The following is a 1087902-nucleotide window of genomic DNA, read 5'->3' as shown; positions in this document are numbered from 1 at the left end:
CCTGGTGAACATTTGGAACATTTGGTTACGCATCCCCAGGATATGTCCCTTTCGTTCGCCGGTCCTCTTCCAACGAAGACGGATGATTTCCAGCTCTTTTCCAATGGCAGCTCCATGGGTGGATCTCCTTGTGAGTACAACGACTTCCGAACTCTCCCGTCGACTTCCACCAGCTTCGATATGGGACCTCAGATGGGGGGGGTTGCAACTCCCAACTCTGGCTCCGCAGAGTTCCTCACGCCGGCCACCGGAACGACGCACTCGCCATACGAGCCGGTCAGCACTTACCCCGAGAATTCGATGTTCTCGTTTGCCGACCCATTCGCGCAGATCAAACCTGACGACAGCCTTTTGTTCATGAACAGTGGGTTCGGCGAGCTTCCCAGTATGTTTGACGATCCCCTGGCTTGTCTTCCTGAGCCTGCGTACGAGCCAGGTCCGATCGATTTCGACGGACTGCCGAAACTCGACGGGGACGCCAACATTTTGTGCAATATGGATCCGTGGGAGGATTTCTTCAACCGGAACGACCACGGTGCCATGTAACCACGGCCATGTAGGGTCAGCAATGTTATGTAGTAGGAGTTCATAAGTGGGAAATTGGGATACTTGGAAACTGGATTTATGTATTAATGGTTGAGCGTTATGTTTATTGACTATCGTAGCAATGTTCTATTACAGATTCTTGTCCACTACAAACATCTTCCCTAGATAGGCCTCCAACCTGGCACGATTTTATTCCCGTCGAATGCGCGATATCCCGACTCAATACCAGTAACATTCTGATACAAGCTTCGATGGAAGGATTATTTGTTTGTCGCTCATCATCCGTGCATGTACTCTACACAGCATGTCGTGCTCATCCTCTTCCTGATATGGAACTGAGCCTCCGAATGAACCTCACTCCTGCATATGACACATATCATCACCAGACCTAACCTGATCTGATCTGAAACCTGAACCCGAATCCAAAATCAATGCAGTTTGTGTACCCACGAAGTGCACCACCTACGTCGCGCAGGTGAGATAAGATGGTATTTACCCGGTTTGTTGCTGCATATGTAGTACATACGTATGTGTGTATAATGGACCATGACGGGATCAAGCAAAGCAATCCGCGCACGATGAAAGAATTTTTTTTTTTTTTTTTGAATTTTAAACTGTCTACTTGATATCTTCCATTATTCTTGAGGCGTGTTGATCAGCGAGTGAGTGAGTGGAGGATAAATGATCTGATGCTGCCCAATGCAAGATCAACAAACCGACTTTAGGGAAATTTATACCTAGGTACCCCGGATTTTCCATTCTCGCGGGCTTGCTTGATTGCTTTCGAACGTATGGCTGTTATGTCGCGTAGGGCGGTTATGCAATTTTTTTTTTAAGCTTTTCCTTCCCTGTCCTGGAATGTGAGTATAGAGTATCTACTGTAAGGAGCGTCCTAGGGTATAGTATAGTATAGTATAGTAAGTATACTGTCAGTCTACAACTTCTACGACCATGTACATTATCTAGTTAGCTTCAAGTGTCATCTGAGTCAGACATGATAGTCTTCTCAATCCCTACCATAGACCTACTCACCCCCCTCCAAACACCCCCCATGCATTGATCAAGAGCAAATCACCTCACCCGGATGAAGACTTACATTCCAAAGGACCATGTGACCACCATCGAGCATTCCAGACCCATGTTCCAGTTAATCTCACCATGTACAGAGAGTACAGAAGAGATGAGCCGCTAATTTGTCGACCAAGTACTCCGTAACTAGAGCCCATGTAACCTAATCCCATCCTATTCCCTCTATCTACTACTACCCGGATCAAGTATCAGATGATACATACGCACGCACACAGAATCCAGCAATCAGTGGAGACCTTCACCGCTCCCCACGATCCTGAAAAAGTTACTTTACTCCGCAGTTATCATCCTCACGGGTGTTCCCGTAAGTAATTGACCGATCGACGGGAGGGATGACACTATTGGGCCGACGCATATGATATAACATGAAGCGAGACGATATGGACATGGAATGTGAACAAGTGAGGGATCCGACTCAGGGGTTCTACTTACTTACTCCGAAGTTGTAGGCTGTATATTTCTTGGTAATCGCGGCTAGAGCGAGATTAGATTGGGTTGAGGATTAGGTTGGTTCCGTGTTCGTAAATTTGTCGATATTGGATATACAAGAGTTGGATGTGGTTGTTGTAGAACTGATGAGAATGGTAGAAATACTATGGTAGATTGGCCACTGATTCTTGTCATATTATTAAATAAACTATCCAGCCAGTCATATGCCAGCAACTCCTCGCTAATCCCGAACCACAAGATAAGAATGAGAAACCAGAAGGAACGTCCGATGCCAAAGTAATTGCACTGACAAATAAAACGGAGACTAGAGGGTATTCGCCTAACGCGGTTCAAACAGATACAACAAAGAGAACCGACCAAAAGTTAATTCTGTGTATAGGAAAGAGAAAGAAAAAAAATACATATAGAAAGAAGAAAAAGATCAACCAGTCACGCATGCCGATGGCGTCGTTTCATCTCGTCTCGACTGAGGAGTCGTCGAATTCTGGAAACAAACTTCAGGGCTGTGGAGTCTGTATGACCGAGTTAGCTAATGTGACAGGTCACATCGAATATAAAGATCTATAAGAAAAGAAAAAACCTTACCACTGTTCCTGCGTGTCGGTCTGGGTCTAGAGTAATCCTCGATAGGTGACTGTGGAGAGGAGATGTCTGCCCAGTAGTTGACGTCGGAGAAGCGCGCGGTTTGGCACCATGGGTTGTCGTCGGCCTGTAATTGCAGGGCCACGACGTGAGGGTAGAGAGCTCCCAGTGGGTAGAGGATTTCCTTGGAGGAGCGATCTCGGGGCATATCGAGACTTTGGCTGGTCTGGGAAATGATGAGTCGATGATTAAAGGCCTATAGACGGGGAGGGAGTCACTTACATAGGGTTCGTAGTTGGTCTTGTAGGACATCATGGAAAGAAACAGATGTCTTGTTATACTGTAGATAGATAGAAGATCAAGATAGAAGATCGATCATAAAGAAGTTTCTCGGCGATAGCAAACAATAAGCCCGCCTCTGATTGTGAGAAACCTTGAGGACTTTATATCGTGGTATGGCAACTCATGGGGAACAAGCCCCTCCATTGTGACACGAGTGGAGAATCCCGGGGATGACATTTCTTTTTCCCACGCTAATATGGATCTGATTTGAATTCTGGCAGAGTCATGATCGCATCGGATCAGAAGACCACTGTAGACTTGGTCGCGTTGCTAGCAAGGGACACCCTGCATGGCCATGCACCCGGCCCAGTCGCGATGGTCGATTGATCTTCATCTGCCGGCGTGCCCGAATGGACAAATGATCAGAGTATTGTGGCTATCCCTTGCGTTTGCTGCAACTCAGTGCACGTTTTTTTTTTTTTTTTTTTTTTACAGAGAGAATGACGCACGCTGTACCCCTGTACCACCTGAGACCTACTGAGGACTCTGTACATTCCTGTCCTGACCGACCATGTGTACTCTGGATGGATGTGGGTCGCAAATTCCCTGGAGAGCTGTCACATCTTGCTGGTACAGAAAGACAGTTTATTGACTATTGAATCTGTCATGGCGAGTAGGAGTGTATCCCTACAGTCCTACAGTCCTACAGTCCTACAGTATCCCTCCTCTCCATAGTCCTGACGATCGACTCAGACAAGGGAAAGCTGATGAGGATCCGACGCTAATTTTCAGTTTTTCAAATCCTTTTGATTTAGCGCCCTTGGAGGGGTGTGTCCAGGTCCTCGGGTCTTTAGAGCGATTAGCACTACTAGGAATCCATACCAGGGATACTAAAGATTTGGTTGAGCAAATAGTGTACGACTTATCATGATGCACCTAGCCCGAAGCAGGAAGGAGACTCCCAAGATGTCCTCAATTGCCGTGTGCATGGTTCATCGCCCCGAAAAAAGAAACGAAAAATGTCGAAAAGGGAAAAATTGGGACTGCACAGCCACGCCAAGACTGGATAGTTCCTGAGCCACGCACTAAGGATGAACTGTGGCTTGCTCTCTGTGGCTGGAGAGCTGTGGCTTGCCCCATCCGCCAGCAGTTTTCGGTGATAGCCTCATTCTCCCATCCTCGCTGCAAGAGGTTCTCGCCAGCGATGGACGTTCCTCTGCCCTATCGGCTCTTCTGGTCTAGGGGACCGACGGTGCACCTCGGGGATGGCCGAATTTCTCTCTTCTCCCGAATGGGATTGAAGATCAATTGTTCGCGAGTATAAGGAAGACTCCCTTTCCCTTCTCTCCATCTTTTCTTGCTCAGATCCTATTCAACCTCCATCGTTGAGTATTCTTCCTTTGTTGAATTAAACGTCGAACTTCTATATCCCGTCATATGTCAAGGACCAGCAGCCATGACCGGCAACATGCAAGGATCGGGAGGAGGCTGTTGGCCAAACTCTCCACCTATGGACGTCGGCGAGTCCCCTTCTCTCGCTTCGTTCGCCTATCAACCCTCAAGTAAGCATCATATTCCTTTTCTTTTCGCTTTACTCTTGGATGATGGCCTTTCTAAGACCATATGTTGGGCAGAATCTCTCGGATTGGAGACTGAATCCCTTAGGCACCAGCATCTCCATGGATCGGTTGCCGAATCTCCCTGCGAGTGGCCGCTGAGCCCCGAACAGGAAATGCCTGCACCGGCAGACGCCCCGCCTGTCAGTCCGGAATTCTCTCAGGTGGATCCGAACGCATGGTATCCACAGTACCTGGGATGCGTGCAGCATTTCCTCAACCAGGGGCAACACTCGCCGGAGGTGCAGTCACTGACAGCCTTCATCAACATCCGACTTCCCTGTCAGCGTCTGGGCGATCCCGTGGTGAGCTCGTCGGGTACCCAGCCGCCCGCGGCGGCGGCGTCGCAGGTCTGTCTGCGCTCGTACATCCGGCGTCTCATTGTGACGGGACATGACACGGCGGCGGTTCTACGGGCTTTTTTTGGCGAGGAGTGGCAGGCCGGTGTGGGATGTGTTTGGAGGCAGGAGCGTATCAACTACCTGTTCACGGCCAAGGCGGGTGGATGGGCGTCGACCAAGGCGGCCTACGATCTCCTTCCGGACGAGCAGACCCCCTTCTTGCGACCGCTTCATAACGCAACGGAGGAGGAACTGCGTACGGCGGAGTCGCGATGGAGCGAATGGTTGGCGATGGAGGATTGGATGATGGGACCGCGCAGTCCGTGGTGAAGCAGCCGGTGATGAGGAATGACTTACGAGTTTCTTTTGGACAGGATTAGTTATCGTCTTAATGTGATTGGGATATTCTTATGATGTATCGCCTGGGTAGTCTTCCATTATTCTTCCATTCCTTCGACTCAATCGGTGACCTGTCAGATTCTATCGACTTCCAGATGATTTCCATGCAGACCCACTGGTTAGAGAAGTTATCTAGATAGTATAATTCTATCATATAATCCAAGGTCTAGTAACAGTTTCTAACTGAATCTATTATTATCTAACTAATACATGCTCTAGCATCCCACTAACTAACTAGTTAACACGCCAATGACAAACTCCTCTTCACTAGCACCATTAGCCTGCAACTAATCTTCGCGTCATCACCATAAGTCATGACTCTCCAGAATGACATGGTTGCGGGTAAACTCTCCGCTGCCAAACATGGATCAACCCATCGTCCACGAAGTCGATATCTCCGCTCTAATTCCCTCTCTACAATCCCACCTGCCCTATTCACTTCCACTGCTTCGACGTCTCCAGCACTCTCGCATCCATGTTTCATCCACAGCCAAGTATCTGACCACTGTGTCGCCCTCGTCGTCAGGGACAGGGACAGGGACAGAGACAGGGCCATCTCCATGGCTAGCGGCCTGGGTGGATCTCCACGCTCGTCCAGAGACGCAAGTCATTATCTACTCCAGTCTCGAAGCGCTCCCTCTTCATGTGCCCTCGTCTCACGATACTCTGGACTGGGACCGGGTTCGTGCGCAGCTTTTGGCTCTCCTATCGTATATCAAGACGCGTTTGATGCCTGAGTATCTCCAGACGATTGAATCGAATGCGAGTGCGAGTTTGAATGCAAGTCCCGTATCTCGCGCTTTTAAAATCGGCCATCTACACACGAAACTCTTCTCCCTGCTCACGGTATCGGGGGAATATATCCCGAACGCGAAAATGATTCCTGGTTTGAGAGTTCATCGATATGATTATCCGCCTTATAACAAGTATTTATTTGCATACCCTCCTGTTATCTCCTCGGATACAAACACAAACACAGATACAAATACAGATGTCGAACTCTCACCCGGGTACAGCTTCACCGACCGTCACGGTCACAGGGGCCTTTCCCTACATCATTACGAGCTTATTTGTCGCCGATCGAGCGTGCCTCGCACCCCTAAGAGTCTAGCTACCTTCTTCGGGGTGGCGATCTACGCACATTCTCCCGTCCTGAAGTTAGAAGTGTCCCCCTCAGATGGGGATGGGACTTCGTCCTCCGACGGGGACGGAGACAGAGATACAGACGATCCCGTCGCGTGGGCCTTCTTGAGCGCCGAGGGGACCTTGGCCGTACTGCATGTGGAACCGGAGCATCGTGGACGGGGCCTGGCGCTGCTGGCGTCGCGGGCGGTGATGCGGAGAGGGATGACGGAAGATGGGATTTGGGGAGGTTCTGGCCAGAAGGTCTGGGTGCATGCGGACGTGCTACCACAGAATATGGCGAGTTGTCGCGTGATGGAGAAATTGGGGGGTGTGGTAGGGTGGTCTTGTACGTGGACGGATTTGGAGTTTGACTGATCTATATATGTATAGATAGATAGGTACGACTTTTTAGCTGTTTATACGATGATATGTTAGACTTCCAGATGAAGATATTTGATAATATCTATATTAAATACTATATTCATTTCTTTTCTTACTTATCTTTGCGTCAAGGTACTAATCAATACGCAGAAGGAATAATAGCAATACCCCAGGTACAGCCATCAACGCCCCCAAAGCCCAAGTCGTGGTATTCCATCCGGCCGAGTCTCGAATAAACCCTCCATAGATAGGGCCGATGAGACCTCCTGCAGCCCACGCAGCATTCATGACTCCATATCCAAGGGCCAAACCCCCTCCTTTGCCAAACACCTCGGGGAATTTGGCCTCCTTCTGCTCAATGACGTGGGTAATTTCTACCATGATCGGCGGCTCGAGAACCCCACCCATGACGCCGATGAGCGCCAACAAGACACAGAGGAGAGCTTTGTCGCCTAGGGAATTCTCGCTAACGAACCGGAGACAAGTGAGTAGCGGAACAGTGACGAGAAACCCCCCGGCTGCGAGGTACACACGGGATTGGGGCCACCGATCGATAATGAATCCGGTGAAGGGGTCTCCGATGTGAGGGAGGGAGAGCGGGATGAATATGAGCCCCTGGCCTGCTTGGCCCCAGCCAAAGGTGTCTCGGACGAAGAGTGGGAGAATACTATCGAAGCACATGATGCATGTGGCCTGGGTGAAATATGCATACAGGGCAATGGCCAGACGTCGGGATCGGAGCAGAGTGAGAAGGCGGGTAGAGCGGCGACCCGGCTGCGCGGAGCTGGAGCCGTTCTCGGCTTTGCTATGGCTACTCACAGGGAGCTTTTCAGGGGTGCTAGCAATGTATACGGAGAAGCTGTCCGTGGGGAGGTCTTCCTGTCTGTCGCTGTCGTAGATGTGGCTCTCTAGTATGCCATGCTCTCTATCGGTCTGGTTGGGAGGAATCCGAAGGGACACGTTCGGAAGCCATTTCGCGGCGTCTTTCTTCTCGATCATGACCAGTCGGAAGAAGATATCAAATCCGATAAAGCTAAAGGCCAGTCCAAAGACAGCATAGTAACCGGCATGCTGGTACAGAATCCCCCCGAGTAGAGGTCCAATCATCACTCCTAGAGTCATCCCCATGCTTGCAAGTCCCATGGCGCCCCCTAGTTCATCCGAATCTACATTGTCTGTGAGCAATGCCATGCCCACGGTCCAGACAACAGCAGCAGAGGCGCCCTGGAACAGGCGACCGGTGATCCAGAGGGCGAGACTCGAGCCCACGCAGAGTAAAGCTGTCGAGGCCCCCATGATCACCAATCCAACGAGGAGCGGCCATCGACGAGACTGGATGCGATCTGCAATGTAGCCGGATATCGCTTACACAGTTCGGTCAGCTTCTCGTTCTGCAGAACTGTAACATCCCTTTTTAACCCAGGACACTCACGGCAAAATGCTAGTAATGTGGCTCCATAGACGGCCAGGAGGATTGACGTCCAACGTTGTTCTAGATATTTGAAGAAGGGTCAGACATTGTCCACCTCGAAGAGTAAGGGGAATACCATCGGCCGCTGATAAGCCTAATCGCCGCGTTAAAATTGTTGGAATGACAGGGACAATCTATCACTAGCATTAATACGGCCATTCAACAGGCAAAAGGGTAGTTGTATAGTCTAATACCGACCAATCCGTAAAGAAACATATCCTATCGCCAAGCATGAGTGAAAATACATCATCGAATCGGAGCGAGAGATCATACCGTGAACATCGCAAAGGCGACCATAAACAGTATATATATCTTTGAGGATCTCCATTCGAGGCCAATTGGCCGTCTTGAAGACAAGCGCTGGATCTTCTCCTGAGTCGTTATCGACAGCATAATTGGGACAGTCTAAATTGTGCAGTAGCATTGAAAGCCGATAGACCTCAGGGGTTGCTTTTTGTTTAAAAGTCTCATGGACGAAACTGCATCTTGTACTCATTACTGGTATCGACATTGCTCTAAAATAAAAGTGGATCTTTTCTCCATATCCCTTCCCAAAATCGGCTGTTGAATAGAATTTATGCAAGGGCTACTGGACATCCACCAATGGTTTCATAGCCACAGAGAAAGCGAAGTGTAGACGGCCGAATCAAGGTTTGATTGTCTTTATGCGGATATTTAACCTAATATGTCGGGGCAGGCCAGTCGTCATTCCAGATATTCTAAAGGAGGTCGGGATCCATGTGTTTATGGAAGATCCACGTCTGTATGTAATTCCTTTTTCTTCAAATGGATACCTAGAGACGCAAGGTCTCTAGGGTTCAAGATTTATTGAACAACGGTATACTATGAGCAATGGGTAGCCTCCCATTGCACATACCGGAAAGGAGGCTCTGAAACATGGAATACGCCGCACCGAACATTTTGATGCTCTCGATGACGTTGCCCTTGCATTCTTGCGCCATTCGTTGATTATCAACTGGGTTTATCTTGTGAAAGTCCTGCCTTCGCTGCTAGGATTGTTGCCTTTCGGTGCCTTCAGTTCCTCGGATCCACGACCCAAAAATTGCCTTCAGGGTCTGATTTGATCAATTGAGTGGACCCATTGAATCCAAACACCAAGCTTTTTGACTGATGGATGTAAAGAACAATAAACAAGAGGGCGATCCCTCCATCCATGGATGACCTAGGCCATTGCGGTTAGTTTTGGATTGCCATACGCATGCATTCCTCGCTCATCGGGGTGAAGGCAACTGCTCTGCCGATAGACGCAAACATTATGCCATACACAAAAGAAAAGCCACGTTGACGACATCACTCGTTCTGATAAATCCCTCGCATTATTGTTTCAGGTCGAATGATAGAGCAGATCGACAGTTTAGACCCGTGGTTATGATATCCGAGACGATTCACAGGACCTCGGTCAATGACAACCATGGTAGAAGACATGATCACAACAACTTGGAATTCCCTGGGTAGGTTAGTCGATAGAGAGGGATGCATACAATACACATTCATAGAAAACAAGAGAAAAGGAAGACTCTCTGCACTAGTACTCCAAACAAGACTAGCGCCCCGATGTCGCTTCCCCGGATGAGTCATCGCTGGCTGTCCATAACACCTCCGGCTTCAACCTCGACTTTCTCCCTTTCCTCCCCGTGAATTCCTCCGCCAATTCAATACACCCTCAATCTGTCAAGATGAGCGCTCCCAAGGCTGTTGCTGAGAACATGCTCTGGGGTGGTCGATTCACCCGTGAGAATCCAGGTCCCTAATCTTCCCGCCGTACTAATGACTAACCTTCACGTCTTCCGAGCATATAGAGGGCCTCGACCCCCTCATGGTGCAGTATAACCAGTCACTTCCTTATGATCGTATTCTGTGGAAGCAGGATATTGCTGGTTCCATCGCATTTGCCCGTGCGAACACGAAAGCCAGCATTCTCACCCCTCACGAATTCTCCGAAATCGAGCGTGGTTTCAAGCAGATCGCTGACGAATGGAGGACCGATACCTTTGTCGTCAAGGAGAACGACGAGGACATCCACACGGCCAATGAGCGCCGCCTATCCGAGATCATTGGCAAGGAGATTGGAGGCAAACTTCATACAGGCCGATCCAGAAACGAACAGGTCGCAACGGACATGCGACTCTGGCTGCGTGATGAGCTGCGCAAGCTGGATGCCTTCCTATGCGACCTGATTAAGGTTTGCATTGCCCGTGCCGAGAACGACATCGACTACATCATGCCCGGTTACACCCACCTGCAGAAGGCCCAGCCTGTCCGCTGGAGCCACTGGCTTCTATCTCACGCAACGGCCTTTGCCAGCGAGCTGCAGCGTCTGCGGGAGGTCACCAAGCGTGTCAACCGCAGTCCCTTGGGTACCGGTGCGTTGGCCGGAAACCCATTCCAGATTGACCGGGAAGGGATGGCCAAGGAATTGGGTTTCGAGGGTCTGTTGTATAACTCGATGAATGCCGTGGCGGATCGTGACTTTGCCATGGAGACCATGCAATGGGGTAGCTCGTTTATGCTCAAGATCTCTCGCTGGGCGGAGGATCTGATCATCTACAGCAGCTTGGAGTTTGGTTTCGTTCGCTTATCAGATGCTTACTCGACCGGTTCGTCATTGATGCCCCAGAAGAAGAACGCAGGTAAGTTCTATTCAACTCTCTTTCTGAAACCAAACAAAATCTCTAATACCACTCATCAGACAGCCTGGAGCTGCTGCGTGGAAAATCTGGGCGAGCCTTTGGACATATGGCCGGTTTAATGATGACCATCAAGGGCCTCCCTACCACCTACAACAAAGATTTGCAGGAGAGCATTGAACCACTCCTTGACCACATTAAGACCGTTAGCGACAGCATTCAGATCGCAACCGGTGTGCTATCCACCCTCACCGTAATTCCGGAGAAGATGGTTGCCGCCTTGGCCCCGGAGATGCTGGCAACCGAAATCGCCGACTACCTGGTCCGTAAGGGAGTTCCCTTCCGGGAGGGCCACCACATTTCCGGCCGTGTAGTCGCTCTAGCCGAGAATAACAATGTGCCCATGGATACACTCTCACTGGAGCAACTCCGGACCGTCGATACCCGCTTCGATGAAGACGTCCGCGCGTGTTTGGATTACGAACGGGCCGTCGAGCTGAAGGACGCCATCGGTGGAACCAGCCGACGTGCTGTTTTGGAGCAGACCTCAGTTCTCCGGAGTTTGCTGTAATTGTTTTTCTTTCTCTGGAATCTGGTGATGAAAATAAAATTTGCCTCCATTGAATGGATTTTAGTTCATGGAATATTTCGGTTTAATATATAGAATGATATTAATCTTCTCTTTTGAGATCCATGGCTGTCGATAGAAATAGTGGACTGAGGGTCTCGCTCACCATTCCATTATTACACCCAACGAAACTCCACAACAACACAACAATCTATAAGATCTCACAGCTGCGTTTTAGTAGAATACAATAAATAAACCACGAGGCGAGACTTTCACGGAAACCCAACAAGAGCAAACGCGACAAATAATACCACCATAAATTAAGAACAACTAACACACTGACCAAAATCAAGAAAAAGCACAGAAGACCAACCTGCCGTCCAGCGGCATTAAACCCCAATCGGTGAACAAAACACTGTATTAATTCTCCCCTCCTATTCCCTCCCAGAATGATCATGATAATTATACCCCCTGGATCTGCTCTGGTCTTCCCCATCAGCCGGCAACTTCGAATCCGCAGCGGGATCATACTCCATGAAGCTCTTCACATGGTCCTTGCCAGATGCAACTCCATCTTCCTCCGGCCCCAACCAATTCAAATTCGCCGCGAGCATGACCCCGTCGGCTGTGACAATGGGCGTGGGTGAGGGCGAAGTGGAAGTCCGTTCGGACTGCCGAAGTCGTGGTTGTTGTTGATGTTGGTGCTTCTGACGCTGGCTGAGCGGCACGTTGATGAGTTCTCGGGACGCATAGGCCGCTAGTTCGGCGCGTTGACGGTAGAACCCTGTGTCTGAGAGCTCCGAGGTGGGCTCCATGACTTGAGGGATTGAGGGGAGATGAGGACGTTGGTGACGATGTGGTGCGTTTGTGTTGGTTGTGCAGATCGTCGCGGTGACGGCGGTGAAGCCTGGATCTGAGAGGACCGTGGACGTAGTCGACGAAGGAGGTGTAAGTGTTATACTGGGATGATTAAATGAGTAGCTTGACAGTTGGGAAGGGGGTGAAATAGAGGTCGCCATCGTCCCTGGTGATATCGTTGATTGAGCGTGGGTATGGGGAGAGGAACCATTTCGTTCTATATCAGGGAAAGAGGTTAGTGACAATTGATTTAACGCCTGTTGAGTATTTCTAAAAGGACACAAACCATATAAAGTACCTTCTCCAGATATGATAAGGTTCAGCGGGGTGTTGCTAGTGGGGGACAGGTGCTTCTCCTGCCTCGCTTGAGCACCACGACGCGTGAACCGTTTAACACCAAGTCTCTTGCGCCAGCGACATACCAGAAAGAAAAGGAACCCCAAGAGGATCAGTGCTGCAATGGCAGCTGCCAGGATGCCCCCGATCATTCCTATGTTGTCATTGTTGTTCTGGGTGTTGGTAGCGGAGCTAATAGTTGCGGAGGTCGTTGATGTACTGGATGAAGATATCGAGGACGAGGATGAGGACAAGGATAGAAGTGAGGCGGCTGAGGAGATCGAGGTCAATATTAACGCCGTCGTTATCTTGGATGTTGAAGCCGTCGAGGGTTTGTCATCATCAAGGCATGAGCCCATGTTACATGGATCAGCCGAGCAACAGCCCTGATAGTTCCCTCTAGAGCAGCTATACCAGGCTTTAGACCCGGTGCATTCGCCACGGACCAGAAGCTGGGACATATTTTGCTGCTAGACAGAAAAAAGTGAGGCAGAAGCTAAGTAAGTTCAGGCAAACAAGCATAATATAATGCACGAAGGGACTACAGCCCTGGACCGAGCTCGCAGATCCAGCTGAGAATAGCGGCAGGGGAAGAAGTGAAGATGGGAAGTACATGATGTGCAGTATCCCTCGAGAAGCTACAAAGCATATCTTGCTCCGGCAGCGCCATGGCGTCGGCCATGGATGTATTTGTCTAGGAGTGACAAGATGCTAATTCTTTGTCTGCTGCGCAGAACTAGAACCTGACGAGGGCTTACACAGGTACAAGAATCAGAGATCAAATCTAAAGCTGAATGGATAGCTCGTTGTGAAAAGGACAGTCCTGAGCCTGGCACATTATTACTCGACCTTTCTGATTGGGTTGTACAGAGCGGCGTCTTCAAATTCCCTTGGATGGTAGGCACCAGGGCACTGTAACTTGAAACATCAGCTCTACTTTGAAGGGCCCAGATGGATGTTGTATACTTCATCAACAATAGGCCGGGATCAGCCGTCGAGAAGATTCTCCCTCTTGCGGCACCAAGTCTTCAGTCATTGTGACCGATAATTGTTCTTTGTGAGATGATCAGTGAAACAGACAAAGAGACAAAGAGCCTCCCACATTGCGGATGATGACTCAAAGAAAAACGATAAAGGGTACGTCCAACAATGAACGGGTTGATCGACTATATGGTCCACGTGGACAGCAGTCAACGGCAAAGAAAACTCCAATTGATGAGAAAATAAAGGGCTATAAAAAGACAACGTGAGTACACCAAACTCATCGCCCGGAAAGGATAAAAAAAAAGTGGATATACACATATAAGGACACAGGAAATAAACACAGCCTAATTTTCATGACGCTCTTTTCCCACCAAGTTCAGCACTTCACCTCAGCACCTCATGCAACAGAACCATATCACCTCGTCGGCTCATACCCGGGACCCGGCTCCCGCCTTTCTTTGTGCCTACCTGAGAGTGGCGTTTAGTAGACACGCTTGAAGGGGGGCACGTGCTTGCACTCATTCTCGTCCAGAGTCTTGGACTCAACGGCACGGTAACTCAGGTCGACCTTGCCATGAGGCTCCTTCTGCCATGTGAGGGTGTGCTTCATCCAGTTCTCATCGTCACGCTCGGGGTAATCCTCACGAGCATGAGCACCACGAGACTCCTTGCGGTTAGCGGCAGCGACAGCGGTTTGAGTGCTAGAGGAAAATCTTTCAGTCAAATAGTTCAGATAAATCTTTTCACGAAGCGAATACGTACGCGCAAGTCAACAGGTTACGAAGCTCAAGGGTCTCTACAAGATCGGAGTTCCAGATCATGCTGCGATCCTTGGTGCCGACCTGGTCGAACCAGGTATCAATCTCGGTGACCTTCTTAACACCATCATCCAAACTCTCCTGGGTACGGAAAACACTGACATCCGTCTGCATGGCCTTCTGCATGGCGTTGCGGACATCGAAGGTCGACTTAGGGCCTTCGGCAGTACGGACGAAGTCAAGGTCCTTGATCGACTGGGCACCGGCATCGGGGCTCAGTTCGCGGTGAGGAGCGCCAGGGGTGGCAGTGTCGCGGACACGGTGAGAAACAGCACGGCCGAAAACGACCAGGTCGAGAAGGGAGTTGGCACCCAGGCGGTTGGCACCATGAACGGAGACACAAGCAGCCTCACCACAGGCATACAGACCAGGAACCACCTTGTCGTTGCCCTTCTCATCCACCGTCACGACCTCACCCGTGTACTTGGTGGGGATACCACCCATGTTGTAGTGGACGGTAGGCAAGACGGGGATGGGCTGCTTGGTGACGTCGACACCCGAGAAAATGGAGGCGGTCTCGGAGATACCGGGGAGACGCTCATGCAGGAGCTGGGGCGGCAGGTGGCTCAGCTGGAGATAAATGTGGTCCTTCTCCGGACCGACACCACGGCCCTCGCGGATTTCCAGAGTCATTGAACGGGAAACGACATCACGGGAGGCCAGATCCTTGGCGGTCGGGGCATAACGCTCCATGAAACGCTCACCCTCGGAGTTGAGCAGGTAACCACCCTCACCACGGGCTCCCTCGGTGATCAGACAACCAGCACCGTAGATACCAGTCGGGTGGAACTGGACGAACTCAAGGTCCTGGTTGGGAAGGCCGGCACGGGCAACCATGGCCATACCGTCACCCGTGCAGGTATGGGCCGAAGTGCAACTGAAGTAGGCACGTCCATAGCCACCAGTGGCCAGGACAGTGTGGTGGGCCTTGAAACGATGCAGGGTACCATCCTCCTGATTGTAGGCAATGATACCACGGCACTCACCATCCTCCATCAACAGATCCAAGGCGAAGTACTCGATGAAGTAGTTGGTGTTGTGGCTCAAGGACTGGCCATAGAGGGTGTGAAGGAGGGCGTGACCGGTACGGTCAGCGACGGCGCAGCAACGGTATGCCTGGCCACCCTTTCCGAATTCCTTCGACTGACCACCGAACGCACGTTGGTAAATAAGGCCGTCTTCGGTACGGGAGAAGGGGCATCCGTAGCCTTCGAGCTCGCGAACACTAGCGGGAGCCTCCCGAGTCATGTAGTGAATGGCATCCTGGTCACCCAGCCAGTCAGAACCCTTCACAGTGTCGTACATGTGCCATCTCCAGTCATCCTTGTGCATGCTATTAACCGAAACATGTTTAGCGGGAAGTGCTCTAGAATGGACAGAAGAGGGGGGCAACCTACTTTCCAAGAGCAGCGTTGATACCACCCTGAGCTGCGACAGTGTGACTTCGCGTGGGGAAAAGCTTCGAGACACAAGCAGTGTTGAAGCCGGCTTCCGCCAAACCGAAGGCGGCCCGAAGACCGGCACCACCAGCACCGACGACGACGGCATCATACTCGTGATCCTGCAGAGGTATTAGAGCTCACGCGTCCTTGACTCCTTATCGTAGGAAGAGCAGCATACAATGACCGGATATTTCTCTGAGATGTAGCCATTGGCTTCTTTGGCGCGCAAAGGGTTGTTGGCGAATATCCGGGCTTGCGGAAGTTAGCAGATGAAGAGAGACGATACGGCGTTCAATGCATACCAGCAGGCCGGGAAGAAGAGAAAAGACGCCTCTGATCCCTCAGGGCACGAGAAATCTGCGCAAAACCGTAAGTCAGCAGAGCATATACGGACGGGAGAGAGGAGGAGGATGCGATCAGGGTTGAGGGATCGTGGGCCATCGTCGTCGGCTACTGACCTTGGATGCGGGAGCTAGGCTCCGCAAGCTCATGGAGCTCATGATGACGGATCAAAAGAAAAGAAACACTTCTCTAATGAGTCCGAGAAAGGGAGGGGGGAGGGGATTGAGAGGAGAAGTTGCAGACGGTAGCGTAACAGCAGAGAGGAGGGTGCAGTCCTAGTCCTGTCTTCGCGAGCTGCACTTTTGGATCGTCCGTTTCTTGCTGGCCGAAAGCCTTGCTGACATAATCAACCGCTGGCTTGCCGACGGGGAGGGCCGGGGCCGAACCATCCAATCAGCGAGCGCGCAGTAGTAATCACCTCGGAAAGCCGGCGGGTTCTCATTGGCCGGGGCTGTCCAAGGCACGTGGTCGGATGTCCTTTTAACCCGGCAGCAGCGAAGAATTCCGGAGGGTCACGGCAGACCCGATCGATATTGCTGGGGAGTGCATGGCGCTCTGGTCGGGGGCTGATCGGGGGCTGGGGTTTCTGCACTGTCTGCTACAGATCCTATATAGCCTGGGGTTGTTATTTCATCAACTGGGATGGCTTTCATCATTGTGACAGCTGCGCCAATGTGATTTGCTGACGTACTCCGTCAAACCGAGGAGGGTCATGTGATTGTACATACCAGTACTGCATCATCACGCCTTTTCAGCTACACTCCCCTTGTAGATAGTAGGTAGTCAGCAATAGCACCGAATGGATGATGGCTGGAAAACTATGAATGACCCGCAGGATTCTTATTATAAAACCATCGTAGACTGAACCACTAGCTAAATCTGATCATACACATCCGTCCAGCTATGCTATGTATCCTAAAGAGCCGAGGGAAGGGGAAGCGTCGTCTAATTATACTGCATGTAGGTTGCTGTCGAGTTGAACTTCAGATTGCCCTTGATCACCTTGTCCACAGCAGCCAAGAAGTCCTTCTCCGTAGCCACCTTCCGCCGAGCTCGAATGGCGAACATACCGGCCTCTGTTGCAACACTGCGAAGCTCCGCACCCGTCGCGTTGGGGCACAGTCGAGAAATCAACTCCCATCGAATGTCCCTCTCCACCGACATGCTCTTGGCGTGGATCCGGAGAATATTGGCACGACCCTCCACATCGGGAAGGGAGAATTCGATCTTGCGGTCAATACGGCCGGGACGCATCAGCGCAGGATCCAGGGTCGACGGGCGGTTGGTTGCGAACATAACCTTGATGTTCCCGCGAGCGTCGAACCCATCAAGCTGGGTGATCAGCTCAAGCATGGTACGTTGCACTTCGTTGTCACCTCCGGCTCCGTCGTCGAAACGAGCACCACCAACCGCGTCAATTTCGTCAAAGAAGATAATGCAAGCTTTCTTGGTCCGGGCCATCTCGAAAAGCTCTCGAACCATCCGTGCACCTTCACCGACATATTTCTGAACCAGTTCGCTACCAATGACACGGATAAATGTAGCATCGGTTCGGTTGGCCACGGCTCGAGCACACAGTGTCTTTCCGGTTCCGGGAGGCCCGTATAGCAAGGCACCCTTGGGCGGATCGATGCCGAGGTTGACGAAGCGCTCTGGCGACAAAAGAGGCATCTCGACCACTTCTCGCAGCTTCTCAATTTGTTCTTTGCATCCACCAACATCGCCGTACGTCACATCAGGCTTGTCTTCAACGGTCATCATCGTCACGCTGGGGTCGATCTTCGGTGGGAGAGGCAGCATAATCTGGTACTTATTACGGTCGACACTTGGGACGAGGTTAGAAAGACGAAACAGGGAAAAAATAGGAGCGAACATACCCAACTCTCATGCCTTCCTCGATATCCGTAGGACTCACACGTTCCCCTAGGTTGACAACGAACTTGGCGATCTGCTTCACATTGATGACGTATTTGCTCTTGTCCGAGTCTTTCTCATCTTGAATGATTTTTGTACAGCGAGCAACCTGTAGTGGCTGCTCCTCTGCCATGCGCTGTCGATCTGCCGCAACATCCCAAAGGTGTGGAGGTGCAAGGCCGGTGTCAGATTCCTGGAAGTGTCAGATCCATCAAAAGGATGATTTGACATGGTTCGCTATACCTTGACGCCAATCTTCTCGTTTACACTGGCCTGTCTTTCCTTGATCTGTTTCTCCAGCTTCTTCAAGGCATTCGCGTACGGAGCGGCGCCGTACGTTTTCAGTACTGCGATATCTCTGTAGTCGGTCAGCCATCCCGTCTGCAATCCATAACAGAAACAAGAGGCAGATACTTACTCATCTGTGAGAGGAGTGATCTTCTTCTCCGGTTCTTCGTCATCGGCGAAGTTCTTCTTATACTTCTCCCAGTTCTCTCCCGTGGCGCTAGGCATGGTGAGAGGAGGGTAGTGAGATCACTGGACAGATAGGGATGGTTGGAAGTCCACGTCTGAATGAAAAGGATGGCAATCTCGAGCGTTTTTCTTTTTCTTTTTTTTTTTTGTTTCAAGCACGCAGGACACGAGAAGCACCAAAAGAGAATGGATGGAGTGAAGCTTGGTCGGGAGGCAAGGCAAGTCCGTCAGAGCTGCTTAGGTGGTTGCGTCGGTCGGCTCCAGCTGTTGACGCTAGCGCCGCCAAGCCCAACCTCAACTTCGCAGAAATTCCACGGCCGCCTTCACGGTCTGGCCTGCGTCTCTCAACTTTTCTTTGCCTCGTCGATTTACCTACGGTCCCTGTGTCACAGCTACCTTCAAAATGGCAACGACCGCAGCCCCCCAGGGGGTTTCTGCGAATACCTCCTTCAAGGTGCGTTCTCTGTGCGGAAGAAATCCTACGTGTGTGCCGTTTTCTGATAGTCGGACAGGACAAAGAGAAGCCCATGGCCGTGCGAACGTCCAATATTCTGGCAGCAAGAGGTGAGCCTGGATGACCTATAATAGGATATTTAATAGGATTCTTTGTTGCTGACTTGAACGATAGCCGTCGCCGATGCCATCAGAACTGTATGCTTCGGACAATATTATCACTACAGATGAGGGGCTAACATAGTGACCAGTCTTTGGGGCCCAGGGGAATGGATAAGATGGTAGGAGCATGTCCAATCCATCTCAGATACAGCTGCTAATGTAGATACAGATCCAAACTCCCAAGGGTAACACTATTATCGTACGAATCCCAACCCTCGTCCTTTCTCAACACCACTAACTCTCCCCGCAGACCAATGATGGAAACACCATGCTGAAGGACATGAGCGTCATGCACCCCGCGGCTAGAATGCTGGTTGATCTGAGTGCGGCCCAGGATGTCGAAGCTGGAGATGGAACCACTTCGGTCGTCGTTATCGCAGGAAGCTTGCTAGGTGCTGCAGAGCGTCTGTTGTCCAAGGGCATTCACCCCACAGTCATCTCTGAGTCCTTCCAAAGAGCCGCGGGCGCAGCCGTCGAAATCCTTCACAATATGTCCCGACCGATCAATCTGATGGACCGTTCTACCCTCCTCCAAGCGGCTTCGACATCTCTCTCATCGAAGATTGTGTCGCAGCACTCTGGTCTTCTCGGCCCCATGGCTGTCGATTCGGTGTTGAAGATCGTCGATCCCAAGACGGCAGAGAATGTGGACCTCAGAAACATTCGGATAGTCAAGAAGGTTGGCGGTACGATTGAGGATAGTGAGATGGTGGACGGCCTGGTGTTGAACCAAGCCGTCATCAAGAGCAGCGGTGGCCCCACAAGGATTGAGAAGGCTCGGATAGGCTTGATTCAGTTCCAGCTCAGCCCCCCTAAGCCTGATGTATGTTACCTGCTCCCTAGCTTCATAAGCGGATTGCTTACGATGATGGAACTTTGCAGATGGAGAACCAGATTGTGGTAAACGACTACCGCCAGATGGACAAGATCCTGAAAGAAGAGCGCCAATACCTGCTGAACATGGTGAAGAAGATCCAGAAGACGAAGTGTAATGTCCTCCTTATTCAGAAATCAATTCTCCGTGACGCCGTCAACGAGTTGTCACTTCACTTCCTATCCCGGCTCAAGATCCTTGCGGTGAAGGACATCGAGCGGGACGAGATTGAGTTCCTGAGCAAGAGTCTGGGCTGCAAGCCTGTTGCCAATATCGACTCCTTCACTGAGGACAAACTGGGTACTGCAGACCTGGTGGAGGAGGTTCAGGCCTCCGGTGCTCGCTATGTGAAGATCACTGGTATTAAGGTTCCGGCTACATCTAGCAACCAGACCGTGTCGATCGTGGCTCGGGGTGCCAACAACCTCATTTTGGATGAGGCAGAGCGCTCGCTTCACGACGCTCTGTGTGTCATCCGCTGCTTGGTGAAAAAGCGTGCCCTCATTGCGGGTGGTGGAGCCCCCGAAGTCGAGGTTGCGCACGCGCTGGCCATGCGCGCCCGTGAGCTTACCGGTACGGAGGCTATCTGCTGGAAGGCCTTTGCCGACGCGATGGAGGTCATCCCGACCACGCTCGCGGAGAATGCCGGTCTCAACTCGATCAAGGTAGTCACGGACCTGCGTCACCGCCATGCTCAAGGACAGCACAACGCCGGTGTCAGCATCCGCAGCGGCGGAGTGAAGGATGACATCACTGAGGAGAACATCCTGCAGCCTCTCCTGGTAAGCACCAGTGCGATTGAGCTGGCAGCTGAGACCGTGAAGATGATCATGAGAATTGATGACATTGCTCTGTCGCGGTGAGCTATGGTAGGACAGGGGAGACGGAAAATCATAGAGAAAAGAAAAAAGCCCGGGGTGTATTATGACCAGTAATTCCAAAGTCAAACGAGATATATCGTGGATTCATAATTTGCATATAATTGTTTGGATTTCATATCTGGATTCAACGACCAACGTAAGCTAGGATACATTCCATTCCACTCCACTCTGTAGAGACCCCGACCAGAGGATCTAGATTTGCTCTTTATTGCATGTGCCATTGGATTCACCCATCCCGCTGGATTGCTCGCTTCACTATTGGGCATACCATCATACCATTATTCATTCATTGTCTTGTGAATAGAAAGGACTATGAGGCTATCGAGTTTAATTAAATGCTATATTAACTATAGAAGGGTATATAAGCCTGCAGGATCCCACTCACTCTCCTTCCTTAGCATATCAGCTACCTAATGTACATTACTTTATATTAAGCCGATACAGGCTTTTCCAACAACGATATATACTTCCAAGATAATATAAACAAGATGTCAGCTGCTCTGAATAAATTCGCTTCGCAGGTTATTCTTATCCGCTGGCAAGCACTTTCCCTTCTTAGTTAAAATAACTAACCGAACAGTCGGTGTCAATTGTCTACCGGTGTTGTCAGGCACAGGTAACTACCAGGTGTTACGTATCTAAGGTCATGGCTTGGTTTTACCAGTGGAAGTAAAGCCCGAGCATCGAAATAGGTTAGCAGTCATATGTCACTGAGGCCATGAACGAATTCAACACGGTAATGGGGTTTAAAAATTCGGTAGCCTGAGTTCAGCGAAGTCTAGACTGTTTGGTGACTTCGAAGAATTTTGCCGTGCCTATATGGATGACATAGTCATCGCATCTACCACGCCAGAAGAACACCCTGAGCACCTCGATTAGGTCTTTCAGAGTTTGGAGCCCTTCAATGGTACGCTAGAACTGCGGAAGTCATATAGGTTACCTGCCTGTTGTCCTTCTAGAATATCGAGTAGACGCATTGGGTTTAACGACGCTTCAAGAGAACTGGTTGCCATCCGAAACCTCAGCTTTCCACAGGCAGAGAATCATCACGGGGGACAGCATCTCTGCTATTTTCACGACGACGGCTCCGACCGCCATTTGGACAAAGGCCCTACTCGCGCGTACATGAACCTTTATATGGGTGTCCAACCAGGCTGGCGTATCCGTCTCTTACCAAAGCTGAACGGTTTGACAAATTCGACGCCCATATGGTTGAAGGCCGCTTTGTCGGCTCTTCTGAAGGTCCGTATAAGATACATGATGTAGGACTAAACAGACTCTCGATACCCGAGATGCTACAGCAGCTCACCCTTTCCAGCCATTTCTTGATCTATGCCGAAATACGGATTGACCACAAAAAGAAGCCATGACGACTAATTCTAATATTCCATAGACTCGAATCTCAGCAGTAGTCGGGTGTACATCCTATCGCCGAGCTTGGGGATAAGATGCTCCGTCTCACAACTTCCCATCGAGTCATCGAAAGAAGGGAACGTTGATGGGTCTAAATGTGGCCTCTTTTGTCTTCTTTATCTTGCTCATACTAGCGTAAGCTGCCATGTTAATATATAATTGTCTATGACTTGAGAGTTGGGCCAAAAGTAGCGGTGAGGTTTCAACTCCACTCTCACCGGCATAGAGAGACCCGAGACATCAAGACTCCAGTGAGCTCTTGCAATCACGTCGACCGTGGATACTTGCCTAAGGCGGCCAAAGTGAATGTCTGTATTGGCGCACGATGACCTTCGCGAGCTCACCAACAGGAATGAATGTCAGTAGACATGTACAGCAGATGCCACTAAGAGCAGATCACGCTTGCGTCACGAAGTACTAACGCTCATCCTGACTGCCACGTACGCTTTTGCGGCCCTCACAGGGCCAATTGTCCAGTTCTAACAGCAGAAGGCTTGGTCAAGGGGACTCTTTCTGCTGACAAGGGCGTTGTCAAGGATCAAGTTCCTATCCCTGCAAGTGGAGCAGCAGAGCCATCCTAAAACAAAAAGCCAAAGATATCTGAGATATAAAAATCGCCCAGATATACGTATTGATTATATTATCCCAAACAAGCACTGGAATATGCCACCCCGTGGAATAGCAATGTGCTAATTGGAGAAGGTATCAACAGCATATACGGAGCAATGCGGAATTGTCAAGCCAACAATCATGGTATCAAGGACCAAGATCTTTGATTTCATGACTTTCTACCCCTTAGTCCTTGTACTGCACCAAGTGCGATGCCACCGTTTTTGTCGAGTGACTTTGATTCAATATCATTAGTTTCACAGACTCTATTCATGTGCAAGCATGATAAAGACGGGTAATTAAATCGCATTTTTATTGTCTATTATGACACCTTACAAATCAGTAGAGAACACCCCTGCAGCTCACCATGAAGAAGAAAATAAAGGAGGAAGCCTTTCGAATTTCGCCCATAGAACTCAAATCCCAAAGGTATTCACTAGGGGGGCAGACTCGGATGGTGTTTGTCTTCGCGGATAATAGAAGCCGTTAGAACTCACGCGAGCAGCCAGCAGGCACCTAATGTAGACTTGAATTTATTATAATTTAAAGCGGAATTAAGTGTTGCGAACATTAGATTATCTAAACTGGACATAGAATCAGAATATGCGGATAAATTAGATATAATAACTTAGTAGCATGGGGTTTATTAAAGTAAATACATAGAACATCTCACCTCATGAGGAGGGGGATCTTTCGATACAGGCTAATTAATGTCTTACTATGATATCCATCTGGTCCTAGGCTGTGCCTATACTGCAGGCATTAATGCGAGCAAGTTTATTATCAATGGCCTGTTAAGAGAACACGCTGGAAAGACTGAAGGACTTCGGCAGTATTTCTCTCTTAAATAACTACTGGCGTTCGACACCTTTTCTCGATTTTTCAGTGCTTCCTTTTGGGGCCATTTAGGGGCATTCCCTCGCTGTTACTCGTGCAAACGGTCGAATGCGGTGAGTCCATATATTATCTTTCTCTTAAATTACGTGATATTAAGTGGTTTAGTTAACTTTCTAGTCCATGCCACACGTTAAAATTACTGGTAATGACCGTGTTGGCTTGAGCAAGCTCCTGAGAGCAAGAGGTATCCAACATCGCAAGGATGAGCTTAACTGACTCCTGTCCATATGTCCAGCGCCAGATGGACAACCAACTAAAAGACTTCTTCGGATTCGCAAACACATATCGATGATATCGTGGTCGCGTTGAAGAGCACTCCGTGGTGTCCATTATACCGTCCGGGGATTCATTCCTACCTACCTGGCGGCGGATTTCGAGACTACTAGGTAAGCTGAGGGATGAATCTCTGGGGATCCTGCGTAAGGTCAACTTTGAAGTGGAAAATAAGATAGGAGATCGAAGACCAGACGTGACGATACTGATGCTGATGCTGTGACTTCATTTACATGGGCAAAAAGTATTCTGATTCTATGATATGTGCCTCAGCTATTTCACAGCTGGTCCTTATTCGTGCAGAAATTCTACGCTGAATGAACAGTTTCTATACGGTATAACTGTGCCAGAAGAAGTAAATATTTGCATTAGGATAGTAGAATGTAGAATATCCTCATCCACAGGACTTATACAAAATGCACTATTGATCGTCAGATGGAACAGTCGAGTTGACTAGTTAATTACGTCCAAATGAAAAAAAAAGAAGGGATACGGGGTATAGCATGCAAGGAACTGTGCAAAAACGACCGAGGAAACCAGCCAAACGCCAAGTATTAACAGAACACCAGGACAGCTCTGCAACATAATTTTCCCCCGCGACAGGTCCGCGGGAGTGTGCAGTAAAGAAAAGGAGCGTTGCGATGTATTTTCATGGCAACTCCAAGTAAAGAAGCAAAGAAAGGTGAAAAAGAAAGAGAGAGCTTCCGTGAACACAACGTTATCATCATTATCATGGCCCTTGAAAGAATGACACCGAGGGGAGATGAGCTGTCCTATGCCATGACACCCGATGCAGCAGTCCCAGAGCCCCATCGAAATCGTTTGAGACCCCCTCGAACCGCTTCTTGGCCACATCCGGCGAATGCTTTCCCCCCGGAAAGGCCCCCATCCCCCATGATCGACCCCATTCCTGGTCCGGCTTCCATTCTTCCCACTTCGCGGCCCAGTACGTATCCTGCGGAAAAGCTGATAGCCGAGAAAAGCACCACTACGCCCGCGCTGATAACCCAGGTCATAATCGTTGGGCCCCCTGCCGAATCAGCTGTTCCGGCGCGACGGCTCTTCTTAGAAGTCGAGTGGCTATGGCCTTTCGGGGAACAAGACCGCCGTTTAACCTTGGGTGCGCTGGCGTGTGGGTAAGCTGCCATCGGTACGTGGGGCTGTTTCGATCGCCGTAGCCTGGTAGAATCATGGGTCTCCGCCACTGAAGGGGCCTCTTCTTCGCTGAGTTCTTCTCCTCCCATTGCCACCGTCTCGGAGACCAGCCGAAACGACGCTGGCTGTGCCCTGGAGGGACCCGCCGGTGAGGGGAGCGGATCAGGCTTGGGCAGACCCCGCGCGGCAGCGGCACAAGACAGTAAAGTGGAAAGACTGGCACGGAGGGCAGCATCGTGATCGGCGTGATGAGAAGGCGAGATCATATTGTACGGACTATGTTGTTGATGGGACGACCTTCGAACCGAGCGGGTACTCGCCTGGGAATTTCTCCGGATCGCTGTCCGACGACTGCAGTTTGATAATTCGCTAGGTTGGGAACGACGTCTCTCGAGCGGTCGCGTCCAGGACGGATCCCGCGACGCAGGAGGATGGGAGAACACGTTGGGCTGAGGAACGAAGGGGGGACGAGCTGATGCGCATCCCAAGGGCAGTCGAGCTGTCATCCTCATCGGTCGAGTGGTTCGCATCAGACAGCGGCCCAGACGGGACCATCCCAGCTAGGGGCGGACCCCCAAGCGGCCGCTGGGCCACGTCCTCATTCGAACTGCTCAGGATACGATCCGACTCGCTCTCACTTTCTTCATATTCATCCTGGCTACTGCTCTGTTCGCGGGACGAATAGTCAACTTGAGCTGTGGTGACGGCAGCCAGATGCTGCAGTCGACGTCGTGTACTACGGCGGTGATATGGCCGGGAGCCGTTTTGTTCGACGCGAAGGCCGGTGGTAATAATATCATCATTGGTCGCAGCGGACGACAAGGAGGAGGTGGATGGCTGAGAGGAGACCTCGATCCAAGAATCTATGTAATACTGTAGTGAGTACATGTTGGGAAGGTCGTACAGTGGATGAGAGAAGGGAACAGAAATGCATGCATGTTGACCGTGCAGGGAGATCGCCAGGGGGGGGTGATGAAGAGGACAAGATAACAGCTGCCGTGGAAAAGAAGACGTACCTTCTGATCTTGGGAGCGCAAGACTGGACGGAGAGTGTGACGGTGGGAGGGGATTCTGCTGGACGTCTGGCGTCATCCGCGGACGAGGCTCCTCGTGCACCTGACCCAGTAAGTCATAGTGGGCGGGTTGCATGGTGATAGGGGAGGGTGATGGAGAGAGATGACTGGAGAAAGAGACAGCGGAGAAGAGATGGAAATGGACGATGTAATAAGAAGAATGATAGTTAGGACAAGAATCCAGCGGGGATGCGATCAGGCCACAGGAGTAGGAGCAGCGGTCAAGGAGGAAATAAGTGGATGATGAAAGAGGGGGTGGAGTCCGACTGATTATCTTATCTTGGGGGATCCGCACAAGTAGGCTGGGCTGCAGTATGGAAGTACTTTCTGAGTACGCTGAGTACGCACATCAATCAAAGGGCGAATCCAGTCGCAGAAGAAAGAGGAAGAAGGTCTTAGAGCCAGTCCTAAGTAGTCGACAAACAAGTGGCTGGCTGGCTGGGATCATCCGACGATGCACAGCTGACTTGTTCTGCCATCAGCGCAACCTCTGATCGACGATCTCTGGTCCGACAGGAGACAAGAATCTAACAATAGAATAATAAAGAAAAAAGATCATAAAAGAAGACAATGATAATAAAGAAGAAGATAAAGAGGAGACAAATAATCCTCAGCAGAAAGAATGTATTATTACAGGGTCTATCTAGCCAATCCAGGGCACTATCAACACAAAAGAACTTTTAGTAGCAAAATCAAATCAGAATCCAGCGCAATTTTCCCATGTCATCTTTCATCCATTAACTAGATTAGAAAGTCACCTTGGTGCCCTTGTACTCCGGGATCGATCCCCGACCCCGGTTGGGAGCACCGCTACCACCGCGTCCGCCGAAGCCACCGCGACCGCGACCTCCACGGTCACCACCGCGACCACGGCCGCCGCCACGACCACCAAAGCCGCCGCGACCGCCACCGCCGTTGTTGTTGGCACGGGGAGTGGTGAAGTCCAGACGCACCGGACGGCCGCTCACCTCCACGCCGCTCAGTTCACTCAAGGCCTGGCGGGCTTCATCCACCGACGAGTACTGGACGTATCCGAATCCCTTGGGACGCCCCGATTCCGGGTCGGTCGGCAGGCGGATGCCCAGAATGGTTCCCTTTTCGCCAAACACCTCGTGGATCGAGTCCTCCGTGGCACCGAAGGGGAGGTTGCCCACGAACAGCGTATCGCTTTCAGGGCTGGCCTGGTCACCGAAAGAACGAGCACGAGCCTGAGCCCGGTCCTTACCACCCGCCTGGTTGTTGGCAGGGCGTCCGGTAGCGTAATCCAGGTTGATCGTCCGGCCATCGATCTCGGTGCCCTTCATAGCTTCGAAGGCCTTGGCAGCATCAACACTGTTGGCAAACTCGACGTATCCGAATCTGGACGGGAGGTTTAGCACTGGCATGGGCAATTCGGTCGTTGGAGTTCACTTACCCGCGAGAACGGCCAGTGTCACGCTCGGTCATGATTCGCACACCAGAAAGCTCACCAAAGCTCTCAAACTCGCGCTGGAGCCAATCCTCGTCCACGTTCCAAGACAGGTTGCCAATGAAAAGGTTGGCAGATACACCGCTAGCGGGCTCTTCAGTCTTGGACTTCTTCGGAGTAGCGGAATGGTCCTCCTCAGCCTTGCGCTTCTTGGAGGCTTTGGCCGGTTCCTCACTCTCTTCGGTCTCAGAGTCGGAAGAGTCGGACGAGTTATCAGAACCAGACTCTTCGGATGAGTCTGATTCTTCAGAAGACTGGTGTCCTGTCAGCGTCCTGGCTGTTTCAAGGGCGAATTTTCAATACACATACCTTCTCAGCCTTCTTAGCATTAGCAGGAACCTCGCTGTCGGAGTCGGAGTCAGAGTCGGACTCCTCGCTGTCGCTGGAGTCATTCTTGGCCTTCTTGGGGGCCTCCTTCTCGTCAGACAATCCAGACTCGGACTCCGATTCCGACTCGGAGTCAGAGGACTCAGCAGCCTTAGCTTTAGAAGCCTTGACAACCTTAATATCCTTCTTGGGGGCCTTCTCCTCTTCAAACTCGGACTTCTCCTCTTCAGACTCGGACTCAGAGTCAGAAGACTCGGAGGAAGACTCTTCCTTCTTAGCCTTCTTCTCAGTCTTCTTGGGCTCTTCGGCCTTCTTAGCGGGCTTCTTCTCGTCCTCGCTCTCGCTCTCACTGCTGGAAGCATCCTCCATGTCCTCATCGCTATCAGAAGAGTCCGATTCGGATTCAGAAGGAGTAGGGGCCTTCTTCTTCTTCTCGTCCACCTTCTTCACCTCCTTAGCAGCCTTCTTCTCCTCCTCGCTCTCGCTCTCGCTCTCGCTGCTGGAGCTAGAGTCCATCTCCTCGTCGCTGTCGGACTCAGAGCTGCTGCTGGGAGTAGGCTCCTTCTTCTTCTTGCTCTTGGACTTCTCCTTGCTGGCGATCTCTCGAGCGATCTGCTTGCTCTTAGCCTTAGGAGACTGGGAGACCTTAGTCACACCAGCATCCTTGACCTTGCTCAGGGACTTATCAACGACCTTCTCGCCACCCTTCTTGGTAGCAGACTTAGTCTTAGACATTTTGAATCTGTGGATGGTTAGTAAACAGACAGGAAGAAGTCCAGGGTGATACAAACCACAGGCAAGACGATATGTGTGCAAATATAGAACCAACAAGACAACTCAAAAAAGTGCGGCAGTTTTTTTGTGCAATCCCACAGTCACCCGATTTTCAATAGAAATAGCAAATACGCAAATCTCAACTTAGGAGAAGAGACTCGGCACAGATACCCACAGGTAACCCACAACTGACAGCGATCAAGCCCACACGAGACGGAGAGGAGATATGCAACCGTCTATAAATGAAACCCACGAGAGTAACCCACAGATCCCACAGGAATGATTGCAATATGCCACAGCCCACAGCCCTCAGATGTATTTAGCCCACAGGATGTCTGTTGAAGTGCAACTTGGAAGATACGGCCCACGCTACTGCGACACTGAAATAGATCTAGACTGGAGGAAAATATCAACCCAGTTCTTTGATCTCCAGTTAGGAAATGGAAGGATGATGGGGAAGGGAAAGGTAAGTTAAGAAGAGAGAAGAAAATTTCTGTAGGTGAGAGCTCTGATAAGAATCGCGGGAAAAAAAAAAAAAAAAAAAAAAACTAGGGGGGTTGGCAAAAATCCTTCATACCGCCTACCGTAAACCGTCTAGTGGAAGAACTTCCACCGGAATAGTGGAGACCTCGAAGGTACACGATTGCCCACTGCCAATCAATGGGGCTGGAGTGTCACCCCCAGTACCCAGAGTTACGCCGGAGCTTTTGTGACTTCTCGCGGCGGTTTCTTAACCCTCTCTTCTGTGTTCATCTCCCACAAAAACATCCATATTCTATGGAAGGCCTTTGGTCTTAGCTCCTCTAGCTATGGCTCCTTCTACTCCTGCTTCTCATCGTCCGCGGAAGAAAAGAAAGTTTCCACTTTTCTCCGCGTCGAACGATGCTCTGATCTTGGAGACGGATGGTGGAAAGCCTACTCCAGCATTTCCATTGGTCTCTTTTCTTTGGGCTGCCCGTGCAGGTGTCTCTCTATGGCTTGTGCTGCCTCTTATTTTGATGGCCGTGGGTCTCTTTCGTTGGGCCGTCAGCTTAGGGGGCTATTCCGGTAAGTAACAATGGCATAGTATGACTATACGCACCGCATCGTGCCACTGATACTCGTTAGGCTTCCACGTACCTCCTATGCATGGCGATTTCGAAGCACAAAGACACTGGATGGAATTGACAATCCATTTACCTATGTCAAAGTGGTATACGTACGACCTACAGTACTGGGGGCTTGACTACCCGCCATTGACAGCATATCATAGTTGGGTGGTAGGAAAGATGTACTTGAAAGCCTATTCTCTTAATTTTTCTCTTTTTTCTAACTGGAGCAGTGGCACTCTGTTCGAACCTTCTTGGTTTGCCCTAGATGAATCCCGTGGCTTCGAACACCCTCGGTTGAAAGTATTTATGCGTGCAACCGTGGTTGTTTCTGAGTACCTTATCTATATCCCAGCTATTGTCAATTTCTTGCGGCGCTATTCGCGGATGCAAGATGTTCCCGTATGGTCTACCTCGATTGCCCTCGTTGCCATCCTACTGCAGCCGGCAACCATTCTCATCGATCATGGCCATTTCCAATACAACACCGTGATGCTAGGTCTTGTTGTTGCAAGTCTGGATGCTATCCTGGCGGGGCGCATGCTCTGGGCCTGTATCTTTTTCGTGGGTGCTCTGGGGTTCAAACAAATGGCCCTCTACTATGCACCTGTTATGTTTGCTTTTCTTCTGGGTGTCTGCATTTTCCCTAAGATCCGGATCCTCCGTCTTCTTTGTATCTCTATTGTCACACTTGCTGCTTTCGCAGCTCTATTCGCCCCACTGATAGTGGGTGCGACTGGTGTTGACGCTCGAAACAGTTTAACTTCGCTTCCAGAGCCACCATTGCTGCAAGCACTACCAATCCAGTTCGACAAAACCTCTCTGTTCTACGCTCCCTTGTTTCAATTAACGCAGATCATCCACCGAGTCTTCCCCTTTTCGCGTGGCTTGTTCGAAGACAAGGTCGCAAACTTCTGGTGTGCTCTTCATACATTCTACAAGCTTCATCGGTTTGAAGCGGGTTTTGTCCAACGAGTGTCCCTCGGTGCCACATTGGCATCCATCTTCATACCCTGTGCTATTGTCTTCCGGCATCCGCGCGCTTCGCTTCTCCTTCCGGCCCTGTCCTGTGTGGCCTGGGGGTTCTTTCTGTTTTCATTTCAGGTCCATGAGAAGAGCGTCCTTCTACCTCTGCTACCTATGACGCTCTTGCTTGCTGGCGACGGGGGATTAAGCAAGGAAACGCGGGCCTGGGTAGGATGGGCCAACATGCTTGGTTGTTGGACGATGTATCCGCTCCTTCAACGCGACGAACTTCGAGTACCGTACTTCGTTATGTCGCTGCTCTGGGCTTATCTGCTGGGCCTTCCACCGACCTCGCTGGAAATCTACCGAACTCGCACTTCTTCCCCGGATGACTCGGACCCACGCTCCTATCTACACATCAGCACGAAGCTCCTCCATGTCTGCTTTTATCTAATTATGATTGTGTGGCACGTGCTGGAGGCCTTCGTTCCGACACCGGCTGGGAAGCCTGACCTATGGGTCGTGCTAAACGTGCTTGTCGGTGCAGGAGGGTTTGGCATTGCATACCTGTGGTGTTTGTGGAATCTGATATCTCAGTGCCGCATGATTGATCGCAAGACAGCGGAAGAAGCTCGGAAAAAGAAGCAGTAGTACGGAGTACCGTGGGAGCGTCTATAGACATAGATTGGTTATGGAGTTTAGTTGAATGATACCCGGTTCGGTTTAAGTTTGTTGAATGAGCAATAAGATAAGGATGGCGAAACGAACAGCCCATACGCACGTTTGACGTATACTAATCCCAGACAGACTATTCAGAGACACCAGTTGTAATATGCATCTATTGTACAAAGAAAGGAGATGTATCTATACCCCCAAGAAGTGCAAGTAATATACATGAAATGCAGCCCAAAAACCCGACACCAAACACCTTGCCGACAGACAAGCCAGTTGACAGGGACCTGGTCGTAGAAACAATGACCGTAACAATCGAACCCAAGATTTAGACCTTGAAACCGAACCCTGCCATACAGGACTTGTACTGATCGATCATGGACTTACACTCCTGCGTCGGGTCGTCGGACTTCGAGAACAGCATGCAATCATCCCGAGCCGTCTTCTCTTCTTTGCAGACGCAGCATGGCTGTTTGATGAGATCAGCCGGAGTCTTTTTCACTGCGACTGCAATCTTCAACATACCTTGGGCTTTTCCGCCGTAGTTGACTGGGCAGCAGCCGGTGTGGGAGTCTTCTCGAAAGGGCCTAGATTGAGAGATGGACATATTAGAGATCCGGAGATTTAGGTTGAAGTAACGATGTAGAGAGCACCGCAAATAAAGGAAGAGCCTTACCGCTGAAAATACCGAAGAGAGACATTTTCAAGAACCTTGCAGCAAAGAGTGAGATAACTAAGAAGTAAGTAATTGAGAAGTAAGTAATCAATCAGGAAAAAAGGCCCTGCTGAATAATGACGCGATGGCGCCGTTGGTCTCTGCAGTTCGCTGAAGGAGTACTCTGGATGTCCAATCGGGTTTAGCGCGGGACGGCCTTGTCAGTAACGATGAAATGACACCTTAGGCTCTATAGTGTCGCGCTTTTTTTCTCCCCTTTTTTGCCTCCTCGCTCGCACTCCTTCACCACCTTTTCTTTTGTTGATCGCTCGACCTTCTGCAGTGTCTATCCAGGCAGCTTTCAAGACTGATTGATTTTTGGACCTTTCCCTTGTCACCCCATTGAGCCCTTCAGTCTTGAACCCCCCTGAATTACCCCACCATGGTCCCTCCAAAGGTCTTTTCGCTGGAAGGCAAAGGCCTCAAGCTCGACACCGCAGAGGATGTTGAGGCCCATATCAAGCCTTTGTTGGAAGCTACAGATTATACGGAGATTCGTCTGGGTGGAAATACTTTTGGAGTGACCGCCTGTGAGCGATTCGCTTCAGCCTTTTCCACGCAAATGAATCTGGAAGTGGCCGAGCTGGCCGACATTTTCACCTCGCGTCTGATCGAAGAGATTCCCGATGCTCTGACCCATCTTCTGAATGCCCTTCTTGCGATTCCCTCCCTCCACACCGTCAACCTCTCCGACAACGCTTTCGGCAAACGGACCTCGAAGCCCCTCGTCGACTTCCTCTCGCGCCATATCCCTTTGCGCCACCTGATTTTGAACAATAACGGTATGGGTCCCGATGCCGGAGCGGAAATTGCCGACGCACTCAAGGAGCTTGCAGAGCGCAAGGAGGAAGCACGCAAAGCGGGCAAGGAGGTCGCTTCCTTGGAGAGCATCGTCTGTGGGCGGAACCGTCTGGAGAACGGCAGTATGGCGGCCTGGGCACGTGCCTACGAGGTGCATGCGGCAGGCATCCGTTCCGTGAAGATGACCCAGAATGGTATCCGTCAGGAGGGTATCTCTCTGCTCCTGAGGGAGGGTCTTCGTCATGCCGCCGGGCTGGAAGTACTCGACCTGCAGGACAATACTTTCACCGTCACGGGATCGACTGCCCTGGCCGAAGTGGTCCCTGGATGGCCATCCTTACGCGAACTCGGCGTTGGTGATTGCCTGCTCTCCCCTCGCGGAGGTGTCAAACTTGCCCAGGCTCTGGCTGGGGCTAAGAACCAGAAACTGGAGACCCTGCGCCTGCAGTACAACGACATCACTGCCGAAGGTGTCAAGCAGTTCCTCCACGCAACCAAGACTGCGTTGACGTCGCTGCGCCGCATTGAACTGAATGGGAACAAGTTCATGGAAGACGACGATGATGTGACTGAGCTGCGGGAGGTTTTGGAGGCGCGCAAGGAAGAGCACGGCAAGGACGATGATCCGGAGGATATGTGGGGGGTGGACGAGCTGGACGAGCTCGAGGAAGAAAGCGAGGAAGAGGAGGAAGAAGAGGAGGCGGAGGAAGAGGAAGAGGCGAAGGAAGAAGAAGAGGAAGAGGAACATAAAACAGAGAAGCTGCTCAAAGACACTGCGCTGTCCGAGAATAAGACGGTCTCCCAAAAGAAGGACGCGAACGTGGAGAAACTGGCTGAAGCTCTGGAAAAGACTGCCCTGTAGGCCGTCCATCGCTCTTGGAGACCAGTCATCCAAGCCCTCCCTTTATTGTCTTATACCCCCGATCCCATACCAGGAATGAGTCGTGCGCAGGAGAATAAATGATGGAACGGATACCGGGTCTATCACCTGCCAGGATACAGTGAGTTCGGAATGACCGTCATCGGATGTCTCCAGCTTGACCCGAAGGCGCAGGCCAGCAGATGATGCCGCTGGTCATTCTTCGCTCCATCACCCACCATATGTTGCATTTACATTTAGATCAGATCCCATGTCCTGCAAGTTTTGATGCCCAGCCCTTGTTTTTGGACTTAATTTCTTTCCAGGGCGTGGGATATAGATTCCTACTGGCCAGATGTTCCTGACCCGCATCATGTTAACCCGCTACGATGTATATAACGGCTTAGAAAAATGGATTATGTGCAATAGCTCCTCTAGATCCTTAGTACATAGATATATCCATAGTAGAACCTTACGATGACCCAAGGGACTACTATCGGAACGCCTGCCTAAACGGGCAATCTGGGCTTGGCATCGCGGCGGCGCTTCAACTTGTTCTCTTTCCTTCTTTCCTTCTTCCATCGCCATCTTCCACCCCTCATCCTGTCGCTACGCTCCTTTCTCCGCTCCAAATCATCTGGGTCGTCATCGACATCGTTCACTCCCTTTAGATCTACCGTGGCTATCTCCAGCGCGTGGGCTTTCGAAGTGTCTATCTAGATATACGTACTGGAAGTGAGTGAGTGCGCACCCCCTCCCTGCATTCCATCTACCATCGTCTTCCACGTCAGGAGTTTATGCCCAGTGTATCGCATGCGCAATGCCAGAGGAATCTTGGGATTCGAACTCACGAGTTTACGGTCGGATATCCGGCCAGCCAGCCACGTGCTTCTGGAGCGACCCATGCGCATGGATCAGTTGTCGGACTCTTTTCTGTGCATTCGTCAGTCGGACTGCTACTTGATTGTGGTATATTCTTGAAGATGTGCTTGGTATCTTGGAGTCTGGTTCGATACATGGCAGGAATGGGCTGCCCTTTTCACTGGCCTCATCATCGTACTATTTAACATCCCACTGGTTCTGTTCGCTAACTAGAGGATTTCCATGTAAATAGGCGCTCCCGCAGCCTCCCATCCTATCATTCATTATCCCATCTTTCTCGGATCATCACTGTGGCAATGGACGCAAAGGAAATCGAACTTAAGGCCAAGGCCTTAACGAAGGCCGCAACGCAGAACGAACCTTCAGCAAATATTGTGCCACTGCTTAAAGAACTGCAACAGGGTGTGAAGGCGACTGAGGATCTGCTACGGTCCACCCGAGTGGGGATCATTGTAAACAAGTTCAAACAACACAAATCACCCGATGTCGCCCGGTTGTCTAGCGAAATCGTCTCCAAGTGGCGCAACGAAGTCAACAAGCAAAAAGCCGGCGGATCGCCCAGTGCCAGCCAGCGGTCGAGTGGATCACCGCGCCCAGCACAGAATGGAACCGCATCGCCTGCCGGGACGACACCGTCAGACAAGACATCGAAACTGTCGGTTCCGCCGGATCGACGCTCGTGGAAGGCAGACAGCGTGGACATCAATCAGACGGGAAACAAGATTCGGAACAGCTGCATTGGGCTGATGTATGATGGACTGTCTCTGAACTCGACGGAGTCGCCGCGATCCGTCCTGTCCAAGGCGTCGGCTGTAGAGGCGGCTGCATACGCAGTATATGGACCGGAGACCAAGGAACAATACCGCACCAAGATCCGCAGCTTGTACCAAAATCTCAGGAACAAGTCGAACCCGACCCTCCGAGTGCGTGTGCTCGGCAACGAGGTGACGCCCGATCAGTTCGTCAAGATGACGCACGATGAGTTGCGATCGGCGGAGCAGCGCGAACAGGATCGCAGGATCCAAAAGGAGAACATGGACAAGGCCATGGTGGCACAAGCAGAACGCAGCATCAGTACTAGTCTGCAGTGTGGTAAATGTGGACAGCGCAAGGTCACGTACACGGAAGCTCAGACACGCAGTGCAGACGAACCAATGACGCTGTTCTGTACGTGTTTGAACTGTGGCAAGTCATGGCGACAGTGAATTGAAGCTGCTAGTCTTTTTATATTTATTTCTTTTATCGTGTCGTTTTTAATCTACCATCAAGGTTGTCAAAGTATTACCCAGGCATGGAGTTTCATGGATTGCTTAAAAGGTGAACATTTCTACAGTCTTGGGGAGAGGGGGGTGAGCGATGGGACTGGTAACATGAATGAATCTTGGATTTTAAGATGGTGATAGATCTATCGAGCATTGACTGGTGAGTGCTATGTGTATCTATCCAGATAGAGAAGAATCCGTCAGACTTTATGATGTAATCATAAACTCGAAAGGTAAATATAGTAAATACAGTAAATCAAGTTTTCATACTTTTATCCCTGTTACATCAATTCCGCCCTTCATTTGTTGTCTAGTCCTACTCGACCAACATACCAACTGGCACTTGGTCTGTGTGATGTCCATCCTTCTGTTCTATCCACACATCCCACATCCTGAGATCGAAATTCAGGCCCATCGTCACAAGCACAAGAGCCAGGCAAAGAAAGAAAGTCCAATCCAAAATGCCATCACGAACTGACCTGATCAACCCTGTGCAATCCCTCAACACAGCGTTCTCAACCTCCGCGCTTCTGTCCAACTTCACCAGCTCGATCACGAACCCGACCATCGTCATCGAGCACGGCCCCCCGGAACTACTGCCCTACTTCGGGCGCAAATCCACCGGCCCCGATGCCATAGTCACGTACTTCGGTCTCATTGCGGAGCGCGGCCCTCGAGAACGTGGCGTGGGAGGACGAGAAGCAGTGGTTGGTGGATGAGAAGAACCTGGGAGTGAAGTTACACGGTGAAGTTACATGGAGAAGCCCAGTTTCTGTGGAAAGATACGGAGTAAGATGTCGACGGAATTTGCGCATCGGGTACAACTGGTCGAGAGGAGGATGGCGATGTGAAGATCCTGGTGCATGATGCGTGGCAGGATTCCGGGGCGGCTTATTTGGCATTGTCGGGGTAGTTGGGTGAGTCTTTATATCTTTAGATGCGTATTCTCTGGTTTCTCAGGGAGTAGGTGTTCATTGTTGGGATACATGACGGATATATGGTGAGTAGTATGGTATGCATGTGTCTGTGTTGTGAATGGCTCAATCAATATCGAATTGATAATTCCAACACACATATCCAAATCGTTCATCCGTATGGAAACCATTCGTAGGAGAATCACATTGAGTGTACGCCTTTGCACTCGGCACAATCATCAAGTAGGTGCTCCTCGTCCGAAGGTGTTAAATCACAGCCCGAAGGTCCATACTCCACCATGAAAGTCTGCTCGGTCAACCAGCTCTGGCCGTCGATGACCCAGTTGATGTACCCTGTGCACTGGAACTTGTGTCTGTGGTTTGCCTGCGCCCAGGTGAGTGTGACTAGGTTTTCCTATCGTCTGTTGGGCAGGCCTTGGGGTGCTAGACCTCGGAGACTTCAGATATACACATCGTGTCGGTTACATGCCGACAGCTTCGCTGCTTTCTTGTCCATCTCTATCGCTGCCATGCTCTGCGAAACTGCAGAGACTTTGCCAATCAACAACACCCTGGGCAGCAACTCAGAGTTCATATTTAAAACCCAAGCATCCACAAACGACATGCATCAGAAGCCAATTCCGCACGTCCAACTGCACGGTGTGACAAAGAATCCTGACCGGTCAGGTGAGCATCTGACGGAGTGGCAGATAAACTAATTATTGTGATTCTATCGAGGATAGTTTGGCATGGAGACATGAGTTGTTTATCGACGGTATCGAAGGAGAGCCGCGCGATGAACGACAGCACGTGATGGCGAGCCTCAAGAGGATCCAAAAGAGAAAGAAGAAGCGCAAGGTGGAGAAGGCATAGATGCAGTTGGAAGTGGAAATGAATACACAGGCATCGATCAGCTCATTCTAGACGGAGTGGAACTCAGTGACAAAACATACAGAGACGGATGATAATAATCACGAGGATACGCACCTCTGTCAGATATAATTACCATTACGCCACAAAGAGTAGAGCTGTTACAATTCGTGTGTAGTACTCGTATATCTGCCTATTCTGACAAATTGCTGGGATATGAAGCAATCAACACGCTGGAGTGCATCCACTTGAGATCCAACTAATATTACGACACCCTCACCGCGTCTCCTGATCGGGCGTCGTCCGAGACCAACAGGGGAGCTTCTCACCGAATTGGGATTAAATCAATAAACCATCATCCAACGAGGCCCACCGTGCCTGCCAAGTGCAGGAATATATGCAGCAAGTGGGGGCATTAGTAGCTGATCCCAAATCGCCCCCAGCGCACAAAAATCCTTCGGCGCAGCCGAAGTTTTCCCAGTAGCAGTAATTAGTGCAGTCTACAGTAAAAAGAAGAGCAGGCGAAATTCTTTGAAAACCCTTGATTTGAACTAAATTTACCACTATTAAGTGACATACATACATGTGGAAGAAAATAAGTTGGCTCTATGCAGAGACAAGGTAATAAAAAGGGGAAAAGTCTATAATACGGGTAAAAGGGGTATGCAGCTGGGCCCAGAAGCCAGCTCATGCATGTATGCGAAAGTGATATCCAGATCGGACCATATTAGATTAAGGGGAAGGACCGCAATCAAGCGTTTACTCATCCTCCTCCACTTCGGCACGAGCGCCAAGGGTGTATCGCGACTTGCCGCTAGCGTCGGTCTCGTGTTCAATAGCCAGCTTAGAGAGGTGTCCTAGGAGGTTCTCGATCTGGGTATCAGCCTTGGAGCGGTTCTTACGACCAAGGTTGTCAAGGGCAGGGATGATCGTAAGGATGTAGTACACCACGGCAATGATGATGGTGACACCAATGGAGTAGGCCCAGATAACAACGACAGTGACGATGTCGACATCGCCGTTGACGGAGAACTCAGCCTTGCTGGGAGGGCTGGTCTGGCGGTAGTCACCTGAGAGCCAGCCGAAGACGGCGAACAGGGTGGCGAGTACATCGACAAGGAAGATAGCGCCAACCAACTGCCACGAGGGCCACGTCTTGCCGCCACGGGTAACGAAGATCAGCCAGTTCTCAGTAAGGGCGACTTCCAGGAAGAGAATCTCCTGAGGAGAACCAAAGTTCTGGATAATACCACCATTGGTCATGAAGAGAGAGGCACGGATGATCCAGGTAGCACCGGCGAGGAGGACACCGAGGACGATGGAGATCACCCAGATCTTAGGCAGCTGCCACTCGACAGGGCGCTGCTCGAAGTGGGCATTGTCATAGGCGACGGCAATAGTGGCAAGATCAGCGAACAGGGCGATAAACACAATCAGATCGGCACGGATGGTCTCGTCGATGATAATCATGGAGGTGACAAGGTAGATCTCCAGGTGGAGACACAAGGCGATACGATACTGAATGTAGGCCTTCATACGCTGGAAGATCTGACGGGCAAGCTTGATAGCATCGACAATGGTGCTCAGACCAGGGGCAAGGAAGACGATATCAGCAGCGGCCTGGGCAGCTTCGGTAGAACCTTCGACGGCGATACCGCAGTCAGCCTTCTTAAGGGAAGGAGCGTCGTTAACACCGTCACCAGTCATGGCAGTCAAGTGACCACGCTGCTGCAACATCTCGACGACCTGGTACTTGTGCTCGGGGAACACTTCGGCGAAACCATCGGCCTTCTCCACGAGGTCGTGTTGGGCAGAGCCCGCAAGACCACCGTGAATGAGACGCTCAGAGTCGTAGACCTTAGTGCTGAGGGCAAGCATCTTGCAAGTTTCCTTGGCAATGGCAATAGCATCACCAGTTAACATCTTAACGGACAGACCGAGGTGCTGGGCCTCAGCAATGGTGTGCGCAGTGTCCTCACGAGGGGGATCAAACATGGGGTACATGCCCAGCAGTTGCCAGGGCTCACCCTCCTTCTGGACAGCAACACCAAGGGAACGGAAACCACGGCGAGCGAATTCGGTGGCCTTGTCACGGAAGAGCTGGGCCTCCTCCTCGGAGCACTCAGACATGTTAAGAATGGCCTTGGGAGCACCCTTGGCACATACGTAACGGACGCCGTCGCAAGTGCAGACAGTAGTAATACGCTTGGATACGGGATCGAAAGGAGTGTATTTCTCAGTCACCCAGTTGCGAGCAAGGATCTCACGAGCCTTGGGGTAACGGCGGAGAGTCAGGATAGTAACCTTATCGATAGGGTCCAAGTTCTTGACATTGTGGTTGGAAGCAATGGCAGCGACAGCCATCATCCAGTTGACATCGACCCCCTCATTTACATAGGGTTCACGGATGGAGAGCTGGTTAGCGGTAAGGGTACCAGTCTTGTCAGAGCACAGAATATCGACACCAGCGAGAGACTCGATGGCAGTAAGCTTCTGGACAATGGCCTTCTGCTCGGCGAGGTAGGCAGCACCGACAGCAAGAGTGGTAGTAGTAACGACCGGGAGACCGACAGGGACACCAATAATGAGGAGAATCAAGGTGTAATGGAGCAGGTTGTTGTTTTCATCTTCAGGGGTGGCGATCTTCAAGTGACGGTAGAAACCACCAATCCAGGCAGCGAGAATCCAGAACATAACAAGGACGAGCAGGGTGGTACCAATGTTGTCCATGACAGCCTTGAAGTGGCCAGAATCCTTAGCACCCTGTACAAGAGCAGCAGTCTTACCGACGAAAGACTGCTTAGCGGTAGCGACAACGATACCGTAGGCCTTGCCACGCTTGCAACCAGTGGTATAGTAGCAAGTGTCGGCCATGTACTTGTCGACAGCGAGGGATTCACCAGTGATGGCGGACTGATCAACGGCGACCAGGGAGACGCCAGCACGGGCTTCAATACCGCCATCCTCATCGTCGTCCTTCTCCTTAAGAGTGTCGTCGTTGGCCTGGACCAAGTATTCCTTGTAGGTGTCGAACATCTCAGGCTTGGAGTAGTCGCAGATCAGGCGGACATCAGCAGGGACAACGGTACCTTCCTCGACAATAACCTATAGGAATGATCATGTTAGCTAGGTAGGTCTCGAAAGGCAACGCAGGAAAATCTTACAATGTCACCAGCAACGAGCTCACGAGCAAGGATTTCCTGTTCCTGGCCATCACGAACGACAACAGCCTTCATGGCAATGTCACCCTTCAAACTAGCAACAACATCGGCAGCCTGCTTTTCTTGATACCAACCAACGACAGCGTTAAGCAATAGAATACCAATAATGACACCAAGATCAATCCAGTCACGCAGACCAGCAGCCAGAAGCACGGCAAGTTCCATAACTGCATGCTGATATTAGTATGGTCAATCCAATCGGTAAGATTTTGCCTAGTACTCACCATAAAGAATAGGACCACGGAAGTAACCAATAAACTGAACGAAGAAGTTGGTCTTCTCAGTGGTCAACTCGTTCCACCCAGTTCTCTTGCGACGGGGCTCAATGTCGCTGGAGCGAAGACCGGAACGCAAATCGGTCTCGAGCCACTCATCAGGGCAGACGAATCCATCCTCAACACCATCAGCCTTCGCACCCCCAAATTTGTACCAGGGCTTCTTCTTCTTGTTCTTGTTAGACAAAGCACCGGCACTAGAAGTCGAACCGCGACGGCCGTCGCGAGCGGTCGAGATGTAGCGGTTTAAAGCACCATACTCATCAAGACCAGCGCCGTCGTTCACATCAGCAGCACTGCGAGAATGGTCACCATTCTCTACATCAGGAGCATAGGAGATTCTCCGCTCCGCCATTGTTGCTTCGGCTCACAAAGCCTTAGGAACCCAACGATATGAGCAGATGCAAACAAAAGATGACTGGAATGGCAAGAGTCGGAATTCCTATAAAAAGAAGAAGAGGAGGGGAATCAAAATGAAGGGGGCAGGGAGAATGTACTCTTTAATATTTTGGGGGAATTGATTTGCACGGGACCTGGACAAACACGTCTTGTCTCCTAAGCTCCAACGGGCGACCTTCCCTGTGCGTAAGCCCTCAATTTAATAATTTTTTTTTTTTTTTTTTTTTTTTTTTTTTTTTTTTTTTTGGCCTTCTGAGCTAATAATGGGGTGGTGTGGCCGGGAGCAGTAGCCACTCGATTGAAAAGTTCACTGACCCTAGTAAGGACCAGTGGGTGAATGACCGAGGCGACCCTCACTTTGCCTCTTTTGTTCTTTCCTCCCACGCACACACATTTTTCTGCTTAACGGGACGCCCCTGAGGAATTTTCCTGTCCTTTTTTCTTTATTTTTCTTTTTGTTTTTCATTTTCTTTTTTACTATTTCCCTCTTTGGTTTGGCTCTCCAGAAACCAGTGGGACCCTCACCATATTAGGTCTAGCGTGTCCCTGTAGAAAACTCTGCCCTTTCCATAGTATATCACAATGGTACGCGCCTTACAGAGTACGCTTCTGGTTCTTTTGTCCCTACCTATACTCGATGGAGTAACTTCTACTCTATGTTTAGTCTCCATGACCGGCAGAACTGTGCCGAGTTCGCCCCCTCCTCCACTTCCTCTCCATACAGAGTACAGCTACAGTGAGAGGCTATCTCCGGTCAGGACGGAAATTCTGGGGAGTGAAGATACGGTACCGTGTCTCGGTACGGTCGGTCAAGAGACGGAATTTTCCTGCGCCTCAACAGCTGGCAGGCGTCGATTTTATTTAGGCATTGACATTTTCTTTCCGGCTCCTCGGCCGGACAAGCCATGGAAAGAATTATCGACCTTCCATACTTTGCCTCTCGTTTGCCCCTATCAGTGCCAGATGTTATGTTTTGTGTGGAAGAGCTTTCCGTAAGAGAGTCCAGGAGACCTAATGATGATTTCTTACAGTACGGCTGTACGGCATGACCGACCAAAAGACCTACTATGCCGCGTGCGGGTAGCCGGCTGGTCATTAATTTTCCAGATCCTTTCCCTCTCTTCCACCCATTTTCTCTTTTACTATGCGCGATTTTCCAGCCAGCTGCGACAGGGCCCTTTTTTCTTCCCGTAGCATAAGGTAATTTGATTTAAAAAATAGCAATCATCATAGTACAGATTGGTTCAGGGCTGAAGCAATTGGGACGGAACCAAGCTAAAAAATAATTGAAACCAACAGAAGGACAAGGAAAAACTATCTGTCGCATTGGAATGCATTCTTAACTGTATACAGTACATATGTAGGTATCCTTTAAATTTTTGATTTGATTTGCTAACTTGCAGTGACAGTCAAGAGCATTAATTATTCGATTGCCTTGCAGAAGAGTAATCAAATATCATATCTCCAAGGACATGACTATCTAATCTAGATACACACCGAGAAGAATCAAGATTTTCCAGTCATCCCGTCAACATCCTCGGTACTGTAGTTGGCGTAGCTACCGTGAAATACAAATCAGATTGGACAAAAGGATTATCCACTCAGGGTTCGAGGACTAATTCATTCGTACAAGACATTTCTCCCATTACATAAGTACTAACTTAACAAATTACCTACGATGGCAATACAGAGTACCTGCTTCGAGGCCAACTTACAACTAAGTGTTTCTTATTGCAGCAGATTATTTCGATCCCTACCTACTCTCTGGAGACCCCAGATACCGATGGTTACTAATGCCAGCATTCAGGCCCATCCTATCCGATCTTGGAACCACGAGCCCAGAGAAAGTGAAACGCAAGGGGAAAAGAGCCATACTGTTTCCGGCGACAAGGCTATATCAAACACAGTTGGAAGGGTGATAATCATTATCATCATCTCCGGGAAGGTTTGAGAGATCGATATAGACTAGGCCGTCAATCAATGACTCAGTCTCCGGCACTTCCTCTCGTCATACTATACTGAAGCATTAATTGATGCTATTTTACTCTAGTCGGACTCATAACGATTGTAGGTACGTAGTGTACCGGCTATTGAGCCGACTGGAACCACACATAATGAGCCCTTATGTCATCAGAATTGGTTCTTATCGGCAGACGACGAATAATGATAATTAGTACATAAGATGAATTCGGGCGTTATCTTCCGGCTACGCACACATCTCTTTGTCCCCACGTCCCGGTAGGTTTACTTTAATAGTATTCGCACAAAGCTCCTGTTTTCTTTTTCCAAGAGGCTTCCCATTACTGTAACTAAAACTACCCAGTGTCGATCGCCCTCGTTCCAAGCAACCCATAACGACTGGCTGTTGGACACCTCTCTCCACCCCTCCTTATTACTCTCTCTCCAATCCCCATCGTGTTTGACCTGATTGAGTTTCATGCCGTCTTGTCTCGTGGGGAGGATGGTGCCCCATCCACGAGCGGTATTTTCCTGTGAATGGCTGACGTGGGAGGCGAAACTCCGCCAACTAGTTATATGTACTCCAGTTTTTATCCTCTTTTTGATTTCTTTTTTTCTCTTTCAGATAATTATTTTCCTGTCACATCCAGCTCATATCGGCTAGCTTAAAGCCTTACCATTGAAGATGGTTAGTATGGTCAATCAACAGCTAGCCATCTAAAGCACTTAGCGTAACTCATATAGTAATGGTGAGAATAGAATCAATAATGATCACACTATTAGTGGACTCGAAACCCGATCAAGCTAGACTTGACTGTCAATGGCCAAAGGGTGACCATACTTCTCGTTTCTCGTATCAGCAGTATGACATTCTTCGAGGCATACTCCATAGCTACCTATGTCCCGACTACTCTGTACAGGGTAGATCCTAGACAGTAAGTATCTAGGTAGTTAAGTACATGTACATAGACAGACCACTATAATATTACGATACCGTCCGAAACATCCGCAGCTACATACGTATTTTGATAATTCTCGCCACTGGACACGCATCCCATCCACGTTGCGATATTTATTTTCCTACCTGCGACGCCATCTGACTGACAGATTGGCTGGGGGAGGGCTGGTGCATGCATGGACAAGTCCGAATTTTCCCAGTTCTAAAAATTGCTTCCTGCATAAGGTTGGTTCGACTAAATTTCAGATGGCTGGGCAAAGTTGGCAGTACTTATTAACGTTGTTGTCTGACAGGCAGACTGTGCTAGCTTAGGCCTTAATAAACTCCCGTCTCACAGGATAGCCCGACCCAAAGGACGGGAATCCCAGAAGAAGTACTCCGTCTACGTACAGCTGTCGGAGGAGGAGTTGGATAAGATAACAGTAGACAATGAACAAGGTTCCCGATACTTGCATGGCTCAACGAACAAGAGTCCACCCCCAGATCGGCTGACATCTTGCATCCGATCTTCTCTTCGCCACAGGCTGATCCCAGAATTGCTTTTGTCGTAGGATGTGCTCGGATTTTCTGTGCCAGGAATTATCCTGTTGGAGCAACCTCAACACTCGTCAAGCTTCTCTTCCGTCTTCACAGAAGGCTTGTCTAATACTAGGAGACGGGGCATTGAGACGGGAATTTCTCCGTGCGCTCTGCCAAGTTGTTACCTCCACACTTTGTTTTTCCCACATTTACTTTATTCGGTGAGAGAATCTGGAGTTTGGAGTACGACTATGGCGTCCATCCGGAGTATATCCCTGGATATTCCGTATTTCGGTGACTTTCCTCCCCCTCCTTTGTTTCAACCTTCTTTGTCTGTCTCGTCAAATACCAGCCGTTAACTGTCACATGTCTGTTACCCGGTGACACCAATAGAGTCGATAATGCCGTCTTTGTCGATAGATGGTATCCAGTCGGTCTCAGGGAGTCTAATCTGAGTGTATCCATATATTAAGCTGCCCAACTCCTCCAAGTACGACCGAATCTCATATAAAAGGGGACGATATCTCAACAGTACAAACGAACCAATCCGACCGGCACGCATTGCATGGTTCTCCATCCAGTTAGTAAGAAAGCGCCATAGGGACCATGTAGTTCAATTCTCAGACGAACTAGATAGCAACTATGTGCTTTTAAGTATGACGGTCTCATCTTGGCTCTCAATCGTCAAAAATCCCAACATCAGCATCTCAGGAGCAGGTTTCACCGAGGTCAACGCTATATCCTCCATCAGCCCCGTGCTCTTTCCTCCTGCAATGAATGTCCCTCTTTTCCTTTACCCCCTCGACGAAAAACCGGGTATGGTCGAATTCCGGGGGATTCTCATCGTTGCTGGTGCGGTCAGCCGTCTGCATTCTACCCTTAACCCAGGCAGGTAAGAATGCGCATGTAACCACGTCAGCCAAGACGGCCCCCATAAGCCATTGGGAACTCCGATCAGTATTGACTGATCGAAGAAATGACACGGTAGTCCGCGGGGTGGGCAGAATTCGAAATCCTCTCGTCCCAGATAAATCCATAATTACTACTCCGTATTGCGTCGCATCTTACGGAGTACTATATAACATACTTTTGTGGTGGTGAATGACAGGTTGACAGGGCTGAGTTTTTGGTTTTTTTTTTTTTTTTTGTTTACCTTATTACAATTGGGTGGAGGTTACCGTTATTTAGGGTAGTAGTAGACTTTACTTAAGTCGCTGGTCCTCCGTCCGTATTCCACAGTCAATCGATGTTTCCATGGTTCAGGTGGATTCTCGTACGGTAAAGAACAGGTCTCGAAAGAATCGAAAACGATTTCCCCCACGCACGAGCCATGGGACGACATGTTTGACATTTCTTTTTCCAGGTTGGAATTCAAATTCATTCAATTCCTGAGCCAGTACTGGGGTGGTCAATGATTAGAATTTCTTTTCCGTATGTACTGTGTAGGGAACGGAGACATATTCCAGATTAGCTAGGATAATTGAATAATGTTTCCATTGTCGGATATTTACATAATTTTTATCCACAACACCTATGTCCTTATACAGTACCTCGACAAACTCTACTTATTGAGATAAAATTGTCATAAATTGCAGCGAGTTATTCCAGAAGGAACCACCACTGCAGCCAAGATAACCACAACGTAAAATGCCGCATTCAAACGGAGACATAACGTCATTGGCACAACGCCCTCGTCGCCTCCTCTGTTAGACACCTTATGCACTTTTGCTACCATACGCACTATGCTATATTCACGAGTTATTTTCACCTCACAAGTGAGGCAAGTGGTCTAGGTAAGGTAAAAAAAAAAAAAAAAGACTTCCTTCGATGCTGCATGTCTCTCCATAAGTGGAATCCCACATCTTCCTATTCGTTGCCAAGGACATCTTAGGTAGGTACACACTAACTAGGTTGCCACCTTGCCCCATCGACTGCATTTGGGGGAGGGGTCCAAGATGCAGATTGGGGGAGTTCTAAGTTCTAACTGGAAAGCCCGCATTCGACGGTCTTTCTCGACGTTTTCTAGAAGGGGGGATGGAATGGAACGGGTGGATTAGGTGCGTGCCAGCTCATCGGGTGGAATTTTCAGAGATTGCCTTGTCCGTCTGACCCTGAAAGAAAAATCTCGTCAGTGGCAGCACCTTCTGACATATTTGGTCATCTGGGAGGATAAGATGCAACGGCCCCGAAGTGTCACTACGTCATAGTTGTTCTTCCGAGGAGATATCTTCTACTACTAGTAGGTACTTATAGTCTGGTAAATTTATTAGGATTTTTTCGAGTCAGTTGAACCGCTAGGTTATTTCCGGTAGTCTCTGAATGAAAGGTGAGTGGCAGGAAGAGAATTCCCAATGTGGTTAGGGCAGTCGGCAGGGACGGCTTCAAATGCTTCCCCGTATTAGTCAGGGTTACCTTGTTGAGCAAGATAGGTCGTGCACTTCCCATGGACCGACTAGCTCTGCTCCATATACAGTACTACTGTGCGTAGTCACATAGTGTCCTGATGCAGTACCTAAAATAGTACTGTACCTAGGATCTAGGTACCTTGTAGCTATGGATTAGCTACTATGGAGTACAATAACTCCATTCTTGAGAGTGAGCAGGTCATTCCTCACTAGCGGCAGGTAGCTACCAATGAGTGCTGAGTAAGATATTGCAGCATCACCGAGGGAACCCACAAATGAAACCACTCCCACCCTAGTCTTTTTGGTCGTGGCTAGTCATCTGGTACCTACAGTAGTGACCGCGCCAAACAGGGCAACCTCGCTGGAGATACCCCAATCCCAGCAATCACGGACCAGGAATAAGACCAAAATCATTGTTGTCGTCGGGCTCCCCTCTCCCCACCGGTGATCGCCCGTCGCCAAGCTGTCTCATCGAGGATCCTGGTGAGGGATTTTCTGCTGAAGCGGACTAACAGGAGCTAGGAGTATTATTTTGGCTTTTGGAGAGCTTTTGCAACATCACTACAATGTATCAACCAACAGCCAGCCAAGAGCCAATCTCTTTACTATTCAATTGCTCGAATCCAACAATGAAACTCCACGATGCCCATTTCTTCGTACGGAGCACGGAGTAGTACGGTAGGAATACTGGAGTAGTAGTGCTATGCACGGAGTACCTGTAGTCTCCATAGATCCACTGTGCAGAGTACGAGAACGACCTCAATAGTCTCAGGATAAGGCGGAATAGATGATTTATCCCACTCCTACACCGACCAGGGTGCTACGACGCCTTGATCTCACCAGCTATCAGTCACAACGTGAGATATTTCCCTTCCGTCCGATAACCCTTGTACGGTGCCACGGTGGCAGCATAGCGCCAAATCGGCACTGACTCCCGCAGACACCAATCGTATTTCCCATCTAACCCAATGGCAACAATTGACATGCCCGGTCGGGGATTATCTCCGACCGAGGCCGAGACCGAAATTGACCCTCGTTCTTTTTCATCCATGCTAGTAGATGACGAAGAATGAGGTCTTTGCCCAAGCCAAACGAGCCCTATCAGGCTAGATTTCTGAGTCGGCTACGCGGCATGACTTTGGCTGTCATGTTGACTGTCGATTAATGATTAAATGAGTTGCGATCCTGATCGATGTACTGACGGGTAATCCCCCTATCGGGAGACTCCTCGGCAGGGAAAATCGGAAATCGGCATGAGCCCTTCGCACAACCATGGTTTCGACGTCGGGTGTGATCCATGGTTGCATGACAATCAGAATTTTCTATGCAGGTACGTCTGCGCATTGTCAAGTGGGTATCAAAAAAAAGGTGAGACACGTCTCAAACTACCCTCAGACAATCAATCAGACATGCCAAGGGTATAGATAGTGATAACAGGTTCATTGTTCGAACCGAATTTTGGTTCTGGATGTTTCTCTTTACTCTTTACTGTACGGAGTACCATAGGAGTACAATATCTTTGCAAATGCCAAGGATCTCATACATGGACGAATCTTATTCTCCCCGCAAAGCCGTGGATCAGGTGGACTTTGTCTCCTCTGGGAAGATGTGTTTGAGATTGTCTTGCGTGGCTATAGAGCGGTACATTATTTGATTTTCGAACATGCTGAGTATCAGATTCATTCAGCCACTCAGTACTCGGAATATTTACTGCCAATACTTGATCGACACGGAGGTCAAAGTATTGCCGATGTAGATCGCTATCTGTACAGCTGAACACCAGCGTCACTGCGAACAGATCAACTGTATACCAGGTGCATTAATAAAAGTCATTGCCTAGAACTATATTTAGTTGCTGTAGTATGCAGAATGTATGCACAGTACTGGACATACCACCATGATGTCTATAGCCAAGGAGAAAAGATGCAGAATCACTGCCTAGTACATACTATGTACATAGGCAACCATGTTTGTTGATGATCATCTCAGGGGCTGTGCTGCCAAGACTCTCTATCATTGCATATCATCATCTATGAATACGTACAGTTCTGTAGTACTGGATAGACTTCTCCTCGTACAGAGGTCAGAGTACAGAGCACTCGTAATCCATTGGTGAACAGACTGGCTATTGCACTTGCACTCAAGCCAAGAAGACAACGTCGCACCAATCCCTGCGAATATTCCACGCAGTTATGTATCTACATAGTTGGCATGACCGCGTCCATGTGATACGAATCCCTCCCTGGTTCAGGAGCATCGGCAAGGCTCGTTCTTGGCCGTCTTTGATCGCTGCAGTGGGATACCATTGGACTGGGTTTGATTGGGTTTGATTGGGTTTAATTAGGTCTGATTTGATGCATAGTGAGGGCATATCGGGAGAGTTGTCTTGGTACTGAGTTCTGTGGTTTTATTGGAGAGCATTGGGCTCTATTTATGGCATTATTGATTTGGATCTTGGCATGCTTAATTAGTTTTGCCAATATCTAGGAGTAGTATGAATTCTGAGTAGACTTGGACGAAGTACTTTGTACTATCAATATGACTTCATATTCAAATGATGTCCATATTCTACTTCTACTCTATACTCTGTACAAGGCAGCCAACCAAAGTACCCCGTACTCCTACGAAGACGCACTCGGTAAACCACCATCTCAATGAACAATCCCTACCTCCCACCCCTTTCCATCGCCAAGACACACCGTGCATTCCACCCGGATTATTGTCTTGGCAAAGCCAATGCCACCAAAGGGATAAAAATTGAGAAGGCACAACAATCCGTCTATCAATCACATTCATTTGGAATCGACGACCAATCAGATCCGGATTGATCCGGAAGATGTTTTACTATGCATAATGTACACAGGTACGTATACGGAATAGGTAAATATACCTACCTACAATATATGTACATATTAAACGACCGTGATAAGACGGATACTCTGTAGATTACTTATCTACATCCTGTACCGTAGGACTAGGTACGCTCACTCGTCCCCATCTGCTTCCATAGGTAGGTAGGTAGGTACATCACCGCGGTATTCAAGATGGTTACACAGCCCCATCCCATCTCATCTCCCGTCAGACAGGCCGTATCATTCCGAGTACTCCGTACGGAGAGAGGGGCCTAAATTGGTGTGGTCGGGAAGGAAATGCCACACATACTTTTGTATAAGTGCATATTTGCTGCGTAAGGGATCTTGGCGTCATTGTTGGGAGTTAGCGATTGGTCTGGGTAAAGTGGCTGTTGGTTCGGGGTAGGTTTGACGGAATGGGTGCTGGAATGGCTTGGAAGGACAGAGGATTTCCTGGTTTCTTTATGTATAGATGGATGGTTGATCATTCTATGTCGAGACTGTTGTATATATTGGCGGTACATTTATGTGTAGTACAATGTTTCGGAAGTATTTCGCGGTGATATATAGTCGCTAGAATGTGATAAATGTACTATTTATTTATCATGAGACATTCTCGAGTTGTGGGTAAGCAATACCAGGTAGCTATGTATCACTGTCTGAGACCAAGTACGTTATTACCTCGGACTGCATCATGTAGTAGCAGGAGTATACTAGTAAACTCAGATGAAGGTATAAGATAACATGTACTATTCTGGCGAGTTCGTAGACTTGTGTATTGGTCTCGAGAATATATAATTGTACAATGCGGGACGCAATGCTCTATCTAGGATGCTACAGTGTGTGACCTAGATCAGGAGAGGCCATGAATAGAAGACACGTGGAGTTAGCGTAGTTGATAGAAGTTAATTCGTAGACTTCGTCTGATCAGTCAGTGGTATTTAGTTGAGAACTCCAGATTCAGCCGGTCAGCATCTGGATAGACTTATGGGTTCACGGTTGTTCGTAATACTAATATGATCTTCTGTCCAGCACTGATCACATAAGTGCGTTCTCGAGCAGACTCAGATTATCCAGGTGCGTGAAGCTTTGCGTAGACTCAGACCATGGGCTGTAATCAAATCTCTGACCTGAGACGACGAGTATCAGAGGTTATGCTCACCACCTACAGTCAACAGGACTTCATAAATGAACCAAGGACTTGGTAGGAAGCATAGCAATGCTTAACAAGGACGAATTTTGCTGCACAAGAGATCAAGTGCTAGACAGTTCACAGGAATAGAATAGCGCGCAAGTCATGCATAAGTGCTGTTGAGGATTCGTCCATTGGTACAAATGGATAAGGTAAATGAGAACATCAAGAACTGTGTGCTCCGCGGGACGCCGCAAGAGACCAGGACCCTAACTCGGTCTGCGCTTAGATTTCTTCGTCTTCAAATTTCATTCCAGAACCAGCCACATGTGGTCATATTTACATCCGTCTAGACAGAATCAAAGTCCACAAAAGCAAGCTATTGCTAGAAGGTAATCTTAGCTCCCACCGTACAAGGCACCATCGCCCCCGGCATGTGCCTTTCAATGGCAAACTTGGCCCTCCAGCCCGTGCAATGGCCGGCTAGAAGCACGGCAGGGTCGAGCTTCTTGAGATCCCGCACGGAGCTTTCGATCTGACTGGCGTCGCTGGTGGCCAGGTGATAACCGCCAACCACTGCATGGAGAGGCACCGAACAACCGAGGCTTTCAATAGCATGTCGAGAGCAGTTGACTACACCCGCGTGGCTGCAGCCGGTGAACAAGACAATGCCCTTGCCTGGGACGGTCAGCGTAGAGCACCGAGAGTCTATCTGCATACGAGGATGGACGGCATACCTTTAAGATTACACATGAGAAACCGTTCATCTGCAATCAGCTCGTCTGAGATCCAGTCGTTGTCCTCTTTGACAAAGCGCATGCCCGATTTAACACCGGTTTCATAGGACGTCTGGCGAGGGATCTCGCCCGAGATTAAAAAGAAATCGTCCAGAACGGTATGGGCTTCCGCATGTTTACGTACCGTTCCCCCAGCATTTTCCAACTCCTCAAAGGTTGGGTCTGCTTGAAACGAGACGATGGTCTCGCCGATGCTGAAGCCGCGATAGTCGGGACGAGAAGGATGGAGATCCACTAGCAGCTCGTCCGAACGGCCTTTGGCTTGTTTGGCGTCTGTGATCATTTTGACGGCGCGAGGGAGGCCACCTGTGCAGGTTAGTATGGTGATCTTGATCTAATTTATTGAAGAAGTGGAGGATCTAGCATACCTGAATGATCCCGATGCCAATGGGAGAGTTGAACCAGTTCAATTGCAGAGAGATCCGGCCGCAGCCGTCGAGCGTTTTTCTCCCAGACGTCATTCTCAGGGCCAGCATCAAAAAGGATGGAATGCTTCACATCGTCTTTTGTTGCAGTCTAGGAGATGTGAGTCACGGATTCGGGGAGTGGAGCAAGGATCATACGACAAGGATGGACAGGCCATGTGCGGAGCAGCAAATATCCTCCATCTGGATCTCGCGGGAGGCATCACCTCTGTCGGAGAGTGGATGAGGGGAGTTCATGGCCAGGCTGCCCATCAAACCCGAGACCTCAACAGTGTCTGGTGGGGGAGAAGAGAGCGGATCGAGTTCATTGTCTACGATGATGACGGCGTCGAGGGAATCGATTTCGATGAGATTCATTGGCAAGTAGGAGTAAAGAGAGGGAAGAGGGTAGAAAAGAGAGATGATGGGAAGAGAGAGAGAGAGAAGACACAGATGAGAGAGTCAGCTGACAGATGCCTCAGGATACAACATGAATGGCATCTTCAACATCGTGATGATTCATTCTTCATCTCTTCCTCTCCGTACAATCCGTCCATAATCTCTATCAACCGAGGGTCGCCGCGTGAAAATGCGGGGTGTCGATCCTCCAAATTCGCCTCTTCTATCCACCTTTTGCCTCATATTCTCTCCATCTACCATCTATCTAATTGCATCTCTATATATCCATCCATCTACCTAGAATATGTACTTCCGATTCCTCCTCCTCGCTCTCCTCTTCAGCTCAGCCCAGGCTAAAATGGGCGCCGCCTGTCTTCAAGTCGTCGTCGCACTGGTCGGTCGACCCAGTGAGCTCTTCCAACAATTCCAAACAGAGATCTGTGACAAAGGATGTCAACCGACAGTACCACACTGGGATCTCTGGACACGCAATCACACGTTTGTGCCTGCCGTGCGCGCCATGATGCGACGGGTGGATTCGCCACAACAGGAGGAGGAAATGGTGAAGCTGGGCGACGACGTGGCGGACATCATCAAGAAACGTTGCGGGCCGATGCTCCAGGGACGTGACATCTGTTCGGACGACGAGACACTGGCGGCATTTGGCAACTGCTTCAAGAAACAGTTCTTCCGGGCAGCGTTGGTGCATCTGCCTCGATTGCTGCCGATGGCATCGGACGAGGTGTGTGGCGAACAATATCGCTATCTTCAGACAGACGAGCTGTGGCAGGAGATTATTCCGGGGAATATGCGAGAGTATGCGCAGGTGTGTCGGTCACTGGGGATAGGGATGCAGGAATTATAAGTATTATCATCTATCTATATATTCTACTATTCTGTATATAATCTGTTCTTTATGCTTTATATATATTCTCGGTATCGGACCTCCGCGGATCTCCGAGCCGTCGTACGAACGTTGGTCATCTCATTTAATTCATCTACTTCATCTATTTATTTCTATCTCCCACTCTCTATTCTTTATATCCATCATGCGCTAATATGTCCTCCCTCTCGTTCGCCGCTAGGCGCACTTTCCGTCGACCTCGTTTCCGTTCCCCTTGTCATCTCCCCTCACGTCTGATCCATCCAGGCGAATTCCAGCCTCTCGTCCCTCCTTCTCCTAGTTCTCTGGGCAAACCCATCCCCGCAAAATCCTATACACGCACTCGTTGGTGGCTGCGTCGCCTGGCATACCTGTCGCTGGCCACCGGCGTTGTCTACGCTGTCGACACCGCGTTCTACGAACAGTGTCTGACCCGCACCGCGCGCACCTTCGGCCTCGGACTGGTCGTCGCTCTTGACTACAAGATCAATTTTCGCCCCGATCCCCCCTTAGCTGAGTCCATCAATGCTCTACACACGCGCAGTGCTGAGCGGCTGTCGGACCTGCTGCGGCACAATGGTGGCCTATACCTGAAGATGGGCCAGGCGATGGCCATGCAGTCGGCCATCCTGCCACCCGAGTTCCAGCGTATGTTCTCCCGCATGTTCGACGATGCACCGCAGAACGACTGGAAGGACGTCGAACGCGTCATCTGCGAGGATTTCGGTTGTCCCGTCGAGGAGGTGTTTGGCGTCTCGTTCGCTGGGGACCCCACCAAAGGCGTCATGGAGCGTCAGGCGCGTGCCAGCGCCAGCGTGGCTCAGGTGCATTGGGCTCGACTAGCGGACGGTCGCGAGGTGGCTATCAAGATCCAGAAGAGGGAGATTGCGCGACAAATCCAATGGGACCTATGGGCATTTAAGTATGCTTCCCCCTCCGTCTGATTGTTTATTTACTAGAATATTACTGATGACGTCTAGAGTCGTTACCTGGATCTACAGCCGTGTGTTCGATATCCCCTTTTACTCCCTTGTACCCTATATCAGCGAACGATTATTCCTCGAAACCGACTTTGAAAATGAAGCCAAAAACTCAGAAGATATGGCCCGGCTCGTCGCCGGCGAGTCTCGTCTGCGCGGCCGCGTCTACATACCGAAGGTCTACCACGAGCTTAGCTCCAAGCGCGTCCTGACCGCCGAATGGGTGGAAGGCGTGCGACTCTGGGACAAGGATGCCATCACGCGGCCCTGGCGTGGCGGCTGGCGGCAGGGCACTCCAGGCTGCCGCGGCATGCCGCTGGACTCAACAGACGGGGGAAAGTCAACCTCGCGCCAGGCACGTCCTCCGACGGCGACGACGACGACGCTCCTCAAACCGGAGCGCACACACTGGCGGGGGACGAACCAGCGGGGTGGACTGGGCCTCTCACTTAAGGAGGTGATGACGACGATGGTGGACCTGTTCTCGGCGCAGATGTTCCTCTGGGGCTACGTGCATTGCGACCCGCACCCGGGCAACATTTTCGTGCGACGCACGCCGTCCGGGCAGGCAGAGATCGTGCTCATCGACCACGGGCTATACATCCACATGAGCCCGGAATTCCGACACCAGTACGCGCGGTTTTGGAAGGCGTTGCTGACATTCGACAACACGACGCTGCGCGAGGTGGCCACGGCGTGGGGGGTGACCAATGCGGACATGTTCGCGTCGGCGACGCTGATGCGGCCATACCAGGGAGGTGACCGGTCGACGGCGACGCACCTGCAGGGCTTGTCGCAGGTGGAGCGACGACATCGACATTACGAGATGCAGCAGGCGATGCGACAAGGGATGCGGCAGATCCTCGGTGACGAGACCAAATGGCCGCAAGAGCTCATCTTCATCGGCCGTAACCTGCGCATTGTGCAGGCCAATAACCAGTTCCTGGGCTCGCCGGTCAATCGGGTTAAGATCACGGGAATGTGGGCGTCGCGCGCACTGGTCGAGTCACCAGATCTACCGATCAGCGAGAAGATGCGCAACCTGGGACGCCATGTGGTGTTCCGCCTGGTGTTGTTCACCAGCGATGTGATCTTCTGGGTCACCAAGTTGCGACAGTTCCTGCGTCTCGGGGGTGGCATGGAGGATGAAATCGAGGCGCAGATGCAGGGCATGGCGCGCGATATGGGGATGGAGTTGAGTGGGAATGTTTTTGAGGGATAGACTACATACACATATAATGAACTGTACAAAGACTCCTCTCTGAATCATATATCATACCATCATTACTATAACATTTATCATTTTTCAACAAATCATGAATCAATCATATCTCTCGACTCCAACTCAATACTCATGCTCAAGAATTATCAGTAATGATCATACTCATGATCAGTATTCATACTGTGCTCCAGTCCTAATGGCCGCCACTCCTGTCCCGGATACGCTGTACTGGACATGACAATTTCCTCACTGGACTCGTCCTCGCCGCGCACCGGCAATTCCACAGGCATATCGTTGCGATTGAGCGCTCGTGCCAGGCCGCGCGATGGATGTCCGCCTGAACCTGCCATAGAACCCTCCCCCGGGTTTAAACCTGATTTCTCAACCGGACGCACAGAGCGCCGGGGATATAGCGCTTGATCCTCTTCGTATGTAGGAGGTCGACTCCCGAGATCATGATCCCGATACGTTCGTGGCTGCAACTGCAACTCTGACTGAGACCGAGACTGAGACCGTAACTCTGGTTGAGACCTCCCTCTTGCCAACCACAATAGTGTCTCCCCAGCATCATCATCCTCCGCGCCAGGAATCGTCAATTTCCAGGGTCGTTCCTGATCACCGATCCGACTGGTACGGGGATTCGACCGGAAAGTCCCCAGATGCACGGCGGGGTCATGGGGATTCGTACTGGGGATGTGCCGTTCGTGAGGACGCGGAGCAAAGGCTTTGGGACTGCGCGATCGGAGATGCAGATCTTGTGCGTAGGAGCGTTCGTCGCGGCGGCCTCGTGGGGTGTTTATATTTATATTATTATTTGCATTATTCGTACTAGTACTGGCCGTTGTAGGGCTAGTAGTGGTCGTGATGGTAGAGGAAGGACTATTACTAGGAGGGGGATGAGTATGCGGATGAGGGGCAGTCGACGAGCGATAGAGAGAAGGCTGTAAAGACAGCACGCTATCGGGACTGGCACTCTCTGTATAGGTATGCCGAGGGAAATAATCCTCTCCCAGGGGAGGCGAGAAAGCGACGACAGAATCCGGAGAGAAGTAGCCCTCCGGGGGAGGTGGTTGGCCTTGAAAGCTGCGAGGACGGAGGTCGAGATCTTCGATGGAGAGAGTTGAGGATGACGAGGGCGGGGGCGGAGGAAGATCAAGCGACTGTGGACGGGGATGACGAGAGAACAATCGTCGACCCTGGGGGGTTAGTGAGGGCATTCTGGGTATCTGGACAGAGAGAAAGAGAGAGACTTACGGCTTTGTGAAGGGGGTTGTCTTGGGGTATCCAGATTACGAGGCCCTGCTCGAGCCCACTTGCCAAGAGAGACGGCGCGGGAGCAAAGCGAGATGAAATGAGGCTGCGACAAATATATACGGAGTATATTACACAAGTATAAAGAGAGAGATCTATATATGTAGCCGGCAATCTCGTTGAGGCTATTGTGCATTCTTTGCCTGTGCTTGGCGATTCCGGCATCAGAGATCTGACATTAAATCGTCTATAACTACAGTGTCGATTGGAGAAATCAATCTTCATTCGCTACATTCATGGTATCAATATAACAATAATATATATAAAACAAATCAACCCTCCTTGTCCCCTTTGAATTTACTGCGTCCTTTGGCAAATAGACTCTTGGCCGTCTTGCCCGCCTGTCCTCCCAACACGCCCGCCGTGTGCAGCAGGTCCTTACCACGCTGTTCCACCTGCTGTTTGTTCATCATCCCTCCCAGCGGTGCTGACGGCCGTCGCGTATGTCCCGATCCTGACCCCGACGGGTCTGGGTGCGCAAACGTGCCTAGTGACCCCAGCTTGGGGAATTTGCCCCGCGACCCGCTTGGCTTGGACTCTCCCGTCGACAGTTTGGGGCTTTTCCCAACCACGTCCATGTGCTCTGGGTGCGCCTGCATCGTCACCCGGATCCAGTAGCTCAATCCTGTATCGATGCAGCTGAATTGCTCCCGCGTCTGGTTGAACGCCCGCACCCGTTCCGCCGACGTCGACTTCCCCAGAATCTCTCGGAACCCCAGCGGCGTCGGCCCGGACGACGAATTCGGGGGCCCTGGCGTCCGGAGACCAGAAGTGGCCAGGCAACTCTCCTCGACATGCGTCTCACTTGCCGCTGGCTCCGCGTCCACCACTTCGGGGAGGTGCACCGAGCCAATGCTGCGCCGGTCACCGATACCCGGAGTCACCAGGGTCAGTTTGGGTTTCTCCGGCGTCCGCTGGGCTTCCTCACCGCCAGTCTCGGCGTCGTGCGTTGCAACGGTCGGCTCCGGCGGAGGGCTGACCCCTGATGACGGGGGGTACTGCCCGGGCATAGGCGCGAGGTGGCTGATTTCGGAAGACTGGGGATACGATTCGGGCACCGGCGCAGGGGGAACGGGCTTCAGGTCCGTAGGAGGCACCGGCTCCTCTGAGGACGACGATTCCCACGAGAACTTCCGGCTCAGTTTGGGTCGCGCCGACTGCGGAGCCGGGGCCAGCGCAGGAACGGGCGCGGGAGCTGGAGTAGGAAGAGGAGAGCTGGAATATGACTCCTGGGGTTGTGGTATAGGAATGGGGACTGGCTTTGGCTCCAGAGCACTTGGGCTGGATTCCTCGTTCCAGTGCTTCTCGTACTCACCCGGGACCAGACTGTCTTGCCGACTCGTTGGCGGGACGGATCCGTCCTGCGGCTCCGGCTCGTCCGACGGCGTGTTCTCCCGGCTCAGTGATCGGATGATCTCCTTGCGCAGTCGATCGTTCTCCGTATCCTGTGGAGAGTTGTCGGTGCTCATCGACGGCACGATGACCGGGATGGGCCCACTGGCAGTCTCGTTGGGCATCGAGGTCAAGTTGTCACCAATCTTGAGCGGCGCCAGCTCCGGCACATTGGACGATTGTGCGTGCGAGTCCGGTGAGGGGGTGTGAATCGAGTCGGGGATGTTCGAGGACAGTTCGGCCAGCGCGGAGGGAGGCGCGCCGTCATGGCTGGTGATATCTGGCTTCCTCGACGGGCTGTTGCCAGGACTCGGGACGCTCAAGTCTCGGCGATGGCCAGGTTTGAACCCCCTCGGGGGGGACGTAGACTCAGGTTCTTCGACGATGGTGGTGGGCGTTATGGCGTCACTCAAACTCTGATGGCCAATGATGGGGCTTATCACCGACGTGCTGTTGCTGTTCGATCGTGCCACGCTGTCGACGGCCGTGGTTGGTGTTTCCGGAACGTCGAATGCCTGATGGACCACAGATGTGAACCCGAGAGAGGGACTGTGGCGTAGTTGATGTTCTTGCGGAGCGGGCGGCGGGCCTGTCGTCTCCTTCGGAGTGCTGGGATCGGAGTCCTCCATAAAGTTCGTGCCAAAACTGGAGATGCGCTTGACATCTGGTAGTTGTAGAGCGGGAGATTCTGGTTTCTTCTCATCACTAGGCAGTGGATCGCCGCGAGGATCGACTCCGGGCGAAGAGCCCTTGGATATGGGATCCGTTGAGTTGCTCGTCGCTTGACCTATCCCTGGATCCTGGCTTCGTTCCGCCGGGTCTTCTCGCAATCGCTCGTATATTTCGGCAGGGCGTACAATAGGAACAGTTCGGTCTTTGGCTTCTGCGGACCGACTACGGCTAGCCGCAACATCGACGGCCTTCAATGTGGACACTTGATCCACGGATCGTGATCGATCCTTGGCAGGCATGGAAGTGTTCTGCAGGTGGTGTTGGGAAAACGTCGCGGGAATCTCGGGGACACTCTGGTTTACACAGGCTGACTGCTGAACCGAGGGCGTCTCGTCATCATCATCGTCGTACTCGCCATACTCATCCTCGCCCCAGTCATTGCCGTCGTAGGAATACTTCTTTGCTTCTACCCAGCGCTTGGTCTTAGATCGGTTGACATTCGTCTTAAAGGATAAAGTGGCATCGCCGCCTGGGTGCGGCGACATCGGACTGTTAGAACTCGAGCTGTTAGGCGGGATTAGCCAGTCAGTATAATTGCAAATGACGCAGACTGAGGTCATGATCATGATCTGGAAGGGCGTACAGTTTGTTCAGTTCCGGCTCATACGGAAGCTGGAATTGGCGAGCCATCACTACAACGGACTCGGTCGGCAAAGATCAGCCAAGTAGTTTATAGTAATGGCAGTGTGGATCTGGATCGGCATGCGCAATAAATAGTAATCGTCAAGAGGGAATGTACAGAGTAGAGATGGAGAGTCGAAAGTTGGGGAGAAACGAAACGAGAGTAGCTGGGATGTTGCACGAGATGACGTGGGTGGATCGTCGACTTCCCCTGACTGGCGATGCCCTGATGCCTTGGTGCGTGGCGGTGGCGGTGCATGCTTGGCTAGTGGCGGGTGTGTCACGTGTTGTCTTTTCCTGATTCGGATGACGACGAATCCCCCGATGGCCAGTGGGTACATGGATGTTGACGTTCACGTCTCTGACCATTTCTTTCTGATGAAGCCAGCGGGTTGCTGCATGTTATGTCTCTGTTGATCTCCTTCGCGTAATCTCAACCGGTTCTCCCTCAGTGTCGCTCGCTTAATTTCCTTTTGCAATCTCTTCGTCGCGGTCAACCGGCCACGTTTTCATTTCGCCTCCTTATCGATTAGATTGATATCCCCTCCCCCAGACCGTCGTATAACGCGGTGTCTGTTCACGATCCCAGTTACAAAATGACCGGCCCGTCGATTCAAGATCGTACGGGTGAGTTCCACGCCATCCTGGGTCAGACCCAGAAGCGTTTGGCCTCTTCCAAAGTCGGATCGCAGCGACAGAACCTGCTGTCCGAGACCCAGCGACGACATGCAGACGGAGCTGCTCCAGGCGGCAAGAGGGCGCGTTCTGAATTTGCTAAGAAAGCGGCGGAGATTGGACGTGGGATCACTGCGACTACAGCGAAGTTGCAAAGACTTGCCGAGTGTGAGTAGAAAATGGTCCTGGCTATTCGTTGATGGTATATAGGTCCCTTAACAGCTAACACGGGAATACAGTGGCGAAACGGAAGACCCTCTTCGATGACAAACCTATTGAAATCTCCGAATTGACCTACGTGATTAAACAAGATCTGGCGTCTTTGAACCAACAGATTGCTGGGCTACAGGCGCTTACCCTTTCGCAACATCCAAAATCGAATCGGTCGAAAGCAGACCAGGAGGGAGAACATAATGATAATGTATGTCGAAGAGCAAGACAAACAACGGAATCATTAGGATGATATGCTGACATTTTTGCCCCTATAGGTCGTGGTAATGCTGCAGGGAAAATTAGCCGACGTTGGAGCCAATTTCAAAGAAGTACTGGAGGTGCGCACGAAGAACATCCAAGCGTCACGCTCACGAACCGAGAATTTCGTATCATCCGTATCATCGAAGTCGCAGTCGGCGTTGGACACGCAACGGTCTGATTCTCCGCTGTACAATACGTCAGGGAGAAGAACACCACAGCCGGGTGGTGCATCGGATCTGTTGACCTTGGAGCCGTCGAATTCGTCGCCGCTGGGTCGTCCGTCGATGCACTCAGACCAACAGTTGCTGGTGATGGAGGAAGCTCAGTCGAGTAACTCGTACATCCAAGCGCGAGGTGAGGCAATCGACGCCATCGAGCGCACCATCAACGAACTAGGCGGTATTTTCGGCCAGTTGGCGCAGATGGTTAGCGAACAATCAGAGATGATCCAGCGTATCGACGCCAATACCGAAGACGTGGTGGACAATGTGCAAGGAGCGCAGCGCGAACTCATGAAATACTGGACCCGGGTATCGGGGAATCGGTGGCTGATAGCGAAGATGTTCGGAGTGCTTATGGTATGTTGACTTCCAACATGGTTACATTACATACTAACGGAGAGTAGATTTTTTTCCTTCTCTGGGTGTTGATCTCTGGATAGATACATGCCCCCCTTTTTTCTCTTAATGATGTATTAATATTGACAGGCATTTGTCTGGCTGTGCTTGACGAATGATGCATACAATGCTCCCGCACTAGTTTTGTTTTTTTGGCGTGGCTAGATCTGTTGCTGTTCAGCTTTTATGGTCCTCGGGATGCGGAATGGGTTGAGTAAATATGGTGATTCTATTCATAGAGTCAGTTTATGCTTATCCAGTTTTATTGGTATATACATATGTAGATTCATCATCCATCTATGCTTACTTACATCCTGAGAGAGAAAGAGAGAAAGAGATCACAAAAACGTCCCATCACAAAACTCACACCCCAAAGCGACCACCGATCCATGCAAAACTGGCACCTCTTCAACACAATGAGGGATAGCACCACGTCTACAGATTTCCCTCTGAGCAGCCTTGAACCAAATCCCCTCGAGACTCGGCAACGCATCGACATTAGACTCGCGGCTCAGCGCCACGAACTCGTCCCAATCCTTACGCATCTTCCACATGAATTCTCTGCGATGGGTCCAGGTGGATGTGGGCGGGGATGACGATGACGCTGATGACAAGGAAGGACTCGAGGTTCTTTGGATCTCGTCAGCAGCAGCGGCGATGAAGAAATCCACGAGTCGTTCGACGGTGGAGGTGGTGAGGAGTAGACCGAGCCAGTTTTCTGTCGAGACGTGGGGGATTTCTGGGGCCATGAGACGACGGACCGCGGAGCAAAGGAGGTGCATGCAGTGGTGGGTGGAAAGGAGGACGGAGGTATCGGTGAAGGGGGGTTGTTGGAGGATGGATTGTTGGGAGATGTGTTGTTTGGAGTCGAGAGCGGCGGCGTGCGTTTCCAGGAAGAAGATTAGATAGGCACTGGGTATGGTTAGAATCATATAAACAACTAAAACATGATGAAAGTGATATTCAGAGGACAAACATAGGGTAGAGGAGACGGGTCTGAAGGAGACCCACGCCGCGACTGTAGACGACTTCTTTTTCGGTCTTGGAGGAGGACCAGAGTGGCTGGGCCAGTGCATCCGTCTGTAAATGGTGGTGGACGACGTATTCGGCCAGGTAGTAGGAGAGTCGGACGCAGGTTGTCCAGCATCGGTTTAGATCTGCTACATAGCCTAGTGTGTACTCGGGGAGATCATCGCGCGTATCGGTATCGATCCCGGTGTACTGCGGGGGCGGTGGCGGGAAGAGCACAGAGATGAAGGAGAGATCGTCTCCAGGTGAATGAAGAAGCTCATCGTAGTTCAGCTCGGTGAAGGAGAACTGACTCAGTAGTCGTTGTCGTTGACGAAGGTATTCCTGAGCGATGGCGGGTTCATAGCGATAGATGCGCCGGTGCAGCAGACGACAGGTTAGGATCAGAGAATAGATGTCGTACAGATCACATTGGGCGAGGATCTGGACCAGAACGTTGGTCGGGAGGTGTTTCCAGAGAGGTTCGTTGTCATTGGGAGAGGTTCTGTGATGGTTAGTTGAGTTCAGGAAGAGTACTTAGGGGATATGTCGTACATGGTTGGCTTTCGTTGCCGGGAGACTGTGTGTTTGGCTCTATGGATGATGAGACGAAACCGGCGAACAACGCGAGGACTCATGATTTGGCCTTCTCGCCATGTCGGCGACTGCTGGACGGCGAAGGAATTGGCTTCAGAACTGGGCGATGGTCGTATGAACGATTTATATAGAAAGGTCGAAATCATCTCACGTAAAGCCAAAGCGGAAATTTGGGCAATGCCAAGGGACCAGATGATGCGAGAGGTGAATCGAGACAGCACTGGGGCGCCGAGTCAACATCCTTCGGGGCGCAATTGTGGATAGATTGCTCAGCCTGAAACTGGTGGACCAAGGATTCACATCAAAGAGTGGCACCACGGGAATAAGGCTGATCAGCATATCCATCCATCCTTTAAGAGTATTTCTTCCCTTTGATTCTTATGCAGCCAACTGCAAAACCTCACGGTTGACATCGGGAGGCTGTGTTGTGTGATAATAATAGACAATTATAGGCTATAATAAGTCCAACTATTGGTGGGGATTCAACGGCTGCCTGGGGTGAAACAACCAAGCAGTCGAGAACTACCGATGAGAACATAGTTTATCATGTCGACCAAGATTCAATACCCCAGGATTCACTGTGGGTGAGGGCTCCAATCCATCAGACTAATAAGAATTGAGTCCGAGTGGCTTAGGGATGTCGGACGTATTGTTTGTGAGGGGCTGGGTGGAGCATTAGTTCTCACCCCGGATTCTTCCTGGATTGTCTCATGTGGCTTGGACTCTGCCAGCCTCGAGAACATCCAAGGAGGTGCTAGTGTGGGCTTTGTTCTGATGAGCCGATTCTTCGGAGTTTGCATCCCACGCGTTCACGAGTAGTCGCGCATCGCGACGTACAGTGGGCATTTGGTTCGGTTCTTCATCCGGCAGTAGTGGCGACTGTAGATCTCGTCGAGATGCCGGGCTTTGTGAGTTTCTTCTCTGTTGACACGGTCGCAGCTTGTTGAACATGTGAATGCAGCTTGCGCGTCGCAAATTGCCGGATCGATTTGACGCTATCCTCGAGGCTTTTGCGGTCGTAAGTCAGAGGTCCTCAATGTTGTTCTGAAATCGACAGATTGAAGGGAAAATGGAGTGGACCGATAATATAACCATAACAGCAGTTGAAGAGCAGAACACGTATCTATCAACAATCTTCAATCTCGGACTGAATTGCTTCTTCAGAAGGCCATAGAGGACGCCCATTTCGTTCCATGAGTCATGGTCGATGAGTCCAGCTTTTCCAGTAAATGACTGTCTTCCCGAATATTCCAATCGGTTTTGATAGATACCACGTATCCATGGCTGGCAACATGGGTTTCTTCTGGTAAGACAACATGCCCCCTTTCAATTCGTCGACCGCTTCATCAGGGAGTATGTTATCGAGCCCCTACCAGGCTCAGCCTGTTGAGCTGGCTGTTCCTCTTCCTTACCATCATGGCCAATCAAGCCAGCAACGTATCTCTGCAGCTTCACAAAATGAGATCCTTGGTACCTGGACCATCCTACCGACAGGTACAGCTCACCATTTTACAACCATACAGGAGTATGGCAACACATATGAAACCCAGCAAAGTCAAGTACGAATTTGTGGAAGAAGTTAAGTGCTTGGACTATTACGTTCCTGGAGGCTACCGTCCTGTCATGCTAGGGGATGAGCTCTGCGCAGATCGATGTGTTATCGCTCACAAACTCGGGCTCGGGTGCTCTGTCACGACTTGGCTAGCAGAGATAGAAGGCAAAGCCGGCTGGCTGCCCTCAAGATCTCTATTACCGAATCAGCGGAGCATACGTATGAGAGACATATTCTTTCGCAGCTAGCCAAGGCTACTCCCTGGGAAGGCCATGGTGCAGGACCTGCTCGATTCTTTCACATTCTCTGGGCCAAATGGCACTCATCGGTGTTTTGTTATAGATGCTGCAAGAATCAATCTTCAAAGCAAAAGAGGTTACATATCATCGACACCTTCATCTGCCTGCCACTCGAGCCATTGCTGCACAACTCATACTCGCTATGCAGTTCATCCATTCTCAAGGTATCGTTCACGGCGGTAAGGTTGGCGTGCTGAAATCCCTCTTCATCACTGGACTTGGGAGTATGAACTAATCTTAATCACGGCTACAGGTTTTCGCAAATATCCTTCCTCGCTTGCCACTTGATATGCGAGACATGACTCTCGAGCAGGTGTATGCAAGGACGGGCGAGCCTGTAAAAGATCAGGTCATTCGCGAAGATGGCACTCGTCTTTGTCCGGGAGTTCCGTCAGAAGTCATCATTCCTGTTTGGCTTGGTCCCAGCAGCGACGAAATATCCCTCGTGGACTCTGGCTTCATGATTGCAGATTTTGGAGAAGCGTTTGATCCTCAAGTGACAGCGCAGTATGCGGCTCATACGCCGCTCCTGCTCGCACGGCAGGAATCTCGCCTTGCAAAGCCCGGAGGAGCAGACGAGCCACTCGCCTTTTCGGGAGATACATGGACTCTTGCATGCACTACCTGGGATCTTTTCGGCGACAGGCCCCCGCTTTGAAGCCTTCTCGGTCTCATGGGATGAGATTACTATTGATCACGTTGAGATGCTCGGTAGACTTCCTGAATGGTAGTGGAGCAAGTGGGAGGAAAGAGGTAGCTGGCTTGACGAGCATGGACGCAAGAATGCGAGAGAAACCCTCCGAGAGTGGTATAATGACAGTGCCAGAGACTGGAAGCAAGGCGTTGCGGATTATATACAGGACCTAGGGAGAGGAAGGGATTTGATACTTACTTAGCGGAGGAGAAAAATGCATTCCGTGACATGAAGTCGATGTTGATTCTTGAGACGAGAAAAAGGGTGACGATCGAGTAAGTGGTGGGTTGTGAGTGGATGCAAAGATGGGGACTGCCTGCGGTGCAAAGAATGCGGATGTAATACTGAAGGACATTTGAGCTGGAGCCTGGTCCGCAAGCATGCTCATGATATTTCTATTGATCTGAGCCGATGCATTTTGTCCAAGTTTGCCGCAGCGCTGCTTGGCGTCCACGCCAGCGTTGTACTAATATGGAACGAGTGATGGGAATACCTCAGCAAACCCTGTTCAAGGTTCTGCAAGCTAGCAGCAACAGGTACCTTCATGTCTTCCTCCAGGTGGCTCACGCCTTCTTCTCCACATGAAACTTGTACATCGTCATATAACCCCTGGACACGATACCATACTTATCGAAATACCTATTGAAATACCAGTGAGTCGAGAGTGATGACCATGGGAAGAGCAGAGTACTCACTTCTGCATATTATAGAAGTGCTTCTCCAGTGGATACAGATCCTCCTTGATCAGAAACCTGCAGGCATCATACAGATCCAGGAGGGGATAATCATCCAAAACGTAAACATGGAGACAGCCACCGGGATACGCATAAGTGTCATCCTGGATTAGGAACGCCCGCGTGATGAACCCAGGAGTGTATCCGGATTCCGTCAGATTGTCGAAGACGTCGGTCTCATATCTGAACAGCTGGGTTGCGCGGTTTCTGATCTTCCCCTGGGTCTCTTTACATCCATTGGGGGATGGAACCCTCCTGTACGGAGTACCCTAGATTAGTACTAACATGCAAGAAGATTGAGCTGGGCTGGGAAGATGCGCACTCGATTTTAAGCTGTACCATGAACTTCATTCGAATTGAGATTGAAAGCTCCTCTGCCCTAAAAAGACCCACTCGTTCGTTGAGTCCGCTGTCGGGTCTCTTCCAGATGAGCGTTTCCAAGCGGAATCGGAAGGAAAGAAATTCGATCTCAAAGCCTTCGCGGCCTCGAAGAATGCTTCCATCGGGGTAGCTCTCGTTTACACTCTCGTCGCTCAGGTCGCTCAGGTCGCTCATAATAGAGAGCGAAGAACGGGGGTTAGAGTACGATAGATTTAGAAAAAAGCATGGATAGAAGAGTTTGAGAGAGAATGGGCACAAGGGGAAGAAGAGAAGTGAGAAGAAGAAAAGATAAAGTAAGATTTGTTAGGTCACTCTCAACCATTCACTAGATGGAAATGTAGTTGTGTTTCATGGGAGTTTTATGCGTGGTAGTTAAAGGCTGCATCCAGTATCAGGCTGCAGTACTGGATCCTCGCATACTGTGATGTAATCCAGGTCCAGAAATTGTGGTATACTCCAGCCAAATACTCAGGACTCAAGGACATAGACAAATAGGCAGATAATATAGCAGGAGACCAGATTAGATAGATGGCAGCGATGCTGCTTTCTCTCAAGACAAGCATACCAGCTGTACCTCGATGATAAGAACATACGGACCAAGCTCAAGACCTCAATCTCAGACAATACTCATTGTTTACTCTTCTAGCAGATTCTGAATAACTATAACTGGCTATTTCCTTCGTCATAATTAGAATGTCGCTCTTTTATTGGCGCTGAGGAGAGTGTTTTGCTAGCGGGCATGCATACGGTTTGGAACCGCAACACGAGTTGCGGTTCCAAAACAGCGAATCCAAAGACGTTTAAAACGCATCATCCTGGAATTATCATAGTTTCTGCATAAAGTGAACAATATGTCGAACCATAATCTTGGATTAGAAGACTTGGTACCCAATAGGATTGTGGAAAATGCCAAGTAATTAAATGGAACAGGGAATACTGGATGTTTCAGCCAGAAGACCCGTGTGATCTGGATGGCAGCGGTGGATCAGATATCCAGCTCTTATTTGGGCGATAGAATCATTAGGTCGATGTGGGTGCCCAATGATATATGCCTTCAAGTCCTTCGGATGGTTTTATTCTTTTGTATTGACATCCAGCTGCGAACCTGCGTGGACGATTTATTCTGTTTGACTTGCAGTGAGGGAATCATTTATCCATATAAGTATTAACATTTGTTACCACGCTGAGTCAATACGGCATTTATCTCTCCCCAGAGACAAAGTGGATTCTACCGACAGAAATGAGCCTGATGCTTCTTTCCACCTCCGTTATTATTCTCGGGAAACAGATGCCCCGAAATCGGCAGACTGTATACGACAAGTGGACTCCACAGCTCCGTTACCAGATGCCTAATTCGCTCTTCTCGAGTGATACCCCCTTTTTTACTCTTCTGATCCAAGAATGCCAAGCCCGCTGAGTCAAGTCTGTCTAGTCCGACGTGGCTGAGCGAACCCACTGCTGCAAACGAAATCCCCCGCCGGCAGCACATGGCGGAGGCTGTGCCGTTGCAACAAGACAAGACTCGCTAGTGAGGAGCTATGGGCGGGATGCTGGAGATCATCCCGTGGCCTAGCAGCTCTACCCACGGGTTTCAAGGAGCTAGCAGGGGCTCGATTCCGTGCTTATCACCCATCTTCTTGGCTCGGGTGAACATCCACGGAGTTGTTCAGGCGCCGCGAGATCTGCATAAGCTGGTTTTCGTTGGAAGACCAAGTAATTTTATCGTCATCGGCGGCTCATGCGCAGAGCAGCTCTGGCCAGAGGTCGAATAGAGCCTAGATGCTTTGCATGGCCGATAAAACAAGACACTTGCTATTGGGCAGAAGCCAGCCATGGCGTTTCATATCCCAATTTTGGAATGAAACAGCCATCGGAGATGCCTCCCACCCACTCCATTCTACCCACCCCGGACCGTTCCCTCGGTCTCAGGATCTGGACTGAGCCGTATCTTCATCGTGCCAAGATGCCTTCCAAGATCCATTCCGGTCAGATACCTCCTATTTACAACCTCGGAGAGCGCAGATACCTGAGGGCAAACCTTGGCACAATCCCCAGGGATCGACAGACGATCTATCGCATCATCAGCCTCCGTGTTCTGGTTGATATGATTGGAGCCTGATCTTCACCCTGCCAGACCCGAGAGCGGAACCCAGCAACGATAATTGCGGTGCGGCAATGACGACTGGATGCACTGCCAAGGATGCGCCAAGATACATCTATGCGACGAATCCAATGTCAGGTCGATGTGTGATGGCAATAGGGGTACCCCGTTGCCTCTGTGGACGGAGTATATCGGAATTCCTGGTCACCGCATGGTGATGCGTGCGTGTCTGCATCCGGATCAATATCGCGACGACTAGGCTTGAAACACGATACGAGCACGAGTTCGACATGGATAGACAGATAAAGAGCCATTCACTCGAGACACATGGTTTCTCCACTGCGAGATGTTGGGCTGACTGCTACAGGATATCGTCTTGGCACTCCATTCGATTAGTTCTTGGGCATGGAGGGCATTTTCGTAGATATAAGCTTGCGGGGCCCTAAGGTGTTCCATAGCTGAGACACCATAAGTGCAATTGGATTGTAAATCTCGTGAAATCCTGACTGAAATCTGGGACAGTCATGCAGAATTATCCTTCCTTTTCAGCAGAAGACATGCGCCGGGTTGCCCCTCCCAGTAATCAATTGATCTACTGGGACACACCGGCAGTTCCCAATCCATCTATACCCCGACTGGACGACGAATCCAAAGAATCCAAAGACCCAACACATCTCTTGTCCATAGGAGGTAGTACAACCGTCTCTCTCTCAGCGACCGTCACCGAGGACGAGGAGATGACCCTGCGCTCGATCCTATCCAGACACTTTCTTGCGGATATAGATCCCACACACACCGATGTCATACTCATTATCTGCGGCTTTGTCAGTGGACTGGTTGACGGACTATCATTCAATGCATGGGGGAGTTTTTCCAGCATGCAGACAGGTACTACGACCCCTCCCACCCAAGAGTACGCCGCATACTGATCCAGAATCCAGGTAACACCGTCTTCATTGCCCTAGGAGTCTCCGGCCAACCCGAATATCCAGCCTATCTGTGGGCTAAATCTCTCATTGCCCTCACCACCTTCATCTCTAGCAACATTCTCTTCATCCACGTCTCACGAATGCTACGTCCCCGCCGCCGCTCAACTTTCATTCTTTCCTTCGGCATACAAACGGCCGCCATCTTCGCCGCTGCCATCCTCGTCCAGCTGAAAGTTGTCGATCCCAGGCCTGAAGACCCCCGCTCCCCAATCGAATGGATGCAAATTCTGCCCATCTCGCTACTTGCCTTCCAAGCCGGTGGACAGATCTGCGCCTCGCGCATCCTAGCCCTCGACGAGATCCCTACTGTCGTGCTGACAACCCTCCTGTGCGACCTGCTGGTGGACCCCAAGTTATGTTCCCGTGGGTGGCGATCGAATCCCAGGCGTAACCGTCGGGTTGGAGCCTTCCTGGCTCTCTTTCTGGGGGCCATGACAGCCGGTGGGTTGTCCAAGGTGACTGAAATGGCGGCTAGTTTGTGGTTGGCGATGGGGTTGAAGTTTGTCATCACCGTTGGATGGGTGGTTTGGAAGGCGGATAGGACGAAGAAAGAGGATGTGGAGGGATAAAGGGTTTTTTTATTTTAATTTTACATACATTCTTGTTCTTGTGGTCTAGATGACTATATATTATAGAGCGTGGAGTATAGGAGGCCTGGTATGGATTTGATGGTTTATCTAAACGCGTAGGTAGGATATATGATGCCCTGTTTATATCTACTGAATACAGCGAGTTATCATATTATACCCAATCAAATTCACAGTATATTTTGGGCGATAGGCACTTTCCATTGTACAAGGAACTATGCTAGAGTATGGATATAGGAAGGATAAAGTTACATCCAACGGACGAACAAATAGCTCTGAACCCAGTTCTAGATGTATGTTTCTGTACTCAGGCCCAGGAATTAATTTTTCGCAGAAGGAATGAGATTGGATGTTACTCGAACATTTAATCGGCATTAACCTTCGCTCCCTTCTTAATATATTGAGCGGGGTTCCCAGAAAGACGTGCCAATATCTCACCATTGAAGTCACATCAAACGCATTGCCAAAAAGTCTTAAAAATTATACTATGTATATTTAATTATACAACCATTAAACCAAATCAAGGCAATGACCATCCTACCGTCATCTATTATAACAAACATTGTCCGCCGACTAAACAGCCAGATAGCACCAATTACGATATCCCAACCAAGATAAATAGCCTAGACCCGCCCCTTCTAGACTCACTAACTCAAACAATGACCCTTTTTTCTCAAAGACACCCCGATCTCATCGCAGTTATCCTTATAGGTGAAGGGAACAAGCCCTTCATCGGCAGTGCCAATATCAACGAGATGGCAATAATTACAACTTCTATTGCTGCACGACAGTTTATTACCAAATTCCACAAGCCTGTAAAGCATACATGACTGCCCGGTGCCGGTGATTTGGAGAATCAATGGGTATGCACTGGGAGCTGGATTGTTAGTTGCTGCGTCTTGTGACTTTCGCGTTGCGAGTACTACGGCGGCTTTGGGAAGCCTGAGGTACGTACATATATATATATATATTCTCTTATTTCCATATCCTAGATAAGGTGATAGATATACTGATTGTCGATATGCTACCAGGTTGTGATTGGAGGCCCCGGCGTTGTTGAAGCAGCTCTGTTGTTTGGATTGATAAGGCGGGAACGGAGGCGTCAATTCCTCCTGCTAGGAGACAACATTCCAGCCCAGAAAGCTCTCAGATTGGGTCTTGTTGAGAAAATTGCTGAACCACAGATGTTAGACGAAGCTGTGAGCAACTATACTGAGCGTCTGGAGGGAAATGAGCCTCTCGCTGTTCGACATCAGAAGGCACTCATTAGGCAATGGGAGCGATTGAGACTATAGAAGAGGGCCATCAAGGCTGGAGTAGATGCCTTCGGGGAATCATTTGACTCAGGAGGCCCAAGTGAACCTGTTAGATTGATGACTGAGTCCTTGGAGGCCAAAACAAGCAAGAAAATGAGCTCAACATGGTTTAAGTTGTGACTGGCTGATTGACTGATTGATGCATGAGCTAGATAATGCCTCAGGCACATAGGGCTGTGGCTGTCCATTGCTCTGATTGGCCAGCCATAGCCCCGCCCCAGCCACGAACAAAAATGCTAAAAATATGTCTTGCCACACAGCCACTAAGCCCGTCTGGGTAAGTATTTACTCAGGAGGACAATAGAACGCGTAGGCACCACTCATAAGATCTCCATTTAAATATCAACCGCACTAGACAAGAACAGCATTTTTCTCGTCTCAGTTGGTTCTTCGAGTGACAAAGACAATATTTATCATGGCGCCCTTCTACGAGTCGCTTGCAAAGCGAGCCCTGGAGACAGCAGACACACATGTCGCCAAGCGCGATCTGACCGTCAACCACACCCAGGCGGTAACTCTAGGGGTGATGGCTGCATATGTGGTAGTGATTGCGCTTTTATGGAATTTACCATATGTCCGGTGGTCATTATGGCCTTTTAAAGTGAGTTGAATATGCCCAAAATGCTATGCGCAAGTGTCGGAACTGATTTCTACAGATGTTGGTGATTGCGTTCCATGAGTTCGGCCACGCTATTACTGCATGCTGCACCGGCGGCCGAGTCAAATCTATCTCCCTGGATCCCCATGAGGGAGGAGTCACGCACATGCAAGGAGGAATCAGCGCCATCACACTTCCCGCGGGATATTTGGGTTCCTCGATAATCGGGGCCCTGCTGATCTTCGCGGGGTTCAACATCGTTGCGAGCAAGGTCGCCAGTATTATTTTGGGCGTCTGTTTCCTGCTCACGCTTTGGTGGGCCCGAAGGGACTGGCTAACCATTCTCACGGTGCTTCTTGCGGTTGGGTTGCTTGTAGCATGTTGGTTCATTGCTCATGGTGAGGCGCTTAGATGGGTTGTGGTAAGCTCCTGGACGAAAATTTTCGGTAACTATCTATCTAAATGATAAACTAATGCATCTCTAGCTTTTTATTGGTGTTATGTCTGCGCTCTATAGCGTCTGGGATATTGTAAGACTCCTTCCTACCTGCAGTCTCTGTTTGACGCAGACTAACTGCATTGCTAGTGTGATGATCTAATCATCCGCAAAGTGAATACCTCTGATGCCAGCGTCTTTGCTCAGCGTTACGGAGGATCTTCCAGATGCTGGGGAGTCATCTGGTCCGTTATCTCTCTTTTGTTCATGGCTGTGGGCATCATTGCTGGGATTGCCGCGTTTCCCCAATCATTCAGCCAACAACAGGATGCTGCAAAGGACTTCCTCCCGACTCGTTGAAGTCTAAATGAACTGTTACGTTTATTCTTGATTTGTAGTGATGTTGAAATGGCCTTGTGATGGAAAGGGCTATCGTGGAAATTCGGATTGACATGATCTTGCTAGATGGCATGATTATCTGTCGCTTTATGAATGTTTCTGCTGGCGGACATAAGTAATGACTAATGTAACGTATCTTTATTTCTATTTTATATATAAAAAGTCGAGATCCTCGATTTCATTGTAGTTTGTGGTGGGCCGACGTGCGATGGTATGAAGCGAGGATAGTAATAATAACACCGTCGAGATGTCGCCTTTGTATTTCCATTCTTGATTGCTGCTCCTATACTACTGCAATCGTAAGTGCTAAATCCTGTCTCATGTTTCTATGGTGTTGCCTAATCATGTGGTATATGTATTCTTGGCGCTCTTCCATTACAACACTACATCCGTTACACCCATCACACCATCACACCCATTACAACAGAGTGATAATTCATCAAAATGGGTGCAGTTATATCGACAATTGGCGCTTGCTATTATGCATTGAAAGCCCTTTGGAGTGAATTGTCCCACTGTGCGGTCGATTCCAACGCTCTTTTTCAACGCATTGCGACACCCAAGCTTCCAGTCTCAGATCCGACGGTCTCATTCTGGCAGACGAACCCGCTATACCCCGAGTTGGTCAATATGAAGTCAGAAAAGCTGCCACAGTCTGCAGACATCGTGATAATAGGCTCCGGGATGTCAGGTGCTAGTGTTGCCTACACAATTCTGTCAGAGTGTCAGGCGCTCGGCGAAGAGAAAACGGTTGTTGTACTTGAAGCCCGTGAGGTGTGCAGTGGAGCAACTGGACGAAACGGCGGTCATCTGAAATGCTCACCGTATTCCCTATACTCTGAACTAAAGGAGATGCTGGCGCCAGGGCGGGCTAAAGATGTCCTGAACTTCTATCGTCGTCATGTCCCCCTCATGCTTGATCTAGTCAAGACTGAAAGGCTCGAGGGTACAGAAATCAGAGAAGTGGATACTGTTGATGTATTCCTGGAGGATACCCAGTGGGAAAAAGCGCTGGCTATGATTCAAGTCCTTCGTCGAGATGTCCCGGAAGCGGCAGAGGATATCGTAGTATGGGAGGCTGAGGAAGCTCGCAAGGTGAGTCCATTGATCGTGTATATTCACTACAAATGTTGCCCTAGGCTCACTGGAATTTAGAAATTTTCGATTGGCAACCATTGTCATGGAGCTATTTCATATCGCGCCGGCGCAATGTGGCCTTATAGGCTTGTAGGCTCTATTTACGCAGCCTTGTTATCTACTTATGGCAAAAAATTTTCCATCGAAACTAGCACAACGGTCCAAGATATTAAGATTGAAGAGAATGACTATAGTCCGTATTGTCTGCATACATCCCGCGGTGAGATACGTGCTCGACACGTCGTCCATGCCACAGACGCATTCGCAGCAAATCTCATTCCTGGACTAAAGGGTAAAATCTTTCCGATTCGAGGACACATGTCCGCACAGGAGGCGGTCGGACCCTCTTTAAAGCTGGATGGGTCTCTGTCCTGGAGCATTATCGGTAAGAAAGGATTCGAGTACGTCACACAGCGGCCACAGGAGTCCGCAGGCAGCCACAGCCCTGGAGGGGAGATCATGATTGGGGGTGGTCTCTTCCAATCTGAAAACAAAGCAATAGACGAAATTGGTATCTGGAAAGACAACAGTACCAATCCTATAATCAGCGCATACTTGGGTGGAATATGGCCTGTTACTTTCGAAAGCGAACACACAAAAGTACTCCAACTATGGACAGGATGCATGGGGTTCACTATTGATCTCCTTCCCTTTGTCGGACAAGTCAGTCCCAAGTTCACCGGCAGAGTGCCACGACGCAAGTCAGGCAAAGGAAAAACCTCGGGGAAACCAGTTGGAGATTCTCCCAATGAATGGATTACGGCAGGCTTCGGTGGCGATGGAATGGTTTCGGCATGGTTGTCGGGAACTGCGGTCGGGCTGATGGTCCTGGGACGAGAAAATATTCAACATGAGACGCGACCGGGACTGCCTGCTGGCAAAGTTACAGATTGGCTTCCCAAGGAGATGTATCTCTCTGAAAAGCGAATCAGGAATGCGAGTATTTACAAACTAGCTCAAGCTTTATAGTGGTGTGGTTTACAAGATGGCTTAATAGACAATAGGCATAAGCCTGAGTTTGGTACAGTATCTACTGCATCTAATATTGCGCACTAGGATGAATCAGGCCAAATGAAGGAGCCGGTTATAGTCATAAGTGATCAATTCCCCTCTGAAAACGACAACTCTATATTCTAGCTATATCAGTAAGTGTGCTCCATAATATATGACGCAATATGCCTATGGCCTCAACGGCAGAAGACAGACCTTCCCCGTGCCCAAAATAGCTAGCTAAATTCTACACTGGACACGATATTGATGAGGTATACAATTCCACAAATGAAGGATACATTTTTCTTCTTAATAGCCTGAATGCGGAGACCACTACGGAGCCTTGTCCGTGGCGAAAGAAGCTGGCCAAAAGCCAAAATCTGGGGTTAACACTGACAGAACGCATCCAAGGTATATTTACTGTAATAATAAAGGAGGATCCCTTGCGGCGACCACTCTGGCTACTCACCCAGATCGGGAGATGGCTGATGAGTCCGAGACCAACCCTCAACGAGTCAGGTTTTATCTGTTGAATGACCTTTATCCGGGGATATAATGTCGCCCTGGTCGTGGCTGTGCTTCAACTATGTGGCCTGATTGCCCTGACGACTCTCAGTGGGCTACCTTTTTCTATCTGCTTTTCCTACTACTGAAGTGAACAGATTGTTGTATGAACGGCTACGACGACACTCTCATGTCTTCCATCAACGCCATGGATATGTTTCATAATCATTGCGGGACATGCATGCAGGGCAGTGGCACCCGGTCTCTTGTTTTCCATCTAATGCTATTGGTAATCTTGTAGGCGCAGTGTTTGCCCCGCCCATTTCAGATACATTAGGGAGACGCTTTGGCATGTCCATCGGTTCCCTCTGATAATTGTAGGGATGACCATCGAAGCAACAGCCTCGAGAGTGGCTTAGCTTATCGGCAGACGCTTCCTGATCGGAATGGTGATTAGCATATTCAATGCAGCAGCTCCAATCTATCTGGTGGAGGTGGCCTTGCGCAATGGAGAGGGTTATTTGGTGGGCTGTACATCGTTGTGGGATATTATATAGGGGCATTGGGTGGGTATTTTTTAATTTCATGCTCTTTCACTGTCTAACTTGTCAGCCCGTACCTGGATTTTCTATGGGACGGGATTCTTAAACACGAACTAGTCATGGAGTATCGTCATCGGCCAGGGCGTCCATCGCTCATAGTCCTAGTGTCTACCCGGCTGATTCCCAAGAGTCCTCGATAGCTTTTTGCCAATAACAAGCTTGAACAAGGACGGCAAGTGATGGTGAAGTACCATGGCAATGGCAATGCTAATTCTGTACTAGTCAGCTACGAATGCAATGAAATTGAGGAAGACATCCGCTTTGAAATCGAAACCGGGCGACGACGCTGGTGGGAACTGCAAGCTCCTGTTCACTTCGCGGGATATGCTATAGCGTTTCTGGCTTCTATTTTTCGTCTGTATCTTCTCCCAATTTATCGGAGGATCAGTCATTATGTGAGTGTCTATTCTCTAACTTACTGCACTGGATGTGGGCTGACAAAACAATTACTTCATGCAGGTTATTCTTGAGAGCGCCAGCATCACCGGGTCACACCAGCAAATTCTCCTCAGCGCCCTCAATATTGTTTTCTCGTTCAATAGCCGCGTCGTCCGTAGTTTCTTCGTTGACAGATGGGGTCATCGCACCCTCTTCACGGCACTTTCTTCACGGGTCTTATTTAGTCCTATAAACGAGATAGCCTCGTTTGACCACTCCAATATCACCCACAGCATGGATACGGCTTCGTCGCCCGTGTCTTCCTGTATAGTATTTTCTACTCATTCTGCTGGACTCCGCTGCAATTACTATATCCGGCAGAATCCTCCCGAACCGCGTGCGTGCAAAGTTGTCCCTACAGAACGTAGCGACTGGCGGTGCCAGTTTATCAATATGTATGCGACCCCGACTGGGATGAGCAATATCGGCTGGCGAATGTATACAACACTCCGTGGGTTTCCTGTCGTACGGGTGGTTAAGATTGGACAGATCTAACGGGATTTGTATAGTGGTTCTGCATTTCCCCGAATAAGCCCTATGTATTTCGCCCTCCATGAGACGAAGGGGCGTACGATCGAGGAGCTGGAGGACATCTTTGAGCAGCGGAACCCGGTTAAGGCGTCGTTGAAGAAAAGGGATGCTGTGGTGCGTGATGGAGGCGTTAAGATGGTTTGTGTGATTGCAATGAGCTCGATAAGCGTCTACAGGACTGGCCTAGACGTTGGCTTGGCAATATACTGCTGACACTTACGATGCAGGCTGACGTTATTCCTACCTAGTCTACGGAGTATATATTCCAATTATTATTGCAATCTCTTTTTTACTGCTGTAGAGGCTAACTACTCAATCTCTTGCAAGCATAGAGAATAAGATACGAAAAATAAAATAATAAAAAAAAAGAAAACCGTTACAGCCCCACCAGCGCAAAATACAGGCGAAAGTTTAATATCAGCCTAAGAATGCCCAGTTAAGGGTTGATGAATGTCGTACGGACTGCCCCTTGCCCTAACATGTGAGAAGGCTACCAGATGGACATAACCAACAATGCCAGATGAGTGCCAATATACGAGCGACAGGATTTATCCCAGACCACCATACTCTGAGTAAACGTTGATCAAAAGGATTCGATTCTCGCAGTGTGTGGATCTTATCATCGAGAATACTCATACATTTGTTGAGGGGTTCTCTGATTGACGTTAATAACTGGTAAACGCCCTTCGCATTCTCATTCACATTCTCATCCACATTCTCATCCACATTCTCCATATAATGATATAAGGGACCGTTTCAGGGCCAATGATTAACCCAAAAGATACCATTCCTAGACCAGGCGACGTCGATCCTGGTGGTTTGTTCCTTCTCACGGATCCACTGTTGAAGAAGGAAGAGCAACGATCTCTCACCACCTCGTATTTCTGGCGTCAGAGCCAATCACAGCGCTTGGTGAATGCAGGGACTCCATTTAGGCTGGTTGTTTGTCTGTCTGTCTGTCTGTCAGTCTGTCTTGCAGTCGTAGTGAACCTTCCGTTGGTGTTGACATATAGAATAGACACTCTATGGGAGCTCCGTATAGAGTAATATATGTGCCTGTGGTGTTCGGTGTCAACTGTCAACAGTCAACGTGACCACTTCTTCTCGCCGAGATTCATCCATCCAACTCAACATCAATCAGAAACCTGACCACTCCAGGTCACATAAGACGGCAGAGGACCAACTCTATTCTCCCACGATGTGGGGACCTAATCTCAGCTCTGCAGGAGGCTGATCATGCATGGTTCCAATCAACAAGTAATAGGTAGCCGCAAACACGACCGTCCCAGTAGATTCATCATTCTTAGGAGAGATCGTCCCTCTAGCTTAGATGGGAATCTGACGATCCTGTCCCAATCCCTCCTTAATTCTATCACTGTTAAGTTCATGGCTGATTCTTACCTTCTCAATAGTCAGAATCTCTACTTTGTTCACACACATTTATAATATACCATATACACAAAATAATAATACCTACACACAGACACAGAGACAGAAAGAGAGCGATGAAACCTCTCCTCCCCCTCATCCTCTGCACCTTCGCATCAGCATGGACATTCACCTGGCGCAACGAAGCCAATGACACCTTCACACACAGCAGCCATGATGTCCAACCCTGTACACGGATTGACCACGCCAAAGGCAGAGAATTCGACTTCGAGCCGGACAAAGACGCATACTGGTTCTACCTCTGGACTTCAGATAACTGCACCGGCCCGCCCGCCGGGAAAAACTCGCCCACGGTATGGCGAAAAATAGCTAGTAAAGATCTCCGATCGTATATGGTTGAATACGGCGATAGTACCGGTCCGCTGCCGAAATCTACTACAACTACAACTACATCAATGCCTACGGCTACACCTTCATCTATGCCTACGGCTACACCTTCATCTATGCCTACGGCTACACCTTCATCCTCCGCACCAGAAAAGAAGGATAATGGATTAATCGCCAGCGGCGCCATCGCTGGAATCGTCGTCGCGGTTGTCGTAGCGCTGGGTATTCTCGCTGCGGGATTATTTTATCTCGGACGACGGGTTCGAAAGAGACAGTCTACACCGAATACTTCCCCTTCCCATCCACAGCAGAAGGATGCATCTCCCTCTCTACCACCAAGTTCGTCGTATGGGGCTGAAATGGGAGGAAGCGGATGGGCGCCACAGTCGCAGGTTCCAATACAGTCGCAACCGATGTTGTATCATGGTGAATCGCCGATCCAGAAGGCCTGGGCGGAACTTCCTGGGGACAGCATGGTGTCGGAGTTGAGTGATAGTCGTCGACTGCAGGAATTGGAGGGACCTGATCATCCGAAGTTAATGGATAAGTGATCCAGGAAGAAAGGGGTGTTGTTATACCAATTTAATAAATAGAGATACCATATATGTTTCGAGTTTTTGTGTTTTTTGGGAGATGTATTTGGAGTAGGTTAAATACCCAGCGATGATTGTTCTGCTGTTTTATTTCATATCTCATCTCGATTTATTGACATTCTTGAATTCTACGGAATGACAACTAGATGGATGTCAACAGAAGGATAACTTACTATGACAAGGAGAAAAGTATGATCGAGTATTGTCCATAGTGCACAGCTTAATGTGGCTCAAATAGTGGACAGAAGGGCATTCCATATTTAATGGACCAAAGACAATAATTGGGGGAAAAAAAAACCAAAAAAAAAATTGCGCAGCAATTGAAAGCCAAATATTTAATGTACGCCGTCCGTGGACCAGTCCACAATGAAAAAAATCAGACGCTGGAATTAGGCACTGATATCACAATATCTATGACACAGTATCAGCCTATAAATGTCCAAATCAAACCCCTGTACACGGTATCCTCCATGCTGGCACCACTGGGCAGCTTCGACACTGTAGTCAATTACAAGTACAAAGTCCTATGTGCAATGTATGGTCGAACAAAGGAGCGTAAGAAAGTAAACAATACTGCCATACAGCCTCCCAAAAGAGAAACGGCGATCCAAAATTAAGGACCCCAAATGCGTTTCATGAAGTAAATCCACGTGGTGACCCTGTAATCACAGGAACCAAAATATGCTAGGCATACCATGATGTTCAGGGGATAGGGTATCTTGTAGCTTCTCGAGGCATCGGCATCGCTGGCATGCGACCCCCGACGCCTGCACTACGGCCTCGTCCCATGCCGGCCCGCAGGTCAAAATCGGGATTATTTTCCAGAAGAACATTTCGTTTTTGCTGGGAGGGAAGCGGAGGGGGACGCCAGCGTGGGTTTACAGGTCGCTCGGAAATGGAAGTGAAATGGCTTATATCGCTAGTAGTAGGTGAGCCAGGATCCTCAACCAATTCTTCTTCCACCGATTTCGGCTCACCATTACCCGGTGTCAGAGCGGATGGCAATCGTGGGTTGCCGACTGCGGACTCATTGCGATTAGCAAAACGAGGATCCACATCTTCGAAGTACTCGCCCGAGTTGGAACGAGCTTGCGGCGAAGTTCGAGCTGCTCCGTAAGCGTGGACAGGTGAAGGTGAGGGGCCAGTGCGCGGTCCCGGTTGTCCCCAACCGGCACGTGGAGGGGTATACGAGCTGGACACGTTAGAAACATTCAATAAGGGGGTGAAAAGAGCTCCTCTTACGCTGTCCGGCTATAAAGGCTCGAGGGGCTGACTGGCTCCGGATATCCATCCGCAGACAAGGCATGTGGTTGATGGACGTCCCGTAGAACTTGCTGATGTTCTGGCTCAGCGGAGCCCACTCTTCTCGGTTGTGGTGTCATCTCTATCGCTTGGCCAACATGTCCGGGATCCGGTGATACTGCCATACCGATCGGGCCAGGGGATGGTTGACGCATGGAATCCACAGGTGAGTCAACATAATACTCGGGCTCGACTTCTTCAGGAGACGGCATAGGCCGAGGTCCGGATCCGGGTCCATATACGAATTGCGGTGGTCCACGGTATCCTCCTCGGCCCATCATTCCAGGATGGCCTCCACGCATTGAACCCATCGGCCCACCTCTTGCGTTGGGAGGTGGGCCCCGAGGCCCTCCATAGGGTCCTCCGCGGCCATAGCCTCCTCGGGGAGGATAACCACCTCGCCCACGTGGCCCAAAACCTGGAGGCGCACCTCCCCGTGAACTCATGCTGCCGTCTGAGTACTGATTGCGCAACCTGGGATCCCCAGGAGCGGGCCGCATTCTCGGTCCGAACCCAGCAGGGGGAAGAGGGTTTCCGAATTCATCACGTGGAGCGTTGTGTGGAACTCGATCAGAGCGCATCCGAGCTGGTGGCTGACCATCCGACATTGGTGGATCACTCGGAGGGGTTCGTGAGTTAAGAGGAGTGCGATCATCGTCGCTTTCACGAGTGGTAGTACGGAAGGTAGCAAAAGTAGGCCCCGTGTCCGAGCCGGGAGGCGAACCGGTAACAAAAGGCACTTTGATCTCTTCTTTCAGTATCGAAGGTGCATTCAGGCCTGTATTGGCGCCGGCATTTTGGCGGTTGTAGAAATTCTCTCCGCTCATCTCAGCGTTCTCTGCAATGCGCTTCTTCCTTGCCTTGCGGCTCACAAGAGTCCGGCGCATCGCACATGTGACTACCCCACATGAGACGAGGATAATGGTCGCACCAAGCACGATCCATCCTCCCCATCCGAGATGCGGAACGAAAAGCAGGATATCGACTAAAAAGGCAAGTAGGGTGACGAGAAGCGTCGGGAGCAGGAGGATCAACAAGGCGAGGAGATAGCGAGGCGAATGTGACGGACTATGGAAGTGGGCCGCCACCGCCATGCATAGACAGATGAGCGTAAGGAGCGCAGCGACGGGATGCACGATTAAAATCGAAGAAAGCGATCTGCGAGTACTAGCCGGAAGGTAATAATCATCGACGTTACCGGCGCTGGATAGGTCATCTGCCGACGGTAAATCAGCTACGGTGTGAGTTCACCCAGGGGTAGCCAGAGAGACGAACCGTTGGTGTAACCGACATGGATATTGGTACACTTATCGCCCTTGCAGTAACCAAAGACTCCGTAATCGACAGTTTCAAAGGATGCCAGCGGAATACCTTTGACGATTGGGGTGGAAATAACAGACAAGAGTAAGAGAACAAACGCAACCAAAAGCAGGACCGTGAGGGGCGTGGCGGGTTTGAGCAACATGGCGAAGGAGCAGCGCCGCCGACGCTACAGGAGGCAAAGGTAGTAAAGTAGAAGGGCCAGTCGCACTGGAGTTGGAGAATCAAGAGCAAACGGCCCAGACCTCCAATGGCAGCGACACATGCAGCCAGATGAGACTCGAACCTTCTTACAACATTGGTCGGGACATTGCTCTCTCCCGTATTTCTTTTTCCTTTCTTTTCTCCCCTGCACTGGAATAGAGCTCCGCTAAGAGATCAAGGGAGGGGAGGCAACTGACAGAAAGGAGAGGACAGCAGCTACTAGGGAGCGACTCTGGGTCGACAATCCGATACAGGCAGCAAATTAACCGACCCAAGTCCGACGGAGAGGGGATAGGAGTGGAAATAGCGAATGAATGAATGGAAGGAAAAAAATGAATGGATGAATGAGAAAGAGAGATGGAATGTTGGGGATGGAACTTGGAAGTGCGCCCGGGCCGGGTCACTAAGGAGGGGGGCTTGCCTAAGGTGTCGAATTGCCACTAAGTTTATTCGAACCAGAAAATGTTTTGATCAATGGATCTCCTAAGCTGTTTTTTGAATAGTGATCATCGTCTTTCTCATCGACTTCAGATCAAGCGATGGTTCTCTAATCCCATAATATTCTTCTCTCTCTTTTTCTCTCTTCAACCTCGAATAGTGGCTGAATTACTCCGCCCAGCATTTTGACAATGGTAAGCATACGCGGCGGTCCATTCCATGCAACGCCCTCCTCTAATTCGTTGAACCATGGACAGGAAGAATGCTTTAATGTCCCACTAACTTCCTAGTTAGCCTTGTCATACCGTTAGCCCCCGGTTACTACACCGTTAATATCCATCGTTGGTGAACTGGGGCACTACGGAATCAAGGTATGACAGAAGCTAACTCCACCCAATGTACATGTGAAATCTAGGATATTATTATTTCCATTTTCTGCTGGTGGCCGAAAATATTCAGAGCCAATAGACGATTTCAATGCACTTCTCTCAAGGGGAACTGGGCATGACTAGGCAAAACCCATATCCACATAGGTGAAACTCTCTTTAAAAGTGGTACCACAATAGGGGCTTGGTATTTCGTAATAAGAGAAAGAGATTAATAGCTTATCAAGATACCAGAGTCTCGTGCTACAACGTAGATAATACTCTTGTCAGTGGATTGGATGCAATTCAACTTCCCCAAGAGCTTCGTTTTCTTGGACATAATTAGGTCCACTAGTATTTCGTATCCGTATGGCGTAGCCCATTATTCTTGTGTAGTGGTGATGATCCGTGTCGCACAACGTTGGGCTAACACAGGTTTCACGGGATGTGATCCATAAAGCTCCATACTGAGTAGATAAGATGATGAAACTCCCCTATATGACTTGCTATTATGACTCACTAAGAGCCCGGGTTCTAGTTAGTCGAACGGTTTTGTCTCGACATAAGATGCTAACGATGCTGACGATGCTGCCCATGTGACTGTTATTTGGCGAGAAAGAGGTATCTCATAAACAATTCTATGCATCGAAGACACAGCAAAATCGTAGTGAAAGCGCACTTCATGGTCGATCGACGATGGTTTAAGACCCATGTCTCCTCCTTTTCTGAAGCCTGGACTAGTGAAACCCAGACGGTTGACTCGCTGGGAAAAGATCGCCGATTTCCTTGACCCCTTCGAAGGATGAAGCACACTAATCTAACGAGATAGATCAATCGTCCGTCGTTATGAATAGACTGTATTTGAGAGTTCTACTTTCCCCCCTTTTCTTTGACGCCATGTACGTGTCTTATTCGTGGCTTGTTTCTTGATTTTGACGAAATACTTTAATAACGGTTTGAACAATCTTATAAAGTATCCCGAATAGAGCAAATCCACTCAAATAGGATTTTTGCATTTACAAGGTCCATGTCCAATATAATCGTACATGGGAAATGTAAATAACCTTTAAATCCAATGCAACTGTACTTCGTACTTGCAGCCAACATGACTACGACGATATGTCCCCCTGGTGGACGTGGGGGAAACCAAATCTCCTGGTGTTACAAGACTTGCTGCTGTATGTGACTCGGCATGGACTCACATTGACTACGACTGAGCTACTGAACTTGTGAGCTGGGCCTTCCTATCCTTTAATATCCTATTATCATTGCGCCATATACCATATCAAGCATTCTGCTTTTGTTTTTGTTAATTGGTTATAAAAGGGGACTCCCTGAGCCATACGAAGTGACTGGTCCAGGGAAAGGTAAATTCTAAAAAGAGAAGAAAACATTCAAAGAAGACTGCTTTCAGCCAACTCCATTCTATCATCGACACTGGCATTTAAATTTAAGCCTTCATCTACTGCTAGCACGTCCTGGCATGCTTGGCTTAGGATAGAGTCTTGGCTCAGACATAGACCCTTGGCACTTGATGACAACAAGATCGCGCTCCTTCACGGACTGGAACGTTCATTGGCAATCAGAAGTGGCGTATCCTTGATGGTTTAAATTCCTCAAAGGAATCTCGATCTGAATCTACTTTCTCCTAGGGTCGCTATGTTGCTACCGGCATTGGTGCTGCTGGAAATATACACAAGTCATTTTCTCCCACACCAAACCTGCTCTAATAGTGAAAAAAAAAAAAAAAAAAAAAAAAAAAAAGAATGTAATGAGAATTAAGTCTAATTCCTTTTTCGGATACTAGATCTCTCAGATCTCCTAGTCTGTTTATGTGATGTGGCTTGTTAGTGAAAATGAAGTACAGAACTGGATAGTCATGACAATAGCTAACGGGGGTGAGGAGGGAAGAGAACGGAAGCACAAAATAGGAAAAATAAAAAATAATAAAAATAATAGGTACGATTAAAAGAAAGGCGACAAACTGAACACGCAATTGGATCGAGGATGTCTCGCACGTGGAATGATAAGCAAATGGCTGGCCCTTGCTTCGTGTTGCTATGCGGACAAATCCGACGCTTTCTCCCAGAGGTTCCTGCGTAGGACAGGCCGTTGACTTACAGAGCGAACTAGTTCAGTTAAGTGGTGTTTGCTAGATTCCTCAACCTCAAGATTTGGTAGGCTCGCATTTCTCAAGCTGAAGTCGTACTGAATTCTCAACTGCTATCTCTGGCATTCAATCTATGCCAGCTTTAATTTGGGATGGTTGGATAGATCTGGACATTATGCTAACTGTATCCTACGAATGATTTGATAAGTAGGGCCGTATTGGACTCTTCGGCGCATTTTGATATACGCATTGCCGAGATAAGGTTCCTGAGGCTGAAGAATTCCCAGCTATGCAGGGTTGCGGTGGTGATTGTTGACTGAGTTTGCTTGTTATGCTGGCCCGGTTCCAAGTACGCGCTGCCAGGAAGAGGCAGGTTGAGCAAGCAACATGAATAAGGAATGGGAATTTAGGGCCTAGAACCGCGTTAACTGCTGCACTCTTATTTTTGTTCCATTTTCCATCCCCTTTCATTCCTTTTACCAGCACCTGGTGCACCATCTGGGCCATCTTGTGTACATTCTACCCCGGCCCTCGCTTGACAATTCGTACCTCTATTACATTTTGGCGGCAGGTGTTATAAAGGTATACTTGATAGGCAAGCTGGTGGAGGCGTTGTCACACTTATTGGTCATTCTATACTCCCGCCGCGTTTCAATTCTATGATGGCACCTTTTTGTTCTTTTCTTGGTATATACTTATTAAGTTTACTTACCTCATATGTGTCGGCAATGCCTCCAGGGGAACGGGAGAATGACACGACCCTCAAGAATAATACAAAATCCCGTAAAGTGAAATATTATCCCCCTCTGGATTACCTCCCTACTCTATTGTGAGCTGCTTTTCTCTCTATCTATCCCGGTAATCTATCCTAACTAGCCTAGTGGAGTCCCATTCACCATTAAAAACGACACTACACAACAGGGACATGAACTGGAATCCTCTGCCACCCATACAAACCTGGGAAACAACTACCATTGCTCATCATCTTATTCATCGTCTGGCTATTGGTACGAGGAAGTCGAGCATAATGGCCAATCCTCGTTCTTGAGCTCTGATTATAAAGACAAATATGCGGTTTTTCGAAATGTGGTAACAGATTTCCATGCAGATAATACTGGCCAGAGAGATGCCTCGCTGGCTATACAGAAGGCAATCCAAGGTATGATTAAACCGTCTTCCCTCACCGCACATTGATTATTGTAAAGGAGTATTCCCTAATACAAAAATTGTCGTACAGCTGGATCCACAAACGGACCAGGACGGGGGTCTCACGCTATGGGAACGACGGGACAACCAGCCATAGTCTATTTGCCTGCTGGAACATACCTTCTGCAAGCTGGATTGCAGTTCTACGTTGGGACCGTGTTGGTGGGAGATGCGACAAACCCACCCGTTTTAAAGGCAATCACCGGATTCTCGGGGGATCATATTATTTACGCCAAGGACCCAAACTACGTCGGGACAATTAACTTCCAAATAGGCGTCAAAAATATCGTGTTAGACTCTACTGCTCTGGACCCGTCCCTGCATATGACCCTCCTCGACTGGACGGTTAGCCAGGCAACGCAACTGTCAAATGTTGGGTTCAACATGCCAATGGGAGTGTCGAATCATGCCGGTCTAAGTACTCAGTACGATTATAACAGCAATCTCATGATAGTATGATCTGACTAAAGCCTGCGGTATGGAATAAGACTGACTATGAGCAGAATGATTTGTGGTTCAGGGGCGGTGCCGTTGGAATGAGGCTGAGTGGACAGCAGTGGGCGTTTCGAAATCTCAGATTCACAGGAACTGCTACTGGGGTTATTGCAGGCGGAACAGACATTGTCTTCGTGGATTGCCACTTCGAGGAAGGTGACATTGGAATAGATGCGAGTGGTACATCAGGCTCATTGACAGTAATTGACTCTACGGGTCGGGGTCTTCACTCACTCATTGAATCTGTTGATTCAGGAAATGCAGGGAATGCGATTATACTAGAGAACATCCAAAATACTGGTGATACAGTAGTTCTCGCGGGAGAAGCTATTCTCAGGGGAGCTGTATCGAATACTTGGGTGCATGGAACTATGGTAAACGTCACCTCATTTGATTCGCAGACCGAGAACTAAAATCTATTCTCTTAGTACGAACTTGGGAATGCAAAGAGGAAGAGGGTTCTAGGGCAAAGTACTATAACCCCGCGCAGCCCTAGTCTGTTGGCAGGCAATAAATATTTTACAATGCCACCCCCGACCTACAAAGAATATGGAGTCAACGAAGTCATGAATATCAAGTCCGTGCCGGGAAAGCCCGTACTCGGCGATGGCTCAACGGATGATACCAGAAACATCAACACCATTCTGGCCGAATACAATGATTGCAAACTCATCTACTTTCCGGCCGGCACATACATCGTGACTAATACAATATTCGTCCCTAGCGGCAAACGAATTATTGGGGATGCGTTTGCTAGCGTTATCAGTGCCGTTGGCAGCAACTTTGCAAATGCAGCTGAGCCTCGCGCCATGATCCGTTTTGGATACCCTGGTGATGTTGGTGTGTTGCAAGTTTCCGACATGATGTTCAGTGTTGCAGATATTCTGCCGGGATGCCTGATGGTACGTATGCTTCATACCTTGAAACGGCCCATTCTGACGCAGACGTGGTTGCCAGGCTGAAGTGAACATTGCCGGAAAACAGCCTGGGGACGTTGGATTTTGGAACACACATTTCCGTGTCGGGGGTGCGGTGGGTAGTAAAGTTCAAACCCACTGCAATGGCTCCCCAGCCAACTGCAAGGCGGCCTGGGGAATCATTCGTCTATCCACCACCTCATCCGCCTATATTGAGAACATGTGGGGATGGACAGCAGACCACGACTTGGACGGTGGCAACATTCAGAACATTGCTACAGGCCGAGGGATGCTGGTGGAGGCCACCCGTGCTACCTGGCTACTTGGTACAGGCTTCGAGCATCACACCCTTTATCAGTATAATTTTGAAAGGGCGCGCAATGTCTTTTCTGCCTTGCAGCAAAGCGAATCGCCGTACTGGCAAGGCCCCGGGAATCTAATGACACCCTCCCCATGGGCTGAGCACAGCATTGCAAGCGACCCGGACTTTGCGCAGTGTGCAGCTAATGATGCTCTCTGCCGCATGGCACTCTTTGAACGAATCCAAGGCTCATCTGATCTGTTTCTGTATGGGGGCTGCAACTGGGTATTCTTTAACAACAATCACGGTGGTTGCAATGGAGATTGCCAGAAGAACAGTATCCAGATTCTTGACTCGACCGATATATACTTGTACGGGACTAATACGAAGAGCACGATCAATATGATTCTCCAGGGAAACCGGGTGATTGCGACAGAGAAGGACAATGCCGGTGGATGGGGTGGGGTGATTGCAGCGTATCTGTATAATTCTCGATCTGTTTGAGAAAGTTGGAGACAGAGGAGCATATACATACTTTCGCGTTAATTGTACTACAACATAGTCGGTATCCATATTATAGATTGACATATACATACAGAAATCGAGCCATGGACCAAGAATTGCCAATCCTCGTGCCGAATGTATAGATTATCTCAGTTGTATAGCTTCAGACTTTTGTGTCGGGAATGCCTCGGGCCGCAACCTTGTCAGTTGTCATGGTCACGGGCCGCCAACGCATCCCCAACTCACCTTGCGCCCAAAATGCAAGTTTGTCCAATCACGCGGCGGAAACTGCGCTCTACGTTGATGCTCTCCAATCACTCAAAGCCATGTCGGTGACCGATTGTGTTTCGGTCCACTCCTTTCAGTCGCGGTGGCTGGGCCAAGGAGGCTGGGAGATCCGAATCCCTACACCACCCAACCACCGGAGTAAGTTCTACAGCATGGGCTGCCTCCTTGTCTGGCTCCCACTTTGGGGCTGACGTGCCAGGCACTTAATATCTCTATCATACGTCTTGTACCTGCGGATTGGTGATGTTCGTGGGATATCGCCTCTGCAAGTGAGCTCTCCACTGGCACTACTCGGTTGTCCTCAGCCGCCATGCTTGCTCCGAGTTCTGCGAACGTAAGTCTGAGAACCGTGAGCTGTAAGTATTTTCCACTAGGAGGTCGAAGGTTTTCTTGTTTTTTTATATGTTTTAGGCAAGTCTTCAGTTGGAAATGCTTTACTAATTCCTTGCAGCAAATAGGCCTCAACTGCAGCGCACCGAGTCTCAACAGTCTGCTGCTGCATCTGATGATTATTACTCCTTTTCAGATCATACTTCAAGCTCAAGATCTCCTAGCGGTGGCAGTCGAGTTACCGTTGTGCGGTATGCTACACCGAATTCTCATCCTGTATCGCGAACTTCCTCACCTGCCCTATCTCGAACGCATCTAGCCCCGTCGATGGCTTCTCAATCGGAAAAATTTGGTGGAAGCCAAAGTCAAAATAGGAGCACCCCTTCCCGATCTGCTACTGCAGTGCGTATGGTTGAAGATAGACCAGTCCATACGAGTCCTATGTCCAACAGCACCAGTCGCCAGATGCCCAGCGACAGCTATGCTGGACCCGCGCCCACTCCTGGGGTAGACGACTCTCCCTACATCCGCTTTGCTATCGGCCAGCTCACCCGCAATGAAGAAGTCGGTAGCTTAAGCAGGCAAAGTTCGGTCGCAAGTTCGGAGTCGCGTGTTGAGCGTCTCGTGTGGGATGAGGGGCTTGGGTATTTCGTTCGTTCGTCTAGTCCTGAAAGGACCGCAACTACACAGCGACCCAGCTCCCAACCATCATCTCCCAAGCCAGAATTCAGACCACCACAGAACTCAGTGGATCCTGAATCGTTTCGGCCTGTGGATCCTCCGGAAGACAGTTTACTCTACCCGTCGCTGGATTTCGTACCTATGGTGTTGAGACCCTGGGCGCTAGTTGCGATAATAATTTTCTGTCTGCTTATGATCGCTGGTATTGGGTTCTGTAATACTTGGTCTCAGAAGCACCAAGGATTCTGGGACTATGAAGGTCTGGGAGGCGGGAGATACTTTGTCGTCCAATTTCTCCCACAGATCCTGGCCGTTATCATTACGTTTTGGACCTTTGTCATTCAGGCCGCAGTTTGTCGCACCATACCATTTGCGATCATGGCATCTGAACGGCCTCTTGGCCGCGTCCTACAGATGCTGTCGACTCTTCCCCGGAATTTCATGCTACCCGATCTGTCGCACTTTCGACATGGTGAAGCTCTAGTCGGATTTTCCTTGCTAACAATTTGGCTCTCTAATCTGATCTCGTTACCGCTGCTGAGCTGCCTTTTCCAGGCAAAGTGGTATGTGATTGACGGGAAAGGAATGTGGCGATGGACATCTGTCATAAGCATTGGATGGGCTCTGATAGCGATGTACGGGCTGTTAGCCATAGGATTGCTATTGTTAACACTCCGTTTCGCCAACACCTGGTCTGGCTTGATGTGGGATCCAGTCTGTCTGGCCGATTTGATCTCAATTATACAGCGGTCAAACGTTCTGCGCGATTTTGAACAGTCCGAGACCGTGCCTGATGTAGGTGAAACCCTCGATCCTAAAACACTTCGGCTGGGCTATTGGCAGCTACCGAATCGAGAAAACATTTTCTATGGTATCGGTGAAGTTGGCGCGCCAATCGGGAACCCTTCATTGCACCGTATCGAGAAAAACCGCGAGAGGCAATATCAGGGCCTATCGAAAGTGTCGTTCGATCTCGAGCTGCAGACTATGGTAGGAAAGGGTGATTTCGATGAGCATCTATTCTCACCAGCTGTCCGTTATCGCTGGGTACCGTGGTTCCTTCGAGGAACCTTTGTTGTGGCATGGACGATGACTATCAGCGCCCTCTTTATTGCATTTGTGCTTGTCAGCTTTATCAACGATGCTATCAAAGGGGGGTTTCCGCCTCGACTACCAACTTTGCCTTCGACTGGTGCTTTCTCCTCTTCCAACTTCCTGTACAGTTTCATCCCATCTCTGATTGGAAACGTTCTGTTCCTTGCTTGGCAGCCGATCGACGTCTATTTCCGTGCATTGCAACCATTTGTTGCCCTTTCCCACCCAGACGGAGCACAGGCGGAGCAGACCCTGTTACTATCTTATCCGTCAAGGCTTCCTTTTCAAGTCACTGTCCTGGCATTACTGAATAAACACTACAAGGTGGCATGGATCTCTTTCATGGCACTTGTCTCGGCTGCGATGCCTATTCTGGCTGGCGGTGTTTTCCTCGCAATGTGGTATCCTACACATGAAGAGATCCGCATTTCCGCATTGATGCCGGCGTTTTATGCCCTTGTTGCGTTCTGCGCCTTGTACACCGTCTCTTTTTTTGCCATTTGGCCGCGTCGCTGTCGATACTTGCCCCACGATATCAGCACACTTGCTGATCAAATCAGCTTTTTCTACCAAAGTCCTTTACTTGCCGATAAATTGTTGCGTGAACCGAGAAGCAAAGCTGACCTTGTTACTCGACTGGTTATTGCACCTCCTGGAGACCGAGAATTTCCCACCTATGGGTTCGGGATCTTTGTGGGACGCGATGGAAAGGAGCATCTCGGAATTGACCGTTTCCAACGACCTGGCCGAGCTGATATGTTGATTACGACGGGCTCTATGAAGTAAGAAGTGAGCCATTAAGTGTGGCCATGAAAATGTTTATACCACGCTTGCCACCCTTTTACCTGCAATTATACCCACATGCTTGATCTACAGCAATTTATGGTTTTCGGTTTCTTTTGATGATTACGATAATGCGATCTGACTCTAATGATTTGAATGATTCTTATACGGATAATGACGGGGCCGATAATGGTAATGAGCTATGATGATGGATGTAATATTTTCCTTTTTTCTGATTATCCTCCTGGAGTTAGGGTGCATTGTTTCTTGCCAATTACTGATGCCTCAGTAATCTGAACCAGCATTGCACAGGTGTCTTTAGGTTACATCGTAGATAGAACAATAAAGGAGATTCTATACTTACTATTCCTGTAGAAGTGTACTCCTCTGACGTCATGTACCAATCGAGTCCTGATAAGATCCACTGAGTCAGCAGCCACGTGAGTTAGGAGTGCGACCATTTACTATTATGCATTGATTGATCTTCATCAACTCTTCTCTTGTTGGGATTCCCCAGCATGGGCCAGGATATCATATTCCTTGTCCCTGTCTAGCGTTGTTCATCTCTGATTTCGAGTATAGCAGCATATCAACTATGGATTTCATCCTACGTGCCTGCCTAACCTATACGGTTTCGTTCTAATAGTCATCTAATAGCAGCAGCCTGGCAGCTAGCTCGTTAGTCCCTCTATTGGTAGTACTTTTTCACTCCCGCCACGCACAGTCAGGATGGTTTATGGTGGGAAACCCAGCACCGGGTGCCAGACCTGCCGGCAGAGGCATATCAAGGTATATGCCTAATCCACCTCATTATTGACTCTCAACTGACTGTCATAGTGCGATGAAACCCGTCCTCACTGCAGGGCGTGTACCCGAACAGGCCGCGCCTGCCCAGGATACCCACACCCCCTTGATGTCATGCTGCGAGATCGAATAGCCTTCCAGCGGAAGAAAAGAGATGTTTATACGAGCAAGCACTCGGTGTCTGCAACGAAGGATAAGGCGGATTCGGAAGACCCTTCGCCACCACCTACCAACCCAGACACGGCCATTTTACTTATCAACTCGACATCAGGCTCTCCTAGCTCATCTCTCGTATATGCAACTCCACCATCTCAGCTGCCGGGTAGTCTGTCTCTGCCCGTAGAGGATACTGTGGCATCGCTGTTCTTTAATTCATATTTATTCTTACCAAAGGACCCGCTAATTCGGCTAGGATATATGGAGCTTTTACCAAAATCTTACTTTGATGCCCCTTCTGATTCACATCTACGTCTCGCTGTGTTAGCCGTGGCATATTTTTCTGTAGCTGCTTGGACGGGGCAGCGATCTTTACTCGGCTCAGCGGAGCAGGCCTTTATGAAAACTGTCTCCAAAACTAGACTAGCCCTACAGGGTGACACCGAGCAAGGCTTGGACGAGCTTCTCATGACGATCCTTTTACTTTCTACGTTCGAGGTAGGTGATCTGTCGATCTCTGCCATGCAGCGCAGTCTGACCTGATTGGTGTTAGGAATTTAATGCTCTTAAAGAGAACAGGGTGACCAATAAAGCCCATCTACAAGGAGCCATTGCCCTGGTCAACAGCAAGCGTTTAGGACAGCGAGAATCGCCAAATTCTCAAACGCTAACCATGGCAGTTCAAGCGCAAGTTGTACGTTGATCAACTAAAAGGTTGAAAGAAATTGCTAAAGCTTTCGAATAGACTAGAACCTCTCTGGGGTTGTCCTACCCGATGGTCCAAACGCCGAAGATATGGCCGCTTCCAATCCCTCCAACGCAGACCGCATCGGGTCATTTAACAATAGTCACAGCGGAGCTCGTGAATCTGAGACAGGCATGGGACCGCGTGTCATTGAAATCAGGTAGTTACGATAGAGAAGAGATACAAAACATCCTGTCGATGGCCATGAGTCTTGACAGTAAACTTACAACCTGGGAACATATACTTCCACAACACTGGCAGCCCATTCCTGCAACAATTATCCCTCAATCAGTCCGAGATGCTGGAATGTTCTACAACCGATGCGACTGCTACTTTGACCTCTGGATAGCATCCACCTGGAATTTCTATCGCGACTCGCAAATTGTCATCCAGAACATCATCCTCAACTGTCTGCGTCTCCTCCCTGATGAGGGCACCCCCAATGAAATCCAGACCAAGATATCCGTTATCCAAAATCTCGCCTCGGATATATGCGCCTCCGTGCCGTATTTTCTGGGCAGCCAAACGACATCGGTGAGGATGAACCCAGACAGGGTCGAATATCCCGAAGCTGAGGGACGGCGGGTGACACTTGGCCATCAGCAAACGGCACCGCTTCTCGGTGGCTGGTTCGTCATCTCGTACTTGATCAATCTTTGGTCGCCTGATCTGTGTCTAAGCGATATGCAGCGGGCCTGGATCGAGCAGCAGATGCTTCGAGTTTTACGTATATATACTTTTGATACTCTGCGACCGTGGGGAAGGGAGTCACTTTTATGGAGTCCTTGACGGTGTCATCTAGATACTGTATATAAAAATAGAACAATTATTAGTTACATATGTATTCTTCTCAAGAATCCCGCTCTAGTAGCCACATGAAACCCCTCAAACTCTACGCTAAAAACTCAACAAGGAGTTAAATCTATATACACAGGGTTATTTCTATGTATCACCAAAACCCCACAATGCAGTTCCACCATATTCCATAGCTTAATTCTGCCTGAGGCAGAATATCACATGACCCAACCCAACCGCACATCGCAGCAATACATTTCTGCACGGCGAGCTGGAACCTACATAAACCAACTGACCAAAGAAACCCAATCAATGCTATAAATCAGCTACATATACATCCACCGAGTAGACTCACGATACCACCACCACGATGTTCTCCCTCTTCAGCAAAACCAATCCCCAGTCAGCACCGGAGAATACCTCCTCGGGGCTAGAGCACACGACACCGACACAACCCACAGAAACCAAAAGCCAGACCATTCCCAAATCCTCACCAGAACCTGAGGCCGAAACATTCGAACTCCGCTTCATCAAACCCAACACGAAATACAAGCTTCTTTTCGGAGGGTTAGCATTCCTAGCATTCTCACTTGCAAGCACACGTCGAGCGCTCCGAACACGATACGTGGCTTCGATCCCGCCGTTCTACACGAGTTCCGTATTCCATCGCCCGCAGGTGAACGGGGGCACGGAGGCGTTTGAGGCGCTGAGTCTTGCGACGTTGAATGTGATTTCGGTTGGGATGGTAGCGAGTGGGGCGGCGTTGTGGGCGCTGGATATCAATGCGGTGGACGATATGAGGCGGTATGTGCGACGGGGATACGCTGATGGAGGCGAGGTGTCGAAGATGGATGAGGAGTTGGAGGAGGAGGTGGCGCAGTGGGTGGGGAGTGTACTAGGGAAGAAGTTTGAGAGGGAGGTGAGGAAGGAGCAGGAGCGAACTCGGGAGAAATGATTGTAAGATATATGGTGGATAGGATGGTTTATACTGCGTGGTTGTACATATGGAAATACCCCCCTCTCGTTTACCGTGTAATATTGAATCCAAGCATTGGGATTGTACTGTACAGGCTTCAAGAATAAATACATATACCTATTTCTCCATTTGCTCGTATCGCTCCCGCGCCGTCTGTCTCGTCTTCTCCAGGAATTCATCGTACCGGTTTCGAGTGTTTCGTCCTGCTTCCTCGGCCGCATCACCCAGCTTGCTTCCTTGCGCGCCTAATCCTACGCCCTGCGCATAGACTTCGGTGGCAATAGGTGCAGTCATGCCCGTTCCCTGAGCCCCCAGACCTGAGCCAGCAGACCATCCCATCTTGCTGAGAAGTGATGCACCCTTTGAAGTTACTTCGGTCGGTGGCTCTTCCTCTTTCTCTTTTGGCGGCTGCGTACTCTTCTTGGTTGAGGGCTTGGCGTTGCCGAATGCCTTGCGGCGCTCCTTTGCTCGGTCACGATATTCGGCTGGTTGCGGAACAATACCATGTTTGATAAGTTTGCCCATGGCTTTGGAAGTCAGTTCCTCATCCTGGAGGTTGCTCCGGTGCAATTGACTAAGTCGCTCATGGCGGTTGACTTCCGCGGATGTCTTGAACTGGCGCATACACAAGTAGCAGCAGTTTCGGTTCAGATCCGCATAAGACTGAGAAGGTGCGGTGGTTTCTGGTGAGTCTCCAAGGTCTGATCCTTCGACACCCTCCTTATCTTCTTTGTCCCTTTTGATCCCATGCAATTCAGCATGTCGGTTGCTCCAAAATTGCAAATGCGACGGCACTGCAATCTTTTTGGACCCTGCACTGGCCACATTTTCAGCTTTTCTCTTCTTTGCCTTTTCTTGATCCTTGCTACTTTTCCCATCGGGAGGTACTGTCTTGTCAGTCTTTGATTGTGCCTGGGTGCTATCCACATCCCCCGGTGTAACAGTAAGCTCCGTGACATATGCCTCTTCGTCCCAGTACATAAGTTTCAGGGAAGGGTTATTCAACGGGCTAAATGTAAATCTCTCTGTACTCGCTGTGGGATTAATCACAGGCACAAACACTCCCGCATGAATGTAGCTAACAAGCACTTGCTTCGAGGAGATCGTGAACTTCTCGAATGAGTTCAGCCGCGCAGTAGCAGCTTGAGCATCCTGAAAGGCATTAGCGTAGATAAGAATGAATAATGGCTAACGTAATAGTACCTGAATGGTGGCAAATTCGGCAAATCCATAGCGCCAACTCTCGTTTGTCCTGCGGTCTCTCACCAACAGAACACGACGAATAGATCCATCTCGAGCGCCTAAGTTAGAATCGCCGGTTGTGGATGCAACCTTCCCCTTCTTTTGACTCCCAGACGAGTTCTCGGAGCTGGTAGATGGACGATACAGTTTGGCAACACCTTTGGCCAGGAGCTCCTCCGTAACCGTTGGTTCCAGTCCTCGGAAAAGCAAAAACTGAGAGGGTTGGTTCTCAGGTGCAGAGTCATTATCACCATGATTATCAACCCTAGGAGCAGCTATCCCAGGAGGGCCGGTAGGACCAGGTTCTGTTCCCTGTTAGTACGATGACAACAGTAGAAGTATTCGGTGCAGTACCAGGACGCGGTGCTTGGCATCGAAAGCATTTATGGCGAGTAGAATAATTGACGATAGAGCACTGAGCCGTCAGTCCCCTACTTTCACCTGTGGCATATAGAGGTATGCTTACCATTTTGCAACTCCAATCACCTTCGGCTCTGGCACGAGCGCGGTCCTCTCTCTCGCGACTGTATGCAATGCGAACTTTTGTTCCACGGCTACCAGGACCAGCACTGGGCCCATACAGGTAAATGGTAGGGAAGTTACGTTCAACAAACGCGCGGGAGGAGTTGATGTTGTGGAAACGAAGAAAACCCAGCTGGCGAGACATTTCTGCAAATGTGTGAGGGAAAAGGCAAAAACAGATAAAGATCCCAGTACTTACTAGTTTGACGATCACGGATGACGCGGACCTCGTCGAGACCGTCAATGCGGTAACCGTTTTTTAATTCATTCATAATCTGCACACCACGTCGACCGGAACCATCCGGCGACATGTACATCTCAGCCTCTTGCTATCAAGAACAGTAATTTGAGGTGTTGCGTAGTTCCGGAACTCCGCGTAGAATGAAAGCTCAAGGGGGAAGGAGGTGCCCAACGTCTTCTTCCACCATATCCACTGGCAGTCCATCCATCATGACTTCTCTACTCTCTTGTCCGGGATAGCGACTTCGTCGCGCGCTACGACTGCGGCTGCGGTTGTAGCTTCTACTCCGGCTATGGTATCCAGGCGAGCGGTAGCCTTCTCGGTCACGGTCTCTGTACGCTGGTCTTCCGCGCCGGGGCGACCTTGATGACCGTCGTCGATGATCATCGCGGTCCCGGCTTCGGTAACGGGGTCCGGAATCGTGCTGCTCCCTGGAATAATCGTGCCTCCTGTCCGAAGCAGGGCCTCGCGGGGGAGAGCGCACAAAATCTTCAAACGGGGAAATAGAGTTAGTAACCCGCTAAGTCGGAGAGAGAAACTGTACGGCTTTTCAAAAGCATCCACGCCTTGCTACTATGCGGGGAGGAGCGTAATACCGCCAGGCGAGCGTGATCTGGAAGGCGATCGATCGTCGTACATGCGACTGTCCATATCATCTGGGCGCGCCTGAAGCCGACGAGGGGGGCCCGGAGTGTATCGATTATCTTCCGTAGGAAAATGCGACATGATGAAGGAGCATGAAGACGGAAAAGACGCAGTGGCCTGTCCGACTGTCGAGGAAGTTGGCGATTGTAGAGGAACCGGCAGAATGTCCCACCGCCTTCCTCATGTTAGGACTGCCTTTTTGGGGAATATTCTGGCGACTCAAGTTTCCATCTGCCAGGACATTCGTCACCCTGTTTCTGCCTTACTGCTGAAAATTCAAAATCGAAAGGAGTAGTGATATTGACATCAGAGATTTCCAGGCGTGTCCCTGACCATACCCTAGAAGTGCTGCAGATGCCAAGATGTTTTGCGTTGTCTCCTCTGTTGGCAGAAGGGGTGAATAACATCGTATCGATGTGCCACATGAAGAATTAAACTAATGCCCTGAATGGGATTCCATTAATCCAGCTATGTAATAAGGTTTATGCCAGACTATTGTCAATATCGGGAGGATATCCTAGTCGTTCATTTACAATGCCTGCAATGCACTGCGGCATGTACGAAGCTACATCAGGGAAGAATGGCCAATTAAGTTAGATTGTATGGAGTTATATCCGAATCCTGGCCAACTAATCATGAGCTCATTTCCAGACTCAAATTTCCGGGTCATGCTGCCCCAAGAAGAAATTGTCTCAATACCCCCGGGGATAATCGCACTCGTCCCGAATATCATCTAGCAACAAGAAGACTGGCCATGCCTGCATCAATACACTAAACCCTGACACTTACCGACCCAATACACGTTTCAGAACAGCATACTCTACCACCGTGGCAGCATTTAAAGTCTTTAGGACAATCCCTCTTGCTATCGCACTCTTTCTGAGTGGGGAATGCCATATCAGAGATAGGATCCACAGGACCATTCTCGCCGTCAATGACATTCAAGTAATTGGTAGCACCATTGTCATGACCAATTTTCGCACCCGGATTGTCGATGCAGCACCTTCTACCGTTCGGACAGCAATGCCAGCCCTCAAAACAGTGCTCGCGGCGAGGGCATCTTCTGGAGAATCCAGCTTCATCGTTCTCTGCATTGACTCCAGAGCCAACAGGGACAGTCTCGTCGTCATCAATGTGCTGGTGGGGAATGCGAGTACAGTTGCCACGCCAGCAGTAGTAGCCGCGTGGACACTCCGTGTTGCTACCGCATGTCCCTCGACGACATTTACACTTGTGGCACCAGTTAGCGAAACCTTTGCAGTCGCTGTTTTTGTAGCATGGGCGAGTGATCTGAGTTCGCTTGGTGTCGACATTGTCCGAGTTGATGGAGGAGAACAGAGAAGGCTCTGCGAACGTTTATGTAAGTAAGATGTCTCAGACACAAGGAGATCAGGGAGGCATGTAAAGATGTACCCTCGTTGTTCTCAGCCAGTATGTTCTCATCAACAGTTTCAGCGAAGGTTCTCGAAGCCGCAAAGGCGACGAGGAGAGCAATGGTGAAGCTGAAAAGCTTCATTGTAGAAATAGCAACGGATGTTAAGTGAGTGTATCAGTACGCAAGAGGTTCAGAAAACAGGAGAGGTAGAAGCTTAACTAATAGTGGAAGTTAAGTGGAGGGAGGATAGAGAGGGAAGGAGAATGGAATGGTTTATAGCCAGTAGAAAGCTGTTAGATTTCACGATATAGGTAAAAGGAGACCTATATTCACTGGACAAGGCAAGGAAATTGGGTAACTATCGGAGATTTCCTGAGAACCATCATTGGACAGGTACATAAGTTCTCTCCCAGAATAGCTCCACAAGTACTCATAGTTTGTGAAGGAACTGTCCTGTTAATGGGTTATTTTAGCCAAAACAATGTGGATCCTGATAGATGAATTCCAGCCTATATAAGGTGCTATACTAAAATTCTCTTCCTATCTTTATCAGGTGAATATATATAGTATCAGTCCCAACTTGATCATTTCTCTGTGCATACTGACATACTCCCAAGGTACCAACCATGAGCATCCAAACTGATCCCTCCTTGACCCAAATTTCCCTCTTCATTATTGATCTCTTCGATCAGCTTGATATCCGACTCAGTTGGATCAACATCATTCTCTGAAGTGATCCAATACTCCGGAGACGATTGACTGTACTCAGGGACAATAAGATGGAGCAGCCACTCCCTTGATGCCCGATACAGCACCTTCGGGACTTCATCGTCTGTGTGAGTGATGCGATAATTCTTCCCAGAGTTCTGGTCCGTGATATATTTTGCAAGGGCATAATTTCCCACTGATGGTGCGCCGAATGTGTACTGATTGATACCTGTCAGATTAGAGCCCCATTCATTGGCAAAACAACAGGACAGCATACCATGTCCAGTGTATGTCCCTTATTTCTCAGGGTCGTCCCCCCCAGAGTTGCAAGAGCACCACCAAGGCTGTGTCCTGCCACAACAAAGCTGAATCCGGGATTTGCTTTCAGGGTATCCTCAATCTTTGATGCCAGTTTCTCTAAAGCGCTGTTTATGGCTCCCCAGAAACCCTCATGGGCTTTGCACCCGGCGCACATATCGGATGCGTCAACGTGCTTGAATTTCATATCCGTCTCTCCGTTTTCGTTCGAGACGGTGCCCCGGAATACGAGTAGAACGAGTTTGTTCGTTCGGTCGAGGGCCAGATAGCCCGTCGTATCGCCGGGTTCCACTCTGAATGAGCAGGGTCAATGATAACCAATTCCTAAGTTGGACGGCATATGCATATGGAACGAGACATACCCCCAGAAGCCTTCTACGATCTCAGTATCGGCTTCTTTAACGAGGGGACAGTTTCCAGGGTCACAGTATACAGGCAACCCGGGAGATGATTCGTTATGGTTTGCTTTGCAATTGGCAGCTGCGGCATACTGCGAGAAACGATTGAACTGTTCCAGCAGAGACGAAGGTATGTCTACCACACAGTCAGCGTCGGGAATATCTCTGAGGTTGGTATATGATCAGACCTCTCCGGTTCAGAACGGGGGAAGCAGTCCCCAGAGACGAGAAGATGACTTCTAGAAGTAGAACTAACAGGAACATGGCTAGCGGCTGATTTTGACGACCATCTCAAGTCAATACACCCTGGTCAACCATCATATTTATTGTCTCCTGTCTCCCCTTAATTGCCATTGGCCCCTTGGGTTGCATTTGCCGCAATATTTAAGAGATGATGTTCAGGTGATGGTTTAGTAGCACCTGAAATGCACAGGATATTAAATCCAGACGATCCCCCAATTAGCATCATAGACTGACTGCCGCTATGGCTCGGCTCTCAGTTGATGCACCGATCTATCCGCCCACATGTATGCATAGACTGGTTGACCATCCAGTCAGCCATTTGCGTGTTCCGTGCTATACTACCCTGCATGACCCTATTACTCTCAGGATACTACACCTCGCTTGTAGATCCATCAGGGTGACCTGCTTGGCGGGATGGTTTCTTCAGAGACTTTAGGGCGCGTTTGGAATGTGGCGTGGGAGCGATTGGGGATTGACCGTTGGCTGCCCCTCACAGGTCGCTTAAATGATTTTTCAATTTCAACTGGAATAAAGGGAATTGCCACATGCATCTATCTATTCCCTTGCTGTGTGAACTGCTTCCACATTCCGCTCATGTCATCTTCCGGAATGTATGATTCAATCAGGTGCTGACATTAAGAATGCAAGCCCAACATTCCTTTCGTACTTGCCACAGCAAATGGGGGCCTGAGTCTTCACAAGCCCAGCGGCAGATGGAAGCACCCTCCGAATACCTGTTTGTGACCTGGTATTGCTATCGTTCGTGAATGCCCAAGTAAGCGTCGATATCAGCATGTACGCCTATACAGAGACCCAAAGTAATGGTGGATAACCACCGAAACGAACCATAACGAACTATCAAATATACTATACAGATCAGCAACCCAGCCGAGGTCGGATCTCGTCTTCTGCCAAATAATTAAGTTGAGAATTAGACCCGATTTAATCGCCGTATCTTCCTCCTGGATTCCCCCACCGGCTGACCCAAGTACGAGTCCCGTGGCATTTTGAGCCGTTTCTCTCCCAGGTTGAGAGCCTTCCATTTCCCAAGTTCCGCTGCACATAATATTCTTCGTTGGCCAGCACACCTTCTGTAGTGTCATCTGGAGTCCACATCTACTAGCCCTGTTCCAAATGAAAGGTTTAGAATGGTGCTATACCTATACTGTGTAGCCTACTACAATAGGGTGCGGCATCCAACATCCTTTGAATTTATATCCACTTGTCCAATCCCAAGTAACAGCCTCACACCGAAGCAGCCCAGGACAAGGATGTTAGGCCATCATTACTAGTAGACCCAACGTACGCTTTTTCTTGAATGCTCATTCGAGCCGTAGATGGATTTCCATACTTGGCAGCCCACAACAGAGCAGAACTTCCAGAATTCAGGGAATTGTGTCAATATAGATATGAATTTAAAACGGAATAAAGTCATCAATTTGTTTGAGACAACGAGTTAATATCTTTTTCGGTCTCGATGAATGTCACTAATGGGGTGGTAATTCCTTCGGAAAGTGAAGAAGAGATATTTTGATATATTCCACTGACATCAGATATACTACACAGTGAACGTAATGCAGAACTGGGTTTGGGAACGGACTTGGACTCTCATGTTACTATGAAAGTGACTTGCGCTATGAAAGTGACTTGCGCATGCAATAATTACAGTCTTAAGAGGGAATTTCACCATTGAGGATCATGGTTTTCCAATTTCAGGAAAATATATCCCATGCGGTTCCTCTCGGTTCCACCCAACCTGTAACCAACAGACTTGCAGTGCATTCAAGATATCTATAATAGAGGCGTAATAATATAGAAGAAATATGAAACCTTTTGATGGCTTCCAGACATCTTAGTGGGAAGGGACCTTCATGCCGACTAAAAGATTGATCTACAAATGAAATAGCTACTTACTGACATCTGACTGTAACCCACTTCCGGCGTACAAGCGCAGGTTCTATTGCCTAGGCCGTATAAACAAAACTTTGGCGTGGATAGCTTGGTCTAGTTCTCCATTCTCGCCTTAAATTTCGACAGAACGTTGTAGGGATTTTCAGCCCTCAACGTTTCCGGCCATAAACGAAGGCGGATCAGAGCATGTGGCGGAATCGAACGCTTGAAGGGTGTGTCTAGGTTGGCCGTGACCGCAGGTCAACAGCAGTCCGCCAGAATCGGATCCAGTAAAAGGGCCAGGTAGCCACCAAACAGCTTTCTATTGTAGTAGCACAATTGCTGTTGCGGAGCCAGCTGGAGAACAACCTCCGCTTCCTTCCCCAGACGTCGAAGTCGAAAGGTTAGGCTATATCCATCTAGCAGGGATCGTATCAGCTGGCTCGAGGGGCTGACCGTAATAATTTAAAGTGACTTCTGACAATCAGCTCTGCCACCACTAGCATTCTCAACGGGAGCCTTACTGATAACCCGTTCACTGAATGCAAGCTCTGGTCTCGAGATAATGCCGTTTGATGTGCCGCATGGTGCAGGTATTGCCGGCATAGAGTTTGGCTGAACTGACAAACAATTGAACGAGCAATCATGTTTGGCTGTGTTTATAGATCAACCAATTTCAGATAGACAGAGAGCAATATATTGCTTCTATGGGAGACACTTTTGGAGGCATCCCAGCAGGTTACTGCAGGGGCTAAACTCAATCTATTTATCCTTCAAGGGGGCTTTCAAACGTAATGAACGTGCATGTGTCTACATACTATCAGGCAGTTATTGCTATCCTTCCTTGTTAGCTACTCAGCCGTTAACATTCATTGGAAATGAGTTTTGTCCAAGTAAGCCTGTGTTGGTTCTATGGAAGGTGAAAGGGCCACCAGACTACAGCTAAACAATAACTATCATGATCCGTGATCTCAGGTTAACTGCTGGTTCCTTCGGCTACAAGGAGCAAAAGCAAGCCAACTATAGCCGCTGGTATTTTGAATGGGACTCGAAAGATCTCTAGGTCTCATATCTCAACCAAAATCCATGCTCTGAGTTAGTGGATGCCTTCCGTTTACACAGTCAATTCGATCATGGGATCTTCCAATTCTGGGTAATGGTCCGGGGTTCGGACTAAAGAATTATATTTTTAGGTCAAAGGTTTCTGATGTGTTCCATGCAGCTGGTGTTGTCACCATTTCCTCCCAGTTGGTCAAATTGCTAGTCAATGCTTGAGACATGAACCGACTGGTGCCACCCATACCTATGAGTTCTCGAGCGATCTGTCTGATCTGTGTATTACAGGCCTGCAACCAACATCATTTCGGGCTGAGTATGTTTACTCTGTCGGAAGTTGAACTGCTCTCTGTCCCATTAAAACTCCAGGCTCTTTATGCGGCGGGTAAACGAAATACTCAAATAGTCCCAAGAGCTACAGTAAAAGGAACTAGTATTTACTCCCTTCACCTGTCGTTCATTATCACTTGACGCATTCAATCTTTTATCATCTTTAGAAGATTTTTTAGCCTCTCCCTCCTTCTTGACATTGCGCTACTCCATGCTAAGGCTGCCGATGACAGAAAGACAAGCAAAGACAAAGCAAAGATAAAAAAAACTAAAAAGCATAAACTCAGCGAGGAATTGTAATCCTTCAGAACAGCAGTGTGGTCCTGAGATGAAATAAGCTTAAAGAGCCTAGTAATACTAGCTCTCTTCATTTTCTCGGGAGAGATACTAATATCGGAGATGCGAGTAAGACGGGTAGCCAGATATTGATTAAGAATGTTCTGGCTAACCGAGACAAATATAGCACCAGAGAGAGTCTAACTAAAAAGTATAAGAATAAGAGAAGCGCCGATGGCCACTTCTTAACGGGGTAGCACCGTCTGCGCAGTCATGTTGGGTGCCTGGAAGCGGCAGCCTAAACCAAAGCCGTACACTACCTGGTAGCCGATCTATTGGCCAGGGGTTGTGTTGATATTAAGGATAGTAAAAAGGCCCGCGCCGACAAATACAATACATGTGCCGGTGATTAGGAAGGATGTGTAATAACCAAGTTAAGTTATTTCAACACCACCAATACTGGATAAACCAACCATGGCAATTACTATGGGTAGCAGGTGGGTGCCGCTCTTAAGAGGGGAGCTATTTTTTACGAACTAAAACTAGATAGGGAGATAGTAAACTGGTGTTCAGCTATTAGAACGAGATCGTATTTTATAAATAGTAGGGTTAGAGGTGTGGTAGGGAATAGCTTACTAAATATTGTTATATGCACACCAATCATGCAGCTTACCCAGAAGCTAGTAAAAATGTTGTTTTGGATAGAAATATGCGGTGGCACCGTGGTTGTATTAGGTTTCTAAATTTAAATTGAGACAAAAGCGATCAAAGGATAAAAGCGACTCTAAGTAAGGCGATAATACATCTACCACTCCACTGTTGTACAGTTAGAACTGCGCGGTTTGATAGCAGCCGCAGGAAAAACTTTGTAAAAAAAAACCTACACTACATACAAAACAAACCCATTCTAGAGCTAAACACAGGCAAATAACTCCTGGGAGGAGAGCAACCATATCTTCCAGATTAAGCTGCGCTAGCTTATGTTTCCACGACTTGATATCCTTGGACGAGGCACCAAGGATATCAAGTAGGAAGAAGGCGAACAGAAAGACCACACCTTTAAATAGAAGGTTCATGTAAAAGCACTGTCTCCAGGAAGATATTCGAGGTGAAGGCGCCGCTAATTAATAGGTTGATAAGGGATGAAATGTCATTAAGTCGCACTGAATAAGCCCTAATATTAGGGTCGCTTCGCAAGCGGGACGGGATAAATAATAAGGAACAGATAAGCACACCATATTGAAAGCAGATTATACCTAAACAGTATTAAACAGAGAAGGGACTGGACGTGCGATGCCTTCCTGGACCCCTGCAGCAGACAGCAGAGCCGACCTCGAACAGAACGGCCGCGGTGAGAAAAACGGCTTTGACGCTTACAAAGCTGTATATTTCCCCAAAGATAAGCAAGAAGGCGCAATTAGTAAGCATGTAGGCCATTCCATACCAACTCAGCTTGTCTAACAAGTGGAATTTATTTGTTATGGATGGTGTGGCAGTTGAGATAATTAGTTTGTCCTGCAAAATCTCCTGGTCAGTAAGTTGCACGGAGAAAATGTATAAGCCTTTAACTGTACCAAGGCAACTAGGAACATGGCAACATAGAGGGAGATCATCAGCAGCACGAGCCTCAGACCGCTAGGGTACTTGTGGTCATCGGGAGCTCCTGGCGGAGTCATTAAAGTCTCCCACTTCTCCTGCTCCTGCGCAGCATCATTGCTAGAAGTACCCATAGGGCAATGGGTCTTTCACCACTCATGAAGAATATGATTTTGCGAGCGTGCGATTAATGCTGGATCGCATTACGAGAGGGAAGATTTATGCTAATCGACCAATTGACGCATCCTTAATCCACCGCTGTCTCTTGGATTCAATTCCAAGGAAATATTGCATCACAAATTTTACTTGTGACTTGCTGATGATAAAGGAGACCACGCCCTTGTCGACAATCATTACAATATCACAGGTATTGTCGACTGGGAATGAGCACATGCAGATTCAAATTTTGCTGCTTTCAATTCTCCTGTCCTACTTCTTCCTATTGCTTATTTCTATGATGGATGAACACCTCGGGGAGGATGAACTGATATTTGCTCAATTACTTGAAGAGAAGGTCATTTGAATCTCGCCGACACAGAGACAAGTGGGCGAATTATCCACTGGCTTGAATTCTGTTGTGGATATGACCTAGCTGATTGGGATGGCTTTCTCGGCCTTTCCGAAGGCCTTCGTAAGGCCATAGATGTTGACGGAGATTTGCAATGGGAAATTTGGAGACGAGAAGCCTTAGAAAAATATAAAGATGGCAATCAACTGAAGGAGCTGATGAGTCGGGATCAGACAGGAATCCAGGATCACCAGTTGCATGCTACCAATATGAATTTGGATATCTTTAGGGTAGCGAAATTTATCGACAGCGCTACACATTCCTAAACAGCTAGAGACTCTCGAGTAGCCAGAATTAGACCAGGCACAATGGGCATAGTTGGGTGTCACAGATTTGAGCGAGCCGGTACTGTGCGGTGCACAGGGTAAAAGAATATAGGCTGTGTAGGAATCTGCTGAGAAAGGAGGTGAAAGATCAACTAGGCACTATATGCGAAGGCATAGCATTTTTAAATCATGTTTAAGTGGCAGGGCGGTCGTAAAGGGGGTCAGTAAAGATAACATTGCGAATAATTATTCCAATGTTTACTAAATGCAGTGCTATGTATCACAAACAGTCCCTCGGTGCTGTTTGGCGCAGATCTCACTTGTAGTGCTGACTGAAATATATTGCTAGTAAAGAGAAATTTTGAGGTCAGTCTATCATTGTTGCATGTTTGGCGCCAAATCCTGGTCTACAACGGGTATGCGATAGAGAGGACATGGGCTAATAAATGCAGTATATGACCAAACATAAAGGTTCCATGTAGAAGAGTTTATACTCCTGTTTTCTGGGGATATCCAAAGCCATTACGATTTCAAGAGGCCTCTCCTTGCATAGACTGTTGGCCCGTGCAGAAGACACTGTTCCTCAGCTCGGATAATCTCTTCGAAAGACACAGCTGTCCTAGTAACTCTAAGGCTCTCCACGACATGATTAAGTCGCTCTCATACTACTTATCAACAAGTTCCAAGTAAAGAAGCATGTTTGTTTCACCACCAGGTTGTAACAACTGCATTAAATCCAGTATTCTAGTAACCTGCGCGTAGTCTAGCCATAGGTTCTCCGCAGGGCCGCGGACACCATGTACTCTGTTGAAATTCTCTGAGAATTAAACTGTCCCCGCAATATGCCCAAAAAGTCGACTTCGTAGTGGAATTATGGGGCCACAAAAAGGAAACTGTAGTCCTCGGGCTGAAGGGACATAAAGACAGACTTGTCCCGTCCACCTTCTGATATCGAACCACTATCGGTGTAACCCCTAGGTTGTCGGCTGAAACCAGCCTTGATTAAGCTGTTAGCTTGAACCCGGCTTCTTTATCACTGGAGAGCCACATGTTAGCGGTACTGTTCCATAAAGACACTTGGATCTAGTGTTTGCGGTCATAAATATAAATCGATAATATTCTGGCCGTTCGGTGTTATCGCGAGCCCATGTCCGAAACCCCCAGCAGGTTATTTGGGCAGTTGGCACAGCAAGCTAGTTGGCACACATTGGGCGCAACGATCAACATACAGGGTTGCTATTAATATCTTGTCTTGGCAAATCTTATATTTATTTCCCTGACTGCAACGCTTAAATTAATGGCTAACATAGCCCCCAGCGAGAACCTTAACAAATCTCAGCATTGCATGAACGACAGTCCTTATTTCATCAGATAAAAGGACTGCGACCCATGACAATTCTTCCAATGGAATATTCATGACTAAATGCGTAAGAAATAAGGGTTTGATGTCACGTGACTGTTTGTTTGCATTGTTTGTACTTATTTCTCCGCATCACCCTCACTACTTTCTTCCTTTCCCCTACTCGAAATTCTCGTTAAGATAGCACCAATTTAATCAAGTTGTTCGGCCGTCACATCACTTTGACCAAATGAGTGCTCACTAAGGTTGAATAGGAGTAGCGGTATCTCAAGGTTGACAAAAATCATTTACACTTGCTATATACGAAGTCCTATGAAGGAAATCCGCCCAGATTCGCTTCCCAGACCAAGTATACTGCCATTAATCGCGAAACAGTTGGGCCGGAACTCGGTAGGAAGCCAGAGAATCTTTTTGCCATTCATTTTTATCCACTGCCCGTGCTCCATGGAGATGTCTAGATTAACATGTGAATTAGACGCAAGACCGTCATCCCTGGACTGAATATTCAGGACGCCCAAGTTGGTGCTTAGAAAAGAACCGTCCTGAGAAAATTCGAGGATAGTAACTCGCCCATCGACAGACCAAGTGTGCTGCAGAGCGCCTGTTGCAGTGTCCCAAAGCCGCACGGACGAATCATCTTCCGAGCCGGACGCCAGCAGCCGGCCGTCGGGCGAGAAGGCGATCGACTCAACCCAACCTGAATGGCCTTCAAGAGTGTGCTGCAGCGCGCCTGTTGCAGTGTTCCAAAGCCGCACGGTCTTGTCTGCGGACCCGAACGCCAGCAGCTGGCCGTTGGGCGAGAAGGATACCGACAGAACCCAATCTGAATGGCCCTCAAGAGTGTGCTGCAGCGCGCCTGTTGCAGTGTCCCAAAGCCGCACAGTCTTATCTTCCGAGGCGGACGCCAGCAGCCGGCCGTCGGGCGAGAAGGCCACCGACAGAGCGTCAGAATAGCCCTTAAGATGCTGCAGAGCGCCCGTTGCAGTGTCCCAAAGCCACACGGCCGAATCATCGAAGAAGCAGTACGCCAGCAGCCGGCCGTCGGGCGAGAAGGCCACCGACACAACCGGGTCTGAACCAACTTCGAGAGTGTGCTGCAGCGCGCCAGTTGTGATGTCCCAAAGCCGCACGGTCGAATCATCTTCCGAGCCGGACGCCAGCAGCCGGCCGTCGGGTGAGAAGGCTACCGACTGAACCAGCTTTGAATGGCCCTCGAGAGTGTGTTGCAGTTCGCCAGTTACAGTATCCCAAAGCCGCACGGTCTTATCTTCCGAGTTGGACATCAGCAGTCGGCAGACGGGCGAGAAGGCCACCAACTCAACGGGCCCTGAATGACCCTCGAGAGTGTGCTGCAGCGCGCCTGTTGCAGTATCCCAAAGCCGCACGGTCTGATCCTCCGAGCCGGACGCCAGCAGCCGGCCATCGGGTGAAAAGGCTACCGACACAACCGGCTCTGAATGACCCTCGAAAGTGTGCTGCAGCGTGCCAGTTGCAGTATCCCAAAGCCGTACAGTCTGATTATTAGAGCCGGACATCAGCAGCCGGCCGTCAGGCGAGAAGGCTATCGACGAAACCCAATCTGAATAGCCCTTAAGAGTGTGCTGCAGCGCGCCTGTTGCAGTATCCCAAAGCCGTACAGTCTGATCACTAGAGCCGGACGCCAGTAGCCGGCCGTTGGGCGAGAAGGCCACCGACAGAACCCAACCTGAGTGGCCCTTAAGAGTATGCTGCAGCGCGCCCATTGCAGTGTCCCAGAGCCGTACGGTCTCATCTTCCGAGCCGGATGCCAGTAGCCGGCCGTCGGGTGAGAAGGCTACCGGCAAAATCCAACCTAAATGTCCCTCAAGAGTGTGTTGAAGTGCGCCCGTTGCAATGTCCCAAAGCCGCACGGTCTGATCTTCCGAGCCGGACGCCAGCAGTCGGCCGTTGGGTGCGAAGGCCACCGACAGAACGCAATGTGAATGGCCCTCGAGAGTATGTTGCAGTGTTCCCGTTGCAGTATCCCAGAGCCATACAGTCTCATCTTCCGAGCCGCAGGCCAGCAGCCGTCCGTCGGGCGAGAAGGCCACCGACTCAACCAAAACCGACTCTGAATGGTCCTTGAGAGTGTGCTGTAGCGCGCCTGTTGCGGTATCCCAGAGCCGCATGGTCTGATCTTTTGAGCCGCACGCCAGCAGCCTTCCGTCGGGCGAGAAGGCCACCGACACAACCGGGTCTGAATCAACTTCGAGAGTGTGCTGCAGCGCGCCAGTTGTGATGTCCCAAAGCCGCACGGTCGAATCATCTTCCGAGCCGGACGCCAGCAGGCGGCCGTCGGGTGAGAAAGCTACCGACTGAACCAGCTTTGAATGGTCCTCGAGAGTGTGCTGCAGCGCGCCCGTTGCAGTGTCCCAGAGCCGTACGGTCTCATCTTCCGAGCCGGATGCCAGTAGCCGGCCGTCGGGCGAGAAGGCCACCCACTCAACCAAAACCGACTCTAAATAGCCCTCAAGAGTATGCTGCAGCGCGCCAGTTGCAGTGTCCCAGAGCCGCACAGTCTTATCTTCCGAGGCGGACGCTAGTAGCCGGCCGTCGGGCGAGAAGGCTACCGACTGAACCAGCTTTAAATGGCCCTTGAGAATGTGCTGCAGCGCGCCAGTTGTAGTGTCCCAAAGCCGCACGGTCTTATCTTCTAAGCCGCACGCTAGTATCCGGCCGTCGGGCGAGAAGGCCACCGACATAACACAACCTGAGTGGCCCTTAAGAGTGTGCTGCAGCGCGCCTGTTGCAGTATCCCAAAGACGTACAGTCTGATCATTAGAGCCGGACGCCAGCAGCCGGCCGTTGGGCGAGAAGGCCACCGACAGAACCCAACCTGAGTGGCCCTTAAGAGTGTGCTGCAGCGCACCCGTTGCAGTATCCCAAAGCCGCACGGTTTTATCTACCGAGCCGGACATCAGCAGCCGGCCATCGGGAGAGAAGGCCACCGACACAACCGGGTCTGAACCAACTTCGAGAGTGTGCTGCAGCGCGCCAGTTGTGATGTCCCAAAGCCGCACGGTTTTATCTACCGAGCCGGACGCCAGCAGCCGGCCGTCAGGCGAGAAGGTTACTGACTGAACCGGCTTTGAATGGCCCTTAAGGGTGTGCTGCAGCGCGCCCGTTGCTGAGTCCCAAAGCCGCACGGTCGAATCATCTTTCGAGCTGGACGCCAGCAGCCGGCCGTCGGGCGAGAAGGCCACCGACTCAACCCAACCTGAATGGCCTTCAAGAGTGTGCTGCAGCGCGCCTGTTGCAGTGTTCCAAAGCCGCACGGTCTTGTCTGCGGACCCGAACGCCAGCAGCTGGCCGTTGGGCGAGAAGGATACCGACAGAACCCAATCTGAATGGCCCTCAAGAGTGTGCTGCAGCGCGCCTGTTGCAGTGTCCCAAAGCCGCACAGTCTTATCTTCCGAGGCGGACGCCAGCAGCCGGCCGTCGGGCGAGAAGGCCACCGACCGAACCGAATCTGAATGGCCCTCGAGAACCTGTAATTCTGCGCTCCATCTTTCGTTAACTTGTGGCAACTGGCATATCCAAGTAGGAAGTTCCGTTTCGAACTGTCTACGGATTATTGACGTTCGAGGTGCAAATATTAGCCCTGAGCAATATAACTGAAGGGGTGCCTCGGCGGCTATCTGACGATTTTTAAGGATAAAGCGCTTTGCATCATGCAGAAACTCGGATATTGCGGAATGGTTGTCGTCCTATATCCGTTAGCGTGAATTATATGCCTGTTTAAGAAACTTACTGGTATAACTGTCTGGAGGAGATTAATAATCTCCACCACTTCTGATGCAAGGCCTAGGAGGCTCATTGCTTCCACCCAGTGCAGGAAATGCTTCTGGAGAAAATGATAGGTATTCTCTATTTCAGCGATAGGGTTTTTGCATTGTGTCAGGTGATGTGCCCAATAACGACAGGAGTATTGCAATTCTTGTGGTAAATGCAGATTAATAGAGTCAATATCAATCTCTGTTCTTTGTGTTCCATCGCTTCGCAGATTACAGAGATCCTTTTTTAACAGTTTCCCCATAGTGTTAAAGCAATAGCGGGCTATTTTATTATGTGTATTGTCCATATCCACGTAGAACTTGCTCTTTGTTTGAACTAGGAAATCTCGAAACGATAAATGCAGAATTCTGACAGGCTGGTCTTGTTTCGTAGGCCAGTTAAGAACGGATCGGAACGAATCCAATAGGTTGCTAATAACTCTTACTCGAACACCAAGAAGCTCTGAGAGTGCATTGACCGAAAGAGGAACCGCAAGAAGGATAATAACGCCGATAATTTGTTGGAAATATTGTAAAAGCTGTTCTGCTTTACCATCATCGCCCTTTTTGTTTAAGAATTGCTCGAGAATTGGGAGGTATGTCTTGTCCAGTTTTGTCGCATATCTAGCTTGATTTTTAAGAAGATCGGTGAGGCATTCTACAGGGTCCAACTCCGTTTCAACAAATCGGCACACAGTGGCGGCAGAAATAAATAAAGGAGCTGACATCGTAACAATGGCTTGAATTTCGTCGTCCCCAGGCCAGCCGGCAGGAACATTATTTTCATCCTTGATTCTTTTAAATCGGTCCTTCAGGAACAAAGAGATATCATATCCTGTCACCGCCTCGGAGATCTCATGGAGAGCTAGATCTTGATATTTATAATTCGCAATCTTCGAGAAACCTAGGTGAATTGGCAATTCAGGTCGACTGGTTAAGAGGATTCGTAACTGGACGGCGCTTAACTCCTGTACTTGTGGTAGTACTTGGAGTATAACTTGTATATCACTGCTAATTTCACACTCATCTAATGCATCAATCACAATGACCACCACTGGGATCGGAATGACTTGCTCCAAGCCTAGTAGCGGTCGAAAAAGCAGTTTGTCAAACTGCTCCTTCAGTGATTTTGCCACAATTTCAGGGTCATCAGACACTGCCTTCCTAATACTGGGTTCCAGATCAGGAATGCTAGCCACCAGTTGTCTGGCAATCGTTGGAAAAAATTTGAAGGCTTTCCCTCGATCCCCTTCGCCTCTCTTGAAAAAGAAGCTAGCAACTGCTAACTTATCCCGTTTGAAGGATTTTGCGACTGTCCGAGCGACGGTAGACTTCCCTGTTCCAGCCATGCCATTTAACCAAAATATACACTTTCCGTGCGGTGACACAACCCATTCTGCAATCGTTTTAAGAAGCTCGGTTCTAGTGCCCGGCAGACAGTCATCTTCATGCTGATCTGTATACGAGTCGAACTCGGCCCCATGCGCAATTGGTAGCTTGTCCAAAGGGTCTGCATTGCGTTAATAAAGTTTCCCCGACATAAACGCTCTGGTAATCTACCTGTATAAAGCCTGTTCTGCACTTCGACCTTGCCCGTATTTGCCCCTATTTGTAGTCCATAATTAGCACCTTTAAAAACCGTCGTACTCTCCATGGTCATGATGATAGCATAGTAATATTCGGGATTCAGGAGGAAGTTGCGGGCGGGGTATGCGTCGCTTAAGTGACAGCGTGTGACCCTACACATAGAACTCACTATATTGCTTTTTTGGGTACCCAACAACCCGCCAAAAACCCAAGGCACATAAATTACGCGAATGCATAAAGTATTACATGTTGTCGACCATAATAATAAGCGTATTCGCAAGTATCGATCCTCCATAGGACATTAGGTCTCTGATTCAACTAAACTACCAAAACATCTCGCTTCTATAAAGGCGAGGTAAACAAACGAAGAGTGTAAACTAACTCATATAGGAAATATACGCGATCCGATGATGTTGCATCATCAACAAGTCATTGCTCTCAAGTCCAGGACCATCGGCTATCGCAATCCTTGTATCATAGGAATGAAACCAATGATCTTTGCACAAATGACGACCTCGGTGAGGACCCTCTCGGCGGTGAGCAGTCTCAAAACTCCAAGCCAAAATTGCAGGGATCAGGAGGACTTGCAAACGGCGTCGAGATGCTTCTATATCACCTCCAAAAGCGGATTCTTTCACCTTGATTTGCTCTCGCTTCACGTCCTTATCAGTTGACGAACATTTACAATTTATTGCTTGGCTCTTCGAAGGAGCTATGTCACGTTGCATTCTGTTATGATCATTCGCTCAGGAAAGGAATGGGTGGCAGAAGAACACTATACCAGCCACACGCCGGTAGCCTCCCTGGGAGAATAACCATAACAAGCGTATTGACTGCGTAATCAATGTGCTCACTAACGTCTCTCTCTAGAGTTCACTCTCTCCTTCTATCTAAAGGAATGGAAGCGATTTAGGGGGATGACGCTGAGCGCTCGCTAAGGCGCTAGGAGCTATCGGATCCCGAATTCCCATGTTTATCTCATCCCGATTCTGTGCCAACAACATGTGACCATAGACAGGTGTCGTCAGCCAGCCGTCAGATGAGCGTGCATGAGATCGAAGAACCTCAGCGTGAGTACAGTGAGGCCCAAGGCTGCTCCAGGAAGGGCTCGAAATGGCGCAATGAAGAGGTGCATCTTCGGCTGAAGCTAAAAGGAGACGACGAGAAACTACATTGGTCAGAAGCTGCAAGGTTATTCTCGAATAATATCCGGGTAGAAGTCGGGCTTCAATCAGAGTGTACCATAGTAGGACTCTCAAGGAGAAGAATAGCACACGAGCGGGTTAAGTGTGAAAAACTCCCATCAAGGAGCCTCACTACCTCGCTGGAGAGACAGCATTAGTGAATCAACGTGACTCGTATAGCAAACCATTAGACCTTACAGGTGGCTGTCTAGAAGGGTGGGACGATCAATATTCATTCACAGGTCCCCCAAAAATAAATTTCTAAGCTAACGGCCTGCGAGGCTACTTTGGTTATGAAGATGTCGAGATGAGAACATCGCGTGGCATACGATCATTGATCACAAACAATGAGGAACAGGGGATAGAGCCTACCTGTATTAAAGCGTTGGTAAGGAATTCCTTATTTGTCATACGGACTCCTGGATGCGGACAATGTGTGATAGAAGTATTTATACATAACATTGGTATTCTCTGGATAGGCGTGGCACTATTTTCTACGCTGAACTCAGCAGCCTACTCGACTGGTCCTTGGATTTCTTGCTAAGCCTCCTTCAAAATCTCTTTGCCCTAAACGGGTGATCGAAGAAAGCCCACTTTGTGATGATGTTTCCTTTTTCGCTTTTCTTTTGGTTGAAGGCAAGAGTACTGTCCATTCCAGAGCAAAATCGGCTCTTTTTTTCATTTTTAGGGCGCGCACAGGAGGCAGGCGCTTTTGCCCAATGGATTCCAAGAAAGAACAGCCGCAACAAGGTAAGCTCATGATATGGCAGGTCAAGAGATCGTCCTCAACTGTTCAGTCAGGGGTTTGTTAAAGATATGTACGTATCCATCACCAAGGGGGCACTGGCCGTCCCATCCGCTTGAGATCCGAGATCCATCCTTTATGGAGTTTCTTCTCCGCCCTTATGATAGCCTCATACACATTCTCCAAAGTCCCTGTCTCCTTGGCGAACAGTGTCTTGTCTTTCCTCACTATGAAGAACCCACACCGAAGAGGCCCTTGACGCCGCATACGCGTAGCCGAAGCCTTGGACGTTGAACTGGGCCGGACGAAGCCCATAGCGTCCAAGAATTGTTTCTTGGGGTCGCTTATCAGGAAGCGCGGCAGGCCTTCGATTCCTTCTAGTGCGTTATCAGAAATAGACGCATAAATAGATACCGGATAGGTAGACATGCCGACACTGGTCAGGGTGATGTGTGGATAGCGTTCCCTCGTGCATGCTCTCTCGAACTCCTCTCGGAGCTGCTTTCTGGTTGTGCGTGAAAAGACGTGGACAAGGATGTCACCGTCAATCTGATCTAGAATCGCTCGTAGGCTTGTCTTTTCACCTCCGTGACTCCGCAGGCTCATGTCGAGAATGGGGTCTGGTAGGATTTGGCCAACTAAAACTGGTTCCGACGGTTGAGGCGCCGGACATGATGGCCCCGATGCTGTAGGTCTAGTAACCTCGGTCGACTGTTGGCCTACCATCAATTTTAAGCTCGCCTGCTGGGATGATGCCGTTTTCCAGGAGACATGACCCTCTGGGTTCAGAGCAGGGCGCCGAGGTCTCAACTGCATGCTCGCAGTGCCAGAAATGCTTCCGTGATACTAGAGAGCACAGAATAGACACGGCACAGCCTTTTGACTCATGATCACGTTGCAAATCTCGCAAGTCAGCGTCCCGACGGATAGTTTGCTGTTAGCCCCCGAGGATTTGCCGCAAAGTACGAGGTTACGAATCGCGTCAGCTTCACTGAAACTAGTTTAGTCAACTCCTGCCCCTTACATAACGCGTCTTTCGCAGTACAGTTAACCTCATGGATACGGATATATAAGATCTAAAATCTGCTTTTGTATTGATTGAGGGCGATCCCTAAAAGCCAAGAGAGCCTCTGATGGTAGTGGAGTAAATATATGCGCCCCATGAAAGAAACGATAACTAGAGTTCTAGATTGCCCGTCCGCTGTTCTATCCGACCCAATCCTCACCTACGCAGCTTACTGACCCTAATCCCTTCCGGAAAAAGTTGAAATTGGACCGCTCCCTGTCCGCTAGATTAAAAAGGCCTGGATAAACGCCTCTGCCGTCTGGAGGCCTCCGGCGACAGCATTGCTCGCCGCCATGATCCCGATAGGGATCTGCTTCGATATCGGGTCCTTGAGGTTGACGGCTGCTGCATACGACACGCGAGACACGTATAAGCCCAGATTGGATACCTCGCCCACGATCGCCGCCGACCGGACGGCCCCCACCTCCTTCTTGCTCAACTCATAAAAGTGCCAGCCCGTCACGAACAGCTGCGGCACCACCAGGACGGAGTCGATGATGCTGGCTGTGGCCCTCCCGTCGTTCAGCATCAACCCGACAAATCCCGTACTCTTGACACCGAGCAGCTTCTGCACCGGCCCGCTGAAGAACAGCTTGTTCGTGAGGGAAATGCCGCCCATCGCCATCGACAGTTTGCTGACCGCTTCATTCTCGACCGGGTACACCGCTGCCAGGGAGTCGCCACCAGTCTGCATCCCGGCCGCTATGATGCCCATCACGGCGGAGGGAATGGAGAAAGGATTGTCGCCCGTGGGGAACTCGGCCTCAAAGAAGTTGAGGAAGTTGCCAGTGAACAGCGAGAACCCGGCCGTGGCGTGGCAGGCAATGAAGATGGTCGCCTTCAGACTCGGGGGGACGATGTCCTTACCGTCGGCCTTTTGGATGGCCCCATCGTGCGCTGGTTCGTCTTGGCTGATGATGTTGGTCAACGTTTTCCAGTCCGAGGCCGCGATGATGGCCCTGACCTTTGGAGTATCTGGGAATGGTGCCTCTCCGTAAGTAATCTTGTGGACGACGGTGTAGCCCACCGCTGCAATCCACGTGAACAAATCGAGGAATGAGAAGTCCGGGATGCCTAACAGATTGAGAATGTCGGAGATGACGGGGACATGGACTTTGGTATCGAGCAGCTTGATCGCCGAGGCAGCCAGAGATGCCAGCACATCCACCAGGGCGTCGAAAACGACCTGTACGCTAGAAAGCAGTCCGTCGGCGAGGATGGCCGCAATGGCTTTGAGCACATCCCCGACCGACTTGGACTTGAAATCGCGGGCTACCTGCTGCAACTTGGCGTACACGGTGGAGAGCGCCTGGCCTTCCTTTGATACCGCGTCTAGGAGGATATCGATCAGGGATTCGGCCTCTCGCGTCAGGACTACGTCCGCCGGGACATCGAATGTCATCTCCTGGGCGTTGTTCCGGAATTGATTGGCCAGGAGCAGGGAGCCTGATGTGTGGTCCTTGACCGGACTCACAGTGCTCCCTTGCGCTGGTGTCTCCGCTGGGGGTCCTAGAGGAGACCAGTCGCCTATGTCGGCCCACTGGTTGAGCGTCTTCTCGACCTTGGCGAAGCTCTCGTCGAATTGCGTCTTGGCCGTCTTCAGCCCGTCCACAGCGAAATGGTGCAGGGTCAGCTTGGTGACGTTGTGGATGACATCCTTGGCTCGCCGGATATCGTCCCACTCGAACAGGAACTGTACGAAGCGGACCAGGTCCCCGACGGCAGTCTTAATCTTGTCGAAGACCCATTTGATTGCACCAACTATCGCGTCGACGGTGTCCAGGATGGCCCGGTACACCTTGCCGGCGATCTTGGCCACAAAGTGCCACGCGTCCGTTACGGCATCGAAGATGATATCGATGACGGCTTCCACGCCCGACGCGAGCCACCGGAAGAGATCTCCTATTGCGATGCCGATATCGTTCAGGGACCGGGAAAAATGTTGAGCAGGGACGACCCGTGGGTAACCACTGAGGTATTGCAGTGGGAGAGCCGATCGGGCGCTATCAGGGAGCGATGCAGGTACCTCTTTGAGCCGCTTCAGGTTGGCCGCCACGGTTTCCATATCTTGTCGACTAACGGAGGAATCAACGAGCGGCCGACGCTTCACCCGCCCCACGACGCCCCCTGCGGTTGTCGTTTCAGGGACAGTGGCGTTGCGCAGCGAGTCGTACGAGTCGAGGTCGGTGAGCTTCTTGGCTGCGATGTCCATGGGATTGATTACCTCCGTCTCGTTCGCCCCCGGCACCGAGACGGACAGGGCGGCCGCGTTCAAATCCTCCGTGGCTTCCACAATCGTGATTGCACCCGTCGAATCAGTCTTGATCTCCGTCGGCGCCTGTCCCAGCACGTAGTAGAGCCCGTTGATGTATACAGGGCTGCGTGAATCTGCCGCAACTGAAACTGCGATGTCCGCTACGGGAGTGTGGTTTGCCTTGGGATCGGTGACGTGAATGGTGGTCGTGTAGGACTTGACTGGCGCCGACGGGATGTGAGGTGGCGCTTCCAGCTTGATCTCCTGTGGCCGCCAGATCTTGGCCATCGTGCGGCTGGCCTGGGTCAGCTTCACGAGTTTCCCTCCGCCGGTAGCAAAGATCGTGTTGCCCCCATCGGCGAGGTTCATGTACGCGGAGATGTGTTCAATCCCCGTCAAGATAGGCACCGGAGTGCTCCACGAGCCTGGTTCGGCGAGATGGGCTGTCTCACACGACACATAGTAGACATTATTGCTGCCATTCTTGCCCCAGAGTGTGGTTACGTCGCCATCGGTCATCGCCATCAGCGTCGTGGTTTCGGACAGGACGTCACTCGTGACGACCGGCACTCCATTGGCGTCTTGAGACTGCGCATCGGCGGCGAATCGGTAGAGCGTTGTGCCGCTCACGGCATAGAGGTCGGTGGACGCAAACCTTTCGCGGCTGGAATGGCTCCCATACCGAGCCGTCGCGATCGCTGAGGGAAGCACGCCGCCGGGCAGCCCGAGGCGGATGGGCAAGGGGGGTCCCTGGCCCCAGACATTCACCAGGGGAACGTAGACCAGCTGCGGCATGTCTGCCGTTCTACCGGCCGTGTAGACGCCGTCGACGTATGCCCTACTTTGTCGACCGACACAGCTCTGGTAGCTGCCGTTCTCGATGTCAATCGGCACGTCGCGCTTTAGCCAGAAGCGCCCCGTCGACCGGGAGATGTCAATGTGGTAGCGTACGATGTTCTTGATCCGCTTGAGATCCGGGCGGTCGATGTCGACGACCAGGTACTCGTCCAGCTCGGTGGTTTCGGCGAAGAGGATGCCCGCGACGGTTATCGAGATGGGCTTGGAATCGATTGCATCAAACGGAACCGGGGTCCACTTCGGCTTCTCGGTCCAGGACATATCAGAGCTATCATTCTGCAGCGAGACAAAGAGCGTATCGGTGCCATCTGCCGAAACCGCCATGGCCATGTTGATACTGCCATCCAGTGCGCTCTGGGCCACCCCGAAGTGGCGCACTGTGGCGTTCTGACCGAGGAACCGGTCCCGCAGGAGCTGTGAAGAGAGGTCTCTGACCTTCCATCCGGTGGCTGTGGTCCCGCTTTGCTCCACGATGACCCGAAAGACGTTGTGGGTATCGAGGCTGAAGAGTAAGGAGAGGCCGTTGCTGGTCTGGAGCGCCTCGAACTTTCCCGTCGGGGACACGATCTCGCCACGGACATAATTCTGCATCAGATCCGAAGTGTGAGCGATGGCCAGGTCCCCTTCTTGCTTCTTGCGTTGCGACCGCCGCGGATCCAGGTAGGTGATAGACGAGATGAGATCTTGGTGTTCGGAGAACTGGGCGGAATTGTACGTAAACACTAACGAGCCCGGGAAGACGAAATTCTGCAGGTTGTGGAAGGGAACTGCCTCAATATTGAGCACTGTGCAATTGGCCAGGCTCTTCTTGATGGCGCGGCATAGGTCCCCAACCCCCGTAAAGAAGTTAACGATGCCACTGACGTCGGGGTCCTGCGAGTCATCCGTCTCGGTGCGACCCGTATGGGTCATTTTCAGAGCCCCATATTGGTCGACCGAGATCTTATATGTGTCCGTGGCCGTCAGCTTGAAGGCATCGAAAGCCTCCCGGGTGCCGCTCCAGCAGGCACTGACGTTGACCCGAGCTATTTGTTTCACCACAACACTAGTGCCGGAGAAGGTCACGTCGCCCTTGTATTCCGACAAAATCCCCAGGTCCGCGTACCCCAGCGCGCACCGATCCTCGTCGTATCCACGCTGATAGTATTCGATCTGGATGACGTTGCTTCCGGATTGCGTGATGTTGGCCGAGTCTGGTGCGGTCGCAGGCAATTTCTTCCACCCATACGTGGCAACGCCTAATGCGTTGACAGAGACGTCGCATTCAAATATAAGGCAAGACTTCGTGGCCGTCCGAACAATTTGGTCCCGGAGGTATTCCCCGATGGCACTCCGGTTGATCGAGATGGTGCCGCTTTGCGAGGTCACGTCGTGCACCCCGACCCAGTTCCACTCGAAGCCGGCGGTCGGCGGCAGTGTCTTATTCTGGACGGCGCACAGATGGTCCAGGGTGGTGGCCGCCCGCTGCTCTGGCGTTGGATTCTTGATCACAGCACCCTGGCTCTTCAGAGGCGAGACCTGCCGCTCGAAATCGGTCATTTCCAGCGGGGACGGGTCGCGCTTCTGCACCACGGCCGTCACTGACAGCAACGGCAAGCCCTGCTCCATGGCGTTCTCGGCATAAATAGAGATGAAGGACCTTTGCAGCACCAGGTCCGCTTTGGATCCCGGGGGCAGACCCTGGATGGAGGGGCGCCGCTTCATCTTCGCCGTACTCAGGTCAAGCAGCAGCTGCTGCAAGCTGAAGGCCGTGCCCGATAGGTTGCGCAGTTTGTTCTGCAGCTCTCTTTTCACGTCCGGGTGGTTATTGAAGTACGGCGTGTTAAGATCCTTGCTGAGATCCGCGGTCAGGAGGCTGACTTGGGTTTCAAAATACCATGCATCGCCCGGGCCTTGGGTCCAGACATCCCAGCTGCCCTGGGTCCACGATGACCCAGGCGTGTTCTGAATAATCACGAACTCGGAGCAGAGGAGGTTGAAGGTGACGTTGCTGGCCTCGTCCACCAGGTCCGCGATCACGGGCAGATTCTTGGGGGGAACGCCCCTAGGGAGGCCCATCTGCATTTTGAATCCCACGGCAAAGCGGGCTTTGGTGAGTGCTACGATACGCGGGTCACTGGTGGCGGTGCCATGCGGGATGGTGAAGGGGTCGATGCCGCCGGTCTTGTTGAGCACGTCGTCGAGCGTGGTCTGCACCGTGGGATCACCAGCTTCGTCGGCGAGAAAGCAAAAATACCTAATCGGCTGGCTCGACTTGCTGAGCCAAGCCTTGAGACCAGAATTGATGCTCGCCTGCGTGGTGGCCACGACGAAATCATACCTATAGCGGTCGTGCGAGAGGTAGGAGCCCGTAGCATCGTCCAGTCCCATGATGAATGACTTGAGCTAGCTGCCGAGAAGTTTTGTTTCGTTCCAGTTTGATGTGTTCAGAGTTACTTAAGACGGTGTCAATTGCAGGCCAAATTGGCTTTCATGAATTGCACTCGGTCAAACCCGAGAGAGCAGACACTGAGCCCTACTTATAAGCCCTTTCCCCTCCCCCCTTTCCTTTCGTATAACCACACAAGATCTTTCACTTAATTGTCGACCAACTATGGAGTAGAGTCTCCTTAGTGATGAGTTGCCCCACTCCGACAGTCCTTTCCTAGCTCTCCCTTCCCCTCCCGAGAAGAGTGGCGAAGCTGAATATTCAGTCTGTCAGCCGTCTCGCTGGGCCTCAGACAGCTATCTGTATACGTTATGCATCGACTAGCCCTTTTCCCTCCAGATTGGCTGGCCGAAAACTTTCCTGAGCCTGCTCTCTCTCTTGGCTACCAGGACGAGAATAACCAATATGCAACACTTAAAATGCAGCTACGGAGGGGGAGGAGTCCCTGCATCTGCCAGAGGAGAGAGCAACCCGGCAATCGGTTTCCTTAACATCGAATTTGTGGGTTTGGCCATCCTGTCTCAGTCTGTGCGCAACCAACACCGACCTCTTTGCGCTGAGAGGACATCCCTCTCTTTGGACGGAGATACTCTTGCATCCAACCCACGTTCATTCTATGGTTCGGGACTTCGGGCCCTGCCGCAAGCCGCCCGAGACAAACTAGTCAGTTGACAAGAGAATATGCAATGCATGTCATTATTAGTTCCTGTCAGCCCCCACCCCTCGGAGGTTCCCTGGCTGCAGGTGCTGCCAAGGGCTCGATTAGGAGTCTCGTTGGCATAATGAGGCCCACCTGAATCACAGTAATACTAGATTCTTGCACTCACAACCGAGATCCGGCGCAAATGTGAGTCTCTGGCTCCCCGTGAGGGCACCGAAAAGGTACAAGGTAGACACAGCAAACGGGGTAAATGCCAATCAACGTCCCTCGACAACCAAAAATCCGGGAAACCCAGCCTGTCTGTTTTGCCGGGAGTAGGATCAGCGCGGCCTTTCCAGCTTCACCAGTGTCATGACATCAGATTGCGTCTTACCGGCTGAGAGCTGAAATGTTGCTAGCTCATCGACGGATCTGACTGGGTCATAGAAACGGCGAAGAAAGCCACTTTTGATGGGCTATGGAATCCAATTGGTGACCGCTTCCGTCTCGCACCAGGGAGCAGTAGGAGCCTTTTGTATCCTTACAAATCGCGAGCATTTGACGAGACACCTCCCGCCAAGAGAGTATACGCAGACCCTGGCGTGGTCCGGAGAGACACTAACATTCTGCCAGTGGACGACCCTCCTCCCAGGAACGAGAAAAACCGATCAGTACCAGCCACAACACTCGGAGGATTACGTAGTACCTAGTCGGGACCAAATCGCAGCATTGACCAACCAGCCCTTCTCCCAGGCTGCATCCACGGCACAGCTTCCTCATGCTACAAGCCCACAGAACGACCCAGATGCAGGAGGCAATGCGGGGACGACCGCGATCGTCCCGGTTTGATCTGCAACTGCGCGGATTGCGCGCAGTTCGAAGTAACACGAGCTGCCACAATAAGCAAGGAGTATTTTGTCCCAAGGCTCATTCTATCCAGGCTCAGGTGAACCAGAAGTGTGAGCAAGGTCTAGCAGCAGATCACTGTCCACAAGCATCCGATGGAGGTGTCACCATAGCTTCAGATACCCCGGTGGCCAGTGGCCACAGTCTAGCTCCCATAGCTGCCCTCGGGTGCCATTGTGGGTCGGTTGATTGACCGGGTCCACCCTGTCTGCAGCCACCGGGTCAACGAATTGGACCAGATTTCAGATTAACATTTTCTTCCGCAAGCCTGGCATGTGCAACCGCCCCACCCAGATCCACCTGCCTGCATCCACCAGCCGTCAGCCCCACCAAGTCTGGCGGCAACTGCCCCGCTTTGCCCACCGCAGCACCCGGCCACAACGGACAATCCCCACCAGCTGACAACCCCTCCCCCACCACCCCCCAGAGTTGCGAGCCTTTGGCCTAATAGAGAAATACAGTGCCCGACTTCTAACCAATAAAGAGCTTGGGGAGTCGGAGGACGCTAGAAGATGCGACATCAATACCCAGAATAGGACGGGGAGGCCCATGGAATTGGTGTGGTTATCAACAACATACAGAGTAGGAACACGGTAGGTACGGAGGCGATCGTGGACCTAGCATTAAATGCATTTATTTCGTAGTAGCTCGCAGGTGATTACCATAACATCTCACGGCTATGGCCGGTCGGCAGCTCAGATCTCAACAGTATTGTTTAACAACGTGCTGCCACTTTATCTTTGATACTTCTGACTGTGGCTGTTAAGTAGGTGCCGCTGTCCCAACCGGAACTACTGGATTGGGATACCTCACAATGTCTCCCCCTCTTTGTGGCAATAGCTGCCTACCTTTTAATATTCTTGGGCTGTTTCTGGACCACACCCACTAAACGCAAGAAGGAAAAATAGACGGCGTCTAACTTCTTCTTCTTGCTTAGTATGCAGGCGCACCAATTCGTTCGTACAAGTGAATCATTGGTGAACGGAGCAATGGATTACGGGCCGTAGATAGAACTGCGTTGAATCTTGCGGTCTAAACTTTCCGATAGAGTTCAGGATTTGTGTTCTTGCATTTTTTTTGTATTGTTATTATTGTTATTATTCCTGGAGGAAGAAGATTTGGCAGGGCTAGGAGGACTCGAAGATAGGATAAAAAGCTTGATTACCTAACCAAAATACGGTAACTAACTTAACTAGTTACGAACGTTTGTTTATTAGAGTGTGCCTCTAATTGATTATCATTGTTCAACTACCCCATGTACTTTATAGCAAAACAATGCTCTTTATAAATAATTATTGAACGAGTGACTTAGATATCATATAGATTAATGGGGGATACAGCAACTTATATCATCAGAACAAGCTCCGCACTAATGACAGGGCATGTCACGGGCTACGCCTGTATGTTGCTCGGCTTCACCTTCGCTGCAATCGGCACACATGATTGGTCCGCTTATCGCAGTCACATGACCCCTCGTAGTATGAGAACGCACACTTCTTTCCCTTTACTTTCTTCCTTTCAGCGATTCCTCTTTGTGTATATCTATCTAGTTATTAGATAGCAAGGCGTTTCGCCCCTTTACAGGGCAGTCCCGTACCGAAGGTCAATCCATAATCATGATAATCATAACAAGAACCAGAGAACCATGGTTATAGTGGCTTTGCACAATTGCCCTGCCTATTACCCCAGCCTTTCTTATTAGATGTCAAATAATATGGCCGTTGGTGGACCAGAATCATGTGACTAGATCGGGGTAAAACCCCCGCGGAGCACACAACAAAATAATCAATCAAGAATAATCAAGAAGAATAATCGAGAAGAGCCCAACCAGCTCAATTCATTCAAATAAGACCTTTTTATCAATCGTATTCTATTCCTCTTCGGGACTAGCCATATATCTAACATCTCTTAATCCTGGGCCCCACTGCCAAGACGCTAGCCCGGAAAGTGAGTGTAGGTCAGTGGGCTCTGGTTCGAAACATGTGAGCATAAAGGCTTTGGCGAGCAGCTACACCAACGAGGTCCTGAAGCTACAATTCTCTGCCGAAAATTGTCCAATTATAGGACTATGACATAACTGATGATGATCAAATAGATGGTTAATGTTAAGAATCTCGGGGAAGAAGCTATGTCGTGAGGTGCTAGGATAGCGGTGACTGGATAGTATATTGAAACTATCGTGGATCTAGTATCGCTTGGTGAGTATATTCTTCTATCTGCGAGAGAGAGCGTAGACAAACGCTTCCTCATGTCTATGTGTCCCTTAGCCCCTGAATATGATATATCACATCGCTGCGGGACTAGGATATACGAAGGTGCCTTAGGCATTCTGATTTCCAACAGTTAAGAAGATTTAGGATATTATGGGCTTTGAGAATGCTCCCTACTCAGCGAGATCGAGATCGTGGAAACAATACCCTATGGATTCGCCACCGTATTGGAATCTAGAGGAACCAAGTAGCATGTTCTAAGGAAAGAAACAAATCCAAATAAATTATGTTCCTCTCCCAAGCCCTCCTTTTGTAAAGACATTAGAATATATAAGAAAGAAAACGAAAATTGATTGACATCTATTGAATGAGAGGGAAATGGTAGAACTCCGAAAGAGTAGGTCAAGGAGACACTCTTAGACAGTTCAGAAGTTGTGGGCCCCGAGCCCACAAGTTCCTGGTAACCAAAGAGAAGACTGTGACGGCCAAGCAATTTGATGAAATTGGTGCTATCTCAACGAAAATTTCATGCGTAGGGAGGAGAAAGAAAGGTGGTGAGGGGGCGGTGCGGAGAAGTAAATAAAACTAGATACAAACAATGCAAACAGACCATGTGCACCGTCACAAAGACAACATTCCTTCTACGCAACTGCTTCCCGTGGTCTGTGAGAAGGTTGTTGATTGTCTATTACCTCTTTGAACGAGGACTTAAGATAATAGCTATCCATACAAATGTCACGTGCCAATCCCCCGAATTCCTCCACTACACTATTATTTCTGAAATCCTATAAAGGAAACCCGACCTGACGCGTGTCCCAAGGCAAGCGTATTTGACTTAGTCGCCGAACAAGAAGGCCTAGCCTCAGGAGGGAGCCACAATACTTGTTTCCCGTTCAAAGCTATCCAGTCACGCTGTAGATATATCTCTGGTTCCGTATTGGGTGGATTGAAGATAGGGTTGCCACACCTGGATTGAACCTTGAACGATCCTAGGTTAGTACTCAGATATGAAGTATCTTGAGAAAATTCGAGTTCCGTGATAATTCCCTTAGTGCTCAAGGTTTCTTTCAGGGCGCCCGTTTCCGGGTCCCAGAGCCGCACTGTCTTATCCTGAGAGCCGGACGCCAGCAGTCGGCCGTCGGGCGAGAAGGCCACTGACCAAACCCAGCTTGAATGGCCCTCGAGGGTCTGTTGCAGGGCGCCCGTTGCCGGGTCCCAGAGCCGCACTGTTGTATCAAAAGAGCCGGTCGCCAGCAGCCGGCCATCGGGCGAGAATGCCACTGACTCAACCGAGCTTGAATGACCCTCAAGGGTCTGTTGCAGGGCGCCCGTTGCCGGGTCCCAGAGCCGCACTGTCTTATCGAAGAGCCGGACGCCAGAGCCGCCATCGGCAGAAGGCCACTGACCAAACCGGCTTGAATGGCCCTCGAGGGTCTGTTGCAGGGCGCCCGTTGCCGGGTCCCAGAGCCGCACTGTCTGATCCGAAGAGCCGGACGCCAGCAGACGGCCATCGGGCGAGAAGGCCACTGACCGAACCGAGTCTGAATGGCCCTCGAGGGTCTGTTGCATGGCGCCCGTTGCCGGGTCCCAGAGCCGCACTGTCTTATCCGAAGAGCAGGACACCAGCAGTCGGCCATCGGGAGAGAAGGCCACTGACTGAACCGAGCTTGAATGGCCCTCGAGGGTCTGTTGTAGGGCGCCCGTTGCTGGGTCCCAGAGCCGCACTGTCTTATCCGAAGAGCCGGACGCCAGAAGCCGACCATCGGGCAAGAAGGCCACTGACCAAACCGTGCTTGAATGGCCCTCGAGGGTCTGTTGTAGGTCGCCCGTTTCCGGGTCCCAGAGCCGCACTGTCTTATCCTGAGAGCCGGACGCCAGCAGTCGGCCATCGGGCGAGAAGGCCACTGACCGAACCGAGTCTGAATGGTCCTCGAGGGTCTGTTGCAGGGCGCCCGTTGCCGGGTCCCAGAGCCGCACTGTCTCATCGTGAGAGCCGGACGCCAGCAGACGGCCATCGGGCGAGAATGCCAGTGACTCAACCGGGTCTGAATGGCCCTCGAGAGTCTGTTGTAGGGCGCCCGTTGCCGGATCCCAGAGCCGCACTATCTGATCTGAAGAGCCGGACGCCAGCAGTCGGCCATCGGGAGAGAAGGCCACTGACCAAACCGAGTCTGAATGGTCCTCGAGGGTCTGTTGTAGGGCGCCCGTTGCCGGGTCCCAGAGCCGCACTGTTGTATCAAAAGAGCCGGTCGCCAGCAGCCGGCCATCGGGCGAGAATGCCACTGACTCAACCGAGCTTGAATGACCCTCAAGGGTCTGTTGCAGGGCGCCCGTTGCCGGGTCCCAGAGCCGCACTGTCTTATCGAAGAGCCGGACGCCAGAGCCGCCATCGGCAGAAGGCCACTGACCAAACCGGCTTGAATGGCCCTCGAGGGTCTGTTGTAGGTCGCCCGTTTCCCCAGAGCCGCACTGTCTTATCCTGAGAGCCGGACGCCAGCAGTCGGCCATCGGGCGAGAAGGCCACTGACCAAACCGAGCTTGAATGGCCCTCGAGGGTCTGCAATTCTGTACTCCAAGTTTCGTTAACTTGTGGGAACTGGCCGATCCAACTAGGAAGCTCTGACTGGAATTCTCTACGCATTATTGCAGTTCGAGGTGCAAATACCACCCCTGCGCAATAAATCTGAAGTGGCGCTGTATCTGCTATCTGGCGATTTTTCAGAACAAACCGCTTTGCATCATGTAGAAAGTCGGCGAAGACAGAATTATTATTATTATCCTATCCCTATTAGTATAGCTCACGGATGACTGCCTACTATTTGCTTACCGGTATAACTGTGCGGAGAAGGTCAAGCATACCCACCACCTCTGATATACGATCCAGCAGGCTCATTGCTTCCATCCAGTGAAGGAAATGCTTCTGGAGGAATAGTCGCACCTCTTCCATCTCAGAAAATACAGCTTGGCTATTTTTGAGATGATGTATCAAGTAGCGACAGGAGTATTGCAATTCCGGTGGTAGATACTGGCGAATATCTAGAGGGTTGATGTCTGCCCTAAGCGCTCCAGATTCTACTAGGTTGCAGATATCTTTCCGTAGATAACTATGCATAGTTCTAAGACAGAGTTTCGCAATGTCTTTGTGTTTTTTTTGCTCATTCACATGAAACTTGGTTGTAGACTGGAGCAAAAAATCCCGAAATGAGAGATGCAGAATCCTAACAGGCTGATCTTGATCGCCGCGAATGCTGAGAACCGACCGGAATGAATCCAGTCGATTGCTAATCCGGTCCACTCCTATCCCAAGAAACAGAGATAGTGTATTTATAGAAAGTGGAATTTCAAGAAGGATAATAACACCCACAATGTCCTGGAACTCTTGTAGAAGCTGCTGTTGCTCCAATTCATCACTCTCTTGGTCATTAAGTAGTTGCGTTAGAATTGGTAAATATGTCCTATCCATTCGCGACACATATTTGGCTTGGTCTTTTAGAAGCTCTGTAAGGCGTAATTTGGGGTCCCATCTTGAATTTTCGATATAGCGGCACACAGTGGCAGCTGAAATGAACAATGGAACAGATATCCTAACGAGTTCTTGGATAACTTTATCGCCCGGCCAGTCGTTGGAGATATTCCTGTCACGACGGATTTTCGCAAATCGGTCTTGGAGAAATAGATATATGTCGCGTTCTGTCACTTCCTTAGATATCTCATGAAGCGCCAGGTCCTGATACTCATAATCCCCGATCTCAAAAAACCCGAGGCTAATTGGGAGTTCAGGCCGACTAGTCAAGAAGATCCGAAGCCGAACTAATTTCGCCTTGTGTAAAAGAGGCAGCAATCGAATAATATTTCGGATATCTTGATCATGTTCACATTCGTCTAAAGCATCGATCACCATCACGGCAGTTTGAGACTGTCGGCCGGGTTGGTCAAGACTAAGCAGCGGTTGAAGGAGTAGTTTTTCGAATTGCTCCCTAAGCGATCTTGACCCAATATCAGGGTCATTGTCGAGGGCCTTTTGCACGCCAGGCCTTAGTTCCGGGTTCCAGAGTGTTAGTTGCCTTGTTAATGTCGGGAAAAACTTCTTTGCATTTCCTCGGTCCCCTTCGCCCCTCTTAAAGAAGAAGCTGGCACCTAGATAATTAGTGTCCTTGAGGATCCTTGCCACAGTCCGAGAGATTGTGGATTTTCCCGTCCCAGCCATTCCCTTTAACCAGAAAATGTTCTTTTGGGACTGTGAAATAGACCATTCCATTATCTTCTGGAGGAGCTCCGTCCTAGTGCCTTGGAGACATTCGACTTCGTCTCGATCAGAGAATGACTCAAACCCTGCCTCCACCACGCCTTCCAACTTCACAAGATCTATAAATTGATTAATACGATCGGCATTCCGGACCATCCCGACCATCATAGAACTATGTATTTTGTGTGTTAATTATACAGAGTTGGAGTATTATAAGGGATGAACTTACGTCTGATCCACCTGTAAAGATAAGAGGAATAAAGATTTATATCTCTCCAGGTTCTTTACAATGTCCTCAACCTCTGTGCGCTTTAGGGGCCACTTTAAGGCTCGTAATCCCACTTTCCTCATCAGCTGTCTTCCCTTTCCTGGATCAAGTCTGGCTTCTAAGGCTTGGAGGTCGGAGACGCAATGCGCAATATCGCTGACTAGTCGCGAGGAGGTAGGCAGCGACATTCCGTTTTCACTTTGAAGGAAGTTCTTCAGGTCTTGCAGTGTCCCTTCGAGGCTTGTAATCGCCTGTTGTACAGTTAGAATATCATTTCGTGCATTGTTCACCTCCTGAATGTACCCCCCGCAAAGCTTCACGAGGCTTCCCGTCAGTTGAATAACGGCGATGACGCTCGCCGCTGAGGATATACCATCCATTTGGAAGGACACAGCGTCAAATTATATTTCCACACAGATATGTACCATGGCGACCCAGGTGTAAGACTTCGGGTCTGTAACATTAGCTGGGCATCTTCTGACGAGCTGAAGCGGGGTAATGTAACTAATCATGCAGTTTCATAGCAAACTATGATGACTGGTCGAGCATGCACTGGTAGTCGGTTCTACTGTCGGCCCGAACCGACCCAGACCCATCTCAGTGCCCTGTGTCCTTGGCCAACCTCACCAACTTAATTAAGAGCGCGACACGACCATCATGGCGCCACGACTTGCACCATCCCAGCTTGTAATGATCCGTGATATGATCAGCAGCAAGTCGCTGACTACTTCTCATATGGCGGAAGCGGCTGGCTGCACTAAACGTTCAATCATAACCATCAGTGCGAATCTCCGAATGTTTGGCGATGTCCAAGCACCCTAGATCCCTGGCGGCCGTCCTCCTATCATTACGCCCATCATGCTCGAAGCACTCTGCGACCATTTGCGAGAGAAACCGGATCTATACCTGGACAGATGGCAGAGTTCCTGTACGATAAATTCGATGTGCTCGTATCGACGTACACCTTCAGCGCGCCCTTAGATCACAAGGTTGGACAAAGAAAGTGGCTCGAAAGGTAGCACAAGAAATAAACGCGGGTCTGCGAGATCACTATCTGTACCAACTATCAAATTTCCGCTCGTATCACCTAGTCTATGTAGATGAATCGGGCTATGACAAACAGGCTGCCTTCAGGAGGACAGGATGGTCTCCACTCGGAGTGGCACCTGTCCAGGTTTCCCCTTTCCAGCGGGGTCAACGATACCAGATTCTTCCCGTGTATTGCCAGGATGGCTTTTTGATGTCGCGAGTCTTCCAAGGATCGACTGATGCGAACATATTCGAGGATTTTGTTGAACAACTTCTTCACCATTTGTGGTCGATGGTCAGAGCCAAAGTCTGTTCTTATTATGGACAACGCATCTTTTCACCATACTGACCGGGTACAACAGCTGTGCTCAAATGTCGCTGTCAAGCTGTTGTATCTACCACCATACTCGCCTGGTCTTAACCCGATCGAGGAATTCTTTTCAGAGTTCAAAGCATTTGTGAGACGAAATTGGCAAAACACAGACGTCAAAATTTCAGAGATATCCTTGAATGGAGCCTGGAAGTTGTGGGGTCTAGAGAAGAGAGTGCACAAGGCCACTTTCGACATGCGAACATCAACGTTGAAGAGCAATAAATATAGACGTATTGTCAGGGGCTGAACCCGTAGAACCTATAAGATAGGCTATGTACAAAAAGGAATCGTTGAAGAAGGGAAGAAAGAAAGAGGAAAATGGGCGGTAAACAAACAACGTGGGAAGTCACATGATATGGATCGAGGGCCAATGGGCCAAAGGGGCCAACAGGGCCAGTAGGGACAGTAGGGACAATAGGGACAATAGGGACAACGGGGACAGTAGGGACAACAGGGATAATAGGGACATTGGCCCGAGAGGTCAAACGGGCTCTAGCCCTTTACAGTAATCTTCGGAATAGAGGTAATTTATATCGACAGATGCCTACTTAATCACCTTGTAAGTCATGACCTCTCACTGTTACCGCATGATCCACACCTACCATGTTGATCCGGCATGTAGCGCAGTTGGTAAACGACGCTGGCAAATAGAAACCGGCTGATCGACCAGGTATAGGCAACAATAATGGTAAGCAATTTATGAGTTGTCAGTAGCGATGTCCTAGTATGCTTGCTACGATTATCCTACTGCATTTCAGCCGCAGTACCCCAGCATTAATTATCACTTTTTATGTCATTTTTTAACGTAAAAGCTGGACATTTGCGTGTTTGTCCGCAAGTTTGTGTACTGGATTGCCAGACTACATCTAACATATGGGTTACAAGCAAGGTCACTCTTCTACTTTCAGATCCCCTTATCTTAAATAGATGTTCGGCTAATGCACAGCCTGCATAACTATATAGATTTAATGCATGTAAAATGCAGTTTTCCAAAGCTGGTGGCTGAATTTGCCTTCTTTTCGACCAGGGCATCTGAGCTGCGATGGGAGAACGAATATGAAAATTATCCTTACTGCAGTAATTTTACATTCTAGGAAGGCGATTTAGGGAGCCTCCGGATCCTATTAAGGGTCTTCCGTCGCCTCGAAGGTAGAGAATTGTGTATACTATCTATTTTGATAGGAGGCATTTGTTGCTAAAAAGGCTAACACAGCACTCGGTCTGGACGACATATCAAAATCTTGCTTGTTGGCAATGGGCAGTGATTACGGAACAGAGTATACCTTCACCTCTTTGTTCCTGCTGGTTTAGTTGTGCAAAATTAGTGACCGGCTGCATCCAGGCTGAAGGTTGAAGGCCGTAATTGCTGTGGAGGAGCCTGCATTTACAGTTTCCTGACTGGCAATGCTCAGCGTCGGTAGATACAGTGACTATATCCAGCTGATATTCAGGTTGCGATATGTAAAATACCATTAGTTGCGCAGTTACTAACCAATTAAGGAAAAACACATACGTAAATTGAGTCTTACAGCATGGTCAACAATCCCTACCATGCAATTTCTTCGAATTTGGATGCCTATGAGGATTTTTTCTTAGCTCATAGCGCATTGATTGTCATAACCTAAACAGTGGGGTGTGCGCCCTGCAGCTCAGCTCAGCTACAGAGAATCTTAGATGCACTGCTTTGGAAGGCATATGAATGTGACTATTATTGCATAGCTGGAATCACAGCTAAATTAATTAAAACAAGACTAACATAGAGAACAGTTAAAAAAATCTATAAATAAAGCTGCTAAACCTCCCTCAAAACTACTAATCACACAACTTCAGAAACACTCTCTTCCTCCTAACAAGCTTGAACAATTACTATAAATCTATATTCAAGCACTTAAAACAATGCGCTTCACCTTATGATCAGCCTCGCATCATGGGCGGCTTCACACCCCTCTCCCGATCCAGCTACTGACGCTGCGAATAATAACTGTGGCTATCCGAACGGCAACTGCTATGATAATAACTGCCATGGGAACTTAGTCCAGATCGTATGACTTGCACTTCTGTAAGGCCTCAGTCGTACCCTTATGTCTGAATAAGACTCGACTTGGCTAACTATTTCCTACTCTACTAAGGGTCCATACCTAGGATGTCAATGTGGGTATGGCTGTGGCTCCGATGTTGGCCCTTGCAATGAAAGCGGCTGTGATGGTCGCAATGGTCGTTGCACTAATAACTATCTTGGCTGTTCTTGCCGTGAATGATAAGACTGTGGAAGAACGGGAAACTGTACTAGGTGATTTGGTGGCATATCGGTTTTCCGGGTGATATGAATATGGCTCGGACCTCAGTGCAGGATAACTCGGTTATTAGTGCGGGGTTCACTTGGCTATATATATGTGCATGTATCTAGTTATTCTGTGTGATAACTAAGTCGCTCATTCAATCCAACTTACTTATTTCCTCTATTCTGATGCCAATTCCTCTGATCTACTAGATTCGCTACACCGGGAAAACTCCCTACTTAAACTCAGTCACAGAAATTAGCTTTTTAATACTCCTAGTTGGTTACGAAGTAGAAAATTAGCAATTTCTGTCTCTTCCACAGCTATATCTGGATCCATAAGAGCTTCTACTTCCTCTGGCGTGCAGTGTCTTTAACTTAAGATCTTGATTTCTGGAAGTGACTGCATGTGTAAAAGGGGCGAAATGCCTTGCTATCTAATGACTAGATATACACAAAGAGCTTTGAAATAGTGGGCAAAACGCTTACTGCACCTCACCACTATCAACTCTCTCGGCCAGTCCAGGAACGATGTCTACTCAGTCAGAAGGCAACGATAACACCAAATCTCGGCCGAGCACTAAAAAATCCAGCAGCCAGAAGAAAAAGGAGAAGAGAAGAGATCCTAAGCCAGGGCATTGTGAAAACTGTCGGGACAAGTTCGATGATGTTGACCATCGCCTCAGTCCACCGTCCATTCATATTCCGAAGAGCAAGACGCGGAAAAGGAATTTAAAAGTGAAAAACTACAAGCGCATTCCTTATACCCAGTAGTGCGAAGAGACTCTGTAGTGAGGACAGACTCAGTAGTATGAACAGACTCAGTAGCGCGGACAGAGTCAGACTCGATGGATGGTACGGACAGACTCGGTAGTGCGGACAGACTTGGGGCTTCGCTAGCTGGGACGAAAACGGGTCGCGGAGCTCGTAAATAATTCACCCATACATTGTCTCGCCAAAGCTCTGTTCAACATTTGTAGTCAGAATTTCTTCCTATAGAGGGATTGCCAAGCAAACACAGGTTGAACTTAATAGCACAACCATACTGCAAGCGTAATGCAGGGGGCTGAGCTACATATGCATCTACGTAGACAATTAATATCCAAAAAAAAAAAAGATCAAATAAGTAGCGCCCCGAAAGTAATCTGGATGCAGGAGTCAAGGATGTAGAGAAGCAATGAGCAGCATGGTTGCGTAATACGTAGTGTGCGAAGCAGTCTGTATTGTTACATTGCATACTCTCACAAGCAGGGTTGTTCGGTATTATCGGGGGCAAAATTAATATACATTTAATTTGGTTTTTTGGCTAATAGGTTGGAGAAATATCCTTGCGCGAAGTCCGCTTTGATACCAGTAAATTATATTGAAAGTTCCCGCTCAGTCCCTTCTGTCTGGAGAAAGGGTTTTGCAGACGCCTGAGCAAACCTAAGACAAGATTAGGTAAAACAAAATCAAAACACTGCTGCTCCGCAGCTTTCATGCACTACTACACTAAATTAAAGACAAATTCGGTGATTTCTTTGCTGAAAAGTAGTAATATGGGAAGCTGATCATAGAGCCGTCTACTTAGTCTAGGGCTGAAACGCGCAGTAGCATACTGTGGCAGGATACTATTGTAATACGGTGGCTTGCAGAGAGTGAAGCTAAATAAAACAGCATTATCCAGTAAACATAATGATGGCCCTCATGTTTAATTGCTTCTTTGTCACACGCCAAGCAGCATCCGGCTGAATGTTATAGGATCTGCGTTAGGATATAGAATATGCAGGATGCTACTAAGACATACAGGAGAATCGAGGACGGCTGAACATCCAAGTGAGGGGTATGCAGCCTGTCTAGGATTTGGAATTAATGAGCTGATCTTTATAGAGAGTATGGTTTAGTGACTTGATACAGGTGGAAAGAATATATAAACCGCAACATCTCCCTCCTTCATCCTTATCCTCAGTACAATCATTAGATTTGAAGTTAAAGAAGCAAGAAACCAACAGTATGAAGTCAGCCCTAGCTATCCTAGCCCTCCTTTCTCAGGCGCCTTCCATACATGGCCAAGCCTTCAACAGGAATGTTCGCACCTTTAAAGTTAGCGAGGATGCGCAAATCACCGGAAACCAAATCGAGTATACTGATCCTGATTGTGATCCAACATTTGATTGCACCATTACCAAAAGATGCGCTGCAGCTGGCACCGCGCCACTCTGAGTGCGGACAAGAAGTTCTTTTCCTGCTGCCTGGCTGGACAGCGTCTTGTCGGCAGTCCAGACACGGCTTTTGACTGCTGTGCTGCCGGCCATGACCTTGCTGGTTCAGCAGATGTCGGCTTCCGCTGCTGTCCAACTGGCTACAGTTTTGATGGACAGCTGTGCAAGCAGTTGTGCCAGAATGGAAAGCAACTGGTGAACGGCAAGTGTGTCTGTCCTGATGGTCAGGTGGAGGGGTTAGATGGCGAATGTGAGACGCTGACCTGTGATTCTGGGTTGCAAACTGGTAAGTTATCCTTGTTTCAACGGTAATGAATATACCTAATTATATGACCTCTAACCCTACGAAACCAAAGGAAAATGCTACACTTTCAAGAGTGAACAAGGATACACTCTAGGTGTCCACCGAAATGGTAACTTTTGGGCCGCACCTGACAGCATCGACAACCGCTGGAGTAAGCTCCAGCTGTGCAAAGACCAAGCATGTATCCCCGGATTGGCGGTTAACCCGTCCGATGGAATTTTTATCGTGACTTGCACGGTGACGTCGGCACCGGCGCTAATGGCGGTGGGTGGATGAACAACGGGGTCAATGGCGAACACCTCCAGCGAACACCCGACTTCGCCAATGCAGGTCACTTCACGCTGACCAAGTGGCCCTGTGGCAAGTACTGTCTAGGTGGCGTTGAGCAGGGAGTTGGACCTGCTTGTCCAGCTGAGATGATTAGCATGACCATGTACTCTCAAGATCCACAGATGTCCGTGCCTTGGGAGCTGACAGAAGTGCCTTGTGACATCAAATCCAATGCAAACAACTGCATTTGGAAGTATGGGACTGATCAGTGTTGTGGTAAGATGGATTGTTCAGGTGTGGCGCAGAAGTAAAAAGTGCAACTAGTTCCAGATTAGAGCCTTCGGATAAGTGCTGAATACTGAAGTGTCAATATATACATTGCGGATCGCTCAGAACGGGTGATAACATTCACCGAATTTGTACCGAACTTCCTAGATCTGCGCTTGCAAAACATTGATTGTTTGAATGTCTGGAAAGACCCTATTGAAGTTAAAGTGCCCACGTAGATGTTTGCCCTCCCTTGGTGATAATATGACCTTTCGAAGTATACCTGGCTATTGAATCCAACATTATAGCTGGCTTCAAGGTGTTGTGGAATTCAGGGGAAGTGATGCGTAGGAAATACTACTACTACTACTACTACTACTACTACTACTACTACTACTACTCCTATTCCCACTTACCTTAGAAAATAGGTCCTGTTTCCCGTTGTGACGATCCTGTACACCTTGGTAAAATGGATAGAAATTCAGGCGCATGAGCAGCCAGGGCCTGCCTTCTGCAAGGAGGGATCCCCATGGGCCAAGTACCACCGATTTACCAAATTTGGGAGATCCGGAACCACCTCCCTTGCTGGTGACTGCAGTGGACAACTGCCGAGCATTGTGGCTGTCAAGGAATTAAAGGCCTTTCATATCACATCGATCGCCTGCGCCATATATGCAAAGAGATGTATATAAGGCGATAACCGGCGACTCTATAATAGGAAACTCAAGCATCTTTTACATTCTTCTTTCTATATACTAGAGGGCTCAGCATAGGTTGGGGACTTCCAAAAAGATATAGATATATGTAGTACCCTTCCCACTCACTTTGTTTGTTTCAGCAATTGTGACTGCAAAAATGGAAGTATTGCAATTAAACCAAAAATTATATCGCTTTTACACCCGTCGACTTCCATGCAATCTAGGTTCCTACGGTTACTTTTACTTTTTTAAAGTAAAACCTTTAAATGGATAAATGTCGAGAAAGACACATTGACAGTTAAAAAATAGATCAATGTAGTTGAAGCAATTAAAAACACGGCATCGTCAGTGTGGATTCGCCAACGACCGTAAGTCAGCTTATTGACAAGAATACGCTCATAGTGTCGAACTACCCAAAAAAAAAAAAAAAAAAAAAAAGACCAAGACAAAGTTCTTAGACGGTGACATGTTGCCCCTTCCTTAGCATTCCCAGGACAACTTGCCAATCTTCCGTTCCATGCAGGCCGGGTTCCAATTCGTCAACGGTATTAAACATTTTTTCTAGTTTTGTTATATAGTCATGCTGCTTGAATCGAAGTAAAAATCGGTGAACTGCTGCATACGCACTATCCAGTGCACCGACAATCCAAGCATGATGGGTACTGGAGGCCTCGCCGACTATGTGAAATTTGCTATCTGCCGCCGGCCGAGTCAAATATGCGTAAAAGTTGCTGAATTGGCCTGGGCCATATAACGCAAAGGCGCCGGCCATATCAGGGTCATCGCTCCAGGAGTAGGCATGATGCTCCATGTATTCTTCCTTAATATCTTCCACGCTCTTGATATTGTTGCAGTGGAGCAGCCAAAGGTTATACAATATGACTTGCATCAGCGCACAGTCTGGATCAGGCTGTGGATGGGCCTCATTTTTGACGAGAGATGCCACGCGGGTTGCATCTTGAGCCCAGGTATATGACACAAGAAGGACTGCCGGCTCGTCCTCCGAGTCATGGATGTTGTAGGATGGGTAGACGCAGGTGCGTAATGGTAGATCAGTCGAGGCGACGCCACCTTCTACAATCCCACACTTTGTTCGCCACCAGGGATGCCTGAACTTGATTGCCACCTTCACCGAGTGGTCGTAGTGGAGACATCTAATTGCATCTTTTTGGGTGGGATGTAATTCCAGTTCTGTCAGGTCCATGCGTTGCAGACATCCGAGACTGGTGGTGTTGAAGACAGTTGCGTAGGGCTGAGGCTCGCCCTCAGCGCAGTGGACAATAATGTTGTTGTCTGTTCCCTCTTTGCTCCGATCAATCCCAATCCCTGTGACACGGGTATTCTTCTGAATTGGTGGTTCGGGTTTTTTGTCAATCTCAGCTTGCATGGCTTTCGTCAGGATCTCTGTACCTCCTTCGATGCAATGCCACTGGACGTTGGGACCATAATCAAAGTCGAAAGAATCCATGACACTTTCCGAAAACGCCTGATCAAACAAGCCTGTCGAAGTATTCTGCGTCTCCATCCATTGAATCGAGTAAAAGTCATATCCACCGATCTCACCCGGCTTTACCGGACGTTTCAAGTACTCCCGTGTGCTGTAATTGTCTACTTCCATGAGCATCGCGAAGCCATCCTCAAAGTTCTTTTTCATTTCATCTTTATACGGCCTAAAGGATGCCTCGAGGATGGAGCTCCACGTATCCACCACATCATTGGGGACGCTCCCCCCCTTTGCAACGCTCACATGGAAAGGGTCAGTCTCCGTCACTGCTGTTGGCAGAACCGTGCGGTCGTTGAATCTCTGGGGGCAATTCTTTCCCTGCAGGTAATACGGTATCGTGCTAATATTCATCATTTTGAAAAGATCGAAAGTCCGACGCATGATGGGAATATCGGGATATCTCATCGCCCCAATATCATAGTAATCATGCGCGGTGCGTGAAAAGTTGTGGGTGTACACTCGGCCGCCAACTCTGTCGCTGGCTTCTAGAATCTTATAGGATAGATGAGGAATCTGAAGTTTGTCTAATATCAGGGCAATATAGAGGCCCGCAATGCCTGCTCCAATGATGCATACTTTAAAGTCCTCGGGCAGTTCAGGGGTGGAGGGTGCACCGTTAGCACCCTTATGAAGGCTTTCGATCGGTGGAAGATCAAGAGGGGACTCAGGTGGGGGGATCATGCCAACAATAGGCACCCTGGGCGCGTTACCAGAGGGAGGTCTCGAACTTAACAGGGTGAGCTCCTGAAAGAGCTTCTCACGAATGACCCGCCTGGCCCACTGACTCCGATAGTCGGTCATCTTGAAATGTAAGAGTCCTGTTTCTAGCAGACAGCACTAGGCAGAAACAACTATGGAAGGAATGGCTCCGTGATCTCGATAGATAGAACGCAAAAGCAGATAACCTGGATGCGAGATGCCATTTATAGTCTTGTAGGCCGCAAAAATTGCTCGTCGCCGCCATGCCGGGTCACTCTTGTGAACACGGCCGTGTTGCCTTTTCAAGCGGTTTGCAGTTGGGTGACTTGTCTCGACCAATTACGAACGGTCATGGCTTAGAGAAGCTATCTCCAGCTGGCCTGTGATGATGACGTTGCACGCTGCCGGCATGCGCACAACTATTGTTCAGTGTGATCTAACTGCGGCTGACAGAGAAGGGAAGCTGGAACACGGCTGGCATCCCCTCCTTCTACGAAGCTTACGTAGCTTGCAGGTAGAGGCTGGCTGGCTGAACATTCTTTATCCAAGGCTTTGGCTTTTTGGGCTAGCTAGCTGCGCTTTAGTGGGGTCCTTACCTCTCAGCCCACAGCTCTTCTTGAACACCTTTGGGCCTTCCATGGTCAGCACACAAGCAACACATACCTACCATTGAGACTCGAAGTCTAAGTTGAGGCGGGAAGTTCGTTCGCTGTTGTGAACAAAGATATCGATCGGCCCTTCACTAGTTATGTAAGCCTTCAGTGGGTCAGCTGCTGGCAGTGTAGTAATATCTCCAACAAAGAATAGAAGTGCTCCGGCGTTCTCCAGCTTGAATTACCTGGGTATATGCGGAGCTCTGAGATCTCTTTTCCAAGTGGTCAGTGTCCGGAAAGCAAAACTATGTCCAAGAGGAGCTTCGGCCGTCGAGAGCAAGGACGCCTGCTATTCGTCTATGCTCTGGGCCCTACTGCTGCAAGCCGCAAGAGCGGGATCGCTGGAATGAAACCCGTCTGGTGATGTAGCCTGTAATGCAACTAACCCATGCAGAAAATAGTAACCTTTTGTATATTTGCACAGGAAAATGAGGGGAATGTTTCGTCTCCCCCCAATACGCCCAATATTGCCACGTCAGATTATTTTCACATGAAAAAAACAAGTTATCGGACGTTGATCCCTGAACTGGTTGACCAGTTGTAGGATTTTAACCGATTGTCCCTCATAAATGCCGCCCATGGTACGGTCGAGAGGAAAGTGAGACTGAGTCTTCTGTTCTAATATAGAGAAAATGAGAAGTTTGTTCACTTGTGCAGCATAGTCATCGTTAGCATGTCTTCACGGGAAACCTACGATGTGGCTGTTATCGGAGGTGGCCCTATTGGGCTGTGTGCGGCCTACGAAGTAGCGAAGTCCGGTCGTTCGGTTGTTGTGCTGGAACAGAGTAATTTTTTCAATCAGGTATCTTCGTCCTTCCCTTCATCTAAGCAAGGTCGGGAGGGGGGGCCTCTGACGTCGAATACTAGGCTGGCAGCTCCAACGACCTTGCGCGTATGTTCAGGACCATGTATACAGAAGATTACATGGCCGACCTAGCGTACGCGGCTATGTCACTTTGGGATGAGCTGGAGTCCGACGCTGGAGACGATAACCTCCGCCTTATGACCGGGCTGTTGAACTTCGGTGATCCAAATTATGGCGAGGGTGGCCCAGAAGGTTTTCCCTCCACCGATGTCCCTGTTTATTTTATTTTAGTTTATTTTACTTTGTCTTATAGCTAATGTCTCACAACAGGCACTCTGATGGGGCCAGTGAAGAACCTGGATCGACTGAATATGAGCTATAAAAAACGTTAGTGTCTTTCTCTATTATTTTTATTTATTTGACTTTTTGCGGGGGAGAGAGGTTTCGCAAAAATTGATTCTCCTGCCCCTAACTGTCTTGATCCAGTTAGCAGAGATGATATTGAACGAACTTACCCATTCCGCAACCTGCCCGACAATTACATAGGGATCTTCGCTCCCGACAACGGGATAATCAACGTCCCCCTCCTAGTGAGAACTCTCTATCGCCTTGCGCAGGATTATGGGGCCAAGCTACAACAGTACACCAAGGTAACGAAGCTGGAGCCGGACAGCGAGGGTTGGTCGGTCACCGTTTCTCGCCCGGTGGTGTATCATGTTCAAAAGCTCATTATCACTTCTGGGGCATATGTGAATCATGTCATCCGCCCTAGCTTCGACATCCAGCTGAGACTCGATATCTGGGAGATGGTGGCGAGCTACTTCAGTGTCAATGCTGGCCCACGAGGAAGGATATTTCCCAGTATGCTCTACCAGGCATAGTTCCAACTTTGTGTTGATATTTAAGGTGGCTAAAATGCTGCGTCTAGGCATGTGGTTTCAGTTCCAAGACGACATTGGGGGACGCTCCCAGCTCTTCTATGGGTTTCCGGCGCTTCCCTGGGGCCCACCAAACGTTGCACGGATTGCAGTTGACGCTGCCACTCGTCGGATTTCAGATCCCGATGAGCGGGAGACGAACGTTGTCAATCCCTCCGATATTGCAAACACTCAAAGTTACATCCAAAAAAATATCGCTGGAGTGGATTCAGTGGTTCCTGCATTCACTTTATCCTGTTTGCAAACAAATGTTTTCGGTACATCCATTGACGGAGACAGAGCATGTAGATAACTGGTTTGCTGACTTTAGTGCGCAGACAACATGTTTGTAATGGACTTCATTCCTGAGGAGCACCTAAAGGGCGGTGCCGCTAAGTCCGTGGTCTTGTTCACCGCTGGCTGGGGCATGAAGTTTGTCCCGCTAATAGGACGTGCTTTACGGGAGTTGGCGCTCGGTGGGCAGTCCGAATACGCCCGCCCAGAGTTTTCCATCACAAGAAAGGATCCAAAAACCGGCGAAGGATTGATCGACAAGGCTGGCTCTCAGCCAACGACTCCAGGTCCATTTAGGTATCCAGCGCAAGGCTCCAGTGGCAGAAGGATGTGAGTTTCTTCTTTGTGAATAGGACCAGGTCAATCTGCGTGCCCGAGAAAACCGCCTTCGAATATAGGCCTTATGTAAATTGAGAGAGTTCAGTGTAGAAGACAAGGCTAGCAACTCCTTATAGTGCTCTTTAGTACCCCGACGCGGATTTTTGGGATTTGCTGAGAGATTAGTAGGTGGTGAAGACAGTATCTCGGATCACCTGCAGGGATCTACAAGTTGCTGTAAGAATCATGGCAACTGTAGTGAATGCAAGCCTGGTTTTCTAATAGAGTGGATTCCTTTCCGTATCATCTCTGCAATCTTTTGGCCATAAAGGTTCTTTGATCGTGACGGCTCACGTCTAGTGGCTGTAGAAGGATGGGAAGAATGAGAAGGAAAATAGAGAGGAATAATCCTTTTACCACTAGCACAAGCTCTTTTTCTCTCCGTTTCCTGTTTTATGTAATTCTCCATTGCTGCAACCAAACACGCGCACCTCAAGGCCCATTTGTTGCAATGACCAATAAGCTACAAAAAGTGAATATATTTATCCATGCGTCATTTGACGTTGCAGCGCTTTTGTCAATCGCACAAAATATTCGCCAGTAGACTTGTACTTGTGACGAATCTCAACACCCAAAGAGTGGCAGTTTAAACTGGGTCATCTTCATTGTCTTTGAGGATGGAGTTGAATGGGTGTTTTCCGATCTCTGCGGAAAGTTTTCGGACTCCAAGAGGATACTACAAGTGAAGTTCTTTCGAGTGGAGTGGCAACAACCAAGAAACGGGTCAGTGCTACGGGGTACAACACCGCATGAAAATTTCAATCACATCTTACTAGATTAAAGAAGTAATAGAAATACCTCGAATTGTCAGCAAGCTTTCGCTGATGATCTATGGTGCGTAGGCACACACTGGAAAGCCGGGACTGGTGCACTTACAGAACCGGGACACCCACCGGCAACTTAGCTCGGTTTTTGCCAACTCCTCCGCAATATTTTTCACCATTTGGGGAGTTGGTGGGATTCCCCGGTCACTAAGCTTATTTACATGCCCCACAAGAACATTCGGAATAAGTACAATCGTGCTAGGAACCAAAGCGTCAGAGCCCGTCGCTACGGCTACCCTTAACTAGAGCTAGAGGAAACTGCAAGAACACTGCGGCAAAGATATCACTCGAGCATCCGGGAACAGAAGCGGAAGCATTGGAAGGAATTTCTGGAGAAAGTGGAAAACATCTGGAAAGCCTCCAGGTACCTGGATGACGGTGGTCAAGCAGAAACGCAGTCCCCGCGTTGAGAACGAGCGACAAGCTGGTCGAACAGGACGCCGCAGACCTTCTCTTATCAACGTTCTTTCCACCCCTGCCAGAGATTCATCTAGAACGGCTTGAGAGTCCAGACTGCCGAGAGTACCGCTGCCGGACCGATTATCTGTGGAGGAAGTTCACGCGGCTCTTATAAGAGCCCACCCGTGGAAAGCCCGGGACAAGACGGGCTCCCTGTAGTGGTTTTCCAGCAAACGGTGACTCTGCCAGCAACACACGAGACACGGCCTATAAGACTGTCGAGAATTAGATGTTCTGTTTGTCTGTTGCCCGTCGTGAATAATCTCAATGAATCTTCTCCATCTGAAGTGAATATGATACTTGGGCCTTATTTTTGTTCATCATTATTCATCAGAAAAAAATTCCCTTCTCTGTATTGAATTGTTAGCTTACTCTATAAGGAGCAAATAAAATTTAGTAAACCCGCCTGTGCATTCATCGGAGCAGTACAATAATCAAGGAATGACCCTCTCGATTGTGGATTGGGATGGTCCCAGCAACAACAATGAATGATGCCTTTTGCATTGTTCACGTGATTGGGGGGCCTTTAAAACAGCGAGAGGAATCGGCTGATTATAACTGACCAATAAGAACCCTGTTATCTATAAACCAATGAAATATCTATATTTGCAGTTATGTGGGGACTCTGAAACTAGTTGAAACAAGAAGGAATCGACGGCGGCTTGGCTGATCACCCAGTCGCGCGACGGTCACCCCTAGCGCTCACCCACTCACCCCCACCACTCACCCACTCACCCCCGGTCGCGCGACTTCAGGGCGGCACTGCTCACCTACTAGAACGAGAAAGGCAACGGTCTTGGCGTCCGTAGTTTTTTGCTCGGTCTTTTGCTTCGATGAAGATATTTGGCGTGTCGTCGTATTGCTACCACTTCATCTGTTCTCCTATGCGAGAGCGGTGGGCAGAATTTGCTGGTAGTCCGTGGGAGTCTAGTGGGACACCAATACCTGTCCATAGCTGCTTATATATGTATTAACAACTCATTCGTATACGTATGTCGCAAATTGAATGTGCTCTGAGTCCTTCAATCTAAATAACTAATGATCCTAAATATAAAACAATTCTCTAGGATATTACAAGGATATGAGCTGTATTCGCACAAGTATAGGTAACAATATAAATACCGCATGTTGAAATGTTTTCTCCTGGCTTAGATCAAAATTCTGTTCCATTATTTCAACCTTGGTGGGTCATCGAAGTAGGGAAGCAAGTTGATTACACTGAGACTACAACAATACTATAACTGTTGGCTTCTCTTGTTCTTCACTTGCAATATTTCCTTGCGCCGACCCGGTATGGAATCTTTAATTAGTTAAAGCTGTGTGATATAGCCTTTATATATCTTAGGTTTGCTAGGGTATTTAAGCGCTTCATATCGCAGGTCTTGCTTGGCCTTAGTTCGGAGGTGATCCTTTCGATAATTTTCTGTATATGCTTCTGGGAGCTAAACCTCCTATTAGTTAAGGTACGCCGCAAATTCCCGCACGTTTTAGTGATCCTGTTGTCTGGTGTTATAGTAGTATCAGCTCGCGTCTCTTCGCATATTAACAGGGTTGTTTAATTGGCGTAGTGAAATTTGCAAAAGTCCTCCCAGGTATGTTTATTAGCAACTTCCTCCTTGTGTTGCCTCTATAGGCGGATAAATACTGCACATAGGTGCGCCGCGCCTTCCACTACTTCTATTATATTATTAGCAAATTAGTAGCATTTCTATTCAAAATAGTCTCCATGCGTGTAATAAATGTCTGGTATTCCTTTATAGACTTTCCCATGTACTCCGAGACATGTACTAGGGGTGCTGGTGGTTTTGTTATATACATGGCCTCTGGCATACGTTGGGATACCGTTTCTTGAGGTATTCCATGGTTAGGTATACATGGTTTAGACTCTGGGTATAAAATTATTACACTTTGGGTTTCTTGGATGCATTTCTTATAATTAACTAATAAGCTTTTATAATACCCTTCTTTTATTCCCCATGCGTAATCTCTTAAGTTTCTGCTTTCATCGGCGTATCTGGCCCCGGAGTTCGGCAAATTTATTATCTACTAAAAAGTCGTGCGTTATTGCAGACCCGGTAGCCCCTTTTTAAGGGCTATTACCTTGCAACACAGCTGATTCCTCACGCTGCACTCGCTGAGGCGCCATAGTGCTCCTTTCAGCGGGTTAGTATTGGGGTGAGCAATTAGAACAGTTATATGAGGGGTTGATAACAAGCTAAATAGTATACTACTTACATGCCCACCCCCTTTTTGGTGTAACGGTGTTGAAAGGTTGGCGACTGTGGGGAAAGGTATGTAATTATAATCCCATTTAAAAGGGTTGTACAATGGTTGCCACAAAAGTACGACATGTCCAATTATAAGCTAAGAATCCTTTCCCAACCACTGCATACCAGTTTAAACTTCCACAACTACAGTGCTTTGCAAAACTGCCTTGCCTACCGAAGAACTCTGTCATTGTTTTAAAATTATGCCAAGATCAGACTAGCACGTATATAGTAAGGTCACATGTATTGGACGCCTCTGTAATATTACAAGTATTATATGGAACAGATATATTACCCAAAGCAATGTAAATTATATGTATCAGCTCTCCAACCCCAGACCATGACCGATTTCCCTTCTCTACGATTGATGTCAACTGCCCATCTGTGAGAGCCAAAATGGCACCAAACTTGTCACCATCAGTAAAACAGCTTATATGTGATATGACTAGCAGTGGTATGTCTATAGCAAAAACAGCGAAGGCCGCACACTGCAGTAAGCAGACAGTCAAATATATTCGATCCAATCTGCGGCAGTTCGGCTCTGTCAAGGCACCGCCTAATCGCGTCGGACGCAGACAAATGCTCACGCCATCTATGCTTAAAGTCCTTTGTGATCATCTTCTTGAGAAGCCCGGCTTATACTTAGATGAGATGGTTGTTTTCCTATGGGATGAGTTTAATGTACTCGTGACGACTAGCAGCATAAGTAGGGCGCTCAAAAAGAAAGGATGGTCCAAGAAAACAACTCAGAAAAGGGCACGGGAGCAAACCCTTGATCTTCGAGACGAATACCGTTACGGGATATCAGAGTTTCAATCATATCACTTAGTTTTTGTGGATGAATCTGGGTGCGATAAACGGATTGGATTTAGGCGAACAGGCTGGTCGCCTCTTGGTATAGCATCGGTCCAAATATCGAAATTCCATCGTGATCAGCGATATCAGATATTACCAGCATACTCACAGGATGGCATTGTACTCTCTCGGGTCTTTCAAGGCTCAACCGACGCAGCTGTATTTGAGGACTTTATTGCACAGCTACTCCAACATTGCGGAACATATCCAGAGCCAAAATCTGTTCTTGTTATGGACAATGCGTCTTTTCATCGCACTGAGTTGATGGAGAAAATGTGTGCTGAGAAAGGTGTTAAACTGGTGTATTTACCGCCATACTCACCAGATTTGAATCCAATTGAGGAATTCTTTGCTGAGCTGAAAGCTTTTATTAAGCGGCATTGGGAAGAGTACGAAAGGAACCCTTCGCAGTGCTTTAATACATTCCTTTCAAGATGCATTGATGTGGCAGGTGCAAGAGAAAAACACGCCAAAGGACATTTCCTGCATGCTGGCCTGACAATCAACGAAAAGTAAAGTTTTGATGGGCTCCTACACATGTTATGGATATCGGTGTGCCACTACACACTCTCTTTCATTTCTGAAATGGAAAGGAGTAATAATCTTCCAGAAACATTTCTTGTATGGTATTTATTGTTAAGCAACAGAAACATTACATGAAGCTTGTGTAGACCCTATACCGGCGGTCGGTAGTACTGTATGCACATTAGGACATAGCAGGAATTTAACAAATCATAAACTAGAGAGAAATTAGTAGAACGTTTGTCATGGTTTAGAGAAATATATAAGGTTCAGCTATCCCAGACCCTCTTTTTAAATGGAGATTAGAAAATAAGAGAGTACAGTACTTCAAAGGCAAAAGTGAGTTAGTCTATAGGTACAGAAAACCCAATAAAAGAGACCCGCCCATCACTACAGCCAAGAGCAAGGATACCATCTTTAATAGCTGAACAACTAGTCTGACGATACTTAGAAGGGAGCCACAGTGCCTTTTTACATCCAACAATCACCCAGTGGTTTACCAGAGATATTTGAGGGACACGGGTATGTGAAGTTGGGATGCAATCATCACCCTTGCACTTATCACTTGAGGCCATATACTCAACTGAATCTGAATGGCCCTCGAGCGTTCGGCGCTCTAGGCCGGTCTTGGCATCCCACAGCTTGATGGTCTTATCGCCGGAGCCTGAGGCCACTGTTTGACCGTCCGGGGAGAAGGCCACCGACCCAACCCAGCTTGTATGGCCGTTGAGCGTCTGGCGTTCTAGGCCGGTCTTGGTATCCCACAACTTGATGGTCTTATCGCCGGAGCCTGAGGCCACCATCTGACCGTCCGGAGAGAAGGCCACAGACCAAACTGAATATAAATGGCCCTTGAGCGTCTGGCGCTCCAGGCCAGTCTTGGCATCCCACAGCTTGATGGTCTTATCGTAGGAGCCTGAGGCCACTGTCTGACCGTCCGGGGAGAAGGCCACGACCGAACCGAATTAATGGCCCTCGAGCGTTCGGCGCTCCAGGCCGGTCTTGGCATCCCACAGCTTAATGGTCTTATCACTGGAGCCTGAGGCCACTGTCTGACCGTCCGCGGAGAAGGCCACCGACAGAACCGAATCTGAATGGCCCTCGAGTGTCTGGTGCTCCAGGCCGGTCTTGGCATCCCACAGCTTAATGGTCTTATCATTGGAGCCTGAGGCCACTGTCTGACCGTCCGTGGAGAAGGCCACCGACAGAACCGAACCTGAATGGCCCTTGAGCGTCTGGTGCTCCAGGCCGGTCTTAGCATCCCACAGCTTGATCGTCTTATCATTGGAGCCTGAGGCCACTGTTTGACCGTCCGGGGAGAAGGCCACAGACCGAACCGAATCTAAATGGCCCTTAAGCATCTGTAGCTCCAGGCCGGTCTTAGCATCCCACAGCTTGATGGTCTTATCGTTGGAGCCTGAGGCCACTGTCTGACCGTCCGGGGAGAAGGCTACAGACTCAACCGAATCTGAATGGCCCTTGAGTGTCTGGTGTTCCAGGCCGGTCTTAGCATCCCACAGCTTGATAGTCTTATCGTAGGAGCCTGAGGCCACTGTCTGACCGTCCGGGGAGAAGGCCACAGACCAAACCCAATCTGAATGGCCCTCGAGTGTTTGTAAATCTGCACCCTAGAAGTCTTCCATTCGTGGTACCGTACATATCCACCTAGGAATATCTTTTTCAAATTTTCTTCTAATAATTGACTTTTTGGGAGAGAATATTAGTGCAGAACAATAAAGTTGAAGTGGAGCAGTATTTGCAATTTGCATGTTTTTAAGAATAAATTGTTTCGCGTCATATAAAAAATCCACTATGTCGGAGGCTGTGTTACTCTAAAATTTCTGTTTTAGTGTATAGAAGTAGTAGATTTCCCAGGCACTTACCCCTATAGCTAACTGCAAAGTGTTTATAATACTAATAGTCTCTGAGATTAACCCCATTAGACTCATTGCTTCCAACCAATGGAGAAAATGGATTTTTAAGAAAGCAAAAACCTTAGAAGTAGTAAGTAACTTGCTTTGTTCCACATGAGTTACCCAGTAGCGACAGGAGTATCGTAGTTCATCCGGGAGGCATCGGTTAATAGTCTGACGGGTAATACCTGCACGCTGTATTCCGTAACTTGGTAGGCCACATAGATTTTGTTTGAGGCAAGTGTTTATAATGCGAAGGCAATGTAAAGCTATGCCCCTGTGCATGTTCTCCTCTTCCACATGGAAGGTGCTTTTCGTGTTAACAAGGAAATCTCGAAATGATAAATGTAGAATGCGGACTGGCGCATCTAGGTCCTCTGGTATACTAAGAACCGAGTGTAGCATACTTAACAGATTACTGATATCTTCTTTTGGCGTATCAAGAAGCTGCCAAGGGCATTGATCGAGAGTGGAGTAGCAAGAATAATAATAGTCCCAATAATATCTAGGAACTGTTTTACAAGTTCCCTTGACTCATCCTCGTCGTCAGTAGTGAGGAGGTGATATAATATAGGTAGGTATATCTTCTCCATCTGGGATGCAGATGTGGCCGCTTTTGATTGGAGAAATTTTGCAAGGCGCCTTTCTGGAGATAGCTTTCCTTCTCCGACAAAGCGACACACTGTGGCAGCAAAGATAAATAAGGGGACAGCCATTGCAACCAAACTTTCTATAACAGTATCTCCAGGCCAGTCCGAAGGAAGTAATCGCTCGTCTTTTATTTTTAAAAGTCTATCTTTTAAAAAGAGACGTATATCACGTTCAATCACTGGTTTAGGAAGCTCATGGAGGACCAAGTCCTGATGGTTATTGTGCTTTTTAAAGCCAAGGCGGATAGCAAGTTCAGGTCTGCTGGTCAGAAATATTCGCAGCTGCATAGAGTTAGATTGCTGGATCCGGGGTAAAAGTTGAAGTATAACTTTAATGTCGCTTTCTTGTTCGCATTCATCCAAAGCGTCGATCACAATCACAGTGATAGCAGGCTGATTTAGATTAAGGCTTAACAGTGGTTGAAGAAGAAGTTTGTCAAATTGCTCACTAAGAGATTTTGACGAAATATTTGGATAATTCTCAATCGCTTTTAAGACAAGGGGTGCTAGATGCCGATGGCTGGTTACCAACTGTCTTGTAATAGTTGATATTAGTCTTTCTGCATTGCCACGGTCTGCTTCGCCCCTTTTAAAGAAGAAGCTCGCGCCTAGTTGCCCTTTCTCCTTAAAGGTCTTGGCAACTGTTCGGGCGATGGTAGACTTTCCTGTTCCTGCCATGCCATTTAACCAAAATATACACTTTCCATGTGGCGAAACAGCCCATTCTGCAATTGCTTCACGAAGCTCGGTTCTAGTGCCTGGAAGACAATCATCTTCATGCTGATCTGTATATGAGTCCAACTCGGCTCCACACGCAATAGGTAGCTTGTCCAGAGGGTCTGCACTTGGTTAGTAAAGTTCCCCCAACTTAAAACCTTATATAATATACCTTCATGAAGACTGAACTGAGCATTAATTGTGCCATTATTAATCCCTGTTTGCATTCCAGAATTAGGATTAGAAAATGATATCGTAGGCGCCATGATCGTGATGGTAACAAATTATTTAGAAATCGTTCGTAATTACTATGAAGCGTTTTGGTTAATATGGTTTTCTTTTTGCAAGAAAGATAAGAGATGTCCTCCTTTTTTCCCCCGTAATAAATACTCGACCCCTCCTTGATGTGTTGGCACGGCTGAATAACCGGGCTATGGCGACTAACCATAGGCCGGTTACAGCCAATCATGTTAATAAAAAAAATACCATTCCACAGCTCAGCTAAATGCAGTCTAAATTTGATTATCCTCTGTCTCTGTTACCTATGCTATTTAACAAGAGGATACAACTTAGATAAATAGCCTTCCCGAAATCACAGAAGGATTCCTGTTTATGTACTTGTCTCAGATGTGTGGAACCTTCGATCCAACATTCTGTTTAGCTACAGTGGCTCACTGACATGGTGATCTTCCACAATTGGATGGGTGCCGTCAGCCGGGCTCAGTGTCGGCCCGAGCCGGATCCATATTCCAGTAATTTCCATGCAAACTGGACAAATTACTGAAACGAGAGCCTGGCTGATCTGCCAAGTTGTCAGCAAATCCTTCTATCACCAGCATGTCAAAGCAGCATTTTAGGGTTATTCTTGATTAAGCAGGCTGGGTAGTGTAATACCATGGCCCTGCTTATTATTCTACTCGGCCTGTCAGGTATATCTGCTCTCGTAGGACACTCCCTTACACCGGATATTGATAATGACCAGGGCCGCCAGGGTCAGTTTAATGCTTGTTACGTGGAGAAACAGCAGATTGCATATTTTATTGATAAACAACTTTTCCGTACCAGCTGAACGCATCCCTGTACCGGACTCGGATAAAACTTTACACTCTTTGTACTGTGTATGATTGCCAACTAACAGTAGATCTCCTATCAATAGGAGTTCATGCCTATATTCATAGTGTGACGGCCAAACAATTTGATGAAATTGGTGCTATCTCAACGAAAATTTCATGCGTAGGAAGGAGAAAGAAAGGTGGTGAGGGGGCGGTGCGGAGAAGTAAAATAAAACTAGATACAAACAATGCAAACAGACCATGTGCACCGTCACACATAGTACTAATATTAATGACAACCCCACTCTTTCAAACGGTGATGACGTGTATGTTTCACATATGAACAGCGGCCCGATAGAAACCCCTCTTTACCAGCTGAAATTCTGATTATAGAAGAGTCAACTTCCCCGCTATAAAGTACAACAACAAAACAAGGAATAACGATAATAAATATTTATAACCAATAAAGCTGAACAGGGTACAAGAGTTTCCGACCTTATGGCTGAATTCTTAAACTATCCAATTCTTGTTAGTTGGCCCACTTGCGTATCTCATTGACAAAGCGACGGGCAACGCCGATTTTCACTCCGTGTTTAATAAAAAAGTCCGGGTCCTGATCCCCAGCGATTTGCTTAAGATCAAGACTATTTTCTAAGACAATATCACATGCCTTGTCAATGCCGTCCTTATATCTCTAAGAAACCACTTGCGATTTTTGCCAGCTGCTGTACTCTTCCACTGCTACTTCAAGGGGGAGATCTGGAAAAACGATGGGATCTATGGGCTCTGGACCTGAGTGTGGCAATAACGCTGGACTAACACTTGGTGTAGCAAGCATAGATAACTGAGGAGATTGTGACTGTAGAAAGTTGATGTTGATTGGAGGACATGCTGATTTAATAGAGGGATGCTTTACTGCCTTTTGTTGCCTTTCAAGCCGCTGGCGCTCTTCCGCGAAGAGTTGTTCTCGAATATCACTAGGAACATTATCATGACATTCAAGATCATGACCATCTTCTACGAACTTGACAAGGCGTTTTAGATGGTGTGTCCTGAGTATGTAATGCTTTTTTCCGTGAGGATCCTGCCAGCAGTATCTGTCTTTATTTTAACATGGGGGCCCAGGACAACGCATCTTTTTATAGACGTCTCGCCAGGCTGAAGGCTGCCCTGAGATATTTTCAGCATCAATCCAAGAGTCTCGCTCAGAAAGCATCTGCTTTGTTATTAATGTAGCGCTCCTTTTGTCTCCTCTACTAGAAAAAGATGGGTTGTTGTCATCACTTATATAGCTAATGGAAATATCAATTCTAAGCTTCTTGCCCTTGTAAATTAGATCACTCCACTTAAGAAGCTGTCTCTCTATAACTGTCCAATCAATATCAGTACTCTCAAATTGCTGGTGAAGATCAGGTTGTGATCGGTATTGTAATACTAATGCCACAATAGAAATGTTATCTAGCCGAACACGTTTGTTAATAAAAACTCGCCGACGTTTAACTTTTTCAATTTTGTCTTTCAAATATTCTTGCCAGTACTCTCTTGGTTTTATCGCCAAGTCAGGCTCTGTGACTCTTGTCACAGATCAGCCGTTCAGGGCAACTTTCCACTCAATCAGGTAATGGATACAGACTGGTGGTTGTTTATCATAAGACCGTTCCTTATCCCATACAGCCAGCGGGATAAACTCTAGTTGGATTATTTCAGGTGACTGCGAGACATTCCTATCGTTGTGGGATCGTCGGTCTTGGGAGGGACTACACAGATGGCGTGGGCGAACACCAAAGCTACCAGGAGTGGGGGCATATTCCGGAGTTCTATCCCATGGTTGAGGGGCTTGAAATTGGGAGGCGTCATCGATATGGAAAGGGCTGTATGACATTGCCCAAGGATGATAAACGGCACTGGTCAACCTAGAATTAGTGCCCTCTCATGTCAGTTCCTACATAAGGCACCCAATAATAACATATTTTGTAAGGGGAAACTGTGCTGACAGGCCGAGTAAAATAATCAACAAAAACATATATTCCAGTTTACCACGGTCAAGAAAATTATTCCTGTCCCACTCAAGTTAGAATAGCTCCCCAAATTGGCACTTCTGACAAGTGAGAGGCGACAAAGATGGGTGTTGACAGGTTGCCAGATCCGTTAGGCGCTCACGTGCTGCTTAATTAGTTTGCGTGGAGGCTTCCAGTTAGGGAAGGCAAAATGTAATTTCAAAAATTGAAATTTCATGAAATCTGGCCTCCTGAAATGAAATCAAAATCTGTGAAATTGAAATTGAAATTAAGCTAATCCAAAATAGGCAATATTAAAGGTCATGTGCTTTGTTACCAGAAGCTCCGATCCTCTGCTGTTGAGTAGGTTGTTGATAATGGTCCGCCACCCCATGAGACCATTCAGACTGACGCTTTACTCCGCTACCAGTACCACTACTTATTTCAATACCATGGATTTCGCCCGTTCTGATAGAAGCTGAAGGCCTGGGACATGTTAAAAGGGGATTTGGTACAGATTTTGTCTCAGTATGCGAATTCGAAAGCTGGGGGGGACTTGAGGCTGAATTTAACACGGAATTCAGTCTTGAATTTAATGCAGAAACAAGTGCCGGGTTTGTTGCAGTTGAAGCTGAATTTAATGCAGAACTTAATACTGCAATAAGTGCTGGATTCGACGCTGGTTCTGGTGCTGGATTTGGTACTGGGTTCGGCACAGGGTCCGGTGGAATATCCTCCTCAGAGTCTGAAGTATCAAGCACCTCTAATAGATAGTCCTGCACCTGCTTACGCTGCAGTATTCTTTCTATCTCCTGATCTTCCTCCTCAAGAAGCATCTCTTGGGTAACGGTAGGTGGCGAGTCTGCACGAAATTGTCGTTTGTTAATCTGTATATAAAGTAGCTTCTCAACTCGGTGAGATTCAAGCCGATTCCGGATCTTTGTATGCTGCAGATTCATCTGTGAAAATGCTCTCTCAGCTGCAGCAGAATTAGCAACAGTATTACACAGACGGCGAGCAAAAGGAGCAAGAGTAGGAGCAAATTCTGCCTAAATTAATATAGGTAAGTATCTTGCTTAATAGCATATAGCTTTAACTTACTGCCTCAAGCCAAAAGAGAGCTGGTGTTCTTGCTTCCCAACAAGAGGAATTATAAAAAGCACCTGTTCTTTGCCGGAATGCCAGAAATTCATGCCATGCAGTAGATCTTCCATCTTCGCTTTGAAGTGGTCGTAAAGCACCTTCAATATGGCGTCGTGCGCTCTCATCAAGTTTGCCAGGAACTCTTGCTGGATCAAGATGATACGCTACCCAGTGAAGTGGCTCTAGTTGACGTAGCATTCGAGTCTGCCAACCAGTGCCATCTAGATAAGAATAAAAATCATCTTTAAAGGATGTCTGAGCAGCAAGCGTCCGCAGAGTCTCATGGAGGGTTAACCACCGCTGCGTTACCTCCATGATTGATGAATTTTGGGCCTCAGATTCCTTCTGAGCAATATGCAGAGGCTTAAGGATTTTTATTAACTCCTTTAGCTCCCACCAAAAGGCATGAGATTTAGTTGTTCTAATCACCTCTTTCCCTTTTATGGTAGAAGCAGCAGGAGTAATAAGAGCCCACTCACAAACTGCTTCCTGGCAATCATAAAGAGAAGTAAGCATGCCATATTGAGTACCCCATCGGGTAATAACTGCTGCAATTAAAGCCTTTCGATGGCCCCATTTCTCAATCTGCTTTGCTTGCAGCCTTGCATATTCAAGAGGAGATTGGTGAAAGAACACCACAACTTCAAGAGCTGATTTAAAAACCCCTTTTACTTTAGGGATCTTAGAAGCATTAGGATCAAGAATATCCTTCATAATCAGCTGTAGACCATGAGAGTCACAGGGAATCATAAAGGCATGCTTAAGCTCTGGTTTCTCTGACAAAATTTGCCATACTGCCTTCATAACACAGCAGGTATCCGTTGAAATGGAATTAATCCTCTTCCAGTCAACAACTTTATCAAGCTCCAAGAGAATATTATGGAGCCTTTCCAAAATCCATTCACTAATTGTAGCAGCATCAAGCGTCTTATCTTCCATGTCATGTAGATGAAGAAACCATGATTTTGTGGGTGTTGTAATAGTCATAGCAATAACCCGTTGAGAACGTATATTTGTTGTCTCATCTACAGAGATATTTAGAAACTGACTTCTCTGTAGCTCCTTCCGAACTTTCCCTTGTATCTCGATATATGATTCCTCCAGTAAGTCATCAGCGATTCGATGGCGGGATGGGATTTGGTATACGGGATTTAGAGCATGAATAAGATCTTGCATCTCTTGTTGCTCGAAAAGGCTAAAGGGCCTGCCTCCTGTAAAACACACCTGAGCTAGTAAGCGATCAATACTTCTACTTGGTTTAGAGGTAGGGAAGCTTAATGGTTTCTGTCTCTTTCCAGGAGTATTCTCGGGGTCCATAAGAGCCTGCGCGCTGCTACATTTCTTCACGTGCTCGCACTGGCGTGTAGTGTTTTTCGCTCGAACTTTGAAGCACCCAAGGCATTTTACTTGCGGGACCTAGCCAAAATTAATAAAGCGTACGTGTGGACGTGGGTGTACAGTCACCTTTGTGCTGCCCCTTACTACTTCAAAGCACTTCTGAAGCTCGATCTCGGTGTAATGGATCTTGTCAGGAGAATCTTCAGCCATGCTGATGTTGATAATATTACTAGTTTAAAATCCTCCCCGTCAATATATATATATTGGTAATGGTTGCTACCAGTGACACTAGGCATTTTAGATAAGATAAAGAATTGGGCAGAATCTGGGCTGGATAGGCTCTTATTGGCTGCAATACTCTCACCGCATATAATGACTAATCAAAATAAGCCCCTTGAAATGTAATTGAAATCGATAAAAAAGTTGAAATTTCAAGATTTCGTAATGAGCTCGCCGGTATTGTCATTACACCAACACTACTTCCAGTCTGTTCTAGAGGTTAGTAGAGGTTAAGACGTGTATTAATACCAAGTTTTGTAACTAAATATTTCATAGGTAATGAAACTACAATACGTTTATTACACTATTGAAATATATCTAACCATATATGTACTAGTATTTTCTTGGCACATTTTTAAGCAATGATCAAGGCTTCTTGGTAGGCAAGGCAGTTTTACAAGGCACTGTACTCACAACTACTGACAACCAGCTACAACCAAGGGAAACCAGGACTAACTATCAATAAAACCCACAGATATTCGAAGTGCACAACTAAATGCAACGGTTTGTAAGTTACGCATAGTTAGATACTTGTTATATTTATTATAATACTAGTATCTTGCTATCGTACAATCGAATAGGAAATAGAAGATACCATCTATAATTAAATTAATCTAGTTCTATATTTATTATACTACTAATATTGAATTATCTTAACACTATATTAAATTATCTATTTCACCCATAGAATATGTCTATATAGAGATTAAATTTAAAGGGCTGGGGCCTGTTTGCCTTCTCGGGCCTATGGTCCCTGTTGCCCCTGTTGTCCCTATTGTTCCTATTGCCCCTTTTGGCCCCATTGTCCCTTTTAGCCCCATTGGTCCCGGCGCCTGGGTAGTGGTGCGCGAGCATCTGAATCTATGGGATCGCAGTTGGACCATGTTTAGCCTGCTTGCGTAATTTTTTTTTTATTTTTTCACGATACTTCGCATCGAAGATCGTATTATGGCAGTGGATATGGATATTATGACTCCAAGAGCCTATTCTCTAAGCGCAGAACATACTCTTACTTGCCTAATTTCGTCCGAATGGTCATTCATACCCCTCGAGGATCCATATCGGGTGGAAGAAGCTTTTCTCCATTAAACAGTAAGACGCTTCCTGATGCTTCCCTGCTCCTCACAAATCCGAAAAAAGTCCAGAAAAGGGGAGCCCGGCCGTAACGCTACTTAAGCCCGCTTAGGTCCGTCTGCATCCAGGAGCCAGAAAACTCCGAAGCTTGGTGACCTCTTCTGAGCCGTGCGAGACGCTCCGATCTACGACCTCCACTGCCTCCAAACCCCTGGCTTTACGCTAGAACAACGTGGGTGGCGCGCTATTTGTGCTTGTGATTATACAAGCGTTTACTTACAGCACATATGTCCCTGCTCGGTGATAAAGTTATCATTTGAGTGGGATAGGCCCATGGCCTAGCAGACATAAAAGGGCTGGACAGACTGGGCCAGGACGAGACCGTGCCTTGGAATCTGTCTTTTATTTTAACGCACATCCGGCTCACTGTCTTTTCACGCACAGAGAATCCAATTAAGTCACCATATTAATACGTAATATGTCGACTCTAAACCGCTCTTTGTGGCAGGAGCAGGCAGGTGTGCCTGGCGTCCTCCGTGAGGGTTCCATTCCATCCAACATTGCAGATGACGAGATCTTAGTCAAGGTTCACGCCTGGGCTATGAATCCTGCTGACGCTATGGTCCAGGACGTGCCTTTGCCATTTATTAAGTATCCACTTATCATGGGAGAGGACGTCGCCGGCACCGTTAAGAGTGTCGGCTCTGCGGCGAGGGCCAGATTTCAACCTGGAGATCGTGTTCTAGGTCTGGCTCTAGGTGCTGCCGTCGCGAAGCCCGAGCAAGGCGCATTCCAGGACTATGTGATTCTCGACCATAATATGGCGTGCAAGATTCCTGACTCCCTGTCGTTTATCGACGCCTCCGTCTTTCCTCTCTGCATTGCGACGGCTGCCCAAGGTCTGTTTTCTAAGGACTACCTTGGCCTGCCATACCCTACGATCAACACCCCCGCTAACAGCACGGGTAAATCCATCCTTATCTGGGGTGGCAGCTCGGGCGTCGGTAGCAATGCGATTCAACTTTGCAAAGCAGCTGGGTTTGAGGTTCTTACCACATGCTCTACACGGAACTTTGAGTATGTCAAGGGTCTTGGTGCCGATCAGGTCTTTGACTACAACGATCCCAATATTATCCACCGGATCGTTGCGGGACTGGACAAGGGGGAATGCATTGGCGTCTTGCAAGCGGCCGGTGATGTGGCGCCATCCTGCCAGGTGGCACATATATCAAAGAAAAACCTGCGTGTGGCCGCTACGAATCCAGTACCTGAAGGAGTGGCCCCCGACGGCGTTGACGCTAGGATGATATTTGCCTCGGAAAGTGCGGTTATGTACCATGAGACAAACCCGGCCACCTTTGCTGGATATCTGCCTGAAGCACTGGCTGCAGGTGTCTATAAGGTTGCGCCAGTTCCGGATGTCGTGCCAACCAAGGGTCTCGAGGGCATTCAGGAGGCACTGGATCTACTTAAGAAGGGCGTTTCGGCGAAGAAGCTAGTGACATGCGCTAATTAGGAGGCAAGGGTGTGTTGTTTATTATGGGACAAGGTTTTTAGCCTCTATGTATGAGTTGTTTACTGTGGTGTGGTAGATTGGATCTCATCTTATTTACTGAGCATATGCGTGATTGAATTGGATACACTGTATGTCATCCGGACGCCCTATGCAGAGAATGTGTCTAGAACGTGGCTTGGCCGACTCCGGGATGCGTATAGCACTGGAAAATTCTGACCGACGAATCGGAGGTTTTACTGTAATGTTTTAACCCTATCAGGCTTTATCTTAATCTCTCCGACACCGATGCAGCTTCGCATGGGCCGAATATATGTGATTTCTGGTAACTAGCATAAAGAAAAGTCATATGGAACGTGTGGTTAAATTAACACACGGGAATGCATGCTATTCAACTGCGTCTTAACAACACTGGATTCCGGATGAAAGTATTGCAAGCTTGTGTTAATTACCAACCTGAATGGTGTGAGTATCCTAGGCCCTATTAACATAATTACCCTTTCTGTCTGACACACTTCCCTCCTCGAATAGGTGATGCACGCCCTCTGCACGGCAGCCGGCGCTACGCCTGCAAATTTTGTTGTCCGAGCCTCAAATATGCTGTCCGAATTTACCTGGACTCCACCGCCGGATATGAGTCTTTTCTGGCCGAATTCTTAACAGCCATCAGCACAATGCTTATAGTGGTAACAACAGCTACTGGTAATGTACTTGCGACGGCAGTAGAGGCGTTCCTCGGCGGTATGGTAACCGAAGGCCTCAACGCTATGTCACAGCCGGGTAACTACGCTCAGAAAAACTTGAGCACGTAATTCTGTCACTTCTCTCTTATAATTCTCGACTGGACTGCTGACACGATCAAACAGCGAAGCTTCAGACTGGGCAGGCAGTCTCCGCTCCCATTACACTGACATGTGGAAGAATACCATAGACAGGGGCCACGAGGACATGTTGAAACTCTTTGACCATGGAGTCTTCCTAGCTCAGCAGGATATTCCCATTGTCAGCCCAGCCGCAGACAATCAGATCACATTGGGTCAGGTGGAGGGGTATGTACTTATGTATGGGATGCGGCTTTGGTGGATAAGCTCTGGACTCAAGATGCGGTGCTTTTAAATACCCACAAGTTGTGGAGAATGGCAGGTACATTCAATCTGCCTATCTGCGATCCATCTGGAACTTGGTCATTGGATGAGTTTTATAAGAATATTGATTATAAGGGGTATGGGTGGGTTGCTAGGTACGACCTCCCTTTACGTTTGCTCTATCTCTTTCTCAACCTTCTACCCCGACCCTAATTCTAGGATAAATGCTGATATCATCCGTGTGAACAGTATGTGTGGCTGCCAAGGTTACACGGATAAAAAAGGTGTCAAGTTCTCCCACTTTATTAGCACAGGCACTAGCTGTTCCTGCGGCAGTAGTCCGGGATGTTGCGTAAGCACTGGGGGTGTGTCTATCTGTCCGGATAAATTGGAGGGGGAAATATTGACCTGGTCCCCCGCAAACTTGACTAATTCTAGTGTGAGCTTGGCGTTGTGACGCTGTATATCTTTTTGGTGGAAGGTTGAGCAACGTGCTACTGGTGATTAGTTCGTTATTATATAACTGTATATCGAGCCATAGTTTATCTAGTCGTCGATTGTATCTTTTTGATACTGTTAGGAATGTACTGTGTGTGATTAAATACAGTTAATATGATCCGTCGTCTTGCTATTATCTACAGGATGCACTGCTTTAGTGCTTGGATTGTATCATGTTATATTCATGTGCAGTGCGAAGATAAACCACAATAAACAGCGTTCAGCTTACAACCGGGCAAGTATACTACATTCCCTAAGGCAAATCGACTCTATATACAACACCGCCAAATCCCCAACACGGCGGGATACACCCGTCTCTCCTTTACCTAGAAGGTTCTACATAACAACATCCACCCAATAACCGAAGTACATCAAACAACCCCATCACAAACATAATACCCCAACCAAAGTACATCCACTCCCAACCCCGGGATTCCACTTCTCAAACTGGGCCACAGAAATCTCCGTCCCATTCGCAATAGAATCACAAGTATCCACACTTCCCACATCATGGAACTTGTTACAGTTTCCCACCATACCTGCCTGAGTCGGCGTGGGCGTACTTATCCCGTTTCCTGCGGTAGTTGTAGCTTGTATCCGATAACCCCCGTCAGACGTAGTATTCAAGCCAGAGAGATGAGCAACCGTTCTGGGGTTGTTGTTGCGGGAGGAGGTGTGGTGATGTGGAGCCGATTACACCAGTGCAGACGTAGTACCCTAGCCAGAGAGAGGAGCAGCCGATTCTGACGCCGGGATTCCATTTGTAGAAATCTGATAGCAAGATCCCGGCTGATTAGCGATTGCTGCGCAGGTATCTCCGCTAGATACATCGTGGAATGCGTTGCAGTCATGGTTCTTCTATGCAGGCGAGTGCACGCTCGGATCAAAGGCAATCAATCATATCGACGAGACCATGACGGCCTATCGGGACTAAATAGTACTGGAAGGATATCGCAGGTAGCAAGACAAGGGTGGGCTATTCGTCAGGGTCGGCGAGGCTACATTGGTCGTCTACTCGTATGCATCATGGCAGTTTGTTCACAGCTACGATAGCTGATGGAGAGTCCCCGGCCCTGGACTGTACAGGCCCCCTTGTTCATTTCTTCCTCTATACGTGGCGGCTTCGTCCGATGCCTATCGGCCGATGAACGTCGGAAAACCTCGACCTGGAGCTAATGGAGGTATAAAACGGCTCGACCCGCTGGTTCGGAGAAGCCGGTGAGATTGCGGGTCTTATATCGGTGTGCTAGATATTGTCGTGAACTATTCCTATCATATGGCGCTAGACTGTTGACGAGTATGGAGTGACTCAGGAGTGAACCATCTACTATAAGCCACATGGAATCATATCAGCCGTTCGAGAAGTGCCAGACAAGAACACATCTGGCGACAACCGTCCTGACCCGTCTATACACCATATATTACGGAAGGCTACAAGGGATCACCAACGGCCCAGGGCGCCGCAAAGCCCAGCCGTGACTCCTGCAATACCGAATACGAGTCGTCCTGCGCAATCTTAGGAATTGACTCCGACATCCAACTAGGATTCGCAGTTTCCGCGGATGCCCAGTTTCCGGCGTCATCGTCCAGCCCCAGCAGGTTCAGCAACGGGCCCGGCCAAGACGAGCTGCCACTGGAACCCATCGGTGTCACCGACTCGGACGCCTGTTCTTGTGTGGCCTTGATAAAGAGCTGAGTCACCACATGCGCTCCGGTCGCGGCCATCTCGCTGACCTCGGCGAGCATCTGCAGCCGACGGAGTGCCTGCTCCGCCGCTTGGAGCGCCTTGCCGCGCGTCAACCGTCCTGCCTTCACGCCCAGAATCACGGTATCCTCATCGCCTTGGTCGAAGGGGAAGTCCCTGTGGCCGCAGAGACCGAGCAGGAGCACGGCGGCCTCAAAGGTGTTGAAGATGATGGCGGCAAAGCGCGTATGGGAGCCGCCGAACATGGCGTGCAGTGTCGTGACGGCCTCCAGCTCCACGAGGGCTGCCAGGGCCAGCCGCTTCTTCTGCGACTGCAGCAACACCTGTTTGTACGGGACGAGGCGGGCAATCTGGGCGGGTTTGAGCAGCAGCAGCGGACGGAAGTTCCAACAGATGGAATCGAAGATGGCAATGTGCAGGAGCTGTCGCTGCATCGGCAGCTTGGGTAGACGCGCGTCCCACTGGGTGTCCGGCTCCAGCGCAAACGCAGGGGATAGCGTCGGCAGATATTCGGCGCAGAACTTCTCGTATCGTTGTTCGCCCTGCATGGGGTCGTACCCGACATTTCGTCGCGGTCCGAAGCTGCGCCAGAATCGACCCAGCTGCACTTGCATAAGGCGCTCGGTGAAGATATCCGGTGCGCTGGCGTCGCTGCCGATGTCTGGCACGAGACGCAACCGGGGAAGGGTCTCTGCCACCAGATCGTCGGGCAGAAACGGGATCCGATCCAGCTGTCGGGATAGATGGCTGTCAAGGACGTAGAGACTGCAGAGCGTCCTCCGCTCCATCTCCTTTTCCAAGTTCTGCGCGCCATCCGCCCCGGGAAGAGGAGCATCAGCGTGGATGCCTGCCTTCTGGGCTGCGCGACTGGACGAGGCAATGCCCTCCCAGAATCGGTCGGTTCGGCACTCGCACGAGAATTTGAGGGCGAGGAAGAGAGTGTGCTGAACGCGCACTAGCGACCCTTTCCAATCAAGAGACAGGCAGGCTTGAGCGAGACTGTCGCCCACCTCGCTGCAGGTGTTGCGGATGTCAGTGAGGGAGAGCCCGCCAATACTGCCCACAGTATGGGAAGGAGCCGGGAGAAACTGCGCCGCGTACGAGCTGACGCGGAGGATCAGAACGGCAAACTCGATGTCGGGAACTGTAAACGGTTGGTCTTTGGTCCACCATTGCTGATACTCTGCCAGGAAGCTGGGGGCATGGATAACCTGCTTCATCCTGATGCCAGGCTCGGTTAGCGGATCCTCGCTCGGACCATTGACAGGTGGGAAAACGCATACCAATTCAGCTCATACACAAAGTACTGCACGAGGAAGTCAAGCATTTGACGATGGGGCATCCGGCTGAGATCGCGTTCGATGCTCTGGAAGAGGTAGGTTGGTGCACTGGTCTCGTGTCCATTGCTGTCACTATTACCTTCCACGTCCCACTACACGAAGAGACTGGGTTAGCTGTGCCAACACTAGCGGCGTCCGTCGCAACAGTAATCAGCTGGGGCATTACCCTCCGGAGCAACGCCAGAGCAAGACATATACAAGCTCGTACTCACGAGGCACAAGACAACCTGGTGAGAAGGCTGGGCCAGAGGTAACTGCAGCGGCAGCAGAAGCGCCAGGGTCGCGGCGAGCGGACATTTTCACAAAGGAACAAGCAAGAGGCAACTATAGGGGGCCGTAGTTAGCAACACTGGCTACGACTTAAAGGAGATAGAAGGATCACAAAACCCGCAAAGAGCTCTAGCTCTGAGGGGTATCAGAAAGCCTCAGATGCAGAACGGCTTCAGCTCCAGAGGACAGAAGAGCCTCAGACCTGGCAAGAGGACCAATCCCAGCACAAAAAGCCAGATGACTCTAAAGGAAAGGTATAAGAGAGGTTATACTAAATGAACTTACTAACAATAGCATGCGGCAAGAGCAGAAGGACTGGACAAGCTGGTAGAGTGAGAGGTAAGAGAGAGAGAGAAAGAGGTTATATAGTGGGAGATCAACTCAAGAGATCTGAAAGACTCAACGTCCACGAGGCAGCAATACCAGTGAATCAGGTACCGCCAGCGGAACTTCACTTCAGTACTAGTGAAGATTAATATAGTGACTTCTGCCTTAACTGCAGAACCACACTACATTGCCAATCTGAGGCCATTGGAAATGGTAGATGTTGTGAAAACCTTGACACCGTCCACGGTGCACAGGGGAAATGGGGGATAGGGCAGGAGAAGCTATACCAGCTACACGCACGTAGCCTACTAAGGGGCGTATATATTCAACTAGATATGTATACAACGTCTCATATAGATGCCACACTCACTCCAACGTCAAATGGGATAGGGGATTCGGGGGTTGACAACGTTGTGCGTAGCTAATAGACATCATTGCTTGGTACCCCCAACTGAAGAGGAAGAGAGTGAGGTCAAGTTGTGAAGGAATGGAAGATTTTATAAGGGACTAGCACTGAGGAATGGAAGGTTGGGGGAGTAGTAAACAGGACTTACTACTCTGTAGTTTACTTATATTTACCTCAGATGGGTATCGCATGAATCGAGCTAGAGGCTGGAGAAAGTTACCAATGCTACCTTCTCACGTACAGTACTCCTCCATGACTCTGCTAATAATAAGGGAACTTGAGGCGATTGCTGTTTCAACAGTTTCTTTCCCTTTTTTTCATTTTTCTTTTTTTTTTTTCAGATCTGCCAAACTCCGCCCTTCTATTCTTGAAAAGGTATTTAAATGATTGTTTAGATGGTTTCTTTATTATATTAATCAATGTACTATTCAATATGATCATTCTGATTCTTCTGATGATTGACTGTTCTGTGTACTTTTCGCTGTAGGAAGCTCTTTTGACCATTCATCATCTGACTCTAGCCGTCATTTCTTATTTACCATTCTATTTGACATCAACGATTCCTTTTGTATATAGCCTATCCTATAATTGCTACGGGTTCAACCCTTCACAAAAGTTGTTCATTCCTCTGTGGATCGAGGTGCGAGCTCGCTAATCGAGGTCGTGTACGGGTTCCTGGACGATCCAGGGCAGCAGAGTGACTCTGTGAATGAGAAACGTAACAGTAGGAAGACTTTGGTAATCTAGATGTACCAGTCTTCACTCCTACTTGTCAGCACAAGTTTATCAGATCCACTAAACACCCACACAGACATAATATCCCAGCCACAACGACGCACACGACGATCCTATATACGGATTCCATTTCTCAAACTGCGTCGCACTGATCGAGTACTCTTGTTCAATCGACCAACAGTTATCACCTGTAGCAACATGATGCCACTTTTTGCATGTGCTAATAGTGTTTGGCATTGGTCTCTCGGTCTTGGTCGCTACGCAATAGTAGTACCCCTTCTGCAGATTACTGCAGTTGGAGCCGACGGCCGGGTTCCATTTGTTGAACTTAGCAGTTGTCAGATAGGTATACTTCTCGTTCACGATTAACCAGCAGCTATCTCCTTTCTCGGCCTGGTAATAGGTTGAGCAGTCGGTGGCTATTCCAGCCTGCGTGGGAGACGGCCCGATGTTGGTGGGGGTCGTGGTGGTTGTGGTCTTTGTGGTAGTGGAATCAGTAGACCCGCCGACGCCAACGCAGACATAGTAATCTGGCTGAAGTCCGGAACAGTCGGTCTTGACAGCACTGTTTCATGCATGAGTAGTTAGAGAATAAAGATTTTGGATGACAGGATTTTGGCTTACGGATTCCATGAGTAGAATTGATCCAGAGTGAAGTTGCCATAAGAGTTCATAATTACCCAGCAGGAATCACCCTTTTTCACGTAATAGAAGGCATTACATGTAGATATCAAACCCATCTGGGTCGGAGACGGGCCTCCCGTTGTTGTGGTAGCTGCAGTTTTTGTAGAAGAAGTGGTGGTTGCTGTCTTTTTGGTGGTAGTGGTAGTGGTTGGGACTACGGGGGCCTTCACGCAATAGCTCCATCCCACGGTCAGGGTACATTTAGTAGCTGACATGGAGGGATTCTACGGATATTGACAGTTAGTTTTCTGTTATCTTGATGATCGGGCTTTTCTTACTTGCCCAAGAAACTAGCTGCGCAATTGTGATGCCATAGAAGCTCTCTAGCGCGGAACAGGTGTCGGTCGACTTAATCGAGTTGGCCCAGTAGGTACAGCCGCTGCTTACATTCGGATCTGTTTCACCTGTGGCGAAATCTCCACTGGAGAATCGTTTCGTAAGAGTAGCGGCATTAACTGACCCCAGAAGAGCCAGGAATAGAACCTGAGAGAAGACCATAATAATAAGGGGAGGATAATCCCTTTAATCACGTTCGTGATAAAGACTGTATTCACTTGGATTTGATGCAGAGGACTGTATATATTTAAAACAAGAACTTTCTAAACAAACTAATATGGGCTGGCTCATATAGTCTTATTTCGAGGTTACACCCACGGGTCCCAGATTATACCGCATCAGTAGCCTTCGACTAAGATACTGCGCAGAGAGGTATTACTGAACTTGAGCAACTAGAGCCGACACCAGTAGTAGTGCTTTGCACCAGACCAAGCCGAAATAGTGGCATAACCCGCTCCTTCTACCCGGTAATTAGACTATATTGAACTATGGAAAAGCTAGAGGTGGTAGTTACTTACCACCAGTATTACATGTTGCACCATACTTAAAGCCGTATCAAATCCGAGTAGCAAACCCCCATAGCACACTCGGAGTGGAGCTGTCTATAATATTTGCGCAGAACCCTGCCCAACTTCTATTGAGAAACGACGTGCATTGACCAGTGAAGGCTAATAACAAGTATGTCTTCTTGAGAAAGGGCATGTAGTAAGAAACCATATTACTCATTGGATTAAGACACTGAACATGAACTTTGGAACAGATATTATAGTGGAACCTGCACTTTCCCTCTAGGCTCCAGTCGGTGTTCTATGCGACAGATAGACAGGGATTAGATCCTGGACTACTCTGTATAAGCAAATCACGAACGTTCGAACCACAGTGGTAGATCCACTTGTATCACCCTAGTATAATAGTATCAGACAAATCCACTGGGCTAAAATAGATCCAACTCTACTCCGTAGATAGCTGGGGAAATTGTCGGATATTCTGACAGGTAGTAACCTAGCGTGCCCACAGTATTTACTAGCAAAAAATCCTGATAATTGTCCGAGAGCGAAATCGGCATCTGCCTACCAAAAATACGTCATTTTCGAGAGGGAATGGAGGCCTCATATCTTGTGGCATGAAATACAAGAATAAAATCTTAGATTAGGGAGAGTTAGAATCTGTGACTCATTGCATAACAGTGCAGTAGCAGCTGCAGGTACACATAAAAATCCCGTATTCTTCCTTCCTCCTTAGGAATAGTGTAGTTTAAATCCTTCTCGCTTAAATACTCCGAAAAAATGATGTATCTTAGTTGACACTACACAGTAGACCCGGGAGGACGCGGTCCGCCCCGACGCCCAGACCAACGGGGCCTTGGGCAAGCAGCGGACTCATTTAGACAAGACCCACAGGCGGAGAATATCCCTAAAAAGGGTCCTGGGTGAACAGACTTGCCATTGGAGATTCGCATTTAGTCACCTACTATACTAAGTACTAACCAACCAGCGTGTATGTTGTCGGAACGTGCCCCTCCGATATGGCTTGATCTGTGTTTGTCTACAGTGGCCGTACCTGCAAGTAACCACAATAGATTAGTTTATGCTACGTCACAAAAAGAATGGCAAAGGATTGCTCGACGATGACCTAACGAGACCTCGCAATAACCCTGACTTAATGTCCGAGAGATCCGAGGAAAGTAATATGTCGTCTAAGTGCATTATAGCATTTTATCCTAGTGCTAATACACAGTGTATGTCGCGGGCTACACCCATAGGCGGCTTAGCTGTGCCTTTGTTAATATTACGTGATACTACAATAAACAGTAACTACCCACCCGCTCGATCCTTTTGTTACTTTTTTCTTCTTTCTTCTTTAACGATTCCTTTTTAAGCATAAGAATCAGCCTGCTGCATATCTAGTTATTAGGTATTGAAAGCTTTTGTTCCCCCTTTATAATATAACTATGCTGCTTACTCCGACTTATTCAAGCCCCCCGGTCTAGTTAGTAACTTCGAAATTGATTTAATCCCACTAGAAACCGGTGCTAGTACCACTGTTTTCTTATAAACCCCCGAAATCGTAGAGACACCTACCGCCACCTTGTATAACTCAAGTAACAAGAAATTCCATGCGAGTAGAGGCTGGAGGAACAGGAAGATCAACTAGCAAATAGCTAGGTCTTCTAGACTGGAAGGTATTATATAAACCAGTCAGTAAAACAAAACTCTAGCAAGAATGTTTGGCAGATCCAGCGAGTTGTTAACCATGTCCTGTACCTATAGCTATTATAACAATTGCTACTGTATATTAAATTGTTCGGATCTATCTTATTAGTATAAATCAGTGAACCTAGTGGTTAGGCTTGTTAAAAGTCTAGTATTGGAACATCTCCCGTTTATATAATTTAGAATTCCCAGTGCAACCCTGTCTTTTTAGTGGAATCCTTATCCTTTTCTTCTTCTTTTTCTTCCTTCCCCCTCCCCTCTTTCTCCTTTTTTTCTTGGGTTAAAAAGACTTAAAACAGTGTAGATAGGCTATAAAAGGCTCCTCTAGTCGGAATAACTCTTACCCAAACAAAGGGTTGCCGGAAAATACATTGTAGTATTATAGTAAGGGCTAGAGAAATCATTTGCATTAGCTAGCTACCAGACATGAGTACTAGTAAGTCAAATAATAGCCTATAATATTAGGGCAAATCGAGATAAGGACAATCTTTGGGATCCGCGTAAAAGACACCTCCCATCTGCTCAATCACTTTACATCGTTCTTCCATATTATATGCATTATGTATTAACCCAGCTCCTTTCTCGGCTGCTACCTCGATTGTTGTGCGTAAAACCCACACACCACCCCCGGGGCTGGCCAGCCGACTCGGAGGTATTCATCTGTAAGCTTGGGGCCCTCTATTTCTCTCCTAAACAGATCTGTTCCAATTTCATTTTTCCACCAGGTAGCCCCAAGCTGACGCACTATTCGGGGTTAGAAAGTTAGAAACATGGCATTTTTAAAAAAAAAAGTGGGTGGGAGGTGACCAAACTAACTTCGGTCACAGTGTGCATCCTCCTCATCTTGTGAACCTGCTCGCAACTTGGGTGGATTTAATCGGTCAAAGCCGAGGAATTCAAGCTCCACCCCAGAACAGTCAAACAGGGTATAGACACCACCCTTGGATGGCCACCCATAAACCGAGGCCCCCGCTTCAGAAGAAAAAGCAACACAAGTAGTTCGGTCAGGCTCGGAGGGAACACAATCAACCTCCCTGGCTGGTGGTTGTGGTCGTCCCTCCACTGATTTAGTTGGGCGTGGTTGGGAGAAAAGCAGCTGGGTCCACGCCATGAAGGTAACAGCAGCAACAAGGACGGCAGTAGGACCACGAGGACGGCCCGCATTATCTCTGGTGGGAGGAAAAGAAAAGATAGGGATTCTGAAAAGAATAAGTAAAATAGGTGGTGAATGTTGGGCTGCTTGTCGGACACACTAGGATCTTTTTAGCTGGTTAAATTTCCCCCTCCGCTTCTCGCTGCCTGCTTTTCCAAGTCTCCAGGCCGGGATTAAGATAACTCCGTGGGCGAGGGATCCAAGGGGTAATTATAGTAAATTAAATTGGTAATTACAGTACAGTAGTATGGTGGGGGCCTGAGGCAAGCGCGGCTGGTTCCGGACGGATTCCGAATAGGAATCGTCGCCACTCTGTCTTCGATCTCTGGGGTGTCATGGCCTCAGTTGGACTGGCATTGCTGCAATCTAGAAGGCTATTCAACAAAGATTTTAAGCACAGAGAGAAGAAAAGAGAAGAGCGAGAGGGACTCAGGTGTTTGTGCGAAAAAGTAAACAACCTCTTTCACGCGATGCCGCTAGCCTATTCGGGAAATGGGTTTTGGTACAGAGTCAAGTATACTATGTCGTCAAATGGGCCCTCGTTTAAAATCTAGGCACGGTACTAGGTACATACAGTACGATAGCGTGCGCTATTTACAGGGTCTATACAGCTAGACATGCAAGTATTAGGGGTAGACCAGCCGGTAATGATGATACCAAGTAATACTACCGTAGGTAGTTGCTAGAGGCAGAGTAAAGATATTATTCCGAAGCGCATGGACGTACCTCCCCACAAGTAGGTATATGAGTGGTTTTTTGTGGGGAAAAAAGGTGTCATGACATCATTAATCATCCTATAGTATCCTCCTTTCAGTCGGGCTAAACCCTACTAAGGTATAAATTTATAATACAGTAATAGATCAGATGATTAATTTCCCAGACGAGCGAGCGACAACTTGCAACGTCTCCGGTGGCTACGGCGAACACCCCCTGGTACGGAGTAATATTCTATTTTATTTCCCCCCTCTCTAGGTTCTCAGTTAATTAGACGCCCAGTCTCTCTTACTGCCTTGGCAATAATTAATACCAAGTTTATTTTTGTGCCCTTTCCTTTCTACTAGTTCTCAAATTCTGATCAAGTAGATTTCCGGCGGCGCTACTCTCCTAGCTCAATCCCACTCGGTGCATACTAACTTAGGATATAACAGGATATTCTTTTATTGACTCTGTATATTACACCAAGTAAGTGGTCCATCTTTCCTATCACCACCGGTCTGAGTACCCCGTCACAAGCTCCCAATAGGCATTTTATGCAGGGTTTCCTGGAGGACTGGAACTATCGATTAGGTGGAACACCACCCCTGCCATGTTCTCAGTTCGTAAATCGTATAGTTAGCCGGAGGGGCTTGGCGTCCCCTGTCGGTTAAGGAGGATGCATCCAAGTGCTTCTTTGATTGCGAACCGCCTGGTATGGACCCCGTTCGAAGCCGGACATTCTGTTCGAGGTCGGACTTTATTGCCGTAAATGCACAACCTGACTAGAGCTAGGGTAAAACGAAAGTATATAAGCTTCCGAAAGGGCCACTATCTGACATGGGCTCAACAACTGGCACAAAAAAATGAGGCCTTTTACATCGGCTATCTTGCTCAATTTGAGCGGGTTGCTCGTGGCCCCAACCGCCACAGCAGCCAAGTTTGACTCCCAGATTGAGCGATGTCCGCAAGCTTGCTCGGTCACTGGTACATCCTCAACCAACTGGACCTCTTATCATTCTCTGAGCCGTCTGGATCGGTGCAGGGAGACGGCCGTGTTCAGCTTTAACATCTTTAATTCCTTGGATGATCAAACCACTATTAAAGCCTGTACGGTTACTGATGCCGTTAGCTCTAGTGATTCTAGACAGACCCTCTCAACGCGTGCTTCTGGGACCTCTATGCCTGTTAGCTTGCAGCTAGCCTCGTGGGATTCGACCACTTCGGACTCGGCATCCTTATCTTCTATGTCGAAGGCACTTGCAGGCCTGCAGTCCCAGGTTGCCGGTACCGCAAACTTTGGGAACGCCTCGACTATCCTCTTTGCGAACCACGGAGATATTATTACTGGCCTGTACGTGGGGAGCAGCATTGACAGCACTACCGCTGTCGGCGAACTCGCGAATATAGTTACTAGTGCATCCCTAGATTCTGGTCTGGGGGAAGCGTTAGCAGTTCAAGCCTGCAACACCGACCAGAATGCGGCCCATACCATGGGGCTTATAGTAACCAGAACTCGCAGTTCCCCGCTGCTGCAGTCAGCCTTACAGAGTTGGGCGAACGCCACCTGCGTCGAGGGCTATCATCGGGTCACCAGCACCAATATCACCGTCTCTGAGCTGCCAACATCCATAGCCACCGAGAAACGGTCTGTCGGCCTTGTCGAAAAGCGAGAGGGTACCTGTGATTATGTCTTGGTTGTCTCGGGAGACTCCTGCGCAAGTCTGGTGAGCAAGTGTGGAATCACGGCCGCGGACTTAGCCAAGTACAACCCCAGTAATACTCTCTGTTCATCATTGGCTGTTGGACAGCCTATCTGTTGCTCGAAGGGCTCTCTGCCCGACCTAACGCCGCAACCAAATAAGGATGGCACATGTTATAGCTATACTGTCAAGGACGGTGATTACTGCGCTCTCCTAGCCGAAAAAAACTATATCACCGTGGATAAAATCGAGAAGTACAATGCTGAGACCTGGGGCTGGATGGGCTGTAAGAATCTGCAGCTAGATGGAGTTATTTGTCTTAGCTCTGGAAAACCCCCGATGCCAGGGGTTCTCTCAAACGCCGTTTGTGGCCCGCAAGTCGAAGGATCAACCCGTCCGAGCGATTGGTCAGACATTGGCAGTCTGAATCCGTGCCCTCTGAATGCATGCGTAAGCAGTCCCTTATTCCTTACCCTGAACTTTTTCATCCCCCTCTATTACGACCAACATTCCCACTGACAATCTACTCTAGTGCAATATCTGGGGGCAATGTGGTATTACCCCTGACTTCTGTACTCCGTCCAAGTCGACCACTGGCGCTCCTGGCACTGCCGCCGAAGGGGAATACGGCTGCATCTCCAATTGCGGAACGTCTATCACAAACAATGACGCAGCCCCATCCGAACTCATAAGTATCGGGTATTACGAGGCTTTTGGCGTGGACCGCACTTGTCTCGCAATGCAGGCTAGTCAGCTTCCTTCATCCTACTCCCATGTGCATTTTGCGTTTGGCCAGATTTCCAGCAACTTCGATGTGGACATCTCTGGCTACAAAAGCCAGTTTGAGGCATTTGCGAACCAGAAATACTTTAAGCGCATTCTCTCCTTTGGCGGTTGGTCCTTTTCGACCGATCTGGATTCATACCCGATCTTCCGAGACGGTGTCACTGATGCCAACAGGCTCACATTCGCCCAGAATGTGGCCGCGTTCGTGGAGAAGTACAACTTGGATGGTGTCGACTTTGACTGGGAGTATCCTAGTGCTCCTGATCTTCCCGGAATTCCTGCTGGGAGCAAGGAAGAGGGTCCTAATTATCTTAGTTTCTTAAAGACTGTCCGCTCACTGCTGCCCTCTAACAAGTCGCTCTCCATTGCTGCTCCTGCATCATACTGGTACTTGAAGGGCTTCCCTATTGCGGAAATGGCCGAAGTCCTCGATTATATTGTGTTCATGACCTATGATCTTCACGGTCAGTGGGATTGGGACAACAGCTTTGTTAACCCCGGGTGCGAGAACGGTAATTGCCTTCGCTCTCACGTCAACTTGACGGAGACTGAGTACGCACTGGCTATGATCACGAAGGCCGGGGTGCCAGCCAACAAGGTTGTGGTGGGCATTGCCAGTTACGGTCGCAGTTTTGGCATGGAAGATCCCAGCTGTACAGGTCCTAGCTGTCTATTTACCGGACCCAACTCCACAGCAACCCCTGGCGATTGCACAAACACAGCCGGTTACATTTCCCAGGCAGAGCTATCCCAGCTTACCAGTGGTTCTAATTTGAGACGTGACGTCACGTCATGGTACGACAGCGACAGCGACTCTGATATGATGACCTACGGTGATGGGACTTGGGTGGCCTATATGTCCCAGGCTACCAAGGCCTCTCGGATCAAGCGGTACGCCAGCTACGGTTTTAAAGGTTCTGTAGAGTGGGCACTAGATCTAGCACAGTTTGTTCTAGGCCCGAATGATGAAGCAAGCAAAATAGATATTAATAAGGCCAAAGAAACTTTCACCGATGCCCTGGCGCTCAGCGACTATGATATTTCCGAGTTTGACACATATAACTTCACGGATCTGGCAACGAGGCTGTTCGGCTTCGATGGTTGCACTGACGCCCAAGAAAAGGCCATTACTTCTGGCTGGCAGCAGTCGTGGAAGATCATGAATCACATGTACCAAGTAGCCAAGAAAGGCATTGACTTTAACGAGGCTGCTGCTGTCGAGTTTCTAGGCCCGCCCGCGTACAACCAACAGGAGCAGAGTGACTTCATTGCTGCCTTTAAGCAACTGTCCACGATTCAGCCGGGTTGGGGGGGTTGGTTCGCCTGGAAGCTGGCTGTCCGCTGCGACGACTTCAAATACATGTGCCCTTGCAACATTGAGACCGGGGTCATTGCCTACACGGTGCAAAAAGACCCCAAGCACCAAGAACCGTCCATCAGTTTCTGTCCGAAATACTTTAACTTGCCCACTCTGGATAGTAAGATCAAGGAGTGGGCTAACAAGGAGACCAATATCCCAAGCGATTACGCCGACATGGACAACTACTACCCGAATCAGGGCGCGACCTGGATTCACGAGCTGTTGCACGTGGACTGGGCATCGCTGAAAGGCGACCCGCACATCACTGACCTCAAGGTCGGATATAACACTATCAGGGGGAGGAAATGGTTCGAGGCCTATGGGCCAACCTATACTAAAAGCCTGGCACGGCTTGGTGGCGCCACAGGATTCTGGACACTCCAGAATGCCGACAGTCTCACCCTTTATGCGCTGGCTAAATACGTCCAGAAACAGCTTGGCAACATATATCCCCACCTCCCGCTTGCGCCTGCGCCGCCCATCGGCGTGGAGCTGCCCCTGACGAACCCCGGCGTATACACCATCTACCCGAATGGCACTGGAGAGCTGGATTCAGAGATAAACGTGTGGAGCCCGAGTGATGGCATTTGCGCCGCAGTGGACGATGTGGATACTGCCACGAAAGCCTCCTCACGAGTAACGGTAAACGGGATCCCCGTTGAGAGTGAGTATCCCTCCGACTATCTATCCAGTTGGTCCTCGTGGGCTGGCCTGACGCCCACCACCACTTCAACGACCACCACTTCGACGACGAAAACAACCTCTACTGTCCCGACGGCCACTGAAACTGGGTACAATTGCAAAGGATCAATTCGTTGCGGCACTTTTCATAATCTACACAAATTCTGTGATATGGCAAAGAGTTTCTTAACTGAAACTACTATATATGGGTAGGTCCCCTCCTTCTCTCTAACGGACAAGGCTAACGACTTGACCAGAACCACGGACAAAGATACAAACTCCGGAACCTGCTACACAGACGGTAAAAATGCTGGCTTTGGCTGTGGTGTTTTCGTCGAAGGCGATAACTGTCAGATGAATGGCGACCAAATGGCAGCGTAAGTTGTTCTCTTTCCGGTTTCCACCTAATATTTACTAACTTTATTATAGTGCCTACGATCATATCTTCCAGAAGACTGGGGGAAACTGCGGTATTTGCGGCCATGCGTTTTTCTCGGATGGATGCAAATTGACAGTAAACTATGTCAGTGGATGCCAAAGGACAAATGGCATATTAGAAGCATTTATTGGGAACAGCTCAGATATTACCACGGCTTCCTTAAGTGATGCGGCGTTGTCGTCTACCCCAGTGAAGTTATAGTTTTGTATTATGACCGAGAACATTGTACTAAGAAATTAAGAAACTGAATATACAAGGAACATAGGATTAGATTGTCTAGTCTGCAACTATTATTGTTCATAGTGAGTTGGCTAAGTCTTTTTGGGTATTCGCGGTACATCATGCCCACGCTCGGCTATAGACGTTCGGGCGGATTAGCAGATTACGGCTGAGCCATGTGGACCTTTGTATAAAATCTAGCGCCTACAATTAGAATAGTATTTATAGTTAATTTAGCGGACTTGGGCCGTCGGACCCGATGGCCAGCACTATATAAAGCCTTCTATCTGCACTTATCTCCATCAGTTAGTTCTTTCTTCCTTCTCCAATCCCATTTTCACAATGAATCCCCTCTTGCTTCTCTTCATAGCTGTCCTTCACCTAGGGACAGCCCTAAGAGCACCCCCATTATCCAATTCTCTCACCAGCAAAATCCACCACCTCAGATCCCAACGCAGCTCCAAGCCCCTCCAAAAGATTGAGCCAGTCTCCCTCTCCCTCCTCGCGCTAACCGAGACCATCCCCCCCGAAGTTCGAAGAAAATACTACAGCCCCAACTGGGCCGGTGCGGTGATCGAAGCCCCATCCCCCAGCTCAACTTACACCTACATTTCTGCAACCATGACCGTCCCAACCCCCACCCCAACCGACAACTCCACATACCAGGCTGCGTCCGCATGGGTCGGCATCGACGGCGCCACCCACACCGCTGCAATACTGCAAACAGGCGTGGACCTGTACGTGATCGATGGAAAGCCGTACACCGATGCCTGGTACGAGTGGTATCCGAACATTGCACTGTATTACGACGAGTTTGCGGTAAACCCGGGAGATGTGATTGTCGCTTCTGTCCAAGTGACGGCGCCGAATAGCGGGGTCTGCATGGTTGAGAATCGGAGTACGGGGGAGACGGTGTCAAAGACACTTTCGGCGCCGAAGAGTACGGCGACAGTGACGGGGCGGAATGCCGAGTGGGTGGTGGAGGATTTTGATTCGGGGGGTGAGCCGGTGCCGTTTGTGAAATTTAATCAGGTCCGGTTTGAGGGATGTGCTGCCCATGCGGACGGAGTTGAGTATGGGCTGGGGAATGCTACGGTTTATGAGTTGGTGCAGGATAAGATGATTATTGCTGGTGTTAGAGTTGTGGATGGGGAGGAGATGGTTGTGACGCGCTTTGGGTTGTGATGGTGGCGGTAGTAATAGTTAGTAGTAGTAGTTATTCATACTCGGATCCGTCAGCTCTACGCCGATTGCCGGAAGAGATCACCGTCTGACGGCCCGGCCCACCGCCAGGGTAGTTAAATACATGTATAGTAAGTGATCAAGTTACAGGATCAAAGAAATTCAGATTCTCGTGCCTGATCACCATGTCTAACCACTCGGCCTATAATTTGTGTTGTGAAAATCAGGGGAAGTGATGCGCAGGGAGCTATTCTATCAGCTACAGGCCAACTAGCCTAATTAGGAAGTAGATGTCATTCAGTGGAAACACCAGGAATCGCAGTATCTCAACCAACTGAGCCTACTAAGCGGTACCCTATATTCTCATTGAGGTGTTCTTCTATCTAAAGGTTCAGGGGTTGTGTCGATCGTCAGATACTCCGCACCGCCAAGTCGGGCGGATTATAGTGTTTCCGTAACATTTAGGGTTAGGTAACTCAGCGCGGATAAAGTTATCTAGCTGCGAGAAAGGTAGTTTATTGTAATCACAGCTAATTTAGTGTGACCGCGGAGACGGTAGATAAGTGAATTGGGAGCCAGACTTGGTATTACCAAGTCTAGTTGACCTTTTTGCAGTGGCGTGGCAATTGGGTGTACCCTGTAACCTAGTCTTACCCTTTTCGGACTAAGGAGATTACATTATATTAAAGTTTAACAACTAAATGCGCCTGTGGCAAGCCCTGTTTCTAAAACTCTGTCACGCAGATCTTGTACAAAAGTCTCCCAAAGTTCTCCCTTATAAAGGCCTTTAGCCCACAGAGGTGTCCGTGAAAGGCACAGCACATAATAGCAGGGATATCTGTAAAATGCTGGCCTGGGAGCAACCGGGACCGGATCTCCGGCCAATTGGGGTTGATGGTTATAGTAAGAAAGAGGGACGGTTTGGCCAGCTGCCGCGCGATTGCGAGAGAGTCCGCAACCTGGTCGGAAGTCCAGGCTCCAGAACCCATGAAGCTGGCAAGGATCTTATTCTCGAGCAGGTCGGGCGCTGCAGGGTTAGATACCTTATCCATACCCGCCGCCTGCACACGCCGGCCTTGCTTAAGGTAGCGCAAGTAATACTCCTCTGTCCGAGAGAATATGTCAACCGCGTATTTATATACTAAACGGCCAAAGATCTGCATGCGCTGTTCCGTTAGGAATAGATAATAATATTATTGGGGTCTGCGTACAGGGCAGGATTTTCTGGGAATCGTCGAGGAATCCCCACCCAGGGGTGCCGGGCGGAAAGAGAATGGGATGCTAAAGCAGCTTATAGTAACAGGACAGGGTGGGAACAAATCGCGGCCGATTGCCGCCTTTCCAGAAGAAGACAATTTGCCGTGGTTAAACGTGGCGGAGATTCTCCATGTTAATAACTGCTACAAGCTCGCCACCCACGGGGTGAATGGAGAGTTCAACCGCGAGCAGAGCTATTTACTCAGGGACCTGGTTAATTACACGTCGCAGGGCACGGACGTATGGGTTAACTCTAGCAAGAAAGTTATATATAGTGTGGAGGATATTACAGGGAATATTATACTCTGCTGCCCGTAAGCCACGCTGTGCCTTATTATAAAGGAACCAATGCATGCTGTGGCCCTTGTCCTCCATGTTAAGCAACTGGTGGTAGATACAGCCTTCCATGTAAAGGGCTAGAGCCCGTTTGACCTCTCGGGCCAATGTCCCTATTATCCCTGTTGTCCCTACTGTCCCCGTTGTCCCTATTGTCCCTATTGTCCCTATTGTCCCTATTGTCCCTATTGTCCCTATTGTCCCTATTGTCCCTATTGTCCCTATTGTCCCTATTGTCCCTATTGTCCCTATTGTCCCTATTGTCCCTATTGTCCCTATTGTCCCTACTGTCCCTACTGTCCCTACTGTCCCTACTGGCCCATCTTGTTTGTTTACCGCTCATTTTCCTCTTCCTTTCTTCCCTCCTTCAACGATTCCTTCTTGTACATAACCTATCTGTAGGTTCTACGGGTTCAGCCCTTGACATGAGTGACCTGTTCCCAGGAGTTGATAACCATGAAAGGCCACGATTATGGCATGGGTTGTCGATGGGAACTAGGATGTTAGTCTAGGAGGAATCAGCTTGGGCTGCAGCGCCTTTACTGGTTCCAAAGGAATGAATTTCCTCATCAAGGGTGAAGATGAACCAGAATCTAACTACCCTCAAGGATCGTCTGATGCGGTGGAGCTACCATGGCTGTTTACATCGGAAAATACTCCTAAAATAGGCGGTATTGAAAGTACTTGCACCAATGGTAAGAAAGGTGGACAGAACTGTGGCCGTTCCGGCACAGTCATTTGAGAAAGAAGAGGAACTGGCACCGGAGACAGGGGGATAAGAGACAAAGACAAACTTCAAGATTTTTGTCTGTAGATATCATGAGACTAGATGCTCTAGGTTTATCACAGTATCGAGGATGAAAACACTGTGTTAAGTTTAAACGCCTTCGGTAAGACTTACTTGCCGTGCCGTAGTTAAGACATATGTAGCACAGTGTTCTGTCTCCCTTCTATCTTAATCTTGATTAAATAGTGGTGAATATCAAAAACAAAATATTTAGGTACAGATCCCCTAGAAGGGTTCGGATGAATTGAATTGTATCCAATTTCTACCATATAAATAGCTTGGAGGCTTCGGTAAATGATTAATCGCACCCTGCTCACAATTTGAATTCTACTTATGTTTACTAGAATGTAGAGGTATATAATGATGTTTCTAATGGCTGTATGTATTTAGCAAACATTGAACACTGATTTTTACTATTTAACATATATTTCAGCAAGTAATATCGAATTTGCAAGTTGATTGAAGTATACCACACAGAATTGGATTTAATGCTGGAGCTAAGACTAGAAAAGGCTTAACCCATAACCATTGTGTGAAGTTTATCGTTGGAGTTTCGAAACTATAAAATGTACTGCATCTTTTCCGTACTCTTGTACATAGCCTGAGTGAACATCCATGCTATTTCCACTATCGCAGTATGTATCATTCGCATCGCAGTACGAGCGGAGAATGTCTGTGTATGGTTCGCACCTAGTGTTAGTTTGACGAGGAAACCACTGAGTAAATATTAGTAAATACAAACAGTTCATCGGGTAGATTTATCATACTCCCTTCTTTGTACTGTTTCCCACTCCGTATGGAGTATTAGGGACATGGCTCGCATCACCCATCAGAACCGCTGCCTTCACTACGGAATACATTAGGCGCTCCTATCTCATTTTCCAGGCTCCGAGACTGACCTCGTTGACCTAACTCCGAAGGTAGGGGATCCGTCTTCGGAAATAATGCTTCGCTCGTGCCGCAAAGCACATCTGCTACGACTTGAGCGCCCTAGGTATTCTTTGTCAGTGAACCGTGTGACCCTGCTCTAGAAAAAGCCAGCACAAACCTGGGAATAGCCTAAGAGAATTATATCTGCCTCAGGACACTGAGACGTAAAGTTCTGGATTGCCTGTACGGTGCTCTTCACACCTTCAGGCTCTGATGTAAAATAAATAGGATTGACTGCTGTTGCTGGGTACTTAACATCATATATGTCGGAGCCTGGAAGCGCATCATGTGTTTCATTTGCTAGTTCCCTTACTAGACCTCCATTAGGGGGTGCGTTGGTCTCCCGGACGGTGATAATATATGGACCTGATGGGCAATTGTCTTGAGCAGCAAGAGCTGAAACAACAAACAGGAAGATAATCTTCAAGTACATCTCTACAGGCGAATGGAGGAAGGAAACTTAGAGAAAAGGGAAACTTCGCAGTCATTTCGGACGTAGCGGGTAAGGGCTGAAAGCCCTCTTATACACGCAGGCTATTAAGGATGATCACCGTCGGAGAAGCTTGGGAATACAACAGTAGCATCATGGACCATAGAAAGAGATTGATGTGTTGAAAATGAGCTTTCCAGCTAATATTTATTGATCTGTAGATCTGGTCACCGGAAATCATACCCCCCGGCGAGTCAAACTCGTCATTAGGGCAAGATAGCAGACCAAAAAACCGTGGATCAAGAAAATTGGTTTTTGTGATAACTATATGGAAAACTTATCCAGATGCCGATCAGATTCCAATGTTACATTTACCCCGCTATTAATTTCCAGGGCTTGAGTCTCAACCCCTCTCGTATATGCATCGTCATCGCCCCATCTGTCTTAACAGGCGGCGCCTTGACTATATTTCACCGCACTGCCAACTTTCAATAACTTGTAACCATGTCTCTAAGGACCATCGTTGAGAGCCTACAAACTATTAATTCATTATATGATTCCGCAAAGGTTCAAGATTTAGACACTACCGTAGAAATTAATGGTTGGTAGGTATAAATTAAATCCAAATACTATATCGTATATCCCCCCACCCCCGCTCATATTCCGTCACTTCTCATACCTAACACAAATGCGCATATCCAACTTCATCCAACACTCTTCATTTACACGCTGTAGAATGGCCTGAAATTCGGACGCTTCACTGGCTTAATCAAAAAGTATCGATGCCGGATCCAAAGGCTTCTTTTTGCGCTTCAACGCTGTCCAGGCCAGTCAGGGCTGCGAAGATCGTCCTCCGGGAGTCCTCTCGCGCAGACTCGCTCATCTGTGACCAACTATCCTTTTCAATGCGGTGGATATGCTGGGAGACGTCGAAGCCGTCTATCTCGGGCATGGATATATCTGCCACATCAGTGTTCGAAACGAGACAGAAAAAGTGGTAGAGGATATACCAATTATTACAACTCGAAACCGGCAGGGATGCGCCTTGTACGTCTGGGCTGCCTCTAGGACATTTGTAGCGGTCATGTAATCAAAGCCATCCCTCTGAGTATAGTAGCGAGAAGTTGAAGTTTAATGCCATTATCATCTACTAATAAGACAGATTTGCGGTCCGAAGGCTTTTCTGTACCCGTCTTGGAAGCGAAGACGAGCTGACGGGTGAACAGTTCGGGTCCCCCATGGTGTCTGTGGTTGGGTGCTTGCAAACCTTGACATTTCCTCTGGGACATCGATTGCCGCAGCATCCAGCGGGAGCTGGGATGATTGTGGCATTTCGACCCAGCGTGTTGGTCCATCTCCGGTGCACAGACAAGCCTGCTGGTCCTGCTGGCGGTTGATGCATAGATCCAGCGCGTGGGCTAATGAACTCGAAGATGGTCGTTTGATTGTGGCTGTTGGCCGCCACAAACATGCTGTGCGCCTCCTCTGGGGACTGACAGATGACGATGACCGGTGTCGAGTCGCCGTAGTCAGCTGCATGGTGGCCCAGGCTGAGCAGGTTGCGGCCTATGCGGCCCTCGCCGCAGTCTGAACTGCTATATAAAATCGAAGGGAGGGTGATGAGTTCCAGCGGAGATACCGAAGAGTCATTGAGACCGAACCAGCCTTAGCAAAGCCTTGCTAAAGAACTGTATAGCGTTGCATCTTCTCCATGAGTGCAGCGACGACCCAAAGCACAACAGGCCGGTAGACTTGCCATTGGCATATTTCTACAGCAAATTAAATGGTGAGCCAGACGACTCTTCGTCTGGCAAGGAGTCAGGATAACGAGCGAGCGACGTTCGGATGATCAGTTTGGTGCCTACGCCCTAAGTCGAGATGAGCTCGATCGTGCCACCGAGACACCCCACCGCCTCACGGACAATGCCCAGGCCCAGTCCACTCCCCGGCGAGAATGGCTCCTCCTGGGCAAACGGCTTGAACAGGTCCTTGTGCAGAAACCGAGGACTGATCCCCTTGCCACTATACTTGACCGTGAGGGTTACCTCGAATTCGTCGGGATGAACCTCCGACTCGGAGCTGGCGACTTACTACCTCTTAGGACTACGGGATAACTTCATGCCGAGATAAATAAAGCCCGACCGGGTATACTTAAGGGCGTTGCCGAAGACGTTATCAAGATGCGTCTCCAAGCGCCGACATGTGCATAGAAGGTCCATTCGACGTCGGACTCAGTATCGAAGATAATAGTGACATGATTGAGATGAAACCGATGCTCCCTCTGCTCTTGAGGAGTCCAAGGCCCGAGGAGGCGCTTGCGGATGGCGGTAGAAACTGAAGACGCACTCCGTCACTTCCTCGAGAACTTAGTCAAGCTTCACATGTGAATACGCTCGCTTCTCGCTGGAACGCCCTTCCTTCCCACTCACCAGCAAGTGACCCCGCATTGCGCTGTGACACCTACCTCTTTTTTTCTGGTATTTATCGATGAAGGTGAGATCGAGCAAGTTATTGATCGTATCTAGGAGAGCGCCACCGCAAGATTCGATGGTATGGACCACACCTTGCTGGGGGTCGTTCATTGCAGTGTCGCTGAGAATATCAACCGTGCCCAGAGTGATGCTGTTGACGAGATTGGTTTTGGCCCTCTGTGCCATCTCGACATCAATGCGTCTAATTTCCGTTATTATTCTATTGGCAAATGCGGAGATAAACAGAAGCTCGTTTTCCGCTGTGAAAATAAGTTCTGGATTATCGGTCCAGGCTAGAGTTCCGGCGAAGTATCGCTTCTTGTCCATGTCCCACAGAGGCAACAACAATATGTTTCGGGTCTCCGGAAATATCTTGATCAGATTGTTGGCGTCCTGGTGGACTGTGGATGTTTGCCGTTTCCTGGCGATGCGCCTTGTCTCGGACCACTCCTATCGCCGCTGGCAAAGGGTATATCGGATCTGGACAAGGCTTGCGACGGGCCATCGCTATCATCTAAGGCAGATCGATCGGCATTATAGGTGAATATTTTGTCACGAGGGTATCAGCGGAGCAGCACAGAAGGAACATATGCTGTAATCCGAAACCTTGACCAAGGTCGTGATTGATGCTGGGCACTTCTGAGGAGGAAAAGCCAAGGCAGATACAGGTACCGGGCCTTTAGATACCCGCTGTCGTCCTCTGACTGGGATAGTTGACATCGGAATGGAGATCTAGAATCAGTGCATTCATCACCGTTCTCCATCGAGTCGCTATTACCGTGACCGGTAACTTTGCGGCAAGTATTTTCGACCATGCTGCCAAACTGATCGCCCCTCGCATCCAGAAAATAAAACACCCTCTGCACCTATGGACTCCCGGATAACTTCTGCCGCACGGGAGAAGAAGTGCTTGATGTTGGTCGATAGCTCGTCATCTTGGGAATTCTCCTCGTCAACCTAAATGCTGTGGACTGGTTGGATGATTTCGGGTGACTGGTCTCAGACAGCCGCCGCTGAGAGAGCCACATCTAGAGGATGCACATTATACTTTTATTTTTCACACAAACAGCTTTATAGCACAAACAGAACTAAGTAAAGTTTATATTCCACCCAATACACATTTGAAAGCCTGCTTGTTCTAGTAGTGGGAAGAAATATCCAATTACACTATATTGGCTCCCTCCAGGGAAAATACATTGGGAAATACGCTTTTCTTTAATAACTTTAAAAGAATACTAATACGTATTCCCGCAAGCAGAAGCTCTTGCTATTAAGCCATATTTATGTAGACCCTCTCTGGCACTACGGTCTACGCGTTTAGGCCTCAGACCGCAGTAGTAGCTGTTGCGGCCAAACCATACCCACATCGCCCCTGACTCCTTGAGCGCACCAATAAAATTGCTACTTGTTCTTTACTATTCTCAAAACCGCCCATATGTCAAGCACTGAACCCGTAGGATCTATTGAACAGGCTACATACAAAAAGGAATCATTGAAGAAAGAAAGGAAGGAAAGCAGGTAAACGAAGAGGAATAAATCACGTGAGGTGGGTCTTCGAGGGCCGATGGGGCCAAAAGGGCCAGTAGGGCCCATAGGGACAACAGGGACCATAGGCCCGAGAAGTTAGAACGGGCCTCTTCATATATCTCTGTGGTTGACACTAGTCAATACGCTTAGCGACAGGCCAGTAAAATGACCGTGGAACCGTTATCAGTCCGAAAAGAATATCTGAGTCGAATTGAATCGAAGAATGAACAGTACATCCTGAACACTTTCTAGATCTGACGTAGAAGCCTGCTCTATTGCGGCAGGCCCACAGCCTCCGCACATCTTTCTTTCCTAGCTTCATAACCTCGGCAATATTTTTTTTTTTTTTTTTTTTCTCACTGGAGCCATTTTTGGAAAGGGATTAACATGTTAAGATGCAGAAGAAAAAAAAATCTAGATCTTGGATGCCTGTAGTTGAATATTCTGCACATTCTACATCGCATTTGTGATTGGAATTTTCTGTACAAAACTTGGTCCGAGACGTCAAAAGGCACTATAGATCCGAAATTTTAGAAATATATTATAATTTATATATAATTCCTCTACACTATAATAACGTGGCATGAAAGTCGGGATACGCATCTTAATCGTAAGCAGCTGAACCCCGTAGAAGCTATAGGATAGGCCGTGTAAAAAAAGGAATCTTTGAAGGAGGAAAAGGCCAGGCAAACAAATGAGGAGAAAGACACGTGATGCTGGCCATCGAGGGCCTGTAGGGACAATAGGGACAATAGGGGGGTCAGTGAGTTTAATAGGGTCGAGAGGTCAAACGGGCTCCAGCCCTTTAATGAGCCCACGGAGTCAAGATTGGGCTAAATCCTAGTCAATGAATAAGCAAACAGCCAAAAATGTAGAACATCTTTCGAGTGTCAAATTATTTTTTTTTTTTTTTCGCCCCTTATTTTATTTCTAGTTTGACAGGTTGAAGTACATGCGCGCCGGGATCGAACAAGGGTCTAGTAAGACGCTTTCGGGCCCGAGAGTGCAAATCCGGTTGGTTACTGTCTTCCGAGACGTAAAACAATATGGGACCGAAAGTGGTTGTGCCAGTGGTTGTTATGAGGCAACACAACAATTTCTTCAACAAGGGGTGTTGCATAGATATTATATATATACTCGATGGCAACCCTTCATTTACCTCAAGCATTGCCGAACGGTGCGGCTTAAAGTCTCTTGTTCCTTATCACTCTCTTCTTGACATACCTACATTGCATAGAGTATAGGTTATCTGAGAGGTATACCTAATGTTTAACTCTCTCTCTTCCATCCAAACCTACTAGAAGACCCAATGTTGCCAGCGAATTCAGGCAGGGACGAGCAGTCTTCCTCAGCAGTACAGGCCGTGTCAGAAAATGTCCCGGACGACTCTATCTCCAAACATGAGGTCGCTGCTGAAGAGCCAGTCGCACATCCCAATGAGAAACCCGAGACTGAGGACGACCATGAGTATCCCGGGCTAATTCCCTTGACAGCAATCATGATTGCACTGAATCTAGCAATATTCCTGGTCGCTCTGGTAAGCACATCCTCATCTCTACCCTGTGTAAAGGCAATCGAGCCTCACGCTCCATCGCCTCTGGGATCGAAGCATTACCGCCACAGCCATTCCACGCATCACCGACGACTTCCACGCCTTGAACGACATTGGATGGTATGGAAGCAGCTATCTTTTGACAGCCTGCGCCTTCCAGCTTATCTATGGCCGCTTCTTCACCTTCTATTCGCCGAAGTGGGTGTTCCTTTCAGCCATCGCCGTGTTCGAGAATGGTTCTGTGGTGTGTGGGGCAGCACCAACTTCGACTGCTTTTATTATCGGCCGGGCAATCGCAGGATTGGGGCCCTGTGGTATATTCACCGGTTCGATCGTCCTCATCGTTGATATAGTGCCTCTACAACAGAGGCCGATGATAACGGGATTCATGGGGAGCATCTTCGGTGTGTCCAATGTGATTGCACCCTTGATGGGAGGAGCCTTTACGGATCGAGTGACATGGAGGTGGTGTTTCTATATTAATTTGCCCATCGGTGCCGTGACAGTTATTATTATAATATTCCTTCTCAAGGCATCTCCTCCGCCGCACCCTTCGACAGCTACGACTTTCCGAGAGCGAGTCAATCAGTTTGACCCCCTCGGGATATTTTTATTCCTGCCTGCTATGGTGTGTCTGATTCTTGCCCTCCAGTTAGGGGGAACAAAGTACTCCTGGAGCAGTGGCCGCATCATCGCACTCTTCTCCCTATTCGGCGTCCTCACGACCGCATTCATAGCTGTGCAGGTGTGGGAACAGGAGACCGCCTCTGTTCCTCCGCGAATCGTCAAAATTCGCGGAGGGTCGATGATGGTTATCATATACTACCTTCCCATCTGGTTCCAGGCATCAAAGGTGTCAATGTTGTTAAGTCTGGAGTTATGAATCTCCCCGTCGTCCTCTCACTCGTGATTGCCGGTATCTTGGCGGGAATAGGGGTTTCACGTATGGGTTACGCTGTGCCGTTCATGTATGCCAGCTCCGTCCTGATGTCCATCGGTGCAGGAATGCTGACCACCTTGACCGTGTCTACTGGGCATGCAAAATGGATCGGGTACCAAGTAATCTATGGATTCGGTCTGGGTCTAGGGATGCAGCGAGCTAATTAGTGTCGCCGCTCAAACGGAACTAGAGAGAAAGGATGTTCCGACTGGTTCCGCGCTAATAATGTTGTCTCAGTCGTTGGGTGGTGCTATCTTCCTGGCAGTAGCCCAGGCGGTATTCACCTATGGTCTTATCTCAAATTTCAAAGGGACAACACCAGATTATGAGAATGGGAACTTCGCCCACATTATCTGGGGAGCGGGAGCAACTACTCTTCGTCAAATTGTCCGCGGCCAAGACCTGCCGGCCGTGTTGATAGCCTATAATAAGGCAGTACGAAACACGTTTATTGTCGGGTTGGCTTTGTCCTGTGCTACTATCATTGGCGCTATCTTTACTAAATGGACGAGTGTCAAGCGACCACCACAGAAGTAGGGTGATGGGCCGCTACGAAAGGCACCGAATCTTGAAGAATACTGAAATGCTCCTGGCCACAAGCGCATTGCGTGATATTTAGAACACCCTCCAAAAATTGGGTTGAAGTCGCTGGGTTGCATTCTCCTCATAAATTGCAGGGGCTCAAAAATAACAAAACCCCCGGGCCCAAAAAAAAAAAAGGTTGAAAAGGAAAGAATCTTGGGCTATAAAATATACATGAGTACGTAATTGATAGTAATAAAATAAACATAGCGCAAGAAGAAACGAATATTGATCGATCTAAGTCTTTGTCGCTACCCCAACGATGGAACCCTTTAAAACGTGTAGTTCTTAGATGAATGGTTTTAAAAATAATCAAGGCTGTTTGACTGCTGCTGATACTCCTGGAACAAAGCATCCCATTGAACCCAGTCAATGGGGGAGTTCTCCGCAGGATATAGTCCTGCAAAAGAGGCGACATGAGCATTATGGTCGATTAGGTTCGCGCTCTGCAAGACACCCTCCCTTAGCCGGGGAACATCGCCAGTACGACCTGCATGTATGGTCACAGTGTCCTCAGCAGCAGCACTTCGCTGGTCTTGGTCCTGAGATGAGGCAGTCACTTGGGTAGAAGCAGAAAGTGAGTAAAGATTTATCTGTTGGGTCAATGCTAGAAAAGTAGGAATGATGCTCGGCTGTGGGATAGTAGACATATGCCGACGCTCACACTCTAATACATGGGCTGCCCATGCCTTGACAGCTAAATTCGCCAGGGCAAGGTGCAATGGGCTCCTTGCTCTAGGTCCTTGCTGATGATACTGGCGGCTACAAGTGACGTCAATCAAGTGCCAGGCCTTCGCAGTTTCATCTCCTATGGCTCGGTACCGAAGCTCATCCAGTATGTATATCAATGAGTCCCAAGGGAACTGATTGTCTACATGCCACAGATATTTCCGCGTTTTATTAGTCGTCAGCAGAATGTTACCATACTCAGTTACGCTGAGGCAGGTCTTAAAGAGAAAATCTTTCTCGGCTTGTGTTGGGAGTTCACATTTCTCATGATAAATTCGGGGGTGATGGGCGGCCAGGCGTAGTATTGGTGGTACTGACCATGCTACAATCATGGTCATGAGATGCAGCGGGATAGATGGGTCGCAGTGGGCAATAAATTTTCTCTCGATAATGTCCTCAAGCTCTTTAATCATACGGACTTTCTGTTCGAGTGGAATAGAGCCTCGACTTATAGTTTCCCAGTATCCATTAAACGCAACTGGCTTTAATCTGGACTGACGCTCAAGCCACTGACCGAGTTCATAACGCATGAGACAAAAAATCATCTCTGTGGCACCAGATGACTCGGGAGGAGTCTCTTTCATTTCCACATCCAGATCACTGTCATTGACATTTAACGGAATGCGGGTATCCGCGAGAGGGTATAATGACGAGGTTGAGCCAGACAAACGGCCAATTGCAGCATCCACAACTGTGATTTGCCACCAAAGTCGACGACGCATTTCAGTTTCAAAGATGGGCAGACCAAGCCGAGATCCATCACGGTGAAGACCAATTCGTTGAGCGATACGTACTGCAATGCCACTTAGAGACCAGAGTGCGTGTGGGTTATATACCGCACGAACAGATAGCTGCACAGGAATAAGAAATGAGACCGTGAGAGAGGAAGTGAAAACTCACTATGAATATAAGAAGTGCCTGTAAGACAACCATATTGGATGTCTTTAACAATCCAACCTGTACTAAAGAAGATTGGGCAGCCTGCTGATACTGAGCCAACAGGATTGCTCTGGACTTTCCAAACCCTTGCAGAACTTCTTCATCACTCAGAGATCTAAGTGCTGCGCAGTAGATCGCAAATATAAGAGCTTCAAGTTCACTTGGCACAGAATTAAGATCACCAATCGCATTTAGAATGCGTTGTTGTAGTGTAGGTATATGGATTAACTTTGTTAGAGGGTTTACATTCTCAAGGAAAACCTGCCATAGCTTAAATATATGAACTGGATTCGGATGCTCTCCAGACAGGTTGGGCTTGGAAGCAGCGCCGAAAAGAAGAGCTCCTTCGTCCAGCTCAAGCTCGCCTTCAATTCGCGCTCTCGGTATCTGGTGAGATATGCCGCCTGAACTCTCAGGAAGGATAGATTCCATATCTTGAACCTATAAATTGGAATTAGTCCGCAAGTATACAAACAAGTAGATTAGTGAGAGTATTATTGCCACAAACCTCATTGCTAACCCTCTTCCATAAGTTACTATTGCCGATTGTTAGTCCTTAATGACAATCACCATATAGATAAGAGCAACTAACTTGTCTAGATATATAGATTTCTCGCCTCTTGAAATTAATCTCCCAGGCCCAATTTCAATCCTAGTATTGGATCGAGGATTCGTAAAATCATTCTGTAGCGTATGCTGTCTTGTTCTGATGTCATCACTAGCTGATAGCTCGTTATCCTCGTCAGATACTTTAGCCTTGGGAGTGTCTTCATTACACCTCAAGGTTCTAAGAATAGTCCTTTGCTGCGCCTTTCTCCGCCGACGAGATGGAAGCGGATCTCGATATTGGCACTGTGCATGGTCTTTGACACAGGTAGAGCATGGCTGGCCCCTGTCACATTTGACCTTCCTTCTTCGACAGACTGTACAGGCGTAACTTTTGAGAACTCCTGAGGAAGCATTAATTGGAATAGGACGTCCGAGGCCATCAGACATCTTTTTTTTTTTTCCTTCCCGACTCCAAGGTGAGTCCCGATATAAGAAAGAGTCTCCTATGGTCAAGATTTTCAAACTGGGTTGCGAGCATAATAACAGTGGAATGAACGTTCTTCGGGGCTGGAGGCAGGCAGACAATTTATTGGCTTCCCACCTGACCACGCTAACTGCCGCCGATCAGGCGAGGTCACCCTCGGTAGGTCACTACGGGTAGAACTCTACCACTACAGCCGCCGTGTTCTTTTTCTGCCCACGCTGAGTATTGTATGCATGTTGTATCCCCTTAGCAGACATCGCCTGTCTTTTCAGAGATAATTTTGAATAGAATGTTTCCATTGGCCAATCAACCTTCACCACTTGTTACAAATTGGGAACAGCTTCTAATTCTCAGGCACCGTTATTCTACATAAACTAGAACGCGCTTAGTTGCGCATATTCGTACGCGATTTTATTATGGATTCGTGAGGTCTGCCTCTAGAAGAGGGCGAAGAGCATCTATTATATAGCCCGTCTGTGGCCCCACCTAGTGTCTCTACATCTCTTCTGTCTCCTGTGTCTAAGAAGGAAGAAACAAAGCAAAATCTTGCACAAATGCTTTTTCATAAGATACAGCATTATCAAGATGTTGGGTTTGATCCTCTTATACCATCTTAATTATTGCTATAGTGGATCCCTTTTTGGTTTTGATTGGGGCAGAACTTTTATATCATTTAAAAGCGTCAAGTTAGAACTGGACGCTTTCCTGTCAAAACTTTAAAAGGCTGGCGAAGTAGTAATTGGTATTGTGTGGGTCTCCCGTTAGCGCGTAGTTCGGTCGTTCCATTTTTCCTGACGGCCACGAGTTTTCAATGACAATACACTGTAGCATCCCTACTATTTATATAATCCCGATCAAGCCAAGCTTAGAATACTTAGTTGGGTACTTAATATTACTGATCTAACTGACCGTTCTGTTGTATTGTACTAGTTCCGGCTGTTCCGGTAAGAGTACAGTTTCCTTTGTATTCATGTTGACAAGGTATCTCAGTATGTTCGTGATCGAGGGCCCCGATTCGCCCGAAGCTTCATGGCCAGGGAGAAGTATTAATACACCTTCCTGCTCAATACAACGCAGTGTGATTTCGTGTCCCGATCAACCTAATTTTTCTAACTTCAAAACAGGTACTTAGTTAAAGCGTGAACCCGTCGACCGCTCTATCAACAAACTTGTCAACCTCTATGCATTTGAAGACTACCTGAACGCAAGGTGCGCTCGCTGCCAGAACTACCTGATGTAGAACAAGTCTCGCCTCGGGTGGTGCTCCGTCTGCTCGGTGGAAATCCCGGTCACGTGTGATAAAAATAGACTGTGTTTTAGTTTATTAAGAAGCTTGTTCCTGACATGATTTTAGATGCAGCTTCAAGGCACCAACACATAGTATATAGTCGGTACAGGTTACAGAAGAATTCTCATAGACACTGGACAAGGTATCCCCACATGGATCGATCTGTTAGTGGAAAGACATTCCAAGCGCGAAATTACTATTAGCCAAGTGCTTTTAACACATTGGCACGGCAATCACACAGGCGGCTTATTGCCGTGGGTCAGTCGGTATTCCAGAACGGACTGATAACAGGAATTCGCACCTACGCACCCAGTGTTGATCCGAGTGTAATTATTACCGCCGGAGCCACAGAGATGAGGCATGTGCTTACTACGCTCGGCCAACTAGATCAGCTGAATGGTATGATTCAAGCTTACATGAACGGTTTAAGGGATACTTATCGGGTGAGTCTAGCACTAATGATCGCGGCTTTTGTGGCAGCTTGCTTTGTGGAGTGGAAGAGTGTCAAGAAGTCCGGTGGAAATCAAAACGATAATTCAGCTGTCATCATGAATAGAATTTTTGGGTTCCGACTGGACTTGCTGGTTACAAAGTTGACTGCAAGATCATCATGACGACTTCACTGGTTGAATGAATGTATTTCAGGGACTCAAAACAAAATCTACCGGGCGTACCTGACAGCTTATCAAAGAGCTTGATGCATGTTACTTTGACCTTGGTCGCGAAATGTATGGAAGTCGAAAAGAAAGACTAGGCTCCCGAAATTTGCTTGATTGAAGCTGTTCATAAGGCACTCGCCGCCTGTCAGTGTCAAATGCCGGGTCCACCAGAGCCAGCGTCTAGCTCAAAACACGTGGACTCCGAGACTTTTATCAATAGCGCCCCATAAGATTTACGCAATGATCTGCTTGTCATTTTGAAGGTGCTCAAAAATGCTCAAAAATAGCTTTGGTCATTTGGTCATTTGGTCATTTGTAGAGAGGGTTGTCCATTCAGTCAATCTTTCTGTTATCATGACAAGTACGAGACCCATCGTATTCCATCGATGCCAGCCAGCCATCTATTCCAACCGCTCCATCCGCTGGTTCATTTTAGAAAGCAAGTTAACCATGGGAATTGTCAGCTCTATTGTACCGGGAAGCTTGACAAGGTATTTCCGACGTATTTATCCGAGAAAGTCATCCAATCTACTGGCGAGTTTGCTCTTAGGGAGCACATGTGGAAGAGCAAGGCTAACGATAAACAATACGACCCTGTTATGATTCTAAGTTCAGATCTATTAGGATTGGGAATGATTGGAAATGAATGAGTGAAATTGAGCACATTCCATATGCAGGCGGGGCGCTTCCAGGGACTAAGAAAGAGCGAATCTTAATCCTGGTAACGCAGGCTTTAGTAGTGTACCTTTTGAGGCGATGTTCTGATACTTATTTCGGCGAATATTGCGACAGAGTCTGGAACCAGGCTGTACATGCTTCTTTTGGAGACTCTGTGACTAGTACTGCCTGAACCATACCAAGCAATGTTTCGCGAATTCCGTAAAGTGTGCAGGTTTGATTTGAGCGTTCTCATTCAGTAAACGGGGACCAACATTATACTGATGCAGTAGCTGCAAAAGTAAATTCCTGATGTGGACACAGGGATCGACACGATGTTTCTGTCCGATTGTACACTGAAGAAAGTGAGACTCGAAAGTGTCGGGCCTACCGTGGTACTTTCACGCGATCTTTGCCCACACGGGTGATGGGGTGCGCCGGAACATGTTTCCTTGGTCAATGTTGTGAACTCAGGGGAAATGGGGCGTAGGGAGCTATTCTATCAGCTACAGGCCAACTAGCCTAATTAGGAAGTAGATGTCATTCAGTGGAAACACCAGGAATCGCAGTATCTCAACCAACTGAGCCTACTAAGCGGTTCCCTATATTCTCATTGAGGTGTTCACTATCTAAAGGATTCAGGGGTTGAATCGATCGTCAGATACTCCGCACCGCCAAGTCGGGCGGATTATAGTGTTTCCGTAACAGTCAATGAGATACAGGGATGAGAATTGAATATGAAGATTTGACGACTCTTTTTAAGCCTCGTCATCAAAAATATCTCTGCATCGCATTCGAGGCAAAATTCATAGGCTTTCCGAAACAGAGTTTCTTTGCGTCGGCATCTCTGTTGGTTCTTCGCTCGTGTACTATCTGATCGCCGTCTCCTGATGGTTCTTTTCTTAGCCGCCATATTGGAAATTTAGATCTTGCACATTTCAAGGAAGAACGGGTGGTGGTAAGCGCAGCAGATGGATATCACTGTATTTAAGAGTTTCAGGCAAGAGTGTAAAGGGCTAGAGCCCGTTTGGCCTCTCGGGCCAATGTCCCTATTATCCCTATTGTCCCTACTGTCCCTATTGTTCCTATTGTCTCTACTGTCCCTATTGTTCCTATTGTCCCTACTGTCCCTACTGTCCCTACTGTCCCTACTGTCCCTATTGTCCCTATTGTCCCTATTGTCCCTATTGTCCCTATTGTCCCTATTGTCCCTATTGTCCCTATTGTCCCTACAAACCCTACAGGCCCTTTTGGCCCCATTGGCCCTCGACTCACAGTGTTGTGAGACTCTCATTTTCCTCTTCCCTTCTTCCCTTCTTCCCTTCTTCAACAATTCCTTTTGTACATAACCTATCCCCTAGGTTCTACGGGTTCAGCTCCTGACATCGGTCCACTGTAGGACTTCTAGTCATTGTTTCTGTGAGGAAGTGACGTCATGATCCCGCAAGCCACTTTTCCTCAAATCTCAGATAATTTGATAGAGGAGCGAGCTTAAAGTACACAGGAAACTCTTAATCTTTACACATGAATTAAAATATCCACGTAGAGCCTTGTCGCTATGGCTAGGCCCTTAAGACATAGGTATCTTCTAAGCTGCCTTGTCTGTTTCTCGCCCGCATCCCCTATACACTCAGTGACAGGGACGCTGTATTTATCCCTTTTAGGCAACCACTTTTTTTGAGGGCCCTGAGAAATTCATCTCTTCTGTTCCACTCATTTCGAAGGCTGCAAAAGCAACCCCTCAAGGTGCAGGAACGGTCGCTGAGGGAGTAAGGCAAAGCAGCCAGTACTCGTCGCCTGGAGCTTTGATTGGTCTAGATAAGATGAGGACCAATCATGAAGATTCAATATTTCAGACAGCCAGGACGGTGTTAGCGCCAGCCGTGACCAACTTTTGTTCCGTCCAACCCATGGTTAGTTCCCATGCAATGACATCACAGGTACCATGCGTCCAGTGATCGACGCAGGGGAAAGGTGGGTGATGAGCAGTGGATAAGCAATCCTTTTGTATTTGGAGACCAAGTTTGTCTGGAGACCTCATTGCTTGATCTGACCCGCATCCTCAAGTGCGGATCAGTGGCTCCTGACGTGAAATTCGCTGAGCAGATAAAAATGGTTGCCCTGCTGAGCCATGACGTCATCGTCGAATGGAAAGGGAAAACAACCTGGTGTTTTAGCTATAAAGACAATGGCCAATGTTTTAATGCTCTTCCGATTCCTCTGTGGGCCAGGATCTACCAAGTAGTGCAGCTGTGTTATGTACGTATTATGGTTTCGCCTAGACCCCCCGATCCGCGCTTTTTATGGAGGGAAAAATGAGAAAAAGAAAAACATACGACAGTCAGGATTCGCTGGTGGTCACCCGCCCAACTACTAACAGACCGGCGTGTGGTTTAAGTACGGCTGAGCGGACGGGAAGCCCTGCTTTCCACACCCTATGGTCGTATGTGTCAAACGTAGCTATTATAGTAATCCATAATCCACTACTACTAGCCGATGATGATGGCTCCTGAGCCAACTGCTATCTTGGGCTCGACAGAAACCACTAGTAATTCCCTGTATTGCCCTATTAAGACTAACATCAACTTCCTGCTCCCATGAGCATGTCATTCCTTTTAGCCCGCGTTATGTGCAATGCTATTCTGCCCTGCTTTTTTTAAGGCTCGTACTCCAGTATACTTGGATTGAATCAGAGCTTCTTGCCGGATGCTGGTCCCATATAATTTTGTCACTTCTGACCAAGGTCGCCTCTCGTCTCTTCTTAACTTCTGCAGAAGGCCTGTCTCTTCAGGTGACCATGGCATGCCCTTCCTGGAGTTTCCTTGGGCCTCGCTGCAATCACGCCGAGTTTGCAGGTCCGGTGCATTTTCGTCGAGCGATTGTTTAATCACATATCTCCACTATTACAGGTTAGAGACAGGGTCAGACATACAACGTGGTAATGCGCCTTCGAACAGCCAAGAAAGAAATTGCAAACGCTTATCAAGTGGCACAGACATAAAGTAAGAACAAAGGGCGACGAAGGCATTTCCACTCGGAAGTGATGCAGATGGGGCTTGTAGGCCTTTCACAGGCCACAGGGCTGATTGTTGTCTTTTTCACTTGCGGGGCTTTGGCTGTTTGTAGCGGTGTTGAAAACTCCCACTCTAAACATTAGAGAACAACAAGTTATCTTCGGTGCTGTGAGAAGAGTGATGTCTCCGATTGCCCTGGTTGTGAGGGCGATCAACATTTTGCGTATTACCACCCTGGCCGCTTGACCCTTTGGTGGTGATCAGGTGCATCGCTGAGAGAGGGTGGAGGTTCAGGATATGGACATGGCGTCCCTGGGATAATAAGGCTATTATCTTGCTGGACAGGTTGGTGTAGATCTTGAGCATCCCAGGGTCTATTATCGGCAAGGATTACTGGGTTAATAGGAATGTTGTTTCGCATATCTTGCAGCCTAAAACACTCTTCCAAGCTATTGTCCGAAATTGATATACTTGGCGATGATAGATCATCTTCTGGGGCATCTCCCCGAAAGAAGGGCAACTCAGTCGGAATGTTAGTGACATCTTGGATATCAGGGGGTGGAATTGGACCCGAATTTGAGGTGCATTGTGCCGGATTGTGTGGTGATGTGTCGTGCTTAAAGTTGTCTAGATGTGGCGTATTGGGCGGTGGCATGGATGTCTTCCCTTGGGATTGGGGGCTTAATGGTGTGCATGGCCGAGTGTTTGTACTAACATGCATGCAAACTTCGGCCTGTGGCCGCGCAGGGAAACGATGCTTGGAAAATGGCAAGGTAGGTAAAGTGCTCTGGAGGGAGTTATGCCGGGGTTTGGGGAGAGAAGGAGTGTTGGGTATTAGACTGCTGGGATTTAGAGATTTATACAGTGTTAATGAGCTGGTATATGGTGGAATCCATGGCTTGAAGTTGTTCAGGTTGAATGTAGGTAATATCTTGCAGGAAGCAGTGTAGCTTTGAACAGGATCGTGAAGTGCGAGAGAAGCAGAAGGGAATGCTGTAGATAATATAATATCCCCAATATCGCAGGTTCGATCAGCCTGCTTATATCTTCCCTTGAAGCGTCGACAAACATAATTCTGCCTTGTTATCGGAAGTGAGGAGACAAAGACTTCTTGTCCTCGATCCCACTTCTAGGCGGCTGACATGTCCATCTTTATCTTAAAATGCCACCTAAGGGCCGATGGCCGTCGGCTTGTACTAATCGCATCCAATAATTGCTCGGCGTTGCCCTTCGGGCACCGCAGAAGTAGCAGGGATCAGCCACAAAGAAGCACCAAGATGAATTGGCCAGTGGAGCTGGCCTTGGCGCACAGGAATATGCAGACAGCGAACTGGGAATGAGAGGAGGAAACACAGACAGATTGGAGGGAGCACGTGAGATGGAAACAGGTGAGAAGGAATTACATGGGCCGGAACAAATCATATAGGTTTCTTAATAGGTTTCTTACGAGTGGATTGATGCATGGATAAGTTTGTGTCTGAGCCGGGTGAAGGTGCTGTTGAAGTACCCTTATGGCGCTGTCAGATACCGGGTGTATACCGAGCGGACCTGGTGCTTGTAACTCAGGTATTGTCCATATATCGTAACCTGTAAGCGAGTCGGACACGCAACCGAGTCAGACACCTTTGTATTGCATATAAATCGACACTTTTTAGGACATCAATAACTCAACAACAACATATCAGGAGGGCCTAATATCTATAATATAAAATGATATGATAGTATATATGCAGATATTAAGCCTAGGGCGTTATAGAGTTTCTACTTCCTTATATTACAAATGATGAGCTTGAAGTACAGTTGTATTTAAAATTATACTGTATTGCATGCTAGAAAAAATATTAAAAATTCTAAATATAATATACAGGCTTCTATAGTCTATATATATTAGGCAATATTTCATTATTAGCAGCATAGCTATAATATGGGTTGAGATATTGACGTCCTAAAAAGTGCCGTTTTATATGCAATAAAGGTGTCTGACTCGCTTACCGGTTACGTCACATACCCCTAATTACATACAAAAGATCAAAGAAATGTGGGTACTCGATGAATAACCCAGTTGCTAGTGGTGAGTTACCACTTCTTCGTTCGACAGTTCTGGCGATCTGGCATGATCGCTGGTCTGCTTTCTGCCTTCCCGCCTGTCTCGTTTTGACCTCCCCCATGTTCTTCCCCTATGTTTCACAGCCTTCGTACTACGCCTGCTTGTCATAATAGAGAAAGCTGTGCTTATACTGCAGAGAGTTAACCCTGGTAGGCAAAGATGGCTTGTGTTACCTATTGCGACGTTCATTTGTTCCCAAGCTCCGTCAAAACCTAGTTCTCCCAATAAGCTAACTAGGTGTTCCAAGGATTGTGGTTGCTTGTTAGAGATAGCACAGAGCCCTAATCACATCGACCACATATCTCAATCTATGGAGTCTAAACCATGGGAGCAGAACTAGAACTACGCACCAACTCCTCCTTTTGCCGAAGCAAAGTACAAAACAATTGTTCCTCGTCTAAGAATCCCCGCAGTGTTTCCAGCAAAGCTATTTCTCAGACATAACTTTCCCTTACCTTCACGATTTATGCATGGAGGCGGCAACATTTCCGACTGTCCTCGAATTCCTAAAATGTCTCTTCATTTGCCAACGGAATTACTACTATTATTAGTCACATTCCTGGAGGCAGAAAGAGATATTAACTCGTTAGCGCAAACCAACAAACGGTTCTACAGCGTCCTAAATCTATACTTATATCGAAGAAATTCTCGGAATTCTGAATCTTCAGCACTGCTATGGGCTGCTCGACATGGGAAAATTGCCACAGCTCGAAAGTCTATCCAGGCAGGGGCAAACATGATGGCGAAAGATTCGCCCCAGCGGACACGATCACGCCGAGGCGAATCTCGGGGAACAGCATTATCCCGTGCCGCAGAGTTTGGGCATGAGGCGATGGTGAAGCTGTTACTTGAAACTGGGCAGGTAGATTTGGAGTCAAGGGACGACTTTCTTTACACGCCACTCACCCACGCCGCAAGAGGTGGTCATGAGGCGGTCGTGAAACTGTTACTTGAAACTGGGCAGGTAGATTTGATGTCAAGGGACGACCTAGGCTACACACCATTCACCCACGCCGCAGGAGGTGGGCATGAGGCGGTCGTGAAACTGTTACTGGAAACTGGGCAGGTGGATTTGGAGTCGAGGGACAACCTAGGCTACACACCATTCACCCACGCCGCAGAAGAGGGGCATGAGGCGGTCGTGAGATTGTTACTTGAAACTGGGCAGGTGGATCTGGAGTCAAAGGACGAGCTAGGTTACACACCATTCACCCACGCCGCAGGAGGTGGGCATGAGGCGGTCGTGAAACTGTTACTTGAAACTGGGCAGGTGGATGTGGACGCAAGCAGCTACTACGGATTCACGCCATTGACTGAGGCTGCAGAGCATGGACATGAGGCGGTGGTGAAGCTCTTACTTGAGACGGGCCAGGTGAATGTGAAGAATGTGAACAAAAGGGTCTTTGATCAGACACCATTATACCGTGCCATACAGGGCGGGCATGCGACGGTAGTGAAGCTGCTACTTGAAACTGGACAGGTGGATCTGGACTCAAAAGACCCTGAAGGTCGAACAACATTAACCTATGCCGCAGAGTCTGGGCATGAGGCGATAGTGAAGTTGATACTTGAGACTGGACAGGTTGATGCGGAAGAACGCGGCCACCAGTTCCCTGATAGCACCGAAAGCCCATTGGAGACGGAATTTGCGATAGGTGAGATGCGAAATGTTAGGTAGCCTTGGATTTTGTTATTTCCGAAAAAGGGTAATAATCAAAAAACAAAGAAAGGGCAGCACGCTTGCTGCAGCCAGCTACATCCAGCATCTGAGAGGCCGTTAGGTCACCACTGTTTAGAATGTCCTAAATCAAAAGGAGCTTAATTTCGCAAGGCTGGGTTCATGGGGCGTTACAGCCTAATGAGAGTGATTGTTTGTCAATATCCCCAGCCCATTCGCAACCTCTATCACGTGCTCAGAACGTAAAGTTGCGGGTTGATTTCTGTCAAAGTGATGATCTGAAGCGATCAGAAGATTGATTCTTGACTCCCTAAGAGGATCTACTCTACCTGACAACATACAGAAGTGTCAGCCGCGGCGGCCTTTAATTCTTGATAGTTATGGCTCCTATATTAATATAAAGTTTATTAACTTCCATGATGCAAATAAGATTCTTCTAGCTATTTATCCACCTTATTGAACACACAGTTTGCAGCCTCTTAATGTTGGTTTTTTTAGTCCTCTTTCCCGGGCATACAGTGATGAATTGGAGCAATTTATATATAAGTATTAAGGGCTATATTACAAAGCAAGATTTCTTTAACGTGACTCGGGCGGATCACACACTGGAGCGGATCACCAAAACCACTTCATTAATTCTTGATCATTTTCAACCACCAAAATGGCCACCAAAGCAGTCGATATTACACTTGAAAGGGGGAATAGAATCAAGCTTGCTATCGAGGCTTTAAAATGCAATCAAATAAAATCAATCCGAGCTGCCGCAAAGTCTTATAATTTACCTTATTCTCCCCTTGCCTCCCGTTTATCTGGTCGCCTTGCACGCGTTTATTCCACTCCAAATCGCCAAAAACTCGCCAAAACACAAGAAGATGTCTTAAAAAAGTGGATTCTTGATGCAGATCAACGTGGCCTTTCACCTAGGATTCAAACTGTACGGGAGATGGCCAGTGTTCTATGCAAAAAGCCAGTTGGAATAAACTGGGTTTCTCGGTATATTAAGCGCCACCCAGAGCTTCGATCAAAATATACGCGTTGATATGACTATCAACGCGCACTTACTGAGGATCCAAAGATATTAAATGACTGGTTTCAATTAGTAAAGAACACGATTGCAAAATATGGAATTTTGGATGAAGATATTTATAACTTCGATGAGACTGGTTTTGCAATGGGACAGATAGCTACGCAGAAGGTTTGCCACTGTCTTTTTTTCTATAGAAATACAGCTGCTAACAAGACTCTGGCATTTAGGTAGTTACTGGCCAAGCCTCATCCCGCGCGCGTGCAATACAACCAGGAAATCGAGAATGGGTTACTGTGATTGAAGCTATTCAATCAACTGGTCGTACACTACCACCAATGATTATACTAGCTGGAAAACAACACCAAGCATCTTGGTATAAGCTTATACCGCCTGATTGGATGATTGCAGTTAGTGATAATGGCTGGACCAACAATATTCTAGGTCTTCTTTGGCTTAAAGAGATATTTGATAAGCATACTAAAGCATCGGTTAAGGGTGTATACCGATTGCTCATACTGGATGGTTATAAAAGCCATGCAAGTGCAGAATTTGATTATTATTGCACTGAAAATAAGATTTTACCTCTTTATCTTCCAGCTCATTCATCCCACCTGCTTCAACCACTTGATATTACTTGTTTTGGGCCCTTGAAGCGTGCATACGGTGACCAGATACTGAGCTTTATTGGATTAGGTATTAACCATATTGACAAACAGTCATTTCTGCACGCCTACACTCAGATACGACCAAAGGTCTTTAATGCAACTGTCGCTGCAGGCTTTGCAGCTGCGGGTTTAGTTCCACATAAACTTGATAGAGTGCTAGACAAGCTGCAACTTCTATCTAATACTGCAATATCATCACCACCACCAAGCAGAAGCAGTGACGGATCATCTAGTTGGACTGCTCAAACACCTCAAACAACCAAAGAATTAAATAAGCAGGCAGCTCTTATTGAAAGAATGTGGCGAGAGCGTACAAAAAGCCCTCCAAGTCCTCTTGTTTCTGCATTAAATCAAGTCTACAAAGCGTGTGAAAGAGCAATGGAGGAAGCAATGCTTCATGGCTATGAAAAGGGTCAAATGGAAGCTGCTAACACTATTGCAAAGCAAACACGTACCAACAAGAGAACTTATATAGCTTCAGGTGGAGGTCTTACTGGAGAAGAGGGCCAGAGGCGTGGTCAGGAGGCGGATAAAGCAGCTGAAGCAGTGGTGGAAAATACAGAGCAGCCAAGAAAGCGTGCACCACCACGGTGCTCCACATGTAACATAGTAGGCCATACGCGGGTAAAATGTCCTAATAAAGATGCTTGATTTTATTCTTATTTTTATATAATTTTAAATAAGCGTTTTGATGGTAATCTCGGTGGTTGAAGTCAGTAGGGATATTGGTGATCGGGAGAGGTGATCCGCTCGAGTGAGAGTCACGTTAACTTAGCCTAGTTCGTGGGTGCCTCCGTACCCCCTGAATCCCAGACTCCATGCTTCCAACACTTGTCAGATCTCACATGCCCGCTCTGTGGTGGGCACTAAGCCTCCATACATGAGTCATCAGCGTGGACTGAACGGGTATATATAAGGAGTTCATCCCCCGAGGCTAGCCATGAATTCTCGTCAGCTATTCCGAACCTAACATGGCTGCCAATTCAATGGTGTTTACTACAGGGTTCGGTCCGAAGGAGGCGGTGGATTACTTCCGCTCGCTTCTCACAGAGGAGGTTTCTGAAGCCCAGGTCTATGAAAGCAACCGTTATCTGCTAAAATGTGTCCATAGTGGAGCTATCACTCCCAAGATCTTCACCATATGGCTTTTCCTTGCCCATTCCAGATTCCCTAGCATCCTCCAGAGCGCCCTGCGTGATAGGTATTCGCGTGGTGTGCGCCAGGCTGGCATTAACGTGTTTAAATGTGCCATGAAAACTGACAATTGGTGGGAGAAAGGTTGGAATGCGCTTGGAGGCACAACGTGTCTGAAGGAGATCTTCGAGGAGCTTAGCCTTCAAGAAGCCAAGATGCTTGCAAGAGCAATCGGCGTGTGCTCAAACGCCCAAGATGCTTCCAAATCGCAAGCGGTGAATGCGCTTCTTCAGCTCTTGATTCCGAATTTTTTTGAATCGGCATCCGCCCAAGTCCGTTCTAGCAGCTCACGACAGCTTCTAGGAATGAATGATCTAGCACCGCTGTTCAACGCGTCCAGCGATACCACTTTGGTTAAAGCATTTTCCACCGACCGACCCGATGATTTTATCAACCCCTTAATCCGGGCATTACTCAATTCTCACATGCCACTTTTGAGAGAAATCGTCGTCGGCTCTGTCCCAGCCTATCCTCCGCTGCGGAGACGTTTGCTTCATAGTCATCTCTCCGCGATTCTTACATCATCAGAACCTTATGAACCAAAAATCTCTCGAGGGTGGCAGGCTCCCATACCGGCAATGGGAGTCGCCTTGGATCTTATCGAGAGTGTTCGTGGGAAGTCAGCAATGTCCTCCCCAGTTTCTTGGGATACGCAGATCCTCTGCATTGGCAAAACTCTTACCATAGCTCGGCGTTTAAAAGTGCCGTTTGACCAGATACTCGCATTGCTCGAGCGGGTCTTACCAGTCCTGGACCATTCCCAACGGCATCTGCATGAATGGACCCCCCTCATACACGGCTTGATAAGATTTTGGGGCATGGCAGCTTTCCCGGCCGCTTATATAGAGTCATCTTCTAATGCACGCGCTGCACGTCATCGGGAGGCACTGCATCCCTCCAGACCACAAAAGGCTCACAAGGACTCCTTGGAGATATTGCTTCGAATGATTTTCGGGACGATGCTGAAAACAGAACTCACCTCTTGCATCGTCACATTATTTTCGTATGTAGTCGAAGAGGCAAAACTGCCCTTACTCAAGATCATATGCAAGCACCTGCGAGGCCTTGAGATCGATCTCGATCAGCCAACACCATCGAAGAACGAGGACGAGCTTTTGCCATGGAATACGTCTTTTCTCATGTCTCTTTCTGGACAGGATGCAAGGTGGTTATTTGAGCGCGCAGCACGACTGTCGCCAACGAAATGCCTACTCACGACCATTCCATTTGACCGGCCTCCGGCTGGAGAGGACTCGTCTTCGTTTCAGGAGAGTCTGTTCCAGGTCCATCTGGAGTCTACGAACAAGGAGCAGGTTGCAGGTAACGGTTCAGTGACACTCCAATGTAAGTCGATCCGTTCTTATTGTTGACTGGAATCTTACGAGTCTGTGTTCTGTACAGTCATCGAACATGTCAAACTAAAGGCAGTGAAAGCCCGCGACGCCAATGATCGACTTCAGTGGGCAAGACTTACAATCAGTATCGCAGTGATGAGCAAGGATGTCAAAATTTTGAAGGACGTTATCTATTGGACATCGCGCTTCTTGAGGGACCCGGTAACCCTATCCTATACTTCCCTCAAGGCTTTCGCGCTTGCTAATAGAATACCTTTCTTACAGTTCGTGGGACCGTCACTCGCAAGTAAAACCTATGAGGCAGGTGTCGCATCCGTCCTGTCCTGTGTGGCGTTGTCAACGTTACGCCATTTGTCATCCCGAGAGGAGCTTGAGGCCAATGTGGGCATCGCGGATGCAGTACTGCATCATCTTATAGAACAGGCTCTGTTAGTCTTGCATGAGCCCTGGTACAAAAGCTTTCAAGAAGGCAAATTTGGCGGTTTGCTCAAACTCATCGTTTCGTACCGAATCGATGCGGTCGACCTCTTGTGTCAACGTGGTTTAGGAACTGAGAAGGAAGTGGTGGCGAGTTTGTTCGACAAGCTTGTTCCTATTCTATTAGAATACGAAAGTGTGGGCATTACCGAAGGATACGAATCCCTTGGTTGGGGAAGACTAGACGGACCACTTGAAAATATCCGATGCCCGCAGAAACAAACAACTGAAGTGCTGAGGCTTTTGGACTCATTAGCACAGCAGCGAGATTGTCTTTGGGCCAGACAACGCTTGCTACGGAACCCTCAGACTGCATCTTTCCCAGAGGGTTTGCCTCGAGGCTTGCCCCTTCAGTATTTGTTTCCTTCGAAGAGATGGACGATGGCAGTGATGAAGTCCAAGGAAGTTGGCAGCTTTATTACCGAGAGGGTCAGGGAGGTTGTCTTCTGCGATGCAAATACAATCCTCCAGAAAATCAACCAAGAGGATCACCGGATTGGCCCATTCGTGGACAGTCTGAAGTTCGCTATCGAGATCTACATAGGGGAGGGGCCCGTGGAAGAACAAAGTGCAAGAATACTGGAGATATGGAAGCACTACTCAGAGAAAATTCCATCTTCCGCGGGGCATACAGAGAGCTTCAGGTCATATCTGTGCTCCTTTGCGCGGTCTAGAAGCTTGCATAAAGTTGCGAGAATCATTGATCCTCCGCAGATGCCCTCGCTGGACATATTTCAGATGTCACACGACTCGCTGAGCTTTGAATGGGACCCTCGCTCAACAGACATACGCCGCTCGTCACCAGATCACTGGGAAGAGACACTGTTGCAGCATCAATTCTTTGCCATTAAGCAGCAAGGATCTCTAGAGGCTATAATCCTAGCGTACTCTCATCCGAACGCGTGGCAATCGACCATGAAAGCCAAAGCATTCAATATATGGCGGCCGAAATATGGCCCTCAGAGACTTTCATTTCAACATGGAGAAGCTCTCATTGTATCTGCCCTCTTGTTCCTCAACAATCTAACCCGCAATTCCCAACGGCTTCTGTCCAAACCATTCCCCGAAGATTCAGATATTTTGCGTTATCCGCCAGTGCACCTCGACTACGAGTTCCTGGCCGCCATTGGTGACCAGGGAGAAGCAGCGGATGCAGCCCTTTCCGTACTTAGTGGCTTGGTAAGAGTGGTACCTCCTAACCTTTTGTATGAGCTTTCACTCTCCCTCTTGGAAACTCTTGATGAGCTTGAAAGCACGTCGCCAAAATATCCACTGGTTCAGCGATGTGCATATAAAACCATAGCACTTTTGCGGCGGTCCGACAAGCCCCAACTGGCCGCGACTCTGGGGATGAAAGCGCTGGAGCTATTCCCCAAGGCATCCTCGTGGCATCGAATGGCCTTCCCTTCGTCACTACCGAAAGCTCTCAGCCGCAAAACTGCAGAGTTGACCATGCGATCTTTCACTTCCTACATCTTTGAAGCACTTCGGAAGCAAAAAACTCTGGCAAAGGACGAAAACGCTAGTATCAAAATCACGACAGTAAAGATGCTGGGTACAATGCTAGCAGAGAATAAATTCGGCATGTCTCCTTCTTTCATAGTTGGCGCTCTGAAAGATCTATTCAATGCGAGCAATCATGTTGACGTACGAGTGACGGTTTGCACAGCTTTACTCAGCGTTCTTGAAAAATACGATGACGCGGACGAAGCCTATGAAGTCTTCACATCGTTTGCATCCTACGCAGCTTCGCCCAGCGAGAACAATGAGTCAGGGTCATGGTTGCAATCAGAACAGGCGCAGCTTCCAAGGGTTGATTCTCAACGTCCCCTGCTCGAACTGTTCACCAAGACAGCCTACTGCAAACTCCCAGGGAAGTACCTTGAGCAGTATACCTACAAGACCCTGCTACCTCTCGTCGAAGAGTCAACCAGACAACACAACCGCTGGATGCATCAATTCCTTTCTCCGCTGGAGCTTACATCTGAAGAGCTGTCTGTCACCGACTTCGGTCCTTTTGCAGCAGATCTAATAGAAGTAGTGATGGATCTGTGGTCTGAGTACCTCCCTCGGGGATACCTTCTCAAACACAGGTCTTGGGCATTGGGCTACCTGGACTGTATGAAGCTCCGGAACATTAACAGCAAGCTGACCGAGCAAGATCGATCATGGCGAACAACGAACGCAGGCGGTCACTGGAGAGAGTTCTTCGACATTCAAATAAAAACGAAGTCTTCTCATACCCTGTCATGGATACTTCAAAACGGGATAAATTCCAAGGTGCCCAATGGTATAACGCACGAGGCTATTGCAGAGGAAATTGTTGAGCGTGCGGCAGTCTTCATCCGCAATCCATTCAAGTGTGTGCACAGTCGCATCGAAGTATCCTTGGAGCCTTTTACAACCATGCTGTCAGCGCTACAAGCGAGTGACCCAGTCCAGAGAGCCAAAGTTCTGCCGACCCTGGAAAGAGTAATCGCAGATGTACATGGATTGCGAACAGTGGAATGGAACAATGGGACTCGCCGCTGCCCTCCAATTCTGCCCCCTAAACTCCAACTCCAGACTTTGCTACTGCCTTTCCCACATTTCCATAAAGAAACCCCGTCTCGTTACGGAACGTTTATTTCCCGCGTTTTGTCCTTGATCGAAGAAACTGCCAGCTCTCCAGCGTGCATTGCAGACCGGAGCTTCCTTTTGGAAGCTATGGACCTAGTCTCAAAGGACGATGCGCGACAATGTGCGCTCGGATTTGGCCGCGGGTACGAATCTAGTACGAATGTCATTGCACAGCACCTGAGGGTATGGCTGGCCCAAGTTCTATTGTTGAGGTTCAAGTTGACCAAAAATGAACGTGATGCGGAAGTCAGAGAAATGATATTCCAATGGAAGAGCAGTTCCAATGAGTCGATACGATCTATTGGATGGTCTACAGATCCTCAGGCCATATGATGTTGGTGACATATCAAGGTTAATTCCTCATGTATGATGTATTCTATATTTAGTTAGTTTAATAACGACCGCAACGAGTACACCTTTAATCTTTCCCAGAGACTCAGGTGTAGATACACCCACGTCCCAGCAATAATTCGGCCCGTAGGGTCCTTAAGAGGATGCATAGAAGGGTGAAATTCCGCTTGAGATATTTAAAGACCCAAATTTCGCACTGCTTGGGACAGTGTCTGTCTGGATCATGACAACTTTGGAAGAGAATTTATTAGCATGTACCCCCAGGCCTAGTTTTACCATCCATTATTTTCGGCGCAGAATGTCCGTTAACTTTTGATAGTTCAAAAGGGATACTTAAACCCAATCTTTCTTTTAATTTAGTAGGTGTCACAACATGGGACGGCGAGACTGCAGGTATGACTGCTTCCCTGCAGATAAATGTACTAGCCTAATAAGATTCAGCGTTTTCAATACCCAAATTCCCAAGTTTGAGGTGGGCCGTAGTAGAAAGGATTTTTTTCCCCTCTAGTCTGGGTTATTTGGGAATCAAGCAGTTCCATGGAAGCAGAATAAAGCTGGTGATTCCACTCCTTCCAGTGATGACATGATCATTATAGACAAACCCATCGAGGAGATCTTTAAATTCGTCTGCGAGTACTTACATACCGGCAAATATTGTTTTCCCCCACCGAGTGACGATACTCCTATTGAACACTATCCTGGACCACTACGAGAAGTTCACGGGCTGAGCTTAAGAGGAAACTTTGAAAATTGTTGAAACCTCTAGGGGAAAAAGGTACGTCGTGAGGTGCTAGGATAGCGGTGACTGGATAGTATATTGGAACTACCGTGCGATCTAGTATCGCATGGTGAGTATTATTCATCTATCTACGAGAGAGCGTAGACAAACGCTTCCTTATGTCTACGTGTCCCTTAGCCTCTGAATGTGATATATCAGATCGCTGCGGGACTAGGATATCCGAAGGTGCCTTAGGCATCCTGATTTCCAACAAAAATGACGAATCAGTGGAACAGATACTTGTACTGGGTTGGGAGTCTACCAGTTCCAAGAGCGTAGCTGATTGATCCTCTAGTATGCAATTTAGAAGGAGACAATCTATGTTGCCAATCCACGCTCCTACAAATGCTTATAGCATAGTGCATTCCGTCTATATGTCGAGGTCCGAAATATGACCAAAGATTCCGTCTCGCAACCATCAGCATCGCCTCCGCATCAGGGATGGGCTTTATACAAGAAGAGAACCTGCTTGACTATATATCTGGCGTCAGCATGAGCTCCACAAAATATCTTTCGTCTCCTGCAGTTAATGGGGTAATAGGATTACGGGAAGCACACCGTGACTCTGAATTGTGTCAAAATAGGTTTTACATAATCATTCTGTTTGAATGGAGATTGGATGAGAACCGCCAGGCACATATTTTAGTCTTTCACAGCGCATTACTGGAGCAACAACAGAACAAACAAAACTATTGATTGGCTGTAGCCTACTAATCAGTCCAGCCTATCTAGCTATGAAGTCGGGAGCTATTAAATAGATGCATAGGAAGCCTAATGAAGAAGGCAAGTAGTTGTAGAGACTTGTCAAGATGAAGATTGAGAGGATGTAAGTAAATTGAAACTGAGAGATGATTGAAAGAAGAGAGGATAGAGGCAGAAGAGGGGCTTAAATAGTCCAGCTTGGAACTGATGACAAGTTTGCCCAGGATAAAAGGGAATGTTTTCAGCTGGCAGTGTGGAGTGTAATAAATCAGAGTTCCTGCAAGTTGAAAATAAAAGCATGTATTCTATTCAGAGTGGGCCATTCAATAACTGGATTTTCCCGTATTTATCCACAATGAAAAGATATACTGATTCTTCGTAAGATCAGATTCATTCAAATGGAGACTGGGTGAAAGAAAGTCACCTACCATATAAAAGTCCTTGTCTGATAACACATTCACTTATTGTCCTTCTAGTGAAGGGCTTTTTTGGTGGGTTACCCGGGAAATAAGAACCAATGATATAAGAAACAGAAGTACCAGAAAAATTCAATAAAGACAAACATAGCCTGTGTATCTGAAGTCAAACTGAACTATCTCATTAATTTCCTTCCGTTGTCCCTCCCTTCCAGCTCCCGGACAGCAATGTCCAACAAAAGTCGGGCGTAGCCACGATGCAATCTCGCTACCCAACCTGGGAGATGCTTCTGGCTCTCGACTCCCCCCTCAGACGGAAAAGTCTCAAAATCATGCGCAGAAGAAAACCGGACTTCAACGTAAGGGCCCCGTGCCTTCTCCCCTTCTCCGTCAAACGGCTCAGAGACACTCATTTCATGCCGACCTCCCGACATCAACCGCCAAGGATACCCCCAAAAAGAAATATTCTCAAAGAATTTACGTGGCCCATCTGCCATCTTCCATGAGCACAGCAGACCATGTGAGTCTTGATTCGACGGCGGTCGTTCAACCAACAAAAGCCCATTCACAAGCTGTCGGGGAGCTCCAGTGTCGGGATCAGAAGAGAACCCGCCCGGAGCGTCGCCCGTATCACCGGGATCGAATTTTCCGTTGCTGAAAAGACCAACAATGGAGGACTGTGCGCGAAACAGCCGGGTTCCGAGCAGTACTCGGGCCCATACAGTGGAAAGGTCTTCCTTCGTGCTTAAACTGTCAGTATATCCGAACCGTTTCGCACGATCTTGGAGCGCTCGGACGGGTACGCGAGCAGAATAGACATCGACATAGGCACAGTGCTGGGTTGGGGGGTTGGCAGGAATACCCAGGGCAACACTACTAGTTGAGTGTGGGGGTTGAGCCGGGTACTTTGTCTCGAGCGTTGTTAGAAATCTATGGGTGCCATACGCGGCAACGACCGGAGGAAGTGCCAGTGCAAGCAGAACCCGAGACCTGGACCGCGCAGCCATAACATGAATAATCAAGTGAATCTTAGGTGTAAGATGTAGTTGATAGTAAGCCTACTATTTATACATTTGCAGAGATCACCCGGTTTACTCCGTACAGTGTGGTTTGGTGGGGGTTGGTGATGATCGCCTGATCAACCAAGATTTTACAAAACAACGGCCTGAAAGAGTCCAGGTGATCGAAATTCGCTCAAAAAGATAGCCTTGTTGATGAATAGATGGTATTTAACAAGGCCTATAGAAAGACGACATCCATCTGAAAACTTTGGAGATGAAGAGGAAGAATTCGAAAGATGTGAAGAATAAAAGGGGACAAACAACGGGAGCAGCAGTATAATATAGGCTATGTTTTCCCTATCTTTGTCCCTCAGAAATTGCCAGTGCGTTCACATTTCCCACGGACCTCGAAATAAATAATTAATTATATTCCTTCTAGAAGTAGGAGTTTATCCTCCGTGTAGTTTTTGAAGAATTCTTAGTTCTATTATCACAGTAAATGCCTTATTGTCGAATCTTGTCACTCCAACTTACGAGTTGAGTCAACTTATCTCTTTCGATCAAAATCCTCTTCCTGAGAGAATTTCTAGCATGAGTCAAACTCCATCCGTGCTCTTAACAGCGCAAGAGAATAAGATGTGAAGATATGTAAGTACCTCTGTCCAGAGGGTGTCTGAATATACCTACCACCTTATAAATTCGGTTTAGATCATGCAGATTAACGAATAATTATATTAAATATAATAATTTTTTTTTTGGTTCCAAAAGTACTAATAATTGAACAACCAGAAAGCTGTTGACTAATAAATATACCCTCAAGGCACGATGGTTATAACCCAAACTTTAGTAATGCGGGACAACATCCAACTTCCGCCCTGCAAGAATTTGTCCCAACTCTACTCCGTACGAATCGACTCGCCTGCCCAAATCAGTCAGCTACCCACGAAGGGACAATCCCCCGGCCTGACCGCAACGGAACACACCAAATCAAATTAACACAACCTCCACACACCCCCTGCACACTGTCGTCCGATCTCTCCGACGATCGCAAAATGACCTCACCATCTCGCCCCTCCGCAACCAACAGCTCTCTCGACGACATTTTCGGCTCCTCGCCACCACACGAAACCGAACTCCAAAATCCACCCCGCGATCAATACCCCCTCTCTACCGTTGAACCCTCGGAACTCCCCTTCCTCCGTCGCCAACACGTCACAGCCGGGTACCGCGACGGGATCTCCGCTTCGAAAGGCGAACACGTCCAGCGCGGCTTCGACGCAGGGTTCCCCGTGGGTGCGCAACTGGGAATGCGAGCCGGGACTGTACTGGGAATTCTCGAAGGGGTAATTCGTGGCTACGAGAGTCGGGCATCCTCAGCTGTGGTGAAGAAACAACTACCGCAGCGCACGGAGGGGTCCAGCTCTGTGAGGGGCAATGTGGACAACGACAACGACAACGGATTGGACGAGGGTACGAAACGGGCGAAGCGGGAGGAAATCCTGAGGCTTTACCAGATGGCATGAAGGAGTTAAGTGTTCAGAGCGTGTTCGGGACCCTTGAGGGTGGCGAGGATGAGAAACCAGAGACTCAATTGGCGAGGAAGGGTGATGTGGCTGTTTCGAAATGGGAGAATAGAGTTATGGTTTCGCATTGGGAGGAGAATATGGACGCTTTGCAGATGAAAGATGAGGGGTATAAGAAAAATGAGTCGGGGACAGTGGAACAGAGCTGATCGTCTTACTTTCGATTTTGCGTCCTTGTTTTTCACCCCAGGCCCTGCATTCATCGACTCCGTTGGGGACAGCGGACATGCCGGAAATATACACCCACTACCCCCTGCGGTTGGCCTACAGGAGAGTTAGCTCTCCTTAGCCGGGTAATTTCCCCCGAAGATATTAACGCACATATCACAGCAGGTCAGGTCAGGTCTCACTCCTGAGCCGGGACAGCCGTGCTATATCTGTGCCTTACAGATCTAGTCTAGGATGTCTAACAGCAACTGCAAGGAACATTGTGGGTCGTGGAGGAAATTTACTTCAATTCTTCAGCCAACGATTGAGGTCTTCTGTCCACGGACATGAAGGCCCGGCTACTATCCGCATCGCGTGAAGTTAGCTTTTGTGCATAAATAGTGTATAGAAAGTATGACAATGTGCTTGCCAGGTACACGGCCGTCCATATTTAGACACGAAGCATTGTCGCTACGACTGTTTTATCCAATATGACATCGTTCCAGATACTGAGGCAATGCTTGATTAAATACTCACTATAATAACCTATGGTAGCAAAAGCCCAATGAGACAAGATTATCCCAAGATTGATGTGCAGAACATGAAAGACATAGTCTAGAATCGGAACTAGCGTCATAGTACAAGGGCCCCCTGACGAAAGGAAAAAATCCGGGAGTTTAGGTGCACGTCTATAGAAAGCGCGGCTATGGCTCGAGGTACTACGTCTTTGTTCCTGAGTCCACCTAGCAACGATACGGATCAGGCCCCGATTCTAATACCTATATCTAATAGTATCACATTTCCATGCGCATATTCGATTGCGCTTGCGCACTAGATTTAGTTATTTCGACAAATAGTTGGGATTCCATGATACAATCCTAACTGACTTGAGTCAAGCTCATAGTGTAAATAAAGAAAAAGTAAAAAATAAATGATAGTGTGGAGTTGCGAGGATAAGGGAATGGCAGCCGTTGGCAAATATAGGTAAGGAAAAGTACGACAAGTCATCAAAGAGAGTATAGGGAGAACCCTTGACATAAGGAAATATAACCAGTAGGCATAAGATATGGAACACTGCACGTTGCAGCGACATGAGCAGTAGCTTCGGTTGAAGCACTCGTAACGAACTCCGGACACTGCCTTGTTTTCGGACATCAATCAGACATTCATAGTAGCGTAGGTTGCATTGCGTCATTTAGCATTGTGAGCTGACATTATTCCCAGCGTATGCTGAGCTCATAAATCATGGAGGAGCAAATCCAAGAAAATTCATGGCGTCGTCATCACCCAGACGTCGAGGACCGGGGATCGTCACCATCATCAACCGTTATCAGAAAAGACGGAAGGCATCATTAGTATCGAGTTTTAGCAAGTAACTAGCTTTTCTTGTTAAACCTGCGCAAAAATAACAAAGAGATCGACACAAACAACATCAAATTTTATTGCTTTTCATAATTGGAAACAAAGATTGAAAGAATGATGGTAATTATAGCGACTTGCCAGGTCGTGGAGGGGCTATTTCGCCATGGCAGCCGAGCACGCGCAAAGATTCCCACACTCGCTTATAGAGCGGCGGTCGAGCCAGAGTTAGACTGTGTTGGATGGCTTTGTCGGATCGTTCATCACGGCAGAAAGTGCACACCTTCTCCCTCTCGGTGGAGAGGGACGGCTCTGGCGATTCAGATCGCTGTCGGCGCCTGGACTTGGCCTGGATGGCGGCTGCGGTTGATCTGTCAATATCGTAGTTCCTAGGTGGATTGCTATTGCTGCGGGATCGAGGAGTTCGTGGCCGTACAAGAGAAGTGGTAGAAGGAGCGACAAGGCGCAAGGTGTGCTGCGCAGCTGGATGGAAAACATCTCTGGCTGAGCAGGCTTGAACAATGCTCCTCATAGAAGAATGTGACAAGTCACCGGGTGGATGCTCAGGCATCGAAGGGAACTTCTCCAATGCATGGGAATGTGTTTGTCCCGACGTATTTTGAAGCTTGGGCGCTGACTTGGCAACGCGCAGGTGCACTCGGCTACGAACCTTTTTCAAGGTGTCAATGGGGTTTTTCGAAAGCGACTTTGAGTCCGTGTCTTCATTATCCGAATCTGACTCCCATACGGACTGTTCGCAGTGCATCTCAGAGGCGGAAGTTGAAGGCCTATCCCTAGCAGTGGTGGAAGCGCCTGCTTCTGGCCTCTCGAACGAGGGTGACGCAGGACCTGGACTGGGAACTGGACTTGGACAGTCATTGGCTGGAATAAACAATGCTTGGTCGAAATGAGAAGTATGTGGCTCGAGTGTCACAGGGTTAATACGGCATGGAGGAGAGATCATAGATGCTTCAATTGGCGGTCTGTTGCTTGGGCTCGTGGCCTTTTTGCTCGACCGGGTGCTGTTATTACGGGAAGCGTTGGGAAGAGAAGGTAAAGGCTTCCCCCTATATGAAGGGGAATCTAGACTGTTACCTCGTGGCATGATAAGCGTGTCTGTTGAGTTGTTGGATGCGACTACTCGTGGATGTGGATCTCGCGATGGAGTTGAAAGTTGCGATGGCAGTAAGGCCGTTCGTGATCCGTTCAAAGGCGTGGAAGAAAGGTGCACCTTGTTATCAATATTTGCCTTCTGCTCCCGGGCGTCTTGAACTTGTGGCTCTGTCCCCCCCCTCACTATGGTGTCAGGATGCAGAGGGCCAGAATAGTTAGAAGAGAAGGAGCTACTGGGAGTCAAGTCCGGTGTGGCGTCAGTTTGCACAGAGCAGAGAGAGCTCTGACTGACGTGGCAGGACTCTGGTGCACGAAATTGCCCAGCAGTTTCTTGGAGGCCTAGCTGGTGTTCTAGCTCAACAACTGACAGTGTCGATCGGTTGATATTTGTGTGAGATCTCGCTGTTTCTCCGCGGTTGTTGGTAGGAATGGGTAGATCTGGGCCGGGATTTACGGTGGATAGCATGAAATATTGATTTGTTTCTCCACTGAATGGAACATTGCGAATACCGCGTCGCAGAGAGCCCCAAGACGAGTCGCTTGACAGTGAGTGCTCAAGGTAGAACGGATCCGGGTTTGCCTCGTCGACGATTTCCGGCCTTTGAGCGGGATAGTATGAGGAAGCCCGCTTCTTTGGTGGGGATGGTGCCGGTATACAGACTGTCGTCTGTGATCGGTTTCGCCCCTTGTAGAAAGCGTTGAATTCGCTAGGGGAGTAGTGATATCCGGTAGCCATGGGCTTTGATTCCAATCGCTAGAGGTTGTATTCTCAGGCACGCAAGACGCTCACCAGAAGATTGAGATGGATGGAAACCATCGAGTACTGGTAAATAGACACAAGGAGGGATGAGAAGGGTTGAGTGCGCCAGGAGGAATGTCAAGGGAGAAGGGGATAGATATGTTTATACATACCCTGGCAAAAATAATGGATACCTCTCTAGGGCCGGAACTGACGCAGTACGTTGGTGGCTAGGCCGGGGAAGGCAGACGACGCATGCCAATGCACAGTGGTGTAAACAAAGCTCAATCGTCCGAGGGCACAGACACCAATGACCTATCAGACCTTACATCGTCCCCTTCCGTAGGGATGGTGGCGACGTAAGGTGGATGGAGCATGAAGACTGGAGCAAGGGAGACTTCCGGAACCCGATCCGTAACTTAGACATAGCGGGGTGTTCAGATCGGACTTTGCCCAGTTTATAATGAGCCTGCTACCTCCTGCGGGACGCCGGTAGGGATGTTTTTGTTTTTGTTTTTTCTTTTTTGGCTCATAAATAAGCCAGATTTCTATAGGTGAGATAGATGAAGGCTGGTCCAGAGTAGTTTCGTTGCAAAACACCACCCCCCTAGGAAAGGAACCAATATTTGCTAGAGACAACACACATTTTATTGACTTACCTGGCTATTAATTACTCTGAGTCTGTGGGGTGAAGCTTTCAGCACCGCTGCCGACGTACCATAAACTGAACCTGATCCTGCTCAGCAAGTGCTACAAGATCGGTTTAATGCTGGCACAGTGCTATGGCGCATATAGACCTGAGTCCATAATTCCACTCTTTTTGAATCTCCACATGAAAGCTAGGTTTCAAACTTGTATCAGAATTAAGTCAACCGAGATTGAAGACTTCAAAAGTGAGATATCAGCCTCATGGGAAGCAGCGGACTATTCTATCGTCACCTCCGCAGATGCTTCCAGTATAGTCAGCTAACGCTTGGAAAGTCTCCGATGGGAAGCGATGGTGGCCGATCATGTCGATCAATCATCTCGAACTTGCAAAAAAGCCACAAAAGACAGGAGGGTAAGCCAACGCCTAAACCAAGCCACAACTTCACGCCGTACAACTTAAAATAGGTAGTCTTTCAATATCATCTTCTTCCTCATCATTGACTGCGATGCTTGGATGACCTGCATTGTCCCGCGATAGGAGTATATTGCCTGAGAGACCCGCATTCCAGAATCCCATGCTGGTTGCTGGGTCTCAATTGCAACTCCTAAGACTCTGGAATTTCCTGTCCCTGGCCGGTTCTTCTTGTACTTGTCCCTGGAATAGGGATTCGCCTCTCCTACACGCTTTTCCCCACAGAGGATGGCTTAATCTCAGGGGTGCACTGTCTGTTTCTTTTCATTTCTTTTCTTTTTGCAACCATGTCTTTTACCTGCATTTTTGGCTTCCACTGAAAATGCAGGGTTCCCTCTCCCTTCCAATTTGTAAAAGAACGTTCCTAGAAGACACACGGCAGGAGACTCTTTCTAGTGGTATACATACGCCTGCATTGATTATGGAGGTATTGAAATACTTTGATTAAATCGGTGGATTCGACACATTGGCTTTGATAGTTAGAACTTTCCTCGAGCTAGTGACATTTGACCTGTCCAGATCGGGTCGTAGCTGCCGTGCCATAGATGATGTATCCAAAGTTCCACGTCATTATATGTAGACAGAACTTCAGCTAGAGTTAACGATAACCAGTAGGAAGCCCTTGTGGCCATGAAGGATCCCAATTAGTGACGTTAGAAGCGCGGGATGAAAAAAATGCGAGTGTCCAGACCACCTGGGAAGTAAAGAAGCTACATATCCCACATTCCTGCCCTGTGCATGCCTATGTATGTAGAGTTGAAGAGCTTGATATAATGCGTGTGCATGCATTAGAAGTCTCGCCATATTATACTTTCAATACGCATCATCAAAGCAGCACTATACAGGTATAACCTCCATCTAGGTACGGAATTCAGTCCTGCAAGTCGAGGATGCGTGAGGGTTTCCAATGGTTAACTTCATTTTCCGCGGAACAAAAATATGAGTCTTCCAGATCTATGTCTTCGTCGGATTTATTTGCAACCTTCTTCGGTAAATGCACATACATGCCCTGCAAGGTGCTTTCGGGCCAGAAACCCAGCGCATTCCCTATAATGCATCAAGCCATCCGTATTAGTCTATTGCATATCAGGTTGTATATGGTAGCCAGAAATACAAATAATCACTGTTTACAATTATATACGATGTTAGCATCAGGCGACCGCAGTTCATACTTTTCTGTATCGAATATTAGGAGAACATTGCAGCTTGCTGGACTGCTGAGACTTCAAGGGGAAAAAAAAAAAAAAAAAAAAAACCGATGCCCTTGATGATACTGAGGACACAGGAGACAGTGCTGGCCAGGAAGTGCCGATCCAGATATCCGGGAAAATGACTTGAGACAAGCAAGCAGCAAGGCATTTCGATATATTGTGAAACCGGAACGGCTGGATGCGTTTCCCAGAACCCAATTAATACCCGAGAAGAAAGTCACCCTTGCTGTTGGCTGGTCCTCGGGCTTTCGTATTATGCTCTTTAACTCCCAAATTTCTCTCATTAATTTCATGGTAAACGATGATCCGGATTGCAACCGCACAGGATTGTTTATTATATCCAGGCCTCTCCTTGATTTCAGGGATTGACTGGCTCGAAATTCACCCTGCAGTGGTATGAGCAAGGATACATTTTTCATTTTACATGTTGTTGTTCATAACTGTCAGTACCGTGCCAGTGTGCGACTGTGAAAGATGCTGATCAGGTTCCCTCCGAGATACTCTGGGTTGGTAAACGGGTAGTTATTGGGGATGGATCAACTCGGTGCGCATTAGGCGGAACCAGTGATCGAGCCTCTGGATAAGGTCCAATGGTTCGTTCCAAGGAAGAATATGGAATTGGTCGGCCTAAAATAGAAGTGGTTCAGGCACGATAACCCCTCAACTCAACCCGTCCGTGCCGCAGACTAGACCATAATTGCGTTATTATTTAGAACTGTGAACAAGACGGCTTGCGATCTGATCCCTCACCAAGTACGGCATACCTAGGGTGTCAAAAGCGAAGGTGCAAATGCCAAATATCCATCCAGGATTGCCAGCGCACCAGTGGATAGAGTAAGCTGGCGGTCAGTAACTGCGGACAGAAAATAAAACATTACTTGTATCCATAGGCTTCTACATCGTTACCTGATAGTCTAGATGGATGTGAGAGGCGACAGGTAAAAAGGTGTGTGTACTCTCTACCAAGACATGTATCCACCCGGAACAAATGAGGTGAAAGAAAAATCAACAGCGCTCTTTCTATATTGATTCAATCATGCAGTATGAGCCGTAAATCGGCAGCCGAGTACTCCTTAAGTACGGAGTACGAAGAGGCAATATGTAGTTAGAGGAGGAAGTGAGTCGGAAACGATCGATCGGGCGGCCCCGTGATCTCGCCAGCCTTTCCCTCTTTGTCGCCTTTCTATTCCCTTGGCCGGTCGCTTATCCAAGGACTCCGCCAATTCGATTACAACTGGCAACATCCAGCTGAAGCACCGCTTTTCAGGCCATTGAGCTCTACAGCTCTGGTCGATGACTGCTACGGGCCCTGTTGTAGTGCTCGTGGCGGTCTGGTAAGGAGCTAGCTGCCAGGTACGTTCGTTCCTGGTGCATTGTTGTCTCCCAGCCATCGCAATTCCTCAGCCAACCCGACCTCATTTGACCAGCCACTGCGTCTTCAATTCATCCCATTTTCTCTCCCCTCTGAAAAATGCTCCTTCTTTTCCCATCGACTGTTTCTTCTGGCCTAATACCCACATACCACCCCGTCAACTACTTACCACTGTCCAAAGGCTGATTCGTCTTGTTTCCGAGTCCAGGCTCTTGCTAGTTAGAGTCTTGTTCGAGCCACCTCAGCCCTTCTGACGTAGTAGACAACTCGACCCGCCGTCCAAACGCCTCGGGTTTTTGCTCGGTTTCAATCGAGGCACGTCAACCCCCATTTCCACGTTGTCGTCGCAATTCCCACCATCATCTCAGCTCTCATCCTCAGCGGTGCCTCCCCGTACCCACGGCGCATTTGACGAGACCTACGAAGTTTACGACCCCACAACACTTACGACCCATTCACGGCAACGCCAGCAGCAGGCTGCTTACGACACTGTCCCTGACCCTTCCCATCACACCCTACGTCGCCCTTCAAGTACTCAATCGAGTACCCGTTCATTGAGAAGAACATCCCGTCTCTCTCATCGTCGAGCAGTTTCGGTAGATGCCTCGGGACGCCCTCTTGTGAACCCATCGCAGATCGAGGAATCCATTCCTGTATTGGTTCAATCAGTTTCAGATCGTATATTGGAACTTCTCCGCTGCGCCCAGCACTCTCTGAAGCACAAACAGAAGGCGACGACGAAGACGACGACCAGGCACACGGTGATCACTCCCGTCTACGAGGCAGCTCATACTGGCCCCATAGGTCTACCCGTGTTTCGCCACCTACAGCGTCGGCGATTCTTTGGGCGCTAGAGGAAGCGATTCGAAAGCCGGTCCCTTTTACACTAGACTGGGAGGAAGTGAATGCCTCTATGGCTGATATGGCTGGGATTTCTAGCTCCGCAGGGCTCGGGGGAACTGGCCGCACACAGAATGGGGCTGCGCGAGCATCCCAGGGCCCTGTGCCTGTAAACCCTCACCCGGCGAGTGGAGTGAGGACCCCGACTGATATCATGCGGCAGCGCCGAGATCGGGAAGCTCGTAAAAAGGCAGAGCAGGAGGCTAGAAACAGGGAACAGGAAGAAGCCGAGCGCCGGAGGCAGGAAGCACAAGACAAGTCGCAGGCTCAAGCCTATACTGCTGCTGGCGTTGCCGGAGACAGGACATCTCAAGGGAGGACCGCAGCTCCCAGAGCAGTTCCGGGAGCCGAAAATAAATCAGACATTCGCGGAACATCTTCCGCCACTCAGCAACCTCCAGGACACTCTCCTGCCACTCGACGACCTCCTGCCCCGCCTCAGGCGCCTGGAGGGCAGTCCCAACAAACTTCGGCTCCACAGCAGCAGCAGCCGCTCCAAGGTGCACCAGGCCTCTCCAAACCGCAACCCCATTCCTCGCACCCTGGTCAGCCAGGCGCCCCCCCGTCGCAGCAGCAAGTACGTCGTGTTGCGTTTCCTCACGCGTTCGAACGATGGGAAACTTTATCTTCGCACTGGGAAGGGTTGACAGGGTACTGGATTCGAAAGCTCGAACAAAATAATGAAGCGTTGGAACGTGACCCGATCAGCCAGCAGATGGCCCGTCAAGTCACGGATCTATCTGCTGCCGGCGCCAATCTTTTCCATGCAGTTGTAGAGCTGCAGCGCTTGCGAGCATCATCTGAGCGGAAATTCCAGCGATGGTTCTTTGATACCCGTTCTGAGCAAGAACGAGCAAAAGAAGTCCAAGCCGAGTTGGAGCGGCAGCTACGGACTGAGCGTCAGGCACGCTCGGAAGCTCTGGCGGCATCCCAGAAAGCCGAAAATGACAAAATCCGAGCCGAAGACTTGCTCAGAGATATGCGCCGGGAGCTTCAGATATCCAAAGACGAAGCCCGTCGAGCTTGGGAGGAGCTAGGGCGTCGTGAGCAAGAAGAGAGGGAGCGAACCAATTCTCTTCGAAATGGAGAGCCTACATTAGTGGGAGGTGTGCAAGTGGTACCCATGATCCAGGGTCTGCCAAGTCGGCAGAATCCCTCGAATCGTCCCCCAACCCGAGAAAGCCCCTACGCTGGAGGCGAAGGCAACGGAAAACCTGGCGGTCTGACCTCGGAAGGACAATACTACGACGAGACTCCTAGTTCACCCACCGAGACCGACCCATTTACTGAAGGTCGAAGGGCTCACCAGGAGTCGGATGTACAACGCTTAGGTCCTCCACAGCCGCCCACCACGACTGCAGAAGCAACCGGACATTACACTAGTCACTACTTTGACCAGGGGGGTGCATATCCAGCCGGCCCTACTGCTGAAAATGATGATCGGTCATACGTCGGCAGCAGTGAGCCTGGTGAAGAAGAGTATGGTACCTATCGCCGCAATCCGCAGGGCCGCCCGATTGTTTATCCCAAGGCTATGTCTGAGGATAGTGATGAATATGAGCAGGGATCTATGGATGGCAGTGAAGGCGCGTATGTACCCACTTCCATGCCTCCATCCTCCGGGCCATCGTATGCAGGCTACGGACAAGGGTCCGTGGATTATAGCGGTTCGGGATGGGGCGTTGGCAGTGGGTGGGAATCAGTGACTCCTCGACATCGTCATCCTACACGTCTCAGCGATGTCCTGGAAGAGGAAGAGCCCCGGACAACCCCCAGCCGTGCTAGCCGTGCCAGCCAAGCTAGCAGGAGTGTACATTGAACCTGTCGGACATGAAATCTCGGTCATCGTACATACAGCATACTTCCTATTGCCAAAAAAGTACGATTTTCTGTTCTATTTTCTATTGTATTTCCTTCTCTGTCAGAATTTCCACAGCTGCGCTCCGGTCGACGTGAGAATACCACGGCCCCTTTTTTCACTTATTGATTCCTTTTCCCCTATATCTCAGTGCCTTTTTTCATGTTTAATCTTCACTGTCCCATTATTTTATTCTTATTGCTCTTCCATTGTCTGAGCCAGTGTTTACTCGGGACCTCTTGCGTTGATGTATGTCTACCGTTGGCCCACTAGTAAGCCTGCACAGAAGGAGCTACAGTAATTATTGTAATTCTAGAATTCATTCATAAGCTCGGTTCTTTATGGGTCATACAATGCATTCAAAAAATGAAACTGTCTGGTCAATATGTCTCACGTGATGCATGGCAGCAACTGGCCTCGAAATGGAGGCAGAGACGCTAAACCCAATCTGGGCTGAAGTTGGAGATCGACTCGATCACGTTACGCTGCTGCCCAGCAACTTTCTTGTCGTTCTCATCCAGTCTATCCGGTTAGGATTCCCACCAACCTTTAGCAATGGCATCGTCAATGCGACCATTTACCCGGCTGATCGGCCGTGCCTCTCGTCCTTTCGTCCACTCCATCGAAAATACAACCTCTAGGACGGTCCCCTCGCAGAGCTGTCTCCTCCAATCTCTCCAAAACTCACCTACAGCATTTACCGGTTCCAGACCCAATGGACCTCTTTCACTTCGGTCCTTCACAACATCTTCTCTTCGTGCCCGGGCACGAACAATGGGCGAGCTCCGCGCCCGGAACTCTACAGGGCCTTTCTCATGGAAGGCGGCTCTACTTTTCATCATCACGGGTGGGGGTATGATCGTGTATTTCCGCGTGGAGAAGGAACGTCTGGAACGAAAGAGGGTTGCGGAAATGAGCAAAGGTGTGGGAAGACCCAAGGTTGGCGGGCCCTTTGTATTGAAGGACCTGAACGGGAAGGAGTTCACGGCGGAGGATTTGAAAGGAAAATATAGCTTGGTAAGCTTCACACTGTCCAACTAATACTGGATCTTGGAAACTCTCACAGAATGATGCTGACTGGTGTGGGGGGAAATATAGGTTTACTTTGGTTTCACTCACTGCCCCGATATTTGCCCGGACGAGCTGGATAAAATGGCCGAGATTATTGATAGTGTGAACGAGGCTACAAAGGATGAGAAGGTCTTCTTACCCGTTTTTATCACTTGTGACCCGGTCCGTGATACCCCAGAGGTACTGCGATCATATCTGCAGGAATTTCATAAGAGTATTATTGGCTTGACTGGTACCTACGAGCAGGTCAAGAATGTGTGCAAGCAATATCGAGTGTACTTCAGTACACCGCAGAATGTGAATGCCGGTGAGGATTATCTCGTGGACCACAGCATTTACTTCTATCTGATGGGTAAGTGGCAGTCATCTGGACTAACAGGACAGGGTTGATTTTGCTAACTCTATCGTGTGTTCCAGACCCCGAGGGCGACTTCGTCGAATGTATCGGACGCCAGGATACTCCCGAGTCAGCGACGAAGCTCATCATGGAGCATATCAACGACTGGAAGAGGGAGGGAAAGCCACTGAAACGCGAGTAGACTGTATGATAAGAGGTCTTCAGCAGATATGTACAATAGAAATACCCTACTCAAATTGCATCGCTGGAACTGTAAATTAAACACCGATATATCCACGCATCAATCATTCACAATCGTCAATATACCATTGAGCTATTCTGAGATCTATACTCCGATCAGCATAACCACAACACAGAACAATATCGCAGCACTACATACCAGGCACATATACCCTAGGTAATTAGCTGAAGAAATCAGCCCGACGCAACCAATCTCCCCTCGGCATCCCTATCCTTATTTGCCCTCCACTCCGCCCCTCCATCCACAAACTCCTCCATCTTCCAGATCTCTGCTTTCGCTTTACACGATTCCAACACCTCCTCGCCAGCCCTCCACGCCGCCCCACGATGTCCTGAACTAACAGCAATCGCGATCGACGCCTCGGAAATCGGAACCACGCCCAGACGATGCGCGATCATAATCCCCGTTAGACCATGCGCGGCGACCGCCTCGCGAGCTATCGTTGTCAGAGTCTTGAGCGCAAGAGGCGGGTATGCAGAGTAGCTGAGCTGCGCAACTGGTCGGCCTTCAAATGTGTTTCTTGTTGTGCCGAGGAAGAGGACGTTAGCGCCTGCGGAGGGGGAGGATACTCTGGATAGCACCGCGGAGGGGTTGAGTGTGTTGTAGGTAAGTTCGATGTGGATGTTCTCGGAGGGGTCGTGGTGGGTACGTGGATAGGTAGTCGGGTCTAGATGAGAGAGGGTAGGATGGGTGTCTGCGGTGGTCATTGTGGGTTCGGAGGGTTGAGTTGTTTTTGGGAGAGGAATTGGGGAATTGGACGATACGATTTGGATGTCTGGTCGATGACTCGCTATATGGCGTTGTTGCCTCAGGCATGAATCAAGTTATCAAGGTGGGGGGTGTTGATGCGAAATTCTTCGTACTAGTACAGCCCGTTAATGTCTGGATGCGAGCTCTGACATGTATCAATAGATTGGTGTAGATGACATCTATATCAGCCTGGTATGTATATAAACTGCAAGGATGGTAACTATAGTTGCCGTTCGATATAGGTAGGATATATTCCACCGTGTCTTGTAAAACTAATCATACTTTAACAGGTCCATATCTTGAACTGGAACAAACTATATTTTTGAAAGGCATTTTGTCCAATTTCAGTCATAATGAGTATAGAAAATTCCATGTCAGTGCCAATCTGTTTGGAGGATGTCCCAGCTAAGTTTCCATAGTTCTATAACATAGTTTCCAGATATGATGTCACGCATCCAACATGCCAAGAAGTTTCGAAACTTAACAGATCAATGAATGGCAGTTGATTGTGATGGATGAGCTATTTCTCTGACAGGATCATAGCTTAACAGTTATAACTAGACTACTCGCATATTATCCCACTCAAATTCAGCATTTCTCCTCCACCTCCATAATAACCCGTCAAGCTGCATGATTCCGTGTCCCTTGTTATTTGGCCATTAAACCAGTGGATCCCTTCCCTGATCAGTTTCACTGGCCCTTGATCGCCTCTGCCCCATTGAATATTCCAATGACGATGCTGATTGCTGAAGGTAACTAACAGCGAACCCACCTTGGGTTTCTCCGCACCGACCAGTGCCCCGCGGTGGAATGCCCGAATGACCCTCTTGAACAATACAACATCTCACTATACAACCAAAACTGATTGTGCTGCACTTCCACAGTAGACTAGAGCACGCTACATTCAACACTTCAGCTATGGCTAAGCCTGCAGACCAAATCCACCGTGCCTGGTGGAAGGAATCTTCCGTCTATCAGATCTGGCCCGCTTCCTTCAAGGACTCTAACGATGATGGTATCGGCGACATTCCCGGTATTATCTCTAAGCTGGATTACATCAAAAACCTTGGAGTTGATATTGTCTGGCTCTGTCCGTCTTACAAATCGCCCCAGGTCGACATGGGATACGATATCGCAGACTACTACAGCATCGCAGACGAATATGGCACGGTCGCAGATGTGGAAAAGCTGATTAAGGGTTGCCATGAACGAGGCATGAAACTCCTTATGGACCTGGTGGTGAACCATACGAGTGACCAGCATGAATGGTTCAAGAAATCGCGAAGCTCCAAGGACAATGAATATCGGAACTGGTATATCTGGAAGCCGCCCAGGTATGACGAGCAGGGTAATCGTCATCCACCCAACAATTGGGTCTCGCATTTTCAGGGTATGTCTACACATAAACATGTACACCATTGTAGGAGATACCTTGGCTGAAGTAAAGCAACAATATCTAGGCAGCGCTTGGGAGTATGACGAACTGACTGGCGAATACTATCTCCACCTCTATGCCACTGAACAGCCAGATCTCAACTGGGAGCACCCACCAGTCCGCAAAGCAGTGCACGATATCATGCGGTTTTGGCTGGACAAGGGTGCGAATGGATTCCGCATGGACGTGATCAATTTCATCAGTAAAGATCAACGCTTCCCTGACGCCCCAATCAAGGATTCCCGCACCCCGTGGCAATGGGGCGATAAATACTATGCCAACGGCCCTCGCTTGCACGAATACCTGCAGGATATGGGCAAGATCCTCAAAGAATACGACACGTTCAGTGTTGGGGAGATGCCCTTTGTCAAGGACACGGAGGAAGTGCTTCGCGCCGTCCGCTTTGACCGGAATGAGATCAACATGATCTTCAACTTCGAGCATGTCGACATAGACCACGGCACGTACGATAAGTTCGAGCCGGGAAGCTGGAAGCTCACCGACTTGAAGGGTTTCTTCGAGAGATGGCAGAAATTCATGTATGAAAATGATGGCTGGAACGCTTTATACTGGGAGAACCATGATCAGCCCCGGTCCGTTGACCGGTACGTGAACGCGAAGGAAGAGTACCGTGCTGCTACTGGCAAACTGCTAGCAACCGTCTTGGCATTGAAATCTGGCTCTCCCTTTGTTTACCAAGGACAGGAGATTGGTATGAGAAATGTGCCAATTGAATGGGATATGAGTGAATACAAGGACATTGATTGTCTGAATCATTGGAATAGGTATGTAGTTCTTCCCGGTCGCCTGCCTATCGTTTCTGTCTGGACCGAAGGACATAGACGCTGATTTTATAAGACTATTGAAAAACCCCAATGCCGACGAAAAGGCCCGGAAGATCGCACGGCAAGAGTACCAAAAGAAATCACGAGACAATGGCCGCACACCAGTCCAATGGACTGAAGCCCCTAACGGGGGATTCACGGGCCCGAACGTGAAGCCCTGGATGTCCGTCAATCCAGACTTTATATATTTTAATGCCGAGAACCAGGTGAAGGACCCGAACTCGATCTACCACCACTGGGCTTCTGTGCTCAAGCTGCGCAAGAAGTATCTGGACATCTTTGTGTATGGCAATTATGAGCTGGTGGATCGGGAAAGCCAGGAGATTTTCGCTTACACCCGTCAATATGAGGATCAGAAGGCGTTGGTGTTGGCTAATTGGACTGACAATGAAATCGAGTGGGATGCATCTGCCAACGGAATTGATGATATCAAGGAGGTGCTTTTGGATAGCTATGAAGGTATAGAGGAGACTCGGAAGAGGGTTTCGGGCTCAAAATGGCCTCTTCGGCCGTATGAAGCATTGGTCGTGCTTGTATAATCATAGTTAATAGGCTTTGTGACTTCAGGCATGGATATCTGACCGAAGAATAGTATCGGCCAATATTATAAATCCCCATGTCTTCACGACGCACTATTGCCTAAATATATCGTAGAGTAGAGCCATCAAATCTATAATCATATCTTAGGACGACCGCGGATTAGTAACATTGTAGGTTAAGTAACCTGTTAACCAACGTAATCGGTAGACGTGTCGGACACTGCTGTATGCTATATTAAATGGCGCTTTTTAGGACCTTGATAGCTTAACGGCAACATATTGAGATGGCCTGAGATTTAGTATGTATACTAATAGTATAGTATATATGCAGCTATTAAGTTAATAACTTATATCATTTATAGTCCTCTGCATTATATAAGGAGGGCTCTAAATACAGCTGCATTAGAGACTAAACTTTTTTTAGGGTGGGAAAAATTATAAAAATTATAATTATGTATGTATATAATATATCTAACCAAAAATTAGCCCTGTAGATACAATATTGGTTAAGATATTAAGGTTCTTGAAAGTGCCATTTAATATGGCATACAGCAGTGTCCGCCTCGTTGAGAACGCGGCTCACATTGACAGAATATTTGCCTCAGGCCACATAAAGTTTATGTGGCCTGGGCATTTTTTATGTGGCCTGAGGCATTTATATGTGGCCTGAAGAAACGATACTGTGGCCGAAACTCTATTTACTGTTCATGCCACAGCATCGTTCGGCTCGTTTACGTGTCCGACTCGTTTACAGATTACGATATCGGGTGGAGTGTTAATTACATAAGAACAGAAAATTAACTAACTATTTGTCCCTGAATATGTGATCCCTAGGCCTTTCCTCTCGAGGATTCTATGAACTCGCTTGGTGAACTGTATTTTAACTTGAGAGCCAAGCTCGACGGGAAAGGAAAAATTGCAGATGTTGGGTAGATGCCAAATCCGGCGACTAAAAGTGCCACTGCATTCTAACTATTGGCCAGTTGTTTTTAATTAGAGAAATATCTGTACTGCTTTGTAAATAACGGGCATACTACATTTATGGTCCAATGAGAACTAAAGAATGTAAGAATTGTGTACAATACAGCCGGGGAAAGCAACAAAAATTACCACTAGTACCGAAGCCACACCATCGGATCTCCACTTCTATCCATTGTTTAATCCAGAGTACTTATGACATTCCGGCCGAACAAGCAATTGCTACGTTTTCGAACATTCTGCACCAACATGTTTCACTTCTGTCTAAAAGCGGCGGCGAACCTGGCTTCTAAACCTATCCACCCTGTCAAATATCATGTCACAACGAGGGGGCAGCAGTCCTGAAAAGCGTAGAATAGACGATATTTGCTCCCGAACGACCAAGTCTTCCAACGTTCGGAGCTTACTGGTCTGGCTTGCATTGAACCATGTCTATAATCATGACGAGACGGAATCCTCTGGCTCTCAAGATCTTTGTGGCTGCTCTGTGCAGTTACTTTGTCTTCAGCTTGATTCTCGCTAACACTAGCGCCTATCATTCAACGAAGGGTCTGTTGCAGGCTGGTCATTCTCGTCTATATGGGTCGACTTTTGAGCGTATTAACAATGAAACTCTGGGTGTAAGTTTGACGACTTCTTGTCTGCTGCAGCTATTGACCCGTTCGGTGTTCAGTTCGAGAAAGTCTTTGCGATCGGTCTGAAGGAGCGCACTGATAAACGGGATTTCCTTTCACTGGCAGCTTCAGTTAGCAATATAAAGATTGACTGGATAGACGGGGTAAAGCCGGATAGCATTGTCGATAAAGCATTACCAGAGGTTTGTGTTTGACTTCTCTTGAACAATACATGCTAATAAGCTAGAAATACAATACGTCATGGTATAAACCTACCGTCGCAGCATGTTGGCGAGCCCACATGAATACTTTATTGGAGTATGCTGCACACCTCCTCCTGTCAATACGTACAGCTGATTTGATTTAAAAGAGTGGTAAATAACCGATACTCGACGGCCCTAATTCTAGAAGATGACGCCGACTGGGATGTTACTCTCCGACAACAGCTTCGCGAATTTGCACGCGGCGTGCGTACCTTGACAAACAATCGAGATGCACCCAAACAAACTCCATACGGAGTGAACTGGGATATTCTCTGGGTAGGGGGGTGTTCAGCGGCCCCAGGGAAAAAAGAAACCAACATCTATGCCGTCCCCAATGATCCCACTGTTGCAGCTGTTCGACACCGTCGCAATATCTGGGGAGGACCTTCTGAAGAATGGAAGAAAAAGCACCCGGAAGTGCCCGAGGACTCGACGCGGTATATCTTCCGCGCGCAGACCGCCTGCTGTACGTACGGATACGCCGTGACATATGAAGGTGCCAGGAGGATCATCGCTCAGTTGTCTCTTGATTACCTGGATCAGGCGGTAGATAACTCGATGAGTGATCTATGCGCGGGTAGAAAGCGTGATCAGATACAATGCTATGGGCCTTATCCTAACATTATTGGCACCTACAAACCAGCTGGCTATGCGTGGCGAGGTTCTGATATTGAAAACTACAACAACGAATACCATGAGGCTAGCTCGCAAAATACGATCTACAGCACCAGGTTAAATATTCATCGATTGATTGCGGGGGGAGAGGACGGTTTATGGACAATATAGTGATCCCCAAGATACGTGGCTCAAGGGTGAAGCCAGGATTGGAGAGATCGAGTATCCAGCTGGTTATCTTGTTCCTTGATATTGAATATATTTGTTCCTGATATATATATATCTATTTATTTTACTTTTATAATTTTTTCCTTTTTGGGACTTTCTGGGAATCGAACTATGGATACGGCATTGAGCTATTATATACTGACCAAGCCTCTTATTCAACACTTTCTTGCGCTTGATATCCTTTGGAAGTAAATAAATTGGAGCTCTCGTATGTATTAAATTTCATATTGAATCTAGGATGTGAACTTTTTCATTCGTACCTGTAAAGTGGAGGTGCTGTATGATTTCCGAATGCGGTTGTCTATCTACTTTGAGTAGCCGGATGGAGACACTGCAGACACAAGAGCAGAAGGCTTCTCTGCTAGTCCGAATCCGGCAGACCAATATGATAAAAAGTTTTTTTTCCATCCCACTTTTTTTCTTCCTGTTGTCATTTCTTGCAGTTGCGATATACCATCACTGGAAGCTCCTATAGGACCTGGTAGCGTGTGAGTAGCCAAAGTGACTCATGGCCAAAACCCTAGACCAGATATAGGTCAGAAACGCATATTATTCTGTTTTTTGTTAGCTAGATGCTAAGGTAGCATTTCTTCTGACTCGCCAGACACGTTCTATGGTCTATCGAATTCTCCACAGGTGGTGATGTATGTGCAGCAACTCAGCTGATGTGGCAGTGCCATACTACTAGCATATAATATACTCGCTGTGCAGATCGTCCTTTACATAACGGATCTTCTAAGACCTTTGTGTGTATCAGTAAATGAGCATTGACTCAGTTAAACCATGGTCTCCATTACACGACACGAGGAGCAAGATGACCTCGAATCGGGTCAGCTCACCGAGACATACGATGATATAGAAAAAGGCGTCAGTGGAAAGCCCTCGAATTATTCCAAGCTGGGATTTCGCGTCCTCCTATGGACGCTAGTGAACATCATATCGACAGTTGCAATAGTAAGCTTACATTTATCCCAATCCACTCAATTCCTCACTTGCTCACGCCTGTTCATTTCAGGTTTTCACAAACAAATCCATTTTTTCAGACCCATCCTTTCGCAACTGTCAGGTATCCTTCGCGACTTACCATTTCTTCATCACCGGAGCCACTCTATGGGTGGCCTCTCGATCATGGTGCAACCTATTTGTGCCCAAGAAAGTCAACATCCGTCAGATACTTCCTTTATCCGCCGCAATGGGCTTCCAAGTCATTCTCCAGAATCTAGGACTCGCAAATTCCTCCGTTATGTTCTATCAACTTGCTCGATTACTACTCACTCCTGTGACCGCTTTATTCAATTATATCCTCTATGGAGTTAGAATTCCCCGAGCTGCCATTGCCCCTCTGGTATTGCTGTGCTCGGGGGTAGGCATCGTCTCGTACTATGACTCCATCCCTAAGGACGATGGCAAAACAAGCACCTCCGTCTGGGGTATAATCTTTTCCCTCTCGGGCGTTGGAGCAAGTGCCATCTACACCGTGTGGATCGGATATTATCATAAAAAGCTCGAAATGAGCAGCATGCAGCTTCTGTTGAATCAGGCGCCAATCAGCGCTGGATTACTTTTGATTACTATTCCATGGATCGAAACACCCCCTGTTAGTGCGTACGTACCCAGATCAATGTGGTCTCTCATTTTGATGGTATGCTCTTTCTCCCCTGTCATTGGCACTGGAATGCTAATCATGGTATTATTTGCAGAGCGGCGTCTTTGCATGCCTGGTGAATCTTTCCGGGTTTTATATAATTGATGCTGCGGGCCCGGTGAGCAGTACTGTCATTGGCCAGTTAAAGACCTGCGTGATCGTGGGACTGGGATGGGCAACAAATAGTCATATTGTCATGAGGCAGAGTATGGTCGGGGTTGTGTTCGCGTTGTTTGGGATGGGGTTGTAAGTGTTTTTTGAGTCATTCTTTATCATTTTGCACTGATACTAACATGCTCTAACAGGTATATGAATATTATCCTGCGAAAGCAACATGTAAAGGCATGAAGGTTTTCTATAGTATACTTGGGATGTTGTTGGACATGGCATGGTCTTGCACTTATGGAGTTGGTATGGTCGGATTCATTATTAGCTTTAATCTATTACCACACACAAAGGTACCTACAAGATCTATCTTAGATGGTATATTATCCATATTTTGTTAATAATAGCATACAGAGGTAGTATGATATCTGCAATTTGTACCTCAAATTTAAGTACTTTGAATATGTGAATCAAGAGTCAGATAATCCCGAGAATAGGGCCAACTTCAGTAGACAAGGTGGCTTTTATCCTGTGAAAATCCTATGCACATCCTACCGAGCAAAAAATCTACGGACGTCAAGACCATTGCCGTTCTTGTTTTAGCGGTGCCATCAACGTTTCCTTGCCCCGCATCTTTCAGTTGGTCCTGAGGCAACCCCCGATACCGTAGTGAATTTGATATTGATCATCTCAACTATAGCCTATGTAAAGCATCCACTGAGGAGACAATCAAGGTGAATACATCAGTATTTCCAACGCACGCTGCATCGTCGACCAAATCAACGTTACTGCCCAGAGGTGAAACTGGAGGTAGTTACTGCTCTTAGCTGACGAGATAGCTCGCTAACACATAATACTCAGAATCGGTTATAATGCGGAGCTACGTCTTCTTCGAGTTGTAGCGATGATCACATTCATTCACGATGCCCGCCAGTAATGGATGATACAATAGATCGCCAAATGCAATAAACAAGATATTTTGGACGATGGTTTTGACAAACTTCGACGTACTGTGGGGACGAGAACGTTAGGTCTTCTATCTTAAGCGACCGGAGCTTGTTTGTTCGGTACGAGTACAATCCCATTTGAGGAACAGTAGTACTCACTTTGAAAAAAGTCCATCCCAAATATGGATATTTGATATCGACAGCCAAAGGAGGATTTTTACTGGTTCTTAAGAACGCGATATCTTTCTTGCTCCATTTCTGATCCAGCCAAGTGCGACTGAGTAGGAAAACGGACGCTATAGGCGTAATTGCTAATCAATATAATTCTTCTAGCTGTAACTTTGCGGGCTCGGGAGGATGCACTACAGAGTCAAGCATTGATCTATGAATTGTGTAGTAAGGCTTGGTGATGAATACGCTCTTAAACTTCCAGAACCGGCAAGACAGAACCCAACAGATGTATCTGCTGGTTGTCGAATGTAATGACAAAGGTCTATTACTGTACGGCAAGTTCGAGTGTCGTTGTATGAAGGAATTTGTGAAGTACCTTGGTCAATAGATACTGTTATTCGAACTCTGCTGGTGCTACAAATATTAGCATACAAATTGAGAGAGAAAGTTACATCTTGACATTTCACGGGACACATAATTTAAAAACTCTGTCCTTGGTGTCTCGCTCAATGAAGTACTAACTGTACGTTGCTAATGTGATTATGTCCAACTCCACCTATTCCCCCCTTCAGAGCATAGCCACACCAGATTCAAATAAAAATTTCAAACCTGCGTTTATAGCAATTACAATTAATCGTTTTAGACTCTTCGCATCTCGGAATTCTACTGACGATGGGAAGGCCGAATTACAAGATAGGACGTGCAGCACTGTCACGGTACGAGAAACTTGGGCTACGTATACACCATGGAGTCGAGTCCTCCCTATATAGGTATTTTAGAGATTAGGGTGGTTCAGAAGTCAGTTATCTACAATACCCATCACAACCACACCTCAAATGCAGCTCTCCCCGTTCGGTACAACCTTCCAGCCCACCCATCCCTTATATGGATAGCAAACCTCCCACTCACTCCTCACAGCCTCGATAAACGAGTCCTTCGAACAGTTTCCATCGCGAAAGGTGCACAGATCGTAATGCGAGGCGATGGGGCTCTTCCATGAGATCGTCTCCGCCTTGGTTCTATCGGGATTGGAGTCGTCGATCAGGGACGTACAGGTATTTCCTGTGATGCCGGACCGGTGATATAGGGAGATGTCGAAGTTGGAGTTGTTCGGGTTGCATCCGGGGGCTAGGATGTGGAGGTCCCACTGGAAGAATAAGATATTAGCATTAATTATTCGCGGAAGGTAGTTGAGGATAGACCTACGTTTTTGAATTTGAGGACATCGAGCGAGGCGGCTGATGATGTGAGGGGGAGAGCCAGCATTAAGAGTGGGGTGAGATGCATTTTAAATCCTAATATAAATTACCGATGTATATGCGTAGAAATAAAGGTATACAGAAAGGAAGATGAAAAGGATAACCAGTCTTTATGTATGCATGGTTTATTTGCTTTTCAGCTGTTCCTGAAACGCTTGGCCAGATGCCCAGAGGGCTAGAATACGCGATAGGATCGAACATAAGATTCGACCCAATGTGCTGCAGCTAGGAATTCCGATTTAAAACACAACGAATGGAATTTGTCCGACGGGCTGTTCGTCATGTCTTGATTGGTCGCCACTCGCGAACGATCTGCAGTGTAACCACTGTTTATTTTCCATTTTTAGGATGCCGGTAATTACTAGACACTTTTTGCTGCTACCTAGCATATCAAGATATCTGCTACAACTTATACTGTCACCACACCCAGGTGTACTTTAGATTCCGCACAAGAGCGTAATAATGACATCACGTGCTTCAAATGTTGCAATATATTATACCCCGTGATACAACAAATATTATAGTACAAGTCTGGCTACGGGGTTGACAGAGACACAAAGTGACCAGGTCACCGTTCGCATACCTGAATCTGGTAGCACAGAGGGATGCACGTGTGAGCATGTTCATAAGCTTCGGGATAAAATACCAAGGGAAATGTAACAATATATTCGAGATTTAGAGTATGGTAGGTCAGCTGGAAGTATAGCACACATGTTGGGACTTATGTATGCATAGCGCTTAGCAACATAATTATGGCAGTTCCAATGGCTATTGCCATCCTCAGATACCACTAATCCCCATACTAAATACCATACCGGACCCTGGGCCACAACCTCAATCTCAATCCTCATATCATCCTCTCTCAATCGAGTCACGCCCGCACAAGTCCAGATTGGCAGATGATCAGGCATATATCACTTAATATTCCGCATCATGCCCTCCAATGCCTCATTATTAATCGGGACATGATACGAATTGGCTCGGTAGACCTGTTCCCAGCCCTTGCCGCCAGCATTTCGCAGATTCATCTCCACATTTGCAAATGTCTGGTCGATCTGAGCGTTGATTTCTCTCTGAATCTCACCCGTGTTTGGGTCCCATCCGGCTGGTTGAGTTGAGATGGCTACTTCTGTCTGCTCGACTGAAACAGTTCATATTGGTATTGTTTAGCTTGGACGGCATATTCGATACGGTCACCAACACGAGCAGCCTGGCTGTATCAGAATGCTTGCTGGTTTCTAACTCCCACTCATGGGTAGTTGTAGTATGTTAAGTGGGACATGTTGGGTGAATGATATTGCCTGATGGGTCGATGGGGTGGACATAAGGCAGCAGTTTTAGGTCAATATGAATAATTGATCTTTAACTGAGATGAAAATAAAAAGCTTTAAATCGAGTTGTTGGCATATATTATTGATAACAATGATCATTAATCATTCATTGTCTGGGATAGGCGGAATTGATCCACTCCCGATGTAGATATACATAGGTTTCAATTCTAGGATAAGTGTGGAGGATTAGAGGGCTAGAAGTTTAAAGTATGAGTGTCCAACAGCCGTCGTACAGTAGAATAAAATTCACCGTTCCTTCGATACTACTCAACAGTATATAGACACTCTTCAACGCCGCTCTTCGGTATCGTGCGACACAGGATAGCTTAGAAAACGTGGGTAATTTACTTTCCCCACTCTACGATATCATCAGACTTTGACTGCTAGGATATTGGATTAATCCTGTAGAAGGGCTACAGGTAATCTAGGGACATGCACTCATCTGCTGGCTCGTTAAATTCGATTACGGGAGTGTCACAAGCTCTATCATGCTTAGACTATGAGCTTTTTGCTTCAAGGTCCTATTCACATCCTCCAGGTGTCCATTTGCAGTTGTTGCCTTACTATGTAAACCACAGCTCTTCTTTCCTCATTCGGAGACTCCCTACAACATCCCAAGATGGATTTTTGGGCATTCGTTGGTCCATCTCCTTCCTCTCGGCCTCTTACGTATCTTAACATCCAAGTCATTCCTTATATTATACAGTGGTATATCACTATACAATTTGTCTGTGGGCAGGGAGAATCCCGTTCCCTGGGGTCTTCCATACCAACAATTGCAACACTCAATATGACCTCCACGTTTCCGTTACGAAGCAACCACGGCCGACGGATTCTCGCTACAGTAGCAGAGACTCGTGCAGTTGGTCCACCCAGCAGGCCCTGGGTGTCTATTCCCGAAGACGACAATGACTTAGGACAAGGGTACCGTGACATCAGCTTCAAAGAGTTAAATAGTGCCGCCAATTACGCCGTCTGTCTGTTGGCAGCTACTACGCACTGTGGGCGTTTCGTGTATGTCGGCCCTAATGATCTTCGCTATCCCATTTTCGCCCTCGCAGCTGCAAAGCGACGGACCATGGTATGAATATCCGAGTCCATGGACTGTGGGTGCGTTCGTTGACTGTTGTATGTACCGTGGCAGATGATACTTCTCTCACTTGATGCCACGCAGGAGGAGCGGCTTGATATTTTGCAAAGATTTCGCTGTTCTGCCTTTTTTTGCGCAGCCTGTCGCCTACCGAAAGTCCGTGAGATGCTGGGGAGCAATCCGGGTCTTCCACTGGTGGTGGTTCCGGAGTTGAACACTTTTCTGAACGCTGAAGATATCACTCCTTTTTTTTACCCAGTTCAATGGAGCGAAGGGCATGGAGAGCCCTGGATTATGTTTCATACCCCAGGTCTGCTGTTTTCCTTGGAACCCTAGGCCTCCTGGACAACCTACTTATTGATAGCCAGGGGATCCTCGACCTGTCACCATACATACCCAGCGCACAATGGCTGCGTGTGATCTCATAGCAGCCCTACCTAATATGGATAACTGCATTTTCACCCAGTATGTCCGTCGTAGGTGGTTTACGTCGGCTGGTTTCCAAACCGTGAGTCACACACAGCTTGTATTGAGTCTAGCGAGTTAACTGTCCTTAGATGCTGGGGATGATGATGGCGCTCAGTATGCCTACATTCCTCGAAACTACCCTTGTCATCGGTCCTGCTGGGCTTCCGCCGGAGGAGAAAGTCCTAGATATCTTGCAAGATGGTTGCGTTGAAGGTGCTCTCCTCAGCACAGATTGCATTAAGAAAGTGTGGTCAAAGCCACTCAAGGATCTGAAGCTGCCACGGTTGAAAGTCGTACAGTATTACGATGATTCTTTAACGGAAGAACTGCGCAGGAATTTGGATCCTATCCATGTGGTACCCTGCATTAGTGACAAGGCAACAGGCATCCTTCTCACAAACGTCAAGAAGGAACTCATCACCTGTGGCTATGTTGCCTTTGAAAAACACGCAGGAGTTGAATTCCACGAGTACAGCAGCAACCTGCATGAGTTTTCCATTGTGCGCCAGCCAGACTATGAAGTCGAGCCAGCTTTCTGGATCAGCGTCATGGATAGCTATTGGCCCAAAGAACTGTGGGTGCAGCATCCTATATCTGAAAACTATTGGAGGCGATTTGCAAAATGCCGCGATATGCCGCAGATGCGCAACTCAGCCCTTATGACCATTATCGAGGCACACATGAAAGTGAGGTCCGCAATTGTCTTTAGATGTGCGAATTCGATACTTTTAGTCGAGTTGTTTCCTGAAGCGCTGGAGAAGGGTCGACATGAAAAGTTTGTCGAGAGTCTGCAACCCTATATTGAAAAGTTCAACTCCTACCGGCCTCCTATGGGCTTGCTTTCTACCGATCGTCTCATCATTGCTAGGAAGAGGCATTTTGCTCGGATCGCGGATGGCAGTGTTGATGTCATGGAGACTTATGCCCGGTTTAATGATGAAATTAAGGCTATACTTCGTAAGTAATAAGGGAAACTAGTATTGATACTAGGCAGTAGTCTATGGATCATAGTTAACCAATTGCTACCGATTTCCTGCTGGCTCGTGAATACTAGACCAACAGATCAAGGGCGTAACTGTCGATCCCGTGAGTCTCCAGCTTTTAAAATTAGCTATTGATTTGGATCCACTGTAGATGTTGGTTGTTGTATAGTTGGTAGCTGCCGACAGTTGATTTGTCCAGTCTGGACTGTGGGAATATTATGTCCTTACGACTTCTAACGGGTGGAATCAATCAGAAAGACTTTCAATAGAGAGAAATATAAAAGAAGTCATCAAGTAAATAGACAGTATATATGCCATGCCATGCCATGCTTTATACAGATCGAACTAAGATACAAAGCTCTGGTGCTTAGATTCGCTGAAACCAGCCATTGCATGCGACACAGATACAAGGAAATATGACGATATTGGAATGATTCTCTGAACCCCGAACTCCAGGATAGAAGTCCGACCAGTGGTGTATGATCTGATCGGATCATTGCAGTGATAATATAGAAATCCCAGTTCCAGTTCCAGTGCCGATGAACTCCTGCTGAATATAGCAAAAATAAATAAAAATAAAAATAAAACAAAACGACGAAGTAAGGAAGATTGTAAACACCAGGTCGGAATTTGGTATAAAAAGAAAAGAAAAGAAAAGAAGGTCAAAGAGAGAATAAGAAATAGAGTATGAGTTGAATAGCTGAGAGAAAGGGAGGGAGAGTGTACGATGATCATCGATCGCGTAGTACGGAGTACTACGAAGGTAGGTAGGTAAGAAGGCAGTAAGGAGGTAGGAGTAGCCGTTACTCTCGCAGATCATTCCACATCCTATCTGCTTTGGCTTCCTGGGTATCTCTCTTTTTATTGCGATAGAGAAGGTAGCAGCATACCGCGGCCGCGATGAGAACTAAACTAGATATTAGATAGAGTAGTGTTAGTATTAGTCTCCTGAATAGCTGTGCAAGGGGGGAAGGAAAGGGCAGGAAATGGACGCGTTGAGTAAATACCTTCCCACGATGATCGCCGGAACACCACTCTTTAGGAAAGTACTGGTAGGCTTTTCACAGCTGTCGTCGTCGCGACAGTCTCGCGCTAAGAGGGCAAGTGTTGAGATGACGGGCATTATGTTGTTCTTCTCGGTAGAGAGAGAGCGAAAGTGGAGACACAGAATTAATGATTATAAGAATAGCAAAGTGATGTGTTGTATATACAGTATTGACAGCAAAGAGGGAGAAAGGGAACGAAAAGGAAATGAGCGACAGGGGAAGTAGAATTCAATTGTGAAGAGTAAGTAATAAGAGAGAGAAATCGCGACTCCGAACAAAATGCCCGAAGAACCAAGAATTAGTTCAATGGGGGATGTCCGCTAAGCCACACGTTTGCGGAGAGGGGAAACCAAGCCACTGGCGCTAAATAGAACATCTTCCCATTGAAGAAGAAATGAAGGGAGAAATGTGAAACATCGCTAGTTCTGCGCCCCACCGAATCCCGGCGGTTGATTCGGCATCGGCCCCTTTTTGTATCACCGTTGGATGAACCCCTGAATTTGGAGTACTATGTGGATTGTTTTTGCTCCTTTTATGATACATCATCTCTATACTTAACCGTCTCTTCATCCTCGCTGTATGCAAACTTGGAATATTGACGGATCGCCTCACCCTTGAAGTAGAACACATAAGGAATGGCACAACATGCCAGCGCAATAAAGGCAAGCAATGTACTCGCCCACTGATACCCAAGACGCTCGTACATCTGCTCAGTAAACAAAACGGTCGCCGCTCCCCAGATCGAGCGTAGGAACGTCTTGGCGGCCAAGGCTGACGCCGCTTGGTGTTGGTACGTGTCCACTATTCACGATTAGCTTGTTTATTTCAAGAGTCCGAAGGTGGAGTCTATAATCTATATGTTACTACTCACCAAGGTAATTGTTCGCCGAGTTATAGAGGAAGATAAACCCGTATCCAATTGGGAGTCCGCCCATAGCTGGTCCCAGCCAGTGAACGTGGGGATAGGACGTCCACGCGAAGATAAAAAGACCCACAGGGATAAACCAGCAGGAGAACATCATGGGGATCAGCCGTTTCTCGGCCGGGGGTTTCCCATTGTACTGGATGCAGAGCTTCAGGTAGTGCTTGTTCACTACTGGGGAGCAGGCTGCGCTGAAGATAACTCCAATCGCCAGAGGTATGAACATCAGACCGGTCTTACTCGCACTCCAGTGCTTTCCACCCTGGTATACAATCGGATACCTTTCCATGTCAGTTAGGGGAGTATACCGACTCAAGTCCGAGGGCAACTTACGCAACAAAGAACATGTACAGCAGGCCATATAATACAGACTAAGCCACTTAGCAATTCAGAACCCACATATTCGCCTTTCGATGGAGACAAACCATATAGATCGAAATACACAACACAATCGGCTCAAAGAACAATAGTTGAAATGGCCGGGCAATGAAGATACGCAGTCTTTCTGCGAGAGGGCGAGGATCCAGCTCCTGCTCAGTGACATACTTCCTATCCTTTTCCTTGCGGAGCTTCCGTGCTCTCTTTTTCAATATACAAGGGGCATATGTCTCCTTCACGGTGAAGGTGATCAAGACCCAAGCAGCCCCGGAGAGAATTAGCTGGATCCAGTACAGCCATCTCCAGCCTTTTCTGTCTCCAAGAAAGCCTCCTACCAAAGGACCAATTGCAGGGCCCAAGAAAGGAGCAGCACTGAATGCAGCCATAGGTACGCCGCGTTCCTCGTTCTTCCAGAGATCGGCAAGCGTGCCACCAACCAAGGTCATGGGCGCACTGAAAGCAATTCCATCAATAGCACGGCATACAATCAATGTACCGATGTTCTGGGCCACGGCGCAGGGAATGACGAAGATGACGGCCAACAGCAGCGTGATTGCGTATACGGGTCTACGGCCAACCACCTCCGACAGCGGGGCAAAGAACATGGGTCCTGGGTATCGTTAGTCAAGAGAGGTTCCTTCAGTCTGGAACAACAGGACCTATAGTCCTCAATATTCTCACCGACACCAAACCCGACCACAAAAACGGTAATCGTAAGCAGGGTCACCTCTCGAGACACATGGAACTCTTTCCCTACTCCTTCCAGGTCGGCGGTGATGACACTGCTAGCGAAAGCCACAACAAAGCAGGTGAAGGCGACGACAATCGTGCACCACCATTTGTAGATCTTGGACCAGTTTTTGGGATTCTCAGGGTCATCGGCCATGAAGGTAACCAGCTTGTAGTCCTCCTCTTTGCCAGTTACGTTAGACTTGACGGGCTTGACGATATTTCCGGTCCTTGTTTCGGCGACGAACTCTTCAAGATTCGCACCATCTGCCACCGTGCTGAAGGGTAGCTCCAATGGATCAATTTGTCTAGGCCCGGAGCCAATAGTGGGCGTCCGACTCAGGTCTTGGGCCATTTCGAAGTAAACAAACAGTCGTTATCAACCAAAGACACGAGGTATATCCACCAACACTTGGCGGTTTGTGAAACCAAGGTGAGCTGAACGTTGGCCGATAGCTACTCACCAAGGGCCATATTTGCGAAAACAACCAGGGTATTTATGCTCCTCGAGAATGACATAAAGAACCCAAGAAAAATTCCCCACTGAGCAAGAGATGATACTCAACTTAGAAATTGCCCTATGGAAGGGTCTTGGCGACGCTTATCGGTGCAGAGCTGAACTGCCATATCAGGTAATCTTCTATAGTGCTAGATGTAATTAGCCTACGAATGTGCTTTAAAGTGAGAATAGATAAGTTCTATATCGAGTATTCAACGGCTGAATAATTAAGATCCACTCTGAGCATGATCATGCCGCTGGAGATTTTGAAAAACACCTCCCCAAAAGCCTCCAGCGGGAGCTACAAACCGCTTATTCTTCTATCTGAGGTCCAAGACTGATTGTGCTTGTGCGGAGATTGACGCCAGATCAGGCAATTCAAATTTTGCCCCATACTACATCTGGCAACCCGCTCGGGTACTTTCCCGAATGTATGTCTATTGGCTAAATCTAGAAAATATGCGGGCCTGGATGGAGTCTAAACGAATACCGAATCAGGTAAGATGCTCCGTCCCATTGCCATATGGCCAGTAGACAGAATAGGTCGTTATGTCTGGATGTAGGTATCTATGAATTGTGCTACCAATGATGGTAAAGTGAATTAATCATGGATCTGAAAAGAAGGATAAAATAATCATATTGGATTGCTGATCTTAACTATCTCGGGATAGATCTAGACTCGACACAAAAAGTAGTCATAGAGGTAAAGTTTAGTGATACTCCACTGCTTGCCCGATAGCATGCAACAAGGTACTTTTAAATTTTCCTGCACAATACATCTTACGGATGGAATATTTGTTCTGGAAGAGTGTCTGAGTAGAAATCATATACTTCTTAGGCTTTGGAGACAAAGTTCGCCATTTTCAACTAACTGGTTGAAGACTGCGTACCTTAAGAGGACACTGATTCCGCCATTGGACAACATGCCAAACAAATTTGTGTCTATTACAAAACTTTTCAGTCAACCAACATGGGAAAAGGCCAAGGATCTAAGACCGATAGATGTCTCTCTCTACCTTCGTATTTAGTATGCATTCAACGAAGAAACAGGGAACGGGAAACAAGGAATGGGAAACAGGGAATGGGAAAGGGAATGGGAACCGAACCAACAGTCAGAAAGCAGACTCTCTTTGAACAACTTTAAGCATCGTAATTTGGTTATGCCATGGATGCATTTTCTTCATAAAATCTCTTGACAGAGAGAGTAGTTGCACCAATTCTTTTAGCATCCACTCTATATAATCCATAGATAGGACAAGCCAGTAAAACAAAAAAATATAATTAAAAAGTAGTTGGACCTGAGGGTGATCGAAACCCTGACCTCTCCGATGCAAACGGAGCGCTCTACCACTGAGCCACAGGCCCGAACTGCTTGCTGCTGAACGCGAATTCTGATTCAGAAGCGGGGCCATGTGACTGGACAACCGATTTTAATCACGTGTCATACCGACCCGCAAAACAAGAAACAGCCATTCATATCCCATCGTGCTTTGTAGCTGTAGAGAACGTACCATCATCACTCCACAGAAGCTTCTCAGTACGCACCCCGCAAACCAACCCAACAACACGAAATGGAGACCAAAGAGCTATCCGAAGACATCGAAGAGGAGCTCGACTCCGACATTACGTCTATCCGCGCCGAAAGTACGTACTACCGACACCTCGCATATCACAACCCTGCTAACTAGCAACAGTCCGAAATCTCCAAAGAAGAAAACGATTCCTCACATCCAGCCTCCTTTCATCCGAGAGCCTCCAGAATCGAATAAAATCCCAAACGGCGCCATCACTATCCTCATTAACCGAAGACATCTCCCCTCTTGTCAGATCTGCCGGAATCCACGCAGACGTCAACCACCATCGCATAGCCTTCTCGGCTACAACGTTCCCATTCAAGGACCCGTCGCCGAACACGGAGGATCCGAACCTCCTAGGTGTGCGTATTGACATCTGTGCGCGCAATGGTCGCTTTGTGAAACCGTACTATCTTCTCCTGAGACAGTCCCGCGGGGAAGAGAAATGGTTCCAGGTGCATAGACATACCATACCGGCGTTCATTTCGATGGAAACCTTAGAAAGGATGTATTTGCCGTTGTCGAATTCTTCTGCGGAGCAGGCGGATTCAGAAGAGATGGCGCTGAAGCCGTCGAAGAAGAAACCGAGGAAGCAAAGTCTACAAGGGCTGGTGCGCGAGCTACGACGACAACTGGTTGCGTGGCATTTACGAGTAGATGCAGTGAGCTTGTTGCGGGAGACGTTGGGGGTTGTTCGTCGGGGGATAGATGATTATGATGATGATGATGATGGGGTGTGGGAACGGAATGTGCTGGGTGACAGTGGCGAAGAAATGAGACTGGCAGCTAATGATCTGGGGATTGTGTCTTTAGCTCCAACGTCGCTTGAGGCCGTCTATGTGCGCTTGGAATGGGCTGATGGTAGGGTAGGAAGATTTAAGATCTCGAATTCGGGCATTGTGGAAAGGGCTGTCGTTATTGGGGATAATGGTAGGGATAAAGCGGTGGAGGTTAGTCTCACTGGTGGAGATGGGAGAGTGGAAACGGTTCTAGATCGGCTGAAAAGACATGCACCGGCCAAGGAATGAAGACGAGTGAGAGTTGAAATGGAGTCTAGTTACTGGGTTTTAGCCATATCTACAGAGGAGAAAAGATACCCGTTGAATGTACTTGTTTGAGCTATTGAGCTGAATAAATCTATATAGAAACCCTGGGTAGTATGCACAAAAACTTAGGACCAAAAATCTACTAGACATTTATATGATGCTCCAAAACATGTCCGATGATAAATCGAATATTGTAAAGCCACCAGCCATAGCCTTGGGTAGACAACGAATTATGCCAGGAAGGGAGATGAGTATAAGTGCAACATGTATATATTAACGATGAGAAACCACAAAATGAAAGAAAAGAAAAGGGTATCACTTAAACATCAAAATCATAAATCAAAGCACCGGCCCATCTCTCTTTTGATACGCGCCATCCTCGTCGCCACTGCTACCTTCTGTTTGGTCTGTGACACAAATTGCCGAGTCCCGTGTGTCGTAGTGCGAGTCACTAAACGACAGTGGTGGCAGTGGTCCATAAAGTTGTCCATGTTGCATTTCGAGCTTCTTTCTCAGGATTGCTTCTTCGAGGTTCCATCGATGGCGTAGCTTTGTCTTCCTTGCATCGAATGCTTGTATCGTTGACAACTCCTCCCGCTGGTGCTCGCTCTGTAACTGGGAGAATTCCATAGCATGCTTGTCAATGAGGGCATCCAGTTCCCTCTCCATGCGGGCTATAGCCTCCTGTAATCGTACTTCCTGTCGGTCTCGAAGAACTTTAATTTTCGCCTCATGGAGCTGATCCATTGAGTCATGGGCACGATATTCCTGTGCCAGCTGGGCTTTATTCTGCGCAGTGAACTGACGTGTCTGTGATGGTGATGGCGACGGCAATATATCGGGCGAGGTTGGGGTCGATCCATCCGGGGGTGAAGGTGGAGGGCTGGTGTTGCTAAAATATCCCTCCATATGCTTTATCCGTGTACGTGAATTCATCTTTGCCCGCTCAAACTCCCGCACTTGTTCGATTTCTACCGCCAGCTGTCTTTCTTCCATCCGAATGGTGTCCGCAGAATTCTGCAACAGTTTAGTGAGCAACCTCAAATTTTGAATGAGAGAAAACAATCTACCTTTTCTCGTTTTTGATCCTCCAACTTTCTGTTCTGCGCCAGCCTATCAGCAACAGCGTCTTGTTGCTTGCGTCTGAGTTCCCGCATAATATCGTTCTGAAAGGCGATATGACGGTTTCTCTCTATTTTGTGGGATTCTCGCATCTGCTGCAACTCCGCATTGTTGAGGCTTCTCTGGAGAGACTCATTATCGAACACGGGTATTTCTAGCTTCAACACCTTGTTTACTTCATCTGCAGAATCAAGTTTATGGGTCTCATTGGTCTTGGGTTTCACGTAGACTGTATCCCCTCCTTCGACCTTAGTAACTCTGATCTGGGCAGCCGAGGGCAGAAGAACCGTCGAAGGGGACCTTTTCTTTCGAAATTGTATTTTGCCAATCGCAGATTTGAGACTCGACTTCCTCCTTTCTTTCTTCTCGCTCGATGTCGCACTGAGAAACGAATGCCGCTGGCCGGCAGATCGTCCTGCAAGGGTATCCAACCCGTGGACTACCCTCCCTTCACTCGAGCTGTAAGACGTTGGGCGGGTTGACAGCGAAGCAATCGATCGGGTGCTGCCACATTTGGCTCGATCGGAGGACAGCGTGAACTCGGAGAGGGACGAAGCAGCCTGGTCGAGATGTGTCTCGTGGGATGGGGTTCCTTCACACACGGAAATGCGATCTGTCGAAGAGCCTGAGGAAAGGATAGAGGAGGAGAGATCGACCATACCGGACGCAATCGAGGCGGCTAAGGAAGCCACCGCCTCGATCTCCGGGACCTTTAATCCTAATTGGCATGCCTCTTCAATCAATTTCTGTTGTTGCGATATCTCTGCTTCCTCTGACTGGAAAAGGAGGACTTCATTGCGGTATTGACCATCATCGAAACCGACAAATTTCACCGACTCCATAATGCCAATTGTGATTCTCGTCACCCCAAAGCGCACATGGAGCGCATCTATTAGTAACGGCGGGGCGGGATGAAAGTGAAATAGTAGAGGGGTGAGAAAAAAGCAATAGTGATTTAGGGGTAGGTGTCGCAAGATGTAAATACACTCGTCCCCGGCACTCGAAGCACGGTGGACGAGAAGTAAGTGCTCAAGAGCAGCATCCGACTTGCGGGGAGGGAAGAACGCTGGATAGCACGGCAGACAAGAAAGGGGAGAGAGTGGAGGAGGGAGGACCAACTAAAATGACTACTTTTATGCCGCCGAGAGAGACCGGCAAAAGAAAGGGACAAGAATTGGGCCTCTAGTTCCCTATTCGTTGCGACCCATGGCCCGCCTGACCGAATCATTAACTAATTGAGCAGACTGCACTAACCGTGCCATGGGACTGTAATTAATCAGAATTATCATTAATGATAGGTAACTAACTAAATATGTAGTTAGTTAGACGATGGCCAATGAACAGTTACGAGTCAAGAATTACCATGGTTAAATGCCTACAGTGAACCGGAGGATTTACTATGAAGACCCTTGCCAGTTCAGGGGTAAAATACCCTGTTTGGGAAATTAGGGTATAGGGCAGGAAACCGGTCCGTCCCGGGATTTAGAAGCCGTGGTTTCAGCCACGCACCGCCATGGCTGTTATCAGGCACCACTGCTTCGGAGTGATCGGAGTCAAGGAAGACTGTCCTGGGTAGTCCATTGTTCCTCATTTGTCTGTAGCTTTTCAGGGTAATATTAATTACTTTATATATTTTTGTCTTTTATTCATTCCAAAGCTTTGACTACAGTCCATATTATTTTCTCAGCCTTATAAGTCGATTGGCGAGCGAAATGCACAACAGGGATCCCTTTCACCGCAACTTTAAGCAAGTCCAAGTGGGGATATTGGTTGAGAGTGGGAGAAAAAAAAAAAAAAAAAAAAAAAAAAAAAAAAGGCAGCAACAAAAAAAAAAAAAGATAAAAAAAAAGCTGAGAAATAGAATCAATCCAATACTATGTACCGAGTACGCAGTACAAGGCTACAAGCAATCCAATAGTGACTTAGCGTAGCAACATAGGTACTAGGCAACTGTCATTGCACATGCTTTATCTTTGGCTCCCTTCAAAGGTTCCTGCTGCCTCTTTATTTATTTAGTAGCAAGGTTTTCGGCTTCTTCGGCGAGGTTGCCGCCAGCTGCAGCTACAATAAAGACGCGATTTGGAAAGCGGTCTGGTCGAAAATAGAAGATCATATTCAAGGACCACTGTTATCAAGTGCTGAAGGGACGTAGCATCGATTAAATATTCGAGCTATCGCTACAGAAATTGGTGTTCCGGCAGGGCCTGGCGAGGTTTTTGAGCCCAGTTCAGTTTGTAAATCCATAGCAGGATAGGAGGAAAGAATCGATTGGAATGTCTCTCATGGAATAAATTGGATGATGATCCTAATGTAACGGTATCTACTCTGACAGCTCCGTACGACACTGATAAATATAGCTAATTACTTTGGACAGGTCATATTCTTCTGGTGTCGTTGTGTGCCGGTGGCAATGCTCCGATGCCAAGCGGTACGGTATGTTTGGGATACTCATTTCCCGACTCGGTCTCTGACAGATCCCTTCGTCGTTATAGTGCATAGCCATGGAGAGGGGCCCGACCATGATGTCGACCGATAGACATGTGATTTGATTGTTCTGGGAGTCTCAGGATTAAATCTGATAGATGGCATCGGGATCTGCAGGAATCCACTTTCCACAAGCTACGAGCTCTCTGGAATGGCCGCAAATACGGAGTAGTGTTTGCAATAGTTAGGTTAGAGGAAGCATGGTGAGCAATAAGAATATCTGTGGACAGTATATCTACTACTTATAACGGGGCATTAGAACCCCCAATTTCCAACGGTTTCCTGGATCCCATGGCAAGTTTCACAAGTTTCACATTTATATTTACATATGTCATAGTGGGTTGTCATCGAGGACTGTCAACTAATTAAGTCGAAACTAGTGGAGTCATTGGAAAAGTATAGCATATGAAACTAGCTCAAAATCCACAAGACGTGCGGAAAACAAAGTGGCATGCGCTACTTTTGAGTACAATGGTAAGAACATGTAGTCATTTCTTATGAATAGGAAGATGATAGGTAAGTAGTCAGGACCGACGACTCCACAGAGCTCAAACTTTGGGCAAGGTTTGTGTGGAGAAACCGCATTTTGTGCTGGACAAGTTATGGAGCAGTATGGGAGTCTAATTGGAATGCACAGGCTGGAGGAAGGAAACTTGAGGCAATGGCAATGTTATTCCTCCAGAATTTAAGGAATACCAAGGGTCCTCTGTTCAACTGTTGTTCTACTTTCACTCTCATCCACCAAATTACCTAATCTGATAAGAAGTCAGATGACCATCGGTTGGGTATCACGTGTGCAGTTAGCATATGTCGTGGCAATAGATGGACATGCAATTTGTTGGGGAACGATTTAACAGGGGTTAGTAGAGTACTATGTATTGCAACGCACCTCCTCTACAGATGGGACCACGACACTTTCGTCATCTTCACCACTCCATCCGGTCGTCCATCTGTATCCATCTCTAGCAGTCTAACTCAGCGTTGCCTGCACAATTTTTGCAATGTATATTTGATTTTATATTATGATGAACTTAACCCAATATTGTGTATTGTTTGTTTAATCAACTGATGAGCCACAACCATAACTGCGCTTGTAGCTTTGGATGGTGAAAGAACCGCTACAGGATGACATCTCTCAATAAATCTGGTGACACCAAATTCACAGTCTTTATCCGTCTCCCATTCCCCAGGGGAACTTTTGTTGACCCACCTCCTGTACGCTCTTGCGCTGGCTAACCGGTCGTAAAGATAACTGCTGACTCCTCCAGGTCGAATGGGACGCAGCTAAAGATCAGGCGCTTTGGGACATCCTATCGCGTCCTTCTAAAGGAGATATAGATTGTAGGTGAGATGGTTTATAATTTTTTTTCTGCAGGATACTAATCCAGTTATAGGGAAGACACTGTATTACCCCCAATCCCTTACATATCTACATCCGCTAAGATGCCGATTGCCACAGAGCGGAGAGCTTTGACGTAACTCTTCAATTTTTACTCCAGCAAGCGGCATGGCTGTACGATCGGCAGCTAGCACAGGTTCGCGCACAGATGCGTAAGGTGGGTACTACGCAATCGAATTCTCCGTCTCCTGCTCCTGGATCTGTGTCCGGCAGTACAGCTCTAGGAAACCAAGCAGCCAAAGGGACCCCTAGCGCAGGTACGGCACCCTTGCACCCTATCTGACTTGATACTGACCCATTCAGGTTCGCGGGCTCCGAACCGGCTCCCATTACAGCAGAAAGAAACGCTACCCCCACGAAGTAAGTTTTCTTCCCCAACACGTTGTCCTCTCTTTATTCGGGCTTGCCACTTAGTCTCTTCTCTAATGATTTTAAAGGCTCATCTTCGAGGCGTACTAGTTCCACGAATACTGTACACCAGGTCAAAGGCCCGCGAGAGTCTCCGCATAATGAAACCGCTTGCGCTGAACCAAAAGAGACGCGGTGGGACCATTATAGCCGAAGACCATTGATAAATAGACGCGACCAGGCGCCGCCTGCTTCAATACATAAATCACCGACCCTTGAAGAGGAAGATCTAAGCTCATCTGAGACGGAATCAGACAGTGATGAAGCTGTATCTAGTCGGCGAGGGCCAATATTTAGACGGTTTGGCAAGTTTTCAACTCATCGGCCTGGTTTGAGGGACGATGAAGAGGATGACGATGAATCTCCAGCCTTTCTTCCTCTTTCTCGTGATTCCGAGGGCGGTCCGCATGTAACTTCTGCGCAGGATCTCAATGCAACCCTTCGGTTGGAAACCGACGAGACTGTTGACCCAATGCGGCGCGCGGTGGACCAAAGTCCAGTTCAAAGACGATCTAACACGACTGAATCATCTACAAGTTCTGTTAGCTCTGGCAACCCAGTTACATTGCCGCCGGGCGACAGACGCCGACGTGCCAACCAGATTGGCGGTCCTTTAAGCCCTCGGCGGGCTGAATTAGCCCGTCTCAGCCCACGTCGGTCCACTGCCTCTGGGAGAGAGACCAGCGATGGTACACCTAGCATGGGGAGTAGCTTTAGTGATCTTGATGGTAAGTGTCCATTTGTTGTCACACCGAACGTGGAATTCGGCTTACTAATATATCTGGTTGGCCAGATGCGAGCGTTACACAGTCGGCGCTCGAAGAGGCGCTCTTAAGTAATATGCAGCATGGTGGTATGGCTAGCCGGATGAGTACTATCAGTCAGGCATTCCGAAGTCGTTACTTGTAAGAGAATCAAGTATGCTTGTATGTGATATGGACAGGAGATGCTTGACTTCTGCTGCGTTGATATGAATTTGCTATTTGCTGTGTGCCGCCAGAAACATCATCCACCCATTTGGGAAAAAAAAATATTAAAAATGAAAAATTATTAAAAATGAAAAAGGAAATAATATGAAGCACATATCAAAGCACCCATCTTCCTTCAATGTAATAAATGATTGATATTCATGTTGGATTGAATCATCCTTAGAGTTGTGCTGAGGTCATGTGACTCTGCACAACCAAATTCAGTATAGAAAATAGCTCGGCTACAATCGCTTCCAAAGGCGGTGAGCTTTTCACCGGTGTCCCTCGGCATCTTCTAGCAGTCGCAGAGAAACCGATGATGTCGACTAAAGACCTGGGCCATAGAAGACGTATAAAGACAAGCCTTTTCTTTTTCGGTGATTTTTTTAATTTCCATATTCATCATATTGTTGATTAGATTTTCGATAGGGATTGTTTCTTGTGGCAAACCGAGAAGCCTACCAGGTACTACCCCGCAGGCTTCTAACATAATTAAAATGAGCTTACAATTTTGGCTGACTCTCGTTAATTTCAAGTCTATGATAAAACGAAACATTCTATGAGACCCGCCAGCTTATTCCATGCCGAATTGAGGGCGATATATTCTTCTTTCTAGACGGCAACTTTCATTCTTCTGTTAATCTTTGCTGGGGATCATAGAGTCATACATATTGTGCTAGACCTCGGAACGGAACGTATCGCGACAGGCCTGCGGTTGTCTGCACTTCAGAAAAAATGTCGTCGAATGAAGCTCAAAAAATGACGCCCGAGGTGGAGTCAGGCTACTTCAATACCTTCCCACCACCCAAGTCCCTCCCGAAACACGAAGCTCTTGCGCGAGCCTTTATCAACTACCATGTGGAAGCAAATCGATGCGTGGTCCTTGTGACGTCTGGGGGAACCACCGTGCCCCTTGAGAATCAAACCGTTCGTTTTATTGATAATTTCTCGGCGGGAACGAGAGGTGCGACGTCGGCCGAGTACTTCCTGCAGGAGGGATACGCAGTCATTTTCCTACATCGACAGTTCAGTCTCCTGCCATATTCACGGCATTATAGCCACTCAACAAATTGCTTCTTAGACTTTATGGACGAGGCGCCCCCATCCAATTCTTCAGACTCGGATCACGGGCCTATCGTGGTCCGTAGTGAATACCAGGATGAAATGCGAGATGTGCTGAGGAAATACCGCTCTGCGAAGCAGAATAACCTCCTTCTAGTCCTTCCCTTCACCACAGTTGGCGATTATCTTTATGAATTACGGTCACTAGCCCAGTTGATGAGGCCACTAGGACCCAATGCGTTGTTCTATCTTGCTGCGGCCGTCAGTGACTTTTTCATTCCGCGCGACCGGATGGCAGAACACAAGATACAGTCCTCGGAGTTGCCACCGCAATTCACGAGAGAGGAAGCTGTTGATTCGTCTGAAATTTACACGGGAGAAATCGGGGCGAATCCGCCGACGCACAGCAAGAAACTGGTTATCGATCTCGACCCGGTCCCGAAGTTCCTGCACCGGTTGGTCGACGGCTGGGCACCGGATGGGAGCATGATCGTGTCCTTTAAACTCGAGACGGATCCTAGCCTCTTGGTGTACAAGGCACAAACGGCGCTCCAGCGGTACGCGCATCACCTAGTGATTGGAAATCTCCTTTCCACCCGCAAATGGGAGGTTGTTTTCATCACCCCTGAGGCGCCGTACGAGCGCTGGATCCGCGTGCCGAAATCACGACGCAGTAAGAGCATCTCTGGAGCGGAGGATCAGGTTGGATTGGCGGAGGTTAAGCGATTAGGGGAGGCAGCGACCAGTAAGATCGGAGAGAACAGCGGCGATGTGCAACAGGGGCAGGAAGGCAGCCACGACGGGGTGGAGATCGAGGGACTGATCATCCCCGAGCTAGTCAAGTTGCACTCGAAAAAGATCGCTACGCACCACAGCAAGGCATGATATGGTATAATTGTATAGATACGCCGTAGATGATGGTCATATGATGATGATGTGATTGTGAAAGGTCGTGCTGCGACCGGGATATTCTAACCGGGGCATTCAGGATCCGGCTGCTGCACCGTTAGTGTTAATTAATTGTACTTACTGGCACTATTTTAGCGTAGCTCGTTGATTTGATTCTGTCCTAATATTAATCCTTTCTTTAGAGGCTTAGACCATCCCTAGGTATGGGAACCGGCGCCAGGTTTTGTTCCATGTGGGGTAACAAACACCGAGGCATTGTAAAATCTGGCAGTGCCAATGATTCTCAGGGTCTTAGCACTGGCGATTATTGCTGGTTTGGGGAGACGCTGCTCTTCTACCAAGGACAGCACCAAGATTGTCTCCAGTGAGATATGTTGAGTCCTGAGTTTCTAAACCCACACTTCGGAATTTATCAACTGAATTTGATTCCGATCATAATTCCTGCTCCAGCCTTGAGTCTCCATCTCACTGCCCCAAAAAGTAACCTGGGGGCCGTGTTTCAGCTTGACGTCTCGCGCTCGTGCTTTTCCGCCGTGTCCATCCAATCCAAAACTAACGCGTCATCGACGACTGTTCAGATCGCCATGGGGAGTGGGCCGATCGTCATTTTGACTGTCGACATAACTACGTTGTTGTCGTCTTGGGGCAGCATAGAAAAATAAAAAACGTGGAATCCGCAGTTCCTGCGTCGATCGCTCCTTGGAGGTTCCATTTTCCCCGGCTCTTTCTTCCCCCCTCGACACTTTTTCTTCTCCCCTCTCCCTTCCTTCCGTTTCCTACCATTCTGAAACAACATCTCAAGGACACCAGCTCCTCAGCCTATACTGAAACGCCAGAGCTCGAAACCAAGCTTCCTTCCCCCCCGCCGAGACCAACCATAGTGAACAACCCCCGTCCGAGCAGGGGGCAGTTAACACCGGTACCCGGAAGGCAAAAAATGAGCACACCCTTTCCAACACTTCGGAGCAATTCTGTTCTTTTGATTCCATCTGTCCGATTGCTCCTCGTGGCGACCAAACCGAGCCACCATCAAGGGCTCCTCTCCCACAGCTAGGATGACTCCCTCACGTCTTTTAAGCCGTCCCATCTCATCCATAGTTACACTCCTCAGCCTCTTCCTCCTCTACCATCTTTTTACCGTCCGATCCAATCTTCAACAGGTCAATAAGCGGCGACATGTCGATTGCCCTCCCCTTCCGGGCATGGACGATGTCCTGGTTGTGCTGAAAACAGGAGTGACCGAAGCATTGGATAAGGTACCCGTTCATTTCCAGACCACCCTTCGCTGCGTCCCGCACTACGTGGTCTTCTCCGACTTTGCAGAGGATATTGGTGGAGTCCATGTACATGATGCGCTCCAAAACATGGACAGCGAGGTGAAGCGGACGGTGCCCGACTTCGACATCTACAATCGGATACAACAGCAAGGTCGAGCAGGTCTCGAGTCTAATGATTTCGCCGACGAAGCCAATTCGGCCATTGGCAAGCCCAACAACCCCGGATGGAAGCTAGACAAATGGAAGTTCCTGCCTATGGTGCAGGAAACCCTCAAATACAAGCCCGACGCCAAATGGTATGTCTTCATGGAAGCGGACACGTATTTCTCATGGGGAACGTTGATGGAATGGCTGTCACATTTTGATGCGTCCAAACCGCACTATATTGGTACCGAGACACAGATCGCGGATGTTATTTTCGCTCACGGTGGCTCGGGCTTTGTCCTCTCCAGGCCAGCCATGCAGCTCGCGTCGGATGAGTACGCCACCCGTACCACGGAGCTGAACGAGTATACCGACGGCCACTGGGCCGGCGACTGCGTGCTAGGTAAGGTATTGTCGGATGTTGGAGTGCCACTACATTACTCTTGGCCTATTCTCCAAAACTCGAACGTGGGAGAGTTGGATGAATTTACTAAGGGCTTCTATCGTGAACCCTGGTGCTTCGCTGCCGCTGCGTTCCATCATTTATCTGCGGAGGATATCCAGGACCTGGCGCAGTACGAGCTGCACCGATGGCGACTGGTAAGTTGACACACGGGCATTATCATCTGCGCGGCGCGTTCCTAACACTGTTTCCTACCTAGACCCAAAAGACCGTCTTATTACACAAAGATGTCTTCAAAGAACTCATTTATCCAGATCTCTCGGACGTCCGCGACAACTGGGACAATCTCTCCGACGAAGAACAACTAGTTGTTTCCTCCTTCAACGATTGCAAGTCTATCTGCACCAACGACCCGGGTTGCGTCCAGTTCGCCTATCGTGGTGGCAAATGCTTCACGGGGAAAACTCCCCGCTTGGGCGTGCGGAACCCCGAGGCTCAATCTGGATGGATTGTCCGACGAGTCAAGGATATGATGGACCATGCGCTTCCATGTTCTAAGCCTAGCTTCGGACTATGATAGTTCGTCGGGGTTGTTTGATTGTTCGCAGGACGAAAATATAAGGTTCTTCACATGTCTTACTAATATTATAGACTTTAAAAAAGGTTTTCTATTTTTCTTTTCTTTTCTTTTCTTTTTTTTTTTTTTGCCTCGTTATACTACCTCGGGATGGGTTATGCAATGGAGCGTGTATTGAAGCGTGTATTGGTGATTATGCATTGCGCCTCGGAGTTTTATACTTGACTTGATTTGATTGCATCCATTTGGTGTCTACTTGGAATTTTGTGCGGAAAAGGGTTCCTACAATGCTGTGAATTTTTCAATAACCACATCCAATTTGCTCTCAAACAATTTTCAAGTGTCCCAATTCCCCGACTCTTTTCTCTTATCTCTTGTATACTAGTCTAATCCGTCGTGCAGGCATTCTAATCAAGACAGATTAAGTGGAGGGCTATCCGGATCCTCCAGGCACTGGTCAATGCGCATGATGGTTGCCTTCGTCTTCTTAACGAATTGGATGATCTCCGGGAGGTACTCAACTGTTGTGGGACTGACGAAATGCACAACCGCTAAATTACCACCTTGTCTCACGTCGCGGAAGAAGGCATCACGCTGGCGTTCGGGAGTATCCGTATCTGCCCACAACCAGTCCTCAATATCGACGCTCCAATTGATGATCCGTGGATCTTTGATATGGGCAGCGAGCCTTTGGCGTGTTCGGGCGCCTGTAGTTCCGTACGGAGGTCGAAAATAGCGAGCTATGACAACATTAGGACTGTCTATCTGCCAACAGGAAGAAGTAAACCAACATTCGATTCCTAGATGGGATTCTAACGCCTCGGCATTATTGACGATTTCCTCATCTATCTCATGGATGGATTCTAAGGCCTCGAGTCTTGCGCATGTCAGCATATCCACACCACTCAAGATACAACACGACGAAACGAAGGATAGAGAACATACTTCCGGTGCGAATCTGAATGCAACGCAATCTGATGTCCCCTACGATGCATCTCCTTATAAACTGCGGAAAAGTTCGTCTCCGGATCCCTAATTCCCGTCCCCACGACAAAGAACGTGGCCAGGATATTCTCCCGTTCCAGGATATCCATCACATGCTGCGCCAACCAGGGTGCCCCGTCATCGATCCCAAACGCAAACGACCCTGGTCTGGTACATCGCAAACTGACTGTACCGCTGGGCAGCTTACTAGGGACTTTGAAGTCCAGCATCTCAGGCACCCGGGATACCACCTCCACTTTTGTTAGAGTGGTGGTTTCACCGGTGTAGAAGCCCCCGAAGGAGACGGAGACAACGCGCGTGAGATCGATGGCGAAGTGCGAAAGAGGAACATAGATGTCATTTGGGCCAGCTGTGTATCGGATGGCTTCGATGGTATCCCATGTTTCCGGGTAGGGGAGACTAGTTGGATCGCAGGCGTAGTTGTTTTGGGTAAGGGAGATGCCGAAGTGCGGGGAGCCCGAGAAGGTAACATGGAGGTAGCGGTATTTGTAGGGGAGGATGTTGAAGCATTTTGCGTGGGTGAACTGCGTGTGGTAGGCTTGGTCTGGGTCTGTGGGGTGGAGGCGGACAAAGCCAGGGCCTTGAGTGATAGGGAGGGATTCAACGGTGCCATGCCAGTTGCCGAGGTTGTTGGTTTCGTTGTTTTCGAAAGTGTCGATGATAAGAGGGTCAGTGGAGTGGGTTGGAAAGGAGGTGGATTCGGGCATGTAAATGGCTGTTGGTGTGGCGATGGTATAGGTTAAGAATAGAGTGATGACACATGGCCATCTGGAAAGGAGGGCCATGGTTGCAAGTTGTGGCTGAGATAGATGTCTGCGGTGTTTGGTGATGTTACGTACTCTTGTTCTATTCAAGATGTAGGTCTACAAGTAGTCGTCTCAGTATGTCAACCTTGTATACAGTCTAGGAAGGAGCGAAGGAGCATCATCTACGAGGCTACGGATCAAGTAGGTTCATGTCGAAACTCGATAAATTGACTTCTTAGAAGTGCCCATACAAAGTCACAGCTAGCCATCTATCCACTGCCTGAACACTCCTCCCAACTCAGCCTGTAGCCAGTCGGATACTCAAAGCTAGGAAAGTCAACCTGCCCGTGTTGTACGTAGGACCACCATCAGGGAAATAATAACACATTGCTCGTGCAGAGGCCCTGCTCCGCACAGGGAAGGGGGGAAACTGAAGACAGCGAGGGACTGCGAAGATGCAGACATCTCGCCTAGAGTAAAGGCTAGATCCATCGGTTGGTCACCATCACCCCGGTCGATCCGTCAAACGGGCAGACGTGGGGTGACGAAGATGTCAATTGACATCAGTCAGATAGATCCGGAGTTAGCCGAGATGAGAGAGTCAAAATCACTCCCAGTCAGCGGTAGCATCTAGGGCATCATTGGAAGAATCCATAGAAATGCCGCCCCAGGAATTCCCAGTATCAATGTTTCCTTCATCGTGGTTCTCGTTGGCCTCGTCATCGGTATCATCGTCGAAATTAACCTCGTTATTGTACGGCTTGTAGGAGTCGAGGAAGTCAGGAATCTTTTGTTTGCTCTCGATCAGGATATTGACCAGCTCTGGAGCAATTTCTGAGTCCCTGTCATTGTAGAACGAGGTTGCAAGTCCTTCGTTACCAATGCGTGCAGTGCGACCTGTTTACTATTAGACCATCTTGGCAGCATAGTATGGGCTAGAGAAATAGTTACCAATCCGATGGATATATTCAGTAATACCGCCATGGCCGGAACGAGGAAGGTCGAAGTTGATAACGTGCATCACATTCTTGATGTCAAGACCGCGCGCGGAAACGCCAGTGGCAACCATGATAGGGCATTTGGCGGTACGAAAAGCACGCCTGTCACAGCTTTAGAAACACGTTCTCTTGGACAAACACCGAGAAACTTACAAAGCATCTTCACGCTCCCGCTGGGTACGATCGGAATGAATAGAAGTACTGGGTAAGCCCATGTTGTACAAGTAGTCATCCAGAAAGTCAGCCTGGGTCTTAGAGTTCACAAAAATCAAAGTCCGAGAGGGCGGCATGGCAAGAAGCAAGTCGTAGAGACATTGCTTCTTGAGATGGTCCTCCGCGTAGACGATCTATAGGTGTTAGCTTGCAATCTGCGGAAATTTGCCCTAATAAACTCTCACGTTTTGGTCCACATTGATATGCGTGCTCCCAGGGCGTCCAATGCGAACACGGACATGGTCATCTGCCAGGAACTTACGAGCCAGTTCACGACAAGCTTTGTTAAATGTTGCAGAAAACATCATGTAACGGTGGTCCGCATCTTCGTTGACGTCTTTGTCCGTTAGCATCATACTTATCACATGGGGCACAGGGTGCCTACCCCCACCGGACATGATCTTGTTGAAGTCCGATTCCCAGTCAGACTGGAGAAGCTCGTCGGCCTCGTCAATGATGGTATATCTAGGGACGCCATTAGCTATAACTAACCACAAGCTTGAATCACATACTTGACACGGCGGAGCGAGAGGATGTGGGGTTTATCCATGAAGTCCAATAGTCTTCCAGGAGTGCCAATGAGAATATCACATCCTTTTTGCAGCTCATCTCTCTGGTCACGCACGGGGGCACCACCATAGACAACACACGGACGAAGCATTGAGCGATAGCACAGACGACGTGCCTCGTCGAAAATCTGGGTTGACAGCTCTCTCGTAGGAGCAACCACTAACACCAGAGGCTCTGCACGGACAGCATCAACTGCCGGGTCGTACCCAGCAGCCAGGTTGGGCCGAGGAGCGGCCAACTTTTTGGCTTTTCCCATCAATTGCGAAAGAACAGGGATCAAGAATGCTGCAGTTTTCCCAGATCCTGCTCTCGTTAATCGGATGCCTTACAGAACGTTTAGTTTAGAAGTATACTAACCGGTCTGCGCAATCGCAATGAGGTCGTGACCGGTGAGGACGGCAGGAATGGCGTATGCCTGGATAGGTGTTGGGTATTCATACCGACACAGAAGGATATTCTGACGCATGATAGGGTGCAATCCAGCATCATCAAACTTGTAGATGTCAGTACTGTTGTTTGATAGGCTTTTACATATGAAGACATACATTCTTGACCGGCTTTGGGCGCTCACGACTCTCTGCAATCACTTCTATGTTCTGCAGACTTCCAAAATTTAGCCACCGGGTGCGAATGTTGTAGGACATAATTAACTTACTTGCCAAGCTTAAGCCCAGCTCGGTTGATGTACTCGTTGCGGAAGAGCATTTCCTCAAGCTCTTCATTCTTGGGACCAATATCTCCGTACTCATCGTTCCATTCGTATTTAGCAGCCTTGGCCGCCCACTCGGGAAGCTGTCGTTCCGGACTGGGGACTTCAGCAGGCTTGTCAATAGGGGGCACAATGTTGTTGTACATGGAGTAGTCGTAGCCTTCGGGCTCCGCCCACCCTTTTTCACGAGCAGCACTTGCGGCCTCAGCCTTTTTGTTTTGACCGTCAGTGATGTCTTTGAGCGCATTGCTCATATCGGAGACCTCGAAGCCGTCCATGTTGTCTGGACGAAGACACCGTCTTGGTGCGAGGGGGGCTCGAATAGGTAGAAAGAAGGCTTAGTATCTAGAGAGCTGGGAAGGAGAGAAGAGGAACAGTGAGTGGGACTAAAAGAAGAACAATCTGCTAACTGAGGGAATTCAGGAATTATTTCAGCGAACCGTGTAGAGAAGGAGTAGACGAGAGAGAATGAAATAAATAGTCCAGGACAGGTTGAAATGGAACACAGAGGGGGGAAACGATGATGGAAGAAAGAAAAAAGAAATTGAAAAATAGCTGTGAGATGAGAGGGAGGAAGAAGGAGTAAGAGGAGAAAACGCAGAGCAGTGAATAATATAGGTAAACAAAGGTCTCACATGCTCTGGTTGGTCCCTAGCCCAGTGAGAAAGGCTTTATCACGTCTGTGGGGACTAAGCCACACTATAGCGCTGAGAAGAATAAAGATGCTTCTTCCTATCAAATCAGATTGGACAGAGGGTGTCCACTGGGGAAGAAAAAGTGAATAGAAGACGGTTGGCAGGAACCTGACAGGGTCTCGGAGAGGTAAGAGACGCAAAATCGTGTCTCAGTATGTATCCGCTGACACAGAACAAAAAGGGTTATTCTTATTGCAATGAACTAGACCACCGCGGATACATCAGCCGAAGCATCCCTAATGTACGTGTACATGCACCACTGGTTACCCCTGGCTATTGTCAGTGATAGAGGTCTTCAGTTTGTTAGCAGATTTTGGGCACGACTATGCAAATTGCTCCACATACAACGATGCCTGTCGACAGCATATCACCCCAGTCCGGTGGCTCGACAGAACGAGCAAACTAAGAAGTCGAGAGGGTCCTGCGAGTCTTTACTTTCCACGTACAGGACGACTGGGGCCAATAGCAGCTAGAGCTATTAATGACCGCGAAGCTACATCGCCAGGCCTCTTGTCGTTCTTCTTTACCCATAGGTATTATATCGACCCAGTGGCTTTATAGGATGCAGATGTGATTGACGGGGAACTGCAAGTACCCGAACGAGCCGGATAGGCCTTTGTTCAACGACTGGAAGAAGCTTTTAGCTAGGCCCAAGCCGCTATTGCCGTGGCCCAGGACTAGCAGTAAGAACAAGCTAGCCAGAATCGCCAAGCCGCTCCTGCGTAGGGGCTTTAACGGCGCAGAGTAGATCTCTATCTTATCAAGTAGATGAAAGTAGCCACTAAGTTTCCCGAGCTGCGTCAGATGCAGCCATGTGTTCTGCCTTAAGGCCACTGATGTTTATTTGGCAGATCGCCATAATATTAGAGCACCGACTAAAAGTACGATATAACCTGATACCGACTGATAATTATAATAAGGACCACCCCAATCAGAATCGGAATAAACCATTGGTTGCGGTAGGGGACTATTTAACATTTAAAAGGTAATACCCGGGGTACGAGATCCTATTAAGTATCAAATCAAATATTTGGCCTCTCCGAATGCTTTTCTGGTAGGGGGCCTTGTTAATTTCAGCTATGCAAAATAGGGCTCGTATAACCCCCTAGGAAATTTTTTTTTTTTTTTTTTTTAAAAAAAAAAAAATTTATTTAATAGGCGAATAGTGGGTTGAAGGGCTTCTCAGGCCTTGAGCTATGGAATCGTACGTAGTTAACTGTTAGCAGTTAATATAAATCTATTCAAAGCCTAAGAAAGATTCTTGGGCGGACCAAAGCTCTATTATCTTCCAGGCCCATTTTACCTATCATAGTATGAAACACATTGCTTAGAAGATGTGCATGCAAGAGTATTTATGTAGCGGACTGGGCTGCTCTGATTTTGTAAAAGGTATCTTATATGATAGTAATATACATTGAATTACATTGGTACATACATGGGTTTATTACAGGGTATGAGAAGGCCGGGCATATTAAGCTCTCTGGAACTGTATCATGTAAGTGCTATAATAGAAACAATGAACATATATGCTAATCACAGTCCAGGAACAGGAGATGGTCTGTCAAGCAGTGATTGTGATGACCCTACCTGGGACGTTGCGTTCAGCCCAACGCAGTGACATGAGGTTTGTGTTGTTGCATGCAGACCGTACTGGGATTGGATGGCGTATATGGCACAGGGTTAGGGATGGTGCAGCTCCCCACCATACTCTCGCTCACCATGACGGCGTTCTTTCTACCTTTTCCTTTCCTCCTTATCTTTAGTATTCTTGATATAGGACTCAATATGATTCTATCTATCTGGTTTGCCTGCCATCACCAAAGTTAGGTAATTAAGCCAACCAAGACATACAGTACGGTGAGAGGAGAGCAACTGGCGGCCGAGAATATTTTCGTGGCGAATTGCTGTTGGAAACTGACAACAGGCTAAGTGGGGATTGTTGGAGCTAATTTTCTTAGAACTAGGTGAAAGTAAATATGCCCTCTACTTCAACTTCCTAGCACTCAGATAATGCTTATTATAGATCTTTTACACTAGGCGGGCTGTCAACAGTTGGGCTAGATCATCGCTCATACTTACATGTTAACCTTTGATATGTACTTTTACCTAGAGTGGCAGTGAATACTTAGCTTGGGACTGGAAACCCCTTAAGCATCAGTTAGGAACCACTAAAATCAGCATGCAACAAGGTTCGCTCCCTCTGTCAGACTAGAGTAAGTCGTCGTCAAAGAACTCATATCAAATACAATAGATTTCCATACAAGCGTGGCGCCTACCATGCTGGCGCCTCCAGAGTACCTTTCATCCTACGCAGGGGCATCTCGGCTCAGGAACTAGCCCCCGGTTTAGATCTACCATTAATTATATTATAGGTTACTGTATTAAAAGTATAAGAAATGTCGAAGCCACCACCGCTAGACAAATAGGCCTAGCACCTGGTAAGCTACCTCCCACACAGATGGAAGCACCTTCATGTAAAGTAGTCAAGATAGTCAATAAATAAGGTTAAGAGTCCATGAAGCTGATCATCACTCATTTCTATGAGCTCGGACAAGAAATATAACGGGCCCGTTCAAAGGTCCTGGAGTCAGGGAGCAGTCTCCACCCCACTTTTCTGTGCCTGTAGATAGCTTTCTCCTCTTCTTTTCTCCCTCAGCTAAGGATTCTCTCGCATTCTTTTGATTGAGCCATTACAGTTCCTCTTAAGTCCGACAATTTCATTATAAAAACTAATGGAAAATTCTTTCAAATGTCTCCTAGGTATGTTAATAACTTCTATTATAGCTCAATATGGAACAGCAATAGATGAACCATTTCAACAACAGTATTGAACATGAGAGAAACAAGAAATAGGAGAAACAGGATATCAAGGATGCGCGTGAAGTACTAAACACGAGACAAGGCCACATAGCTAATAGGCATTATATAACATAAATAATATAGTAGCTGACATACTGCCATAGTTTCAATCCTCACTTGTTACGCATTGTGTCAAAATCTTTGCCTGAACCGGTTGTAGCAATTGCGAGATGTCCATGCCAAGTGCCTCCATGACTAAGATAGATGCATGCCCAGTTGTATTTATGTACCTGATTCCAAGCATCATCAACTGCAGAAGCCACAGTTTTGGTCCGTGCTGCTACTAGGGTCACATCCCGAGCTGCTGCAAGGCCTCCTTTCGTTATTTTCCAGTTAATTCCCCTCAGTGGCGCATCGATTGAGTCGATTGAGTTAGTCAAGTCAGTTGAGCGTTCTTACTTCACTTCATTCGGTATAGCGCCAGAGTTAACAAGCCCAGCACCGAAGCTGACATAGGCAAGTATATATCCAGTGGAAGAAATCCGCATATTGCCAATGTCAGACTTATCCAATTAATAGCAAGGATTATCGACACAAATATATTCATAACCAGGACAGTAATTGACTGTGCTGAGTGAAAAGCGCAGATATAAACAAACTATCTTAGTATTAGCTTGTCTTGATACTTTATATTAAAGATTTATAACAGGGGTTTAAAGCAGGGCTCTCTTAGTATATACCTTACAACAGAATTGCACTGGTAAGCATCTGATAATAAGAGAAATAGGGGGAAAAAAAAAAAATATAAGCTGGGTAGTAGGCACTCTTATATAGTTTTTACTTTAGCTTTCATGCTGTCTTTATTTGCCCTACTTAAATCAGGTAGAATTAAGTGGTAACAGCCATGTGAATAAGAGGGGTGCCGCGGACCAAAATGCCCATCGACAGGGATAACAACCAATAGAGAAAATACCACATATATCAGACAGCTGGATCCATGCTCCTTTTTTTTCTTTTGCCGTCAATAATATATCTAATAATATCTAAGAATATCTGATTCTGTCCTATCTTGCGTCCACAATAACGTATGGGCGTGTGATTAAAGGGAATATGCAGTAATCCCCTACTATAGCCCTATGGGGCCATTGCTCTCTATAGGGTCCTATTAGTATTAACACTTTAATACTCTATACAGAGTATATTCGCGCAGGCCGTTTATCAGGCAGTTGGTCGATAATGCTACAACTTGTGCCCTACAAACTTGCAAAGAGCCCTGCCCTCGGTTGGGACTTCTTGTGCTCTCAATTTGGGACTCCCCGTGGACCACCCAGGGTATGTCCTGAAGAGTCGCCATTGTGTTAGCTTGACAGCCCAGTGCAGTCCGTCCTCGGCGGTCCACCAATCAATAAGAGATTCTTAAACGTACCATATAGCTAGCGTCTTGCAAGCGTGCAAGGTTTTAACCACTGAGACTTCTCCTTTTCCTGTAACCATTCAGACAATTTCGTGCTTAATTTACTACTTGTCTCCTTTCAAATGCTATCTTTCCCTGAATTCACAACATGATAGAGAAACATCGGAATTCGGGATCCGATTACTCCTAGCGCCTAGGGGAGCTGTTAGGAGTGCTCAGAAGCGCGATAGCCAGATCCTTAGCTAAGATGCTTAGTCAGGTGCGAAGTGTTTATATTCGCACCCGCGGGCTTGAACTCCTGAAGGCCAGCGATTAGTTCTGCAATATACGTGGTTCCATCTTCTCTCCCATATAGACACTCCCTTTCGCACCGTAGCGCCCCATTCAGCTCGTTACCGACCCCACACATAACAGGAGCGCTCAGTGTCATCCTCTTGAATCACCTCCATTCCTATAGATGTTAAGGAGATAGAGCACGTTGATGAGCGCGTTGGTTGCGCAGTCAATACAGTTGTTATTGTTATTCTCCCTAGTAGGCTACCAGCGTGTAGTTGGTATTGTGATCTTCTGCCACCCATTCCTTCCCCTGACCGAATGATCATAACATTGGTTATGAGCCCGGGTTTTCTATGTCTAGTCTAACCAACAGGTCTAGCACCTCGGGGAATCCTGCAAGACTACCCCCCTTGCCCGATTCAGCAGAATTAACGCTATACACACCGTGTTTGATCCCCGAACTTGTTGAAGGTGGCTAGAACCGTACATTCTACCTACCGATCCTTGATTGGGTTAACGACTACGCCAAAAGCCGAGCCAGATCCAACGAATGTCCCCGGCGCGAGACCCTAGGACAGGGAGATTTATACTGACTCATGAGAACACCGAAGAGTTGAGTGCCGACCCGAGCGCCGCATCGAGTGAGGATCCCGTGGCGATCGCACTGCCAGGTGAATTCCTAGAGGAGGATAGTGAACCTGAAGAGGGTAGAAGCCCTAGAGAGGACCCCGTGGAGGTCCTAAGACCTGAAGAAGACCCTGGTAGACAGCTGTAGGGCGAATTGACATTCGGGATGTCGCAGGGTTCAGAGATTCCTGCTTTTAGAGCAGTGATACCGCATAAAATCGCTACATTCAGCATAGAGAAGCCAGGCCGGACAAACGTGAGCAGCTAGAAGACACAGTACAAGATCTTTCTGGAGACACAAGGATGTTGGGAAGTAGTGCGGAATACATTTAACTGGTGGGAGAGTTTAACAAGAGTTAGAAAAGTTATGGAGGATTTAGGATGGAGAACATCAGATGCGACTGCAAAATTGTATATGCTGTAGAATATCAAATAGGAAGATAAGGTTTCAGTGCAGAGTTTAGAGATATCTGGAGAAATATATGCAAAGGACTTAAGTTAAAATTATTATTAAAATTTAAGAGGTGACATGCTGGTAAATAGATCTAAAGATAAGCTCTAAGAAGGCAATTCAGCAGTTAGATTAATACTATATGGAATTGAAAAATATTAGCAGCGAAGAGGTTAAGTTTAAAAGTATTATTATATTTATTTTTTTTTATATGCCAGGGTCTTTTAGCACATCCATCTAGTCCCGAATAGGTAAAAGCCAACTTGCCAAGAATTGATACGACAAGCCTTATTTGACCCCCCCCTCTTTGACTTATCTGCCTGATTCAACGTTCCTCCAGATAATCCTGTTTGTAATGTTGGTCATACAACAAATAAGTAAGCAGATTGGCGTGAATGCAAGAGTGCCATGGAATCTGCACAACATCGTGGCGACGTCCCTCCAGTCCACACAATCGATCTATCCCTGCCCCCAATAGAACGATACGTCCAGGTCGCACAGATTTACCGCCCTCAGTTGCTCCAGGTCACGTACCTTTTCGATGAGCTGGTCGAGTCCATTCTCCCGGGATATCTGCCGTGGATCAAATGGCTGGCGCGTCTCGCGCTTAGACGGTTGTCCACCCAGGAAGAAACGGACGAACTTAGAGGGATTAGCAGAGTAACAGGGATAGAAATGTACCTCCTCGTCTCGTTAAATGTCCTTCTTGATCTGCTGATGGGCTGTACGAGCGGTGCGGCCCTAGCGAAAGATAGCAAATCAAACAATCAGCAGCCACGACTGCTGCACTTCCGCACGCTGGACTGGGGGATGGATGCGCTTCGACAACTTCTAGTGTGTTTTGAATTCGTCCAGGGTCTGGATTCCAGCTCCGTCGTGGCTACAAATATCACGTACGTGGGTTTTGTAGGCGTCTTGACTGGTGTTCGAAAAGGACTCAGCGTCTCTTTGAATTTCCGTCCGAATCATAACTCCAACGGTTGGATTGGCAACCTTCGCTATTATGGTAGTCTTCTTCTGGTCCTCTTGGGCTTGAGACGATCGATATCGTCTGTGCTTCGGCAGTATATTATTCCATCTGGAAGACCGGGGCGAAGCTGGTTTCACTGGTATTTCTCTCTATCCGGACTAAGAGCTTGTTCTATTATGTCTCTGTCTCTTAGTTCAATCTGGCCTATTGTACAGCGCACACCATCCACCGCAGCATATCTGACCTTCTGTGATGGTGTGACTGCGGTGGTGCTTGAAAAAGATCACAGAACAGCTCGGATGGCAAGTAGCCAGTCCTTCATCGTCGCAACCAACAGTGATCATATTTCTACCTCTACGGAGGACAAACACCTTGATGAGCAACACTCTGGCGCCACGCTGGTTGCATCAACTAGCGTCACAATGGCCGATCTGATTGAAGACAGCCGGGAGCGGCGAGAATGTATACAAGCGCGCTGGGATAAGAAAGTGTATCAAGCCCGTCGAGTCACTTCTACTTCAAAGGCTGTCCATGCAAGGAATCAGGTAGATCGGTTGAGACGCACACGCGCGTCCCAGAGGCATCAGGTCCGGCCGTCGGAAGCTCCAATGCTAGAATCGGACGCAAAGCAGGAGGTCACAGCAACGTCCCAGGAAGTTGTCGACTGGACTACGGCGTATCCGACAACTAATGAAATGACCCATTTCGCTGTGGTTATGGATCCTAGTGAGGGGAGAGTGCTTTGGATTCGTCGATACTTGGAGCCTTTGCCGTTTGACTTGACTGAGTTTGTTTGACATTGGAGGAGGACTGCGCATTTTTCTTACAATAAATATTTGATGCTATTATATAAATCTATAGCACGCGCTGTATTTTCTATACCTTGTTTTCCCTTCATTAGTTCTTTAAATATACTCAATAATGAGAGTCTTCGATTGAAGACGTAAATTTACTGTATATAGGGTTGGTGGTACATAGAGATGTATTAGGAATTCCTCACTCCACATGTCCTTAGCATAGCACTGTCCTTGAACAAGACATGGGTAAAGCTCTAATAATATAAGGATCAAACACCATTGCCTTCGAATTGCAATTTGTAACATATTAAGAATATAATCAATCTCAAACTGAACCCCTCATGGCTACCACCCCGGTACGGTAGAGCTAAGAATGAGATATCCCCAGGGAACATGGTTGATCATGCCACCAAAGTGACTCTGTATCGAGCGGTACCTTTCCTGACTAATCTTCATGGTCGGGCTAGTGAAATCTTCTTGAGATTGCAATTTAGCGGTAATTGTTTAACCCGAGTATGTCCCTGAAGGCTGCCGTTCTTCCCACACAGATGGGGTTCTCGTTTGAAATACGTGAGCATACTACTAAACCCTACCTATACCATAACTAGTGTGAGAACTATTTCTATATCCGAATCTCACGATACAGGGGGAGTTCTGTGAGGCTTTCCCCTAAATGTAGCAGGCCAGCAGGATATGATTGAGGCAAGTTGTAATACTACCCCAGAAAATGCTCTGTAGAGTGAAGTAACACAATAGTATTCATAAGCATAGCAAGGCTGAGGTTCATGTGGTTGGTCACGGGACGGCCATCCTATGTTGGAAGCGATTGCTTGATATTGCAGGTTGCGGATTGGATAGTTAACTGCAGGTTACATGACCTGTGTACTCAAGTTAACTGTAACTATTCACAAATACATATATGATGACTAAGCTAGGTGGGGGCAGCCACCCATGTGTCGCATGCGGTATGCTCCAACATTCCTAAGCATCATCACTATTTCGCTTGCCCCTCCTTGCGGTGATTTGTCGGTCAAGGGTCCTGATGGGAATACGGTCGCTGATCGAACAATTAGTTGGCTGAATAGCTAGTGTAGCTGTCGGCTACTAGCGTGCATGGCTAATCAACAATAGGCGATCCAGTGGGGAAAACACGAGAGATGACCAGTAGTCGGTGCATATCCCTAACGCCACATTCGCCACGTTACAGCGTTTTAAGCCCGTTATCTTTCATGGTCACCCCCATTTGCTTCTCTCGATGACGACATTTTGATCATCCACGAACGCTCGGAACTATGATGACGATTGCGGCTTTTGTATTAAAGTAGATCATACCGCGTGATAAGAAGGTGCGAGGAAATAGTGGTCTTATTGGTATAATTGTATGAGGATCAGACCTTAACCTTAGTAGGTAGTACTGATCTCCGCTTCTCCCGGACAGTCCATAGATATATGTATCTTGGTTTGGTATTAAATAAATCCTATAAAGGGACTATGTAAATTCGAATTAATGGTGATAGAGTAGGACTATTATGGGTCTGACCGACTCAGTGAGGCAGTGATCAACTGCCATGAGTCCGATGACTGGCCAAGCCTTGTCAAACACAACCGGCTGTGCGCATTTTTCAGACGGAGGCAGAGTGGTCCATGTGATGCGTGCATAGTATGTAACTTTGTAGATCATCGTGGGGGAAAGTATCATCATATCTTCCTCTGAACCATCAAATCTACCTCGAAGGTACCTGCTGCTGCCGCTTTCATCTAGCGGCCCACTTCGTACCCTCGAGGTGCTCCGTAATAACTTTTCTACATCCACCGCCTTTTATCTCTGTTGCGCAATCTTTGTCGACACGTGGTTGTCGGCTTGGGGTTTAGCTCTCTTCACCTGGTCTTTGACTCTATTTATTCTTGATCGATGTGTTCTTGATTTTGTATTCTTGATCCTTCCTCCTCTTTTACACTATGTGCGCTGGTCAGACCCAGCTTCGGTCTTCGTTTGGCCGTGTTTGACTGCCCTGACCTCAGGATAGGGGGGTATTGTCATACTTTCAAAGACTTATAATTAAGCTAGACAGTTGTTATTTTGGCTTATTGTGTTTACTTTTTTGTCCAACTAGAAGTTGGTAAACGATATAGAGGTTAGTGATCTTTCTTTTTGAATGCCTGTGGTACCATTCTTGCTACCTCCTTATAAGAGAACTCAGACAATAACGGGAATTTACCCACAGAGACGTGCCTTTATAAAATTCCACGAGCTCTTGTTTAATTTCATTTTGCAATGACAACCGTCGCAGCGCCGGGCTCGTCGAGTTCTACCAACCCACCAGAGAATGGTGCTAAGAAGCCGTCGCCAGGTATTGGGTGGCGAAAATGGTTTGGAGCCACCTCTGGTTCCCTACCGGAGGATGTGGACCAGGAAAATGAAAGTTATCGCGCAAAATCAACATTGGGTATTTTGAGTGACAGGGAGACTGATGAAGTGCCTGGTACGTGTTTGGATGGGTGGCGTTCCGATATCTGAGAGGTCACATACAAAATCTCATGAGGATTGCTGACAACAGTTTAGGAACGGTGCTTCTGTTATCTTCGAATCGCAATGAGCCCTTGGGCTTGAGACACCAGCCCCGGCGTGCGTCTGCGTCGTCGTTGCCCTCGCCGTACCCGACATCGCGTTCTTCTTCTCTAGCCTCTGGTAAGTCTCAGAAGAAGACGGCTGATGGGCAGATCGTGTTGAATCCTCAGCCCGATGATTCGGTAAACGATCCTCTGAACTGGCCCATGTGGCGTCGAGATTCTGCCTTGGTTTCCTTGGGCTTCTATTGCCTGATGGGTGGAGGGATGACACCAATTCTGGCCGCTGGGTTCAATGACGTTGCAGAGACCTACGGGGTGAGCACCCAGAAGGTGGCTTTCACCACGGGACTCTATATGCTGGGCCTTGGAGTAGGCTCTGTAATCATGTCTCCCACTGCTATTCTTTTTGGAAAACGCCCGGTGTATCTGCTAGGTGCTACTCTGTTTATTATCTCCGCAGTTTGGTGTGCACTATCTCCAAACTACGCCAGCTTGGTTGTGGCTCGTGTCTTCCAAGGCATCGCCGTGAGCCCCGTAGAGTGTCTCCCTTCGGCTACTATTGCAGAAATCTACTTTCTCCACGAGAGGGCCTACCGCGTGGGTATCTATACACTTCTTCTCCTAGGCGGCAAGAACCTGGTCCCGTTAGTCAGTGCTGCCATCATTGGCAGGATGGGATGGCGCTGGGTCTTTTGGATTGTTGCCATCATCGTTGGAGCTTGTCTCGTTCTGATCTTCTTCTTTCTGCCCGAGACCTTCTGGGATCGCACCCCTCGCCCACGGCGTCCACGCAAACGCCCAAGCTTCTACCGGAACGTGTCAGATATGGTGGTTCATGGTTTTCGGGGTAGACCGACTTATGCTCGTCACTCAGATGAGCCGCATCCGGAGCATATCGCCCCTATAGAGTCACCGAAAAGGCCGAAAAAGGGCCATGTGGGATTTCTGGAACCCGACGAGGCCCCGGATATCCACAACGAAAAGGACGAACTGCAGGAGGATCGTGAACACACCTCTGTAACTCCAAACCCTCTCTTCACACCTGCACCGGACTTGACCCTGGGAAAGGAAGAGCCCGGTGGTGATGTGGAAAGGGGCCGACACCCGGCAGTCTCCCCGGCTCGCAGTGACTCGGTTGATTCAAGCGTGCCAGTGAGTTTGTCTGTACATTACACGAATCAACTTCGAGAGAAGCCCCAGATGTCGTTTTCGCACTACCTGCGACCCTGGAATGGTCGGATTTCCCATGATAATTGGTTTCGGGTTGCGGTACGCCCTTTCATCCTGTTCGCCTATCCCGCTGTTTTGTGGTCTACTGTGGTCTACGCGCTGTCTGTGGGATGGCTTATTGTCGTGTCGGAATCGGTGGCGCATATGTATCAGGGCTCAGAGAATTACAACTTCACCCCGCTGCAGACCGGACTGGTGTACATTTCGCCCTTCGTTGGGGGCCTCCTCGGCACTGCCGTGGCCGGACGGGTATCGGATATCATCGTCCGGTTTATGACGCGGCGGAATGGTGGTGTGTACGAGCCTGAGTTCCGACTGGTCATGGCGATCCCCATTGCGTTGTCCACCACGATCGGACTGATGGCGTTCGGATGGACTGCCGAAGTGAAGGACTCCTGGATTGTCCCGACCGTATTTTTTGGACTGATCTCGTTCGGCTGCTGTCTGGGCAGCACCACGTCGATTACATTCTGCGTCGATAGCTACCGCCAATATGCGGGGGAGGCGCTGGTGACATTGAACTGGAGCAAGAGTGGGTCCCCCCCTTTGACAGGTCATGCGTATTGACGGACTGACCTTTGATGATAGATGTGTTCCACGGGTTGGTCTTCTCGCTGTTTATTGTCGACTGGCTGGACTCGGATGGGTCGCGCACGGTGTTTCTGGCCCTGGGAGGCATTCAGCTGGGGTGCCTGTTGTTCTCCATCCCCATGTACATATACGGCAAGCGGGCTCGGATGTGGACGGTTCGAGGACGGTTGATGGAACGGTTTTAGAGCATGATTCCCTAGGAGGGTGGCTGCTTGGCGATTGATGATTACGTGGCATATCATATAGAGGAGTTACATACTGGTAGAAGTACATATATTGGGTATATACCATTGAGTACAGAGTACGTACGAAGATCCACATGGCCACTTAGGGATTCTAGATCGCTTAGTCAGATGCATAACGGCAAATCCTTCGCGATCGTCATGCATACGCAGAAAAGGCGATCCAGACGGATGTGTTTATTTGTTAAATTTCCGAAACCACATAGACTCAATGCTTCGTACGCTTGAATATGGACCATATTTTGCTTGTTAGACACTCTGAAACACTACCATGATATAGGTGCTGTTCCTTCTCTAGGATGGGAATTAAAGGAGAAGCGCTAAACCGCGGCGTGGCGTGGAGATTGGACACCTTGCAGCCTGGAGAAAGTGGCTCCGATGGAACCATCTAACTGGTGGGTTAGTCAGCCGAGGCACAAGGTCTAAAGTTCCGCTAGTCCAGGAACGAACTAGCGACAGTCCCGAAGCGGTCCTCCTCCCTTGAATTCCCGGTCGAGATGCATTTCAACATTTCGATTGACGTGCGGAATCCACCAGAATGAACAATCCGGCATCATCGTACGCCTGATGGTTGTTTTCAGGACATTCTCCATTCATCATCCACAGTATCAACCGGTGTCTCCTATGGCGGATGATCGGTAGAATTAGAATTCCATTCCATTGTTTATCGGGACGAACCAGATGACTCTCTGTTTTCTGTTGGTTCGACCCGTTCTAGAAGAGCCGGGAACCCGGATTTCACTTCGTCATCGAACAGGAAGAGGAAGTCCGTTGCCACTCTTCATCTCATGGCTGGATATACCCTTCTATTCATGGCCAAGGCCGGACCCTCCGTCTCCGTCAGATGAAACCTAATACATGAGTGCGTCTTCCCGCGTTTCAGCCTTTGCTCACCTCCCTCATCTCTTGTTTGTTTCCCCCCATTCCCCACTCTCATTGGGACTTCTCTATCTTTTCATCTTCATTTTCTACTCCCTTCTCCTTGGCTTTGGTGGCTCGTCGCCCCTGGGTTTCCGCCACGCTTCAACCGTCCAAGGGACAAAACAATGATTCAGGACCTGGATTGATGCTCCTTCTCTCCAGTCCTTCCAACCATCATGGAATCCCGTAAAAAAAGAGGCGAAGAGCGCCAGAATGGCCGCCGCACCCGCGAGCTTTACAGCTTCTTCCAACCCGAACGTCATCCCCTAGCCAATATAAAAAGGATGCCTTCGAGTGAATCATATACTTTGTCTGCGTCCAACGATGGTTCCGATCCAGCTCCCCCGTCGCCTGCATTGTCGCCCATACCAGTGTCCATGCCCAATTTGGGTCCCGTGTCGCTGTTGTCGGAAAACTTGGTCCTGGGTAATCACAATGCTACGCTGACCTCCTTTGCGCACCTGGCAGCATTACGGCTGAATGTCGACCGGGTTCTGATCAGGTGGGTGTGCTGAATAAAGAGGGAAAGGTCTATTAGCTATACTAACTACCGCAAAGTGTCTCGGACCGCACCTCACAATTCATCCTAGCGCAATCTACCCAATCCTGTTCCCAGACGAATTATGAAGCGACGGGAAACGGAGTCTGGGGTGGTTGCTCTTCTGTGTCGTGCAGTGCATGGCAGATGTGTAAGGTACGGAGGATAGCCCTTCCCAGGAAACGGTCTTCTCTCGTTGTTGACATTGTTGATCAACTGACCGGTCTCGGTATAGTCAACCTTGGATCTCCCACCGTCCAATCGTGAATCCGGACAGTATCATTTCATGGTGTTGAACGACTTGAGCAAGGATGTGCGGTACAAGAATTTGCCATTTGTACAGGGAGAGCCCCATTTTCGATTTTACGCCGGAACGCCTTTGACGACGGCCACCAACATTAACATCGGATGTTTCTTTCTTTTCGATACCAAGCCTCGCCAGGGACTCAGCGACGAGGAGAAACAAACAATGGGCTCGTTGGGGATGCTGGTCATGGATTATCTCCGGGTGAGTCGACAAGCGTCCGAGGGCCGGCGTGCCTCACGTCTGTCTCACGGCCTCAGCTGCTTCGTCGAAGGTAGCTCCAGCTTAGTAGATATGGCTCACCCCTCGCACGATGGCGCCTGTGCCCCTGGAACGCCTCCGTCCTACGCGAGAGGCAATCATCTCTCGGTTGGGTCGACCAATAGCTTCGACTTCCCTTCCCGTCGATCCCCCAGTACCGATACCCGTTCCTTTACCTCTACATCCGAATACAAAACCGACCAATGCTCGCCAGCGCCGGACTCGGCGCTACCGGAATGGTGGTCGGGCAGCCGGCAAAAGGGACAAGAAAATTCGCACGACCACCATTGGGCGTTCCGACGAGCAGCCAACCTGCTGCGCGAAAGTCTCGAACTGGATGCCGAAGGCGGGGTCATGTTCCTGGAAGCCAGCAATAGTCCAATGCTGAATGACTTTGAAATTGGCAGTGACTACTCGGGCTATGGGGAAACCAACAATCCCGCCCCCGTCCTAGCTATTTCCACCAACGAAGACCCCTTCGCGCCGCGCCCTGGCTCGATGATGCTTTACCCTGCGACTAACCTTGACGGCGGGTTTCTACGGCAGCTGCTGCGCCGGTATTCCAAGGGAAAGCTGTGGTCATTCCATCGGGATGGCGTGGTCTCCAGTTCGGACGACGAGAACCACTGCAGGTATCGGTCTAGGCCCCCAGAATTGGGCAAAGGCGGTGGTGGGAAGAAGTGGAAGACCTTTGAAAATTCCATGTTGAATCTCTATTTCCCCAACGCCACCCAGGTCATCTTCGTACCTCTGTGGAATGCGGCCAACTCCCAATGGTTTGGTGGTTGCTTCTGCTGGACCACGGAGGAGACGCGTGTCTTCAATGCCTCGGTGGAGTTGAGCTCGATCCTAGGCTTTGGGTCTTCGGTTATGGTGGAGTGCAACCGGGTGGAGTCACTCATCTCCGACCGCCAGAAGGGGGATTTTATTGGAAGTATCTCGTAAGTCCCCGATGCGTGCATCCAAACACATACATAGATAGGTACTAATACAAGGGACAAGACACGAACTGCGTAGTCCTCTCCATGGAATCTTGGCGGCTGTCGAGTTCCTGAGTGAGACCCAGTTCGACGAATTCCAGGAATCCCTGTTGGAAACTATCAACGCATGTGGCCGGACCTTGTTGGATACGATGAATCAAGTTTTGGATTTCAGCAAAATTGTCTCCTTGGAGAAGACCTGGCGTGATACGAGGCGGGGCAGGACCGCGCCGGATGCGAAGCCATTGGAGAAACTGTCGGCACATCTGGACACGAATATGGCGACAGATATTGCACTCCTGGCCGAGGAAGTGGTGGAGGGAGTCTGCGTGGGACATTTCTACGGCCAAAAGTCCACCGCTGCGCACGACCAGTATGTGCTCCCGGCGAATGCAGCGGCCGCTCAGACAAACCTTCCAAAGGGGGCCGCAGCGCAACTGCGGTCAGAGGTAGAAGTGGTTGTAGATATCGTTCCGAACGATTGGGTATATATGGCTCAACCGGGAGCCTTGCGCCGCATCATCATGAACATCTTTGGCAACGCCATGAAATACACCGAATCAGGCCGCATCACATTGCGCATGGACGTGACGGAGCTATCGGACAACCGCGCACGCCGGCACGGTGCGGAGGACTTGGTGACATTTACGGTGTCGGACACGGGCAAAGGCATCTCGGAAGAGTTCCTCCGCGGCCGTCTATATACTCCGTTCGCGCAGGAGGACACTTTAGCTGTGGGCACGGGACTGGGTCTGTCGATTGTGCGCAGTCTGGTGCGATCGTTGCACGGAAGCATCAACGTCCACAGCCAGCCAGGAGAGGGAACCGTCGTCAAGGTGACGCTGCCCCTGCTACGCCTGCAGACCGAGGTATCTGTGGATGATGCGATTGATCCTCGCGCACTATCGCCGAGGGAGGTCGCAGAGATAGGCGAAAATGCTGCGCTACGCGAGTCGCACAGGGGGCGACGGGCAGCCATCCTTGGGTTCGAGCGTGCGGCTGCCGAGCAGCACCCTTTCTGGTCCGTCATCTCGCGCTACCTGACGGATTGGTACGGCCTCGAGCTGGTTTCGTGGCCGTCCCCGACCCCGGTGGATCTCGTCCTGACGAACGAGCTGGGCTTGACTTCTGGGATGCAGCACTCCCTTCGCCGCCTCCATAGCACTATACCCTCTCTCCTTATCATCTGTAACCAATCCATCGACCAAACCGCACGCGTCGAATTTGGGATGCTCGCAAGCCGCGTGAAGATCATCCACCGGCCATGCGGGCCGCAGAAGCTGGCGCAGCTCGTCCGACGATGTTTGGATGAGCAGCAAGGCTCAAAAACTGCCACGCCGCAGAAGATATTGTTGCCGGAACGGCCATACCCTCGGATCTTGGTAGGCAGCGAGAGCACTCCCGCCGCCAGCGAGATGCAAGAGAGCAAGGCGGTGGTGGATATATGGGACACTGCCACGGATGTAATGCCGGACACGGTCAGTTCGGGGGCGTCGTCGTCGTCGCTCGGGGTGCAGACACCGGCGGCGGAGATCGAGCAGTCCCCGTTGGCGACTATCGTGACTCCCCCGTCTCCAGTGCAACCCTGCTCACGCGCCGTCGTCCCCGGTGTTCCAGATGAGAAGACACCGGTACCTCCGATGCCGCGACGGGCGCGGATCCTGGTGGTGGACGACAACTCGATCAATTTAAATCTGATGCTGATGTTCCTGAAGAGGCGCAACCTGCACACGTTGGACTCTGCGGACAATGGTAAATCAGCTGTGGATGCGGTGGAACGGATGTTGCCGGGGTATGACATAATTTTTATGGGTGAATATTCTATTCTATTTCACTTCTCGAAACAGCAAGCTAATGATTAGATATGTCAATGCCTGTGATGAACGGGTTCGAAGCTACGCGGGCGATCCGGTCGCTGGAGAAGGAACGCGACGGCGAGTCGGCGATTATCATTGCGTTGACGGGACTGAGCAGCTCGCACGATGAGACGGAGGCACTCGCAGCGGGGGTGGATTTATTCCTGACGAAACCAGTGTCATTCAAGGAGGTGTCTCGGTTACTAGCAAAGTGGGAGAATGGACTTGTCGATCAGATGGGATAAATGGTGTATTATGGCGTTTATTGGAGCATGAGACAGATACCCTTAAGATTGATTGAATATATACATATAAAAAAGGACAGTTTGATGTATGTGGTTAATATCTCTCTATTAACCATTGACGACGCTTCTCCTCGTCCATGGCTAGGAGCATCTCCCTCTCGAACCGCTTCACGATGATATAGTTCTTGACGAGGTCCGGACCCAGAACGTCCTGCAGAACGGAGTCATTCTCCAGGGCATCCAGACTCTGCACGAGAGATTTAGGCAGTTTGGTAGTGATACCCAGAGAGGATCTCGATTCGGGTGAAAGAATAGCGGCATCAACTTACTAGCATTAGCTTATCTTTCAAAACATCCCCCGTACCCCGAGATAGAAAGGGGAGATAGAAAAGAACTTACACAAACAATCCCTAACACCAAGCTCCAACCCCCGAGAAACACCCACCCATCCCGCGGCCAACACTGCCGCCATAGCGAGATACATATTGGCCAATCCGTCGAGGCTTTTAATCTCCCAATGACCCTTTGCAATCTTCCTCACCGGCGTTTCACGATTCTGCGTCCCCCATGCAACCCATTCACTCCCCGCCCAGAGCCCACTCTCCACACGACTGTAACTCTCCTCATTGGAGAGGGTAAATGCCATGACCGACGGATAATGCGTCATCAGACCAGCCAGGAAGGATTCCTCTGTTGTTTTTGCTGAAGGGGTGATTGAGACGTGTGCGTGCGCTGCTGTGCCTGCTGCGGAGGGGAATGGACGCGGGTGGAGAGTTGCGCGGAGGTTGTGCTTCTCTGCGACGGAGACGATCACTTGTCTCGCCGTTAGAAGGGAGTCGATTGCATCGAGGGGGGTGGATGGAGGGAGGATGAATTCGAATTGCCCCGGTGCAGACTCCGCGTGGAATTGTTGGATATGGATGTTGATTGTTTCGAGAGTTTCGGTGATTTCCTCTAGCATGGGGAGGAGAAGGCGTGAGTGAGGGGTCATTTGGGACCAGGAGTGGGTTGTTGCACTGGGGATATATTCTTTTGTATCTCTCTGTGTGTCTCTCTGGGTATTATCTGACAGACGGAGAAAAACGACTTCGATTTCAAATCCACAGGTAACGGTGATATCTTTCGACAGAAACCTTTCCGTCATAGACTGGAGGAGAGAGCGGGGACACCCCGGGAGAATCGTATCTTCTTCCGTCCGCCAGAAAGTCATCACCGATGCAGAGGGAGAGGTTAATCCCGCGTTTGGGCGCAGCGTCGTGAGATCCGGATGAAGATAGAATTGCCCCGTCACAGAGCCCTGCGGTGCCACGCTGTCTGTCTGGAGCATCCATTGTATCGCGAGACAGATGCCCACGCGACGGTCGCGACGCGCAATGCGCCGGAATTCGCGCACCGGGAAGATACGTACGCGCGGGGTCGCTGTGTAGTCGTAGAATTGCATCCAGATGTATTTAATCTGGGGGTGGGCGTTCAGGAAGGTATCCAGAGTGTTTGATGGGGATGAGAGGGGGGGAGAGAGAGAGGTTGATTTTGAGAGGATAGGCACCTCGTTCAGATTGTAGATTCGATTTGAGTTCTGAAAGAGAATGTCCACTGTCGCGACGCAGGCCTGTTGCATCGAGAGATCCCCCAGCTGCACGTAATCCACTAGGACAGTCTCCAATGACTGACGGAACTGTCTGTTGGCCAGCCAGAAAGTCTCAGGATGGAAATGACCATCGGTACTCCAGAGCAGACGCGTCGTGGGCACGATCTCCAACGCCTCACGCAGGATCTTCTTCTGACCGTCGCGACTCACCATGGGAAACACCTCGCCCAGATCCAGATAGACATTGTCGTAGACGCATGCCAGATATCCCGCCTGACGCGTGTAAGGATACGCCGAGTGCAGCAGCACAATATCCACCGAGGGGAACCGCGCCACCAACGGCTGCAGATACGCCGGGTTGGAGAGCACCAGGTCGATGTCGCTGTCGCCCAGTCCTGTGTGCAGCTGCAGCGGTTTGCGGACATCCGGCGACGCGGCCAGGAGAATCAGAGTCTGTCGTACGAGCCAGTCGTTCAGCGGTTTATCCTCGACGCGGGCCTCAGGGTGGTTCAAACATCGCATGAAGGACGCCTGAAGCACATCCTCGTCCTCGTCGTACGGGTTCACGTTAAGCCCTGTTCGGTAACAGACCACGGACTTGAACCCCACCACGGCGGGGTCGGCAATGGCCATGCGGATCTGCCGTTCCCAATCATCACGGAATTCCGTCCACGATAATGATGTCGATGACGACGAGGATGTCTCGGAGAAACGTCGGGGATTTGAACCCGATTCTCGGAGTCGGCGCAGGGAGCGTGTCGCCAGCGTTTCGATGCGTACGATGCGCCGCGTGGACCCCGTCGTGAACCGATCATGCCAGACATATGACTCGATATCGTCTTCAGTGAGTAGATCGTCTAGTAATAGGACGTGCGTACCCTCTAGACAGCGACGCACCAGTCCGTCGTAGTCCCGACGCACCCAGTCCTCCCGGGCCGCTTTCACGGCGAGCCAGTCGTCCGAGGCACTGCCATAGAGCCAGCGCAACTCCCCGGCAGCGCGCAGCAGCGGCAGGCTGGCGGGGGCGTTGGCCAGAGCGGCGCCTTGTGCCTCCGAGGTGATCTGTTCCAGCGGGTACCGGGCATAGTTGCGGGTGGCGGAGGCGGTCAACAGATTATGGGCATGGTTGTCGATGACCGGATGTGAGCGGACCAGGTGGCGCAGGGGGGAGAGGTCCATTTTGATATATATTTATGTATATATCTCTCTCTCTACAGAGAAAGAAAGAGAGATGAAGGGAGAAAAGAGAGAGAGAAAGAAAGAAAGACTAAAAAAAGAGAGGAATGATCAAAAGTAGGTATTCCGTAAGTAATAGATCACCACGGCAATTACTCCATTAGATGCGCTAACCATATCAGGCAATTTACACGACCAAGATACAAACCCTAGATACGAATTGCAGAAACCTCGGTCCCCATGCGACTTACAAGCCCACCGTCAATGTCCCCGTTTTCGTCACTAGATACTCGTCCACCGCCACCCCCCGTCCGCTCTCCTTGCCGTACCCCGAATCCTTGATCCCACCAAAGGGCGATTCTGCCGCCGACGAGTTGCCCGTGTTCAGGCCCACCATGCCCGCCTCCAATTGTTCGAACAGTCGCCAGATGCGATCGACGTCCTGCGTGAACACGTAGCTGGCCAGTCCCATGCTGGTGTTGTTAGCCAGCCGCACCGCCTCCGCCTCTGTCTCGAACCTATACAGCGCTGCAAGGGGTGCGAATGACTCCTCCTGCGATACCCGCATCTCCGCCGTCATGTCCATTAGGATTGTCGGGGCGAAAAAGTACCCCTGTTTTCCCTCCAGACGATGTCCGCCCAGTCGCACCTGCGCCCCGCGCTGTCGCGCATCGTCCACCTGCCCCTGCGCTTTGTCCAGCCCGCGCCGCGTGGTCAGCGGCCCCATCGTGGTGGTGGCCTGCGCACCGTGGCCGACCACCAGCGCCCGGGTGCGCTCCGTAAGCAGTTCCGCAAACCGCTCGTACACACCTGCTTGCACGTACACTCGGTTGGCGGTGATGCAGCCTGACCGGCATGGCGCCACTTCAGCGCCATGAGCTGGTCCAGCGCCCGGGACAGGTTGGCATCGTCGAACACTACGAATGGACAATTACCGCCCAGCTCCAACGTCAACTTCTTCAGCCCGTCGGCGCAGTGTCGCGCGATCAGCTTCCCCACGTGCGTCGACCCGGTGAAGGAGACCTTGCGCACGAGCGGATGTCTGCACAACGCCTCGCTGAGCGCCGGCGTCTGCACCAGATCCGTCGTCAACACGTTCAGCACTCCCGCAGGGAACCCGGCCTGACGCGCCAGTTCTGCCAACACAAGGGCCGATACGGGCGACTCGGGACTCGGCTTGACCACCATGGTGCAGCCGGCGGCAAGCGCGGCACTCGCCTTGCGGAGTACCATGGCCACAGGGAAGTTCCATGGTACCAGGGCGGCGGCTACGCCGATAGGCTGCTTCAGGGTGAAGACTCGCCGGTCAGGTACGGCCGCCACACTGACGTTACCATGGATGCGCTCCGCCTCGCCGGCGAACCACCATGTGAAGCTGGTTGCATAGTCGATCTCGCCGCGTGCCTCGGCCAGTGGCTTGCCCGTCTCGTGCGTGATGATCTGCGCTAAGTCGTCCCTGGCGGCTCGGATGAGCGCATCCCAGGCTAACAGCCACTGTGCGCGCTGGCGCGCACTTACGTGGCGGAAGTCCTGGAAGGCTGCGTGGGCGTTCCGCACGGCGGCGTCGACGTCGGTGGCGGAGTTGGTGGGACAGCTGGCCCAGGGGAGGTCGGTACCCGGGTCTTCACGTCATTAAGATCAACAATAGCAAACAAAGGAAGAGAATAGATGACTTACCGACGACGTCAAATCGCTCGCCTGACTGCGCGGTCACCCAGGCATTGCCGACAAACGAGTCGAAGTGCAGCAGATCAGGATTGTTGAGCTGTCATGTTGGTCAACTGATGCTAATATGACAGTACTAGATTTTATGGCTTACCTGGAAGGGGAGTTGATGCATATTGATATTTTATGATAATTATATGATAAGGATATTTGATAGAGGATAAATGGGATGAAGAGATGAGAGAGGAGAGGAGATGAGATGAGGGGAAGCCCCTCATCGGGTGTCGGTAATATTCTGTGTCGTAGATGCATTTAACTATCGAACTCCAGCAGGACTGATATTTGATCAACTGTCATACTGACTGCAGGCTAAAGGAACTGACAGTGGCCTGAAAAGCTATACTTAGATTACCTTGCGAAAGTCAATAATCTATCAAATACAGCTACATGTTGACTTACTTTGTACACTCTGTCGAACAGTTTATGAGCATAAAATATAAGTGATTGACCTTTTATGAGAGAGAAGCCATGGATAGCTTATAAATTAAAAATCAACAATATCAACAATAACAACAACGAGAATAACAACAATTCTCCAGATCGAATGAAGTTGATTCCTCAGCATGCTGCCGAATAGGGAACTTATAACTACTGCATAAACAGCTGACTAATTGTGAATTAATGGTAACTATTTGATCACATGACGGACGTTTTCGCCTGCTGCACGGTTTTCGGTGTCAACCACCAACGCAAATATGAAGGTACATGATATGGAAATATATGAACCCAGTGCCTAGTGCCTGGGCACGTTGTGGGGTATTTCCCCTGATTATCTGCCCCTACTCCTGGAAGGGGAAGTGTGCGTCCACCAGATAGTAATTAAGGCAATATAGATACCCTCAAATACGGACCTTAGTATAGGCTACGTGCGTGTAGCTGTATAGTGTTCTTCTGCCCCCTTTCCCCGGAATCATAGTGATCGTGTCGAGATCGCTTCAATATACAACAACACCTATTTAATATAGTGGTCGGATCTCTTGGTGTAATAAGATACATGACTTGAAGAAGCTATATAGCTAATTTTTGTCCTCCCGGAATCGCTGTGGAAGCCGTATTTGCCTTCCTCGTCTATTTACAGTAACAGGTGCCGCTTCAACAACCCCCCTATTTTCTTTAATAATATCTTCCTTTTCGTTTTTAGCAGGCTCCTTATCTTTCTTCTTGTCCTTAACAGCCTGCTGGATGTCATTTTGAAGCTGTATATCTGCTTTTTTTGCGGCTTTCTCTTCTTCTTTTTGGCGTCTCTTTTGGTCCTGTTCTAGCATCCGTTGGCTTTTATTAAAAGCCCGTATTCTCTTGCGTTCTTCCATTAACTGTTGTCTCTCTTCCTTCTCCTGCTGCCGGCGTAACTTATTATCTTCTTTAGCAAAAGAGGGTCTTTCCTCTTCCTTTTGGCTAAAGCGGGCTAGAACAACTTCCGGATTCCAGGGATGCAGACCAACAGATTTCCATGCGCTGTTGATATTTGAAGCTGTAAAAGACTTGTTCCAACTTCTATAAAACAGTGGAAAGAAGTCCTGCTTTGTAATATGACAAATTCCTTGACCATTATTCATAAATTGCTCCAACTCAGTGCCGTATGCGTTAGAAAGAGGACCAAAAAGAGAGACGTCAAGAGGTTGTAAACTGTATGTTGAATGCGGTGGATAGAACGCTAAAAGGATTTTATGGGCGTCACAGAAGTTTATAAATCCCATGGTAATATGGGAGCCATGGCCATCAAGAATAAGAAGCCTCCAACGCCTCCTTGCCTTTGCTTTTGTAGAGCGGTCAAAGATATCTCTGACCCAGGCCAACCCTAGCGTATTATTAGTCCAACCACTAGGTGATGAGGCGAAGAAACACTCCTGATTGTCAGAATTAAAATCTTGAAGCCATTTATCTTGAATATCTCCTGAAGAGGCCTGGTAAATAAGACCTGGTGGAAGAACTGTTCCATCCGCGCAAATACATGCAACTGTAGTAATCCACTCTTTATTGCCATCATGCAGGCGTTCTTTAAGTCCTCCCTGCTCATAGTTTCGTCGGGAAAAAATTCTTTTGCATTCTGATAGCACTCCAATATGAAAGCCTTTCTCATCCATATTGTAGATATCCTGAGGTTGAACATCATATTCCTGAATCTTTCGGGCCAGAAGGTTGAAGTATAGTGCATATTTATATGCAGAACCAGCCACTTTGTACGAAGCATCCATCTCAGTTGAATATTGCGAGATAAGCTCTTTGTGGTGTTTCTTTAAGAATCGAAATGGCCACTGAAATCCAGGCTTTATTCCAGTAATATCCTTTGCAAAATTGCGTAGCATCTCATGAGAAGGTGGTAAGCCGCGATCGGTAAGCTGATTGATCCATTTAATAAGCTCCTTTGACTGCTGGTCATTAAGGATTCGTTGTTTTTCGTACTGCTCTTGACGAGAGCCCTGGATCCCGCGATGGCGTTTTGACAGCGTTGTCCGGCTAACCCCATGCTTTTTGGCAATTTTTGCATAATTGAGCCTTTCTTCAGGCCCCAATGACTCTATCTCTTCAAGAGCTGATTCAATTGAGCTCATGTTGGTGGTGTTGTAGTGGTTTAGAAAAGTCGGTGTAGAAGTAGAAAATCGTGCGGCATGCGGAAACATTCGTCAGGTGATCAGGTACGATATGCTCTGGTCGTTCTTTTCCTCTTTTGTTTTCCCAACTTCCCCTCTTCCATCACTTCTCCGTACAGCGAAATAGTTGATTCAAAATAAACAAGATTGTTGATTATGGACTCTAAATATCATCACAATGCTCACAGGCCTTGGTTTCTTCCCTGGTTTCCTCTCTGATGCCCTGATAGTAGACAGAATGTGAGAGCTGAGCGTCTGTACTTTCCTATGCACACAGGATTTTATCTCTACTGCCTGCCTACTCATCCAGGTTGCTCCCTATTCTCCCGCATCTCCTCTTTCTTATGTGAGTAGCAGCATGCCAGCTTCGCTTGGCCTGTCAAAACACACTGAAACTGCCTGCCTTGTCAAATGTTTAGCAACGTGTGATGCTAGCTCAACCTGAAAGTCTATGGCTTTTGACGGGTCAAGATACATGACCTCCTGCTCGAACAGCTGAAACCCCTGCGCGATCGTTCCGAGCTCCGTCTAGCCCAAGTGGTGGGGTATAGTCATGGAGCTTTACTTACAATTTCGAACGACGACGGCTCATACAAAGTATTTTTGCGTAACGCCTGGGCTGTGGCAGAATGCTGAAATAGCCGGTGCTGCTCCAACCACAGATCCTGGACGTATATTAAAGCTATTCTGAACCTACAGCAAATGCCTGATTTGATGGAGTCAGCAGTTGATATGATCAAGGATGCCCATTTCAAGTATAACAATGAAAAGAATGCAGAGCAACCTAAGTGAGCCGCCTAGTATAGGGCCCTTTGATCTTCTGACATGATGCTTGAGTCTATGGAGTTCAGAAAGCTCACAGACTTTATTCCTGCCAATCTTGCCGGAGGAAAGAGGCATTTCTGTGCGGCTTGTATGCTCACCTTGAACAAGCCCTGAAATCTGACCTCCCCAACAGACCTCAAATTGTCAAGATTATTGAGCTTACCTTTCGTCTGGATTTTGAATGCCAACAATCTCGAGCATAGGTACATCTGCTTTCTGATGCACGTGCTCAGCCTCAGTCGAAGAACCAATTGTCCCGGCAAGCAGTATAGATATCGTGGTTGAGAAATTAGGAATATACATGCGATCTAGCCATACCTCCCTTAACTACGACGAACACCTCGAATCTTCAAGATGGATTATTCAGAGAGGAATGGAGTAAGTGTAGTAAAGAGGCCCAGAAGTTTTATACCGATGTCCAGATATAGAAACATTATTCTCAGAAAGGACGCCTTGAGATCAGATGCCTTTCGGGCGATCTTCTGGATATGGAACAGTGCTACATTAATCTTTCTGTAGTAGAATACGGCCCAACTGGTGCGGATACCACGACAGAAGACGCGTCATTCTCGTTTTTCCTCTTGGGCCTTGAAGCGTTTGAAAGCTACAACAACTACCTCCGAGAGAAAGGTCACATTACCAAACCTATTCGAGAGCCGAAAATGCTTAGATGGTGCTATGGCACGGCTAGAACGATCCTGATCCGAGGACGTCCTGGGGTAGGGAAGACAACTTTATGCAAGAAGATTATTTATGACTTTTTTGCATCATGAAATGTGGACAGATATTTTTGATTGCATCCAGTGGATACGTTGCGGAGGCTCAAAGGGATATCAAACATAGATGAATTTTTCCAGCATGGTTATTTCTCTTTCCATTGTATATTACTACTTAGATCTTCGAGGCCGAAGGCAAGATAAAATGTCCTGTTTGTTCCCAAAGTCCTAGGATACGTTCATTCGCAACAAACGGTCAGCCCCTAATCAAGGCATCACAATGTTGATGAGGCCTTCCCTTGTTTTAACAATTGCTGGGGGCCTCTCTATCATCCCTCCCCCTAGTTGTACGCAATCTTTCTGTTCAGCTGTCCGCCCAGGACGCGCAAGTTACAAAGAAGGCAGTCAGTAAGCTTCTACGTACAGAGACAGAAGAATACTGACATGATCTAGAAACGAAACTCGGTGTGCCACTGTCGAGCTCCCTGGCATATCTATGTCACAGTCGATGGTGTTCGGTGCAAAGAGAAGCGCTGCATTGATCGAGGATCTCAAGAAGTACATGCAATGATAGCCAACTGATGATTTCACCGGACAGACCCGCCTACATCGTATCTATCCCCCCCCCTCCCCCCCGCAGATCTCTGGGTAGGCTTAGAATATTTGCAGCAAGTGGGTGCAAATAGCAACCGCACAGGTTAGGTTGATTTTGACACCACAGCCAGGGATCCTTTAGTCCCCCAAAGATGGCCATCTCAGCATTCATTCAGCGCTCGGGCAGCGTGTTTAATTTCGGGGTTGAGCTCCCCTTGGTCTCCATCTCTGCTGACGGACTGGAGCTGCCTCAGCTCTACACAATGACTAGGTCAACGTCCTTTCTGTCATGCAATAAAACTGAAAATAGTTCGCAGAGCACCTGCAAGCCCTTAAATCCAGCACCCACGACGTGTCGCCACTGGTCATTATGAACGGTGTTGGTGCTGTCTCTTTCTTAGAGAATATGGCTCTGCAAGAGCTCTTCCAAGACCCAGATGCCAAGTACGAATGCACTCGCCGAATCGGCTCCTGCCCTACCCGACAAACGTAACAGCATTAATACAATTTTCCTCTCTTACACTTGTTATGCTGGTTCTATTACCGGGTCGTGGTCCATGAAGCCACTGTGGTCAGGTGCTGCAGAGTACAGTCTTGGAGTCGCCAACGGCAACACCATCCGACTTCAGACGCTAGCTTTCTCTCCTGCAGAGCTCGAATTGGTGGACGACGGCGAGAGTATCTTTAAGATTGTCTGCGTGCCTACTCCATCGGAGGCAACTACACCTTCTGAACTGCGCCTTCTCAGACCCCGACCCCTACAGCTACTGAGAAGGCCCTCCTAGGCCCGTTAAACTATCCTAACGCTGTGGTGCGCGACAAACAGAACCTCATTGCCGGGTACCTCCTGGATGAACCAGAGCTGAAGGGCATTGCTGTCCTGACCGTTCCCACCTTCAATGTGCGTAACAGCAACGCGAAGTATGCCTTTGACCTGTTCAAGCCCCTTTTCCGCAAGAAGGCGCCCTACTTTGCCTCGCGGATCCGTAGCATGAGGTATACAAACACCTCGAAAAGATCTTTTTCCAGCTGCCCACTAAGTGGGCATTTGGTGGAATCCACGACAATGTGGTCCATCTAGGCCTCTTGAACTTCATGACGCCGAATCAGACATATCAGTACCAGCTCTGGGAGGAAGTGTAGGGTCCTACGAGCAGCTGGGTTCCAACATGTCGAGTCTCGCTTCCCTCGACTTTTCGTCCTCCGACGACGACACGCCCATTCACGCATACAGCGATGCGAAGGATGAGGCCAGCTCTCCGTTCAAGTCGGAGGATGTTCTCATTGTATGTCTAAGGGTTTTAAATTATCCAAAGCTAGAAGTATAATCTAACGGTGACAGATTACCGACGGAGTCTGCAGTTCGTCCTGCCCCATCTTCATTGAGATGATGAAATACGAAGGCGTCAAGACTGTTGCATTCGGAGCCGTCCGCAGTATGGCCCGATGCAGTGGATGGGCGGCACTCGGGGCGGACAGGTCACCCAAGGGCGATTCTCGCCAATACGTTCCAGTATACGTTGGAGCTTGGGAGAAGGTGTTGAATTCTGAGGAGCTTCAACCCCTGAAGGCGTCAGTCAGCCTCCCCCTCGAGTGTCCAATTTGAATCTCAACCAACATCGGGAGAATGATGTCATGCCGCTGCAATTTACCTACGATGCGGCGGATTGTACTCTGTCCTAAACCCTGGAGAATGTTTTACGTCCTGCGACCACCAGGAGGGCTGCTGCTCGAGCTATCTGAGTAGGGGGAAGCTGTGTTGCTGACTCTAGGATTGGTTCTAGTGCAAGAGTACTTGCTAAGTAGATTCTTTCTACTTTTTTCTTAAATGTATAATTATCACTTTATTTACTTATTCTTAATGATGACTGGTGGCCAATCGTCTGGTAGACCGTACGAGTATAGGTAGATATACACAGTAGAGAAATTTTCCCCTTTCTATCTCGATGTGCATTCCACTATTCTCCAGATCTTACTGTCCTAAATTTACGTATGTTTGTAGTGTATGTAGTCGGTCAACATAGACTACATGTGTTTATTCAGGATAAATTCAGAAACTCGCAGATGTGATGGTTTGATTCTGTGCGGACTTCCCTCGGTATTCTTTCTCTTTCTCTATTTTTATTTTTTATTTTTTATTTTTTATTTTTTATTTTCAGTCAGAAGACTCCATGCCCAGAACAAGTGGACATGGCCAAGAGAATAGGGTTGGCCCCCAGTGGAGAGGCGTCGGATGTCTAAGTCTGGGGAGTTCGGAAGAAGCGTGGGGGTTCCTAATTCATCCGATATGAAGTTACTAATAAGAAATTACTAAATAATAAAGAAATGCCAAGTCTTGCTGGGCTGGATGGTCTTGTCAATTGATACAAATCTAACTATATATGATAGCAACTGAATAGTCTATAGTGTATCTGCATACAAAGAGAAATGGTCAAAGATGACTGCCGGGATGGAGGAATTCATTCCGAGTCGGTCCGGATCTCGGACATTTCCGGTGTAGTATAGTATTTATGTATAATATTCTATGTATCTCTCTTTCTCTCTACATATCTCGCTCTATATATATTATGTATCAATGAAGTCATACAAAATCGCAGCCATCCCCGGTGACGGCATCGGTCCCGAGGTCATCGCAGCCGGCGTGCAGGTCCTGGAAGCCCTCAGCAAGACCTTCGACTTTACGCTGGATTTCACCCATTACGATTGGAGTTCTGACACCTACAAGAAAACCGGATACTACATACCTGACGGGGGGTTAGACGAGCTACGTCGTCACGATGCCATTTTATTCGGCGCGGTGGGAGCATCAGGTATTCCCCGTATATCTAGTAGTATTACTAGGATATCTCCTCCGATGCTAACAGAGTAAGTAGACGTACCCGATCACGTCTCCCTCTGGGGTCTCCGTCTCGCCATCTGCCAACCCCTCCAGCAATACGCCAATGTGCGCCCGACACGGATACTACGCGGCACACAGTCCCCGCTCCGACGGTGCGGACGCAACGACCTCGACTGGGTGATTGTGCGCGAGAACAGCGAGGGCGAGTACGCGGGACATGGGGGCCGATCACATCGTGGCTGTCCATGGGAAGTAGCCACGGAGACGGCGGTCTTCAGTCGGCTGGGCGTGGAGCGTATCCTTCGGTTCGCGTTCGAGACGGCGCAGCGTCGACCCCGGAAACTGCTGACGGTCGTGTCGAAGAGTAATGCGCAGCGGAATGGCATGGTGCTCTGGGATGAAGTGGCACAGGAGGTTGGTTGGGAGTTCCCCGACGTAAGGGTGGATAAGATGTTGGTGGATGCTATGACGACTCGGATGGTGTTGAAGCCGGAGAGTTTGGATACGATTGTGGCTAGTAATTTGGTATTCCTTTCTTTCTTATTTCTTATTACGCAAAAGAAATGCTAATGAATACATAGCACGCGGACATCCTCTCCGATCTGGCGGCGGCTCTGGCCGGTTCCATTGGGATTGCACCGACCTCAAACCTGGATCCGACCCGGAAATATCCCAGCATGTTTGAGCCGATTCATGGATCCGCCTTGGATATTATGGGTCAGGGCGTGGCGAATCCAGTGGCGACCTTTTGGACTGCAGCGGAGATGTTAGCTTGGTTGGGGGAAGAGACGGCGTCGCAACGGCTGATGGACGCAGTGGAGACGGTCTGTGAACGAGGGATTCAGACGGTGGATCTGGGAGGGACCGCGTCGACAGAGGATGTGACAGCAGCTGTGGTTTCTTTATTATCTCAGTAATCTCTATCTGTAGTACATACGGTGTAGATACTATGGAGTGTATAGGTCAGCTATATGGATATTGTACTAGATGTGATGTACAAACAAGCACACCAAGAATACCAAGACAGTTAAGAATTACCAAGGAAAGACATAAGCCAAGAATTAGAATTTTCTCTATATCCACTATCTATATCCAACCCAATCATTAACGCGGTCTCCTCGGTCTCGTCCCGAGTAGTGGATCCATGTGACTGATCGATCCCACATTCCGAGTATACGATATGTCCCTATTCTGTATACTCCACACTCCACGGCCTACCTCCCTACCCAAGTTGTCTGACACTCCCCGTACAGCGTTGTACCATGCGGGGTCTCCAGAATTTTCTAGAGTATAAATCCTCCTCTCCATCCTTTCTTTCTCCTCCGTCTCCATCTCGCCTGGTGTAGACAGGATGTTCGTCGGAAAATCTCTCCGTCTGGCGCAAGCCTTCCTCATCGTCGCCCCGGCGTTCATCCTCTTCGGCTACAACCAGGCCGGCCTGGGTCCCCTGGCCAACCTGCAGAGCTGGGTGCATCAATTCCCTCAGATCGACACCATCAACACCCATGGCGCTGAGAAATCCACCAATTCCACCCGGAAAGGGGCCGTCGTCGCCTCTTTCCAGATCGGCGCCCTCATCGGTGCCCTCAGCTGCACATTTCTCGGGGACCGTCTGGGCCGTCGCAAGACCATCTTCCTAGGAGGAATCCTCTGCATCATCGGCCAGGTGCTGCAGGCCGCCTCCTATGACCTGGCACAGTTCGTCGTCGGGCGCGTCATCCTAGGTATCGCCATCGGCCAGTGGAGCGTCGCCGTCCCCGTCTGGCAGTCCGAATGCACCTCAGCCAAACACCGCGGCCAGCACGTCGTTGTCGACGGCATCTGCATCTGTCTAGGTTACGTGCTCTGCAACTGGATCGACTTCGGCTTTACCAAGGTTTCTGGCAACCTGCAATGGCGCATCCCTCTTGCCGTCTCCGTCGCCTTCAACCTCGTCGTCCTGGCCGCCGTCTTCCTGCTGCCCGAATCCCCCCGCTGGCTTGTCCGGGTCGGCCGCATCGACGAAGCCACGACCAGTCTAGCCGCCTACAAGGGTCTCTCCCCAGACGACGAGGCCGTGAGCATCGAAGTGGCCGGCATCGAGAACTCTCTCGAATCCTCCGCCGCGGGCTCATCCTCCCTGAAGGAGATGTTCTCGGGAAACGACGAGGAACGTCTCCTCTACCGCTTCTGTCTCTGCATCGCCCTGCAGTTCTTCCAGCAGATGTGCGGCGGCAACCTCATCTCCGTGTACGTCTCTACCATCTTCGAAGAAAACCTCGACACGAGCAAGGACCTAGCCAAGATCCTAGCCGCCTGCGCCATGACCTGGAAATTCCTCTGCTGTTTCATCTCCTTCTTCGTCATCGACCGTCTCGGCCGTCGCTTCGTCTTCATGGTCTCCGGCGCCGGAATGTCCATCTGCATGGTCGTCCTCGCCATCACCAACTCCTTCGGTAAAAGTAACCACCCTGCTTCCATCGTCTCCGCCGTCTTCATCTTCCTCTTCAACTCCTTCTACCCGATCGGATTCCTCGGCGGGAACTTCCTCTACTGCACTGAGGTCGCGCCCATGCGGCTCCGCGTCGCCATGTCCGCTATCTCCACGGCGAACCACTGGCTCTGGAACTTCGTCGTTGTCATGATCACCCCCGTGGCGTTGGAGACTATCGGCTATCAGTACTATATCGTCTACGCGGTGATCTCGGCCTGTATCCCTGTGTCAGTATATTTCTTCTACCCAGAAACCATGAATCGGAATCTCGAGGCGCTGAACCATGTCTTTCGCGATGCGACTACCCCGTGGCATATTGTCTCCATGGCGAGACATCTACCGCAGGGAGAAGCCGCCGAGGTGGATCTGTATATGCGTGCGAATGAAAAGAGGGCGATTGAAGAGAAGGAACATGCATGATATGATATAATATTAGACGTAAATATGACATACATGATATTTATATTTTATGAATTGTAATATCTCCAAAACCCAGACAATTCCCACCGCGACCGGAACAAGCAAAATTCCTCCTAGGAGGACGAGCTCGGGCGCGTATCGATGGACGAACGTGGTAGGGAGCGTGGCATCATGGAGGGTGCGCGAGTAGGCGTTAACAAATGTACCATGGTTTGGTCTTTCTTTCTCCGATTTTGATTTTGACTTTGAAATTGATGTTTCTGGATGTGGATCTGGTATTTGTGATGGTGTTGGAGGCTGTGATTCAGCTTGTGTTGATGTTTGATGTGTTTGTATTTGAGGTGGATCATCTGACTGTAACAAGGGATGTTGCACAGGCATTGCAACCGCCAGGGAAAGTAGGATTAAATATATGAACTTCATACTGATTTTATCTGATTATTCGATTTGACCGATTATTTGAATGATATTTACGACTACGAGGGATCTGTGGTTTATTTATATTCTATTCTATATAGTCGAACGTTTCCGTCCAGATATTTGGCCCCGTGCTGCCATCCGCATCCGGATTGGTCACTTGTACTAGTAGTATCTAGACATCGTAACGGGATTTAATGACAGGACATACCGAGATATCAAGATCTAGATGAATGAACTATGGCTGGTCTGATCTGTATTCATTATTTCTGAGTTTATTCTTTTCTATGTCTGGACGCATCTTTTAATTTGGATTGTTATGTTTGAGATGTGGTTCAAGTGAGGTTTAATGAATAGGTTTGTCACAATGGTGGTTCTGTTTAGAATCCAACAATTTTCACACCAGTCAGTCTGGTATATAGAATGCTGGTGCAGATAACATCATTGGATTTTTAATATAGAAATTGTCCTGCCAAGCTCCAAGATTGCGCTATGAATATCTTAAAGTTTTTCATAAAGGGTCGGTTCTACATATAGGAATGTAAACAGCCGAGCGTCAGTTGCCTTCCTAAAGCATACTGGCCGTTGTGAAAATACTATCAGATCTATCTTCACGTTCTGTTTGAGACTGACTCAGGCTGTGTTGAGGTTTGAGATTCAAGGCTTGGTCGTGCTACCAAAGTATGTTGCACTGGTATGAACACCTGACATTCCAGCTGAGGAATGAAACTTTGTAGTTACCATGTGAACACCTTATATAAATAGGTCGAAGTACCTCCTTTATCCAATTCCAGCCTCAACTCATTCATTCATTCCCTTAACCCTATCTGCCGAAAGGACATACATAAAATATGAAGATGAAACTTACATCCCTCACCCTCTACCTGCTTGCGCAGAGCGCTCTGGGTACAGCCCTTCGGTTCGTCATGTACGCCGATCAATATCACACCACAGACATGCCGGGGCGCGAGAAGATGGAGGGCATCACACACGCGATTATGGCGTTCGCCGAAGCGAAGCTGTTCAACTCAGATGGAGGTGCCCATTACACGCCATTTGAAAGTGTAGAAACATTCCGGGGACGATTCGCACCGGACACAAAGGTCCTGTTCGCGGTGGGTGGTTGGGGCGATACGGCTTCGTTCTCGACGGGAACCAAAGACGAGGCGTCGCGCGAACGGTTCGCAAGGAATATCGCGGCGGTCGTGAAGAATGGGGGGTTTGATGGTGTTGGTATGTCCTTCTCTTCTCTTTCCTTCTCTGGTCATTCTCTGGGTTATTGGCTTCTTTTCTTTGGGGATATCAAGACTAATAACTAATAATAGATATTGACTGGGAGTATCCCGGTGGTAATGGCGAAGACTACAAGAGGGTTCCTAATTCGCAAAGGACCGACGAGATTGAAACTTTCCCATTATTCCTCTCTGCAATCCGCTCAGCCTTAGGCAAAGACAAGATCCTATCCATCGCGGTGCCGGGCAAACGGGTCGACATGATCGCGTTCACGAAAGAACAAGGCCCCAAGATCTGGGAATCAGTGGACATGGTGAACGTGATGTCATATGACCTGATGAACCGTCGGGATAACGTGACGAAACACCACGCCAGCGTGGAGGGCTCGTTGGACACGGTGCGTGCGTACCAGGACGTCGGACTGACAGGTGACAAGATCAACCTGGGCTTCCCATACTATGCGAAGTGGTTCACGACGGTGCAAGGCGCCGGATGCGAGGAACACCCGCTGGGATGTCCGGTGGAATTGCTGGAGTCGGCGGATGGAGCCGATACAGGCAAATCAGGGGCGTTTACGTTCGAAAAGAGCACGATGGCGGAGCCGCCCAGGGATTTGAAGCAGAGTGCCGATGGGCAGTGTGGGCTTACGTCGGCGAGCAAGTGTCCCGCTGGACAGTGTTGTAGCCAATATGGGAATTGGTACTCTCCCTCTTCTTCCCCTATCTTTCTCTCTCTATATGTATGCTAATGAGGACAGTGGAACGGGCGGTGAATTTTGCCAAGCTGGATGTCAATCAGACTATGGCGAATGCAAAGGACTGTCGTTGAAGGACTCGTGGCGCAAGGCACAGGAGAACGGGAAGTTGGACGAGCAAGCGGGAGGGCAGTATTACTTCGATGAGCACTCGAATATATTCTGGACCTGGGACACAATGAAGACGATTGAACGAAAATTCAACGAGATTGTGGAGCCGGAGCAGTTGGGAGGAGTGATGGCGTGGAGTCTGGCCGAGGATTCGTTGAATTGGGAGCATCTGGATGCGATGACGAATGGGGTGATGAGGCGACAATCTAGAGATGGCTAAGATAATGTCGAGAGATTGTTAAAATATTCTTTAGGTACCTGTCAGTTAGATAGTCTTGTTTACTAAATGTGATATATGGAATTATTGATCTATTTCCCGACGCTTACCCGTACTCAAACAAGGAGACAGATTCACATTCCTCCCTTCATACCAACAAACAATTCGTCATTAGGTGTCTATATCCGTCAATCCCATCGTCGAATGATCGGCCGAGCCGGATCCCATGGCCCCGTCACCACGTTCTTGTACTTCTGGAGACTGATCAGCCACCAGCTGCATCCCCCCATCGCCAGAGCAGTCAAGATGCTGCCCAAGATCGATCCCACCACCGCCGCTGCCCATCCTCCGCGCAGCGTGATCCCCACCGCCCCACCCGCCACGATCACCAGAACCAGCGTCAAAAGTACATGGCCCGTCCAAGAGATGCGTCGCAGCTGCCGTCGGAAGATGGGGAACAGCCCGAACACCTCCATCGAGAACAGCATCAGGCTGAACACGTGCGTCGTCGACGGGAGCCGTGATGCCAGCACCGTCGACGCCATCACTGCCGCGTTGGTCGACAGTGATGCTGGGAAGTTAGTCGCCCCCGCGCCCTCCCCGCTACCGTAGTCAAACGAGAAGATGTTGATGATCAACAGCCAGCAGCTCAACGTCCAAATCGAGTCGCTGGCTGTCGACTTGGTCAGCGACTTGAGAATCGGACTGAGTCCTAGTAGCGCACAGTAGATAAGAAACGCCGACTTGACCGTGGACAGCCGTTGGCGATTCCTCGCCGACAGCAGCGACGATTTACTTGTGTCAGGCCGAGTGGCAAACCCTGCCATTTGACCAGGAGAGGGGGAAGCTGGTTCTTGTGCCCCGTCATTACCCTCCACAGCACTACTGCGGCCAAGAGGTTCACCCGACTCATTGGACATACTCAATCCCAGTCCGTGGACCTGGCCAGTATCTTTGTGCTGCTGCCCGTTGGGCCACACACCTGATGGGTGGCCCGAGCTCGTCATGGAGCTGGAGCTGGAGCCGTCATCACCTTCCAGTACGCGGTCGCCCGCATGTAAGACCTCCCCCTGTTCCTGTAGCATCCAAGAGTCCCACAGAATCCAGCCAATGGCCGAACCGACACTCCCCCAACAGACCACCGAGACGGGGCTCACGCGACAATGCACTATGCCCACAAAGCAACAGACAAAGATAATCACCGAGCATACATGCTGCACAATCACCGTCGAGTCCGCCACCAAGGGCCAAAAGTCGTAGGGGCGTACACGCGGATTGCGCTGAAGATGATCTAAAAATGTTTCTGTATCGGTATAATTATCGGGATCTGATTATCAACATCAACATCAGTAATAATATATATATAAATATAAAGATGATATCGACTTACAAGACTGCTTCACCCATAGCAGTTTTTTCCACGCCCCCTTCCGCCTTCTACGTCGACTAGTCCCTCGTACCTTGCGAACCTCTTTTCGTCCAGGAACCGCAGGTGGCGGTCGTAATGCCGCCGCAGACGCGACCGTGCCAGCCGTGCCATTCAGCACTCTGATCGACTCGTCGTACTCGCTAGCTGTGCGAATCCGAGTTAACGACTGCGAACAATATGCATCCTCAGGGGCGAGCCGGGATGGGTCCGGGAGAGCTCGTGGCTGCGCAGGAGATTTTAGTCCGGCGGCTCGGTAGGGATGGGTTTCGACGGGGACTGGAGGAGGGACAGGGGCCGGCGAGTCGGACACAGAAGGCATCGAGCAGGCGCAGGATTCATGCTTAACGCATGGCGACGCTGAAGTTGGGATCAATCAATGTCACAATGGGATTGGAATCGCCAGATGACGACGGTCGGCACACGTAGCCAAGCCACTAAGTCAGTTCGGGAAATATGATCAGGCACGGTTCCGTTTTTGGAATATCGTTTAAACAGTGAGATATGTGAGGTATCAAGGTGTCTTCGGGGTATTAATTAGGCTTTAGTTTAGTGTGTGTGTATCCTATGTTTACTAAGGGGAAAAAAATGAAATGTGTGTCTCAACATGAACGAACATGGCCGACTTCAATGGTACACTTTTTCCCTTCCCCAGCACTAATAAAACCCTGTACCTGATCCACAAGGAGCGAAAACTCGCCCTCGCTGCCTTCAAAAAGGTAATGCTGCATCTGCTGCGACATAATCTGGCAAGATAGGATCTTCACATCCGCACTCCGATCAAACAAATGGAAGAAATCACGCGCCTTCCGGAACAGATCCTTCCCCGTCTTGCATTCATCCAACGGAAAGCAACGTATGGCTCCAGATTTATATGAAACCAGCTTGAAGACCACCTGGGGGCTCTTTGCTGCTGCCGCCACAGGGCTTCTAGGCGTTGTTCTCCGCTTTTTCGCCAATTGTGTAGCCTCTGGTTGCTCCTCATCTGACGTTTCGTCTGATGAGCTCTCTTCTGAGCCGTCGATGCTTAATTCCGACTCGTCAGAATCGGCACTGGCATCAGCATGGCTGTGGGTATTGACAGCTGTACTTCCATTCTCATTCGTCCTATTCGTCAACCGCAGCGACTCCCTCGGCCTCTTATTCTGTGGCGTACTAGATACCGTCGCTGGCGCCGGGGCCTCCTTGGTCTGCTTGGAGAGAGCTATCTCCAAGGCCGCCCATGCCTCATTGTTGTACTTGATCGCGTGTAAATCGTGACTAAATACCCGAATAGCAGAGCACTCCGATTCAAAGCCCTTGTCAATGCCTAGCCATCCTCGAAGGTATGAGCCGTGTCTCATCCTGTAAGGGAAAAGACCCTTCGCCAATTTTGCCGCTCCATTCGGTTGGTACAGAACAATTATACTGTACTGGCAGGGTAGCACGATGGAAAACTGGTTGAACCCAAGCTCCCTTCCCTGGCGGTCAAACACTTTTGATTTGCAGACTGTTCTATGATCGCTTAATGCACAAGCCGGCGGCTGAGTCCCGTTTTGTCGATGGTGCTCGTCCAGGAGATCTAGGATATGTTCGGGTACCGGGCGGTTGGGTCCACAGAATGGAGGATACTTAGGCTTGACTATTCTCTGTGTGGTCTCAGGCGAAATGGAGGGTTTGCGCTCGTTCTCGGATTCATCATGGCTTAACACAGCCGGTTGACTGGATAGAAGCTTAGCCTTGGGTCAATTCGGGTACTCAGTGAGTTTACACACCTACTCATGTTGGGCGGTATTCAGGACTTCTGGCAAATCCGGACGCGCAAAGAGAAATTAAAGTGCTTATAAAATCAAGGTCATTAAAATAATGAAAGTACTCCGTAGCAAACAAAGAAGAGTTCCCGCCACAAACGCGCTAGAAGAAACGCGTAGTGTTACTCGATCGGAGGGAGCTTGGCGACGCGATCGACAAACGAAATCTGTCAAGGTTCGCTATTCTCGCTTCCATGTCATTCCTAGTTTTACAACACCAGAATGAATGGCTCTAGAAAGAAAATCTACGTGGAGACGGATCAAATCGTCAGACACCGCCAGACCGCTGAATGTATCTGCCGCGCTGTTGTCACTCGCTCCCTGAAAGACTACGATAAAATAAGTCGACACCTAACCATGCGGAAGACAGAACTGGTCCTCTAGGGTCAACAGTGCCCCCGATTTCTCGTATAAATTATATGAGAGGGGAAAAGAAATCTATCAGACGTTTGATCTTTTGGACAGCGGAAGGAAAATGACACCGAAGACCCCGAAAGTCAAACGAATGAAACATTAGACAAAAATAATATAGCCATACCATAATAGAACAAATTGTGCAGAAACGCTCACATATGACAAGTAGCATAGATGTCTTATATCAGAACCGCAGCTGAAATAAACCAATCCGAAATGGTCAAAGTTGAAACTTTGTATCTAATATGCACCAGATTGTTGAAAATATCAACGGGTATCAAAAGGTGAAACGCGTTATAAGAGGGGCTGTTCGTGAATCGCAGAAGCTGGGAGAATCATGAATGCTCTATCAAACGGTGGAAGCCCCATCGATGCTATTCCGACGACCCCAGTTGGCTGGCTTCCTGCGCAAGAAGGCGCCAACAGCACCGATGTAGCCCTCGTGGCGCAGAAAGTATGCCTGTTTCTCACCTTTGGACCAGAACCGGATCGCATAAGATAGAGTGTTCATTGTCTGCCGATGTCCGCGTATAAAGGAGCCACCGAAATAGATGTGCTTGACTTGTTGCTTCTCCGACTGAAGGTAGGCAATTTGGCCAATGTTATTGCTAAATCATAGTTAGCTAAGCCACTCGCATCGGGGGAATCCTTAAGACGTACCTGATAGCATAAAGAAGACTTCGGCTCATATCTTCATTTTTGAACTTTACATCCCAATTGGTCTGGTCGGGTTCATCGTGGTCATCGCCTTCCTGGCTCTCGTCCTGTCGCTCGGAGGCACTCTTCAGCCGAAAAACCTTCCCGAACGTGCTGGCAATAGCAGTACTCTTCAACCCAATTTTGTTGTAGTCCATGCCATAGATGTCCCCAACCAACATATCCACCCCGCTATTGTCCCCTTGGTCGGCCATTGCCAGCATCTCGTCAAAGGTCCGGGCACCAGTCAGAAGTGACATGATGCCCCAGAACGTTCCACCACCCAAGTGGGTGCCTCCCACACGCTGGAATTGTTTAGGGCCGGATACTTTGATGATAGAGACTCCAGAGCCTATGTTAACTAACAGATACGGGTAGACGTCCGGTCGGGCCTCGGCAAACTGCATCGGCTCAGTTTCGCTGTACGTGAAGACCTCATTTGGAATTTCGGTGATGAAGAAATCGAGACCTATTAGGACAATTATTCATATGCTCCTAAATGCCAGTTTCTCTTTCCTCTTCCTGGGGGTGAAAAGGAACCATACCGGTGATCAGGCACTCCATCTCGTCCTCCCGGATAATGTTCACCTTCAGCGCCTCTTTGAGCTGGTCGTAGTATTTGTAGGCACCTCCTCCCGTCGCCACAACACAGAGTTGATCCGGAGAAGGCCCATTTGCCTTCTCATATTCCTCCTTCAATTCCTTGATAAATTCAATGCATAGGTCTATGCGGTGGGTTTCGAAGTTGATAAAGTTTAACCGGCCACCATTGTCCGCGGACTCGATTTCTCGTGTGAAGTAAACCAATTTCGCCAGCGAACCCCCAATCTAGTATCCAACATCGTCAGTCGCGGTGGTCGCAAAGTTGTGTTTGGAGAGTTGCCATTGCGGGGCGGAAAGCTGCGGGGAACAAGCGGAAATAGAAAAGCTGCAGAAACTCACATCAACCGCCACATGGCTCACCAAGCCAGTGTGATGAGGAAGACGGATATCATGGCCTTCGTAATGAATGCCATCAGTCCGGACGGGGCTTTTGGATCGGGGATCCTCATCGACAATAAAAGCTCCCTTGACATTGATTTTGACTGCTCCGGGATGAGAGATCGTGCGGTCCAGCCGAACGGTGCGGCTGGGGTCTGGGTCTGACGAGGACATGGTAGCACAATGGAGAGGGACGGAGATGAGGACGAAGGAAGGAGGAAGAGGGAGCTAGAGTCGAGTCACCTCAAGAAACCGGGAAAATAATGGGAGGAATCTCCATATCGGAGCTATGGGGATGCCGTGATGGTCCCTACGGCGTATATCTCCTTCTGCCCGCCTGCGTTGAGTGGTCGTGGTGGAACCTGGAGGAGTCGCTAGAGGCCCTTTCTGGCATCGGACCGAGCATCATTCCCTTCCTAAAGGCTGACTACAGAGAGAAAGTGCATCGTTCGTAAACCTTTCACCGGGTCTTTATCAGGGGATGGTTGGGTGAATCGACGAATTGATTTTATTTTATGGCTGCGGCACGATGACGTTGTGACAGCCTTCAGGCAGTAAGGCGCTAAGGCGCTAAGGCACTCAGGCACCATAATACAACTCATGCTTTATATTATTTAACGACAAACGACAATAATAGGGTTTATTTTACGCCCAGGAATCCGAATAAGTCGATCTTGATGCAGTAAAAAGTAGCAGCTATGATATCCATAACCAACTACTTTGTTTTAGGCTGATGGTTAAACAACTAGTTCTAGATATATATATATTTATATGATAGGATATTTAATCCATAGAGGTCATTTCCACCTGTTACTCCATGCTAGGGGTGACACGTTAGAACTGAAAGAGAAAAGAAAAGAAAGAACGAGAACACTGGACACGACAATGCCCCATGCGTGTGTCGTTAGAAGCAATCAGTAGTTCGAGGAGCTGGCAACAGCCAGTCGAATCCAATCAGCAAATGATGACCCAACGGCGTTTGTTCGCGTATTGTGGTATAAACCTATGGAAAAGAGTAATAAAAAGCAACTTTACCAAACTGAAAAAAGCACCAAAAATGCCTGGAATTTTAGCGGTCTTCCGCTGGCTGTCTAAAGTCCTCAAATAAAAACTGGAAAGACAGTAATAGTGTCGCTTGTGGAAGCGGCTTATCCAGTTAATACCAAGCGTGGCCCCTGCGACTCCCTCGGCAAAGTTCCAAGGAGCATATAAATATATGAATACCGTGTTTAGTTTCATGCCTATCTATAATGCCTGAGAATTTCCCTTCCTCACATGTCGAATGGGAATGCAGTTAGTAAACACGGTAAGCTAGACTCATCCCTAAGCAAGTACAAGGCATAGTCACATTGCATACCGTAGCTAGCGAAATTTAACGTTTCTATTAGAGGTAACAGAGAGAAGTGTCGAACCTTGGTGTCTGAGACTTTGCTACACATTTTCTTTTCTGCATGCCGAAGTTTTACGCTCCTGGCAGCCCATTTATTATAGGCAGCGAGTAAAATACTTTTTATGAAAATTAAACCATGGTGATGCCATGTGACTAAAAAGACCAGATGCTTTTGACCGCCGTCCTGACCTCTCCGCGAGTAAATAGAAGAAAACTTTCGAAACTAGGTAGCAAGGATTGATGAGAACTTAGCCAATTTTTATTTTGCTTTTGAGGCCGTGACGGAAGCTCTTTGACATTATCGTGGGTGCATTCATGAGCGGAATTAGAAGCTCCAGAATAGCAAACACATCTGTGAGAAAGCTTGTATAAATGGTGTATGCTACAGAGTGAAGTAACGTAGCCCATGAGAAATCTCTACTGTCCAGGCAATTTCAGTAGATGTTTTTATTTTTAATTCTTGTATGACACGAATTTGTCTTATTCAGAATTCCAGAGAATGGATTATTGCGTTGCAAGGCTATGTTTTGAACAGGATTCATATCTCACTTGAGCATCTAATAATTACCACATTCGGATGTGGTTGTCTAGGGCTCGGTGGCCGTCGTACATACCCGCTCTGCTGTACTCCCCTCATATGGAAGCGGGCCGACCTGAATGTTAACGGCGATGACGTAGAGGATTTCACTAAGTAGTAAGCGCCCTCGGAGGTGTTAATGTATTCTGTGCTGCAAGTCCACGGAACTCGCCCAAATGACTTGTTTAATCCGTACTGTAAGCTGTAGCTTGACCAAAGGAGAAAAGTATCCGCAAAAGCCTCTGCAGTACCCAATAATAAGTAATAAAGTAGTAGTGCTAGATAAAAATAGCAATTTTAAATATAGAGTACGCCCTCAAACCCGATTCGCACTGCGGTGACGCAAGTAAAAATAGGGTACGCGTTGGTATAACTAGCCTGATAGATACAACAATTGGGTTCCTTAACATAAAAACCATATAAATACTCTTATTTTTATAAAATTATTCCATCTTACAAAAGATATCTGAAAGAGCGGCAGGAAAAATAGACATTAAATCCAAATCATAACTAATGATAATACCTAACTTCAAGTACGCCATATTCAGCTAAGTAATCATGTATCCTGCAATTAATATCCTTTGTAACCCAATACAGAACAAGCAGACTGTAGAACCTAGGAGACCCATTCAATGCTCCTAGAACTACCCCCCAAGCCCACGCAAATCCCCGGTACACGGATAATGCCCTCGGTGCTCCTGTCTTCGCGACAAGTCAAGCCAGGACAGCATGGATAGGAGTCACTGCTAGCGAAGCAAGCCTCTCCCTCGACAGAGCATTGGTTCGATTCAGACGACAAGACCAGGACAAGGCTGGTAAGAAGTGTGATGATTATGAGGCTGCGCATGGTGTCTTGAGGCTGTTAGCAAATACTTCAATACTTTAACATGGGAGACATGGGGATACCAATGAGGTTGAAATCTTATAAGAGGCAAAGATTGATTTATATTTAGACGGACAGAGTGTGGTATAAATAGCCTCGTAGCTATGTCCTGCCTGCATGTTTATTGACATTCTGGAATGTGCTGATGTGGTGGCTGCTACATTCTAATCACTATTAGAATGTACATTAGAATGTACCACGCAAGAAATGGATATTTAATAATTATTCGAACAGCATTAAGATACAGTTGATACAGTGGTACTAATATATTAAAGTTCGAGATATATTAGACATAGAGTCATGGCATCACATATCATACTCGATCTAGGTCGCTACACTCTGACCATTGTACATATCAGGTCATCATACACAACGATAACCTATAGTATATCCAAAAGTATTATATATACATAGACCTGAAGGAAAATTCATCTACCGGGTGTATCAAATATTCACCCGTAGCGACCATGACCACTTCACCAGTCATATCGATCGTCTTCATCAGTCAGAAGATATTATGTACTGTACCATGACTCATGCTCATGAATCAAGCAACTAGTCGGACTTCGACACAATGTTATGGGTTATCGATGGGTCGATATCGGGATCCACACCCTCCGTCGGTGGACCGACGTAGTTCTTGTGGCCCCAGACCCAGTACCATACGGCCGCGATGGCGACGTAGCCGACGAACACGACGGACGCGTAATTCATTGTTTCCACGGTGACTTCCTTGAAGGAGGGCATGGAGAAGAGGGGGATGGCCAGGAGAGTCCATGCTACAATTATTAGAATCAGTGTGATAGGATGTTGCAAGTAAGAAGAGAGGGGACAAGGAAGGACTTACAGATTGCAACAACGTTGCAGAATGTGCCCAAAGCGCCCATGTTGAAGTTACCGTGTTTGATATCCGCGCGACGCCGAAGGATCAACGACACAGCCACGGGACAAGCGTAGCTAAGAGTTAGGAGAATAACACCCACGCCAGAGAACGCGTTGAATGCAGCCGAGGAACCGAAGTAGATCAACCCCAGCAAGATTTCCACCACCATGCCTAGGGCCATCGCATTGAGGGGGATATCCAGACGCTGGTTAACGATCCGCCACCACTTGGAACCGGGGATGGCACCATCACGAGCAAAGGCCCACGTGCAACGCGACGTCGCCGTCACGCAGCCCACACCGCAGATAATACCCAGGACGAGCAAGGGAATCAACAGACAAAAAGCACCGACGGAGCTCCCGGTGGCGGACTTCAAGGTCTCGGGTACGGGTTGAGCCAGAGTCACCAGCTTGGTCAGATCGGGTAGCACGAAGCAGATGGGTATCAAAAGCGCCAGACCCGCGAACAGGTTGATGACGATGGTGCCCACCATTGCTTTGGGGACTTGGAGCGCGGGTTCGCGGACCTCCTCACACATCCTAGGTAGGTTAGTACGACGAGCCTTCTGGGGGATGGGAAGGGAAAGCAAGAGGCGGGATTTACGAGATGATCATGCCGGTGGCCGAGGTGGCGTATGCAGCCTGTAGCAGACCAATGCAGAACGACCATCCTGCGGGCCAGCCGGATTGCGGCTCAAAGTGGGTGAAGACCCAGTGCGCAGAGCGACGACCTTCTTTTGCCAGGACCAAGATGCACACGGCGATGGCAATCAGACCCGCAAAGGTCCAGAAGATAGCAAAGGACTATATATGTACATGGGACAATGATTAGTTGGAGGGCGCAATGGGACGGAAGAAGAGGGGAAAAGTCGCATGGGATGGTCTAGGATGTACCTCTAGCCAGGGCAGATATTTGTTTCCGAAGGCAGGGATGGCGTGACAGAGTAGGGTAATGGCAACGAAGATCAGGTAGGTCTGCCAGGCACCGAAGTCGTCGGTGATCCCGACTCCGGGGGATTTCTCAAAGACATTGAGACAGCCCACGAAGAAGAGAGTGGTACCGAAATTGACAGCGAGGGTGATCATGACATTGCCGGCGACATAGGCCCAGCCACAGATCCACGAGGTAATTCGGCGACACCATACAGGTGAGAGGACGAAGGTCTGGTAATAAACACCGCCGGCAGTAGGGTAAACGGAGGTGATCTCGGCCAAGGAGACGGCGACACACAGGATGATCAGGGATACGGCGACCCAGCCCCAGACGATATTGGCGGGACCACCGCCGGCGAGGGGATAGCTGAAGGTCGTGGACAATCCATAGGGCACGGAGGACAGGATAAAGCACATAAACACCACGTGCCAGGTCGAACGGTTGCGGGACAATTCGGGGGTATAACCTAGGGTTTCGAGGGTCTGATCGGCCGTGGACTTGTCGAGTTTACCCCTCTCGTCGGCAGTCCCGATGAGGATGGAATTCCCCAGGGGATCGTCCTTTGGGCGAGAGGAGGACATGTTGCAAGGGAAATGAAATTGGGTTTAATGGCGCTCGGGGATAGATCGCTCTGGTCTCGTACTGTGTGGGTGATCGCAATGGCACTGACTTACGGCTACTGCAAAAGTCAAGGGTTGCGTTGGCCCATCGCGTGGAAATGTTTCGAAAAGACACGGAATGGGAGGGGGAAGGGGAAGAGAAAAAAGAAGAAAAAAAGAAAAAAAAGAAAGAAAGAACACGACACGAGGGCATTGCAATCTAAATCTGGCCTAGGAAGAGACGGGTTAGAGCCAAAAAGTCTGCGGGCTGTCATTTGCTGTCATAAAGCCACGCCGCTGTCCTCGCGATCTGGTTGGTCTGGGGGTGTGCACCATGTGGCTTGGCTGTCCCATATGGTCTAGACTGGCCGGTTGCATCGACGCATGGGCAGGGCCTGCATTTGATTGGCCGACCCTAACTCAAACTCAATGTGTTCTTTTGCTTTCTGACTCCGTAATGTCTTGGGATTGGCTCCACTGCATGAATCACGAGTATGGAATATATTTAAAAGTAGGTACCTTAAGAGGGTCGAGGCCCAACATGCACTCTGTCCTCTCTTCTTCCCCTTTCCTCCCCTCTTCATCCCTCAGCCATGGAAGGTATCGCCGTGCAGTTGTCCTGTCCGGCCTCACATATGGTCTATTTCGACTCTGACGGGGAATTGTACGGCGATCCTCTCTCTGGGAGCATCCGTCTATCCGGTCACAATGAGATACCCCCACTGGATTCTCTACAGGTCTCTCTGGTCCGCACTATTCGGCTCCGTCAACTGCCATCGGCTGTGGCCACCCGCAGAACGTCCTGGATAAAGGATCGATTGGCATTAACAAAGTCCAAACGAAACAGCCGCCATGTCGCTGAATACTATTCATCATTCGAACAGGAGGTCCTGCGATGTAATCTCTCACTGAACCCGGCCTCCTCTACAGTCAGCCTGGATGGCACCCTCCTCCGCGACTTTGAATTTGCCCTCTCGTCTCCCACACATACACCCGAGACCATTCTCTCTGGTAGTCTAGTGGAGGTCTCCTACGAGCTGGTGGCTTGCGCCACCACGACCACAGGCCACATCTTGACCGACTCTCAACCGCTGCAGCTGATCAGACTCAAAATCCCGGACCTCGGGGAGATCATGACGCATACACGCAGCTTCCCCGAGTCACCGGTGAAGGCCCAACTGGCCATCTGCCCTCAACTCTCCAGCCCGGACTCCTGCCGACGTTACACGGCCCAAGTGGAACTACGCAATATCGCATTGCCGGCGAAACGGGCCTCGGAAGTCACTCTCCTCGTCGCCGAGAGCGTCTCTTGGCATGTAGACGAGATCGTCCAATGGGACCCGAAAAACGGCGAGTCTGGCATCACCCATTCGCGCACCCTAGCCAGTGGGATCTGCAAGGGACGCTGGACGGCCCCCGAGAAGATCCGCGCATCTATTTCCGACGACACGATCCGACAGATGAAAATCACCGTCCCATTCGAAATACTTATCGACAGCAAAATCCCCGCTGTCTCGGACATCGATGAACGATCTCCAGGGGACGGTGGCCCGTCCCTGAGCGTCCATCATGAACTGACGGTCGATATCGTCACTGGGAGAGAGACCGTCAGCCGTGACAATGGATCCTTGGTGGCGCGGAAAAACACCGTTCGAGGGTTTGGGGTGACTGTGTTGATTCCGGTTTATTCGTGTGCGGAAACCTCGGATATTATGAGCCGGCTGGATATGTCACTGGAGGTGCTGCCGGGATATGAGAAGGTGTCGATGGCGCCACCGGCCTATCGAGAGGTGGACGTAATGTGCTAGACTTATTAATAATATTGAATATGTTAAGAATCTTGGGGAAGAAGCTATGTCGTGAGGTGCTAGGATAGCGGTGACTGGATAGTATATTGAAACTATCGGTGCGATCTAGTATCGCATGATAAGTTCTTCTTCTATCTAGGAGAGGAAGCGTAGATAAAGCTTCCTTATTCTAGTGTCCTTTAGCCCCTTGCGTGCGATATATCAGATCCCTACGAACTAGGATATACGAAGGTGCCTTAGGCATCCTATTTCCAACATATTAGACTAGTCCTTGAATATAGTTATGTCTTTATCCAGTGCACTCTTTCTTCACCTCTTCTCAATCATCTCCCACTGTCAACCAATCCCATCTTGCTGCGATGTCGTTCTAGCAGCTCTCGCGGTAGCGGCTTTGTCATGCCGTCTGCAAGCATCTTGCGAGTTTGGATATACTCAGTGGCAATAATTTGCGCTCCTTCAGATCGCGCGCGAAGTGGTATGCACATAATATGTTTGAGCGTTATTCAACAACGGTTGATAATAAGCGTAATCGCAGAGGTATTATCTCCGTATATTAGGACAGTACGCGGTTCTCACTAATATACTTCGAATAGCCTATATCTTTATAAATTGTGCAATCCACTTGCTTCTTTGACACGAGGCAATGCGATATACTCTGCTTCGGTTGTTATTTATACCGCAGGTTGTTTACGGCTTCGCCATGAGATCGGTCCTCCTCCAGCATGAAAAGCATGCCGATCTTGACTTTCGATCGAACATCTCCTGCTAATCAGCGTCTAATAGCCGATAACCTGATTCGCATGCCTAGAACCTGGTCCATAGCAATCTTTAGGTCGATTGTTGATCGCAGGTAGCGTAAGAGGGCTTTTATGTCTTGAGCGTGCTCTTTGGTTGTTTGTCATAAACTGCAAGCGCCTTGTTACGTACGCAATGTCAGGTCGCGAATAGACCATTGCGAACATTGTACTCCAACTCTTTGCTATAATCTGTTTGGGTGCGAGTTCATATCTTGTCGTGCTTTAACAATATCTTGCCACTTGGCATCGGGGCGCGGGTTGGTGCAACTGCTTCGTGATCCATATCGTACTGTCGCAGCATTTGCTTGATATATGCTGACTGGTCCAGGTAGATTGCGGTTTGGACGGTCGCGGGTTATGCGAATACCAAGGATTTTAAATCTCCCCCAGATCCTTGATATTAAGTGTTCCGCGAATTTCGCTTTAAACTATTAATTTCGCGCACGTTCTTTGCAGCAATAAGCAGGTCGTCCACGTATAGTCCAATAAGGACACCTGTAGTATGGTTGCGGAATACGCATGGTTACTTGGATAGCCTCAAATCCCATTTTTTGAGCGTTTTTAACATAGGTTTACCAATCTCGCGCAGCTTGTTTAAACCGTACAAGCTCTGCTTTAACTCGAGTACGCGTCCATTAGACAGCTCAGCGCCAGCTGGCGGACGCATATATATTCGCTCTTGCAGCGTTGCTTCGGTGAAAGCGTTGTTACATCAACCTGATGTGCTTCAAGGTCTTCGAGTGCGATAATAGCTAGCATGATTCCAGGGAGTAATGCGATTTCGGCGCGAAGGTTTCTTTGTAGTCAACTCCTCGAACTTGACTAAAACCTCTCAACTAGTGTGCTTTAAATGTTAACTCCCCCATTCGGCGCATACTTGACTGCGAAACCCATTTCGCGGTAAAATATTGGCGCCGTCAGGCGCGTGGGTCTCGCGAAAGGTGCGTTATATAAGTGACCGAAATTCTGATCGGATAGCCTTCTTCCACTCGGGTCCATAGACCGGGTCGTTAATGCTTCTTCGTACGTACAGGGATCGGAATTGGGTTATCAACCTTAGGCGCGGTTTTCGTGATGGTTTCGACTAATAGTCGAAGTGGATATTTATCGACCTTATCTGCCACTTCTGCTCCTTTAGTTTAACCTTTTTGATCGGCGGAGATTCGCACTTTGTACTGATTATCGTCGGTGCGTTCTCTCTTCTTAGTCGGTTGCGGACTTCTAGCATTTCTTGGTTCTCGCAGGAATCGGCTCTTCGTTGCTGGCTCCCACTGAGTCTCGACGCTTTGATGGGATATCTAAGTGATCGTGGTCAAACTCTCAGCGCTGTCTCGTATTTTCGTTGTCGGCTGGTTCTGGCGAGCTATCCCGCGAAGTTGGTATATTTTATCCTGCTTCCTTGGTCGACCTACAGGATTCCTATCTGGTAACCAGTGGAGGTGGACTTGATTCGCAGCTTTAGATCATTGTACCGCCGGGCGTATCTTATCAAGATAACTGTCGACGCTGAATAACGCGATGGGAGTCTGGCGCGTAAATGCGGTACTGCTTAGTGGTTTCCTATTATATCCAACAAAGATTCCAACTCGTCCGCGATCGGTAAGTTTGTTACTACCGGGACATCAGGATCAGCGTGCGAATAACATTTGCTCCCCCAGACCTTTATTGCGTAATCTTAGGGCGAGATCCTGTCCATAGCTCTTCAGGTGTTATAGCATCTTCGTCTTCGTTCATTGCGGACTGTGGTATTACCACCCGATTGTGAATATATGCGTGCGCTTTCGCAGCTTTGTCCCAGAATTCTATTAGTAATAAAGCCTGCTTGAGCATAGCTCGCATGTCTTCTTCGGTCGCTCGTATCGCGCGTTCAGCTGGACCGTTTTGGTGCGAGGTATACAGAACTGTTAATTAAATTTTTAGTCCGTTGCTTTCTTTCCATGCTTTGCATTCCTTTATAAGTTCTCCTGCATTGTCGATAAGCGCAGCCTTTAGCTTGCAATTAAATTCCAATTCGGCTTGCTTTCTCCATTCTTCCAGTGCTATGGGTGCTGCCGCTCTGTCGGAAATTAGCAGTACCCAGTGCTTGCAGGTGCAGCTATCCACAATCTTAATAAACCAGCGATTGCCATTAATTGTTGTTGGTAAAGGGCCGCAGATGTCTAAGTATATTTGTTCCAGCGGTTTAGACTTCCTTTCGCTTTGCTCTTGGCCCTTGCGTTTAACTATTTTTGTCCTTGCGCAGACGTCGCATACTTTAGGTTCTGCTCGGCAAGGAATTGGTTTCTTAAGATTTGTGATTTCATGGAGGTTTCGCAGCTTGCTTTTACGAAGATGGCCTATTCATCAATGCTATAAGTTGTACATCTCTTTCTCCTTCTTGTCGCGATGCGCGTGGGGTCCTAGTTCCAGTAGATCACTAATCTCTTGTGTCGTATAGGCGCATTCTGCGATGTTTAATAAGAACCATTTAATAATATATAGGTTGTTCTCGATTATCGCTTGCAACACCAACGTTCGGTTGCGGTAGAATAATATGCCCTTCTCAGCGATAATACCTTGCAGTCCTCGTTCGCACAGGACACGGATAAAAACTAGATTTGCGCTCAAGCCGGGAACATATAGAACATTTTGCAATGTGATCTTGTTATAATGGGCGTCGCTTAGCCGTACAGTGCCGCAGCCTTGGATTAGTAGTCATCCAGCACCTGTTCGCACCTTGCGTTTGGTTGTGATCGCATAAAGCTTAGTAAAAATAGCTTTCGATTACCGTCATGTGCGATGTTGCACCGGTATCTGCAATCCATTTATACTTGTCAACGCAGGGAACGAATTCCTTGTTAGTTAACGCAGTTAAGTCCGACGAAGCTTTATAGGCGAATTTGGGAGCTTCTATAAGCTGCGTTAGGTACGCCTCTTCGTTATCAGAGTCAGAATCGGAATCTGGGTCTGATCGAGATGATTCAGGTGCTGAATTCGATTTCTCCCCCTCGGAGCCAGATTGCGAGTCTGCGTTATACGCACGTGCCTTTTTCTGTTTTTTCTAGCGGCGCTTTCGAAGTTTCGTACGTAGCTTTTCAAGTTCGGAGCGATCTGGGCACTTATCCCATGGGTGTTTGTATCACATATAATGCAACGAGGTTCTTTATTTCTTTTGGCAGCAGCTCGGTGCGATTGCTTTCTTGGCTTGTATCGGAGCTTTCGCTAGAGGTGCTATATCGCCGACAGATTCTTGTAGTCTTCGATCGCGTGCGTCTCGGTGTCTTAATGGCTGCGATCGCGATTATATCTCGGCGTTGAGATCCCTTTTGACCTTTCTGGCGTCTCGACCAGGTGTGCGTCCTCGACTTTCGCACTTTTTAACTTATCCTCCTTTCTTTCAGCGTTTCAAGGGCGTCGTTAATGTCTCTTCGAAGACTCCTTGGGCATCAAGCGTATCTCGTACTGCTTCTATTCGTCCGGGAGCGATGAAGAAGTTATAAATATTGTCTTCTCGTTCAAGCTTCTCGCATATTGGTAGCCTCGCTCGTAGTTTTCTGCCATTCTGCGAAGCTGGTCGTGGGCGTCCCGAATGGAATATCCTCTGGTTTGCGGTAGCTGTAGAATTCAGCTAGTTTCTCTCGCGCAACACCAGGTCGCAATATTGCATTTCTTCTTTAAAGCCTTGAACTGCTTCTTTGCCGTATTACTGTCAAGGAGGTCGTGTTCACTGTCGGGAACAAGTTGACGAATAAGAACAGTATAGCTCTGTTCGCATGCGTCCGGTTGTTCAGGACCTGCATAATCCACCAAGCTTCTTGCTATCCACTGCTTCTTCAAAATATTAAACCATCATCCGCGTTATCTTTCGACAGTTTCGGAACATCTTTCGGATATCATTTAGGTTCACGCTATCGATATCGTTCGAAGGGGTAAAGTATCGGTCGTGGAAGGCCTTTTAGATTTCTATTTTGGTCGGATCGAACCTGCGAGGTCGCGTTCGATGCAGGTGTTGTTTTGTTTCTGGAACTGGCGTGGTAGGGGGTCATAGACCACGGTTTCCGGCGGGCGAGTCAGGTAAGTCTGATTCCATAATTAATAATGCGACTTCTCATAGTTCGGCGAAGTTGTACGTATCAGACATTGGGAGTAACAAAGTGAAATAATAACAAGATAAGTATAGTGTTTAGTTCTTCTCGCAGGACCACCAGAACATCCTTCGTGCACTTCTTTATTCTATCAAGACGCTGCGTACGTCTGACTTCGCAATCTTTATTATTAACCAGATAATACAGAGCGTCTGGGTGCGAACACCTCTCTATTATCCAGTAGAATGGTACTGCATGGCTTTGCTGGCTGGTAACCTTCGAGGGAATGTCACTCCTACAGAGCTGGCTAGTAATAAGGGAATATAACCTCCTTAATCAAAACTCCAAGCTTCGCAGTCTATCCCGAAGTCAGGGCCCTCTACAACACTACGATACTCTTCGCAGTTGTTTACTGCGGACTACTAGGCCAACCTTGCTAGCTTTACAACCTCAGCGGTACCCAGCGCGCAGCCGGGCTATAACCTGTTAAGAATCTTGGGGAAGAAGCTATGTCGTGAGGTGCTAGGATAGCGGTGACTGGATAGTATATTGAAACTATTAGTGCGATCTAGTATCGCATAATAAGTGTCTTCTTCTATCTAGGAGAGGAAGCGTAGATAAACGCTTCCTTATGTCTACGTGTCCTTTAGCCCCTTGCGTGCGATATATCAGATCCCTACGGAACTAGGATATACGAAGGTGCCTTAGGCATCCTGATTTCCAACAGAATATAATAATTAATGTATATATCTATTTTTATAGTTTCATGGTCAACGTCCAAGCAGAAATCCATGTCGACCCACTCGCGCCAAACAGGAAGCCAAGATACTAGGGTATGTTGCACCATGGCTCTTAGTCATGGCTCGCTTCTGCATGTATCCGTATGTTACATCTAAACGGCGTGCACTATCTGCCACCGTGTGGTTGACGGCGGGTCAAGTGTTATCGGTCCTTGCATGGCTGTCGGAAATGTATCATCACCGGAGTGGAATGTCTGGGCTACGACAAGTTGATCATATGGAATAAAGGCATAACCAGTAGAGGGAAGATGATGGAGAGGACGTTGCACCCGATTCCGGGAAAGTCGGATACTCACTCGATATCCCCTCCACTGGTGTATCCTCTGATACAGGATCTACGGATGCACAGTATCTCCACCATTTCAACCAGATATTTTGTAAAGAAGTGGCGTCTACGATGCGCGCGATCAGAACCCCGTGCGTCATTTATTCGTGTACTTGAACTATCCTCTGCTATGACAGGTGATGGTCATCACTTAATCGTGCCATCTCTTCTATCCATCACCGCGGGAGACCCGTTTGGGCTCGGTGTATCGCGACGCGCTGGTGGCCAAACATCGAGCACTGCGGCTTCTCAATGACACGCTGTCACACATCTCCCTGTCCGACACTGACATCGTCTTCGCAGCCATCATGCTATTCATGTACTTCGAATTCATCGACTCGGGCACTGACGTCTGGAGAGTCCATCTGGGGGGCGCAAAGCGTCTTATTACCTGTCTACGCCATGGAGAACTCTCTGCGATATCTCCCACGATTCTCTTTCGGTGTCGATGGCTCATCTCCGAACTTTTAGTGTACGTACCTTTCTGTATCACTCTTATCAGAATTCAAAGAAAACAAAGAGCAGTAATAATTAATATAGTTTCGACATCATCAGCTCCACCATCTCCAAGACCGTCTCCCTCGAACCGTCCATCTACGCTTTCACATCGACCGCATTCTTCTGACCTCAGAAACCAACAATTTCTTATGTCTCGCGCCTCTCCTCCACTCCATCCTCGCTCTCGTACAATTCTCCTCGACCTCCCCGCCAAATTCTCCTCCCCTCCAACAAACCGTGTCCACCGTCCAACAATTCAACCCCTACGCCTGGGCACTGTCTGTGCCTCCCCCCTGTAGCAATCTCGCCCCGCGTACCTGGATCGCAACCGCCTACAACGCCGCCATCTGTCTCTACGTGCTGTGACTGCTTGTTTGGAGGCGGTTTCGCGTGCTCGCCGTCGTGCTGGTAGTAGTGCCCATCTCAAAGTTGTTCAGCGCCATGCCCCACTGGTCTGGTGTGTCGCTGAGACTGGTTGCGTATGCTAGAGCGAAGGTGAAGTTTGCGCTTGAAGTTGTAGCTGAGGGTCCGGCCGGAGTTTTCCCATTCCTGCGACGGGTGCTGTCAGTAAATGAGCAAGCTTGTTATTACTGGAGAGGTATAGCTTGAATGAATGTTCTGGGTACTCACAGTTTCGTCAATACCCTCCGAATGAGGCACAGCCTCGGGGTAGCGAGCTAGGCGCCCGAATACAGGCGCGTTGGGTCACCTTCGCGTCCACCTGGTGTCGATCGCTCGTCAGGGGGTTGGCCTTTGAGTGTCCGTTTCGACCAGAGCTTCCAGTCCTCGGTCGTCGAGCCCGAGTCTCGGTCGAAATACGGCACGTTGGTGTAGAGAGTGCTCAGTATGCCTAACGTTGTTGTGTGCCTCCTGTGAGACTACAGATTTGCGCAATTAGCTTACCATTGCAATTTCCCTGGAGAGTCTGCTGCCACTGAGGCACACAATTAGCCGATGGCGGTCTTTTCCGCGTCGCGTACATGGCTCCCCATTTGCCATCTTCCTCAGCTCCGCCAAATGGGAACTCATCGCAACTGACAAGAGTCCTAAGCGGAGGAATATTGAGATCTGTCAGAAGCTGATTGTTTTGTCGGGTGCAGAATGTCCTGCCCGACCAGGTATTTCAGGCGTACTCGTCACGATCGTCATAACGGCAGGGTCCCAGGTGAGCGTGATACCATCACTGCTGGCGTCATCTGAGGCAAACCAGCCTAGTATGCCGTCGCAGATACCTCTAACTAGCCTTGAGTCTCCGTTTGTTGTGACGATCTGGTCAGAGCTGAATGCTTGACAGTTGTCTGTACATACGTCAGTACGGGGGTTCAACGATAAAGGTAATGGAGTCACATACCCCGCAGTTCGGGAAGGGTTGGAGCATTATTGCCAGAGGGGTATACTGGGCACTCGCGAGGTCGTGTAGAACTCTCCCGATCGCGTGATCTTGTTTACTTCGCACACACATTTAGCTGTTAGGCCGCCGCGGCCCCAGTTAGAAGCTCCCCAGCGAGTTCCTTTAGTCCAAATCTATTATATAAGTTGAATCAGCCACTAGCCCGTGACAATAACAGTACAATCAATTCTTGAGAGATAAATAAGGAGAATAGGCTGTACGAGCTTTCAATACCCACTCCAGACGGTAATTGAACTATAGGAGAGGAAGGTTCAGCCGTTTTAAGAGGCTTAAACACAACCTCTTGATAATGCGGTATCTTATAAAGCATTTGTGTAAGATTTGGCTTTGTTTCTTCCTTTTTAGAAACAGGAGAAAGAGGAGGAGAAGTAGAAACACTAGATGGGACTACAGAGGAACTATATAATAAAGGTTCTTCGGCCTCTTCAAGAGGCAAACCCCATAAATCCATTGTATATAAGAACGCGTAGATATGCGTCACTTAGCTAGGCGCGTTCTAGTTTATGTAAAATAATGGTGAATTAGGGGTTAGGAGACTATTCCCAATTTGTAAGGAAGTGGTGAATGCTGATTAACCAATAAAAGCACTCTATTCAAAATTACCGCTAAACAGACAAGCGCTGCCAGCCAAGGGGATAAGAACCGACCTCATCACTGTTCTAACACCACGGTTCCACTCTCACATGCTGGAGCGGCAATATGCCACCGCACACCTTACTGCCCTCGCAGCTGGACAGCTAGGCTTTGTTCTTAGTCATCTTCTCATCACACAATCAAGTGGTATATAGCATCCAGTTCCCGGTTTCAGAAGAATATCATCTCAGATAATATTCAGATCTGATTTCCGTCGAGATCTTCTGATCGACGCATCCAGATCGACGATCGGAGTGTCCAGATCAACAATTGCGATGCCAGAAACAGAACGAAACTGACACTTTCCTACTCCTCATCTCTGACCAGGTCAGTCTCCTTGATTCTCCTTATTGCCCCACCAGTTTCCTCAATTCACACCGCATTCTGCTCTGGCACTTCACCTAGAATTGTACCGTTGTTGTGGATCGTTGGCTATAGGTGACGTCATCATAAGGTGGTTGAAAACTTCCATTATCCGTGATAATCCAGTCACCCCCATCGCTTGATTGTATTGGAAGCACGGACAGTTAATACGGTCAGGTGTCAAGGTGTGGTGTTAAATTTAACACCACACACGCTATCTTCGCCCCGGAGTGTGCTCGAACACGCATGCTTGTCCTAAATTCTTAACAATGGGATTGCGAAAGAGAGGCCCCCTACGTAGCGAGACCCAATCACCCAAGAGAACTCGAATTCGCAGCTCTGAAGCTACACAGAGATTGCCGCCTGGCCCGGCATGTCCGGGTGCAGCGAAGACTCGCGATCGTGGCTCACTGTCTAAAATTCCGCTGGGGTCTGACATCTTCGAGGCCTTTGCTAAGGTCAGATCCGACAAAGACCTCACAGATGAAGAGGCGTTTCTCGAGCTTCTAACAACTTATGATATTTAGCTATCCACTCTCTCACAGATCTCGGCCAAGAAATTGGACGCCTCCTTTTCCAATACAACATACAAGCAAATTACACCATATATGTGGTTAGATCCTAATGGGGCAGGTCGAGATATGTTGCACCTAAATGTCTTTCGATAACGGATTCCTACCGGCATGTTTCGTGATATTGTACGTGATGTTGAAGATGCTCTGACACAGTACGGTCCCATTGATTCTCATGACAACGAGGAAGCCAGATCACGTTTCATCTCCTCCCTTTTCAACCGCATTGTTTGCCTGTTCAAGAGTATCATTGTGAACAATCCAGAGACCCTGCTGGAGAGTGAGTTCACTAGGCGAGGCCGAATAGAGTACCATTTTATCGCACTCGACTCTGTGAGCATCATTTTTGTCGAGGTGAAAAAAATCTGGACAATGGGAAAGAGCGGCCTTGATATGAAGGGCCAGGTTCTGGCTGAGTGTGCGGCGTGTGACTATGCAAACTTGAAGGAGGGGCACTGGGTGCCCATACTTGCTATCCTTTGTGATGGTAACAACTTCGAGTTCTTTGTATTCGACTCTTCAGACAAGGTCATACACTCATCAGGCCGAATCATAGGTATCATAGCAGCTGAGCGAGGCGACCATGCTGATCTCCTTGCTTCCACCAAAAAAACTTGCGAGTATCTCTTTGACTGGTTCATCATGGGCTACATCAACAGCCTTCGATCATTTGGACAGCAGTCATCAAATCCATCACGTGTGAAGAAACGAGTGTCCACTGATCAATGGGAAAGTGCTCTTACCGCTGCTGATACCGCGCACTGGTTTCTAAGAGAGGCAGCCGAAGCCGCTGAAAAAGGAAAACTCGAGGATGCCGAGACCATGGCAAGCTGTGGTGTAGAGCAGTTGAAGCTGAGTGTTTCACAGATCCCCCGCAAGCCACTGTATGACAGGAATCTTGAATCTGTATGGGATGGTAGCAAGCCCCTGGAAGAGGCCTTAAGCGATCGAAAAATCTTCTAAACCAATACCCACACTAAGTGTCCCCTTTCTGTGCCTTCTATCCTCAGTCTGCAGACAAAAACAGCAGAAATTATATAGGATAGCACCACTATTCAAGCCTTAATGACAAGGAAATATGATTGATGATACCGTCAAATATTCCGTCCACGTCGATTCCCAAGAATGCTTGAGAAATAGAATGATAAAATCTAACCCATCCTAAGCCATTATAATAGTTAAAAGTTCAAATACACGTCGATAAAAAATCTCCAAGCTATACCAAAATTTTTGGATATCAATAAGTCATCAAGCGTCCGTATTTCGGAGGGATCCGTTCGCAAAAGGGAGCTTTGAATCAGCACATGCACTAATTGACAAGTCTGGGCGTATAGGATTGTCCTGGATACGGATGACTCGGAGTTCGGTGGCTTTGGGCGTAATCTGAAGGAGACGCGCTTCTTCATAACAGATATAGCGTGGAATGGACGGGAGAACTACCTGCAGGTTTACACTATATATTCCGATAAGGACAGCACCGCCCCCACCACCTACTGCCAGATAATATTAAGAATAATGATATATTTTACGAAGGGCTAGTTACGTTCTATCAGTGTATATAAAAATATAAGCCTCGTGTATCCTTAACTTTCCGGTCAAAGCTACCTTTCCAAAAAAGAAACGCGTCTTTAAAACATATATAAGTACGCCCAGTATTTTAGAACCTATTGTTGTCCCATCGTTTTGATTTTGATTTTTTATAATGTATTCGATGCCTTCCAATTGTTCTCTAGCTATGGCTCTTCAATTGCTCCTGGTACATTGTTTAAGAATAGTGATAGAGATAGATTCTCTAGACATACCATACTTCTAGTTATCGATCAATCCGCGGAGTCTCTGTCAGAGCCACTTGTTTTCTTGACTGACTTTAACAGTATTAGTCTCTCCGCATATTCTATTAACATTGAAGAGCATGTCGAGTTAAAACTCAGTCAAGCTTTAATAAACCATCTCACTAAGCACCATCAGTCCTTCATTGATCAAATTATTAGGTGGAAACCCGAAATGACGGAACACGGGCAGAAGTTACAGATAAATTTTATTAATGAACTTAAAGAATTTCGTTATCTTCGCTATAGGATTGAGTCGAGTAACCAGAAACACGAAGCTCGGGGTGCTATTGCACGAAATTTTATTCCTGTGCATGCATTTAAGTCCTGCGTTGAAAGTATTATAAACATAAGTGGTGAGTCTGCATCCGCCTAATCCACTTGTTAAGAAATATACTAAGTCCTGTGAAGCTAATTATCATGCTGGTTTCATGTATCTCAACAAGCTTGCTCTAGGAGACGGTGGTTTTTCAGTTAATACATGTGGGTTAGAAAATACTTGTTGTATGTTGTTACATCCCGAAGAGCTAGGTCAGGCTAATAAGTCTCAGGAAATCCACAAACACAATTACCTAAGGTAAATGCGCAGGAGGTTCATGCAGGAGAAAGGATACAAGATCATGTTCACAGTATGTAACATTGAGTAATAACCCTTAACTAATATATTTTAGGAACCACACAAACAACTGAGGAAAATACTCAGTGGAAGAGCCTAAAAATTGTCAAGGAATGGCAAAACATAGATAAAACCACTGGCAGTGGTTCACTGATGACCAAAGACACATTCAAAGCGCGAGATTGCAACATATCTGGTTGCAATATACGGTAGGAAGGAACAACAAAGCAATCCGAAGCCCCTAGATTTATTTGCAATGTTAAGGGCTGTGGCAAAAGTTCCTCGCGCAAAGAGGGTCTAGCTCGGACACCAACTAAACCGTAAGCCTTCATGTCCGGACAAATCCAGCAGCTATTAATCCCTTTAACCTTATAGTCTTCGTCACCCCCTTAGCAGCCGTCCAAATCTCATACCGCCCATCATAAATTGGATAAACCACCACAGAAACAAACGCCAAAAACTGCCAGACAATAGCAACGATAGTCCACCCCGCAAAGAAAGGCTTATTAAAAATATAATCCCGATATAGTGGCATCGGCCAAACCACGAAAGTCAGTAACACGAGAACCGCCCACATCAACCACGCGATGCGGTACCATCTCCGCAACTGGTTCAGGGTATCCCCGTCGAATGGGTGACGGAGGTCGTCGAGATTGTTCACTTCCGTGTTGTTACTGTTACTGTCTGATTGGTGGATGGTGTCGGTGGTTGAGCTAGATGATGATGTTACGGGTTGTTTCTCTGGGATGTTTTGGTCTGTAGCAGTGGAGGAGATGGTATCATCAGAGTCAGGTGTCTCGACGAGTTCTATTCTCAGGAACTGGCGCCAGTCGAATCTGTATGGTTTATAGAATGATATGAGGAAGGAGTATAGAGCTGGGCAGAAACACGCGGCGATGGACCCGTACAAACATGGCGCTTCCTTCATGGTTGTAGCGAGGTTGATAGTTCCGTACATTGACTTCGCTGTAGCAAGCCAGATAGTCAAACCAGAGATAAATCCGAGAATCGGCGCCCAGGTTGCAGCGAGACGCGTCTGACCGGCCCAAGTCAACGTGAATATCAACGGGATGATACCCGACGACGTGAGGATCGGTCGAAAGTATCCGATCCAAGTCATATTAGCACCGCCGTAGTTCAAGATGATTGAAAACGCGGTAATAAAAACACCATGAAACACCACAGATAAATGACTAACTCGAATGATCCGTTTATCCGACGCCGTTGGATTGATATACGTCTTGTACACATCGAAGGAAAGAATGCTGCTGACGGCAATCATCGACGAGGAAACGGTACTGGTGAGAGCCATGAACAGCAGCACGAAGAATGCCACGACTCCCTTCTCGCCAATAATCGCCTGGATGGTATACGGCATCACGAATCCGGTTAGAACTTCCTGCTGCGTAAATTCCCCCGGATATGTCGGAAACAGAGGCGTATCGTGCAGGACACGCGCAGCCAGGCCGATTACCGTTCCCAGTCCCCATGGAACGCCGAAGATGGCGATCGCGGCTAGGTTGTAGCCTGGTACAGTGGCTTTGACTTCCGTGGCAAAGGATTTTTTTGCCAGAATGCAGTGTCCTGATATTATCAGCTACTAGGTCTGTCAAAGTGTATGTAGCGAGGAGTGTACCATCACGACGAGTGCTAGGTTTCCGAACTTGAGAATCAATCCCCAGATGATAGCGTCGTGCGATTTCATCGTCAGAAGAGAACCTTTGTAATTTCCTGGGATGTAGTTCTCATCAGAAATGGCGGTGACTTTGTCGTAGAGCCCGTATAGACCGCCGATGGCTTCGTGCGTGAGAATTGCCATGGTGAAATAGATGATCAAAATGAGAGCAATGGCCGTGTGCAGATAATCCGTCAAGAAAGTCGCCTTGAGACCACCGACCGCAGTATATAACACCACTACGGATTAGTTAGATCATGTTTGCCATGTATATGTACATGTACAGGGCGACCTACCTCCCAGAGGAATAAGAACCGTCGCAGCCACGAAATGAATTCCCGCGATTCCATGAATCAGTTGTGAGCCGGTCAGGATCATCGATGCGCAGCCAAAAATATTGCAAAAAAAGATTTAATACAAGAAACACGACGTGTGCGATCTTCCCATATCTCATGCGAATAATCTCCAACGAGGTATGAGCATATGGGACTCGGAGTTTCGCCAACACCCCCAGCACGGCCATCAAAGCGATCTGAAAACACAGCCCAGAACCATACCACTAACAGATCTATTAACTTTGATAGATAGCAATCAGTTCAAATCACCTACCATAGGCGCTGCCAGCCCAAAACGATAACAATTGACGGCCGAAAAAACCGTCTCGTTGATCCACATCCAGGAGGAAAACACAGCCGAGGCAGTGAGCCCCGTCCCTACTGTTCGATTGGCAACCATGAACATCTCGGATTTGCCCGAGTCTTCGTCCAGATATGCCTTTTGGATCTTCACGGCGATGAGAATGACCCCGCAAAAGAGGATTCCCAGACCGATGAGGAGCCCATATCCGGTCCCTTGCGAGATCAGCGTCACTCCCGAGGAGGTAATCTGACTCATGGTTACACTCCCGATGATGTAGCAGAATTTCAGGAGAGACAATTCACTGGGAAACAGGATTGTGGAATAAATAAATGGCATACCCGTCATTCTATCGGGTATCCAGACTCAATTGCGATTCGGCGTAGACATATGGCGTTAGAGCAAGTGTGACCGGACATGGTTAGTCTGGCACTCGAAATTCGCGAATACCAAGGGATTTGAATCACAGAGGAATATCCACTGAACTAGGGAGAGAAATGGAGGATGGACGGCTTGGAGGTGGCTGAGGTTGTGCGCTAGATAATTGCGTGCTGGAGGCGGCGGATTGCAAACACACGACACGGTCAAAGTTAATGATATTAATACAGGAGATGAAATGGGATCTGCAGAGGGCCATTCCCTTATGAATGTAAGAGTATTTGCATATGAACTTGATTTTCTAGACAGCTTCATGTCTTTCCCTTTCCATTTTGGTGCTCATCCCTAGCCGCCTTTTGCTCACTGGGCAGATCTGAGTAGTAGTAATTGTTGTAATAGTAGAATTCATTGACCTGTCCTAGCTTACATATCCAGAGATATTGTTAACTAGTCTGCTCGGCGGTCACAGGCGACCTGGTCTTGTGTCTGCTAATATTAGCTCGCTTCGGGCAGCAGCCCAGTATTTTTATTAGTTATCTCGCGCGTGTTTAAACAGGCACCTCGTCCTGCGCTTGGTTGGTGGCCCCTGTCGCTGAAGAATCTACTACTTAAAACTGTCCGAGAAGGCGAAGGCCTGTTTTTATTATAAAATCCGCCACTACCATGCTTGTCTTTGCCTCTTATATCACTAATTCGTAGCCCGCTATCCAAACACCAGCACATCCTTTTTGTTGAAGCTCCTATCGCAGATCCATTCGCAGGTCAATTAGAATTGGACAAGCTATAAAAAAATATTTCAGTGTTTAGTTAGTTGTTAAGATCGCAACCGCATCGCGCTGATTCGCGCACGTTAATACAGCTAAGATACCTGTTAAGTCTAATCCTCCCTGTGTGCATTTGCAAATGCACTAAGCTAGTTGCCTTCTAAACCTCCCTAGTATCTCAGGACTCCTTTCTGTGGCACCTTAATTAGTCAGTCGTCCCGTCCTTACCTGTTGCTATGCCTGGGGATGAACTCCGGTAATTTGTATATCATTCGCCTGATTCAGTAGAGCAGTCAGGACGGATTCATTAGAAATATCGTTTCGCCCTTTTGAATGGAAGACTCTTCCCAATGTAGACCTATCATTCTGACGCCATATCCTTGAACTTCATCAATGCCCGTTGATGAAGGGGTAAATTGCTTTTCCTTCTCCTTGACTGGGGTGGGCATAGACTTTTAAGCCGTGGGCGGCGATTCACGCTGAATTGGTACAGGAATTGGCCTCACTGTACATGATGGACCCCAGTCGTACAGGTAGTAGTCCATGGCCTGCTCCAGGGTTATGAATTTAATAAATCAGAAGCATTATCTTGAGAATGGACTCGTACCGACGTCCGGGCTCACGTAGGAATCATCTGCCCTATACCCATCATAATGAGCTAGCCCGTTCGACATTAAATAATTTCCCTCCAATCTGAGTTCCTCTGACTCTGCCCAATAAAACGCTACTCAGAACATCCCTAAGGCACCGATGTAGCTATAGGGGGTCCGGTGCTGCCTCAAGTGTCAGTATACTTCCAAGTTGTCAGAGTTGGCAGACTCACCGCCAAGACGCAGCTTTTAGCGGGCGCGAGACCAAAAAATACTGATGCTTTGAGGTCATCTGGCAAGGTATACAGAGATATTCGTAGGCCTTTACGTGTGGCAGCATAGTACTTCGCCTAAGAATGGCTCGCGTTGTTGCGCAACAAGATATTCGTCTATAGTCAAACGACTGGTTCTAGTATATCAGGTTATTTGCAGGATTCATAGACTATAAGTTTGACGATCAATATAAGGGGATGGATGGAACGTACAGCGAGCTGTTTTATTTGGAAGAACCAGAGCGCTATACCTCTCAGGAAGGGGTCGTCCCAACATGATGATTGTAAATATAGCATTTCCACAATATAAATAGAATTCTTAGACTAGAAAGAATGCTGATAGAGGAGAGAGCAGACCCGAATGAATAAAGAGGTTGGTAATTTATTTAAAACTCAAAGGCTGGTACGCTATCATTGCGTCACACAGGAATTAATAATGCCTAGACATTATTCGGGTCTATTCAGCATGGCACAGGATGTATATCCTTAATATTTGGTGATTTAATAATAGATGGTTTAATTGTTCTAATTGTTCCAAAAGACCAGACCTATGGAGATAATGTGGCACCAATGAAAGAACTCTGACTAGTATAATAACGTCACTAATCTAATGGATCATCCATATTCGCGAATCGTGCAATAAGTAATAATGAAATAATAAGGCTCTGCAGCAAGTGCCTGTTTGTCATGGTGAATCATAAAGTAGTTCCCTTCAAACCTGTCAACTCTGTAAGCTTCCTTCTGTTACCATATCCCACTGGACCGAATACCAATATTCTAATTGGTCAGGTTTGATATTCAACTACTACATGGAGACAGCAACCGCCATCCTTCCTATTACTCCCACCGAACCGAGCTAGGTTTCTAGCTCTCCACTCACTGGTACCGACGAGAGGTCCAGAGGGTCAAATCGGTCTTCAAATGACGAGGGCCTGAATCTCGCGTGGGACGAACTCATGGAGGACCTTCGAGCCGGAGGACCTGACCTCTGCCAGCTCCCCTCTGAGACACTATCCCGACTGCCCGGAGTCATCAGTAGTATAACGCTCTGACAAGCCTCCTCAGCGCAGCTAGTGGGTCAGATCGTAACCATCGCAAGGGATCTGAATCTGAACATTCTTGAATTCCGCTTTTGTGGGCGTCGTTCCTCCTTCCAGCCCAGCCAAAGTCCAACTTTGACTGCTCTTATCTTTGCGAGCAGGCACAATCCGTGAGATCGAGGCTGGATAAACGTTGTGCGAAGAATCCTACAACATCCGCACAGCAATGGGATCGTCTAGATAACGGTGGAAATCCTAGATACCTTTGGCGAAATGTTCAGCGTTTTCCCTTGTCTCGCCAGCGATGATGTCTTCCCGCTGTGGTACTGGGTTGCAAGATCAATCGTCACGACTATCAATATAAAGGGAGTCCTCACGATCGGTTGCTACCGTCTAGGCGTCGGTCAGGACGTTCAAGCCTGTTCCCCTAGTGTCTTGTTTGGGGTGGACTAGAAGGCCAACCGGGATGGGAAACCTGTCCGAGAGGCCATCGTGAACATTCTTGAGCAGCAAGGGTTTTGGATGGTCGCCATGCTCGTCCGGGGGGATAAGAATGTCTTCGATATGGACGGCCGTCAAGAGTCTCCTTCGACACTAGCCACTGTATCGAAGAAGTTCGTTTTGGGTACAGTATCGATCCGCGCGAGATGCTATACAGATTTGGAACGTTCGGAGAGTGGCTCGAGTTGCAAAGCCCTGAACACTGGGTGCCAATGGACATATACGTACACTGTGTTTTGCAAGAGGATAAGTATTTACTATCGGAAGAACAGCACAGTGTGCTGCACCTTGCCTTTGCTGAGCTGGTGCTGACCAAAACAGTCTTCCAAAAGGGAAGAAAGGAAGGAGTCTTTATAGGAAACGATGATGGCGCCCAACGAATCCTCCAGACAGAGTCACCAAGCAGATATGAAATGGGTAGTGTACGCAACTCTCTGGCCAGCGATATCCAACGGCTCGAGAAAGACCCCGAATTTCAGAGACTGAGTCGCATCCAAGAAGCAATTGAAAACGGTGACGATGAGTCTCTGACTCCGCGTGATCAAAAAACATGGAAGAATCTCTCAGGCTGTCTCGATGAGCTGAGGGCAAATCTCTGACGGCAAATTACCTGATCAATATTTTAGACTTGGCTGTGTCATGGCGGCCTCTGGTCTTCAGGAACAGTCGTTGCAAATGGCCTTAGTGATACATCCTGACATGTCCTGTAGATGGACTGGGCGCACATCTTGTATAAGACTCTTGTGACTAGTTCGAACAATGTAACCCAGATTCCAGGTCTGGCCCGTTGAATACGGTATCTCACGCCGTATAGGCCTCTGCTCTTGGAGGTAGTGTCTGCAGCCTAGTGGATTTCACTTTCGAGCCAATGCTGAATGACGGGAGGTTATTCAAAGTTGGCCGAGCTATGGGATTTACGCGTGGCGTCTACAGTCCGCTCCGGACGTCTCGTATTACGACAAGAGTCATCGATGGGGAGGAGACGACCCAACTAACCAGGGAGCATACCATTGTGTCGGGTCATGGTCAGCATATTGTTGAAAAAGGTGATGCTGGGTCGCTAGTGTACAACAAAGCCAGTAGTGTGGTCGGTCTCCTTTTTGGAGGCTCTTTACGATGGACATTGGATACTTCACCCACGCCAAGGTTCTGGTGGAGAGCATCAAAAAACGCACTGGCGTGCAAGAGATTCGGGCTTCGGAAGTAACCTAGAGTTTCCAGCTATGCATTGAATTTTACTGTTTAGCTGTTGCGTACGTGGCATGTCTGGATTCAGGTAGTGGATCTTGAACTCACTAATCTCTGAACATACTAAGTCAATCAATAACTAACTAACTTAGTTATAGACCCCATTAGGTAATTGCCTCAAGACACCACACGGTGTCATTAGTGTACAACATCCTTGCAGTTTTAGTCCTAGAAAATGGCACAAACCCACTGTGTGATTTTCGCACAATGAAACGCCTTACACTGCCTATCCTCTGCCCCCATTCTGGTGACCTTTCCAGTTCCTTGCTGCCATAACCCCTCAAAATCCACCCCGCTAGTTGAAATGTCCCTCCCCGTGGCCTTCGAGCCCTTCCTCCTCTCCTCTCTGGAGCACTACCTAGTTGTTGCCGGCATTGGCTCCTATGGATGCAACTATTTCATCTTTCGAACTGAGAATACCGACGATGCGCTATCGACACTGAACACCGGCGTGACGCGTCTGGTCCAGGAACTGCCGTTTCTCGCGGGTGAAGTGGCCCCCGTTGCGGGAGACAGTCGACGTCGTTTGGAAGTCCGTCCTTCATCCATCGATGTGTTTGAGAAATGTCCCATGCTAGTGGTCCGTGAAGTCAATTCGCCGCTCCCTGCCTCTGATTTCGGTCGCACAATCGACGCAGCCGGAGATAACGCATACCGACCCTTACCACCGAAGCCCGACGGGCCGTTCCAGCCCGTTCTCCGATTCCAAGCGAACATGTTCCACGGGGGGATTGTTCTTTGTTTCTGCTGGAATCACCTATTGATCGACGGCACGGCAGTCAGCAATGTTATCCAGATGCTTGCGTCCTGCTGTCGGGCTGAGACGTCCGTGTCGCTGAAATCGATCCGTCAGCAGCAGGATCTCGGACGCAAGATCATCTCCGATATCATTGAACGGCCCTTACCCGAGAAGATGTCCGCGGATGACGAATCGTTCGTGTTGCATAACCTCGAGGAAGTCGCGACCGAGAGTATTGCCCGGGAGACGATGCAGTTCTCGCCGCGTCGGATCGACGAGTTGAAAACCGCTTGTAATGAGCGCTTATCCGTGGGACAGTACTGCACCACGAATGATATTCTCATGGCGCTGTACTGGATTATCGGTGCGCGCGCGTCCATCGCACATGGGAAGAGATTCCTAGCGATTAGCTTTGCTGTCAGCATGGCCAAGCGATGCAGGCCTTCTCTTCCTGACTCCTACATAGGCTCGACATTGGTGTTGCAAAGCGTCCAGGGCAATCAGCACGAGATAGTGGATGCACTCTCGACCATCGATTCGAATCCCTCCAGTATCCCTGATGCGTATACGCCTCTGCTTGCGAAGCTGGCTACTCAGATCCGCGCCAAAATCCTAGCCACCGACGATCAGCATCTGACGAGGACTATTCATGAGCTGTACGAGATGTCGCAGTGGAATCCAGGCCAGGGCAAGGGCGATCTATTGTTCAGTAACCTGTCGTTTAACGGTTGTTACAAGCAGGATTTTGGCCCGGTTTTAGGCCCGGTGGTAGGCTTTGAACCTCGCACGGTTTATCCGAACATGGCATATCTCAAGCCGAGGAGGCCGGTAGGCACAGGGTTGGGGCCTTGGGAGCTCACGTTGATGTTTGATCCGAAGAGGTTGGAAATGATGAAGAATGATCCATTGCTTGTTTGGGCAAGTACTTAGTGTATATTTGAATTATAGATGCATGACATTATAGCATACACCATGCTCAATCTATTCTGCATGCACATACTCATTGCAAGTGGAGTGGCCTGGAACGGACTTGCGGGTATATACGTTGGCTGCTGATATCTGATTACTATACTGCTTTTCCATTACATACTGTATGATGATAAGTTAATAGACTGAATATCCTTAAAATTAGAAGAACGAATCAATATCTATAAGGAATAAGCAGCGAATGCACCATCAAGCCGGATACAATAGCTACTCTGATTTCACATTCAAATGCATCTGATTGGCCTGTGCGTATATTACATAATATAGGGACCAATCATACATCATAATTGTGCCAGATCCAAATGCCACTCCAACGACTCACGGTGGTTCAGAGACAAATTAAATTTGATCAAGAGAAAGCTAGTATAGATAATAAATCATTAATAATTAATAATAGCCAACCTATATCTACGACGGTAGTACTGTATAGAGTACTAGCACTGTAATAAGTGAGAAATATCTGTGCGATAGGGCTAAAAAGAACGCTCTCCATTGGCCCACAGTCCTGACCGCCCGCAATCCGATTAAGCGAGCTTGGCACAGAAAACCCAACCACACCAAAATTGCATCCTCGAAACCCCAACATCGCAGCATCTCGACAACTATACCGCCAACATGGGTCGCGTTCGCACCAAGACCGTCAAGAGGTCCGCTAAGGTCGTCATCGAGCGCTACTACCCCAAGCTCACCCTTGACTTTGAGGTCAACAAGAAGATCTGCGATGAGGTGGCTATCATTGCTAGCAAGAGGCTGAGGAACAAGGTATGCTCATTATTGATCTGACGACTTACAGTGGATCGATCGAAGAGAAGAGATGCTAATTTTAATTGATTGATAGATTGCCGGATATGCCACGCACTTGTATGACTTCCGCTCGATTTGGATTCAATGATTACACTACTAGAGAGACACGACTAATTCTACGTACAGGATGAGACGTATCCAGCGCGGTCCCGTCCGCGGTATCTCCTTCAAGCTTCAGGAGGAAGAACGTGAGCGCAAGGATCAATACGTTCCCGACGTTTCCGCCCTCGACTTCAGCCAGAACAGTGAGACTGGTAAACTGGATGTGGACCAGGACACCAAGGATCTGCTTAAGAGCATTGGCGTATGTTCTCCGGAGGATAAAACACAAATATCAGCTAATTTAATAAATATAGTTCGACTCGATTCCCGTCAACGTCGTCCCCGTCGCTCAGCAGCAAGCTGAGCGCCCTCGTCGCTTCAACGACCGCCGCTAAGCAGGTTATTACGGACAAGGATGGACGACTTGGGCGGAGAGATGAATGTGCTAGCATTGTGGTGAGCTTCATGGGTAATGGCGTCGGTCTTCAGGACATGGTTGTTTGCGGAATAGGTTCGGACATCTATAGGATGAAAAACAAAATGATACGCCAGGCCTTTCTGACCCATTATCGCGTTGCACTGGGGAGAAGTTGTGTAAATCGAGTACACTAGAGAACCTATTCATGATCCATGATCCAATGAGTCTTTCAATCCGTGGGATGGTTAATATCGTATGGCTGGTTTATTGCATGGCTGGATATGATGGCTTATGGTATCTGGTGATGGTCGTGATGGTTGTCTTTTGCTGAAATGAAACCCGACAAATCTGCCACTAGTGAGCAAGCAAGGGTTGTAGATCCAACACGACTGAGACATTGTAATGGTATACTGTCTGGTAAACATGGACAGTGTTGTGTACTTGATGTGCTCTTTCGATTTCTTCAATGCATTTGATCCTCTTGATGCTGTAATATATCTAAGAGCATATACTCTACATGTACTATAAATACACGTCAGAATCACACGAAATTTACTATGTAGAGGGGCAGATAGAAAGGAACAAAAATCCCCTCATTTATTCACACATCCATAAGCTACTAGTAGGTAGTCCTCCTTCCCAAAAAGGAAAAAAAAGCACAGCACTTGTAGACATAGACAGACACTAGGAATGCCAGCGTAAGCCAAACAAACACAACGAATCGTGCCCTTTATATATTGCTTTTTTGTCAGCGTCACATTCCAGCGTCGCTGGTATGTGTCCATGTGTGAGTGCTAGCAGGTTGCTAAGGATTTAGCTAGCTAGCCAGGAACTAGTAATTGGCATTGCCAAATGCTGACTGCGCTGACATCTACCGAGTATAAGAGGGATGAGAGGTATATATATAGGGTATATTTCATGGCTGGATCGATACCCATATCTCTATCCAGGAAAAAAAAAAAAGGAAACAATGAGACCCATCCTACTAACAGCAACACTCCTACGCCTTACTACCGCCCGAACCCTGAACATAGTAGCCCACCAAGACGACGACATCCTCTTCTTCAGTCCGGAGCTACTACACGACATACACTCCGGCAACCCCGTCCGCACGATCTTCCTAACAGCTGGCGACGCCGGCAACAGCGTGGAATACTGGGAAGGCAGACAAGCCGGATCCCAGGCAGCGTACGCGCTCATGCGCGGGGTTTCCAACACATGGACGAGATCCGACGCAGGGGTTGCAGACCACCCCGTATCGATATTCACGATGAACGATGACCCAAATATCTCATTAGCATTTTTGCATCTTCCTGATGGGAATCTGGACGGGTCAGGGTTCCCCGCGACGGGAACGACGAGTCTGGTGAAGTTGTGGAATGGTCAGATCCAGAAGTTAGATACCGTGGATGGGTTGACGAAGTACACGAATGAGAGTCTGGTGGAGACGTTGACGGATTTGATGAGGAAGTTTGAGCCGGAGCAGGTCAAGACGCAGGATTATATTCAGGGAGGAGGGGATCATAGTGATCATCATACTGGGGCGAAGTTTGCCAGGGAGGCCGCTAGGGTTTATGATGCTGGCGTCAAACTGACTGGGTATCTGGGATATCCGGTGGTGGAGTTGCCGGAAAATGTGCAGGGATCAGAGCTGGAGGTGAAGCAGGCGGCGTTTTATAAATATGGGATGCATGATGCACATACTTGTGATAGTCAGGAGACCTGCAAGGATAGAGTGGAGGCGCAGTGGTTGGCGAGACAGTATACGGTTTGAGTCAGTGCTGGTAGTGGATTAAGAACATCTATTAGCGGAGAGTAAATACAACCCAAGCTGTGTATATCAAAAACCACGATGTGGCTTCATGCTGTTCAGCGTAGCATGGACAGGTATATACTAAACATTATCCGGAGGTACAGTCTTCAAACCATACCTCCAAGCTCTCACATCCGCCCATAAATCTTGGAGCCTATCGCGCCCCAGCGAGTAGTACGCCAGCGCCAGCAGGGCGATGGTATACCCGACGATCTGCAAGAAGCTGATACGCGAATGCCAAATAACGACCGAGGCGAAAATAAGCAGGATATTCTTGGGAATACTGACTAGCGTCATGGTCAGACCAGACGTCTTGCCGATCTAGACAGCATCAGCTAGGAGTTCAACTAAAGCATAATAACAGCTACACTTACCAGAACAAATATCGAGACATTCAACATAAACCCGGCAGCCGCATTGAGGATCAATAGACAGTAGGTATTCTGTGAAATCTCACTCCAATGAAAAGCCCCCCACTCGCTGTGCCACGAGACCAGGGAATTCATGACGGCGCAGACCGGCGCCGCATAGTACAGACTAACCAGGGGGTCCATTTTCTGACCGTCCTCGGAGAGCAGGATCTGGATCATGACCAGTCGATTGGCGTCAAAGACCAGACTCGCGACCTGGAAGAAAAGACCGAGCCATGAGAACTGGATTTCGCCGGCCGCAGCGATACCCACACTCGCTGCGATAATAAGGATGTTGATGAGCACTGCAAGTGAGGGTTTTGCGACACCCCAGGCCCAACTGGAGAGGAGAGCGATGACAGGGCCGGCAGCCTATACTGTTAGTCTTCTTCTAAGCATAATAATAGCATAATTAATTAGATAAAAAAACAAAAAAAAAAAAAAAAATTTTAAAAAAAAAATAAAAAGTACCTTGAGCATCTGCACAAACGAGACATTAAGATAGAGATAAACAACGTTACTGCAGACCAGACTTCCACTGTAGAGGATACCGATGGGCACAATAGCTCGCATGTAGATACGAGGAGTCATTCGCACATTTTTCCGAGCATCCAGCAGAGTGCTAGTTTTCGCTAGAATTTGAGTCACCAGAGTCGCGAAGACGAGGTGCCATGTTGTGAGAAGAACCGCTTGAATTGATTAGCGGGTATACCTTGGCAGAGGCTCGAAGCCTGGAACTCACGATAGTCTAAACATTGTTAGCCTGGGCCTCAGAATCATACCTCGCAATACTTACGAAACTCAGTCGAGCTAATCACCCACTTGTTAAACAGGATCGTAAGATTCGACCAGAATACCCAGGATCTTCACAAGCATTGATTAATTAGCTACCCGGCTCGGCGCCCGCGGGATCCAGACTACGTACAGCATGCCCAGGGTAATATTCCAGGGATCGTCACTCCCTTTAGCATAGAGTCGGGAGTAGAGCATTGTGTTCTGTCCGTATTGCACGCGGCCAGAGTCGCGAGCTACGGACAGGACGGTGGTGTAGGAAAGAGGACGAGCCTATATGGCTGACCAACATTGGCGGCCAGGAACAGGCAAGACCCTGCTTCTTAATCAGTCTAGTTTCGGACTCGCCGGGGGTAACATTAAAAACGCCACATTCCGAAGGCAACGAGAAGGAGTGGATCGTGGTCTAGACATCTGGACTCTGTATTGCTATTGTTTCCGGCTATACCGTCCTCTACTGAATGATAGATAAAAATAAATGAATAAAATTAAAGAAAAATTATAGAAAATAAAACAGCAGCAGCAGCAGCAGCAGCAGCAACAACAACAACAACAACAACAATACGACTACTACTAGGATATAATAGTTGCCTAACTGCAATACAGACCCTTGAATTTTTCACCATAGCGCCGCTCTAAAAGGCAACTATAAATGTGGAGTAAAGCCCTACTCCACTGGAGCCAAGAAGAAAGCCTATCCAAGTCGGTTCTCAGACCCAATTTCAGCCCAATTCTCGCGTTCCAATGATCGCCCTAGCGTAGGGCCGATCTAGTATCACTACCGAGTAGCGAGACTAGTCAAAAGAAAATCGAACCCTGAATTCCCCGCAGAGTGTTAGTAATTCAATGTCCGAATTCCATTCGATCGTACGATTCTTTGATTCTGTCGCGTGCCCAAACCAGCTGACAGTGCCGGAATAGGAAGGGTCCGTTCCCGGCACGTGCCAAGGAGACTTGACGCTGTCTTTATTACCGTATTGGACGAACCCGGATTAGAAAGGCTGCTTTCATCTGTTGTCTTAAAATAGACACACCGCCAATCCATCTAAATGGATGATAGAAATAAAAATGAAAAAGAATGCATCATCCGTGAATCGAACACGGGCCTCATCGATGGCAACGATGAATTCTACCACTAGACCAATGATGCCGATCTTGACTTTTCGAGGAAAAGTAAAGAAAACCAAAAAGAACTAAGCACAGCAGGTACAACGTTCAACACACCAAAAATGTACAAACTCCCCAATTTCAATGTAATATAGTCAATTATATTTCCCGATCCTCCAACGCTGGCACCACCTTAGCCCAATCTCCAAACCCATATCCCCCCGGCACATCCCCATCAAACAAACTCGCCATAACGATCCGATCCTTCTGACTCCCCCTCCAAGGCTCCCTCCCATGCTGCGCCACGACATTATCAAACACCAACACATCCCCCTCCTGCCACCTATGGAGCACACGAATCTCATCCGTAATCCGCGCCAGTGTCTCCAGATACCTCTCGGGAATCTCCGTCCCATCACCATACATCTGCCTCGCGACATTCTTCCTCGCCCCATTGACCTTCGCTCCGCGATAATAAGCCGCTAGCCCGGTAAACAACGCGGGGAGATTCGTGCCGACTTGCGTCCGAATCACAGGTAATCGATGCGTGAGCACGATTCCATCCTCTGTCCATTCATACGTAGTGTGTTTTCCACGATTGTACCGCGCAATCTGGGCTTCTATTTTCCTCCGTCGGACGGCGTCGTCATCCTCGGGATGGATATGTTTCCCGAATGATTGCAGTAAAGTCGCTCCACCTTTGTACTGCGGGGTATATGTGTAGGTGACGCGACTGAGGATGCCCTTCTGCGCGAGAGAGGTGATGAAATCGGGGATTTCAAGCTGCGCGCGCTGGAAGAGTTCCAGGGACGAGGAGATGGGAGATTCGCCCCCTGCGTCTGGGGACGGTGCTCGATGGCAGTAGAAAAAGACGTATTCTGGGGCGTGCGGAACCTGGGGTGATTCGTTGTGGTTATAGATAAGGACTTCCGGGGGAGATTCGTTGGCCGGTGCGACGTTGGGTGCCAGGAGGGGTCGGTCGACTACTATGCCAATGATCTCGTGCGGTGGGTAGCCGAAGGCGTGGGCGAATTTACTGAAGGAGTGGGCGTCGTGGATGGGGAGGTTGCGGAAGAGGAGAGCACCATGGCGGGAGAGGGACTGGGTGAGGAGATGGTCGTGTTGGAGAGCTTGGATGCCGGTGATGATGTCGTCCAACGTGGGAGGAGTTGGGTCCGAGGGACGCAGGGCTAGGGGGGTTACGGTTTCTGGGGGATGAGGGGGTCCGAGGAGGCGCTGGTTGGAGGATGGGAGATCGAAGGACTCGAGGGTGAATGTTGGAGTGGGGATCTGAAGAGGCATGGTGTCTACATGTTGGAATAAGGAAAGGGTTAAGTCCTTATATACGTCTGTCATTAGAATCGGCCTGCAGGGTCCATATGGCGTGCGATGGCGGGGTTGAGCGGGGTTGAACAGGGATGTCACGTCGACATGTGTCGTTACTATTTCCAGATATTGAAAAAATTAGGAATACATATAATTCTAGCCTATTCTAACTCTTACTCTCTATTTAGTACCTTCCGACAGTTTGGTCACTGTACTAGGATTAGGGTGTTTTATATACGTATGAGACCAACTCTATAACAATTATATGTCATGTACGATATAGTGTAGTATCTATAATATGCTTCAAAAGACAAATGAGAATAATTACTGTAACTGGCTGTCCTAGTCCTAGCCTATAGAAGATACACCAGGTGTAAACAAGAAGTTGTCTAGTAGTATTGATAGAAATACAGATCCCATCTTGAATCAACTAGCGAGAAATTACTAATATTGTGAGAATTCACTCTAGTATAGTTACACGACTGTCGGCACAGTTAATCTCTGCTGGCATTAGAAGCCACTATTATAGACATAATCCGCGAAACAGGATGTTACACAAGTTCATTCAAATGAAGGACATCCGATTAAAAAAAAAAAAAAAATACCCGGACAGCGGGATATATACTATCCACATTTTATTTTTATACTCCGTAGGATGCTATTATATTTATAGATTAGTGCCGGTCATCCGAGGATTTGAAATCTCCCGCGATTGGTGGAATTACTGGGGCCAAATTCCATCGTAAATATTAAATCATCACCAGAATCTGAATCTGACAACCGTCTTACCCCAGGTCGTTGGATGTTTCGATAATAAAACCTCCCGGCTCTACATATAGTCCCCGAAATGAAGTATCGCAGGGTTCTCCCCTGGGCTATCCCGACTATCCTGCTGCTCATCGGGTCCTACTATTTCTACTTTACACACCAGGAGAGTCGCACCATCTCACGGACATGGTACGATAATAATAATCATAATAAAGATATCCCACCCATATGGCCAGATATTCTCAACATTTCAACCCCCTCTCCGTCACTATGGAAGGGGAAAAACGCAACCCGGACGCTGGTAGTAGCCAAACTACAACAGGACGACACCTCATGGGTTGACGAACTCATCCAGAACGATCCTCATCTCACAGGGGCCGTCTACACCGTCGACAAGCACAACGCAACATTGACCGTCCCCGCCAATAAAGGCCACGAGGTGATGGTATACCTGACCTACATCATCGACCACTACGACCGACTCGATGACGTCACGATGTTCATGCACGCGCACCAGATCACCTGGCACAACAACGACTTTCTAGACTCGGATTCGGCGCAGATGGTGCGTCGTTTGAAAAATACCCATGTTCTCCGCAACGGGTACATGAATCTCCGGTGTCATCAGCGGCCCGGATGTCCGGCTCATATCCACCTGACCGGAGGCCAGACAGACGACGAAGTGCATTTCCCCGAGACCGCGGTCATTGGAGACTCGTGGCGGCAGATATTTCCCAACGATCCGGTGCCAGAGGCCTTGTCGCAGGCCTGTTGTGCGCAGTTCGCCGTAAGTTCGGAGCGAATCCGTAGGCTTCCGAGACGGCGTTATGTGGAGTATCGGGAGTGGTTGCTCCGTACTGAGCTGGATGATGGGTTGTCTGGGCGGGTCTGGGAATATCTCTGGCAGTGGTTGTTTACTGGTAGGGGGGAGTTATGTCCGGTGGAAACAACCTGTTATTGTGAGGGGTATGGCATCTGTATGGATCCTGATGAGTATGATCGCTACTATAAGAATCGGGAAGAAGCACGCAAGTTGGAGACGCAATTAGAAGAACTGGAGGGGTCGGATGAAACGGCTGCAGAGCTGAGGAAAAAGATCGATGATTTGCATGGAAAAATGGAGGAGTTCAAGACCAAGGCGGTGGCCGAATAGCGATGGGATGTATATAGTTTGATCTGGCATTGTTGGCATTGGATTGCTTCGAGCGTTTATTTCTGGCTGAACTGTACAGCTGTACATACACATACTGTCATATGGTTTGAAAGTGAATATTCCATGGTCATGGGTATTGGATATTTAGTTGTTCATTTTAAAACTGGGCAGATGATGCTCAATGATCATATGGAGGTACGCAAGTCACCTATGCAACTACTCCCATAAATGCATCATCGGTATCTTCACCAGCTGTTTCTCCCATTAATCCGTATGTCTAGCTTCGCTCTTGAGCTGGTTCGCTCTATTGTCATCTCATCAACCCTTACTCCGGGCCAGAAACCATAGAGCTTGTGCAAGATATTTGGGATCTGGGTCTCGACTCGGGGCCTGCGGGAGATTCGATCGTGTAGACTCTGTTTGCTCCCTAGTAAGTTGCAATCGGCCGCTGAAGAAAGCGCTTGTCCAGAGTAATATCGAAGGTTCCATATAATATTGGGGAAGTTACAGGATTTTATCTAGGGGGGTCGGTTCTTTGCTATGTTCGGATAATTCCGAGAAAAGCAATCGAACATGCTAAAACACAAATTCAGAGCAAGTCTTTAAGGGAGCTTGTTCCATTGTTGCGTAAGGGGCACCTGCAAATCGTATTTCCGGAATCCAGGCAGTGTACACCGCAGTTCTTGTCTTGCCAGCTGTATTCTGTTGGTCCATCAAACGGCTTTGCCTGCAGCTTCTTGCAGGACCCCAATGATCTCATTTCGCACTATTACCTGATCAGCTACTGCCCAAACCTCATACTTCCTTTCTCGGGTCGTTTGGGCCAGATGAGATCTAACGTTTCCTCCATGGAGGGGTGTGCTCCCCTTTGGATTTTTTAGCGCCGACATTGGCGCCTCTGCTGACGAGAAACCGTGCCGCCTTGACCTGCCGCAGGTTTCTGGCTGTAATATGCAGAGCGGTGATACCATCCTTGTGAGCATGGTTCCTGTTGGCACCATGCGCCACTAGGAGGTCTATCAGGTCAGTGTCGATGGGATCACCTCGCACAGAGTCGAAAGCTACTACATGCAACACCGTTTGTCCTTTGCAGTCTTTCAGACCTGCATCTGCTCCAATTTCACATAGGAAGTGGATTGCGAGATTGGAATGGCTACTGCGACATCCCGCGTGACTTGCAACCGCATAATGCAATACTGTCCTTCCCTTGTCTTGGACATTAATAGTGCTGGGATTGCCGGCCAAGAGCAGCTTGAATGTATGTACAACCTGAGGAACAATTTCATCTTCAGGGATCATGTCTTCGTCTTACGGACCAGAGCCCGCGGCAGCCTAGTGGAGTGCTAGACGTCCGTCAATATCACAACACGATACCATGTCTGCAGTCTCAACATCGCTGCCTCGGTGGTCCAGCAGCGCTTGGATCCCCTTCGCATTCCAATGGAAGCTACCATGATGAAGCGCGGTGACGTTCCAAGCACATATCTCTGTTTCTTCGAAACAAGCACCTCCGTTGGAGAAGTGGTTCTCCCTTGCGTGTACATCGGCCCCTTCGTCAATGAGGCGTTATACCAACCTGTAACTGGTCTGGGAGACCACCCGACCGAGAACGGTGTTGAGAGGCTGCGGCGGGCGTCCATTACCACCATCATAGCGCTGGATAATACGGGCGGCACCGAGTGGTTGTGGCGGGGGTTAACTACCATCATCGTGCTCAAGGATAATGCCATCCTCCTGAGCAGAAGCACCACTGTCAAGGAGCAGCTGCATCAGTCTCTCGCTGCGAGCAATGCGGTCGCCAATCCAGTTGTGGCTTTCATGCTCATGCCCATTTCTGTCGTTACTCGAGTGCGAAAAGGAAGCCACAGCGGACAGTAGTACGTGTCTCATTCCAGTAATCCCTGGCGTGAACCATCCCAAGCGAGGTTGACTACCCAGCAGGAAACGCACTATCTCAAGCTGGGCGTACTGACAGGCTTCATTCAGCAGTAGGAATCCGCGCTGGTCAAGCGGCTGTATTATCCAAGCCGGATTGGAATCATAATGATTCAGAAGCACGCGAAGGGCGTCAGTGCTTCTATGCGCAGCAGCAACCCAGAAAGGGCCCTAGTAATACCCCTCTGACGGACCAGGGGCAGCCCTCTGGGTTTTCTCGATATTCGATTCACAATCGCGCCGCCATTGCGCTCAATGATTCTGTTTAACAGTGTAGCGAGTCTACGGTAGGTCAGAGGAACTGGTATCAGAATAGAGGAACTGAGTAAGCTGGAATTGAATGAGCGACTCAGTTATCACACAGAATAACTAGATCCATGCAATACATACACATCCATGTGACCCCGCACCAATAACCGGGTTATCCCGTACCGAGGTCCGAGCCATATGCATAGCAAATTGTTTCCCGTAAGGGGTCTTACCAGGATGGAGTCGTGCGTGTCGAGGAGCTTCGTATCCTGGCCATCGTCCGGACAAATGGGATTCGTTGTACGGCATTGGTTTTTGCCCCTTATTAGTTGTGCTATTCTTGTTTTCTTATCATGGGTAGGTGTGGATTGAGTGTGGCTAATTAAAAAAGAAACAAAGGATAGATAAAGGGAGAATGGATGAAGTATTTGTCTGGCATGAAATGATAGAGGCGCAACTATGTTGGATATAGTGTTGGAAGAAGCGTCGACATCTTGAATCCGCTGGATCATGATGAGAATACCCACGCCAAACAACGAAGCCAAAAGGGGAAAAGCGACGTGGTCAATAGGGGCCGCCCCACGTGCTCAGTATTAATACACAACTCCCTCTATCAACAACGTGGACTATTAATCCTCGCTATAGTATCTGGCAGATCGTGAGGACGGTCTATTCTGCCTACCCTAATTGAAAGATCAAGTCCATCCAATATGCCACCAATCACCCACATTGTCCTCTTCCGGTTCAAGCCGGATACTAGCCGCGACGACATAAATGATGTATCCCCCCTGTAAACATGCCAGGCATGATGACAGATACTAATGAACACAGGCCTGCGATCGTATGCTCAATTTAAAGAACACCTGTCTGCATCCAGTATCAAATAAGCCGTATATCAGATCCTCGTCTGGTGGAGTGGACAACTCAAAGGAGGGCATCCAGGTACGTTATTATTTTGTAACCAAATTCTTGATAATAAGAGCATAGGCTAATGCGAAGTAGCATGGCATGACACATGCTTTTGTGGTTGAGTTTGATAGTGTAGAAGATCGAGACTACTACGTGGAGAAAGACTCTACCCATCACGCATTCATTAAAAGTCTCGACGGGGTTATTGAAAAGGCACAGGCGGTGGATTTTACTGCTGGCGTCTTTTAACACGAGGTGTATATGCTGCTGTTGTGTTTCAACTTCAAAGGGATAAATTGTCAATATAGACTTCAGTAGTATATAGACATCGCCTTATAATAAAACTCCAGAAGGCTGTCATTGTAACCTGGTACTGGATAGCCAACCATGCAAGCTCAAATTCAGCCATTCTTTTTTTAGCGCCTAATCTTGGTTCTTCTGGGGTGGTATGGGGGGATCGAAAGGGATTGAACGCTCATAGTAGTTGCCCATAAAGGCCTCCAGACTTTCATCGGGGCCGCCAATGGTGATGTCCTAAATTCCAGCTTTCAGCGTCGCTAGGAATTCCTCTGCACGGGACTCTTGAAGATATAGCCGAGTGGCAGAGCGCTTCTGGCCTTGGTACTCGAAGGCGCCACGAATGGTATGGTTGACAGTGCTTGGGATGTCGGCGGAGTTATGGATGAGATGGAAATTCTTGCCACTTGTTTCTCCGACTATTCTGGGGAACTCGCGGTAAGTCTTCTTGCCAATGCCCTCGCCAATCTTTGCATAGAGAGACCTGAACACATCTGACGATCTGATGAAATTCAGACCGGCAAAGTCATGATGAGATAGAGCTACGTCTGTAACCTCCTTTGCGTCGCCAGGGACGAACTGGACAACATCAGGAGGCAGACTAGCTTCCAGAAGAATATTGTAAACCAAAGTGCTAGCGTAAATGTTTGATGGTGAGGGCTTCCACAAAACGACATTGCCCATCAACGCAGGGCCAGAGACCAAACTTCCTCCGAGAGCAGTGCTATTTCTATTAGTTTATTCCTTTATCTGATACATTTGACTCCCAATTTTGGTAGATGATTCTTACCTCCACATCCCAAAAGACCCACGTGTTGGTTATCTCTCCAGCAATTCGGCGGCGAACTTGCAGTTAAGCCGGGAGAAATCAGCCAGTTCGGCAGCAGCATCAATCTCAGCCTGCCAGATATTCTTACCTTGACCCAGCATCGTCGCGGCAATCAGCTCGAACCGGTACTCTGCTGCCTTGAGGAAAATGGCTGCTCCACGAATGGTGTGTTCTCCCAATTCTTCTTGGCTTTCAGCGCCGACTCAATGGCCGTGTGAATTTGCTCCTTGGTCGCGAGGGGATAATTGGTGAATGTGTTCGCATGTTCTGCAGGCAATGGTTGATCCCACGATTTGGATGTCTGCTGAACCTTGCCATTTTAGTAAATATTGCTCTGGATTGGTAATTGGGATCGAAGTTTCGTCAGAGCTGCCTCCAGCTTGGCTCGCTCAAGAGAGTTCTTCGGGTATACAACGGCTACATTCCATTCAATTAGTTAAGCTCCTCAGATATGAGCAATTGAGGACAGAAACATACGGTAACTTCATTTTTGCATCAGGAAGTCGGAAAGGAACAGTGACCTTGTGTCGAATCTGGAGCGTGGGAGCTCGGATAGGACGCAAACCACGCCCCAACGAGCGTCCGGATGAAGCCAATCTTGGTACGAGAAGTCTGCTTGAAGCCATTATAAGTGCAGAAGTTTTGATCGAAGGCAATGTAGAGCAGATGGTGCTCGAACTGCAGATGACCCTCTTTTATCCTCTGGGATTCCTCAGTAACTCATCCGATGCTTGAAGCTTCCCCGCATTGATCACGACAGCTATCAGGAAAACGGGAAGGAAGCCCACGCTCAATTCAAATAATTCTGTCCAAGTATTGACACCGTACAGCTTGATAATATGATCTACTCGTCATGGTAACTGTAATAATTAGAAAGCGTTCGCGAGGTTAATGCTTTGTATAGAGCTTCTTGAGACTGTATTGTTGTGATGGACTCCCCACTAACCCAGAGCCTTAATGGGTATCAAACCGATTCTCGCTGGGGACGGTTAGGAGGAGACTTGACTGCTGCAGCTATGTCCGCGACATTAGTGGCCCCAACGGTGACAATTATCGACAGGTTCGTGATGCGGACCGATTTGTGGACACTTTGCTGACATATTATCACAGACCACTGGCCAAAAAAGCGCCTCAGCAGAAACCTCTCCTTCGGAGTTTGCAGTCTCACTTTCGTACCGCTGCCAGACATCCTGGAGGATTATATTCTCTCGTCCTTACGGACTGGTTTGGACGCTATATACAGCGACTATTCCGTCGCCAACTCCACGGAGATAATAGTAAAAGAGACCCAATCCTCTAGTGCTGCCACCATCAGCTTTCTCTGTACTTTCTTGGTAATGTAGCCCTTGGTGTGCGTAAGGCCATTCGCTTGGCACAAGTATTTGGTTGTCCAAGTCCTACTGATCCCACCATCGCCGCGAATTATCTCTCCTTTCGCCTACCGGTGTAGGAGCTGCAGCAGCACATCTCCTGCGGGATGCAGTCACAATCCACGGAACCTTTACGCTACTGCAGTGGTTCTCCGATGGCATTTTTAATAGTCTAACCAACCACCCGTGCTCTAAGATCATTATCACGCAGATGATAGTGCCCTTCTGTCTCAGCTGGCCGCTACACCTTTGCATTGCCTTAGTCTGGATCTGTACAACCGCCAATATCCAGCACGTTGGTCCGATAGATTTGCGGCTATCTGGAGATATTTACCATCCGCGACAGTCATACGATGTGTGCGGATTATTCCTGCGTTTGGACTTAGGTGTCTTACCAACATAGGTTCGCATTCAGCCTTTCATATTCAAGAAGGCACATTACAACATGAATTGCATACGCAACAGAAAATCCAGGTTGATTTTAAATTAATCCAATGTTAAATGGAACTGATTCCGAATCCTTGGTTTACAGTACAACAAAGTCAAATCGACTCAAAGTGTAATAATTTCCTCTCTCATACCTCACCATAACTCATGCGGTATCTTTGCGTAAACCGATTTCGGCAAGACCAGAGTCCCGGTTTATTATAGAATTAAATAGTCCATAGGGCAGAAATGTATTGCAGAACCAACTGAGAGTAGAAGCTGCTCCGCGTCGAATGAAAACGCTGTCAGCGCTGAGAACGTCGTTGACCAAGTTCTTCGCTGCTACATCGACATCTTGTTTGTTGGGGTGTACCAGGACCTTCTTGTGGCGATCTATGACAGCCGATATCTTCCGGTAATATGAGTTCTCGGGCAGCTCGAGGTCCTCTATATTGGCGGGGTCGTTTCCGCTTGTTTGAACGCCTCCGAGAATGACTGTGACAACCCGTACGCCGAGAGGCGCCATCTCGAGACGCAGAGTCTCTGAGAGCCGCGTTGTAGCACATCTAGAGCTACTGTATATGCCTACATCGGAGTAAGCCCAAGAACTTAGAAGCCCCGCAGATGAGTCTGAACGAACCTGCCCATGCAAAAACCATTTCACCAGATACCGAACTGATATTGCAAAGAACTCCTTTGGCCTTGATGAGCATCGGTGCAAATGCTTGCGCCATAGCAAGAATAGCCCAGACATTAGTATCGTATAGCTTCTTAGCGTCGTCGATTGATGCATCTAAAAGCGGCATGACGGTGCTGACACCAGCGTTGTTGACTAGGATATCGAGTGACCCTCCTGTGTGTTTCTCAACGGCTTTCGCACATTGGCCAATAGATTCGTCCGACGTGACTTCAAGTTCGAGGACCTCTATGCCTTCTATTTCGCCCAGAGCTCCAGCCTTGGCCATGTTACGTACCGTCGCGAAGACCCTAAAGCCTCTAGCACAGTAAACCCTTGCCATTGCCGCTCCAAGTCCGCCATAGCTGCAACCGGTAATCAGAACCGTCTTCTTGGGCATTCTCTTACTGGAGGTACAGGGAGATTGTGAAGTCGATAATGTGAGCTGAGTTGGAACCAGGGCAGGAGACGCAGGCAAAGGCCTCATTTATATACAAGGCCAGGTTCGAGCTTGGAAAGCCCCAACAGCCCCATCAGTGGGCAAACGGACTTCGTGCAGCCAAATCCGCCGGTATGACTCGGAGTGTCCGGTAATAAATTTATAGTTATTACTAGGCCTGGTTACGCAGTACAAGGTTAGAACTGTTTTTTAACTCCCACCATATGTAAATGGAATTCCTACTATCTGGCAGTGAGGAACCGTGCATATAGAGATATTAAAGCCCTTACTAGGCTAACTTATACGGAGTGATAATAGATATGTCAAGCACAAGTTTTCATCTGAAAATAACGGAGATAATAGTATCAACGCCAAGACTTTCTCAATCCCCACGGACAGTAAGCTGACACGGAGGTAATTCCGGTGGGATTTCCTCCGCTCTCTGGGTATCTCTCAAGCTCGCCCACGTCTGTCCGTCACTTCTTAGACTTTCTTGCATAACCTGCGCTACTGGTTCCACCTACTGATATTATGGAGAGGACGAGACCGGGCCTTGGCTACTCCAGCACATATGGCCAAGCTTGCATGCAATGTTACAGGGCAAAGTGCCGGTGTGTGCGTAATCCAGGTGGTGATGGCTGCGAAAGGTCAATATCTCCTACTGATGCACGATATATGACTGATATTTTCGCAGATGTTTTCGTCTCAAGAAAAAGTGCCAGCCATCAGACTCAGTTCGCAGGCGTGATACTCAGAGAGCTGAAGATTTCGATACACGAATCGCCCAGCTGGAAGGCAAGATGGAAACCCTGTTAGCCGCAATGCAATCTGTCGTCAGCTCCCCCGGATCTTCGGTCGAAATTCCTCAGATCCTCAACGAAGAGAATATTCCACCATCCATGTCTACCTCGAAGAGCATTCTTGTAAACACAACGAGCACCAACTTGAGCTTCAGCGAAGGACCATTTCCCACGGCACCGCCACATATAAATTCGTTTTCTCCGTCTCACCATCATTCACTAAATTCTTCTGACATATCCTTGAGTGAAGCAGAGGAGTGCCTCAATTTCTTCCGATCCCGGATGCTGCCATGCTTCCCTTTTATCAACCTTGGCCCAGACATAACAGCCTGGCATCTGCGCCAAGACAGGCCGTTTCTATTCCAAGCCATCGTTACCGTTACCACATTCTCGACACAGAAAAAGCTGGCTCAAGCCGAAGAGCTGAAGCGCCTCCTATTCACGTCTGCTCTGCTCAATGTCCAGTCAAATATCGATCTGCTGCTTGGATTACTAACGTACCTAGCATGGAGTACGGACGCCTTTCTTGGCAGAGCAGATCTCGTCTCTCGCCTCATGATGCTCGCCATTTCACTAGTATATGATATGCGATTGTTCAATCGGTCCCCGCCAGACGTGGAGATCATGATGATTATCACTCAGGGACGGGCTGACGAAAATGATCAGAACACTAGCAAGGAAACAGCCAAAGGCTTCATGGAAAAGCAGAGAGCAGTGCTGGCATGTTTCATTTTGAGCTCCAAGTGCGCAAGGGAATCCCTGTTTCTGTCATATATTTTGACACCATAGTTGTTCTTTGAAGCCAGTCTAACTAACTATATGTGCTGCTAGTATTTCATCCCACCTTGGGCGCCAAGATGCTCTACGATGGACGCCTCAGATGGAAGAAGCGCTTCGCGTCATTGCAATGAATAAGTCATGCCTAACAGACGAGGCGTTCGCAACACAAGTACGCTTGCAGATCCTAAAGCAAAGAGCGGCTTACATCCGGCAGCAGAATGAGACAGATCGAGCATGCGCAACAGCTTCCGAGACTGCCTCAGTTCCCCACTTGTTGTATCTTAAAACACTACGAGCGCAGCTGCATGAACTTATATCATCGTTCCCCACAGATCTCCACCAAATAGGCGAGTTATTCCCAGGCAAATACCCTGGTAGGTTATTACTAGTACGTGAGTGCTGACATCTAGGCGTGGGCGAAACCCAGCCATAGTGTGTAGATATCCTCATTACACACGCACAATACGTCGAACTATATATAAACCAGCTGGCTTATTCGATAAGCCGGGACTCACCACTTCTCGATCTGACAGGGCAAAGAAGCGATGGTAGGCTTTTACCTGGGTTTGAATGCCTCCAATATTTGTGGCAGTCTGTCGAAAGCATCAAATCGTGGCTGGACAAATTCTACAGAATTTCTCCTCCGAAAATTGTCGGTCTTCCCTTTCATTTTTGGTCACAGATGATTCTGTGTGTCACGGTTTTGAAGTATTTGTCGACGCTTGAACACCCGGCTTGGGATTGCCAAGCGGTGCGGAACACAGTTGACCTAATATCGACAATAGACTGTATGCTTCAGAAGCTTGATCTGAGCAGCCAGGAACCATATCTTCAGTGCAACGACAATTTATTACAGCTTTTATCTAAGCTTTTAAACAAGTGTCGGGTGTGGGCTGAAGCTCGGTGGAACATGGCTTCTCAGATACAGGACTTGGAGACGGGGCCACGCCGGAGTGCCGACCCTGACACAACCAATCATAACAACTACATGCCAGACATAGATCAAATGGTCTGGATGCAATCAATGGATTTGGGAAGTGATCAGTGGTTTGAAGAAGTACTGAAAGTTCCTGCAAATTTTGACTAGAGTGTCAGCCGAGAATCAACATTATTTGTCTTATCGCGACAGCATCGATTACGCTGAAAGCAACACTACATATCTAAAAAGTCATTTGATGATTTGATTTGATTTCGTCAGCTATGCAGCTTGCGTCCTAGCGACTTCCAGCTCCCGTCTACGTACATGAAACAGTACGGAGGCGGACACAAAAAGTTCTGGCAGACGCTAGTATTAGTGCGTATGCTAGTATAATTGATACTCTGTAGAAAGCGAAAAGATTGGGATTTATTTGGCGCCGAATGCAAGCCTGTCAAAATCCTGGACCGGGTATTAAGATTGTCTCGGCTTCAAGATGTACCAAACAGCTCTAGGCGCAGATTAATAGAATAAAATGGAACCCTCAATATGAGATCGTTGGATGAATAGAGATTGATGTGGTAGCCATCTTGGCTTAATTGACGCAGATGGCAGTGCTGGATGTGGCTAAGTTCCAGCTGAATGCCCAACTTAACCTTCTACTTGGACAGCCAATCAGGATAAGATTGGTATGAAGGTACTTGTCAGAAATGTGTAGATAATTCTATGAGAGTTTGAATATTCTCCGAATTCGTTTTGATGTGTGTTGTGATTACCCCTCTTTCTTATATAGCCACGTCACTTTATAACTTCACATTATGGCACAATATGAACTAGTTATATCCTGACACTACTACTTGTTTCCGAAGAATCATGGTTGAAGTGGCGTAGTACCGGAAAGAGCAAAACTAATAGTATCACGGAATACATAGATGCTCACTTTACAGTAGAATTGGATACATTAGTGCCCCAAATTTACGATGTTCTGTCTAGTATCATTAACATGACTGGTCCCACATATATGACGGACGATTGTAAAGCCTAGTGCTCTCCAAATATGACCTCATATTCCTGTCACTTTCATCGTCATTAGACTACCAATTGTACAACCCTCGGGAAATGTACCTTGGCATTCGAGATAGCAGGATGCAGTCCGCTCTGGAGAAGAGTGGCAGTGCCTTGCTTGGAAAATCATCACATGTGCCATGTCCCGCGGCGTACCATCTGCCACAGCAGCGTCAATCATGGTGTCCACAATCACAGCAAACATCGCGGCGTCGAACCGGCCACGGCTGTGGTAGTATTCATTAATCCGGGGTGGATGTGGACTGTTCTGCCTATTTTCCTGAAGATCGAGTGTGTGATTTGTAGGTATGCCTCTAGTACTGCAGGTTCTGAGATTACAATTGCGTAAGTGACTACGAAACCAAAGCAGAAATGCTAGGTAGAGTACGAATAACCCACTCCCACCCACTAGAATTACCGGATGTAGTTACGTTGCCATTCAATGTGATCTCGATCTTCTGCCGTGTCCAACCTGCACCGACGCTGATCAACAATTTGACCGCAAGAGCATCCCGAAAGTCAGGCAATACTGCCTCGATGTGACTGGGGTCGTGCAAGAATCAACATATCAGAACCTTGTACGGCCTGCACGTTACTGTTCCTGAAAACGAGAAGTTTTGGTGAATGCTGGGCGAATTCCGTGGCCAATCGCCACTCTGAGGTACGACTCTCTAGACAGGCGATCTACCGGGCCAAGGGCAAAGTATCATAGTTATCTTGAGAAACATTAAGCAGACTTTTGAGGACTGCAGTCCCCAGATTTCTTGTAATAAGTTAAGAAAATCCACAAGCTACTTGTTGATGTGTACGAACCACAGCAGGATGCAAAATGTGCTCATTGTTTTCGCACCGCTCATAACTCAGATAATCGGATGGAGTACTTCTATGCTATCAAGGAAAGAGATGTCATAGATAACTCGTGAGTTATCAACATGTCAATGATAAATAAATAAAAATTTTGTCAGAAAAATGTCTCTATCAAGGTAGCACTACTAGTGTTGTCGGAAGCCCGCCCGAGTTGGTAAGATAAGGTTAAGTGGCATCTGGCCCCGGCGATGACAGCAAGTTCTTGAACTACTTGAAGACGCGGTATTCATTTTAATCTGCGGATTACAGATACAGCCTTAGATAGTTTACTACTTCATCTTAGTGTTAGAAGACCAGCAGCTATGTAGCGACCTCTGTAGCTAAGGCTTCGAGTATAAGGGTGAGATCAAGATAAAAGCTAAGAATTCATTTCTTGTCATAATAGAACTATGTAGAAAAAGTAACAAGTGATTTAAGTCTTCTTATGAACTCCAGTTTCAACGCTTTGTGCTCATCGACCGTTCTCGACATAGCATTGCGATTCTCAATCGCTTGCCGGAGTAGATAGGCTATCCCACATGTTGAGCACTTGTAGACCTCGGATCACCATCAGGACCCTTCAGCTGTAACAAGCTAAAGCTGACTTCATCGGCCATTCCATGAAGTTGTCCAAAATCAACCGGCACCGTGGGCAACCCGCAAGTGACACGCTGTTGATGCCACTGATAAACAGCCAGCACACTTGCTTCGTTATGGCTCGCTAGGAATAAATTTACAGATGGAAACTTATGGCCATTCTTAACTCCAAACTCTTCAATCTCCTGTCTCAATGCACCTTGGGCAATGCCACTATAGGCTTCGTCAGTGGCCTCTTTTTTGTTGTGGATAAGGGACCGTTCTTCAGAGGTTATGTATGCGCCGCGTACTAGCTTCAGACCTAGAGTGAAGCCTTCCTCGCTTGGTGCAGCGAGATCCTTTGCCAGGGTGTACGAAGTGCTTTTGAGATAGGCTTGGTAGGTATTAAACACATGAGCGTAGCCATCTCGGTTGAATTTTCGCATGAGCTCGAGCGCCATATTGTGGATGCCTCGTTGGAAATGCTGCGACTCCGCGTCAACCAGGATGCGGACATTACGGTCCTTGTATTTTGTGCAGATCTCACCCAGTGCATCAATCATCTGTTGTGATGGGATCTCTCCTGCGGAAAATGCTTGCGTTACAGATGGTCCGGTCCCAGTCAGTCTAAATGATGAGCCATCAGAATTGCAGGCATATTATGAACGAGGGGGGATCATACTTAACCGGTAAGTAATCACCTTTATCAAGCAGTTTGATAGTCTTTACTGTCCCCTCTCTCCAGGCTTCGATATGTGGGCAATGCGTGTCCATTAGTTGACCTTGCTCTGCGGCTTGTGGATTGACACCTAACACATGGCTGGTGTTCGTTTGACTATCGAACACGGTCTCCTTTGCGTAAGTCATGATAACTCCTTCTAGGCCTAAATCTCTGAGTTGTTGAATGGCTTCTTTCGTCTCTTGTCCTGTTTCCCCAGCACATAATTGCTTGTAGAAGGTCGATTTAAGGATCGCATGGAGGACGGGGTTCCTGTCCACATCCAGAAAGAACCATTTACGAGGTTTGCAGAGGAAACACAAGATCGAAAGAGAAGGGTGAAGTAAATAAGGGTTTGAAGACATAGTGGAAACCAGGAGCGACCGAAGCAGCATGCCAGTCGGCAGTACCGAGAGAGGAGAATAAATCATTTTAGGCACACTTTTGCTGGTAATCACCCTAGCAGTCGAGTTGAAGCGTGTATTCGGCAAGTCTCCATGGTAAGTGCTGAGAAGTGGGACTTCGATGGATCTCGAGACCGATGTCCTCAGTCTCACGGGGTGATGTGTAGATCTAGATACGAGAGGAACCATATTAGCGATCGAGTGGCGCACAGTGAGAACAGTATTGGTATAACCTTGCTGCAAAATTTATAGCGACTTTATTTATGGTCAGACTTTCCTACTTATCAACCCGTGGCCAAATACACGTTCAGCAGCTGTTTGCCTTCTATCGGCACAGTTCCCGGAATTATACTTGATTGGAAGTCAATGTATATCTCTCCGCGTGGTCATCAGTCTAGCACCTCTCAGATGACTCTCTACGATCCTCGCGTCAATGATTAGCTTGTTCCTTCGAGCAATGTTTACACAGATCGATAGGAATGTTCTCCGCAGGTCCCAACTCAAGACTCGGCCTCGATGCCGATGCCATTCCACAGCGAGGGCTCACTTTCCCATACTGGACAGACATAACGCACCAGTTCCATTTTGACTGCTATAGTCTCCGCCCTGTTTAGTAATACAAAAGATGAAACACTCTTGTATATTAGCCGTCTTCCAATGCTTATTTTCCCTCTGATTAATCACGTCAAAGGAAGCTGCCATCTCTTCAGCTTTAGTACTCGACAGAAAGTATACTGCTGTCAAAGGCATAAATGAGTTTGCAGTCGGAGCTGCGGGAGTGAATAACCCAAGTCCTCATCGCTGTGTCACTGCTTGGTGCTCAGAGAAGTTATTGCTGTTAATGTCGTAGTATTGAGGAGGAGCAGCATGGGCTGGTCTTCTTGTGCCAGGAAAATAGACGACGTGGACTCATCTCGAAACACATTAAATTTTGGATAGCATTATATGAGAGACTACTTCCCGTGGTTGTTTAAGAGATAATGCCATCTTTTCTTAAATCCAGGTAGCTAAATTTCTCAAGAGAATCCAGTTTCTGATAATAGAGCTATATCCCATCAAATAGCAGCACAAATCGGAAGAGTCGTTCCCTCAACATAATTTGATAGCTTGGTTTTGATGCTTTACGAATCTCTATCTGAAATAATGATAAGGAGTGTGTCTACATTGACCAGTTTATTCTATCGCATGAAAATTTGTCAGCCTCTCATTGTTCGAAGAAACTATTCGGCTTTCTTCCCTATGCCGCACACGAGTTTAGGGTTAAGTTCAATGAATCAAGTTTATCTGTGCATCTTCCAATTGGATTACAACCATAGTAAAATGAGAAGGTGTATAATTTGGGATAATATAGCTTTAGTCAATATAGTGACTGGGGCTCAGAAAGGATGGGTAAACTCCAATGGACAGAACTCTCATACCCTTGATATAGATCATGCCTCACAGGAGAATCGCAGATGGTGGTTGAAGACTTTTCACAGCCTCAGGCAGAGTTTGAATTGTCAGCGCATGACCAGGAAGCTGAGCCACCTGATGCCTTGTAGCTTTCGATAATGCCAACAACCGAGCCATAGGTGCCAGAAATCATAAGATATGTACCAGATACAATAACAAAAACGCACCAGCAGACCATCAAAGTCCATCTGAGACTTCTCTCCACCTTCCCTTTGCTCCAGTTGTCATAAAGCCACATACAACCCATCGGCTGGAATGACATGAGAGTTCCGAGAAGCGCACCGATCAACGATACAAGACCGCCAAAAATGGGGATGGCACTGGCAATAATGTAAGCTATGATGGCAATGAACAAAGTACAGCCGAGCCAGGTTCCCCAGTGTGTGAATGTATTGGCGGTCAAGTGTCTGGAGCCTCGAAGAACACGGACAAATATGTATTTCCCCGCAATCTGTGAGCCTGTTAGTTTTCTGTATGTCGGCATCAGGGTGGCACACACTTACGTGTATGACAAGGGTAGTAGTCACTATCAATCCTGGAAGAGCGAAGCCATAAGAGACCTTCTTCACGGTTGGACCAGCGGAGCCAAGGGCGGGTGAAGCGACATAGGACCCGCAGTAGTAGTATACTACGCACCCAATTGAAATGTAGATGGCAGTCACCCCACTCTGACAGACTATGAGTGACCGTGCGTAATATTTTGGATCACGCATTTCAGAAACAATGGGGAAAAATGCCGGTGTACCCGCGTAGGCGAAGACTATGGTGGAAACCGCAGAAACGGCATCAGTGAAACTGGGATTGTTGACTATCTTATAGTCAGACACCCAGATTCCGTCTTGCGGCGCAGCAGCTGGGCGGTCTTGGATACCAGCGGCGACAGTAACGGTGAAGACTGTAGAAAATGTCAAGTCATATCTGTGAAGGTAAAGAAATGAAACCCACTCGCTGTGAGTATACACGACAGTCCAATCCATGCGAGCCAGCTGATACGGCCCAGCGTACGGATGCTACCAAGGACGAAACCTATAATCGCGGCTGCAGCAACAAAGACGGCAGTACATGTACCGTGAGTTGAGACTGCGTTCAAGCCAATCGAGATACCGAGCATACCAGAGCCCGCAACAAAAGTCCAGTCTCATCCGAGTTAGCAATTGAACACCTACGAAACCCGAGGACACGCGTACAAAGGCAGAATGTAATCCCTAGAAACTCACGGCCAATCCTGCCGAACATCAATTCACCCGCGTCATCGATACCATACACCGCGCGATGGCTCAGTTTAAAGACACCGACCATGTAATCCGACCACGTTGTGATGACAGCAATAGCACACAGGCAGATCACGCCTGGAACTAACCCTAGAGCATCAAAGGCAGCGGGGATTGAGAGGACGCCAAGGCCGATCTGAGTCTTCATCATAAGGGCAACTGTCCCAAGCCATCCCACCTAGGAGCCTGTTGGTTTGCACGATATCATGGGCTTTGGAAGGATTGCATACATTGCGATAGTTGGGGCCTTCCTCTGTGATTTCTCCAAAGACGGCATCATGCTTGTAGGCTGGGGCATTGTGGATCTCGCCCACCTGCCGCGAGTCCATTGGGCCCAGCTCATCAGAGACGAATTTGCTTTCTGTTGTTTCCGAAATCATCGTTGATGGTGGAAGTAGAAGTAGCAAGTAATAAGACCACAAGGATCATGGTCCCATTTTAACTAGTCCGGTGTCCCCGTTACCTTAAGTCTATGTGACAGGTCCATCCGCCATTGGGGGTACCTACTTGTGCCACGGCACTACGTCATGATAGTTGCAGCCAGCCTTTCTCCTCGAAAGGTGCTTTATCAAACTTTCAACGACCCATTCGAGGTATCCTGAAAGGGCCAAGTGGGGATTTTGCCACTAGGTTTCGCGAGATAGGCTAGGAAGTCTGACGGATGAGGAAACGTTCAATCAAATGCTTAGCTTTGAATGGAGCGGGTCCACTCGGGAAGAGAACCATGTCTTATCCTGCGACCTTATGGATATCGGGTTCTCAAGCGATGCGGGGAAGCGCCGTCTATCTCTCTTCTGCTCTCAGTACAGTATCCCACCTGACATGAGACTACTGAAATTGGAATCCTTCTATAATTCGGATGACGTTTTGAGTGCATTTCATGACATACCAAATTGCTCTCATGGCGCGTATCCCGAGATTCAAGCTTCTCCCAGTACTAGTTTTGCCTCCGAGAGCCAATTTCACTAATTAGAGTACGGAACGAATCTAACCCGCACCACCCAATGTGGGGTGGAGGCCACGTGAAAGCTGACGCAGCAGCTGAAGACGTGCTAGAAATCACTGACTTGAAGCTTCTGGATTTATGCACAGAGTCAGGCACTGCGACCTGGGAGAAACGAGGCAGCTGGAGCACAATTAACCTGGTATGAGTTCTTAGGACCTATCTGATCGTTTCGTGGTCTGCGAGACCGATTTAAAGTGCCATGCTGACTCCGACCAACTTCGGATCCGCACCATACTCGATATCCAAACGCCTGCCCCGAAATCGAAAGGCACCGGGTGTGGGGACGAGGTAGACAAATCACCATGGTCCTACTGGATATCACCGGCGCATACGCCAACGTGTCTCACCTGCACTTAATTTGGAACCTCTGGGCAGCCCACTTGGGGCGCTGGCCCGTTGGCTGTGGTCGCTTTTACTAACCGACGAACAATGATTAAGTCCTTAACTATTTGTGTTCTCTTCGGCACTAACACGGGAATCCTGCAGGGATCACCGATTTCTCCTATTCTCTACCTTCTCTACAACTACCCACTGCTGCGCGCCTGCAATGTGGGCTGCCCGAAGGGGACTGACGACGCCTTCGGTTGAGTAGACGATATCTGCGCCATTGTAGAATCTGATTGTTAAGCTACTAGGCTCCTAGAGAAGATAATAAGCAAAGGGTAGGCAGAACAGCATGCTTCGAAATTCAACCCAGATAAATTTGAAGTATTTATTCCCGCAACTCAAACAAAGAGATAAAGGAGGATAACGGGGTGTTCCAGGAGCCCGACGACTTATAGGGGGTCCAAAACAACAACATGCCACTGACCATTCCAGACACGTAGAATTCAATCCAATCCAATCCACAAAATTCTATTGGCCTGTTGCAGCCCGACTATTAAAGCGTCTAGCTATGTAAGGGCTTCCCTAATGAGGCAAGATTCCACAAAAGGCGGTAGCAAATGCCCGCTAAATTGCAAGCGACAAGGGAAAATCAGCGTATCGTTATAAAATGCAATATCCCACATCTAAGACATCGAAAAGCAGTGTTTCCACTATCTTGCCAACCGCAGTTGCGCTGTGGCCCTGCATCATAGGCACCTCGTCCCCTGCTCCAACATATTGTCGTGTTTACCTCCTGATTCGTCCTCGTGCCGGGTTGACTCCTGCCCGTGGGTATTTGGGGCCTCTAGTAATAGTCTTCAGCATCCAATTCCATGGCTGCGAGGCCTAACAAGTCGTGGTTTCAGGGCCGTTCCCAGCCGTTGCGTCAGGCTGTATATGTACGAACTTCCTAAGGGCACCGGTGAGCACCATATCGGAGATTGTACAGTTCCAGGATAGCACCTTGATGGGTGCCAGTGAACGTGCAAAACACATATTTTCCTGCGTGGGGCGCACGCAAGTGCAATGGAAACTTGGTCAATTCCTCAACCATAGCTACTACATGATTGATATCACCAAAGTCGATCCCCGGATCAACGAGCTGATCCACTACTCTCCCTGACAACGTCGGCCGTTAATCTCCAGACGTAGGCATCCATTGTTGATATTGGCCCGACAAAGGGCCAACTTCGAGCTCTATGGACCCAAATTATCCAACAGGACGCTTCTGACTTTTCAGAGGAAGATGCATTTTTCGAGGTTGGAGGCGACTCCATCACAGCCCTGGATCTGGCGACCGCATCTCAGGCCCAGGGGATCCTTCTCACCATGGAATAAATCTTCATTCATGTCATCTTGGAAGAGAGGGCACGAGAAGCTCTTGCTAGTAGAACTAGACAAGAAAATAATGCGGGAAGCACTTGAGCCATTTGGATTACTGCGTGCAGACATCCCTGTCCCTGACTAGATCCAGGCGTTTGGCAAGGCATGCGGCTTACCTGCGGACCGAGTGGAGAATGCATATCCGTGTACGTCGATGCAAGAACCCTGGTGACGCTATCTGAAGGAAATGAAAATCTGTCTGTGCGACGGTTTGTTTACAAGCTGTCCGACGACTTTCCTCTGGATCGATTCCAACAAGCCTAGGCTGCCACTGTTCGTACGAATCCAGTCCTGCAGACCCGAACCTGTCACCTGGAGGGAGAACTCTGTGGAGTACCTCTGCTACGGATATGGCTTGATTTTTCGAGCAAGATGCAAATCATCTGATAAAGTTGGGTGACCAGTTTATCCAATGCTCTCAAACCCAGTATCAACGCCCTCGTGACTTGGATACAATAGTGGTTGTGCCAACTCCAATATCTAATAGTATATTCCACTATTCCCTTCGCCACATATAAATGGGAACCATAGAGATAGCTTGGTTATAAAATAAATCGTTCTTTATATGAATAGTATGCTGCTTCTCCTTGGACATATTTCTGTGGTCAATGGCCATAATCCCGGATCTTTGAAAACGTGGTTCCGCAGTTGAAATGCAAAAGGAAGTGTCCAAATATTTCTGAACGTAGAATCGGAAGTAAAAAGAAGAAACAGGAATTTCATCCTTCCAACACATATAGAAGCAGACGGCATTAAAGGCAGACCGGATTGAGGCTAGTCTTCGTCCTGAGGGATGCTCTTATTTCGTTGATACTGTATGGTCCATGCCACCAACCATTAGATGATACCTGCCTTTGTGGTTATCTCACAGAGAGCGGTACTGATGCCTTTCACTCTATTCAATAACATTCAGTGTTTCAAATAAGATTGGTTTGAGAACCCATTCGTATCCAAATTTGATTATCGCACCCATTCTCATCGGACCATAAGGCCCATAAAACGACGTAAAGCAGTACGCTGGCAATGTTAAAATGAGATCAAAAATCAAAATCCATATCAAAATTTCTTGTCATGAAAAGTAACCGAAATATCCAGGAGTCCTTAGAACCTAAAAGCCTATTCTAATTCCATCCAGGTCACAAATGCTGAACTTTCGACCCAAGCCTAGGGAAGCCATCCATGATGTAGACCTAGAAGTAGATCATACTCATTTATGAAAAGCTCACCAAACATTTCGTCACCTGCTGTAGGTATTTCTCCATGTAGCTCTCCTGCATCGGTTATGGCATCCCGAGGCTTCATTCCTGTCGTGGTAGACATCACTGCAGCTTGCTCAGGTGCCATTCTACTTCGTTGTAGAAGTTCCTCTACCGCTTTCGTGATAGTTACTAGTATGTGCCGTGAATGCATAGTTGCTGTCACATTTTTCATAATCACCACCAGCGAGTTCATCAGAAGTTTGACTTCCGGAATATCGAGCATAATGGAAGAAGAGACACGAGTGGAGACTTTGAGCAAGAACACAGCTGCAAAGGCAATCATGATATGGAAATAAGCCGGCAAGCCGCTGAGATATGATTGCATCTCTGAGTCCAAAATCACAGCACGCAGGATAGAAAGAGCGGAAAGGACGGCGGAATTGGCAATCTCATCCAGGTCTGCGACAACATCGGGCGATCGAGACCTAGCCTGAACAGACCTAGCCCCTCGAAGAGCATGCGAACAGAGGTACAGTTTGGCGAAATGGTACCGTACACCGACACCTTTGCGCGGATAGTTACCAACATGGGCGTTGGGGCCAAATATATCTGCCCACTCAGCACGAAGGGAGTCCAAGGAAATGCTGAACCGTCGCACATCGGAAATCTGTGCCTCAGAGAGAGGTCGGTCGACATCCGCACCGAACGCGTCATAGATGCTGGAGCAAATACTCCAGCAGAAGACTTGGCTTATTAACCGCGCGTCATCCTCTGTAGCATGCTCACAGTCCAAGAACATCCGTGCATCCCGCACAGCTTCACATTCTCGAGTGGTTGGCGGCCTGCCATATGGTATAGAGAAGTGGTGGTCACATACATATACCAGATAGTATAAACGTGTGTTTGAATATTGTTCTCGATCACCAAGAATTGCTCTCGGAAAGCTTCTGTGCAATTGGAGCTCCGTGGCTATTCGTACCGCAAGCCCGACCCATGTCCAGGATAAATCGCTCATCCAGAAGGCAGCGATTAAGAGGGCTTGGACGTCTTCTACCGTATTCTTAACAAAGCTCAGCGAAGCGCTTAAAGCCACACATTCTCGATAAAGCTCGTCAAAATCGGGAGATGCTAAATGCAGAGCGCCAACAGCACAGATCGCAGTCATCAGAAACGGCGAAACATCGCGAATATCCTCTAGCGCCATAGATCCATGGTCTCCCAGAATACTATACACGAAGTGGTCCAGCTGGTTGTGATAGTCATCAAAATATATGTGTGCATTCTCAATGCTTATGACTCCACGGGAAATAATATCGTGATGGGTTCTTGGTTGTGTGGAGGCAGTTAAGTGAAGATAATGGCTCGGAGCAGGAGCCCTTTGGCTCGATTCCAGATCTATGACAATCCTCAGGCGACGGGATTTCTCGCTGAAGGTACTCTCGTCATCTTCGAGTGTCTCGGTAGCAGACAGCGTACCGTCCGACGTTTGTTCGCTTTCGTCGGGGGCGTTCAAGTTGGGACTAGGGTTGTTCGCATATGTTGCCAAGGTTTCTTCAAGCTTCCGGAGTTTCTGTTCCATGGTTTGCTTCCACCTGAAAACAGAAAAATGCTTAGGGCCTTAATGTAGTAGATGGTATAGACCAAGTCACTCACGACACATCACTCTCTAACAGCATCTGTAGACTGCGATTCACCGTGCAAGGTAGACCCTTCTTCGCACATCGAGTGCAGGGTGGCTGTGACTCATTCATGAAGCATTTAATCTAGTATCCTGTTAGAGTGACAGCCAGTCTCTTGAACCAACAGGATTGAAGAGGTGCTCTTGTACTTTTTGCTTGCGGCAGGCTACGCAAGCCGTGATCTTGCGAGTAATGTCAGGGGGCTTTGAATCCCCGAAAGTGTCTCGAAGTCTGTGAATGGGAGATCCAGGCACTCCGGGGTCTTCCATGTTGGCAGTGGTATTTTTTTTGGAAGAAGTTTGTGAAGGCCAAGCTATTTAACTACCACCAACTCCTCTCCTACTAAGAAACGTCCGATAGCCATTCCCCGCAAAAGCACGTGAGGTGACGGGAGTAAGCGCCTGTGGCTGGCGATCAGGCGGATCGCCGTTGGTAGGGAACTGTTGGTCCTGCAAGATTCAAAGTCTGAGGAGGCGCTATAGACTCTAATTGGATAGAGGAAATGTTGGATACTTGGCATGAAAAGTCGTTCGAATTCCTTAGTTTTCTGTCGAGATCTCTGAAATTTTGGAGACGACAAAAGCAACGCACCAAGTTTGTGGTCATTATCGCACTTCACACCAGGCACTCTAATCTGTTACTCAACTGAGTCGACTGCAGTGATACACGTAGTGTAATTCGATATCAAGTTAAATTTTGTGGTTGCCCAGCGCTGTCTTGAATAACCTTGCCCCCTCCCCCCCCTTACCATAGTACCATACGCATCCAACGAATAGATATATAGCTTTGAACCCAAAGCCTGACAGGTTATCCAATAAAAAAGCCTAATTTACAAAGGGGAGTATTCCTTGTCTAGCCAACCATGAAGTGAAGCGTCATATAAAATTAGGCACCTTTATTGTGACAATGCTAACTGCCAACTACGAAACGGCGAAACGATGTACTAATAAATCAGACATGCATCTGGTAGCGGCGGTAAAAATTAACTTTCTCCCAGGCAGCTTGGCGTTGAGACTATTGTTCTTGTAGTCCCGGGGTAAGGATTCAGTCTCACTCACATGCTAAAATAACGAAGGCAAAAAATCAATACTAGTCATTTTAATATGGATAGCCAAAAATGTTGGCGACAAAGAAGTGAAGACCAAATCCGGTATTTCTGAAGTGGGCACAGTCAGAGTAGAAATAAAATTATCAAAAACCAAATGTAAAATACAATCCCATAAAATAACGAAAATATTGAATATATTAAAAAACACTCTCATATGCCTCAAGGATCTAATCCAGGGAAAGATGCGAATTGCATCCATCCCCCAGACGAGCTCATTCTCCGCTCTTTTTGATATGCTGAAAGGTCTTCTCAGCTTTGGACCTGTCTATTTTTTCTACATAAACCCAATCACCTGATTCATGTATCTCAAATTCTATAGTGCTGAGTTCACTTTGCAGCTTCTCGATTGCCTCAAGCGTGTTGGCTAAAAACACGAAGATTTCATTAAATCTTACATCCTGGTAAACAAGAGAAATATCTAGTCCCTGAATTTTGTTATTCAGTTCTCCAATATCAGAACCAGTCTCTCAACCCAGTGATCTTTTGTGTGTTCCTTGGTCTCCCGTTCTTTGATCCGGTTTTGCCTCCGCCTGAGAAGTGTCTCTAGATTCTGGCCACGTTTCTCCAATTCATCCCACGCTCAGTTGGCAGCGAAAGCCCCCTTCGCTTGTAGTTCAGTGATTCTTAGAGACGCGGGCTCTGCTCTGGATTTGGCATCTTGGAGCTCACTATGGAGCAGGTTAAGGCTTGCTTGAGTTTTATGATTTGCCTTTCTAGCTGAGGGGGTCCGATCGGTGGGCGTTCTCCATACTGCTTGCACACCTCACGAAGCCGGTTGTTCTCGTAGGCCTGAATGTCACTCATTATGCGAAGATGATAGTTGATTGTATCAGGAATTAAAAGTAAAGGTGGACTTATGGATAACGATTACTGGCTGGCAAATCCATAGAGAAACCAGGAGTACTGTCACTTGACATAGTAGCCCAAGGCTGAACTGTCATTTGATTGGTAAAAAGCTGGCTTAGAGACATTGATTTCCCTTTGAACGCTTACCCGTCTTCCGCAGGGCTACTATCTTAGCCCGCTTGAACTGCTTGGGGTAATAGTTTAACTCTAATAACTTTGCAAAGACATAGGCAATGAGTCTTCCAATATGCCTCTATAGGCGTTTCCACACCAGTGTTGGGATGCTATCCTCATCGGGGGCGGTTGATTTTTTGGCCCTTGTAACTGCTTGATAGACTTTATGTTCTGTAAGCGGCTCCCATGGGATTTCCTCGCTTTGTATCCTGACCGTGTCCTCACTGGGTTCCTCCATCTTCGGGAAAAAACTACTCCATCAGGACGTTTGTTTTGTCTTTATTCTCTATGACTTCTATATCTCCTAACATCTGGGGAGGGATGTTTGTATAGGATTCGCGGGGTCTCACATATAATGCTGCTTTCCAGAGGTGGCCTTTACCTGCTTTGTCCAGGAATTCCCTCCAGTGTGCAGCATTTGTCTTTTCAATTATTGTTGTCCAAGCCCTGAGTTTGTGACGCATTTCTTCAAATAGAAGTGATGAGTAGGGCTCTTGGCCGCCTCGGGTAACACAGGTCTCTTGCTACCTCTACTAGGCGCGGTTTGTCTCCGCTTGGTGTATCTTTAGCTCGGGGGTGAACCATCGATTGGGTCTAGGAGATGGCTCTCTAGCTATCTCTACACTGATCCTATAGACATAGACAAATGAAGATATAGTACAACTATAAGTGTTGGGGTTGTAGTGTAGCAAGACCCGAATCCCAATATATAATCCATGGACTCTAGGATCCGTGACGTGGCAACTTGCACAGTCATCGATAATGATTGGTCATGATGGTGTGCGAGATAATCAAAGGCAATGTTCTGGGCTGGTAAGCCAATATTTTAATTATATTTTGGCCTATAAATACACAAGGGAAGACCCAAGATAAGCTTTACAGCTAGTACAACCGAGCCTCCTGTCTGAATAATAATTTATTAACGTCTATGAATTTTTTCACTCACTATCTAAGACGTAAAAGTTTTGTTCATTAATATATCTTTTAAGAGGTACATCAATTCTCCAAAGCCACTTATAAGTCACTGTTTAATAGCTGCAGGGCATCACTTTTTTTTTTTAGTCGACCAGTTTCAAATCCTTAAAGCTCACATCAGCATGCAAAAAAGAGAGAGCTCTCCCTTCAGAATCAGCGTTCGCCGACGAGCGATTGAAGTATCCACGTTTAGTTTCGTTATAAACATCATCAGGAGGATCTTTGAAGCTAGTTCATCAGTACCTAGTGACCATCCTTTTCTTTACGCCGCAACCTGGATTCTGTTGTGCGGAACAATTTTACGTTTTGGAACCTGTATAGATGAGAATATGGAAGCATAGTATTAACTTTTTTTTGTGTTGGTTTACATTTGACAAGTTGTCTATCTCCTCTCCTTGTGCTAAGATGTGTCACCATGAACTCTTCCTGAGGCGTAAACTAGGCTCTACGCTAAGAATCTGTCTAATAGGGAAAACTGCAGCCTTTTAGGCTTCAATTCCCAGTTCCTCAAGTTTTAACGGAGTCATATTAGAGTCCTGCTTGTCTGAGGCATTGCAGTAAATGGTCAAATAGCTCATCCTCCTTCCTGGCTATTCAACACATGTCCCTGTGTTGTCTTGGATAGAAAAGCGCGTTGAATTTAGATATAAATAGTACAGCTATTTTCTGATTAAAACTGAATCCCTAGTAATAAGGACTGATTTTCTTCAGCACCATTATAACCCTTTGTTGTTTAGAAACAAAAAATGTATACATGGAGATATTATCCAGCCCAACCCATCATTTTGTTATAGTAACTAACATTCACAGCAAACACAGTAATCACAAGGACACCAGTCAAGAAATGGTCTGCCACTGTCATTTCCACCACCTCGCAGGCTGATTTGCATTTGTTTCTGGGCGGGCCGCTCTTGTTAGCGAGTCGTTTTCTAGTAATATCTCGTAACGTATGAGAGTTGATCGCTGGAGGAATACATGCAGGCTTGGTCACTACCACCTCCTGACTGGGGCCGGCAGGGCTGGAGGGTTGCTCCATAGTAAGGGTGATAGGGTTCCAGGTGGACTGGGGGATATCTTCTTTGGAGGACTTGAACCAGGAGAAGTTGAACATGATTGTGGAATAGATGAAGTGAGAGAGTCTGAAATTTTTTGTCTTTTTTTTTTTAATGAAAGAAAGAAGGATGAAGGGAAGGAAGGAGTAATTACTGTAAATATTTGTGGCTTTGCCAAGTGATGTGGGAACCTAACGTCTATCCGGAGAATTACCGCCACAGCCAGAACGAAGTTCAATTTCTTCTGAGCCTTTTGTCTTTATTGTGATAGAGTGCCCTGGTGGTGAAACCACCTCACCCCTTATGCCAATTAAGTAGATGGCCAGTATTCTGTCGGATTGGCGAATCCCCTTCGGTTCACACCACACTCTTATTGATACCAGTATACTGTTGATGTTATCGCGTTAGACCAGGGTCCATAACAAGGCTATTAAATGCTATTATATTTAAAGATTAATGTTTACCATAGTTAATTTGGGAAGTAGAAGATAAAATCTGAAAAGTAGAAGTTAAACGTTAAAAAGAATTGCATACCAAGGAACTCATCAGAACTTGTGTTCACCAAGCCACATTTGATCACTGACGAACGAAGGAACTAGTATAACTCCAATGTCTTAAATCAAATCCCCTACAAATTGTGGAATGCCAATGATATTCTTCTTCCTCTCCACGTTTCCTTGGTTTTTCTCGTTCCCAGGCGTTGGGTGCTACAATCTTGGTCTCACTAAGGCCTTGGCTGCCAACTATCTACGTATACCGCCGCCCGCATCCCCAGCTCGATATCCACTTCCTATCCAGTTAAGTTGATGACATACCGATGATCACAGCCATGTTTGCAAATTTCCTACACAGTGAATAATGCCAATGCTGCGCCTCCAAGACATGGAGATTTGCCGTATAGACTGCCACTACATAGAGCACAGCTGCGCGATTGTCACAACATCCAACCCGAATTATGGAGCGTTGCGTGGGTATATAAACCCTGTACCACTCTCAGTTTACATCCATCCCTCTCCAGGATCCTCAGGCTTCCGTTTCAAGACATACATATTACTTCTTTTCTGCATATAAGCACAATTTCTTCTGTCTACCAAAATGCGTCTCTGGACTCTCTTTCTCGCCTTAGCCGCATCCGCCGTTAATGCAGAGATATCAGGCGTACAGGATGAAGCTTGGGCTCGTAACTTGATCGCCACACTTGAAAGTAATTTTAAACACCGACTACAATAACACGTTGGACTTCACTTTGAGAAAATCGACCTCAGTTACGGCGACGAAAAGTGAAGGCTGGACTACTGGCGGAAAGGTTACTGCAGGAGTGGGAAGTACGGGGTCGGCGTCCGCCGAGATCTCGGCATCATATTCCTCCCTCTCCACCACCGTCGAAACGAAGACAAAAGAGGTTTCCTGCTTAACACGGTGAAGCCCTCGCCGACGATGCCGCTATGAGACCTGGACCTACCATGTCAAAGTTAAGGGAACCTGCACTCTGAATCCGATGATCGAATGCGTCCCTGGCGGCCAACAGCACAACCAGTGTGATCTTAGTACCGGCTTGTTCGGTTGCCAACAAGTCAACGACTGGAGGGGGAACAGATGTGATGAAACCACGGGTTGCGAAGTCGATACTCCACTCTCCAACGAAAAAGGGGAACCGTTTTCTATCACGGTTTCGATTCATGAACCGCTTGATCCCTGAGACGAAGCTGGACCAACTCTACGTCGACCCAGGTGTGAGGATGAATTCGATGGGCATTCATCTAATCCAAAGGGGTTTATGGGAATTATTTGTGCGCCGTTTATAGATTGCATGAATCTTCCGAATGGGGTTTTCATTGTTCGGCTTGTTAAGCCCACCATTACGACAGATCGCTCAATGTGGGTTGATTAGGTCCTGATATTTCGACTCAAATAATGCTACTGGAGAAAGACTTCAGCTGGAATGATTCCCATTTCCACTTTTGCCCGTTCCACAATATCCACAAACTCATCCAAGCCTTATAGATTCTCCTCGAAAGCCCGCAATCTGGCAGACTCTGTATCAGAAATATCTGATCCCGGCGCTATAGAAACCGCAACTTCAATATTGGAGTCTTTTCGCAGGACAACTTCGGTTGGAAGGCGTGTACAGGGCGTATCGCTGCGGGGGAAGTGCACGCCAGAGAGAGCTTCGAGCATGGACAATTTTCCGCTGGAATGATCACCAGAGACCACATTCTGAGGCAGGTCGACAAACTCCCCGAACCCCTGCATGTGGGGATTATCGATTTTGTCGAGTAGGATTTGCTGTTCTTCCGTTCTGAGCTCCCTCAGGCCTGTCTGATCAAACTAGAGAGAGTCCATGGCCAGACACAGTTCAATATTGCAAATGAGTTGGACCAGATGAGGAGCATTTTAATTGGAAACTAGTACGGAGTAATAGTGGTGGCTTATCGCTTTTAAGGCTTCTTGTGAGAACTTGCGTACATCAACCTATCGTAACGGATAGCGCCCGAACTTCAACCAACACCAGATAGCGCCAAACTGCCGCTACGGTACACTACATGCATATACACAAAAGCACGAATAGTTCTCGACGAATGGAAAGACAATCCAATCAATTAGATCCACCCGTGCTCCCTGAGCAGGCTGATACTATCAACGGCGTATTCACAGCGAGGCTGCCCACATCGTAAGCTCTTCGTTGGGGCCAGGATATACTCTCCCAACATTCAGAGCCAACTGCTCGCGTTTGCCTCCCATACACGCATATTAAGATTTGTTTGGTTATCAAGAATTGCCATTCAGAAGACATCAGTAACGTGGGATGAGTCGCTACAGTAGATGTTTGTAAGCGCTGTTGGCTTTGAGACTATGGATGGCCCGAGAAATTAGCTATCCGGTCTTCCTTGGACAGAATGCAACTCCACTCCACCTGGTTTGTTGTCCTCTACAAGCGTTGGCCACTCTGCAGCTAATGATTTGCGGTTTGTGTTCCAATCATCGGGTCTGGACTGTCAACTACAGTATTTTATGTGTACTCACAATTCATGGCTTCTGTGAGCTATATTTCAGCTACCGTTTTGAATCAGAATCACATATAGAAGTCTGTATTACTAGTAACACATGATGGCTACATTATACGATGGTGGATCCGAGCAATGTCTGCTACTCTAAAAAATAGCTGTATCTCGAGCCTCTTGCTTCGTCTCCTCTTGAGTTTCTTCTAGAGCCTCCTCCTTATGTTTTTCTTTCTTCTTTTTGTCCCCCTTCTCTCCCCCCGATTGCTCCACGCAGGACTCCGTAATTTGCATTAACCCGCTTGTCCATTAGCAAAAGCGGAGTTTTAGTTTTAACTGTTAGTTCTGTAGCCGCCGGTGGTCTTGTGACAGTTGGCCCGTCGGAACTTGGCCCTGCGTTCAGTTCGCACCACGGTTTCCACGTAAACCACCGTTGGGGATAGTATGGAGCTACCTGCAGATATCCATATGTAGTTTGATATGGGGGCTGGTATGGGGTTTGGAAGGGCCTAATTAGCCTGCAGTCCGTAGTAGTCGTTCCAACTGGGTCCAGGGATGTAGTTGTTTGACGAACGATATGGACCAGTACGTTAATCCTTCGACTCCTGATTCGACAGTTGTTGGAACTGCTGGGTGCTGTCTTCCCATATTCCTGTGTAGGCTAATCCCAAGTATATGAACACTATAATTCTTCAGGATGATCAGTAAATCCTGCCATCCCAAATACCTTTTCCTCTAAAACTCTTTGGATTTGATTAAATTTGAAAGCAACGATATAGGGTCAAGAAAAGCAGTCCTTTGGTCTCACCATGGTATTTTGAAAATCCAGCGTTATGCCAGTTTCAGTTTGGGGGTTACCAAGCGCCAGCCATTTATGGCAAGGCAATGGAGCTCCTGTCAACGGTCCTAGTTATTAATCGGCAGCGAACCCGAGTTTCTGGCCTAAGGACAAACCTCTCTTGGGCGGTATTATCATTCAAGATCTTTTTTTTTTTTTTTTTTTTTTTTTTTTAAACCGAGTCCACTGATCCAGCCTTTTCAATAGTTCCTCTTTTATGGACTCCCAAGTGCAGAGCTTCTAGCTCACGATCTTCTTCGGGAATCACAAAATGCTTCCTTGCAAAAAGACCAACTGCCTCATTCGGAGCTCATCAGGGACCTCAGTGTATTCATGTCCTACCTTGACTGGGTGGCAATGCCGGTGCATCGAAACCATGGGCTCTGCAAACAAGCCGCAAAGAAACCAGATGCTAAATCCTCGCTTTAAACAACAGCAACTTGCACAGTCAATCTTGACTGCTGATGGTTTTGGCGGCGATGGGGTGAGTAGTCTTGACTTTTCATTTGACTGGTATCAGTTTTCCACTCGGCGCTCGAACCAAGCTATGATAAATACGGTGGTAGAACCAAGATTATTTAACAACTAGGTTAAATTTTTTTTTCAGGCGCCATAAATTCTGCAGAGTCTAGATAAATTGATTGCTACCTGTGCTAGCTCTGACTTCCAATATCCTCATCCAACATGTCCAGAAATTTGGACAGCTCAACCAACTGTAAGAAACTTCAAAGCCAATCAAGTGTCTTCCAATAGTCGTCAAGCTTATACGGTCCCCAAGTGAGGACGTCCGGTTTGGAGGCGATGACCTGAACCCTCACATATTTGTCACCTTTGAAGAAATATGTCTCACCAGGCAATTTCGCCTTATCTTTAGGGATCGGGATCGATGCCTGGATTGAATCAAAGCCGGCTTTGGCAAGACCCGGCCATTCATCGACGACGTTCGCGGGCCCATAGACGATCCTATCATCTACAACATTGAGCCGAACGTATCTGGTTCCCTTGAAAAAGTAGGCCTCGTTCGTCTTGCCAGGAACAGCCAAAGTAACATCCACAGTATCGAAGCCCTTTCCAGCAAGACACTTCCACTTCTCAGTAATCTTCAGGGGACCATCGGTAATAGAATCGTCTCCCGCTTTGGGAGTAAACTTAATACGGGCAACACTCGAGCCGTGGAAGAAATAAAACTCGGTGGTAGCTCCGTCGACGGGAAGAACGGCTTCAACGGTGCCAAATCCGGCCTTGTTCAAGGATCCCCAGTAGTCCTTGATTGGAACTGGACCCCAGGTTCTGGTCTCCTCGCTTCCGTATGGAGTCCACTTGACGCGAGCATATTTCCTACCGGCGAAGAAGTATCCCTCTTGGATATCTTCTTGGTAGAATGCTGCGTCGACCATGCTGACGGTTAGGCAGGGGAGTGTAATATAGATAAATATTGGAGGAGGTTCAGTGACAAATGCTTGCAATTGTATTCAGCTTTGAGTACTGAGCTCTGCTGGACTGGCAACGAGGAAATGTGGGAGAAGTGTCCGGTCTTTATAGCCATCTGACATCTCACCAACCCATATTGACTTGTTGGCTTGTCGAGTCACCCAGAATGAGGGGAACATTTCTGTCTCCTCCGAGACACGTAGGGCTCCTCAATACATGCAGTCAAGCAGTTAGATATGCTAGTGCATGTACGTCGCAATACTGGCCTCTTTAGGCATCCTAGGAGCTTGGCATGCAAGTATTTGGAATTTCATAACACGGACCCAGACAAGGCCATCATGCAACATTGAATCCAAATCAATATCTGCAATAACTGGAGATGATATACACCTGTACACCCGGGGTCTCCTATCCGAGGGCGGATTGTCCGGTTTCAAAGCCACCAAGAAGAATATAAAGTGACTTTAAAACGACGGTTGATATAATAGATTTGTCATACAACGGAGAGAAGAACAAACTCTCTTAACCATTGATATTACTGTAATTATGGCCTGTTGCCTGTCTGTATGTTTGTATAAAAACAAACCTGCATTGGTAATCATGGCCCCACCCCAGGCTCCAGAGATGTATTATAAAACGTCCTTAGTTAATAATACTCTAACATGGTACGATCAAATGAACTTGCAATAGTGCTGCATGCTCATATGAAGTGGGAAGTGGGGTTCTGTTTACTAGCAGAAAGTACCAAGGGAATGGACATAGTCCTGAAGTCGAGACCCTCATGGCCATGCAATACATGCAGGCTCTGTGGTTTTGACAACGCGGGGTCTCATGGCTGATACTACTAAATAGTTCACAAACATCACCGTCGTTTTACCGGTTGTTAGGCTGACCAGACCAGGATTTGATATATACAGGTAAGAATGTAAATGGGTAGGCATGCAGATTGAAGGCAATCCTTGATAGCTATTGCCTAGATGGTGAAATATACTATATAAAATACCATCTGAGTAGGGACATTGTCTGCGGGACCACGGATATATACAGAGGCATAAATTATCAGGTAGCTTCAACCATCCTAGTAAATTATGTCACAGGCAATTAGTTAACGACCTCATTCAGGAAAGCAAAGAGAGAAAGTCTTAGCTTCCTCCACAACCATTTCAGCTCATTAATAATGTCGTGGAAATGTGAGAGTTCCCAGCTTCTGCACTGTGGAAATAGTCAAAGCCATACAGATAGTTGGGAAAGGGAAGTCGTGTTTCATTAAATGAAAACCCGACTTGGTTTACTGGCATAGTTATCCAGGTTCAATGGTCTTGCAGCTTGCATGCCAATGTCGCAATGAGTTCTCTTTTAGTAGGGTAGGTATCTCAGGAGGGGATACATCATTTGAGTCGGTGATGATGATTCTCACAGTGGGGGCAGAGTGTATGGATTTATCATTATGCAGAACTCATCTAAGCAGAATCGCATCTATTGGCAGATTTGGTTTTACATCTACAGCTTCTTCAGCTTCTTCTTCTTCGTTCTTTTCTGTTTTTCGAGCCCTTGTTGCACCCCTCTTTTATTATAAGGCGGGGAACCTGCCATCTGAAATCCCTGACATATAATGTTCGATATATAGCCTCTCCATTTACCGTATGGCTGCGTATGACCTCTCAGACAGTGTGATCCTAGATGTCGCATGCAGGAGTGTGCATATAGTGAAATGGCTCTTTCTTTTTTACAAGAGAGAGATAGAAAGGCCCGTAACTGAACTATTGGACACAAGCCCCAAGCCAAGTATCTAAATTGCTGAATAGATCTTTCTCTAAATAGGTCCACGTACAATAGATATACAGAACAGATAAAGTTGTAGTAGCCTAGGCATCGCTTGACTGCGAGAGTTCATGGTAAATGGAACCATATCCACCCGTCCGGCTTCATCGACTGAAACCCGGCCAGCTAGTATAACTTAGGTCATATCTTTAATATTATCGACTGGGGTTGCCAGTAGTATCTGCAAAAGACTCAAACCTGCGTTGGGATATTATAAGACTATAATAAATAAGTTGAAAGCAAAACAGGCTTATGGCCAAGGATGTCTAGTTGCTCGTCTTCTTTCACATGCCATGGAACAATAAATGCATTTCGCAGTTTTGTAGTTACAGCTATCTTTGGGCTTTGTAGCGGTCCAAGTTTCCATATTCCGCGAGCAGCCACAACTACACTGTATCAATCCATAGTGTCAAAGATTGCATAATCCAAGCAAAGACAAGAACCTCTACGGTGAAGGCTCAGTTGCTCTCTCCCTAGTTTAGTTACCAAGTGGCATGTTTTGGACACATAAGGAATCTTCCTTGCTATGCTAATGCGTGTTTTACAATAGCACTGGCAGGAAGAGTAGCTTACATGCTCGCAATCCGTGGCTATAGAGAATCATAATGTATGGACAATTTTTTAATAGTGTCATGATAAGCTAGTCTATATTGAGAAATCATGTGAAATACTTAAGTGACGTGGCAATCCTGAAGAAGAGGGGTAGGCGTTGTGGGTAGATGTGTTACAGCTAAATGGACACCCCCGCTTTGGGTAGTCATGCTTTCAGTTTTATATCTATTACCCATCATAGATATATGACGACAAACATTGGTTATATAATTATATGTAACCTTGTTACTGAGTATATTAACCGTCAACGTTTGGGCATTCGCCATTTCAGTTTCACAGTCACGAGGATACTGTAGTAGTTCGTGCTGTCTTGCCTCTCCGTGTCGCAGCATCTAAGGCTTCCTGTATTCTTCTTCCCTTTGCTTTGTTAATTTTTTTTCCCTTGTGTGTGCTTTCTGATTAAGATTTTAATCTGCGAATACCTTTACCCCGGTGGGAATTCAGTACATATCCATGTCAAGAATACTGCAAAAGCTGTTCTAGGAATGCGAGAAATGAGAAGATCAATGCATACCATTGATGGCATTACTAAAGTTATTATTACGCTATAATAGATTGAAAAAATGGACCATAATTCAACAATCGTCTCCTCTTAACCAGTCATCTAACAAGAGCTCCTTCGCAGTCGGCCTTTCCTCGGGCAACCAACACAGGTTTTGCCGTAAAAATCGGAGGAAAAGCATCTTGCTATTAGTCTCAAGTCGAGATTCATGGCTCTCTAGGGATTGCTCTGGGATTTCTACGGAGCCCCTCCAATTACCTGCAACATATTAAAGGCTGTCATATTAAATTTCTCAGGGAAAATTGAACTTCACTTACCATTCTCGTCCCAAAATTTGAGACTTCTTCGCTTCGTCTAAGGAACTTAACTGGGGGTGGTTCCAGAGGAGAAATCCTTTCTAAAAAGCGCTAAGTGTGTTGAGTGCCATTTTTAAGAGTTTGATTCCTAAAAAGATGTCCTTGCTCGAACAATGTCCATGCCTACTGAGTACAAGGTTAGAAGATATTACACTGCCCAATAGATAGTCGTACCATCTGACCCAAAGCCCATATATCGACCTTATTATCCCACTGCATGCCCGGCACTACTTCTGGCGCCCTATATCTACTTGACATGATAAGGCCGGTTTGGTTACCTTTAGCTAGTCGCGCCTCTCCAAGCTCAGCTAGTATTGGTTCGCCACTTGTCAGACACATCGTAGGAGTGGGGTAAATGGTGCGATCACGAAGCTGTTTTCAAGGAGCGAGGTTGGAAATCTTGTCCTTTTCCATTTCAGAAAGGATTGACTCATCATCAATGCCAAGAAGGATATCGTTCGGCTGAATATCTAATTAGGGGGACGCATAGACTTCAACGCTCAGGTTGTGCCTTACCAGTATATATAGATGACTTTGGCTTGGTGGAGGTAATCCAGCGCAATATGGACAAGCCGGAGAGCAGGTCAAAGAAGGTTTTCTGGCAAGGCATTACCCTTAAGACAGTGTATATAATCGCGGATGTCGATACCAGCGGGTTGATAGAGGAGACAAGTGTGCACTCCACATGGTCCGGAAATCTTAAATAAGTCGAGTACATGTCCGACATACTTTACACCGCTATAAATATCATAAATGGCTTTTAAGTGCTTGGAGATTTCCACTTCTGGGAGCCGTCGCCTACTCCGAACGTGGAGTTTTAGCGCTTATTACTTCTGCTACATCAGCTTATATTTAAAATAAATATCTATGCACACTTACCGTAGGTCCCGACATAGCCATACAATTGATGATGAGCCGAAGCCGAGTTTAGTTACACCTGATATTGGGATTTAAAAGCTTCACTAATGTGAACTGGATAGTAGCGTCCTTTAAATAATCAGGAAGAGTTTTGTTGTGAAACTACAGTAGGTCAGAGGAAGTGACATTGAATAGAGAGAACTAAGCCATTGAATTGGATGAATGAACTTAGTTAGTATAAGGAATTTGTCTGTGGGAAGACATATATAAGCGAGGACTTCGCCGATCCTTCGGGTAATCCGTCGGGCTGATCCCATATTCATAACAAGTTTCTTCTTCGAATGTTTCAGAAGTATCTAAGATAACAAATCCTGAAGTTGGAAAGACGCGTGGTTGAGACATTTGAATAGAGGCCGTCTTCCTGCGAATAAGGAATTGGACCGTGGGCAGGCTATATGTCGTGAGGGCAAAGCCAATCGTCTTCTAGTACGGATACATGTGTTATGTGAAAGCCATCCCTTGATTGCTTGATTCGAGAAGAGTCTTGCGTGATTATTATCTCGGAATATCTTATAAAATTCGCTGAACTGCCTGATGAAGCTACGACATTGCGCTATCCCCATCAAATTTTCCTTCATTTAGCAACTCTCGATAACTAGTTTTCTATATTCTCCACCATGACGGAGCATAATCCCTCGTATTATACAGCAGAACACTATCAAGCAGTTATTGATCGAGAAAATTCACAAACACTGGACGAAAATTTGGTAAGACAGAATAACAACGATTTAACTAGTTATTAACCAGTTTGGAACTAGTTTCAGCATGAGGGTCCAATCAAGTTAACGTGTGGTAACTCTCACGGGGAATTTTTACAAACCTCTAAGGTAGAGGTTGTAATAACCCTACCTAAATATCTAGAGACGCACAAGGATGGTCATACATATGCCGTCTCTATCAACCCAAATAAAAAACCTAATATTATTGATCTCATGAGCACAGTAAGTAAAGCTAGCTTTAAACTAGTTTTTAACTGGTTTCTAACTAGTTCTCTGAAGGTTTAATATCCGTGTAACCAGTGGTATAGGGACACCAAGTCCATAAGCCCATTTTTCCATAATGCGGAGGTTCTACATTCTAAGTACCTTTGCTCTGGGGTAAAGATATATTCTAATATCTTTCCCCAACTAAAGGAGCTTACCCATACAATAGCTACTAATGATATATGGAATCTAATAAAAGAGAAACACCAACAGGCAGAGGAAAGTGAGACCAGAAAGAAGAAGATTGGATATAGGTAAGTCAGAACTATTTGGACATAGTTTCAAACTAGTTCCTAGCTAATTTCTGACTTCTCCAGAATCTACCATGAGGTAATAAGGATGTTTGAAAAAGGCAGAGCCTGCAAAGCCCAAACAGAAACATGCAGAGCTGAGTTTCGAAAAGGAAGTTAAGAAATAAGTAGTTCCAAACCAGTTCTATACTAGTTATTAACTAGTTCTAGACACCTGCTGGTGTTGTTCACGATATAATTATATACTCCAATTTAACAAGGGAAAACCAAGATAACCATTTCTAGAAATCACTTGCATTTCAAAGTAATGCTGATCTAGACCTACTACAGCAGTGTTTTAAAGGTCCAATCCTTGAAATACCTAACCATTGTGCGGTCATTCGACCAAAAAGGTTAAAACAGCAAAAGTGTGGTATGTTTTAAAATAACTAGTTTATAACTATTTTGTAACTAATACTTAAATAGTTCAAAATCACGGAAAGGAAACTTTTGAGATTACTAGTATAGGGTGTAACATAAAATTTAAGATTCTTATACTAAAGGATCTTGAAATACACCTATATATCTTATTTATATCTATTAGTGAACATACACACCCTCCACCTCCTCCATCAAAAAGGCCTGAAGAGATTATAAGAGAGATTTATAAAATTATACAAAATTGTCTGAATCCAGATATAACAATATGTTAGTATTACTTCTTAACTAGCTTTAAACTAGTGACTAACTAGTTCTAGCACGTCTATTCCGCACGCCTGAACTCCAGGGTCTTTGTGAAAAATACGGCAAAGAAAGCCTCAGTGAAATCCATCCTACCCTAGTAAATACCTACCCTTTTGAAGCTTATCTTTATAAGCAAAAGTTACTGGCATATCCAGAAGGACAGGAGATTAATAGCTTGAGGTTTGAGTTGGAAAAAGAGCCACCATTAAGCTTAAGGGTAAGAATTTGTTATAAAACTAATTCTATACTATTTGCTAACTAGTTTGTAGGAATATATTCAGGAAGTCTACTATAATACTGATACTACAATTATTATTTATAGTTTAGCAGAGCAGATTTTTATGCTTTTAAAATGCACTTTATTCCAGGTTAATATGTCCTATAAACATATCCGAGCAAATAGTTTTTTTAAGATTACATTTGCAACTTTTTTAAAAGATTACGGGAAAAGTATAACTAGTCTCTAACTAGTTCTAAACTATTTACTAATAATTTCCTTAGTTTTTACTCTTCTTCGTGTCCTCACTACCAAGCAGGATGGAGAAAACTATACCAAAGTCTTTTTAAAGGTATTCTCCCTTGTTAAACAGGTTATAAGCATTCCTGTCAAGTTCCAGCTTTTACATGGTGAGGGGATTCAAACAATTATAAGTAATATAAATAAAGGCCAGATTAAAGGTAAACAGTTTATATCTGGTTCTAAGTATATTACTAACTAGTTCTAGGACTTGGGCAATATCTTGCATCTTTACCAAATCAAAAACAAAGGGTTATAACTGAAACAGAATGCTTAATAAGTATTCTGGTAATCTGCCGAGTCTATTTTTTTCGTGGAATCAATAAAGTTCTTGGTGTAGATAAAGGGCATACAACAGAGTTTAAAACCATAGCTGGTTTACTTAATACTTAAACACGACAAGACTATTTTAGGATGATTAAGCGCCTGCAATATAAGTAGATCTAAACTACTTCCATACTAGTTACTAACTAGTTCTAGAACATCCTAATAAGCGTGTCCAAGACTGGGCGAAGCAGAAAAGGGAACTAGTAATTGCTAGTGGCCTTAATTAAAGTATTTCTTTAATCCCTAAACAGTTTTGGGATTGGGCAGTTCTCTATACAAATGCTGCAAAGCAGACCCATCAGAAATTATATATAATGGATAAAAAACCTGAGGCTTCTTCCAGCTATCCAACGGTAACTATTTCTATACTAGTTTTATTTTGGTTTCTAATTAGTTCAAGGGCATTACTACTTGACCAGCGAGATGTTGATTAATATAAAAGTCGTGTAGAGTATAATGTTTATTATTCTTACCGGGATTTAATCTTTGCAGCAAGGTGGTCACAAAGTGCCCTACGGGAACGTAAGTAAAGATTATACTAATCCCTACCTAGTTATAAACCAGTTACTAACTAGTTGTATATTAGAACGCAAAAGACGTACTCACTCTAGCTCCCCGTCTAATAAAATCAGTGATTTCAGTGCTGCAGTACCAAGCATTGAGATTACTCCCCCTCCTATTAGATTTAATACTTCTGGTGCTCCGCGACGATCACCCTCACGAAGTAGAGCTAGTACAAGAGGTCGCCTATCTAGTATAAAGTAAGGGAATATAACTAATTCAGAACTATTTACTAACAAGTCTGGAACTAGTTCTTAATCACGCCTTGCCCGACTTGCAACGTCCAGCTCAGAAGAGCAAAATTACTATTCAAATAAGCCGAACACCTCTAATCATAGTGTTCAACAGGCTTTTTTTTTTAAATGCTTTTCTGAACCGTTTTAATGCTCGTACAGAAATTGCTCAGAGAACTGGGGTTATTCCTGATTATCAACCATTTGAGATACAAGTTTTACAGAGCATCGGACTAGTTCAAAACCAGTTACAAAGTCCCCCTCTCAGCCAGCAGACTCATTGTCAGGGCCTGATCCTTTTAATGATAATGAGAAATAGAACAGAAAACTAAGATAAATACCTTTTACAGATGCAGGCCTTTGCGGGTGTATATAATAAATAAATACCTTAGGATATATCTAAATTCCAAACCCAGATATCTAATGCTTATAGAATAATGATTAAGATAATTCAATTTTATTGTTCATGAAGATCATGAAGATTGTAGCTGTGTGTAATAATGCTGTATGATCTATTACACTGGAATTAATTTAGAACTAGTTACTGCAGCTTATCAGGAACCTTGAAGCTCCAATACTCGCATGCATTTGTAAAGGTGTAGGTTAAACCAGTTAGCTACTAATCCAGAATGAATTTAGAATTAGGTACTCACGGTTCCTGGCCTTTTGGCAAGACTTCCTATTACCCAGCTGAATGGCGACACCGCGAATAGCCGTAACATTAACCTAAGTTTACCAGAAACTCTTTCTAAACTAGTTAAGGCTGACAAACAGATCCATCTTCCTCCAACTCATCGCCATTGCCATCAGAACTAGTTTAAATTAGTTATGAACTAGTTAGAACTTCCGCACGAATGGAGGGCTACTTGTCATTGTCACTGTTGTTGGGGGTCTGAGCTTGCTCTCCAGTATCGTGTTCGCTCCCCGAACTAGTTTAGAATTATCCTAGATCTAGTTAATGCTTTAAAAAGGAAGGCCCCAACTCATCCATCATAATAACCATAGATGTCATTGTCATCCTCATCGTCCTCATCTTCATGCTCCTCGGAACTAGTCTGGAACCAGTTAGAGCAGCTTGAAGCTTCAAGGCATGTCAAACTCACCTAGAGGACAAGTTTGAGTAGACATACAAAGACTCGTAGAAGTCTGAAAATGTCAGAAACTAGAACGGAACTACTTTAGAACTAGTTATACTTACAGTTAGCCTGGGAACGAACTGCAAGACTCGCCCGGCCGCCTGTAACCTGGGTAAAGTAGTATCCGGCATGGTACTTTGCAAGATGGTGACATGGATTGTTGGTGCTTGAAAACTTATACTCGGACTAGTTCAGAACTAGTTATAGCTAAGCAAGATACACACGGCAGATACCACAATTTTCAACACAACAAAAAAACCTCACCTTAGTGGATCACGTTGGCAGCAGCAGCCTAGAACTAGTTACCATTAAAACCCTTGTACTCACCCCGTCCTAGAAAGGCACAGCCAACGTGCCTGTCGCGCGGTCGCGGAGGTAGCGATCGTAGAATTTCTGGATCTAGTTTAGACCCAGTTACTACAAAAACATGCTTTCTTTTACTCACATTTAAGTTTGGCATCTCGTAGCACTGAAAACTCTCAAAACTAGTGAGAGAAAATGTAAATGGCTGGGGCCGTTTACTTTCTCGGACCTATAGTCCCTGCTGTCCCCGTTGTCCACGTTGTCCCTGTTGTCCCTATTGTCCCTACTGTCCCCATTGGCTCTCGATCTATATCACGTGATCTTTTCACTTTGTTTGTTTACCGCTCATTCTCCACTTTCTTTCTTCCCTTCGACGATTCCTTTTTGTACATAACCTACCTTATAGGTCTACGGGTTCAGCCCCTGACAGAAAACGCCGGAAATGGAAATTGGAGGTGGTAAGAGCGTTATACGGTAAAGAATGGGAAGCTCGTGGAGAGTGGAGATCAAAAAAAATAAAAATTTGTGGGTCAGGTGACTCATCCCACTCGGTAGCACGCGCTGTCAGCCGAAGCCCACTTTCAGCCCAGCTATAGACTTGATAAAGTGGTGATCTAAAACCAACCAATGGAAAAAAATGTTTCGCCAAGTCCTGGGAAGACAGTCATCTCGTAAAGTCGTATTAAAGAAACTGAAAATACCCTGTCACTATTGGCTGCTCGTAACACAATATAGGGGGATGATCTCGCGAGAGCTAATACTCACATGATATGATTTGGCTGACTACAATGAACAGGACAACCATTGATGTGTAGCTAAAATTCCTTTGATAGAACTATCCCCCAATTTCTGCATGTACGGAGATGGACGCGCTCAGTTTTCCCCCCCAGAGATTTTGAATACTCACTCTTGATACGATTATAAAGTGATTTAGTTTGCCATCTTGTAAAGGGCTGCAGCCCGTTTGACCTCTCAGGCCAATGTTCCTATTATCCCTGTTGGCCCTGTTGTCCCTATCGTCCCTATCGGCCCTTTGGCCCCATTCGCCCTCGATCCATGTTACGTGACTTAAACCTTGTTTGTATACCACATATTTTCCTGTCAAGGGCTGAACCCAATGTATTGCTCAGGCATGGCCTTCACTCCTATATAGGGCGCTAGATGCGACTGATCGGAGATCAGTCGTCTTGTACCTTTTTATATGGTCAAGTGGTTGTATCTCTACTAGCGCAGAGACAACCAAACCATCACATTACCTCTTCTTTTATTCTCTTCTTCAACGATGAAGCTGTTATGTATCAAACTTGTAACCGTATCAAAGTATAAATGGAAACAGTAATGGAAGGTACTGTACAAAGATTTTAGAAGTCAAGAACAGAAGATTCCATGTAAACATATCAAACAAAGTGGCAATCTGTCAACAAATTGCATGATCATCCCGGTCCCCTCATCATCAAAGGTGGGACTGATTAACTACTCAACTGCCACATACTGCCCCAAAACCTTCCTTTTTGAAGAGCAGGGGTAAGGTGTCAGGGCTGAACCCGTAGAACCTATAAGATAGGCTATGTGCCAATCGGGGCCAACGTCGCGACCTGGAACCTCGTCAATAGGGTGGTGCGTAAATTTCTACTATCATAACGTGGTAGTGGCCTGTCTTCCGGCTGGTGTCTACGGGACAATATCTGCTTCCACCGTGGTGTCACACACAGTCTCTACCTTCCCAAATATCCGCTTTGGATTAATGGTCGGCATTGGAGGGGGAGTTCCCCACAGTGTGGATATTCGGGTAGGTGATATTGTAGTTAGTAAACCACCTGCCACCTTAAGCGGTGTTATCCAGTATGACTATGGCAAAACACTTCGCGATGGAAAGCTCCAGCACGCTGGATCACTCAATAAGCCTCCTCCAGTCTTGCTGAAAGCTATATCTCAAATGGAGAGTGACTACAAGACAGGGAAGAGAGTGGTTAACAAAACAATACTTGATGCGCTGCAGAAGAACAAAGAGATGAAAGAAGAGTTTTCACGACCAAAATATGACTGGCTATTCCACCAGACATACGACCATGCGAGAAAAGAACCCAACTGCTCGACATGTGATCCGGATTATCTAGTAAGCCGGCCGCAGCGGCCAACTAATGAGCCTTGCATTCACTATGGCTAGATTGCTTCTGGAGATCAGGTTATGAAAGATGCCAAGACCCGAGATTCCCTTGCTCAAGAATTTGACATTCTCTGCTTTGAAATGGAAGCAGCTGGGCTCATGGATGAACTTCCATCTCTTGTCGTACGAGGGATCTGTGATTACTGCGATTCTTACAAACAGAAGCAGTGGCAGGGACATGCAGTGGTTGCTGCTACTGCCTATGCTAAGGCTCTCCTGTCGGTGGTTCCTATCAACCATGACAGAAACAATCCGAGTGACCCTAGGGAAATGCTTTGGATGGTTCCGTTTAGGAAGAACCCACGATTTATAGGTCGCGTATTGGAAATCAAGGAAATAGAAGAATTAATCATGCAACCACATGTACCGTCCAAAATCGCTGTCTGTGGGCTGGGTGGAGTTGGGAGGACCCAAATAGCCCTGGAGTTGGCCTACCGTATGCGAGACAAATACTCGGTTTACTAGATCCCATACACTAGCCTCGAGAGCGTCGAACAAGCATACATAAGTGTGGCAGAGGTTGTTGGGCTCCATGGTGTAAAGCCAGCAGAGGCTAAAGATATGGTAAAAGCTTATCTCTCTTAGAAAGAAGCAGGAAAGTGGCTTCTGATTTTCGGTAATGCAGATGATATAGACATGTGGGTTCAAGGGACTAGTAATATACCAGTACTAATGGATTTTTTGCCTTAAAGTAAGCAAGGTTACATTCTCTTCACTACTCGCAATCGAAAGTTAGCTGTGAAGCTGGCGTCTCCCTTTGTGATTGATGTCTGCGAGCCGGATACAGAGACTAGCGTGAAGATACTGGAAAAAGCACTGATAAACAAAGATCTGATTAATAATAGAAAAGCAACCATTAATCTTCTCGAGCAGTTGGCTTTTCTCCCACTGGCAATCACACAAGCTGCGGCGTACATTAATAAAAATAGTATTAAGCCCTCCGACTACACCGCACTTTTACAGGAGCAAGAAGCGGATGTGATCGAGCTACTTAGTGAAGAATTTGGAGATGACGGTCGATATAACAATATTTACAACCCAGTTGCTACCACCTGGTTAATCTCCTTTCAACAGATTCAGCAATTAAATCCACTGGCAGCTGACTATCTATCATTCATGGCCTGCATAAATCCACGTGATATTCCACAATCTTTGCTTCCTGAGGCTACCTTAAAAAAGAAGAGAATTGATGCAATTGGCCTTCTCAAGGCCTTCTCTTTTGTAAGTAAGCGAGTTAAAGACCATGCTCTAAGTATCCATCGACTGGTCCACCTCTCAACTCGGAACTAGTTAAAAAAGCAGCAGCAATTTAGCCTGCATATACAGAAAACAGCAGACCAGTTTAACCAAGTTTTCCCAAATAATGACCATACAAATCAAAATATTTGGAGAGATTATCTGCCGCATGCCCTTTTACTAGTGGCGAAAAGGATTTCCAAAAAGAGCGAGAGAAATACATAAGATTGGTTCAGAATATTGGGAGGTGTCTGCGGACAGATGGAAGATACAATGAAGCAGCTATGTTATTTGAGGACATTTTGAAGTTACAAAAGAAAGAAAAGAGTGATCCTGATCCCTCAACTCTTACTAGCATGGCTGACTTGGCATGGACCTACGACGTTCAGGGCCGATGGAAGGGAGCAGAAGAGTTGCAAGTGCAGGTGATGGAGATCCGCAAGCAGATACTGGGCTAGAGCATCCCGACACTCTGAGTGGCATACACAATCTTGCATTAATATACAAGAATCAGGGACGATGGAAGGAAGCAGAAGAGCTGCAAGTGCAAGTAATAGAGACCCAAACACAGGTGCTAGGACCAGAGCATCCCGACACTCTGGCCAGAATGGCCAACTTGGCCTATACTTGAAATTCTCAAGAAAAGATTCATGATGCCCTGGCTTTAATGGAAAATTGTATTAAGCTTCAGAAACTCTTGCTGGGATCTGCTCACCCACATACCACATCCTCCTCTCGTTGTCTCGAAAGAAAGGGTCAATTCGTTGGCCAATAAACAGCTACAAGCCCCTCTTCAAGCAAAATATGATCAACCTCCTGAAGAAATCCCACAAGAATGCTCACCAGTGGTCACTAAGCCTCCTGATGAAAAATGGAGAAGGCATTGCCTTATATCAAAGTCAGAAACGATCAACAACTCCTATAAAATAATTTCTTGAAAACATCTCCTCCTCATAGCTTCTAGGAGCAGTTCACATGTGCTGAGAGGTCACGAATTACAAGAAGTTGATTAAGTGCTTTGATAGCCAAGGAGTATTCGGTGAAGATACATAAAATTGATTGCTTATTTCAATCTCCAAATGTAGAAATGTACTGTCAAACTGAGTTAGCACGTATATGCATTATTATTACCCATCAGGAGGTGGTGTCATGGCACGTTTTTATATGTGATAGTGGTATTTTAGTTCAACTGTAAAGGGCTGGAGCCCATTTGACCTCGTGGGCCAATGTCCCTATTGTCCCTATTGTCCCTACTATCCCTACTGGACCTGTTGGCCCATTGGCCCTCGATCCATGTCACGTGACTTCCCACGTTGTTTGTTTACCACTTATTTTCCTCTTCCTTTCTTCCTTTCTTCCCTTCTTCAACGATTCCTTCTTGTACATAATCTATCTTGTAGGTTCTATGGGTTCAGCCCTTGACACAGGGTTATATTAACACGAGCAATATTCCATCAGTAGTACTTAGGGATGTACTAAACCATATTTGGCTAAAACAAAATTTTTATCCAATTATAGGTAGCTATCAGAATAAAGCTAGTCCATACTGGGACATCATATGAAATAATAGTGACATTGTCACATTGCTATATAAGTCGTGACTCCAAAAGAAGAGGGGTAATGACGACACACATAAAAAGGAATATAGAGAATATTCAAGCTCTCGTAGAATTACACCTAAAAATTGAACAATTATATAAATTACCCTGACAAAATAAGGAGGGGTGGGAAGATCAAGGATTTGGACAGGCCATCAGTTTGGCCAGCGTCCCTTCCCTTACTTTGCCACCACTCACTAGAGTCATCTTATAATATCTGGAATATTTTGGAAAGCTGCGTATATTTATGTGCAACTCTGTGTTACATTTATGAACTCTGAAGATGAAACCAGACAAATTGAACTGCCTGGACCTTATGGATGAAGTTCTGTACGAGCATTATGTTATCACCCAAGGATATTTTCTAGTGGATCGCATAAATAAACTGCGCTGACATCTCTTTCGGGACACCTTTGCAGGCAACGAGCGATGCTAGAAAAAAATAGTATCTAAAACAAAGATTTAATATGTACCAGGTGAATGATAAAGTTGTGCCTGCCACACTTGTGGAAATCTATCTTATAGTTCGCGATAAAGCAGGTCGACGCACGCCGTTCATAGATGGCAGCGATCTGAGGCTTAGAGGTCATTGTCGCGCTCATAAGCCTTTGTATTGCCCGGTATGGCTGGACGTGCACGTCGGGAATAAAAGCACCCATTATGATCATCTGAACAAAGTGTTTTCGAATGAGCCAACTGGAGACACTCCTCAGTAGGCACTTGGTTATTTCAGCCAAGGCACTGGGCCAGGTTCCTGATGGAGGATGCCGAAAAGCGCGAACGAGTTGCCAGACCTACTTTGTCGCTATTACCTAATCTGCAACGTGCTTTGGAGGAACAGATCGGTCAGTATCTAGATGTTTATGTAGCAAGGAAGAGAGTTGAGGTACCGTACCATTCCGTTGTCAAAAACTTGAAGTATGATGGCACATTGTCCCTTCCGGAGCTCTATATGTGTATGACAATTTGGGTTGAAATCCATTTCTACGCAATACACCTAATATGAAATAGGAGGCGTTTGGACAACAGGAACTTCTCGAACAAATGCTGCCTGAGTCGATATTTTCGGGCTGACTATTCCCCCTTGGAAAGCTTATTAAGGCCAAATTTGCAGTGCCTTCGCTTGTGGTGATAACTCTTCAGGCCGAGGCAGGTCGCCATATCTTGTTTCCTTGGGTTACTTCGAGATATCTTCATTTGTGATGGTACCCTCTTCAGTCTGGGATAGGGTAATAGCTGGTTCTTCCTTACGTTGACTTGTCTCCGTGACGATTGTATCTAAAGATGACGCTGTTTCAGGCGTCACAGTCTTCCCATCAATTGAGACCACTTCCAACTGGTATGCCGGATGACCCAGATTATCGCTCTCCGCTGAACAGTCAATGCATCGAGTGCGCTGGTGGTTATGGTGTGCATCGATGTAGGATGTCCACCAAGCTGACCTAATTGGGCCAGTGGCTGTGCTTAGAGTTGTGACAATGGTTTTGTATAAGCCAAATACATGCTGCCTGAATAGGAAGTGTAAGTTTTGGCCACATAATATCCAAGCAGACCCGGTGAATTCAGAGCCTGTGCATAGCGTGGTCATGCTGGTTTTATAGATGCTAAATGCGTGTTTCTTGTTTGGGAGACGTTTGGCGTATGATGTCCACGCAGACTTGATCAATCGAGCGACTGTACATAATTTTGTAACGGTAGCTGTGTACATGCCGGATGTGTATTGCCTGAGTGGGAAGACTCTGGTGCTCTTCCCATTATCTGTATTGGAATTATTGTGGTTTGCCTTCATTGCTTCCACAGTTCTCTTTTTCTTCTGAAGCCAACACAGGACCAGCCCCGCAATCACTCCAGCGGCAAGTAGAGCGCCAATTGTTGTAGCTGCTTTTGTGCCGGGGGCCGCATCATGAATACTATGCGGATGGGTAGTATCCAATAAAGTGGTTGCAGCTGTGGTGCTGCTAGACGGTGAGGTGTGTGGAGTACTCGCAGTTGACGTATGACTCTGGGCTGGAGACGCAAGCGTTGTCCAAACTTTGTTATGTTCAGGCTCGGGATAAGAGTATCCAATGGCCTCCGTAGGAGATAAGAATAGTGCTTTGGATGCTGATTGACTGGGGTGGTTGGCGACATTGCTTCTTGTTGAGAAAGGGCTTGTCCAAGCATCTATATCCAATTGACCGTCGAGATAATTGTTGTTAATTGGAGATGAAGATGATACTGCGCATGGCAGTGCGCACACTTGGCCAGGATGATAAAAACCATCCTCGTCAGTGGGTGGTGGCTTTGCTGCCTTCCATGTGGCCGTGGGGTTAGTCGAATAGTTGGGATTTGGTGTTCCCTCCGCAGGTATTTCTATATTTTCTTGTACAAGTTCATACAAGCTGTCATATTCTGTGCCTACTTCATCTTCAGAGTACATATCATCCCATTGATTGGCGTTTGGTCCGGTATATATAATTGTTGTAGGAAATGCAGTAGCCGCACCGGAAAGTACCGCCATCTGCGCATCCTGCGGAAGGAGTGAATCTAAGTAAAAAGAAGCCCTTTTTCCGTACTTCATAGCAGATAAGATAGAATATCTGATTGGAATATACAAGAGGTGGCGTGAACTTAGCAAACTGAAGCATGTACATTCAGTGATAGACAGGCTACTATGTGGAATCTCCCTGTTGCTCCAGTGTAAACAATGAAAACATATAACTGTCATATGAGGGGCTACCTTTCCATATTAGATAATGTAAATTCCCGCGACGATCTCCAGCGGAGCATCGTTATATAGGCGCCGAGTCATTGTACAGGAAGCGCATGACCCGGAATGGGTCGTCCACATGCTCAAAGCTGGAGGCCAATCTGCAAGTAAATATCACATTGATTAGAACTAACATAATTGTAATATATGCCGCGTAGGTAATTGAGCTTCGACTTAGAGCAGTGTTGTGTAGTCAAAGGGAGAAATTGTCAATGCATAATTTCCATGTTGTTTATGTTTATCTTGTTACGCCCCCTTGGGTCTTCCACTGACAAACTGCATAGAGAGGCATGCTCTCCGTTTACTGATACCTGGCCTGAACCCAACACTTCCATAACTTAATTCTATAATTCTAGGGTATATATTCTAAGAATATTGACAGTTGCTAGTCGCTTTTTGACGGCATGTTCTCACAAGATTGTAGTACGGATTTGGTGCTGGAACCTGGTATCACTCTCAGGGGCGAGGAATGAGGGGCATCTCTGATATGTGCATTCGATACAGTAAATAAATCTTCTCCGTTAGGAAGCAATTTCCATTTTCTAGTACCTTATTAGCCCATGCTACATAGTGTAAACAGGAAGTGTCTGTCAAGTAACAACAAATTAGTTACTCCTACGATGAATCCATAAAGAACACATATTCGAGCATTGCCGAAATATTAAGCGAAAGTTAAAAAAAATGTGCTGCTCACTTCCCCCTGCATTCTTCCCCGGATACAAACTCGCAGGCATAAACTTTACCAACCAGCCTGTGTATCTCTTCTCAGCCGATTCTGGCTATAGAGAGCCAGGACCCAGATGGATTCTTTTGTTGTCAATAATATATAGCTAGGATAGAGCTCACGAAATTCATGGTGCTTTGATAGCTAAGAGCTAACTTTTTCATATTAACAGTTAATTAGTTATTAGTATGTCAATAAACTTTCACTAATATAAAACGAGTACCAAGGCGCTTAAGTAGTCGAATAGTTCTCGAAATATTGACTGTGCATACCGGAAAGAATATGAGATGGGCATAGTATTTTACTGCCCAAGCCTAAGCTGTTTATTATTATTATTATTCATTATTTAAGCAAGTTTAACGTCCTCTCTGGCTATGAAAGACGGCGGGTCTTAGACTATAACCCTTTCCCACTTGAGGTGTTTACTTGGTGCATGGAAGAAACCACGGGAGTCTATGTCACGATCCAATCCTCACTTATGTGGACAGAGGAGAACTATGTAATCGACACTATACTCTTATTAACCAAACATTTTTCTTAATATGTCTTGTATATAAGTCCTAAAATTTCAGATAAGAATGAAATTTCTGAACTACAACAGTGTGAGACGAGTTAGAGACGTATTTCACTATACATTGCAGCATTAGAGAACAGTAGCATGGAATGGAAATATCTTCCTTAAGGGGCACCGTTCATTCCGTTCTAGACTTGCATAGGTCAAATAGGTCAAGGGGCCACAGACAGAACTCGAAAATAGGAATGTTCTACATACCCCATTTAGGCCTTGAGTCTGCTCGCGTAAAAGTAGCACGCATTCTTCACGTAGCGGCAAAACAACAAGTCCTTTGTGATGGGTTAGACGATTTTGCCTGGACAGCATGCTCCAGCGTATGAGGATCCTCTATCCGGCTATCATGAATATCACGTCAAGTTTCAAAACATATGATCACTCCGTCTACCTAGGGGTACGAATGTATCAGCCAGAAAAGGAATTCCCCCTTGACGGAGCCTTACCCCCCCCCTTGGGGCCCGGGCTGACCCCATAATAGGGCTACAGAGTGACTATCATTTTCAATAGCTATGTCGAAAATTTAGCTTAGCTTGGATGGCAGGAATAGACTATAAGAGGTTTATTTTCAATGTAGGCTTTACGTTGGCGAGTTAATGTCATAGCGTTGCTTCATCTTGACTCTTTATGATGTCTAACCTGCAGAGTATAACTATAGACTAGCAGAACGAGTGAAGATTGATTCAATCAGAACGCAGTAAATGTTCTATTATGGCTAATAATAAAGGTAGAAGGCCCTTGGCTATTGCAAAGAGCGGCTTCTAGTAATTTTTACTATTCATTTTAGTTGATGCTACATGTTATAATGACTTGTCCATATTCTCACAACAGTATTTGATTGCGTAATTTTAGCCATATAGTTGTAGGTATAATAATTTTAGTACTTTGGTGCTAGTAGACCTTTATTTTAATGCTCCTTTACTGAACATCCTAGCTGATGGTTGCTGGTGTTTTCCAAATTTGTTTCAAACCCACCACAAATATATATATATATTAGTACGATATTTACCACAATGTCGTCTTTCTACGAAAACACAGAACTTATCCCTCTATAGTTCTTTTCGGACGTAGAAACTGATGCTTTATGTAAAAGATAAGTCTCATACCCAATCAATCCGGGTCCTATACGATAAATTTGGTCTCTATATTTACCTGGCCGAGTCTAATTCACATCCCACACATGCAAGAATAAACATGCGCAGATAGCTCTGTCATTCACACTCAAATGAATACTTGGCTTCTGTGGCCACTACGAGTGACCAATCTATAGTTGTAAAATGTATACCATAATTCACGCTACTCCTTTGCTTTCACATTATGTGAGAATAGTTGTATGCGATCGGAAGAGTCTGTTTACAAATACCAAGTTCTGGAAATTTTATTTTATAAGATTATTTCCACGATAGATACTTTCTGAGAAAGCTACCAATTTAACAAATTATAGTTCCACTCCTACTGTTGTTAGATGTAGTAGATAAGGTCGCATAAAGACAAGGGGAGATCGATATAAATCCCTAAGAGTATCCCACAAACAGTAGTGCACTGCGATACAAATGCTGCAGCATTTAAGAATATGTACTTGGCAGACACGTAATTAATAAACTAAGTGTTCACTGTCTGTTAACGATACCAGGTCTGATAGATAATAAACGCTCCTGAGGAACTATTTTGTTTCGATGGGAAATCAAAGCTTCATTCTTGGACATTGCCAATCAAGGGACAAAGCAATGAAGAATCCGCAAAAAGGGCTGTCCTCTATTTGTTTTGAATCCGCACCAATTAAGGGGGTGACCCTCCGGCTGGCACTACCGGGGTTTCACATACTTGCACCATTTTTCTTTTCTGCGCTTAGCAGAGGCTGGTTCTCCCGTCAACTTGTTCTCTTGCACTATTTCTACATGGGTTAGATTGTAAATCGACCTGTAGATAGAGACCTATATTTTGCTGTGGCGACAGTAATAATGCTACTTTACCAAGACCCCTTGCTATTGGTGATATATAGGCTGCCCCCGTTAGACTGATTGACGTGCTCCTGCAGCACATGCTTAGAGCTAGCAGCTTTTACCACGCCTGTAGTATATCTCGATTTTCAAGTATACAATTAATTGAATTATACCATTTAGTAGCTTTGAACTCTGATAGCTGTAGTATTTAAGCTCTTGGAATATTTTAGTCGTGCATTTGAGGTATTATATATCAACCCTGTCCCATGATTAGTGATGAGTAGAGATATAGTGTTTATATATATTGCCTTCACTCTGTTCTAGAGCAGTCCATTTTCATATCCTTATGCGCATATAATTTTCATGAGGAAATGCTGTATGAATTGTATACTAGAAATCCTACGTGCGTACATTCTTATCCTGGGATAGTATTCTTCACCAACCCACCTGTTGTTAAACCCGAAGTGCACGAGATGCCTCTTCAAAGGTACTTGAGATACGACAGCCCCCCAACTCCTATCTTAATGTTTTGGCGATCTCTTGCTAGCTTCCAATGACCGTCATCTAAGAATAAAATAACGTAATATGCTAAGAAGTCTGTATAAAAATAAGTTAGAACAAGCGGCGAATCTAATCCATTAAAAATATACGCAAAGACTACGCCAAAGGACGCCGTGTGAAATGTATTAACGAACAGAGCAGCCTTCTTTCTCCGATGGTGCCACGCGATACTGAATGTAACAATACAAAATTGCCAACAGGATTCGGATTCTATCCCTTGAACGATTAGACCTAGTTTCTGGAGCCGAAACCCATCAAAATACTACCCACGTAGTGAATAACTTAGAGGATGGAGCCGAGAGCAATGCAAGGAAGTGCGAGACCAAGGAGGTCACCGTTCTACTCGGATTAGCAGAAAACCTACTAGAATATAGAGGAAGACTATATCTTACCGCATCAGAGCCAGTTGACTGGCAGCAGGCAATGTTCTCCTTGCACTGCTGGTTGAGAATGTCCTGTAAACCAATTGCAATGATGTTGACCTGGAGAGGAAGCTTGGAGCACTGCTCAAAGATGCCAGCACCCTCGCTGCCCGATCCGGAGCCAAGAAGGTTGCTAAGCAAACCGGCCAAGATGCCATTATCCGAGTCGACGGTGTCACCGGCGTAGGTAGCCTTATTGCAACAAGACAGCTGGGCCTGGTCACCGCACTTGTCGGACCCCTCTTTAACGGTCATGTCGTCAGGGACTGGGAAGCGAACTTGATGATCTTTGTCTCCGTGGCTCATCCCGCCGTGATGCTTGTCATCGTGGGTCATCCCGCCATGATGTTTGTCATTGTGGTCGTCCGAAGGCAGGGCAGCGACGGTGGCGGCAAGAGCCACAACAGCAGCTAGAGAAAACTTCATTGTAGTGGTTGGTTTGGAGTTTATGAAAAGAGAGTGGGAGGCTTTTTTTTGATTTTTTTTTTGCCTTCACGTATACGCGGTATATAGAGGGCCTTCAGGAGAGAGTGGTGCAAAGAGAGAGAGACTTTGACCAACGTAGGAAATGTACAAAGATAAAAAGAACTGGTGGACGACTGATACCCACCGTACTCATATAGACGATGGGGGATTCTACTCCTTGTTGTTACTCATTCGGTGGGTCACCTTGTTGCCCCTGTGGAATGCTACAGGGAAGGTCCTGTCCAATTCTCTGGCATGGATCCTCCCAGGGTCGAGATGGCTTACTGCCCAACAACATTCCACATTTTTCGCTTCCCGGAGAGGGAAGGCAGGAACTCAATTTTTAAGAATATTCTATTGGTCTCTGTCACCGGGGAACAATTGTCTACTGTACATATGGTAATTACCAGATCCCACGAGTTGATTACATTTATGGCCAGGAACTAAATGTATGTAGAGCTGTATCGCCTATCTGTAGAATCTGCAGTCTGCACCAAATCTACTCCAATCTACAACGACACGGATTCGGTGCTTAAGCTTTCAGTCTACTGCTGATTGCGGATTCTATCCCTAGAATCCGCGACGATCTGCAAATCCACAAGAATTTAGAGTACCTAATCAAATGAAAACGATTGTTTGTTTAGTTTACTAAAAAAAAAAAAAAAGGTAGATGCATGCAGATGTGATAGCCTGAATTTATAAAATTTAAATTAGATTAATATCTTGAAAATGGTGGTTATTAACCTTTTTAGTTCAGTAAATAGTTGTGGTTGCAATCATAGGGCTATTTTATGTACTCCACTATTCTGACCTTGGTTAGTTTAGCCGATAGCCTCACTGTTACAGCGCCAAACCGCTGGGTACGGCTTAATGCAACGCCTCTTACCAGCTTCAAAATGTACAATGGAACGGTTAGCGGGCGCCGGAAACAGCTGTCTGCTGCTTGCAGTGGACTGCCTGCTATCTGTGGTATTCTAATGTAAACAGGGGATATACGAGAGCGGAAAACGCAGGAGGTGCCCTATTAGTCAAGTGAGTTTTAACTATTAAGCATACCACATGCTTATTCATCCCTGAGCACTGTAGTTACAACAAATGCAGTGGCCCATATCGCGTAGCTCCCGCACCCTTAATGGTTCCAACGCCGCAGTCACGATCACGCTGGAGACATAGACCCAGAGAGGTTGGATCACGAGCTCGGAAAGTACCTGTGGCCGCAGGACGCAAGAGCTGGTGTGGAAGACATTATTCCAGAAGCTGTATCCAGGCGATAAGATGCGATCCAACCTGTTTAAGGACTGTAGACTTAGCATTTCGCGTATCTAGCTTCTAGCTAAGGCTGTCTGTCCAAATATTGCGCAGATCTAGCTATACTTTGTCTCTAACTTGGTAATTTGTTGCTGCATCCCGGTGACGATTTGAACAATCTTCATATTTTTGTTGCCCGGCAGCAAGCTCCGTGCGCAGCTTTCAATTTTTCAACAATTTTCTGATCCCGATATCGCAGGCTTCCTTTACTCTCATCAGTGTGTTCAACCTCCGCTTCCTCTTCTTGCTGCAGACGCTCCAAATTGTAACCCATTTCCCAAGAAGATAGGGCTTATTCCAATAGCTGTAGCGTCCCGCGGATTAAAAGCAAGTTGGGCCATAGGTATGAGGGATATCCTATTATCCTGTGAGTGACTGCAAAACATGTGAATGTAGGTCTCAGTGGTTGCATTCATTCGTTCTGTCTGTCTATCTGGCTCGAGAAAGATATGCAGTAGATAGCTGAATAGTCCACTTGGGTCTCCTAACTTCTGGGAATCTCCAATGTGTGAATTTGTAATGTTCAGGAATCAGGAGTCCTTCACTTGGGCCCCATAATACTATATAAATTGAAATTGAAATATAAAAAAAAAAAAAAAAAAAAAAAAAAAAAGTAGATATAAAATCGTTTATTGCATCTTGAATGTATTTTATGACAATTGCTCGAGCCCGTAGAGCTCTCAGCCAAAATAATCTTATTTCTCCCAGAGCTTAAGCTAACACGTACAATATTAGGCCAGATATGGTCCAATCAATCATATTTTCGCCTCCTAGCAAGGTCTCCAACACCCATACCACTCTGTGCAGCCGCCTGCTCTTCCTCCACCCGATGTTACAGTAACCCCAGGATAGCCAATTCTCTGAACGCATCGGTTATAGTCAGCCGTGCAAGTAAACGTCTGACCACAACTCGGATTGCCGCAGATGTTGCCGGTAGTCGTGGCTTGGTAGGAAATCGGGTTACTCTGTAGAGTGTTATATGTAGGATATGAAGTGATGTTTTGCCACAGATTGGTGTTGTACCTTGTTCCCCAAGTACCAAAACCGGTTGAGACTCCACCTCCTGTAAAAACTCCAGTGTATTCCCCAGTACCTTCTGCTGCATGTCCTCCTGTTCTCCCGCCGGTCTTTCCACTTGTCCTTCCACCTGTCCTTCCACCTGGTCTCCCTCCGGTTCTTCCTCCGGTGCGTCCTCCAGGGTCGCTGTTTTTGCCCTTCTTGTTCATAGTATTGCCTGTAGACTTGTCAGTAGTCTCACCAGTGGTCTTGCCCGTAGGTTTTCCTGCGGTCTTGTTGGTGGTCTTCTTGTCTTTGGCACTGGTTTTCTTCCACTCCTTCCACTTTTTCTTGTATGTATCCTTCATTGCACTTTTATCATCTGTAGAGAGGTAGAAATTTTCCTCGAAGGTTTTGGTTTTACCTCCATCTAGTCTTGAGAACAAGTCGTAATCGATGTGATACAACATAACTGAATCTTTACGAGCGGTGTGGCTTTAATATTGTTGGGGCCTAGTACTTTGAACTAGTCCCTATGAGCTCTCCCTCTAGCGCCTTATCATCGAGCTTGTATTCTCTCTTACAATAGTCTAAGACTTTTGGTTTCTTTCCATTTGTACGTTGCATAAAACCCGGGGGAGGACTGCTCATGCTCTGCACAAGAATATGACCAAGTTCATGTAGAATGTGGCGGTTCTTGTAGGCTTTGTCTTTATTAGTCCACATGCCGAGTTTCCAGTGCAAATTCATTGTCGAATTGGTTTTGGATATCTTTCCTTTTCTTTTTCCTATCTTGCTGTCATATCCGGGATCCTGAGGGCTGTTAAATTTGACCCGTACATCGGTTAGTTTGGTCGCGAGCTTGTGGGGAGGAACCAGATGAATTTGATGTAGGGGCTTTGACAATTTTGAATTGTTTCTGAGTCGAGCCGGAAGGAACCCAACCCTGATCTCCGCATATCCAAAGGGTGTGATATAACATAGTAAGTTTTTGTCGAGAATCATGGCTCACAATGTAATGATCTCTATGATAGCTAAACTGTATAAGTTAAAGTATGAACTACGAAAGACAGGGCATATCTCCTCAGATTGTCTTGGGAGCTCGAGGCTGAAGTATCAGGTGGGAGAGATAGACTCCTGGTTTGTTTTATTCTAGAGACATAAGACATATGGCCCTGTACGGAGCGGCTCAGGCCTTGTGGATTTGATTTTTCAGATGCAGATATCCCTGACGATACCGGATATAATGGAACGCTCTATACCGCGTTGATGCATACCAGGCCTTATTACATCGTAGCCACGTCGCTGCTGACCACCACAGCCTGGGAGATTTTCGACATCGGTAAATACAAGCGAAAATAGCTGTTTGGGTAACTTGTATTTGCACAGTAGGACAAGATGCTGGGAGAGCCCTGGTGTGACCGCAGTGTCATGTCGCGCTCAGAGATTCCTTCTGTAGACTCAACTTGGTGCTTATTTGGCACCGGCTTGATATATAACACAAAATACAGTAGTTACTGTTGATTCACGGTAGGAAGAACATGTCTAACCAACTCATTTTAATTAAATTTGCTAACTACGTACGACTGAATATATTGAACGTACCTTGTTGTATTTTCCTAAAGGTCAGATATTGCAGCCTTCCACCTTACCTGTGGCGTTGTGGAAGTAATTGTCCTCGTCATCTCTGGCCACTGTCTCTATTGTCCTCAGAGTCTTCAAAATGCTCCTCATCATCCTCGTCACTATTGTCATTATCCTCGGAATCCTCTTGCACAGCCTGTCCAGTATACCATTCCACTGCTCGTGGAATTAATTCATCCTTGAACAGTTCTGCAAGCTCCAAAGTATCCTCGAGTAGAAACTCAAACTCTTCCTTGCCATCCTCATTCGCACCTGCCTTCAACTTAGGAGGAGAGAAGGAAGTGAAGAATGACTCCTCATCATCGTCACTGCTACGCTTCCCTATTAACTCTCATCCGTTAACAAACTCCACACTCCCAATGAACCAGACCTCATCCTGCTCACTTACCTCCACTCAATCCTGCAAGGCATTTCCCAGGTCTCCAATCAAGTTGATCCGCAGCAACCTTCACCGGATCCGGATAATCACCCATAAACTCCTTCTGATAATAAAGCGACGTGCGAAACCTAATGTTCCAAAAAACTCATTCGGCGCAAAATGGGACACCAACTTGAAATCGAAACCCTCGAGATATTCAACCGTGACGTCAGTAAGATAACGCAGTGCCTGCTCGTCCTTCTCCTGCTCGCCCTTCTCCTCAATCTGCATGCTGATATCGGAATGGTTCTTCATGGCTGTCCAGAAATCAGGGATACCACGCGGAGCATGGCCGCGACTCGGGTCCGCCATGCCGGTAACGATCTCGTGGCTCTTGTAGAAGAAGGGTTGATATTTGAGCCAGAAGAACTTGTCGAGCTCGTGGATTTCTCTCTGTAGCTTTTTTCTAGGGGGCTGTGGTGGTTTTGAATTCCTTGAAGTTTTCCAACGCGTATTCGGAAGAATGGCGGAAGGGAGTTGAGGAATTCGGCTGTTTGGAGCTTTGTTTTTGGGAGTCTGCGGAGCCAAGGTTTGTGACATGAGGAAGAATGGAGAAATATGCATACAGATGGTTATAATGTTTCTAGGTCTGAGAAATGGGCCCCGCGATGACAGCGCAGGTAGAGAAAGCTCAAGTTGAAATTTAGGATTATAAGTCTCTTGTATAATATTACAGTCAATAATTTGATATTTTAAACTGTCTGTAAATACTGGCTGTTTGGTCGATTTCAATTCTCATTGCGAAAATAAGAGACCTTACATGTATCCTGGATATCTGCTAAAGTCTGACACCAAACCCTGCCTACATATACACATTGGTGATTTATATGGTTTACGCCAAGAATTGCAAGTCACTCCGCATTCCACAGAAATAGGACAATATACAATGCCATATAAGGACGGTTAAGGCATATACTATCAACAGCAGCGGTGCAACAAGACTAGGGTTTATGCATCGGTAGCTTCTTTTTCTCAATCTTATTTACCAAAGGATTAGACTCTCGTCAAAGAGGTAGAAAAGTCCGATTGGATTGTATTGCTCTCATGTGCAGAGTATGCATATGCAACAGGAGCGCTAGGCAGTCCGAATTTTGCTCAGCCCCAACCCCGTGTAGTGAGAACAGGGGTTCAAAGACACCCTAGAATTATGTCAACTGACTCAGCTTTAAAATAGCCTATGGACATGGTTGATGCATCTAAAATTAGAGAAAGGGTTGACTTCACTGTGCCCGGCTACGTGCATGTCACCAATGATCTGAATGGTCTATGGTGTACAAAATATGGAGGAATGCGCAAAGCGGATCACCTCGGATCTGCTTTGTTTGTTTAATTAGTCAATAGAAGTACACATGCAAATTGCGCATGGCTTTTCTTTTAGTTTGTGTACTGTTGCTCGGGATTAGAGGGGGCTATCCGAATGGATGGCCTCTCCGGTGATGATACGCAACTATATTCCCCTTATTCTTTACATAGCTCCGTGGGTTGCGGAGCAGGAGAGATCAATGCTTTACATATATTGCCACTCTTTGGGATATCCCAAGCTCTCACTCAGAGAGCTGAATTATCAGACTACTCTTGTCTAATATACCTACGACTGGTTTTGGTATATTTTTGCCCTTCACAATAACACAACCCCCGTGCCCACCATTTCTGACCGCGGCGTAATTACCTACAAAACCCCTAGTTATACTGCAACTACAACAGGAATTAAACTTGGGAAGCCCAGTATTCCAGTACCCGACTACAACATCCATGGCTGCGGCGACAATGACGAGACACTCGCAGAAGCAATCATGCAACGAAACGTCCCTCTTCCTATGCGCCTTCTCTCCAACGGCGCCAAGGTCAACGAAACAAGCGGTAGTAGCGGCACAGCTGCTCTGATGACCGCTGTCTTTGTGAACATAAAGCGATGATTAAAGTATTGCTTTGGAATGGTGTAAATGTGAACACGGTGGATTCCAAAGGCCAGATGTCTCTCCGCTATGCCGGTATCAATGAAGATACTGCCCGGATACTGCTTGACTACGGGGCGCGTGTGTACAAACGCGATGATAGGGCTCGCACCTCGCTACATCTTGCTATTGATAATGATGAGACGGAGGTGATAAGAGTACTGCTCAGTAGCGGGGTTGATCCAGATCGTCAGGATATAAGGGGAGGTGAAGGCAATCTTGAGGTTGATTGAGTCTCAAGATGATGACGACTAATTCCATTTTTGGGCTGAGTATATGAAATGAAGTTCTGCGTTCCTCGTGAACGACTGGCCTTTCCATTACTTTGTAATGATGCGGATTAGACGCCAGTACAGGGGTTGTATCCATATAAAGTGCGAGCAGAAAATAATTCAGGTTATCGAAGAAACGCCGCCTCATTACTAGATTAGCATTTCTTCTGTGGGCTATGACTATCCAGTTGCAACCTGACTGATCATTGACATGGTTCCACATAGATTGGTGAGCACAGCTACCAAAGGATGTTGTGCGGGGGTATCTCTAGTCTTCGTTGCTTGCAGTTCGGGGCGTTAAAAGCCTCTTCATCTGATAAGGAACGTACAATGTGTTTCTATTATAGTCTTAATAATGAAATATGACACACAATCCTTCACAAGTAGAAAGATGTTAAGACGTTTTCTTAGTTAATGTCCATCATCTAGAAAACCCCCCCATGGATAAATCCTAAAATGACTGCAGATGAAGAATGCCCACAAAATAATACCCCTACTACGCATCACTAACCCCATCCAGCTTACCCATATCTCGTTCATCTCACTCATTATCAGTGTATTCCGAAGCAGTATGCGGCAACAAGGCTGTCCTCGACTCTTCATCCCCTCCATTCTCAACATCTTCATCCTGCACCTCCTGATGGGTAATGGTCTGATAGTTGACTGACCCACCCGAAGACCTCGCATTCATCCAGCTTGTCCGCCGACGGAAAATCTGGATATAACCAATCTACGCCGACAGTCAGCTCACACCTCTGTAACCCCGGACACAGTAGAAACACAATGCCAAACAAACCTTCACACCCCAAAGCAGAACCGCCGCTATAAAAACCATCCACGCAACACTCCGCTGCTTTTCCTTCCAGGGAATAAAACAGCTCCGATGGAACCCCAGTTGTCGTTCACATGCATCGTCGCCATGATCGCGATCCTTGAACGGCCACGCGCGGTCATGGGTGCTGCGAAGTCCACAACACCGGAAAGTCTCCTGGATTGAGAGAATGGCGTGTGCGTCTCGAGCATGGAAGAGTGTTTGCCATTGCTCGTCGAGATGGCAGGTTAGAATGCTCTCTGGGAAGAGGTATGTGAGGGCGAGTGTGGCGAGGATGGTAGTAAGGATGGAATGGAGCTGGTCGATGAGGAAACCGAATCGTTGGATGGTATTTGGTATAAATCCTGTAGTGCGCGATGAGTGGTGTTTAGTGAGGTTGTGGATGGTTGTGAGGGCGGTGATGGTTATAGGGGCGAGTAGGGTCGTGGTAGCTGGGATCCAGGCAGGGAGTGGTAGGAGTAGGGAGCTTGTTAGAGACCAGGAGAGTCTGGTATTCGGTGGATTGTTAGCGATCACTTGGGAGATTGGGGTTGATGGGTACTTACGCTCCAAATATCAATGCCAGGATGGAGAACTAGAGGTTGATCGAGTTAGATGCTAGGAGCGGTCCCATGGGGAGTCACGTACCAGGAGAGTCAGGGAGTGGAGGAGGGGAGCTGTGTGAAAGATGAAAGCCATTGTAGCTGAAGTATGGGGTTGAGTTGATGTAGGAGCAGCAACGAAGGTTGATTTGAGATACGACCAAGATGTGACGCCTGAGTGGGGTTTAAATATGCAGCGTAATGCTAGTGAATGGGAAGTACAGTAGGCAAACACTGCATTAACTCAGCACCCCTCACTCCTATATGTAGCCATAAATATAACTGTAGAGCTTGCATCTTGTAGGTGAATAAATTCACTTTTATAGTAATACAAAACTAGTTGTAGCAGCAATTACTTCTATGGCTTCATGCGACAATTGTCTTCCCTTTTTAGCCTACTTAAAAACAGAATATTCAGCCTGACTATCGCTGGGGCCCAGTTGATATTACCCAAAACAGTGTCTTTAGTTAGGCAAGTTTCTCGCAAGGGCTTTATATAAATCCCTCAAAGCAATGTTGAAGTTGTCTATATAAATGTCTATCGACTACAAGCTCAACTAGCCCAAGTAGCTCCTCTCCAGGTCATTCGACCATTCGACCTTGTACTCATCCCCCTTTCAGGCGACGCATTCTCCTGGGAAAAGAAGATCGAGCAGGCCCTCTCCCAACTCGACAACCTCGAGGCCTACATCAAAAAGACCGTTGCCGAACTCCCCGACGAGCCTGGTCTCATCGTTGAAGTTATTATCGACACCTGCTGGACGAATAACATTCTCGTGGCAGCGTATGATATTATCAAGATGGCTGGAAAAAAGTTTAACCGAATAATATTGGGAAGTATCGTTTCTGACTTTTCTTAGGCTTGATAAAGCATGAGATGGGATGGGAGGGAGGCGAAATTCGAAGGTTGTGAGGTTTGATATCGAATGATGGGTAGGACTGGGTTTTGCTAGTACAAATATGAAATATTTTTATCAATAATTTAAAAGCAGTTTACTAAATATTGACGTGGTAATGTGGTTACAAACACGCCTGCACTATGTAGAGCACGTCAATTCATATCATTATCATAACACATAAGTTTTAATAGTACAAAGGAAATATACATCATCAAACACACAAGAAATTCATAGTAGAATCATCTAGACCATAACTGAGTCTCAAGAAGCACCCTGAGTGGGAGGAGGTATCTCATCCAGAGAGTTCACAAGAGACCTCAACACCGGGTTTGCCTCCTGCGCAGCTACTTCCAGTTCACCCACAGCAGTCAAGATCTCCCGTTCCAGCTGTTGCACCAGGTTATATGTTGCCTGCACCGCACCGGTCGTATACAGGAGGTCTAAGATCTGTACTTTGGTTTCTGCGGACAAGCCAGCCCCCTTGGCCTTTTGTCTGAAGATTCCCAAGATAACCGTCTTCGCTGAAGAGTCAACATTGCAGCAGCGGACAATCGGGTAGGTAATCTTCGCATGCTCCAAATCTTCGCCGTATCCGCTTGAATCACGTCCAGGGAATAATCCCAGGTATTCGTGGCGGATCTGGTACCACCGACCCAGAAGCTTCGCTAGACTGTCGAAGTCAAGCGTCACGCCTCCCATGCTAGCGGATTGCATTAGACGCACCAGCATGTGGAACGTCGATCCGCTCTTTTTATCCACCATGGACAGATACTCCTGCTCGGTTGGACACTGCAGGGTAAACCGCCAATTCAGGTCCCAGGACTGCCCGATGAAACGTGATTCCAGCTCCTCGAGTAGTCCGTTCAGCATTCCGGGGCAATTGAGGCTGTTCACGATCTTCGCGATGCGAACAAACATGTATGCTGCGCTGTTCATGGACTGCGCACGACCGAAAACGAGATGAGCGGTGGTCTTTCCGTGATGGACAGCAGAGTCATCCTGGATGTCGGACATAGTCTGCGTGGTGTGGTGGAGGTCATCGACGACCTGCTTGATAAAAGTGAACGGTCTGTTTGGGACCTGCAGCCAGACATTGAGTGCTGTTAGAAGCGCCAACGGCACTTCATTGGAGGCGATGCACCCCATGTAGCGAGTTGGGGCCAGCAAGGACGAGGAATCAAGACGCACTTCTGTGGCTTCCTCCTCGTTGACGAGAGGAGTCCACACCGGTACTTCCTCGGGCTCCTTCTCCTCCTTCTCCTTCTCCTCGTTGTCCTCCTCATCGCCGTTCTCGGTATCCTCCGAGTCAGTGGAGCCCTCTTCTTCCGAGCTTTCGGACTCGTCCTCGCTCCTCTCAAACTGCTCATCAGGGACATCGTATCGCGGAGCATTCTTGCACCAGTAATGGACTCCACCGAGTGCTGCGCCTAGAACTTCCATCCATTTTCGCAGTTGGGCTGAGAGGTCCGGATTCCCATGATACAAATCGTCGCGTCGTCGGATAAACTCCTTTTCACTCTCCAGGATGAGATCTTTCGTTTTAGTCCTGGCATCGTCTTCCGACATGTCCTGGTGCTGCATGAGGAAGAGGATGACGTTGGCGACCCGTCGGGCCTTGTAATCGCGTTTATCTTTCGGCCAGCTGTAGTAGTCGTTGGTGAAGAACATGACTCGTTCTGCTGCGTCCAGAGCATCTCTCACGATTGCTTGTTCTTCTTTTCCGAAATGAGTTCCATGGGCAAATCCCATCAATGTCCAGTACACACTATGCTTGTTAGAATTTTGATAGCGGAGTCAAGCTGGGATACTCACTCAATCGCCGCGTTCAGGCGCCGACGCGCGACGTAATCACCCAGGTTGGCGCAATTGTCAGCTGTAGGAACCTCGGGCGTAACGAGCCAGGTACTGCGGTAGCAGTCGATAATGTCATGGCCGTCCTTGTCGGTCAACTCGGCCATGACTTTGTCCAGTAGCTGCTTTCTGACTTCGGCTCGTGGGGAGTCTAACCCTCCCGGTTTACACCCTTGTTCCTCTTTATTTTCGACTTGATCATTGTCAGTTCAGATTCTCTCAATGATCCATAAGGCATACCATCATGAAAGTTCGCCAGCTCGGTCAGATAGGCGACCAGCTCTAGTCTCTCCGGCACGCATTCAGGGTACAGGAAACTGGCGTAGTTTCCCGCCGGGGAACTCAAGTAGCTTTCTCTGGGCTTTGCGGCCTCATCAGTGACCGTAGCAATCAGGTCTTCAACAAACCGATCGCTTCCTCTCTGAGCGACATGATCGTATTTATGAATGCGGGCTGCAAGGGAGGTAAAGCAGTCCTTATGCTTCTCTCCCTGTGCGTCTAACAACTGGGAATGAACCCAGGTTTCAATCTGGTCATTAACCGTAGGAGCCTCCGAAGCACGCTCCGACTGCGCAGCAGACAGCACCTGGATCGTACTGCCCTTGCTTCTGCGCCTCTTGTGGGACAGGATCTGCGAATACTGCTTAAACATGGGTAGCGACGTACAGATGGACAGAAAAGGCAACGACAAGAAACCAAAGGAGACAGCGCTGTGCTGTTGGGAAAGACAAATAAGAAAAAAAAAACATCCGTCGGGCTCCTTCTTTTTATACCCGCGTGGTCCATTGCGTAAGTGGTGTGTCGTCTTGACCGATTCCCGTCATGCGTTGCAGATTTTTCACTTATCAAGACAGCAAAGGCCTCGGGTTGGCCCCGGTGCAGACACTAAAGCCTCGACGTAGGTGGCTAACCATTGCCTCAATAGAAGTATACACTATACGATGCCGCCCAATCTGCATGTCTCATTCTGATTGGAAGCGAGAGCCCTGACTGTGCTGCCAGAGAGCTCGTGTGGAGTCGCTCGATCCACTATCCTCACCGCTTGTTGGTTCATATGCGTACATAAACAGAGCAACTATGACATTGCACCGAAGTAGCCAATCCTCTGCAGCGCTGTGGATCAACGAGGCCGTTTGTTTTGGTTTTTCTCGATGGGGTGGTTTGGTGCTGCTGTGCTGGTCTGATTCGCGTCTGTGCTTGGCTGGTATGCCCGATATCAACAAATGCCGTATCCCGCGAGTTCAAATTAGCTTGCGAAAACCGACTCCGGATGACGTCGTACTGTGAGAGTGAGGTATCCATTCATCGGAAGTTCTCCTTTCCGTTGAGTCTCTACACTCACTGGGGCTTCTTGGACTTCTCAGCCCGGGAGAGTTGGAGAGAAAAATAGAAGATTTTTCAATTTTGAGTCTCGCCTAGTATATGCGAATCATAGAACATATTTTGTTTGGTGATTGTCATAACTGGTGTGTATGCGCTGTCTCGTAGCTATAACTGAATAAATTTTTTGAGCTGTCAGGTATATCCCATTACAAATATAAGCCAGGAACATATAGCACAGATGCAGTAGTTAAGTAGTATTTGAGGACTCACATGTCATGTTTTCATAATTTGCTGTAATTTTTTAAAAAGTTACCGGACTAATGATTTAATAATTGTAGCCATCGTCCTACGAACCGCAAAGGATGATAACTGCGGGATCATTAAAGAATTTTATAAAAGCAGTAAAATGGCAGATGTAAATGTATGCATCTGCACTAAGACCGCATCTGTGGAATCATACACCATATTCAAGGCTCCAATATATACCTGCTATATGCCTATGCATACCAAGTCGGTTCCGGCACCTCCTGCAACAAAACAGACTTGCCTAACTCCCTCCTGAACGCCACTGGATCATGCACCATATGCGTCCTCAGTTCCTCCAGAACCGATCCAGCCCTACTTTAGACGCTGTCGCCCTCGCCCCAGTCACCTCAACACCCCCGACGCAACCTTCAGCCCAGCGTCAGTGGCAACGCCCTCTTAACGCTGGCGACCCATTCCGCCACCTCGCCTCGTTCTGCGACCGTCAACCCGGCCCGATTCCCAGCGTATCGCGTATACAACGATGCAAGCTGCTCGCCTGCCCTGTCGGCCAGAGCCTGTGTGGCTCTAAGATTCGGCGGGTGGTGGTCGTGGTGTATTTCGCTGCCAACTCGAGCGCTCCAATGGCGATTCCTAGGTAGCAGTTGCTGAAAACGAGTTGGACCCTGCCATGATACGGGGCCTAACGCTGGTAATAGCAAACTTGAAAACGGGATCTTCAGCACGTCCTCCCTTGGTCTTTTACTTACTGCAGCCCATCCCAAGGCGTCGGACCACGGAGCGCGCACGTTTTCAATGGTGATTTCCCGGACTCGGTGGATTGCAGTCCCAAATCACGGCATATTGCATATCCCTGACGAATATTGCAGCCGAGTCAAAGATAAGTCAACGGATGAAGATCGGAGCACGTCATTCGTAAGGTTTACGCACAACTGTACATATCAATGCATCAATCACGGAGCATAAACGTACCGCATACCCCAGGGACAGAATATATCCTTCTAATAATCCATCCGTCCTTAAGATACACAATACAATGACACAATCAACTATCTCCGCTACTGACTCCAACATTTACGCCTCCTACCAGACCAAATGGTCCGCTCTTCCAGACACTGCGGAAGCATGGATTCTAGAGCCCATGAAGTAGCCCAAGTATTGTCTCAAGATGCCACCCAAAAAGACCAAGAGAACAAGTCCCCTCGAGCGGAGATCGCACTACTCAAATACTCCGGTCCTCTGAAAATCCTTGGTCCCAAGAAATACGGCGGAGGCGAACAGCCCTGGGACGTGAGATAATAAATGATCCGGGAAGTTGCAAGAGTAGATGGGTAGGCAACCCATATTTTCCTTCTTGAATTTAATTAACATGGAGTAGTTTCAAAGGAATTCTTCTCGGCTATAACCTTCTCTAGTCCACCACCGCCAATTTGATCGGCACGTCCGAACAATCGAGCGTGCCACGAGCTCATCATCAGGAATAATTACTTTGTCGGAGAGGCTATGAATCCACCAGACAATGATTTGAAAATCACAGTAGATGGAGATCAGGTCGTGTTCAGCCATTCCAAGCACTTCAATACCGGCGGTGTTGTCTCCGACCTCACTGTCCTGGAAGGTGTGTTCGACAGAACGGATGGCCATATCGCGTAATAACACCACTGTATCCAAGTTAGGATCTCATGGTTCCCACATTTTTGTAATGGTAAGCCTATGCTCAGAATTAGATCGTGAATATAGTACTGATTAATCAGAATACAGACAAGTGCCACTATGAGACCAAATAATTAGAGTAATACGACCGACTCACCACGCATCTTCAATCTGGTTTGACGACGTGTTATTCCAATTTAGACCATTCATGAAGAGAACTCTCCACAGTTCTTAGTTGTAGTACTATTCCAGCTACTTCTGCCAACCCGATTAGATAGACAACTGATCAACCCAAAAGTACCCATCTTCTTCCGGCCGCAATCGTCAATGAGCAGCATATATGGCTGATAAAATAATCACCTTACCGTTTTCATATAAGACTCTACCTTTGCCTAAAAGCTTCCCCTTTCTCCTCGCTAATAATCGTGCCCCAAATATAATTATTTGATTTCCACAACTTATAATAAAACCTAGCGAACCTAGCAAACTGTCTTGAACATGTAGAACAACAATAAATACAATCTATGTTGGAAATCAGGATGCCCAAGGCACCTTCGGATATCCTAGTCCTGCAGCGATCTGATATATCACACTCAGGGGCTAAGGGGCACGTAGACATAAGGAGGCGTTGGTCTACGCTCTCTCTCGAAGATAGTTGAACATACTCACCATGCGATACTAGATCGCACGATAGTTCCAATATACTATCTAGTCAACACTATCCTAACACCTCACAACATACCATCTTCCCCTGCACAATTCAACAATCTACATAAAATCTACCTTATAACTCGTAGCCATCCACCTGAGCACGAAGCGATTTTAGAACGCGCTACCAACGAATAAATCAACCACAAAAGAAACTCCATCTGCACGAGTTCGGTTTTCTGCAATAACATGAAACAAATAAATCTCTCGCATATATCCAAGACGAAATTCAAGATCGAGCATCCGAAGTCACGCGAGGATACCACCCGATCCTCCTCGTCGTCACCTCCCTCAAGTACAGTCCTACCATCTCATCCATACCATCCTCGACTGCACGTTCGATCCACTCAAGCATGGGTAGAGTGCCAAAGGATGTGCCGTGTTTCTGCTCGAGATACACCCCCAATTCTTGCACTGGAAAGGCATCTTCATTACATGTATGCACCACCTGCACAGGCATACTGGATGCAGAAGAGGCAGAGACTCGGGTACCAGCAACAAGACGTTGCGCGACCAACCCCACGTCCACCAGATCAAAGTATCCATCCCAGCCATCCATATCCGGTGCGGTCCCAAGTCTCTGCGAATAATGAAGGAAGTTTCTCAGGATATCAGTTCGTGGAGCCTCCTTGCCAATAATACCGGTTGGTCGATGCACGATAACCTTCATCCCGTAACGTTTGCTTGCTTTCTCCAGAAGGCGCTCGCTGACCCATTTGGCAGCCTGATAACCGTGACTTCCAGTTTCAGAGGCAGGCGGGTACGCTGCCACGCTGATTTCGCGTAGTGGAAGGTCTTTGCGCGGAACGAAGCCGGCAACTCCGGCGGATGAGACGAATTGGATGGGAACACGCCGTAGTGCGCTGAGACGGATAACCTCCGCTGTGGAGTCAACGTTGGCCTTTTTGAGCGAACTGTAAGATTTCAGGAAAGAGACGTCAGCGCCATTGTGGATGATTATGTCTGCCCTAGTGGCCAGTGACTCCGCGTCTGATGGATCCAGGCCGAGACGGGGGAGACAGAGGTCTCCGGAGTAGATGGTAATCTTGGGGGATTGAAAAGCGCGGAGTTTTTCTGAAGAGGACGAAGAACGCACGGCAATGCAATGGATTTCCGATATGTCAGAGGAGTCGATAAGTTGCTGGAGAATATGCTGGCCCAGGAACCCGGATGCTCCTGTGAGAACCACAACCTTGCCATTATTATCTGACTCTGAAAGGTGCCCATCGCTCGACAGACTAGCGAATCGAAGCTCGGAAATGTCAGGAACTGCAGCCTCGTCCTCCCAGACAATATGGTTCGAAGTCAGGGACTCGGCAGACCGGAGACGGCGAGCCATGGATTGAAGTGAGCAGAAATCGACCAACTCCACAAGAGGAATCCGGGGACCGAGTCTCTGCTCAATGGAGGCTTGCAACCGCACCAAAGAAAGGGAGTTTCCGCCGGCTTCGAAGAAATCAGTGTCTTTGACGATGTCGAGGCCTGCCACAGCTGCTGTGGGCAGTACCTCCTGCCATAGTGCAAGCAGTGCTGTTTCATCTTCAGTAAGGTCCGTCAATGCAGGGTCCGTATTAACTGTGGCTGGCAGATCAATCGCATTAAGCGCTGCTCCGTCGATCTTTCCGTTGACCCCAAGAGGAAACTCCGTCAGAGGAATGATGGCTGCTGGGCACATGTAGCGCGCGAGGGGCAGTGTTTGGCGGAGTTGCTTCAGGTACGCCCTTCGCTCTGTGTCAACCACTGGGCAGTCCTTGCTGAAAACCACGAATGCGACAAGAAAGATGTCCTCGTCGCTCCCACGCGCAGAAACCCGGGCATTGGCTAGGTTGCCCTTTGATGCGTTCAGCAGGGTGTGGGCAATGTCGTCGAGATCAACACGCTGTCCACGTAGCTTAATCTGTGAGTCGCCATCGATGCGTCCAAGGAAAACCAAAGATCCATCGTCTAGAAGACGGCCGCGGTCACCTGTACGATAGATGGTATCCAGTCCTGCAGCCGGGAGTGAGCTGGCAGGGAGGAATCTCCTTCGTGATTCCTCGGGCCGAGTCAGATATCCTTTGCCGACCCCAACGCCACCAATATGGATCTCGCCCGGAAATCCAGTTGGGACAACATGTCCTTCTGGTCCAATGATGTAGACATGATAGTTGGGCAGGACCTGACCGACGGGGCAAAAATCGTGGTTCTGCTTACTGTTGCCCAGGTCCAAGGGTACAACGCCCCGGCAGCAGGACACAGTAGTCTCCGTCGGTCCGTAGACGTTAATGAGCTGTAACTGGGGAAGAAAAAGGGCTTTAAAGTCAATCCGTAGACGGTCCGTCACTTTCTCTCCTCCACAGAATGCGTACTTCCAGCCATGGCACCGACGGAGATACTCGGCGCCATAGTGCAGCATGACCAAGTACTCGGAGGGTACGGCCATGGTGTAGGTGACATTCTCCTCCATTATCAGCCGCGAAAGCTCAACGGAGTCACCCCGAATAGAGCCAGGAGCAAGAACGATAGTGCCCCCGTTACAAAGAGCGATGAAGATCTGCTCGATTGCCATGTCAAACCCGGGAGAACTTTGCTGCAGGACGACCTCTTGCTTGAAGTTGTACTTTCCGGTCACCGCCGCGAACTGGTTGATCCAATTGCGATGGTTTAGCGCAATCCCTTTGGGGGCCCCAGTCGAGCCGCTAGTATACAAAATGAAGGCTGGAAGATCGGGGTCCGATAAGTTGTGGCCGTACGGACCGTCTGGGGAGTTTGATATTGCCAGAGACGCCATCTGCTTCACAGGTATCTTATGCTCTGTTCCAAGACCCGTTGCCAGGTCTTCCATTTGGCCATCGCAGAGCAGGATCAATGGTGACGAATCCGTGAGAATGGAGGAGAGACGACCGTGCGGATTTCGCGGGTCAAGTGGAAGATACGTTCCTCCTACGCGAAGGATAGCCAGGATGGAAACAATCATTGAGATCGACGGCTGAGCCAGGATGGCCACGATGGACGAAGGCACTACACCGAGATCTGCCAACGCCCTCGCAAACTTCCCCACTTCCTCGTCGAGCGCGGCGTAGCTTATCGCCTCGTTTGAAAATCCCATCTTGACTGCAAAATCACTTGCATACTTGTGCATGGCGACATCGACCTGGTGGGAGACTGTGCTTGTCCAGTCCTTCCAGGTCTCAATCCGAGGTCCTCGGCCGACGTCGAGGCTCAGTGACGGGTTCGGATCTGGGTGCAGCAGAGACTGGTTAACGGCCATGCCTGGGAGCTGCGATAGCTGAGCCAAGAGGTCGACGTAGATATTGATGATCCGTCTGCAATCCTCCTCGAGATACATCGACCGTTGCATGGTGAAAGAGATGGCCGTGTCTTGACCAACGGTCTCGACAATGCTGACAACCAGATCACATCCGGTCGCGGCATCCTGGATCTCTACCATGTCCATTTGACAAGATGCAAGGTTTCCCATCTCCCGGAGTCCGAGTGTATAGTTTAGTAAAACTTGGAATAAAGGGTTGTGTCTGGATGAGCGCAGCACTTTTAGCTTCTCCAGAAGCACGCCAAATGGAACCTTGGAATGTGCTAGAGCGCCGTAGATGGAAGTCTTTGTATTCTTGAGCAACTCCGCAAAGCTCTGCTGCCCCTGGAGACGAAGTCTCACGGGAAGGAGGTTCATGAAGAATCCTACCGTGTCGACATATCGGTCATTGTGACGATTCGCGTCCGCAACACCAAAGCAGAACTCCTCGACCGAGCCGGACAGAAGCTGGTAGAGAAGGACCTGGAGAGCTGCCGCGTAGAAATGGAACGAGGTGGCGCTCGATTGCCGACTGCTTTCCTTGATCTGGGCGACAACCTCTTTTTTCACGAACGCATGAGCCGTGAAGGTATCATTGGCGTCAAGTGGCACGCGGGAACCGACCCTGGCAAGCGGGAGAAGAGGTAGAGGCTCCATGGGCGCACGGAATTGCTGTTTCCAATACTTGAGATGTCCCTCGATATCCGGGTTAGGCCTTTCTCTTTCGGCAATGGCATAATCCAGGCACTGCAATGCTGGTCCCTGGATGCCGCTTGAGAGATATTGTTGATTCAGATCGTGAAGGAAGATACGGAGGCCGATCCCATCCATCACGATATGGTGATAGCATAATAGGAACACATTCACAGCGGGAGACACCTTGATAAGAGACGCAGTGATGGTCTCACCGTTAACGAGGTCAAACACATGGTTGCGGTTGTTGACAAACTCCGCATGCACACCGTTTCCTCCCTTGATATCTTTAACTTGCAGGACCGTAGAATCTCTCTCAAAAGCTATTTGCTTGGGCTCTTTCGTAGTCTCGTCGACCCGGAAAGCCGTATGCAGCGCCTCGTGCCGGCTGAGGACTGCTCCTAGCGCAGACTCGAATCGATGGACATCCAACGTGCCTTTCAGACGCCAGGCAAACGCGACATTATACGCCGTTGGATCGGCGGTGTAGAGATTCGCCATCCACATTCTCTGCTGCGCATGAGAGAGCGGCGCAGATCGAATTATCTTAAGGTCTCTTGGCCGTGTGGCAGCCTGGTCGTTATTGATGCTGAGTGCATCGGGCAAAGAGCTACCAATTTTCAAGTCACAGCTGTCGGTTTCTATCAATCGCAGCGCTCAGCAAAGGTATTTCGAATAGCACCAAAGTTTAGGAGATCTCAATCACCTTCGCGTGGTGTCAATATCCCACCGGACTTCGACTCGCATGGTGTGGATGGTATAGTCGGCGAGCCTGTAGTGATAGATTCATCTATAAAGCAAATCAGCTCAACAAGAGATAGACCTAATAATACAAAGAGAACTGTTTTCACCTTCAAAAGTTTCTCCTGAACCTGAGCTCTCACCCTCGGCAGTCTCCACCACCGGCACAGTTGAGCCCTTCTCCTGGAGCTCCTCAACCGGATAGAGAATCCGTGGCTCAATTGGACTTTCTGTGAAGGTCGGACCGTCAGCGATCTTTAAAGATAGCCTGGGCAGCACATCGCGACAGACGTCGAGGATCGACGCCCCGCCAATAACCTTGAGCACTGGGACGTCAACATTCAGTTCCTTGAGGAACCATGATCGAACCTCGACGGCAATAAGAGAATCGATTCCTACACATGAACAATCAGGAAGGGTTTCCTATAATAAACAAGGAGCAGAAACTTACCGATGTCCACGAGCGGAGCCCGTCTAGCAAGCGAGTCCGGCGACATTTGAAGAATCGTTGCCAGTCTAGTCGCGAAAGCCGAGCAGAGAATCTCCTCTGCCTGAGAAACATTCTTCGCGGCATCGAGCTGATCCTTAACAGGAACGCGGACAGAAGCCGAATGGCCACTTTCCTCTTCCAGATGCATCTTATCCTCCCATTTCATGTGCGCGAATCGCGGGTTATTCAACCACAGGGGCGGCGCCGAGTCTTCATCCGCCAGGCCTACGCGCTTCTGCATCCCCGTCGTCAGTACGGGCTGACGCCCCGAGTCCGGTCGTCCCGAGATCACAGCCTCCGCAAACATATGGTGGAAAAGGCTCTCCGAGATGGGCTGGAACTTGTGCGAACGCAATGCGATGACGGCCTTCCGGTTACGAGCCACGTATCCGATTCCCACGATCTTGCCAATGTCCAGAACGGAGGCGGCCAGACCGCGCTGCCGACGATTCGCAGCCAATGCACAGCAGTACATGTTGCCGGCGTTGTAGTTTGATTGGCCGCTGTTTCCGATGACGCTGGCCAGTGAAGACAACATGATGAAAAACTCGAGAGACTTTTCTGCGGAGAAACAGTCGTCCAGATTGCGAGATCCTTCGATCTTAGGCCGTACGACACTGTTCCAATCGTCCAGGGTCATGTTGCTGAAGAGCTTATCCTGGAGGACCATGGCACCATTAACGATACCGCCAATCGGGGGCATCGTAGCATTAATCTGGGCGATCAGATCTATGACATCCTGCTTCTGAGTCACATCGTTGGCCTGCAGCATGACTATTACTCCTTGGGCTTGATGTCGTTCAACCCAGGCATCGGCGGTTGGAGGACGACGACTAGTGAGGACGATGTATCGAGCCCCCTTTTCGACCATGTAGTCCGTTAGCGAGCGACCGATTTCGCCACTGAGTCCGAAGAGGACATATGTCTTGTGCGGCGAGAAAAGACAGTCTGTAACCGTTGGATACAGTGGCACCGTGACCGGTGAGTTAGGTCTCCAACTCACGACGGGAAATAGATTCTAAGGCCAGTCAGTATGCATAAAAGAAAATCGAAAAAGTGGAAACTAACATCTGGACCATTTATGGTATCCTCTTCCCTCATCTCTCGGATATTCAAAACCGGTGGCATCTCAGACAGCGTCTGTTGATGTGCCCAGGAAATATACCTGACTATATCCTCCGACCCTGGCAGTGACTCTGACGAGCTGCAAGGAATCTCAGTAGAACGGAGTTGCTCTACGGATAGAGAGAGACATTTCTTGCCCAGAACATTTGCGATCCTCACAGGAAGCTCACCGGACTTCCCGGGATCGAATTCATCAACAGCAAAGGAAACCAGCAAATTTGCTCCGGAAGGCAGAGCCCTCGCAAGCGTAGAGGTAGATTCGAATGGATGCAGCCAGATCCACGGCTTCGTGCTTCGAAATTGTGCATTCGTCGTCGTCAATGCCACATGCACATCTTTCTCGGCGGCCACGTGCAGAGCAATAGTAGCAAAGGCGCTGTCGGGTTCATGGAGGACGACAAAGCCGTAGGGCTGGACCAAGGATAGAAGTTTCTGAGCCATGAGACGCATGCCGATGAGTCTGAGTGTTCCTGCAAGGTCAGTGTGCCTTATTTCTGGGATTGCGAATGCTGCATCCATGGGCACAACCATGCTAGATGTAAGTTCGGATGACATCACTACATATTGTTGGGAGTCGTCGTTTGTCCTCCCGATGGAGAGATACGAAGGAGAATGATCTAAATAGCCCACAGGATTAGCAAGCGACAGCAGTATATCCAGAAAGACATGACCCGAGGGAACATTCGCTGCCAGACGCTGTCGGGACTCTCGCTTCTGTAGTGAGGTTTGCCTTCTGCCATGCCTAATTAGCTCGAGCTGCCACTGATCCATCCTGACAGACTCCGTAATCAGCCGACGGCTAGAATTCAACTGGTTATTCAGCCGCTGGTTGGCAACCAGTCGCTGGATCTGCTTCTGTCCAGAAACATACGCAATCTCCGGCTCCACTGTCCACAGATACGAGGGATCCAAGTCTTCAGCTGCAACCAGACGGAGCAGATCTTCAGCGATGATGCGTCCGGTGACATCGCCCAGTTGGCGGATATCAATGAATTGCATCTGGAGGTTGGGATGTTCAAACAGCATGGTGCGACCCAGCCCATACATGGCCATGGAGTACGGAGAATTATCTCTCGACCCTCGAGTCAAGTACAGAATGTGCTTTGCCCCGGAGAACAAGAATTGAAGAACCTGCAACTTCTCCGGGGTGGTCGTCTGTAGCACCGGCTCGTCCAGGTCGTCCAAGCAGATAACGGTAAACCCAGAATCAGGACCGGCAGCTTCCAATGCCAGCAAGTCATCGACGAAAGTAATATCTTGTGTCCATCCCGAAAGCTGTCTAGCGATGGACCTCGCCAGCCTCCGCACCGGAAGGCTTTTCCCTCCAACGATGAAGAGCGCCTGCACTTCCGGCGCCATATAAGGAGATAGAAGCGGCTCTCTCAGGAAATCCACCATCGCATCAACAGCCTGCGACGCTATCACCGACAGCGACTGTTTCGAAGTGACGTTAAAATCCTGACGGATGATGTCCACGCCGGAGAAGCCCGCATCGCTCAAAGTCTGGTCCCATTGCGTTGGGTTGATTGTCGGCGCATACAATCGCCCGTCGTCTGCGCCTAACCACCACCCCGGCAGACCGGACATGATGAACTTCAGTCGAAGCATATCCCCAGTGACCTCATTTAGGAGCAAGTACCCGCCCGGCCGGAGAAGACGACGCACATTGGACACCGTCTCCCCGAGTCTGCGGGTCGCGTGCAGGACATTCGACGCGATGATCACGTCGTACGATCCTTCTGCGTATCCCTGGGCTTCGGGATCCTTTTCAATGTCCAGCGCGCTGAACACGATCTTGTGGATGTGTTCAGTCTGCAAGCTCTCCTGTGCCTTCTCGAAAAACCCAGTCGAGATATCGGTGAAAGTGTAGGAGCCAAACGCGCCGCCAATCTGCTGAAGGACCTCTCGCGTCATGCCTCCCGTCCCCGCGCCGATTTCCAGGATCCTCATATTTGGATACTGATGGGACAGCTGCTTTGCAATTGATGAGAGCTCGCGGTTTACCTCTGGAACGCCTAGGCCCTCCTGGTAGAGACGCGTAAGTCGGTCCTCCTTCATCATGACTTCCAGCAGAGGCACAGTGCCACGAACGTACGTGGGCAGGTTCTCGCCGACTTCCACAACCAGCTGTAGATCGATCTGGTCCGGGAATCGGCTCACAAGTCGTTGTACCGTCTCATACGTGTCGTTCAACCATTCCGCTCGGAGAGACGAGTGACTGCCATTCGCGACGATGGGAAGCAGGTGGTCCGCAAAGTCGAAAATCCGCTGATACCACCACGCGAATGTTGCCACCTCTTCGGAGGGGAACTTCTCCCGCAAGGTCCGGAGGTAGTAGAGGGCGACGCGCTCATTGGCCTCGATGACCTCGAGAACATTAGAACGGTGCTCCGACTGCCCTGTCGTAGCTGATGATTCCTCCCCAGGCATCACGGCAGGCTTCCAGTCTGTCTCTGCGAAGAGCAGTCGGTCCGTGGTAGAGGTTTCCTTGGCAAATGACTTGCAAACCAGTGCGTCCAGCTGGATCATCTGTTGTCCGTTCGAGTTGTAGGCACTTAGGTTGCCTGAAATATTAGTCGACGTCTCCTCTACGATATGCGCCTCGATATCGACAAGAAGATCCTCATGGGGATTTCCCACCTGCGGATTGATTCGGATCCGCTCGATACTAGTCGGGAGGTACGGCGTCCAGAGCGATCCATCTCCAGGATGACAGAACGCCGCTATCACGGTCTGGAAGCACATGTCGAGTAGCGCGGGATGTACCATGAGCGTATCCGCGAAGTCCGGATTCGCGACAGGTTTCCTGGTTGAGGATCTCGCGTAGCGTCTGGTCCGAGAGATATCCTGCAGGTGCCGAAACTCCCCGGTATAGTCCAGTCCGATCTGGATCATGGACTCGTAGAACTCATCAGAGTCAACTGGTACAAGCCCAGGAACCGGGTCAGGACGTGTTGGGAGGATTTCATCTCCAGGATGTTGTACGCCCAGATACAGCTTCAAGCGGCCGCTCGAGCATGGATCCATCACACCGGTTGTTTCATTCGCACATGCATAACAGGCGAAATCCGCTACGATAGTCCCATCATCCGACCCTACTCGCCTCAGGGAGAAACAGGTTTCCACGCCCGGTGCGGTCTCGTCCAGCGTGATGGCCTTGCCGATAGAGATCCGCTCCAGCTCAATCAGACGCACATCCTGTCCGGCGGACAGCAGGAGCACCTTGGATGCTTCCAAAGCGAGCGCAACATGACCAGCTGCGGGAAAGAGGATTTCATTCTGGAATTTGTGACCACGAAGCCACGGCATCTCGTCGACGCGCAGAATATTGCGCCACCGAAGATCATGTCCCTCAACGTGGTCCGGGCTCTGGATTCCCAGCAGTTCATGTACGCGCTGCTTGCGCATTCGGAAGTTCTTCGACAGACGGGACTCTTTCCAGTATGTTTGTTTATGGTCCCATTGGTACCCCGGGAGACCCTTCTGCAGAATAGGAGGTCGATCCAGAAGGCTTCTCGTGAACTGGTCCAACTGGATGCCCTGCGCCCCCAGCCGTTCCCAGATGAATCCCAGAGACGAGGAAAACGCAATGGTATCCTTGTTTCCACGATCGAGAGTACCATGGTACGGAATGCTGTGGTTGCTGCAGGCCTTGATAGTTTGCGTCGTGGGTCCCTTCAGGGCTGCATGGGGACCGATTTCAATCGCGACATCAAAGGGGCCATGGTCTACAATCGCTCGCTGGACGGCTTGTGAAAAGAGCACCGGTTGGGTCATATTCGCCACCCAGTAGTGACTCGAAAGCGTATCGGCATTAAATCTAGACATGGACACAGACCCTTCGTAGACGCTCGATACCCAGCTTATCCCACACTGAGATCGCACTTCTATCGCACAGTTGTCCAGCGACTGTCGATATAGTCCAGCGCAGGGCAGCATATGATGAGAGTGGTATGCTTTGTCCACCTTCAGTACGCGTGCGAAGATCTGCTTCTGATCGAGCTGTGTCTTAAGCTCCTCGATTGCGTCTTTATCTCCGGATATGGTCACCGTCGAGGGTGCATTGCTGGCCGCCACAGAGATGCGACCAGCATAGCGAGGGTCATCGCAGAGACTCTGTGCTTCCTGGAACGAGACCCCCGCAGCCATCATACTCCCAGACTGCCCGCCCTTTCCAGCAGCATGTTTCGCATGTACACCGCGGTAATACGCGATGCGAATGGCATCCCTAGCGGAAATAACACCCGCAGCGTAAGCAGCGCCGATTTCTCCAGATGAATGGCCGACAACGGCACACATCCGGACACCTGCGGCGTTCAGGAGGTCAACCAGCGCAAGCTGCACGGCTGTACATAGGGGCTGGGATATCTCCGCCAGGTGAACCCGCGAACTAGACCCGGTGGCGCTCAGCTCGTCCCGGAGAGACCACGTTGGTTTGTCAGGTAGTTCTCGTAGAGAGTCTTCCAGATTCTGGATGGTTTGGGCAAAGATATCTGAGCTTTGTAAGAGACCGGCGCCCATCGAAGGCCACTGTGCACCCTGACCGGTGAATATGCCCAGTATCTTTTGGTCATGGCTCTGGGTTGCATCGAGGGATCTAGTTCCCAAGGTTCCTGATGAAACTCCTTTACTCACTTGAATGGCCTTCTCCATTTCCGCAATGAAATCCTGCAAATTCGATCCCGCAAATGCCTTTCGGTACGGAAGCTCCGTTCTCTTGGCCTGCAGGGTCCACGCCAGATCCAGCATATATGGGGGCCGCATAGACTTTAAATAGCCGGCGAAGGCCTTCACCATGTTGACCAGCGACGCGTCCGAGTTCGCAGAAAACACCAGTGGTGTCAGCAACGGAGACACAGGAGGACTCGGCAACCGGACTTCGTCAAAACTCTCTAATATAGCGTGGGCGTTGGTCCCTCCGAAGCCAAAACTATTGACACTCGCTCGACGCACCCCACGATCTGACATGCTCGGCCAGGGGATTGGCTCCGTCGGGATGCGTAAATGTCCAGTAAAAGGGAGGATCCTGGGATTAAGTTCATCCAGGTGCAAATTAGGCGGAATGATCTTATTCTGAATGGCCAATGAAGCCTTAAGGAGACCGGCGATACCAGCGGCACCCTCCAGATGTCCAATAATCGTCTTGATCCCCCCAACATGCAGAATACCAAACTGCTGATCCTCCGTCGAGACATCTGCTCCAAAAAATGCTCGACTGATGGCCTCTGCCTCGAGCGGATCCCCCACGGCCGTACCGGTGCCATGAGCCTCGAAGAACTGAGGCCGGTCTTCATTCCTCGCCAGATCTAGACCCGCTCGTCGGTACGTCTGCCGGATGAGAGCCTCCTGGCTGCGCGAACTAGGCATGGTAATACCCGGGGTACGACCGTCCTGGTTGACGCCAGTCTCGCGGATGATGCATTCAATTGCATCGCCATCGCGGATGGCAGCCGCGAGAGGTTTCAGCATGACGGCTGCAACGCCCTCCCCCCGTCCATAGCCATCCGCGTTAGAATCCCACATTCGGGACCGGCCGTGGGGAGACAGCATACGCAGCTTGGACTCAATGACATACATTTCGGGGCCGAAGATCAGGTTCGTGCCGGCGGCAATAGCCACGGGGGTCTCTCCAGAGCGCAAACTCTGAACGGCGAGATGGACCGCCACGAGGGAGGAGGAACATGCAGTATCAATCGTCATACTGGGTCCTTTCCAATTGAAAAAATATGACACCCGATTGCTCAAAATACTGCGCGTCGTGCCCGTGCCAGTGTATTTGGGGATGGTTTCCATGTCTCGCAGGTGTATGTCGTGGTAATCATTCGTCATCAACCCAACGTATACTCCCGTCGCCGTGTTTTGCAGCTGCTGGATGGTGACCCCTGCAGTTTCGAGACACTCGTAGACGGTTTCCAGCAGGATGCGGTGCTGGGGGTCCATGGCTTCGGCCTCGCGGGCATTCAAGGAGAAGAAGGGGGCATCGAACAGACGGGGGTCTTCGTCAAGTAGATACGAGTGCTGTACGTTGGAGGCGCCGTGGTGCTCGCCATTGGGATGGTAGAAGCCCGCTGGATCGAAGCGATCCGGGGGGATCGTGGAAAGGAGATCGCGAGGGGCGTGCAGGAGATCCCACAGCTTTGAGGCATTCGATGCCCCTCCAGGGAATCGACAGGAGCTGCCAATGATGGCGATTGGTTCGTTTAGATTCATGGCCGAATAATGTGGACGTCCAGTATACAATGGATATGTATTCTTGTGTAGGTCTGTACATGACTTCGAGAGATATCATAAGACGACACTGTCATTGTCCTGACTTCCATAATATATACACGCTGAATATAGGCTAGAATAAGCTGAAATCTCTCTTAATCCAATACCTACGAGCATGATGCTCGGCTGCATTCCTTCAGCCATGTCATCTCAGGGCTGAATATAGCAAATCAGCCTCAAGAAGCCGACCGACCGACCGACCGAACGACGACATCACGCCGACTCCGAAGGTCCGACTGCTTCCGAATTTCAAGCTGAATTAGAATACAATGGTTGGGATACGATAGTCATATGGATCCTGTCCCGCCTGCTAGAACTGCGCAATCCATCCACCATCACAATGTACAACTTTTTCGACGGCGACTTCTTCCACTTCGAATTCCTCCGGGTATTGGGCACCGCTCCCTTTGAAGGCTGCGACATTGGAGAATGTCTAGAAGCCCTCGAATACATAGAGAACAACAATGCCGAGAGCTGGTTCCACGCCTGGGTGACAGCCGCGCAAAAGGCCGAAGCCGTAGCGGTTGCCGCAGACAAGCGATCTGACCGAGAAGCAGCACGATGGGCCTGGATTCGATCGGGGAACTATTTACGAGCAGCAGAATACATGTTGCACTGTACGCCCAAGGATCAACGATTGTTGAAGACTCTCGAACACAGCGTGCGCAACTTCCAGCGCGGGTTCGACCTGTTGGCCGATCCGGCCGGTCATGGCGGCGAGGTCCTCTCCCTTGAGATACCATATGAGAATGGTCTGAGTCTGCCGGCATATTTATTCATGCCGCTGAGAAAACCCGGGTCGATGACCCCGATCCCCGTCGTGCTCAACAGCGGCGGGTTCGACTCCACCCAGGAGGAGCTGTATTTTTACATCGCGGCCGGGGCTCGTCGACGCGGCTACGCAGTTCTCACCTTCGACGGACCGGGCCAGGGCATCTTCCTGCGACAACAAGACCAGCGAGCTGGGTTCCCGGCGCAGGCTCCCCACGGCACATACATGCGCCACGATTGGGAGGTGGTGATCCGCGCCGTGCTCGATCGTCTCGGTATCTACCGTGATGAGAACCCCCAGCTACATCTGGACCTTGATCGTCTCGCCATCTTCGGCGAGTCCATGGGCGCCTACTTCGCGCTGCGAGGTGCCGCCGACCCTCGCGTGAAGGCTTGTATCGCCATGGACGGCTTCTACGATATGTGGGATATCGCCGACTCGCGCATTCCGCCTGTCTTCTTGAAAGCGTGGGACAGACTAGGGGATAAATTCTTCGACTGGGTTGTTCGGTCGTTGGGGAAGGTGCATTTCCGCACGCGGTTTGAATTCACACATGCGCGTTATGCTCTGGGGTTGCCCACGTTTGCACAGGCGACTCGGGCGTTTCAGCGGTTCTCGCTCCGAGAATGCAATTCTGGAGGGGAGTATCTAGCGCAGGTGCAATGTCCGGTGTTTGTAACCGGGGCGGCGGATTGGGCGTATTTCCCGGCGAACACGAATGCCATGAAGATATATGAGGCGATGGAGCGACTTCATCCAGGACAGGCGAAACTTTGGGTCGCGAAGGGGGTGGGATCCGGAGGCCTGCAGGCGAAGGTGGCGGCGATTTCCGTCGTGCATGACAAGACCTTTGAATGGTTAGATCAGGTGTTGAAGGTGGAAAGGGGGAATGAAGAGTAGGTTGGTTCTTATTTATGGGACTGTCGATGTCGATTGACGTGGAAGTAGGTGTTGGCTGTATGGATACCTAGGTAGTTTCAGTATTTGCACATGATTGAAGGGTTATGTTATATGTTGGCCACCTTTATTTAATATTATCCACTGTATTTAGATATATGCTGTCCACTGATGCCTATTGCAAGTTTAGATGTGCACGGTTCTTCCTCTGCTATATAATTAGGGATACGTGATATCATGGACCACATCACCAGGGGCAAATCCACTGTTCTCTATAAATATACGGCAATCGGATATACTAATAAACATAGACACAAATAATCCACACATGTAAGGTAACGAATCGCGTGTTGCTAAACGTCTCGTTATTTCTAAGACTTTACTAGCATAATACTTATAATTTCAGAATCTGACTGGAATTATCCTCGCGACTGGCAGCGACCCAGAAGTAGTTCTTCCCTGTGGTTGCCGACAAGATGTTAGTGGATCCCTTTGTAATCCTCAGAGAATACGAGAATTATTAATATAATATCTAGGAAGCAACGCTCGAGATGTGGTGTTCTGGGCTACCAAGATGGGGAAGGCATGACGGCTTTGCATCGAGTAGCAGCGCAAAGTAATACAGCCTTAGTTTGCAAATCGATAGAGACGTTTGATCAGAGCAGTTAAGGATATTCATGGCTGGATACCAGTCCATCCTGCCCAGATGTATGGACACATTAACCTCACTGTAGTCCTGTTGCGCAAGGCATACACAATCGACAGTCCAATACACCAGCTGGTATCCCTCCGAGCCGGTGTGTCAAGGAAGTGTATTTGTCTACAATACAGATTAGTAGTGATGGCCGCACGGTTACAACAGGTAAGCCCCAGCATAAAATCTAAGCACTTTCGACACGATTTGATAAATTTTCTCAACAGACGGAATTCCCAGTGCCAAACTCTCCTGAGGAATTCAAGTCCGCACAGATCATACAATGCCGGCTAGGAATTACACCTATTACTTTGAGGGGATGATTGTTAACCCAGGCATTAAAGGTATATCCTGGGGTTACCATGCCGATGATGGGTGTTGAAGGGGACTAGGGAAAGAATTCGGACCTACATATGATACTGGTGATGTTGTGGGAGTGGCGCAGACCTTTCAACGCAATGCGCATTTTCACCTTGAATGGCGAGATAATTGTTATGTTCATATCTATTTCACTCTCCGTTTTTCGCTATAGTGCGCTGTCCTGGTCCCTCCTCTTGACAGGCTGACCACTCAACGGCATTAAGTACGGGCAGATTGTGTTCAGTGCTTAGCTTCGGAGAAAATGGAATGGAGATCGTAGCCAATTTTTGTCATAAGAATTTCCAGTGGACTTGATACCTTCTCCTGGAGACATTAGCTGTCTCCCAAACTAAATGAGCTCTTATTTTACAGCAGATCATGAATGCCAGAATTGCTAAACAATTTAGAACTATAAGCTCTTTCCACGAGTGTTAATTAACTGGAACACTACGGTGTTGGTTACTCGCTTTTTTCGCACCAAATGCCCATTCCATGGCTTTGTGGAGTGCTCAATTTATGCCAGCTTTGGCATTGTTTATTCAAATACTGACTATTGTATGATAATTACGCGAATTGAATTTGTAGCCATTAGTTGACTATATTATTTGACTAGTGTCCTGGCAGTGGGTTTGAGCACTTAATGGGTGTTCTGTGCTGGGGCTGGTTTTGTTGTCGTCTATATTCAGAAAAATAACAATCAATCTTTCTCTAGCTTGTACAACGTAATGAATGCTAAGTAGATATTCACAAAGGCTGTGTAGAAAAGATCCATCCAATTGGTTTGCTTCCTCTGGATTTGCGTTCGCACTCCTTTGTTCCCTTCAGAATCCTACTCGCGACCTTCGCAGATTTTTCTGCCGGCTTAATCTGCGTCTAGGCTTGCTTTCTCGAGAGCTTTGGCAGCTTCTTCGGCCCTGCTTCTTGTTCCGGCAAATTTGACCACCCGTTGGGACGCTTCCTCTGCCGTTTTGTTTGATTGCTGCTTCTGCGGCTTTGGCTGCTTCTTCGCCGGCTTTAATAGCCTCTATGAGTTCGTAGCCCCTGGGATTGCTAGAAGAGCGTCAAGAATGGTTGGATGTCTTATCATATTAACAGCCATCACTAATACAAATCCAAGGGGATTTTTACTCGGATTCTTAATACCATCATCTGCACAAGTTTGCAAGGCCCTCCTTGCAGACGCGGGGACTATATTCTCATAGGCCCATCTTTCTGCTTCGCCGACTGTTTTGAACCACAATCCGACCACTGGGATGTCTTCCAAAGGCGTATTTAGAACCTCCCATCCTTCTCGCATCACTGGGTAGTTCAAAAACTTCGTTATTTCATTCTGTATCTTACCGATCGCAGATTTGAATCCGGTTTCATCCGTCGCCTTGCTACATTTTTTATCGCTCCGTGTACTACCGGCAGTAACACTTCCGATAGCCCTTTACAGGTTTCGCCGTTCCACAAGTCAAACGTCTCGGCGGCATCAACTACTATCTCTCCTGGTGCTTCTATAACGTCTTCTATCTCCTCAAGGAGACCGGTACTCTGTTTAGTTAAGTCAGGACCCATCGAAAAATCAAGACCCAAGTTAATACATACAGTGCTTTTGCAGCCGTTTTCGAGAATACACCGACATATATTAGCGCGAGCATCACACATAAACCCCTGAACACACCCTAAACTAGTACAGCTAAAAGTCGAACGGCGAGACAATCGGCCTCCTGCAGCTACTCGAGCAGCCGTCGTGGTGCCGATGATTAGCGCACTGATAGCCCAGTAGAGACGCATATTTTCGCCTTGTATTGGACAGTTCACTCGATGTTGAAAAACTTAGGCTCTGTAGAACTGTTAACAGGATTCAACCAAAGGACATGATGTAGAATTCAGAGACTGCGTCCATCAAGGATTGATTTATAGTGCAAATCAGTTGAAAAACGATTGATTGCTAGTTTTCTTGAAAGGATCTTTGGGGGTTTATAACTAACTTATATTCCATCAGCAGCCTAATATACGCACCTTGGATTGGTAAGTGTGCAGATACTGTTTCAGCATTTTACGCCGATATTTGCAGGACCCTACACAGTCTCCAAGGCCGCTCCTACTGCTCTCGGTGGGACTTTGCGACTGGAGATGGCTCCATTCGTGATCCGTGTCGTGTCCGTTATAACTGGGAGTGTTATTCAAATTTAACGTCCCACTCATCCGGATTTAGACTGCCGAACATATCTTTTTATATTTCGTTGGAGCGAAACATCAAAGACCATGCTCAGGGGAATGACAGCATCCCACAAATGGATACTCAGGGATATGCAGATAGGCTAGTAGCGGATGCACTACAAGGCGCAAACAGAAAATTTGGCGAAGATTGCTTCAAGGATACATGGCTTTGGTCAATTCCTCGGCAGTTTTCTGGTTGAGGACACTAGTTGCTTGATTTTTGGATCGGCCGCTTTTATTTTATAAGCGATGGTCTCTTCTCTTCAATACTTTCCTATAATATATCGACCTCCCTGTTCACCGATGATATTCCATGTTTTATAGGCAGCCGCGGTTCAACGGCTGCATAGCAAAACATAAAGGCAAGAAGCCTGTAAAGGACTCTACGGCAGGGTGGTACCTGTTGGCTAGGTTAGGAAGCAGGACGGTAGTATATTGTTTCGCTATAGGAATTGCACGTAAAAGGTGGGGGTCATGTACTAATAAAACTAAAGACAACACACCACTTATTATTCAAACCTTAGTATTAAGCGCCTCCTCCTTCTTCTCCTCAAACCCATATTCAGTATTCAACTCATTCCGCAGGGTCAGACTCCTCACAAAGAAACACAGCGGCACTCCCACCGCCGCAAAAGCAATTCCCACTTGCCACACGAGCTTCAAACTGTCCACGTAGACGCTAACCACCTGCGCCTTGACCACCGGGGTTTGATTCAGCGACTGCATAAACGACTTAGTAGCCAGCTGATACGCACCCCCATCGACCAACATCGTCTGCAATTGCGGATCATCAATTCGACCCACCAGGTCGGTGAATCGCGTATTGAAAATCGCAGATGGGATAGATACGCCCCAGATGGACCCGAAGCTGCGCAGGAAGCCCCATGTAGCGGTGGCGGTGGCCACGTCGGACTCGGGTAGACTGGCGAGAATAGCTGGGAGAGTCGCGATGAGAGCGATGCCCGAGCCGATGGCCAGGATGACTTGGTAGACGACCCAACGCACGGTGTTGGTCTTGTCATCCAGCATGGTGAATAGGCCCATGCCGATGGTCATCAGCGCGAATCCAACAATAAGCAGTGGTTTATATTTCCCCGTGACTGTGATGAGGACGCCGCCGATGATGGCAAAGGGAACCATGGGGATGACGCTGGCGAAGAGATCGATCCCAGATTTTTCAGGCGTGGCTTCCAGAATGGACTGGAAGTAGACGGGTAGGAACATGCTGACCCAGTACAGGATGATCCCGTGCAGGAAGCTCAGGATGTAGGTGAGTGCTGCCGTGCGGTTCGTGAATAGCCGTAGTGGCATCGTGGGTTCCAGACACCACCTGCTAGCCTGAAAGTACATGAAGGCGACAAGTCCTACGAATCCGAGCAGCAGAGGTACCAGGGTCCGCCAGGATTTCCAGGGGTGCAGGGTGCCGGCCCATGTCAGCGACAGGAGGATGGCGATGACCGAGGCGATCAGGATCGTGTTGCCCACGAAGTCGACACGCTTCAACTTGGACCAAACGGTGGCTTCGCGGTCGTAGCGGACGTGCAGGAAAAGAATCATGAGCAACAGCGTCACGCCGCACAGTGGCAGATTGATGTAGAATACCCAGCGCCACGAGGTATGGTCGACGATGGCTCCGCCTACGACGGGTCCGATCATGGTTCCCACAGAGAAGGCAGTAAAGATGATCCCCATAATCTGCTGGCGCTCTCGCAGTGGGACCAGGTCGGCAACGATAATCTCGATCATCACGTTCATGCCACCACCGCCCAGACCTTGCACGACACGAGCTGCAATCAGCATCGAGGTGCTGTTGGCTCCGCCACAGAGGCCGCTCCCCAGGGCAAACAGAGCCACCGAGATGATCATGGGCCACCGTCGACCGAAGATATTGGCAACCTGGCCGTACAAAGGCTGAACGGCGGTTTGACTCACGAAGTAGCCGTTGACGGCCCAGACATACAGCAGTTGCGAGTCGAGCACGTGGGAGATAGTGGGAAGGACGGTCGACAGGATGGTCGTATCGAGTGCGCTTAAAAGCCCGCCAATCATCATACCAGGGAATATTGCCCAGAAGCGCCAGCCATAGCCTCTCTTTGCGGCTTTCTCATTGTCGGATTGAGAGTCGTTGTGCTGAGAGACATCGTTGTGTTCGGTTGACATGGCGGATTACTATATCGTCGTCAACCTGGGGAATTGACTAGGGTATGTCCGCTTTCAAGAAAACAATACAGTATAAAATAGGGTATCCAGACTGATATCAGATAGATCAGGATGGATATGGATGTTGAGGCCGATGAGACCGTTCGGCTTCGGTGGGTTTTTCCGAATTGGAACACCGAAACCCTAGGTACCTGCTACAGTCCTGCTCCGTACAGTACATCCAACAAAGAACTGCAATCGAAATACGCTATCGTGACCAACCACCGAGCAGTCCAGGATACAGGTCAGTTTTTGACATATTTGTATTTGTTTAACACGTAGAATAAAATGGTCACGTTGACGCATAGGAACCAGTAGTAGATCATCAATTGCCTGCCGACCATCCATATATCAATGCAAGACTCCATATTCATCACATGAGGATCATTCCTCCAACAGTGAAGTCAAATGCTTCTCTAAGCTCTCCGGCTTCGTAGTCGGTGACCGCTGACTTCTGACCTGTCCGTTCCGGTACATGACAAACTAACTCGTCAGCATAAGATCTCCTACGGATCTACAACGCGTGCTAGATCGAATCAAGGAGGTAACTACCTTGGTAAAGATCCACTTAATTTTTCGCAAACACCACGACACGGCCTTCTGTTTCTTGAGCCACCTATAGAGCGGTACCGGTCAATCGCCATCTATCGTCCCGAGCACGGGAAAGGTAACATCATAGTTCAGCTGACAGTTGAATCTGGCCGGCCGACCATGGCTCTTGTCGTGAAAACTGGCTATATGGAATGCCCAGGATCATAAAGCCGTCGCGGCAGGTTTCGCGGAGACGGCGGTAGAGGTCCTCTAGGTCTTGGTATTGTGGACTCAAGCTGCATTTTGAGGCGGTGTTCACGATCAGAACGACCTTGTTTCGCATCGAGGAGGGGGGATATTTCTCTCCTTTGTCTGAAATTTTATTATATTTGGGGGTCGGTAACGGATGCTATGAAAGAGGCATCCGGTCTAAGACGGTGGAATCGTAGAACAGAGAGGTTGAGCCTGCCATTGTCTATCGCCAAAGATAGTTTACCCAGCCTTGACGTATATGTCTATATCGTATTTGCATGAGCTCTGATATATATATCGCTTCTATTGAAGTATTACATGATGCCAACTTCAGCCTATTCCATTCCACCGAATCTCGTCAGCCGCGCTCAAGAATATCTATATCAAATAGACACCAACTAGCGTGCACTATCCCAGACCAGGAATCCCGCCAGAAAGCACCCCCAGGCGGGTGCATCGGCCAAAGCGCCCCGAATTAAATTCAACCGACACCATCGACGCACAATCTCCGTGCTCCCCGTGCCATGCTGGACTTTGATCGAGTTCAATAACGAAATTGCATGGGGCCCCCAGAGCATATGACCAATGCTGAAAACCAGCCCCAAGAGGTACAGCACGAACGCGGCGATGCTGGTGTGCAGCAGATCTGCGACGGGCAGATTTGCGATCGCGGTACACCAGGCCAATGGATAGATGATGAAAATGAGGGCCATCCCCCAGGTATACCACTCAGTTATGTATGATGGAAGTGAGAGATCAGCGACATCTTTGACCGAGGAGCTGAGGTAGGGCTTGAAGTACAGGTCCGAGGCCACGGCGAAGGTGAGACAGGACGAAGTGGTCAGAAGAGGGAGAATGCGCAAGAAGACCAGGGCCGCCATTTCCAGTTCCAAAATTTTTGTCCATGCGTTGTTGGTGTCTCCATTCATTGTACATACCGTATAATATACTATCGGTGCGGATGGTTTATTGGGCCGCGATGCATATACGGCGGGTTTTGCCCGAAATGGAAACATAGAATCCTGGATATACTCTTTATGCTCCGAATCGCCATACTTTCTTCTTCTCATTTCTATTCGGGCGGTAGTGAATTATCCTTACTGTTATCGCCGAATCTCCTGCTAGACATGACCCGCCCGTATGACCTGATTGTATATGGCGCCACGGGTGACCTGGGCAGACTAGTTACTCAGTACCTGTGGGCGCAGCAGCATTCAGCGCTCCGATGGGCAATTGCCGGGCGCAATGGCGTCAAGTTACGAACATTGGCCGGCTCCTTCCAGGACGCTGATCCAAAATGCACGGCTCCTGAGGTGGTCGTGGCCGCACTCAATCAGGAAGAGCTCGAGCACATGGCGTCACTGACAAGGGTCGTGCTCAACACGGTTGGGGTAAGTGGACAATCAGCGAAACGCGCAAGATAATAAGAGATGCTGACAAAATAGCCATTCTGTATACATGGCACGCCCGTCGTCGCGGCCTGCATCCGGCACTCGACCGCATATATTGATTCAAGTGGTGAACATGTCTGGTCACATTACCTAGCGACTGAATATCACGATCAAGCTGTAGCAAGAAACGCGATCGTATGCCCCGTTCTCTGGAATTGCAAGGTGGCATAAATAATAAGGACTAGATCATCCCCCATTGTGCGATTGAATCAAGCCCGCCCGATCTACTAGCACAGATGCTCGTGCAAAAGCTTCAACGTCCCGCCGGACCTGTCGTGTTTACCATTGATCACGACTCCGCCGGCTCCAGTAGCGGGACCATAAACTCCGTCGTCACCAGTCTAGCGGCCTACTCAATGCGACAGATAATGACCGCAAGCGCCGCGCAGGCATTCTGCGTCGCAGGTGCAGGACCACATCGGCCCTATACAGCACCGCTGGTTCCAGTGCGTCGGGATCCCTTTCTGGGTAATCTGGAGTTCAATCTCTCTGCCACTACTGACGAAGCAGTCGTCATGCGCAGCTGGTCACTTCATCAACGATATGGAAAGCGCACGGAACAGTACGGAGAGCGATTTAGCTTCCGGTCCTATGCAACGGCACGGAACTGGCTACAGGGATGGTTTTCATTTTTCAAGATAGGACTAGCCACAATTCTCGCGATCTTGCTGCCGCCGCTACGGTGGCACCTGATGTCGCTCGCTCTGGGTCTAGGGACAGGTCCACATGGTTCTCCCACGGGGCGGCACTTCGTGGAGTGGAGGGCGACGATTGCAGATGGTGCGGGCAAACCCGCTATGATGGGTGTTCTCCGCATGAATACGGACGCGTATAGTGCCTGCAGTGTGCTTGTCAGCGAGGCGGCACTGACGGTTCTGCACCAGCTAGACCGGGAGAAGAGCGATTCGCTGGCACAGAGACTCGGGGGAGGTATCCTCACCCCTGCGGCGCTGGGACCCGAGTTTCTGGAGCGCCTGCAGGCTGCGGGGATGGAGAGGACGGTGATCAGTCTAGAGAAAGATTGAATCTCATTATATTCCCGAAGAATAGAATTGTCACGAATGAACATCGCATCCTTATACGGAGTAGATACTTGCGTAGACTAAGAAATGCAATAAACCAGCTTCTCCCCTCTAACCCGCCCACACCTCAACTCCTCAATCCCCTTGAGAATCCCGTCCCAACCGCCCTCTTGAATACAGGCAGGATGAGGCTTCAACAACCCCCTCTCCACCAACCGCTCCGCAAGAACGTACCACCTTGACGCCCACGTATAATCCCCAGGGACAGCATCCCGTCCAAATGGCCCTTTCAAATCCACCGGCTTCCCAAAGACCGTCAACGCCATCACCCAATCCGTCTGGACATCCCGTCGAGCGCTATGCACGCGGAGCGCAGGCGGCTCCAGCGCCATATACCGACCCCCGCGAGCGCCCAGCGCGGCATAGCAGATTTTCATGCTGTCCGTGGACGTGATACAATCCAAGACGAGTGCGAGTTTGCCCTTCGTGTAGGCGCGGATGGCCACTCCACAGGACGCAGAGTGGTAATCAAAAGTCTTGATCGCACCGTAGGACTGCACAAGGGAGTTGTTCTTCGGTGAACATGTGGCTATTGGTGTGTACCCTGCCCTGTATCATTATTCTGTTAGCATGCATCAGAGAGCAGAAGTCTTTCTGCGTATGTATGAACATACAATCGAGCCAACTGAATAGCCATCGTCCCCGTCGCCGTACTCCCTCCATAAACAAGTAAATACGACAAATCCCTCCCTTTCCCTACCCGCCCATTTGCACTATCAATTCCCCCATCCTCGCCGGAAAGAACCCCCTCCGAAACAAAAATGCCTAGATTCCGTAACGCCATACCGGCCGTCACCACTCCGGCCCCCAAACACGCAGCTTCAGCCATCCCCAGCTGTGTCTCGGCGACACGCATCACCAATCCCTCGTCTACACTCACATACTCGGCGAATGCCCCCGCCCATTCTCCCGGTCCCACGTGCGGATCCAATCCGTACAGGAACCCACAAACCGCATCCCCAGTCGTCCACCTGTGCACGCTGCATCCGGTGGCCACGACCCGTCCGGAGAAGTCATTGCCGCCGACAGAGCCGATCGCAGGTGAGAAGTCTATCATTTTCCAGTTACAAGGGTTCAGAGCCACGTGAGTGACGCGGATGAGAATGTACGAGGGTGGCAGGGGGTTGTGTGGAGGGAGAGGATGGGACGGTGTCAGGGTGTATTCGCCTTCTTTGAGCGCGATGAGCGCTTTCTGACTTGGTGGGAGTGTCATAGTGTCGTTGTGGGTGAACTTGCTGTTGATTCTTTGGTGGTCTGGTTTCTGGTTTGATACTTTCTATGCAGCTCCGCTTTCGTATATATATTCTTGGCTGCAGAAGTAGCCAGTATCGGTAAGTCTGTTCGGAGTTCGGAGTCGGTGGGTTATTCCTTTTATATCGGACATAAGCATTGCCGAAATAGATCTATGTAAATAACTCCTAAACACAACAGCCATGCCATAACACGGGGTATACAGGTATTAACGATAGATACTGCGCTCCAACTCCTTCTTCACTCTCTTCACCTTCCTCCGTAACACCGCGATCTTTCCACTCCGGCCCCCCATCCGCCCCTGGTTACCTTGAACGACAATATCGATCATCTCGGGACTCACCAAACCCCTCCGGGGCGATGTGGTTTCTGGATCCCCATCCGCGGACTCCCATTGCCGGGTCCCCCCATGTCGTGAGGACTGATATTCTGTATAAGACGACCCCCCCGTCGTCCGCTCTCCACGCCATGAATCCCTCCGACCGACGTACTGCTCCCATTCGTCGACGCCCAGCGATCGTTCGATCTCCGCCAGCAGGAACGATATCACCTGAGTGACTATCAGCATCTGCAGGGCGCTGTAGTTGGCGGGTTGAAAGGCGCCCCATTGCAACGGGGGGATCACCGGATGCATCTGTGGGCGATACTCAGGACCCCCCGATGCAGAGAGCATGGAGAGCGCGTGGACAAAGTGCGACAGTTGTGTAATGAGAACGGTGTAGAGGTCAATGGTCCGCGCATAAATAGTGCAGATAAGAAGGCCGGTAGGAAGATCGGCCCGGCCCCCTCGGCAGGGCCGATGAGGTGCCGTGCTGGGAGGCGGGGGCATCCCTGACTGCATGTCGTTCTCTAATGATCGACTGCTAGACGTGTCGCTATCCGAGGGCAAACCTTGAGATTGATATGCTCGTGGGGGTGCCTGAGTGCTCAAGAAGTAGGGGGCGGATGAAGACCAGGATGGAGCGGACGTTGAGGTGAAGTATGCGTTTGCCCGCTTGAGCAGCTCGATGAAACGCTGGGAGCCATTAAATACCTCGACAAGCGGATAGCTTCGGGTGAGATCCACGCCCGAATACCCGCGATCGCACGCGGTCAGTTTCGCAATAACGGCCGACGGGGATTCGAACATGTCTCCCCAGGGCTCCGCTTGAAGAGAGTTGTGTACGCTCAGCAGCGACAAATTGAGGTCAGATAGATCCTGCGTGATGTCTTGAACGGAGTCAGACTGGGGTACTGCGGCAGACGACCTTGCTGGAGGTGGAACGTTCCTATTGCTACGGTTATGCTCCGGGCAGGGACTTACGGGGCCCGTGGCCGCCGCACTGACAAAGCCCGCGAATTGTGTTGTCGGAAGAACGCTATCCGGTGGGGTCCATAGGACCGGTGAAAAAGGGCTGTCCCTTTGGTTCGATCGGGGACTGGGTATACTGAAAATGTCGGACAGGTTCCATTCCTGGAAGAAGGAAGGCATTGACGGTGTCTCGGAGGTCTCAACCGAATCGTTGGACGGAATAGGCTGGCGGAGATTATGACTGGGGGCTCTTTGACCCTGAGTGGCATCGGTGTTCGCACTCGTCGTCATGACCGTGGGTATGGACTTGTCTCCCGGTGCGGTGGTTTCGAGGGTTTCTATTGAATTTGTTAATCCAGATAATCGTTATACATCGTGCAGCCCTTGAACACTACCAACGAACCGGCTAAAGTACGCTTCCGGCGCATCTCGCCGCCAGTGCTGCGGCCAGTGCCCCCCTCGGTGACAGCTCGCACAGGGCGACCACTCCGTAACGGCGGACTCCATACACAGGTCCGATTCAGGCGATGACACCGTACGCAGGTGTTGCTATCGTCTGTTTTTGTGCATCGCAGCTTCTGGGAGTGACATTGATCGCAGGCGACGCGGCGTACAGACTGGTTCACAATGACACCAATACGAGGCGGCGACGGGAGTGGGGTTGACATGTTGAGGTCCCATCCACAGGGTATCGTATGTGGCCGAGAGAAGTTGGTATAAACGAACGTGGTCCAGGGTCTGAACAGGCTATAGTGTAGTTTATATTTGCATGTGAGCCAACTAGAATTATATTTACTGTTTAGTTAGTTTTGGCATTCAATATTCGGGCTGCAACACGTTAACAGAATTTTGAATTGAGTTGAATAGATTTGGCAATGTTGAGAGCACACGTCAGAATAGCACTATGCGGAGTCATAATAGCCAGCTTCTAAAAGTATATTTACGCGGAAGTTGTATTTTACAAGGACATACGGAGTAGGGCCTCTTTGCATTGCAGATCTTTCAGCTCATGGGAATAGTGGCAGGCTGCTTAAAATATGGAATGGCTCAGCTCTCCTCTCCATCCAGCTGTCTACGCTAAATGAGCTACAACAATCAACCAGGGTGAAATGAGCAGATACCATTGATCCGACCCCTGGATAGTGACTTGCAAATTTATAAAATACAAACCTGAGGTAGTATTTCTGGTATGCTTTTTCCGGCTGTAACCTGCACTCTTCCTAGTGGGTACGCATATCAGGTTCTTCCTGCCTGACGAGATCAGCCAATCTAATGCCGCTAGGATATGCAGGTCACAGGAACTATGTCGTCGACGAACAGGGCATCTATCATTGCTAACTTCAGTTGACTGACCGCAGTGGATAACTTTTGTCGACCAAAGTGGGCCAATATTACCCATTATTCAGCATCTGCTCGGTCCGACTTTATTCCTTTGTTTAACCTTTTATCAATTCTCCCAGATAGATTCAGATAGTTAAAGACCTTAGAGACCTTATCTTTTCAGTACAGATCCATATTATGATTGTATGATCGGTGATACTAGCTCATACGTGTATTCAGCTGACCGACACATTTAAGACCATGACGAATTGGAGACAGAAGCCTTACCGTAAAGCTGGCTGAACCATAGATTTCTAGGGTCCGCGACATGCATTGGCACGCCCTGGTTGCAAAACAGACTTGGTGTCGGTCAACTGAATACGCGTATGAGCCAGTATCATTATGGATAAGGATCCGTCTATATTGAAAAGTAAGATCTCTAACTATAAAATGGTTAAAAACAAAGAAACAAAGTCGGACCGAGAAGACGCTGAATAATCAGTAATATATAGGCGCGTTTTGGTCGACACAGCGCAAATGGAAGAGCGGAGACACTGATTTAGCGCCAGACTTAGCCTCAAATAAGATGTGGCCAACACCTTTCAGCTAAGCCCAGCTCTGTGAATTGTTTGTGTTATTATGTGAGCGTGCTTGATAGCATGGATATTGTATGTAGGGGAAGCTTAGCAGATGTGTTTACAAATACTGAGGAGGGTATAGCCTCTGCTGATAGTTCAGCTGACAGGGGTATATTTGTGTTTCTCTTGTGGCTAAAAAGTCGCCAGCATAGGTATATATTTTGTATGCCATACAATGGATGTTCATTGGAAGAATCTGCTAAGACAAGCGTCTGTCGACACCTAACTTCTCTCTCCTTCTTGGGAACTATACCTTTATATATTGGTCCTTTGTTTCTACACCTAGACCACAGTTGACTACAAAATGTCTTTGCAAAGCGACATTGAATCCACACAACAGAAGTTTCCAAACGACCCCATATTCACCCAACTTCGCCGACTCGCCGCAGAGCGACCTGGTCTCTTATTCCACGACGAATACGGCATTGATGCGGGTTATAGTCACTTGATCCGCGATGTCAAACATATGCGTCAGGTCCTGCGAGCACAGCTCCCGAGTTCTTTATTCAATGAGAAAGGCTGTCTTACGCATGCCACGTCTATCGCGTTCCTCTCGTTCAGTGGATACTACTACATTGTAAGCTTCCTTGCTGTTGCGGCTCTAGGAGGAGTGTACGTACCACTAGGTATGCCCAGTCTACGAAATGCGGATAGCCCACAGACACTAATGCAAACTAACCCAGCGAGAATCCTTACACCGGACGAAGCGCTATACATTTTGAAAAAGACAAAGGCAGCCCATATCCTAGTTGAGGGAAGTACTTTCAACATGGCCGCAGCAATTAAGGATCACGTCCAGAGCCAGGGCCAGAAGGTAAACCTAATCACAATAACAAGAGCAGACTCGGTGTCAAGCCCATATTCTCCCGAAGTACAGATCAACGATGGATTAAACTTCTCCTCCACCGCGGAATGTCTGGTGCTGTTTTCGTCTGGGACAACCGGGCCGCCAAAAGGAGCCGTTCTCCCCCGCCAGATGTTCTATTTCAATCCAGACGAGATAGACCCAGGGACACTATATCTAGCATCCAGTCCCATACATTGGGTGGGAGGTACAGGTCTCATAGACAGTGTTCTATGCGGAGAGAGTCTGCATATCATAAAGTCTGGGTCCGAGCCAGCGAAGTTCTGGGAGATTCTAAGGGAGGGTAAAATCACGGACATGAGCTTGTCTCCGACAGTTTTAAGGGAGTTAATGGTATACTATATCGAAAATATCAGCAGACTCTCGTCAGAAGATCGTGACAAATATATTAACGGGGCTCGAAGACTAAAGACAGTATACACTAGTGGTTCCATGCTTCATTCTTCTATTCGACAGTTCTTTGCCGATCTAACCGATATGCCTATCAGAAATGCATACGGGCTGACCGAGATGGGAGGAGGGGTGATGATTACTCCGGCTGGCTCAGCCTTTGTGGAAGTTCGTATCGATTCTAATTTCTCGTTGCTTGCTTGCTGATTGCTATGCAGGGATATATGGGTAGACCTTTTCCGGGGATAACAGTGAAGCTCTCCGATGGCGACCATGGAGAAATCCTCGCCAAAAGCCCTGCCATGTTCATCCGGTAGGGAAAGCAATCTTTGCGCTTGAAACTATTCCACTTACACCGCCATAGGTATATCGACGACGAAGCAGCTACACGCGCTGCGTTCGACGATGAGGGGTTTTACAAAACAGGAGATCATGCCCACCGCATTGGTGATGATTATTATTTCGACGGCAGGGCCTCGTGTGATTGTACGTCCCTTCCCCTAAACACGTCCTCGATCCAGACTAACGACATACATCAAGGGATCAAATTCCATGCGTACAAGATATCTACTCTGGAACTGGAGCAGAGTCTGATGGATCTTCCCTATATATCAGAAGCCCATGTACTCCCGGTCCTGGATCGTGAGGCTGGCGGAATGGTAGCTGCGCTGGTTCGACTTCAGGCGCAGGATATGGGTAAAGAAACACATGAAGTCACCCTGCGGACTATACGGGAGGAACTCGCTGCCGCTGGCATGGTTTCCTTCAAATTGCCTACACTATTGCGTGTGCTTCAGGATGGGGAACAGGTCCCCGTAACTGCTTCAGGTAAAGTCATAAAAAAGGTATGCCTTCAAAACTACTTTAACATATCTGGATACCTCCCAGATGGGTATTCCGTGGACGGTGTGGAGTATTGGGGAAACAAGCTTGATTTGGATACTTCGTCACGTTTGTTCGACTGGGGAGGCATGTGAAATTACACTGGCATGGGGTAGTCATTTTAGCATAGAGCCCAAGTGGCCATTAAATGACGCTAATTTGAAAATCCTCTCTTTGATTTCTCCTTGTATAATTTGGAATTTTCAGCCTGTATTTTGACTTGTTTGTCCTTCTTGAACCTCCCTTCCTCCATCTCTTCTTTTATTGAAACAGATTTTGAATACACAAAATTAGATTAAATATCCAATGCAACACAACATACATCTCAACAGTAATAGCTATAAACAAGTTCCAGAGTGCATCCTTCGACATTTAGGACAGCGGGTCGTCCCTCCGTGGCGGCAGTCTTCACAGTTGTGGGTGCAGATGCAGGCTTTGGTTTGCGTCCTAGTCTTCCCCGAGGCTTGGGAGGCGGAGTCTCAGGAGCTGGAGAACGTTCAAACCTAGGTTTACGCAATTTGGACTTCGGTGGTTTGTTATACACATAATGGCTAGTATTGTAGGATGGAGTCTGGGTATTGCGGGTGTGAGGACGAAACGGAGGATCAGGAAAAGATCTCCGCAGAGCACACTCGTGAGAACTGCTGGGGATTGTACGGTTGGCAGGAAGAGGGATTACTACCTGAACGGGATCCTCGTGAGGGTATCGGCTGACAGGATTGGGGGTCACTACTTGAACAGGATCATTGTAATGCTGTCATTTGGTCGACTGAGGTGCCTTCGCTAGTGGGACGTCATCGTCACTAATATTATTATCGTTGTTAAGTTGGGCAGCGGGATGCGACGACGCGGTTTTCCTGGCCCTTCGTAACGACGAGAGAGATGCATTCCTATTATCGCTTGAGTTGTCCTTCACGCCTTGGTCTTGGTGGATGGCATCGAGGTTTCTTCCCCCCATGCAGTCACCCAGAAGTTCCATCAGGCGTAGAGCTTGATTAAGCTGTGGAAGTAAGCGAACACAAAATATCCAGGCAACATGATCAGATCCTTTGGCTCATGGAGAAAAATACGGTATCAATTTAACCGTCTTGGAGCAAAATATCCAACACGCAAAGTAGCCCAGATTCTCTGTGGTCCCTAGCTGACTACAGGATAGAATGTAGACCAACAAACCATCGTAGAACGGCGCAAAATTAACAAACGACGTCAGATACACAGCTAGATACACCATGGCTGATGACTCCAGATCGTCCCATCCGTAACGAGACTGGTAGAGTTACTTCGCCACGTGGTGCGCACCCATCTCAAACACTGGGACAGAAACTTGGGATACGTACCGAGAGTTGTTTCAGCCAGGGACTTTTTGCAGTATTGGATTTTGATATTGCATCCATGTCTGACAACCCAAACATCCCGAAGAAATCCCGTTCATTTGAATCCCGAAAGGAAATCAGGACGTTGGAGGATCGAGGAATGGGCCGACGTCCACCCGATACAACAAAGACATCTCCGTCAATGGCGTTCGTGGCTCGAATTTCGAAATTATGGCGCCCAGATACAATGCCCCTAGCATGTTCCAGAACGATCGGATATTGAAGCGTTTGTCTGTGCGACGGACTCGTTTGTTGGTCCCCACTACGCCGACCTTGGGATTCTCGAAGGGGGAGGATGCTGCGGAGGAAGTGGTCGGCCAGAAGACATGGTCGACAAGTAGCACGTTGATTCGGGTCTTTACGAATGTAATCCCGCGAGCGATCTGGATACGCTTGTTGCTGTCTGTGTTGTTGTCACTCGGATTTGTGTTCGGGGGAAATGCCGCTGGAAGGAACCTCTATCTGTTGGTGAGTTTTGTTAGCGACTCTCCTGCCGCCACGACGATGATTTCGCCGGGCTCGTGTTCAGACAGTATGTCAGCATTCTTCGAAGTCCTCGTTTTCCGGGTTGACAGTGAGAAAAATGGCACTACAGTCTGAGTAGGTCAGATTGTCGGGAAGCTTTGCTGGAGTATAGAATACCCAGAACGAGATGATGTGGATAATGAGACGGGGGTAGCTAAAGATGAATTAAGCCAATAAAGACCACTGTTAGATGGTCAGAGAAAAGGTAGGAAAGAAGGTCTACAAGTTCAGGAGAAAGAAGATCAAAGATATAATCGTAGGAGAATTGCACAACGTAATCCAAGAAGATACCAAGAAAAAGGTTTTTCAGGCTGGACCACAGGGAAGAATGAAGGTTTGAAATATAGCAAATACCTCTAGTCAGTGCTTGGTACCGTACACTAGCTATTTGGACAATAACTGGCGTGATTGCATAATGCATATTCCCAGCGTTCGAACCAGATAGACAACAATATGGGAGACACTCGGTGATGTGAGGGCAAATGGTATAAGAGTTGCAATCAGTAGGCGAGACATTGTGGCTGTTTTATTTATCTTAAGAAATGTCTTGCAATATTCAGCTGGTAGGCCTGCAGTAAGGAAATTAGGCCGAAATTCTATCATCTCGAAATCATCCGGGTCATGCCCCATATTGGAACTCATCACATTGCAGCTGGTTTCTGTGAGAAAAAATTACCAAGATGCCATTTGACAATGGATATGAAGTGATCGAATAATTCATTAATTAGGAGATAAACATGGACCAGAATCTGATACTCTTTAATTCCTAGATTCTTTATCTGGTAGGGTATCTGAATCTGGGATTTCTGGGTATCTGAAAATTCTGGTTCTTCAACAACTGTCAAGATTAGAGAATCTTAAATCACAGCATATCGCAGTAAAATCCCACAGTACTATCCACATAATCGGTTCTATTCCACACGCACCCTCACCCCCCTGGTCCCAGGCTTCGCATGCGGCAAAAACATATCCCGATAACAATCCACCGCATCCCGATCCGTATCGAACAACTCAAATTCAAAACTCCGATATACATTCGCCATGGAAATATACATCTCCGCATACGCCAGATTGATTCCCAGACATGAACGTGTCCCCCGTCCAAAGGATACCAGATACCGCGTGAGTTTTTTCCCATCCGGGGCGATGGGATCGTTCAGCCACCGCTCGGGCTTGAATGTATATGAATCAGGAAAAATGCTTTCATCGTGGGAAATAGAGTAGTTGTCCATGCTGATTACCGTCCCCCTGGGGATTATGTAGGACTTATATCTGAGGGTGATTGTGTCAGATATGCGAGAGGCGCGTTGAGCTACGCCGTAGGACATGCGGATACCTATATTCATTAAGGTTAGTAATGTTGACTTGTTGATCGTTGACCTAGTACAGACACTCACATTCTTGGATACAGGCAGTCAGATAGGGAAGTCTCTCCAGCTCACTCAATGGAGGAATATTGTGCGGATCTGGAATTGCGGCTTCCAGTTCCTGACGCAATCGTCGGTAGATACTCGGCGTGTTGACGATGTGAAAACTAGCTACACTCAACGCGTACTTGGTGGTCTCAAAACCAGCTCCGATCACCGTGATAGCTTCGTGTTGTAGACGAGTCAGAGTGACTTCTTCGCAGGGCAGGTCGGATTCTAGCAATGCGTTGAATACTGTTTTCTGGTCAGGTGTCTTGGAGTCGGCTTGGTTGTCAAGGATGTCTGATATCTGCTTGGCCATTTCCTATTGTCTGTTAATAATTTCCTACAAGAGTGGAGTATAGTTGGTAAGTATACCCTGTTGTAGTGGTTCACCGATCGCAATCCCGGCTGCAAGGCCTCGGCTATGCTCTCCGGTAGGGCATTGAAAACCGTCGCAATCCAGGGAAACTGAGTGACCAAATGCACGTCATTCAGCAGATCAAACAGAGCCTGAATAAATGGCGACTCAAAATCAGGAGCCTCAAGAAATCCGTACCCTCGATCGAAACAGTACCGAACTACAATATCCGACGCAATACACCCCCACATCCAATCGAGCCGCAGCACCTTTCCAGTTCCCTGATACTCTCGACGAAGGCGATTACAAAGCTTCGTGAGCTGGTCTTGCATCATCGGTGCAGCGGTCGCAATGGTACGTTTGGAGAAAAAGGGGTTCAGTGCGGCGCGTCGATGGCGATGGATCTCATGCTTCGGGGTCGGGAATGTACCGGTTGAGTTGTTGAATCGGTGCTCTAGATGTTTTGGCTTATCCCAGGGCAACGATTGCGAAAACATTTCCTCGAAGAAGGACGAGTCTTGGATGTGAATCTCGAAGGGACTGATACGGACAATTGGACCTATCATGAAATCAGCGACGAGTACCCAGCACTGTAGAGGTAGAGGAACGAGGAAATTTACCACCCACCGTACTTCTCGTGAAGCTTGCGATAGTGGAACAAGAACTGTCCCCCAGGCTTTTTAAAGAATTCATAGTAAGTCTCGTACCATTGTGTGAAAGCCGCCAGCTTGGGGCCTGGAAACCTAGCCAACGGATGCAAAGTGATACGATATGTCCCCAAAACGAACCCATATACAATCACGACCACAACACAAGTCACAAACAACTGGAGAAATGATCCCGTACAGGGCTCAAGAAAAACAACCAGATGCTGGGTGAATCCCATGATGGTGGATTGCGTCGTGTAGAACAGAAATCCTGAGATTCTGCTCCCCACATAATAACATCGACCCAAGCCACCGGGTTGAGTTATTCTCCTTGGCAATCGAACAGCATCAGAGCGTCCTCGGCCCCTCTCCTTTTGTGGGGTCCGGGCTGATGAAGAATGTATGTGAGAGGATTTCTCATGGATCTTTTCTGTACCTAGTTCAGGACTTGTTCGCCGATGGTAAGATTTGTCAAGGGAGTGCACAAATCAGACGTGCAGAACGGCTGCAGAATGCTATCCCCGACTTGCCGAGGCCTTGATACTATCCACTTTCTGCAATATTTTATGCAGATCATGCCGGTCAATTTTTTCTAGGGATGGCTAAAGTCTGTAGTGCGTATACTGCTGCAGAACCGTCTGCAGACAGGACACCAGTGACACCACACCTGTAGGCCACACCAGCCACTATTGATGCTTCCATCTGTGGATGGATATCCAGAGATGGGTTTCTGCAATATCGGTTGCCTTGGAAATTTGCCTGGCCCAGTCTGCTATCCTGGTCGATTTGCCACTGTCCTCTAGTTTTGTCTTTCGCGGATCCTTTCCGTTGGCGTCAGCCTGGATTAATCTCGTTGGTGAAGTGGAGTCATGCTTCCAGCTGCGAAAGCTTGGGGCAATGCATGAAAGTACGTGCGTCATTGTGGCAGCAGTATCGTACTTTGTACCAATGCATAGGATGGGTTACCAAGCTATGTCTTATACACTCTTGCTTGGATATGCATAATAATGGTGGTGTATAGAATCTATATTGTGCAGGATAGATCGTCCATAGGCAGAGATATGAGGTACTTAGATTAGAATACATTTATAGTCTGTACCCTAGTGTTATATCCATTGATAACCCTCTAAAATCTCCTCACTTTATGCACAGTATATATAGAACTAAGTGCACAGACACATATGTGTCCTTTTATTCATACCCCATGCTAATATATCCTCGTATCCAACCTAAATTCCTCCAACGCCTCAATCGGCCGAACCGCATTCAACGGAGTTCCATATCCTCCACCACCAGGAGTCTGAATAATAATTCTATCCCCCGTATTCATAGCCGCACTGACCTTGCTGCCAATACTGATCGTCTGCTGCGTGCCTGTCACCGGATCATTGCGCACCCACAAATTCACCCCCCTCTTCCCATCCTCTCCCCCAGCCATCCCATACGGCGGAATAACCCTCCTCTCGGACAGAATACTCACCTGCATCGGCCTTCGCAGCTCAATATCTCGAATACACCCGTCACCACCTCGGTGCCGTCCTGCACCCCCACTGCCACGACGGATCGAAAACTCTCGCAGAAGGACCGGATACCGCTTCTCCAGCGTCTCGGGATCTGTCATCCGGGTATTGGTGATGTGTGTATGCACACCGTCTTGACCGTCCCAGTGGGCCCCTGCTCCTGCCCCTCCCGCGATGGTCTCGTAGTAGCCGAATCCCTTGGTTACTACCCCGTGGGCATCGGTTCCTCCGTATCCAAAAGTAAGGTTATTGCATGTTCCCTGGCTGGCTCCCGACACGCGGAATGCCTTGAGGATAACGTCGACCACGCGCTGGGATGTCTCGACGTTAGAACCTACCGTCGCGGCGTTCTTGTCCGGTGAGAGGATGGAGTTGGGTGGGACGATCAGTTCAATCGGGTTAAGACAGCCTTGGTTCAGCGGGATAGCGGCGGAGATCATCGACCGCAAGCAATATATAATACCGCTGTACATGATCGCTGGGGGCGCATTCAGGTTATTCAGGGCCTGCGGTCCAGTACCAGTGAAGTCAAACTTTGCGGACCCATCCTCCGGGTTGATGGTGATTTTCAGTGCCAGGGGGCTGCCGTCATCCATGTAATCCACTGCCTCCAAGGGTAGTCCGTGGAAGCGACGGCTGAAATCCTTGAGCAGGCTGCGCACGGTTTCCTCTGCGTTCTTCTGGATGGCATCCATGTACAATTGCACCACTGGCCAACTGTACTCACGGATTAAGCCTTGGATGAGCTGGATGCCACGGTTGTTGGCCGCAATTCCGGCCTTTAGATCCGCAATATTGTCTTTTAGGGTCCGCGTCCCGCTGCAGCCGGGGTAACTACCAGGTGCGTCGTAGAGATGATAGATAAGACCTTCTTCGTCGAAGACGCCTTCTTTGACGATTTTGAATGACTCGACTGCTGCACCCTCCTGCCAGAGCTCGGTCGAGTTGGGAGGCATAGATCCAGCTGCGATGCCGCCGATGTCGGCGTGGTGACCACGATTTGCCACAAAAAAGAGAATTTTTGTAGGGTCCTCTTCAGCAAATACTGGTGTCGTTACTGTAAGATCCGGAAGATGGGTTCCTCCGGAGATAGGATGGTTGGAAAGGATGACATCGCCTGGTTTTAACTCGCCTTTACCGTATAGCTTAGCTTGGTAAGCAATGGCAAAGCTCATTGACCCCAGGTGAGCGGGAATATGTGGTGCGTTGGCCACCAGGAGGCCTTCGCTCGAGAAGATCGCGCAGCTATAATCGAGACGTTCTTTGATGTTGGTTGATATGGATGTTTTGCGCATGGTTTCTCCCATCTGATACACTCGTTAGCAGATCCACATTGAATCCGAGGGGCTTATCATTTACCTGTTCGGCTACACTCATAAACCGATGTCCAAAGACAGAGAGTTGAACTGGATCGACTTCCGTTGTATCTACCTCCTTAGTTTCTGAGTCTATCAATTCAATAACAGCATGTTCCCGAAGTATAGTAACCTCACTCGCAGGGTCCACAACAATGGTCTGCGTCTCGTCGATAATCATAGCCGGCCCCGGAATAATACTTCCCTTTGGCACGTCCTTTAGATGATAAATTCCCGATTGCACCCATCCAAAATTGTCAAAGTAAACCTTCCGTGTAAGGGTAGGCTTGAGATCGGCATTGCGCCTTGGTTTAACTGTCTTCATTTCCTCGAAGGGACTTGTGACATTTACTTCCATGCTCTTTCCCACTGAACGGACTCGGACATCATCGACGAGAACGTCTCGGGCTTGCTTGAATCCGAAAAGAGTCTGATGCTGGGATACAAAAGCGTCCGCAAAGCTTTTTGAGGGTGTCTCAGGGGATGGAATCATTAATGCTGTATCACTACCCTTGTAGCGCATGTTAAGGAACCGTTCATGCTTGATCTGGTTCTGTGCGAATCCCTCAGAAGCCAGTTGCTCGCTTGCTCGGTGTTCCAGCTGCATGAAACGCTTTTCAAGGCGGGGATATGACTCTGCGCTGTAAACTGCCGCTTCAGGCTCTTGCGATTCAACAACAACATCCGCCAGGGCCATACCATAGGCTGAAAGGATACTAGATAGACGATGGATGATAATCTGCCTAATGCCCAGATCCCGCGCAATAGCCGTAGCATGTTGTCCACCCGCACCGCCGAAACAGACTAGGTGGTGGGCAGCTGTCTCAAATCCCCGGCCTTCACTCAGGGCTCGGATAGGCCTGGCCATGGCAGCATTGGCCACCATCAGAAAGCCCATCGCAACTTGCTCAGGGGTTAGCTTGTCAGACGACCTCTCCGCATTCACGGTCTCCGTCATCTCGAGAAATTTCTTCTGGACGACAGCAGAATCCAAGGGTCTAGCAAAGTAGTCAGGTAGAATGCGACCGAGGAAGAAGTTGGCATCGGTGATGGTTAACGGGCCTCCGTTTCCATAACATGCAGGGCCTGGATATGCGCCTGCAGACTCGGGTCCAGCAGCAAACAGGCCGTTTCGCCAGAAAAGGATTGACCCACCACCAGCGGCAACAGTGTGAACGTCGAGCTGGGGACTCTGAATCGCGACCTGAGCAATGGTCGTCTCTAGTACATGGTCGAGAGTTCCGTTGTATCGCGACACATCCGTGCTAGTGCCTCCCATATCAAAACCCAGAACGGGGGTCCCTTCGTTAGGATCATAGCAAGTCTTCGCGCACCCTACGGCACCCGCTGCTGGCCCAGACAGAATGGCCCGCAGACCGGTAAATCGGTCGAATGAAGTCAGGCCTCCGTCCGACTGGGAAAGAAGCAGCTTCTTTGCATTTTCATCCTCCAGGCTACCTTTAAATCCGCGACGGAACCCATTGAGGTACTCTGTCACAACGGGGGAGAGGTAAGCATCTGCGGTCGCTGACTGCGCTCGGGGGACTAGCCTGATCATGGGCTGCAGTTCTGACGAGACGGATACCTTGAAATCCATCTCGCGGGCGATGGCAGCAATGGTGGCTTCATGAGCAGGGTATGCGAAGGAATGCATTAATGCAAGTGTGATTGTGCGATAGCCCTCATCCCAGAGAGTCTGTAGACTTCTTCTCACAGCATTGACGTCGGGCTTCTTAATGATGCGAATTGCTTCACCTGTGAGGCCTTCTGCCAGGTCCGGGTTCGATGCGATATCGATAGGAGCGGGCTCAGGATCTTCGGCAAATCCTTCAATTGTGACGCGCTCGTCCACCTCGACCACCTTCTCGTACAGCCGTCCTAATCTCGCGACGGACAAGTCGAAGATACTTGGACGTGCTTGGTTTCCGATTATCAACAGGTCCTTGAACCCTTTGGTGATTAACAAAGCAACACGTTCTCCTTTGCGCTCCAGAAGGGCACTGTGGATCTCTGTTAGTGGGCGGTACCAAACGGTTGGAGTAGTAGCATACTTAGTAGCTACCGTCGTTCCCATCCGGATCGACTCTACCCCGCTGATATCTAGCGGGGTTCCGCGGGGAATGTCAGTGCCACTGGCAATTTCCAGTATCTTCCTGATTCCTTCGATCGGGGCATCTTCATATTCGTTGGGCGCGTTCGAAAGTAACTTGAAAATAACATCGTCTTGTCGACCGGGAATCGTGGCCCAACTATACTCCAATCAGATGAGTTTTGACTCAATCAGGGTGAACTATAGAGAGCCTAGCGGCCGCATCGAGACTTACAAGTCACAAAAGGTACCACCGCGGTCGATTGCAATGCGAATTCCGCGGGTTGATGGATTTGTCATGACGGTTGTCTGATGAGAAAAGCTGACTGTTTCCAGCCATGGTGGATGTGGTCTGCGGGGAATTTATATCAGGGCCATGAGGAGCCGAATCCCCGTGACCGTGGCGACTCTAGGCATTATAGGGGATACTAGTATATTGAATGCCAGAGATACCTGAGATATCAGGTATTGGTTCTGTTGCGTGCGGGGAAACTGATTGCCTGAGGAAGCTAGATATTCCCGATTGGGTGACTCGTACATTGAAGTGATCTCGACACAGTCACTATAATTCAGGGGAAAGGGGGACAGAAGAGCACAATACCAGCTACACGCACATAGCCTACTAAGGAGTGGGTTTGCTAGGACCTATATTGCCTTAATTACTATCTGATGGACGCACACTTACCCTTCCAGAAATAGGGGCAGGTCCTCAGCGCAAAATACCCAGGAGAATGCTGGGTCGCTAGGCCCTCGGGTCCATATATTTCCGTATCACTCATGGACAGATTATGCAGTGAATAATCCAGGATTTCACTAAGCATTATTCTTCCGTCGAGCCTCCTTAGACAATTGAACCATCTTTCTTCCCCATCTCATGACAACCACCTGCATCTCCAGCCCATATGGTAGAGACAGAAACCTCGTCTAGTTTGATTTGTGCACCACTGTCACTCGCACTGCACAACGCCGCGAACACTTCGAGCGCCATGGTCGCCGCCATCTTGAACTACGGCCGTTTCCATCAATGGTGTTCGAGATCCTTTTCTAGAAAGTAAGATGGCGAGTTCTTTCCCAAGAATCTGGATGACACGAATTGCACGGAGACCCTCTAAAACGCCATGTTGCCGTCCATGGCCCTAACGCTGTCAGGTTGTACGCATCCTCCGCGTCCCAGGAAGCCAAAAGCGTCTCCCAAGCGTACAATAACTGCACCACGTCGAAACAACTGTGCGGTGGGCAGCAACCATGCGAGAGATGTCGTAAAAGTCGCTACGGTTGTGAGTACCCCACACCACACAGCCATTTCTTGTCGATGGAAAGTATCAACCCTGGTATGGGCTACTGGACGCCTTCTTTCTTAATGCCACCATGCAAAATGCAAATATGGTTGACATCTAAGATGGTGATAATAGTGTCCATACCACTGGCCCTCCTAACACTTTGTCCTAGAGTACGTCCATCGCGCCAATCCAGTCTGGGCAGGATGATCTTTTCGCATCAGCAATTGGCAGGTTTAATTCATCAGTAACAGACGACCATGTCTTTGACCAATCCAAAGATACCTACAATACAATGCTACTTTCGATCGCGAGCACTGTCAGAAATCAGATACGTCACAATCAACTGTTCCGAACATAGGGCTCTTCAATGCATTTATACGGTTGTATTTCGAATATTTCCGTTCTAGAATACCTATTATTCACCTTCCTACCTTCAAGCCTCGCTCAGATAAGTGGATCCTTCTAGTAGCTATCGCCGAAGTTGGATGCCAGTACTCTCGTGTCGCGAATCGTGCGCAAGTAGTCTTTCTTCCGGCGCCTTTTCCAAGATATTATCCTCAATCAGGTAAGGTCATGAATTCTTATGAACTTCAGATGAACAAGTTGCTCAACAAACGCCAGCTAATGCAGAAACTCCTCCAAAGCGACGAGGTTCACATTGCACAGGCTGTTTTGCTGCATAATTTGCGTCTGTTTGATGGCTCAAATGGCACGATATGCACTCTGCATTACCAGAGAAGTGTTCTCATTACCATGTGTAGGCCGTTTCTGGTAGGACAGAATATGGAGCTACGTGGATTCTCAAAGTTGGGATAATATGTTCCAGCCAGGCCAAGGTAAACAACCTATCTGACTCATTGTACGACTGACTTTATCCTTACTGCTTTCTTTATCTAGATCCTATCAATCTTGTCCACTTAGTGAACTCCAAACAGACGGCCATATCAAGTCGCTCAGTAACACTAACCGGCTTATTGCAATGGTTTCACTGTTTTCCGAGAAGACACTAAGTAAACAGTTCCAGTGTCTCCCATGCTAGTCTTTATTGCCAGCCAATGACACACTGCCCCATTGCCTTCTACCCGATATACTGAAGTCCAGATTTGAATTCTTCCAACCATCCCAAACTGCAGAATCAATGGATCCAATGGTAGTGTTGCAGCATAAAATATATCACCTTCTGGCCATTCTGCAACATATCCCATTATCTACACTTTATGCATCATACGGCTGGATGACAACCAAAGCGAACACCGAAGGCGCCGACAAAAAACCTCTGGTACAGTTTCTTAGAGGAGAGTCTCTCTCACTACCTTCTTGGAATTGACTTGAGTTGTTGTCCTCAGTGCAAACCATGCTCTGCATTCTGAGATGATAAAATGTCCAATTTCCCATCCCTGATCACACTTCCTGAAAATGGAAAATCTACTTAATTATACCACTTGCCTAGAAATCACACCCTCTTTATGCAGTATTTCAGAGTTTAATAGCACCGAAACTTTTGCTTCACAAACCAGGCCTCCCACGTTGTTATATCTCCTCTAGGGGCTAACTCAAACTCGAATTTCTGTACAATTGCGGGATAAATTTCGCCATTTCCAAGAGGCTGATGTTTTACCGATTCAAGTGCGAGCTCCAGCACCGAACTAGGTCTTATTAGTTATTGTTAACCCAGACAAAAATTCATTATACCGGAAAATTCTGTTCCATGTATGACAGTTTCTCCTTGTTTACCTGCAACCACCGCCCTGGTCGAAACTCTGCTGCATCTGGACCAAAAACGTCCGCGTTATAATGGATTGCCCAAGGATTAATCCCCACAGAAGGCTTATTTCATTTGTCAGCCTTACATATTTCCTCCTCATGAATAATAACAAACAAGCACATCATACTCCGCCAGGGAAAAATTGTCCCGCCGATGTTACGCCTTCAGAGGGAACATCCCAAAGTAACGGCCGTCCTGTATCGGGATGAACACGCAAGGCCTCTTTTATACATGCCTGCAAATATGGCATCTGCCGAGTTTGATCGAAGGTGATCTGGTCCGATTTGGATCAGATGCCAGATATAATCTTTTACGGTGTTGAGGGTTATCTGTCGGGTAAGTTTTGGCCCCAACTCAATCCACAAGTGGAGATGGGAAGACGACGACACGGGATCCGTATGCAATAATTTGGTCAATACTTTTCAACACCCCATGGGAGTCATATCCTTTCTCCAGGAGGCCAAGGGGTTGATTTGTCTGTTGAGTAATTTAGTCGGTGTGTCAGATACTACTGTTGCCGGAAAGCCTACATACTGTGATACTACAAATAACTTCGAACGCATAAAATTGCATCCAGGTGAGCACTTCAAATATCCTATCCTCTTTCGCAAACCCCTCGATTCTGCTACAAAGAATCGTGTTATATTGGTCTATCAACCCCTCATATGTCACTAGAGTCGACATGGAATACAGTGACGCAACTTGTCTCCGCTTCAAGGCATGCTGTGTGTTGTCCTGCTCCGAGAACAAATCCTTATTCTCCTTATTTGGGTCTCCAAATGCGTGATAAATGTCCGATTTGCGGAACTTGGATACAGATGAAAAGATGATCTTCAGAGCAATCGGATCATTAATACTAAAAATAAACAAGGAGATGCGGACCATGGCACCTAAAATCACGGGTTAGACTATGGATGCTAAAAGGAAATATCCAATAGCTCAAAAATTTATGAAATAATCTCACCATGTTTCCTGTGCAAGTCAATACTCGTCTTCTCAAAGTGCCCCTTCCCGACTTCATAGAACTGCCAGAGCCGAGTAAACCGAGCCAGCCACGGTCCTGGAATCCCACTGGTTGCTCCAAAATAAAACTGCTATATTTTATAAGTTATGTAACCAGCAATCATAAGTCGGACTAATCGACCAGCATATGGTTTAAACGCTTCATCGCGGAAAATCGATAGATCCCACATATTGATAACTACTCAGCATAGAAATACCAAACAGATACCTCACAAAACGAGTCTATTATGAGCAATGAAAAGACATTATATACTCCATCTTCTCACTTCGATCAACAAAGCCATCCGTCCCCCACGCACTACGCAAAACATGTGGTGGAGCCGACAGGAAGATCGGCTCCCCCACAAATGGCACAAGCCCAGTGCCTCCATTACGGCAGGATCGATGTCTTTTTCTACAAAATTTCCCCTAAACTGCACAAATCGAGTAGTGACGCCCTGTATGCTGTCCACACAGTATCAAATAGTTCAAATAGTGCATAAGTTGCAAAGAATCTCGGAAGTACGGAGAGATATCTGCTTCCGAGGCCGAAATACAGGATCAACCTTGCCTTCAGCCAGGAATATCTGGTTATTAGTGTGCTTAAGCACTTAAATGGTCATACTGGACTTTTTCCTATCTTCTTCTAGCATGCTTGGATACTTCCGGTTCTATGATGCATCTACATGCTCAAGCAACCCTCCGCTGAGCTTCTGAAGAACATCTACAGTCAGGCAGCCTCATCAAACTCTGGCTACCCTATGAATATGTAAGATGTCCACATACACCGCCCTGATGGATGCGGAGGTAACTGAGGAGGAGGAAGATTGCTGGACGTTCTTCCGAAAGTAAGTCGTCTTATCTATTGGCTATATTTGTTTTAGTGGAAATAGTTGCTAGGATTTCTCTGTTCCTTATCTGCTTATGATAATGGCGAGGATTCTGGTGTTGGTACCAGCTACATAAGAGCCTGTATGATGGACCCCGTTCAGAGAAATCGGGTGGGTTTCTAATTGCTCTTAATCTCGTTGTCATGGATTACCGATATAAACTGATGTTGTGGAGTTCGACTGAAACGGGACTTCCTATCTAGGTACGCTAAAATTAGATCATTACTCGTAAGAGATTGCGTAAGCTTAGTTGATATTGACTCAAACCAGGACAGATTTAAGAAAGAATCAGTCAAGAGCTACATGCACTAGAGCTCCTTCCTTAGGTTGAATTCCATATCACATTCATAAAATGGACATGTCCGAAGAGCCCGGTTCTAGGTCGCAGCCATTCCATCACAAATACTGTCGTAAAATTTTCAAACTGATGGACCTTCTGACACTAACACTTGTCCGGTCTAGTCAGAGGCATCCTCTTCGTACGAACTGTAGTGCGAAGAATATCCATCTTCAACATCTGCTGCTTCGATAGCATGAGCTTCCTTATTATCAGCAACTCCTTTATTAAACGCTTCGTATAACAACCAAAAGTCCATGGTAAGAACCGGTTGGAAAAGCTGCTTTTCCCGACACTCTGCAATGATTTCGTCCCTGGCATTGGATTCCGTATCTCCCCTATCTTCATCCGATGAATCCGAAAGGTCAACTAGATCGTAAACCCAGATAATCGAATCGTCTATCTCACTCTGCTCATCTTCAATCCCACTATCTCCTTTCACCCTATATGCAACTTTCTTTATGTCCTCGGGTGTCATGTCCTCCTCAAGAAAACACATCTCAAACCAGCGTCGCAGTTTGCTGACGGTCAACGTGCTATCCGTCGGATCTTCTCCGTAGCCTTCTTCGCCCGAAATGAGACAATCGTTAGCGATCTTTTCGACCAAGGGCTCTGCGGGCTCTGGCTGGTCGCTAGAGAAACTTCTAAATATGGAATCAACGGCGGAAAGCTCAGTATCCGGATCTAAACCAGGAAAAGGCAGGGTCATGCCCGAGGGTAGCAATAATCTAAGAAACTCGTGCGCAGATATTCTTGCGATCTCTTCGCAGAGAGACTTGGGTTCGCAGATTGGGACTGCCAATTCGAAGACCTGAGCATCACTGGAAGCGCCCAAAGCAGCGTTCATTTCGGGATACGTCCATTTGCCACCAACAAACCGACAAATTTTCATGATTAGCCGTCGCAAAAGTCCCGCTTCCAAGCACCTCCGGTCGGTTCGGATGAACGAGATCGGAAGATGCACCAAGGTGTTAGCGGTAACCAACTTGGTGCATACAACACAACGAAAATCGGCACACTGCAGAATATTTTGTTCGTAATGGCCGGCTACACGACAGTAATCAATCGCTGCATCTGCTTCATTCTTCAAAGAATCTGGCATTGCATCCTGGGGGAACATAGAAGAAAGTACCAAACAGCTCAGATGCTTATGCCGAGGCAGGCCTTGAATTTGGAGGCTAGGTCTTCCAACAAAAACAGTGGTCCCAATAATGTACGGTTTATCCATATCAACCCTACGTACGACAACAGATTCCTCCAGCGAGCTGCTCCGGGTTCCAGAGCTGTGATCGGATGTCATACTGTCGCTGTATTTGTTCTTGAGCGAGGATGTCTCTGTGCTGGCTTTGTCAGGTTGAGAGTCACGCAGAGGCTGTGGCACTATTTCTCCACTAAAAATGCCTTCAATATACTCCTGGGCTCTTTTTGTGGCAATCTGATAGCATTTCCCTTCCGCAGAGCAAACAGGCATAGCGAGTGCACATATATAGGGCTTATCACTCATAAAACTGCCGATGCTCCAGTTGACTTCATCTATTCGTGTTATGTGCATCGTGTGAGACGCTATTGTTGACATCAGCCTGTGCATCTCCTTAAAATCAGCCAATTCATGATATCCATTCGCAACTGAGCACAAGGGCCGATGAATCAGAGACTTGGCCGGGTATCTTTGGCACACGATGCACCCTCCATCCAGGCAGTTGAAGATCTCGTCAGTAAAGGCGAGAGAAAGAGAGACTACAGCACGAAATAAGGATAATTCTTTGTTGGGATCAGGTTTCTCCAGGTAAATGCTTCTAACACTAATTCGTTCGAAGGAGTTGTTCGTGTAGGGAGATCTAAAGACTTCATCTGAGATATTGGCATCGAAACGAGCATTGTCGAAACGAGGAGACGTCGGGTCGGGGTTCCCAATGAATACACTAAACCACACAGGAATCTCCATCCTAGGCTGAGACGGCTTACTCGCGGATGAGCTTGGTCTGCTCGCCATAGTATTTCCTGTTTTAGAATTGCTGTCACGAGTCGAAGATATTCTCTTGATGTGTGCGAGCCAAGATTGGGAATGTAGGAGAAATGGGGTCAGGAGGTTTCGAGACAGAGATTCACAGCATAGTGACTACGGGTCAGGGCAGCCACACATCGGACATTCCCTGCCAGGGTATTCTGCATTGACTTATGGGTCTTTCCAGTGAAGGCAAATCCGTCCATGCCATCGTTTCGCAGCATCTACTCCGTATAGACTGAACTTCACGCGCCGTTGATCGGATAAGAAGGCAACCAATACCGAGTCATGAAGATGGTCCTCAGTGTAGGGCTGTTAGTGAATCCGTAGTCTGTGGGCCATCGATCTTGGCACGATAAAAATAGGCCATATTCTGATGCTGTCCAGTGTAAGAATATCGAAGGACACGCAATAGCATCGAATCCAACTGTCAATCTGACATATCTGGGAGCATCGACAGAAACCGCATCCCTGCATGTTGCCCAAGCCATGGGAATCACAACAGGACAGAAGCTGAAGAATGAAGAATGAAGATGATATGAAATCAAAAGATCCACGCGTCCCAATACGCAAGCGGCCAAAGTGGGACTCCTGGCACGTGATGCGGAGGTAGCGTTGCCCCTTCGCAGCCCCAAATCTTCAGAAAGTGTCCTTTCTTCCTGTCAGTCTTGTCGGAATTTTTCCCTTTTTTTTTTTTTTTTTTTCGTTTCTTTTCCCTATCTGCTCTCCCTCGTGTGCAGTTGGTGCCGCTGAAGTACTCTACATTTTTTATTTATTTATTTATTTATATTATTCGTGCTTTTTTTCGCCCTGCCCGTGTATTCCCTCCCCTAATCTGCTCTTGTGGCTTTAAGATCGAACGCCGCCGATCCTCCCGTTAGACGGTCCTCGATTGCCCTTCCTTCTGTCGACCTTCTTTTCTTCATGGGCTAGAAACCTTGGACGATCTTTATCTACGTAACCCTCTCTCATATTCTTGTGCTCGACCGACTATCGCTACATTGGTACAATGAAGATTCAATTACTCTCGCCAATTGTCCTCTTTCTCCTCCCCTCGGTATCAACAGCTCTTGCAGATCCTGATGCGAATAACAATGCACGTTTAAACGATCCATATGCAGGGAGAGGCGGTGCTCTGCATATTAAACCCGGCGCTCCCAATGTCGATGAGCTCGCGCCAGTTCATTCTACCCCTAAGGTCGCTCCCAAAGGGACGCAGGACGCCCCGGTCGATGGGAGAGATGGCCGACCTCACGCTGGTCCGTGGGTGGAGACAAATGCAGAACGCGATCGCAAGAAATCAGGGTCGGGATTACCCTCAGATATACCTTCCAACCCAAAATTATCCGAACACTTGGGTCCGGATGGGAATCCGATGCCATATTCGAACGATGGGGTGATGGATGATCCGCACAGAACGGGCCCAAAAGAGGGAACCCGAGGTACGGAAGGTGGAGTGTCGGAAAAACTGAAGGATAATACAAACTCTGGGGAGAAGGTACCGGATGGCCCTAGAGAAGTCCCTCCTCTGCCACATAGTGAGAAACAGAGACTCCAACCATCGGAAGATACGGACGAGTCAAAGGGCTCAGGAGGCTCTGGAGGTTCCAGCCTCGGAGTGCTCGAGGTATTTTCCCCCTTTTGGTGCTTCTTGAATCTCGCTGTTGAAGATAACCGTTAACTCAATTTTCAGAAACCTATCGACCTACCCGAGAAGCCACACGACATCCCCCATCCTAAATCCCCCGCTCCCGTAAGCGAAGATCCGCTTGGTTTAGAGGCTCCTAGGAAATCTACAGGCACAAGCTCCGGCACTGTCAAAGCTGGAGAGGAAAGCGATCCACTACATTCTCTTTTCTTTTCCTTTACCATGATCATTGTCTCTGAGATTGGCGACAAGACGTTCCTGGTTGCGGCACTTATGGCTATGCGGCATCCGCGTTTGCTGGTTTTCTCGGCTGCATTCTCTGCCTTGATCGGCATGACTGTACTTTCTGCTATTCTTGGACATGCAGTGCCGACTTTGATTCCCAAATCATTCACCAAGTTATTGGCAGCTGTGCTCTTTCTCGTATTTGGTTTGAAGATGCTGAAAGAAGGGCGCGAGATGTCGCCAGACGAAGGTGTCGGTGAGGAAATGAAGGAGGTTGAAATGGAGCTGGAGGAAAAGGAGCACCAGCAGATGCGCAGGAGTCGGCGTCGCTCTTCTGCCACACCCCATTCCCTGGAAGCCGGTCGTGCTGGTGGGAGTCGCAAGTCTCGATCATCTGCCAACCGCCTCCCCTCTCCCCCCGATAGTCTTTCCTCATCATCCTCGCGAGGGTCGTCGCCCGCTCCCGGTTACCGGTTCGGTGACATCCTAGTCGGAATGAACAATCTTTTCTCTCTCCTTCTTAGCCCCGCCTGGGTTCAGACTTTCGTCATGACTTTCCTTGGAGAATGGGGTGACCGCAGTCAAATCGCAACCATTGCGATGGCTGCCGGACAGGACTACTGGTGGGTTACCGTCGGTGCGATCACCGGACATGGTCTCTGCACGGCGGCAGCAGTCATCGGCGGAAGTGCTATTGCTGGCAGAGTTAGTATGCGCGCTGGTACGTGTCTCATTATTGTCTTATCGCCAAAAATTCTTACTGATAATTCCGACAGTTACTCTGGGCGGTGCCGTTGCCTTCCTTATTTTCGGTGCCGTTTATATGATCGAGGCTCTATATTATTGACCTTATGTACTGTCACTAAAGCTTTAATATCATTAGATGATTCTCTTCTAAAATATAGACTTGAGTTGCAATAGAGCCAGATGTATACGCAATTTGGAAGCTCCTTTCTATCCTTGTGATAATTAAAGAAATAGCAATCAATTCACGGCGGGCAGGATTTATCCTCTCATTTGTTTGTAATAGGGACTTGAGGTTGTAAAAAGAAAGCATCTGCTGGTTACCTGGTTACATGTTGGAATGATTATGTTCTACAAAGCATCGTCGACGGCCACCTTTAGATAACCTTTCATCAATTTTTAATTTTAACCCCAATGGACATTATCATAGGCAAACTCAGTCGTAACGGTTTGTATGGGTGGTGTTAAGATAGATCTCCCAACATGCACGAGTCAAGTCACGTGTCTGGCCTTGCTATATGGTACGCTGAGCTCAATTAGCACTAGTAGTAGTAGTAGTAGTAGTAGTAGTATTCTTTAACCTGTCTAGCTTACATATAAATGTCGCCATGCAGGGTTGCCGACGCAGTCAACGTACAAGAATAGCCGCGCCTGGCAGCTTGCCACCACGAAGTTCCAGGTGGCCCTGAAAGGAATAGCACTAAACAAGCAAGAAGAACGAAAAGCTTAAGTGAATGTCAATATCAATGTCACCACCAACTCTGTAGTGTCGTCCCCGTCGCCGCTGCTCAACGCAGACTGAACTTCTTCCTCACCGTCTGCAGCAATCCCCCAGATCCCACTGCAGCACTTTGTCGGGCATCCTCTAACTCTGTGACCACCGGTTTGGTCGTTCCCTATACCGTCTGGGTATCTCTGTACCGTTGTCTGGTCTGCTCAACTGCCGCAGGTGACCTGGCCCTGCGTCCGTTGGTATGAACTCGCTTCAGGTAACAGCCCAATGTCCTTGCTAACGTCCTGCGCTGGCCGAGACAGACGTCTCTTCCCGTGCTTGTTTGGTGACCCCTGTCGCTGCAGAATCTTGCTTGAAACTGCCCGAGCAGGCCCGTTTTAATTATAAAGTCCGCCACTGCCCCGCTTGCCTTTGTCTCCGTATTAGCGATTCATACCCCACATTCAGAGACCAGCACAATCCCTTCTTCGAAGCTCCCGTTTCGTATCCATACACAGGCTAGTCAGAATCAGGCACACCATAAGCAGATGCTTAGGAGTTTGATCATCAAGATCGCAGCCGCAACGCGCAGACTAGCGCACGTTGATACGCCTGAGATACTTGTTTAGTCCAATCCTCCCCGAACGTTCCTGCATGAGCACGAACAGATGCTTTCCGTAGACTACCTTAGTACCGCAAGACGCCACTGTCAGGCGCTTGGTGGGTTGTCCCGTCCTCATCCATTGCCACACTTTGGCCCACTTGGCTCTCGACTCCTCCCTGATTCTCCGGCTGGCTGCCGACTACAGAATAACCAGTTGTTGTTCTGGTAGCAGTTTTCGTTCAGCTGCCTCGTTCCCTGGCACACCCTGATGAGCAGGGACCCACCTCAACGTCACCGGAATGTCTTATTCCTTGCACCATTTGGCATCTCCAGATAGCCCCGGAGAATCTCCTGTCCGGAGACCAACCGAGGCCGCCTGAGCTCCTTCAGCGCTGCCTGACTGTCCGAGAATGTCCGTACTCCATTGCAGGTGTAGTTGCTCCACTGTTGTACCTCATAACACTGTTTTACCATTTCGAGCACCATCTGGACGCCCTGAAGCTCGCAGCGTAGACAGTAGTTGTGGTCTCCAGACCAAGGCGGCCACTGGTCAGATGCCTGTCTCTGTAGGTCCGGCACCACTGCTGTGGCACCAACCTTGCCCTCGTACCCACTGCTGTCAGTAAAGACACGAAGTGGCAGGTTTGTTTGCAGGAGTATTTGATCGTGACTCTTCTCGAGTCGGCGTAGACCTCGATCACTACGTATGATGGCACTCGCTGCGGCGCCACGGTTCCGTGACGTACACCTACTTTATTTCCCATCTCACCTTGACCTTCGGTGGTGGCTTCAAATACCAGCCCCGCTTGTCAGAGTGTGCCTCCATTGGCGTCTACCTACGGAGTTCCTTCTCCTCGATATGGGACAACTTGATACCGTCTGGCACTATGTGATATTACGCTATGGTCCTGTAGCGATCCATATCGTCGTCTCCTTAGCAGGTAGCTTATCTGAAGCCCCGTGGGCAGCAGATAGAGTTCAATGTTGAGTGCCTCAGTGAACATGGGCTGAAAGGCATCACTGATCATGACTGCCGCTCGCTTTTGCACCGAAGCAAACTGTCGAATGACTGCACCCCTCTCCTTGGCTGTTATTATTCCCCGTTGGAACCATGTGGCCAACGCAAACCAACCCGCGCCGATCTTCACAAAGAGCTTATTTACAGTTAGGGTTTGGATTAGGGTCATGGATACCTCAGGCATTAAGGTATCAAGTTATTGATTACGTACGCAATACCCTATCCCAGAAGAGACAGCAACACCAAATCGCCCAAAACATTTTCGTTCTTGCCACATCTCATCATCCAAGCACTCTGTCATTGACAGCCAGTTTTTCCTATCAAGTGCAACAATTTTTCATCTTAATTTCATCATTTTTCGACCAGAACTATACTCTACTATTGAACTTGGCATTTCCCAGACTCCTCTGACCGCCTTTTTGGGCATGGCTCGCTCACGGTCGTCATCTGCCTTGGGGCTTTACAACGCTCCGTCTAATAAGGGGCTCTCATACCTGAAAGCTGCACATTCGACTCCTACTCTGAGACGGGTGACCAGAAGCCAGAGTCGCAAGCTCGAGGCTCCAGAATTGCAAAATGAGCGTGGTCGTGCTGGGCAGTTCTCTGATGGAGCTGCTTCGAGCAGGTGGGGGCAAAACAAAGGCAGCATGAATGGAAAGGGTGAGTCGAAGTTTAGTCTCCGTATCTCTCTCTGATTAGTTATCACCACTCCTTGGCCTCCTGTCTGTCAGAGTGTGTTGGTGCCATTCTTTGTTTCTTTTGCTGTTGCTTCAAAGTGAACCTATTTTCTTAGAAGAATCTTTTTTGTTTTTCTTTTTATTTTTCCCTTTCTTTCCTTTTTTTTTTTTTTTTTGATGTAAGCCGGAGACTTCGCTTCTCATACGTCATGAATAGGGCTAGATCTTATCCAAGAATCATCCACAAAGACCCCACGAAGATCGAGTGGTCGTCCTGTAAATCCTATCGGGAGAGATTCACTAGAAGATGCAGAAGCTACAAACATCTCAGGGACCACTATCCTCCCTTCAGAGCCGGACACCGACTTTGATCCCGAGATGATGCTAGAGGCCCTCCCAGACCTGGAGCGGGCAGCAAAGAATGTTTTGGATTTGCTGGTCCCTGCCTCTACAGATCCAGTCAGCATTGTTAACATGGCCAAAAAGCTTGCGGACCCCAAGAACACTCAAAGTAGACGTCTTTCACGGGCCAAGTCGAAATTTGAAAGCGAGTCGAGCTATTTCGGTAGTCATTCGTACATAGACGCCGAAAAAGCCAACGTACTGATTCTGTCTGCTTTGGAAAACAAGCACAATGGATTGGGGCACGACTGGAGTCCCGATTCCGCCCTGCAAAGGGCAAACTGCGCGCGCTTCGCCCTCGAAGTTCTCCTGGCCAAAGCCGGAACTGATGCTCCAATGCAGGCCATTCGAAATGTGGAGGATGTTTTTCCAAACTTTTTTTATGAATGAAGTCGCTCATGACAATCAACAACTAGCCATGGGTGGAAGCGCCCTTGAAAAAGATACTTTCAATCTCGCTTTAGAGATCCGAACGCAGTTTCTAATAGGGCACATGGAAGAACAACAGTATCATGCTGCTTTTGATCCTGAGGCTATGTTACGAGATGCCTTCTTCATCGATGCAGCTGATGATGATATCTTTGAGAGCAGTCAGGCTCCACTTCGAGGCTTTAATCTCGATCAGTTTGGCGGTACAGACAAGTATCTTCCTGTGCGCTTTAGAGATGCTGCTTACGAACGTTTCAATGAAATGCTTCTTACTGTTTCTGAGGATGGATTTGTTGATATTGAGGAACTGAAGAGCGCGTTTCGTTGGCAGAGATTCACGCTACGCGCTGCCCAATGGATCCGCAAAAGAAACGATGAAATTGAAAAACAATTGAAAAGTCAGCTCGATGCTGAAGCCATGAGGGATGCTTATTTCGCCACCCCTAGGGGCAGCCACAGGTTGGGTAGCTTAGCGCCTCGCTCTGATAAAACGAGCAGCCCTGCAGGCAGCCGAAGTGCCAGACACTCTGCCATTCCAACGGAAAGTCCAAGAGCCACCGACACCCAGAGATCGTCGAATAGAAGAACGGCCGTCCATTTACTATCACGCGATCAGCGAGGGCCAGAGAACCAAGCAGAGTCAAGGGTAATATCTGAGGCCCAAGGACGGAGGAAATCTAAATCGTGGGTATCCATTTCCCGTCTACAACCGAAGTATCTACTTACAACCCGAAGGTCTTTTCTTAATGCTTTCTCCATAGAACGCATAATGAAAAGGCAGCAGCGTTCCCGGGAGCATTCCGGGCTCCGTCGACAGTCCGATTTGGCACAACCGTCATCGCTGCGTGAGAGTGAAACAAATTTCGAAGATCGCCGCCAAACATTACCTGCTCCCTCTCAGGCCAGACCGGTAGCAGTCGCAGAGCCTCGGGAGATACCTAACTCACCGCAGGGCAGCCCTCATTTTGTGGTTCAAGACGATGACTTCCTTACCGCCAATGACACTGGTTTCAGTTTCGACAATGATAACTCAAGAATACAAATAGAGCGATCACACAGTCCTCCAGTTGTCAATAGGGCCAATCAAGAAGCAGTTCATGAAAGTACATCTACCACTGGTGCCCCAGCCGCACAGACTGCTGCTCTCCCTTCTACTGAGGAACTATGGAGAGCGGCCAAGGCGAGTATCTCTTCCCAGCCTCACAGGGGAAGAAATGTCCGCGCAGCATTTATCGACCGGCAGGAAAACGCACACCGTATCTCACCGATCAGTCATGAAGCAAGCGCGCGAATCGCACACAGGACACAGCCTGAACCCGGGCCGTCCCAGAAACGGCAGCACCATGAATCGGCCGACGAGGAAGAGGTAGAGGAAACCAATGGCGATTTTTTTCAGTACGATCGAGAGGTAGATATTCCTCGCAGGCGCGCTGAGAAACCAGACCAGGGCAGAAACAAACGCCAGAAAACCACGCAAGAAGCCGAAAACCAAGCCATCTCTGAAGTGCGGAGAGATTTGGAAGAAACCAGGAGGCGCGCGACACCTGCTGTGCCTCGCATACCCCCCACCACCTCGTCCTACAAGCAGCAGGTACGTTGGACACAATCCGAAGACAACCGATTGATTCGGTTAATGGGTGAATATGGCACTGGATGGGCCAAGATCGAGCGACAGAATGAGGCGCAGCCTGTAAGGCCAGGTGAGACCAGAATCGAGGGCCGGAATCAGGGGCAGCTGAAGGATCGAGCCCGGAATATAAAAATAAAATTACTCCGGTATGCACCTTATTTTCTACCCCCCTCCCCCCCTTCCTTTAGTTCCTCTACTTTTGTAGCTTGGTGTTGGTGAAAATTGACTAATATCTCTTCAGAGATGGGTTGCCACTTCCCAGGAATTTCGAGAACGTAACCATGAAGGCCAGTGACTGCAATATGCTTCGAAAAAAGGGGATTCAGCTCCCAGATCCTGAGGCACAGCCAACATAACCAACAGTTGGAATATGAGTTGTGACTGGCTGATTTGGTTTTTGGTCTTCGGGATGGGCTTTGCGCCAGCCTGTCAGCATGGCTGTGAACTTGGAGCTAGGTACCATTGGATTGTTGACTTATTCAATTCTAATGCACATTTGATTGGTAATTTTTCTTGGATATGCTGCATATTATACATAATGTTGTTTATTATACATAATGTTGTATAGTGATCGAATCTTGGGTATCTTAATAAAATGAAGAAAATAGTAACATCGCAAGAGGTATCGGATCAATTAGCAATTCAATTTCCGATGCTCAGTAGACTGGGTGGGGAATCAGGTCCAATTAATACCGACATTCTTCAGACCCCAAATATCGGAAGACGCCCACGCACCGATCGTAGGCATAGGGTGCTCGTTCTCAGTATAGTACTAGGTAGACGAAGGATCTATCCACAAGCTAAACCAGCACCAGCTGTAGGCTATGCCAGGTCCATTTTTAATTAAATCAAGACAAGAGGACCAATGGTAGGAAAATCGCCCCCACAACGGACCCCAAAGACGCCGGGCGAGTCGGAACAACAGCGTTGGACGAACTCACAGTTGGTGAACTAGGCGAGGCTGACAATGAAGACACGGCGAGAGCTTGAGCAACTTCAGCATTCTTAGGACCTGTGGTCGGGGCAGTCAAGATGCTACTTGGGACACTGGTCTCAGCAGCAATGCCTGTTTGTATGACTGTGGGGTTCACGTTCAGAGTCCTTATAGTCTCAGATGCCGAGACAGTCTTCGATTCGGGAGAACGTAGTTTAGGTTGTTCATGAGCAGTCGAGTCGCTGTCAGAGACAACAGTCCAAGTATTTTCGCCTCCGCCTATGTATCCGAATCCAATTAGCACACCCTTTTTTGTTCGTTGCCTTTGGTGAAAGGACATCGAAGGACTCACATTTATGGGCTGGATAGCCGGGGCACGGTACGTTGCATTCTTCGAGTGAAAGTTTGGCATTGGCTGGAGGTAATTTGTGTCCACAGAAGCATTTCTCAGTCTGCATGGCGTACACGGAGTAGCCTTTTTCCTGGCACTTCTCCAGGCATAGGCCTAGAGACAGGTATATAGACGAGCCGATGAGCTGTAATTTGCCGATATCATTGTAGCATTCTTCACGACCCGTAGCCAAAACGAAGTAGGGTGAGAAGGCCAGAAGTGATAGAAAGCCCAGACTGAGGATTTTCCTGGCCATTTGGGGTGGTTGGCAAAGGAATGTAGAAAGATGCCAACTTGGGCTCCCCGAACAGACAAGTTTAGTAGAGATAATAAAGCAAAAGCTGCTTCAAATGTCAATAACGAGTGACAGAATTAGAAAACTAATCAGGAGAAAATTCTCAAGATCGAGGATGACCAGAGGGGCCGGGTGAGCAGGGCGAGCCCTAGCTAAAATAGTTCGGAGTATATTCTGCCCCCAAGAACTAGCCCCCATAGAGAGAGTGAGTTCCTGGATGCCAATGATGGGGTGTGGACAAACCAGCCCCTTGGAATCTGACACAAATCGGGAGCGTGAAACGACAGCAGAATGCGGATCCGAAAATCACATAAAAATGCTTTCTTTTCGCCAGATTCCAAAATGGTTCGTCGGGTGATCGTCAGATCTACGTCGAAAGCGTTGTGAGTGATCCCTTGCTCTATCGAGGTGGCGTTTCATCGTAGAACCCTTCGGGGAGGATTTAACTGGGGAGGAATTCCAGTTGGTGAGCTTGATATCTCCTCGATGATGTCAATGATCGACAGACTATTGTATTCTGAGACCACCACGCGAGGACTATCGATAGCCATTTGGGTCCGTGGGTCCAAGTACCACTGAACACTTGAATCTGACGGCGGGGTTCATTTGTCAAGGCTCAATCGCTGACGATCGAGTGGCAAAGGCAATACGGATGTGAAATAAAGGTAGATGGATTTTGAAAACAGCAGCGGCTGTCACGAGACTGGCACCTGACCCTCCTTTTCCTCCTTCACTTTTCCCTCGCACAAATATGCGAACAGGTTCTTCTTTCCGGTCGATTCTCTTGACTTGATCCTGACAATCATGGATTCTTGAATCATCCAATAAGAGGTATCTAACCAAACACTCCCTCTTGAGCGAGTTGACACTGTAGTAATATTCCGATACAACTTGCATCTTAGATACTCACATCAGCTAACTACTCTTGCTCCAGAACTTATCGACTTGGTTGAATGATACCATGTCGAAATCATGCAAGCCCAATGATGAATCTGCCCAGCGGGCACAATGCCTCATTCTGAACGACTGGTCTCATCTGTTACTTTTGAGGAAACTTACATACCAAGTTTTGAAGTTGATTAACCGAGCCAAAATCTGTTGAAAGATATCGACTCAGATTGGGGGTGGAATGCTGATCCGCTGTCAGCCGTCTTTCCCTGATGGCGACACCCATGCCAAGGGAGCAATGGAGGAGACCTTAACTGACATAAGCTTCGTGAACTGATCAGGTCAATCGCGAATCAACTGTTGATACCTTCCTGGACAGGCATTTCTTTCCAGAAGCAGGCGGGTCCAGCCGCCTTTTGACTAATTGCATCATTTCGTTGCCGACTGTGGAATCGATTGCTTTTGCGGGGCCTCTTCGTATGCGTGGCTAGCTGTAGCCCACCACTGATAACTAAGGACAGGAGAGAATAATATAAAGTCTTATCGTTCGCCATGTCATCACCGTTGCTGTTTCTTTGGACCTTGTACCTCTGCATGTCCTCCTTTGCCCACTGACAAACCATCAACGATGCGCTCAATGGTTCCTATTGCCCCAGCCATTGTTGGGCTATTATTACCCTCGGCTATATCCTTTACTATTCCTTCCCCGCAACAAGTCCTCCACTCCTTGGCCGAACAGGACAACAATCTCTGCCCTCTGCCCTCAAAGATAACGCCACCGGATGATGGTTTAACTTCGCCACTCAAATACCTCCAAGATGATAGTCTTCGAACACGCCAGGCCGACCGACTCTCCAGAGCCGTCCAGGTGCCAACTACAGTCAACGATTTTATGACAGATCCCTACGACGAAGGATTCGCTCCATTTATCGAGTTCCAGCAACTTCTCCGGTCCCTTTTCCCGCTCACGTATGTCTTTTGTTCTCTCTGGACGAACCACCTCTCACATTGCGTATAGCCACTCCCACGCCCGCGTAGACCACATCAACAGACTCGGTTTGGTTTTCACGCTCAATGGCACCAACACCTCCCTCAAGCCGTTGCTGTTCATGGCCCATCAGGACGTCGTGCCCATTAACGACCCCTCCGACTGGACCCACCCTCCATTCGCTGGCCATTTTGACGGCGAATGGCTCTGGGGTCGTGGTGCCAGCGACTGCAAGAATGTCCTAATTGGTCTCCTATCCGTTATCGAGGACCTGCTTAGTCAAGACTGGCTACCAGCTCGCAGCGTGGTTCTCGCCTTCGGCTTTGACGAGGAATCTCACGGCTTCCTAGGAGCCGGATCCATCTCTCAGTTCTTGGAAGAGAAATACGGCCCCGACAGCTTTGAGTTCATCCTCGATGAAGGTGGTATGGGACTCGAAGTCGTCGGAGGTGACGGTGTCAATGACGGCGTGGTTTACGCCCTCCCTGGTGTCGGCGAGAAAGGGGCCCTTGACATCGTGCTCAACCTCGACGTCACCGGCGGCCACAGTTCCGTCCCACCTCCGCACACTGGTATCGGAATAATGTCAGAGATCATCTACGAGCTGGAGCGACAGGATCTTTTCATCCCTGTGCTGCATGATGGCCACCCCTCCCGCAAAATGCTCGAGTGTCAGGTCCGCCATTCCCCGGACAACGTTGAACCTTGGCTCGCTTCCGCCCTCCAGTCCTCCGACCACGTTTCTCTCGCGGCGAAAGTAGCCGCCTCACGCGGTGAGAAGGTCCGCTTCACACTGCAAACCTCCCAGGCAGCAGACGTCTTCGTTGGTGGTGTTAAATCCAATGCTCTGCCCGAGAAGATCTCCGCCATCGTCAACTACCGCGTCGCTCTGCACCAAACCCCAAAGGCCGTGATAGATCGTGCTGTCCGCATCATCGGTCCCATTGTCGAGAAACATAATCTGACCTGGACCGCCTTCCCCACTACTGGGGAATACGAGAAAGCTTCTCCTAATCACCTTACAGTGACCCTGTTGAATGAACCTCTTAACCCGGCCCCTGTCAGCCCGACAGATATTGACACCGACGCTGTCTGGGCACGTTTTGCCGGTGTGACACGATCTGTCTTCGAGTCGGTCCCTAGTTTGAAGGGTAAAAAAGTTGTCGTTAGTGGAGATATCATGACCGGCAACACGGATACTAGATTCTACTGGAATCTGACTCGCAATATTTACCGCTGGAGCCCATCGCGTGTCGGTGGTACGTACAATATTCATACGGTCGATGAGAGGATCAGCATCGACGTGCACTTGGAAGCCATGGCGTTGTACTATGGTATGTTTCTTTCTCGTCTGGTCTGGTCTGGTTTTGTGTACAGATTTCGACTAACCGTTATAGATCTTATCCGTGCCTTTGATGTTGCCTATGCTCGCACCGAAGTTGCCCGTGACTTATGAGTGCTGTATATAAGATAGATGTTAGAGTGATCTGTGCATAAGCTTTGCTGGGGAACTATAGGTCATCTACGGTTGTCTAGCAACACTTGTGTTTATACTGTGTAGCTCTGAGAGATATGTCCTGACCCAACGATATTTAACGCTCAAGTGTATTTACAATACCGTCATTGCCGCGCCTGTTTACTGCCTAGTATCAACATGGGTAGGTAACCAAGTAGTGTATTTGCATGTCCACCATGGCACAAGCGGGGGGTATATATATAGCTGCGGAATAGACTGGTGGTGGCCAGCGCCGTAGACTTGGTTTAGCAATGGCCGTTGTAAAAATAAACAGTTCAACCGTTGATCCAAAGAAGTGACCGGCACAGTTATAATATCAATAAAGGATCGGGCGCAAAAATCAACCCAAAAGAGCTTCTCCCGATGCGATTAAAGGCCCTGGTGGAGAAGCATCAATGCAAAGGCACCACCCATAACCGGACGGGCGATAAAGGTTATTTGTGGATAGCTGGTAGGGTCAGCACAACAGCTTTATTATGATCAATGAGAACAGCTTACTCTCCATTAATTGTATCGTAAAGATCAGTAAGGGCACGGTTTGTTGGAGTCTCGTTGATCCACTTGGCAAGTAGCTGGATGAACATGTCTCTAGTACTGGTCGAGGAAATCGCTGCCGTGAATAGTTCCCAGTCTCCTAACATTTTGGTCAGAGTCAAGCTACCGCATACGAGTATTCCTGCAACTAACCTTTTGTATACTGGTGGCGAGTATCCAGTGGCACTCCATATGTATTTTGCACTGTGGGATAGAATGTGTTTTGCATGTCATAAACAGATTGGGGAACAAGGTTCAGGCCCAACTCTCGATCAGCATAGAGGTTGTACAGCAATCCTACCATTGTCAGTCAGTCTTGTCTGGGTCTCATTCATCACAAGTGAACCTACCGTGAGACTGGTTAGACCCATACGATAAAGTTGTGTGTGGTGGGTTCGCATCATGTGCCACTCCCAAAGTCTGCCACTGGTCTACATATTCATGGGCAATACGCGAATGATTTCTGGCGACGTCAAAGTGGTAGGTCAGATTGCTGATGACAGCCATAGCTTCAATGCCAATAATCCCTTTCAGGGCCAAGTTTGTCTGGTTACTGCGGAAAGCCGTTAACACTGCACACGCGGAATCACATAATAGCATCTAGGGCAGCACGTACGCTAAAGGACCGGCAAAATCATCGGTGGATATCTGATTCGCAGGGTAAAGAGCGTCTTCTATCAAATAAGTTGTCCATTGTTTCAACAAATTGTAGTGTATGTCGAGGTAGTGCGTGTCGTCTGCTTTGAGGGCATATGCTAAGGCCATAATCACCATGTTCCCGCACTCTTCAAGAGGCATTGGCTCATCATTGCCATCCGGATGACCAGTTGCATTAGGATAGTGAGTGCCAATATCATGCATTGCGTATCTATTAGGATACTTCCCTGACTCCTGAAGTTCAAAAAGCGGCTTCATCAGAAGCCTCAGAAGCTGCGGATTCGTGTACAGAAAGACAGGGTGGGCAGGGAAGATGACGTCAACCGTATTCATATTCCCATTCGAGGATATCTCCTTCATAAAGAGATAAGGATTTCGCGGTGTTCCGGTTAGCTGTGTCGCGGCGAAGACTTGGCGAGCGCTTAGCGAAGTGATGGTTAGGTAGTCCTGGCCAGCAACAGCAAGAGAGTCCTTAGCAATCCGATTGTCCAGGTCTGTTGAAAGGGAGCTTGCATCGGCGAAGTCATGGTGGGAGAAATCAAGCTTTGGAAATTAGCACGGCTAACAAATAGGACAACCTGAATCAGAGACAACCCACAGCATCCAAGGCATCTCTAAAATAGCTTGTCCATAGCGAAGGCTGAGAAGTAGTGCCATGAAATCCACTATACTGGATCGCGTCCTCCTGAGACAGGCCAATAGTGAACAACGCACTTGCGGACGTATGTACCCATCCAAGATCATGGGCAAATCCAAAAACTGGCCAGTTTTCCGATATGGCACGGTAATTACCGTCCTTGGAGTTTTCCAGCTTCCCATTCTTCGAGAATGCACCTCGGACGTCGACGTCTGCTCCAGATTGAAACGTAAGCTGATCTCCATCATCCGTCGCCCAGTACCAATCGCCCCATTCCGCCTGATCTCTGCTCTCGGAGAAAAGCAGCTGTGTCTGGCGGCTGACCTTGTGATAAGCAACATTTCCTTTGGTGACACCGTGGTCCCATTGCGCCTTGGCTTTACGGTCTCCTGACACCCATTCTGTAATCTAGTCAGACAGGGTATTTTTGTTTTCTATCTTTGAGATATTGGTGGATATTGTCAGTCTCTCTCTAATGAAATAAACGTACCTGCTGAAATGTCAGCATACAACTGCACGTCATGAGCTTTGCCATCCAGGCACGAGATATCAACATCTAGATAAGAAAATACGAGTGATTGTCTCCGAAAATCATCGGGGGCTATCGGGGATAAGAAAGTAACATTCATTTCGATCATGTCCCCAACGTGCATGGTAAAAATGCTCCTTGTTGACGTGTACTGATAAGTAGTTTGGTTGACTGTGGTTGATCCTGGCAGACCCATCCACGTGTAAACGTTGCCATCAACACGGATCATACCGGCCCAACCAGTCACCTGTCCACTATATCACAAGCTACTTCTTAACCAACGCTCAATAAAGCAAAGGTTCAGATTGGGGAACACTCACGCCCAAAACGTTGGCCATTCGCCTGCCAGGTAACCCCCATTGCCATCATCTTTCCCTGCAGACAACCAGGTGCTCAAGTATGGCGACTTGACGGCAAGTGGTAGCGCAGGAGGCCTAGCAGGGGTGAAGATCGATGCTGCATCCGCCGAATAAGCCAGGAATGCAGCCAGGATGGAGAAGAGATGTACAATCATTGTGAATCAGAGGCTTAAATATCAGCCAAAACGCATTGTCGTTTTAAATTAGGTTTGCTATATATGTCACCTCGCGTGTTGCTTTCACCGGATCGAAAACAAACAAACCAAGACAGAGTCTTTTTCAAAACGATCTGGGAATGGTAATCAGAATGTTCATTGGAATGCTAGGAGCTGGTGTCTATATATGAGGTCCGCATACCATAACCAGGAAGGAATCCTAATTAAACCACTACTCGCATTAGGATTAGCGATTGATACTGAAGAGAAGAGCATGAATGATGGAGGGGAATTTGAAATTTTTGGGCGTCGCCTGACCTGTCATTTCTGTGTGGAGAGACTCATGAGGCCTACGCCCATATGCCCGAGCTACCGAGGCCAGGGGCCAAGGCCGAGGAGATGGAGTGGATAATAATCATGCAAGGGAAAAGTAGAAGACGTAGAACATGCTGTGAAGCCCTCGTTCGCTATCAGGGCAGTCTTGTCAACATAGTCCAGGACACTTAAGTACGCCCAGGTCGATCGATCCTATAAAGTACTAGGCCGGGGTAGTGTTTTTCTTGCAGATCCGATCAGCCGGCACTTTGCCAGTAAGGATTAAACTAAAAATACGGGGTAAACAGCCAAGTTGTCCGATAAGTAACTTGGATGACTGATGACTGCCTCGGTGAGGATGAAAGAGCGACAACCGGACGATACGCCGTTGCAGGGTCTGAAGGAGAGACGAAAATAGGTGAAACAAGAGGAAAAGGAACGACTTTGGAACGATGGGTTGTAAAGTAACCCACGCATTCGAGCGATCAAGAGGGTATAGAGGGAGGAGAGGGAGGAAGGAAGGGCATAAGAAGACGACCAAAACTAGGAAGCATATGGGAAGAGCCAAAACAGGAAGGTGGCACGGGATCAGGACATCTACTTTACTTGTTCTTGTTCTTGTTTTTGTTCCTTTTCTTTTTTTTCCTTTCCCCGCCGCCGCCGACTCCGAATCAGAGTCAGAGTCATTGCTCGTCTAGACTTACCTACTTGCTCCTGTCCTCTGCAGGAATCGCACGGGTGTGACCAACATTGTGATGCCATCATGTGAGAGGTGAGCATCCCCCCTCCTTTGTCGACACGATAGATTCCCTTTCCCCCTCCTTGATACTGGCTGCCCTGCGGTGTGACCTTTGGGCTCTCCAAACTAACATTGCTTTGATTTTGTTATGGATAGATGCATCGAGCTAAGCGGCTAGTCAATCAGCTAGTCAATTGGCATGCATGAGCCATGGTCACCTTCCATCGTAAGCATCAAGAAAGTCTTCAACCAGCTGTCTCCAATCTTCGACCTTCGCGGCTTACTCCATACATTGGGCGAAGAAGTGGAAGCGAGTTGATCGGGGAAGAAAGTATTCAAACAAAAAAGAGTGGAAATAAAAGACAATATGAACGCGGTGATGGTACTGGTTCCACAGCAGGAGATTCATCACATCGCACGCAGGTACCAGACAAATAAATTTCACGCTGTCATTTCGGCCTGGTTCGAGGCGACTTGGAAATGAACTTCGGAGTTACCACACTAGTTGGCGTCTACTCCGGTAGACGTACAGCAATCATTAATTTGACCGAACCAGAGGGTTTCTTGTCGTTTAGAGGCTTTCCCCTCTCTCTAGATGCGTCATACTCCACCCCGGAAGATTCCTTCCCTAGCATAGCACCGGAAAATATGGAGTTGGCATCGTATCAGTAAGGCACATGGATAGCCGACAGAGTTAGCTAACTAATGTATTGCGGACAACGATGTGATCAGCTGGCTTCCCTCCAGTGGGGTGGGCAATTAATGCTTAATATGGAGTAGCAATTGTGGTGTACGGGATCAAAAGCATCAATCACTCCGTAGCTCGGTGGAAAGAAATGAAGAATGTAACCTCAACACACAATCAGTCGAAATAGATCCCTTCAGGGTAAGCGCACGACCTGTCCAGCCGGCTTTTCTTTTTTTTTTACCCCTCTACGCGCGGTAATCATCATTATCTCATGATAAAATCCCGAAATATCTTCGCACTCCTAATATCAATTCCCTCGTCGGCATATCAACAAATACACAGCCCAGTTCCACCCATCTAAACTAAATCATAAGGTCGTAAGCAGAAGACAAACCAACCCCCCGGCCCGTATAACCTCAAGCTCTTCCCGCAAGCGTCTTCGAGCTTCGAGCCAACTCGATACAAAACTCCCCCCACTCACTGCCTCCGCTGGTGGGTAAGATCTCCTCGGCAATAGCCTCCTCCAAGCGCTCCCCATATCGTCGGCGAAATTCCCCCTTCACCAGTTCCAAGTGCCGTGGTTCCCAGTGGAATCGGACCAGGCGGGAGATCAACAACTCCGATCGCTCCTTGCCGGTACGTGACTCTCGAAGAGCCTGGTGTAGTAAAAGCGCATCGCGCATGGGCCGATTGATGACTCCGTTAAGGATGTGTGCCAGTGTTTCGCCCTGTTTCATGATGCGTGTTACTAATAGAAAGCGAGCGGGGCGGAGAAAGAAAGGGCATAGGACATACCACCAAGTTCTGAGACTTCGCTATCATAGCCCGAGCAAAATTTTGATTGTAGACCTTCTCATAAGCACGAAGAACCTCCCGCAGATGGGAATCGCTGCGACGAACTATGATGGATATCATCGCAGTCTCGCCGCCGTTGCGCGAAATCAGAGCTCGGTGCAGCTCGTCGACGTCGCGCTGGACCAGATCCATATTAATGGGATCCCGCTCACTCTGGCGATTCTCCTCTAAGGCGAGTAGCACTGCCAAGCGAAATTTGTCCGCTTTCAGCTCGGCTTTCATGCATTTCTCTAGGCTGTCTGAATAGCGGGAGTCTCGGAAGCATTCCTTAATTTCACTGATCTCGCTGTTAATACGGCCAAACAGTGATTCAATGAGAAGTTCCCGCCGCGATGTACTGGACTGGTAATAGCAATTGGCCCAGAACGCCTCTGATTCCCAGCGGCCCAAAGCTGTGGCATAGCACACCTTGCCGAAGGCGCTATTGCCCAGCTTCAATCGAATGTGCTTAGCCAGGTTGATTCCTTTCCCATGAAACCTCACGTGATTCTTATACTCCTTGCGGAGATCCAGCATTTCCTCGCTGGTTAAATGAGGAAGCACCCGAATAATGGTCTTAGTATCAATACTGCGTGTTCGGTTGAGGGCTTCCTGCATTGCAACTGCATCGGGGCCCACATCGTAGAAAGACACCCGCTTTCGACTACTGGCCGGTGATATCAAGACGAGAGACTGCCGTCCATTTGAATCATGGCGCTCATGCCGAACACGGCTATTGTCTCTCTTAGATCGGTCACTGTTCTTCTCCTTGCGGTCTTTTTCGTCCCTGGACTTTTTTCTCCGGTGCTTCCTATGGCCACTGACATCAGAGCCCCCATCCAGTGGCTCGAGGTCTGAGATGTCTTCGTCTAGCTTAGAAGGGATCACAATGGGCGATGGCATTGGTGAAATGCTTTGGTATGTGCCCTTGTATGGCTCTTGTAAGGGGCTAGCTGGTCGAAAGTTCGGATCTGGTCCAGCGACGGAGAGATTATTGGCAGAAGATACGGATAGACTTGCAGGGCGAGTGCCTGTTCTTCTCCCAGGCGTAATCTCAACATACTGTTGCTCACTATCCTCACGGCTGGTCGGCGTCTTAGAGAACTGAGGCGTTGCAGAATACCTCACCCCAGTATATTGAGGTTGACTACTTCCAGCTGTGCTAGCCTTCGAAAATTGCCGTTCCGAGGAATACGAGAATGGCTTTGACGTCGACTTGGAGGTATACTTAACCTTAGGGTCAATATCTGCATACTGGAACTGGGCAGGTCTGGCGTAACTTGGCTGGATTGATGTGTCGGATAAATGTCGTTGGTGTGTCGGGGAAGCGACGGAGGGCGCGTACGCATTACCAGTTGACACAGAAATCGGACGACCAGTCATTGGAGCATAAGAATTGTGCTGACCCTCCATATTCGCATACTGTGGCATCGGGAATGCGGGAACCCCAGGGGTAGCCGATAATTCAGGATGTGTCGACGCTGGTGGGAATGCCCCGGGCATCGCTTGTTCTTCTGCCCGCGAAGACGGCGGGACAAAACCTGGGCGCTCGCACTCTGGGATCGGCGCCCAATTCGACTGCGACGCAGATTGCGAATGAGGATATTGTGATGGTACGGCATATTTGAACGGGTTAGGTCTCGCGTAGCTAGGATGACTGCCAGGAACCCCCTCATCCAGTCTCTCCGCAGCCCGCGACGATTCATTCTTGAAGTATTTGTCCGCATTTAGTGCTCCGGACATCTGCGCTGTATCTACCCGAGAAGAAGAAGCACGAGGTGAGGCTGTATATCCGTAGAAGCCCCTCTCCATTCCACCAGGTATGTCTCCGTAGGCAAGCGCATCATCATCCGAATCCAGAGACTCGTCTGAGGAACCATACTGGACGGGACGAAGGTTTGGGGACCGGGTATAGCTCTTCCCCCGCTGCCTTGTCGCTTTGCTTTCCCCAGAATCGGAATGGTAATAGTGATCACTGCTTCGCTCGGGGCGGAGGTAGTAGCTTCTGTCATCTTCTCCTGAGTCTGAACCAGAAGGGCGATACCGAGAGCTGGTCCGGTATCCACGGCTGGGACTAGTACCTCGGCTCCTAGAATAGGACCGTGGATATTCGCTCCCGAGGTTAGGGTTCAGATAGGATGCCCTGGGCATATCCGGACCAGGGGAGGGCTGTCGGTTGTCGCGAGATCTGGAACGATCACGGGTACGACCGCTGGGTGACTTGGAACGGCCGCGCGACCGTGGGTCGCCGACCTGAAGCGACATGGATGGCGATGAAATCAATCGAGACGGCGACAATAACGATAGCGACACTAATCGCGAGGGTCACAACGAAGCGCAGAGGTTGTCAAGACGACGGCGAGGATGACAATGGGGTTTTGACGAAAGAAATTACGCTGTGAATAGACGATGGGGACATGCGCAATTCGAAAGTGAGCCGCTAACCCGGGATTTTGGGGTCTGTGGTCAAAGCTGGAGTAAGAGCGGGTCGATTAACTGATCATCGGAGGGGTTGGCGTCAAGGTACAGGCCAGTGCCATAGACCCAGAGACAAGATAAGTAGCTGATTTTATTTATCCTGGCTCGAAGCGCACTCCCGTGGGGACAAACAATATGAATCGTGGAGGAGCCGCATCATGTGAAGCTGACGGACAGATGCCTCACAGCACCTGTCTGGTCAGTCAACTTCTCACGAATGAGCGGAGTGGGCTTAGGAGCTGAATCCACTCCCGCTTAGACCCTCGCCGCGTTAGCTCCCTCGTATAAGAACACTTCGTTTTGGGATGAACCCCTTGCTAAGGTCGCACCAGTCCCCTTCTCACGGTCAGCTCGGCACCACAGCTCTCCTTATTGGCCACTGGGATTCCTTTCAGCCTTAGTTTCTATCCACTTTCTCATTGTGCTTAATAGTACCTAACTAGCTACTGTTTACTGGTTACATGGAGGAAACCTTCATTTGGAAGTCTTGATACCTCCCGATACAAAGCACCACTATCCCAACAAAGTCAGATCAATATTGACTAGTAATCAAGAACACTTCTGGGGGCTCTAGGGCACGCTACGTTGCTACTTAGTCGAAAATCTTAACATGGGACCCACTGGATAACTAAAACGGCAAATGATTGCATCCCATTCCTGAAGACTATCTGTCAAGGGATTGAAAGAAAGTAAAGTTGGAACTCCAGCTCAAAGCTAGGCATTAGACACAACCGGGACAGCGACAGCTACATCGATACAGAACTTAATGGGACAAGTCATACATGTAGTTGAAGATACCTGGGAAGAACTGGTACAAGAAGGGAAAACAGAAATGATAGGATAGACTCAAGGGCTTTAAAGGGAAAAAAAAAAAAAAAAAAACAATGGCCATTGGATACACCAGGATGAGTTGATCTTGTATTAAAGACCCTAGAACATCGACAGTGATATCGCAATAAGTTCGCTAGGTGGTATAATAAAGTCAGGCGCTTCCATAAACTGGTCTTTCGGGAATTCGAAAAAACAATGTCCAACAGAAGGAAGTATCCAGAAATTTTAATTATTTTCATCGTGCACGATCCGAATGCCGATGTCCAAAAAGGATGGCTGTCACGTCATCGGTCCGTTGGTCGTCTGAGTGGTCTGAAGCTGTTCCGTATTGAATCTGGGGCCATCCCACATCCTGTACAGAATCGGGAAAAAGTGTAGGATTGAGAAGGTAAATGAACTAGGAACACGCAACTACCCTCGTGCCTCAAGACCCGAATCGCGACTGCGGGTATTAATCGAGAAAACGGGGTATGCGGAAGATGAAGCCAACTATAGGGCGTGCAATGCGTTTCATGGGAGAATAAATAAAAGAGTGACAAGAAAGAAATAGAAGCCACTTAGTAGAACTCGCCTTAACAACAAACGTTGCTAGGAAATCTCGACTATAGTTGCTTTCAAAGGGGACCCATTCTACCACTATAGGACTTCTTCTGAGGCAGAGGCGCACTTGGGCTATTGCGATTCAAGCGGCTAGTTCTCCAATTCTCATACCAAACCACACGACTAGCTTCACGTAATTCAGATCGCCACTCGTTGAAAACAGATTCCTTAAGTTTAAGAAAGTCGCAATGCTTAGGATCGTATGGATCAGCAAATCCCCACGGAAACTTCCGGCCGACAGGGTTGTCTCCAGCCTTCAGTGAGTGTGGGTCAGGTGACAAGATCGAGAAAGGCAGAATCTGGGGAGTAGTCTGGGATCCAGACGATTCGCGAGTACTCTGGCTTCGGATGGAGGTTGAACTCGGCGTTTCAGCCGCTGCAGTCTCTTCATTTGAAGGGGTGGGCTCTGCACTATGATCGTCGGTCGGTTCCGCGTCCTCGTCATTAACCTCTTCGCCCTCATCGGCACTTTCTGAGGATGTATACTCGTCTTGGTCATCTAGAGCTAGGATCTCTAGAGGGTCGATGTCGGCCTTCTTCAAACTATCCCAGACTGCCTTCCTTAGGTATGACATGTGAACAGCGGTGACGGTGTCAGCCTTGCTGATGACCGGGACAACGGTTGTCTTGCCCACAACCTTTCGCAGGACCTGAATGTCGAGCTTCTCGTCAAGAATTCCAATAACAGGAGAATCAGTAGACTTGGAGGTTCCTTGGGCAGCGCGTTCCGCAGCAGCGATGTTTTCATCAAGACGCACGGGATCAAGAAGCAGGATAGTGCAATGGATATGGGTGTCTCGAACGCCAGGTGAGCGGATCACTTTCATCTCCTCCTTCAACGTATCCTCAAATTTGCTTTCCAGAAAGCCAGTAACACCACGTAGCTGGATGTCGACGATGTTCCTTTCCAGGCCCTGAGAGTCCCATAATGTCAGACCTATACGCTCCCCGTCAATTTCCGTTTCAAGATATTGGGAAGTATAGCCCTCGTTGGCAGGCAATTGACGGTCATAATATTCTACCTCGTCGAGGGGGCGGGTGGGATGCTTGTGGGGAGGCATAGTCAATGAGTTTCTTAAAAAGTTGAGGAATGAAGTCTTTCCTGAATTGCGAGCACCTATGACAAGAACGCTAGAAAAAAAGATCAGCACCCACCGATTCGTCCTAAAATTCTGTACTGTACCACATACTTATATGGAGTCGGATCCTTGCGCCGACGTAGCCTGCGCGGACTATTTATTGTGCTTACAGCACTGCTCGCGTAGCTATAACGACCACGATGTGTCATGCTCTCTGTACGCGCATAAGGATCATATTCGGGGGCTGCCGGTGTGCTCATCGCGCTGCGCGCCTGTTGAAGGGCCGAGAAGTTCTGACTAGAAAGGGCAGCAACGTTGTCACGGCGCTCATCGCCACCAAACGTTTCCAGAGTCGGGGCTGGTGAAAGATCGGGAAGACGAGGGGGTTGTCTGGGCATCGATTCACGTTGGCGGCGAATCTCATCTTCCGTCGCTTGGGCCTTCCCCATCTTCTTGCCTTTGCTTCCGGATGATCTTCTTTCACCTAGTATATCTGTAGATTTGGAGCGGCGGAGAAAAGCGAGAGATGTTCTTCGTTGGTCTTTGGTCTGGCTATTACCACTCTCCGTGATAGGAGGAAGGGGTTCTGCGGGAGGTTGAATCCGCCCTGGCGTATGGGGTCTAGATGAAGCGGTCGCCATTGGAATGAATTCAGGGTGGCTCTTTCCGATCACACGACCGGCTGTTACACGGATGGGTACTTTGGTCAAAAGTGGGGTAGCAGTGAATTAATGCTGTCTCAGATATAGATTCCTTCGGCGACAGAAAGCTTCCCGCGTTACCGACGTAATTCAAATAGTAGACTCAACCAACTAAGAAACTGCTTGGTACAGGTCAGTATGAAGCTTTAAATGCAAGCAAGCGGACACATCCGATATGTTCTCGGGGTTTCTGTCACTATGAACACACACTAAATCGCAAAACACTTACAGAGACCTGGCCGATTATAACTTTCGAGTTGTGCTGGGACCAATCTAGCTAAGCATACGGATTTTCTTCAATCCAGTGGTGTTTCTTTTTTCACTTCTTTCAGCCGAGCGATTCTCAATTAAATCCGAGACAATGGCTAGCCTGCAGCAACTTCACCGCAACGGCAAAAAGCTGATAGATAGCAAAAGTTTAGGGAGACACCCACAAGTCCAGCAAGCGGCTGTTGAATCCAGTTCCGTATCTCTGTTAGAGAACACAGGGAAGCCGAGTAAGAGGTAAAATATGTGTAGGGCTGACAATGTTCTCAATCTTTTTTTTTCTCCTTTTTCCCGTTTCAATTCGTCCTTGGGCCAAAAATAAATTGTGAAGATACCTGCTCACAGTGTCCGACTGATGCGGAACGTTTGAATAAACTATGAAGAAAGGGCTGCAACAAAAAAAAAAGGGGGGGAGAAAGAAAGAACCAAATGATCAAATGAAAAGGAACAAATGAAATGAAAGGATGATGGCGTTGTAAGACTGATGATGATCGGCCAGAAAATGGATACAGATGATAATAGCAGATATCTCGCAGTATCCGAACTCCTTGTTCTGGAAGGCAATTGCTTCGTGCTGAAAGAGCGCCAAACAACAGCCTAGCTGTCTATATCAACAGTTTGCCTACTCTGCGGGCACCAGAGCTTGCCGAAGCGCTTCGTCTTTGCAGCTGATGCTAGCGCGGAGAAGAAGCTCGGGAATCTTTTTGAGCTGGATGAGATTCAGGGGCAAAGCAAGAGCAGCTTTAGCAGGGGCTCGGCCTCACCAAGACGTCTCTCCACTCTGCGACACTCTAAGTGCTTTAGGTTAGGCCGGTCGTTGGTCCGAACTGTGTATTGAGTCTTTTAAGTGGGCAGGCTCTTGGAGGTTTAGTTCGGTCTCTGGAGGGGCACTCGGTTCAGCCGTTACAGCCTACCAAATGGTTTTTTCCCTATGCCAAAGACTTCACTCTGGTGGAATCAGGCTCTGCGGTGCCTACTGGTGTTCCAGATCAACATATTTGGCAGTGGGAAATAGAGGACAGCTCGCTCTTGACATTTGCTTCAGGCCAATGTGGCATATTGTCATAATAGTTCAAGAAATCGGAAGGCAAAATATCCAAAGGTCATTGTTACGTTTTCTACTGAGTACCGTCATACACCCAAATTTCAGCTCATACCTTCATGGTACCGTCATACGACTTTAGCGGTAACTCTTCCAATGGAACAACAAGCGATAGTCAAAAATTCCGTCCACACGTGGGTACTAATATCCCTCGATTTACGGTGTTCTAACTTCAGAGCACCTAGATTATGGTGGTGCATATTGCATGCATTAATTAAATTTCAATTACTTCAGTCCTATCCTTATCAACTATGTAGAAATACATACAATTTATACGTCCAGGTACGCCAAGTCTCCTAACCAACAAACGGAAAGAATGCCCCGACATCCACAAGTGTATTCGAATGGTAATGTTACCGTGACGCCCAGCGAAATCTTAATTACGTCCTTCCTCTAAACAAAGAGTACAGAGTACTGGCAGTTTAATTGGCTGAACCAATCAGCTGCTCCTGCCAGGAACAAAGCTACCACCAATAGAGTTCGCGTGGTCCCGTGCCTGTCCGAGAGGTCCCAAACTTGGTTACAGTGGTTCAGAAGGAAATGGACTGCATTATTACGGGGTAACATTTTACCAGCCTGAACATGAAGCTCCACCAATGTTTTGCGGGAAATCCGGGAAGCGGGAAATCCGGGAAAAGAACCAAACTAATTATCTTGGTAATCAAAATAATCGAACACCTTCATACCTCAAATTCTCGACCAGCACAGATCACCTAGTCTCAAGCCTTCTATAAAGTATCCGTTATAACGGCGCATCGATGATAAATACAGTCTTACTCTCTAAATATATATCCTCCCACCACCTAAGCCCCCCCGTTCTTCATCATAGCGTTGCCGATGTGGTCGAGTTAACCGTGCTCCAAATACGGAAAGGAAGCTCAACGCATGGATCATCTGGGCACACCTTAGTCCTGGAAAGCTTTTTGAACTTGGGCCCATTTGGACCCTCGGCGTATTTCTTCTGCCCAAACAGCTCCGGTCCTCCCGGTAACGCATCGTCACCCCACTGACCGTTGAAGTATAGCCAATTGACCGGAAAATTGGAGTCGTAGGGCTTGAACGTCTCGTCGGCCGCATTATAGCTGTATGCATAAGTGCTCATGGTGGGATCCCATAAAGTGCCCTGATCCGTGGTATCGACAACAAATCCAAAAGGAAGGTTAAGATGGGGAATGGCATGGTCATGGTTGCTAGGCAGGATAATTAAAACTTGTCAGCGTCGCGAATATGAAAGAAAACAGAAGGGCTGGCTCTGGAGATAACAAACCCGGCAATGGCATAGTTCGCGTGGGTGCCTTTTCCCGAGTATGCGATCGGCCGCTTGCCTTTCTTCTCCGTAGCCTTGTATTTGAAAGCCTGTCCATAGGCATGCTGACTATACCAGATCGCTTGCGGTTCGCCATTTGAAAATCGGATCATGTTATGCTCCCTGTTCTTTGTGGTAAGAGAAAAATAATAGCAAAAATAATAACACTTTAATTGCGGTTCAACTAACCAATCTCCCATATGGTCACCGAATTCCATGTCTACAACTGTATTTCCCTGGTTGTACCTTTTATAACAGTGAGTATGACGCTGTCCCCATCCCAGTTTTCCACTGACACTTACGCATAAAAGTAGAAATAAAAGGCATCTACAGTTCCGTCACCGTGGTCATTGACGATAATAGACGAAGAGACAACATCCTCGGACTTGCCATCCTGGTTAACAGGAGCGCCGTAAAACCATGACGGAGTCGGATCGGCATTAATGCCCTCTTTGGATGTCAGGTGGACGCTTGTGTTTCCCAGATCGTTCAGTTTGTCGAGGTTGTCAAGTGTCAGGGGCGACGGAGCTCCTCCAATTGCTTTCCAATCCACCATTGGGGTAGTGTGTTCAAGTTGTTGCACAATCCCGGAAGGCTTGTATGGGTCTTCACTATGTAGCCAAACCAGTGGGGCTATTGCATGGGTTACCTTAGGATGCACAGTCGATTGTAAACTCGCCCGCATATCTTACCGTAGTCTAGAACATAGCCAGGTAAACCCGTCGCAACTAAATCCATTGAAACGGTCTTTTAAACTGCAAAGCCTCTAGTATGAGAAATGTACTCTATAGGGGAGGGAATAAACGGTACCTCTTCGAGAAGGACTATTTATTCTATACCAGCACAAATAAAGTAGTCTTCCAGTATTTTACTTCGAGGTGGAAAATGCAGATCAGATTTACAAGACTACAAACTCCCTTTAAGAGACAACGAGACAGCCAGTCACGAGAGAACCATAACCAATTGGGGAGGATTAAAAAAAAAAAGAAAAGGAAAAGATCGTCCTGGATGGTTTGGGTTACATGGCAACGATTCAACTGACCAAGACTGACCACCGTGGGGTCCATTTGCATTAGCCCATATCTTCAGGGCTGAAATTCAGGTCAAAGCAGCTGATAAAGGCATTACAGCCAATGCATTCTGCTTGGCTTGCCTCGTGCAAGAGAGGTCATCAGCATTGATCCTTTTCCTATTAGTCAAGCTGACTGACCCCCCGAGTCATTTTTACAATCTGAGTGTCTTTCGTGCCTTAGTATCAGTGCCGACAGACAACGCCTTATAATACCTCCGATAAGTATGACCAGGATTCCGCCAATTGCTTTGGTGTAGAGTTGAACGTGGGAGGGATCGACACGGTCATGTTGGTCCCGTCGGAATTGTCCGATCCCGTGATGGCTGAAGTCGATCTATCTGTTCATGCTCTGCGCTATGGATATCACCCGGCCCTGGGCACTTATCCAGTGACTTGGTCTGCAGGATGGATGATGTGTTTCTTTGGAACTGCGACACTGATATGTCCATTTAATTTGGCTGGTGGAACGCAACATTGTGCCCCTTCGACTACTACTATGAATTCCGTGCCCAACATCGCCCAGTCCAAATCAGCCCCGTAGGTTCCTACAATACATCTTTTCTTTATACACCTAAGCCTCTGCAAATCAGTGAAACTCAACTTCGATTATATATTTACTCTTTCCTGGCGCGTTCTTCCACTTCCACTTCCGCTTCCTTCTTTCTCTGCCGCTCCTGCAACAATTTAAAAACTCGCAAGTCTAAAGGAACCCTATCTCCCAGCCATGTCGCACGCTGTGTATGATTTCGTTCTTCTTCCTCTTCCACCGTGTTCGGGTGGATCAGGGCGCTTAAAGGCCCCCGATGGATGACGAGCCACGGGACGAAAGCCCCGAACTGGGCCGGCGTGAACAGGTTGACTTCAAACATGGCGACTGGATGCGGACCTATCGGCCTGTCATAAAGGGGATAAATGCGCAGCTCGGGAACTACACTGCATTAGCACGTGGATGCAGATATCTCACAATCGACCATCACGCAGTGGCCACATCGCATCACTGAATGACAGCACCTCAAACAGAGGAAAGCAAAACATGTGAAGAAAAGGAACGCTTACATTCGCGCCTGACCCTTTGCCACAGAGCTTTCGCATAAGCGGCCTGATCTGGGTTATTCTGTCCGACCCTTTTGTCAGACCTATCTACTGCGTCGAATGGTGGCTTTGTCGGTATACGAAATCAGACATACCTGGAAGTAGTAGATATGGATGTCAAATCCGCCCTGTTGGTCCTTCGCCAGGGGATCTGGAAATTCCTCGTACGCTTTGCTCAAGATACCATGTTGGGGGTTTATGAGGGACTTCCCGTCATCACTCTTTACCCTATTTCGTATACAGTCAGAATTATGCTTTGCCGTGGAAAAATGATTGCTTTATGATCCCTCGTAGAGAATTAGACATCCAAATTGTCGGGATCACTCACTCTGGGAGTGGCTCCAGATTCTCATACCCTTCAAGAGGTGAGGGGTAAGAAAATGCGAACGCGTCTGTCATGGTCGCCTGCGGAACGGGGTTAATAAGGGTCGAGTTAATCTCCAGCCCAGATCTAGCTCTTAGTTCTGTCAAGAGTAACTAACCAGCAAACAATATTATATAAATTCAATCAAAATTAGTAATCATTCTAAGTGCTGTCGGTCGGTGTTAAGGCTACGGGGGGCTCCTACATATGTATGGTTTTCACGTGTCAAGCAATGATGCGATTTTCAAATTGTTGAGGCAATCGGCAACACTTGCGACGTTTTTCCGCATTCTGACAAAGCCGCGGAACCGAATGGATACTATGTCTTGGCACTTGATATGTAATGATTGATATGGAAAATGAGGTGACCAATATGTTGGAATGTTGTAGCTCTGTTTAGATAATAGGGATGTGGTTTTACTAATTGATTGGAATAGGATTGGGAAGGAAAAGGTTACATTTGTAAAATTATGATGCCATGGATAATTTTCATATGCACGGAGTACGTCCGTTAACTACCTAGTATGTCATATATATACTCTCGGACCTCTTTCCATGTAGTGCCATATCGACCCAAGTATACTACAAAATATATGGGGAAGATAAGATGAATCTAGTACCATAGTATATGTCTTACATCATTTATGTCATTATTCATAATGAGCTGTCCAATTAAAGGTACATTAGCTTCGCTTGCAAAAAATGGATGCAAAAAGGTTAAAAAAAAAAAAAAAAAAAATAAAACCCATCAACGCCAGAACACCCGAAAAAGATCCCAAACGGTCCTTTTCATAACTACCAAGAGGCCTTGACATCAATATGCCCTTCTTTATCAACAAACTTTCCTCGGTCCCACTCTCGGCCTTCCCCTTTCTTCGACCACTTCACATCTTCTAGTCTACCCTCGGAGTCGTGTGCTGTTGCTGAGGTAGTATTGCTCTTCCACCTTTCTACAAAGGAATCATTAAATCCAGCCTCGCGCAACCTCTCCTCGCCTTTCTGCCGCCAGCGCGCTCGATCATGGAGCGCCTCAAGGGCAAGTTCCCAGTCGTCATCTTCTGTCATAAGTCCAGAAACTGGACGGCGAAAGGATGTGTTTTTCGTAGACGGACCGGCTTCCTCTAATTGAACATCCAATGAAGGGTCATAGTCGGGAGCGAAATGGGCATCAATATTACTCGAATTGGGTTTGTAAGCACCTCTACCACGAGAGCGGATTGGTGGACTACTGCCAAAGCCATCCTCCTTCGGGGGGAGAGGACCCACAAGATCCTCCAGAGGGTCCGATTCACCTCCATCCTGAGGGGTAGGTGTAAGGAATGATGATGACTCTTTGCGAGTGTCGGTAGTCTCATGCTTTCGAGAAGATTCATGATCGTGGGGAAGGTGCCGGTGGCTGCGCTCATTATATATGTCTTCCCGGCTTTCGTGAACCCGGGGTGATCGCGAACGAGGCCGTGATAATGAACTAGAACGCCTGCGGTAATGTCGATGGCGACTGCGAAAATCTATGTCTCGACTCTTCCTCGGGGAGGGACTTCGCGATCTTGTCCGACGAAATGACTTGTGCCAGCTTCCCTTAACTTCGGAAGTCTTAAATGTATGCGTACTGGAACGTTCTCTGTCCGCTGATGTTGAACGGCTTCTATGTCTCCTTCGGTGCGAACGGTATCTTTCAGAGCGATCATCTTTCCTTTCTCGTCGTGAATCTCGATTGTCTGACGTAGGTTGTCGATGATGTCGACTCCTTTTGGAGTCGTGCGCTGCTTGGTCGCGCAACTGTCGCATTCGTGCCCTGGCATCCCTCTCTTCCTTTCGCTTCAAGGCCGCATTATGATTGTCTGTTTCTTTGATAATGTGGCGTAGGAATCGTGTGTTCGGTTTGGGAGCGGCTCCAGTAGGCCTGTGGAAATTTACATCAGTTCGGGGGATTAATCTGATATGGAGTTAGGTCTAAGTTCTCACCGTTTCGGCAAATAAGCCCCTAAGCCTTGCGTGGAATACTTCAATGAGTTATTCCGCGCCTCCCTTGCAAGAACTTGGGCTACATAGTCATCGCTGTTGACATCGCCACTTGCTCTCCCAGTATTGGGAGTCATCTCGAATGATCGTACCTAAGTAACTCGACTGGGGGAGGAGAAGAACCATGAAAGGTAGGACGGAGGTTCTTAAATAGGAGACACCGGGCAAAAGTAACGTCGCCTGTCACACTTAGCGACCAATCAAACAGGCATCAAGTATCTCACCGATGCTGGATGCAAGGGAGGAAGAAATAGCCGTATGAACTCATCGGAGGGCTATTGCCACACCGCCCGGCGATCAGCGGTCGTCTAGGATGTTTGTTTATCTCCACATGTTCTGCCGACGCGCGCTATTCTCACCATCCACTTCATAGATTGTGGTTGCGTTGCCTCAGTTTTACTCCTATATAGTATAGTCAGCTCTTCCTTTCATTCCATCATTTCATCTGTCACTTGCAACCTCAGCAGTACTGCATTGCCCCAGGGTTTGCGACCATGACAGAACTATCTCATACAACAGCGCTCGAGAAGCTCCATCGAATGGAGCAACAAGACGGCTCTTTGGACACACATCTTGCAATTGTTCGCATTAGTGAACCGATCTTCTCTCCAGACGGTAGTTCGGCGCCCACGCCATCCAAACGCAACTCCGATGTCTCTACGATTGACAATCCCTCACCCGTATCCCTTGATGCAGATCTGACCCACTACAAGGTGCGACCCTAGCTTTTGGCTCGAAACATCGTGAATAGAACAAATTCATTAAAGAAATTACCGATCATAGGAATTATTCTCGAAACTACGTTTTTCCTATGTCGAGCAAGTTACAAAGGAGAAATTCCTACGTGCGATCGTAGGGGACCCACCTTTAGTAGTTGGTCATAATGAAAATGTCGAGCTGGAGGCACAATTAGCGGAGGTGAAGGCCGAACTTCGTGCCCAAAAAGAGGAGGTGCGGGTAATGATTGAAGAGATGGAGAAGACAGGACGGGACCTTTCAAGGCGTGAGTGCTCCCCGACAATGCTGTAGTCAGTCGCGGTGATAGCAGATTTGCTAATGTTCTATGATAGGCTACAAGAACGTTCAGCTTCAGATGACACAACTTTCGACTCTTCCTGAATCCATTGAGAATCTTGAGTCCACAATTGCGGGGTTGCGCGCAAAACGGATCGCTACTATGGACCTGTCCTCCTCCCAAAATATGCCACTCCCTGCAACATTATCCCTTCTATCCGAGCGAGAGGCGGAACTTTCGGCCCTTGATAGACAACTTGCAGCAGTACAGAACACTCTGCCTCGCAAGACCAGAGAGGCAGAGACGATAGAGCGAGAGCTAGGAGTGCTTGGGAAGCGGAAATCGGAAGCTATAACACAAGCCCAAGAAGCCAAGAGAAAGAAACAGGAGGGAGAGAGCGATGGGCTTGAGGAGATGGGTAGATGGTATCGAAGTGCAGGGGAGGCTCTGAAGGGTCTGGTTGGTGTTGGGGGTTAAGTTCACACATGGGTTAGCTGATTGCGCATGGTTTCATTCACGGTGTCTCTGGGAGGACATGGCGTTGATTTGGATCTCCTTGGAAATGGGAAATGGAATTGGGGGTTTTGATTTCATTTACTACAATTGGGTATAATGTGAAGGGTATTTGGGTTTCACAATTTAGCCATAAGACTATTTCTTTTTTCGTTCATTGAATGGCATGATCGTACAACATCATATACTATGCTGCAGTCACAATAGAACCCCCAAATTTTAAGCTCCATCGCGAAACCCGTCCATACTCCATGTTTTAAGCATTTACTCCTCCTCTTCCTCTTCGTCACCATCACCGCCTTCAGCGGACTTGGCCTTCTTGCGCTGGACACGTCCAGGGCGGCCACCACCATAGGGGGAGGTGAGAGCGAAGTCAATGTGCTTCTGGGAGTCCAGGCGGACCATGTAGGAAGGCACGTTGACGATCTGCTTGCCGACACTATTTTCCAACAGGTTAACAAAACAAACTTCTGGATACGCGATGAAAAATAAAGGCTTTCCATACCGAATGTGACGCTGCTTGATCAGGACACGGGCGTGGTGGATGGACTTAGCAAGGCCAAGCTTGTACACGCAGGTCTGCAGACGACGCTCCAAGAAGTCCTCGACACGGAGGGCGAGGACGTAATCGAGCTTCATACGGGACTCATCGAGCACACCGATACGGACCAGACGACGAATCAAAGCATTACCTTCGAATAGACGCTTGGGGTCCTTCTCGTCGAGGGTGAGCAGCTCACTAGAAACTCGACGTCAGCATTCAAGCTATCCTTTCGCCCCGTGTTATATCACGGTATTTCGTCATGTAGGGTTGGGTCGCATACCGAGCGGCACGACGAATCTTAGACAGAGTGAGCTGGACACGCCACACCTCACGCTTGTTGCGCAGGCCGTACTCGCCGACAACCTTCAGTTCCGAGTCACTATTCCAACCAAATTAGACACAGAACACACGACATAAACAGAAGCACGCTTCTGATTAGTGGCCGGAGAGTACTAACAGACGAGCCGACTCGAAAGCTGTGCAAATATTAGCATTCTCCCCCAACTTGGAATTCTTTTCATTTCTTTGCACAAGGCTACTTACGACGACGGGGGACCTTGTAGGTCTTGGAGTAGACGCGACTGCATTGGAAGAACGCTAATTAGATCAAATACAACAGCGGGAATCGCTATAACACTGTATACTCACGGGACAGGGGCCATGGCTGCAGATTACTCGTTGTCGTTAGGTTGTCGAACACACCAAACTTCACAAAACTGCGGATTCACAAGATGAAGATAGAGCGGAACTAAGCGAGCGATGGTGGAGCCGCATCGGGCTTAGGGCGAGGGTTAGCCCTGGGATGTGGATACCCGCGCACTAAGAGTCCGAAGAAGTCTACGGTCTACAGGCGGGTGGTTGAGGCACTTCTTCGTTGTCGACAAGTTTCTAACTCCAGCACCACCAACACCGCCGACATGGGTCACTCGCACGGTTTGCGATCCGGCACTCGGGTATGTTGTTGTCAATAAAATGAATGAGAGGATCGGTCGTGGAAGTCGTGCGCTGACGATGATTCTAGTATGCCTTCAGCCGTAACTTCAAGGAGAAAGGTCAAATTCGCCTGTCGACCTACCTGAAGACCTATCGGTACGCTGAAAATCTCACCCGCCGATTTCTTATATACTGTGTGAGGTGTGCAGGATCTGATATTTTCCAGGGTCGGCGATATCGTGGATATCAAGGTCAACGGTGCCGTTCAGAAGGGGTTAGTTTTATTTCCGCCCGCGATATTTTCGGATGGAACGCATATTCTGCTTTTGAAGCGGTGATGGATGGATTGCTGAAAATATTGGAACAGTATGCCCTACAAGGTCTACAACGGTAAGACCGGCGTCGTCTACAACGTCACCAAGTCCTCCGTCGGTGTTCTTCTGTACAAGGTTGTCGGCAACCGCTACCTCGAGAAGCGCGTCAACATCCGCATCGAGCACGTTAAGCACTCCCGCTCCCGTGAGGACTTCGTCAAGCGTGTTAAGGAGAACGCCGAGAAGAAGCGCAAGGCCAAGGAGCAGGGCATTCACCTCCACCTCAAGCGCCAGCCCGTTATGCCCCGTGAGGCTCACCTCGTCCAGGGTGCCGCGCCCGAGACCATCACTCCTATCCCCTACGACACCCACATCTAAGCGAATGGAATGGTCGATGCGGTTGTTCGGTGTTTCTGGGTTTTCTAATCCATGGGTGGATTTTGCATTGAGATGAAGCAAAAAACCAAGGGGTTCTCGGATGTACGAGCACATCTAAGCCTGTGCATAGATTCCCCTGAATGAAGAAAAAAACAGACTTTGATTCCCTTGTTCAATATTGATTGCCAACGTTGGTACTTATTTCGTTGCCTCGGTTGCTCTAATGCGATCCTCATGGCTGTCTGTTATCTATGACACCAGCTTCAAGGGCTCTCAGTATGCTGCTCTTAGAGCTCGTTGTGTCGGTCAACTACATTGGATGAAAACCAGATAAACCTACACACTATTCACTGGCCTCCCTTCCGTAGATGAATTCGATTGCCTGTTGTGAAAGATTGGCACTGTGCCATATGAGTTTGCACCAACACAGTCTTTTTCCTTGATGGTTTCATAATTCTCCCCTTTCCTCGTATTGTCGGGCTAGGGTAATAAAGTACAAGGAATTCAAATACCCATATCCCGGATCGGTATCGTAGTGGTTAGATTCACCGGCGGAAACGGCCGATGATTCAATAATATGCTTGGTATGCTGACGCAGTGGAGTGAGAATCGCCATTCAATTCTATGGTAGGTATCTTCAAGAAGGTCAACCATGAAACTGCTTATAGTTGTATTCTAGATCATCCATTTACATTCACAAATGATGTAATAGGCTATGGACTGCTCCAGACGTAGCACTGCGTTCTGTCACTAGTGGAGAGTCATCTTTGAGATCCATTAACTCAGCGACGATCAGGTATAGCTACTGTCAAAATCTGCTTTAGCCAAAATATTGTTCCACTTGAAATAGTAACACTACAGTCTAGACCTCGTTCTTACTTATTAGGGTCAGATTTGAAGTGAGTGGCGAAAATCACAAGGCTGTGAGGCACGCAATTCAGACCCCATCGGGCCTACAATACTTCGGCTACATTATCAATTACAATGAAAATGGTCTTTGGATAAACCTCGAACTGGAGCTGCATGTTCAGGGACACTTAATGTGGCGCAGCTTCTCTTTTTCAAGCTTTTGTGTTAGTTTTCTGCTGCGGAGCCTTGTGAAGTTTAGCGCGCAGAGTATCTTTTCAGCTGGAGCTTCTCTTGCGTCTCGGAAGTTTTAGTTATTTTATTTTCCTCGCCCCTTTTCCGTATTTCCAACATTTGCCAAGAGTGGCTGATACCCCTTTCAGATCCAAAAGCCCTCTGGAGCTCTCTCTCCGACGCCTCATCCTTGTTTGCAGATATGTGCACAAATGACAAATACGACCCAAATTGCATTATGTGGAAGGTAGTAGATGGTAGAGTAGTATTGTATGCATGATGTCCAGGCCTTGTGACTTGCGGATGCCCTATACGTCATCAGATCTACGGTATTGGTGCTCTTCTCCGAAATTACCTGCACTCTTGGATGTAGGAGTACACCTTGCGCGGTTTTCTCCGCATAAAGATGCCGATGACTAATAAAATGACTAATCAGATAATTAAAATCGAAGTTGGGGGAGTCCAATCATTAGTATCCCGTACATGCATGGGACATAGTTTATGTACAACACAGCAAACCAATTTGTGGCTGTACAGGACAGCGAGTTCCGCTTTGATCGGCCGTGGAGAATGTTATATACGGAATACTAAGTTCATTTAACCAAAGCACATCTGCTGTACTTGGTTGTACTGTGTGGTTCGGGCCATATCGGAGTACTGTTTACGGAATAGTTAGTACAGTTGGCGCTCGAGTTTCTGCCCAATAATTGCTACGGGGCCCCACCAATCGCGCTGTTTAATGGTTGCACGGAGCAAGGCCGGGTGGGGCTTTAGGAATATGACTGGTATTGTTGATGGGAACAATGAGCTGTCTACCATAGTGGACTACTAAGGTACGGAGTAGTAGTCACATATTCCTGAGTACACCAGATAGAGGGAGTGAGGCGACTCCTTAGGTAGTGAGGATCCTTGGGAAATGTCCCGGCGAATCTTTTTGCTTTTTCCCAGGCAGCGACTTATGGCCCAATTACAGACTGGAGGCAAACAGTTGCCTAGAAAGTATATCAGAATGTATCAATTCTATGCTGCATGTCATGTGGCTCGGTGGCTAACCCCAGTAGGTAGGTGATTCTCCTGCTTACATAGCACCTACCTAGGTAGGATAGAATGAGGCTCAGAATCTGCTTACTGATATTATATGGTGTCTTAGGTAGGCATTCGCAGGGCACCCATGAACACCCGGGTACTGGGCAGTGATCACAACCTGGTACCTCGATTGGCAAGGATTCCGAAGGATTTCACCCTCGAGGGTGAAGGTTGCGACTGAGCATACATCTATGATAAAATGGTATCTCCCCCAAAGACCCTTCTCATGTTTTGTTTCTGATCTTTTTTCCTCCCCCGCTCACTTATTTTTGGCCATAGGTTCGTTCTATTTTTGTGTTTATAACTATTCTGCTTGTTTGACTGCTCTTCCCTGCCCTATTAATTCCGATTACTTTTCCCCTCTTTTTATATTCACCAACATTTTCCAGCTGCAGTCAACTGGGTTTCACACCTCTGCAGTACTTTTATTCAGGCTTCGAGGCCACTTCCGTCATGTCTCAATATGATGAGGACATCTATGATGTGCAACTCACTATCCCAAATTTTGGGCGGTCTCCTGATGGACACCTGATGCCACCTAGACTCATAGATACAACAACAGTGAGTTGTCTAATACGTGCTAATAGTCTCATGGTAGGTAGCTAATAGTACTTCGAAGTTGCAGAGTCAGTCATCCTCCCTGTCACCTTCAAGCAGTGTGGGTGTAGATCCGCTTCAAGAGAACCCTCCCCCCCAAGGCATACCGCCGATTGACCAGGAAGGTACTCTGATGGGAATCTCATCCCAATTGCCGAGCATTAGCACCCATGGGTCCGATTTTTCATTCGACGAGGTGATGGGAACCAGCCCTCAGATCGGACTACTTTCCTGCCCCCTATATCCAAACCCTTCATTTGATCAATTAGAAAGACTGAAAAATGAGCTGGAGCAAGTTGGAACAACAGTCCAGGAGAATGTCTCTCAACTTAGCCTACACCAGCTGTATGGTATGAAGAGCATACTTAAGAGCAGCTTTAGTAGGTTTGAGGCTGCAATTCAGACCAAAATTGAGTCCGATACACACTCCAGCTCTAGCGGCAGACGAGGAGATAGATATATCTGCAAGCTCTGTCCGTACGGGAGTCGCAAATTGTATGGCGCGCGGGGATCTTTCAAGCGGCATGTGTCAGATGTACATGCCCCCAGATATGTGTTCTCTTGCCCTTATACTCCATGCCCTTGGTTCTCCTATAGGAGAGATAAGGTACACGGGCATCTTAGAACTACCCACAGGCATCCAGAGAGGCTAGGAAGGGATGAAATCAATCACCTTGAGAGGCGAGTGGAACCACCAAACAGCTGTGAGCTTTGTATGAATTTGGTTGGCAACTGGGATGAATATTTCAATTGTATCTCCAATCACTGCCGTATTCATGAAGATGATTCTGGTGAAACTAGCGCAAGTCAGAGCAGAAGAAGCAGCCGTGACAGTGGCAATGGTGGAAACGGCAACGGTGGGAACTTCACGGGGGGAGGAGGTATTCCTGGAACAGGATTCCAAAATCTTTTCCCATATGGAGATGGGGGCAACCAGATGAATGGTAACTCTTTCTACTCGAATACTGGGCAGCAATATTACTCCCATGGAAGCAGTTTTTCCAATGATGTGGGCCTTGCGTCTCTTGCAGAGAACTACTCGCCAGACGCTTCGAACTCAAGCTTCGAGCAAGCGGTGCCTTTAGAGGAACAAGTGCCTTATTCCCAAGCCCCGGGGCAACCAACCAACCGAGAACAGCTCCGTCGAGAAACACAAGCACTCTCGGGTTGCCAACATTTGCCTCAGGGTAAAATAACAACAGACCTTGTGGACTCAGATGATGATGACTATAGTAGCTTACAATCGACATTTTCAGAAACACCGTTACGTCCTAGGCATCGGAGTGACAGTACTATTTTTGAAACAAAGCGTTTTGAGAGGATGCCTACTAAAGATCGGCAGAAGCCTCTCGATCCTCATCTCGATGGTGCCTCTAACCGACAATGCAAGAATTGTCATCATATTCTGAATGACTGCGCACTTTGTCGATTACAGAAACCAGAAGCTGACAGATGCCATGTTTGCTTTGACAGATTGGGTCAACAGCAAGAGCGCCTAGGGGTGCCTACCCCGCAGAATCACATTTATTTACATGATGTTGCCTCCAGCAGGAAACTGGACTGCCGCATTGATCCCACTGAACGCGATAAGGAGCCAATCAATCTAACACAAGAAGGTCAACCAAAGAGTTGCCCTTATCCTATATCAGAAGAGTCCGAGCAATTGAATGCAGATTTTGATAATGCATTGACTAGTTCGCTCGGCCAAAGGTCTCACCTAGTGGAGCCTTTGGCAACAAGGGATCAAGAGAAACCAAATAGCTGCCTAAAGAAAACTCCACCTAGCGTATTGTCGTCAAATTTTTTTTACATATCTGGTAGCAAATCCTCGGACAATACTCTGGACATAACTCGTGCTTCACTGCCAGCTACAAGGATTTCGATATATGCGAAACTATTTTCTCGTGGAAGATTCATAGAGCCTTCTCAAATATTATACTATGTACTGAGTATACATGGATATCCGCCCCCTATGGTTGAACTCACTCAGAATTCAATAAGTGACAAAAGAGAACTCCATCGCTTTGGCATGGAAGATTTCAAGTGCAGCCCTGCGATTTCTTTATCAACTGAGCTATGTGCCACTATCAGACAAGGAAGAGCAAAGTTATTCAGATCATGTATGTCGGATGAATCGAAGGTGTGTGGTATGTATTCAACGCATACGCTTTGATGTTGACAAACTCCTAACAGTATCTTATAGTAAATCAACCGCAAGCAGGGTCTCGAGCAGGAGCAAAGGAAAAGGCCCTCGATGTTTTGCCTCCGATTTTAGTCGATCTAAGTCAACAGACGAAGCTTCTCCAGGATTTGCATCGGCCTAAACCTTTGGTCTCTCGTAGAAGATACAATGCATTGCGAGCAAAGCTTCACGTCATTGTAGAGATCCTGGCACTCAGAGAATCTGTCAAATCATCTGTTCCACAGCCTAATAAGCGTGATACTACTTCATGTTCGAATTCTATCATATCGGAACAGAGTCTCTTGATACTCCCTAGGCTTGACCTTGACCTGGGATTACAGGAGATTCATTCCTCGATTTACATCGTTCTCGAAACACTCAATATGTTGAAACAACTAACAAAAGAAAATGCGTCAACGACACTCTCTAAACACCTATACGACGCTGATGATGAAATGGCCCTCATGATTATTTTGATACCCGTGTTAGCGACATTGCTGAGGACGCCAACTCTGCAGATGAGTTCGGCGGCATTTGCATATTGATCCTCATTTCTATGTCCCGGAATTTTATTTTATTTTACATTATTATTATTATTGTTGTTGTTGTTGCTGTTGTTGTTGTTTTGGTGTTTGTTATTGTGAATAGGCACATTATGTGCCTGTAATACCAGTTGCGCAGCTTCGGCAAGATGTTTAGTTCGTCAGACACTTGTTATTCATTTCGTGGCCAATTTCTTTCAAGTGTAATCGTGCTGCTTACCCTGTGATGTAATCTCTTTCTCTTTAATTTTTACCTTGTCGCACTGATTTATTACCTGTACTTAGGGTATTTATACTGAAAATACTTAGTATACTAGTAAGAAAGATAGCTAGCGTTTTCAGATGTATACTCCAATTAGTAACTAGGGGAGACTTGGTAAGCAATTGGGTCGTCAGATCCTCTGATTCCAGGGCTGCTGCACTGATTGCCACAAGCAGATAGAAGACGAGCAAACCCCGGTGGCCCACGGCGAAAACATCTATACTCTAGGTAGTAGGTATGGTGAGGTCTAGCTGTTCGGAGAATCTCCAAGCTCGATTCCGCTCTGCTGAAACCATATCAAATGAAGAACACAGTCCACCTTCCGCTCGCAGATCCTTATTGTCAACGCCGACTGGAAGAAATGAGGCCGTCTTGGACACCGCAAAATCACTTCGCAGAGAAGGCTGCACCAAAATCCCGGTGATCGGAACTGAGAAGTCACGGGCGCGGCAGAAGCAGACAGCTTCGCGGCGGCCAGAGAATGTATACACTGTGCCACCAAGGACTTGGAGCGCCTCGTGCTGCATTTCGCGAAGACAAGTGCATGGGCTACCGCATCGCCTAGGGAATCCCGATCGTTATAAGCGACTGGGAGATGAGCCACGATGAGACGCTTTTTCCCAGTCCCTTCGACTTCCGACCTAAGTGGTAGATTAAAGAGACATATCTGTCCGACATTATTTTCAGGTTCGGTTAGTGGGCTTACTCTGGTCGCTATCTGGGGCATGATTTGTTGTATATTCTTACTGCCCGGATATTGTGGGCGTTTGCAGTGCGGCATGCCACCGAAAATGGGCCCGTCGTCCAGATCGGCCGCGCGGTAATGAAGAGTGTGGGGAATACATATTTGTTCTCGGTGGTACCCGACTTCAAGGTGTCGTTGATGCCTCGAGATAAGAGCGTCGAAATGTCATTTTGGAAGAATGGCCGTCTGCGGGAAAAGACGGCGATGCCCTTCTAGACCAAATAATGCCCACTACATGGGTTATTAAATGTCTGTCAGCCGTATCTGGGACATAACGATACCTTCGTTCGTCGCGTGTCCATGAAAGCTGAGCACCATGGCATTCACATAGTATCATGGCAGTTGGGCGACCACCAGTCTATTGACTGGGCATAACTGCTGCGCCAATATCTGGTCATTAGGGAGCGAGATTAACGATCTTACTGTATGATGATGTGGATATGATGATGGGGTAGATGGAGGAAGTTAGTAAACAACATAGAAGGACTGGGAGGTGCAGGGGGGTCATGTTGACGGTGATTGGACCTTCGTTCGTGAATTTCGTAACTTTCGGATTGATATAGACTCATTTTCAATGCCTCGTTTAGATAGGCTAGTAATATTGGCACAAGGTAGAAGAGGTAATTATGGAGGCAAGTTACGTACTGTGCTGCCTTCCTGAATGGGTTAGGTGGCTATAACTGGAATGGGAATCCTTCGGGGTTAGCCCGGAGTTAAAGGTTGAATAATTAACCTATGAGAGATGACATAACTAGCGGGCTGGGGTATCGATAAGCACGCCAACAGTGACAACTCCATAGCTGGAAGTTGCCGGTCAGATGGGAAGCACTGCTCTTTAAGGGCCAGTATTGTCAGGTGCCTTGTGGCCTTTTATTGGATAACTCATTGGTGTACTGATAATCCCTGTATTTCTGTGGTCTGACCGGCCGATATAGCCCCTCACAGCTCCGACCGATCATGAGTTCTTCACCCACTTCTGACGACCGATCGCAGCCGTCATCCCGGGGTGACTCGTCCGCCGTATGGCACCCCGCAAGAGAATGGCTTGAAGAGGACGAAGAGGATGAGGACTTTGAACCAGAATCTGAACTATCATCGGATGAGAGAGATGATTTAAATGACGAAGAACCTGAAGACAGAGGACCGAATACCTTTAACTTGTATATCGGTATGGTTGTCTTCTATTATAACTCCTTGTTTCAAATGCCCCTCGTGCGTTGCTGATAATTTGATCATTTGCTTGATATGAAAGACCCTGATCATTTCGAGCTCCAGATGGACTCCCCGAATGACCGAGAAGGTGGGGATGGCCGAACAGGACGGCAGAGTCGGGGTATAGTAAATCACGTTCACTGTTATTTGCAACATTTTCAGGCTAAATATCTAACTTAAGTAGTCTCTGCCGCTCGACTGCTTAATCTACTGGCTTCTAGTGGTCTAAGACAAATCCTCCATTATAATAGCTGGCCCAATGACGACGACGGTGATGATAACGATGAGTACTACAGGGGATTTTTCAGGTATCGAAGACAACCAGAGCGAGGGGTAACTAGTCAGTTTCCGAAGGTTCCAAGTGACGAAGGAATAAAATTGATGAGATCTGGCGATTTCGGGAGCAATACACATTTTGCCGACGAGTTGATGAAACGCAGAAGAGCGCTGGCTATGAAAATGATGTGGCGAGAATTGGGTATTGACGTATCAGGAGGCCCGAAGAGAGAGGTGCAGTCTATATCTCAGGTGTGTGCTGGATCATGTATAAGCCACAGTATTTCCGTTATGCTGATACTGAGGATCAAGGGTTTAATACCTGGGTCAGACGCTGACAAGATTATCCATTTCGACTCACGATGTTACTCGGGACAATTTTCCGACGATGGAAACTTCTTTTTTTGCTGCGCACAGGATTTCAAGGTCAGGATGTATGACACATCCAACCCTTTTGAATGGAAGTACTACAAGACAGTAGACTACCCTTTCGGCCAGTGGACCATCACCGACGCAAGCTTAAGCCCAGACAATAGGTTCTTGGCTTATACTTCAATTCGAAACCTCGTTTGCCTCGCGCCCACGGACCCAGTCGACACGTCTGATCCAGCCATATTGGATTTGTCTATACTTCCAGGTGGAAGAGCCGGTCGGCGAGGTCTCTATGGTAGCTCACATTTTGGAGTAGGAATCATACATGTGGCCCTGGTTGAGTTCAACATAACTAACATGTTTACAGATCTGGTCTATTCGATTTTCTGGCGATGGCCGTGAAATAGTAGCCGGCACGTCTGATCATTCTGTGATTGTCTACGACCTCGAGACGAGACAATCCGTTCTGCGTTTACAAAACCACGAAGATGATGTAAACGCGGTCTGCTTCGGAGACAAATCTTCGCCTCACATTCTCTATTCAGGTTCCGATGACACCACACTACGGGTCTGGGATAGGCGCTCAATGGGTGACGGGCGCGAGGCTGGGGTTTTTATGGGCCATACAGAAGGATTGACTTACGTTGACAGTAAGGGTGATGGGCGATACGTTATTTCTAACGGCAAAGACCAGACGATGAAACTGTGGGACCTGAGAAAACTGATGACTACGGCCAAGTTCGACACTCTCGATATCGGCCGGTACACCAGTGGCTTCGACTACCGGTTCGAATCTTATCCGTCCAACTACTACGAACCGCACCCGCACGACTGCTCGGTTGTTACATTCCGAGGACATCGGGTGCTCAAGACTTTGATACGGTGTCATTTCTCACCTCCAGGAAGCACCAACTCGAGATATGTGTACACAGGGAGCGAAGACGGAAAAGTATATGTATACAATTTGGACGCGACATTAGCCGGAACGATCGATGCAGGGCATGCGACGGTGGACACGCGACCACAAGACCCTGATATATTTACCACTGCGTATGAGGTCAGGAGCAGGAGCGGCGAAATGATGTGGCGAACTTGTGTTCGAGATGCAAGCTGGCACCCTAATGCTCCCGTGCTTGCTGGTAAGTCATTGCTAATAAATACGCCAAGGAATTCCCTGCATAGAACATGTTTTTACTGATCGTTTTCAGCAACATCTTGGAATGGCTGGGGCCTGTCAACCGGTACCTGCACCCTGCATACGTGGAACGACTCTGCGGCTGAGGATGAAGGCGATCCACCGGTCGGAAGGAGCTACGATTGCAAGTTGAATCCGGTGCCTGAGTTTAATCAATTCAAGGATACCATCAGCCGAATAAGAAGCCGACCGGTGGAGAGAGCACCGATGAACGATGAATTTGAACTATGGTGATATGACGTCCGTGTAAAGATTGCTACTATTTGTGATTTATGTCCCTCGTATCATCGGAGTTAGACCTAATTCATTATAGCGTTTTTGTGTGTAAATGAGAGCGATGAACCAATGCTTTTGTTCTGATTTCCACATTGGGTTTACCTGAGGTGTTCGGATTTATAGTTCTGCCGGTCGCCGACCGCCAACTCCTTCGAGATCGAAGCTCGCCTTCCTGATCGCGCTCCACCTGCATCGTCCTGCTTCGGACACGTCTTACAAGGGGGTTTTCTGATATAGATCAATTCCTGTTGACCCTTGGAACTCCGTTTTCTCATCTTTCTTTCTGTCTACTTTCAATTTCTCGTCGGCTTTGACCCCCACCGCTGGCGGCTACGATTCAGGGGATACCGATTGGGCGTGTACTTCCTGGCTTGTATCTGTGTTTCGGGGGACTTCGAACTAATTTGAAACTACCGGCCTTGTTTGCCACCTTTCCTTTTTATATCTTCTTGTGTGCTCTAATCTGGAGGGCTGTGTCAGAACTTGTTCACTAGCAAAATTGCTCTCCCTGCCTGACTGTGGCAGCGGAACTCTCACCGGCGCCGCATCTTTTGTGGTTTTATCTTCATCTCCCTCGCTTGCTTGAACTAAACTTCCCATACTATTACCTGTACTTGGAATCCAGAGACAAGGAGAGAGAATACTGCGCGCTGCGCCTCAGAAATATCAGTGTATCGGCTGGTGAAAAGACTTTGTTCCTTTTTGAAGCTGTGTTCGCTTCGGATTGTACGTATCATCGTGCCTCTTTATCCTTCTGTCATTGTTTGTACTTTTATTTTCTTCTTTTAAGAGGTTTGAAGTTATTCGCGGCATTTGCTCCAAGGATGACCCAATACAATCCCCTACTATTCGGGATATCTGCAAAATCCTTTTTTCATCGCAAGTGAATGATCATCTTCTTGCTAATTGAAGACATATGTCCACAGACATGTACATCTATTAACTCAGCGAAGCTAAGGAGAAAAGACAAGGACTGTATAATTCACAACCAGACAATCAAAGTTTGCTTTGCTATACTTATCACGATGGCGACTGAAGATGATAACTTCGATATTGACATCTACGGTGATGGGGGTGGCTACAATGCCAATGAACAAGGAGATTACAAACATGATGATGAGACCAAACACGATGACTCGGAGCTCATTCTAGACGCGCCAGAAAATACCCACAATGGTGGCCCTCCACAAGGCGATAGTACCATTGAAGTGAATGCGAGGCAAGATAATACCGAAAGTATAAACGCAAACGGCGGACATGTAACGCATTCCGAGGTCAGTCAGCAGCAGGCCCCTAAGGAGAACCCGGCTCCTCCACAGGGTGTAAAGCGCAAGGAACACGATGACCGCCCAACGGACCCTGATGCGACGGCGGCTTTGCTTATCTCCGACCTCTATTGGTGGACTACCGATGATGATATTCGTGGTTGGATTCGTGAAGCTGAATGCGAGGATGAGCTCAAGGATGTAACATTCAGCGAGCATAAGGTGAACGGGAAAAGCAAAGGGTAGGTTCGGACTATTCCGGCTCTTGCTTGTTACTACACGGTCACTAATTCTAACTGTATAACAGTCAAGCATTTATCGAGTTTAGCTCCCTTCAAGCCTCAACCGCCACCAAACACAAGATCGAATCCTTTAGCCTTTCTGGCCAGTCTGGAAGAAAATATACGGTTAATTATACCAACCCTCAACCGAACCCCTTTCGCACACTACCAAAGGATGCTCCTATGAGGAAGGATAACCAGGCCAGGTCAATGTCCGGGGGTTTTAACGCTCCAAACCAAAACATGAACTTCGGTATGAATAACATGGCAGGGGGTTTTCGAGGTGGCCGTGGAGGAAGCTTCAACCGGGGTGCTATGGGTAATAACATAGGAAATTTTGGTAACCGCAATTTCCAAAATCCTATGGGTGGTTTCCAGAACCAGATGGGTGGTGGCTTCCCCTCGAATCCAATGGGCGGTATGCAAAACTATGGGTTTAACAACCGTGGTGGTATGATGGGGGGTGGCATGCGAGGTGGACCTGGAGGCATGCGTGGGCGTGGTGGTGGTATGGCTGGACCGAATATGATGGGGATGCCTGCCATGAACCCCATGGGCGGCATGGGAATGAATCCGATGTCTGGTGGAATGAACCCCATGATGGGTGGTGGAATGGGTGGAAACATGGGTATGCAAGGTATGTTTCATTGAGATGCGTATGCTCTCTGCTTAATCTTATCTGTGTGCATGTCCTGACCACGATTCTTGCTAGGAAAAGGTGGTTTCCAAGGCCCCAATCCAGCATTTAACCAGGGGTTCTTTTCTCCCAACCAGGGAGTAGGAGATGGATCCTGGAATCCGCATGGTGCCAAACGCAGTCGACAGGAATAAACGATAATCTGAATCAAAGAGATTCACAATCCCTGGGCTTTAAATCCCGGTTGACCCTAGACGGTGTAGGGAGCTTGAGTGATATTTTTCTTCATGTTTGTACCACATGTTATATCTATATGTTCTCTGGCTCTTTCTTTCTTTATTTTCTTGCTTTCTGCTAACGGTTAACGGGAAATTGGTTTCTTTCTTATCTCGCATGGGGGTTTTCTATTCAGCTCTTCTCAAGGTGTATTAGACAATTTAAATGTTTCTTTTTCTCCGTTCCTTTTTCTTGTATTAATTTTCTTGTTGGCTGATGTGATGTGTACTGTACTATATACTCTTGTAACCCCCGCGGACTATGTCACGAAAATGCATTGCTGTATAGTTCAAATGGGGTTATCTTTCCCTTGGGTGAACACTTGCTGATTGGAGGGCTTGCGCCAACAGCCATGGTTCAACCATTTACATCATGGCTACGGACATACTATCATCAACTCGTCATGTTTTTTTCTCCTACCTGGATTGACCTCCAGTATTTATGGATTATCCTACGCTCCATCCCTTGGCCTTTAATGGATCCTACATTGCCTATCTCACACAACGGCTTCGAATACTACAATAATGAACTATACGTAGTTATTCCGCCGTATCATCGACACCGCCGCTTTGGTATCCCTGAACTGCAGGCATTTTTCAACACTTCCTCCATTGAGGAGCAGCCTGCACATTGGTACAGGGCTCAACTCATTCATTACGGCCTACAGCCGATAACCAACAAACGCACCGCGGCAATGCGGTTTCTAGAAGCTTTGAACCGGGATATACTTGAAATACCAGAATACATCCGGCGCTTGGAACGCGAGCTGAAGGAGTCGAAGGATAGGCAGAAAAAATCAAAGGGGAAGAATAGCCTGAAATACAGCTGCAAGAGGAAGGCATTAACTCTGAAGCCATTCCGGTAGCGAAGGGGACGATGAGTTATCCGGTGCTTCTTCTCTTCAGTCGTTTGGAAAAATCAGGAAACCGGGCAGTATGAATCTGACATTGGCTGCCATGAATATTACCTTAATAATGGCAGAGGAGACAACTGTAAAAAATTCCGCAACTCAGAGAACGCCAGAGCTGAGCAGGTTGAAAGGAAAATGAGCAGGACACCAGTCAGAAGGACCCAGAGAGTTCTCGCGGCACGGTAAGCAGATCTAATGAATATTGTATAGCAAATACGAGATGCCAATACTGGTACCGCCAGAAATGCAATAACGCTGACAATGCCTTTCAATCCCTTTCAATCCAGATCCCTCCTCCCTCACGACTCACCCAGTGCCTCCTGAATGGATCTTACAAGATCGATTCAGCGCAGGTAGACACAGTAATGCGGGCAAGGTCCTTTGCCTTGATCGAACGTCCATCTGGGCGATCAACTCGGCCAGGTAGAGGGCATACTCTTCATGAGTGAACGCCCATGGCGAGTTACCGACAAGAATGGAGAAGGCTGTCCCTTTCTGTGACGCAGGATTGGTTTGGATACAGGGTTACCCATGTACGGACAACGGTTCCATGGGATAATGAGGTTCTTCGGGAATGGAAACGTCGATGGGACTTTAATCTCCCGGATGGGTTTGGGTATACTTTTAATTTCGAATTCTGGAGTTGTCCGACGTCTGGGAAGGATGAGACAAGGGCATCTCGAGATGCCTGGAGTATGAAGGAAATCCTCGCTTGATGAGTAATTAAGAACTTCTTTGGTTGCCAACGAGTAGTTTAATTAATTAGATTGATTTTGGAGTTAAAGGCTTGGTTTAAAAGGCAGGTTCGTGCCCTTCATGATAACCGGCGGCTTGCTCATAGATTATACACAAGATTTCTCTCATTATTTCACGCAGATAGTTATCCACATAATACAACTATCAACTTCCTCTACTTTTGACTCCAATTCACATTCTGTTACGGAAACATTATAATCCGCCCGACTTGGCGGTGCGGAGTATCTGACGATCGATTCAACCCCTGAATCCTTTAGATAGTTGAACACCTCAATGAGAATAGAACTAGCCGGAAAGCTGAGAGAGCAGGAAAAGTAGCAGGAACAAAAAAAATTATGATCGGAAGCGGAGGCAAGGGGGGAAGCGAATTGCTTAAACAACAGGACAAAAAAGCTCGAAAAGAGCAATAGCTCGCGGAACAGCAGCTTCAAGTGACCTTACAAGATAAAATAGAAGCCAGCGACAGTTCCATGCTGCCGCAAAAGGTGGACCAACTGGGAAGTGGTTGTAGAGGCGATGGTCGAAGAGAGTCCATCAGAAACAATAGACAGTAACAGGTTCATTTCCAGCTCCACACCACCGGAGACCTTTCCGGCAACCAGAAAACCCTCCAGACACCGTTTAAGGACCGACAAAGGCAGATCAACTACGAATAAGCCCGAAAAAGCCTTCTATTGTCGTTGAAACTGAGGTGGAAACGGTGGAAGGCGAAATCGGGCCGGACTGCTTCGAGTAATCGTAGGCCCCACAAATATTCCGTGGAATGTAAAATGCAAACCCATTAGTTGTCTATCGCGAGTTAACTTTGTTATAAAGTCTCACAAAGAAATATTTTCTTGTTATTGTAATATGAGCTTCGAACTCCAGATTATAGTATTTTGGTCGGGCGAATCGCCGGAAATGGCAGACAGCCGGGAACACTTCTATTAATAAGGGGGTTTCATCGGCCCATAATTATTCAGTTTTTGAAGGATGTGGGTTGCTGGCAGACGTAGCCAGGTGTTGCTGGTAGGACTCAATTCATAGGTCACACTCCAGCGAGCCTTGTGTAACATGGAGTTGGAAGTCGTTGCTGTTTTCATTAACGACAGTCCTACAGCATGAGCACTTCCACCTACCATCTCCATGTGAAGCTGACCGTGTACCACTACTAAGTGTACCAAGTCGAATAATGGAAGCTATCAAGAAAAAAAATCATTATACTTGGATGTTGGAATAATAACAGTGAATAGACGGCCTTCGACTCTGTACATTGAAATTCGACGGTACAAGAAATATTTTGGTAACTTCTATCTTCCTTCCTCTCTCGATCGGGTTGGATTGAAGAGGACCCCATAACGAACAATTTTTTTTCAATACGGAAGTACGATGATAGAGATACTCTTGCGTTGTGTAGGCCAGGGCAGAGCGCGTTACATTCGTTTACGTTTGCAGTCAGGGTGATGGATTTAAGTTACATCGAAGGAACAGCTACAACTCGTATCTACATTTGCGTGGACCGGATTTATCGATGTTAATGTCATAAGGAGTAGTCTCGCAATCAGTCATACTTCTCTGCGAAATGCTCGGAACCTAAGTCCAGATGCCCGTCCAACGTTTAAGAGCATTGTTTCAGCCGCACTAGTGGCATCTATGTGAAAACGAGGTCAGCTGGACTGTTTACGTTTAAACTGCTAATACGTTACTCTTATTGATTAAGATACTCAAAATGGTTCAACCAACATATATGCGAACCTCTGGTGCGCTGGAACAATATGTCTATGCTGAGGCCACGAATTCCTTGGGAAGGGAGTACCCAGATCTCCAGCTATCTGCCATAGTCGGCAATGATAGCAAGATTAGGGACCTAGCAATTACAGGTAAAACTGTCCTACGTTAGAGGTGGAACAGTGTGCAACAGATATTAATAACTAAACACAGTATCTGAGCGCGGAGTTGTTGTCCTCCGTAACCAGAACATTAATATGGGCCAGTTCAAATATCTTATTCAGAGAATGGGCGAACTTACAGGTAAACCAGAGGAGGGAAAGCTACATATTAATGCGATCCATCCTGAGATTAATTCCTGTCTTGGAAATGACCATGCCCTGTCGGACCCCGAAATTTATGTAGTGTCATCCGATGTAGGTACCAATGAATTGTTGTAACAAGAGGTAACTGACAGTATGTTCTTAGCATAACCGTGACAAGTTTGATGACTACCTGAACACCAAAAAGAAGCAGTTTGCCAGCCGAGGTTGGCATGCGGAGTAAGTCTACTCCGTATTTAAGGATGGTTTTTGTGCCCTTCCCGCTAACGCCAAACAAGTACCTCATATGAGAACATTCCATCAGACTATGTCGGGATGAAGATGGTGAAAGCTCCTAAGGCTGGGGGCGACACCCTATTTGCATCTTGCTATGGGGCCTATGATCGGCTGTCTGAGCCATGGCAGAAGATGGCTGATTCGCTGACCTGTACGCTGTTCGAAACATATACAATAAAGTAAGATTATTAACCTATAATGCACTGAAGCTACGCACCATGAGCCGGATATTATGCCACTTGCAGACAAAGGAATCAAGCTCTGGTTAGGCCCCAGAGGCCATCCTGAAAATGTCGGTGGTAAATTTGAGGGGACACAGTAAGCCACAGCTTAGAATCCTCCTTTGTACATATAGTGAGCTGATGATAGCTTAGTCCTCTCGTGATAACCAACCCAGTAACTGGCTGGAAGGCTCTTTGGGGGTTTAGCCCAATTTCGATGCGCGCTAACGGGAGAATCAACGGTGTTACTGATTATGAACATGAACTGATGAAAGCCTACTGTATGTTAACGTACATGCCAGGAGCAGCATTGCCTAAAAGAATTATATTGCAGTATTCGTGCTAACAACTATACTAGTCTTGAAGTTAATTACAGACAATCATGATTTGCAATACCGCCATCGGTGGAAGCCTGATGATATTGTAATTTGGGACAAGTTCGTACCTAGCCTTCCTTTTCTGTTTCTGTTGACCATAAAAGCTAACAGAGAGCTATGAAGTCGGACTGTCCTCCATGCCGGTACATAGTATGTTTCATCTTCGGAAGCGAATATGGAAGTCATATCCCTAACACAATCAACAGTGACCTTAATGAGGAGCGGCTGGCATTCCGTGTCACTAGCCTCACCGGCAAATTATACTGCGACCCTAATTCTCTGTCTCGAGAGGAATACTTTCACAAAGAGCAATTGGAAAGGTCTACTACCTAATATCCTGCAGTGACCCGGTCGAAGGGACTTTAAGCGGATCGTCGTTGTCCAATTTATTGGAGCAACATATGTGGGGCTACTAAGTAATAAGGAAACCGAGCTTTCTATACTAGTTGTTAATCATCACTAATAGTTATACTGCGTTAAAGTGCCATCAACACTGATTTTTCCCTTTAATAAACTCTGTAGGCGCTTTCGTCGTATATTAGATGGGTATTGTCGCTGGTGGGGTTATCCTGCTGCCCCGGAATATCTTCAGCATCTGTATGTAGCGTACTCGACCACCGAGCTGCGCGCCTCTGTATTGCACATAAGATAAGTAGCACATTTTATAGGCCTAATATCTTAACGAAATAATGCGATTCCATTAAGATGGCATTATTTACTAGGGCACTTGAGTCTACTATGGCCTTGTTTGTTGCAATTACTGCAGGTTGGTGGCATTCGTGGCGATGTTAATTGCTGCCTTTGCATTTCCTCTTGCTCGCGAGCTTTTTGCTACCCTTTTTCCCCTGTTAGGCTTCCTCCATTCCGTATAAACATTCCGGTGCTGCTTGCATCCTTTTTAATGATTATTACCTTCCTGGAGCTGACATATTCTATGTTTTGCTAGAAGAGCATGTTGCATTGTATTCTCTCGCTTCTAATAACCTTATCCTTGTGTTAGGTGTGCGTGCGTCACCTAACATTACAGTGCGCTACTAAAGGTGCTCAGGAATACCTGATCCCATTGGGATCAGATATGGTGGTCTTTTGGTCCAGTGGAATAGTTAAAATCCTGAGCTTGGCTATAAGACCTTGGCTTGCTGCACAACAGTTGGAGTGATAGCTGGCTTGTTTCGAAGGCGCTGAATCCGTTACTTTTCCTGCTCCAGTTGATGTAGATTTGTAGGACTCTTCCCAATTCCAAAAGAATTACTGCTATGTGCTGCGGACGGTGGAATTGGCTGGAGCGGATGGAATTCGTGCACAGAGAAGTAGCCAAGCTACATAGCGTACAGTTAGTTCATACTATACCTTATTAGGATTTAACTAGGTTTAAACAGGTATAGTTAGGTAGTGCTAGCTGTTTTAGGAAGTTAGTCATGGAACATGGGGGGTTAGCTTGGCTCAACGTACTTTAATTTCTCAGGCCATTTAGAATTCCCTCTTTAGCCTTACGTTCTAAATATCTATCTAACCAGTCCTCATCAATAGAGGATTATGAAACTAAAGTACTAGCGTCTTGTTGTCTTTCACCCGAGAAAGTTGCTACTACGGAGTAGTAGTGTCATTATCATATTGTTCCTACTGTAACGTCTCATGTCAATTTTCGTCTTCCTGCACTTCCCCCCAAAGTAGGCCATTTATCCCTAAGAGGTTCAAATTTGCTGTGAGACGCGGCGCGAAACACCTGCCTGTTCTACCCGTATCCTCATTAGAGGCGCCGTATCTATTTCAATTTATCCCAGCTAGGGATAGAGAGAGTGGCTTAAATGGCCCCTATAAGCTTAGGATAAACCAGTTACAAGACGAGTTTTAGTTCAGTGTGTCTAATATTTCCAGCCAACATCCATAGCACAATATCCAAAAAGCATTCCATTTCATATTTCTACCCGTCACGTCTGATTTTCTCATTTACCCATGGTCTGTTCAATATTCTCCATGGTGATTGCGGTCTGCAGGGCCATCTGACGGCTGCCTGTGCTCAATACCTCGCTGACGTCTTTAAATCGACGTTTCCACCTCTGCCATACTGTCAGGTATAATCCATCACATCCGTGTTCATTGCTATTCATGGGAAATCGTAGTCAATAGAGTTATCGCCCACTGTGCGTGATCCGCTCCATCGCAACTCTAGCTTCGCAATCGAGTTCTGGACCATCTGCAGGCTCGTCTAATGCGTCACGTAGTGCCCAGGCTGCGAAAGAGACCCACAGGACCGCATCGAGTTTCAATAGCGGCACTGAAAATGAATTGAGGTTTATCCATCGACCTACCTCATTGGTAGTATTACTGGGATCGCCAGGAGCTAATCAACGTAGATGGGAACGGGAGTCAGAAATAACGTGTAAATCCACACCTCTCTCATGCTTGGTGCAAAAATTGGGAGATCAATCCAAACCCGCCGGGAGTTTCTACAGCGTGTATTAGCTTCACTCCCAAAAGAGCTCGAAGATTGCAACAATGCATAGTTACTTCCCAGATTTCCACCGTCACTGGCGCTGAAAATGATCGAATGAGCTCTACCAGTCGATTCTACTAGGGCTGCACATGCAGGACTTGCTTGGCTACATGGGTAAAAATGGCCCCAGACGCTCCATAGGAATGTTTCCACGTTGTCACTATAAGAGTTACTACTGGCTCGCATCGGAGGAATCAGGTGACTATCTTTTGGGCAACAACGACAGGGGATTCGACATTGGGAAGCTGCAAGTACTCCTGGAGAATGGTAAAAAGAACTAGTTCGGGTCTTAGAGGATTGTCAGTCACGCAGTCATTACGGTAATGAGAGGTGGATACTGTCTTTTTCGAGCATTTGATCAGAGAAGGAGTATGGGGTTTGGGCTCGGTCTTAAATAGGCCATGGGGCACGTGGTTGGTTTTGGAACATAAGTCGCATATTAGTACTGTGTCATACGTCGTAGGTTCCAACTGTATCCTGGACATGAACTGAATAATTTTTAGGTGAGACGGTTCCAAATTGACCCACATTGTGGAATATATGGCGACAGGCCGAGTTCTTGGTTTTCGAGAGTTCCAAGAGTTTTATCCCATCGTACCTGAGATGGTTACCCACTTTCGGAGCAGTGCTAAAGCTTCATGGCTCTAGATAGGCCGGGGATTTTGTTTTATCCCGATTACTGAGACACTCTATGTACCCTGTACATTAACATGGGGACGAGCGAGCTGTAGCCATAACACCGAGTAAGCCACCCGAACATGATTTTCAGTATAGTTGAAAAATATAAGATACCTTATTTGCACTAATCAAAATAAAACTATTTTGTGTATATAATAATGAAACTATCTACTAGAGCATCTAGTTTCAGTATAACCAATCTGGTAAGTGTCGTGAGCTCAAAATAGACATCTAAGATAAGCGTTACAGCGGAATGGATCAACCATCCCCCGATACGCATCAATCACGGGAGCAGCACGTTATCGTCATCAGCCTTCCCTCATGCCCATCCAGCCACTCAATTTTGGAGTCATTTCCCCGACCAGGTCGTCTATCAGGCTCATGTGTCTGTATTAGCCGGTTCTCTTCTCGGTGGCATCACGGACTCTCCTAAACTCCCTCCCCGGGGTCAGGACAGCCCACCACGTGCAGTCCAGCACGACCTAGTTTCCCCGCGGTCTTCATTGTTCGTGAATCAACTCTTCCCAGTCCTCTACCTACCTCTCCATTCACCTCCCTCCAACAATTTCTCGACACAATGCAGGCCGTTCCAGAATCACGACAGCAGACCTTTGAGGAGATTTATGGACCTCCTGAGAATTTCCTCGAAATTGAGGTATGTCCACCTACAGAAATCCCAATTTACCCTGCCTGTCACCATCTTAATCATATTTAAAAGCCCAACAACAATCCCTCTTAAACTTCTCTCATTCCATGTCTACTCCACCACACCATTTCCTTAATCCCCCCCAAAACAGCTAATAAGAAACCTTTAGGTCCGGAACCCGCAAACCCACGGTACATCACGGAACATGTACACTTCGTACGAAATCGTCTGTCGTACCAACATCCCCGCTTTCAAACTCAAGCACTCGATCGTACGCCGCCGATACTCCGACTTCGAATACTTCCGCGATATCCTGGAGCGCGAGAGCACGCGCGTCACCATTCCCCCCGCTACCGGGAAAGGTGTTTACGAACCGGTTCAGCGATGACGTAATTGAGCATCGGCGCAAGGGATTGCAGCGGTTCTTGGAGGTCGTGGCGGGACATCCGCTTTTACAAACGGGGAGTAAAGTGCTGGCGAGCTTTATACAGGGTTGGGATGCCCCTTCTGTGTTCTCATTGTTGGATCAAGTGCTAATGGTGGAATTTGATAGATCCGAACTGGGATCGGAATGCGTGGTAATCTCGGCTCACTGAAGTCGATTCCATGCTTACTTTCCATTCGGGACTGTGAACTAGTTTGTTCACTGAAGTTCCTCCCTTTCCGCTCGTTCTGTCCATCCGTATGGGTTTCTGTCCGAAGTGGTATTGTGGTATATCCCTCAGCGTCATGCATTGGCTGATTAATTGGTTGATTGTAGTAAAATTGGGATGCGTGAGACATGTTCTATGCCTGGTCTCTTTTTTCTGTCTTTCTGTGTGTCTGTTCCTGCGTCCCTGGTGGGGTTTTCATGCAAAATAGCGGTTTTATTTTATATCTTCATGGCGAATGCGGCATTTCCTTTGTGTTTCTATCTGGTTGATTCCTCGCCTTGCAGTTAGTATGCTCAGAACATAGGTTGTTTTTATATCGATTCCATCTCATTTGTTCTAGGAAAAGGAGCTTTCCCTCTTGCTGCATTAGCACTAGCCTGTTTGGGTTTGCTGTATTTTGACCTACTTTTATTCTAGATAATAAAGTACAAGGCTAGACGTTCGCATGTTCTAGTTCTAATGTTATAATGCAGTGCGACCCGAGATTGTGATGCAGACTTCTGTTACTCCTAAAAATGACAAGAGTAATAAAACGACGACGCCGCATTGAATACATGGGTATCGGGTAAGGAGATTCAAATCAAATACCCACTAAGTGGTCTTCAAACAAATAAAAAAGGAAGAGCAAGGGGGGGAAAGGAAAGAGAGGAAGCCTAAAAACGTGTATATTACTGGCTTGCTAAGTCAATTCATCCCAAAGCATAGGTGCAAGTGTGTTATCCGCCCATGATGCGTCCACCTCAGGAGCACTGGCAGGATTGTCATCCAACGAGAATTGGAATACCGTTGCAGGTGCACCCGTTGGACCGTCGGGGAGGCCTTGTGGAGGAGCAGGGGGCGAAAATGTAAGATTTATAGGCCCTCGTGTAGGTTGTTCCGCGCCAACTTTGCTGGTCCGACCCACGGTAGAAGATTGCTTAGACGATTGTGAGCTTCGCTTCTTCTTACCGTCCTTAAAACCTGTATCTTGGGGCTGGTCAGGAATAGTTTTGCCGCTGACAGAGCCCCCATCACGATACGCGTGGGGAAACTTGGTCCTAAATCGGTCTCGCAGATCTGTGGCCCGGCGATGGCTGAGATTGAGTCGTTTATCCTGTTGAATCAGAGTCCACTGGAAACCATGAACAGCATAGCCTTTTAGTAAAGCTTCGTCCTCGGCGGCTGTGAATGGGTGCCGAGAACGACGCCGAGATTTCATGGTAAAATGTGGCTCTGGGATCCCGAGAGAAGCCAGTGTGGAATTGGATCTATTAGAAAGATTGACGGCATTCCCGGCCGACGGGTTTGGTTTGAAGCCGGAAGATGTCGAACTGTCTTGCTCCGCTTCAGCCAGGGAAGATCTACTAAAGGATGAAGGTTTATCCAAGCTTTTTGATGAGCTCCCTTCAGCGGAAGGAGATTCCAGATTGGTTGATCGGAGATTGAGAAGGCGAATCTTCCCAGCTATGTCCCTTGAACCTTCCGCTTCGGCGCGCAACATAGCATCTGCAAGGCTATCTCGCAGTTTCTTCGTGGCCTCGTTGGGATCGGCAGCACGATAAGCCCAAGGGCAACAGACACGAAACCTGAACCTTGTCAGTTGCCGACGAACCCTTGAGGAAATCGTGCAAGAACACATAGCATCGTACCTATCTTTCAAATTTGACGCACTCCGCTTGTTAAACTTCAACTCAGGCTGCGCTAATATTGCCGTCCAATTACCAATCCCACATTTGACGACTCCATGAATCAACGCCGTGGTTTCTTCCTCGGTCCATTTACGAAGGTTCCTTCGAGAACGACCTCTCGACTTGGGCGGCAATGGCTCGATATTCTCCTTCGTAGAAGCCTGATGACCCTTGGAGGCATCAATTTCATCCTCCTGATGCTCAATTGAATCGATAGCTATATCATCTTCGAAACTACTTTCCAGATCACGGTCGCCGCCAGCAGTCGTCTTCTCGACAATGGGAGGATCTAAAATTTCTTCAATTCTTCCTTCCCTTCTCTCGGCGCTCTGGCTATCTGTGGTATAATTAGAAGTAAGTAAAGTTGGTTCCACGTATGAGTAGTCCCGCGAAGGAATAGTCAAAAGCTGTGTTATAGAGCCGGCTTCAATAGGGGGAAGGAGAGCAGCGTTAGGCGGGGGCTCATTTAGACCATTCAGAATGGCAAAAGGGCCGAAAGGTGGGGGTCTCTGTTCCTTCTGTGACTGTGGAATCGGTAGCTGGAGGTGGTCACTGAAAGAGTCCGTCTGTAGCTCTAAACGCCGGCGTTTGCGAGCATGGGAAGAGTCATCATCAAATGAAGAGTATGGGAAGCGCTCAAGGGCACGTAGGTTGACAAAGGACGGTAGAATAGGTTTGGGAGGGGGCTCGAGGCTTAGAAGCATGTCCACCGAAGGGTCATTCTTCTTGCTGCGACCAGGGTTGGAAGTCTCCGTTGTTCTGCCACTGGAATCATTGTTGCGAGCGGGTAAGATTCCTGCCGAACTATTTCCCTTGGAGATGGAATTTGATTCTCGAAAACTGCTGGCATTAGGCTCAAGCGGCGAAGGAATGCTTAAGATACGAGAAGAGGCAGGTTGACGAAGAGGAGCAATGCGGAGACTCTGTAGCTGAGGTAGTTCGCGGGTCAGCGACTCATCAAAAGACCTGGGAAAATTCCCAACGGAATCCATCATTGGTGATCACTCCATCAGATGGATGGGTTATATGTGGGAATATCATTGAAAAGCGTCGATGCTTCAGACTGGAGATCTTATAGCTCTAAAAAGATCTAGTCTAGAATCTATCGTTCCTCACCCAAGTAAGTGTCGATGAGAGCGTATGGAGTATGGCACGTGCAGTTATGCATCTGTTCTGCTTATTAATCATAAGTATGGATACACTTCATAATTCCAAAATAGGCAATACTGTAGACCCAGAGGTATAGCTTCGTGAATGAATATTGAAAGAGGCGAGTTCTGTTACTTGTTTCTTTGCTGTAACTAGACGAATGTGAACCATTTCCACCTGAATCGTTCTTTCTTTCCACGCTCCCCCCTCTTTCTTACTCTTCTCTACCACCCTCCCTCCAACCTTCCGCTTACATCGTCGCTTCCTCTCAACTCACAAACAATAGCCTAAGACTTCTGAATTAGTATTCCTCTGGTCACAATGAGGACTACCATCCTCCCATACTGGCCTCATCTTCTTTTCGCGGTGATCGAGCCAATCACCTAGTAAGTCCCAACCGTGACCCTACATCAACAACGCAATCAAAACAATGATAAACAACTAACTGACTAACCACCTCAGTATTTATGGCTGGCTTCTGCCAATCCATGACTTGAACACCTTTATCCTCGACCAAGCTCCTAACACCGCTGCCCCCGGATCGATCCACCCCAGCGCCATCGTGCTCGGCTACCAGCTGGCCAATCTTCACGGACTGCTCTGTCTCTTGTCCATGGGCGTCTACTACTACACCAACGAGCCCAAAATCCTGCGCAACTTTGTCTTTTGTCTGGCACTTGGCGATCTAGGCCACATTTACGGCACTTACCTTGGCCTCGGTTGGGATGTCTTCTGTGACTTCCATGCCTGGAACTTCCTCACTTGGTCCAATATCATACTGACTGCTTTTCTATTCGTGAACCGTGTGCTCTACCTGTGCGGTTACTTCGGGTATGCCAAAGCAGCGAGGACGTGGGTCAAAAAAAAATACTAGACTTGGGTCCAAGAAGAGTCGCAAACCTCCGCCTGGAACTCAGTCTAGACAGTCTGCACCTGAGAATAGGAATGCTGGACCGGAGCATAGGGATTCTGGACCGGAGCCTGCACCTGTGTTGGTAATACCTCGCAGGCAGGAAAAAATACAACAAAGATGGGCGCGCTGGGTTTCGCTGGGCCTGCCACCGTTCCTCCTTTTGTTGGCGGTGTTTTCGTTTTTAAGGTGGACAGTTATTGCTCTATGGGAGGCAGCTGTGCTGTTGGGAATGGTTTCTTAAGGTGGTTTGTTTTAAGGATGTGAATTAAAGGGGTGGTGAATGATCCATTGTATGACTTTCGTAGCCAGTTTACAAGATTGTCTTAGTTCATAGGTGATAGGTAGGATCAATTGAATGTGTCTGGATCGTGCATTTTGTAAATCTGTCCACAGCCTAGTCTGTGCAGGGTATTAACTCTCATGAGAGCATCTAACAACATTATATGTAGAAATACAAGACCAGAGAAAGAAAAATGAAATAGCAAACACACTTTTTGCACTAACAGTCATCCGAAAATACCCAAGATAACCAACCCATGCTCAGTATGGCTCGATTATCAGACCTTGACCTGCAGCTACAACCAATAAATCCGGTGTCAAACTATTACTAGTCACATAATTCATCATTCAACTTGCTGTTGTCATGATATGGACTTTATATCCCATATGAGACATCACGATCATCGCTTGTGACATTTAAACGGAACAGAGAAAGGAAAGGAAATCGAAATCGAAATTTGAAGCGAAGATAAGAGAAAATAAAAATAAAGAGAGAACAAAAACGACGAAACGGAAGAATAAGAGAAGAGTAAGAAGCTCACCCCCTTGGAGTGAGAGCCGTCCGCAATTGTTGGAAGAGCTGTTGAAGTGCCGGTGCACCGCATTCTCTATATTCCTGTAGATGCGGGAACAGAAACGGGATTCCCGGCGACCCTTGGAACTGTTGTCGGTAGGCGATGAAATTCTGGCTCGGATCTAAGAAATACAGCAGGTTAGGTGGAAGGACGGGATTAAGGGCCGCGGTGCCAGTGATAGTGTTGGCGGTGGTGAAGGTCGATTCGGTGATGCTGTACTTCTGCAGGCCGCTGAGGATAGCAGTGAAAGAATGGTAATTGTGGATGTCGAGGAGAGCCTGTGAGATTGCGCTGTTAGATTTTTTTTTTTTTTTTTTTTGATATCTTGGATGATGACCAGAAGAGATGTTTACCTGTACGCATTCTTGGATGTATCCAATCATGTGCGGCAAAGCAGTGCAGGATTCCCAGACGTCAATACTGAGAAGCTCCCATTGTATTAGAATCCGGCTTGCCACGGCGTCATGGTCGGTGAGGTTTTGCTGGGTTAGTGCTGAGAAATGACTCTCGTCCAGGTTTGTTAGCGAGCGCGCGAAGTCGGCAGCGGACGTCGAGCCCATGAGGTCTTCGAGGAAGGAAAAAGTGACGTTGAACTGGCGGTGCCAATTCATATTACGGACGTGAACGTACTTCCGTTGATACCGAACCCCCAAGACGGATAGCACTTTCAAAATGGAGGACAGACTAGGTGGAAGCTCTTTGAACAAACGTTGGATGGAACCCGCGATAAACTCGAAGGCGGGTGCTGTATTTGAGGTTATGTCGGGGCTACTTCCTGGGTTCATGGTGATTAGACACTGGGCTAAAGTACGATGGGCGAACGGACTCCGGTTTCGAAGATGCTTATGGAGTAGGTCAGCCTGTATATTGCAGTAGAAACGATGGAACTTCTTCCCCATATCTGTTACTTACCTTTTCAACCGCGAGATACCTCTCGACCTCATCCGGGAACGCGTGGAGGTAGTTCTGTAGGTGGATGTACAAAGCAGTATGTTGTTGAAAGAACCACTCGACCGAGTCAGCATGGTATCCTAGTGAATATCGAACCATTTCCTCGAAGGAGATTCGTGTGAAGTGGAGATGGCTTTCAGCATCGATTGCCTCTGCAATGTCGCTAGGATCCAAGGCCCGATCTTTCTGAGTGGGGAACCAACTCCAGGATACAAGTGGAGGGCTATTCACTGTGCATCGTCGCAAAATCTCCTCGACCTTCTGGATGTGCGACAGGTTGGCAATAAAGACTCTTTCTGTGGCGTCGATGAGGGTCAGAAGGAATGAGTCAACGGTGGACGCATTTCGGCTCTGTAAAGCAGTGCGAGGGAGGTTTTCGTCACGGAAAAGCCCATAGCGAATAACACGCTGGATTTCCTGGACATCAAATGCCCAAAGCACAGTAGTTGCTTCGTCCTCCCACCACCGATAAGACACGAAGAATGAAGGAACCTCAGCGCTTGATCGAAATAGTGATGGATAGCATGACTGCCCGGGCATCAAATTTGTGCCGGACAGTTCGGTCCCCAGCCGGTGAGAGGAGATCCGGGACATGTCACTGGGCTTTGATAAAGGATAGTAGATCCTCGTCTTAGGCTCTGAGATGGCCTGAAGCCAAGAAGTGAAAGCTGGCTCCTCGTTCTGATAATGATACTGCATCTTAGCAAAAATGGCTACGAGAGTCTCCACAGTGGGACAGCAATCGAGGGAAGAGGAGGGGGAGCTCCAATACCTGTCAGCTCTTTTCTCTATGCCCTCCACCTCTTTCGTTGGGCCTTCACGGCGTACAAACAGCTGGACAATTCCCGAAACAAGGCGCTTACTTCCGCCACAATCCTAGAGACCTCAGGGATGGAGAGGTAGGGGGGAAGACCGCAGAGGACCCCGTATGTCCGAAACAAGTCTGAACACGTAGGAGACTCGTAAGCAATAAAGATGAATTTACTTAGCATATCATGAATCCATCCATTAATCAAAGATATGACTAAGGGAGGGAGGTTCCCAAGGGAAAGGTTAGAGTAAGCCACTGCCGGCTAACTTTCACGTTTTTGGATGATGCTGGAGAGGGTGATATAAGTATGGAGCCAGGCTATGGGAACAGGTGGCTTTTTTATTGCTCGGAGTTTGTTTAAAGCCTTTTTTTTTTTTTTTTTTTGGCGGCAGATAAATAATAATAATAATAATAATAAAAAGGTTATGAGAATAATAATAGTACCGCAGGTGCTGTTCTTAGGATTGCCTTTTGCCACGTTCAACCACTCACGATGGAATTGGATGGAGCTGAACGTCTGTAATACTCTTCAGGACGAACAACTAGGAAGCATAGCGGCAAGTGGCGCATTGCAAAGGAAGACACAAAAAAGGGGGCGGATCCCGTTCCAAAGCACTGGGGCTGGGTCCCGAGAGCCCGGGTAGCTTGGAACGGAGCTGAAGAGATAGACCTGGAATCAAACTGTAAAGTGTAAGATAGACCAGTGGGCCAAGTTACCCCGCCCTGTCCATTGCCATCTGGATCATATATGTCAAGCATATAGCTTCCCAGCTGTGAGTGCGGAAGAAATGGAGCCCAACCGGGCCGCAGGGAAGCGAGAGGGAGACGAGGCGGGGACGAAGATCCAATCAATCACTTCGCCAATCCTCATGGGGCTCCATCAATAGGCGGTTTGGTTGGCAATGGATGACAGTCCCAGTAAGTAATAAGAACTATAAGAATCTTGTAATAACAGTGGCCAACGGCGGCAATCAAACAAACAATTGGCATGAAACAAGAGAAGCGGTCAAGCGTCGGCATGCAACGGCGTACTGCGGCGAACAGGACGCTGCAGGATCAGCTACTATAGTATTCTGGAAACTTCATCTAGAGTTTTAGGTTCATGGGATGATAGGGCATGAGCTAGTTGTCCGGTTGTTAGTGCTCTCCACTGTAGCGGTGTACTAGGAGGATCATGAGAAATAATCATGATACCAGATAGGTAGGCAGATACAAAAAAAAAAAAAAAAACCTAACAAGAACCCCCCCACAACGGAAAAAACATCCTACCTTTCAAACCAATCCTATCACCATCACCATCATACAGAAATGGTCGATGGGTATGATTGACCCCAAGGCTCCACTGCAAACCTCCAATTGCCACCCCCTATAGGGAGAAGTAAGTTGGTGACCAAATTGACTAGTTTAGCTCATCCTTGTGAAAAAACAGAGCAGTGTATCGCCGATGATCGGGGACCAACGGACAATACCGGCATTACCGGTATCTTCAGATTATCTGAATGGATGAATGTACAAATGGAGGTTCATTCCTTCTCGATTTTCTCATTCTTGAGACCCTGGGTGATAAACGATTAGCATGCTCGATTGCGTCTCACGATCGAAGACAATAAAATAAAATTAAGGGAAACGAGGATACGGCTGGGCCCGGGTGGATCCCGTCCCACAAAACCAGAACCAGGAGAGCAACAGAAGTCTCACTGCTCGTGGCAGTGAAATAACGGCTCATCCTTTGTATCAATCAATCAATCTATTTCTCGGTAGCTGGTGTAAGATCATTGGCCTTGCGGGTCTGCTGATCGGTTGACGCCATCGTTAGAAAATCATGATAGACTGATTTATTCGATGTTCCTTTTTCGTCGAATTAGACTGACCCGTTGATACTTTTTGCAAGTTGAGGATTGACGGAGGCAAAATGGAAAACCCACTGCTGGAGCTGCGGCGTACGGGACATCCCTAGTCGGAGTTCCCCTCACTAAGCATCGTCGTGGTTCTGTCTTTCTCCCTTTTTTAATTTATTTTGTTTGATTTGATTTGATCACAATAATCAAGGCTACAGAATAATTATTTTGCCATCAGATGCAGAGCTGCAGATATGATTGCCGAATTTAGTGACCACCACAGAGATGGTCCGTGTTGCGATGCATGAAGCCAAAATCTGCCACAGGACGGGAAATTCGCCGGCTCTTTACACAATGGTTGAAGGCACCAAAAAGAAAAACGAAACCTGGCCGACTAACGGAGGCTAGGGTCCTGTACAACCCCGTTTGTTTTCATTGTTTCTTTAGAAAAAAAATCTGTATCTTATATTTATATTTTCATCCAACTTTTAGCCTCTATCCCGTTCCAAACTTATTGTCCATGACAACAAGCTACCTCTGCATACCTATCCCCCCAATTCTGCAGAACGATGAATGCTGTGAGCTGTCCCTTCAAGCGCATTGGTACAGTACTCCGTAAATACTACTATTCCATTCTTCTTTGCTGGGGTACGGACTCGGACAACCGTCCACACAGACCGACAATGAACTACTACTTATTGGAAGGCGCATGCTGCGGGAACAACGGTTGACCAACCTGCTTGCTTGCTGTGCATCATAAACATACAGTAAATGTACAGTTGGAAGAGAGAGTGTGGCAGTGTGCAAAGACGATCCATCCCCTTTGTAGAAACAAAATAAGAGATGCTGCTCAGTTTCGTCAGTATATTAATATCCATCTCCTTGAGAACAGCGTATATAGTAAGTGTAGTGTAGTGTAGTCTGTGTCACAAAGGAATTAATATTTAGTATAACTGGGATATCGCTGGTTCTACGGAGTATAGCCCAATAGAGAGAGAACTACGTCGTACCTGTATATGATATCTGATATCTACCTCAATGGAACGATCTAGATTGGTGCATCACTACCTGCCGTCTGCATTGAGAACTCTTCTAACCACGCCTACTCCGTGGCTAGTTTAATGTTATAAATGCAAAGCTAGTTTTCCCTAGCCCACTCAGCGGAGGAATCGAAGGTGGTCAGGAAACCGTCGAGAGATCGTCGCCATTTCCGAAGATGTAGGTGGTTTTTGTTTTTCTATTTAACTATTTATTATTAATTTGTAAGCCAGCAAGGAAGGCCTAAGCCCTAAGTCTTCAAGACAGGAACAGGTATAGTGGTACAGTATGCAAAATTCCACTTGACCATTTCAGCTGGTCGGCAGCGGTTCCCGTCGATCGGAATCCTGCTTGACAGAATCTACTTCGAGCCCTCTTTTCTCCCTTGAAAGGCGTGCTACTTCGTTCGGAAGGGGGACACAAAACTAACAGAACCATTCCAAGCTCTCTCTGGTACCTACCCGAGTGAGTATCTTGAAGTTAATAGTCTGATTTACCGCCACTACTGATCACAACGAGAGACGGCCCGAGCCACACACAAGATCGCTCCACAAGACAAGGATGACTTGTCAAGTGGTCCTGGTCCAGGCCCAGCACGTCTCGACGACTAAGGTCCAGTCCCCATGCAACCAACGGCCTCGTGCCGCATATTCAGCGGCTGTTGAGGTCGATTCTATTCCAGGAATCGGTCAAGGGAGGTCTTTACGACAGATACAGAGTGCTTTTACTTGGGAACAGACAGTCGACTAATAACTGATGTACGGTATGTGGCTTGCAAGTAAGTTCTCTCCCGAACGAGGAAATAGATCCCCCCTCCATAACGGGAGGAAACGATCTAAGTAACTAACAGAGACATACCCGGGATGAACCTGTAGAACGCTGGACGTGTTATGCTCCCACTTGTGACCGTAGTATATATTCAGAATGACTTACAGTTCTCGGACGAATCCTCGTTACTGCATTCCATGGCTCGATCCCGTCGCGCCTCTGTTCCCTCTTAATCTATATCGATATCACTGAGTCGTGACCAGGGGGTTGGGGGGAGTGACGATGATCGGTTGGGGAAATGTGAGAGGTAAGATGCGATGGGCATGAACCAGGACCACCAAGGAGTGTGCACTGATACCCCGAGTCCTACGTGGACATAATGAATGGCTTCGATTCGTCGGGGTGCCTTATTTACCTTTCGGTCTTTGAATTTTTTTTTTTTTTTTTTTTTTCTTTTCTTTTTCTGACTCGGTCATCATGGAAAAAACTACGAATCAGGAAATCGACCTGTCAAAACACTAATAATTCAAATCGCTTAAAATCAATAGAGGTATCACTGAACTTCGAAGACATCCCACTCCCGTTTTGCTTCCTATGGTGCGATAACTACGGAATGATAGGAAATCGACACAATCAGGCCTTATTATGCGTCCTGTAGACAAAACTTTTTTTTCTAGGTAACGCATCATAAGAATCGTTATAACCGGAGTCATACAGGCCCACACAAGCTAGACAAGACGTCGTCTCCAGCAGATATCTAGGGCTTTTTATTACTTGCCAATAACTGACTTCACTTACCAGCCCATACTTAGTTAGTATAAGCGCGGCGGCGGTCACGCTCCTCAGCAATGGAGAGCTAAAGGATCAGTTAGTAGGTGGTTCCAACACGTACAGAAAAGTGGCTTTAAAGAGCTATTACGTACCTTAACACCTTTACCTTTGGGCAGAGAGATCCAGGGCTTCTCCTGTCCAATGACGAAGACGTTGGACTCACGGGTGGCAAAGGAGTTATCAATAGCGTCCTTGATGTGAACAATGTTGAAACCTCCATCGTGGCGCTCACGGTGGGTGACAACACCAACACGACCCATGTTACGACCACCAGTGACCATGCAGACAACACCAGTGTCGAAGCGGACGAAGTCGGAGATCTTGCCGGTGGCAATGTCAACCTTCACGGTGTCATTGACTTTGATGGCAGGGTCGGGGTAACGGATGCTGTAACATCACACACATTAGCATACTGTTCAAATCTGCACCTCCTTACTGGGTCCAGCAAAAAAGTCCAGTAGGTAGTTCTCTCGTCCTCCGCCGATCAACCAAAGCTTGGTCCAACGACTGAATGACACGGAACTTGTGGAGAGCATTCACTCACGTTCGCGCATCGTGCGTAACCAAGAATGGGATCCCGCCCTTGCCGAGCTGCACACGCTTGACCTTGCAGAGCTTGTACTCAGCTTCCTCGGCCTGGATGCGGTGCACGGTGAAGCGGCCCTTGGTATCGTAGATGAGACGGAAGTTTTCGCCAGTCTTCTCGATGCCGATGACGTCCATGAAACCAGCGGGGTAGGTCGGGTCAGTGCGGACCTTGCCGTCGACCTGGATGAGGCGCTGCATCATGATAGCCTTGGTCTCACGGCCGTTCAGGGCGTACTTCAGACTAGTTACAGCGAAAATGTCAGTCGATTGGCTCTCGCCATCTCTTGCGATCGATCAGAAGTTCGTACCGGTTGCGAATGAAGACGATCAAGGGAAGGCAGTCCCTGAGCTTGTGAGGACCGGGGGAGGCCTTGGGAGCATAGGTTCCGGACATCTTGTCTAGGAGCCAGTGAGAGGGCGCACTAAGGCGCTTCTGGTGCTTCTTACTGCAGGATCATCATAAGTCAGTCTCGTGTCCTAGAAAATATCTCCCTATTGCAACAGACTACCTTGGAGAACATAATTTCCCAAGGCAAAAATCCCTCGATAAAATTGGATAAAAGAATGGAGATGATCTAACTTACGGTCCGCGAGGCATCTTGGCTGTTTTGTCGACTTGAACCCGGTTAGTTGTCGGAGTATCACGAAGAAGAAAAGATAATCAAGATCAGGCCTGAGCAGTCGACAAGATATCCAGCGGCTCAGCAGTTTTCGCTTAGCGGGAGTGCTTGTGCGATAAGCCCTAGCGCTAGTCCTGTTCTAGGTCCCACCTTTAGTATCCAATTCGGGTATGGTCGCTCCAACTGCCATATGATTACATAAGAAAAGATACCTTAACTAACGTAATCGGGAAGCGAGCGCCCCACCTCTGTATTCCATATAAAATGACACTTTTTGAGGGTCTAATATCTCAACAATAAAGCACCTAGAGGGCAGAAAATTTAATATAGAGTATAATATAATACTGTGTATATATATATTAAGCAGAGAAATTTCCGGAATGAATATTTCTCCAGGTAAGATAAATTACCGCTGTATTTTTTATACTTTTCGTTGTCCTAGTATTTAAAGCCAAGAAAAGAAAACTATTTAAAAACATGAAAATATAAAAACACCCTTTTAGAGTTCATATATATGTTATTATCTTATCAAGATGTTTCTATATCTACTGGTGGTTGAGATATTAAGGTTTCAAAGTGTCAAGGGCTAAACCTCTATAACCTAATAACTAGGGTGGATACAAAAGGAATCGTCGAAGAGGAAAGAGAAGAGGAAACAGCGATGAGACGATTGCGAAGTAAGGGGGGGGAAGTCACATGATAGAGTGTACTAATCAATATACTAATCATGTGGCAGGCGAGGAGAAAGGAAACACGAGGGCTGAGGGCCCGAGTAGGCTGAGGGGCTCTAGCCCCTTACACAAAGAGTGCCATTTTATATGGAGTACAGAAGTGCGGCGCTCGCCTTCAATGCGGCGCTCGCTTACCGATTACGTTAAGTTAATCGAGAAGCTAAGTTAACTATTTCTCTTTTACGGAGTATGTAGGTAGAATTACGTCTATTTTCATATACATCTAGATCTCGTCACCTTTGGTATTCAACCCATCGTTAGTTTTTTCAGCCTTTCATTAAATGTAGCCCTTCATGACGGCAACCTCGGCATTGATGATGGACGATCCTGCAGCGCCGATGACGGTGTTGTGCGAGAGCGCAGCAAACCTGAGGTCGAAATAGCCACCCTGCGCGCCCTTACGTACTCGCCCCACGCTGACGGTATATCCACCGCAGATATCTCTGTCAAGTCGAGGCTGTGGTCTATCCAGCTCGTTGAACACTCTGATTGCCTCCTTGGGCGCCGAAGGGCAACCTAATTTCTGCGCCTCCGATTGATACTCTCTCAACGCCTGGACAACTTGCTCAGCGCTGGGGCCCGGACGATTCTTGAATCGCAGTGATACAAATGCCATATGGCCATCAGTAACCCCGACCCGGGTACATGTAGCTCCAATTCTGAGACCAGCCTGCTCTTCGAAGGCAGTAGCATCCCCGTTCAAAGACCCTAGAATCTTCTGGGCCTCGTTTTCTAGCTTGTCTTCTTCACCGCTAATGAATGGAATGACATTGTCCATGATGTCCATGCTGGCCACCCCAGGGTATCCAGCCCCAGATACAGCCTGCTCAGTGAAGACCTCCACTTCTTCGACAGGACCGAATTTAGCCTGCAGCGCTGCAAATGGGATAACAATGCCAATGACCGCGCAGTTGGAGTTGCAAACCAAGAATCCCTTTTTCAAACCGAAGTGCTTCCTTTGGTGGGGAATCAAATCCAGGTGTTGAGGGTTAACGGTAGGGACGACGAGGGGTACGACCGGGTCCTTGCGGTAGTTCTTTGCGTTGGAAAAGACGGCGATATCGGCTTTAATAAATTCCATCTCTACAGATGTTCATTAGTAATATGCTTTCATTCCAGAGCCATTTCCCGTACCAACTTCACTCGCAACATCGCTGGTCAACCCCGAGAAGACAAGGTCACAGTCATTGAACTGGTCCGCCTTGCACTCCCGTATCACAAGGTTGCTGAGCTTCTCGGACATCGCCGTAGTTTGTTTCCATTTCACAGCATCCTTGTACTTTTTACCGGCGGAGCGGCTCGATGCTCCGAGAGCGTAGAGTTCCAAGAATGGGTGGTCTGCGAGCAAGAGGATGAACCTTTGGCCTACGGAGCCAGTGGCACCAAGGACACCTATTCTATGTGAGCACAAGATTGTCTTCTATGTGTTTCTCGTTTGTATTCATACCGCACTTCTTCTTTGAAAAGGACGTCATATTAATGGGTGAATCAACTGAGTCAAAGAACTCACGCCTAGAGGTTCATCATTAATATAGCAGTCTCGAATAGCCCGCTGCAACTCAAATTCAGTAGATATATCCTGGTAAAACATAGCAAGCAAATACAGGCATTGAAGAATAACGAGATGCCATTCTTGTTGCAAAGGAGAAATGACTCAGAAGGCAGTTAAAGTGTCTGCAAGTGAACGCGCACGTGCTTTGAGAGGCTTTCTAAGGCCTAGGGCACAGAACCCAAAAAATAAAGCAATTTTCTATACAGAAGACAACATAAACAGAGGATTGTACTCACCACCTAAGTGTTGATAATGGTCTTTGGGAAGAATACTTGTGACATTCAGGACGGCAACTGCGATATCGCTGAGGGGTTCACCATGTGATGAGTCAGCCGCCATGTTGCATGCGCGACGATGTTCATTGGCTAAAAGTTCTCCCGTTTTCGTCCATTCTCGTTTCGGTCCAGTCTACTCCGGTACTCTGTGAACAACCTCATGAGATTTACAGATCCCAGATACAGTCCAAACAATGCTTTCTGAGAAGGCCGTCTATTACGGGAGATCTGCGTACAATATGTCTAGACCGTCAATGGCTCTTAGTATGATACATATAAGTACCACTTACTCAACACTGCGAACATATGCAAAGCCTCTTTTTATTGCGTAGCCCACCTCAATTAATTATTATGCGTCGTCCTCATAATCAAATATTTTCCCAGGGTTCAGCAACCAGTGAGGGTCCATAGCCTTTTTAACGCTGCGCATAACATCAATTGTACATGGTCCAAGCTCTTTCTTAAGAGACCCTTTCTTGCCCAAGCCAACACCGTGTTCACCCTACTCGCGGTCAGGCGCGCTGCATGATACAAATAGGAATCAGGAAATGATTACCGTGCTGGACCCCTCCATCTCGAGGGCCCGGTCAACCATGTTGTAAACAAATTTCTCAACACGCTCTCTTTCTGCCGGGTCTTTGCGGTCAAACATGACGCTTGAATGGAAATTTCCGTCACCGATGTGTCCGAGGATGCTGGCAAAAAGACCAAGGTCATCGAGTTCTTTCTTTGAGATATCTAGGGAAATGAGTAAGAAGTTGACGCAAAACTGGAGAAATATCGTACCAATAATATCAGGTAGCCTTGAAATTGGCACTGCCACATCAGTTGACCATACTTCAGATCCCTCCTTTCGCAACGCCATCATGCTCCATAACGCCTCTTTCCGGGCGGACCATAAGTCATGCGCTTCTTGCTCATCTTTGGCGAACTCGAAAGATGAAGCATTGTTCGTTTTGGCCAATTCTGTGGTCAAGTTGACGCTATCAGCAACACCAGCACTTGTGCCTGAGAACTTAAAGAAGAGAGTGGGTAATGTCTTCCATTCCCTCCCCGTGCCGCCAGCACGGTTAATCACATCCATCTGAACGTCATCCAGTATCTCCATACACTGTACTTGGATGCCTTTCCTTATTACTTGCATGGCGGCCGATGCAGCATCATGCATTGTGGGGAAGGAAACAACACCAACGTGAGTTTTTTCCGGAATCGGGGCCAATCTGAGAGTAGCTTCGGTGACGATACCAAGGGTCCCCTCGGATCCCACGAACATGCCTGTCAAATTATAGCCCGCGGACGTTTTCCGCGGGCGCATCCGGGTCTTCATAACACGACCATCTGCTAGAACAACCGTGAGATTGATGACCCAATCTTTCATAGTACCATATCGCACTGCGTTTGTCCCGCTGCAGTTTGTCCCAACCATACCACCTATCATAGCGGAAGGGCCGGGGTCAACGGGAAAGAAGAGGCCGGTGTCCTTAATTTTCTCGTTTAGCTCCATCCATCGGATAGACGGTTGAACTACAACGTCCATATCTGCTTCGTGGAGCTCAATTATCTTGTTCATATGGCCGAAGTCGATTGTCAAGCCACCATGAGGAGCGGAAAAATTGGCTTCAAGGCTGGATCCTCCAGAGTATGGGACCATTGGCATCCTGTACTTGTGGCAGATTTTGGCAATCTCCGAGACATCCTCTGTACTGCTTGGGTAGGCAATTGCAACCGGCAGTCGGTCCGCATTGATACTTGACCATTCTGAAAACCCATGTCGCTGTAGATCATCTTCATCTGTACTAATGACGTCCTCTCCTAGCTTTGCGCTTAATTCGGCGATGGCCTAATAACTCCGGGGTCGCTAATTAGCACTGCACACCCATAGTATGCATGTACGCATCCCGTACCTTGTCAAAATCCTGTGCTGATCCATATTCGGGCTGTTTGGTATTCTTTTGTGCCTGAGGTGGCTGTTTAGAAGAGGCAAGTCCATAGCCAATACTCGCAGCTAAAGCGGAAACGAGAAGCGTTCGGCCGGAAGCCCAAAGACTCGAATTAAACCCAGAGGAGTTAGAATTACTACCGTTGTTATCGCTTTTTGACGTGGTGCCATTCCACCGAGCGGCTTGGACGTATGGGAGAAGACGTGGCTGTGAGAGATTAGGCCGGCGATGGAGTGCGCAAGGATATGCGGGGAAGCCCCGAGGGAAGCGAGATAAGGTCCGCATGGTCAAGCAACATTAACGGTCAAAAGCAAGATCTGATAGAATTATGAGGGTAAAGGAAGAGACGATGCAATGATTACGGTCCGCTACAGCTTACAGGTTTACTAGTGCGGCGCTTCAGCATTATTTCAGATCACAACGGCAAGGGAGTGTCAGCGGTAAGGTGACACGCCATCGAAGCTAAGAATGAGGAGGTGCGCTTGGAGTCGGAATTCGGCCGAGTAAGAAGTAGGCGGTACAGAGTGATAAACAATCGAAACTACCCTAATAATCCTAGAAGTAAGTCCTGGGGCCCCCAGCTTAACTATGTATCCATGTTGCGTTCGTAAATATCGGTCTGAACTCCGACAGTGCGGAATTAGTGCCATAGGCTTGGCAGGGATAGCTGGTATTCCCTTCTTTGTTGGTGATGCTTTATACCAACTATCCTATAGCAATGGAATTATATACACGTTTTATCCCTCTTGAGGATATCCAAATATACATGGCCAGTAAAAGCCTACAAATGAGCAAAGATAGCATATTTATTTACGGGCCCTTAAAATACACCGATGTTGTTCTGGCACTTCTATCTCCCAGACAGCGTACCGTAGCACATTCATACTGAATTTTCTTTCTGCCTGTTGATTAAGATTTGATGTATCCTATACGTTAAACAAATAGAAATCTAAAGGAAAAGTGGGAAAGTCCTGGAAATTGATTAGAGAACTGCATCGGTCCTGTGTGGGTTGATCAGTTGATGGGGAAACGGCAGTCTCAAACATCAATTTGCTCTAACTCGACCAACTTACGTACCACGCGATCGACCGTAGCATCAGTCTCGTGGTCAAAAAAGCCATTATCCCCATTTGGTACATGGAGTTAAACCATGAGGTTTTAGCCGCATCTATGAAAGATAAGCTCTCCAGGCTCGGGTGTGAAGTGGAGCGTCTAGTGACAGCTCAATATGCACACTCACTACAGGTATTCCCCTGCTAACGATCAGTGCTGTGCACTATCTGACGGTCGATTTCGATATTTAGGAATTGCATGAGCTGGTTCAACATGCTTCTACCGCTTCTCTCTCCTCTTGGGCCGCTCAGAAGCCATGTCAGCTTGGAGCCTTAGCCCACATTGTCGTTGATGGCCTATCTCGTTCTAGTTATGCTTTGCATTTAGTTGCGCCCCTTGGTAGGCATATTTAAATGTGTCTCTATATAGGCCAGATCTGACACAATATAACTCGAGTGGAAAATTTCCGCAATGCTGTGCTAGTCCGCTATCCATGGATATTGGACCAGTTCCTCCGGAGAGCCACTGAACATGGCGAAACGGAGGTGAGCACCTATCAATCTCTTTGATTCCATTTTTTCTACATTATGTGGAACATTGAGTGGACCTTAAGATTAATGCAATTGCCATGGTGCTGGCTATACAGTATATTTTCGGCATGCGTTGCAATGTTATTTTCTTCCTCCAGATTTTGTTGTGCCCGCTTTCCTCCCACCCTTTGTTACAAATCTCATCAATTCTACTGGTGATAACCCGTGTGCCAAATCGATATGGCCCCTTTACCAGATTATGACTGGTTTACAAACTGCCTCAATAGTTCTATATGAGATCCCTTCAGAGACAATGTCTAGTCTTCAGATGGAGCTAACAAAGACGCTACGCACTCTTCATGATCAAACAGAAAATCTTCTTTGTCTTGCAACCTTTGGGCAAATTGTATCGTCTAATACCGCTCATGACCAAAACAACCAGGATCAACTCCCACCGTGGTTACAAAATATCAAGTATTTCTTTGGCCCCAAACGGGTCCTGAAGACGTTGGAACTTGTTGTTCTACGCGTAATTCTTGCTTGTTCTTCCGGCTGTAGTAATTTAACTGCCCAACAGTCGGCAAGGAGTATCCGCATAGCGATTGAGATTTGTGACAGTGTGGAACAGGAGCAGAGAGAATATTGGATCAGCGTAAACCCGTCCAAAGCTGCCAAGCTTTGCGAGAAAGTGACAAGAAATGGGATCGACCGTGACGTGCAAATTCTGGTGAGTTTCTTTCTCGTCATAAACAGGCTATTAATGATTCTTGAAGGGCACGACGTTCCTAGTTTCTCCTGTCCCGGCTTCTGCATTGCCTCGTAGTATTCCGGTGATTTCCGTTCAGTGGCTCCTGTCTGAGTAGAGTACACAATGCTGGAAGTACTACCACGGAAATACATTCCTCGGATAGTTGTGGCAAATGCTGTATGAATACAGTTGCCTGGCAATGACATCTACTCTAACCTTGCCGAAGGTCTGCTCAGGGCAATCTACAATGGTCGATCCCTTGAACTACGTCCTTTTTGCGGCAAAACCAAATCAGAATGCGCACATCCCCAGTATAGCGAGAGTTCAGGTAGCAAGATAAATTATCTGTGGCTTACAGACTTTAGACTCCCAAATTTTCCGTTCAGTAGTTGCTGAAATGGCGATGCAACAGTTCAAGGAAGCCATGGTTGAGATGATCGAAAGCTTCCCAAGGAGCTTCTTCAAACCTGACTGCCAGGGCTTTACCATATGCCTTGATCCATTGATGACAAAGGCAAATTATATACTAGGTGAACTGTTTACCTTCTATCTTCACTCAGTGCTTTCAACAAACACAGATCATCAAACCATTTACGAAGCCAGAATAGATACTTTCGGAGCTTTTCTATCTAAAGCTGGTACATCGCACCTAAAACAAGCTGCCGTTTCTGGGAAATAAAGCCGCTTAATTTCAAAATGCTTTTGCCTCTCTCGAGATTCATGAGTCGCCTAATAGAAGGCGCGACTGGAGATCTGAAATAGCTGACACACTCAAGCTAAATTTACGAATATCCCTGGATAATATAATGCGAAAGATAGAAGAAATATGCCATGATCTCGAATGTCGCTGCAATGACACCGAAGCTCCCTTAAGAGCTATTAAGAAAGAACACAACAGGGCGTCTCTTGAGGTCAAGGAACTAAAGCGCCAGAATGACGAACTATACCCACAATTACAGCAGGTGTCTAGTATAATGTCTGAAGTATGTGAAAATGTGTCTCATCTAGAGGCAGGCGCTGAAACTGCATCTAGCCGCATCGAAGAGTTATCGGCCAACCTTAATGCAGCACGAAAGGAGCTAGAGGACAAGAGGCTCCAATCGCAAGAAATGGCTAGCCGTGAGTGAGAGCAAGCCAGAACTAGAGAGCTAGAACTCATCGCTTCTTTGACTGAGAAGGACAATCAGTTGGACGAATTACAAGAACACATCCTGGTGCAAAGACAAATGAATGGAAAATTATCAGAAGCAGAAGACATGGTCTCGAGTTTGCCCTTGAGCAAGTAACGTCCCTAGAGCAGGAAGTATCCAGACTGCAGGGTCGCATTGACGAAAACCAGAAAATTTCAGTCCAGAAAGACGAAGAAATTGGGCGACTTCTAGCTTCGAAGGAGAATGCGGAGAGTTGAGAAGAAATTCTGCAAATCAAGGTATGACAGATTTATATTGTTCATGTTTGCTATTATATTCATTTCTGCTTTTTCTTTAAAAGCCATACACTAAAAGATCATCCAGCTAGGTGAAGACCGGGAGTCCGACAAACTCAGGACCACACTCTGTCAGCCGGAAGGAAATATAAGAAAGAGATTGATACGCTGAAAGAGTACTCTGAGATACAAATTTCAAATCTAACCGCAGAGGTATAGTTTTTTGAGAGTGTCCCTTCTTCTAGTTTGACCAGAAAGTCTAATAGCTTGTAGTCTATAAAGCAAGGAGAAGAAATCGCTTCATTACAGGCCAATATGCAAGCTTCCGCATGCAACGTCGCCAAGGAGCTTCATGTGAAGGATAAGAGGATTCAGTCCCTAGAAAAAAAGGTGAGAACAATTGAAAGAAAGACAAAAAATAAATAAATAAATAAATAGGAGGGGGAGAGACAGAAACGATACTTGCCAGAGTTGTTCAACGTTATGGGCTAATAATTGATTCAGATACAGCATATGCGCGATCAGCGAGCTGCCAAGGGACGGGAGTTTTCAGAAGCACAAGAGCATATTTGCTGACCAATGAGCATAATGGGCTTCAAAACAGATGCTGCAAGCTCGAAGCCTTCCGGTAAACAACAGAGATCCAGGTCATCACCAGGGCCATCCCAGGTTACCGGAATGGAGCAGCAAACGCATATATTGGGGGAGGAAACACAAACCGAAAGCGACGAACAACTAGGGACGTCGTTTGATCCCATATTGTCTCATGATGTCGAACGTAGCCCTAAAAGATCCCGAGATAATGCCTTCTCTCTCCGAGTTACCAGCAGCACCTTCTCGTGCATCCGACAAGAAACCAAGGTATTCGGTTTCTCGGAGAGGCACGAGAAGCGGCGGGAGCGGAAAGCCCTAGGTGATGCAAATCAGAACAGCCAGCCAAATTTCCAAACCAGCAGCCCACCGCACTCCAGTCAGCGTAGCGATGTTCAAGCCAGTTTTGTGAGATTGCCGATGAGAATCGTCTGCAAGCCATTGACCTAGATATAGATTTGGAGCCCTCGAAGGATTTCCTATTTACAAGCACCTCTCTATCCGAAGTAAACAACCACATTCCTCGCCTGGGACGCAACGATGATTATGTTTCGTGGAGTTATTTTTTTTTTTATTTGATTTTATTAGTTATGACCACATTGGATATCCGCCAGTCTCCTGTCAGTATATATTCAAACCCCAAATAATTTGTTCCAAGAATTCCAAAATTTTCCCTTTACAGTCTCTTCTCATTCCATACTAATAATCTATCAAATTTGCACTGTTAGGACGGCCGTTGTGTTAAAAACAAAAAAAAAAAAAAAAAAAAAAAAAAAGGATCCCTGTAAATCATCGCCGAGCTGGGGACAGGTTCTTGGAGCACCCATTTTCTTCCATGTCACAGTTGCTATTAGCATATACTAAACTCGACTGGGCCACTAACGATCCCTCTCCAGTTCACATCAGAATACATTATTCATCCTAATTATCCTTCCTAAACCACGATCCTTCTGAGAAAAATAACTTGTTCAAAATGAAAATTGCATACTCCCATTTACTGGTAGACAAAATTCTCTGTTAAGTAGTGGGAGAAGTTATAATATCATGCATTACTAACTCAGCCTGTGATGTTATCACTGAGCTTATAACTTAATTTTTACAGGTCCTTTAACTACTTTATCTTTATCAATGCCTCTCTGTGAATAGGAAAGGAAAAGTGGGAGTCATTTACTACTAGTATTCCCTACGTATCTGCAATCGGGAAAGAGTGAAGGAAAGTTTTGATCCAGGAGATTTTCGGTGCTGTCTAGCTATCGCTAGAGAAGAGTATATAACTATCTCTTGGAATGGTTACCATGAGGCATTTAGACTCTGTATTTGTTCTTGTAGATAATAGTAATTGCCATGGAAAGTATATTTTATTTGTGTGTTCTATGGTAGGCAGGCACCCAGCAGCCCTTCAAACCCATGCATCATTATTAAGGTAGTGGCCCTCTTTCAAGGCTTCTTCCTAGTAAATACTCTTGGACCTTTTTTTCTTTCATTCTTTCATTCTTTCATTCTTTTTCTTTTTCTTTTCTTTTTTCTTCTTTTTTAAGACCTGGTTTCGGGAGTCTGCAGGACTGCAAAACATGCTCGCCCATAGTGTTAGATGGGAAGAAAAGATCCCTTTAAACAATATATATTATCGCACATTTCTACGGCTCTTTATATGGACTCCCTTTCAACCCACTTTTGTCCTACTACCAGCTATATGCCTTACATTTTATCCCTCTCTTCTGTACTGCATTACCTGGAATAATCATATTCTGAAAGACGACGTCACTCACTGAAAGAACAAGAAATCACATAAGTGGCCCCAAAAATGCAGCAAGAGAACTCTATAAGTCTTTCTCAAGTCCTGGACATGGAGTATATATTTATTAGTGAAAATAGAAGCCAGCTTGAAGACTGTTTGCCGCTAATTCTTCCTATCACTTCAAGTGAGCTAGAAGTGAGGCAGGAATCTAAACTCTTCCTTCACTGGAAAAGCGCCGATATAGTGAACGGCTTGTCGACCACTATCCAGCACAGTATCCCTCAGCAGACTCCACTCCACCGCCCTTTCCAGCCTACTAGGATTCAACAGACTAGCCATCCTCACCGAGAAGTTGGGACGAGCTCTCGTTCTCCATCTCCTATTCCTTTTTCTTCATCTTCCATCTGTTCCACGTTTTCCTCCAGTCTCTTCCCAGTCCATGGTCTCTCTCAATCTTCTAGTAAGATGCCACCTCAGAACCGAGCTATTCCAGCCAAAAGTTCTGCTCGTCAGTGCAAGAATACGTCCCAACAACAGCCGCCACAGATACTTGCACCATGGAGGTTTTGGGACTCGGTCGCCGTAAACATTTCGAACGTACCTAACGAAGCGACCACATTCGACCTCTGGCAGGCATTTCAGAAAGAGGGTCATGTCTTTTCCATTGATCTGTTCGAGGATTTCCATGGGAAACGGGAGCCTAAGGGGAGAATACGCTTTAAGTATGTTTTTGAAACCTCTACTTCTGCCTCTGTAACTGACCATTGCGTAGGCCGCCGCCTGGCACAGACTTCTGGACGAAGGGGAAATATACCATCAAACTCCCCAATAAGAAGATATTCACTATTACAGTTGCTCTCAGTACCAAACGTCCTGACCTCCGGATCCCTAGTCCTACGAATCCGGACGTTCATTATCCGGCTGAGGTGGTAGGCCTCATTGTTCAGTTTGATTCACAGACTACTCATAGAAAAGTTCTAACGCTTCTTCAATGGTCCAGAAAATACCAATCTCGTCTATGGATATTGGGGTTTTGTTTGACGAAGTAACCCTCCTGCCAATGCGCACAATTGGGTCTGGACGGAACGAACAGGCTTTTGTAGTCCTTGATGTGAGGAATAGGACGTTGATTGTTCGTTTTCAGCTCCCCATCTTCAGTGCCAGACACAAGTCGGTTTCATCCGACACGTCGCTACAGGAATATCGTCTTAAAATCCCCTTTGTTCAATTAGCTGAGATTTATCAAACCTCAGACCCTGTTTCAGGGGTGATATCTCATTTCACTGTACTCTCATCACCTCCGGCTTACCATCGACGTCTTTCAAACATTGCCACTACTTTCGTAGATGACAATACTTGGAGAGACTCGGACACTTGGTTCCGACAGACATGCATTGTTCACAATCCTCAAGAGCTGTCTTCTCTTCCTGTTAGCCTGAGGAAGAAAAACCCTGTTATTGATATTGGTCAGGACTTTTCCTTGTGCTTCGCTCCTTTCGAGTTTTTGCCCTAGCTTACTATTTATTCATTATACAGGTCGTTGGAATGCTTTTAAGATAAAATACTCGGAGAACATTGGCCGAGGAACCGAATTCACCTTACTTCACAATATCCTTGAAGACTACAATGTTAGGATCGTCAACACAGATCGGTTCACTCAATGGGACGAGCATAAAGAGCGGATGCCGCCGGTCTGGAAATGGATCGACCTTTCAGATACGCAGATGCCTAAGGCTCCAGTCTCTTCTCTGGAAGAATTGATTGACCCGAATTATATCCATCTGCCATTCCCTGTCCGTTACCAACTCGAGGTCTGTCTATCAAATGGATACCTCTACGAGTACACAATGGCCCGTGGATTCGTTATCAAGCTCTCTGAACTTGGGGAAGGACAATCCATAAAGCTCTTGGAGCATGTGGCAGCTAAGAAACAGGTCTACTATGATCCAATGAAAATATTCGATCTTAAATTCGTTAGGGGGGCAACAGACGTGAAAACTTCACCTTACTGTTGTTACATGCGCTCAGCCAGGATCACGCCGAGCACAATCTACTTCAACACCCCCACGGTGGAAATTTCAAACAGGATAATAAGGCACTATATCGAACACGCTGATCGCTTCCTTCGAGTCCGTTTCACAGATGAAAAGCTATTTGGTCGCATCAATTCAACTGTTGACAACACCATGGATGAAGTTTTTACTAGAATCAAGAGAGCGTTGGCTAATGGAATTGTCATTGGTGACAGGCGTTACGAGTTCCTTGCATTTGGAAACTCGCAGCTCCGGGAGCATGGCGCCTATTTCTTTGCGCCGCTACCTAACCTCACCGCTGCTAACATCCGTGCATGGATGGGCCACTTCAATGACATACGGAATGTGGCCAAGCACGCTGCAAGGTTGGGCCAATGCTTTTCCACAACCCGTGCCATTTCTGGCTGTCCTGTGCATGTACGTCACATCGATGATATTAAGCGCAATGGATACACTTTTTCCGATGGTGTCGGTAGGATCTCCCGGTTTCTCGCTCAAATGGCAATGTCAGAGTTAAAAATCAAGACGCCGACGGGCGACCCTCCGTCCGCGTTCCAATTTCGGCTCGGAGGCTGCAAGGGCATGCTCACTGTCTCCCAGGAAGCTCAACGTCATGAGGTGCATATTCGGAAAAGTCAATACAAATTTCCAGCCATCCATTCTGGGTTAGAGATTATTCGATGGAGCCAATTCTCTATAGCAGCCTTAAACAGGCAGTTGATCATAGTGCTATCTACTCTTGGTATCTCAGACGAAATATTCCTTGCCAAGCTTAAAACCATGCTGCAAGGCCTAGATGAAGCCCTGGAGAGTGACACAAGAGCCATCTATTGGCTAAAAAAATATGTGGATCCTAATCAAATGACCATTGTTGTCAGTCAGATGATCCATGATGGTTTCAGAAGGGCAAAAGAGCCGTTCATAACATCCATCCTATGTCTGTGGAGAGCCTGGCACCTTAAGTACCTGAAAGAGAAAGCCAAAATTGCCATTGACAAAGGCGCTTCCTTGTTGGGATGCATGGATGAGACAGGTACTCTCAATGGGTACTATGCACACAAGATTCCAGGAAATGATGCTACTCTCGATGAACATATAGCGGCACTGCCTGAGATCTTCCTTCAGACATCTCGGCCCGATAATGGTGGAAGATACGAGATTATCGAAGGCATCTGTATCTTGGCTCGTAATCCATCGCTTCACCCTGGAGATATCCGAGTCGTAAGAGCTGTTAACGCTCCACAGTTAGCCCATCTCCATGATGTGGTTGTCTTGCCTCAGACGGGCGATCGAGATGTTGCAAGCATGTGCTCTGGTGGAGACCTGGATGGTGATGACTACCTTGTGATTTGGGATCAAGATTTGATACCTGACGATTGGTTTCGGGCTCCTATGAAGTATACAAGCAACAAGGCGCGGGATCTAGATCACGACGTGACAGTAGACGAAATTACATCCTTTTTCGTTACTTACATGAAGAACGATTGCCTCCCTAAGATTGCCCACGCACACCTCGCTTGGGCAGATCGTCTTCTAGACGGTGTGAATGAGGAAAAGTGTATTCGTCTTGCTCAACTCCATTCAGATGCAGTCGACTACAACAAAACAGGAATCCCAGCGCATATGACTCGAAACTTGGAGCCTCATTCATGGCCTCATTTTATGGAAAAAATTCATAAGCCAAAGGAGAAAATTTACCATTCAAGGAAAATCCTCGGTCAGCTGTATGATGCCGTTGAGCGTGTCGACTTCATTCCCAGCCTCGAAAACCCTTTTGACCAGCGAATCCTCGGGTGTCAGCTAGTAGTTCATGAAGAACTTTACGATTTTTCTAGGGAGCTAAAATCCCAATACGACAGCGCAATGCGACGGATCATGGCACAGCATGAGATCAAGACGGAATTTGAAGTCTGGTCTACTTTCGTTCTCAGCCACTCCAATATGAGCAAGGACTATAAATTCCACGAAGAAATTGGAAGCATCTCATCTTCTCTCAGCGAATCGTTTAGAAAACAATGTTACAATAAAGTCGGTGGTCGCAATTTTGAACAACTTGCTCCATTAGCAGTTGCCATGTACCGTATCACGCATGAGGAAATGACGACTGCCCTTGAAAAATATCGAAACGAGAATATGAATGGGGACAAGATGTTCGTCAACTCTGTTTCCAAGATGGAAAAATTGCCTCTTATTAGTTTTCCGTGGGTGTTATCTCATGTTCTAGGGAAAATTGCAATGGGGTATTATGAGCTGTCGGAGCATACAAGTACAGTGCACGAATTGTATCAAAACTCCCACAACTCATCTTTAAATCGACACCCTTCACAGACGGAAAACCAGCCCAGCATAGGCCACTCGAACCGAGAAGATCCCTTTGGTATGTTTTCCGACGATATTAGTGGAAGTGCACCTCCTCAATCGGAGTTAATTTCGGGGGCGAACAGTAATACTGTCGAATCCCTAGAACAACTTGTTGATTTCGGCCTCTCAGAAGCGCAGATGCCATCGTCATCATCTCTCTCATCACCTCCTATCGAAGGCAACATTAATTTGCTCGATTTCAATACCGACCCAGTAGATAGTGGCCGCGCTGGATCAGAGGCCGCCCCGAAGATAGAAACGACATTCAACTCAGTCATAGAAGCTGGAAGTGACTGCGATGAAATCGTCGAAGAAGACGATCATGAGCCCACTGCACTCGACAAGCTTAATATGATACTCAATGCTTGAGCGAGATGGGAGAATGATATGGCCTGATTCTGACGAAATGTCATTGAAAATCAGATTCAACGAACATTGCACTGCAATAAGCATGTAATTTAAGAATTTAAGGCCGTTTTCTTTTCTTTTCTTTTCTTTTTTTTTTCTTCCCAAATAAACAGAGACAAATTGTAATCGAGAACTTTCGTATTGTTCAAGTAGCCGATTTACTAAATCCAAATGGTATCTTACCACATCGGGTTATAAACGCCAATTGTCAGTAGTGCCATTATCCAGAACTCTTTGCTCCATGGAGGCTTTTAAGACACCCAGAAACCTCAGCACCATCATCCAGTTTTAGCCTCAGGTCTTGTAGAAACTCCAAAATAATACTGCTACCACTACCACTCCAACGTACTCTCACGTTCATTCTGCAGCAACTTAACAGCCGGATCCAAAACACTCGTGGTATGTCTCCAATTAGCCAAGTGCCTGGTCCTAGAATAGAAAACAGGACAGTCTTTGCTGTCACATTTCACGTCATCATCAAATGCAACACCCATACAGGAGCGACAAACACGGTATAGGTCTGATACCCTTTTCTCCGCTTGCCGCTGTCGACGGACCAGACCAAGCAAGGAGATATGAGGCTGTTGCATGCACTCGGGACACACGGGTGTGCTTGTGTCTTGGAGCTTCGCCCTGCACACAATGCAGGTCGAGGAATTCATGTACGATTCCAACGTCTTCTTGAGATCCTTCCTTGTGAAGGCAGCTGATCCTTCTACTCGGCGGATTCGTTGGATTTTGGGCATTTCTTCATACCATTGGCGGACATTAGCGCCAACCAGATTAAAGATTCGTTCCAAAGGAGGAATGAGGTTCTTAGTGATGTAGTATTCTGCATCGAGTTCTAGCTGGGGATCGTAGAGAAGGGCTTCCGGCGGTACGCAGCGGTCAACTAGTCTAGATCCGGGGGCACCAGTCACCACAACATAGGGGATTCGTTCGCCATATTGAGGTTCCGAACGTGGATCCTCGAGCATCTTCTTGGTGCTGATCAGGGCACCAGGGGGCAGTTGGCCTCTTTCGCTGTAGGTGCCAAGTCTCACCTCTCGGGCAAAGCAGAAGTCCTGGATCGAGACCATTCCTTGTAGGATCTTGTTGCACTGTTTTTGGAAATAATTTTTGACTTGGCTTAGGTCTGCCGTTCGGAAGAGGATCTTGAGAGCCTTTTCTTCAATCTTTTGCTCTGCGGGGGTACCATCTCGTCGGACTGTTTCGATTCCCTTTGCGTCGAAATGGGGCTCTTTTTGATCCCTGTGTTCGTATTTAAAGCCCACATAACGTTTCTTAGCCAGAAGCACACATGGATGATACACCTTCTCGAACTTGAGCTTCACGGGATGCGGGTTAATTTCTGTGACGGCCTTGGCGATCTCTTCTCCGATGTTGAAAGCTTCATCTCGTGTTCGCCCCCGGAGATAAACGAAAAGGCTGTCTGTATCTCCATATACGACCTCAGCACCCCATCGCTCTACAGAATGAATAAAAGCGATAGCTTTTTCGAGTGTTTCTCTCCCCGATTGCACGATGCTATCTGCTATCTCAGAGCAAGGCATCCTTCCAGAAAACGAGGCAGAAGTATAGCCATATGTAACGTTAGCAATAAGCTTGAGAGCGAGCTGTCTATTATTCAAGAGATGTTGCAGTGCTTTGTCGTCCTTGTCCATTTTCATCCCAGTTTTCACCATAACCCGGGTTTCTAGTATTTCTGCAAGCATTTTTGCAAGAAGCGATTTCCGGACTTCCGCTTTCACATATATCATACCATTCGGTGCGATATTGATCTTGTCTTCAAGCAGCTCTAACAACCCCGGCTGCCTTTTGTAGTCCATAAATCCCATTTTGTCTCGGGCCCTCCACTGCTGCGCCCTTCCAAGAAAGGTTGAATAGCAGTAATTGTAAGCAATCATGATACTAGGGTATAGGGACTGAAAATCCAAAACTATAAGTGGGCTAGTGTAAAAATCGCTCAGGGGCTCCATAACCAACGGAAGGCATTCAAGAGCATTCTGTTGTCCAACCTGCTTCCTACTCGGGGATACAAGTACGAAATTCTCGGGCTTCGCAATACGAAACATCAAAGATTCGACTTTGAATTGGGACCCTCGTGAGTAAACGGAGTAGAAGTCTATTCCCAATAACCTCGCCTCCTCACTGGTTCTTGGTATCAGTTCATTGGTCTCCAGAATCTCAATATTCATTTGCACGCGAGAAGCGAAGTAGTTGACAACCTTCACGAGGTCACGAGGTTTACCACTCTGATACCATTCTGTGAGATCGCGAAAGGAGTAATGTGGAATTCGTCGGTGAAGCAGATGGAACACGACATTTTCCATACTGTATTGAAGTAGGTTCAGCTCATTCCTCATTGCTCGCCATATATTAATCGTATGTCGCCCTGTGATTCGAATAGAAGAGGTATGATTGAAGCCCCATCGATCAGCATCCTTCCCAAATTTCCCGTGAGCTTGTGATTTCACTCTTGACAGCTCATCACAAATATTGAAATCATACTTCTTTCTGGCTCTTTCGATCACATATCCCCAGGAGCTATTGTGCACCTCATATCCAGTTATAATGTCTGGATCATACCATCGGACAATGTCCACTAATCTATTGATCAAATCAAGTTCTGTTGCCTCATGCTCCACGTCGATTTTGATAGCCTTCGAGATTTTTAGATCCGGTCTATCAACTTCACCTTGGAAAACCATTCCAACATGAGCACCAGAAATGTGACTGTTTACATCAAAGTCTTCATCTTCTGAACGTATGCACCAGAAGATGCAAGAAATCTCGTCTTCCTCTGGGTTCGGAACAAGCGTGCTGCGAGTATTGACATGAAGTTCTATGCTCATGATGCTCATATATTGTGCAGGGTGCTCAACGTTGGCTGATTTTTCTTTTTGTGAATATTTGAAACCACATCCATTCTTCTGTGTAGGTCCCTCAATCTGTGAAAGCTCATTTAGCTTTACTTCCGGTTTTAGCTTAAACCGTTTTGCCTCCGTAGCATGAGGTTTGTTTCTTGAATTTTCGTTTTCAAACCAATTTATGACCTCTGAGCGACTTGGAGGCACAGGAGCAAATTCCCATACTTTGCTGGTGGAATGTTCGCGTAAGTACTGATCAGTTTCTTCCTGGTCATTTCTATCTTGTATAGTTGCACTTTGCTCACCCAGCATTGCAGGTGAACGCCCTGATGGATCAAAATCAGACAGATAATGAATACTATTTCCCCCCAACCGAAACTCTCTGCCGGCATAATCTCGAGGTCGGTCAGGAATATCAGCCACATCACTATAAAAGGCATTTTGGTAAATAGCAGGCGGATAGCCGTAATCATTGAGTGTAGATGAAATCTCGCTAGCGCTAGGGCAAGGCAGCCGCAGGCAGCAAATCCGACTGGTTAGAGGTATATTGAATGCCTCATAAATCATGGGGCCCATTTGTGACATATAAGTATTAGAGGTGTCACTGTTTGTTTCTGTAGCCGAGATCTCCAATAGCGGGGAGCTTTTTAATCCATTGGCACTGTTGGAAATATCTGGAGTAGAATCTGTTTTGCTTGAGATCTCAGGTGTTGTCTTTGACGTGAAACCAGCCTCCTCGCTGAGACGTAGTATAGTTATAGGATCATTTGGATCTTTAACAATCGGAAAGCTGAGCCTACTGCTTTTACCGGCACCTCTAGGCTGAACGGCTAGCCTTGAATCTGAAATCTTCGACTGGGAAGACCCGGTAGCACACAACGCTTCCAGGATATCAGTATCGGCCATCTCTCCGATTCTAGGTTTTGCATCCATATCGCGGATAGTATCTGAATATTGTTGTTGTACATCATGAGACCTCCTATATGTGTCTTGTGGGGAGCCACCATCAACAATCTTCATTCTCTTAGATGGGATGTCAAGATGAGCAAAGTCGTTTCCTGAACGTTTAAGAGAATTTTTCGCTCTCTGAATATCTGAACGGATATTTTCTCGGGAGTTAATTTCCTTTAATTTATTTGGCGCACCAGACTTATGATCGTATGCATCCCTAGGTTCAGCTTTCGTCGGTTCAATGTGGCGTTGCTGTATGGGATCATTGGATAGACAAATCTCCTGTTCCGTATATTTTCGAAAAGGATGGATTAAATCTATGTCATCCAGAGGATCATTATTGGAGTCTATTTCTTCTTGCTCATTCTCATCTTCAGAGAGTAAGTCGGCGGCTTCACTATCATCTGAGCAATAAGAATATTCATCAGACTCCGCTAGCAACGGTGCATCGTCTTGAGCATGATGTTCAGCGCTCGCCAATACACCCGTACTTTGGTTTCGATGCACATGCGGTTCTAAAGTTTCTTTTTTGTCCGCGAAAAAGTCCTCAACGCTCTCCAAAGTGGTCTTGATATTATCCTCGAAAGATCCTTTGCCAAAAAAGTTATGGAAAGTGATGCCTCCATCCCCTCTTTGTCGTTTTTCTTCGTCGGCGATCTGGGAGACCAATAGACGATATTCATCCTCACGGATCCATGGCCCATGTGAGTTGCTCCTTGGATTAGCTGATAGCGAAGTCAAGTCCTCAGGACTAAACGGACTACTACCAGCATCTACAATTCCAAGCCTTCTCTTCCTCCTGTGTTTTTCATCCTGCCACAACCCTGCCATGCTAGGGACAAGTCGCTCATTCGAAACAATCGGGTTCAGAAACTCGTTGAAATCATGATGAATCGGCCGAGGGCTAATATCGAGTCGATTCAATATATCTTGTACAGAGACATCAACCTCAAGTGCACAATGGCTTTGCTTCGAGAGAGCTGATTCATCCGATATGCAGTCTTGTGGTATTGATCGATCATGCCAACGATGGGATAAATTCGTAAGTTCGAGATATTCTGGAACAGGAGACCGAAACATAGCCTTGCTACATTTCATAAATGCACATCCATACAGACTATAATCACACATCCATTGTGGGATATATTGCAGATGGCTTTCATAAGGCTGCAAAGGGCGTTTCAATACAGCCCCCTGAAGCAACAAGTCTGCCAGTCTCGTTGTATAAATTGGACTCAATAAATAAATTTTGAAGAAAAAGCGGTAGCCCACATGATATCCATAGAATGGAACACCCTTCACTAAAGTGATATGAGCGACGAAAGCAACCTTCTTATCATATGCGTTGCGATGGTAGCTTGCTGCCAAGGCATGATCGATTGACAGATGTAGGTCCCTTATTGCTGATGCCACTAGCAACAAATTAGTCCCGGAAATTAAGGGAAATAATGTAGGCTAATAAACTAACCATTGTCGGGATCCAAGCCACCACTGTACTCCACGTAAAGGTAAGGAAACGCGCCATGCACATGGGCGCATACTTTCTGACCAGTCTCCGTTACTCCAAATATTCTGATTACAGGAACTTTAGGCCTGTACTGCTTTACAGCAGCTCCCTCTCTATAAGGAAGAGGAGGGTCAAACTCTGACGGGACCGCCTGGTAATGATCCACGCAATTGAGGCGCACTTGAAAGGGCTCCATCAGTTGAGGTTGGGACAGCCGAGGCTATCAGCAACATATCGTACAAAGATAAGGTATGCTTCATATCAATAAGTCTCAAATGCGGTTGTCACTCCTAGTCAGCTTGCGATCTCACCCCTCTCTTTGCGATGAGTATGACGTGTTGCAGTAATTATTAAGAGAGTTCGCGACCCGAGGAGCGAAAGAACGCCTAGTCACGTGATACATGCGCCTGTCGGTATCTTCAAAGCTCGACCTCCGAAGTTTGAGTGTCGGATACCACCAACAGCAGACCTTTGGCTAGCAATCATATTTCAAAATACATCAATCAGGAAACTGTCTTTCTTTTTTTTTCCAATTCCCGTGTCGACTGGAGTAGTCGCAAGCGCTTATACGCAATGTCACGAAAGCCCGCCGATGTGGCGTCAAAGGAACGCAATGAGTACATTCCATCCTTTATCTCCAAGAAGCCGTTCTATATCGACGATGATTCTTCCGCAAACGACTATTTAGAGCATCAGCGTCTACATAAGTCGACCACTGACCAGTCGAAATGGTACGAGCGCGGAAAGCGTGTCGGTCCAGCCGCCACCAAATATCGAAAAGGAGCTTGCGAAAATTGTGGCGCCATGACACACAAAACAAAGGAATGCCTAAGTCGGCCTCGAAAACAAGGCGCTAAGTGGACAGGCAAAGATATTCAAGCCGACGAAGTTGTACAAAATGTTGATCTGGGATGGGACGCTAAAAGAGATCGATGGAATGGTTATGATCCTAGCGAATACCGCCAAGTTGTAGAGGAGTATGAAGAATTAGAAAAGCTGAAACGGGCTACGAAGAAAGATGTCGAGAATGGGCAGAAGACAATTACAGATGGCGGCCCGGATGATGAAGATGCGTCGCAGGAAGAGGCACGATATGCCGAAGAATCTGACATGGGAAGACAGCAAAGCACCGCCACTCGCAACCTACGAATTCGGGAGGATACTGCAAAATACCTGCTGAATCTTGATCTTGACTCTGCCAAATATGATCCTAAGACACGCCGAATGGTTGATATGGGTGCTCAGGATGATCAAGCCGCAGCTCTTGTCGCGGAGGAGAATTTTGTTCGCGCTTCCGGTGATGCGGCCGAGTTTGAGAAGGCTCAAAAGTACGCATGGGAAGCACAAGAACGTGGCTCACAAAAGATCCACTTACAAGCAAATCCGACGTCCGGGGAAATTTTGCGGAAAAAGGAGAAAATCGAAAGCGAGGATAAACGTCAAGCTCAGCGAAAAGCACTATTGGACAAGTATGGTGGACAGGAACATCTAACGCCGACTCCACTTCGACATACAATGGTCGTCGAGAACGAAAGGTTCGTAGAATATGACGAAACTGGTGCTATCAAGGGTGCACCTAAAAAGGCGGCCAAGTCAAAATATGCTGAAGATATCTTCACCAATAATCACACTTCTGTATGGGGAAGCTGGTGGCACAACTTTGAGTGGGGCTATGCTTGTTGTTTCTCAACAGTTAAGAACAGCTACTGTACCGGAGAAGATGGAAAGAAAGCCTTCGAGGAAGCAGACAAAATGCTGATGTTAATGGAGAATGATGAGAAAGCTGAAGCCCCCGATGAAAGCACCGAGACAGCTAATGCACATGTGTCTCGGAGTCCTCAAGTACAGACAGAGCAGACAGAGCCCAGGACCACTTCGAAAAAGAGGACGTTAATGGAAATACAGTCCGGTGTTACGGAGGAGGAATTGGAGTCGTATAAGCGGAGCTGTCTTGCTGCGGAAGACCCTATGGCTGCGTTCATAGGGAAAGACGAATTTGAGCAATAGTTACCAGCATTTTGGCATATGTCACTTTATTCTCATGCATATCGGCTACATCTTCTATACAGGCGTTTGGCGCTATAAGGAATACCCAATTGACAATATAATGGATACACAAAATTCTTTTTTATCACTAAGATTATGCCATGCAGAATGGAACTGAGGCTTTACATTAAAATAGATGTTGTGATTTTGTCTATGCAAGGCGATCAATCAACTGCTGTACTTGTTAGAGCATGTTATCACGTGATATGTAGCTCTGTAGGCGTCGGTAATTACCCAGGTAAAACTCGTAGTTTTACATATAACTAATCCTAATTTGGAATAGCGCTAAATGTGTCTTGGCAAAATAGTATTCGCGGGTGCCTTAGTCATATCCTTAATAGCAATATATATAATATATATCGAGGGCGGGGCAAGGAAGGAGTCAAGCAGACAGACGATCGGGGGATCTGACATGGGTGTCAGTGAAATTTTGATATCTGCATTCTGATTAGCTGGTCAAACCTAGTCCAAAAAACGATGTACTTAATGTTCAATAGTTGTTGCTTTTTTAGTTGAATTGCTCATAGCCAATTTTATGTGAGAAATTAAAAATGATAACTAGCAAATAGATGCGTGAGTTGCAGTATATGACTTTACTATATTTAGTATAGTCAAACCTATATTAATAAGAATTCCTAATTAGACTTGGTTACCTGTGAAACTACTAGTGTAATTTCCAAAGCCCAGCTCTGCCGGGTCAGGTCCCGTGATTTATCACGGCCAGGGCACAAGCCCTGGATACCACAACTCGCTTAACGACAGCCCCCCAGATCTCAGCGCGCAACTTCTGATACGCCTAGCGACGACGACAACGACAACTAGCCCTTCAACGGAATCGCCAGGTAAGTTTCTCCCCATTGGATATTTCGATGCGCATAAATGCACTAGAGAAATTTTCTGCTGACAATTATTGCGTGACTTTACAGTTCCATAACTCAAGATGAGTATGTGCAAATTTAATATCCCACTGAGCAACAAGTGCCTTGTCGTCGAGAGACCTTTTCCAGACTGACACCGATTACAGCGAAGGGTACCTCCAGCTTTGGCAAGCGCCACAATAAATCCCACACTCTCTGCAGGCGTTGTGGTTAGTATTACACCGCGAATGACACCACCCGGCGAAATCTTTACGGATCGCTATACTGGATATAACCAGAGGAAGTCGGGAAGGTATAATGAGCAGCAAATGGGCTAACACGTTCCGATTTTTCCGATTTCAGGCCGCCGCTCCTTCCACATCCAGAAATCAACTTGTTCCAGCTGCGGTTATCCCGCCGCTAAGACTCGCAAGTGTAGGAATTCCCCCGAGATATATTGAGTTTTGTTTCTGTGCTTGGTCAATAAATGGATTTATTGGCATTGTTCATTTGGAGTGGAATTATTCGCTTACGAGTTTTTGTTGGAATCAGTTAACTGGAGCGAGAAGGCCAAGCGACGCAAGACCACCGGCACCGGTAGAATGGCCCACCTCAAGGATGTCCACCGCCGCTTCAAGAACGGATTCCAGATCGGCACCCCCAAGGGCGCTCGTGGTCCCGAGAGCCACTAGGTTAATTTCGACGTCGTAATTATGATCTCGGAGGCTGGAGAGAGGGCTGGTATGAAAGGCCTGGTATCTGAAGTAGTCGGTGCCAGGCGAAAAAAGACGCTTTCCCGTGGAGTCGGTGTTGGGACAAGTCTTAATTTTGTCGTCATAACATGGTTATTCTAGAATAAGGACGGCAAATGGAAGACAAAAATTTTTGTGGGTTTGAAAGGGAAAGCAGGCATGAATTTCCTTTCTTGTTTATGGCTGGCGAATATCCCATATCCGGACAGGTACATTATTGAGATGTCTCCAATGTGATCTGTCTTCCTGAATACACCCATTCTCCAAGGACTCCTGCGTTCTTCTAGCAGCCGGTTTTTAAGATAGCCTTATATGACAAGCAGGCCGTGACAAATCAGTCTATTGGCACTGTCCCTTCTATTTACATACGCCTTAACACCAACCATAGACAAAATCCATCGCAGCAGAGAATCTCTATTCCCCTCTTCCAAAGACGCTAACGCCTCCGTCCCTCTGGACAAAGTATAAGACTTCCTTCTCCTCCCATTTTCCCTCGGAACTCTCGTCGGATCGGCCCCACGCACCACCTTTACTAATTCTCAGCACACCGCTAATATCCCTTGCAACGCCAGTCTCCAAATTTCTCAGCTGTATCACCATCTGTGCTCGATGGGCAGATCCTATGGCGAACGCAGCATGCTCTGTTTCCAACGGCGTAGCCGGCGCATAGTTGGATGCAGATGCGTTCTGGATCAACGGGGAATCGGCGGCGAGTATCATAACGGTTGCATAAGCGCTCTGCACAGGAAACGAAAGTTAGCAGGAAAACCCAATTGTAGGCCTTTTAATGTATGGATGACTTCTGTGCGAGACCCAACATGCAGATAAATACTAGTACGCACTTGTTGTAGGCCCATTATCCACTCGTTCATCTCCGTAGCACCTATGCCTCTACTTGGCCCCGTCGCAGCGAGCAGAAGATCCGGCTGGTCAATAATTAATAATACTTCGGATTCTTCTCCATCACCAGTGGACAGGTTCTTGACCACGGTTGAAATTTCCTGCTCGAGAGAGTCCAGAGCTGCAATGCCATTGCCTGAAAGGCGCAGTCGCTTTACAGGGCCGATCTCTCTTGACACCTGAGGTGGGTTGCCATTCGGTGCTCGCGGCACAGTTTGCGGGGCTCGCGCTGGGATCGTACTAGGTTGGGACCGAATGGGGAGTACTGTTCGAGGGACAGTACCGGGCAATCGTGACGGAGAAGAAGGTTCAGCTGCAGCTACGGGGGCATGGAAAAGCTCGGAGAGTCCATCGACGAAGGCGAATTGGCTTTTGTCAGTGAGGCGTGGAAGGTCCAAACCCTAGAGATGTCAGTACATGATATCACTGGAAAAACAGGCATGAAGAAGCGCAATACGGGAAATAATGCAAGCGTGTCCTGATATCAATAAAAAAACAATAATATATATGATAACTAGCTCATACACGCGGGAAACAAAAAAAAATCGCAATACTCACCAGTCGTTTTGCCTCCGATTTCCAAAATTCCCAACCCCGCAGAAAACTAACGAGCACAACCTTTTTCTTCTTCCTGCCACCGTTCTCATGGAGCCCAAAGGTCTCGTCGGAGTTGGTCGACGCACTAAGTGCTGTGTATAGGAATCGCAATACTAGCCAGTTTCCTGTCGCACCTAGTACTGAGGACAGGATTGTCAGAGACGACTGGGGCAACGAAGATACATAAGGTGTGAGAAGATGCGGAACTGGGGGTTGGGCAGGCATGATTGAGAATGTGCGGGGAGTACTGAAGCCGCTTATGGCCTCACCAGATAGCAGAAATAGAGCACAATCGGAAACAGTGCAAGTGATGTTTCTTACTGCTATCGCTTCTCACTTTTTCTGACAGTGTTCGCGGAGATGAGTATAAAAAAAGCTCTACCCAACCGTATGATTGGTCAGTGTCCATTTCCGCTGCGCCAAGACTGTCCATCACGTTTCCTTATCAATGGGGATTACTCCGCAACTGGGCATGGGAAATAGGCGTATATAGGATATATTACGATTCCTTTGGAAATTGAGTGGCTGATTTATGCCATATACATACTGGGAGATAATGAAATAGATATATCAGATACGTGGGTAGACAATTCATACTACGAGAACATAGTCGTATAAATATATGTTCAAGCCATCCCTCTGTAAAATACATCCTTCATAATGGTGTTAAAGGTAATGTAGCCATTCTACCTTATTTATTATGTGTAGATAATCTAATATAAAAACTATACACAATCTTAAATCAACTGGGTGTTAGACCTCAAATGACAATGTACTACAGGAAGTGTACATGCCGATCCTATACTAATATAGGTAGGCAGTCATCAAGGTGCTGAGAAGTGAGACATTAATATTTCTATAGCAGAGCAAGACCCTTCTGCGGTGCTTCTAATTATCTTATAGGTACATAGTATTCATCTAAGAGCACATCACTGTGCCTTGAAAGGCGAAATGCAGTCCAATAAGCCGTCTGGTCCAAAGGGGAAATACCCCTGCCTGGTGGATTCCTGAAATTTAGGGATGCAACCGTGGGAGTATCGGATCACCTGACCACACCCCACACCCAACGGGCAATCAAACGCCCCAACTTCTTGGATGCAGAAGGCTTCATCCGAACATAACCAGATACCACCCTCCTCTCTCCGTTGGAATGGGTTCGGGGGTTTACGTCTGTCTCGGATGTTTCTTTAGCCCCTCTTCCCTTAAGGACGTGGGCTTTTGAATGTTTTCCGTGCCGATCGTGAGTTGGCCCCATGTTATCTCCTAGCTGTTCCCCATGATGTCTTTTTTTTTTTTTTTTTTTGCGCCTCTCCTAGGAATCCCCACAGTTCGAGAGATCTAGTACTGTTTACTTTGGAATGCCCTTTACATTGAGCTGCTTGCTCAAGATCACTTTATGAGGCTTCTTTCCCAAATCCCTGTTGTTCTTCATTTACGGGCTTTCTTATAGATTGAATTTAATACGCGCCAAAGCGGCAATGTATTTCAATGTCCATTCATTCTTTTTATACCCTGGCCCGCAAGTTCGTTGGTTCGCATCTAACATTTGCCCCCAGAAGGGGTATCAATGGCACAGTGCTGACCGTTCGCAGATGACACCGGGCTTGTGTAACTGTCAACGTACACGAGACTTACGGTATAAGAGAACATCCTTTTCGAGATAAATGAAAATGGCTAGTACTCGTGATTCCCATTCGTATGCTGTGAGTTTTCCCCTGTTAAGTAGGATTATATGTAAGGAAGTGTAGATTTGTTAACTTATTGCAGTGTGATGAGTGTCGGTTGCGCAAGTCCAAGGTGGGCTTCACACAACGTGTTTCATACGCTGAGAAGAAGGACACTTACTTATCTTTCTTCTAGTGTTCCAAGGAGAAGCCTGTATGCGCACAATGCAAGCAGTTGAACAAGGAGTGCAAATATAGCCCCAAAATAACAAGGAGTCCTCTTACCCGACAGTAAGCATCTCACATTCCTAATCTTGTCTCCCACTGGGGAAAAGTCCAAGTCTTATACATTTGTCTTCGTTGAGATCCAAGAATTGTCAGCAGCGGAGAGCTAACTAACATCTCAGACATCTAACCTACGTAGAAGACCGTTTGCAAGCCTTCGAAACAGCTCTAGGGAGACTGTTCCCTGGAGGTGATCTTGATGCAACAGTTCGTTCTCTGTTGCATGACCAGGATGGGCCGCCAAAACCTGGGTCTTCTTCCAAGTCTTCATCTAGACATTCCACTCCCGCTAAGGCTGAAGCGGATCGATCTGAGGCAGCCCCCGAAGCTCTACCACAAAAAGCAGATGGATTTGATTGGGCTGAAAATAAAATTACGGTCGGAGATTTGACGGATGGCATGGCATCCTTGTCTATCAAGCCAGAAGGAACAGGATATTTTGGTTTGTATGGCCTTTACCCTCTCTTCAATCCTCCTCGCTAACCCTTTGGTTACAGGTGCATCTTCTAGTGTTGTTCCTCTTCGTGCTTTGCTGAAGCACGGATTCGATCTGAATTTTCCTGCTCGGTCAGCAAAGTCTAATACAGGTCCGGAAGGGGTGCCTTTGAAATCCCAGCTTCTGAACACCGCACCTTCAGGAATTGTTGAGCAGGCTTTTGTAGATGCATTTTTTCTTAATTATCATACGAGTTATCCTTTTGTCCATGAGGCTACCTTTAGAGCGCAGTTCTACGAGCAGACTCCTCGCCGTCATGGTCAGGCGTGGCAAATTCTTTTGAATACTATTTTAGCTTTAGGGGCGTGGAGCATTGGAGACGACAACTCGGACCTGGACATCACCTTTTATCAGGAAGCTAGGGGTCATCTACAACAAGTATCAGTGTTCGAAACTGGAAACCTCACCCTTGTTCAAGCGTTGCTTCTTTTAAGCAACTATGCACAAAAGAGAAATAAGCCAAACACTGGCTGGAATTTCTTAGGGTTGGCAGTTAGAATGGCTATGAGTCTTGGTCTCCACAAGGAATTTCATGGATGGAATATCAGCCTTCTTCAGCGAGAGATTAGAAGAAGGTTATGGTGGGGTGTCTTCATATTTGATAGCGGCGCTGCAAAGACCTTTGGTCGTCCTATCCTTTTACCTGAGGATAGAGTCATGGATGCAAAGCATGTCCTGAACATTCACGATGAGGTGAGTCTATTCTATAAATGTATCCGCTACGGCAGAAAGATTTTCTGACACCGTTAACCAGGCCCTCATATCAACGACGACAGTTTTGCCGCAAGAAGTCAACGGACCGACTTTGTATTCGGGTCTAATTGCCCAAGCTAGGTTCCATTTGCTCACAAATAGCGTGTACCTGCGTCTTATTTCCAGCCCAAGCCTCACTGCGGAGGAAACGTTGAATCTCCAAAAACCAATGGAAGAATGGTATAATGGTCTTCCGCACTATTTCAAACAGCCACCTGCCTTATCGGAATCAGACCCCTTTGCTTTAGTCCGAAATCGACTCATGTGGAGAGATTGGAATTTGAGAATTCTTTTGTATCGGCCAATCCTCCTTCGTTGGGCCTCGAGAAGATGGACTCCAAACACGCCGGAACATGCAGAAGACCCGCTAGAGGCGGATTGCAGAATGCTTTGTCTTCGAAACGCTCGTTTGACCATCTCTTCTATTACTGACTTTGTGAGTAACTATATCTGTACGCGGATAGGTGCATGGTATATGCTGTAAGTGCCTCCCTCCTCAATCTTCCCGAAATATCCTTGATCAAAATTGTATTAAATGGATTAACTCTTCTGCCTCATTTTAGATATTTTCTCTTCCAGGCTGGAATTATACCTATTATCTTGCTCATGACGGACCCAACGAGTACAGATGCTCCGTCCTGGCTTCAAGATATTGAAGCCACAAAAAACCTTTTAATGAATCCGTCTCTGAGCAGCCATCGGCTAGCTACCAGGTATTTGGAGGTAGTAAATCGGCTTTGTTCACCAGCATATACAGCGTCAGTTGCCGATGGGTCGACGGGACAGCCACCTATTTTCATGCAAATTTCCGATCAAATGTTCAATGATCCTACTTTTGGTAGCATGTTCCCGGATGTTGACCAAGAACTGAATCTAGGTGGCATGGATTTCTCTGAATGGGTCAATTTCACTCCACAGGGAGATTTTCCCTGATTTTGATTCTTTTTCATACCGCAGAGACCGGTTTGTGGCCATGGACAGTTGCAAGTTCGGGTCTGAACATAGCGTGGCTTCGTATTGTACAAAACGCAGGTCGCCCGATTAATCTACACAACCTGTCGTCGGATATATTATCCTATATCGGGAATGTTGAATCACAAGTATTGCGTTAACATTCCAACGTATGTCTGTCCTGACCACTCAAGCGACGCTTTCTTCCTGCTCCACGAACGGCTTTACCAGGGTATCTTTTACAAAGGCCTGAGTACCACGGAGCTCAGCCTCAATTTGAACAATACGCTGTTTCTCTTCATGGGCTGCGGTGTCACCGAAAATGAGGTCCATATCTTCTAGAGTCTGAGAGCAAGCTCATCCTCGTTAGCATTTGATGGATTTTCTCGGTTTCCTGGAAATGAGGGCGACAAACGAAAGATAGGATAAAACTAACCTTCCCGCGTGTTTCTGGAATACAAAGGAAAGTGAACGCCAATGCCAGGAGACAGAATGCCGCAAAGAAGATATATGTACCCCAGGTGATTGACTCGAGCATATCTGGGGTGATAAGGCCGATGATACTAGAAGGGTAATGTTGGTTAGCAATAGATATGGGGCAAGAAAAAGCATTTTGGTGTACGTAAACAGATATGAACTTACAAGTTACACATCCAAGTAGCGGACGTGGTGATTGAAATGGCCTTGGATCGGATAGAAAGATTGAAAATCTCTGATGGTAGAACCCATCCAATTGGCGCTAGAATGAATGCAGTTGGTTTCAATGCTTGTCATAGGGCCAAATGAAGGTCACTCTCGAAGAGTACTTACCAAAGGAATAAGAAAAGTTAATATCATAAATGTAAATGAAGGCAATTCCAGCCCATCCAGCGGATGTGTGATTGACCAAATCCGTTCCGTAGGCACCTATGATGGCACCTACAATAACTAGGGAGATACAAGTACCCGTAGCACCGAACATAAGCAAGACACGACGGCCTACTTTGTCAATAAGGAAGAGAGCCGGCAGCGTGCTGAGGCAGTTGACGATTCCATATACGCCTGTGGCGAGGAGCGAAGTCTTACGAGATAGATATCAGTGCACTGATGAATATAAAGCATTGGAATAAGGAAAGAAAAAGCGTACAGTGTTCCCATCAAGTCCAAGCTGCGCAAAAATTGTTGGTGCATAGTATATTATAGCTATAATAGTCGGTTAGTCATTCGACTCTCGTTTCGAGATAGATCTCTAGATACGTGGGGAAATAGTACCATTGCATCCCATGAATTGCTGGAAAAACATAACACAGCATCCGATTGCCAAACGCTTGAAGCGGGCCCATTCAGTGAGAAAAGACATATACTACGAACATGTGAGCCGCGTGGAAAGAGAAACAGAAGAGTAGATAGAGTAGAGCAGTACAGACCTGAGCAGTATGCAGTCTCACCCCTGACATGTTAGGATAGCGGTCCTTTGCGAAGGCATCCTCCAACATGATAGAAGCCTTAACTTCTAGGTACTCGTTGACGAGAGTCGGGCTGTCCTTGGCCTGTCTTCGTAGTTTGGAAAGCGCTTCCAAGGTCTCATCGTCACGGCCTTTCATCAGGAGCCAACGAGGTGAATCAGGGAAAAATATCATGCCTAAACCTAGAATAATTGCGGGGATAATCTGGATAGCTAGTGGTAATCTCCACGATGCTTCGGATTGGCCGTTGCAGCCACCGGGGGGAACATCGTGATACGGATCGAAGGTATGAGAGGTTTTGGTCTGGCCACTGTAGGGAATATCTGGAGCACAGCGAGTTCCTCCGATGTAGTTTGTACCGTAGTCAATCCAATAGCTGGTGAGGATACCGATTGTGATTGAGACTGATTCATAGCATTAGTGATTGTCTCTTGTCAGGAAAGAAGCCAAGGTATTACGTTGTTGAAGCACAACTAGTCCACCGCGAATTTCTGGAATAGAGACCTGGAGCAATTTAGTATACTGGAGAACATCATTTTTAGAGACACATACCTCTGATATATATAAAGGAACTACCATGGTCAATTGGCCGACAGCCAGTCCTGCAACTGCTCTACCTACCCTACTTTTAGCACCACACACCCTTGCATAGGTGCCTGTTTAGGGGAAAATCATACCGACAAAGAGCATTGGAATGTTCACCGCACCACATTGAATTGCGGACCCTACAACAAAGATGACAACGGCAACATTGATGGACCATTTCCGGCCTAAACGATCCACAATCGGGCCATAAATCAAGGAGCCAAACCAAGCCGCTGCAGCCCCATCAGCTTCTAGCCTCCACGGGTGTCATGATTTGCACTTACCAAGGAGCAGGGTCGACACAAACCACCCTTTGAATCCAGTATCGGAATACACACGAGGGAATCGAGCCCCAAACGATTCCATCGTGATCACACCGGATACCACGCCTTGGTCATATCCAAAGAGTAGACCACCTAGGGTAGAGAACTGCGAGGAACAATAACATGGTTAGATCTAGTCCATTCTAACCGCAATATAGACACTACCGAATATACTCACAGAGGCAACCCCAAACAGATATGGGTTCCGGCGGATAAGAGCGAAGCCACTATCAACTGACACCATTGTGCTTCTTCTTTCACTGACAATGCAGAGAGCGATTTCTTCTAGAAGTGCAGCGAAAATCACGGCACTCTATATACAAATCCTTCGCATCCACAACTCTTCGACCCCACGTGAAGGCAAAGCTCATCGCACGACTGTACTCCGTCTATCAGATTCTAGCTGCCGTTTAGGTATAGTAAAGGAAGATTGAGATAGTCGTCGCATGACAGTGTTCCGCCTCTCCAGTCCCGATTGCCGTCTTTAGTATAGAGGAAGACATCGGGATCAAGCAGACGGAGCTGAGTCCTCCGGTAACCTGGGGGGTAAGGTATCAAGCGATGGAGGATTGCGGGGGGAAACGCCTAATGCGGGGAACACTGTTTCCCGCTACTCGGGTTCAGGCACATTCGGGCGAACTCCGAAGGACAGGTAACACCACTGAATCTTCTCATGGACCATGCGTGATGAGGACCCAGATATTCGGTAACTCACCAGTTGATTTCCCTGGACAAGCACATTAGCCCACAGTGGTAACTTATCAGATAATCCGAGTGAAGGTTAATTGACTTGGAAACTAATGCTTCGAATTGACTGCAATTTTACCGTATATCTGCATCCCTAAAGGAAGAAACATACCACAGATTGTTAGCTGATTGATCAGCCATATTAAATATGGTTAAAGGAGACGCATCTCTTTGTGGATGCTCCAAACGCCATCGCACTATCGGGTTTATCGGCCTATGCAAACACTAATGATTGGGAAGGATGGACAGAAAAAACATTATAATAAGCTAGAAAGGCTATGCTATTGCAAGAGTACAGAGTAGAGACAAGATTGTGGAGCTATAAGTAAAGGACATTCTGCAAGTTGTCAGCTATAATACAGTTCTGTTTCTGCATGGATTAAAGCTCCCAATGTTCTTCCAGTCCAGTTTGTCACATGATAATATTGGCCATAATACCTGTGGCTTAACGTAGAAAGAATGAGTCTTTTGTCCAGTGGAGAAGTCGAGCTTGCAAGTTGACCAATTAAAGCACCAGAAAATGAGTCATTCTCACTCATTATTTCTAGCGGATAAGAGATCTTGTATGCATGTTGTATCTGTATACAGTATTATAAAATTTGATACAGTATGAGGTTGTGCAGTATAAACCTAACAATAACAAGGGAAAGATATAGACACATAATAAGCTATAAAAGAGAAATCTAGGATATAAGCACCATATTTCTACCTAAATTCCTAGATCTGGAAGATGTTAATTATTGGTTGTTTTCATGCAATCTGCAAGATCTTTTGGTACATTGATAAGTATTCATACCAAATTCCCGGTATTACAACTATTACATACCATCTATACACTGGGCATTCAGATTGCGATTGCAGTGTAGTAGGCCCCACTATCATACCGTCTTTTATCTGCTCTGGGCATACGAAGAAAAACGTATGGATAATATTATCGGGATGGTCACTCCTGTCAGTGATGAACTTGTGTCGACATCATCAGATCCCATTCGTAGGATATCCTTTTCTCTCGTCACCTGCACTCGTACATACTAATGACTACTACCAGTGCTTACTCCATGCAGAGATAGTTGATCAGAATGTTGATGTATAATACCCAGATTCCATTTGAACTTGGCGAATTCACCTAGAGCAGAAACTACTTCTTTCCTCTCCCGACAAGAGATCTGAGAGCTTCCGTCTCACCTTCCAGTTTAGAAACCCGCATTTTCAACGCATCGCGTTCCTCTTTGACTTGCCTGAGCTCCTCCTCCAAACGAGTCAATTGGTCCACTCGTCTTTGACGATAGCGACGGGCAGCCATGGTATTCAGTTGCCGCTTTTCTACTTTAGAAAGCGTGGACTTTGAACGGGTTGCAGCCAAATCACTAGGAGTCGTCGATGATGGGTTGGGCGATGTAGTGATCGATGCTGGAAGGGACATAGGAGGTAGTTGAGATTGGCGATCTGTCGTTGGTTAGAGAAGACCTAGCACATGGCTCTTCGAGGCAAGTAAACCAACCTTCAGAGTGTGTCAAGGGGACATCATTCGGTTGAAAGAAATCCTCATGTACATCTAGATCCGATATTAAAGGAAGAGTATTCTGCAAAGGACTTGGCTGTGATTCAATAGGATGCGTGTAGGACGCGGGATATAGTGGAGTCGAAATAGCAGGCAATGGCTGAGATGGACCGTCCGTCACTGTGGCCCAAGTATCCCAAGATTCAAGACCGGCGAAGCCATTACCGGGGAGATTGAAAGGCGAATCCAAGGACAGAGATTGTGGAGAATATGAATTAAAAAGATCGGAGGAGTAAGGATTGTGAGAAAGGGTATGTTGGTTGGAGGCTTCTCTTTGTAGGTCGGCACTAGTATAGTGACGGCTGGAAATAGATGAACTTGGCAGCGAAAACGGGGGATGCTGCTGATGAAGCGCTGGCCGCCATGATTGTATGACTCAAGCGGGCCTGACTCAGGCCCGAGACGCTATGAGTAAAGACAAGAAAATGGTGCCCGCGGGACAGGCAAAAAGAGTGTGGTGATGTGAGAAAGGAGGAAAGGACTCGGCAGCAAGAGAGGCGAATTTAAAACTAAGTTACTGAACCAGCTTAATCAGCAAGGTGTAGTGAAAGTCAGAACTGACTGTCCCCAATGGCATTTGTGACTGTATTGGTATTACATACAGCAAATTACATCATATACCAAATAGGGCTTTCATACATCATTGGGCGGCATAATAATCCTAGCTAGGTAGCTAGGTGCCTGGTAGGCACCTTTTAGATATTTGAGCAAAGTAGCTGGACTTTATCTTTCCATATGTCGGATTGAGACTACGACTGTCAAGATCGCAAGGGTTTAATGATGGATGATTAAGTCCGGACGACGAACCCCAGGAACTCATAAGTTCTACCTGACTAGATTAGTATACACTTACCAATTGGTCACCCTTGAAAAGGCTGATAACTTCCGGTCTTTAGAAGAGTTCTGTGGCGCTTTTCGCTTGCTTTTAGGGCCTTTTTTCTGCTAATTACCGGGGGAGAAAGTGATGCGTGTCACGTAGTCCAAAAATATAACTACAAGTAGATACACTGTAATTGGGATAAAACTTAGGCGTGCAAACGGAGAACATAATGAGACTGATAGCCCATTGAGGAAGAAAAGAACTGAACTCAGGTAAAGTATGAGCATTAAAATTTAGGATCAATGTTCTCCTCTGGAATCGAATATGTTGTCATCTGAAAAGAAAGGAAAGAATCTCGCTCACACCATGCAACACGCAACACAAACGCTAAAAGAACAAGGAGCCAGGCAGGAATGGGTCAACATAATCAAGAAGAATGAGCAGGAAAAAAAAAAAAAAAAAATATCGGTTGCACCAATGCATCGCAAACAGAAGGTTTCCCCCTCTGAGCAAACATTCATAATAGCCTTCCCGAAAAGGACAATCGTCCGACGTGGGTTTAGTCCCCTAAAAGAGTCTGCAATAGACCGTTTACCACGAAAGACGACTGATTGAAAATAACATGTCGCATCTCATATCCGCAAAATGTTAAGGACATATTTCAATCGAAGATCACTTGCGAGATTCGTTAGGCTCCCAATGGATCGGCTCGAAGTCTTGGTTTTGAAAGTGGGCTTGGTTGTAAGGCGAACTAACAAAGGGTATCTAGTTTCAGTAATGATGTTTACTGTGACTGGATAGAAAGACTCACTTCTTGAAGGGAGTGGTGACTGGCAACGAGTGGCTTAGGTTAGGCTTCATCACCAGTGGATTCAATCGAATCTGCGGTCCATCTGATGAGCGACCTAGCAGTGACGTCATCGGAGGAGGTGGTGACGGAGCAGATATCTGGGAAGGGGGTGGTGATGCCACAGTAGCTGGGGGGGGGGTTTGCATAGGCGGGTGATAAACTTCCTGGGGAGATGAAACCTGGTATGGACTAGGAGGAGCGGGAGGAATTGGCGAAGGATTAAGAGCAAACGATGGATCCATCATCAAATTTGGAATCGACATTAAACTGGAGTTTACGTCAAATGAGAGGGCACCTTGATCCCAAGGGGAGTAGTTAGATGTCATTGCGTATTGGAAATTGACCACGGGTTCCATATTCACGATAGGTTCGGCCTGGTAAAGAAGGTCATAATGGCCCCTGGGCGTCAATGTTAGCTAATCCAACAAGAACCGCAATATTAGACTCCAACATACGGGCGGTATAACAGCCGGATAGTTGCAGCACTGGGTCTGTTAGGAGTCAAAAGGTGAGGGGTGACCACATCGCCTTCGCTACGGTCAAGATACAGAATTTCCACCGCGAAGTCGGATCCCTCGATCACTCCATCGACCAAGGCTTGGAGGCCGACTTCATCAATTTCGGTCTTGACGGTTTCTATCCGAGTTCCACAATACTGGTCAAGGGGTAAGGAGAGAAACGCTTGGTACCGGTGAGGGTTGAGTTTCATCCATGCACTTGTTAAGAGCTATAGGCGTTCAACAAGTCAATCATTGTCAGTGGTTAAAAAAAAAAAAGGCTCTTCCATCCCGACATTGCCAACGAAAGAACGAATATGCGGTTAAAGGGAACTAACTCGGAAATGAGTGATGATGGCACTTGAATTGTATTCGGAGTTAAAAGCATCGACCAGGAACGAGTCGTCACGGACGCCATTCTGGATCGCTTCGGATATTTGTGTAAAGACTTGTTCTGTTTCGTCCACAAAAATCTCATACAGATGTTCTTGTTGCCCGACTTGATCAAGTAGCACATTTAATGACTTGATCCGGAGTAGTTCGCGCTGAACTTGAAGCGTATTCCGAAGATTGAATAGGCTCTCGAAATAACCAAATGCAACCGCTATATGAAGTGAGTGGATGCCAAAAGTCGAAAGTAGGGCAAAAGATTACCTCTCCAGCCACAGTTACCGTCACCTTTCATAATACGTGTAAATGGATGTGTCGCAGCAAGTGCCTATCAATCAAAATGTCAGTGCCTGCTCTAAAGATCCAGATGAACTCTCGCGTACGCTGGTCTTGGTGGCAAAGGCTGGATCAGCATTCGCATATTCCATCGCAATTGTACTGCTCGATTGCTTGGCAGACACGAGAGGGCCCTAATTTCATTTTGGCTGTTAGCCCTAGGATAATTTGGCGTGTTAGAGCGGCTCACCTGGATATCTGGTTCGAACTCGTTCGACAGTTTCTGGAATCGTTCCATTTCTTCGGTGGACAGCGGATTCATGTTGAAAGTGTTAGACTGATTTTGACAAAGTGCACTAGATAGCTGAGGGAACCCGTGGCCAAGAAAAACCGGTGGGTAAAGAGACTGCGAACAAAGAGCAGTGGCTGAGTCCTGTCTGGTTGGAAGGGGATTCAGAGGGCCAAGATGATTCCAAGGAATATCAGACAAGGACATCGCATTAAAACGTGAAAATATTTGAGCCGCAGGGGCCTTCGACTGGGGTGTTCACAGATGGCCCTTATGTCTTTGGTAACACCAGCTAAGTTAATCCACGTTCCAAGCTCTCAAACAAGAAAATAGAATTTGAACCCACATAATATGCACAAGGCAAACTGGCATCCTCCGCGTAAGGTTCTTCTCTCCACTGCTATGGCTGATCCGTTTTGTAAGAACCAGCTTAGCGTTTCACCAATGACGTAAATGACCTACTGATCCATACACTTAGTATGCATCATCCCTCTAGATAGAGAGGAAGTGAGGAAATGAAAAGGCCCAGGGGCCTGGGTGCAATATAAAATTGTAAAAATCACCAATAATCAATCAGAAGCAACTGGGCAGAAGGGGAATATTCACAGTAGAACTTGATAGGAAGACTTGTGAAACAGGAAAAAGGAATGCAACATAATAGGGACAATGGAGACCAATAGAATAGGCAAATAGAATGAAAGCTGGCAAGTGAAAAGACGCAAGGGAAGTTAAGATAGCTGAAGACAACTTGTGAACTTAAAGGCTCATCACCTGTGCAACTGCATGTGATCTGCTAGTGAACAGGGAAGAAGTCCCGGTAGGATAGTAGTAATCACATTGGAATAACATTCTTTTAAACCCCCTTACAAGGATCACAACTTCAGTCGTAAATAAACAACTAATCATATGGTAGACGGTAGAAGATTCCACCAAATATCAGTTGGAAATTGATAATGCGTTCTGAGTACCCACACATCATACACAGGGTTTTGTGATCTATTTTGTCATCCGGAAATGCTTTCCCTTATGCGTTGCACAGTTTTCAAAAAAAAAAAAAAAAAAAAAAAAAGAGCTCAAGAAAAGGTAGACGAGGGGACAACGGAGCAGGTAATTCATGGCTAAATATCCACCAGAATGGAACGAGTAAATATTTAAAAGGGAGATGGCAAAAAAAAAAAAAGAAAATGAAAGGAAAGACAAACGAAAGAAAGTAGAACACAGACCTCTTTCACACAATTCGTTTACGACCAAGATGCATACATACAGGCTCACACGTGTCGTGGCGTATGCAAAGTGTAATTAGGCAGAGAGCAGAAAGATAATAACACTACTGCCTTTATGTCGTTAGGCATAAGACAGTCCCAGAATATAAAATAGTGGCGAGTAGATCACCAAGAACGATGACAATTGAGATGGATGATAGATAAGAATGGACAAGAAACCAACAGGGATTTGGAGAACTGGAGGAAACAGGATAGGACCGACGTTGATCTGGATTTAACAGGGGAATAATGTCACAGACGTATTCGCGGGGAGAAGCTCCTTTAGGTTATTAGTATCGAAGGACCATGGACAGCGCGGGGTTTTTGTTCGTTTACAACTGGAAGTTTAGCAGTTAGCCAGAAAGTTTAGTCAGTCCACAATTAGTTAACTAATTAGTAGCTAGCTAGCTAGTCAGCCGGATGAAGAACAAGAGACGAGAGGGCATGGGGAACCATCCAAGAGGAAGTTTTAGTCATGATAATGATGAGAATGATGATGATGCTAATAGTAAATTGTGATGCGATATGGCATTTGGTACTCACAGCTCTCTTTCTCTTGCGTAGGAATGGGTATACAACAGGACGGATGTGGACGGAATTGGAATGGGTAAGGGATCTGAGCTCGTCTGCACTGTGGGAAGGCGCTAATAATAAATGATCCGACTTTTGTTGAAGGAAGAAGAGAGAGAAGGGAAAAGAGACAACGATGATAAGAGGTCACTTGGCGGAAAAAAAAAAAAAAAAAAAAAGGAAAACAGAGCAGAAAACCCACATGAATGCCAGCAAAAAAAAGAAAAGAAAAAGAAAAAGAAAAGGCAAGAGAGAAGAGCGGAGTCAAAAAATACCACAATGAGAATGCAAGAGTACTATGGCAAGTACTAATTAGTAGTAGCAAGCAAGTAATCCCAGTAGTGGGTTGAAGATGCAGCGGAATAGCCGGTTGGGAGGTGGAATGGACCCCGATGCTAATGACGATCCTTAGGCCACTTTTGCATCCCATTGTTCTTCCCGAGCGTCATTAACCCTGCGAGGGTTCCCGTGATGGTTACAATAAATCCACTGTACATGTTCCTGGGAATATATGGATGATAAGAGAACACTTTGTTCTTTCCAGGTTGTTCATAGGTGAAAATACCCTCGCTAGTTCCGTTCTATTAACACTCTTCCGAATAGCCGACAATTTATATTTTTTGATGGAAAAGTGTGAGTAGTAAGTAGGCATTACTACAGCAGTACCTGCAACTACCAACTGTGCCTTACTAGATACCAGGTACTAAGGTACCCGGTACTTACTTTAACGATGCTAGGTAGGGAAGGGATACTTACAGTAGCTACATATGAAATGACGCTGTCACACCAAATGCCGAGACCCCCCCTTATTGGCCGGTAACCCTTCGGCGATTGTGGTTTCCCAACCCCATTTATTTAGTTTGGGAGGGATCGAACAGGATGGTGCTCAGATCGCAACAGCGGCCAGAGGTCGACCGGGGTTTTCTCGAGTCGATTACCCAGAATCAAGGAACAAGATTAAATTCATGTGCGGGTGGATCTGTGGGTTAAGTGATCCAAGTTAGTTTCTTTCACGGGAACAAACACAGAACGCCCAATCTCGACGCAACTCCGACTCTGCGCCTCTCGATCCCCATGCACTCGAAAGCGACCACATGTCCCGGCAGGACAAACGCTAGACTGGTGGAGCACCACTAACAGGAACTAAATGCTGGCTGAGATTTGCTCTGAGACTATCTACGGGGAACTGACTAACTGCCTAAACTCACAAGAGTAGGAGCCGGATGGGAGCATCAAAACGATGAGCTTCTCTTGTCTCCACGCCCAACGGAGGTTAAACGGACTGAGGTTTAATCTAAATAGATCCTGCTACCTGCCGTCTTGCATGCAGCATACGAGTGCGGAGTAGAAGACAGTGAACTTACTCTTCAAGTCATTTGTGGCTTTGTTTATCGCTTCACTCTGTATACTGGGTTTACTTTTGTCCCTTCAGCTGATCGAGATCGGGTAACGGCTGTTAGTGAATTCCACCGGGTTCTCGAATATACCTTTATCCGTGTATGTACATATGTACTATATCCATGGGGGTGTATATATGGAGAAAGTACATGCTGGAGTCCAAGTCCTATTACTTAGCCGACGAATCATCAATCGTTCCAATCCCATCAGCAATTTAACGTTGAGCTACTCTCTATAAGGCTTCCAATGATCACATCCGTCAACTCAGCAATAAGAAACTCTCGATGGTGGTCATCAGTAGCTGTCAGTCAATCATCGTACCTAGCGTATCACTGTACTCCGTATAACCCCTCTCCCGTATTATGACTCGGTCAACTTGCTCACCGTGAACCGTGACAATGAGGATCAGACCACCTTCTCGTTGCTTCTGTGATCATCCTAGAATAATTCGATTGGTGCATCCCTCCGTATTCTGGATGGCCAAGGACCGCTGCTGGGTTGGCTAGATTTTAAATCCTTAAGTCTTAAAACCGCCAATCTGTCGTCTATGCGCCAGAGCGGCATCAGGCAAATTGAAGCCTAGGGAGATTCTCGATCCAACTAGGAGCGGGCTTGCATATGCTACCTCGGAAGCCACTCCGAGACAACATCCTACCCTCCTTTCCCGGACTGCTTACTGGGTAGCTTGGTGGCGGTTGCCTTTCTTCTGCTCCCTGTTCCGTACTTTGTACCTACTTTCTTTGTACCTGAGTCCTGGGAATGGCTTTCTTAAGCGTTGTTTATATACATCCTTTCCGTCCACCATGCGCTGAAGAGACTCTTTCCGATTCGTCTCTAGAGTTCCTTTAATAGGATCGCGCATCCCAGTTTACTGGAACCTGGGTAGCCCGAGAACAATCTGTCCTTTTGAGTTACATGGTGACAGCGGGATCTTGTATGTACAGACAAGGGAGTAAAGTGGTTTAAACCAAACATATATATATATATAATCAACAAAAAATTAAATAAATAAATATAGGAAATGAAAGAATGGAATGCAAAAAATAAAACAAAGAGAATCAGGCTATGTAGTTATTGCGTGTGACTGCATGACAGATAGAGCCCACCACATTCTCCACCTACCTTTTTTTTTTTTTGTCCCTCTTCTTCTCGTACCTGTTGTGCAATCGGTGCCTACCGTTTCGTCATTCCAGCCTGGTCCTTGTCAGAGACCAATGCACCATTTTCTTTCAATTACACCGACCAATGTCTAGGCATTTTCCAACGAAATATTCTTCTTTCGCTGTCACCAAACACTCCAATTCCCGATTACACGCTAAATACCTCTACTATACAATTACAACGCATCCAACTGACCAAGGACCTAGGTCTAGCGGCAGATACGGAAGCTGTAGGCATCTAATCGGACACGTATGAATAGTGCCGATGGGGTAAATCAGCTAAAACACTGATTGCGAAATTTCTTCTACTGCAACGAAGCACCTATCCACTTAGTGCTTAAATGGCATTTATCACTTACAGACAGACGAGACTCCACCGAAGAGGACCCAGCTTATCAACTCAACTCCCTGCCACTAACGATCAAGGCATATTTTGCGTTTTTTTTTTTTACCAAGCCGTTGGCTACTACTCCGTAGTTAGGTACTATTACCCTGGATGATGGATTACATACAGAGAAGGATTACATCCAACCTTTTCCAGCATTAGTATCAGTACCCATGTCGTACCTAATACCTAGGACAGTTCCAATCAGTAAGAAAATCCCCAGCGGGCCGAACCATTCATTCGATGACAGGCCGCCATTTGGCAAAAGTACTCCATTTTTATCCGTCCCTTGGCGGGCACTGCGCTAATCGTTGCAGGCCCTAAAGCCATCTCTCAGTCTCACTCCCACAGTCGATGCCTGTCCAGACACTTCGATTGTACTATCCTTACAGGCTAGGTACAAAATACCTATGCTGGTTGTCGTGCTTTATTCTGGGTTGCCCGGTTGCCGTGTTCTGGTGCATATCGTTGGTTGGTTTAGCTAGTTAGTGCCGATTTTGATTCTTGCTGTTTCGTTTGATTTTTATTGTATTCTTTTTTTTTACTTTTTTAGTTTAATATATTTTTTTAATTTTAGTTTTTTTTTTTTTTTTTTTTTTTTTTTTTTTGCGCATAAGAGGGGGAACATACGCTGCTGGGCCCGGCCTATGGACCATACTAGTAGCATGGTTTCTCCGGTGGACACCCGGTGATCCTGGTGAACTAGACCCATAGAGGGAGCGTTATTACTATTCATCTCTGGGTAGTAAAGTGAGAAAAGGAAAAAAAAAAAAAAACTCTCTTGGGAGTGGAGAAAGGGGAAGAAAAGAGAACTTTTCTCGTGATTCTTCTCGGATGCAGCTTCCTTGGCCCCAAGAACGAGATTCACTAATCGTTACCTTAGACTGACTCCGAGGCTATAGCACTCTACCTTATTTTTATTTATTATCTACCAATATAAGTACAATAGGAGTTGACTCGGGTCTCCACAACGGGTGTGGAAGTTTACCTTAGTTCTTGCTGACTGGGACCTGGGGTTTCATCCCTCGAATCCCCACCAATGAACAGCTTGACGTCGGGGTTAGGTTCAATACTACAGTAATAATGATTACTACTAGACAGCTATGTCACTATGCAGTGACTGAGTGAAAGAAAAAACTGTGCCTGTCACTGTCTTCGGCCTCTCCGGTGTGTATTTTGCAAGCCGCATTCCCATAATCAAATCGCCGTATGGGGTAGTATCAATAGGTAGGAAATGTTTGTTGGGACGGGGCTTTTTTTTTTTTTTTTTTTTTTTCCTCTTTCCTCCCTGCTCGTTACGCTCTCCAACAGACAAGGATCTTGATTCCTCTGCCCCTCTCCTCATCTCTTCCTAGAATCCGCCGGGACCGCCTGCCTTTGCGGACCCTTTGCCTTTCCATCCACTCCGTAACCGGAAACTGCTACCACGTCCACCTGCTGCAGGCGTCTCGTCTTCGAACCCCGATTTGAAGATTGGGCCGCCTCTCAACCCATGAAGCTGCGCGGCCTCGTCGTGTTTGAACCCTTCTCCGTCGTCTAGGGTTGCCCGCCAAAGCGCCCTTAGCGATGCGTTCCACTCTTCCAGAGATTGCAGTCGATCCACGTCGCTAGTACTCTCTACTACCACGGTCCCACTCTCTTGATCAATTTTGGCGTCGAGCTTCTTGTCAAGGATTAAGAAGCTAAGAATATCCTGGACTTCTGGCACTGAAATCTTAATGTGCTTGGAGATAAAGCTGAGCGTGAACCGGGTGTATGGTGCGATCAACTTGAGAACGGCCTTCGTTCGCATGTTTCGACTAACTTCGTCGATATTCTCTGCGATAAATGGGTCGGCTAGTACGTCCGGGTTTTTGCTTAGCACGGCCTCATAGGCATGGATATCGTCTCTCTGGAAGGCATCCACCAAGTCTGTCATGGCCGAGATTCGTGGGTCGCTCTTGTATGGCTTGGTCTCTTGTGAATAGAACGGATTGATATCCGATTTCATCAACATGGTGGTCAGCACAAGATATTTGAGGACCTGGATCCTTTGCATCGAGCCTGCCTCGTCATAGTTGCGGAATGACTCGAAGAAGTCGCTCTGCGCCTCTTCCCAATTTTCCTCACTCATATGCATTTTCCCTCCACACTCGCGGATGATCCCCATGATTTTCGGATGCGGTACAGCCGACCGGACGCGGAGGGCACGCTGATATAGGGCCTTCAGCCGTTTGTTGTTTTTCGTCTCTGCATACATTTGGATTTCCAGCGCATATAACTCGAGTAGATAAGTCCCTTTGCTGGGATCATCTGAACCGTCTTCCCGTTGGCATGCTCGATGCAATTCGCGCACTTTTTTACTCAATTGTGCGTACTCCTTGCGTTCTAGCCAGAGACGGGCCAGTTTGATATTCGTCTTCAGCCACAGGCGTTCGTTGTTCGTATTTTGGAACGAGTTGAGGGTCAATGAATAGAATTCCTCCATACACTGGTAAGCTTTGTCGTCGTCCGAGCCTTTCTCGATATAATCGAGCATATTGTTAATGGACTTTTCGGAGTAATTTCGTGTGACGGCCGACTTGACGTAGGTAAGAAGTTCTCTGTAATGTTCGACAGCCTGGAAGACAGTTAGCTTAGTGCCGTGCATGATGAAATAGAGATGGAGGGAAAGCGTACATCGCCATACCGCCCGAGTTTGAATTCCAATTTGATGGCTTGCTTGAGACCTTTAAACCCCCTTCGGACGCCATCAGCATTGGACTTGTCTACGGAGTGTGGTGGTCATATTTACCAGTCGCCTTTCTCCTCCTCCAGTGGTGGTACCCCTAGAAACTCAATGATCGCCTCTTCGGGAGAGTCTATCTTTATTTGTTTTGCATTGTAGTATTTATTCTCGATCCCAACGTCTCCTGACTCGTCATCGTCCGCATCTTCGTACTCGAAGTCGTAGCTTTTTGCCAGAGTCAGTTAGATATCACTTCTAAAATACCGCACAGCGAGTAAACAGAGGGGGGGGTGTAGCTCACTCTTCATCACCGGAATCTTGCATGAAATCGTCATCGTCCGACATGGTGGGGGAATCCGAAAGACTTTTCTCGGGAGTTTGGTATGTTTTGAATTAATTGAAACAATTCTTTTGCTCGGGTTTTCGTAAAAATTAAGAGGCCGTGGGATGGAATGCCAGGTACGATGGATAAGGGAGTAGAGGATAAAGTTGTGCAGGTAGTAAGAAGGCAGATAGTAAGCTGGCGCAATGCGAGGGAGCTCCCGCACCTACCGGAGCCTGGGGCAGCCTCAAGTCACTGTTCCCCGCTTAGTTATGCCATGATGGGTCCGACAGTACCTGGTTCTCGAGTACAGATTCAAGACAACTAGACTATGTACACTTCTGCAAGCTATCTATTTACTTTCGATAATTATCAGGTTCAAAGTAAACATGGCTTATCCTTCTTAGGTTTTTTTTTATAAATTTATTATTTTTTTTTTTAAATTTGTTCGTGGCAGTTTAGGCTATTTTAGTTATTGATTAGGCCGAGAGTTTGAATGGCATTTGCTGTATCAGGATATCTTTGATTGAAATCATCGCGCAGTTGACCTGAGACAGTGGTTTTGCTCTATATAGCGACTATATAAATAGCTGGATTGAGTAGTATGGGGTCATAGGAGATGTTCACATGTTTGTAAGCGCAGATAAATGACTTATAACTACTACTATGTACTCCGATCATCCGCTAGACAGAGTTGGACAACAAAAAGTACCGCCTAATTGCCACCGTTATATGGGATAATAAGCCCAAAAAATAGAGAAGCCTTGCATACAGAGTGGGACAGTGAGACAGTCGGTGGTTGTTGCCATTAAGTTTTTGCTCCATCACGCGCTAATTACTTCGTAATGTCTCGAATGAATATTTCTCAGCGACCCCATAGCCTGGAGTTGATCCATGGTGGACCAAGGCCTATCAGTTACAAACATAATAGAAACTACTCTGTACTGCAACTCTGGTTCGTAAGGTACCTATCTACAATAAAATATTTCCGGTGCTTGGTTGGCTAGGGGCGTCGTGAGCCTCATACCTTAGGCACGGGAGGCGAAGGCCCTTGGCAGATGACGGTCGCCTTGCTCGCTGCTGAACCTTTCATGATCCGATGACATCGACTCTGCACGGCCCACGACTGTACTCCTCAACAACGCTTTCTCCTTATTTCCTCCTCTACACTGCAATACCATCTACTATACCTTAATATATACCCCCTCCACACGATATATGCCTATATAGGATTAGCTTTCGATACGTCGCGCTAGCTTTCCTCTTGTCGCATACTCCAACAAGCAACTTCCGCATAGCATTACTTTCGCAATGGACTTGTGTGGGCGTCAAAAGGTTGTCCGACGCAAGATGGTACTCCTGTCAGTGTGCTCCGCAAACTAAAGGACATGCTCGAACAATGAATCCTGACATTTATTCAAATAGAGGTGATGGAGCTTGCGGCAAGACCTCTGCCCTGAATGTCTTTACGAGAGGGTTGGCGACTCCAATTTCCCCTCCTTTTTGCCCCCAAGACTACGCTAACTAATCTTTCTGGTCTAGATACTTCCCAACGGTCTAGTGAGGATCACTTTTGTTTTGAATAAATCCACTGCATATTTTGCCATATTAACGTTTGCGACTATTGTATAGTGAGCCTACGGTTTTTGGTGCGCGGGCTCCCCTACTTGTTTAAATCATAGTATGCTGACCATCGTTTAGAAAACTATGTCCACGGTAATTGCTCCTTCCCTAAACTATCTAAGTCTTATACTTATACTTATTAGATATCTTTGTCGACAATGTACATATTGAATTATCGCTATGGGACACGGCTGGCCAGGAGGAATTTGACCGACTACGCGCACTGTCGTACGAGGACACGCACGTCATAATGCTTTGTTTCAGTGTTGGTGCTATCTCTTGCTTTGAATTCGCTATTCAGGAGTTGACGGCGCCTGCAAATATAGGTCGACAGTCCCGATTCGTTTGAGAACGTGGCTACTAAATGGATCGATGAAATATCCGAGAATTGCCCGGGTGTCAAACTTGTTCTTACTGCGCTCAAATGCGACCTGAGGAAGGACGAGTTCCTGAATGACAACGTAAACGCCATCACATACGAACAAGGCCTTACTAAGGCAAAAGAAATCGGTGCAGTGAAATATCTAGGTAAGTCATTCTCCGTAGTTACAGCGTATATTGAAATTGGGATCCTTAACATTGATATGATGATAGAATGCTCCGCTGTCCAAAATCGTGGCATCATGGAGACCTTCTATGAAGCGGCTAAAGTCGCGCTGGAGGTCAAGACCCAAGGGTCAAACGGACCCAAGGGACGGTGTGTCATACTTTAAATGCATTGTCTACGCTTTTCAACTTGGACGGTCTCTGGCGCCATTTGAATTTCCTTTTTGTATACCCCTATTGGTTTTTGGCACCATTCCACGACAGCAACACTGGAGTTACGACCTGCGGATTATTGGAGCAGACCACTGTCTACTTCCGCGTTGCTCTTCAGCAGATTTTTTTGTCTCTATTTGGTCATTTCGCTTCTTTATACATACTTTGTTGATCTATTTTATAGTTGGCTTACTCCCAGTTTCTCGATTCGAAGTCAGCTGCAGATGCAACCCAATCCTTATCTCTACGCCACACTTCCATTTATGCGATTGACACCCTTTCTCGTCTAGCGCACGGTCATTGGGCCAGCTGGACAAAGGACGAGATATGGACTGCACTTATAATTTCTCTATAGATTTTGCATGTGTACTAATTATATCAATGGAACTGATTTATCTATAGTTTAATTTTCCAATCCACTTTTGAATTCCAGCTGTATATGCAGATTTTTATAGACAGAATATTATGTATGTACATTCCCCTATATCACCCCCAAAGGTAGTTGTAGTAGCAGGTATATCGGGCATTCATTCATATTTCAGTTCTTCTTCTCGAACGTTATACACCTCGTCGATTTTCTCACCCGTCGCACTACCACCACAGGCAAAATCCGCATTCAGCCTCTTCACGAATGCCTCCACAAACCTATTCGCAACCTCATGAACTTCCACACCAGCGACACCCTGTCCCTGCAAGCTCGTAGCCTCCCTCCCTTCCAGCCCGCACGGGACAATCTGCTGAAAATACCACATGGGCTCCTCCGTAATATTAAACCCAATTCCATAAGAGCTGATGTTCCGACGAAGGTGCACCCCAACAGCGGTTATTTTCTTTGGTACTACCCCCCCACTCTCACTCTGCTGCACCCATACCCCCGGATCCTCAGTAACGAGACCATGCACCCCATATCCGTGCAGAACATCAATGACACTGTTCTCCAGCAACCGGATGTGACACCGCGGGGTTAGACCCAGTCGGCGTAAATCGAACACTGTATACGCGACCAGCTGTCCTGGCCCATGGTACGTCGTTTGGCCGCCGCGTAGCGTGGGGTGGTATTCTGCTACCGGGGAGCCGGTGGGAGAGGTCAACAGGGAGCGGATCGGTTCCAGCGATGGCGGAAGGGAGATATGATTTATGCAGGAAGAGGGAGATGCGGGACAGGTATTGGAGGGTGGTAGATCGCGTCGGCCAGTCGTGTACACTGGGTTCGGAGTGAAGGTGATGATCGTTGGGTCGGGGGCCGCGGAGACGGGTGTCGTGGCAGGGAGGACTGCCTTTTTATGCGCGAGGAGACGACTGGTGAGAGTTTGTTGCAGATTGGAGACCCGTGTGAAGGAGGTGATGCCTGGGAAGTGAAGGTGGGCGAGTCTCATCGTGCATGGATGGGTGCTTCGGGAGCTGATCACTTGGGGGTGTGGTCTGATATTAAGTCAATTAATGGATATGTAGCGGCCTAGTTATCAGTGCATTTTTGGTTACCGTCAATTGGTGGATCGAGGCGATTCCATTGAATATTTGACTGGTACAAGAGACGCTGTGTTGAACAACGTACTACCGCTAACTCGGCACTGTTTCTCCGATAAGATTCAGATAGACGTCACCGTCGCTCGTGGATCATGTGATTGATTCCTGTTCATCATGGCATATTTGATTACACGATTTTACTCTGGACAGGCTGTTTATAGCCTATAAGTTATAAATGCCCGTTAGTTTCTTGAGGTCGTATGTAAATCCCTGAAAATCCTGCAATCTCATGGTGAACTTACGCTACCGGCGTTTGAAATCCGGTGTATACAAAAGTCTAAATAATAAAAAAAAAGGAAGCAAAATACCCATAAATCCATGATACATTTTGGTTCTTTACCGCAAAGCTGAATGGAGAATATACTTATACAAGACCTAAGCATCCAAAGCTCCATTGATCAAAGGAGACTCCTCCGCGTCCTCTCGAACCACCATCCAATCACGCACTCCTCCTTTCCAGTCAGCAATCCGTCCTTCACGCACTCGGACCGTGACCACGCGGACATCACTATCTATTGAAACACTGGGTCTTCGTTGGCCGGACTGTTGTTGCTGCTGCTGGCCAATGAAGCTCATTTCTTCCTCAAAGGTATTATTCTCGAGATGCCTCTCCTTGCACCAGGTCTCCTCCTCGGACCCGGGCTCCAGGAAGCGAGCTGTGCCAGTGATGGTGGTGGAAATACTTGAAAGAGCGCTTGTATTAAGATTCAATAACAAACTGGCTAGCGATGACCTTGTCGCGGCAGGTGGCGGGGATCCCTCACGTTCGCCAGCATTCGTGGCTCGCGTAGGCGGACGATGAGACACCCAATCATGGACCAATAGGGAAACCTGGGGATTGGTCAATAGATGGTTGGTCTTGCGCGACGACGGGTTGGTGGTCATGATAATTGTGGGATACGGGTTAAAGGGAGTCGAGGGTAGGTAGGTATAGGACATGAGAGATATATGAGGAGTCATTCCGTCACATGTTGCGAGATGGAGCTGAAGGGAACTCAGGTTAGTCTCACATGCAAAGCAGTCTTATTTAACAGATGCAAGAGTACCCACAAACCGTGAATTTTTTAGACAAGCAATGACCTCTGGAGGAAGAGTGGTTGCAACATGAGGATGGGTGGTGCTTGCAGACGCCTCATACGAGAGGGGCGGGTTTACGGAATCCGTCATATCTGGTAGTAGAGCGAGATGATATCAGTTGAAACTACTTCCCAGTCAATATCACAAGAATCGCAGGGTCAGATGATAAACTCGACGCTCCAACAATCAGTCGTAGGCAATAATGTTAAGTATACCAGCATAGAGGGGTGAGAGAACCTGAGGTGGCACACACGGTCGCGTTGGACCAATTCCACTAATCCTACTTTGGTCTAGTAAGCCGAGTCTGATCGCCAGTGGTTCTGTAAGTTACTCGCGTTCCAAGGCAGGTATTTCTCCCTTTCTACGTCATTGCTGGACCCGAACGACCGGATTGCTCTTTAGTGTATCATGGCGGACGTGGATATCTTCTTCGGGGATCAATCTCCCTCAGTAGCTAGATGCAATTTTCTCAAAGTTGTGGGGCTAACCCCTGTCGTCTCCATGTGTCGCAATTGTATGTAGTCCGTGAGAAGCACTGCTTTCGTCATCATTGTCTCAGGAATGGAGCAACGCGCAGTGGAGATCAATGAGGACAAGGTTGCCAGCAAATTATAGAGCTTTGGGTATGAACATCATAAGAGGTAGCTACTGTCCACTTATTGTGGATTAGGCCTGTGGATCATATCATATATGGCAAAGATAGCTGTACCATTGGACTGTCGTCAGTCCTCAGTCTAGAAGCCCTTTAACCTAGTATCGCCCGTGACCGCAACGGGACAATCTCCTTCCCCGCACTTCATGTGCCAGCTTTCCCCAGCTTCCGTTGATTCCCAGTTCCATTGGCCTTTTGAGTTCTCATCTCCTCAACCTGCCAGTAACTGTGGCCAATATCCCACCGTCTTCATCAAGGATCTTTTCTTCTCCGCTTGAACATCCTTGAAACCCCAGTACTTCTACAGTGACATCTCTTCTGCAGCAGCCAGTCCACAGAAGCCTTTTGGTCTGACCATCGATCTCGCCCCTGCTCATTCTGTCGCCCTCTCCTCGCTCCCCCCTTCCCTCTCCCCTTTCCTTTAAACCATTCTTGTGTTCCTCTGGAAGTGCTGTTTACTCTTCTCTAATTTTCGTCTTTATTCACTAGCGATTGGCACATTCTCCTACCCCTTTTGCAGATCTGTTGTCCCTTCTAGCATCTGAAGTTTTTTTGTTTGCATTCTGCCTCGTATCATTAGCCATTATGCTTCTATCACGCTTTCCCCGACCGGCATCCTCGCTGGTTCGACCCTTCACCTCCTCTGCCGCTGTCTGCCGCACACCCTCCATTCGTGACATCACGCCCGACTCGGCGACCGAGTTTAATGCACGTCAGAAGGAGTTTCGTGAGAATTTGGAGGTGGCTCGTAAGAAGAGAGAACAGCAAGAGAGTCAGTTCGTTGATACTTCTGCTTCTGGTTCTGCCTCATCCCCTATTTCCCGTGATCGCTTCCGTGAGTACGCCACCGCTCCTGTTGCTCCACACGTGAGCAGTGCGAGCAATAATGGCAGTCGTGTACTAGATGCCGCCGAAGTTCTTGACGGTAAGGCATTGGGCTCACTATCTACCCATCGTGGTTTAGGAGACGAACATTTGTTGGAAACCGCGCAGTCTCCCAAGCGGGGGCCTTTGTCCTCACTGATATACGGAACGAAGGAAGGTCAACAACTCGATAAGGATATTGAACGCTCCTTCTCCCAAGTCCTCGCTCGCGGCAAATATGTTCACTCGATTGTTTTTCATGAAGTCAAGCCCGACAAGGTAGACGAATATGTCGATCTCGTGGGCCAGTGGTATCCACGCATGGCCTCCACAGAAGAGAACAGGGTGAATTTGGTAGGAAGCTGGCGCACACAAGTGGGTGATAACGACACTTTTGGTACTTAAACCTGGGGAACAACCTCCCCCCTCTCCCTTTCCACGTTCCTTTATTGATAAAACTGGCCCGAGCCTTTATGCCTGGAAGCTAATTGCTGGCCCTGTAGTGCACATTTGGGAATACCAGCGATATGAAGGCTACCATGCCTCCCTCCATAACATTTCTCGGCACCCAGAGTTCCCCGAGTTTGATCGGAAGCTAAAGAGCTTAATAAAAAGCAAAAAGACATCGCTGATGCAGGAATTCTCCTTTTGGCCAACTACACCACCACGACGTCTGGGAGGACTTTTTTGAACTCCGTTCCTACACTCTTCACCCTGGAAACCTACTGGAGTGGGAAACTCACTGGCGACGTGGTCTCAAAGCTCGCCGTGAAGTTATGGAGGGAGTTGGCGCATGGTTTGTGCAGATCGGCGACTTAAATACTGTGCATCATTTATGGCAATTTGCAAACCTGGAGGAGCGCAAAATACGCCGGGAACAGTCGTGGGGTATCGAAGGTTGGGCGGAAACAGTGCACAAGACCGTTCCTCTCATCCAGACGATGCAAAGCAGGATCCTGATCCCCATGCCCTGGAGTCCCGTTGGATAAGCAGTCTGTTGTTGTCGACATAACGGTATGTGGTCATGAGCAATATGTCCTGCTTGTGCCCGCCAGGTGGACAGGATAGCATAGGCCCTTGGAAATTGAGGAGGGCAGGAGAACGCCGTATGGTGTGAAGAACAAGGGCGGCCTTACCGGGGACGATGTGACAGGTCCTTGAGCTCACTTTGTCTATGGCTCAATATCAGTTGGTAACTCTCTCGGAATTTCCTATTTGGCCATAGGGCTCTTAGCGCATCAGATCTAGCATTGGCATTCCCTTTGTTCGCATGTCCCCCTGTATCTAGAAATTTACACTTGTACGTCGGAATTCCATCGGCGTTACTTGGATCTTTACTAATGTTTACCCCTCTTTTGCCTTGTGTATCTTGCCTTTTTTTCACGTTCGTCATATGGTGCCTCGGATGCATCCAACCCACCAAAGTTTACCAGGCTTCTCCTTACCCCACTTCCATTTGTGGATTTAAGGACGACGATCAGCGAAACCGTGTCACTCGTAGATGCACAGTAGTCTTGGAGTCGATGCAGTCTCCCCAACCAAAGGAGGCACGTGGACGGTCGACCCTCAACACCACATCTGATCTCCACCTAGGTAATAATACTCTTACTTCGTACAGTAAATTCCACCAGAGAAGTAAACGCTACCATACCAATTCCTGTGGTACGCTGTAATTATCCCAACGAGTACTCTGTACGGTCGAATTCTTTGAACCTCGTCCCCGCGCGGGAACTTCTAAGGGCCCCGTTTTTTTTGCCGGGCAGAAAAAGTGGTAGTAATGGAAACTCATAATAAATACTAAATATTTTTGGGACAAAGAGGAATATCAACAAGAGAAGCGCTCACCTCTTTGCTTTGTTGTTTTTTCTTTATTTATCTCCAGTCCTCTCTTTTTATCCTTTCTCTTTCCCCCTCTGCGATTCTGTCTTTTTGGATTCCCAACAGCCGTACCGAACCTCAGACTTCCCCCAAGGAGCACCTTACTCGTCGCACGTTTTACGTTTCCATTTCCAATTATTGCTAGCTTGGCGTTCCCGTATAAAAGAGAAAGGACCTCTTTATCCTCCCTCAACCACATACACATCTCCCATAGCCAGGCGTGAAAAAAAAAAGGAGAGAAGTGTTTAATCGCCGAGAGACAAGATGGTGTACATCCGCCGGCATCAACTTCCCAACCTACGGGAATACCGTTACGCAGGAGTCGACTATTCTTTAATAAGCCGCTATATTCTGAAGCCCTTCTATAATAATTTGGTGATCAAATGTTTCCCTATGAGCATGGCGTGAGTAGTAGCAGTGACCTGATATTTTGCATGCTTGTCTCTCGATTGGCTAACGGCTACGTATGCATTAGTCCTAATGCCGTAAGTTCCTAGTCCCTCTGTGTTTGGTCTGTCCATGACCGTACGAATAACTGAGGACTGCTAGATTACCCTGACAGGGTTTTTCTTCGTGGTAGTCAATTTCTTGACCATCTTATGGTACAACCCAAACCTAGATCAAGATTGCCCGCCTTGGGTCTACGCCAGTTGCGCCGTGGGGTTGTTCCTATATCAGACTTTTGATGGCGTAGACGGCATACAAGCGTACGGTCCTCCTATGCAACCTGTTGACATGGTAGATATGGACGCTGAAAGATTCGTTATACAGTCGAAGAACTAAGCAGAGCGGTCCTCTTGGTGAGCTATTCGACCATAGTAAGTAGACTTGCCTGCTCCTAAACGCTGTGCTGGCGTTAAATCTCCATGTGCTACAGGTGTCGATGCATGCAACACAGCTCTTGGGGTTTTGATCTTCGCTGCAGCGATGAATCTCGGCCAGTCCTGGGCCACAATTATAACGCTCTTTGGATGTATGCTGAATGCCCAGACCAGAACATGCTTTCAAGACGACTGACATGATATAGCCACAATGACGTTTTATGTCCAGACTTGGGATGAATATTATACACAGGTACTGACCTTGGGCATTATTTCAGGGCCTGTTGAAGGGGTCCTGACTTTGTGCACTGTCTTTGCCTTTACAGCCTACATGGGCGGTGGCAGCTTTTGGCACCGTCCAATGCTCGAAACTATTGGCGTCCCACAATTGGGTTTTATTCCGGAGCAGGTGTATAATATGCCCTTTACGCAGTGGTACCTGGTTTACGGTGCCTTCGTCCTCTTCTTTGCTACGGGCTCAAGTATTGTACATGTCATGAAAGTCCGAAGTGAGCGTGGCCAAGACCCCATCAAGCCACTCTATGGCCTTTTGCCTCTTGTTGCAATCTGGACACTTGTGCCGGCTTACTTGTATCTCCAGCCAGTCATTTTGGAGAACCACACTGTTCCGTTCGCTCTCTTCGTCGGCTTAGTCAATGCGTACGCCGTCGGAAGAATGATCTGTGCACACCTGGTGAAATCCAGCTTCCCCTACTTTAATGTACTTGCTTGCCCTCTCGCTTTGGGTGTTCTGGATAGCGTCGGATTTTGGCCAAGTGCTCTTGGAAATGCATCTGGACAGGTTGCTTTCATTTTTACATGTTTGGGTCTGTCGGTTGGTGTTTATGGCAGCTTTATTGTAAGTGGCAAGTGCTGTCCAATTATGTGCTTATACTGATTGTATAATAGCATGATATCATCACAACGATATGTGACTATATTGATATCTGGTGTCTCAGCATCAAGCACCCATATATCGAAGATGCTAAGGCCGTTAATGGACAAGCTGAGGAAAGCTCCAAGAAAGCACGGTAATTGCATGAGATTGTCAGGCGTGCTTCTCTTGCATATCAACTATGCAGGAGCCATCACAACTTTCTAACAGTGCGAATGAGCTGTCACTGTGGCAGCATTTCTTGGAATTTCATTCGCCGGGTTTGTAATGTACATAAAAGCGTTGAAGCAGGGTGGTTTATCTTTCTGAAATGGAGTCGGGATGAATATGTCCAGAATATAGCGGCGACACGTGGGCTGGAAATCCTCCATGTTATTCATTTAATATCTTGGGTTAGATTAGCGATAGAGGGCACAACAGAGATGCGATATATGCATGTATTTGCGCTTTTTTCTGCTGGCGGGAAGACCGCCGTTTCCTCTATGAAGGTAATACAGTCCATATCCGACAAGCAAGATGTTCTGGAACTCTTTTTGGCTGGAGGGACCTTGGGATGTAACCAATGCCGACTAAATAGCGACTCTGATTGGTGACGCCAAGGCTACCCGGAAGGGCAGTGTTAGCGAGGGTTTGAACCCTATTTTCCCCAAACGGGACAGTGGGTGATGCGGGAGAGAGAATTCCCTTCAGAGCCTGCCTTCTCCACGAGACCACCTTTTGCTCTTCTCACCCTTCAAGCAGGCCATCTCCATCAGCGCCCTTATTCAACCCATTTCGCTGATCGACTTTTTGTCTCGTCAAGATGGTAGGTTCAATCTGTCATTTGTCTATTGCGCCCGAGACATCATTCGTCCATATACAGACGATGCTGTCGTATCTGTCTCGTGCTCACCGTCGCCGTCGCCATCCGAATCCCATTTCATCGACAGGGCTTCACGAATGAACAAGAAAAGAGAGTGAAGGATATGTGCTGATGGTTTATTTTTTTTTCTAATAGGTTCTCGCGGTCGACCTCCTCAACCCTGCTCCTCAGACTGAGGCCCGCAAGCACAAGCTTAAGGTACGATGATTTAAACACTGAATGGCAACTGTGGGTGTCCAAAGACTGACTTGGGAAATTTTTCTTCCTTCACAACAGACCCTTGTGCCTGCTCCCCGTTCCTTCTTCATGGACGTCAAGTGCCCCGGCTGCTTCACCATCACCACCGTCTTCTCCCACGCCCAGACCGTCGTCGTCTGCGCAGGCTGCTCGACCGTTCTCTGCCAGCCCACCGGTGGTAAGGCCAGACTTACCGAGGGATGCTCTTTCCGGAGGAAGTAGATGTCACGATGCAACCAGGCCGAAGCGATGATGAAAAGAAATGTGGCGTTCTAGTGGATTAATATGATTCTTTTTGAGAAAGTATACTCAGATAGAAGATGGAATCCTTGCCCGCTTGCGAGCAGACCCCCCAAAATACAAAGGTTCGAAGGGAATTGAAAAAAATACCAGGCATTTGTTTTTATACCAGCCAAAAGCGTGCCATGTGTTAGGCTTTCTTGAAATGGAGGGGAGTTCCGGATATCTGCAAATATTGATCGGTCCATTACTTGACATCAAGTTTTTGCCTCCATTTATGTTCTCTCGAAATATTGTCTTCCTGATTATGCGCTTTTCTGTACGGCTTTTTATTTCGACATGTATTTTTTTTCTACACGACATGGGCACGACTGGATGACAGAATGGGCACATCAGCATGAGCTTTGCCGAATGCAAGAATTCGAATGTCTAGGACTTGAGAAAATTCTCTGCCGATGACGACAGTGAATGAGTTGTCCGGCACTGTTAGGAAGGCCGATGCGTTTTTACGGATGTAGCCTCGGCAAGATGATAACGATTGTCGTGGTTCCGGATGAATCCTATGGCCATTGTCTCTGCCGAGTGCTGTGAACATCCAAGATGTGGACATGCCTCAGTGCACTGCAATCGTACATTTGGTGTTTGCTCTATCTGATGTTGCCCTCGTAGCTGTAGACGTACGCGCTTAGATGAAGCCCTTATGCACTTTGCTTAGCCTGTTGGACCGGCGGCCACGTGTATTGGTAGTTGTAGATCTGCAATGTACGGTATACTCCCAGTCAATAAACTATCACCGTCAACCAGCACTGACAGCGGCCGTTCCCATGCTTCCCTTACTTATTTATTATACAAGGCAACTCAGCTTAAAAAAGTTACATCGAAGTTTCTCTAATAGTAGATAGCTAAAAATCCTCATAATCCATACCCAGTACCAGCAAACTTTCAGACAAGGGAAAGGCTGTAGCTGAGTGATTATTCCTGTTTCATTGTCACAGATTATTATCATTGGGATACTAGTGGTCATCATGTACGTGATTAACTTCAAATTCTAGACTGTTCGCGACCTCGATGCCGTGGCACTATTGATGAGGAAAGCTTGTACCTGTTGACCTTTGTTGAGGAAAGCTTGGACCAGGACGGCTGGAGAAAGCGCCTCTGCCAGAGCCCCGTCCTCTGGGGAATAGAACCACCCGCCCTGCACCGCTGAAAAGGAGAAAGAGAAAGTAATCTTGTGAATGTCAGTGAGAACACTTATAAGAGATGCTTGCCCATGAAATGCTTGTCTAAAAGGTGCTAGGAGGGTACTATTGTTACCAGAGACCAACGGGGATGTCGTCTTATCGGCCCCATCCCAATCAGGGACTCCGACGCCCTTCTACTCACCACCACTTTCGCTCTCTAATCCACGCTTGTTCTTCCAATATACAACCAACCCACTGCGACCTAGCAGTCCTTCTTGATTCCGTGAATCAACACCCTCCACCACCACTACCATGTCTCAACGACCACCCCTCAAACTCCTCATGCTGCACGGCTACACCCAATCCGGCAACCTCTTCCACGCCAAAAGCCGCGCTCTAATCAAACACATCACGAAATCCTTCCCCCTCCACGAAGTCTCCACTGTCTACCCAACTGCTCCCCTCCGTTTAAACCCTGCCGACATCCCTGGCTACGAACCCCCACAAGAAGGGGGCGACAGCAACGCGGTAGCAGAAGCCTCCGACGCTTACGGTTGGTTCCGACGCAACAACACCGCCGACCCACCGCTATACATGGGTCTAGAGGACGGACTCGATGCCGTCGCGAAGGTTCTACGAGACGACGGTCCGTTCGATGGAGTGATTGGGTTTTCGCAGGGCGCCGCAATGGCAGCCATGGTGGCTTCGTTGCTGGAACTCGGACGGAAAGAGGCGTTTGCGAAGTTCGCGCAAGATGACGACCGTGTGTTTTCGTTCCCAACTTCGTTTGATGGATTGGCACATCCGCCGTTCCGGTTTGCGTTATGTTATAGTGGGTTTCGATCGCCTGGCGCTAGGTATCGGGGGTTTTATGAGAATCCGGCGCTCAGGACACCGGTTTTGCATGTTTTGGGATCGTTGGATGCGGTCGTCGAGGAGGCAAGGAGTCGTTTGTTGATCGAGGCGTGTGAGGGAGATCCAGAGAAGGAGGGTAAGGTCGTTTGGCATCCTGGGGGACATTTCTTGCCTAGTCAACGGCCGTTTTTGGATGCTGCGGTACGGTTTATTCGGGATCAACTGGAGAAGAAGGTTAAGTCGGCTGCGGTCGAGGAAGATGTGAATAATATGGATTGGCCGTTTTAGATTGTAGATATGAATATAGATATAGAATGATTCGTGTATATTTCTTCTCATGATATTCAAATGATCTGCTACACATTACCGTAGAGAATAACTTCCGGATCAACAGTAGAGCATGCAAAAGTATTAATGCATTTCTACTACCGTATATTTTACACTATGTATTTGGTGACTATTTCATTCAACCGCCGTCCATATTGTATGGTTCCTTTAATGAGCCTTGCCTTTCTCGCCTCGAGAGGGGAGAATCCGGGCCATCATCTCCTCCTTGGTGATCAAGTGGTCGATGCGCTCCAGGAGCCCCAGAAGGCTCTTCATATCGCTACTCCATTCGTTCAAGACGTCATCGGCATCACGAGGCTTGGCGAAGTTGACCAGCCGTGCCGGACGGTCGATCTTCGCATAAATGGTCTTTGACGTGACCAGGTCACTGATGTACTTCTCCGTCTCTTCTTCAGTCAGGTCCAAAAGCTCCGTCAACCGGCCCATCTCAATGCGTGTGTAGTACTTGGCGACTACCCGGACATTATGTTCGATGACACGCTTCCGGAGATCCTGCCACCGCTTATGCGGCTGATCATCTGCGGTATGGCCAGGTTCTGCGCTGAACACATCGGTGTTACACAAATGAGGACCGAACTGCTCCGAAACCATGGGCCAGCGCATCAATTCGTGGATAGTAAACAGTTTGATCAACCGAGATTCAACAGCGACTCTCGAGATTCGCGAGTCTTGCTGAATGCGATGGAGTAGGTCTGATTGTTCATTGTCATAAGGAGACAAGACAATGTAATACACAATTCGGGCGAGTACCTATATCGTTTAACTTAGCTGGAGGGTTAAAAAAAAAAAAAGAAAGAAAGAAAGAAAGAGGACATACTGCACGCAATTGCTCTGGGTTGTTTTGCACTGATTCTGTATCTAGGACTTCTCGGTAGTGCTTGCAAACATCCAAATACTTGTAGTCGTGGTTGGCAAGAATAATCTGCTGCTCGAAGTAGCGAAGCTTCAAGTCCGTGACGTCGTCATCAACTTCCATAGGAGCCTCATCCGGAGCACGAGTCTTTTCTCTTTCCTCAGCCTCTTTCTTGAGTTTTTCGATTTCCTCAGGGCTCTTCTTTGGCTTGCGAGCAAAATACCGTTTGTTGATCTTGCGACTGAGGATAGTCGCTTGTGTCCAGTCACCTCTCTCTATACAGAGAGCCACTTGTTCCAAGATGAACTCAGTCTTTTCTCTCCTAGTCATCGACCCAAATGTCTCTACTTGGAGCTCACAAAGAGTGTCAGCGGCGGCATTAAGGTCGCCTTGGGATTTCTTGATATTGGACAGAATTCGGGTCACGCGGGCTCTCTCGACTTCAACGAAGATCTGTCAAACGCCATTACTAATATGTCACAAGAGAGAGAACAGTCTATACGAGACACCTACCTTGCCTTCCGTCACAGTCCGCAAAGTCTGGATCACCGATAGCTTCACATCCATATTAGGTGTATCATCCAAGAATCCCATCACCACCTGCACCATCTTTGTCACAGCTTGCTTAAGTTGGCCATGCTTTTTAGAAAGAAGGAGCACTTGATCATTGAGGAAGTTCCAGTCGCCGGAATTCTTGCTGATCGTGACAATGGTAACAAGAAGTCGAGATGTAGTCGGCAGGTCGGAGGCCTACAGATTGTGGCCTTAGATTAGTGTTCAAATAGGACGGGGTACATTTGCCTTCGTCATACCTGTCTTGCTTGTTTTTCTAATACCAAAAGCTTGTCAATCGCACCCTGTACATCGGTCTAGCAGCTCTGTTAACATCTAAATTGGTCGCAGCAACAATAAGTGTAGCTAACCTTTGCGAGTTGCTCAGCCTCCGGAATCAGCTTATCGGCATCTTTGGTGAAGTCCTTCTCAGGCTTCAGAAGGCCACCGTCAGACATGGTGTTGAGCGTTAGTCGGGTCGGTCTTGAAGGCTAAGGCGAATGAGAGACAGGCAGTATCAGTGTGTAGTTAAGAGAGGAATCAATAATCAAGGATGGCGATTTGGATGGGATAGGAATGGGCTGGAGATGAAGAATGGGCATGAGGCTTGACGGGCAACACCAGTTCGAGCTGGCCGAAGCTCGCCGTCACGTGATATGTGCTCACCATCCCTGTCAGATTAGCTCTGTTTACTGTTCACTCTCAGAATACTGACTATTGTCAATACCTTCGTCTGCGCCATCTTCTTATGACCAGTTCATGGTAGACTTATTTGCATCGGATGCAGAATTTAGTACAATGTTTCTATTTCGCCTATCGCCCATTCCCATCAAAGGTGTCTACCTGTCTTTTTGCATCATGATGATTGAATGAGAGATTATCCATAAGGGTGCCTGTTATAAGTAGCCTCTATAGAATCTATACAAGATCTTGACCATCCATGACATACAGAATAACAGATTCTGGTAGCCACTGGCTGTCTTATACAGGATGCTAACTAGATGAGTCTCCCCAGAGATGCTAGCTTAGATAAGCACTGGGGTTTGTTAGTTAACTAACTAGTTAACTAACTACGATCACGCAATATTGCTTTAACTGCTTTGGGCATCCAGAGAAATGTATATAAAAAGAAAAAAGGCTCACATTTCTACGCCATGAACTCTGTTCTGAGGAATTTCCTTTATTAATTGCCTGAAAGGCCTTATCATGATCATCGGCTGCAGAGCCTTGTGAGGAACTCTATTCCTTATCACCAATCGTGCCACTTCCAATTACGGGGGGCTTTCTCCGCGGACATTCCTATTAACGCATTCATAAGTGGTCGATGGCCCGCAACTTTCTGACAACTGTGGGATAGCAAGACATTGTATACCTCTTGATCTTAACATATCAATCACAGAGTGGGTGGAAAACTTCCTATCTTTGAGGATTTTCGCAAATCAGAAGATTTGTCCTTTGTGGCGACTGGGCACCATGAAGGATGCGTCCAACGATAAAGGGATTTCAGCGCCTTTGATGATGGCCATAAACGCCGAATTTCAAGTTCATTTGATTGTAGGCACAAACCCACTTGCTGCAGCCCGCTGCATGAAGAGCCTGGAGGTCGGTGCAAGACCAATCATCATTGCGCCGGATACTACAGATCTCCAGTATACGCTGTCTGAGCGTATTGAAGATGGATCGGCCCAGTGGGTGCGCAGAGAATTCCAGGATACCGACCTGACGAGTTTGGGAAGGGAAGAAGTGGACCATGTCGTGGACACCGTCTTCGTCACTCTAGGCGGGAGTCATCCTCTAAGTATGTGCTGGCTATTTGAAACGCTTACGAATTTCATGCTAACGACTCTTACAGGTTCTCAAATCTCAAAGCTCTGCAGGCGTCTTAGGATCCCTGTCAATGTAACCGATGCCCCTGAGCTCTGTACATTTGGCTTGCTTTCAACATATTCGGATGGCCCTCTTCATGTGGGAATTACCACCTCTGGGCGTGGCTGTAAGCTTGCTTCCCGATTGAGAAGAGAAATCTCATCATCACTGCCCCCAAACCTTGGAAGTGCCATTGATCGTCTAGGAGCCGTGAGACGGCGGCTTTGGGAGGAAGACAATGCCCCGGGGCTATGCGAGGCCTCGCTTGAAGGCGAAGAAGACGATTCGACTGGACAGAGACATACATTCAACACATTAGTGACAGAGGACGACGTTTCTGCTGCCAAAACACGGCGTATACGCTGGCTCTCGCAAATCTGCGAGTACTGGCCACTCCGCAAACTTGCTGCTATCACTGATTCTGACATCGATAATATTTTACAAGCGTATTCGTCCGGCAATGATAACTCTAAGGGCCTTGATTGTGTCGAATGTATACAGAAGAAGGGAAAAATTGTGTTGGCTGGTTCTGGTCCAGGACACCCAGACCTGCTTACACGAGCGACGTATCACGCAATTCAAAACGCTGATATTATTCTCGCAGACAAACTCGTTCCAGCGCCGGTTTTGGAATTGATTCCGCGCAGGACTGAGGTACATATTGCGCGAAAGTTCCCTGGCAACGCGGATCAGGCACAGGAAGAATTTCTACAAATGGGATTGGACGCCCTACGCCATAGCCGGCATGTTCTCCGTTTAAAGCAGGGTGATCCTTATCTTTATGGACGGGGAGGGGAAGAGTATGACTTCTTTCGAAGTGAAGGATATACGCCTCTTGTCTTACCCGGAATTACTAGTGCGCTGAGTGCCTCATTGTTCGCGGACATTCCCGCAACCCACCGCGGTGTGTCCGACCAGGTCTTAATATGTACCGGCACTGGGAGAAAAGGAGCGGCTCCCGAGCCCCCTACCTACGTACCCACGCAGACGGTTGTTTTTCTGATGGCGCTACATCGACTATCGGCACTGGTGGAGTCTTTAACAGCACCGCCGCAAGACGTCTCGCGTACCCGAACACCCTGGCCAAAGGATTCACCTTGTGCCATCATTGAGCGCGCCTCTTGCACGGACCAGCGGGTGATCCGCACCACCCTGGAGCATGTATGTCTGGCTTTCGAGGCGGAGGGTTCTCGGCCACCCGGTTTGCTGGTGGTTGGAGCCAGCTGCCACATTTTACATCAGCCTAAGGATCAGAAATGGGTTCTCGAAGAAGGTTTTCGTGGGCTGGATGAGCTACGGCACGTATCCGATGAACTCATAATCCAAGAAGACTAGATGGATATTTGGAGGACATGTTCGATGATATCTACGGACATTTTAAGGAAATGACAGTGGAAACAGTGGTGGATTTCATAGCTCTGGAGTTGGAAATAGAGATACCCATGTAGAATACTTGATGAACAGATCATGACTTCTGTATTTAGAGAATTTCTGTCCATTCCAAAGGGTCAAATGGAAAACGTAACGGTCTAGTCTTCCATTGTACGAAATTGTAAGCAAGTCACGCGGATGCCGGATGCCAAGAGCACGTAAATTGGGCGTCTCCCATTTATTCCAACCTCAGCCTTTTCCTCTCCTCCATAGCAATACCAGCTATCTAATCCCATCATGTCCTCAAAGCCAAAAATTTATATGTCCGATGGACAGGCTCTTGAATCGTACGATTTACCTACGATACTGATGACTTCAAGACCAGAACAGCTAACCCACCTCTTCTCTTCCCTAGTCCTCCACTCGCCGTCCGCATCAATCGTTTTCTCGAGAATGTCTATGTCTTTCTAGGCCTATATTTTGTTAGCCTTTTCTCAGTATGTCCTTACATTCTTTCCTGACGACAATCCAAGTGGAGATGTGCCCCAAAATCCGCCATTTCATGCCCTCATCTATCTCACATTGATAACCTTCACTGACTGCTGTGTTCTTCAGCTTGACCCGTATGGCGCCGCGGAGAGTTCACATTTCAATATCTCCCATGCTCAAAACCATCTCGACACCCGATCGCGCTGGGGAAATGGTGGCTACGGCTCTGGAGGTGGCGGGGGTGGAGGTGGAGGCGGAGGCGGCCCCGGCGGTGGATCTGGACCTAGGAGGATCGGTCGGGTGGATGATATTCGAGGACCGGAGTGTAAAAGCTGTAAATGAGAGGGCATGTCTTTAATGCTTCTGGGTGCAGTGAGGTTGTTGTTATTGTGTTGGGATTTGTTGTGGCGCTACGATTGCTCAGTGTTTGGGACCGGGATTGAGGATATCATTAGTGATATAGTTTGTCAACTGTACATCTTATATTGACTAAGTCGGGTCGTAACTATAGTGCTGTGTCTACGAAGGTCCGCTGGCATGTTAGATAAGTAGATTCTCGCGGCGCCGGTGGGTCTTGTGTCCATCGAGGCACCAGATAGTATATTATCACGTGATGGTATGGGGGCCTTACTCCGCAATTTTAAGGAAGCAAATCCCTCATCGTCAATTGCAAGTGCTAGGACTTCCGGACGAGCACAGGTAGGAGAATACAAAGTTGAAACAGGAATTGAAGTATACGCAGTATAAGAGGACAGGACCCGGTGGGTAATACTGCCCTTCATCTCTACTGGTCATTGCATTGAACACGTCTATAGTGGGGTTGTCGCTCACGGATTTGTGGTATAGCAAAAATGTCTGATATTCCAAGGAACGACGAGGAATGGGCGGCTCGTATTTCCACCACCAAGGACTCACTCCCGGAGATTTCCTCTATGCATCAGATCCCAACCCCTTCGACGATTAATTCCACGGTCGACCACACCCAGCTGGCATTGGCCGCGACCGAGCAGCAAATCGATCAGCTCTGCGACGAAGCACTTAAGTATCGGTTTGCGACGGTCTGCGTTCGCCTGAAGCATGTCCCACGGTCTGTTCAGAAACTCAAAGCAGAGCCGGGCGTAGGTGTGGCCTGCGTCGTGGGCTTCCACGAGGGCATGTACGAGACCTCGGAGAAAGAGCAGGAAGCTCAAGAGGCGGTTAACCTGGGAGCCTCAGAGTTGGACATGGTCCTGAAGTATCCTCTACTGAAGGAGGGGAAATATACGGAAGTCTACGAGGATGTGCTGGGGGTGCGAAAGGCGGCTCCGTCTCCTACCAAGCTCAAAGTGATCCTGGAGACGGCCCAGCTTACACGAGACGAGATCATTGCGGGGTCTGTGATAGCCATTATGGCCGGGGCAGATTTCATTAAGACCAGCACAGGGTTCAATGGACCAGGAGCCAGCGTTGACAATGTAGCGCTTATGCGGGCAACTGCGGACTTGGTCAGCAAGGGTTGCAAGGTCAAAGCTAGTGGAGGGATACGGTCAAGCGAGGATTGTATACGGATGTTGAAAGCAGGTGCCGAACGCATTGGTAGCAGCTCCGGTGTGAGGATCATGCAGGAATTGGGCGGGGAAACAGTGGTGGGCGAGTCGGCAGCGTATTAAAGGAAGTCATTGTGAGCAAAGCGTTACTTAACAAGTTCCTGGATTTCAAGTAGTGGAGCCTCGACGTCATCAGGAACCATCCTCATCGGCGGACCAAAAAATACCAGAACATAGGCTTTGGTACCTTAGCGAGTTATCTTTTTGTTGTTTTGCAAGATCGGGGATGAAGCATTCCCATCCCCACCTCAATTTCCGCTCGATTTCCATGCCTTCTGCCTCCCCAGCCCATCCCACAATGCGCCGTCCTAGTAATGTCAAGGTTCCACTCCCATACTTCCTCCTTGTTCAAATAACAACCATTGAATTGACAGGTGATTTTTGCGGTTGTTCTCTAGAAACGAAAAACCTTCCATGAAGAAAACTCTCCCGGACAGAAGGGGATCTCGGAAAGCGATGTCTGCACCTCCAAGCCAACAGCTCTTTTCGCACCCACTGGCGGTCGATCTCATACACTGAGCGTAGCCATTCCCGGTAGCATCGTGGCCAAGTAAGTATACCTCCATCGGAACGCGACACATTTATTGATACGATACCCACTCGATCTTCGGACAGTGCAAAATCTATTGAGCAAAAGACGCTCCTGGTGGGCATCATTGCACGTGCGCTTGCTGTCTTCTGTGTTGACGAAGTAGTTGTATTCGATGACGACGGAAACAGCGCTCAGCATGATGAGTACGAGCAAGATTATGACTACTATGATTCTCCCATGGCCAGAACCAACGACCAGGTCAATGGGACCACTCCCTCCAAAGGATATACGGCCTATTCCGACCCCTCACATTTTCTGGCACATGTATTGTCTTACCTAGAGACTCCACCGTATCTCCGCAAACACCTATTTCCCATGCATCCCAATCTTCGTGGAGCTGGTCTACTACCCAGCTTGGACATGCCGCATCACCTTCGTGCCAACGAATGGTGCGATTATCGAGAGGGGATTGTGATCTCGACCGTCGATCACCAAAAGTCGAGAAGGGGCTGCAACTCGAATAACTACCATCATCGCAATCGCCGGTCAAATAGTCCCACCAGCCCTCCTGCGACGGTCGTCGACACCGGTCTTTCGCAGAAGGTAGTCATCCCGGATATCCAACTCCCCGAGCATGCACGGGTCACAGTACGGTTCTCGCAGCAGGGCCCCAAGCACCGCGCTGAGCCCGTACATCCCTCCATCCCCCGTTCAGAGGCAGGCTATTACTGGGGATACTATGTACGGCGATGTCGATCCCTGTCATCTGTCTTCACGGAGAGTCCCTTCGATGGTGGCTACGACTTATCCTTTGGGACATCCGAACGGGGCGCCCCCTTGAATACAGTCCTCGAAGAAGACGGTGACGAACAACGTCACCACATCCACCATAACCACACCCCAGAGTACAAACACCTTCTGGTCGTCTTCGGCGGCGTGGCAGGTATTGAAGCCGCCATTCGCTATGATCCCCAACTTCGTGATATGGCGATCAGTCCAACCGATGCCGGAAAACTGTTTGACTACTGGGTCAATCTCCTCCCCGGTCAAGGGAGCAGAACCATACGCACCGAAGAAGCTGTGTGGCTGGGCCTGACGGGACTTCGAGGCCTAGTTGAGGGTACCCATCGTCCTAAGAAGTCATATCGATACAATGGTTCGAAGGCCACTTAAGATACAAGTACCTTGGAGAGGAGAAACAAGTCAACTGTTTTCTATCGCCACATTCCAGGCAGTTTCTGTCGTTTTTCATCCTTCTCTCCTTCCCCTTCCCCCTTCCTTTGTCTCCCGTCTGGAACGGGCCTGCAGGACTGGTATCTGTCATCCTTTGATAGTAGGATAGCTTTCAAAGGGTGGGAAAGAAAGAACAAAAAACTGACCAAGCTATTTTTAATACGTTCTATCGGGCTAGCCGCCATTTACATACCTGGCCCTGTCTGGGGTGCGACGATCCAAGAATCAGGAGGTCAAACACGCGGCTGTGACAAGTTGAGAATCTGCAACGGTCCTGCAGATCCTAGGCTCATTAGTCGATCAGCCAGTCTTGATGGATTTCGAGATTCATTGTTTGTGTCTTTCAGTTCGAGCATTTCGAGGGATGGAGTTTTCAGATCATTTCGATAATATCAGTGCACTTCGTTGTTATTTGTTTCTTTTCTTGTTATCCTTTTATTTCCCCTTTCCCCCCTCACCTCTCAATTTCCTCATTCTATTGTTTGTGACATGTCTGAAACGAGTGTCCGTCCTTTTATTTCCTCCTTTCTCTTACAGGTTATTATGGGTTTATCTAGCATAGCGTGAACGCTGCATTCTATTGTATGGCTGGGTTTTTCAACAATGCATGCATCTATTTTACCTATCAAGAGAGCAATGAGTAGATGCTGTAGAATTCGGTCCAGACTGCTGCCGGGCCATTCCTATATACAGTATTCTATGTTATACTATAAGAGACGATGCATGATGCGCCACCCATTGCCATCTATATGCAGATCCAAACAACCACACCTTTTCAACCGTTGCGCCTGATGAACTTATGCCCTGTACTTATGGAGACATCGTAAAGACACGAGAGAAATACCAATCAAAACAACACAACAAACAAAGTAATTATTGTTCATCGCTGCTAAGATCATCTGTGCCGCTAGTCTGCACACTATCTTCCGCTTCCATTTCCCGTAGGACGACGTCTCCCTTTTTGCCCTTCTTTTCGGCCGCGAACCAAGCTTCTCTTCTTTTGGTTTCGCGTTCCTCTTTGCGCGCCTGTCGCAGAACCCGTTCCCGCTGCGTCTGCTTTTGTTTCTGGTGGAGATCGTTGATGTAATCGTGTAAATGGACGAGGTCGGCGCGCAGTTTGGTCACCTCGTTTGTACTGGTTTGTCGGGCGGTCTCGCTGACGAACGCCTTCTTCTTGAGCATTGCGATTTCAGCCTCTAGAGACGCGATGTGTGAATCCTTCACGGCAGTGTCCTCGTTCGTTGCGGTTGTTGATTGGGCTATGGATGGGACTGAGACACCAATGACGCCTGGTTGGCCCAGTGCGGCCAGCTCGGCGAGACCTTCTTCCAACATTGATTCCGGAAACGTTGCATGAGTGAACGCGTCGCCGAATTGGTCTGTTCTCGTAGTGCCGGCAGGGTTTCTTGACTGGGGCGGCCTGGATGATGTTGTGAGGAGATGCGTGCTGAATGTGTAATCGGCCGGCACGATTCCGGCCTGCTTTGACGTCTCGGAAAGAGTGCTGTCATATCGGGGCTTGACTACCGTGTGTGCTGTCCTTTTCAACTCGAGGCTTGGCTGGGGGAGGCCGTTTGGTGGGAGGATAAACATGTTTGTCACAGGATGAGTATAGTCCGCTACTGTCGAGGCGTATTTTCGTCTCCCGACATTCCAGGAGAGAATTTTCCCATTCTGGTGTCCAGAAAGTAGCGTCATGCCATCGTAAGAGAGACAGAGCACATGCACTGCTCCGCAGTCGGCGGTGGGTGGTGACCATCGGTCTTCGGCTGGCGGTTGGGAGGGAGTGGACTGTAGCGATGGGTCATGAAGGGGATGTTGGATGGACTGGCTCTTGTAGAAGTCTACTGATTGGATGCTTCCATCTTCATATCCCACATAGAAAGCCCGGTCAACAGGATCAAGTGTCAGAGAAACAGGATTCGATGGTAAGAGGAAGGTCCGTAGGACACGGCCTGTGTGATAGTCCCATGCAACGGCGGTGTGGTCTTGAGCGGCTGAAACAGCAATGTTATATCGACCGGCGCTATGTCCAACTGTGATGGAGGTAATGGCGGCGCGATGGTTCGAGAAGGTCCGGATGGGCGAATTCGGGGCCTGTCGATCACGGCCTGGTGGAGCTTTTGTAAAAGACAGAAGCTCAACTAATGACCAGACATGGACAGTGGCATCCTGAGAACCGGAGAGAATGAATTTCGAGCCGGGGTCGACCACCAATGCAGTCACTGGACTTAAATGCGATGCCGTTGTCGCGACTTGTCTGCCAGTGCACGTCTAAGGGATACTGTTAGGTGATTTTGTCCTCTCCAATGCGACCAACAACTCCAAAATCGCCTTGTACATACCTCCCACAAAATCAATCGGCCTCCTTCGGTGCCCAAAACAACAACATCACCATTCTTGCTCCCCGCAATTGCAATGCTGCGAATCCGCTCCGGAAACGGGACAGTTGCTTCCTGATTTCCCTTCTCTCGACTATACACGTGTAGAATGGCCTTCTCGGACTGAGCCGCAAACACATGCGACAGGCTCACTGCGAGACAATTGGTTGCAGTCGAGCTCTTCTTGAAAGTCGAACGTAGGGTAGGGGCCGGTTGAAATTCGTGGAGACAGATTCCTACATCTCTCAGGCTTGCCGTTGCCGGGGTTTTGGCAGACGTCAAAGTTGACGCAATAAAACACTCTGAGAGCATGGGGAGCCCTAGAAAGGATATATATTATTATCGATTCTGAATTTGTGAGGAGTAGAGGTTAAAAAAAAATTAAAATAAAATACTGATAAAAGACCTGACTTTTTTTTTTTTTTTCTACGATAAAGCGATAAATGGCGAGTTTGCAGTGTTTGCCTCGTTGCCGCTTTTATCGGATGATTTCTCGGCTCCATCTCCATAGATTGAATCACCTTTCAATACAAAGTGACCTAGGCCCTACATTGGCCAATATCCCATTGCCCCTGGTCTCCTTGCTAACTCACCTCCTTAGGTTTAAGTGGACTAACTGGTTAATTGACTCGCAGCAACATAGCACCGACGGAAGCAGAGGATGGATAATCCTCATCAAGTACTGCATCCCCCGTCGAGGAATTTCGTGTCTCCAGGCGGTATTTGAGCCATCTCGATACATTTGAATTCTCCGCCGCCACTTTCTGATTGGGAAATTTGCACATGCTGCTTAAATTACGGCCTCCTCCAAATATGGAGGTATTCCACTGCACCCACAGCAACCAACGCAAGGGGCCCGTTTCTAGGGGCTTCAGTTTTGATTACCCGTCCCAACAGCTCAGCCAAAGACAGGACGGTGACGCCCTTTCGATCTCCTTCTAGGGCACTCCCCCCATTTGCCTTCCTCTGTGTGTCTCATTTCTCCTGCAGTGACGAAATGCAAGAAGCCTGGAAACTGACCTTCCACGTTGTTATGCGCCTTCAGGTGGCCCAATGTGGGCCTCCCACCCAATGAACGTCCATTGTGTTTGATCTCACCTCGCTCTGGCATGCAAGGATGGCAGACGTAGTGGCCCTTTACACTTTACTCTTGTTCCAGTGTGTTGAGTGGACTTCTCGAAGGGGGGGGAGACATACCTGATGTCTGGCTTTCTTGTTGCCGCAGGTAGCCAAGGGATGTTTGGAAAGCAGGTGTTTTTGGTAGTATAAGGCCTTTGTTGGCCATTCTGTGCACCGCTCCGGCCTTGTCACTTGCTTGTTCTTTCTGGTTGTTTGTTCCTCTCCTGTACATCCATTTTGTTGACTGCCAACTTTATACATTGATACTGGTTGAACCTCCTTTACCCACCATGTCCTCAACGGACTTGGATCGTACGAAAATGCATCTAAGAGCTCATTACCCTCTTCATCAACACACGGTATCTGCCAACAATGTTCCAACGTACGCCAACGGAAGCGTACATTCGTACTATGTACCAGGCGAGGACTCTATGTCTCAGGGACACAACATGGCTTCCCCGCGCTACTCTCCAAATGTACAGCCCTGGAGAAGACAACAGCCGCAGAACTCGCTGTCTTTCCTTCCTTCAAATTCACCTCGTCTAGACCAATCCGAGTATACCACGTCTCAAGCCAGGCGCCCAGCAGAACAAGCCCCTGCATGCATTTCACCTTTCCGATCGGTGCGTAGGATGAAGCAGCCATTTCAACTGCGTCTACCAACATCCCCGTCTTTTGATAATGGTCCATTATCTGCCAGGGAGAACAGAGTATCACGGCAGCTGTCCGGAAACCACACACTGCGCACATGGCGTTCTGATCAGAATCTCACAACGACGAGCATGGAAACCTTCGGTCTACTCCCTAGTCCTCCTCTCTCTGAGTCGAAGTCGTCACAGCCGTCTCCGTCATCCACATATTTCTCACCAAAGTCCCAATATGATTCGGATACTGATCACGGGACACCAAAAAGTTGTGCCATCAATCCTGAACCCAAGCCCTCTTACGCGTACAGCGCTCCCAAACTGAAAAGGAATCCAGTGAGCAAAAAGTCGAGTGATGGGCCTACCAATGTGCGCATGGCACATTCCAACCTAATTAGACAATGTGAATCGGATGACGGGAAACTAACGCCCGTGTCAATTGCAACGGAGAGCATGTCGTCTATGTCTCCTACACCACCTTCGGATGTGGATACACTTCAGAATAGGAAGTTCTCAGGCTCCTCGATGGGGTCGCTGAGAAGCAGGTCTATGTCAGTCTCTAGCGAAGGAAGCTGGGTGCCGAGCAGTCTCTCCCAATACAAACCCTGGCTTCAACCAGCTCCAGCAGAAACAACAGAGGCCAAGGGTGAGAGGTCGAAGGAATTCAATTGGAGAAAATGTCAAATAGTCCCTCCTTCTGACAAGCCTTTGGTAAGATTTTCTTTTCACTTACGAAAATCACATACTTATATCATGATAGGTTCTTGCTGTTGCTAGTAAAACGAAGCCGAAACTGGTTGACATCTCGCGTCAGTCATCTCCAGCGATCAGTTATTCAATTCCAACTCCACCACCGCGCCCAATCCCTTCTACACCAGATCATCGCCAGCATGAGATATCGGCTTTCAGTCCGGAGACGCCAATGGAAATGTCAGATAGTGGCTATATCACACATGATTCGTATTATTCTCCGCAGTTTCGAAAAGATAGAGAGGAGGATGAATACACAGACTCTAGCTCACTGACTTCAGGCAGTGCGAGTGAGACAGTTGTTTGTGACAAGCCGTCCTCGAGCCAAGAGCGTCTGAAATCACCTCAAAAGCCAGGCGTTACGCCCAAAACCCAGCCGTCACCGAAATCTCAAACGTCTCCGGGGCATTCTTCGAATATGTCGGAGAAAGAGGAACTGGAGAAGTGGTGGGACCATGAGTGGACGATCGACCAGCTCGAACATTCGGTCAAAGACTTCCCTCGGCACATGCTGAAATTGACATCGCCAGTAATCATGTTTCTTCGTCACAATAACGAAAAAGCCCTCATACGGCCATTCCGCAAGATATTCCCGGATGTCGTGGAGAATTTACTCGACAGTCTTTGTGCAGCATTGATTGCACGAAACTACTTGACTTCCTTGTCAAGTCCTAATCGGAGAAACAGCAATTTCTCCCATAAAACCGCCCTATCCCGTCTAGATACTGTTCCTGAAAAGGTCTGCTCTACGCTAGGGATACAATACTCGCAACCGTCACCGTCACGGGTCAAGAATCGTATCCTGGGTACACGAAGCGCGGATCTTTGCAAAGACTTGGATCGAATCGTTGACAATCTACTTTTTGCTATATGTGGCAAGCAGGATGAGATCTTGAAATCTGCTGTCCTCGTGTTAGCACATGTCCTAGAGACTAAGTCCTAAGAGTCTCTTTCTTTAGTCTTAAAACACTCTTTGCATTTGTTATTTGACGCACCCTGGCCAACTGCCAATATATCTCTTTAATTTTGTTTGAGAACCCTCTCTGGTTTTCCCAATATTCCACTCTTTATCTCTTGGTCACCCTCCAGCTCATTTCGTTACTCACTTTTGGCAAGCTTCAGATTGCATAAGCCTCACAATTTAGATTGTATTCCACTTCATCTGTTTTACCCCACACGTTCGTTTACAATATCCTCCACATTATGGCTCTTGTTCCTTGGATAACCCGCTCCTGGCACCCTTGTGAATTGTGTTTTTTTATCGTGGCATAATCGCCTTCCTGTTTCCTTTGTACCTGTGTATCCTTAATTACCGTGATTAATATATAATCACTAGTATAGCTCTAGACCTAATGATACCCATCAAATACACATAATCATCCTAGGATAGATCGTACTCGTGCTATAGGGCTACGAAAGGGAAGCCTCAGGCGGAAAATCCAGATATGGGTTAGCGTGTGCTGAGTAATGGGTGGCATTTCCGTTATCTGCGTCGCTTTCCCGCGGAATTCGACTTTCACAACTCTGCAGGTCGAATATACCTTCACAATGGCTGCATCGACAAGCGGGTTGAGATTTTTCTATTCTTCCACAAGATCTGTGCGCCAGACGGGAGCAGTGGCTCCCAGTGGCTACCGTGGCTATGCTACAACAGATGCTTCCCCATCCGCCACCGGTGCTGCTCCCGGAACAACGCCGCGTCGTCGGACAACCTTCAAGGATAAGCTTAATGCCGGTCCTTCTTTTGCTGATTTTGTTTCCGGTGGCAATAATACTACTCCCCTTGATCCATCCGAAGCCTACGCCCTCAAAACGGCGCTCGTCGGGCCCGCCGGCCGCAAGAAGGAAATGACCCGTTTGCCGTCCTGGCTGAAGACCCCCATTCCTGACTCGAAGAACTACCAACGACTGAAGAAAGACCTCCGAGGCTTGAATCTACACACCGTTTGCGAGGAAGCCCGGTGTCCCAATATCTCTGACTGCTGGGGGGGGAGTGACAAGTCCGCCGCAACAGCCACGATCATGCTCATGGGCGACACTTGCACTCGTGGCTGTCGCTTCTGCAGTGTGAAGACCTCTCGTACTCCTCCTCCGCTCGATCCGCACGAACCTGAAAATACCGCCGAGGCCATCTCACGATGGGGCCTGGGTTATATCGTCCTGACGAGTGTTGACCGCGACGATCTCGTGGACGGCGGTGCTCGCCATTTCGCGGAGACCGTCATCAAGATCAAGCAGAAGGCTCCTAATATCCTCGTCGAGTGTTTGACCGGTGATTACGGCGGTGACCTCGACATGGCGGCTCTGGTTGCTCGGTCAGGGTTGGATGTGTATGCCCATAATGTCGAGACGGTGGAAGCCCTTACGCCGCAGGTCCGGGACCGTCGGGCCACATTCCAGCAGTCCATCCGTGTGCTCGATGCCGCCAAGAAGGCCGAACCGTCACTTATCACGAAAACCTCGCTCATGCTGGGTCTAGGCGAGACAGAAGAACAGCTCTGGGATGCGCTTCGGCAGTTGCGCGCAGCGAAAGTGGACGTCGTCACATTCGGTCAGTACATGCGTCCGACGAAACGTCACATGGCGGTGCATGAGTATGTCACCCCGGATCAGTTCGAGCTCTGGCGCCAGCGGGCTCTAGACATGGGCTTCCTCTATTGCGCCTCTGGACCTCTGGTTCGCAGCAGTTACAAGGCCGGTGAGGCGTTCATTGAGAATGTGTTGAAGAAGAGACGTGCAGCCGCCGGCGGAGCAGGAGAGGAAACTGTCCGCAATACGAAAGCATCCGTTGATGAGGCAACACGTTGAAATATATCCTGAATTCGTCACGTTCTATGTATGTACGTTTGGTTTAGCTTTGATCGGCGCAGGTTTTATTCGGCATTCATCGGTTACGCCGTGGTAGGTAGTTCAAAATCGTCATTTTTGGGTTCGAAGTGTACGTGTATGCATCCGGCTTTAGATCGTCAGGATGGACAGTGCCTAGACTGTTGGGAGGATAGAATGGCTTCTCAGTGAAAGAGATAATATGGAGAACATAAGTTTCAGCACAGATTCAAATAGAATCAAAATCAACTTCATAATATGCACGTTGCTCGGTAATATCAATAGCCTATTCATATGTACTCCAGGGTTTTCTCCACTCCTATGCCTTCAGAAAAAATGCTCTCTACTTCCCCTCCAAAACTAGAATCGCCAATTATATCCCTACCGCATCCAAATACTTGCCATCCCAATAATGATCAAATGGAAAATGAGATCAAAAAAGAGAAAATGAACAAAGAAACAGAAGTGTAGTCGTCGCTACCACGTATCCGTTGAAAATATATAATACAAATTGCCGCATCTGGCAGAAAAAATTGGGTAATACTCTTAACCACCGGAACCAAGAAAGGGGCTACCACTAACTACGGTTCTTCATCAGTTCTCATACTGCCTCGGAGGTCAATTCTTTAATGTCGTCCTTGGTGAGACCAAGAAGATAGAGTATATCCACGAGGCTTTCGCCATTCAGGCGAGTGGGAGCCTCGAGCTGTACCTTGCTCTTTGCGCGCCAGGCGACACCAAGTCCGGCTGCGTGGAGCATGAGAAGATCATTGGCACCATCGCCAACAGCCATGGTCTGGGAAATCGGAATGCCGTGGTCTGCAGCAATCGACTGCAGAAGGGCCCGCTTCCGAGTCGCATCAACAATGGGATATTCCGGAACAAGTCTACCAGTTAGGGTTTGGGTCGTCGGGTCAACCTCGAGCTATATGAACGAAGACAATTAGCCAACCAAGGATGTTAACAGTATAGCCCTCTTGATTCTAGAGGTATGCGCTAGAAGGTTAAGGGGCAGTAGCACGTACATGGTTGGCGTGTGCGTAATCAATACCAAGTTCGCCAGCCAACCATTCCGCAAGAGGCTGGAACCCTCCACTTAGAACGGCCAACTTGCAGCCAAGAGTCTTCAAAGCCTTACACAGCTCACGTGCGCCGGGGGAAATGGTAAGAATGGTCTTCAGCTTTTCATAAACATCCGCAGGGACCCCCTTCAGCAAACTGACACGCTCCCTGAGCGACGCCGAGAAGTCCAGCTCACCGTTCATGGCACGATTCGTGATTTCCTACATTTAGGATTAGCAGCCATGACGTACTGAAAATCATGTAAACCAACTTACCGAGACTTCCTTCTCTACACCAATGACCTTAGCAATCTCGTCAATAACCTCATTCTGAATCAAAGTGCTATCCATGTCAAACACCACCAGCCGCTTATGCCGGCGGAAGACGCTCTCCTTCTGAAGTACAACCTCCACGTTCCACTCACGCTCAAACCGCCATATACTCTCGTGTTTCCGAAGGTCCGTGAATGTGAGATAGTCTGGGTTAGGAGGCGGCGCGACGGTGACCTCAACAACACGAGGCTGGTCTTGTTGGTCGATACAGCGGTGGGAGGTATTCATGCGCTGGTAAGGGATCGGAAGAGATTCCATGATTTGAAGGAAGTTGGTCAGACACAATTGCGATACGAAGGGTCCATAAAGATGATCCAACGGTTCGGGTTCCGGCGCTGGAGGTTCTCTCGGAATCTTCTCCATATCCACTGTCGGGGCGGAGCCCACAGGAACCATGGGGGACGGCAGTGTATTTCCAGGTCGAGGTGACGAGTCCGGATGGAGATGGGGATGAACGGGATCGGAGGACTTGTAGAATATGGTCGCAATGACCTGTGGGGTGCCGGTAGGAAGGAGATTCCCTTGGTGGTTGAAGATGCTATGAATGATGCCGCTGTCGGTCACCTTCTCGGGATCGGGGCTGATAGGGTTGGCGTTAAGGGATAAAGAGCCCACACCGGACTCGATCGCGCTCCCCAGGATATTGCCTATTGTCTGATTCACAGGGACCGAGGGCTTGTATTGCTGGTGATCTTGAAGGAACGATTTACTGCGCAAGGTCTGCTGCAGCACCGGCCGCTGTGGACGGGTAGTCGCCGTGGTGGGGTTAGGTGATGCCATTCCGTACAGTTTGAGCTGGGACACTGCGATAGAGAGCGAGATCAAGCGCTTGACGATAGAGAAGGTGCTCAATGAGAGATGGAACCCACCCGGCTAATGTGTTCCAAAGAACCTGGCGAGATGGACCAAAGCAAGCACCGACGTTCCTTGGAAAATTATCGATTGCTTCCCTGCAGCCACTGATCGCCGGCACGTGGCGGGGCAGCCAGGATAGGAATTACATCACGTGAAATACCACCGCCCGGCAGAACCCGCATGGGCTCCAGAGGCTCACCCACATCAAGCTCCTCAGCAGATATCCATCCCCAGAGCCTTACTTCACCAGACTTATGTCCGGCGTCTACGTTGGGAAGCCAGGTTGTCAGAGTAAATCTAATATGCCTAGTATGTATGCTCCCTTTGGTTTACGTTGCATCATTTCTGTCCTTGCTGACCAATCTCTCAGTCTCGCTTCTCCGTGGGGGATTGGTCAGCCGACGATGACATCTACATCCAGTGATAAGATGATAATGGCAAAGTGACTGGATGGAGATCTATTTGCCATTCCCTTCTCCAGGGTTCCAGAAGGGACGTTGGAGCATGGACCAAAGCCCGTTTGTCAGTGAAGTGCACCGCTGGAAAGTGGTGACATAAGCCCTCCGGTGGTCCACAGGGACCGTAAACGCAGCTATTGCGTGATTTCCTGAATACATGAGGAAATTAAACTTTTCAGCAATGAACCCCGAAATTGCAGGCGGTCACAGGCAATGTCGTGATCGTAAATGGCAGAATTGACCGGCATGTATGAGGGCTTTTGGTAGTGAAGAGCAGCCTCCGGTTGCCGGTGATGTCGTGATTACCCCTGCCTTGTCATTGTGCTATATCAGACTGCCTGGTGGCCCTCCTCCTACCCTCCCACATCATCGCTTTGTCAAGCCTACAATTTCTAAGCAAGACATTACCATATTTTGCATATCTATACCAATACATAGACTCCCTGAATTAACTCTTTGGTTTTCCTGCTTCTTTCACTTACTCTACGTTTGTTCCACAAGTATCTGTCGTGATGCCTGCAAAGATGCCTGACAACTACTCTCCTGAGCCAGAGGCCATTGATTCTAGAACCGAATCTGGCTATGTGAGTGGCAGTTCTAGTGATGATTATACTCCCGAGATCATCTTCACAAAGCCACATTTGCAGTTTCTCAACAGGCAACTGCAGTTTCTTGAGCCTCAAGGTCAGCTGAGAATGCTTGCCCCTCTGTAGTTGTCTTGGCTAACGCTTGACTTCCATGTAGATGTCTTGAGATGGTGTGTTACTTCGCTTCCTCACCTCTTCCAGACCACCGCATTCGGCCTCACGGGTCTTGTCACTCTTGACATGTTGTCCAAGTTGGATGTACCTCGGCCTCAGATGGTTGACCTGATCTTCCTCGACACCGTTCATCACTTCAAAGAGACATTGGCTCTTGTCGACCGGGTCCGTAAGAGGTACCCTCTCAACAATATCCATGTATACAAGCCAGCAGGCGTTGAGACAGAGGAGGAGTTTGCCAAGAAATATGGTGCCCAGCTCTGGGAGAGAGATGATCAGTTCTACGACTGGGTGGCCAAGGTTGAGCCAGCCCAGCGTGCCTATCGGGAGCTCAACGTTCATGCTGTCCTCACCGGTCGCCGCCGTAGCCAAGGTGGTAAGCGCGGTGACCTTGATATCATTGAGGTCGACGAGGCTGGCCTCATTAAAGTCAACCCTCTTGCCAATTGGACCTTCGACCAAGTCAAGCAGTACGTCAAGGAAAACGACGTCCCTTATAATGAGTTGTTAGACCGTGGTTACAAGAGCATTGGTGATTACCACTCCACCCAGCCCGTCAAGGACAATGAAGATGAGAGATCTGGCCGTTGGAAGGGTCAAGAGAAGACAGAATGTGGAATCCACAACCCTCGATCGAAGTACGCTCAGTTCTTGATGGATATGGAGCGTAAGCGTCAGGAGGAGGCTCTATCACAAGCTCTGCAAAACTCTCTTGCCACAGCTGCCCAATAAACCTTTATTGCTTTTATACTGTTTGCATTGCTTGCGGCGTTTATATTTGGGGACTACCATATCTAGCGAGTTTTACATGGCGTTCTTTTATTTCTCCTGCCTTCCATTCAGGTGGACACGGGTCTTACAAAATAATGTCGTTATGAATGTTTTTTTCCCCGGTTTGTTTGGCGGAAATTTTTGAGAATCTTTCTATTTTGTCAACCCCAATCCAAGATGATAGATTGTACATAGCTGGTTGGCACACTTCACGAACGACGGCCAGATGGTCAACTATGATAATGGCCAGTATGACAGAAATGGCTAAATGTTTCATTTCTCCTTATTTTATTTTCCACATCAACGGAGTAGTTTCTATTTGACTTCTGTCAAGTGTACAGAGTAGTATTCTCGTTAAGTCAGGCGAGACTGATATTTCCAGCGTACTTTGTTTCTTTTTTCGAGGCAGGGAAACCACAAAGGAAAAACGGCAATGTTGAATCTATCCCCAACAGACCATTACCCCAATACGAGGAAACCGAAAAGGCGACTACCGAGGGTACTAGTATTTCACGGTACTTAACCAATAGAGCCTCCAGAGACTACTACTCCGATATGAGCATTTATAATCTACAAACAATCCATCAGTGCACTGCCCCAACTCATTACCAAGCGTTCTCCTGTGGGGCGGAGCCATCTTCTCGAAGGCTACATGGAAAAGCTATGAGCTGTGCGCAATTAGCCATCGAGTGGCGGGATTGCGCCATTGAACGACATAGTGGTTCCTGACTCATTTCTGCCTAGACCATGGATTGGCGAAGATCTTATCTTATCAATCTTATCAAGTACCCCAGCGAATCAAGATTAGCTGTATGAAATTGATTCACTGGGCAGTTTGAAAGGAAAAACAAGGCAACTATGCCATTTTATTGTTGGGATTTTGGGTGAGCAGGGTCGAAGGAGGAAGAAGTGCTTAAAAATGCCGAGGATGACGCCGTTCAGTGATAACTCCAGGGTCGGCAAGTTCTATGGTTTCTTTTACCTCGCCGTATACTTTGCCTACTTCAAGGATTATTATGTGCCTCGCATTAGTCTCAATACAGGAATATATGTATTTATGGAGCATTAGTGTGCAAAGGATATGGAGTTTCATTGGTTCGTCGCCATGGAAGCGAACCCTTATATAAGTTGGCAGTGTGGGGGTGTAAACTTTTATTTCCTATATAGAGGCGAATGACAGCGGAATTAAAGAATTATATGTTTTATAACCTTGACTCTTCATAAACAGATCACTTAAATACAGTGCACTATTTCCCGTGCATACGTGGTCGTTGACGCGTTAACTGTCAGCCAATCTACTTGCTTCAGACTACCGACCAAGGAAATTGCGATTTACTCAACACATAAGGAATCAACCTTTGCTGGAGTAATGTATGGAGTATAGGAGACGGACTAGTCATGGCAGAGTTGGACCTTCAGGAGTCCGCAGGGACTCCGACTCAGGAAGCCCCGCCAAGACCATCACCTGATCGGCGCTAGGCCTACGCGCTAGACCGTAACTGGAGGGTGGATTTGCAATCACGCAAGCCATGCGGAGGATGTCGTGATGGCAGCCACGTGACGGGCCGACCGAAAGCTTTGTTCTAATTGCAGTGGGATGGAATCGCTTGATAGGTGAGAAGATGGAAGTTGGTATCACTCTCTCATGGTGTTTTTACCAGTTGTCGAGTGGAAAGGGAGTGATGAAGTCAAAGAAATCCCGAATTAAATTTCCCGATCTTCCCTGAAAATCACGGCTTGTCTAGGATATTGATCTAGAAATATAGAGGGGAACCAGTGAGCATGGGGGTGATCATAATGACCGGATAGTATTCAAGTACATTTCTGATGTGTCGACAAGGTTAGGAAAAAGAGCGGCATAATTATATCAATACAATTGAAGCCACCGCGGAATTAGTAGTCATGCCAAGAGCGACCGAAGGGGAACGATCATCAGCGTCTCCACCGACTGACGACTTTGTGGGAGGATTTGCCTAGAACGAGCAATGGCGACATTCGAGAAATAACATGGGACTGGATTGTATGTGTCGCGGTACTTTGAACTCGTGGGGGACGTTCTGCTAGTTTTTTTTTTTTTTTTTGTCCTTCTTTAGTTGAGCTATAATATATTTCATGTCCCTTCCCTGTCTCCATTCTCTTCTACTGCAGCATTGGAACCCCTCTCTACATCCACTCCCCCTCCTTCCCCTCCTAAGTAATTCTTATTTCTCCCTCCCCCTTCCCCCATCTGTCTCTTCGTCCTTCCTTTCTTCTTTCCTAACCACTCCTCCTCCCCCTAATTAAACTCTTTCCGCCTACACAATGGCCAACCCTCCTCACGGCGGAGTCCTGAAGGACCTTATTGCTCGCGATGCTCCCCGCCATGATCAGTTGGCCGCAGAGGCGGAGGACCTACCCGCCATCGTTCTCTCCGAGCGCCAGCTGTGTGATCTCGAATTGATCATGAATGGAGGGTTCAGTCCTCTGGAGGGTATGTACAATTAAATCTCAGATACGCCTTGGTATTTTGGCAACAACGCTTGGGTCATCTAGGCTGACTTGTATATTTCCACCTCAGGCTTCATGAACCAAAAGGATTTTGACAGGTATACTGCCTTACACCCATCCCATTGCTCAACCCAATAAATTGAGAAGAAAATTGCGAGCGAATCCCAAGATAACCCCACCTTCAATGGCGCCCGTCGACCATCTGGCTGACCACACTATCCCTCATATAGCGTCTGTGAGAACTGCCGTCTTGCCGATGGCAACCTGTTTTCTATGCCCATCACCCTCGACGCCTCCCAGGAAGTCATCAATGATGGCAAGCTTCAGGCTGGCTCTCGGGTCACTCTGCGTGACTTCCGAGATGACCGCAATCTGGCCATTTTGACCATCGATGACATCTACCGTGCTGACAAGTGAGTTGGTTTTTTGCTCATTCTGTTACACCTCATTATCCTTTGCAAAGGTGATCACTTGATACCTAGCTTGATCCTGTGTTTCCTGTACAGGGACAATGCTAGTCATAGCTCCTGATTGCCGCTTAGAGTGGGTCTGAATGATGTGGTGTAACTAACTGTCTGTCTTTCGTGTTTAGAGAAAAGGAAGCGAAGCTGGTTTTTGGCGGCGATGAGGAACATCCCGCTATCAAGTATCTGAACACGAAGGTTCATGAATTCTATATTGGTGGAAGGGTGGAAGCTGTGAACAAACTAAACCACTACGACTATGTCGCACTGCGCTGTATGTGTTTTCTGGTTGCATAAAACGCCTTGAAACGGTGATTGACTGGGACTCTAGACACCCCCGCAGAGCTGCGTGTGCATTTTGACAAGCTCGGCTGGAACCGAGTTGTCGCTTTCCAGACGAGAAACCCCATGCACAGAGCCCACCGTGAGCTCACCGTTCGTGCTGCTCGCGCTCGTCAGGCCAATGTCTTGATCCACCCTGTTGTCGGTCTCACCAAGCCTGGTGATATTGACCACTTCACCCGTGTCCGTGCCTACCAAGCCCTCCTTCCTCGATACCCCAACGGAATGGCCGTCTTGGGTCTGCTGCCCCTGGCTATGCGTATGGGTGGTCCCCGTGAGGCTATCTGGCATGCCATCATCCGTAAAAACCACGGTGCCACCCACTTTATCGTTGGCCGCGACCACGCCGGTCCGGGTAAGAACTCTAAGGGTGAGGAGTTCTACGGTCCTTACGATGCTCAGCACGCCGTTGAAAAGTACAAGGACGAGCTGGGCATTGATGTCGTCGAGTTCCAACAGGTCACTTACCTGCCCGATACCGACGAGTATAAGCCCAAGGACGAGGTCCCTGCCGGTGTCAAGACCCTTGACATCTCTGGTACTGAGCTCCGCAAGCGTCTGCGCACTGGCGCCCACATCCCCGAGTGGTTCACATATCCCGAAGTCGTCAAAATCCTCCGCGAATCTAGCCCCCCGCGTTCCATTCAGGGCTTCACCATCTTCTTCACTGGTTACATGAACTCGGGTAAAGACGCCATTGCTCGAGCACTCCAGGTCACCTTGAACCAGCAGGGTGGCCGCACAACCACCCTACTCCTGGGTGACACCGTCCGCCACGAGTTGTCGTCTGAGCTGGGCTTCAGCCGTGAGGACCGCCACACCAACATCCAGCGGATCGCCTTCGTTGCTGGTGAGCTCACCAGGGCTGGCGCTGCCGTTATTGCCGCCCCCATCGCTCCGTATGAATATTCTCGGAACGTTGCCCGGGAGGCTGTCTCCCACCAGGGCGGCTCTTTCTTCCTCGTCCATGTGGCTACCCCTCTCGAGTACTGCGAGAAGACCGATAAGCGTGGTATTTACGCCAAGGCTCGCCGTGGTGAGATCAAGGGCTTCACTGGTGTTGACGACCCTTACGAGACTCCTACCAATGCGGATCTCACCGTTGACCTCTCGAAGCAGAGCGTTCGCAGCATTGTCCATGAAATCATCCTCATGCTTGAGAGTGAGGGCTATTTTGACCGTGCGTAGAATTACCGAGTTGTAATGTATGGTACTATGAGGAAGGGGTCTGGGGCTCAAGCGTTGGACGTATCGGGTTATAGAATATGCTGCTTTCAATTGCAATAGTTAGATTCCCTTTGAAAAATCCCGTGTGGCTCTATTCTCTGTCTGCAGACAGCAATTTTATTTCCTCTTGTATGCTTATTGCAGTATGCCACGTGACCGGTATGGCTATACGTAGTTGCTTTGCCTCCCCTGCAAACGATGCAAACGCAAAGAACTTGACTGGAATTAATCGATGATGGCTCTTCCAGCCCACCAAACGCGGTAAAAGACAATCACAGAATGCTGCCCCCCCGTGTTGCTGTCAGTCGGATACCGGGGGCCGCTCGACTATTGCGGCCACCGATTTATCATGGCCTGCGTCAGCCAAGTCGCCCCTTCACACACAAATCCCGCCTCGACGTCGTCTCCCGTCCGTCCACTCGACCTCAGCTGCCTTTCCTCTACCCACTGGCGAGCAGTCGCCCTCTCCCACCTCTGTCTATTCACCTTCGACAGCATTTTGCACGCTTAATCTCCACAGAGAGTCGAGATTACTATCGACGACGGATTTCCCGGGGACTTCGGATCGGGTTATCGTTCTACGCCATCTTGGTCCTATTTCAAGTGATCAAACTGGGGGTATATCAGGAGGAAATCGAGCATAAATGGCCAACTCCACCGGAATGGACATTGAAGAGTCGTTGGTGCTTACGGTCCGCTCAGGCCCTGCAGAATCCCGAGCACATCGGCAAGTTGATGACCAATTGGCCCATGGTTGCAGGATATCTCCGGGACCTATTGGAGCGATTGGAAAACCTGGAGGGTGAAGGAAAAGGAGTAATTGAACAGGGTGATGGCGGCTTTTTAGTCGAGGGAGTTGGAAAGACCGGACTCGACGTCTCAGCGAAGAGTGAGCCGTGGAAGAGAGGTTATTTCCAGGCCCTGATGGGCGCCGCAAAGGCTGCAGAGAATCTCGAGGGCTGGTTGACAGATCGCAAGCAGCGTATCTCTGCACCGGCGGAGTATGTCGTTGGTCCCTCCAATCCCCGCCCTAAACCTATGCCTGCCGGCCAGAAAAAGGTGCCGCAGGAAGAGAATTGCGAGCCGGCCTCTCCCAGCCCGGAGTCCTTTTACATGAAGGTCTTGACTACACGTGGTTTTGACACGAGGCAGAAGCTCGACGCCGCCCTAGCCTACGCCGATTGGCTCGACTACAAAGGTCTTCATGGCACTGCCAGCGACATGTACAACTGGGCGATGGATATAGCCACCGCCGCGTCGCCCGTGGAGGCCCAGAAAGTTGTGGACGTAAAAACAGGCGTCCTCAAGAACGACGGCAAGAATCTCCCTTCAGAAAACATCATTCGCGTTTCGACGGCTCTTGCCGTCCATCATGCCAGACAAGGAAATCTACCCACGTCCCTGTCCCTGTTCACCTCCGTTCTTAAGGCCCGTCGGACGCTTCCACCAGCGCCGTCTGGCACAGTTACTTTGGGCCTTCCCTCTCTTCCCAAATCTAACGATCCTTTCCGCTCCTTCTTCAACACCCTCAAGACCGTCTTTATCCCAGTTGAGTACCCTGCTCCTCTCCCATCCGGAAACGACCCTCCTCTTCGCACACCCACAGCCACCTGCGACGAAGCCGGCCTGATGACTTACATCGGCGAAATCGTCTACGCTTCTTCTTCCAAGGAAACAGGCCTCGCCTGGACCCGCGACGCCGTCGACATGGCGGAAGCCACGATTCTCGAACTAGGCGGCTCCGAGGACCGGAACCCGCGCCATCGCTGCGCTGAATGTCTCCGCGTCGGTCTGGAGAACTGGAAAACCATGGTGGGGCAACTAGTCGCTAAGGCCGAGAAGGATGAGGCTGAGAGTATCGAAAGGGCCCCCAAGGCGTGGTTTGGCGGTCAGAAACGAGTTCAAGCCAAGACCCTTGAACGTAAGAGATGGGAAGCTGAGAAGATCATCCTGGATGATCGTATCAATCGACTGTGGCCTATTATCGATGGAGAGTCTGGTCTGGAGGGCATCGCGCCTAATAGTTCTTTGTTTGTATGAGATTTTTTTTCCCTTGACTGTGTAGGGTTTGCGGATGGGGTTGTTATTATACTATACCGTGGCGTTTTGGGGGCGTGGATGTGCACATCTCTTTTCACTGTATTTATTAGTATGTGGCTGTATTGTATAGGACGCATAAGGCACTATGAAATAAAATGGCATGACAAATCTCTGATATATCTTCTACCTGACTTTTTTTTTTTTGGCTTATCTTTTATCACAAATACTGGCTCAAATCTCACTTCTCTTGGCTCGTCCACCTCCACCAGAGTGAGTAGATGTTCCGGGAATATATAAGTTTTGATTCATCTAAAAATACCCAAATGGATAGACGCTGGTATACCCATGCATATAACGCGACAAAGGCACACCAACGTCGGGCTAAAAAAGAATGTGGGCAACAATTATATATATGAATTAGATGTAGAAAACAGGACAAAATATACCGGCTGATAGAGACAGGAGATAGGGACCTTCGGCCAAGATATAAAATTGCAAAGTCGTAGAAGAATTAGAATAGAATAGATTAAGCTCCATTACCCTCGTTCTGACTGTACCATCCTAATTAACTACCTCCTATAACGTCCCCATTCGGCAAAGTAATCTTATACCAATCAAAGTCCAAAGCAAAGGTACTTTTAACGCCGGCATCGGTCAGGTCGATGCTAAAAGTCTTCTTATTTGAATAGGGATACGACTTCTGCAGATAAGTCTGGACCCTGTCTTCAGAAAACGTGGCTGCTCTGAAGGTACCGGTCTTCTCGAAAATGTATAGGACAGCAATGCGAGAGAAGTCGATGGCTTTTGCTGGGACGCTCGTCGAATTGCCGCCTGTCGAATTGGGAGTCGAACTTGATGTGGCTGAGGATGTCCCGGTGTGGGTTGCTGCGCTAGTTTTCGTCGCCGTCGGCAATCCGTCTTGCTGATTTCCTATCGGTACTGATGTGTCAAAGACAATGCCGTTTAATGTGCCGGCAGCGCCTCGAGCAGCGAGCGTGCGCGTGCCCGCATCAGATGTTGTCGGGGTGGGTGATTCAGGATCGGACATTTTCTCTGGACTTAACAGCTGGGGTCCAGGTGCAATTGGAAGGGCGCGGCGGTTTTTAGAGTTTGCGTTCACATCTTTAAAGGCCACAAGGGTGTTTTCGGTGGTGCAAGAGACGTTATTCTGGCTGAATAGAGCCATTATGGTGACCGAATCCAGTGGGATGCTAAAGTTTCTTTGCGCGCTGTCAAACAACCGTGGAAGATCGGTGCCCATGGTGGCATTCTTGGATGAGGAACCTTTGCCGATCTCCACTGTAGTGCAGCCAGAGTCGCCAGAAACTGTACACCGGGAGCCCGTGAAACCGTTCGAACAAACGCAGGAGCAGATATCTCCACTTGACACACTGACTCCTCCGTTTGCACATGGTGTACTACTCCGACAGTCTGTATCACTATTGCTCTTGTTTGCGGTAAGTAAGACGGGAACGAGAATAGCGACAAGAATGAGGCAGAGAATTAAGACTCCGCACAGGATGAACAACCAAAGGGGCATTCCACAGCAACGACGTGGGCGCTTTTCAACCTTCTCGTTCCCTGCTTCGGGCACAACTTCTTGAGACTGTATTTGGTGCAATGTGGACCTCTTGAAAAAAGCGGGCCAAAGCGGCCGTCCTGCATCGGGCGCGGCGGCCGGTGGAGGAAACGATGCAATAATGTCCTTGATCGATCCAGATCTGCGGTACTCATGACCTTGGATTATAGTTCAGCCATCTTGTTTGTCAGTATGCTAGTTTCCGAAGGGTTACTCACCACGTGGAAATTTGGGGCCTCCATCAAAGTCAAGGAGGTTATTTTTACTTGCCGTTCTGCCATGTTCTAGATTCGAAGCCAGTTGCGTTGCACGACGGATCAAGTCTGGCAGACTGGTGACACTGCCTCGTTTCTCTGCGTCGCGAACAGCTTCTATATCCAAACGAGGGGGCCTATGACCTCCCGGCCGTTTATCACTCATTGTAGGAGCGGTTTTGGGAAATACCCCCATCTCATTCCCCGATGCGTCCATGTCATTGTTTATGCGAGTTGGTAGATGCTCATAGCTAAGGTCCAACATAAACGGTGCCTGTCGCGAGGTTGAATGGGAAGAGATGGTGGATGCTGAGAACGAGCGGCTCCTACCATTTGGGTGGCCAGGAGCTTCTTTCATAACAGCCATCCTCGGCACAGGCCCTTGTGCAGGTGGCATTTGCGAGTCCGCGTTAGGTATTGGGATAGTGCGCAGTACCGGTTTACCTCTCTTGCCCAAGCTTGCTTGCCTTACAGGGAAAACATTGCGTTCATCGGAAGGGGACCTGTGGCTGTGTTCGCCGTCTGACTCGGCTTCTAGATAGGTTCTCAAGATTTCTGACTCCGCTCGAGCAGAGCCCCAACTCGACGGGACCACTTTGCTGGATGCGAAGGATCCCTTGTGAACTGCGGGGCTGTCATATCCCTCCTCTGGTATTGGCGAAATGGTCGGTTTTTGTCCTAATTGGGGAGGCGCGAGACCTGACGGCTTTTTCTGGAACTGTCGTTGGTTTTCAGCAGGCATTGGCTGGGCAAGAAAGGCAAATTCGCGCAATATAAACGAATCAACTGATGGTGCTGCAGACTGTCTGACAGGTTCTTCCGTCGCAGCCGAAGTATGGGGGCTCATATCTGTGGGACTATGAAGATCTCTACTCCCAGGTTGAAGTGGCGCTGGCTGGTACGCTAAATGTTGAGGGAATGATGGGGCGGGCCGATAGACATGGAGCGGGCTTGGTGTATCAATCGAGAGGCTCCTCTCTGAATATATTGACGGCGATGGTGCCTCAGGTCGGGGTGGCCGCTGGGGGGGAGGATCTCTTGGAGGCGGCTGTCGTGAGTTCCCTTGCAAGTGGTTATGGGATGGAGGCCACTGCGTCATACGAGAAAGGTCTGTTCTGATGGGAGGCGGTGGTGGTTTAACAGTCGCTGGGGGACCTTGAAATTCCTGACGTCTTCCAGCCTCAAGCATTTCTCTAGCTCGACGAACAGAGCCCTTTCTTTCCATACCCTCTGTCGGGCTGGACCCCTGGCTCGAGTTTGCAGATGTCGCTGGGTTCATTGGTGATATGTGGAAATACTAGTGTGTATGGAAATTGTAGGTGTTTTCGTAGAATCAATAGAGAAGGGACGGTATTTAGTAAGGCCAGCCCGATCAAGTAGTCGAGAGCGATCCAATGGTAAGTGAAAGGAATGAGAATAACTCCAAGTGGTAGGTATGCAGTCTACAATACCGACTGTTGGCCATGAAGTAGGAGTACAAGCTGACAACGAATGAGCTTGAGGAACATGTGCTCAAGTTTGAAAAGAAAGCGATGACGCAATACTGAGTTGGCACTCGGTGCCTCTGCTACAGAGCAAGAATGCAAATGTGTTAATGCTACAGTCCAGCAGTGCATTAGAGGATCATAGAACAAAGCATACCGCAACTTAATGAAAGATGGTTGCAAGAAAGGAATGAAAAAGAGAGACTTTGTTCACAACTGCATAGTGTCGAACCAGTGATGTGCCTCATCCAGTAGAATGACGATTCATTGAGCCCCTGAAGATGACGGCGAAGCCATCTGTTAGCCCCATCTGACCAATATAAGGCATAATATTTGGTACTTACTGCCTCGGAAAAAGGAATGTAAATACGAAAAGCAAAGAAAAAAGAATGAATGAGACAAGAGCTTCAAGCTCGAGATGAGGAAAAGAGAGAATGGTAGAGAAGCAGAAGCAGAAAACAGCCTGGAACACGTATAACAAGGGGCGTTGTGTGATAGCACCTCCAGGGTGGGTAATTTTCACTCTGAGAACCAAAACTTGGTCTTTGATATTATTATTAAACTGCATCATCTGCACTCGGTGCACATCGCCGCGGGTGTTTGAGACGGGCCCAATTTCCAGGTAGGTCAAGTGGGGATGGACCGAGTCAAGTAAGCGTGGAAGCTGATAACTACGGAACTCCGGTTCATTGCGAACTGGATTAGGCAAGACCAACCACCGAAGTATGCCCTCGAGTGGACATATTAGATCATATGCAAGACCTCCTCCATAGGGTAGCAATTATGCGAAAGGCTTCCGTGCAGTCGGACGTAGGTTGGGTTCCTGTCGATTCCACCATCATTTTTTTCCCTGCATTCATGCAGGCTGGTGGGAGACATCCCTGAATACTTGCAACACCATCTCCGAAGAGATAACGACATTAAAGTACGGATTGGCTGAAATTTGAGATCCAGAGGTTGAACGCAGGTCCTGAGCGAATAAGAAATCCGGATCTCTCGGATCCACCGTACCAAGCGCATGGCGGCTGACGCTACGTCTCAAGTTGACCGTAGTTGAGCAGAAGAGGGCCACTTTAAAATGCCGCTAAACCACCTCAATATTTCAATATGAAACCATGCATTCCGTGTATATCGCCCAATAACGAGGGGGGATTCGAGGGCCGGACGGGACGAGGATACTGGAGATCACTTTTGACGTTGTCAGTCTCGTGGGAATGATCGACAAGAAATCAGGTACAAGCACAAAGTCAACCAGTGTTTTTTTTTTTTTTTTTTTAAAAAAAAGGGACCAGGTTCATCAAAGTTCCAATAAAAATCCTTTTCCGTTTGTCAACAGATACGGGATGTGCGATATGACACCATAGTACGGAGTAGCTAGTGTCGCTTCCACTGTTCATGGCGAACTAGCTTGTTCGCTGGACAGGTTCACTCTCCAATTGAATGCGAAGAATACTATAGTCATCGATATTAAGATGCAGGGACCAAGTGAGACAACGTATGATGGATAGTATGGTGATCATATTAAACAGTGGCCATGACGGGAAGGATATGGTGAAGGACATGAAAGACATTGTGAGGGGAAAATGGACGGGAGGCCAGCCACCTGACTTCCCGCCGTTGATATTTTTTTTTCCCTTTCTTTTTCTTCCCATTTATTCTATTTATTCTCATGGTGGGTCAAAACGTCTAACCCCCACTGTATCTATGTATAATGTACCTATAAGAGCCACCTATATACTTACTACGTAAGATCATACTTGTGGACCAGACTAAATGATGACCACCATGTGGCCTTTCCATATCCCCTCCCGCCCACTCTCTATATCAACCAGAAAGCTGAGAAGTGAGAACCTTCGTAGTCAAATTCTGTTGAAGTACCTCTATCTCGGCTAGTTCCAAGTGGAGTATTTTGACGTACTTTATTTCGAATTTTCCCCGAACCTCGGCGAGTCGACGTGTTTTCTATCGTTTCCGTATGGAGTTCTCAGATTCTCAGCTACATTCAAAACCATGCATAATCTGCAGGGAATGCGGCATGATGCGGCCAGTACATCAAGTAAGCAATATATACGTTTTCTTAATAATATCCCACAAGCCGAGAAATCGTGTGCATTGCCAGGAATTACCTATCGGACGGTAAGAATCAAAAATATCGACTGTACTTTGTTATATAGTATTAAGAACAAACTGTATATATGAAATAGTAATTTAAATACAGTATAATAATTATAATCTCTCATTTGTCGCTGTATAACTAGTGATTCGGGAACTTATAAATATACAGGCCAAATACTATTATGGAGTACTGCCTTCTTAGTTCTCTATAAATCCAACAGAGAACTAGACGGCGTGAACGATGATACAATTTTTCGTAGACGAGAAAGCCGCACATATAGTAATATTTCATCTATTCTACGAAGCACAAGTGCTATGAAAAGAGATGATGAGATGTGTCATCTAAACTTTACTTTCCCCATATTTGTGGCCCCCTGACACGAATAGAGACATCAAAATATGTCTTACTGGAAGGATCGCTGACATCGCTTGGAATTTATGCAAAGATAAGTTTATTGTTTACGTCCCTAAAAGTGCCGTATTCTGCAGATCATTTTTCAGTAGACTATTTGGGTATTGTGTACTGGATACCTCCGTTTGTAGTATGTGTCCTTTCCGCTGCGAGTCTGTTATGATGACTTTTGATCCCAGCCAATTAAATTACAGACTAATCATAAAGCACAAATACATTATATAGTAATATTATTGTAACTAATCCTAGTTTATACGAGCTGTATTTCATCTCCCTAAACCTGCCTAGTAGTAAAATCCGTAGTAAATGCTGTAAAATAGTATACCAGCCGTCACCATTACTGCTTCGAGTTCCGCGTAAGGATTATGGTGTCCATAAGTGGCGGATTCTATTCGAGGGTATAATATAAAATTCAGGTTAATACTCTAATCATAAGTGACGGGTTCCATTCCGTCGTCGAGCAGGGATGCGGCCTGAGGGGGGAGTTTATAATGTGTACGCTAAAATAAACTAATCATTGACTTATACTGGTAGCCCCACGTACTTGAAAATGTCTAGCTCCCATGTGATCTCATTTAGCGCATACTTACCATAAATTACCATTATCCTATCATATTATCTCCATTCCTTAGCCAACAAAGCTCTCTACTACTCTCCTCTCACCTGTTCGGACTGCAGTTAAAAAGGTCTATGCCAGTTGAAAGGGTCAAGGCCATACTCGATCAAATTATGGCCCAACAAATGCGCACTTATAAGAATTGTGCCTCAGTCTCCTACACAGCTGGAATTACGATGATACGAATGTTATTACAGACGTTAAAAACTTCACGCGTTTTTGAGAGCATTTGGCTTCGGAAAGCCGTATGTAGTAGTCGTCGCTGATGATGAAAAATCACCTGGTTGGACAATCAAAGCGCATTTTACGTCTATGATATTGGAGGCTGCTCAACTAGAGACTGGAGTGCGCGGCATTGTCTTCGAACACTGTGCAGGACACAGGCTCTATCACGGTAGAGAAATAGATTTCTCCAGTTGTCGCAAATAGTTCAATGTCGGAATGACGTTTTTCGATGCCATAAGTTTTGTTCCAGACCGAGTTGATATGGTGTTTATTTTAGTTGCTACTCCTACTTAGTGGCCGCAACATGATCGTGTCGTCGAAGTGCTTGCGGGCGACTTGACGACACCAGCCCGAAAGCATTTGCACTGGGTAGAGCGGCGTCACTTACATCCAAGCTTGCCAACGAGGTCTCAGTTCGAAAGGGTCGTGGAGATAAGGATGTTGAGCTGGTAGAGATTATAGAATTTTTGCAGGTCAACTCGCTGGTAAAAAAACCTGTGCGCCGAATCTGTGAAAGGTTCCCACTCCGTCCGTCTCAGCTTCCCGGGCATGAACAACCCGTTCGACACCCAGAGGGCAATCAGTCCCCCGTATCTCCAGGCGATGTTCGCCGTTCGGGTCTCCGACACATTAAACCCTGATGAACTCGCAGAACTTTGTTCATGGCTGCGGGGCTTACGAAAGTTTGCCGGATAAACCTGGCAAACGCATACAAAACCAATTCAATGTTAATGTTATTCATCGTTCGTGGCACCTATTGTCTTTTCTCCACGCTAGCAGACCTCCCTGGAGTCCAGTTGCTTTATGAGACACGTCAAAGCAATCTAATCCCCTCTACAGCCATAACTGTAACGGACGCCAGTCCATTACTGCTCAAAGAGATCCAGCCACCATGTCGGAATGAGAAATTAAAAACTCGTTGTCTTGTTTCTATTCTGAAGAATTTTTGAATCGCTGCACATGGTTTCTCGGGTTAATGTCGTGTCGCCCAAGCTCTTGTCTTGCTCATATACCCAAAGCATGTCTGCATTTTTGCTAATGGATGTTCCCTAGTTCCCTCAACGCACACTCAACTGATATGAAAAAAAAAAAAAATAGCTAGCTAACGTTGCCCTGTTTCTCTGAGCTTGGCTTACCATCCTCTTCGAGAGCTCCTAGGTTGCTGTATCTATCCTTAGCTTCTAGTCCTACTCCACCTGCTGTGACCACTGCTGTTGTGCTTGACTTTGATACATGTTTGATATAGGTTCAGTCGCGGGTCTTGCACTGGTCTCTGCCACATCATGCGGCTCGACTCTTTATGGTTCCTGGAAAAGACTTTCCCACATCTTCCCAGGACGTAGCAACTAGGTTTATCAGAGGCATCATCCAAGGGGCAAAGTAGCACTAAGAGTCAGAGCATGGTCTATTTAATCGTCTAAGCTTATATTTGGCGCTGGATGTGACATCAGACTTCTACCGGCTTGTCTCGAATCCCAGGACGGCCACCCTGGTGATGAACTTTGTTCTGTTGTAAATCAGGCGGTCCAGGGTAGATCAGGTAGAACAGTGGGAGGATGGGGAAACCTTTGTGACCGCGACGGTTGGGATGTATGCTATGATGGAACACGGTGTAGTACATGGGGACACGCAGTAATGGGCTCATGAGATGGAAATACGCTTATGAAGCGCGGAATTAACTGACGTAGAAAGTGCTGATTATATTTCGCTAATGTAGCCCCTTGAGTTGCAAGCTTTATTAGAAACTCCGCTAGAGCATCTATCTTTCCGATTCTGAGACGACGAACTAACTAATTACCTCAAGACATGCTTGTAGAAACATGAAGAAAAACTTTTGTGTGCATGGTGCTCGCCGCAATCACTTTTGCACTCACTGATTGTCTCAGTTGAGTCCTTATCTTTCGATATCCATCGCTCGTCCTTGGCTTAGGGCTTGTCTGGAAAATAGTTTTCTAAACCCCCGAAAAGTCATTCTCAGTTCAATCCTATCAAAGCTGCTTGTCTGAAGTAAATTCTCTCCAATCCCACGAATGGGTGCCTGTGCATCCACTGCATACTCCGATATGTGTAAGCCACTAGTTCTATATTAAAGGAGCGGAGACGGTATTCATACACGTGCACAATACGTTCCTAGCCAAGCCTGGAATTTCTCCATTAGCCTGATTAATGACAGATTTTGACATGGCAGATGAACAAGTGCATATTTCTACAAAGATGTTGAAGGTTCAACCCCGCTGCATTCAACAGTAATTACTGATCAACACCGTGCATGTCAGTCCTGCACACAATACAGTGGCATCAATATTCGTACATGCTCAGCTGGGAAATAGGTCCACATGATGGCCTTCTGATGGACGACTATTTGATCCCGAAGGATCAGTAGCATTGCTCGTAACCTTGAGCGTCCCCAGAGAAGGATTTCCAATGCCCAAGTAGAGCGTCTGTCCGGCAACATTCCCGCGTTCTCGTAAAAATATTGAAAGCTTGTATCAACAGCATCACTCTGCTTAATGGCTTCGGCAAGGAACGGGGCAACTTTTTCCCTTTGATCACCTTTCGCAGGCCGATGGAATTACCTGAGCCCGCGGACTCTGCTCGGGATAGTGAAAGCCTAGCCATGGTGTGAAGATGGATAATTTTCTGAATATCTCTATGTTTCAGGTGTATCTAGAAGGATCAGCATTAGATCTCGTGAATCATCGATGCCTGTGGATCAGATATTTCTCCCTATACATGGTCTGCTCAATTCCAGACAATTCCACATGAGTTACTTTTTGCTGCATCGGCGGGATAGCGGCCCCAATGCACGTCGACGAGTCAAACGGTACTCGTGACGAAAGGGTCCTTCGTATTATCAGCCCGCTAAAGACGGTTCATAACCTCGCACCTGAGAGTTTCAGGTCGACATCAGGAGGTAGAAAAGCGATCTCGACACGATCACTATAATTCAGGGGAAAGGGGACAGAAGAACACTATATCAGCTACTCGCACGTAACCTAGTAAGCAGTATTTATATTGCCTTAATTACTATCTGATAAACGAACACTCTCTTCCAGGAATAGGTGCAGGTCCTCAGCGGAGCTAGGCGCTAGGGTCCATATATTTCCACATCATATTTCTCTACTGCTTCTGTAGCGCAGCATATATATTTAGCAGCATGACTATCTTGGAGGCTAAACATGTTTTATTTCAGAATAATCGCTAACTATTTCCAGTCTGCATCAAGCCAGAGAAATGTTGACATAAATAGAAGCCGCCTATATGCCCTAAAGTGAGCTTGCGGGCTATAGAAGAGCGTAGCCGTCAAGAGCAGGTGAATTTCCTCAGAGACATTGGACTGTATTTGACTATGAGGAAGTTGGTTTCCTTAAGATATGTGCTTCGTCAAGCACAAAATCATCAGGGCATTTCTGTAAATTGGACGGTAAACTGCCGGAGGACACACAGTTGTTTCGGCAAATTGTATGTCATTATCGGAGCACCACTTCTTAACCCCCCCGGGGGGGGGGGGGGGGGGGGGGGGGGGGGGGGGGGGGGGGGTGCTTTGATTCATGCTCTGATATGTTGATATATCACCGTTGGCCATGTTTTGGAGACCTATGGAAAGATCGTCACTTTTCCTTAGCCCTCTTTCCAAGCTTCGTCATTTTCGTCCGCGTCTTGGCCCTCCTCAGAGTCCTGCTCTGTCCGCGGTTCTAAACTGCCCCCCAGCGGCAGCTTTGGGCTTTCGGACGGATTCTCTGGAGTTCCTTGTGTTTGGTTGACCTAATCAAGTCTTCGCTTCTTACGTCCCCGGATTCGATTTTTCCCATCTTCGAATACGCTGGATCTAGTAATATATTGGCCAAGGTAAGTAAAGAGGGTTTATGTATACCATGTAAGAGGCGGGACTAACCTGGGTGAGTGGTTCCGAGTAGTGCACTTCCTCCCGTGTTGGAAATGTATTATGGGCGTGCGCCCGTATCAGGCATCCCTTTAATGGCCAGATTATCTTGTCCATCTCTTCTTCCGAAAAATTGCGCCCATTGAAGACTCGACTGGAGGTTGTCGTGTTTGACGTTGTAAACACAGTATGCTAAGTGTTCCGCTGCTTCCCACTCAGCCTTTTCGGGGAAGCGGCTGGAGCATTTCACATTTCCGTGGGACTCTCCTGTCAAGATTTTGGCTTGAACATGCTTTAACCCGTTAGGCCTTTCTGTTTTATCTTGATCTATAAGGAACTGTACGCTTCTGGGGGCTTTTACTTCTGGCGAAGGATTTCATAAGTGCCATCTTGAGTTTCCGATTACCGATATGGTGTGGAATGGTACCATGTGGATATCACCGAATGGTGCTGGGAATGGGGACGGCTAGGCCTGGCTCAGGATCTAAAACGTTTCCGACAGAATGAAATCGACAAGGCCATTATCTAGCAGCATCAAAGGAGACTGAATTAGATGAAAAAAGAAGTGTACTGTGGCCCTCCACTTGACGAGCTGCCTGTTATCGGTTGGAAGGATTTTCAAAATGGCGTTCAGAAGGGAGACCGTTTGGTTTGCATTGAGGGTGTCATTCACGACATCTCTAGATTTATCGAAGAACACCCAGGAGGATATACTTCTGCTTCTCTTGCTTCGTATATTGGAAATTATGGAAGTGCTGTGCTCAACGGCGGACTCTATCATTCCAAGTCAGCACGGAACCTCCTTTCAACGATGCGAGTTGCAGAACTCCGTGGCGGTTGCGAAGTGGAAGCCTTGGGAAGTCAGAGCCGAGGAATTCAGGATCTCCAAATTATGTAAAGAATAATGCAGTACTTCGAGTTTTTTAGTTGATACTTTCATAAGTTTATTCGCGATACCCATAATCGAATTGTACAAGTAGAATTGCCCACACGAGATTTGTGGCCCCGTGTCGATGTCAGTTCTGTCGATGAGGCCATAGAGCAGAAGAAAAGAGATCATTCTCGTACTCTAGAAACCGAGATAAGTCTACGCAATCGAGACATCTCATCTATGTAAATTTATGTCTTCTAATTCTCATGAGAGGTATGAAGTAGGTAATATTAACAAACCTAAAGAACGTCTAAGGTAGACCCACATCGGCATGATTATTTGAGAACTCTTTTAGACACAAGGGGACTTTCCTCAGTAATGAGTGAAAAGTCATGAGCGTCAAGGCAGGCTTTTCGAGAGTTGATAACGGATGATGCAGCCCGAGCCATCATATCATCTTCGTAGGCTTTAATACTCTCACGAATAGATGCTGAGGACATTGTGCTGTTCCAATGTGATTAGAGATCGCTTTTGTACTATGTATACATATATAGGGAGTATACCTGATAGAATGTAAATCGACCCGCTTGGTAAAATCAAGGACATCTACGATGGCATTATTTGCCCCTTCTCCACGGACTAGATTCGTCAGTCACAGGTGAAAAATGTAAGTACAAAGAAGTATAGAACGTACACATTGTCATTGAATGGGCTGAATCCCCTAACAAGACCGCCCGCGCTTGTCCATTTGTCCCCCGAGGTTGCATCCAGTCTTCGGTATTGATAGGAACCACCTCAGCGTCGTCCGGTAGATCGTGCGCAAGAGATCGGAAAGGTTCAACCCAGTTTTCTGTGAGGGTTTTCATCAAGGCGATACGCTCTTTGCTTCCTTCGGGGATGTCGATGCCTTTGTCGTTAGCCCAGGAGACAACAACTTGACAGTGGTATCCGTCTGGGCTGTCTTCAAAGTTGAAGGGGCTGTCAAGGACTATGTAGTGGATGCTGATTAGTATAAATTGAAGGAGACATGTGCTTTGCAAATTGAGCGAGTTATACTTACAGCTGAAATAGAGATACACATTGGACCCTGGATGAGTCCCCTGGAAGAAATAGGGATCCAGCTCTCGCACAGCGGCAGCCTGTTCTACGGAATAGCGAGTTGTAGCTCCTAGTAATTGAATCGGCAGTCTCGAGTTTCGGTAGGAAGAAGGATAGAGAGATTTGCGGACACGAGAGCGAGATCCATCGCAGCCGACAACGATGCAGCCACGGTACGAGGTATCATCTTCAAAGCGCACCGTCACGGAGTCGTCATGATACTGGACATCGGCTAGGGTTTTGGACCACTACATCTCAGTCAGAACCGGCGAGACAACATCGGGGATTTCAGCTAGTGTATGTGTATATATATATATATATCATGTAAGGATATCTATCCCTGACCGGTGTACTAACCTGGATATCGATACCCTTGCCGAGGGCCTGTCTAAACCGTGCCCGATTCACTCGAATACGCTCCGCAGCAGGAACGTCGCACAAGGGGATTCCAGTAGCTAGGTTAAAGAACTGGTAACGACCCGTATCTCCATTTTTAGCAGCTTCCTTGTTGACGAAGGTTTCTGGAAGCAGAGCCTTGACGTCGTCCGGCAGGAGCTCATAGAGAGCCGAGAGTGACCAATGCAGGGTTAAACCCCAGCCGCCAGCTCGAGCGGTGATCGACGCATCACGGTCAAAGATCTGGTAGGCGATTCCGGATCGACGTAGATATTGAGCGAGAATAAGACCACTGATTCCCGCTCCGATAATCAGGATCGGCAGCGATTCTGATCTGGGAGGGACGGAAGTGGAAGACATTATGATGTGCTGAGGGCTACTGAGAGGGCAATCGAAACAAGGCAGAAATGAATGGGTATGGTTTATGGTTCGTTGGACTACGCAGGTTGAAAGCGTCTATCGGATACTATCGGAGCCGACCATGGATAAGAAAAGGCTGAAGGATCTCGTCCGAGATTCCGCGGAGTCGAATGAAGCAGCCAACTATTTCTTCCGGATTATGTGTACTCCCTTAGTAGTATCGTGGACTTCCACGAGGTCACAGCTAAGACCTACAGGGAGAGTCAATACGAGGCCCATAAAGCCACTAAATCCTTGTCTCGTTTCTACTAGTGGCGTCGTAGATTAAGCAATCAGGGATAAGACACAATTGATGCTTAATTAATGAGGTCCACGACGGTGCTTCTTGGCACCGATATATGGACTACGTTGGAGTTACGGAGTACTTGCCGACCAGTATTATTTGGCCCCATCAATTTCAAACAAAACGCGCAAACTCCAGAGTTTATTCGATGGTCAAGCCAATTATGGAGACAAGTGAGGTTGCACTGACAGGGATTGCTCCTAGCGTCGACAACTTCATCCCACCTTTTTTTTTTTTTTTTTACCCTCTTTTTCCCCCCCTGTTTGTTTATTGATTCATGATGTACAGCATGGAGACAATCTCCTTTAGGCTGAAAACTAATGTAGTTCTGACTGTTGGCACCCAATACATTCTGGTACATACCACACCACTTACTCATGGCAAGACAATGCCTTGATAAGTCCGAAGTAACGCCATGGCTATTTCTCGTGGTGTCTGCTTTATAGATCAAAGAGAAGATAGGGGAACTTACAGACGAATGGATTGGAAAGGGGGAAAACAGACAGAGATAATGGAAAAACACTCCGTAGAGGAAGGGGAATCAATGAAAATTTCTAAAACGAGCGCTGAGTGCCCACATATATTAAATTACCCACATTATATACTATTCTATACTACTAAAACCATCTACTGTACAAGTGGGCATTAAGTTCAGGCGGTTCGGGCCTAGCGGTTCTCCTCTCTATCCACTGAGACGTGGTATTCAACTGTCATTTTAATGGCTCCGTTGGCGTTAGCCCCGTTCTCTGAGTCGCTGCCATCCAGGATCAGTTCCTCACTGGGTGTCCGTTTCGGCTTCGACGAGGCGATGTGCGACACATTGGAGGCGACGGTGCCATTGAGTCGGTCATCTCGCGAGTACGACTGGAGCACATAATGCGAGTCTGTGCGGTACTTGTTCTTGGTAGCGCTTCGAGACTGGAAATCGCTGAAATACCCCTTGAGCAGAGGCGCGAGGAATGGCAAGCACGTAACAATATTCTGAAAATAACAACCAAAATAAGTAAGCCTCTTTCTCTCAGTCTCTCAGTCTCAAGGAGCAATCGGGGAGCATCCGTGGGTGGATTTAACCAAGGCCAAGAGGTGCCACGGTTAGTGCAAATCATGCACAGAAAGAATCGCAGTCAAACTTACTCCAACATTAAACTCGATCGTACCCCAGAGCACGAGCATGGTCGAATTCCCATCCCCATACGCGACTACGCTAACTTGCGTGAGTCGGAGGATGGAGCAGACGGTAGTGAACAGGCCCAGCAGGAACAGGCACAGGAGACCCGCCTTTTGCCCGGGTTTGACGTTCAACTTCAGTAGCAACGGGATGGGGAGGAAGATGATCACCACGTCACAGAAGATCGTCCACGCCACTAAGATGTAGTTCATAGGGCCAGAAGGGATGCAAGTGCCCTCCACGGTGGGATCCCATGCTCTCTGGACCTGGATTTATGCTATATCAGCCTTGGCTTTTTAGCGGTACCGCAAGTGACGGAGGAGAGAAAGAGAGCGAGGGAGGGCGCAAGGAGGCAAGAATACCGGTGAACAGTTGAAGATCAAAACCAATGTTCCAGCAATGTGGCCCAGGGTCGATATAATTAACACTGACCAAATTACCACTTTGTATGATCTCTTTGACGTTCCTGACAAGAGGCGTAAATAACTAAGACACAGAGCCGCTTTGAACCCTGCAATCCCCATCTGATAGAATGGTCGACCGGCGTAGTTAAGCTAAGAGAGTTCGAGACTTCAGTGAGTGAAATCAACGCAATGGAATATTCGAATCTCTAACCCTGGTGTAATAGGAAAGGTTGGCCTTTGGTCGAAGGGACAGTGGAAGGCCTAATCCATACCGACTTTCTGTAGTTGATAGATGCCAGTCAGATGGAGAGATAAACGAGGTAATCCAGGTAAAGGGACTCACGGGCCACGCAGAGGGCGTTGTAGATGACACTGAACACCTATCATTTGGTTGGTAAATGGTGATATAAATAAGAAAAGAAACGAAAAAGAGAGAGACGGAAAAGGATAAACATTGAGCACGAGGAGTTGCACGTACCATTGTGACGATCATCACATAGTCATCGGCCGCCAGACCTTGGGCGTGGAGACGAAGGTAGAGACGCATACTCACCACGACGACCATCAAGGCCGTCAGGGAGAAACATACTCCCAGGATGGTTTGGTAGTTTGATTGGGCATCGATCTGCGGAGAGGCATTGTGAACCCATCCCATTTTGAAGTGAAAATATAGGAAGCAAAGGAGTGTGGACAAGGTCGGGATTGTATCAGGGATGTTAAGTCCATGGGGAAGGTGAATATAACTAGGGCATCCTGTAGACTAGGGTATGTACCGACCAGATGGATCGGTGGTGGTTGTTTCGGTTTCTTTTCTTCCTTTCATTTTCTTTTTTCTTTTTTACTTTTTTTTAAAAAAAAAATATATATATAATTATTATTCTATGTTCCCTCCCACTGGTTCCCTGACTGTGATTAGTTACTCATTGGAGCTAACGAGATGGAGGAATATAATCCATGATAGTTGCACCCCATCGTGCACGAATACTTCTAGTTTCAGGGACGGTCATTGGAGACAACTCTCTCCACTCGGGCCTATATGGATCAGCTTGGAAGGAAAATATAATACCCCATCTGAGTTATTCATGCATCCACGTTGACTGGTAGCTGCAGCTGCAGTGGGCCTATACCGGCAGGCGGAGTCAATCTCCATGCGGAATGCGACCCAGGCTCTGGTTCTGACTGGCGTTTCGACCATAGTGGGATTTTATTTCTTCTGCATTTCTGTCTCTCCAACCTTGTCTTGTCTCTTTCCTCTCTTATACAGTTTTCTCTCCCTGCGTCTCTGTTGATCCTTCTTCCTTTCCTACACTCGTTATACCCCCTTTTTCCCGTCCATGGCGGTCATCTTCTCTCTTTTTATGTAATTGATCCTTTGTTTTACGATTTATTAAGTTATATTAAACACTCTCCCTCTTAAACAGTAGGAGCTGTCAAGAAATGTCGGAAACTAAAGCTAAACAGCCTACGGTTGCGGTTGACGCCAATCCGGTGACTCCGGAAAAGATCGACCAGGCGTGGGATTATCTGACCAACCATGACAATAATCATAACACGGATCCTATTGATCTCGCAGCAACTCGTCGGAAGATTGATCTGCGGATCATGCCGTTTATGTTCTGCTGCTACTTCTTGCAGTTCATTGACAAAGTTATGTATAATGTATGTCCCTCTAACACTGGGATAGACCCTGAGCTAAGTTGACGGTTCGTAGTACGCGGCAGTCATGGGCATGAAGCAGGATTTGGGACTCAAGGGGAACAACTTCAGTAATGCTGCAAGCGCTTTCTTCATCGCATATTTGATTGCGGAAGTTCCAAATGGTGGGCGTTCCCCAGTTTCTCGTTCCTTATTCGCATGGTTAATGAAACTAACTCATCCGTTAGTGTATATGCTCCAAAAAGTGCCCCCTGCAAAGTGGCTGGGAATAAATGTAGCACTCTGGGGAGTCGCTGCGGCTGCTTCTGCCGGTGCTAAGGACTATCCTACTCTCCTGACCTCGAGAATCTTCCTGGGCATTTTCGAGGCAACAGTCGGACCCTCCCTCATGCTCCTCAGCAGTCAGTACTACACCAAGAAGGAACAGGCCCCCCGGTTTACGTTCTGGTACATGGGCCTGGGTGTGGCTCAGATCTTCGGAGGATTGATCTCCTTTGGTTTCCAGCATGTGAAAAACGACTCTTTCGAAGGCTGGAGGATTATGTTCCTTGTAATGGGCTTAATCACCGTCATCGTGGGAATTGCCACGTTCTTCGGCATTCCCGACACGCCAATGAAGGCGCACTTTCTCTCGGAGGATGAGAAGATTTGCATTATCAAACACGTCAGTGTTAACCAAACTGGCATCCACAGCAGCAAGTTTAATTATAAGCATATCTTGGAAGCGTTTCTAGATGTGCAGGTCTGGCTGTTGACTCTGACGGTAGTTCTGGTAAGCCTCCCCCTTTAAACCACCGAGTGTACAGAGTAATTAACAATACCTCTAGCAATCCGTTTCCAGCGGTGTCGTGACTACCTATTCGGCTACCTTGATTGGCTCAATGGATTTCGGGGGCCCTATTTCGGCTCTTCTGAATATGCCCTCCGGTATCGTCAGCATATTCTTCACCCTCCTTGTAGGCTTTGGTATCCGGAAAGCCTCGAACCGATGGGCCTGGATACTTATATGCACTATCCCTGGTATCATTGGTGCAGCCCTCATGTCCTTCCTCCCAAAGGGCAACAAACCCGGTGTTCTCATTGGAATCTACCTAGTCAATGCCATTGTTGCTCCACTACCCGTGATCTACCATTGGACGGCGGCCAACTGCGCCGGTTACACCAAACGCGCATTCTCCAGCGCTCTGGTGGCTGGTTCTTTTTCGATTGGAAACATCATCGGTCCCCAGACATTCCAGCAACGTGATGCCCCGGAATACCGGCCCGCGAAGATCGCCGTTTTGGCCACTCAGGCGGCCTCGGCTGTTTTGGCTGTGGTGCTGTGGCAGTACTATGTCTGGGTGAACAGGCGCCGAGATATTGCTCAGGCAACGAGTGGGCAGGAGGAGACTGTTACTGACGCTACTGCCTGGGGTGGTTTCACGGATAAGGAGAACAAGAATTTCCGCTATGTGTATTAGTAGGGATAATTGAAGTTGCATTAGCTTTTCAGCTTAGTTTTGAACCATAGTAGTTCTCGTATAGAACGTTAGCAATGCTACCTAGTATTAGCGTACAAGAAAGAAAGAAAGAAAGAAAAACTTAATCCAGTTTCGCCAGTAAAGACCCCCGTGCGGATTTCAAATCCCTGACTCTTTCAGGGGCTCCAATTGAGAAATGTCTAGCCTTGGATCCGGGAATCCGAAAATGGCAGGGGATGCAATCCTTGTAGCACGAGTATATTTAGATAAAGTTCGCCTGGCTGTTCTAATCTCTTTAGCATTATCTGTGAGATACTCCATCTGCGTATACGGAGTACCACTAGGCTAGTGCCTGGATTGATCCACAAGAACTACTGAACTACTGAAATACACAGTCCTCTGTATGTTGTACGGATAATATATGGTAAAATATTAACAGTCTGTTCACACAAGGTTAGTCTAAGGTAGTCAGTCACCCACGAGCATTGCCAGAAAGCGGTCATGGCAATGATCTCGCACCAACAATCTCCATACTATACTGAGAATCCTTCCAGGTGGACCATCCATGGAAGTGTCTAGCATATGCCCCACCGGGAGGGACTTGGAACACGCCGGAATCTACTTCTCCTCCGGGCAGTCCAAGTGGGTGACGCTGGTTGGAGTTGGGACTGTGGAACAGGGTTCGGCCGGTCTTTACCGTACTTTAAGTAGATCTACATTAGTCCTCTGTATTCCTTGGGTTTATTCCTCCATGCTTTTAGATCTTGGATTTCTTTTCCATGTCCTACGGAGAGAGTAACTTGGTAGGTATAATATTTGTATACTATGAGAATTATCGGTGTAGTCTAGAACAGTAGTAAGTAAGCTAACTAATAACTAACTAGTTAGTGTCTATTTTACCTAATTAACTGCTCGCAGGGCCACAGAGTATTTTCCACTGTAAAAGCCAATTCTTCACTTATACAGTGGCTGTATTGGCAGTCTCGGCTAATTAATACCTCACTGGGTGCAAGTCGAGTTCTGCTATGATACGAATTTTGTCTCAAGGTGAACTTGGGGTGGATTGACCACCGGCTGGTAGCCTGGTACGGATGTAGAATCTACGTAATATCAATACGGAATAGTTAGTACGTACGAGATGAGCTGTCTTGCTGGGTCTAGGTTGACCTCATGTCAGTTGGACGTTTGATCTTCATTGTGGGTATCCAGTACTGGTCTATCCTAGTTGCAGTAGGCTCCAAGAGCGTAGATTATGCGTTTGAATTACTCTCTTAAGTCAATGATAACACTATTGTCAATAAAGTCCACTGAACCAAAAATTTTTCTTGCTACGGATTATCCAGGTAGATCTTCTACAATATAGCAACTATCTATTCTGTATTTTGTAGAGAATCCTATGTTTGACGACATATCCACTCTATATCCTATGAGGTAACCTGTAGTCATGGAAAGTCGTTTATAAACCCTCATCCATTTTATGACCCTGGTTTCTCGCAATAGGTAGATTTATGGCTGCTTTCAGCGGCAGAGTTCGCCACGACTGAATGACAGAGCATATAGACCTACCTCATGTTGTATCCTCATGCTTCCCCAACTCACTCCGCAGTCGACCAATTTCACTCTCAATCACCCGCATCTTAAAGATGATGCTCGCCAATTGCGGTAGCGCTTCATCTACTGCTTCCGTGAAAGATTTCTGAGCACTGCGAAGGAATGGAGGCACCAAGATCCCGTACCACCGAATAGGATCTGACGAGCGAGGTTTTTTGGAGGAGTTGGACTCTGAGGCAGCCTTAGGCTCAGTATCAGAGGTTTCAAGCGAGTCAAAGGATACTGTGACCTGGTCTACAGAATCTTTGTCTTCTTGTTGTGAATGAGGCTCCCTTGGACCATTATTTGCCTGAGATGCTTCATTTTCCTCATCTGCCTCGGAGGGCTCCACATGGTCGTTGATACCAGATTTAATCGTGAAGAGGGCATCAGAATCGCTTTTTTGGTTCGGATCGCTCAGCTCTATTGCATGATTGTCTTCATTAAGGTCTGGTAGAGGTTGCAGAACCCTAATAATACCTTGGTGATTAGCATCGAAAATACTCGACGAGGACTTTCCAATAAGAATTCATATGACGCTCACACTTTTCTGGTCGCTTTCATGCGCTCATCATAGTAATCAGCACCATAATGTCGGCCGGCGGACAGGTATAATTGGCTTGCGCAAGAGAAAAAAAACCCTAATGCCTGTGGTTAGTAATCTGTCATAACCGATCGTCATGCTTATCTCCATACCGAGGAGAGTCGCGATGCTAATTCTGTCTGGAATTTCTGGTGCTGGTCAAGGAGAAAGAGGTACTTTTCCAACAACGTGTCCAGCGACTGCAGCAGGTCCGATGACGAGTCTGCTATAGAGCCTTTCTTGATCTCGGCATCGGTGGCTTCTGAGCCATGTCGGGATGCAGGAGGAGTGGAGATCCGCGCCATGAAGGATATCGAGGACAGTAACACTTAGATGAGACGAAGCCGTAACCTGTATATGGGTGGGAAATGAATTGTAGACCAACACGCGGTGTCTATCGAGACGCCGACAGCTTTGTCCGCGGAGGGACTTGGAGAAGTGCGAGGTCGGCCAAGGAGTCCGATAACTCCGTCATTGCGTCTCCGACAAAAAAGCGCGAGAATTTCCCACAACAACCAACGACTCTATCCCCTTTGGTCTGCCTCCCCCATCAAGGAACGACGTTTTATTTTATCCTTTTCCTACACTGATCTCGATCCCTTGCAGTTTCTGTCCCGAGGATACTGTCTTCAGCCTTTGGCGCCCTCTGATAGCGCAGCCCGTCAGCAAACGCCGCTCTGGCTTGCGAACCCAAAGACTCTCCGCCATCCTCTTTGAATAGCTTCGGGACCATTTGGATTGCTGTGCAGGATAACTAGAGAGGGTGTGAGATATATTCTAAAACTATTCGTCGTGATAGTTTGTGTTTGCTGCGCCGGTGACTCAACCGAATAAACTGGAGGCAATTACACGGAAACTCCCAGATATCCTCCAACCGACCTCTTCTGAATTTCCTATCACGTATAGACCATACGTTTTTCTACTATAAGCACCATCTCACTCTTTGCGCCTCTAATTTCCATCATGTCTGTGTCAACATTACAGCGGGATACTGCTTTCCAGGTCCGATCTTTGGTATGCACATTGTTCGAGGCAAACCCCGCGCGCTGTTGGGCACGGCTAACTTTATTCTCACCACCCGTTTGTAGTTTCGTTCCTTACTCCGTCAATCGACCCAATTCTCCAGCTTCAACTTCCGCGAGTATGCCCGCCGAAGAACAAAGGATGCTTTCCGAGAGCACCAGAAAGAAACGGAGGACCGGCGGATACAGGAGCTCATTCAAGATGGGTTGCAGAACTTGCGGATGATGAAGGTGAGTAACGACTTGTCTGCTTTGGAGATTTCACCGGATATGGCTCTGGATACGTCCTTCAGGACAGGGATAGACGGAGCACTGACGTCTACGTTAGAGGCAAACTATTATTAGTCAGTTTTATCAACTGGATAAACTGGTTGTAGAGGGTCAAAAGATGGTAAGCTAGCGGTGACTCTCGTCCATACGATGATGCTCTGGGCTAAAGCATTGGTACAGGGAAAGCAAACTGGAGAAGGTGATATTGTTCGTCAGAAGGATACTGGGTAAACAGCCCCTCCAACATGGCTATTTCCTTTCAACTGGTCCGCGGATATCCTAACAAGTTTATATAGTTGGAATTAATCTATAAGTCTACACAAATGGCTGGTTTTTGGTGTTGAACTGAAGCATTGAGGAAGGCATTCGCCACACCACGTATCACTCGTGTTTGCTGTTGGTATGGTGGCAACAGGTGATGAGGTGAATGAATATTTAGACTTGGAATGCCTTTGTATTTTTAATAAACCCAATCTCACTGTAGCTAGCACTGATATTTTGTTCTTCTCAATACAATTCCTCTCTCATCGTGCGATGCCCGTCTCCCAACCTGGATGTCCGTTGTCTCATTCTTTGTCTGCTGCGGAGTGCGCTCACGTGACATGTCACGGTCGGGAGGCGGCGACGGCGCATCGCGACAGACTCCAACACTCTCCTGCCCGCGGGCTTATCGGCCACAGTCCTGTCCATTTGCACTAGAACTCATGGGGGTTTGAAGGACCGTGTGTTAACTGCATTATTATTTCTATACTCTTTACTTTTCCCTTATTTATGGAGGAAACACAATAGGAACGACATGCCACCCACGGTAGGTTCACCCGCGACCAACCTCTGCAATTAGACTCGCAGCCAGTCTCTGACACACCGATAAACTTCCTGGTCCTGACTATATACCATTGAATTGCTAACATTTTCAAGTTCCGATCCTCACGCTCAGGTCGCCAATTTGGCGATGGGTCCAACCGTACCAGGACTGGCCAAATTGACCATGATGTTTTTGAAGGCCTTCCCGTCCGACGATGGACGCGCCAGTCCCAGACTATATCCCAGGTGCCCAAGATGGAGGATTCCGATTCGATAGTGCAAGGACCTGGTGGAAAGCAGTCAATTCCCGAGCACCCAATGCCAAGGGACAGTCATCTTTTGACTCCGATGAGTCGGGCTTTGCTACGTGCAGCTCGCGCTGGATGCGTTTATATTCGCCCAGCATCGAAAGACCCTGGAGACGAAGAGAAAGAAGTTACGGATGTGGATGATCAGCCGCTAATACAAAGCACAGAGCGCAGCTTTGTTGCCCGCAAATGGTCTACGGTTCCTAAACACTTAGAGTCTATGGAAGTTGAGTTTCTCGCCAAACGACGTCCGGGTTTGTCATCTCTGTACGGCGCAGCCGCTACAGGTGCAGACGGCACCAGTAATACTGTTCCAATGCGGAGAACTCGCTTCCAGAAGGTCGACCCTGCCACGGGGAATATCTCTATCTACGAAGCCTGGGTACCAGAAGGTCACAAAATTGAAGGCGAAGTTACTGATGAGGCCAAATTGGTAGCCGATAACGACAAGGTGACCATAACTCCTGAAGCGCCAGCACCTGGAACAGTGATCGAAGGTGTCGGTGTGGTCAATGCCGAAGGCGTGGTTGTCGCGGAGGCAGGGTCGGTGTCAGTCATGACTCCTCCGAAAAGGCGGCCACCACCTCCAAAGCGGAAGGCTAAGGGCTTTGGAAAGGGAAGGAGGAAGAAGGTCATGTTTGCCCCCGGTGATGGGGCCGATTCCACATTGGTACATGGCTCCGGTTCTAGTGCTGCAGATGGCGCCACCGGAACAGGTCGTGTCAAGGAGGGAGACACAGATGCGTCAAGGTTGTCGGTGGACCAATCGGGCCAAGATGATGAGGATGAAGATGGCGAGGAAGGTGAAGAGAGTGAGGATGGGGAGGGTGATGAGTCTATGCCTGATGCGAAGACTCCAGAAACCCCAGGGCCACAGGGTAGTGCAGAGCCAGAGCCAACCAATGCTTCTACTCCCGAGCCTCCGTCAATCGAACCGACTGCTGTGCCAACAGCAACACCCACAGAAACAACAGCCCCTGCAACTGTGGTTCCAGAACCTCCCTCGGAGATACCTTCGCAGGCCCCAACAGTATCGACAATTTTACCTGCCCCTGAAATCCCCTCACTAGAACATCCCGAATTGTCAGCTTCGGCTGCTCCTGAGAAGCCGGCCCAAGAAGCAGAACCTGCGGAAGATGTTGAGATGACAGATGATCAACCCCAGGCACCAGTCGCAGATGACACTAATCAGCCTGCTCCAGCGAACTTTGAAGCCTCTGAGCCGCCTGTTACAATGCCGCATACGGAAATATCGACGGTTTCTGAGCCTATCCAACTGCCAGAGGTGGAAAATGCTGATCAAACGTTCCCTACTGAGAAGGAGCCGTTGGATGTAATAATGACGGAACAGAGCGAGCCTGTCACACAAAAGCCTGTCCAGATGACAGACGTCGTTATAGAAACGTCCATGGGTCCTGCGCAGGAACCTGAACCTGAAAATGTACGGGATGAACATGAGCCAAAACAACCAGATGCCCAGCCAGAAGTCCAGCCAGGTGCCCAACCAGCCGAACAAAAGACAGATGGCAGCGATATTGACCTCCTGGGCAGCTTGGAGGCCAGTTTGGGCAACATTGCCGATCAAGGACAGGTGGAAGAGCAAAGTGTGCCACAACCCGAGAAGCAAGCAGATGCTCAGGATGAGAAAGTCCAGCTGGAGGAAGAAGTTGTTCATGTCAAAAGAGCTGACACGACTATGCCAGAGGAGCAAATAGTAGAGTCTATAATGCAAACAACCGATGAGGCTGATCAACCATCTGCAACACAAGGTGTAGAACTGGTTATTGAACAACATTCAGACAAACCTACTGAACAAGCTGTTGAGGGACATGTCGAAGTACAGGCTGCACAGCTATCGTTAGAACAGATGGCAGAGCCAACCGTTCAGGGCCATACATCCCAGCCTGCAGAGCAGAATATCGAGCTTACTCCGGTGGCGGAACAACCCGCCGAACAAGCTGAAGAGCAGGAGCAAGAGAAGGGTGAGGAGCCTAAGTCTCCGGTTGCAGAACCAATCCCACAACCAAACCCAGCACAAGAAACAGGCTCTACTGCTGAACGGACTGTCGCTCCAACCGCAGATCGATTTACTGAGGGACTACCGTCTACGGAGGAGCTAAAAGAGCGATCTACCGAAGCACAGACAGTTGAAACACAGCCCAGACAGTCCTTCGAGCTGCGAACACAGCAAGCAGACGAACAGGCCAATATTCAGTCAGAAGATCCAGCTCCTCAAACAGTTGAAACACAGCCAGAACAGCTCCCGGAGCTGCCAACACGGCAAGCAGATGAACAAGCCAATATTCAGTCAGAAGATCCAGCTCCCCAGACAGTTGAAAAGCAGCCCGAACAGCCTTTGGAGCTGCCAACACAGCAAGCAAACGAACAGGTCAATATTCAGTCAGAAGATCCAGCTACCCAGACAGACATACCAGCAGAAATCCCACATCAAGAGCAGTTGGATTCTCAACCATCCAAAGATCCTTTCCCGCCTGCGCCAACTGTAACGGAAGAGGCCTCACCAAGTCCGGACGAAACTGATGAACACGCACCTGGCGGGTCTACTCCGTCAAACCTAGCTCCTATCCCAGAACCTATCCCAGAGCAGCAACAGCAGAATCAACAAGAGCCAACACCAGAAGCCAAGGAGGAAGGGGCCAGAGAGGCAACAATGGCTCTAGATCCTGCCCCAGCTACGGCTCCTGATACGGTTCTGGATACAGCTCCGGTCCCTGCTCCCGATACGGCACCGGCAGGAAATGACATGGCCTAAAATCAAAGTGTACCGTATCTTCCACACAGTTATCTGTATTTATTTTCATTTTTCGAAGCACAAGCGATCACAAACTTTTTATTAAAGAGGAGGCGCAGGTTAGGTTGTTGACAAGGCAAGAGACTTGGATAGTTTATGCGGATGTTTGAAATAGTTTTTATCATATGATACCTATCATATAGCTTTCTTTGTTGAAGAATCACAATATCTGCGGTGATAATACTTTAGGATTGTTAAATGGTAGATTGAACCCTTGAAATTGAAGATTTATGTATATGCAATTTCATTTCCTTTAGCTGAGCACAGTCAATGCCGTACACCTTGCATATCCAGCGGCTGGCAGTGAGATTTAGCATAGCTCATTTTTTTAAAGGCAGTAAGAATAGCTTTATATCTCAACAAATACACCGACCCAATCAAGTGATTGAGATATCTATGGTGATTTATTGTTTTATTGATGACCAATGCCAAGGTCTGAAAGAACTCCACACAGCACATTCCTATATAGACTAATTCCTTCTGATATTCCTCCGTATCTTAGCAATAAATATACCGCTGAAGAAAATCTAGAAAGGTGGGTGATCGATTTGACCCCGAAAACTCTCGCGGCTACATGGTCGTTTACACCTACAATGGGACGTTGCGGAAAGGCTTTAAGCCACGCAAACGGCGTGTTTAAATAGTCTACACAGCTGCTTGGTTAGGGAGGAGCTCATTTCTACGAGTTTCCACGGAGGTTGAAAAGGGTTTATGATCAAGGCATAAAATGAAGTCATATTCCTGTTGAGATAGCTCTTCATTATTCAATTTAGTTAAGTCAATGAATATGGCATCATTTTCCTTCAAAATTTAACATACATACTCTTATTCCCTAACCCAACCATTCCTGTCATGCACAACATAACAACAGTTTCTAGGTAAATATAATAGCAAAATAAGATACATATAAAGCAGATAGATCCTTAAATTCTAATAGTCCTAGATAAAAAAAGACCCCTACTTAGGCTTTTACAGTGCCCTCTAAATGTTGTGTGGACCTAGTGGATAAATTAAAAACCATACACTGTTCTTCAAATCTTACTGGGCTTATAGGCATTAACCTTAAAACAATACTACAAACATGAGAACATTAAGGAATAAGACCCTGAAGACAAGTGTAATTCAATTAGGTTATTCAATATCATCATAACTAGACTAGCGTATAGCGATATATGCAACACCAATCAAGTAAGCCTGCAAACCAGACTGTATACGTAAACCGCACAAGACCAAGCAATTCAAGGCCAAAAAAAAAGAATGAAATAGACAGAGACGCCATGACATCCAGACTCATGTAGCAGCCAACGCAATCAAAATCAAAATAGAAGTCATAAGCGAAAACAGAGCAGTCCAGAAGAAAAACTCAATGACCTGGAAAACCTTGATGTCGGATACCAAGAAAGAACCTAGTGGCTGGCAAAGGAGGTTGCTCTGAGTATATAAGAACATAGGAAGAGGGGGGAGAAGGAGAGTGAGAGATACCAAGATATAAGTAGTTGACATCAGATCAGTATCGTGAGCCAAAAAACACGGCACTGTAATTAAATTACCTCTTACCACTCTTAACAGAACCCGCTACTTTCTTAGGAGTGGTTGTTTTCGCTTGTGGGCTTGAGGTTTTGGTTTTCACAGTCTCCTTGTATGACCCTTTCTTAACTGGGGTACGGGCTCCTTTAACGTCACCAACTTTCTTAACCACACGTTTCTTTGCATTTGTGCCTTTGGCTGCGGCTAGAATCTTAGCTTTAGTTGCATCAGATGGACGACTCAGTTTAGACGGTGATTGAGAAGCCTTTGCCTTGGTCGGCGTTTTCGTCGTCTGTGACGTCTTTGCGACACGAGCTGTGATCTTGGATTTGGCTGTTGTCCTGACCTTGGGCAGCTTGACATTCTTCTTGGACCTTGAACTGTTTTCTTTCTTTGCCGGGCGCTTTTTTGGGGATGCCTTTGTGGCATCCTTGGCTGTTGCTGCCTTCACTTTCGAAGCGTTTCGGGCTGTGGTGGATTTAGAAGAACCGCGCACTCTCGAAACAGCATTTTTGACACCAGCCTTGATGGACTGTGAGCCCAAGAGCTTGCGTCTTTTAGTGAGAGAACCCCCCAGCGCATTGCCAATTCTGCGCTTGGTGCGGTTCTTATTGGGCTTGCTTGACTTTTTCTGGGCTTCGGCCTTTGCCTCTCTTTCTTTCGAACGCTGTTCTTTTTCTTTGGGCCGCGGGCCCAAAATACCACGACAATTTGCTGAGCCGCAACGACATTGCTGGACGTTCTTCTGGGAGTATGGGCTGCAAACAGTTAGCAAGATACAGAAGAGACCAGCATGTTTAGAGATCCTCACTCAAAATTATAATCGTAGGTTAGCTCCTCTCCAGTCATGATCCCACGGTCGCCAGCAAAGAGCGCCATGCGCGGCTTTCCTGCGACAGTCCATTTTTCCATTCGGCAATTAGGATGGCAAGAATGATTCACGAACCGGGCGATTGAGCCCCGAGTTGCATCAATGATCATATTCTGGTCGAAGTACATCAGGTAATAGCACTGGTAACGCATTAGCGAATGTCTGTCGAAAAACAGATTCAATGAAATAACACAAGACATACTTCGTTATTCTTATAGATAGTCCTCATCCGCTTCTCACACTCAGTTTGAGTTATGATCTCTCCTGTGTATTCCACGATAATCTGGTCCGGCTCAAAGGTACGGTTGCTGCGAACGCCATATCCACGATCTGCCGTTTTGATAACCTCGACGCCGATGTTGTACTTTCCTCCAGCCCTGGTTCTGTGTTTGAGCTCTTCAAAACTTCGATTGCCACACTCTGGGCCCAACCCGCAGTTACCATCATCACATTCGTAAAACATGTAGCGATTTTGACAGTTGTCATCACAGCCGGTATCGTACGTGCAAGTACATTTGGATAGCTCAGAGTCCTTGTTTGCTCTCCAGAAACTGGAAGCTTCTCCTACGAAGACATCTAGACCCGGACGTCAGCTTACTCCATCTGCGGCTGTGCCAATATATCTACATACTTTTGTTGGTTTTTCTCCACTCATTGGGTTTGGGTTGACCAGAAGGAAGAGGCGAAAACACATCAAAAGGCAGCTGGAAGTCCCGCCCTTGCTTCAAAAGTCTATCGCCGGCAAACATAGGCAGTGGTAGTAGTCTCCGCTGGGGAGCACTTTGGCTCTTCCTTTTTGCACTTCTGCTCCTACTCTGCAAAGGGCGAGATTCTGTAGGTTCTTGCCCTGTGTACAATCCGTGGGCCAGCCAGCGCTTGGCTCTGTGTTTAACAATGGTAGTGACAGGAGTATCTTGCGCGGTCTCCTCGTTTTCTTTAACCTTTGACAGCAAGTCACTTTCCGAGACACGCCGCTTCTTCGCCACATGAGGCTCATTGGCAGTTGAAGAGACATGCTCTTCCTTTGGAGCAGCAACATGCCTAGGTCGTAGACTCGCGCGACGGCCAAGATCTTTACCTTTTTCCGTTATATCTCGTGAGCGTTTCCCTAGGACGCTGGAGGCTCGGTCAACAAAATCCGTTGCTTTCTCCAAGAGACTCAAACGTGACGAGCGTCTCGGGGGCTCTTGGGTTTTCGTTTCAGCGGGTTGTGTGGCTTTCGCACTGGCCGAAAATTTTTCCTGAGTCAAAACCCGCTCAACGCGTTTTCGCAAAGTCCGCTGTTGTAGGGACGTGCTCATGTCACCCGGGTGCAGCTCCTGAGAGGATTTGGAAATGGGTGTGCCAGGGGCCATTGGATTCTCATTGATGTCCATATTATCTTGTGCAAGAGTCGTTTCGCTCCACATGGGTGATTCCATGACCGCAATGCTGTGACGGAGGTGGGAGGACTGGGACCTTTTCACTTCCGCAACATTGTTGACCGGGGCTACGTCCATGACCACATGGTCATTTTCTGGTGCTGGTGATGGAATCTTATGAGACTCTCTCTCTAGATCGCCGTCAAGTTGTGCTACCCCTCGCAAAGAGGCGCGTGCTACACGTGTAGATCTCCGCCGTAGAGTCGGTTTCTCCTCGTTCGACGCGTTTTCGTTGTTGCTCGACGTTTCGGAGCGACTATTCTCGGGAGTGAGAAGCTGTTCGGGGTACTCAAGACCCATTGCGTGTTCGTGCGTGCGCTTATTGAGGTCAGAAAGGGTTGCGGGTTTTGCGGGAGACGCGCCGGAGGATCTAGTTCGACTTCCCATCTCAAGTTCTCGGAGCTGGATTGCGTGAGTAATACTGGGCTCTATAACCGGGGTTCAAACCACGCGGGGGATCGAAGTCTTTCGATGTGTTTATTGTCGAACGCGGGGAAGAAAGTGTCGGATAGAAGCTGATCTGGCTCTCAACAACGTACGGGGCAGGTACTCTGCTCTTATCAGGAGCATCGATCGATACGTACTATGCCCTATATCTTGAAAACCAAATCAGAGCCCGACAGATGAGGGCTTAAAGCAAGCCTTCCGGCCCGAAGGAAGTGGTGAGAGGGTCGAAATGGGGGCCGGCGCGGTTATGGGGAGGGAATGGGAGAGGAAGAGGTGCGGAGAGGGTCGAGGAGGTCCGTATTGTCCCCCAGGGACCGCGGAATGCAGAGCAGAAAACGAAGCGAGACCGACGAAACAACAATCACCGTCCGGGTTGGGCGCCCCACGTCCAGTTGCACCTTGCTCAGAGCACGTCCTTTCTCTAGGCTTGGAATTGTCTCTTCCTTTTTGCGGTTGAAGTCTGTCTTTACGTCGTCTACATCCTCAGCCAAGCCCATGCCCTCCAGATGTACAAATAAACACACATCGTTCCTCCCCAACCAGACACTCTCGGTGCTGAAGGACTTCCTCTACTTGTTTTTCTCGCCTGATTTTATTCTCGAGTAGATTCTTCACCGTCTATCTGCAGCTTGGAGGCTAGATATCACACACATGCACATGTTGCATAATCTTGAAACCAAACCAATGGAGGGAAGCAATGGCTCTAGGCGCGAATAAGCACGTATGAACTAGAGAAAATAGAATTTAATGTATCATGAAGAGAACATAAGTGACGATGGCCCGGATTATGGGTCAAGGTAAAAAAGGAAGGAGAATGCATATACGCAGAACATGTGGATCAAAGTCGTTGGGAGCAACGGAATCTTAGGAACGAAAGCCAAGGGATATAAGCATCATTACTTCAAGGTATCCTGTAAAAGAAATGTAAATAGTAATATATGACGCTCAAGAAAACGAGAGAGCCGGGGGGAAATAAACAAAAAAGAGCTAAGGAAGGAGTGAGACGAAAGTTGCCATCTAAAACAGTCTATCGTCTGATACTTCAACGAGAAAACATCCAGACTTCACGTCTCCTGTTGATCCGGGTTGACATGCTGCATCTCTATGCCAGATTGAGCCTCAACATCTCGAGGAAGATATTTCCGCTTCATCGTGCTCAGACGCTGGTCACCTTCCATATAAGGGTTTTTAAATTGCATATATGTCGGGGGACGTGGTCTTGCAAAAACCGAGATCCAATTGCGGATTATATTTCCTTGGGTGAAGGGACGATGCCGATCAGCTTTGGCGAACTTGTGGGAATTAAGATATTCTCTTGTGGTCTCGCCTCTGCCAACTAGAAAGAAATGATACGCCCACAGAGAGGCCGGATACGGCACAGCAATCGCCCCATAAATGGCCATTGCGAATGGGACTCTCAACTTATTGATTGTAGACCCAAACGAGATCGCTTCTTGCGACCGATAGACTAAGACGTGTGCTAAACTGGCACCGAGTAAGAATAAAGCAAGCAGCGTAGACGAGCTCACAAAGGTAAAGAAGTATCGATAGTTGCGGCGACCAACGCAGTTATTGAGCCAGACACAGTGGTGATCAAGTGTCTCAACACAGTTATCACATACACGACAGTGATAGCATCGAGGTGGGCGCCAAATACTGCATGTTTTGCAATATTTTACAGGCACATCCATTGCTGCCACTTCGGATGTTGCCAGCTTGACCATGACCCAATCGTTGGTCGGTGGCCCTATTGCTAACGGATCATCCGACTCTGGTGGAGGCATTGGCTGGAGATTCCGCGGAATAATCTAGCAAATTATCAAATATTAGCGTCAGAAGGCATTGCAACGCATATTGGTGGTTGTGCTTACACCTGGGTCAACTACAGAAGCATGTACGAAAGACGACATGCACACGAAAAATAGGTAAGCAAACAGAATCGGGATAGCCGGTGAGATATGGTGCCAAAGCCAAGGCGCTCTAGATGTTGTTAGTATCTGGTCGAGGACATATCACAAGAGACGAAAGGGGTTGCATACGAAAACACAAAGAACAGAACGGAGGGTGAAACCACGAAGACGCTAGTCGCGATATTGACGGGCTTATCCCGAGCATTTTGAAGCCTTCCCCCGCCGCAAAAGAAGGTATTCCCAGTGAAATATTCGTAGTTCTTGCCCCGATTTCCTTGGTTCACTGTTCGGTTCTGCTTTTCAAGTGATTCGGGAGACGAGCCAGCTGACGAAAGCCGCTCATGAGCTCGATTGTCCCGATGTTCTTGGCCAAGGTTTTTGTTTTGCAATGACAGGAACGAAAGTGAGGATCTTGGGGGAGTTTCATTGGTGTTTGTGCTTTTGTAGTTTGCTGCCAGGTTGAGATGTGGTGGCACTATTTTATGTCTTTGTTCTCGGTCATGCAGGAGTTTGGCACTCTCCCCTAAACTTCTAGCGGTGGTGTTACCAGTCGGACTGGCATTGGAGGTGTTTCGGTCAGGAAGTATTGGATCCGTAAATTCGGTACCACGCGATGGAGGGACTTCCTCTTGTGGAATGGAACTCTGGGGAAGTGTGCTATTAGAAACCAAACTTTGCCTGTTTTGGCTTGTATAGTCCCAATTATCCTCCGACTCCATTGCTCTATTCGTAACTGGACGGCCTCGATGGGCTTGGAGACGCTGCGAAGACATGGGCCGGAAAAATCCTTGAGCAGTCAATGAAGGAATATGGGTCCGACTCAGCCTGCTACCAGAACTTCCTGGTCTGTTCGTCCCTTGACTGGCGGCCGTGACGATGGAACTTCTTGCAGGGGGTGGCCCCCGTCTAGAGACGGACCGATGCGATCGAGGCGCATGAGACGATGCTCCGGTATAGGATTGCGATTGTTCTCCATCATCTGACATGTCCGTCACTCGAGATGAAATTCCACCAACAGAAGGAGGGCGAGGGATGCCCAGCCCATGTTGCGCAGCGGAGGGGTTCAGCACATCGTTATGTTCGGAAATCTCTGGAATGAATGCCATGATTTTCGACGATAACAAACAATACACTATTGATAAGGACTGCTGGTTCTCATACTATAGCTAGGGGGAAAATTGAAGCAGTTCCGAGCGCGATCTAACCCAGCAGTTGCAGTGTATATTTATGTGCGAGTATAGGATGGATCCTCAGTCGATATGGGTCGTGTAAGGAGTGAAAACGAAAGAGATTAAAAGGCAATCAAGATTCAGAATACTATCGTTAATGATTAAATAAATGAGCGTAAGCAACCTAGAGGGAGATGGATACGTTAGTCTTGTTAGACCTTTTTGAGTCAAGGGTTACCACCACAGGTATATATACCCCTATCCAACTAAGGCATGGGAGGAACCATCACCAACCTTAAGAGATAGTTGCAAGGATTGTAAGAGCGGTCTGGTCACATCACATAGCAACATTAATCCACCATGCTGCTTTCAGATCGTGCAAAAAGACAAAAGCCTAAGACCCTGGCACTTGCAACCTGCAGTAGCAATCACGGCAGACGGTTAGGTTGTTGAATAGAATCGGCTAACCTGGGATAGAGATGCTGAGTAATCACCGGAAGCTAACCTACAGGGCCAACCGGATGTCACCTGATGATGCGCCGGCAACATCATCGTCCGACACCCACTGATCCTCCCACTTGCCCCCAAGATCTTCCCGTTCTCATTGACAAACTCTCCCAATCCTGCCACCACTCAGAATGTCGTCAATTGCTGCTATGGCCTCTCGCCGGGCCTTCACCCGCCAGTCTCTTTTCCGCGCCTCTCCTCGCCGTTTTTACAGCTCCAAGATCGAGGAGGCCAACCTCGACAAAGGCCCTCGCCGTGACCCCGAGCTCTATGTACGGATCTGTTGTCGAATCAATTAAGCATTGAGTCCGTCTCTAATTGGGCTATAGGTTTTGCTTGGTGTGATGTCCGGTGCTTTCCTCATCGCTGGATGGTAATTGCTTCCCCTTAGCCTTCTGTCACCGTTTGCGAGGACCGTACACAAAAATATAAGACGAACCAAAAAATAGTTAATTGCATCTGAAAGCAAAGCCATAGTGCTGACCTAAATTGTCATCAGGTACTTCGGTAGAAAGCCCACCTCTGTCACCTCCGAGAGTAACGTACGCATCGGTGATAGCGCCATGCCCTGGGAACGTGAGGACGACGGCAAGGTCTACAAGTACCAGTATCACCCCCATGGTGACAAGAACCGGCCTCTCCAGAATGCCCCCAGTGCTTTGAACACTGTCATTGTGCCCAATGTTACCCTGCCCGCTGTACGTGCACTTCCAGGCTTTGCAATTTCTTCTCGGTACTCTGATCTCATTTGCGACCGGGTAATTGACTTACATTCCTTATAGGATCTCCACGAACGATTCAATAAGTATGGCAAGGAGGAATGGGACTACTAGATGTCTACTATATAACCGGGAAGCCGTTCATCCACAGAGGTTGGGAGACGTCTCAATGCAGATCGCTGTATTTTAAAATTACTGAAGACTAGAAGATGGGGGGTTGCGAGTGTTGTAAGAGCTTTGTGCATAGTTTTCTTTTTGACGGAAATCAAGTGAAGACGGTTTTTTATTGTAGCTGCATGCTAAATTCCAAGCTTTCAAAGAACAGGTCAAGATCGCAGGCTGTCAACTCTGGGGAAGGTATAGTCATATACAAATTCACATTTCGTTACATCAGAAGAAGTGACGAAAAAATTACCGTGAGAAAGAAATACAGAAGAAGAATATTTGGACCGAGTTTGAGAAGAAAATCAAAGAATGCAAACAATGCCAAAATGTAGATATTTCTGCTGCTCAGAGTTGAGTGGCCTCATTACCCTCGCTGGCAGGCTTCGGTTCAGGAGAGTTCTGTTCATCGATGGAAATTCCCTCTCCCGCTGCTGAAGCAGGGCCCTCTTCGTTGCGTTGATGCTCCTTGTTTCCAAAAGTTTCAGGGTTTTGACCCTCGACATCCGGGTGCGGCGGCGCAACTTTACCATCGACCATATCGACTTCGTGGCCATTTGCGAGGCGAGTTCGGGTTTCGTGGCGGGTTTCAAACGACACTTTACCTTCTTTTGCCAGTGAGGCTACTACTTCTTCATCCAACAGATTTCCATGTTGGTCTCGGTACTCTACACGTGCCTTGGAGCGCGGTTTCTCAGGCTCCGGGGTAACATTGGCTTCTGGCACATCTTTTTCAGCCGTCTCCTGTAAACCTTCTTGATTTTCCTGTGGTGGTGGCACCACTGGCACCTCAGGTGCCTGGGAAGACGGGGCGGCAGTATCCGTTGTCGGTACAGTAGGGCTCTCGTGTAGGAATTCGGTCACATATTGGCCAAGCTAATGCCAGTCAGTCGTCAGGATGTACGTCTAATATCCCCGTCGCGGAGGCTGCCATTTTGGAACACTTACGTCGGTATGGAAAGTGTTGCAATCAAAATCCCAAGTGTCCATGAGTTTCACTTTCTGGCAGGCTTCCTGTGTCCAAGGGTTGCCGTAGACAAGAGGCGAATAGAGTGTGAATGTGAAAATGCTAAGTGCTAGGAAAATACTAGCCAAACCCTTACCAATAAGGGGTCTGGACGGTAATCCAAGACTCCGAATGCGATTCGCGAGGAAATCAAATTCCTGGCAGAGAGCAATCAGGGCGAAGTAAAGCGCAGGGAGGTAATGGTGAAGGAAAAGTTGTCGAGCCATGAGATAAAATGGGAAATAGTGGAAAGCCCAGCCCAGTACACTGGTGCCGACCTCGTAGTCGAACCTCTTGAAATTGACGTTGCGATAATCACCACAGCTTCGCTGCCAGCGAAGAATGGAAATCCCTTTGAACAGGATATAGACGCCAATGGCTACAGTCGACGACCACCATATGAATGGATTCCCGAGCAGGTAAATTTGGCGGTGATCTTTACCCCAGAAGTTGATACCCCGGAGCAATGTTGGCCACGACGGGGGACGTGAATCCCAAGCGTGAGACTCAGTCAAACCGGCATTGGTCCTCCACATCACCTTCTGAAGTTCCCAGAATTTACCGAGGAAACCAGGGTTTCGGTAGTTGACTTTCTCTGCATCCTCAGGCAACATAGGGTGAGCATTTGCCTCGACGTACCAGACACTGTTAGGCAGGGTACCCCCCTTTGCGCATGTCACTTCCTGCTGTTCATATGCCCATTCAGGGAGCTTGACCTTGTGGGAAAATAGAACACAGCCAGTCATGACGTGTACCAAGCGGAACTTGCTTTGAATGGTTCGCAGACGCTTCTTTGCTTCCTCTCCGTCAGACATAGACTTCACAATTTCCACTCGGAAAAAGTCATTTGCGTCACCAGGGAAGCCATCGAAGCCGTAAGCAGATACCTCAAATTGCCAGTCTGAATCTGTAACGGGAGGTTTCTCATCATGTGAATGAATTCTTCGGCGCGTCATCAAGTGGTTGAGTCGAATTACAGAGCCATCTTCGATGTATTCGGCAGTAATGTTATCCCAGGCAAATGGGCCCTCAATTTCCCCATCCGGACCAATAGGTTGGGTTTGGTTTTCAGCAATAAAGATGTTGTTCTCATCCTTGTGAGGATAAAGAGTGACCTGCTGTTGTTTGCTCCCTGTGGGGTACATATGGCTGTGGGAATGAAGATAGCCACCCTGTGTATTGAGGTGACGGATACTGATGCGGGAGCCGAATACGACGTCGGCTGGAACGTCTTGCATCGATTTCGAGTTCAACGTTGCCTGGAATTCTGAAGACATGAATCCATCACCTTCTCCTGGGTTAACCAAGCACAGAAAATGGATAGCGAACATTCCGCAGTAAAATCCCAACGGAATGATAATTAAGCAGAAGACACGGGCAAGGAAGTGTTTAAACCATAAGCGCTAAGTCACTAAGTATCAGCAATCTCCAACCACAATCATGAGGAAGATCGGAAACTTTGAAGCCATACCGATGTAACGGTCTTAGAGTCACCAAGAAGTACCCACAATTGGAGGACGGTAAGAGAGCCAACCCAAGCAACTGTGAACAACCCAACCCACTTCACACTTAGAGTCGCACCCAGACAGAGACCGGTTGAAGCCAACCAAAACCACCAGGGCCCACGGAAAGCATGGGTAGGCCCTAATTCGTGCTGGTTTGTGAAACATGTGAATGCCAGGGCTGTGAGCGCAGTGAAGAAAACCAATGGCGAGTCCAGAAGGATTAAGCGAGACTGAGTGATTAAACCATTTTCTATGACCGGTCAGCGGTGCATCGACTTTATTAGATAGATGAAACCATACCAAATATCACCACACCAGACCCCAACACAGCAGCAACAGTGCGGCATCCCGATGCTTTGAGAGTTAAAAACATCAGTGGGACTGTCAGAATGCCCAAGACGGCTGGAAGCATGCGCATCGCAACATAAGGGACTTTGGGTTCGATATAATCCTTTCCAATTTCCTTAAAATCGAAATCTCCATCAAATCCAGCCAGCCAGCCCGCCAATGTAATGAGGAGTTTGGCAAGAGGAGGGTGAACATCCATGAAAAAACGACCCTTGATATATTTCGTTGCGAAACCTCCGAAACTATAAAAAGCGAGCAAAACCATTAGCTCGAATCAAAATCATATTGCAGATAGCGAGGCACATACTGGACTTCGTCAAACACCACGCTAGACGGCTGGTAAATTCTGAACAAACGAACAACAGCAGCAACCATAGTGACCAAGACGAGAGCTTTGTAGTCAGATGTGGGAAGATTGAAGATGTTGTTATCTCTAACACCTTCTGAAGCATAACTTGACATGCTCGCAGGCGTCTTCTTGCGATTCTTAGGCTTGGGGGAGCGACTAGGAGAGCGCTGAGAGCCCGAACGAGGCTGAACCTCTAGGGCTTCTTTGGATTTGGGAGCCATTGTCGAGCTAGGACTCCCACGGAGTTAGGCACAGTGAATCTAAAGAAGTGCAAGCTCTCAATCAATAAATTGCATCAATTGTATCCGAGTAAGAAAAGAGAAAGGAAGAAAGTAAATCATCAAACGATGTCACGATGTAGCAATGTGGCCCGCGCGAGTTGCAGAAGATTGCCCCAACTCCGGAGGGAGCTTTCTAACAACTCCACGCCAGAGGAATCAAGGCAAATAGGGAATGGAAAATTAATTAACGAGTGTAGAATAGGACGACAAGATGCGCCATGGCAGAGGGGAAAGCTCAAACGGGATACATGAACTTATGAGGAGTAAGACAGCGAGGCAACATGTGTGGAGCGATCAGGGAGGCGGATGAATGCGTAGTCCGGTTTAAGGACAGATCGTCGGCGGAAGGAGAGACGCCAGCCTTCCGCCGTCACGTTCATTCTGTATTACTTGTTGCCAGTCTGCCTCCATTTATGGAGTAGACTCCTTGAAGCATACACATATGCAAGATGAGGATTATAGAAATGAAAAGAAAAGAAAATTCAAAAAAAGGCAGGAAAATCTACAGCCAGAAGATTGCCCAATCAAAGAGCTCAATTACGGTTTTGCAATGCTACACCCAACATAAATAGTGAACGACCCCTGCATTCTACATGAAGTAGCAATATAGCTTAATATATACCTCGAAATTAATCTTTCATCGGACCGTTGCTTATTTACTGAATAATACGGAGTAATGTATACCCACGATGAACTCAGTATGTTCTGCTATTTTAGGGTTCACGGGAGATTTCTCCTTTTCCGGTTAGGCGGCCATGTTACGCGCGCGCTCGTTGCCGCCGCCCGTAGTTAGCCGCCAAGGATGAGGTAAGGCAAGCCAAAATGGTAAATGCAAAGACGGTCAGCAAGAACTTGGATCTGTTCCCAGCATCTGCACCCAAGCCCATTATCGATTGGGTCTGCGTCTCGAACATGGCATCTGTGAGCAATGGAAATACGCCCACTTTGCTGGATGAGGTGAACAAGCCCCCTGAAGGGGTGGTGTTGCCACCGAAGGATATTCGAGGTCAGTTCAACTCCTGGACCAGTCGCCAAATTAAAAAGACGCACTGACGTGTTGATTAGCCATTGTGGAGAAAACGGCCGGCTATGTGGCTCGCAATGGTATTGTTTTTGAAGGTGCGTAATCAGATATCCCTATTGTTTCGCCACCCTACGTTAACGATGGTCCTTTAGATCGTGTCCGCGAAAAGGAACGCAGCAACCCCAAATTTTCTTTCCTCAATCCCGAAGATCCTTATGCAACATTCTATCAATGGCGCCTTACAGAGATCAAGGAGGGACGGGGGACTTCTGTCTCTGCAGGCCGACCTGGAGAGGGAGCGGCGCAGCCTGAGCCTGAAGCCCCGAAGGGACCTAAGGAACCTCCAGAGTTTCACTTCTCAGCCAGGATACCTATAATAAACGCGCAGGATTTGGAAGTCGTTAAGCTCACGGCCTTGTTTGTTGCTAAAAGGGGGAAATCTTTCATGACCGCACTGTCTCAGCGAGAAACCAGAAATTTCCAGTTCGACTTCCTTCGACCGCAACATAGTCTCTATCAGTTTTTCACGCGATTGGTGGACCAGTACACCATCCTCTTACGCTCAGAGGGTATCGATGCAGCTACGACAGAGAAAAACCGTCTTGCAGAGCTGGAACATAACGTGAAAAACAAGTACCATATTCTGGATCGAGCCAAACAGCGCGCTGAATGGGTAAAATTTCAGGAGCAGCAGAAACAGAAGAAGGAGGAAGAAGAAGAGCAAGAGAAAATAGCATATGCACAAATTGACTGGCATGACTTCATGGTTGTTGAGACTGTTCTATTTAATGAGTCTGACGACCAGGCTGACCTTCCTCCCCCGACCTCGCTAAATGACCTCCAATCTGCTTCCCTCGAGCAGAAAGCCATGATGTCACTGAACCCTCTTCGCATTGAGGAAGCCATGCCCACTGATGAGGAGTTGCCGACATACTATAATGCCTATCCTACACAGCCAGAGCCAGTTCCGCAACCTATGGTCCAGCCAGCCGGACCATCCTACCCCCAGGGTCTACCCCCTCAGCCTATCCCTGCTGCTCCTCCAATCGCAGTCGCCGCCGGCCAGGAAGAAGAGCAACGTATTCGTGAGCGTGCCGAGGCGCGTGAACAAGCCGCCGCTGCCCAGGCTGCCGCCAAAGCTGCTCCTGGCCAGCAACCGATGCGCATCCGTTCTGATTACGTCCCCCGTGCACAGGCCCGCCGTCTCAACCAGACCGGACCAACGGCGCTCTGTCCCAACTGTAACCAGCAGATTCCCGTCGCAGAACTGGAGCAGCACATGCGTATTGAATTGCTGGATCCTCGCTGGAAAGAACAGCGTGCCAAGGCGGAGTCCCGAAGCGCAACAACCAACCTTTCAACCGCGGACGTGGTCAACAATCTCAAACGTCTCGCCAGTCAGCGAAGCGACGTCTTCGACTCTACTGTCCTCCCTAATGCAGTGGATCCCGAGGACGAAGCTCGAAAGAAACGAATGGCCTACGAAGCAACCCCTGGAGCTGGACCCACGCCGCCAATGGTCGGCCCTTCAGGCGGTCCACCCAATCCTCAGAGCATGACTATTGAGGAACAAATCAGGCATATTCGGGAACGTGCTAAGCAATGATTGAAAAGAAAATCACTACACGATGTACTTTGGGGGGCGGATTTGGGCCGTGTCATGGGCGTTTCTGATCTGGAGTTTTACGGTCTTTTAAACGTTGATATTTCCATTACGAAGTCGTATATCCGCTTCGGTTGTAAAGTACACGTTCTCTATTACAATCTCGTTTTCTGGTGCTTTCGTGTGGTATGATAGTAGATAGTGTTTATTAGTAGACATATACCATGGTTCTTCTATTCGAATAATTTGACACCAGCCAACTTTTATACGCATCTTTACCCCGGCCTTACTTTTAAGCGTGCAGTTATGCCTCTACTTCCACGCCTTCGTCTCCTATGGGCTCTTTTATAATTAATTAATGTAATATTACAAGTCTATAATACGAAGAGCGCATATGAAAATGGGCTAAATAAATCATAATTAGCAAGATATTGAGGCTATATGCGCAAGATAGTAGCCATCGACTTGCGTAGCTGTATCGTTCACTGCATACATTAAATTCTGACATCGCTGTTATGCATCTCGCATAAAACCAAGGCAACAGCAAAACAGTGTAACATGGACCCACTAAGGAGGAAAAGAGGAAGTAAGCGCCGAACATATAATAATGGTAAGTGGGTAGGAAAGAGAAGAAAAGGGCAGAGAACAAAAGTTGACGCTCATATAAGAGTCATCATCTGTACAAGATTCGGAAATAGTCATGGGAACCTGATTGCCCTCAAAGATAGCAAACGAAATGAAAGGAATAAGAAAAACTGTACATAGAGAAATAGACCAATATTAATACAGGACGCAGACTGCTTGGCGATAGGAGTAAAGAATTAGTTGAGCAGTCAAGCGGGAAAGAAATTAAGTATAAGGGAATAAATAAACTGGAGAAAAATAAAAATGACGTCACATAAGCCGATACCGCTCGCGGTTCTCGACTTCAGTTTCTACTAGTCTCTTTTTCGCCGCTATTGGCTGTGGTCTCCTCGGCCGTTAAATCATCAGCTTGAATTGGAACTTCTGATGTTTCATTGTCGTCAGCGGCGTCGATAGGAACAGTCACCTCGCTACTGAGTTGCTTAGAGACTTCAACATTGGTAGTCGTATTCAGTCCCTGGGCTCCACTGATATCATGCAATGGTGAAACCGCGACATTGCTAGCTGGTGATTCGGAAGGAGTACAGAAAAATGGGTCCTCTTGCAAGGAATCCCGGTGATTATGATGGCCATGCTTTTTGTCCTCATCATGTTCGATTTGCACAGTAGTGCTCTCGGTAGGTTGGCAATCAGCGTTTTGTTGACTTTCAACTGAACTGCTGACGGTAGCATCAGTAAATTCCTCTCTCGTATCTGAAGGAGTCACTATATCGTTGGGATGGGAAAATATGGGGACAATGCCCCCACCAATTCGGGACCAGAACATCCTTTCTCTTAAGCGAATAGTTTCTTCCCAGAAATCCTTTTCCTCTTCTGTATCGCCGGCACGGATATGCCCATCGAGGATAAGGCGAAGATAACCAGTGAACTCGCAAGCGGACCGTACTTTTTCCAGACAGAGCACACATAAAGGATAACGCTGAGCCGTCTCACTATCGGACGTTCGAAAACGATGGGTTCTCTCATTTACAGTGCCACTTCTGCGCTCTCCACAAAGCGAGCAGGGAAATTCGAATTTTTTCGTCGCTGGAGGCATTGGCTCCACCAGGAGCGTTCCTTCACAAATACCACTCAATACCGAACGTCGAGTTAACCAAGAGATTCCGGGAGCAGCGTCAAGCCGCAGCGTCGGCTCAATGTCCTCATTCAATACACGCTTATAAAACTTGGTCTCTTTCAGAGGAATATGGGAATTCGTGGGCTGCGGCGAGGACAGGCTTCCATTAGGGGAGTGAGTCTGGGACTTGGCGGGAGACGAAGATGCTGATCCGAACGCACTGCCACCGAAACTGGCCAAACTCATGACATTCAGACCCGTGTACGATCCACTGGTAGTCCTACTAGGAGGCTTCGAAGCATGTGCCGTTAAGTGGAAGAGGTCCCGGAAATCCTCGAATGCGGGCAGATCTGTTCGGCAGACAGACTTGATGAACTGCGGGAAAGAGGTCGAGGGCCCAGGGACTAGCTCCTCGGAGTATGGCATCATATCCAGGACAGCAGAGTTTTCGGCACTGTTCTTAATGATCTCCGGCGACTGCTGCGGAACCGCGGGTGACGATGGTGCTGTGGACATGATTGTACCGGCCTCGATGTCGTCCCTGGAGAGGTTCGCCCCGTGCAAAACAGACTTCAGCTCAGCCAATTGTTCTTGATGCGAAGCAAGCAGCGACTCAGTATCCTTAATCTGGGAACGGAGCTGCTCATTTTTCTTTTCTACTGCTTCACGCTCAAGTTTCGCAGCAGCCACCATCTATGTAAGAGGTAAGACAAATTCTTTTGACTAGACTGGGTAACTACTAGATAACATACCTTATTTGCCTCTTCGAAAAGAGCTGCGGTAAGAGTCTCAAGCTCTTGTTCAATACCCTTTTTCTCCTTCTCAACTAGAGCACGCTGCGCTTTTTCATCTGCTAGGGCAGCTTTTAGACGCAAAATCTCGTAGTCCACATCGGACTTCTTTATAAGAATCTCTTCATCAATATCTCGACGATATTTCTCGTTCTCGGCTTCTAGAGAGCAAATTTTGCTCTTGGCTAGCTCCAAGTCTTGGCGGGTGGCGACTAAATTATCGTCGAGAGTTGTTTGATTATTGATCGCTTGAACCAGTTTGACGCTCAGAGCAGCAACCTCGCTGCTTAAATCTGGGTGGTGTGACGTCGATGACGACTCGTCTGACGTATCTGGGAGGCTTCCAAGTCGAGGATCTTTTAAGGTACTGAAGCCACTCTCGGGGATGTCTCCCGCACTCGTGGATCGAGTTACCGGTGCAGCTTTACCGGTCACAACTCGAGAGAGGTCATTTGTAGACTTGGCCTTCGTAAGAGTTCTATCAGGAGAGGAGGACCGGTTCTCCGAAGACAGGGATCGTTTATGACTGGGACGCGGAAGCATCGTGGATGGGGAGAGGAGGCTGTGTCGTGAATAATAAGAGTGGAATGAAATTAGACTGACCATGGAGTCAGCGCTTATCGCACAGGGAGGATAACTTTTGGACAATCTCGGGAATCAAAGAACGTACTCGGCCATAGTAGCGGGAAGCTGATGAGACAGCGGGTATCCAAGATGTATCACAACCACGTCTATAGTATGTCCGATCTTCTCATTCGATATACTGGACAATGGAAAGAGTGCTGGGAATGTGTGCCTGCAATAGAGAAAGTAGGGGGGGGTTCCAAGTAAGGCAACGTCCTGCCAGTGCGCAGACTGGAGAGCTGCTATCCGGTCGGGATGTGAAGCATTGAATAGCCTGACAGTAAGATCGGGAAGATAGGAGGTCGGAAAGGAAGCGGAGATAGCTTAAAGGATGAGAAAGAAGGGAATGAAGTTCAATGATAGACAGAAGAGGAGGGAATGGATCCGGAGAGTATGGTTACTACAGAGTAGTGACGAAAGAAAGGCGCAGTGGTCGGAGAAACCCCTCCTTGTTGCAGGCAGGCGCTTAAGGGATCGGATCGTAGTGGGAATCAGTTCAAGGGAGGAGGAGACTTAGGATCGAAGCAGTTTAGCCCCGTACAGTTAGTGAATTAGTTGAGTTAGACCGAGGAGAAGAGGAGACGAAGCCTCGTCTATGTAAGGAAGAACTGAATGCGAAGATTTGGTTGGAGGTTGGAGGCAAGGAGCCTTAGTCAGCCCAGCAGCCACCGTAACGGGATCAGGCAAAGCCGATCGTCAGTCACAGGCCATTTGGTTATTTCTACGGCATAGTATTTAGTAGTTATTATTATTATTGTTGTTGTTGTTGCTGAGTAGTGGTCCTCGGTACTCCAGACTAGCTCCGGGATGTTGCGCAGGTTACTGCGCCAGGAAAGTTCATTGTGAGAGGAAGATCGGCTTGTTTTCCCCTGTCTGAATTCCAGAAAGCTATTTTGGCTCAGGTACCACCCCGGCAAAAGATAGTATCTAACTATTGGGTCAGAACTCAATTGCAGTGCTACAAGCTTCAATAAATAGTGATGACTCCCTTACAAAGACCGTGCGATTGTCTCACAGCCACCCTCCGACCATACCGCAGGACAGTTTAGGCGATCTTATTCTCAAAATAGCTGTGGAGTGGGTGAGACCGACTTGGTTCTTGGCAACCGATGACGACACATGCAGCAAACAAAGGATTATCAATTAATTTGTGAAACATCTTCCCAGCCATTCTAGTTGCCATGCTATATCTACGACCGCCTCTTTCAGCCTATAATTGCCGTGGCATGCCGTTGGTTCCATCCCGGTCGCACATGTCACTACTATCGCCACTTTCCTTACCATATTTCTCCCCTGTCCAACCCACACTATCTGTCACTAGTTGGTACACAGTACATATGGAGTCCCACAGCTAGTGCCAATAGGGTTTACCCAATACGGCAATGAATAGGCACCTCATGGAGCCCCACCCCCATGCGAGGCCTTGGTGCCTCAGGCAACATAAAAGTGGGGTTTGAAACTTCATACGTTCGAGTGCATCACTCAATTGTTCATTGTCGTATATCCAGTCCCCAATCCATACCCATATTCCTAGAGCCTTAGGGCAAATAAGGGAAACTGCATCATACGTTCTTACATACCTGGAGCTTAATTAAACGACCATTCTACCCACAAGTCATGGCGGACGCAGAGCTGGAGGAGGTTAGATTTCTTTTTTTCTTTTTTTACCTACCCTTGCCATGTTCACACTCTATGTGATTTAATTCATTTCACTTGTGTAAAATAAAATGACCAATCATCGACTCACAATTTAAATAGATTAGACGCGCCCGGCTTGCGCAGCTTCAGCAGCAGCAGGGTGGTGCGCCACGAGGAGCTGGTTCTGAGGGCCAAGAAGAGCAGAGAAAGTATGGCCAATCCACTTCTGTCTGGAACTTAACTCTGTGCGATCACATTCACTAACTGATACTTTACAGACAAGCCGAGAGTAAGCCTCGAGAACTTCCCATACCCACGTCGTCGATGGGTAGCAGAGAACCCAAGACAAGGCCCAATCGCACTGTTTAAGCTTACCACTCACCATAAATTTCCTACTAGACGAGCGTCGCTCCGCGATTTTAAGTCAAATCCTCGAACCCGAGGCCGCTGATCGCCTCGGCCGTATCCGCCTTGTCAAAGAATCGCGTGCGGCGGATATTGAAAACCGACTCATCATGCTGGCTCAAACGGGTCAGCTACGGCAAAAGGTGAATGAGGAGCAACTCAAGCAACTGCTAAACGCCGTTGCAGAGAATCAAAGGAAGGATGAGGAGGAACAAAAAGTGGTGTTTAACAGGCGTAAAGGTGGCTGGGATGATGATGATGATTTGTTAGATCTCTGAAGTTAAGATTCGCTATCATTCAAGATCATTTAGTTTGGTGGTTCATGCTTTCTGCGAATTCCCCTCCTGATACCTCCGTCTTCGTTCTTTCCAAGAGAATTCTAGGCTTTCACGACTGGCTACGGTGCAACTGATATTCTTCTTTGCACAGCGCTTTCTTTACCTCTTACACTTGGGAACTAAGCCAGGATAGATACTTCACAGATTCCCGGGAGCTTTGACAATCCTGGTCTGTGTAATTCTGACCTGAGAAATTGCAGCCGAGCTCCGTCCACAGCCCTATAGCAGAATAAAATAATCAATAATAAGTTAATATAATATAGCATAATGAATAAAAATACATCATCTATTGTCCATGGCCACTAAAGACTACTGAGTGGCAATAATATACATAAAACAGTCCCGAAGCCTATCAAAAGCTACCCTATGCGGACTGTTTTTCTAACTTCTGTTTTTCCCTCTTCCGCTGCTCTCTAATCATGCGCCGAATCTCCCTCATGTCTGGGGGTCGCTCAATGCCCAACTCACGCCGCAACTCATCAACATCCTTCTCCAGAATCTTCTCCCAGTATACATTGATCAATTCCTTACTTGAAAGCCCACTCCGCACAGCCCAAGGAAGATACAACGAAAAAAGCCGTTCCCGCTCAGCAGGCTTCAACCGCACCGAGGCAAACATACTCAACCCCGTCATGGGAATAAGCGTATTCAGAAACTCAAACCCTTTGAGGGCCAATTCCCCCTCCACAAAGGTCGGCAAACCAGTTACCGCATGGTAGAAATCATGACATTCCCGATACCGCTGCATGACGTATGCACACTCTTCATCATCGATGTACTTTACATCGTCGCGCGTGTCGGGCGAAACGCCTTCCCGGTCAAGCCACGCCGCATAGGTACGGCCCACGGAGTTCTCTGGTAGTGAGCGGAGATAGGGCAATGGGAGGGTGTCAGAGGTGATGCGCGGACGGTCACGAAGGATTTGTCGGCCGGTTGGGTCTGAAAGCATGGCATCGCGAAGACGGTATATAAAATATGGTGTTGCGGTTGCTTCACCACAGGCAGCGATGAGATCTAGGCAAAAGCTGAGGTTAATGTTTCGTCCACGTAGGCAGTGATCTAGGAATCAATGGCTGTACAAAAAAAAAAAAAAAAAAATTACTCGGGTATCGTACCTGCTCGTCGGGGGTTTAAGAGAGCACCGAACGCAGAACCGAACGCCAGGGCACCGCGCTCAACAAAGTTCAATGGGACATGACCAGGGTATTGCTGCGACGGACGGCTGAAGAGGGAAAAGTGTTGAGTGCGACAGCTTAGAGTAATACGCACTGCAGGTGTTAATTCTTGAGCAACGAAGATTGCTGTACGCTTCCTAAGGACCGACATTATGAGTCCAAAGGGCGACACGTCATTGGGAGCATGACCGTGTCCACATGGAAGACGAAGAGATATTGATCGGTCAGGTGGTACGATGCTCGGAGAAGGTTGATTGGCGTGAACGGTACCTCTGCGGTGCCGTACCGCCGATAAAGATCGATAAGATAGTTATCAATAATAATAATTATTATAAAATCGCGATTTTTCCTTCCAGAACTGCCATGATCGACAGCCATTAAGTCACAGTGATGGAGACCTGTAGCTCCAGAATTCTTCCATAAAACCTTTTGTCTTAATTCCATCAGTACAGTAATAGTTATATCAGTTACATTGATCTTCATCCATCTACAATCCACCACTTGTTGGGCTGAACTGCAAGAATGAGACCGAATTGTTCGCCTGGAGAGGAACATGAATTGTTTACCGAATGGGCTATTTCCCAAGGCATCATTATAAATGGAGTAGGTCCTGCTCGGTTCCCAGGTCGTGCCCTGGGCATGATAGCCACACGAAATATAGAAGTGCGGGACCCAGTCTCCTACATTGCGTTATGAAATATACTAAAACAACCCCAGGAAGATGAAGCTATTGTGACGGTGCCGTTGAAAGCTATGTTAACGACCAACTCCATCCCATCCTCATTCATCAGCAAGTTCCCCGGCGGATGTTCCGTCCACACACTATATGCTGCATTCTTCACCAACGGGGATCCTGAAGATCTTCAACACTACGACGCCTGGAGAAAGACTTGGCCAAGTCGACAAGATTTCGAAAACACCATGCCTATTTTATGGCCATCATTACTACGGGACCCCATCAGCAAAGCGAAATCCCATTCATCTCCGCGAACTCTTCTCCCCCCGTCAATCTCTGGGTCATGGAATAGTATCCAAAAGGGAAAAAGGGAGTACGAGTACGAGTCCCGTCATCAGAATCTCCTCGCTCGGCAGGAGAAGCGATTACGTGACGCCTGGGATACCGTCGTGGCTGTCTTCCCAGATATCAGTTGGGAAGCGTTCTCCTATCATTGGTTAATTGTCAACACGAGGAGCTTTTTCTTCTTGATGCCTGGCCAGGAGCCACCCGAGGATCGGAACGAGGCTATGGCGTTGCTGCCTTTTGCTGATTATTTTAATCACTCTGACGTTGCAGTATGCATTTTGGTTGCCTATGCGATTAGTCTGAGACTTTAGTGCTGATTTCCTCTTCTACAGTGCAATGTGAAGTTTGACGGCCGGAATTACATTTTTCGGGCAACAAAACACTATGGTAAATACTACAATTCTTCGAAGCCATGTGAAAATTGTCCAGAAGGAAACGTATTAACAGTGAATTGCAGATAAAGGAGAAGAGATATACATGAGCTACGGTCCTCATCCTAATGATTTCTTATATACAGAATGTGAGATCGCGTTCGGTTTAGATTTTGCAATCTACTAATTTGGTCTTAGATGGCTTTTATCTTGACGAGAATAAGTCAGAAACACTTTATCTTGACGACGTCATATTCCGAGACCTCAGTGCAAACCTGCAGAGGGAACTGGAGTTCGAACAATATTATGGGTATGCTTAATGCCCCTCGAACTTCGCATTCCATACAGTCGTTGTGTTGAGAACATTCGGCTTATCAATATGTCTCCAGGAATTATCAATTAACAGCTTCTGGTGTCTGCTACCGCACTGAGGTCGCTGCTTGTATAAAATACATGGCGCTTGGAGATTGGCGAAGTTATGTCCTTGGTTACTCCACGAAAGGTGTTGACGCCGACAAGACGAATGAAATCATTCAAGGATGGATCAAAACGTATAGCAACGAGGCAAATACTACGATCACATCATTGGAGAAGATTAGATCCAGCAAAGTGGAACGGAAGGATCAAGAAAAGATCGATTCACTGCTCAAACGCTGGAGTCAAATCGAAGAGCTCTGCGACCAAGCCCAACAATCTGCAACTTCATAGAAACAGGGAAAGCTAATGGAATATATAATCCTCCCGATCGGATCGGAGATGGGAGGTGGGATATGCAAATATTATATGCCATTTAGCAAATCAACCGGGATGGCGCCGGATTCTCTCTGCTTCGAACTCTGTTGTTTGGCAAGGACCAGATGTTTCATCATGTAATTCACCACGCATTTGATGCCGATCTCTTCGCCCCTGCGCACAATGTAGCCGTTGACATACTCGATTTCGGTTGTTTTCCTAGACCGAACATCTTGCAGCATCGAACTGTGGTTCTTTGCAGTTTGATTGGCAAGCTGCGTAACCATCCATCGGAGTCGTTCTGGAGAGAAACGGCTTTCAATCCCAGGGATGCCCTGTAGTTCCGGTAAGGCGCATATCACACTTGAGATTTCCATGAGAAGTAAGCGCATTACGCGTGTCATGCTGTAGTTGTATAGAAGCTCGCCATTCTCGCAGTCCATCACGGCTGTTAAAGGGTTGATCACTGCATTCATCGCCAGCTTCTCAAGTTGGTATAACATGAGGGCGGAAGGGGTTTCTGCAACAGCAACAAGCGGCGGCGTGAGGGTCAAGGTGCGCATGAGATATTTAGTACTTGGAACCCAATCTACATCATTTTCGTTTGCTGGAGATATAGTACCAGGAGAGGGAACTCGGCCCAGGATTGTTGAGCCAACTCCCGTATGGGAGACCTGGAAATGATCCCGCCGTCGCGCCAAACCATGTGAGATGATACCTTGCATGTAGTGTGGACGTTGATGCGGTTCAGGGAAAATCTTCTTGTTTATCTCGTCGATAACGCCCATACCATTTTGGAGAAAAAGAACGGTGGAATCAGGAGTCAGACGGTGGCTGACTGATTCCAAAGCCATTGCAGTTACCGGCGCCTTGACAGTCACAATTAAGCATTCAATATGCTCGTCATCTTCTGCTGACCGGGCCAGTGATTCTTCAACGTTGGCCTCTTGGCTTTCGATACCCTCTTCTGGCGTACCATCTTTGTTCCAATATGGTAGGGAATGCCAGGTCTTGTCACCTAGAACATTAATGTCAAAGCCCGTTTTGATGTCATCCAGGCCATTGGTGTTAACTGCTAAGCACTTCTTCTTCGCCAGCCAGGTTCTGTATAGATCTGGATTGTGCAGCAAAAGCGTAATAGGGGGCGGCGATGCTCGACTTGCAAGTGAGTGAGCGACGAAGGTCCCAACATTGCCTAACCCGAGGATATGTATGCGTCCTGACAAGCGGCGCTTCCCGCTATCCCTTGACAATTCGTCTGCATCCTGAATCCACGTAGACATGAATCTATTGGAGTTCCCTTGCACATAATTACTCCTTGTACAGAGACATAATTCTGAAATGCCTGTCCGCAAAAGCGGACGGCACCCTAATATGTACGACACTTTGAAGAACTGATGATAAGACCCACGGAATTGGTGTAGTGCACTGGTGAGCTATAAAACAAACAAAAATTCATCAGCTCCGCATTATGCCCCAGGCTATTTGTAGAAATCTCACAAGGATCATACGACTCGAGAGAGCTAGTGGGAGAGACGGATCTCCTCATGATGTTGAGAGCGACAAAGAAGCAGACAAAGAAGCTCTCGACCGCTCGCCTCACCGCCCGGAGATAAAAAATCGACATTATTGTCCAGCTGGATCAAGAACCATCATCGTCTGCAATTAATTGTTCACAACACAGCATGGAGACTGCTGATTTACTTCTACTTCTCGATCAGCTGGATGACAGTGTCGATGATTTGGAAGAGGCTCTTGGGCCTCTTCTGAACACGGCTATCACCGAGACGTCGAAAAAACTTCCTGTTTTGGACAAGGCAAAATATCATGTCTTGGTTACATATGCTCTGGAGTCGCTTATCTTTTGTATGTATTTTATTATTTAAAATACAATTCACTTTATTTGCTGTATTTGCTAATTGGATGGTAGCTTATTTGCGTCTCAATGGCGTGAAAGCCAAAGACCACCCAGTTTTTCGGGAACTGACGCGAGTCAAGCAATACTTCGAAAAGATTAAGGCTCTAGAAACAGAACCAGAGCAGAGAACCATGACGCTTGACAAACAAGCCGCAGCACGTTTCATTAAACATAGTCTGGTATGTTCTTTGTCATTTTTTTTCGTAGTACGTTAACTATACATCACGGCTAACTTTCACAAGGCTGGGAACGACAAATTAGACATGCAACGCAAAGAACAGGAAGCGAAAGAAAAGGCGCGGGCTCAGTTGAAAGCATCGCTTCTCGCTAAGAAGGAAGGCACCGCGTCTGGGCGATCATCTAAGAATCCTACAAGCGACTCGGGCTCTCAATCAAACTCCTGTTCAGACGATGAAGCTGAGGGCGAAGCCTCAACCGAACGACCGAAGATTACCGCACAGCCCACCGGTCTCGAGAAGCAAAAGAAGATGAAGAACAGTAGTGAAAATGTAAAGTCTAAACAGAAGAAAAAGCGCAGTAAAGAAGGCCGAAGCGAAGTGAAAAGGGAAAGACGAAAAAAGAAGAGAGAAGCCCGGAAGGCAAAGAAGACATCGCAATGATATACGAACATCACTACCATTCATGGGCCAATGATGACATGGTCACATTATGATCAGCTGGTCCTAATCAGAAGGCGTGATACTGGACTGCTCCCGAAATTATCACTTTGCATGGATGGAAAGAACGTGCGGAGGAATATGTATGTTCCTTCCCGAAGAATAGAGCTTGAATGTATCTGGCTCAAACGTGATTGCTACCTGGTCCATCATATAGGCCTATCCATCTGTTTATTTCAGCATAGGCAGGATTTGCATACGAAAATCTTTGATACGCGGGATCACACACTCGGGCATATAACCAACGGCAAGCGGAATAGGAAGGAGCGGAGAAGATATCGTTGAGCATTTGCTGTTGACATTCATCCTATGAAGCCACGAGACGTGGCCGCATATGGTTCCGCCGTCTGGAAGGCCTTCCATTACTATGGTTATGAAACTTCGTCTGTTGATGACGAAGAGTGGCTACTTGATCATATTCTCATGTGCTTAGACATTGCTCCTGTCAGCTGAGTTTAAGTGGATCTAGAAGGAAGTGGCCATAGCAACTGCTAGAACAACGATGACGAATACCGTCACTATCCATGTATAATGAACTTTAGAATATTAGGTACCTGAAATTCGTAATCTTCTTAGCCACCGTACATACGTCCATAGGATAAGAGCATAATTGTAGTGTTGGCTTTGCATATAGATAGGACAATACATAATACAATCCAGTACCATATAGAGATAGAATTTTGCACTGTAAACCACCGTAATTACCACAAGTCCGTAATTACCAGTCACAGCCGCCAGCGTTGACATAAGCACCACTACCAGCCAATCAGCAAGCGAGTATTTGACCCCTGCTTCGGAGATTTCGACTTTCTCCGCCGACCTTTCGAGTGTCTTCGATCTGCTATATAACCAACTGTCCATCCTTCACCAGTTACCGACCCCTATCCTACTTCCTACCACCATCTCTACACCTCAAGTGCTTCTGTCTCCATCTCCACAATAATCAATATGGCTCGTCAACGCCGTGGTGCCGCCCCCACTGCGCGCAGTGCTCCTACCAGACCTACCGCCGCTCCCGCCAGACCGGCTACTGCTCCGCAAGCCCAGCAGCACCAGCCTCACTCGACGTCTGCTCACCCTCCCGCACAGCAGGCACCTCCTCCTGTTGCCCCGGTGCAGCAGAGCTCCGGCCCGGGACTCTTTGGCCAGATGGCATCGACCGCAGCGTAAGTACCAGGATCCCTATTATTCTGCCTAGTGGCAAGATTTGAGCCCGTCAACCGGGCATCAAAAATATCGTGAAACTCAAACGGAAAAATTCAATGCTAACAATATTTCCAGTGGTGTCGCAATCGGTTCCTCCATCGGCCATGCCGTCGGTGGCCTCTTCAGCGGTGGCTCTAGTGCTCCTGCCGAGGCTCAACAGGCGCCTCCTGCTCAGGCCCAGCCCATGGACAACGGTCTGTGGCAGAGCAACGCCGCAAATACCTCTTGGGAAAACTCTGCGTGCGCAACTGATATCCGGAACTTCCGTAACTGCATGGATGAGAACAAGGGTGACATGACTATTTGCGGATGGTATCTTGACCAGCTGGTATGTTGAACCCTACCTTTACATATATTGGCTTCTCTAGAGAGGGGGGAAAAGATGCTAACAGCGTGCAGAAAGCTTGCCAGGCTGCGGCGAAGCCGTACTAAGCGCTGGGGTGGGTGTATACCTGCCTACCTACCTACTCTTTTATAATGTATTCTGGTTTGTTCCATATGCGTTAAATAACGTTTTAGCTTTGGCGCGAGGTTGGGCTGGCTTCGGCCTTCATGGTATGAAGATGAGCCGACTTTGCCTGATCTGGGGATTTTGGATGTCTTTGCATAGCTGCATATTTCTCCATATACTGTATACCATACAACACCATATCCGCCAAGAAGGCTCTGTGTGATTCTATACGTTCTGCTTGTTAGACTGAGCGGGCGATAAAAAAAAAAAAACAAAAAAAATCCCATTCCACTCATAAAATATTTTTTCTTTTCCTCAAATGTAGCGTATTAGGAACCTGGTTTAGTACGCTTACCATCGATGTGTTTCTATGATTAAATATAAGAGAAAAATAAAATATACTGCAGCTCAACAGTCTCCACATTCCTGGATGATGGCAAATCATTTTGTCGCTACAAAAATATAAAACCACGAAAACTCAAACTTATACCAAGAGCAACATCCAGAAACACCATCAGTCCGTATGGTTACAATTACGATCTCGACTGATCTTCTGCATCCCGTCGAGGCTCAAAATTGAGCTATACCAGTAGAAGTAAATTAGCCCACAATACTATAGTACATCCGTAACCATGGCCAAGTACATACCTGATTTCCATTATAGAATTGGCTATCATCGCGAGATCCACGCCGGTCCCTCAAGGTGCGAATGGTAGGGCTGCGGGACGTAGACAAACGCTGCCCGGGGCGATTGTTCTCCGGTGGAGAAGAGGTAGTGGAGCTGGCTTCGGAGGCTGGTGCTGGTTGTAGCACGTAGCCGAAGATAGATCCAACGAGACCAGTTGCGGTTCCCACGACAGATGAAACAATGCCATATGCAGATGACGCAGCTCGAACCGGGAGACTAGCGGCAGAGGATGAATAGGCTTCGGTGTATGTGTTGATCGGAACCATCACTAGATTCGCGGACGAGCCGAGGCCCAGTTCTTCAAGCGTTTGCTCCTCGTCCGCTATGGTGAGGGTTCGATTGGGTTCAGGCGTGAGGATGTGTTTAAGATTATACGGACGTTTTTCTTCCGTATATTGACTATCAATCCAGGGACGGACATCTCCGCGGATTGTCTGTGAAGGCGAGAAGCTCGACCGGATGGAGCTCCCGTCAAACAGTCGGACTTGGAGACGGTATTGTTTCGGAGGTATTGGTTGGGGTACCTCTACTGGTTTGTCCGTTGCTGGGGCGGCTGTGTTGGCCTGGGGTATCCTGATTCTGCTTCCTTGGAGTTCCTTCTGCTTTACTGGCTCCCTTGGAGCGGCAGGCTTCGCATCTTTCTTCAGAGACTGGGGATATGGTTTCGGGATAGGCCGAGATTCATCTCTACTTTCTGTCTTTTTCGTTTCTCGGGGTGGGCTTGATTTTTTACCGTTAATAGACGGTTGTTGTGTCGGAGCTGGCTCTTGCCTTGGCACAACCGTTGTTGATGCTGGAGCAACCGCAGCAGGCGCAGGCGTTGGCTGGGATGTGGCAGCACGAGCAGGTGTAGTAGGAATCGGAATATTACTGCTCTGTACTGACGTAGCAGTAGTTTCATTGTCCGGTCGATTCATATCCTCAAGAGCAGCCCTAAGCCTCTGGTGGAAAGTGTCCTTCGATATCTCCGGTATAATATACTCGCGGAGGGTACCATTCCTGTGACTTGTCAACCCAAACTCATACCCCGCATCTCCAAGATATGTATCACGCACTTGATGACCACAACCGCAGGAAACCTAGTAACTGGACAGAAGGAAGTCAGAAACCCAGCTTCCAGACTATCCTTAGTGAGTCGCAACAGGACAGATCTTGAGTCCAATAACTGCGCAAACTGCCAGCATAAGTTAACCAAAGGTGGATATTCCGTCTCCAGATCTAAGAAGAAGAATAATGATAATACCTCATCATCCGTGAAATAATCTTTCTCCCATTCTGCGCTCGTCTCGCTATCATCTAGGGGTGGTGGTGGCGTCAGTCCGTGAACAATAATGTGGAGCTTATGGCTTATGGTTGGGGAACAAGCTCCAGTGAATGAATACACAAGACACACCTCGAACAAAGCAGATCACTGCCTTGGATTGACTAACAGCCAATGCGATCCCTTCCTGAAGGCTTCCAGAGTAGAACATAATGAATGGGAGATGTACTCCGTATTAGATGCTCAGATGCTGGTAGTAGATATCCAGCCCGGTTGGAGCTGCGCGGATCGGGGAAAGCGATCCGTTGCCGATCACGGGAATGAGTCGTTTTCTCAAAAGATCCAAACCCCCGTCGCCGCTCCAACACGTCTCCCAGTCTGCGGTTTGCCAGTCTTTCTCGCCATCGTCCCTCTTCAATCGCTTAAACAGAGACACAGAAGCTTTTCGTAAGCCCGATACATCCAATCGGCTATGCGATCGATCTTTTCGGTCCTGCAGCGGACCGCAACATCCTCATGGCAGCCGGTATCCATGTCACTCCGCGACCCTCGCATGATATTTAAACTAGATTCGATTTGCGCCAGGTGTCGTCGGCAACAAATTCGGTTCTACAGCTCTCGTCAGTTGGCCGATGATCCCAGGTGGCTTTCTGTCGTCGATCATCCTGCGCGGATTGTGCGGACTGGTAATAAGCATGGTCCGGGTTTGATCATCTTAGGTACGGAATATAATGGTACAACTCAAATGGGGGAATCGAAGGGTTTTACTGACTGAGTATGTCGCTCTTAGCTCTCATTCCTATTGTCTCGTTTGCGCTGGGCACTTGGCAAATTCAACGGCTCGATTGGAAGACGAAATTGATCGCCAAGTACGAGGATCGTCTTGTGAAAGCTCCTCTTCCGCTACCCCCACAGGTGGATCCTGATGTTATCTCCGAGTTTGATTATCGTCGAGTGTATGCTACGGGCCGGCTCAGACATGACCAGGAGATGTTGATTGGACCACGGATGCGCGACGGCGAGGATGGCTACATTGTTGTGACGCCTTTGGAAAGAGGAGAGGGCGAGAGCACAGTGTTGGTGAATAGAGGCTGGATATCAAAAAAAATGATGAACCAGAAGGATAGAGCAATTGGGCTGCCGCAGGGGGAGGTGACTGTTGAGGGTTTGCTCCGAGAGCCTTGGAAGAAGAATATGTTCACACCTGAGAACAGGCCGGAACAGGGGAAGTTTTACTTTCCTGACGTTGACCAGATGGCTGAACTAACCGGCAGTCAGCCGGTGTGGATTGAGCAGACTATGGGTATGCTAAGCTATATTTTAGTATAGTGGGCGATGTTGCTAATGCTTAAAACCCTGGCAGTTCCGGATCTGATCGAGTTCTATGATAGAACAGCCAAGGGCATTCCTATTGGTCGGGCAGCCGAAGTGAACCTGAGAAACAACCACAGCCAATACATCTTCACATGGTGAGACCCCCAGAGATTTATCGGCATCAAACCCCCTCCCCGGCTGATCCTTGGTAGGTATGGTTTGTGCTTAGCAACATCCATCATGCTGTGGATGGTCATCCGTAAGAGGCCCAATGAGGCCACACGTCGGGTCCGCCAAAACCGGAACTGGTAATACCCTTAGATTTCCTTTGCATATTTTTTGCGGGCGTTCGGGCTTCTCTGTTAGGAAATGGCTTACTTCTCATGTACGGTTATGGCGGCATTGCCAGTCTCATATCTTGCAAGAGTTCCTTGGGCAAGTGCTTCTGTGCCAGAGAGAACATTGTGGTTGAGTTGTTGATATGGCGTTGCCTGGAAGGTCAGCATTCAATCAGGATGGATGGTTTAGAAATTCGCAGCTCACCTTCGGATGAGAGTGGTAACATCACTTTCATCGATTGTCTTTCGTCCGGCGTGCTTGGAGTAGGCAGCCAAATCTTGGCTCACTTGTTCAAAGTACCATGATGACGCTTGCTCGATTGCTGCCAAGGTTGCTTTGTTGATTTTAGATTTCGACCCAGCCCTTGCCGGTGCAAACCGGGTGGCCAGCTTCCGGATCACGCCGGTGGGCATGTTGGGGACTGGGATGCCATGTCGCGAGAGCTTCTTTTGCTTTGAGCCTGGCACTATGAGATCTTCATTCAATCCTCCACCGACGACTCCGGGGCTTTCACTCATTGGTGCTGGCGAGAAGTGTGGAGAGAGATCAGGTTCCATGGCGAAGTTAGCAAGGGGCTCAATACCACCATTGCTATCATCAGAAGGTAGCCCTGTATCTGCTTGCAAATCCACTTCTGGAAGCTCGAAGCCTTCATCGTCATTCATTGCCCCATCTTGGAGGTCATCATCTGCAGGTGGGGGTGGGGATGGGAAATTAAAGTCCAAGTTGAACCGCCCCAGATCTTCGGTCTCTCCTCTATAAATGTAATTAGTCACAGCAGTAAAAAATAAAAGCCATCTCACATACCCTCTGTCAAAAGCCCCTTGGCTGATGACAGTTTCATCACCTTCCCTATCATCATCGTCCGCGATACCTGTATCGTCACCAGCTTCAGAGCCACTCTCTAACCTAGTCGCGTCGCCAAAATTTTCACTCAATCGAGGACCACCATAACTCATCATAGAGAGTCGCGCCTTTTCATTTTCTGTAGTGGCTCGACGAGGGTATTCAACCGTAATATCTTCTTCTTCGAACGCCAACGAAAGCCGAGGCGGACGCGGCTCAGGACTTGCCACCTCTTCCTCTTCCACCTCTCCTATCGGCAAGGAAAGCCGGGGCCGTTCAACTTCTGGTTCATTATCGAGCTCCTCAATCTCATCTAGTACCGGCGGCTCCGGTTCCAGCTCCGGGACATGCGGTGATGACTCTATAGGCTGAGATGTAGGAGCCAGAGCTTAGAAATTCACATTCTCAGTAAACCTCCAACCCAGTTTATAGACACGCGTATATTCCCTTGAGCACTTATACACGGTGGAAAGGAGAAAACTAACCTCTCCCCAAATTCCGCAGGATATCAAACGTCGATTCCCTTTGAGCCCGTATGCTCTTCCTCCGATCCCGTCCAGGCGTGTTCGCTGCGCGACGTTGCATAGCACGCAGTCCGTATGGTGTTGAGGGCGCTCCAGCGGCCCTACTCCGTGGTGTACGTCGAGAGGCGGATCGGTTCGCGGATGGCGTTGCTGTCGCGAACCGACTAGGGGTGAGAGTGTTTCGGGAGTGAATGGGAATTCGCTGGAGCTATATTTGTCTTCACATTAGTAAACGCCACAGGATGGAGATAAGCTTAATTAGACTGACTCCAGTGAGTGTTGTGTCTCCTGAGGGTGTGGACGCGGAGGTTGCGGGTGACCCCCGACCTCGTGGGTTAGGTGTAGTTGACATGACAAGTATCAGAATACTAAGGTCATATGGTAATGATCAAAGTATTTGTCAACTCAGACAAGTTCAGTGAAGATACCGTGGGCAATGACCCATGGCATGTTTGGTGAAGACTGGTCAAAACAGAGTAAGGACTGTAACTAGAGATCAAGGGAAGCGCGACCAGATGATCACAATACAAGAGGCACGGTGGGTCCGTGTTCTGATTGGCGGATTTCTTATCGATAAGATTGGCTGACTCAGCATTAAAAAGTTGTTGCGGCATTATGCGATCGACGACGCGACAAATGCGACAAGCCATCCGAAAGAATTAACTCCATTGAGATTTGTTCTGCACTTGAAGATCACTTCTACTGCTCTGATACATTGCTAAAATGTCCGCAGACGCCACCACCCCTTCTGGGTTTTCCGCCAAGCTAGACAAAAAGCGCAAGAGGCAGGCTGACGGGCCCTCTCAGCAGAGCAAACCTGCGTCCACGGAGAATAACGACGGGCCAAGCAAGAAGAAACAGAAGAACATCAAGAACAAGAATAGCAAAGATGATAAGGCAGGCAAGAATGATAGCAATGGCAAGAAAGACAAGAAAGACAAGAAAGACAAGAAAGACAAGAAGCCGAAGCATGAGAAACCCAAGAACGATTCCAAAGAAACAGAGGTGAAAGGCGGAATCGACGAAGCTATTGGAAAGATGGATGGACGATTACTAGCTGACCATTTTGTGCAAAAAGCCAAACGACATAACAAGGAACTTACTGCTGTTGAGTTGAGCGATCTTAGCGTCCCGGGTATGTTCAATCCTCTCAATGGATGGATTTGGATTCATTAGACTCTTTTGAATACCGTCGTTCGGTGACCACAAAACTGACTAATACAGACTCTGCATTCCTCGATACGTCTTCTTTTCAAGCCTCCAGGCAGCTGGATCAACTTCCCGCGTTCCTCAAGGCTTTTAACCCCAATAAAGGCTCGGATCTTTCCAAGGCATCGGAGGGAAAGGGAACACCACATACTCTGGTAGTCTCTTCTGCTGGCCTCCGAGCAGCGGATGTAGTACGGTGAGTCGGTCCAAATATGCGAGTACTAGTTGGAAATATATTAATCGGCGGAGTTACTTGCAGAGCTCTCCGGACGTTCCAAACGAAAGAATCACCCATCGGCAAACTGTTTGCTAAGCATATCAAACTTGAAGAAGCGAAGCAGTTTCTCCAGCGCGCAAGGTATGTCTCTCTTCTTCCATCCATCTATCATGACATCTAAATAACTTTAATAGAGTGGCCATTGGAGCCGGCACACCGGCTCGGATCTCCGATTTGATTGACTCTGGTATGCTCTGCTAGCTCTGGCCCTAAACCATATAGTCCCCGTTCCATCCAGACTGACTATTGCAGGATCTCTAAAATTGGACGAATTACAAAGTGTCGTAATTGATGGATCTTACGTTGACCAAAAGCAGCGGGGAATCTTCGATATGAAAGACACCCATCTTCCTTTGTTACAGCTGCTGACGCGGCCTGAATTTCGGGAGAGGTACGGAGCAAAGGAAAAGTGCGTCCGGATTATGGTATTTTGAACGATTGGAATGATAGATGGCGTTGAAGGTGGTTTGTCTGTATTTCATACCTGTAGCTACCACGTACCGTGTATTTAACTGGTCCTTTCTACAGAGTAGTCAATGTTGGATGTGTTTAGACATACTGTTACTAGTAGCCAAATCTGAAGAAAATCTATCAGTCCTTCAGCAGAAGAACCCTGCAATATCAGTATACTAAATATAAGCAAATGCTCATCTACAGCTGCACATAATATTCAAAGGACAAGAAAGCTCCAGAACTATAAAGAGTAAACAACGCGAACCCCACTCAAGAACTAGAACACGGTCGATGCACACCGCCCTGTCCGTCCGCCCGGCAAAAAAGCAAATTTCCAAATTTTGCCAAGCAGCAACACCAGAACTTCTTGAAATTTCAGCACTTTTTGAACCAATTCTGTGCTTGATAGGAGCTAGATTGACTAGGTGAAATTTAGTCCGATTATTGCCCCACATCCTATTTGTCCTCTTTTTTAGTCTGGGATTCGAGACTTACGAAACGATCGATACAATGGGAGACAAGAAGCGCAAGCTCGTTCAGAATAGCGCCGAGGAGACGGTCGCTGTTGAGCCTGAGGGAAAGAAGGCTAAGCGGGAGGACAAGAAGAAGGAGAAGCGCAAGGCTAAGGAGGTTGTTGATGAGATAGAGGGGGGAAGCCAAGCTGAGGAGACGCCGAAGGAGAAGAAGGACAAGAAAGAAAAGAAGGAAAAGAAAGACAAGAAAGAAAAAAAGGAAATGAAGGACAAGAAGGACAAGGAGGAAAAGAAAGACAAAAAGGATAAAAAGGAGAAGAAAGAGAAGAAAGATAAACGCGAAGATGACGAAATCGAGACCATGAACAACACCTCGAAGCAAGAAAGCTTCGACGCTATGGACGTGGATGAGAAACCTTCCAAGGAAACCGAAAAGCCATCACCAGAGACCGAGAAGGGCTCCAAGAAAGATAAGAAATCCAAGAAGGAGAAAAAATATAAGACATCCGCGATCGAAAACAAGGAGCAACAACAAGAAGCTGGTCAATCGCAACGAACAGAGGACGAACCCACAGGGAAGCAAAAACCAAACAGGTTCATTGTTTTCGTTGGTAAGCTTCCACCGCCTATTTTTCACGGCTCAGATCTAATTCATCTTCTGCATTTAGGCAACCTCCCGTACTCGGCTAATGCAGAGTCACTGAAAACCCATTTCGAAAAGAACCCTCCTGTCTCTGTGCGCGTGGCTACAGAGAAAGATAAGCCTACCAAATGTCGTGGTTTCGGCTTCGTGGAGTTCGAGCACTACGACCGCATGAAGACCTGTCTGAAACTGTATCACCATTCAATATTCGATGATGGGAAATATCCTCCTCGAAGAATCAACGTTGAACTAACGTAAGATCATCCCCCTCCTCCGTTTCTTTGCGTACGCATCTGTTCAAGCCTGACTCATCTGTACTGAGGCATGGTGCTGACATGACACTCTTGCCAGTGCCGGTGGTGGAGGGAAGTCCGATCACCGTAAGTCGAAAATCGAGGCCAAAAACAAGAAGCTTGCCGAGGAGAGGCAGAATGCCGCCCAGAAGGAAAAGGAGCGGAAAGTACAAGTTGAAGAGAACGGTGCCGATGATTATGCGGGTGTGCACCCGAGTCGCAGGAACCGAATGGCTTAGTTCGTGCTTCCAGTCAACCAACATAGTATATAGACCGGTCCCGGCGCTTAATGCTCATGCGTTTAACTTAGATTCATCTGGTTTAAACAAAAGTGGTTGCTCCCTTATGTTCAATGCTGAGATATCCTGTTCGCTCATTGATTCTGTGCATATACTTGACGAATTGAGATCGGAAGCAAATTTCATGTCTAGCTCCCGCTGCACGTCTAGGTGACAAAATAGTATTTGCTATGATTCAATGCTCTCAGCGCACCGGTAGCTTGCGCAGTCAACGGAGTTCTACATCCACTCACACGATCCGAGGCTCCGTCCACTGAAAGAATCCAAAAAAAAAAAAAAATAAATAAATAACAAACAACCAACAATCACAACCCATCGGCCGGCATTCATTGCGTGATATTGTATAGCATGTTACATCTTTATACTGCATTAAGGGGAGGAAAGAAAAGAAATAAGGAAAGGGTGTCCTGCCAACCCCAGGGCTCAATGCATCAGAATCGTAGCTGCGAAGCGAACGGAGAGGATGAAAACAAGAAGAAAATCAAACAGGTCATCATATGGGGGGGGTAAACAGGCGCCCCGTCAATCAAGACGCCGGATTAGTTCTTATATTATAGTCGGAAAGTATAGGTGAGAGGATCTACAGAATCAAGCATTTGCTCTTCTTAGGCTTCGTGGTAGGTCGGGGGTTGAGAACAGCTCTGGGCGATGAACAATTAATATCAAATAGCACGAGCAGGTTCAGAACCTAACATACCGAATGGCTTCATCAAACACACTCTTGAGGTTGCGCTGCGTCAGAGCAGAACATTCCAAGTACTTATGCGCCCGGATTTCCTTGGCCACTGTTAGTGCCTGTTCATAGGAAACTGGCTCCATCTTCCTTTGGCGGAGGGTCTCGGCGGTTGCGCGGTCATCTCTCAGGTCGAGTTTGGTACCGACGAGGATAATGGGCACATTAGGAGCGTGGTGCTCAATCTCTGGGTACCACTGCATGACGGTTAGTTTAGGGTATTGCAAGTCGGACATGCCGCTTCCGGGAGTTCACAAAGGAGTAAGCACCTTGGCCTTGACGTTGTCGAAGGAGGGTGGGCTGACGATGGAGAAACAGATGAGGAAAACGTCGGTCTGGGGGTAGGACAACGGTCGAAGTCGGTCATAATCTTCCTGTCCAGCAGTATCCCAAAGTCCTAGGCTGATGGGTCTGCCATCAACCATCACACTGGCCGTGTAGTTGTCAAACCTGGGGGGTTCACGTCAACGATGGGTTCGCATCAGACAAGGTGTAGGGGATAAGGGCCACGGACACGGTCGGTATGTATTCTCCGGGGAAGGCGTTGGTTGTATAAGAGATAAGGAGACATGTCTATTGCCAGAATCAGCTACAGTCCGATGGCACAGATAAAAAGTTCAGTCTGAGACAAAATTCGAAGGGCGACACTTACTTTCCCCACAGCACCATCACCCGTCACTACACACTGTACATCGTCACCCGTTAGCCACGTTGCGGTCAACAGAAGGAAAAGCCGAATGCTGGAGACGTTGGCGGAGAGCTGACCTTCAAGGACTGAGTAGCAGGACCCGTCGCCATCCTCTCTCAGAAATCACCAAATATGGTATTGCTATATCAGCTCACAAGCAACAATTGTGACAACAGATGGGGGAGCGACGAGACAAAGCGGTTCGATCAGCGCAGTGCAGAGGCGGCGAGAAGATAGAAGCCTGTGGTTGGGCGGGCGGAGAGACGATGATAACCCGGGTATCTGCAAAAACGAACCAAAAAGAGATGCAATGAGAAACCGAACCAACAAAACCAAAAGAGCTCAGACTGAATTGTCAGGGAAAATATCGCAAATCAAAACCAATGATGAGAACCCCCGGGGATTGAACAACAAAACCCACTGCGGGAAGGGGAACCTGACAGGGGGAAGGTTTAGTAGACAGAGTGAGGAGTGTGGAGAGAGAAGAGGAAGAAGAACTGAGGTGGAAAGACCAAGAAGAAGGATGGGAGGGGGAAAGTTGGCTACTTTTTCAGCTGGAAAAGAGAGTGTGTGTGTTTGTGTGATGAGTGAGAGAGGGAGAAGGAGAGACAACAAGAGCGCCAAAGTCAGAGAGAGAGGGGGGAAGGATCAGTCAGGACGGGGAAAGGAAGCTCAGTCGATAGCTCACCTGTGGAGGCAAATCGGACGGATTAAATGTCTGACTGGAAAGAGAGGTGATGAATGAACTGGAATCAGAAATGAGGATTATGGATCCATCCGTCAATCAGGGCCTCTATGCATCCATGAATCGATCATGAATCGTTCTTGATGAAGGAGAGGCTGGCCGGTGCACCACCAATGAGACGGCGTGGCACTGAGGGTACTGGCGAGCTACGGAGTTGCTGGTGCTAAACCACAGCCTAGGTCATGTACCATTGGGTACTTCCAGTATATCCAAAGGGACGGCCACCGTTGCCGCTGAAGATTACGAATCGTGATTATACTGGTTATTCAGAACTCTTCCTATTCTTGGGATATGTACTCCCTCTCTTTCTCTGTCTCTGGTTCGTGCTCTGTGGTCTGTGGTTCAGGGGGGTGGAGACCCTTTCTCTCTCTACCACGTTCGCCCCATACAGTCCATTCTTGAATCTTGGTCATCCCGTCCCGCTCCTAACTCATTTCGACCTCGACCAGTTAGGAATGTACTCATTACTTGCCATTATAATATGGCATCGTGGTTTACCACCCAGGTATCGTACAAGATTTAAATCCTCATCACTCCCACCGAATTAGACAAAAATCCATTTCCAACTTTGACATCGTACGGCCTCTCCATCAACCTGGACGCGTTATCCCCAAACTCCTGGAAATACGGTCCTAACAGATGCGCTTGCAATGCTTCATGGTCTCGATATCTGTATCATTCATGGTAAACAAATCGTCCGTACCCCTCTATTACCTGAAGGAACAATCCACTCACCTTTCCACAACCATGATCTCATTGCCATTATTGACGGAGAAGGCATAGTAGATTAGGGTATCGGGCTCGTTGGCCTGCACTTGGCGAGAGAGTTCGGCAAGGTGCGAGGCGAGCTGGGTGAGGATAGCCAGGTAGATCAGTTTTCCTATCCGTCTGGCGGGTTATAGAGATAGAGATCTTTCGGGTGATGAAAGCATCGAGGGAAAGGGGTGTGCGCTCTATGAGGACGCTGTAGTAAATCTCACCTCCTTATGTTTACCGGGTTTGGGATACATTGTTGCTATCACGTTCACTTCATCAGAGGACATCTTTGGCGGAAGTGTTGGTCTTTTTTTTTTGTATTATTATTCTAGATCTGGCAGGAGATTGCGGTAAATATATGTCCCCGAAGAGCTGTTGGTTTAGCCAGATGCAAGGTTTCGGGAGAAAGAAGCCAGCATGCCTGGCGTCCTCATGTGGGGTGCTCAATCCAACCCCTTCGATGACTAACGCGACCCCTCAAGGGGCTTCTGCTGAGACCCTGTTCGCGAAAATGGTATCTTGTTAAAGGATCTATACGAATATACAGTACAAGGCAGGTATCGGCCCGATTTACGCTCAAGCTTGTTGTGGCAAATGCAGGTCTTGCCCGCATTACTGCCGGAAGATCAGACCCATGCTGCACCAGATACAGCTACATCACGGGAGGAGCAACGAATGAATCGGGGATTCCATCAAACACCCAGTTGAGCGAATCAAACACTTCCGAGAATCCTGCTTCGCTAATGAACGCCCCTTGGTCAAAATTGGCGGGTAAAATTAAGCTCTGGTCTTCAAGGGAATGGGCTTGCTGACGGGCAAGTGACCCATCTGTCGTTGACAGGTTCGGGTTGGCCATGGTATCTGTCCTAGGTAAGCATGATTCGGACGAACATATTTGGGGGGAGAAGGAAAGGAAAGGAAGATGGGGGCGCACTTTGAGCATCCTCAATGCTTTTCATCGGCCGGAACCGCTGCCGCCAACGCCAGACTGTGTCATATACGTGACTCATGCTCATCCGACAACGGACCTTGAGCTGTAAGACGTCTTCACCCATAGAGTCATCTGGGGTTCCTGCATTCCACATCTGTGCCAGGATATCGGCCAGTCGCACAGGACGGTCATGATCCATGACACTAATGCGGCGGATGGCCGAGATCGCCCCATTGAACAGTAGCTTTCCATGGTCAAAATCAATGTGACGACTGAAGTCACTCTTCAAGAGCTTCATGAGAGCGAATGCAGCAGAGACGATCATCTGAAGAATGTAATTGGTCGCATGGCCGATGAGCTCTCCAGGTGACGTTTCGAGATCCAGTACTCGACCCAGGAATGATGTAGTAGCAATGAAAAGTTTGGTAAGATCATCACTCCGTGCGTTGGAACCTAGAAATACGAAGTACCTCAGATGTAATTCAGCTGCTCGTAGATGAATCATGTTGATATCTGGGAGAGATGTTAAACACAGTATGCAAGGAGGGGGCGAAGAGAGAAAGAGGAGGCAGAAGGGGGCAGGAATGGACCGTACTGGAAATGTCTCGGCCAAATTCGACTTCCATATCTCTAAGCTCGTTTTCCAGGAGCTGCACAATCAGCAACTTCTCCGAGCTAATAAACTCTGAAGGCTCGGGTTTACTGCTATACAAGGATTTCGTCACCCGGTCACAGAACTTTTCAATCCGTAAGCGGATTCGAAGATCATCTGGTGGGTTGTAGTCGGCATCTCGCAAGGATGGTGGCTCTAGCGCCCAGTCGTAAATAGTACTAGGAGGCTGTCCATAGCCGGTGGCAACACTGCCAACTATTAGCAAACGAAATTGATAGACGGCGGAGGTACGTACTTCTGGGCTACAACATTACATAAGACCCATGTCTGTAGACGATCCTTCTTGGCTTCGCCCTGAACTTCCATCCGGAACGTGGTGAATTCTTCTGCCTGAACAGGACGGTGCAAGCCCAGTTGCATGGCTATCTGCATCATCAGCCCGCTGAGCATAAAAGTTGCATCTGTTCTCTGGCTTGTTGTAGGGAGTGGCCACGTGCAGACAAGACACAGGGCTTTGACTATACGATAGTCTTGCGGAACTCCAGTAATCGTTGACCAAAGAAGTCTACTAAACGGCACCGATATGGCACTGAGCAGGCCTGGCTCTGACGGGGCGCGACGGCTGGCAACACAGATAATTGTCCATGCCAGAAGTGGACACCGACGCAGGTATTCCTCCGGGGCCTTTTGGGGACTCAGCAGGGGGAGAAAAGGGTGATAGTATTTGAAATATCTAATCATATGTTAAACTCAACCCAATTCAGAGCGACAAGGGAAGAGGCGCATTACTGTTCAAATAGTCGTGCAACTCTTGATCTAGGCAGCGAGATATCTTCCAGTGTCCACAGCTTGTCTTCCTGGGAGAGGATAGATGCCTCTCTATGTATCGTCAAGGGGGTTGGCAGAGGCTGAGGTTCCAACGGATCAGACAGAGGCCGTTGCCTGCCGGAAACCACAGAGTCGGGGCCACAGAACACATCCTCTGAGCACTGGGACAGTCCATCGCTGACGTTTGCTTCCATCGCATGTGGATTCTCACTATTAGTAGCCAGCCGTCGACGGAGATCAGCAATCTCCTGTTCCATTTCGGCATTTCGCCTAGAAGCAGCATTTGTTAGAAACCGTCAAGGGCGCCGTGCATTAGGACCCGCCAGTCATGTTTACCTTCGCTTGGAGATCCGCTTGAAGGTGGGCTCGACCTTGCATTCTATCTGAAGCCGTCGACAGCGTGAGCAGGCCGCGGCGGGCGTCTGCACAATGTCACATCGAAGCTGTTGACCATCATGTCATCCTTGTTCAGCCAGCCGTCAAAATCAGTAGAGCAAGGGGACCAGGAACAGCCGTAGCAGCAGGGTTACTCGATCTGTCTTTGGGGCCATATGCATTGGGGGGAGCATCCATGGACGATGACGAGCTGACGAGCTGACTAGCTTACCTTTTGCTGTTTACACTCATTACAGGCCTTTCTACTTCCGCCACGCCGCTTCCCGGTGACCGGGGTCTTCTTCTCCATAGTGCAAAGTTCGGAGTTCCTGGCTGATAGATCCAAACCAGTGCCGGGCCGCGGAAATCTGGGGTTGTTCCGAACGTCGCTGGGAAGGCCCGAGGGCGTTAAAAGACTTGCATGGGAAGCAAGCCCATTCGGTGCCATAACAGCACGGAACCCCAGATCCATCAGTATAAAACAGATTTCGCCCGCCGGTATGGGAACCGCGGGGCGTGTGAACACATGCAAATTTGACAGTGAAGCCAGGCGCCAGGTGCCGGAAATCGGCAGAAATCGTGGACGGCGAAAATGAAGCCCGACGGGAAGGGAAATTGCCAATTTGGTTCCTCGCGAAACTCGGCGGTTGCGGTGCTGACTCAGTTTCTGCCTTAGGCTATTAATCGTGGCCGCATCATTCAGGCTCAATTTCTCGATGAAAGGGAATGGATGTCTTGAGGAAAGAGGGTAACATAGAGTTAATCTATTCCATGAACAGAGGAATTGGATGAGGAATTGGATTGTCTTCCATGTACTTTTCTCCTCCCCTTCAGATACCCATTCCCACTACGGAATAGTTACCCCCAACCATGCTTCTTGATGAAATGACGTACCCCTTTGCATTGATGGGCATGTGGTCTACCTGGGCAATACCTTAAGAGGTACGTACTCCACCAGAGGGGTGTCGCGGCAGCGATGCGAGGTTCCCCCCATGAACCGGTTGTGTCCTGGTACCTGACACAAGCCTCCCACTGAAAAGGTCCCCACCGCAGCCTTATGCTGGACTTACATAACTAACTCCTAACTTAGGCTTCCGCAATTCTCCAATTCTCCAGTCTCCTTTAGTCTGACGCACCTATTAACTAATCTCTTTCGAACGAGTGATCGATCTATCCAACATTAGTCTTTGCTATCCTCTTCCCCCCTATTGCTTTTGGATCTCACCACTTTAATTCCCATGGCCGACGCTGCCGTTCACGAGGGCCCAGCGCCAACTTCGTCTTCTTCCGGTGGCCCCGATGCGCCACCATTGAGTGCTGATTCCGCAAGCCACTCTGCCGAAACCCGTCCGGGTCCGCCAGTTATCTCGGAGGAAGTGAAAGCTCGCTTGGATAAAGTGGTCTATTCGGATGTATGTCGTTCGCGCGATCGCTGGACACGAGGAATTTGCAGTGCACTGACTGGACCCTACTATATAGATCGGCATCACGACACTCCTGACCCGACTGAAACAAAGTGTCGCTTCCGCAAGAGTGTGTCCATACTTCTCCTCTTTCTCCTGAACGATTCCGCAGGAACTAATCGGATACGATGATAGGATTTCTCGACATTCTTGAAGAAGCGATCGAGTCTAGAAGAAGAACATGCACAGGGCTTAAGGAAATTGTCTCGCTCTCTCTACGACGCCGCCCACCGTCCCGATAGTCGTCAAGGCACTTATGGCCAGAGCCATAATGATCTCAATCGCTTCCATGACCGCATGGCTGACCATGGACTCCAATTTGCGGTCTCCTTACAACAGATGGCCGACGATCTCAATGAGCTGGCATCGAACATCGAACGGGGGCGTAAGCAATGGAAACAGACCGGCTTGAGTGCGGAGAAGAAAGTCCTCGAAGCTGAGACTTCGGCCGAGAAAGCCAAAGCCAAATACGAGTCGCTTGCAGAACAGTACGATCGTGTCAAAACGGGTGACAAACAGGGTGGGAAGTTCGGGTTGAAAGGTCATAAATCCGCGGCCCAGCATGAAGAGGAGCTCTTACGCAAGGTCCAAAATGCGGACTCAGACTATTCTTCCAAGGTCCAGGCGGCGCGAGCGGCTCGAAAGGAATTGATTTCCACCCACAGGCCTCAGGCGGTCCACAACATTCAACAACTGATCTCGGAATGCGACTCTGGTCTTACCCTGCAGCTGCAGAAATTCGGTTCGTTATTCCCTTGTCTGTACACAAGGCTCTGCTATCCGTACTGACGGCTCTTAGCCACCTTCAACGAGAAGCTGTTATTGGGACAAGGTTTGTCCATCAGTCCGCTGAAGGACAGCACAAGCAACCCCGCCCTTGCACCAAAGAGCCTTTATGAGGTTATCCAACAGATTGATAACCAGAAAGACCACCACGAGTATATTCTGAGTCACGAGCATAATCCCGCAGTGGTGGCTTCTGATCAGATCAAATATGAGCGTCACCCGGTATGTTTCTCTTACCCCCGAGCTTGTCTTGCTGCCCATTAACCTTCGATAGACCCTTGGTGGTTCCTCCGGGCCTGCTGCTCCTGCGTCCCAGCCCAATTCCCAAAACAAACGGCACTCAACAGGGCCTCAGTCCTTCTCGCAGCAACATCTCCCTTCGAGTCAACCCTCCTCGCAGCCTTCGGTCGCGGCTTCAGCTCCAGCCCCAGTCCCAGCGTCCAACGCTCAGCCACATCCATATCCACAGGGACCTGACTCGTACTCCTCATCTCCTTTCCAACCTCCATACCCAACATCCTCCGGTCCCCCACCTCCTCCTGAAAAACTCACTTTCAATGCACCAACCGCGGCGGCCCAGGGCAGCCCGCTCCCTCCACCACCTAGCAATTCCTTCCAACAAAATCTGCCTCCATTGAAGCCAGTGTTTGGGGTCTCTCTGGATGAGTTGTACGAAAGAGATGGGACGGCAGTACCGATGATCGTCTATCAGTGCTTCCAAGCTGTGGAGCTCTTTGGGCTGAATATGGAAGGTATCTACCGACTTTCCGGCAGTGCCAACCACATCTCTCAGATGAAATCGCTCTTTGACAATGGTGAGTGGATCTATTCTCATTTTCTCAAGTGCTTATCATAATAACAAATGGCAGATTCATCCCAAGTGGATTTCACAAATCCGGAAAATTTCCACCATGACGTGAACAGTGTTGCTGGCCTGTTGAAGCAGTTCTTTCGCGATCTTCCAGACCCGCTGTTTACGTCTCAGTTTTATTCCGAGTTCATCAACGCAGCCCGTAAGTGCTCAGAGACCAAAGACAGACCTACATCATCGGTGGAAACTAACACCTAGTCTACAGGCATCGAGGATGACGTCCAGAGACGGGATTCATTGCATGCGCTTGTCAATAACCTCCCAGATGCACATTACGCCACCTTGAGGGCCTTGATCCTGGTAAATATGAATTGCTCCTCCTCCAAATAGCCCAGAACCCATTCTAACTCCACGCAGCATCTGAACAAGGTACAAGAACATTACACCCAAAACCGTATGAACGCAGGAAACATTGCCATCTGCTTCGGGTGAGTGATTGTACCTGTCTGTGGTTACACATGTCAATCCTCCCAACTAACGAATCATGTGCTAGACCTACTCTACTCAGTGCGAATTCTGCCGGTAATATAGCCGATGCGGGATGGCAAGTGCGTGTGATCGAGACAATTCTCGTGAATACATTCCAGATTTTTGACGATGATTAGTTCTTTTGATTGTTTATATCCTGTATCTTTCCATGCTTTTTGTCCTGCTGGAGACCTTCCGTGAATCTATTGTAAATAGCGTACTTGGAAGGCGAATTTAATTTTTTTTTTTTTTTTTTTTCCTTTTTTTTTTGCAACGAGAGCTGTGAATCATTGTTCTATGTGAACACTAATACCATAATAACATTTTCTATATATATATATATTCATCGAAACCTGCATTTTCCATAGTTCAAATGTAGAATACATACAAAGATACAAAGTGGAGTAAGATAAAAATGGATATAGTACAAGTAACAAATTCTGGGCAATGCAGATTCTTTGAATAGCCCCACTGGGAAGTAGTACATGATATTAGAGAAACAAAAACAGATCGGAGAGCTGCGTAACTTTAACGCATGGGATGAATCGAATGAGTGCCATCTTGTGTATGCAATGGGCTGGCTGATTTTTGGAAACAAACACGGCATTTAATGAACCGGGAATATCCCTCCACGGATAAATATTTGTGCTTCTGATCGTAAGCAATATAAATTGTCCTCTGCTTTGAGACGGAATTGAGAGAAATGTTGCACCTCGTATTACTTTTGAGCAGCCTTCGTGCCAGCGCCAACGGCAGCAGGGCTTACTTCCGGCCCTGCATTGAATCCTTCATGGCCTCCAGACGGTCTGCAACCGTCATGCCTGGGGCGAAGAAAGCGTTGCTGAGATCCTCCACCGTTGTGGGTGTCGCATGGCCCCAGATCCGCCAGTCTTCTTCCTCGCCAGCCCACCGGAGTTTCTGAACAACTATGTATTCTGTACAATCCTGCTGCTTAGTCGAGGCAGCATTCTCTGCGGGAACCGAAGGGCCCTGGGGCCTATGCTTTGGTTGCAGTTTGATTTTGCCGGTTGACTGACGACTCGTAATGCGCACCACTACCTGACGGACTCCAGAATCTGGTATCTCGGGGATTTGAGTGGCGCGGTCTGATACCACGCGGAGGCCGGTGAGAAAGGTGCCTGGTGTTCGGTTGTATTTTTCCAAGGACCAAGTGACTTTTTCGTCTTTGAGGCGGTTGTTGATGCGCCTGCTAAGGCTGTTTGCAAGTCCTGTGCAACAGACTTTGCGCAGGGTTCGAATATCGCCGCTGGTTTTCAAGGCATTCGTGGTTAGTTTCCTGTGGAGTTACTCCGGAGAGCTTGACAGTGTACTTACTCGGCGAAAGCAGAGTACATCAGTTTGTGGAGGTCGCGAGCGACATATCGTCGTTCTCTGAGGCGAAGCGGCAGGCCTGTGTTCAGCCATTTACTGTAGACAACCATGCTATTTTCGAGTTCAGCACTTCCTCGTCACACATACTATAGGCAATAGATGACTCCTAACATACCCTAGGAAGTTCTGAACACCCGACTTCAACCAGAGCCATTCCATTCGTAGGCGCTCAGATGGTTGCTGGAAAATCGAGGGCATATCCCTCCACAGCGGCCGAATAAAGGTCCCGGGCAGCAATCCAATATCTTGAGGTAAATCCGCCCTTGCCAGTTCACGACCTCTCGTCCGCATACTAGGCTGAGCCGGCTGTTTCATGGAGATGTTCTCCGGCGTTCCCCGCAGGGCCCTACGTTGGGACGACAGAGAGAACTGACGACATTGACATGATGCTGCGACCGAAGGATAGAGGTGAGAGATGAGGGAATTATTGGACCGGACAGCTGCCCGAAGGGGCGCGTTTGGCAGCGACGACGCCATGGCTGGCAGAGCTGGACGAGGTGGGCAGGATCGATCAAGTGCTGAGCGCAAAAGAAATCTATGTGCTCACGTGACTGGACGGGAACTCCTCATGGGCGCTTCAAAACGGCCACGATTCATCAAGACGCCTTCGTCTGGGTGTCTGGACTGCGATTCAATCTGTCGGCCTTACTTGTCCGTAGCCTTGTCTTCGGCAACTGTGTTGCTCTGCTTCTGCTTGCTGCACTCCGGCGCGAAGGTGACTCGCGGGACACCCAGTCCACCAACAGTTGATTAGTGATTACTTCTGCTCCTAGTACTCACTCATATTCGAGGTTCAACTGGATCTCGAGGGAGATCGGAGTTTCTCGCCTTTCCTTTTTGCCTCTTTCTCCCACTCATTGGGGTTTTCTGCGCAACGGCCGCATATGCCGTAAACTAAAGGCTGGCTCCTCCTCGTCGTGATGCTGCTGCTCCGCCCTTCTCTCTGAACACTCGGTCGTCTCCTGAACGGGTCCTGAATCCAGACGTATACCGGTCCATCACCCCTCCTCCTCCTTTCTCGTTCTCTCCGGCTCCTATCTCAGCGGCGAGCTTCCGCGATAAAGCCGTGGCGCCCGCTTCTGCTCCTTCCGCCATTGTCCCGCCCTCACCGTCCTCCACTACGTCTCAGACTCCCAGCAGCCAAGATGTCGGTCATACGACCTCTTCCGCCTTGCATCCCCGAGTGGCCGTCATTTTGGGAGTAGATCGGAAATGGTACCTGCCTTTACTGATCTGTCGGGCAATGAGCACAGTCCCTGCAGCATGGTGGGGTCTCCGTTGTGCCTTTACTTTTTTGGCCGAACTGCTTCACATTCGACCAGGAATGGGACGGGAGGGCTGGGCAGCAGCGATTGTCGGGAGCATTGGACAAGACTGGGATGTAGAGAGAAGATTTCGGGTGACTGAGGTGGCTTTAGCTATTATGTGGGTATGTATAGGAGATGACTTGTCTACTCATTTCATGTGCCCCCTGGAGATGGTTGCTGACTTCATCCCACTTTTAGTGCTGTGCATCCGCGTACCTTTCTTATTTCTTTGCTGATTGCATGATGTCTCGATGGTTGGTTTCCCTCATACTCTGGTACCAACGACAAACTGCTCAATCCTATTATCCAGGCTTTTGAATTATACCCCGCCAGCTGTTGTTATTCGTCTCCTGACTACCAACGGGTTGATCGCATATATCACTTCATGGGTTCTCTATCTTTCTGGTGCATCCTCCGATCCACGCCTTCTCCTACCGGCATGGATATCAATTACAACCGTATGTTCTCCCCAAGAACATGATAAGCTATACAGAAAACTAATCACATTGTCCAATATTACCCCCACCAACAGACTCTCACGTTCCTCTACCATGCAACCCAAAACCACGCCATGATCAAGCGCGAAACAGCTGCAGCTTTACTCGTCGTCTCTATTGCCAGTTTCCTGAGCATGTCCTCTCTGCTTCTCCAATTGCATTTGACCCGCGAGAACGAACCCGAAGTCCCTGCATTCGTCATCACGCGGAAACTATGGGATTGGGCCGTTGCGATCTTCCTTCGTATGCGGGTGGCAGATGATAGGTTAGGAGACACTGGGGAGTTGTAATGGTCCGGAAAGGATTGGTGCTTGGGGCTTGTCCTACCTACAGATAGAATTATCTTTCAACTACTTGTCGGTCTTTATCCGAAATTCTCCTTGCTATATTGAGCACACACAGGTCTCTTTAGGCGCTGCAGATTACTTACCATACAACTACTCCTACATGGAAGATGTCGGCTCAAGCATGGGCAAATAGACAATAATTTCTCATTCCGAGAAGGATTGTAATGATGTAACAGCTCCGGAAACATGTCGGAAGACAGGAAGCAGTTGGAACTTGAGCAAAAGCGGGACGGATCGGCACGACTTCACACATCACCCAACTGAACGAATGTCTTTGGAGACAGCACCTTTCCACACGGGTTTCTTGAAGCCAAAGATACGAGAAAATCAGAGGTGAAACTGGGGAAAAGGAAATACAAAAGGAAAAAGAAATATCTATGACGATATCGGGTATCTACCAACGCCTCGTTCCGTCGTAATCCCATTCTGAAGTATAGCAGTCGAGTCAACGAAAAGCCCACTCTCCCATCAATCATCAAGTGCGATTGCATGGGAATCATAATTAAGACAGAGCATCATTTCGACAGAGGCCCAAGTCCAGTACACCGAGCACAGAGTGTCAAAAGAGTAGAAGACAAGAAGCTAAGCCGGTCAACCTAGATGCTGCAATTGTGTATGAACACACACAAGTGCAAAATGAGACAGCGAATAGGTGGCATCATATGTCCTCTATCCTACTACTCTGAGGGCAACGTAGACTGGGAAGAAGGGACCGGAACGGGGGGCGCGGCGGCAAGCTTAGAATCCATGGACCTTAATGGTCTTGGCGTCCAGCTCGAGACCTTCCTTCTTGTCGGTCAAAAACTCCTGAACATCTTTACGCTGGTCTCCTTGCAGCTGAATCACCTCGCCCATCTCAGTGTCATTGACGATGGTTCCATTGCAGGCTGCGGAAATGTTAGCCAGATGTTTTGTATTTTTTAAGCATGACCTCGAATGGTGTAAACCAGAGCGAAGTAGAACAAGAGACATACCGAACTTCTTCTTGATCACCTTCAAAATCTTCTTCTGATCGAACTTCTTAGGAAGACCCTGGACGGTGGTCAAGGTCTTACGACCATTGCGCTCTGCAAGGCCAGAAGAGAGTCAGTCTCGATGCCGACAGAGGTGGCCCGTGCACCCAAGAGCAACGAGCCCCCCATGAGTGGGAGACGGGAAGAAATGACATACGCTGAATCCGTATATGGATATAATTTTGAGACTGTTTAGTCTCGCCGGTGTCTTCGTCAGCTTCGGCGAAGGGGTCTATATAAGAGCACGTGTTAGCCTCTGGCCAAAGGGAATCTACCCCGCCAAAAATGTCATGCGCAGCTCAATCCTGCTTCAAATCCGGTGACACAATCGCCCAGCCGCTGGGCCAGTCCATATACACAAGCAGCAGTGGCGGTGAGATGTGTTCCGGGACGATTCCAGGAGTTATTTTGCAGAATAGACCTCCTGGGTGGAAGAGGTCGCGCAGTTGAGGGGTGGCAAAACTACTTACCGAAGGTCTTAAGGTTTTCGATGGACATAAACTCGGCCTTTCGTCGTAAACGGCCCTTAAAAGCGGAGTATAGTAATAAAGTAAAGGAGAGCTATGAACTCTAACGAAGTCTAGCGACTGGAAGCGTGGAAGCTGGGGGTGCGATAAGCTGGAGCAGGAAGTTGATGAGGGTGTCGGGAAGGAAGGTAGACGAAGGGAAGCAGAGCCTTTTGAGGGGCGCATCTCGATTTAGCGCCCCCTGTGGGGGAAGGCGGTGTGTGCGGGTTGACTCAGCACCACCTCGCTTTGGCATCTTCCTTTGCGACTTGGCCTGCGAGGTACTGGATACTCGCTCCAGGCGCTATACGCATGTCAATGGGGCTCTAGCCCCGTCGAACTCTTCGTTGTCTTTTGCTTCTTCTACGTTATTTTACCCCTTCATTTGGGTGTTTGGCATGTATACCCAATCCTCAGGTATCATATGTCTAGTAGCATATCTAACATTTGCCGCATGACCCAGCACTGGTACCACGTCAATGGAGTAAAATTAATTCCTGTAGAACCTGCAGTTATACCTAGATTCTCGATTGCCAGGTCTCACGTATTATTGCTCCATCTATTCGTAGGTTGAAATCCATTACCCAACCTAGGTTTATTGGTCGCCACCTCTATTCGCCACAACAAATCAGACGTACACTCTATTCAGGGCATAGAAACAGCTTAGCAATATGCTAGTAAGATATTTCATTGGGACTGTACATCTTAGTTTTAATTCCGGATGATAATTCTGACGAACACTGTCATATAGTCAAGTGGCGGGAGCTAATATATATCCATTGGGCCCCGCTTTGAAGCATGAGGAGTAAATAAAAAAAGTGTGTTAATGCCAGCATTAACCAATTCAGCAGGCTACGTGTAAGTGGAGATTGCTAGATACGGATACACCCAAGTCAGACATTTATTATCGAAATCTGTAGAATGATGCCCTCACGTATCCTGCATGTCATCTTATGGCATTAGCATATCGAATCAAGTGAGTGTCCTATTGCTACACAAAGTCTTAGTAGTACAGCCTTATCGAAGAAACAGTGCAACAAAGTTCCTTCTGTGTTAGGGTGGGCCTGAGTCAAATCTGGAAGCAGAGGCTATCAGAGTTAATACAAGATCCGAATGTTTAGAACTATCAAGACGAGAATTATAGAGGCATGGGATGACGCGGCAGACAATCCTTCGTTTTACTAGCTCCCTATCTTAAGCATCAATTCCCAAAGATTGCCTTTATATTCACGGAAGTGCTAAATATTGAAAAACAGCAGTATTGTGAGTCTGTGATAAAAGGCTAAGTATATTGAGTTACTATAGGGAGCATGGGGTATGCTATCAGCACTGTACTACTATCCTTGGAGTGGAGGTGCAAGTCAATCTCAGGATGCTCTAGTATGGCCATCACAGTGTTCAACCGGACATGGGAGGCTGTGCTGAGAATAGCAGTGTGTCGTATACATCAAGTATCTTGATATTGAGCTGCGATAGCCCCAGGAAAATATAATAGTATTGATACGAATCCTTTTGGGCCGCTATGATCAACTGGGGTTGTATATCTTTATTGCAACAGTTCACATCAATGATGCATTGTTCTGTTAATATAGTAATGGTAGCAACATTTACCTTTTGAGTAGCTGCATGGAATGGGTTTCCGCCATCTTTATTTTGGAAATATAAAGAGACATCTTCTCTTCTAAGTAAAAACACTGGTTTGTGATCTGCCGCCGACTGGAGACCTTGGAAAGAAGAACCCCACAGACAGGTGCAACAAGGGGTTTACAGGGTAGCATGTACTGAGAGCAAATCACAGTGAACATATTCCTCACTGGCATGACTTATAATTATGGGTATGTGTGCCTTATTAAGCATGTGTTGAATGCACTCACCACATTCAGGAATATTTGGCTCATTGTAGATAGGCAATATGCCCATTTTTAATAAACTTATCTTAGGGTATACCTGTATAATTAGGCCTCCAAGACAAAGCCATTGAGCGTTGCATTGTTGATACAACGTGGGAGTAAATCGACAAGTACGCCAGGACAGATGTCGGGGTTTCTGTGCACGTTTTCACTGATATTCAAACACCCGAAGTAGGAATACTAGTACATAAAGATGGTATTTTATATCATTGCGACAGCCCCCCTTTAGTAGAAGACAGATATCCGTGGGTGCGGGAAAGTCGGGGTATCTTCTGACTCTACCCTTACTTCCACCATATTGTCCTCAATCCCGATACATACTGTAATCGATTGAAGCATAGTCACTCGAACTATGTGTACAACGGTACCATTGAATCGACTCGTCAAGGGGAGGGAGACGGAGACGGAGTAGCAGCGGCGCTGGCGCGGTTGGCGGGTGGAGGCATGAAAATGGGGAAATATGTCTGCATGACATAGATTAGATACGCTTTGAAGGATTTCTCCTCGGAGTCAATTCAACAAGTGAAACATACAACGACCAGGGCTATCACTATTTAAAATCAGCCACGGAGTTAGTTCCCTATACGCATCTAAAAAAGGAGAAGGGAGACCAACAAGACATAAAAACAGACATGTATGCTGGAGTCGATGCGGTTCTCTTCTGCTCTGGCGTTTCACCAAGCCATGACTGAAGGGAAAATACGAAGGAGACCCTAGGAATGCTTTAACAAGAATAGCTAAGACAGGTAGCCAGCGGACCTACCATCCAATCATTCTGAGCAGATTTAGAGATTAGAAAGGTATGTCAAGTATAGAAACGCCTTGTGCCTCACCTATTCCGAGTGAACATCTAACGGCATGTCAGTATTGCGAAACTCCGACAAGATCAGGATGGGCCTACCGCAGCCATGGGCATGGTGCTGGTCATGGCACCTATTCAATACCATCAACAAATCGTTATCTTCAACAACTGTGTGAGGGGTCGAGATGATGGGGTTGTACCACTCATATCTGCATCGTTCTTGTCCTTTGGAGGGTCGACATAGGGGATGGCTAGAATTCACATATTAGCGCTGCGCAGCTCGCTGTATTCCTGGAAAGCCAGTAATATACCGAGATCCAACCTTCGCATATCCTTTTTTGACGCCATCTTTGCATGCAAAATTGGAATTAGAGCTGTGTAAGGAACTGCCCGTGGTTGAGGCGCGCGATAACAGTCGAGCTGGCCACCAAAGTGGTGGTCGGCGCCAAGGCTAAAGCGGCAAGCCAGGCTAGTTCTCGGCGTTATCACCACAACTTTCCTCGTACTCCATTGGTTCAACTCCTTATCTTATGGACAAACAGTGCACTACCTACCTGTTACTAACCTGAAATTAAGAATGCCTCTGGAGTGAGAGTGGATAAGATGACATGATGAATCTGGGTTGTCAATTTTGGAAGATAACTCTATCTGTGAATTGGTGCAACTATGTAGTGTGAACTGAAATCACCATTCTTTCCCAAACAAGAACACTAGACTAGATACAAATTAGTCAGTTAGCTTTACACCGATTTTAATATACTCCTTTCACGCAGGCCTGGTTCCAAAGGGAGTGCTGTAAACCCCGCTATAAGGGACTAATTCAGATAAAGGCTTCTATCCCTTATTGGAGATCTCTACATAGATATTAGGAGGTGATCTCATCACCTAAATCTGGTATCTGGCGGAATGGGCTTAGTAAATGCTCTAGAATAAAGACACGTGACCTTGCACACCTATTTTGAGCTGTTGGCTATAAGGGACTTTGTATGGGAAGTCGATCTGGGCGGCATGCTCAGTTCCTTGTAGTGGAGAATCTCCTACAATGGAGTCCCTTAAAGAGGAAGCTCACAGTACTTAGGTACGCCACAGCCTTGTCCAGCCTCCAGAGGTTACTCCGTATCTTCCTGTTGGTCACGTGAATTACTTTCTGGGTGACATACTCTGGAGTAGGGAGGAAATGTATTTCCTTTCTATTATTCGCATTGCTAAAGCGCTGATACAAGACCACGCAGAAACTAGCTAGCCCGATGTTGATCGTCCCTACCTGTAAATCATCAGATCAACGCCAAGTGGCATGACCTGGGTGAGGGTTGTATGATCTGCCTGCTCTCTTCATATTCACCCCCGCAGTTCCGCATCCCAGAACTAGAATATGGGGCAGTGAGGTAATTTCTCTTCTATTACTCTGTACTCGCTGATTATCTATGTCTTGGGAAATGTATTCAAGTAATCTGGTATATCACATTCTGGATTGGACATGCGGACCTGCGTATGCTTGTATGAAATAATCCTAGGGTTTTATAAGCACAGAGTCCAGGCTAATTTCTTAGCATGGACATCCTGGTTGCATCCTGCGGTGCAACACTGGACCATCAACAGACCCATTTACTCCGTACATAGTATGTTTATGTAACCAAAGTAGAGTTGAAATTTCACGCCAGTGATAAGCGAGGCAGAACTGTCTTTGTACAGACCATAGAAAATCAAGACCCAGGACAGTTGTGCATATGGACGCATGAATGAAATATGACTAAATAACTCCAACTGACTGTTGGCTAAGGACGAATGCCTTTTTGGCGATCTAGATGCTAGAGGTTTACTTGATTATACCAGAGCTAATCTTGGTTGATACCAACCGTCACTGTAGGAAATGAATCAGTTGTCCGGGGCCATTGTGTGATAGTAGAAGTATAAATTGACTTTTTTTTTTTTTAGAAAAGGCAACAAAAGGCCAGGATGCGAGGAGTAGGGCATATACAGATTCTCCAGTCAACCGAAGAGAATTATAGAACGATGTATTGTTGTAGGTGGCAACTCGATGGACTGTCGGCAACAGAGATAACAATACCAAATAATGCTAACCTTGACAGCAACTACACGTCAGGGACGAGTTGTATGATGCCATCACCGCGCGGACCTTTTCGAAAGGCTACTAGTAGCACGGAGTATGTACCACTTACAGTATTATCTCTCACCGATTCAGCTGGGAAATGGGCAATCGGAATCTCGGACAGCGATGGCCTATCAGGAGTCGGTCCCAATCATCTGATGCCAAGTCCTGCGCTGTGGATTGATTTGCCGGAAAATCCGATGACAGTCAATCCTAGTACTGATAACCTTGTGGCCAACTCCGAGGCGTTTCATCATCATCCAGTTATTTCCGCACTGACATCTGCTGGATATACTAGTACCATATCTAGAACAGGATTTTTGGAAGGTACTCTTCCTCTATCATTTTACTTGGCAGGTGCTTGGAGATAGCATTCATGGACGGAGTCGCACGTAAGAATGCAACGCGCTTCTGGTAATACCACCGGTATTGTGTCCAAACCAGATGTTACTGGGGTTACCCAGATATTCATAGCGGGCAATAGACAGACGCCGTCAGGTGTATTGTCACATCCGGTATCCCAGCATCACCTACTGCAGCAGGAAGTGTTCTCCACCTTATTATTCTATTATTGTGAATCCCGACAGCCTGCCAGTTGGTTAGTCCTTACGTTATCTGGAGATCGACCGGTCGCCGTACTCGGCTTTTCTCTGACCTGACTTGTCATCTTGTGTTCTACCCTTTTTTTAACTCCTTCTCCTTTCCCTGCCCCTCCGTTAACTCCTTTCTACCCTCTTTCAATTCCTGCTCCCCCCCTTCCGTGTGCGTGTGTGTTCTCCGATCGTCCTGCAGTCTTCCGACTGTTTCCTAAACTGGATTGATCACTTCACGTCCATCTCGCGATAGTTATTAAACGGCGTCCACCGCCCTTTTAGATCATTTGGAGCATCAATTCATCGGTCCGGTCACTCTTGGGATGTGAATTATATTTGTATACCGCGAAATCCGTCTATACGAGTCCTCGAGCGCTCCCACGTTCCGTTGATCCGTTCGATCGCACAGTTTCCATTACCAATGTTCCGATGCCTATATACACCATGAGGCTGAGATGATACCTCATTCTTCTGCCGGCGTCCAACCGTGGGCAAACCCCATGCGCGCCCTCAATAGCGGTTCTGGACGTGTTGATGCTTCTCAGGTGTTGGGTCCGTCCGACCCCCAGTTAGAGAAGCTACCAGTGCCCGTCTCGCAGTCGCAACCCAGACAGCCGGCAGTGATCGATCTTACAACTAGCAGTGGGGAAGCGCGAGATAGGGAACACCCCGCAAAGAGACTCCGGCTGGATTTGCCTGCGTCGTCATCCGCTGGAGATGGAAGCCCCGCATCTGGGAGTGGCGGAGAGCCTAGAAGTACCCCCGGGGCTTCGAGCTCAAAGCCACCATTTTTGGGTTGGCGTGGTCGACCCTTGTGGTCCTTCCAGGCCTTGGTATCGGAAGCTCCCGCCCCTACGGAGACAAAAGAGGATGATGGGACAGATGTCGCGCAAGGTGGAAAGACATCCCCGCCCCCTCTTCCGACTCTTCCATGGAAGTATGGTCCTCCGCAATTGCTGGGAAGAAAGGCTGCAAAATCGCGGGATAGCTCTCCCTCGAAGGCAGTACAGACAACTCCTTATCGTATTGAAGTCCCTTCCGTGGCGCCAATTATCAAGGGCGACAGTGAGTATCTAATGGTTTTTGACATTGGCGCGCATGCATCTAACCAGATAGCAGAAGTTGCCGATTTCTCCCCATGGTCTGGAAACCACCCAGAGGATGTTCTTAACGAACAAACGGCGAAGCAAGGGCATTACGATCGCACCCAGGTATCTCAGAACGAGTCGAATACGGCGCGCCCATCCGTATATGCACAGTTAAAGCATCGCTCTGGCCTGCAGCTGCTCTCTTCTGTATTCTCGGCAGCCCTCGAGAAAAGACAAAATCATACTCTGGTCACTGCTCCGTCGACATTTAAACCACCTCCTCGTGTCACTCTGACAGACAATAAACGTGAGGCCTGGCTTCGTGATCTTGCCAACCCGTCAGTTCCACTGCGCAAGTTGAGTCGAACGATTCCTCACGGGATCAGGGGCAAGGCGCTTCTAGACCAATGCTTGAGTAAATGGATCCCGGTTAGTCGTGCAGTCTGGCTTGCAAAGTGTGTGGGGGCCAACGAAATCCGCGCTTTCAAAAGGAAGGGAACCAGCGGCGCAATCGCCGTAGGCTTGGAAGCTAAATGGGTGCGGGACTGGACCTCAACTGTTCAGCAATTCCTTGAAGGTGTAATAAGCATTTGTGGATCCTCCGAGTGGAAGTTGAAGATGACCTATGCGTATGTTTTCCTTGTACAGCTCTTTTCCGAACGAAGGTTAACCCAATATAGAGTTAGCTTGACTGCTCGATTGTTCTTTGAGCGGTTACTTGACCACGACCAGTATCTTGGGTGGTTTTTATCATCTTTGGAAGCGTCATCAACTAAGACAGTTCCTGTCTGGCTCCTCATGCTGGGCATCTATTGGGACAACATCATGTGTTACAGGAAGCGTGGACGGCGGCTTGCCGAAGCATTGCTCGAAAAACTGTGCCATGTACGTATGCCACAAACGCTTGTGGCTTTCACGACTTTGCGTCTAACATGTTGGTAGATAAATAATCCAGAGCAAGTCGCTCCTTTCCGACCGCTTGTAGATCGATTATCACTTTATATTCGGAGGCTTGTTCTGGAGCATACTTCGTCTGTTATCCTTCCGAGATCATGGGACAAGTACAAGGATCTCATCTCGTCATGCTTAAATATGAAGGATAACGTACATCGAGCAATATTTCAGAACCTTGTGGAGCGGAATTTAAGGGTCCAAACCCCCAAAGGCCATAAAGAGGCGGTACACCGTTCCCCACAGCAACGTGCCATCCACCTGTTTGATTCCATCCGCTCCGCAAATGATATCTCTTCCGCCTCTTGCGAATGCTTAAAGACGATCGAAGACAAAACTGTTCTAGTTTACAAGCTCCTGGAGTGGACTGCTACTCCATGCCGTTACGGCATTTGCCGTGTATATACTGGCGTTCGCCTTCTGCGAAAGTGGAAAATGTCTGGAATCGATATCGACTCATACATCCTTGCGTTTCTTGCTGGGGTTCGAGCGACTACTCCACTAAAGATGGACAACATATATCACATCATTTCTGAGCTTGTTAGGTCTCAGACATTCTCGGTTGGGAGATACCTGCAGTGGTTGATGGCACGGGGCGTTACAAGCGATGTCCACCCGGATACGCATGAGGTAAGATGTGCTCTGATCCACTTTTAGGGACAACCGTTAATATTGAATACAGGTGATACCGGATGACCTTTATTTGTTGAAACAACTTCCAACGACTCGACTGCCAGAGCACCTACGAAACCTTCGCAACACTCTCCTCCACCGTGCCGGCATCTCAGTGGCGGACGAGGAGACTACTATCATGGAGCTGAAAGCCTCCGTTGCTCAGCGGCTTCCCAATATTTTTGGAGCTGAGCTGACAGATATGATAATGGATAGAACCCAACGACAAGACTTGACTTGGGCAGTCAAGTCAGAAATTGGCCAGTGGATTCGACGAGGGGTTGCGGCACATAGTCGTGACCCACCCAGGTAAGCTTTCTCTGGTTTTTCGAATGGAAAATTATATTAACATTTTCAGGAAAAACGGTGCTTGTTCTTTTCTCGCTGGGTCCAATGTTTCAGCCCTCACCCCTGTTGAGTTTTACAGCGTACGAGATATACTGGAGAGCTTCGGGGATCTGTCTATCCTTGCAGATGTTCTCAAACAAGCTACAAACTGCGAAGATAATGTTGTTCTTGCATCTGTTGCTGACACCGTTAATTATCACTTTGATTCCTTCTGCGTTATCGGTGCGACAACTGACCTGTTCCGGGGACTCGTTGATTCATACTCTCGTATTAAAAGACTAGGCATGCCAAGTCTGGATTTGGTCTTTTCCCTCATTGAGCTTGGACTTCGACTGCCCGACGAACTCAACACGGTTGCTCTCCTCCGCCAGGATCTTTCTCGTATCGATAGCAAATCTGCTTTGGCGGCGCCTTCTCCACTCTCAGATATCATTCCGTTAAGCTTCAGTGAAGTCGATCGCTCGTACCAGGAGAAATTGGACCAAATACTGTCCTCTGGAAATGGCATAGATGAGCCAACGATGGATACGTTTTTTAATTCACTTACGAAGGCCCTAGCGGATACCAAAGACGAGGATAAGTTGTCCGCAAATGAGACTTGTAGGTACCTGGCATACCTGAGGCCTTTCCATCCCAAGCATTTCGATTCTATGTTAGTTCGCTGGATCTGCGGGCTATTCAAATCCTCGCCACCGGGTATCATGACCCGCATCCTTCCTCCCCTTATTGGGGTGGGATGTGTTACAATCCATGCGTTTTTGCTCCTTGTAAAAAGGCTTTTGCAGTCCGAACGGGTGGCTTCAGTTGCCCCAAAATTGGGTGATCTACGAATGGACCTCCTGGAGCTCCTTATTCCACCGGAACCTGAGCGTGGCCGGTATTTCGACTTGGTTACCTATCGGTTTTACCTTGTGCAACAAGAGTTTCGTGTTAAACACCCACAGGAGACCCTGGATATTATTCAGGATGCTGTGGTCTTGATTGATGCACGACATGAAGAAACCGGATTTGACTCTAAAAGGACGAACCTCGCACGCCGTGCGATAGGTTTGCTGCACATTATGCTTACACAGGATCCCCAGATGGTCGCTCAACATTGCCTGGAAAAGTTCACTGGGCAACAGGCTACAACCACAATTCTACAAAAGGCGATTGGTATGCTCCTGGAGTCTGACGCTCGGTCCGGTATGTATGCTGTGATAGACTGGCGTAGCGCCCTAGCTGACAGAATACCAGGTCCACAATGTATATCCGAGGCTGAAAGAGTCATTCATATGACGGATGACTTTTCACTGCCCTTCTGCCAATTGAAACTCCAAATGCTCTTCAACGCCGAATCGGGGGAAGATGTTAAGGACGGCATTGTAGACGTGATGTTTAATGCTGCGGTGAATGAATCTCGCTCGAAAGGCACTAACTGGGCTGGACTTGTGGATCTGATGAGCCAAGATGCCATACGCCAGGTATGCTGAGACATGAAATTGTGCGAAGGCCTTGTATTGATCGATGTAGATCCGAGAACGAGCAGAGAAGGAGTTCCTGTCCATTCCCTTATTCGAGGAGTCACCTGACAATGATGTGCTTGGGGCCGGCACAGGGTCTCTTGAAACCGCAAAACTGTACCTTGCAATTATTGAGAAGTTGGCGTACAGCATTCCTGAGGCTGGTGTGCCATCCATTGCCCCAATTCTCGTGGACAAGATGGATGTTCTTCTCCACAAACTTGTCACGGTGCAAACCAATTTCAATAGTGTGGCAACAAATAGTGGCGGGTCCCCCGCCGATAACTTAGCCCAGTTCCGCTTGGATTTTGAAAGAGCTCTGGCATTCTGGTTCTCTGCGCTGCTCAAGATGGTTGTCATGCATCGAGCAGCCTTTAACGCGTCGTCTCCTGCGCCAAGGCACAACGGTATCCAAGAGCAATCTCGTCTCCTAGTCTCTATTTTCAGCATCTCCCTTGCGCGCCTCCCGGACAACGTATTACGGCTCTTTCCGGTGGCCGACTATTTTCCTCGCCGCGTTCCCTCCGAAGGCTACCAGCCTTGCCCCGGAATCCTGCTGCAAACCCATGCTCTGGATGTCGCGGCCTCCCTCATTGACATCTTCTCAGACGAGTCTCGGCATCAGTGTGCACGTTTCCTTAAGGAGAGATGCCCTCCTTTCACTCAGCATCAAAATGATCCGCGGTTTCTGTATCTCCTCGGTCCAACGACTGATTTACCCGCACCAAATACCGCTCAACCGGTTTCTCTCCCTTCGCCAGCAGCCGGTGGCTCGACTCCTGCCCCGACTCCTTCCGGATCGCTGCCAGGCGGACCAGCTGCTCAGCAGCCGGTAGTACCAGCTCCCACGGGGGTGGCCAATGGCCCTTCAGAAGGCGTCAATTGTGTTGCTAGTCAACTTCGACTGCAATTCCGTGGCCGGGTCATGGGCCCCTACCCGGTCCGGCCTTGGGAACTCCTGGAGGATGCTGCACCGATTGTTGGTATCAACGATACTGCAGTGAATCTGAAATATTTTGACGCTCGACGCGTCCGAGCGTAGCATTTTCATCTATGTTGATTTGATTTTCTATTTGACTTTGGCGTATATAGTTCGAATTATTTCTCCCGACTTGTCGATCTTTATCACCTCTCCTTCTGTTGTTTACTTTTGCCTTGGCGCCTGATACCATATTTTTGCATATAGCTTTTATTTTCGATGGCGTGTGCTGCATTCCGGGCCTGAAATTGTATCGCATTCGTATGATTTTGGTTGTCTTGTATCGTTATAGTTCCTGTTACGCATACGTTGCGATGGTCATAGCGGGTTCATCGATGGTTGTCTTCCTGTGATACGGATCATGTGTGGAGCGGGAATTGGGACATTGTATATAGAGTCGGCGTTGGGTACCAGGATCGAATCATCGCATCATACTTCTTGAAATAAGACTGTCCTTTGTAGTCGAGCCGGTAAGAAAATAAGACAACCTATGGAACAGTCTAGCCTCTTGCACTTCCTGGATCCTTTCCAGACTTCCACGATCCATGGCACAGACTCGCGGCAGTTGGGTCGGGGCTTAACAAAGCCATTGTCCATGAAGTTCTCTGATGGATTTCCGTATCCATGTTTGGTCCTGGAACAGAGGACAGCCTAATCTGTGCCTACTGTTATGTATGAATTACTTAATTATCGCAGCTCGAACGTTACTACAGCCACTATTTATTATTCCACATAGATACCTTTAGATAAAGCATAGTAGGTGCAAATAGTTAATAAATGTATGAAAATTATAGAGGAAGGATAGTGCATATGGAAACATACATAACGAATAAAACAACCATAGAAAATATAGTCTAACCTAAGTCTGACGTCCATCAGTAGTTGCTGCGTAGATCCGATTCCACAGCTGACGTATCCTTGACTGTTCAAGAATCTGGGGGATTTGCCAGCCTGGCCCCAACTAGATGAAAATCATCCCCTGTTGGATCCATGGAACCTTACTCCTTGATAACGTTTGTGTTTATACTGATGCTGAGAAGCAGGAAATACTTTCCAGAGGAATGTCCTACATGGTCCACTAGATTAGAAAGAATAGGTCAGTTAACCGGTTCCCTCGTATGAATTCTCTGTAGGGTAATTCATTCTGTCGGTATCAATTCGTCATCTAGATGATCCCTCTGTTGTCGATGACTCACCTGTAAGTCAGGTTGATTGTCGAGAATCACTACTGGTATCTGCAACAGGGTCATGTTCGAAGCAAGATTGCTGTATAGGGAGGCGTTATCCTAAATGCATATGCATAGGTAGAGATTTGGCAATGCTTAGGAAATTGGCCTAGTCGATGCTATCTATCAATTGTCTGTTGTGTTATGCTAGAACTATGTCAACTCAAGTGGTTAAATGGAAGATAAAACTGCAAGTTAAATCACTTCCAGAACTGCTTCCTGGATGAAATAAAACTGGTTATGAGGGAGGAATTGCTATTAAATAAACATTACCCATGTATTAATGGTTTTACTCCTAGCATGAAGCACAAACCATGTGGTCTCTCCGTGTTGGGAGGGTATAAAATGAAACTATGTTGATGTTTTTTGTATCAAAACCAGCCTTGATCCTGACCCCACCTACCATCAGTATCTTTACCGTACGAATTGTAATAGACTGGAGGTGGTGCGAAATAATGGTTATACTCGTAACCCGGCACCGGCATCTGTGGTCCGGCAAAAGGATAATACTCATAACCCGGCGCCGGCATCTGTCCCTGCTGAGGCACTGGCATTGGCACTGGCATTGGCATTGGCATTGACATTGGCATTGACTGTGGCTGTGGCTGGTAGCCCCAGTCCGGAGAAGCCGGAGGACTATACGTACTATACCGGGAAATGGGTACAGGGGAGAAAGGTGGGTGGGCATCTCGAAGCCCTACGAACAGACATTACTCTCTGCGACAGGCTTTAGAATTTGGCATGGACTCACCTCTCCCGTTGGCAGGCTCAATTCTCAGAGGCCTGCCTTCCAAAAAAATCTGTCTGTTATGCTGGATAGCTTCTCCAGCTTGATACTCCTCCTGCGTGGGATGTTAGTAGCGCATTATACAGAGTAATATTCTATAAAACGTACCGGAAACTGCACAAATGCCGAGGGTTTCGACATATGTTCCCGGAACTTTATATAGCAAGGTCCAAAACGGCTGAAAATGTCTCGCAGACTCTGGACCATTTCATCATGTTCCAGCCAGACGGGTAGGCTAGATTCGTACTGTTACTTTCTGTATTCTTATGTTATCAGACTAGCATAGACTTACTTCCCAACGAAAATGCGGGCCTCGCGCGGAAGGAAATCTTGGGCGTTTTCGTTCGTCAGGGGGGTCAAAGGCATGGAATACTGGGAGACTTTAAGATAGTGAGGGAATTGAGGGATGAAGGGGACGAGATGATAGTGGGGGACCGGGGAGAATGAGGAGTTTGCGGAGTCTGGGGAGACTTGGTTGGTCATTTTGGTGTGTACCACAATGGGAATCTATCTTTGATGGAGTTGGATCTTTAAGAGTATAAAATGCTTGTCATATAGATAAGGTTAGCGAGAAGGAGGAAGGAAAGGAGAAGATGGATGAGGAAGAAAAGGAGGACAATGAGTGCCAGAGTCGTAATGCTTGCCGTTGAGAGCGTGTCGTCAGATTGATGTCCTAGATGATGCCAATCTGACAAGAAGAAATTGACCTTCGAAGGTTAAATGCGCCCTCGTTCTTCCATTGGGTGTCTATGAGACGCGTTGGTGGTAATGGGAGCCATGTGATAGGAAATGATTCATAGACTCTGATCCCGACAGGGATTCGTTAACGACAGATGCTATATGGACTTCTCTATTGTTTAGTGCGGAATAGGAAAGTAATAGAAATAAGTAGGAATTAGATCAGACTCGAGTTATGTACCGTCCTATATAAATAGTTAGCTGACGAAAGGTGACGTTGTGCAAACAGGCGGGCATAAATACAATACCTATTTTCATTGAGATTCAATACCGGTATACTCTTGATTGACGCAATTCACAGCGTACAATTATGACCTCTTCCCTGGAGACTGGACTGACGTTGGAGTGTTGCTTTCGATTGATTACGCCATCTCCCTTCGATCACCACACATGCAGACTATGCACGACTCTTCGTCATTCCCTGCATAGTCAATGAACAATACTGACGCCTCATGCTTCAAATAATCCGCAGGTAGTCGCTCCACAGCATGATGGAACTCTGAGATCCTCAATGCTTGTGGTATAGTATAGATTTATCAGAAGCGGTAGGCGGTGAAAGTGATCGACACCGGCGACGTCATGCGGCCGAATCTGCATCTCTCCTTCGCTCCTCCATCAGGGGATCTATCTCGTTGCCAGTGGCTCTAATTCCCCTTATCCGACACTATGATTCCCACCGCACGATGCCTGGCCGCAAAACCGGCTGGGTTCATGAAACGCAGTGCAGAGGAACTAAGTCGTTTGTCCAGAATAGGTTCGCCCAGTCCGACACCGGTTTAGGCCAGCAGTCGCCTCACAATATCATTGAATTGCCCCTGATGCTGACCATATGCAGCTTGGAACTCGGAAGCTTTACACACGCCTACCAAGCCCTATGTCCTTATGGACTTTGAAGACGAGTCAGCCGTTGCAGGCTGCAAGACCATGGCTGACCGAGCAGTTGGTGGATTCAGCACTGCGAGTTTAGACTTCGTTCCGGGCGATCCCTCCTCTAGTATACCGCCACATGCCAGATTCCATGGAAGCATTTCGACCAGACTTCCCAACAACTGGCGGGTGGAAAGAACAGGTGAGTAAAAACCTGCCGGCATACTGAATGGGGCGGACATGAGCTGACGACGTCGGAAATAGGATACGCAGCCTTTCGGAATAAGGATCGGGGGTTCTGGCTCTTCGGCCGACTCTACTGGGACGTTGATCCGTACTCCTACCTAGCGCTACGGGTAAAGTCCGACGGCCGACGGTATACCGTGAACATCCAGACCGACTCCATCGTGGAGACCGATATCCACCAGCACCGACTGTACACGCGCCATCATCGGGTGCAGGACTCTTCTCGTTCTCGTCACTCATTGCCACAGGCCCTTGAGGACCCTGACCTCGCTGACACTCTGTACCCCGAAGGTATCCCCGCCTCCCTCTCGGATGTTCCCCCGGAGTCGACCATCATGTCAGCTAGCACGACCACGACTACGACCACGTCCGGCTCCACTGGATGGGAAACCATCCTGCTTCCGTTCAACTCGTTCGTGCGCACCAACCACGGCCTGGTGGTCGAGCCACAGACCTCCATCCTACGACAGCGGGTAAAGAGTGTGGGGATTGGACTGACGGACCGCGTAGAGGGTCCCTACGACCTGCGGATCCATCGGATCTGGGCCACAAATGGCATGAGCGAGAGCGAGATTGACGAGGAACGACGAATCTGTGGTACAGACGCTCTGCCAGTGGACATGGGGGTTCAGACAGGCTGGCGAGGGACAGCTAAGAAGCCGGAGCACAGGGAGGATACGGCGCCAGCAGGACAGAAAGCCAAGGGGTTGAAGGGGCTGCGTGATGAATGGGAAAAATGAGCACACTGTAGATACTTTGTATGATTTTCATATACCATTGGCAAAATTTTATGACTTGTCCGAAATTAATAATTAGCCTGAGCTTAATTCCCACCCGTCAGCTTCTCCCACGCCTCCTTGTACTTTTCGCTCGTTTTCAACGCCACCTCCTCGGTCATCTGAACGCCCTGCTTGCCCTTCAGTCCTTCGCGGGTCAACCAATCACGAAGATACTGCTTATCGAAGCTGTCCTGGCCGCGACCAATGGCATACTGATCCTTGGGCCAGAACCGAGACGAATCGGGGGTGAGCACCTCATCAGCCAAAACGACTTCATTCGTCTCTTCATCCAGACCGAACTCGAACTTGGTATCGGCGATAATGACACCACGTTCCAACGCATACGCGTGCGCCGTTTTATACAGCTGCACAGCCAACGACGCGATAATAGAAGCGTAGGGTTCGCCGACGATCGCAACAGCTAACACTTAGCCCGCATTCATGTATACACACCCTCCATCCACGGGCCATTATAGATAGATAAGGTCGACAAGATCATTTACACACCTTGATCAGGATGAATATTCTCATCATGCTCCCCCTGTTCCGCCTTGGTACTAGGTGTATAGATCGGACCATCAGGGAAGGCCTCACTCTCCTGCAATCCCGACGGAACGGGGATCCCATGCACGGTGCCGCGCTGACGGTACTCGTTCCATGCGGAGCCGGTGATGTAGCCGCGCACGATAGCCTCGATGGGAAAGATCTTGAGCTTTCGCACCTGCATGCACCGGTTCTGGAGGACGGGACGCAGCGACTCGGGGATCTGTCGTGGCAGATCTAGCGTGAGGAAGTGGGTGCGCAGCGAGGGGATCGCCTCGGTTAGGATTTGGAACCATTTCCGGGTACACAGGGTGAGGAGGATGCCTTTGTCGGGGACGCCCTTGGTCTGTTAGCAGGCAATTTATTGTATCCATTGGATGGAAGAGTGCAATTGGTGGGGTGAGTACATTCTCCATGATCACGTCGTAGGCGGAGATGCGATCCGACGCGACGAAGAGGAGCGTCTTGGCGTCGATTTCGTACAGGTCGCGAACCTTGCCGCGTGCAATGAGCGGCAGGGCGCCTTGGAGGTCAGTGTTGGTGAGGGCGAACATGCTGTATGAAGGTGATGAAGTAGTTGGAGTGCAGATGCAGTTGGAAGTGGGATGGAGTCATAATTTTGCTATCGATAAGCGCGGGGCTCTGGCCTGAGGCATGAACTATATCTATCTTTTTTATTCTCTGTCCTCTATACTCTGTCTTTTATTCTCCTCTTTCTATTATATCCTCCATTCTTATAGCGCTGGATTTTAATACACATCAGTATTAATAATACGCATACGTAAATAGACAGGTTTACTTAACACGATCCATGGACCACAATACTAGTCATAGTGACACCGCATCTTGGTCGTCTTTCCTCAGAAAGAATGGAGCGACGTGAAGAGTACCAGTGACAGCGCCCATCACTAAAATGCCTCCCAGCGAAAAAGAGATCAAATTCCACGAAATCTGGCTCAAGATCTTAGCCAATGAGCAGAACGGGAACGAGACGAGTCCGAGGAAAAGATGAATGATGAAGCTGACTGGAGTGCATCCGAAGGTGAGTGCAGTCTACGGTGATCTGCTCATCTATTCTGGTTTTAGCTAACGGTAAGATGAAAGATACGTAGAGTCTATTATCCTGTCCAAGTATGACCTGATCGAGCGAAGATCTCGATCAGGAGGACTGGGAGACCACAGAGAACGAAGATGAGGATGGGCATGAGGACGACGAGTGAATTGCTGCGATGGGGATGATGGAGATAGAGGATGACGACTGGATGGATGATGGCTTTCGACACAGGTTCTAATGTCAGTCACGAGTCCCGGTGTAGTCTAAACCGATATATTATTTTTACCCTTTGATCTAATTACTGTGATTCTAGCCTCTCGAAGACGAACAGGATAATTTTCGAATCAACTCTCCCCCACACGATACACCAGCTTCTCTCCACTCACCTTGTCCTCCTTCATTGCCTGCATGCCCTCCAACACGCCTCGCAATCCTCCCTCCGCACAGAAACCGGATGTGGCTTGACCTTGCCCTCTGCGAGCAACTTCTGCGCCTGGCCCAGAACTTCTCCGCGAAGGCTTTATCCTCCGGCTTGGCCGGAAACAATGAGTTACCGAACTTGAGTTCCTCACCGAAAATGGAAAACGCTAGTGTCCAACGATTGCGGACATTCTCGCGGGCGATCTCCACCGATAACAGGGCCGAATAATCCCCTCCGTCTGTGGAAATGGCCTTGTCACAGAACTTGGCACTGTCTTCCAATGCGATGGTGTCCAGGACCAAGCGGAGTTCATTCCCTGTGAACCGATGGATCTCCTCCGCTGCGGCGGGGTCACGATAATCGAAGACGGCATCGGCCCCCAGCTTCTTTACTAAGTCGAAGTTACGCGGGGAGCACGTAGTGATGACTCGGTATCCCGAAATTTTGGCGAACTGAATGGCCAGGGTGCCTGTAGCAGTGGACCCGCCGTAAATCAACACAAACGGAGCAGGCGACTGGGTGATGGGCTCCGTGGGCCACGCCAATTGCAGGCTCTGATACAGCCCCTGTCCGACGGTGCTGATGCCCACGCCCAAGGTGGCGGCCTCTTCGAAGCTAAGGTTGTCTGGGATCAGCATTTGCACATCCCCCTTTGCGGTGATGTATTCCGCGAAGGCGCCATCCTCAGGATACACGGCGTTGCTGCCATGGGTGACGCCGCAGACGCGATCGCCCTTGCGGAAGGGTTTCTTGACGTCTTTGCCGACGGCTTCAACGATGCCGGCATAGTCACATCCGACAAGCACGCCTGGGGGTGCGATGTATTCAACATTTTTCCAGTCGATGGGGTTCAGGGCCACCGCAACGGTCTTCACGAGGATATAGTCATCGCGAAGGACGGGGAGAGGACGGTCACTGACGAGGTCGGCGTGTTTGAGAGAGGTGATCACGACAGCTTTCTGAGACATGATGGGATTGGCAGTGAACAAGATGTGTTATTGGGGTCTACCTAGATCTTTACGGAGTATACTGACGATGTGGCAATGACAAATTATTCATTGACAATAGCTGTCGCACATCTACCCACACCGCCGAAGGCCGTTGTGCTGAAAGCGGTGTGCGTAGGCTTAGTAGGTATGTCATGCATGGCCCACTTCGGAGACCTCGGAGAGTTAATTTCTAATACTCGGCCCATCGCCCCACACCGCTTCCGGTTTGGGGCCTCCCCAGCTCAACGGGATTTTGGGCTCAACGGGAAAAGTCACAAAAAGTTCAATTATTTGACCAATTTGGCCACCATAACAGGGTCATCTAATATAGCTACATCTTCCAACATTGGAGTAGACACCATAGAATGCCTTTCCCTAGGTAAATTGACTGTAGGGCTAGGTGGGGTGGTTTGGCACTGTGCAGGAACCTCTGCACCTAAAGGCACCTTTGTTCTTTGCCTCTATTCTTTCTTTTTTCCTTTGCTATTCGGGCTTTAATTTAGCGATTGGCATACTTAGCAAATAGGGATCCTCCTATATTAACTCTTCGATGTGTCTCCTTAGCCTTCTAAGGTCCTTGGTGTGTAAAATGCGGGCTATATCCTTCCCATGCTAAGCTACAACCTCCGCCTGTATCAGACTGCCTTGGAAAATTAACTCCAGATGGGTATATAGTTTGCTATGCTCCTCCTGTAAAATATCTAGTTTTCTCTGTGCTTTTTAAATACTATACCGCAGTTTGGTAACTATTTTGGGTGGTAAGGTAGCTGGAGAACTGGATAACAGCGGTGGTGGAGGGGTGGCGTTGTTAAAGATTTAAAGCTCTGGGGAAGGAGACTGGGCCTTTTGCAAAGGCCCTAATATAATCTCTGGCTTGAATAGATAAATACCTGTATTTAAAAAGGAAGAACGTATAGTACACTGTTTAAATATAGCTATTCTAATAGTATAAATCTCCCGGAGAAAGTCTTTTTTTTTTCTTACAAACTTGTTCCGCCGGTAGTAATGCTTATAGACCTGGAAAGGTTTACTATCCAGTGGTTGTAGAAGATATGTGTAATAAGGTAGGAAACTGTAGGCAAGAATCCTATAGTCCTGGCAGTACTATCGGAATTCAAGTGTAAAATAAGAGCTATGGTTATTTATAAAAAGCAGCCGCCACTCTCCTGAAGCTTGGTGCTTTGTTAATCTATTAAAAAAAAGCAAAGCCAATTATATGCAATTGGATCATTAGTCTATCTATTAGATATAGGTGCAATTTAATAGTTGTCTGGAAGTACAGGTTGTTAATAATACCATGCCTCTATATACTATTAACTTTTAAAAAGGAAGTATGGGCTTATTACCCAACCATCTGTAGTAATATACTTAATTATAGTTACTGTTTCTCCTAATCCCCTAGTTGCTATATGTGCTGATTTATAGTGATTAATAGTAATTATATTTTATACCTTTCCTTGACCCAATTAGAAACCACTTTTATCGAAGTTATAGATGTTAGGTGTGGGTGCGTCACCTAACATTACAGTGCGCTACTATATAAGGCGCTTAGGGATATCTGATCCCCATTGGGATCAGATATAGTGGTCTTTTGGTCCAGTGGAATAGTCAAGATCCTGAGCTTGGCTATAACAATAGATACTGGCTGGACGGATTTTATACGGGCAAATTGCAATCTCTAAACAGTTATACTAAGCCTGAAGAGTCCCAATATTCTCTACTTTAACTCGCTTATAATTTATGGGTTTTTGCTTTAAAAGACTAAATTGTGAAGGGAGGTGTTTAATAAAGTGATAAACCCAAGTATGGCTAACAGTAGGCTTTTTTTTACTCCGAGAAAGAAACATATTAGCACACTGTTTAATTATTTGTGGAGTAGGTGAAGCATTAGCATTATTAATCAGACTAATTTATTAAATAAAGGCCTCCTCCTGGGCATCATCAAGCACCTTGTTGGTCCTAGGGCGAGTTGATCGAGAATTTCTCCCCTAAATTCTAGCAAGTAGGCGTTTATATAGCACATCAAATTCACGCGCCAATGGTGCGATTTTCGCTTTTTTTTTTATTAGTATAGGCTGTGCAGGCCTTATTAATGCGATTTTCTATTTCAATATATTTTAAAGCCATAATATAGTTGTAAAACTGATGAAATAAATAATATACCGGATAACTTTTTCCCGTTGAGCCCAAAATCCCGTTGAGCCAGGGAGGCCCCAAACCGGAAGAGGTGTGGGGGGCGATGGGCCGAGTATAACAAGTCCGTTAGATTTACTGACTAACTAGATCCTGGCTCTGTAGTTGGTGACAAGTCGAATCAATAATGCCTTTTTAGGAATTAAGCTGCAGTTGGCTGCCTTAGCACGTTAATCATGCCCTGTCTGTTGCGTCCCTCGCTGACATTGGAGGTACCGACTTTTCCTGACAAGCTTCGACTTAAAGCTCTTTAAGACAGTTCATCATTCTGTGATTGGCTAGAATATGCACTATTAATTCCTTATAATATGCTCCATTTTTATGCAGCTCAGCCAAAATTAACATCGTGGTGGAGTCAATAGGTAGTCGTCCATAGCCGCTCCCCGCCCTTCTTCCCTGTTTTTATCACCCTGTAGCTAAGGCATTCTCATGACATCTTCACGGTAACCACACCTCTTTTCCTCTACAATGGTTTCCTTTAATGTTATTTAACTATAGAAAAGGAGTGTTTCGCCCTAATATTGATGCTTTATAGCCCTAGTCTGCCTTGCGATGCCGCGAATTTTTGTGGCTTCGGTTCAAATAGACTATCTGGGGATGCCTGGACTTACGGGAATATTTACAAGATTAATTTACAAAACAGACAATGGAAAGGGAGTTTGATATTCTTTTGTTTAATACGAGTGGTTAATGCCAAAATAACAATCTAATTTAATATATAAGTAGACTATGTCTTGGAAGTGGCGTAAGAAAGAACCAAAGGGCGTAAACCTGCAAGGCGCTTTATTCATGAGATACGTGGGGATATAAAAGGTAAAATCGGAGCATTAATGTAGCTCATATGCTGATTTTTTGGGAAGAGTTAGGTATTGATATCGGTTGATAGTTATTGAACGTGGCTGTGGTTGTGATTGTAAACATGGCTCAGATCATCCGTCCAAGTCGACACAATACGCGGTCGCTTAGCTCTCTGCCTTAAAATATCTAATTCTTCAGACTTGAAGTAATCTTTATGTTTATAATCTGCCTGTAGTTAGTATTAGCACTATGACTCATGAAGACATGCACCGCCACGATGAGTCACCTTCACAGTCTTACCCAGTCATGCCACGATGACACTCACTCGTGTCATCTGCAGATCTGCTGTCGGTCTTGGCAGGGGTTTGGTTCAGCTCAATAACTGTATGAGTTTACATAATATACGGAGTGTGGACTTATATATCTGCCATTTGGTTTAAAGCATATACAGTATTCTGATTTGTGATACCTGTCTGTTCGTGTCTTTGCATCTTCCATTTCAACAATTGAGTCACTCTCTATATCAGCGATTTAAGTTAATTAAACTAAGCATGGCTATCCCGCTGACGTCATACGAAACAGCCCTATGCGTGGTCCCTCCATCGCAGGGAGCTGGAGATATCGACCGTCTCCGGGCATTATACGACAAAGCACATGGAAGATGGCCACCACATGCCAACCTGATCTACCCATTTGTGGTGCCAGAGATGCTTCCCCAGGCATCAACCATCGTGCAGTCTACCTTAATCGCCCGGAAGGAAGTTGACCCCATCCGTCTTCGTTTGGACACGTCGGACTTCTTCTGTCACAGACGCAGCAGTACAGTGTATCTCACCGATGGTGGCAGTAAAGGGCTGAACGCCTTGATGCAGCTGCAACGAGACATTATCGAGGCTTTCAGTGGTCAGCCACAGACTCCTGGACGACTGCATCTCACAATCGGTCAGAGCGACGCAGACGATTTTGCTCAGAGACAGTTCCTCCTGGAGAAAGTTCGCTTGATTCCTGTCGTTGAGTGGGAGGTGGGAGAACTGGTGATACTAATTCGTGATCGATCGCAGGGACAGGACACTGCTTCTAGTCCCATGGTGGTCTGGGGAACTATTTCACTCTCGGGAGAGCTTACGGTGGCCAGAAGCGTTCGTTTCAGAGACGAGGGGGAGCTCGTATCAAGTACTCCGTCATCGTCTCCCCGGGTAGAAACTACATTCCAGTTCTCACCAGCTGAGGACGACACAGGTGAGGGACAGTGGAAAGCACTTCCAGAGTGCGCTCCGCAGCTCCAAGGCGGCCAGCAGATCGAATCCCCGGTGACTGTGGCGTCGTATAATGTCCTTATTGACTCGCCTCATCCGCCTCCTACAGAGAGATATCCTATCCTCCTGCGGAGTCTGCTTTCCGACGCCGCAACGGCCGATATTCTGATCCTGCAGGAAGTCTCCGATAGCTTCGTCTCCTTCCTTCTCCGAGACGAGGCGATCCGTCTCCGGTACCCCTTCGCTACACATGGACCCCCCGATCAAGCTGAGATCGGTCCGTTGAACAGCTTGCGAAATATTGTCGTTCTCAGCCGCTGGCGATTCCAATGGGAATGGCTGCCGTTTGAGAGAAGACATAAAGGCGCCGTGGTACTGCAACTGGAAAACTGGGGGACCTTCCACGACTCCAAATTCTGCCCTCTCGTGGTAACGGGAGTCCATCTGACCTGTGGTCTCGCCGATGGTTCCATCATGGCGAAACGGTCCCAACTCCAGACGATTCTCAAGCATCTGTCCAGGAACTATCCCAACAGCCACTGGGTGGTGGCGGGGGATTTCAACATCACCACCTCGTCGTACACGATCGAGAGCGCGCTGAAGCGCAAGTCGATCTCCGTGTCAGCCGCGTCGGTTTTGTCCTCGCTGGATGGCATGTTTTCCGAGGTTGGTCTGTCTGATTGCTACTTCGCCGGACGTGCCAGCGGCACCGCTAGCAGTAGTCTGGGGAAGCTCCGGGACAAGGTGCCTGATTTTGGAGAGCTATATGAAGGCGAAGAGGGTGCCACGTTTGATCCGACTGCGAACGAGCTCGCAGCACAAATCGCCGGACAAAGCTTCCACAGTCGGCCACAGCGATACGATCGAATTCTTGTGCGATGCGATGGATTCCAAGTTCTGTCGTTTAACTTATTTGGGTTCCCCAGCGGGGATGCAGACCAGCTTGCCAGCGATCACTGGGGGGTTCGAGCGACCTTCCAGCTGGATCATCCCGCGACCGGGGATGATTGCATAGGGGAAGAAGCGTCAATTGATATTGCAAAGGCTCCGTCGAGTCTCGGAGGCGTGGAAGGCTTGAAGACATGTCTGAAGGAGTGGGAGGCCTTCCCATCCGATACCGAGATTGCACAGCGGAAAGATATCTTCGAGATGATCCACGAGCTGGTGAACCAGCGCGACACCAATCTGCCAGCGGACATGCGGTGGAATCTGAAGTTTGTGGTTGTCCCGGTGGGATCCTATGGATTGGGCGTGTGGAATCGCTCGTCGGACATGGATATTCTCGTCCTCGGACAGGTGAACCCGCGAACGTTCTTCACTCTGATGATGGCAAAGCTGCGACGCGCCCCAGATGGCGAAGTGCAGCTTCTCCGAAAGGTCAAGGCAGCGTCTGGAACGATGTTGGAGTTGAGGGTTTGTGGTGTGCGCCTTGATCTGCAGTATTGTGCTGCCACTCGCGTAGTGGAAAGGTATTATTCCTACTCTACTCCTATTCCTGTCTATTCCTATACATTTGCATGGCTAATTAGAGCAGCTGGCCGCAAGCCTTGGAACTCCCCGTCGACGATTCGACCTTCCACCTCCCAATGCAGTCATTACTCAAACTCAACTCACTGCGCGACATGCACTATCTGCAACGCACGATCCCCGACCTTGCTTCATTCCGACTTGCCTATCGAATGATCAAGATCTGGGCACAGCGACGCGGCATCTACTCCTCCAAGCTGGGGTATCTGGGAGGAATGCACATAGCGCTACTTCTGTCACGAATCTGCAAGCTCTCCTTCCGTCAGACGGGTACCATATCCGCCGTGGACATGGTATCCACGTTTTTCAAGCACTATGCACGATTCGACTGGACGCAGGATATCATCTACGACCCCGGTTTCTATCTATCCGTCCCGCGATACTTCCGATCAGCTCGGGAGCCATTGGTGATTCTAACCCAGCATGCACCCAAGGTGAACGTTGCGCGTGCGGCGTCTCAATTGTCGACTAGGACGCTGGAGCAAGAGTTTCAACGGGCTGATCAACTTTTCTCAATGCCCGATGTGACGTGGGACCGGGTGGCTGGCGCGGTGGAAGGGTCCAGCGGGGAAGAGGATTTCCTCCGGTCGTATCGCAGCTACGCTAAGGTGGATGTGCAGTACTGGGGTGCCGCGACAAAGGGTAGGATGCTTGTCGGGTGGGTGGAATGGCGATGTGTGTCTCTTCTTGTTGGTAGGTTCTATCATGTTGGATATCAAGATGTTGGTATCTTCGAAAGGTGGCTGACCTGTTTAAGACATCCATCGAAAATTCTCTGATATCCACGCTCGGATCTGGCCGTCTCGGTTCACGAACATGGAGGAGGACGAGACGACGAAAGAGTACCAAGGGTGCTATCTGATCGGTCTGAGCAGAACCACAAACCCGACCACACCGATGAGTGAGGCCGAGCGACAATCAGCACAGATATCCCTCCTGGCAGTTCTAAATGCATTTGCGGATCAGATCCGCAGCGACGAGAACTACTTCGACCGGTCATCCAGTTGGGTCGACGTCAGTCTCGTCCAGCCGGGTTCACTGAAAGGTCTACGGGTGGATAATTTCGACTGGGGCGGGACATACGAAGACATGGGGTTGGATGATTCGGACGATGAGGAGATCGACCTTGAAGACGACAATTTGGATGAGGGTGAATCGCATCCCCGTCGACGCAACATCTCTGGTCGTGGTGCTCGCGGGGTCGCGATGCCCGAGGGGGTGAAGTTGCGGTCTGCCAACGACGTACTCAATCGACTCCGGTGGGATGCAGAGCTGGATATGGAGGATTACATCGTTGGATATGATGATCGGTTCCTGGGGGAGAGGGAGATGCCCGTGGGACAGTGGAAGGCGGAGTTGACGGACGAAGCTTTTATTCCTATGCATCGGATTCTGTATTTCAAGAGGAAGAGTGATGGAGTGAGGGTGTGGGATCGAGAGACGCGGAGGGATTTAATTTTTGGGAGCGGTCTTAGTCTATGACAATACATTATATTGTATGTTAGTCTGATTATCTATTGACTGACTATTTTATTTACCACATATCTGATAAACCCTGGTTTATATCACGGCAATTCGTGCTGTGGTACCCTTTCCAGTTTCTATTTAAAACCAGCCGATCAAGTGCATAGAATATACTCCGTGCATTATTAATCGATAGTATATATTCCTCTATGCAGTCTCAGTAGATGTCCCCTGGGACTAGCATGGATCAATGGTGGTGAATTAGTGTTTGGCGTGTTGGTGCATATAAACCATGCAACATCACATTTAAACAGACAAACCCCTATCGCTTGTAGTTACTTAATCCAATCCCTGACATAGCCTCAACCAACACCTTCGGGGACGTAGCATGGTAGGCGTTTGCTACTCTCTCGTCCTTTATTGTGGCTCGCCTAGCCGCCCTTCCTCAAGCTTCCTTCTGCTACGTCTATTAATACCTATTCCCCTTAGAGGCTTTGTTTTCACGATATAAACTCACAATTATAAGTAGCTTTAGTATAGCTTTTTGTATCCTATCAGGGTAGGTATTAATACCCAATGCGCGATTGATATCCTGTTGGTTTGTAGCTTGGCCTTAACATAATCCACACTACAATAAACAGCGTAAACTAGATTCGGGCGGTACTGTTTCTCCGCCTCTATTTTCTAGGACCTTGGCCTAACTAGACAAATTTTGCAGTGGTCATGCCCATTTCCGGCAGCTGCTATGTGTCCTGATCAGCCGCCTAGGGAGACCCGTCAAGCTTTCTACTCCCCAGTTAAAGCCTTCCGTCCAATGCAAATTAAGTCAGCATTGTTCAGGGTGTCCTTCTCGAACCCGTTGACGACCTGGTCCAGCAGAGCTGCCGCGATATTCTGCAAGTCGATATGCGGGAGGCCCGGGATCTCCCGCCTTTCCCTATTCGGGGAGTCGATAAACCCAGGCTTGACGACACAGGACTGGACGGCGCCTTTTGATTGCTTGCCATATGCGAGGATTAGTGTCTCTGCCTCACCCTGGAACGGCCTCAATTAGCATTTCATTGACATATAGCATAGGGGGAGGTAGGTAGAGGAAGGAAAGAGAGACTGGGAGGGATAGGAGGGCTCCCACTTCCTCGTCCATACATACTCGCATTAGGCCGTAGTTAATGAGGCCGTGGTCTTGCAGTTCCTTTGGCACCTCAGCGGGGCTGCGGGGGGCAAAATGGCCGCTTATATAGATGAAGCGCAGCGGTCCATCCTGCTTATAGCGGAGGGTATCGAGAGTCTGGATGGCCGTGGTAGCGTAGTCGCGGGAAATCTTGCACGTCTCCTCAAACGGGACAGTTTTGAGCTTTACCGGTGTCACAGCGATAGTCCTATTTTGTAGTCAGTTAATTAGCTCTCTCGTGGTTTGAAAAACTATATCAGGCTAGTTACTCGCTCGTTCTCTATCGCCAGGAGACCGCAAACGAAAGATAGTCAATTTAGCATAAGGAGGGGGACCATACCAGATGCAGGCATCTGTATTCTCTAGCTCCTTTTTAACGCTATCGGAATAGGTCTCAAAGTTGTCACAGATGACTGACTTCAGCTTTGCAGCGGCAGGCCCTGCCACTAGCGGCGCTGGGGTCTCACGCCGGCCAAGGGCGATGATAGAGGTAATAGCTGGGTTCTCGAGAGCTTGGCAGATAAGCTCTGTGGCCACAAAGCCAGTCGAGCCACCGATCACAAGCTTCATAGTTATGTAGTACAGGGCCGTAGCCACACGGGAAAGTAGTTTACACAAGGACTAATCTCCAAGTCAAGAAGAATAGGTGCGGAAGCAATAGTGGTCATGATTGCGAAGCCAGGAATTCTCCGTGTTTTGTGTTTGGCCCCCATCGCAAGCCACGAGTGATCACAAGATGACCTATGCCGTTCATTACAAGGGACTTACTAGCCTCTCTATTCTGCACAGCTTCATTTTCTTTTCCTCAGGAATGAGATCAAAGCAGCTTTGGGACAGACTCTATACTGTACTGTATTGCGCCGACCCTCTAAGCTTAGGTGGACCCGATTTTAGCCTTGAGGGGGATTTTAAGGAATTTTTCTAGCCTATAATACAATATTATTTCAAACACAGCTGTATTTAAAAAGCCTTCTTTGTAGGGTTAATATATGTATGTTTACATGCTATTATATCAGCCTAAATCATAGACACTAGGCCCTATTAATATGTTGTTGTTAAGATATTAAGATTGTAAAAAGCGCCATTTATATGCTTTAACTTCCAAGATGTAGGGTATGGTATCACGCTATCTTGGTTTTTAGTAATTCTCAGCAAGGCTCTTTCCTTTGCTAGACTTCACCAATCCAAACTCGTTCTAGTTGCCTTATATAGAAAGCATATAAGCTGGAAAGTATCCATATTTCTTACCGCTAAAATATTTAATAAAAATTGCTAGAACAAGTCGGGTCTACATCCATATTCCTGCACCCTTCGTAATACTTCTGCTACTTGGGGAAGTAACCTTGTGGCCCCTTACAATTTCGCAGTTGGCATAGCACATTGAAAAGGCCGAGAACACTATTAAATATGCTTGGATGGTCATAACCAAGCACCTTTTCTCTACCTTCCAGTGCTTATCGATGCATTACTTCGGCCTCTCTGTAATTGCTTGGCTTTGTTAGTCAAGCCAAGATTGCTAAAAGCGGTAAATATATTCGGATGTTTATTTTCGAGAGCCTTATTTTATTTCCCAAAATTATTTCGATTGCTTTATAATTTTTATATTAATATCCCACAGTCCTTACTGCAGCATTTAATGTGAAGTCTTTTTACCTAGTTATAGAGATGTGCCGGCCTAACTCGTGTTTATAGTAATCTAATTACACACAAACTGTCATGGCGAAAGTATATAGCGAATTAGGTTAAATAATTACAACATAATAATATTATAATTATGGCACTTGCTCCTTTGCTGTTCGCGTCTTCACCCCTAGATTCGGATTAATGCCTTTTGTTAATAGTAACAGGGCAACCATATCCACATGTCCTGCTCGAGCTGCTCTTGCTAAGAATGTCATAGAGAATTTGTCCTCTTCACTCTGATATTGGAAATTGGGATTGATTCCTTTTTTCAGTAGAAGAATCTTTGCAATACTTGTGTGTCCTGCTTGCACTGCTATTGACAGTGCATGATATAATATCTCGAGTTTATTATTCAGAGCCCCAGAACTAGCGTTCAGTAAATTCTGAGCAGTTTTGACTATTCCATGATTTGCAGCCCATAGCAATGCGGACATCTGTCCATGAATGGCATTAAAACGATACAAAAAAGGGTTGACTGTATTGTGAAGATATCGGTTTGTCCTGGCTAAGAAATTTATATCGGACTCCAGGGCCAGATATCCGGCAATGTGATAGAGAATTTCATTTGGCAGGTCTAGCAACAGCAGCATCGTGCCCCTTCTCAATTAGTGGAATAATTTTATTTGAAGTTTAGCGTTAACTTCAGGCCTTGTTGTCAGGGAATAAGCTCAGGCAGGCGGGCTAGCAGAGCTAATATGCAGGCAGACTACAGGTCAGGCTTTATACAGATTGATAGACAAGACGTAGCGTGAGAGCTACAACAGGGTCAGGATTAGGCAGGAAGATAAACAGCCAGAATCACATGCCAAAGCGGTCAGAATAGACAGAATGACACGTCAAGGCTGGCACCGTGACACTTTATAGGTGGAAAGGAAGACCGCAATAATTGTTTAAGAAAAGGTGGTCTGCTATCTTTGACCGCTCCAGCGCACAGATCTCCCCTGGTGCGACTAGACTACACCGTTACCTACGGAGCTATCTAGACAGGTTTAAGATATGCATATGGCCGGAGACCAGCCGGTACGGTCCGAGATGAGGCAGACACTGTATTGCCCGTTGCAGGCGCACACGAACGCGGACAGCATAAACCCACCACAGTTAAAACATAATCCTATTAAAACTGTCCAAGATATTAGCGATATAAAAACATACAACAGCCGGGATTCGCTGGTGGTTGTGACGGGTGCACATGGTCTGTTTGCGTTGCTTGAAAGCTGGAAGGATGTCGAACGGGAGCCATCGACGCCTTCCCAGGACGGACTCCCTAGCGACAACCCCCAGGCAAAGCCTGATCCGACTCAGATTCGTGCTAATTAGTGGGCTTGAAACATGGTCTTAGTTTTGTGGCCTGTTCCCAAACTGGTTGGGTGGGGAGTTAGGTTTTTTATCCGGTGACGCACGGTTTACTTCAGTTCAGGATTATTCAAGCAACAGGATCTTAATTTTCTTCGGTTTTATTTCTATTTCTCTAACTCTCTTGTTTTTAGAGATACATCTCTTAGCTACCGTGTGCTGGAATAAGATGATGCCTTCATTACGAGAATGTACGTTAGTATGATGAAAAATAGCTGAACTCTTAATTACATGTATTTATGTAGCTGTGAAATGACCTCTTGCTATGGAGGTTAAATGATCTCTAGTAGAACCTCGTTATATGGGTCTTGACATGGTTGACAGTAGTAAGATTGGCGGATTGACGGAGCCGTTGGAGACAGTCCTACACCATTACCGGGAGTAGACGCCCAGATTAGATGGCGAAGAGTCCAGATGGCTGTAATGATTAATTGAATCTGTGGCCCATATTAGAGCTGACCAACGAGAGTTCTGCAGCAGAGACATCATTACCTGAACGCTTATAAGCCAAACATTACATGCAATTCCAACGACTGCGATCACTGTCAACATGGTAGCGACGCCAAGCATTCGATAGGCTGCACGCGTGAGGCGTAACTGAGTCAGAGGCTTCTAGGTTGATAGAATGCTTGGACGTCTTGCGAAAGACAGAGCAGTTCATGAACTGCGACGCTGAATTTCAGTGTTTGATCAACCTAGAGGAGTATCTCCGTTGTGCCAAGTGCCGCAGCAGGCACTACAACTATTAGTTCTGAGGTTGCTAATGGTTTTCATTTTTTATAATTTTATTCCTTCCTTCCGCCGCCCCATCATTCTCCTTTCAAACTTCTAATATTGCATGTACAGGGCCAGGTGATATCACACGATGGGAGATATCCCTTAATATTAGGAACACCTACACAAATTTCCATGGCTTGAACAAGATAAAGCCGGTGCATAGCGCCAACGGAGTCATGTCGTACCTAAAGCTCAGATCCCTATGTCTTGGCCAATTGAATATGTTTAGATATGACAGATGCTCAGAGAAGTTAGTATGACATTGTCACAGTATTTAACATTCCTCTGAATTTGCCCCCCAGTTGGCTTAGTGGCCATCGTTACATTCAACCTCTTGGAACTTGAGGCTAATTGGTTGCTCGCCACCGATCGTACTAAAGTAACCATCACTTTTGATAAAAAATCCATTATTCCCGTTAGGTTGGCTGTTGCTACGCAACCTAATGTGACAGTGGGAAATTCTCCCCCAGTTATCAATGTCACAATCGCTCGACCCCTGGAATTGGACGTAGTTCTCATATGGTGGTTTGCCTGTATAGAGCAGTCCAGGCTGCCTGGCGACAATATAGTTCCCTCCAGGCTCCACTGTAGAGCCGTCAACATCCCACAGATAGAATTTTCCATTTTCCTTCACAGTTTGAGAGTCGGTATCCTGACGCTGGCAAGTATTTGTGCTGTGACACACTTTGAAACGCCTGCGGGTGTTTCCAGAACAAAATTTAAGATAATTCCACTTATCACCATCACCACCTAGCTCTCCGTGACAGCTGCTTGACAGGCGGTAACAGCGACCGTAACTGATAGGCAAGTCTGAAGCCTTAACCCGTACATGATCGCCCGTAATCACTTTTTCAGGAGAGGAAAGGCGTGCATCAGGGAATCTCGGATGATAGCCGGAACTTGAGTCTTCAAAGACCCCATTTTGAACTAATGGATAGGGGTGAGGGTTGGCATACGCACACCTAACAACAGCAGTCATGGCCAGCAAGGCCTTTAGCATGTAATTGGAGAACAAGGGCATTTTATTGGTACCAGCACGGGAGGCAATCGGGTCAAGACAGATTAAGGTTGAATTTTCCAATGATCTTGAAGATGGGTCACTTAAGTTAGGTGTTATGAGCATGCTAATAATTGAGGGCATCAGGTGGGCTTAAATCTTTTGCGCGGTGTATCAATGACGCATTAGAGATGGAGCACACGCCCGTACATGTAAAATAGGCATGCTGCATAGGCATGCTACATAGAGTCAAGATCGTCATACATTGCATGGGTTTGGTACAGCCTTACCCTGGCAGACTTGATGTCCCTCCGATTAGGTGCGGGTACTATGGCAAGTGGACCACGCTTAGTAGCATCTAAATGTCAGATATACGGCTAATCCCGAAGAGGAAATAGAGTACGATTGGTGAAAAGGTCTTATTTGAATGAATTGAGCTGGTTGGGCTCTTCTTGATTATTCTTCTTGGTTATTCTTGATTGATTATTTTGTTGTGTGCTCCACGGGGTTTTACCCCGATCCAGTCACATGATTCTGGTCCACCAACGGCCATATTATTTGACACACCCCCTCAGATTCGAACCTTTCCTTCCAATTTCAGCAACCTTGAAGCTATTCCGGGTCGAATCTGACATTCAGTCATATCCGTTCAGTGTTTCCATCAATCCCTTTAATTCCAGAGATGTTCCGTGGTCCTAGCTGATCCACAAACGGCTCGAATTTCTGCCGTGAGAGTGCTTTGGTGAGTCCATCTGCCAGCATCTTGTCTGTTGGTGTGTAGCTGACTTGGATTCTTCCTTCCAGAGCTTCCTGCCTGAGCCAATGATTATGGATATCCACGTGTCGAAGCCTTGTCTGAAGTCGGTTTATATCTTTATGCACAAGCCGGATTGTTTGGAGATTGTCACAGAAGATTTGAATCCGTTGGTCCTTCTTTCTCTTATCCAGTTGAACTCCAAGCTCTTTAAGCAGTCTGCTGATAAATATTCCTTCTCCAGCTGCGTGGGACAACGCTAGAAGCTCTGCCTTAGTGGTAGAAGTAGTCACTGTTGCCTGCTTGTTGGCTCTCTATCCTACTACTCCTCCAAATAACTGCATTATATATCCTTGCGAACTCTTTCGATCCTCCTTGTTATCCGCAAACGAAGCATCGCTGTACAGGATGAAGTCATCTCCACCCCCCAGTTGCAGCGCTAGGTCTTTCGTTCGTTTAAGGTATAAAAGGACGCGGTCAGCCGCAGCATGGTGTTCGTCGCTTGGATTGGTAAGAAAGCGGGATAATTTGGACACTGCAAAGGCTATGTCTGGTCGTGTGGTGACTGCTGTGTACATTAAGGAACTGTTCTTCTTCTAATATCTCTGAATACTTTGTCGTGTGGCTTGTCCGGTGTAAATAAGGAGCTCATCTCTGGTTATTGGGACAATATCTAAGGTTCTTGAATCCGCTAGGTTAGCAATCTTCTCTATATAAGAGGATTGACTTAGCCATATAATTCTTTTCTCCCGATCCCGGATTATCTCTATACCAAGAAACCACTGCAGTTTATCTCCGCCAGTCATCTTGTACTGGTTTTGGAGCTGATTAACAATTTGGTCCAGTATCTCTTGATTCTTGCAGCCCTTTTGGTATGCAAAGATTATGTCGTCAACATAGAAGAATACTAGAATACCACCATTTTAATCATGCAACATGGTTCATGAGGAATAGGATTAAATCCTAGGTCTTGAAGGGATTTCTTGAAGTGCTTTTGTCATAGTGATGGTGATTGCCTTAGTCCAAACAGGGCCCTTTTAAGCTTTAGGATTGTACCTGGCTTTTGGTATCCTGGTGGCATCTGCATAAAGACATCCTTATCGATATCTACATAGACAAAGGCGTTGGTAGTGTTATATTGCACTAATTCCAAGTCGAATCTTGCAGCTGTAGCCATTAGGATTCGGAATGATTGTATAGCCAGTGTTAAAGCATAAAGGTCTTCTATTTTCCTTTCTTGTTGGTCGCCGCGTACAACCAGACGGGCCTTGCATTTTGCAGGCTTCCTTTCTAGTCAAACTTGTACGCGTACACCCATTTGCAATCCAGGATTTGCCTGCCTTTGCATTTAGGATTATACTGGCTTATTTCTTGCCATGTACACATATCCTCGTGTCCCTTAAGATGATCTTTTTCAGCCTGCTTGAACTGCTTGCCAAGTGGATGATCCATAAGATCTTTGTGGTTAACCGGCTTAGGTGGCAAATCTCTGTGGTGCATATCCTTTTCAGGTCGTCGAAGCAATCATTCTGATTGTGCCTTAGTTGTTCTCTCTCCGGGTCGTTTCGGTTGAATTAATGGTGCAGCTAAAAACGATGCTTTCCATGCAGCTAAGTGCGATGATTCTTGATTAGATCTAGCTAGGGAACCAATAGTTAATAGCGAGGCTGGTTGAAGATATTCTGGCGTCTCCGGTAGTGTTAGATAGACCAGATCTTTAGCATCTTTCTAACCTATTTCTTTAGCCAATTCCATAGCTGATTGGGCCATATCCACCAGGAAGTCTGATGAATTAAAATATCCAACTACTTGACTCTCTTCTTGTTGGCTTGGTGGCGACATAGACTCTTCGGGAACCTCAATATTCTTGATTATCTGGTTGAAGTCCTGGATGGATATCTGCCGAAATTGATCCTGCATGATTGCTAGTTTGGACAGATCGCCAGAGAATTGCTCGTCTTCATTGAATATCACATCTCTTGTACGGATGACTCGGTTTAGGCGTGGAATCCAGATTCGGTAGATATTAGTGGAATCATATCCAACTAGATATCCAATATGCGCTCTTGGATTGAATCTCTGTTTCCGGTTTGACTTCTTCAGTGCTTCTGTGGTCATGGCGAAGGCTTTGCATCCATATACTTTTAGATGCGCTTGCTGAGGCTTTCTGTCATGGATTACCATGCCGTCTTGGTGCGCAACGTAGGTATGGAATCGATCGAAAGGCGTTTTCCAATTGGTTTGGTACTGAGGTGTTCGATTGGAAAGATAGACTGATGCACGTACAATCTCCGAGCCATAGAAATGCAGGTAATCTAGCATATTCCCGCATTGCTCGAGCCTTATCCTTTATTACACCCCCCTGAGCGCTCTGCACCACCGTTTTGAGCACTTGTATAAGGTGCGGAGGGCTCAATCTTTATAAAAATAAGGATCTGACTGCAGAAAGGCTGCAATGCGAGGCTTTTGGCCCACAGTTTCATTGTCACATTCAATAACCTGAACCTTTATATCCATTCGCCCAAGTGTTCCAAGTAAATGCTCAAAGCGTGGATAATTGAGTCAGCCGTTCGGTCCTCTAGGTAGTAATCCCAGATAAAACCTGACCACCGATCAGTTGCTAGCATCAAGCTTTTCCAACCACCATAGCCAGCTTCGAAGTCATGGAAATCAATGGCTAGGCGTTGACCCGGTCCCTCTATAAAATCCGATGGAATTCTGCTAACCTGACGCTTTAGCTTTGCAATCCCGCAGGCGTCGCATTCCACTGTTGTCGGTCCACCTCTAATCCTTGCTCCTTTAGTTGAATTGACTAGATGCTCCAAGGTAAGAGGTCCAGGATGTCCAAGTCGAAGGTGCCATTGGTATGCATCTGCCCGTGCAGATCTTGGTGTAGAATGGAACGATGATTGAAAGCGGTTTCGGCGATTAAAAAGACTTCCTCTTGTTATATTCATGGGAAGGTATTCAATCACAAACTGGTCGAACTGGTCTTCAATCTGCGCAATCGGTCGATTATCTTGATGTCGGAGGATGTTTTGCTCTGGTCGATTATCCCACCATATTCCGGCCTTATGCAACTGGCGTAGAGACACTAAATTGCAAGCCATCTTGGGACAGAAAGCAACATCTTGGAGGTGCAGTATTGACTTCTTTCCACCTAATCTAACCTGAATATCCACATTGCCATATCCATGGATCTCCACCTTTGAATCTCCGGCCCATATAAAGTCACCTGGTTGTGCGGTTTGAAAGTCGTTGAATCGAGTGATTTCATTAAAGATATGGATAGTGGATCCGGAGTCAAGAATAGCTGAATTCTTTAATGGATAGGTATCCGGTAATGTCGCAAATGAAGCTGGAATTCTTCCAATCTGTCGTTCAAGTAGTCAATCTTGATTCCTCAAGCTCTTCCACTCTTCAACCTCTTTGGCAAATTCCTTGTCTGTTTGAAGCAGATGATTAATAAATCTCCTAATTACAGCACGTTCCTTAAATCCTTTAGGGGCCTCTTGAGGGAAAAAAAAGATAGAAACAGGCCTTCCATTCATGCATTTGCCCACATGCTTTGCAAGCTACCTTTGTCTTCTTGGCTATATTGCAGCTCTCGAGATTATTAGGCTTTTGCTTGCGCTTCTGGGTATAGCTTTGACCTTTTGGTGCGTGATTCAATTCCGTGCCTTCAGTCTTAGCTTCTTCAGCATCAAAGGTTGGACCAAATGACCCTTTGGCAATATTGCTGCTCTGTTGAATCAATTTGGTATCCAAACCTTTTCGGAAGTCTTGTGCTACCAGTCTGAATGTCAGGTTGTCTGATTCAATATCCTTACTCTTAGCAATCTCATATGAGGTTGCCCATACCGGGTTTAAAGTCCGTACAGCATTCAGGAAATCCTCAATCCAGTCACTTGTGGTTGCAGCCACTGCAATTCTAGCTTTTTCGGCCTTGTGCATTGCTTCTTCCCAATTGTTTAACCAGGTAAGTACATCCCGAGGTCTTGTGACAGGTTTAATGGCCTTTTTATACGCTTCGCGGGCAAGTTTCTTGACTGTGGCATCATCAATTCCCACCCGTTGCTTTAGTTTGGCGTACCATTCCTTCATCGAATCCTCTGGATCGCAGCAATATTCATACACTTGTGGAGAAATAGTCTTCTGCATCCACTCCCGCAGTTTGCTTAGTTCAGTTTGTTGAAGAATATAGTCGTCACGAAGGCTTTTGTAAACAGTCCAAGCAAATTGTCGATCAGCAAGGGAGGTAGGATTTGTTGATCGTGTACTTCCAGCTGGTGGTGCCAAAGTGTCATCGGTAGGTGGTGCTGGCTTTAAAATCTCTTGTTCATCGCCAGTAATAATTCCCCATAAATTCTTGCCTCTGGCTAAACCTTCAAACTGCGTGTTCCATTCCTTCCAATTCTCTTGGGTTTTAAAAGGACGGTATTCTGCGTGGACATTTCGTTCGGAGGAAATAAAGTTTCGACCGGTGGATAGCTGAGCTGTATAAGCCGTGGTTCGCTGTATAGGTAGTTTTTGAGCGAATGAGACTCTTAATTGTCAGATATACGGCTAATCCCGAAGAGGAAATAGAGTACGATTGGTGAAAAGGTCTTATTTGAATGAATTGAGCTGGTTGGGCTCTTCTTGATTATTCTTCTTGGTTATTCTTGATTGATTATTTTGTTGTGTGCTCCACGGGGGTTTTACCCCGATCCAGTCACATGATTCTGGTCCACCAACGGCCATATTATTTGACACTAAATGATCTAATAGACATTTCTCAAAGCTTATTGGGCAAGTACGGGCTTTTCCGCGATTCTGCAGGCGATATTTCGAGAGATTCTGGTTTGAGTTTCCAACGTCTATCACTCCCAAGCGTACAGGTAGTTACTCCATGAAGTAGTAACTGGGCCTCGCCATATTGCTTTTTCGGGTACTTATGACCCGCCAAGAGCTTACGTAGTAAAGAAGAAAATATATTACTGAAATACACAAGTAATATAGGGCTTTCGCCACTGAGCAGCATGTAATGATGTGTATAGTATTGTATATTTCGGTTCTTGGCGGGTTTCGGCCCGGTTTGACAGCTCATCACGTGACATGCTACCATTATTGGAAGCATGAAGGAGTCTGGGATTCAGGGGTACGGAGGCACCCACGAACTAGGCTAAATACTGTCAAATAATATGGCCGTTGGTAGACCAGAATCATGTGACTGGATCGGGGTAAAACCCCCGCGGAGCACGCAACAAAATAATCAATCAAGAATAACCAAGAACAATCAAGAAGAGCCCAACCAGCTCAATTCATTCAAATAAAACCTTTTCACCAATTGTACTCTATTTCCTCTTCGGGACTAGCCGTATATCTAACAAATACATAACAGATGCTGACTAAGACAGTGCAGACCGGCACCCAGAGCAGAGGGATAACCCGATGTTCCAACAACCATTGTTAGAATGCATGTATGGCAATATGCTCTAACAACCATTTTGATCTTGCATATCAGGATTCTCAATTCAAAGTGATATAAACTCTCCTAGTTTTCATAAAAATACGTGATGATATAAATAACGGTACTGAATCTATATACATATATTCCCTTTTGAAAGTAATTACTGGTCGTTTTTTCCTACATCCAGATCGCAGTGACTGCGAAACCGGCCTCTACGATTCCTTGCGCCTGCGACGACCGATGGATGCAGATTCTGTAGTGGACCTTATAGAACACAGCGTTTAGCCTCTGAAGGCCCTGAAGTAGGCTTTATGTTTCTTTTTATTTTGGTTGTTGCACTATTAGCGCCTGTTCCGCGAGGCCGCTTCTGACAATCCTTATTTTATCGCCACTACAACCGGATTTTGAGGCAGAAGCAGCCTATGATTTGGCTTCCGGATAGTCTCACTCTCAGACTTTCATGCAATTCTTTCAGCCTGTTGTTTGGCTGCCTCCTGCTTCTGAGCTCGCTTAACTTCGCGCTCTGCACCACTCTCTGCCTTCTCCAACAATCGCTGCTCCTGCAACGCCTGATGCGCTACAGTGCAATGCTCCTTCCTTTCGGCCACTTCTCCAGCCTTTTCTTCACATAAAATGGCGGTCTGGAGCCGGAACTCTTTAAATAACTCCCTTATCCTCCTTGCCCGCCTGTTCTTGGTCCATTCCACGCTGCCGCACAAGGTCCACTTTGCCTGGGCTGAAAAAACCGGCTGGCCACCATCATTTTCTGTAGGGAATAGGCCCATGACCTTTCTCCACTTTCTGGTTTTACATGCCAGGTCGGGCGCGGACTATAGGTCTTGATTTTCATGTTGTTGTACAATCTCATGTCGTGAGGCTAGTTTCTCGGCGGCCCGCCACAGCACGGCAACCTGTGGATCTGTCAGCCTTCCTGGCGGAACTGGCGGGTGATTCGCTGAATGGCACGAAGAGGTTGCGGTGGAGTAACGTCACTAAACTAAACGATTGCAGTAACAAAACCGACAACGGCGAACGCTCCAGCTATATTATTTGGATAGAATACTGGAGTAAGAAAGATATATCTACAGCAAGCTACTACTCTACTACCTTAGAGTAGTTAAGATATAAAAAAGTATTACAATATGGTTTCAAAACCTTATACTTTATTTATTCTTTGATAAACTCTAAATGTATCTAAATATGGCAAAGCTTCCGTTGATTCCGGCTTGGCAAATGTGATTAATTGGTGAAATCATCAAAATCTAGTCGGTTATAACTTAGGGCAAGATTTTAGAAACAAATCAAGAGTATAACATGCCCGCCCTAGATTTTGAAAATGAGTATACGGAGCTGTGTTTCAAAAGTCATGAGCGACGCTAGTCTTGGCTGTAATGCCACCGTACTGATTCCCATACTAATTTGTATGACTAGCCAGACGGCATTCTAGGAGCAGATAGATTAATATTTGTACAAAAATAAAGCTATTCAGACCCGAAAGAGTGAGGTTTTTGCACCTAAAAGAGAGGACCCTCTCTAAGATCCTTTTGCCTTAATAAATAACCTCGTAGCCGCATACCTTTAAAGTCACTGTTATCCTTCCTTGTACGGCCTTCTTGATATTCATTCCTCCGAGCTCTATAATAACCTGTATATGGCGTACCAATCGCTTAATCTAGTGTTGTATATCCTCTCAAGGCATCTTATTTCAAGCAGCGACCTAAGCAGATTCTGCAGTCTTTTTCTCTCGTGGAGCCCCTCTTGAAGTTGTTCGACGCTTAAGATATACCATGCAAATTCAATTGCAGTTAGGTTAGGCAAATTCCCTGGCAAATCCAGAACTCGTACATTATGGATATTGTACACTATATTTAAAAATAATAGCGATAAGCCGGGGCTCTATTCTCTAATATAATAGTATTTGGACGGTCGATCATATATTCTTTTACAAAGGGGATTAATTTGGGGACAAGAACTTCCTAATAGAAAGAAGTTAGATAACATATAAACCTTTATAAAAAAAAGAAAACAAACCTTATAATATAAAACCAGAATCTCTCTCTAAGCGACTATTTTTCTTTATAAATCTACATGCTGGCTTTCTACCTGGAGTTTTACCTTCACGAAGCTTTACTTAAGTTATTAGGTTAATAAGCTCCTATTCTTCTGGTTTTAAAGGTCTAACTCCTTATTTAAAGCTTTAATCTCCTTTGCTGCCTCTCTTTTTTTTTTTGTTATGTAGTTCTGGTTTCTATATATAAATAGGGCCTTTTTTTATTATAAGAAAAGCATTCCTATACCATAAAATCAGAGTTTCCTTTCCAAGGGCGGTGTATACAAGATATATCACAGAATTTATTCTTTGTACGCCATATTTTTAAGCCTCCATGTCGCTGACCAAGACAGACAAAGGATTTATCTGTAAAGATTATATTTTTCCATTCTTTAAGCGTCCAATTTTTATAGGCAAGGAAAAACTCTAAGCGCCTTTTTTTTGTTCGTTAGTAAGGTCAGGTTTGGTAGTAGGTTTAACAGAATAAAAGCCTAATCGGGTAAGAATACGCCAAACAGAAGAGGTAGAAATAGAGGCTTTAAATACAAGAATCTCACAGGATTTTTCATGTCCATTCCGATCCTTCTTAACCGATTCAATAATAGCTTTTACGGTATCTTTAGCCACTGGGGGCTGTCCTGATCGCTGCTTATCTTCCATATATTTAAGAAGGATCCGGGGTTAATATCTGGGTTGAATCCACGCTCTTTTGCCTTTCGATTCTAAAACTGGATAGCTTGACGAGACATGCCAGCAATGGCTTTAATCTTTTAAGATTTGTTCTAGAATAAAAAGCAAGGTAAGCGCTTGGATATAAACTCCAACTAAATAATATTTTCCCTGCATGGTTTTGAATGTCCGGGGGCAGGTAGGTAGGTAGGTAGGCACGCAGGCGAAGAGTCAAAGAATTATTTTAAAAAAAGGTTAAATAGCTTCAAGCAAAAGCAATTTTTTGTTGGGGAATATGGCTTTATAATCTATCGCAAATCTACACAGTAAGAGCTCTCCCATATAAATTACTATGTAAACACCCATACTGCCAAGATAGTAATAAATACTAGCGCCTGCTCATGACTATTGAAACACAGCTCCGTACAGACATCTAATTTACTTGCCTGCGAATTCGGCCTGCCCTCAGTTTGCAGGATTGCTTACATTAGCTAAGACTTAACCAATTGTAGTACGCACTTAGCAAACGCTGGGACAGATCCGAGCACAGCAAGGTCTTCCCAAAACCCCCCCCGTCGTAGATCGTCACGTAGGGCTGGTGATTTTTTATGCCAGAACATTTAAAGCCGATTCAATCACTGGTACGATCTCTTCGTTTTTTCCCTCCTCATTCAGAATTAATACTACTATTAGCATTAAAACCACTAATATAGGATTATCATCATCAATCTCATTGCCTCACCACATCTGTTAGGAGCGCTCAGAAGCGCGATAGCCAGATCCTTAGCTAAGATGCTTAGTCAGGTGCGAAGTGTTTATATTCGCACCCGCGGACCTGAACACTTGAAGGCCAGCGATTAGTTCTGCAATATACGTGGTCCTATCTTCCCTCCATATAGATACTCCCTTTCGCACCGTAGCGCACCATTCAGCTCGTTACCGACCCCACACGTAACAGCATCATGGTGGATACCAGGAAGGACTATGGGACGCCCAATGCCCTTTCAACTACATCACCCAGGTCCGGCCTCACTCTGTGGACGACTTGAACGAACTCCGCAAGCAGATCGAAGACTTGTATGCCTACGGACTGGCGCAAACCGAGGACGAGATCAAGAAGCAATGGACCTGGGCACCCTGCCCAAGGACGACTCGGTGAACTCTCGCATCCAGCGGACGGTATATCGAGGCAGACTGATCGATAATCTACGGAACAAAGAAAACTGGTACGTCCTACTTTACTTGGGGCCCCTAACCTAGAAGATGCATGTGCAATGTCACCTACTAACAATGTATACAGTCTTAACGTCCACGAAGAAAACCCTCCGAGCCCATAAAACTGAAGGCGAACAAAAATGGCGTGATTTCCGCAATCCTGGATGAGCTGTAGAGCCACTATTCCAAGCATCCGGAGCCATTCTCCGTTTTGCTGTGACTCCTCCGGAACACTATTGCCGTGGTGTCCGGGGAGCAAAAATACTGGTATACTCATGCAGTGTTGCGGTCATACCGCAACACTGCCGAGGTTATTCCCGGTGGGTTTACCCATCCGCAGCACCTATACCTATAATATATAAATAACTAAACAAGCATATATATATACTAACTAAGAGTTCAGATAGAGATGCACCGCGTCACCTTTAAAATCGACCGCCAGGACATCTCCGGCGACACTGTCGGAGTCACCATCTCGTACTCGAACAGCAGACTAGAAATGGACGTGGACAAATGGTTAAGTGAACGACGCAATGTCCAACACATCAGTAAAAACAAGACTTCCGTGCGGCAGAAAATGGCATTAAATTTCTCTCTTCTAGACGAGGTGATTTAAACAATGTGATACTTTGCTACATTGAATTCTTTACCGTGGAATTATTCCTGTACTTGAATTTTGTCAGACCATCTTTTTTTAATTTATTATTCTAGTGCTTGAGAGTTTTTGTCAGATAAAAAAAGAAATGATAAACTTTGTGCTTAATGAATGGAGGTAGTTATGAGGGTATCAGGACAGATTGAATTGATTTGGGATATTTGAGTTTGTTTCTAGGGTTACTATGCGAATATATAATACTTCCACAGTGGCTTATCTGATTTTTATCTATCCTACTCTTTTTCTTTTTCTTTTTTTTAATTCGCGGAATATAAAATCTATGGGACCCTGGGAAGCGAGTTAATAAATAGGCTGGGACCTCTTAGATATAGGTTTCACCAGCTCAGCTCCAAAGATGTATTCTATCAAGTTTTAGATGTCGTTCCAGGTTCCTTGTAGGATTCGATATGTGCAGGTCAGCAATTATGCTGAGTTGGTGGGTGTACCAGATGGTCAAGGACCAGATCCCTGGCTTCTGCACAAAGCGAGTGTCGGAGAGAGCATGTTGCTATTACTTGCAAAAAAATTCCAGTTTACAATAAAAAATGATACTCACTACCTTGGTCTTCTGGTAAGTAGACTGCTTTTTTCGATACGAAATTCTCCGCCAAGTCAAATTCGTGTTAACGGATCCAGGTGGCTGTATGCTTCTTTCACTTTTAATTCTGTCTATTATTAATCGTCAACTTTACGAGATCTTCCAGGTAGCCCACCTTTTTTATGCCTTTTTGGCACTTTACTTAATTTGGAAATGTATCCAGCCGACAGGGGAGACAGCACGAAGATATGTTCTGGTATGTCTGGGTGCTTCTGTGGTAACTGAAGTGCTCCAGCTTCTTCGCATCCCTTTTCGGAACATAGCATTTAGGAGAAATTCTGTGCTCATAAGCATTAAAAAACGAGCAGAGGATATAGTGTGTGCTGAGTTACGTCTATCTCGGCCATGGACGGTGCGTGCTGGGGAGCGGGTCACTCTGGAGGTACCATCTGTGGGCCTTATTCTATCTATTTGTTCGATTATTTGGGGGGTCTGAAGTGGTTGTATTCAGAAGGATTCTCTGCCCAACCCCTCTATGAGGAGTATTGGGTATATATATTCACATGATGTCCCAATATGGACTAGCTTTATTCTGACACTATTCCAGGCCCATCCGTTCAGCATCACTGGGTGGGAGGAAAACGGGGAGGGTAAAGCAAATGCAGTTTTGTACTTCCCGTGCTCGGACTGGATTCACACGAAAGGCTCTCAACTGCTTGGAGCCGGACCGAGAATAGTGGGCATGGATCGATAGTCCTTGTAGTCCATCTTCAGCCCATCAGTGTGGTGCCACTCGGGATCTGGGAGATTACGGACATATCCTTATGGTTACAACTGGCATTGGAATTGCTGCTCAGTTCCCTTACATGAAAGAGCTACTACAAAGGCGCCGCGAGACGGGTGTACGTACGCGAAGAACTTCTTTTGTGTGGCAGCTGGATCAAAATGGAGACTAAGACTGTGCAAGGGATTGGCTCCAACAATTACTCAAACAAGATGATGGATATGTAAGTAAACTGCGCTGATCCCCTTCCTCCTGCCATGACAGCTCTGAAAAAGATATTAACTTTTCCGTGTACGATCCACTTGGCAAAAGCCATGGCACCGGAAAATTTGGGCATCACGAGTTCATTGCCATATACAGTGGTAAAGAGCATTGGAAGCAATACTTGCAGGGGAAATGCAGAAGCGAAAGGAAAAAATACTGGTTGCAGGTAATTATTCTCGGCCACATGGCGAGCATGTGCCCACGGAATGAATGGTCTCGCCCAACGTCGGATCCACATGACGATGAAGCGACTAGTAAGGTCAAATATAAGCCATGATGTGGAACTATTCGAAACGGAGTTTCAGCCTTGGCAGGAACGAAGGGATCTGTTATCTTTTTTTAACCCGTAAACTACCGCCATACGTGTATATGCATGATATGGGCACAGCAATTTTCCTCAGGGTCAAATAGTATACTACTGTCAGGACCTCAGAGTCTGGTAAACCAAACCACCCAATATTCATTTTTTCCTGTAAAGAAATGATTCTTTCTACGTCTGACCTTGACTGCTACTGTAATAAGTTATTTATCAGTATTATTAATGAGAGCATAGCAATCCAAAAGCGAGCCGAGCTACTCACTATGTGCCGGAAACGACCTTGGCAGCATACCGATATTAGTATGCTAGAAGACCCAGTGGAATCCACCATAAACGAACGACAAGCGACTTGAAAATTAATTGGCTTCTTGTCAAATAATATGGCTGTACGTGGCCAGGATCTTGTGAGTAAAGAAGGGTAAGCGACATAACTATGAGAATAATCATCACTATCATAAAAAATCAATTTAATCAAGATGAGCTTGATCAGCTTAAAATTATCCATTTAAGACCTTTTCAAAATCGCCTCTTCTTTCCTATTCGGTACCAGCCGAATATCTGGCACTTTCTTGTCGGAACCTAGGGTATTTATATTAATTAATTCTGATATATTATGAGTTGCCGCATTGGCCCGCCCCAGCCAAGCCCCCCGGGGGGGATGGTGGTGAGTTAATTTCAAATACCGAACCAATGGCCCGGTCAAGGAGGCTCAGCTTACAGACTAACATAGAGGATACTATGGTGCTATGGTGCTTGTAGCGGAGTACTTTCCTGGTCTTGGAAATGCTGCCAATTTCGTCTGCTCCACCCAGCAACGTTTGGCATATATTTTAACCTAAAGGGTGCATGTAGATCGAACTGTACTTTTGGATAGCTCCGCCGTTTATCGACTAGTAAAGGGAGACATTTTTAAGTATATACGTATACTCCTTATGTATCTCAAGAATTTAGCTGCCTTAGAGAGATGGGGAGTTGCCAAGATAGCGAGTACGAGATGCAATTTACCGACTTACTGCCCAACACTTGGACACGTGTGAGTTGGATAACGTTAAGGCAACAACCCTAAGCCTCCAAATAAAGTTTCTCCCCAACTGGCATTCTCAACCTGGCATTGGACTATCGAAACAGGGCTTGGCTCTAGTCATATTTGGAAATCGCCCCCTCCCCAGTGCGATCGCGAAGTTCTCCCGAGCTCATCAGCCGTAGTCATTATTAGGGACTGGAATAAAAGGATAAGTGGATATTCTATCTTAATCTAACCCCCCATACTTGAAGGATCCAAAGCTACTTGGAACAACAGCTCGAGTCCAATAAATTGCCCTAGTGAGTTGTATTCCGGGCTCTCAACGCAGTAATCTTGAAAACTTCGAGGCTGACAAGTACCGGAAAAAAAGTATCCATAATAATCTTGTAAACCTAGCCGATTCCAGACGATACTGCGCCTCCTCTTGATTATATACTAGCATAGAGGGATTGGGTAGGGTCCCCATCGCCGCGCTAGAATAGATTCCGAATATCCTGTTCTGCTGTTTATAGAGTATGTTAGTCAGATGATAGAATAATCATATACTGAAAATATACTCTTGCAATAGGCACCAGAATTACCATAGTTGTTTGCGTTTGACTTGCACATGCCTAATATCTTCGCCATGTGAAAAAGGTCTATAAAAGGGGGATTACCCCCAAGCAAACAGAACGGATTTATTCGTCTAGATTATTTACCCTATCCAACAAGCTCGTCAACGATCTTTAGTTTCTGCAGCTTCTTTTGACTCCGTGTTATCTTACTTTTTTTTTATTTTTCAAAATGAATTTCCGACTCCTTGGTCTTGCCTGCCTTGTAGCTAATGTCCTTGCTACGGATGGCATCTATAAGCAGCCGAAAGTTGAGTCTTTTGCAGCCATTGATATGGTTGTCAGCCTTCCGGCCAATACGACCACGCCCGGCGGTATGATTTCTAAGGTGCCGATTGTCTCTGGCAACATCACCGGTCGATTCAATGGACATCTCGTGCAGAACATTTCCACTTCGAATGAGGCTATGGTGCCTCTGCCACTAACCGAAGGAGAATTCAGTGTATGTCAATTACAGACAGATAGCCACAATAATTGCAATACCACGAAGAAGCTAATATCGACCAGCAAAGCGATGCAGACTTGATCTTTGAGAACGACAATGGTGATCGGATCTTTGCCAGCCTTCGAGGTTTGACAACTTACGCCAACATGGCTCTTCATGGATTTGGTTCCGCGTAAGACCTGTTCCCGCTCCAAGATGGTAAAAGCACCGCTGATGGATTCAAACAGCTTACTCAGAACGGATGTTAAGGAATTTTTCTGGGTTAACAAGGAAGTTTTCCTTGTCGAATGGGATGCTCACTTCAACACTGGTCTCGCTCAATTCGAGTTTTCCACCATTACTACCGGTGGTCGCAAAGACGGCCAGCCGATCAAAGCTTTCGACCCCTCAAAGTGAGGGATCAGCCGATTCTGCAAGGCCACACGAATAGGTCAGTGTTTATGGATATTGGAGGTGGGTGAGAGTATTAACAGATCCTGGGCATGTCAGCTATAGAGTTGGTTGTTGTTTAGACGAGTAATAGAGAGCTTGAGCTTATTTGTCTTGATTTGGTTTGCTCGACTTATACGTGATCTAGTAGCGTAATTTTCTACCGTGCAAGGAATTGCGTAGGATATATAAAGGAAAATTTGGCGCATTGTCATAAAACACAACCGAATCCAACACCTTCACTTTCATCCCAATGCTTTGGGCTGAGTATGTAGCATATGTTCTTCACATTCTTGTATCGCCAGATAGTATCAATAAACATGCCATGTGTAAATTTAGGCCCCTTTGTGCGTAGACAGTAAATCCTGCTTTAACGCAATTATTTAGGACCGCTTTCTCTGTTGGATTAGAAGAATACATTACGATGCATATGCGAATATATATCCTGCTGACGGTCGGCCTTTATCGACTGCGTTAACATAATTTTCTTCCTGGCCCGTTCCATCAAACCTCGATAGCTTGATAGTGCTGGACTGGATGTCCAATACGACTTCTCATCCCCACGTGCTCGCCTGCTCTAGCTGCCAGAGAATCAACCGCCAGCGTATTATACTGCAGAATAAATAGATAGATACGCCATGTAGGAAGATATAAAAGTTTATTAACTGGCTCCACGTGCACGACGGCGGCCGCGAGGCCGCCTGTCCCCATGTGACCCTTCCCCTACGCCGATTACCTCCACCTCAGCGAAACAGTCCAAGCAGCTGCGGCCGACATCTCCATCTAGTTCAGCTATAAACCTAATCCCCTCCCCAAATAGAATAGTCCTAGACATTAGCTGCGGCCCTGGAAAACCTGTCGCAGAGATGCTCGCACACGCAGGGCACAACGTACACGGGATAGAGGAGATAGTGGGACTCGCTCGGGACCAGATTATTATTATTATTATTATTATTATTCTATATGATAGAGCATTTTTCAGTCACAGACTATGCATGCTCTATGACCGCTGGATGGCAGGATTTGAACTAACAAACAGATATGTTCATAATGGGTAAAATCAAACATGGCTAGGCAACATTACATTCTAGTAGTGGAGGATCCTTGGAGAAGGGGATGAAACATGCTAATTTCCAGATTTAATTTTTTTTAATTATATATATATATATTTTTGCTTTTCTCCTAGAGATCCAGGAGCCACTTTCTAGCGGCAATTCCCGGTTTCCTTTATGAATTTAATCAGGTGTTCTTGCCCTGCTTTCTTGGTAAAAGATAAGGCAAATTTCTGTCTTTATTGCCTAGGGTCCCTATAGACCCTTTTCTAATATGTCTGTACGTAGAGCATTGGAAATGTAGATGATATGGAATTTGGGACGGATTGTTCTGGCATAAGTTACAGCGATCAGTGTCGTATCTAGGTGTTCTAACTAGGTAGGATCTGAAGTAGCCATGCCCTAGTCCATACTGAAGGTCAATCTAATGTAATTGTCTAATATTTATAAAGTAACGACTGTAAAGAGATCCTGAGTCCTGCGGAGTCAAATTCGAAACTGTACGAGTAGCCGAACTTAAACCCCATTCTCCCTATCCATGATAATCTCAAAAATAATATCGCAATTCTTCTTCGTAGCCCAAGGATCAACAGTTGCCTTCAGTCCATCAAGTGTGACGTTAGCAATCTTCGATCCAGTGGAATACAAAGGCCATCTTGTACTATTCCTCTTTCCAATATCCTCTTTGGCGAACGAAAGAAGTTCCGATTGAAACTGTCTTGCGATAGGAACACTCGACACAGGTGTCGATGCATTATCTTTGTAAAAGTAATCTGCATTATCATTAGCCATAAGAGAAATGATAAAGCGGAAGAAAAATGTAAAGAACATACAGTCTACATCCATCCCGTGCGTGGCCGGCGGCACAGAAAACACATATCTCTGAGCCGTCCTCGCATACGCCTTTGAAATAGCTTGCGCATTACACGCATAAACAATATCCGTGATCCAGTTCTCAGCGACCGTCTGGATCTGCGAATCTGGATAGGGATACAAATCTCGGATACGGTTGATAGTATCGTCGCTGGCGCCAGTGACAAACCCCCGGACGAATGCAGCGAATTCTTCATGCGTGGTGATATCCGGCGTCGTGTTCGCTCCTTCAGTGGCCATATTCCCGACCAATACCGCCTTGACGTTTTTATTGTATCGACCCTGGTGGAAGAGCACGGTCATTGCATCAGGGATGTATTCCCTGTCGGCGAATGCACCGATGCCCATTCCGGGGCCGAAATTACCGCCTCCACCGCCGTGGAGGTCGAAGAGGAGGTGTTTATTAGCGGCTGCTAGGACGGAAGCTGGAGCGTTCCGGAGACATTCCAGGGATGAGCAGTTTGCTGCTTTTAGAACGTGATTGTATACATCCTCGCGTTGCTCTATTATATTCCTTCTGGGCAGGAGAGAGGGTGATGAAATGAACGCCTTCGTTTGTTAGTATAAATATCCAAAGAAAATAAGAATTCTCACCTTCTGAAATGGAAGAGTTTCATTCCCCCCCTTCGCTACGAGCATCAATCCAATCATTGCGGCTCCTGCACTCTCTCCTATCGCGGTGATATCGTCCGGATCACCACCGAACCGAGAGATATAATTCCTGGTCCACTGCAACGCTGCGAGACCATCATGCAGACCGATATTAGCATCCATATCTTCATGTGCAGAGGATGTCCATCCATAAAGCCCAAGCCTGCATCATATCAGTTATTGCCTCATCCCGGAGTAGGAGACTCACCTATAATTACTCGCCACAAAAATAAACCGATCCTCCTTCCTCTTAATCAAATCCATCAATCCCATGGCATTGATCAACAGATCTTTACTTCCAAATGCATACGCACTTCCATGCAACCAGTGAATCACCGGTACATTATCTCCTGGCCGAACCCCCTCTGGCACCCACACGTTTAAGAAGAGGCAATCTTCCTGTCCCCATGCGGAGCCATTCATCGTTGGGAACGGAACCTGCGGCGGCGCCGCATTGACACAGTCGCTGGAGAACAGCCTATCCCTGCCATCTTGGATACCGCGTTGGGACAGTGGGGGGGTATGTGGTTTTCGGAACCGCAGGGAACCGGTGGGTGGTTGGGCGAAGCGGATGTTGTTGTATAGACCGATTCGAGTACCCGATTCAGTGGTGTTGATATATGTTGGGACGTGGGTTGCGTAGCCCAGGTCTACCGGGGGGAACTGGAGAGCTGCTGTGGTGGTGAAGGTGGAGAGAATGCTCAGGGAGCATAAAGCTAGAGTTGAGAACATGTTGATGTATTCAAGTGTGTTTGTTCTGTAGCCGAGTGCCTTTGTCTTTTATATTGTGTATAAAGTGGGTCACTCGCGATGCTCGTATTGGAAACGATTATTCGAGCCCTCGTACAGTCGTATAGCCCAGTTTTACAGTAGCCTGATTTAGAAGGCTTTCAACACGTAGATCTCATTAAAGGTACTACAAAGTTTACTGCTTGTTAATTAATAATCTATATGCGAGGTGCGAATGTTCAGACAGGATTGGAAAGTGAACGTCAAATTCCCGGTTGTGGTGGTTTGCAGGGGTAGAGAGTTGATTCACTATCTGATAGGCTGTTATCGGCTGCGATTATTTATTGAAAGGGCACGACAGATTCAAGTTTGAGAAGGGAGAACAGGCATTTGAACTGGTCGAGATGGGAGGCAAGAAATCTTAGGTCCTGCTCACTGGTGTCAATTCTGAGATTCTTATGACCGGATATTCAGAAATTATTATAGTAAAGAAAATGCAATGCCATTACTTACCAGTATAACTCTCTGAAATATGGACAGCTAAATAATCAGACCTCTGCCATGCGCACGTCAAGGTACTTTCCATGATATTAGTGAAAATTAGTGAAAAGACCATCAATACAAGTGAAGAACGTCATCCATCTGCCCGCATAGCCGACAAAAAACATGCCAACTGCCCAGCCCTCGTTCGTGCGGATCAGCGCTCCAGAATCTCCCTGCCGTAAGAGAGGCGACTGTTACGGCCTGTTGCAGTGTGTTCGATCGTGGTTACCTTGACATGATGGCCATCTACCTTCTCTTCTGTAATTAATGTGGATTGGAGAGTATTGTATTTCCCATCGCTATACCCATAGCTTCTACCCAGCAGGTAGAGTAGTGTCTCGGAGAGGTCATTAAGGGTCTTGGAGCTTGCAGCCATTAAGAGAAATCTGACGTCGGTATAGAAGGAACTCACTTGGTTGGACCCCTGGAATGCGTAGCTGAATATGGTACTGTTCATCAAAACCGGGCTTATCATGGGTTAGACCTAACACAGTTAATGTTGAATCCAGCGACGTCTTCAATCAGTAGGTATCACCAGGAGAGGGAACGATTGGTCCCCTCAGCCAGGCTTGTCTAAGCACTGGATGGTGTAGTTGGCACTGGTCAGTAAGGCAAGGTCAATCCAAGAACTGAATATTCATCCAAGGAAGGACTTCTGAGTATTTATAAGATTTGGTATCTAACATTACCATGGTAGTATATGAACTTCGCAAGAATATAAACTTATGGAGAACCATGATTGGGTTCCTGATACTTGTTTAATTGCAGGCTGTTTTAGCTCCTTTACTTATTATACTCTTTGTTCTGAATTATATTACACTATTCTTCGTAGTCTGAGTGCATTACTTATTATATATTGAGTTGTTTTCTTATTTACAAAAATAACTTTAAGTGCTTTCCTTCTCCTTCTCTTCTTTTTGACGTGGGTTTCCAATGATTCCATAGTACCTTTAAGCATGAGCAAGACCCTGAGGAAAGTCTAAAACAGTGTGCGGATCTAGAGCTCGCTTGAGCAACTTTAACCGATCCAGGTTGAAACCATAATACGCCCTCCCGAATGATATCAAATATGGGTCGATATAATTCTGATACGCGTGCCAGTCACTGTCAGGGCTGGTCTGCTTCATAGTATCAATTACAGCGCGAATCTTGTCCAATGCAACGGCACGCGCTGTGACGTTCTCAAACCCGGGGAACTGGACGGAGTAAACCTGTGTTAGAAAGAGGCTCCGACGGTGGATGAATGACATATCCCCAGTAGCTGGATCGAGATTTGTCCTTGAGCCTGGACCGTTGAGATCAAAGGACATATGGCTCGAGGTTCCTTCGATGCCTATGGCAGTCTGTAAGGCATTTATTATTGAATCAGCTTCGTCGAACGTATAATTAGGGCGGCCGTTGTCTAAAAGAGACTGTGCATAATAAGGCAGCGGAACGCTTGAGGCTTCCAAAGGTCCCATTAAATCTGTGAGGGCCAAGTTCCAAGTATGGAATTCACGTATATATGACTCTTCAGGCTCCAGTGGTTTTACTCCGCGGCTAGAAAGTTTTGCAAGAAGCCTGTCGATGACAGTAGTGTAGTTGTATTTACTGCCTAAATACTGGCCAGTAAATTGGCAGACACTTGCGTCATTCACGCGACGTCCCATTATAATAAGTTGCCCTCCCAGTTCAGGCGGAAAGCCATTAGGATCGTCGTTGGCATCGAGACCCCCGAGCTCCTGCAGGGCTAGAAGGACATGTACGCAGTCCTTATTTGTAGCAAATCTCATTCCGTAGTTCACGACGGTGGGAGGAGCTACCTCCAAGGCATATGTAAACGAGGTTACGATCCCAAAATTATTGGAACCCGCACCTCTAAGTGCCCACCACAGTTCAGCATCCTCACCCGTTGACATAGGGCCTAGCGTTCGGATACTACCTGTGATGTCAACAAACTCCACAGACACAACTACAAAACCAATTAATTTCAACACTTGGTTCAGCAATAAGTACGAAGCATACCGTGATCCAACAACCAACCCCACTTGCGTGATGTGAACCCCCAGCCACCACCCAAACTATGGCCAGATATCCCAACTCCGGAACATGTGCCATGCGGTAACGCATAGCCTCTTTGTCCCAGCACAAGAGCCAGAGGACCTAGTGTTTGACCGAACTGGACTGTAGCTTGCTGCTTAGTGTCGTCAAACGTGATAGTCCTCATCTGACTCGAGTCAATCACCACTTGCCCGGAGAGGCTGTATGCGGCGTAGCTATGGCCGCCGCCACGAGGGCTGAGCTTCACATGTCCCTTCTCGGCGGCTACGCAGTGAATTGTATCTGCTACCTGCAATGAAGATGTGGGAATAACTATAACTCCTGGATGTCGATGATAGTTACTGCTTTGTGCTGCAGATAGATTGTCATATTTTTGGTTGTCTGGGTAGACGAGAGAGGCACCAGTTGTGCTTAAGCATGTCTGAAGTGAGGCTGGTAGCAAACTACCATTGTCAGGTATTGCCACAGGTAGTCCATTGTCAGCTGCCACAATGCCACTAATAAGCGTCGCTATGGCTATTGGTATCGAAGTGGATGGAAGAAACATAACCTTTTTCAAATCGGAGTCTAGAATGTCGACAAATTCAAGCAAACGATAAAAAAAAGATAATTAGCTTAAACTACAGAGTTTGCCAGGGAGAGCAGGGGATACCAGATTTAGGGCATAGTGGAACCAAGGGGCCATAGAAGTCTAACTTCTCGCAGGAATGCAGACGTAGACCAAGTAAGGGGTAAGCATCAGCATACCTTTTGAAGCTGACTATTCTAACATGCGCCTAACATGATTAGGAAGGTGGAAAATTCTATCCTGGCAGTATGTGCATGTCAAAATCCTCTACTTCTACCTTAATTGCTTATGCAAATACCAACTACTCATACATTAGTGGGAAAAGCTCCAGATATTTACCCTGTTTCTCAAACGCCGATGTCATAATATGATACAAGAACTTGTAGCTATTTCGAAATTTTTGTTTCTGAACAGTGTATTATAAGAATAAAACACAATGTAATGAAAGATGCACAAAGGGGATGGCTAATTCAACCTCCTGTAAGTCCTGATGGGTCTACCTCGACTAAATGCATTAAAGAGAGATTAACTGGTTAACAAATAGAGAATAAACCGATGCAAAATATGCTGGCTAGTGGTAAATCTCATCTGGTCATTGTTAAAGCAAATAGAAATTATTATTGGTCTTCCTTGACTTGGTGCAACTCTTGCAAATGCTATAATACGGTACTGGCCAGATAGAGAGCCAAAAGCAATATAAAATAGTACCTTAACGTGCTCTATATACAAGCAGGGTTTTAGTATCTTAGGTAGACTATTTTTACAATACAAGAGAATCATCTTATCCGGATTCTCAAAATGTCAGTACGGAAAAGAGCAACACTGTCTTAGACAGGACATGTCTAATATTATTGGTCATAATAGAATTAGGATATCAGACTACTATTAAATATAGTAAAGACTGACTGATATTCAATGCAACTACGTGACAAAAGGGGTATAACATAGTCCATAGAAGAGGTATGTTATCTTTTGTAGACAAGTTAGCATGTGCAGCAAGCCGCAATTAGTCCCTATCGATTTAGTCTTTTAAGGTATGTGGAACCACATATGTTGTTCCTAAGTGGTGATCGCAGGGCGATGACACTGGACATGTGCGTTAGACAAGAAAGTGACTGTATATCTCCGAGTGTATGTCACTTGCGTTAGGAATTTTAGCTTCAGCCACTCATGAGGCAATATATTTTTGGATATTAGAACGGTTATGGGTTATGATCCAGACTTGGATAGCACTAGACCTATAACCATGTGCCATCATTGTTATTCTTTCCTTTATTCTGTTTTTTCTTTCTTTCATTGCTTCATTTATTCTTCATTGTTATCACCAGTAACTTTACCTAATGGGTGTCCAATTTGTGTACATTTTTTCATGGTCATTCTATTCGAAGAACTGTCATGATTTGTTAGAATAAGATGGAGCATGTAGATTGAACCACGCCAAGCCTTATTTTATATAAATGGGCTTTAAAATGGAAGATCAATAACAAAAGAAAGACAATAATGAAGAGAAAAACAAAAAATCATTCCTCCCTTTAGGCTATAATTATATATTCTCATATATCCGGATAATTATAGAGTTCAGCCAGGCTTTTGTAAAAGTTCCTGCTTTAAGTACGGAGCATGGGGAGAAAAATTGGCAGTCCTATATGTAGCATGTTTAGCTCAAGGGGAAAATAGAAATAGTTAATCTCATTGATATTAGTGTAGCTGGTTAGTTGGTTGGTTGAAGCCTTTGCGATCGTAGATTGAAAGTCGACCAAGCGAGTGGTACGGCGAGCCATACAGACCAAAATAGCACTTCGTTCCTTCCCAATATGGTAAACAGAGATCGTATGACAGAACGCAACACGATATAGAGTATATTTTATGCTGCTGTATGAGTTTTTTGAGGGAAATAATACCACAGATGCCACTTCTATTATCTAACTGGCTTGTAGAGAACAAAAATCTCCAGGATAAGGTATCTAGTATCATATATGGTCTGTTTCTCATGAGGTAGGCAACAGGATTTAACCTGACAGGCACCCCGTTTGCAGTCTGCCTATCCAGTAAGAGTTCCACGTTTCCCTATATATAAACCATCATTATACAGATGCTACTGTTATAAGAGCATAGTTATTGTTGTATAAAGTGAATCCCTGTAATGGAAGAACCTTTCTCCTTAGGGCTTCCCTAGTCTTGGCATCCATTTCGGGCATAGTGCGACATCGAGGGTCTGGAAGCGCCTGATTATTCAGAATTATTCAGAGTCTGGGGAAAGATTGTAAAAACAGCGATGCGAGAGAGGATCAGGACTCTGAATATGGAAACCCGTAGTGGATCCCTCGTATTCATCATGCAATTAGTCAAGAAACCAATTTTGTACACAGTATATAGAGTCAGTGTCTGCTACCCTGTCCGGTATTTCGTCTGGGCTTTTTCTCAGGAAAATCTCATTCGAGGATAATTTGCATCTAAAATGGGCGATAACAGTGTAGAACTCTCGACAGTTAGGGATGGCTTGGGGGAAAGTTCAGCTGCTTGTCATGGGATAGTCTCAGCCACAGCCCATGAAAGGACATCCCTTCCAGGGACAACGAGCGTCTCGCAAGAGCCAGCAGATCCTATAGTCAAGCGAAACAAGATTCAAATCTTTGCCATTATGGTTGCCCTCTGTGTAAGATTTCGTCCCACGTATAGGAATGGACGACTAACCGTCGGACTGTCTAGTTGTCCACGTTTATTGCGGCTTTGGATCAGACTATCGTTTCGACCGCGTTGCCGACCATCTCCTCGCGCTTACATTCGGCCAGTGGCTACACATGGGTTGGGGGAGCTTATTTGCTGGCCAATGCAGCGGCGGCCCCGATTTGGGCCAAGCTGTCTGATATATGGGGCCGGAAGCCCATCCTGCTAATTGTGGTCCTATGGTTTCTTTGTAGTTCGATTATCTGCGCAGCCGCGGTGAATATGAAAATGTTAATCGCTGGTCGAGCATTGCAAGGTATAGCGGGGGGGGTGGTCTACTACAGCTTGCAATGATCGTTGTGTCGGATTTGTTCAGTGTCCGGTCAGTTCGCGTATCATACTATGTGACTTCTGCTAACGCCCATTAGCGAACGGGGTCTCTATATGGGTATCTTGGGGTTTATGTGGACAATATCCGGCGGCCTGGGACCCATTCTCGGTGGTGTCTTTGCGGAGTATGTCTCGTGGCGCTGGAACTTTTGGATCAACCTCCCGATCTGCGGATTAAACTTTGGCCTCCTATTCCTTTACCTGGATGTGCATAATCCAAGGACCAAGGCAATAGACGGACTAAAAGCGATCGACTGGGTAGGAAGCTTCTCCATTCTAGGATTGACGCTGATGTTGCTCCTGGGACTGAACTTTGGGGGGGAAACGTTCGCCTGGGATTCTCCTCAAGTTATTTGTCTGATTGTGTTCGGGTCTCTGTTCTCTATTGTTTTTGTCTATGGAGAGAAGTATTTTGCCAAGTATCCGTTGATGCCTCTCCGGCTCTTTCAGCATCGATCTAACGTTGCTGTCTCATTGGTGACATTTTTTCATGGTTTTGTGAGTATCATTCATCTTTGACAGTTTCCTCTTGCAGATACTCAGAATTATACTAACGATGCATGCTCACTCGTTAGGTATTCATTGGCTGCGAATACTACCTACCTCTATACTTCCAATCAGCTAAGCAAGCAGGACCCATGCGGTCCGGGTTAATGGTACTCCCCCCTAGTTGTGGCAGAGGGGCTGTTCAGTGCACTATCAGGCTGGCTCATTCACCGGACGGGCAAATACCTGGAGCAAATCTGGATCGGAGCTATCCTCCTGACCTTGGGAACAGGACTTTTTACCCGGCTAGTTGCCACGTCGTCGCTGGTTGAGTTGATCATTTTCCAGATCATCGCTGGGGCAGGGTCTGCCATTCTCTTTGAACCACCGTTGATTGCGCTGCACTCGGTAGCCGCACAAGAAGATACAGCCAGTGGCACTGCGATGGTGGGATTTATCAAGAATATTGCCATGTCCACCTCCATCGTGGTCGGTGGGGTGGTGTTTGGGAACAGCATGACTGAAGAAAAAGGAAGGTTACAGCGAGCCGGGCTTAAGGATGATGAGGTGGAACGGTTGACTGGTGTTTCAGCTGCGGCGAGCACTGAGATGATTAAAACCATTGCGGACCCTGCAAAGGTCCGAACCATTGCTGAGGCTTTTGCCTCCAGTCTGCGGAATATCTGGATCATGTATGCGTGCGTGGCGGGTCTCGCGATGATTGCGAGTGTGTTCATCGTTAAGCAGACTCTGAGCGAGGAACACACTGAAACGAGAACGGGGCTCAAGGAAGAGTAGTCTTTCTGGACCTGATTAACAGGCGTTCCTTTGGATCTTGACGTAGCCAATCCTGTGAAATGCTACTCGCACTAATCTATAGGTCTAGCTTCTATGCTAGGAATCTACATGAGCTCTCATAGGCTTTGTTCCTTATAGATTTCAATCCGTGTACAATATGTTGTTATTTTACTGAATTACACTTAGAAGCTAGAGCTAGGCTAGAGTGCACATTAAATAAGAACCAAAATCTCGGCTCTTAACTTGACTTTGGACTTTGAGATTGATTGCCGTTGTTGCCTTTCATGTTGAGAAATACGAGGCTGGACACGTCTCACTTTAATAATAATATTTAAATATTACTTTATCTGTATACTATAATACCTATTGGCTTCTTTGTAACGCAGTATATCTACAGTCCCCCGCAGCTGATTAAGTCAGATTGCCATGCGGGGTTAACAGCTGCACGAGGCATTGCTAGACACGACTGACATCACACAGTCCACAGGCATACATGTTAATACAGTTGGAAATCCTCATCAAGAGACCGAACTAGTTCTCGCCTACTATAAAATCAACAGTAACAATGCCAAAGCCCGTCATTGCAATTGCTGGATTAGCATGTGAAACATCAACGTTCACTCCCTCCCGAACACTCGCACCTGCATTTCACCCCCCCGGCGCGGCAAAGAAATCATCGACGAGTACGCATTCCTACACCCCGGGACTTCAATCGGAGATGCAGCTGAATGGCATGGAGCTCTTATCGGCCATGCTCTCCCAGGAGGTATGGTAACGCGGGACGCCTATGAAGAGCTAGCGGAGGAGATCATCACTCGCTTGCGAGATATAGTTTCATCGACGACACTACACGGTCTCTGGTTTGATATCCACGGCGCGATGTGCGTGGAGGGCATCGGCGATGTCGAGGCCGAGCTTCTCCACCGGATTAGAGAGGTTATCGGCCCTGCGGTCCTTGTTTCAGCATCGATGGATCTCCATGGGAATGTCTCACGCGAACTCGCACATCAGACGGACTTGATTACTTGCTACCGTACGGCGCCGCATGAAGATGAGCCTGAGACTAAGGAGCGTGCTTGTCGCAACCTTGTTGAGCTGCTTGCTCAACAGCCCAACAATATAGCTGCCGATAGAATGGTGAGACCTTTCAAGGCCTGGGTTCCTGTACCTGTCTTGTTGGCTGGGGAGCAGACGTCCACGCGCATGGAGCCCTGCTAAAAGTCTCTATGTGGAAGTGCCTATCGTAGAGGCACTTCCAGGCGTGATTGACGCCGCTGTTTGGGTCGGATACGCTTGGGCTGATGAACCGCGCAATCGCGCGGCAGTGGTAGTTACCGGATGGGAGACGAAGAGTGTCGCTGAGGGCGCTGAGCGACTGGCGCGGTTATTCTGGGACTCACGGGCAGATTTCAAGTTTGTCGCGCCGACGGGTTCCTTCGCTGAATGTATCGACAGCGCACTGAGGTCAACTGTTCATCCGTTCTTTATCTCTGACTCTGGCGATAACCCTACCGCTGGAGGCTCCGGAGATGTGACTTGGGGACTTACTCAGTTGCTGGCAAGATCTGAGTTCCAGGACCCTACAGGTCCCACAGTTATTTACGCCAGTCTTCCGGGGCCGAAAGCGGTTCAGAAAATGGTTGATGATGGTATTGGAGCCACCGTGACCGTCACAGCGGGGGCAGAAGTAGATCATATGCACTCCGGGCCTGTCACGATGACCGGTCGTGTTCACGCCATTAAGCATGGAGACAAGGATGCAGTCATCGAGGCGGTGTTGCAGGTTGGAAGTGTGTTTGCAATTCTCACGCAGCTGCGAAAGCCGTATCATCATAAGCATGATTTCACAGATCTCAACCTCAACCCCGGGACGACAGACACTGTGATTGTCAAAATTGGATACCTAGAGCCTGAGTTATTTGATATGGCGGCTGGTTGGATGCTGGGCTTGACTCCTGGAGGCGTGGATCAGGATATTAGACGGCTGGGACACCACCGAATTCATAGACCAATGTGGCCTTTTGATACTACCTTTAGTTCGCCCCCGGATTTATCAGCACGGATGATTTCCAAGTCCAATGACCCTTTGACTGGCCCGGACGAGTGATACTATTTACGATGGTAACTATATGCAAGTGAAGTCTAATTCTTCCTCATTCCTTCACTTAGTCTCTGGTGGTGTTCTTTCCACTCTACCAACTTACATATGTTACTATATAACGTGGAGGTCATCCGTGATTCTACATTTATCTACACGATGTCTGCTAAATTGGACATGTCTATTCGTCAATTGTCAATAAGATCTGACCCACAATGACTAGCCTCGGGTTTTTGGATTGTTCTTGTGCCGTTGGTTTCCGTCATGTCAGCTTACCCCTCCCGCTAAACTATAAATGTAGGGTTATCTGACGCTGGAGTCACTACGCTTCCCAAGTAGGAACTATTGCATATCAGACCACAGCCACAATCAACGATTCTTTCCTACCGTCTTTAGCAAACACATCCTAAAATGACAACAATGTAAGAACAATACATTCCACTGAGTCATATTTATCATCAATCAACCCCCCAAAATTCCAAACCCAACCACTTACAATCAAAGGCCTACCCCCAAAAACGACCACATAATCATCGTCCGCGGGACAGTCACCGACGTCTCCGTCATTCTTCACCTGCTAGACAAAGCAGTTGAATGGCTCGTATCGCAAGACCGAGTCGGCCAATGGGGAACAACACCCTTCTCTGAGAAATCGAGGAACCATGAGCGAGTCACTGAATTCGCAACCTCTGGTCTGGGAGTATGGCTTGCGATCAAGGTTCTCGATGATACAGCTATGAAAACCGTAGATGAAGATCCAGAACAGCCGTCTACGGCGCTATACTTCAGCACGGACTTAGGCGTCCAGGGTATTGTTGTCGGCGCGCTCGCGGTGGGCGATAAGACACCGTATGTCCCGGCTGTGTCGGAGCCTGAGGCTTATGTTAAATTGTTGGTGACGGATCGAAAATACATTGGGGGTGGGATCGGTCGCCGGCTGCTGGATCATGCTCGGGCGTTGACGAGAGAGGCGGGGGTATCGTTGATGAGGGTGGATTGTTATGGGGGTGGGGATGGGAAGTTGGTGAAATACTATGAGTCCCAGGGGTTTAAGAGATCGGTTACAATGGATGTTGAGGGGTGGCCTTGTCAGGTATTGGAGATGCGGTTGGAGGGAAGTTAGGACTATATAAGAGAATAGATGGGTTGAATAATGCAGAGGATTTCATGTTATTGATAGAATACAAGTTCTACATCAGCCATGGATCATAGATAGCATACAGTCATGCAGACTAAATGTTCAAAAATTCCAACCGCAGATGGGGTGAACTAACTAGACAGACCATCAATTTCAGGAAAGATTTTTAAGACTTCTATACAAGCCATTCTGACTCTTATGGGCATCCGCAAGTATTGCTGCTTTGATAGATTCATAGTTGCCTAACACGCCCAAGGCGGGAGAGATAGTCGGGCGCCGCTTGAGGAAATAACGGCGAGACATTAGAGACTAGCCTGTGGCTTTATTTATTATGGTGAATATTCAAGTCCAATGACCGACACCTGGAAGGTTCGAAAAATATAAATTGTCTTACAGTTGACTACCTGAAGGGAATTTCTCTCAGATTATTTATTCTCTCAGTTGTAGATACACAGACTCGCTTAACCACTGTTGCGGAAATGACAAGCGCACGGCAAGATCGGATTAAGAACCTATAATGAGATAATTGTACAGGCCCGTGGGATGCTTGAATCTTCCCAATACAATCACCGAACGGATAGAAGTTGAACAGACACATTCCCAGCCAAGCTGTCTCTTAAGCCTTGACAGCGCAGTTCTATTTATGGTCAGAGTTGCCACCAGTCATGATCCGGAGCGTCCCCTCAACGAGGAGCAGTGGTTAATATTGCAAGTCAGTTGGGGATTGTGGGACGGCCTCATGCTCGTACGTTTGTTATTTTGCCCTCTTGTATTCCTGTGGACGATTCCTGACCATTATTACCTGCATACTGTGGCTCCAAATCCGCGATAGTTGCTTTTACTCGCTCCAATGCCATCGACTACTCGAAAGACGGAATCCGAGTGAACTGTATCTGTCCGGGGGTCATTGAGACGCCGATGACAACCTCCAGTGAGGACATTCGCGAGCGACTGAAACCCGCCGTGGACATTAATCCAGGCCACGAAGTATAAGTCTGAGGACGCCTGCATACCCACCCAGCCATAACGCTAGTTTCCTTTTTTTTTTTTTTTGGCTCTGCCAAGTCTCGATCTTCGGGTGACTGTGTAGATGTTAAGAAAGAGTGTGTTTCAGCCGGGCTCCCATAATCCAATAAAGCAGTAGTTTCACTAGTTGCACGTAGTTGTTCCAGCCGCAATGGCCGTGTCTCATGGTTCTGGTAGCAATCCACCCCGTATCCCAGGGGTATTGCTGAATATAAACAATGAGCGTATTTGCGAACATTAAGAATTTAGTAACTGTCCGGGATGTTCTTTGAATATCAACTTCCGTTCTTAAACCAGTAATATCCTTGGCTCGGCGTAATGTCTGCGTGTCATACTTGAGATGTGTAATTTCAAATTCCCAAGGTCCTCTTTGTCAAGATTAAATTTGATTATCTTGGTAAGCTCATATGCCGCATTTTTCAAAGGGCGTGACTGCATGAGTGGCAAGATTGAGCTGGTATAGGCTGATTAACATGCACAATACAGTAGGGGAAAGGGAGCTACCTATGTCGGAGAATATCTATATACACATACAGCCTGACTGCTGGAGCCACCTATGATCTGCTGATACCTGACAAACGTATTTACCATGTTATACAATGACAGAAAAAGACAGAACGGCGCAGATGGAGTTAGAATCAACATCACGGACAAAAGCTGAAAACACCGATGTGGCCACCCACCTACCATATACTAGCAAACATACGGACGCGAGGTAGCTGATCGGCAAGTGTTGTGATATGATCACGCGAATGTGTTTGCAGGAATGCATGCGTGATTAGAACAAAAATTCTCCAGCCGTCGCCAGGATGCCTGCTAGTTCTGCAGGTTATATATAAAAGGATTCCAGGCCCTAGCTCTAATCACAGTGGACTGGCGTGTCCTGCAATGGGTATAATTCGGCAATACCGATTGCCGGCCTCTGCGGGGTTTTAGGATCTTCCACGTAAGCTACGCTATGAGGGCAAACACAGGACCATCTCAGCTCACACGTACCTCTCGTTGCATCTGCATTTCCCACTGGACACATCAGCCAGCTGTGTATTTGGGCACTTTTTTTACTGGACTGACGTGTCTGCTCCCCGAAACTACAGATCCACCAGTGTCCAGCTGTGCATATACGCCGATATGGGCCTTCGGCATTTGGAGATTGTGCCATAGCTTATCTGGCATGTGGTTTAACACGGTGGTTGATCAAGAATGGGGCGAGCTGTTATTTCCAACTGGATTAGTTGTAGACACGTCTTAGACTCTTGATACAATAACAGGTCGCCTTTTACTCCGCTCTCCATACATTGACGTAAATAGTTTGGACTAACGGATTGCCCAGGTCACAATCCTGAGTCCATGATAGTCGTAAGTCAGCTAGTCTGACTGCCTGTGAGGAAAGGATTCCGAGCAGCGAACTCCGCATCACAAGGGCGGTATGCCATCGAAAACAGCTATAAATATAGCTTAAATGTCTAAGGCAAGGGCAGTAGAGGGAGGCTCTTATTCAGGGACAACATGCCTGGATTGATTGCAGACTATACAGCTCTTGCTTTACTGTATTTTTTACCACATCTCGATCGTCTCTATTCCACGTCTTGAAGATTGTGTTCCACGCTTATCTTGCTCAGGTGTGGCCCCATTCATTTCTCGGCGCAGGTCTGTTGCTAATTCCTTGGGCATAAAACTAAATATGACATTGCCCGATTATCTTCACGGCCCCTTCCGCGGAGGTTATGGACGAATGGTATAGGCTTTCCGTTGAGGACGGAATGGGAATCAAAAGAATCACTCCCCAGTGCTACACCTATAACTGGGATAAGGAATATCCTTACTATTCAATGGAAAATAGGAAAGCGAATGTGCTTAAGGGATTGGTCACTGTGACGCTCCTACATGATAGTGGAAGCCGCGTCCTGAGCCTGTTTTGGATCACAGATCAGGCAGTTAAAGAGATGTTAGCTGCAGGCATGCTTAGTTGCTCTGCCAATTCGATCCTAATGAACCCCAGCTTCTGCAAGCTAAAGCAAAACAATAATACCTCCACAGATCTTGCAGAATACCAACGCCTTGGATGTTTTAACTGGTTTAGTATTAACATAAGGCCTGATCCCCAGTATGCAGTCTTTTTGGTGTAGAGAATTAAATCCCAATTGCAGCGGACCGCAAAAGAACTAAATAGAGTCCTTCGATACTACCAAGGTACCCGCCCATATAAAATACATTTTGCTACAGATTATACAGAGGGCCAGGAAGCATATGTTGACGGTGCGCACCAGGACCACGAAGACGGGAAGAGCTCCGAAGGGATCCTTCTTCTGTATGCAGGATCCCTACCTCATGGATATCTAGGAAGAAGCGGATAGTGGCCCCGGTGAGCACTATTACCAAATAATGCCCATATAATGCTGCAGTCCAGGAAGCCGCATGGATTCAAAAGCTTGCAATCACACTAGTATTGGAAAATAACACACCAAATCCGTGCATATTCACACCGACAGTGACAACGCAATCAAGATCCTCCTCCGGGTGCTTATACGCCTGCAACCAGGTGTTAGACAACGAATTTGTCTTTGTCATGGACCTCTATAGGCAGGAATGTGTCAAATTCAACTATATCAGTGGTAAAAACCAGCACCACGAACATCCCACCAAACCCTGGAGAAGGAGATCTTTATTGAACTACGCAAGAATATGGATGTGATCGAGATCACCGCTTCATGAATGGTCAAAATTACCTCTTTGGGAAATCTCTTAAGTTTCAATACCTCTGGCCAATAGGCTTAGGGGTGTCGAGGCCACCGGGTAACGAATAGGCCTAGCGCCCTTATAAGCGACCTCCCGCACAGTTGAAGCCATCTTCAGGCAAAGCAGTCAAGAATAAGAATGAATCTAATCAATCATCAAATTGCTCTCATCTATGAGCTTCGCCATAATATCAAGGATAGTGTAGGTTTGTTGTTATGTAGTTTCGGCATTCAAATGAAGTTCTTCCAGGATGCTATAACAATAAAAGCACTGCTCATCAGGTCACCTTTGGCTGTCACTCACTCACGTGTACAAATTACAAAACAGCACGTGCCCACACTGATGCATAGTGCCTTCACAAGTGCGATACCCCCTCACCAGGGAAAAAGACTCGTCATTGTAGTTTCTGCTGTTCTGTACCGGGCTGAGTAGGTATTAAAAATTCTTGACTTCTTCTTGGGGAAGGAGGAGGGATTTGGGAAGCTCATCAATGTGTCTTAGGGGCGAGATAGTTGGGATAGGATTAGGGAGTATTGTCATTGTAATTTCACCTCACTGGAGGTTTCTCCCGTAAGGAGTGGTGTTTTATATGCTATCATCTCACAGATGTGAATCTGTAGGATACAATAGTACTGCTAAGTAGTTATTATGGAGTTATCTTTTGTAGTTATTCTACTTTCCCAGTTGGATTAATTTCTGTCAAATAATATGGTCGTTGGTGGACCAGAATCATGTGACTAGATCGGGGTAAACCCCCGGGAACACACAACAAAATAATCATCAAGAATAACCAAAGGAGAATAATCAAGAAGAGCCCAGCCAGCTCAATTCATTCAAATAAGACATTTTACCAATCGTACTTATCGTACTATATTTCCTCTTCGGGACTAGCCGTATATCTGACAATTTCTAATATACTTCGTTGGTATTGTATTCTCCAATACAATGCAATTTTTGGACTGGCAACCCACAGAGCGGGCCAAGGCGGGGCGGAAGTCGCCAGGTTCCCTTGGTTCGACCCGCTGACAATCACATAGGTCAGCATCAACCCACGCACGATGAGTAAAAAACTATCAATTCTGTGCTTCGGCAACTCCCTGACGGCAGGATACTATCATTTCGGACTTGAATACCATCCATACGCATGGAAATTAGAATCACGGCTTAAATCTGCGTTGCCATCCCACACCATCCGGGTAGACGTGGAGGGGCTCCCAGGGGACAAGGTAATCTGTCCCCCGGGGTGCTTCTTGCCTCGACTTCAGCAAATGTGTAAGTATAACTGGCTCAGTTATTTAATTCAGCTTATAGTTGTCAATTGACTGACCAGTGTAGGCGCAAAGACCTCCTATGATTGGGTGATAATCCTTGGTGGGACAAAGTTAGTGCCTCTCTTTCTACTGTAGGGATGGTTTATCGCCCGATACTGATCTGCCCTAGCGATCTTGGATATGGGTATCAATGCTCTAAGATTTTCTCGGCACTGAAAGATGCCTGGGAAGTGGCTCTCAATGCCGGAGCGCATGTCTTGGCCTTGACTGTACCTGAATGTTCTGCTGTAAACAAAAGACTGGACGCGTCTCGAGAGGAGCTGAACTCGAAGATATTAAGCCATTCGTGTGAAAAATTGTAAGACTTCTCTTCTAGTCAAGTTGTTTGTGCTAACTGGTTATCAGTCATGCGTTTGACCTCCACAAGGAGGTGCCCTACCACAGCGCCACAGAGGAGTTGAAGGAGAAGCTATGGGATGACGGTCTTCATATGACTTCGGATGGATATGATTTGGTTGGTAACCTAGTTGGGGATCATTTGTTAGGACTACTTGGTTTGTGCGATGGAGAAATGTAAATACTGAATTACATGGATAACTGGCATGGGCAGGTTTTACAACAATTACCCAGGCCAGTGGATTTTAAGAGTGGCCAACATTGGCCGATTGATAGAATGGTCGGCGACCACGTCTAGCACAGATACCATGCCTTACTTGCTTGTTTCACTTGAATCATACGGTATTAGTAGAGGAACTCTGAGGTAATGTTACATACAATCAGAAAAATGAAGCCAATCAATGCCAGAAAACAAATCATCCCACTGGAGTTTATACGTGTAAGCCAATTCCTCCGGACTTTGGGCCAGTTGGTTGTACTGCAGGGGCTGACTGACGGCCACAGGCATTTGATCTGGCATGGGACCCAATGTGCCCCCACTGTCCATTCCTCTCAGAGTCGACATCACTGCTGGCTGGTCGGACCGATGGGCCATTTGCGTTGTTGTGGTATTTATTACTGGTGCAGAAGGAGCACTAGACACATCACTCATTGGAAGCGGCATTGGTGCCTCTTGTATGTATTGTTGCTGCTGATGCTGTGGTAGTTGCGCACGATACTTAGCCAAAGCCTGCGAGAGTGACTCGTGGAGGTTCGCTGCTGCCCACGAGTGGCTCCTTGCGCCCTCAATGATGCGCAAGCCTTCAGCCACATCGCCGCGACGGATCTCGTCCTGCATCGAGCCTGCTTCATTGATGTAGGCATCCATCAGCAACACAATGCTAGCCAGGAAGACCCGTACAGCATCGCTGATAAGGGCAGTTGTATGAACGCAAAGGGATGCTGGGAGCGCTCGAGCTGTGCCTCTGTGGATGACTTGGCGCGCGGACGTAAGACACTTCTCTCGCGAGAAAGCGTAGGTCGGGTTGTTATTGGGGCCGGATGTGAGACACCTGAGATGCAGCTTGCAGCGCTGGGTGTGGAGGACCGAATTGAGTAGGTAGGCATGGATGAAAATGCCACTTGAAGTGGAGTCAGGATAGCCTTCGTACTGGTCAATGTGGAAGAAAGAAGAGATATCGTGGATCATCCAGGAAGTATGACATCTCGGTCGACTGAGATGGGCAGCTCCATCTGCAACCAGTTGTCAGCAAGGTCCACGTCGTTGGTGTTGCGCGGTTTTATGACCATATGCCTGCGGATTGGCCTGGCTCACACCTTCACCCGGGCCGCTATATCTTGCGGCCAACACCCTGGAGTAATTGTGTTAGAGTGCTTGACCGCCATGGTAGTGGATCCGTTAAGAAGAAGGAAGGGGAAAGGAGAAAAGAAAAAAAAAAGGCAATACCAGTGAGTAGTGACCAGATACCACCATACCCGACGGCCGATCTCGGCTTGGATGGTGTTTGGGATGGCTGCGTTTGATTCATGATCGATGCGATGCAGACCCAGTTCGCGGCTTAATAATAGACCTGTGGATATTAGTGATCGATATCGGAGCGAAACACCTTCCAGATTGCTTAACACGAAGGGCAAAATGACTGTTCCCTGGATGGTCTCCAAGGTAAACGCCGGACCATTCTGCCCACCATCAGAACATCCATCGTCGCCTTGATCCACATTGGTGTTTGCGCACTGGCATGGACCGACGACGAGAACAGAGAGCTCTCACCCTCCACGTCATCATGCCAAGTCCATACTCCTGTCGTGCTGACTACAATGCTGAGAAGCAAGACAAGATGACCCGGCTTGACGGGTCTCCGGTCCCCGAATTGGTCAATTGAAGGGCCCAGGACCCTAATCACGTAGGCTGCCATGGCACCAGCTCGGTTCTCGACCGGGATTATGTCGGCGATAGAGCCGGCACCGAGCGTGGCAGGACAGGAACCTATAATGCCGGCGAGCAGGCGATACACAACGAGCGATCCCAGACTGTTGGCCACAGCACAGTTCACGTTGAAAACAATGAACAAGACCATGCAGGCCTTGTATAGGATGGCTCGCCTGTAAATCTCCGATAGCGGCGCGATAGCAATAGGACCGAACGTACAACCAAGCAGGAAAATAGTGGTCACGAACCCAGCGAGCGATGTGTTGGTAGAGTGGAATTGGGCCATGATGGCTAATGCTCCGACAGAGCTGATGGTTGATTCGATGGGTCTATGCATGATTTAGGTTGCTGTGTGGATTGAAGAAATTTAGCTCTACATACGAAAGAAATGTCATCAACGACACGACTAATACTCGTGAGCTTCTTGGTCCCCGACTAGTTCACCGGATTTTCTGGATCATCGGGCGCTTCAATGTCAACCGCATTGGGATACTTTGGCTTCTCTGGCTCATCAGGCGACTCGTCTGCAGCGGAATCGTGCCCAATATCGGTGCCGAGCCAAGTCGGCGAAGTCCTGTCAAGGAGCTCAGACCTCTCCTTGTCATGACTTATGAGCTGCCAGGCTTTATCATGCGAAATTGGTTGCTTCGTGGAGGTATTGCTGGGTTGGAGGGAGCGGCTGTCGATGTAGCTTCCTTTAACCTAGACGAAACTTGGAGCTCCATTGAGCTCCTTTCCGCACATCAAAACTGGACAAGCACCTGCAGGCATTTTTGTGACTCCTAATATAGGGTCGCAGACGAAAACAATGCCAGGTCGGCGCATGATAGCTCCGCGGGATGCCGTGACAAGACCAGCACATTGCATGTTTGATTGACAGGAACCCGAGCACACAGAGTTCTATGGGAGCTAGGTATATCATCTCCCTCCTCTTTCCTGAGCGCCAAGGAGTACCTCCGTGGACAGCGTATAAGCCTGACTTTTAGACCAGTACGACCAGAATCAAGGAAGAAAAGGGGTCTGCATGCACAGTAAAGTCCGGATGATCCTCTTGCGTTGCATTTTCGACAAAGCAAGGATCCTTAGGGCTCGGCCTCCGTGTTGTGATTGCCCTGGTGCCTGGGCACCCGTTATCTGCGACTCGTTTGATCTGATCAGATTAGGTATTGGACTTCGATTGTACATAATATTTATTCTCCGTACGACGCCGGCCACTGTCAAACCAAGCCACAAATTCCAGCGCGATGCCGTTAGTCAATGTCAAAGTCTTATCAAAGCATTCGGCTTCTTCATTCCCCACCTCAGCCGAGTCGTTATCCGGCATGTGGCCGCGTACGGTCGTAGCTGGGCATCGTGATGTGCCAAGAATATCGTGGTTCTGGGAGGGTTATTCGCAGCTATTCAGCCGGTGAACGGGGAGGCTGGGACACTGCGGACGGGATATTAGCTTCCTCGAGTGTCATTAGCTGTACTCTAATTCACAATCTTATATTTATCAACGGGCCAACTCCGCTCAAAGTGTATAAATAAAGCTCTTATCCCTTGGGCTCTGGTCCCTCTCTCACGGGCCTCTTTGTTGATTATACCTTCTGCAGTGATCATGATGATAGGAACTACAACATCCTATGCTATTGCCGTAAGTAGCATGGTTTTCTTGCTCGCCTTTATTCGGGCCCTGTATTTCTCGCTCCTCTGAAGAGAGTCATTCGTGTGTCGGGCTCAAAATACCTCAATCATACATCAATATTCTTCCGAGCTACAACAGAACCACCTAAAGGCTCTTTCTGTCTTCCCTAACTTTCCATTCCTACGACCCCACCATGGGTCTGTTCTCTTAGACACTTTCCCAGATAGTCATCTAGTGTAGGTGGCTGGTAATGTGTTGTCAATTCTTCGTAGGTAACCACCCTTGGCGGTAGACGTCCATTCTTGCTCCCACTAAGCAAGGATCTTGCTTCGGATAAGCGCTTTTTTCCTTGTAAGCAGAGGGCGGAAGGGGTGCGTTTTGCCTGGCTGTGTAGTATTTTTAGCCAGCCGATCTGCTGCATCGTTCCCTATATTATCACAGTGCCCCGGTAACCATTGCAGGCGGAGCACAATACCCCGTGTATAAACCTCTGCCACTGCATGGAGGATCGCGTGGATAATTTGTTGGCCTGATTTGTTTCCTGGGTTTTGGATTGCCTGTATGGCGGATTTACTGTTATAGAGAATTGACGCTGTTGTTGTTCCCCCGCCTGTTTTAGGGCGGCTATGGGCGATCTTAAGTACCGAGCTGATAGCGCGAAAAATACCTATTAACTCTGCTACATGGGCTGACCATCGGTCCATCGGTCCTACTTAGACCTGTTGCGATTGTATGATCTCGAGATTGTTGTTAAGTGGTATGACAGCAGCTCCCAGGTAACCCTCACGCCCCGAGGCATCTGAGTAAACAATCAGGTCTGATGTGGCCCTGACAGTCTCGGCATGTTCTCTTGCTGTCTCCTGGTCCAACTCGACCTTAATTTCCGTGAAAGATTCGGTTCGCCATGGTAGCAGCGGTATTGGGTCAATCGTCTCCAGCTTGTTAAGTCTTTCTAGGTTCATAGTCTTTAGTGCTTCCGCTAGTGGGAAGCAAGCATGTGACCCAGCATTATTTCTGTATTTCTGGTGGTAGAGTGTGAAGTCTTGTAATAGTGTTCTGGACTCGTTGGCGCAAATAGAGTTGTATGGGGAGGACGTGTGCTTCCACCTCTAGAGTTATAGTAGCCACTATCTTAAATGCTGACAGGATGCGAATCAATAAGGTCCTCTAGGTTGTGTTCAGCTGTTGGAGGTGGGTTTTGTCCCGGAGTGGATTGTGCCAGACTGTCGATGCATAGTCCACGGCCGGCGTGAGCTTCCCTTTCCCGGCTCTGTCCAGGAACTGATTCCAATATAATGCTTTGGCTTTCTAAATTATTCAAGTTCATGCGCGTCGTTTTTGCTGCATCTCCTAAAAAAGGGACGCTAAGCGTGCGTGCTCTCGCCCGAGCTCTGCACAGCTCTTTTACCACTTCCGGCGTAATTGGTTAAACTCGGTTTGTTGGATTTTGAGATCTGGCGTGAACCAGCGCTTGGAATATGGTGTTGGTCGTAGGTTAGGGGTGTGTTTGTCCACTGCTGCTGCAGTTGCTTCCATGAACGTTTCCACTACCTTGTCTAGCGCCGGTCTGGTTTTCACCTCTTTTCACGCTTGCTAAATATTTTGAAGGTAGCAACAAAGGTATGCAGCCTATGGGATTAAGTACAATGGGTTGGATTTAATATTAAATGCGGTTTCGCATACCAACTGCACAAGAAAACATGATGTTGTTCAATCCACACTCTCAGATCCGGCCGTAAAAGCGGCCCAGCTCTGGAACTAATGTAGCCCAATCATCAATCCAACTAATCAATACCCGTACCATTCAGCTAATAGCTAGTTCAAATTATACCCCTCCAATACCATGTTCCATCATACAGTTCAAAGCATATTCATAACCATGGCGCCAATAATGCCAAACCCCATCATATGACCAACGCGCGACGTAAGCTCGGAAGCATGGCTTACTGCATTGCCAGAGGAGCCAGAGGAACCAGAGGAACCAGAGGAACCAGAGGAACCAGAGGAACCAGAGGAACCAGAGGAACCAGAGGAACCAGAGGAACCAGAGGAACCAGAGGAACCAGAGGAGCCAGAGGAACCAGAGGAGCCAGAGGAACCAGAGGAGCCAGAGGAACCAGAGGAGCCAGAGGAAGTAGAGGAACCTGAATCACTATCTGTGGGACAGTAGGCTTGGGGATCGTTGGGATTATAGCAATGAACCCCATCGGAACACTCTACTGAGCCAGGACCAAAGCAACTCTGGCAGGTTGCCCCGACCTTATAACAGGAATCTTCAGTGCTGCCATCAGTGCTGCCAGAAGAGCTAGAGGAGCCAGAGGAGCCAGAGGAGCCAGAGCCGCTATTTGTAGGACAGTAGGTTTGGGAGTCGTTGGGATTATAACAATGCACCCCATCGGAACACTTTACTAAGCCAGGACCAAAGCAACTCTCGCAGGTTGCCCCGACCTCATAACAGGAGTCTGTAGTGCTCCCATCAGTGCCGCCAGAACTCTGGCGGGTTATCAGGTGAGGTACTTTGCGCACATGAGTTGACCTTAACCTGATGTTGCTATTCCCTGCATCCCAACCACTCAGATTCGGGGCAGCGGAGGTCAAAAAAGCGGAGATGAGTAGGATAGCAGGAGAGATGCTTCGCCACATTTTTATTGTTGGCAACGGGTCTGGCGTGAGGGTTGATAGCGAGTAGCTCTTCTGCTGACAGGAACACTTCTACAAGGAATAGAGAGTGTACAACTGAAAAGAATAAGAACGAGAGGTTGTATACATGTCCGATCCCGTGCAAAGCCAGGGGATTTAAACTGGAGGGTGTCACAAACTGGTCAGCTCACCACCCCAAAAAATGAGGAGAATCACGCTAATGAAGAAGGGATGATCGTTCCCTCAGCCTTGCCAAACTCTTGCCTTGTGCATGGTTGGCCGAAACTCAAATACGAATGTGCGAGTTTTGCCCGGCCAAACGGATTTGGGTTTGGGTGTGTGACCAAAGGGACTCATCATCCAGGTAAATGCTAAGCAGTTTGAAGGATGATTTGATGGGGTAATATCAGCAACGAGGAACTCACCGTTGCAAAATCGGCCATATGTTGTCCTTTCTCTGTATGCCGAGCTCAACCAGCGGGCACGAATGGGGTCATATTAATCCTCGTATTAGGCCACATTGCAGGGGTATTCCCCTTCGCCAGGTTAGTCAATAACAAATCAAAAGAGGACCATGCGTTAGTGCTTTTGTCGATCCTTCTATCCCTCCTATTGCAGCCCGCACGAATGTACTCTCAGACATGCTCATCTCGAGTGTTCATTGAACGCTAAAATACTCACCCATCCCAAAGCCAGACTGCCTTCTTTTCTATGTCCCGCGACGTCCGAACCATGCCGAACTCTGGCGTCAGTTATTCTTCGAAATAGTGGGACTGGCGCAGGAGCCGCCGCGTGGGAGTTTATCAAGCTATTCTGTGAGCAATAGATCAGAGCATCCAGAAGGATAGCAGCCGCCATCAACACTTTACTCTTCACTACGGCACGAAATGTATCCTGTCCATTTGCATCATGGATGTGCATATACAATGACCAGTCTGCATTCCTCATAGATACGGGTCTTCTGGATTCTCATGAGCATGACGTTGGATTCAGTCGTGGGATGGCTCCACGGTCGAAATAACAGGTACACATACAAGAAGTAGCGTCTTCTCTGCTCCAAATAAGCGGAAATAACAACCGAGCAGCGCTGTATTGAAAGTCACCTCACTAGCGATTCTACCCCAGTCTGCGCGGTCAAAGTCCTTCTTCGCCTTTACGGTAGGCTTACGCTGGGCTCTTAGGTTCCATTCCGAATACGTGGAACGGCGATCTGATCCGTAGTTGTCGTGGTAGAGATGGCACTTGATAAGTCGATCTGGCCGGTTTGTTAATATCTAGTCGATGGTGGAGTTCCTCCCTGGGTTGCTAAGAGAACAGAAGGTTGCCGCTCCTCGGGGAAGGTATCTGTGTAGGCCATTTGCCTGGAAGAAATTAATTAATTCGCTTGCATCCTTAATAAACTGCGGCTGAATATGATTGCCACCCCAGGTCGGGTGGTAGCAGTTAAAGTCTCCCGCGAGGACAACGCTCGTTGATCTATAATCGTCCCGGAGAGCAGTGGTTATTGTGTTCTGGATTGCTGTAAGTGCTAATTCCGCCGACATCTCGTTGGGGGTATATAATGGAACGGGTGGGAGATAAACTGAAAAGAGAAGTATCTAAGAGTCTATCGTCCTCGTCCAGATTTTAATTGCGGTTAAGTCTGGGTGGTCGCAGGGGATCCGCCAATGTAAGGAGGTCGAGATTCTCCGATTAACATAGACCAGGCTACGAAACCGAACTGCGTCATAAAATTTCTCCATTGGTTCCTGCAGGGCTGCATTCCTTGCCTGGGATATTCCATGGGCTGGTCTATGATAGCTTTATTACACCCTTTTTTTATCACTGTCTTGTTTTTTGTCGCTGAGTATGTCGTGGCCCTTATACCCTCGAGATGCTACGTCTGATTCTCATAGCTTTGCAGGTGCTGCCACGGGTTATTATCCTTCCGCATAGGTTCGCAACTTGTGGAAGAATCGAGGAGTGGCAGGCACGTTCAGCTTCCAACTTAGCAAGCATTGGGTGATGGATATATACATAGCTGGTGGGATGCACAAACAAAACGTTGGACAAGAAGGCTTGGTACTTCGTTCTTCATACAGGGGCTGATTCAGGAAAATTACCATTCAGGCACCAAAAACCCATAGGCTCTTGAAGAGCCATGTTAAAAGTATTTATGTGGTATATCTGTATTGACAGGGAGTCACTTAGGTGATATTTGTATGAGGAAAGCTGCTGTGTAAAAGGGATGTATTAGTTGTTGACTTAAGACTGCTTATCCAAGAGACAAAGCAACCTCACTGAACAGAATGGAACATGAGGGGGATTTAAAATTAGAATGAATACACCCACTGAAAGACTGAGTATGAGACTCGCCAAAACGTATTTAGTTGGGAACGTGCATTCACCACAGGAAATATTTGCCATCAAGAACTTTTCTAAGCCATTTTCCACCTCAGTCTTTCGATATATCCCTCGAAAAATCCTCTAACCCAAACCTTTATCATTATATCTCTTGATATTGAAAAAGTCTAACAAGTGACAATAAACCAGCGCAGAAGACGAAGAAGCCCAGGCAATAAACCAGAAACCCCTTTCTAGACAGGATGCCATTTATTGAAAGCAGCCAGTCCTACGGCAAGAGACTGTGGCATGAAGAGAAGACCAGAAGTATGGAGAGAGAGACCATCTGGAGATGAGCCTGTTTCTTGCCACAAAACGGACCATTGGTAGAGATGAGAGTCAGAAAGCGCTTGAAAACATGTGAAAGATCCGAAGCTGATAGGCTGCTATTATTCTATTCTTACAGGGGTAGGGGCAGCAATGATCCATCAGAAATTCTGTGAAGAAGCAAGTCCTACCTAGGTCTCGTTGTTCAGATACTCAAACTCCCACACGTAGGTGTCTGTAGTGATACCGTAGATTTCCGCACTCCTACCGGGCTTTTTACGAGCCTGAGTCTGGGATGTTAGACTGACATTATTTATAGCTTTCTGGTCTAGTGCCGAGGGGTGGATGGCCAGCAGGAGATCATCAATCAAGTCTCCAAGATCATGGACCAAGCAGTCATTCTCAACAGTACAGCAGATAGCGGACACTCGGAGGGCGGTGCGGACAGGTTGATGGGATGCAAGGTGTCTGATCAGATTGAAGAGGAGAGCGAGCAGGACAATGCAAGTGACAGTGACCAAGACGAGGCCGTGACCGAACCCATCCAACGTCAATCCTCCGGCTTGTTGAAATACGATCTCATGTAAAGAACGATATAAAATCTCACTAGTCGAAGGCCTATCCGGGTTAAGCGGATCTGGAAGGCATTTTCAGCACCAATCTGCTATTCATTCAGAATCACAATCAGGATTAAGACTCCATTGGATGCATCAAAGCCAAGATGCGCCACAAAAACTAGAAAGTAACATGTCCATCAAATTCTGCTACTATACCCATCATCCCTAGATATAGGCATTGGCTAAATTCAATGTATAGCTATTACATGGCTTGTTCACCAGATCAAATCCGATATGCATCGGATTATCCCATCAACCTTTAACGGAAGTCTAAAGCCCCTTTCATTCTCACAACACAAACATGTCGACAAGCAAAGACCGAAATAAATAGGTCTCTTGAGATTAAATTAACTCAGGAGTACAGGTTTAACAGTTATGGCTCGCTTTAGTGGCAAAAAAGTAAGCGCCTCGCTGTCTTCGCAGGCAGCTGGCAGAAGGTGAGGATAGAGAAGTTAGGGAAATTATCGATACCTTTATCCATATTCAGTACTAATCCCCGGGCGCATTGTGCTAGATGCTGTTGTGTTTGGCTATTCCATATAATAGATGTTAACAAAGCAGCTAAAGATAATTATTGATAATGAAATTATCTAGCAAGAGGGATCAGAAAAGAAACAGGCAGGTAAATCCTTGCCCTAACCATTATACCCATTCAGCTCGCCAATTGCCTCAACAGATTTCTATTGAGAAGGGAAATTTGGTCACGCGCAAATCATACCCTCACTGGGAGAAGTCACATCTTCACTGGAAACGAACAATATTCCACACGTCCCCCAACCACGGTGGGAACTACACCCTACTTGCACAGCGTTGAGGAGGGAGCACCAGGGGGTGAGTGGCAGGCAGCGCTGATAACGAGGCTGGTAGTCTGTTGCTGAGCCCGATTCTGGAACCACATGGATGCCAATCGAGGGCTTTCCAACAGTTGAAGAGTTGAATACGCTTTTAAGTATAAATACAGTGTTGGTATTTACATATTAGTTATTTAAATAACGTTTCAGCCGGAAAGACGGTACATCTCTATACTTGTATCATACACCTGGTGCTAGCTCCGATTATCGGCAGTTTTCGCTGACCTACTAGGATAGCACTAGTTCCACCTAAGTTGCATATTTTACACCTATAATATTATTTGGTTAGAGATTCGGAAACTGGTACGAAAAGAACCATAAATAAAGGAGAGCTGGCGTAGTCTTGAATGTATCAGTATTGATCCCTCGGAGTATATTGAATTATAGCCCAGGAGGCCTCTGCTCGGAGTTTCAATGGTCCACCCAACTCATAGACATATATCTGAAGCTGAGATATATGATCACAAGTAAGCTGCATTTCCACCTAACTATGGCTTACAACAGTGGAAGTATATAATCAACCCACGATGGATGCCTATCAATCTGTTGGTAATGGGAAATTCCGACAATCGGCATTAAAGGTCACGTGTACCACGTGCCTACCCTTACTATAAATGACGTCGAGAGTGAAGATTGAAGATTCGGTCTATCTACATGCGATCTCAAATCAACATGTTCAATTGTGTGAATAGACTCCATTTTTGACATGTCGATGCGATACCTCTTTACTCCGCAAAGCCTCTCCCGGGTGCAGCCATCTTCAATCCACAGAAACCTTTCTTCAGGAAGAGTCATGGCCCAAAAAGACTGGAGCGCCACCCAGTATTTGAAGTTCGAGGATGAGAGGACACTACCAGCGCGCGACCTTCTCGCTCGAGTTCCCCTGCAGACTCCCAAGAAGATAGTGGATCTGGGCTGTGGACCAGGGAACTCTACTGCGGTCTTGGCTGATCGATATCCTCACGCTCATCTCATGGGAATGGATTCCTCTCCCGATATGATCCAGAAAGCAAAGTCCTCTCTCCCAGAAATTGAATTCAGCGTCGATGACCTGAGATCATACTCTCCCCCTCCATCGGTTGACCTGTTCTTTTCCAATGCGGTCCTCCAATGGCTCAAGAGAGATGAACGCATGGAAGTCGTCAAGAAGTTGATGGAAACCCAGCCCTCTGGTGGAGTGTTTGCTTTCCAGGTCCCAGATAATCTCACGGAGCCGTCACATGTGGCAATGACGGAAGTTGCCGCGCAAGGCCCCTGGGCGACCAACCTTGCTAGTGTCAGCAGGGATGTCTTTCAAACGCCGCAGGAGATCTATGATCAGCTGAAGCCGATATCGTCGGAAGTCAATGTCTTCAGACTCGAGTACTACCACTCTCTTGAGAACCATGAAGCTATAATGCAGTGGGTTGCGGGTACTGGACTCAGGCCTTACGTTGATCCATTGTCAGCGGAGGAGAAAGAAGAATTTAGAAAAGAATATCTCAAAAGATTGGAAAACGTGTATCCGAGGTCGATTGATGGACGAGTTTTGTTACGCTATCCTCGTCTGTTTGTAGTGGTGGTTAAAAAATAATGCTTTGATCCTCTGATTTTCTGTATATCGCAACTTTATGTCCGTATTATTCAAGCAAAAGCAACTGGACCGGTTCATACATAATATAAGCTAACTCACGGGCCGTAGATATGGATATTTTAATGTCACGAACTGTACCACTACTTTGTCAGACATAGTTACAGAAATCAGAGCCGAGCACAAGGCAACCAAATTTTCTATATAGTTAGTATGCGTCCAAAAATAGGCTCGGTTACCAACAAAATGACCCTCTACGGCCTTCTATTGGCTCTGCACGTCTCATAATCACCACACTGATTGTACTTCTTCTGTTGCTTATCATGTTGGCGCCCTTGCAATTTTAGTAAATCCAATATCATCCTAAGGAAGATTGTATGTATGTTTAGCTGTCATTCCGTCCCACCTAGGGTATACAACCTGAAGTATTGCGAAACTAACTACATTGTGCTATCCAGAATGCATCTCCTCGCCTCTATTATCGCCGCTTTCGCTATCAACCTTTTCCATGCAGCACCTAGCCCATACTATCTCGACCCTGAGGCCCCTGCTGGGGGATGCTGGATATCGGTACTAGATCCAGTGACCAAGTATTCCTCCGGTCGTATCCACGTGGACGGAACAAAGTCCTGCTACGTGATTTTGAACGATTACTTGGGATGCAATGACATTTCCAAACCCTTTGGCATATACAATGAAACATCGGGGTACTGCGATTCTCATGGTATGTTCTTCTGCAGCAACCCAAGCATCAACTCCTGGATATCTAATCTGAGACAATCCAGATGGATCCGAACCGATGATAACTCCTATCTGTGGTGGCTTCGTCTGGCTCTTTGGCAAGACCCATGAATCGGCCCCCGTGCCGCCACTCAACTGGAGACATCGTGATATAGCCGCCGGGGATCTATGGTTTAAGAATTCCGAGACGTATGTAAACGAACAGCCGTTTAAATTGGGCAAGACAGGATGCACAACCTATGCTCGCTTTGCAGGTGATAAGTTCGACAGGTTCGATCAGGTGTGTGGATTGGTAGAGTCGCCCAAGAAAACGAATAGCTGGTGAGGATTGTATTTGGAATCTTCTAACCTCAGCACTGCTAAGATATTATGGGGTTTTGCGTTTTGTACTTGCACTTATTATGGGATTCTGAATTATCTCGTATACTGTCAACTTCTTTCATTGAAAGTTGACTGTATTGAAGCAGTATATTGTCGTGGTCTGTCCCTACCTCTACATCTTTCGAATTGCAAATACTCGTTAAAACTGCAGGTTGGAGAAAGAGCACAAGATCATGTAGTATATAGCCCTCACAGGATATATCATGTCTTCATCTCTAAGGGTCCTCAAAGCTACATATATCTCTATTATGTGAGGGAAAGTCTGTAGCAATCATTCTAAGCAGTAGAGGGATACGTGAGAAGAGAAAAATAAAGAATCTTCTATCCTCATCTTTCTATAATTAGCTAAAAATGCAAGATATTAGAAGTTTTAATCAGTAATAGTAGATTAATAATTTATAATTATTTTTAAAGCAGTAACTTACATAGAAAGAAGTGATATTTAGATAGTTATATTATATCAGACTGCTCTCTACTTATGCTGCATACGTATAGAATCTATAAAATTGGCTATAGACATGTCTAATTCTACTTACCTTTAAACCTAGAAAATAGGTTGTGCTCCATATAATTTATTCACTTTACTATGCCTATGTAGTGACTGGAGCATATCCGCATATACCAAGAGAAAAGAATAGGCTAAAAAAGCTTATCAATAGCACTTTAGCCCTTAGCAGATTTGCTCATTGGGATAACCCAAGGCACTATCTCCGGACAAAACAGAAAGCACCTCTGGAGCCAGAGGATGGTGGCTACCGTTCCTCTGATACTAAAACTCTTCGCGTTTTCATTTCCTACCATATTCCATGTCGCAACTGGTGTCCTTGTGCTTGCCACGGAAAACAAAAAGTAAATGCCACAATTTCCGCAATCGTGAAGAGTCTTCTCAGCAAGATGTTTGTCGGCTACCCAGAACTGCGTGTTCTTGGTCCTCCATGCGACTTCAGAGGGTGTACGGAAACAAAACCTCGCTGTGGCCATGGAATATTGGTTTCCGCGATGGTTTGTCAAGGAATTTGAGGATGACTTTTAAGTATCTGCCCAGCACCGGACCCCAGTTTCAGTTGTCAACAACACGTAGGGTGCCATATACCGCTGAGTCAATCACATTTCGCCACGCAGGGAAATATCGATGGTCTCAAATGCCTCTTCAGCTAAGGATCAGGGTCTTTGCTGTAATATTGGGAGGGGAGACGGTGATTGGGTCGAAGAGCAAAGCTTCCCACTGGTGCATCGAATCATATTCGGGTTGTCTTCCAAGCCACTTATCCATGAACTGGAGAACCCAAACGCCATTACACCACGGACGCCCAGGGATGAACGACCCTCGATTGGGCAACTGTTGGTACCCAACTCGACGATATGCATCTCCTCCTTTCATATGGTGGAGAACCCAATTACGTCAATATTTCAAGAGGATGACGGTGCTGCATGCAGTTGGCTGCCATAGCATACCCTGTCTGCCCCTCGTTCTCCAAGCCGGTAGTAAGTAATCCAAACCCGACTTCGCCCAGGGGTACCTATCGTTTTAGCCCCTTGATGGCTGATGGGTTTTCTGGTATCCCGGGCCTACTAGAAGCTCTTCTTAAATTCAGTGCCAACCCTAATGCATGCAATCCAGAAGGATTGACCTCGTTGCATGTGGTCACCCGAACCAAAAATATTGACTGTGCAATCCTGTTACTGAAGTTCAGTGGTGGGACGCCCTTGACGACAATCACTCATAGCAATCATGCGGTGGTTCAGCTTCTTATTAATCGCTATCACAAAATATTACATGTCACATGCAACAGGTATGTTCTGTTAAAAGTCGATTAGCGTCACGAAGAAACAACCATGAACATCATTCGTAGAGAGGAATGCTGAACAACATCTTTCCAGGTCGCCAGCTGCTCCCAATCATTGCACAATATGCCTATATTGAAACCATATACATTCTCGCCTCGTCCCAGCCCCTCAAACTCCCCTACAACTTGAGAGTAGAAAGCATCGCTTCCAATAGAGATGTCTTACAACAGTATCGAGACTACACCGAGGAACTGTCAGACGCGTTTGAGGAGCTGATCACTACTGCGCAGGCCGAGACAATGGAGGCAGGGTCTATAGACAGTCTCGTCGAGTCTGGTTTGTTCATTTCCACCAGGTCATCGTTCCATTCCGACCTCACCAACGCCATCAGAGCTAACTTCTCTTGGAGCTGGCTCGCCAACACTGTGGCGGGGGGCATTGGCATGGCTCTATCCCGTATGTCAAGTGATGGCAAGATGATGATCGTATGAGCGCCAGGCCTACAGTAGTACTAATAGTCTAAACCAGTCTATAGTAAATACTGCTGGGAACCTCGCCATTCAAGAAACGTACCCCACCTCGGCCTGGTAGCTGTGCCCTGATGTGCTCCTAATGTGCTGATTAGTATTCTGCTAGCGTACTTCATAAACTCTCTCCATTAGCGTACAGAATTATTCTATTATTATAATATACCTGATCTCGACACCACGACGCCTCGCGTCTTCATTGCTCGCCACGATGGGCTATCCCTTAGACACTAAGAATTCAGTTTGATCTAATCTAATCTCATCTAAGGCGAAATCGAATGGACCAAAAATGGTCGCTACGCCGGATCCACCGAGCTGGAACTCACTCCCAACGGCGTGACCCAAGTCAAGGGCACAAAAACCCAGCTCGTGGGTCCCAGGAAACTCATCGATCCCGCCCGCATCGCACGCAGCAGACCTTCCAGCATCTGTTCAGTGCGAATACTCAGGTATGTCTAGATCTGTATCTGTATCTTTAGATAAGGAAGTCACGCTCACGGAGGATATTACCAAGTGGGATTATGGTGATAATGAAGGATGCCCCCGGGGGTACATGAAATCCGGGCGCGTCGGAAAGAGAAGGGGCTAGATCAGGAGAGGGAATGGAATATTTGGAGGGATGGATGTGAGGGTGGAAAGTATGTTCCGTCTGGAGTGTATTGTTATGGTCGAGGGGTACTGATGTGTTTAGATCTATGCAGCAGGTGACTGAACAGTTTGATAGACTGATCGGGCAGATTCGCGAGATTCAACGACCGTATATGAATGGCGAGAAGCCAGTCGATATCGTGTTGGTATGGATTGTCCTGTTTCTGATGTATCACTGGGTAGGTTGCACATGGTCTTATTCTGCGCGCGTTTGTGAAAATATGGCTTAACTGTCCCTTGACACCCCGTTGCCGATGATGCTGTCGCCAGGGGCGATTGGGATTCTGAGGTATGTGCTTGTTCGGCATACCATTCTAATCAAACATTGAATAGCTCTAGTTATCGGAATCATGATATTAATGAGCCTGGGATTTTTATCGGGATGGCACTGCCGTCGTAGGAATAGGCATCGTATCTACTTTGCTCGTTGGTAATTATATGGAATAATAGACGGAATATATTATGTCTTGCTCCCCTATCTCTACATATCTAACTTGGATGCACAAGAATAGCATATTATACAGTTCAGTCACGATCAACCGGACAGATCAACATAAGAATACAAACGGAACATACAATCACTCCGAGTCATCCGACGGAAGACTCCGGCCGTTGATAGCCAACAGTTCAACATTACTACCAAATAAGCATATAACAAGGATCGAAAGGCAAAGCGCAACTTACAAGACAAGAGTCGAATTTCCAGGGATAAAGGGCGGTGCCCCCCTTGAGTCACGTTAGCACCGCTCATTCTACAGGAATCAAGCATACTTTTCACCGTATCCGTAGTGTCTAGCATCGATGTCAGAATAAACACAATAAAGGGAAAGGGGAACCTACGGCCCGAAAGTAAGTAGAGCCTTTTCTCCAAGACTCATCCCCAGGATTCCAACTTCCCATCCTTCGAGCAATCAGTATCGAATCCAATGGGGTTCGGTTCTTATGCATGCACCTTTGATCACTTTGCCCATGCCAATCTGGAATGTAAATGGGTATCCTCTTTTGATACTACTGTCGAACCTAGTAAATAGAATTAGTATTTCATAGACATACAATACAGGGACATTCTATTCTCGCGTCAGACAAACCGTCGTCCTCGATTCCACGACCGCGTCGGATCATACAAATACCCGTGATAGTGCACGGTCACCATGTCGCCAGGCTTGGGGTAATCCACCCCATTGCCAGGACGGATGATGTCCTTGATGAAGTCTATGATTCCCATCGTATTGTAGCGCGCATGGGGTGTTGTGCTGTGTCTGGAGAGCCGGCTGACAGTGCCTCAGGCAAGTTCCCACCTCGTGTGGATGTTATCACGTGATAGGGTCAATATTGTCACGTGGGTAGTTTATTAACCTGATACAGCTAGCGCCAGTGATGTGCTTCTAACTTATTTAGGACTGGTCTCTAGCACTACATCGTACTAGCGCCGCCTTCTTAGAGGCGCCACCGTCTCTGGAACCTCAGTCCTGGCCGAACTGTGTCCTGCCACCGTCAAGTATTGTCCCTACACAACTATAAATATTTCCCTAACTACTATTTAAATACTAAGAAGGCGGAGAGCAAGAAGAGTAGAGAGTCTGACCGACTGCCTACTCGAAACACAGTGTTACAGAGACCTACTTCATAAAGTCGCGGCCTCAGGCTGTATTGTACTGGCCGAATATGGAAGGGAATCCAAAATAGGAAGGCGACTCGCGCACTCGCTACACAGTCAACTTACCTTCCACCATAGACTTCATCACTACCATACTGTATCTCGTTGCTTTGTGGCTACAGTTAGACTAGAGTATCCGGCGATTTTGACTCCATCATTGCAGCGCGCAGCTATGATCATATCCTGCAGGCAATGGATCAACCTATCGTGTACCGTCCCCCCAGATCGGGATTACTAAATGAGCTCTCTTTCGACGAATATGCATTATGTTTGTATCTCTCAGCTTTAATAAATGAAAGATGAGTAATGAAAGGAAAGAAAATGACCATGTTCGATAAGCTCACACGTCCAGCAACTCGCCCAGGCCAAAGTCAATGTGACCGTCAAGCTCATGGCTGATTGTTGGCTACCATTCGCCAGCTACAGCTGACAGCGAAAACTCCAATCTAGGCAACCTCTCGATTGAACTCCCAGGTTGGTTTCATACAGTATCCGGTTGGACCGGAAGTCACCGTCGCAGATCCTGCAGAATATCTGCATTCGAATCGCCATCGACAGACAGTTTCTGCATGCTGTTGTCAATCATGGACCCGTTACAGCTGCAGAGATGGCCCAACGGACAGATCCTGATGAACTGTTGATCGGTAAAGATCCCATATGACATTAATATCAATGCTGATCTCTAGTAGTTCGTGTGATGCGTGTCTTGACAGAGATTGGTATCGTAGAAGAGACGGCGCATCAAGCGTACACCACCAACGAAGCCACTCGGTTTGAGGTCTTTCCAAGCTCTGTTGCGGTAGTGAAACATCAGTCAGTTCCTTCTCCATACTCTTGTTCTAAACCAACACTAAGAATTATAGTTTCGACTTAGATTTCCGCGTGGTATTCCATCCTCCCTGACCACGAGTTAACTAACTAATATGATCAGGGCGCACAATTAGTCGACTGTCTCCGCATCCTGGAGCGCATCAAATCTCCTTCTTCCGGCACGTGTATGGCTGCGACCAGATGCTCGGTATGTTGGAAGTCAACCTTGGGCGGAAGGGGACCTTCTACTAGTACATGGCAGCCCGACGACTGGTTCATCAGCCGCAGTTGTTTGAGATCTACCCGCCGGCGGAAATGCTGCGCAACATTCCATCCGCGGATGCGGTGCTGCTTGTTGACGTTGAAGGGGGTCTCGGCCAGGAGATGGTACGATCTACATAGCGACATCCTGAAATCCAGGGTTTGATTGTGTTACAGGATCTGCCGCTGGCCTTGAATCGCATCGAGAAAGTGCCAGAGGGGATCGAGCTGATAGCATGATTTTTTACACTGCAGCCGATCAAAGGCATGAAGTTGGGCTATGGTCATCCAGAGCTATGCTTACATACCACAAGAGCAAGGGTATATTTCTTACGCCAAGTCATACATGACTGGTCGGATGCGAAGAGCATGCAGATCCTGTCCCATGTCGCAGAAGCCATGGATGCGGACTACTCGACATTGTTGACCGACAATTATGTTCTTCCGGACACCGGGGCGGAGTTGCGCGTGGCCGAAATGGATATTGTAATGTGGATGCACACGGTAGGCCTGGAAAGAACGGTGATACAGTGGAAGAGCCTGTTAGATGCTGCAGGGCTGGAACTAGTGAAAATTTGGAATTCAGACCAGGGGAACCAGTCAGTTGTGGAAGTGCGCAAGAGGAAACGAAATAAGACATACTTTCCCTCTTGCAGGTTAGGCAGCGGGTAAACGTGCGATATCCTGTTTACATCATTATGGAAGTGTCAAATCAGATGCGAACATCTAGGCGATGCAAAATTGACAATTCATCCTCTTGCGGGGTATAGAAAGCCATCAACCTGCGTCTCTAGTCCTCCACAATGCCCCACCATGGACTCTTTCAAGAGGATCGATCAACTCACAGTCAGATTCGCCGGGGTCAGGGACACCGCAGCCCGAATTCTCAACAAGGCCATAGTAGCAGTGGATTCCTACGGCGACCGAGCCATCTACGGCGCCTGCGCGGTGGGCATCGCCAGCGCCATTCACACTGCCGCCACGTACCAAGTTGTGCGGGGAGCCGGACAACTTCGACAGATCGCCGACCATCTCGAGGGCATCAATCTCGTGCTACCAAGGGATCACGTTCTGGATGCGCTCCCTGCATTTGCTGACTTTGTTTACCAAATGCTGCGAAATCTGATCGGCAGCTCGTCGCCTCGCGTCTGGTACTTCGTGTATCATCCCGACACGGGCTGGACCCATCATTTTGCTGGCCAGATTCGGCACCAAGGGTCGCTGGGGAAGCGCTTCATCGGCGTGTTCCAGGATCTCGACGCAGCGGTCATCTTCATGCGAGCGATGAGACAGATTCACGCGGTCGATCCGCACATGAAGGGGGATTTGCCACATTTCAAGCTCCTAATCCCGGCGTATTATCCCATCGTGATCACATCTCCGCTTCGCTTTCCCGAGGAGATTCAGCCGTTCAGTCTGTATTGTGATACCCACGACGGACAGCCGCTAGTCTGGCTGAATCTGCCAGGAGTGGACAACGGGGCCCATGAGAATCTCGGACTGTATCGACCTCCGCAAAGTCTCCTCACCAAACGTGCGTGGCAGTCATGTTGAATGAGTTGAGCTTGTGAAGAGCTGATCATTGACAGTCTTTGGCACGAAGAAAGCCGACCCCCCTCGAACATTAGGGATATGGAAGGAACAGGATGAGCCTGAAAAGTCCGATAGACACTTGCACGGCGAGGTTCGAAGTGACTGTGAGACGAATGGGGAATTCGACGAAGAAAGCGGCGAGAAGACCGATGAGGATTGGGAGGATCCTCCACCATATGAGGAGCATTCATACTCAACCCATAGAAAGCCGCATCACAATATGATCGAGGTCGAGCTCGATCGAGTCTCGACCGCTACGTCGGCTACATCCACGAACTATGATTATAATCGAAGATCACACCATCATTCTCACCGACGCCGATCTCACAGCACGGCCTGGAGTGCTACCACGCAGGACAAAGGGCATCAGAAAAGACACAGACGGCGCACTAAGCCGTAGCTTTCCTTTCCATGCGTCATATGACTCTGATATCGCTAATACTACTAATAATAATAGTAGCAAAACTGGCGATGAGAACTGCGTCATTATTCTCCTGACTAGGTTGAGTTCCATCCCCGAAAATCCTTAGAAAGTCAATTCTAGACTAAGGTATCCACCAGTTGAGCTCAACCTATACCGACAGCCTCGGTATGGAAATAAAGTCCGCATACCCCATACGAGAGGAACCTATTGAGAGTCGCCTAACCATCCTATCCTGTATTCCAGGGTCTGGGCATTCTCGGGTCCAGGTCGAAATGCGGGGTGTTAGGGAATGTGGGGTAACCACGACTACGTATATGTATCTTAACCCGAATATCCCCCTTTCACACTCTCGCGCAATCCTTCTCGTACTCTTTTGCTTTCCTGGCATCAATTCTCCGACCACACAATGGAGAAGCTGTCCCTGTCCAACATCGAACACCTCGGCGATAGTCCTCGCGATTCAAGCACTGAGAAAGACCTCCACGATGCATCCCCACCAGTGTTCACCCCGGAGATGGAAAAGAAGGTCTTTCGCAAGATGGATCTTCGCTTGATTCCCATGCTGTCTCTACTGTACCTTCTCGCGTTCCTGGATCGTGGCAACATCGGCAATGCGAAAATCGAGGGGATGCTAGATGATCTCCACATGACGGGATCGCAATACAACATGACATGTAAGCAGATCTAACCATCATCAACAGAAGCAGTGCCTCACTTATGGATTCCAGTAACTGTTTTCTTTTTTACCTATGCCGCCTTCGAACTACCCAGTAACCTGCTATTGAAGAAGCTGAGACCATCCCGGTGGCTGCCACTCATCATGGTTGCGTGGGGAATCGTGATGGTATTTATTTCTTTTCTAACTTCGAACACAACGCCGGGTTTGACATTGGACTATTAGACATTGATGGGTGTGGTACAGAACTATAGCGGACTGCTTACCGCTCGCCTTTTTCTGGGTCTTACAGGTAGGTCTGCTACAGCTTGCTGTTGCCCATCACGGTATTGACCTCATGCACAGAAGCAGGTTTGTATCCCGGTACAGCATATTACATCACACTATGGTACCCTCGTTACCGGGCTCAATACCGACAGGCGATGTTCTTCAGTGCTGCCAGCATCGCGGGTGCTTTCTCCGGGATTCTGGCCTATGGAATTGCTGTAGGTCCCCCGTCTTCCTCTACTTTTTCTCCACTAAGATTGGTAGAAAATGGACGGCGTCGGCGGCTACGAAGGATGGCGCTGGATCTTCATTCTGGAAGGCCTCCTCACGGTGATCGTCGCGGTTATCGCTCCATTCGCTATCTATGACTCCCCGGAGACTGCCACCTTTCTTACCGAAGAAGAAAAACGGTACGTAATCCACTCAGTGCGCTATCAAGCATCCGCGGGACATGATACCGGGGCTCTGGTACAAGAGGAGACCAAATTCCGTCTTCGGTATGTTATCGATGCTTTGCTGGACTGGCAGATCTACGTGGCTCTGATTAGTATGATACCTCCCACCCACAAGTATACAAAGGCGATTAACAGGTCTAGTGTACTGGGGCATCACCTGTCCGTTGTATGGCATCTCCTTCTTTCTCCCAACCATCATCAAGGATTTGGGATATACGTCGTCCACAGCCCAACTGCTCACCGTTCCCATCTACGTCACGGCCGCTATCGTTGCTGTCGCTGCTGCCTGGGTGTCCGACAGACGTCGACAGCGGTCCCCGTTTATTTTATTTTTCATGTTCCTAATCGCCATGGGATTTGTAATCGTCCTCGCGGCCTCAGGAAAGGGAATCCCAGGGGTGGTATATTTCGGCGTATTCCTCATTGCCATCGGTTTGTCCCACTGTTCCACTTTTATGGTATCTCATTAATAAAATCAGGAATCTATCCTGCATTCCCGGGAAATGTGACCTGGCTCAGCGTTAACCTAGCAGGCGACTACAAACGCGCCGCGGGGATGGCCATGCATATCGGACTGGGGAATTTAGCAGGGGGTGAGACGATCCATTTCCTTTCTCTGTTAATCAATCTAATGGACTTATTTATTTAGCCATGTCTTCGAACTTCTACCGCCAGCAAGATGGACCCAAGTACATTCTCGGCCACGCGCTGGAACTCGGCTTTTGCGGTGTAGGCATAATCGCCGTCATGGTCCTTCGCTTCTCGTATAAGATGATTAATCGGAAACGCGACCGCATGGACGTCTCGGTATATAGTCCACAGGAAATGGCGAAGATGGGCGATCGATCGCCGATGTTTAGATATATGCTTTGATGAGTTATGGTTGGGAGGGAATTGGGGGACTGTGTATGGATTTAGATCCTAGACGGGAGATATATTTAAATGGTTGGTGGGCTATCATTGGAATACTAGATTTGTCGGTTATTTATGCTATTTGGTACTGTATTGATTTCTAGTTATCATATTTGATGAATAATGTTAGCAATAGCCATACTGGGTTTGATCGATGTTATACTTCCATGACGGCTCAGTACCAAGGCCAGTCTCAGACGCGCTTACTTATCTATATTCCTTCCTACATAGTTCTATCGATCTGATTCTAGAATTGAAATTTACTGGGTAATATTTATTCATACAAGAAATGCTGCCATTGGTTCGGCCACTCGGTGGTTCGGCGTCTGACGGGCGGGGAAGCTCAACTCAGCATATAAGTTAAAAAAGATTTAAACAATCCGGACTTCCAGCTCTTTTCTACACATCTTCATCTGTCCCTTTAATCATCAAGATGCCTCTTTCTGGAAGCTGTCTGTGTGGCAACATTGCCTACACCGCGGAGGGTGAGCTATCTTCCCACCCGTATTCATCTATACTAATAACGCAGTGGACGACTATCTCGCCGCGCTTTGCCACTGCACTGACTGTCAAAAGGTATTCCCTACCAAAGTTAAAGTAAGAGATATATTAACCAGACCAGTGGACCGGTGGCGCATTCACCTCCAACGCGGTCGTTCCTCGAACAAGTTTCAAAGTCACCAAAGGTATGACCCGATCCATCATACATATACCCCTTACGGGGTATACACGTATATAAATCATCCATTGACTAGTAATTCTCAAAGGAACCCCAAATTCCTACGACGCCATCGGTGCCAGCGGAAAAGTGAATAAACATTTCTTCTGCCCGACCTGCGGATCGGGGATCTACACCGAGTTGGAAGTCATGCCCGATATGACCTGCGTCAAGGCGGGGAGCCTGGATAACGGCGGTGCGCATCTCGGGGGAAAGGTTGATATCGAGTTCTACGTCAAGGATCGACCGCGGTATTTAGTGGCTGTGGAGGGTGCAAAGCAAGAGCCGCGGTTTGGATAGGATTTGTAAATGTTATTCTATTTAGTTGTGGAGTTTGGTGGGATGTACTGTCATGGGTTGGGTGGTTGGAGTGAGGAGTGGTTGCTGATGGGGGTGGTGTATGGTGATGTTTGCATCTGTTAAAGAGAATTGTATACTGTTCTCTTGAAGTTAGTATCCCTTTCTCTTCTAGCTAGTAAAATACTAAGCAATCTATAGGAAAAGTGCAATGGCTCAATGAATCCCAGCAAGGTATAAATAGAGCCTCAGTTGCAGCAGACAAGAGGATTTAAACTAGTCTTATGATACATCCGACACAATGCTTCCATTTTGGTACTATGCATTAATATGTATACCGGAGAAGATTAATAGATAAGATCATGAGTCTGCATCGGTCAAGAAATATATATTGAATGCGAATAATTTTCAGAGATATCATGCCTATATACAATATTTTACATATTCACAACCAACTCCATTCATAGCGTAACCCGTAAATAAGACCCAATCATTGCAAGCCAACGGCTCTACGCATTCTCAGCATGGTAGGACCGAGATTCCTTCCGGGTATACTGAGCATCTTCGTTCGCATAGGCCTGGCTATGAATAGGGGGAATCTCGAACTTGCTGCTCTTCCAAGGAGCAACCTTGTTGACGTACATCCAGTCGACCTCCTCCAGCGTACGGCCCTTACCCTCAATGACGAAAAAGTAGACCACTGCAGCGGCGACAAACAGGCATCCCGCGAACACATATCCGTACGCAAAGTCAATTGCGCCCGTGATAAACGGAGTGAAGAATCCGAGCAGGAAATTCCACAGCCAGTTGGAGGCAGTCGCCAACGCCATACCTTTGGCACGGTACTTCGACGGGAAAAGCTCCGCCACGATGGTCCAAATCATTGGTCCCCACGTCATAGCAAATGTGGTGATGAACAGACAGGCGACGACAATCATGCCCTTTCCAGCAGAAGGGGTGTTCTCGGGGTTCTTAACATCCAGGACAAAGTGGCCGATTGAGGCGAAAATTATGAAGAAAACGAACATCAGGCCGGCGCCGGTGATGAGAGACTTGCGACGACCAAAGTTCTCGACGACGTAGAGACCACCAAAGGTAGTTCCGAAGTTGACAGCACCCAGAATGACCTGCGTGATAAAGCTGTTGGAGATACCGGCGCCCTGGAAAATGGTGGTACCCTGTTGAGAGGATGGTCAGTATATATGTCTAGAATAGGATGAGGTAAAATGGAGGAACATACGTAGTAGAAGAAGTAGTTGGCACCAGTAAGCTGCTGCAAAGACTGCAGGACCATTCCCAGCAATACCCGGTAGAACATCCGAGGAGCGGTGACAAACTCATGCCACACCTGCTCCTGAGACTCGGCATCGAGCTGCTGCTGGATCTCCTCCAATTCCTGGATGATGAGACGGTGGTTCTCAGGGATACCGTACATCTTGGACATGGTGGCTCGGGCATTGTCGATGCGGCCATGACGGTACTCATATCGAGGGCTCTCGGGGAAGAACGCCATGCCACCGCCGAGGATGATGGCAAACAGGAAGGTAAGACCCAGGGTAATGCGCCATTGAGCGGTGCCATCCAAGTGCTCAGTTCCCAGGTTGATGCAGTAGGATACGAAGATACCCAAAGTAACAAAGAGCTGGTAGCAACTAATCATGGCACCACGGATCTGGCGGGGAGCGCTCTCTCCCTGATACATGGGGACCAGCAAGGAACAGCCACCAACACCTAGGCCGGTGACCCAACGACCCATGGCCATCTGCACCCACTTCTCTGACGGGGAAGAAATCTGAACAATGAGACCGACAATGAGGATGAGACACCAAAAGGTGATAGACCATTTACGGCCAAATCTATCGGCAATCGGGGCAGCGCAGAGGGCACCGATCAAGGTACCGATAGAGAGCAAACTGACAATCAACCCGGAACGAACATGGCTAAAGTGGTACCCATCAGGGCCATGCTGGCCATACCGTTCGAGGTAATTCGACATCTCTAGGAAACCAGAGATCTGACCGGTATCGTAACCAAACAGGAGGCCACCCATAGAGACGAAGGTTCCCATGATAAACGCCCTCAGGGTCACCGTGGGAACGGGAGTGTCGATGCCAACATCAGCTGACTTGTCCATTGCCACGGATTCCTGGCTGGAATGTTGAGCTGAAGGAGCGACAGCTGGACTGATCGACTCCCCATGGTGGACAGAGGATTCAACTCCCATGGCGGCAGGTATGGGATGGGAATGTGATAGGTGTTATCTATGCACCAAAGGACAGAATGTTGATGCAGATAAAAGAGGAAATATATAATATAGGAGGCAAGGACGGAAGCAAGGTTCACCAACCACCTGGGGTATAGGAACCAGGACGAGGTGAAAACGAGTAGATCGGGAAGGCAAAAATTCAAAAAGAATAGAGGTCGAAAAAGGACGGATCCGGGGGAAGTACCCTTTTTATGCTACAGTTGTGCCCCAGAAAGAAAGGACAGAATTAAACTCAACAATAGCAATTCAGGGAGACAGAAAAAAAAAAAAAAAAAAAAGAGAGAGAGAAGAAAATGGATATTCCACAATAGCCCATGTGGAGAAGCCGAGTGCAGAGGCAGTGTTGAGCCGGGAAGCATGGAGGGACAGTAGGCACTGCTACCCACATATTCGTCGCGTCGGCCGGGTGCAGGAGGCACTTCCAATGGACTATGGAGAGGGACCGACCGAAACCGACGAAACTGAGCCAGTCAGAAGATGCGGAATGCTGGGGAACAACCGGGTTGACCACAGGGGAAAGGCAAAGTTTCGGGATCCACGACCCTCTACGGGTGGCCTCTGGTTCGTCATGCTGACCAACACCACGAGGACTAACTAGGTAGACGAGAATAAGGGGATCAGCGCCACTGGCTATTAAGTTCTGGTTGAGCGGGCATTGATAGAACTTACTCGTGGCTCAGCGAATGGGATGACAGAGGAGATTGGCATCTACATCCATCACGGCGGTACGGTCGGGCAGACAATCCGTAACCGCGACCGGATCCGATCAGAGGATGAGGCCGTGTGTGATGGTCGTATTGCTTGACAAGAGCGCTCGGCATGCCTAGGCAATAAACCGACTTGGCTGACGATCTGAATCATGGAAGGAATGGAATGGAATCATTGGAATGATGGAATTGGCCACAGTCACGAGACTAGCACCGCATTAGTCCGCATTGGGAGCGGCCAAGACTCCAGAGTTTCGGGAAGTCAAAGTCTCCTGGCCGGCCGGACCGGAAGCAGGGCAAGGGGCTCAACTCTTACGGAGTAACTCTGGAGGGCATGGAGATTTAATCGCCTTTTCCTCATCCGTTGACCGGTGAAGCATAAGCACGCGTCTCCCCCATGATACATGGGTAAAAGGAGGGGAAATGCGGAGTGAACTCGCCACTAAAGCAAGGCGATGATATTACATTACCGAGCAAGGTTATGAAGTCTATTTCGTTTCTATACTATCACAACCATCTAAGGGTGGAATAATTCCATCACTACCGTTCTCCTATCCCGGTTTCCTTCCTCCGGGATGACATGCTGACAGGCCAACCGATAACAACAGGGCCCGAGACTCGGCATTGGCACGCTCCCCTCTCCCAAACAACGTCAGGATATTCAATCGATCCCGACCGAGCCGAAAAATATCGTCAGTGGCGTTGGATCCAGTTGAGTGGCTGGCTCTGAATGCATCCACCTTCCACCCAAGCCTTGTCACGCTGGCAATTAAAAACGAGTCAGGCGCCAGAAGTAATAGAATTAAGGAGACTACAACCACCTGGATAGATAGAATAATCTTAATACCTCGGAGAATATTCGGAGTGCAGCATACTCTCATTCGGATAACTTCCGTGTTTTCTTTTCTTTTCTTTTTTTTTTTTTTTGCCCCCTTAAACCTCCATATTAGGAACGGCATTCCTAGTAGGTCGCATCCGAGCGTTGCCTTAGGGCTAGGGCAGGGAGGAACATGGTCGCTTAGGTGGGACATGACGTAACCACCAACTCCAACCATCTGGGCTTCTCCGGACGGAGTCGGACCCATGGGATGTCCCGTGGAACTTGCCCAGAAGAGAATCATGTTGATCTGGATTAATCATTTTCCGGCACCGTCGAAACGTTCCAAATTTCCAACAGCCAGAGTGCTTGGCATCATCTCTTGGCGGGTTTCGATTCCAGGAGCACTGCTACCTTGGTTAAGCAATCTCGTTTAAAGCCACTATCTTAGCACTTGCCACTATTGTTCTTGTCCTATTGCTTGGTTATACCGTTGGCTGATATCCTGAAGAGTCAAAAACATGGTCGTCAACTTGTTCGATATATATTCTGTACAATATTGGTCTCCACATTAACCAACACCCCGCGTAAAGGGTAGCAACTCTGGTCGCCTGTCAGGCCACAATATTCCAAGATATACCAATAACGAAAATAGGTTCGATGACCCATAAGCGAGATATTTATGAAGATTTTCGGGTTTCTGGATTCTCCAACCGGCTTCTGGATTTCCCAGCGTACATAACCCGCGTTCTGCTCTTCCTAGCATCAGGCCATTTATCTCCGTTCCTTTGTCCATCAGGTGTCTAGTCCCAATAGAGTGGAATGCATTTGATGAAATGGAGGATAATTTTCTGAAAGTGTCACGTGCTCTCTGAACCGTTGGGTTGTTAAAGTGACTCGAGTACTGAGTTTTGTCACTTGGTCGTATACTTATTCAATCCAGCTGCTGAAGCTAGCACTTGATTTTAATATAGCTTGCTCAGAAGTATCTACTGGTTTGCAAATTTTAACAATAGTCAATTATTTGTTACCTTTGAAATATCGCTGCATAATCCTCCCTCTCGTTCCTTCCTGATCTTTATCTATCATCTGATAGACTTGCTTATACGTGCTTCACTCATACCACTGAACTATATAATACTACCTATCTATGGTGTGGACGACAACTGCAGGTTTGATTCAGGCATCCCAGTTCATAGTCAGCCCACCGCTGAACAACAGGTCTTGTAACCACATGTATGATATCCATACATCAGTGTTTAATCCATGTCTAGCTTTGTCAGGGACATCATTCCGGGGATGCGCTATCCCTAGCTGAAGCAGGATCTGCTCTATTCCCCACACCTGCAAGGATTTATAAACGACTGCAATGTACGGAAGATAGTAGATTGCAGCATTCTGAGTGTCTCGTCTTCACTACCATGGGTATTCCTAATATATTTCAATCTGATAGGATACGGGGTTTGATGAAAGAGCTCTGGAGATGCCTAGCCCTGCACTAATAGTGCATCCCATGTGAGCCTTTCTCTTCATGCGTCACTGGATATCTTCACTGGCGAGGAGGACGCAACATTCAGCATTCATGAGGATCTATACTCCACAATCACCGGATACACCTATCCTAGGGTAGACTCCATTATCAGCCCATAAAAATCGACATAAAAATGTATTCCAAATTGTTTAGCATGTAAGTAACTCAGATCGACTCAACTGCGATGACGCCGATGTATGTCCATCGCCAGAACGCGAATACAGAGAGAACTGGCCATTATATAGACTAAGAAAGACACCGCAGTTACAAATTTGTTTAAATTTGGGGGAAACGTGACACCTAGGGGTTGTCTCCAGGTCGGCAGGCTACTCTAGACAAGGAAGAGACAGAGAAGGTGAATAAAATTAACCACTTCAACCGAGAAACTTTTGGCCGAATCCATGTTGATAAGTATTAAATTTATAGGATTCTGGCCTTTTACAGTCTTGAATTTCGCAGGATCTGATAATAAATTTAACATTAATATACTCTTTTTTTTGTCAACGTCTATGCTAAGGTTGTATCTAATTTGTATTCTGATTTCTCTGCTAAAAAGGTCATCTTGGTATGATATCAATAAAGACGAGAGGGGAGGGAATAACAAACTTTACTAGAAGGCAGGTTGTGACAACGTGAATGCTTGATATTTCCTCTTTCGGTATCTCCCAGTGTCCTGTGGCGTTGCACTAGTTCTCTTCCTCCTCGTGCCTATAGGACTTGTCAGTATTTGGAGAATATTTAGTCACGCCTCTTCAGATTAGTCCAGCATCTTTAGATTTGAATATATACACAGGTAAACAATACTGTGCCAGCCACTCTACTATGAATGAACCGTTGATCAGTCCCAAACCGACTAGCTGGTTGAGAGGGTGTTTTGAGTCTGCAATTCAGACTCGATATTCACGGATTTAGTCTCCCTGGAGATTTTCTATTATCTATTCTCTCCCCTCTTATTTACCTTTCTCTCTATCACCACGCGAATGCTTCCTCCATCCTTAGTGATCTGATTGCTTTTCGCATCCGCAACAATGCCAGCTCCAGACGGATATATAGAAAGAGAAGTGAGTTAGACTCCCTACCCTAGGGTGATAAAGACGCATCTAAACAGAGAGTAGTACTTTCTCGATGGGGAATGCTGGGCAGCAGACCTACATGCAGTTCTCCTCTCTTTCATCAATAACTACCGTCAGAAGCACCATGGGGCCATGAGAAGACGAGACGGGAGATACATCAGACTGTTGACCAGCATGCAAGACAAATGGGGATTCGTCCATGAAGGTCCGGAGATCAAAGCCCCAGTATGAGCTCCCTTCCTGCGGACGTTCGGTATTGCCCTGACGACGGGTAGGTGAGTGGCGTGTGTGTGGAGTGCTCCAGATGTTGCAGGAAATATGTCGTTGAGCCTCTGGTTCCCTTTTTCGAGAGACATTATCCGGATAGCAGTGTCTTGATGGTTCAGTTGGACTTTTGGGATAATGATACCAATGAAACTCTCGATTCTGATGCTGGTGAGGATAATAATAATGTCAACATCATGAATCTCGGCAGCTTTAACGACTTCAGTGATGGCGATGCGGAGTATGAGGAAGAGGGCGGTCTTGATCTCAATATGGGGGATACCGAGATAAATACTGATAGCACTGGCGATTCTGACGGCGGTGATGATCTTACTCACGATGACGAGGATGGTTTTGAGGACGTCGACGATATTGATGATTCTGATTCTGACTCTGATTTCAATGAGGATGATGATGCGGTGAGTCTGCTTAATTCCACCATAAGCTATATGCTAACTTGACACAGTTGTGACAACATAGTCAATGTAAGGAGATGATGCTGAAGCTTAACCAGTCAACAATATTGTTGTGTACAAGACTCGTCGGAGGATCTGCAAGTCGTCATAGAGAAGATTTCTGTACCTTCTCAAGTTTTTAATTTCACTTCTTTACTTCTCTAGCCTTGTAACTCTCCAGCATATAGTCATTTCGTTGTAGCTTCTCTTGAATAATGGTCGCTAGTTCTATGGGATATGGCCATGTCTTAGTACATGCCTTTAGTGACGGCGGTCAAGTGTCTTTGATACGGTTTCTCATTTTCTTCGAGAGAAGACAGCAAGATTTAGGGGTGTAAAAGCTGTAGAGTTAAAAATGCAGAGAGAGACGAGGGCCAATTTCAGCTCCAACTTCTTGGACAGACCAATAATCTATATACTAAAGAAGGTATACAAACAAAAAGGCTAGCCAACCAGAATATACCATCGCACTCGAGTAAACAATGCGGTCTTTGACACGCCAAGGGCATTCTTAGCGGCGAATTCCAGGCAGAAGGAGTGGCCAGATCTTCTGCCAAGACTTGACTACCTAGGTATTTATTTCCCTTCACTAATTACAACTATTCACACTGCGACAGATCTTCAACATCCTAAACACAATCTCCGGAATTCTGTCGGACCGACACGATGAAGACCGGGTATTTGCAAACTATCGAAATCCCATCTGAGAATGAAATCATTATCAAAGACCAAATCTACGGCGATCACAGAATCACGGAGCCCGTCCTGATCGAACTGCTGCAATGTCCTGAGCTGACGCGTTTGAGAGGCGTCTGCCAGCACGGTATCACAGGCCTACTGGGACTCAGTCCGACCGAGACCCGATACGAGCACTCGGTCGGGGCATTTCTACTCGTGCGCAAAGTCGGAGGCAGTCTCGAGGAACAAGTCGCCGGTTTACTCCACGACATCAGCCACACGACACTCAGCCATGTAATGGACTGGGCGCTCTCCAAACCCGGTGAAAGTTTCCACGAAGTCCACAAAGAGCGGTATATTCGCACCACGCAGCTGCCGCAGATCCTGACCAGGCATGGAATCGACCTGGACGTGTTCAATGAAGAGCTGTATCCTCTTGTTGAACGGCCGTCGCCTCGTCTCTGCGCCGATCGGCTGGACTATGCGCTACGCGATACCTTGATCTTTGGAAAGTTGTCCCTCGTCGAGGTGAGAGGTGTGTTTGATTCTCTGACGGCGTTCCCGAGCGAGAACTCGCCCGACCGTCTCCTGACGCTGTCGGATCCTAAGCTGGCGCTGTCGCTGGCCAGGGCATACATAGCGGTGGATCGAGAGGTCTGGTGCAACGAGGCTCATGTCGACATGTACAGGCAGACGGGCCAGCTGATTGGGGATATGGTGAGAAGGGGGGTCATTGAAGAGGAGGTTGTTTGGAAACTGTCGGATCAGGATTTCTGGCAGCTCCTTCGCAGTAAGGCGGACCAGAAGGGTCGAGAAGTGATGGATCGGTTGGAGTCTGGGGTTTCTTCTGACAAGGATCTACGACTGCCTCGAGCGGCAAAGATTCGCACGATTGATCCGGATATTTTCTTCACGGACATTTGCCCGCTGCCTTTATCGGCGGTGTTTCCTGAATGGGCTTCTGAACGACAGGAGTATATTTCGAGTCGTCAGGCCTTACTGGAATAGTATTGTGACATTTTACTGGTCGAGGCCTTGTCTCAGCAATAATGATGTACATATTATTACGGGTAATAGAACAATATCTGGATTATAAGATGTAATCAGCTTTATAGATGGCAAGGTACAGCACCAGAAGCAGCGTGATGCATCCATTACCGCCTTGTTCGTGCATAATGAGGCGGACAACTCATCCTGGCAGCAAACTGCATCATTCTTTGGGCTCCCCCGCAGTGGAGCTGGTGCCTGACGCTGCCTGCCACTGACTGTCACTGCCTGTCACGGTGCCTGTCAGGCCATGCTATTGCCATGCTATTACCATGCTATTAACTATCTGTCGTATGACACGAGGCTCTGTCTTTGTCCTTCAATGCAACAACTAAATGCCTTTGCCCTGATTCCCAGGCCATGTCCGCCCATTATGAGGGCGTCAATTTCTGGGGAGTGCTAATCAACCCGGATAAAAGCCCCGCTCCGTTGTTAGAGCAACTCTGTCTGGGGATTGCCCAGGTCATGGTCAGTCACCCGGCATGATATTTGGAAATGCGACGCTGATTCTCTACTCTCTAGACCTCCTTCGATGAATTCGCTACCACCGATCTGACCCCCGAGCGACTCGCCGCATTTTACAACAAAGTAGGCGGCAATTACGACGTCCTGTTCCTCGAGACGAAACCCTCGGCGCTATCCTTTATTTACCAGCGACTAGGCTGTTTTCACAGCATCCAACCCTCCACCGATCCCTACAAACCCCCCTCTGTCCCCGCGCTACAGCCCAACGGCTTCGTGCGATGGCAAACTATCCAACTACTCCTGGATCCGGACGAGCATTCAAGATACCTTCAAAATGCAGTCGAATTGTGGGATATTGAGGCCCCGAACGGCGGCTTCTTCCCCAAGGAGATCCCCCGGGCAGCCTTCCCGACCGAATCGGACGCGGAAATGGTAGAATGGCACGAGGAGGTCAGTCGACGGTTTGAATTCGATTACTGGAAGAAGAATATCTTTCGTTCCTCTCCGCCTAGTTTCGGAACCTATTACTGCCACTTCAGTCAGAAGGAAACTCCATCTCCAACCCCTAAGGAAGATAGCTGCGCGAATAATAATACTAACCATCCTCGATCCTCCCCTACTCGTCGTCAGCACGCGACGACGACAAACATCCCAACTAATCGACACCGACGTCGTAGCGCGGAAGTCCCCTCTTCGTCCAGTGGACGAGTCCATTCTACATCTACATCCACACGACGAGAAGACCTCCCGCCGCAGTTCACATTCACGGCCCCGCGCGCTCCATCACCACCAACCTGGTCGCGACAACCCGTCAAGACTCGCGGCCGCGAACGTTCTTTCGCCCGTCCTGTGAGTCCCAGGACGGTATTCGGAAATGGAAACGAAACATCAGATGCATCATCAGAGGAGTCCCTCCGCGATCAACATCATTCTCCGCGGATAAATCGACCCTGCTACAATGAGACCCTATCCCCGCAGCCGTCAACATTCCATACTCGTCGCCATTCCCACGAAGCTTACTTGCGTAAACCTCGACGCGAGATATCCCCTGATTCTCCTCCCCCGAGACAATACGTCCCTCGAGAGTATCATCCCGATCCGGGACGACTGTATGATTCGGATAGTGCGCGACGTGTCCGTGGAAAGGGCTATGAAGATCCTAGCGTGGGATTCAGGGAACATAGTATGTTTGATCCGGCACGGTCGCAAAGTGAGATGTATGCACATGTTCATCCGAGGTATTCTTCGCAATTTGTTATGCATCATCCTTCTCAGGTTGATCTTTGTAATGATCCGCGGAGGAGCTACCGAAACAGTACCAGTGTTAATCCTGGGAGTGAACGGCGATTTCCTGGACGACGATGGGGTAGAGGGATTCCAGATGAATATGGGACTATATATGAGCGTTGACCTGTTTTACTTGTGTGAGATAGTTTGATATCCTAACGAATGATGATGGCGATGATGATGACACTAGCTCGTGGTAGAGTACTCCGTATAGATATTTACTATATACCGTAGATACAAGTCCTATACTAGATTATACCAGTTTAGCCCTCTGAAAAGTATACCCATACCCATCAAAAAACCGACACTGAGCCGAATGTCCCGGACTCTCCATCTCCGACGGCATCATCCCCAGCAGACTAATATTCCTCGCCGTACTCTCCCACTCCTCAACACGATATCCACGAGATCCAAAAATACTCTGGGAATACGCGTAGGCGGATCCTCTCACTTTCAACCATTCCATGTCCGGGTTTGGATCGCGCGATCGGAAAAACGAACCAAATACATCGTCGAGGAGTTGCGAGTGGAGTATCTCCTTCGCGGAGTAGTATGGATCCACGTCTTTGGTTTTGCTGTTTAATGTGCCCCAGATGGGGAGGACGTCTGCGGAGTGACAGGTCGCGTTGTAGATGGAATTGGGAAGGCAGGCGGTTGGGATACTTTTGTTGGTGCGCGCGTGGCCGGAGGTGATCTCTAGAGCGTAGAGACGAGGGAAGATGGGTTTGGAATCGGATTTGGAAGGCGAAGAGGCCTCCCTGAGAAGATAGGATAGAGGACAGGTCCATTCACTGGCTGTGAGAGCCAATCCAGCGACGTTGCGCACACTATCCGAGTCGGATGGATCCGTACGGAAGACAGAAGCATTTACAAGAGCAGTGGCCAAATCTTCCGGATAAGCAACATGCAGCAGCGTATTCAATGCCTTTTGACTACTGCCCAGCGAGGGCACCGCCGAGCCGACATATACGGCCGCTTCGTCGGTGACGGTGGTGAACAGCGTAGGGACGCGGTTGGGCAGTCGATCCGTCGCCAGCAGACGGTAGAATTGGTCATCGATGATGCCGGCGTCCGCGTCCACGATGGGCATCAGCGGTTCCGTGGCGGCCATGAGCTCGCTGACCTGCAGATACGAAGTAGCTGTGGCGTTGGCAATAGCTGCCAGCGCGGTTTGCACCTCCGTCGAGTTGTCCAGGAAGGCCGAGACAGGTCGTGTGCGCAGACAGGCGACCCGATGCGCCTCGGAGGGATTGGTCGCATCGCCACAGCCCACCGCGTCGGCGAGCAGCGGCGTCACCAGCTTGGAGTAGACGTCGCGGGTGAACCAGGGCAGATCCAACGGGGCGGACTGCACGATGGCGCCTGAGAAGAGTCCCTTCGCGGCGGAGGAAGACAGCAGCGCCACGACGCTCTGTCCGCCGGCGGACTGGCCGAAGACGGTCACGCGAGACGGATCACCTCCAAAGGCGACGATGTGTCGCTGCACCCATTGCAGGGCCAGCAGCTGGTCGCGCAGACCATAGTTGCCCGTCGTCAGGTCGCCCGTCGTCAGCCAGCCCAGCATCCCCACGCGGTAGTTGACCGTGACCACGACGACGTCGTTGCGACTGGCCAGATTGCCGCCATCATAGTCGATCTCGGAGGCGCTGCCCTGCGTGAAGGAGCCTCCGTATAGATACACGGCCACGGGCTTGGTGTTGCTCCCATTCGTGCGGTCCGATCCCGGCACCAGCGGTGTGTACACGTTCAGATACAGACAGTCCTCCGATATCCGGCCCAATGCGTCAGAGCTGGAACTGTGCTGGATGCACGAGGCAGGCATACGAGTGGCGTCGATCAATTGCCAACCCGTGTACGGCTGTGGTGGTTCAAACCGCAGCGCGTTCACCGGGGGGTTGGCGAACGGGATGCCCAGGAACCGGAACGAGCGCGCATCCCGATAGCCCGTGATGGTGTACTCGTGCGAGGCCACAGCCAGTCGCGAGGACTCGACCGCATCACGATTCCGGTCGGTGGTGGCCGGCACGCGCGAAGTGCACAATGCCGCCAGTCTCTGGTCGCATGGCGAGGATACCGTCTGCCTGCGACTCGGGGAGTACGCCTGGCAGGCGGAGGACTGGGCGGAGGAGGGGGACGATGTCCACAGCAGATCAGAACCCTGAAGACTGCCTGAGAAGACGAGATAGTCCAGCTGGTGATCCATCTCGGTGCGGTTGGCCATCGGGGCGTCCACGAGGGGATACAGCTGCTCTCCGATAGCGGCACATCGGCTTTGTGCGTCGGAGAAGCTCACGTGGTCATACACCAGCACGGCAGCGGTGCCATTGTTATTTGGGGAGAGGGTATTGTAGTGCAGGGTCTGCAGAGTCCCCAGAGAGCCCACGGGGGGCACAATCCCCGGAGGCGTTGGGGCTGCTGCAGCAGGCCAGCACAAGAGGAGAGACACCACCAGCGACCACTGCATCTTCAATGGCCGGCGTAGGAATGAAAATTTCCCCCAGAGGCGGGGGAACCTCCACTTTATAGTACTGTTCTATCCCAAGGCCTAGGGAACAATGGGAAAAGCCGTCTCCAGCCAAGCATGGCTAGCAGGGTTCTTTGGAACGGTCTTGGACAGCTTCATTTGCGGGGAGGCAATAGTGGCAGAATCGTCGGTGGAGGCAGCCAACAGGAACAATCCATCCCCAGGATTCTGGGGCAACGGTGGACTGGTCTGTAGACGGGGTCCTTGGCAACATCTGTTTTGTGGGGATTAGACTAATTCTCCGAACGCCTGCGTAGAGGTGACAGAAATTGAGCAGATGGATTCTTGAGTCGAGCCGAGGTTCGAGTTCGTTAGGGCTGAGGATTAGCATTAGGCAGCAAGGCATCTACTAGGAATAAAGGATAGACATATTGCAATTTAATAGATTACAGAATTAGTCCGTGTTTTCGCTCTTATTATATATCCACACGACTATCCACTGGATAATTGACAATGAAGAATAAGAATTAAATGTCCGAAGCAGATCTTAGTCAGATCCTCGGTGGAACAGGGAGTCGAGAGAGCCCGGGTCGTGGCTTGCCAGGCGCGACAGCATGGGGTCGCCGTGTGAGGGACAGATCCCTATCAAGTCCTCTATACCGTCACAGATATGTATCTTGTACGTTCGCCGACCCCTTCGACGGACCAACCTCTCCATCCGCAGAGCTCCGCATGTTGAGTGAATTACGGGCCACGAGATGCTACGAAGCAGTCTCGGTGATAACCCTCGGCGTCAACTGTCCCGAGACTGTCCAATCCCTCATCGTCTACCTGCTAGAGAATCACATCCTCCTCGACCGACTCGCTGGTCACTTTCACGACACATATGGACGAGCGGTCGCCAACCTGTGGGAGGCATATCGATGCGCACTGCGCGTGTTCGACAGTAGCGTTGCTGGACTGGGTGGGGGTCCGTTTGCTCCCAGGGACGAGGGGAACGTCGCAACGGAAGATCAGGTCTATCTTTTCTATCGTGAGGGGATTGACACGGGGATTGAGATCTTCTAATTACTCCGAACCAGTATCTGGATCTCCCAGGTTTTATCCAGACCCTATGCCCTTGCCTCCATAAATTGCTGTCCATCTGCAGCCGGCCATCCACCCATCGAGCATCAAGACCGTCTCATCTGCTCACGGGATTAATCCCACATTACACTGCATCATAGAGAGTGAGTGTGGTAGTCATAAGGATAGGGCAGATTTATTTATTTATTTTTTTTTTTTTGGCTGTTTAGCGTGCTTAGATGGTAGACATCGAATTATTGATTTAGACTCTGCGGTAAGAAATAAATAACCAAAAGAAAATGACATCTGAATAGTGACTAGGCAGCAGGCAAGACAAAATATATTAATCTATTAGCCCCGCAATTCAACTCCCCCTCCTTCACTCTTGATCAAAATGGTTCTCCGATCAGCCAACTCCCCATTTACCCCCGAATTCGACCGTCTGGTCCAGGAACAGCTGGAAAAATGGAAGGTTCCCGGCATCACCATTGCAGTCGTCCACAGATCCAGCACTTACTCCAAGGTAAGACCCATAAAATCAAGGGATCAGGCATCTAACTGTCACTACAGGCCTACGGCATTGCCGAGTTCCCCACAAAGAAGATGACGACCGACTCCCTCTTCTCCACCTGCAGCACCACCAAAGCTTTCACGGCTGCGGCAGTATCTCTGGCAATAGACGAACGGAAATCATCCTCCTCCCCCATCAACTGGGACACGCCCATATCGTCCTTGATCAGAGATGACTTTATCCTCGCAGATGACCACACCACTTGCAACACCACAATCGAAGACGCTTTATCCCATCGATCCGGGCTCCCGACCCACGTATATGCCACTCTCCTGGCCAACCCGAATGAAACCTTACGCCATGCAGTTCGGAACCTCAGACATCTCCCGCTTGCGTGTGCACCGAGGACAACCTTCGCCTACAGTAACCAGATGTACATGGCCATCTCGCATGTCCTCGAGCAAATCAACGGCGAAAGTCTCGGCACGACACTCCAGAAACAGATCTGGACCCCACTCGCCATGCATGATACGTATTTTGATGTCCAAGCCGTCAGTCGAGACCCATCGACGGCACCCAGACTAGTTCGCGGCTACACCTGGGCCCCGGAAGCAGAACAGTACGTCAGTGAGCCCTACCTCGATTATGCCGCGATGACGGGCGCAAGTGCAATGGTCAGCACGGTCCTGGACTACACTAAATGGTTGAGAGCGATGATTTACCGAACCGGTCCGATTTCGACGGAGGGCCATGCGGCCCTTCTTCATCCTCGATCTATCATTTCAAACACTGATGATATCGTGGCTCCAAAGGCCCCGTATCATCTGTACGCTCTCGGATGGTTCATAGACCAGATTGACGGCGAGCAGCTGTATTGGCACAGTGGGAGCTGGCCTGGGTTCGGAATCATGGTGGGGTTTATCCCGGACAAGCAGTGGGGGTTTGCCATGATGGGGAACGCAACCTCTGCGAGAAACGTGGCGCAGGAGCTATATCTCTACCTGATTGATCAGCTGGGAGTAAACCATACTCCCAAGGATGGAGAGAGAGTGACCATCAAACAGGAGACGACGCAGAAAAATACTGGGCTAGACCGCTCCGACGACACGAAGAAGAAACTCTACCCTTGTCTCCCTGATCCTCCTATTCCCCATTCTCTACCTCTGCATCAATACGCCGGTATCTACAGCCATCCCGCATACGGTCCGATTCCCCTGGTCTTGGACGAACAGCTGAGCGCAGATCTCTCGGACCGCGCCGAAAAGCTACGTCTTGCGCTGCAGCATGCAAGCGGCGAATTTTTCATCGGATTCCTGTATTCTCCAGGGAACGGAAGTGCCTCGCGTGAGGGTTTCAGGGTGGAATTCGTTATTGATTCAACGGGGACAGCCCAGAAAATCGGAATAGAATTAGAGCCTGCATTGCGTGAGAAGATTTGGTTTGAGCGCATAGATTAGAATTGCTATTGCCAATTCATATTTGTGAGATTGCGTATGAAAGAATTGTTCGGCCACAAAGTACCATACCTCTAGGAGCTCATATATTATGCATATTTTATACACTGTTGACTGATTTACTGTATAGTTATCAACGGGAATGACGTTTGCCAAGTCTAGCCAGCCTATTGCAGCCTAGTGCAGCCTGATCCTGCCTAATCCTGCCTAATCCTGCCTGAAATAGGCCCCATCCCTGGATGGCGGTGAGTTTCTGCCAATGACAACCTGGGGCTAACCGTTTCAGGAATCCCAGCACATAGTCTTATATACGAGCTATTCGCGGATTCTTTCTAGCTATTACCTTGAGTCTGTCTTGAGTTTTGCCTTGAGCTTTGTCTTGTTTCTGATTCCAGTCTTGTCTCTAAAAATTTCAGTTCTGATACCCTGTTCTGTCTTTCACAGTATACAACATGACATTCACTCTCCCCCCATTGCCGGCCAAGCATCAGTATCTGGTGAACTGGATACGAGATCACCCGAATACCCCTATTGAGGAGCTCTTGCAGCCATTCAATAAATACGAGAGAGTTGTACGCAAGCTCTTTGCCCAGGAGCCCTCCCATCCTGCACTGAAAGACAACTGCATTGATATAGTTCCTCTATATGACAGCAACGGCTCGAGTGATGTCCGCATCCAAGCCCGGGATATTCCCTCGGAGAGTCCAGAGACCCGGGAGAAGTACATTCTCCCTCTGCAGGACCGCCGTCCAAATGGCTCAAGCGCCGTGGTACCAACACTGGATGAGTTCAAGAAGAACTTCACTATCTTCTCCGAGGGATCCCTCAGCGACATGGACTGGAGTAACGTCGTGGTGGCAGGAAGTGCAGTGGTGACCTCGCTATTGCCTGTGCCAGAGATATATCGCGGTTCAAAGCGTGCGCTCCGTCAATTCTATCATGACCAGTTCGCTCCTGCGTCGGACGTCGATCTCTTCTTGTACGGATTGACGGAAGAACAGGCCATTGAAAAGATCAAGACCATCGAGGACAAGATCAAGAACGCGATCCTGTACGAGACCACCACCGTTCGAACCAAGAATACCATCACTATCGTCTCTCAGTATCCTACCCGTCATGTGCAGATCGTCCTCCGGATCTACAAGTCCATCGCGGAGATTTTGACCGGGTTCGATGTGGATTGCTCGTGTGCCGCGTTTGATGGTAAACAGGTCTATGTTTCGCCCCGTGCGTTAGCTTCATATATTACCCAGATAAATCGGGTTGATTTATCGAGACGTTCGCCGTCATATGAGAATCGTCTCTCCAAGTATTCCCATCGTGGGTTCGAGATATTCTGGCCTGAGCTAGACCGATCGCGAGTGGATCCAGTAAGCCTCTATTCTCCATATTTGTTTCTTTTTCTTGTCACATCTAGCTAACCTCCCAGACTATTTTTGAGAGAAGCTTCTCCGGAACGGTGGGCTTAGCGCGTCTTCTCGTGCTCGAAAAACTGCCAAAATCATCCGATAGAGAGGCATACCTCGATCAAAGACGTCTGGAGCGTGGTCGACCAGCTCGTCCGCAAAGGTACGTCCGCCAGTTACGCGGGAATATAAAGAATGATTGGGAAGATGAGACGCCTGAGTGGGTGGATGGTGAAGAGGTCTCTGATTATCACACTGTGGTGAGTATACCCACTCGGTACAGACTGTCTCTCTTTCTGATAGTTTCTGTCCAGACAATCCCCTATGGACCAAGATTCCATGCCAAGAAGATCGAGAAGTTACTATACACAAAAGACTTACTGCTCAATGCGGAATGGAATAAACCCAAGGACAGAGACGTCCATCTCCACCGTCATCCTGCATTTTTCGGCAACGTGGAAGATGTCATCCATGATTGCTGTGGCTATTGTCCGGTGCCGGTAACATCTGAGGAGAAGGAAGTGGCGGAGAAAGAAAGCAAAATATACATCTCCGGTGATGTATCCTTCGTGAAAGACGACCCCGGACGTCAGGAGATAGGAAGTTTCAATCCGATTACCGAGACGGACTGGACGGGTGAGTTCGTGCATGTCCTAGACTGAAACTCCATTGGCTGACTAGGCATATCAGAAATGGCTTATGTCGGCAACACCGAACGACTATGCCATGCTATCGTTGATCACGATGTCGATGGCGTCAAAGAGTGGCTGTCACAAGAGATTGCAGATCCGAATAATCGTGATTACACAGGACGGACACCACTGCATCTCGCGTGCTCGGTCTCCACCCCAGAGATTGTGCAATGTCTTGTCGATCATGGAGCCAGGCTGACGGCTCGTTTGGCAGACGGTTGTACGGCTCTTCATCTTGCGGCCGCTCGGGGCAGTGTCGAACTCGTCCGAATCCTGCTGACGAAGAGCGCAGAAAATGAAGCCGAACAGGACAAAAACGCGGAAATCCGACGAGGAAAGGCCGCCGAAGAGTACAAGTGTTCCGGAGATGTGGAAGACGATAGTACAAAAGAGCACAGAACCTCCACCACCACTGAGTCATTTGTGCTGGTTCAAAAAGAATCCAACGACGTTAAAGAGGTCGAGAACTTGCCCGATGACGCGGATGACAACCCAGATATCTACGACATCAACGTTCTGTCCTGGGACAGCAAAACGTCTCCCCTTCATCTGGCCATTCTGAACGGCCACGTTGACGTCGTCGAGGAACTCGTCGGCTCCTTTGGCGCAGACGTCCTGTTGCCCATCAAGCTTTTCCACAGCTACAACGATAGCCCAAGGGCAGCCATCCTGAACCTGGCCCTGACCCTTAACCTGCCTCTGGAAAAAGCGAAGGCCATGACCGAGAAACTTCTACAGCTCGGCGCCACGCCAACGCAGGCAGACCTCGACCACAACACCCCACTGCACTACATTGCCGCAACGCCGTATCGTGACCTCGTGGATATCATGTTCGAGCAAAGCAAGCCGGCCGCGCAGAAAGCTCTTAATCACATTGCTACAAATGGCAGTTCCTGGCACCCGGAGATGCATTCCGTGCTGAACGTGGCCATCGAATCCCGCGACAGCGCCACCGTCATGAAGGTGCTTGAATACGGCGCGGAACCATCCATTGACTTTGAAAATCTGATGAAATCTGCCCGCGCCGCTGGCGTGGCGTCAAACTCGTGCGAGTCAAATAGGAAAACGTTCCTGCACAAATTCATCCAGCCCGTGATACTCACTGTCGATAAAGAGATGCCGCAGGTTACTCTCGCGCTCCTAGACCGCGGCGTGGACCCGAACACAATGGCTCCAGAAGGATACCAGGTGCGCGATGAACAGTATTGGCAAGGTAGAAAGGTAGGAAAAACTCTCCTGGACTGTGTCCGGAACAAGCTGTTGCAGCTGCGGAAATACAACCCGGAAAAGCCTCATCCACCAACACTCCGGCCCCTCGAGTCAGACGAGCACTATATAAACGGACTGGAAGAAGACAGCTATAAGATGTGGACCACCCGGAAACGAGTAGACGACGAACGGAAAAAACAAAGCGAAGAGAAAAGACGACACGAGAAAGCGGTCTCCGATGCCACCAAAGACAGAGAGGGAATTGAGCAGAAGATGGCCTCCATCAAGCTCCTCATCGAGGAATTCGAGAAGGTGGAAGCCCACCTAATGAGTAAAGAGGCAAAGACGTTCTCCGAGCTGTTTCCCGATTTTGAAAGTCCTCGCAGAAACTCGCACTATTCAAAGAAACAGACCAAATTGGAGCCTTTCAAGGTGACTTACAACTTCAAGTTGCCAGAACTCACACCCGCGCAAAGCGAGGGATATCTCAAACTGTGAGTGTATCGTGTCATTAACTGCGCTTTTGTGACTGCAACTAATTCCTCCAGTTTCGAAGCCGCATGGTCCGACGACTTGGATACCATCAAAGCACTTACATTAGGGACCTGGGGCGAAGGTACCGTGCAACGGCCACTACAGATAGCCGTATCTGATTCTAACTACTTAACACCATTCTCTATCGCCGTACTCCGAGGACACCTGAAGACAGCCAAAGCGATCCTCGAGATTGCTCAGGCGCAATACAAAGTGGACGAAGACGAGGGAACACAGCGCCGTCGACGGTATGAAATGGATATCAGCGATAGCGGTGAAGACAGTGATAGTGACGACGGCATCCGCGTCTACAGCGAAATCGTCGACGACAAATTCACCATTGACGATATCGGCGCTCTGGCTTCGCAAGTGGAAAGCACTGTTTCTCCACTCCAGATGCTGACGGACCGTTATCCCGTCACTATGTTTATGGATAGCATCGAAACGCTCTGGGACTACGAACAACGCAGTTACACCTCTCCTAGGTTTTCCGTGGACAGTCTTTTCGAGTATGCAGTGTGCACAGATAACGTGCAGACGCTGGTTTTCCTGCTTGAAATGGGCGAGGAACTGAGCGCTAGAAATCCCAAGTCAAAGACCCCGATTTACAGGGTCCACAGCTCTGTTACGTACCACGCCATTCAAAAGGGCCATCTGCAGTGTCTGCAAGAACTCATCAGTCGAACGGGGGCAGATCTCCCACTTGACGCCCTCATCCAAAACAGTGGTGTGCAAGTCAACGAGAAGCCCAAATACTACCAAGGCCTGTCGATCCGCGGGAAAAAGCGCGAAGACTGGGTAACTGCTGCTCTTGGTAGAGACACTCCCAACCCTGTCATGAAGAGTCCACCGTTACTTATTTCCGCCTTCCGGGGCAATTTGAGTAGCACCGAATGGTTCTTGGGCACAGCTCCAGAGCGCCACTATCTCAACTTCACGCAGACTTACAAGAATGATAAACAGCTGCAGCTACTAGCCCGCTCCAGAGACGGCATCGAGAGGTCTATTATAAAATGGCTTGGAACGAGGAGTAAGTAACTCATAAGATTGATTTATAATTAAAAGCATGCTAAAACCTCCCAGGTCACCTAGTCCTCCACTGCGCCATTCTATCAAAACCAACAGCCGAGTCTCAGAGATTAGTCCAGTATCTCATCACCCGCGTCCCAGAACAACTCGAGACCAAATCCGCAGGAGGATACACCCCCCTGGCGCTTGCATTCTCGCTCCATCGTGTTTCATTCGCGAAGCTGCTCATCGACGCAGGCGCCAACCAAACCACCCGAGACAACAAGGGCAACAACCTCATTCATCTCATGCTATGCAGTATCTCCGGAAATGTCCTCCAAACCCCGGACAATGTCACTAAACTCCTCGACCTCCTCGACAGTCGTCTAGTCCATTCGATGTTCACCGAACGATCCTCAGACGGACCGGGATCGCTCACCCCTCTCGCTCGCTGGATGCATCACATTAATGCACGGTCCAGCTGCACACGAGGCGGGTACAGACCTGCTCTGAAAACAGAAGAGCAGGCGGAGATTGTCCGTCGTCTGTTGGATTTTGCGCAGCCGACGGATCAACGACATCTGGCCATGCTGGACGGAACGGGGAATACCCCCGTTCATAATGCCGTCAGGGCTCAAATGCCGAATGTGTTTGAGATGATGATCGATCGACGACCGGACTTGTTGCATCGTGAAAATGCCACGGGTACGACGCCGCTGGAACTTGCTGTCAATACTTGGGTTGAAGAGACGACAGAGAATCCGCCGCCACTTCCCAGTCAGGGCTCGAGCTACTGGAGGGGAAATACGGAAAGGAATCAGGATCTGGTGAATCAGGGTCTGGAATACTTTGTCCGGAAGGGTGATAATGTCCTCGAAAAGAGCGATGCAAAAGCCATCTACGATATCAGTCGGGCACGCGCCGATGCGAGGTCGGAGAAGCGGAAGTTGGTTAGCCTGAATGAGGCCAACGAGGTGGCAAAACGACTGGCCATCCAGAGTGAGGCAAAGGCCCGCGCATGTAGGGAACAAGACCAGTCAAGTGATGACGAGGATCAGAGAGATGAGGTCAGTCGGTGGTATTTCATTGCGAGTAGGTTTAAAGATGAGTAACCATCGTGGGATCGATACCAAGATGATCAAACTTGACACACCCTGGAAGTCTGATTATTCTTAGCTATTTCATAATCGACCAGTAAGTCCAGTACTTTAAAGACACTTCCTTACATTTTTTGGAATCGATAGAATCCACAGCTATACTATTTATATAATAAATATACAAGCTGTGTTGAAACTAATATAGAGAAAATAGAATACATTTCTTCTATAAAGAGAGTATAATATTCCCACTAGATAGATCTTTCTCACCTCTCAATTGCCCGTGGGGGTGCAATCCTGGTGCTCAGGTCTATTCCGCCGGTATGCGATCTTCATGAGAAAGGCAGAGACGGCCGTCGATCGACGAACTGTCACCAGAGTAGCATCAGCGATCAAGTGTCCAGCAAGCAAACTCAGACCAAATTTCGGCTGTTGAACCCTGCCACTCGGTCGACAGAACACAGCATCGCAGGCGTGAGTCGCCAAATGGAGAATGCTGGCTGCATAGATTTGCCCGGTTTCAGCTTCCGCGTTGAATCGGGCATGAACAGATAAGGCTGCACGGGGCTGTAGATAGACACTCAATCGATACAGGGCTCATGAGGATAGACTGGCAATTCTGTCAGCCCTGTATTCGTGGTACCTGGCATGGGCAGTAAACCGCTAGGGCAGCGACAGCTCGAGAGGCACGCATGTTGGGTCTATAATAAGAGCTACTCGCTGGATAATGACATACTGGCGTTCAACAGTATCCCCACGGTGTCGGACACACGATGGACCGCAGCCGATGCTCCAGATGGACTGGCCAAACCATCACCGTAGGTCAGATGCATCGCGCCATCATACTGGATGCCATGAGCGTGGGTGATGCGTTCCATGGCTCTGCGTGGTGGACGAGTAATGAAAACGACACAAGAGGAATTGAAGGCTTCGACGTGTAGCAAAAGGTTCGCGGCGCCGCCATCCTATATATTCTAATCCACAGCTCTTTCAGGCATACCACATCCAATGAAGACCCCTAGTCTCTCACTTAGATTCCGAAGAATGGCACGATTGACGTCAGTGTTGATTTCACACCATGGATAAGCTGCGTATATCTAGAATCAAACGACCCAGGTAACCAATCTCTCGGATCTGTCTGTTCCCCGAAAACAAATCCCCGAACGAGCCTTCCAGCCGGTAAGATCCCACCCTCCATATCACAAACATGGTATGTACAGGCGAGCGGTAAGTAAGGCCGAACAGAATACCATTCATGGCAGGAGGGGATACAGAAGAAACCTGTTTCACCCTTTGGTGATGAGATTCACCTCTCCCCATAAACGCGTATATCCGGAAAGATGACTCGTTCATGATGCGAGAACCAGCACAGGGCAGAGCATAGTCCAGAGGGCATCCGGTTGTTGCAACACAAGCCTCTGGGTACAGGACCGATGGGTTATTCTAAAATAGGGTTTATACTGCGACCAACAAGAACCTTCCTGGTGGCCGTCAACCGCTGTCGGCACGTCCCTCCTCCCTTCGAACTGTGTGGCTTAGAAAGAGGTCTTTGTCTGGAGGGTCCGAATGCGATATGCTATTGGGAACTACGTCATTGACCCGACGTCCGCCGGCGATAGCCGTCAGCCCAGCAAAGGTAATCTATATTAACAATGCCCAACACAACAGAGGAAGATGGGACTTGTTTCTGGCTGTCACGCAATTCTAAGATAGAAATAACACCATGAGCATCGGACATAACATTCTCACGCACAAACTCCAGGCTCTCTTGGACAATCGTCGCCATCAAGGGCGACTGTTATATCATCCGTTGCCGACGACCCTGATGGGCACGGTCGACTTTGGATCCAACGATACCCTCGGTCTCTCCAGCTCAGGGCTCTTGTCGGCGGCGTTCCTGCGTGAGCTAGAACGACACCCCACGTTCACCGTTGGCAGTACATCGTCACGCGCGGTGGAGGGTGGCCGGCAGTACCTGCTGGACCTGGAGGACGACCTGGCCAAGTTCCACGGCGCCGCGACAGGCTTGTTTGTCCACTCCGGATACAGCGCCAATGTGGCCATCTGGTCCACCCTGCCTCAACCGGGCGACTTTGTCGTGTACGATGAGTTGGTGCACGCCAGCATCCACGATGGCCTACGTCAGTGTCGCGCCACATCGCGCGCCTTCCGACATAATGACTGTGCGGCGCTGAAGCGGCAGCTGGAAGAAATCCGCGATCAGGACGAGGGCGTGGCGCACGGACGACAAGTTGTGTTCATCGCCATCGAATCCTTCTATAGCATGGACGGCGATATGGCACCGCTCCATAGCATCATTACTGCCGCCCGTGAGGCGCTGCCGGCGGGCAACTATCTGTGCGTCATCGACGAGGCGCATTCCAACGGGCTCGTAGGGCCGAATGGGTCGGGATATGTCTGCCACTACGGACTGGAGGAAGAGTTTCCCATCCGACTGCACACCTGTGGCAAGGCCCTGGCCTCCATGGGAGGTGAGCATGTGCCGATTTTGTCTTCCTTCTTTTTTTTTTTTTTTTTTTTTGGTGGGGGAGGGGATCCGAGATGGAAGGTCATGAACTGACCCTTCAAAGCGATCATCCTATGCTCCAAGACGGTCAAGGAGGCACTGATCAACTACGCACGCAATATTGTCTTCAGCACGGCGCCCAGCTATCTCTCCGCCGCTGGGGTGCGCGCAGGATACGAACTGGTCGCCAGCGTCGAGGGCGAAAAGGTGCGGTTGAAAAATAAATATTAGACAAAAAAAAGAGAGAAAAAGTCTCACCTCTTTCTTTCGAGACTGATCTAACCATCCCCAGCAGCTTCGACAAGTCCTGCAACAGAAGGTGCGGTACTTCTACCATCGATTGACCAACGACCCTACCTGGCAACGGGCCCGTCGCAAGGATATCTTGTCCCTGCCCACGGAGACAACGTGGTCCTCGCGGCCGCTGCAGTCGCCCGTCATCGCACTCATCACGCGGGTAGACAGGGCCAACGCATTGGCAGAACACCTGCAACAGCACCAATACTGGGTCAACGCGATCCACTTCCCAGCGGTACCACGCGGACAAGACCGCGTGCGGTTAATGATCCATGCCAGCAACAGTCTGGCGGAAATTGAGACGGTGGTGGCCCTCATCATGGAGTGGACCACACGGCAGCTGGAAACAAATATCATGCGCGCAGAGTTGTAGTGCAGCATGGCAGAGAAGGAGAAGAAAACAAGAAAGACGCAGGGGGCCTGAAGTCCCCGTGCCATGACGGATGAAAAGGACTTCAAGAGTTCCTATGCAATTACAGAGATCAATCAAGAATAATATACAGAAGTAAAGGTACTTTTCCCTAATCCGGCCTTCTCTTCCCCCTTAAATACTGGCCCTCCCACGGGTCTCGTAAGGCACCAGGAGCACCAAGACGCCGGCGGCCAGAAACAAGGCGCCACTGACATAGACAGGTGACGAGCTCTCCACACCGGCGACGATGGCGATGATGGGCGCCAGGATGCCGCCAATGCGGTTGGCTGCGCCCACCAGCGCGTTACCGGTGCCGCGGTCCTTGGTCTCAAACATTTCCGGGGTGTAGGCGTAGAGCACGGCGTACATCAGACTGCTGGTGAAGCCGAATGCACAGTTCCAGCCCAGCAGGGCGGCAGACGAGTCGGCGGTAGTTGAGGCCAGTAGGAAGACCCCCGTCGTGATGACAGACAGCGCCAGGGTTCCTTTGCGGCCCAGGCGCGGCAGCTCGACCAGGGCGCCGCCGACTAGGCTGCCGGGGACGCTCACGGCGGCGATAATCAGAGTATTGCGGTAAGTAATGTAGGTGGAACCGTCGCCAAAGTCAATGCCGCGCTGCTGCTGCAGAAAGGGCAAGAAGGCGTTGTACAGCGGGAAGCCCAGGCCGATCAACGCCCAGACCAGGATCATCAGCGAAGTGGACCAGGCGCGGCGGGGGTGGCGGAAGAGCGCCTTGACGTGCGGCAGGGACACCGGCTCCATGCGCATGCGCAGGTGGTCGACGCGGCTCAGCCCGGGGGACTCGCCCTCGTCCGCATCCGAGGCGAGCGGATCCAGCTCGTCGACGGAGAGCCTGACCTCCTTGCCGTTACGGCGGGCGACCTCATGCACAACAGTAACGGCGGCGTCGTTGCGGCCCTTGCCCATGAGGTACTTGGGCGACTCGTAGAGCGTAAAGAAGAGGGCGCGCACCAAGCACATCACCAGGGCTAGACCACCCATTGTAATCAGGAAGTAGCGCCAGCCCATGTTGCTAGCCTTGTCGCAGCGGTCCGCGGAGGCACAAGTCATGTTCCCCAGCAGCGGCCAAGCGATCAGGTTGGCCAGCAACTGGGCCAGCGCCCAGTAAACGGACAGGACGGTCAGGAGGTACTGGTGCGAACCCGGCAGGAACTCGAGAAAAATGGCCGAGTCGACGGGCAGGTTCCCGCCGACGCCCATAGACCACAGGGCGGCAAAGGCTCCGACGGCGGCGAAGGAGGGAGAGCCAGCAGCGGAGAGTCCAAAGATGGCGGTAATCGCGATGGTGAGGTTGAAGGCCCAACGGCGGCCGATCAGATCGCAGCTAAAACCCCAGAACAGAGCGCCGACCAGTAGACCGATATTTTGGGCGAGGGTCAGCAGGGGCGGCTGGGCAACGTGGAACTCGTAGGAGACGGGGACGAGAATTAGCGAGGTGACGATGGGCCACAAATTGTCACTCGCCCAGCCGAAGCCAATAACGGCGAACAGCTGCCACTGGTAGCGGCCCATGCCGATGGACTGCAGAGCGCGATTAAGCACGTCGGCATTGGCGCGGTAGACGGAGGGACGCGAGATGGGGTCGGGAGGGGTAGGTGGCGAACTGGATTTGGACATGAAGAGAAAAGAACGAAAGAAAGACGAAAAGAATGGATAGATGATGAGAGAGTGTGAAGATGACAAGATGAAGAAATGTAAGAGGGAAGATGGAGTTGACTGATACGAGAGTTGAGTCAGTCCAGTCATTGCTTGCGATCGGCATGACGACAGCGTGGGGGACGATGGCCTCATGCCAAGACTCGACCATCAAAGAGACAAGAAGAGACGAAACGAGATGAAATGGTCTGAAATGGGCTGAGATGAGATGGAAATGGAGGAAAGTAAGAGGCATCCTGGCCGGATGCGGAAGTCCCTGGAGCTCCCAAAGAGCCGGATCCAACATCTCACCAGATCCGGCTTTCAGCATCAGAGATCGCATGTCACGGTACTACACATCGTCCACCGTCGTCCAGATAATAATGTCTTTCTTAATCTTCCTTAATATCACCTAGGAAGCCCTGGTTCGTCGCCAAACAGTCCCCCATCCATCCCCGGAAGCCGACAGTTGAAAAAAAAAAAGTTCGCCCTGGATTAGACGGTGGCCGACAGTCTCTAGGAATCCATATTTCATGCGACTCGGTCGGTCCTGGTATGGCTTCAGAGCATGCAACGTAGGATAATACCTATACGCTCTCTCTTGCTCTCTCTTGCTCTCTGGGAAAGAAAATCACCGTCGTGCCATCTCCATCCGCCGTAGCCTCTCCCACGCTCTCTCGACCTCCTCCGGTATATCCACATGTCCAATAAACCCCTTTCCATTGGGCCCGTATCCATTCTGGTCGTCACGTAATCGGGGAATCTCTCCCAGAAGCAGTCCCAGGAATCTCTCCCGACTCCATAGCCGATCTGTAGGTATCCTCGGTATATCATACACCAGCTCCTGGCCCTCCAGTCGCACCCTCGGCACCACGATCGGCCAGCTCCAGAAGCGCGGGGGGGTTGGATCCGACTCGTAAACCCGCTCGAACGAAGCGATTGTCCTCCGGGCCATGGTCGGATCTTGCACGATCAGCATCGATCCTGGATGGGGGATGTCGTTCTGCAGCAGGAGCTTCCGCGTGTGGATCGCGTTGGCACCGCAGTTGGTGGATTGGTCTTCGACGAGGACACGGCAACCCGATTGCTGGATGCGAGGCGCATCGAAGCAGCGGGTGAAGATGCGGTGGAGAACTTGGGCTTCGGGCAATCCGTGGGTTTCTTCCGCCAGGTGGGCAAAGCGCGGGTGCCGACCGACAGCTTCATACAGGTATGGGGTGGAGTGGCCGATCCCGCCACAGAGAACCAAAGTCTGGGTCAGGGTGGGACATTGCTCGAGTTGAGAGAAGACGATGTCCGCAACGTCCAGAATTGCAGAAACGCAGAGCACGATGCAGTTCGTGGCGGGTTGGGTCGATGGGAGAGTCGAAGGAATCTGCTCATAGGTCAGGAATTCGGCGATTCGGTTCACATCCTCGGGGATGGCGCGTGTCATGTCGAGTCCAAGAGTCGAGTTCCTCGTCTTGGCTGGTGTTTCCCACTGTTTCCAGTCTGCGTCGTTCAAGTTCAGTTCTAAATGGATGGTGGGGATGTTTCTTTAGGGGGACATCACGTGGGCCCCTCTCTCTTTCTCTTCTTAATATCCTCAAATATTACTTCGTTAGTACTTCTGAACCCCTCACTTGCATCGACAATATCCATTAATATGGACATCCCTAGTCTTCTCCACAGGCTGTCCATGGTAGTTCTGCGTGGTTGGATCACGTCGCATATTTCAGGATCGATGACATCATCTGTGGCCGAAGGTTCATGCAGCAGTCTCGTCCAGGATAGCTCGTAGGGCTTCCAATCATTTCCTCCTACGTGGAACCCATTCTCTATTCTTGTTTGCAGGATCTGAGTCAAGCAGCTGGGATTGCCGGTATCGCGGGGGCTGCTGTATGGCTTCAACGGAGGTGACGTCTCGGCCGAGTCAAACCTCTCGGGGACTAGAGAGTGTCGGCGACTCACGGCAGTCGCAATATTTAGAGTCCAGCGCGGAGGTTCGGACGATGTCACATAGTGTATGAATCCCAGTCCGACTGCTGAGGAGGACCTCCGAACGACTACTGCTACGACTACTGTGCGAGATGGCAACCATCGAGGGACTACAAACAGGACCGTCATGCGCCATGTCGTCTACCCCTGTTTCCACTTCTCAAGAGACTCAGCTCAGCAAGCATGAGGTGGGCTGGAGGAGAGTCGTGCGCCATTTCACACCTTCGTAGGGCTGCTCTCGGGTCCATCTATCCCCAGAATGCTTTCCAAGATCGTTGACCACTACGAGACAGATGGTTTTCCGTCACCATGGGCACAGGCATCGTGTCCATCCTCCTCAATACCCTACCCTACAATAGCGACTGGCTCCACTATATCTCTATCGTCATCTTCGCCCTGAATGTCTTCCTGTTCTCCATCGGCAGCATCATCACCATCCTCCGGTATACGCTGTATCCGGAGATTTTCGCCCTCATGATCACTCACCCTGTGCAGTCGATGTTCATCGGCACCATCCCCATGGGTTTCGCGACCATCGTCAATATGTTCTGCTTAGTTTGCGTCCCCGCCTGGGGGGAATGGACTCGGAACGCCGCTTGGGGCATGTGGATCATCGATGCCATCTTCTCCGTGATAACGGCGCTCTCTCTGCCGTTTTTGCTGTAAGTAGGGAGAGAGAGAGGGGGGGAGGGGGGATGGAGAGAGCGTATCTAACATCTCATCGTAGTATGGCTCGCGGCAACGAGATTCAACTCTCCTCGATGACGGCCGTGTGGCTGCTGCCCATTGTCACCTGCATCGTTGCCGGCTCCTCCGGTGGCATCGTAGCGGGCGTGCTTTCTAACCCGCAGCATGCGCTGTGGACCATTATCTGCTCGTATATGCTGTGGGGGATCGGACTTCCACTGGCGATGATGGTCATGGTCATCTATCTGCAGCGACTCACGCTCCACAAAATCCCTCCCAAGGCGGTGATTGTAAGCGTCTTCTTGCCACTGGGCCCATTGGGCCAAGGGGGGTTCGGGTGAGTACCACTCCGGAGTCCTGCTCTGTTTAAAGTTGCTCACGTTTGACGGGCTGTACAGGGTTCTGAAACTGGGACAAGTCGCACACAGGATCTTCCCTCAAACCGATACGCTGGAAGCCTCGTCCGGGGAGACGGTCCACACAGTGGGATTTATGATTGCGCTCATCCTCTGGTCATTCGGGCTCGTCTGGCTGTTCTTCGCTCTAGCATCCATCGTCCGATGCAAAAGTTTCCCTTTCAATATTGGATGGTGGGGGTTCACGTTTCCCCTCGGGGTATTCGCCACCTGTACGTGCGAGATGGGAACGGCGCTCCCATCGAGATTCTTCCAAATCCTGGGCACGGTACGTTCTTGTTCTGACCCCTCCTGTTTGTCCTTTCGTTGATTTATTTCCAACTGCTGTGGCTCTTATGATCGGGATGGTCTGACGTCCGTGGCAGGTGTTGTCGCTCTGTGTGGTCGTTTTGTGGATCGTGGTGAGTGTGGGGACATTGAAGGGAGTGGTGTCGGGGCGCCTGTTTTTCGCACCCTGTCTGGCAGCGTTGAAGGCGAAGGAGGAGGGGAAGGAGGATGCCAGTAAGGCGGCATGATGGGGTCTATCTAGTCGCATATTTATCTTAGGGTGGGTTGATTTAATTTATTTATTATTATTATTTTTTAACTATTTAATTCTTTGATTTTTTTTTTTTTCTTTTTTTTGGTTCTGTGGATGGATGAATCCAGTTCAGATGAGAGGCAATCCATTCCACGATGCGACCGATGATAAGATTAGGTTCGTGATGGTTACATGAGGATGAGAGCATGTTGACTGAAGAGTGGATTTTATCTCCTGATGACTTATTTATTTTTTATTGGTACAGGGATTGCGGAGTATGTATTTTTTTTTTTTTTTTTTTACCTATTTTTAATTTTAATTTTTGGCTTTATGATTTTTCTTTATAATTATTCGAAGGTTCATTTGTTTTAGTTGTGCCTTTATTTTATTTCTTATTTTTTTGCTTATTTATTTATATTTATATTTTTGTTTTTTAAACAAAATAATACCCTGGAGGACATCGACACCATCCCTACTGCACCGACATAAATCCTCAAAGACTCGAATCAACCCCATCTAGGACCAGCTGCTAATGTAACCTTAAATGCAAGAGGGATTTATTTATTATTACAGGTGGGTGGTATTCAGCCAGCTCGATCTTTTGGGGGGTGTGATTTCGTGAGGATTTTTCTCGCTAGTATTTAAATTGGGTGGGTGCATTTTGATTTTCCATTGTTTTTTTGTTTTTTTTTTTTTTATAAAATTTTATTATTTATTTACTATTATTATTTATTATTTAGTCGAATGATTATTATTATTTATTTTTTCTCCAGCATGGGTTGATTCTGGGTATTATGATTTTTAATAAGATTCTTGTAATTCTTCTCCTCCAGATTGACCTCCTCGGCTGTTCCTCCTTTGTAGAGTCCTTCAGTGCGTCAGGCTTCTTCTCTCTCTCTCAGCTCTTTCACTCTTTCGCTCTCTTGCTCTTCCGTGGTCGCCTCCTGCCAGCTCGATTCATGCCTGAAAGCCTCACGCTGCCGCTGAGTGGCCAGCATGGTCGCTCATCACGTGATGTCGCCTCCGTTGGAGACAGAAAAATAAAAAATTCCCTTTTTCCAAAATTCCAAAATCAAAAAAAGGGTAAAAAAAAAAAAAGGTCGCCCATCGAAAAGATCCCATACCGTCGTCCTCTAGGTCGGTCCTTGTATGGTTCTCATCAGAAGGACCCGGATAGAGTTCATTTCCAACGCGTTTCGACTCTCTTTCTAGGGATTCAGTCGTCTTTTCGTCTCTTGAATCCGGACACCTTGCATTGAACCGGTCCGTTTTTTTTTTTTTTATTTTTTCCTACAGAACTGCTCCAGGGGTGCCTCCCGCTCCCCGTACCCCCGTTCGCGCCTGAGGCCATCCAATCGAATCCACCGACGACGTCCATCCGTTTGCCTTCCTCTTTCCTAGAGATACGCGCGCTGTTCGGCGCGTCGGGGAAATCTTCCAATTGCCCTGGTGTCACGGCACTCAATTGATTCAGATAGTTGTCGCCTCCTGTTCTTTCTCTTAACTGACTGATTGTCCCACTCTCAAGTCACTGGCAATCCCAACCCATCACCAGTCAGGTCCGGCGCGCACTTAGACTTTGCTCCTGTTGTGGATGCGGTCACATGTCTGCCACCTGACACACCCATCCGGTCCAGTCCCTGTGGGTCTTTATACATCTCCAGACAGACAATCCACCGTAAACACCGCCCAAGATGATGGGATATGGGGGTAATCCATTCCCCCAGCAACGGCAACAACAACAGGCATCCCATCAGCAGCAGCAGCAGCAGCAGCAACAGCAACAACATCATCTGCAATCCCCGTCGATGGCCGCAGCCCATCCGCACCATGGCACCGGTATCGCCAACAATAATTCTCTGCTTCGGGGCCAACCACAGGCAGCTGATCTCACAGCGGCCCATTCTCCCGATCTTCGCAAGATGACCCCCGCGTCGTCCAGTCCGTTGGTCAATCTGACCGCGGGGGGGAGCTACGGTCCCTTCCCGAGCCATTTCCAGCCTCAAGGTTCGTCGGACCTGTTGCAACGGAATACGGACTCAGTGGGCCAATTAAGGGATCCCTACCTGTCACTGCAGAGCCTGCAGCGGAATATGAACCCTATGGCCAATTTCCGTGCACACCCCGCCGCCATGAATGCGCAGGCCGCTTTGTCTCCGCATGCGCAGGCCATGAGTATCTCATCGCCCCAGCAATCCCTGGAACGCATGCAACATACGCATCTCCAGCATCGGCAGACGACGCATGCGCATCCAACGGCCCCGACGCCGGCGGCGGCATCGCCCATAATGGCAACTACCCTGCCCCAGCAACAACAACATCAGCAACCGCAGCAACAGCAGCAACCGCAGGCGCAGGCGCACTCCTATCAACAGACACAACAGCAGCCTCAATATCAACAGGCCCAGCAGCAAGCCCAGTATCAACAGGCACAGCAGTCTCCATATCAACCAACGCAGGCTCATCTATCTCCATATCAGCAAGCACAGCAGTCGCCATATCAGCAGCAAGTGCACCAAACCTATCAACAGCAGCAGGCACAACAGCAGCATGCTCAACAGGCCCAGCAGGCGCAAAAGGCGCAACAGGCTCAGCAGTCATATCAGCAACAACAGCATCCGCGCTATCAACAGCAGCAGGCTCAACGATCTCCGTATCAGTCACAGCCCCAGCAGCTTCAGTTCCAGGCCTATCAGCAACGACAGTACCAACAGCCACAGCAAGCGCAATATCATCAGCAGCCGCACTCTGCTTTGCCTCAACAACCCCCCAAACCACAGCAAGCGCAGCCACACCGGCCACAGTCGTCCACTCCGTCAGCAATGGGCGCAAATGTCGACCTGGTGGCCCCCGAACCCGATAATAACGACACGGCCGTCCCAACCGTTTCCAACACCAACACTACTGCGCCTGCCAAACGTCGCCCGAAGCAGCCCGCGAAGACCGCTGCATCAGCATCACCCGCCATCGCACCCACCCAAATCAACGGACAAGCACAGCCTATCTATGTCGCTGAACACAGTCAAGCTCCAAATCAACCGGTGCCCGCCGAGAAGACTGCCGCAGCTGGAACACCCAAGCGCCGGGGCCGGCCCCGCAAGTCTGATGTCTCCGGGGAAGAAACCAAACCCAAGAAGCCCAAGAAACCGAAGCAGTCCACATCGTCAACGAGCGCGAACAATAATACTGCGCCGGTTCCCGCTTTACCGGGGGCACCTCCGGCGGCACCAGGGTCTGCCCCTACGCCTGCTGCCCCTACGCAACCACCTATGGTCACTAACCCTGACGGCACCGTGGTTCCGCAGAAACGGGGACGGGGACGCCCCCGTAAGTCCGAAATGGATCCCAACGCTCCTCCCAAACCGAAACCCCCACGTAAACCGGCCTCTTCTAAACCCGGTACCGGCCGTCCCCGTGGTCGTCCTCGTAAAGCCGACGTCGCCGCCCGCCAGGCGCAGGCCGAAGCCGAGGCGCTAGCTAAGGCCCAGGCTCAGGGACTACCCCCGGCTCAACAACCTCAGACCCAGACCCCACAAAACCAAGTGCAGGCCGCAGCTCAATCCCAGCCTCCGCCTCAGTCTCAACACCAGCTCCAGCACCAACAGCAGCCACAACAGCAACACCAACAGCAACACCAGCTCCAGCCACAACAGCAGCATCAACAGCAGCAACACCAGCTCCAGCCACAACAGCAGCACCAACAACAACACCAGCTCCAGCACCAACAGCAACAGAAACAGCAACATCCGGTCCAGGTCCAGGCCCAAGCCCAGACTCAAATGCACATTCAGCATCAGCATCAACACCAGCACGGCCATGGCCACATTCAACAGCCTCAGCCGCATATGCCTATGCAACCACAGACGCAGCCTCAGATGCAGGTCCGTCCCCAACCGCCGCGGCATGTCCAACCTCCTCATCACCCACAAGCACACCAGCACCCCCATCCTCATCCCCATCCGGTGGATCCACTGAGGTTGAACGCGGGTCAAAAACGTGGACCTCCCGTGGTAGACGATGATCCTCGAAAGCGGGCATACCTTATGCCTCAACATATGTAGTGTGAAGGGAGGATGTCTTTTTCCACCTTGCTTTTGTTTTGTTTTGATGTCCATTTTCATCAGCAAATGACCAAAGTTTTTTTCTTTTTGCCACCTCAGGCATACAGTTCGTCACCTCTGGGTAAAGAAAGGTACATGTTACGATCTATTTTAACCGTGTGATTTTTCTTTTCTTTCTTATTTATCTATTGTTCCTGTTCGGCACTGAATAATATGAATCCAATATTTTTCTACGGGTTTTTTATTTTTTATTTTTACTCTAAACATGTTGATTGATGATCCCTCTATTGATTTCATATATGTCCTGTTTCATACTATCTCTCTTGCGTTCTGTCAATGTCGGTCTGTTAATCACTGTATGGCCTGTTTATTATTTATTTATTTATTTTCTTTTAAGATTCCATCTCGTCCGTCAAATTCAATGGTAAGTGCAATCTATTTATCAAATTCAATGGTAAGTGCAATCTATCTATCTATCTCCAGATCTGTCTCGTTCAAGCAGCGTATCATATCATATTATATCATGTTCTATTCTATTACCCCTGTTTCTCCGTCGACCTGCCTGATTTGTATCCACTGTTGAATTTGTCTCTGTGGTCTGTCTTGTTTGATTTGACCTGTGTAGTTTGTGTCTAGCTGCAATTAATTGGTTCATTTTCCTGTTTTCCTTCTCACTTTCTTAGATGCATGGCTATTCTATTTATCTGCGAGTATATTTTTCCAAGTTGATTATTGATTACCTCAATTGATTGTATTTATACAGACGTTGAGATGGCATTGGTCTTTATCAATCTACTACTCCGTACGGCATCCTAAGACAATACTAGGAGACGATTTTTGGGGCAGAAAGTAAAGGGAATAGAAAATAAAAAAGAAGTAAGAAAATGTAGGCCCCTCTCCAAAAAGGATGAAAAAAGGGGGAAAAAAAAAAAGAAAAAAGAAAAGCCATGATAATACATCTCACTCCCGTTGCAATTTCTTGTGCCTCAGGCAGCCAGAGGTCCAAAGCCAGAGGTCCAAAGCCCGAAGTTCGCATTCCCCGGTAACACTGTCACGGGGGATAACGCGCTTCCATCAGGAAAGTCGCCAATATCCAATCCCAGGCGCGGCGCAATTCGGCGGATAAAACTCTCGCATGAGAGGAAGGCGCGCCGGAACGCCTGGTTCTGGTGACTCATGGCGTGCAGCCATCGGAAGGCTTTGCGGGTTGATGCAAACATGATGGGGACGCTGAGGGCCGGTGATAGCGAGCGGGTCTCGTCGTCGACTTTGGGGAAGAACGTCAGGCCAAGCAACAGAGCGGTAGTGGCTTGCATGAGGAAGTGGAGGATGGCCCACCAGGGTGCATGCTGGGAGAGCCAGATGAGGCCCGGGTCGTCAGGGAGGATGGCGATTAACGAGCAGGATGACCGCAGGCAGGTGAGGGCCATCTCGGCGCGGAAGCGTCCACGGTGGCTCAACTGTTCCGAAGGATCATCAGGCTTGGTTGTAGAGTGCGAGAGACATGGACGACAGAGACTGATTTTGGCGCTGTAGAAGAAGAAGGCGAGGTAGACACGCTCCCGTAGGAAAGGGCCGTTTTCCGGGATGGCGGGCCGGTCACTGTGTGGCTCTGTGAATCGATATGCCTCGGGGATCTTGAACCGCCAGGATTCCAATGTCACGGTGTAATTCCGAATGCGTTGCTCGACTTGACTCGCTCGATCTCGCAGTCCCCGGATGCTGTAGACCTTGCTCGCCACAGCCTGCGTGATGGTCGTAAGGTCCGCGAGACAGTAGAAAAATAGCGACGGGCTGGTTGGACAGGTAGCCAACCATTCCGCGCTGGACTGAATCTCATCCTCCGATTGTAGAAGAGTCATCTTGAGACGGCTTGCTCGTAGCGGCGTGTCCTGAAGAAGGCATAAGGCCTCCGGCCGCGTAAAGTACTCCTCCTCATACGGGACTGGTAGTGGTGCGGCGGTGAGACTATCTCCTACGCAGGAGACTCGGCCTGTGATTGAAGTGAGTAGATACTCAAAGAGGTATATGGACCACCATAGGCGGCTCCGTGCTTCCTTCGAGGCATTCTGCGTGCGATCGTCCGCGAAACGAAGGTTGATCCCCAGCGCCAGCGCAGATCGAAATGCCAGGCTGGACATCGTGAACGCCCTAGCAGTCGTGAACTGGTCAGCAAAGACGACGAAACACCAAACTGACGCGTTTAATTGGATTTACCTATTGACCTGGTCCACTGAGAGGAGATACAGAGCAGCCAAAAACTCCACTTGGACCTGTTGTAAGTCTGCGTGCTCAAAGAGCACATTCCCACTCAGACTCAACTTGCGGGCCCGGTTCAAATACACCCAGTCATCCATATCGCTGTCATTTGTACCGTTGACAAACCGGAGATGGCGACATCCAATGGCGAAGATCAGATTCAGTATGGCGAGCCATCTTCGAGGTGGTCTCAACGGCTGCTTGAAAAATTGTTGACACTGAGATGCAAAGGTCGATCTTCGGATCACCATGAACACCGGGTGGACCGACTCCATGTACGCCTCAAAGAACTGATCGGCCAGCTCTTTTGGCGGCAGCGCATACGGGTCCACCCAGTGGAGGAAAGGGATGCTGAGATCATCGAGATGGTAGCTCAGCGTCGAGATCGAAAAGACTTGCTTGTGACGTGATTGCTGGCCACTCGATTGGGTGGCATCCTCGACAGACTCGGACGACTGTCGACTAAGACGCTCCGCTTCGTCCTCCAGCCTTTGCATCCACGAGATCTCCGAATTCTTCCCAAAATGGCCCGTTGCTATGGTCATTTCGCTGCGATTCATATCTTCATCGATCATATCAATGTTATCCAGTGACCCGATGGACTCGGAGTCGTCTTCCATGTTGGAGCTTGTCTCATCTGTGGACGATCGGGGGCCGGATGCCTGCGCGGATTGTGAAAGAGAAGCATGTCAGGTTGTTCGATCAATGGGCTCGATTTGAGAGGGGGGAGGGGGGGGAAGACTAGGGAAGGAGCGTGGAATCAACACACTTTTAACGCCTTCCTGACCTTCCTTGCTGTGCATGGTTCGACCTCCGATTCAACCTCCCTCAATAACTTCTCATAACTTTCCACCTTCCTCGCTAACAACCCCAGCTGTTTCTGGTCCCGAACGCGTTTGACGTCCAGGTAGGTACATCGCAGATCATGCTCTAAGCACTGCCGGCAGATCGGTTTGTTCCCATCACACTTGATTTTCCGCTGTCTGCAGGACTCACAGGCTCTCGCCGACCGACGACGTTCCGAACGGCTACTGAGGCTTTGTGTTCGCGGAATGGGCACTTTGGGGATCGACCCAGGCATTCCTCGTGGCGATGATGATGTCGACGATATGTGAGCCGGAAATTCAGGCCTCTCCCAATACTGGGTAGTAAGGTAGGGGTTGAAACCCGGTGGCTGGAGATGATCCCAAGACCATACAGAAGCTACTGGCGGCATTGCCGGGCGATCGTCGAAACGCGGAGCACCAGAGTCGATGTTCGAAGGATCATCGTAGGGATGGTAAGGCTTGGTTAAACGCTCCATCGCATTTTGTGCACTAAAAATAATCAGCGCCCATTTGTCCAGGCTGATTAGCAATCACGGCTGTGGGTAGGAGAGGCGAGTATAAGTACAACCCGAGGACCAGCGGCCAGTGATGTCATCCAAACCGTCGGAACACACCAACGTCAAATCAAATGGATCATACAGGATTTTAAACTCCTACAGGCAACAATTCATCGAATTACAATCCCCCTCTTCCATCATTATTTGGTATCAATTTCGCCTTGGAACGGATGTGCAAAAGAGGAAGTACTGGTATCAACCTCGCGGCGCAAATAGAATAAAAACAGGTTGGAGGGAGCTGGGAACCACAACAAAGTGCACAGCACCTATCGGTCACCTGCCCGTGCTCTTTCGGGTGCAATTTCATCCTTCCCCAAACTCAAACTCTCGTAGCGATCGAGCATGCTAGAGATGCTTTCGTCTCCCTCGCCTGGGATACCACGATAGCGCTCGTCCTGGTTCAATTTCTCCAAGCCTCTGGCGTACTCCTCTAATTTGGGATAGGAACTTGACTGCTCATCAAACAGCGTTTTCAAATCTGCGGTCGCAGCATCCGACTCTTGGAGTCGCTGGCCTTGGCCTTTCGCGCGGACCTTCTCTCGAAACAGGTAGAAAAGACCCCGTCCCACGGGAGATCGGCTGGCAATGCTGTGAAAAGAGCTTGTGAGCGACAGGAAGTCTGGATGGAGGATATCGAAGGCGTCTCGGGCCAGCATCGTGAACAAGGCCAAGTTGATCGCATACAAGGCAAAATAATGCGCGCGAGTCATACCATATTCCCGCCGATGGACAAGTGCTAAACAGGAGATATCGCGTATCGCGGACTGTATAATCTCATCAGCATCGCACTTTGGCTGTGGACTCAGGCTCGGTGTGCTCTCTGGCGTTTGCGGAGCCTCCGATTGAAATCTCAATGTATTCTCCTGTGGTGTAAAGGAGAACATGGTGATGAGCAATGTGTCGTATCGCATCCTAGTATCAGTAGGCAGTCAGAAATGGGTGATACTTGGCCACAGGTGCATGGAATACCTGGCAAGCCATGCTGTTCGCGGCTTCCCTACGTAGTAGAAGGCGAAAATATGTACGGCACAAACTCACCTTAAGAGGAGGACGTATGGTGGCGGTTTGCGCTGGGGATCAAAGCTCTCTGGTAGTGCATCATACCATTGACAAAGTCTCTCATAAAGGGTCTCTTTGATTTGACGGTAGTTGTGTACTGTGGGTGAAGCGCCGTCCATTGCGAAAAGGCGCTGTGATATGTCTCTCGCAATTTTGCATAGCTCGTATAACTCAGTAAAATATCGACTGAGCTGGGACGGTCGGGCCGCGCGGTGCGACGGGTATGGAGTCCATAGAGACGTATCATCCACTCCTGCCGGTGGCTCCAAGCTTACCTTGTTGATCAAGCTTGGTCTCAGGAAACCGGCATGGATGTACGTATCTATATGGAAGAGACCCCACGCTGTTCGCCTGATTGAGACATCCATATGTTCCGACAACTGCCCCTGGTTCGCCTTTGGACCAATCAGCCCTAGTGCCTCGCCAGTCCATATTGCTTGATGGAGCATCTTATACCCGAGATCGTTGTTCCCACAAAGGGAATATCTTCGAAGTGAATCAGCCAAGGGGTGTACATGTCAGATAGAAAACCGAATATAGACTCACCTCTCAAACAACAGGAGCGTCCCCTGCAGGAAGGTAAGACTGAGCTTTGTGGTCTCTTCGTCTCTCAAACGTTCGGCTTCGGCGAGGAAATCAGCGCCTTTGGTCAAAAGATCCCCTGGATCGACATATGCTTCGGAATAGTCCGAATAATGCTGGGTGTAAAAACAAATTAGGGCCACGCAAGCACTTCCAGGGAATGTAACTTACGCATGCATTGGCCAGAAGAGCATTGACGAGAAAGGGACTGCAAAACTCCGATTTGACGTTCCCCGAGACCATATGGGTCAGAAACACCTCGCGGTCGAGGAAAGCATGAAACGGGTAGTCCCACGTAAAATACAAGGAGACCAAGTGGGAGACAAGACCCGAATCCTGGGTGATCGTAGTCCACGGCTTCGCAGGAACGCGATGTGGCACCTCATCACACAAGTAATGGATATCCATTACTTGTGGACGAAACGACGGCCCACCTTCGAGATCTATTATCCGCCGGACCTCCTCGAACTTCTGCAAAGCGGGCCTAGAGTTTTTGCCCATGCCTGAAATCTGTGCTAGTGTCTCATCTATGAAGGCCCGAATCTCCTCCGCAGTGGCATCGGCCCGGACGATATCCAACAACCTGAGGGCATGGGACTGATCTTCCGCCTTCATCACTTTCAACATGTCATTCAGCATATCCCGGTGGTAACTGAGTTCATCAGCCGTGCGTTTTGCGGCCACTCGACGGCGTTGGTCTAGTGTCTCGTCAAAGATACACTGTCTATTGAAGGCTCGACAGTTATCGCATGGGGCTGTCCCGGAGCACTGTCATGATCAACCCGTCAACAGATCCATGCGGATAACCACTGGAGAAACGCATCGAGGTAGGCTTGTCTACAGTGATTGAGGAGAGAGGGAGTTACCTTCCGCTTGGACTTTTTACAGGCCAAGCATGCCATGGAGACTCTTTTCTTGGAATCGCTTGATTTCCGGTAGCTGTCGCCAGGAGGAGCCTCCCCCATCGGCATGTCCGGCATGCCCGCCGTGGGGGAAGGTCCCGGCGCAAGTTGACGATGCTGGGATGTAAAATCGTTCATGTTGATGACGATCACTGTGTGGAACGATGAGACGGGCTCCTTCGTTAGGGAAGCTGGACGGCAGAACAACCTAAGTTCTGATCAATAGTCGCACCTTCCACATATAAATCCGATTCGAGTCCCCTGGGGAAGGTCTAGACCTGGGGGGCTGTTCGAGCGGAAAGGAAACACCAGCCTGCCTCTCCTCCACCATCCTGACCAATCTTGTTAATTAATGACGCACGGAAATGGCCTTGGGCTCTTGCAGACGTTGGTCATTTCTGGGTAATGGCGTCCGAGAACCGTGTCTTGGGAACCTACAGGCCCATGGTCGTGGAACACCGCCAGCAACAACCCCGAATACCATCCATACTTCGAGAAAATGGGGTACCTGGAAGAACCATGATCAGGTACAGTCTGGTAGTGACTCTGTGTGGAAGGATGGTTCGCGTTGGGAGGAAAGTGTGAATGAGTGAATGGATGGACGGACTGTACTTCTCGTGGTCGATCGGCGACACGTGATTCCCACCAGAAAGACACCTCCATCTCGCCTGAATGGGATACTATAGCTTACATTCAATGAGATTTCCCCAGGCTTGCCTAATCAATATGGAGGAAGATGGAAGGAGTAGTAGATGGTTCGAGGATGACTCCCCGTTAGACGAGCATTCGAAAATAACCCTTGTAGCGGCTCCAGAATGCATAGCATTATTAGACAACAGTAGTAACGACAATAGCTATAGTTAACAAACTAGGAGAAGGGACCAAGCCTACAATGGTGAAAGGAAGAAGCGGACTTCTAGCTAGGCTGCTGCATCCCCATGCACACATCCCCCGCCGTTAAGACGCCTTCCTGCCAAGCACCATAGTAAAACGGTTCCATACCCTCGGCAGACCCAAAATACAGGTAGCGAGGTCCCATTCCCTAGCAGATTTCTATCAACCCGTGCAGGTGCTACCTGCAGTCACCTTCCGGATGGGGAATCAATTACGGCTGTAAAAAGAAGAAGGGGGAAAAAGAACAAAAACGCAAAAGAGCCTGGAATCAATCGAGGCAATTAGTGTTCCAGGATACGCAGACTTCCCTGGACCACACAGTTCTCCAGCACTGATCCAGGGGGCACGTCGATCGTGCTTCCTTCGGTGGCCACGATGATGACCGTACCCTTTAGTTGCACGTTGCGACCCAGATTCACGGCACCCGTGATGGTCAGGTGGTCGAGTTCGACGATCCGAGGGATGCTGGGAATGCGCTTCTGGAAGTCCGAGACCTTCTTGAAGTCGGATCCAAGCTTGATCACCGGGACACCTCCGAAGCGGTTGGGGTCCATGACCAGCTGGCCATGCTCGAGACGGTACAGATCCGATTTGACGAGGAGAAGATCGGAGCAGGTCTTGACCGGCAAGAAACGACGGCGGGGTACATTGACACCGTGGGCGTTCTTAAAATGGCGGATAGCGGCACCAACGGCGGTCTCGAGCTGGTAGATGGCCTGGTCGGCGTCACCTTTCTTGTCGGCGGGGATGGACTTCTCGTTAGCGATGATTTCCATTTCCAGCTCGTTCTCCTCCACCACACGCTTGATCGCACGGAGATTCATCCATATATTGTTGGTGTTGAAGTACTTGAACTTCTTGATGGACTTGAACTCATTGACGTGCTCCTTGGGCACTTGGGCGATTTCCAGGAGACGGGCCTTGCCCTCATAATCGATGATGGTACCGCCCTTGACGTCGGCCTTGGTCTTGTCGGTCAACTCCATGATATACTCGGACTGGGTGTCGACCATGTGCTGCAGAATGCGGAGATCCACGACGGCTCCCAAGTTGTCCGCGTTAGACAGGAAGATGTACTCCACCCCGCGATCCAAGAGCTTGTCCAAGGTGCCCGAGTTGTAGAGCGATTCAAAGACATCGCCGTGACCTGGAGGGTACCAATCTTGCAGGGGAGCATTGTAGGACTTCGGGGCGGGGAGCATGGAGTCCTTGATGATCCGAGGATAGCGGGACTGGTTGAAGGTGATGATATCAACATTGTGACCCTGGTATTTCTTGATGATCGACTGGGTGTCCTGGTCGGTATTGAAGGAGTTCATGAGGACAAAGGGCACGTTGACATTGTATGTGCGGTTCAGGTGCTCGATCTGACGGACAGAGAGATCCAAAAACGACATTCCCTCGCGGACTTCGATGACAGACTTAGGTCCCACACATCCCATGGATGTACCGAGGCCGCCGTTGAGCTTGACGACGGCCAGTTTGTTCAAGAATTCGACCGAAGCCTCGTGGCCCAGGTCATTGTAGTTCACCACCTGCGAGGGCTGGGGAGGAGCGATACGATCCCAGTTGACCTCGTTGCCCTTGGCCTTATCATTCAGGAATCTGCGGAAAAGAGCAAAGAAGTTGTCCATCTCGGCCTCGAAACGCTTGCGCTCCGCAGCATCGGGGACGGTCTCCGCGAGGGCATTCAGGGCATTGCGCATCTGTGAAGCTGCAACGCTGGTGGACGCATTTTCGAACGCCTGTTTGTTCAAATACATCAGCCACAAATTCCAGAGAAACCGCACAACAGCTACGTGCTATTTGAAGATCTGGGCAAAATTGGGGAGCAGATGGGGATATCTCAATGAGAAACGGCTGACACCGGGTGCGAAGCGGATCTCACGAAGATGCCACGCAGTAGTCTTTGCGATTGCGAACTGAAGAAGGGGAACCGACGCACGATGTGAAAATATCAAGGAGATAGATCACAGTACAAGATCCAGAATTATAGTATTCCAGTAACCGTAAGAAGCGTCCATTGGGCAGGGGGTAATGATACGTGGGGAAGACGGAATAGCCAAATTCACTGCAGTCTTCAAGAGGGCAATGACAAGTTCTAGGAAGAGAGTGCAGAGGGCAGCCATATTGGGACTAGGGCCATAAATGCACATGATAGAGGAATGAGAGGTAACTGCGAACACCCAAGGTAATCACAGCTCTCTCGTCCATGCTTCGTTTCCCCGTCCACAGCAGCAATCCCAAGAGAGGCGCTGGAGAACAGGCGTTTGATTGCGATCGATGCAGAGAGGATTATTGCCAACCTTGCGCCACTTACCATGTGAGATTGAGATTTTCCGTGGTGCTTGCCGAACGAGCCAGCATTTGAAGATTCGGTGGCAGGAGCCCGAAGGTGAGAGGGCAAAGCTTTGGCGGCCATTGTGTGTCGGGTGATCAGGAAGGAAGACGGTTATTTGGGTTGGAATGACGGTAACAACGGGAATGTAAAACACGGCGTTAACTCGGAAAGGGGAGGCAAAACTGTTCGCTGCGAACGTGGATAGACGTCAGTCACCGGTAGAGTTTTTAAAAAAAAAAACACAAGTGAAAAGAGGAGCTTCACGGAGAGGAGAGGAGCAGAAGTCTAGTTGAATTGGACAGAAGAACAAGATATTTAAGCGGATCAGGAGGGGTCAAGCTTATGCAGAGTTGCCACGCCAGACACCGTCGATCCCTTCACCAGCTACCGTCATTGGCAACGGTTCAAGCAAAGCAATTGGTGCAACAGGAGCAGGGGATGATAGGTACTTACATAGGTAGGATAGGAAGAGAGCACACACACACACGCAGAGAGAGAGAGAATAATGTAAGGGAAAAGAGAAAGTAGACTGGGATGGTATTCGATGATCGAGGAGTTGTATGATGTCCTTTCCGATTGTTCCCTGGGATGGGTTATTTATGACAATGATTCCTCTTCTTCTTAATAATATAATAATTTTAATTATTCTTGAAGACGATTTATTTATTTATTGGGAGAGACACAGTGGGGAAAATTCCAAGGGGACCAGAAAAGAACGAAGGTACAGTACGTACAGGTACTGGGTGAATACCCGCCCACGGCTGGGGTTCGCCAGCCAACATTCTCAGGGCCTCGATGCGGCTACCGGTTATTCTTAGGCACTGACCTCTTGGTAGGTAAGATAGAGTGGTACATACATACAGTACAATACAGTTAAGATAGATACCATGCATTGACAGAATTGCAGTTCAATAGTGGCAAGAAAATACATCTTCACGAGGCATGCATCGCCAACGCTCAAACAACTGAGGGTTTTTTCTTTTTCTTTTTTAATAAAATAGGAATCATCTAATGATCTGACAGCTTCGTTGTAACTTTGGGCCAGGGACATCCGTATTCTAGACCACATGTGCTTTTTTTGCCCCTTTTTTTCAGGGTTCAGTTTTTTTTTTTTTTTTTTTTTTTTTTTTTTTTTTTTTTTTTTTTTGAATGGAATGGATGGTGAAAATGGAAATCCTAATCAGAGAAGTGGCCCACCGTCCTCGTCACCTCCAACTGTCCATCTTAATCTATTCTGTATGAGAGTTGATTTTAATTATGGTAGCTTTTTTTTTTTTTTTTAACCCTAATTAATTAGGGTGATCCGTGTACCATACTTCAGAGAACTCTCGTTCTTTTTATCATGAATTTATTTTTTGTTAATATTAATTGATATTTTATTTCATATAATTTTATATATATACCGATCAATCGTAGAATCTATGGAACAAACTCTAGAAGTCTTGGGGGGAGAATTTGATCCACCGTTTAACTAGGATTCGCCTCCTGAATTGAATGTAGCATCAGAAATGTCAGACCCGTCAATGCTACTGCAAGACATACTTTCTAATTTTAACCCTGGGATAATTCCGTGGCCCCATTCTTCATCCACCCGGTTGGTGCTCTCCTAAGACTTTTAGGATGGACTTATTTTAGCACCCTCGTAGTGTCGAAGATTTCATCTCCATTCCGTCGGACTTGTCCTCACGCCGTTGAGTCCTCCCTTGAGAGACCGATAGGGTTATTCCTATGGATCCATGGGCTTCTATCCCGGTATGTCTACAGCTACTGACGTGGTAAGCAGGCCGGTATAGATACGCATCAATAGGATAGTTGGAGTACAAGTTGCTATATGGGCTGGAGTACGCAGGACAGCTGTCGTCCCGGGATCAGATCTCAAGTTTCAAAGACTCGCCGCGATCGGGCCGTCGCTGAATGGGCAGAACTCCACTCCTCACACCCCAATTCGAAACCAAAAGTGGGCAGGCACGCAGTTCGTCCTCCGAAACAAGTTCAATAGTCCCCCTGGTGCATCGCCCTGGAGAAGACCTGTCATCTGGATGCTCCCTTCGTCGGTCACGAGCCCCGTATGCCGGATGTCGACCGGCGGTGTACCGGAGGCATCCCGCACCTTATACGGATCCTGGAAGCAATCGGGCTAACAATAGTCATTCATTCTGCATCCCAGAGTTTGCAGTATCCAAACGCTACGTACGCTAAAGCAAGGATATCACATCGCATTGATGCCCAAAAGGAAATTCGTTATCAAGATGCAAAATGTGCAGACAATAGGGGGGCGGGGGGCAAGGAGAGGAAGATGGAAACATCGTCAAAGGCATTATTAACCAGAGTAACAATCACGTAGTTTGGTTTACAAACACAAGGGGAAAAATAAAAAAAAAGGAACAATTCAGTGCACCCTCCACTAAAATCCTCTAGGCCCCGCTCACATTCCTCTTCCCAAGGAAACTGCGTCGGCCAGCCTTCTTAGAGTCGGGACTGTCCACCATTTCGGACGCCGTATCCCCATTATTCGACTGGGAGGTGCCAGGTCGCAAGGTAGATTCGGGACCCGAGAAATTGCTGCGGATAGATACTGTGCCACTACCTACCTTGACGGCCTTTTCCTGGCCGGCCACGGAGCCCTGGTCATCCACAAAAAAGAGCGATTCTCCAAGAACCGTGTCTGAGCCAAAGGTGGAATGGTCGACCACCCGGATTTGATATTGTGCATCTGCCGTGGTGTTGTGCACCCGGCACGTCTCGTGCGACGAGTCGAACTGCACAGGTCCCACCCCGTTGGCCTTGTGTGTTTTGCTCTTGAGGACCTCTTTGGCCCCCTTCGGACCAAGCGCCTTCACCAGAACCCGCACATTCGCAGAGGGAGGGAAGTCGCTGGCGGAAACGATGGTGATCGTGGCCGTCCCCGTTTCTCCCTTGCCAGCCCCTCCAATGCCAATCCGATCACTATAATGCGAAGCCACACTGCGAGAGCGCGAGTGTTGCAACGTAGTACCGTTGGCCGCGTTGGGGGCTGCTCCCCCATCAACAACCACTGTGGGGGCGACGGTGGGTGCGGGAGTTGTGTCTGATTGAGGGGGATCTTCCGGCTCCTCGGGGATTTCGCTGGTGCTGGAGGAATCATCCCCACGGAATCGAGACATGATGCCGTGCTTCAAGAGAGAGGCACCTTTGATGACATTACCACCGACGAATCCGACTCCCTTGACAGGTGCACCGACAATCTTGCCCGGGGTCGCAAAGTTACCGGAGAAGGTAGAGGACCCTTGCCGAGACCGGGTCACATATGCCGGTTTGAACAGCATCTTCAAACGGATGGCACCGGATTTTCCGTCCAGAACAAAGGACATCTCTTTGCTCTGGAAAGGGTTTAGGATTCCAAGGTCGATTGGCGTTCCGCCGAGGTAATCAGCCTTATCACCGAAATCCCAGTCATAGACATCCACACGGAAATCAGAGCCGATCCGAGACTTGACAGGAATCTCGAAGAACTCATTCCAGGCGGGATGTAGCGTTTTCTTCTGTACCTTGGTCTTGAACACTGCTTCGTCATTAAGACGGAATTTGCAGTACGGATCACTAAAGCCATTGCGGTCGGCAGATGGAAGTTCCGCAGCATCCAAAACGTCGACTCGGAGAGTGCCCATATTGTTAATGCTCTCGGTAGGGTCCAGTTTCATGGTGACTGGAATATATCGAGCACTAACGGTGACCTTGCTGACTTCTCCATCGTTCGATCGGAGGGTGAGTGCAGTTGGAGTATACAGGATGCGCTGCAAGGTCGAGAGTGTGTCCCCTGTCAGTTTTGCCACGGTATGTTCATCACCATCATCTTTGGGGCTATTCTTGTCCACGATCCGGAGGGTAATCTTTGAAAATTCAAGTTCACGGATGAAGGCATCCCCAACTATACACATCGTTAGCTCTCAGGTCTCGTTCCTATTTCATGAACCTCTGACATACTGTCTTCAATCTGGGCGTTTTTGGAGCGGAGCTTCGGCGACGAATATGCAGGGAACATGTAGTCATCCATGAGGACTTCCACTTGCACATTAGTGTGCGAAAGCTGGACGTCGTGGAACTTGAACACCAGAAAGCCGGACTCTGAAAAGATATTAGCGGCTGCGAGAATTTAACGAGCATGGGATTTGGGAGTGTTAGACAATTACCGTAGTTTGCGAGCTCTTCCACAGAGATATAGGTTTTGGGGATATTGTTGATTGACTTGACAGACATGATTTCGGAGTCTTTCGAAAAGCTACTCCGTCCCGGAGTCGGTGGCTCGGATGTACCGTTTGTTTTGGCTGCTTGTTGGGACGCAGGTGTAGATGCTTTGGAATCCATGCTAGCAGTCTTGACGTGGCCATTCCTTCGCTTGGAATCAACACTCTTTCTCGGTACCTCGTCATGTTCTTCATCGCTGTGGAGATCAGCCAACCCCTCTTCCTCCACCTCATCCTCGGGGTTGACGACTGGAATAGTGGGATAGAAGGCAACAGTGTAGTAGAGTGTTCCCTTGATCGGCCCCCTCCCAATGCGAAGGCCACTAGCTATGAGCTGCTTTTCATCGTCGGCTTCGTATTCTCCATTCTCATTCTCGTGGACGTAGTCAGCCGCCGACATTTCAATAGATCCCAGTGTTCGGTCGCTGGCTATACTTTCCTCATCCATGACCTCCAGTTTGAGCTTCTCGCGGGGACTGTGGATCGGCACATATGCTACCTCATCCCATTCGGGATTCAGGTTGTTTCGGAATGTAACTGTCCGCGCTTTCATGTATCCGGAAAGCAGAACCCGTACGTATGGATCCGACTTGCCCATTGTCTCCAGGTTCCGAAGGTCTGATGCCTTCTTGAAGTGGAAGCGCATGATACCGATAGGGTCCACATAGCCAGCACTGCCTGAGATGCCACCTAGAGCAACCGGTTTCCACTGGAAGGTCAATTTCGCGCGCCCGGACTTTGTGCCATGCAACTGAAACCAATCCTGGCCCTTTTCCATCATTTTGAGAATGTCGTTCATCTTGATTTGGTACGTGCCCAGGACTGGATCTCGTGCAAGATCACGGTCATCTTTGATTACGAGACCAAGACGGGCATTCTTCTTGTCTGTGACCAAGAACTCCTTGGATGCGTTCTGGAATATGGGATTGTTTGTGCGCTTCAACTTCTTGGTAATGTGGATTTCCTTTCCGTTCAGGATGAGGACACCATACGGATTGAGCTGGCCAACAATACTCTTCGTACCGTCCAAGTCCTTGGCCTGTTCGACCGTGAAGCGAGCAATACCTGTGTTCAATTCCGGCGGGGGTTCAGTCTCGCCGTTCTCCAACTTTCTGCCCTCCAGGACTGGGAAGAACCGGATATCCGCATGGATGGCACCGCGGGATCGGCCACTGGCCATAACTTCGAGGTAGACGCCCTCATGCTCTGGCTCCTCCTCGAGTCTATCTAGAGCGAATGTGGCCGTGCCCAGTTCTTTGTCTCTGCGGAACTCATTCCAGTCAAACGGTCGAATAGTCAAGGCATCAGAGAAAGAGGTGATGATGACGTAGAACGTTTCGTTCCATCTTGGGCTGTCTGTGTCGTGGACAGTCTTGGTGCGGCCGAGCTCGGTGCGATTATTCAACGAAACCACGGCGTAGGGGTCAGGCGCTCCAGAAAACTTGTCCGGGTTCCTCAATGTACGAGCACCGTGGAGGGTCACAGCAACAACACCGATGGCCTGGTCGACAGGGTTCCCGGCCAACATTTTCGCGATTTCGATAGGGAAAACGTTAGGGCTGTACATCATCGGTCCCAAGTTATTGTGTATTTGCTCCTTGATGAAAGACTCGAGACCGGGGATGAAGTTGATATCGAAACCCAGATGGTCGCCACCCAAGGGCTTGCAAACGTAGTCAATCTCCGGGCGCTCCATGAAGCAAACGTCCACCCGCTCGATGTGAGGGAAAGGGACCTGAAGCTTCATCTTGACCCTCATCAGACCGCTACAAGCCATGTCCTCCACTATGACATCCAAACCTTTGCTGACGACGCCTTTGCCTAATCGAACCTCCAAGACCACCTTGGGGTTGATCTTATTTTTCAGCTGGCGAGCTGTCAGGTCCATGACATCATTGGGAGTGAAGCTAAACTTCCAATCCATGATGATGGTGTCAACCTCCGTCTTCGGGTATGTTTTGACATGCTCCAACCGCGGAGGCTTGGTACCCAGAACAAAGGTTTTCAGTCGGAGACTATCCAGCATGGCAGGAGTCGAGGTACTGAGAACCTGGTCGACTGAATTGATGATAGTATCGCTCAGAACGGGTGCATAGATGGGCCAGAACTTGACCAGGAAGCTATTGATCCACTCTAAGCTCTCGGTGTCGGTTTCCAGGCGTTGCTTAGCCATTTCTCGATTGATATCGTCCCGGAAATTCCGCCGAACTCGCCGAACGGAGGTTCGGTAATAGGTGCTACAGGCTGCCATCACGAGGAAGATCCATCCCAAACCGCCACCAAGGACGGCGACAACCCAAGAAGACAGACAGGCGAATATGATGACGCCGGCGTTATGATACCAGTCTGGATCAAGTCAGCATCTTTCAAATCTGACGTGGGCGGGGAAGCCTCGATTGGATTTCCACATACCACCGAAGAACTTGTCATCCAATTTCCCTTCCAGAAAGTCCTGGTGATCCAGTAAGGTTCCATCTGCTTTTTCTGCCTCTTCTTCTGCCGCAGTCTGCGCAAATCGCGGAGCCCAGCCTGTCCTGTCGCGTGCCCACCTCATGTCTTCATGAATACCAGCGTCTGGTTTGCCCCTGGAGCTATCTTTGACATCTTCATCGAGTATATCTGTCGCCGATTTTGGAGGGGGTAGATCATAGTCGTCGAGGGTACGATCGTTCTAAATTTTGAATGGTTACCGATTAGGAAATATCTCGTCCATGCCGACCATGAAAAAGGAAGCTACCCTCCCCAGGCAGAGACATACCTTGTCCGTGATGACCGCTATACCTTTTGGCTTCCTGTCGTGGTGAAAGCCAGGGGGTATCCGCTACAAGACAAGGACGAGATTAGCAGGCACATTGCAGCGGAGGACTAAGATCATGAGCCAGGAAGGACATACAGAATCTGCGATAGCGGCTTTTTCTTCAGGTGAGGCATCTGGGTCAAATTGGAAGGCGGGCATACCCGCCTTCAGAGTTTCTTCCACCATCACTCGCTCGGCCGCTTTGGCGACCTCAAGGTCCTGAGGAGCCTCTTCAGCCGCCTCAATGGCTCCCTGCTGCCTCAGTTCGCCTTTTTCTGCTTCTACTCTGAGGGACGCCATAGCTGTCTTGGGTGGGGCAACGAGCCTCGGAAGAATCACCTACTACAAGACCCCAACCGATACAATCTGGAGGTATTCGTCAGATCACCGTGATGCAATTGATTTCTTGGTTGTAGATTTTCTTCCTTTCTCTCTTTCTCTCTCTCTTTCTTTCCTTTCCTTTCCTTTTTTTTTTTTTTTTTTTTTTTTTTTTTTTTTTTTTTTTTTTTTTTTAAAAACCGAGGCCCAAAAAAAAAAAAAAAAAAAAAAAAAAAAGGAACAAGTTAAAACCAGACAAATACAATAAAAGAAAGGGGGCTACACAATGGGAAGGGTTGGGAAAAATGAAAAAGAACGGGGCTCGGAAATGAGTTGGTGCTTTGGAGAGTTCTTAGTATAGTTAAGATGGCTGCCTTCGAGACCTCCGGAGTGAGGGGTTGGCGTACAATAGCTCCGATAGCTTGGAGCCCCAACCAGGAAAGACAATGAGGGAATGACCGGAGGGGGAGGGGGGGTAATAGGAGTAGCTCTTACATGACAGGAGATGAGAATTATAGGGTGAAATAGCCAGAAACAGTCACAAGTCCAATTTCACAATAGCCACTTGTGTCAAGTCGAAGTTGTGGCTGGTGGGACGACCCTCTTCCGGATCAGAAGAGCTCCTGGGTGGGCAGGAGCGTAACAGGAGGAGGAAGGAAATCGAGAGATCCAAGAATGGAGAGGAGGAAAGGATTAGATAGATAAAGAGCAGGAAACCTAAGGGCTCTGGAACTGGAAAGAGTGGCGTTACCAGCCACAGGTACTAAGTTAAGTTAATTATCCCAGAAGGTGGAAAGGAAACGTCATGAAAGATTGCGCCGAAGAGTGACGTAAATCTGGGTGGAAGCTGCGAACCAAGAAAGAAAGGAAGAAAGAAAGGTACTCGAGTACCCACATAGGGACCTTCCCCCGAATGTTAGTTAACCAATGAATTAGGCAGCATCTTTCCATCTGCAGAGGCAATTGGAAAATCTAGCAATATTGTCAATGAATCACCTAGTGTTCATCTTAACTTAGACGTCCCATCGTTTCTTCTTCTTTTCGAGTTTCAAGGCTTCCGCCTCTGAATTCCCAACAACGAATCTATCTGTTAATCGCCCAGTCTAGTAGCATCCTGTTTTCGATCTATTGGCCGCGATGCACCGCCACAGACTCGGCGCGCGCCACACCCGGTATCAAAGTATCAATTTCAATCCGCTGACCCTCAGGATGTATTTTTCTTGGCCTGAAAGAAGACTCTATCTTTTACTACGTCCACTTTAGGTATTTGGGAGGGTCCTTAAGTGCGAAAAGAACACAGTTAGGTATTCCTGTCCTGGTCCTCGGGTTCACTGGATCCTATCATTCCTTCCATGTTAGAGAGATTATTGCGGAGCACGAACATGCACTAACCGTGATGACTATGCGTGCTCGATTGTACTACTTGTAGAACTTCGCCCAGCTCGTCAGTCCTGACACGTGGCGTGCCGAAAAGGGCTGGTCTCATATGGTATCTCTTTCAATCCTCGAAGGAACAGAATACTTTTCGTTAGCACGGATGGTCACTGAACAGTCCCACCTCAGCTCCGTAAGGTAGATCTGGAATCCGCCATTCGCCAATGGCCTTTTCTCGGCCCAACTTTCATTCCCACTCTATCTGCCTTCCATTCAGATTTCATAGGTAGCATTGACCACTCGTTTTCGGACTGAATGTTGCGCTACCAGCCGCTTTACTGAATTTCCCACAGATCAACCTGCGTAATGCCCGAGACTCACTCCGCCCCGCGATTACACACCTGTTGAATCTCAAGATAGTCGGTCTGTCCATGCATAATGGCCACATCAGTCAATGTCAGACACCCAGAATCTCCAGGACCTGAAGAAGATTCAGGACCCTCGTTCCTAACACTTGCGTCAACACACAATACCCATTGTCCATGGTTCCAAGTGGAGAGTATAAGATACGCTGGTGATTGATCTCGCACCATGGGTCCTACCACACAACCGTGCTGGACAGACAGATAGGGAACACGAAAGACGGAGTACTCGAATCAGAGAAATCACGACTTACGTAGGCAGACTCCACTCTGGAGGATCGTCATTGAAAATTTGCAGGCCGATCGGTAGGTTTTCAGCCCAGCCAACAACAACCATAGCTAATTGTGTACGTTGTACATTGGTCAGCAGCCCTATCAAGGAACTATAACTACATGTAAACCGATATAGCAGCCGTTTAATACCCTGTTACAGTTCAACATTTAACAATCCATAGGAATGTATAGTACGCGTAATTGGATGCTATATTAAAACTAGGAACACAATGAACATGCATCATGCCTGGAACTACTTTTCGAAACCAGATTGCTGTCATCTCAAATCATTCCATCGTGTCTCGCTACCTGCACAGCGTCAACCCCACCCACAATTCAGCGCCCCATGCGAATGACACCCGCCGCCATAAGCTTCTGGATCTTGGTTCGGACCTGGGCGTTCTTCATATGCTCTTGCAGGGCAGCAGGGTCGTTCTTGGCCTGTTGTAGGATACTCTGCATGACCGGGTCCTGGAGGATAGCCATGATCTGTTCTACGTCAGAGCTGCTGCGGATGCAACGGGAAATGATTACACATGGATCTCTCACTTACATCGGGGTCATTCTGAATTCTCTCCATAGTCTGCTGCTCGGTCTCGCCCGCACGAGCGCTGAACTGAGACTCCAGGCACTTCTGCTGCTGTTGGTCAATTTCACGGGCATGAGTTCCATCATCATGCTCGGAGGCTTCGGTGCAGGCATCCATAGCCTTGTTGTACTCCTTCATGGCCATCAAAGCCTGTGCCTTCCGCATGTAGGCTCGGATGAACTTGGGATCCCGGCTGATGGCCTCGTCGCAGTCCTGGACAGCCTGAGGGAAACCCATCAGCTTGATGAGAGCGGCGGCGCGATTCGAGAAGCCTCGGGGATCTTGGGGAGCCCTCTTTGTCATTTCGGTGAAAGCGTCAACGGCACCGGGCCAGTCAGCCTCCTGGAACTTCTTCTGGCCAAGTTCACGTGCCTTTTCAGCCTCGGCGGGGTCAATATAGGACTCCTTTTCCGCCTTGGCCTTGGCCTTCTCGGCATTCCGGAGCTTAGTGAGAGCGTCGGGCGTGCGATGTTCAGTGAGCGATTTGTTGTAGTACTCAATGGCCTGGGTCAGATCACCCATCTTCTCATACGCTGTACCAATTCGGGCGAACGACTTGGCAAGGACTTTGAAGTCGGCCCGGAGCTCACGACCCTCTTCGACAGCCTTCTGGCAAGTTTCAATCGTTCCTTGCAGATCACCCTTCTCGAACTTAGCCGCTCCAATATTGTTGAGATACGTGACATCTTTGTTCAGCTCCCAGGCCTTAGTATAGTGCTCGACGGCCTCATCAAACTGCTTTTTCTTATAGAAGTCGTTGCCGATCTTCTTCTCGGCATCTCCAGCTTCCTGGGCCTTCTTCTTAGCGGCTGTCTCCTCATCCTCGGGCTCGGGCTCGGGCTCGGGTGCCTTCTTTGGTTCCGATGCAGTAGGACGAGCATCGGGCATCGGCACGTCTTCTTCGGGCTCTTTGGCCCCTGAGGCACCAGCAGCCTCAGGAGGAGCACCGAAGCTCATATCAATTCCCAACAAAACGCTCATGACCTGCAAGAAACGCGGATCCTGGAGTTCCGCTCCGATACTGTTCGGATTCTGCTTAAGACGCTGAAGCTTCGACATAAACTCAGGGTCTGCAAGAAGGGACGAGGTCTTGGGGTTGTTGGCTAGCTTTTGGAATAGCTGAGGATCATTGAAGATTCCACCCAGTCCACCCATAGGATCACCGGTGACCCCGTCAGCCTGAGCTTCAGCATCAATAGCCCGCTTAACGGCATTGAAGCCAGATTTGGCTTGCTCGTTGCCAGGCTCGATCTTGAGAGCTTCTTCGTAGGCATCATGAGCCGCCACTATAACGGTATCAGCACTTTGCGACCGTATAATTCTTAAGGTTTAGACACAGTTACCACGCACATAGATCTCCTAAGCCCCGACAGGCAGCACCCTTGCGACTCCAACCCTTTGACCAATCGGGCTTGATTTCGGTGGCTTTATTGGCATCATCGAGAGCTTTCTGGTATTCGGCCTGCGCAGAATAGACGGCAGAGCGATTGGAGTAAAGGATATGGTTCTGGGGCTCAATCTCGATAGCCTGGGTAAACTTCTCACTGTGAGAGAATCAGCACACCAGTCCATTGTGGATGTCCGTTCAGTCTTCACCCGAAAGCGGGGTATACACGATGTACGTACATAGCAGTAGAATAGTCCTTCGCGGAAAAGGCCTTGTTGCCTTCAGCCTTCAGAGCGTCAGCCATATTATGGAGTGTGCGTAAGCTTGGAAAGGGAGAATGTGAAGGGGGAAGATGACGATGGTCTCACGAAAACAGCCGGGGAGGATCACCTGCCCACTAATGAAGCTCTTTTGGGAGCTTCTCGAAATTTCCGGCAGGGACTGTCTGCCTGAGGCACTCAGGCGCCGAGACTATCAGGTTCCTCGAAAATGCGCGCTAGACCAATCTGGGCGCACCGATCCCCGCTAACCCAAAGAGCGCATCCAAAAAATGTCTCCCAAAAAACATATTCTTTCTGCTGTGGAGCACTGAGCTTACTTTGTGTGCTTTTCGTTCCCCCGGGACCATTTGGCTATTGTCCGTATTGCAGACCAATGCTAGACTGCGATGCATCTCTTTGAACATGCTCATTCTTAGGCATTATTGATGACTGCTTCCTTTTAACAACCTTGTTTCATCGTCCTGACCATGGCCTCCGCGGGGCCTTCTGGCGGCTCTGTTACTGAGCTTGCCTCTAAGCTCTACGATGCATGTTTGGCCAAGTTTTCTCCTGATCATCTATTCTATCAGCAAGAATTACTGGGGCTAGGTATCATTCCTAAGTCCGACCTTCCTCTGCTACTTCAGTGCACCCAATCGCTCGTCGATCAAAAACTGTTCCGACTGCTACAGGGCAAAAAAATGACCGACTGGCCTGGAAGATTATCTCGCGCGAAGATGCTGAAAAGTATGCTCAGTCCTTTGCCGCAAGGCCATTGACCCCATGAGGAATTTGCTCTTTTCTAGGCAACCCGGCATGTGCGATGCTAACGTTTCCCTTCCCTTTCCTTCAGACTTCAGAACCTTAGCCCCGACGAAAGTTTGGTGTACAACGTTATTCACTCGACTGGGCGCTCAGGCATCTGGGTCCGTGCTATTCAGAATCGCACAAATCTGCACAAGTCGATACTCGATCGCTGCCTCAAATCGCTCGAAGGAAAGAATTACATCAAAAGTGTCCACAATGTCAAGTTTCCCAGCCGGAAGATGTATATGCTAGCGGGCCTGGCCCCGAGTGAGGATGTTACCGGCGGTGCTTGGTTTACCGATGGGGTGCTGGACGAGAACTTCATCAACACTGTGGCTGGTTATATTGAGTATACCGTGAGTCGGAAAAGTTGGTTTGAGGTAGCTTCCGCGGATGGGCATCGCGGCAAACGTGTCAAAACCGCCGACGGAAGCGTATCTGTAAAACAAGAGATGGGGCAGAAAGAATATATACCTTTTCCGGCTGGATATCAAGGGTATCCCACAGTCGCGATGATCACTGCTGCTGTGAATGAGAGTGGAATTACGCCGGTCCGGCTGGGTGAGGAGAGCATTTTGCAGCTCCTTGAGATGCTCTGCTTCGATAATAGATTGGTGGCCTTGAACAACGGGGAAGTCTACCGATCGGTCAAAAAACCCCGAGGCCGTGAAACAGCAGCAAGCACGGAAACCAGCTGCCGATGACGATGAGGCCGCGGATCGACTGGTTAAAAACGGCATGACAGAAGTCCCCTGTGGCCAATGCCCTGTTTTCAAGCTCTGTGCTCCCGGAGGTGCCGTGAGTCCGGAGAGCTGTGAATATTTTGACCCTTGGCTAGAGAAGGCCCTCGGATTCTAAATACCGAGGCTTGCCTACCGTTCTCTTTTACTATTCCTTTTCCCTTTCTTTTTCTTTTATCTTTATCTTATTGATGTACATGGGCGCATCTTCGCGCAGTCAGATTTGCTTGCATAGCGATGGCGTTCTCCTGTTTTTCGCCTGATGTTGGGATGGTCACGATGGAGGCCATGCATTCTCAACATTGACATCTTACGAACCTTGGAAAATGTAGTGGGATATGGATGGGTTTGGGTCAAAAAGAGAAGACATTGGTCGGTTCAGCGTACCTCTTCCTTCAACCTATTTTTTAATCTATATTCGTGGATACGGGTGGGCTTTATGTTTTGGCACTTGCAAGTGAAGTAGTCATCAAACGACTTGGGCAGAATCGAAATGAAAAATATTAACCAGATCAGATTAAATCTCCAGGAAATTATATGAAATTCTTGGAAGTCCAATGCGCTACTCGTAGTATACATAACATAAGATAGGGAATTAACCATTTAACTTCGCAGAACACTGTGGACAGTACCATTTCCCTACCGGCTCCCTCGTCAACCCCACGCATTTCCAATGGAACCATTCAAACTCGCAGTCCTCGTTATCGCAAGCAACCATGTCACCGTGGCTAACACTGCGGCAGGTACAGTAGACCTTAGTGTCTTCGTTACCTTCATCCTCTTCCTCGTCGTCCATGTCCTCGTCCGCACGTCTGGTTTCGCTCGCGTTCTCAGACTCTGACATGTCTGCGCTGCTGCTCAGAAGGGAATCGTCTTCATCCTCATCTCCACCAGCGGCGGATGGGGACTTCTTAGTGCTGCTGACCTTCAGGCGGCCGCTGGCGCTTGAAGACCGCTTGGTTTGTTTCCCGTTCAACCCTGACGACGCCTTTAGTTTCTTCAGTTGTTGATGGGGTGCGACCTTCTTCGTTAGGGCCTTCTTGACTGTGCTTGTTGCGCGTGGGCCGGTACTGCCGGCGCGGCTAGACGCTGGTGTTCCCCCCTTAGGTGTGCCGGGGCCTAAAGATGACTGGCGAAGATTTGAAGACGCTGCAGGAAGAGTCCCGAGTGACGCATTTAGGCGTCGTCGCTTGTTTTCTACAGCCCCTGCGGAAGATTCACGCTGGCGCTGTTGAAAGTGAGTTGTACCAGCAGCAGGCGTGGCAGGCGCGGAACTTCTCGCTTGATTTGGCGAGCCTAATGAAGTAACTCCCGCAGAACGAGCTAAGGACTGGTTCAGTCTTTGAGTTGCGCCTATTATAACGTTGGCATTTCCGGATGTTGGGTTCAAGGGAGAGTTGTACGAGGAGGGTTCTGAGGTGGCATCGGGGAAAAATATTCTCGGAGGGTCGCGATATTGATCTTTATTATTGAAAAGAGAGGGTAAGGGGGGATCGTTGGATAAAACACCATCATTTTGCAAGTCGCGGATTTTAATATCCAATTTCTTGATCTGCCGGTCCAGCAGAACACATGCTTTCTCACTTAATTGTATCTTTTCATCTTGTAGTTGCTGCGACTTATCCAAGTTCTGCAGTATCGTTTTCCCATATTGTTCTTCCTTCGGATTAGGTGTCAAACTACCATTAAGCTTAATGAATTTTTGTAAACTGTTATCCCGAGAGTTGATTGTTGTACGACAGTCTTGGATAATCTTGTCCTTTGCCTGAATTTCCTCCATCAGATGGCTGATCTCTGCTGGTAAATTTGCCACATCATGCACAAATTGCTCCAAAATAGAAGCGCAATCTTCAGGACCGTGGGCCATGGCTTGTGGTTAAAGAGATGCAACAGCGAAGCGATCCAGTTGATATGCGACAGGCGTCGTGAAGGGCCAGAAAAGCTCTGGGGCACTAATATCGCAAATTTAAAATTATTCGCAGGCAGCAGTAAAGGAAAAGGATATTATTTAACGTTATTTTCGTTGGAAATGTCGAGGAGCCGCGCTGTGGCGATAATTAGCAGCGTTTGTTAGCAAGAGCGATGCGGATGGGACTGATCTCGAACGGAATAAGCATAGTTCCGCAATGTACTCTGTAAGCCACACAGAGATGCGACAGTTATGGATCTATACAATACAGCTCACACTAGTAGAATAGATTTATTTTTATGGTTTGACCAGGAATAATACTTTTACTGACAATTTATTGTTTCATAAATTCTTTCATTCATCAAGCACAGGCCAGTGTATATACTTTTTGTACCTAGACCTTGTAAGTATAGCCACACATCATTGACTAATCACGCAGCCACCACAGCCACATGTGGTTTATCAGTGGAATGCTGGTCTGACATCTGAGGTTGCGGTGTATAGTATTCAGTGGTTTTCTAAAGGGGCACAAATGTTTATTTGCAGTATTTTATAGCGTCTTCGATCTTATCTTTCCAATGTAAAATATACTAATGTAGCATAAGTCATTTCATACCTCCAGTGCGGTCCTTGTATCTGGACTGATCATCATCCCCGATACATATATTTAACTTCATATATGCAAGTCAGCCACAATGCAGGTTAGTATATCAAGTGCACTTCACCCTCCTCTTCAATCCTTCTTTATAGAATTCACTTAATCTTTATATTTGTATTATAAGGCAATGACGTCTCCCTGATGATACGAAATATCTAGCAATGCAAACAATGCAAACTGCTCTATCGTCTCAATTTCTCTCACTGCAAGCACAAGGGACTATCTTTGGCCAGCTATCCCACCGTCTTCCATACACGGTATTTGATTCTTTGGAGAACCTTCTCAGCTGAGTATTTCAGCTGTCAAACCTCTGAATTAGCACCTATCCCGCGAGCTCTGGCAGGATATCTTCAAGATGAGTCAAGAAAGCTCCGATCTTCCTCCGGAGGGCATTTCGTCGCTTCTCGATACCGATCTATATAAGTTAACGATGCAATGTGCTATCCTGAAGTACTTTCCCGGTGTTTGTGAGTATATAATTTGAGTTGAACTTGTGAAAGTGTTGTCCTAACTTGGGGATGACCGCAGATGTGACATATGGCTTCACCAACCGTACCCCGCAGATGAAATTGACGCGGGGAGCCTATAAGTGGCTTTTAGCGCAGGTCTCTAGTATGTTAATATGGGTTTCCTAATTTGGGTGACAACTCTAATAGGTTTGGATTGACTAGAGCTCGCCAATATTCGAGTTACGAACGAAGAGATCGCCTTCCTGAAGAAACAATGTCCCTACTTCAGCAACACATACCTTGACTTTCTGACTACTTTTAAACTCAACCCCCCGGAGCAGCTTGAGATCAAGTACACTCCTGTGGACGACACTGGTAGCGATGACGACGTGGGTGATGTCGAGTATATTGTCAAAGGTCTCTGGCTTGAAACGATCCTTTATGAGATCCCGCTTCTTGCCCTGACTAGTGAGGCGTATTTTATGTTTTCTGACAGGGACTGGGATTACAGTGGCCAAGAGGACAAGGCATACCGCAAGGGACTTACGCTTTTGAAGAACGCTTGTGTGTTTTCGGAGTTTGGGTCGAGGCGACGTCGCAACTACCACACTCAAGACCTGGTGATGGCTGGACTATGTCGGGCTGCAAAGGAGGCGAAGAACAAGGGCTTCAGAGGAGTATTTACAGGAACAAGTAATGTGCACTTCGCGATGAAATATGAAGTCAATCCTGTGGGCACGGTTGCTCATGAATGGTACATGACTATTGCTGCGATCACAGATGATTACCAGAATGCCAACGAGCTGGCCTTACAGTACTGGCTTGGCTGCTTCGGTGAAGGGGTATGTGGTAGATATCATGACCCATGAAGAGAGAGAGAGAGAGGACTAACCGTGTCAGGTGCTGGGAATCGCCTTGACCGATACGTTTGGGACACCTGCGTTCCTCGATGCTTTCCGGAAACAAATAGCTGCACCCGTTAATAACAGCGAGGCTCCGCATACTCCCAAAACGTACGCTCAGGTATATAATGGTGTTCGCCAAGACTCTGGTGATCCGGCGCAGTTCGTGAAATTGGTGCGAGATTTCTACAATAGAGAGGGTGTGAAGGACCAGAAGGCTGTCGTTTTCTCCGACTCGCTAAATATTCAGCTCTGCCTTGAATACAAAGTCATTGCAGAAGAGGCTGGTTTTCAACCAGTATTTGGAGTCGGGACCTTCTTTACCAGTAAGCTTATTATTGTTATATATAATTTTATACTAATTTTGCTTCAGACGATTTCACAAATAAAGTCACTGGTGAAAAATCAAAACCGCTAAACATCGTCATCAAGATCTCCACGGCAAATGGCCGTCCGGCTGTTAAATTAAGCGATAACGTAGGCAAGAACACGGGGGACAAGGAGAAAATAAAGGCTGTGAAGAAGCAGCTTGGATATGTCGAGCAACAATGGGAGCAGGGCGATGAGACCAACCGATGGAGCAAGCAGTAGTCGGTGGCAAAGCAGACTACCTGTACTATGATTAATAGAGGGCAGGAAGCGCGACCACTTTAGGTTTATACCATCTTTGCTATTTATGCGATTCGCATCTGCAATAGAGCCCGGGGGGAATACATGAGTCTTTGCTTTATGATAAGATCCATTGCAAGAAAACATAATAATTCCCAGCCTATTTACCAGTTTAACATGACGCACACTATTAATATAACCTGGATATATAAATAGAGAAAAAGCGTAAATGTGCAAGTTCAGCAGAACATCTCGTCATCAGAATTAGTCAGTCCTAAATCCGTATCCAGATCCCCTGTAATACTTCCATTTGCATGGCTAAGTGAGCGCTGCTCTTGCCTGTCAGAGAACGAAAGTAAATCCCTGCTGTACTCCTCCATATCGGAACTAGAGTAATTCTGATTCAGCTCGCAATCCCTCAGGACCTCTTCGGTCCAGTTAATCTCAAGTCCCGTATAGGTCGACGTATCAGCTAAGGAGTAATCAAGCTGGTCGTTAAAATCAAATAAGTCGTTGAAGAACGGGTTTATGACGGTATGGAGGGAGAGAGGGTTCATAGTGGAAGTAAGGTCATCATCGACACGGTTAGAAGGGGCTGGTTTCTGCTGCATTTGTTTCTCGGGAGAGGATATGACAGGCGTGCTTGAGGGTATTGTACTTGGTTTCGTGGACTGGGGTCCATCGGATGGACGTTTGGAGGATCTGGAATTAGGCTGCTGCTGCTGCTGTCTGTTGAGTTGGTGGGTTTGTTCTTCGCAGGGGGGGGACCCTTGGTCTTCTGAGGGATATAAAATTTGGACAGCTGAGGTACTGCTCAGCTTTCGCGACACTGACTCTCCGGGTTGTTGTTGGCTCGTATTTGTCGAGGTGTATTGCATAATCTTTAAGAAGGTGCTGGTGCTATCGGCCTGAATTCGGACAGCCGCTTCGATATTGGCGACCTCCATGTCCGCCGCGGGATAGATATCCTTCAGACCCTGGAGAACCTGGATGCATCGCTGGAAGTTGTAAATGCTGGCTTCGCGAACGGTAGGGTTCCTAGACAAGGAATTTGCCAGGTGCGCTACAGCCGCTGGTATGATCACCGTCACGCCAGATTGGGGGAGAAACCGGGTAAGGTCCAACCGGTTAAGTCCCTGGATGATATGGGTAATCCCAACTGCGGCATCCTGCATCTTAGATCTTGCTCTGTCGGCCAACTCGATGCGTGACTTGGTTCGGTCTGTGTCGGACCTAAGCGCCCATGGCCGATGCAGGGCGCTGATGGTGGCATGATACAGCATTCTTAGCATAGCACCATGGAGAAGTAAAACATCCTCTCCATCCTGAAAGTTATTCTTGGATGCGGGGATGAACTGTGCATCTTTTGGTAGGGAGCTAACCCATGAGTCAAGTCGTTGGCTACACCGGGCCAGCTCGGATTCCGAGGCCTGCCTTGGGACCAAAGTGATTGTGGTTCGGTTGGTCGTCCCAAAAAGACATTGCGAGGGCGAATACTGGGCAAAGAGCACACGGCCAATACACTGGCAAAGTTTCATTTTTTCAATGAACATGGTAGCGAGGCGCTTCTGATGGGAGACATCCTCTAACTGACGGCAACTGAACAGTTCGATAGCAGCCGGATGGAATGGTTCCAAGTCAAAGTCCTCCAGTTTCGGTATGGGTACATTGCTCGTCCCTTCGTTGACCTGGGTGGGACGTCGCAGACCCATGGCAATGAGACGATCTCGACAAAACAAGCACCACCAGAGGCGTGCTCTTAGTCTTTTGGTTTTCGGATCCATGTGAGATGATGGACCAGGATCTCGATTTAATCCTATGGATTGAGCCTGCGTATTGCAAACACCAATCCAGTCCCAGATGTCTCGTTTGGGGTGGTTCACATGGTCCGACCAGTACGTCATTAAAAGGAGGGTCTGGACAATGGCTATTCGATCTTCCTCGCAGTCAAACGAATATAAGAGCTAATATCTCGTCAGTGGGGAAAAAAAGTTCAGGCGACTGGCACATACTCTCAATTTCGTGTAGAACGCGCTGCGCGCACTCTTCCTCGTTGTATATCCAGCAGCCTGCAAGTGTTTCAGATCTACAAAAGCCGTCGCCACAAACATCACTGCCTGGAATAACAGGAGACTGATATTGCCGTTGAGGTCATTCTCCGCAATGCAGCGTAGAAATTCCTGCAGGTTCAACACCGGCATAAAACTATGGACCCATTTAATATAGCACCGAAGAAGTTCGTTGCGCAGTCCACTCTCTGGAATGGACAGAGCCCCTCGAAAGCGCAAGAATTCTAGATCCTCAGGGGCTATTCGAGGGGGAAGCGGCTTCAGGAATCGTGGTTCCTCGTCCAGAATGGCAATCAGAGGGTCGAAATCCGGGTCGATGAGCTCTCGAACGGCGGAGACCATATTTGCGAGCGGCATAGAAGACCGTACGGCATGATCCCCCAATGTCCGCCATTCGCGCGACTGCCTGGAGTCCTGCAACCAGGGCGCATAGGCATTGTACTCCAAACTATTGCTCCTTTCGACATGGCGTTCAGCATCATGTATGTCTGTGTTGTGCAGCTTGCGCTTGGTGGCCATAATCGTTTCTGTGAGAACATGTCCAGTCTGGTCGTATTCCACCCCCAACTGTTGCTATGAGAGACGCATTTGCCACAGTTGCCACCACATCCAGCTTCGTCATTCAGCGAGCAACACGGAGTGTTCTCCCCGGCGCTAAGAAGGCGGTGTTCAGTCATCCGTGTGGGGTTATTGCGGGCTTCCCCACCACTCCTGATGCTTGCTTGCCTCAGCATTGTACTAGGGAGTTACAATCTGCAGTACCAAATTGTGGCGTGGAGGGTTGGATGAATGATCCGTTTCGGAGAAATCTGCTCACTTCTGTGCATGAATCTCGAAGTCTTTCGAAATATCTCCGGATGGGTGCCTGAGGCACGCGACCCGGCACGTGTTGAGACGCAAGGGATTGAACTTGAGACTTACAATACGGCAATATTGTGTACTATGAACTGATTGATTGATATGGAGCACAGTACTTTGCGTACAGGTACTCCGTACTTGTTAAGCAACCTGTAGAAGGGATCTTTCTTCGACGCTTATCGTCACATACTTCAGTTTCACACTTTCGAGTGTTTCCCCAATACTGAACAGTTATGAAGCAAATTTTGGATAAGATTGGATATTTGTTGGAATAAGCCGACTGACTTCTGATTATCCACCAACTGAGTACGTACGGAATGAATGTTATAGGATCATCATCCGCTCATAATCCGATAACAAGGTAGTTCAGTGTTTAACCCCCTCCCACCAAAAACAAAGAAAAAAAAGAAAAGAAAAGAAAACAGTTTATTGACGCAATATAATACACGTATCCATTAAACTCGAACCCAGAAACATGGCATCGCAAGCAAGTGTCGAATTCATTTTCTCCGATGGACTGTGGTGGGCCGCTTGGCCTACACGGAAAGGCCTATATCACAGTGATGGTGGTGACTCACGGATGAATTGGGAATTCATTTACAAACTTCTCTCATCAGTATTTGTAATTGAGATCGGCAGAATGAGTTTCGTGTAGAACAAAGGTCTGCGACTTACGGAGGGAGGAGGAGCTCGCTGAGACTGCTGTGGAGGAAAGCAACACCGGCCTGCAAAGGAAAAGTTAGTGTTTCTGGACACAGTCATACCGATTATCGCGATTTGATTGGAATCAGGACTTACGCCGAAGACCAAAAGACTTCTCACAATGGTGGCGTTCTCGGGGTGCGTGATTTCATCGTACGCTGCGCTGAGGAAGCCCTTCTGGGGACGACCGGAGGAAACAATAACTTGCTTAGGAGCCATGGTAAATTAATCCAAACGAGACAAGGGGGAATCTCAACAGTTGTAGTGGCCGAGTTTGGTGTATAGTATAGTAAAGAAGTCGGTGGATGGATCGAATGCTCCGAGAAATCTTTCGCCGTGCTTGGCGATTGCGTCTTTAGCTCATCAAGGCGCCCGTATCATCCTCGGAGCTGCTGTGCGACCAACTCTCCAGAACTGGATTGTGACAAGTGTGGGACAGGAGTATCAGTCTGTTAAAGCTAATTGCCGACATTCTTTTCTTTCCTGGAATTTCTCTGCTAATTCGCATCCCCTGTCTACTTCTGGTTGGTGGCTGTTTTGAAGTGCCCTCCGTTCATCAAATTGCAGCCATGGCTAGCATCGATGAGCTCTTCAAGGTAGGTTAGACCTGCAAGCCCCGTTAGAGAGTCGAATACTGACAAAGGGAGAAACCTTTGAGTGCAGCTAGTGCAAAGCGCAAATTAGACGCCACAAAGGATCCAAGTACGTTGCGCACACCTTATGCATTTTCCGGGTAATGTTACTGATCGCCATGCAAAGATGAGCTCTACAAGGCGGCCAAGTTAGAGGCAAACGGTGACGTTAAGTCCACCGGGAAAGCTCCCATGGTGGAAGATGAACAGGAGGACGATGTTGAAGCTGGCCCCGAACTACCCCCGGATTTTGATGCCGAAGACATCCCCGATGACGAAGAAGGGCGCTTTTTTGGTGGAGGAATGGAACGGCAAACAGCCCAGGCAATGCAGTACATTGATGAGCAGGATCGGGGGGAGAAAGTGGTACGATATATCCCCGTTCCAAAATTCTGATGCTTCATGCACAGCACTAAACCGGCACTAGCCCGAGAAGTTCGATGTCACTTGGCTGCGACGATTTGCTCTCAATTTCGAGAAGAAAATATCTAAGAATTCTGAGTTGCGAGGCAAATTTGAGAATGAACCTCAGAAGTACGTGCTGTTCAGTACCTGCTGTGTAGGGTGCTGTGGGTGCTGATCAATCACAGGTTCATGGCTTCTGAAGCCGATTTAGACGGGGAAATTAAGGAGCTATCCATATTATCAGAGCACCCAGAACTGTACAGCGAGTTCTCTTCAATGGGTTGTGTGGGTTCATTAATATCCCTGCTTTCGCACGAGAACGCAGATATTGCAATTGATACGATTCAGGTTATAAGTGAGTTGACAGACGAGGATGTGGAAGCCGAGCAAGAGCAATGGGATACATTGGTCAGCGCAATGGTACAAAGTAATGCCAATTTTTTATCTCCAACAAAGCTGACATGCCTAGCTGGATGCCGATCTCATCGAACTTCTCGCGCAGAACCTGTCACGACTAGATGAGGGGTCTGATGTTGATAGAACAGGAGTGTACTATGTGCTGAGTAAGTTTAACCTGTTATTGAGTAGAGTCTCTAGGGTGATATTGACTGCTTGAAAGGCGTACTGGAAAATCTTGCCTCACAAACATCCATTGCAGAGAAAATTGTACAGGAGTCTGGCATGCTACAATGGCTGCTGACTCGTGTGCAACAGAAAGAGAGGCCGGTGAGCCAAAACCAGCAATACTCAGCGGAGGTGCTTTCTATCCTATTACAGTCGTCTTCCAAAAATAGAAGGAAGTTTGTCGATCTAGAAGGGGTAGATAGTCTTCTTCAACTACTCAGTCAATACCGCAAATGCGACCCAGAAAAGGATTCGGAGGAAGAAGAATATGCAGAGAACCTGTTTGACTGTCTGATATGTATCGTGGACGAAGATGCCGGGAAAGAAAAGTTTCTATACGGAGAGGGCATCGAGCTTGCGCAGATTATGCTGAAAGAAGGGAAATTCAGCAAGCTACGTGCCCTGCGGGTATTAGATCATGCTTTAGGTGGGTTTGGGGGTGCCCCTGCCTGTGAAAAATTAGTCGAGGCAGCAGGTCTAAGGACGGTATTTGGAATGTTCATGAAGAAGGTGAGCTGCGTTCTTGCAAGGTAATTTATCAAATTGGTGCTAACAACAATATGCAGCAGGAGAATCAAATTAACGAGCATCTTTTGGGAATTTTTGCTTCTCTTCTTCGCCTCTTGCCGGGAGGATCTGCGACGCGTATTCGTGCTCTTGCAAAATTCATGGAGAAGGATTATGAGAAGATCGAAAAATTAGTCAAGCTGAGGCGCGAATGTGCCTCAAGAGTAACACCAGTTGAGCAGGACATTGCAAAGGAACGGAAAAACTTCACGAAAGAGGAGCAGGAGATCATGGAAGGAGAGTGGCTCTCGCGACGCTTTGATGCTGGCCTTTTTTCCCTACAGGTATGTTGCCGCCTTCACTTAGGTTTCTGCAGTGAGTGCTGATACTTGTGTGAAAGCTAATTGATGTTATTCTGGCATGGCTGGTGGCCGAGGACGATGGGGCAAAACAGAAAATAGTTTCTCTTCTGGCAGATCGAGATGAGAGCCTTTCTCTTATTTGCAACACTCTCCAAGGTAAGCCTACTTATAACTGGGGCTGGCTCTGTTTTACAGCTACTGATGGTCATCCAGAGCAAGTTGAGGGGCTTAGGGACGATGAACCTGGACAGAAGGAGCATAAGGAAATGCTTGAAACTCTCCTACAGTTTCTGTGAATGTATTACTGTAGCCTTCTAGAGCGAAACATCCTTTGTAATATACTCAATCACTGTATTATTCCTATTGCCATCATGGTGCTAAAATGCAAAGAGACATCGACATGAATATGTTGTCACGTGTTACTTTCCTAGTATAGATTAGTGCATTGTTAGCGCCAAGTCGGCGGTCTAGGCGCTAGTGGCGGCTCTTCTCAAGATCCATCAGGGCCGGTAGAGGGAAGTCTCCAGCGTCACTCCGTTATCACATCACGGTTGGCTTGGGCTCTCTCATTTTCCATCCAGCTGAGACACTCAGCTCACTCATTTGTCTTCAGCGCCACTCTGGAAGCTTCTTTTTTCGGGGTCTCGCAGTTTGTATCAACACTCAGCCGACCTGCGGGTTGGATCCTTTTGCTTGAGCGCGTCGCGCCCTTTGCGCTCTCCGATTGATTGACGGACTGACTTGGTCGTGTTAGTGGTTGACGTTGCCAAAATGGCCGACTACGAAGATGCCTACGAAGACGAGTTTTACGATGATATGGAGGAGGGGATTACGTCGGAGGATTGCTGGACTGTCATTTCGTCTTTTTTCGATACCAAGGGTCTGGTCTCGCAGCAGCTGGACTCCTTCGATGAATTCATCTCTTCGACCATGCAGGAGTTGGTAGAGGAGCAAGGCCAAGTGACACTCGATCAAACACTCCCGCCATCTGATGATGAAGTGGATCCAGTCGTCGTCCGTCGATACGAGCTGAAGTTTGGAACCGTCATGCTTTCTAGACCCTCGGTGACTGAAGGTGACGGTGCCACCACTATTATGTTGCCCCAGGAGGCTCGTCTGCGGAATCTTACTTATGCCAGTCCTCTTTATCTCGGTGTTTCCAAGAGGATTATGGAAGGTCGAGAGCGTTTGGTGGGGGACCGGGATGAGGATGATATACCCGAGTCAAACGAGGATAAAAAGAACCACGGGACCTATCTTCAGTGGGAACAAAAAGAACTTCCTGCTGATCAAGCAAAGGAGGAAACTGTCTTCATTGGCAAGATGCCTATTATGCTCAAATCCAAGTACTGTATACTCAAGGACTTGAGCGAACAGGCGCTCTACAACTGGAACGAGTGTCCATACGACTCGGGTGGCTATTTCATCATCAACGGAAGTGAAAAGGTTTTGATTGCCCAAGAGCGGAGTGCTGGAAATACTGTCCAAGTCTTTAAGAAGGCGCCACCAAGTCCGACTCCTTACGTCGCTGAAATCCGAAGTGCTGTCGAAAAGGGCTCCCGTCTTCTCTCGCAACTGTCTATCAAGCTCTTTGCAAAGGGCGACAGTGCTAAAGGAGGGTTTGGTCCTACGATTCGGTCAACCCTGCCCTACGTGAAGACCGATATCCCCATCGTCGTTGTTTTCCGAGCGCTTGGTGTCGTCTCTGATGAGGACATTCTCAATCACATCTGCTACGATCGAAATGACACCCCTATGCTCGAAATGCTGAAACCTTGTATTGAAGAGGGTTTCGTTATTCAGGACCGTGAGGTGGCTTTGGACTTCATTGCCAAACGTGGATCTTCTCAGTCTAGCATGAATCATGATCGCCGTGTCCGTTACGCGCGCGAAATCATGCAGAAGGAGTTGCTGCCCCATATTTCCCAGAATGAAGGCAGCGAAACTCGAAAGGCCTTTTTTTTGGGTTACATGGTTCACCGGCTATTGCAGTGTGCTCTCGGTCGTCGGGATGTTGATGATCGTGATCACTTCGGAAAGAAGCGTCTGGATCTTGCTGGTCCCCTTCTTGCGAACCTTTTCCGTGTCTTGTTTACGAGAGTGACTCGGGACCTGCAGCGTTATGTTCAGAGGTCTGTTGAAGGAAACAGGGAGATTTATCTGAACATTGGTATCAAGGCCAGCACCCTTACGGGAGGCCTGAAATATGCTCTTGCTACCGGAAACTGGGGCGAGCAGAAGAAGGCTGCTAGCGCAAAGGCTGGTGTGTCTCAGGTGCTGAGTCGTTACACGTACGCTTCCACCCTATCGCATCTTCGTCGAACCAACACCCCTATTGGTCGAGACGGAAAGATTGCCAAACCTCGACAGCTTCATAATACACACTGGGGGCTGGTCTGTCCCGCAGAAACCCCGGAAGGTCAAGCTTGTGGTCTGGTTAAAAACCTTGCATTGATGTGCTACATTACCGTCGGAACACCTAGCGAACCTATCATTGATTTCATGATCCAGCGAAATATGGAAGTCCTCGAAGAATTCGAACCTCAGGTCACTCCCAATGCTACAAAGGTCTTTGTAAACGGTGTCTGGGTCGGTATTCACCGAGATCCAGCTCACCTGGTCAATACAATGCTTTCTTTGCGTCAGCGGAACATGATCTCCCACGAGGTCAGCTTGATTCGGGATATTCGTGAGCGTGAGTTCAAGATCTTCACCGACGCTGGACGTGTTTGCCGACCTTTGTTTGTTGTCGACAATGACCCCAAGAGCGAAAATTGCGGATCGCTAGTGCTGAATAAGGAGCACATTCGCAAGTTGGAGCAGGACAAGGAACTGCCCCCTGACCTGGATGCAGAAGAGCGCAGGGAACGCTACTTCGGATGGGACGGACTGGTGAAATCAGGAGTTGTTGAATATGTTGATGCCGAAGAAGAGGAAACCATCATGATCGTCATGACTCCGGAGGATTTGGAAATATCCAAACAGCTCCAGGCCGGTTACGCTCTGCCGGAGGAAGAGCTTCATGATCCTAATAAGCGTGTGCGCTCCATCCTGAGCCAGAGAGCACACACCTGGACACACTGCGAGATTCACCCAAGTATGATCCTCGGCGTATGCGCCAGTATTATTCCGTTCCCCGACCACAACCAGTCGCCTCGTAACACGTACCAGTCTGCAATGGGTAAACAAGCCATGGGTGTGTTCTTGACGAATTTCGATCAACGAATGGAGACGATGGCAAACATTCTATACTACCCGCAAAAGCCGCTGGCTACCACCCGGTCAATGGAATTCCTACGATTCCGGGAGCTCCCAGCCGGCCAAAATGCCATTGTTGCCATCGCCTGTTATTCCGGATACAACCAGGAAGATTCGGTGATTATGAACCAGAGCAGCATTGATCGTGGTCTATTCCGCAGCCTTTTCTACCGCACTTACACCGACACTGAGAAGATGATTGGATTAACCGTTATAGAGCGCTTCGAGAAGCCTATGCGATCTGATACGATTGGTATGCGTAAGGGCACCTACGACAAGATTGACGAGGACGGTATTATTGCCCCCGGCGTCCGTGTTTCTGGTGAGGATATCATCATCGGGAAGACGGCTCCCCTGGCTCCGGAGGCGGAGGAGCTCGGTCAGAGAACCAAAGCACATACCAAGCTGGACGTGTCGACGCCCCTTCGGAGTACCGAGAGCGGTATTGTGGACCAAGTCCTGGTGTCGACGAGCAATGATGACCTGAAGTTCGTCAAGGTGCGGATGAGGACGACCAAGGTGCCCCAGATTGGAGACAAGTTCGCCTCGCGTCACGGGCAGAAGGGTACTATCGGTATCACCTACCGGCAGGAAGATATGCCGTTTACTCGCGAGGGCCTGACCCCCGATTTGATCATCAACCCTCACGCCATTCCTTCGCGTATGACTATCGCCCACTTGATCGAGTGTCAACTCAGCAAGGTGTCCGCGTTGCGTGGGTTCGAGGGTGATGCGACCCCGTTTACCGACGTCACGGTGGACTCCATCTCTCGCCTGCTTCGAGAGCACGGCTATCAGTCTCGTGGATTCGAGGTAATGTATAACGGCCACACGGGGCGCAAGATGGTAGCGCAGGTCTTCTTAGGACCAACGTATTACCAACGTCTGCGCCACATGGTCGACGACAAGATCCACGCCCGTGCCCGTGGACCAACCCAGATTTTGACGCGGCAGCCTGTGGAGGGTCGTGCTCGTGACGGTGGCCTCCGATTCGGAGAGATGGAACGTGATTGTATGATTGCGCACGGAGCCAGTGCATTCCTGAAGGAGCGCTTATTCGACGTTTCCGACCCGTTCCGCGTCCATATCTGCGATGACTGCGGACTGATGACCCCGGTTGCGTAAGTTCCCCCCGGGTTGATTGGTGGTGAGTGTGTCCGCTAATGAAAATCTCCCCGGCTGCAGAAAGCTGAAGAAGGGCCTCTTCGAATGTCGACTGTGCAACAACAAGCACCGAATCTCCCAGGTGCATATCCCGTATGCAGCCAAGCTTCTGTTCCAAGAGCTGGCCTCGATGAACATTGCCGCCCGCATGTTTACCAACCGCTCTGGCGTGTCCGTGCGGTAAGACGGGGTTGTGTTGCGGGGCAGACAACTGATGTGGTGCTCGACGATGTAGTTGAGTCTGGTGTTGATGCTGCACTCTTGATTCTCATGGTCTTCTTCTTCTTATTGTATTCACCAACAGAAAAAACAACTGGCTGTGGCATTTTTTCCGGCGTACCGTGGACTGCAGAGGATTCGTTCTGATAGTTTTCTTTCCTACCGAGGTATCTGGGTACCTATCTTTCCTTCTTTGTCTTTTATTTTAATATCTGTGACCGCCTTGGGAAGATGACCTGGAGAAGCGAATCATTTGGCTTGAAATTTGTGCATTCGATAGTATACAAATACGTTTTTAGATTACCTGTATTACCTATACTGATACCTGGCAGACACCTGCCGGGTACTTGCCTAGCTACATTCCTACTACCTAAGGTAATCTCGAGAGCCCTCCCTCCTTTTGGTTCCTCCATGATGAACTCTAATCTCCGTCCGGCCTGTAGGATGGCAAATGACTGGCCAGCTGGATGTGCCCATCACCAACGCCAAATCAGCGGCGCTGGTTGGCTGCCATCAAGCCAATGATCCTCGTCGGTTACCCGCCGTGACAGGTGTGATGGGGGGCAAGAGCGGTACTGATTGGCCTATCGCGAGGATCGTGGGACCAAGGCTGGTTTTTTTCCAAGAATAGATGCCGATTGATTGGCTGGCGAGCCACCTCTAGAACCCGTCTTAGTGACATGCCTCAGGCGCTCTTAAAGATGCCAGCGGAACTTGAGGGGTTTCCCTTTCTTCCCTCTTTCTTTCTTTCTTTCTTTCTTCTCTTCTCTTCTCTTCAGCAAGCTTGGCCTTGTCTTGAACTGCCTTAATTTGGAGGTATCCTGTGCACTGGCTGCACTGGTTGGTTGTTATTCTTTTCTTGTTAACTTGTATACATCTTTATTAATCTTTTCCCCTTTCCAATATCAAAACACAAAAAACCGTTCTCTTCAGACGAGCAGAGCTCTCTGGAGTTTCCCTGTTTGAATTTCTGCTGCTCAGGATACTTCTAATTATACAACCTTGGCGGACTCATTTCCTCGTCGCCGGTCGACGTCCGCTTATTGTCCGTTCTCCAGTTCAGACTCTATCTTGCTCGGCTTTGTTGCGTGCTCTTTTGGTCGCCAAGGCTCACTACAATCATTCTAATCCATCTCGGTGTCGTGGACTGGAACCCGTTAACCGCAGCGCCTCGTTGTTATTGCTACTGTTGGTTCATTAGCCACCCAACCAACCAAAAAAGGACTTGATTGAACAAGAGGCTCTGGTAGTCTTCTGGCTTTTCCAAGTCCTACAACGAATTTGATATTTTCCCCTGTTTCCCAGTGGAAGATTGTGCTGATTGTCCTGCTTCGACGCCATTATCTTATATTCATTCACTTTCGTATAATCTAATCTCTAGTATAACCTGGTCAATCTCTTGTCAACATGTCTGCTGTTCAACTTAAGTTCTCCCTTCGGACTTCCTCCAATGTGAAGACCGTCCATCTTCTCGGCTCCTGGGATAACTACTCACGCCAGATCCCCCTCTCCCGGGATGATTCCAAGCCAGGCGCATGGATTGGAAAATTCCGCTTCCAGACCTCGATGCTCAAGCTGGGCGGCCGCTATTGGTATTACGTATGTTGTCTCGCTTCCTGTTCCTCTTTTCAGGCAGAATTCTAACTCCGGGCTCCCAGTATATCATGGATGGGTACCATGTTTCCCATGATCCCGCCGTCGACTACACCGTGGAACCCACTACTGGCCGTAAACTCAACATCCTCGACGTCCCCGGCGGCAAGAAGTCGTCGGCTCAGTCGTCGGCACCCAAGACCCGACGAACGTCCGGAAACATAGTCACCGGCCGGGCTTTGTCTCCATCTAAGATCCAGCACCCGAAGCCGTCTAAGCCGTACGCGTCTCGGCAAATCCGCGAGACAGACTTTGCACCCACCATGGAAGACCTCACCAAGCGCTTTGCGGGCTCTCGCTTGTCTGACGAGTACTCGTACTCAAACAGCCCACCCAGCTCCGTTGGCTCGTCCCTGTCATCCCGGTCGTCGGGCAGCACTTCGCCCTCGTCGCTCTCGTCCATGAGTGACCCGCCCGCGCCCGTTTGCCGTTGTGAACGCTACGGAATCACACGCAAGGGCGACCGCGTCAAACTCGACTGCGGTGGAAGCCGGTGTGGCTACGTCACCGAGTCCTCCGAGGCTAGCTGCTCTGAGTCCGACAGCGACGAGGAATATCGTCGAGCTCGGAGCGCCGTCCGACGCCAAGGCATCGTGGTCCGTCGTTAAGTGAGGGAATGAAGACTCCTTTGGCCTCGTCGAGAGCTGAGGCCCAAACCTCGGCGATCAGAGCTGTTTCCCCCACTTCGGGATATACATATCGATTTGGCAGTTCCACCAGTGATGCAACAACCGTAAGTAAGCTACAGTCACTCTTTTCGCAGTAATATCCTGCACACAACATCTATTCAAAGCATGAAAGTGCCAACAAAAAAAAAAAAAAAGAAAGTTGGGGGGAGGGGGGGGAAACCGGACCGTACCCGGACTACGAAGGGGGCCGGACTCACTTCGTATCGGGCACGCGATGGTAGAGAGGAGGATAAGGAAATCAACATTGATGAAAATGCCGCCCTGTCTCTTTATCTGAATCGGATGATGGGATTCTAGCCAGGCGGAATGAACTGATGACGAAATATCTGGACGGCTGTCTGGGCCTCGAATGTCTGCCATGGTCTATGTAAACACGCTAGTTCAGAGATGAGATAAATGGAATGAGGAATGATATATAGCATTTGTTGTAGTTTTTTCGTACCAGTGGATAGTTCTGAAGTACTAGCTACTCCGTCGGCTCATCCCGCATCCGTTCGGTTCGGGATTTCCGAGACGGAGTCGATACAAAACGTCCGTCCACGCAATCATCTACGGACTAATATTCGAGCATACTCGATAGCTATACTTACCGTCACGACGGAATGCGGCCAAATAAACTCACAGTTTTCTATCTCTAACGAACCGTAGAGCATATGACAAGGCGGCCAGTATAGAGTGAAACACCGCGACCCTCGGCGGGGACATCTCGTTGGAAGGTCAAGAGTCTAGTGGGCACATCCAGTAGACCTACTGGCGGCGTGCTTTCCCCGCTGATATGTCGAGGAGAGGATACACTTTACATACATATATACAAGACTGATGAGCAGAAAGGTAATGGAATTATTCAAACGATGGTGGTTATCTAATGCATGCAGCCTGACCTGCCAGTCCTGCAGACGTCAATAATAAGCAATATTCAATTAACAAAGAAGTAGCCAGCCTTCGATGACGCAAACTCCATCTCCATGCAGGGCTGATTAGCAGATATCGCTCTTCCGCCAACCCACACTCCACTATTAGTTGTAACTCTGTTGAAACTGCAGCTCATCAATTGCTGCAGTCACGTACTTGGTAGCGTGCGTTGTTCGTGTCTCGTGAACCGGCGTATAATCCCAGCCCTACTATTCCAGGACCGGGCATGAAAGGAAAACAAAAGGCGAGATGAAAGACTAGAAAATCTGAAGTTCTCCGGTGGTTAAAGCGAATGTATCGATGTTAAAGACACAAGGATTGGAACCGGCCAAAGTTTTAAGAGATAAAACCATTAAAAATGCTGGTATATGTACTCAGCGCGAGCGCAGCTGCGCTCGCACCAAGGGAGCCGACAGAGAAGTAGGTCGTCCGGCGCACCTAACTTGGCTCATGATCTCATCAAATGGTTCTCAAAACCCCTTGGCGCTGGAGTAGCCGGAATCCGACCATTTTGTTCCCCTCGGTATAGTCACACCCCTTCTCACGGCGTGCTTCTCACAGGTGTATCCAACAAGGACGGTTTTTTCCTGCACCCCGTGGCCTCGTTGTCCATATGCTTCACACGGATCAACCGCATGCTGGAAATAAAGGCAGCCACAAACTGAGAAGCGTTCCACCAATTTGTAGCACATGGTAAACAGTACAATAAAGAGTGTAACTATATCGTGAGAAAGAAGATTATCAACGTCAAGCGGAGGGGGAAAAGACGGAAGAGAATCAAAGAAACTGGACAAAGAACGAATGGGAGGACAAAAAAAAAAAAAATGAACAAAATGATAACTGAATAGAACGCTGCTGTAAAAGACTGCTGGACACATATGAGAGAATGCTGAAGTGGAATCATTTATAAACATCGATCATCAGGCGACCAGACCATTCTTGGAGGTCAATTGAGATTTGTCAACGAACGATAGGGCCTGCGGTAGACGTCGAGTTACATGCCTTTTGATTTAATCGGTCTGGACGTAGTTCGACTCCAAAAAAGCAAGGCATCCATCTAAGTCAATGAATGATCCTCTGCATTGCCCGGGGGGAAAGAAACGGTGTATCATGGATAATATCAGAGCCCGAAGAGCGAACTGAAAAACCAAAAAAAAAAAAGCCCAGTCTGTCGGGCAAGACTAGCACGATACCATAATGGATCTCTTCTAATAGTCCAATCCCGTACAGCGGACAACACCGAGCCTTAGTCGATCAGTGGGGTCTAATCGGGCTGAAGGACTCAATGTAGTGTAGAACTAAGAAGCCTAGGACAAGAGAGTTGTCCAGATAGCGGATTTTTGATGCCAAAATCGCTCTCTGCAGGAAATGACAGCTGGTTCTGACTCCCATGATGACCCCAAATTGACTACCAGGTGCTAGGCATCCCACCACATATACCCTGGAACCGTCTGACGCCGAGACCGCTAGTCTATTGTGCAAGGGTTTTTCAGCTGCGGTGGTCCGGAACGTCAGACAAGGATCCCGGTCCAAACCATAGGGCAGAAGCCTTGCATGGAACGGTTGAAATTCCGAGCGAATCAAGTGGATGACTCCGAGAGAGATGACTTCAAGAAAGAAAGAGAGTGAGTGAAAGAGGCAAGCTGCCTGCCTGTGGGGATCAGGTGCCCCGCCATCCCAATCAGGCTTGGCGTGTCATGCCTGAGTCATTGTCAGGCAACCATTTACTGATTTCTCCATTGGGACAAAGTCTGCTTCAACTTCTTCTTTTCTTGAATTCTTCCATCCACGTTGGACGATAACGGGTGAGCCGTTGCGTAGACAATTCATATTTGCCTTGATTCGCTGACCCTGAGTCGCTAAGTATAGACCGACTATGACCAAGCATACTGACTAACCTAACGGGCGGAGAAAATAGCGTCACGACCACCATCTGTTCCTTCCATTGCCCAGGACCCACGTGGTCGAACGAGGCCATCCACCGTTGATCGTGATGATGGAGTCTACCTACTTACTTTAGCTCACTTTCATCGCATGTTTTGTATGTCCCTATCCTACTTCGGTGGAATACCGGTAATTTCAAACCCAAACCCGGGAGACAAACACCGAGGTTGCGAAGTAGTTACTATATCCGCAGGGTGTATTAAGTAACAGGAACCACAGTCGCTTTCGATATCGGAAATTTGGGAATAATAGTGGAATCCGACTATGCTTTGAGTGATAGAAGCTAGTATTGCCTAGTCTATGCTCTTGGATGGTTCCCAAAGTGTGCCCAACGCTTAATTAGCTCTTAATCAGGCATTCTGCTCTGTAGTTTAAGACGGAAGAGGAAAAGAAAAATTAAAATTCTAATACGCTTCCCAAACATACACATACATACATGCTAATGCTTCGGCTTTTTGTATTTCCGTGTCTATCAGACATGCCCCAGAGCCCCAACACTCAGCCCTTGAGCCAGTCCCAATCGTAACATTCGAAGAATCTCCTCTCCCCTCACATTCTCAGGTAGTCCGACGCGCCAGTCCCAGGCCCGCTCGTGGCGACTCTCATCCCCAGGGCGAGCAATGAACACACCGGAGCTAGTGCCAGATCCCGACAGGGATCGAGTCCGTACCAAGTCAGTCATATCACCGCCAATAAACGAGAAGCCGCTGGACGCTGTAAGCGATGACACAGACTTCTTCAGAAGCTCGCGCGAAGTTGGAAGAACAAAGGGTTCGACCGGTGACTCGTCATCAGACGATGCACGTTTAAGAGATTGATATTGCATGAGTGTAGAGCGGAAACATTCCTCGCACTGCGCATAGACGCGAGGTGTGACAGTTTCGAGGTCTTCGATGGCAGACAGAATCGTGAACTGCTGGGATACAGAGAGGATGGGAGTGGGTTCTATTACCAGTCAGTCCCTGCCACTTAAATTGGTCTGCACATGTGTCATAACTTACGATTAATGAATGCCAAAGCCTCTCCCAGAAGCACCAACAATCCATCCACTTGGATAGCGGAATCCCGTTCAGGATCGTAAAGCCCACCATAAATACTGTCTGCGGCGCTACTAATGACCGTGACCAATGCCTGCGCCGCTGCTCGCCGCCTAGCCAAAGGCTTGAATCGAGGTCGCTGTCCTTCTTTAAGGCCGATGGCTTCGTCCCGAGTCTCATAGAATCGACGTAACGTCGCGTATCCACTGAAGTAGAATTGGACGATCTTGGCGGCCTCTTCATCTACAGCCGCAATAGCCGAGAGGCATGTTTTGGGATTTTCAACCAAGGAACGGAGCTGCGAGTCGAGATCTGCGGATGCCGGATATGCCCGAGATTGAACAAGGCTATATGAAATAAGCAAATCCACCACCAATTTGACTTTGCGTCGATTGTGTGCACGAGCATAGCACACCATGGCAAGGCCGTATTCTTCGGACTCGGAGACAGTAAGATCCCCGTAGCGCTGCCAAAAAAAAAAAAAGGTCAACTAATTACCCAACCCCGGATTTACCCAGTGCAAGAGAGATAAAATGGCTACCTACCTCAGAAACTCTCCGTCCCTCCTGGTGCAAACCCAATTCCGAACACAGCAATATCACCTTGTCCATTTCAGTCGAGTTGTTGAGAGACAGTTTGTCCACGATTTCCGACACACTCTTCTGCATTTCATCCTTGTTATTCAAACGACTCAGGACTTCTAGCGCAAGCTCCCAACCTGCCCGGGAACCGGACAGATTTTCAATAGATGGCCGCTCAAACAAGCCAGACGCATAAGCGCTAAGAAGATCATCCTTGCGAATTCTGCGTGTTGACCCGTTCCCACCCTGTCCATACGAAAGAACCATTAAGTCGTTTTCGCTGAGACCTGATAGCGGCTTCTTGTCATCTGTCGTTTCCAGCCAGCCTCCAGCGTCCGCAACCTCACCTACAGCGGACGCTATGCAAAGCGACCAGGTTTGGAGCAGCTCTAAAACACCATCAACATCACCTTCAAATACAGAGGCCAGTCCAACCTCAAGGCTACTGAGCGAGTTGATGCGGAATCCGGCTTCGTCGGAGTCTTCGCTGGTTGCACTACCCAAGGCCAGTTCAAGGCGGCGAAGGTAGGTACCCGTTGGGTTGTTGCCAATAGCTTCGGGGATTTGCGTCTTGGACAGACGAGGGGGCATAAATAGTCCATTATTGCTGACGCCTGGTTCATTCACAGTACTTTGCGCGAGGTTTTCCTCGTCACTCTCGCCATCCCACCATGCCGTCAAACCGATAGTGGCTTCAATCCAGTCCTGTGAGTGGTTCATGATAGCACTTGTATCGCCAAGAATAATGCGATAGAGTGATCTGAGGTTCTGATAAATGGTCCAGGGGACACGGCTTTCAGCCATACGTGAAGACTGGGCGAATGAGAACTCCTGTGCGTTCGGGCTTGGCTTCAATCCAAAATTAACTGCCTGGAAACGGGTTCCTAGGATCGGAGGCTCAGAATCTTGCTGTTCATCTCCCTCGGCGAACTCTTCCAAGTCAGTAAGTGCCGCAAGAACACGTTTTCTATACAATGCCCACTCTGCCCCCCTGACATCCCAGTCGGCTACCTGAACACTAGGGCATACACTCAGAGCCTGCAGAGCCTTGTTAATACACCTCTGGATGTTCTGTAACTGGGCGCCCCGATAGCCTGTCTGTGGTAATCCATCCTCCAACGCAGACCTGGCGTAGTTGAAATCCGCAGTTTGTAGAATATCTGCCACCTCTGAGAGATGCCCGCGAAGCACAGCAGTGTTAAGAATCTCCCAAAAATTCGGCGATGCTGTAGGATTGGGTTCAAGATTTTTCAAGGCTTGTAGGTCAGATTTTTGTGGGGCATGGTTAAGATTGAGCCAGTCTAGAAGGACCTTGGGTAGAGGTGTTAAAGTGTCCACCCTTGGGCCAGCGGGCACGAGACTTCGGGTGGTTGCAAAACCGAGGGGGCTAGGAAAATTTGCAGGTTTTGCATGTGCCAGGGGAGGGTGGTGAAGCTGGATCAATAGGGAACCTAGAAAGCCTGCCTTTGCGACGCTAGAGGCATGGTCACCTGGTCCGATGCCAACAGCCTGCGAAGGACCACCGCTCTGCCCTGTATGCGACTTCCACACACTTGCAAGGCTGCTGCAGGTCTCCGACAAATTGACCCTAAACTCCGTCTCCCGATACTCAGTCCGTTTCGCTTCGTCATACATACTGCATATTTCGTCCTCAGTCTCGATGATAAGATCACTTGCCTCGTTGACCGTTGCAACCCGCGACCTCGACGCGAAATTTCGCACAATAGATGGCATTGCTGAATCCTTCTTGGGTGACAGCTTGGTTTTACGCAAAGGTGACTGATCCGCCCATTTCTCGTCGAGCTTCGGGCGCTTAGCATTGCTTGGGTTAGAGTATATCGATTTTCGCTGGCCTTGCACGTTCGATTGAGCAAGAAAAGAATTTCCAAAGTGGGAGTCGAGAAAGCTGAAACTATTGCTGCCCTTGTTTGCATTTCCCATGGCTTTATCACAATCAGCCTCCGCTTCTTCAGAATCCATTTCATTATCCCTTTCGGTATGGAAATCCGCATCGTCGTCCATCTGTGACGATGCAAACCTATTGGATACCCCAAAATTAGAGGGCGCGGCAAATCGACTATTATTCGTCACACTGAAGAGCGACTGGGATGTGAATGATTCGACTGGGGCTGCCTTCATTCCTCGCGGTACTGGATAATCGTCAGAGGCGATAGAGGATCCAAAGATGCTATCATTCGGATTAACATTTCCAGATTTTGTAAACAGGGACTGTGGAGAATCGAACTGCGACCTGGAACTCATCTGCGAGCTTCCATAAATCGTCGAGGGAGGAGGGCCTTGCGGAGTGAAGGAGTTGGATACAGAGGGCGGAGCACCCCCTGGAGTCAAGCAAACATTGCTGAACAGGCTGCGGGATCTACCTGGAGTCGATGGAGGACTCGATTCGTAAGGGACCTTAAATGACATCCTGGAGGTATATTGAAAGCCAAAAGTGTTGACCGTCAGAGGGCAACAGGGACGGAAGGAATCAACAAAATGTCTCTAGATGGGCTGGGACCCGAAATTAAGGCACACAACTCCCGCTCTAAGTAGACAATTCGAAAAAGACAAGTGCGCAAAGCCCAGGAGATAGCCTATCAAAGACACACGGTAGGCCTGGAAGTGAATGCCCTTATCCAAAGCCCAAGAACTGTCAACCGTCGACGGTCAAATCTGGTTTGGCTTCTTCTCTCTCGCTGTCACCGATTAACGCGCGCCGGCCTTGGCACCGAGCTACGTTGTCAGGTGATGTCAGGTGATAATATGCTGTAATATCACGTGGTGAAAAGTCATCTTAGGTTCCACTCCAGTACGGAACATCATTGTTCCGGAGCAGGGAGAAAACATGTAATCTACAGTCGTCACCACAAAGAAGTGGTGAAGTCACGTGCTTCTTTCCCGTTTGGATGGTTCGTATTCGCTAGTTCTTAGAACGCCCCGTTTTGGGTTGCCGAAGGCTGAGAACCCCCAGAGCTGAATCACTATCGACCGTTTAGGCAAATGGCACAGAGCACTGCCATGTCCATCGACTTTCAGGATAGGACAACCATGGATTGATCAACGCTAAGCCCTGCAGCATTCCAACTCTATTCAAGAAAAGAATATGGGGCTTAGTTACTCCCAGCGAGATATAAGATGGCCTGAATACCTTCTTTCCCCAAAGTAGTTTCTTCCGTTTTGTGATCTCTCCTTCATCTATATTATTTCCTCACTAATGTTGACACATAATGGGTGCAAACAAGGATACATTCGCAATGGATGATGCCCATAACACCTGGTCTTTGAGTACTTCACACTCAACATCTGAGGCGGCTTCTTTGGGCGAAAGCTCGCCACAATTGAACCCTGACTCTCGTCTTTATCATATCTATCGTACAGTTTTACACCACCACTATGATGTGACTTCGGACAAGTCACCTGTCTTCCATTTGGAAAACTCACTTTTCAGACCAAAGAAGCCTGATCTCACAGTCCATGCCGGCTCTGACAAGAATGGCCCTATCGTGGCTGTGTGCAAATTCCTGCACTTCTCAAGACATCTGAAGCTTGGACTTGGGGACCCACAGAATATCAATGAAGTCTCGTGGGAGGACCTGGTGTGCCAGAATTACAAACTCACCCAGTACCGCTGGCAAATGACGGTCCGGACTGCCAATGGTCCAACCAGGCAGTCTTTTCTCTGGAAAACGACTCATTCCGTTGGCGTTGATGGCGCCAAACCCGCCATGCTTAGTACGCGTAACTACAAGTTACTTGACGAGCAAACAGGACGCATCGTTGCAGTCTTTACGAGCAATAGCCTAAAGAGCTTTACAAAATGCGGCAAACTCCAGATCGATGTGGATTATGGCCAGGAATTTGAGGTGATGGTTATTCTCACGGTACTAGCGCTATATGAGAAACAGAGGCGCCGAAACAATCGCAACAATTCGGGCGGAGGGGGTGGCGGTGGTGGTGGCTGATGAAAAACTTGATGAACATATTTTCGATTCTGATGATTCTGGGTTTTGCGCTGTTGAAACTGATACCACCAGTTGCTGTTTATTGTATTATTTTAGACGATTAATTGACACAAAATAAACCACTCGGACTACTTCCGCTGTTTCGGGCCGTAACGTAATCGGACACCAAGCGTCCTCATTTTTCTACCGCAGCATCACCAACAATTGCAAATTCCTCTATACTATCCATATTATCAATTGGAGGATAATTCTTATGATGGGAGAATTCTCCTGGCCCTTAATCGATTCAGGGGGAGCAGAGCAAAAAATCGGACGCTCTGTGTCCCCGGACAGGTTAGTTAACTAATTCGAATATCGTAGGCTGACATAATCGGATCATAAATCACGCTGGTGCCTAAGGATTCGTACTTTCTCATAGCCTCTCATTTGCCTCTTGGGATTCTCATTTCCGGTGCCATGACAATGGGCCAGGATGGCCCTCCGAAGACCCCATCATAAGTCTCGCCACGGCTGTATGGAGTGTAAAAGGAGACGCGTAAAGGTACTTTATCCCCAGTGCCTTGGTTTTCTTTCTTTTTTGTTTGGCTCTGCAAGTGGTAGAGCACAATTCATTGCTTCATAAAATAAGAGGATATCTCTAATCTACTGACTCTTTTGGAAAGTGTGACGAGGCTCGACCAATTTGTTGCAATTGCTCTAAGCGTCAGGCAGAATGTGAATATGATTCTAGTGGTTCAGTATTATGGGCAAACGAAGGCTCAAAATCCCGCACAAAGTCAAATCTATCGACCTCTGAGGAGCCCCAGCCGCCAGAATGTACGGCTTCCACTGCGAATTCATTTGGCGTCCTTGGAAGGCTAGGCGGAAAGGGTGAAGCTACTCCGGCCCTGACCTATCTCAACCTCGGTGACTTAGAGCTAATGATGCAATGGTGCAATTCAACCCACACGTACCTGAGTCGCAATGAGCGTACCGACAACATTTGGCGCTATCGCGCACCTGAAGAAGCGCTCTCGCATCCTTTTCTCATGCACGGGATCCTATCGCTTTCAGCCCTTCATCTAGCGCGCATGAAGGATGATCATCGCAGCCCTGCGTATCTCGATACCGCTGTTGCTCACCAAAATCAAGCACTAGCGATTTTTCGTGAACTCCTGGGTGGCATTAATGAATCGAATGCAAAGGCAATGTTTGCATTTGCCGGCGTAGTAGTCATGTATGCGCTTGGGTTTCCTCATCCGCCAGAGCCGAAGGACCCATGGGCGTGCGTTGATGAATTGATTCAAGTATTTGTGTTGGCCCGGGGTACACAGCAAGTGCTGCATAAAGCGGTACCATCAATTGTTGGTAGCGAGTGGGAGACAATTCTAAAGTTGGATGACTACAACAACTCCCTGCCAGATTCTGCTAGACAGGTGATCGAACGATTGCATGAGATAAACAATCATTACGGAGCACAGGACCCTACCCATAACACAGCGATCTATCACCATACTATTGATATCCTCGCTGATATGATAGCCGCCATCTACGGAGGTTGGATCTCTGTCACTGTCGCCTGCAGGTGGGCAATCAGACTAAAGCCAGAATTCGTGGACATGGTCAGAGACCGCAGTCCCTTGGCTCTGGTTATCTTAACTCATTATTGTGCCGTCCTTTATGACCTACGAGAATGCTGGTACGTTGGTGAATGGAGTATCAGAGTGCCAAAAGCGATTTGGCAGATCTTGGATGACAACTGGAAACTACTGGTTCGCGGGCCAATGGAGGCCATTTTTGGAGACAGTTTTTCCTTTGAAAATGGTCAGATTGAGCTTGGGTAGAAGTACAGCTATCCAAAAATTTACAGAATGGCAATTCACAAGGAACCCCATCATTCGGCAGGTCGACAATTGGCTTGTTGTTTTTTCTCTAAGACCTAAGGAAGGAAAGAAATACGATACTAAAACACATATCTCTTTCTTCTCGTGATATTACACAGGCATGTTTATCTCGTTGGTCACCATCTACTTTTCTCATCCATGACTTACTTCGGCCTCAGACAATTCAGCTCACTGGATGGATGATCAAAATGAGCATTACGAGGAACATCAAGAGCACATCAAAGATATCGATGAGCGCTTCACTCTATATCAGCCCTCCATCCATGTGTCAGAACAAGAATTTACCGTCCTACCAGGGCCTACACAGCCTAGGAACTCAACTGGCTGGGATTATGCATCAGCGATATGCACAGCTGAGAGCACTTACACCAACCACCAAGCACAAGCGGGATAAAGAGCTACATTCCAGTCCTGACGTGGCAGTATATAGAGACAACACCTTAAGAAAATATCACGTCTGGGATCAACCCAATTACGAGTAATCAACAATGTCGTAATGAAAGACGTCGTCTTTTCATAGTTTGGCCTGCGCGTCTGTCCCATTTTCCAGCACATACCGATACCGCGCCTTCCCATCATGCATATCCGCCAGGGCAGCATTGACATCGTTCATGGGCCGTTTCTGAATCCACGGCAGCACACGCTGTTCTGCCGCCAGTTGCAGCATCTGACGAATGTCCTCTGGAGACCCAATACTCGACCCGGTAACTTTGACGCTTTTCTGAATCAACGACCACGCCATCAGGGGTGGAAGCGGCTGCTCAGGCACTCCCACCTGCACAAACACCCCATCCATCTTCAACAGACGCAGATACTGCGTCAGAGGCATATCCGGTGCATCGACAGTGCACAGAATCAAGTCTAGCGTCCGCGAATACGTCCGCGCCCACTTGGGTTCTTCGTCTGTGGCAATGAACGCATCTGCGCCGAATCCGTCCACCGCATCCTTGCGCTTACTCGACGTCCGCGAGATTGCCACCACTCGATCACAGCCCAACGCCCGAGCGAACAAAATCCCCATATGTCCCAGTCCTCCGATCCCCACGACTCCCACCAATTTCCCCGGTCCTGCCCCGTATTTCTGCAGCGGCGCGAAAACCGTCACTCCACCGCAAAGCAACGGCGCTGCTTCAGCGGAGGGCAACGCATCGGGAATTTTGAAGACAAAATACGCTGGTCCACGCCACCGCGTTGCATATCCGCCGTATGATTTGCTCTTGTCGGCGTACCGTCCGTTGTATGTGCCCGTTATACGGGTACAGTAGTTCTCCTGGCCGTCGGCGCAGGCCTCGCAGTCAGCTCGTAGACATGACATACTTTGAGCACCGATTCCCACGCGATCACCAATCTTGATCTCCGGGGACGCGGGAGATGATGCCAGCGTGGCGACGCCAGAACCAACCCGACAGACAGTCCCGACGATCTCGTGGCCCACAACACATGGGTAGTCTGTTGGGGCCCAGCCCGAGCGAAGCGTGTGGAGATCTGTGCTGCAGATACCGCAGTGGGAGACCTGAACTTCGACGTCCGTTTCTGTGAATGGTTTGGGCGTGAAGGTGGTGAACGTCAGGGGGCTGGTGGCGTCGTGGGCCACCCAGCCTTGAAATATATCTGTCGAGGTTGGTGACATTTGTCTAGGGTCAATTGGGACGACTCAAGTGGCGTATACGTAGGTTTATATATACAAGGGAACATAAATCAATCCTGAAGGGTGGATGGATTTATACAGAGTAGAGAATGCGGAGGTCCTGCCATACGGACCGAGTCAGGAGTTGCCGAGGTTGACATGACTACGGGAGTATGCTTATACCGAACATCCACCAGATGCGCCAGACAAGAATCCACTAGTTTTATGAATTAATATTAGTCATTCATGCGTTCGTCCTAAGCCAACTAGGCAAGAAAGAAGTATTGACAGGCGCCAGGTCATGATAAGCTCGTCGTCGCAAATGTAGGGAACAACAGGCAGCAGCAGGAGGTTTGGTATATACACAGTGACGGATCAAAGGGGTATCAAACAAAGTCATATCCCGAACGCTTGGTCATCTTTCCAATGGTCAGTCGGGATCACCTCGTGGGCATCCCCATCAGCTCCCCGAGTTCGTCGTTGGTCAGTGTGCTCCGTCGTCGATCACTACTCGGTTTTGAGATTTTGCCTCCCCGGGTTCTCTTGCGGCTTTCTCTTTCTTTGCGAGCTTGCTCAGCAGCTCTGGCTTCGCTCTCCGCGGCGGCGAGCTTCTGCGAAACACTCAGTCGGGTGGAAGTTTCGGCCCCCTGCTTCATCGTTGTCAGATAAGGAGCATTCTCATTTATATAGAGATCCCTTACCGGGGGACGAGTCGTCTTGGTTTCTGGTCGTCTCTTCGACGGTCGATGCGTAACAGCTTCTGATCGGTGGGCCTTGACCTGCAATGTCTCGTCATCCTCGCCGTGAGACCCACAGGGCGACCCCTGCAATCCAGGTGTAAAGGAGACTTTACGGGGTGACCGGCCAGACCGAATATTATCGCTTCGTTCTTTGAGCGCACGGGTGGAGGCCTTCTGAGACTTCTCTTCATGTGTCTGAGACTGACTGGCGGCTTGAGTGGCCGGTCGGTCGTCATTCTCTTGAGCCGCCTGGTCTGCCTCCTCTTCCTCATTCTCAGCTTCCTGGTCTTCGAAAATGGGTGACTGTATGCATGTGTCTCGCTCGGCGTCCATCACTCTGTCGCGCGACGGATCAATGCTGAGATCAAGTGTCATGCCCATGCGCAACTCTTCGGCCTGCACCGAGCCGCCTCCATCAGCAATGCGTTTATGCCACCCGTCCATCATGGTCACAGCTTGTTTCCATCGGGTCTCCATCTTTTCCCAGCCCTCGCGGAGTCGCGCAATTTCCTCATCGCGTACCTCGACTTCTTCCAGAGGTACGAAGGATGGATTCGTAAGCAACGTTCTCAGGTGTCCCAGCACTCTGTCCATCTGATCGGACAATTCCTCACAGGACGAAGGAAGTGTCGTGACGGGCCCATGGGAAGACCTCTGCGTTCCCAAGCTTGCCGCTCCGGTCGAGCACGATTCTTCCTCCTCGGCTTGAGATAGACCTTGGAGATCCTTCAGGGTTTGAACGGTGTTGCGCGCGAGGATTATCAAAGAATCGTTTTCGTCGCTCAAATTCTGGCACAGTTCCGTAAGAAAGTCGTTCGTCTCCTGCTTCAGACTGTACCCCGGATCATGGACCCCATCCCCACCTGTCGGATACCTCGTCTTGGACGCGCGTTCGACTGCGGGATTGATGTTGATGGTTGTTACCCCCAGTCCTTCCCGCTTGCCCCTCTGCCGCTCGGCCAGGTGGGATTTCAACTTTTGCGTCTCCAAATCTCGCTTGCGAATGTCGTTGGCACATTGTGCGCGGACCTGTTGGAGGATGGTCTTAATCCGCTGCACTTGATCCTTTAAACTCCGGATTGTAGAGTCGGCACTTGACACATTGGACTTTAGAGCCCGTTCCTGGGCTTCTGCCAATGCCAGCGACCGAGTCAATTCGGACGTCTTCGCCTTGAGCTTCTCCTATATTGCAGGTCTTAGTGTCCAAATTTTAGTCCCATGACCTTCTACAAACATGTAACGTACATTATCGATCGTCTTCTGCGACTCTTCTGCACGTAGTGTTCGGATCGTAGTCGCCAAATTCTCTCGATGTTCAGCTTCGCGCTAGGTGATTCTGTTAGATGGGTTGGTTCTCTCCTGGCATAAAAAAAAGAAAAGAAAAGAAAAGAGAAGAGAAGAAAGGATTTAGGAGGGCTCCACATAACCTACATCTCTTCTTAAAACCAGATCGTTCACTAGATTGATGATCCTCCCCATTGTTGTTGCAACCCCCCCTTCTTCATTTTCTGGCTGGGCGAAATCGATCGGCCTGCCACTCTTCAACAGCCCCCGGGCCAGAAGGATATTATTAACGTAGGTCGACGCCGCCTCCAGGTTATGCGGCTCCATGGCTTGCCAGCAAGCTGCCTTGGGACTCCTGAATAGGCGGTTGGAGCGATGTAAGTAACGGAGTATCCACGGTTCGTCAGCACCGTTATTTGCCGGGGGCAGGGATTCCTCATTAGGAAGAACGTAAACATCGGGAATCGGGCGCGTCGCAGAGACCAACTGCGCAGCGTCAGCGAATGCGGCAGCCGTTGCCCGGTAGACGAGACCACAACCATTCACGAATCAACTTGTTCCAGTGCGAGTTAGGGCTAGGAGAATGGAAACAGGCTCAGACTGCCATGAGCTCTCGAGGTACGCATCTAGTGGCCAACGCACGCGTGGACTTGCCTCCTCACAGCGATGATGATTGAGCAGTGTTTGATGGCTGAGATGATTAATCCATGGCAGATTCGGCGCGTGAAGAAGCGGCTGCATTGCAGCAGCATGGCCAGAAACTATATCAGCAAGGTAGTTTTGAGGCGGCAGTAGAAGTTTTTACCGAGGTATAGCTGATTTATTTTCTATGGCTCGTTCGTATATCCAACACGCCCCGAGACACTTTTCTAACTCTTTGGTTGCCTCAGGCATTAAGAGCAAAAGATGCCAATCATCTAGGTATCCTGGACAATCGTGCTGCCACATATGCTAAGCTAGCGCAGTATGATCGAGCGTTGCGCGATGCTAAACAGATGATCAAGAGCCATAAGCAGGATGACCGCGTAAGCCACTGCAGGGGCCGATTTGAAGGCCGCGGAACAATGACAGCTGTATACTAACCTAGCGCAGGGATATCTTCGCGCAGCGAAGACCCTGCTCTTGGATGGGAAAGCTGACAAGGCCTTGGAGCTGTATGCCTACGGTCTGAAGGTTCTACCTACCAGTCATCCTCGTCGTCAGGTTAGTTCTTCAGTAACTGCTAGGGCGGTCATAATATGAGATCCCCTTTTTTACGTGCCGACAGCTGTGCTAACTGGCACAGCTCATAGAACAGCTTCACAACAAATTGAGAGACAAGATGACTGTGAAGTGTTACGATCCTTTCAGTGTACTGCCTTTGGAACTCGCAAGCTTGGTCCTGCAGCATTTTGAATTCAAACAGATTGTGTAGGTCTTCGGGGCTGTCGTAGCATCTTATCTCCTAACCTTCCTCTTTCAAGGGCTATTCTGCGCGTGTCAAAGAAATGGGACCAGTTTCTTTCCTCCATGCGTGATCTATGGATGCGGGTTGATTTTTCCAGCGCTCGGGGCAGGATACATTGGTCCTCCGTCCGAGCTTATATCCGGCGATCTAAAGCCATGCTTACTCACGTTACCTTAAAGAATATATCCACTCCTTCAACACAAAGAGTTCTGGAGTTTGTGAGCCGATGTCCAAGGTTAGAACACTTGGAGTTGCTGGATCCCTTCAACTATCAAGTAGTTTACGACCTATTCAAGGGCTCCAAACGCCTGAGAAGTCTTGTTATATCGGCAGATACAGCTATACCACAGGAGTATATCGCCAAGTTTCTCGCCTGCTTGCCCCTTCTCGACCGAATCGAGGTTCACAAGGCCAAGTCCTCACCCCAGTCGAAGGCACAATGGCCGCCCAATCTCTCTCATCTACGAAGCATTACCCTGGGCTCCGTAGAGCCGTCAAGACCAACGGGCCATGTTCCTGCCCTCTATATTCCACGCCAAGAAGTATTGCTACCTTACACCCTATGTTTTATATAGGCATTTACTGACTCCAACAGCCCTCACTTCCCTTCCCAATTCCCAATTTGGAAGAGCTGCGGCTTGATTCCAATCCAGAAGTCTTCATCCCCTATCCCCCTTCATTCAACCCGCTAGATTTTCAGCGACTGAAAAAGTTGGACCTTAGTGGGGTATTTGTGGGTAACGAATTTGCCTTGCCGTCTAGCCTTGAATACCTTCGTGTCCGCGGCGGCGCAGGGACTGAAGAGTTCCCATTTTCAAACGAGTTGCCCCTCAGATTCCCGAATCTTACTACCTTAATCCTTCACGACGTCCCTTGGGTTACAAATCAGACGCTCTTTTTTTTTTTACTGGAGGCTCAGGCCCCCTTAAAGGTTCTTCATGTAGACAAGTGCTTTCGACTCCTTGGCCCCAGCCTTGCCCAGTTCCTGTGGGAACACGCAAAGGAGCTGGCGGAACTCAGTGTCTCGTACATATCTCACATCGATGACGCGGTTGTGGCCATGATCGCCGAAAAAATACTGACATTAAAAGCCATCAACCTATCCTATACTGAGATAACCGGTTGCTCAATCAAGGCATTCGCAGATGCCCGTTCTCCGAGATCTAACCCTGCGCAAATCGAGCGCATCTGTGCAAAGGGCTGTGAGCAGGTCTCGTCCGATGCAGTGGCTTATGGGCGGGCAGCTGGGATTGCGATTTTATATGATCAGAAGCGTTTCTAGGTTGATAATCACAATCTTTTCCGGCAACCTCTGACACCGAATGAGAAACCCTGAGGACGTACACTCTGGGTTCGGTAGAGAGTCTAAGAGGGATAAAAGATGTCATAGCTGTTTTTATTGCATAAGTTCGGTTGCAGTTACGACGTTCCCTTTCTGGTCTAAGGCGTCTGGACATAAAACTCAGACTTTTTTTATAGTAGTTTATTGGAGCAGGCGTTACCTTTGGTTTATCTGCAGAAGATGCAGGGAAAGAGGAAATCTTCAGCATAGTTCAAATTTGAAAGTGCCATTGACGTCGTACAATCTATCTCTAGTCCACACCGTCAAAGATGGACGTACGGTTAATCTATTTTTTTTTTTTTTTTTTTTTCCTTTTTTGGGCTCCTCTTTTTCTTCCATTCAAACACCTCTCTCCTTGCACCATTTCTCAACCTCCTTTGCCAACTTGTCCCTTTGATCCCGAACCATCTCCATCATCGGCTCCACTTGCTTCTGGTACGTGGCATCATACCCAGTCAAACCGTGGGCACCAGCTTCTGAGTTCTTCTGAGGAGCCAGATATGTATCATACATGGAGATCATCATATCCATCACCGCAGACAATTGATTGGGTAGCCACTACATACGCGTTAGTTCCATCCAGGAAGAGGACCCTTAAGGACAAGACATAAGGAGGATCCATACCGTAACGATTGGGCTTCCACCCGTGGCAGTCGGGTGCGGCGTCCGACGAATGATATACTCACGGGCAAACAGCCAGTGACGCCAGCGGAAGCTACGCACATGATTCAAGGTCTTGAGGAACAGGATAGTTGTCTCGGTATCCTGGGACGCGAAGCTCCGGACGTCGACTTCGGCCGCTTTGGCGTTCATGTAGGCCAAGAACTCTCGATGGGGAAGAGGTCGGTAGGCCCGGAATTTGTGGAGGATTTTCGTGAGCGGAGTGGAAGGCATGGGGATCTGAAGCAGGTGGTCGAGTAGGGGGATCTATTGCGTGGATCGAGTTAACCATCGGGAAGATATTTTTCCATCTAGAGGGCATATCATCCTACCATGCTGTCGTTGGCACCGCTCTCTCCCCGGAAATAGAGGGGCTTGTCATCAAGGACTCCTTCGTAGACCACACCATTGGGGAACATGGATTGCGAGGTGACTCCGAAGATGAAGACGCGGAAGGACAGATAATCTCCGGGTTTAGAGTTGGCCCACATATCTAGAGAATATCAAGTCAGATTTCATGGTCGACAGTAAGACATTCTGAGAGTTTAGGCTTCAGTGAGATTAATTACCTTCCATACTGGCTTCAATTTTCTCCATGGAGGTCAGGATCTCTCTGAATCCATCGTTAACCACATTTCGAGAACCTCCTTCCTCGAGAGTGTCGACGACTTTGAGCGCCCCACTGATCAATCCCTGGGACCACTTGACCATGTCCACATGGGTCAAGATGAACCCGGCCTCTGAGCTCTTAGGATCTAGACCATGTTCAAAGGCACGGACCAAACGGAGGTTATCATAGGTCAAACCCTTGGATGGCTCTTCAACGGTGTAGTTGAAGAGGGAGTAAGCAGCAGCATAAGACATAAATGGAGGGATGTCCAGGCTGGCGAAATAGAAGAGTTAGCACGGGTGATAAAATATTGGAAATGGTATGATAAGGGGGTTATAACGTCATCACATACAGCTGAGCACATCGGTACATAGGGCACGCCACAGCGCGGGGCAATACGTCTCTACCCAAACCATATCCATTTTCGGGGTTCTTGCTCCAGTTCTCCCAGCATGGCTCGAGGATGTAAGCTGAAGCAAGGAAGGAGTAGTCCCTGAACACGGCGGTGACCGCATAGAGGTCCATGGAGCCATCGGCCGTGACCAGCTTGTCAACTTCGGCCGTGAGATCAGGCAGCTTGGCCACCTCAGGGCCTAGTGAATATGTCGCCAGGAGACCCGGAGTGCCGTCGAGCTTTGTCACTGGCATGCGTTCAAGCAGGTCCACCACCGGCTGGAAGGGTTCGGGCAGCTGTGTGGGGGACATGATGAAGGGCATGAACCCCGTCGAGGTGGTAATGGTGAAGGGGTCCAATGACCGAGGCAGGGTTGAAGGGTCATTGTTGATGTATGGGAAACGTTTGAGGGTAGAGGTAGAGATAGAGGTAGAGGTAGAGGGGGCCTTTATTTGGGTCATGGTGGAAATTTAACAAAGGAAAGGGAACCTGATAAGGGGCTTGGGGGGGAAGACTGGGAGGATAGCACTGATTGACAAAAGGGGAAGGTACGGAGCAGGTTTGGAGAGATAGAATACTCTTAAAGACTATCTGGGCTTGTTGAATTAGGAGACACAGCAAGGATTTGGGTGGGAAAGGAGGCGATTCTTATAACACTGAGAGGCCGGTATCAATTCCGGCCTCGCAGACTCCATTACGAAAAACCTAGCCAAATGGCGCAGAGACTTCATCCTTGGGTGTCTCTTGGTAATATCACATCTAGTGAGCCCGTGAGGTGAAAATTTTGGGTTCTATTAAGCCCACCGATGGAAATCGTACTTTGCCTCGACGATGTCCACACAGCATGCCTTCTACGACTGATCTATATCAAAACTTTGGCAGGCAAGGGCAAGATAGGATCACGGGGACAAGCTAAGCCCAATACAGCTGACCATATCAGACACTCTGGCGGCGAATTCTTGTGCTCATCGCATGGGACTGGGGGGAAATGCCCAGTGCAGTATCTATAACATTTTCTATGCCACTATACTCCTCTATTATACCTCTGTATTGGTTGTTCCCCTGTCACAACCATAATGAACGCAGCAGGCCATCCATGCCAGCTCTATATTTCAACAACCGCCAAGCCTTCGGGATCCACAGGCCCATCCATGATTTGCCGGAGGCTCCGGTCAGCACCAAAATAGCGTTCGTTAGTGGCAGGAGGCCGGAATTGGCCCGGCCTCCGATAATAGCCGGCCTTGTTTTATGTGTGTTACGCAAACTGTGTCTTCGCGACACAGGTTGGTCCAGATAAGGCCAGCAAACTTCCGATAGGGAAGAACCGCGAGTATACATATTGGGGATATTCAACCATATTTATGGTAAACTCTGGAGAATCTGGTTCTACCAGAAAATTGTACGCTGTGGGTATGGTTTCAATTGTCTAAATTTCGATGCCATTGGACATCATAATAGATGCTTGTCTCCCAACGGATAATAGATAGAAAACAGTCTTTAAGAAAGTATACTATACAGAGTGGGGTATACCTATTATACACATACATCTTCAATAACAGTTAGATCAAATGCTGATTCTAGAATCTGTAATCAGTCGTTGCCAGTAACTTCTCGGCGCACGGGACTTACCAGATGCAAATCTGCCAGAGTAACATCATGCACACCAACACACTTCATTGTCGCCTCCGGTCCTTCTAGGACCCTTAAGCTGGGTTCTTCCCTCCTCCACTGGGCTCGTCTATACTGGAAGAAACGGTTTGGAGTTTCTTGTATTCCTCCTCGAGTCTCTTCTGCATCTCGAACTCCGCCTGACGTTCTTGTCGCACGCGCTGCTTTTCCATGTCCCGTTCCACCCCTTTGTGCATAGACTATAGGATTGGGACCAGTATCAGTATCCAATTGAGACAGAAACAGGCATCAATTCCAACGTACAGCTTTCTCTTGTTCTTGAGACCAATGCACAAAGTAAATGATCCCCGCGGCGCCGAGGCCCGTCGCGGCCAACGTCAATTTTGACGCTCGAGACATCTCTATTATCCGACGAATGTCAATATATTAATTCCACGAGGGTTTCGTTCCAAAGTGACTCTTTAATAAACCGAGTGAAAATAAAAGCCCAAACCTCCCATGTGTCGTAATATCAGCGTGGCAGCGGTGACAATGGGCAGAATCCTGACCGCCTACCTAGTCGTTAATCATCCGTGGCGTCGGGAGTTGAACGGCGGCGCATCACAAGCTCCCAAGCTCCACGACTCCGCCCTAATCTGTATTCTGTCCTCACGTCCTTGACGCCCTCGTACGAACAGTCCCATCGATAACTCCAGGGGACGCTCCGGCAAAATGGTAAGTTCCGCCTGTACCTCTACCTAGCACCATCAGCTGATTCCAATGCGCATCTTGTAGTCCGCCCAGAACTCCGCAGGTATTCAGACACTCCTCGATGTAGGTCGCATCGAAAAGGCCTTCGCAAACCGTACATGAATTGACCTCAAACTCGGCAGGCTGAGAGAGAGGCACAGAAAATTGTTCAGCAAGGTACGTTTTCCTGGATACGAGCCTAGCCAGCCATGAAGGTATACTAACGGATGACTTATTCAGCCAGGGAATGTATGGAATTCTCTCTCGTACGCAACATTAATCGGTCCTATTTTGACTCTGATGATCTAGACCGTACAAAACGGGTGAGAGATGCCAAATCGGAGGCGCAAAAGGAAATCGAAGAATACAGAAACCAAAAAGAGGCCGAGTTCAGGAAGTTCGAAGCTGAGGTAAGAGGACTACCAGACACGACGATCTTGGAGGGTCGTCTTGACTAGGGTGTCTAATTACATGAAACAAGAATCTAACTGTGATTGCGTCTCGACATTAGCACTCGAGCGGATACAAGAAGGCCGAAGACGATGCGAACAAAGAGGCCGATGTAAGACTCCAAGAGATCAAGGAATCGGCCGATAGCAAGGGTGGCAAGGTCATAGATGATCTCATTCATGCCCTCGTTGAGGTGAATCCCCAGCCTTCGGAGAAGATACTGGCCAAGGCATAGAGGTGTGTCAGATTACTGTTCTTCTGGCTGTGCGGAGGGCAACTCCATAATTCTATTCATTCAGTGGCTTTAAGAGCTGTTATATAGTTTGCTTTTCTGCGGTTCAATTTTAGTGCAAATACCTATTTTTCTTTAGAAATGGGGTCAAGTATTATCCTGGTCAGCACCAGAGGCCATCCAGATTATAGAGTCTGGACTCGACATATATATTTGATATCTTGTCCACAGTCTTAATCTTGGGTGCTTCTATGTGCTGAAAGGTTTGTATGCACGTATATAGATAGGCTAGACTCCGGTCTATTTATGATATATAGAATCGACATGCATGGGCACTTGCGCCTAAGGCATCTTATATCTCTGATTAGGAGCCTTGCGTCATCAGGCACACTACCACTTTATGGATCTGTATACAAACAATACAAGTTCTCTTTCCACAGGAGAGGCAGCAAGAAGGAAAAAGAAAGTGAAATATTTGGTCCCCAAGCTGCGCCCAAGAATGAAACATATTAATCCGACTATTATGTTTCAATTCCCCGCGTCGTTTGTACGCATCCGCGGAATTTCCGCTCTTCGGGACGTGGCTCCAGTTTACATATGCAAGATCCACGCCTATAAGACTTGGGTAAAGTTATTGAAGAATATGCAGTGGTCCATGATAATTACAGTAGGTCGTACACCCAGTCCAAAGCCGCGAGTATCGAACCTTGTAGGCACAGAACCAGCCCGCCCTTAACTGATCATTTGGACCAGATAACCCCAAGCATGCCATTGTCTTAGCACATGGATTACTTGGATTTGATGAATTGCCTCCGTCCGCATCCATTGAGATGCGTGCTGAGGAATTGGCAAGAAGTACTGCCGCTGGCGCGTGTGGAAGAGATGTGAATATAATTGCATATGTTTTTCTTCCTTTCCATGGACCCTTTTGGAATGATGTGGGCGATATAGTTGACGCATTGCAGTCGTGGTATGGTAAGAGGAAATAATACGTGGCCTTGGGTATCCGTCTATTAACATAGTTCTGAAGGGGCGAGGTCTCTAACAAATCTCAGGAATGGCAAGATTGTTTTCCAGTTAATACTGTTAGAGTGGACTGGATTCTCGGTATATGAACAGTCATCTGAAACCCAAGAATTTTAATGTAGGATCCTTGATAAGTGTTGCAACTCCGCATTGAGGTTTCGTGGCGGTGCACCTGAGAGATGGAATCCTTTCACTAAGACCTATCCAGGTTCTTCGGTTACAGACTATGTTCTTAAGCAGGTCGGCGATTTGTTCATTTTAACTCTGCGCTGGGCAAAGAGGAGGCTCATGTTATCATTTACAGACGATCGACTCGCTCAGCTACTGTATATCACGCTCTTGAGCACCAGAAGAATAAGACAGGTGTCTTCACTTAGTTGACGCGTAAATATATGGAAAATACATTCAACCCTACCACGCCGGATGCTGATGATGTCAATGCAGATATTTCTCCTACGGGCAGCGACGCAGCCAAGATTCCGGTCTGTCTCCCGCCTATGCCATCGTATCCTGAGCAGGTCGAAGGACATAATGACGCGTTAGTCAGCGTTGCCAGCAGCAGACGGGGAGGAGAAGCGGGCTACAAGCGGACTATGTACATGAGCCACTTAGACCTAATTAACTGGAGTAACAGACTAAAGTGGCTGGCTGGTGAGATCACTGGGAATAGGAGAAGGTTTGTCCCACAGACTTGATTGTACTCCGACGTAGGATCGTAGGCAGTGGGATGGGATGAAGTTTATTCGCGGTTAGTTTCAACTCCATTCCGCTCTACCTCAATATTGCCGGTACGTGACAAGCATTCTTGCAGAATACTTATTTCGGGAAACCTGTGGCTGATGAGTCCTTCTGCGCCTCATCCGCCCCTATACATGCTGGCTAAAGAAGATCTTTGATGGCAATGTGCAGCGGCTACCTAGAAGAATTCTGATGCCTAGAAGGCGCGATATGACGGATGGGGGTTCTAGGCAGTACCTATACCAATTCTGGCGGCTAGCGGGCACCCAATGGGATGTATGATTGATAATAGTCATAACATATCACTACCATACTCCATAGAGGTGAATGGAGTCATTGACAGTTGCCAGAGCGTGGCGGTGTCTCCTATTCCCGTCTATCCCGAGTGGCTTAGCGGCTCGTGAACTCTGCGGCCCAGACCGTTTAATATTGGGGGGAAGGGCAGCCCTGTGAAACGATCGCAAGCATTGGCCAAGATTTGGAGGATTGACGACACGAAGACGCTCAGGAGCAAGGATCAGAAAGACACATAAAAAGGCCTTCCATTGTTGTTGCTGTTGTCAGTTCCTCACCATTCTACGGCTCAGAGAGTGAACCCTTAGAACCTTTGATTGCCCCACACTCGGCGTTCATCTTGTCCCTTTTTAACGTCATTTTCCCCCTCATATCGTATTTTGTATGTCAAATTCCTCCCTCGTCCACCAACACCACCAGGCTGGCTCCCAGATATAGAAGATTCCAACGATCATCATCAGGACACGATTCTCACCTTTTCTGTCGATTTCGGAGTAGATTATTGACACCACAATCGGCCGGGTCTCGATAAATTGGCTCGGTCCAGGTGTTCGTCATGTCCGCAACCATTCACTTAGACAATGCACATACCCACTTCACCAACCTTGATTTTCTCTCCGGAAGAGTTGCGCTCCATTTGCCTACGGAAGCGGCAATAGGTGGGATACAAGTGAAACTCGAAGGAGAGAGTCGGACGCGCCTTTCAGGCCCACGAAATCCGCACCATGAGCAGTCAGACAAGAAGCGGACGGAGCTTGAAGTCCACAAGGTGCGATTCTTTCTCTCATTATTTTTTAAATAAAATAAATAATGCTATTCTTTGAACGACTCATAGAATAACTAATATAAATCGGCTCGTGACAGATCTTGTACAAAGTGGTCACAGTGTTCCCAACTCCGGAGGTTTTTAATCAAAAGACTCAAAATACGGCATACACCTTCGCCGCTGGGACATATGAATATCCCTTTCAATTCAAGGTAATTAGAGTATCAGGCATACCGGTGCTAGTCATATAGTGCTAACACTCGAACAAGTTCCCTTTCAACAATACGTGCAGCACCCAAAATAGTATGCTTACAAATTTGAATATCACGGGCCTAAAAGTCGAGATGGCTAGGGATACGAATCGTCATGTCAAGAAAACACTACCTCCGTCACTAAGCGGATTTCCGGGCGAGGCGGATATTAAGTACTATCTGAAGGCGACTATCATTCGACCCCAATTCTATAAAGAAAATATTAGAGCGGTATGTGCAAGGCACACAATATCAATGTGGGCTACATTATCCTACTACATTCTTCTACTTCATGCGTACTGACAAAACGGTTCTTAGATCTATAACTTGAATTTTCTTCCGATCGAACCCCCTAGGACGGGTAATCCTAATGAAGAAACATATGCGAGACGTCATCATCAGTTTACACCACCTCTGCCTCCGTCCAAGACGAGGAAGGGTTTATTTCAAAAGGTCTCAAGCCCCACCGTCAACGACACACCTATGGACTCCCCTCGTGTATCTGCAGATATAAGACTACCGAACCCGTCTATTCTCACATGTAATGAGCCCATACCATTGCGAGTGTTGGTCAACAAGGTGTCGGAGTCGTTCGAAACTATCTTCCTGCAGATGCTGCAGATTGAACTGATTGGCTACACCCATATCCTAGCCCACGACCTCAGACGGACGGAAAGCGGCAGTTGGGTTATCATAAGCCGGAGTAATATGGCCATTCCTCTTGGCAGGGGAGGCGATCCAGCAGGCACTGAATGGACCATAGACCCTAATATGTGGAATCGCGTACCTCTTCCGAGCTCGGTGGCGCCGAGTTTTGAAACTTGCAATATCTCAAGGTCTTATGAACTTGAGGTACGAGTCGGCTTGACTCATGGCAGCGTTGGAAATATGAGAGTAAGTTGTGTAGTTGTCATCTCTCTAATCCTCTAACTAACCACCAACAGCCTCAGCTCATCGTACTTCCGTTAAGAATGCCCGTCAAGGTTTACTCTGGAATCGCTCCGCCGCAGGCCCTTCTGGATGCTATGGCTACCACCGGACGTGTCAAACCGATGGAGTCTCACTCCGTCCCGAGCCTGCCTTCGGGCGAAAGTAGTGTGCGCCCACCGATGCCGCCCAGACCTTCTGCGCCTCCGGTGCCCGCCAGTTCCGAGGAAACCTACGACGATGCGCCTCCCAGCTACGAGGACGCGATGGCAGAGAGCCTGGGTCCCGTCGATGGCCCCCGTCGAGAGTATAACCCACCAGATTCCTCCTCTCCCGGAAGATCCGTTGAATCTGGAGCTGATCCGAGACCGTCAGTTTACCGAGGAAAGGATCCTGAGGCCCGGACCCCTTACGCCAACCGTGAAGCGAATTCATCCTCGGAGTCCTTCGACATGCTTCCCTCAACTCCCCCGGAGTCCCATTCCGGATCGCCCCCTGCCTCTCCCGTTGCCCGCCAGCAGAGTATTCTTAAGATTCAGAAGGTCGCGCCCCCTCCGGAAGATAATCCTCCTCAGTATCAGTCCATAGCGGAAGGCCACCTTCAGCAAACCCGCAGCCAAGCTGAGCGGAGGCCATCGAGATCTGATTTCCGCCCCAAGAATCTCGGAGTCCCTAGTAGAAAACCGGTGCCTCGAAGTCCAAGCTCTGGACATGGCTGATCTAGCCAACCTAGGAGTTTACCCGTTCATTTCCGTATTCCATCTACAGCACCATATGGTTGGTTTGGCTCTGTTTAGAGAGCCTCGTATATCGCAGCCTTGGTTCGAGTCTAGCCAAGTAATGTTTATACTTATAGGGGGATGTTATAGCTTCTGGGGGTGGAGATGATGTTGTGATGTGGGCAATACCATGGTTTTTCATCTCTGAGTGAAGAGTCCACAGCAAGCCATGGAATAGCATCTTCCCTAATGACCGTTAAAATCCAATTCCACATGCATTTAAGCGGAGTTTCGTGACTTGGTGCTATTTCACGCTATAATTGTTTAATACCAACGACTTACATGGGCTGCAAATATGTTTCCTTAATTTATTTTACTTATTTTATTTTATTCATTTTTCGGTTTTCAGTTTTTTTACAACGTTAAATAAGATGTAAATGGTTAGTATTGTGCTTGTATATATAGATATGACTAACAAATCACTATAGTTAGTTATAGTATAATATACATCTCTTTTATATCCATTCAACCTATCATATGTGACGCTCCAACTTTGCTGTTCCACTCTGTATTCTATATTTACATTTCCAGAAGCCACCAGTAGTAATCCAAATCTGCTATGAGTTGAGATAGGAAGACACCAAAATAAATGAACGAAGATGACGATGTTGACTTGGCAGCCTGAGGTGTCGCAACCGAACAGGCTTAGCGGGTTCCTCACCGTCCGGTTTGCTCGCAGCTATTTCTATTTCTCAACTACCGCGTCGCGCTGCTTAAACCTCTTAATATGCCCATTTCGCTGCTCCTTCACCACTGCTGATTGAGACCTTTGTGTCACTTTGGGTTTCTCGGTTTGAATTTTGCCCGGCTGTCGGCTTATTCTTGCACAGTACACTGGCTGCTGTACTGCATTCCGACTAACGCACGCGACCGGCCGGATATCGAAGCTTGATATTGGCACGTCGAAACGTAGTGATCCGCCAATGCTATTGCTGATGCTCTATCAGCAGGACCCTTAAAAGAACAGAGCGCACTCTCCAAACATTCCATTATGCGTCTCCACCTCGTCATCCAGCGTCACGGGCTGCCGGTGACGCGCATTCTTTGGACCACCGCGCCGCCTTCTTTGTTCGGTCAGAATGCGTCTAGATCTGCGGCCGTTATTCCCGCACCGTCTTCCGCCATTGCGTCCACGCGCACCCCCAATGCGCTGTATGCCAATGGCGGGTATACCATCGCCCAGCTCCTGGAAGATGTGAATGGGGTTATCCCGCTGGAAACCGAACCGGCCTTATTTGACAATGAATTCAGTGGACAATGGGGACTCGAGGATTATGTGGTGGAGGTGGAAGGCTCCGAGTGCCTGCATTTCATGGACGTAGAGGGTCTCCTTAGGGATGGAGATGAAGTATTGTGAGTGCCTTAGGTGGCTGTGGCCATTGATTGCTATTGCCTCATCTAACCCCCTGCCTTGGTGCTTAGGATTCGAGCCCTCCAAATCTCCGACTTGCGCGCTCGACGCCTCTCTGGTCGGCACCAGATTTCTGCTGATGGCCGACATCTAATAGATGGGATTCCGTTTGGCAAACCTTTTCTGAAAAGACCTACATCTTCACGGCCTGCCATCACAATACCTCCGAGAAAGAAAAGGCGTACGAACCTGACAGGCTGGGGCAATGGAGTGGGATACGAAGATGAGGACACAGAGTGGGCACCGCCCGCTCGAATACGTTCTGTGAAAGAAATCTCGGCCTTGGAAAATGACAGTAACAAGGGTGACACGTACGACAAAGATGAGTACGAAGATGCATATCAAGATGACTATGAGGATTTTCATCAAGCCAATGAAGACACTGGGGAAGGAACGGTCATTCGATATAATGTTAATGATGCTGAAGATGATCAAGTCTCCGAGAGCGATGCAGATATATCGGATTTCGACGCTGGGGACCTGACGGAGGAATTGAAGGACCTGAAAGAAGATATGGAAGTCCCTGCGATGTCCGCAATTGAGAGCACAGAAGACGCCCAAGCAGAACACGGAAGCTATCCATTGCGCACCAGATCGAGTCTGCACACCGCACCAAGAAGCTCCCTCTCTCAGACAATCGACAGAAAGCATCCAGATGTAGACCTCTCACGGAGAGATTCAAAGTCGGTTAGATTCCAGGGGCAAAAAGAGAAGCCACCAGTTCCACCATCCCAAAATTCTCCTGTGATCAAAACTGCCCCGACCCCAGCCTTGGAAAAGGGATCCATTGCAAGCGAAAGTTCTAGCAGCTCGTCCGCCAGCGAATCTAGTGATACAAGCTCGGAAGAGGATAGCTCGTCTTCTTCGGAAGAGTCCTCTGAATCAGAGACTGACCAGTCCACTTCAGATTCAGAAGACTCAACAACGTCAGAATCCGAAGAAGAGGCTTCTGATACTTCCTCCAAGGCCAATCCACCTGGGAAGGGTTCACTAAGAACCAAGAAGAGCAATCAACGCAACAAGATGCGACGGAGACTGGCAAAATTAAAGGAACTTGGCGCTTTACCGGCTGAGGCCGACTTTGCCGCACTCCGAAAATTGGAAGAGACGCTTGGAGGCTTGCATTACTTCCCCACAGGTACGAAAGAGGATGAACAAGCGGAATTTGAAGCCAAGCGACAAAAACTTCTCCGTGATCTTGAGTCAGGGGGAATTGATGTCACTGAAAAGCAGAACGTTCCCCTGGGTGATGTCGATGACAGCGTCCCAGCACTTCCCGAACAAGAGCAAACCACGCCAACAGAAAACGCCAATCAAACAGGCACTGGTATCAAGCGGCGTACGCTGGATGTTGCAAGCACCCGGCGACTGCTTTTCGGATCCCTTGGCGTGCGAACCCCACGGACCAAGGAGGACGAAGAAGCCACCCGAAAAAGGCTGGCAGGGAAGGCCAATAATTTTCTTCCGCGGAAAACAACCGCGGAAGAGCCTGTTGAAATCTACAAGAGTGATTCAGAAGAGAACTGGCAGGACAAGTTAATCGTCCGAGCCACAGAATGTATCTTTGATGATGTCGAATTGAGCGCTCCGCCGTTTCCGTTCGAGCAGCGTTGGGACATGGAAGCCATTGATATCATCCGACAGCGCAAAGGACTGGGCAAGAAAAGGAAAAGGAGACAGCGCCTGCCAATCTATGATGGGGAAGACGAAGCGGAGTTTGACAATGGAAATTATAACGACGAGGGTGATCTGCCGCTCAATTACGATGATACGGAACAGCCAAACCACGACGTGGGAGGCGCTGAGAAGAGTGAACAAGATGGGTTCGACGGTGACGCGAACGATCTCCCTCACGTCCCGAACGACTTGGGCTCTGTAGGTGCCCTATTGGAAAATGACTTAAAACAAGGCTCCATAATTGCCTTCAAACAGTTGGAGATGTCTAAAGACACAAACTGGCAGCCTGCGGTGTCTGGCTACCGTGTTTCCGAGATCCACGACGTTTTCGACGGAAATATTCTCAGAATCCGACTTGCGAAGCGCAACCGGAGGCAGCCCCGAATCGTTGACGAGGGTGAAGAAGAACCTCAGTACAGTGGGTTCGAAATGCCCGGGTTCGAGGAAGAGGAGGCAGAGGACGACGGTTTTCGCGAGGTGTCATTTTCTGATCTGATTGATCCAAAGCTTCTCCGCGCTGCCGATGCCGCAGGTCTCGGAGAGGCCGAGAAAGCCAGCTTGTCAGTACATTGATTTCCTTTCACTTCTCAGAATAGTAGGCGTGCAGACGCTCACCGACCAAGCTCCCTGGCAGAGCCACTTGAACGGAGCCCCAAGCCGGATGCGCAAGACGCTGAGATAGCACCTCCGGATAGCCAGCAGTTAACTCAAAAGGAACCCGAGCAACTAACAAAGGACGCAGTCGACGCCGAAAAGGCCTCTGGCGAGGATTCCAGCTTCGGCGTAAAATCGCCGGAGTTTCACGGATTCCAGTCCTCCGACGAGGAGTCTGTCTCGGCGTGTAGGGATAGTTCGGGGGCCGACCATAACGCCAAAGGCAATGAGGAGGAAGAGGAGGATGATGATGACCATGGTAGTGGCAATCGAACCCCCGATCCTCGCGCTCACCCTCCGTCCACATCGCAATCGACCGCCCCTCCGAACCGGCTGAGTTATGAGGCATCGGCGGGGTTGGATAGGGATTTAGAGATGATGAGCAGCCCTGAGGGCGCCGTTTCCTTCAATAACCTACTCTCCAAGCTATTTCAGGGCAAAGATATAGGAGATGGGACCTCCCGTCAAGAATCAATTAAGGACAAGGACCCTGACAGGCCCCCTTCTCGGTCGTCCCTATGTTCGGTCGTTCCCAATCCATTCTACGAGATTGACCGCGCCCATGAAGAACACCGTCGGCAGAGTTCTAGAATCGCGAAGAGCACCGGTACTAAAGACGCTGATTCAACGATGGACTATCTCTCAGCGGCAGAGTTTCCCTCCTCTCCAACGTCGCACAAATCGCCAACCAGAGAGAAGCCACCACCATCCGCATCTCAGGAGGCTTCACTCATCAATACTTTGCCCGAAAGCATTCTGGAAGAGAGGGCCGAGGTGAAAGAGGGCGCTCCACCAGCTTCCCAGATGTCCGCCGTGGTTGTTGACCTGACGCAGTCCAGCCCGCTCGTCTCGCCAGAAGGAAGTGACAAGGAATATATCACGTCCCATCGACTTCCCCGAGGACAGAGGAATGCACCTGGGGATCGGCGACAAACACGGCGGTCATCGGTACGAGTGCAGACGCTGAAGGAGGTTAGCATTAGTCCGCCGATGTCGAGGCGACGAGGGAGATCTAGGATGAGGTGAGGTGTAACTAGACTGCGAGCATTGTTTATGATAACATCTTGTAATTATATCCTCCACACCCAGTATTCAAGCCTTTAGTTTATTACATTTATTCTGTGACAAAATCGGATTCCTGATTGGCTGGGCATCGACGTCATCCATTGATTAATTAATTGTCTTGAATATTGGATGTTGAATAATTGTCCTTTTGCATTCCACGCCATCGAGGGGATGTTTTCATCATTGGCATCTCCTCCACTCTCTTGATGTACCTACCCCTCCTTCGCCCCCGCCAGAGCTTGTCGTCGTCCTTGTCGTCGTCATGCTTGCCCCCTCGACGTCTAGTCTCTCGACCCTCCTGCACCCCCCGCTGTCGATATATTTATCCCCTCTTGACGTTTCAGTTGCTTTCAACATCACTTCCATCATCCTCTCCCCGCAGCTGCGTTGGTTTCCCTTCTATATCCTATCGTACATCCCACTCCACCCCACCGGCCAAGATGGCTCAGGAATACCGACTTAAAGATATCTCGTCCCTTGCGGACATCAAGGATATGGATAAGGTTGAATCTGAGGTCGACGGAATCGAAGGTGGCAAGATTTTGGTGGTGTACTCCAACGGCCAGTATCATGCCATGAGTCCCAAGTGTACCCACTACGGGGCACCCTTGAAACTGGGCGTCGTCGCCCCGGATGGCAGAATCGCCTGCCCATGGCATGGAGGTGGGTTGATATGATATGCTACCTATCACTTGCATAGAACTGGTTCTTAAACTAACGGTCTTTCTCCGGACAGCCTGTTTTAATATTGCCACGGGCGATGTCGAAGATGCCCCGGCTCTGAATGCCCTAAATAAATTCGAGATAGTGGAGAAGAACGGCGCAGTATACGTCAAGGGAGAGGAGTCAGCGATCAAGTCCGGTCAGCGAGACCCGGTCGTGAAATGCAGTGTCTCCGTCCCCGAGAAAATTGTCATCGTTGGAGGGTAAGGAATTTGAGGCCCATAGTGGTGGCCCTGTCCTTCCTCTCAGTGACAAATGGACTAACATCTCGAACAGTGGAAGTGGAACCATGGGAGTGATCCAGACGATGCGGGAAATAAAATACAAGGGCTCCATCACCGTCATCTCTCGTGAACCCAACTTGATTATTGATCGACCGAAGCTGTCCAAGGCCCTGATCCCCGACCCCGAGAAGATCCAGTGGCGCCCTCGCGAATGGTACCAAAACGCCTCCATCGACACCGTCTCAGACGAGGTGACCTCCGTCGACTTCACCAAGAAGACGGTCGCCACGAAATCCGGCAACACCTACCCCTATACCAAGTTGGTTCTTGCTACCGGAGGTGTGCCGCGCGGTCTCCCACTAGAAGGGTTCAAGGAACTCGGAAACATCTTCCAACTCCGTGATGTGACCGATGTCCAGTCCATCCTCAAGGCCATAGGTGAAAAGAACAAGAAGATTGTCGTCATTGGCAGTTCGTTCATCGGCATGGAAGTGGGCAATGCCCTTTCCAAAGATAACGACGTCACTATTGTCGGTCAAGAAATGGCCCCTATGGAGCGAGTTGTGGGCGAGAAAGTCGGCCGAATCTTCCAAAACAACCTTGAAAAATCCGGAGTCAAATTCAAGCTGCAAGCGGGCGTCGTCAAAGCGACTCCCTCCGCTACCGATCTCAGTAAAGTCGGCGTCGTCCATCTGAGCGACGGCACCTTGCTCCCGGCTCATCTGGTTGTCCTCGGCGTGGGAGTACGCCCTGCCACTGATTTCCTCCAGGGGAACTCGGCCATCCGACTCGAGGCAGACGGGTCCATCAAAACGGACGAGCACTTTGCGGTTCCCGGTCTGAACAACGACGTCTTCGCCATCGGCGACATTGCAACATATCCATACCATGGTCCCGGAACGGACCCTGAGAAGGGCAACTACACAAGAATCGAGCACTGGAACGTCGCCCAGAATGCCGGTCGTGGGGCCGCCCGTGCCATCGTTCACAGTCTGACCTCGCCGTCCCTGCAGTCTCTCAGACCGAAAGCCTTTATTCCCATCTTCTGGTCGGCGGTGGGCGCTCAGCTGCGGTATTGCGGTAACACGCCCAACGGCTGGGACGGGTTAGTGCTCCAGGGTCAGCCTGAGAATGCCAAATTCGCCGCGTATTATTGTAAAGGCGATACGGTGGTGGCGGTGGCCACGATGGGGATGGATCCCATCATGGTGAAGAGCGCCGAGTTGATGCGTAGAGGGAATATGCCGACCAAGTCTCAGATTGAAAATGGAGTGGATATCCCGACGGTGGGTGTGCCAGTGTCGGTCAAGGTATAAATAAACAATATGTCATGCAATGTACTAAGTTGGGGACAATTTGTACCGATGTTTTCCGGTTATATTATGCTAGGACATCTAGGAATGGATCCATTTGAACACCTGTACATCAAGAGAAAACATATACATGTACATACTTGTCTGGATCTGGGTCCACACACAATCGCTTACTGTGAAGGGTCTTTCTAAGTAACTTCCAAAGGGAACCAGAACAATGGCTCAATAAAAGAAAGAAAAGTCAAATCCAGGTGAACATTAAAGGAAAAATATTGATTTCTCCTCATAACGCCATACATAAAGGATGGAATATATAACAGGGAAGTATATCGACTATAGAAATGTAGAGAGTAAAATCCAGGACTCAAACGAACTGTGTTCAGGATTACTTCTTTTCCTTGTCCTTCTTCTTCGATTTGGAGGATTTGGCCTTCTTCTCCTTTACTTTGACTGGTGTCTCCTGTTCTGGTTCCGGTTCTGCCAGTGCGCCGGACATAGAACTCTTGGATTCCCACTGAGGCTTGCTGGAGGCTCGTCGCGGGGTCGTGAACGTGGTCAGAACCCCGCTGCGTTCATCTTCAATGACCTTGGCTTCCTCCTTGGGTGACAGCATCGTGCCCTCGATGCTCATGAAGCCGCGATCCCGTTCGGAGCCCGGGATCAGGTCGATGTCGATGACCCGGAACCGCACAGTGCCGCGCACCCGGTGGCCGGATGCAGATCGAAAGTATCCTTCTGAGGTGGATTCGTCATCTTCGGCGGAGCTGGGGTCTGCGTTGAGAGTATCCGAGAGGGGATTGGCATCGGAAGCCAACGAGACGGGTTTGAAGTGCTCCTTCTCGGGATCGAAAGCAGTAGTTGGTTCGGAATCGTCGTCCTCCGATACCTTCTGCTTGCTTCCGTCGCTATCATCTTCTTCACCTGGAGGGACCCATTTCCAATCCGATGGGAGTCGTTTGCGTTCAATGCCGACGGAGAAAAGGTTAAGTACGACAGCGCCCAGGAACCCTTCGGATTGCACGTTCACCCATCCTTCGAGGATCTGCCCGCGCTGGGGGCGGAAGACCAGAAATGTGGCGGTGAGGTAAACATACAGGACACCATATTCGCCTGCAGTCCTTGCGAGGGTAAGAGGCTGGGGATTGGGGTCGTTGGGAACGGAGACGGATGACGCGGAGGGTGGAGTGCTAGATATTGACGCATTGGAGTAGGCCAAGACAACTCCTTGCAGAGGAGGGTAGTAGGTGAGGATAAGGGGCGAGAGATGCTCCGCTAGAAGAGACGCCAGCGCATGGGTCGGGGAGATGGAAATAGGCGACAGTGGAAGATACAGCGTCGCTGTCGTCAGGGTATAAGGTGAGTCAGGAGTCGAAGATGCAACGGCGTCCAATGCACTTCGTTTGGTTTTCAGTTTGCTCTTGGACTTCTTGCTTTTCTTATCACTTGTACTGGTTTCGTCCACAATAAGATTGGACTCATGCTTGCGCTTCTTCGATGGTGATGAGGAACTATCTTTGTGTTTGTGTTTACGCTTGCGTTCCTTTTCCGGCTCTCGCATGGTATTGGGTGTTGGATTCGAGTCAATATCCATTGCATCAATTGCCATGGTGATTGTGGCGCAATAGAAGCGCCCCGGAGAGCTGGTTGGTCTGGGTGAGAATCTCGGATTGCAATGGATTTTCGGGATCGCGAGAATCTTTTTTTTTTTTTTTGCTGGGCTGGAGAGATTGGAAGGCGGTAAGGGAGGCGGTGCAGGTTCAGGCCAGCAGGACCACTTTGCCAATCATTGGATTGCGGTGCTCATAAACACTGCGCTATCTCATCGAGTCAGCTTGTATATTTAATTCGAGGGGGTTAGTTGCTGGTGTGGTTCGATGGGCATTTGGTCTGCAGTGCTGCCATGTCATCGATTCTGTCATTTGTTGGATGGGCGGTCCTTCCCAACGTAAGTAGCGTGAATCCCGGGATTCAAACCTTCTCCAGATTTCTCTTTGCGGCGCTACCTCGTTCAGGGTGTTGTTAGTGCCAAACAGCTGACGCCGTGGCTGTTGCAGTATGTGACATCTTTCGTCCAGAGCGTTTACTATGGAATTACCATTCGCGCGGGGGATCCGCGCCCTCAGCCTCCCTCCCCGCGTTACGCCCGGCATCGTCGCCGTATCTTTGTCATGGTTGTGACGGGCTATCTCCTCTACACGCTCTATGAGGCCTTCCATCGAATTCAAGTTGCAGGCGACTTCTACAAGGCCCTCGGTGTCTCTCCAGTGGCTGATGAAAGAGTCATCAAGTCTCGATTCCGGCGGCTCGCGGCGCAGCATCATCCGGACAAACTCACCCATGGGGATGGTGTTCATTCCGACAATTATTTTGTATATTTGAAGTTGGCGCAGGACACGTTGCTGGACCCTGCGAAGCGATTTGCGTACGATCGGTTTGGACCGGATATCCTTGGCTGGGGTGATCGGAAAACTATGCAAGACTTTCTGTTTGCGGGCTTGCAACGGTCCCTGCCCACGTATGTGGGAGGATTTTTGACAATTATGTTCTTGAATTTCACTTGGTGGTCCAGTTGGGGTCGCTATGTAAGCTATTCTACTCTCCTGTTCCTCCTTCCGATCTGTCTCCCTAATGGAATATCTTCGGCTTAGTGGCGCTTTTTTACATTTGCAGCCCTCATAGTGCTTGAACTGGCATTGATCACCCACCCAGGGGCATTATTGATTCCTGCATCCTATATCCCTCCTGGTCTGCGAGATCTGCTGGGAGTCTCCGCTGAGAACCCGGGTTTCTACCTCTTGCCATTTCAGATCTTGACGCTTGCGCAGCGTGCGTCGGTCACGTTGCATATATTCATCTCGCAGGTGACGCCGCCCACAGTGAGCCAAAAGCCCTCCTCAGCGCCCGGCGAGCGTCTGTCTCCACAGACGATGCAACATCTGGCGCGGTTACACCAACTTGCTCGGGCGACGGACGGCGAAGCGACCCGGCTCCTGCAGTTGGGATTTGCGCCATTCCAAGGGGATCGAGAGGGTGTCGCTACGCTACGCAAGGGGATGACGGAGGGGTTGGTGTTGAGCAGTGTGCGGGCCAGTCCTGGGGTGCAACAGGCCGTAGGCGAGGTAGTTGCGCGAAAGACACAGGAGAAGAAAGCCGATTAGACTAAATCCATCCCTCGTGGTGCCGTTGCCTACAACTTTTGTAACTTGTTTTAGATCAGCATAGCCAATCTGACCTGCATATATTGGTACTAAAAGGAAAGGAAGGCGTAAGCAAAGAGGTGCTTTTATATATTTTACTTTTTTATTTTTCCCTGGTGTTAACTGTTTTGTCTGCGAATCCGGGTCACTCTGTACTCCGTATACCCACTTGATCTAACGGCTATTGACATTGGTTAGTTACAGTTCAAAGGGTTGAGACGATGGTTCCCGAGGCAGTGGATAATAAAACGGGTCAATGATAATTTTCTCTCTTTTTCATTTTTTTTTTTTTTTTTTGGGACGCCGTGGCTTCTTCCTTTCCTCGGGTCCCAAGCGTCAGAATGGACTGCGGTCCGAATGTGGCGAGACAATCCGCTGATTTCTTGGTCCTTGATTCCTTGGTGGATATTGTACTAGTTCTGCGATAGAAGCAGGCATCCATAGCAGGGCACATAAGGGGCCGATTCCGCAACCCAATCAGTCGGATGGATGGATTATCCACATGATAGGTAGGTGCTGTTCGAATGATCGTGGTCAGAAAATCTGGCAGTCAGGTCATGTCAGGTTAGGCGAGGCAGGAGATGTGGTGGAGGAAGTTCGTGGGAGACTGATTAATCGTTCAAGCTGTAAGAGTCAATACGGGGATCCGAATTCAGATGATGAATGAATTGGATCATGGAAAGAATGGAATGGAATGGATCCCCCGTAATTAATTTTCATGAATCGCCAGGCTTACGAATAAAATCCGGCCGACGGAAGCGGTGGAAAGGCTGCGAAGTTCGTGCAAAAAGTCTAACCAGGTTGATGCGGGACTGACGATCCATCATCGTCATTCGATCAAATGCTTGTAGAGAACCGACGTGAATCTTCCTAACTGAATGAAGTCGTACGTAGTAGAGTATCATGGATAAGGAGAGAGAACTATAGATGCTGACTAAGGAAAATTGCCAGGACAGGCGTACAGGCGTACAGGCCGAATGAATGAAAGCTCCATCACCGTATTTTGCAGCTGTAGGGGAGGTACAGGCACACCAAAATACGCATACCGTACCGCCTGATCCTCCGATGACGTCCGGTCAACTAGAGTTCCATTCGCGCGACCGGGTGGCACGCGTAATGAAACGGTACGGGACGCGTACGGGCGTTCCTTACCTGGCCTTCATCGGGCTTCTCTCCTGGACTGGACTGACCGCACCGAACAAAGTCTGGCTGTTCCCTTCTTAGTAGACGAGATGAACACACACCAACAATAATGAAACCACACGCCTCGACATCCCCATCCCTTTCTTCCATCCCCCCGTCCCTTTTTATCCTTTCCTTTCCCCCTCCTCCTCTTTCTCCCTCCTTCTTTTCCTCTCCCATTCTGCCTCATCATCACCACCACCACCTCCTCCTTCTTCAGCCTCTACTCTATCCCGGACTATGTCACCACTGCCTTGGTTCTCCTGTCTCCATCAGCTCTGCCAAACTTTTGTCTCGCCCTGACCAAGTCTCGCCGCCCACTCTTGCACGCCGGGAACCCACGCAACCATCTTACCCTAGCCGTACATCTTGACTGTCAGGTTTTCGAAACCACCATCCAACCCTCCAAAAAAAATCATATTGCCCCTTTGCGCTTGGCAGCGCCCATTGGCAGTCTTGAGTACTGTGGCAGAGGAATTGTCATTCCTCTGATCAATCCAAACCTCACAAAACAATACCAAACCCCGTTGCACGCCACCTCACGATCACCTCCATGCCTGTTTCTAGCTCCACAACGTCTTCGACCACCAACGGTCGCTCTAGTCGATCGGGGGCCTCCAAGAGCATACTGGTCCTCAAGCTATCATCCGACCTGCTGAGCCAGTTCGCCCCCCCTCCCCCCGAAGCCAAGGATAAGAAAAAGAAGAGAAATAGCACTGTAAAAAACCACGGCCCCGTTTCCGAGTCCCCAATCAAGGAAAAGGAGTCGTCCCCGGCTTCGTCGTTCGCCGAAGCTCAGATTCCTCCATCTTCTGCGGACAATGTATCTGACGCTGCTTCTACCCCGGCACCCGGTACTTCAGCAGCCGACACTCCTCGCCGTAAAGGAATGCCTGGTCCTAAGCCTGGAAGTAAGAGAGGTCTCAACCAGACGAGCGAGGCGTATCCCAAGCCGAGAGGAAAACCAGGTCCGAAGAAGAAGCCTAGGCTGTATGTGGATTTCCTTTTGCTCCTTTATTTGCCAATGTTCACCCACTAATGTTAGTCTTAGTGATGACGGAACGGTCGACCATGTCAAACTAGCGGCCAGTCACAGGCTGGGTCCGAAGGCGAACACCGGTGCTATCAATGCCGGTCTTCGTGCTCTAGATCGTTCGGGGGCCCCCTGCCGTAAATGGGAGCGAAAGCCCCTCCAACTGAAGAGTTTCACCGGCGTGAATTGGCAGCTGGCGAGCTGGCGAACTCCTCGACCTCAGCCGTCCGAATTAAATGGCGAGATTAAGGAAGGTGTGCTCGAGACAGGGGACAGTGACAGCAAAGCTAATCAAAGCGCCAGCGGAGTTCCTAGTGAGAAGAGTAATTCGGGCGACGGAGACCTTACTCCAGTACCTCCTAATCTCACGGAAGCGTCGTCACCTGCCATTGCGATGACAGCTTAAACCATATACTGTTGTGGTTTCGCGCTCGTTATTCTTCCTGTACATTACTTTTGACTTTTCCGTATCTTTTTCCCCTTTCTTTTTCACCTTTCCGGAAAGGATCTGGAGCGTTTACCTGGGCTTTTACTTCTGGTCAGGCGTTGGGGTCCTTGTCTTTTGATTAATTCTTATCTACATCTTTGATCTTCGTTGAGCTCTTCCTTGCCAGCGGCAGCAGGATGGTAATAATACTGCTCAGTCTGTCTGAGGGAGAGTTCTGAGTACTTTATTTTTTATTTTTTATTATTTTTTCCCCTGTTGCCCCTGATCTTATTCTGTTTTGATGTGTTTTTACTTAATTTCCCTTTACCATTATGTATAGTACCATTAGGGTTTGTGGGCTTGGATTTGGGTTCTTTGCACAACATATGTCAACCATGCCGGGACTGAAGAAAAGTATTGATGCATTGTGACATGGACAAAGCATGCGGTAGATTTATAGAAACTGAGTGAGTGGGTCAGAGGTGTCACATCTGGGTTCTGCATCGGAGAAATTTGGCTTGAATTCGACGGTATTTAGATGACTTTTTATCTCCAGTTATTTCCCCCTCAACCGGAGTTTTGTATCTACCATACGGTCATCTGTAACGACTCAATAATGACCTGGGCCTTTCCCGAGGGGAGATGGATCCATCTTCTGCCAGGACCGGACGGTGAAGTTATGGCAAGAGGGGCTTTTACGAAGTCCAGGGGGACTACCTAGGGAGCGATGGATGTAGATATGTATACCGGCCTTGGATTTCCGTGGATGGCGTTGCGCCCTTAGAGGACGGGGGTTCCATACCTAGGTTAGGACCAAATGCAAGGAATGGAATCCCCTCTCCGAAGTAAGCGTGTCTATTGAGAGGGGGTTTTGCAGACGCTTCCCTCCTGAGCACCCGGGATGCTGTATAGATACTTACATACGTACGACGGTTTCATCTCTGCCTTCCCCAAGCGCCCGCGACCCCGTGCTTTTTTTCCCCCCGCAGCCACATTCCTGTCATGCCATCATGGTTTCCCCTAATTCTTTTTATTGTTCACAGACTGTTGGTGAGGTCTTCCTTTGTCCTTGCTCTTCCTTCAATGTTGTCTTTTTGTCCCTTTTTTGTTTCGTGCCGTTCCCTTCGTCGTACAGCATTTGGGTCCTACCTACCAAACTTATACCTAGTAAACTACTCCGTAGAAGGAGTAGGTATTGTCTTTCTACTTTCGTCGTCACACAGCTGTACAGGCCGTGTTTTGTCTTGCCAGCAACTCGTTTCCGGTTCCTTTGGAAATTGTCCATACTTGATATTCCATTCCCTGGATTGATCTGATTTCCTCCGCCTTCTGGATTCTTCTCAAGGGGGATTAAGAGTTTCTGGACATACATGACCGCAGCGAAACATCGCGTGGTCTTGGACTGGTGCTATCCTTGCTCCACTCTCCGTTTATGGAAACCCGTGTATTCGAGAAACACGGCGATCTCTAGGGAAAAAAAGAGAAAACAAAAAAGAAAAAAAAGTCCCAGAGATCTCGAGGACCTCGACAGGGGAAAAAAAATCCAGCAAATGGTGTTGTCCTGACAAGCCTTGACAGCCAGCCGAGCAGCTCGCGTGAGTGTGCATCCTCTTGCTCAGCGAACTAAGTCCCCCGCCCCGTTAGATTCCCGCCATGACCGACGCACCTTTTTCCCCTTCCGGTGGAGCTCGAGGAGCTCCTCTAACCACATCATACTCCGGCCCAAGTTTCTCATCCATCCCTCGTCGCTCGTCCTACGCCTCAGTCCTGTCCGGGACTGCACTCTCGCCACCAACGACCAATAGCCCCCTCTCGCAACTTCTCCCTTCCTCCAACTCCACCCCGTCTTACCCCCCACTCTTCTACCCCGACGGCCGCCTTATGAGGCACTCCGCCGCCTTGGATGCAGACATGCAGATGAACTCCTCCTGGAGGACATCGCTCGGCGATTCCCTTCCTCCGTATTCTCGAAAATATGCCAACTTCCCTCGCTCCGACCCGTTCTTTCAGAGTCCGGGTGGCTTCTCCGATGCCGCCTCCTCGTTCTTTACCCCGTCCTATCTCCGCAACTCTCGCTACATCTCTCGTCTCGATGCCGCTCGACGATCCAAGCTTACATCCCAGCGGGATGCCGTGTGCTCGTCCTCGACGCCGAATCCTCTGTCCACATCTTCCAGCCAAGCCAGCCTGCCGCGTATAGCACCCTCCCACCGCGGGATGACGTATGATATCATCGAAAGGGAACCTCCCAGCGATGATGATCATCTCATGCCCCTCCCAACTCGTTGGAATGATACAGACAAATACGCCGGTCTCGAATTGACAAATGGAGGGTTGGAGGTTCGGTACACCGGTCCCGTGAATAAGCACGATCATGAGGCCGCTGCCGTGCGGGCGGATAACCCAATGCCTCCCCAGTGCGGTATCTACTACTTCGAAATAACGATTCACTCGAAGCCTAAGGAAGGGTATGTACATGATCGGCGGCCCTTTATCGTGGTAAAGACTAACATGTTCTCCGATCAGCATGATCGGGATCGGGTTCTCTAGTACGAAAGCGTCGGTAGAGCGTCTCCCCGGGTGGGAGCAGGAATCATGGGCTTATCATGGCGATGATGGCAAGTCATTTTTCGGTGAGAGCCAAGGACAAGGGCGGCAGTATGGCCCGACTTTCGGTGTAAATGATACCGTGGGCTGCGGAGTGAACTTTGCGACGGGATGCGCTTTCTTCACCAAAAATGGTGTATTTCTGGGTATGCTAGGATGTCTGCCGATGAGAGGCTATATAGGGTTAACAGCGGTCTAGGGAATGCCTTCCGGGAATTGCGAAATGTAAAGGTTTATCCGTCTGTGGGAATGAAGAAGCAACCCCCAGTGCACTTAGCTGTGAACTTCGGCCAACAGCCGTTCATGTTCGATATTGATGGCATGGTCAAGGTGTGTTCCCGGAACTTGCCTTCCCCAAAGAGAGGAGGGTCTCTAACTTTCTGGTTGCAGGAGGAGAGGTATTCGATATATTCCGATATCCGCACCACCAGTACCGCGACTTTACAACCACCTCTTGATGAACCTGCACTACTTCAAGAGCTGGTTGCACAGTTTCTGGCTCACGATGGTTATGTAGAGACAGCCCGAGCATTTGCCGGAGAGGTCGCGACAGAGACTGCAGCTCTAGAGAATAGTCGGCAAGAGCCCCTTAAGAAATACGAAGTAGAGGAAGACGTAGAAGCAGTGAATCGGCAGAGTATGACCTATCCAACCCCAACTACCTGTGAACTTGAACTAATTGTATGGTAGAGATCCGAGCGGCCATACTAGAAGGCGATATCGACAAGGCACTGAAGTATACTAATGCCTATTATGCAAATGTTTTACACGATTTCCCCCATATCCATTTCAAGCTACGATGCCGGAAATTCCTAGAGATGATGCGACACTGTAATGAATTGTCGTTTGAAGCATTGAAGAAAAGCAGGGCCTCCAATGGGCTGTCTGACAGCAGTGCGGTTTTCGACCAAGAGATGGAGCTGGATGAGCAGGCCCACGATGGAGATGGCTGGGAGGCCGATGGGATGGACATGGAGGACTCGGAGAACACCGCCAAGTTCCATGAACTCCTGACCGAAGCGGTTCAATATGGGCAACAGCTATACCTGGACTACCCGAATGAGGAGCGTGGAGGAGACAAGAAGATGCTGGATGACATCTTCTCCTTGGTAGCTTACCCGGACCCGAAACGATCAGTGCATGGGCATTACCTCGACCCTGCCGGACGCATTGCGGTCGCGGAGGAATTAAACTCGGCCATCTTAGGTAAGGAACACTCCACAGTTTCGTTTGTCCCTGAAGATTAACAAAGAAGATAGTGTCATTGGGCAAATCGTCATCCGCTGCCCTAGAGCGTCTTTACCAACAAACCGAAGTGTTGGTCACGGAGATTAGCGAAGAAGGCGGCGCTGGGGCGTTTATTAATGTGCGAAATGACTTTCTGCTTTGACTTCCTCACAAGCATGTCGAGGGTTGATTTGTTTATTTTATTGTGTGGGCCTAGCAGCTGAAGACTGATTAACGTGACGCCACTCCTTTTTCTTGCATTTGTTCCTTTTGCCTCTCTGGTCCAGGACTCTCCTGTTGTCGTATGAATTCTCTCATATAGGTTACCGGTACAGTGGCCATGAACCAGTAATATATCTCCAATGGCATGAATATTCGGCTTTCTGCGGAGGGGCTCGAGAGTGTGACGAAAAGGCTTGCAGGTGCATATGTATCTCAGGCTTCGGTCTCTACAGTAAATATATACTCTCTGTATACAAGGAAGTGGGATGGATGGATGCGACCAGCGTCCAATCAATCTGTGCAGCAATGGAGGGGAATGAATCTGTACATACTTCTCCTGAGCGTGGAGGTGACGATCCTTGAATCTAATTGATGTAGTGAGGAGTATTTTCTAATTATCATCTTTCTTTCTTTTTTTTTTAAGATCCTTAAATAATATAAACATTATCCTTGATGCTACATAAACGTCATCCTCAGGAAGTCACGGTATGGTAAGATGATTCGCAGGACACGCCATTGTCACGGCAGAATCCCAGCAAACTGACCGTAAAATACAGCGAGTGACCATACAGTGGAGCTCCAACCAATCAGAACGCGTACTATACTCTTAGTCAGAATGCCATCACTTCCTTTCCCTCTTTACTTTTATTAGTTACTTTACTACTCTAAGTCACTAGCAGTAGACTCGTCTCTTCTCTTCCTTGTCAGTCAGATGGGTAGGAGCTGTCTGCAGACACTAGGTAGAGTAGAGACGTGGTGATTTCCCTCCTCTCTCTCTCTTTACCCTTGGCTCCAGCTCCACCTCATCACTTCAGCTCGATGATCTGGCGCCTCCACTTTCAGCCCATCGCTCCGTCAAGGGGTGCCAGCACATTCTCACTCTTGGGAAAGGTCACATTCTGATCCCAGCCATGGAATCCCATTTGCATAGTACGGACCCTGCTAGTCAGGTTCCATACATTCCTACCCACTCGACTACGCCAACGACCCTCCGCTGTTGCTGTGGTCGGGAGGATTGTGCATTCCTTCACCATAATAATATGGCTCTTGAGGGGCTGGAGAAGGATCTCGAGACTGCGGCGAGATTGGGTCAGGTACGGTTCTTTTTCTTCCTTCCCTTTGTTTTTTTGTTGTCTTGCCCTTTTGTCCCGCGAAGATCCATACGTCTAAAGGCGTCATCGCCATAGCTTGAAGGGGCTTGGTGGGCTTGGGCTCTCTGTAGACTTCTCCTTCCCCATACATCCGTACATATTTGATCCATATCTAATTTTTTTTTTGTTATCTATTGTTTACATTGTTTGCTTGTGTTCTGGAATTTGGAATTACTCTTTCCGTCACCTCTCCCACCCCCCAGTGAGGAAATTTAGAAGCCACTCGGGGAAAAAAAAAAAAAAAAGAAAAGAAAATATGGAAAAAGAGACAGAGCCATCACCTTCACTGTCCATGGCGACTGCAAGTATTGGGTCTCCTATTCTTTCCCGCTGTGTTCTAGTCCGTCATGGCTGTTTCCCATGAGAACGCTGCCTTGGCAGTGACCGACATGAACTCGTCATCGCTGACCTTTGCTCTGCAGGCTTTACTTCATCGCCATGAGTCTTACATGGCCGAGGCGGAGGAGGACCGCCATCGGTTACTGGCGAGTATCGAAAGCCTCGAACGCGAAAAGCGCCAGGCCCAGGCAGAAAACGCGCGTATCATCGAGGAGAACCGTGGGTTATTGGAGCAATTGGATGGCCTGAATCAGGCTGTCGCTGATTCAGATTCCCATGCCAAATCTCTCACTGTCAGCCTAGAGACTGCTGAGGCGGAGGTTCGGAAGTTGACAGCCTCGGCCGCGCGCGCAGCCGACCTCGAAGCCCAACTAGCCCAAATGGAGGCAGAACAGTATAAACTGCAAGAAAGTCTACTTTCGGCCCATGAGGACTCCAAGTCGGCGGTTCAACGCTGGAAAACCGCTGAATGTACCCTGCGCGACCTGCATGACCAGGTCGATCGGATCGAGAAAGAAGCCCGAGAGGAACGTGACCGCCACGCCGACCTGATTCAGCGTATGGAGCGCAGAAGGGCCGTGGAGCGGGAGCTTGATGGTGCCGCTGGGCGACTCAAGGGCGCTGCGGCGGCTCAGGAATTGGGTTGGAACCAAGGCGGAACAGTAGTTTCGCGCTTCGTCCGGGACATATTGCAAGACAACGCCAATCTGCAAATGGGGATTGTGGAATTACGCGAGATGCTCGAGAGTTCAAACCAGGAGGTGCAAAATCTGCGGGAACAGATCTTGTCACATCAGCCTCTGGTGCCAAAAGCCGGGGAGGATAGGCAAGGATCCCAGCCAGCAACGACTCTGGGTCAGGAACTGGAGGAGAGAGAACCGCGCCGGGTATCGCAGGAGTTTCATGTCCATCATCATTATCATACGCCGCCTGTGTCGGCTAGCTCCAAGAAAGACAAGGCCATGCTTTTCCGGCGCTCGAAGAAGAGGCGGTCTTTGGGCAATCCCTCGATTTTACACTCAGCCTCAGGCACACAGCTGGCCCGCAAATCCATGCACCGTTCTCAGTCTTCAACATCTTCAACATCTACTATTTTGTCTCAAACCTCAGTTTCGATTCCTCCAACGTCGTCACATCGCTGGTCCCTGCAGTCGCCAACAGTGGATTCAATGGCCAGTTCGCCACAGTCAGCATATCGATCGTCATACATTTTTGATCGGGTGGAACGTGGGTTCGATTCATCTCAAGCCACTAGTCCCGAAAGTACTGTCCTCGTGCCGCCTATGAGAGGCGCCGCCGCCAAGCACGGCCTGTTCGGTTCTAGCTGCCGGCAACTCGATGGGCCAGAGGGACTTGATGAGGCTGGTGACGGTCGTTTGGAGGATGATCTTTTCGATGATTACAGTGTGGGGCCTGTGGAGAGAGCCCCTCTCGAATCCGTCATACCGGAGGAAAGGGAGGATTCATCGGTGCAATATGCTGTATCTGAGAGAGCCTGTTCACCCGCACCGCTTGATGAAGCTATTCCTACACCATATCGACCTCTGCGCAGAGGCACATCACACGAAAGTCTATTCTCGGTGGCTGGCATGGACATCCACACCCCTAGCCGTCGTCCATCGCGCCTGAGTGACATGACATCGACGGCCTTGCCTATCCATATGACACGCCGTATCATGTCGTATGGGGCCGAGCGCTTCTCCACTACCCCAGTGACCTCAACGACCACTGTTATGGCTGGACGAGAGCCGTTCCGGGTCTCTGATCAATCCCCCGAGGCTCTGCTGGCTTCGGTTGCTGCCAGTGGGGGCCAGATTTCCGATACACCGTCTGCATCCACAGTCGGTGACCGTTCTAACTCCACCGCCACGCCAACTCGGAAAATATCCCTCAGTCGTCGTGTCGGTGGCTGGGTCCGAGGCCGCTGGGGTACAGCCCCCGTCGTGTCGCATGGAGACCTACAGCCTGCCGTGGAGGAAGAACCAACGCCTTCTGCATCTTTAGTCCAGTCAGAATCATCTACTCCATCTTATTCAGCTGGAAAGAAGTACAACCACAAAGCCGAGTCGAGCCCGAGTCTGCGGTTTCGGTATCCGGGAGTGAACCAAAAAGGTCCGATAATGGGGTTCCGACCATCGCAGCGAGCTCCTGCAACGGTACATGCTGAACAGATCGATGAGTGTCTACTAAGAGAGACCCTGGCGGAATGATATTTACCATTCCCCCTTGGCAACTCGTATCTATTCATTCGCATGCCCGGTTACACGACTCATCCCACTATGACATATACTACTTTTTTTTGTATACACTCAGACCCAGCAGCATTCACTCTCTTGTCTGTCTCCTTGACTTCCCTATTCTCACCACGACCTGACTGTTACTAGTCGGCGCTCTCTACCCTGTTTGCTTGCGTGATTGATTGGCGGCTTCCTGCCGAGGCGTCAGTTTATATTGGCCACCTTTTGAATATATGATACCCCATGAGCGGACATTCTTCCTTTTCTTTCAGCGTTTTATTGAACCGACCATTGTCACATCTTGGAGCTCCACTTGGGCCATGACCTGTTTCTGCAGAGCGCAGTATGAACAAGTTGCATCGATTCAATACAATAAATATAGTAAACTTAGCTTGAAATAGTACACACCTACCATCAAGTCTAAAGCTACAATGTGTTGAATCGTGGCACTTAGCCTACGGTAAAAGGTTCATTGTACTCAAGTTAGTCAGCACAGCATGCTACCATGGGCGATGCGTATACGCTCCTTCACTCCGTCAATCATGCTGGATTTGTACTTCTCGTGATTCGATATATGCGGATCGGAACGTCAGTCGAGTAGAAGAACCCCTTCTGTTTCTCTGGAGCCAACGGTTCAAACGGGACACAATCCGTGCTGAATTGATTCTCTTCTACTAGAACTGTTAACGCAGGTGACACTCAACCCACCAAGGGAGACGAGAGACGGCAGGACGAACCACAAGCAGACAGGAACGTTTGAAACGTGTTTTGGTTGCGCAAAGTGGCCGAGATGATGAATTGGCTGATTCGGTAATTATCAAATAGATCATGCAGGGTGGACAGAAGATGCGGAATGAGGTCAACGTCGTAGATCTGTTACACAACAGGTGGAGGGAAGATCTCCCGTGTTAGTTTCGTGGTACAAGAGTCCTTCCAAACTGTAATCCTGTACCCCTAGGGGGGAGGTTATCCGGGCGGATGCGGACGGAGATGAGAGGAACCATACCAAGTCAGCACCAAGTGCAACGTCGAAAATGCGAGGGTTCTTGTCTCCGGGGACTGTCCCTGTAGTCGCAACGGGTTGTGTAGCTGAAGATTCGTTATCCCCATGACTGTCCTCAGAGAAAATATCCAACGGAGTCCCCCACTCCCAGATTGCAGCTCCGAACTGGGTGGACCCTGACCCCGATGCCTTCTGGAGCTGATTCCTCCGCGCGCAGTCCCGAATATTCTCAATTAGTGCAGGCTCCCGATCCGTAGCTAGAATGTACTGTGGGTGCAGATGCGCGGCACAAAACATCGAGACGAAGCCCGTGCCGGCTCCAAGTTCTATGACTCGTTTGTCAGAGATGATACTCTCACCGGCCGGCGTAGACAGATACGTCCCCAGATGGAGAGCGGCTTCCCATGTGCGAAAACCGGTCGTCCCGCCGGAGAGGATTAGACCACGGGATTCGGAAGTGATCACTGTTCGAGGTTGTGAGGTGGGAGGTGGGGGAATGGGAGAAGTGTATTTGATGTAGGATAATTGTTGGGCCTGTTGAATGGTGGAGGGCTTAGGCTGAGATATGAGACTGGTCCAGGTTTCTATGAGATCGGCGTGGATTTCCTGGGAAGGCGATGGAATATGTATGAGAGGATGAAATGGATATAAACAGCCAAAAAAAAAAAAGAAAAAAAGAAAAAAAATTCATGCATGAGACAAGGGACTCATAATCATACATCCTCCTCAGGATCAGCAATGGCCTCTTCAATGCGAGACAGGATCATCTTCAGGACTCGTGCCTGGTAATATATCGGAGGCAGAGGCCATACGGAGGCCTCGTTGAACATAGACTCATAGATGGCGCTCTGCAAGGCGGGGTGAATGATCGTCGCGCCCTGCGGTAGGGGTAGCAGAGCGGGGTCGACCTGTTGGTGGAATTGGCGGATAAGGAGGTCGACCTGATCGACTGGAGCCGATGAGGAGGAGCTCATGGAAGGGCGGGTGAGAATGAAAAGAAGCTGTTTAATATCGTTGTGTACAGAGTATAGCAACTCCCCTATCACTGATCGTAGAACGGGGAATGCCAAGGATATCACGTGCATACTAACCCGAAAAGGCTAGCGCTCCATAGCCGAGAGCACACGAAACGAAGCCAAAATTGTCTTGAACATTTCGAGCCCGCCGACAGCGACTTCGACAATCCCATCCGCCTCAACTTCTCCGCCCCTCTCGAAGACGCAGATTCTCGCTGCTACCGAAATCATGGCCGACACTCCCGTTACCCTGCGGACTCGCAAGTTCATCCGCAACCCCCTGCTTGGCAGAAAGCAGATGGTCGTGTAAGGCATCCATCCATCCTATCATTTTATTCTCCTCCCCTGTTCTTCCTCTGGTCTACGGTTACGGTTTCAAACTGGAGAGGAAATTTAGATCAGCATTGGCAGAAGAATGAGGAGGGGAGAGAGAGAGAGAGCGAGAAAATGGAGGAAAGAGTGAAAATTCTGGGGTTAGAAACCGTCTATATACGACTGCCGTGACCGAGGGAGAACATACCGCAGAGGGCCCGACAGATGCTGGTTGCTGAATCCAGCAGTTAAGCCTTTTTTTTTTTTTGGTTATTTTGTGGAAAGAAAATTCGTCATCTAACGTGATGATTCAACAGGGACGTCCTCCACCCCAACCGCGCCAACGTCTCTAAGGATGAACTCCGCGACAAGCTCGCCGACCTGTACAAGTCCAACAAGGATCAGGTCTCCGTTTTCGGCTTCCGTACGCAATACGGTGGTGGCAAGAGCACTGGTTTCGCCCTCGTCTACGACTCCGCCGAGGCCCTGAAGAAGTTCGAGCCCAAGTACCGCCTCATCCGGATTGGTGCTGCCACCAAGGCCGAGAGGCCCAGCAGACAGCAGCGTACGTTACCTTTCCCCCTATCTTCCCCCATTTGGAAGGAGACCACATTCTGGAGTCTGTAAAGAGGATTGAGGAACTGGGAGACTAACGATGGATTTCTTGTAACACCAAACAGGCAAGCAACGGAAGAACCGCTCCAAGAAGTTCCGCGGCACCGCCAAGACCAAGGGCCCCAAGAAGAGCAAGAACTAAACGCATTCTCTCGGTGGAATCTCAGCTGGGTGAATGGGAAGGCGGTAGTTGTTGGAGGTGGACTCGGACGCGGCCAGGGGCTGGGGATGCTAGCGATGGAGAGGATGATAATGATGATGGCGGTCCTCCTGCTGGGTGTGATAGGATTGTGTGGTGGTCCATTGGTATCTATCAGTTCTATCACCTCGTTTGATTTCATACCGATGTCCCATGACGATGAACAAAAAGAAAAAAAGAAAATTTCCAGGAGGGCAAACATTTGTCTATCTATCTTATCTAAATGAGAATTGGGGTTTCGGTTGCGGAAATGGGATGGGATGGATGAAAATTATTATATCTCCCATGTTTTACGTTTTGTTCTGTTTTGATAAAAGGAAATTTCTCTGTCCTATTGCTTGTTTCTTGACAGCATATGTCCTTCATCCCTACCAGCCTCCTAACCACAGTTATTTGATCAATGAGACTCCAACATCGAATGGACCGTCGATGTTCCTGTTAAGAAACATTCCCCTTGTTTATATTTGTTTTTAAAGCTGCCTGACTCTTTCTCCCTTCCTCCAGTTTCGGTTGATTCCATTTACCAGGAACCTACCAGACGGTCGTCCTTTGTGACACGCCAATCTCAACGTCCTGTCCATGCCTGGTATAACCATTAACCTCAGGAGTGATCTGAGCTTAGTGCGTACAAGACAAATTACGAGAGACCTGTAGATAGCTGCCTAGATCCTGAGACTCCTTTTTGACGTTGTTGGAATCTAGACTCTCATTTTGGACTTTTTGCTGTAGCTGGTCTTCCTAAGGGACGACTGGTTGGTGAACACGACGTTATCGGTCGTACACGTACACGTTCTATTAAACTGGTAACTAGGAAGGTGTTTCTTTGTTAACTAAATTTGCCGGATTGGTTTGGAGAAGGTTGCAGTTTCATTCTATTTAGTTTAATGAAGGCTAGATTATTTTTTTGTTATACGAAGCTATCTTCCCCCAGCCCTAACGTTCAGCTGATCAGGACGAAGATTGTATTATTAGCACACTATGCGCCGATCCCAATTAGGTGGTGGTATCAACAAAACAAATCAAGAGAGCTGGGTGGCAACACAGAGACCAATCCAGTGAATACACGACAAGCTGGAACAAAGAGAATCAGTCAATCAACCAACCAACCAACCAACCCGGGGCTGAAAGAAAAGCGCCCAATCTGCCACCCTTATTGCGGCCCGGCCCTATTTGACCAGCTTCACAGAGGGAAAAAGAAATAGCCAACCCTGACCACCAGCAACCTAAGCACAGCCTGCCTACCCACCCCAATATTAGTGTAACTTTTCTGCTCTTCAGCCACAGCTTCAATATACGTTCACGGGTTGGAAAACAAAGAAATTAAAACAAGCATCACTATAGACCACCAAAGAAGGGGGAGGAAGTCAAAAAGATTTGAATAAGAAAAGAGAGAAAGGGAAAGGGGGAAAAAATAAAATAAAAAAACCCAAAAGCACAATGTCGATTATGATAGAGTACGTGTAGGCAAAGATCAAATCCGGAGCTTTCTTTTTTTTTTTCTTGGTGCTGCCACAGGCACCTTGCATACGAAGTATAAGCATCAGTGGATACGGTCAGACGCAATATGCCCCAACAATTGCAGACCTGCATCAAAAACCACCTAGGTTACTCAGAGCGGGGACCGGTGTACGGTGCACCTCTGGTGACGCATCCGTTGAAAGCGCACCATATGGCAATGAGACTTCATAGTCCGAATGTTTTGGGCGAGTATAGGGTAGTCCATTCACCAAAGTACCCGCCCGGCCGGAGTCCCCCGCATCGGAGCATTTCTTGCTCTTTGCCCTGCTGCTATATCCGTATATGTCGGAGCTACTCTCTGTACTAGACAGGAGGCGCCCGCTATCACGAGACAATCCTCGCGACAGCCGGGGGTCATTGCCGCGCAACTCGTCCCCTGACTCTCCAGTATCTAGCGTAGTAAATGCTCCACTGGAAGGCATCAACGGGGATGATGTAACTGTGGAACTCATTGGTAAGAACCCAAAGACAACGTCCTGGGCACTGGTTGGGAACGGCTTTGACCGTGTCATAGGACTCGCACCAAATGCTCCATTCGAGGTCGGCTGCATAGACGTGCGAACACTATTCGGAGCAATACCTTTGCTGGCCCATGAATTGGGTACCCTATAATCCTGAGAAAGAGGCAATGCTGAGAGGGTGGCTTCTGGCGATGTCGTGAAACTGGTCAGGCCTATCTGGGCATGGTACCGGCCGGTTGGGTTGGGAAGAGTGCGGTCGGTTCCTTGTCCTTCGGCCGTTGAAGACCCAATTGACGGGTCAGTTGACTGGGTCCCCTGCCCCGAGAACATGTACGAGTAAGCTGGCTGATGCAAGGTGTTGTCGGGGTCATGGGCTGGAAACAGTGCACCGTTGGAGTCTCTGTTAACGCTAAGGCTGGGATTCCACGCCTTGTGATTCCATGGTAGTTCGCAATAGTCTGTTAAGACCCCTTGAGATGTACTGGGCACAATGTATGCCGAAGATTGGGGGTTATAAGCATCCGGAGACTCATCCTCATAACTGACTGTATGGTCAACACCAAGGGCCTGGCGGCTGTATGAATGTTGAGAATCAGCTGTTCCCATATCATAGGCAGACATAGGCCGTGAAAACGGTGCAACACGAAAGTTTGGTGGGTTTGTTGGTATTGTGCCTCCCAATTTGGGAGCCACAGAAGGCGCACACAAGCTCATTCTCGGGGATGGAGAGACGGCAGCATTCATCGAGGGATAGGGCCATCCAGAAACTTTGGTCTGCAGCATTGACGAGTTAACCTTGTATTATCATATTAGCATGCTACAGTACGATTATACACTCAACGATAGCAGGAGTCTCACTCTAAGGAATTGACAGTTTGTATTTCCAGAACTCCGGCAGTTTGAACATCCTTGGTTATTGCCGATATCGCCGCTACATTTGATTTTTCTTTTCCGACATCGATTGCACTGTTGACGTCAGTTACTCTGATCTAGTTCTCCCTCCATCTTGTATCATTCTTAAATAGAACAATGAGCTACTTACTGCAACTTGTATACGACGCCGTGTCGGATTTCGACCCTTACCATCTGAGTCTGGCGCAGGACTAGCGCAGGCGGTATTCCTGTCCATGAAATCTTGCTGACCATCACTCCGAACGGGATGTGATACTGAAAGAGTGTCTCGCTTTGAGGGTTGGTCAAAGGTGACCTCATCCTCCTGGGGATAGAAAGAATGGGCCATTGCTTCATTCATTAGTGTGGAAGGAAACATGGTGGTCTTGATTCCGAGACTCACATTCAAACTTAAAACGAATCCGAGGGATCAAAAGCACTTCTCAAGGGTAGCCGGGAGCATAAAAGGCCTAAGAATCAGGGATGGCTGTGTCCAACATGTTCCGTCTACTCTCTAGCATTGAAAAAGGAACCGGGAAGGGTGAGGGGGCTTTAGTCGGAAGCAAGGTCAGATTTAAGTCCATGTGTCAGTATTCAATTTTATCTGGGTGTCCCTTTTTTTTTTGGCTCTCTTTCTCTCTTTCTTTCTTTCTTTCTCTTCCTTTTTTTTTTTTTTTTTTTTTTGGCCCCCTGGCCTCCCTTCGCTCTCTTGTTAGCGCTGTATTGGTTCGCTGATAATAGAATTGAGATCACTCATGGCCTCACCAAGAATTGTCCCAGAATGAGCAAAATCTCATCAGCTTACTTCCTTATTCGAAAAAGTGCTCAGTTTGATACCTCATTCTTCCTACTTTTTTGTTGTACTAGGAGAGTATCATGCAGATTTCCGCGTTGCATTCCACTCAAGAGTCACATAGGCTGAATGCTTCAGAACTTGCTGGTGGAAGGCTAGACAGACAGAATACCGGGGCCTTTCGGAGGTTCTGTTTCACAGAGTAACGTTGCACGGATTGAACATGGTCTGATAGAAGCCACAGCGAGTCAAGCTGAAAAGCTGGAGATCTCTGTGAGTAATCTGAACCAATGGGCAGAAGCCAAGGTCCACAGTTGCTCTACCTTTACCAGCACTGTCACAAAACAACGATGGGCACAGCTCTCTTCGGTGATGGCAGCTAGATCCAATGCGATATGCAAAGACAGTATCAGTGGGGATGCTCTAAACGGACAGCTGCCGACTACGTTTGCATAAATCCACAAGAACCAAACCAATCTATTGGGGTGGAAAAACGGCCATGGGAATGTTTGCCCTTTGAAACGGCGGTTATCGGAAGCTTATTGGTTCGGCTTTTGCAGAGCTCAATATCAAACAAACTGTTTTGGCGGCCCAAACTCGGTCAGTACTTTTGGCATGTCGTTAGTTCATCTGGTATGGAACTGAGCAACACTGACCATAGTTGCAGTCAAGATTAGATATCTGGTATCCGATAGAAGAATAGAACGGCTGGTGAAGAGGGGCCTTGCAAACGACTCTGATCCAGTAAATTACACCAAGGTCTCGGAAAACTCTAGGCTTTCACGTCTCAAGCCAGTGCAGAGGGATCGGCCAGGCCAGGTAGGTTTTCTCAGTCCAACGAGGAACAGCTGTAGTAGCCAAGAGCAGACCAGAAAAAAGCCCTGACATAAATGGACCGATTTAAACTTGTGTCCAGGTCACCGGGCTGGATCTGCATCTGTGCATCAGGTTGCGTGGTCCCTATCCACTTTTTTTGCTTTTCCCGTCTGATCTTCTTCAATTATTTGCAAACTGCGATGGGTTGGACTTCGAACGAATGGGGACACAGTGTAAAACTAAGAGGAACAAGGGGGAAAGATAAATCTGGGGGGGGGAATATCACTCGAAAACCAAAACAAAAACAAAAAATAAAGGAATGGATGGACGAGACTCCAAAACAGATGTAACTAAACCAGCATCATCGATCCAATAAGACAACACAAGAACGTGGGCCCAGAAAGGATCAGTATGCACCAAGTTCAGGGGTCCGGAAGACTCTGCCTGACGTAGCGGACAGGGTCCATCAACATCCACCTGCGCTCAAGCCAACACGGGGTTCACCTGCTATTGGTCGTGATTGGAATAGTTTCACCTTCAGTGCATGGAAGTATATCCAGTCAATCTTTTCAGATAGTAAAAAGGGGCAACAAACATGAGTACTCCATAGTTTAGTTTTCATGCTCAACCGAAACCCGTTGTAAAAATAGACAAAATGGGTGTTTGAGTGGGAAAGGAAGTAGGAGACTGTGTGTGTGTAAACATCGACGATAGTCAACAAGACCCTGGCATAGTGTTTGGTCACGAAGGGTCTGCTATTGGAAATAGGGCCAGCCACACTATATCCAGAACCAATAATATTGTGTTCATCACTCAATGTGACATTAGCCCTTAAGGCTTATAGACCGAGAGCCGGGGACACCGATACACCGAGAATTAAAGAAATAAATTAAGGAACAAGAACCCCACCACGTGTGCTCTCTCAAGGAGAAAATATTCGTGTTGCCACTATTTCTGTGCGAGAGAACTAGTGAGATACTGGTCACTATTAACTAAAATACTTAGCTGTTAGGTCGAGCTGCAGGAGACCGCCCGTTATTTTCCAACGCCTCTGTAGTGAAACAATGAAAAGCAGACGAGAACGGCCAAGCAGCAACAGTAACACTAGTGTTATTCTGATCTTCATGTCCTGTACAGAGTCAAGATTCTATTTTATACTGTCCAAGGCAATATCGGCTAGGAGTCGAAATGTCCATTTTGATATATTTATAGGGAGGTTGTCAGTCAACCTGGTTTTGTCAGAAGTGATCCAACAAACAACAAATTAATAAATCCTAGGATCTGACCCAAACGTCGATATTAGTCCCCCTTGGACTTATTTTTTGTCCGACATGTCTTCCGAAGGCATGCCGTTGAGTCCAGAAGATTAGTCTTGTTACACAGTAGAACGCCGGATGGACGATCCGGAAGTCAATATGAGTTCCTCGAAAGAGTCGATGAGGGTTGGGTAAAGGTATCAATCATTATTCGCAGCACCTGTATGACCGTTATCTACCCACATTTGTCGCCGTTGAAATACTAAACAAGAGGGACCGGGTGGGAGGATCGACGTTTGGGGTGCGCGGCAGCGGCTCCGCAACTTGACTGTTCCGCCCTGCTGCTGATTATTAAATTTGCCGTCATCAACGCCCTTTCTGCTTCCTCTCAATGTTATTATCGCCCCCCAGCTGAAGCTGAAGCTCTTTCTTCTTTGCTTTATTTTATTTAATTTATTCCTCCTCTTCTTCTTATTTTTAATTTGTCACGTCTAATTTTTCTTTTTGACGAGTCCAGGAGCTCTCACTGGCCCGCCCTTCACCCTTTGACTCGCTCCCTCAAACGTAACGTTCATCGTCGCGATACACGCAGTTGCCAGTAGAGCACCATGAGCGTACTACTGGAAACTTCTTTAGGTGATATTGTCGTTGACCTATTGGTCGACGAGTCCCCTAAACCATGTGAAAAGTAGGTACATTTGCTGTCTACCTCATCGCTATGGTCACGGTGTTGTTCGATGTCGAGTAGCTGAATCTGAAACTAAAGCTGTTCATGTTCTCTCGTTGTAGCTTCCTGAAGCTATGTAAAGTCAAATACTATAATTTTTCGCCCGTCCACAGCGTCCAGAAAGGTTTTACATTCCAGACTGGTGATCCCATTGGACCCGATTCCGCAGAAAGTGATGGCGGATCATCGATCTGGGGCCTACTGGAGGGTCCATCAAAGAGGGCCTTCACACTCGAGATCCCCCCGAAATTGAAGCACGACGAGCGCGGAACCGTAAGCATGGCGACAGTTCCATCGCCTCACGATCCCGACCTACGACTTGCTGCGAGCCAGTTTATTGTGACACTCGGAGACAACCTGGATTACTTGGACGGCAAAGCGGTGGTTTTCGGAAAGGTTGTGGAAGGGTTCGATATTCTTGAAAAGATCAATGAATCCTTTATTGACGAAGGAGGCCGGCCGCTTAAAGACATCCGCATTCGTCACACAGTTGTCCTTGATGACCCTTTTGAAGATCCTCCGGGTCTGGTAGAGCCGGCAGAAAGCCCTGTGCCGTCGAAAGCACAATTGGCTACTGTGAGGATTGCAGATGATGAAGAACTTGATGACAACATGGACGAAGAGTCCATGGAAGCCCTTCGCAGGGAGCGGGAGGCAAGAGCACAAGCCCTGACATTAGAAATGGTTGGCGATCTTCCATTCGCTGAGGTCAAACCGCCGGAGAATGTTTTGTTCGTCTGCAAGTTGAATCCGGTCACGCAAGGTACTACTATTTGTTCCGCAAATGATTGAAAATTCTAACACATGGGGACAGACGAGGATCTTAACTTAATCTTCAGTCGCTTTGGGCAAATTCTGTCATGTGAGGTCATTAGGGATAAACGAACTGGTGACAGTCTTCAGTACGCTTTCATTGAGTTTGAACATCAAAAGGACTGTGAACAGGCCTACTTCAAGATGCAGGGTGTTCTGATCGATGACCATCGCATCCACGTGGATTTCTCTCAAAGTGTGAGTATGCCTTGTGCACTGGTTGTCCTTGGGAAAATTGGTATTGATATATTCTGCAGGTATCGAAATTATCCGACAGCTGGCGAAATGCCACCGTCTCCAAACGCAGCGGCCAACGCGGTGGCTTTGGCGGTGTGGCTAGCCTTGAGAAGAAGCGACAGTATCGAACGCCCGACAACCATCATCAACGACCGGATGACTATGCCATGGTATTTGGCAAACGCGATACAAAGCGACAATCCATCCCTCGTGAGAGGTCTAATAGCCGGAGTCCGCAAAGAAGCTCCCGTCGGGATCGGGAATCCAGTCGAAGCCCACGTTGCAACTCATATGGAGGCCGATATCGCGATAGATCATATATCTCGAGCCCACCGCGGGATGGATCCTTTGGACAGAAGAGTCGAAGTCGATATTACAACCGCGAGCGGCAAGGACGAGATAGCCGGGATGACGATCGATACCGTCAAAGACAGCGTCGTTAATCTAGAACTGATGGAACCCAGGTATCGATACATCGAAAGAGCAACAGCAATGCCTGTAATTAGCCATAACCCAGTTATGGTAGTCATCCGCAGCGGCCGTGTATGTAGTTACGTATGTATATTTATACATTACCTACCCACCTAGGTTAAGTGGTATAAAAATGACAGTATGATCTGTTTTCTTAGAAGTCGGTGAAACAGGCCCCACGCGCTCCTCGATGGCACTCTCCATGATTGGCTGACCGAATCTAATTGTGGCTGTCCATGGATTTCAGGCAACTAATAATAGACACCTAGAGACTAACTAGTAGAGAGTGGCCAAATATTAATAGCAATAGTAACAGATATGAGGTGCGATGGGGGCACTAGAGAAGATCTGTCGAAAATCAGAAAATAGATCCAAAAAACAAAAAAACGCTCTCCTAACGGTCAGGAGAAACGTTTAAATCCCAACCCACCATACTTAATTGAAAGCTTCAACTTCATCCGGCGCTCTCAATTAAAGGCCAACTTAACCCCCGTCCCTACTTTTTCTAATTCCCCTCCAACCAACACCTCCCTTCTCCTTCCTCTAAGCCCCCTCCTCCTCACCCCCCTTTTCACTTCTCCCTTCCAAATCCCAATCTCTCTCATAACATTTCCTAGAATACCTAAACCAACGAATAAATCGCCATCATGGCTGCAACGATCAAAGAAACCTTCACCAACATTGTGGACAAGATCCACGGCTATTCCGAGAATGCCCCTCGCCAACCCTCCCCCGAAGAGCTCCAGCTGCTACAGCAGAATTATACCGAAGCCGGACAAGGGCATGTGTTTGCGTTCGTTGATGAATTGAAGCCCGTGGAAAAAGCACAGCTTTTCCATCAGCTGTCCAACTTCAACCCCACCCGAATCAACGAACTAGCTGATAAGGCACTGAACCCAGCCCAAACCCAGGATGGGCCCGTTTCTCTCGAACCCTTGCCTGACATGGCCACCGCCTCGATTATGGACTCCAATCCTGGTGATATTCAACAATGGTATGATGAAGGTCTCCAAGTCGTTGCGGACAACAAGGTTGCGGTCGTCCTCATGGCTGGTGGCCAGGGCACTCGTTTGGGAAGCTCTGCCCCTAAGGGTTGCTTTGATATCGGGCTTCCTAGCCAAAAGTCTCTCTTCCAGATTCAAGCAGAGCGAATTGCTAAGCTCCAGCAATTGGCAGAGAAGGTTTCCGGGAAGGGGGCTGTGATCCCTTGGTATGTGATGACCAGTGGACCAACTCGCAAGCCAACGGAGGAGTTCTTCCAGAAGCACAATTACTTCGGCCTAGAAAAGGGCAATGTAGTCATATTCGAGCAGGGTGTCCTTCCCTGTATTTCTAACGAGGGTAAGATTATGATGGAGAGCAAGTCCAAGGTATGTCGTTGTCTGGCCCGTCTGCAGGAGAACTCAAATTTAACGATCCAAAATTATAGGTCGCCGTTGCGCCAGATGGCAACGGTGGAATTTACCAAGCCCTTCTAGCTTTCGGCGTGAGGGAAGACATGCGGAAGCGAGGTATTCAACACATCCATGCCTACTGTGTCGACAACTGCCTGGTCAAGGTTGCGGACCCCGTTTTCATCGGGTTTGCTGCCTCGAAGGATGTCGATATTGCTACGAAGGTTGTCCGCAAGCGTAATGCGACCGAGTCGGTGGGCTTGATTCTCCAGAAGAACGGGAAGCCCGACGTGGTCGAATATTCCGAAATTGACAAGGATACGGCCGAAGCCAAGGACCCCAAGCAGCCCAACGTCCTGAAGTTCCGGGCTGCCAACATTGTCAATCATTACTACTCCTTCCGCTTCCTTGATTCCATTGAGACCTGGGCACACAAGTTGCCTCACCACGTTGCCCGGAAGAAGATCCCCTGTATCAAGCCTGAAACCGGAGAAGCTTTCAAGCCCGAGAAACCCAACGGTGTCAAACTGGAGCAGTTTGTCTTCGACGTTTTCCCCTTGATCCCTCTGAACAAATTTGCCTGTATTGAGGTGCGTCGTGAGGATGAGTTCTCACCACTGAAGAACGCCAAGGGTACTGGGGAAGACGATCCAGACACTAGCAAGCAAGATATAATGAAGCAGGGACAACGGTGGATTGAAAAAGCTGGCGGTATCGTGGTCACCGAGGATGACAAAGTCGGCGTCGAAGTGTCCCCGCTGATCAGCTACGTAAGTTTTCTTTCTTTTTTGGTGGGGGGATGGGGTTGAGCCATATGCTTGCCATCGAATGCTACGGTTTTGTATCTTCCATCGATCCCATGCTAACGTTGATCGATTTACTAGGGTGGTGAAGGACTCGAATTCCTTCAAGGCCGTGAAATTAAGGCCCCGGCAGTGATTGAGAAGGAAGAATAAGGGGGGATATGACGTTCATTTTGGTTTAGCTGTGATGTGCATCAAAATAGTAATACAGGAATGGAATGAAGCATCGATTGTATAGCATCGTACTTAAGTAGAAGTGGGTCATTAATTTTCTGTTAGGAAAGGAAACTAGTAGCTTTTACAAAATATTCCGAGAGTTGGCAGGTAGAGTCCACTCCATGGTAATTTTTATGCCATACCTACGCATCCAGACAATCCGGTCTCACTATAGGCCGGGCATGAGTGAGGCTTCTAAAAGGGGGATAAAATGGAACCAAAAAAAAAAAATCTTTTTTCCAGAACAATCACAACTGATACCTATTTAGCAAAGCAAAAACGCGACTGTTATTTAGTCGGAGGATGCATCTGCAAGTCATCGCAGGTGACAACCCGCAAGGGTGGACAATGCACAATGCACAATGCTGACTCATCTTTAATGCCTCAGGCCTAACGCCCCATGCCAATCAGTCCGTCTGGGGAGGGGTACAACCTTACGCAATACGGGAAAGTTCGGAAGCTAAAAGAAACGGTTTTTTTTTTTTTTTTTTACACCCTTCAATCTCAGGTTCAGTACTGAACTTGGAAGAGAGGCAACGGCATCAGGGAATCTAAGGAAAATAAATATTATTAAAGGAAAAAGAACCAAGGAAATAAAGCAAATATTTACAAAAAAAAGAAATAAAAAAGGGGTCCCTTAGCGCAGGTTTACTACCTAGATCCCCTCCCGCCCTTTCCTGCTTACTAGCTTGGTCGCTTGTTCTGGTTCGAGTATTTCTTAGTTTACACGCCTTTGTGGGCTAGTTATAGGAATTTCTTGAGATAGGTAGACCTTTAGATTTTGTTTTAATATTTGTTGGATTCTGAAGACCGAAGGGATCGGACTACTGTGAGTAGAGTTGCTATACTGTAAGTTTTTATCTTTTCCTATGAGGTACGCTATTGTGTGAGCCTTCAATGCATTACTTTTTTTTTTTTTTTCTCTTAGTCGCTTGTCTTTGTCAGCCCACCTTTTCCCAGTCTCGAGAGTCGGCTGTTGAAAAGTGTTGCACCTCCAAGGCTATCGGGCTGACCGTCAAACAACAGCATTGTTAACAAGGAGAACTGAAGCTTATTGTTAGATTAAGGAAGGGTGAGTCTTTCCCACATCTTCCTGTATCTTTCACCTTAAATGGCCGCTCTGGTGGTTACCGCGCGACTCCATTTTTCTTAACGACTCGACTGTGCTGCACTTTTTCGATGGCATCTTCACATCCCTCTTGTGTTTTCTTTCCTTCTTTACCTTTCCTTTCCTTCCTTCCTTTTTTGCGGACAGCGAAAATGGATGGCCGACGATTCTAAAGAGCAATTGTCATTTTGCAACCTCGATCAAGCTATTCAGTGCCTGTCCCAGGGCTTCTGTACCTGGAGTACTACATCAATCAATTTATTTCATGCGATGCGACTCCTTGAGCGGCTAGATTCATGGACTTGAATTGCTAACTGCAAATCCTTTTTTTGTAGCTTGATATACTGACAGGATGTTGTTATCTCGACGTGCGTGCTACAAGTGTGGCAACATCGGCCACTATGCTGGTTAGTCGCCATGGCAAAATGCGTGAATTCGTGCTAATCGGGTGATGTAGAGGTCTGCTCCTCGTCAGAGCGTCTCTGTTACAACTGTGTGTGAAACCTGTTCCTTGATGCTTTCGTTACTGCGATTGTTTTGGCTGATGTACTTGTGGTTTAATAGGCAAGCAGCCTGGTATGTGTTGCGTATCACCTATCTAGGCCCAAAGATCTAATCCACCGATAGGACACGAATCCAGCAGCTGCCCGCGTCCCCGTACCACCGAAAGTGAGAGTTATTTTCTTCCTATATCGCAAAGCCACAAGGGTGTTGACATGTGCTTTTAGCCAAGCAATGCTACAATTGCCAGGGACTCGGCCACGTCCAGGCGGATTGTCCCACGCTCCGTCTGAACGGTGCTAACGGCCGTTGCTACAACTGCAGCCAGCCCGGCCACCTTGCTGTATGTCTCTAGCCTCATGCGCCATAACTGAACGTGCCTAATTTGTCCTCTCTCATGTAGCGCAATTGCCCTGCTCCTGCTTCCGGTGCTGGTCGTGGCGTTGGTGCTCCTCGTGGGGGTTTCAACGGCGGATTCCGCGGCGGGTACGGAGGTTATCCTCGTGCTGCAACCTGCTACAAGTGCGGTGGTCCCAACCATTTCGCTCGTGACTGCCAAGCCCAAGCTATGAAGTGCTATGCTTGTGGCAAGCTTGTGAGTGTGATCTTTTCTTGCCTAGTAGATAGGGCCTTGACTTACAATTCTTTCTTCCAGGGCCATATCTCTCGTGACTGCACTGCTCCGAACGGTGGTCCCTTGAGCTCTACTGGCAAGGTCTGCTACAAGTGCGCCCAGGCCGGCCATATCTCTCGGGATTGCCCTAACAATGAGACCGCGACTCAGCAGCCCACCGAGTCCAGTGCTACTGCCACGGCCGCTCCTGCCGCTGCTACTGCCGCCGCCGTCACCGTCGAGGCCAGCTCTGAGTCAGCTCCTGTTGCTGCTGCCGCCCCTACCACTGCTGTAGCATAAAGGCCCCGGTCATCGTCTTTTTTTTTTTTTCTTGTCCGTTGATTAACTGTGTCCAACTACAGGGGGACCTAGTTCTATGCATCATTCTGTCTTCCTTTTGCACTAGGGCCTGCCGACCCCGGTCTTGATTTCTTCTTCCCCATGTTTCTTTGCATATATTACACCGCCCATGTTCCGGTTTTCGGGACCGGCCTTTTTCTATTCCTATTATGTATACGATGAACAAAAAGTTTCACGATGTCTAAGGTTCCTTTACGGCTTGGATCCTATACATGGCTCAGGTTCTTATGATTGGCGTCTATTGTTCTCCTCGGGTATCTCTCTCATTTGAATTATAGGTGCGACAAGAAAAGAAGGAGACGAGGCGATGCGATGGGTTAATTGAGCGCAGGAGAGACAGGTGGACTGAAGCAAGCACGTGGATACGCATGGGAAAAGGCTTCAAGTTAGTACGGATGGGATTGTTTGTGCTGAGGATCGTGAGTGAGCGAAGAAAGGTGCCTGGCGTGGTGGCTACTCCTCATCTTTTCGTACTATATTCTCTTTATATCTGTCGAATGTGAAACCAAAAAAATACTCAAACATAAACCTAACTAAGAAAAAACAATTTTCTAATTGACTAACTTTGAAGAAGTGCTTTCTGCATATGCATTGATATTTCCTTCTGGCCATATCCCGTGACACAAGTCCATCCCCCCCCTCTTCCGTTTCATTCGAAGTCCGTCCTTGTCTGTTCTTTGCTCCCTCGTGGGAACGTAGAAACTCATCATTAGCATCACTCAGCCAACATAACGTCTTTTGAGTTATTCCATACGGCAAACGCACCATGCCCGGGTCTGATACAAGCGATGAGTTCAACGACGACGGCGATGTAACAGCCATTTCCTTCTCTTAATTATCTTTCTTCTTCTACTGTGAGATTTAACACATATCTGCTCTACAGGCCTTCATTGTAGACGTGGACTCCATCCAGGCTCATGGTACATTTGTTCTCTAGTAGCCATTATAGGGGCAGGAGCTGACCGGCAAACAGGAATCGGCGCTGCAGATATCACCAAATTGAAGGCGAATGGGTTTTACACCGTCACAGTATAACAACTCACCTATCTGCTTCCATTCTCTATACTGATTTATTTCCACACTTTAGTCCGTGCATGGGGCCACCCGGAAGACCCTTCTGAAGATAAAGGGGTTTAGCGAGGTCAAGGTGGAAAAGATAAAGGAAGCTGTCAACAAATGCTTGGTATACAATGATATCTTGATCTACTTGTGCTTATATTGACTGATCTGGTCAGCCCTCTGCCTCCGGCTTCATTACAGCCATGGAGCTATGCCACCAGCGGAAGAGAGTGGTTCGAATCTCGACAGGGAGCAAGCAATTCGACTCTATCTTGGGAGGGTAAGGAACTTGGAGTCTTTCTTGCTGAGTGTTCTCCTGACCCGTAGTTCTAGGGGTTTCCAAAGCATGAGTATCAGTGAAGTGTTCGGGGAATTCCGCTGCGGAAAGACCCAATTATCTCACACTATATCTGTTATCGCACAGTTACCCAAAGAGATGGGTGGCGCAGATGGCAAAGTTGCCTACATTGACACCGAGGGAACATTCAGGCCAGAGCGTATTGCCCAGATTGCGGAGCGCTTTGGCGTCGATCCCGACTCTACCCAGGAAAACATTGCTTATGCGAGAGCTCTGAACAGCGAACATCAGTTGGAGCTTCTCAACACTCTTAGCAAAGAGTTTGCTGCCGGGGATTACAGACTGCTAATCATCGACAGTATCATGAACTGCTTCCGAGTGGATTACTGCGGACGTGGAGAACTCGCGGACCGTCAGCAAAAGCTGAATCAGTTTCTTATGAAGCTTGCTCATATGGCTGAAGGTATGCCTCCGTTATTCTATGAATTCTGCGTGGTCTACATGGCTAATCAGGAACTCCGACATAGAGTTTAACGTCTGCGTTTTGATGGTCAGCATCCACCGTCACTGTATCTTGAAATGGCCATGCGCCTTAACCTCTTGGCAGACAAATCAGGTTCAAAGTGACCCTGGTGCTAGTGCTCTTTTTGCCGGGACCGACGGCCGCAAACCCGTAGGGGGACATGTTCTTGCGCATGCATCTACAACTCGAGTGCTTCTTCGAAAGGGCCGCGGGGAAGAACGAGTGGCCAAAATTCAGGATTCTCCCGGTTTGTATTTTCTAGAAGTACATATAATTAATGGACTGACCAGCTGTAGATTGTCCTGAACGAGAGGCTACATATGTAATTACCAATGGCGGAATCAATGATCCAGATAAAGTCTAAATTGACAGGATCACGGTGTGATAATAGAATCATGAAAACAGGATGAGGGCAATTCTTAGAGAGGATACCAAAAAAAAAAAAAAAAAAAAAAAACCTAAAGTGGGTAGATGGGTTATTTGTGAAGAAGGCTAAAATACTACTTCCGGTCTGCTGTTGTCTTACATACTTTTCTCTTAAGGCGTGGTGATGTATGTTTAAGTGGTGCCGCAAAATATATCTTAACGGCGGATCTTTCCGCCTTCCGAAGTTCATGTAAAATTTCTCGCGAGAGCAAATCTCTCTAGTAGTATGGTTTCTTTTTTGCGCAACACGGACCTCTTATTTATTCTTTTTTGTTCTATTATTTCTTAGGACTTATTTTGTAATGGCAGGCAACTCCATCAAAATGAAAAAAGACCCTCAAGAAATAGCAGGCTACACAGTCCTCCCGATACTGCTCCCCGAAATACCCGGCTTCGCAGAACCCGCAACTCATTACCTCTACCTTCGACCCCATGAACCTCGCATCCCGGATATTGATACCCCTCGCTCTCTCTTCGTGGTCAATGCACCGATCGATACAACGGAGCTTCACCTGCGCCACTTATTCGGCACCCAGCTTTCCGCTGGCCGAGTAGAAAGAGTGCAATTCGAGTCGGTTCTCACGAACAAGACTGGTGGTATGCAGGCAGCCACGCATGGGAACATATCGAAGAACAGGAAGCGTAAGCGCGTCACGGTGGATGACCTACAGAGCCAGCTCGATGACATTGAGTTACCCTCAACGTGGAACCAACAGCTCCAAAAGAGCGGGGCCCACGCCATTGTCGTTTTCGTCGATAAACCGAGCATGGAGGCGAGTTTGAAGGCGGCCAAGAAGGTAGCCAAAAGAAAAGATGGAGGCCGGATTGTCTGGGGCGAGGGGGTCGAAGATCGTCTGCCGAAGTTGGGATTGCAGCGGTATCTGCAACATGACCAGGCGCGGTTCCCGCCTCGGGTGGAGTTGCTGCGCACGGTTAACAAGTTTATGACAGTCTTTGAGCAAGTGGCGGAGGCGAGAAAGCGTGAGGAGGCACGCAAGGCGCAGGAGCCAGATGAAGATGGCTTTATCACCGTTACTAGTGGGCCAAAACTCACGTCAACGGCACATGAGGATGAAGCGAAGGCGCTCATCGAGAAGCAGAAAAAGAAGTCGCAGGGACTGGACGACTTCTATCGGTTCCAGTCGCGGGAGAAGAGGAAGGAGAGGCAGAACCAGCTGCTCAGGAAGTTTGACGAAGATAAAAAGAAACTGGAAGAGCTGAAGATGCGCAAAGGGAAGATTAGGGTGAGTTTCAGGTCTCTTAGGTGTGAACAATGGCCGACTGATTGGTTGAACTAGCCGGAATGATGTATCTGTCTTCCTGTTAATTCATTTAGCCTGGCGTTTGAGGGTTTCTACCAAAAGTTTTGCAAAATTTACTCAACTCAACGGGACATGTGAGTATTGTCAGGTTTTCTTCTGTACCTGTTGCCTTTTCCATTTGATTGTCATGATGATGCCGCTGGGGCCAGAGTAGCAAGACTCAATCCGATGTCTGCCATGCCTTCAAAAACCAGCATACTAAAAATATCTTCTCACTATTCTGAGACAATCCATTCGCTGACATTAATATGTTTCTTAAAGCTGTGAGTTCTGTTACTAATGATGATTGGTAACTCTGTAGGTACCGCTCTCTTTGTTTAGACTTATAGGCGTTTGAGTTGGGTGTGGTGGTATATAGTGAGTGTCGCATGGAGTCTTGTGGTGTGGCGAAACCAGATGTATTCCCATTGTATTTACTACTAGACATTTTCCTCTCTGGAGTCAGCAGAAGATGTCTAGAGCCTCCCAACCCCATGCCTAGGACTATTTATTTATTTCTTGTCTACTCTGCTGTACTCAGTATGCCTGGCCATGCACGGACCACCATAGGCTTGGCATGACATCTTCATTTACGCATTTCGCCATCCTCAAGCAGCCGAGCAGTTGCATCGATTCATAATGACCTTGAACTTTCTACTTGAGTTTATCATATTGGTTTGGCAGCGGACATTACTAAACTTCAGTCTATTGGCCGCGAGCATTAATATTGCCGATATCACCCCACCGGGGGTCGCTTCTCCCAGCTACCTGTTCTTATAATAGATAAATGGCTTCAACCACATCTGATATCCCCAGAGGAGGGGGCTTTATACAGCCGTCTCTTCCATCTCCGGCTCCTTCGCAATCCACGGCCATTCCCTCTATCCTTCCCGAGCAAAGATCTCATCCGCTTCGAGCGGGTTCCATGAAGGAGACCACTGTGATCAATCACGTCGACAAGACCATCCTCACCATCAACCGGCGACATGCTAAGAAATTCAGCAGCGCTTATGACGATCAAAGCCAGCCCGATTCTGGACGAGGGTATGAGAGCTTCCAGGAAGTTGCCAAAGACATCGAGGGGTTGGTCGATGTTCTTTGGGTCAGTGGAACGCGTATGTTCAACAGTTATTTCCCTCCCAATCTTATGAGATGCTCGCTCTTTTGATATATTCGCTGTTCGGAACCTTTCCTGACTTTCTGTATAGCGTCGCTCCAAATACCGTATCTGATTTCTTTGGCGGTGCTAATAAACTCATATCTTCCCGAGTACCCTTTTTCTCCAAAGGCAACTTTCCGTCTACTCAAAAGGTTGGACTCCGTGTTTGCCTCTCTGTTGACCGGAGAGGACGCGGATTCGGGCGCCCCTCTATCTGGGTTTGAGAGCAGGTCCAATATTGTCTCGATGACGGAGAAGGTCAGAATCAAGAGCATCGCTGAGACGTGCCGTGTAGCCGTTGTGGAGGCCAGGGAGCAAGTTGACGAACCCGCCGGTCAGGAGGAAGATGAGGACAGCGGCGGCGACGACGACGACGACGATGACATAGAAGATGTTTACGGAACCGGCGACTACTCTCCCGATGCCCCTGGAAGGTGGGAGATGGAAACTGCTCGGGTCTACGAGAAGACAATACAGTTGTTAGGGGATGACTTGGGGAAAGCCGGTGACATCTGGGATGATAACATGGCCGCTGGCGATACGTGTTAAGCGTGAACGTAGTTGTAAATGAATATGCTGCTGTATTATTGGCTATATACCTCCGAGCTTTGTCCATATACAAGAATCCAATACATTCCCCGCAAGAGGCCTGCTTTAATCGAGGCTACCCTGCCCCTCTGCGGGCTGAGTGTAGCAGTTTGGCAGTGACTGCAGGTTATTACTCTATGTATGCATATACTTTGTTTCTTTAATTTTTCATTCTTTGTTTGGTTCCCTTTGTGTCAGATCCACAATTTTTAAAACCCAACTGGTAGCCTGATTCAAGCGCGTAGCAGAGCGCGTACCGCCATTTGCTTAACACGAACCAGACCAGACAATTACTGTAAGAAATAAAGACTCCTGCCTCAGTCAAGTGGGGGTACCAGTGCTGGTTTTAGTGCTCACAGAAAAATAATTTTAGAGATAGTGGATCGTACCAAGGAAGACTGGTGTAGTATCGTGCACTCAACCACATGGCAATGAAAATAATAGGGCATGGAGTGGGCTGACTTTGGTTTGTCATGGATTCTACGTACTCCGTAATGGTTAACTGGAATGGATATCTCTCTCCAGAACGGTTGAGCATTCCAAGGCTCTCAGAATCCTGTCCAACCTCAGCAACCAACTCTGGCTGCTGGGTATGTTGCGTAGGATTGGACTGGACCATGGTTCATCTGTCAAGGAAACGTACCCGCGCATTTCCTGTATGAGGTAATTAATCCATAGAACAATGAACAAATAAATAACCATGAAAATAAAGAGAATTGCAAATAACAATAATTAGTGTAAGGTGGTTAGGTTAGTGCATTATTTCTCCGACGAATTCGCCTATAACTCTGCATTATGCTGGGGATTGAATGAGCCTCTGCAAGGGACGAGTTCTAGCAGTCTGAACATGACGCACATATGCACTCTCAAGATCCCTTTCAACGATGGATATGATGCAAGGGTCAAGGGTTGGGAAGCCAGGGCTCCCACTTTAATAAAGAAGGGAGCCGTCATAATAGACGTGGATGAATCGCTCCGTTGTCCAGGATAATCAAGCAAATCACCATGGGTCGGTCCCTTACTCGGGGGTGAAATGGGCTCTATGTTGTTGACCGTTGAATCGAAGCATCGCAGCAAACATTCGCGAGACTTGTATTTACAGGTAGAATTAGATACACCTGGATTTCTGTACGAAGTATCCTAGTACCTGATTCCATTCTACGTCTACCAAGGTGGGTGATCGTGTCGCGTACCTGTATGTTGATGATTATTAAGAACACCTGCCTAAGGTAGCTAGTATACTTACAGAATATGTGCCCAGCAGTTCTACCTGACATACACTTGGGCTTTGCATATCATAAAGCAAGAAAGGGGGGAAAAAAGGAAAAGGAAAAGGAAAAGAACCCCACGAGGTGAAAGCAAAATTCACTCGTGGGAATCAATGACAAGCCAATTCTGTTAGCTGACAAGTTCGATAATAAAGAAGACACACAAATGCTCTTGTCCTTCCTTCAGTGCCTTACTGCCCTAGTTCGACAATCGAAATTACTAGCCATGCCAGTTGAAGCACTGTAGCCAATGAGAAAACCAAGTCTGTTGATTCCATGGTTCTGGTTTTGGTGGAGTGGCCTCTAGCTTCTCTTTCTTTCCTCCTTTCTTTCCCTGGTCTTTTTTTTTTTTTTTTTTTTTTTTTTTTTTTTTTTTTTTTTTCGGTTTTTTTTTTTTTTTTTTTTTTTTTTTTTTTTTTTTGGTTCTTCTTTTCAGCTGGGAGTGTTCTGTTAGGCACAGCTGAAACACACTTGGACTCTATGACATTTATTTTTGGGCATGTACAAAGTGCTTTCCTTATACCTTTTAAGGTATCGATCGTACTAAATCCCTAGGTAGTAGCTTTGGCCACAGTTGTTTGCTATTATTAACCGTCATTACAACAGCTCGTACCTAGGCACTCCGTACTCCGTACCTAGGGTATATGGAAGGGGCTCTGGTAACAATCTTTGAAACAGAACCCTTGCTGATTCTCGAAGACAGGTGGTATTCTTTACTGTCTCAGATCCACGATCCCATGGTTCTGGGGCTTGGTCGGTGGAGACAGCTGTTATTCTCTTCGCAGCTGCTGTCTTGTGCTGCCTTATTACCAAGCACTGACAAGTATTGTGCACGGTGGATCCAAGAAGTTGATTGATGCAAACGGAAATGGATCTACGAATTACCTCCGCGCATTGAATGATACGGGGACTGTTGGACGATAAGGCCCATGGATGCGAATGGGACTCGACGAGTCACTCTGGATATATGGAAAAATTATTTTCTAAAAAATGAAAAGAATTTTGAAAGAGAGATATCAAGCCGGGGTGAAATACACGAGTCACAATTTAAATTGGCCTCACTGCATGTGCACATCACTTTAATCCTTGCAGGCTCCTACAGGTTCAGTGATATTCTTGATTAAAAGTATAATAATCTACTGTCGTTGATTGCTTCCACCCAAGGTAGTATGTAGGTAGATATGTACTCTGTACGCAGTACATGCATATCATCAGGAACAGTAGTTGGTTGGTTTTCATGCCCTTGCCTGGACCCATTTGCAACAGGACTGGATACACAACAGCTAGCTCGCAACTATCTATCCATGTCTCTGCTCCCTACTCCGTACATATGTATAAGTGATTTTCATTTTTTCCCTTTTCATTTGAAGGTATGAGAGCATATTGCTGCCGACATAGACTACTTCCGATGTGACAGTTGTGGATTGCATATTGCCTTGGTGAATGAGTGGATATCAGTCAATATTATGAGCTTCTCAGGACTCGGGATTTTTATGGATAGGCAATGCAGGCCGAGAGAATTAAGAATCCTGTCAGTTTGCAAACCCGCAGGTCGCTGCAGTCATCTGGTCTCGACGATGTATCGATACAGATGAATACAGACAATGTCATCATTGCTGATCTACAGTATGTAATTTAACCTCATGCAATTGATGCCGGTTCCTCTTGTCTTCCACACGTTTGGAGTCTGGAAATATGATATATGATACATATACCAGCAAACCTTGTATCTATCATTCATTGCAAGTGACAAAATTCCAATATCCACGCTGGTGCGAGGGTATGTTCCGCCCTATCCATGTCCATCCATACCTATACATTGATACAATGGATACATCCTGGATACATTTCTGGTAGAATTCCCGGTAAGGCCATCCCACCCGAAATCCAGATCTACAGAGTTATAGTTCTTGTCCGAAGAGAGAAAAAAAAAAAAAAAAAAAAACGCCTTCCTGAGTAGCCGGCAAACTTTCGTCCCACCAGCAGGCAGTGCTTCGCCCCTCCTCGCAGTCCATACCTAGAGTACTGTCGGGTTGAACTTTTTTATTTTTTTTTTTTTTAAAAAAAAAAAAAAAAAAAAAAAAAAAAAACGGTATTTTAATACTTGTTTGAATTTATTTGAATTCATTTCGTTTGTTCGACTAAACGATTTTGCTGCTTCTGCCGTCCTGGGTCTGCCCTAGTACTAGCAATCCATTATTCTCGCCTCCAATTCTTCCTCTTTCTCTTTTTCTTCCCTCCCTTTCCTCCTCCCCCTCCATACTGAAGAATAGTTAATTCTTCTGCCCCTCTTCTCTTTTTTTCTTTCTTTTTTTTCTTTTCCCTTCATCTCATATTCCCTCTCCTTCCGCCAGTTCCTTGTTCTTGTTGGAAAAGACGGAGTCAGTTTGCGGATAGTCTGTACTGCTTGTCTTTTCTCTATCTTTCTTGTTTCCTTGACTTTTTATTCTTGCCGGAGTTGTCTCGATTTCTCCATATAACGTCCTAACGCGTACTATTTTTTTTTTTCGCCACGCCGAACGTACCTCATCGTTTCGTTTTCTCTACCGTGAAAACCATTTCAAGGTTACTGTTCTTTGATATTGCCTGGTAAGTTATTATTATTATTATTATTATTATTTATTGTTATTATTATCATTTTTATTTTATTCTCGTCGTCGTTGGCAAGTGGTGGGTTGTACGTCAACTCTGGTCCGCATCATCATCCCTTCGCCCCTGTTCCTGCGCTTCGAGGATCGTGGTGCTCTCCTTCGACCCTGAGATGGCGCGCTTTGCCTCATCTGCCGTTGGAAATCTATTCGAATATCCTCTCTTGAGATGCCGTCTCGGAACGATAGCCTAGCTCTAGTGGCCCTGATGCGCCCGCCGATTACAACTCTCGCTGTGATAGCCGACGGGATCTGCACGGTCGCTACACAGCAACACTTCCTTTATCTGTCCTCTTGTCATCAATTGATGTTCTTGACCGTGCGACTTTGCTTTTACATGGGATTGTATCCCGGGTCGAGGAGACCGGATATACCGATTGGAACGGTCGCAACGGGTGAAAATGGGTCCGAGGGGTGTTCTCGACGAACGCGGTCTCAAGGTCCTTTCCCTTTTTTTTTGTATCCGCCATGCTGCCGACCTTCAAATGCCTGCCTGTCATTGGCCTCGCCCCGATATCCTCGTTTCCGACTATTCCGTCGCGTCCTGAAGCGATATTAGTCGATTCTGGTCTTGGCAGAGCCAGAGCGGCACTGCGCAAACAAGGCTGATTCCATCACATCCGCTTCTATTTCACCAACCCATTATTTTATCATTGTTACCGGCCCAGGTCAACCTGGTTTCTCCCGAAGATTATATGCTGTGGATCCAGATTTGTCTCAGTAGTGATTCACGCCATTCGATGCTTTCTCATTTTTCTGCTTAATAGCGCTTTGGATTTTTTTCTTTTTTTTTTTTTGACTGGAAAAATTTTGCTTTAAGCTAACCTTTCATTGCAATTATCCCAGGAAGTGAACTATCATTTCAATCATTTTCAAGAGCTGAACGATCATACGCTGTTCTTTCCTTGACGACTGCAACGAATTTTCAGTCGCACGCACCGTTTCTGAAATAGAAAAGTTTTTACTCGTTTGGGTTTCTGCTCATATACCTGCAAATTGAAGGTATGTTCATATTGGCCTAGTGATGGTAGCGTGATTGCAATCTCTGCAATCTCTGCGATGCCTGCAATGTCCTTGGGGGCTAATACAGAATTTCTGCAGATACTGTTATCGTAGTTATCATTACGAACACCGGATTTCACGTCAATATGTCTTTCCAGAACTTCGATTCTTTCCAAAACCAGCACCCAGCAGCCGATGCGGCCGCGGCTGCCCCCGGCGCTCCTGCCCCTGCAGACACAGCCATGACCGGCCAGGCGGACCCTACTACTGCCCCTTTCCAGGGTCCCACCCCCGGCGAGCCATCAGCTGCTCCCGTCCCTCAACAGGGTGCCGATGGGAAGACTACACTCTGGTACGAATGTCCCATGGCACCAAGCTATTCTTGCCTTGATTCACTTTCTCTGACCTGAAGTATAGGATGGGTGAACTTGAGCCCTGGATTGATGAGAACTTTGTCCGCAATCTGTGGTTCCAGATGGGTGAGCAGGTCAACGTGAAGATGATTCGCGATAAGTTCTCTGGGTGAGTACTTAGGAATCCAAACGCCTTTGGAAGGCGATCCTAATGATGGTAGTAGGAGCAATGCCGGCTACTGTTTCGTCGATTTCGCTTCTCCCGCTGCCGCTGCCAAGGCCTTGACCCTCAATGGCACTCCTATGCCCAATACGAACCGTCTCTTTAAGTTGAACTGGGCTACTGGTGGTGGCCTTGCTGATCGGAGGTAAGGCTGATATAATCAACGCCATTGTCCTAAAATAATAGAACCTAACGTTTGATTTCTGTAGCCGTGATGATCGTGGCCCTGAGTACTCTATCTTCGTTGGTGACCTCGGCCCCGAAGTCAACGAATACGTTCTCGTTTCCCTCTTCCAGAGCCGTTTCCCATCTTGCAAGTCTGCCAAAATCATGACCGACCCCATTAGTGGCATGTCCCGTGGTTACGGCTTCGTTCGCTTCTCCGATGAGAATGACCAGCAGCGTGCTCTGAGCGAGATGCAGGGTGTCTACTGCGGCAACCGTCCCATGCGCATCTCTACTGCTACCCCCAAGAACAAGGGCCCAGGCGTTGTCCCAGGTGGGATGGGTATGCCCGGCCCCGCGGGCATGTATCCCCCCATGGGTGCTCCTCCCATGGGCTTCTACGGTGCCCCTCAACCTATGAACCAGTTCACTGACCCCAACAATACCACTGTCTTCGTTGGTGGGCTGTCTGGATACGTCACTGAGGATGAGTTGCGCTCGTTTTTCCAGGGATTCGGCGAGATCACCTATGTCAAGATCCCCCCTGGTAAGGGCTGTGGTTTTGTTCAGTTTGTCCAGCGTCACGCTGCCGAAATGGCAATCAACCAGATGCAGGGTTATCCCATTGGTAACTCCCGTGTGCGCCTGAGCTGGGGCCGTTCTCAGAACAACTCAGGCCCTGCTGGTAGCCCTTATCGTCCCGCTCCTCCCCCGCCTCCGATGTACCCTTCTATGGGCATGCCCCCTGCCCACCAGTACGGCGGTTTTGCACCTATGAAGGTTGGTGGTCACCCTGAAGACACTGCTTGATATCCTTACTATCGCGCTCAGTGGGAATCTCGAGTCTTGTTAACGAAAATCTCTAGTAAAAAAAGCGTTCTTTTTTTGAAAGCCACAGCAGGAGTTTTGCGTCATTTCAATGATGGGTCTTTTGTCTCATAAGTTTGCTATTCATCTCTGCGAAAGTTCCCTCTATAGCTCTTGATGAGCATTCTCTCCTGTGCCATGTACTTCATTATATGTGAGCGCTTCCGTTTTAGCAAGATCTGAGCTCTGGTTTCAAGTTCTCCAGCCTTTTCTTTGTTTCCTTTTTTAATTCACATCCCTTTGTTCCGCCATATTTCCCACCCTTATATCTTCCGTATCCTGTTCTCAATGCCCTATTTCCGTTTGCTTCTCTCCCATCTTTCCCATTTGCGTTTCTGGCTTTACTAAGGGTCTTCTTATGCGTATGACACACCCAATCATATTTGTTGATGTGCTTTTTTATCCTATACACCTTGGGCAGGCATTCTGCGAAAAGTTCATCTTCTCAAGTTTTTCATGAAGCAATCAAATTGACTTGTGTTCCGCATTGAGGATGTTATAACATCTTTTTGCTAGACGGGCGGCCTGTACAACACTGCTTTCCTTCGCCTTGCATTTCTCAAATCCAGTTCGTTGTGGAGCATAGTGCTTTCTCGCTCGTTCCATACCGTTGTCTTATGGTTATGTATCGGGGCCTGGCCGACCAATTCACGGCCCGCCTTCTGGTGTATTTCTCGCCTATTCATGCTGCTTCTGCTTCGCTTGATGGGTTAGTGGCCGTGTCACAATGTGGGACTGGATCATCTTTCATTGCTGTTTAGTCCTCGCTGTAGCTCCTGGGCTGTTGGAAATGTTGCAGGGTACCTTAGCGCCCCTGATGGAGTTTTCGGGTGAAAGCTGCTGCTTACTTTCTGCGTGTATTTCTCGGAAATCGGCGGCTGTCTCTGTGAGCTTGTGATCCAATTCTGGGCGTTCCGTATCGTTCGTAAATTTGTCTGATTTATTTCCCCAGGCGCCTCTCGGCATGATGGGTTTCACTTTGTCTCTTTCACGGATGATTCCCCCCTTCGTTGTGCAATGAGCTCTTTCCTATGTGTTTCCTTTCTGCCTGTGTGTGTAATTCTGGTCTCTTCTCTCCTACCTCTGCAGATAGTGGAATTCTGAGCATTGTTCTGATCAGTTGCCGGCCTGCTCGTTACTCGTCCGAAGTAGATGTCACTCGACTGGGGTTAGGTCTCGCCTGATCTGATACGTACCTGCCTACCTTGCGCATGATCTCAAGGCTTTGCAAAGGCTGGAGCATGGGCGATGTTGCTGCTGGTCTTGAGGCAGCTGCCCGATCGACTACCTACTTAATTGGGAACGCTCAACCTGATGCGGAAGGAGCACCCCGTGTATATCAAACAAACAGCTTCCACCCCTCTAAATGGAACTTATCTCTTCCTCGCCTGCTCCCGTCCTTGTGGGTGTACGTGTTTCTCATTACTCCTGGTATTCTCTATTCGTTCCTGGCCCCCCCCTTCCCCGCCTCCTTCCCCGCCCCCAAATTCTTCATTTCACATATTATCCTGGAGCGGAAATTGTAGAAGGTCGAGCACTATGCGCTACGAGAACTGGGACGTGCTTCTTTTCCCGGAGAGCTCCAAGGTGCCTTTACAGGAGTTCAAGACTCAATGTTTCGTGACGAAGGACACAGGTTGGAAGAAGCCCTTGGCCTGGTCTAAGCAGTGTGCGCTGATATCCACCGGGGGTAGAATCTCCTTACCTGCACAGTCCTACACTCGTCAGTCCGGCCTCGTATTACTTGCCGCAGGGGAACTTGGGCTTGTTGCCAGTCCTCACCACATTCATCCCCAGTATCCCTCCTAATTACTCCTTTCGGGTGTCCATCCATAGTTGGGAAAAGCCCCGTCCGAGCAGATTGATGAGCAGTCTGTTGCAGCCTGATGATGCTTTACTCTTTGAGATTCGCATCTTCATCGATGGCCTATGCGTCGCGTGAGTTGTTGAATCACTTGATCCGACCGAATCTCGGCTGAGTATTTTGATATCCCATAGGGGAAGCGTATTCGGTCAGAGATCCCACTGGCCCCATGTTATAGGTACGCTGCCAATTATCAACCTCACGTGGGTTCTATTGTTAACCTGGGGAATTCACTCATAGAATTAAGTTCCTGTATGTTGTTCCATCCTTGGAATATTGTGCTTGTTATTAACACGCAGCCTTCTAGACATTGATAAGAGTGGCAACCAGGACACCCTTCGATTCCCCCCTTTCCATCAGGAGATCCTGGAGCAAAGATATTGGGACGCAGGGGAGCTGCACGGAAGAATACGCGTGGTGATCTCGGAGGGATTCGCTCGGCCGCACCGAACTCCACCGTTTGAAAGAGTTAAAGAAGTGGTTGCGTTTGCTTTTCAGCATGCCCCTCTCCGTACGCTGTCCTGTCCGTTCGTTAAGGGTCAGGTGGTCTCGTTAACCGAGTACAGATGTCCTAGAACATTCCGGCATTGCCTGGCCAAACGCTGCCATGTGGACTCGAGAGCCACGCCTTTTCAAGTGTAGCTCTGGAAGAGATCCCAACGAGTTGAAGGATGCCGAAGACAACACTCACACCCACTCGCCAACCAGACATCATACACGGCAGGCTATACTTGCGAGCAGCGAGGTGGCCACTCCAGTAGCAAACAGCACTTGGCAGTATAGAAACTACCTAGGGTCTGCAGCCCAGTGGTCAAGCAACCCCAGAGAATCAAGATGGGCTCCTCAGGAACTATTCGCGCAGGACACATTCATTGATCCGTATGTGCTTGATCCATCTGCGCGCCATCGCGGTGCCAGGCCATCTTGCGAGGACGTGTCCATGCCGGACTATACTTCTAGCACAGCTAGTAGTCGGGCTATTTCAAGCATGACTGGTATTAGTTACGAGCATAGCAAGCATCCTAGTATCACAACCCCTTTGGATGAGGAGGCATACAGCAAGCTTGTTGAAGCGGTGAGCCCCCCCAGACCACTGGCATGTGGCACCCAAGCACCCACCAACACTCCGTCGGGCGTGGGAAGCAACCCCCCAACTGTGGCCGGAGCGCCTGCAGAATCATTTGCCAAAGATAAAAGTGGATCCTTGGCCGTGGAGGAAATCTCGCAACTCGTAGCTAGAGACGTATCCGAATCCAGCGAGAAACCTAGCATACCTCCCGATCCTTCGGTAGATACCGCAGAACAGAGCAAGCTTCATCCTAGTCCGAGTGTGAATGTCAAGAGTCGGAAAGAGAGAATGTCTCAGGACAACAAGGAAAATGAAGATACGGCGGCAACGCCACATCGGGAGAGAGATAGGGTTAACCACACGCCGACCAAGATGCCAGTGCGTGCCAGTGGAAATACTGAGAGCTCGCTTGAATCCCGAAGGAAACCATCCACTGGATCCGTGCGTGGTGAGAGTAACACCCTGTCTAGGGGAGAGCCTGCACTTGTTTCGCCTGCGCAAGACTTGCCCGGAACAGATGATCTCGTCCGCCGAGTCGACCTAGACGAGCTCCTCGATTCGAGTATTCAGCTCATGAGCAGTAGCACCGTTGAAGTTGCAGCAATTGATTGAAGGTATTCTTACAAGGGGCACTCTACACCGGCGGATGTACCAGCATGTTCTCTTCCCTAGGTTTCCCCTGTTTTTGAGTGCATTGACCATCAATTTCATGTTTGCTGCACTGTCTTTCACTTCCTTCGCTGCCATTCCTTCCAAGCTTCATATCGCCCTTAGCAAATGAATGTATGTACTATTATTCATCCTTCTTGAAGCCGAACATATGCACACTCCTAATTTCTGCGTAGTGAATCGAGTCAGTGTTGTACTTGCCCAATCGAGAAGGTGCCTTCCAACCTAGGATCTGACGCTTAGTCTTTCTTTCTATTTCAAATTCCCACCTTCCACTTCGCCAGGTATGGAGAACTCAATGGAATATCGGTCCCAGGAAGATAAGTAGCCCTTGAGTGCCTCGCACAGCGTGGCTCCTGCACATTTCTGCTTTCCTACAGTCCTATGTCTTCCCTTGGGATTTCCCATTTTGCGTATGAATCCTCGCCCTACTAGAGCTTGGCGTCGACTGCCCACTCCCAGGAACCTGCAAGCTGCTAGTCCCCCCTCCCCTGTGAGATCATCTACGTCGGTGCTGCAGTATCCTGATCAGGGAGACTCGATGCAAGCCGAGAAAGATCCGATACACAACACCAATACAGGTGCCCAGCACCATGCCTTGAGGCTGGCTTCGCTGGACCCTGACTTATTGAAAATGAAGTGCTCTTCTCCTTTGAGGTCCTTGCATTACAGACTCTTCTGCTTCCGCGATTCCAGTACAGTAAAAGTCGAAAAGATCGCTGGGGAGTCAAACTCACCCTATATGGCCATACAATACTTAGGTCGCGCACTGATAAGACCCAGTGGAGGCCAAAGTGGGCGTATATCAGGAAGCTTTAGACTACGAGAGAATATCTGGACTGGATTGTTCCTTATAAGCCAGAAGATAGGTCTCCTATTCCCCACTGGGGCTGGGCGGAGCTTTTAAAGGGCAAGTTGCCAGCCCCATGGCCACTATGTTGTCTAATAGGCGATATGTAGACTACTGCCTCTACAATGGACTGCAGGGGCCGATATACTAAATGTCTTCGCGTGAAGAACTATCGTAATGAATCGAGGTAACATGACGTACTTTGGGTCTCTCAAATACTACCCTGAGAAATCCGAATCACAGAATCCTGCCACATATGAGGCTCTACACGGTTTGTCGGATTGTTGACATCGGAAAACGACTCTCCTTGCAGCTCTCGGGGGCCGCTCGCATTGAAAAAATCTAACAAGGCCGTGCTGGGGCATGTTCCCGAGAGCCCCTCTATAGAGACAAGCGGCCGGTTTGTCGTATTGCTGCTCCCAAAAGGCCGATTCAAGATGGCAAAGCAAAGTGTCCACAGGGAATCGCCGGGAAAGCATAAGCGGTTCAAACTTCATGGTGCGCAAGAACTTGCCGGGAAATGCAAATCTAGTTCCAATCTCAAACCGCAGTGTCGCCAATTAATGTACCCTTTAAGGAGGAAACAGAGAGATGGGCAGTAACTCAGGAGATATACGGCAGCTGGTGTTTGAGAACTCACACTGAATGGCTGACAAATAAGGTCTTTGTACCCCCCAATTTCTTGTTGGGATCTCTAATAAAGCTTTCCTCACACCCTCCTAACATCGAAGGGTTCAGAAGGGTTCTGCGATGCAGGGATATGCCGTCTTCTTTCCCTAGAATACTCCGAGCTTAGAATCGAGCGCTTTGATGGCTGACTAATTGAATCATAGGGAAACTACGCTGCTGGGCATTCTTTAAGGATGATCCGTTCCTAGTCCGCGCCAGTGATGTGGGAAAGATCGACAGCATGATGGGCACTAAGAATAATTTCGAAGAGATTTGTGCAGAGAGTACCGCAATATCTAGTCCAAATGGTCGAAGAGGACATGGCCCTAGAAGTGGCCGCAGCAAAAGCCCATGAAATGTGATCAATGGGAAGCCATTGCTTCAGGCAGAAGCTCTGACTCCACGCATGTTGGCTAGGTCGATTGGCATTATCACATACTAAGTAGATATGTGTGGGCTTTCTTCCTCTTCTCTTCATCTTTTCCACCTTCGCCACTTTCTATTAGCAATCTATCCACAACCATGAAAAGTTTCAACGACGAACGTACATGTGGTTTTTTTTTTTTTTTTTTTTTTTTCAAATCTAAAATACCAAGGGAGAAAGAAATGTTCTTTCTATTCTTTCTATATTCATACAGCAGGCATGGAAAGAAGCGTTAGACAATGCATATATTTGAAGTGTACACATAACTAGGAATTTCTATTCTCCATCTTTGGAAGAGCGGAATAACAGAGATAATGATGTAGATTGCGATTGATAGACCTGAGCTGACTCAGAACAATCAACCCTAAACTTTTCATCTCCCTAGGAACGCAGAGCAGCTTCTGTATTCTCTTCTTCAGCTGGAATTGATAAGCTAACCGACGGCAATGCGAAAGGTCATGTGAAAGGAAAGATAAGAAGAGACATGGGCTAAGTATCTTCTCATTTCATAGGCCATTTCCGGAGAGAAGTCAATAACAGCCAGGTCCTCGTGAACAACGCCATAATAACAAGACAAAGGAGACGCAGCGGGAAAGAAGGAAAACCAGGACTCATCTTTTGTGATAATCTCAAGTATTAAATGGGAAATGACTAACGCTAGAAGAATATCACTCAGTGGCCCACGGGAGCAATAGAAACAGAATTAACCAAGTATAATAGTAATAGAAGAAGGAAGAAGTGAAAGGCATAGAGTCACAGCACATCAGCCTGGCCACAAACAAATCCATCTCAGACAGAACGCATCTCGTTGGTTTCAGGAAATGAAGGATATGCAAGAACGGATACACCAACGCCAGTCTCACAGGCACATATCCAAATCATGTCGACAACTATCGGGCAAAAAAAAAAAAAAAGACACAGACAGAACACTAGTTGAAAAGAGGGGAATTTAAAAGAAAAACCGAATACCACAAGTCGAGAGTTAGGAATGTACAGAAACAAGGAAGGGTATATGAGGAGGAATTGAATATCTGCTGGGCTCGTTTACAAGCTATCCCCGGCACCGGTCTCAACACCATCTGTCGGGTAAGATATATTAGGATCGAACCCAAACCCAGTAGTGTCCGCATCAGTGTTAAGAAACGTATCAAAGTCAAAGTTCTCCAGAATATCGGGGTTCTCCAGAGCGCTGAAGTCGAGATTGAAAGCGGATGCCTATCGGTATCATTAGTGAAAGGTACAAACGCGGCACACGCTGGTGAGAACATACATCTGGGATGCTAAGGTCGCCAAACGATTGTTGACTTTGATCCGGTGGCTGCTGTACGAGCGGCTGTGGGGCAGGAGCCGACGTTGGCTGCGGAGGAGCACTTGTCGTGACATTTGCCCCGGCTTTGTTAAACGAATTAGGATGCTGAGGTGTGATTGGTGTTGAAGGTGTAGGGGTTGGTGGATGCTCCGCTTCAGATGATGGAGTAGCCGCTGTGTTCGCATTTGCGGCAGCGGCCGTGGCCTTCTTCGAAGGTCGCTAGAACAGTGTTCAGTAAAGCCACAATAGTGAACCTAAAAATAATGAGTACATACCTTGCGAGTGTCTTTGGTATCCTTCTTCTTCGGCGCGGGTTTGTTGGCTTGTTGCGGCGTAGGCGGAGCGGGGGCCGTCTGAGGAGATTGTGGCTGCGTCCGACCCGTGTTGGAACCAGCCGCTGGTGGCGCTTGAGGAGGAGGCATCGGGTTGTTCTGGGGAGTTCCGGTTGTTTGGGGTTGGTTCACTGGTGACTGCTGTGGTGCCATGGGCTGACCCTGTGCACCCTGCTGTGGTTGCCAACTTCCAGTTGGTACCCGGTTACCAACACCCGCAGGAATCGGTTGACCCATCTGAGGACCGGTAAAGGCTGGGTTGGAGCTCGGGGGTCGCATGCCGTTGGGACCTGCCATGCCATCAGGCATACCCTTCACGAAGAATGGGCCGGCCATCTCAGGTGGCATCTGACCCCCGTTAAAGTTCATGGACGCTGGAGAACCACGACCCTGGGCCATCGCATCGCCAGCACTCGGAGATCCCGGGAGACCGGTTTGGGGCATCTTCGGCGTACCCCTCTTCATTTGTTCGTTAGGATTTGGAGAAGTGCCCGCCCTGCTGCCTTGGGGAGAGGTGCCTGGTGGCAAAGCCTGCTGTTGCCCAGGCATTGGGGGCTGGCCGTCAGGACGGGCCATGCTATCCTGCTCTTGACGAGCCATCATCAAACGACGCTTATTCTGCTGCTCGAGCAGCATAAGCTGCATTTGATAATCTTGGAGAGCATGGTTCCCATGCTGACCGCCAGGTGTCTGCATTCCAGCCCGAACCTGGGCCATTTGACCATTCGCGCCATAGTAGTCCCCGTTCATCGGATACATAGCCTGGCCATCTGGCATAGGCACCAGATCCGCCTGGTTTGGCATGACACCGGGATTCATCAAACCATTCGGAATGCCCTGGTTATTCAATGCTGAGCGTGAGTGGTGAAGAGCTAAATTCTGAGCATATACCTGGATAGATTTCTGCTGAGCAGTTGGACCTGACTGCTGAAAAGAAGCCTGGAACTGAGCCGGATTCATCGCTCGCGGGGTGAGACCGTTCTGCATCAAGAGCGCTTGTGGATTCGGTTGGGCAGGCATGCCTTGGCCTTGACCGCGTCCATTGGGTGCCAACTGTTGACCATTCATATGCGCGCCTTCAAGGCGAGGGCGTTTAGATGGGGAAGGAGCGTTCTCTGCTGAGGACGGCGACTGCGGACGATGGCCGTTCATGTCCATATCCGAATGCTCTCGCTGCATCTGCTGCATCATCTGGACCTGCTGGCTCTTATGAAGCTGGGCGAGTTGCTGCTGCGAGCTGTGAATCATGTTAATACCCCCTCGACTTGTCGTGTTTATTCGCTGTGAGGATCTCGTAAATATGGAGAGGGGACACTCACAGGCCAGTCGTGTTGTTTTGCAGTACAGTCTTCTGAAGATTGGGAGCAACCACACCATTCCGCCGCATATTGAGTTGTCCCATTTGTCCGGGCATAATTGGTTGTTGGCGTAATAGCTGGTTATGTTGCTGCTCTCTGAGGCGCATCAAGTTCTACATGAGGTCAGCAGTGTTTTCTTCCCCCTCCAACAAATAACCCATAACCGAGGCAGATGAGAATAGGGCCACGAACCTGATTATGTTGGAGATACTGCCTCACATCATTGGTATTCCCTTTCTTGCGCTGAGCCCAGAAGAAATCCCAGAAAAGACTGAACCAATCCAACAGGAAAGAGGTTTGCTGGCCTTCGCTGGGAAGATTGGGGCGCGGAAGATCATCGGGTATTTTCAACTTCTCGCCATCTTTGCCATCAGTCATCATGGCATCACCGTCAACACCATTCACGTCAGCATCGCGACGATGTCCGGGACTCGATTTTATTGGCGGTTCTGTGCTGAGTTTGATCGACTCATCCTTCACAAGAGCCCTAGCGCAGTCGTGATAGCCGCGCTTCAGGAAGTAATCGTAGATATACGTGTTAAGATTGTTGATCATTGTCTCAGGGATAGTATTCATATTTCCGTCGTTGCGGGGAGCTGCAGAACCATTGTTGACCATTGGGACGCCTCCGACAGGGCCCCCCGCCCCGGGATTCAGCCCAGCGACATTCATTTGATTCATGGTGGCAGCAACGGGGCTCAGCCACCCTTAATGAAATGCGTCGTCGAGATCAGATGTTTTCAACGCGCATCCACCGCCTCGAGGCGAGGGAGCTCACCACAAGGTAAGACGAGGAGCGCGTAGCAATCGGAGTAAATAATGAGACGAAAACGGCGGATACACCGATGTTTCCAGCCCTGAAGATAAGTTTATAGTTAGAAAGAACGCGATCGAAGGAAGTGGGTAGATGTGGTGCAATTCAAGTCATGTATAGATCCCGGGTGAAAGACGGACTGACGTGTGATATAGTCCCACTGGCCCGATGACAACGCAGTGAAAAAGGGTTGAGATGATAACTTACGGGGAGACAAGCGTGGTCCGCTTAGGAGCAAAAGGCGAGTTCAGGAAACGAAAGAATCTGAAGTTGCTTCCACGGCGCAGTAAGGAGTAACTAGCCGCAGTAGAGAGCAAAAAAAAAAAAAAAAAGAGCAAGGAATGGATCAAGAGGAAAAAGAAAGGAAAAAAAGGAATAGAAAAAATGTCTAGAAGAAAAGGATATATGTATCGTTAAAACAAATCCAGCCGGAAAATGCGCGGTAGGATCAACCGGGGTGGGCGGCGACAAGCGACACAAGAGCAGACGGCAATGGCGTTTAGGAGAGAAGGTCAGGAAATTCAAAACTCGACTTGAACAGAGAAGAACCCGAAATGTCCCAAGAAAGAAGAGGCTATGGACAGTTCCTGTAGGAAAGGGAAAAGGAAGACACGGAGAGACCAAACCCGGTGGCTTAGGATAACTAAGTGGTGGAGGGGGAGGGATGAGAGGCAAAGGTCAGGACAAGGTGTAGCGGTGGATCTGAGGTGTTCTGGTGGGTGGGAGGACGTGGATATCAGGCGCGGTGCCTGGAGTGCTGGGCTGTTCAATCACTGCCGGCTGGGCGTGAATCGCTTGTTCGGCACGGATTATCTCGATCGGAACCAGGTAAGAGGGCTGGGAGATGCGGTGGCCTCGCGTATTTTTCAGCATGCATCCGGTAATTAATGATGAAGACGGAAATACTTACAGGGAATTAGAAGGACTGAAATAAAGTGAAGTTTTTTTTGAGAGTAATCAGTCTTCAGCCAATGGAGACCAACCACTGTGAGATCAAGGAGAAGAAAAAACTCAAATAGCGGAACAACAGAAAAGAAAGGAAACAATAAAAAAGAGAGTGGAAGAGAAAAAGAGGCAGGGCAGAAATACAGCTACTGCTTAATAACCTCTCATAATTAATGATAGTGCAGAAATGTTCTCCCGATACGTGGTGGTATTAGGTATGGAAAATTAACCACCTGTGGGGTTCAATTCTCCGTGCAAAGGCACGACTAAATAGATGGGAGAGTAAGAATTAACGATAAACACAAGCATAGGATAGAAATTTATAACCTTGCACAGAGGAAATAATTTTTATCAGACTTGTTTCAAATAAAAGGTTTGTTTGTAACTTGCAAGTTAACTAATAATCTGTACATACATTGTATCTGTCACTCAGCGTACTTCCCAGAACAGCCTCAACAATTGCAGTATAGTGCATCACGTGGTGCTCCCTCGCTGTCACCCTCCGCTACTTATGTATGTATTCTGCACTAGATAAGATTTTAGAAAAAGAGATCTCCTTTGTCAATTAGGTTAGGTTTTACAATTTTTATCAACATTTGCCCTGTGTATTTGGCAGTTAACTAGTGGCTGTTAGTCAGACTTACATGATCAGAATAGTTAACAACAGCTGTCATGAGATGATGACTAAGTAACCATAAAAGTTCGCTAACTAGTGATCTTCCACCTAAGACTATTATACCTGATAAGGTAGTACATCTGAATAGTAGATGCACCCTTTACTTCCTAGCAATAAATATTATACTCCAAGGTAATTAGCACCACACTCTACATTCTTCGCATCATGCTATATAATGGTTAATTCCACAGGCTAATCATCGACCCCTTCACGCTTCTATCTACGGAGTACCTATGTTAATTAATATAGCATGAAAATAATTGTATAAGGCATGCCCAATTGAACGCTAAATATCTGCTAGAAATATACTACAGGTATCAATATATTGATTCAGTCATGGTAATGTTATTAGTTATATTGTTCGTACGTAGAAGGCAGACTTTTAGATGCCCGTCTACTTATTGTAGTTGCTATACCATTATGCCCTTCTACGTCGTTATCAAGGGTTAATGCAGATAAATGTATGTTTATGAGTTTCAAAGAACAGCTGTCATTCTTAAATAAAGAAAGATATGGTAGATGTTGATAGTGACAACTCAACAGATAAGAGATAGTGGGCCAAAGCCCTGAAGCCCGGAAACGCCAAACGCCACAAATGTATAAGCTTCAATTACTCTCAATTAATCGCGCAGACTATTCTTCCTCTGGGGGCATTTCATCCTCGATATATCTCACTAGTGATACCCGCATCTCCGTCGTGTCATCCCCGCGCAGCATATCGCTAACAAAATGTGCTTCGACTTGCATTTGTACCTAGACGAATGTGTTAGATTAGTTGCATATCATAGTACATGTACGTGGTGGAATTAGATGCCAGGATTATGTCTCCTTACCATCTCCAACGATCCCCTTAAAATACCACACAAAATATTGGAAAACCACAGCTCGTCCTGCGCTCTTCCATCATCCGGTAGCTCCACGAAGTCGGCCAAAGGATTCTCATCAAAGACAAGTGAAAACTGGTTATTATCACTGGTCCAGTTCGTAACAGTGGGGGTAACATTGAGGAAAATCTTGAACCCGACCTATTTCAATTCAACATCCGTCAGCCTCCCCAAAAAAAAGTCCATACAGACAAGGAGTAAATACCTTGGCGATCATATCCGCTGTTTCCCGGAAATTGGCACATCGGCCAACGCCCGACTTGGCGAGGAAGTCTTCAATAAGCCGCATGCCAATATTGTATCCCATTTTGTCCAACTGCTTATTCACTTCTTGATAGTTCCCATCATAGTCCTGACATAGTTGTGCAACGATTGTTCCATATGTTAAAGTCACCAGCTCCGCATTGACCTTGTCAACTCTCGTTCTGGTAAAGGGCACCACAATGTTAGTTTCGAACTGGCTCGCTGCTTAAACCCCACTTTAATATCCAAGAGGGCGGGCAAGAAAAACAGATATCCAGGGAAACAATGGCACTCAGCATACTAACTTCCATAGCCTATATCAGGAGTTGTCAGTAAGTGAATAAGCAGTCATGAAGACAACGGCAATAAGCGACGTACTCTTCTCCGATCCTTAAGGCTTTTGTGGTAGACATGTTTAGCCAGTTATTTGGGGGGACCTTTAAATCCTGCGTAGAAGGTGAATACTTCGAAAGTCAAATTTCTTAAGCAATTTATTACAACTATTTAGTCGTGAATGCACTTGTCAAGACAAGATTCGCGGTGTGCGCATTCCCCCGCGCAGTCAGTGGATCGGACGGAGGGCGCCTACCTATGGGGTTGTAGCCAAGAAATCGGCGTTTATCGCGCCTAATCTACCCGTCCATTTCTGCGCCTGTACGAAGAACCGTGGTCCTCCGCATGGTGCTCCCTTTGCCATCAGCATATTAACCCTCCATTGTGAATTGTTTACTATTGTTTAGTTTTTAATTCCCCTCTGAATCACTTCGATTGCCACTGGCCTATTTGAACTGTTGGTTGCAGAGTCTTCTAAGGACGATGTCTGGGGAAAAACGACCCGCCCCCGAGGCCTTTGGTTCATCTAACCAGGTTGTTGTGAAACGAAAGAAGTCCGATGCCAGTATGAATGATCATACAGCTGTTGTAAAAAGCTCGTCGCAAAATGGGGCTCTGGTGCAGGCAGTATGTCTTCAGCTGGGTCACCAAGTCAAAGAATACAACGAGCCTTAAAGACTGATGTTGACCGCAGGTTCCCCGCACTAGTGGGTTAGACGCACCGATCATGGATCTGACAGGTGAGAAGAAATAGCTTCATAATGAGGAATATTGAGAATTTTAGGCTGATAGGCAATATATTAGGCCATTCTGGTGAGGTTTTCTCCGTACGATTTGACCCCACCGCGCAACATATCGCATCCGGCTCAGTAGACAGATCTATTTGTATGTCAATCGTTAGGACTACATTATAAAACATTGACAATTGGCTCATAATAAAATTAACTTCAATAGTGCTGTGGAATACCTATGGACAGTGTGAAAACTATGGCATCCTCTCGGGTCACCGAGGCGCGGTCCTCGACCTACAGTGGTCTCGTGATTCAAAAACTATCTTTTCTGCATCAGCAGATATGACAATTGCAAGCTGGGATCTAGAAACTGGACAAAGGATACGGCGCCATATTGGACATGAAGAGATTGTCAATTGCGTGGACATCAGCAAAAGGGGCCAGGAGCTCTTGGTCAGTGCAAGCGATGACGGTTGCGTGGGCTTATGGGATCCACGGCAAAAGGAGGCAGTTGATTATTTGGTAACAGAATTACCAATAACCGCTGTGGCCTTATCGGAAGCTGGGAATGAAATATACAGCGGCGGCATTGACAACACTATTCACGTGTGGGACCTACGAAAGAAGGCCGTGGCTTACTCTATGACGGGACACATGGACACTATCACCTCCCTCGAAATTTCTCCAGATTCGCAGACCTTGCTGTCCAACTCACATGATTCGACCGTACGGACATGGGATATTCGACCCTTCGCGCCCACAAATAGGCATATCAAAACATATGATGGCGCTCCTATTGGTCTGGAAAAGAACCTCATCCGAGCGAGCTGGGACCCAACTGGCGAGAAAATTGCGGCAGGAAGTGGCGATAGGAGCGTGGTTGTGTGGGATACCAAAACTGGAAAGCTTTTATACAAGCTCCCTGGACATAAGGGGACTGTCAATGATGTTCGATTCTCGCCAAACACCGAGCCAATCAGTAAGTTGGGATGCACTTGAGTAACTGATGATTGCATTTACTAACCCATATTCTAGTTGTTTCCGGCTCGTCTGATCGGAGTCTTATGCTTGGTGAACTTGGAAAATGATATAACTTCGGAGTTTACAGATGGATCATGATTTTGCAAATAAAGCTAGCCTACAGTCACAATTTGTCTCCAAAACTGGCAATTGAAGTCCCAGAGTTCTTATGTGATATTTAGGGAATTGAGGGTTGCAAGCATCAAGAGCACCCCCTTGCTAGTTTGCTTCAGATTAGAAGTTGCGAACACTACAATGTGTTAAGCTATGAAAAATTAGCGGAAACACAAGCGATATGGTGTACATTTAGTCTGAAGTATAACAGAGCACCTATTGGCGTCATAGGATCTCTTACCGCGCAGGCTATTGTATAAAACTTCCAATGCCAACACGCTTTATGCTAAATCGGAGATTTAGTTCCCACATTATTGTTTGCATTATGTCTTGAACTGTGATTAATATCTAACTCAGATTTTCAAATCAGCTATAGATAAAAGGTGTCTAGCAATTGAACATTTACCCTTGTGCATTGTTTATGTATCTGTAATTTCTTTAGTTACTATGCTGTGGTTAAAGTTTTGGGCCCAGCCGTAGGCTGCTTGACAACTGAGAAAGGCCAGTAACCAAGTCTGAAACACTAGATTTACAGGACAAACTACAGCGTACATCTAAGTTGACGTGCACCTTGTATCTATGGAGTAGGTAGCAGCTGCATGCAGGTGCGGGCTGCATGAAATTACCCAGGTCAATAAGATGTTTGCCAGGAAATTAGATCCATCTTCCGGAGCCACTCTATTAGAGCAACCAGCCCCTTAGCTGGACTGTATGTACATACTCCATACTTAGAAACGCGGGTCATCCAGGGGTTAGGTAGCTCCTTGTACTAGTTTAGTGCCATCTACCTAGAGGATAGTAGAGAAGTAGTACGGAATACCTATCCCGTATCTGGTGTATACTACACCGTTTTTGCCTTAAAATAGTATTTCATATCTCTTGTTTGGGCTCCACCCCTTCTTTCTCCTCAGCTTCATCTCCAGCACTTGTTAAATCTGTTTTTTTTTTTTTTTTTTTTTTTTTTTTTTTTTTTTTTTTTTAATCACTGATATTCCTTTATTGCAATTTGTTGCATCTAATTATATTACCCTTCATACTGGTTATTAATTCCCCATCTTTCATTCCATACAGGTTAAACATAACGGACTACTGGTGCGGCCTGGAGCCCCCCTGTTCTTTTGTCTTCTTACCCTTCTGAAAATTTATTTTTATTCCACTTTTAAACTATCTACAATTGTGAAACATTATCCCCAGTTCATCCCTTTGCTGCATTATCTATTTCTGTTGCCAATGCTGCGTCTTCCGTCTTTCACTGCATCTTTGGTCCTCACGATGAGTGTATAGCACGGAAGATACCTCCTATTACGAAACAGAGCCGAGCGACCTATACCCGGGAATTGACCATTCCTATTGTTCATATTACTGTCTTCGCTATTTATTTATTTATATCACAAGGTCGATCGCTTAAGGTAATTGTTGCCACCTCTCGCATTTCTCGCCGGTGTGCTGTTCAACGAATGCGGAAGTAGGATATAGTACATACTATTGAAAAGCCAAGGTTATATACGGATTTAAAATCAACCCGAGTTCGATATTTTTATTAATAATAGAGCTGCCGGGAAGTGGAATGCTTGATTATTGTGCACTTCGATACCCCAATATCAATATTCAACTGACAAACAATTCGACATGGAATCGGTTTTGCTGTCTCAGCCAGGGCCCTCTTACCCGAACACCTCAGCATCGCCCACACCGATATCTTCTACAAACTTCAGCCACAATGGAGGCGACACAGATGGGCATTGCCAAAGAGACCACTCTCATGGAGAGCAATCTGTATCGCGGTATGGCAGGCCTCGTGCCAGTCTTGGGCAGCGAATTTTTGGTGATCGCGCTGTGCATCAAAGCTCTGGTGTACCTGGGAGAACTGCAATACGTCAGTCGATGGTAGATCTAGGATCCGCATATTCGCCCAGGGGCCCTTATTCTCAAATTTATCTACAATCTACGCCGGAGGAATCTGGCGTGAGTAACGAGGTACATTCGCACACTAGGTCTAGACAAGAGACACAAGATGTACCACCACGGGGCCTTTCCGAGCACTGCAATTATCGCCTAAGATCATGCGCCTATATACTGAAAGAGAAGGATGCCAGAAAGAGGTTAATCACACTAGCTACGTCTGCGGTTTTTTTGATTCTCGTCCTCGCCCTTTGTAAGTCTATTCGTTACATTCCAATGGCGTTCCTAGTGCTGATAAGCAATTACAGATCTTGTGTTCGCTGTATCCAATTCCATTTTGGGCCGCGAGCTACATATTCTTCTTGTTTTCATGATTCTAATTCTTGCCATTGTCTTTTGTCATTCTTTGATCCGCCTTGCGATGGTAATCTTGAGAAGTCCTACCAATCAGATTCCTAGAAGAGCAGGGCCTACTGGTTACGCTCAGCCGGAACGCCCAATTCAGGTTGTCCTTGCCGGAGATGAAGTTCTGACCGAAAGCAACAGCAACAATCGGGAAAAAGTTGTGGCTCCCCCTCCAGCGTATGGTCTCTGGAGGAGTAGCGTGGTAAGTTTATCTTTCCGTCTCTCCCGGCATTCTATATATTTGAACAATATTCATTAATAGTTATTGATACTGGTCGTAGAGAATAAACCCGGACTTGCTTTATTGGCAGCGAGTGGAGCGCAATGCGCGCCCCTTATGGAATCACATAAACAAGGCTGAGCCAACTTCAAGCAACAAAATTGCAACTCCACGGCCTCCCAGCTATACATCTGATAATGGCATTGATTACGTTGTTGAAGCACAGCCACGTTCATTCACACGGTGCCATATCGCTGAGGAGCCCGAACATCGGTAAGGGTATATCGAGCAAATTATTTTGCAGAGTCCAAACTAGGAAGACATTATTGCGTCGCCAGTACTAGAATTTCTTTTATGCGCCTAAAAGATATCCCCTTTTATTCTGTCCTTTTTTCCCCTCTCAGATTACCAAGGTTGAAGCGGGAGTTACTCGAGCATATAAGCAAAGGATTGTTAGCATTAGTAGCGAGTAACTTCGCCATACAGCAAGATTAGGTTGCCCTTATTTAGCGTTGCATTTAATACATAATTTGCGCAATGGATATTAGTTCATATAATAATATACAGTAGACGATTTTGAAATAATCGTTGGGAGGTGTCGCTTAGAGTGGCATATCTGGCCTTGTCGGTCCCAAAATCACTCACGTGCGACGGAGCCGCTGCCACCACAATATTACTCTCGAAGTTCAATGGATTCACCAACGAGTCGGATTGCCCCTTCGACACGAAACCCCTTGTAGTGCCCGGCGGTCCATCACGTTCCCATGCAATCCGTAACCATCTCGTTACTGCGGTAATGCGCTCGAGATGCAGCTGGTCCCAAATGTTCGACCTGCTCACAGCATGGGCGACAACATGGGTCCTAGTTCTGCCGCTGTGGCTTGCCATGGCCCAGGGTATGAGGACAGAAAAAATCCATGAACTGAAGTGAGTGTCATTCTTGCTGTGTGGTACGCTGGAAGCCCCGATTGCCGCAACTCACGCGATTATTTGCAGGAAGGAAACCGAGCTCATGTTTTACCACGGCTACGAGAACTACATCGAACATGCCTTCCCTGAAGATGAATTGCGCCCCCTTTCTTGCGGCCCATTGACCCGGGACCGAGAAAATTTAGGACACGAGCTAAACGATGTTCTCGGAAATTATTCCCTAACTTTAATCGACAGCTTATCTTCGCTGGCAATTCTGTCATCAAGCGCCGATGGCGGCAAAAAGGCCTGGAGCTATTTTCAGGATGGAATAAAGGACTTTGTTCGACTGTACGGTGATGGAACAGACGGCCCTGCTGGCCAGGGTGAAAGAGGAAGAGGATTCGATAGAGACAGCAAAGTTCAGGTTTTCGAAACAGTTATTCGAGGACTAGGTATGAGATTCACCATATAGTGGCGCTTTCTCTTTTACTCACATCGGTGCCTTTGCAGGTGGACTGCTTAGCGCGCATCTCTTTGCCGTGGGCGACCTTCCCATTACAGGATACAATCCACCAGAGGCGGAAACGAGCTTTGCGAAAGCCTGGAATAAGACCAGTTTCCCGAAAGGCAGTCATGGAATCAACTGGGAAAATGGGTTTATATACGATGGTCAGTTTCTACGACTTGCTGCGGACCTGGCCAACCGCATCCTACCTGCTTTCTACACGGACACTGGTCTCCCCTACCCTCGAGTTAATCTGCAGTATGGAGTGCGACGGCAGCCGTTTTATGCGAACTCGCCATTAAACACCGGTTTATGCGATCACCCTGATAAGGAGTATTGCCAAAAACGACGGCGGCCCTCCTCGCCAGAGATAACAGAAACCTGCAGTGCTGGCGCTGGTAGTTTGGTCTTAGAATTTACCGTCTTGAGCAGGCTCATTGGAGACGGCCGGTACGAGGAGTTAGCAAAGAGAGCGTTCTGGGCGGTTTGGACGAGGAGGAGTGAAATAGGATTGATTGGCTCGGGGATAGATGCAGAATCGGGCAAATGGGTTCACTCCTATACGGGGGTAAGTCCTTTCACCCGAAGCGCGAGGTGGGCCCAGAAAGAATTCACTTACTTACGCACTCTCAGATTGGCGCAGGCATTGACAGCTTTTACGAATACGCCTTCAAATCTTACGTTCTACTGTCTTCGGGGGATCGACCCCAGCACAATCCCGACAGTCCGTGGCACGCGCTGGATGATTATTTTCTTCCACTAAGTGAGCACGAACATTCAGCAGATGCATTTTTACAGGTGTGGTATGACTCGCACACGGCAATCAAGCGTCACCTGTATCGAGGAGATGGCTACCAACATCCGCATTTAATCCAAGGGGACGTTTTCACGGGCGCTACGCGAGCATTCTGGATCGACAGCCTGAGCGCCTTCTATCCTGGTCTTCTGACTCTGGCAGGAGAGCTTGATGAGGCCATTGGTATCCACCTCTTACCCACAGCTGTGTGGACCCGGTTCTCTGGTCTCCCAGAGAGATGGAACGTTGCTACGGGAAATGTAGAAGGGAACCTTGGCTGGTACGGTGGCCGCCCCGAATTTATCGAGTCCACGTATTATCTTTACCAGGCCACCAAAGATCCTTGGTATTTGCACGTCGGTGAGATGGTGCTCCGGGATCTCAAAAGACGGTGCTGGACAAAATGCGGCTGGGCCGGTCTCCAGGACGTTCGGAATGGCGAGCTTAGCGACAGAATGGAGAGCTTTTTTCTCGGAGAAACTACCAAGTACATGTACTTGCTTTACGATCCTGCGCATCCTTTGAACAACATGGACCAACCGTTTGTCTTCTCGACTGAGGCACACCCCCTCATTATACCCAAGAAAACGACAGCAGTCCCACATCGTCGCAAGAAGCCATCTACCGCCGACAAGCCACAACGCAGTAATGACATTTGTCAGGCAGCACCTCTACCTCCGACCTTCAGTTTATCGTCCACAGCAGCGCGACCCGATGTTTTTCATGCTGCAAACTTGGCCCGTCTACACCTGATGCCCAGCCGAGGGCCGGCGGAAGGCCCTCTTCTGAAGTACGCAAAGGATCATCCGAGCGTGTCAATATCTGACCTGTTTTCGCCAACCAATTATACCTTCTTCCCGTGGACACTACCTGCCGAGTTGGTGCCCTTTAACGCAACAAGCTCGCCTATGGTTCTTCGGCCGACACTAGATATCTCGTTCCCAAGCATCCCCGGGATGGTCTTGGGATCGAGCTCCTTGGAGCGGGTTCGGGACGGAATTCTCATCAAGGCGGTTGGGGGCCTCCGGTTGAGCATGGTTCAGGACGTACCCTCCCAGAATGCGCCCGGGAGTGCGGCCGAGGACGAGTTCCGAGTCCAGGTGATCAACAATGTGCCCCTCGGGAAAGATGAGAAGGTATATCTCTCGCGGGAGATCATGTTTGATGTCCTAGATCCCACTGATCCGAACTTTACCCGCATTCGTGATTTTGCGATGATTGACATCGTCATTGACGTTCTCCCAGAGACAGTCCGTCGACGAAATGATTCAAATGATCATCAAGAATCTGCTGCAGCAGAGCATAGCCAAAAGCCCATCATCCACAAGTCCACCGACTATAGCGACGATAGACTCGACTACGTAGATCCTTCTGCACCGGGTTTGAAGACGGTTCTTTCGTCCTTGATGGACTCAGTTTCATCATTACTGCGAGACGAGGCACAGGCTGATTCGACACTGTCATCCCCGAGGCAATCACCGTTGCGGTTGGTGCTACCGGCTGCCATGTCCTCCGGTCTCGGGTCGGCTCCGATGCCGGACGTGGAAGATGCGCCTACGTTCTCCGTCACAGGTGACTTGACCAAAAATCGACTCAGCTGGTCAACGATCTACTTTGCCGATGAGCTCTGTGAGCGCCGGATTCCGAGCGACGTTGCGCGAAACCACCAGGTACTGGTCATCAAACGTGGCGGATGCAGCTTCTCACAGAAATTGCGAAATATTGCGGCATATCCGCCATCACAGTCTGCGCTCAAGCTCGTGATTGTAGTCTCATCTAACGAGACAGACGAGGTGCCAGAGGCCCACCCCAGGTTTTCACCGACTGGCTTGGCTGCCATCCGTGCCGAGCCATATCTGGCTCGGCCATACTTGGATGAGACGCAGATGACAGCGGGGGGTATCCCACGACGGCATCTGCTTGGTATGGTAATGGTTGGTGGGGGTGAGGAAACGTATGAAGTGTTGCGACGTGCGACTGGGGTAGGCATCAAGCGACGATACACCGTGCGGTCGCAGGGAATTCCCATCAATAATTTGTATGTTCTTTGAATCCGATTTTGTTACATGTAGCAGGATAGAACCTTGGGTATACTTAGTTTTCGCACCTTTTGAATGCACATATTTTGCCACACTGGACTATCTAGAGAAAATCCGGATCTTGATAATGGAAACATTTTTCTTTTAGAGAGGTTAATCTTAGCAGTATCAAGTATCACTACGAAGACGAATAGAATGATCGTGAGTGGCGGGGAAAAGAATACCGACTCCACTTGGATACTGATCTCACTTCCTTCTCGTCTCCTCCCCCTTCCTCTTCTCGATAACACCCACGTTGGAACCCAACCAGTTCAGGGCACTCTTTTCTTGATATCGAGTCGACCTTGACAAACAGATATCATCTACAAATCCCACGTCGGTCTGAGCTCGAAACACGAACAGACGAGATTAGAAAAGAACGGACAGAGAGCGAGAGATACAGAAACAAAGAAATAAAGATAGAAACGAAAGAAAGAAAACTTCATGCATCTCGAAAACACCGACGATAACACACCCGTTCCCTCTCCGATCACGGTCACAGCCACGACGCAACTCCCGAATTGCGAGACGAATCTCCGAGTGCTGTATTTCGCATATGGATCGAATCTCTCATTCACGCAGATGCGCATGCGGTGCAGACACAACCCCGACCTGTCGTCGCGGCCAGTCGCCATCGCGCGTCTGGATCACTGGCGCTGGTTGATTTGTCAATACGGATACGCGAACGTGGTCCCGCCAGCGGGGTTACGGGTGGGGAAGCAGATCGACGAGGGGGATGCGGTGCCGGTGTCCGGGGAGGAGGATACGGTCTACGGAGTGCTGTATGAGATGGATGAGGCGGACGAGACGCTGCTGGATGGGTATGAGAGTGTCGATGAGGAGGCGCCTCCGTCGCGCCAGACGGACAAGATCCCGCTGGCGGTGCGGCCGAGGGAACAGGCCAATGGGAGCTATAACAAGTGGTATGTGTCGGCTACGGTGACCGAGTGGTTGGATGAGGAACAGCGGAGACGTCGACAGGATGAACCCGAGACTACGATTTTGGTGTATGTTGATGAGGAACGAATCCGGGTGGGCCCGCCGAGGGACGAGTATATTCCGCGGATGCATCGAGCTATCTGCGAGGCGGAGACGTTGGGATTCCCGAAGAAATGGGTGGATGAGGTGATGGTGAAGTTCATACCTTCGAATTAGTGCGAAAGCATAGGAAGATTTACAGATTATAGATCGTTGTCATGATGCATTGCGGTCATGTCGTCCATTGTCTATAGGGTACAGAACACCGTATGAATAGACATGCCATATACCAAACAATGATCTCTCCGGAAATGACATCGAGCTCATAAACGTAGGCCAGCTATCTAATTGGACTCCATAATATCTGGTGTTTCATCCAGCTATAATGAAAGAGGATCCGACACATAGTACCTGTAAGACTGGTCCTCCTGCAAAGCATACGGAACGCAGTCCAATCCGCAATAGAACCACCGCACCGTACCGATATCAAATCGGCAGAGACCTTAGCTGCAGCAGGGAGGAGTGATGGGACAAGGATAGGGACGAGTGAATCTTATGTTGGTTGTTCTTTTGCGGCAATCACACCCGCAAAAAGCCGTGCAAATCCACATCCATTACGAGACGAAGGAAAGAAAGGGTCTTTTTTTTTTTTGGTGTTTCTTTTTCTTTTTCTGTTTTTTGTTGCCATCAAATTAAAAATTTTTCTCTTGGCCAGACAGAAGTGTGTATACCGGACCACCGAGCTTATCCCGTCCCTTGAGGAATTCGAGTTCGAGGATGAAGACGAAGGCCATGAGTACTCCTCCCATTTTTTTGATCAGTTCACCTGCCGCATAGGCCGAGCCGCCTGTTCAGGATACCATCGGTTAGCCCTGGTTCTTACCAGGATGTCAATGGTCTCCCCAATGGAGGGGAAGGAGGAACGTACCGGTTGCGATGATATCGTCCACGACGAGGACCTTCTGGCCGGGTTTGATTGCATCCGCCTGCATCTGGAAAAAGTCCTGGCCGTACTCCTTCTCGTAGCCCTGGGTCTCACAGGGACCGGGGAGCTTCCCCTTCTTGCGCACGGGGACGAAGCTGGCGCCAAGTCTCAGGGCAAGACTAGGGCCGAAAAGGAAGCCTCGAGCCTCGAGGCCGACAATAACGTCGGGCTTCTGGTCGGCATGGGCCTCGAGGAGATGCAGCTCGAGGCAGCGAAGGAGGGACTCATGCAAGACGGGGTCGGCAAAGATAGGGAGGATATCCTCGAACAGGATACCGGGGGAGGGGAAGTCAGGGAATTGGCGCAGAGCGGAGCGCAGCCTTACTTTAAGACTGGTGAGTTCGGTGGTGCGGGTGGGATGGGAGGAGGAGTGTCCGGCGACTTGGGCGGCGGCATCAGGAGTTTGGAAGGGTTGATTGGAGGTGGGTTGGGACATGATGAAGAAGAAGAGAAGAAGGTGAGGGGTGGTGAGGTTGATAGTAAAGGTAAATAAAACGGAATAAAAATCGTGATAAGAATAAATAAAATTCAAGGAGGGGGAGAAAGAATAACGGTAGGATGTAACGGTATGGTCGGGGTATTGTATCGGTCTTTGTTCAGATCTCCGGTACCTCTACTAGGTAACAGTGGATGGATAAAGAATGAGAGATCCATATCAAGAGAAGAGAGCCGTCCTAATCCCTATTTTTTATATGAAATTATATACATGTATATATATGTATGTAGGTACAATGGATGGAGGTACAGAGTTCCTAGAGATACATACAATGGATGATCGGTAATACTAATACACCCCTGGAGTCTAGAATCCTTCTTCCCACATGCTACCTTATTCACATCAATATAATCCAATGTCTAGGAATTTTGTCCCCTTTGATATGGATTCCCATCCAATGCAACTCACACGCTGGGAAAAAATAATTAGCTTAGAAACAGTCTCTGCCTCTCCATCACCATCATGTACGCGTCCTGCATTGTCTGCATTGTCTGCCCTTCCGTGTTCCGGTGATAGCACGATACAGTCTAGTGGCATCGATCAACAAAGCCACCACTAATTGACAACCCGTCCGGAGTGGAGTATTGTACCTTGTGTTCCTGAACTTCCTGAACTCCCTGTATGTACTGTACTGCTGTAACAGTAAATAAATAGCTAAAATAAAGTAATAAAAAGAATAATCAGAACAACCCAAATCTTCCTATGCCCACTGCATCCTGCCGGGCCGGGTGGAAGGCGACAACACAGAATCCGTGAGTCAGCGGTGATACCGGGCTCAATGAGTGGACACGGTTTCCATCGATGATTTGCCAGGCCTTGGTCTGTCGGTGTGAAGACGGGCAATTACTCTAGTGGTTATAGGTAATAGTATGGAGGCAGATGCCCTATATCCCGTCAATCAACCCAACGAATAATACGCCTTCCCTTCATCCTCGGGGAATTCGTCCAGTCCTAGCTTGCGCATAGTACTTTAACCCTGCATCGGCAGGATCCAGGCACTCCATTGCTAAGCCTGCATGTCCGAAACCATCTAGTCAAGCACATCCCTCGTGCTGAATGTCCTCCTCCGAAGTATGAATACTTACGCACACGCACACCTGGAGGGGAAACATCAGGATCATGTCTTTCCATGCTACCCACCTGTGCAAGAGACCGGGTTACACAGCAATTCTCCAAGAACATCCCCACTCCGGCGTTCAGTCTGCAGGCACCTGCAGTGTCCTTTCCAGTTCTCCTGCATGGCGTTGGCCACGCCGCACGGGTATTTGGCTTATTTCCATGGACGGTCGATGCTACAACAACGCAGTTCGAAATATTAATCTGGGATGTTGGTAGGCCAACCACCAATGGTTGTTCCTTTACTTTTCCTTTTGGTTTTCTTTTTCTTTTTCTTTTCTTTCTTTTCTTTTTTTGTTGCATTTTCTTTAGAGAAAGGTTTTGGGTCAAATTCAGAGATCATGCTGAGACACCAAAGATTAAAATGGCTAATCAGTACAATCCCATCGATATAGCCTACAGGCTAAATGATTAATTTATCCTTGATGGAATCGGCTATTGGGATCGCAGGAAATAAGATATATAATATACTCTCTTAGTTCCAATTCTTCTCTGTTCTTGAAACCCATGGACCTTGCAGTTAAACGTTTTTATTCCTGGTCGAATTATCTATCTGGTTTGATATGACTTGTGAGACAATTCTAATAGGATGCCGATGAATATTAGGTGAATCAATCAGAGAAGCCTGCACCCTGCTCACACAATGAATTATGCTCAGCGGGTATTATAGCAATGCATACAAGATTTGGTACAGCTTACATACTTTCATGTCAAGAGCATAGATGACTACTTAGGATTCCAAGCTTCTAGAGTAAAGTAACCACGAGCGTGCTTTGACGCAATAGTTTCCTACCTTATACACATCCTGTTAACACGATATACCTGGCTAATGCTGAAAAAAAGAAGGGAAGGTGGGGGGAAGGAATGTTACAGTCTCCTATAGTACACAGTCAGGCTTTAAGGCCTCAGCTAATATGTGCAAATTGCAGCCATGAATAGAGGAAGCAGTAAAGGGTCCAAGTTAGGTTCCAGAAGTGAATCTAGTTATTTACCTAGTCCATGGTATAGTTCGTGTATGCTGAAGAGATACTTTATAACTAATAGATAAATACAAACAGTAGTAGTCTTACCAACATCAAGCAACGTATTAGACATGAGCAGCAAAATATGATACTTTTAGAGCCTACCTTACTCTATGTAATCACTGCCTTAATTGGAATTTGATTGTTATCTGCTAGAATACCCAAGTAAAAAGCTAATGACGTATCAATACACAGTACATATCTTATCAAGTATACAAATGCATGCATAGCGAAGTTTCCACTGGTAAAAACTGGTCACTGCCAAAGAAAAGCATGTGCCCTGCTGAACAAAGTCAGGGTAGGCATAGTGGCCTTTGTCTCCATGGGCTTATCACACAGCACCTCAACACTCCTCGTCTTCACTGAGCCCCTCGTCCAACACAATTCATCCAAAACGACCACTGCCGCTCAACCCATACGCAAAGCTCTGGCTCGTTGCAATGAATCCCCCTCCACCGAGTCCAGATCCAGACTACCAGCCCGAGTGGGATGAGGATCATTTTCACGCCTTACCGAACTCCCTGCCCACTCTCTCAAATAAACTCAACGAAGAGATCGCTAACAACTCGGCCTCGACTGAGCCTTTCGCGGAACCAATGGATCAAACCCAGGTTGTCGGGGCGTTCCAGGCGCTGAATATCACTTATTTAGAGGATATTCCTGAAGAAACTGCCGGGCAGGAGATGGACGAACCCAGGTACAACAAGGAAAACGTCGAACCTTGCGCCATGCCGGCCACGAAGGAAGGTGCATCGACTGAAGCTTCTCCAAGCCAGGCACAGAACACCGAGGAAACCCAGCCAGCGCGCGGGCGATTTTATTCGATCAGCGACACAGAGGCGCCGGATCCTCTGCTTGCTCCACCACCATCTCCAGTCATGAATGCGCCCCAAACCTCTGATACCTCGGATACCGAGATCATGGGGTTCTCATCCTACAAATAAGATGGCTGAGGCATGGATCCTAGTTCACATGTGAGAAACACATTGCGATCACAGTATGTGAAGAGGTAACTACTCACACCTAGCAGTGTCTAGTCTCGGTGGCCACGATCGACAATGGTCATGTTTTGTTTTGAACGCTTTTAGAATTGCCGGGGATGTGTTGGGAGTGTGGGGGTCATTGTTTTTCCTTTCTTTAACAGGAGACTGGGAACATGTTGAGAGAAGATAATGTGTGGCAGTGCCTGTCAGCTACATTGCATCACATCGGGTTCATTGTTATTTGATATCATGGTCCAGCTACTGCTACAAGTACTAGGCGCCAGTAGTTGAATGGAATACCATCATCACGTGGATGGCACGGGCCATCTCGCTTAGCTTCAAGCGATGTTTTCAGGCAACGATCCGCCTTTTCTCTTTTCTCTTCTCTTCCCATACGTCTCCCTCTCCCTCTCCATGCCCTTCTACCTGTACTTCTGCTTTGTGCAGAAGTGCCTGGGAAGACCACCAGATGTGATATTGTCCTAATTTGTAACCCCTCTACCTGAAATAGTCATGTCACCTGCTGTTGTGGCTGCTGAAATGCACCACGAGCATCCACTGCACACCTTAGCTACAGCTTTTGAAGCTCTCCTGCTGACAACCCAGCATCTTCACTACAAAGAGAAAAGTCTCCAGCAAAGATTGGAATATGCCAGTACTGAGGTAAACTCTTCCCTCTCCTCCCTTCCTATCCTCCCTTCCCTTCGTTCCTTGCCTTCCTTTCTTCCCTTGCCTTCCTATTCTTTCCCTGTCTCAAATGATGAGAGAAACTTGATTAGCTCTAGATCAGGAGTCGCTTATAGCGGTAGTGACGGACAAGTCATGTATTATCTGATGGAGACTGCCCATTATTTTGTCTTGGCCACATGTTTTCAAGTTCTGCCTGCTAACATTTACCTTTAGTACTTGAAGCTAGCAGACCGACTTCCTAACGGACCGGATACCCATACCAAGATTGTCTCGGAGAAGATTCTCGGTCGGTATACCGAATATGATGGGTCTCAAAAAGCCCCCCTTAGCCCCCCGGCTGTAGTCCAAGCAATTGCAAAATCTGGAAACGTAGGAGATCAGGTTCTCTCTGCCATATCGGAGGGATTAGCTTGTTACCAGTCCATCGTACCTTCGCATGAAGGCGGACTATTACCCGAGCTCAATCCATGTCTTGTTGCCACTAGAGCTGGGGCACCTCGTCCCTTGGAAAGGGACTTTACTACGAAGGGTACGAGGGGCAGTTTACACTGTCCCTTTGCAAAACCTACCAATAAAACCTCCGCAAACGGAATGTCTACTGCGATCGAGAGTTCTCCCAAGCCTCCTAATGATACATGTGGGCATGAAGATTTAGACCCCATCAAGGCAGAACAGAAAGATAGACATTCTAGCCACCCACCCTCCGCACGGTCATCAACGGCTCAGTGCCCTATTTCAAGATGTCCAATTAGGTTTCTAGATCAACATAGTCCCGAAGAAGTTGCCGAATATGTCGAGAAGCACAAGCATGAGATACCTCGGAGCCATGCCGTCTGTGTGCAGCGGTACCAAAAGGACTCGCAGAGCATGCGGCAACTAGATGCAAAGTATGGTAATCTGATCAGTATGATACGGGGCTTATCCGTCAAGCACCAAGCGTTCTTGCCGAAAAATGGCAACAGCGATGCACGAACCTCCAGTTCGTCGGCTGAGCGGGTGGAGAAATGGGCGGAGGACGTTGGCTTCAAGTCGGATATGGAGCCGTCCATCAAGGAGGAAGAAGAGAGTGAGGAGGAAAGGAAGGGACACTTTGATCGCCCGTTGCGAGAAGTACGGGTCGGCGAATCCCCCAGCAGGCCCTGGGGAATCCCCGTCCCCTTTCCTCCCACACCATCTCGTCCCCACTCGCCGGCGGCTCCAGTTACGGCCTCTCTTCATCATCAGTCGGAGAAGCCTTTGAATAATGCTGTCATAGATGCCTCCTCCACTGCACCGCTTCACGGCCCGTCTCATGACATGCCGGACACGGAACTGAAAGCTGGATGTTGTCCTTTCGGCCATGGCGCTCCGCCCGTTGACCATGCGGCCCCAGAAACTGAGACCATTCGTAACCCGGATCGAATGGGCGAGGCCCCGGATACTAATGGGCAGGAGAATGGAGCTCACCCAGACCTCCAGCAACGCCCACGCAACACAAATGCCAGCATTTTTTTTAATGGACCTGTGTTTTTCGGATTTCCAGCGGAGCAGACGGCTGCTTTCCTCCAGCAGCTAGGTGGTACCCTTGGTCAAACGTAATAGATGACGCTGTACATATATAATAATGATGATCATGATGACGACGACAAGGACCATGGCTGTAAATCCTATTACTTAGATAGTTCGTTATTCAATTCTCTTCTGGTATTGTTATCTTTTGCATGGACACGGAAAAAGGTGACTCCACCGATGGGAGCAACCAATGGCGCCAGCGACTTTCCCGCGGGATAAGACAGCTGACTGCAATTCTATCGCGACTTGAAGAAGACAGTTCTGCCCCTCTACTCATGCTCCCACTCATCTCTCGCCTTTCCCTCCTCGCTCGTCTCCCATCGTCACTCCGTCCTCTCTCTCCCATCTTCATCTCCCGTATCCCTCGTCATTGTTTCTCATTCCATCCCATCACCATGTCTGGCATGACTCCCGTCACCGCCGCTGGCGCCTGTCCTCGTGAGTTAAACTGCCTTTGAATTCAGCCATTCTCCCTACTCCGACAACTAAGATGCTTACCAGTTCTCATTCATAGCTGCTGGTCCCTACGTAAGTCCACTACTTGGAAACCTCTCCATGGTTTCGTGCATCCTTCCATCTCTCACCACGACCTTCCCCACCATCCCCGCTTCTACTTACTGATCACCATTAATTTTGGTCCATATAGACCCAGGCGATCCGCGCAAACGGCCAGGTCTTCATCTCCGGCCAAATTCCCGCCGACGCCTCTGGGAACCTTGTCTCGGGTAACATTGGCGAATTGACCCAGGCTTGCTGCAATAACATCAAAGCTATTGTGGAAGCTGCTGGATCCAGCGTGAGCAAGATCGTCAAAGTGAATGTGGGTCGTCTCTATCTTTTTGTTTTTCTCTCTATTTTCCCTCCTTTGCTGTCACTCCTTTTCGACAATTGACTCCTTGCAGGAGTCTTGAGTTGAAGGAGGGTGAGGCTTCCAGGTACAGATTGCTGATAGGAATGATCTCTTCTAGGTCTTCCTAACTGATATGGCCAACTTCGCGGAAATGAATGCTACCTACGAAAAATTCTTCACCCATAAGCCTGCCCGTAGCTGTGTTGCTGTTGCTCAGCTACCCAAGGGTGTCCCAGTGGAGATTGAGTGCATTGCCTTGGAGTAAACACAAGGGGAGGAAAGTCTGTAGTCTGTCGTGGTTACCAGCTCCCTATTTATTGTCCAGCAAGTTGGAGTCTTCTGGATTCTCCTATGTAGCATGTACATAGGCATAGAGTCGATATTGGATTTCTGGGGTTGAATATTCATTGAGTAGCACTGTGGAATTCCTAGTTGAGACAGCCTAGTAGGAAAGAATAATCGTAACTTCACAGAAGCTGACCGCAATTGGGAATCATAATGCGAATACCGGATAGACAAACGATGCTCAAATGCAGCTTCACAAGGAAAAAAAGAGAAAAAAAAAAAAAAATAGTGAGTACCAAATGCAACAGCGAACATAAAGCCATCATGCCAGATTAATTATCGGCGTCCCAGAGTTCCGGTCATCCTCCCTCCCCCGGTCATCAAGCTTTGTTTAACGATGGCGTCGGCTGCCGCCGCTGCCGCGAGTCTTTCCTTTTGGCGGCTTCGGTCGCGCAAATATCCCGCTGCCTCGGGCCTCATGCGAAGGATACGCAATATCATATCGTCGTTTGGCTCTGCTTGAGCTTCGCGCCACTTCTCTTCCTTCATCTTCTTCATTGTGCCCAGGTTCCGAGAGAGCATGATACTCTTAGCTCGCCGGGCATTGGGAATTCCTAGAATACTGCCCGAACCAGCAGCCCCGATATGGGGCGCAGATGCTCGGTTTTTGTTTGCTTGTTGTCGGGAAATTGTTGCCGATGCCATCCGTTCGGACGTGCGAATGAGTGTGTCGGTGGGTTCGAAATAGAAGAAATTTAGGGTCTGAATCTCGTGGTATTTAGGTGACTTTAATATATCAATCGAAACGCCATGAGCTTCGCCAGTTTCGTCGTCAACCGCGTGGAAGAAATTCAAAAGAAGAACGAGCCAGCGTGAAACAATATCGACCTCCTGCATCGTAAGGGGCTTCTGATGCGACGGTTTATCTGACAGAGGAGGCACCAGTAAACTCTCAATGGTGTTGAGTACCTCCTTCCATAAGCGAGCCATGACCATTTTCATAGCTTCTGAGGTAAGGGTCTTGTTCATAAGTGCGAAATTATCGTTGAAATAGTCAAAAAGCGGAGTCAGCGCATTTTCAACGTCCGCATTTGATGGCGCTGCAGCCGTTGACTGAGCGCGATTTCGGTTCAGAAAATTGGAAACGGAGGAAATGCTTAGCCCCCGAGATAGTAAAGATTTCAGAGTTCGGCGCGACAGGCAATGACTGATGTATGCAGACAACTAGGAACGATTCTTCGTCAGTACCCCAACTATACTCAGCCAAGGTAGACGGGGGACTTACCTTTTCAGTGATCTTGCGAGTCATATCTCTCTCCGTGCGCTTCAGCGTGCGGAATGACTTGCCAAAGTAAAATTGGATATCATCACGCTCGCCCTCCATGCTAACCCGTAACAGGAGTCGACCTTGCGTGTCCAAATCAAGCCAATATTCCCTTGGCAGGAAATCACTAAAATGCACGGGATCCAGCTTAATGGAAGTTCGACCGACATAATCATGATCGCCTACTGCGTCCCAGTCCCAAATGGTCGCAATGATGTTTAATGGCCCTTGCGTTGTGATATCCACAGTGTCATCCCACCTTGGATTGAGATTGTTGTAAATGATGCGAGTCTTTGCAATACGCTTCTGATATTCATCCGCCAACACAACGTAGGGGTCACTACCCCCGTTCATATCGCAAGCCTTCAGATCTTCGGCTTCCACGACCTTTATTGTGAAAACATATGTCGTTGACCTGCGCATCTTTTGTTGGGTCGGTGGGGGCGCATGCTTTGCTATAACATCCGCACATCCGTCGACATTGATCTCACGCTCAAGCTTGTCAAATTTGGAGAGAGCATATTCAACATTGTTCAGCTTGACCAACGACTGCGTACGGTTAACTATGTTGCGACCAAAAGACAGGGACGCTTTCTTGAACGCTCTTACCTCGGGAAAGAATTGGAAGGGTTCAATCTTCTCTTTACTTGTCCATGCTTCTTTGGCGATTTGCATCCATTTCTCTTGGGTTGTTTGGTTCATGACGGCTTCTTGATCCGGAGAAAGCCGATCCATTTCTTTAGCAAACATTTGCTCTAGTGATTCGCAGTATCTGGAGAGACCTTTCCCAATAGATCTAGACAAAGCCGTCATGAACTTGGCGTACTGAAGGTCATCATCCCACTCAAGTTGTATCATCTGCTCCACAACCTGATTGAATGAGCGGAAAATGTCTATCACAGAGACACTATGTCGATGGTCCTCAGGGACTAGTTCCATCGAGTCCCCAGCTCGAACTGCAAATGAATCTTGTCTAGTGGCTTGTTCGACCCATTCCATGATCTTCTGGTCGGTCAAACGAATCCATCGCCACACGAATTCTTCCAGAAGGTCTTCCACGCGGAATGGGAACGGGCTCCTGGCGTAGAGTTAATAATTGAGCATGTCAGAACACTAGTGAAACAGCCACACATACTCGGGAAGCGCCTCTGTGAAAAGAGCACGTATAGATGTCAGTTGCTTGTAGAGATCGAATCCATCCTCCATCGCAATTTCCTCGCCCCTGGCTTTTTCCTGTTCAATTATCCTCACGACCATTTCGTGGGCGTCTTCAGCGAATATTGGTAGAACATTTGAGAGCAACGTCGTGTATGGATTTACCCTGAGCTTTCTTAGTTCAAAAGTCGAATGTTGCGGAGCTGGGAGAATCTTACCCCATAATTTCTGGGTTGTGTCTATACCGCTTGCGGATTCTTTGTGCAAGTTTCGAGATGGCATCGCAAAGCTGAATAACGTGGTTTAGTTCCCAGGCCTCTTGTTCCACCGGGACCTCTTGTCCTAGAAGATCTTGATACTTTTCTGTGGCCTTTTGTGCGAGCCCATCCTGAACATACGAGCGGAAGCGTTCGATATCTTCTAAGTCCTCTGTGTAGTTGGGATCATGCTGGATATGATTCTCTAGAACATACATTACTGGACCAATGGGACGGGGCTTGCCTTCGTAGCAGTCCATCATAACAACGTATAGTTCCCGCAGCAGAGCTTCATGCAGAGAGGAAAGTATCTGCTGCATTAAAAGAAGATCATGGATCGCCCACCTTTGTCTGTCAAAGACTACTGGAGCAATGAAACTGCTGCGCTTTTTGCCATCCGATGGAGGCTCCTTAACGAACGTAAACGCCGAATCAAGAGTGTCCAGGTCGATCTCATTATCAACAAACTTTGCTCTTGCAATATCCAAGAACAGGGCAACCCTGGAGAAATTTGGAATCCGCCAGCGCAGGCAAATCTCATTTAAGAGCTCGGATGATTGTTTAGAAAGCAGCTTCATTGACTGGACATCAGATGTAGTCTGTGCAGCTTCAATGTCACGATCTTTGAGGTCATGAGTTAACGTTTGGGCCAAGATATATCTGTACATGGAGCGCGGATCCGGTGGTATGTAAAGGTACGTGTCTGATTCGTCCGATTCATTATTATTCACATCCTCACTCAGCGACAACGAACTAAGATCAATGGGTTGGTCGAAAATATGTGATACGGGCCGGTCCGCGTTCGTTCTTGATAGATCCCCATGAGCTGCGTCGGCAATGCTGTCACCAGCGTTTGTGTTAAACCTTGGAAGGGCTCCAGGGGTGCTTTTGGTAATTTCGGGATTTGACTGCATAATAGCAAGCATCATTTGGGATAAATCCGGACCCTCGCTCTTCTTCCAAGTTTCATATGCTTCCTCATTCTCGAAGTCTTCCTTTGACAGCGTTTTCCGAGTATTGAGGCTCAGGTGAGCCTGATAAGCTTTCAGATCTTTAAGAGCTGCCTGTGCAGTCCACACCCCCCGGTGCTTATCGATGTCAGACTGAGCCTGGGCTGTACTCATGCCGAAAATCCTCGCCACATGTTGCACATGAGACATGTCTTTCACATCGTAGCTCAACGGAACGACCACTTCGACGGTTGATGGGCCGTTGGCTTCCACGAGATCCAGGTCCTGGGAAAGAAGCTTGTTCTCCAAGGCAGACAATCGATTTGACAGCTCAGGACGATCCCTGGCCCAGTCATTGTTCTTCAAGATAAGAGCAAACAGCCGGACGAACAGGGCTACATGTCTATCCACCATAAATTTCCAATGATCATCATCCGGGTCCTTGCCTTTGCTAAGTTCCTTGGTTGCATTCGAATAGAAAATAAGTACGAGATCTTCAGCACGTCGATCCTTCTCCATGCGCTTCTTGAACGACTGATCCTTCAAGGCGTTGAGAAACGCAGCAAACGTTCTCACGACCAGCGGGTCCTGGTATTCCTTCCTCTTTTCTTTCCTCGTCAGAATCCCCGTTAACCTTTTCTCAAGTTCAGATATAAACCCATGCGGGAACCTCGTGCTCTTGGAGTCTCGCACGAGAGAAAAATCGCTCATGAGGTCATGAAACGTTGACGCGCGCTTCGGCCGCTGCTGAGGGGCTGGCATAGTCTGAGCACGGCGTATACGAGGTTGAAGGAGATAGGAGAGGTAGGCTACCCGGAGGGCATAACTGTAAGCTGCAGCGGCGTTCACGGGGCGTCTGCGCGAGGCAGAGAGATTGCGCGAATGGCGGACCTCATTTTGGAGGCTGTTAATCCTTCGGTTAAAGCCTCGGGACTGATTAGATGCAGTCGACATGGAGTGGTTGCGTCTATCTATCTATCTAGATGTTGCGACGTTCGGGACGAGGGGAAGCGCCGTGACACCATGGATGGGCCGTTTGCGATCAAACGTCAGCCAGCCAGAGCTAGATGGAAATATATAGAAACTTAACGAGTTCCTCTTGGCCTGTGCAATCAAAAAAGAGGCGGGATATCTTTGTAGTAGGCGGCGGGTAGGGGGGTTGTTGGAATTACCCTGAAGAATGCTGGCTGTTTGCAGGCAAAGAAGGGGTCGGGTTGGTTGGTTACGGTGTCCACCTGGTTTTTGTTACCTGAAACACCACACAATAAGACGGTCGTTGTAGCTGCTGGGTCGCACCACAGTACCCCTGAACAAAATAAATAGTAATAAACAAAGATATCGATATTATCTCTGTCTATAATTAGAGGTTGAAGAGTAGAGTCTTGTGTGGTACGAGCTTTACTCCAGCCTAGGATGAACTTTGTCTGAGCCATTGTTTCGAGGAATGGATCTATTTATGTATCGCAAACCCACTAAATTAATCGATAATAGGCGTAAAGAAAGCATAGTTTTCGTCCTCTTCCCGACGACGCTTGATACCATACTGGACTGCGCCTCTACGGCTTATAATTGCATCCTTAAAGAGAACCATAGAATTAAAAGCCAAATACATCAAAAACCGCACCACTACTGCAAGACTGCAAAATCGGCTGACAAAGAGCAGCTTTCCCTTCCATTGAATCGACAATCAAACCTTTGATTGACGCCGAAAGAGCATACCGTACTGTATTTATTTACATTTACACAACGTGAATTCCGATCACCAAGTATCTTCCCCAGACTTGCGAGCCTGAAATATGATCATTTATTAGCCAAAATCCTGGACCAAAGGTAATTTGAGAAACTCTTATCCCTTTTCTTTACGCCCTAAGGGAGGGAAGAAGGATTAACGAACCGGAGCAGCATTAGGTCCTCCGAGCTCCTTCTCCAGACCATCTGGGAATGTCCGGGGAGCGCTGGGCTTGTCTGGATAGGAAAGACTCACAACACCACAGAGTCCCAAAAAAGTCGCAACAAAAACTCCGAGGTGGAAGAATCCCTTGCGAGCCGTAACGTGAGTATACTGTTCGGGGCTGAAGACACCGAGGATTTCGTTTTCTTCGTGAACCGGCTCTCCAAAGTTGCGCTTTTCTTGCTGGTCCCACCAACCGCCGTAAGGGTCTCTGAAGGCGCGTTTGACACGGGGAGGGTTCTCATAGTTGCCATTCTGCATAAGGAGATCAGACGGGAGCGATTGGTCAAGGGCAAAAAATTGAAGCCAACATACCTGCAAAGGATCATGGACTTCTGCAGCCGCAAGAATCCGGGCATGCGAGAAAAAGGCGCGGGGGACGGTATAACGGGCGGCAATGGGCAGGCGCCAGGTCAAGAGCTGCTGGGACAGCATCTATTTAACAGCCATTAGTACCTGAAAGCCACGTATTGGGAGCATATTTATCAGTCTTGAGAGAGATAAGGAACGGACCTTGCTGGTAGAAGAGATGCAAAGAGAAGGGAGGAAGCAATGGACCGGCGAAAAAAGGCTCAACACTGCGGGTGAAGTGAAGTGCAAAGCAATCATGATGGGACTCGGATTAGATAATTTCAGGCCTCAGGCAGCACGCCGTGCTGCTTACATACACCTCCACTTCCTCGTCACGGGTAGTCATGTTAGGAAAAAACCACCACTTCACGCAATCTCCTCATCTACCTGGTTTTTCCTTCATCAGTCGCGCTACAGAGCCGATAACTATGCCAAATATCTTGTGGCACTCTAACCCAGTTACCACTATATGTTGATGCCGCTTTTTCCCATTCCAACCGTGTCCTCGTTGGGAAAACTGGGGTCAGCTGTACAGAAGGCCCCTGTCTCCGTGGTTACAAGACATGCAAAACGGCAGCGCAGATGGCATTTCACACCAAAATGAACGCGTGACCCCCGAGCTCGAAGCAAACCCTCCTGCTCTCGCTGCGTCGGACCATGTCGTCGATTCTGGGTCCCGTGAATCGATCTCTTCTGAGACAAAGGAAGACGAAGCCGCCACTAACCATATCGACGAACCTCCATCAAAAAAGCGAAAGCTTGCGGATTCGGCTGCTTCTCGTCGGTCGAGTTCCCGTCAAGCGTCGCCCCCATGGAAGAAGCCCGGTGCTGATGGTCCGACATCCTTTATTCAAGATGGCAGGCGTAAGTCTTCCCGAGTCAACGCGGTGCCTGTTGAGCTGCGGCCTGCGTCCGAGAAAAGGCATACTCGGACGACTAGAAAGCAATCCATGGGCAAAAATGTCGCCTCTGGGATAAAAGGAGTCGCATCGTCACCGTTGTCGATGTCGGTCTCAGGTCCGGAGGTGAATGGAAGGTTTCTTGGTGGCAAGGCGACAAATGGTTCGCAAAGAAGCGTGAATCTAAGGGGTGCTTCTGTTCGTCGGCCGCGCGTTTCACAATCGCCGGTGCCAAAACAAGCTCGTACGCGTACAAGGTCTCAGAGCACTGGAACCTCAAACTCAGCTCGTCGACCCCCAGGTGTGGGACTCAACGGCTTTACTGCTGTCACGAGCGATCTAAATAAAGTTGAAGGACGACATGAAGGCGTCGAATATCATGAGGGGGGAGAAAGCTACCAACAGGCCCCCAGACTACGGATCAAGATCAAGAAGCCCTCGATCGGCATCCAACATCCGTCTCATGTTTTACCCCCCCGGAAGTATAGATCGTTTAGAGAGTGGCTTGACAGTAGAGACGTGGAGCTGCGAGATGATACTATTTTCACACGAGAGGAGGCGCATGAGGAGGCTCAGCGGAGGCACCGAATAGCAATAGCCGCAGAGCCTGGCGGTCCTTTGAGCTCTGACGTATGCTCTGCGTTTCTACCAGAGCAGCAGGAGGAGCCGTCGCAGCAGTATTCACATCAGGATCACCTAGTGGCTCATGCTCTGTATTTCAAAAAGCTCCTTGACCAGGAACATAGACGCCATCGTCACATGGCGAAACTGTTTGCTCAATGGTGCGCCGACGCGTGGAGGAAGCGGAACAAGGACCCCGAAGATATTATTCGAGAGCAGCAGGAGGAGATTCGGGGGAAACGCAAGCAGCTGGCTAAGGATCTTCAGAAGATGTTCGACCTAGTTCGGGCAGAGGTAGACAGGATGCGCCTAGCGCGTTGGGAAGAAGAACGAAAAGCTAAGGACCAGCAAGCGCTGGATCGCGCAATAAAGCAATCTACTATGCTTTTTGAAAAGAGACGTATGGAGATCCTCGGCGAGACTGGAAGCGATGGCCTCGAGTCCAGTGAAGATGAGATGGATACCGATGTTTCAACTGACGAGGAAGACCACGAAAGCAATATGTCCTCTACAGACTCCGAAAGTGATAGTGGGAACTACATCGATGACGATGAAGGCCTAACGGCCGAAGAACTCCGGCTGAAGTATGCCAACCTTCCGGATGCCAATGGTGTTGCAGACCGCGGGTCTTTGGCATCCGATGATATGGCTTCACCATGCGAGATCGACTCTGCCGCCGATGAAGTTCGATCTATATTGCCTTCGGATGTGCACCTGAAACAGGTGGAACTCGACGAAGTCGATCCTATGCTCATAGATGGCAGTGATGAGGCATCTACGGATATGGACGATGACATGGGCGAGACTGATGAAGATATGGCTTCTAGCAATGATGATTCTGGTAGGGAAGCCGATGATAGGCCAGGACTATTTGGATTTTTCTCTGCAAAGGATATAGCACCGAGTGGCGACTACTCCCATAATGACCCTGACGATGACGACGGTGTCTCTAACAGCCTCTGCGAAGGTGATCTGAAGTCAACTGCGGCTGATGACGATGAGGACGAAGAGTCGGAGTATCCGGATGAGGTTTCCCTTGTTCCTAATGGGCCTGCTAAACAAGACTCTCCCCCGCAAGATATGACCGAGCCTTCAACCATCCTTGACACGACTCCGGCCGGAGATGAGGTCTCAGAATTTGAGATGATCGACACCAGTGCCCAGGAAAGTCCGGCCGTCGTTAGCAATATGAACGAAATAAGCGACGATATCCTGCACGAGGAGGGATCACCCGAGGAACATGATCCTTATCAGAGTGGTGAACCTTCCAGTGAGGCATCTCCGGGCACGCTTGCTACGAAACCTTCCGAGCCCGAGTCTGTCTCATCATACGATGCTGCAGCGGAGAAGGCCCCCCATGCAAGCGAATCCCCAGCTCCTGTGTTAAAGACACCCATTCCCCATCTGCTCCGGGGAACCCTGCGAGAATACCAGCATTTTGGACTGGACTGGCTCGCTGGTCTCTATACGAACCACATTAATGGCATCCTAGCCGATGAAATGGGACTGGGGAAAACTATACAAACAATAGCCCTACTTGCACACCTGGCTGTAGAGCATGAAGTGTGGGGCCCGCACTTAGTCGTCGTTCCTACAAGTGTGATCCTCAACTGGGAAATGGAATTCAAAAAGTGGTGTCCTGGCTTCAAGATCATGACCTACTATGGCAACCAGGAGGAGCGCCGGCAGAAGCGCAAGGGCTGGATGGACGATACGAGTTGGAACGTTTTGATTACTTCATATCAGTTAGTCCTTCAGGATCAACAGGTTTTGAAAAGAAGGAACTGGCATTATATGGTCCTGGATGAGGCACACAATATCAAGAACTTCCGCTCCCAAAGATGGCAGGCACTTCTGACCTTCCGGACACGAGCGCGGCTTTTACTCACCGGCACTCCGCTCCAAAACAATCTAACAGAACTATGGTCCCTTTTATTTTTCCTAATGCCTTCTGATGGTGATGAGACCGGCATTGAAGGGTTTGCGGATTTGAGGAATTTCTCCGAATGGTTCCGGCGGCCAGTAGAGCAGATCTTGGAGCATGGCCGAGACACGATGGACGACGAGGCGAAGCAAGTGGTCACTAAGCTTCATACTGTTTTGCGCCCTTATATATTGCGCCGTCTTAAAGCAGATGTTGAAAAGCAAATGCCGGCAAAATACGAACACGTCGTGTATTGCCGGCTCTCCAAGCGGCAACGGTATCTGTACGATGGATTCATGTCCCGGGCTCAAACCAAGGAGACCCTGGCTTCGGGTAACTACTTATCCATCATCAACTGTTTAATGCAACTTCGTAAAGTTTGCAATCACCCCGATCTCTTCGAGACTCGGCCAATTTCTACCTCGTTCGCTATGCCGCGTTCCGTGGCCACGGAATTTGGGGTCCAGGAGATACTCGTGCGCCGGCGGTTGCTGTATGAACACCCGCTTGACAAACTGGATCTAGACTTTCTCAATCTGGTTCCAATTTCGCGAGAGGATATATCTCAAAGACTTGCGGATGATAGCACCAGACTCATGGCTTATGGGCCTTTCAACACACTCCGAGAGCGTCAATACCACCGGACCAACTGGCAGATGAGTTTTAACGGCTCAACACTGCAGTCTACACTAGAAGCGCTAGAGAATGACTGTAGAAAAAGAAGGATGGCCGAGCTAGAGAAGTGCTTATATTTTGAGTCGAAGCGGCATGGCCGTCGTCCTATATACGGAACAAGCCTTATTCAGATCCTTACCGCGGACACTAAGCAGCAACCTACTTCGAACGGTCCGTTACGAAAACGCTCCCTGGTAGACTGGCTGTCAAGCAGATCATCCGTCCTCGCCTCAATGATCCTGTCCATCGAGGAGCGGTCTCAAAATATGGATGGTTACGTGCAAAGATTTGCGTGTGTTACCCCCGCTGCGGTTGCCTCCGGAATCACCGAGGCAGCTTTGACTCCGATTGAGACGCGACACTTCACGAAAAAGGAGAGGTTACCTTCCTATGACCCGTTCCATGAAGCCCAGATGCGACTGTCTATCGCTTTTCCGGACAAGAGACTATTGCAGTATGATTGCGGCAAGTTACAAAGACTTGATAAATTGCTGCGAGATCTGAAGGCCGGCGGCCACCGGGCATTAATTTTCACTCAGATGACCAAGATGCTTGATATCTTGGAACAGTTTCTCAATATTCACGGGCACCGGTATCTTCGGTTAGATGGAACTACCAAAGTCGAACAGCGGCAGATTCTGACGGATCGGTTCAACAATGACAACCGTATCCTGGCTTTTATTTTGTCCAGCCGGTCTGGTGGGCTTGGCATCAATTTGACGGGTGCCGATACCGTGATTTTCTACGACCTGGACTGGAATCCAGCGATGGACAAGCAGTGCCAGGATCGTTGCCACCGTATCGGACAGACGCGTGACGTGCACATCTACCGGTTTGTCTCAGAATATACCATTGAATCGAATATTCTCCGTAAGGCGAACCAGAAGAGGATGCTGGATGATGTTGTCATCCAAGAGGGTGAATTCACGACAGACTACTTCACCAAGCTTGACGTCCGCGATATGATCAGCCCTGAAGAAGCCCTGGAAGGTCAGGATGAGGCCAGTGCAGCCATGGACCGTGTGCTCGAAAATCGGGTCTCCGGTAGTTCTCGAGTCTTTGAACAGGCTGAAGACAAAGAGGATATTGATGCGGCTAAGAATGCACAAAAGGAATTGGAGCATGCGGATGATGGAGACTTTGAGGACCGGAGTGTCTCGCAAAGCACGCCTGCCCAGACCCAGGCAGGGACGCCAATTGCTACGTGCACCGACGAAGGAGGAACACCTGGATCACAGGTCGTCGCTACGGCACCGAGTGTGCATGATGTAGAGGAACTCGATGCAGAGCCCCAGCCGAGTCATATCGATGACTACCTTCTACGATTCATGGAATGGAACATGAAAAACGAACCGCTTGTTCTACCAGGAGAAAGGAGCAAGAAAAAGTCTAAGAAGGGCAAGGAGCACCGGCTTCACAAGAGGCGTCGCTAATTGGATGATGGACCCAATGTCCAGTGTATTTATATTCGTATTTCATTCTTCTTCTATTTTATTTATCGTTTGTGCGTGTGTACTGCTTGGCTCCTTTTTCTTTTCTAATATTCATCGGGCATGTTTGGAGTTGGAAAGGTGTCTTATCTATATAAGGGAAGAAAAAATATTTCCATTCCATGTAGAAGACCTTTTTGGTGGTATGACCTTCTTGCTTTGTCTAAACTTACACGGCTTAATGGACTAATCGAGAGAAGGTTGTATGAGAGAGCATGTCTAAGTAATTTGGCTGGTCTTTCTCCATTTATCTATTCAGTTCCCAGATTGGCCGATGCTGGAAGAGAATCTCTTCCTTTTTTTTAAAAAAAAAAAAATTTATTATTAATCTCATTTTTCCCCTTATTTCTCCTTCTCTTTCTATTTTTGTATCCGACTATAGATCGTATTAATACCTTATTATTCACCCTTGACTAGATATCGAAGTACTAGTGCAGGATTGCACTCAAAAATGCATGGCAGTTAATGCCATCTTTGGGTAGGTAGTTCACATGGAAATCTGAAACGTAAAAGGGGGGCGCATGGTTTTGCGACCCAGTTGCTCTGCCATTGACAGGAACCGCTGGAGCATATAATGCAGGATGAAAGAACTAACGACTCCGCATATGCAGCCTAACCCAACTGATTGAGGTCTAGATCCTGGGGGTACACGACCTACGTACCTCCACATGGTTGGCTGTGTCATTAACACTCCATCCAGGAGAGTATTCCCTTTGTAGAAGGCCAGAAACGGTTAACTTCAACTATAAAGCTCCTGTTTGAAACATACCCACTTAAAAGGTATGTACTATATAGATAGACTATCTCAATCAGGCAGGAGGCAACGGCAGCTCTCGGAAGGAAATACGATTCTTTCGCATCGCCATCTGTCACGACAAAAAGGAAGGGGGATCCCGAAGACCTGGATTGAAACTCATATCGCCTGGAAACTCTGTCTTGGCTTCCTGGTTGCGATGGCAATGATGATGGTGGTGATGGCAAGAAGTCAACCGAAATGGGAAGGCAAAAAATAGCCGAAAGCCCTAAGGAACCTAATAGTATGAGGTACTATATTATTCATTCGTGTAACTTCAGCCCAACCATGTGCGTGCGCCTCTATTAAGGTTAAACCCCGAACCGAGGAAGCAGTTGGAGTCGGAACTGCGCAACTCTCAGCACGATACAGACGGAACACAACGGCCACCTCCAAAAGCCACGAGTCTGTCCATTGATCAAACCATGGAATGAGTGTCATATTACCCACCGATCGGCACCAGAGACAGGAAGAGGGCTGGACTGGGACTGGAGAAACATGGAGGATGGGGTCCTCAATCCTTGGATAATCATTTTCCCTCGTGGACAAGCGACACACGAGAGATAACCACACTCCGAAACAAGCCATGTCATTCCATCCAAGAAAAGGAAAAACCGTCAGTTGTTTACTCGGATGGAACTCAAAAAAGAGTCCCAACATATCGGAGGACCGTACAGACCCGGAGAATTCTGGACCGTGAGCTTGACCTTCTTCTAAGTTGGGAGAGGGGAACGTACATTACTTGTTTGGGCAATGATTTCCCATATATGCTTTCATCTTGAAAGGAGTTCGTGCCGGTATCTGGTCTAGCGTGCACACGAGGGCCGTTAGAGAACTTCCTGGATGGGCAATGGACAAATGACTGGCTGCTGCTGATTTGGAGAGATGCTTGAGCGAGGAGACCCTATGATCTGCGTCGTGGATCCGTGTTTCGGCCGGAGAGGATTAGCGTAGACGTGGGAGTTGGAGGATGGAGGAAGATGGAGGAGTAGGCACAATGGGCATGCCATGCCGTCATCTCTCTCTCTGAGTTGTTCCTATTCATGAAACCGCCAGAGAAGAACCGGCTCGGAGATCCTTCCATCATGGACAAGGTCACGGGACCGCTTCGGCCAGGAGAGGGGTAGGCCTCAGTTCAGTTCTATTTTGTTCGCCGTCGATGAGGCAACGTTGGCTCATCGGGTTCTAGTCTCTCTTTTGCCTTCGCTTCCCCCTGGATTTAGACTTCAGCCATGAAACGCCCACGTGGACGCCAAAGTTCGCTGATATTCGCCCGTTGGGACTCGGGACAGATCACCGCCTGTCCAAGGATTCAAGGAGGATCTCGGGCACTCTGACACGATGATCCAAGGCATGGCAAAAAAGTCAATTCTTGGGTTAACGGTCGAATTGGGTTCACTGGTCGCATACGGCGTACTGCCGACAACTGCACGGCTAGTCGTCTAAGCAGGTTGCAATGGCAGCAACCATTTAGGTGGTTGATCTCTCGCATGAACCCCACACCTCCGTTATCATCCACCTCGAACATGCGAAAGATGCCAGCATGCAATTAACATCCTATAGCCGTAAGATCTACGGAGTAGGTATGGCGAAACTACGTCCCTGATGACTTCCTGCCAGTTTGTATGCATCTGTGTGCATACGCAGCAATGGCCTTTCACATCATCGCTACATAGTTCCATCTGCAGTGTCGAAAGTGAAGGCAACAAAAGCTTACATTTACTCTGTGTAGGTGTCCGCATCAACAATAGGGTCATAGTTGACTAATTATCTTGACTATTATCGGCAGAACGCTTTCGACTGGAATGGATGTTGAACTCAGTAGTTCCTACTCCGTACATATCCAATGGTTCACCTTAACCTCCACTTCAGCCGGCCTGGAAGTGTATTCTGATGAAGATCGGCTATGGAATGACTAGGGTATTTCTATCTACGGTTGGTCGATTGCCCTATACACTTGCATGAAGATGATGAGATGGCTCCGCTACCTTAGTCTGCAGACCCCCCGATTAGGCGGTTGTTTGGTTAGGATGTTCCATGGGTCAAACCTGCTGTTGTATCTCTTGTCCATGAAGAGTGCAAAAGGGGGTTTATGGCCCATAGCCCTTGCTGCCCTTGGGACATGTCTTAAGAATCACTCCAACATACGCACTGGGGTAGTGGCAAACTATTAGTAGATTACGAAGCAAGAGACTTATAAAACGTAGCCGAGTGAAAATTAAAAAAGAAAAAGAAAAAAAGAGAGAGAAAAGAAAAGATCATTACAGTTTCTATCAAACCGAGACAGCATCGTACCGTTGTAATCTGTAGATGGATAGGCCAGTAGACACGGAGTGGATGGATGGACAGTGCGCTGATGGTGGAGGGAAGAGGACTCGCATGGTTCGATCCAGTGGCTCATCGTAGTCGGTTGATGATGATAGGCTCTGGATAACTGATAGTCGTTGCCCACCTTGATCCTGGAGGCCGAGACTATTGAGAAGTGAGGACCTTCGGGAAGATCGCCAGTTAGGGGTCCCACACTGGCCAGAGATCTTCTCTACTAGTACTCCGTACATACTATTGTACAGCACAGCCAGATAAATGATGCCCCCCAGACAGACCGAGATCGTCCAGGCGATTTGCAAGGCTCCACTGAAAGACAGCTAGTGAGATCCTTTCCCTGGGAGCGAGGAGGATTCAATCCATGCACTGAGCACTCGGTCTGAATCGGACTGTCTCATTGTTCACTCCACTCCTGTCAAGACTAGATGATCTAGCTAGCACACTATTCCCCTTTGTCTCCTGGCTCCTGGCAGCGTTGTCGATAGTGCGGTTGGTGAATGAATCAGATCACGGAATCCCTTCCCTCCCATCATACTAAAGACTTCAGCATAACTTTATGTTCCTGGTGCAATAATGCTTTTGAGGGAGAGGGGGGGTTCCTTTGCAGTACCCTGGATATGAGAAATCCTCCCTGCCCTGTCCGGCTCTGCCCTACCATTGAATGGTTCCGATGGAATGGAGGATTTCCGATCTCGGGGGGATACAAGTGAGCCCACTATTGAGGGAGGGCTGAATCACCTGATCTGCTTGTGTGTAGATCCCCATGACAATCGAAGTCAATTAGATTAACGAAAAGAGGAATGATGACCGTTCCTCTAAGGGGTTTTTTTTTTTTTTTTGGAACGTGGGAAAAGAGCGAGGACTGGGAGTATGATTGGCCTGCGGTGTCTGCAGCGAAGATCCATTAAACATACTCGCACCACGAGATTCATGCCATGGGTGTTGCCACGGACTAGGACGGAGTGTGCAAACACTTTGTCCGTACTCCGTCCCAGACATACTCAGTAAAGTCAAATTGCCACCTCCTAACATACTGCCTCGCTACCTAATAACTGTCTCTCCATTTTCCAGGCGGCATGATGATTAGCTAATTGACCATATTCAGTGCTATTGTAGTAGTATTAAGTCATTCCCCAACATCAAACAAGCTAGGGATAAGATCCCAGCAATGAAAATTGCTGGGCGTCTTTATCAGAGTTTTGCCCGTCGATAAGCCCGTTAGAATGTTTCTTTTTGAAACCTTGAAACCCTGAAACATGGTACCGAGAGGTTATGCAGGTGACAAAGTACCTGAGGTAGTTAGGTACTCACGTAGTTACTAGGTACTTATGCACCTACTCAGGGTGGTGGCTTACCTACATCGGGATCAATCAATTAATTATTTCCCCCCATTATGATCGCGGCTAAAATGTAGTACGTGCCACTTATGTACACTACTAGATATAACATGGCTCTAATGTAGGAACATCTTTCCCAGACTGCCCCCATGCAGTCGGCTGTCCTTAGCGTGGGCAGTACTTGACCCATACTCGGTACTCCGTCGAGCCAACTAGGCAGGTCAGTAGGGAAGTACAGCACATTAGGTAGAGACGGGTATAGAGGACAGCCGCTAGGATCATCTCTGGATCCGTTGCCTCCAATCCCCATACTTGTCTCCAATCAGAAGAGTCTGTGCCAAGCGCCTAAAATGGGTTAGTCTCGCCTAGGTACCACCCAGAAAGGTATCCTGTGCGGCACGAAGTTACTGGACCAACATTTACCTTGGGATGGGGATCACCCCTTAGTGCCTCTGAAAGTGGTCTAGCAGGTCAGGTCTGGATCAAGAGGGGCGGAATGAATTATCAGTATCATTATCATTATTATTATTTTTAGCCTCCGTTCTCGGCTCCGAGGATCCAGTATGAAATACTTCGTCTATATGGAGTACATCGTTGGGAACCGAGCTAGTACCATGGGTGGAGTTCAATGCCATAAACCAGAAGCGAAGAAACGGGTTTTGATTCTTTCTTTCTTTTTTTTAAAAAAAAAAAAAATTGTTCTGGGCTCAAGAGAACAAGAGGCAAGATAGAGTGAGGGGAGTGGAAGTGTTTATTTTGATGGGGAAAATAACATGATAGATAATGTATAGATAGGTAAAACAAAACTATTAACAGGGTGACAATTAGACAATCCAATCAAAATATTCTCCTACAGATTGACAGACAGGTTAACAGAAACAGTGAATGAACTAACACAAAAAAGCACTGTCATAACAGTTGACACATCAATATTGACAGCAATGATTGTTAGGTTTGTTAGAATCTCCATCAACTAAGTTAAAAGGTGCGTCGGTTAGTCAGCCAAAGAGAGTTTGCTATCTCTTCTCACTCACTCTCTCTCTCTCGGCTCTCTCCAACTCCTCGACCTTGGGTAGCTTTCCCAAAGTTCCACTTGGGTTTCATATTCCTAGAGTTTTCTGAAAAAAAAAAAAAAAAAAGGAAGGATCGACGGGAAACTAACCCATGGCCCAAAGTTCGACACCGTGGGAGACGAAAGTGATGCGCCTGGATTTTCGTGAATGACAGGACCCGAGACAATGGACGTGCCACCAGCAGCTAAACCATAGAAATCCACTTGGTTCAAAGTCCATGTGCCAATCATCAACAATGCCGTTCCTTGGGCATCATCGTGCTGGTCGATCTCCCATCCCCCGGAAGAACTGCTCAGTCGCCTGCTGAGTGGACACGGCCTGCTCTCATCGTTACCCACTTCTCCTCATCGCGTGCTGCTGGACCCGGATGTATGTACTTCTTGGGTAGATAGTAAATCCCTAGTACTAACTAGGAAACCTTCTACCAACTCTCTCCTATTAGATAGAGAACTACGGAGAACTGTTATTTCTACTACTTATATCGAGGTAGATCCCCCCGATCTGCTCCCTTCGTAGACTAGCCTCCGGTTGTGGTATCTCATCAGTTCGCACATTTCATCCTCTGCTTTCTTCCATCTGTTATAATCATTCATTGCTTTGCCTCAGTCCGTCCCGCTGCCTGTCGAGCGTTCTATCCTTTGGAAGTTTCCTTCCACTCAGCTTATTACTTTATCTCATTACCTTCTATATCCTTTTTTTTTTTTTTTTTCTTTTTTTTTTTTTAGGAACGCCTCTCGTAACGAGGGAAGTCAGTACAAGGAAATGAAGAATTCAATTCCATCGGATGTGTGGGAGAGGAAGAAGGCCTTGATTGCGAAGCTATACAAAGACGAGGAATGGCCTCTCAAGCAAGTTATTAAGAAGATCCGCTCAGATGATTTCAACCCCAGGTGAGATTGTCTGAAACAAAAGATGACCTATCTAGAGACACTAACTGATGCACTGATGCAGCGAAACGCAGCTGCGGAGTAGACTAAAGAAGTGGCGCGTCACTAAACCATCCCGCCAAACGCGCAAGAAGTCCCATGATGATCAACAATACACCTCGGGAGACGACGGCAGCTCATCATCAAAGGGTAAATCCTCTGTATCGCCCAGGACAAAACTGCGTCCTGTGCAGCAGTCAAATGCGACAGACTTGCCCCAGTCTGAGTGGTACCTTCACAACGGGCCCTATGCACGCCACGACGTGCCCCCTCCAATGTCCTTCGACGGTCGATCTTCTACAGCCTCTCCAGCAGTAGGTGTTATTCCCGGATCAAATGCCTATGAACCTCTGGTAGATGGCGTGTTGCTCGATTCGACCACGATAGCATCTCCTTTTTCCGAACCATCATATAATGTCACCACTGACCCATGCCTGCAAACCCCTGTTTCGACATCGTCGCCTATTCAGTGGTCCAACTCTCAGTGGTACTCTATGGGTTTAGAAAATGGGACTCAACATGCGCCCATGCCCTTCTTTACCACCGCACCTCTAAGTCCCCCCATCGACCACGCATTACAAATGATGCCACATCATTCACATGGGGGTTACCCACCTCAGTCACCGCGGTCCGCCAGTTACCCTCACCAGCGGATGCCTCACTACCCTGAGGATATGAAATCGTGGCAACGGGCTGCTTCTGCCTCATATATTCTCGATGCCGCTGGCGGTCATCCGAAAGTGGGTCAAAAGGGGAGACAACGTACCCCTCTAGAAGGAAAGACGCCGCTGCCACCCAAGGCATCCAGCCAACCTCCAGTCGGATTGATGACCCCGCCATCTCCTTTCTTCAATGGGCAACATCCTGCTATGTGTTCGCCTATGTATCATTATCCGGGTCCAGAGCCGCTTGTACACAAGTCAGCTAGCCTTGACTTCTAGGAACTGGCATCGCGCATATTTTCTCTTTTGATCATCTATATAACCTAATTTGTATTTCTTGTACCTATTTAAATATTTTCTTCAGTTTCTGTATCCTCCTGTTTTCTTTTCTTTTCTTTTCTTTTCTTTTCTTTCTTTTTTTGTCTCTTCTTTTTTTTTCCCCTCCTCTTTTGACCCTTCGGAATTCTTTCCCATTCCTCATCTATAATGGCTATTTCGACATCCCAACAAGAAAACGGGTTGGTATGGGTTCGTTTCTTTTGTGCATATTCTATGATAAAGACTTGGAATTCTGGCGTCCTGGAGAGGCTTGAAGAGGTTGTTGGTACCGAATTAGGACTTGTGTACTATTTTACTTGATATCCATATTGGCAACAGAGATGGAGTTAAAGGCTTTTAACGCTTGTATTCTGACTCTTAAATGGATGCGTGTACCCGGATATGTTTTACGGAGTATTTATGGACTGAGTGTTCATTTCTTCAACTGCCTTACAGATAATATACAAATCATATATACGTACCATTACGATTATTTCTGGCAGCATCCATTGTTTGACTAGCAATTGGGGTTTCCGTAGGAAGTCCTATTTCTCTACCCGACAAGGAACCGAGGTTCATCCAAAGGCGCGGGGAAAGCTACCTTCTGGCCCTCCTGGTAGTAGTCTTCTTTCAGCAACTCAACTCAATAGGGCATGACAACTTCAGTTCCAGTCACCTGTATAAACAATTCTAAGATCTGCTGATTCAATTCCATCCACTTGACAGTATTAACTACCGCCCATCTCCACTATTTAATCATTCATTATGAGGGCTATCCAGGTGAAAGAGTATGTCAAAGTAGGTGCTCATCTAGGTCAACCCCCTATTTCCTGCCAAATGCCTACAACTGTTTTTCTAACTAAAATTGCTCCTGACCAGGGACCTTTGGATCTCCAAGTCAGCAGTCTTCCCGCCCTCACCCCTTCTTCCAACGAATACTTAATCGAAATCCACTCCGCGGGAACCAACTTCTTCGACCTCCTTCAAATCCAAGGCAAATACCAACATCAGCCACCTCTGCCGTGGATTGGGGGAGCTGAATTCGCAGGAAAAGTGCTGGCCGTTCCAACATCCAAGACACCCCCACGTTTCAAACGCGGCGACCGCGTCTTCGGAGCCACTCAAGGCGCATATGCCACCCACGTCCTAGCCGCGGAGCACACCCTGCTCCCGGTACCAAACGGATGGAGCTTTGAAGACGCGGCCGGTCTCTTCGTCACGGCGCCTACCTCCTACGGTGGCCTGGTGCATCGCGCAAATGTTCAACCTGGCGATTGGGTTCTGGTCCACGCCGCTGCTGGCGGTGTCGGGTTGGCCGCGGTGCAGATTGCCAAGGCCAAGGGTGCGATGGTGGTTGCGACCGCCAGTACGGAGCGCAAAAGACATATTGCGCGCGAGTTTGGAGCAGACTATATCATTGACTACCGGAACAAGGGCTGGCCAGAGGAAGTGAAAAAGCTATGTGCCCAGCATCGGACAGGGAATGGGAAAGTCGGCGTCGACATTGTGTACGACCCCGTGGGATTGATCGATGCCAGTCTAAAATGCGTGGCGTGGAATGCGCGGCTCCTAGTTATCGGTTTTGCGGCGGGTAAGATCGAGAAGGTGGCGCTGAATCGCGTGCTATTGAAGAACGTAAGTATTGTTGGGCTGCATTGGGGTCAGTATGCCAAGTTCGAGAAGGAAACGGTGGGCCCAGTGTGGAAGGGGATCTTCGATCTAGTTGCCCAGGGGAAATTTAGAGGCACCGCATTCAAGGATGAGAGCTTCGTTGGGTTAGAAAGTGTGCCTAGAGCATTGCAGGCCCTTGGAGGCCGGGAGACATGGGGTAAGGTGGTCGTGAAGGTCGTTGACGATGAAGCTGGAAAGAGCAAGCTGTAGGTAGAACGTCTTTTTTGATTTGAATCTATATAAGACTATGCAATAGACGAAACATAGAATGTATTCAAAGAAGGAATGTAGGTGCGCAAGGAGTCATGCTCTCGTATAGAAAAAAAGAGCAAGCATGAACTATGAAGGTCCTGAGAAATTCCTCTAGCAACTTGATATCATTACCAGGAACTCGAGATGAATCCCTACAAACCAGCTCCAGTAAGGCACAGCCACAAGACGTGGCATGTGAAAACTGTCCTTCAAACGAAGGGTCCGTGATGAATGTCTGACGGCCGATTCTATCCATTGGATACAATCGAGAACAAACTAGGACAGCTGGGTTGTGCAGTTGCAAATGAAGAAAGTAAAGAAGTCGACCGCGTTCCAAATAGGAACCAAGGCATACGGAGTTCAGCCATCATTTTATCTGAGGCCTTTTAATCAATGGGAATGGAAGTCATTTCTTCTCGTGGGTCTATGACCGTTATGTGAAAAAAAGCAAAGGGTGAAAGAGGGCACATGTCTAAGTGTGTATAAAAAGCCTGCGGACTCGTCCAAAGTAGACGATGCTTGAGAACAGACATGCTGCATTGATTTGTTGGGATGAAAATCTAGGCCAACTTTGGTGCCTCGCTTATTGTTGCCTTAGTCATCCCACTAAGTATCATGTGACCTATCAATACTTGGAGTGCTGGATTGGAATGTTGTTGTTGACTAAGCTACATACATGGCTTGTTAACCCTTTTTGGTGGTCACTATCGGATTATAGATAATCCGGGCCGGAGTTCAGGTCCAGGATGTATCACGCTCACGATAGTCAGGCTCTTTGACGTCATCGTTTCTGTGTGTGTATCAGCAGCATAAAACCATAAAGATCGTTATTTTTTTTTTTAAGAAAAAAGAAAGAAAGAAAAAGTGGGATTGGAGAGATAGCAGAAAACTCACTAAAGCTTGACACTATATGACGACCCACGTTTAAATCACTTCAAGGTTCCCTAAATAGGACCTGATACACGAAACCGGATCTCAATGAGTACGTCATTGCTGTCAATTCACGGCATTCTGCTTCCAGGTTAAGATTGTTCTCACTCGAGGCATTAGGCAAATCGAGATACGAAATAGTATTGGGAGAGTTGAAACCCCTCCTAGTCCTTCTATTAGTGCCCAATAGCTCTTGTCTGGTGAAGTCAAATTGATATCTATACCACTGCTTACATATCTGTCATATAGTATTCTCTGTACATATGTGTACTTCAACGAAATTACTGAGCTTCGGGGATTTTCCACGCGTTATGTCTGGGCCTTTAGAGTGCCTCTATGAGGTGGCGTTTCTACCACCTGCTCTCAGCGGTTGATTCATTTGTTAATGATCAAATATACCGGCAGGGTAAAGCCCTCATCGCATCACGTCAATTCAATAAATGTTCGTCATTTACGCAGGAAGAACGGAAGAAGTTTAAACTGCATGGTTTGTTGCCTCCAAGCATCAGACATTAGATGGGAAGGTTCAGCGGGCGCATCTGTAGTATAGCAGCCGGCCAGATGATCTGGCAAAAAACACATTCATGGCGAGTATGAAGGCACAAAATGACGTGTCATACTACAGAGCAAGTACTACATATGGATTGTATTAAATATGAGATAATTTCCTGATAATTTTGGACAGCTACCACAAACCCATATACGGGAGATGTTTAGTGTGAACATACACCCCAACAGAGGATGATGCGACCAACAATTACTCAAGCTTATTCAGAAAACCAGAAGGTTGCTTCCTCAATATCAATAACCAGGACAGGATCGAAGAGTGTCTGTCCAACTTTGGTCCCAGTGAGGATATTGACTGTATTGTAGTCAGTGATGGGGAAGAGGTACTTTTAATCATCATTGAAGACCCTAGCATTGCTTTTCTAACTCCCCCCACATCCAGATGCAGAGCATTGGTGACCAAGAGTGGGCGCTATACTGATTTCCGTTGCGAAGCTAATTCTCTCGGCTCTATGTGGTGGAGTTCACCCTTCGAGGCAGCTGCCTGTGGTCTTAGACTGTGGGACCGATGTATGTCGCGGGAAAGAGTGTTTAATATTATCCGACTAACGTGCTGGCAGAACAAAAGCTTACTCAATGACGAGCTTTATCTCGGTCTTCGACAGCAGCGCGTTAGAGGTAAGGAATACGATGATTTTGTGGACAATTTTGTCACAACAGCCAGAAAGATGTTCCCAAGGGCATACATCCATTTGTATGTGTATTTATATCGAATCGGACGAGCTGATAACTACCCAGCGAGGATGTTGGCCTTCACAATGCTAGTAGACTCCTGGATAAATTCCGCCCATATGTCCCCTGTTTCAACGACGATATTCAAGAGACAGGGTGTGTGACCCTGGCTGCATTGATGGCGGCCTTTCATTTCATGTCAGTAATATCAAATTGAAGGATGTGCGTGTCACCGGTGATCTTCGGTTCTGGTTCAGCAGGGGTTGGGTATTGCTGAACAAATCTCCGATGCTATTGTGATCGAAACCGGACAGTCAAAGTCGGATGCCCCGAAACATATATGGTACAGCTTCTCAGGTGATTGTATAGTTCTCTCTGGTCCATCATGACTAACATTGTTTGGAATTATTCTAGGTGTCTGGAAAAGCCGGAGCTTTGCTCAAATCTCTGGGAGATCAGCTTACACCAGCCCAAGCTCCGTTTGCACGAATGATGACCAGTGGCCCCAATGGAGGGTCTTGGATCTATTTTCTGTGGTGAAAGAAGTGAAGCCACATGTCTTGATCGGGACGTCCACCAAACCCAGGGCGTTTACAGAGGAGATCATTCGAGAGTTGGGCAAGCATGTCGAACGACTGATCTCTTTTCCACTCAGTAACCCTACCCGGCTGCATGAAGCTTGTCCAGAAGATCTTAACCGTTGGGCGCAGGGTATAAAGCCTGGATAGCTACCGGGAGTCCACTTCCTGCCGTTGAACGCAACGGTGAAAAATATGAGGTTGGTAAGTGGCATAATCCCTAGTTAGTTCTAATACCAGCATGCTAGTAATTGCTACGTTCTTACCTCTCCGCTAACCCATACCTCTGTGAATGATATAGCCGAGTGCAACAATTCAACTTGCTTCCCTGACATCGGCCTTGGGGCTGTTGTATGCTGAGCGCGCACTGTTTCGAACAATATGGTGTGGTGGTCAAGGCGCTGACGGCTCCGTCGCCCGCACTTCAAAATCCAAACCTGCCTCTCCTACCTGGTGTTGAGGATGTACGAGAGACAAGAGTGGCGATTGTTAAAGCAGTTATTCAAACCGCGGTTCAGGAAGTAGAAGCTCAAGAGCAGACCATTCCCACAGATGACGCAGACTTGGAGTAGATTCGTGTACAGATGTGGGAGTCCGTCTATGGCCCCTGATCAGAGCCAAGCAAAAATGATGAATGAATGCTTCGATGATCGACCAACCGTTTCTCATCCGATACATTTTGACTCGTGTAACTCTTCGTATTGGGGCACGATCGTTCTCGTATTCCCTTGCATTTGTTGGGCTTCTAGAGTCCTAGTAGTACTGTAGCTTGTTGCTTTGCTCAGTTGGACAATTAATCGATCGTCTGAATGAAGTTATGAACAACGTTGGGTGTGTGGCTGTACGCTGCGCCATGCAGCACGTGGGACCGGGGTGACCTCATGGCGATGATTTTCATCGACTGAAAAGCATTTCCTTTGTCGGAAGAAACCATGGCTCAGCGCAAAACCTTGCCCGGCTGCTTTATTTCTTTACTCAGGCTGACTTGTCTTTTTTTCATCTTCTTGCCCAATGCTCAATCCGCCGTCACCTTCCGTATGATTAAGTTTTTCTCTCTTGCTCTAAGCCGCCAGACAGTGTTTACTTTCCTTCGTCAAGTTGCAGAGATTCCCACATTAGATCACTCATTCCATTTATTCACGTTCGACAGAACTATCTCCAACTACAGCGTACGACATTTCATATTCCTCTTTTTTTTTTTTTTTTTTTTGTCTGGCTCCCCCCCGCCCCTCTCTTCTACTATAGTGGAGTCTAACTAGGGTCGATTTGCCAGGGTGCTTTCTTGTGATCAAACACAGATCTTGGAGCTTCAGTTGATCCAGTCTTACCTTAGCTCGTCCCACAAAATCTGTCAAGCATGAAAATCTCGTCTACTGCCACCTTCCTCGCCATTCTCCTCACTTCTGTTACGTCGCTGGGCATTCCTCGGTCGGATTTGGCCCTGCGCGAGCCCGTTTTACCCTCAATTTCGCTCGAAACGCCCGACTTGGAGAAGCGTCGTGGTGGCGGAGGATTTGGCGGTGGAGGTGGGAGAGGTGGGGGAGGAAGTGGAAGAAGTGGTGGAGGCAGCGGAGGTCGGAGCGGCAGCAGCTCCGGTGGTAGTCGAAGTTCGTCGTCTAGCACAAGGTAAGTGCTGCAAATTTAAGACATCGGAGTGAGATTTTACCACTGACCTTGTTTCGCAACGTAGTTCCTCCAGTAATAGAGGGGGAACCACTCGCGGAGGCTCGGGGCCGCGACCAGCATACGGTGGCGGCAATTACTACGCTGGCGGTGCCCGCACGCCATATGCCGCCGGCAGGCGATCACCATTAGGGGTGGCCCCTTTCTTGTTGCCAGTCGCCGCCCTCGCCTTTTTCCCGGGGATCTGGCTGTATGGCGCATATGCATACCCATATACTCATCATTATAATTATACGGATGAGAGAACCCGCCGGAACGAGTCGTTGCCTGTGGTTTGTCTGTGTGAGAAGTACGCGGAATGCGGGTGCGACGACAATTCGAGCCAGATGTACTACGAATCTCTGTTTAACGGTACCCAGCCCTCGAACTCTAGTATGGTCAAGGTGGTGGAAGTGAACAGCACCAGGACAATCTACATCAATGGAACCTTGCCCAACGGAACGACGGTGGATGATCCATCAACTACAGAGGCATCCGGCGCCCCGATAATTCAAGCTGGGGGGTACTGGATGATGGCTGTGTTGATTGCCCGCACCGTCTGGGGCCTGTGATGGATTGATCTGTTGCTGTTACTGTTGCTGTCGTACTGGATTTACAGAGACTTCATTGTTTCCTTCGGGGAGGGGAGAGGGGGGCGTTTGTAGGTTGACCATATTTATTCCCCACAAACTTTATTCCCCCAAGGTGTTAAGCACTACGGAGTGTGCTTGACGGACATTTGGAATTCTCGATACCCCTTGTGTTGGATTTTTTATCTTTTCTTTCCTTTATCGGTTATGTATATAATATCCCTATGCTAGGACTTGGTACTTGAGTATGAGCGACAATTCTTGCTGAAAGCCTCTCTATTACTTAATCGGAACGGAGTCCACAGTCAGCTCAATGCATGCCAAAAAGTGTCCATTCAAATCCATGGTTCCAGCTACACTAGTCAGGAACAGGGCCGTCACGAGGATGCGCCAAGCAGACCATGCGAACTGATCGACGTCGGATAATATTATGATTGATGGCCTTGACGGTGGTAATCTCTCGACACGGTGCTATGGCCTATGCGAGATGAATGAATAGATGGGTCGAATCCATCCATCCATCGGTGCCGACTAGTCGCTCGTAAAAACTCTCACCAAAAGTCACCGGAAACTATTTCACGACTAGGTTAGTAGGCTAGCCCTAAGAAAACAGCCCCTTTTCCCTCGATTCCCTTCAAAATCCCGTCCGCCTCCTCCTTTCTCACACTTTTTTTTTTTTGCAAGTCGTCCTGTCTTGACTGACTCTGTTCATTCTTTTCTTTCCCTTCTCCACAAGAGCTGTCACTCTTTTCCAGCTCCATTCGCTCTTTTGCACCAGAACCTCAAAGAAAAAGATCAAAACAAACCATCTATCAACCAACCAACCAATCTATCAGTCAATCACTCAGTCGATAGATACTAACCCCCACGGACGGTATATCTTTGCTCGCTCTTTTCGTATCCATACACTGTGAATTTTGTTCAACGTCACAAACCAACCAGGAGATCCTCCAGATCCGTCAAGATGCAAATCACGAAGACCATTCTCGTCGTCTCGGCTGCCTTCGCACCGTTCGTGGTCGCCGGGAGCGCCCCCACTCTGACCGTCACGCTTCAAAGCGTCGGAGCGGACCCTTCTACCACTCTGGCTCCGACATTCAAGGCGTCGCCGCTGCCCACCGCCATTGTCAACGTAACTCCGAGCTTGTCAGCGAAGCCAACTTCCACCCCTCTTTGGAAAGCCTCCAGCTCCTCCATCAGAGCCTCGTCAACGTCCGCCGTTCCTCCTGCCGTCTCGTCAATCCCTCCCGCTACGGGTGGTGCTGCCCCGGCCATGAAGCTGTCAGGGGTTGTGGCCGGTGGTGTTCTGGCAGCTGCAGGGCTTCTCATGCTCTGAGATGCCCTCGTGTGATGCATCCGGCTCACCCGGGGTGGCGTCATCCTCCCAAGCTGCATTTTTTTCGCGATCCACTAGCTCCTGTTGGAGCGTGACTTGTTTCCCCATCTTTCTTTGTTAAGAAGTTGGAGCAGCGCAGTTGTCAAGAAAAAAGATTGGCAGAGAGTCTACTGGTATTCCACCCAGGCCGTCCTTGAATGACATTCGCCCCCTCGTCCTGCCCATTTCGTCTTAATTTTTATTTTATATGTTCTATGCTCTTTCGGCCAAGATTATCTCGTTCTACATCACGGATTTGACGGTATTCATGTGTTGGGACGGGTATTGCCTGTTAACAACTTCTTGGTATTCTATCTTGATTCTGATTCCGATTCCCCTGGCCGAGGCCTTGTTGTCTTTGGGCCATGTCCGGATTTACTTACTTGGTTTTCTTTTCAGTATACCCTTTTAACATTCTGGTTTCTACTAGCAACCCTTACCTTTTTTCTTGGCTTCATCTCCACCCGATTATATGTCCCGAAGTAACGAATGTAGGACTAAATGGAATCTTTATCTTAATTCAACCTATACTCTCCCTCACATACAATGTTTCCGGATCCTTTCCCTCTTTTTTTTTTTTTTTTTTTTTTTTTTTTTTTTTTTTTGTCATGTTAAAGAAGTCTTCGGGCATCTATGTTTTTGGCATACGGGTGACAATAGGAAATAGAAAGACAAGAAAGAATAGCACATTCTCTATGCAATAGTGTACAACCTAAGAGCGTAATTGAGGAGGGAGGATGGTTGAATATGTCCACGTACACTTCTATGAGTTTTGCAATGTCGCCTCGTACCTGTTACACGCAGTTTCCATCAGCAATCATGAGCCAAAAAACCCAGTAGTGGAGTGGGGATCCGAAGCACGTACCTCTTTCCTCTAAATGCCCACAGCCCCCAATTTCCACAGGAGACATCATGAGGGTCTAAATCATTGAGATCCCACCGAAGGCTCCTAAAAATATTCTCGCCTGGTTCCAGCAAGATATCAAACTCCCCAGCACATTTTTGGCCAACCCAGTTGATATCTCTCTCCATGTCCCACTGCGTGTACCCAGTGCAGAGAATTGGGATCTTGGTCTCAAGAAGCTGCGGAATCGTTTCCTCCCATTCGTGGGAACTAGCAGGATGTCCGAGACCAGGGTGGAAGAGCATAAAGCAATCCAGGTATGGATCGAAGGGCTGAAAGTATTGCGCTTTATACATTGTGTGGAAGTAGTCGACATACGTCGTGATCTTCAACTGCCCGCCCAGTCGATCTTCGACGATACCTCCGAACGGATTCTCCGGTGTCCGTTCTGGGAGGGGGAACTCAGAGTCTCGGTTTGCCATGCTTTCAGGTCCGATGAAAATCAGGTTGATAAGCGATCGGGGGAAGATGTAACTGAGCTGAAGCCAGACATCACGGGGCAAGGAAGACTCGGCGCGCGCTCCCAAAATAAATACTCGGACAGGAGGAGCTTTCAAGCGCAGGCCTTGGATATCAACCCCTTCACCTGTTTTAGGTGGGTGCAAAGTGTAACGAAGAGCTAAAACAAATCAGCCATTGCCATGCAACCTAAATACAGGTGAAACAAGAGGTCGGGTAACCAACCGCTTACACTCTTCAAGCCTTCAACTGTAAGTCTACCTCCCTGGCGGACGCTATAGGGACTCAATTCATGTAAAACACTTCCAATTGTAAGCGGGTAAGTGAGCATCCTAGTCACCTGTCGCATACTTCGGTCATCGTTGATCGCGTCAAACTCCCGCGTATAGAGGAAAGTATCCCAATTTGTCATGTTAATGACAAAATTATCATCCTGCAACCCCGGATAGGCAAACTCGGGGAAAAAGCGTCCCGAGTGTAGGTCATGATCATCTTCATTGATCTGTCTAATGGTCTCACAAATTTCCAGGTGTGCCTCAAAGTCGTCCACCCAATGTCCCTCTGAGCAGTAGATAGGAACGCCACAGTCAGGGCACTCAAAGTGGGAATGGGACGGCGGAAGGCTCGATCTATGTTGGCCCTTGCGCGACTCTGGGTCATGGGGCGAGACTGGTGCACGGGTCTGCTGGTGGCTAGGATGAGGGCAGAATGAATTTTGTTTAATAAATGCAGCACGCTGCCGAATTGCAGCGGCTGGTGAATGGGTGAAAGAGTGAAACAAATTGTTGGGCTTCAGTAACACCCTGTTCTCCGAGTGGCTCGAGGTTGCGGAGGTGGCTCTTTGTCCAAATGACTTGATACAGCAGGATGTGTCTTGAAGGCTATACGCCAATGCCCGCTTTACCTGCCCTTGAATGTCCTTGGTTGACGAGCGACGCGAGCTAAAGTTCTGCAAGAAGGTGGGATATGGTCGTCTCGATGGTCGTCTCGAAGTCGGGAGATTCTGTAGCCGTAGTGCAGATGCCGATGGTGCAGATGCCGAGGCTGCGACCCTTTGACGGAGCGCCTGTAGACAGCGTCCACAGGCATGGTCACCAGCTATCATGGTTGTTAATGATGGTAAACCGACGGCGTCAGTCAGTTTAATGCTAAATATCGTTTTTACTTTTTGGGATTGGTGGGCTATCGGGTCTTATCACGTGACGTTGTGATGGACAGAGTATCCACAATATCGCATCCTTTTTTATTTCCCCTTTCTTTTGTGGTTACACTAACGTATTGTTGGCTGAACGTGCTTAAGCACATAATAGTGATTCATGTCAACTGTGCTTTCTAGGCTACAGGATGGGAAATAATGAAATATTATTCAGCAACAGAAGTAGGCCCGTAAGAATGGCGATGGTGGTAAAGAAAGCACGACTATGTATGCACTTTCTTTACATTCATGCCAAGTGTCAATGTCGTTCAAAAGATGTCTTCGCAGACGCTCCAGTCTTGCTTTTCTCTACACTCCCAGTACCTCCCATTGTGGGCCCAGTACTCTTCCCCGGTCACGGGGCACTGAGCTCTAGCAAACCACTTGGGTTGATACTCCTCCCCTGTGGTCTCCCTTTCCCTCCGTTTTGCTCGTTGCTTCTCTTCAACCCGGTGCTTCTCATTGGCAGCAAAATCATACTCGCCTTCTTCCATTGCACGTTGGTCAGGTCGGCGTCGAGTGTCAGTTGGCGGGAGGTATTGCTTCAGATTTTCAGGGAGGGAATTCAACGTGATAACGAACGGTGTTAGATTGAAAGGTATCCCGCTCGGTCTATGGTGGCACTGCCAAACCAAGAGCGTCTTTGCTGACTCTGGATCCTGCCCTGATACTTGTGCTTCAAATCCAGGAGTATGACGTGCATAAATTTTGTCATTCCAACGACCACCTATGCTCCACCTCGGCAGCCCATCACGGTCTACAGCCTTGCCCGTCACCTGGTATGCTGATGAAGCTTTCCAGCCTCTAGGTTTGAAATCAAGATAGCAGATCTCACCAGTAGTCCAATTTTTGATTTCCATCAACCCATAATTGTCAACTGTGGGGTTACCCGTGATGATACCAATAACGGACGACGTAACTTTCTTCCATGTATAAAGTTCTTCTCCCCCAGAAGCAGGGCGCAGCTTCAAAAACCATGTCCCAAGAAGGTTGATATCGAAAGACTTCCCATAGAACTTGGATTTGAGAGCGGATTCACCCTGCAAAAAAAGAATAAAAATCTTGTCAACTTCCACAGAACAATAGCTGTAAGTATCATACTCTGTCGGGCCTCTTACATAGTAATCCCACTTCGCTGATTCGGCCCATGCCGCACCAATTGGTGGGTGATGACTGACTTGTTCAACAAAGAACCGATATCCTTTATCAGGCCTAGCATATTCAAACGTCTCCCCCAAAAGAGGATTGAACGGTTTTGCAACACGACCGATGGTTGAGGCGTATTCGCTGGCGGCATACGCAGCAACATAAACCAAGCGTTCCATTGAATCAGATCGGTCAGCCGCTATGTCGAGAAGGTCCGCATATTCCAGGTCCTCGGCTACACGTTGAAGCAACGAAGTTGGCTCATTAAAAGACACTGGTAACGTCATTTTTGTCATATCCTTTCCAATCATAGATTTCAAAATTCCCTGCAATTCTGTGAGATGCCCTGTTCATCCTTTGACCGACAAGAGAAGGTAGGAGGCTAACATACCCACAAGGAGATCCTTGGTCTATTGTCATAATCCATTTTTAATTTTGTCCTGATCGGTTCTTCATATCCCTTAAACGAAAAGACAATCTCCGAACGTTTTACGGCGCGAAGTCCAATAGTTACATCCACAGACTTCTGTTCTTTATCATTAATTTCTGTGCTAGCGAGAGTTTCCACCTCAATCTCTCCAGAATCAATTGCATCAAAAAACTCATCGTCGTCGTCTGAGGCGGAACCATACAGACTGCTAATCCGAGAAAGTGTTGATTTTGGACGATGTAGAGGTCCTCCTGTACCTGACTCTTCAGAATGTGACATTTTCTCAGATGATTCTGATATTTGCCCTTTCGGTGCACCGCCGTTGTCTTCACCAGAGACATGCACATGCGATGGCATTTGACTAGCCATGCAAATCGTTTTAGTTGACGAGTTCTCTAGTGCTTCCTTGAGAGCCCTCTTAGTTCGTCGGCGCTTCTCTTCGGACTCTCCCATTTTAGACTGTAATTCTTCATGTTCCTGCGCAACTCGAGCCATGCTCTCTTCCCACATTTTGCGCAGATACGCCTCTCGATTCAGTCGATACTGCCAATATGAGTCGCGGTCCCTTGATATCCTGAGCAGATTCTGCACCAATCCTTTTAGACTACTTACAGCAGCCTCATAGGCACCTAAAGCTTGGTCAATAGCCGGGTCAGAAAGGGGCATGCTTGGATGGTTCAATTTTTCGGCTTGTAGAGAAGAAGAAACATTGGCAAGAATATCCAGCTGAATTTTTGCAGATTGTGCAGTTATGTTCAAAGCATCTTTATCAGTTGGTGGTATGTCGCGACTTGATGCATAATCGCCATATTCATCATCATCTCCCTCGGCATCAGGAGCGCTGGTTATATGGCTTACGACCTGATTCGCTTCGTTTTGTTGACCACCTTGATCGTAAGACTCATACAAAGAGCCATCATCTGCAGGCGTACTTTCCAAAGTTGTACGAGAGGTGTATGTGCTAAGCCTTGTACTGTTGATACTTGGAACTCCCAAAGACGGGGGAGCGAGCCCTTTCCCGTTTGACTTTGTCGTCACCAGATTGGGAGATTCAGCTGGGCTCTCAGAGACCCGACCCTCTGTCTGTTCTATCTTTGCCTGGCGTAGTACCTCAGCATTTTTTGTCTGTCGTTTCTCCTCTTCCTTTGCCTCGTCTTTTGCCCACTGAATAGCGTTATTTAAGGTCCAAAACCACCGCTTAGCCTCAACAACATGGTTTGCTTTGAGATGGTACTTGACAGAAGACTTCCCATGAATTTCGAAGCGTGTCTTATCTTGTGAATCCATATTGAGTCTGGCAATTTTCATGTTGATCGCACCACGGCAAGCAGATCCTGCGTCATCTGGCAAATAAGAAGAAATGTTAGGCTATAATGAACTGATGCGACTAAGTCCCATGAATTTGTTTACCTTGGTGTTTGTAATAACTCAGAACGCCATCCTCAAGGACGAACCAACGTAGTTTATATCCAGTAGTATAGTTTGTCCATTTTTTCAGATAGCCTCTCATCTCACGTGCATCTTTACCCGCAAAAGGCGCTTCGCCTGTGCTAGCTCGACCAGATATCCCTTGACCGGAGCTGGTCCCTAGAATGGCTTTTTCCTGAATACCACGCTGGGCAATAACGGCAGCAGGAGACCTCTTGACTATAGCTCGCGTCTTATCGTCTTTTGTGACATCCTGGGGTAGCTTTCCTTTTTTATCACGGCGGAACGGGTCAGCACCATGTATGAGCAATATTTGAATGAGTTTCGTATCTTTCTTCCTTGCCCCTTCATGTAACAAAGTTCCACCAGACTGGGCGGTGGCAGGATCAGTGACCAAATCCAGACCATTGACATCAACTATGCCTTCCACACGAGGCTCCTCCAGTACTTTTTCCAGCTTCTCGTAGTCGCCCTGATGTATAAGTGACTGTATTTCTTGGGTTTTACTGTCCATGAAGAGTGACCGTGCTAGTTGAAGTTGCTGGAAAATCTCCGCGGTGTGTGCAACATCGAGGGCGGTCTGCCCACGATAGTTGACAATAGAGTCGTTAAGAGACGGCTGGTTTAACAGCTCGCGAACCAACGGTCCCCTGCCAAGTTGAGAGGCCAGATGAAGCGGAGTATTGCCATCCCGATCACGCGCGTTCACGTTGATCTCCTCACCTGCAGATAAAATGTATTCAACGACCTGCGGCTCAGCACATTGGATCGCTAGGTGGAGTATGGTCGTTCCGGAAAGACTATTTGCATCCTGAGAATCCTTGTTCTCTTTGATTGCTTTCGATATCGCGGTTGTGTCACCACTGCGCAAAGTCTCAAAAAGTCGGAAGGTGCGCACAGACTGATCTAGCGATATGCTCCCGCTGTCAGCTTGTGTTGTCGGGTGTAACTTCTCTATTAATTTATCGCTGCTCTGGTTGGAGCCCACAAACTCTAGAGGTTCTGACATCGACGGCGACTTCGCTTCCTGGCCAAACATTCGACGACTGGAGCTTCGCGTGGTCAAAATGATAGGAGCAGGGGATGTGCTATGGACTTGAGGCGGCGTAGAGGATTGTGAAGAGTCACTACTATTACGGCCGATGTTCTCCTCGTAGCTGTCCTTTGACTTATCACGATGCAAGATTGCAAGCGCCAATGCACTTCGGGAGCGTTTGTGTCTGCATGGAATTTCGGAAATAGTAAGTTAGCAAAAATCCGGCTTGTTGATTATTGTTGGCTCAACAGTTACTGGACCAGTCATGGGAATGTGTAAATTTCCAAATGTCTGGCCTCAGCGAAAACCTAACAGGATACTCTATCGCAAGATCCATTACAACACGACACGGCCGAACCAAGGTGGGCTATCGCATGGCGAAGAACATACCCTTCACCCCTTTCAGTCATCGCTTCCACAGAACCACTTTCGTGTTTAACCAGTGATTCGAATAAAGATTCATATGCGAAAAGAACCAGCAATAAATAATAAAAATATAAAAGACCACCCAAGTTGAGGTGAACAGTGGATGGATGATAAAAGAAGCCCACCCATGTTGCATCAGAAAGGTGGCCTTGCTTCCGCGCCTTGGCGGCTACTATTACTCTCGTGACTGATAAGATCACATTATCCTACCTCAACGCGGCAGACCAAGAAAGTGTAGGTGTGATATACCATTATACCTATGGGGCAAGGGGGAAACCTACAGTTCCAGAATAATATACATTGAATGAAGTAAACACGTATTTTTTGTCTGACTAGTCCGTACTTTCCCGAGGACCCAAAGAAACATAACGACCATGTCATATCATACATGTTCAATTCTTTAAACTATTGAACTATAGTACAGAGCAACCTCAATAGGTAGTAGTGTAATGGCCATGTACAGTATACATAAAGATATGTGGCGAAAGAACCAACGTAAATGATTAGTTATCTTTCTTTTCCACTCCCTTTTAACTGAGGATGGTAGGTATATAGAACCTAGTTAGCGGGATCTTTTGCGTCGCCACTCACCACAACAATAACGCTACCAAGCTGTCGCCTCAAATCCTCCTTATCGACATCATGAGAGTCTTCAACTTCACCCCACATTTCTGTCTGCCAGTTCACTTCTAGGCTAGAAGCTTCTGCTGCCTCTTCGATCCCGAATTTCTTTGAGCTCGGTTGTTGAATAGGACGGAAGTTTTCGCTCCATTCAGCAACCAACCTGACAGCGACCAACAAGCTCTTTGAAGCGAGTATTCCCCTTTCAAGAGCGGCCAGGTCATAAGGTTGCAGATTCGAAACCCAGATCCGAATAGTATCATTCGTAGCCTGAGGCTGGGATACAGGTAAAATGCTGTCGTTGTCTAAAATGGGTCTGATTTCAATACCTGGCCAGACTCTTGTGCCCAAAAACGTAATAGTATCTTCTGCTATTCTCATCTGAGCCCCTCGAAGGCTTTCCGGTCGCTCGCCATTTTCGCGGATTTCTTCAGCAGTAAAGGCAGGTTGCTCGGGTACCCAACAAAGCAGGGTATCTGTATCTAGATAGCGCATTGACGTAGCTACTATTTGATCTCTTATGGTAGTCTTGCCCTGTTCATCTTCGCGAACAATATCCGCTGCTCGTGCGGCGAGAGAGGTTAGTGGGATTAAATGGGTTTTAAGGGCCTGCTGAGCAGTGGTCATAACATCCCACTCCAAGGCAATTGCATGTGCAAGGTGAGGTTTTGTTGGTGGAATGGAAAGAATATCTTTAGAGGGTGCTCGGACGGGCCGGGTATCCAGGAGAACATTATATTGCCCTTCTAATAGATGCGGAGTCAGCGACAAAGGCCCAGGAACATAAATACTCGGAGAATACATACCCGGCTTCTTCTCAACATTCACATTCTTCCAGAACCGTTTTCTGAGTGGAGCTGGTGGACTCACAGGGCGCGACTCTGGCCCACTCACTTGTTTTCTCCGCTGTTCTATGCTGTCACCAAACTCTTGTGCGGCTGAAGGAGCCTTAGGAGGTGGACCTTGTGCAGTGACAGGGTGGGCTATGGCAGCCTTTACTGGGATGCAATGAAAGGCGCGAGGTCGTAGAGCATAGAGTTGTGTGGTAGTCATAAAAGCTACTTGGTGCGGGAGTGCTGCAGGCACTCGAAGAACCGCCATTGCTTGCCTGAAAATAGCAGGACAATATAGCCAGGGGTAAAACAAAGATGGAATGGATAAATTGTTAAATGAAGCGACTCAAATGGAGATACTGAAGAATAATAATAAACGCTTTTGTTCTGGCTTAAATTAATCCTTATTTCACCGCTTGCTGGCGGTCAATATTTCAACGAATCCCCACCAATGTCGCAATTCCAGTCCACAGTAATAAATTCTACCAGCTAAAACACTGCCCGAAATAGCTATTTCTAATAAGTAAAATATAATACTCTTTATTTTCTATTTTCTATATCTAATTTGATTTATAGAATGAAACTACGTTCTCTATGATAAGTAATGTGTCCATGGATAATGAAATATCCTGGAGCAGTAAATATAATGGCAGAATTTTCTTAGGCGGTGTATCTAGTAATTATGTCTACATATTACCTTAGATATATTAGAAGCTGTCTATAAACTATGCTTATTGCTAAAGTAAGTATACGCTCCTATTGAAGGTTGCAGATAGCTGTGTAGGAGTTTTGACTATATTACGGAGCCACAAGGTCGTACTTCATAGCTACCTAGGTTGTATGTACATAGATACATGTGTAACCACGTACAAGGTGCTCTATTTTAAAGAGCAATAGTCGGGATAAAAGTAGGGAGATAATACAATGACACCCATACAAGATTCCTACAGGGTGCCTACATCTCGCTTCGCAATTTAGCCTACTCAGTTTAGCCATAACAATATAGAGAAGAATATCTAATTTCTATAAAGTATCAGAACCTCACGTGAGGAGCTAGGTCCCGGCTGCGTCATGGTGTTAAGCTTTACCACTATGCCACAGCCAAAAAGGCGCAAATCGATGACCATCTGGTCATTGAGCTCAGTGTACTATATAGCAAGATCAGGCCCGTGACATTTTACGCTCTAAAGCCCTTTTTCGGTGTTTCGGGTAGCCGCATGATGAAAATCGTGACTTAAAAGACCTCAGGAGGGACAAACCAATCACCCAATTTTCCAATCGATTTTCCATAACACATTGAATATATATGCAGTTAGAACCTTATTTACCCTGTTTTATAACGCTAACCCTACACCCTGCAGATAGGAACTTAAGGGCCAGAGGAAGAGTGGAGAGGAGTACCGATGTATGATCTCCCTAAAGTATACTCTGCAAATAATTCCGCTACATTAAAGAATCATAGTTAAGTATACTATGCTGCAAACCAGAGCCATCGCGAAGTAACCGAAGGTCGCAAGAACAAAAGGAGAATCCAATGAAATTTGGTAGAGCAGGTAGTGACCATCTTGAATTTCTTCCTACAAACCTAGGACCCGTGAAGTATCGCATTTTGCTGAACCATTCATGGAGGTATTAGAGCTCTTGTATGTACATCGAAGCGCCGCCTTATTGCTTGTTGAACAACCAAGAAGTCAGTCAATAAAATATGAGACCCACGAAATTAAGTGGTTGAAAAATGAGATGGGATATTAGGTAAAGTCACAAAACCACCCAGCTTTCAATCTAAGACAGATGAATAAGAGAACGGGGCAAATATCAGGGATAAGCGACAAGAAAACCAGCCCATGCTTTTGTAATTTACAAAGTATCCTTCGTGCAACAAGACCGGGGGAAAAACAGATAGGCTTCGACAAAAAAAAAAAAAAAATTGAAAAGGCGATAGATAAGGTAAGTCAATATGAAAGGGGGATCCCGATTCGGTTCTGTGAACCCCGATGACTGTAGGACTCTGGTGGGACAAAATGTTGCAAAACAAAGCCACACCCCACCTTAGAAAAATAAAATAAAATAAAATAAACAAGGAGTAATACTTGTCGCGAAGCCGGGTAGAAAATTGACATGTTTTGAGTGGAAGTGTCTCCAAGGGGAAGCAAGGGATATTGTTTCGCTAAGACTAACTCTTTTTTTTTCGTCAGTCAAAAACTGAAGGCATCTGAGACCTTACTTAAGGCTTGATCGTCCTCTAGTTGTCATTAAAGGCATTGCATCGTAATAAAAAAATAAGATTGTTTCGACAAGTTGATAAATTCCCTTAGGAACATCTTGTTTATTCGCAGTTTTGCCAAGATATTTCTAGTGGTTTCAGATCGAATTAGGTCTATTGAATGATAAACCTTGGATAATATGATTGCTTCACTCGGTCATTGTCTGTTCGTCTCTTCATGCGTTCTGCATCAAAATCATCGGCACCATCCCGGCTGCCCCAAGTAGTCTGTCGTGGTGAAGAGGGTTGATTAGTTTTCGTTTCTTCTGTCGCAAAAAAAGAAGGGGTTGGAGGATTAAAGAGAAAGAGAGGAATTCACGAGAGACTATTCCTCTGGGCACAAAAAGAGGGCAGGTCATAAGGGAAGCGGGAACAGAGGCTATGAGATGTAATAGTAGGCCAATAGGTAACCGGGAAGATTCCCCTCACCCCTCCTTTCTCTAACAGATAGGAGGTGGAACAACCATAATAATAGAGAAGTTCGGCTCATCCAATCTGGATTACCCAGACTGGAGGGAAAGGTGAACAAAATGAAATGACATCCATGACAGACGAGCATATGAGGGGTAAATGGATTGGGACTCGGTCCATAGGCTAAAAATCTAGAACCCACTTCCGCAACGCTTAGGGGAAATCTAAAGTGCAGGGTTCCCAGAAGTAGGTTTCAAAACCTGTATTATACAGGCTAATTTGTAGGAAATAGACCGGAGATTATCAAATATGCAACTTACCACATTGAGGGTTAGTACAGCGTACATCTTAATTCCTCCGTGGAAATATCCAAAAAGGATGGACACGGGCAAAAGTAGGACGTCGACCGGATACCGGATATAATGACCTAGCAGTTTAATAAACTTGCTGATAAACATCCATAGACCAAGAGCTTGCATGGCAATAGTATGCAAATTCTCATCCCAGGACGCCGTAGCTTTATGGCATAGTAAAACGAGCAGCAAATCTCCCAAGAGGGCCGGGGGTGACAATGTTGTCAAATGTACCGCGTACGCGCTCCAAGGCTGGCGACTAGCATTGTAGCCCAATTATTAGTGCGTGGTCTAAACGAGATTTGTTGTAATACTGAGTTGCTTGGGGCTAAATGCCTTCAATGAGTCCACATCATGCGCTGTCTCTAGCGGCGGAATGGGGCTCCACGAATCCTCATAAGGCCCAAACGACCATGATGCTTTCCCAACGGTTTGCAGAATAGAAAACAGTGCAAAGAAGGCAATGTAAAGTACTTACTACCAGATATGCTTTTCATGAAACATACTCGTGAGGTTGCTTCTCCAGTTGCTTCGGGACCATCGTGCGCATTGCTTCAAAAACTTGGGGTTATCTTCCAAAGTTGTGAGGACTTCAGCTTCAGGATGGTATTGCATAAAGGTCTCCCAGCCATGCGACACCATCCAGCGTGTAATAAAGTTGTCATCATCCGCATTCAACTGATATTTCCCAAACCACCATTCCTCATTAGTGAATGCATATGTGAAGCCTTCATTTTGAAGGATGTCTGTTCTGTATGCGACGGTTCGACCCGACATACAAGGGAGTCCACCATCAATATGTGTTGTAGCTGCACAATCGAAATTTCTCCTTTCCAAGTATAGAGCACCCAAAAATCCCCAGACACGCTGGGAAATACTTGGTGCAGCAGCGCGACGGAGTCGTTGGCAGGTAACTACTCCTCCATATCGCTCATCTTTCTCAAAAGGAGCTAGGATCCAAGGAAGTACCGTGCGCGGCCAGCTCACATCATCATCTGCAAATATTGTAATTGGCGTTCGGACTTCTGGGATGGCTCGTGTCATCTGTCGGCGTTTATTGGGGTGTGTGACAGTAAAGAGACGGATCCTCGATTTTGAAGCGGGCATCAAACCCAACATGCTTTCTGCCTTTTTTCGGTTTGCTTCAACAGTGACGAGTAGGAGCTCATAAGGGTGATTATCAAGGATGGTTCTAATTGTCTCAACTAATTCATCGCCGCACCCCTCAAGGGTAGGTATAATGACCGTCACATCCTGCGCAGTTAATCTTGGGCTTTCCGGTGGAGGAATGGGCTTGAAAGTCCAAAAAGAAACAAGATTCACAACAAGACGGAAATAACGATAGAGACTGTGAGAAATGAGGTCAGTTATTTCAACCCTGTTTTAACAAAAGCCAATACTAATGAAAGTATAATAACATCCCATCCCCGTAAAAGGGTGAAAATATGGGAACAAGAGAGAAATTGTGTACTAACAAAAGAGCTATAAAAGCTCGCATAAATGGAAACCCCATGACTAAGTGTTAGTGTATTACACCGAGCCACTTCCCAAACAATGAGCTCAGATTTTGAATTTGTTCTCCTCTCCAATTACCCCCCTTTTCCCAATGTCCCCCGCTCTCCAGGCTTGGAGGACGCCTTATAGGAGGACAGGACTGCGTCGCAATTCACTTCGGCCCCTAGGTGCAAGTAGTATCAATTGTCATTGAAAAGGAATTCGAGAAAAGGGATTCTAAAGAATGGAGGCGTGAGGTAATGAAGAAGTAAGAAGTAAGACGGAAAAGTAACGAATGTCTGGGAGGCGAGAGCTCCGACTACTAGTCAAAAACAAAAGGTCGAATTCTCTTAGGTTAATTGGTCTTTTTAAAGTGAATATGAGCCGACATGCAACATTGGGGACTTTTATTTGGTACAGTAGGGTCGATGGCAAGGAGAGGCACATGTCCAGAGGCCGGCATCCAGACAACCTGTAGAGCCAATCCTTAAACAGGAAACGGGGAAAAGGTAAAAGGATACTACTGTGCTCCAGTTCCTTTGTCATTTTGAGTGTCATGCAGGTGTATTTTTGCCTCGTGCGTCAGAGACCCTGGATCTAGATGGATTGATGGAGAGAACTAAGAGTGGAGAAGGGATTGGCGGCGGCCCATGCAGCTGCTGTGCATTGACATGGGCCAGGAAGTGGGACTGTTGATGGTGTGCGAAATACTGACTGGACTTGTTTCCTCAAGCAAGATGACAGTGCTAAAATTGAGCCAGGGATATTTAACTTAATAACTGCGGTGGGTGTCTCCGAGACGCTCGACGAGTACTAGTAAAAGGAGACTCATTTAAGAAAATGATAATCATCCATATTTTAAAATTAAATAAATCAAAAATGGGGGGGGGACGGAATGAATGGAATAATGACCACGTTGGACGCGTGGATACATCCCTGGAGGTTTATTCTCTTCGACCATTACCACCACGATCCTTGCAACTCGAGGTAACGCCATATTTTCCAGTGGTCTATTCCGTATAGCACCACCCTAGCAGTATTAATGGAGCAGGGCTATTATTATTTATGTATTTTATTATTAAAAATATAGGGCCACTAACTGCAGTGACTCATTTGCCAAGTCTAATGGGCAAGTAATGCCGATGAGCCGAGGGGTTAAATTAAATACCCATGAAAGAGAATATAAATTTGCTTACAGGGTAGTTGTCAGCGAGAGATTTTCATATGGTAACGGTAAAAAATCAGAGTAAAAATGGTGTGAAAAAAAGTCCCATTTCCCCATCCTCTAGCTCTGGTGGAGAAAGCTTCTTGGCTGCTTACTTTGTGTATGCTGACTTTTTTTTGTGGTCAACGCCTGGCCACCTCCCGTAATAAAATAGCCCTTTTCATAACTCTAATATCTCAACCAACAAGACATATGAATAATGGTAGTAGAATAGTAGCATATATTATATGTTGTAAAACAACTAGAATTTTTTTTTAATTTATTAATATATAGTTCAGGCTATAAATATTAAAAACCAAAAATACCAAAAATACAATCGTATTTTAACTTACAAAGAGAAATTTCTAGTTCTTTGCTTAGTATATATATCTATACTAATATACTATACTATATATTTAATTTTAGATCCTCTGGAAACTTTGTTGAAATATTAAAATTTTAGAAAGTGCTATTTTATATAGAATACAGGGGTGGCGAAGTTTGGTGGCCAACTACGTTAAACACCTTCCTCTTTACAAATGCTATAGAAGATAAATAGCCAATTACAGTGAATAAATGGAAGCTAATGGCTATTGATACTTTTGACTGAGTACTTGTTATATACTATCCTTTTATTACTATTTGTGACATGAAGTATGCACACAAATCTGCAGTGCCAATGAGATTACTGATTTCTCCTTAGTAGTCTCCTTGATAGTCATCTATTAGACATGCTGACCCAGTTTTCCGGAGCATCCTTAGTTAGGGTAGAAGAATAGGTATATTATGTAAGTAAAGATAATGCATGCATCACGTACTATCATTGCTAAAAATTATGTAGACCTAATGGGTTTTCTTTTCCTTTCTTATCTATTGTTGTCTTTCGAGGCATTCAGTTAAGTAGCAATAGCCATCTGCTGGTGGAAACCAAGGCACAAATACAATTAAGCCTACAGTATAGATAATCAGATATTCTAAACTTGTGATGGTTTGGTTGTCTCTGCGCTAGTAGAGATAAAATCACTTGACCATATAAAAAGGCCCAAGACAACTGATCGATAGATCAGTCACATATAGCGCCATATATAGGAACGAAGGCCGTGCCTGAGCAATACATTGGGATCAACTCTTGACAAAACTACGAGGAACATGCAAGCCTTCACAGCCCTAAGACATATCGGATTATCTCTCACCCTTTCCTTGGAGGCCTCAGAGCTTGTATATGTTAGAAACTGGAATATGTTACATGCTGCACAATTAAGAAAGGATACAACGTATATTCCTCTTCCATGATAGAAAAAATAAAATACTCCTTGCATTATACACTAAGACTAGATATATAGAAACCTGGGTAGGTGGGTAGGTAGGTAGGTTCGCATTGATAACGATCCTAGTAGCGATCTTATAACCCTGTGCCAGTATGGAATACTTTGTAAGGCTAAGCCTCAATTATTCCTTGGGGCCTACAGATATTTAAACCAAACAGTGTATGGGTCACAGCGCTTAGGTTAGGAGCAGAGCAATGGTATCATAGACCTGTCTGAATTAATGGAAAGCTATAGCTACTCCCTCAGATGATAAGTTTGAATTTAAGGAAAATGAGATCAGTCGACTCAGTTTATCTAGATGGCAGTTATCTAGCTAAGTAAAATCCACCTCAATAAAACGCTCACTGGTGGTGCTATTAGGATATCCTATATGACTAGGGAGTACGTATTTTATTGAAATGTGTTTGGGGGGCAGTAGCCACATAGCTGATAACCAGGGTGCAAAAAGTCAGATAAACCAAGTGGCAGGAATATTTACTCTACGTAACTAGCTTATGTAGGATTTTTTTTTTTTTTTTTTTTGTTATGGAAATTTACTGTTGCATCTTTATGCTCTTTAGACAATTGATAAATGTTCATTTCACACATCATCTCGAACCATTTCTCTGCATAACTTCTCGCTTTCTATTAGAAAGGATAATGTAGGCTATGCTACTTGATGCTATAAAGAGAATCATCGGTGTCACGTCCAGAGAATCTCACATACTAAGAATACTTAAATATTACTATTCTAATAGATATATAAAAAAAAAAGCACTAATTTAGAAAGACAGTGTGTTTCAGTTTCATATTTTGCTTATGTATAAAAAGTAGACAGCTGCTAAGATTACGGGGCGACGTCTTATGCAAAGAGGTGATTAAACAATAAAACTAATAGTAGGTGCATGCATTATACTGTAGGTACTTCCATATTCAGACATTGGATATGAGTAGGTACTACGGAGTATCTACTTATTAGTACTAAACCAATGCAGTGCCATAGCAGGCTCAAGCTATTCCCAGCCAATCAATTATAGAGCTGTCGTATCCCCAAGAGCATGAATTATTTCTCCACCTATCATAAGGATTACTAATAATAGTGAGCTAACTAATAGTAGCAACCTTGAGTTCTCTTTAAGCAGCTACGTAATACCTAGCACTCCATTAATTTCCGCAGCAGTTTACTTACATGGCTACATGTTAAACATTTTCTTGGCAAAAGGGCTGGTACTTATAGTGGTAAAAAAGGCATAGGTACAACTCTGTAAATATAGAGAGTACATCAATACTGTGTACGGAATATGTAGTAATCCACCGGCCTTGGTTAACTAGTGGCTGCAGATGATAATTTGGATTCTCCTGCAACTTACCCGAAATGGAAATATGCTTTAGTATGAATCCACAGGGCTCTTGTGTATTTACTAATTTAGTGTCATATGGGTACTTTTGTGGGAGCTCTAACTATAAACGATAAAACACACATGAACGTGCATATATTGGATTTCACGACTATGCCATACTAAAAACACACAGTAGATAGTCCCGAAACTGTCCATGGTGCACTATGACCAGCCAAACAATTCCAATACTATTAACAGTTAAAGCTAAATATATTGATATACCTGCTGCCTATCAAACAGAGGTAGGCACTTAACCTGTCTACAATTTTAATATTGAGAATATTCATATATATTGACTGGGTCTATGTTATTATTGATTACCAGATACAGGTTGAGATTTTTTTTTTTTTTTTTTTTTTTCTTAACTTACATGACAACTTATACTATAGAAGGAAAAGTTCTTTCTCCTTAAGCAACCTAAGAAGCAGGCTCTAGAACTTCGTAGTAGTAAAAGCTACTCATCAGATCTATCCAGTCTCCTTTTTTTCGCCCTTAATTTAATTTTGACTGTGGTGCTAACCACTAGAGCAACAGTCTGGTATGTAGGTACCGAGGAGAATGCTGTGTACACTGTGTAAAGCAGGTAGTATGACACTCGTAGCTTTGCAGGCTGTGGAACAGACGCGTATCTCTCGGCAGCACGGACTTTAGACTCCGCTATGCTCTCCACTCACACCCGAGAATGGCCGAGAATCCACCAAAAGTCTATGGACAAATTTCCAACTTACTCGGGAGCACCTACTAGTTAGTAGTTACTGTGTAGTGACTTCGTATGTATGACAAAGTCCTATTTTGGTAAATCTTACTGTATGCCTCGGTAGGTAACCTCTTTCCCTCTCCTCATTCCTTCAATGCTGGATAATATTAGGATAGGCGCTGGCTAGATTCCCATTCATACGCGCATGGGATATAAATAATAATTTTCGCTATATTGACTTTAAGAATACAACCCAGTACTACGTCGTTTACCTACTAATATGGTAGGACTATTGATATAAAGTACTGTGTATTCGACACAAGGATAATATAAGAACATTGCCTGTTACGTGCACTGTCCACCACCCTTGATTAAAGTCTAGATCAACTTGCGCGGCGAAACTCCATCCCTCCAAGGTACAATTAATATGTTGATACTGTTATTACTGCAGTTATGAATAGCTTTAACGAAATAAGCCATGTTCTTCTTGTTCCTGGCGTGAGAATTCTGGTCAGCCTGGCCTTTAAATTATGGATAACGAAAACTAATGACATGCATAATGTTGTCGATCAAAACTTATTCCTATGTTGACAGTTTGGTATTCTGAAATCCTAAATATATATTCCGTACAACGGAATATGTTACACTTACGATAGCGAAATAAGTAACAAAAGATTAAAGTCTATGTAGAAGAAGCACATACATATACAGCCCTTAAATAATAGGAGTTCCAACATAGCACCAATAATACAGCAAAAACACTGCACCTACGGTGTACTTATGAAGTACCTACCTAGGCAGTTACTGCTACAAGATAGAACCTTAGTAGTATTGCAAGCGGACAACTCACAGGTGCGGAAACTCTACTGATTGGAATTCTTGGGTGGTGTTGATTTGTTTAAAAAACACTAGTATTATAAACAATTCCCTCGTCTACCGCCCCACTTTACCTAAGTTGGCAAGTAATAAGTAACGTATTCAAACACCAGGCCGCCAATACTACCGAGCCGCCACTTTCTCATATATGTTTCATGATTCCTTAAACAAACAGAATAAGTTCAACTATCTAGAAGTAGAAATATATAGACACTTATTTATATTGCTCCTTATGGTATATATAATAACACACTAATTCCATAATGTGGTGGAGTATACTAAATGAGACTGTCCCCCTACCTGCTTCTGTTACTTCAGATGTTCAAAGTTTCTCTAAATAATGAAAAGAAAAAGCATTATTTCTAGCACATTATACTCCGGAGTAATTCCTTATCTTACTTTTAGTCAGCGGCTACTTTTAGGTAGTTAAACTTATTCTGTTTGTTAAAGAAATCAAGAAAAAATATATGAAAAAAAGTGGCGGCTCGGTAGTATCGGCTCGGTGGTTGAATACTTTAAGTACCTCAGTTAATGGGCTTAATACCCACGTATTGAGCTCCACCGTGTAGTATAGGTACCTACACTACCTACCTAGGTAGGTAAGAACGGAGAAAATAGCCCACTATGAGCCTTGCAGACTCACTACTGTAGCACTCCATAACAGGTGTGTTGGCACTAGGCAGACAACTAACCACACAAGGTCCGTACGGAGTAGTACTGTTTACAGTTTACACTGGACATACCCGGTACATACTGAACTAGGTAGTACATAGTCCTGCAGCACCCCCTACGTGTTCGGCAAAGATGTGTGACAAACTCTCTAACTGTTGACTGGGGAAAGACAACAAAACAATAGAAACCATGTTAAAAATACCAGTCGGAGCAATGCCGTCCTTGGATAATATCCAAGTGATAATCTTTGAGGTAATTAAATACATTTTTCCTCAGTACAGTATGTAAGTAGCATGTAGGTAACTAACTAGTTAAATAGTCCTTAACTATTATATTTCCTCTTAGCTAGTAGGTACCTCTGCCCATTCTCCAATGACAATGATGCCTTTCTTACAACCGGGAGTCTACCAACCCGAACTAACTAGCAAATAAATCATTTATAATTTTTAGTTCGATAGTTATATTTATTTGTTTGTTTTTAAGGGTTGGGTTGGGTTGGGGATCGGATAAATTACCCGGGAGCATACTTTATGTTACCTACAGGTACATTCCTTGTAGCGCCTACTAGTACATTAGTGTTCAACAGGTGGGGGATCTGGAAACTTCAACTAGACCCTCTTACTCCTTAAGGTTCGGCCAGACATGGTCATTTTAGTAACACCCGCCACTACGTCTCTCATGCAACTAATTAAGCCATACTATCAGCATACATAGGTAGGCTTACTCTGTGCACAAGGTTGTCTTTCAACTGAATCAGTGAGGGCTGCCTTTATAATTGAATCGTTTTAGGGAGGAGACCCCCGGGGGGTTTCTTTTACCTTAAAATTAGCTTTTAGTCAACCTCAAAGTGCTCTCTATATTACGATTTACAAAGTACCAGATTCTACGGTAGGAGATTCACCTGGGAGGATACTTGAATACGGGGCTGTTGACTTACTTCCATACAATCAGATATATGTCCGATAGTGGCTATCAATTCTTCAGGCTATAGTTCAGTTTTCAGTCCCTTAAATCTCCAAGATTGATTACCTTATTACATGTATGTCTTCATGCATACTCCGTAAGTAACAACACATTTGTAATTGTGCCACATAATTTCAGTACGGACCTGTTTAGATGGCATTCAGTTTCGGTCTTATAGAAGATAAGCATATGAGAGCCATAGGCATATATGGAAACAAGATAACTAAGATGTACGATACGGAGCAGTTTTGAGAGTACATCGACGGATTCATCGATACCTAGTTATATGCATTATTTGATCTGATTAAAACTTCGAGCTAAGTCCTCCATTTAAGGAGTCATTGCAGATAGCCATGGAGACCACTGGAGGAAATTCGAGAGTAGATATCTGCTGCAGGCTTAATTTTTCCTTCGCCAAAATACTTGATGCTGCAGACTTAGTATTTCTCATGTAGATCCATGATTGTTAACTTAACGTTGAGCCCGATTTCTTGATAATGTGACTCGCCCTGATGACAAGTCCAATATATAGCAAAGCCTTCATAGTCGCAGCTGGGTCCCTCTGGTGTCTTCCTACTTGGTTGCTCACGCCCATGTCTCAGCCAAACTAGTTTTGACAACATGAATATATAAAGATCGGATGCAACTTGTACAAGGATGGTTAATCTCAGATCAGTTTCTAGAACGCCACATTTTCCCAGGCCGCTATCTTATCCATAGGTAACTTCCAAATAAAAAGTAACAGACTGTGAAGCATTTTCAGAATTAAGTTCGTAATAAATGACAGCTGCCTGGATCTTAGCCATGAGTATTTTGAGAACCACAGAAACATTGCGAGAAAAATGTGCTATGCACAAAGATAAACTTAGTTCCATCAGTACAGCTTTAATACACAAAGCTTTTTCTATTTCTTTTAGTGAGTTGCATGGGTTTGCTAAATGGTTTAATGGATCACAGTACAATTGCGCTCACAACAAGGGGTTCCATAGCCAGCCCAAATGATCAAAACATGCTTCAAAGTCAACCCCACCGAACAATCCAATAGCCCCATATAGATCGAAGTCTCCCTCTAGCCCTTCCACACCTCCAGCTTCCGCATCAACTTCCTCATGGAGATCCCAGCCCCCCACTTTACGGCCATCTCGAGTGAAGAATATCTCAACTCTAATCCTTTCCCCTTCGCTCTCCGGGACTTTTTTGATGTCTTCTGGAAGACGGAACGTCATCCCCAGGCCTACAGTCTCTCCCAATTTGAATGCAGTCGTGAAACCCTTACCACCCCAGGAATCATTCACGAATCGGCATCCGTCATCAGAGAATACCCCCACGCTTCCTCTTTCCCAGCCTGGTGAACGCCAAGTTGGATAGGGCTGAGCCACAAAGCCAATAGAAAGCCCGCTTGAATCAACAGAGCCAGTTTCTGGACCTGTACGGAGGCCAAGTAATTTCACTTCAAAATATACGGTCTTACTTTTTTTTGTAACCCACGGTGAGTCGGCAAGAGAAAAGAAGAGAGGTAAATTGGTTGATATAGAGCAATCACGGCTCCTATCTCTAGTAAACCCTTTCCAGCGCCCTTTGGAAATGGTGCTAATTTCACCACAAAACCCTTCAGGCTTCACGGGATGAATATCGCATCTTTGGACGGAACTGTAGACGGTGGCAGGAGGATTTGCTGGCGAATATAAGGGAAACCCATCGCAAAACTCATGGGCACGCTCTGCATCGGCACTAGAAGCATTTCCAGTGCCAGAATAGAAGTATCCCGTTACCGGTGGCGGAGGAAAATCTGTTGTATCTGGGACAGCCTCTTGCCAGTTATGGTATGGAGGAAGATTTGGACCACCTGTTTCGGTAGGCCTGTAATTATGATACGAAGATACTGAAGCATGATAGCTTGGGGGTGATCCTTGAAGCTTGTTCTGATCTTGAGATGCCATTATGGTCAGTTTGCATTTCCAGGTCAATATTCAGGGACTGTTGCTCTATTTGGTATAAAGTAACCCATTACTTCCACAAAAGAAAATATGCAAAAAAAAAAAAAAAAAAAAAATCTAGTAGGAATTCAAGTTTCTTGTTAAGTGCTGAAATTTGTTCGTATGTCAATATTGCGTACTCCGGCCCCAAATTTGATCACGTGATTCTAACGAGTCATCGTGTCTTGGCAAGAGTTTCTTGACACAGGGAGGCATTTAAAAATCCCTAACTACTAAAGAGTTGGCCTAGTTTACCAATGTCAAGCTTTTTATTCCCTGGTACATAATGAGCTATTTCTGACCACTGTGTCCTGGTACAAATAACTCTTAGTATCCAAGTATAATACCCAGGTGCGTTTCCTACCTATGTATTCAGTCCTAACTACGTGTGATATATGTGTCAGCTAAGGCGTGCACTAACTAACATTTATTTATAGAATCTAGTTAACTATGGATTTTCGCACCCACTATTCTGTTTTTGGAATGTTCCTGACCGCTCGAATGTCCTGCCTACCTTTATAGCTACATGTGCAATATCTCTACTAAATCTACAGAATATAGATTTTTAATAAAAATATAACCATTTGAAATCTCTAGGATAGCTCTAAATGGATTAATAGAATGAGATAAGTAACTCTGAGGTGCAAGGCCGGGTAGCGCACGACATAGTGAATGTGGCGGTCGTGGAGATAGCCAGGCAGCCAGGCCGATCCCATTTATGTATACTAATCTAGAATTGGAAATAGGTTGATATCCGGATTTTATTATTATTTTGAGCGATTCACGCGACCTTGCAGAGGTGGTGGGTTGGTCGGGGGCCAGGTGTATGTCCCTTGGTCATTAAATTTTTGAAAAATGGCAGAATTCTGGTCTGGTAGAGGGGGCTTTCTTAAAATAGGATAGGTTGGTGTGAAAAATAACGAGATTTCTATTTATAATATAGGATAGATTTAAACCGTCTTATCATACGGTCGCTGTTGCATACTCTGGAGTCGTACTCCATAGACTTGCATCTAATACTGCGAAGCAGATTTGACAGGGTAATAATTTAGACTAGCTTCATAAAAGTTCTAGTCAACTCGTTTTTGGAACGAGTGTAATTTCAGTCTGCCTTCCAAGAATAGCATGCTGTAAGGTGTACACAATTCAATTCTGAGTAATGGCGTGCCACCATTTGATATGGGAATACTACAAGGGATTTCCATAGTGAAGCTAATTGCTTTGCTTTAGTTAATTAGAGAGCTAACTTATTCATAATAAGTTTCAAAAGCACATTGAATAGTAGGTAGCTAAGTATGTATGTACATAGTATCTGATCTTAGGGTCGGTGATATATCCAAGATAAACTACTGTAGCATCTCTATTTCGTAGATTCCAATGCCCAATCAAACCAATAAATTCATTACTAGTAGTATAGACCTAGTATCTACTCCCCTGCTAGAGAGTACTGCTGCATGCACGATATTTTAGATATATGAGGTTCCAGAAACAAGAGGCTAGCTGTTATGACAGCCACGACTACACTTACCTGTTTATTACCTATCATACACAACCTTGAAAATAATTTCTAGTCTTTCCCCCTCACCCAGTTGAAATTTTTTTCAAATTTCCAAACCTTGCCTTCCTTGAACTGTTGCCTCCCCCCCCCCCAACCACTCCAACGCAACATTAATAGTAGGATACTTTGTTTGCATCCAAGTTTTGGATAGCTGACCTTTCTCCCACTGCCTTTGCATTTCCCTTCCTTGCATAGCGAGACGGTCAGCACACTCTCAGGTTTAAAATCAATACCCACACTTTCTCTTAACTCCGTGCCCCTAATCTCCCTATCTTGATATTGCACTAATAGACGAGAAACTTCTTTATGGATCCTCACATTATACATTTGCGGCTTGTAACCAAATGGACTTGAGCATGCAGTCCCAAAGGCCACGAAGGCCATCATTTACACAACGCCTGCAATGTATGTTGCATCTTAGTAAGCTGGGAAATGTGAGTACTTCCATTTATTTTTTCTTGGACCCAAAACAAGTGTCATTTCTGAGGTGCTTCGATTAATATCTTAAAGCAAATGAAAACTGATAGTCTTCGAGCACCGTTCGATGCAGAAGACATACCAACCTCCTACAAGAAGAACCATCCGACAATCCAAATGGCAGAAGGAATGACCAGTAGTGATGCTATAAATACAAATGAGGATGAGCCCTACACTTATTTTCCTTGGAATCCAACCAATAAATTCTCCAATGAGGTAGAGTCCCGATTCTACTCGGACCACGCTATTGCTTCGAAATCTGTGAAACAAGCGCATAGACTATCTGCTATAGATGGGATCTCGCCGAAAAGGAACAGCAATGCCACACAAAAGGAAGATAGACGGGCTACAAAGCGTCTAGAGGCAGATAGAAAGGAATTTGAGAAACGGCTTCTGAAGCTTGAACAAGCGGAACCGTCTCAGGATCACAACCTACTGAGAAGAGAATCGCGCCGACTTACCAAAAAGCAGCCTCTAGGGAGCTCAAGCAGAGCATCAAGTGTAAGCACCGACAGATCTAGGTCCTCTTCCAGGCGCTTTTCTGCGGTATTTTCAAAGCGTATGTCCCGGTCCCGGTCCCGATCAGGTTCTGTCAATGAGAATGATAAACGTTTTTGCCAAAGTCAACCAGTTAGCGCCGTAGAAGCACTGACAGATGACTCCGAATTACGGCCACCAACCCCGCTAGTTAATACTTTACCAGAGCACCTTGGTACGGCAATATCCAAACGACTGTCTGCTACGAACAGTGCATTGCTTTCGCACTCTAAACAGTCAAGACCATCCCAAGAACCACGCATTTCTGGTACAGCTCTACCGGATACGCCAAATCATGCGAACTCTTTGGGTTCCTCCTCGAGGCAAAAATATGACCGGAATTGCAGGAGTAATACAGAGGAATATTCTCCTACTTATCCAAGCGGAGCAGTGGATCTAGATCGTGCTTCATTTGCAGCAAATTTACGTTCTGGTAGAAGAGAATCAGACACCATACGAGGGCACAGCCTTCCACAGCCAGTTCTGCCAGCAAAGACGATAAGAACTCAGCTAGAAGACCACCGTGGACCGCACACAGAACGTCGCTTGAAACATACAGCTGCACCCACCACTAGTCGCGGTGTGAATTCTCCAGAGGCACAGTCTTCTATCTCTACATCCCATCCGAGCCTAGTAAGAAAAGAAAATATTCCTCAGAGATACCATAAGAAATTTCTGTCATCCCCCCTTGCTGGATCCCCCACCCTCATTGAGACTGATTGCCCTTCCGATGGCACTGCAATTGAGCCGCAAGTAAAAATTTCCGATAGTACAAAACAGCTAGCTGATAATGAAGCGAACACAAGTCTATCACAAGCCGTGCTCCTCACTCAAGAGCCGGATGGAGAGAATGAGGAAGGCAAAGTGATGCTAGATTCCTCTCTTGATATTACTCGCAGAATGAAGGAGAATGCTTATTACCGCTCACTCAACGGTTTAAAACCAACTAGCAATTGTCAAGAGCCACCACCATCGGGCCGAACTATCACTAGACGACAGGCAAAAAGGCATTCGTTGTCGGTTCCAGTCCTCGAACATAGAGCGCAGCTCCCAGTCCAGCAAGCAGAATCACCATTAGACGAATCGCTGAATCATGAATTCAGTGATCAATGCCATTGTGATCTAAGGCATGTGAATACATTCCAAAGCGTTGGCATAAAAACCTCATCAGAAGCACATAGGCCTGGGGTAGTTAGGGAACCCGTAGATCAGGAGGGCCAAGGAAAATCAGAATTGGTAGAAGGCAATGCAGGCCCAAATACCATAAATCACAAGACGGGGATGTCAAACGTTTCATTGGCATCTAGTTTAACACAAAATCCGGGATCTGATTACAACACAGCAGATGAAGCTGCATCGGTCCCCTCTCAGTCTCTAGATGAAGAAGTGATTCCGATCCAGGCACCACCAAGCAACCATGCAGTCAATGCTTCTCAGACTTCTGTCCAATGTCGGTCTCTCGCCATCAACCAAGGCCCAGAATGTGTGCTGAGCAGCACCCCAACTTATCAACCACAGAGTACCATTGACATTGTGAACCTATCCAACCATGACCAGCGAGTTGCAAAGCTGTTCGTTATTTGCTGCAACTGCACATCATGGCATGATATTCCCTCTGAGGTGTACACGGGATTAGTGTTTCCCGCTGGATTCTGTCCATACACAGATCATACTCCTGCCGTTTCTCAAAACAAGAGTTCCTTTACCAACAGTGGACCAGTTCCTAAAAAAGAAATGAGTGCGAAATTAAAATCACCGCTAAACGTGCAAAATACCGGGCCTTCCAATGGGGAAAAATTGCAAGGATTTTGTCATACAGTACAGTCTCATAGCTCAACTGTACGATGTTGTTGGTGTGAGCACCATATGACTAAGTTGTGCTGTCAAGCATGGACAACCATTGTTCACATGCGTGAAAGGCATCATTAAATACTAAGGTATATTTTCAAAGACAGCCGTAGCCAATATAATTTACAATGGATAGGAGTTTTCCTGTTTCTGTTTTGTTACTCATCCAAACCCAAACTATTATTGCATGTTTTTTGTCCTACTGTAGTGATAGTTGCTATCTGGAATATTTTTTGGTTTTGCAACCTTTTATTTAAAATACTGAAATATTTCATTGTCGTACAACAGCTGTGTATATATAGATAGTTATATGGAGCGTGGGAAATTTTACAAAGTGATAAGATCTCGAAGCTCAACTTCCCTGGACAGATTTAGTTTAGTAATTTGCTTAGTTAGCCGGCCTTAGCAGCGGAAATGTCCAAGACAACGAACACTTCGTTTCTCTCGAAACTAAACTCCTTCTACTCTAACTATCTCTAGAGTATTCTATTCGAGAAGCCGTGCTCAGCATTATGGTGCGAAAAAGGAGCCTCTCGAATACGTCTTCGGTCTCATCTCTTCCGGAGAGAAATCAGGTATGGCGATGGCCTCACCGCCCCTTCCCCTCCGGCCACAGGTCAGCCGCGCCAGATCCCGATGACCACTGGATGGCATTCATTTACTACCTCATCTAATACCCGTCTGGTTTTTCCTAGGAATTAGAAAGTATGTATGATTACTTAGCTAAAATTATTCTTCTTGGCCCGAGCGGCGCCGGAAAGTATGTCTCCTGGAGAAAGTGCCTTACTGTTTATTGTCACTCACATATTGGAGCATAGATCTTGTGTATTGCATCGATTTGTGAAAAACGAATGTACGGGCCCGTTTCCTTGTTGAGCCCGTTAGGCCCCGATGCATGACTGGCTTGCTAATACACCGTGTGCACCTGTAGGGAGAGTGCTCTCGTCACAAACAATTGGAGTCGAGTTCTCTTCTCGGATTGTCAAGTTGGGCTCCGGTCCACGTCGAACAAGGATCAAACTACAGCTTTGGGACACCGCCGGTACGGAGAGGTTTCGATCTGTTTCCAGGTCATATTACCGGGGTGCTGCGGGGGCCATTTTAGTCTATGATATCTCGTCACATGCATCATTTGCATCCCTTCCTACATTTCTCATGGATGCGCGTGCTCTTGCTTCTCCAAGTCTTACAGTCCTACTGGCCGGGAATAAAAGGGATCTTGCGACTGATCATTTGCCACACGCAGGGTTCGCTGGCGACAGTCCGCGACCCCCTCAAACACCATCCAGTACTTCTAGCAAACAATCCTCTTTCCCAGTTGACTCAGGTGGGGGCTCGGTACAATCAGCCGGCAATCAGGGAACAGGTACGAGGCTGACAGCCACATATGCCCCTCAAGGCCGGGAGGTTATGGGGGAAGAAACTTCCCGTTGGGCAGCTAAATCAAACATACCCGTCGCCGTTGAAGTCTCAGCCCTCACAGGAGAAGGCGTAGATGAATTGTTCAAAAGATTAGCCCGAATCATTCTTACAAAGATTGAACTAGGTGAAATTGATCCCGACGACCCCCAAAGTGGGATCCAATATGGCGATGGCGGTCCCTACGGACACGGCACGAGTGATGTCTCCAGCATTCGAAGCCACATGACTCTTGATGACAGTGCTATTTATTTGCACCATAAGAGTTTAAGAAAGGGTGCAAACACCTGGAGAAATGGTATAAGAGAGTGGGAAGATGTGTTTCGATTGGGTGGTTCACATCAGAAGAGAGGTGGTAGGTGTTGCTAATACCAGTTATTGCCTTATAACCTCTCTGCCTAACATCATGCTCTCTGATTACTTTCCCTACACTTTGACCAAATATGGGTCCTCTCACTCTCTTCTATCCCCACCCACAGCCACCTTCAAGATAGAAACAGAATCAAGCAACTAGAATTGCTTTTAGGGCTGCATAAACACGGATGCATAATGTGAGAATGCTGGATATATATCTTGTGACTTCTCAGCATCTGTTTTAAGTTCTTCTTTCCTGTCTCCCTTCACCCTTTCACCCAGATTACTGTTTACTGATTTTACAATATGATACCCAATATCCTTCATCATACTTTATTTGCTGCGAGAGTAGATTTCGCCTAATGTGATTCTTAACTCCTTTCTAGGCGCTCAGAAGTTTCTATTCATGCTGCTGAGGTATTGCCGTCTTTTATCAATATACAGAAAAAGGCAATTGAAGAAGGGACTATGTGCATCTTGCTTTTATTTCATCATTTCAGTGTTCCCACTAACTTTTAAAGTTGAAGGTAGAAATTGACTATGAATTCTTTATTTTCCAGGCATCATTCCCATCTTTCGTAGCATCACAAGCCACTCCTGATCAGATACCAGCAATAAGCGTCTTAATGCCATTTCCAGCCTTAACCTCCTTAAAAGCTTGCTCAGCATCTTCGAACTTAACGATTCCGGTAACCAGTTCCTTCACATTGACTTTACCGGAAGCAACTAAATCAATAGCGAGCCTATAGTCGCCGCTACCATAGCGGAAACTGCCCTTTACATTGAGCTCCTTTGTACAGGCTGCCATTATTGGAAAGTTTATCTCGCTCAGGCCCATGCCACCCTGCACGTACGTGCCTCCGGGTCGAACAGCGTGGATACCAGTGTGGATCGAAGCTGCCGCGCCTGAGGCATCGATCACGACATTAGCTCCCGCTCCTAGCCCATTCTCATTGATTATTTGTCTCGCGTTCGTAAATGCAGGAACTTTCGCGGGCTCAAATGTTGCAGTTGCAGCATATTTCTCAGCAAACTCTAGCCTTTTCTTCTGGATGTCCACAGCAATAATTTTCGAGGCGCCGAAAGCCTTTGCCACAGCACAACATAACAATCCCACCGGACCAGCGCCGAAAACAACCACTGATTGGCCAGGGCTGACACCGGCTTGTTTTACAATGTGCACAGCAACACCAAGAGGCTCCATTACTGCAGCCTCTTGCAAGGTGATGTTGTCCGGAAGCTTGTAGCAGAAATCTTCGGGCAGAACATAGTACCTGGCAAGAGTACCGTCATAAGGTGGAGTGGCAGCGAAGGCCATTTGCTCACAGAGGTTGTATTTACCGGATTTACATGGATCGCAGTAACGACATGGTATGCCCGGTTCCATAGCAACATGATCTCCCACCTTCAAGGTCGTGACACTGGAACCAACCTTAAGAATTACACCAGATGACTCGTGTCCTAAAACCATAGGTTCTTTCACGACGAACTGGCCAATAGAGCCATGCTCCCAGTAGTGGACCTACAGTCGGAAAGTCAGCCAGGGGAGCCGTTCCCCATCTTTCTGCTTTCATTTTTTTTTTTTTTTTTTTTTTTTGGGAGGACAGTAGGGGGAGTACGAACATCACTACCGCAGATACCAGTAAATTTAACATTTATGAGAACGTCATGGGGGTTTTGAAGCTCGGGAATAGGCCTGTCTTCGAATTTGACTTGGTGGACTCCTTCAAGAACAAACGATAGGTTCTAGAAAAGGCAGTGCCATCAATGTTACTAGCTCGAATTCGCCAGCGGGAGACCTTGTTATTCCAACGCACCTGGGTGGTTGTAGTGCCTCCGCTCATGGTGAGGGCTTTTGAATGGGCGTCTTCTCGGCAATGGTGCAAGTCAAGCGGAATATATATAGGAGTAGATATATCGTGGGGGAAAAAATTAGGGAATGAAGTAAAGAGGATTAAAGAGTATCTTTGGTAGGATAATTTAGTCTAGGGATATGGGAAATCTTATAACTATACTAAATACTTGTTATTCCACAGGCTTGCAGGGTGGGGACTGCACAGCTTGCAGGTAGAGCAATTTCCCTTTCTTCACTTTTCTTTTTGAACAAAAAGAGAGAGGCAAGATTTGGTCAGGACGCAGCGGTCGATCTTCCCCCGCCAAATGAAGGTGGGGAAGATAAGCTGCTGCTGGGAAATTTAACCGCTACAGTCCTGTTGAATTTAGCCGGGCAGGCCAGGCTTGACAAAATCTCACCGCCTTATAAAAATTTTGATTCAATGACTTAGAACACAGCCAATTCTCAATATTTTTAAATGAAATTTGTACTGGAGCTTGTCCTTATTATTACATACCTGCTGTAAGTTTCTATTTGATTTTGCCTGGAAATAAAGATGTAATTCTAAGATAACATTCTCCCTTACTATGGGAGTTCTACCCAGCAACCTGCCCTTGTCAGTTCTATTATACCAAAATTCAAACCCTTACAACTCATCCAAGTTTTAATATCTTTCGAAGAAGTTAAAATTACTTTTAGACCTTATAGTTATCTACTAACTCTAAAATTTTACTATAGTTTAATCTAATTTGGAAGCATAGAGGTTCAACAACTTAAAATTATGGTTACATACTGTAATGCCAAGAATTGTCAATAGTTGTCGGATCATCGATGGTAACAAACGATAAGCTACTGGTGACAAGCCTGCGGTGTTACGGCTCCCCTGCATTCCTTCGTATAAGAACTACATGTCTCGCTGTACGGCTTGTCTACCTAACCCGGCACCTCCAATGTGTCTTTCTTTCTTCTTCATGTTTGATATTCTCGTTGCAGCTACCTAGTATTTTCAATAAAGGAATAAGAGATTGGAATACTGGACAGGGCCATAATATGGGGCAGACTACCCCTAGTGCTCCATTGTATTACCACATTCATAGGTTGCTTAACCCAAAGAGCTTACCGATAGTTAGCTGTAGATACATACCTGAGGGATATATTAAATGCATGTTTTCTCTTCCATATAGAGTGCAAGACAAAAAGAAGAAGCAGCAGAAGATATCTAGTACCTACGTATTACCTTCGTAGGTAATATCCTTGATTCCCAGTTTTTAAAATTATGAATTACAGCTACTGTCGGAATAATAACAATACAGTACAATACTTAATAGCATCGGCTATCCACGGGCGAGTGGGAAATATGGGCGGGTTAATTCTGTATTCCACACAGAACGTCATATTTCACTCCAGTATACCTCAGCCTGTTTTTGCCTGATTTATAGGACATCTTAGAAAGCATTTGTTTATAAGCAAAGGACCCTAGATACAGACTTTCCAAAGCTTCTACCGTGTGAGATCTACTAACAGCGTAAATTACGCTGTAATTTATCATACAATGTGTATTTGAGCCTGTTGCTAATTCATTATATATGAAATAACCAAAACTAGATGAATGCTTGTACCATCATCGGGAACTTAATATAAACCTGGAATATGAAGGATTGGTTGAAATATGAAAGAATGGAATATGGTCCTTTGTATGACATATAGAATTGACTAGTCATTCTTGGAGTAAGTTACTACCCTTTCCGTGGTAAGTACCCAGGCACTACTGCTAGCAGCTATAAGTTCACTGTCTTTCATGTTATTTCTTTGAGAATTCCAAACCATGGATGACAATCGCAAATATTGCTTATAGAACTTAATTCTACCTCCTCCACCTTAGCCATTGCTATTATTCTATTACCATCATGGTAAAATCCACTGTTGTTTTCCTAAGGGGGTCATGGCGCGCACTTCACCCAAGAGTCGGCTCCAGTATGGCCATAAAACCGCACCATCGTACACTCCAGTCGAGGTCTATTCAGGCTTCTGTTCAGCACAACTCAAATGAGAGACAACGATCATTTAAAAACCAGCTATACGAGAGTACGCAACAACGGCTGAAGCGTGAACGTGCTGACCAGGAGCGGCACGCACAATATCAGAAGCAGTCACAGGGTAGCCGTTATGCTGCGCTGATGTTTGGTATGCTTCCCCCAACCCCTGCTATAGCCCAATTACTGTCTATATACCGTCTTATCTAATTTTTGCCAACATTTTCCATACCAGCATTGGCTATTTTCTCAACAGGAGGCTATTTCCTAGGGTCCCTGAAACCGCCAAGCCTCCCAACTTCATCAACGACACCTCTTTTTGACGTGGAACCTTTACAACACAACGTCTCTCAATCGAACCTTCAAGCTGCTTGGACCGACTTCGTTCACATTCTAGGAAAGGAAAATGTCTCGACAGATAATGGTGACTTGGAGATGCATTCGGGTTCGGACTGGTCTTCGTATACACGAAAAGAAAACGAGAAGCCTTTCCTTATCCTCTACCCTTCAACCACCGAAGAAGTCTCACGTATCATGAAAATCTGTCACCAAAGGATCATTCCGGTGACTCCCTATTGCGGTGGAACCAGCCTGGAAGGGCATTTTACACCCACACGAGGTGGGGTATGCATTGACTTCCGTCGCATGGACCGAGTTTTGGAAGTTCATAAAAAAGACCTTGATGTTGTAGTGCAACCTGCTCTTGGATGGGAGGATTTAAACGAGCAGCTTTCTGCGGACGGCCTATTTTTCCCACCTGATCCCGGGCCCGGTGCTATGATCGGTGGCATGGTAGGCACGGGCTGCTCAGGGACTAATGCCTACAGATATGGGACGATGCGAGAATGGGTTCTCTCTTTAACCGTCGTGCTTGCGGATGGGACCGTCGTAAAGACCAAGCAGCGACCACGGAAGTCAAGTGCCGGTTATGATCTCACCAGGCTTTTTATCGGAAGCGAGGGAACACTTGGACTTGTAACTGAGGCTACTTTAAAGCTGACTGTCAAACCCAAGAGTCAAAGTGTCGCTGTTGCGAGTTTTCCAACTATTCAAAGCGCAGCAAAGTGTGTCACCCGCGTTGTAGAGGAAGGTATACCAGTTGCTGGCGTTGAAATACTGGATGACGTGCAAATGAGGTGCATTAACGACAGCCACGCCACTAGCCGCCAATGGAAAGAATCGCCTACGCTATTCTTCAAGTTCACGGGAACACCTGTTGGTGTCAAGGAGCAGATAAGCCTGGTACAAAAGATCGTATCCAAGACTGCAGGCGAATCGTTCGAATTTGCTCGCGGCGAAGAGGAGATGCAACTGCTATGGAGTGCCCGGAAAGAGGCTCTCTGGAGTGTAATGTCAATGAGAAGAGGCCCTGAAGACCATGTTTGGACGACTGACGTGGCAGTTCCAATGAGCAAACTGCCAGATATTATTGAAGCAACGAAAAAGGACATGACTCAGAGTGGACTGTTAGCAGGAATATGTGGCCATGTGGGAGATGGTAATTTCCATGGTAAGTACCGTCCTTGTCCAAGCCATACAACCTTCAGACTTACAAGTCTTCTATAAACAGCAATTATCCTCTTCAATGAGAACGAAAGGGAAAGTGCAGAGGCTGTTGTTCATCGAATGGTGAAGCGAGCGGTGGATTTGGAGGGCACTGTAACAGGTGAGCATGGCGTCGGTCTCATTAAACGGGACTACCTTGAACATGAAGTTGGAGAGTCTACGGTTGATGCTATGCGCCGGGTAAGTTCTATCCTTTACAGCAGTCATAATGCCATAGCACAGTGCGGGAACTGACGTCACATAACAGTTAAAATTAGCTTTCGACCCCCTTTGCTTGCTCAATTGCGACAAGGTTGTTAGGATAGAGCATCCAACACTAGGGGAAGTTAAAGAGTGGTGATTGCACAATTAATGCGAACTAGACTAGCAGTGAAACTGGCATTGCCAATATACTCAGCATAGTAGTTACTGTGGAAGACTTCCTTGCTTGGAGACTATGAAAGACCTGGACAAATCCATGAGGGCGGCGAGAGAAGTAAAGCATAACTCATCTGTCACCTGGCCCTTCCATCGGTATCAATATATTCTCTTCGTTTTACATCGTAGCATAGGCCATATTTGTGGTTATTAGGTATAGTCGAGACAGCCATTGTATTGATCTTCGTATTTTCTCGGGCATATTCCAATCGTCATATACGCTACAGTTATTGTGAACAAATGCATGGCGAGGTATGTATTCTCTGCCAGGTGATCAATGTCATTTGTACACCTTTGGCATGTCGTCTATGTGCTCAGCACATGCTGGGGTTCTACTCAATAGTACCGCTCAAGAGCCCACCAGCCGGAATCTCTGCTGTGGCCTTCCCTGGCTTGCTTCTATTAGTCTTGAACCTAAGGTAGATTCGCCTTATCTCTTTCTGGCATTTCGTTAGTTTATTCATTCACTCTGTTTAGTGAATGTTTGATTGACCTGCCTAATTTTACTACTAGACAATTAGAAGATGGAGCAGTTTACAACTTATTTTCTCTACGTAAGAGTACTGCCTACTGAACAAACTTGAATAGTTAAGAATTAATATTGTTATGGTGATAGCATAAAGTAACATATATTGTGGAGTGTCTGTATCATCATTTAGTCACAGTTACTAAATAGTTACTAACAAGCTACTGGTTAGACATCTCCGCATTCGTCGGTGTGCGCCTCAGAGGCTCAGACATCATTCTTCTTGGCTCCGCCCGTTTCGAGCGGACTCTTCCGAACTTTGGCACGACTGTACAGGAAGGAAGGATGCGTACAGGTGAAACACGCCATCATATTCATTTATATGCCATGTACTACTACTAGGCTTGACAGCAGACTGCCCAGTACCTCGCCTGGACGCACTTCCAGCTGTCCTATAGTGGACTTCAACGCCTAACCCTTATTCTTTCCACGTTGACTGCAGCGATTTCCTAAGACGCGCATTGTATGGGACTTTCCAGAATACAGGTATACAACGGCTTCATGCAGTTTGGGCTTTTGAGTACGACTCTTGCTTGTCTTATTGCTGGCGTCATGTTAAAAATGTCCCTCACAAAACATCTTTAAAGGAGATAAGGCCTCACTTCACCAGTTAACTAGGATAGGACGGGAAAGAGACATATAGTCTTCTAATCCATTCCCATGGCACGCTCTGAAGACAGTCTCGCTCGAAATTCACCACTTCCAAGCACACAACGTGTGAAGATCGGTGACTCTACATCAATTAACCAACTTGAATACTATGGTTGTCCTTATATGGAGGTGCATTATACCGGATGTCACCCAGCATCTCCTTGTGATGGTACACGAGTGCTAGCTCACCCGCCCGGCAAATTTCGTACTCCCAAGGAGGCCTTTTCTCAGATGAAAGTCTCTCATGGATCGGCTACGACCGAAAGTAATAAACGAATATCCATGCCTCCAAAAGATGCTACATATTCTCCCCCCGGCTGCGAAAAGGTTCTAAGCATGGGTCCAAATCATGTCATAAGTCCGCCTGCTTCGAATGGTGCCTCTGGAGTGGTTGAAACTCAACCACAAAGGGGCTTCACGAAACAACGAATTCATAAAATGCCGTCACTCCAGAATGTATCTCAGGATCAGTCTCCTCCATCGTTTAATTCCTCTCGACACTCTTTTGAATACGAAGGACTTGGGATGTACCTGGATAACGAGAGGCACGAGCGAGAGAAGGATCGATATGCCAATGAAAAGATCAAGAAGAGTTTCGCTCATGTTCACCACCGATCAACAAGTGGAACATCCCAGCTTTCCACAGTGAGTAGTTACAGCGTGAGTAAGCTAAGCTCACAATATATTCATCCAATGCGTCAAGCACCTCGCACTTATACACCACCATTGAACCAATCTTGCCAAGCGTCTAGTTTTGAAAGCGATCAGTCGGACATGGAAGATGGAGCTGGTGTAGAGTCCATGACACATTCTGGACCTGATACTTTATACTCTTCAGTCCATGGCTCCTCGGTTCAGGCACCGTGGCCCTCATTACAAACTCATGAAAGCTCATTTACCAGATTGCCTGGCACCTCACAAACAAACGTTTCCGGCAGGCCGTCTTTTGGCTACTCTAGAGACAACGGAAATACGCTGGATAGGGCTTCACCAATTTCCAGGTCGTCATTGGATTTCGTCTTTCGTTCCAAGATGCAAAACAATATGGATCCTATTTCTCGAGCGGCTACGGTAAAGGCGGCACGCCAAGCGTTCGAGGAGAAGGAAGCAGCTAAGGCACTGAAATTAGAGGAGCAACAGTTGAAGGCGGAGGCAAAGCAAATTCGGCGGAAGGGAAAATCACCCTGGAAAGTACCTCTGGGGCAGGACGAAGGGCAGGACGAAGGGCAGGACCCACCAGCGTGTGAAAAGAAACCATCTGAAATGCATAGCGCCCCTACACGCCCTACGTCAACATCACAACCCCAAGCTTCATCTGGATCCTGGAAGACACAGTCCAAGAACACATGGATGCACTTTTTGACGTGGTTACGAACCCGAATTTTCAAGCTACAGAGGAGAATCAATAAGATGGGTTGATATTTCCTCTTCGTATTTATGACTTGATGTCCTACATGTTATAGATGACATAGGAACTTCCTATTTACGTTGCATTTTCTCTGTGGGGTTATCTAGTAGATTTTTTCATACGTCTATGTATTTGATGCCTGCTAGTAGGAAATCCTATGATCAAGCAAACAGGTGTATGTACCTCTCGAAAAAGCACAGTGGATCCTGCGACCAGTGCATTGCAGCCATTTCAATCAACTAGCATGAAGGGCCAAACCTTATGAGGGATGCAGTTGTATACGCAATAGGGCCTATGCCTGGGTACTCTTCTCCCCTTGAGGGTCCATTGGCTCTCAATTTTTTTGTTTTTTAAGGAAAGGGATAAGGTTCAACTCCTTTGTTGGTTTGAGTGTTTGAAAGAGCTACAAAGTAACCCATCCATAGGCATAGGCTTAGGGTTAATATTTTAAATGCTGGGTATGAAAATAGCTAGGTTCATATTTTTACCGGAACCACAAGTATGGACTTAAAGTATACACCACATACTAAAAGGCGTTACTTGTCTCCAGGGTTTGGTACCAGTGAACCAACGCTTAACCAGTGGAAGTCATAAAATTTTCCCTTCCAAAATGGCTAGCTGATATGAAGTGTCATACCCATTTAGTTCAGTATGCTCCTTAGTCATGCTTTTGTTTTTGGGGGGGAAGACCTGCTAGCGTAAAAAAATCCTGGACTAAGATAATCCTAGTTGGATATCTAGATAGTATAGCATGGGATAGTAAGAACCACTGGGAACACAGTACTAATTCATCTTGTCCCAGGAAGCCTGTAATTATTATATGGATCCCTTTAGGTATAGACTAAGCGTCAAACACGACTAAACACAGGTACAAAATAGATTTACTTCAATCGCGAACAGAGCAGCCCTCTAGAACAAAACAGTTACTAGTTAAGTACAAAGTGAACTAACAAGGACAAAGATAAGTATCTTGCTCCGTAGATGGAAACCAAACATGTGCAGAAGGGCTAGATTAATCCTGCCCTATAAGCGCTCCACCCCGCAGGTGAGCTATGACTTTATTCATACATAGATACAGCATAGAAATTGCGTTCTTCATGGTACCCAGTACAATAGAGAAGATAGCTGACAAGTGAATAAAAATAATGACAACTAATTTGGTGCGATAATCAACGTCTTGCGTTCCTGTAGAAACGAATGGGTGTTTAAAAGCCCAAGAAGATCCGTACAATGAAATAGGTAAATATTAATGGTAGCGAGAACATGATACTTCAACTCGGTAGAGTCACCCAATGGACTAACCTAATAGAGCTCGTACGACATCCTGCAAAAGAATCTTAGCAGTCGGCAAAACGAAAGGAGGAGCGTTGCCGAAAACACCAGTCAGTGCTTTGCCATGGGAGGAAAGCATAGCTGTGCCTGGCAAAGATGTAGGGCCTTGGGTCGAAGGCAACCTCGCAATTCCATGAGGCTGGTTTCCAAACAAACTTGCTAGACCAGACTGAAGTTGTATGGCCATCGTATGGGATTGACCAGTGTTAGAAACATTGCCTAAGCGACCAAGTAGTCGTATATTAGCCGCAGAATCCACAACTATATAATCCACCGAGTGCTGGTTTGAAAGTAAGGCAAGAGGGCAATGGTTTAGTGTGGATTGGTACGCCAGGGCCAAGGAGTGTATATCATAGACTCGCACATAAAATGCAGATTTGCGCGATTTCTTTTTAGCGGCTTCATTTTCCAAATGCTGTGTGGCAAGTGCAAAAGTCTGAGACTTAGGGTTCACGGCCAACAACTGCGACCCAGTAGCGAAAGAGCTATTGGCCTCCGCCAAGTTCACTGTTCTCACTATATCATCAACGGTATTCCAGATCGACACCGACTCTTTCGAAGCGATGATAAGATGGCACCCTAAAAACTTAGCTCCATAGAGTTCGCCAGAATATAGCCCAGTCCTGCTGTGCCGGACCTCATAGCTTTGCGTATCGATGAGTACAGCAAGGCCAGTATTTGATGAAGCTGACTGCGGACAAACAGCAAGCACTGAGCCATCCTCTGAGAAGTTTATAGAAGCAGCGCTACATTCACCTGGATTATGACCTATGACGTATCCGTTCATATCAATGGTATTTCGGCATTTCCACGTCTCCCGCAGCGGCGCTTCGCTTCCCGTGCCCAAGCCATTATGATGTCTTGTGCTTGGACACCAAACACGTAGCACCATATCGCACCCAATAGTTGCAAAGTCATGGCTGCGAGGCCGTGAAGCGAGATCCAACACCGGAACAGGGTTATATTCTGAAAAGTGAGGGGCATCGATACGTGCTGCGAGTTCCCAAAGGCCAGAAGAATTGTCCCACCTCCAAAGCTTGAGAAATGTCTCCCGTACGGCGTTGCTAGATTTTTCTCCGTTAAGCTCAAGAGCTTGGACATCCTGCGGGTAAGGATACCAGTCATCGATAGTGGCCATCCACTTTCCGTCTTGAGATACACTTAAATGCGTGACATCCGGAGCAGTAATTTGCGAACCTTCAGGACTCACCCTTAGAGTCGTTGCATTGGTGCGTGCAAGGGCTTGTCGGGAGATATGATTATCCGTGTGGATATCGTACGTTTGAAGGACCGACGAATTGGCCAAAGGATGACCACCTTTTGTCACTTGACGAGAAGCGGGTACAGCTATAAGAACATGACCAGGACGTTGCGGGTGCAGTACAGCCGCTGTGAGTTGAGACGGGAGACGCCCTCCTGAAATCAATCGAGAACTAGGCATACCAACATTGGGGCATAGTTGGAGGCCTATTATAGTGGAAAATGGCTGTAACTCCCTTGCCGACAACAGCGTTATACAATTATCAGCCAGCTTGACAATGTATGAATTTCCAGTTGTGGAAACTACGATGTTGTATATCGGAGATGAGAGGTGAGGAAGGAATTGTTTCCTGCCAGTATCTAACTGCCACAATACCATGACCGACTCATGGCCACCCGATATAATGTAATTGCCTGGAATATGTCCGTAAGCTTCGCGTGCTCGTATCCCCGCCAGGAGAAACCTACCATCTTTTGACCAACGTACGGCATTAACGGGGCCTCGATGCCAATGTAATCGCCTGGGCATCAAATTCCTCAGTCCTTCGACGCCATCTTCGTTCTCGAACGAGCCTATAATGTCATGATATAGCAATATAGAACCTTCTGATTCACCTAAGACAAGGTCGACATGAGCCGGGCGTTTTGTTCCATCCGCAGCCTGTTCTTCAATCGGGGGCGACAGGTTATTGCGCCGCAAATCAACACAAGTGATATTAACAGGTAACTTCACCTCTCTCCAAGTGTAGGATGTAGTTGCTAAGTTGCCTTGTCCAGAACAAGAAATTCCAAGAAGAATATGTTGACCACCGTACGCAACGACGGCCTGGCCATTATCCACGACCTTAATATGATTGAGTCGAACACTTGTCTGGAAGATGACAATCTTGTGTGGCTCTTCACCGCTTAATGTTGTGACAGCTATCTCCCTTTTCCCACTCTTGAGCTCTCGCAAACATAAAAGGGCATGCTCTATATGATTTTCAATATTGTAAAGGCATAAGTGAGCAGAAACTATTTTGCCACAAGTCTCAAAACAAGAAACCTGTTCACCAGATTGCCAGTCCCACTTAGTGACTGAACCAGTCGAAGAAAATACATAAAGATGCTCCTGGTTCACAGGAGAGAGACAATATCCAATGACACTGTGGCCGGAGTTCAAACGCAATGTGCGAAAAAGACGTGATGTTGTAACAGAGTAGACATGGATGGCTGCCTCAAGTCCAACAAAAAGATATCTGAAATAAAGATGGGTTAGAAGATGTTTTCAAAGTAGCTGGCAGTAACTCACTGTTCATCAAATGTAAGGACTGGATCTATATTGCTTAACTGTCCCGCTATTGTGTTTGATAAGCCCCAATAACCAGGTAGTGCTGTTTTACCAGTAGATCCCAGAAATCCATTACTCGTGATACATGCTGAATCACTAACCATTGTTTCCTTTGGTATTTCAGATGTTCCTGGCAATTGGGTTCTGTGAATATCACTTTTGCCGTGAGACGTGCGGCGTCGCTTGCGTCGCTCTTCCTTTATGTGTGTCATTTTATCCGGAGCTACATCACTGAGTCGTTGCCTTTTCATAGTCTGAGAAATTTTTGAGCCAGCCATTACACCCACGGTCTCCCACTTCCGTATCATTAATGATTTTTAAAGAAGAAAGAAATAAAATGCAAAGAACCGGCGATAAATTTGGGTCATCTCAGTTACCCTATTGTAAATATCGAATTTGTATGGCAAATAAGAGGGTTAGCATTCAATTTATGGGCCAAACTCTTGAGTTTTTTTTTTTCGTCCCATTTATTTTTTTTTAGCCTTGGGACTTTGTACTGGACAGTGAATGGAGCGCCCTAATACAGAAATGGTTAGCGGCTTTCTGTTTGCCTTGTCCAGGTATCGGAGTGAGCCATACAGAGTAGACCACTAAGAAAATCTCTGGCTATGTACAAAGTACTAGTCTACCACTCATACAATTTTAACTACATTGACTTCAAGTGTTGAGTGAGCATTGAAAATTCAATACCAATCTATTGTAAATGCCAAGAGGCATCTAATCCCAATCCTATTATTTCCCTCGGTGAGCCTATGAATCTTACATACTTCCAACACACAGTTTCTCACACTTTTCAAGTGCAAGCTAGGCCAAATGATTATCCCAGTCCGGTGTTTTTCTTGCGGAAAGGTAGGGGCTACTCTTGTTTTCTACTTTCCATAACAACTAGCTAATTCATATTTGGGGTAGGTTGTTGGTGATCTGTGGGAGCGTTATCTTCAGTTGCTTGACGAAGGCATCCCGGATGGGTATGTTGAGTACCTCTTTGCTCCGACGTGCACTTTTTTAAGTCGGCTCTAATTAAGGTTTCCAAGTGATGCTATGGACCAGCTGGGTTGCAAGAGGTACTGCTGTCGTAGGATGATTATGACTCATGTCGATCTGATTGAGAAACTCCTACGGTATATAATGCTCCTGGTAACTTTGAAGAGCGACTAATGCCAATTATGCAGGTATAATCCCGCAGAAAGAGATCGCGCGAAAGCTCAAATCTAGCTTCTACTTCCCCATTATTATGCGCATTAACATGGTTCTCAAATGAAGATTGTGTGCCTCCACATTTCTACTCATACTTGCACCAAAATAATCAAGTGCGGGTGTGTTCTGACCTATTCTGGCAGCTGTTTCAAACAAATCATGCTTCAGCCTAGGTCAAAGACTCAGAGTGGTTTTTGCCTTCATGAGCTTCTTGGAATTGAGGGAGCAGCGATGACTGCTTCTCCTTCCTATCTCCCCCTCAGTCTTCGCTCTCCCGTTTCAATATATTAGGTGGCACTTTTACACCCAGCAAGCAAGGGTAAATGTGTGTTGACAACCAATATAGGTACAGGCGTCTTGGATAGGTGTCTAATGTTTTTTTTAAGCACTCACGATGCAGTTGTCTTTGTTAAAGTCTCTTATTTATACAATGCCAATGTTGCTCACACTATCATTATATAACGTTCAGATCCGGTGGGACATTTCTAAACAAGTATTCCGTCTACTAGCTAAGCACCTTTGGCTAAGGCCTCTGCTACATTTGAAAAAAGATTAATGGTAATCTCGAAAGTTACTAGGGTGTTTCCTGATATATGTCCAGGGAAAGGGTAAGAGTGTGGTCCAGCTAGGAACCACAGTGTAAATGAGAAAGGCCCATCACACGATGGAGAACGTAACAATCGGCTATATATTCATATATCTATCTCAGTACATTCGCCTATAGCTGCTGAGAAACTTACACGCTTGCTTCAATATTATTTTGTTCCGAGTTAGGTCAGGAACTCATAGCTACTGTACAGCAGGGCTTTGTCTGTAAAGCAGTACAGGAAGCCATTGTGTGATTCTGATTAGGTAGAGAATGACAAATCCCTTTTTAGGAGCTGGAATTATCTACCGAGTTCATTACTTCTACTTCAGTCTTCCTACAGTTATCTAATATTCACCTAGGCTATTAAAATTAATTGTACCACGTAAATACATTCTATATTACGATATACGGCAGGTAGTCGTAGGCAGTTAACTGGCTCGAGCGAATCATAGTCTCCATAACCGTCTCCTTGATACCACCTATGTTTGTGTATGTACAGTTACGGAGTACTGCATAGGTACATACCTGTAGGTACCTAAGTAGGATTAACTAATAGTAGGTTCGTGCACTGTAGGAGGAGTGGGGACCTTTAGACTAGTTAGTAGTAGCTACTTCTTACTACTAATGAGGAACCAAGTATTAGAGATGCCTGTCTCTTTAGCTGTGCTCAATACGCAAAACCACATAACTAGATAAAGCGAGACTTGTCATACTCAATCCTAGAAACCAAATTTGATCTGATAGTCTTTAACTGACCGTTCTCTACGGAGTATTCCACCCTTCCACCCTTCCACTCTTGTACTTTGCCGCTCAGCGCAGCACTTCGCGAACTCGGACTATTTACGATGTAGGGCGGTGTCTATAACTATTTGATCAATATACTAACCATGCCTAGGTCTGTTGAGGATCCTCTTCCAGACCTAAGCAAAGAATTATTGGACAACATTCCAGACTGTGTACAAGAATCACCTTCCACTAGAACAGATGACAGGGCAATGGATGAGCGAATTAATGAGCCAGCAACTACATATACAGATGCTTTCCATAAGACGCCACTGGTAAATAACCACCGGCCTGGACTAGTGGTGGGTACAAACATACACAAAGAGATATACACCGATTCAAAAAAGATCAACTGAGGGGCTTCTACTAACTGTAGCAATACATCAGATCGAGACCTCGAGTACAAACTATAGTGTACTGAACACAACATCATATGATAACAATGGGGATGATGATAATGAACCACCTCGATCAGTCATACATGCCCCTTTTGGATTTAGAGAATTTGTAAGAGCTCCCAATTTTTTTTTATTAATGAAAAATTGCCGCATTGCCCTGACATTCAGCCTTCCAGAGGTTAAATCCAACACAACATGGTAGCAAATCAATATATAAGTCAGATACCACTTCGTCTGTGGAGTCAGACATCATCATGAAACTACCTGTATCGAGCAAAGATGAAAAGAAAATAAAGGTATTTCAAAGATTCTTTATGGCGGGGCTAGGGGACTAAGAGTCCTTAGAAATTCGCCAGCGGCCCAATCTCACCGTCCCCGTTGACTACAGCCATCGAATCCATAAAGGATTGGTCTGAACATGCAACTCCTCAAGCACAAACGATGCAGGATTTTGAGGATATTGACAGGATCTCAAATGCGAGAAACATCGACGGTACTCATCCTCTGTCACTAGATGTAATACCTTAGGCTAGATATTAACATGGTCTAGATATACCGAAAGGCGCTGGTGTTGAGAAGATAGACCAGGAAGTCGATAGCACGCCTATTAGACGGATATTAAAAATGAGACCTATCTTTGGCAGTGAAAGTGAAATCAAAGCTTTAAGAGCAGCACTCGATGGATGCTGGTCACTGTGTAATACATTGGCCAGTTTAAGCTATATTCATAGAGAACGCTTGAAATTCAAAGGAGATGTGCAGGAAGAGGCATGGATTTCATGCTGGAGGCTTTGCCAGGAATTATATGATAGTCAGGACATTAATACTAATGTATCTCAGGCGAGCCTTACTCTTGATCTTTGCCGACACTTCTGCCAGGCATTGTTCGATGCTAGACACCGGGACAATGAGCTTGCAGATTCGGTACTACGCGTCAGTTTTGAGCTCAATAATCATCTTTACAACACACATGACCGGAATTTACCCGACGCTTTTAGAGAAAGGACTCTGGCCTTTTACGTCACCTTGTGTCACCGTCTTATGAAACAGAGAACTCGGAATACCAACACAGAACCTCTTTTGAGTGCCTGCTGGTCACTCGCCGAGCTATTGTTCAGTATACGTCAGAACGAAAGAGAATCTAGGCAATCAAATGAGGACTTACTTAGCTCTGCAGTTCAGGCCTGTTGGGAGCTCTGTGATATTTTCCGAGAAGGGTGGACTCGACGGAGCGTGCGTAACTCTGATCGTGGCACTCCACGGCCAAGTCAGGCCACATTTGCTCAAACCGTTACGCAAACTGAACAACCTGATCTTTATCTCAATGAAAGGTTGTCGGGACAACAAGGGAACCCCGAAACACCTACAACTATCTTTGAGGATACTGTTTCTACCTCACCTGATGAGGCACCAGTTCAAAACATATTTGTCTTGGGACAGATTTCAACCCACGTCTCCCAAACAAAATGGCCATCCAATTCGTCAAGCGTTTCAGGACAAACCCAGTCTTCTGAACGTTCAGCAAATACAATAACCATTTTGCCCAATACCCCGAATTTAACAAGCCTCAAAGTTTTGATTATAAAGGCTGCGATGAATAGCGGTTTCCAGCGCAGTGGCCCCCAGAGCTTGTCGTCGTTTGTAAAATCTCTCTCTTCAGATGCCTTCGGTTCAATGACTTGGCAGATATCTCTTCTCAGGAGTTACAAAAGGATGGTAGCATTCGATCCGACGTTTCAATATGTAGGACCTCAGGCTCGTGCCAGTGCCATTGAAATAGCGGGAGCGGTTCAGGAAACTGTGCAAAGAGGACAGTGCCCTTGGCTAAACGACCTTTATCGTCTTGTTTTTGGTTTTCGTATGGAGGAAGCGGTGAGGCGCAAAGATATTATTCTTCAAACATAACATTCGGGACCTCTCTATTCTTGCTTGCCATCCCATATGGAACACACATATGTGCTCTTCATTTTCTGAATGACCCAACTCACACATTTCCCTTCCCTTGGAGAGAACCTACTTGGAAGGTGCACTAAAATAATGACATGATATTTTATGAATGAGTAAAGATTACGGAATAAGAATGATATATCCAAGTGAAAAGCTGTAGCTATTACGCCCCTGTCATCTGAGTGTAACCATATTGTCCTACTAGCTGGTACCTATCTATAAAACAGTGATGACTTCGAGAAACAGCATGTGGTCTGTCCAAACTTCTTCTAAAAGAACAGAGAAAAGAAACAGGAAGAGAAGCCTTGAGGACTACTTGAGAGCTATCTTAATAGGTTCCTCGTTTCTATTGCTTTATATGTGAACAAAAGGCGTCACTAGAAAAGCAAAGCATCCTATGATATGGTCCCTGCTGTCATTGCGCCTATGTGATTCTGTTTCTAGTTTTGAAACGTATTAAAAAAAAAAAAATTACCGGGTAAAATCTGTTTATTTCACAGCTACCTTTCCATTCCTTCTTTGTCTTGTCTCGTATTTTAATTAAAGCAGAGAAAGTAATGGAGAAAGGAGGAGAGTAGGTGAGCTCCAAAATATAAGGGAGACCGGCCGATCTGTATGAAAAGTGAAAGATTTAAATAGTCGTGCCGTCCAATGTAGGTATAGTAGGGAGTAATATGTATCCAAGCTCCAAACTAAGAAAACTGCACTCGCGAGAGAAGTTCATGTCCCTGGGTATCAATTTTTACTTCACGTCTCCATGTGAAATGACGAAATAGCAAGAGCCGTGGTGCAACACTCAGGATTGGAAGAACAGGCGCTGCTGGCATCTAATGTATGACAAAGAGAAGGAGAAGGAGGAAGATGGGGGAAAAGATAAATGGAGGAAGAAGGAAGGTCAAGATGGTGCGAGAGCATCAGCAGTAGCCTCGTGCTATGGTTAGGTCCAGTAAGGGTTACTTTCCGTAATGGGGAATAAGTGTCAATCTCATGTTCGGATAACTAACCCTTTACGCCTGATCAGGCAAGGCCCTAAACAGAACACAACAGGCGGGGAAGGGGCGAAATATGGAGGTACTAAACGGTGGGGATCCCGGTGGAGCTATACGAAAATTTGTTTGACCCGAGAAGACTACGAAGAGCGAGAAATTTTCGGGTTCTTTTTTCAGTTTGTAGCATGTGTTATGTTGTAGACCTAGGCATGTAGGGAGAAATACGGAGCACTAGCAAAGGTTCTTCTTTTTTTTTTTTTCCTATTAAAACAAAAAGACAGAAATTTTAGGGCGGCTTGGGACAGTCATTCTGCCCAGGGCCAGCGACTTTGCTCGAGCCCAGAACATAACCTAGCTAAGTAGGGAGTAGGTGCTGTATAATTGTTTACTCCAACATATATACTCCGTGGTGCCTAGCATAATCCGCATCTACATACAATGTGCCCCGTAGAAAGGAGCCTCCGGCATCGCTGCTGATTAAACAAGGAGTAGCATTGGGGACAGCCATGTGGATTGCGATCATACATTTTATTTAATTAGAAACTCCGCCTCCCCCGTCCCCTCCCCAGTGAAATCCAGATGCCTCAGACAATGCTATTACCACATCCAGCCTAGCAGATTACTACATAGGTTCTAAGAACCACATCCCATAAGTCCTTGTCCTAAGCGCTGCATGGTTCCGGGGCAAAATACATACATGGTAGTAACAACTGCTAAGAAGACTCCTCTCGTTAAGCATCCGTAGGAATACAGATTGTACTTACAGGTGACAGCAAATAATAAATAACGACAAAGAAAGAAAATAGCTGCAGTTTACTGCGTGTGGTCAGGGCTCTTTCATTCTCTAGTAAGGCAGGTAGATCAGGTAGTCGCAAGATCGGCTCACTTTCCAAGCATTTCACAAGCTCTACCAAGACGGTCAAGCAATGGGTTAAGAGATTCCAAGCACAAACCCTCCTCAAGCCACATTGCTTCTCTCCCGCTCGAGAGACCCAAAGTTACAGCTACGCTAGGGCATTTTTAGTAAAGGCTTTCATAGAATACTTCAGTATCCACCACTCACGACCAATTGCCAATTGTGTTGGACCCTGTCAGAGTTTTGTAGTATCCAATAAAATATCACTCTCAACCCGTGTAGACCATAAGCGTATGTACACAGTATCACTAAAAGCGCTTCTACCAAGCACACTTTTTATTTGGGTCAAACCGTCCCTTTGTGTACTCCAAATAATACTCCATAGTTTCAAGATGGCCCCACATCACAGCATCAAAACACTCAGCAGTCTATGGGCTGTTGACCATAGCAGAAGTGAAATAATAAACAGAACAGGAGATATATTTCAGTGCTAACTTCGGTAGGTGGAGAGAAGGAGATATTATAAAATCTGGGGATGGAAGGAAGTGAATATCTCAATAGGAACAAAAGTAAACTTACACATCCGATAGTAAAGGAAAAATAGATAATTAAATTCACTATATTGCAAGGAAGATGTCCCCAGCAACGGCCGCCCTGGCAATATTTAAAGTGCCAGCCCTAGAATCCAAATTAGGGCAGTCCGTATGTAGGGGTACCTACCTACCCAGTTCCTTAGGTGCCTGCGGCAGACTACCAAGGGCAGAGCTACGTAAATCCAACACTTGCCACCTTTCAGGTGCAGTGGGGCCATTTTTTTGTTGGTTCTTTTTTTTTTTTTTTTGGCGCTGTCAACGACGACTCACCAACGACAAACCTGGACTAGTCATTGAATCCAAGGATGATAGCCACATTAGCCCAAGGATTATCCGCTCTTACCACTTATTTTACGGAGTACAGCAGGCATTGTTTCCCACTATAGCATTCGTCTCTGCCGCTTTCTAGCGATTCACAGTCTTCGTAAGGAGTGGGACTCGGGGGTATATCCTGTGGGCCTTACCAAATCTGGTTAAAAAGTAAGTAGGTATTAAAGGCGGGGGAAAAAAGAATCCCGCTTCCTCCTAAAATTACTCCGAGCTATTCTTTTATTCAATGGGCCCTGGCTTGCCGTGGGATTACTGTGGAGTCGTTATCACGAATTACTGCCTCAAGCGAAGTACATTTGGCTCCACCTCTCTATCCCACATGCTTGAGAAACACATGGCCAGGGATATAAAGGAGCATTGCCCTCCTGGTTGGTCCCTGAACCATAAGCTACACTTTCCTTTCGTATCGATTTCCTTCAATCTAAGAACGACTCAGTGTAGTCCCTGACCTAGATAAAGTCAAGTGTTAGACTGGAGTTGGGGCGTGATTGAACGCAAATACCAGCAATTTTAAAACTGGATACAGAATTCTGTTCCAGGAAGACCTGCTTTTCAAGAAGGCAGATCTCTCGGATTAGGCTATTGTTCTGGCCTTGAACATCATCCATTTCTGGCCTTTTCTTTCATCCCGCTTGGGTATCACAGCCCACTATGCCTGCCCCAAAATTTGCTGGCATGTCCGGCAATATTCTCATGCGAGCCGTGACAAGCTGCGCTACTATGGGATTCCTTCTTTTTGGCTATGATCGTATGGGATCCACTAGCCCTCTGGTTAACTGATCTACTGCTAATTGGCAAAACAGAGGGTGTGATGAGCAGCATCATCGCTGCTGCTCCATTCAATGATGTATTCACAGCTACAAAGGACAATTCCACGATGCAAGGAACTGTGACGGCCATTTACGAAATAGGTAGGTTCTGCGTGCTTGAACAAAAGAAAAGAACAACACAGGTGTCAATATGTTAACGTTCATCTCGCAGGCTGCCTCTTAGGTGCCGTCTTTATCCTTGGTGCCGGTGATTGGCTTGGTAGACGGTGGTCAATCCTTCTCGGTGCCACAATTATGATCCTTGGAGTGATTATACAGGTTACTTCTTTTGCTGGTCATGTTCCCCTGGCCCAGTTCATTGTTGGGCGAGTTATTACTGGTGTCGGCAATGGGATGAATACATCAACAATCCCAACCTACCAAGCAGAGTGCTCTAGGACCTCGAACAGAGGTCTTCTTATCTGTATTGAGGGTGCCACCATTGCTTTTGGGACTCTGATCGCGTATTGGATTGACTTTGGCGCATCCTATGGCGCACCTGATTTGACATGGAGGTTTCCCATTGCCTTTCAGATTGTTTTTGGCCTCCTAATTATTGTTGGCATGTCCATCCTTCCTGAGTCACCACGTTGGCTCTTCACTCGAGAAAGATACGAAGAAGGCGAGGCAGTTATTGCAGCCCTTATGGGTAAAGAAACATCTCATCATGATGTCCAGCTCCAGAAAACAATTATTCTTGACTCGATTAGAGCGTACGTTATGTTGATCATCTTTGATGTATTTTTACAAATATTTGCAGGCTAATGTTCCAATCCCCATAGGTCTGGTCAAGCAGGGAAAAACACGCCTCTGTCGGCAGTATTTACAGGCGGAAAGACTCAACATTTTCGTCGAATGCTCTTAGGATGCTCGTCCCAATTTTTCCAACAGATTGGTGGCTGCAATGCAGTTATATATTATCTACCTGTCTTGTTTAAGAGCTCAATCAACCAAACAGAATTTATGTCCATGATTCTCGGTGGTGTTAATATGATTGTCTATTCAATCTTTGCCACTTTATCTTGGTTTCTTATTGAGAGAGTTGGTAGACGCAAGCTCTTCTGGTGGGGTACAATTGGTCAAATGCTATCAATGATTATTACCTTTGCTTGTCTAATCCCAGATACTTCTCAAGCAGCGAAGGGGGCTGCATTTGGTCTATTTACCTATATTGCTAGCTTTGGTGCTACCTGGCTACCTCTGCCATGGTTGTATCCTGCTGAGATCTCTCCTATTAAGACCAGGGCTAAAGCAAATGCTATTTCGACGTGTACTAACTGGCTATTTAACTTTCTCATTGTCATGGTCACGCCGATTATGGTTGCCAATATTAAGTGGGGAACTTACCTGTTCTTTGCTTGTATTAATGCATGCTTCTTACCGGTTATTTATTTCTTCTACCCGGAAACAGCTGGGCGCTCACTGGAAGAGATTGATCTGATCTTTGCGAAGGGCTATTTGGAGAACATGAGCTACGTCCGTGCTGCCAAGGAATTACCGAATCTATCAGATGAGGATGTTGAACGAGTTGCTATCCAATATGGCTTTGGGTCAGCAGATGCTGATGCTAAGGGCGGTGATAGCAGTGATATCACCGAGTTCAATGCCCCGAAGCCTGATGGCTATACGGGAGATCCTGAGAAAGCCGCGTTCAGCCAATCGGGTTAGGCTGTATTGTTGTGGTCGTGGCCTGCTTTTTTATGTATGTGTGGGTGGGAGGTCCATGCCTATTTTTTTGACGCTGAGCAATCATGTGTTGTAGATATAGTTTATATTTTCTTAGATGGGAATTCAAGCACCTTCCTCTAAATCTGGCCATATAGCTCTGACGAAAGATAGATACATAAACGCCAATATATTTCCCTCGGCTCCTTCCTACACTCGTTTAAGTACTTGTCTTACTATTTCTGCCACCTCCTTTGTATACTTAAGTATTTATTTTACGCTATAGCCATATGGCTACATCTAGAGGAAAAGGTTGCTTGAATTCCTATCTAAGAAAACACGAGCTAGCCATGTCCTCCTATATAACTACTCAAGTATTTAGTAGCCGCGCTCCGCATGGCCTATATATTTACCAGAGACCTTGTCCTTGCTAGTGACTATTATTAAAAATTTTTAAAAACATAAAGCATAAGTATAGTATTTTTTTTTTTTTTTTTTTTTTTTTTTTTCCTATATAAAAATCCTTGTCACGAGTTAAACGCAGAGTTACTACCCAGGTTAGCTAGAAAGGATGCCCTAGCTACCTACTATATATATAGGGCGCTAGATGCAATCGATGGACATCGACTGTCTTGTACCTTTTTATGGTCAAGTAGTTTTACCTCTACTAGTGTAGAGATAACTAACCAATCACATCCTTATAGATAGACTCCAATATATTATCTTATTTTAAAAGTACTAATGTTGCATGCTTCTCATACAAGAAATTGGAGCCACCTATATTATATAGACTTCAATTAGGACTTGTTAGGAGCAGCTATGGCCAAACTTGCGCAACAAAGTTGTTAAATCCTAAACAATCTATATGGGTGAACTTGTTAATCAAGGTTAGGTAAATGGGTAATGTAGCTTCGTGGAGAGGCTAGGAGATTAAAACTAGCTTAGTTTATACATACATACCTTAGTTTATAAATATAAATACTGTTGGGAATAGGAGCCTGATATATCAGGCATCAATCACTACTGCAAAATATCATCAGGACCATGGAAAAATCGTCATAGTTTATAAGTCACGGAAAACTATGAAATATTTTATAAGATTTTATAAGAAATTAATTGGCTATATAACTTTATTAATTTTAAATTAAGTTTAACCCAAACTTAAAATACAGATCTAATTACCCCAAATGGAGACTAAAATAAAAATATAAGCAAGTCAAATATAATTTTTATAATAGTACAGCGAGTATTTTTATTTTTCTATATATTACTATTATGTTAAAAAAATAAGAATATATTAAAAAATATTACTGATATTTGCTATACGTTACTTCATCTACCGCCTTTCCCTAATAGTTATAAGCCTAGGATAGCTATAAATTTTACTCTATCTTATTTATTCTCACCTTATTTTATTACTTAACCTGCTAAATACCCATATTACTTAATACACCTCCCCGAATTGCTTTACTATTTTAAATTTATAAAGGTGTTCGATATATAAAACAAACCTTATTCAAATCAAGTTTTAGTGCAAATCATATTATACATTATCATTAATATCAAGCAGGTTAATATTAACGTAACCGGTAAGCGAGTCGGACACCCCTGTATTGCATATAAAACAGCACTTTTTATACTGTTAATATCTTAACATGTCAAGAGGACCTAAAATCTAGAAAATATAATCATATAATAATAGTATATATACAGATACTAAGTCTAGGATATCGCAGAACTTCTAACTCCTTATATTACAGAGAACGGGCTTAAAATACAAGTTGTATTTAAGAACATACTGTATTCTAAAGAAAAATTAGAAATACTTAATAAAATATACAGGCTTTCTGTAGGTTGTATTTAATAGGCAGGATTTAATATCAGTAGCATAACTACAACATGGGTTGAGATATTGAGGTCTTCAAAAGTGCTGTTTTATATGCAATACAGGGGTGTCTGACTCGGTTGCGTGCTCGACTCGCTTACGGTTTACGTTAATACTAATATAAATTAACTGAGGTGTTAACAATCTTTTCAAGCTAAAATAATTAGCTATTATAGTTTAATAATATCACGATTATTACTTAAAACAAGGGTCTTTGGGACTATATAATCCTAATATAGATATTAAACCAAATAGACTAAAAAAACCTTAGTACCCTGATATTTTAAATATTAATAAATAAAAGGGCTAGTTTAATACTAGATCTTAATACCAAAGAATATGACCCACAGCGTTATACTATTTATAAATATAATTTAAAATATATGGAGTATAATTAATACTAATTTAATATTCTATAATAATAAGCTATTATAGAAAATAGTTCAGCCTTAAATATATTATTAATAATAAAATTTAAAATACTACTTTTTAATAAATCACGAAAAAGGCATCAAAAATATATAAACAGAACCTAAAGTTAGTTTTATTGAGGCATAGATTTCCTAATAGGAAAATATTTATACTAAAAAAAGTAGTAAAGCTAAATATAAGTAAAACTTAGCAAACTATAAAAAGCTTTATAATTTTGTTAAGGAAAATTTAACTATTTCACTGAATATTGCAGAATCATGGAAAGATAAGCTTTAAAAAAGAAAAAGCTTTTTTTAAATTGAATAGTTTGGGGATTTAAACTAAGCCAATAAATTTTGCCTTTTAAAACAGATATGGTTTAAATAATATTTAAAGGTAATAACTATACTATACAAAGGCCTTATCCGTGTAATTTAAAGCAAAATAATAAATACCACTATTTTAATAATTGCAAATATATCCAGCAATTAGCTCAAGACCCATATGGGTTAACCTATGAGGTTTAAAAAGAATTTAATAATACGTGTAATAAAAGTAAAAAGTTTAAATCTTCTTTAAAAAGGCTTTAAAGCCAAATGAGTAAACCAAAATTCTAAACTAAAATTTGCTATAACTATATAGTTTAAAAATTTAAACTTTTAACACTGCTTTAGACATTTATATTTGCAATTCTACATTAAAATTTTATAAATTTTAAATAATACAGTTAATATTTTATGTTAAAATTAGGAATACTGTTATATAAAAGGTACTTCATATTTCTTTAAAATCATAAGAAAATATAAAATAGTAAAAAATTATACGCTATTTAAAATGTAAATATTTTTAAACTTATAACTTTAAAAACTGCCTTATAAATAATATATTAATAAATATTAAGTTATAAAATACCTCCAGATAGTCTAACTAAACTATTATTAAGCCAGGATCACGAAAAATTTACTAAAGCCCTTAATATGCAACATATTAAAAATTATTAATAATTAAAAAGATTATTTAATATACCTACTTTATCAGCTCTAATATACCAATATATATTAAAAACTAAAGGGGGTTAACCATATTAAAAGCAGAATTATACAAAAATTATAAAATTATAAGTTAGAAAACTATAAAATATTTTATAATCTTATAAGATTTTATGAGAAATTAACTGACTATATAACTATATTAATTTTAAGTCAAATCCACCTAAACTTAAATACAGATCTAATTACCTAAAAAGGAAACTAAAATGCAAATATGGAAGCAAGTCAAACACAATTTCTATAATAAAGTGGTTAGTTTATGTATTCTTTTATATATTATTATCATATAAGAGAATAGATAAGATATACTAAAAATATTACTAATATTTACTATACTTTACTTCCTAAGCAAGCTAGACATGTAAGCCAGCCGGACACCACTGTATATAATACTACTTCGTGTTTTTTAGGACCCTAATATCTCAGCCACTATTATAAGTTATTCCGATAGCTACAATACAGATCTAACTTAAATACAACTGTATTTAAAATCCTTATATTATAATATACAGAAATATACACTATATACAGTTTTTGGTTTACTATCTATGTATAGTCTATTCTATATATTGGTAATATAGCCTACTAGAAACCCTATATATGTCCTGGGACTGAGTTTTTTAAGTCTAGATATATATAGAATTCGGGTATAGATAGGCTTTGCAACTATAGACCCTTAGATTTAAAATATTTAAAATGGTTTCTGGGTTATATACCCGGGTTTTTCAGGCAATTTTTTATATAAGGTTTTATATAGGGTTTTTCACCCTAATTGCTTAGTAGGAGTCCTATTTAGAATATATATTACTAATTTAATCACTTCTAGCCATAGGGCTTTAGGTAAATTTACAGAATTTATTAATAATCTTACTTTATTAATAATTAAAGCACTAGCTCTTTCTGCATATAGATTTTGTTCAGGCTGTTTAGGTGGTGACTTTATATAAATTATACCTTTGTCTCAACAAAACTTACTAAAAATTAATGCAAGATTTTTGTTACCGTCCGAATAGAATTTCTTGACTTAAATTTTAAATTGGTTTTTAACATATTTTAAAATATATTAAATAGATTAATTAATTTAATATTTTTGGGTTAATATTATCCCTAAATAATACTTGGTCACTGGGTTATAAGCATGTGAGATATATAAATCCCTATTATATATTTAATTTATATAAATTATATCCTAGTAAATTAATTTAAATAGTAATTAGTCTATATTAATATATTTTTTTAATATTTGCTTTTTTATTTTTATTATATTATATATAGGACAATTCTTAAAGTTATTATATTTTATAGGTTTAATAAAAATATTATTTACTACATCTTTTAGATAACTTATAACCTTTTTACTGGGTGCCCAAGACATTGGTGCTATTTATATGCAGAAGCTGTTTTTAATATTAGTTACTTAAAGGTTCTGTAAGTTATAAATAATTAATTATTTTAATTATTCTAAGTTAAATTATCCTATTTAATTAAAAAAAATCCTAACTGGTCTTTTAGCATGCAGGTAGGCTTTTAATTATAGTTTTTAAGCCAATTATTTCGAGTATTATAATATAGTCCTGCAGCCTTTGCTTTTAATACAGAGACTAAATTAATATAAAAGTTAGGAATATATACAGTATTTAAAAGGTTAAACTATATATTTCCTTTTAATAATTTTAAGGGGGAAATATATACTGTACACTGAAGTACCTTTAATTTTTATAAGAAGTGTCCCTAATTTTAATAAGATATTAATTTTATTAGCTGAAAATTATAGAATTTTAATCTAGAATTGCAAATATAGATATCTAAAGCAGTATTAAAAAAAGACTATAAGCTTTTTAACAAATTTTTTAGACTATTTTTTATAGTTGTTATGGCTATTTTTAGTTCAGGATTTTAATTTGCTGATTTTGCTTTTAATAAAGCCCTTTTAAGGGCGGTTTTAAACTTTTTACTTTTATTATAAATATTAAAATTTTTTTTTAAACCTCAGGGTTGATATGTTGGTTTTAAGCCAAATACTGGATATATTTGTATTTATTAAAATAGTGGTAACTATTATTTAGCTTTAAATTGCACGGACAAGGCCTCTGTATAGTATAATTATTACCTTTAAATATTACCTAAGCAATATTTATCTGTTTTAAAGGCTTTGGTTGGTTTAGTTTAATTAAATCCCTAAACTTTTTAGTTATTTGGAAGAATAAAGATATTTTTTTATTTTTTATTTTTTATTTTTTTTTATTTGCTTATCCTTCCATAATTCTGCAAAATTCGGTGAAATAATTAAATTAGCTTTTATAAAATTATATGAAGGTTTTTACACTTTGCTAAATTTTACCAATATTTAGCTCTATTGCTTTAGTATAGATATTTTCCTATTAGGAAATCCATGATTTAAGTGTATTCCAATATAGGAGGGGAGAGAGTTTGGGACAAATAACTTGAGGTGCTTTTTAAATTGCATGATATTTTTAAATAATATGCCTCTTTCAGGATTTATTAAATGATGCTATCTTAGATTTTAATATTAATAAGATATTTAAGGCTGAATTATTTCCTATAATAGCTTGCTTATTATTATATGATATTTAATTGGTAATAATTAATAGTATATAAGAAATAACATTAATTATTTAATTATATTCCTTAGATCTTATATTATATTTATAAATGGTATCACGCCATAGGTCGCATAGGTCGCACTTTTTAGTATTAAGGTCTAGTATTAAACTAGCCCTTTTATTAATATTCGAAATATTAGGGTACTGAGGCTTCCTTGGTATATTTGGTTTAATGCCTATATTAGGATCTATAGAATCCCAAACACCCTTATTTTAAGTAATAATCCTGATATTATTAAACCATAATAACCAGTTATTTTAGCTTGATAGAATTGTTAACACCTTAGTTAAACCTCTGTATATAGTATTAATATTAACCTGCTTAATAAGGTTTGTCCTATATATAGAACACTTTTATAAATTTAAAATAGTAAAGCAATTCGGGAAGGTATATTAAATAATATAGGTATTTAGCAGGTTAAATAATAAGATATAAGAAGAAGATAAGAATAAATAAGATAGAATAATATTCACAGCTATGCCGGGCTTATAACTGTCGGAGGAAGGTAGTAGGGGAAGTAAGGTATAGTAAATATTAGTAATATCTTTAATAGATTAAATTGCTTGTCTATTATTATAAAAATTGCTTTCGAGGACCTGCTTTTATATTCGCATTTTAGTTTCCTTTTTGGGTAATTAAATCTGTATTGAAGTTCAGGTAAGACTTGCTTTAAAATTAACAGAGTTATATAGCTAATCAATTTCTTGTAGAATCTCATAGAAATAGATTAAAATATTTTATAGTTTTCTGTGACATAAATTATGACTCATAATTTTTCCATGGTTTTGCTGATATTTTGCAGTAGTAATTGGTGCCTGATATATTAGGCTCCTATTTCCAACAGATTTCTATGCAGCAAATAACTTTATTAAGGGATAAACTTTATCGACGTCAGGCAGGTAATAAGTACCAGAAGGACAAAAAAAAAGGTGCCTAGGCAGTTTATTTAAGATGCAGGCAGTCTAACCACTAATAAGGCACTACAAATAATGCAGGAAAGGGAGAAGGTAATTCAGGCAGAGCAGGCTTGGCAATGATGAATCCGAACATTATCGATTTGATTACAGTGATTTTGGGTAAGATTTGTATTTTAGCCCTAACTTGTGCTTAAATACAGTAAAAGTTTTATAATACTTATAAAATATATAGATAAAACATATAGTTCTTATAGTTATTTATAGCATATAAAACTTTTACTGTATTTAAGCACAAGTTAGGGCTAAAATACAAATCTTACCCAAAATCACTGTAATCAAATCGATAATGTTCGGATTCATCATTGCCAAGCCTGAGGCAGAGGCTCAGGCACCAAGGCTACGGAGGCCCCCTACATGTAGTAATTGATTAAAATGCCCTACTAGATAGTACTATGCTCATTATTTTATAATATATCTCATTTGTATAGCAATAAAGCCTTCAAATATTATCCAAATGCTGGGAGGAGGCGGGACGGTGAGAAATCGGGCCATTCGGTGTCCGACTACGTTGTAGCATCTAATTAGGGGTAAAAAACCCTAATTGCTAATTTGAGGCTCAATTTAGAATATAGATAGCTAGCTATCTTAATAGTATCAGGCCATAAATATTTAGGTAAATTTGCAGAATTTCTTAATAATCGAGCTTTATAAATAATTTTATATTTTCGGCCTAAAGTAAGGCATAAATAATATTTTACAGTTAGATTATATATATATGAAATAAAAAGTTTATAACATTATAATTTGGGTACCAGGGGCGTTTCAAACATACTATAAAAATATAGTAGCTTTTTAAAATAGGGGCTTTGCAGAATCTGCAAAATTAAATTATTAATATTTTCTGCAGAATCTAATATGTTAGGGTTTTAAGGTATTTTATAATATTTAGGTATTTCAGGTAATTCGAAGTCTTTAAGCTATTTAATTAATAATTGTCAGAATATTCAGATATTCTAATTATCCAATTAGTAATTAATTAAGAAATTACTAAATAAGAAATCTCGGCCGCCTGTTCTGAACTTCCGAAACTATATAGCACGGATCCTAATACCGAGATTAATTTGGAAAACACCAGGATGCTAAAGGTATAAAAGCAGCTCAAACCCCTGCTTGGAATATGGATAAACAATTATTCTTTAATATCCCTCAAGAATATACCTTCCTAAATAGGAAAGTACAAGCATTCTTTGTTATTATATTATACACATACTATTATTATTTATACCTGCTTGGTATAACTTATATCCATATACCATTATTTATTTATTATACTATTATAGAATAGTATTCACAACCCATTTCCTCTAAGCTAATTCTAAATAGGAGTAGCCCATGGCCATTCCTATCCTGGTTAGTCTACTGGTCCGCCTTCCTCCGACAGTTATAAGCCCGGGTTGCTTTAAATACTACTTTATTTAACATCTTACCTACATTGCCTTACTAATACCTTTACTGTAATATTCTTAAAATCCTCGGGTTTTTTTCTAAATTAATTTCAGGATCAGAATTCATACTATATAAAGCAGCCGAGATTTTTGTTTCCTTATTAACTAGTTATGTTAACTGATTTCTTAATTATATAATTAGAATATCTTAATATTCTGATGTTATCTTATTTTATCCAGGACCTATTCTATGGGCCTATACATGAGTAAGCCCTAAGCCATATTTAAAGATCTAAATTATAGAAATATTAGAAGTGGGTGGTAAAGCACGGTGCTAGTTAGCTATTTTTTTAAACTATAAAACCCAGGAGCATTTTATATTAAGGAATTAAATAATCTTTAAACACTTAAAGATTAACCTATAATTTAAATACTTAGCGAAGTATATACATATATATTTAACATGGATTTAATTAACTAATCCTTAATAAACTAACTGTCGGAAGAAGGCGGTAGGGGAAGTAAGGTATAATGAATATTAGTAATATCTTTAATAGATTCTTATATTCTTGTAATAATAATATATTAAAGAATAAATGGATTAAATTGCTCGTCTCCTAATTATAAAAATTGCTTCCAAAGACCTGCTTTTATATTCGCATTTTGGTTTCCTTTTTGGGTAATTAAATCTGTATTAAAGTTCAGGTAAGACTTGCTTTAAAATTAACAGAGTCGTATAGCCAATCAATTTCTTATAGAATCTTATGGAAATAGATTGAAATATTTTATAGTTTTCTGTGACTTATAAATTATAACTTATAATTTTTCTATGGTTTTGCTAATATTTTGTAGTAGTAATTAGTACCTAATATATTAGGCTCCTATTTCTAACACACCCCCCTCAGCTTTTAATATATATAGGTATATTAAAGCTGATAAAGTAGGTATATTAAATAATTTTTTTATTTTTTAATAATTTTTGATGAAATATCTTGCATGTTAAGGGCTTTAGTAAATTTTTTATAGTTCTAACTTAATAATAATTTAGTTAAACCGTCTGCAGGCATTTTTTAACTTAATATCTATTAGATATCTAGGTTTTTATTTTGAATCTCCTGCTAAAGCTAATAATTTTGGACATTAATATACTTTAATTTTGTTTTAAATATTAAATTTTCTTTGGTCAAGAGATTTATTGTTTGATGGTTATCACATAGAATTTAATATTTTTAATTTAGTTTAAATTTAAGTGATTTGAATAGTTGTTTCCACTAATATAATTGCTTGGTTGTATTCAAAATAGCTAATAATTTAGCTTCGGTGGTAAAAGTGGTAACTATTTTCTGCTTTTTTGCTGCCTAATTAATAAGTTTATTAAATAATAAACATACATAGCCTTTAAAGCTTTTTTAATCTAGGTTATCTGCATATCTGTAGCATCACTGGCTAATAGAAATATTAATTTAGATAAATCTAAATTATTAATTTTTGGATATCCTGAATATTCTATGGCTAGATACCTTAAGATATATAAAAAAAAATCGCATGATTTATCGCATTCATGTGTTTTAATTTAGGATTTAGCAGAAATTTGGATAGTATTTGTATTAATTTTGCGGTGTTAGGTCTAAAAATTATAGTAGTATATAAGGCAGACCCAACCTTTTGCTGATATTTATTAATATATTAATCTAAAGCTTTGTAATCATTATTATTAGTGTTTTTAAATAGGTTTTCGGACGGTAGAGGGGTTTTAGGCGATTTCTGATCTGTAAGGCGAAATTTAAATACAATTTTCTTAATATAGGTATCTTAATATATCTATAATTTTCTGTTAGGTCTGTCCCTAATAATTCTTATATTAAGAAATTTAGTTATTTTACCAAGATTTTTTATTTTATATATTTTCAAGAACTTTTAAATTTTTAATTGTTTGATTCTTTTGCATAATATAGTATAATTATATTATTAACAAAGATTATTAGAATAAGGTATTTATTTTGAAATAGGTATAGGTTTTTAGGGGACTGGTTTTAGACCTAATTTTTTTTTTAGAGTTTTACCTATTTTTTTTTTTTTTTTGCTATAAATAGTGGTGATCTTAATTTATATAGTGCCTGATTTAATTTTAGAGCTTTATTTTTTTTTTAACCAAAGCCAGGTAAAAATTAAATATAAACAGTCTTATTTAGAGCACCATTTAAAAAGGTGTTATCTATGTTAAATTGTATAAATTTAAGGTTAAAAGCTGCTATTAAGGTAAATAAAGTTCTTAGGGTTCTTAAAGCTAGGGCAATTACCCTAATATCTAGATTATTTATAATCTAAAGATCACCTCTAATATATATTCTAGCTTTAAATTTAGCTAGATATCCTTGGTTATTAAACTTATATGTAAAAACCTATTTTAAAGGTAAAATTTAATAACCCTTTATATTATTCTTTTTAATATGGTAGTCCAGGTATTTATATTATTTAATTATTAAAATTTAATATTTGCAGCTTGAATAAACCTGTTTTTAAAAGGATGGTCCTAATAGTTCTAACCAATTTTTTAGTGGGTTTGGTAAATCTTCTTAATAAATTTTCTTATCTTTTTTTATATAAAGCTGCAGAAAAGGCTTTAAAAAAAAATTTATGCCTTTTTAATAGAGAATTAGGTAATGGGGTTCTATTATGCTTAGAACCTAATGCCTGATTTATATTAATATATTAATAATTATCTTGAATTTCAACATTTTAATTATTATTTTCAGAGTTTTCTTAATATAATTAATAATTTTAAAAACATGAGTTATCAATTAACACTATTAGTAGTATATAAAATAGTGATATAGGTTAATTACCAAGAATTTGGTTATTTTAATTATATTTAGGTTTTAAGGTTTATTATTTTCAGCACTTTAATTATAAAAATAATTTTTATCAAGATCGGGTTCGTCGTTATTAATTTAATTATTTAGTATAATAATATTTTTAATAACTTGCTAAAATTCATCTCTAGAAAGGCTTTCTAGAGGTTCTTGAGTTTTTGTTAATTAAATTATCAGAATATTCTGAGTTATAAAATTAATTTTTATTAAAAATGCAATCTCTGGCTAAAATAATCCTATTTTAGGTAGGAATCTATATTCTTTATATATTTAAGGTAATATAGCCTACTAGAAACCCTATATATACCCTAGGACTGAGTTTTTTAAGTCTAGGTATATATAGAATTCGGGTATAGGCTTTGTAATTATAGACCTTTAGATTTAAAATAAATGGTTTCTGGGTTATATACCCAGGTTTTTCAGGTAATTTTTTTTATATAGGGTTTTATATGGGGTTTTCCACCCTAATTACTTAGTGGGAGTCCGATTTAGAATATATATAGCTAATTTAATTACTTCTGGCCACAGGGCTTTAGGCAAATTTGCAGAATTTATTAATAATCTTACTTTATTAATAATTAGAGCACCAGCTCTTTCTATATATGGATTTTGTTCAGGGTGTTTAGGTGGTGACTCTTTATAAATTATACCTTTGTCTTAATAAAATTTACTAAAAATTAATGCAAGATTTCTGTCACCATCTGAATAGAATTTCTTGACTTAAATTTTGAATTGGTTTTAATATATTATAGATTGATTAATTTAATGTTTTCAGGTTAATATTATCCCTAAATAATATTTAGTCACTGGGTTATAAGCATGTAAAATATATAAATCCCTATTATATACTTAATTTATATGGATTATATCCTAGTAAATAGATTTAAATAGTAATTAGCCTATATTAATATATCTTTTTTTAATATTTACTTTTTATTTTTGACATTATATATAGGACAATTCTTGAAGTTATTATATTCTGCAGGTTTAATAGAAATATTATTTACTGCATCTTTTAGATAACTTATAACCTTTTCACTAGGGTGCCCAAGACATTGGTGCTATTTATATACAGAAGCTGTTTCTAATATTAGTTGCTTAGAGGTTCTGTGGGTTATAAATAATTAATTATTTTAATTATTCTGAGTTGAATTATCCTATTTAATTAAAGAGATTCCTGATTGGTCCTTTAACATGCAGATAATTTTGATTATAATTTTTAAGCCAATTATTTCGAGTATTATAATATAGTCCTGCAGCCTTCGCTTTTAATACAGAGACTAAATTAATATAAAAATTGGGAATATATACAGTATTTAAAAGCTTAAACTATATATTTCCTTTTAATAATTTTAAGGGGAAATATATACTGTACACTAAAAAGTACCTTTAATTTTTATAAAAAGTGTCCCTAATTTTAATAAGATATTAATTTTATTAGCTGAAAATTATAAAATTTTATCTAAAATTGCAAATATGGACATTTAAAGCAGTATTAAAAGTTTATAAGCTTTTTAACAAATTTTCTAGACTATTTTTGTAGTTGTTATAGCTATTTTTAGTTCAGGGTTTTGATTTGCTGATTTTGCTTTTAATAAAGCCCTTTTAAAAGCAGTTTTAAACTTTTCACTTTTATTATAAGTATTATCAAATTGTTTTTAAACCTCTGGGTTAATATCTTGGTCTTAAGCTAATTGCTGGATATATTTGCATTCATTAAAATAGTGGTAACTATTATTTAGCTTTAAATTACACGGACAAGGCCTTTGTATAGTATAATTATTACCTTTAAATATTACCTAGGCAATATTTATCTGTTTTAAAGGCTTTGGTTGGTTTAGTTTAATCAAATCCCTAAACCTTTTAGTTATTTAAAAGAATAAAGGCATTTTTTTATTATTTTTTTCTTTTTCTATTAGCTTATCCTTCCATAATTCTGCAAAATTCGGTGAAATAATTAATTAAAGTAGTTTTAATAAAATTATATAAAGGTCTTGCACTTTGCTAAATTTTACCTATATTTAGCTCTACTGCTTTAGTATAGATATTTTCCCATTGGGAAATCTATAATTTAATAGAGCTAACTCGAGGTGCTTTTTAAATTGCATAATATTTTTAAATAATATACCTTTTTCAGGATTATTAAAAGGTGCTATCTTAGATTTTAATATTAATAAGATATTTAAGGCTAAATTATTTCCTATAATAGCTTGCTTATTATTATAGGATATTAAATTGGTAATAATTAATAGTATATAAAAAATACTATTAGTTAATTATATTTTTTAGATTTTATATTATATTCACAAATAGCATCACACCATAGGTCATGCTTTTTAGTATTAAGGTCTAGTATTAAACTAGCCCTTTTATTAATATTCGAAACATCAGGGTACTAAGGCTTCCTTAGTATATTTAGTTTAATACCTATATCAGGATTTATATAATCCCAGACGCCCTTATTTTAAGCAATAATCCTGATATTATTAAACCATAATAGCCAGTTATCTTAGCTTGATAGAATTGTTGACACCTTAGTTAAATTCATATAGTATTAATATTAACCTGCTTGATATTAATACTAATAACTATAATAAGGTTTGCACTAAACCTTATACGGCAAGACCTATACCTAACTAGGTATAGCTTCAACCTTAATTGGAATAAGGTTTGTCCTATATATAAAACACCTTTATAAATTTAAAATAGTGAAGCAATTCGGGAAGGTATATTAAATAATATAGGTATTCGGCAGGTTAAATAATAAGATATAAGAAGAAGATAAGAATAAGTAAAATAAAATAATATTCACAGCTATACCAGGCTTATAACTGTCGGAAGAAGGCGGTAGGGGAAGTAAGGTATAATAAATATTAGTAATATCTTTAATAGATTCTTATATTCTTGTAATAATAATATATTAAAGAATAAATGGATTAAATTGCTTGTCTCCTAATTATAAAAATTGCTTCCAAAGACCTGCTTTTATATTCGCATTTTAGTTTCCTTTTTGGGTAATTAAATCTGTATTAAAGTTTAGGTAAGACTTGCTTTAAAATTAACAGAGTCGTATAGCCAATTAATTTCTTATAAAATCTCATGGAAATAGATTAAAATATTTTATAGTTTTCTGTGACTTATAAATTATAACTCATAATTTTTCCATGGTTTTGCTGATATTTTGCAGTAGTAATTGGTGCCTGATATATTAGGCTCCTATTTCTGACACTAACTAATCAAGGTAAACTTTGGTACATAATATAAGGTTCTAGCTTAGAATAAAAGTGCCTAGGACTAACTATATAGACCCTATTATTAAAAATTAACTAAAATTCCCAGCGAAACCTCTATTGTACCCTAAAGCTTCACTAATTAATTTTAGGGCCAGTACAATACTAGACCTAGGCCTTAATAAAAGGAAGCTCTAGGGAAATGCTTTAGGGAGTATAACCTAAAAAGGTATTAGTAAAAAAAGATAGTAATATTTTATCTATACTACTAATTATATTAAACTTAATTTTGCTGATTAAGAAGCGGTACAGTAAACTATACAAACTAATATAGCACTTTGTTCCTTCCTTTTTAACATGGTCAACAGTGACAGAGCGTATAACAGAACGCAAAAGGCCGCGTATATTCCTATAGGATGTTATTATTAAGATGGCTGTTAATAAGAGAAATGTAGATTTTAAGTATTTTAAGCTAGGTTCTAAGATATTTGTAACCTTAGTACGTTTGAATACGAAGCTAATAAGGTCGAATATAGTATAAAATACAGTACTAGATATTTTATTGGCACATTTATACGTTTTAATAATAATAAGAACCTAAGATTAAACCAACCTGTTAAAATAGAGCAGTCTAACTCTGCAAAAATTAGAATATACTAGTGAATATAAGACTAAAGAACAATACTGCCGGTAAGTCGTTTTAGTTTCAATAAAATAGGTTAACACAGGTTATATATATGATATATCCTGTTGGTATCGAAGGGCGCGCTGAGCGCCGCTAAGCCGGCTGACCCCGCGCGCTCACCGCCCCGGCCGCTCAGCGGGGCCGTGGATATCCCGGGATATTTGAAGTTGCTCAGCGCACGGGCCCCCCAGCGGGCAGATTCGCCACTAAGCCGCTGAATCATCCATACCGCCGCAACCGTGGATATCCTGTTGTTATTAACAGGAAGTTAATCGCTATATATTTTTGAAAGCGCTGCCCAGCGCTGATATTATTTGTTCTAGTATTACTAGGTCAGAGCTCTTATCTAAATTTTATATAGACATAATATTATAAGTTTTAAACTTATTCTAACTCGCTGGTTGAGAAAACTTATCCAGATTCTAAGTAATTTAATTAAAATCACTAAATACCCAAGAATGATTTATTTTATATTATTAACAGGTTATAACAATATAAAATAGGGTTTTTTCTAATATTTTTAACTTTAAAGTGCTGGCTTTTGCCTATCTTTTGCTAATTAGCCTAAATATACTATAATACATGTTGCATATCCCAACTATTTTAAATCTAAGTATAAGATTTTTTATGCACTTTTAACATAAAAAAAAAATCTTGCTGTGTAGTAATTAATGTAATTAATTATATCAGTTAAAAATAACTGATAAAAAAAGTATTATTTATACGCAATGATTTTTCTAGTTTATTGATGGATACTCTTCTTTAAATGCATTAATTAAAGTGCGTTTTTTATATAGCTATTAATAGTACTGCCTTATACTAGAACTCTAAGAAGTAGTTAATTAATAAGCAAGCGCCACACCTCCAATATTTCTGTCTTTTTTTAATCAAGTTATTTAAACCAGAACCACCATGCCACGAGAAAGGGCCTTAGAAAAAAACTTTAGAGCATTAATAGAAAAAATTGTTCTAGTTATTTCTACATTAAAAAGTTGTATATTTAGCCTAAACGACAAGCTGCACAGGTGTCTTGAATATCTAAAATAAACACTACGACAGCAGCTTTATAGAGTAACTTTATAGCCTAAAAAGCACGCTAATAATTATAAATCTACTTTAAAAAAATTTTTTCTTGTGTAATAATACTATTAGTATCAGACTAGATATAAAGCTCCTCCCTGACTGTTATACAACTTTATTAAACAGTATAATAAATTTAATATGGAATATTTTTAATATATCTATTAGCATGCTAAATATTCGAATAGTGCTGGCAACCTACTATACTATATACAAGAGCCTGTAAAACACGCAAGCTCAGAGGAAGAACATAGTCAATTTCATTGATCAGTGTGAGGTTGAAGATGGAAGGTGGACGAGGTCAAACGCTCGAAGTATGAACGAACGACGTAGGGTGACCGCTGAGAACCACTTACGCAGTTCCAACCCGTACGAGCGTGCAACAATGCCAGCACAATTATTATATAATTGTTATTCTAGGCTATTAAACAAGCAGACAGTTAATATCTGGTTAAGGATAAGGCATAGCTTTTGTTTTAACTATACTAATAAACTTAATTTTTTAAAAGCCTATCCCAGTGTGATAGATTAATCTACTTGACCGGGTAGATTAACCGGTTAGCTGGGTAAGATAAGACGGCACCCCTACAAGCAGGGCCACCTTTCCCATACAAAATAGCACTTTTTGATAATTTTTTATTTCACCAACTATAAATAATTCTTAATATAAATGGTAATTTATATTTATTATATCTAAAAAAATATGTAGAATTTTTTTTAACTTAATTATTTAATGTAGAGAAAATGCAATGGTGTATTAATATTTTTAAAAAATCCCATATAAAAATATATGGTGTTATCTAAATACAGGTATTAAGAAATTGGTAAATAATATAAATATAAAAATAATATTTTAAATTATAGTAAATTTAAATAATTTGTGGCTAAACTTAAAATATAAAGTTATTAAAAATTAAATTTTTTAATTTTTTATTACCTCCCCATATAAAATTTTTTATATGGGAAGATCTAAAGTTATCTAAAAAAATCAAACCTTTTTAAACCCCTTTAAAAATTTAATATAAATTATATATCAGAGTAATGTATGCTATATATAAAAATAGAATATAAATATTTATTATTGGTTATATTAAACATAGAATTTTTATTAATTTTTATATGTATTTTGTGTGCGCAGATATTTTAAGTATAAGAATATTTAAAACACTTTACAATACACACAATATAAAAACCTTTAAAATAAAAATATACATAGGTATTTAACAGTAACCTTAATATAAAATACCATTTATATAACAAATTACACAGTAGATTGTAGACTTATAAGCCTCCAAAAATGTCTATTTTGTATGGGAAAGGTGGCCAGGCCCGTTTGGAGGGGTGGCCCGCTTGTAGGGGTACTATCTTAGTGTCGAAGGTGGTAGGGGAAGTAAGGTATAGTGAATATTAGTAATATCTTTAATGTAGTTATTCTTATTTTCTTATATAATAATAATATATAGAGGAAGAAATAGATTAAATTGCTCGCTTTATTATTATAAAAATTATAGTCAAGGACGTGCTTCTATAGGCATTTTGGTTTCCTTTTTGGGTAATTAGATCTGTACTCAAGTTTAGGTTAGACTTGATTTAAAATTGATATTATATAGCCAATCAATTTCTTATAGAACCTTATAGGAATAGATTGAAATAATTTATAGTTTTCTGTGACATAAATTATAGCTCATAATTTCTCCCACTCCTGCAGATCCAGCTGCGAGGCGGAGCGTGTTGCCAAATCCTTCAGTGCATCTACGGCCGGTCCCTCTTGCAGGGCACAAACAAGTAACTCTCGAACGAATGCACCATTCCGCATCGGCGAGCTGAATGCAGTCATGACGATCCTGCTGGTATTTGCGGTAGTAATTGGTGCCTGATATATTAGGCTCCTATTTCTAACAAATAGTAGAAGCGAATATCACCTATATCTTATACCAGAATAATATATAGAACGCCCATAGATAAGATAACTATACAATTAATAAGACCATGACAATACATTAACGCGTCATTAATATAGTACCGTAGCTTTGCGTCACTGTATAATTAGCTTATTAATAAGGGTTTAGAACCCGACACACCTAGAGCCTGTACGGAGGCTTCAAAGTAAACTTTTAGGCAGCTTAATATTCAGCGACAAAGTCGTATATCTCCGGGTAGTTAATTAACTAATTGAGTACTAAAAACACCTTATAATTCCCCATAATTAAAGAAGCAAGAAGCTTAGAAAGGGTTTAAAAAATATATAAAAACTTTATATTTTTAAAAGTATAATTAAATAGGATTACTAAAAGGTATAAAATAGCCCTAAATAAAGCATTTCTTGCATATAAAGAAGCAAGGGATTTACAAGCTGTAAATCAAACATAGGTTGCCTATTAAAAAAAGTAATCTAAGCAACAAATAGCTATGATAAAGGGCCTTTTTAGAAAAAAAGCCCAGGAGTGTGGAATAAGGTTTGAAAAGCTTAAAATACTATGCTAATAAATATAGGGCTATTTATAGTTTAGTAACGTATAAAAGCACCACCACAGTGTTCTAGAAGGCTATAGTATTTAGGGTTATAAAATTAATAAATATCCTTCTTAAAATAGTAATAAGGTTTTATAAATAGATATGCAGATTCTTTGGTGCTTTGTATGGCTTCCTTTTTACTAACCGGGAGAGAGGTGCAGTGCTCGCTTATTAATTACACTACTAGCTATTCTATATAGTAAGTTTATAACATAATTAGACACGCAGTGTCCCGATTTTCTTTTACGCAATAAAAGCAGCAGTTGCAAATTCCCTTACACTACTACCTATATTATTAAATGGAGGATAATTCTTATATTGGGAGAATTCTCCTGACCAGGCACTTAAATTCAGAGAAAAAAATCAGACACTCGGTGTTCGATTACGTTGTAGTTATTGAAATTACTCGCCTTTGTGGGACCAGCTAAACCACGAAATATATAAGAATATCATAAAGCTTCCCAGGAGGCATATTGTATAAAAAATGCGTTCTATTAGGAAGCCTTCGCTTGTATAGCTTGAATTATAATATATCTAATAAAAAATTCGCCCCTCTATATTGGGTCCTACGTAATTTCTCTTAAATATGTAATAAATTATATATTTACAACATAATTCTTAGAAATAATAGGCTTAAGTTTTTATATAATCCTATAGCATTTTACAACTAAAAAAGTAGTAAATATACTATCCTCACTACAATTTAACACTGTCTGGAAAGTATGTAGATCTTTTAAATAGCCTTTTTTTAACGCTATTTAATAATATCATAGGTATAATTTTAAGAGAAGAATCTAAGTTGGAGATACCCAGATATTAAGTAAATAGTTACTTTATAATGCTGACTAAAGCCTTTCTTTATATTTATAATATCCCTCTAGGCCTACTATAATATAATCAGTGAGCACCGGACCTTTTTAATTAGTAAAAATCTATATAAAACACCAAAAAACTTCTATTTTTATATAAAACCTAATTACTAATTTAACTAGGATATTTAATAATTTTATAACCCCGAATACCATGGCCAGAATAATGTGGTGGTGCTTTTATATATTACTAAAATATAAGTAGCCCTATATTTACTAATATAGTATTTTAAGCTTTTTAACCCTTATTCCCCCATTGTAAATACTCCTAGGCCTTTTTTATAAAAAAGGTGTTATTATAGCTATTTATTGCTTAGATCGCTGTTTTTTAACAGTTTATTTTACTTGCAGCTTGTAAACCCCCCGCTTTTTAATATATAAGAAAAGCTTTATTTAAGGCTAAATATTATGCCCTTTAATAATCTAGTTTAATAATACGTTTTAAAATATTAGGGAATATTTATATACCTTTAGCTATTTTTTTTATTTAAATACCCGCCCCCCTAATTGCAGAAAATTATAATGTTCGTTTAAGCACTGAATTAGTTAAATAACTACCTGGAGGTACATACTAGGAGAGCTCGGAAACATAATAGCCAGCCTGGGCCTTAGTTAAAATGCTTAGTTAAATGCGAAGTGTCTATATTCACGCCTTTAGGCCTAAACCTTTAAAAGGCTAGTAATTATTTCTGTAATACACATAGTCCTATCTTCCCTTTTATATAGATACTCCTATTTGCACTATAGTGCACTATTTAGCTCGTCACTAACTCCACATATAACAGTGTAGGACTTTTAGTTAAATATTAAGTTTTAAAAGCTTTTTCTAGGTTAATAAAACTAAGCCAGTTCCTAAAAAGCCGCCACTCTTAATATTCTCCTCCTTTTAGGGCCTCTGTACGGACTCTGGTATAGGGTTTAAAAAAAAGGTTTATTAATATAGTTAAAGCTAGCTATATTTTATTTTAGCCAGATATCTATACACATAATTTGGTGGCCTAAACAACCAATATCAAGTAATTAAAGAATATGTTATAAGTATACTAGTATATAAATTAATATATAAATTTTAATCTTATCAAATTAAAAAGTAGTTAAATAGCTTTTATAACTATTAAAAAAAAACTAGTATGTAATATTGTCCAGTTATATAGCTAGCTATAATAAAAATAATACTTTTAAGCTAGTATAGCTTAATTTTATTATTTATTTATTTTTATTAACTTTAGTCCTTTAGTAATTAGTAATCTTTTATACCAACTTTCTATATAGACCTTTCCTCTAAAGCTAATACAAGGAGAAAATACCTAACGAGTAAAGTTAATATATTTAATAGTAGTTACTAATACATTTTTAGTTATTTACCTATACTAGAAATAGTTTTCCCTGTATATTAGTTATAATAACTACTTTAACTACCAGGCCTATTATAAAGCTAGTTTTATTGTATTATAATATATACATAATTAATATTTGTTTAGGATCCTTATATTTTACCTGTAATTATATTATTAAAAATATTTTATTTACTACACTATTTAATAAAGCTCTATACCTACTTATTACTTATAATTTAAAGGGTTAGCGTTGCATGTAAGGGGGTTTGGCCCCTTAGCCCTCGTGTTTCCTTTCTCCTTGCCTATTATATAATTAGTATATTAATTAGTACACTTTATTACGTGGCCTTTTCCACTTTCTTTTGTTTCACAAATTATCTTATTACTGTTTCCTTTTTTTTCCCCTCTTAACAATTCCTTTTGTACCTACCCTAGATATTAGATGGTTTGGCCCTTGACATCACGCTTTGTTAAAAAATTAGCTATTTCTTGTATATAAAATAATTAGGGTCCTTAGGGAGCTTTAAATATATTAGTCTAATAATAATATATATTAAACAAGTAATTTCTTAATACTAATAACTATTAGCATTTTTTTAGATGGTAGAGTTACTTTTTTAAGGCTATTATTATAGCTGTTTTTCCAGATATTTAATTAAATATTAGCTATTTATATAATTATTAAATTTAATCTTCTAGCTAGACTTTTAAACGTTTTTATACAACTAGCTAAGCTATAGGTATATATTACAATATTTCAACCCCTTTTTAAGTAGTTTATTTAAAAAAAAAAAAAAAAAATAGTATAGTCCTTTTTATAATAAATGCCAGGGTAATAAACCTAGCTTCTAGCACCCTAAGACGTTATTTGCCTTAATAGCGGCCTTTAACCTTAACTCTGTATAATTTAACATAGATAATACCTTTCTAAATAGTGCTGCACTAGATAAGACTATATATATAATTTTTTACCTGGCTTAAATTAAAAGAATAAAGCTTTAAATTAAGTACGATATAATATAGATTAGAAAGATTACTAAAAAGAGTAGGTAAAATCCTAATAAATTAGGTTTAAATCTAGTTCCTGAAAGCCCATTCATTCCCCATACCTATTATAAATAAATATCTTATTTTATTAATCTTTCCTAATAACATAATTATATTATATTACACAAAGAACAAAAGTTTAAGAATTTAAAACTAATCTAAGTCCTTAAAAAAAATATAAATAATCTTAGTAAAATAACTAATATTTTTAATATAAAAACTATCAGGAATAGATTATCACAGGCGAGTAGCCAATTTAACCTATATATAATAAATTTAGACTAAAAGAGAAGTCACTAAGTTTCTAGCTACGGCCGCAGCAGCCGAACGAGTAAATTATATGTATATAAGGTAAACAAAATTATATAATTAAAAAAGTTTTAATCTTGTAAGCACCAGGCTCAAGCGCTTTGTAAATTAAAATTACCTAAAAAATTTTTTACACTCTAAAATCTACTTAGAACTGCTAATTTTATATAAATACTACTGGAATTTTTAGTAGAACCTAAGTAAAAATATAAAATATATTAAATTATATAGTTTCATTTTTTTATAGCTTAAGATATTTAGCCATAGAATATTTAGGATATCTAAGAATTAATAATTTAGATTTATTCAAGTTAAGATTTATATTAGCTAGTAATGCTGAATATAAAAGTAATCTAAATTAATAATGCTTTAAAAGAATATTAGTAGAAATAGTAGCCTAACATATCAGGCACTAATAAGTTATAATTTGTCACAGAAAACTGTAAAATATTTTAAGGGATTTTATAGAAATTAATTGGCTATACCACTATATTAATTTCAAAGCAAGCCTGATCTGGACTTGAACAGAGATCTAATTACCAAAAAGGCAAAAAAAAAAAAAAAAAAAGAAAATATAAAGGCAAATCCTTTTACGCAATTTCCATTGACAATAAAGCGAGTAATTTAATTTATTCTTTTTAATTAGGCAGCAATAGAACAAAAAAAACTGTTATTACTTTTACTACTAGAGCTAAATTATTAGCTACTTTAAATACTATCAAACAACTATATTAATAGAAACAACTATTTAAAATCGTAATAATTATGGCTAAGCTATTAAAATATTATCATCTGTGTTATACAAAAAAAAAAAAAAAGCCCCAGCACCACAACCAAAGTACGCAACTGTTTAAATTTTACGTTAAATTATACTTAACTTATTAAATAACCCCGTGATTATCCTTAAAACGGGTTTTCCTCCTGTTCCCTGTTGTTATTATGGCTGTAATAGTACTAAACACGGGCGGAAAGGCTACATAGCCTTTAAACCTACAAGGCTAATTAAGCAAGCAACACCACGAAAATATATATATATATACAAATGCCTTTTTAGCTGTCGCCTTAAAGCTAAAAGCAATCCAGGATAAAGCAGGCTCCCACAGTCTGCTAAAGGGCATGTTCTAGCCCTTCCTAGATATAATTATTAAACTAGTCGGACAGTTTTAAAAGGCTTTGTTAATAAAGGATCTTACTAAAAACATCACGGAACTAAAGTCCCTAGTATCGAAGCAGGTAAAAGACTAGTTACAGCTGGTTAAATCTGTTAATATGCTTGGGACCCTGCGGACTAGCATATTAATACCTGTGTTAGGACCTTTATATTCCTGGCTTAAGGCTGCCTGTTACAGTGTGGTTCTAGGAACTATTATAGTAATAACTTTAGGATTGTATATATCCAACTAGTTGGGTGTTGCCTATACTAAAAGATTTATAGTACCCAGCATAGTTACCAAAATATTAGGATCCCCTGTTCTAGTACTGCCCCTAACAGCAGATCTTAAACTGCACGTCCGCAAGACCACCTTAGTAGTTAATCCCTTTCGGCATAACTACCAGAAGTTAGTTAATAAGGTAAACCGATTTATTACTAAAAGCAGTAATAAAATAATTAGTACTATAAGGTAGTTGCCAGTCGCGTGCTGCCTAGCAGGGATATAATTCTTATAGTTAATAATATAAAAAATACTAAAAAACTATAATAAAGTATATTTACTTAGCTAAAAGTTTTAAAATCTAATACTATACTTAAATACCAAGAATATCTAGTAGCAGTTTACCAGGTGGATATTAAGATAATTAGTAAAAAAAAACCTAGTAAAATACTAAAAAGTATTAATTAAGCACCTAACTATAGCTAGCTAATACTAATTAATTAGCTATTATACCCACGGAGATTACCTACATGGGATAGGTGCGGCTATAAAAAATAATAGTATAAAAAAAATACCTAGCTATATTAGTAATAGAATTTAATAATAATTATATAGCTAATATAGTAATCTATTAAAAACTTATTCTAGATAAAAAATAATATAATACTAGTATTTATAACTACAAGTAGTAGCTACTATAATATTTTAGCTATTAAAAATATAGATATATTATTTAATACTATAAAAAGGTATTTACCTATATATACTACAGCCAGGAATACTTTATATAAAATTGTGTATATAAAAAATATATTTATTATATTTTTTGTAAAGGTAAATACTATACCTTTTAACTATAAATGCCCTGTTAAATAGCAGTAAATTAAAATAATCTGTTAAAAAAAGGCCACATGCCCACCCTTTTTCCCTAAAATACTATAGTCTAGGATCCTGGTCCCTGCCACCGACATACTAATACAGGAGCTAGAGCTAGAATTAACTAGCTTAGATAGCTTCTAATATACACCTATCTAGGAGCAAGTGCAGTTAACTATAAATAAAAAAGTTACTACTGTAATATATAACCCAAGCTATAAAGCCTTTTACTTAAAGAGCCGGAGGCTAACATGCTTAAAAAGCTATAACTAAAAGCCAAGCTTATATAATAAAAGCCAGGCCTGGAATAAAAATAAATATATCCAACGCAACACTCTAGACAGCAAGGACAATAACAATGTTATGGCCACAGGCAACTAGAGTAATAAAAAGCTTACCTATAAGTAAAAGCTCACCCGCAAGCACACATCGCTGGCAGGAATTAAATAAGCTAATAATATTAAGCTAGTAACATGCCGGCGCAGTGCACCGCAGCCACCCCCAAATAAAGATAATAACAACGAGCTTAGTAGAAACATGCCAGAATATATAGCTTTGTCCTTTTCCTACTTATAATATAATAAAAAGCATAAGTCCTACAGGTAAACTGCAGGAAACATGTTACTATTATATAGTATTTTTTTTAGTAAGAAAAAGGTGTAAAACACTATAAATATTATTATAATATAAAAACTATATTTTAACTATATAATTACATAAATTTCTACACACTTAGTATTCCTAGGAGGTTAATTTTATATAATAATCTAACTAATATTAAGCTATACTAGTAATACTAAAACACCACTGCTATAAGTAGCATTTTTTATAAGTAAAAAAATTAATCTAAAAATATAAATAGTAAAATATTATACATACAACCTAAGTATACTAATTATATAAAAACTAGCTAATAAGCTAGTATATATATATAATATATATAACCCTAGGCTATAAAGCTATAAAAATAAAAATAGTAAAAAAAATAGTTTAATTAAAAATATTAACTATACTAGCCTATTTTATATATTAGACTGCCTTAGGGCTAAGATTTATATATATAAAAAAAAATAAATATTTAATATATTTAAAATTTTTAATTTACACTACCTTATATAGGCTGCCACAGGTTATAACTACTAGAATCCCGAAGCTAAATAGCTAATTAACCTTACTAACTACTAACTAAAGCTTTTACTCCTAGAAGACATAGTTACCTATAAGCAGGGTGATTGCTAAATTATAATTAATCTTGTTTAGGCTATATCCTGGCTGGCTGACTATATAATTACCTGCTAAACACAGGAGAACTTATAACTGGGGGACAACTATATACTAATTACTATAATATTAGACCTCCGGCTGATAATAGCACTAGAGGTAGTAAAATAGGATTAAAATACTACTAAAACTTTTACTAAAATATCCTAGCCAAACACCTAGACACTATATAATATAGACCTATATTTATATTAATTTACCATGCAGGATATAATTAATAATATAATTAGCTACCTGGTTACTGTACTAACTATAATAATAAATATTATAACCCCTATAAAGGTCTATATATACCACTCTAAACCTAGTTATATACTAGAGATAAAATATCTTAAGTAGCTTATATAAAAAGCCCGCTGCAGAGCCAAGCACACAGGGTAAGAAGCAGACTAGGAATACTTTTACAAGGCATGGTATAAACTAATATATAAAATAGCTAAGCTAAATAAAAGTATATACAGGAAAAAAATAAAAAAAACTATTATCTTTATAAATAAATTTTAAAAGCTTGCTTGGTGGGCATATACCTAGAATAATCCCTAATTTATATTTATACTAGTATTATAGTTACCCACAGGAATACTAATTAATAACCCTAAAGAAAAGGTGCATGCATTTAGATAGATATTTTTTTTAAAAATTAATAATACTAATACTAACTATAGTAATATTTATAATAGCTATCTAATACTACTCGCAACCCTAAAAATTACTATTTATAAGGTTTACCGAGCGGTGTACCACACCGCACCCTAAAAAACCCCCAGGCCGGACAGGATTCCTAACCTGGTCCTACAGCGGAACCTGGCCTATATTAAAATATAGCTAGAGGGCATTTTTAATACCTATATAAATACAGGTTACTGCCTAACCTACTTTAGAGTATTAAAGACTATTATCCTGTGCAAGCTAGGAAAAAACAACTATTTTAACTTTAAAAACTATTATCTAATCGTGCTTCTAAGCACTAAAGTACTAAAAGCTATTATTATATTATAAATTAGCTATTTTATAAAATATTACAGGCTCCTACTAAAGCACCATATTAGTAGTTACAGGGGCTGCTCCTGTAAATATATATTATATTTACTCCTAAAGTAGGTATATACAGTATAAATAAATAAAAATATTATAGCTACCCTACACCCTACTAACCCTGGATATTTCCAGGGTGTATAATAATATATCCTATAAATAACTATTATATAATCTATGTAAGCGTAAAGTGCCTAAAAGCTATAGTATAATAAATTTCTAGCTTCCTAATAAAAAAACAAACTATTATCTGCCTCTAAAAGGGCCCTAGTAAAAAGTGCGAGGTCTTAACTAGTATTTTTTAAAAGTTACTATTATCTTTTATTTTTTATTTTTTTTATAATACCAACCTTATTAACACCCTTTTAATAAAATCATAATACTGGGTTATATAAATAATATTTATATCCTGATTTAAAATATAACAGTTTACAAAAATTATACTTATTTTTATTAGTTTTATATTTATATAAAACACTAGGAATATATACATGTGTTAAAGTTCTTATTATTTAAATATAGCCTAATTAATATAATATACTAGATCAGGCCACAAGATAAATATTATACTACCTTTATTATAAAGCTGGATTATCCCCTAATTATAAATAGCACTGTGATACAGCCAATATCTAAGTTATAATATTTAAAGGTTTTTTTAAACCCTAACCTAAGCAACAAAGCACACCTTAAGTAGCTATAAGCTAAAGCTGTGAAGCTAATAGCTACCCTTTTATTAATTACAGGGTTAATATAAAATATACTAACCTAATACCTTTAATATATATACTGTAGTTCTTATACTACTTATATATACTACTACTAAGTATAGCACTGCGCATGGCTATTAATAAGGCCTACCTGTAAATTATATTTTTCCTATTTTACTAAACCTTATATATTATATATAATAATACCCCCACCACACGCAGAATCTATATAAAATATAACCTGGTACTATTATTACTATATTAGCTTTAAACGTGTTGCCCAGGCCCTTAAAAAAAACCTAAAATAATTTAGCGTGGAAATAATCCAGCCAGTAATTATACCTTTATAGTGGGATTTACTAGAAATTATTATTATTAATATATATAAAAAAGTAATCTAGTAATATAACTATTTTCCCCGAGACACCACAAGGGCCTATACTAATAGTAGTGGTTACAAGAGTAATATTAAGGCCTTGGTAATAATTACTATATAACAGGAATCCTTATACTAACTAGTTGGACAAGAGATAATATATATAGTTTATATAAAAAAACTTATAAAAATTAATATAGTACTTGCACTAGCAACCCTTACTAACAGTAACACAGCTAGTAATAATATTATAATCTTATTTAACAACCAAGCCACTATCCGTGCCTGTGCTAAACCTGTATAATAGTTGGGTTAATATATTTTTTATAGTATTTTTTAATAACTAAATTAAGTTACTATATATTGCTGCGTACGCCTCTAGTAGCTCCCAGGCTATAAAAGTATTGCTGGTAATAAGTATACTAACTACTTAGCCAAGCTTACTATCAAGCAGGCTGCCAACATAGTAACAGAGCCCAGGACTTTTCTAGTCTTTGTGTATTACTAGTACCCGCCCAAGCTCGCCTACAAAGCCCGGGAAAAATAGTGGGTATTCCCCCACCATAGCTAATATACTAAAAAAATACCGCCCAAGCCTACAAAGTATGTGTTAAGCCTTTATAAGGCCCTTTTTTATACACACAGCTCGGTGCTTATATAAATATAAACTAGTAAGATTATACTTGCATCCTACCTAAAAATTTTTAGTACCATGGACACGACTGCATACCTATATAAATACAGGATATAGTTAGCTTAACATATCCTAATTTTATATTATTAGCATGCAGATCTGTGGTTAAAGATATTATAAAAAAACTATTAAATAATAAATTATTAGTTAAATATCTTGTTAGTAGCAGCCGGCCTAATATAACAGGTAGTTATATTTATACTACAGATATAACTTCTTAGCTAATTTAAAAGTGTTAATAATACAGTCCCTATGCTATATAACCTGTAGGTGTGTACTCTCTAATATATAATTAAAAATTTATTTAAAAAATAATTATTATCCCTTAAAAGGCCCTTTGAAGGCCGTAGGTATACAACACAAATAAAATAATACAGGGCACAGAACTAACAACTAATAAGTTAGGTATAAAGGTGGAAAAGACAGCGCTAATATAGGATTTAAATAAAGCGCAGAGGCAACTAATAGTAGGTATAACTACTAACAGTGTACGCAAGACAAGGCGGTTATTAGTAATAAAATATTGCAAAGAGGTTAGATATAGGGGCGGGATTAGGAATATAGTTAAATCAGTATTTTTAATTATATAATATAATATTATATGCCTGTATCTAACTACCCTGACGGTTGGCCCAGCCGTCGGAACAGGACCTTTTCCGGCACTCGGCGTAGAGCTGACAGATCCGAGTATGAATACTACTACTACTACTACTACTACTACTACTACTACTACTACTACTACTACTACTACTACTGCTAAGCTAATTAAAAACAGGGTCTACCTATTTTCCCCTCTAAGACAATATAATTTAAAATCCTAGTCGCTAGCGGCTATTAATATACCAATACTAAACTAAAGCCAAAATTAACTAGCATAACTCCTAACACGTGCCTGGCCAGGAGAGAGTATAGCTAACTATATATAAAAAGGTTACTGCTGTAATAAACTATTTAAAGTATAGTATTATTCGCATAAAAAGATAAAAGGCAACATGCTTTAAAAGATACTAAATAGGCAATATACCGGAACAGTGCACTATAGCAACGCCTAAATAATAACTTTAAAAATATATTATATATAGTTTGCCCTTTTCCTACTTATAATATATAATAAAAGGTATAATTTAAAGTCTTACAAGTAAACTACAGGAAATATGTTATTATTATATAGAGTATTTTTGGTAAAAAAAGGTGTATAATATAAATATTACTATAATATAAAAGCATTAAATTACTATATAAACTTTTACGCACTTGGCATTTTTTATCAGCAAAAAATATTAATTTAAGAATATAAATTATATTATATATATAACCTAAGCATGCTAATTAATTGTATAAAATCAGTTAATAAGTTTGCTAGTTTATATAATATATATAATCCCAGGCTGCAGGACCGGGGAAAGAAGAATAGTAAAACAAATTTAATAGGAATATTAACTATATAAAATATTTTAGGGCTAAAATTTATACGCGCGAGGAATATACGTAAACTGCTACATGATGGCCATACTAGAATGCTCAAGCTAAATAGCTAATTAACCTGGTTACTAACTACTAAACTTTCTACTTTCAGAAAATAGGGTAACTACTAAATAAAACTTATCAAGGCCATAATAGTACCGGAAATAATAAAATAGGACTAGGCCTAACACCACTGGATCTTCATTAAAACATTCTAAATATTTAAGCAATATATATATATATATTTACACCTGCATTAGTAAGGGATACAGGATATAACTAATAATATTTGCTACTTGTACTACTTATATATATTATAACCTCTATAAGCACATTAGGTAGGAAGTAGACTAGAAATATTATTACGAAATATAGTATAAATAAAAGTAAAATAGCCAAGATAAAATAAGAATATACATAGGGAAAAAATAAGGATATTATTTTTATAAATTTAAAAGCTTGCTTAGTAATTATATAGCCAAAAATGTAACCGGACACCGAATGGCAAAGTTTTTTACTGCCTCCCCCAAAGATCAAACTCCATTATCTCAATTTTTCAGCCTTTTTTAATCGATATTTTATTATTAAAATGACTTCTATTTCAAAGGATGAAAGAATGAAAATGGCTATTAAAGCATGGAATAATAATCATTTTCAGTCAAAAAACGCCTGTACTAAGGTATTTAATGTGCCTCCGCGGACTTTCTATCATCGGCTTCAAGGAATGGCTGCCCGCAAAGAAATACTTGCAAATAGCCGAAAATTATCTGTTCTTGAAGAGGACACAAAAAATTGGATTATTGATATGGCTGAGCGTGGTCCGCCTCCACAAAACTCCCAAGTTTGATATCTTGCTGGTTTTTTAATATCTGCATGTTAAAAATCTTCGTTGTTATCCCATGCCTCTATCTCAGATCTAGTTGGTAACAAATAAGTTAATCGATTTATTTCACGCCACAATGATATTAAGATATAATTGTCGATATGACTATCAGCGGGCGAAGTGTGAAGATCCACAGATTATTTAGGGCTGGTTTTAATTAGTTCAAAACACTATACAAAAATATGGTATTTTAGAATAAGATATTTATAATATAAATAAAACTGGCTTCTAAATAGGTGTGATATTAACAGCTAAAAGTTATTTGCAGTACAGAAACATGCAAATCTAATGCTAGATTAATCTAGCTAAGTAATAAAGAATAGGTTATATTAATTGTAACTTTTTACAGAAGTGGTTGGGTTTTACCCCCCTAAATTATTTTTACTGGAAAAAAACACTAATCTCAGTGGTATTCTGTTCTACCTAAAGATTATTGGTTAAGTCTTAGTGAGAATGGCTGGACTAATAATAATCTGGGATTAAAATAGCTATAAAAAGTCTTTAACAAGCATACAAGATCCCGCACTGTTAATATCAATTGCTTATTTTAGATGGCCACGGGAGCTATGTAACTGCTGAATTTGATTAACATAGAGTATTTAATTATTCTATTTTATATGCCTCCTTATTCATCTCACCTTCTTTAACTGCTTGATGTTAGCTGTTTTGCACCTTTAAAGCGCTTTTATGGGCAAAAAGTGCAAGAAATAATAAATAGCGGTATAAAAACTATTAATAAGGTGGATTTTTATTTATTTATTTATCAGTTTACTTAAAAGCAATGTTATTATAATAAATATATTAAGTAGATTTAAAGCTACTAGCCTTATCCCTTTTAATTCTTTAATAATAATATTAAAGCTAAAAATTAAGTTAAAAACACCAACTCTACCAGCTTCAGCAGGCAGCAACTAGTTATTTTACTTGGGGAAAATACCTTATAATCTTTATTAAATAAATCGACAAAAAGAGTTACTTCTTAAAATTTAAAACTTAAGGTATTTTCCATTAATTGCTGATACTTTGCTTGAAAAAGCTATAAAAGGCAATAAGATTTCTATTTAGTAAATAGCTTTATTAAGGGATAAACTTTATTAACATTAGGCAGGTGATAAGTACCAGAAGGACAAGAAAAAGGTACCTAGGCAGTTTATTTAAGATGCAGGTAGTCTAACCACTAATAAGGCACTACAAATAATACAGGAAAGTGAGGAGGTAATTCAGGCAGAGGCCCCCTACATGTAGTAATTGCAATATTCAGGGCCATAATTAAAATGCCCTACCAGATAGTACTACACTCTTTATTTTATAATATATTCATTTGTATAGCCATACCAAATATTATCCAAATAGTGGTGGGTGGTCGGGGTGGTGAAAAACTTTGCTATTTGGTGTCTGGTTATATAATAGCTTCTAATTTATATTTACACCAGCACTATAATTACTAGTAGGAATATTAATTAATAACTATAAAAAACGGTGCATATTAGTACTAATAGTAATATTTATAATAGCTATGTACTACTACTTAAAACCCTAAAATTATTGTTTATAAAATTTACCAAGCAGTGCAACACGCCGCATTTTAAAAAGCCTCCAGGCTAAAAAGGATTCCTAATCTAGTTATATAGTCTGAACCGGGCCTATATTAAAGTATAGTTAAAAGGGTATTTTAATAATTAAATAAACACACACTACTAAGTTATTTTAAAAGTATTTATTAGTACCTATAATAAATAATACTAAATTGCCTTACATTTATGTGTAGAATTAATTATAATCCTGTATATAATTATTATAATATATATTAATTAATACCAAATTATTTAGCATAATAGCTTGTTTATTATTATAGGTGTTGGTGGACTACTAGACCAACTAAAAGTCTATACCTATTCAGAATTAGCTTAGAGGAGATAGGTTGTGAATACTACTTTATAATAGTATTATATAATAATAATAGCGTGGAGAAGTAAGTTATATTAAACAAGTCTTATAATAGGCATATAATAATAAAAAACAGCTTTTTTAAGCAGAGATTTGAGCTACTTTTGTATCTTTAAAATTCTAATAGCTTTTAAATTAATTTCAAGAATAGAGCCCATGCCATATTTGTTTCTTTACTTAAATATCCGGACCAAAGACCGAACTTCTAATAGTTTTTTAGGTAATTTACTAATCTTTATTAGCTTTCTAGAAACTTATTTTTTATAATAGTAAAATATTGCATGCTTTGCTATTTAAAAATTATAATAACTATTTAATTATTATTATTCTAATATTCTGAGCATTTTAATTATTTTATTATTATTATCTTAGTTTTATTAGAGTTAATAGTTTTAATTATTTGATTAGCAAGATCCTATATTTATTTTTAAGGTAGTAAGTAGTATATTAGCTTGTTATAATTTTTATTAAGTTACTTTTTTATATTTGTGTCCCAGCAGTTTTAGCTTTAAAGGCTGGCTAATATTAAATTTATATAAAATTTGAAGATATAGGCAGTATTTTAATACTTAAATGTAATATCCCTATATATATTAGAGTGTTTTAGAAAAACGCTCCCAGAAGTTGTAATTTTAGTAAAGTATTACTAAATAAAATAAACCCTAGATTTAAATATTAAAAATTATGGAATTAAGCCCTAGAATCCTAAATATAAATATTTAATACAGTATTAAAGCCTATGTAGGTTTAGGATATTCTCTAGGTCTATTTTATTAGCTGCCACGGCGATTTTTAGGTGGATCAGAGTTTTACTTAGGACTGGCTTTTAACCTGAGTACTGCTTTAGCCTTCTCTAGGCTAATTTAAATCAATTTTTAATTTCTTGGTTTGGTGACTGATTGGATGGTTTTTGAATTAAACCTTAAGAGGTATTTGCAATATTTGAAACAATAGTAACTATTATTAGCTTTAAATTGCATGGGCAGGGCCTTTCAGGCGTGTTATCTTAATTTTAGTTATATTAAATTACTTAAGTAATGTTTTTAAAGGTCTGGCTAACTTTTACTAAGTTTGCAGTTTTATAGAATCGCGAAATCTTTTGGCAATTTTTAAGAAATAGAAAGGCTTTTTTTATTATTTTATTCCTTTGAGTAATTTATCGAGCTTGCACTGGTTTATAAAATATGGCAGAATAGTAGATAGAAGCTGCCTTTAAAAAATTAAATAAAATTCTAGCACTGCGTTAAATTTCTCCTATATTTAGTTTAACAGCCTTGAGATATATATTTTCCTATTAGGAAATCCAGGCATCCACTGAGCCAGATCTAGATACGTCTTGGGTTAGATTATTTTTAAATAATATAATATTTTCCAAGTTTGATTAAAGGCGCTAGCTTGTTTTTAAATATATTTATAAAATATTATAGGCAGTATCTTTCCCTATAGCTGCCGGCCAACTACTCTAGGAAGTTTAACTTATAATTTTAAAAAGCTTTAACCAAATAACAAGCCACACTAATATTAATTGACAAGATTAACTATTTCTATTTTCCCCTTAAGCCAAACAAACATGCTACAAATAGTAGCATGGTCCTTGTATGCTGTTTATTGTTTTAACTATTTAGCTACTAGAATATTTAAAGCATATTATTTGTTTAACTATAAGTTACTATACTTTGTTTTATTATTTATAGTTATTTCTGTGTTATTCTTATTAGTATTTTTATCTGCCTAATTTTTTTTGGGTACAAACAAGAATCCCAGTGTCCCCATGCCCTCGCGGCAGAAAAACTGCAAAACTTGGCTATTGACTTATTATATTAACCTTAATACTTTTTGCTTTGTATAAAAGCTAGACTTTAATACTATTTACTAATTTTACTATATTATTTTTACTATTAAATTACTACTACTATTAGCATGCACTTGCCTAACTAGGATATTAATTATTATTTATTAAGTAGTTATAGAGTATAGCTAATAATTTAATTAAGCTAATAAAAATATATTAACTAGTTCCAACCCCCGTCTGAGCGTGCAACATATTCCTAATTTTACTATAGTTAGGTAATAAAGTAAACTAAAAGAGTAATTTTTTTAAAATAATTTTTATAATTTAATACCCGTATTTGCTTACCACTAGTAGATAATTAATACTTTTTTGGATTAATTAGCTACTATGCAAGCAACCTAGGTATTTAAGAAATAATTAAAGTAATTAAAATAAGACTCGTGAACAGCAACCGCCTCCTGGACCTCCTGGGAATCCTGGCTCTCCAGGCCCAGCCGACCACCTGGTTAACCTGGCTTAAAAATAAATCAAACAGCAGTAACCCTTAAAAGACAATGATAGGGTACTTCTAGCCGGATCTTAAAAAAATTAAAGCTAAGTTATACAGGTTAATGACTAGATTTATTATAAAAATATTAAAATGTTTGTTAACTGTATTAAGAATATTAATTTTTTAAAAAAAAAAAAAAATTTTAAGCTAATTTATAATCTTACCTTTAAAAAGCACTCTTTCCTTAGTTTACTTCTAAATTAACAAAAAAAAGGACGCCTTTCGTACTCTACTTTTTATTAACTAAGTTGAAAAATTCGGGGAAGCTATGTTGTGAGGTGCCCTATAGGATAGCGGTGAGTAGATAGTATATTAAAACTATCGTGCGATCTAGTTAGTATTGCTTGGTGAGTATCTTTATTTATATACGAGAGAGAACGTATACAAACGCTTCCTCATGTCTACGTGTCCCTTAGCCCCTGAATGTGATATATCAGATCGCTGCGGGACTAGGATATACGAAGGTGTCTTAGGCATCCTGATTTCCAACATAAGATAAAAATAGTAGTAGTAATAGGTGCGGATAGTTTATATTATCTAGCTAGACAGTTTAAATTTAATTTAAAGAATTTTTATAAAAATACAGGCCCTTTAATACATGCACTAATATTTTAGCTGGAAAAATATTATAAGTATTTGCTAAAAAGGTTATATATCTAGTATAAGCAGCTATGATTTGTTATTAGCCTTTCTAATAAACTACTATAGCATAAAATATTAAGTCTTAGTCCTGTTTTTTAATAATTTATTTTTTAACCCCAACTAGATAAAACTAAAACCGAGTTCCTGTAAGAACTAGAATAATAGTAATTGTCGGAGGATGGTGGACCACTAGACTAACCAGGATAGGAATAGCCATGGGCTATTCCTATTTAGAATTAGCTAAGCAGAAATGGGTTGTGAATACTATTCTATGATAGTATGATAAAAGAATAAAAGTATATGGGGATAAGTTATATTTAACAAGTATAAGATATAATAGGTATATAGTATAATAACAAAGAATACTAATTAAGCAATTTTCTAATTAGAATACTTTAATATTCTGACTGTAATTTATTTAGCAGAATTTTGCATTTGTTGAAAATGAACCCAGGGCCTAATTACACAGTAAAACAAATACTAATCAGCCTATTATAACCAAAGACCCTTTTAAAAACATAGTTCCAAAATAATATTAATACTTTATTTACATTATTTATACTACAAGCTAATATAATTGGTAAGCAAGCGCCGTACCTCCTATATATCTACACGTCCCTTTTTTAATCGTCATTTAACCACCACCATGCCACCAAAAAAGTGTCCGAAGGCAAAAGCTTCAAAGGATTAAGAAAAAAGGATTACTCTAGCTACTTCTATATTAGAAAAGCTATATAATTAGTCTATATAACAAGTAGAACAGGTAATATATTAATAAGGTTCGTTTTATATATAAAGCACCTTTATAAATTTAAAATAGCAAAGCAATTGGGGAAGATATATTAATATAGTTATTTAGCAGGTTAAGTAATAGAATATAAGAAGAAAGGAATAAATAGAATAGAATAATATTCACAGCTATCTGAGGTCTATAACTATCAGAGAAAAGTGGTAGGGGAACATAGAAAATATAATCTCATGCCATCTTGATATGTTGCTGTTAAGTTGCCTTTTTGGGTAATTAGATCTATATTTAGGTTCATATTAGACTTGCTTTGAAAATATAGTTATATAGCCAATCAATTTCGTACAGAATCCTATAGAAACAGGTTTAAAATATTTTATAGTTTTTATAATTTTTCCATGTCTCTGCTAATATTTTGCAGTAGTAATTGGTGTCTGATATGTTAGGCTCATATTTCTAATAATAATTAATCTATAACTTGATGCAGCAACAGAAATAATTTTAAAACCTCGGCAGCTTGGCCCGAGTATCCGAATGAACTCATACGGGCTCTAATCCTGAGTTAATTCGGAAAACCCAAGGAGCTTAGAGATGTAAAAGCAGCTCAAATCTCTGCTTAAAAGAAGAAGCGAATAATTATTCTTTAATCTTTTTAAATAATATACCTTCCTAGATAGGAAAGTACAAGTTATTTTCTGTTATTGTATTATATATATATATATTACTTCTTACGCTTTTTTAATATATCTTTTCTCTCTATACTATTAAAGAATATTAAAGAACAATTATTTATCTTTTTCTAAGCAAGGGTTTGAGCTGCTTTTATATCTTTTAATTCCCTAGGTTTTCTTTCCAATTTAATTTTGGGATTAAGAATCCGTGCTAACGTAGCCGGTAAGGGAGCCGGACATGTAAGCCAGCGGAACACCACTGTATACAATACTAATTCGTGTTTTTTAGGACCCTAATATCTCAGCCACTATTAGAAATATAGTACTGAAGCTAAGTCTTATATATTATATACATAGTACATGGTTTCAATTTCTTTTTAGATTTTATAAATTATTCCTAGCATACAATACAGATTTAGCTTAAATACAACTGTATTTAAAATCCATATACTGTAATATACAGAAATATACACTATGTACAGTTCTTGGCTTACTACCTGCGGTAGGGGAAGTAAGGGATAATGAATATTAGTAATATCTTTAATAGATTCTTATATTCTTATAATAATAATATATTAAAGAAAGAATGGATTAAATTGCTTGTCTCCTAATTATAAAAATTACTTTCAAAGAACTGCTTTTATATTCGCATTTTGGTTTCCTTTTTGGGTAATTAAATCTGTATTGAAGTTCAGGTAAGACTTGCTTTGAAATTAACAAAGTTATATAACTAATTAATTTCTTATAGAATCTTATAGAAATAGATTAAAATATTTTATAGTTTTCTGTGACTTTTAAATTATGACTTATAATTTTTCCATGGTTTTGCTAATATTTATAGTAGTAATTAATATTTAATATATTAGGCTTTTATTTCTAACACCCCCCCCTTAGCTTTTAATATATATGGGTATATTAAAGCTGATAAAGTAGGTATATTAAATAATTCCTTTATTTTTTAATAATTTTTAATAAAATAGCTTGCATGTTAAGGGCTTTAGAAAATTTTTTATAATTCTAACTTGATAATAATTTAGTCAGACTGTCTGCAGGCATTTTTTGACTTAATATCTATTAGATATCTAGGTTTTTATTTTAAATCTCCTGCCAAAGCTAATAATTTTGGACGTTAATATGCTTCAATTTTGTTTTAAATATTAAATTTTCTTTGGTTAAAAGATTAATTGTTTAATGGTTATTACATAGAATTTAAAATTTTTGATTTAGTTTAAATTCAAGTAATTTGAATAGTTGCTTTTATTAATATAATTGCTTGGTTGCATTCGAAATAGCTAATAATTTAGCTTTGGTAGTAGAAGTAGTAATTGTTTTCTGCTTTTTTGCTGTCTAATTAATAGTTTATTAAATAATAGACATACATAGCCTTTAAAGCTTTTTTGATCTAGGTTATCTATATATGCAGCATCACTGGCTAATAGAAATATTAATTTAGATAAATCTAAATCATTGATTTTTGGATATCCTAAAAGTTCAGGTAAGACTTGCTTTAAAATTAACAGAGTTATATAACCAATCAATTTCTCATAGAATCTTATAAAAATAGATTGAAATATTTTATAGTTTTCTGTGACTCATAAATTATGACATAATTTTTCCATGGTTTTGCTGATATATTGCAGTAGTAATTGGTGCCTAATATATTAGGCTCCTATTTCCGACACTATGCAATAAAATTCAAGGCATCTCGATATGTTGTTGTTGAGATATAATGATTCTTGAATGTGGCATGTAATATGGTATACAGTGGTGTCCGGCTGGCTTACATGTCCGGCTCGCTTACCGGTTACGTTATATATTTCGGGATGTTCGGAACGAGCTGCCGAGAGATTAGTTAATTAGAATATATCAATATTCTCGCAAAAATTTAAAAAGTATATTAATTATTACTTAACCTGCCTGTTTACTAATTTCAAATATTATTTATTAGCTATACAAAGAGTTATAACTAATTCTTATACTACTAGAGCCTTTTTATACTATTACCATAGACCATCCTACCGATTTGTCTTATTTAATAGGTATAATTAATTAGCTTTTGGCAATTATAAACAAGTTCACATAAGCAAGTTCGACCTATACCAGAAAAAGTGATGACATACAAAAATAGGGTTGTATTTTAGTTATCTTAAAAAAATATAACTAGAGGTTTCCTAAATAATAACTAATAAAAATAGTGTATATTATTTTAACAAGACATGTTTTTAAAATAAGTACTAGATATTTGTTTTAATTTTTGTAATTTAAATATTTTCTAGATATTTTACCTTTGTTTATTTCTACTTGTCAGAATATTGAGATATTATGATTACTTAATTAGGAAACAGAAATCTCGGCAGTTCGTTCCGAACATCCGAAAAATATGGCACGGGGTCTAATCCTGAAATTAATTTGGAAAGAAAGCCCGAGGATTTTAAAGATATAAAAGCAGCTCAAACCCCTGCTTGGGGAAAAAAATCAATTGTGTTTTAATATTTCTTCGATAATATACTGCCTATTTAGGAAAGTATAAGTTATTTTTTATTATATTATATACCTACTACATCTAACACTTGTTTAATATAACTTATCCTTATATACCATTATTCTTTTATACTATTATAGAATAGTATTTACAACCTATCTCTAAGCTACTTCTAAATATGTGTAGCCTCTAGCTATTCTTATTCTGGTTAGTCTAGTGTTCCACCATCCTCCGTCAATTCTTAATTATTTCTTTGTTGTGAATTAAATAGTTTTTACCAAAGGTCTTGGCATATACAACTATTTATTATTCTTATTTAACTAGTATAGTATAGCTGGGTTGTCTGTGCCTTTTAGACGCTTAATAATCCTAGTAGCCCAATAATTATTTAAATAGGCTCCATGTATTTTATTTTTTAAAATATTAGATAGCATAAACACAGAAATTAGGTATTCTAAATTTAAATTAATATTTCATTATTTAACTAGTAAAATATGGCGTTTAAAATTTTATTTTTCTTTGAATTAATAACAACCTTATAATTAAAACTGTTAAATATGGGTACTCACCCGTACAAGTCGTAAATGTAAATAATTCATATAATAATTACTAATAAGCTTTAGGTTACTAAACTAATAGTTAAGATATAGTATAAATAATAAAAATTAACTTAAATAACTTAACTATATAATAATATGTTTTATATAATACATTTATATAAAGTAAAATACTTCTTGTTACCTAATACTATGTTTCCGCGGGGCTTAACGTAATCGGTAAGCGAGCACCGCGCCTCTCAGAGGTATTCCAGATAAAATGACACTTTTTTGAGAGTAATATCTCAACAATAAAGCACCTAGAGGGCATAGAATGTAATATACAGTATAATATAATAATGTATATATATATCTCTTAAACAGAGAAATATCAGGAATGAATGTTTCTCGATAAATTGCAGCTGTATTTTTTATATTTTTAGTTGCCCTAGTATTTAAAGCTAAGAAAACTATTTAAAAACATAAAAATATAGAATCACCTTTTTAGAATCCATAGATATGTTAAGTTTCAAGGAGTGCCATTTTATATAGAGTACAGAAGTGCGGCGCTCGCCTTTAATGCGGCGCTCGCTTACCGACTATGTTAATAAGGACCTTAAAAATATAATTAGTTTAACTAATATCCTCATAGTGTCCGTAATTTAAGATAATTTTTTTTTTAATAATTATAGCTTATATATACCTTGGTAGGAAGGTCTAGATTAATATAAAGGCACTTTTCAGGGGTAAAGTAATAAAAAAAAATAAATCTTAGCTAATAAATCGTTTTATAAACACTTAAAAATAGCTGCCATTTTTAAGTAATTTAAAGGACGATTATATTACATATATATACTATTTAGCTACTTAGGTTTTTTTTAAAGGCTTTCTTTAACAAGGTTTTCTATTCCTGCAAGGGTTAAGTAATAAAAGTCTATAAAAAATATACTATTTAAATAAATTACTGAAACTAAGGTAGTGTTTAAGTTCCAACAAGGATTTTAAAAGTATAAGCTACTAAATAGGTTTAATTCTATTTAAATATAAAAAAATTAAAAGTATTTATATTTTAATTTAATTTCAATAACTCCACGCTTAGAGGGCGAGCCTATAAACAAAGGCTTTAGTAGGCTTATTATCTAGTTCTTGACTACTATTTTCTTAAAAAGGGTCTCTGGTTATAATAGGCCCGATTAGGATTACTTTTACTATATAATTAGGTCTCGGAATTATTTTTTTAAATAAAAGGCAGGGTTCTGCTAAAGAAATTTGTTAAAAGACTAATGATAAATCCTAGCGCTATACTTATACTAGATATATAACCTTTTTTTTTTTTTTTTTAGCAAATACAGAGTTTTTCCAGCGGAAATATTAGTGTAGGTATATTATAACTATTTTGGTTTATTACTATGACTATTTAATTATAGTAAAATTAAAAATAAGGATAATTTTATTTCTTGGTTTAGTAGATAAATAAAAAAGCTTTTTTAAAAGTAAAATTGGTAAAGGCAGATAAAAACATACTCCTGGCTTTTGGTAAATACTTTAATAACTTTAGGAAAGTGGCATCTAAGGTTTGGAAATTATTAAGGTAAAGGATTATTGTCGCTGAAGATGCGATGTATTTAATTATAAATTAATATATTAGCCAGGTAGTATATTTTTCTTAGCTTAATAATTAGTTAAGTGTATAAATTTTGCAACTGCTTAATAATAGAATAATTAATATCCCGGTTAGGTAGGTATTTACGTGCTGATTATAGTAATTTAATAATAAATAAGTTAATATCACAAGATTTAGTCAATAAGGGTATCTGCACGGGATTTTAGAGCAAAACGAGGTAGATATAATAATAATAAAAATAACGCAGAAATAACTATAGATAAAAAATGAAAGTACAGTAAATAGTAGTTAAATAATTAAAGCAAATAAAAAAAAATAATAAGATGCGGTAATACCATATATAGCATATTTAGCTTAAGGATTCCCGAAGATAGAAATAGTTAATCTTATTAATATTAGTGTAGCTCGTTAGTTCGGTTTAATAGTTAAAGCCTTAAGATTATAGTTTAAACATCGACCAAGCGAGTGGTAAGCTATACAGACCAACATAGCACTTCGTTCCTCCCCAACATGGTAAACAGTGACAGAGCGCAACAAATATAATTCGATACTTATTTACTGGAGTGTTTTATAGATACAGGGCTATAGTAGCTAAGTATTTATAAAAATTTATGATAAAGTTCGTATATTTTAATTAGTTCTTTCAATAGTGTACACTAATTGTTAAAGCCTTGGTATATTTATTAAACGCCGTTTTAAGCTGAAAGGGCCTAAATATTATTTTGCAGCAAATATAAAAGATAGCGGTAAATATGCCTTTGTAATATTTTTATTTATAACTCTATATTTTACAATTGTATTCCATACTAATCAAAACTAGTTATTTATATAGTCTTTAGTTTTTTATATAAAGTATATCTTAATCCTTTTTTAATAACAAAGCAGGAGACCCAGTGTCTTTTAAGATTTTTATAAAAGTACCGACATATCGTGTACGATCTTAGTTCTGGGAGAAAGCCCATGTTAACTAATCTATTTTTTAAAACATCTTCCTTTATAGGTGTTAATTTTTTACTGCTTAATATTAAACTAACACGTGGAGTGCAGTTATTTAACGCTGAATTTAATTAAATATGACCTGTTTTTATTGCTTAAATTACAGGCAATATTATAAGAGATAAATAATTAAATTTGGTGGCAATTTTGGTGGTTGAAAAATAAATAAGGTATGCAGGCAGGGTGACTGCTTGATGGGGCTACTATATCTCATACTTGCATAGTATAACTTATCCCTATATACAATTATTCTTTTATCATACTATTATAGAATAGTATTCACAACCCATTTCTAAGCTAATTATAAATAGGAATAGTCATGGACTATTCCTATCCTGATTAGTCTAGTGGTCCACCATCCTCCGACAAGGGGGCCTCTGTAGCCTTGGTGCCTAAACCTCTGCCTAAATTACCTCCTCCCTTTCCTGCATTATTTGTAGTGCCTTATTAGTGGTTAGACTACCTGTATCTCAAATAAACTGCCTAGGCACCTTTTTTTGTCCTTCTAGTACTTATTACCTGCCCGATGTCAATAAGGTTTATCCCTTAATAAGACTTTTACTACATAGAAATCTTATTGCTTTTTATAGCTTTTTCGAGCAAAGTATCAGCAATTAATGGAAGCTCTAAATCTTAAAAAGTTGCTCTTTTTGTCGATTTAACTAATAAAGATTATAAGGTGCTTTCACCAAGTTAAATACCTAGTTACTGCCTAAAAAGGAGAGTTGGTGTTTTTAACTTGATTTTTAGCTTTAAAAGAGGAATAAGGGCTAGTAGCTTTAATTTACTTGATATATTTGTTAATAACATTGCTTTTTAAGTAAACTAATAAATAGATAGATAAAAACCTACTTTATTAATAGTTTTTATACCACTATTTATTATTTCTTGCACTTTAATGGTGCAAAAAAGCTAACATTAAGCAGTTAAAAAAGGTAAGATGAATAAAGGGATATACAAAGTAGAATAATTAAATATTTTATATAACATTAATCAAATTTAGTAGTTGCATGGCTCCTCTGGCCATTTAAGCAATTAATATTAACTAATAGTGCGGGATTTTGTATACTTGCTAAAGAATTTTTATAGCTATTCTTGGCGGATGGTGGACCACTAGACTATCCAGGATAGGAATACTCCGTAGCTATGGGCTATACCTATTTAGAATTAGCTTAGAGGAAATAGGTTGTGAATACTATTCTATAATAGTCTGATAAAAGAATAACACTACATTGGGATAGGTTATATTAAACGAGTGTTTCATATAATAGGCATATAATATAATAACAAAGAGTAGCTTATACTTTCCTATTTAAGAAGATATAATATTAAAGAATATTAAAGAACAATTGTTTATCTTTTTCAAGCAAGGGTTTGAGCTGCTTTATATCCTTTAATTCCTCAGTTTTTCCTTCCAAATTAATCTCGGGATTCTAATCCGTGCTATATAGTTTCGGAAGTTCGGAACAGGCTACCGACATTTCTGTTTCCTAATTAAGTAATTTTCTAATTAAAATATCTTAATATTCTAACATACCCCCCCCAGCTTCTAATATATATATTAATTAATATGTATATTTTTTTAAACAGAGATTTCTGTTATGCATATTTAGCATATTTATAAATTTTTGATGATTTTGGCTCGAAAACAGTTTGTGAATCCATCAGCAGGCATAATATTAGTAGATATATCTATTTAATATCTAATTTATTATTTTAAATTTCTTGCCTGAGCCAGTGATTTTGGATATTAATGTTTCAATTTTGTTTTAAATATTAAATTTTCTTTTGCTAAAAGATTAATAGTTTGCTGATTATCGCAGTAATCTGAAATTTTTGGTTAAGCCCTAATTCAATAAATTAAATAGGGCTTCACTAATATAATTGTTTACTACCTAGTTAAAGCAAGTAATTCAGCTTTAGTAGTGGAGGTAGTAATAGTTCTTTGTTTTCTTGCAGCCCAGTTAATAGGAGTATTAAATAATAAAGCTATAAAGCTTTTAAAGCTTTTTCGGTTTTTATTATCTGCATATGCAGCATCTGCTGCAAATATAAAAGGGTTTAGCCCTAATTCTTTAATTTTAGGGTTATTTTCAGCAGAGTATTTAATGGCGATTATATGCTATATAAATATATAATTAAATAATTTGCAGCATGCATAACGTAATCGGTAAGCGAGCGCCGCATGAAAGCGAGCGCTGCACCTCTCTATTCCATATAAAATGACACTTTTTGAGAGTCTAATATCTCAACAATAAAGCACCTAGAGGGCATAAAATTTAATATACAGTATAATATAATAACGTATATATATATATTAAGCAGAGAAATTTTAGGAATGAATATTTCTCCAGATAAGATAAATTACAACTGTATTTTTTATATTTTTAGTTGTCCTAGTATTTAAAGCCAAGAAAGCTATTTAAAAACATGAAAATACCTTTTAGAATCCATATATATGTTATTGTCTTATAAAGATGTTCTATATCTACTGGTGGTTGAGATATTAAGGTTTCAAAGAGTGCCATTTTATATGGCGTACAGAAGTGCGGCGCTCGCTTTCATGCGGCGCTCGCTTACCGATTACGTTATATTTTGGTTCAGGATTTAGTAAAAATTCAAAAAAAATTTGGACTGCCTTAGCAGTGCTAGGCCTACATATTATAGTTGCATATATATGCTAGACTCATTTTTCTGCTAATATTTTTAATAAAAGCTGCAGTCGCTTTATAATTAGGGTCAGGCCCTAATCTTAATAAGTTTTCTGATGGCAGGGGCGTTTTAAGTACCTTTAAATTAATTAGGTAAAAATAATTTGCAATTTTTTTAATATATGTATCTTAGCGAATCTATAATTTCTTATTAGGTTTGTCCCTAATAATTCTTATATTTAGAATTTTGGTTATTTTGTATTTCTGCAAGAACCTGCTATATAAGGCTTTATTTTTAAAGCTTTGCCTTTCTGGCTATATCTAGGTGGATACTAAGTATAAATAGTCTTATTTAGAGAACTATTTAAAAATGCATTATCTGTGTTAAATTACATAGATTTAAGGTTAAATGCAGCTATTAGGGCTAATAAATCCTTAATATCTTAGATGCTAGGGTAACTGCCCTAGTATTTAAATTAATTAAAACTTATAGGTTACCTCTAATACATATTCTGGCTTTAAATTTAGCTAGATATCCTTAGTTATTAATTTTAAAATGCCCATTTTAATAGTAGTATTAATTTTTTATATTTTTTTTAATATTAATAACCAAGTGTTTTTTATTTTCGAGCTGGGTGGTTCTGGTAAGTCTTTTTTTTGGTGAATCTTAATTAAAGCTGCTAGGAAAGCTAAAAATAATTTATATCTTTTATATGCTGAGTTAGGTAACAGAGTTCGTTATATTTTAAACCTGCTAAGTTAGTGGTTTTAAATTATTTATCAGAATTACCTTAAGTTCTATAAATTTTATAAATATTATGAACTTGGTTATTGTTTTAGTTATCTTGGTTAAAATATACATTCTGATTAAAACATGTATTATCGATTAAAATAATAAATAGAGTTAGGTTAGGTTATATAGGTTAATCACCTAAATTTTAATTATTTGTTTTAATATTTTCAGAACTTTTAATATTACATTAGTTTTTGATGCTTTTATAGTCTAAATTAATATATTTAAATAATCATATTAAATTCGGCTTTGGATAAAGCTTTAATTGGTTAACCTGTTTCTTTATTAATTAGAATTGGTAATTTATTTGGTTGATAGAATTTATTTTTATTAAAAATGCAGTCTCGAGCTAAGATAATATAATTTTAGCTAGGAATCAATATTCTCCAAATATTAGATATAATATAGCCTACTAGAAAACTTATATTAGCCCTAGGATTAAGCTCTAGGGATAAAAGGAATTTAAGCATAGGCTTTGCGTTTATATATTTTAAAAATTAAAATAGATAGTTTTTTAGTTATATAGCTAGGTATTAGTAGTTTTTTATATAGGGTTTATTTTGGGGTTAAAAACCCTAACTGCTTATTCGGAGTTTGGTTTAGAATATAGATAGTTGCTTTAACAATTTCAGGCTATAAATATTTAGGTAGATGTTGGAGGATGGTGGACCACTAGATGAGCTATTCCTATCCTGGTTAGTCTAGTGATCCACCATCCTCCGACACGTTTCTTGTGATTTGTTAGTAGTGCCAGCTTATTTTTTAGTATTTTTAATATATTATAAGCTAAATTCTGCCCTATAAAAATTACTTCCAAAAACCTGCTTTTATATTCGCATTTTGGTTTCCTTTTTGGGCAAATAAATCAATATTAAAGTTTAGGTAAGACTTGCTTTAAAATTAACAGAGTTATATAGCCAATCAATTTTTATAGAATCTTATAAAAATAGATTAAAATATTTTATAGTTTTCTGTGACTTATAAATTATAACTCAATTTTTTCCATTGTTTTGCTGATATTTTGTAGTAGTAATTAGTACCTAATATATTAGGCTCCTATTTCTAACACACCCCCTTCAGCTTTTAATATATATGGGTATATTAAAGCTAATAAAGTAGGTATATTAAACAATCCCTTAATTTTTTTAATAATTTTTGATAAAATGTCTTGCATAAGGGCTTTAATAAATTTAATAATTTAGTTAGACCGTCTGCAGGCATTTTTTTGACTTGATATTTATTGGATATCTAGGTTTTTATTTTGAATCTCCTGCCAAAGCTAATAATTTTGGATGTTAATAATATACTTTAATTTTGTTTTAAATATTAAATTTTTTTGGGTTATTAATTGTTTAATAGTTATTGGATAGAATTTAGAACTTTTGATTTAGTTTAAATTCTAGTAATTTAAATAGTCGCTTCCACTAATATAATTATTTGGTTGTATTTAAAATAGCTAATAGTTTAGCTTCGGTTGTAGAAGTGGTAACTGTTTTCTGCTTTTTTGCTACCTAATTAATAGGTCTATTAAATAATAGGTATATATAGCCTTTAGAGAGCTTTTTTAATTTAGGTTATTTGTATATACAGTATCACTGGCTAATATAAATATTAATTTAGATAAATCTAAATTATTGATTTTTGGATATCCTAAATATTTTATAGCTAGATACCTTAAGCTATATAAAAAAGAAATCGCATAATTTATCACATGTGTTTTAATTCAGGATTTAGTAGAAATTTAGATAGTATTTATATTAATTTTACAGTGTTAGGTCTAGAAATTATTATAGTATATATAAGGCAGACCCAACTTTTTGCTAATATTTATTAATATATTAATCTGAAGCTTTGTAATTATTATTATTAGTGTTTTTAAATAGTAAAGGGGTTTTAAGCGATTTTTAATTTGTAAAATTTAAATACAATTTTCTTAATATAGGTATCTTAATATATCTATAATTTTCTGTTAGGTCTGTCCCTAATAATTCTTATATTAAGAAATTTAGTTATTTTACCAAGATTTTTTATTTTATATATTTTCAAGAACTTTTAAATTTTTAATTGTTTGATTCTTTGCATAATATAGTATAATTATATTATTAACAAAGATTATTAGAATAAGGTATTTATTTTGAAATAGGTATAGGTTTTTAGGGACTGGTTTTAGACCTAATTTTTTTTTAGAGTTTTACCTATTTTTTTTTTTTATAATAGTGGTGATCTTAATTTATATAGTGCCTGATTTAATTTTAGAGCTTTATTTTTTTTAACCAAAGCCAGGTAAAAATTAAATATAAACAGTCTTATTTAGAGCACCATTTAAAAAGGTGTTATCTATGTTAAATTGTATAAATTTAAGGTTAAAAGCTGCTATTAAGGTAAATAAAGTTCTTAGGGTTCTTAAAGCTAGGGCAATTACCCTAATATCTAGATTATTTATAATCTAAAGATCACCTCTAATATATATTCTAGCTTTAAATTTAGCTAGATATCCTTGGTTATTAAACTTATATGTAAAAACCTATTTTAAAGGTAAAATTTAATAACCCTATATATCATTCTTTAATATGGTAGTCCAGGTATTCATATTATTTAATTATTAAAATTCAATATTTGCAGCTTGAATAAACCCGTTTTTAAAAGGATGGTCTAATAGTTCTAACCAATTTTTTGGTGGGTTTGGTAAATCTTCTTAATAAATTTTCTTGTCTTCTTTATATAAAGCTGTAGAAAAGGCTTTAAAAAAATAATTTATGCCTTTTTAATAGAGAATTAGGTAATAGGGTTCTATGGAACCTAATACCTGATTTATATTAATATATTAATAATTATTTAAATTTTAATATTTTGATTATTATTTTCAGAGTTTTCTTAATATAATTAATAATCTTAAAATATAAGTTATTAATTAATACTATTAGTAGTGTATAAAATAGTATATAGGTTAATTACCAAGAATTTGTTATTTTAATTATATTTAGTTTTAAGGTTTATTATTTTTAGTATTTTAATTATAAAAATAATTTTTATTAAGATCCATGGGTTTGTTAATTTAATTATTTAGTATAATAATATTTTTAATAACTTGCTAAAATTCGTCTCTAGAAAAACTTTCTAGAGGTTCTTAAGTATTTTTGTTAATTAAATTATTAGAATGTTCCGAGTTATAAAATTAATTTTTATTAAATATAATCTCTGCTAAAATAATCCTATTTTAGGTAGGAATCTATATTCTTTATATATTAAAGGTAATATAGCCTACTAAAAACCCTATATATGCCCTAGGACTGAGTTTTTTTAAGTCTAGGTATATATAAAATTCGGGTATAGGCTTTGCAACTATAAACCTTTAAATTTAAAATAAATAGTTTCTGGGTTATATACCCAGGTTTTTATATAAGGTTTTATATAGGGGTTTCCACCCTAATTAGTTAGTAGGATTCCGATTTAGAATATATATAACTAATTTAATCACTTCTAGTAGTAGTAGTAGTAGTATTTATACTCAGATCTGTTAGCTCTACGCCGAGTGCCGGAAAAGGTCCTGTTCCAACGGCTGGGCCAACTATTAGGGTAGTTAGATACAGGCACGTAATACTATATTATATAATTAAAAACACTAATTTAATCTTATTCCTGATCTTGCCCCTATATCTAACCTTTTTATAATATTTTATTGCTAATAACCACTTTGTCTTGTATATACTATTAATAAGACTATACCTACTATATATGCCTATTTGTATACCTGTATCCTGTATTAGCTTCCACCTTTATACCTAAATTGTTGGTTGTTAGTTTTATATCCTGTGTTATTTATTTATATTATACACCTACAGCCTTTAAAGGGCCTTTTAAGGGATAATAGTTACTTTTTAAATAAAATTCTAATTATATATTAGAGGGTACCTGCCTACAGGTTATATAGTGCAGGGACTGTATTATTAATACTCCTAAATTAGCTAAAAAATTATATTTATAGTATATAACTGCCTGCTATATTGGGCTGGCTGCTGCTAACAAGATATCTAGATACTACTAATAATCTGTTATTTGGTAGTTTTTTTTATAATATCTTTAAGCACAGATCTATATACTAGTAGTATAAAATTAAAATATATTAAACTAACTAATACCTATACCTATATAGGTATACAGTTGTGTTTATAGTACTAAAAATTTCTAAATAGGGTATAAGTATAATTTTACTAGTCTATATTTATATAAGCACCAAGCTGTGTGTATAAAAAAGGGCCTTATAAAAGTCTAATATATATTTTATAGGCTTGGGTAGTATTTTTTTAGTAATTAGCTATAATAGGAGGATACCTATTATTTTTCCTAGATTTTATAGGCAAGCTCGCGCAGGCGCTGGTTATATATAAAAACTAGAAAAGTCCTGGGCTCTATTATTACCGTGCTGTTGGCAGCCTGCTTAGTAGTAAGCTTGGCTAAGTAGTTAGTATACTTATTACTAGTAATACTTTTATAATCTAGGAGCTACTAAAGGTATACACAGTAATATGCGGTAACTTAATTTAGTTATTAAAAAATAATATAAAAAATATATTAGCCTAAGTACCATGCTAGTTTAGTGCAGGTATAAATAGCAGCTTGGTTATTAAATAAGATTATATATAATATTATTACTAGCTATATTACTATTAGTAGGGGTTGTAAAGGGCTAGAGCACGTTTGACCTCTCGGGCCAATGTCCCTATTATCCCTGTTGTCCCTACTGTCCCTTTTGGCCCTGTTGGCCCCTTTGGGCCATTGGCCCTCGATCCCTGTCACGTGACTCCCTATCTTGTTTGTTTACTGCTTAATACTTTGTGGTTTAGGCAGTAACCTATATTTATATAGGTGCTAAAAATACCCTCTAGCTATATTTTAATATAGGCCAGGTTCTGCTGTAGGACCAGGTTAGGAATCCTATCCAGCCTAGGGGTTTTTTAGGGTGCGGCGTGGTGCACCGCTCGGCAAACCTTATAAATAATAATCCTTGGGGTTACAAGTAGTGTTAGATAGCTATTATAAATATTATTATAGTTAGTATTAGTGTTATTAACTTTTAGAAAAAGTATTTATTTAAATATATATATATATATATATATATATTTTTAGGGTTATTAATTAGTATTTCTATAAATAACTATAGTGCTAGTATAAATATAAATTAGGGGTTATTTTAAGTACATGCCTACCAAGCAAGCTTTTAGAATTTATTTATAAAGATAGTAATAGCTTTTTTTTATTTTTTCCTTATATATATTCCTATTTAGCTTGGCTATTTTATATATTAGTTTGTGCTGTGTATTATAAAAAATATTCCTAGTTTACTTTTTAACCTATACACTTAGCCCTGTAGCAGGCTTTTTATATAAACTGCTTAAGGTGTTTTATATCTAGTATATACCTAGGTTTAAAATAGTATATATAAACCTTTATAGGGGTTGCAGTATTTACTATTATAGTTAGTATAGTAACTAGGCAGCTAACTATATTATTAATTATATCCTGCGTGGTGGATTAATATAAATATAGGTTTATATTATATACTATATCTAGGCATTTAGCTAGGACCTTTTAGTAAAGGTTCTAGTAGTATCCTAGTTTTATCTTATTATCTCCGGTGCTATTATCGGCCAAAGATCTAATAGTATAGTAATTAGTATATAGTTATTTTCTAGCTATAAATCCTTTTATATTTAGCAGGTGATTATACAGTCAGCCAGCCAGGATATAGCCTAAACAAGGTTAATTATAATTTAATAGTTACCCTGCTTATAAAATAACCATGTCTTCTAGAAGTAAAAGCTTTAGTAGTTAGTAACCAGGTTAATTAGCTATTTAGCTTTAGAATCCTAGTAATTATAGCCTGTGGCAGCCTATATAAAATAGTATAAATTAAAATTTTTAAATATTAAATATTTATCTTCTTTATATATGTAGATCTTAGTCCTAAAATAGTTTAGTATATAAAATAGGCTAGTATAGTTAATATTTTTTATTAAAATATTTTTTTTACTGTTTTTATTTTTTTAGTTTTATAACCTAAGATTATATATATTATACACATGTACTAGCTTGTTAACCAGTTTTTATATAATTAGTATAGGTTGTGTATGTAATATTTTATAGTTTATATTTTTAAATTAATTTTTTTACTTATAAAGAATACCACTCGTGGCGGTGGTGTCGGTATTATTATAAAGCTTGGTATTAGATTATTATATAAAATTAATTTTTTAAAAATAAGTGCGTAAAAATCTGTATAGTTATATAATTAAAATATAGTTTTTATATTATAATAATATTTATAATAGTAACATGTTTCCTGTAATTTGCTTATAGGACTTTTAATTATACTTTTTATTATATTATAAGTAAAAAAAAGATAGAGCTATATACTTTAGCATGTTTTTACTAAGCTTGTTATTATTATTTTTATTTAGGGGTGGCTGTAGTGCGCTGTGCTAGTATATTACTAGCTTAGTATTATTAGCTTGTTTAATTCCTGCTAGTAGTATATACTTATAAATAAGCTTTTTATTATTTTAGTTACCTATAGCTATGTTATTATTATTATTCTTACTATTTAGAGTGTTATATTAAATATATTTATTTTTATTCTAGGCCTAGTTTTTATTATATAAGCTTAGCTTTTAGTTATAGCTTTTTAAGTATATTAGCCTCCGGCTCTTTAAGTGGGAGGCTTTATTTTATATAGCTTGGGTTATATATTATAATAGTAACTTTTTTATTTATAGTTAATTATACTCGCTTCTAGGCAGGCGTGTGTTAGGAGCTATCTAAGCTAGTTAATTCTAGCTTTAGCTTTTATATTAGTATATTAGTGGCAGGGACCAGGATCCTAGACTATAGTGTCTTAGGGAAAAAGGGTAGGCATGTGGCCTTTCTTTAATAAATTATTTTAATCTACTACTATTTAACAGGGCATTTATAGTTAAAAGTATAGTATTTATTTTTATAAAAAATATAATATATATATTTTTTACAGTTATTATAATCTTTATATATATAGTTTTATATAAAGTATTCCTAGTTATAGTATATACAAGTAAATACCTTTTTATAATATTAGATAATATATTTATATTTTTAATAGCTAAAGTATTATAGTAGCTATTATTATAATTATAAATACTAGTATTATATTATTTTTTAAAATAAATTTTTAATAAATTACTATGTAAGCTGTGTAGTTATTATTAAATTTTACTACTAGTATTAACTAAATATCCCTCCTGTACTATTATTTTTTATAGCTGTACCTATCCTATATAGGTAATCTCTGTGGGTGTAGTAGTTAATTAGTTAATATTAGTTATTATTAAATACTTAATTAATATTTCTTAGTATTTTACTAGGTTTTTTTTTTTACTAATTATCTTAATATTTACCTGGTGGACTGCTACAGGATATCCTTAATATTTAAATATAGTATTAGATCCTAAGATTTTTAGCTAAATAAATATATTTTATTATAGTTTTTTAGTATTTTTTATATTATTAACTATATAAATTATATCCCTACTAGGCAGTATATAACTAGTAATTACCTTATAATAGCTAATTATTTTATTACTGCTTTTAGTAATAAACTAGTTTATCTTATTAACTAATTTCTAGTAGTTGTGCTAAAAGAAATTGGCTACTAAGAAAATAGTTTTGTAAATATATAGTTTAAGGTTTACTGTTAAAAATAATATTAAGGTAGGGAATCCTAATATTCTAGTAACTATACTAGGTATTATAAATCCCTTGGTATAGGCAGCGCCCAGCCAGTTAAATATATATAACCCTAAAGTTATTATTATAGTAGTTTCTAGGACCACACTGTAATAGGCAGTCTTAAGCTAGGAATACAAAGGTTTTAATATAGGTGTTAACATGCCAGTCTGTAGGGTCCTAAATATATTAATAAATTTAACTAGCTATAACTAGTCTTTTATCTGCTTTGCTACTAGGGACTTTAGTTTTATAATATCCTTAGTAAGGTCCTTTACTAACAAAGCTTTTTAAAATTATTTAATTAGTTTAATAACTATATCCAGGAAGGGCTAGAACACGCCCTTTAGCAGGCCATGCAAGCTGCTTTGTCCTGTATTACTTTTAGCTTTAAGGCAACAGCTAAAAAGGCATTTATATATATGTATATATTTTTATAGTATTACTTACTTAATTAGCCTTATAGGTTTAAAGGCCATATATAGCCTTTCCACCGGTGTTTAGTGCTATTGCAGCCACAATAATAACAGGGAATAAGAGAAAGGCCTGTTTTAAGGATAATCACGGGGTTATTTAATGAGTTAAGTATAATTTAACGTAAAATTTAAGCAGTTATGTACTTTGGTTGTGGTGCTGGGGCTTCCGCGACTTTTTTTAATCACTTCTAGCCATGGGGCTTTAGGTAAATTTGCAGAATTTACTAATAATCTTGCTTTATTAATAATTAAAGCACCAGCTCTTTCTGCATATAGATTTTGTTCAGGCTGTTTAGGTAGTAACTCTTTATAAATTATGCCTTTATCTTGACAAAACTTACTAAAAATTAATGCAAGATTTCTGTTACTATTTAAATAGAATTTCTTAAAATTTAAATTAGTTTTTTAAATAGATTAATTTATTTAATATTTTCGGGTTAATATTATCCCCAAATAATATTTAGTTACTGGGTTATAAGCATGTAAGATATATAAATCCCTATTATATATTTAATTTATATAAATTATATCCCAGTAAATTAATTTAAATAGTAATTGGCCTATATTAATATATTTTTTTAATCGCCCAAATTGGTTCAATTTGTTGAAAACCAGGATGCCTAAGGCACCTTCGGGCATCCTAGTCCTGAAGCCATCTGACATATCACACGCAAGGGGCTAAAGGACACGTAGACATAAGGAAGCGTTTATCTACGCTCTCTCTCCTAGATAGAAGAAGATACTCACCATGCGATACTAGATCGCACCGATAGTTTAATATACTATCCAGTCACCGCTATCCTAGCACCTCACGACATAGCTTCTTCCCCGAGATTCTCAACAATATTTACTTTATTTTTAATACATTACATATAGGACAATTCTTGAAGTTATTATATTTTATAGGTTTAATAAAAATAGTATTTACTACATTTAGATAACTTATAACCTTTTTACTTGGGTGCCCAAGACATTGGTGCTATTTATATGCAGAAGCTGTTTTTAATATTAGTTAGAGGTTCTGTAAGTTATAAATAATTAATTATTTTAATTATTCTAAGTTAAATTATCCTATTTAATTAAAAAGATTCCTAATTGGTTTTTTAACATGCAGATAGGCAATTGTTTTTAAACCTCTGGGTCGATATCAAGTTGGTCTTAAGCTAATTGCTGGATATATTTGCATTTATTAAAATAGTGGTAACTATTATTTAGCTTTAAATTACACAGACAAGGCCTCTATATAATAAAATTATTACCTTTAAATATTGCCTAAGCAATATTTATCTGTTTTAAAGGCTTTGGTTGGTTTAGTTTAATTAAATCCCTAAACTTTTTAGTTATTTAAAAGAATAAAGATATTTCTTTATTTTTTATTTATTTTCTTTTATTAGCTTATCCTTCCATAATTCTGTAAAATTTGGTGAAATAATTAAAGTAGCTTTAATAAAATTATATAAGGGTCTTGCACTTTGCTTAATTTTACCTATATTTAGATCTACTACTTTAGTATAGATATTTTCCTATTAGGAAATCCATGATCTAATAAAGCTAACTTAAGGTGCTTTTTAAATTATATAATATTTTTAAATAATATACCTTTTTTAGGATTTATTAAAAGGTGCTACTTTAGATTTTAATATTAATAATATATTTAAGGCCGAATTATTTCCTATAATAGCTTGCTTATTACTATAGGATATTAAATTGGTAATAAT

The 1087902-nt window shown here is 46.9% G+C and overlaps 347 protein-coding genes and 2 non-coding genes across 349 annotated transcripts in view; 182 read left to right on the top strand and 167 right to left on the bottom strand.

Annotated features, from left to right (window-relative positions):
- Positions 1–546, top strand: part of ace1 (putative C2H2 transcription factor (Ace1)) — a gene marked incomplete at both ends in the record, with an annotated part of 2392 nt that extends 1846 nt beyond the window's left edge. The window contains one exon of the mRNA XM_033571928.1: positions 1–546. This exon is cut by the window's left edge and continues 373 nt beyond it. Within this exon, the coding sequence (XP_033425243.1) occupies positions 1–546 (546 nt within the window).
- A 1968-nt stretch (positions 547–2514) lies between these two features.
- Positions 2515–2979, bottom strand: ATNIH1004_007302 (uncharacterized protein; the record flags this gene model as incomplete). The annotated part of the gene is made up of 3 exons (XM_033571927.1): positions 2515–2597; positions 2671–2893; positions 2950–2979. 3 exons carry the CDS (start codon positions 2977–2979, stop codon positions 2515–2517), a joined length of 336 nt encoding a protein of 111 aa, XP_033425242.1.
- A 1426-nt stretch (positions 2980–4405) lies between these two features.
- ATNIH1004_007301 (uncharacterized protein) lies at positions 4406–5236 on the top strand (the record flags this gene model as incomplete). The annotated part of the gene is made up of 2 exons (XM_033571926.1): positions 4406–4511; positions 4584–5236. 2 exons carry the CDS (start codon positions 4406–4408, stop codon positions 5234–5236), a joined length of 759 nt encoding a protein of 252 aa, XP_033425241.1.
- A 432-nt stretch (positions 5237–5668) lies between these two features.
- ATNIH1004_007300 (GNAT family N-acetyltransferase) lies at positions 5669–6805 on the top strand (the record flags this gene model as incomplete). Its single annotated transcript, XM_033571925.1, has 1 exon — positions 5669–6805. One exon carries the CDS (start codon positions 5669–5671, stop codon positions 6803–6805), a length of 1137 nt encoding a protein of 378 aa, XP_033425240.1.
- Positions 6806–6946: 141 nt separating this feature from the next.
- Positions 6947–8107, bottom strand: ATNIH1004_007299 (uncharacterized protein; the record flags this gene model as incomplete). Its single annotated transcript, XM_033571924.1, has 1 exon — positions 6947–8107. One exon carries the CDS (start codon positions 8105–8107, stop codon positions 6947–6949), a length of 1161 nt encoding a protein of 386 aa, XP_033425239.1.
- Positions 8108–9979: 1872 nt separating this feature from the next.
- ARG4 (argininosuccinate lyase ARG4) lies at positions 9980–11501 on the top strand (the record flags this gene model as incomplete). The annotated part of the gene is made up of 3 exons (XM_033571923.1): positions 9980–10034; positions 10103–10933; positions 10993–11501. 3 exons carry the CDS (start codon positions 9980–9982, stop codon positions 11499–11501), a joined length of 1395 nt encoding a protein of 464 aa, XP_033425238.1.
- A 431-nt stretch (positions 11502–11932) lies between these two features.
- On the bottom strand, positions 11933–12313 carry ATNIH1004_007297 (uncharacterized protein; the record flags this gene model as incomplete). The annotated part of the gene is made up of 1 exon (XM_033571922.1): positions 11933–12313. The coding sequence occupies one exon, from the start codon at positions 12311–12313 to the stop codon at positions 11933–11935; it is 381 nt and encodes a 126-aa protein (XP_033425237.1).
- Positions 12314–14157: 1844 nt separating this feature from the next.
- SDH1 (succinate dehydrogenase [ubiquinone] flavoprotein subunit) lies at positions 14158–16436 on the bottom strand (the record flags this gene model as incomplete). The annotated part of the gene is made up of 6 exons (XM_033571921.1): positions 14158–14377; positions 14439–15827; positions 15892–16055; positions 16115–16188; positions 16239–16293; positions 16395–16436. 6 exons carry the CDS (start codon positions 16434–16436, stop codon positions 14158–14160), a joined length of 1944 nt encoding a protein of 647 aa, XP_033425236.1.
- Positions 16437–17223: 787 nt separating this feature from the next.
- rpt1 (proteasome regulatory particle base subunit RPT1) lies at positions 17224–18705 on the bottom strand (the record flags this gene model as incomplete). The annotated part of the gene is made up of 4 exons (XM_033571920.1): positions 17224–18103; positions 18156–18385; positions 18436–18550; positions 18611–18705. The coding sequence occupies 4 exons, from the start codon at positions 18703–18705 to the stop codon at positions 17224–17226; spliced, it is 1320 nt and encodes a 439-aa protein (XP_033425235.1).
- A 364-nt stretch (positions 18706–19069) lies between these two features.
- On the top strand, positions 19070–21018 carry CCT4 (chaperonin-containing T-complex subunit CCT4; the record flags this gene model as incomplete). Its single annotated transcript, XM_033571919.1, has 7 exons — positions 19070–19120; positions 19179–19230; positions 19295–19317; positions 19371–19400; positions 19451–19480; positions 19532–20104; positions 20164–21018. The coding sequence occupies 7 exons, from the start codon at positions 19070–19072 to the stop codon at positions 21016–21018; spliced, it is 1614 nt and encodes a 537-aa protein (XP_033425234.1).
- Positions 21019–25001: 3983 nt separating this feature from the next.
- On the bottom strand, positions 25002–25649 carry ATNIH1004_007293 (uncharacterized protein; the record flags this gene model as incomplete). Its single annotated transcript, XM_033571918.1, has 1 exon — positions 25002–25649. The coding sequence occupies one exon, from the start codon at positions 25647–25649 to the stop codon at positions 25002–25004; it is 648 nt and encodes a 215-aa protein (XP_033425233.1).
- A 103-nt stretch (positions 25650–25752) lies between these two features.
- ATNIH1004_007292 (uncharacterized protein) lies at positions 25753–26532 on the bottom strand (the record flags this gene model as incomplete). The annotated part of the gene is made up of 2 exons (XM_033571917.1): positions 25753–26246; positions 26400–26532. 2 exons carry the CDS (start codon positions 26530–26532, stop codon positions 25753–25755), a joined length of 627 nt encoding a protein of 208 aa, XP_033425232.1.
- A 670-nt stretch (positions 26533–27202) lies between these two features.
- On the bottom strand, positions 27203–28986 carry ATNIH1004_007291 (putative nucleolin protein Nsr1; the record flags this gene model as incomplete). Its single annotated transcript, XM_033571916.1, has 3 exons — positions 27203–27815; positions 27871–28178; positions 28234–28986. 3 exons carry the CDS (start codon positions 28984–28986, stop codon positions 27203–27205), a joined length of 1674 nt encoding a protein of 557 aa, XP_033425231.1.
- Positions 28987–29834: 848 nt separating this feature from the next.
- Positions 29835–31730, top strand: ALG6 (dolichyl-P-Glc:Man(9)GlcNAc(2)-PP-dolichol alpha-1,3-glucosyltransferase ALG6; the record flags this gene model as incomplete). The annotated part of the gene is made up of 3 exons (XM_033571915.1): positions 29835–30072; positions 30133–30295; positions 30347–31730. 3 exons carry the CDS (start codon positions 29835–29837, stop codon positions 31728–31730), a joined length of 1785 nt encoding a protein of 594 aa, XP_033425230.1.
- A 349-nt stretch (positions 31731–32079) lies between these two features.
- COX17 (copper metallochaperone COX17) lies at positions 32080–32452 on the bottom strand (the record flags this gene model as incomplete). Its single annotated transcript, XM_033571914.1, has 3 exons — positions 32080–32220; positions 32277–32338; positions 32428–32452. The coding sequence occupies 3 exons, from the start codon at positions 32450–32452 to the stop codon at positions 32080–32082; spliced, it is 228 nt and encodes a 75-aa protein (XP_033425229.1).
- Positions 32453–32848: 396 nt separating this feature from the next.
- Positions 32849–34129, top strand: ATNIH1004_007288 (GTPase-activating protein RNA1; the record flags this gene model as incomplete). Its single annotated transcript, XM_033571913.1, has 1 exon — positions 32849–34129. The coding sequence occupies one exon, from the start codon at positions 32849–32851 to the stop codon at positions 34127–34129; it is 1281 nt and encodes a 426-aa protein (XP_033425228.1).
- A 1175-nt stretch (positions 34130–35304) lies between these two features.
- DST1 (transcription elongation factor DST1) lies at positions 35305–36989 on the top strand (the record flags this gene model as incomplete). Its single annotated transcript, XM_033571912.1, has 2 exons — positions 35305–36175; positions 36781–36989. 2 exons carry the CDS (start codon positions 35305–35307, stop codon positions 36987–36989), a joined length of 1080 nt encoding a protein of 359 aa, XP_033425227.1.
- A 494-nt stretch (positions 36990–37483) lies between these two features.
- On the top strand, positions 37484–38057 carry ATNIH1004_007286 (uncharacterized protein; the record flags this gene model as incomplete). The annotated part of the gene is made up of 2 exons (XM_033571911.1): positions 37484–37866; positions 37928–38057. The coding sequence occupies 2 exons, from the start codon at positions 37484–37486 to the stop codon at positions 38055–38057; spliced, it is 513 nt and encodes a 170-aa protein (XP_033425226.1).
- A 756-nt stretch (positions 38058–38813) lies between these two features.
- On the bottom strand, positions 38814–41905 carry ATNIH1004_007285 (uncharacterized protein; the record flags this gene model as incomplete). The annotated part of the gene is made up of 3 exons (XM_033571910.1): positions 38814–41159; positions 41219–41442; positions 41500–41905. The coding sequence occupies 3 exons, from the start codon at positions 41903–41905 to the stop codon at positions 38814–38816; spliced, it is 2976 nt and encodes a 991-aa protein (XP_033425225.1).
- A 4120-nt stretch (positions 41906–46025) lies between these two features.
- Positions 46026–46257, bottom strand: ATNIH1004_007284 (uncharacterized protein; the record flags this gene model as incomplete). Its single annotated transcript, XM_033571909.1, has 2 exons — positions 46026–46127; positions 46183–46257. 2 exons carry the CDS (start codon positions 46255–46257, stop codon positions 46026–46028), a joined length of 177 nt encoding a protein of 58 aa, XP_033425224.1.
- Positions 46258–52159: 5902 nt separating this feature from the next.
- Positions 52160–53353, bottom strand: ATNIH1004_007283 (MBL fold metallo-hydrolase; the record flags this gene model as incomplete). Its single annotated transcript, XM_033571908.1, has 4 exons — positions 52160–52452; positions 52512–52877; positions 52940–53087; positions 53135–53353. 4 exons carry the CDS (start codon positions 53351–53353, stop codon positions 52160–52162), a joined length of 1026 nt encoding a protein of 341 aa, XP_033425223.1.
- A 325-nt stretch (positions 53354–53678) lies between these two features.
- ATNIH1004_007282 (ABC1 kinase family protein) lies at positions 53679–56459 on the top strand (the record flags this gene model as incomplete). Its single annotated transcript, XM_033571907.1, has 3 exons — positions 53679–54200; positions 54536–55179; positions 55238–56459. 3 exons carry the CDS (start codon positions 53679–53681, stop codon positions 56457–56459), a joined length of 2388 nt encoding a protein of 795 aa, XP_033425222.1.
- Positions 56460–56605: 146 nt separating this feature from the next.
- On the bottom strand, positions 56606–57676 carry ATNIH1004_007281 (uncharacterized protein; the record flags this gene model as incomplete). The annotated part of the gene is made up of 1 exon (XM_033571906.1): positions 56606–57676. The coding sequence occupies one exon, from the start codon at positions 57674–57676 to the stop codon at positions 56606–56608; it is 1071 nt and encodes a 356-aa protein (XP_033425221.1).
- Positions 57677–58042: 366 nt separating this feature from the next.
- On the bottom strand, positions 58043–60524 carry ATNIH1004_007280 (uncharacterized protein; the record flags this gene model as incomplete). The annotated part of the gene is made up of 2 exons (XM_033571905.1): positions 58043–60398; positions 60478–60524. 2 exons carry the CDS (start codon positions 60522–60524, stop codon positions 58043–58045), a joined length of 2403 nt encoding a protein of 800 aa, XP_033425220.1.
- A 587-nt stretch (positions 60525–61111) lies between these two features.
- On the top strand, positions 61112–62289 carry SED5 (t-SNARE syntaxin; the record flags this gene model as incomplete). The annotated part of the gene is made up of 4 exons (XM_033571904.1): positions 61112–61358; positions 61430–61611; positions 61679–62242; positions 62287–62289. The coding sequence occupies 4 exons, from the start codon at positions 61112–61114 to the stop codon at positions 62287–62289; spliced, it is 996 nt and encodes a 331-aa protein (XP_033425219.1).
- Positions 62290–62619: 330 nt separating this feature from the next.
- ATNIH1004_007278 (F-box protein) lies at positions 62620–63927 on the bottom strand (the record flags this gene model as incomplete). Its single annotated transcript, XM_033571903.1, has 3 exons — positions 62620–63193; positions 63258–63794; positions 63845–63927. 3 exons carry the CDS (start codon positions 63925–63927, stop codon positions 62620–62622), a joined length of 1194 nt encoding a protein of 397 aa, XP_033425218.1.
- Positions 63928–65202: 1275 nt separating this feature from the next.
- Positions 65203–66395, top strand: ATNIH1004_007277 (uncharacterized protein; the record flags this gene model as incomplete). The annotated part of the gene is made up of 3 exons (XM_033571902.1): positions 65203–65445; positions 65781–65921; positions 65991–66395. 3 exons carry the CDS (start codon positions 65203–65205, stop codon positions 66393–66395), a joined length of 789 nt encoding a protein of 262 aa, XP_033425217.1.
- A 599-nt stretch (positions 66396–66994) lies between these two features.
- Positions 66995–67720, bottom strand: ATNIH1004_007276 (uncharacterized protein; the record flags this gene model as incomplete). The annotated part of the gene is made up of 3 exons (XM_033571901.1): positions 66995–67070; positions 67127–67356; positions 67451–67720. The coding sequence occupies 3 exons, from the start codon at positions 67718–67720 to the stop codon at positions 66995–66997; spliced, it is 576 nt and encodes a 191-aa protein (XP_033425216.1).
- A 2138-nt stretch (positions 67721–69858) lies between these two features.
- Positions 69859–71205, top strand: ATNIH1004_007275 (YoaK family protein; the record flags this gene model as incomplete). Its single annotated transcript, XM_033571900.1, has 2 exons — positions 69859–69868; positions 70589–71205. 2 exons carry the CDS (start codon positions 69859–69861, stop codon positions 71203–71205), a joined length of 627 nt encoding a protein of 208 aa, XP_033425215.1.
- Positions 71206–72954: 1749 nt separating this feature from the next.
- ATNIH1004_007274 (M50 family metallopeptidase) lies at positions 72955–73933 on the top strand (the record flags this gene model as incomplete). Its single annotated transcript, XM_033571899.1, has 4 exons — positions 72955–73140; positions 73196–73558; positions 73623–73667; positions 73724–73933. The coding sequence occupies 4 exons, from the start codon at positions 72955–72957 to the stop codon at positions 73931–73933; spliced, it is 804 nt and encodes a 267-aa protein (XP_033425214.1).
- Positions 73934–74416: 483 nt separating this feature from the next.
- Positions 74417–78387, top strand: ATNIH1004_007273 (uncharacterized protein; the record flags this gene model as incomplete). The annotated part of the gene is made up of 5 exons (XM_033571898.1): positions 74417–75067; positions 75128–76049; positions 77428–77600; positions 77665–78080; positions 78153–78387. The coding sequence occupies 5 exons, from the start codon at positions 74417–74419 to the stop codon at positions 78385–78387; spliced, it is 2397 nt and encodes a 798-aa protein (XP_033425213.1).
- A 1292-nt stretch (positions 78388–79679) lies between these two features.
- Positions 79680–80501, top strand: ATNIH1004_007272 (uncharacterized protein; the record flags this gene model as incomplete). The annotated part of the gene is made up of 1 exon (XM_033571897.1): positions 79680–80501. One exon carries the CDS (start codon positions 79680–79682, stop codon positions 80499–80501), a length of 822 nt encoding a protein of 273 aa, XP_033425212.1.
- A 744-nt stretch (positions 80502–81245) lies between these two features.
- Positions 81246–83310, bottom strand: RIM9 (putative pH signal transduction protein PalI; the record flags this gene model as incomplete). The annotated part of the gene is made up of 3 exons (XM_033571896.1): positions 81246–81735; positions 81786–83061; positions 83121–83310. 3 exons carry the CDS (start codon positions 83308–83310, stop codon positions 81246–81248), a joined length of 1956 nt encoding a protein of 651 aa, XP_033425211.1.
- Positions 83311–87010: 3700 nt separating this feature from the next.
- On the top strand, positions 87011–88396 carry ATNIH1004_007270 (uncharacterized protein; the record flags this gene model as incomplete). Its single annotated transcript, XM_033571895.1, has 4 exons — positions 87011–87111; positions 87164–87441; positions 87520–87941; positions 87992–88396. 4 exons carry the CDS (start codon positions 87011–87013, stop codon positions 88394–88396), a joined length of 1206 nt encoding a protein of 401 aa, XP_033425210.1.
- A 111-nt stretch (positions 88397–88507) lies between these two features.
- On the top strand, positions 88508–89705 carry ATNIH1004_007269 (uncharacterized protein; the record flags this gene model as incomplete). The annotated part of the gene is made up of 2 exons (XM_033571894.1): positions 88508–88885; positions 88941–89705. The coding sequence occupies 2 exons, from the start codon at positions 88508–88510 to the stop codon at positions 89703–89705; spliced, it is 1143 nt and encodes a 380-aa protein (XP_033425209.1).
- A 182-nt stretch (positions 89706–89887) lies between these two features.
- On the top strand, positions 89888–90200 carry ATNIH1004_007268 (uncharacterized protein; the record flags this gene model as incomplete). The annotated part of the gene is made up of 2 exons (XM_033571893.1): positions 89888–90131; positions 90193–90200. The coding sequence occupies 2 exons, from the start codon at positions 89888–89890 to the stop codon at positions 90198–90200; spliced, it is 252 nt and encodes an 83-aa protein (XP_033425208.1).
- A 103-nt stretch (positions 90201–90303) lies between these two features.
- On the top strand, positions 90304–92885 carry ATNIH1004_007267 (DUF3433 domain-containing protein; the record flags this gene model as incomplete). The annotated part of the gene is made up of 2 exons (XM_033571892.1): positions 90304–90349; positions 90445–92885. 2 exons carry the CDS (start codon positions 90304–90306, stop codon positions 92883–92885), a joined length of 2487 nt encoding a protein of 828 aa, XP_033425207.1.
- A 726-nt stretch (positions 92886–93611) lies between these two features.
- ATNIH1004_007266 (uncharacterized protein) lies at positions 93612–95376 on the top strand (the record flags this gene model as incomplete). The annotated part of the gene is made up of 4 exons (XM_033571891.1): positions 93612–93671; positions 93720–94340; positions 94396–94536; positions 94588–95376. 4 exons carry the CDS (start codon positions 93612–93614, stop codon positions 95374–95376), a joined length of 1611 nt encoding a protein of 536 aa, XP_033425206.1.
- Positions 95377–95752: 376 nt separating this feature from the next.
- On the top strand, positions 95753–96337 carry ATNIH1004_007265 (uncharacterized protein; the record flags this gene model as incomplete). The annotated part of the gene is made up of 1 exon (XM_033571890.1): positions 95753–96337. One exon carries the CDS (start codon positions 95753–95755, stop codon positions 96335–96337), a length of 585 nt encoding a protein of 194 aa, XP_033425205.1.
- A 138-nt stretch (positions 96338–96475) lies between these two features.
- ATNIH1004_007264 (putative G-patch domain protein) lies at positions 96476–98433 on the bottom strand (the record flags this gene model as incomplete). Its single annotated transcript, XM_033571889.1, has 5 exons — positions 96476–97510; positions 97625–97905; positions 97955–98015; positions 98067–98269; positions 98322–98433. The coding sequence occupies 5 exons, from the start codon at positions 98431–98433 to the stop codon at positions 96476–96478; spliced, it is 1692 nt and encodes a 563-aa protein (XP_033425204.1).
- Positions 98434–98570: 137 nt separating this feature from the next.
- ATNIH1004_007263 (lipase family protein) lies at positions 98571–102071 on the bottom strand (the record flags this gene model as incomplete). The annotated part of the gene is made up of 7 exons (XM_033571888.1): positions 98571–98852; positions 99992–100272; positions 100389–100518; positions 100986–101309; positions 101369–101702; positions 101772–101943; positions 101996–102071. The coding sequence occupies 7 exons, from the start codon at positions 102069–102071 to the stop codon at positions 98571–98573; spliced, it is 1599 nt and encodes a 532-aa protein (XP_033425203.1).
- Positions 102072–106868: 4797 nt separating this feature from the next.
- ATNIH1004_007262 (uncharacterized protein) lies at positions 106869–107332 on the bottom strand (the record flags this gene model as incomplete). The annotated part of the gene is made up of 2 exons (XM_033571887.1): positions 106869–107117; positions 107177–107332. The coding sequence occupies 2 exons, from the start codon at positions 107330–107332 to the stop codon at positions 106869–106871; spliced, it is 405 nt and encodes a 134-aa protein (XP_033425202.1).
- A 2356-nt stretch (positions 107333–109688) lies between these two features.
- Positions 109689–114930, bottom strand: ATNIH1004_007261 (WD40 repeat domain-containing protein; the record flags this gene model as incomplete). Its single annotated transcript, XM_033571886.1, has 4 exons — positions 109689–113117; positions 113162–114693; positions 114744–114788; positions 114831–114930. The coding sequence occupies 4 exons, from the start codon at positions 114928–114930 to the stop codon at positions 109689–109691; spliced, it is 5106 nt and encodes a 1701-aa protein (XP_033425201.1).
- A 1853-nt stretch (positions 114931–116783) lies between these two features.
- ATNIH1004_007260 (uncharacterized protein) lies at positions 116784–117515 on the bottom strand (the record flags this gene model as incomplete). The annotated part of the gene is made up of 1 exon (XM_033571885.1): positions 116784–117515. The coding sequence occupies one exon, from the start codon at positions 117513–117515 to the stop codon at positions 116784–116786; it is 732 nt and encodes a 243-aa protein (XP_033425200.1).
- Positions 117516–117988: 473 nt separating this feature from the next.
- On the bottom strand, positions 117989–123247 carry ATNIH1004_007259 (uncharacterized protein; the record flags this gene model as incomplete). Its single annotated transcript, XM_033571884.1, has 1 exon — positions 117989–123247. One exon carries the CDS (start codon positions 123245–123247, stop codon positions 117989–117991), a length of 5259 nt encoding a protein of 1752 aa, XP_033425199.1.
- Positions 123248–123710: 463 nt separating this feature from the next.
- ATNIH1004_007258 (uncharacterized protein) lies at positions 123711–124794 on the top strand (the record flags this gene model as incomplete). The annotated part of the gene is made up of 3 exons (XM_033571883.1): positions 123711–123968; positions 124365–124529; positions 124579–124794. The coding sequence occupies 3 exons, from the start codon at positions 123711–123713 to the stop codon at positions 124792–124794; spliced, it is 639 nt and encodes a 212-aa protein (XP_033425198.1).
- Positions 124795–127832: 3038 nt separating this feature from the next.
- ATNIH1004_007257 (WD40 repeat domain-containing protein) lies at positions 127833–131955 on the bottom strand (the record flags this gene model as incomplete). Its single annotated transcript, XM_033571882.1, has 4 exons — positions 127833–129497; positions 129532–129840; positions 129889–131479; positions 131537–131955. The coding sequence occupies 4 exons, from the start codon at positions 131953–131955 to the stop codon at positions 127833–127835; spliced, it is 3984 nt and encodes a 1327-aa protein (XP_033425197.1).
- A 5471-nt stretch (positions 131956–137426) lies between these two features.
- ATNIH1004_007256 (cysteine-rich secreted protein) lies at positions 137427–138036 on the top strand (the record flags this gene model as incomplete). Its single annotated transcript, XM_033571881.1, has 2 exons — positions 137427–137742; positions 137813–138036. The coding sequence occupies 2 exons, from the start codon at positions 137427–137429 to the stop codon at positions 138034–138036; spliced, it is 540 nt and encodes a 179-aa protein (XP_033425196.1).
- Positions 138037–139449: 1413 nt separating this feature from the next.
- ATNIH1004_007255 (flavin monoamine oxidase family protein) lies at positions 139450–141300 on the bottom strand (the record flags this gene model as incomplete). Its single annotated transcript, XM_033571880.1, has 1 exon — positions 139450–141300. One exon carries the CDS (start codon positions 141298–141300, stop codon positions 139450–139452), a length of 1851 nt encoding a protein of 616 aa, XP_033425195.1.
- Positions 141301–142524: 1224 nt separating this feature from the next.
- Positions 142525–144201, top strand: ATNIH1004_007254 (putative sarcosine oxidase; the record flags this gene model as incomplete). The annotated part of the gene is made up of 6 exons (XM_033571879.1): positions 142525–142653; positions 142719–142908; positions 142987–143043; positions 143143–143517; positions 143585–143805; positions 143905–144201. 6 exons carry the CDS (start codon positions 142525–142527, stop codon positions 144199–144201), a joined length of 1269 nt encoding a protein of 422 aa, XP_033425194.1.
- A 5388-nt stretch (positions 144202–149589) lies between these two features.
- On the bottom strand, positions 149590–149975 carry ATNIH1004_007253 (WD40 repeat domain-containing protein; the record flags this gene model as incomplete). Its single annotated transcript, XM_033571878.1, has 2 exons — positions 149590–149604; positions 149673–149975. 2 exons carry the CDS (start codon positions 149973–149975, stop codon positions 149590–149592), a joined length of 318 nt encoding a protein of 105 aa, XP_033425193.1.
- A 162-nt stretch (positions 149976–150137) lies between these two features.
- On the bottom strand, positions 150138–151121 carry ATNIH1004_007252 (WD40 repeat domain-containing protein; the record flags this gene model as incomplete). The annotated part of the gene is made up of 2 exons (XM_033571877.1): positions 150138–150800; positions 151056–151121. 2 exons carry the CDS (start codon positions 151119–151121, stop codon positions 150138–150140), a joined length of 729 nt encoding a protein of 242 aa, XP_033425192.1.
- Positions 151122–159813: 8692 nt separating this feature from the next.
- On the top strand, positions 159814–160851 carry ATNIH1004_007251 (zinc-binding alcohol dehydrogenase family protein; the record flags this gene model as incomplete). The annotated part of the gene is made up of 1 exon (XM_033571876.1): positions 159814–160851. The coding sequence occupies one exon, from the start codon at positions 159814–159816 to the stop codon at positions 160849–160851; it is 1038 nt and encodes a 345-aa protein (XP_033425191.1).
- A 377-nt stretch (positions 160852–161228) lies between these two features.
- Positions 161229–161964, top strand: ATNIH1004_007250 (uncharacterized protein; the record flags this gene model as incomplete). Its single annotated transcript, XM_033571875.1, has 3 exons — positions 161229–161313; positions 161380–161656; positions 161715–161964. 3 exons carry the CDS (start codon positions 161229–161231, stop codon positions 161962–161964), a joined length of 612 nt encoding a protein of 203 aa, XP_033425190.1.
- Positions 161965–163862: 1898 nt separating this feature from the next.
- On the bottom strand, positions 163863–165773 carry ATNIH1004_007249 (fungal specific transcription factor domain-containing protein; the record flags this gene model as incomplete). The annotated part of the gene is made up of 3 exons (XM_033571874.1): positions 163863–165357; positions 165420–165568; positions 165675–165773. 3 exons carry the CDS (start codon positions 165771–165773, stop codon positions 163863–163865), a joined length of 1743 nt encoding a protein of 580 aa, XP_033425189.1.
- Positions 165774–167274: 1501 nt separating this feature from the next.
- ATNIH1004_007248 (uncharacterized protein) lies at positions 167275–168396 on the bottom strand (the record flags this gene model as incomplete). The annotated part of the gene is made up of 3 exons (XM_033571873.1): positions 167275–167779; positions 167839–168106; positions 168177–168396. 3 exons carry the CDS (start codon positions 168394–168396, stop codon positions 167275–167277), a joined length of 993 nt encoding a protein of 330 aa, XP_033425188.1.
- A 2640-nt stretch (positions 168397–171036) lies between these two features.
- ATNIH1004_007247 (uncharacterized protein) lies at positions 171037–171558 on the bottom strand (the record flags this gene model as incomplete). The annotated part of the gene is made up of 2 exons (XM_033571872.1): positions 171037–171191; positions 171264–171558. The coding sequence occupies 2 exons, from the start codon at positions 171556–171558 to the stop codon at positions 171037–171039; spliced, it is 450 nt and encodes a 149-aa protein (XP_033425187.1).
- Positions 171559–173159: 1601 nt separating this feature from the next.
- ATNIH1004_007246 (uncharacterized protein) lies at positions 173160–178666 on the top strand (the record flags this gene model as incomplete). The annotated part of the gene is made up of 5 exons (XM_033571871.1): positions 173160–174446; positions 174529–177032; positions 177081–177200; positions 177253–177293; positions 177867–178666. The coding sequence occupies 5 exons, from the start codon at positions 173160–173162 to the stop codon at positions 178664–178666; spliced, it is 4752 nt and encodes a 1583-aa protein (XP_033425186.1).
- Positions 178667–183172: 4506 nt separating this feature from the next.
- ATNIH1004_007245 (uncharacterized protein) lies at positions 183173–183942 on the bottom strand (the record flags this gene model as incomplete). Its single annotated transcript, XM_033571870.1, has 3 exons — positions 183173–183363; positions 183414–183505; positions 183593–183942. 3 exons carry the CDS (start codon positions 183940–183942, stop codon positions 183173–183175), a joined length of 633 nt encoding a protein of 210 aa, XP_033425185.1.
- A 329-nt stretch (positions 183943–184271) lies between these two features.
- Positions 184272–185201, bottom strand: ATNIH1004_007244 (sensor histidine kinase; the record flags this gene model as incomplete). The annotated part of the gene is made up of 3 exons (XM_033571869.1): positions 184272–184425; positions 184495–184633; positions 184868–185201. 3 exons carry the CDS (start codon positions 185199–185201, stop codon positions 184272–184274), a joined length of 627 nt encoding a protein of 208 aa, XP_033425184.1.
- Positions 185202–187710: 2509 nt separating this feature from the next.
- Positions 187711–189430, top strand: ATNIH1004_007243 (uncharacterized protein; the record flags this gene model as incomplete). Its single annotated transcript, XM_033571868.1, has 4 exons — positions 187711–188073; positions 188114–188764; positions 188824–189012; positions 189131–189430. The coding sequence occupies 4 exons, from the start codon at positions 187711–187713 to the stop codon at positions 189428–189430; spliced, it is 1503 nt and encodes a 500-aa protein (XP_033425183.1).
- Positions 189431–189777: 347 nt separating this feature from the next.
- Positions 189778–191575, bottom strand: ATNIH1004_007242 (fungal specific transcription factor domain-containing protein; the record flags this gene model as incomplete). The annotated part of the gene is made up of 2 exons (XM_033571867.1): positions 189778–191055; positions 191105–191575. 2 exons carry the CDS (start codon positions 191573–191575, stop codon positions 189778–189780), a joined length of 1749 nt encoding a protein of 582 aa, XP_033425182.1.
- Positions 191576–200637: 9062 nt separating this feature from the next.
- Positions 200638–201579, top strand: ATNIH1004_007241 (ankyrin repeat domain-containing protein; the record flags this gene model as incomplete). The annotated part of the gene is made up of 1 exon (XM_033571866.1): positions 200638–201579. The coding sequence occupies one exon, from the start codon at positions 200638–200640 to the stop codon at positions 201577–201579; it is 942 nt and encodes a 313-aa protein (XP_033425181.1).
- A 2663-nt stretch (positions 201580–204242) lies between these two features.
- ATNIH1004_007240 (uncharacterized protein) lies at positions 204243–209249 on the top strand (the record flags this gene model as incomplete). The annotated part of the gene is made up of 3 exons (XM_033571865.1): positions 204243–205809; positions 205867–206021; positions 206085–209249. 3 exons carry the CDS (start codon positions 204243–204245, stop codon positions 209247–209249), a joined length of 4887 nt encoding a protein of 1628 aa, XP_033425180.1.
- Positions 209250–211339: 2090 nt separating this feature from the next.
- On the bottom strand, positions 211340–212170 carry ATNIH1004_007239 (uncharacterized protein; the record flags this gene model as incomplete). The annotated part of the gene is made up of 1 exon (XM_033571864.1): positions 211340–212170. The coding sequence occupies one exon, from the start codon at positions 212168–212170 to the stop codon at positions 211340–211342; it is 831 nt and encodes a 276-aa protein (XP_033425179.1).
- A 1046-nt stretch (positions 212171–213216) lies between these two features.
- On the top strand, positions 213217–213896 carry YAE1 (Yae1 family protein; the record flags this gene model as incomplete). Its single annotated transcript, XM_033571863.1, has 2 exons — positions 213217–213634; positions 213679–213896. 2 exons carry the CDS (start codon positions 213217–213219, stop codon positions 213894–213896), a joined length of 636 nt encoding a protein of 211 aa, XP_033425178.1.
- A 1484-nt stretch (positions 213897–215380) lies between these two features.
- On the bottom strand, positions 215381–217102 carry ATNIH1004_007237 (uncharacterized protein; the record flags this gene model as incomplete). The annotated part of the gene is made up of 1 exon (XM_033571862.1): positions 215381–217102. The coding sequence occupies one exon, from the start codon at positions 217100–217102 to the stop codon at positions 215381–215383; it is 1722 nt and encodes a 573-aa protein (XP_033425177.1).
- A 1013-nt stretch (positions 217103–218115) lies between these two features.
- On the top strand, positions 218116–223527 carry ATNIH1004_007236 (uncharacterized protein; the record flags this gene model as incomplete). Its single annotated transcript, XM_033571861.1, has 3 exons — positions 218116–218165; positions 221071–221339; positions 221537–223527. 3 exons carry the CDS (start codon positions 218116–218118, stop codon positions 223525–223527), a joined length of 2310 nt encoding a protein of 769 aa, XP_033425176.1.
- Positions 223528–224121: 594 nt separating this feature from the next.
- SCO1 (SCO family protein) lies at positions 224122–225176 on the top strand (the record flags this gene model as incomplete). The annotated part of the gene is made up of 3 exons (XM_033571860.1): positions 224122–224583; positions 224665–224989; positions 225055–225176. 3 exons carry the CDS (start codon positions 224122–224124, stop codon positions 225174–225176), a joined length of 909 nt encoding a protein of 302 aa, XP_033425175.1.
- A 233-nt stretch (positions 225177–225409) lies between these two features.
- Positions 225410–225943, bottom strand: ATNIH1004_007234 (molybdopterin synthase catalytic subunit; the record flags this gene model as incomplete). The annotated part of the gene is made up of 1 exon (XM_033571859.1): positions 225410–225943. The coding sequence occupies one exon, from the start codon at positions 225941–225943 to the stop codon at positions 225410–225412; it is 534 nt and encodes a 177-aa protein (XP_033425174.1).
- A 961-nt stretch (positions 225944–226904) lies between these two features.
- ATNIH1004_007233 (glycoside hydrolase family 13 protein) lies at positions 226905–228805 on the top strand (the record flags this gene model as incomplete). The annotated part of the gene is made up of 3 exons (XM_033571858.1): positions 226905–227376; positions 227447–228206; positions 228280–228805. 3 exons carry the CDS (start codon positions 226905–226907, stop codon positions 228803–228805), a joined length of 1758 nt encoding a protein of 585 aa, XP_033425173.1.
- Positions 228806–230211: 1406 nt separating this feature from the next.
- ATNIH1004_007232 (uncharacterized protein) lies at positions 230212–231446 on the top strand (the record flags this gene model as incomplete). Its single annotated transcript, XM_033571857.1, has 4 exons — positions 230212–230403; positions 230457–230600; positions 230645–230715; positions 230768–231446. 4 exons carry the CDS (start codon positions 230212–230214, stop codon positions 231444–231446), a joined length of 1086 nt encoding a protein of 361 aa, XP_033425172.1.
- Positions 231447–232286: 840 nt separating this feature from the next.
- ATNIH1004_007231 (uncharacterized protein) lies at positions 232287–233496 on the top strand (the record flags this gene model as incomplete). The annotated part of the gene is made up of 4 exons (XM_033571856.1): positions 232287–232457; positions 232519–233145; positions 233204–233394; positions 233454–233496. The coding sequence occupies 4 exons, from the start codon at positions 232287–232289 to the stop codon at positions 233494–233496; spliced, it is 1032 nt and encodes a 343-aa protein (XP_033425171.1).
- A 1443-nt stretch (positions 233497–234939) lies between these two features.
- ATNIH1004_007230 (uncharacterized protein) lies at positions 234940–235637 on the bottom strand (the record flags this gene model as incomplete). Its single annotated transcript, XM_033571855.1, has 3 exons — positions 234940–234980; positions 235281–235518; positions 235578–235637. 3 exons carry the CDS (start codon positions 235635–235637, stop codon positions 234940–234942), a joined length of 339 nt encoding a protein of 112 aa, XP_033425170.1.
- Positions 235638–237751: 2114 nt separating this feature from the next.
- On the top strand, positions 237752–239653 carry ATNIH1004_007229 (uncharacterized protein; the record flags this gene model as incomplete). The annotated part of the gene is made up of 5 exons (XM_033571854.1): positions 237752–238042; positions 238106–238361; positions 238420–238559; positions 238609–239476; positions 239574–239653. The coding sequence occupies 5 exons, from the start codon at positions 237752–237754 to the stop codon at positions 239651–239653; spliced, it is 1635 nt and encodes a 544-aa protein (XP_033425169.1).
- A 1427-nt stretch (positions 239654–241080) lies between these two features.
- On the bottom strand, positions 241081–242932 carry ATNIH1004_007228 (MFS transporter; the record flags this gene model as incomplete). The annotated part of the gene is made up of 5 exons (XM_033571853.1): positions 241081–241349; positions 241420–241751; positions 241804–241841; positions 241896–242458; positions 242530–242932. The coding sequence occupies 5 exons, from the start codon at positions 242930–242932 to the stop codon at positions 241081–241083; spliced, it is 1605 nt and encodes a 534-aa protein (XP_033425168.1).
- Positions 242933–244369: 1437 nt separating this feature from the next.
- Positions 244370–244441, bottom strand: ATNIH1004_007227. Its single transcript has one exon. It is a non-coding gene; the product is annotated as a tRNA-Ala (tRNA).
- Positions 244442–244647: 206 nt separating this feature from the next.
- ATNIH1004_007226 (uncharacterized protein) lies at positions 244648–245678 on the top strand (the record flags this gene model as incomplete). The annotated part of the gene is made up of 2 exons (XM_033571852.1): positions 244648–244720; positions 244771–245678. The coding sequence occupies 2 exons, from the start codon at positions 244648–244650 to the stop codon at positions 245676–245678; spliced, it is 981 nt and encodes a 326-aa protein (XP_033425167.1).
- A 357-nt stretch (positions 245679–246035) lies between these two features.
- ATNIH1004_007225 (uncharacterized protein) lies at positions 246036–247660 on the bottom strand (the record flags this gene model as incomplete). Its single annotated transcript, XM_033571851.1, has 2 exons — positions 246036–246713; positions 246767–247660. 2 exons carry the CDS (start codon positions 247658–247660, stop codon positions 246036–246038), a joined length of 1572 nt encoding a protein of 523 aa, XP_033425166.1.
- A 2767-nt stretch (positions 247661–250427) lies between these two features.
- Positions 250428–252018, top strand: ATNIH1004_007224 (multidomain presynaptic cytomatrix related protein; the record flags this gene model as incomplete). Its single annotated transcript, XM_033571850.1, has 7 exons — positions 250428–250517; positions 250571–250643; positions 250697–250706; positions 250762–250958; positions 251005–251061; positions 251139–251837; positions 251903–252018. The coding sequence occupies 7 exons, from the start codon at positions 250428–250430 to the stop codon at positions 252016–252018; spliced, it is 1242 nt and encodes a 413-aa protein (XP_033425165.1).
- A 794-nt stretch (positions 252019–252812) lies between these two features.
- Positions 252813–254024, top strand: ATNIH1004_007223 (phosphopantothenate--cysteine ligase CAB2; the record flags this gene model as incomplete). Its single annotated transcript, XM_033571849.1, has 1 exon — positions 252813–254024. The coding sequence occupies one exon, from the start codon at positions 252813–252815 to the stop codon at positions 254022–254024; it is 1212 nt and encodes a 403-aa protein (XP_033425164.1).
- Positions 254025–255103: 1079 nt separating this feature from the next.
- Positions 255104–256449, top strand: ATNIH1004_007222 (glycosyltransferase family 31 protein; the record flags this gene model as incomplete). The annotated part of the gene is made up of 2 exons (XM_033571848.1): positions 255104–256069; positions 256132–256449. 2 exons carry the CDS (start codon positions 255104–255106, stop codon positions 256447–256449), a joined length of 1284 nt encoding a protein of 427 aa, XP_033425163.1.
- A 411-nt stretch (positions 256450–256860) lies between these two features.
- Positions 256861–258161, bottom strand: ATNIH1004_007221 (polysaccharide deacetylase family protein; the record flags this gene model as incomplete). The annotated part of the gene is made up of 3 exons (XM_033571847.1): positions 256861–257189; positions 257241–257326; positions 257395–258161. 3 exons carry the CDS (start codon positions 258159–258161, stop codon positions 256861–256863), a joined length of 1182 nt encoding a protein of 393 aa, XP_033425162.1.
- Positions 258162–258807: 646 nt separating this feature from the next.
- ATNIH1004_007220 (DEAD/DEAH box helicase) lies at positions 258808–260968 on the bottom strand (the record flags this gene model as incomplete). The annotated part of the gene is made up of 9 exons (XM_033571846.1): positions 258808–259097; positions 259152–259300; positions 259352–259545; positions 259597–259748; positions 259797–259876; positions 259924–260284; positions 260339–260474; positions 260527–260584; positions 260637–260968. 9 exons carry the CDS (start codon positions 260966–260968, stop codon positions 258808–258810), a joined length of 1752 nt encoding a protein of 583 aa, XP_033425161.1.
- Positions 260969–265420: 4452 nt separating this feature from the next.
- On the top strand, positions 265421–266649 carry ATNIH1004_007219 (uncharacterized protein; the record flags this gene model as incomplete). The annotated part of the gene is made up of 2 exons (XM_033571845.1): positions 265421–265516; positions 266407–266649. 2 exons carry the CDS (start codon positions 265421–265423, stop codon positions 266647–266649), a joined length of 339 nt encoding a protein of 112 aa, XP_033425160.1.
- Positions 266650–267360: 711 nt separating this feature from the next.
- On the top strand, positions 267361–268719 carry ASAH1 (uncharacterized protein; the record flags this gene model as incomplete). Its single annotated transcript, XM_033571844.1, has 1 exon — positions 267361–268719. One exon carries the CDS (start codon positions 267361–267363, stop codon positions 268717–268719), a length of 1359 nt encoding a protein of 452 aa, XP_033425159.1.
- Positions 268720–270994: 2275 nt separating this feature from the next.
- Positions 270995–273296, top strand: ATNIH1004_007217 (putative MFS transporter; the record flags this gene model as incomplete). The annotated part of the gene is made up of 3 exons (XM_033571843.1): positions 270995–271202; positions 271283–273052; positions 273109–273296. 3 exons carry the CDS (start codon positions 270995–270997, stop codon positions 273294–273296), a joined length of 2166 nt encoding a protein of 721 aa, XP_033425158.1.
- A 1154-nt stretch (positions 273297–274450) lies between these two features.
- On the top strand, positions 274451–278458 carry ATNIH1004_007216 (putative sensor histidine kinase/response regulator; the record flags this gene model as incomplete). The annotated part of the gene is made up of 5 exons (XM_033571842.1): positions 274451–274776; positions 274833–274968; positions 275048–276318; positions 276380–278169; positions 278220–278458. The coding sequence occupies 5 exons, from the start codon at positions 274451–274453 to the stop codon at positions 278456–278458; spliced, it is 3762 nt and encodes a 1253-aa protein (XP_033425157.1).
- A 94-nt stretch (positions 278459–278552) lies between these two features.
- On the bottom strand, positions 278553–281225 carry fluG (extracellular developmental signal biosynthesis protein FluG; the record flags this gene model as incomplete). The annotated part of the gene is made up of 3 exons (XM_033571841.1): positions 278553–278705; positions 278788–278801; positions 278858–281225. The coding sequence occupies 3 exons, from the start codon at positions 281223–281225 to the stop codon at positions 278553–278555; spliced, it is 2535 nt and encodes an 844-aa protein (XP_033425156.1).
- A 244-nt stretch (positions 281226–281469) lies between these two features.
- On the bottom strand, positions 281470–283062 carry ATNIH1004_007214 (NAD-dependent succinate-semialdehyde dehydrogenase; the record flags this gene model as incomplete). The annotated part of the gene is made up of 4 exons (XM_033571840.1): positions 281470–282032; positions 282074–282844; positions 282900–282987; positions 283042–283062. The coding sequence occupies 4 exons, from the start codon at positions 283060–283062 to the stop codon at positions 281470–281472; spliced, it is 1443 nt and encodes a 480-aa protein (XP_033425155.1).
- Positions 283063–288110: 5048 nt separating this feature from the next.
- Positions 288111–289279, top strand: ATNIH1004_007213 (uncharacterized protein; the record flags this gene model as incomplete). The annotated part of the gene is made up of 4 exons (XM_033571839.1): positions 288111–288371; positions 288422–288669; positions 288755–288959; positions 289016–289279. The coding sequence occupies 4 exons, from the start codon at positions 288111–288113 to the stop codon at positions 289277–289279; spliced, it is 978 nt and encodes a 325-aa protein (XP_033425154.1).
- A 969-nt stretch (positions 289280–290248) lies between these two features.
- ATNIH1004_007212 (putative tartrate dehydrogenase) lies at positions 290249–291429 on the top strand (the record flags this gene model as incomplete). Its single annotated transcript, XM_033571838.1, has 3 exons — positions 290249–290483; positions 290547–291037; positions 291094–291429. The coding sequence occupies 3 exons, from the start codon at positions 290249–290251 to the stop codon at positions 291427–291429; spliced, it is 1062 nt and encodes a 353-aa protein (XP_033425153.1).
- A 434-nt stretch (positions 291430–291863) lies between these two features.
- On the top strand, positions 291864–293405 carry ATNIH1004_007211 (sugar porter family MFS transporter; the record flags this gene model as incomplete). Its single annotated transcript, XM_033571837.1, has 1 exon — positions 291864–293405. The coding sequence occupies one exon, from the start codon at positions 291864–291866 to the stop codon at positions 293403–293405; it is 1542 nt and encodes a 513-aa protein (XP_033425152.1).
- A 1268-nt stretch (positions 293406–294673) lies between these two features.
- Positions 294674–296140, top strand: ATNIH1004_007210 (uncharacterized protein; the record flags this gene model as incomplete). The annotated part of the gene is made up of 3 exons (XM_033571836.1): positions 294674–295055; positions 295148–295754; positions 295813–296140. 3 exons carry the CDS (start codon positions 294674–294676, stop codon positions 296138–296140), a joined length of 1317 nt encoding a protein of 438 aa, XP_033425151.1.
- Positions 296141–296325: 185 nt separating this feature from the next.
- pigc (phosphatidylinositol N-acetylglucosaminyltransferase) lies at positions 296326–299325 on the bottom strand (the record flags this gene model as incomplete). The annotated part of the gene is made up of 4 exons (XM_033571835.1): positions 296326–297464; positions 297528–297789; positions 298238–299264; positions 299318–299325. The coding sequence occupies 4 exons, from the start codon at positions 299323–299325 to the stop codon at positions 296326–296328; spliced, it is 2436 nt and encodes an 811-aa protein (XP_033425150.1).
- A 791-nt stretch (positions 299326–300116) lies between these two features.
- ATNIH1004_007208 (pantothenate kinase) lies at positions 300117–301618 on the bottom strand (the record flags this gene model as incomplete). The annotated part of the gene is made up of 4 exons (XM_033571834.1): positions 300117–300375; positions 300428–300932; positions 301009–301291; positions 301406–301618. The coding sequence occupies 4 exons, from the start codon at positions 301616–301618 to the stop codon at positions 300117–300119; spliced, it is 1260 nt and encodes a 419-aa protein (XP_033425149.1).
- A 3231-nt stretch (positions 301619–304849) lies between these two features.
- On the bottom strand, positions 304850–306691 carry ATNIH1004_007207 (putative amino acid permease; the record flags this gene model as incomplete). Its single annotated transcript, XM_033571833.1, has 4 exons — positions 304850–305073; positions 305142–305716; positions 305781–305980; positions 306071–306691. 4 exons carry the CDS (start codon positions 306689–306691, stop codon positions 304850–304852), a joined length of 1620 nt encoding a protein of 539 aa, XP_033425148.1.
- Positions 306692–307302: 611 nt separating this feature from the next.
- ATNIH1004_007206 (uncharacterized protein) lies at positions 307303–308517 on the top strand (the record flags this gene model as incomplete). Its single annotated transcript, XM_033571832.1, has 1 exon — positions 307303–308517. One exon carries the CDS (start codon positions 307303–307305, stop codon positions 308515–308517), a length of 1215 nt encoding a protein of 404 aa, XP_033425147.1.
- Positions 308518–314811: 6294 nt separating this feature from the next.
- Positions 314812–315128, top strand: ATNIH1004_007205 (uncharacterized protein; the record flags this gene model as incomplete). The annotated part of the gene is made up of 2 exons (XM_033571831.1): positions 314812–314975; positions 315044–315128. 2 exons carry the CDS (start codon positions 314812–314814, stop codon positions 315126–315128), a joined length of 249 nt encoding a protein of 82 aa, XP_033425146.1.
- A 226-nt stretch (positions 315129–315354) lies between these two features.
- On the bottom strand, positions 315355–317064 carry ATNIH1004_007204 (uncharacterized protein; the record flags this gene model as incomplete). Its single annotated transcript, XM_033571830.1, has 6 exons — positions 315355–315550; positions 315695–315851; positions 315905–316069; positions 316135–316299; positions 316353–316441; positions 317060–317064. The coding sequence occupies 6 exons, from the start codon at positions 317062–317064 to the stop codon at positions 315355–315357; spliced, it is 777 nt and encodes a 258-aa protein (XP_033425145.1).
- Positions 317065–318091: 1027 nt separating this feature from the next.
- Positions 318092–318943, top strand: ATNIH1004_007203 (uncharacterized protein; the record flags this gene model as incomplete). Its single annotated transcript, XM_033571829.1, has 1 exon — positions 318092–318943. One exon carries the CDS (start codon positions 318092–318094, stop codon positions 318941–318943), a length of 852 nt encoding a protein of 283 aa, XP_033425144.1.
- A 1810-nt stretch (positions 318944–320753) lies between these two features.
- Positions 320754–322994, bottom strand: ATNIH1004_007202 (sodium:solute symporter family protein; the record flags this gene model as incomplete). The annotated part of the gene is made up of 5 exons (XM_033571828.1): positions 320754–321261; positions 321334–322009; positions 322145–322307; positions 322528–322632; positions 322710–322994. The coding sequence occupies 5 exons, from the start codon at positions 322992–322994 to the stop codon at positions 320754–320756; spliced, it is 1737 nt and encodes a 578-aa protein (XP_033425143.1).
- Positions 322995–326053: 3059 nt separating this feature from the next.
- ATNIH1004_007201 (uncharacterized protein) lies at positions 326054–326880 on the top strand (the record flags this gene model as incomplete). Its single annotated transcript, XM_033571827.1, has 3 exons — positions 326054–326179; positions 326234–326394; positions 326439–326880. 3 exons carry the CDS (start codon positions 326054–326056, stop codon positions 326878–326880), a joined length of 729 nt encoding a protein of 242 aa, XP_033425142.1.
- Positions 326881–326920: 40 nt separating this feature from the next.
- On the top strand, positions 326921–327488 carry ATNIH1004_007200 (uncharacterized protein; the record flags this gene model as incomplete). The annotated part of the gene is made up of 3 exons (XM_033571826.1): positions 326921–326965; positions 326992–327042; positions 327096–327488. The coding sequence occupies 3 exons, from the start codon at positions 326921–326923 to the stop codon at positions 327486–327488; spliced, it is 489 nt and encodes a 162-aa protein (XP_033425141.1).
- A 345-nt stretch (positions 327489–327833) lies between these two features.
- Positions 327834–329198, top strand: ATNIH1004_007199 (uncharacterized protein; the record flags this gene model as incomplete). Its single annotated transcript, XM_033571825.1, has 1 exon — positions 327834–329198. The coding sequence occupies one exon, from the start codon at positions 327834–327836 to the stop codon at positions 329196–329198; it is 1365 nt and encodes a 454-aa protein (XP_033425140.1).
- A 672-nt stretch (positions 329199–329870) lies between these two features.
- RPS17 (40S ribosomal protein eS17) lies at positions 329871–330496 on the top strand (the record flags this gene model as incomplete). The annotated part of the gene is made up of 4 exons (XM_033571824.1): positions 329871–330017; positions 330094–330116; positions 330186–330363; positions 330416–330496. The coding sequence occupies 4 exons, from the start codon at positions 329871–329873 to the stop codon at positions 330494–330496; spliced, it is 429 nt and encodes a 142-aa protein (XP_033425139.1).
- A 993-nt stretch (positions 330497–331489) lies between these two features.
- ATNIH1004_007197 (PIG-L family deacetylase) lies at positions 331490–332293 on the top strand (the record flags this gene model as incomplete). The annotated part of the gene is made up of 1 exon (XM_033571823.1): positions 331490–332293. One exon carries the CDS (start codon positions 331490–331492, stop codon positions 332291–332293), a length of 804 nt encoding a protein of 267 aa, XP_033425138.1.
- Positions 332294–332413: 120 nt separating this feature from the next.
- ATNIH1004_007196 (uncharacterized protein) lies at positions 332414–333732 on the bottom strand (the record flags this gene model as incomplete). Its single annotated transcript, XM_033571822.1, has 6 exons — positions 332414–332653; positions 332707–333114; positions 333214–333431; positions 333485–333490; positions 333539–333606; positions 333668–333732. The coding sequence occupies 6 exons, from the start codon at positions 333730–333732 to the stop codon at positions 332414–332416; spliced, it is 1005 nt and encodes a 334-aa protein (XP_033425137.1).
- An 881-nt stretch (positions 333733–334613) lies between these two features.
- ATNIH1004_007195 lies at positions 334614–334684 on the bottom strand. The gene has a single exon. It is a non-coding gene; the product is annotated as a tRNA-Gly (tRNA).
- Positions 334685–334800: 116 nt separating this feature from the next.
- ATNIH1004_007194 (uncharacterized protein) lies at positions 334801–335943 on the bottom strand (the record flags this gene model as incomplete). The annotated part of the gene is made up of 1 exon (XM_033571821.1): positions 334801–335943. One exon carries the CDS (start codon positions 335941–335943, stop codon positions 334801–334803), a length of 1143 nt encoding a protein of 380 aa, XP_033425136.1.
- Positions 335944–336814: 871 nt separating this feature from the next.
- On the top strand, positions 336815–337888 carry ATNIH1004_007193 (uncharacterized protein; the record flags this gene model as incomplete). The annotated part of the gene is made up of 1 exon (XM_033571820.1): positions 336815–337888. The coding sequence occupies one exon, from the start codon at positions 336815–336817 to the stop codon at positions 337886–337888; it is 1074 nt and encodes a 357-aa protein (XP_033425135.1).
- Positions 337889–338601: 713 nt separating this feature from the next.
- On the bottom strand, positions 338602–339187 carry ATNIH1004_007192 (ankyrin repeat domain-containing protein; the record flags this gene model as incomplete). Its single annotated transcript, XM_033571819.1, has 2 exons — positions 338602–338654; positions 338728–339187. 2 exons carry the CDS (start codon positions 339185–339187, stop codon positions 338602–338604), a joined length of 513 nt encoding a protein of 170 aa, XP_033425134.1.
- A 156-nt stretch (positions 339188–339343) lies between these two features.
- ATNIH1004_007191 (uncharacterized protein) lies at positions 339344–340092 on the top strand (the record flags this gene model as incomplete). The annotated part of the gene is made up of 2 exons (XM_033571818.1): positions 339344–339765; positions 339810–340092. The coding sequence occupies 2 exons, from the start codon at positions 339344–339346 to the stop codon at positions 340090–340092; spliced, it is 705 nt and encodes a 234-aa protein (XP_033425133.1).
- A 13-nt stretch (positions 340093–340105) lies between these two features.
- Positions 340106–340381, bottom strand: ATNIH1004_007190 (uncharacterized protein; the record flags this gene model as incomplete). The annotated part of the gene is made up of 2 exons (XM_033571817.1): positions 340106–340153; positions 340214–340381. 2 exons carry the CDS (start codon positions 340379–340381, stop codon positions 340106–340108), a joined length of 216 nt encoding a protein of 71 aa, XP_033425132.1.
- Positions 340382–340782: 401 nt separating this feature from the next.
- ATNIH1004_007189 (Dabb family protein) lies at positions 340783–341230 on the top strand (the record flags this gene model as incomplete). The annotated part of the gene is made up of 3 exons (XM_033571816.1): positions 340783–340851; positions 340904–341014; positions 341075–341230. 3 exons carry the CDS (start codon positions 340783–340785, stop codon positions 341228–341230), a joined length of 336 nt encoding a protein of 111 aa, XP_033425131.1.
- Positions 341231–341515: 285 nt separating this feature from the next.
- On the bottom strand, positions 341516–342208 carry ALDH4A1 (Delta-1-pyrroline-5-carboxylate dehydrogenase, mitochondrial; the record flags this gene model as incomplete). Its single annotated transcript, XM_033571815.1, has 2 exons — positions 341516–342002; positions 342126–342208. The coding sequence occupies 2 exons, from the start codon at positions 342206–342208 to the stop codon at positions 341516–341518; spliced, it is 570 nt and encodes a 189-aa protein (XP_033425130.1).
- A 1861-nt stretch (positions 342209–344069) lies between these two features.
- On the bottom strand, positions 344070–344868 carry ATNIH1004_007187 (uncharacterized protein; the record flags this gene model as incomplete). Its single annotated transcript, XM_033571814.1, has 2 exons — positions 344070–344488; positions 344544–344868. The coding sequence occupies 2 exons, from the start codon at positions 344866–344868 to the stop codon at positions 344070–344072; spliced, it is 744 nt and encodes a 247-aa protein (XP_033425129.1).
- Positions 344869–345589: 721 nt separating this feature from the next.
- On the top strand, positions 345590–346607 carry ATNIH1004_007186 (uncharacterized protein; the record flags this gene model as incomplete). The annotated part of the gene is made up of 2 exons (XM_033571813.1): positions 345590–345633; positions 345713–346607. The coding sequence occupies 2 exons, from the start codon at positions 345590–345592 to the stop codon at positions 346605–346607; spliced, it is 939 nt and encodes a 312-aa protein (XP_033425128.1).
- Positions 346608–349955: 3348 nt separating this feature from the next.
- ATNIH1004_007185 (uncharacterized protein) lies at positions 349956–350775 on the bottom strand (the record flags this gene model as incomplete). Its single annotated transcript, XM_033571812.1, has 2 exons — positions 349956–350628; positions 350684–350775. 2 exons carry the CDS (start codon positions 350773–350775, stop codon positions 349956–349958), a joined length of 765 nt encoding a protein of 254 aa, XP_033425127.1.
- A 1785-nt stretch (positions 350776–352560) lies between these two features.
- ATNIH1004_007184 (putative amino acid transporter (Mtr)) lies at positions 352561–354226 on the bottom strand (the record flags this gene model as incomplete). The annotated part of the gene is made up of 6 exons (XM_033571811.1): positions 352561–352664; positions 352816–353026; positions 353079–353470; positions 353521–353712; positions 353763–354024; positions 354077–354226. 6 exons carry the CDS (start codon positions 354224–354226, stop codon positions 352561–352563), a joined length of 1311 nt encoding a protein of 436 aa, XP_033425126.1.
- Positions 354227–354850: 624 nt separating this feature from the next.
- Positions 354851–356556, top strand: ATNIH1004_007183 (uncharacterized protein; the record flags this gene model as incomplete). The annotated part of the gene is made up of 2 exons (XM_033571810.1): positions 354851–354991; positions 356371–356556. The coding sequence occupies 2 exons, from the start codon at positions 354851–354853 to the stop codon at positions 356554–356556; spliced, it is 327 nt and encodes a 108-aa protein (XP_033425125.1).
- Positions 356557–357765: 1209 nt separating this feature from the next.
- Positions 357766–359379, bottom strand: ATNIH1004_007182 (fungal specific transcription factor domain-containing protein; the record flags this gene model as incomplete). The annotated part of the gene is made up of 1 exon (XM_033571809.1): positions 357766–359379. One exon carries the CDS (start codon positions 359377–359379, stop codon positions 357766–357768), a length of 1614 nt encoding a protein of 537 aa, XP_033425124.1.
- A 3966-nt stretch (positions 359380–363345) lies between these two features.
- ATNIH1004_007181 (uncharacterized protein) lies at positions 363346–363693 on the bottom strand (the record flags this gene model as incomplete). Its single annotated transcript, XM_033571808.1, has 1 exon — positions 363346–363693. The coding sequence occupies one exon, from the start codon at positions 363691–363693 to the stop codon at positions 363346–363348; it is 348 nt and encodes a 115-aa protein (XP_033425123.1).
- Positions 363694–364855: 1162 nt separating this feature from the next.
- ATNIH1004_007180 (uncharacterized protein) lies at positions 364856–365887 on the bottom strand (the record flags this gene model as incomplete). The annotated part of the gene is made up of 3 exons (XM_033571807.1): positions 364856–365041; positions 365097–365351; positions 365708–365887. The coding sequence occupies 3 exons, from the start codon at positions 365885–365887 to the stop codon at positions 364856–364858; spliced, it is 621 nt and encodes a 206-aa protein (XP_033425122.1).
- A 2309-nt stretch (positions 365888–368196) lies between these two features.
- On the bottom strand, positions 368197–368868 carry ATNIH1004_007179 (uncharacterized protein; the record flags this gene model as incomplete). Its single annotated transcript, XM_033571806.1, has 1 exon — positions 368197–368868. One exon carries the CDS (start codon positions 368866–368868, stop codon positions 368197–368199), a length of 672 nt encoding a protein of 223 aa, XP_033425121.1.
- An 8821-nt stretch (positions 368869–377689) lies between these two features.
- On the bottom strand, positions 377690–378302 carry ATNIH1004_007178 (uncharacterized protein; the record flags this gene model as incomplete). Its single annotated transcript, XM_033571805.1, has 6 exons — positions 377690–377756; positions 377810–377852; positions 377905–378028; positions 378120–378134; positions 378188–378235; positions 378288–378302. The coding sequence occupies 6 exons, from the start codon at positions 378300–378302 to the stop codon at positions 377690–377692; spliced, it is 312 nt and encodes a 103-aa protein (XP_033425120.1).
- A 1410-nt stretch (positions 378303–379712) lies between these two features.
- On the top strand, positions 379713–380777 carry ATNIH1004_007177 (uncharacterized protein; the record flags this gene model as incomplete). The annotated part of the gene is made up of 2 exons (XM_033571804.1): positions 379713–380261; positions 380313–380777. The coding sequence occupies 2 exons, from the start codon at positions 379713–379715 to the stop codon at positions 380775–380777; spliced, it is 1014 nt and encodes a 337-aa protein (XP_033425119.1).
- Positions 380778–384323: 3546 nt separating this feature from the next.
- Positions 384324–385646, bottom strand: ATNIH1004_007176 (uncharacterized protein; the record flags this gene model as incomplete). The annotated part of the gene is made up of 1 exon (XM_033571803.1): positions 384324–385646. The coding sequence occupies one exon, from the start codon at positions 385644–385646 to the stop codon at positions 384324–384326; it is 1323 nt and encodes a 440-aa protein (XP_033425118.1).
- A 4327-nt stretch (positions 385647–389973) lies between these two features.
- On the bottom strand, positions 389974–390539 carry ATNIH1004_007175 (hydrophobin family protein; the record flags this gene model as incomplete). Its single annotated transcript, XM_033571802.1, has 2 exons — positions 389974–390030; positions 390084–390539. 2 exons carry the CDS (start codon positions 390537–390539, stop codon positions 389974–389976), a joined length of 513 nt encoding a protein of 170 aa, XP_033425117.1.
- A 2179-nt stretch (positions 390540–392718) lies between these two features.
- Positions 392719–393632, bottom strand: ATNIH1004_007174 (uncharacterized protein; the record flags this gene model as incomplete). The annotated part of the gene is made up of 3 exons (XM_033571801.1): positions 392719–393089; positions 393145–393312; positions 393467–393632. The coding sequence occupies 3 exons, from the start codon at positions 393630–393632 to the stop codon at positions 392719–392721; spliced, it is 705 nt and encodes a 234-aa protein (XP_033425116.1).
- Positions 393633–394563: 931 nt separating this feature from the next.
- On the bottom strand, positions 394564–395484 carry NAP1L1 (NAP domain-containing protein; the record flags this gene model as incomplete). Its single annotated transcript, XM_033571800.1, has 3 exons — positions 394564–394847; positions 394915–395008; positions 395074–395484. The coding sequence occupies 3 exons, from the start codon at positions 395482–395484 to the stop codon at positions 394564–394566; spliced, it is 789 nt and encodes a 262-aa protein (XP_033425115.1).
- A 2228-nt stretch (positions 395485–397712) lies between these two features.
- Positions 397713–398681, bottom strand: ATNIH1004_007172 (uncharacterized protein; the record flags this gene model as incomplete). The annotated part of the gene is made up of 4 exons (XM_033571799.1): positions 397713–397901; positions 397968–398490; positions 398549–398577; positions 398631–398681. The coding sequence occupies 4 exons, from the start codon at positions 398679–398681 to the stop codon at positions 397713–397715; spliced, it is 792 nt and encodes a 263-aa protein (XP_033425114.1).
- Positions 398682–398785: 104 nt separating this feature from the next.
- ATNIH1004_007171 (uncharacterized protein) lies at positions 398786–399460 on the top strand (the record flags this gene model as incomplete). The annotated part of the gene is made up of 3 exons (XM_033571798.1): positions 398786–398807; positions 399206–399368; positions 399445–399460. 3 exons carry the CDS (start codon positions 398786–398788, stop codon positions 399458–399460), a joined length of 201 nt encoding a protein of 66 aa, XP_033425113.1.
- Positions 399461–399744: 284 nt separating this feature from the next.
- GGPS1_2 (Geranylgeranyl pyrophosphate synthase) lies at positions 399745–401986 on the bottom strand (the record flags this gene model as incomplete). The annotated part of the gene is made up of 3 exons (XM_033571797.1): positions 399745–401248; positions 401296–401527; positions 401575–401986. 3 exons carry the CDS (start codon positions 401984–401986, stop codon positions 399745–399747), a joined length of 2148 nt encoding a protein of 715 aa, XP_033425112.1.
- Positions 401987–403232: 1246 nt separating this feature from the next.
- Positions 403233–404220, top strand: ATNIH1004_007169 (thermophilic desulfurizing enzyme family protein; the record flags this gene model as incomplete). The annotated part of the gene is made up of 3 exons (XM_033571796.1): positions 403233–403558; positions 403620–403855; positions 404012–404220. 3 exons carry the CDS (start codon positions 403233–403235, stop codon positions 404218–404220), a joined length of 771 nt encoding a protein of 256 aa, XP_033425111.1.
- Positions 404221–405511: 1291 nt separating this feature from the next.
- ATNIH1004_007168 (putative Nonribosomal peptide synthetase) lies at positions 405512–417830 on the bottom strand (the record flags this gene model as incomplete). The annotated part of the gene is made up of 5 exons (XM_033571795.1): positions 405512–409905; positions 409971–410054; positions 410116–410400; positions 410457–411513; positions 411564–417830. 5 exons carry the CDS (start codon positions 417828–417830, stop codon positions 405512–405514), a joined length of 12087 nt encoding a protein of 4028 aa, XP_033425110.1.
- Positions 417831–418230: 400 nt separating this feature from the next.
- ATNIH1004_007167 (alpha/beta hydrolase family protein) lies at positions 418231–419562 on the top strand (the record flags this gene model as incomplete). Its single annotated transcript, XM_033571794.1, has 1 exon — positions 418231–419562. The coding sequence occupies one exon, from the start codon at positions 418231–418233 to the stop codon at positions 419560–419562; it is 1332 nt and encodes a 443-aa protein (XP_033425109.1).
- Positions 419563–421475: 1913 nt separating this feature from the next.
- Positions 421476–422392, bottom strand: ATNIH1004_007166 (uncharacterized protein; the record flags this gene model as incomplete). Its single annotated transcript, XM_033571793.1, has 3 exons — positions 421476–421637; positions 421955–422149; positions 422204–422392. The coding sequence occupies 3 exons, from the start codon at positions 422390–422392 to the stop codon at positions 421476–421478; spliced, it is 546 nt and encodes a 181-aa protein (XP_033425108.1).
- Positions 422393–423334: 942 nt separating this feature from the next.
- Positions 423335–424981, bottom strand: ATNIH1004_007165 (MDR family MFS transporter; the record flags this gene model as incomplete). Its single annotated transcript, XM_033571792.1, has 1 exon — positions 423335–424981. The coding sequence occupies one exon, from the start codon at positions 424979–424981 to the stop codon at positions 423335–423337; it is 1647 nt and encodes a 548-aa protein (XP_033425107.1).
- A 423-nt stretch (positions 424982–425404) lies between these two features.
- Positions 425405–425894, bottom strand: ATNIH1004_007164 (uncharacterized protein; the record flags this gene model as incomplete). The annotated part of the gene is made up of 3 exons (XM_033571791.1): positions 425405–425503; positions 425573–425636; positions 425710–425894. 3 exons carry the CDS (start codon positions 425892–425894, stop codon positions 425405–425407), a joined length of 348 nt encoding a protein of 115 aa, XP_033425106.1.
- A 307-nt stretch (positions 425895–426201) lies between these two features.
- On the bottom strand, positions 426202–426684 carry ATNIH1004_007163 (uncharacterized protein; the record flags this gene model as incomplete). The annotated part of the gene is made up of 1 exon (XM_033571790.1): positions 426202–426684. The coding sequence occupies one exon, from the start codon at positions 426682–426684 to the stop codon at positions 426202–426204; it is 483 nt and encodes a 160-aa protein (XP_033425105.1).
- Positions 426685–426930: 246 nt separating this feature from the next.
- On the top strand, positions 426931–428279 carry ATNIH1004_007162 (uncharacterized protein; the record flags this gene model as incomplete). The annotated part of the gene is made up of 3 exons (XM_033571789.1): positions 426931–427194; positions 427249–427389; positions 427440–428279. 3 exons carry the CDS (start codon positions 426931–426933, stop codon positions 428277–428279), a joined length of 1245 nt encoding a protein of 414 aa, XP_033425104.1.
- A 77-nt stretch (positions 428280–428356) lies between these two features.
- ATNIH1004_007161 (zinc-binding alcohol dehydrogenase family protein) lies at positions 428357–429549 on the bottom strand (the record flags this gene model as incomplete). The annotated part of the gene is made up of 2 exons (XM_033571788.1): positions 428357–428885; positions 428951–429549. 2 exons carry the CDS (start codon positions 429547–429549, stop codon positions 428357–428359), a joined length of 1128 nt encoding a protein of 375 aa, XP_033425103.1.
- Positions 429550–429795: 246 nt separating this feature from the next.
- ATNIH1004_007160 (Zn(II)2Cys6 transcription factor domain-containing protein) lies at positions 429796–431546 on the bottom strand (the record flags this gene model as incomplete). The annotated part of the gene is made up of 2 exons (XM_033571787.1): positions 429796–431216; positions 431282–431546. The coding sequence occupies 2 exons, from the start codon at positions 431544–431546 to the stop codon at positions 429796–429798; spliced, it is 1686 nt and encodes a 561-aa protein (XP_033425102.1).
- A 1594-nt stretch (positions 431547–433140) lies between these two features.
- ATNIH1004_007159 (class I adenylate-forming enzyme family protein) lies at positions 433141–435068 on the top strand (the record flags this gene model as incomplete). The annotated part of the gene is made up of 5 exons (XM_033571786.1): positions 433141–433462; positions 433520–434259; positions 434310–434404; positions 434456–434577; positions 434632–435068. The coding sequence occupies 5 exons, from the start codon at positions 433141–433143 to the stop codon at positions 435066–435068; spliced, it is 1716 nt and encodes a 571-aa protein (XP_033425101.1).
- Positions 435069–436423: 1355 nt separating this feature from the next.
- ATNIH1004_007158 (uncharacterized protein) lies at positions 436424–439524 on the bottom strand (the record flags this gene model as incomplete). Its single annotated transcript, XM_033571785.1, has 5 exons — positions 436424–436804; positions 437798–438207; positions 438269–438602; positions 438656–439197; positions 439266–439524. 5 exons carry the CDS (start codon positions 439522–439524, stop codon positions 436424–436426), a joined length of 1926 nt encoding a protein of 641 aa, XP_033425100.1.
- Positions 439525–440492: 968 nt separating this feature from the next.
- On the bottom strand, positions 440493–444549 carry ATNIH1004_007157 (uncharacterized protein; the record flags this gene model as incomplete). Its single annotated transcript, XM_033571784.1, has 4 exons — positions 440493–442112; positions 442165–444160; positions 444212–444409; positions 444485–444549. The coding sequence occupies 4 exons, from the start codon at positions 444547–444549 to the stop codon at positions 440493–440495; spliced, it is 3879 nt and encodes a 1292-aa protein (XP_033425099.1).
- Positions 444550–445196: 647 nt separating this feature from the next.
- ATNIH1004_007156 (uncharacterized protein) lies at positions 445197–445552 on the bottom strand (the record flags this gene model as incomplete). Its single annotated transcript, XM_033571783.1, has 2 exons — positions 445197–445385; positions 445451–445552. 2 exons carry the CDS (start codon positions 445550–445552, stop codon positions 445197–445199), a joined length of 291 nt encoding a protein of 96 aa, XP_033425098.1.
- Positions 445553–449644: 4092 nt separating this feature from the next.
- Positions 449645–451516, bottom strand: ATNIH1004_007155 (uncharacterized protein; the record flags this gene model as incomplete). Its single annotated transcript, XM_033571782.1, has 1 exon — positions 449645–451516. The coding sequence occupies one exon, from the start codon at positions 451514–451516 to the stop codon at positions 449645–449647; it is 1872 nt and encodes a 623-aa protein (XP_033425097.1).
- A 1021-nt stretch (positions 451517–452537) lies between these two features.
- On the top strand, positions 452538–454248 carry ATNIH1004_007154 (TMEM165/GDT1 family protein; the record flags this gene model as incomplete). The annotated part of the gene is made up of 3 exons (XM_033571781.1): positions 452538–453155; positions 453222–454122; positions 454178–454248. 3 exons carry the CDS (start codon positions 452538–452540, stop codon positions 454246–454248), a joined length of 1590 nt encoding a protein of 529 aa, XP_033425096.1.
- Positions 454249–455752: 1504 nt separating this feature from the next.
- On the bottom strand, positions 455753–456663 carry ATNIH1004_007153 (uncharacterized protein; the record flags this gene model as incomplete). Its single annotated transcript, XM_033571780.1, has 2 exons — positions 455753–456074; positions 456302–456663. 2 exons carry the CDS (start codon positions 456661–456663, stop codon positions 455753–455755), a joined length of 684 nt encoding a protein of 227 aa, XP_033425095.1.
- Positions 456664–456904: 241 nt separating this feature from the next.
- On the top strand, positions 456905–457948 carry ATNIH1004_007152 (uncharacterized protein; the record flags this gene model as incomplete). The annotated part of the gene is made up of 2 exons (XM_033571779.1): positions 456905–457139; positions 457374–457948. The coding sequence occupies 2 exons, from the start codon at positions 456905–456907 to the stop codon at positions 457946–457948; spliced, it is 810 nt and encodes a 269-aa protein (XP_033425094.1).
- A 28-nt stretch (positions 457949–457976) lies between these two features.
- ATNIH1004_007151 (SANT/Myb-like DNA-binding domain-containing protein) lies at positions 457977–459973 on the top strand (the record flags this gene model as incomplete). Its single annotated transcript, XM_033571778.1, has 2 exons — positions 457977–459763; positions 459859–459973. 2 exons carry the CDS (start codon positions 457977–457979, stop codon positions 459971–459973), a joined length of 1902 nt encoding a protein of 633 aa, XP_033425093.1.
- Positions 459974–460465: 492 nt separating this feature from the next.
- Positions 460466–461198, bottom strand: ATNIH1004_007150 (WSC domain-containing protein; the record flags this gene model as incomplete). The annotated part of the gene is made up of 2 exons (XM_033571777.1): positions 460466–460830; positions 460904–461198. The coding sequence occupies 2 exons, from the start codon at positions 461196–461198 to the stop codon at positions 460466–460468; spliced, it is 660 nt and encodes a 219-aa protein (XP_033425092.1).
- A 1555-nt stretch (positions 461199–462753) lies between these two features.
- Positions 462754–464569, top strand: cps1 (Gly-Xaa carboxypeptidase; the record flags this gene model as incomplete). The annotated part of the gene is made up of 3 exons (XM_033571776.1): positions 462754–463094; positions 463144–464447; positions 464511–464569. The coding sequence occupies 3 exons, from the start codon at positions 462754–462756 to the stop codon at positions 464567–464569; spliced, it is 1704 nt and encodes a 567-aa protein (XP_033425091.1).
- A 429-nt stretch (positions 464570–464998) lies between these two features.
- On the bottom strand, positions 464999–467500 carry gta1 (glutaminase GtaA; the record flags this gene model as incomplete). The annotated part of the gene is made up of 9 exons (XM_033571775.1): positions 464999–465077; positions 465128–465263; positions 465317–465460; positions 465514–465716; positions 465780–466363; positions 466419–466858; positions 466948–467013; positions 467218–467240; positions 467307–467500. 9 exons carry the CDS (start codon positions 467498–467500, stop codon positions 464999–465001), a joined length of 1869 nt encoding a protein of 622 aa, XP_033425090.1.
- Positions 467501–469658: 2158 nt separating this feature from the next.
- On the bottom strand, positions 469659–472341 carry anxc4 (annexin ANXC4; the record flags this gene model as incomplete). The annotated part of the gene is made up of 2 exons (XM_033571774.1): positions 469659–469970; positions 470038–472341. 2 exons carry the CDS (start codon positions 472339–472341, stop codon positions 469659–469661), a joined length of 2616 nt encoding a protein of 871 aa, XP_033425089.1.
- Positions 472342–473999: 1658 nt separating this feature from the next.
- On the bottom strand, positions 474000–475705 carry aspE (septin; the record flags this gene model as incomplete). The annotated part of the gene is made up of 2 exons (XM_033571773.1): positions 474000–475116; positions 475176–475705. The coding sequence occupies 2 exons, from the start codon at positions 475703–475705 to the stop codon at positions 474000–474002; spliced, it is 1647 nt and encodes a 548-aa protein (XP_033425088.1).
- A 2252-nt stretch (positions 475706–477957) lies between these two features.
- ATNIH1004_007145 (uncharacterized protein) lies at positions 477958–478996 on the bottom strand (the record flags this gene model as incomplete). Its single annotated transcript, XM_033571772.1, has 4 exons — positions 477958–478324; positions 478402–478563; positions 478630–478686; positions 478743–478996. The coding sequence occupies 4 exons, from the start codon at positions 478994–478996 to the stop codon at positions 477958–477960; spliced, it is 840 nt and encodes a 279-aa protein (XP_033425087.1).
- Positions 478997–480126: 1130 nt separating this feature from the next.
- On the bottom strand, positions 480127–481003 carry ATNIH1004_007144 (uncharacterized protein; the record flags this gene model as incomplete). The annotated part of the gene is made up of 4 exons (XM_033571771.1): positions 480127–480440; positions 480569–480626; positions 480700–480832; positions 480933–481003. The coding sequence occupies 4 exons, from the start codon at positions 481001–481003 to the stop codon at positions 480127–480129; spliced, it is 576 nt and encodes a 191-aa protein (XP_033425086.1).
- A 760-nt stretch (positions 481004–481763) lies between these two features.
- Positions 481764–483067, bottom strand: ATNIH1004_007143 (uncharacterized protein; the record flags this gene model as incomplete). Its single annotated transcript, XM_033571770.1, has 3 exons — positions 481764–482324; positions 482579–482747; positions 482934–483067. The coding sequence occupies 3 exons, from the start codon at positions 483065–483067 to the stop codon at positions 481764–481766; spliced, it is 864 nt and encodes a 287-aa protein (XP_033425085.1).
- A 417-nt stretch (positions 483068–483484) lies between these two features.
- On the top strand, positions 483485–484482 carry ATNIH1004_007142 (uncharacterized protein; the record flags this gene model as incomplete). Its single annotated transcript, XM_033571769.1, has 3 exons — positions 483485–483703; positions 483774–483993; positions 484061–484482. 3 exons carry the CDS (start codon positions 483485–483487, stop codon positions 484480–484482), a joined length of 861 nt encoding a protein of 286 aa, XP_033425084.1.
- Positions 484483–484782: 300 nt separating this feature from the next.
- On the bottom strand, positions 484783–485724 carry RPS9 (40S ribosomal uS4 domain-containing protein; the record flags this gene model as incomplete). Its single annotated transcript, XM_033571768.1, has 5 exons — positions 484783–485257; positions 485343–485441; positions 485520–485538; positions 485606–485643; positions 485711–485724. 5 exons carry the CDS (start codon positions 485722–485724, stop codon positions 484783–484785), a joined length of 645 nt encoding a protein of 214 aa, XP_033425083.1.
- A 255-nt stretch (positions 485725–485979) lies between these two features.
- Positions 485980–486687, top strand: ATNIH1004_007140 (60S ribosomal protein eL21; the record flags this gene model as incomplete). Its single annotated transcript, XM_033571767.1, has 4 exons — positions 485980–486015; positions 486084–486151; positions 486222–486269; positions 486363–486687. 4 exons carry the CDS (start codon positions 485980–485982, stop codon positions 486685–486687), a joined length of 477 nt encoding a protein of 158 aa, XP_033425082.1.
- Positions 486688–489306: 2619 nt separating this feature from the next.
- Positions 489307–492177, top strand: ATNIH1004_007139 (putative C2H2 zinc finger domain protein; the record flags this gene model as incomplete). Its single annotated transcript, XM_033571766.1, has 4 exons — positions 489307–489414; positions 489473–489800; positions 490095–491144; positions 491654–492177. The coding sequence occupies 4 exons, from the start codon at positions 489307–489309 to the stop codon at positions 492175–492177; spliced, it is 2010 nt and encodes a 669-aa protein (XP_033425081.1).
- A 506-nt stretch (positions 492178–492683) lies between these two features.
- Positions 492684–493483, bottom strand: ATNIH1004_007138 (uncharacterized protein; the record flags this gene model as incomplete). Its single annotated transcript, XM_033571765.1, has 3 exons — positions 492684–493103; positions 493184–493393; positions 493463–493483. 3 exons carry the CDS (start codon positions 493481–493483, stop codon positions 492684–492686), a joined length of 651 nt encoding a protein of 216 aa, XP_033425080.1.
- A 655-nt stretch (positions 493484–494138) lies between these two features.
- Positions 494139–496470, top strand: ATNIH1004_007137 (WD40 repeat domain-containing protein; the record flags this gene model as incomplete). The annotated part of the gene is made up of 6 exons (XM_033571764.1): positions 494139–494349; positions 494434–494514; positions 494578–494921; positions 494982–495353; positions 495409–496180; positions 496250–496470. 6 exons carry the CDS (start codon positions 494139–494141, stop codon positions 496468–496470), a joined length of 2001 nt encoding a protein of 666 aa, XP_033425079.1.
- A 1067-nt stretch (positions 496471–497537) lies between these two features.
- Positions 497538–498889, top strand: ATNIH1004_007136 (uncharacterized protein; the record flags this gene model as incomplete). The annotated part of the gene is made up of 3 exons (XM_033571763.1): positions 497538–498019; positions 498085–498695; positions 498771–498889. The coding sequence occupies 3 exons, from the start codon at positions 497538–497540 to the stop codon at positions 498887–498889; spliced, it is 1212 nt and encodes a 403-aa protein (XP_033425078.1).
- Positions 498890–499446: 557 nt separating this feature from the next.
- ATNIH1004_007135 (uncharacterized protein) lies at positions 499447–499836 on the top strand (the record flags this gene model as incomplete). The annotated part of the gene is made up of 1 exon (XM_033571762.1): positions 499447–499836. One exon carries the CDS (start codon positions 499447–499449, stop codon positions 499834–499836), a length of 390 nt encoding a protein of 129 aa, XP_033425077.1.
- A 2509-nt stretch (positions 499837–502345) lies between these two features.
- ATNIH1004_007134 (TauD/TfdA dioxygenase family protein) lies at positions 502346–503662 on the top strand (the record flags this gene model as incomplete). Its single annotated transcript, XM_033571761.1, has 8 exons — positions 502346–502496; positions 502558–502760; positions 502813–502886; positions 502946–503094; positions 503153–503261; positions 503318–503445; positions 503523–503605; positions 503657–503662. 8 exons carry the CDS (start codon positions 502346–502348, stop codon positions 503660–503662), a joined length of 903 nt encoding a protein of 300 aa, XP_033425076.1.
- A 3631-nt stretch (positions 503663–507293) lies between these two features.
- Positions 507294–507944, top strand: SNX3 (Sorting nexin-3; the record flags this gene model as incomplete). Its single annotated transcript, XM_033571760.1, has 4 exons — positions 507294–507371; positions 507532–507633; positions 507725–507854; positions 507916–507944. The coding sequence occupies 4 exons, from the start codon at positions 507294–507296 to the stop codon at positions 507942–507944; spliced, it is 339 nt and encodes a 112-aa protein (XP_033425075.1).
- A 750-nt stretch (positions 507945–508694) lies between these two features.
- Positions 508695–510674, bottom strand: ATNIH1004_007132 (telomere repeat binding factor family protein; the record flags this gene model as incomplete). The annotated part of the gene is made up of 2 exons (XM_033571759.1): positions 508695–509580; positions 509644–510674. The coding sequence occupies 2 exons, from the start codon at positions 510672–510674 to the stop codon at positions 508695–508697; spliced, it is 1917 nt and encodes a 638-aa protein (XP_033425074.1).
- A 478-nt stretch (positions 510675–511152) lies between these two features.
- On the top strand, positions 511153–511705 carry ATNIH1004_007131 (uncharacterized protein; the record flags this gene model as incomplete). Its single annotated transcript, XM_033571758.1, has 2 exons — positions 511153–511217; positions 511294–511705. The coding sequence occupies 2 exons, from the start codon at positions 511153–511155 to the stop codon at positions 511703–511705; spliced, it is 477 nt and encodes a 158-aa protein (XP_033425073.1).
- Positions 511706–512561: 856 nt separating this feature from the next.
- On the bottom strand, positions 512562–514248 carry ATNIH1004_007130 (uncharacterized protein; the record flags this gene model as incomplete). Its single annotated transcript, XM_033571757.1, has 3 exons — positions 512562–512876; positions 512952–513440; positions 513511–514248. 3 exons carry the CDS (start codon positions 514246–514248, stop codon positions 512562–512564), a joined length of 1542 nt encoding a protein of 513 aa, XP_033425072.1.
- A 4564-nt stretch (positions 514249–518812) lies between these two features.
- On the bottom strand, positions 518813–520021 carry RPS4 (40S ribosomal protein eS4; the record flags this gene model as incomplete). The annotated part of the gene is made up of 5 exons (XM_033571756.1): positions 518813–518860; positions 518928–519222; positions 519380–519664; positions 519732–519869; positions 520008–520021. The coding sequence occupies 5 exons, from the start codon at positions 520019–520021 to the stop codon at positions 518813–518815; spliced, it is 780 nt and encodes a 259-aa protein (XP_033425071.1).
- Positions 520022–521051: 1030 nt separating this feature from the next.
- On the bottom strand, positions 521052–522665 carry ATNIH1004_007128 (aspartate-semialdehyde dehydrogenase family protein; the record flags this gene model as incomplete). Its single annotated transcript, XM_033571755.1, has 3 exons — positions 521052–521857; positions 521909–522166; positions 522563–522665. 3 exons carry the CDS (start codon positions 522663–522665, stop codon positions 521052–521054), a joined length of 1167 nt encoding a protein of 388 aa, XP_033425070.1.
- Positions 522666–522950: 285 nt separating this feature from the next.
- ATNIH1004_007127 (FAD-binding oxidoreductase) lies at positions 522951–524947 on the bottom strand (the record flags this gene model as incomplete). Its single annotated transcript, XM_033571754.1, has 5 exons — positions 522951–523103; positions 523158–523339; positions 523388–524441; positions 524506–524748; positions 524921–524947. 5 exons carry the CDS (start codon positions 524945–524947, stop codon positions 522951–522953), a joined length of 1659 nt encoding a protein of 552 aa, XP_033425069.1.
- Positions 524948–525678: 731 nt separating this feature from the next.
- ATNIH1004_007126 (uncharacterized protein) lies at positions 525679–526987 on the top strand (the record flags this gene model as incomplete). Its single annotated transcript, XM_033571753.1, has 4 exons — positions 525679–525786; positions 525846–525993; positions 526283–526851; positions 526898–526987. The coding sequence occupies 4 exons, from the start codon at positions 525679–525681 to the stop codon at positions 526985–526987; spliced, it is 915 nt and encodes a 304-aa protein (XP_033425068.1).
- Positions 526988–527846: 859 nt separating this feature from the next.
- On the top strand, positions 527847–528280 carry ATNIH1004_007125 (uncharacterized protein; the record flags this gene model as incomplete). Its single annotated transcript, XM_033571752.1, has 2 exons — positions 527847–527991; positions 528051–528280. The coding sequence occupies 2 exons, from the start codon at positions 527847–527849 to the stop codon at positions 528278–528280; spliced, it is 375 nt and encodes a 124-aa protein (XP_033425067.1).
- Positions 528281–528886: 606 nt separating this feature from the next.
- On the top strand, positions 528887–529339 carry ATNIH1004_007124 (uncharacterized protein; the record flags this gene model as incomplete). The annotated part of the gene is made up of 1 exon (XM_033571751.1): positions 528887–529339. The coding sequence occupies one exon, from the start codon at positions 528887–528889 to the stop codon at positions 529337–529339; it is 453 nt and encodes a 150-aa protein (XP_033425066.1).
- A 1753-nt stretch (positions 529340–531092) lies between these two features.
- ATNIH1004_007123 (uncharacterized protein) lies at positions 531093–535390 on the top strand (the record flags this gene model as incomplete). Its single annotated transcript, XM_033571750.1, has 4 exons — positions 531093–531349; positions 531400–531556; positions 531628–532093; positions 532164–535390. The coding sequence occupies 4 exons, from the start codon at positions 531093–531095 to the stop codon at positions 535388–535390; spliced, it is 4107 nt and encodes a 1368-aa protein (XP_033425065.1).
- A 371-nt stretch (positions 535391–535761) lies between these two features.
- Positions 535762–540953, bottom strand: REV3L (DNA-directed DNA polymerase zeta catalytic subunit REV3; the record flags this gene model as incomplete). Its single annotated transcript, XM_033571749.1, has 2 exons — positions 535762–540179; positions 540719–540953. 2 exons carry the CDS (start codon positions 540951–540953, stop codon positions 535762–535764), a joined length of 4653 nt encoding a protein of 1550 aa, XP_033425064.1.
- Positions 540954–541330: 377 nt separating this feature from the next.
- On the top strand, positions 541331–542764 carry slu7 (mRNA splicing protein SLU7; the record flags this gene model as incomplete). Its single annotated transcript, XM_033571748.1, has 1 exon — positions 541331–542764. One exon carries the CDS (start codon positions 541331–541333, stop codon positions 542762–542764), a length of 1434 nt encoding a protein of 477 aa, XP_033425063.1.
- Positions 542765–543743: 979 nt separating this feature from the next.
- Positions 543744–544352, top strand: RPL37A (60S ribosomal protein eL37; the record flags this gene model as incomplete). Its single annotated transcript, XM_033571747.1, has 4 exons — positions 543744–543747; positions 543828–543890; positions 544024–544095; positions 544213–544352. 4 exons carry the CDS (start codon positions 543744–543746, stop codon positions 544350–544352), a joined length of 279 nt encoding a protein of 92 aa, XP_033425062.1.
- A 474-nt stretch (positions 544353–544826) lies between these two features.
- ATNIH1004_007119 (uncharacterized protein) lies at positions 544827–546134 on the bottom strand (the record flags this gene model as incomplete). Its single annotated transcript, XM_033571746.1, has 3 exons — positions 544827–545150; positions 545255–545713; positions 545871–546134. The coding sequence occupies 3 exons, from the start codon at positions 546132–546134 to the stop codon at positions 544827–544829; spliced, it is 1047 nt and encodes a 348-aa protein (XP_033425061.1).
- A 1445-nt stretch (positions 546135–547579) lies between these two features.
- On the top strand, positions 547580–550040 carry LAC9 (putative C6 transcription factor (Gal4); the record flags this gene model as incomplete). Its single annotated transcript, XM_033571745.1, has 7 exons — positions 547580–547612; positions 547677–547706; positions 547770–547864; positions 547981–548300; positions 548356–549047; positions 549109–549587; positions 549671–550040. The coding sequence occupies 7 exons, from the start codon at positions 547580–547582 to the stop codon at positions 550038–550040; spliced, it is 2019 nt and encodes a 672-aa protein (XP_033425060.1).
- Positions 550041–550247: 207 nt separating this feature from the next.
- On the bottom strand, positions 550248–552655 carry ATNIH1004_007117 (sugar porter family MFS transporter; the record flags this gene model as incomplete). Its single annotated transcript, XM_033571744.1, has 12 exons — positions 550248–550403; positions 550495–550621; positions 550701–550797; positions 550869–551118; positions 551185–551240; positions 551310–551400; positions 551465–551907; positions 551962–552007; positions 552056–552120; positions 552181–552321; positions 552373–552517; positions 552590–552655. The coding sequence occupies 12 exons, from the start codon at positions 552653–552655 to the stop codon at positions 550248–550250; spliced, it is 1683 nt and encodes a 560-aa protein (XP_033425059.1).
- A 1641-nt stretch (positions 552656–554296) lies between these two features.
- On the bottom strand, positions 554297–555084 carry ATNIH1004_007116 (bZIP transcription factor; the record flags this gene model as incomplete). Its single annotated transcript, XM_033571743.1, has 3 exons — positions 554297–554604; positions 554660–554991; positions 555038–555084. 3 exons carry the CDS (start codon positions 555082–555084, stop codon positions 554297–554299), a joined length of 687 nt encoding a protein of 228 aa, XP_033425058.1.
- A 1127-nt stretch (positions 555085–556211) lies between these two features.
- ATNIH1004_007115 (uncharacterized protein) lies at positions 556212–557874 on the bottom strand (the record flags this gene model as incomplete). Its single annotated transcript, XM_033571742.1, has 7 exons — positions 556212–556290; positions 556351–556788; positions 556845–557116; positions 557225–557490; positions 557559–557604; positions 557660–557746; positions 557803–557874. 7 exons carry the CDS (start codon positions 557872–557874, stop codon positions 556212–556214), a joined length of 1260 nt encoding a protein of 419 aa, XP_033425057.1.
- Positions 557875–563967: 6093 nt separating this feature from the next.
- ATNIH1004_007114 (putative COP9 signalosome subunit 2 (CsnB)) lies at positions 563968–565668 on the bottom strand (the record flags this gene model as incomplete). Its single annotated transcript, XM_033571741.1, has 4 exons — positions 563968–565215; positions 565275–565335; positions 565390–565548; positions 565625–565668. The coding sequence occupies 4 exons, from the start codon at positions 565666–565668 to the stop codon at positions 563968–563970; spliced, it is 1512 nt and encodes a 503-aa protein (XP_033425056.1).
- Positions 565669–566956: 1288 nt separating this feature from the next.
- rho3 (Rho family GTPase RHO3) lies at positions 566957–567981 on the top strand (the record flags this gene model as incomplete). Its single annotated transcript, XM_033571740.1, has 3 exons — positions 566957–567010; positions 567595–567796; positions 567863–567981. 3 exons carry the CDS (start codon positions 566957–566959, stop codon positions 567979–567981), a joined length of 375 nt encoding a protein of 124 aa, XP_033425055.1.
- A 573-nt stretch (positions 567982–568554) lies between these two features.
- Positions 568555–569403, bottom strand: LIP2 (lipoyl(octanoyl) transferase LIP2; the record flags this gene model as incomplete). The annotated part of the gene is made up of 1 exon (XM_033571739.1): positions 568555–569403. The coding sequence occupies one exon, from the start codon at positions 569401–569403 to the stop codon at positions 568555–568557; it is 849 nt and encodes a 282-aa protein (XP_033425054.1).
- A 526-nt stretch (positions 569404–569929) lies between these two features.
- On the bottom strand, positions 569930–570439 carry ATNIH1004_007111 (uncharacterized protein; the record flags this gene model as incomplete). The annotated part of the gene is made up of 1 exon (XM_033571738.1): positions 569930–570439. The coding sequence occupies one exon, from the start codon at positions 570437–570439 to the stop codon at positions 569930–569932; it is 510 nt and encodes a 169-aa protein (XP_033425053.1).
- Positions 570440–571868: 1429 nt separating this feature from the next.
- Positions 571869–573136, top strand: ATNIH1004_007110 (NIPSNAP family protein; the record flags this gene model as incomplete). Its single annotated transcript, XM_033571737.1, has 3 exons — positions 571869–572544; positions 572651–572729; positions 572785–573136. 3 exons carry the CDS (start codon positions 571869–571871, stop codon positions 573134–573136), a joined length of 1107 nt encoding a protein of 368 aa, XP_033425052.1.
- Positions 573137–574289: 1153 nt separating this feature from the next.
- Positions 574290–575881, top strand: ATNIH1004_007109 (aminoalcoholphosphotransferase; the record flags this gene model as incomplete). Its single annotated transcript, XM_033571736.1, has 7 exons — positions 574290–574429; positions 574501–574510; positions 574575–574732; positions 574797–574843; positions 574903–574998; positions 575053–575705; positions 575756–575881. 7 exons carry the CDS (start codon positions 574290–574292, stop codon positions 575879–575881), a joined length of 1230 nt encoding a protein of 409 aa, XP_033425051.1.
- Positions 575882–576543: 662 nt separating this feature from the next.
- On the top strand, positions 576544–577062 carry CRP6 (40S ribosomal protein eS27; the record flags this gene model as incomplete). The annotated part of the gene is made up of 3 exons (XM_033571735.1): positions 576544–576546; positions 576739–576801; positions 576880–577062. The coding sequence occupies 3 exons, from the start codon at positions 576544–576546 to the stop codon at positions 577060–577062; spliced, it is 249 nt and encodes an 82-aa protein (XP_033425050.1).
- Positions 577063–578573: 1511 nt separating this feature from the next.
- ATNIH1004_007107 (alpha/beta hydrolase) lies at positions 578574–579404 on the top strand (the record flags this gene model as incomplete). The annotated part of the gene is made up of 1 exon (XM_033571734.1): positions 578574–579404. One exon carries the CDS (start codon positions 578574–578576, stop codon positions 579402–579404), a length of 831 nt encoding a protein of 276 aa, XP_033425049.1.
- A 207-nt stretch (positions 579405–579611) lies between these two features.
- On the bottom strand, positions 579612–581327 carry ATNIH1004_007106 (proteasome regulatory particle lid subunit RPN5; the record flags this gene model as incomplete). The annotated part of the gene is made up of 5 exons (XM_033571733.1): positions 579612–580214; positions 580282–580770; positions 580831–581067; positions 581130–581186; positions 581241–581327. 5 exons carry the CDS (start codon positions 581325–581327, stop codon positions 579612–579614), a joined length of 1473 nt encoding a protein of 490 aa, XP_033425048.1.
- Positions 581328–582342: 1015 nt separating this feature from the next.
- ATNIH1004_007105 (putative siroheme synthase) lies at positions 582343–584070 on the top strand (the record flags this gene model as incomplete). The annotated part of the gene is made up of 2 exons (XM_033571732.1): positions 582343–582667; positions 582722–584070. The coding sequence occupies 2 exons, from the start codon at positions 582343–582345 to the stop codon at positions 584068–584070; spliced, it is 1674 nt and encodes a 557-aa protein (XP_033425047.1).
- Positions 584071–584403: 333 nt separating this feature from the next.
- Positions 584404–584937, top strand: ATNIH1004_007104 (uncharacterized protein; the record flags this gene model as incomplete). The annotated part of the gene is made up of 3 exons (XM_033571731.1): positions 584404–584453; positions 584522–584603; positions 584722–584937. 3 exons carry the CDS (start codon positions 584404–584406, stop codon positions 584935–584937), a joined length of 348 nt encoding a protein of 115 aa, XP_033425046.1.
- A 509-nt stretch (positions 584938–585446) lies between these two features.
- Positions 585447–586244, top strand: ATNIH1004_007103 (2-deoxyribose-5-phosphate aldolase; the record flags this gene model as incomplete). Its single annotated transcript, XM_033571730.1, has 1 exon — positions 585447–586244. The coding sequence occupies one exon, from the start codon at positions 585447–585449 to the stop codon at positions 586242–586244; it is 798 nt and encodes a 265-aa protein (XP_033425045.1).
- A 235-nt stretch (positions 586245–586479) lies between these two features.
- Positions 586480–587886, top strand: ATNIH1004_007102 (RNA methyltransferase; the record flags this gene model as incomplete). Its single annotated transcript, XM_033571729.1, has 3 exons — positions 586480–586503; positions 586580–586731; positions 586797–587886. The coding sequence occupies 3 exons, from the start codon at positions 586480–586482 to the stop codon at positions 587884–587886; spliced, it is 1266 nt and encodes a 421-aa protein (XP_033425044.1).
- Positions 587887–588819: 933 nt separating this feature from the next.
- Positions 588820–590639, bottom strand: IPI3 (putative ribosomal assembly complex component Ipi3; the record flags this gene model as incomplete). The annotated part of the gene is made up of 2 exons (XM_033571728.1): positions 588820–590220; positions 590292–590639. 2 exons carry the CDS (start codon positions 590637–590639, stop codon positions 588820–588822), a joined length of 1749 nt encoding a protein of 582 aa, XP_033425043.1.
- Positions 590640–591736: 1097 nt separating this feature from the next.
- Positions 591737–593783, top strand: ATNIH1004_007100 (uncharacterized protein; the record flags this gene model as incomplete). The annotated part of the gene is made up of 2 exons (XM_033571727.1): positions 591737–592801; positions 592851–593783. The coding sequence occupies 2 exons, from the start codon at positions 591737–591739 to the stop codon at positions 593781–593783; spliced, it is 1998 nt and encodes a 665-aa protein (XP_033425042.1).
- A 605-nt stretch (positions 593784–594388) lies between these two features.
- Positions 594389–595648, top strand: ATNIH1004_007099 (lipoate synthase; the record flags this gene model as incomplete). Its single annotated transcript, XM_033571726.1, has 1 exon — positions 594389–595648. One exon carries the CDS (start codon positions 594389–594391, stop codon positions 595646–595648), a length of 1260 nt encoding a protein of 419 aa, XP_033425041.1.
- Positions 595649–596267: 619 nt separating this feature from the next.
- ATNIH1004_007098 (phosphoserine phosphatase SerB) lies at positions 596268–597840 on the bottom strand (the record flags this gene model as incomplete). Its single annotated transcript, XM_033571725.1, has 3 exons — positions 596268–596591; positions 596692–596949; positions 597004–597840. 3 exons carry the CDS (start codon positions 597838–597840, stop codon positions 596268–596270), a joined length of 1419 nt encoding a protein of 472 aa, XP_033425040.1.
- Positions 597841–598897: 1057 nt separating this feature from the next.
- Positions 598898–599866, top strand: met16 (phosphoadenylyl-sulfate reductase (thioredoxin); the record flags this gene model as incomplete). Its single annotated transcript, XM_033571724.1, has 2 exons — positions 598898–599057; positions 599118–599866. 2 exons carry the CDS (start codon positions 598898–598900, stop codon positions 599864–599866), a joined length of 909 nt encoding a protein of 302 aa, XP_033425039.1.
- A 2340-nt stretch (positions 599867–602206) lies between these two features.
- On the top strand, positions 602207–604386 carry sC (sulfate adenylyltransferase; the record flags this gene model as incomplete). The annotated part of the gene is made up of 5 exons (XM_033571723.1): positions 602207–602375; positions 602463–602490; positions 602623–602805; positions 602985–603130; positions 603188–604386. 5 exons carry the CDS (start codon positions 602207–602209, stop codon positions 604384–604386), a joined length of 1725 nt encoding a protein of 574 aa, XP_033425038.1.
- Positions 604387–604704: 318 nt separating this feature from the next.
- On the top strand, positions 604705–606465 carry ATNIH1004_007095 (uncharacterized protein; the record flags this gene model as incomplete). The annotated part of the gene is made up of 1 exon (XM_033571722.1): positions 604705–606465. One exon carries the CDS (start codon positions 604705–604707, stop codon positions 606463–606465), a length of 1761 nt encoding a protein of 586 aa, XP_033425037.1.
- Positions 606466–607030: 565 nt separating this feature from the next.
- Positions 607031–609040, bottom strand: ATNIH1004_007094 (uncharacterized protein; the record flags this gene model as incomplete). Its single annotated transcript, XM_033571721.1, has 2 exons — positions 607031–607791; positions 608263–609040. 2 exons carry the CDS (start codon positions 609038–609040, stop codon positions 607031–607033), a joined length of 1539 nt encoding a protein of 512 aa, XP_033425036.1.
- Positions 609041–618239: 9199 nt separating this feature from the next.
- On the bottom strand, positions 618240–619758 carry ATNIH1004_007093 (FAD-dependent oxidoreductase; the record flags this gene model as incomplete). Its single annotated transcript, XM_033571720.1, has 5 exons — positions 618240–618408; positions 618468–618543; positions 618599–618892; positions 618965–619250; positions 619360–619758. 5 exons carry the CDS (start codon positions 619756–619758, stop codon positions 618240–618242), a joined length of 1224 nt encoding a protein of 407 aa, XP_033425035.1.
- Positions 619759–620767: 1009 nt separating this feature from the next.
- ATNIH1004_007092 (uncharacterized protein) lies at positions 620768–622328 on the bottom strand (the record flags this gene model as incomplete). The annotated part of the gene is made up of 3 exons (XM_033571719.1): positions 620768–621082; positions 621236–621535; positions 622152–622328. The coding sequence occupies 3 exons, from the start codon at positions 622326–622328 to the stop codon at positions 620768–620770; spliced, it is 792 nt and encodes a 263-aa protein (XP_033425034.1).
- Positions 622329–623110: 782 nt separating this feature from the next.
- ATNIH1004_007091 (putative MFS transporter) lies at positions 623111–624789 on the top strand (the record flags this gene model as incomplete). The annotated part of the gene is made up of 4 exons (XM_033571718.1): positions 623111–623332; positions 623385–623493; positions 623557–624101; positions 624157–624789. The coding sequence occupies 4 exons, from the start codon at positions 623111–623113 to the stop codon at positions 624787–624789; spliced, it is 1509 nt and encodes a 502-aa protein (XP_033425033.1).
- Positions 624790–626356: 1567 nt separating this feature from the next.
- Positions 626357–627267, bottom strand: ATNIH1004_007090 (uncharacterized protein; the record flags this gene model as incomplete). The annotated part of the gene is made up of 3 exons (XM_033571717.1): positions 626357–626849; positions 626924–627027; positions 627076–627267. 3 exons carry the CDS (start codon positions 627265–627267, stop codon positions 626357–626359), a joined length of 789 nt encoding a protein of 262 aa, XP_033425032.1.
- Positions 627268–627925: 658 nt separating this feature from the next.
- Positions 627926–632139, top strand: ATNIH1004_007089 (uncharacterized protein; the record flags this gene model as incomplete). Its single annotated transcript, XM_033571716.1, has 5 exons — positions 627926–627976; positions 628051–628215; positions 628313–628375; positions 628435–628481; positions 629226–632139. 5 exons carry the CDS (start codon positions 627926–627928, stop codon positions 632137–632139), a joined length of 3240 nt encoding a protein of 1079 aa, XP_033425031.1.
- Positions 632140–633724: 1585 nt separating this feature from the next.
- Positions 633725–636384, bottom strand: ATNIH1004_007088 (putative histone-lysine N-methyltransferase (Ash1); the record flags this gene model as incomplete). The annotated part of the gene is made up of 4 exons (XM_033571715.1): positions 633725–634463; positions 634517–634716; positions 634779–635152; positions 635208–636384. The coding sequence occupies 4 exons, from the start codon at positions 636382–636384 to the stop codon at positions 633725–633727; spliced, it is 2490 nt and encodes an 829-aa protein (XP_033425030.1).
- A 1124-nt stretch (positions 636385–637508) lies between these two features.
- Positions 637509–639460, bottom strand: erf2 (palmitoyltransferase ERF2; the record flags this gene model as incomplete). The annotated part of the gene is made up of 3 exons (XM_033571714.1): positions 637509–638252; positions 638316–638424; positions 638484–639460. The coding sequence occupies 3 exons, from the start codon at positions 639458–639460 to the stop codon at positions 637509–637511; spliced, it is 1830 nt and encodes a 609-aa protein (XP_033425029.1).
- Positions 639461–640161: 701 nt separating this feature from the next.
- ATNIH1004_007086 (uncharacterized protein) lies at positions 640162–640863 on the top strand (the record flags this gene model as incomplete). The annotated part of the gene is made up of 4 exons (XM_033571713.1): positions 640162–640302; positions 640360–640403; positions 640530–640728; positions 640813–640863. 4 exons carry the CDS (start codon positions 640162–640164, stop codon positions 640861–640863), a joined length of 435 nt encoding a protein of 144 aa, XP_033425028.1.
- Positions 640864–641259: 396 nt separating this feature from the next.
- pmt1 (protein mannosyltransferase 1) lies at positions 641260–644340 on the bottom strand (the record flags this gene model as incomplete). The annotated part of the gene is made up of 5 exons (XM_033571712.1): positions 641260–641787; positions 641860–643320; positions 643389–643672; positions 643723–644012; positions 644078–644340. The coding sequence occupies 5 exons, from the start codon at positions 644338–644340 to the stop codon at positions 641260–641262; spliced, it is 2826 nt and encodes a 941-aa protein (XP_033425027.1).
- Positions 644341–645222: 882 nt separating this feature from the next.
- On the top strand, positions 645223–647030 carry PRP21 (putative pre-mRNA splicing factor; the record flags this gene model as incomplete). Its single annotated transcript, XM_033571711.1, has 3 exons — positions 645223–645406; positions 645466–645519; positions 645577–647030. The coding sequence occupies 3 exons, from the start codon at positions 645223–645225 to the stop codon at positions 647028–647030; spliced, it is 1692 nt and encodes a 563-aa protein (XP_033425026.1).
- A 925-nt stretch (positions 647031–647955) lies between these two features.
- Positions 647956–650063, bottom strand: SEC2 (guanine nucleotide exchange factor SEC2; the record flags this gene model as incomplete). Its single annotated transcript, XM_033571710.1, has 2 exons — positions 647956–649422; positions 649482–650063. The coding sequence occupies 2 exons, from the start codon at positions 650061–650063 to the stop codon at positions 647956–647958; spliced, it is 2049 nt and encodes a 682-aa protein (XP_033425025.1).
- Positions 650064–651761: 1698 nt separating this feature from the next.
- ATNIH1004_007082 (DNA-binding protein) lies at positions 651762–652465 on the top strand (the record flags this gene model as incomplete). The annotated part of the gene is made up of 4 exons (XM_033571709.1): positions 651762–651785; positions 651903–651991; positions 652061–652071; positions 652182–652465. The coding sequence occupies 4 exons, from the start codon at positions 651762–651764 to the stop codon at positions 652463–652465; spliced, it is 408 nt and encodes a 135-aa protein (XP_033425024.1).
- A 424-nt stretch (positions 652466–652889) lies between these two features.
- On the bottom strand, positions 652890–653851 carry coq4 (ubiquinone biosynthesis protein COQ4; the record flags this gene model as incomplete). Its single annotated transcript, XM_033571708.1, has 2 exons — positions 652890–653539; positions 653641–653851. 2 exons carry the CDS (start codon positions 653849–653851, stop codon positions 652890–652892), a joined length of 861 nt encoding a protein of 286 aa, XP_033425023.1.
- Positions 653852–654222: 371 nt separating this feature from the next.
- ATNIH1004_007080 (uncharacterized protein) lies at positions 654223–655803 on the top strand (the record flags this gene model as incomplete). Its single annotated transcript, XM_033571707.1, has 6 exons — positions 654223–654363; positions 654418–654993; positions 655057–655111; positions 655182–655244; positions 655294–655405; positions 655485–655803. The coding sequence occupies 6 exons, from the start codon at positions 654223–654225 to the stop codon at positions 655801–655803; spliced, it is 1266 nt and encodes a 421-aa protein (XP_033425022.1).
- A 71-nt stretch (positions 655804–655874) lies between these two features.
- On the bottom strand, positions 655875–657110 carry ATNIH1004_007079 (ketopantoate reductase family protein; the record flags this gene model as incomplete). The annotated part of the gene is made up of 1 exon (XM_033571706.1): positions 655875–657110. One exon carries the CDS (start codon positions 657108–657110, stop codon positions 655875–655877), a length of 1236 nt encoding a protein of 411 aa, XP_033425021.1.
- Positions 657111–657512: 402 nt separating this feature from the next.
- ATNIH1004_007078 (Sas10/Utp3/C1D family protein) lies at positions 657513–658365 on the top strand (the record flags this gene model as incomplete). Its single annotated transcript, XM_033571705.1, has 3 exons — positions 657513–657693; positions 657758–657924; positions 657988–658365. The coding sequence occupies 3 exons, from the start codon at positions 657513–657515 to the stop codon at positions 658363–658365; spliced, it is 726 nt and encodes a 241-aa protein (XP_033425020.1).
- Positions 658366–659370: 1005 nt separating this feature from the next.
- ATNIH1004_007077 (coiled-coil-helix-coiled-coil-helix domain-containing protein) lies at positions 659371–660060 on the top strand (the record flags this gene model as incomplete). Its single annotated transcript, XM_033571704.1, has 3 exons — positions 659371–659588; positions 659704–659956; positions 660028–660060. 3 exons carry the CDS (start codon positions 659371–659373, stop codon positions 660058–660060), a joined length of 504 nt encoding a protein of 167 aa, XP_033425019.1.
- Positions 660061–660612: 552 nt separating this feature from the next.
- ATNIH1004_007076 (UBX domain protein) lies at positions 660613–662239 on the bottom strand (the record flags this gene model as incomplete). Its single annotated transcript, XM_033571703.1, has 4 exons — positions 660613–660660; positions 660728–661766; positions 661823–661853; positions 662161–662239. The coding sequence occupies 4 exons, from the start codon at positions 662237–662239 to the stop codon at positions 660613–660615; spliced, it is 1197 nt and encodes a 398-aa protein (XP_033425018.1).
- Positions 662240–662500: 261 nt separating this feature from the next.
- SHY1 (cytochrome oxidase assembly protein SHY1) lies at positions 662501–663654 on the top strand (the record flags this gene model as incomplete). Its single annotated transcript, XM_033571702.1, has 4 exons — positions 662501–662747; positions 662819–663331; positions 663392–663497; positions 663555–663654. 4 exons carry the CDS (start codon positions 662501–662503, stop codon positions 663652–663654), a joined length of 966 nt encoding a protein of 321 aa, XP_033425017.1.
- Positions 663655–663733: 79 nt separating this feature from the next.
- ATNIH1004_007074 (uncharacterized protein) lies at positions 663734–665112 on the bottom strand (the record flags this gene model as incomplete). The annotated part of the gene is made up of 4 exons (XM_033571701.1): positions 663734–663833; positions 663886–664437; positions 664489–664915; positions 665013–665112. The coding sequence occupies 4 exons, from the start codon at positions 665110–665112 to the stop codon at positions 663734–663736; spliced, it is 1179 nt and encodes a 392-aa protein (XP_033425016.1).
- Positions 665113–665774: 662 nt separating this feature from the next.
- On the top strand, positions 665775–668638 carry ATNIH1004_007073 (uncharacterized protein; the record flags this gene model as incomplete). The annotated part of the gene is made up of 8 exons (XM_033571700.1): positions 665775–666186; positions 666276–666456; positions 666520–666618; positions 666672–666724; positions 666790–666928; positions 667467–668074; positions 668132–668360; positions 668458–668638. 8 exons carry the CDS (start codon positions 665775–665777, stop codon positions 668636–668638), a joined length of 1902 nt encoding a protein of 633 aa, XP_033425015.1.
- A 640-nt stretch (positions 668639–669278) lies between these two features.
- Positions 669279–670229, bottom strand: racA (putative Rho GTPase Rac; the record flags this gene model as incomplete). The annotated part of the gene is made up of 6 exons (XM_033571699.1): positions 669279–669339; positions 669396–669628; positions 669701–669881; positions 669946–670004; positions 670084–670116; positions 670197–670229. 6 exons carry the CDS (start codon positions 670227–670229, stop codon positions 669279–669281), a joined length of 600 nt encoding a protein of 199 aa, XP_033425014.1.
- A 1154-nt stretch (positions 670230–671383) lies between these two features.
- On the bottom strand, positions 671384–671907 carry ATNIH1004_007071 (putative quinol monooxygenase; the record flags this gene model as incomplete). The annotated part of the gene is made up of 3 exons (XM_033571698.1): positions 671384–671534; positions 671600–671712; positions 671845–671907. 3 exons carry the CDS (start codon positions 671905–671907, stop codon positions 671384–671386), a joined length of 327 nt encoding a protein of 108 aa, XP_033425013.1.
- Positions 671908–672272: 365 nt separating this feature from the next.
- On the bottom strand, positions 672273–674815 carry ATNIH1004_007070 (transcription factor domain-containing protein; the record flags this gene model as incomplete). Its single annotated transcript, XM_033571697.1, has 8 exons — positions 672273–672481; positions 672555–673064; positions 673147–673412; positions 673460–673590; positions 673705–673897; positions 673954–674262; positions 674329–674414; positions 674600–674815. 8 exons carry the CDS (start codon positions 674813–674815, stop codon positions 672273–672275), a joined length of 1920 nt encoding a protein of 639 aa, XP_033425012.1.
- Positions 674816–675605: 790 nt separating this feature from the next.
- On the top strand, positions 675606–678092 carry rgd1 (putative Rho GTPase activator (Rgd1); the record flags this gene model as incomplete). Its single annotated transcript, XM_033571696.1, has 9 exons — positions 675606–675779; positions 675847–675900; positions 675966–676572; positions 676630–676838; positions 676891–677431; positions 677486–677629; positions 677693–677787; positions 677845–677915; positions 677981–678092. The coding sequence occupies 9 exons, from the start codon at positions 675606–675608 to the stop codon at positions 678090–678092; spliced, it is 2007 nt and encodes a 668-aa protein (XP_033425011.1).
- A 625-nt stretch (positions 678093–678717) lies between these two features.
- On the bottom strand, positions 678718–679824 carry ATNIH1004_007068 (uncharacterized protein; the record flags this gene model as incomplete). Its single annotated transcript, XM_033571695.1, has 3 exons — positions 678718–679222; positions 679291–679398; positions 679463–679824. The coding sequence occupies 3 exons, from the start codon at positions 679822–679824 to the stop codon at positions 678718–678720; spliced, it is 975 nt and encodes a 324-aa protein (XP_033425010.1).
- A 60-nt stretch (positions 679825–679884) lies between these two features.
- On the top strand, positions 679885–681441 carry ATNIH1004_007067 (uncharacterized protein; the record flags this gene model as incomplete). The annotated part of the gene is made up of 5 exons (XM_033571694.1): positions 679885–680062; positions 680331–680776; positions 680853–680908; positions 680965–681112; positions 681187–681441. 5 exons carry the CDS (start codon positions 679885–679887, stop codon positions 681439–681441), a joined length of 1083 nt encoding a protein of 360 aa, XP_033425009.1.
- Positions 681442–682236: 795 nt separating this feature from the next.
- Positions 682237–683273, bottom strand: SUI1 (translation initiation factor eIF1; the record flags this gene model as incomplete). Its single annotated transcript, XM_033571693.1, has 5 exons — positions 682237–682385; positions 682473–682565; positions 682669–682743; positions 682982–683036; positions 683100–683273. The coding sequence occupies 5 exons, from the start codon at positions 683271–683273 to the stop codon at positions 682237–682239; spliced, it is 546 nt and encodes a 181-aa protein (XP_033425008.1).
- Positions 683274–688887: 5614 nt separating this feature from the next.
- Positions 688888–694035, top strand: SRB8 (RNA polymerase II mediator complex subunit; the record flags this gene model as incomplete). The annotated part of the gene is made up of 7 exons (XM_033571692.1): positions 688888–690149; positions 690201–690405; positions 690463–691101; positions 691154–691452; positions 691502–692676; positions 692728–692954; positions 693004–694035. The coding sequence occupies 7 exons, from the start codon at positions 688888–688890 to the stop codon at positions 694033–694035; spliced, it is 4839 nt and encodes a 1612-aa protein (XP_033425007.1).
- Positions 694036–695569: 1534 nt separating this feature from the next.
- Positions 695570–696468, bottom strand: ATNIH1004_007064 (uncharacterized protein; the record flags this gene model as incomplete). The annotated part of the gene is made up of 4 exons (XM_033571691.1): positions 695570–695745; positions 695950–696040; positions 696094–696220; positions 696278–696468. 4 exons carry the CDS (start codon positions 696466–696468, stop codon positions 695570–695572), a joined length of 585 nt encoding a protein of 194 aa, XP_033425006.1.
- Positions 696469–697389: 921 nt separating this feature from the next.
- On the top strand, positions 697390–698576 carry ATNIH1004_007063 (CIA30 family protein; the record flags this gene model as incomplete). Its single annotated transcript, XM_033571690.1, has 3 exons — positions 697390–697486; positions 697559–697792; positions 697855–698576. 3 exons carry the CDS (start codon positions 697390–697392, stop codon positions 698574–698576), a joined length of 1053 nt encoding a protein of 350 aa, XP_033425005.1.
- An 83-nt stretch (positions 698577–698659) lies between these two features.
- ADE1 (phosphoribosylaminoimidazolesuccinocarboxamide synthase) lies at positions 698660–699712 on the bottom strand (the record flags this gene model as incomplete). Its single annotated transcript, XM_033571689.1, has 3 exons — positions 698660–699036; positions 699123–699498; positions 699566–699712. 3 exons carry the CDS (start codon positions 699710–699712, stop codon positions 698660–698662), a joined length of 900 nt encoding a protein of 299 aa, XP_033425004.1.
- Positions 699713–700276: 564 nt separating this feature from the next.
- On the bottom strand, positions 700277–701601 carry ATNIH1004_007061 (zinc-binding alcohol dehydrogenase family protein; the record flags this gene model as incomplete). Its single annotated transcript, XM_033571688.1, has 2 exons — positions 700277–700446; positions 700599–701601. The coding sequence occupies 2 exons, from the start codon at positions 701599–701601 to the stop codon at positions 700277–700279; spliced, it is 1173 nt and encodes a 390-aa protein (XP_033425003.1).
- Positions 701602–705164: 3563 nt separating this feature from the next.
- On the top strand, positions 705165–708878 carry ATNIH1004_007060 (uncharacterized protein; the record flags this gene model as incomplete). Its single annotated transcript, XM_033571687.1, has 3 exons — positions 705165–707338; positions 707404–708089; positions 708154–708878. The coding sequence occupies 3 exons, from the start codon at positions 705165–705167 to the stop codon at positions 708876–708878; spliced, it is 3585 nt and encodes a 1194-aa protein (XP_033425002.1).
- A 768-nt stretch (positions 708879–709646) lies between these two features.
- ATNIH1004_007059 (uncharacterized protein) lies at positions 709647–710601 on the bottom strand (the record flags this gene model as incomplete). The annotated part of the gene is made up of 3 exons (XM_033571686.1): positions 709647–709895; positions 710011–710239; positions 710372–710601. 3 exons carry the CDS (start codon positions 710599–710601, stop codon positions 709647–709649), a joined length of 708 nt encoding a protein of 235 aa, XP_033425001.1.
- A 2115-nt stretch (positions 710602–712716) lies between these two features.
- On the top strand, positions 712717–713031 carry ATNIH1004_007058 (uncharacterized protein; the record flags this gene model as incomplete). Its single annotated transcript, XM_033571685.1, has 1 exon — positions 712717–713031. One exon carries the CDS (start codon positions 712717–712719, stop codon positions 713029–713031), a length of 315 nt encoding a protein of 104 aa, XP_033425000.1.
- A 1120-nt stretch (positions 713032–714151) lies between these two features.
- ATNIH1004_007057 (uncharacterized protein) lies at positions 714152–714865 on the bottom strand (the record flags this gene model as incomplete). The annotated part of the gene is made up of 1 exon (XM_033571684.1): positions 714152–714865. The coding sequence occupies one exon, from the start codon at positions 714863–714865 to the stop codon at positions 714152–714154; it is 714 nt and encodes a 237-aa protein (XP_033424999.1).
- A 6640-nt stretch (positions 714866–721505) lies between these two features.
- ATNIH1004_007056 (uncharacterized protein) lies at positions 721506–721832 on the bottom strand (the record flags this gene model as incomplete). The annotated part of the gene is made up of 1 exon (XM_033571683.1): positions 721506–721832. The coding sequence occupies one exon, from the start codon at positions 721830–721832 to the stop codon at positions 721506–721508; it is 327 nt and encodes a 108-aa protein (XP_033424998.1).
- A 3056-nt stretch (positions 721833–724888) lies between these two features.
- On the top strand, positions 724889–725597 carry ATNIH1004_007055 (uncharacterized protein; the record flags this gene model as incomplete). The annotated part of the gene is made up of 2 exons (XM_033571682.1): positions 724889–724945; positions 725385–725597. 2 exons carry the CDS (start codon positions 724889–724891, stop codon positions 725595–725597), a joined length of 270 nt encoding a protein of 89 aa, XP_033424997.1.
- Positions 725598–729348: 3751 nt separating this feature from the next.
- On the top strand, positions 729349–730017 carry ATNIH1004_007054 (uncharacterized protein; the record flags this gene model as incomplete). Its single annotated transcript, XM_033571681.1, has 3 exons — positions 729349–729618; positions 729684–729793; positions 729849–730017. The coding sequence occupies 3 exons, from the start codon at positions 729349–729351 to the stop codon at positions 730015–730017; spliced, it is 549 nt and encodes a 182-aa protein (XP_033424996.1).
- Positions 730018–731618: 1601 nt separating this feature from the next.
- Positions 731619–733358, bottom strand: ATNIH1004_007053 (uncharacterized protein; the record flags this gene model as incomplete). The annotated part of the gene is made up of 4 exons (XM_033571680.1): positions 731619–731875; positions 731936–732524; positions 732570–732789; positions 732835–733358. The coding sequence occupies 4 exons, from the start codon at positions 733356–733358 to the stop codon at positions 731619–731621; spliced, it is 1590 nt and encodes a 529-aa protein (XP_033424995.1).
- Positions 733359–734848: 1490 nt separating this feature from the next.
- Positions 734849–736104, bottom strand: ATNIH1004_007052 (uncharacterized protein; the record flags this gene model as incomplete). Its single annotated transcript, XM_033571679.1, has 2 exons — positions 734849–735849; positions 735903–736104. 2 exons carry the CDS (start codon positions 736102–736104, stop codon positions 734849–734851), a joined length of 1203 nt encoding a protein of 400 aa, XP_033424994.1.
- Positions 736105–738964: 2860 nt separating this feature from the next.
- Positions 738965–740847, top strand: ATNIH1004_007051 (uncharacterized protein; the record flags this gene model as incomplete). The annotated part of the gene is made up of 5 exons (XM_033571678.1): positions 738965–739162; positions 739216–739367; positions 739445–739555; positions 739602–740065; positions 740234–740847. 5 exons carry the CDS (start codon positions 738965–738967, stop codon positions 740845–740847), a joined length of 1539 nt encoding a protein of 512 aa, XP_033424993.1.
- A 565-nt stretch (positions 740848–741412) lies between these two features.
- On the top strand, positions 741413–742954 carry ATNIH1004_007050 (M81 family metallopeptidase; the record flags this gene model as incomplete). Its single annotated transcript, XM_033571677.1, has 3 exons — positions 741413–741530; positions 741587–741984; positions 742097–742954. 3 exons carry the CDS (start codon positions 741413–741415, stop codon positions 742952–742954), a joined length of 1374 nt encoding a protein of 457 aa, XP_033424992.1.
- Positions 742955–743356: 402 nt separating this feature from the next.
- Positions 743357–744068, top strand: ATNIH1004_007049 (uncharacterized protein; the record flags this gene model as incomplete). The annotated part of the gene is made up of 2 exons (XM_033571676.1): positions 743357–743367; positions 743450–744068. The coding sequence occupies 2 exons, from the start codon at positions 743357–743359 to the stop codon at positions 744066–744068; spliced, it is 630 nt and encodes a 209-aa protein (XP_033424991.1).
- Positions 744069–744726: 658 nt separating this feature from the next.
- ATNIH1004_007048 (uncharacterized protein) lies at positions 744727–745076 on the top strand (the record flags this gene model as incomplete). The annotated part of the gene is made up of 2 exons (XM_033571675.1): positions 744727–744832; positions 744916–745076. The coding sequence occupies 2 exons, from the start codon at positions 744727–744729 to the stop codon at positions 745074–745076; spliced, it is 267 nt and encodes an 88-aa protein (XP_033424990.1).
- A 3827-nt stretch (positions 745077–748903) lies between these two features.
- On the top strand, positions 748904–749693 carry ATNIH1004_007047 (SGNH/GDSL hydrolase family protein; the record flags this gene model as incomplete). Its single annotated transcript, XM_033571674.1, has 4 exons — positions 748904–749117; positions 749181–749226; positions 749286–749474; positions 749522–749693. 4 exons carry the CDS (start codon positions 748904–748906, stop codon positions 749691–749693), a joined length of 621 nt encoding a protein of 206 aa, XP_033424989.1.
- Positions 749694–749882: 189 nt separating this feature from the next.
- ATNIH1004_007046 (MFS transporter) lies at positions 749883–751728 on the bottom strand (the record flags this gene model as incomplete). The annotated part of the gene is made up of 5 exons (XM_033571673.1): positions 749883–750745; positions 750830–750864; positions 750960–751083; positions 751284–751615; positions 751691–751728. 5 exons carry the CDS (start codon positions 751726–751728, stop codon positions 749883–749885), a joined length of 1392 nt encoding a protein of 463 aa, XP_033424988.1.
- Positions 751729–751877: 149 nt separating this feature from the next.
- Positions 751878–752766, bottom strand: ATNIH1004_007045 (uncharacterized protein; the record flags this gene model as incomplete). Its single annotated transcript, XM_033571672.1, has 2 exons — positions 751878–752144; positions 752626–752766. The coding sequence occupies 2 exons, from the start codon at positions 752764–752766 to the stop codon at positions 751878–751880; spliced, it is 408 nt and encodes a 135-aa protein (XP_033424987.1).
- Positions 752767–758549: 5783 nt separating this feature from the next.
- On the bottom strand, positions 758550–759873 carry ATNIH1004_007044 (uncharacterized protein; the record flags this gene model as incomplete). Its single annotated transcript, XM_033571671.1, has 3 exons — positions 758550–758995; positions 759694–759719; positions 759776–759873. 3 exons carry the CDS (start codon positions 759871–759873, stop codon positions 758550–758552), a joined length of 570 nt encoding a protein of 189 aa, XP_033424986.1.
- Positions 759874–760619: 746 nt separating this feature from the next.
- On the top strand, positions 760620–762462 carry ATNIH1004_007043 (uncharacterized protein; the record flags this gene model as incomplete). Its single annotated transcript, XM_033571670.1, has 3 exons — positions 760620–761227; positions 761855–762120; positions 762182–762462. The coding sequence occupies 3 exons, from the start codon at positions 760620–760622 to the stop codon at positions 762460–762462; spliced, it is 1155 nt and encodes a 384-aa protein (XP_033424985.1).
- A 1788-nt stretch (positions 762463–764250) lies between these two features.
- On the top strand, positions 764251–765739 carry ATNIH1004_007042 (uncharacterized protein; the record flags this gene model as incomplete). Its single annotated transcript, XM_033571669.1, has 6 exons — positions 764251–764311; positions 764400–764762; positions 765102–765282; positions 765370–765471; positions 765525–765627; positions 765665–765739. The coding sequence occupies 6 exons, from the start codon at positions 764251–764253 to the stop codon at positions 765737–765739; spliced, it is 885 nt and encodes a 294-aa protein (XP_033424984.1).
- A 320-nt stretch (positions 765740–766059) lies between these two features.
- Positions 766060–766706, bottom strand: ATNIH1004_007041 (FKBP-type peptidyl-prolyl cis-trans isomerase; the record flags this gene model as incomplete). Its single annotated transcript, XM_033571668.1, has 6 exons — positions 766060–766117; positions 766166–766207; positions 766253–766273; positions 766322–766382; positions 766434–766501; positions 766570–766706. The coding sequence occupies 6 exons, from the start codon at positions 766704–766706 to the stop codon at positions 766060–766062; spliced, it is 387 nt and encodes a 128-aa protein (XP_033424983.1).
- Positions 766707–767745: 1039 nt separating this feature from the next.
- Positions 767746–768449, top strand: ATNIH1004_007040 (uncharacterized protein; the record flags this gene model as incomplete). The annotated part of the gene is made up of 6 exons (XM_033571667.1): positions 767746–767782; positions 767828–767951; positions 768002–768023; positions 768070–768156; positions 768201–768335; positions 768387–768449. The coding sequence occupies 6 exons, from the start codon at positions 767746–767748 to the stop codon at positions 768447–768449; spliced, it is 468 nt and encodes a 155-aa protein (XP_033424982.1).
- A 573-nt stretch (positions 768450–769022) lies between these two features.
- Positions 769023–770332, top strand: ATNIH1004_007039 (uncharacterized protein; the record flags this gene model as incomplete). Its single annotated transcript, XM_033571666.1, has 3 exons — positions 769023–769743; positions 769799–770198; positions 770260–770332. The coding sequence occupies 3 exons, from the start codon at positions 769023–769025 to the stop codon at positions 770330–770332; spliced, it is 1194 nt and encodes a 397-aa protein (XP_033424981.1).
- Positions 770333–770632: 300 nt separating this feature from the next.
- ATNIH1004_007038 (uncharacterized protein) lies at positions 770633–773554 on the top strand (the record flags this gene model as incomplete). Its single annotated transcript, XM_033571665.1, has 10 exons — positions 770633–770900; positions 770955–771070; positions 771128–771194; positions 771248–771387; positions 771434–771716; positions 771766–772056; positions 772104–772217; positions 772274–772431; positions 773159–773222; positions 773292–773554. The coding sequence occupies 10 exons, from the start codon at positions 770633–770635 to the stop codon at positions 773552–773554; spliced, it is 1764 nt and encodes a 587-aa protein (XP_033424980.1).
- A 506-nt stretch (positions 773555–774060) lies between these two features.
- ATNIH1004_007037 (sugar porter family MFS transporter) lies at positions 774061–775775 on the bottom strand (the record flags this gene model as incomplete). The annotated part of the gene is made up of 2 exons (XM_033571664.1): positions 774061–774729; positions 774792–775775. 2 exons carry the CDS (start codon positions 775773–775775, stop codon positions 774061–774063), a joined length of 1653 nt encoding a protein of 550 aa, XP_033424979.1.
- Positions 775776–780119: 4344 nt separating this feature from the next.
- FUT8 (Fut8p) lies at positions 780120–780681 on the top strand (the record flags this gene model as incomplete). Its single annotated transcript, XM_033571663.1, has 3 exons — positions 780120–780170; positions 780221–780628; positions 780676–780681. 3 exons carry the CDS (start codon positions 780120–780122, stop codon positions 780679–780681), a joined length of 465 nt encoding a protein of 154 aa, XP_033424978.1.
- A 649-nt stretch (positions 780682–781330) lies between these two features.
- ATNIH1004_007035 (uncharacterized protein) lies at positions 781331–782350 on the top strand (the record flags this gene model as incomplete). Its single annotated transcript, XM_033571662.1, has 1 exon — positions 781331–782350. The coding sequence occupies one exon, from the start codon at positions 781331–781333 to the stop codon at positions 782348–782350; it is 1020 nt and encodes a 339-aa protein (XP_033424977.1).
- Positions 782351–782749: 399 nt separating this feature from the next.
- Positions 782750–784292, top strand: ATNIH1004_007034 (uncharacterized protein; the record flags this gene model as incomplete). Its single annotated transcript, XM_033571661.1, has 3 exons — positions 782750–782857; positions 782912–784071; positions 784130–784292. The coding sequence occupies 3 exons, from the start codon at positions 782750–782752 to the stop codon at positions 784290–784292; spliced, it is 1431 nt and encodes a 476-aa protein (XP_033424976.1).
- Positions 784293–784394: 102 nt separating this feature from the next.
- ATNIH1004_007033 (putative cholinesterase) lies at positions 784395–786605 on the bottom strand (the record flags this gene model as incomplete). The annotated part of the gene is made up of 1 exon (XM_033571660.1): positions 784395–786605. One exon carries the CDS (start codon positions 786603–786605, stop codon positions 784395–784397), a length of 2211 nt encoding a protein of 736 aa, XP_033424975.1.
- A 531-nt stretch (positions 786606–787136) lies between these two features.
- On the top strand, positions 787137–787673 carry ATNIH1004_007032 (uncharacterized protein; the record flags this gene model as incomplete). Its single annotated transcript, XM_033571659.1, has 1 exon — positions 787137–787673. One exon carries the CDS (start codon positions 787137–787139, stop codon positions 787671–787673), a length of 537 nt encoding a protein of 178 aa, XP_033424974.1.
- Positions 787674–788064: 391 nt separating this feature from the next.
- ATNIH1004_007031 (uncharacterized protein) lies at positions 788065–789638 on the top strand (the record flags this gene model as incomplete). The annotated part of the gene is made up of 2 exons (XM_033571658.1): positions 788065–788193; positions 788241–789638. 2 exons carry the CDS (start codon positions 788065–788067, stop codon positions 789636–789638), a joined length of 1527 nt encoding a protein of 508 aa, XP_033424973.1.
- A 449-nt stretch (positions 789639–790087) lies between these two features.
- On the top strand, positions 790088–795596 carry ATNIH1004_007030 (ankyrin repeat protein; the record flags this gene model as incomplete). Its single annotated transcript, XM_033571657.1, has 6 exons — positions 790088–791005; positions 791065–791301; positions 791356–791677; positions 791732–793436; positions 793491–794506; positions 794560–795596. 6 exons carry the CDS (start codon positions 790088–790090, stop codon positions 795594–795596), a joined length of 5235 nt encoding a protein of 1744 aa, XP_033424972.1.
- A 258-nt stretch (positions 795597–795854) lies between these two features.
- On the bottom strand, positions 795855–796459 carry ATNIH1004_007029 (uncharacterized protein; the record flags this gene model as incomplete). The annotated part of the gene is made up of 2 exons (XM_033571656.1): positions 795855–796177; positions 796318–796459. 2 exons carry the CDS (start codon positions 796457–796459, stop codon positions 795855–795857), a joined length of 465 nt encoding a protein of 154 aa, XP_033424971.1.
- An 845-nt stretch (positions 796460–797304) lies between these two features.
- ATNIH1004_007028 (aminotransferase class I/II-fold pyridoxal phosphate-dependent enzyme) lies at positions 797305–798778 on the top strand (the record flags this gene model as incomplete). The annotated part of the gene is made up of 3 exons (XM_033571655.1): positions 797305–798073; positions 798173–798315; positions 798401–798778. The coding sequence occupies 3 exons, from the start codon at positions 797305–797307 to the stop codon at positions 798776–798778; spliced, it is 1290 nt and encodes a 429-aa protein (XP_033424970.1).
- A 171-nt stretch (positions 798779–798949) lies between these two features.
- On the bottom strand, positions 798950–800455 carry ATNIH1004_007027 (putative sugar transporter; the record flags this gene model as incomplete). Its single annotated transcript, XM_033571654.1, has 1 exon — positions 798950–800455. One exon carries the CDS (start codon positions 800453–800455, stop codon positions 798950–798952), a length of 1506 nt encoding a protein of 501 aa, XP_033424969.1.
- A 649-nt stretch (positions 800456–801104) lies between these two features.
- ATNIH1004_007026 (YdcF family protein) lies at positions 801105–801908 on the bottom strand (the record flags this gene model as incomplete). Its single annotated transcript, XM_033571653.1, has 1 exon — positions 801105–801908. One exon carries the CDS (start codon positions 801906–801908, stop codon positions 801105–801107), a length of 804 nt encoding a protein of 267 aa, XP_033424968.1.
- Positions 801909–802759: 851 nt separating this feature from the next.
- On the top strand, positions 802760–804068 carry ATNIH1004_007025 (TDT family transporter; the record flags this gene model as incomplete). The annotated part of the gene is made up of 4 exons (XM_033571652.1): positions 802760–803112; positions 803178–803474; positions 803536–803821; positions 803919–804068. The coding sequence occupies 4 exons, from the start codon at positions 802760–802762 to the stop codon at positions 804066–804068; spliced, it is 1086 nt and encodes a 361-aa protein (XP_033424967.1).
- A 1699-nt stretch (positions 804069–805767) lies between these two features.
- ATNIH1004_007024 (uncharacterized protein) lies at positions 805768–808134 on the top strand (the record flags this gene model as incomplete). Its single annotated transcript, XM_033571651.1, has 1 exon — positions 805768–808134. One exon carries the CDS (start codon positions 805768–805770, stop codon positions 808132–808134), a length of 2367 nt encoding a protein of 788 aa, XP_033424966.1.
- Positions 808135–809120: 986 nt separating this feature from the next.
- Positions 809121–811696, bottom strand: ATNIH1004_007023 (uncharacterized protein; the record flags this gene model as incomplete). The annotated part of the gene is made up of 3 exons (XM_033571650.1): positions 809121–810285; positions 810352–811055; positions 811163–811696. 3 exons carry the CDS (start codon positions 811694–811696, stop codon positions 809121–809123), a joined length of 2403 nt encoding a protein of 800 aa, XP_033424965.1.
- Positions 811697–812043: 347 nt separating this feature from the next.
- On the bottom strand, positions 812044–814458 carry ATNIH1004_007022 (Zn(II)2Cys6 transcription factor; the record flags this gene model as incomplete). Its single annotated transcript, XM_033571649.1, has 5 exons — positions 812044–812689; positions 812816–813322; positions 813383–813534; positions 813590–814138; positions 814285–814458. The coding sequence occupies 5 exons, from the start codon at positions 814456–814458 to the stop codon at positions 812044–812046; spliced, it is 2028 nt and encodes a 675-aa protein (XP_033424964.1).
- Positions 814459–815495: 1037 nt separating this feature from the next.
- On the bottom strand, positions 815496–817636 carry ugp1 (UTP glucose-1-phosphate uridylyltransferase; the record flags this gene model as incomplete). The annotated part of the gene is made up of 2 exons (XM_033571648.1): positions 815496–816959; positions 817535–817636. 2 exons carry the CDS (start codon positions 817634–817636, stop codon positions 815496–815498), a joined length of 1566 nt encoding a protein of 521 aa, XP_033424963.1.
- Positions 817637–819488: 1852 nt separating this feature from the next.
- Positions 819489–824875, bottom strand: ATNIH1004_007020 (putative membrane bound C2 domain protein (vp115); the record flags this gene model as incomplete). The annotated part of the gene is made up of 7 exons (XM_033571647.1): positions 819489–819692; positions 819985–821462; positions 821519–821659; positions 821725–824124; positions 824191–824449; positions 824537–824599; positions 824672–824875. 7 exons carry the CDS (start codon positions 824873–824875, stop codon positions 819489–819491), a joined length of 4749 nt encoding a protein of 1582 aa, XP_033424962.1.
- A 2423-nt stretch (positions 824876–827298) lies between these two features.
- On the bottom strand, positions 827299–829242 carry sti1 (Hsp90 cochaperone STI1; the record flags this gene model as incomplete). The annotated part of the gene is made up of 4 exons (XM_033571646.1): positions 827299–827451; positions 827516–828837; positions 828902–829095; positions 829178–829242. 4 exons carry the CDS (start codon positions 829240–829242, stop codon positions 827299–827301), a joined length of 1734 nt encoding a protein of 577 aa, XP_033424961.1.
- Positions 829243–829686: 444 nt separating this feature from the next.
- On the top strand, positions 829687–830709 carry RPC34 (RPC34 RNA polymerase subunit family protein; the record flags this gene model as incomplete). Its single annotated transcript, XM_033571645.1, has 3 exons — positions 829687–829807; positions 829891–829945; positions 830052–830709. 3 exons carry the CDS (start codon positions 829687–829689, stop codon positions 830707–830709), a joined length of 834 nt encoding a protein of 277 aa, XP_033424960.1.
- Positions 830710–833667: 2958 nt separating this feature from the next.
- Positions 833668–835254, top strand: NPT1 (nicotinate phosphoribosyltransferase; the record flags this gene model as incomplete). The annotated part of the gene is made up of 5 exons (XM_033571644.1): positions 833668–833779; positions 833841–833924; positions 833984–834603; positions 834662–834989; positions 835037–835254. 5 exons carry the CDS (start codon positions 833668–833670, stop codon positions 835252–835254), a joined length of 1362 nt encoding a protein of 453 aa, XP_033424959.1.
- Positions 835255–835511: 257 nt separating this feature from the next.
- Positions 835512–837860, bottom strand: ATNIH1004_007016 (transcription factor domain-containing protein; the record flags this gene model as incomplete). The annotated part of the gene is made up of 2 exons (XM_033571643.1): positions 835512–837236; positions 837285–837860. The coding sequence occupies 2 exons, from the start codon at positions 837858–837860 to the stop codon at positions 835512–835514; spliced, it is 2301 nt and encodes a 766-aa protein (XP_033424958.1).
- A 1010-nt stretch (positions 837861–838870) lies between these two features.
- Positions 838871–839120, bottom strand: ATNIH1004_007015 (putative TOM core complex subunit Tom6; the record flags this gene model as incomplete). Its single annotated transcript, XM_033571642.1, has 2 exons — positions 838871–838924; positions 838998–839120. 2 exons carry the CDS (start codon positions 839118–839120, stop codon positions 838871–838873), a joined length of 177 nt encoding a protein of 58 aa, XP_033424957.1.
- A 350-nt stretch (positions 839121–839470) lies between these two features.
- Positions 839471–841727, top strand: ATNIH1004_007014 (beta-catenin-like protein 1; the record flags this gene model as incomplete). The annotated part of the gene is made up of 10 exons (XM_033571641.1): positions 839471–839497; positions 839549–839603; positions 839661–839899; positions 839961–840067; positions 840124–840346; positions 840408–840501; positions 840558–841072; positions 841129–841413; positions 841470–841587; positions 841645–841727. 10 exons carry the CDS (start codon positions 839471–839473, stop codon positions 841725–841727), a joined length of 1746 nt encoding a protein of 581 aa, XP_033424956.1.
- Positions 841728–842202: 475 nt separating this feature from the next.
- On the top strand, positions 842203–846037 carry RPB2 (DNA-directed RNA polymerase II core subunit RPB2; the record flags this gene model as incomplete). Its single annotated transcript, XM_033571640.1, has 2 exons — positions 842203–845810; positions 845875–846037. The coding sequence occupies 2 exons, from the start codon at positions 842203–842205 to the stop codon at positions 846035–846037; spliced, it is 3771 nt and encodes a 1256-aa protein (XP_033424955.1).
- A 1442-nt stretch (positions 846038–847479) lies between these two features.
- Positions 847480–848333, top strand: esdC (GTP-binding protein EsdC; the record flags this gene model as incomplete). The annotated part of the gene is made up of 2 exons (XM_033571639.1): positions 847480–847671; positions 847731–848333. The coding sequence occupies 2 exons, from the start codon at positions 847480–847482 to the stop codon at positions 848331–848333; spliced, it is 795 nt and encodes a 264-aa protein (XP_033424954.1).
- Positions 848334–851742: 3409 nt separating this feature from the next.
- On the bottom strand, positions 851743–855315 carry ATNIH1004_007011 (putative nuclear pore complex subunit Nup85; the record flags this gene model as incomplete). Its single annotated transcript, XM_033571638.1, has 3 exons — positions 851743–852215; positions 852272–852773; positions 852853–855315. The coding sequence occupies 3 exons, from the start codon at positions 855313–855315 to the stop codon at positions 851743–851745; spliced, it is 3438 nt and encodes a 1145-aa protein (XP_033424953.1).
- Positions 855316–856115: 800 nt separating this feature from the next.
- ATNIH1004_007010 (uncharacterized protein) lies at positions 856116–856850 on the top strand (the record flags this gene model as incomplete). Its single annotated transcript, XM_033571637.1, has 1 exon — positions 856116–856850. The coding sequence occupies one exon, from the start codon at positions 856116–856118 to the stop codon at positions 856848–856850; it is 735 nt and encodes a 244-aa protein (XP_033424952.1).
- Positions 856851–857322: 472 nt separating this feature from the next.
- Positions 857323–858673, top strand: ATNIH1004_007009 (uncharacterized protein; the record flags this gene model as incomplete). Its single annotated transcript, XM_033571636.1, has 2 exons — positions 857323–857391; positions 857513–858673. The coding sequence occupies 2 exons, from the start codon at positions 857323–857325 to the stop codon at positions 858671–858673; spliced, it is 1230 nt and encodes a 409-aa protein (XP_033424951.1).
- Positions 858674–859247: 574 nt separating this feature from the next.
- Positions 859248–860363, bottom strand: ATNIH1004_007008 (NAD(P)-dependent alcohol dehydrogenase; the record flags this gene model as incomplete). Its single annotated transcript, XM_033571635.1, has 1 exon — positions 859248–860363. One exon carries the CDS (start codon positions 860361–860363, stop codon positions 859248–859250), a length of 1116 nt encoding a protein of 371 aa, XP_033424950.1.
- Positions 860364–860800: 437 nt separating this feature from the next.
- ATNIH1004_007007 (uncharacterized protein) lies at positions 860801–862711 on the bottom strand (the record flags this gene model as incomplete). The annotated part of the gene is made up of 4 exons (XM_033571634.1): positions 860801–861007; positions 861062–862282; positions 862346–862426; positions 862532–862711. 4 exons carry the CDS (start codon positions 862709–862711, stop codon positions 860801–860803), a joined length of 1689 nt encoding a protein of 562 aa, XP_033424949.1.
- Positions 862712–862887: 176 nt separating this feature from the next.
- ATNIH1004_007006 (Leucine Rich Repeat domain protein) lies at positions 862888–865113 on the top strand (the record flags this gene model as incomplete). The annotated part of the gene is made up of 7 exons (XM_033571633.1): positions 862888–863002; positions 863099–863193; positions 863275–863409; positions 863477–863587; positions 863670–863794; positions 863848–864373; positions 864427–865113. The coding sequence occupies 7 exons, from the start codon at positions 862888–862890 to the stop codon at positions 865111–865113; spliced, it is 1794 nt and encodes a 597-aa protein (XP_033424948.1).
- Positions 865114–865512: 399 nt separating this feature from the next.
- Positions 865513–867298, bottom strand: ATNIH1004_007005 (indoleamine 2,3-dioxygenase family protein; the record flags this gene model as incomplete). The annotated part of the gene is made up of 5 exons (XM_033571632.1): positions 865513–865731; positions 865798–866100; positions 866166–866326; positions 866403–866716; positions 866796–867298. The coding sequence occupies 5 exons, from the start codon at positions 867296–867298 to the stop codon at positions 865513–865515; spliced, it is 1500 nt and encodes a 499-aa protein (XP_033424947.1).
- Positions 867299–868540: 1242 nt separating this feature from the next.
- On the bottom strand, positions 868541–868865 carry ATNIH1004_007004 (protein PET117; the record flags this gene model as incomplete). The annotated part of the gene is made up of 2 exons (XM_033571631.1): positions 868541–868705; positions 868770–868865. The coding sequence occupies 2 exons, from the start codon at positions 868863–868865 to the stop codon at positions 868541–868543; spliced, it is 261 nt and encodes an 86-aa protein (XP_033424946.1).
- A 312-nt stretch (positions 868866–869177) lies between these two features.
- ATNIH1004_007003 (uncharacterized protein) lies at positions 869178–869880 on the top strand (the record flags this gene model as incomplete). The annotated part of the gene is made up of 5 exons (XM_033571630.1): positions 869178–869180; positions 869241–869279; positions 869339–869372; positions 869436–869605; positions 869707–869880. 5 exons carry the CDS (start codon positions 869178–869180, stop codon positions 869878–869880), a joined length of 420 nt encoding a protein of 139 aa, XP_033424945.1.
- A 2611-nt stretch (positions 869881–872491) lies between these two features.
- Positions 872492–874598, top strand: ATNIH1004_007002 (arrestin (or S-antigen), N-terminal domain protein; the record flags this gene model as incomplete). The annotated part of the gene is made up of 5 exons (XM_033571629.1): positions 872492–872704; positions 872800–872913; positions 872971–873183; positions 873271–873846; positions 873897–874598. 5 exons carry the CDS (start codon positions 872492–872494, stop codon positions 874596–874598), a joined length of 1818 nt encoding a protein of 605 aa, XP_033424944.1.
- A 1051-nt stretch (positions 874599–875649) lies between these two features.
- Positions 875650–881728, top strand: ATNIH1004_007001 (uncharacterized protein; the record flags this gene model as incomplete). The annotated part of the gene is made up of 6 exons (XM_033571628.1): positions 875650–876011; positions 876081–878306; positions 878370–879372; positions 879810–880128; positions 880202–880391; positions 880465–881728. 6 exons carry the CDS (start codon positions 875650–875652, stop codon positions 881726–881728), a joined length of 5364 nt encoding a protein of 1787 aa, XP_033424943.1.
- Positions 881729–882110: 382 nt separating this feature from the next.
- Positions 882111–883331, bottom strand: ATNIH1004_007000 (DNA-directed RNA polymerase I subunit RPA43; the record flags this gene model as incomplete). Its single annotated transcript, XM_033571627.1, has 1 exon — positions 882111–883331. One exon carries the CDS (start codon positions 883329–883331, stop codon positions 882111–882113), a length of 1221 nt encoding a protein of 406 aa, XP_033424942.1.
- A 294-nt stretch (positions 883332–883625) lies between these two features.
- ATNIH1004_006999 (J domain-containing protein) lies at positions 883626–884883 on the top strand (the record flags this gene model as incomplete). The annotated part of the gene is made up of 3 exons (XM_033571626.1): positions 883626–883670; positions 883738–884307; positions 884374–884883. 3 exons carry the CDS (start codon positions 883626–883628, stop codon positions 884881–884883), a joined length of 1125 nt encoding a protein of 374 aa, XP_033424941.1.
- A 1774-nt stretch (positions 884884–886657) lies between these two features.
- On the top strand, positions 886658–887543 carry ATNIH1004_006998 (uncharacterized protein; the record flags this gene model as incomplete). The annotated part of the gene is made up of 2 exons (XM_033571625.1): positions 886658–887094; positions 887156–887543. The coding sequence occupies 2 exons, from the start codon at positions 886658–886660 to the stop codon at positions 887541–887543; spliced, it is 825 nt and encodes a 274-aa protein (XP_033424940.1).
- A 1674-nt stretch (positions 887544–889217) lies between these two features.
- ATNIH1004_006997 (putative Ran-binding protein (RanBP10)) lies at positions 889218–891561 on the top strand (the record flags this gene model as incomplete). The annotated part of the gene is made up of 6 exons (XM_033571624.1): positions 889218–890032; positions 890091–890317; positions 890371–890501; positions 890562–890808; positions 890862–891377; positions 891431–891561. 6 exons carry the CDS (start codon positions 889218–889220, stop codon positions 891559–891561), a joined length of 2067 nt encoding a protein of 688 aa, XP_033424939.1.
- Positions 891562–892660: 1099 nt separating this feature from the next.
- Positions 892661–895320, top strand: ATNIH1004_006996 (uncharacterized protein; the record flags this gene model as incomplete). The annotated part of the gene is made up of 2 exons (XM_033571623.1): positions 892661–892714; positions 893113–895320. 2 exons carry the CDS (start codon positions 892661–892663, stop codon positions 895318–895320), a joined length of 2262 nt encoding a protein of 753 aa, XP_033424938.1.
- Positions 895321–895887: 567 nt separating this feature from the next.
- ATNIH1004_006995 (protein-lysine N-methyltransferase) lies at positions 895888–897324 on the bottom strand (the record flags this gene model as incomplete). Its single annotated transcript, XM_033571622.1, has 4 exons — positions 895888–896021; positions 896085–896220; positions 896354–896956; positions 897070–897324. The coding sequence occupies 4 exons, from the start codon at positions 897322–897324 to the stop codon at positions 895888–895890; spliced, it is 1128 nt and encodes a 375-aa protein (XP_033424937.1).
- A 271-nt stretch (positions 897325–897595) lies between these two features.
- ATNIH1004_006994 (40S ribosomal protein eS24) lies at positions 897596–898435 on the top strand (the record flags this gene model as incomplete). The annotated part of the gene is made up of 3 exons (XM_033571621.1): positions 897596–897672; positions 897996–898243; positions 898359–898435. The coding sequence occupies 3 exons, from the start codon at positions 897596–897598 to the stop codon at positions 898433–898435; spliced, it is 402 nt and encodes a 133-aa protein (XP_033424936.1).
- A 1646-nt stretch (positions 898436–900081) lies between these two features.
- ATNIH1004_006993 (uncharacterized protein) lies at positions 900082–901092 on the bottom strand (the record flags this gene model as incomplete). Its single annotated transcript, XM_033571620.1, has 1 exon — positions 900082–901092. The coding sequence occupies one exon, from the start codon at positions 901090–901092 to the stop codon at positions 900082–900084; it is 1011 nt and encodes a 336-aa protein (XP_033424935.1).
- Positions 901093–904835: 3743 nt separating this feature from the next.
- On the top strand, positions 904836–906447 carry CYP6 (PPIL4 family peptidylprolyl isomerase; the record flags this gene model as incomplete). The annotated part of the gene is made up of 4 exons (XM_033571619.1): positions 904836–904915; positions 905017–905717; positions 905769–905965; positions 906025–906447. 4 exons carry the CDS (start codon positions 904836–904838, stop codon positions 906445–906447), a joined length of 1401 nt encoding a protein of 466 aa, XP_033424934.1.
- A 675-nt stretch (positions 906448–907122) lies between these two features.
- Positions 907123–908825, top strand: UAP1 (UDP-N-acetylglucosamine diphosphorylase; the record flags this gene model as incomplete). The annotated part of the gene is made up of 3 exons (XM_033571618.1): positions 907123–907845; positions 907905–908639; positions 908754–908825. The coding sequence occupies 3 exons, from the start codon at positions 907123–907125 to the stop codon at positions 908823–908825; spliced, it is 1530 nt and encodes a 509-aa protein (XP_033424933.1).
- Positions 908826–910348: 1523 nt separating this feature from the next.
- gisB (putative zinc knuckle nucleic acid binding protein) lies at positions 910349–911410 on the top strand (the record flags this gene model as incomplete). The annotated part of the gene is made up of 7 exons (XM_033571617.1): positions 910349–910403; positions 910454–910489; positions 910561–910572; positions 910624–910665; positions 910725–910840; positions 910901–911092; positions 911153–911410. The coding sequence occupies 7 exons, from the start codon at positions 910349–910351 to the stop codon at positions 911408–911410; spliced, it is 711 nt and encodes a 236-aa protein (XP_033424932.1).
- An 826-nt stretch (positions 911411–912236) lies between these two features.
- Positions 912237–913714, top strand: DMC1 (recombinase DMC1; the record flags this gene model as incomplete). Its single annotated transcript, XM_033571616.1, has 8 exons — positions 912237–912281; positions 912354–912390; positions 912444–912499; positions 912558–912653; positions 912706–912809; positions 912863–913290; positions 913355–913597; positions 913647–913714. 8 exons carry the CDS (start codon positions 912237–912239, stop codon positions 913712–913714), a joined length of 1077 nt encoding a protein of 358 aa, XP_033424931.1.
- A 385-nt stretch (positions 913715–914099) lies between these two features.
- Positions 914100–915083, top strand: RRP7 (putative ribosomal small subunit assembly protein; the record flags this gene model as incomplete). The annotated part of the gene is made up of 2 exons (XM_033571615.1): positions 914100–915020; positions 915075–915083. The coding sequence occupies 2 exons, from the start codon at positions 914100–914102 to the stop codon at positions 915081–915083; spliced, it is 930 nt and encodes a 309-aa protein (XP_033424930.1).
- A 633-nt stretch (positions 915084–915716) lies between these two features.
- ATNIH1004_006987 (general transcription factor IIH subunit TFB6 family) lies at positions 915717–916785 on the top strand (the record flags this gene model as incomplete). The annotated part of the gene is made up of 3 exons (XM_033571614.1): positions 915717–915847; positions 915894–916192; positions 916286–916785. 3 exons carry the CDS (start codon positions 915717–915719, stop codon positions 916783–916785), a joined length of 930 nt encoding a protein of 309 aa, XP_033424929.1.
- A 5103-nt stretch (positions 916786–921888) lies between these two features.
- On the top strand, positions 921889–923293 carry ATNIH1004_006986 (RNA-binding protein; the record flags this gene model as incomplete). The annotated part of the gene is made up of 4 exons (XM_033571613.1): positions 921889–922094; positions 922160–922264; positions 922320–922463; positions 922528–923293. 4 exons carry the CDS (start codon positions 921889–921891, stop codon positions 923291–923293), a joined length of 1221 nt encoding a protein of 406 aa, XP_033424928.1.
- Positions 923294–924889: 1596 nt separating this feature from the next.
- ATNIH1004_006985 (uncharacterized protein) lies at positions 924890–926895 on the top strand (the record flags this gene model as incomplete). Its single annotated transcript, XM_033571612.1, has 6 exons — positions 924890–924986; positions 925045–925288; positions 925349–925392; positions 925455–925466; positions 925522–925725; positions 925781–926895. 6 exons carry the CDS (start codon positions 924890–924892, stop codon positions 926893–926895), a joined length of 1716 nt encoding a protein of 571 aa, XP_033424927.1.
- Positions 926896–927979: 1084 nt separating this feature from the next.
- Positions 927980–928826, top strand: ATNIH1004_006984 (uncharacterized protein; the record flags this gene model as incomplete). Its single annotated transcript, XM_033571611.1, has 3 exons — positions 927980–928073; positions 928229–928300; positions 928636–928826. 3 exons carry the CDS (start codon positions 927980–927982, stop codon positions 928824–928826), a joined length of 357 nt encoding a protein of 118 aa, XP_033424926.1.
- A 1113-nt stretch (positions 928827–929939) lies between these two features.
- On the bottom strand, positions 929940–932575 carry somA (putative cAMP-dependent protein kinase pathway protein (Som1); the record flags this gene model as incomplete). Its single annotated transcript, XM_033571610.1, has 5 exons — positions 929940–930110; positions 930166–930423; positions 930480–931773; positions 931856–932007; positions 932087–932575. The coding sequence occupies 5 exons, from the start codon at positions 932573–932575 to the stop codon at positions 929940–929942; spliced, it is 2364 nt and encodes a 787-aa protein (XP_033424925.1).
- Positions 932576–934962: 2387 nt separating this feature from the next.
- BET3 (TRAPP complex core subunit BET3) lies at positions 934963–935869 on the bottom strand (the record flags this gene model as incomplete). Its single annotated transcript, XM_033571609.1, has 5 exons — positions 934963–935082; positions 935163–935354; positions 935419–935638; positions 935762–935770; positions 935835–935869. 5 exons carry the CDS (start codon positions 935867–935869, stop codon positions 934963–934965), a joined length of 576 nt encoding a protein of 191 aa, XP_033424924.1.
- A 403-nt stretch (positions 935870–936272) lies between these two features.
- Positions 936273–937608, top strand: ATNIH1004_006981 (WD40 repeat domain-containing protein; the record flags this gene model as incomplete). Its single annotated transcript, XM_033571608.1, has 5 exons — positions 936273–936416; positions 936484–936529; positions 936594–936674; positions 936744–937499; positions 937556–937608. 5 exons carry the CDS (start codon positions 936273–936275, stop codon positions 937606–937608), a joined length of 1080 nt encoding a protein of 359 aa, XP_033424923.1.
- Positions 937609–939374: 1766 nt separating this feature from the next.
- Positions 939375–940458, top strand: ATNIH1004_006980 (uncharacterized protein; the record flags this gene model as incomplete). The annotated part of the gene is made up of 4 exons (XM_033571607.1): positions 939375–939541; positions 939571–939809; positions 939865–940163; positions 940243–940458. 4 exons carry the CDS (start codon positions 939375–939377, stop codon positions 940456–940458), a joined length of 921 nt encoding a protein of 306 aa, XP_033424922.1.
- A 519-nt stretch (positions 940459–940977) lies between these two features.
- On the top strand, positions 940978–944445 carry MNL1 (alpha mannosidase-like protein; the record flags this gene model as incomplete). The annotated part of the gene is made up of 4 exons (XM_033571606.1): positions 940978–941108; positions 941178–941545; positions 941604–942166; positions 942232–944445. 4 exons carry the CDS (start codon positions 940978–940980, stop codon positions 944443–944445), a joined length of 3276 nt encoding a protein of 1091 aa, XP_033424921.1.
- A 471-nt stretch (positions 944446–944916) lies between these two features.
- ATNIH1004_006978 (gamma-glutamylcyclotransferase family protein) lies at positions 944917–945627 on the top strand (the record flags this gene model as incomplete). Its single annotated transcript, XM_033571605.1, has 1 exon — positions 944917–945627. One exon carries the CDS (start codon positions 944917–944919, stop codon positions 945625–945627), a length of 711 nt encoding a protein of 236 aa, XP_033424920.1.
- A 515-nt stretch (positions 945628–946142) lies between these two features.
- Positions 946143–946871, bottom strand: APT1 (adenine phosphoribosyltransferase APT1; the record flags this gene model as incomplete). Its single annotated transcript, XM_033571604.1, has 2 exons — positions 946143–946297; positions 946379–946871. The coding sequence occupies 2 exons, from the start codon at positions 946869–946871 to the stop codon at positions 946143–946145; spliced, it is 648 nt and encodes a 215-aa protein (XP_033424919.1).
- Positions 946872–949509: 2638 nt separating this feature from the next.
- On the top strand, positions 949510–950013 carry ATNIH1004_006976 (uncharacterized protein; the record flags this gene model as incomplete). The annotated part of the gene is made up of 1 exon (XM_033571603.1): positions 949510–950013. One exon carries the CDS (start codon positions 949510–949512, stop codon positions 950011–950013), a length of 504 nt encoding a protein of 167 aa, XP_033424918.1.
- Positions 950014–950565: 552 nt separating this feature from the next.
- Positions 950566–952320, top strand: ATNIH1004_006975 (uncharacterized protein; the record flags this gene model as incomplete). The annotated part of the gene is made up of 2 exons (XM_033571602.1): positions 950566–950715; positions 950956–952320. 2 exons carry the CDS (start codon positions 950566–950568, stop codon positions 952318–952320), a joined length of 1515 nt encoding a protein of 504 aa, XP_033424917.1.
- Positions 952321–952688: 368 nt separating this feature from the next.
- ATNIH1004_006974 (uncharacterized protein) lies at positions 952689–953408 on the top strand (the record flags this gene model as incomplete). Its single annotated transcript, XM_033571601.1, has 4 exons — positions 952689–952731; positions 952808–952821; positions 952940–953113; positions 953262–953408. The coding sequence occupies 4 exons, from the start codon at positions 952689–952691 to the stop codon at positions 953406–953408; spliced, it is 378 nt and encodes a 125-aa protein (XP_033424916.1).
- A 356-nt stretch (positions 953409–953764) lies between these two features.
- Positions 953765–958068, bottom strand: ATNIH1004_006973 (C2 domain protein; the record flags this gene model as incomplete). The annotated part of the gene is made up of 5 exons (XM_033571600.1): positions 953765–954652; positions 954714–955301; positions 955362–955830; positions 955888–956073; positions 956126–958068. 5 exons carry the CDS (start codon positions 958066–958068, stop codon positions 953765–953767), a joined length of 4074 nt encoding a protein of 1357 aa, XP_033424915.1.
- Positions 958069–958873: 805 nt separating this feature from the next.
- Positions 958874–959674, bottom strand: ATNIH1004_006972 (uncharacterized protein; the record flags this gene model as incomplete). Its single annotated transcript, XM_033571599.1, has 4 exons — positions 958874–958903; positions 959009–959320; positions 959381–959500; positions 959579–959674. 4 exons carry the CDS (start codon positions 959672–959674, stop codon positions 958874–958876), a joined length of 558 nt encoding a protein of 185 aa, XP_033424914.1.
- A 305-nt stretch (positions 959675–959979) lies between these two features.
- Positions 959980–964968, top strand: swr1 (putative SNF2 family helicase/ATPase (Swr1); the record flags this gene model as incomplete). The annotated part of the gene is made up of 1 exon (XM_033571598.1): positions 959980–964968. The coding sequence occupies one exon, from the start codon at positions 959980–959982 to the stop codon at positions 964966–964968; it is 4989 nt and encodes a 1662-aa protein (XP_033424913.1).
- Positions 964969–971315: 6347 nt separating this feature from the next.
- ATNIH1004_006970 (uncharacterized protein) lies at positions 971316–974340 on the top strand (the record flags this gene model as incomplete). The annotated part of the gene is made up of 3 exons (XM_033571597.1): positions 971316–971443; positions 971505–972219; positions 973339–974340. 3 exons carry the CDS (start codon positions 971316–971318, stop codon positions 974338–974340), a joined length of 1845 nt encoding a protein of 614 aa, XP_033424912.1.
- Positions 974341–976261: 1921 nt separating this feature from the next.
- On the top strand, positions 976262–977701 carry MEN-1 (Malic enzyme; the record flags this gene model as incomplete). Its single annotated transcript, XM_033571596.1, has 9 exons — positions 976262–976274; positions 976343–976389; positions 976440–976573; positions 976618–976753; positions 976812–976908; positions 976966–977205; positions 977262–977333; positions 977431–977480; positions 977528–977701. The coding sequence occupies 9 exons, from the start codon at positions 976262–976264 to the stop codon at positions 977699–977701; spliced, it is 963 nt and encodes a 320-aa protein (XP_033424911.1).
- Positions 977702–978486: 785 nt separating this feature from the next.
- ATNIH1004_006968 (uncharacterized protein) lies at positions 978487–979363 on the top strand (the record flags this gene model as incomplete). The annotated part of the gene is made up of 2 exons (XM_033571595.1): positions 978487–978755; positions 978820–979363. 2 exons carry the CDS (start codon positions 978487–978489, stop codon positions 979361–979363), a joined length of 813 nt encoding a protein of 270 aa, XP_033424910.1.
- Positions 979364–980345: 982 nt separating this feature from the next.
- Positions 980346–980717, top strand: ATNIH1004_006967 (putative extracellular serine-rich protein; the record flags this gene model as incomplete). Its single annotated transcript, XM_033571594.1, has 1 exon — positions 980346–980717. The coding sequence occupies one exon, from the start codon at positions 980346–980348 to the stop codon at positions 980715–980717; it is 372 nt and encodes a 123-aa protein (XP_033424909.1).
- Positions 980718–981519: 802 nt separating this feature from the next.
- ATNIH1004_006966 (uncharacterized protein) lies at positions 981520–987764 on the bottom strand (the record flags this gene model as incomplete). Its single annotated transcript, XM_033571593.1, has 10 exons — positions 981520–981547; positions 981622–982279; positions 982345–983217; positions 983395–983456; positions 983696–984354; positions 984433–984786; positions 984852–985433; positions 985503–986233; positions 986301–987538; positions 987745–987764. 10 exons carry the CDS (start codon positions 987762–987764, stop codon positions 981520–981522), a joined length of 5205 nt encoding a protein of 1734 aa, XP_033424908.1.
- Positions 987765–988338: 574 nt separating this feature from the next.
- Positions 988339–989502, bottom strand: ATP12 (ATP synthase complex assembly protein ATP12; the record flags this gene model as incomplete). The annotated part of the gene is made up of 2 exons (XM_033571592.1): positions 988339–989147; positions 989208–989502. 2 exons carry the CDS (start codon positions 989500–989502, stop codon positions 988339–988341), a joined length of 1104 nt encoding a protein of 367 aa, XP_033424907.1.
- A 2925-nt stretch (positions 989503–992427) lies between these two features.
- Positions 992428–993305, bottom strand: ATNIH1004_006964 (uncharacterized protein; the record flags this gene model as incomplete). Its single annotated transcript, XM_033571591.1, has 2 exons — positions 992428–992513; positions 992768–993305. 2 exons carry the CDS (start codon positions 993303–993305, stop codon positions 992428–992430), a joined length of 624 nt encoding a protein of 207 aa, XP_033424906.1.
- Positions 993306–1001842: 8537 nt separating this feature from the next.
- On the bottom strand, positions 1001843–1002814 carry ATNIH1004_006963 (SSH4 family protein; the record flags this gene model as incomplete). Its single annotated transcript, XM_033571590.1, has 1 exon — positions 1001843–1002814. One exon carries the CDS (start codon positions 1002812–1002814, stop codon positions 1001843–1001845), a length of 972 nt encoding a protein of 323 aa, XP_033424905.1.
- Positions 1002815–1009644: 6830 nt separating this feature from the next.
- ATNIH1004_006962 (NAD(P)-dependent alcohol dehydrogenase) lies at positions 1009645–1010887 on the bottom strand (the record flags this gene model as incomplete). The annotated part of the gene is made up of 3 exons (XM_033571589.1): positions 1009645–1010565; positions 1010667–1010789; positions 1010861–1010887. 3 exons carry the CDS (start codon positions 1010885–1010887, stop codon positions 1009645–1009647), a joined length of 1071 nt encoding a protein of 356 aa, XP_033424904.1.
- A 1966-nt stretch (positions 1010888–1012853) lies between these two features.
- Positions 1012854–1014816, top strand: DLD1 (FAD-binding oxidoreductase; the record flags this gene model as incomplete). Its single annotated transcript, XM_033571588.1, has 4 exons — positions 1012854–1013061; positions 1013146–1014420; positions 1014481–1014656; positions 1014724–1014816. 4 exons carry the CDS (start codon positions 1012854–1012856, stop codon positions 1014814–1014816), a joined length of 1752 nt encoding a protein of 583 aa, XP_033424903.1.
- Positions 1014817–1016079: 1263 nt separating this feature from the next.
- Positions 1016080–1017489, top strand: ATNIH1004_006960 (uncharacterized protein; the record flags this gene model as incomplete). Its single annotated transcript, XM_033571587.1, has 1 exon — positions 1016080–1017489. The coding sequence occupies one exon, from the start codon at positions 1016080–1016082 to the stop codon at positions 1017487–1017489; it is 1410 nt and encodes a 469-aa protein (XP_033424902.1).
- Positions 1017490–1018775: 1286 nt separating this feature from the next.
- On the bottom strand, positions 1018776–1020251 carry ATNIH1004_006959 (WD repeat protein; the record flags this gene model as incomplete). Its single annotated transcript, XM_033571586.1, has 1 exon — positions 1018776–1020251. One exon carries the CDS (start codon positions 1020249–1020251, stop codon positions 1018776–1018778), a length of 1476 nt encoding a protein of 491 aa, XP_033424901.1.
- Positions 1020252–1020701: 450 nt separating this feature from the next.
- Positions 1020702–1020980, top strand: ATNIH1004_006958 (uncharacterized protein; the record flags this gene model as incomplete). Its single annotated transcript, XM_033571585.1, has 2 exons — positions 1020702–1020793; positions 1020848–1020980. The coding sequence occupies 2 exons, from the start codon at positions 1020702–1020704 to the stop codon at positions 1020978–1020980; spliced, it is 225 nt and encodes a 74-aa protein (XP_033424900.1).
- Positions 1020981–1024621: 3641 nt separating this feature from the next.
- On the top strand, positions 1024622–1026272 carry ATNIH1004_006957 (uncharacterized protein; the record flags this gene model as incomplete). The annotated part of the gene is made up of 3 exons (XM_033571584.1): positions 1024622–1024663; positions 1024713–1024860; positions 1024918–1026272. The coding sequence occupies 3 exons, from the start codon at positions 1024622–1024624 to the stop codon at positions 1026270–1026272; spliced, it is 1545 nt and encodes a 514-aa protein (XP_033424899.1).
- Positions 1026273–1029733: 3461 nt separating this feature from the next.
- ATNIH1004_006956 (uncharacterized protein) lies at positions 1029734–1031559 on the top strand (the record flags this gene model as incomplete). Its single annotated transcript, XM_033571583.1, has 4 exons — positions 1029734–1029830; positions 1029886–1029993; positions 1030064–1030604; positions 1030674–1031559. The coding sequence occupies 4 exons, from the start codon at positions 1029734–1029736 to the stop codon at positions 1031557–1031559; spliced, it is 1632 nt and encodes a 543-aa protein (XP_033424898.1).
- Positions 1031560–1046710: 15151 nt separating this feature from the next.
- On the bottom strand, positions 1046711–1049593 carry ATNIH1004_006955 (uncharacterized protein; the record flags this gene model as incomplete). Its single annotated transcript, XM_033571582.1, has 2 exons — positions 1046711–1046924; positions 1049457–1049593. 2 exons carry the CDS (start codon positions 1049591–1049593, stop codon positions 1046711–1046713), a joined length of 351 nt encoding a protein of 116 aa, XP_033424897.1.
- Between the last annotated feature and the right edge of the window lie 38309 nt (positions 1049594–1087902).

This window comes from Aspergillus tanneri (assembly GCF_003426965.1).
Source record: "Aspergillus tanneri strain NIH1004 chromosome Unknown AapTan_7_pilon_pilon_pilon, whole genome shotgun sequence".
Lineage (NCBI taxonomy): Eukaryota > Fungi > Ascomycota > Eurotiomycetes > Eurotiales > Aspergillaceae > Aspergillus > Aspergillus tanneri.
Note: the sequence above shows the minus strand (reverse complement) of the source record. Positions and strands in the feature narration are given on the sequence as shown.